This window comes from Panthera onca, chromosome A1, assembly GCF_046562875.1.
Source record: "Panthera onca isolate mPanOnc1 chromosome A1, mPanOnc1 haplotype 2, whole genome shotgun sequence".
NCBI lineage: Eukaryota > Metazoa > Chordata > Mammalia > Carnivora > Felidae > Panthera > Panthera onca.
In genome coordinates this window covers 128,588,925-129,721,347 of record NC_138339.1, presented here as the reverse complement: position 1 = coordinate 129,721,347, position 1,132,423 = coordinate 128,588,925, and the positions used below count along the sequence as shown (strand labels likewise).

Genomic DNA, 1,132,423 nt, shown 5'->3' with positions numbered 1-1,132,423 from the left:
CAGCACAACATGTGGATCTGCAGTGAACGATATCTAAAGCCCTGATAATGTCAATTCCCTTGACGATGTAAGACTTTCAAATCTTAGGACCAATAGACAAAGCACAGACAACTTAATTGTAATTATACAACCGGCTGTGAATGCTATCAACCTGACAATGTAAGAGGTACAGCTGAAAATGGTTGAGGGGTAAAAGCAGAAGGAAAGACAGGTGAGGCTCCCCCAGCTTACCGATGGAAGGCATCAGTTGAACAGCACTGAGGAGGATGGAACAAAAACAAGAGATTTAAGTATTCAAAATTGCAAAGGTAACATAAGATCTAAAAATAATTTACCATAAAAAAATGGGGGGGGGGGGCACCTGGGTGGCTCCGTCAGTTAAGCGTCCAGCTTTGGCTCAGGTCATAATCTCACAGTTTGTGGGTTCAAGCCCCACTTCGGGCTCTGTGCTGACAGCTCAGAGCCTGGAGCCTACTTTGGATTCTGTGTCTCCCTCTCTGCCCCTCCCCTGCTCGCTCTCTCTCTCTCTCAAAAAAATAAACATTTTAAAAAATTTATAAAAAATTTGGAAGGGGCAGTATAAATGGGGTAAACCCTTACTTTTCAAGAGGGAAATCAACACACAATATCTAATGTTGGAAAATTAAAAAAGAGTTGGCAAGAGGGGTCATAAGCTGAAGACTGGTGTGGCTGGAGGTGGGAACAGGAGAGGTAACTGTACTACTCTGCCCTCATGCATATTTGTAAGTTTTTGTAATAAAAAGTGGACAAAAGTCCATAGTGAGTGAACTGACAAATCTTTGGAATTATGCTAGTAGCCACCATAAAAACTAAAAACTGAAAAAGGAAGGTGGTTTGCTGGCAATGGGACTTGGAGTAAGGATCAGGGAAAGCAAGACACAAGACTGCTGGCTTTCCATGTTAAGGCCGTGGCCATGTGCATACATAAATGATAAAATATTTTTTTTATTTTTTAATTTTTTTGATCTTCCCAAACTTACTTACTTACTTATTTTGAGAGAGCGAGAGCGAGAGCGAGAGCATGCACACTGAAGAGGCAGAGACAGAGGAGAGGCAGAGACAGAGGAGAGGCAGAGAATCCCAAGCAGGCTCTGCACAGTCAGCAGGGAGCCCATTGTGAGGCTTGAACCCACAAACCATGATATCAGGAACTGAGCCAAAGTAGGATGCTTAACCCACTGAGCCACCCAGACACCCCAGTAAGTGTTTTTGAAAATTAAAAAACTAAAAATGACAAAGACAAATGCTGGTGAAGACGTGGAAGAGTCAGAACTCTCATATATTGCCAGTGTGAGTGGGACAAGGTGCAGCCACTTTGGAAAATAGTGTGACAGTTTCTCAAAAGGTTACACGCAGTTCCTATATGCCCCAGCAATTTTAATCCTAGCTATCTGTCTACCCGAGAGAAGTGAAAGCTTATGTCCACACAAAAACCTCTACACCCAAGTCCATAACAACATTCTTCACAATAGCAAGAAAACAGAAATAACCCAAATAACACCCGAGGAGAGAATAAAGTGTGGTATACCTATGCAACAAAATATTACTTGGCACTACAAAGAAATGAGGTACTGATACATGCTACAATATGCAAAAAGCTTGCAAACACTAGGCTGAGTCAAAGGAGCCAGACACAAAAGGCTACATAGGTTATGATTCCATTTATATAAAACGTCCAGAAGAGGCAAATCACTAGTGGGGTACCTGGGTAGCTTAGTCGGGTAAGAGGCAAATCTATAGAGGCAAAAAGCAGAAGACTGATTTCCAGGGGCTTAGGGGGATGGAAGAAGAGGGAGTGAGTGCTAATGGACACAGGCTTCTCTTAGGAGAGATGAAAATGTTCTCGGACAGTGATGACGACACTTGCATAACTATGAATACTAAAATACTAAATACTGGGGCACCTGGGTGACTCAGTCAGTTGGGCGTCCAACTTCGGCTCAGGTCATGATCTTGCGGTCCGTGAGTTCGAGCCCCGCGTCGGGCTCTGTGCTGACAGCTCAGAGCCTGGAGCCTGCTTCAGATTCTGTGTCTCCCTCTCTCTCTCTCTGACCTTCCCCCATTCATGCTCTGTCTCTCTCTGTCTCAAAAATGAATACATGTTAAAAAAAAAATTTTTTTTTAAATAATAAAAAAATAAAATACTAAATACTAAAATTCTAAAAACCACTGAAGTGTATACTTTAAAAAGATGAACTTTATAGTATATGAGTATACTTCTAGCATATGAGTATACATCTTAACACAACAGTTACTTTTTAAAACGTTAAAAGGGAAAGGGCGCTTGGGCGGCTCAGTCAGTTGAGCATCTGACTCAGTTTTGTCTGAGGTCACGATCTCACGGTTTGCGAGTTCAAGCCCTACATCAGGCTCTGCGCTGACAGTGCAGAACCTGCCTCAGATTTTCTCTCCCCCTCCATGCTCAGGCTCTCTCTTTCTCTCTCTAAATAGATAAATAAACACCAGAGTTAAAAAAAAAAAAAATTAAAAGGGAAGACAAACAAAAGCAGTGGCAAGTTGTTGAAAGTTGCCTTTTGAAGACATGCAAGAAACTGCATCTAGTAGCAGTGAATGAGCACTCTCCTTTCATCCTCGCTTACACGTATGTGACAAAAATTAATACTAGTACTAAAATTATACCCAAACATGTAACATCTTTTTAACCCTTTCAAAATAAGGGAACAAATCAAAAGCTTGAAGTCTCACCCTGACCACAGCCAGTTTCACCCTGCCCACATAAAATACCAGCATGTCAAGGGCAACAAGTAACTAAGAGAGTCATGGAGCCTTCTAAGGCCACACTGAAAACTTTAGTTTCCTTTCTTCTTTGATTGAGACTCATTTGCATTCAATGGCTAATGTGAGCTGTAGTCTGCCACAGGATATGAGTTGTGGGTTGTATTTGTGTATGAGGCCAGGACGGTAAAAGGAAAGGTTGTTGGGAACAAAGACTGAGACAGGGCCATAGGAAGGACAGGCAGACTCCGGGCACGTCTGTCAGAAGCCGAGTTTCAATGGTTAAGAGGCAACTAACATTTTTATTTGCTTCCAGACGGGTGGTTCCGGGCTCTGGACAGAAACGCCCAACAATCACCCCTTGAATTTACCAGGAGGGCAAGAGAACATGAACAGAGGAGGACACACATAAGAAGAAGGAGTGAATAAATGAGGATGAAGTGAAAGGTGAGATGGCTGTCATTTGAACACATTCATTTAGAAACTTTGCCACAGCCCAGGCTTGAGAGGACGTGCCTGCCTGCGTGGACTGTGCAACACTGACGACAAAGTCTGAACCTCTCCTTGCCAGCAACCACCTCCACCTGTTGCCCACGTATATATTATATCTCTAACTGACATTAGTAGGTAAGAAATACCTATTGAATAAATGAACGAAAGAAAAGATGTTTCACTCCAATCTATGGTGGAAGGACTTTTATTGACACATCCTTGGACCAGCCACGGTTAGAAATGCATCAGGGGCTTCCTTGTTCCTTACTGGCTTATCCATGCCGGTGAGCCTGCCCTATCCTTCTCCCCTCTCCTCCACAGGTCATCTTGGTGGGGAGGGGCTCTCAGGGTGCCCAAATCATCTGAGAACAAGGAATTTCAGTGCATAGCGGGCTGCAATGGCTTTCTCATGGGGTAGGGCTCAATCAGTACGCAAGGTTAGCCTCTCCGTTCCCACCAGCTTCCACTGAGAGCAAGGACTTTGTCTGGTTCCAGAGCTGATTTCTTGGTTCAATTTATAAGCTCAAGTGGAGAACCAAAATCTAGTTAGCTGTCAGGCCCAGCGTTTCCCGAACTGGGTTTGCCCTGAGCCCCTGGACATCTTCTCCTCAGCTCTCCACAGTTCGGCTCTTGGGATCCATCCTTCCTGTCAACTTCCTCTTAGGTGCACCTTCAGGCTCTCCACCGTCTCCTATTAGCCAGTGTTAAGTCAAACACAATCATTCATTTACTTTTGTGCGTGCTGGCTGCAGGCCTGGGTACCTGCCAGGTGACGTGAGTAAAGAGAACCAGGGAGCTAGCAGAGAAGACAGAGGGCTTGGCTCCTCTGGCTCAGAACCAGGTCAGCCCCCAGGGCCCGGGAGTGCGCACCATCTGCTCTCCCAGCTCCCGTCTATCTAATCCTTCACAGTCTTTCCAGAAGTTGTTCCTCTAAAACACAAATGATATGAGTGACCCACTTTAAGTTCCCGTGTGGCTTCATATTCCTTACAGAAAACTCCCTTCACAATAGGGTCCTGGCCTATCGCTTTCCTTTTCAGGCTCATCTGTCCCCATGCTTTTTGCCTTCTGTATCAAACATCCTACCGGGGCACGTGGCATTCAGACCCCTGTTACTCCTGCTGCCCCGGATGCCTTTCCCTACTTGTTACAACATTTCAAACAGCACTGTCCCTGAGAAGATGCCTTTTCTGGCCATTTGGTGCCAGGCACCATCCTGGCTGCCAGGGAAGAACACGGAGCCTGGCAGCTCACCAGTCACACCCCGTAACTACAGCCCTCAATGTGCCGCACGCTTGTTCTCATTTCCATGGTCACCTGTCCCTCCGGAGGGAGGCTGTGAGCATCGCAAAGACCTTCTGAGCAGAAGAGCGTAGGCACACAGTAAATAGAGAAGACACCAGTGACGCAGTGGCACAATTCATGATGGAGTAGAAATCAAGGCCAACATAATATTTCTGTAATGACTCTGGTGCTTTTAGGTTGGGTTAGGCAATATCCTCTCACTGAGATTCGTATCAACTCCGAGAAATATTTTATTCAGTTGTAAAGTCCCAGTTAAATTCCTTTGTACCACTGGAGAAATAAAGCCTTTGATTAAAACCTAAAATTTCCCCAGCCCTCTGAAAAGGGGAGGGGGAGGGGAGCAGGTGTGGAAGAATGTGTGATCTGTCATATTCTTTAGTCAGAGCCATAAACGTGTTTGGGTAAGACAAAGTGATGTTCTGATAACGTTGATAAAAGTAACTTGAAGATTGGGTCACAGGAAGCCCAAGATAAATGCTGAGAGGAAACAGGTTCTTTTTGAAGTAGCCTCTTCATAATCATTTTCCCACACATTTGTTCAACTTCCGAAGGAGGACTGAAGACCTGATTTGCTTTGCAAATGAAACAGCCTAAGAATGAGACACTCAGCTCCTGTTGTAACAAATGTGCTCAGAGGCTCCTCCAGCTCGGTGTAGGCTTAGGCTGTGGCTTCCGAATTCTGTGAACTATTCCCGCAGGCACAGGGTAACTATGGTCCCCTAGGCTGGTCCTTGGCTCTATTTTTTGTTTTGTTTTCGTACTTGGTTTTAAAAGAGATTTCTCAAGGTCTTCAAGAGGACAGACAACGTCCTCAGCAGCATCCTGACAACACAGGCAGTAACAGGTTTCGTGAGGGAACGCATTAGTGGGTTAGTGGTATCGCTTGGTCGGAGTATCACGCTCGGAAACTCAACTGGGGAGGATGGGCAGATGCGAAGGCGGCACTATTTATTACCTTGCTTGGGCCATAGCGGGCCTTTAATCTTCTTCTCACATTCTACACAGTGAAGGAGTGGGAGCTAAGTTAGCAGCTGGGAAAAGAGAACAAGACTGAAAGGCCCAGAGGACTCTCCTTTCCTATGTAAAAGCACATCAAGTCCTCTGAGACTGGCTGACAAATCCAAACCTCTCAGCGCCTGCCTGCCGTGAATTTTCCAAGGCAGCTCAGCACGGTGACTGGTAATCAATAAGTGTTTGTTAAAAGAACACACGATTAATAATAATCCAAGCAAAGTTTTGTTTTACAGATATATTAAGCTCATTAAAAGTTTTTGAAAGAAATCAGGATATCTTACCACTAAGAAATGTCTCCTTTTACCTTTTAGTGACATACATTTTTCATACATGGTTAAGTTTCTGTTCTCAAATACCTAGTGAAAGGGTAACAAAATTTAGATAAAAATATTTTTGGTGAAAATAAATTTTATCAATTAGAAGAAACATTTTAAAACTTCTCTCCCAGGTTTCTGTTTCAGGATGATTTCTGTTTAAAGGCTCACAACATTAAAAGCTTTGGGTGTGGGGGCGCCTAGGTGGCTCAGTCGGTTAAGCACCCAAGTTTGGCTCAGGTCACGATCTCACAGTTTGTGGGTTCAAGCCCCGCATTGGGCTCTCTCTGTGCTGACAGCTCAGAGCCTGGAGCCTGCTTCAGATTCTGTGTCTCCTTCTCTCTCTGCTCTCCCCCCACCATACCCCCCAGCTCGTGCTCTCTCTCTTAAAAGTAAACACACATTTGGGACATGTGGGTGGCTCAGTTGGTTAAGTGTCCAACTTTGGCTCAGGTCATGATCTCACAGTTTGTGGGTTTGAGCCCCATGTCAGGCTCTGTGCTGACAGCTCAGAGCCTGGACACTGCTTAGGATTCTGTGTCTCCCTCTCTCTCTGCCTCTACCCTGCTCACACTCTGTCTCTCTCTTCCAAAAATAAATATTGAAAAAAATTTTTTAAACACTAAAAATTTGTAAATAAATAAATACACATTTAAAAAATTAATAACAAAAAGTTTTGGGTGTGAAAGGTGCTTGGGTGGCTCAGTCAGTTAAGCTTCTGACTAGTGATTTCGGCTCAGATCACGATCTCACGATAGAGCCCCACATTGGGCTCTGATGACAGCACAGAGCCTGCTTGGGATTCTCTCTCTCTCTCTCTCTCTCTCTCTCTCTCTCTCTCTCTCTGCCCCTACCCCACTCACGCAAATCTTTGTCTCCAAATAAACAAACGAAAAAATTGGGGTGTGAAATGACACAGGCCTCTCTAAACCATATAAAATTGAGATGCCAAGCATAAAGACCCACAAAGAGAGTTCAGGGGAAAAAGCAGACCACCACTATCAGTGTTAGGTAAAGATTTTTATTTCTAACTTAACCATGCTGCATGTATACATACAATATCAATATATACAACTTGAACAAATACAATTTATACATAAAATACAATGAAAGTGTGGCTTTTGAAATTAATGCAACAAACTCATTGGAAGATTTGCAATTTTGGCCAGTATACAGTATTGTAGTAATGCTACTGAAGTTATTAATGATTTAAAATTAATCGAACTACAGTATAAGTTCAAAGGCACTAGGAAGATCTAGGTTTTCTTCTAGCATTTTAAAAACAAAAAATAACTAAAAAGGAAAACAAATGTATACATTAAGAAATTGGGCAGACACTGGCATGCTTAAATGTAAACTCTACCCATTCCTTAATTCACAGCCCTGTAAGAAAGAGAGGGACCTCCCTTTATAGAAGAGTTAAGGGGAAAGATATTTTTAGAAGACTAAAAATGATAGCTACAACCCAAAAACCATAATCATAATTTTAAAAATATGTTACAGATCAAGTAGAATCACCTCCCTCCCCTAAAATAATCTTAAATTTCTTGCTGCAAAAAAAGGTCCCCTTTTCCCAGAAAGATGAGATACCTTGTCAAATGGATTCTACTTGCCAGATAAAAACACAGATGCAGGCCACCCCCATATACCTTGATTAATCTTATATTTTACAAGAATCTAAACAAAAAGGGGGTGTACTATTATATTTTAATATCCTAATTATAAGTATATATAATTGAGGTTTTAAAACAGGGTTTATTAAAGAATGTATCACAAACAATTAACATTCTACCAAGGCTCCTTTTAATAAATAAATATTACTTTTTTTAAATTAAAGAGAAAATACCCTTTCAATAACCTATTTATATGAGACACTCATCTTAAAATTGTCTATTTCAAATAATGAGCAAGTATCTTCATCCATATCCTTTCATGAAATTAACACTGAAGTTAAAAATATTTCATTTTATGGACAAAGACACAGTACATGTGAAGAAACCACAGAATTGCTATGATCAGAGCTAAATGAACAGCTCTAAAGTCAGTATCCCATGTTTTCATATGGATATTCAAGCCTGGCTCGAATATCTTATTTTGGTATTTCATAAAATGAATTATCTAAGGTACATCTGGTATAATCAATTTCTGATGTAAATGTTAAAAAAAAAAAAAAAACTGCTCACATGGCCTGTTTTGTAAATTGCTCAATGTTTTGACTTTTTACAGATTTTTGCTATTGTAGCAGAAGTGGAATAGAAAAATAAATCTAACACAATGGCTTAAATTTTCTGTTTTAAAGCTTAATGCACAAGTTGTTCCTTCCCCACAGCAAAGGGAATATAGTGAACGATACTGTAATAGCCTGTAATAGCGTCTTATGGTGAAAGATGGGAGCTACACTTGCCATGAGCACAGTGTAACTCAGCAGCGGAATCACTATTTTGCACACCTGAAACTAATGTAACACTACACTGTGTGTCAACTCTACTCAAAAACAATAAAAAATAAAGTTATTCCTTTCCTATTCACTGGATGGTTAAAGGCTAGAAGTGTGGATTTTTAGAAAGAAGTATGCATCTTTTTTATTCTACTGGCAAAATTAAGATTTCTCTGGAGCATTTGCTAACCATTAAATGTGCATCTACAACTGCCAAGACATTCTGCACAGACAAAGCTTTTACAAGACACAAATTCACCTCTAGTCTTCACAGTACCTGAACAATGCCCCACAGAGTGTAAAGTCAAAACTTCTAACTATCTTACACATTACAAGGAAAATGCTGCCAGGTAAATGCAATTCTTATTACCTAGAAAATATTCACCATACACAGGACATCTGGTACACCACCTTTGGAACGAACTTTAAACTTAGAGATGCATTTTTACCACCACCTCACAATCATGCCACCTACACTCACCCCCAGTCTATAGGCAGCTTGGTAACTACAAACCAATATTTAACCAAACTTACTAAAATACTGTTCACTTAATAAATACTAATTTATGAAGTCTCAAACTTGCAACCAATGGACTTTAGGGCTGATCATATAATTTTAAAATTTATAAAAGATACATTAAGTGGCTTAGGAGTAGCATAACTTATGAAAAAATTAAAATTTTGTAAGCAATCACCATGAGAACAATTCTAACTATTATAACTTATTTTACTATAAAAATGATTTTTTTTTTAATTTTTAAAGGAATATGGTATAACTGGGATTTGTCAATAAAAGAAATTCAGGGAAGAATGTTTTCTTTTTATAAAATATAAATAAAAGCAAAACAAATGTTTTAAAGTTTAAGAATTAAAAGATACACATATTTCTTGCTTTGATTGCATTTTGTGGAAAATGGAGACCTTTCTCAATTGGGAGATACAGAGCAATTCCTATCACAATTTAGAACTGAGATGCAGAAAAGCATCCATTAGTCACACTTCAAAGTGAATTTTAGAAAATATACATATATGGGCAAAGATTAGTGACCAGTATTTAGCTTCTTAATTTTCTGCAACTGTGACTTTTATATCTATGTACAAACTCAATGCTTCGAGAGAACATGAAACCAGAACCAAAAAAGTGTATTTCACTTGAAGTCCAAGTGGCAGAAAAAGGTCAAGAGAGGTCCTAAAGAAACGTGTTTCCAACTTCTGCATTTTAAACATGTATACTTCTAAAGTTTGGCTGCTGAATTATAAAATTTTCCAAAGATCAATAACATAAGTTGTCTCATACTTAAAATGCAATGAATGTTAGTATAAAAATTAGAACATTTTTAAATAGGCCAGGTGGGTGTTAAGATCAAATAATTTCTTAGATATGCAGCCCATACATTCACATATGACAGCACAACATAGAATGATGAGATCTGCTACTTTCTGTGTGCAAAACAGGACATATATATTTTTTTCTATTTTGCCTATCCAGTTACCTAATTATACAGTAGTTGAATAAATCACTAGCAGATTTATGTATACATTAAACTGCAACTCTCTCAGTATAGTAAGCTGCTCCCCCAAGTTCCCTGCACCGTATAAACTAGAGTGTAATATGACAATCTGAACAATTACCAGTTGTACAATTTTAATATGACATTAATATATATACTAAGACTTATTAGGCAAAATATTAGTTCCAGTCTTACTCCATGATTTACAGCTTCCATAATCTGAAATTACACAACAGTCTTCAGTGTTTTAATTAAAGATTTTGTCTAGGCATGAGAATATCATTAATTTTTATTGTGACTTTAAGTCTGTAATGTTTACTGAAGTAAAGAGTCAATCACAGTTTCAGGCTTTGCAGAACGCTTTCTGTTTGGAGAAGAGAAAAAGAAAATATGAATGCTTTCCTAAAAGACTGAATGCGAACACTTTACATTATGTAGCAGGTATGGCCACAGGGTGGCCATAAGGTCTAGAAACAAGCCAAGGTTTGCCACGTTTGACATGTTAAGAGATCAATGCCCACCTTTTTAGGCCAGAGGAAGGTCACCTGAAGTAGGTGCAAGAGCCTGACACTTTACCCTACCAACCAGAATGTAAGGGATTGAGTCAATGAAAACTTCTAAAATAGGACTAGACAGGCCAGGGCCAAGTGGGCTGTATGTTTGCCAGGCCTGAGCCCCTGGATTATCCGTTCTGGGGCATGCTGAAGGTACAGGTTCATTCAGTGAAAAAAAGAGACACAAATCCTCTGAAGCAACACCTGCAGAAGCATGTGCAGGGACCGATGGAAATACTACATTAATGTACGGTGTTCAATGGAATTTTGCTTAGCGCACTCAACTATGCATTTCTAATTTACAGGAACATCACATTGGACCTTATCAGGTAATGTGATACATTATCAACAAACCATTTATTGTGTATGTTTACGTTCAGGGGCATCTACTGTTTTTATAATACAGAAGGCTAATTCTGGTACACAGAGAATGATAGGTTTGGCTCATCCAATGTTGGCTCAAATGAATTTTTTTTACGTTAAACCATTTATCATCACTCTTGTGTTGTAATTTTTCTTATTGACTGCAGAGGTAAGAGAAAAATATCTCTATTAAAAATGGAAAAACGAAAGATCCAGCAGGATTTGTGTTTGACTTCTTCATTCACTAATATTACATACGTGGCTTCTGTTGACATGTGAAAAGTTTTTAACAAGTGGCACTTGAATGCCAAGAAATGTAAAAATTTGTACATCTTTACAATGCTACTGACCTTCAGTCACATATACCAAATTTATAGATGTTAGGTTATGTCTATGATGTTACGTAACATAAAATATTAAAACCTTACAACTTCATCTGACTTATAGCTCAAAAGTCTACATACTCAAAGTAGGGGGGAAAATAAGCTTAATATTTCCTATCATTTCAGGAGCTCCAAGTGTTAAAATCAGTTTAAATAAGCTGAACAGTACTTACGTAGGGAAGGGAGAGAAGAAACACGCCCCAGCCCTGATCTCATGTTATGATACATATAGACTACTCAACAGTCAAAACCAGCACTCAAAGGAAAGGGAAAAAATGGTCAGAAAAGCTTTCTTTAACTAGCAGGGTTAAAGGTTAAAGGTTCTTGGAGCAATGTTTATAACAGAAAAGCAAGCCAGCAAATATAAGAGCTTGGAGTTGAACCAGGCAAATTCATTAGCATCTCACTAGAAGAATTACTGTAAGAAATTAAGGGATTAAGATAGATAAGAGATGACTTCTAATACATTTGGATAGAACAAAGTATATTAAAAATAAACTCCAGTACTCAGGAAGGCTAAAGAAGTTGGAAGCCTTAATTTAATTCTTTAGTTTTTACTTACTCAAATCATTACTACCTAAGGACTCTGATATTTATTTAAATACAACTAAAATGCAGCTTTTTAATACAGCTAAAATATTTATTATGTTAACTAAATTTCCTCTAAATGTACCTACATAGGATATCTCAGTGCCTTTATCTCACAGGACTGAAAGAGAAGTCTTTACCTTCGCCCCGTCTTTGGCCTTGCTTTCCCCTTTGACGTCCGTGGCCTCTCTAACTTCATCAGGGACTGCCGGAGGCTCTCCTCAGTATAGGCAAGATACACGTGGGAAAGGTCCACTTCAAAGGGCTAAGTAAAGGGAGCAAACACAAGACACTCTTATAGGAAGGATTTAAACCAGATGTGGGGAGAAGATTAAAAATACTGAATATACTCCTAGAGAAAAACTGCAGAAGACCAAATAAATGTCTAAGGGTATCTTTTTCTAATGCCACTCATGTCAAACGTATTCACCACGGGCGGTAAGTAAGGAGCCCTGACACCCTACCAATATCTTCAGAGGAAAGGAAAACCATTATTGTTTTCCCTATAGCTGCTACTTCCTCTTGTTGACCGAGGTCCAGGACCAGCTCTGAGAAGGAGACAGACCCACTCTGGTCTCTAACTATCCCCCCGCCATGGCCTGGAGAGGTGAAGAGGCTCTGAAGAAGCCACCATGCCACCTGTGTGGTGCAAAGGGAAAGCCTACCTTCATGACTGAGGGGAGCAGAAACGTCCTCTACCCCCCTCCCAGGGCTTCTCTTCCCAAAAGATAGGCCTATTTTTCAGCTGAGCTGATTAATTTAAATCATATTGATAACACAGATGAGTGACCCACATCCTATAAAGAAACTGCAGTTACAACAACAAAAAAGCACTCTTACATCTTTCTCTTTTTTATCAGGAGCTGGAGTCTGCTTCCTCATGTTATTTCCTGTATAGGCAACACATTTCTCAAAAAAGGAAAAAAAGGGGAGGGAGGAAAATTATCTTAATTAGCAATTAATACTGAGAATACAGCAAATTACTATGAGGTATACTGATGTTACAATCGTAAAACGTAATTTGAATACTGGAAAAGAAAGGAATCTAGAACTCCGACAGTCCTGTGCAGCCCCAAACGACACCACTTCCCCTGAATAGTCTGTGTGTTATAACACGGTTAATGAGAAAAATATCTTATCCACTCTAGTGGACTCTCATCTGATTCATTCCCTGGACCATCTTAGTCTCCTCAGAGCCCGCACAGTCCCCAGGCCACAAGATGCACTCCGTTAAGTACTTCATGAGAGGATGAAGGTAATACTCACCAGCTGCCATTCTCCTATGTCTTCATTCCAGTGGACATAGTTTTCAATCATTTCCTTTTAAGAGTCAAAGATGGTCTACTTTTAATATTTAATAACATTTGAAATACTGAAAATGCTCTCAAAACTAAAATTTTAACATATTAAAAAAAGTTGCCTCAAAACATATACTGCATTATAACTTTCTGATAAATTTAAAAATACATACTTTGAAGGAATATACATAAATGCAATTAAACCATATAAAAATAAAAAGCAATAAAATGAAGAACATGGGATTCAGGATGATGGCGACCATGAGTTGGAAGAGGCAACGGGATGGCAGAGGGGAGAGGGAAACCGTTTGGTTAGAAATAGGTTAGTCCTGATAGCAGCTTTTGTTATGCATGACAAGGTCACTACAAAATAAATAACAAAAAAAGGCCAAACAAACACAACTAACCAACTAAATAAAAGCAGGTCACCCAAGGACCAGTAAGGAGAATGTACCATGAAACAAACCTCAACCTGAGGTCCAAAGGAAAAAAATATTAAGGCTTATTTTCAGAAAAAGTTCTTTGAGCTATACAGAGACTCGAAATAAATTTTTGAAAAATTAGTATGTTAAGGTACACTAAAATGTACCAGAAAAGTGGCAATTTGGGGTACAGAGAGGCTGACATTTTAAAATTATACTAGAATTAAAACTCAACATCCACCTGGAGATGGATGGCAGTGATGAGTGCAAAACACCATAAACGTACTTAATGTCACCAAACTATATTCCTAAAAATAGTCTAAAAAGGTAAATTTCATGTTATGTGTATTTTACTATGATACACACACACACACACACACATACACACAATTAGTATCCATAAGCAGGGAGAAAAATTAGCAAAGGAGTTTCATTTATTCTATTTATAGGATCAAGTATATTGAATGAATAAACAGGAATGCAATTACCTAAATCTGGGTTCCTCCAAAGGGCTGAGAAATTCTTAGTTAGATACTTACATACTCAGAGAATTATGTATTGAGAAAAGATAACAGTTGAAGTGAAATGTGATGGCATTAGTTCAAGTAAATTTTACTGTCAACAACTGAAATGTAAATACGTACCATCAATTAAATTAAAAATTATATTCCCATTTCTTCACCCCAGCCAAGTGATGTAACATCTAGGTCAGAGAACTTCCCTCTTACCTGATAATCTTGAGGTATAAAGTTATCAATAATAAGCATCTGAAGTCGAAGCTCCCGGCTAAGTTGTCGAATATTCTCCAGGAGGCCTTCAATTTCCCTCTGATGTTCCTGTTGGAGATCAGCCATCTACCAGAAGAATCAATAAAAATATGAAGGGCAAACAAGATTTTAAATACAGAACAGTTTTATCTGATTTAAGCACTGGCTTAAGAAACCTTGTAAAACTTACTCAGTTTTTTCACAAAAACAATGCACAAAATGATACTACCCCTTCACTGTCTATTTCCACATTATTTTTTTTCTTTTTTAATGTTTGTTTATTTTTAAGAGAGAGAGAAAGAAAGACAGAGTAGAGTGTGAGTGCAGGAGGGGCAGAGAGAGCGAAGGAGACACAGAATCTGAAGCAGGCTCCAGGCTCTGAGCTGTCAGCACAGAGCCCGATGCAGGGCTCAAGCTAGGTTAACAGCGAGATCATGACCTGAGCCAAAGTCCGATACTTATTAACCAAATGAGTCACCCAGGTGTCCCTATTTTCACATTATTAAGGTTGGAAATACACAATATAGCTTAACAGCTAAAATGTGAAATTGCACACAAAGGAGAAAATGTTATTTCTTTAAAACTGTAAGCATACACTATACCTCTTTAGGATTTTTAATCATACTCAAACAACTTTTTTTTTAATTCAGAGCTACATTTGTAGGTAATCTCTAGGAAACCAACCTCTGATTTGGCAGCCATCAGCATAGTCCACACTTTCTTTAATTTCTTGGTTTTTCCCTGTGCTTCCTCTTGCAAGCTGGTGTATTTTTCTTCAATATCCAAGCGTTCTTGCTATGACAAAAATTGATAAACTTCAGCCAGAATCATTTATTTGTTAAGTCACAAATTTCATTATTTAACAAATGATAAAAATGTTTAGCAACTATTATCTTTCAAAGCAATTCACAGATCTGCTTTAAAATTTTATTAAGATTATAGATATAAGACAAATACCACATGATTTCACTTATATGTGTAATCTAAAAAACAAAACAAATGAACAAAGAGATAAACAAAAAGCAGAAACAGACCTATCACTACAGAGAACAACTGCTGGTTGGGTTTCAGGGGGAGAGAGGCAAAATGGATGAAGCAGGGAGTGGGAGGTACAGGCCTTCAGTTATGGAATAAGTCACAGAGATGAAAGGTGCTGCACAGGGAATATAGTCAGAGTACCGTAACAGGGATTATATGTTAACAAACGGCAGCAACATTTGCCAGGAGTACAGATTAACATATAGAAAAACTGAATCACTATGTTGTACATCCGAAACTAGTATAACATTGTGTGTCTACTATACTTAATTAAAGATTATGGATATAGAGCTTTTCACTAGAAGAGTTAAATACCCAAGGCTAAGTGTCAACCAGAAACAAAAAGTCACATTACCTCTTTTTCCTCAAGTTCTCTGCGAAGTTGCTCTGCTCTTTTCCTCCGTTCTTCCAGCTCCATGTTAGATTCTTCAAGAAGTTTCTCTTGTTCCTCAGCTTTTGCCAACAAATCAACACCACCAACAATTACCTTCTTCTCCAGAGCAGATAATTTCTCTAGCAAAGATTGATGTTCTTGTCTGTTGATTAAAAAGGAGAATAGTTAATATCCATCGATTATCTTCTATTCTATCAATATCATTTCCCAAAATTTCCCAGGTATTTGGATGCAAAATTTAAAAATAGGGATATAATTATGTAACACCTCTATCAAATTATATCACAGTGTAGTATTAATTAACTTATGATTTAATCTGTAACACCCAACTTCACTGAATATTGTTCCTCCTACACAGAGATGAAATAACAAAAACAGATGTAATTTCTGGAAATACAACAAAACCTTCCATCCCAAAAAGCTATTCTGGAGACAAAAATCAAGCTTTTAATTACTATTTAATTTTCTTGCTTATACATGCTATGAAAAATACAAGATTTTTAAATCACGAATCTATCTCAATTCAGTAATACTCACTGAGCCTTAAGTAGATCTTTTTCCCGTTTCTCTAATTCAGCTCTAGCCTTGTTTCTTTCTTCTTCTTCCATGTCAAGCTTTGTTTCAAGTGCTTTTCTCTCCTCATCAATTTTTGCTTGCATTTCAACCATCTTATCTGGGGACACTTTCTTTTTACCTATATGAGTCATTTATTTGCAACAATCACTTTAGGGCCAATTTTTCAGGCTTGTATAAATTCTCTTCAATTACAAAAGATACCTTCCTCAATAATACAAAATCAAATACAATTTTGAGCAAATCAAATAATATATTTTATTTCTATTTAATATGTTCCTAGAATAACTTTTTAACTAATTGCTAAACAAACTGCTGTGTAATTATGCGATGATAACTAAAAACAAAAGTATGTGAAAGAGAAGCAAAAGAGGTAAGTAGGAAAAAAAAAAAAAGAGAAAGATTAACAGGAAAGCCTAATAAATAAAAAAACCAAAGACCTATGTGTCCTCAAATACGCAGTATGTTCAAAAAAGCAGTATGATTATTTACTTTTTTCTGATAACGAGGTACAAAATAAAGTGGCTTCCAAAAATACCCCCCCAGAGTTTATTAAAATAAATGAATAAATAAAAGGCACATATAGTCATAAAATGCACAGATGAAAGTATCAGGCAAAATTTATAGCAAGAAGTTTCTAACATGTATCTTCAGAATTTTTGTAAAATTTATGTTTAATAAAATTACTTGAAAGTATTTCATTTCATATTATACCTTTATTAAACGAAAAATTCTATACTAATTATTTAATGGTTACATTACAATTAACCAGGCATTTTACAGTTGTTGAGCTACCATGATCTATCATCGTGTCTTAAATGAGCAATTAAAATAGCTCATTATTATGTCAAACTCAGGAGCCTAAATCTCAATAAGCCACTTTAAATATGTCAAGTATCAAATATAAATAGAAATACTATCAAATAATAAAGCTGGAAATGCAGTTTCCAGTTGATTATTTTGACTATAATGCCAACTAGAATGTTTCACATATATATAACAGGTATCCAATGTAAGTTTATTGAATGAATTTCAAAATCATGAAACTAAAATGAGAAATCAAAAAGAGCAAATAAAAAACCAGGTTATCAAACTGGTTATGAAACTGAATCAAATAAATTCATTTCTGGTAATACAATTTCTTTGAAACATACTTTCCTTTAGAAAAACGATCAAACTTTTCGTAGAACTGGTGTGTGGCTCTCCTGAAAGCTTTCTGTCATTCTTAACTTCCTTCCCAAAGGACCACAGAAGAGTGTAAACCAGAAGAGTTTATAAATTGTTAATGTCTCCACCCAAAAGCTAACCCCTCCTGCTAACAAGGAAAGAGAACTGAAAGATAATGATGATGCAGATATTTATCTGAATATACGTTTTCAGGAAACATGAGATGAAGAATCATTCAGAGACTTTAAATCTTTAGGATAAAATTATATTAAAAACCCAAGGGTTTAAAATATATTACCCTCCATTTCTATAGAAATAAAAGTCCAAAGCAAACTTAAGCCACAAAACAAGTAAGTTAAATAAAAGAGTAAATAAAAGCACTGATCCAAATTCATGCTTTGGTGTGGTGTGATTCATTGCATTCCAAAAGTCAGGATGTAGACCTGAGTATGTTGGCTTCTTTGGCACAGCCACCTGTATTGAATATTCTGAATTATGGTGTTAAAAAAATGATTTCAAAAAGCAATCTAATTCCTACTCCCAGTGAACTCCTAGACAGGAGTAATCAGCAGTACTATTTCTTAGAAATTTGAGAGGGAAAAGCTGAAGTTCAGGTATAAAGGAATTGCATACAGAGGGTGCCTGGCTCAGTGGGTAACACATACAACTCTTGATCTTGGGGTTATGAGTTCAAGCCCCACATCGGGTGTAGAGATTAAAAATAAAATATTTAAAAAAATAAAACAAGGGCATGCATTAAAAAATTGTAACTTACTTTCCACCTCAGCATTACAAATATTTAAAGAAAAAATGGCCAGTATGTTAAGACAAAAAACAAAACAAAAAAACCTCTCTGTAAAGATGTGGATATTAACAGTATAGTGGAAATAATCTGATAAACATATGCACATTAATTTTTAGGCTTCAGGGTTCTAGTTGTTTGGTTAGCACTTAAAAATATCTAGTTTTCAACCCCATTATGAGGCAGTAAAAAAGACATTATATATAGAAATACAAAAGCACAACCTGTTGATGAATTACTAGCAGGCCTGAATTGCATTAGTTATTCAAAACCATTCAGGTAGGATTTTCAAACTGATGCTTTAGCAGCAAAAATCTTACTGTGCTCTTACAATATTCTCATAAAGATGGCCATGCATACAGAGTTCGGTTCAGTTTCAAAAGTCTAATATTTAAGTTAAATAATATTCTAGCCAGTATTATTCAGATAAATCATTGTATTTCTCTGCAAATAATATTTCAGGCTAAATGTGAATATGTTCCAACTCTCCTAACCAGTCACTTAAAATTGTGACATCACTAAAAGTCACTCTTATGTTGATTTTTTTTTTTAAGAATTTAAAAAAATCTTAACTAAACCAACCAAAAACCCTTCTTCTAATACTGCATGATAGATTTCAGCACAAAATTTCAGGTAAATACATCTTAAAAGTTGGTCATGTCATATAGTATATAATTAAGCCAAACAGGAATAATAGTATTTTTAATTGCCCTTTGCCATGCATTCCAACCAAAATTGCCAAGATGAAATTAAAGGGAAGAATTTCAGGAAGAGTTAACTGAATTAATTTCATTCTCATTACATGAGCATTGTTGGGCGTAAGTACCCAGGTGTGTGATTCCTTTTTTTATTTAAGAAAAAAAAACTTTAAGTTTTTTTTTTTTTTTTTTTGATTCCTTGCTTTAAAAAAATTCTTGAATATGAAAATCATTTATATTTGCATTACTGAAATTTGGCCTAACGGGTCCTTAAAAATTTAGGAAAAAATATTCTGTCATCTGGTTCTGGTGTTATATTGACTTTTGTCTATTGTGTTGATGAGGTCTAGAGAATCCAGTGTGTGTGAATGTCGATCTAACACTTGTCAACTGTTCCTCTAAAAAGATCATTTGGAAACAAGACTGTTGCTAATATCTTCCTGAATAAAAATGGAAGTAATTTTTTTTTAATTTAGGAAAAAGTAAGTTTTTAAAAAAAAACTAAAAGTTGAAAACTAAAGTTGATTTTTTAAAATAAAAATTGAAACATTTTTTTTTAATTTAGGAAAAAGTGAGGTTTTTTTAAAAAACTAAAGGTTGAAAACTAAAGTCAAAAGATGTTTTTTAATACAAAAGACAGATACTTACCTTGTAAAAAAATAGTATTAAATTTTAAAAATGTAATGTAATTAAATAACAAAATTCTTTATAGTTTAAATAATTATACCATGTGGAGTGCAAATCAATCACACCAACCTGCTTGATCTTTCAGTAAGAAGTAGTAAGCAAATCGTAGACAGGAAGCATATGCACAGAGATGAAGAAGAAAAAAAGAAAAACATTATTTCCTTTGTAAAACAAAGAAAAATGTATAATAGCATTTACTTACAGTATAAATACAGAAATAAATCAAATCATCAACACTGAAAGAGAGGAGCTTTACGTAAAAAGAAAGGATATTCAACACAATCAGAGATGTAATTTAAGCAAATAAGATTAAGATTACACTTCAAATCAATCTCAAGAGCTCACACAATGACTCCCACACTCCTGAAAATATAAGAGTTCAGCACCATGTGGTCACACCAACGATACACATGGAATTGGGAACCTGCTAAGATCTAGGAAGTAGTCTGTAAGGACAAAACAAAAAACGATGCCAAATTTAAAAAATTAGTTGAAAGTAGCAAAATTTGCATTGTCTGTTTATAAAATTTCCCAATTCAATGTTCTAATATAAAGATCCAATACAGGTGTGCCTCCCTTTAAGAAAATCCAACACAAAAACCTCAATCAACTAAAGAGATGAATTGGATTATAGTAATTTGTAGTGATAACTTGATTAACAAAAGGATTTAACAAAGAAATGTTAAGGACAGCAAGTTCTCCCAATGGATGTGATTCTCCAATTTGGTTTATAAGCAAATTTTTCAGAAAAAAAAAACCAAAACACATTAATTGCATAAAGTGAAGTACACCTGTATAATAACAAACTTGCATTCAATCTATTAGTAGATTGTTAAAGGCAATTATGATTTCATAGAAGTAAATGATCAATTGATGATTCAAGCAAAAAGCACCTTAAAAAAGGCCATTCATATTCTTAAAAGGAAAGGTACATACAAGTTACACACAGCAACCACATGCTGGGAAAACCATTTTTCCAATGCACCAACACACCCACATCACAACAAAAAACGTTGTATGCTAGGTACACAAGTAGTAACTAAAACTGCATGAACTGAACAAAGTACAACTCATTTCATATAACTACTCTTTAAAGATTAAGGTAAATTTTAAAAAAGAAAATTAAATTATAATGTTCCACTCAGATATTTTCTCAGACCTGACAGTTTATAATAAGAAATAATACTTCTATATGGTTTCTAAAGCAATTTCTCGTATTTTATAAATTATCCTATGAAATTAATTGTTTTGCTAAAATATAAGAGTTGTCAAGAGAGAAAACAATTCTTAATATTCTTGGAATTCTTCCTCTAGAAAGCTAAATGTGTAAGAACAACCAAAGGTTTTTGTTATTAGTTTTGGAAAGGTGAGTACACAGATAATGCTTTAAAAGGCAGTAAGCTGCAATCTAGTACAAGAAAACATCAATTCCCCTTTCTTCTAAAAATATAAATAAAATTAACAATACTTTTCAACTTAATGAAATTAAGGTTTAAGAAAAAGCCTTTACGACTGAAATAAGTCTAGACAGATCCTGCAGAAACAATTTCTTGTGGATCTGAAGTCTCTAATCATACCTTAGAACATTTCTTAAAATCAATCAGGTAGTTTAGAAATAGAGAAAAGTGGCCATTTGAAATACTACCCAATGTATCTTTACTTGCTTCAAACTTTACAGTTTATTTGGGAGCTTTCCATCTTAAGCTACCCCTAAGAACAGGACACCAAAGCAGAAGATCTTTATAACCGTAAATAAAACATGTTATAATGGGCACTGGTGCATTGCCAAATATAATTTGTACTTTTAGAAATTCAGGATTTGTTACTGCATGTCCCTGATACTGACTAGGATTAGAAATTTATGATGAAACCTAAAAAGGAACCTCTTAAGAATTACTCTTTTATACAGCTTACTAGCTCTCTTTACATTATCTCAATTGCAAAAGCATGAATCTCTCTTCCATTGTCTCAAACATAAGCTTAAGCACATGTTTTAACAATTATGGATAATTGGAAGCAATGAAGAAGGGGAGAAATCATCACATGCTTTGTTCTACTGAGAAGTCCAACACGTATTCTTTAAATAATGATAGGGAGCAGTGCAGCATTTCTCAAATGAAGCCCACGGGTTATGGAAAAGCCAAAGCTCTGTGACGGAATTTAAGAGCTACCACTCACTAGGCAAGGACTTATCCAGAGGTTTCTCTATGACAGAACATGTGGAGTCTGAACTACTGCTGCTGCTACTGCCTGGAAGACAAAGAAATGAACCCAACGGGAACCAAAGAAAGAGGAAACAAGAAAATGAACACATACACAGAGGAAAATTCAGTTCCAGAAACAGAATTTTAAAGAACAATCAAGCTTTGTATTAAAGAACAAAACTTATTTTCCCTTAAAACCAGTCCTGGTATATTATCCAATATTCTCTAATTACAAAGTCAGAGAGGGCAATTAGAAACTGTATTCCTTTAAGCATGTACTATGGGCAAATCCCAATATCTACTTAAAACAGCAGCAATTCAGAGGTTGGAATGACATGAATAAAAAAGTAAGTCAGCTGGTGACATTTAAGTCTCTTTAAACTATTTAGTTGATAAGTTACAGGAAGTGAGTTTTAAAACTCCAAATTTAAAGTTATGCACAATTAAAACTATAGAAATGATAAATTACCCTTCATTATAGACAGCTTGCTTTGTCTGCAATTTCACTCCTTCTCCACCAAAACATCAAGCAATTGGATGTAATTATGTATGTTTAAGGTTTCATGACAAAACTGTGAAAGGCTCACTGAAAAATTTAAAATTTGTAAGCCTATCTTACAAGGTAATAAACTATCTTACTATTAAATATTTTAACATATTAAGCAATGGCATTTTTTTCTACTTAAAATTTTATTTTTAACAGATCTATTATCTGCTTTAGCTATGACAAGTCTGAAAAAAATAGGTATGAACACAAAACCATTTATGTAAATCAGGGGTGGGCAAACATATTCTGTTAACGGACAGATAATAAATGCCTTAGGCATTTATTCTGGGCTATCCAGAATCATGTGAAAGCAGCCATACACCATATGTAAACAAATGAGCATGGCTGTTTAAATAAAATTTTATTTACAAAAACAGGTGGCAGGGCAGATTTGGCCAGTAGACTTATCATTGACCAACTCTTGCTCTAAATCATGTTCTTCCTGTCTTTTTAAGTTATAGGACCTTTCATTTTAAAATTGGGGACTTCTGGTTTTATCTTCAACAAGATCATTTTAATAAGACAAGCAAAATATGCACCAGCTTGAAAACAATGATCCACACATTAATGATCCACATTAATGGAAGAGAGTTCTGAAATAAACAAACACTCAGAGCACAAAGGCTTGAAAAGCGGGCCATTATAATGTTTCTCTCTTTCACCTGTTACTTTTATCTTTATCACAATAAACACAACCTTACTTCACCCTTGGCAACAAACGCCCCATAAAAGAGTAAGAATGAAAATGCATTTTACAAAGTATTGAAACATAAAATCCTCATACAAAGTTATTTAAAAAATTCAGTGACTTCTAAAGCCTACCCATGCTTGAGAAAAACTCCACATTATCCTGACTTCCTAAAACAAAACAAAACAAAACAAAACAAAACAAAACAAAAAATTTAGGTTCCTAACAAAGATCAAAGTTCCCACATAAAATTAAAACCCTGAATGAAATCTTAACATGGTATAACCACTATCACAGATTTTTACATTTCTAAATTGTAAAAAGACAGAAGATAAGGTATTCTGATTCAGCTGTAAATAGAAGATCAGCACTAGAGAAAAAAATAAGGCAAAGTTAACCATGTATATGGCATATTTCTTGTTTGAACTGCTACCATAACTAAAAATGGCAAAAGAAAAGGCATGCACTCAACTGCATTAGGAATGTGAAATCATATGTAGGTAGCAATCCCAGTTAATTTCTAGAACATTAAAAAGAACTTACCCCTTCTTTTTTTCCTCTTCTCTCCATCTTCTCCAACCTCACCCTCTTCATCATCCTCTTCCTCTGATCCACTGATATCAGAGCCTGATATTTCTTCCCCTGAACAGAAATGTTACAAAACAATTTATATTCTATACCAGGTAGGTCATGACCTCTATTAATTTTCTTCATTAAGTTTTTTTTTGCCTGAAACTAACCATATTTTAATATTCCTAAACAGTATATCAGATATGCTAACCTCAGGAATAGATAAGATGTACGTAGAGGCTTTAAAGTTCCTAAAGAGAAGTTAAACTGATCTACTTAAAATTTCAAATGATTAGTTTACAAACAGTTCTAAATACACATAAAAATTTCATGTTAAAGTTGTTATTTCGGTTTTTTGAAAAAGAGATCACTTTGGGAGACCATTTTCTCATGGGTTTTCTGTTTAAGATGTTAAATAATTCATTCAACCAGCATATTTTTTTAAGAACCATAAAATTGTCATCTAACATAGTGATTCCACTTTTAGAACTGTATCATAAGAAATGTTTCAAAAGAAGGGGTTATTTGTACAAAGAGTATAATAACTTTTCCTTAAGACTGCATTTTTAAAAAAATTTTTTTTAATGTTTATTTATTTTTGAGAGAGACAGAGACAGAGTGCAAGCAGGGGAGGAGTAGAGAGAGGGAAACAGAATCTGAAGCAGGCTCCAGGCTGTGAGCATGGAGCCTGATTTGGGGCTCGAACTCACTAACTGTGAGATCATGACCTGAGCCGAAGTCAGACACTTAACTGACTGAGCCACTAAGGTGCCCCAAGACTGGATTTTTTAAGTAATCTGTACACCCAATATGGGCCTCTTAACTCACAACCCTGAGATCGAGAGTCACTCTTCCAAATGAGCCAGCCAGGCACCCCAAGTATGACTTACAATGAAAAACAAAAAATAAAATAAAAGGGAATAATTAAACTAATATTAATTCAAAGCAGTACTATATTACCTCCAAAATAGTTATTTAAAAATAATACCGTCAATGTAAGAAAAGTCTAAAAAAAACAAAGGTAACTTGGGGGGAAAAATATACACTAATCACAAATGATAATATCTGAACAATAGTAAATAATGGATGGGAAGAGATCAGCATATTGGGAGAAAAAATTCATTAAAAACATTTTCTTTAGGCCTAGTGACAATGACACCCTTGTAGCAGTGAGTGCACATAATGTCCAAATCTCGATTTCTAAATACCATTCTCCATTGAGAGGGACCAGGGAGAAACAGATGGTTTTAAGACCAGAGCAGGGAAAATATAAAATGAGCCTAAAATACATGTGGTGCCAGAAATAAGTAAGTGCTCAAAACCACAAGCCAAAAAAGTGATGGGAGCATGCTCAAAGGATGTAGCAACCAACTACCCTGAAGGGGTGCCTATGGCTAAAGTCCAAGTAATTTGAGCAATAAAACAAATAACGATATTGTTGCATTACACTGCACAACATAGTGCAATGACATAAATAAATAATTGAATAAATAAACCAGTGGGGGATAAGGGACTATTCCCCCTCACAAGAGAATGCCAGACATTAAATATTAGAAGGAATGGTGAGAAGAGAAAGTCACCACTGAGCAAATGCCACAGATTTATTGCTACAGGCAAGAACGCCTGTTGGGTGCTAAAATTAGGGCAGAAAAGAATGATGAGAAACAGGATCTTTTCATAATTTTTCAGAGTATCTTCTCACGAGACATACCTTAAGACCAAAGAAAAAAATTAAATGATAGAATTTATAGTGAAGAATCCTTGCAGAATAATTATGAGAGAACTACAGACAACCCAAACTGAAGAACATTCTACAAATATATGACCTTTACAGTGTGAAGACCATGAAGACAAAGGAAGATGAGGAACTGGAGACAGGAGGAGACTAAAAGGTCCTGACAACTAACTGCAATGTGTGAGCCTAGACTACATTTTAAAGTGAAGATAGGGGCGCCTGGGTGGCGCAGTCGGTTAGGCGTCCGACTTCAGCCAGGTCACGATCTCGCGGTCCGTGAGTTCGAGCCCCGCGTCAGGCTCTGGGTTAATGGCTCGGAGCCTGGAGCCTGTTTCCGATTCTGTGTCTCCCTCTCTCTCTGCCCCTCCCCCGTTCATGCTCTGTCTCTCTCTGTCCCAAAAATAAAAATAAAAAAAGTTGAAAAAAAAAAAATTAAAAAAAAAAATAAAATAAAAAAAATAAAGTGAAGATAAAGGGCATTTTTTGAGGAAAAAATCAACATCTGAATAAGATCTACAGATTAGTTAATAAGTCTGTATCATTGTAAGTTTCCTGGTTCCAACAAACATAAAAGATGTTAACATTAAGGGAAGCTGTATAATAGCTATATAGAAACTCACTATACTTCCAAATTTTCGGTAAGTCTATAAAAAGTGTTTAAAAAATCATTCTTTTAATGTTTTCCCTTACCTTTTTATTGTTTATGTGACCAACTGTATTAACCATAACACTCTTAACTGGATTATAAAAACAAATGTCATAAGCATCAATGAAATGAAATGAAATGAAATGTTTTAAATATAAAGTCAGCATTACCACATGATCCAACAATTCCACTTCTGGGTATATACCCAAAACAAGTGAAGGCAAGAACTCAAACATGTATCTGTATCCCCACATTCATAGCACGATTATTCACAGTGGTCAAAAGGCACAAGCAACCCAAGTGCCCATCAACAGATGCACGGATAAACAAAATGCGGTGTATACAAAGAATGAGTATCATTCAGCCTCTAAAAGGAAGGAAATTCTGACACATGCTATGACATCGATGAACTGTGAGGACTTTATGCTAAGTAAAATAAGCCAGACATAAAAGCACACATATTATATGATTCTACTTATATGAGTTATCTAGAATAGTCAAATTCAGAGATAGAATAGGGGTTACCATGGGTTGAGGCAGAGAGGGGGATGGAGAGTAAATGTTTAATGGGTACAGAGTTTCATTTGGGGATGATTAAAAAGTTTTAGGGATGGACAGTGGTAATGGTTGCAGAACAAGGTTAACATACTTAATGAATAAACGAATAAAAGTAGTTAAAATGGTAAATTTTACGTGATGTGCATTTTGCCACAATTAAAAAATGTAAAAAAATAAAGGCAGCAAAATAAAGGATGAAATGAACATTAACAAATCTAAGAAATTTAAACCTTTAAAACATACTGACTATAAATACCACCTAGTGGTCATATTTAAAATACCAAATTTCATTACCTAAGAGGCAACTCAATTATACTGCTTTTCCTCAATAATCTTACTCAAATTTATTCAATCAGTACCATCTCCAAACATTTGTGATGTTGGAATTCACATCTGACGTATCCAGTTTCCCCATAATCTGTAAAAAGGCTATTTTAAGCCCTCTGTTTATCTGCTATGCAAAGCAGCCCTTATGCCAATCAGTTCTTAGCATGAAGTGGAGAGAGTCATTGAGCACTTAATGACAGCCAGTAAATTTCTCACCCTCATGAACAAGGTCTTCAAACTTTCTAACCTTCTAACACCTTATTAGAAAAGGATTCCTCAAATTCAATCTCATGTTCAAATTTAAGAACGAAAAAATATTTTCAAAGCCACACAATGAATTTTGACTTAGAGTAAATGTGGTTTACCCATGACTCTCTGATAGCTTTCTTTATTTTGAACAGTGACTGATACTCTAGGTCATTTTCACCTAAATACATATATGGTAAAACTCACTCTTATATGGAGACAAAAAAATTCATTATTGAATAAGTGGTCAAATGAAATCTATAAAAGGTCATAGGGATTGAGATGGAGGTTTAAATTAAATCAATTTTTAAAAATTACATACACAAATATTACATAATTAAACTTAACATGAAAATGCTAAAGTATGTATCAAGTTACCTTGTAGAAATATTCCTTAAAATATCAAAGTTAGATGCTCAAAGAATTTAAATAAGTGATTTTTATTAGAATACTCAGTGGTTAAACAATATATTTTTAGCCAATATTAACATTAGTATTTTGAGAAAAAGTTACCTTCTTCAAGCTTTTTTTTCAGTTCTTCTATTTCTTTCTGAAACTGACGAAGCAAAGCATCCTTTGGATCTTCATTGATTCTAGCTTTATTTTTAATATTCTTAGCACGGTTAGCATACCGTAATGTACTAATAGTTTCATCATAATTGTAATCTGCTGGCCCAATATTTGCACACTGTTGAATCAGGAATACAAAACATTTTACCCTTGATGCAGTCAAAATTAATAATACTATTACAAATATATCAAAAAGAATTTCTTAAGCATAGATAGTTCCTCTCTGGCCTTCTGGAACAAGAAAGCAACCACCACACGGATTTCTAAACACCATTATATGGGTTAGCACACGTGATGTTCTTCCAAAAGAATCATCACAAAATCAAAAAAAGTGAAATATCAATGGTTTTTAAAAAGTCATGGCAATACATAAACAGGAATCTGAAATTTGCCTGATGCTAACTATTCCACAATTAAGTCTTACCATCATGGTTTTTGAATTTCCTCCTAAGGAATCTTGAAGAAGACGAGTCAATTTAGAGTTGCGATAAGGAACATGAGTGCTTTTTCCATCAACCAAGGCAGAAATTACATTACCAAGGGTGGAAAGGGAAAGATTGATTTTTGTGGCTTCCTTCAGGCGCTGTCCAGTAGCTCCAGTTTTTGCTTGTCTTTCTGAACCCTAGCAACAGACACAGAAATAAAGCTCAAATAAAAAATAGAGAATATGCCTCTGACAGTTTAAAACAGACTTTGATGCTGAAAAATCTGACAGGATATCTGGAATTTGCTTCAAAATAATACAGGAAGGGAAAAAGTGGCTAAAGGCAAAAATGAATCAGGACTGCCCATGAACTGGTAATCGCTGAAGTTGGGTCATGGGTATATGGGAGATCATTCTACTATTCTAACTAGTTTTGTATACATTAGAAATATTCTATGATAAATAAGTTAAACACGTACATAAGTAAACAACTTAAAAACTGTATGTAAATTACACATTTTCACTTGAATTTTTATCCGTTAATAAAAGGTAAAAAACAACAAAGGTTATTCCTTCAGTAGTATCCTGTTACTTACAGCAAGGTCTACAAGATGGAGCTTCCCCATTCTGACATGCATGTTACCATCAACGCCTTTTTCACTGCATTCTATAGTAATTGTAAAGATGGCATGAGAACGGGAACTGTGTTCATTCATATTAGTTGCGCCAACAGAACCTTGAAGAAAGGAAGGAAGTTCTTAGAAAGTGTAACACCAGGGAGTATCTTTTAAAATAATCAAATATACAGGGGCCCCGGGGTGGCTCAGTCAGTTAAACGTCTGGCTCTGGAATTCAGCGTGGGTCATGATCTCACGGAGCCTGTTTGGGATTCTTTCTCTCGCTCTCTCTCTCCCTCTCTCTGCCCATCCCCTGTTCTCTCTCTCTCTCTCAAAATAAATAAAACATTAAAAAAAAAGTAATACCACAATTAAAGTTTTTTTTTTAATCTTTAAAAATCCGATCCGACACCACTTTATAACATCTGGTAAGTAGTACTACACATACATGTTTCCACAGAGTATTATTTTATCTTCTGTTTTTTTCCACCTAACATTATCTCCTATATTTCCATGCAAAAACAACTTGCAAATCTTACTAAAACTGATTTTGCTATTCCCTGATACTTGGATTGTTTCCCATTTTAGGTCCTCATAAGGAACAACAATACGAGCATCTTTGAGCAGATACCTCTCTTTGTCTTAAGGACTATGTCTATGGGATGTATTTTTCAAACTGGCACTAGTGGATCAAAGGGTTGGAAGAGTTTTACAACTACGTGATTTTCAATCTGGGGTGGGAGAAAACATGTAATGTAAAAAACTGGTATTAAATATTTTAGTACCTATTATTTTTCCAACATAAGTACAGCATGGGATTTATGACTGTGATTTTTCTTTATTTCCAGTTATGAAAACAAAGCAATGCAACAGACAAGCTATACTGAATGTTATAATCCCTAAGGAGAAAACTGCTTGCAGCAGTCAAGTTGACTCAATACTCCAATCTACTGAAATACCACATATGGAAATAAAACAAAATTCCACAGCTTTAATTTGTGTCAAAATTTTTATTTTGGAATAAGAAAAAAATTAGGGCGCCTGGTTGGTTCAGTCGGTTAAGCGTGCAACTCTTGGTTTCAGCTCAGGTCATGATCTCACAATTTCGTGACTTCGAGCCCCATGTGGGCTCTCAGCAGGCAGTATGGAGCCTGCTTGGAATTCTCTCCTTCTCTCCCTCTCTCTCTCTGTGCACCGCCCCCCCCCCAACTTATGCTGTCTTTGTCTCCCTCAAAATAAATTAACAAACTTTAAAAAAAAAAAGAAAAAAATTAAATATTTATGTTTTTTAAGATGGTAAGGAGAACTTATGCTATAAATATGATTGCATGTGTATAAACTCACATATGTAAGAATATTTACTACAATATTACTAATAACAGCGAGAGTGAAAACAACACAAAAGTCCATGAATAAAATATTGGGTAAATACGTTATGTAGATAAATCCAGCGGAATACTATATAGCTATTTTAAAAAGGTCTACCGTGTGTTGATGTGAAATGATTTCTAGAACAACACCCTTAAGTGAATAAATACTACTATTATTTGGCTCCTGAAAAAAGGACAAGGACTCTCTGTAAAACTGCACTTGGGCATTCATGGACTGTATCAGGAAGGGTACGTGGGAAATTAATGGAGGTTGCCACTGGGGTGGGAACTAGGTGACTGACACCCAAGGGTAAAAGAAAGACTTGTTTTTCAATGTTTACTTTTATGCCTTTTGAATTTTAGAACATGTGTATGGATGATCTATTCAAAAATAAAAATTTTCAAAGAAAATGATAATTTAAAAAAAAATTTTTTTAAATGTTTTATTTTATTTTTGAGAGAGAGCGTGAGCAAGGGACGGCAGAGAAAGAGGAAGACACAGAATTGGAAGCAGGCAACAGACACTGAGCGTGTCTCCACAGAGCCCAACGTGGGGCTCAAACCCACGAACCGTGAGATCATGACCTGAGCTGAAGTCAAACGCTTAGCTGACAGAGCCACCCAGGTACCCCTAAAGACTTATTTTCTTAAGTGTAAAATTAACTATTTCTATACTATGACCTCCTGCACAAAATGGGAACTAATTTTATATTTGTATCAATTTTTCATCTGTTTACAATAACAGCTTTTACTGTCACATTTCCTTGCTCTGCTACTGTCCTCTGGATAGTTACTTTACTCTATTTCCATATGATAAAATTACTATTTTTATGTTAGAACTTTTCTATTTGGTATTTGTACTAAATGTCTAATTCTTGGATTCAATCTATTAATTAAGATTATTTTTATATCTGCTATCTTACGTCTTAAAATGTCTTTGGCTTCATTTCTCTTTTTTTATTTCTTATTTCTCTTATTTCTCTCATTAGAATTGTAGTTTTCCTCGAATCAATCTCACATACCAAATTAAATTAATTCCTTTTTTTGTTTTGTTTTGTTTCTGTTTTTTAAAAGTTTATTTTTGAGAGAGAGAGAGGGAGAATGTGTGAGCAGGGGAGGGGCAGAAAGAGAAGGAGACAGAGAATCCCAAGTAGGCTCTGCATCATCAGTACAGAACCCAACGTGGGGCCTGAACTCACAAAATGCAAGATCATGACCGGAGCCAAAATGAAGAGTCAGATGTTTAACCAACTGAGCCACCCAGGTGCCCCAATTCTCAGTTCTTAATGGAAAGTTTTGATCACTACTGTGAATGGACTCTTAAGTCAAAAAAAATTTTTTATAGAATAAGCAATACATGATCGTATTCCTGGTATAAAAAAATTTGAAAATACAGACATCTGAAAACATAAAGTAAAGGCTCCATATATCCCTTTTGCCCAAACTTACTTCCCCTTCCCTAAAGGTAACCACTATTAAATGTTCTTTTGTTTTGTATTTAACATACACACAAGTCTATACACACACAAACACACACACACACACACACAGCCCAAATATACAGTTGTTTAATAATTTGGCTTTTTTACATACATAAATGAGATGATGCAGTACATACTATTTTGTGATTTGCTTTCTTTTCATTTAATGATATACCTTGAAAATCTTTCAGGTCTCTACATGTAGATTTACTCTTTCTTTTTTTTTTTTATAACTTCATTATGTTCCATAGTATTTCTGTACCATAATCTGTATAGACAATGTTTGACTGATAGCTATTTAGACTACATCAAACTTTTACTATTACAAATAATGTTGCAATAAGGCATTTTGTTTGTTTATGTCTAAAAATATTTTTCTAGAGGTGCCTGGCTGGCTCATTTGGAAGAGCATACAACTCGATCCCAGGTTTGTCAGTTTGAGCCTCACACTGGGTGTAGAGATTACTTAAATATTAAGAAAATATTTTTCTACATATATATCAATATAGGTAGGTAGGTAGATAGATACGTGTTAGAATCAGAAACACTGGGTCAAAAGGCATGCCCTCTCTATCGTTTCTCGGCCTTTTGGCTAAGATCAAGTGTAAAAGGCATGCACTCTAAAAAATGTCAACAGATACCATTACACTACACTTCAGAAAGGCTGTAGCGCATTACACTCCCATCACCAGTGCCCGTTTCGTCAGAGCTTCATGAACCTGGATATCCCTTCATCGAAAACAACGGGTGAAATATCTCCCACTGCTGTTCTAATACACGTTTTCCTGATGAATTGTCCTGTTGAACATACCTCCATACGCTGGTTGCTGTGTATAGTTCTTCTGTGAGTAACATATTCATATATATCTTTTGCTCATTTTCCTGTTATCATGTGGTCTATTACTTGGTTTATAAGAATACAATTGATTTTTAAATTTTTCTTTAATTTCTTTGAGCTTGCTAGATTTACAGTCTAGTCAAAAAAAAAACTCTTAAAAAGACGTTTACTTCCTACGTTCTCAATTTTTTACCTCCGATCTCTCATTGCTGCTGGCAGCACCACTAGTACTAGGCCCGAGGCAGCTTGTGTTTAAAGTGCTGAAGTTTCTTACTCTTTACACAAAACTTCAAATAATTCTTAAAAAGAATTTCATTTAATTTTGGTTTGCTTTTCTCCCCAACAAAAGGGAAGCAGTAAAGAGCTTGGTTAATGATGACCAACAGTCTACACTCAAAGACTATGCCACTTACTAAGTAGTATACAACCTTGGACAAGTTACTTAAACTAAGATTCAGTTTCCTCAATCATAAAATAGGAATTTAGTACCTTCACAGTCCACTGTGAGGATTTTTAAAAATCATTTTTATAAATAAAAGCCTACTCAACACATAAATGTTCAATCACAATTATGCACTACCACTTACGATTTTTGTGGCCTAGAGTCATAATTCTATCCATATCATCAGCATTATTTACCACATAAGCTGATAAATCTTTGATATAAACTCCCACATCAGGTCTTTCTTTAACCTAAAAAAAAAGAGAAAGAAGAAAATGACCATTTTATACACATATCCGTAATTCTTCCACAGTTAATTATCAAACATCTATTATGTATTGGACACTCTGCTACACAGTGATGATACAGTGATGGACAAGGTAGTCATAGTCTCTACATTTGTGCAGGTGACAATCAATGGCAAGAACATACAAATGAAAAATAATACACACTATTTAATTTCAATTGGTATATCAGGAAGCAAAAAAGTACAGGATAGTATGAGAATGCATTATAGCAAGACTAAGACATATAGTTTCCCCAAGATGATGTTTAAGCTAAAACTTGATAAAATAAGAGGTAGCCAATTCAGGCTGGGGTAGCAAGAAAAGAGTATGTTATGGGATCCCGAAATGGGAAAAAAACTAAGCACTCAAAAAAGTTAAAAAATAAATAAATAAATAAATAAAAAGCCAGATCAGCTGGAAAGAGTAGGAAGCCTGGGACAAACAGGCGGGATACCTGGCTACAGAGGTAGCCAGAGATAAGACGAAGCACAATTATTGGTCTTTATGTTAACAGCAACTTGAAGCCACTGGAGGATTTCAAACAACGGAGTAAAATAATCAGATCTACAACATCTATGTAAAAACATTACCTTTCTACGAGTAACCTTATGAGAACTTTCATCAAATTTCAAGGACATATTTAGGATAGGTTTACCTAAAATACAGTGTTAGAAAGCTGACGCTCACTTTGTAAAGGCCCTATTAGTGACCTCCACGAGTCAACAAAACATAGGCATACCTCAGAGCTATTGCGGGTTGGGCTGCAAATGACAATGAAGCTGAAATACTGAAATAAACCAAGTCAAATGAATTTTTTGGTTTCTCAGTATATATAAAATTATATTTATACTATACTATAATCTATTAAGTGTGCAATAACATTATGTCTAAAAAACAGTGTATACAAATCTTAAATAAGAAATATTGTATGGGGTGCCTGGGTGGCTCAGTTGGTTGAACATGAGTTAGTCCAACTGTCAGGTGAGGTCATGATCTTGAGGTTCCTGGATTTCAGCCCTGCATCAGGCTCTGCAGTGCAGAGACTGCTTGGGATTCTCTCTCTCTCTCTCTCTCTCTCTCTCTCTCAAAATGGATAAACAAAAAAAATTTTTTTTAATATCTTATTGCTTAAAACACTAACCATCATCTAACCTTTCAGCCAGTCATCATCTTTTTGCTGGTAGAGGGTCTTGCCTGACTGATCAGAGTGGTAGTAGCTGAAGGCTAGGGTGGTTGTGGCAATTACCTAAAATAAGACAACAAAGTCTGCTGTAGTGATGGATTCTTCCTTTCAAGAATGATTTCTCCATAGAACATGATGCTGTTTGATAGCATCCTACCCACAGAACTTCTTTCAAAATTGGAGTTAATCCTCTCAAACCCTGCCACTGCTTTATCTACAAGTTTATGAAATATTCTAAATCCTTTGTCATTTTAACAATCTTCACAGCATCTTCACCAGGAGTAGATTCCATCTCAAGAAACCACTTTCTTTGTTCAATCCATTAGAATCAACTCCTTATCGGGTCGCCTGGGTAGCTCAGTGGGTTAAGTGTCTGACTTCTGCTCAGGTCACAATCTCACAGTTCATGGGTTCGAGCCCCGCATCAGGTTCTGTGCTGACAGCTCAGAGCCCGGAGCCAGCTTTGGATTCTGTGTCTCCCTCTCTCTCTGCCCCTCTCCCACTAGCACTCTGTCCCTCTCTCTCTTTCAAAAACAAATAAACATTTTTTTAAAAAGGAAATAACTCCTTATCCATTAAAGGTTTATCATGAGACTGCATCAAGCCAGTCACAGCTTCAGGCTCCATTTCTAATCCTAGTTCTCCTGGTGTTTCCACCACATCTGCACTGACTTCCTCCACTGAAGTCTGGAAACCCTCACAGTCATCCACGAGGGTTGGAATCAACCCCTTCCAAACACCTGTCAATCCTGATATTTTGATCCTTCCCATGAATCATGGATGCTCTTAATGGCACCTAGAAAGGTGAATCCTTTCCGGAAGATTTTCAATTTACTTTGCCCAGATCCATCAGAGAAATAACTCTCTAGGCAGCTACAGCCTTAGAAAATGTATTTCTTCAATAACAAGCGTTGACGGACAGGCTGCAGAATGGATGTCGTGTTAGCAGACATGAAAACAACATTCATTTCATTGTACAACTTCATCAGCACCCTTAGGTGATCAGGAGCATTGTCAACGAGCAGTAATATTTTGAAAGAGATCTTTGTTTCTCAGCATGTCTCAACAGTGGACTTAAAATATTCAGTAAACTGGGGCAATTGGGTAGCTCAGTCACTTGAGTGTCCGACTCTAGATTTCGGCTCAGGTCATGATCTTAAAGTTTGTGAGATCAAGCCCCGTGTCAGGCTTTGCACAGACAGCATGGAGCCTACTTGGGATTCTCTCTCTCTCTCTCTCTCTCTTTCTCTCTCTCCCTGCCCCCATCTGCCCCACTCCCACTCATGCTCTCCCTCTCTCAAAATAAATGAACATTTAAAAAAGATATATTCAGTAAACCATGTTGTTGACAGATGTGTTGTCATCCAGGCCTTGTTGTTCCATTTATAGAGGAAAGATAGAGTATATTTAGCATAATTCTTAAGGGCCCTAGGAGTTTTCAGAGTGTTAAATGAGCACTGGCTTCAACTTAAGAGTCATCAGTTGCATTAGCCCCTAAGAGGAGAGTCAGGGTGTCCTTTGAAGCTTTGATGCCAGGCACCAACTTCACCTATCTATGAAAGTCCTAGATGGCATCTTCTTCCAATAGAAAGTTGTCATCTACACTGAAAATCTGTTGTTTACCATAGCCACCTTCATGAATTATCTTACCTAGATCTCCTGGATAACTTGCTACAGCTTCTACATCAGCACTTGCTACTTCAGCTTGCACTGTCATGTTATGGAAATGGCTTCCTTCCTTAAGCCTCACAAACCAACTTCTGCTACCTTCAGACTTTTCTTCTACAGCCTCCTCACCTCTCTCAGCCTTCACAGAATTAAAGAAAGTTAGGGCTTTTCCCCGGATTAGGCTTTGGCTTAAGAGAATGCTGTGGCTAATATCATCTTGTATCCAAACCACTAAAACCTTCTCTACATCAGCAATTAGGCTGTTTGCTTTCTTATCATTTGTGTGTTCACCAGACTAGCACTTTTAATTTCCTTCAGGAACTTTTCTTTTACAGACAAAATTTGCTGTTTGGTGCAGGAAGCCTGACTTCCCACCTATCTTGGCTTTCGACAGATTTTCCTCACTAAGCTTAATCATTTCTAGCTTGTAATTTAAAGAGATGTGTGACTCTTCCTTTCACCTCAACACTTAAAAGGCTGCTATACAGTTAATTAGCCTAATTTCAATACTGCTGTGTGTCAGAGAATAGAGGGCCACCAGGAGAGGAAGAGAGATGGGGAACAGCCAGCCTGCAGAGTAGTCAGAGCACACGAATTTATTAAGTTTGCTGTTTTATGTGGGCGTAGTTTGTGACACACCAAAACAATTCTAATAGTAACATCAAAAATCACTGACCAGAGATTATCATAACAAATATGATACTAACTAAAAACTTTGGAATATTGTAGTAATTACCAAAATGTGACACAGAGACACGAAATGGGCAAATGCTGTTTGAAAAATGGTGCCAACGGATTGCCTGACACGGAGAAACGCATTATCTGGAAAGCGCAATAAAGCAAAGCATCATAAAACGAAGTATGTCTGTAAAGTGAAATGGAAGGCTGAGGTCTGTGGCTGCCAGTAGGGAGAACCATTCCACAGGCAGTAAGATCCCAAAGACAAAGATGACAAACAAAATTTAAAAAAAAACAACCCCATGGGCACCTGGGCAGCTCAGTTGGTTAAACGTCCAACTGTTGATACCAGCTAAGGTCATGATGTCACGGTGTGTGAGATGGAGCCCCACATTGGGCTCTGCAATGACAGCAATGAACCTGCTTGGGATCCTCTCTCTTCTCTGCCCCTCCTCCTCAGGCTCTCTCCCTAATTAAATAAAGTTTAAAAAAAATTAAAAAACAACCCCAGAGACAAAAATCACAAGGGCAGACATTCCAAATTCTAGGTGTTGATTCGAGATCTACTTGGCAGTTTGGGAGTTTTTTGGTATTTTTTGTAAAAATTTATCAGATATATTTATACATTAGGAAAAATTACTCTTTACCTTGTCATGAGGTATAAATATGCCCTAATTTTATTTAGTAGTAAAGGAGTAATGGTGGTCTCTATAAACCAGGAAGGAGTGTCAAGCTGCTCTGAGAGCCCTAGAGAGTCCATGGTGGCCCTGAGGGGGCCACTGTAGGAGTTTAGGGGTTCTCAAGCCCAGACAAATTCTAAAGAGAGCTTCATTTCATGTGTTTTGCACACTGTGCTTCCATACGAGGTCTGGTACAATGAATGTATTTAATTGTTTTAAGTCTTTTAAATGTTTGAAAATTACTGGTCTATATCATTTACAGATGATAAATTTTCCTTCTCAGGAAATCTATGGTAAAGAACACTGTGTATGTTTCTATTCCAGCAAACTGATATTTCTGAAAAACACAAAAATCATGCAGCTGATGTCATGGCAATGTCAAAACTTTTAAGCATTTACTCTCATTCTCTGCAGTCATTATAGAGCATTATAGAGCAGAAACACACTTCTAACTTGCTTTAGTCTGCAAAATCTAAGGTCATTTCCAATAACAATGTGACATTAATTTAAAATTCATTTAGTAAGTGCAGTAGATAAACTGATTAGATATGAAGATGAAGAACTGAAATATGACTCTAAATTTATGAAAGTTTTTATTGGGTAATGATATCAAATAATTTTTGTCATAAAAACAAAGAAATTTAGCTTCTATAACAAATACAGTTTATAACACTCAAACAGTAGATCTCAAAGGAGCAGTTACTCCCCAGCCTAGAATATTTTAGAAATTTGTAGATGGAGTTTCTGGTTCGAGAACATGATTGGTATTCACAGGCAGGAGCCATGGATACTAAATATCCTGAAACGAATGGGATGGTCTATCACTGAAGAATTGTCCCATGCAATTTTGATGTCCTAGTATATATTCACATGAATGAAAAAAATTATTTATGATTACCTGAGTCTAGACCCAAACTCTATTTTATATATAAAGACAAAGTGCTTTTCCATGGTAATAATAGAGCAATGTACAAAACTGAGGAAAGAACTACTACTTTATTTTGTTCAGAATACCAAGAGGTAGTTACTATTTTAAAAGACCATGCCATTGACAGGAACACCAAGCAAGGTGCTTCTTTGTTTTTGTTTTTTGGAGGGGGAGTTAAAAAAAATTTTTTAAGTTATTTGAGAGAGAGAGAGAGAGAGAGAGAGAGAGAGAGAGAGAGAGAGAGATTGAGAGGGAAAGGGAGAGAGACAGAAAAAGAGAATCCCAAGCAGCCTTCACACTGTCAGCGCAGAGCCCAATGCGGGGCTCAACCCATGAACTGCACAATCAGGACCTGTTTTTTTTTTTTTTTTTTTTTTTTTTTTTTTTTTTTAAAGAAGGCTTCGCACCCAGTGGGAGCCCAACGCAGGGCCTGACAAAGGGCCTGAACTCACAACCCTGAAATCAAGATGTGAGCTGAGATTAAGAGTTGGACACTCAACTGAATGAGCCACCCAGGCCCCCCCCAGTCAAGGTGTTCAGATCACCGATACAACATACTTATAACAGTCTGCATTTGTAGCTGTTGCGTTCATGGTGTTTACATAGGCCTGACTATTTCATTATGTCACTGAGTACGGTCATATCTAAGCATTTATATAATGAAATACTACCATTTTATATTTTCAGTACTTTTATTCTCATTTATATTACAGTTGGGCATTCATCAGATGAATGGATAAAGAAGATGTGGAATTCTGGATTACACCACCATTCACCTACGTGACTGTGATTGAATCAGGAAACCTCTCTAGGTTTCGGTTTTCACATCAACAAAACTGAACTGCTAGGAAGAGTAAATGAAATAAAGTGTGTACTACTACCACAGTTTATTGCATTGAATGCCTACTACCACACTGTAAGAACTTAACAGTAGCCACTGTTACTCTACATGTATTCTATGCAATTCTACGACAGTACCTATTGTTATTCCACATTCAACTACCATATACACCTTATTCTTTAATCATTTTACTGACAATGAAATTCCAATCAAAATTCCAATATTAATATTTTAAAGGCTAATCTTTTTTATGTCTGTCTCATATCTTAAAATATTAAAATGTTAGGCAATATTTACCAATTATTTACCACCTGACCCAGCAGTTGAGCTTCAGGAATTTATCCTCAGATATGCCTGAAGATGTATGAATTCATATATGTACAACACTATTTACTACAGAATTGTTTGTAACATATCAGCAACAACCCAAGTGTTCATCAAGAGAGGGCTGGCTGAATACATGATGCCCCCCAAAAACAGTATGCAGCTTTTAAAAAGGACAAAAGAAAAAAAAAGAAGAATGAGGAGGCTTTTCTGTACTGATATGCAAAGATTGTCACAATCCATTGGTTCAGTGAAAAATACAAAATGCAATGAGGGATAAAAATAGGATTTTCAATAAAAAACAGTGAATAGGAATCAGCTAAACTTATCAGTTAACAACCTTATGTACCTATTCACAAATTTTGTGATTCTCTAACATTTATGCATGTAATTTCGTATTTCCCTTTTCGGGAATTCATCATGACAACAGTCTTTCATGACAATCTATTATTCCAATGTGTAAAAACTAGAATTTCTTAATCAGAAATTATAGTTTTTCCTTTAGGTAAAAGAAACATTGAAAACTACTATTTTTTTATTATATCTATAATACCATTATTTTTGACACTTAAAAAATTTCATTTTTCCTCCTCCCCTCTTTCTTTTTCCTTTTTTTAAGTCACATTAGTGTTGACCTTTTTTTTTTTAGATTATTTATTTTGAGAGAGACAGAGAGAGACAGACAGAGAGGGCGAGTGAGGGAGGGGCAGAGAGAGAAGGAGACAGAGAATCTCAAACAGTCTCCATGTTCTCAGCACATAGCTGGACAGAGGGCTTGATCTCACAAACTGTGAGATCATGACCTGAGCTGAAATCAAGAGTCGGACATTCAAATCAACGGAGCCACCCAAGTTCCCCTTCTTTTTCTTTTTTGACACATTAAAAATTTCTGACTTAGAATAAATTGTAAAGTACTCTTGGCATCCATACCAGAAAATGGAACTTTACATTCACATAAAAATTTGTGTGAAGGGGCACCTGGGTGGCTCAGTCAGTTAAGCATCCAACTCTTGGTTTAGGCTCAGGTCATGATCTCACAGTATGTGGATTTGAACCCCACATCAGGCTCCAGGCTGACAGCGGGGAGCCTGCTTAGGATTCTCTCTCCCTTTCTCTGCTCCTCCCCTGCTCACACACATACTCTCTGTTCTCAAAATAAATAACCTTAAAAAAAATCTGTGTACAAATGTTCATAGATGCTTTATTCGTAACAGCCAGAAACTATAAACTGCCTAGATGTCATTCAACAGGTGAATGGTTAAACTTTACATATATACACCATACATTACTACTTACCAGGTGAATGGTTAAACTTTACATATATACACCATACATTACTACTCACCATAAAAAGTAATAAACTATCAATACATGCAACAACTTGGATAAACCTCAGAGGAGTTATGCCAGGTGAAAAAGGCCGATCACAAAAGTTATATATTGTAAGCCTCTATTTATATAACATTTTTGAAACGACAAAATTTTAGAATTGGAAAAGAAGATTAGGACTGTCATGGGTTAGGGAAGGGGACAGAGGAACATAGTCAGGAGAGAGGTGGATGTGGTCATAAAAGGGCAACATGAGGCATCTTTGTGATACAACTGCTTAGTACCTTGACGTGGTAGTGGACAGATCACATAAACATGTAACAAAATAGTACAAAGTACAAATGAGTACAAGAAAAACTGGGGCACTTGAGTAAAATCTATAGACTATAGCAATGTCAATATCATGGTTGTGATACCGTACTAAAGCTCTGTAAAATATGACCACTGGGGAAAACTGTGTAAAAAGTACTTCTATGTAAAGGGTAATCTCTCCATATTCCTTCTTAACAGCTGCACATAACTCTACACTTACCTGAAGAAGAATTTTAATTAAAAAAAAAGTGCAGATCAATATACATATAGAGCCACTTACAGAGCAGAAGTAAAATTCTATTTGTATTTACATAAAGGAACACTGAAGGAATACTGACAGTGGTTATCTTAGGGTGGGGAGAAAATGGAGTAGCAACAACTTTTCAATGCATAAATTTTCACAATATTTAAAATTTTGAATCGGGACCATATAAACAGGTAAAAAAATAAGTAAACTATTAAAAGTACCTTTTGTACAAAAGGAACTTTAATTTAGTTAACATTCTACTGCTTTGGAAAGCACTTCAATTCCAGTTATCCTTACCTCTAACCTCTGTGTCTGATCCTTGCCCAAAAGGTCACGAACTTCTTCATTATATATTTCCAAGTAAGACACTCGAACCAAAAATCTGTAAATAAAACATCATTTTAAAAAACAGAGAAATACTTACAAGAACAGTTTTAATACGTATTGAGAAGATATGTGCCTATATGCCTTTCTTGTGTTTGTACTTCTCAATAGTAGAAAATAAAAGAATTCTCTTTTACCTTGTATCTCCCTCTGCTTTTGCAATATGACCAAATATGTGAGCAAATGAATTTGGAATGATTCCTCTAAGTTCAGGAACAGCTCGAACGCCTTCCATGGTAAAAGTTTTGCCTGTTCCAGTTTGTCCATATGCAAAAATAGTCCCTGAAAATGATGAAGAGAATCAATCACTTTTAGAGTCCAATGCTACAGAATAACAGCTCTTAAAAATAATTCCTTTGATATTGTGATGCAATTTCTTCCTTGGATTTAAAACTTACTCAAGTACAAATTTCACTTCTATTATCAACAATTACAACATGTACTCTGTGCCAGGTAAGCCAAGCACTGTCAAAGCCCTAAAATCAATGATATATTCCTAATTATTAATAAAAAGTATCCCAAACCGTAAATGTAAAGTCTTACACCATGGCTAAGCATAAGAAATTCATTATAATGTGTATGCTGATTACTTAGTGTAAACATTACGTTGGAGAAGGTAATACAATTGCAGGAGCAAAAGAAGACAAGTTCTAGAATGGAAAGACCTCAGTGTGACCTATCTGCCAGTGGTGAGCCATATGACCTGACACAAGAATCTACCCAGAGACTGTCTCCTCAGTGGTAAAACAAGGATAAGAATAAGTACCCGACATTAATAGTAAGAACCAAATGAAACAATTTACTCCAAGCGACCATCATGATGCCTGGTAGAGTAAAAGTAAATGGTATTTTCCTTCTTCTTTATCCTAAAATAAATTCATTACTTAAAAAATATGTATTTTTGAAGTAAAAGCTGTAAGGAATAGGGGAGTCAAAAAAGGTGACAATACAATCATTACAGGTAATTACAGATACAATTTAAACTTTCTAAACAGCTAAATTCATTCATTCAACAACTACTCACCACACACCTGAGTATGGTAGTGTGCTAGGCAGCAGGGGACACAGTGAAAAACAAGACAAACATAGTTCTTAATCTTACAGTATGTGTAATCTTGGAAAGGAGGTATTGGTCAAATATTTATAGGAGGATGAGTCCTGGGACTGAGAAACAGAATTCTAGATGACAGTAAAGGGACACAGTGTAGGCAGGAGAACTGATGCAAGAGGAAATGCGGGGGTGGGGGGGATGAGGAAAGGCATTCCAGAAAAGCTAAAATTTAAGATGCAATCTGAAATATGAGTAAGAGATAGTAACAGAGTGGACAGCAAGAGGCAAGAGAGAAAAAAGAGAGGTTTTGAGGAAATGAAATGAGATCAGAATGAAGGAAACAGAGATGGAAAATGAAGATGGATGTAGACAGAGCTAAAGACACCAGCAGGAGCATAATCACACAGGGCCACGAAGACCATACTAAGGTTTTAAGAAGGTATCATAAAAGCAAAGAGAAGCCAAAGAATGATTCTGCAGTTAGGAGTGAATCAGGATCGCTACAGCTATACTGTGTACATAGAATTGGAAGAAAGCAAAGGGAGATTTGTGAAGAAACCAGTCAAAGAGCTGGAGCTGACAACAGAAGGGAGTGAGAAAGGTGGAAGGATTTCAGAGACATGTAACAGAATCAATAGCACCTGGGAAATAATTAGCCAGGGGAGGAATCCAGGACGACTTTCAAATTTCTGGCTGGAACAAAGGGATGTATGGCTATGCTGTATACTGCTGTATACTGAGATGGTGAACACCACTAGAAAAAATGACAGTTTGAAAAGAAAGACCATGAATTCAGTGCAGGGCACACTGAGCTTTAAGTGCCCGTGACACAACCAAATAAATGCATGCATCAAGCATGTGGAGGCAGGTGGAGGGATGAAATGTATTTGCTCAGTGAAGCCCTACGAGTGCATGTGATTTCCAAGGGGGACAGCTCAGTTTAAGAACACAGCACAGGAAGTGACAGCTCAAATGACAAAGGCTTTTCAACTATCACTCTATGCAGTTAACCTCTTATGTCATCATCATTTCTAGACTTTCTGTGACAATAAGCACAATAATTAATCACAACAGAAGCCATTTTTTACACATGGGAATAAAAAAGTCTTAATTTTTTCTAACTCACTGAATATTTCAAACTCTGCCATAAAAATGCATTATTGCATTCAAAAGAGCTAAAAATATTATGAACTCACAGACTGCACTTTATAACTGACACAAGAGCTATCATTTACAGATCATCTGCTATGAGCTAGGCATGTACTTTACATGCATCCTTACTGAATTTTCACCCCAATCCTAAAAGCTGGGCACTATTTCTATTTCCATGCTTTAGTTGAGGAATCGAAGGCTTACAGAGGTTGGATTACTTGTTCAATGTCATAGTAAGTGGTAGAAAGAAGGTCTGCACACAGTCCATTTGAGTCCAGAGCTCATACTTCTAAAAAGTATGTAAGGGCCAGAAATTTTTTGAATTCAAAATTAATTCCTAATGCAACTTCTATGAATGCATTAAATACATGAAGATTACTAATTTAAAAAGCATATTAATCTCTAATTTTAGAGCTAAGAAGGATCAGGAATGCCTGAAAATAAAAGAATCTTATCTCATTTTCAGAGAGGAAATTCCAAATTCCTAGCTTTTTACGTCCAGCTTAACAAATCTAATGCCAGCATTTCCTTCATATGAACTTCTCTTAAAACTCTACTTTTTAAAAACTAAAAACGACCTGAAATCTTACCACATCTCCCTATTTCCTAACTACATCTTTAAAATGGTGGAAGGCCTACAAAAAATCTGCACGTGGATTTTTAGTTCAGTGCATAATCCTAACTGCCAAAACTTGGATGCAACCAAGATGTCCCTCAGTAGGTAGGTGAATAAATAAACTGTGGTACAGCCAAATAATAGAGTATTATCCATTATCAGCATAAATAAAGATATAAGCTATCAAGCCATGAAAAGACACGGGGAAAACTTCAGGGCCTATTAACTAAGTGGAAGAAGCCAAACTGAAAGGTTACATACTATACGATATTCTAGAAAAGGTGAAACTATGGAGACAGTAAAAGCATTAGTGGTTGCCAGGCTTAGTAAGGGAAGGAAGGATAAACAAGCAGTGCACAGAATGAAACTATTATTTATATTACAACAGTAGACACATGTCATTATATTTTTTGTCAAAGCCCACAGAATGTACAAGAGTGAACCCTAATGTAAACTATGGACTTTGGATGATAATGACATGTCAGTGTATGTTCATCAATTGTAACAAATATACCACTGTAGTGGAGGATGTTGAGAGTGGGGAACTTTGTATACATTTGGGGACAAAGGATATATGGGAAATCTCTGTGCTTTCTTCTTTCTTTCTTTTTTTAATATTTTTTAATGTTTATTTATTTTTGAGAGAGAGACAGAGTACAGGTGGGGTAGGGGCAAAGAGAGAAGGAGACACAGAATCTGAAGCAGACTCCAGGCTTTGAGCTGTCAGCACAGAGCCTGACGTGGGACTCAAACTCACGAACTGCAAGATCATGACCTGAGCTGAAGTCGGACACTCAACCGACTGAGCCACCCAGGTGCCCCTCTCTGTACTTTTTTCAATTTTGCTTTAAACTAAAACTGTTCTAAAAAACGAAGTTCACTAACTTTTTAAAAAACTTTTAAATGGTAGAAGGATTATGTATTTGTCTTTCCACATTTGAATAATACATTTAAATAATGTAACATTCTATGTTACAGCAGTCCTGATTTTGGTCCTTTTTCCAAATGTTTTTGTATGTTACTATCAACAATTTTCAGTCAGCATAATAGGTGAAAAATAGGTGAAAAGTCCCTTGACATTTACATACTAATTCATACAACATTTATTTTTTAAAATACACAGTTCTATTATTTCAAAATTAAACTTGTGACACTTCAGCTTCCAACAAAGATAGAGTAACAAGGACCAGATTCACCCTCCTGACTGAAACAAATACGAAGCAACAGTTTTCAAGACCATGGACTCCAGTCAACAAAAGGCCATGACCCCTGAAAAGTGGCAAACAGGTGAGGTGGGCCCTATGACAGCCCAGCTTCCTGGCGTGTGAGATAATCAGAGCCACGGACCAGGATGGGGAACCCAAGGAGTGCTGGGTGGATTCCCTGAGTCAAGAAGGAGCCACAGTCCAGAGAGCCCAACGCAGCTATATGCTGTAGAGAGGACAACAGTGCACACAAAACTCCAGATTCCAAACATCTGCAGATGGTCTTCCTCAAGTACTCAGCTGAGTACTAAGCATCTCAAGAGTGTAAGGAAACTATCTAAATGGGGGGGGGGGGAGGGCGGGGGGCGGGAATCATTTGGAAGGAAGAGTGCCCGGCACTCAAACAGGCCAGAAACAGTATCTATTTATACCAGTCAGACTGGAAAACCTCATGATTCACAGGACATTAGGTACAAAAAGGTCTTGCCTCATTCTTAGGGAAATAACCTCAGAATGAACACTGTTCCAGTCCTAACTAAAGATCTTAAAAGATCTAAAAGAATCTGGGGGGCCTGGGTGGCTCAGTCGGTTAAGCGTCCGACTTGAGCTCAGGTCACGATCTCACGGTCTGTGAGTTCGAGCCCCGCGTCAGGCTCTGGGCTGATGGCTCAGAGCCTGGAGCCTGCTTCCGATTCTGTGTCTCCCTCTCTCTGCCCCTCCCCAGTTCATGCTCTGTCTCTCTCTGTCCCAAAAATAAATAAACGTTAAAAAAAAAATAAAAATAAAAAAATAAAAGAATCAAACTATTTTCAAGTAACTGCAACTCAGAACAAAGTTCATCAATATTTATAGAAATAAAAAAATTCAAGAGCCAAGGTGAAACTCGCAGTGTCCTGGCACCCAACCAACATTTGCCAAACTTGCAAAAAAGATATGACTCATAATGAAAAAATCCATCAATCAGTCAAAGCCAATTCAGAATGGACACAAATGTTAGAATTAGCAGATAGGGACATTAAAACAGTTATAAAAACTATATTCTACATGTTAAAAAGTTAGGTGGAAACTTTGGATGGATATTTGGAAGAACTTGGACAGAAGATACAGCAAAGACCCAAATCAAACTTCTAAAGATAAAAATTACGTGTGGGATGAAAAATACAATAGATAAGGTAAATGGCAGATTCAACACTGCAGAATAGAAGATCAGTCAACTTGAATATATATCAGTAGAAACAGTAAAAAATGTAACAGAGGAAAAAAATAGAAAAAAGAAAAACAGCATCAATGAGCTGTGGGACAATTTCAAGCAGCCTGATATACATGTCACTGCAGACCCCCAAAAAAAGGGTGGGGACAGGAAAAATATTTGAAGAGACAATGCCTGAAATTTTTCCAAATCTGATGAAAACTACAAACTCACAGATCCAAAAAGCTTAATGAATAGTAAGCACAGAAACATAAAGAAAAATACATGGCACATCATAATCAAATTGCTCAAAACCAGTGATAGAGAAGATCTTAAAAGCACCCAAAGAAAGATATGTCATATAAAGAAGAACCAAGATAAGAAGAAAAGCAGAATTCCAGGAGGAAAAAATGCAAATGAGAAGACAGGAGAGGTATATTCTTCAAGTATTAAAAAAAGCTATCAACCTAGAATCCTATACCCAGTGAAAATTTCTTTCAAAAACAAAGGCAAAATAAATACTTTTTAGACTACAAAATCTGAAAGAATTCATCACCAGCAGACTTGCACTTGAGAAATATTTAAGTTTTTCAAAGCAGAAGGAATGTTACTAGATGGAAATATAGGTCTACATAAAGGAATAAATAGTACCAAAAATGTTAACTACATAAGTAGTTATAAGTAATATATGTTTTTTCCTATTATTTAAATCTCTTTAAAAGATAAATGATGGTTTAAGCAAAAACATTAACAATGTGGTTTGGAGTGCATAACATGTAGAAGTAGACAACAGCACAATACTGAGGAGACAACCACTGGAAGTACAGCACTACAAAAATTTTTTAAGTAGCATAGTATCACCTGAAGGTAAAGTGGGATACATTAAAGATTTATACTATAAACCTTAATGCAACCACTAAAATAAAACAAAGATGTATTGCTATATATGCCAACAGAGAAGAATGGAATAATAAAAATAATACAAAAGAAGGCATAAAAGGAGGAAAAGAGTACAAAGAGAAAACAAAAAGCAAGACATAAATTGTCTCAATACCTGCAGTGAAGAAGCAGAGTTAGCAAGACTGAGTTTAAAAACACACACACACACACACACACACTCAAAATACTACCAACTATACAGTGCTGTGCCAAAAAGAGCTAACAACAGATCTGGGATTGCTATTCTTTGAGAGGCCTGCTTTCAAAGTTGGCTTTTGACTAGCATCTGGGAATGTGGATTTAAGAAGGGTTCTCATCACTCCCTAACTGGTAAGAGTAGCTCACTATGCCTAACTTGTTTATATAAACAAGGTGGTTTGTGCTAAACACCTGCTTTCCTTCTCCTGAGAGCCTGGGATCTTGGCAAGTGCTAGGCTGAGGGTGCCCATATGAGCAGGCTCCAATAAAAACTTTGGGCACTGTGTCTCTTACAGAACTTCCCTGACAAACAACATTTAACAAGTACTATCATAGTCAATGGTAGAACAATTAAGCACATCTTGTGTGCCTACTAGTAGGAGAGGACTCTTGGAAGTCTGTACCTGGTTTCCTCCACACTTCACCCCAGGCACCTTTTCCCTTTGCTGTTTTTTGTTTTCTTTCTTCCTTTTTTCATTTCTTTCTTCCTTCCTTTCCTTCTTTCTTTTGGCTATGCATGTGTGTCTTTTTTGCTCTAATAAGCCAAAGCTGTAAGTACAACTATAGACTGACTCCCTTGACTTCTCCCAGCAATCTGCAAATGTGGTAATCTTAGTGACTTCCAGTATAGCTACCTACTAGAAATGCACTTTCAATATAAAAACACAAGTAGGTTCAAAGTAGAAGAATGAAAGAAGATATACTATGTTAACATAGCATCAAAAGAAAATTAGAATGTCTATATCAATATCAGACAAAGTAGGTTTCAGAGTAAGGAATATTACCAGGGATAAAGAGAGTAATTTCATCATGAAAAAGAGATTAACTCACCACAAGGATTTAAAATGCCTAAGCATTTATGCACCTACTCAGAGGGTTTCAAAATTCATTAAGTAAAAAGTGATAGAACTGAAAGGAAAAAGCAAATACAAAAATGAAGTCAGAGAATTCGAAAGCCCTCTCTCAGTGACACACCAAGTAGAAAATAATTAAGTATAAAGAAAATCTGAACGACACTATTGAACAAATTGATGTAATGAAATGAACATTTATAGAACACTCCACCCAACAACAGCAAAATACACATTCTTTTCAAGAATATACAAACATTTAAGGGAGCCTGGGTGGCTCAGTCGGTTGGGTGTCCGACTTCAGCTCAGGTCATGATCTCACGATTCATGGGTTTGAGCCCTGCGTCAGGGTCTGTGCTGACAGCTCAGAGCCTGGAGCCTGCTTCTGATTCTGTCTCCCTCTCTCTAGCCCTCCCCCACTCACACTCTGTCTCACTCTCTCTCTCTCAAAAAATAAATAAACATTAAAAAAAAATTTTTTTAAAGAATATACAAACATTTAATAATAAACTTCATTCTAGATTATACAACACATCTCTAATTTCAAAAGATTCAAGTTTTACATAGTATTTCTCTGACTAAAATGGAATTAAACTAGACATCAGTAATAGATCTCTGGAAAATCCCAAAATATCTGGAAATGAACACTTTATTTTTTTTAAGTATTTTTTTAATGCTTATTTTTGAGAGAGAGAGAGCACACGCAACATAGCACGAGCAGGGTACAGGAAGAGAAAGAGGGAGACACAGGATTTGAAGAAGGCTCCAGGCTCCGAGCTGATAGCACAGAGGCCCACACGGGGCTTGAATCCACGAACTGTGAGATCATGACCTGAGCCAAAGTCAGACACTTAACTGACTGAGCCACCCAGGCACCCCTTAACACATTTCTAAATAACCCAAGGATCAAAGAAGAAATCAAAAGGGAAGGAAGAAAGTTCTTGCACTGCATGAAAATGAAAACACAGTGTGTCAAAATCCATACAATGCTACTAACGCAGTAGTTAGGGTTTAATTCATAGCATTAAACCTCTATATTAGAAAGGAATATAGGTCTCAAAACAATGACCTCAGCTTCCACCATAACAAAGAAAAAGAGGAATAAAGTAGGAGGGAAAAATAAAGATCAAAGCAGAAATTCACAAAATAGAAAATGTAAAAAATAATAAAGGAAAATTATTAAAACCAAAAGCCAGTTCTTTGACAAAATCAGTAAAATTGTTAAACCTCCTGCCAGACTAATCACAAGAAAAAGAGAAGACACAAATTACAATCTATCATGTATCACATACCAATATCTTACTGAAAAAGATCACACCACATTCTAACGTAAGAATGATAGAGGACTGACATAAACAACTTGTTGCCAATAAATTCGACAAATTCCATGAAAGATAAACTACCAGAGCTTACTAAAAGAAAAATAGGTAACTTGAATATCTATATTATTAAAGAAATTGAATCTTTAGTTAAAAACCTTCCCACAGGGTTCCCTGGTGGCTCAGTCAGTTAAGCATCTGACTCTTGATTTCAGCTCAGGTCATGATCTCACGATTCACGAGATCCAGCCCTGCACTGATGGTGTGGAGCCTGCTTGGGATTCCCTCTCTCCCTCTCTCTCTGCTCCCCCACCTCAAAAATAAACAAACATTTAGAAAATAAGTATATGAATAGCTGCTCAACATTATTAGTTACAGAGAAATACAAGTTAAAACAATGAAATACCACCACAGAGCCTCTACAACAGCTATAATTAAAAAGACTGATAATCTAAATGTTGGTGAGAATGTGAGGAAACTAGAACCCTCATACCACGCTCATGAGGAAAACAAATTAATAGTCACCACTCTCAAAAACAGTTTGGCAATTTCTTCAAAAACAAATATACCTTAACCATATGACCCAGAAATTCCACTTCTAGGTATCTACCCAAGAGAAATTTTAAAATTTAGTTGCACAAAGACTTATAAAAGAATGTTCATAGCAGGACTATTTATAACAGGCAAAAAACTGGAACAATCCAAATTTCCATCAAAGATCACTAAAGGAGGTATATTCATAAAATGGAATTCAGCATTAAAAAGGAACAAAGGACTGATATACACAACAACATGGATGACCCTCAACAACATTATACAAGTGAAAGAAAACAGATAATAAAGATAATAAAAACAGATAATAAAGATAGATAGTGTATGCTTTGGTTTACATGGAATTTCAAGGAAAGACAGAACTATAGACTAAAGCAGGTCAACAGCAGCCTGGAGATGGGAATGCAAAGGCACATAAAGAAATTTCAGTGATCATAAAACTGGATTGTGGTGATAGTTTCAAAACTGTATGTATTTACTGTAACTCATCAAACTGTATGATTACAATGGGTGAAATTATAGGGTATTAATACCTCAATAAAGTTATTTTTTAAAAAGTGGACTTTATACTCACCATTGTAGCCTTCAAGAACAGAATCAATAATAGGTCTTGCAGTTAAGTTATAAACATCAAGTTGTTTACTCTCTGGTCCAAACACAGTATCAAAAGTAAATGTCTTTGGAGGTTCATTGGAAGAATCAGTCTTATGTACAGTAATAGTTCCCCTCATCTCATCCACACTGACAGCTTGTTTATAGCACATTGATTTCTCTCTCTCGTTGAGGGGCCGGCACCTAACAACCACCTTCACATTATCACAGCTTTCAGGCTTCTCTGATTTATTGATCTGGTGGAGAAAATGTTCACAAATAATGAAAAGAATATTTACTTTTACCTTCAGCAAATTAAATTTCAAATTTGAAAAAGGCTACTTTGCCATCCTAGTACCTTGCACATATTAAATACTCCATGAATATTTGTTAAATTCAATTAAAGATCTTACAGATATACAGAAAAGGCTTATTAAAAGATATGAAAAGGCAAATAGGTTTTTTTTACAATACAAATGAGGGGAGAGAAAATCTAATTTACATTTATAGTAAATAAATGCTATTCAAGAAGAAAATGAACCAGTATATTATAGACTGCCTTTCTGCATAAAAGTCCCTGACTTCCTCTGAGTTTCCTGCCTATAGGAAAACACATGTGAACATGGTTAAGAACTTTAATCAAGAATATAGTAGTAGGTTCTGTGTTCCCCCGAGACTTTTATTTTCTACAATGCATTAGTCAAATTTTTTTTTTTTTTTTTTTAATTTTTTTTTTTCAACGTTTTTTATTTATTTTTGGGACAGAGAGAGACAGAGCATGAACGGGGGAGGGTCAGAGAGAGAGGGAGACACAGAATCGGAAACAGGCTCCAGGCTCCGAGCCATCAGCCCAGAGCCTGACGCGGGGCTCGAACTCACAGACCGCGAGATCGTGACCTGGCCGAAGTCGGACGCTTAACCGACTGCGCCACCCAGGCGCCCCAATCAAATTTTTTTTTTAATCACGTAACTGTATGTAGTCTATCTTCTCTATAGAAGACATTAAATAAAACACAGAAAGCCCAATAGCAGACATAAATGTTTTAGTATGCCTCTAACCTTATGAACATCTATACATGTAAAGTTTCAATTTTTGAAATTTTATGATTAAGACTCTATGTTAAAATATAATCCTTAACAAAGACAAATACTGTATGATTTCACTTATACGTGGAATCTAAAAAAAAACAAATGAACAAACAAAACTTGTAGATACACAGAACAGATTAGTGGTTGCCAGAGGGGAGTTGGGTACGGAGATAGACAAAATGGGTGAAAGGGATCAAAATGCACAAACTTCCAGTTATAAAATACATGAGTCATGTATAAATAATATATGGCATGGTGACTACAGTCAATAATACATATTTGAAAATACATATTTGGAAGTTGCTTAAAGACTGTATCTTGAAATTTCTCATAAGAAAAAAAATTTAACTCTGGCGATGGATGGTAACTAGACTTACTGTGGGGATTATTTCACAAGGAATACAAATATTAAATCACGTGGTATAGGTGAAATTATTATAGGTCAATTATACTTCAATTAGAAAAATACAATCCGGTTACTGAAGTAAAGTTCAATCGTTTAGTTGAACAGTACCAGCACAAGATACCTCTCCCCTTCTCTACTTTCACCACGTTAGTCTAGTCCCCATTCTCCCACCCTGCATTGTAAGGCTCCTTAACGGGACACCTGCATCTAGTTAGGTTCTCCTACAGTCTGTTCCCTCCATGGCAGTCAGCTTCAACACAAATTTAATCATGATGCTCCCTTAGTTACGACTCTGCAAAGGCTTCCCGCTGACATCACTGACATAAGGACGGTGTATGAAAATCACAGTCCTTAAGGCGGCCTTTAAGACCTGGCTCTGGCCCATGTCTACCTGTCTAGCCTTATTTCACAAGTTTCCCTGCTTGGCTTTCTTAGCCACAGCCACACGGGTTTGTTTGTTTGTTTTTTAAGCCTTTTCTGTTCACCATGCTCCTTCTTACCACAAGCCTCTCCATGTGCTGTTCCTTCTGCCTAGAACATTCCTCACTCTCACCTTCACTTAGTCTCAGGTCTCACCAAAACAGCCACTTCACTTGGAAAGACTTCCCTAACTAGGTCAAATCCTGGTATAGGCCCTGAGAGCACCCTACTCTCTCCCTCCTCTACAACGGTTTCAATTCTACTTTTCTTTGCTTCTTATTTGATTGTCTGTCCTATCTGTCTACACTAGAGGTTGCGAACTGGTATTCAAGGGACTGAATTCAGCCCACAAATACTTTTTGTATGGCTCATAGAATTTGAAAATATTTTTTAATTAGTTGCTAAAATTCAAAAAGGGAGAAATTTCATAAAAATAACAATTTCTAGATTCTCTGGGAAAAAAACGATGATTTGGGTGGCTCAGTTGGTTAAGTGTCTGACTTTGGCTCAGGTCACCATCTCGTGGTTCGTGGGTTTGAGCCCCATGACCAGCTCTGTGCTGACAGCTCAGAGCATGGAGCCTGCTTCAGATTCTGTGTCTCCCTCTCTCAAAAATAAACATTAAAAAAATTTTTTTGAGAAAAAAAAGATGATCTGACATGTATAGGCCAGCGTTCCTACATAGAAACACCTTACAACTCACCAGAAGCTACCTTCTATTATATGCCACCCATTCACTTCGTTAATGTTAAGGGTCTTGTCTCTACCAACGTGATTTTCACCTCTGCCCATTAAGGCAAGCTTCTATCTTCCCAAGTTCAAGAACCTGTCTGGTTTTGCTCAATATTTTACCTCCAGTGCCTAACATGTGATTGATCCCCAGTATTTGCTGAGTGAACTGATAAATAACTTGAAAGCAAGATCACGGAACAAATACTAAGCATTTAATGCTAAATGTCAAGTACTGTCCTTCAATTCCGTTGTGCGTTACCTTATTTCATCCTGATAAAACCCCATGAGGAAAAGTTTAATTACGTGGGAATTAAAGACCCAGAAAGATTAAATAATTGTCCGAGGCCTCGGACCAGAAGAAAAACAACCAAAGCCCTATGTGTTCTCCACGACCCTATAATGGACTTAGGACGCCCCCTATTAAATGCACGATAATGTCCTGTGAAATCCTACAAGACAAACATACCACCCAACCCCCGGCCTCACACACAAAGACACCTACGGGTTACATTCTGCACTGTAAGCTAAAGCACCACGAAAGGAATGACAGCTCGAGTCAAGGGCTGGAGTAAGAACAGGCAGCTCTCGTTTCGCTCCTTTCCGGAGCTGGCTCCTTGGCGTACAGATCCCACCAGGTGTGGAGCATCCAAAGCCGACCCCCCGCGGCCGCTCCCAGGCGCCCCACTCAGCTAGCAGGGCTGGGAGCGAGAGCGCATCCTCAGGCGCTGTGCCTTTATGTCAAGCAGCACAGGCCCTGCGGGATACAGCACCGGCGAAGACAGCAGGGCCTGCCCGGGGCCCCTCCCAGGACCGGCAGGATCCTCGCGGGCTCCAGCCCACCCGCCAGGCTCCCCAACCGCTGGGGCCAGCAGAGCTGACCCTGCCCCGCCCCACCCCAGACGCCTGCCTGTTCCGCGCCTCCATGGCAACAGCCGCGCCCCCGAGCCAGGCCGCTGGGATGAGGAATCCCAGCAGCTGAGCGACTCTCCTCACCGGCATCGTGGCTCCCTCCAGTGCCCCGCTGACGTCCCCGCCCTGGGCGCAGTCCAACGGCGCCGGGTTCGCAGGAGAGGTTTGTCAGAGATTACCGAAACACCGCCTTGGCGCTCTCGATACTGCGGCTCCTCGGGCGAGAGCAGGCTGTGCGCAAGCGCACTGCGAGCTCGCCCCGCCCCGTCCCCGGGCCTCAGGCTCTCTTGGCCTTCTGAATTACGCCTGCGCGGAAGCTTTCCGAGTCCGTCTCCTAGGACGCCAGTACTAAGGCTGCGCCTGCGCAATGCTGCCATTCGACTGCGCTAGAACTCTGGCCCGCATTGGGGCGGGGATACCTGGCTGCCACCGGTACGCAGGGGGGAGGCGCTCCTAAATCCCGCGACTACCTTTGTGGCTCTTGCAATATTCCCGATATTAAAAACAACCATAGGGGGGCACCTGGGTGGCTCAGTCGGTTGAGCGTCCGACTTAAGCTCAGGTCATGATCTCATAGTCCGTTGAGTTTGAGCCCCGCGTCGGGCTCTGTGCTGACAGCTCAGAGCCTGGAGCCTGTTTCCGATTCTGTGTCTCCTTCTCTCTGCCCCTTCCCCGCTCATGCTCTCTCTCTTCTCTTGAAAATGAGTAAACGTTAAAAGAAAAAAAACAACCATAGGAAAAAAATCAAAAAGCAGTTGTACACTGCGTCCATGCGGAGAGCTAAAGACTTAGCCTGATTGCTGACTTGTTTATGACCTCTCTTACAGATAAGGTCATAAGGAGCTTTGTAGGTGTTTTCACAAGTATCTCCAGAGCCTAAAATAGGACTTAAAATAGGACCTAGCACAGACTAGGTTTTCAATAAATATTTGTGAAAGAACGAATGATCTTGATCCATCTTCTTTCCTGTCTGAAGCTCTGCTCTGAACACCAACTACTGGGCTTGGATGTGCGATAGGCTTTTCAAGATCATCCTTGTCAAAAATTGAAAGGTTGATTCCCGCCCCCTCCCACACACACACGACTACTGCCCATCCCCACCCCAAACCCCTGGCGAAACGCTAAAAAAAAAAAAAAAAAAAAAAAAAAAAGGTGCCCTCTCAGACTTGCCTCAGCATAATAAATCTAAGCTGAATCCTGACAATTGCTCAGGTCAAACCAGTCTCTTTTTCTCATACCCAATAATCAATCTTTCAGCAGAGCTTGTTTCTATCTTCAAAGTAGAACCAGAATCTAACCCTTTCTCACTACCATGATCACCTGTTATCTGTATTACTACAACAGCTCAAAATTGGTTTCCTTGAGTGCACCCTTGTCCTCTTTTAGATGTTTTCAACACAGGAGCCAGAAAGATGGTGTTTAAACATGAATCAGATAGTGTCTTTTCTCTATTCAAAACCTGCCGATGATTTCCTTTCTCACAAACTGAAAGTCACAGGCCCTTTCCCCACTTCCTACAATCTTCCCTCTTGCTCATTATTTTGCACCAGCCCCACTTGGCCTCCTTCAATGGACCTTCCGGGCATGGTTCCATCTTAGAACGAAAGAGCTTTTGCACTTGCAGTAGGAAATAATAAAAACATCTATAAAGCATTTTACTTAGTGCCAGTGTACTATTCTAAGTGCTTTACTTTCTTTTTTTATTATTTAATCCATATAAAAACCTTTTGAAATAGGTACTGTTAGTCATTTTACTAGAAAATAGGAACAAGGATTTTACAGATAAACAAACTCACGTACAGAGCCATTAAGTAACTGTCCAAGGTCAGACACATGGGCAGTGACAAAGCTCAGATCCAAACTTAAGCCCTGGAAAGCTCTCCCTCTAAATATCCCCATGCCTCCCCCACCTCTTTCAGAATGTCTTTGTTCACACATCACCTTCTCAATGAGTCTTACCATGACCTCTCCACTTAAAATTTCAGCTTTCATCACCCATCTTCTTATATCTTCTCCCTATTTTATATTTCTCCATAGTATTTATCACCATCTAATATACTGTATATATATATATTATGTAAACACATATACATAGCTTTCTTGAGATATAATCAGACATCATACAAGTCACCAATTTAAATTGTAAACATAAATGGCTTTTATTATATACACAGACTATAACCACAATCAATTTTAAACATTTTCATCACCCCAAAAAGGGATTCTATATTCATTATAGTGACTCCCACTCACCCCATCCGCTCCTCGCCAACATCCTAGCCCTAGGCAATCACCAATCTACTTTATGTCTCATAGATTTTCCTATTTGGAACATTTCGTATACATTGAATTATATAATATGTGGCCTTTTGTGAATGACTTCTATCACTTAGAGTAATGTTTTCAAGCTTCAGCCCTGTTGTGGAATATATCAGTAATTCTGTACTTATAAGGCTGAGTAATATTCCTTTGTGTGGATATACCACATTTTTATACATTTGTCACTTGATGGACATTTGGGTTATTTCTACTTTTTGGCCATTATGAATATTGCCACTACAAGTTTCTGTGTGAACATGTTTCATTTCTCTTACATCTAATATGCCTGCAAGTGGAATTGCTGAGTCATTCAGTAACTGTAATGTTAACATTTTGAGGAACTACTGAACTTTTCTCTACAATGGCCACACCACCAGCAATTTTTCATTCTCACCAGCAACATTATGAGGTTTACAATTCCACCACATCCTCAGCAACACTTGCTACTTTCTTGTTTTGTTTTGTGTTTTGTTTTTATAGTCATACTATTGATGTAAAATAGGATCCTACTGCAGTTTTGATTTACAATTCCTTGATAACTAATGATGCATTTGCTTTCACCTGCTTATCGACCATTTGGACATCTTCTTTGGAGAAGCGTCCGTGCAAATCCGTTGCCCATTTTATTTGTCTTTTCATGGTTAAGTTGTAAGAGTTCCTTCTGTATGCTAAATACAAGTCCCTTTTGGGATACACAGTATGCATAAATTTTTCTCTGTGGGTTGTGTTTTTAATTTCTGGAGAGCATTCTTTGAAGCTCAAAAGTTTTTTGATTTAGATCACATACAATTTATATATATTTTTTCTTTTGCTGTTTCTTTCGTTGTGCTTTTGGTACATATCTAACAAACCATTTCCTAACCCAAGGTCATGCAGACTCATTCTTCTAAGAATTTTATAGTTTTAGCTCATACATTTAGATCTATGATGTATTTTGAATTATGTTTACATAATGGTGTGGTACAGGGACCCAGCCTCATTGTTTGCATATGAATATTCAGCTGTCCTATCACCATTTGCTGAAAAAACTATTCTTCCCTCCACTGAACCACTTGTAGCACCCTTGCCAAAAATCAGTTGATCATGAATGTGACTGTTGATTTCCAGACTCTCAATTCAATTCCATTGATCTAAATGGCTAACCAAATGCCAGTACACCTTGATTGCTATAGGTTTGTAGTAGGTTTTGAAGTCATATAGTATGAGACCTCCATCTTTGTTCTCTTTTTTCAAGATTGTTTTGGCTATTGTGAATCCTTTGCATTTCCATGGAAACTTTAGAAACACCTTGTAAATTTCTGCAAAAAGCCATCTGGAAACTTAACAGGGATTACATTGAATCTATAGATCAATTTGGTAAGTATTGCCATTTTAACAATGCAAGTCTTTTAATCTATGAACATGGAATGCCTTTCCATTTATTTATGTCTTCTTTAATTTCTCTCAGTGATGTTTTGTCATTTTCAATATGTAAATAATGCAGTTTTTGGTTGTATTCTTGAATATTTTAGTCTTTTGTATGCTATTGAAAATGGAATTATTTTCTTTCTTTTTTTTAAGTTTATTTATTTTGAGAGTGACAGTGTGAGCAGGGGAGGGGTAGAGAAAGAGGGAGAATCTCAAGCAGGCTCCACACTGTCAGCGCAGAGCCCACTGTGGGGCTCGATCCCACCAATCATGAGATCAAGTCCTGAGCCAAAATCAAGAGTTGGATGCTTAACTGACTGAGCCACCCAGGCATCACTGGAATTATTTTCTTAATTTTATTTTCAGATTGCTCATTGATAGTGTATAAAAAATTGATTTTTTCTAGTACACTGACCTTGTACTCTGAACTTCCATGAACTTATTACTTCTAATAGTTTTTTAGCAGATTCCTTAGGATCTTCTATATACAAGATCTTTATTTCTTCACCTGAAAGATAATTTCATTAGATACACAATTCGAGGTTGGTAGCATTTTTCTCTCAACACTTTAAATATCTCGGCCCACATCTTGCTTGCATGATCTCTGAAGAGAACTGAAATGTAATTCCTATCTTTGCTCTTCTATAGGTAAGTTTCTTCCCCTCCCCGCCTCCAGCTTCTTTCAAAACTTTATCTTTGATTTTCTGTAGTTTGAATGATATGCCTAGGTATACTTGGGGGGCATTTATCCCACCTGGTGTTCTTTGAGATTCCTCGTTCTGTGGTTTGGTGTCTCATATTACCTGAGGAAATTCTCAGTCATCATCACTCCAAATATTTCTTCTATTCCTTTTTCTTTCTTCTCCTTCTGACATTCGCATATATTTTAATGTAAATTTAATGTAATGTAAATCTTAATGAAATATATCTCACGTAAAGAAAAGTGCACAAATCAAAAATGCACCGCTTGATCAGTTTTCGCAAGGCGAACACATGTGTAATCAGCATCCAAATCAAGAAACAGAACATTACCAGCCCTGGAAGCTCCTTGTGTTCCTTCCCAGTCACTATCCACTGCCCTCTAACGGTAACCACTATCTTTTTTTTTTTTTTTTTTTTTTTTTTTTAACGTTTATTTATTTTTGAGACAGAGAGACAGAGCATGAATGGGGGAGGGTCAGAGAGAGGGAGACACAGAATCCGAAAACAGGCTCCAGGCTCTGAGCTGTCAGCACAGAGCCCGACGCGGGGCTCGAACTCACGGACCGCGAGATCATGACCTGAGCTGAAGTCGGCCACTTAACCGACTGAGCCACCCAGGCGCCTCGACCACTATCTTAACTCTTAACGTTACAGATTTCGTTTTTCTTGTTCTTATACTTTATATTAATGGAATTATACAGTATGACGTCTTTTGTCTCTGTCCCTCAACATTCAGTATTATGTTTGTGAGATTGTTTTCTTGTTGGGTGGAGCATTAGTCCATTCTTTTTCAAGGTGGTGTAGTATTCCATAGTGTGAACATACAGAAATTTGTTTATTGCATTCAATTGCTGACGGACATTTGGGGCTATGACAACATTGCGTAGGTGTCTTTTTGATGCACATATATGAATTTCTGTTGAGCATATACTTAAAAGTGAAATCGCTGGGATTTCTATATATTCTGTTCATGTTTATTATCTGTCTCTCCTGGCTAGAATGTAAATTCCATGTCTGTGTTATTCACTGTTATGTCCTAACATTGTAGGCCTTCACTGAATAACTGCTGATGGGAAAAATGTATGCATGAAGGAACTACTTTGTGAGGCAGATTTTGCCTTTTTTTAAGAGTCGAAGTAAACAGGACTGAGAGCTCAAGTCCCATAAACGAGATCACACAGAGTCAGAATCCCATCTCAAGGGTGTCTGACTGAGGAGCGCTCCGGACGCTTCTCTACCTGGTCTTGTGTGCCGCAAAGCCCTACTGTGAAATAAGACGCAGGGTCTGCGGCCCGGTGAACTTCTCCAGGGCCGAAGTGCTCACCAGGTGACGCATTCCGGGTTCGGGACTCCGGTCCTGGGGCTTCGGGCATCGGGTGGGGAAGAAGCGCTCAGCGGGAGGTGGGGGCGGGGAGTGAAAGAAGACGGAATCCTTCACCCACCGGCAAGCACTCCACGCGCCACAAGCCGTGAGCAAGTGTCAAAGCCCGGCGGGTTGGGAGTTCCAGGAGCTGCTGCGCGCCCAGGCTGGGGGTGGGCCCGCCGAACCCTCCCCGCCCCGGCGCGGCCCAAGCTGCAAGTCCCCCGTGCCGGGTTATAAAAGGCTGGCTATGGCGGGACCCAGACCCAAGAGCCGGCGCTCGCCATGGCCTCCGGCAGGCGGCTCCCCTCGCAATCTTCGGCCCCGGGGGGGGGGGGGGGGGGGGGGGGATCAGAGCCGCGTTTGGGCGAAGCGGCCCGCGTCATTCTTCTCCCGCGGCCTTGGTGGAACCCGTAGCTCTCCGCGCCGTCACCGAGAGGACCCCGAGCTGCCTGTCCCCCTCTCGGTGCCGCGCCAGGTCCGCAGCTCCCGCGGCCACCCCTCCAGGCCTCAACCCCGCGGGTGCCGTGCGAATGGGGACGCCCTCTGGATGAGCGCCGACTGGCCGCCCACCCGCAACTGGCCCTGGGCCGCGAGGCGCGCCTGTGGCGTGGCGGTCAACCCCAGGTAGCGGGCCCGGCGGCCGGAGCCTTCCGGGAGCACGTTCACCCCCTTCCCCGCGCGCGCACGGGACGCGACCGGGTTCCACCTGCGCCCACGCCCAGGTGAGCAGCACCCTGGAGGCGGGGACCTTCACCAGGTGCGTGCCTTGCACGAGGCAGGAGGCGGCGGTCGCTAGCCCCTCTCGCAGAGAGGACGCCTTTCTGGTAGGTGCTTCGGAAGAGGTCTTGAGGGAAACTCTGCTTAGGACCAAAACGGGCGCGAGGACCATCTCAATCCGTGAGCCGCTGGGCAACACTCAGTCCCATCGCGGTTTAAGGTGCAGGGACGTCTCACATCCCCTATGGTGACCTTCAGCGGGCTTGTGTCCACACAGGCGAACCTACACTGGCCACCAACGACCTTCCCTGCCCTCCCCTACCCCTTCTTTCCAACAGGCTGAGATCTGCCACAAGGTCCAGGAAATCGTGTTGTCGCTCCTGGGGCTTAAGAACATTTTTAACTTCTCCCAAATTACTTTTAACCTGGCTCTCACTACCTTCAGCCGCCTACTGGTTTCAGTAAAGGTAGGGGCTCTGGGGATGGTAATAGAGGGTGGGAGAAGAAACTGACCTCTGCCCTTGATTGCTGCCTGAGAGGTGCACTATCCCAGCTGCTTAGAGGCTCATAAACTAAGGGTTACATCCCATACCCAGCCTGTCTGGCTCAATGTTGTGTGGCTGTCCCTCTGAAGGGACTTAGCTGGGAAAGGACTTACTGTGTGATCATGTGGGTGTGTTTGTCTGGATCTTGCCATTGCAGCCTGTGGTCATGATGTGTTCCCCGAAATGGTGCCGTATTTCCCACCCTCATTCATCCCCCTAACAAGGGACTACTGACTAGCCACTGGTGCTTCTGAAATCAGGGGCATATTCACGGGTCAAATGTAAAACATGGCACTAACTGGTGGAAGAATACAATACATCTCTTTTTGAAGAAAGGAAAAAACTTAATTTCCCAAAGAAACCCACCGGTGCTTGACTACTTGTTCCTGGCATTCATATTCTGGTCAAATGTGTTTGTTCCATATTTCAGATAAGAGATTACTCCATTGTGTCATGATTACTTGCTTGAGACTTGCTGCCAAATTTAACGAAGAAGAGGAGGTAGGCATCCCTGGGAGTCCACTCTGGGCTGCTTTTGAAGTATAGGAGTGTTACACTGGAACATTCAGACTCCCAGAAAGGTATGTCCTTAGGAATGGTGGGCTTTTTAGAAAATGCATTAACTTCCCAGGATCTCTGCTTTGCTGCCTTTAGCCTTGTTGGACCTCACGACCCCATAATGGGCACTTAGAACAGCTGAATTCTCCTGGTCCAGCAAACCCAGAGGCCTGATCTCCTGGCAGATGTATCTTTATTGGTCGATGTCTGATGCCACCTCCCACTGAACAGAAACATTGGCTGTTGAGCTAGGAAAAAGGCCTCCCCAAACCATGTGCCATAATGTCCCCCCCTAGAAACCTGTTGAGACTTAAGGACTTGTCTGTGTCACTGAAGCTGCTCTTCAGAGACTTTGGGACCCTTCTCTTGAGAGGCAGGAGGGCCATGTGCCAGGGGTTGAGGAGATGCCCCCACAAGTGCTTCAGGCTTGCTTGAACTTGGCAGTTTCACTATAGTTTCTGTTCAGAAGATTCTCTCCCAATACCCTTTCCAGACCCCCCTCCTTCCATCTCCACAAACTTTCCCACTTTAGGGATAGTAAAGCCTGTCATTGCCATAGGGTTTCCCTTGGCTAAGTTCAGGGTCTGAAGGGTCAGAAAATATCGCTTGTGTGTCCAGTTCCAAACATTCAGTAAAAATGCTTTTAACCCCTGTCCATTACAATATAATGTGTGTTCCCCTCCAACAAAGTTGCTTTTTTTTTTTCAACTAAAAATCAAGTAAATGACCCTTAAAATAAGTGTTTGTGGAGGTTATAATAGTAGTTGGCTTACCTAAAAAAGTAGACTGGTCTGTGTGGCACCTGGTACTTGAGTAAGTCTTATAAGTCCCTCTGGGAAAAAGTCCTTGTTTTTCCAGAACTGAACCACCTTAAATCAAGGTTGAAGGAAACGTGGTTGCAGCTATGGTGTTGCCAAAACCACGGGAGATTTTGTGAGTGAGCCTGTCTAGTGCAGACCAGGAAGTTCAAAAACCTACTTTTGCTCTCTATGACAAGTAATCACCGTGGGGGTCGGGAACAGGAATGATAAGGATAAAAACCGTGGGTGAGTTCTTGCAGCTGAATGGGGGGGACATGGCACAGCCCCACCCTCCAAAGCACCTTTGGGCATGAGCTGGAGTGCATTTGTGGATCGAGGCCTGTTTGCGCTGAAACACCATATTGTACACCTAAAATTGACCTCACACCGTATGTTAACTACGCTGCAGTTAAAACAAAAACTTGTTTGCAGAGGGTGACCATGTGCCATTCACTACATGTTGTCATAACTACCTGGGACTTGACACATGGCCAAAATCTGACTTGGTGTTTCTGTCAGAAGCATTTTCTGTGGCATGTCACAAGAAGACAACTCTCCTAGGGTCACGGATGCCCGGTTCCCATGGATAAGAAAACAAGTTACCATGACATGATACAGGGCTTTGGCCTCTTTATTTTCTTTTTACAGTTAATTCCACGCATAAAAGACTTCATAAAGCACTACGGCTCTGGCTATACCCCGGGCGAGCTGCTGAGGGTGGAGCTGGCTATTTTGGACAGACTGCACTGGGACCTCTATATTGGGATACCGCTGGACTTCTTGACCATAGTAAGTACGAGGAGTTTGCAGAGTCTGCCCTAGACTCGTGTGCGCCTTTGGAACAGCTGTTCACAACATAGGATGGCAAAGCACAGGCGTGCACACATCCTTACACGTACCACAGTGAGGTGACCCACAGGGCTCATGACACACGTAAGAGGGAAAATGGAGATCTTAAATCCAACACAGTTCCACCAGACCCCCGCTTCTAAAAGACAATAGATTATAAAGATTTTTTTTGACGGCACTGTTGTGGTGAGTTTCTCTTTAAATACACACTGCAAAAATATTTAACTTTCCATTCTATGAATACTGTACATAAAAAGCTGTCTGCCTGTGCTACACTTTACACACATTCACTTAGCTGTCTTTATTCACCTACACACGATCCTTATTGAGGCTTTAGACCATATTGATCTGGCACTTAAAAAATATTGTATTAGTTGGTATTTTTTGAGTTGGGGAATGATGGTCATTCTTAAGGAATGATTTCGTTAGTAAGGCAAAATTATGCAATGGGAGATGTATGGAGTTTTGGTCGGTTAGGAAGCATGAAGATTAAATCACTAAGGGCTGTTTCATTCTGAAAACTGGCCATTGTTGCCAAGTTGCAGTATACAGATACAAGTAACTTTTCTGCTCTCTTAATCTTGAATAGTATGCTTCTGTTTTTCAGAATTGAAACATTGTCATCTAGGTACTTTAAGCTCTTAATGACCATCCCAGGAAGCAGATTGTCTTTTCTCTCCAAGGTTGAAGCTCAGCTTGGCCACAGAATGAGTATTAAGCTTCAAGTCCCTTGTGGGACCATGGATGGGAATGGAAGGGGTTGGGAAACATCGGATGCTCCCTGATGGAAATTTAACTTGTTTGCACTTTTGGTCATTGATATATGAAAGGTATGGGGTTTTCTGTTCTAACATTAAAAACCACGGTCTCTAGTTCCATGCCCTGGTGGTCCTGGGCTGGCCCCACGTGGTGGAGCTGCTGCCTCAGAGGAATCCTTCCCTCCACGTCGCGTCCCTGACCAGGCAGCTGCAGCACTGTATGGCGGGCCACCAGCTGCTGCAGTTCAAGGGCTCCACACTGGCCTTGGTCATCATCACCTTAGAGTTGGAGAGGCTCATGCCCGACTGGTGTACTCCTATATCTGATCTGCTAAAGAAAGCACAGGTAGACATCAACTTTGCCCCGGACCAGGCTCTCGGTTTTGCCCCTTGAGCTGATGCACTCTGCCCCCAAAATGGTACGCATCACCCTTCTTGGCCCCTGTGGGCTCCAGATGTTCTGGCCACAATGACTCTGTGAAGAGTCTACCTAAGGCCTAGGCTTTGTACACTTGGCATACCCTCTGGATGAGTATGGGGTACATGTTCCCTTCACTGGACCAGTTGGGTGGGTTTCTTGACAGTGAAAAGAGCTTTATCTCAGTGGCAGCCCTTGTTGTCAAGAAGATGGGGTGAAGTCTGGGGCATGTGCCCGGCTCAAGAGGAAGCACCCCTGAGCTTAATATTGCAGCGTGTAAATCTCAGACCCCTCACCTTTTATCTGACTGTATGGTACCGGGTACTGGGGTACCATGAGGGAGGCACTGAAGGATCGGAGTCTCTGAGTATGGACAGGGTAAGATGGAAATGCATAGTTAGATGAATGACAGTTTTACTGAGGTTGGAGGTGGATGTCCCTGAGATGGTGGGGTTAATGCTCTTGAGCCAAACAGTTGGACCTTCCTGAAATTACTCTGTGCTAACATTTAAGCACTCACTATTTTATTTGGAATGTAAAATGGTTCTGTTTCAAGGATGACTCTATTTTAATTACAGGTCAGTAGTGAGCAGTTGAGCCACTGCAAGGAACTTGTAAAGCAGCACCTGAGAAGTTTGTAGTCCTCTTCCTGCTCAGACAACTTTATTTCACTTCCCAGCCTCTGTGCCCCTACCCTAGTACCCTTTAGAGCATCATGGCAACCCCTTCTTGGTGGGATGCCTCTAAATTCTAGGCTTTATGGATCCTGTAACAATAAAGGAAGAAGGCACTGGAAGGCAGCTGAGAAAAAGCTCCCTAGTCTTGAGAAGGCAGTAAGGAGAAAAAAGGCAGGTCGGGGGTCCCTGTTGGGAAGGGTGGTCTGACAGATCAAGACCCTGCTCTCTTCTCTCCCATGGGTCCGAGACCAGCATGAATGAATGAATGGTCATACTGCAGCTTGGTTTTCCCTTCTTCTCCAGCATGGACTGGTAGGGGCCCCTAAGGGAACTGGAGTCAGGCCAGCAGTGGGCCTTGCTCAGGACCGAAGGGCCGGGCTGGTTCTGACTGACCAGCTTGTGCTGCTCCACCTACGGAGCTGGCCAGGTTCTGTCAGCTTCCCAGACTTCTGGGAAGTGTAGCACTTCAAGTGCCAATGACCCTGCCCATCATGGCAAAAATGGGACCGTTTCTCCAAATGAATGTCCCCTGACTTGGCCATGACTTAGGTCTTCTCTTCATAAGACCTGGATCATAAAGTATGCTTTGTTCAATGTACAGTAACTTGGTCAAGCTTCACACATGTTTGTCCTTTGTTACTTTTAAGCAAAGTAGTTTACTACCTTAGAGGAATTTTATGTTTAGGAATGATCTCAGCAGCTGACCCCTGATGGGGAAACACAGCTCTGAGAGCTTTAGGTCGAGATGAGTAGGTTCTGAGGCTGAGGCTGCTCCCAACACGGCACTGCTAGAAGGAGATGACTGGCACAGCCGTGAGGGAGAAGCCAGCTGTCTCTCGGGCAGCAGGACACTACAGAGCCATTGTCTGGGCGGGAGAGTCCAGCAGGCAGAGCTGCCCCCTGGAGCTGTGTAAGCAGCGTCGGGAACACGAATGACAGAACCACACATTTCACAGTGATTTCTGAAGTCTTGCCATCCTGAGCAGTTTTTTGTAAACAGGCTAAGCTGTGAGGAATATGACCTGCTGCTAGATGCAGAGAGGTCACAGACCAGGTAGACTATAACAGTGCGCGTATGAATCTCTACCTATTGTCCACACAAATTTGCCTGGTGGAGCTTCTGTAAAAATAAAGTTTAATTCCTTTCAACCTCATCAGAATCTTATTTTAAATGTATTGGATATCCAGCATTTAAACTCGATAGTCACATACACTTAGAATACCACCTCCTGGGTCCCAGCAACAGCTGTCTGTAGTCCAGCACCAATGGGGAGGCTGAGGCACAGCCTGCTGCTCACGGCAACCCCTCCCAGGGCCACAGCTGCCCCCTGCCTCCTTCCTTGCGCTGGGAGTGAGGACTGGGGGCGGGGGGAGCAGGGAGTACGGGCTCATGCTGAGCACCCACCCCAGCTCTGGCTCTCTCTGACTTTGGAGAACTGCAGGGAAGTCTTGACCTCTTAACTAGGGAGCTCTGAGTGGAAGCTGGGTCCTCAACACTAATCTCTCAGAGAAAGGAGAAGGTGGACCTGTGTGTGAACCCTGTATTGAGAAAAGGGACAGCCCTGCTTCAGTAAACAGTATTGCTCTTTGAGAAAGCAAACTTCTGTGTTGCCAAGTACCACTTGGGAGTTTGAGAAAAGTTTTTAGGCTGTTGAGGCTCACCTTGGGATTCCAGGTCCCATCTTCCTCTCTCCCTCTCCCTCTCCCTCTCCCTCTCCCTCCCCCTCTCTTTTTAAGCAACTCCTATCCCACCTCAGATCAGAGATTGGGATTGTTGTGGTGGGAGAAGTATGGACACCATTTGTCTTGTTTTTGTCCCTGTCTACAGAAGGGGAGGGATTGGTGAAGGACTGTAGCTGCAGAAAATGGAGAGGAGAGAAGACACGGGCAGATGGGCTGAGAACAGAGTAGGGGAGCGTCCTGGGCCTTTTTAATACTTGTCCAAATATTACTTCCCCCAGATGGGTGAGCGAGCTGTACAATGCTGTTCCCTCTACCAATGTCACCTTTGTCTCCTCTGGTTTCCTGGAGGGTCTTTGTCCTTCAAAGCTCGGTGAAGACTTTGCTTCCCTGCTAGCTGACTCCCCACAGGGAGAGCTGAGCTGAACGTTCATTAGGGGTGTCTGCACACAAGTCTCCCCGGTGTGCTGTCACCTCCCTGACCTGAGTCTCCCTCTCCTTGTTTTGGTCTTCCCAGTGATGAACCTAGTGCCCAGTAGAGAAAGCTCCTCTGCAAATGAATCCACAAGCTTGTCATCGCTTCCCTCCACCACTGGTCTGCCCTTTCTCAGCCAAATATCCACCTACCAGGGCATCCCACCTCTACCAAACCATCTCAGGTCCACCAACCCACACTTTTGTGTGTCAAACTGCACACTTCAATTGTGGCTACATTTTCACTATAAGTCCATCATCCCACTGGGTTGCCAAGTAGCAACTGTAGCTCAGGAATCAAGGGTACGGGCTACCAATAATCAAATCTCAATTCCACCAGTTAACTAGCTGTGTGACCCTGGGTAATTACTCTACCTCTCTGCCTTACCTATAAAATGGGGGGGAAATCGTACCTGATCTTGGGATTATTATGAATATTAGAGGAATTAATGCACGTAATGCAATTCAGAACAATGCCTGACACACCATAAGAACTCAGATGTTAGTTGTCCCATGTCAAGCCTCTTCCACAAGGATGTAAACTCTTAAAAGGCAGCCCTTCCCTTCTCTCGTGGCCTGCACCCACTCACACACGCTGAAGATTGATGGACCATAGGCTCTCTCCTAACTATGACTCTTTCCTCCATCCCACACCCATTCCAGAGCTTTTCACAGATGCCCACAGCAGGAGTCACTATTGAAACACAACGCCTATAGAAGCTGGCCAACCCCACAAAGTTCACAGAAAAGACAAGCTGTGTTTTACCACAGTCGTAGCAGATTAATAGGCTAGGAAACATGTTAAATCAGAAAAGCTACTGCCCAAAAAAGACACCACAAAAACTCAAAATAAATGCAAAATTTAATGGGGAAAAAAAAAGAGTACAAAGTGAATGGAAAGGAACAAAAACAGTCAATGTATGAAGGAGTAAATGAATTAACAGGTGAAGCAGTTTTAGAAAAGCATGTTAACGTAACAGACGAGCAAGCCACACTTCCCTTGGGCCTCTTATCCAGTAATATGAGCCCCACTTAACGAGCACCCACACACAGACACATGGAAACATATGCAGTCAGTCTGCACAATTACAAACCACCTCAATTCAGGTTACCCATCACCAGGGTAACCATTCATGCCGGTTCGCCTGAGACCGTTCCAGCTTACACCTGTTGATCTGGCATGATTATTAACAGGACCTGCTTTCACTCTGAAGAGTCTCAGTTTGGACAATAAATTACATGATTCTACCCAAAACCAACGTAGCTAATGAGAGACATGATCATAAATGCCAGCATGACCCCACTGACAGTCCTAATAATGCCAAAAGATTCTGAAAAGAAGAGGCAAATCAGATCCTGCCTACAAGGGTCACATCCCTCACGGGGTAGCTTGTTAAATAACGGCACGTTTTAAGCTCATTTTGTGCATCAAGGATTAATTTGGTCTCAGCTGAAGATGATAAACTTACAAACACAAATAGCCCAGGGAGAGAAGGGTGGCAAGGCTCACTAGAGCCGATGGTACCTGTGGAAGCAGCTCAGACCCCAGAAAGTGTAAGAGTGACAGGTCTCCCGAGAGATGCTGGGAAGCCCTGCACCCATAGGAAGGTAACCAGCCACAGTTCCGACCTTCCAGTATGCCCGAGCTGCAGCCCACAGGCTGTGGTGAATGGGTGGCAGGAGCTGTCCACTCCAGAGTCCCCAAATCGGCCCGTGAACCAGGAATCTCTGTTTCTTATATAACCAGCGAATCCTCTGGGTCACTGAGCCTCATCTTCAGAAATACATTAGCTGACAGAGGCGATCTTACAGGTCATGCCTCAGCCAAAATGAATACATTCTCACACATATAATCCCCCTAAAGTCAAGCCACCGACAGTCCACATGTGCCTTAGGTATACACTGATTTGCCTTTTGAATGCCCACACTGAAGCCCCTTACAATCTGGATCCACCCCTGGTCACAGCATGACACTTTGAGCAGTTGCACTCCGGACATCTGTAAGACCTTCTCTGCTCCTGGTGAGGAGGACAAGGCTGCCTTTTTCCTGCCGTGCCTCTGGGGACACACACACGGCTCGCCCCTCCTCCCCACTCTGAATGGAACCCCATCTCAGAAGGGCAGGACGAAGCCAGGACTTGGTCCCGGAAATCAGTAAAGCAGGCCAAGGCAGAAAAGGGGGAAACAGCGATGGGAAGGAGGACAGAGGACATGAAAAACAAACGACCAATCCGACAATAAATTAGCGCGACTTCCCAAGGCTTCCGACTAGGGAGTGCACTAGACTGTGAGCTGCCTGAGGGCAGGGCTGCGTGTTATTCTGAGTACACTGTATCTAGGACAGTGCTCCATCAACATTAAATGAAATCCTTTCATCTACTCATTTTTTATCTATTTCATCACACCATATTCTCAGCCCTGATACTCGCAGTGGCTCGCAGACCAACAGGAACATCGGAGAATCAATACTGCCAGTACTTCCTCACAATGATCCCCTGAAGAACGCAGTGGAGGTGGGAAAGCTCCTTGGCTGGTAGTGTTTTCTTAAATAGTCCACATACATCAGACACCTTCGTGTCTTTGCCTTGTGAGTCGGCCAGGAAAACAGAAAACAACGACCTTGAGATAAAAAAACGACCTTTTCCCGGCAGAGTACTCTTTGCATTAGGAATATGCAGGATTGGTTTGGGGGGGTCTTAGTTGGAGTCAAACACTTAACACACACGTGGAGTGGTCCCTGTGTATGGGTAGCACCTGTGGAGCACACAGACAACGGCTTTGGGCTGCTGTTCCATTTACGTCCACATTTGAAACACTGCATGTGGTCTCCTTCGTGTCCCACTTTCATCCATAAAGAAATTCCAAACACTGTCATCACAGGATGTTTATTACCCACCTCTCCCTAAATATTATAGGGATACTTTATACATAAGAAAGGTTTAGAGATATTTTTAGTTTTTAAAAAATGAGGGAATCTGGGTTACTTATGAAAATAACGGGAGAGGATATTATTTGTCTTTACGCTTGTGCCAAAATAAAAATTTAGAAGTATCTTAAAAGTTATTATTGAAATTAAGCTCTAGGTTAGAAAAATTAAACTGAGGGGGAATCGAGCGAATTTTGCAGCATGTATACCAGACCACGCGGCCACACCTAGGGCACCGCGTGAGTTGCCATCTTGACGCTGAACAATTAGGCCGAGCATCGCCGGCTGGGGCCTTCGCTAGAACGGCACATAACTGCTCCGTCAAGGAATAGTGACACTGTAAATGGAAGACCAGCCACTGGCTCTGAAAAAAATAAACCTTGTCAGTTTTGGATTCCAGCATTCATGGCTTTGACGTGTTTGCATAGAGAGGGTGGCCCACCAGGCCCAGGGCAGCCTGGGGGTGGGGGTAGGGGACAAAGCAAGGCTGTAAACACTGGAGTCTGTACCGGCTCCCAGTCCGTCCTCACACCATGTTATGGGAGAAGAAGGGTCACAAGGTGTAACTCAAGCAACTTAACACATGAAAGTCTAAAGTCCGCTCTTGACATGTAAGTCTGTGCGTGCGTTAACTGAAAAATAAAAATAAAACAAACAAAACAAAAACAGACACATTAAAAGATACGCAGACGACCAAATCAAACAGAAACAAAAGAAAGCAAGTTGGCTGCTGGGAAAGGGCAGTCAGTTTGGCATTTGTGGCAAGCAAAGCAGAGAATTTGCTTTAGTTTGTGGCATTCCAGGCTGAGGGTCAAGATCTGATTGGGAAGTAATTTTGCAAAAATGGATTAAAATCTAAAGACCAAGTATAACCAATCAAAGCAATCCAACTCAGTGGTCATGAACCACCCCCCCCCACCCCGAAAGCGCTCCTCACATACCCCATTCCCCTGACCAGGACAGGAGGAAGGGGCACTCCAGGCCACCTCACCTACCCAACTCCTGGCCTCACAAGGCCAGCATGGGAGGAGAGGTCTCTTCCGGAGGCCAAACTGACTGAAGCTTTCTGGCATGCCCAGCAAGCAGAAAAGACCTGTTTCCCAGACCCAGGCCACACTGGGAAGGCAGGGAGACCCAACACCACAGACGAACTCTCACCCCGAGAGCTGTGCTGCTGCCCTTGCAGCCAGCCTGCACCCCACCTCCTGGCCCTGACCTGGCCACACGTCCGTGTCTTCAGTGTCTGAGTAGTTTCTCCATAGTTTATCTCCTAGGAGACTCTGCCTGTCTTTTCTGAAACAAGATGGCCCAGACCAAGCTGGCAGGGAGCAGGGCACAGTCTCTTTAGATGCCAACACCTGGGATGTAGACCCACACACCCCTTTCCAGGAGAAACTGGATTCTTAGCCACTAGCTTGAAACCCACAGAGATTCCAATTCACAGAGCCCCAAGGCTCACCAAGCCAAGAGCTGGACATGAGGCTGGGGCTGGAAGCAAACGCAAAGCAGACAGCAAATTCACATGGTTGAGGGAAATGTGGGGCTAGGGTCCTCCCTGGGGACAGGCAGGGGGTCATCTCTGCCAACAGTGCCAGCAGATGGGGTGGGACACACCAGGAAGCAGGACGAGGGAGACTATAGAAAGGGGGGGGGGGGGGGAGGGTCTGTCCCAAAGCAGAGGACAGGCCTTAGGAATAAGAACTAGCATTCATTCTTAAATGCCTGGCTTTGTCCCCCTCATCTCTCCCAGGAAGCAGCTCAAGAAGGTTTTTTTCCTCAGATGTCTCTGTGCTTATGTGCCCTGGGGGCTGTGTGTGTTGGATGACAAGTGCCTGAGTCTGTGCATGTGACAGGGCTGGAGTGAGAGTAAGACTGTGTGCATGGGTGTATGTGTGCTAGGGAATGGCAATACTAGGGGCGGGGAGAGTGCTGATGCCACAAGCAGCGTCCCAGAGCCACGGCTGGCTACCCACTGCATGGCCTTAACCACAAGCCTCCACTGCCACCAGGGAAAGAAGGGCTTGAACACACACATTCCCAAACATTCCAAGAAGACATGAATGTCCAAGAAACTCGAGAATGAGGACAAAAATGGAATCATCTGCTTAGTTCCTCAGCTGATAAGCGAAAGATGGTATCTGACCCAGGCCAGGGGCAGGGAGAAGCAGGGATGGACGAGATCCCACAGCGTGATGAGGTACGGGACACTGAATGAAGTAGTGTGGAGGAGGGAGACCCCCTAGGAACCAGGGCATCTGGACTCTGGGTGAGAGTGTGGAAAGAGGCTTTGAAAAAGGCTGAGGAGAAATGACTCGGAGTTGCCCCCACCTGGCTAAGAGGTTCACTGCACTGCGGGAGGCTGGAAGCCTCCTGTCCTCTCTCTTCCAACTCTAACTTCTACTTGAAGGGCAGCTCCTCTCTGGAGCAGGACTCCCAGAGCCCCTTCAGGGAGCTGGTGTCCTTCCTTCCACCAGGCAGTGAGCAGAGTGCCCGGGGGCCAGTGCTGCCTGGGCTCAAGCATCCACCTGCCAACCAATGTAGGTCCCACATCCACTGTAGAGACTAAGGGGGATGCACCACGCTGCCCAAGCAAAAACCACAGGAGATTTTGGAATCTGAAAATGCAGACATTCACGGGTCCTGCCCCTCTCTGGGCTTGAAAGCCCTTCCCTGAGACCTCTATACCCTTTTAGGCCTGTGTGGCCTGGACTTCACCATCCCAGCTCTGAGGGGGCGGCAGGAGGGGGAGGGAGAGAGAGAGAGAGAGAGAGAGAGAGAGAGAGAGAGAGAAAGAGAGAGGGAGACAGGAAGAAAGAAACAGAGACAGAGACTGAGACAGAGCCAGGAAAGAGAGAGACAGAGAGGAATAGAGAATCGGGGGGGGGGGAGGGGGTAACAAGGGGTTACCTGTGCAAGACAGAGCATGCACAAATACCCAGTATCCTGAGATATCAAGCTCACCAGTGAGAAGAAAAGAAAGGAGGGCAAGAATGAAGTGGGAAAGCGGGTGGGACTGAGAGCCAAATGGTGACTAGGCAGAGCATGGGCGAGAACCAAAGTAGACTCAAGGAGCCAAGAGTAGGACAGAGTGGGTGCCCAGGAGGGAGCAAGAGCCAGCGTGGGCAGGAGGCCCACCACCTACTTCTTCTTGTCCTTGTCCTTCCTCAGAGGCTGCTGCGAGGTGGCGTGCAAGGCCTGGGACTGCAGGGCCTCCACCGCGGCCTTTCTGCGGTTGAAGGCGCTAGTCTCCTCCTCCAGCTCCCTGCGCTTCTCCTCCACCTTGCGCTTCTCCTCCTGGTGGACCCGCTTGAGGTGCTCAAACTTCTCGTGCAGCTGGGAGCAGAGGAGGAACAGGGGCTTCCTGTGAGCCTGGCCAGGCCCCGCCCTCCCTCACCTGGCCTCTCCCAGACCTGGAGCCCACACGTACCTCCCTCTCCTTCTCCTTCAGCTCCAGCTCTGTCTCCTTCACTTTGTTGACGAACATCTGCCTCATCTCTTCCTCCTTCCTCTGCAGCTCACTCAGGAACTCCTTGCGCTTGGCCTCATAAGTCTCCTGCAGACTGTGGAGACACACAGACAAGAGGCCAAGGGTGGGATTGCAGCGGGACGGGATGGGAGAAGGGGGATCACTTGGGCACAGGAGGGGTGTGGGGGTTCCGGGGTCCCCACGCCCCTCCCCCTGGCTCATGAGACACCCCCCCGTCCCCACCAGGCACAGCTGCCAGCATGGCAAATCTGGCCGTGGCTGTGGAGATGGGCTCACGCCCCACGCAGGATGTCACCTGAAGGGCTGGCTGTCACCATCGCTGTCCTGGAAGCCCATCTCCTCCAGCTTGCAGCGCCGGTACAGCTCGTAGTGCCGACTGTGGGTCTGTTCTCGGAGGTCCTCCATGTTCACTCTGATCAACATCTCCCGGAGCTTCACAAAGTCACAGTGGTTCTCATTCTCCACTGAAAGCATAGGGCCCGTGGGGCATCAGGTGAGCACACACACAGGTGGGCACAGGGAGGAAAGGACACAGGAACAGCAGTCAAGTGTTCCAGGCCGACTCCATTGGCAGCACAGGCACTGGACAAAGGGAGGACACAGACCAGGAGACTGAGTTTAGGCCCACCACCTGGGGATGTGCTCCCTCTAGTCACTTACCCTGCACCACTCCCCATGGGTACTGCCGTGCTCGGACCAGCTTGTTCCCCACCTTCACCTCCTCAGTGCTGCCTACCACAGCGAAGGGCAAGTGCGCCTGGAAAGGAGCCCAAGTATGGGTGAGCATTGGGTGGACAGACTAATGGACAGACCCTCCCTCACTATCCTGGACCCCAGGGAAGGGATGCCACACCTGAACAAGGCATGGCCAGATGCTTGCTTCCTGGCTCTCTTTTGGAGAAGTATCCTAAGGCCTCCAAATAGGAGAGCAGGCTGAACCTGCACCCCCATCTTCCTCACATTTGAGGGGTTCTTTCAGACCTTGGGCTCCCTAGGGGCCATTAGAAGCTCCCTCACAGGACCTGCAAACCTGGCTTTCCTCCACGTTCCCAAGCTCTGGCATCTTACCTGCTTACTCCTACAGGTTTCAGTTCCTGCCCTGCATCCTTATCTTGTGAAACTTAAGCATGGGAAAGGCCCAGCACCAGCCCAATACCCAATTCCTCCCATCTCCTGGCCGTAGGTCGTAGGACTGGCTGGCTTCCAGATGCCCACCCACCCGTCTTTCCTGAATCCTGGAAATCCTGGGGAATCCTGGGGGAGCCAGAGTCTCTGGGGCTGCCACAGATCTATGCTGGCTCCAAGCCCCCTCTGGCCCTGAGGCCAGTGCCCAATGCTCACGTTCATGACTGCGTTAATCTCGGCAACAGCCTCATCATCAGTGGGAAACTGGTAGATCTGAACCCCATTGCTGACCAGCTCGCCCATGATCTTGATCTTGAACTTGTGGAGCTCACTCTTGGAGATGGTGTCAGCCTTGGCAATGATGGGAATAATGTTCACCTGCCAGGATGAGGGGTGAGGGGCAGCAGGTTAGTTCTCCCTGACTGTGGACAGCCCTGCCCAGACCACATCCCCAGGCAGAAAGGCAGGAGGCCAGAGACATGGAGCTGCTCCCATGGGCAGCCCTAGCCTGAACCCAGCCACCTGGGGCCTTTCTAATGGGTGGTACCAATTGACTATGGGGCTTCTTACAGCCCTGGTTCCCTCAAACCACCATCTAGCCCTAAAAACTAGTCCTCTGGGCAAACCCAGCTTTGGTTTTTAAATAAGAAATAATTCAGCTAGAAGAAAGGGGCTCAGGACCAGACTAAGGAGACAGAGCTCTACAGAAAGAACCCAGAGTGATGAGGGCCCACTGGAGCAGTAGGGAAAAGGCAAGAGAAAACAGGACCAAGCCCAGGAGCTATCTGCAGGCCCCTAAGCAGCAGAGCCCCTGAGGACCACAGTAGACAGTCACACTGCAGCCCCCAACTCAGCGGAGGACCATGAAGCCCACGGAACAAGTTTGGGGGGCAGGGTGTGTACCTTGCTGTCTAGTTTCTTCATGGTCACCAGATCCAGGGACTTGAGAGAGTGCCCAGTGGGCGTGATAAAGTAGAGGCAGACGTGGACCCTCGTGTCGTGGTAGTCGAAGAGTGAGCGGCGGATCTTCAGCTCCTCCTGCAGGTAGTTTTCAAACTGCGCGTCGATGTAGTCAACTATGGGCCTGTAACTAGAGACAGCTCCATCACTCCTGAGGCAGGCACTGAGCCGCAGGGCGCGGGCCGCCCCCAACCTGCTCTCTGTAGGGACAAGCGGCTTCAGTCTGGGGTTCCCTGTCTGGGTATAGGTGGCTGACCCTGTCTCCTAACCTCCAAAAGGGTCCTTGGGACCTCTGGCCCCCCATAGAGTGGAGGGCTTGCCGATTAGTGTGGGAGCAACTAGGAATTAAGGGTGCTTGGGCAGAGCGTTAGAACCGAGCCCACCATGGGGGGAGGGGGGCAGGGATGAGAGTAGGCGGGGCCGCCCTTCCCGCCTCTTGCCTCTCATCCTTATTGATCTGATCCCCGAAGCCCACAGCATCCACGATGGTCAGCTTGAGGTGCACGTTGCTCTCTTGGAGGTCGTAGGTCTGGGGCCGCAGGCGCACACACTCCTCATGATGACTGGCTTCCTCTGTCTCGAAGGTCGTGTTGAAGAGCGTATTCATCAGCGTGGACTTGCCAATGCCAGTCTCCCCTGGGGAGCAAGGAATGGAGGAGATGTCAAAGTTTAGAAACAGGACTGTCCCTGGCTGCTGGCTAGGATGGGTGGGGCTTGGGCACCTCAGCCTCCACACAGAAGAGAAGGGCAGGCCTCCAACTCCATCCCTCGCTGTCCCCATCCCCAGGAGCCACCCCTTCTTGGTGGCCTCAAAAACGTGTGGAAGAAAAAGCCAAAAGGCTGACTTGGACATAAGCCATGGCTATGTGGGATGTGAGAAATGTTTCCTCGGGGTGTGGGGAAGAGGCAGAGCCAGGCAGCTGTGGGATCCACTGGACATTAGCCTCTGCTAGCCTCAATGGGACCCATCACCTGCTCTGCACACCATCGTTCCTGGGCTGGGGCTGGTCATGAGCCAGGGTCTAAAGCCATCAGTGGCCTCCTGTTCCAGCTAGCTATCCGGTTTAGGACAGGCTGCTTCCCAAGGGGAACCCACAGCCCAGCAGATGCCAGGGCTTAGGCACCTGCGGAGGGTGTGGCAGAGCTCTTTGTACCGTTGGCCTTGAGACCCATGGAACCTCCCAGAGCCTCCCTGTTTGGGGCTGTATTTGTTCAGATGCGTGCTGGAGCTCTCGCATGGTATTATAATAGGACAGTCTTGTTTACCATAGTGTTCTTAACACACAGTAGGAACAAGAGTGAATGTTTTAAAAATAAACACACAAATCTAAACCTCTGTGATAAACACTCTCAGTTTACAAAGCACTTTCACAGCCCTGATCTTGTTCACTCTTCGAGGCAACTGGAGTCAGGCCCCCAATATCTGTTCTTGACCCTGGCAGAGACACCAATCAGTGCCTCGCCATGACCCTCAAAGTGTCTCTCTGCCTAGGAGGTCCCTTGTAGCTCAACAAGTGGACAGGGCACAGAGCTCCATCCCCTGTCTGAGGCTGCCCCCTGGCCAGACTATGACACGTACCCACGCAGAGGATATTAAAGCTGAAGCCCTGTGTGACTGACTTGCTGACGAGCTGGTCCGGGAGGCTATCGAAGCCCACGTGGCCACCAAGGGAGAGGCTCCGGGGCTCTGGCTCTGCATTCTGCCAAGAGAGAAATAGGGCAAAGCAGTGAGCCCACCGGGGAAGAGGGACCATGTGGGGAGAGGCTAAACCCCAGTGACATGCACCACCCCTGCCCTTGCCAGAGTTCTCAGCAAATCTCAGGACACAGTGTGAGTCTGCCAGAGCTCCAACTCCAGGACAAATTTCCACACAGGAAGCCCAATGTGCCTCAGGGCCCCTGATCCTGTCCTAGAAAAGGGCTTTCACCCATGGCTCTTCTCTACCTGGGCTGGCAAGCGATACCTGGGCCTGGGGCATCTCCTGGCACAGATGGCCCACGGAACTATCTATCCTGGTCGCCATCCCTGAGGGTTCACCTGTCCTCCTGCCCAGGAAGAGGCCCCAAATGGTTCTCCCATCTTAAATAAAGATTTCAAGAGGCCAAGGTTGGATAGTGTGTATGTTCCTGTAGCCCCCTCTCAGACCTCACAGACACTCCTACTGAAGCAGGATTCAAGCAGAGGCAGGCCTGGTCTGACCCCCTCACACCTGTTCTCCATCAGGGGGCCCTCCCTCATTGGGCTGGGCTCACAATCCTACATGTGCACCCCTTGTTCGTCATATACCCAAGCATGGAGTGCACAAATGGGCCCCGCTAAAGGGGCTGGTGCTCCCTCACACCCACCACTGGGTCTCAGGGCTAGTGTCTGAGGCATTGTGACTGAGGCTTCATCCCTCCTGCCTCAGCAATGTTCTCTAGGGATTTCTAGGCTCTGGCTCATACCACCGTCCCACACCCATTCCAGCCCTGGTTGTTTAGACAAAGGATTCTGGATGAGAATATGGAGGTCTGGCCTCAGGAGAGAGGCAGGCAGCAGGTCCCGAGTGAGCTAGGGCCACTGGAGCCTATAAAAAGAAACCAGCAGGACCCGAAGCAGAGGGTCAAAGTCAGACTCCAATTTGTGCGGATAGTTTCTCTGCTTCCCTGGGAATGGGGATAAAATGTTGTCCTCCGAAGGAAGGTTCCCAGGCTCAGCTTTCCCTGGTTTGGCCCTCTTAGGGGGCTGGCACCAAACAGCTCCAAGTTGGGCAGAAACATGTCTCCTCCATTCTTGAACCCCTCTGCCCTGACTGCCCATTAGAAAGAGCAAAGACAGGGAAGGGCAGTGAGTGTGAGTACCATCCTGCCATCCTGCCCACAGCTCCAGAGGGGAGGAAACAGGCCCAAATGGAGGCAGCCCTAGGAGCTACTGATCAGCAGACAGTGTGTGGCTACCAAACAGTGGATATGCTGGGTGCCTACCCTCCTGCACAGTGATCTCCTCAGCACCTGAGCACATTCTGACTTCTTCGTAGTTGCAGCCTGTTGACTTAGCCTGAACCCCTCCAACCATTCTTTCCTCCCCACCAGAGCCCCTGGCACACAAACTCCACCCTCTCTCCTTGACTAATAATGTTCCCCCCGCATCCCCACCCCTGCTCAGTCACTTTAGCCTTTTATCAATGACAGCCAAGTGTGTGCCATGGCAGCCTAGACTCCACATGGACCCTCTGAACAGTGGTACTATCTCCTCAAACAAGTTGGGGTTACCCCTAAATCTGCTCTCTGATAACGCTCTCTGTGCAGAGCCTCTGCTCTTACAGCTGACCCTTTCTCCATATCCCCTGTCCCCAGGGAATCGTGTCACAACCTCCCCACTCAAGCCCAGGTTGCCCCCAGGGCTGCAACATAAACCAACAAAGAGGCCCCAAAGGGAGCTTCCTCTCACTGGTGCCCACATCAGAAACAGTTAATGGAGCATAGAATGTGCTGGGTCAGGTCCAAACCCCACACACATGGCATCCTAGGCCCTCATGGTCTGAGGCCTTCCTCACAGGCTCGGCCAGGTTACCTCTGAATTTGTTCTTCTAACAGAGTCTGCTTCTCAGGGCTCCAGAACTCACTCTCCCTTTTCCCCGGCACCTGCTCTGTCCTGGCTCTATACACCTACATTCCAGACCCCTCACTTGGCTGTGACCCCATTTCCATGCACTATTAGTCGTCCTTTCTTTATGCATCCCGGTTCTCCAATTCTTCCATAAGCTCCCTGAGGTTGGCTGCAGGCGGGGGGAGGTCAGGCTTTCCACTCTTCCCACCCTCCCACCACGATGCCCAACATGCTAGACAATGCTGCCATTTATAAACTACTGAACACTGTCTTCAACTGCTGTGGCATCAGGGGCATCTGCCCACCTCACACAGAGCTTCATTATTTAGTCTCGGTTCCACCTGCTCTTGGCAGTTTAAGGATCAAATGGGGGACAGAACAGGGAGTCTAGAGCATTTCTCTTTGCAGGCAAAACAGAAAATCTCCAAAATTTAAGGCGTGCTGTGCTTGCAGAGAAGGCTATGTGTTTATTCATCCTCTTCTTCCAAGGGTGACACAATCAGGACGCAATCCAACATCCTGTAGCCTGCCGCCAAAACCCATCCCGTCAGCTGTGTCTGGGAACCACACGCGCGCGCACACTCGGCCACAGAGTCCTTGCACAGAGACAGAGGCCATCCTGGTTCTGCATTTCCCCCACTTCCTCACAGTTCCAGGCTTCAAAGGCTCAGAGCAGCACTCAGATGGGGGCTCTTGGAGAAGTCCACCTATCCTCACTCACCTGGCCCTGGCTGCCTTCAATCACACAACACTGCTCCCTCTGGAGAAGTGTGTGGAGTACAGGGAGGTGCTCATCCCCAGATTGCTGTCCAGGCTGCACTCTGTCACTCCAGGGACCACAGGGCTGAGGCAATCAATGCCTGCTCAAGAGCCTCAGGGACCATGGGACTATTGATCTCTAGGGCATGTGTGCACACACGCATGCATACACACAGAGGAGTGGCCTCTGGTCCTGAGGAGGGCAGATTGCTGTTCCTCCGTCTCAGGAGACAGATCTGACTTCCTGACTCTACCGAGGTGTGACTCTCACTAATGTCAGCCTCTGATCCTACATGTGGCATCAACAACATGTGATCCAAGGTGTGCTGCTCACTACAAAGTGCCTGGACCAGGTGTCTTTGCTGACCCAGCCTAGGAGGAGCCAGCAGCCCCCAAAGCATCATCAGCATGTCTGTTAATACAAATCAGAAAGAAACTGCAGATCTCCCAATGGCTGCCTGATGACCCTACAAATGCCCTGCAATTTGCAGCTAAGACCTCAGCTCCAACTCTAAAGGTAGGTCCTAATAGTCCTGAGCCAATCATCAGCACGATCCCATGACTGGCTCCAGTACAATCAGGTGACCCAGGATGAACTTTTATGATCATCTTATAACCATTAGGGGGGCTGGAATAACACTAAAGCCCACTCAGAGGACAGCAGCACCAAGAAAATCACAAAAAACAGAAAGCCAGCATCTGCTCTACCTCTGAGCTTTTCCTTTTGCCCCCTGCCATATCTCCCCTTTACTGCTTTCAGCTAATTGAGTGGGCCCATCCAGTCCTTGCAAATGAGGACATCTTGACTGCTAGGGTTTCCAAAGTGAGACTCAGAATGCAAAGGAACAGAGAAAAAGCAAGGAGCGTAAGGAAGGGAAGGAAAAAGTGTAGAAAGTAAAACGTCTCAGTGTTTACAACCAAAGGAATGAATGAATGCCAGATGATGACACAACACCTCACTGAGGACCACCCTGTGTGAACTAAGCCAAATGGTTTACGGTCTCCTACACGGCCCTTCCCCACCCTGTGTGGCTGACACCACTATAATTCCCATTTTACAGGTAAGGAAACTGAGGTGCACAGACACCAGAAAACGAGTCAGAGCAGAGCCAGGATTTGAGAGTAGCCAAGCCCTTGCCCTAAACCACCGTACTACACTACCTCCCCTATTCTTACAAGGCCCCCGGACTCCTTCATTCAGTCGCTCAGCACACACGCGCCAGTCCTGCCTGCCAGGTGTGCCAGGCCCTGGGATGGCTGCCAAGGAAAAAATGAGGACACCAGATCCCAGACCTCAGGGGCTCAATCGGACGCAGTTTAAACTCAAAGGGCTACAGAGGCCAGGCAGGTAATGTAAATGAGTGAAGAGGAAAAAGTACAGGAATAACAACAATGGTACTAACAGTTGTCGAGAGCTTACCACGTATGACTCTGAATGTCATCTGGCCCACACATCAGCCCTATGAGGTAGGCTGTAATATCACCTCCATCAGACAGATGAGACAATGGAGGCTCCAAGAGATGAAGTCATTTGCCCATGACCACAGTGCTCAGGAGGGTGAAGCCAGGATCTGCACGGAGACAGTATGACTGCAAAACCCACGCTTCTAGCCACATCACTCCGTGGCCTGCTGGCTGAAAGACCTGCTGACTTGGCTGAGTGTGGGGTCCCTCAGGGAGAGGTTAGGAGCGCCAGGGAACTGCAGAGCCTGTGCTCAGTCCACAATGGCCGTGGTTCTGCAACTCCAGCCAACTGTGGGAACGCAGGCCCAGTGCTGCCAAATCTTAACGATTTTTCCAGAGAATCCACAAATCTAGATTTTTACGTGCAACGCCCTAATTCTGAAAGGTTGGCAACCAACACAACCCGAGCACACCACTGGGGCCCAACACAACCTGTCTGAGGGGTGTACCTGGTCCGTGGCCTGACAGTCTGCAACGCCAAGTCTGGTAGGAGAGTGAGGTAGAAGGACAACACACTCGTGTCTCCATTCTTGGGGCACGGAGACCCACAGGAAAGAGCTCTGCAGGAGAAAGCTCCGCAGGAGAGAGCTCCGCAGGAGAGAGCTCCGCCGGAGGGGCCTTCGGCTGGACAACTCACCTCCCTGGCCTGCTGGCTCAGGGGGCTTCAACTATCCTCAAAGCTCCAGAACAGAGTTGGCAGCTCTGAGCCCTACATACACAATGGGAAACTCCACAGGACCATTATCCCCTCTCTAATCACTAACAAGCTTTTGGCTCCTGAGCCAGGCCCCAGGCTTCTGTGTCATCATTTCTTTGGCACATCAAAGACAACAACCAAAATAATAACTGCTCAGGCCGGCTGCATTCCTCCATGCCCAACCGTCCAGAACAAAGTAGAGAATGGCATTTTGTTATACAGCCCAGTGGATAACTAGGACGTCATCTTCCTGACCAGGAAACGCTCGCTCCGAGCTTTCTGGAGCAGCCCTAAATGCCAGCCAAAAGGAGATACTTCTTTCACCATGAAGAGAGGTGGGTTTGGGGGAGAAACCATGTCTGATGGCTTGCCCACACAAAAACAGGATTTTATCCAGAAGAAATTGGAAATCTGCTGAATGTGTGAACTAACATAGCCAAAGAAGCTGTGAGTGGATAAAGAACCCTGAGATCAAACCTCCCAAACTAGGCTGGTCTTTGGGATGGGAAGAGAAACGGTAGCCCACTGGAAGTGTACCTGACTCCTGAATCCTGAACAAAGAAGAGCTCCCCATCCTAGGGCTTCCACAGAGTTCTCTGGTGCCTCGGTCTTCGTACAGTTTTCTCCCCCAGGCTCCTGGGCCTAGAACCCACTGGCCTGAGCACCCTGCTAGGCAAACAGGAAGCCCACTTGCCAGGAGAGCTCCAGCCCTAGGGAAGCCCTATTAATTGTTGAGCAATGGACCCACGAGTCATTGCGCCACTGGGAGCCTTCCCCACCCATGTTCCTGGCACAGACTATCCAATCCACAGCTCTAGCTACTCTAAGCAGCCTGGGCCTTAAATAGCCAGAGCAGAGGCTGCTGGCCAGAACCCGTGGTCATAGCACAACTGTCCTTGAGTCTGAGAGGAATCCTAGGAATTTTCCCAGGAAAGGCTTAGGCTCATATCCCAGGATTCCACAGCAAGCCTCTAAGCCCAGGTCAAAGGTTACGGGAAATAACCAAAGGGATGTGTGCAGGAGGGCAGGGGGTAGGAATGTTGCTATCCTGGGCCAGAAGGGAAGGATAGAGGCAAGATACACCTATCCATAATCAAGGGAATACCTAGGAACAAAAGCATCTCTCTCCTAACAGAGAAAAAAAACCTGGGGAGGAGAGGTGCCTGGGTGGCTCAGTCATTAAGACTGACTCTTAATGACTCTGACTGACTCTTAATTTCAGCTCAGGTCATGATCCCCGGGTCATGGGATCAAGCCCTACATCAGGCTCTGTGCTGAGTGTGGAGACTGCTTGGGATTCTCTCTCTCTTTCTCTCTCTCTCTCTTCACCTCTGCCCCTCCCTGCTCATGCATTCTCTCTCTCAAAATAGATAAACATTTAAAAAGAAAAAAAACCTTGGAGAAGACACGAGCATAGACCAAGCAGCACGGTGGCAATAACAGCACCAAGGTAGGTAGGCCCCAGGAGGAGGCCACCGTCACTCTCAAAAGGCCAGTCACCCCCTCCTGCATCCTGGGAAGTGAAGGGACTTTGGGTGCAAAACTACTCCCAGGAGCCTAAGGCCACCCCTATACTCCATTCTCTCAGCTTCCCTGTCTCACTAACAGGCACTTTCCTCCCTCTTCATGCAAATAGAAAGCCAGGGCCACTGCTTAGTAATATGGGATAATTTGTTGCCTACTTCTCATGACAAAATCAGATTTCCAAGAAGCCATAAGAAGTTACCAACTTCTGGGCCCAGCCAGCTTGCTCCAAGCCTAGGACACATACCTGCTTAGACTGTGTTGTGCTATCTGAGAAGGAGGGGTCCATCCCACCATGGAGCAGATAGGAGAGACACTCTGGGCCTCAGAAGCTACTGGAAACTCATGAGTTCATACTGTCCCACTTGGCTCAGGGACTCCAGCAACAGCTCCCACTGCTTTGCAGTTGGGAAGCCATAACTGATCTGGACATCACTGGAAGGAAACAGACTATGCTCCCAAGTGAATGAGACCCCACCCTTAGAAGGGGGAATGGGGACAGCAAACATGACCCTCCCCTCTCCAATCCCAGGATGGATGCTGGTGCTGGGAAGGGGCAGAGAAATGCAAGGGCACCAACAATGGCCAGTGGATACTCAGGGCTGCTGTATTATAATTGTCTGTCACTTGCTCCATTCATGCCAGCACCAGGTTAAGTATCAGGGTTGCACCCTGGCCCCACAACCAGGTCTGGAAAGTGGACTTGAGTCCATACCCAATGGTCCTTCTGAACCCCAGGCCCCAGGGAGCCCAGACCTAGGAGGCCCCTCAAAGAATAGTTTGAAACTATGATCTGAAATAGACCCTAATTCCCTCCTCCCCTGGTTCTATCCCTCTAATGTGTCCTCCAGCATAGGGGCCACGAACTGCCTGGAAGCCATGTGTTCTAAGGACGAGAATATCTAATTGCCTCAAGACCACCCAGGGCAATTAAAGTGAAGTTACAGGGTACTGCCTGGGTGACTCAGTGGGCTAAGCATCTGACTCTTGATTTTGGTTCAGGTCATGATCTCATCATTCATGAGATCGAGTCCCACATCAGGCTCCATGCTGACAGTGTGGAGCCTGCTTGGGATTCTCTCTCCCTCTCTCTGCCCCTCCCCTGCTCATGCTCTCCCTCTCTCAAAAAAACAAAACAAAACAAAACAGATTAAAAATAAATAAATAAATAAATAAAATCAGATATCTTTAAAAAAAAAAAGTGAAGTTACAGCCAAGACGTCCCTTGCCCTGTTCTCCACCTCCTCTTCCCAACCATGGTTCCTCAGGTGAGTCCTGAGGATACAGATGGTCCCAGCAAAGAACACTCCAGCTCTATCATGATGGCAAACTGCCCTTAGAAAATATCCTTTCCCCATGTGCCTGTGTCTCCCTCCTGACCTACACAGCTTCACATCGGGTTGTCTGGCAAAGCTTGAGCCTTGCGAGCCATGCCTGGGGATCTCAAGACCCGTGTTGGAAGCACAGGGGCAGGAAGGCTGCAGAGGCTGCAGGGGACACACGGAGGCCAGTTAGCCCTCAGGCCCTTTGCTCTGTCATCCTGCAGTTGCTCTCTTCCAGTAGCTGGACCCGAGCCACAGAGACATTCATGGTAGTTAATGCCCCAGTACGCACCTCCACCTAACCCATCTTAGGGCCCCAAATTCAGAGGGCTTTACCTTCTCTGTCATCTCAAGGGTTACTTGGGTGCTGGGATTGGGTCTCAGGTCCAAACTTGCCAATGGCCAGAGACTGCCATCCTCACCCAACCACAGGCTGCTGGTATCAACAACCTGATGGGCACAAAACATCCAGAGCCCTCTATGCCACCCAAAGCTTTTCACAAAAGTCAGGCCCTGGGTCAGGGCCTCCATCCATTTTCTCATCTTGTTGGCACTATAATTAGGTTCCTTCTTGCCACCTTCTCTGTTCAGAGCTTAGTCAGTCCCTTATCATGTGCTCCTTTGCATCACCAGTGCCTTCCCACCAGCCTCCCTGCTCTGACCCATTCCAAACAAGATCCCAGGCAGACCTTCCTAGAGTTGACATCCATAGCAAGGCCCGCTGCCCATGAGGGTGGTGGGACAGAGCTGCAGCCTTGCAGGTGGTGTTCACTGATGATCTCTCGACACCACCAGGGCACTGAGAGCTTCGCAGACGTTCCTTGCTGTGCTCTCATTTCTCTCTCAGAATGGCTCAGCAAGGAGGTTCCTGGCCATTTTTACAGGACAGGGAGATACCAGTCCATGACAAAGCCCTACTGCGTGAGAGGGTTGCCTCCCACACCCCTTCCCACCAGCTTTTGATTCAGGGAGGGAAGAGGCACTCCTTGGATAGCCTGCTTCTTGGAGAAGTGTCAAGATTACAGGGGTGACAACGGAAGTGACAGATGGTGCTGGGGATAAAGCAGAGATGGCGGGGGGGGGGGTTGGGGGGGGGATGACTGGCTGGGAGGAATGCCAGGCATGAGGCTGCCATGCTCACGCTTCTTCCCTCTCCCCCTCATAGCTCCGCCTTCCCCCAGCTCTAAAGCCTCCCTTGCCCTGGAGTTTCAGCCCTGCCCCATGAGATTCTGACAGAAGGAACACAGGAGATGGCCATGGGTGCAGGAAAGTCTGGAACCCATTAAGGAGTCTGGGACCTAGGAAGGAGGAGGAGCAGAACAAGAGTGGACAGGAGTTGGGCTGCTCAAGGACAGCAAGAGGCAACAGAAACTCCCCAGAGCGCTGTCCCAGACATACACGCCCAGGAGATGTCAACCCTAACCCCGCGGTTGACCTAGGGTTGAGCAGGGCCTAGACAAGATGTAAAGGCTACTGATCCTGTTTATATCATGCTATGTGGGCAATAGGAACCCAGCACATAATGACCTTGAAGTACAAACTCCGTATGCTCATCTAAGCTCCAGAACGGGACAGTTCCCAGGCCCTCCAGGGCTGGGCTGACCACCAAGCCAGCCTGGGGTGGGGGCTGGGAGGCAGTGTAGACCTGCCAAAGCTCAATCAAATCATAACCTCATGGTCAATGCTTAACACCAAAATCAACCCTGCGGCTGGGAGACATCTAAACAGATCTCCAAACATGCCACAGACTGCAATTAACCTTCCACAAACTCTTTGAAGAATATTAGTATGGTTGGGTCCATTTTATAGCAAGATAGAGAAAGAAATGATTTTCCCAGGATGACAAGCCAGGAGAGCAGAATGGAGTCCAGACTCTGAAATTCAGGCCAAACCCCACCCAAGGTCTCCACCCAAATTCAACCCCATACAAGTCCTCCCAGGAGGCTGCCGGCTCAGAGCATGGAGGGTGTGGAAGGCGTCCACCCAGCCAGCTTAACCTGACATAGTCACCAAGGCTCCTGGACAGCCATACATACCTGAGTCAGTCCTGTCTCTGTGCCTTGGCCCACCATGGAGATAATACCCGAAATCCTCACAGAAATGCCAGCATGGGAATCTGAGGGAAAGGCCTTTTCCACTCCACCTCCTGGAAGTGCAATCAACCCCCTCAGCTCAATTCTGAGGACAATCTCTGGGTGTGCAGTGACAGGAGCCCTAGGGAGGGGACCATGGAATGGAGCAAACTCATTTTCTGCTGCCTTCCTATACAGAGGACCAGTTTCTACCTCCACATGGACACTAGGTATCATGTGTCATTTATTATGTCCTTATCACATGCCAGACCTTGCTCTACATACTTCACCAGGATTCTCTCGCTGAATCTGCCCAATAACCCAAGGAGGAAGGTAATATTTTCATCCCATTATATAGATGAGAACACTGAGGGGTTAAATAATTTTCTCAAGGTCACATGGCCAATAAGTAGTAGACTAAGATTCATATCAGACAGTCTGATTCTAGTTACTCTGCATACCGCTCCCACCAGCAAGACCAACTGTTAGGGTAACCTCTGACCACAGACAAGACTCAGACATAACTTTCTGGTCAGCTGGACACAGAAAATGTACACAGACACACATGCACAGATGCACAAACACTGCCAGATCTCTTGGCCTCCAGCTCATCAGCAGGTCTCTTAGGATTCAGAGACGGCCCTCCTTGGGTACATAAATTCCAATTTATAGTGCAGGGGTGAGGTAAACCTCTGATTCCACTCCTCCTGTATTTAAACTTACTTAACTGACACAGCGCTCCTTCCTCAATGGGAATAAAACACCTCAGTCTAGAATTATGAAACCAAGAGCTCCTGCTTCAGTTATGCATATTTCCAAAGTAGACCAACAAATGTATTTTCAGATTAAAGGGAAAATTTACATACACTAATTCAGATGACAGTATTTATAGCATTAATTACATAAGTCCTGACTCCCTTATTTAGCCCCAGAACCAATTCCTTATCGGTCACATATTCAACATTTCCCCCTCCCCCCCAACAGCCCTGGGCCCTCCCTCCCCCTTCTCGCCGACCAGGGCCTCACATGCTGGCAAGAGGACACAGCTTCCTTCACTGTCACAGCCCAGCCTTTCAGACACACCCAGATCCAGCCTCAGACACCATAGGACAGGCAGACACAATCCCTAAAAGGCTCCCCTCCCCCAGGTGAATTATAAACACCTTTAGAAAGTTGACTATTGGTGGGCTCAGCCCTAGAGAGACCCCTGCAGGGACCACCCGAACAGAGAGCCCTGCAGAACGCCTTCCGACTGGGGCCCAAACAAACATCCACTGGGCTGTATCCAGAATCGCTGGTTCCTGGGGGAATGGCTGCCTCAGACCGGACCACTGAGGTGGGACCTGCCTGGAATCGCACCCGGGATCTGAGCGCTTAGGCGGGGAGTGGGGATGGGAGAGGAGTGGAGGGGGAAGGCAAAGAAGGCCCAAGGTCTTCGGGATCCAAGTCTGCAACTCATTGGAAAGACTCCCTAGGATCCTTTGGGGTTTCATCTTCACAGGCTGTGCCCATCCAACAGCACCTGCGCGGCTAGAAATCTCCCCCCCCCCCAATCAGTGCAGAAACACCCCGGGAGATGTGGGGGTCCGGAGGATCCTGGATCCCCCCCGCCCCCCTCCCCGGCCTCCGCGGCTCCTGGGCCCCCAGTCTGTCCTCGCACCTGGTCCGAACCAGGCAGGTATTTATTTGCTCCTTCCCGCGAAGGGGGTCTGTCCCTCGTGCGCCCAAAGTGGACGCCCCCTCCCGACGCCCCGGGACCCCGCGCTAGCGCCGCGAAGAGCTCGTTCGGGTGTCCCCGAGCTGACAGCCCGCCCGGCGCCCCCCGCCAGCTGCAGGGCGGCCCCTTCCCAGCGCCCCGCGCCTCTCGCGCGCGCCGCGGCCCGGCAGGGCCCTCACCGAGAAGCGCTCTAGGTCAGTGGCCGCCATGGCTATCTCCGCACCGGGCGGGCGGGCCGGGTCGAGCACCCGGGCCGCGACGGGGACCAGCCGGCTGCGGGACGCGCTCCGCCCGGGCGGCTGCGGCTGAATGGATCCAATATGGCCACTTCCTGGAAACTCCCCTTGGCGGCGGCGGCGGGAGAAGTCGCGGAGCCGCCCCCGCCCCCGCCCGCGGGACCGGCCTCCCCGCCCGGCCCCGCCACGAGCGCAGCCCGAGCCCCACTTGGACGGCCGGGGGTCTCCGCGGCGAGGCGGGAGGTGCAAGCTGCGAGGGCTGCTGGGACTTGTAGTCCGCGAGTTGGGGGTCCGGGAGGGCAGTGCCTGGGGGGCCAGGGGCCGGTGCGCGTGTCTCTGGGAGGCTGGGGCCGAGCCGGGGTGGTTGTGGCTGGGCCCCCGCGCGCTAGGAAACCAGTTCAATGGTGAGGACAGTGGGGTGCTGCGTGCGCCCTAGGGGTATCCCCGACCAAGCCGCCTCCACCCCGTCCGAGGCTTCAAATGCGCTGGGACCACCGAGCAGAGTGTCGACAGGCTACTTGCCGCCGGTCAGGGCCAGGAGAGACCGCCTCAGCCTCGCACTCCCGTGCCCTAGGCCCCCACCTGATGCTCTGGTCGGAGCCAGGGCGGGACCTGGGGCGGGACCCGCGAGTCTGCCCAGGCGGCCTTCCTGGGAAAGGACCCAACCTTGGGCTCCTGCGAGTTGACTCCCCGCAGGATGCTCTTTTCACCTCGACGGTCAAGGCACCAGAGTGCAAGTTCTCCTCGTCCTGCTTGCCCCAGGGGCTTGGGGCGACATAGTAGTGGAATCTAGGCTCTGTGCAAAGATGATGACGGATCCCAATGCATGCACATTCTCTCTGCTGAACTCACTATTGAAAACACACACAAATCTCAGAAAAATAACACTTCTGCCCAAGTGTTGGCTTCAGCCGGCTCTTGTCCTTTTCACTGACTAGCCACACAAAATTTAGCTCCAAGTCATCTAAAACGCTCCTTTTTCTTTCCTCCCCTTCTGCCTCTCTGTTCTCCCTTTGGGAATATGGCAAGGTTTGCCTCCACTGGCCTCACCTCGGGTCATTCCACCCTCCATACCTCCTCCTCACCACCTCCAATATCTTCCTGAAAAACAACTCGGCCAGTCCCTCCTACTCAGAAACTTGTACTGACTAGAGGTGCCCAAAGACCATATCTGGACTTGGAAAACTTAGTTTTAAGGGGAGCTCCCTTCCTGCCCCTTCCACTGGCTCACAGGGAGGTAGGTGACTTTCTCTCCCCGAAAGGGCTTTCTCCTCTCTTCTCTCCCAGGCAAATTGTAGCTTGTCACCAGAGTGAACTGAGTCCTTTCCGACTCAATGTGTTTTTACTTTGTTCCTCTCTATCATGGTGTTTCACGTGCTGTATAGTAGTAATCTACAAGAAATAGGCAGGGCGGTGGCAAAGTGAGGTGGACAAATAACAAGCCGCCTGGGTTGGAATCCTGCCTCCAGTCCCTAGCTAACTTTTTAACCTTACATAATTAACTGTTCCTCTTTTTCGTCATCCTAAAAATAAGAATTAGAGTACTTATGTCACAGGATTAAATGAGACAAAATAAGTCAAGGGCTTTCAACTATACTTGAGGGGCACCCGGGTGGCTCAGTTGGTTGAGTGTCCGTCTTCGGCTCCAGTCATGATCTCACTGTTCATGGGTTCAAGCCCCGAAATGGGCTCTGTGCTGACAGCTCAGAGCCTGGAGTCTGCTTCAGATTCTGTGTCTCCCCCAACTCTGCTCCTCCCCCCCCCCCACTCCCCCGCCTCACGCTCTGTTTTCTCTCCGTCTCTCTCTCTCTCTCTCTCTCTCTCTCAAAAATAGAAAGAAAGAAAGAAAGAAAGAAAGAAAGAAAGAAAGAAGCTATACTTGAAATAAAACGCTTAATAAAATGTCCCTCTCTAGACTATAAAAGCCTTAATGTCAGAGCAGAGAGACAGAGAGAGATGAGATCAATGTTAAATTGATCATCCTCAACCATCTCTGCTGTTTCCCTTTTTTCCACCATAAGTGGCAAGAAATCTTTCCCAAATGCCATTTTCTGCATCACAACTCCCTGACATCTGCCCTAAATTATCTTTAAAATGATCTTTCTTTCAGGGCACCTGGGTGGCTCAGTCATTTAAGTGTCCAACTTAGGCTTGGGTCATGATCTCGTCATTTGTGAGTTCAAGCCCTGCTTCAGGCTGTGTGCTGACAGCTCGGAGCATGGAGCCTCCTTCAGATTCTGTGTCTCCCTCTCTCTCTGCCCCTCCCCTACACACTCTCTCTCTCTCTCTCTCTCTCTCTCTCAAAATAAAATAAAAACATAACATTTTTTAAATGATCTTTTTTCCCTTAGTTGGGCATGTTTCAAAATGTCTACATCTAGTAGTCCCAGCTGATGGCCATGAGAAGGAACAACCCAGATTACAGCTGACTTTCTTCTCTTGGGATATGTTCACTTGACTAGGGGAATTTACATCTACTCCCCAAACCCTGGATTTCTTTTTTCCTTCTTCCTCTTCTTTTTCATCTTCATCTTCGTCTTCTTCTCCTTCCCCTTCTTCATCTTCTTCCTCTTCTCTCTTCTTCTCCTCCTCTTCCCCCTCCTCTCCCTTCCCTTCCCCTCCAATGCTACTACTGGTCAAAACTACTGAAGGAGTAAGAGTTACCTGTGGGGACACAAAGATGAATGCAACAGTCATTTCTCACATGAGCCAAAGTGTTATTTCTTATGGCAACTTTTCCAAGTGTTCCTCAAATTCCTCATACGGAGAAGTGCATAGATGGAACACACACACACACACACACACACACACACACACACACACCATGGTCTCACAGTTAAATAACTGTGTGTATTGGGGCGCCTGGGTGGCTAGGTCGGTTAAGCGTCCGACTTCGGCTCAGGTCATGATCTCACGGTCCGTGGGTTCGAGCCCCACGTCAGGCTCTGTGCTGACAGCTCAGAGCCTGGAGCCTGTTTCAGATTCTGTGTCTCCCTCTCTCTGTGACCCTCCCCCGTTCATGCTCTGTCTCTCTCTGTCTCAAAAATGAATAAACATTAAAAAAAAAATTAAAAAAAAAATAACTGTGTATATGAATGCTGAGTTCCATACAGGGAAAAAAAAAAAAAAAAAGATTTCTGTAGAGGTTCTTAGATCTTTTGATAAGCCAGTATGCATTGTCACTACCTGAGAGGTAAAAGGAATACGCAGCTTTCCTCAAATTTAGTCGACTACCCCTCTGCCCCCACCCTACAGACACATCCAGCACCACACTGAACTTGAACATGACAGACCTCACTGCTGCTTGTCTTTTCCATTTATGGTTTCTTTTGCCATACAAAAGTTTAAACTGTTAGTGTTGTAAAGTTTACCTATTATTTCCTGTATGGTTTTCCCCATAAAACCTCTTTTTAAAAAATCCTGCCCTCTCTCAAATTCATAAAGATATTCCCTTTGTATTTTCTTACAAAGCATTTTTAAAATTTTTGTCACATTTAGGTCCATCCACGATGGTCCATCCACGATTTGTTTATTCACGTACCAAGCCAATTGTTCCATCTTGCCCCACTGCTGCACAATGCAAGTAGTATCACAGACTAGATTTCTGTATGCATATGTGTAGGTCTGTGGATCAGTTAGGATCAGGTTCCCTTGCTTCCACAAGATAAAAGTTTCTTTCTTTCCCATGTTATCCACAGAGGCAGTCTAGGTGATGTGACATTCTATACATACCTTGTGTGTTGCTTTAGTTTGAAAGGTCCTGACCTCATGGTCCCACACAGTGAAATCTGCATTCCAGGCAGCAGGAAGGAATGAAGGTGATAAAGAGAAAATGATCAAATACTGTCAAACGATTCACAAGCTGCCCCATGGTAGCCAGAGCTGGGAAACGGGGTCTTTATTCTGGCCATCACATATATGCTAAAAATTCCACACAATGTTAAGGGTGTAGACACCTGGGAAATAGCAGCCATCTCTGCCAAATCTGCTTTGGGACTATTTATTCTGTTTCAGTAAGGTGCCTGAAAAATTCTTGTTTTTAATATTTTAAAATTTTATTTGTAGATGTATCAGAAAATTAAAATATAAAAAAGTAACAAACAAGAACATAATCAGCTGTGTATGACCTTTCAGAATCAACCACAGAAATGACCATGACATTATATCATTCCAGAAAGCTCTCTGTGCATAAAGATAGGAGGAAAGATCACAGAGATACTTTATAAGAATTGAACCTTAATATAGATGCTATTTAATAGAAGTATTACATTTAATTTTACTTCAACTTAAAAGAATTTCAAGTGAAACTGAAGGAAGAGTTGACCTTCAAATAATATTTCTTGACCACAAAAGACATTACTTGTTAAAAGGTACCTCTGAGGTTAAACAAAAATGGTGAAAAACATTAAGATATTCGGTCATTTTTTAAAATGATACATTTCAGGGGGGCCTGGGTGGCTCAGTCAGTTAAGTGTTGGACTTTTGATTTCAGCTCAGGTCATGATCTCATGGTTTCATGAGTTCAAGCTCTGCATTGGGCTCTGTGCTAACAGTGCAGAGCCTGCTTGGGATTTTCTCTCCCTTTCTGCCCCTTCCCCGCTCCTGTTTGCTCTCTCTCTCTCTCAAAATAAACTTTAAGGGAGCATCTTAGATCTCAGGATTCTTTCCCTTTTTACATCTCCCTTGACCCTGTCTCCTGACTTTTGTTACTTATATTATTCTTGCTACATTGTCCAGGTTGATGAGAAACATATTCTGTTCTGTAAAAACACAATTGCATAGTTACTTGGTATATATTATAGATTTAAATGAATTCCAAGTCTTTTATCATGGCTTTTCTGTTTGCAAGTTCTTTATTTCAATTCATCTCTTCATGCACTAAGTTTCATCGTCAAGCTGTGTTTTCAAGAAGGGTTTTGGATGTTTAAGAATCTCTGTTGCCTTTACACTGGAATCATCTTGGCTGGGTATAATATTCTTGGGTCTCACCCTCTTTCCCTTAGAATAATGTAGGTTTTGCTCTTTTTGCTCTGGAAGAAATCTGAGACAAGTCTGAATGTTCCCCCTTAGAGGTGACCTCTTTTTCCTGCTTATATGCCTAAAGAAATCACTTTTCATCATTTTTTTTAGTTCAATAATTTAACTAGCACATGTCTTAGTATTAAACATTCTGAATTAAGCTTTTCTGGAACAAAATGTGTCTTTCAATCTGCAGTTATTGTTTCTGCTGCATTAGACATTCTCTTTTGGCTCTATTTTTGGTTTTTCTTCTTCAGGGATATCAATTCATCCTCATATTGGATCATCTTTGTATGCATTCCCTTTCTATTACTTCTACTTTCTTAAATCTCTTAACTTTGTTTAGCTGCCCTAGTTCGGTCCTGTGAGTTTCAGTGTGGTTAATTGCTTTCTTGTTAGTTCTAATTTATTTCTTTGTTCTATAATGATGTTGTTTTTGTCCTCAATTTTTTCCTTGTCATTGATTCTCATTTTATCATCCCATCTTTGAGACTTTGATAATTATTTTTTTATTTTTTTAATGTTTATTTATTTTTGAGAGGGAGAGAGAGAGAGAGAGAGAGACAGAGTGTGAGCAGGGGAGGGGCAGAGAGAGAGGGAGACACAGAATCTGAAGCAAGCTCCAGGCTCTGAGCTGTCAGCACAGAGCCCAATGTGGGGCTCGAACCCACAAACTGCGAGATCATGACCTGAGTTGAAATCGGATGCTTAACCAACTGAACCACCCAGGTGCCCCTGATAATTACTTTTTCAAATTTATTTATTTATTTTGAGAGAGAGAAAGAGAGAGAGGGAGGGAGGGAGGGGAGGGAGGGAGAGAGAAAGAGAGAGTACGTGAGTGAATGAGGCAGGGAGGGGCAGAGAAAGAATCCCAAGCAGGTGCTGTCAGCGTGGAACCCAACACGGGGCTGGATCCCACAAATCGTGAGATCATGCCCTAAGCGGAAACCAAGAGCTGGATGCTTAACCAACTGCGCCAACCAGGCATCCCGGGCCTTGGATTATTAAATTCATATTCTTATTAAGTTGTTTTCTATGTGAAGCAACTGAAAGGAATTTCCTTGGGGTGGGGTCAGAGGAGTCTTTGTCTTTTGCCTACTGTTTTCTCTCTATTATTTGCTGCATGTGTTTGCATCCATTTCTTTTCATTTTGATTTGATGGCTGCTGGAACATGATAGCAGGAGAGAGGGGCTCATTGACTATCTCCCCACTGTTTGAGACCAGTCTGTTTTTCCCTCTGAGGTAAGTGAGAGGCAGAGTATTTGGATTTTGTACACTTTTTGGTAGTCAGAAGGGAAGGGAAGGGAAGGGAAGGGAAGGGAAGGGAAGGGAAGGGAAGGAGAGAGAAGAACTCAACCAAAGTAGAGTGCAGTCTTTGTTGGAATACTGGTGTGTGCTTCTGTCCTGAGGTTCTGATTAATGTCCTGCACAAGGCTCAGGTCACCTGACTGGGGATGGAAAGAAGGACACTATATACCTTTTACAAGGAAAGGGGATAAGCCAGGCTTTACATCAGTTTCTCAAGTTGGAGTATTGTTCTAAATGCTTTATTTCCACCAACTGAGTCAGCTCCACTGGTCATGCTCCCAGCTTCCCCTGTTTCTCCCCAGCACACTTGGTAATACGATTCATTCAGAAGAGGAAGAAGGTAAGGGCATGACTCACATCTGTTTCCTTTCAGGTTCAGGAGCACTAGGGAGAATGTTCAGGATTTTGTCCATTTCTGGAGGTTCAGGACAGGCGAGGGAGCAGGAGATGTTGTGCCACTCCGTGTCATTCCAAAATGTTCTGCATCTTTCACTGGCTGCCAAATGTGAAGTTTAAAGTGTTGGCTGTTGATAGTAAATCTCCACTGTGGTTTATCTTTCTTTTGTTAGGAACTGGGAAAGACAAATGCTGTGGGGAAGCTTTAATCCACTACCTATATCTTGAAGTGCCCCTACACATTTTTAAAAACAGTGTTTACTATCACTGGCTTTCACATCTGACTGGTATCATTGCAATGTGAACCAATGCAAAGCCAAGAGCGGACCCAAGAAGCCTACTGGATCCCAGGCACTGAGCTCACAAGTCCCAGGATGTCCCAACCAGGCAGGCAAACGCTCCCATTGTGCAAGTCATGACTCTGAAAAGCTGGATTTAGGAATCAGAGTCAAGGGGCAGTCCTGCCATGTTGAAGCCCAGACCAGGAGTCCTGGCCTGCTGGAAAAGTCATCCTGAAGAGAAGGAACTGTGTTGACTCCTTCTTCCAGAAAGACCGGACAGAGTTTACACCAAAGCTAGATGTAGAAGCCATGTGGCACAAGGGGAGCAACCAGCAGAAAGCCCTTCCCTAGCTCAGGGGTTTCCAGTTGTCCCCTGCCTCAGGGGTCCACAGTGGGAACTGCATGCTGGGGATGGGATAAGAAGGAAAACTAGGCTCCCTGCCTCCCACCAGAACATTGTCATGGACACCTGTTCACAAAGTACTGCAAATGCCTAGGAAAGCCTTGGAGATGAGAATCTCTGCCTGTTTTTCACAAAAGAGGCTCTCCTAGAGCATGGGTCCCTGGGTCCCCTGGAGAACCCTGAGACCATGGTTCACAGGGACACATCCAGGTTTTTTTTTAACTGTTTTGTTATAAGTTTATTTATTTATTTTTTTTTTGGCGGCGGGGAGAGGGAATCCCAAGCAGGCTCCACACTGCCAGCACCGAGCCCGCTGTGAGACTCGACCTCACAAACCATGAGATCGTGAGCCAAAACCAGGAGTTGGACACTTAACCAACTGAACCACCCAGGCGCCCCTACATCCAGGTTTTATAGGGCCTGAAGCTTATAGAATGTGGAAGGCTTTCTTTGAGAAAAAGAATACACGATTATAAGCACAAGATTAGGTATGGAAGTGATTATTTATTTAGAAGGAATTTGGGAGGGGCCCACTTAAGTGGGAGGCCTGGAAATTTAAGCTTCCTGTGTTTCAGGAGATCCAGGAGGTCCAGGATGCCCTCAGTAAATGAGCCACAGAGGCACCCACCGGTCCCCAGTCCCTCAGTCTGTAGGGACTCCTGAGCAACCCCTGTGGTCCAGAGCTGCCTGCTGGGGAGGACAGCCCACTCCAAGCCTGAGGACAGGCCAGATACCAACTTTCCAAGGGGCACCATGTGACTTGTCAGAAGAACCTGCTCACGGCCCTGCCCCACCCTCATTCCCCAACAGGCACATGGAACCTGGGCCTCCCTGAGGTGGAAGCATGTCTGCCCCTCCAAGGTAGTTGTGACAAAAGAGAATTCTCTGGGGAAAAATTGACTGTCCAGTAACCAGAGGGGTGTGGTCTATGTAAGTGAAGGACTTCACATGCTCACATTGTGGAGAGGCCAGCCCGTTTCAGCATGGCTTCCATCCCTGAAGGCCAGACAGGTGGGATACAAGCAGGCGAGAGGAAGCCCCACCTGGGGACACGCCAGACACAGATGAGAAGTTAAAGGGTCATGCTTGTTTGGGAAAATGTGACCTTCAGAGAGCATGAGGGACATGAAGAGAGAATGAATGCTTCATGCTGGCCAAGGCACTAAAGGAAGCCAGCCATCAGGAAAGGAGACAGTTAACTGGGGAGAAGCAAGTCGGCATGTGGAGTGATGGTTTCCAACCTGGGCCCAGAGGCGCCGTGCAGAAGAGCGGGGAGAAGAAGGGGTACAGCTGGAGGGGCTGCCCCCCACCCTGCAAACAGCTCCATTCCATCTGCTGTATATAGCGGGCTTTCACTTCAACGAAGGATTCCTCTGCAGCTACAAAGAATCCTGAAGAACCACATCTCTGGGGGGAGTTTAATCAGACAGACAAAACAAGCCTGGAAAAGGCTGGTGCTGGAAGAAATCCAGAGAAACCAGTGACTCTGAGTCAAAATAGCTGAGAGGTAAGGTTTTACCTGGAACCAAGGGGTTGGCCAGGGAGTTTGGAGGAATGAATTCAAGGGACCTGAGAGAAATTACTCTAACTTGAATTTGGAATGGAAATAGGGAAACCTGGGTGGTTCAGTCAGTTAAGCATCTGACTCTTGATATCAGCTCAGGTCATGATCACATGGATCAAGCCCTGCATCCAGCTCTGTGCTGACAGCGCAGAGCCTGCTTGCATTCTCTGTCTTCCTCTTTCTCTGCCCCTCCCCCTCTCTAAAATAAATAAATAAACATTGAAAGAAATAAAACAAATTAGCAATAAAGAACATACACACAGAAGAGGAGGCCAGCTGACTAAGGAATGAAAATAGAACTAAGGACCTGGTTAAAGTACAGAACCCAATCTAGATATACTGATGAATAAGAGGCCAAGGCCCCATAACTCACCTACTTGGTTCATAGTACTGCTTTTTTTTTAAATTTTTTAACGTTTATTTATTTTTGAGAGACAGAGAGAGACAGAGACTGAGCAGGAGAGGAACAGAGAGAGAGGGAGACACAGAATCCGAAGCAGGCTCCAGGCTCCGATCTGTCAGCACAGAGCCTAATGCGGGGCTCGAACTCACAAACTGAGAGATCATGACCTGAGCCGAAGTCAGTTGCTCAACCGACTGAGTCACCCAGGCACCCCCATAGTACTGCTCTACTAAGTATTCCCTCCTGGTTGGACAAAAGCTCTTAGGAAAGCAGGCAAAGGTTTGAGGGAATGCTCCTCCATTCCCCGGAGTGTGACAGAACTTCCACTATAGAACATGGGGCCCATCGGTCCAGGACCTGGTTTGGTACAAGATATTAGACCTGCCTGGGCGGAATGGTGGAGTACTCAGAATAATGACCTCCCAAAGATATCCCTGTCCTAATCCCAGAACCTGTGGATATGTTCCCTTACATGGCAAAAGGGATTTTGCAAATGTGATTAAGTTAAGGATATTGAGACAGAAATTATCTTGGATTATCCAGATGGGCCCAATGTAATCATAAGAGCCTTGCAAGAGGAAGTAGGAGTGTCAGAAAAGAAAATGCAACAGTGGAAGCAGAGATCAGAATGATGGAGCCGCAAGGCAAGGAATTCAGACAGTTTCCAGAAGTGGAAAAGGCAGAGAGAGGTGCTGGACCCTACGGCCCACCAAAGGACTGCACACAGCCTTGCCAACGCCTTGGTTTTATCCCAGGAAGACTGTGTTGGACTGCTGGCCTCCAGACCTGTAGGATAACAAACCTGCACTGTTCAAAGCCACACTGTTGTAATTTTACAGCAGCAGCCGGAAACTTATATAGTTGGCATTGTGTCTAAGTGCGTGCACTCTGAGCTTGAGCTGTCTACAACCACTTGCCAGCTGAATGACCTCGGGTAACTTAATTTACATTCTGTGCCTCAGTTTCCTCATGTGCAAACGAGAATAATCATCTCCACCTTTATTGTGAGGGTGAGATGTGATGTGCTTAAAACCATTCCTGACACAGTAAACTGTCAATAAATGTAAGCTGCAGTTAATGTATTATTTTTATTAAATGCTCATCACAAAATTCAGTTTCACTCTCCTGCTTTGACCTTCCCAACCTGGGATTCAGAAGTGAAGATTGATCAGAAGACAAAGCATGATTTCAGAGTCACAGGTATTAAGGCTGGGCATGGGCACCGTTCATTCACTCATTCAACCAACCATTTGTTGAGTGCCTATTATGTGCCAGCCACTGTTTCATTGCCGAATGAATGGAGAGAGGAAACACAACAAAGGATTTCTTCCATACATTGCTTTTGCCTTTTGTCAGGGAAGAAAAAAATCTTTTCAGAAGCCCTGTAAAAATTCCCCCTGGGGCCTCACTGACCAGAAATGAGTCACATGACCACTCAGAAGTTTGTGATTGCCAAACGTTGGCTTAGACTATTATAATATGTGTTGGCTGAATTATTGAGAATATTTAAATCTGCTGTAGAAGGAAAGAAAAGAGAGACAAAATTCATAAGATGTGTTAAGTATAGACAGTAGTTGGTAACTTGCAAGAAGTGCTAGACACAGAATAAATGAAACATATGGATGTTGAACATAGATTAAAAAGATACAAGAACACAAGAATGTTACTTGCACATAGAAAAGGATGGAAAAACCAAGTTATAAGATTAGGATCATGCTAATTCCAGACTGACAGCTGTCAGCCTCAGCTGGGGATGACCCCCAGGCCCCTTGGTGGCCCTCATTATGATCCTGTTCTGGTCCCTTGTGTACTCTTCCCTAGCTTCCCATAGGGTTACCCACATGCTATGATCGTAGCTAGGAGTACCTACCGGTTCCACGTTTCTTTGATAGAACATCTGTTGGCTCCAGGAAATTTCTGTCGGCTGAGCCCATTTGTTCAATCTCCACTCTGGGTCTCACGACCACACTGTCAGTGGGGAAAGATGATGGGAGGGAGGGAGCGTGGGTGGAGAATGTGAACGCCATGGGACACAGGACTCAGGCAGTGTGCTTCTTGCGCCGCGTCCACACCTCACCCTAGTGGGTTCCCCTACTCCAACTCTTCCCCCTTGCTTCTCACTGCAAGCTTTCAATTGAATCCTTAAACTGATTGATTTGACCATCTTAAATTGGTCTATGAGTCCTTCTGTTCATGACCTCTGAACAGCTTGTCAGATGGAGTCCTTAGAAGCAGCATCGCATCAAGATAATTTCCCGCATGACAAACAAATAATGTTTTGTCCCTTAGGGCTGGAAGCATTGCTGTCTGAACAAAAGTGGAGTCCTGTTAGAAAGAAGAGGACAATGGTTATTGGGTAGGTGCCTGAAGTCACAAAAGTTGGTCTATTCTAAACTGATGGTTTTCAGAGCAGCAGGGGTGAGGGACGAAACATGGGTGAAGGGGGGTGGGAGGTACAGGCTCCTAGGTACGGAATGGATAAGTCACGGGGATGAAAGGGACAGCACAGGGAATATGGTCAGTGGTACTGTAACAGCATTGTATGGAGACAGAGGGTAGTGACACTTGTGGTGAGCATATATAACATAGAGAGTTATCCAATCACGATGTTGTACACCTGAAACTAATGTAACATTGTGCCTCAACTACAGTTCACTGAAAAAATAAAATAAAACAGAGGCGCCTTGGGTGGCTTAGTTGGTTAAGCATCCCACTCTTGATTTTGGCTCAGGTCATAATCTCATGGTTTGTGAGTTCAAGCCCTGCATCAGGCTCCACATTGACCGTGCAGAGCATGCTCGGGATTCTCTCTCTCTCTCTGCCCTCCCCCCACTCTGTCTCTCAAAATAAATAAATACACTTTTTAAAAGTAAAAAAAAAAAATAGACTGTTCTTCTGATTCCAGGTCAGACACAGTTCATCTGACATAAAACAGTGCATTTTCCTGATAACTTGCAGAAATGGGACCTTTAGAATTTGTTCTCATCTGTTAAGCCCCTCCTGGAGTGGAGGGGAAGGACTGGCTTACTTCTCAGGATCTTGCTGGCCCACGCCAGTATGATTATAGACGGTTTATAGATGGCACTGACCAAACAGAGGTCATTCAGTCATTCGCGAAACAAAGATTTACTGAGCACTGAGTGCCAGGGGCATGAGGATAAGGCATGGTTACTGGCTGCCAGAGTTCACAGTCCAATGAGAGAAAACAAACATTATTAATTATTATAGTACACGGCCGAACGTGGCCACCCCTTTAAGAATCTGCCCTGAGCAGGGGCAGGCTCAGTTGGTCAAGCATCAGACTTTGTCTCAGGTCATGATCTCACAGTTCATGAATTTGAGCCCCATGTCGGGCTCTGTGCTGACAGCTTGGAGCTTGGAGACTGCTTCAGATTCTGTGTCTGCATCTCTCTGGTCTCCCCCGCTTGCATTCTGTCTCTCTCTCTCTCTCAAAAATAAGTAAACATTAAAAAAAAATTAAGAATTTGCCCTCAGCAAAGCAAAACACGTGGGGAGTCAAATAAACAGGCACAAGCAGCAGTATTATTAAGCCCAAATCCTGAGCCACCGGCTGCCAGTGACCTGCTCTGGTCTGTCACTGCCACCCTCCACCCTGTTCCCCATCTCTGACTCACTCTTCTAGCCGGCCTGTGTTTGGTTTTCTGTTGGTCTCCGGAACCCTGGGTCCCAGCTAACACCATTGTTCTTTCTCTCTGTGGCTGGGCGATCCCGCTGAAAGCCTGTTGGAGAATACCTGATGTCCCAACGTGGCTCCTGTCCTCGGGGTGTGTGCTCGGCCCTAGCTGATTCCACCCCAGCCCAGGCTTCCTAGGGGGACTCGTGGTACCCCTGCTGGGGATGGGGGGGGGCGGGAGGGAGGGGGGGGACGATCCTGAGGAGGATGCGAGGAGGGAGCAGGAGGGAGAAGGCTTCCCTGGGGATGACATTTGGGCTGAGGTTTACACACTAATTTGCTCTGGTCACAGCAGCGACAAACACAAAGGATCAGCCCACCCAAGGCAGAAACACTCTCTAGGAATGAAGCCAGGGCCTTGGGGAGTGACATGAACTCTTCCAGGCCTCTGCTGAGAGAATGACAGCAGGTCAACTCACATTACAAAAAACCCATCTGCTTTCTCGGCATGCTCCTGCACTGCCTGGAGTCGCATGACAGGGGAAAAAAGTATCACAAGACATGCTGCTTGACAGCACTATGTCCTGAGGTTTCCATGCAGCCCTCCCAGAGCTGCTTAGAAATTCTAAGCCTGCTCCCGGCCACCGCCCTGGCCCATTCCCCACGCCGCTGCTCCAAATATTAGTCACTCCCCCTCACTTCCATCCCCTCCACATTCAGCTGATACCCCTTGACCTCTTTTTTACAAAGAAAATCCATTCATTCAGTCAACAAACATTTCTAAAGGCCTACCATGTGCTGGAGTCGCAGGGTAAGTCCACTTTCCCTCACAGGAGAGCGAGATGCAGACAGAAATCCAGACAGGCAAGACACAGAGGCAAACAGGCTGTGCTGTAAGTGAAGCTGCTGGGCATAGGTCAGCCTCCAGAGCCTTTACCCGGAGCCGTGCTTTCCACAACTCACCCGGCCCAACACCTGTCTGTGTCCAACAGTACTGCCTGGACCACCTTCCCTCTGGGCTCGCGGATGTAGTGCCCAGCTCTTCCTCTAGGCGTTCCCTGTTACCATGCCGGTAGTTCCTTCCTTCTCCCACAGTCCTAAACCTCTCCCTCCCCTCCTCCTTCCACCTTCTCATCATGGCAGGCACCTCCATCTAAATAAGTCTTGTCTTCACCCCCTGCCCCCTCACGTCCCCTTCTGATCTCTCTCCTTCCCTTCCCCATCCAATCTCTTGAAAGAGCAGTCGACTTTTCAGCTCACTCGTGTGTCTTGTGTCTTGTGTCAGTCTGTCCTGCGTCTCCACAAAGCCAAAGAAACTGTTCTTGTTGAGGCCACCAATGACCTCTCATTGGCCAAACCAGTGGCTTCTTTTCAGTTCGGGGCCTACTCCACCCACACCACACTAGGCTCCCGTTACTTTCTCTGTTATGGTATTTATACTCATTGAGCAAAAGAGCCAAATGTATCCAAAGTTTAGAAAAAGAGTGGGAGACCAGTGTCCCAGCCTCCTACTCCTCTCCCATGCATGTCTTTCCAGATATCTGTCCACACATAAACAAAAGTCAAATTTGTGTACATTTAGAGTTTGGATTTTAAAAAATAACAACAGGGCGCCTGGGTGGCTCAGTTGTTTAAGCATTTGGGTCAGGTCATGATCCCATGGTTCCACGGCAGGCTCTGTGCTGACAGCATGGAACCCGCTTGAGATTCTCTCTCTCTCCCTCTCTCTCTCTCTCTCTCTGCCCCTCCCCTGTCAAAATAAATAAATAAACACTAAAAAAAACCATGAAAAACTATACATCCCCCTGTACAAGCTCCTCCCCAAGCTCCACCTGATTTCTTACTCCTCTTCCCTTCTTTATTCTTTCCCCTTAGTGCTTGCCAGTTACACTTGCTATGCTAGCACTTGCTTCTAACATACTGCTGTATTTCATTTTTCTAATTTGTCATCTGTATTTGTCATCTAAATACTACTGTATTTCATTTTTCTAATTTGTCATCTGTCTTCCCCGCTGTATTGTGAACCCCACGAGGACAGGGATTTGCTCACTAATGAATCCCCGCAGCGTGGACAATCAGTAGGCCCTCAATAAATATTGGTTGAATAAAACCACTAGGTTCATTTCACAAACACCATGCGTGCACTTCACTCCTCATCAGAATGTACAGCTCTTTTTTCTCCCTGTGTTCCAAGGAGACGGCCATGTCCCTACGTCCTTATGTTCGGACACTCTTTCCTCCTTTGGCTTTCCTGACTCTCATCCCGGCTCTCTGTCCACTCCTTCCTCTTCCCCTCCACCCGCCGCTTCAGGACTGAGATTCCCCAGAGTTCTACCTGCTCCTGCCTGCTCTTCCACGCCTTCTCTCTAGATGGATCCACCCACACCCTCAAGTCGTCCACCATCTGGAAGCTCATGACTCCCACTGCTGCAGCCCAGGTGCCTCTCTTGAGCACCAGGGCCTCATCTGAAGCTACTTCCCACATGACCCACAAACACCTCCTAACATAAAAACTCAATTTGTCCAAACTCAACTTGCACCTTCCCCTTCTTTAATCTTTCCTGTCTCAGGAAACAGAAGCACTGTTTTCCTCTTCTCACAAGACAGGCACTGTGGAGCCACTTTTGAACACTCACTGTCTTTCATCTCCTTCTGAAGGGTCACCAAATCCTAACTGTGTCCTCAGAAACATCTCCACGGCCGGGCTCACCTCTCCCTCCCTCCTGCCTCTGCCCTAGTCCAGCGCTTTTCTGTCTTTCCAGTCGGTCTCCCTGACATGGCTCCCTCCAGCCCGTCACCCACACTGCCACCTGATAGCTTCCTCAAAGCCACGCTGGCCACTCATTAACTCCTAGCTACCCACAGAGAAGGTCTTTGAAGCAGGAACATCGTGCTGCATGCGGCAGATGAGGTCCTGCCTTCAAGGGGCCCAGGGTCTGGAGACATGCACCGGACAGGTCATGAGAGCAGTTGGAGATGTGGCAGTGGGGAAGGCAGAGAATATGACGGGGGCCCAAGCTAGTGGAGGAGCCAAGGGACCACCCCGAGGAAGGGCTACAGACTGGAAGATGAGCAGGAGTCACCAGGCACAAAATCTCTGCGAGTGGAGGTGGGGAAGGAGAAATATTCTGGGGTGAAGGAACAGAATGCAGAGCAAGCAAGACACCTTGCAGGCACTGAGAAGAGCCAGAGGTCAGGGAAGAGTGCTGAGGGACGAGGCTGAGGCTTCCAGTTCATGTTCACCTCCACGCTTTCCAAGAGCCCATTACAATAACTATAACAAAAATTTGTAAAATATATTCCTTTCTGCTCCCGTACAGAAGAGGAGGAGATATCGGCAAGATTTCAGATAAAGGATGTCAACATATTTCCATAAGGCAGCAAGCGGAAGGATGAATGTTTAGAGATGAAGCAGAGAAGGTGGAGCCCAGAATCCTCACACAGGGGACTGCATCCACCTGTCCACACACCCTCCCAGTGGCTGGACTCAGAGACCACAGACGCCACAGACAGCAGGCAGCAGAAGAGGAGCTAAAAGCCAGAGGGTAACTGGCCACCTGCATATTGAATACTTGCCCCTATTCACCTTCCCAAGCAAGTGTGGATCAAGGTTCATTGTAAAGGGCCCGCATCATGGGGCACCTAGGTGGCTCAGTCGGTTAAGCGTCCGACTTCGGCTCAGGTCATGATCTCGTGGTTTGTGAGTTGAAGCCCCGCATCGGGCTCTGTGCTGACAGCTCAGAGCCTGGAGCCTGCTTCGGATTCTGTGTCTCCCTCTCTCTTTTCCTCCCCTGCTTGCACTCTGTCTCTCTCTCTCTCCCAAAAATAAACATTAAAAAAAAATTTAAAAATAGGCCTGTCTAGATGTACCTTAGCCACATCCAGGGGCACCTGAGTGGCTCAAGTTGGTTAAGCATCCGATCTTGATCTTGAGTTCCAGCCCTGCATTAGGTTCTGCCCTGACTGTGTGGAGCCAGCTTGGAATTCTCTCTTTCTGCCCCTCCCTTTCTCTCTCTCCCTCAGAATAAACCTAAAAAACTAAAATAAATAAATAAAAGATCCACACCTAGATATGTCATAGTGATATGTCAGAACTGCAAGGATAAAGAAAAGATCCTAAAAGCTCCCTCAAATGAACAAAATAAAATAAAATAAGGCCCTATACACGAAAATGGCAGAATGGCACTAGACTTCTTAACAGCAACATTGGTTGCTTGGAAGAAAATGGAGCATGTCTTCAAAGTTCTCATGGAAAACTATTTTCTTTTTTTTTTTTTTAATGTTTATTTGTTTATTTTGAGAGAGGGTGTGCGCAGGACTGAGGGGGGCAGGGAAGAGAGAGAGGGAGAGAGAAGATCCCAAGCAGGCTCCGTGCTGCGCTAAACCCACAAACGTGAGATCATAACTTTAGCCAAAATCAGGAGTTGAATGCTCAACCCACTGAGCCACCCAGGCACCTTGCATGGAAAACTATTTTCACCCAAGAATTCTCTACCCAGCCAATCTGTCAATTCAGCCTAAGGGAGAACAAAGAGTTGTTCAGACATTTCAAAAGGTACAAAGCTTACTTCATACTGAGTGTGGAAAAAAAAGAGATTTAAGATCCATGAAGTTAAGTAAAAATCCTTACTCTTCAATTTGATTTCGATGTTTTGGTGTGAATTCATGATATATTTTCTCTTTCTAAAAATGTATTTCTAGGGGCACCTGGGTGGCTCAGTCCATTGAGCATCTGACCTTGACTGCAGCTCAGGTCATGCTCCCAGGGTCATGGGATCGATCTCTGTGTTGGCTCCGCACTGAGCATGGAGCCTGCCTAAGATTCTTTCTCCCTCTGCCCCTCCACCACTCTCTCTCTCCAAAAATTAGTGAATGAATGAATTAAAAAATAAATATTCATTTCTAGCTCTACCTACTAAAAAGGTCTGAAAATATGACCCACCCAGTAACAATGAGAAATAGTCTATTACATGTCTAGGACAGGAAATATATAATATGAAACTGGAACATCCATCATTTCAGATACCAAGGAAGAAAAAGGCAAGATTCTCAGGAGCCAACTGAACAAAGTTTGCACTGGCAAAAGAAGGGATGATGAGAACATCCATAAGGATAATAACTATAATGAATCGGAACACATCAAACATGCTTAGGTCCATGACTAAAATTTTATAAGTTCACAGGTTGCCCTTGGGAGATGCTAGGGATTCATTATTCTGAAAAATGGTAAATAAAGGGAATTTATCCAACCTTTCCCATAGGAACCTCAGAGTAACTGAATAGTAAATGAGGGGACCTATCTCTCCACTACAGAAGTCTTCCAGCTAATAAGTGAAGGAGTGACAGAATATCACCAGGTTGCCACCTCCAGTAATATAATGCATGTAGGCGAGGATCGCCAGTGGCTGCTCATGTCATTAGCAGAGAAACACGTAGACATACTGTGCATCTCTTTGGGAGTAAACAATACCACCTAAGAAAGTGCTTGCAAAATAATCAAACTTGAATCTGATCAAGACCCTAGATTTAATGACTAATTCACAGGAAGTACAGGAGATCAAAGACTGTGTCAAATGTCACAACAGGAATGCAATCAGCAAAATCCAGATTGTGGGAAATTTTACAAGAAAAACAAAACCGAAAAAACAATTCTCTTCAACAAATAAACTATAAGGGAAAAAAGAGGTGGAGGAACCATAGATTCAAAGACACTCAAGAGGCACATCAAACAAATGTAATTGGATCCAGTTCAAACAAGCAAACATTTATATACATCAGGGATATCTGAATACTGCTGGTGATTTGATGATACTAAGATTTTATAGCTATTTTTTAGGCGTGTTAATAGCATAGTGATTATGTTTTTTAAATGAGCCTGTACCTTTTCAAGATATATTCTTTTTTGTAATGTTTATTTATTTTTGAGAGACAGAGAGAGAGAGAGAGAGAGAGAGAGAGAGGGAGACAGCATTAGTGGGAGAAGGGCAGAGAGGGAGACACAGAATCCGAAGCAGGCTCCAGGCTCTGAGCTGTCAGCACAGAGGCCGATGTGGGGCTTGAACTCACAAACCATGAGATCATGACCCAAGTCGAAGTTGGACACTTAAGAGACTGAGCCACCCAGGCGCCCCATTCTTTTTTTTTTTTTTAAGTTTACTTATTTACTTTGAGTGAGAGCTGGGGAGAGGCACAGAGAGACAGACAGGAAGACAGAATCCCAAGCAGGCTCCACACTGCCAGCACAGAGCCGGACGCAGGGTTCAAACCCACAAACTGTGAGATCATGACCTGAGCTGAAATCTAGAGTCAAATGTTTCCCCCCCCCCAAGGTGCCCCCAAGATATATTCTTACATATTTACTGGTGATGTGATACCTGGGACTTGATTTCCTTGAACATAACCTGGGGGTAGTGAGAAGTGGCTACTAATACAGGTGAAATAGAGATGGCCAAGAATTGATAATTATTGGAAGTGATTGATGGGTATATAAGGGTTCATTGTATTATTTTCTCTTCTTTTATATGTGTTTGAAGTTTCCCATAACAACAATGAAATAAGGTAAATAAAAGAAAAAATCATCCCCCAAGCATTCTTTCTTAGGAAATTACTTCATAGCATGCTTCAGCAGTTACTAAAAGAAAGATACGACAGTCATAAACAGTGCATCTAACCCAGTTAAAGGAAGTCCCAGGTTGAAAGCCCAGAGCTGTGCAGCAAGCTGGGGCAGCCACCCAGTGGGCATGACCAGAGATATGAGGTGGGGGTTGGGGAGAGGGGTTCATTAGAATAGGTAGTATGATTGATGGTTTGGGAAACTCACAGAACAGAAAAAAATAAAAGACAATTACATTTCCAGAAAACCCATAAAGTAGACAAGAAATGCCGAGTCAGATATGAAGCAAACTGAAACATAGCATAGATAGGAGCTGTGCGGAACAGTTTTTGGTGATTATCACAAAGTAAAAAACCAAAGTTTTTTTTTTCTTTTTAAAATCAACTTGGAAAAAGCTTATGGGAGATTTCACTGTGTTTAAATGGAAAATAAACATCACAAAAATGCATAATGCATAAGGCACAGAATGGTTGGGTCAGATAAGGTGGATAGTAGGCTGGGAACTCTAATGGTCTCATCTTACAGAGGGGGAAGATAGTGGTAAAACTGTTCAAGATTGATGAAGCAAGAAGTTAAGGTTTAAGTATAGTTTTTGAGGTTTCAAAATAAGTCTGAGGAAGAACTACAAATAGTCTGGTGACAGAGAAGAGAGACAAAGATAATAGAAGTCAAAGATACTTTATATATACCCTTGCTATACTAGGATATTCAAGATTGATAAACCAAGAAACCTCAGTATAAGAATAATATTTGGGGATATAGAGGTAACCACCAGAAGTACAAAACTCAGAACTGCTGGAAGAGTTTCTGTAGGCGGGGGAGGCACCTGAATGTGTCAGTCAGTTAAGTGTCTGACTTTGGCTCAGGTCATGATCTCACAGTTTGTGAGTTCAAGCCCAGCGTTGGGCTCTGTGCTGGCAGCTCGGAGCCTGGTTTGGATTCTCTGTCTCTGTCTCTCTCTTTCTCTCTCTCTCTCTCTCTGCCCCTCCCCTGCTCACACTATCTCTCTCTCTCTCCCTCTCTCAAAAATGAATAAACATTAAAAGAAAAGAGAGACAGACAGAGTGTCTCTAGGAAGGAAGCCTGGGATGGGAAGGGCTTTGTTGGAGCACAACTGCTTTCCATGATGAGCTCCTCTGAGCATGTAGTGCTTTGATCCGAAGCTCTACTATAGAGGGTCTTGTGAGCCACCTAAGATAGTTGACAGTTTTACATAGATGACCAGGTGATATGATTAAATCTGTGTTCTAAATGGATCGCTCTGGCTGCAGGCAGAGAATGGAATGGAGGTGAGCCAGAATGGGAGTAAGGAGGATGGGGTGTGAAGGGGTGGGGCTGGGGCAGGGCAGGAGAACAATTGTAGATGTCCCAGCTGGTGGGAATGGAGACAGCTGGATGGATTCAAGAAGTAGCAAAGAGGGTTTGGGAGAACCATGTCCAGTGCCCGGGTCTCTGCCAGCTGAGTGAGTGATGGTCCCTTTTTATGAGCTGGAGACCCCTGGTGGGAAGGACAAGAGGGTTCGAGAAGAAGATAACCAGTTCAGTTTGGACATGTTCGGTTTGAGTCATCGAGGATGTGTGAGGCCTTTAATAGTCTGGCACCAACCACCCTCCCAACCTGTTTCTGCACTCACCTACCACCCCCTGCCATCCTCTCCCCTGTTCTCTTTTCACCCCGAGCTTCTTGCCATTCCACAAGAGCACTGTATGTCTTTGCTTCTGCAGATGCCTCTGCTGAGAGTGCCTTCCTCTCCCTCCCTTCTCAGCCTGTGGAGTTTCTGGTCATGACTCGGCTCAAATCTCTTGTCTTCTCAGAAAGTTTTCAGATTTTAGGGATGCTCGGTCAGTTTAGCATCCGACTCTTGATTTCAGCTCAGGTCACAATATCACGCTTTTGTGAGCTGGAGCCCTGCATTAGGCTCTGCACACTGACTCCAGGGCTCCTGCTTGGGATTTTCTCTCTCCCTCTAGCTCTGCCCCTCCCCCACATGCTCTCTCTCTGTCTCTCGCAAAATAAACTTAAAAAAATAAAATAAAAAGGAAAAAGAAAGTTTTCAGATTCTCCCAAGATGCGCTCCCTCCTCTGGGCACCCCCGTATGCTAAGAGATCTCTGTCTAGCCCTGAACACATCCTCCCATAGATCTCTTTTTATGTGCTTGCTTTCCCTACCAGGCAATTTTATAGAGGATAGGAACTGTCCCCTAATATCCTTTCATGCTAGAAGTATGAAGATATTTCATCTTGTTTATCATCTGTCAGCTTGGTGATGACTACCTGGAATACCACTTTGCAGATGCTTCTGGACAGATGCGGGCAGCGCAAGGTGGTGGGGGCTCTGGGAAAGTCAAAGTCAGTCATGGCTGGAAGAGAAGCAGAGGCCAGGAGTTCAGTGAATGAACTATCAAGAAACACTCCTCCCAAGTAGAGGAAAAGAGTCTCCTGGCCTGCCATCTCAACACTTCCACTGCCTCCCAGAATGAGGAGCCTGCCTTGGGATCTGGGTGTCTTTATGCTACCCGGGAATTTTTGCTCCCAACATTTGATCTGCACACCAGGACTCTCCAACATGCAGCCACACCATGGGTTTTAGCTGAGGCCGGGTGTCTTCACAGCCCTGGGTCATCTGAGCCCTATAGTCCTGAGGAAAGCCATTTCAGGAGGGAAACTTCCAGTCCGGCAAGATTTGGATAAATCCCCAATTTTTTTCTAACCTTCTATATTAGTTTTCCTGTAGCTACCATGACAAATTACCACAAACTGGACAGCTTAAAACAACAGAAATTTGTTTCCTCACAGGTCTGGAGACCAGAAACCCAAGATCAAGGCATCAGCAGGCTACACTCCCTCCAAAGTCATGAGGGGAGAATCCTTCCTTGCCTCTTCCAGCTTCTGGTGGCTCCAGGAGTGCCTTGGCTTCCCCGGCTATATCTTTCCCATCTCTGCCTCCGTCTTTATGTGGCCTTCTCCTTTTCTCTGACTTCTCTTCTGTCTCTTAGAAGGACACGTGTTATTGGATTTAGCATCCAACGGATAATCGAGGTTGTTCTCATCTGGAGATCCTTAATTATATCTGCAAAGATCTTTTTTCCAGATAAGGTCCCTTTCACAGGACATAGACATTTCATTTTCTGGGACACAGACCTATCTTTTGGGGGGCCACCATTCAACCCCCTACACCTTCTGAATGGAAAAATGACAAATAAGACACAGGATTTGTTAACTTTGAGACATAAACAATTTCTCTTAATGGGGACATAAACGATGTTCTTTAAAATTTTAAACAGAATAGTGAACAACTATCACAAAGAAGCAGCAGCAAAAAAACCCAATCCTAACCAACAACATTAACATGATTGTTTTTGTCTTCCCTGTCACAGTCTGCACAGAAGGCTCTGTGCAGACTGTGGCCTTATTGTCTCTCCCCTGGAAAGTTTCTAAGGCCCAGTATGTTGAGCTCTGAGGACAGTAGAACATTGTGATACTTTGCCAAAATTTTCCAGCTAAAAAAGAAAGGATTATTTTTCCCAGGAAATTCGGTCGCCATCGCTAAAGAAAAGACAAATCGGGAAAGGAAGGAGAGAGGAAGGAACGCAGTGCTGAGCTGCAGCCTTCAGCATTTTTCTGAGAGAAACCTTCAATTGCTTGTGTTTCAGAGACTGGATGGCGAAGTGGAACCCTTCCTCTTGCCGACCGCCACCAAGTACTTCTGTGTATTTGTCCCTTGCTCTTGCTCTAGCCATCCCATCTGGAACCCAAGCCTGCAGGGTTAGTGTAGCTTGTGCCGGTAGCCTTGCCAAGCTCACCTCCATTCCATCAATATCTGAGAAGGTCACCAGAAGTCTACATGCAGAAAAGTCCAAAAGAAGCAGTCCTCTCGTGACCTCACTCCTTGCTTCTGCAACCAGGGGCCTCTTAAACCAAGGTAACGTACCATAGCAGGTCCAAGTTGGTTACCCCCAAGCGAGAGTCAGCTATGCGGACAGAGCATCTATTCCCATTTTGAAAAGGAACAATCAAAGTGATGAGAGTCACCGTCATGGGGCAAATTGTTACTGTTTCACCATTATCAATAGCTGTTGAACATACTGAATAGCCAGCCGTTCAATAGTTATTGATGGGGGCGCCTGGGTGGCTCAGTCGGTTAAGCGTTCGACTCTGGTTCAGGTCGTGATCTCACAGTTTGTGAGTTCCAGCCCCACATCGGGGTCTGTGCTGACAGCTCGGAGCTGGAAACTGCTTCAGATTCTGTGTCTCCCTCTCAGCTCCTCCCCCGCTTATACTGCCTCTGTCTCTCAAAAATAAACCAAAAAAAAAAAAAAATTGAAATAGTTATTGATGACAGTGTCCTCTGACCCCACTCTGAAACAGAAAAATCAAAGAAAGTCACTATTATGTGACAGATTGTTGCCATTCCATCCTTATCGTATTTATTGAACATTTCGAGTTTTATCTCAACTGGTGAGACACAGCTTCTTGCTTCTGGGAGCCTAAGCCGCCTGGGGAGTAGATATCCAGAAAAAGGCCTATGTTATCCATGTTTTCATGTAGCACTGCTTGTATTTCACTGATGCTCAGTCAGGTAAGTAAAAGCCATACTATTGATGACTCCTTCCCCAGACCATAGCCTGAGAGGCAGAGTTCAGCTTCCTGTTTCTGGCTCATTGTTCCATGTCACAAATTATAACTCTGAAGGCTGTTAATAAAACTGTTTGATATTTACTTAGCTGATAGTCTTCAAGTGGCAAGCAGGTAGATCTGGATGAGGACCTGGAATTAGCCCTCTGGCTGCCTGCCCACCCCACCACCCACCTCCTACTTCCTGCCACACCCCAACTGCACAGACCTCAGCTGGACTCCTCCCCCAGCACATCCCTTCTGGAAGGGAGGGTCTCAGTTTCAGTGTGTTCTTGTTCGTGTAACTTACTTCAAATTATTTTGAGCTCTCTGTTAATGAGCTCTTAGAACCACTGACTAGGAAGCTGGATAAATTGATACTTAAGAATTCTTCCTATCTTTAGTCCTGTTGCTACACAGAAGGCAAGTTAAACATAGTATACTAGTACAAGGCTTCAGATTTGAACTGTTTCTACCTGTCCACCTTTAAAGCCAGATGCTGTTGGGGGATCTCACACTTCCATACATTCGGCACTGTCTTCTCTCAGCCCATGTGAACCAGGCGCCGGTAGTGGAATGGATACCTGGCCTCTGGATCGCTGCTTTGTTCACCCTGACCCACGCAAAGACTCCACTTTACAATTAAGGAAATGGTTAAAATAGTACATTGCAGGCCTCTCAAACTAAACTCTCTTAATCTAGACACTGACTCACTTGAAAATAAAAAGAAGTCCCAAAATATCCCTCTGGGGGGTCAATTTTTTTGAGTCAAAACTCATCTATGAGAATAAAACAGGCCAAGAAGGGATGACTGAAGGTAGCAAAGGACCACATCTCCTCATGACTCACCTAGCCAGACAGCTTTCCAAGTCTCCACAGACTAGGCCTACGGGTGCCCTACCAACCAACCAAGCAAGTCTGCAGAATCTGATAAGCATCCTGAAAAATGAGCCACAGATGCAAAAACTCAGTTTACAGCATGGGATCTGGCACTTGTCATTAAGATTTAGAAATAAAGTCTCTTGACCTCAAAGAAGAGTGAGCTTCACAAGTCACAGGCATGATGAGAAAGAGGCCCTTCTTGCTTCCCCTGGGCTGGTAAGCAAGAACAAAACATGATTTGTTCCAGAAGTCATGACTGCAAAAGCTTGCTATCTGGGCAAAGTCCCTTTACAGCCACTCTGGGCAGCCCATCCCCTTCATGTCCTTGGAGCTCCTAGAGGCCCCAGACACTCTTCTTTACCGACGATGACGCTTTGGTGAGACACCAGGAAGTACAGGGGCCAGACTGTGGTGGATGAAGCCTAGTGGAAGGGGCCTATTCTGGGCCCATGACAGCAACCAGACACTCACAAACATGAAACATCCACTATGGGTCTCTGTGGGGCCCAGGCATGGGGCTCAAAGGATACTGTGTGTTGGAAGAGGCAATACAATACAACATAACATGATATAATACAGATTAGGCAGAATTTAAAATCTTACATATGGTTTAAAATGTGGCTTTAAAAAATATGAAGAGCCTTCTACCCTGACCTTCAAATTTAAGATACTGAGATAAAAAATGTTTGAGAGATGTGAGAAATGAGAGAAATGACATAGAAAACAAATTTCCATTGCTTTCTCCCATGTTCAAGACACATTATAAAATTTTACCCTTGCTATAAATGTACATTTTATACTTGATTTTCCTAACATTTATGAGCAAATTGCCTGGTCGCTGGAAGAATTGATTCAGCGGCCTCATTGGCAGCAAGGCACCAAAATTTAAAAGCAGCCTGGGGAACTGGATGTCACTGGCAACCTCGCCTTAATGCTTGCTCGAATTATAAAGTAATCACCTAAAACAGTAAAGCCGAGTATGTTTAGATGCACAAATATAAAGGCTTAAGCTAGATTTTTACTTGAGGAGTTTTCCCCTTTACTTGCTAAACATTCAGAACATTGTTTTTACGTAATCGGTGATCTAATTGTAAATGGCAAACGAGTACAAATTAGTATTGGGCTCAGCCAATAATAAACTGTGACCTTGGGCACATTGCTTTGTGTAGCTCAGAGCCTGGAGCCCATTAGGCACTGTCAATAGACTTTGCTTGCACCAGCAATTCTGTTTCAATCAGTATTTAGTCCCTGGTCTATTCTTAGTGATCATAATCAGAATGAGTTCAAACTCTATACATCAGTAATGATCTTTAACAGGGGGTTTTCTCCCTCCTCCCCCTGGAGAGAGGGGCCTATAACAAAATTCCAAGTTGATTGAGGCTCCACTTCCTATGAGATCACAGAATGATTTCTCCAAAGCACCCAGCAGTCTGTCCTGAAAAAGCTTAGAAGATGTGAAAAGCAGCTATGGAAATGAAAATCACAACAAAGGGAATATTACTAAGAATGAAAACAGGCAAGATAATGCCAATTCTGCTTCTGAAATAGCTTTGGCATCCATCTCTGTCTTTCTGCCCACCCCCTACCCAGCTCAGTGTCCCTTACCATCTCTCCCAGGGACCTGCCACCACCCCAGTAGCACCGATCTTCCATCCATTCGCTGTACTGGCATTGGTTATAGCAGGCTGTAAAGAAGCATAGGTCATGAAACAACATGTGGTCTAATTCCATCTGTATAGAACATATATTCAGCTGTGTTTATACCTATGGACGTATACAGAAACTTTGAAGAATAAACCAACAAAAGTTAAGAATGATTCTCTAACATGTGATCCATTCCTCTTATATTTTGGAAATTATTGAGAATTGGGAAAACATAATCATCAATTTTATGATCAGAAAATAACTAAAGCTTATAGAGAACAAACTGATGGTTACCACAGGGAAGGTGGGTTGGGGGATGGGTGAAATAGGTGAGGGGGATTAAGGAGGGCACTTGTCATGATGTACAGAAGTGTTGAATCACTATATTGTATACCTGAACTAAAACAACACTCTATGTTAACTAACTGGAATTAAAATAAAAGCTTTAAAAATAATAAAAAAATAAATAAACCCAATGTTTTCAGAGAACCAAAAAAGAAAAAAGAAAAAGAAGAGAATCGAAGCTCCTTTTTAAAAAGAAAGAAAGCAAGCTTTCCACGGTATTCTACTGCAAACAGGGTAAAGTCCAAACTAGAATTTAAGAGCCTCTATCCATGACCCCAGATTATTTTTCCAACATTATCTTCTGTCTCTCTGACACACACCCAAATGGAAAACACACTAGACTATTTACCCTTAATTCTGTCTTCCCTATCTAACCTGCAAGCCCTTGCCTATATTGTTCATATAGCCTGCTTCTTGAAGACCTCAGATGCCTTTTAGAATCTGCCCGCTGGTAAGCCCATTGAGCATTGATTTCATTTGGATGGGTAACATAATTGTGTTTTTCTCTAGTCCACTTAGCAGTGAGCTCCCCAAAGGCAGGTAGTGCCTTCTCCCCTGAGTATCTGGCTCGCTGCACCTGCGGCAGTTGCAGAAGACTTTACAGGGGTGGGATTTCAGCTGACTTTAAAGAAAAGCTGAGTTTAAAGATAACTATTTAGATAAATGATAGCTGATTGCTGTTCTCATTGTATATTTAAAATGCAAGAACTTCTTTGAAGGGCATTGTTATGATTCTGATGTAGACTGTTTAATATTACTAAATAAATTGACCTCAAAAGTTCTCCTTTATTTTATTTATTTGTTTATTTTTATTTGAGAGAGAGAGAGAGAGACAAATGGGGGGGGGGGCAGGGTAGGGAGAGGGGCAGAGGGAGGGAGAGAATCACGCAGGTTCCACACTCAGTGCGGAGCCTGATTCAGGGCTCAATCCCACGACCCTGGGATCATGACCTTAGCTGAAATCAAGAGTCTGATACCCAACCCACTGAGCCACCCAGATGTCCCTAAAAGTTATCCTTTAAATGGGAGATGTACCTTCTTTTTTTTTTTTTTATGTTTATTTATTTTTGAGAGATACAGAGCATGAGCATGGAGGGACAGAGAGAGAGGGAGACACAGAATCCAAAGCAGGCTCTAGGCCCTGAGCTGTCAGCACAGAGCCCGATGTGGGACTCAAACTCACGAACTGTGAGATCATGGCCTGAGCCAAAGTCAGACACTTAACCGACTGAGCCACACAGGCTCTCCGGGAGATGTACCTTCTGATTTTGCACTAACATTCTTAAGCTAAAAGGATACAGTATCTACAATTTATAAATGGTTGTCATCAATAAACAAAATTAAAAGGCAAATGACAAACTTGGAAAATATTGACAACATATATAATAAAAGGTTAATAACTACATAGCAACAAGAAAAATGAATGGGGAAAGGGGAGAAAGGCAATTCACAAAAGAACAAATTCAAATAGCCAATAAATAAGATGGGAAAAGTTTAACGTCGTTAGTAATAAAATAAATAGGAACTAGAGTGAGATACAACTTTTCACCTTCGAAAATGACAAGTTAAAAGATCCTACTCAGCACCATTGAGGGAAAGGCAAGTTACTTTCATGGGGCTGTAACTTTTCTGGAAAACAGTTTAGCATTAAATTTCAAGAGTTTTGAAAATAATTCCCTTTGACCTAGTGATTCGACTTGTAGGATTCTATCCTAAGGAATTAATCAGAAATGTGCACAAAGTTTTATATATGAGCACTACCATTCATAAGAATTAAAAACTGGAAATAATACAGACTGCCAACTATAAGAAAACAAAGTGTAATACTACTACATTTATTTGATGCCATAATAAAAATGTATTTTTAGAGGCGTCTGGGTGGCTCAGTCGGTTAAGCGTCCAACTTCAGCTCAGATCATGATCTCACAGTTTGTGAATTCGAGCCCAACATTTGTCTTGCTACTGTTAACACAGATCCTGCTTCGTTTCCTCTGTTCTCCTTTGTCTCTGCCCCTCTCCTGCTTGCTCTCTCTCTCTCTCTCAAAAATAAACATTAAAAATTTTATTAAAGGGGCAGCTGGGTGGCTCAGTTAGTTGAGCATCCAACTTTGGCTCAGGTCATGATCTCATAATGTTGAGTTCGAGCCCCGCATCAGGCGGTCTGCTGTCAGCTCAGAGCCCCCTGTGGATTTTTTGTTCCCTTCTCTCTCTGCCCCTTCCCCACTTGCACTGTCCCTCTCACAAAAAAAAATAAATAAAATAAAAAAATCTTTTTTTAAAAGTTATTAAATTTTTTTAGTTTAAAAATCATACATTTTTATGTTTTTTAAAAAGTTTGCCTATTTATTTTTGAGAGAGAGAGAGAGCATAAGCGGGGGAGAGGCAGGGAGAGAGAAACACAGAATCCAAAGCAGGCTCCAGGCTCTGAGCCGTCAGTGTAGAGCTGGACCCGGGGCTCGAACCAACGAAGTATGAAACCATGACCTGAGCCAAAGTCAGATGTTTAATTGACTGAGCCACATAGGCTCAAAAATCATATATTTCTAAAGAATAGATGTTGTCATTGAGGAAAATGTTCACACTATGAAATGGGAGAAAAAAGATTAAATACTAAGCATTGTGGACATAGGACTAAAGATAGAAATCACCCTGGGAAATGGGATTGGGGAAAAGATGGTCTTTCATATTTCACTGTTCTCGTTTTTGTTTTAGTCAGTGATAATAGTATAATAGTTGCTATACAACTAATAACAATTTGAATGTTCACTGTGGGCCAAGTATTGTTTTAAGTATTTTGTGTTTATTTTCTCACTTAATCCTCACAACAACGTGATGAGGTAAGCATTATTATCATCCCCACTTTACAGATAAGAAAACTGAGGTGCAGAGAGGTCAAGCAAGTTCCAAGGTAGAGAGCTATGCTTCAAGTGTGGCATTTTGACTCCTGTCTTATTCTCGCTAACTACTGAGTGGCACCTCTGGGTATCTACTTGTAGTATGGTGTTTGTAAATTAAGCTGATCCTATTTTTTTTGCCCTGGTGGCTTACTCAGCTGAAAAGCTTCTTCTACCTAGCTACATAACTACCTGATCTCTTCAAGTCTTTGTATAATGGGACCTTCAAAAGAGTCCTACCCTGAACACAGGGTGCAAAATGGCAGTCTGCCCCTCCTCTGTTTTACTCTGCTTTATTTTCTCCATAGTATTCATCTAGCATATTATACAATTTTCGAATGCACCATATTACTTCTGTCCCCCCCTCCCCCAACCCATGAGCTCTACTAGGTTAGGGGGTTTTATCTGTCTTGCTAACTGGTGTATTACAGCCTGAAAAGATACTGGCACAAACTAGGTGCTCAATATATATTTACGTATTAAAGAAAAATTTTAAATACAGCACAATTACAATTTTGTTTCCTTGTTTTAAAGCACAGCATACTCATGTGTATGGTGGAGAAGAACAATTATTTCAAAACGTTAATGGTGATTTCAAGTGATGTTTCTTCTTCATTGTGTCTTTTGTGGTTTTATTCTCAAAATTCCATGTGAAAATGTACTATTTTATCATGAAACTACTGCTTTTTAAAACGTCTCTTCTAGGGGCGCCTGGGTGGCTCAGTTGGTTAAGCTTCCGACTTCTGCTCAGGTCATGATGTCGCGGTTCGTGAGTTAGAGCCCTGGGTCGGGCTCTGTGCTGACAGCTCAGAGCCTGGAGCTGCTTCAGATTCTGTGCCTCCCTCTCTCTCTGCCCCTCCCCTGCTCGCACTCTGTCTCTCTCTGTCTGAAAAATAAATAAACACTAAAAAAAAAAAAAAATTAAAACGTCTCTTCTGAACCTCGGGTAACATACATGGCCATGCACAGTGAATTGTCTTTGCTGCAGATTGTAAGAAGCCGTTTTCCTCTGTGAAACGCAGAGGAATCGACAATTGGAAAGATACCGATGGTCTTTAAATAAAATATTGCTTTTAAGTAATCTCCTGATATTTTGTGGTGGTTAACTATTCCTTATAGAAATAAAAATCCTTCCCTCTCCAGTCGACCACGGCATCCCTGGGAAACACGCCCACCTAGCAACCGGGAGCCAGCTGAACCATGGCACTGCGCCTTTAATTCCCGGCTTGGGAGGGGTGCAGTGGATAATTTCCGCTCCCCCACTCCCTCCGCGGCCCTGGTGGCAACCGTCACCTGTAAGGCGAGCACCGAGCACGGGCGATGGAGCCTGGCGCCCATTGGACAGAATACAAAGGCAGAAACCTACCCCGAAGACTGGGGGCCTGGCGCGGCGGAGGCGGTGGGCGCGCGCCGCGGCCCCCCGCACCTTTCTCCAGGAGACACCCGGGCCCCGCGGCGCGGGCGTGACCGGGGTCCAGCTTCATGGTCACGCCCGTCCCGCCTCAGTGAAAACAGGTGAGCGTGGCGGAGGAGGACGTGACTCCCGGAACCTCTGCTCCGGCTGGTCCCAGCGGGCGCGGCGACGTCCACCTGCCCCGGCAGCCGGGAACCGAGGGCGGGTGGCAGGGGGTGACCTCCGCTCTCCCGCGGGACGGGACTGACCATGGCGCTAGCCGCCGCGGCCGCCGCCGCGGCCGCCGGAGTGAGCCAGGCGGCCGTGCTGGGCTTCCTGCAGGAACACGGCGGCAAGGTGCGCAACTCGGATCTGGTGAGCCGCTTTAAGCCGCTCCTGGATGCCGGCGACCCGCGCGGCCGTGCCGCCCGCAGGGACCGCTTCAAGCAATTTGTCAACGACGTGGCTGTGGTGAGGGAGTTTGACGGCGTCAAGTTCGTGGTGCTGAGGAAGAAACCTAGACCCCGGGAGGGACCAGAGCCCCTGGCCTCGTGCGTCCCCGGCACCCCCGCGGTACCAGACTCTCCGTCGAACATCACTTCCGTCTCACAGGGGGAAACCCCCAGCTCGGGGGTTCCATCCCTGCCTGCAGAGCAGCAGTTGGTGGAACCACTTGAGGACCCGGCCCAGCCATTAGAGCCACAGGACATCCCCGGGGCTCCGGCCTCTGAGCCCACTCAGCCGAACGGGGAGCTGTTGTTAGGTCTGACCCAGCAGTCAGGGGGACCCTCCGACTCCCAGATTCCAGCCTTTGAGCTAGCCCTGCCCTCTGAGGGACTCTCTGCAGACGTGGCCCCGCCGTCTAGGTCACCGTCGGAGGAGGTCTTGTCCCAAGCAGAGTCGCCGGACCAGGAACCTGGGCATGGAGCCACGAAAGAAGCTTTACCACTCCCTCAGCACGCGCCGCCGCCAAAACCCTGCATGCTGCCGGTGCGCTGCGTTCCGGCCCCCTCCGCGCTCCGGATCCGGGCCGAGGAGCAGGGCCTGCGCCGGCAGCTGTCGGAAGAACCGAGCCCCCGGAGCTCCCCACTGCTGCTGCGGCGGCTCTCGGTGGAAGAGTCTGGCCTGGGCCTCAGCCTGGGCCCGGGCCGCTCCCCACACCTGAGGCGCCTGTCGCGCGCCGGCCCGCGCCTGCTGAGCCCAGACACCGAGGAAGTGCCCGCCGCGCCGCCGCCGTCCGCAGTGCCTCTGGAGCCGACCGAGCACGAGTGGCTAGTGCGGGCGGCCGCGGGCTGCTGGACCCACCAGCTGCACGGGCTGCTGCTGCGCGACCGCGGCCTGGCGGCCAAGCGCGACTTCATATCTGGTTTCACGGCCTTGCATTGGGCCGCCAAGAGCGGAGACCGGGAGATGGCGCTGCAGCTGGTGGAGGTCGCGCGGCGCGGGGGCGCGCCTGTCGACGTGAACGCGCGCTCACACGGCGGCTACACGCCACTGCACCTGGCCGCTCTGCACGGCCACGAGGATGCCGCTGTGCTGCTGGTGGTGCGCCTGGGTGCGCAGGTGCATGTGCGTGACCATAGCGGGCGGCGCGCCTACCAATACCTGCCGCCCGGCTCCTCCTACGCGCTCCGCCGCCTGCTCGGCGACCCAAGCCTTCGAAGCTCTAGCGAGCTCGATGCTACCGGAGCTAGTGGTGGCACGCTTGCGACCCGGCGCCCGGTGCAAGTGGCTGCCACCATCCTCAGTTCCACCACCAGCGCGTTTCTGGGTGTCCTGGCCGACGACCTGATGCTCCAAGACCTGGCTCGGGGCTTGAGGAAGTCAGGCTCCTTGAGCAAGTTCTTGGGTGCCTCGCCCATGGCTCCACGTAAAAAGACTAAGACCCGCAGTGGCCTACCGGCTTTTTCAGAAATCTCTCGTCGACCTACTCCGGGGCCCTTCGCTGGGCTAGTGCCCAGCCTGCCTCCCACAACCTGACGGTCCCTGAGGCTCAGCTTGGTTGATGTAACCCAGCCTGCCCCTCAGTCCAAGCCTGCCCAGAACCGTGGCTCAACACCTGTGGCTACATCCTTTCCAGCTTTCTCCACTGCAGCCTGTTTTACCCAGGTGGGCCTACGCCTCTAGCTTCTGCGTGAAGCTTGGTCTGTCTGCGAAGATGGGAATCAAGATCTGAGAGAGCGCCACCTATAACAAATTCCAGAAATCAGGCTTGAACTTGGGAGACTTGAATTTTAGGATCAGAAGTTAAGGGCCCCTGCATGAGTTACCCGGACCTCTGCATCTACACACTCCCAAGCCAGAACTAGAGCAAGGGTTTCTAAATGTTGTGTGGTGTTGGATAGTTTGTGAGCTTTAAGATACAGAGTGGTTTTGTAATCTGATGCTTTTATCCTATTTTTAAATTGAAATGAGGTAAAACAATTTTCATAATAGCCTTTTGAAATTATATTTTTCCATTTTTAGGCAAAATGCTCATTTTCAATCTTTTGCTAAATATTTTGGAGTTCTATTTAAAAAACAGATGATCAAGATCTAAAGGAAATTAGTCCCAACCAACAAAACCCTTAAACCTTTACCTACCTCATTTTAGGCGTTCAAGATTCTAGAGAGTCTTGGAGACAGAATGTGACCATTGTGAATGTAATTAATTTCAGTTGTGTTGTGAATGCTAAATATTAGGAAGCAAGTGCATCTTGGGAGAAAGAATGATTTAACTGAGAGAAAGAGGCATTTTGGCAAATACTTTTAATTTGTGGTTGTCTTTATGATGAAATACAAAATGTCTTTGGCACTGGTGGGTGATTTTTTTGATTTGGCATGAATATTTAATTTTTTAAGTGTGATTTATTTGTGAATGCACCATTGTGCCATGTTCCTGAATCTGGTTTTTCAAATCTGGCTGAGCCTTTCGATGCAGTACGTAAATATTCAAAGAAAAAAATGTCATAGCATTACACCAGAAAAATAAGTGGTTAAATAATAGTGGGTACACTTAAAGAGCTACTAATTTATGTGAAAATTCTATAAAAACAAAAAGTATGTTATATCCATCTTTAAAAGCCATCTGAAAGCGGGCGCCTGAGTGGCTCAGTAGGTTGAGCGTCTGACTTCAGCCCGGGTGGAGCCCCGCGTCTGACTCTGTGCTGACAGCCCAGAGCCTGGAGCCTGCTTGGGATTCTGTGTCTCCCTCTCTCTCTGCCCCTCTCCTACTCATGCTCTGTCTCTCTCTCTCTCTCTGTCAAAGATAAATAATCATCTGAAGCCATCTGAAAGCAAACAACTTATTCCAAAATAGCAAATGCAGAATTTCTTTGCTCAGTGAACTTAGAGGAATGGCCTAACTTCCCCAGATATTTGCTCACATCTATAATTGGGAAGGTTTGTAGATATCACCAAGAGGTCCCAGGCTCAACACATTGTAACTATAGTGGCTCTTTTTGTCTTTGAAAGATGGGGAATCTATTTGCTCAACCAGCCTTTTTGTATATCTTATTGTGGTAATGCTCTGCTTTTGCGAATTGTGTCTGCATGTCATTCTATCAAATAGTTCTTGTGGCAGAGGAGAGTGCGGCTCCCCCCTTCCATATATATCAGTGAGGCATCTGACATTATTTAAGGCAATCCTTAATGGAATGTTTTGATTTAAGCAATGAAATAAACAAGTCTCTCATTTTGTTCCTGCTTGTGTGATAATGCACTCCCCTTCAACATTCTACAGCTCTTGCTACTGTATTTTTCTGTCTTCTAATCTAAATTTCTTCAGTTTCTCTTCATTCTCTTCCTGGCATTCTATTATTGAAAGAGTTTGAATTGATCTGCAAAATAAAGGCATCAGCCATACACAGTTACCAAAAAAAAAAAAAAAAAAAAAAAAAATAGATGAATGTAGGCTCTAATCTGACCCTTTCTACCTTCCTTGCTTGGAACTCTAGCTAAACTGCATAAATTATTTAAAAATGCAAATTAAATCTGCCTCTGCAGAAAAAATGTGGGAGGCAATAATTATAGCAATCTCAGTTGCTGAAGGTGTAGAAGATGGAATAAAATATTAGAGATTTTCTATGGTAAAAGAGAGGCTTGACTGAAAAAGTATAACAAAGGTCACAAACACAGGTATGACCTGCCTGGAGAAAGACAAAATCTAAACCAGCAAAGTAGTAATAATAGGAACTAATGTTTATTGCACACTCAAATCAGAGGAGGGTTACTTAAGCTGCCAGAAGAATCTTTGGGTTTCAGAAGGGCATGCTGCAAGCCTTCCAAGTAAAGTAAAACATTTGGCAGGAGTTCAGGATCAATAAGCCTAAAACAGGTTAAAAACCAGTGTGTTTTCCTTACAGGTCAAGACTTTCTAAAACTATAGAGTAAATCAGTAGGAAATTACACTTTGATATGCATATGGAAAGTTTTCAAGTAACATATATTGCCTAGTAGGAGGTATACCTGTGAGGGGTATTGCCAACAAATGACATTAAATAAATAAATAAATAAATAAATAAATAAATAAATAAATGTTGCTTATAAGTTAAGACAATTTAGCTGGCTAGAATCATCACAGGGAAAAGAATCACTCTTTTTAATGCAGGAGAAGTTGATCATTGATATAGATGTGTATGAGTCACCCAGAGCAAGCTTTTAAATAAAGGTTTACACTTCCTTTCAGGGAGGCTGGGGGTTGTTCTTGAACGTGTCTCACTTATCTAATGAAGACCAGGGTATATGTGGTGATATACATATGGCCTGCATTTATTAAGCACCAGCATGCTTCTAACCACTGCACAAGTATTAACCTCAACCTTATAAAGTATGTTCTGTTAGTATCTTGATTTTAAAGCAAGGAAACTGACACCACAACAAATTGTAAGTATCTTGTCCAGGCTTCACAGCTAGTGACTGTCAGAAAGGGATGGCCTTCTGGTGCTCTTTTCCATCACAGTGTCCTGCTGCAGAAAAGCGAGGTGGTCTTATCTCAGCCCTTACTCATCTAGTGACCTTAGGCAAATCACCTAATTCTCCAAACTCTGTCTCCCTCCTTCATGGGACATAAGACTGGCTGTACCTATCCTACAGGCTGTGAGGAGGGTGGGGCATAGGAAAGAAGTAGGTATAGCTCCTTGGGAACTGCAACACCATCCTGAAATATCACCAGGGGTGCCCAGTTGGTCCCATAGGGGTATCTGGCTGCATTCCAAAACCAAATAGCTCTGATTTGTGGCTTTGCTTTACATGATCAGCACTCTTTTACCATGTTAGTATCTGTATACATAAGTAACAATGGCAGCTGGTGGGAAAAATATTCCCACCAAAAGGAGTTAATCTCATGTTCTGTATGATATCACTTTAGTTAAAAATAGATACCACAATGTCTTTCTTAATACACATTCCTCTAGCATCCCTAACCCCGCCTTCCAGACCTAACCAGATGTCATTCAGCCAGCTGGACTGAAAGCACTTCTCAACACAATTATAAAGCTGGGACCACCCAGGACCCATATTCTCCGCCCCCTCCCCTTTTTTTTTCACCTTTTCCTGGAAGAAATTATTTGACCTTTTAAAACGGTTTCATAAATAGACTCTTTATGGTTCTCCAGATAGCTTTTTGCCTTGAACCTCTGTCCTGGCCTTACCCTTCCAGAACTACCACATCTCTGGACTTGAGCCTGTGAAGCAGAGGTGGCCTCAGGTGTTACTACAGGGAAGAGGAAAAAAGGAAGAGATGGAGAAACAAGTCGGGCAGGTGGGTGTGGGAGGAAGGGTTGGAATTTGTCCAGATATCTCCTGGCGGCGGGGGGGGGGGGGGGGGGGGGGGGGGGAGTCTTCCTAGAGGGCAGTTGGTGCTGATTTAAGTTGCAACAAGAGGTAAACCCCCTACCGTGATGGTCTAAACTGTAGCCAGCCTGAGATGGTAACACTACCGGGGTGGGGGGCGTTGAGAGGATTGCTTTACAGCAATTGCTGGCTCCTGCCCCTCCTCCCTCTGCCCCCACATCCCCCTTCCGTCTCTTCTCTCTGCAATTCTCAACCACCTTTGACCTAAATCCCTCACAAGCTTCTGATTTACATGTGCATGAATAGCAAGGTGATTTGCTCCCGAGAGGATCCCTGAGGTTTACAGCAGCCGCTCCCGGAGGTACGCCGTATGCAGAGCAGTCTGTTCCAGACAGATTGCGCGCCGGTTTGGGGCGCCGCGGAACGCTGCTTCCCTATTCCGTTTCCAATTCACAGTCTGAAGGTAAAAAGTACACTAATTAAATCCACATTAGGAGGCGCAGCGGGGGCGGGGCTGGGGGAGCTGGGGAGGCGGCCGCGGGACTGCTGTTGCCTAGCAACAACGCCAGCCGAAGCCTGCCCCTCTGCAAAAAACCAGGGACACCGCCGCAGGCAGCGGGGCTGGGGGCGAGCAGGTGTGTGTGCTGACGGCTTAAAGACACAGAGGCAGGGGCGCCTGGGTGGCTCAGTCGGTTAAGCGTCCGACTTCAGTTCAGGTCTCACGATCTCCCGGTCCGTGAGTTCGAGCCCCGCGTCAGGCTCTGGGCTGATGGCTCAGAGCCTGGAGCCTGCTTCCGATTCTGTGTCTCCCTCTCTCTCTCTGTCCCCCCTGTTCATGCTCTGTCTCTCTCTGTCTCAAAAATAACTAAACGTTAAAAAAAAAAAAGACACAGGCAGAACCCCCAAAAGAGACCCATGAAACCCTCTTTTCCACCCCGGGGGACTAAGTAAGGCTCTTTTTGATACTGATAACTCGATATCAACACCCCCGGCTTCCCTGCTCCCCACTTCTCATTAACCAACAACTTTCCAATGAAGGCCCCAGTGGCTGGCCAGAATTCCTTTCCGACAGAAGCAAAAAGGCTCAGGTCCAGCCGTCAGGCCTAACGAGCACTGCTCAGCAGGGAAGGCAAAGCCCCTGTGGTTAGCCCAGAAGTCCTGCTAGCTGCAGACAAGGCGTTATGAAATACAGGTAGCCTTCATCACAAGGAGAACAGTGCCCTCTGCTGGCAGCGCCCCGGCAGGTCGAATTCACCGGCCTTCTGGCGCCCGCTCACACAGCACCGCTAAAAGTCTTAGCCTGTGGTGCCAGTGCTGAACATGTATAGTGCACCTTCTTGCACCTTGAGGGAATAACGGTGTGGAAGGGGCATAAAAGGGAGAAAGAAGACAGAGGCAAAACGGAAAGATGGGTGCAGGAGGTGTGGCCGTACTCTCCATCTGGTAAAGACAAGCACAGGAGCCTCATAACTCTCCGTGGAAAAACCCAGACAGAACCAAAGTGCAGTTAAACGGAACAATGACAGGCACTGCTCCTCAAGCCCATCCTGGGCTGGAAGTGCTTTGTCTGAAGTACACAATTTCCGTTGGCCTGATGACTGTTAAGTGTTTTTCTAAGAGTATCACAATGGGAGAATGCAGTGGGGACTCTACGGGCCAAGAGGCAGAAATAAGTAGATTCCATCCAGACTATTTCAAAGCGAGCTGCCCTGCTAGGCAGAGGACTTTGGAGCGGAGGCCCCGCCCACAGTGTTCAAAGGAGAGAAGCAAAGCATAATGTTAGAACCCACAACTGCCTCAGCAGGAGCCCCATATGTTTTTTATAAAAAGGCACAATGTTAGCATTGTTCTATGCTCAATAGCCCGACTGTTATAACTAATGCTTTGTTATGAATACGACCATTTAAAATTCCCAACCAGTTGCACTTAGTGACAATACGCATCAGAAAACAAGCCCAGAAGCAGAGATTTCTCACTTTGGGGTCAGTTGGCTTTAAATACACATACACATGCCTTTTAGTGTGCCCAGCTTCCAAAAATACACCAAACATTTGCATGAACTATGTTTTCAGCCCTGGCGTTTGCAGCTGCAAATACTAAAGCACATTCTCACATGTATATTTGAGAACTTAACATTGATTCTGTGTACACAGGGCTGATGCGCAAAAGGAGGGGAGTATGTGTCCTCTGTTTCGTTCCACACCAGCACCTTCCTCCCACTCCCAACCCCAAGGCACCCCCACCCCAGCCTCTCTAGCATACAAGCTCAGCTGCCTCTCCAGGTCCTCAGCCCCCACATTCTAGGTTTCCAGGGCCCTCATGCCTCACCTTCAACTTGAGGTAAAACCCAGCAAAAGAGACCTGGATTCGGCCAATCAGGCCTAGGCTTTTGTGGTAGTGACGCAGTCACCAGAACTGGGAAGGATTACTGGTGGCAACTGAGTTGAGGGCCCAGCATTCCCTTGGTGGAGACCAGTTTCAAGCCTGTATAGTCTTCCTAGGGATTCCCACACCTGACTGATGCCCTTCAACAAATCCCTCTTTTGCTCTACTCAGGCAAGGCTGGTGTCCATGGTCTGTAAACAAGATCCCTCCAGGTGACACACATTTCTCACATCAATTATTATTAAGAAAAAGAAAGAAAAGACAAGTAAAAAGACCGTTTTGCATCTTAAATTTAAATGCTCCTCTAATTTGTCTCCTCTCCCTCCAACCAGCCTGGACTGAGTCTCTCATCACAAAAAGGGGAAATACTGCAGTTGTAAAAATCCATAAATTAATTACCAAATAATTCACAAGACTTGGGTAAGACCACATGAAAACACTTAGAAGAATTCTGGGAAGACCCGGTCAGGGTCTTCCCCGTCCCAAGGGAAAAGCACCGAGTAAACAAGCGTCACCCCCAGTTACGTCGGTGAGGCGCAGAGAAATGCTCCCCACCCCCACTGCCTGTAATTAGATGAGGGGCGGAGGGAAGGACGGTTTATCTAGAGAACGGGTCTCTGGGGGCAAGGTCATCCTGGGAGGCAGGGGACGACGGCCAAGGTCGCTCCTGACGGCGTCCAGTTGGTCCTGAAGGAGCCGGACCCGCTCGTCTAGGCTGCGCTGCTGGGCCAGGACGGCGGCCTTGCCCGCCAGCAAGGCGCGATAGGCGCGCAGCTCCTCCGCGGGCAGGGCCTTCACCAGCACCTCCCGCAGGGCCCGCTCGCGCCGTGCCACGTGCTCCTTCAGCTCCTTGGCGTCTTCCTGCTGCCGTTTCAGGAGACCGAGTCGCTGCAGCAGAGAGGCCTGCAGCCGCAGGGAAAGCGTGCCGTAAGCAGGGAGATGGCGCCGTGGTTCCCAGGATGGTCCCAGAAGCCGGCAGGCCCCTCACCACCCCGCGCTCCCCCGGCCGGAACCTCTGTCACCTGCTCGTCTGGGTCGCCGTCTGCGCCCTCCCGGGCCAGGGCGCGGCGCACGCGGGCCAGGCGACTGCCCAGCAGCAGCAGCAGGCCAAGCACGCGCTCTAGGTCGGCCATGAACCTGCTGAACCGCTCTAGGTCGCGGGGTGCACAGGTCTGGCCCACCGCGGCCTCCAGAGCAGCCCCGCGCCTGGCCCAAGCCTGGGCCACCCGGTGCAGCCGCTCCTGTTCTGCCTGAAGGTCCCGCAGCATCTTTTGGAGGAGATTGGCTAGCTCCATCTGCAGGGAGGGCATGGGTACTTAAAGGTGAGGCCAGACTCTGAATTCTTAGCCCATACTCTGGGCTCTTGCCCCACCCAATCTCCACCAGCCCCTCCACACTCACTTTCTTGGCTTCAATGCTGTTTGGATCAGGGAGACCCTGACCACAGCGTTGGTCAGGCACAGGGTGGGTGGTATGGTTTTCAGACCTCATCTGAGAAGTTGGCCGGAGCTGGCTGGAGCTAAATAGATAGCACATGGGTACAAAACCAGAGCTCCCTGGGTTATCCTTCCTGCCACCCACCAGAGTGCAGGGACTTAGAATCCCCCTAGTCCCTAGTACCCCCCACACTCACCCTGGCTCAGGAGTACCAACAGCGTCCTTTCCATCCTCCTCACCAGCTGGCCTCATCGCAGCCCAGACCTCAGCTAAAGGAATCAGCCCATCTAGCAGACCCAGGGGTGGCTCTGGACTGGGACAGGAAGTGAGTATGTCACTCATAGAGGGATCCAGTCTGGCCAGCTCCTGAACCAGCTCCTCAAGGTGCAGACTGCGCCATGTTGGCCTGGAAACAGGCTGGCCAGTGCCCCAAGCTAGGGCAGTACGGCCAAGAGCACCTGGGGTACTGTTGCCTGGAGGTTCCAGGGCATCAACTGGAAGAGGTTTGAGGGGGTCTGTAGCTGCAAGTGGGTCAATGGTCAGCAGTCCAGTGGGGTTGAAGGTTGGAATGTCACCATTTGCAGTCCCAGGGGGGCTACAGCATGTAGTCCTGGAAATGCTCACAGAACCATTTATCCTCCGCCAGCTGTCATCTGCCCCTGCAGTCTCTGGGTGCTCATGGAGGGGGTGCTCTGGGGGGACTCCAGCTTGGTCAACCCCCTGGCCCAAGCTGGTTTCATACTGCTGGTCAGAGACATGGACACTGGAAGTGGAAGAGACACTGAATAAGAAAAAACTCTGTCCAAAGACAAGCACTGGCCTCCAAGGGCCACCTGTCTCCATCCCCACAAGCCAGGCTGCCAGGCTCCAGCTAGGAGAAGGTTCCATTCCCCTCTAGAATTTTGTTGTTATGTGTGGGAAAGAGGTATCTCATTCAGCTTGGAAGCAAGAGGCAACTCACCTGGTTGGGTTTCCTGTGGGCACATGGGTGTCTGGAGGTGATCTCATTCTGACCAAGGGGACGTCTTCCAGGAAAACCTCATCATCAGGAAGGGAAGGGAGTCGGGCAGACCCAAGGCATGTCTCTGAGACCCTCTGTTCATGGTCTGCAGGACTGCTCTGGAGGCACTCGGCAGGACACAACACTGCAGCTTCCTTCTGAGTCAGGAACCTGGAGGAAGGGACCCCACACTGACTACAGTGACCAGAAAGGAAGCTCTTGGTGCTGCACCAGAAGACACAGTGGGAGGTGGGGGGAATAGTAAGGGATGTCGTTTGTAAAAGACAAAATCAGAAGGCCCAAACTGAGGGTAGGTAATGGGCCCTCTCTTTTCTTGGACTATGAAAACTGCTTCTCTCCAACTTCTGGTCCCCTGGTGGTCCATGTCTCTCACCTGGGAAGTTTGCTCTGAAACAACAGTCTGGGGGTTTCTGCTCCTTGGGGAGCAACCTGGAAAGGCAAACAGTTGCTTGAAATGTAGCTCAAGTTTTCATTTTCCCAGATGTCCCCTACCCCAAGCCTGCAGCCTATCTTCCACACCTGAACAACGGGCGTGACCCCTCCTGAACCTCCCCAGGGAGCCAAGACTTCGCCTGAAGAGCTCCGACTCCGACTGGAAGGCCTATGGGCGTCACCGAACTTCAGGGACCGCGGTTCTGGATCCTCTGTACTTCGAGGCTGCGTCTCAGGCAGCCATCTGATCTGGTGATCTTCCAACTCTGCCAGCACCCTGCGCTCCTGGGGCTCGGGCCCGGCAAAGCCAGAGCTGGAGCTGGCGTCACTCGAACATCCCCCCACAGATCCACCACCCTGACCCACGCGATCCAGCTTCCCTGGCTCAGAGAAGCACCACTTCCGCTGCTGGGTGGCTAGGCGCCCCCGGCCGACTGGTCCCCGCGCGGGAGCCCCAGAGCGCCCCGGCTCCACTTCCCCGCCCGGATGGCTGAGTGAGGCGGAGCGCGGGTGCGCCGCGGGGGGCCGCGCGGGTGCAGCGGGCCGCAGGCGGGCGGGTAGGCTCATGCGGAGCTCCTTGCGCTGGAAGGACGTCTCCCGGAGCACTCGCCGTTGCGCGCCCTGCAGCCGCTGGCGGTAGGCAGCCCGCGAGGCCGGTGGGCTGGGCGGCTCGACGGCCCGCGCCTCCGCCTCGGCCGCCAGAGCAAACAGCAGCGGGGTGGCCTGCCGGCTGAGCGGCCCCGACGTTCCCTGAACCTCTGGGAGCCGCAGCCCACTGCGCGCGGCGGACGCGGGCCGGGGCTGCGGGGACGCCCGAAGGCCGGCGGCGGGCGCGGCGGAGGCTGGGCCACCCCACACCACGCGCACGTAGTCCCAGTCTAGATAAGGGAGGAGGTCGGTTCCAGGCGACGGCGTGCGCGGCTCTGGAGCGCCGGAGGCCGCGGAGAAAGAGCTGTAGGCCGAGTCGGCGCGCGCGGACAGCCGCCGCAGGTCCAGGCTGCGAGTGGACGAGGCTGGGGAGGCGCGGTCGCGCCCAGGCCCCAGGGCTTCCATGGCTCACAGGTGAGTGCTTAGACCAGCTCCGTGGATCCTGGAAGAACACAGATGGCGCCGTGGGGGAGGAGCCGGGAAAGGCTGGCCACTCCGACAGGGACAGCCAGGTGCTTACACATCCCCTCTTTGGTCACAGGATCTTTAGTGCTGCCATTTCCCGGGTCAGGGATGATATAGGCGGTGGGGCCAGCCCCTGGGAGCGGAATTTGAGGGCCTTAACTATTCTCCCTTAGCTCAGGGGAAGGAATTGGCAACTGGCCCATTCCCTCCTGGGGTTCTCCTGGCCCGAAGCCGCCTTTACCCTGGCACCTCCTGGAGCGCTGAGAATGTACCCATATTCCTTCCCTCCCCAACCCAGTCCCACCCAGGCTGCTTCCTGCCAGCTTTGTTAGCTTCTCCATGTGATCTTTCCCTGATAAACAATGGTCAAGAACGTTCTGAGATCACAGGGGAGCCAAGAAAGGAGGGGGGGGAAGACCCAGGTCAGGTGGTAGGGACAGCTTCACAGCCTCCCTTCCTCCTCTGTGTCAGTTATGTTCCCAGTGCTTTATATAAATATTTATCTTGATCCTTATAACTGCTATCTGCATTTTACAGATGAGGACATGGAGGTTTTTAGGGGGAAATGATTTGCCCAGGGGCACATGGCTGGTAAGAAGCAGAGCCCTGCCTGGAATTTGGGCCTGCCTCCAAGCTTACTGCAGCCAGAATCAATTTCCTAGAAGCAAACCCTGCTGAAAGTCAGTTTACCCTCACACCACCCCCCCCAACTGCCTGAGTCCTCCAACAAAGCCCAAACTACACTGTGGGAAACAGTCACCCTCACCTCCTCTCAAAATACTGGCAGATTCCAGAATAATATGGTCTCTGCTTTGGAGCCTCACACCCCAGACTTTGTCCTGCTACTCCTCCTACTGGGACCAGCTTAAAGGTCTCCAGACCTTTTGGGACCGCCTACGGTGTCCTGAGCTTCCCCCCAACACAGCACTCATCACCCTATGTAATTGTTGGCTTACTTGCAATTCTGATTCCCTCTTCCCATTCCAACCCCTGAGCTTCCAGAGCACAGGCTCTGCACTTACTCATCTCTGTCCCCTCAGTGCCTGGCATGAGGTCGATGTTAAAGAAATAGTTGTTGAATGGCATGGAAAGGAGTAGATTTGCAATGAGTGCATGGAGGGTGGCTTTGGTGGAGAAGGAAGAGAGCTCCTGTGCTTCTGCCCACTCTTCTCTCCCTAGTTGTCTTTTCTGGTGAATGGGGAAGAATGAATGAGGCAACTGCCACTGCCCAGGTTTCTCATGCATTATCAGGAGCAAAAAGAGCAGGCAAGCACAGGTGCAGCAGGAGAGGCCAGAAATCAGTACCTCCCCAGGGCCAAGAAGAGAGAGTGGGGAGGAGTTGCATTGAGTGGGTGTGCATTGAGTCTTGGGAAACTGAGGTTCCATAAGGGCTCTGGAGACTTTGGGGAGGGGAAGGGCTTGCTTTGCCTGAGCTGGCTTGGTAAGGGGTGCAGAGGAGGGTGACTGGCAGCTGGAGCGGGTACTGAAAAGCAGACTTATTTGAGCTGCCTAAACTGAAACTCATGGTCACCCTTCACCCCCTTCCCCAAGGCCCCAGATGCTACAGAGTGCAGGTCACGGGCAGTAGGGGCAGTTAGGAGTGAGGATACGGTGTTTCCTAGAAGGCAGAGGCAGTACCTGCAACGTTCTCAGGAGTGGCTGTCAGCTGACCTGGGACCAGAGCATCTTGACATTGCTGACTTGGAGGCATCTTTATGCCCACTAAGACCGGCCCAGCAGGTTGGTCCTCACGCTCAGGTTTGGGGGCCTCTTTTGCAGAGTGTTTCCACTGTCTGGACTTAAGACCAGAAGCCACTCTGAGTAGCAGCTCCGGTGAGGACAGTCACCTCCTCTAGGAAACCCACCCTAGGCACCTGGACACTAGCCCTCTCTCTTCCTATTCTGATTCCAGCTTGGGAGTATTGTTTTCTCTGACTCATGCTACCTATGTCTGTCCACTGTTGGCTTCCTGCATCTATAGGCAACAGTGACTGTTCAGATATAAAAAAGTTTCCTCCAAAAAGGCCTTGAAAATTTTATCTTATTTGTGAGTTATTGTGTTCACCGAGGATTCTGAGGTCACCAAATAAAAACAGCTTAAATGGATAAGAAAATAAAACTGTGTGCACATACGTTTGCTTTTTGCCCTTAACTTGTCTTACGGATACTTTTCTAACGGTGGCCCCAGGAGACTGATAACCATGCAGGATGCTCACTGCTGTGCTATGAGGATGCAGCTCCTTCAGTGTGTTGTGGGGTCTCAATACACAAAGCAAGGAGTCTGCACACTTGATGGGCTGCAGGAGCCTCTTGCTGTCCAGCCAGCCACTGTGGCTGGGGGTGGCCGCACCCCTGGAGCCCTAGCACCTGCATTAGTGTCAGCCGTGGGTGGGGGCTGCAGAGCCAGTACCTACATAGAAGTGAAGTCCAAAGCCTAGAGCTCAAGGAGCTCTTCAGGCCTTCCGCCTAGCCTCTCCAGAGCCGGGGGGTGGGGGTGGGGGTGGGGGTGGAGGCAGCATGGAATCCTTGCTAGAAAACTGCCAGATGGGGGTCCAGCAGGTTGAGGTCACGTATACTCATCCCCTGAATGAAAGAGCAAGAGAGGAAAAGGAGACCAAGATGACTTCAGTGTTCAGAGCTGGAGGCCTGGGAGGTAGAGGTGCCAGTCTCAGGAAGGAAGAAGCTGAGATGGGGACTGGCCAGGGGTCCAGTGCTCATTCCGTCTGGGGCCTGTGGGCTTTATAGTGTCTGTAGCAAGTTTGGGAAGCTGGGAAGTTGGGATGTGGGTCTAGACCTCAGCAGAGAGGTCGGACGAGGCAAGCAGGCCAACTCAGGTTTTTAGTGAGATGATGTTAGGGAAATAGATGAAGACAGCTTTCTGGCTCCTCAAACCTCACCAATACAGGTAAGGTGACCAGAAGGGTAGACAACCTCACATGATCAACGATGACCAGGAATTAAAGCACACTATCTCAAAGGCCACCTCACATTTGACCTCTCTATGGAGAGGCTGTCCAGGCCGCCCCTCTCGGATGGTTCTTCCCTCAGAACTAGGCTCACTGTGGGGACACTGCCTGCACCCGCAGTGTCCCTACCACAGTGAGCTTCTGGGTCCAGGGACGCGTCTTGAATGCCAGCGCCCCAGATGTGGGGAAGTTCCGCGGGCTCTCCCATCCCCTGAGGGCCCTTTCTCCAGGCTGGTCCGCCCCAATGGTGCAGCCCGCGCAGCCTCCGCTCTCCGTCGCTCTAGCCCACATGGAGTTCCCAGAGACTCGAGCTCTGGGCCGCGCCGCGCGCAGAAAAGGCGGGATGCTGGCTGCACCCGGGGAGAGGAGGCCGCGGTCGTGGGCGGGCCACATACCTGGAGCTTCGAGCTCTGGAGAGTCGAGGCGGGAGAGAGGCGCAAACCTGGCGACCGCAGGGGGCGGCAGAGTCACGCGGTGTGGCGCGATAGCGGGACCCCGGGGATGCCGGGAGAGCCGATGGCCGCGAGCCGGCACATTTCGGGGCCTTTCCTGTGGAGTGCAGCGTTGGGGAAGGAGGGCTCAGACCCGTGCGGGAGATTGCGGGAGCTTGGGGGAGGGGGACCCGCATTGTTCCGCGGCTCGGCGGCCGCAGGGCGGGAGCCGGGGGTCGCGGACGGAGACCCCGCTGCGTGCGCTGACCACACGGCGCGCTCCCCCGGCAGCCTCAGTCTCTCGGTGTCTGCGTCCTCCCCGCCCGCTCAGGCAAAAGTACCCGCACGCAGGGCCCGACTCGACCCGCGCAGTCCAGACTAGGCGCGGGGCTAACACCTCCAGACTAACGACTCGCGGGTGCTCCGCGGCGCCCCAGCCCCACCCCCCAGCCCTCCCCGCCGCGGGGCGCGTCCTGCCCCCGCTGGGAAGGGGATCCCGCCGGCCGGCCCCGCTGCGTACCTGAACTCCAGCCCGAGACGCGCTCCTGGGCGCCGGCGGCCGCGCGGTGACATCAGAGCCCCGGGCTCCGGCTCCCGACCCCACCTCCAGGCTCCGGCCGCCGCGGGGGAGGTGCCACGTCCGGCCACCGGGGGCGGGAGCGCAGAGTGGCGGCGCTGTCCCCGGGATCGCCCGCTCCCCGCCCCCCACCCTGTGGGGTCCGCTCTCCGGCCTTAGCCCCGGGCCCGGGGGTTGGACACTCGTTCCCCCGCCGGACACAAGCCTCCTACTCCCGGCCGGAGAAGCGGGAGAGGGGGAGGAGGAAGGGCGACCGCGGCCCTCGCCCGTCCGCCTCCAGCGCCGCCTGACCCGGCGGGCGTGTCTTCAGCGCCAGTGGTGCGCGGGCTCGGGTCCCTGGGGGTCCCGACAGCCCCCTCGGTAGGGAACCCCTGAGCGGGCCCCAAGGGCACCAGACGGCCACAATTCCTTTCAAGCTTAGCTGAGTAAACACATCGGCCCGGGGGGCTGGTGTCTCTGTTCCTCTCCTGTGTGCAGTTCAGATGCTAAGTTACTCCTGGACCAATTCTCCCCCTCCACATCCTCCATTTCCAAAACTCGTCCAGCTCTTTGACTCCCACAGTAGGCTCTTATCTCCGATTTTTGCACGCCTTTTCTCCATTTCTCCTACTACCCGCATTAATCTAGGCCCTCTGGCCAGCCACCTGAACCACAGGGGGTGCATTGTGTATTCGCTTCTGCTGCCTTCTGTGGGTCCGTTAGGAGCTGCACGTAAGCACGTCTCCTGTGGCTTGGATGGAGGTCACTCTAGGCTTGGAGTCTTTGCCTTTGGGGTTCTCCGGACTTCAGAGATGCTCTAAATTCACTGCCAATAGCAGTGCTTTCCTCTCTGCTAGACCTCAGCCTTCCTTGTCCCTACTTCACAAACCTCTATCCTGTGACTACTGGCTCTGCCAAGAAATGCTCCATCCCTAGAAGGGACTAAGGGGCCCTTTGCTGAGCACTTTCAGTTCTCCAGTGCCTGAGGGCAGGGACTGTGTCCCCCATCCTGGCATCCTTGAATGATAAGTTTTGCTGGTGGCAATAGCAAGGACCCAGAATTCAGACCAAGGATCAAAGCTACCACTTTGTGGTGGCACTGGGAAACTGAGGAACTCTGTCTGCTTGGATCTTCTAGGGAATGGAGACAACAGACACCTGAGCCTGGCTTCTCATTGTGCCCTTCTGTCTCTGCTCCTTTTTTTTTTTTTTTTTAAATGTTTATTTATTTTTGAGACAGAGACAGAGCATGAACGGGGGAGGGTCAGAGAGAGGGAGACACAGAATCTGAAACAGGCTCCAGGCTCTGAGCTCTCAACACAGAGCCCGACGCGGGGCTCGAATTCACGGACCTCGAGATCATGACCTGAGACGAAGTCAGCCGCTTAACCAACTGAGCCACCCAGGCACCCCCCCCCCCTTTTTTTTTTTTTTTTAATGTTTATTTATTTTGATAGAGATTGAGAGGGAGAGCAGGAGCAGGGGAGAGAGGAAGAGAGAGACGCAGACAGAGAATCCCAAGCAGGCTCTGCTCTGTCAGCACAGAGCCCAATGGTGGCCCAAACTCATGAACTGTGAGATCATGACCTGAGCCAAAGTTGAAGTCTGATGCTTAACTGACTGAGCCATCCAGGCGACCCTGTCTCTGCTCCTTCTTCAAACACCACCCCTATTGAGGCATCAGCTGTAGCTGGAACTGGAGCCCTGGGCTATAAGACAGTGGCTCAGAACTTCTTGGCTTTGAAAGCCTTCCTCTTTTAAGCTCCTGATCCACATGGTTGGTGGCAGAGCAATATTACAATAGAGGGAACACAGCAACTAAAAGCTAATTCAAAATTGCTCAAGTTTTTAATTTGTATTTTCAATTTTATATTGGAAAAAAATCTTTATTGAAAACCACAAAGTGGACATAGTGTCCACAGCAATTTTTATTAACCCACTCAACCTTCCTGCTCCGTTACTTCTCTTGCACACTCTACAGAAGCTCTGTAGTTACCTCCCAGAAAACTGAAATCCTGTCCACCCACTTCTGTCCTTGACTCCTCCCTTCTGCCTTTTCTGACATCTGGAAGTTGACCTGGTCTTATGTGCTAGACATCGGTGTTGCTAGGAGCTGAGCTGACATTCATAGTTCTCCTGTTGCACATAGTCAATTCCACAGGACATCAGCATCAGACAAGGCCATCTGTAACCCTGACGGGTCAAGACAAAAACAGAACCATTCTGTAATCGTATCTGAACACAGACAATCCATGAACATTGTCCACATCGTAAAAATGACTTGGGGTGCCTGGGGGGCTCAGTTGGTTAAACCTCCGACTCTTGATTTCGGCCCAGGTCATGATCTCAGGGTTCATGAGATCCAGCCCCACATTGGGCTCTGCACTGACACTGAGGAGCCTTCTGGGGACTCTCTCTCTCCCTCTCCCTCTCTGCCCTTCCACTACTTGTGCGCATATGCTCTCTCAAAATAAATAAATAAACTAAAAGAAAAAAAAAAGACCAAACATCCTGGCTAATATGAGTGACTGCTGTTTCTTCACCAATGGCAGATTTAGTTTCACTCTCCTTGTTCCTCCTGCTAGATCGGACTCATTGCTACACCCAATCATGGAATTACTCCTCCTTCCTGAGGCATCAAACACTGAGAAAAGTCCTGCTGCTTTAACTCTCTCCAAAGTCACTAACACAAGGCCAAATCCTGTAAGTCCTTTCTAACAGTGTCTTACTGAGATGCCGAGTGGTTCCTCGTGCCATGTGTTCCCCATCACTGCAGCAATCAATGTACGCAGTTTGTTCAACTGCAGGTGTGTACCTGGCGGTCTTTGACTGGAGAGCATTAAGAATTCCTAGCTCTTTATTACAAAAGTTCAAAGAATCTTGGAGGAGGGGAAGAAGAAACTGCTGCCAAGTTTGAGTCTCCTTTAGTGGTGGTGGAAGCCATGAAGAAAGTGGAGGCATGTACATATTTATGACATTTTTCTACAACATGAAAAAACAAATGCCTGTGCCCCTCTGTAATTCAGTATTTTCCCAGGCCTGGGAGAGGTCTTTTTTTTCCTTAAATTTATTTATTTATTTTGAGAGAGATGAAGCGAATGTGAGTGGGGGAGGGACAGCGAGAGAGTAGAGGGAGAATCCCAAGCAGGCTCTATGTGGTCTGTGCGGTCAGTGTGCAGAGCCCAATGCGGGGCTCGAACCCATGAAACCATGAGATCATGACCTGAGCTGAAATCGAGTAGAGAGCTTAACCGACTCTGCCACCCAGGCATCCCTGGGAGAGGACTTTTAAAGAGCCTCAGGTGACTGTGCTTAGCGGGTGTTGAAACCACAGATCTCACCATTCGGTCAGGCCTTATCTCAAGGAACTGATGGGTGGAAAGGTGGTGGGCCTCATTCCACATGGCTTGGCACTTGTAATCTGAACTGTTGGAACCATACCTAAGTAACTGCCCACGTCCCAAGTCTCCCACAGATTCCTGCCCCCCTCCCCCCCCTGCTGTGGATTTGGGTAATATGTTGTGACAATGGTATAAATACTAAAGGCTATGTCCTTCCTGCCAGGCACTGTGCCAAATCTGTGTTACTCATCTTTTTAACCCTGTTATTCCTGAGAAGTAGATACCATTATACCCCCCAGTTTACAAGTGAGGAGACTGAGGCTTGGGGAGATTAAATATCTTGGTCAAATAGCTCATAAGAAGTAGAGGCAAAACCCCATGATGGCTGGTTCCAAAGACCATGGTCACATGACCAGTGAAAAGAACTGCAAGATATGGATGTCCAAGGATAGCTTTCCTATCCATGCAGGAGAAGAGGATTTAGACTTCAGATTGCGCAGGACTAGAGAGTAATTGGGGAAGATGAGAAGTGAGTAGCACCAAGACCCCAGTCAGAATGTCCTTCTCTCTTTGTGTCCTCAACAGTCTAACATGCACCTGAGCTAGGTTTCATATGTAGTTTCCATGTGTTTATTGTAAAGGGCTTGTAAAAACATTTCTTTCCAGAGGTACCTTTCAAGGTTTCCTGTAACTTAATTTTGGGGGGTGTTTATTTATTTTTGAGAGAAAGAGAGAAAGCTCGGGGAGGGGCAGAGAGAAAAGGAGACACAGAATGTGAAACAGGCTCCAGGCTCTACGCTGACAGCAGAGAGCCCAATGCGGGGCTTAAACTCACAAGCTGTGAGATCATGACCCGAGCCGAAGTCAGACACTTAACCTACTGAGCCACCCAGGTGCCACTGACTTTTTAATTTGAAGTTATATCTCGGAGCTCATTCACTATCAATACCTGGCACTGTATCATTCTTTTTAATAGGTACCAGATTCTCCATTGCATGGGCATAAATACATTGGGCTGTCAATGGACATTTAGGTTAATCCTGTATTTTGCTATTACTAATTTTCTAATGAAGACCCCTGGTCATATATCTTTGCTCATACTTGTTTGTAGGATAAATTCCTAAAAGATTAATTGGAAGGGGACCCTCCCAGCCACTTCAGCTGACACCATACCAATTAGAGGAGAACCACCAACCTAATCATTCCTCAATTTCTGACCCTCAAAATCACAAGCAAAATAATTATAAATGTCATGAAGTTTTGGAGTAGTTTGTTACATACTAAGAGATACATGTAACAAGGTATGTGAATTTTCAAATATGATTGATATTGTTAAATTTCTTCCAAAGAGGCTGTACCAATCTACATTTCTGTCGATGTATGAGAATGCCTATTTTCCTGCATCCTCATTAATAAAGAGTATTATTAAAATTTGATGCCTGAAATCTGAAAGGCAAAAATAGCATCTCGCTGCTTTCATTTACGTCTTTAATAAATGAAATTGCACATCATTTTGTACATTTAAAAGCCATTTGTATTAACTTTTGTGATCTGTCAATTCCCTTTGCTCATTTTTCTATTTGATTGTCTTCTTATTGATTTATAAGATCTCTTCATATAAGCAATGAACTTTTTTTTTCCCTTGTGTGTGGACAATATTTTCCCAACCTTATGTCTTTTGACTTAGTGGTGGCAATAAATCTATAGACATGGTTGAATCAAAAGATTTATCTTTCTTTTAGACAGCAACTATATAGCTGTCTTAATAATTCAGAGATAGTCACGAAATGGTTAAAATACAGTGGAAGCTAGAAATATTTCAACAAAATCAGATTGTCTATTTTTAGACATCCAACAAAGCATGAATCATTGCTTATACACAAATCTTTACCTAAATTATAAATGTTCTCTTGGAGCCAGTTTGTTTGCTTTCTAATTATACAGTGAGTTCACCACACTAGTTTAAAGACAGGGCTTTACAGAAAGACAGCCAAAAGAAGAGAACGGAGCCCACCCTTTCCCGGAGCAGCTTCTGATGGGTAAGGGGTCCGGGCAAGGCTGGGTAGGGACGAGCTATCGTGGGATTAAACGAAAGTTCTCTTGCAGATCAGCAGGTCTTGGGTAGGAATGTTGGGCTGTCACGTTCCTATTGAGTACACATATATCACCTTTTCCCTACAGGCAGTGGATGATATCTCAACCTCTGTTTGCTTTCACCATAATAATCCAGCTTTTCTCTGCTAGTGTGGCCTCAGACCTAAGACAATTCCATCTTCCTGGTCTGCCTTCGTTCAAATGTTACCCACATAGCCTTGGACAAGAGAGGTTAAATGAGAAAGATATAGAGAGAAGCTTCTCTTCTCCTTTTCCTACAGTGGACCCAGGACAGATATGTGGCAGTCAAGTGAGATTTTCTATTTTGTTCTTCTCATCTCCTGGGACCCAGATGAAAAGTGTCAGCTAAGCTTCATTTTGTTTCTCAAGAATATAAACTCAGACCCTGAACAAGAACCCCGGAGAAGAGCCTTGCCTGGAAACGACAACAGCTGGCTCAAGCCCAGGAAAGGCCAACTTGCCTCTTCTGTGCTGGGGCACTAACAAGGCATGAGATAGTCTCCAAAGGGCTGTCTCCCAAAAGTGACCTTTGTTTGAGCTAAATGTCCCAGGGCTCTGCCTGCCAAGAAGTCACCTGGTCAGCATTTTCAAGGGGAGAGCAATCCGGTTCTAGAGCTCTGGGCCTGGAGCTGTACCCAAAAGCCACGTGCTGAACTTGGGGCAGGATTGGGCCATGTGCATGTGGAGTGAATTGACTCTGGAAGCAGATCATTCGGGTACTTAACATTTAGGTAGGAAATGTTGCTGATTTTTTTTTAATGTTTATTTATTTTGAGAGAGAGAGCGTGAGTGGAGGAGGGGCAGAGAGAGAGAGGGAGAAGGAGAATCCCAAGCAGGTGCTGCTGCACTGTCAGCACAGAGCCTGGCGTGGGGCTCCATCTCACAAACCATGAGAACATGGCCTGAGCCAAAACCAACTCAGATGCTTAACCCACTGACCCACCCAGGCACCCCGAAATGTTGCTGATTTTAACTGATGCATCTGATCAGTAACTCACACAAAGGAGACTTCGTCCTGGAACCTATGGGTGCATGTGTCCAGTTCCATCTTGGTCCGTGTGTTTTTAGGACCCTGTTGGGGGTGAATGTGACAACACACAGTGTCTAGTTGGCTGCTCTTTGTACTTCAAGGGAAGCATCAAGTTAGGGGAAAAAAGAGAAAAGTAAAGAAAAACCAAGGTATAAAGTTAGCTTTGACTGTCCTAGCATATCAGGCAACACAATGAAGGGGGATTAGATCTATTTATTGGGTGACACCAAAGGAATTCTGGGGTTAAATAGCCACTAACAGCAATTGCCTGGAGGAAACAGAGATGGCTCATAGACAGGCTTATTTGCCACCCTGTGATTTCTCACCATAGAACAGAGATGTGTTCTCCAATTCAGTGTGTCCCAGGTATAGGAAAACCAGCATAGGGGAAGAAGAGTGTGAGCTCACAACCTGGCAGACTGAGTGTGAATACCAGTAGCTGTATGACCCTGGAGAAACCCTAACCTTCCCAGACCTCCATTTCCTAGTCTGTAAAACAGGGATGTGACTATGCATTTGGCAGGTAAAGATTAAATGAGATTTCATCACGTATATTCAATGGCAGGCTCGTAGTTGGCCATCAGTAAAAGGTATCAGATATATTATTATTCCTCACTTCAGCCTCCCCTGTGGGGAATACAGTCTCCACTAAATCCTACCCTCAATTTCATCTTGAAGTGTTGGTTTATACTCCAGGGGTTTCCCATGGTTGTTGGTAGCTTACTACTAAATTTTGCTTACTAGGGGCGCTTGGGTGGCTCAGTCAGTTAAGTGTCTGACTCCAGCTCAAGAGATGATCTCGCAGTTCACGAGTTCGAGCCCCGCGACAGGCTCTGTACTGACAGCTCAGATCCCGGAGCCTGCTTCGGATTCTGTGTCTCCCTCTCTCTCTGCCCCTCCTCTACTTGTGCTCTGTCTCTCCCTCAAAAATAAATACTAAATATTGAAAAAAATTTTTTTAATTTTTGCTTACTACTCCTCCAAACAGGGCTGCAGGGGACATCCAAACACTTTTTTCTTGGGAGGAATCTCAGGTTATGTGGGCGAGACAGGGCCCCTCCTTTGAAAGCCAACCAGCCACAATATAGCCCTGAGATCTGGGCTTGACCAATCTAATGTCCCTGCCAGGACTGGGACTCTTCTATGAGTGACATAGAGACACAAGGATAGGTGAAAAACTACCAAAAGTGTGCGAGTGCAATGATACTGGAGGTGGGGGCTACCTGTTTCCTGCTCTTGCCGCCTAGTCTCCTTTGGATCCTATTTTCATCGTCTACTTCTCCTCTCTAGTCAACTTGGTGAATGACCACACTTCTTTCCAATACATTCCTTTTTTCTGAGTGAGTCAGGCACAATGGTTGCTATTGCCTGAAACCAAAAAGTTTCTGATACAGAGCCAAGACCTCTTTGAACACAGGGACATCAATGTTAGGCCAGGAGAAAATCTAGCCAGATTTGAGTGCTGCAAGCTACTCTTTCCCTGGAAGAAGTAACCACCAGGCAAGAGGGCACGAGAGATCTCCCACAGCTTCCTGGGGGCTAGGGGATGCAATCCTGGCCCTTTGATGTGGCTGGAGACACTTGAACAAATCTTGCACAGTCTCAAAACCAGCAACTCAGGAAATAGGATAAAGCAGTGCAGGAGAAACACAAGTCAGCCAAGCTCCTGGTTCAAAGTCACAAATATCTGCTACAAAAAGGAAAACAAGATTTCCCTTAGCAAACATAAAATCAAAGACAAGAAGATTTCAATTGGTTGCTTTTTCCTATTCCTGCACTAACGAGGGTCAACCTGGATTCTACCTGTTTCTTCACACCAGCATGGACCAAAGGTTGAAGCTGAGGTCAGGCCAAGGTGGGCCTGCCTTGAGACCCAGAAGCTTAGGCTTCTATCCCATAGCTACCTCCTAGAGAGGGCTAGGTGCACGCTGAAGTTCTGTCTTTTGGTCCCTCCCCTACTAGCAAACGTCCCCTTGGTAGGACCCAGCATGAACTGATTTACACAACCCCTCAACCAAGTATCACCTCCTCAGTGAAGCTTCTCCAATATCTCCAAGGACAGTTCATTGTTCCCTGATCCATATAATTCTACATTATAGAATAGATGGTCATTTATTAATCTGCCCCATTGGAAAGATGTGAGCTCTTGAAAGAAAGGATGCCTGGCCATACCAGGTTGAGAATCTCAGTGCTTTTTGAATGAACACCTCTGTGAGACTGCATCCTGGCTGAACAGCTATGTCATTCCTCCATTCCATGAGTTCACAGCTGGTAGCAGCCTCCCAAGGATGGCCTTGGTCTCCAGGATCCAGTAATGAACATGTGTGTATATGTGCTTTGGGGGAGGTGTGATAGAGTGTCCAATAAGCAGCATTCTAGGTACCAAGTGGCCATCCTATGGAAGTGATTGCGTAAAAGCAGTCATTCAATCAGCAAGCAGTTATTGTGTGTTCATGGACCTCTTGGCCCAGAATTTAAAATCAGAGGCAGAGGACATGTACCCTGGGAGCCAAGAGCCAGCAGGAAGTCAGCAGCATCCTTCCTTCCACTGACAGTTGTTCCTAGTAACACCTATCTACCCTGGTATCTGCCATCCTTAGAGGAGCTGGTGGCTATGACCATGGGCAGACTGGTTGGATGACTTTTTGTTAGAACTACCAAAAGGAGAGGGGCGCCTGGGTGGCTCAGTCGGTTGAACATCCGGCTTCAGCTCGGGTCATGATCTCAGCGTTCATGAGTTCGAGCCCCACATCAGGCTCTGTGCTGACAGGTCGGACCCTGGAGCCTGCTTCAGATTCTGTGTCCCCCTCTCTCTCCGCCCCACCCCTGCTTGTGCTCTGTCTCGGTCTTTCAAAAATGAATAAACATTAAAAAAAATTTAAAAAAAGAAACTACCAAAAGGAGAAAGTGAAGCAAGAAATTGTAGAGACCTGAAAGAAATGACCAGTCCGGGATCTAATGTTGTTTTAAAGTTTGTTCCCCCAGGGAGGGCTGGGATGCCCTTGGGCTGGCCAACAAGGTCTGGTATCATCGGTCTACTTCTTCAACCTCATCTCCTCATTGGGGGAACAAGCTTTAAAGCAACATCAGACCCTCAATTGGTCATTTCCTTCAGGTCTCTACAATTTGTTATTTCACTTTCTCCTTTTGGTATTTTTTTTTAATGTTTATTTATTTTTGACAGAGAGAGAGAGACAGAGCATGAGTGGGGGAGGGGCAGAGAGAGAGGGAGACACAGAATCGGAAGCAGGCTCCAGACTCTGAGCTGTCAGCACAGAGCCCGATGAGGGGCTCGAACTCACAGACCGCAAGTTATGACCCAAGCCGAAGTCAGACGCTCAACAGACTGAGCCACCCAGGCGCCCCCTCTTTTTGGTAGTTTTAACAAAAAGATGTGATTTACCATTAGAAGGGGCTACTTTCTTTTCAGAGTAGATTGTTTCAGGCACTTGCTTGGATGTAGCAAAAAGAGGTCTGGGGAGTTGCTGCCCAGGGTGGAATCAACAATTCCCAAGAGATTTCATTTGGGTTTCTAAATCCTCTGCAATGATTCTTAGGATTAAATTAATAATCTTCATTAGAGATAGCAGTTGGTGCTTATCTCATAGATAGTCTGCAAACAATGGCTGTTTTCAAAAACGTAACACACGCCAGCAAAGAATTAGAAGTAAAACCAAAATGCAACCATCTGGTCTTTCTAGAGCAGTGAGTGCTTTATCCAAATTAGATTTACCTTAATATGCTTAACAGGCTTACAAGTCAACAACAAGAAGACAAATGATCCAGCTTCTTTTTTGACCAGCAAAGGGTTTGCATAGACATTTCTCCCAAGAATATATATAAGTGGCCAATAAGGACATGAAAAGATGCTCAACATCAAATGCAACTCAAAACCACAATAAGATACCACTTAGCACCCACTAAAACGGCGAGAATGAAAAAGGCGTTCATCAAATGTTGGCAAGGATGTAGATAAACTGAAATCTTCACGCACCATTTGTGGGAATGTAAAATGGTGCAACTGTTTTGGAAACAGTTTGTCAGTTTATCAAACAAATAAACAGAGTTACCCTATGACTCAGCAATTTCACTGTTCGGTATATAACCAATAGAATTGAAAAGCTGTTCATACAAAAACTTGTGCATGTTTATAGCAGCATTATTCATAATAGCCAAAAAATGGAAACAACCCAAATGGGCATCAAAAGATGAATAGAGGGTCACCTGGGTGGCTCCGTTGGTTAGGCATCCGACTTCGGTTCAGGTCATGATCTCACAGCTTGTGAGTCCGAGCCCTGCCTCAGGCTCTGTCTGTCTGTCTCTCTCAAAAAAAAAATAAAAAACATTAACAACAACAAAAAAAAGATGAAGAAATTGTTGCAAATCCATACTGTGGAGTACTATTCAGCCATAAAAAGTAATTAAATACAGATACACCCTACCACATGGATGAACCTTAAAGAGATTATGCTAAATAAAAAAAGCCAAAAAAACCCCACATTCTGTGATTGTATTTATATGAAATGTCCAGAATAGGCGAATCCATAGAGATGGAAAGCAGATTAGTAGGTAGTAGGCGGAACGGGTAGTGAGTGTTAACTGGCATGAAGTTTAGGGGGAAGATGATAGAAATATCCTGGAATTAGATTATAGTGATAACTGCATAACCTTGTGTATTAAGAATCACTAAACCATACACTTTAAAATGTTGAATTTTGGGGCACCTGGGTGGCTCAGTCGGTTAAGCGTCCAACTTCAGCTCAGGCATGACCTCACGGCTTATAAGTTCCAGCCCCACGTCAGGCTCTGTGCTGACAGCTCAGGGCCTGGAGCCTGCTTCGGATTCTGTGTCTCCCTCTCTCTCTGCCCCTCACCCACTCATGTGCTCTCTCAAAAATACATTTAAAAAAGTAAAGAATTTTTCAAGATGAAACAAATTTTTACATTAACTATATATGATTCCTAATATATCCAAATAGATCCAATATATCAAAAAGTTATCACTTCAACATGTAATCAACCTAACATTTAGATATTTTACATTTTTTAATACTAAGTCTTTTAAAAGAGCTGATGTGTGTTACATTCACAGCTCATTTCAATTTTGATTAGCCAGATCTTACTCAATAGCCACATGGAGCTAATGACTAGCACGTTGGACAGTACAGCTGCAGAGCCTCTTAGTTACTGCAGAGTCCCTGTGAACCTCTTTGACACTGTTCTCAGCTTTTTCCAAGTATCAACTCATGTAACCCTCCCAACAACCCTATGAAATGGGCACTATTGTTATTTCCATTTCATGGGTGGGGAAACTGGGTTCACAGAGGTTAACTCAGTTGCCTGAAGTTATAGCCAGGTGAAGGTTCCAGGGCTCATGGTTTTCCTGAGTCTATTACCTGGGTCTACCATTTCTCCCTCCAGCAGGATCCTGATAAGTGGTAATAAACCAAGCGCTGCTCTGTTACCCTACTTGCCTCTAGTTTTGTTGGAGAAAGAGGTGAAAAATACAAACCTGTGAACCTCTCTGTTCTAGGAAAAGCCCTCTGTGTGCCCTCAATTTAGTCCATCTCCAAGATTCCTTACTCTCCACAACGCTGCTTTAGCACTTTGTATTTCATGAACTAGTAATGGTCAAGGGCATGGACACACTGACAACTTTGTGATCCTAATCACTTTCTTCTCCAACCATGTCATGATTTGCTAACTTTACAGCACAGATTTTCCTGGCAAATGATGCAACGGAAGTTGGGCACACTAGCCTTTATTATGACTTTAATTAACTGTTAAATCTTTTTTCCCCTTTTTAACGGTACAGCCAAACTCAGCTTTCCTACATCGAGGCAAGACATCAGATTACTTATTGGCAAGTAGTCAACTAATTCTACTAGTTAATACTATCTCATGAGGTACTTTTCATCTTAAATATGGTATGCAGTCCAAATATTGGATGTTCTCCTGCCTTAAGAAATACTTCCACTTTGCTCACCCAAAACTGACTGGACAAGGATGAGATGGAGAAGTTTAAGGAAGCCATCAAGTAGATAACATGCAGAAAGTTCTTAGCAGATTACAAAAGAGTTACAATTTGCTCTACACTTTGGGGCACACCTAGGGGGCTCAGTCGGTTGAGCATCCAACTTCGACTCAGGCCATGATCTCGCAGTTCTTGATTTCAAGCCCCATGTCAGGCTCTGTGCTGACAGCTCAGAGCCTGGAGCCTGCTTAGGATTCTGTGTCTCCCTCTCTCTCTGCCCCTCCCCTGCTCACACTCGGTCTCTAAAATAAAATTTTTTAAAAGAAACATTTAAAAATGAAACCATTTGACCTACACTTTTCTACTCCATTTTCTCTAAGCAGAGGTTTTAACAAGGACTTTTCATGGGACTTGAAGTACTTCTTCTTGATGTGGGGCACTGAACTCATGCCTTTATGCCTACTCCCTCACGATGCCATTAGAACAAACCATTATCAAATACACCCCTAAGGGCAAAGAATAGGTGAGGAGAGCGAACACAATTTTGGGAGGTGGAAACTGGCTATAAGACAGTGAGCAGAGGTCATGAAAAAGGAAGCCTAAACCTGCTAGGGGCGGGGACAGATCAAGGAAAAGCTAGCATACACAGAAACCTGGGAAAGCTCAGGAAACAAAGGTGCCATGTACCATGGAAGGCAGTGGAACCAGCTATGATGTCAAGTGTGTGTTGAGGAAGTCGGTAGACCCAACCATTAGATCCCAATGTACGCTGCCCCATCCCAAGCAGCTAGGTGACCACCCCTGCCCAACGGAGAAGAATGGGGGTTGGTTCTGTGTAAGAATGAAATCAAAGAGACTCCAAACAAGTCAAAGCCAGGCAAGGCGGAGGCTGGGAGAAAAGGTGCCATATCGGGATAAAATCAAATTATATACAAGCTCATATACCCTTGAATTTCTGAGGACTAGAACCACCAGGAGCTGAGTCTGCATTTGTCCCACCTCCTCCCCTCAGAAGATTCAGTAATTGTACTGTGCAGAAACCTATAGAAACTGTTAGGAGCCTCAAACCCAAGAGCCTGATAATTAACACATATGGCCTGTCCATGCAGTCATTCCAACAGCTTTCTAGGGCCATCTACTTATAAACTGACAACACAAGGTATTGGAGAAAAGCCTCTAACATGAAAGGCACAGAACACAACCAAACGCTTAAGTAATGCATGAAGAAAACAAACAGAAAAAAATTTTAATTAAGATGTAGCTCATGTAGATGGGAATATGAAGCCAGGAAATGGGTTAAATTTTATCATTTCATTTCACCACAGGGACCTAAGTTTCTTCTCCTTCTAGAAGGCTATCATCCTATGACCTCAGAGCTATTTGCCAAAATCAAGAAGCCATGGAAAAAATATGCTTAAATTTGGGGCGCCTGGGGGCTCGGTTGATTAAGCATCAGACTCTTGGTTTCAGCTCAGGTCATGGTTCTTGAGTTTGAGTCCCACATGGGGCTCCGCACTGACAATGCAGAGCCTGCTTGGGATTCTCTCTCTCCCCCTCTCTCTGCCACTCCACCGCTTGTGCTCAATCTCAAAATAAATGAAAACTGTAAAAAAATATACATATATGCTAAGTTTTTCACTTCTGTGCCTCCCCATCTCCACTGCCATAATCCAGGTCAGCATCATCTCTCCCTTAGGCTGTGACAATAGCCCCCTAAAACCCAAATGCCCTCCTTCCTTCAGAATAGTTTCTACCTGACAACTCTCCTCTGGAGTCTGCAGAGTTGAGTCTTCCTCTCTACCCCTCCCCCGCTCAGTCTCCCTCTCTCAAAAATAAAGACGTAAAAACTTTTGTAAAAGACATTATTTAAAAAAATTTGAGTCCAACGATTTCCGGCCCCTGACTGACCACTGTGCGCCCTCCTAGGCAGTCCCTTTGCACTGGCAGGTAGGGCCTTTAACCCTCCTTCCATCTCCTCTCGCTCCACTTTGGTATTCCACCGGTCCTTTTACTTTTCCACTTGCCAGTCACACCCAGTTCTTTCTGTTCTTAGAACACAATTTTGCCCTACCCAGAGGCTCTGGAATATGGCTATTCACTTCATTTGTATAGTGTCTGTCTTTCCCAGCTGTAATAGAAGCTCCATGAGAACAAGTGCCGTGTTTGTCTTATTTAATACTATTACAACTGAGTGGCTCATTCTGTTAAGCAACCAACTTCAGCTCAGGTCATGATCTCACATTTTGTGAGTTTGAGCCCCACGTCGGGCTCTGTGCTGACAGCTCAGAGCCTGGAGACTGCCTCTGATTCTGTACCTCTCTTGGTCCCTCTCCCACTCACACTCTCTCAAAAATAAGTGGAAAAAAAAAAAAGATTAATAACTCAAAACACCAGGGTCTATTAAAACTTCATTGATGTTAGGATCAACATTTCCCTTAACCAAGTAGATTTCAATGTAAAAAAAACTCCTGTATTCCATCCAAGAAAATATCCTAGTTGTGATAATACACAACAGTTTTCTAAGATAAGATCATTGAAAAAACTGGATAAAAGATTTGTGTGATGTCTCTGGTATTGTACAATTGCTTGTTAATCTACCATTACCTTAAAATGAAAAAGATGATTGAAAAGAAATGTAATCTAAAGATGTATTATTCATTCTCCCAAGAATGTTCTGTGGCAACAAATGCTCACCGATGGAATTTAGGGTCATCAAGGAAGTCTCCATTTCCGGTACATGATACATTTTTCCTGCAGATGAGAACATCAGCCTCTGTTCTTAACCACACACCGCACCTGGCCCATAGCTGGTGTTCAATAAATATTTATTCAGTGAGCTAATTATTTCGGAGAAAGCCAAAATGACCCCAGCACAGGCCGTGAACTCCTAACACTGTCCGTCATAGCATTCCAACATGGAAAGACACCAGCACCAAAGACAGATCTATAAAGGACGCTCAATTGTACACACAGCACTGAAGCAATAAAATGCCCAAAATGCAGCTGACCCTTATCCACATATATTTACTCAATTCTTCCCTACAAATTGCATCACACACTAAAGTAAGACAAAGAAATACCGTCAAGGCATCTAAAAAATCCTATTCTTTAAGTGATTACTGAAATAGCCCCAGTCTAACCAGTTAAGGACCTGTCCAGTTGAGAAGGACAACTACATCACAAAGTCATTAAACACACAGAGGACCTGCTTTACTTGTCAGTTCTGGTCAAGGATCAACTGTCTATACCTCCTGGTTGTGTTGATTCTTGCCTTCTATTCAGACAACAGTTAATGGACCAAACAGCCTACTTTTCTATCAATCCATTCAGCCAGTCTATATACTTAGATGTTTGGGGGACTAACATCCTTTAAAAGAATATTTTAAGGGTTTTGGGGCACCTGGGTGGCTCAGTCATTTCACTTGATCTTAGCCAAAAGGCCGAGAAGCTATGGTGGCTCAGTCATTTAAGCGTCCAACTTCGGCTCAGGTCATGATCTCACGGTTTTTGAGTTCAAGCCCTACATCAGGCTCTGGGCCAACAGCTCAGAGCTTGGAGTCGGCTTCAAATTCTGTGTGTCTCTCTCTCTGCCCTCCCCCACCAGCACTCTCTCTTGCTCTCAAAAACAAATCAACATTAAAAAAATATTTTAAGAATATTTTAAGGGTTCTAATTTCACTTCACTTATATTTTAACTTACAACTCCCAAATAACAAATTAAACTTGGTTACTTCAAATTTTGATATTAATCAAGTTCTGAGCATTTTTCTTTCATCATTTATGTAACCATGCCCACTTTCTCCTTCATCCCATGACAGAGCAGCTTTATTTTTGCACACTGTCCCAGCTGAGCTCTAAACCAAGTCCAGCGGCTGCTGCCCTTGAAACTGGTTAGTAAAAGACCGAGTATTCAATTTAACACAGGCGTTGATTTAAACCGATAAAGAGCAGGAAACTCAGAGCTGAAGGGAAAACCGGCCCCATTGTTCCTGGGCATACTGGAGCACCCATCACATTAGGTGACCTCGTATCTCATCTGGACTAAATACCAAAGCTCAATGCATCCATTTAAGGTAGATGTAGCCCCATCCTTGAATTTCCAGATTTCAATCACCGTTGTCCTTCCTCATTTATTTTCTCAAGTAGCAGCTTTTGTTAAGTAATGAAAGAAAAACAGGTTTCAAACAGAGGAGGCAGTTGGGAGACCAGTATATCCTCCTCCACTGTGCAGAAGACAATCTGTGAAGTTTAAGTTTAGCAGATAGATCTTCCCTTAATATTGACACTGTCCTATGAAGAAACTAGACTTACAAATAAAGCCTGAAAAAAAAAAATCAAACTTGCAGTTCAAGCTATCCTTACTCAACTGTACCATCAAAGTACAGTCTCCAAGTCAATTGTCATTTTACTTTATTTTTTTAAATTCATTTATTTTTATTTTTTTTATTTTTAGCGTTTATTTGTTTTTGAGATAGGGAGAGACAGAGCATGAACAGGGGAGGGTCAGAGAGAGAGGGAGACACAGAATCTGAAACAGGCTCCAGGCTCTGAGCTGTCAGCACAGAGCCTGACTCGGGGCTTAAACTCGCCGACCGCGAGATCATGACCTGAGCCGAAGTCGGACGCTTAACCGACTGAGCCACCCAGACGCCCGTCATTTTACTTTAAAGTAAGCTCTATGCTCAGTGTGGGCAGCTCCCCCCAGTGAGCCAGCCAAGTGCCCCAGTAAAGCCAACTTTAGAACTCACCTACCATGACCAACTTTTTCTCTGCTCCTAATTTTGGCACTGAGTCTTATACTTAACTTCTATCAGAATGACCTCTTTTCTAAACCTTCAGAATGCAGACCACATCCATACTCAATCACAGAACTAGGAAAAATAACTCAGTTTATATGAATACTTTTGATACAAATTTCATATGGTTCATTTTAAAACAGTCGTCTTTTAGGGAGACTTACCTTCCAGTAAGTGCAGTTGCACATTCCCCGCATTACTCGGGCCCTTTCTGGGCCAGTTATTTTTTTACTGCCAATGACAGAAGATGATACAAAACCCTTCAAACACCATGTATCTCTTAGGCTGGCAGCCTCATTTACAAAAGAATAATGACTTCAAGTTAGACAAGATGGCAAAGTTATTTGGAAACTTGGCAATTTAAACTCCCTTTTCAGTTTTTGTTTTTTTTTTTTTAAGTATTTTTGAGAGAGAGACAGAGAAGGAGTGGGGGAGGGGCAAAGGGAGGGGGAGACACAGAATCTGATGCAGACTCCAGGCTCTGAGCTGTCAGCACAGAGCCCCATGCAGGGCTGGAACCCACCAAACTGGAGATCATGACCTGAGGTGAAGTCGGACACCCAACCAATGGAGCTACCCAGATGCCCCCAGTCTGCTTCTTAAAAAAAGTTTTCGTTAAACATTTTTAAAAAATATTACTCAGATCAAGAAATCTTGAGCAAGTAAGAGCATTTATGTATGTGCAGGCTTGCGAGATGAATGCAATAGCACACCAGGAAAATAAATGTAACCGTTCCATTCCCAATCACATCAAGAATACCTACAGTCTAACCTTAGGGGTGCCCGAGTGGCTGAATCGGTTAAGGGACTGACTTCAGCTCAGATCATGATCTCACAGTTCATGAGTTCAAGCCATACATCGGGCTCTCTGCTGTCACTGCAAAGCCTGTTTCAGATCCTCTGTCCCCCTCCCACTCTCACTTGCTCTCTCAATATGTAAATAAGTAAAACAGAAAAGAATTTAAACCTAACAAGTTCAAAACTTACACTCTCCCAAGTACAGAAAGACCTAAATCAAAGCAAACGCCCCCATTGCTCATGGATTACAAGACTTCACTTACTAAGAGGTCAATACTCCTCAAACTGATCTACAGATTCAATACAATCCCCATCAAAATCTCAGCTGGCTTCCTTAGAGGCTAAGCACTAATCACTAAGAAAAGATCATCTCTACGAATGAGAATACATCCTGCATTTAGGATTTACTTTGGTTGGTAGACTAGGGGGGTTAGAAATGCTGCAACAGAAATCACTCCAGCAGCCCTAACTATGGATCTCCAAGGTTCCCTCAAGGTAGATTTATTGAAAACCCACATGTAAGCCGTCATATCCAAACAAGGCTTGCTCTGTAATGTAACCTAATCACTGCCAGGTGAGTTTAGTGGCAAAGGTCCCAAATCCACCTGGAAAAAATTTGTGGGGGTGGAGTGATGAGAGCTGAGGGAAATCTGCAAAACCAAGCTCAGAGCAAAAAAAAAAACACTCCTTGACTTCATTCCATAAGGTCAGAGATTTTAAATATGTAAGGAAAGAAATAGTTAAAAATCTTTACATTTTCTCATAAAAATCTGCAAGGCAATTTCCTTTCAACAAATTGGACAAATCTTATCTTGAGGTGAACCACCCCATTTATATGCCTGCTAATGAGCTGAATTACATATTGCGCATCCATCACACTGATCCAACAGTCATGGGTTACATGCTTACTCTCTAGTCCCAGTAAGGTAAGCTAGCCTCTTACTCTGAAAAAGAAAAAGTTAAGATTAGCTTGTAGATACACTTCTCTCTCCCCAAGAGCCATTTAAAATCAATCCTTAAAAAAAAAAGAAAAAAGCAAACACAGAAAATTATGCCACTGAGAGGGATTTATTCTTCCATTAACTACAACTACTGCACTCTGATACCAATGTCAAGAAAAAAAAAAAATCATTCACGGGAAAGAAATTTAGGGCCCTCCAAAATAATTACAGTTCATTTACACCCGGAAATTAAACAGGAAGATGTTACCACTTTCCATGGATAGATGCCACAGAATGTGCTCATCTACACAGGCTCCCCCTTATACAAGACATACTACATTGAGATTTGACACATGGAACTTTCTCCTGAAGGCACAGAGAGGTGCACGGCATTTCTTTGCCGAAGAGGCTCCATGTTTTAGTTTAGAGAACCAGTATCAACGACAGGTGCACTTAGTGGCTATCATATCTTCATATTCTTTGTAAGCGATTGAGCCATCTGGCTCAATGGTCAGAACACTGAGAGGACTGTATTTGGCAGGCACACAGGAGGGTCTTGGCACTGAGGAGTCGAGCTTCTCATGGATGATATTCTGCACCATGGTGTGAACTGGCGAGCCATACCGATGTCCAAGTGCCCTTGGACAGTCCCCTTTACAGTATCGAGGGTTGTATCTGTGCGGGGCCACGATCCAGCTGTCCCACTTCAGCTGACTAAAACTAAGTCTAAAGTCATGGAGCTCACACTCGTTTTGGGGAAAAAGAAACTGTTTGAAGTATTCGCTCAGATTGAAAGAAGCTGGAACCAGAGGCTTCTGAGGTTCCAAGCCGATAGTCTCCTGACCTCTCCGATGACGGGAAGGTCGTACAGCCTCAGCTGACTCTTCTTCCTGGGGACAGGCAGACAGCCCTCTCTTCTGGCCAGCACCTTGGGAAGGCCTCCTTTTATAGTGAAGGGAATACCACCTGTGATGAGCCTGGGCACTCGTGTCGTTCAGATATAAAAGCAGTGAGGGGGGCACCAGAAGAGTCACGTTAAAGGGACTGTCATGTGCTGAAGGGCGCTGCAGCTGGGCTTTCACACAGGTCAAATTTACAGACATGTGAATGTTTCTTTGGTTGGAGGCCACTAGAGGCTGAAGAGGAGCAGTCACATCCACCTCAATCCATCTGTATTTCTTTCTAAATTCAAACTGGGAGTCAAAGGTAAATGAGGACGTAGTTCTATGGGGGTTCCCGCTAGAAGACTCGGGCTCCTTCATCACCAGGTTGCACACACATTTCACAGCAGAAGAAAAAGAAATGGAGTTGCTGAAAGTAAATAGCAAGACTGACTTGATGAAGTGTTCAACGGCAGTAACACGATCCAGGTGAAATAGCAGGTCCACGGATGGTACGGCTCCTGAGAAGAAAAACAACCCACGAATTGTGCTTGAATACAAAAACGAAATAGCAAGTCAAATCACAGCATTAATACTTGATCATAGTGCTTTCTCCCTTCTCTTCCTCTCTTCATCCAGCCTCAACAAGTGAGGGGGGGGGGGGTTACATAGAAAATGCGGGTGAGAGCTTTCTTCCATAACTAACTGCCAGCAACTACAGGCAAGTATTTTATCATCACAAAATCAGAACAGCTTTGGTGGTGAATAAAAACAACTATCGCTCCGTTTCACAACCTCAATCATTTGCTCCAAACATACAGAAGCTAATAAATATTTTTCTCTTGGCAAGTGCCTGGAGAGAAAGCGGTCATAAAAACACCAAGCTTCCTAAGGGATACAGGAGTACTGATGCATAGGGGCACTTGTACCCCAATGTTTATAGCAGCACTCTCAACAATAGCCAAATTATGGAAAGAGCCTAAATGTCCATCAAATGATGTATAGATAAAAAATTGTGGTTTATATACACAATGGAGTACTACGTGGCTATGAGAAAGAATGAAATATGGCCCTTTGTAGCAACGTGGATGGAACTGGAGAGTGTGATGCTAAGTGAAATAAGCCATACAGAGAAAGACAGATACCATATGGTTTCACTCTTATGTGGATCCTGAGAAACTTAACAGAAACCCATGGGGGAGGGGAAGGGAAAAAAAAGAGGTTAGAGTGGAAGAGAGCCAAAGCATAAGAGACTCTTAAAAACGGAGAACAAACTGAGGGTTGATGGGGGGTGGGAGGGAGGGGAGGGTGGGTGTTGGGTATTGAGGAGGGCACCTTTTGGGATGAGCACTGCGTGTTGTATGGAAACCAATTTGACAATAAACTTCATATATTGGGGAAAAAAAAAAAAACAACCTTGCTAAGAAGACTTTCTAAGCCCAATGAACAGGGTCAATGAAGAAAATTTAATCATGTAATTCGAACACTTGAGATTGATAATCGAGGCTCTAAAAGCACTATAATAAGACATCAAGGAAGAAGAAAAGATTTTAAACAGCCCCACCTGACTTGTTGGTTCAGCACAGTTTTGGTCATGAGGTAATGAATTTAGGTTTTTGTTTTTTGATTTTTTTTTTAAAGCACTTCTTTTTCACACACAATACCAAGGTGCTGAGTCAGACTGTTGACTAACACTTTGTTGTGAGGACCTACTGTTCCAAATGGGGACTCCAGCTTTCCTCTCACAGCAACAAACAAGGGGAAAACATCCCAGTCAATGCAGTAAATAGCTAGGGGATATTTTAGACACATTTCCAGGTTAGCAGTGGTAAAAGGGGAAGAACAAAGAGAGGTCAAGACACCGGGTTTCCAGTCTTGACTTTGTGACCTTGGACAAGTTGCTGAGTTCCAACCAAACACTCCTCAGTCTTTAGAGCTATTAAGTCCCCTCTAACTCTACCCTATCTATCCTAGGAGACTCACCACCCCTTAATCCATGAAGATATTAAAACCATAAGATCAAGTACCACATTTCCTTGATTTCGGTTATCGAATATTACACAAAGTAAACTGCAATTCAAGGAACAAACCCAATCTGTTTCTTTAACCGAAACGCAAACTAATTTATCATCTTTCCACCACCCATTCACCACTCCACTCCTACACACCTGTCACCTGGTCCCCAGGAGCCTGCTTGTGCTGGGCATAGGATGTGAAGAGCCGAACAGTGTTGTAGAGAGGACTTCTGTTGGATTTAGGGATCCCCTCCTTGGTAGCAAAGGACTTATAGAGTCTCTTCATGTAACGCAAAGCTCTGGAGTCTGGCTGCAGCCTAGGGGCGTCACCTTGCCCATTATACAGAACCTTGAAGAGAGGAGGAAGAAAGCCCAATCTGTCTTTTTCATCTAGAGGCTGCACCAAGGACCAAGGTTCAGCCTTAGATTCCAATTCAGCACCCGCTGCAATCTGAACTTCTCCTGTAGAAGCCCGAGAACAAAGGCTAATAGAAAAACACAGCCAGGAAAAGCAGAAAAACCAAAGGAAAAAGTTGCTGAGAAGCGCCATGGCCTGGAAGAACTAGCAAGGAATACACTTCCCCATACCAGTCTTCTTCCTAAAAGCCAAGAAGAGCTTAGGTTGGTCTCTTAAATAAATTTTAGGTGTGTGGGTGGGCCAGGGTCAATTCTGTAATCAGACCTCAAGGATGGGTACCTGAAGATAATTCTTATCAGCTGTGAATCAAACATCTGATAACATCCTATCTATCCAATTTGTGCTCATTAGATACTGATGTATCTGGTGATTTAGCTTTCCTCTCCCTTTTGTTCTGGCATTCATTTAAAACCTCTTAAGTTAGCATTGCGTAGGTAGACTACCTATGCAAGCTGAAAGGCCAACAGAAATTGAGAAATGACCTTAAAACCCCCCCTTAAAAATTTTTAACTTTTTTTTAATGTTTATTTTTGAGGGAGAGAGAGAGAGAAAGAGAAAGAGAGGGAGCGGGGGAGGGGCAGAGAGCGACGGAGACAGAAGATCCAGAGCAGGCTCTGCGTTGAGAGCGGAGCAGCAGGGCCTAAACCCACGAACCACGAGATTGTGAACTGAGTGGAAATCCCACGCTTAACTGGCTGAACCACACAGGCACCCCAAACCATCCCTTTTTTGAGATTATGATTCTTAAAATGTTCCCTAGGTATTGCTGAAACTTCCAAAGCACGGAAAAAAGCGAATTATTCATGATGATACGAAAACCTGTTGGTATTCAATTTATGGTATTGGGTTCACTCTTGCTCTTCCTTCACTCTCATCACCTCTCTGGCTCCCGGGTGCTTAGAATAATTACTTACTGCATGTGGATTTGGAGAGAAAAAAATCACAATTGGCATGGAAATCCCAGATAACAGAGAACTATTGGATGGCCCAATTCTCTTAGGGAACTTCGTATAGAATATGTACTTGGAATGCTGCAATATGCTTTAAAATGGACATCACCTTTAACCTTGACTCATTAAAAAAATTTTTTTTAATGCTTATTTATTTTTGAGACAGAGCATGAGCAGGGGAGGGGCAGAGAGAGACGGAGACACAGAATCCAAAGCGGGCTCCAGGCTCTGAGCTATCAGCACAGAGCCCATTGTGGGGCTCCAACTCACGAAGAACAAGAGATCATGACCTGAGCTGAAGTCAGCCACTTAACTGACTGAGCCACCCAGGCGCCCCAGACCTTGACTAATTTTAGAATATAATACCTTGATTCTTTACTTTCATCTACATATTCATCTGTACCTATGTAGATTGAAAGGTTTAGAGATGTTTGCAGGTTGTTTTTTGTTACTCAAATGCTGGTAGAATTTGCGAGGTGTTTTTGTTCTTGTTATGTAAGTACTTAGGTTCTTGCCTTGGAGCTGAGACTAGGTGAGAGATGATGTTTTAGAGAAATGGGACGAAGGTGCACAAGAGGCTGAAACGAATGCATATCCAGCGCCACCCATGAGATCACACTGGAAGGAAATCAACCCACACTCCTGGTATAAGATAGAGAACCAGTCTGTGCAGCACCTAGGTTGATGAAACTGTTCCAAATTTTATGTCTCCAAATTTTAAGTTCATTGCCTATGCCAAGCCTTCCCGGCCCATGACTGGTAAGCAGGGTCACATAAAACACACCTAAACTGTTGAATGACAGCTTACTTCTACTACACACACGGCTGGCAATTCCATGAACTAAACATGTACAAGACGCCCTGCATCCCGCCTTAGAAAGCGCTTCCGGAGGGAAACTGGCGGCTGCGGGGGTGGCCTCTGTCCTCCTACCGCCACCAACAGCCGGTTATCAACGGCTTGCCCACTTCTTGAAGACTCCTGGGGCGCGACCTGAGGAAACGTGTTTATTCTACCCAGGGAAAGTCTACACCCCGCCAGTACATTCTATGACCGCGGCAGCCGAGAAAAGCCCCGGATGCAAGCCCCTGGTACTGATTCTGATACTGATTCTCGTCACCGATGGTCTGAAAAGAACCGAACCCCTTTAGCGGCCGGACCAGAGCGCACAAAGTCACGTAGGGAGGCCCCACCGCGGGCGTCAGGGCGCCCTCCACAGGCGCAGGACCCATAGGTCCTCGGCGGGAGCGCCTTTGACGCCGGCTGGCCCCTTTCTCTCCACCTCAGTTCCCCTCGGCCCCGGCCGTCGCACGGAGAGGCAAGGGGCTGAGATAGTCGGCCGGATAGTCCACGGACCCCAAAAGCCGCCGCGGAGTCCGCAGCCGGCGCTTGGCCCAGCCAACCCACGGGGCCACCCGACCCGGGCACTCTTCTCCAGAAGGGGGAGCAACGGTGCCTCCCCCTGGAGACGGCAGGAAAATGGTATTCCCCGGAAGTGACTTCACGGCCTCCCGGAGCGGCTTCCAGTTAGCGGAAGTGACGGAAGGTGGCCGGTGGTTCCCGAGACTGTGGAGGGCGAGGTGACCCCCGCGCGGGAGTGAGGTCCGGTCGTGCGGTCGTGGTGGCCCCTGGGAGGGTGGAGGCGGCGCCTGGGCCGGGAAGGATGGGGAGCGCCGGGGAGGACCTCTTGGGTGGAAGCGGCGCGTCCGGAGACTGAGGCAAGCGCCTGTCGACCCTCGGTGTTGCAGGCGCCGTCACGACCATGGGCCGCGAGTTTGGGCATCTGACACGGATGCGGCATGTGATCACCTACAGCTTGTCACCCTTCGAGCAGCGCGCCTTCCCCCACTACTTCAGCAAGGGCATCCCCAACGTGCTGCGCCGCACGCGGGCGTGCATTCTTCGCGTCCTGCCGCGTGAGTGCCTTGGCCGGGTAGGGGGGCTGGACTTCCATCACACCCCAACAGCGGGTCCCTTCCGTGAGCACTGTCGGTAGGGCAGGCACTCCGCAACTTGGGATACGCCCGGTTTCTCACTGAGTGTTCCTGAAAGCCCTCGTGCTAGTATATCGTCCTGCTTATCTTAACCGATGAGTAAACTGAGTCACAGACGACTTACGACCCGTGCAAGGTCACCTGTGTGATTCCAGCGCCTCCCTCTGAGGTCATCTTTACCCACTAAGTAGCGAGGAACTGTTTGTGTTACATCCGCATCAGGTAGTGATGAAAATTAGCCCAACGTTGTGAATTTGCTAAAAACCACAGAAGTGTTCACTTACGTGTTTCTGTTACGTGCATCGTTCTGTGCATAGTTTCTGTGAATTATCTTCATTATCTCATTAGAATATTTAAAATATGCAACAGGAAAGAGATAGGGGAGGTCTGGTGACAAATTTTCCTGGGCTGGCCCTTTATTTTGGTCGCCTGTAAAATGAGTGTGTGATATAACCTTCCTTCATCATCTGGTTTAAAAGCGGCTTCTTGGAAACTAGAGACAGGAGGGCAGAACCTGCAGTGAGTCAGAAAGGAAGACTGGGACCCCAGTGTCTTATATGGGTGCACTGCTTACTCTCGCTTTTGATTTTTAAAGCGTTTGTAGGGTTTTATCTTGTCTATACCTGGGGGACCCAGGAGTTTGAAAAATCCAAGAGGAAGAATCCCGCTGCTTATGAAAATGACAAATGAGCCACTCATCTGGATAATGGTTCCCTTCGTCTGAAAGCTCTTCTCTGGGAGAGGAGTCGACACTGTACTGTCTTGAAGACATAATAAACTTCTTATGGACTGCACCGTTGTCATTTTCCATTTCTGTGAGCAAGTCCTGGATGTGACTGCTAATATTCAAGTTCGTGAACTCCCCTTCCTGGCATGAGTCCTAAACAGTTTCTCTAGTGAGTTTGGTGAAGGATCTGAGCTCAGTGCTTGTTCTATAATCTACGAGAAAGTAGCTGCAGCTGTTCCTGCAGATCATTTGTGAACCGCGGGTTGCCAGGGGTCTGTTCCCGTAATAACAGTAAGATCTGGTCACTACTGTAATTACGGTGTGTCACATACTCAGCCCTTCACGTGCCTTTAAACCTCACACCTGCCTTTTTTTTTTAATTATCATTATTGCACACATTTTGCAGATGAGGACACATGCACAATGAGAGTAAGTAATTTGACTAAATGACACAACCAATGATGGTAGAGTCTGACACTAATGCTTCTAAAGCCATGCTAGACTGCCTTTCCTCCTAAGACAGGCCTTCCTTAGCCAGAGGGGAAGTCAGCTATAAAAGCAGGGGTGAGATCACCACCTGGCCCCTAGAGCTGGTGTCAGCAAATTGCCTGTTCTTGTACCAGGCTGCTAATGGTTTTAATCACATATGGCCCAGAAAGCTTAAAATACTCTCTGGCCTTTTATTGAAAAGTTTACTCTTGTTCTAGAGCCTTTGAATTCTCTTTTTAGTAGAAAGGCCCTTTTCCCTTCACCAGGAGATGGTAGAGGTAGGTATGGGTAGTTTACATGCTTCTGGTTCCCTGCTCCATTTCTAGAAACTTTCTCACTTCTTAGGACACTTCCTGCTGGTCCAGAGCAGCAACTTTCCCAGTGTAGTTCAGCTTCTGGCCCAGGCTGTATTTTTTCTCCTTCTTTTCTTTTTATTATTTTTAAAAAATGTTTATTTTAGAGCGAGACAGAGTGTGAGGGGGTAAGGAGAGAGAGAGAGGGAGACACCGAATCCAAAGCAGGCTCCAGCCTCTGAGCTGTCAGCACAGAGCCCAGTGCGGGGCTTGAAATCATAAACTGCGAGATCGTGACCTGAGCTAAAGTCGGATGTTTAACCAGCTGAGCCACTCAGTTGCCCCTCTTTTATTCTAACAATTATTCTTGCCTTTTAGGAACCAGAATTAAAATACTTAGAAACAAAAAACGCTAATAGAAATTGGATTGTGTGGTAGGATAAAGAACCTCTGAGTCTGGTGAACTGGGGCGCATACCCTTTAACCTGTGTTTCTTCACTGTATGATACAAGCAAGAAATCTGCATCCCTGAGCTTTGAACTTTTTGCCAGTAAGATAATGTGTTAATATAAAGCCATAGGGTTGTAATGGTGAGATGAGAGATAAGTAGGTGTCTGGCAGGCTTAACAAAGGACAGCTATGTGATGAAAATTGCCTTACCAAACGTCCAGTTTTCCTGGGCTCTGTCCAAATTTGTTCCCGGGACTTGCTGTGTATTTGGGTCCTAGACTATTGACAATCTGATGCAGCTGTGGACCTGAAGGTGTAAATGTACCCCTCCTTCACTTTATTTAGTTTCAACAGGTTCAGGCACCAGGGGAGGGCCACTGCCTTGATGGGCCAGTAACCTGTCCTCTTCCCTCTGACTAGCCTCAAACTTCCTTGGGGAGATGGCTACCCTCTCCCATCTTTTTGGCTCCATTTTACCCCAAGATGTTATTTCTTCTTGGTTCCTTGACTCCTTTAAAGATAACAGCTCAAAAGTAAACTTAACCCTTTTTCAGCACAGACCAGGCCCTGAGTCTGGGTCTGAATCCTTTTTATCCCAGGAATGCTCTGAGAAGACCCTGCTACAATCTCTTTTATTGAAGTTCTGCTTTGAATAAAATTATTAAAGGCTGCCAGAAGGCTGTCTCTCACCAAAGGGCTTCCTTCTCTAAACTGGGGGGGGGGGGGGGGGGCACGGAACCCTGTGTAGCAGGGTGATGGGGACGGTGGGTGAAAGGGGTGTGTGTGGGGATGTGTTGCGTTATCATAGCTCAGTGCTACTGTACTGGGACCTGGGATTATTTTGGAGACCATTCTATCTGCAGAGATCTGTAAAGAAAAGAACTTTTAAAGTCTCTTAAGGAAGAAGGGGACCACTGCCGTGGGCCTTAATGCCTATAACCCACCCACTTGGAGCCTCCAGCCCTGGCTGTGGCTCAGTCCTCTGCTTCCAGGGCACAACCACTTAACTCATCTAGCCCTTCTTTTCCTCAGCACTGTCCCGCCCCCACAAGGGCTCTTATCTCTGGGCTGTAGAATGCAGCGAAGTGAACTCCGCTTTGCCAACAAAGTCCTCGAGATGCAGGCCTACCTAGTGTAGGGCCAGAAGTCTGTGCCAGTTCCAGCCAGCAAAAAAGCAAATATACTTTGACCCTTTGTTGAAGTTTTACCTGGAAGAGTTTTTCCATTTCAGAGTCTTTCATTTTTTATTAGACCTGTCCTGCTCAGGGACAGCAAAAAAGTCTCCAGTTACGGCCAAGTCCTAATGGTCTCCTCTCCATCTGGAATGTGTTTCAAACTGCTCATGTAGCTACACCCTCTTTCTCTCATTTCATCCTCGGCACTTACCTCAGCAGCAGAAAATCCCTGGGAGTTGTAATCAGAGTTACCTAGCTATAAGCTATCCAACATGCTTCTCATTTTCTTTTTGTAAATTAATCATTTGAACCCCCCCCCCCCCCCCCCCCCCCCCCCCCCCCGCCAAATGTCAGTGGCTGAGAGGTCTCAGATCTCAGATCTCCTCCCATCTCACTGAGAGAACAAGAGACTGAAGCTCAAAGGGAAAGGACTGACCACTGGTCAGTTAACCCAGACCCCGGGCTCCTGCCTCCCAGCCAAGCATTGTTTTCTCTTTATGGCTGAGATTGTTAAAGGCTGCTTAGACCTTTCTGCTGGAGGAAGATGTAGTTGTATGCTTATTCATTCAGCGAATACTTGACTGTTACAGAGCCCACTGATTATTTTTATTTATTTCAGGAATAGGCATTCACAACTATTCAAGGGCTATGGGATGGTTGTGGACAATGGCTGTCACTTCAGCTTCATGCTGTCCAGATGCTGCTTTCCTTTTCAAACTTTGATTTTTGCTCCATGTTTAACTTAAACAACTACAGAGGTAATGTAGGCATATTTTGGAATACTTTTCCTAACCGGGTTCCTTCCATGGGCAGTGAACTGATAGGACTTTCCTCTTGGGAGGGGAGGTGGCAAACAAGATTGAGGCTTGAATCCCAAAGGCTTCTGCAGTGCTGTCACACTCATTATGATAAATAAGACTTTATCCCCCTGTACACAATGGACCCTCAGGCTTTTTCCTTGCCTGGGGAATTGGCTAGTTTGATTTTGCTTGGAGTAGAGGAAGGCAGAAATGAAAGATAAGGAGAAACCATGTTTGGAACTAGCAGTTTCCAAATCCCATTTGGCAGATCATGCTCTTTAAGGGGAGGCTGGCACGGAGGCCACAGACCTGTCTCTAGGACATCACGTTGTCAGTCTTTTGCTTATCTAATCAGATTTGTGTTCTTACCCAATGTTCACTAGGTCATCACATAGCTTCTTCCCCACTCCACAGAGGTTCCTGGTTAAGCCCCTACCTGGGCTGATTCAACATCCAAGCTCAGGCCTAAGGGGAAGGAGCAACCAGCTAGTCTGTTTCTTCAAGTTCCTAAAGTGCAAGTAGTGGTGTCTCCCTCGGGGCCTGGCTGCACGGTCATCAGTGGACTGGGACCAGGACCGTCAGATCTGTGGCCACACCCCACTCCCCTAGCTCCAGTTGAGGTCCATCTTCCCACTCTCTGCTCCCTCAATAAGACGATTGGCATTTATGCTGTCCTATCTTCTGCTGTTCTGCGTCTCCTCCACTTTACCTTGCAGAACAGGCAACCTCAGACCAAATACCCATCCTGATAACAAGGGCCTTGGAAAGAGGTATCAGCCAAGCTTTTTTTTTTTTAATATTTATTTTTGAGAGAGACAGAGAAGAGACAGTGTGTGAGCAGGGGCCGGACAAAGAAGTGGGGAGACAGAATCCGAAGCAGGCTCCAGGCTCTGAGCGGTCGGCACAGAGCCCAATGCAGGGCTCAAACTCACGACCTGTGCGATCATGACCTGAGCTGAAGTCGGTTGCCCAACCGACTAAGCCACCCAGGGACCCCGTATCAACCAAGTTTTTAGGGAGACACCAAGGAATCTTGTTACATCTGTCTTGGCTTAACCTTCCAGGTCATAGGAGGGATGTGAAGTCCTATCAATCTTACTCATAAGTTACAGCTCTTTCCCCCACATTTATCAAAATGCCCATGTCATTTAAGGAGTACCCATAACACCTCATGACTTAGGTACACACACTTTCTTGTTCTAGCAATCTGCAGCTGTTCCTACGGAAGCTGATGGACGTTTTGTGCTTTGGCAATATCTCAGCCCTAGGCCTGCTCCCCTGAGGCTGCTAGAAGGCTATGCTCTGCAGATGATCCCAGTCACCTACTGGGCAGAAAGCCTGTAATTCCAGGATTGCTGTCATATGTCACCACCATCAAGCAATCCCACTGATTTAGGACCTAGGATGCTAAGAACTCATTCACATTTTTAAAAACAAAACCACCTATACTCATTCATTCTATTCACCCATAGTTCAAGTAAGTCCCACATCAGTCTTGATTGCCCTTCCCCTGGGAAAAGGCAGGTAGGCCAGACTTTGAACTTGCCACAGCTGGGTCCATTCTTCTAGTGGGACGATCTGGAGCAGATAACTGGATGAGAGTCCATCTGTACAAAAGGGGGATCTGGGGCCACTGTTAGATCACATATGCTGAAGCAACTTCCCAAAGAAGGGAGCTAAGGGCCTTACCCAATTGCCTGCAACATGATAGACTGGTGCTTCTTTCCAAGTCTGAAAGGGATCAACACTATTTCTGAAGACCTCACTATTAGAATTTTATTTTGATTACGGTGACCTCACTGAGCTATTTTGGAATCAAAATGTGGCTAGGTGCCTGGTTTCCCTCAGTGGCTTCACGTGGCTTTCAAAGGGAAGGAGAGGGTGGTGCTTTTGGTAAAATGGGTAATAGCGTCCAAGCCAGTAACATAATCACTCAAAGTCCAAATGAGCGATCAGTAAATACAACGTGCCTGAAAGGCAGGCCTTGAGCACATTCCTCTGGTAGACATTAACTTATTACATCAACTGTGGTTGCAAATATAAACTTTGCCCCCATCTCACCTGGCAACCATAAAAGTGGTGAATTTCAGTCTATAAAAGGAAGTGGGAACTGCCCCCGGATTTCAGGCTCCAACAGCCTCCCTGTCAAGATGTGGCATCTCAAACTCTTTGCGGTGCTCATGATCTGCTTGCTGCTGTTGGACCAGGTAAGAAGTGGGTGTACAGGGATTGTGGTGGTGTGGAGGGGTGGGTGTGGCGGGGGGTGGGGGGTGGGGAATTGTAGACCGAACTTGAGAACCAGACTCAGCCCTTGAGGAAAAGTCCCTCTGCTCTGAGTCTACAGCATCCTGGCGGTGAGCATTCTCCCAAGGTGTGCAGAAAGGGGTCACCTCTTCCACGCCTGAGCTTTACTGGTCTTTGCCCTACAGGTAGATGGCTCTCCCATGCTGGAACCGAGTTCAATGAAGAGAAGGCCACGGAGAATGACTCCATTTTGGAGAGGGGTTTCCCTCAGGCCCATCGGATCCTCTTGCAGAGATGATTCTGAGTGTATCACGAGGCTGTGCAGGTAACTCCAAAAACTTGGGAGAAGGGCAGAGGACAGAAGAGCACACACACAGATCTAAGAATAAAACTGGGAGAGGCGACTGCCTGGGCTGTAGCCGGGAGCTCCATGGAGAATCCCTCAGGACTTGAGAACCAAGAACAGCTCAACAAAGTTAGCATGAAAGGTGGTGCCTTTCCTTTCTGCAGTCTATCCTGAGGTTAGATAGAGCCAGGAGAGGAAGGAAACACAGAAGACATGTCTCTGGGCACTGCTAAACCTTTGTCTTAAAAACCACCTTTTCTTTTCCTTAAGAAAAAGACGCTGTTCCCTAAGTGTGGCCCAGGAATGACGTACACACCGGGGGAAAAGAGGACAGCATTCACCTACAACAATGCTCCATTCTATGGAATACTGATGAACTGCATTTTGGCTGGAGACACTTAAGTGAAGCAATTTTGTGTTTTTAATATTTAAAGACAGATATATGCTTTAAACTGGTCTCCATTTCTTCTTAGAATGTTATGTAGATAAGCTTAACTAAACTTGTCAATTTAGAGTTTATTTTTCTATGTATACTATTAAACGTCTCAAACTGAAATTTTCAGTCTCAAATTCAAGTTTTTGAGGGGAAAAAGGATTCATTTTGTATGCTACAGAAAAACCCCAACATTGCCTAGTAACAGACTACTCAATCTGGAAAGGACAGTGAAAGTGAACATGTAAGAAATAAAGAACACAATGGCAGGCTGCAAGAGAAAAGTTTCATAGGAGCCAGAGGATCAGCCTTGGCAAGTTCACAAGCTGTGGCCCTGGATCCCGGCCCTTTGCTCCAGGTCAGAACTCTTCAGCAAGGCCTCAGACATGGGCAGTGTCAGCACTTACTGCCCGATGATGGGCCCAAGTCTGTCTATGACTGAAAAGGAGGCAGAACTGGAAGAAGAAAATCTAGTTTAATAAAACGATAAAACCCAAGCCCCCAAGAACAGCAGAAAAGACTTTTCTGAGTTCTACTGGAGCAGGGTGAACTGTGATCTACGCAAAAGGATGCATGGCCAGCAAGTTCAGAATTTCTGTCATCAGAAAAGGAGAGCCGGACTAGGGGACCGACTCTTCAAGCAGAGAAGCAGTAGACACTAAGCTACAAAAGAGAAATTACATGAAAAGGCAGAGTAAGAGTTGAAGAAGTTTAAAGAGCACAGTGTTTATAAACTTTAATACAGAAAATCTATTTGATATTTATTAAACTTAGTTTCTCCAGCTATGGTTTGGCATTATACAAAGCATCTTAATGACACAGTAGAGTTAAAAAGATCTTTACAAATTGAAATGTGATACCCTTGTCTCCAAATATTTTAATTGCCATAAATTTGTTTAAAAATACACATTAAACGCATGTTTGACACTCTAAACTTTCTATAATCTCAATACCACAAAATACATATAATATACTATACAGATGTGGAAAAATCTAGTTAGTATATAATACTTTGCTCACCATTAACAGCTTTATTATGTGAAATGCACATACTTAGAAATCCTAGCTTTTGAGCCCCAAAGTACCTCTGAAATTTTAATGTATTGCAACAAATAAAAATCACAGTATATAATTGAAATTTTGGTTGAAAATGTCAGATGCCTAAATATTTTGGATAAAAGAAATGTAAAACAAAGATTTGGATCATGTACAAAACAAAGGCATCCTATCAGACACTAACAGTACCTTTCTGCAAAATCAACAAGGCTTTTTATCAGCGGCATTGCTTCCCCTCCAAAACCCTCCCCAAATATCAAACCGTTATTCACCAAATAATTTTAATGTCAAATAAGATAAAAGGATTCAATAAATATATAAGCATTTCCATCCTCCATATACAAAATTTCTTAAAACCATTCAAAACGGAGGCTAGATAGAAATTTTCATAACCGTGCTAACCAACCTACCTCACATCTGGTCCTCAAAAGTAGTGCCTTTTTAGGCACTGCCATCCGGGCCAGCTCTGTTGGTGAGCCCCGCCCCCCCCCCCCCCCCCCAAACCCCAGTACTGTTGAACGCTCATGTCAGTGATTTGCCAGGTGTGTGCATAAAGTTTTAAAAGGGGGACACTTCTTGAACAGTAACAACAAACTCAACAGTATGGATAACCATGGCATTGATTTGAAAGGCAGCATTTCCAAACATATTTTCCAGAGAGGAACATAGCCAGTAGAAAATTCCAGTGGTTGAAAGCTGAAAAGAAACCCCACGTGGAAACAGTAACAGGTCAAAAACTGCATATTACTAGAATTTCTGGGTGGGAGCTTTTTTTTCCATGCTCATTTAGGAAGCTTTTTTGTTTGCTTCTTTTTAAGAATGGCAATTTATGCTTAGCTGAGCAATGGTGGCAAGGAGAGGTCAATGCTGACATTCCAAAAGTCAACTTCATTATGTGATGATTACTTTAGGCTGCTATTTTAGGATGCTTAAAGATCTGTAAGACTCGGTTTAGACTTAACTCTAATGCCATATTCTGTAACCAGATTCCATCAAAAAGAAGAGATTTAGATATTCTTCTGTTGCTTTTCTAGAGCAGTGACTTTAATTAACCATATGGTTCAACTGAACAGAATCAGCATCCCCTTTACGTACTACTACTAACTTCCTTCCTGTCACTTGCCAGCCTGGTTCTAGGGTCTCGATGTCTAAACTGAATTTCTCCGTTACGGAGTATGTCAGAGACAAGCTCACAAAAAACATTGGCCTCTTGTCACTACATATTCCAAATAATTTGACACTTATCTCTATTTATTTTACTGAATAGCAACCTTAGATGTGCAATGTTATTTATTATTGGAAAAAAAGTCTGCCTCTCCAACATGTAAATACATGAAAACTGAAATGAAATCTGTGTTCCACATAACTAGGGAATATGAGTTATAGGAGTCTACATGAACATGAAATGCTTTGCTTCTGGATTTACTTAGGTTTAAAAAAAATCATCACAATCTGCCTAAAACAGTCATTCCCATCAGATGTTCCTGGGACCCAGAGGCAAACTCCTATAATTCAAAATACATAATGAGGCCATTTTGTTCAATTAGCAACTGGAAAATTAAAATCCTTCCCACCCTGTAAGAGCCCTTATTATACTACAGAAGGGCTCAAATATATTCTCAAAGTTAATTTACTACAAATCATAGTAATTAAGCTTTAACAATCTAAAAGGAATACACATTGCACTCTTGAACATTAATATTCAAGGTGTCAACAAGAAAGTGTCTTAGATCAATTTAATAAATAATGTGGAAATAGTTGCACTAAGCTAAAGTACTAAACACACACATTTTTGACAAACTAATTTCATGTTTTCATACATACATACATATATATAAAGTGTGTATGTGTACATAATTTTAAAATCCAAAGTTGCATACCCTTACGCCTAGGAAGAGTGCACAGTGTACCTCTCCTCTACACAATCAGGCATCACTGACTGGAGCAACCACTGGCTGCTCCGAAACTCCAGAGTGCTGCGAGCCTCCAGAACCAGAACTTTCATTTAGAACAGGTGCCTTTTGTAGGCTCTTGCTTCACAATGCAAGCTCACTCAGTGAATATAATTTCCCAAAGTTTCTGTCATTAAGTACAAAATGATGCTTGTCTGATCTAGCTGATTAAACCTTTCTTTAAGAAAAAGAAAAAAACAACAATTAAAAACAACAACAACAGTGAATCTAATAAAGCCACAAGTGAATGCAAAGCGCAGCCCAGATGCCTATGGATCCACCAGTGCGAGAGCTACCTGGAGCACAGGCATGTTGTGGGCACGTGCACACATTACTCTACACTGCTTTTACGTTGGAGAATTAAATTCGTGATGGTCAAGATTCTCCACTCTTCAGCAACTATAGCTGAAGATTGATCTGAAGTACTCATTTCTTATAAAGTTAGTTCTTGGCTACTTGCCCAGGAAAAGGTGGCCCTGAGGCAAGAAATGGGCTGAATGCTCCCCAGCCAGACTGGCCCCGGGCTGGACTGTGGAAGCTTGAATCACCTGGAGGGGAGTGTTCCCCACAGCCCAGCCCAGGCTGGGCAAAACTACCATGTGACAACTTCATCCATTGTCCACTGGATGCCCGTGAAGAGTCCAATGGTGTAGGCTGCTGCCTCCTGGCATACAAGTGTGGTCTTAAAGAGCAGTCAATAGAGTTTTTTTTAAATAGTTGCTACTTCTATAATTAACTATATATTAAGTACAAGTCTCAGACGAAGTAAGTTTTTAGCCACTTGTCAAATTCAGGTTTAAATGGTTACAGAACAGTGAAGACACCTATTGAGGAAGGAGGAACGGTGGCCTATAAAGGAGTCCAAAGTCTGTGCTGGAGCAGATGAAGACACAGACAACTTTGGAGGAGATGGACACAGAGGGAAGGGAGTGGTGTTTCCACAGACTATTACATTAAAAATTCAATTATTTAGGATACGATTTTGATCCACTGCCCATTACCACCTGGTGGGAAGAATCCCTCCACAATGAAAAGCTTGAAAAATTCATTCTCTAAGAATGAACAGTTTTACAGAGAGAGAATTAACTTAGAGCAGCACCAGAAAACATGCAGGAAACTATATTTTAACCAAGTATCAGTGTGACCCCAGAAACACTCCTGCTGCCTTTCAGGACACACAAGAGATTAGAACACACTGGAATTCAGAGGTACCCAGCTGGCTGCTGTTGCTGAAAAGTATAAACGCTCAGAGGACACTTAATCCCTTTCTAAGACATCACTGCAAATTAAGGAATCAGAGTAAGAGCAATCAGAGAAGGACAGGACATACAACTACTTGATTAACAGGGGTGAGTTTCTCAATAACTACCCTAGATCACTGAGAAGTCGTCCTCTTAAGGAAAACTGTTCCTAAAACATACTAAGATGAAGTCAGAAAGATTTCAGAGGCAACTTCTCTAAGGGAAAAAAGTTAAATTCAACCAAATTTCTAGATTCCGATCTTCAGCGACATGCAAAAACAACCCGAGGTACAAAACAGTTACAACGCTCTATAAATTTGAACCATAGGACAATGAGGGTTCACTAGCTTCAGAAATGAGTGTAAAAAAGACTCAAACACAGAGGACTCACTGCACCACTGGGCTTGGGAGATTTTCTATCCCGTCTTTCCCACTTCAAATCTTAGCAATCATCTGTAAATAGCAGGGCAATCCTTTTTTCTGATTGGATGGATTCATTTTTGGAATGGGGAAAAGGATAAACTATTTTTTGAAGCAGCATTACCCAACAGGTTAGACTAAGTCATGTACCAAAGCATTAGCTTTTCTGAAATAATTAATCTTTATGTGACCCTAAAGGAAGATTAAAAAGTAAAGAGAATTTAACATTATTACTGCTGAAGACCAACCACATGGGTGATCTGGTCCTAGTGTAAAACTTCATCTGTAAACAATCCATAAAGGTTTCATTCAAAGGTAAGATTTAAGGCACACCAGACATGATAGGGGTACGAAAGGGGGATGATAGACGGTACGTTTCTCGCTTTTAACGCCTATATGCACCTTACAGGGAAGGTACTCTGATACACAACTCTTACAGAGCTGGCTTCTTAAGCTCTACCCCTGCTCCCCTCCCCTTCCCAAGAGAGCTAACATTGAACTAAAATAGATACTTTTCTAGTGTGAATTTTCTGATCCCATCGGAAACACAAATCATTGGTGAGGGGGCCCTCATAATACAAAGGCAGTCAATACAAGACAAGTCTAAAAGGAGAACGTCATCTCTACCTCAGGCATTATAAACTGTAAGTTGTACAGCAAAAGCACACACAGCAAAGCTCCAGCCCATTCCTGCATTAGTCACTGCATGCTCCCATGAGAGCATCACAATCTAGTGTGGCAAAAACATTTTACAAATAAGAATTCTGAAGAGAGATTTAACCCTTCAAACACCATCACTGAAAGAGATACAGGCAACATCCCCCGGAGCTGGATCATTGTTTGTCCCTCAGTAACTTAACTCTGTTTCAAAACCGTCAAGTTATTAGCAACAAAAAAGAACACATGGTTTTAGCAAAATCCATGAAGTTCAAGATTGTCCTTTTATGAAACCCTTCACACGACATCCGTCTCCTAGAAAGTTTACCTGCCCTCTTTTGTAATGCATTAAATGCAAGCTATAGTCACCTTGTGATTGCTATAGTGTTATTAACACACATTCACAGTTCCGGAAGTAATGCATACTGAATCAGACACATTTCATCTTCTCTCTGGAGAATGTCATCTTCTCATATTTAAATGATTTTCATGTGTAGAAGAATATCCTTAATACTAAGTATAAATTCTGCAAGAAAACTGTAGTTACGATTTAAAATAATATCAGGTAGTAGGTACAGAAAGAACACGTCCGCGTTTTAGATGAACCAACTCTTACTCTTAGAAGAGCTACCACAAAAAGACATTAGATAACAAAGCTCCCAAAAGTATATAAATAAAAATGCCTACATTAAACTTAGGCTAAATTTTCAACAGAGTAAATTCATAAGCAGAAATAATTAAGTTTTAAACTAGCCCCAATCTGGGAACTTAAAAAAATTAAAATAAATAGGATTTCAATTGATTAGTTATGAATTGCAGCTGGAATTTCAATCTTATTACAGATCACCAAAACCGTCTTAGCAATGTGCTGCAGATTTAAAAACATTTAAATAATTTTCCATATTGGGAATATTAAAGGGGTCAACTGACATCATGGCTTTGGGTTATAAATAACAACACACATGAACCAGGGAGGAAAAAACCATTCCTCATTCTTAGTGTCGACTAGGTGGCATGTTATGGCAGTTTTCCTTCGTGATGTGACACAGTGTTGTGGAGAAAATCAGAGGCAACGAGAATGTGTTCAGTTCAAGATATCAACTTGGCATCCTGGCGAAGCCAGTGCAGTCCCTGCCGGGTATATCGAACCAGGTCTGTCATGATGCTTGCATTAAAGATGAGAGGGCCCATCACTTTATCCAGTTCAGCAAAGAATTCTAGAAAACCAAAAAGAGTCATTAAATGATACACATGCTCTCCCCAAACACTGCTTTAAAAGTTTGGTCTAGACTATAAAACAGTATTCATAGGAAGTCAAAACAAAGATTCCCGCCTGCACTAAAATGATGACCGTCCACGTTTTAGAACAAACCATCCATCCCACAGTCTCTGTCTTTCAAGCTACATTATTTTCTCTAAGTCATGAAATGTTTCCAACAGACTGTATGGTTAGGCATTAAGTGTTATACATAAAAGCAGAATTCCACTAATGGAAATTATCAATTGCTAGTATGCAGTATACACTACTAAAATGGGGACCTAGTGCTACGATGTACTCAAAACAGTCTCTGTTTACTGTTTTTGTGTAACAAGCAAGTGGTACAAAAAAGGACAATGTTCTGTGCATGTTTCCCTGTAAGAGCTCCTGTGAGTTAGATATTTATGACAGCCTGTATCCAAACTTTCTGCTGCAATCATATACCATGCAACAGTGATAAACTAAATCCCATGTTTCAGACAGTATAGTTTAAAAATATAAGGGATGGAAATGAAAGGATTCTTCCTATGTGAACAAATACAGGTTGATGTGGATGTGAGGTGGGTGCAGAGGAGGACGGAACGAAAGTGTCCTAACATCTGATCCCGATGCAATTTTGGGAGAAGACAGAGAAGGATGCAGGACTCAGATGGTAAAGAGTTTTTATATGTGCAGAGAAAATGGGGTCATTCTCATGATGAAGACTGGGCCCTACTCAACACAAGACACAATCAAACAGTGAGGAAAAAAGGGTCTTCTTTATAGAATGCCACCTAAAAAATGCAGAAGGAATATCAGAAGACAGATTCCTATTTCCTAATGGAATAATAGATATAGATAATAACCATCAATGGATGTTAAAACAGAAGTAAAAGTTTGAGGGGCGCCTGGGTGGCTCAGTCGGTTAAGCATCCAACTTCAGCTCAAGTCATGATCTCATGGTTCGTGAGTTTGAGCCCTGTGCTGGGCTCTGTGCTGAAAGCTGAGAGCCTGGAGCCTGCTTCGGTTTCTGTGTCTCCCTTTCTCTTTGCCCTTCCCCCACTCACACTCTGTCTCTCTCTCAAAAATGAACAAACATTAAAGCAAATTAAAAAAAAAAAGTTAAAGTTTAATAGGGAATCTTACATCAAAATGAGGCTAAAACCACCTGAATTCAATCAATGGTCAAATCCTAATATCACTAAATAAGAGATAACCATTAATTACATGCCTCATAATATGCTGTAATATGCTATAATAGGAAATCAAGAGCACCACCTATGAAGTATTATCTAAAATAATGAACTTGAATCTAATCAAGTCTCAAGATGTAACTAATCAGTATGAAGGAAATATGGGGGACAGAGGAGCAAGCTAAATGATACCATGAGGAAGGAATCAGTCAAATCCAGAATATGTGTCATTGAGTCTTCAACATAAATGGCACAGTGCCCCACCTCCAAAAACACCAAAAAATAGAGGAGGGAGACTGATCAATGGATGTGTGGACTCTGTTGGAAACAAACAGAGCTGTCTTTAAAAAAAAAAAAAACAAAAACCCGCATATTTGCAACAAAAGGGAAACTGGATGGTAGACTAGGTATTAGGTGACAGAAAGGAAGTACTATTAATTTTGGTGACTGTGTTAAAGTGATCACGGTGATCATGTTTTTGAAAAGTCCTTATCACTCAAGGATGCATATACCAAAGTATGTTGGGGTGAAATGTTATAATATCTGTTGTTTGCTTTAAAATACTCCAGGGGCAAAGAAAAGCAGGAGTCAGAAAGAGATGGAGTAAGATTAGCAAAATACTGTATTGGTAAAGCTGAAGTTGAGTGCAAGGTGCACAGGGGTTCATTACATCATCCTCTTTCCTTTAGTCAGTATTTGAAAAGTACCAAGCAAAAAAGTAAAAATGAAAGAGGATTGAAAAAAGGAAAAATGAAGCTGGAAAACTGTTATCAGAGAGAAAAAATGTAAAAGAAAGCAGGAGTGACTTAATAAGAATTTTGGCTTTGTAACCTTTCCTGAGCAACACTGACAGTATTTAAAATTTTAAGAAAAAATTGGATTTTAAGAAACACAACTTCATGTTAGATGCTGGGGTTCCTCTTCTACCTTTCTCTTCCCATTATCCCTCTTTAGGGATAGGAATCGTTCATCTTCATCTGATTACCTGTTTATATAATAAATATTTAAATTCACTGTGACAGAAAGACACTTGACTGACTGATGGGAGTGTTGGTCTACAAAGGATCTACCTGAATAGTTGCCACACTTGCCATATTTGCTAATAAAAGCCATGAAAATATTATGGTGTTTATATAGTACTTTTCCCTAGTATTTTATTATTATGTCTTAAATTTAAAATCCAGTAGAGTTAACATACACTATTATATTAATTTCAGGGTACAATATGGTGATTCTTCCCTAGGACCTTTAAATATGTTATAATTCTCAATGTTCTTAGTTTGGGACATAACAAACATAAGGTACAAAGTCTCAAATAACCTAAAACTGAATAATGCCAGAAAATAATTTATTTTATAGTCTCTTTTACCATGTAAGTTTTTCAACAGACCTAAAAATCCAGTATGAATGTGTTTTTTTTTTTTTTAAGTTTTATTTATTTTTCTTTTAGTAATTTCTACACCCAACACAGGGCTCAAACTCATGACCCTGAAGACCAAGAATTGCATGCTCCTGTGACTGGGCCAGCCAGGAGCTGCCAAATGTGCTTTCTTACATATTAACTATCTCCTGTGTACAAAATGTCTGCATGTAATCCTACACCTAAGTCAAACTTACTGTCACCCATCCTAACAGCATATATTTTTATTACTTTTATAACTGGCGCTGTCCTTAATGTGCCAAAACAAAGGCCTATTTGTCTTAGACCAAAAACTGTTTGTAGTTTAGTCTGTGTCACCAGTACAGTGAAAGGTATTTTCTCTCCAAATTCAGTACATTCAGTATGATTGGTAAGCAATGGTCATTATCATCAACTCTCGATTGCATAATAAACTAAATGCGGATCAGACACTTATTTGACTGGATCATAAAATCTCTCTTTGACAATTTCATCCTTCAAAGTCTCTCCATTGACCTGCCTACCTTTTTGCTCTTTGGAAAGCTGCTCGGCTTGGTCCCAAATTTCGGTGGCATAGAGGAAGTTGGACGTAACCTGAACATAGCTGGCTGCCATCTGGTGGATCCTCTGTGGAATGGTCACCGAAGAACCACTTGCTGAAGCACTACTGGCCCCAGAAGAATAATTTCCTGAATTGCCTGGCGACAGCTTTGGAGATACAGGGGAAGGCATCCCAACAGCTTTGCTACACACAGAGAAACAGGAAGCTTATTCGTATGAATATGGTGAATGTGATGAAACCAATGTTCTACTGGCTCTTCTTCCATGAAAGCTTTTAAAATTTAAAGATTCTTTTAAACTAGAAGAGTTCCCAGAGAAGTACAATTCCTTCTAAGTAAGTACTTAGCTCACTAAAGCCCATGGTGAATCAGCCTATCTAGACTCTTTGTTTTAATAAATGTAATAAATAATAAATCCCACCTTTTGACGGAAAAGAAGGGAGGAGGTCACACACCTTGTTAGTAGCACTTCAAAGACTTAGAAGTTAGATCACCTCACTCCCAGCTCAACACACTTTCCATCTATTCTGGCACATAATAGGTACTTTTCTAGTTGTTTTATAGAAAGTTGGGTGGAATTTGCAATTTAACACAAGAAAATTGTGGTAGTAGAGAGGAACATCTTATTTTGAACTCCATTTCAGGTATTTTCCTAGTTTAAACAAGTTATTCAAAGCTGACAAAGAGGTACAGATTTCTCAATCAACTGCAATTATTTCAAGCTTCCTGTCAATTAAATCTTTCTCAGGAAACACATGTTGAACTCTGACAGGTACATTTCAGCAGTACTAAAATTTGTGGAAATGCCAAAGACCGTTAAAAAAAAAAAGGAAAATCAAACAAAAGTTGGGGGGGGGAAGCTATTTGTTAAGAATATTTTTATCTTCACTTTTAGCACTAGAAATTTGATTAAGAAAATACACAAGGGCAAAGACAGAAAGTCAGTTAAGATAAAAATAATAACTAAGTAGATAAACTTACACACAAAAAAAGCTTTCATGGCAATTTGCCTCCTTTTGGTGGGGGTGACACAGGAAGGGAGGAAAAGTCACAATAATCCCATCGTGATAAAAACCCAAGTAGGTGTGGAAATTAAACTATGAGAAGGACTGAGGTGCTATTAAAAAAACTCAAGATGGGGCGCCTGGGTGGCTTGGTCGGTTAAGCGTCCGACTTCGGCTCAGGTCATGATCTCACGGTCTGTGAGTTCGAGCCCCGCGTCGGGCTCTGTGCTGACAGCTCAGAGCCTGGAGCCTGTTTCCGATTCTGTGTCTCCCTCTCTCTCTGCCCCTCCCCTGTTCATGCTCTGTCTCTCTCTGTCTCAAAAATAAATAAACGTTAAAAAAAAAAAAAATTAAAAAAAAACAAAACTCAAGATTTCTCCAGGTGAAATATCCCCTTCTCTACTCTTTCTAAGATTATGCTCATTACCATATTTTCAACTTAGTAAAAATAAACAGAAAAATGAAAACTTTAAAAAATACTTTATTAGAAATAGTTGTAATTTTTAAAGAATTGTCATCTTTCCATTTTTGGAAATTAGACCTTACCACCCATTCCACTTTTACAAACAAAAATAAATAATTGTGTCACAAAAAATACTTTATAGAATAAAATTTACCTACCTTCCCAAGCCAGGTGATGGTGCTTGAGAATTATTGTAAGAATTCTGTGGAAAAAATAAAATGTATTTAATTAAAAAAAAAAAAAATCACACAACTTCTGAAGTACTACAGATATTCAAAAGCACTGGGCCAGAACTGACCTTAAGAATCTTTACAAATTTAAGAACCTAAAATGTAAGAGCAAGAGAGAGAATGTATGTGTGTGTAAATGTGCAACAGAAAAACAATACTTAGGTGACAGCTGGGGGTTCTGAAAGACTTAAGAGAGAATTCTCAGAGAAGAGCGGAGTCATACTATGTGCAAAGGCTGCATGAAAGTGAATGGATGTAACCCACAGTTTCTCTGGAGCAGAGGTTTAGATAAGGAACTAGAAAGAGACCTTGATGACTTTGAGGTCAGGGTAAGAAGCTTGGACCTGACCTTAAAATCAACAGTAAGCTACTGAAGGGTTCTAACTCAGAACCAGGGCAGGATTTTAAGAAGATTTATGTGGTGCTGGCAGGAAAAAACATAGATAGTTTAGGAAACAAATGTAACAGTGTAAGGAAGGGTGGCAGTAAAACAGAATACCATTTGCAATGTATAAATTAGGTTTCATTATAAAAAGAGGCTACATCCCCTGAATTATTAGTAAGTGCTATTGCATATGGCTACACAGGTTCTACAATCAGATATATGTAGATTTAAAAACTTTTTAAGAAATCTCAAACCTATTTGAAAGTTCACCGACAGTAAGTAGTTCTACCCTTGCTGTGGCAGGCAAGACATGAAGGCACTTTTGGGGTTGGGATAGGAGACTTTACAAATTTTGTGTCCTAGAACATGGACCATCCTCTTTTTCACACTTACCTTCAGGTGCTCTGTCAGTGTCTTTGAGTACTTCAGAGCATTTTCCTTCTTCAGTTTGAACAGCCTCAGGTACAGCAAAGACTGGCATCGCAGGCTGGCCAACGGAAAAGGGCAGCTTATTTACCAGCACAGCAGACTCTGGCTATATCTGCACAGACAACTTTTGTATCGTGCAAGAGCGCAGGACTGGCTAATGTGAACAGACCATGGCATAAGTGTCAACGACACTAACCCTGAGGCAAAACTGGAAGATGTGCTCTTTATGGTACACACCTCAAGGAGGGGAAGAGACTGAGGACTAGTCTCCTGTTTGCTGACATTCAAAAATCAAAACCTCACCCATGAGACACCAACATGTCATTGCAACACATGCATTAAAAAAATCACTGAGGAGCAGAATCTCTAGATCCAATTATAAATATCTCATACTAAACAACAAAAACCAGGGAACTCCACTATGCATAGTACAACTCTGCTGCAACGCAGGTAAACCTTACTATGGCTGACCAAAGCCCTGCACGGTCACCAATGTCTACCACTCTAGTCACTTTCACTTCTCACTGGTCTTTTTAGTTCCTTGATAGTTTCCTGTTTCCTTCCACCACACACCTCTTGCACATGTCCCCTCTACCTGAAGATAACGTGTCCCTACACCCTATTCTCTTATATATACTTTTCTTTCCAAGTACTGAATTCATATACTTGTCTGATTATTTAATTTCCGTCTCCTGACACTAGACACCAGACTCCATGACAAAGAAGACTGTGCCACTTTATCCACACTACATTCCTAGCTATTAAGCCCAGTGCCAGGTAAAGTAAATGCTTTTAACAAACAAATTGGTAATATCTCCCTGGGAGCAAGCCAACAAGCCACATTCTTTATTCTGAGCAAGCTAAACATTTGCTCCCTAAGGAAAGGTATATTGAGGAAAGGTATGTTGAGTAACAAGAGAGGATACCGAAAGAAGCGCCTGGAAAAGGGACGATGTGAGACAAGGAGAGTTCTACTCTACCAAGGATTTGCCAGGAGGGCAATGGATCAGAGACTGACAACAAGTTAAATCTTTCCGTAGGGATTTTGAGTTATTTTCTACTTTACCCATTGAGATTTATGAGTGGGTTACAAAAGGTCGATTCAAGGATAACTTTCCGAAGGGCATAACAGCATAATTTGCTCTGGAACCGCCTGTCATCTAGCAGAGGCTGGAACCCAACACCTACCAAAGTACTGTAAGCCTTTTATCTGCAGCTGTAGCATCAGGTGCCAAGTAATTCTTTAGCTTCATAGTGTACCTGTGAGTTAAAACAACAAACAGATGACACAAAACATAATATTCCCCTTTATCTAATGACTTCCTTGGTCCTCAGAACATTAGAACCCAACTTCAATAAAGGCAAAAATACCCCCTGAAGTATCTAATTCTCTGTATCCAAGAACAATAAAGGATTAAGCATCCTCTTTAGCTTTACTGTATACAGCTACATCAGCCCCTTCCAAGATGAACCAAAGAAATACTATTGCCAATGACGTGGCAGCAAATTTTCCCACTTACTTGATGAGCTCCACTGTCTCTGAATACATAGGGAATGGGGATTTGGATTCCTGAGCATTTTTCTCTAATGCATTCCCACATTCAATGAAAGATACCACAGCATCAAGATAGTATACAGCTTTCTCAAACCTATCAGACTGAAGAAAGGAGAATAAAGGTAATGAGAAATACACTGATGTACTATGAGAGCAAACCACAAATGAAGATTTAAGTTAATTTGATTAACTTAAATAAATGTGAGAATGTTTACATACCAATGCATCTGCATTGTGCTTCAGCTTTTTTGCTTCTTGTAAATAATGGTCTGCTGAATAATTTCTGCAATGTAAATTTTTATAGTAAATGGAACAGTAAATATTTTTGTAAGATAATACTTTCCATTTTAGTCTCTAGCATCCCTCAGTTTTCATATCCCCAAGTAAAGAACATGACCTGCGACTAAACATCCAATTCAGGTTTTTCTGACAAATGCTTTTCTTGGGTTAAGAGCATGAATTGTTTCGGCCAACTCATGGCAGATTTTCTACTTAGGGAAACAGAAATCAAGCTCCCTAGTATTAGATACTAATTTACCCAAGTTGTTTGAAAGATTCAGAATGAACAGATGCCTTTCGAATCAAAATCTAAATGTTCTGTGGATTACAACACAAGTATGAATTCTTCTGTTCACTGATAGGATTTTAAACAAGTTTCTTACATGCTGACTGGAATGATTTCTCCAAAGCATAAGAAACATTTATCTCACCTGTCGTCAAAGGCAAGCTTCGTTCTCCGAGGCTTAGAGGCATCAGGAGTTGGTGTAGAGGAAGGACAGTTAGAAGAGCTATTTGGAGCCTTTTCCTAACCAAAAAAATATATAATGTTGAAAAAATACGTATGTTGAAAATTCTGAGGTGATTAAAGTTAAACTGGAAGTATTTCTTGAGCCACTAGTTAAAAGTACAAAAAATTCCACTGCTGTCAGTAATTAATTTCTTTGCTATAATCATTTACAATTTCACAATGTAAAAGTCCTTTTTAACAGAATGGGTCCACTTTATATAAACAAAAACATTCATTCTAATAGCAAAGTCTACTATTACCAGGCAATGACTGAACTAGACACTTGTTGAAACATATGGAAGACACAAACCTACTATCAAAATAGTAGTAGTGCTTAAGACAAAATTTACTGATAATTACTGGTCACTGAAAACAGCAATAATATCATCTAACATTTACTATGTGCTTACTACTTACCAGGCACTAAGTACTTAGGCCAGTCATTAAGATTTCAACAACCTTATGGAATGTGTATTGCTACTGGGACAGAATAAAAAGCAGTGTCAAGGAGGGTAACTCACCCAAGTTCAAACAGCTTTTAAGTGGCATTCCCGGAATCCAGGTCTGTCACATTTTATTTTATTCATTTTTCAGAGTCTTTTTTTTATGTTTATTTTAGTTATATTTTGAGAGAGAGGGAGAGGGAGAGGGAGAGACAGAGTGGTGTGCGTGAGCAGGGGAGGGGCAGAGAGAGGGGGAGACAGAGAATCCCAAGCAGGATCTCTGTACTGTTAGTGCAGAGCCCACGCAGGGCTCGAACTCATGACCCTGAGATCACGAACTGAGCCGAAATCAAGAGTAAGTGCTTAAATGACTGAGCCACCAGGCGCCCCTGAAGCAGTCCCATTTTACAAGTCTAGGCTTCTTAACTTTATTCTACCCTCTATCAATATAGCCCTTTATGCGGGGCCTTTGATCCTGTCTTCCCAACTACTTCCCTATACACATTTTTCCATAATAAAACATAATAAGTTAATAAGTAGATAGATAAGTAGATAAATAAGTAGAATTTATCCTACAAATGGATGAATGTTCCAACATTAGTAAACCCAATATATAATTTTATCGCTTGTGCTTAAAAATCTACTGAAAATGAACCATGTAACCTAACCATTTCTTTTTTCTTAAATGATAATAGCTTTTCAGTTCTACCCAATACAGCATGCACCTCAAAGAATTAAAATAATCATTATGGTGATGATGATATATGATGATGTATCTCAACTCAAAAAAACCTGGCAGAACTAGAAGAAATAAATCTTGTATGTTTGTGGAAAAAGGAACAAGAGGACAAAATGACCAAAATATCAACATAAAGAAGGTCTGAAAACAGGATTAATCAATGTGAATTACACAGATTCCTTGTCCACAATATATGCAGAATAGACATTCTTTTGTAGTAAATACAGAACTACCATATACTATACTCTCATAGAGCAAATCTTTTTTTTAATGTTTACATTTTTGAAAGAGAAAGAGCAAGTGCACAAGTAGGACAGGGGCAGAGAGAGAGGGAGAGAGATCTGAGGCAGGCTCCACCCTAACAGCAGAGAGCCTGAAACAGGGCTCAAACTCACGAACTTTGAGATCATGAATTAAGCTGAAGTCAGACGTTTAGCCAACTGAGCCCCCAGGCATCCCTCTCATAAAGCAGATCTTAACAAATTTCAAAAGACTGCTACCATGCAGACAATTTTCCAGCCCCAATGCAATTAATGTAGCAACACTAACCAGACGATAACCAGCAAATCTCCATGTTTGGACATTGATTAATCCACTTTTAAAGAACTCTAGTGTCAAAGATGAAATCACACTGGAAATTAGAAAAAATTTTAAACTGAGTTATAAAATCATTCCATATCTTCTAGGATGCACATATACAGTAGTTAAAGGAAAATATATAGCTTAACTGCTTATGTTAGAGAAAGAAAAAAGGCTTAAACTTAATTTAAAAATTAATGAGCTAAGTTTCCATCTTTATTTTTTATTTATTTTTTTTTTTTTTATTTATTTTTGGGACAGAGAGAGACAGAGCATGAACGGGGGAAGGGCAGAGAGAGAGGGAGACACAGAATTGGAAGCAGGCTCCAGGCTCCTAGCCATCAGCCCAGAGCCTGACGCGGGGCTCGAACTCACGGACCGCGAGATCGTGACCTGGCTGAAGTCGGACGCTTAACCGACTGCGCCACCCAGGCGCCCCAGTTTCCATCTTTAAAAGTCAGTGAACAGAGGGGCACCTGAGTGGCTCAGTTGGTTAAGCATCTGACTTTGGCTCAGGTCATGATCTCGCAGTCCGTGAGTTCAAGCCCCATGTCAGGTTCTGTGCTGACAGCTCAGAGCCTGGAGCCTGCTTCAGATTCTGTGTCTCCCTCTCTCTCTGCCCCTCCCCCACACATACTCTGTCTGTGTGTGTCTCTCTCTCTCAAAAATAAATATTAAAAAAAAAAAAAGTAAACAGAGGGAGCCTGGGTAGCTCAGTCAATAAAGCATCTCACTCTTGGTTTAGGCTCAGGTCTTGATCTCACGGTTCATGAGTTTGAGCCCAGCATTGGGCTCTGAGCTGACAGGGGGAGGAGGGCCTGCTTGGGATTCTCTCTTTCCCTCTCTCTCTGCTCCTTTGCTTGTGCTCTCTCTCTCAAAATAAATAAACTTAAAAAAAAAAAAAAAACCCTCAGTAAACAGAACAGCAAAACAAAAAGAATAAGAAAGGAAATCATAGACTAAAAATTAAATAGAAATAAAAAGTAAACCACAGAGAATCAACAAAAACAAAGGCTCTTTTTTGAAAAGACAAGTAAAACTAATAAGCCTCTGATGATACTAATCAAGGGAAAAAAAAAAAGAAATGGCATACAGAACTAATATCAAGAACAAAAGAGAAACATAAGAGATGTTACAAATACCAAAAGCATAAGAGAATGTAATCAACAACTTTATGCCAACATATTTCAAATATTTGATAATAGGAGCAAATATGTAGAAACACAAAAATTATATGTAATTTTGTTTTTCCATATTATCTAATTATTCTTAAAGTGATAACAAGAAAAAGTACATTTTCTAACTAAATTACAGATTCTTTTTATTAAAAAAATTTTTTTTAATGTTTATTTATTTTTGAGATTGAAAGAGAACACAGACAGAGGAAGGGCATAGAGAGAGGGAGACACAGAATCCAAAGCAGGCTCCAGGCTATGAGTTGTCAGCACAGAGCCCGATGCGGGGCTTGAACCCACGAACCATAAGATCATCACCTGAGCTGAAGTCAGAAGCTTAACCGAGTGAGTCCCCCAGATGTGCCTATAGAGTGTTCTTTAATAAACCCATATATAATTGCCTAAATTGGAAATTGCCAAGACTAACATTAACGATTTTAATAACTGTTAAAAATGCCCTAAGGTGTTGGAATCAAAGTGGTCAGGACTTATATTTTATATTTTGTCACCAACAACAGAATACCAAATAACTACACTTGATCCAACAAATATTTCCTGATTACCCAGTAAGTTAAACAATGGAGAAAACACAAAATAAGATACAAATCCCTGCTTTCAAGGACCTGACAAACCAACAAGGAAGACGTAAGAGTTTTTACCTATGAGATCACAAAAGCCACACGAGTGGGTGAGCTCACTTAAAGAGTACATTTAAAAAGAGAGAGGTAAGAGATTTCAAGAAATAAGCATACAGACCTCAAATCCTACAGCTAAAGGATGGAAAATAGAAAAAGAGCCAGTCAGCAAGTTGACACAGAAGTGGGACGGTGAAGGAGGTCAAGAGGACAGTCAGGTCCCTTAAGGACACTAGGACTAATACTCTAAACCATTACAGAAGGGTGTCCAACTGCGGAAAAAGTCTTCTGCATATCTCAATTTCAGATGTTGTTCACAATTAAAATTACCTCAATTTCAAAGACTTAACTACTACATTTAATAAGCACAAGTAACTACTTTTAATGCAATTTTTTCAACTCTCAAACCTTTGCCTACTCAAGTCACAAACAACAATCCAGTGAACTATATTCTTAAAAATCTATGTATTTGGGGGCGCCTGGGTGGCTCAGTCGGTTGAGCATCCTACTTCAGCTCAGGTCATGATCTCGCAGTTCGTGAGTTCAAGCCCTGCATCGGGCTCTGTGTTGATAGCTCAGAGCCTGGAATCTGCTTTGGATTCTGTGTCTTCCACTCTCTCTGCCCCTCCCCTGCTCACACTCTGTTTCTCTCTCTCTCAAGAATAAATAAACAGTAAGAAAAAAAATCAAGGTATTTTCTTAATTTTGTCAGAGTTTGCTCCCAATCAAAACAGTTCAGAAAGTAATGCAAATAACCTCGTAAAAAAACTGAGGGTAAGATTCTAATAAGGTATAGCCTTGAGAAAGCTTCTATGATCCAATTCTCCATCCATGAACATTAAGAATATTCCCCTATAGGGCACCTGGGTGGCTCAGTCGGTTAAGCATCTGACTCTGGCTCAGGTCAAGATCTCATGGTTCATGGGTCTGGGCCCCCGTGTCTGGCTCTGCACTGACAGTGCAGAGCCTCTTTGGGATTCTCTCTCTGCACCTCCCCCACTTGCACTTACTCTCTCTCTCTCAAAATAAACTTAAAAAAAAAAAAAAAAGCCCTATGTTATGATCATGCTCTAGGAATAGTTCCAATGCTAATTTACCTAAAGAATTTCCTTCATGAATCAAAGCCAAATTAGTTGCCTTATCACTTTATGTAATATAACTTGCTTGTAAAATCTAATTCTAAAAAATCCAAAGCCAATTCCAAACTATACACAATCGATCATAGCAAATGGAGTGATTTATAATTAGATCATAATCAGCTACTTTCTTCCAAAACCAACTTTTCCAATTAAGCGTTTGTCTTAATTAATATGCATGTTGGCAGATGACTTATTGCTTTCACGGTCTGAGATCACCGCATACGTTCATTATCAAGATTATGACATTTTGAGATGAAAACACATAGGCCTACAAGTTTAAGGAGAGGTTTACAAGATTTTCAAAGCACAATGTCACCTTGGAGAATTCCTATGACAATGGGATTGCTTTTCAAAAGGCTCAGGCCTCTAGTGGCTTACCTTGACCTCCTTAGAGCTAGTGGAAGTCTTCCCTTCAGTCTTCTTCTGCTTTGATGTGGAGGAACTGTTTTTGCTGCTGCCACTATTCTCCTTGTTGCTGTTATTACTTGACTTTAAAGAAGATGACTGACTAATAGTCCTCTTCCGAGAGCCATGCTCTGTTTTTGGATCTTTTGAAGGAACGGGTCCAGCAGGAGAAGGCAACAAATCCTTTTCTTTTGCAGCACTTTGCTTAGTTGACCTGCCAAACCAAACAAATGCCCTTATTTCTCCACAGTCATGTAGCTGTGATGGATTTTTTTCTATTTCTCTCTGTCTGCTTTCAAGACAAATTTATTTTTCCCTGAGTTAATTAAAACACATGATTTCTATGAAACAAAATAAAAGTGTACATTTCATGAGGACAGGCCATCTCATGTGTTTTCCACCCTCTGGTTGTATACCCAGCGCTTAAATCTTGGCCTGCCACACAGCAAGTATTCAATAAATACTGATTACATAAATGAGAAGATGAACGATGAAGATATTAATAAGTTCCTAAGTTAGAAATTGGTCTCTTGCAAGTTACAGTTAAGCTTGTCATTTAGCCAGAAAGTGGTAACACTTTAGTTTAATTCTTGGCCTATATTCAACCCTACTCCACTAAAGAAAGAAGAACAGACTGAATCTTAAAAACTTTCTGACCCAATTAGCTAAAAATAAAATCTCCCACTAGCTGGTATATGTATACATATGCATGGATAGGACATGTACTTACTAAAAGGAACATTCTAAGAGCACATCAGGAAGTACACAACAGCAAATGACATACACATATTAACACACATGTAACATGTTTGGGGGACATACTCTCTGTTGCTGGATGGCTTGTGACCTGCTGAATTCTTGTCCTCTGTTTTGGGTTTCTTGCTGTCATTGGCTCGGTTATCATCTTCATTCTGGGTGAAAAATAGGAAAAAAGCAACTACTACATTTGATTTTTATTCACCTAATTTCAGTTTCCAGCACAAGTCACCCTCAAATAGTTCATCCCTGGTAAGTTTCAAAAAGAAAAGAAATAAGAAGTGAAAAAATTCATGTAAGCCATGCTAAATAAACTGAGTTTCAAGGTGGAGAAGTCTCCTATTTAGATAAACAGAGCCCAAACACTGAAATACATTTCCTATAGAGTCTTGAGATGACATCTTTTTATCCTAATGATTTTGCAGGAAGAATGAAATTATAATTGAGATATAACTCACATACAATAAAATCCACTCTTTAAAGTACACAATTCAATGACTTTTAGTATATTCACAGAAGTGCACAACCTTACCACAAATAATTCTAGAACATTTTCAACATCTCAAAGACCCCTCTACCCTATAGCAGGCATTCCCCCCATTCCCTTCACTCTAATAATCGCTGATCTATGTATTTCATCTTTATAGATTTGCCTATTCTAGACATTTTATATAAATGGAATCATATATGTGGTCTTTTGTGTCTGCCTCCTGTCACTTAGTATATTTTTAAAGTTCATCCATGCTTTAGCATGTAACAGTACTTCATTTGTTTTCATACCTGAATATACTCCATTGTATGCATATCCCACATTTTATCTACCCATTCATCACTTAATGGCCATTTGAGTTGTCTCCACTTCTTGGCTAATACAAACAATACTCCTGTGAACATTCAAGTATAAATTTGGGGGTAGACATGTTTTCTTTTCTCTTGGGTATATACTTAAGTGGAATGGACTGGAATTTTTGGGTCATAAAGTAACACTGGGGTGCCTAGGTGGCTCAGCCAATTAAGTATCCGACTTCGGCTCGGGTCATGATCTCACATTTCGTGGGTTCAAGCCCCGCGTCGGGCTCTGTACTGACAGTTCAGAGCCTGGAGTCTGCTTCAGATTCTGTATCTCTCTCTCTCTCTCTCTCTCTGCTCCTCTTCTGCTTGCACTCTCTCTCTCAAAAATAAATAAACATTAAAAAATTAAAATTAAAAAAAATTAAGCAACACTACCTTTAACTTTTTGAGGAACTGCTGAAACTGTGTTCCAAAGTGGCTACACATCATTTTATATTCCCACCAGCACCATATAAAATTCTAACTCCTCCACATCTCTGCCAATACTTGCTACTGTCCATATTTTTTATTATAGCCAAACCTGATGATTTTGAAAGACTCTTTTTGCTAAAACAAAAGCTATTAGCCTATCTATAATTACCAAAGCTACTTTCCTGAGTGATTGTAAATTTTCTTACTGCTTCAAATATCAGGGCCCAAGATTGCAAACATTCTACTGTAACAAAGAAATCTGTTCCCTTACACAAAAGATTGAAAGTGGACACATAAAAACACGAGGGGGCGCCTGGGTGGTTCAGTTGGTTAAGTGTCCAACTTTGGCTTGGGTCATGATCTCTTGTTTATGATATGAGTTTGAGCCCCAACGTGTGGCTCTCTGTTGTCAGTGTGGAGCCTGCTTCGTATCCTCTGTCTCTCTCTCTCTCTGCCCCTCCTCCCTTGCTCGCACACATGCTATCTCTCAAAAATAAATGAACATTAAAAACAAGACAAAACCAGGGGCACCTAGGTGGGTCAGTCGGTTGAGCGGTCGGCTTCAGCCCAGATCATGATCTCACAGCCTAGGAGTTTGAGCCCCGCATGGGGCTCTGTGTTGACAGCTCAAGAGCCTGGAGCCTGCTTCGCATTCTGTGTCTCCCTCTCTCTGCCCCTCCCACGCTTGCACTGTGTCTCTATCAAAAATAAATAAACATTAAAAACAAAACAAAACAGGGGCGCCTGGGTGGCTCAGTCGGTTGAGTGGCCGACTTCGGCTCGGGTCATGATCTCGCGGTCCGTGAGTTCGAGCCCCGCGTCGGGCTCTGTGCTGACAGCTCAGAGCCCGGAGCCTGTTTCAGATTCTGTGTCTCCCTCTCTGATCCTCCCCCGTTCATGCTCTGTCATTCTCTGTCTCAAAAATAAATAAACGTTAAAAAAAAAAAAAAAAAACAAAAAAAAACCAAACAAAAAAACATGAGAAAAATAATCTAAATCCATCATTACTCTTAGCTGGGACTCCTCTCAGTACCATCGGATTTATCGTCAGAAACTACCCCTGACAATTTTACCAAAGTCAGGACACTCAAAAAACCATTACTAAGTTTCCGAACTTGATTCTGATTTTATAAAATCAAAATCTGACTTACAGGTATTGATATAAAAAAACTTGGGGGGCTCCCAGGTGGCTCAGTCAGTTAAGCATCTGACTTCTGACTTCAGCTCAGGTTATGATCTCAGGGTCATGAGATTGAGCCTCGTGTCGGGCTATGTCCTGAGCATGAAGCCTGCTTAAGACACTCCCCCTCTCTCTGCCCCTCCCCTGCTCTCTTAAAAAAAAAAAAACAACCAAAAAAACAAAACTTGGGAGGAATATAATATGCCAATGAGATGTGGGGAAGGGGAGGAGTATGGAGAATTTCTTTTAGAGAAGGGGATTTTGTTGTAAGTTATATATTGTAGAATTTTAAACAAGAGTAAAAAGGACATTACATATTCTATCTCTATATTATATCAAATCTCATAACATGTAATACTTTTTAAGCATAAAAGGACCATTTTTTAGTTCCATAAGAAGCACCTTAGTGTTCTAAAGAGCAGAGTCCATCATTTATTTATAAGCTCTTATTTCATGTAATTCTATGAATTAAATCCCAAGTCCAGCAATCTGAGGTTGCAGCTCTACAGTGGCAGCAGCCCTAAACTTACTGGTCTAAAAAGCTTCCCTGTACTACAATAATGGAAACTCATTAGCTATAGCACTGAAAATAGTAAGCTTCAGTTTTCTAGAAATTCATATTTTTATAAATCATATATTTTTGAAGATTAAAAAAAAGGGTATTATTCTAGTTTGTCCAAATATGTATCATCATCTGCACTTCTGTACTGTGGTTTTAAGAAAAAAAAACAGAGGAAAAACCTCCAGTTCACTCATTTTAAAAAATGCTTTATTCTTTCTATCCTCTGATGTGAGATTGCCACGGTCAACTGGGATTGGGGTTTTGCTCTGAGTCTACCTGGTAGACTGGATGGCTCTACCTGAGCCTGGGTGGCTCAGTCAGTTGAGCGTCTGACTTTGGCTCAGGTCATGATCTCACTGTTTGTGGGCTCCAGCCCCGTGTGGGGCTCTGTGCTGACAGCTGAGAGCCTGGAAACTGCTTCCAATACTGTGTCTCCCTCTCTCTCTGTCCCTCCCTCCCTCTCTCTCTCAAAAATAAATAAACATTCAAAAGAAAATTTTTTAATATAAATCATTAAGATTTTCTTTCCTCTAAAAATGTCTCACTAGACCTGAAAGATCAAGCTGGTTTTTTCCCCAAAGAATCTGTCTATACACATAAGTTGTTCAGCTCTTTTCATTACATGTCATTATCCTCCAATCAAAGACATCTGTGAGTTTTCACACTTCCTCAGTTTAAAAAGGCTGACATTATATACTAAGCATCATCTCTAAATCCAAATTATCACAAAAGACTTTAAGGACAAGAGTTGGCCATGTGCCAGCAGATGTGCTTAGTTTTAAACCTACAGACATAGGTGGTCAAAAAGGAAAAAAAAAAGCTGGGGCACAGGTATGTACAGAGGATTGGTGAAATTCTTAAGAATTTGTCCAAAATTGATGAGCCCATTTTTTATCTGGAATTAGTAATTTAAAGAGTGTGACTTGGTCTGGGTGTAAGATAGAAGAGAGTGTTACAGAATGTGACAGCCTGGGGGCACCTGGGTGGCTCAGTAGGTTAAGCGTCCAACTTCTGCTCAAGTCATGATCTCGTGGTTTGGGAGTTTGGGCTCTGCTTCGGGCTCTGTGTGGACAGCTCAGAGCCGGGAGCCTGCTTCAGATTCTGTGTCTCCCTCTCTCTCTACCACTCCCCTGCTCTCTTTCTCTCTCAAATATACATAAACATTTAAAAAACATTTTTTTTAAAGAGAATGTGACAACCTGGAAAATATATATCCCAACTAAAGACATTTAAAATCAAAATTTTAACAATGTTGTGAAGGCCTGTTTGCAATCCCTGCTTCACTCTCATCTATACGCTGGCCAGTACATACTCTGAAAAGAAGCACTGGCTCATTTCTTACTTGATCAGAAACTATCCTGCTTCATTAAAGGAGCCAGGCAGAGGCACAGTGGTCCTGAAGGACTGTTCTGTCTGTAGCTTCACTTGGGTCTTGGGCTTCCCCTCTATTTTCTCTCACAGCTATAACTCAACTAGGTATCTTCTGGCTTACCGAGATTTCCACTGCATTTCAGGTTCTGATGTTTAAAAACAAAACAACAACAAAAACCCTTTACAAACCTTATGTTTCCTCTTGCCTTTGTTGGAAACTTTTTCTGAGGCTTGTTTCTGAGCCTCTCTTGTGTGCTTTTCTGGCACATTTTTCTTTTCCCCCTTGGGTGGCTCTGTTTCTTTGTAAGGCTTTCCTGGTATTCTGGTCAAGAGATTCAGGTCAATCTTCACAATAAGTGGATACCTGTCATCAGGCTCACTGAGGGGTGAAAGAAGTTCCTTCTCTTCCATAGGAGAGAACATTCGTTGCCGAAAAAAGCTATCTTCTTCCTCCACTGAGGAGGGTTTCACGGGAGTCCTGTTACTCTCAGGGTACTTAGGAGTTTGTGAGGAAGGAGGAAGGCTCTCGCTTTCATCCGAATCTGAGGATGAGGTATCTGTTTCTATGATTTCCCTTGATTTCTGGGAAGATTTACTCGTTGACTTGTATTTCTTTTTTTCTGCAGAAGGTCGAGGGGAAGATTTGGACTCCTTTTTTATATTGGGTTTCCTTGAGCCTTTGGTGGCTGCTTTGTGTCTGCTGGAAGGCATGCTGGTAGCCATGTCTACAGGGGTTTCACTTTCTATCTTCAGGCCTCCCCGGGGCTCTTCAGCAGCTGCCTTCTCAGCCTTTTTGGGTTGTTTTTTGCCTACAGTTCTCCTCTGTGTTGTACTGTCACTCTGTGCAGGGGACTTCTGCCTCCCGCGCCCACTTTCTGATCCCTTTTGGACAGTCTTGGAGTCTCGTCCAGGAGTAGCAGAACTTGTTTCTTTAGGTCCCCCTGGATCAGTGTAGCTATTCCCGGTGCCCTGTTCTCGGCCTTCCTTTTTATAGCCTTGAGATGAGGGGATGTTACTGTCCACAGAAGACGCTGGTGACACTTTATGTGGGTTCACTTTATTCAACCAATTATCAAGTTGCCATTTGTTTGTTGGTGGTGGTTCAGGCTGAAAAACAGAAACAAAAATACAATGTCTAAGAGCACAGAGCCATCTGTTTTTCATACTTTTGACTGAACTAAAGCAAAGGGCTGAATATTGACTATCAGAGCTCTCATCACTTGAATGAGGAGATAAGCTTAATGTTACAAATGGCCTTTAAACATTAAAGATTCCTGTCAGGAACCCAACTACAAAGATAAAATTCCTAATCTAGACCAAATATTTATTCAAGTAACAAGGACACTGAAGTATCGAAGGTTCCTCCAAGATACACAGTTCAATTTCTTAACCTTCTTTCCTTCACTTTTTATATTTGACTCTTTTTTTTTTTTTGAAAGACAGAGGGCACAAGTGAGCAAGGGGCTGAGAGAGAGAGGGGGCGGGAGGGAGGGAGAAGTTGGGCTCACTCGAAGTGGGGCTCGAGCTCACCTGATACAGGACTCGAACTGAGAAACCCTGAGATCATAACGTGACCTAAAGTCAAATCCTTAATGACTGAGCCACCCAGTGGCCAAATCTAGCCACCTAGATTTGAATCAAGTCTTAAATGGCCATCAACAGAGGCCATGAGAGACCCATGGAAGGTGGTACCCCTGTCTCCCTCTCACCTCAGGAGATGCACTCTGGGATGGCTCGTTTGCCTCACTGTCACTGGAACTACTTTCACTCTCAGAGTCAGATCCAGAGCTGCTTTCAGATCCACTGTGGCTGCTAGAATCATCCCTGGAGTTATCTGCTCCTTCACTATTATGGTGTGAAGGTTCAGAGTTACTAAAAGAAAGAAAACATATAAATGAGAAAGTTGGGGTTTTTTTTCCCACAATGACAACAGGAAAACATCCAAATCTGAAAACCAACTTTATAAAATGTTTACTGTTATATTGTTACAATTCTATGAATTCAGAACTTTATTTATAAATGAAATAAATACTTCATAAAAAGTTTCTAATATGCTGCTCAGCCACTGGTACTTACCTTTTAGAAACGGTTTTATTGAGGTATGATTTACATACCACAGAATTCATTCACGTTAAGTTTACAATCTGATGATATTTAGTTAATTTACACGGTTGTACAATCACCACCACAGTACTATTTACTGTGTGAGGTCAATTTTTTTTTTAATGTTTATTTATTTTTGAGAGAGACAGAGAGGGAGAGCGTGAGCAGGGGAGGGACAGAGAGAGAGGGAGACACAGAATCTGAAGCAGGTTCCAGGCTCTGAGCTGTCAGCACAGAGCTGGACACGGGGTTCCAACTAATGAACTGTGAGCCGAGCTCATGACCTGAGCCGAAGTCAGTCGCTTACCTGACTGAGCCACCCAGGTGCCCATGTAAGGTCAATTATTATAACACTACAATTCTATCAGGTAATTCCCACCTCTACAAATAAAACAAAATAAAAGGATGCATACCTTCCTGGTGTACTCCTTGGCATTGTCTTATCACAATCCTAAAAGTAAAACGAGAGGAAATCTGTGAATGAATAAACACTCTATCTGCTTAATGTGAACAATATTTGAACTCTTAACAGGAACACTAGCAGTTCTAATGTATGCATCAATGTTTACCTAACATTTAGGACATAATGTTTTTACCTAAAGAATAACTAATTACCAGGCTAAGATGAAAAGATTTGTTAATAGTTCTTGTCAACAATCTCATGCTTCATGAGTAAGTTCTGATCCACCATAAATATTAAAGAAGAGCCAATTAAAAAAAATGGAGATTTAAAGACAGAGCAGAAAAACAACATTACACTGGTCAGAAAGCAGTAAGGAACTTCTTTTAAATAAATGGCTCATGGGGCGCCTGGGTGGCTCAGTCGGCTAAGCATCTGACTTCGGCTCAGGTCACGATCTCACTGTCCGTGGGTTCGAGCACCGTGTCGGGCTCTGTGCTGACGGCTCAGAGCCTGGAGCCTGTTTCAGATTCTGTGTCTCCCTCTCTCTGACCCTCCCCCGTTCATGCTCTGTCTCTCTCTGTCGCAAAAATAAATAAACGTTAAAAAAAATTTTTTTTTAAATAAATAAATGGCTCATAAATCTATCATTCAACCATAATTCTTATCAAATACAATGAAAACACACAGTGTATGAAACTGGCAAACTCATAAAGCAGTAGACATACCTGCTCCCCATCGCTGTCTTCACTGCTGCTTAGTTTTAAGTCATCTTTTAACATACTACAGGGAAAATGCAGAAAGGATTAGTATTTTTGTAACAGTTTATCATGGCACACCAGAGTATTAAATATTTACTAACCATTCTAGAAATAATCACTGTGGTAGCCAAAGATTTAATTAAAAAACAAAGAAAAGAACCAGTAAATTTTACTCTGTTTTGGTTCACATCCAGAGTACAAAGTGAGAAAAGTAGGAATTTAACATTTTCACAAGCTCTCACTTTTCCATAAGTAAAATGCATATCCTTCTTTTCTAATTAAATAAACCACATTCTACAACTTCTCTCTACTTGTTTTCTCTATTTTTCTCTAATTACATACACACACACTCATTCATATTAAATCAAATTACCATACTCATACTCAACAGTCCACTAGAGAGATATAACTCCTAAAAAGAAGGAAGATAAAATGAAAATATCACCAATTCTCTTTCACTGTCCCTCATGTATCACAAAGAGATTCATACAACCAGGTAACTGTGAAAACCAGAACACTAAGTCAAAGTGCTAGTTCATAAATGTCTTGCTATGAAAGAAGAATGCCCTCTGGAAAAGTAACAATTTGGGGTAAAAACCTTACTTATAAAATAGAAATGACAGTGTGTGAATTAAAAACAAATTCCAGGTTCCAAACCCTCCTTCATCAAATTCAAATCAATTAAAAAAACATGAACTGACAATTTCTGAAATTCACTTTTCAAAGTAAAATTACAAATTTAAAATTGCCTAGAGGCTCCTGGATGGCTCAGTTAACCATCCGACTTTGGCTCAGGTCGTGATCTCACATTTGTGGGTTCGAGCCCTTCGGTAGGCTCTGTGCTAACAGCTCAGAGCCTGGTGCCTGCTTCGGATTCTGTGTGTGTCTCTCTCTCACCCTCCCCCGCCTGCACTCTGTCTCTCTCTCTCTCTCTCTCTCTCAAAAATAAACATTAAAATTTTTTTTTTCCTTAAGGCCAAAAAATCGTAATTAAAATTAAAAATCTGAGTAATGACCCACAAAACACTCCTTGCTTTTTTACAGAAGAGCAAAAATTAATACAAAGCTTAGGGAAAACTATGACTATAAAAATGTTTAATTTCTCATTACCAGCAGTTCCATTACCTTTCTTCTTAAAATTTCATGACACTCTCCAATCAGTGGGAAGGAAATCTTCTTTCACTTCAGTAACTATTAATACTTTCCCTTCAAAAACTTCACCTGAGTTTCTAAATCTGACCCCAAATTCAGATTATCATATAAGAGATCACCTTGAAACAAAGTACCCAGATAATTACAGAATTATGAAAAATGTTTTAAGGCTGGCCTGGTTAAGCAGGACAGAAAAAAAGAGTTTTCTTTTGGACAAGGGCTTGGTGCATGTCTATGAATGACATCCTATAAGGAAATGTACTTGCTCTGAATTCTCTCAGCCCTTATGATTTAATAATGGCAGCTCAATGAACCTGCTCACACATGTGGATATGTCAAAGCTTTTACCAAACTGCTCAAGGTCCTGCATGCTTTCGCTCCCTCCGCAACAAGAGATACACACATATATGGTAGGCCCTTATCAATTCTTTGCACATCAATAAGTATGATAAATATGAATATAATTTGAATTCTTTAACAGTGAGGGGGACTTGTTGCATTTCACATAAGTTATTCTCACTCAGTTCTTCCTCTGTTCAGCTGAAGAGGCTGAGGTTATCAAGACTGTATGTTGTAGTTTAGAAAGCTAGCACTGTGGCCACCATTTCTTTAGAATTTTGTTTTAATCATGGAGTTAACTTGTGGTCTCAGGAATTCAGGAGTTCACTTTTGAACCTGGAATTTATTATCACCCAATATACTAGCCTGATTACATTTTGATATATATTCCTGGTTCTACTAAAGAAGTAGGAAAACAAATATAGTACAAACTATGCTGATTTAATATTCTACATTTAGCAATTAAATGGAGGGCTTACAAAGAAGAATCCTGTATTTTTTGGTCTTCTTTATTAAAAACTATCAACCTACACACAAACACAAATACACACATCTCTAAGAGATGAGAAAAATCTGTAATCTCAGAGGAGGGGAAGACAAACTATGGCCCACAAGTCAAATAAAGACTACTACTTGTTTTGTAAAAAAGTTTTATTGGAACACAACGACACCCATAGTCTATATTTGCTTTCATGCTATAATGGCAGAGCTGGTTAGTTGGGACAAAAGCCATCTAGCCCCTAAATCCTAAAATATTTCACTATCTGGCCCTTTACATAAACATTTGCATACCCCTTCCTTAAAAGATTAAGGACACATTTCTAAGTGTTCTGGTATGCAGACACTACACATAGACTTTTAGCAAAACGGATAAACTTACTAAGCAATAAACTTACGATTTAGACTGGTGTCCATTTGAAGTTTTAGAAGAAGGATTGTATCTTTCTAGAACAAAGAGAATGCAGAAATTAGCAACTACAGTGTGGCTATTTAGATTGTAAAATATGTATCAGTATACCCTCAAAGAAATGTAAATCAAAACATTTAGAATTCTTCCTCCACCAAACTGGCAACACTTTAGAGTCCAATAATACAAGATAACTGGGGGAAACAGGTAAGCTCCAATGCTGCTTGTCCAACTATAAACCCATACAATCTTTTTGGCAGGCAATCTGGCAATATTATCTTTACTGATACTGTAAATGCACATATCCACTTTCGTAGCAATTATAATGAAAAAATTTTTCCTTACAGGTATATCTGGAAAAATACATAAACACACACTGAAACACAGATGTTTATCATAATATGTTTTGTAACAGCAAAAACTGGAAACATCTATCGAGAGGAGAATAGTTAAATAAATGATGGTATTATCATAAAATACACAATTTTAATGTTAAAAAGAATGAGCTAATGTTAAAAGAATGAGCAAGAATTTATACTGATATAGACACAGCTCTAAAATAAATTAAGTGAAAAATATAGGTAATAAAGAGTATGTGCAACTTATGATCTCATGTGCCAATACTGAGTTATAGGGGGAGGAGGACAGAACTAAGGAGGAGACATTCTGAAAAGCTGTTAAGAGAGAAAATGTAAACTTTCTGGCCTACGGCTATTTTCTTCATATCTTTAAATAGTGATAAAGATTCCTATAACTATAGTTTAAGGTAAAACCGAGAAGTGGGTATACAAATAAAGTTTGCTAACATTAAAAAGGAATATTCTCCATAGTTTCGTCTCTTTGCTTTAAGACCTCTAAAGACAATAAACTAAGCATCAAAAAGTTCCACATTTTTATATCCCAAAACTGATTACCAATGTAAATCTACCTTATTAAAGAAGTTACTGTTCTTGGCAAAACCATTTACTTTATTATAGAGCTATATGAGGAAGCCCAGACATTCATAAGGTTCCTGGCCTTACCACTCATTAATTCACGTAACCATCATCTCTTGGGATCACATTTAAATTCCCTAAGGCTATCATCCCCTCAAGTTCTTCTCAGAAACAAAAAGACAGGAGGTAGAGGGGGATTCTGTAACACACAGAAGATTTTCGTCCCAGACCTAAAGGCCCAGGAAGAATAAATACAGACGTAGGCAGAGAAGAACTACAATAAGTGACAATGACCCTTTCCCTTGCATATAGTGTAACTCTCACAGAACCAACTATCTTCATGAAAGATAGAGAAAGAGAGAGGAATGCTCTTGGGTTTATGAGGTGTCCATCAAACTGAATTCATGAACTCTGAACTTATTGCTTCAAGAAATACTTAGTCAATTTGATCTCCAATGATCTATAATTCTTCATTTTAAAAAATGTTGATTTATTTTGGGGGGAGGAACAGAGAGAGGGGGGAGAGAGAGAATCCTAAGCAGGATCCATGCTGTCAGCGCACAGCCTAAAGTGGGGTTCGACCCCACGAACTGTGAGATCATGACCTGAGCTGAAATCAAGAACCGGATGCTCAACGACTGAGCCACCCAGGTGCCTCTATAATTTTTCATTTTTTAAATGTACCAAGATTCAGTTTAACTCATTACAAACTGGGATAATAACTCATTACAAACTCAGATAATAAAAACTGGGATAAGACACGTGAACGAATTATAAAACCAATATATGATGTGACCATGAGAAATGAATGCTCAATTAACAGCTTAACATGAAAACCAAGAAGAAAAAAAATACTCACTTTGTTCTCCAGGGCCAAAATTGGACTGCTGAGATTCCTAAGGGACACAAAATTATATAGTGATATTAAGAGAAGGGTTCATTAGTAAAAAATGCTTTAAACTAAACTATTCAATTCCAGCTAATTCAATGAAAGATCCTGTTGAGTTCCTAAGAATGCATAAAAGAAAAAACACAAAGAATTTAATGATCCCATCTAATCAGCCTCAGCAATTGTTCTGGTCAGTAATGAACTCTCCCAGAGCTGAACACAAAAAACATCAAGCTACCTAATAGTCTACCTTTATTATTCATTTCTTTTCAGCAGCATCCATGGTCCTCATATCATAATTTAGAGCTTCGGGAAAGCAAATTATTTCCATTTAAGATTCTTGGTCTTAAAATGTTTAATTAAAAAAAAAGTAATACTAAAAACCTACACTAGAGTAAAAACAGCTGTACAACCTATATAGAGTCAAAAGATACCACTTTTATGAACTAAAAACCTCACACGGTCATTCACATGTCACTATATTGCCTTGCTTTTCCCACTCCCAATATTTTACACACAATTAGCAACTTGAGGAAAAGACTGTCATATACCACTCTGTAAGCCATACACTAGTACAATGTCTGGCACTCAGGAAGCACCAGTAAAAAGAAAGCCAAAATCTCACTGTCAGTGAAAGAAACATGCCTTTCCAAACTCAACTTTCTTTTTTTATTTTTTTTTATTTTTTTTTTTAAATTTTTTTTAACGTTTATTTATTTTTGAGACGGAGAGAGACAGAGCATGAACAGGGGAGGGGCATAGAGAGAGGGAGACACAGAATCGGAAGCAGGCTCCAGGCTCCTAGCCATCAGCCCAGAGCCCGACACGGGGCTCGAACTCACGGACCGTGAGATCGTGACCTGAGCTGAAGTCGGACGTTAACCGACTGAGCCACCCAGGCGCCCCTCAACTTTCATAATCAGAAAACCTTTTTCACACATGGAAATTGTGCATTTTTCTAGGTTAAGTCTTTGGAACACAACATTATTAAAATTGTGTTTAATTGTGTTTGGAACACAACATGTATTAAAATTACACAAACATCCCTAAAAGCCCACTTAAAAATGAGCAAAATCTTGCTTTAATGACAGAATTACCTGTGAAAGAGAAATCCACATAGTATGAGTGCTAAAATACAGTTTTGTTGTTAAAAATAATACTGTAAACCTACACCTATGGTCAAATGATTTTCAACAAGTATTCCAAGACCACCTATAAGGGAAATGACAGTCTTTTCAACAAATGGTGTTAGGACAACGGACTAGACATAAGCAAAAAAAATGAAGGTGGATGCTTACCTTAGCCAATATAAAAAAAATAACTCAAAATGGATCAAAGAACTAAATGTAAGAGCTCAAACTACAAAACTCTTAGAAAACTTAGAGCCAAATCTTAATGACCTTGGATTTGGCAAAGAATTCTTACATATGACATCAAAAACATCAAAAACACAAAAGAAACAAATAGAGAAATTGGATTTCAGCAAAATTAAAAACTTTTGTACTTCAAAGGACAACTCTATCAAGAAAGTAAAAAAACAACCCACAGAATGGGAGAAAATATCTGCCAATTATGTATCTGATAAGAGACTGCTATCTACAATATATAAAGAGCTCTTACAATTCAATGATAAAAAGACAGCCCAATGAAAAAAATGTGCAAAGCATCTGAACAGACAATTCTACAAGGAAGATATAAAAATGGTTAATAAGCACATACAAATGGTCAATAAGCACATGAAAACATGTTGTCTGACATCGTTTCTCATGGGGAAAATGCAAATCAAACCCACAATGAGGTAATACTTCACACCTACTAGGATGACTAGGATCAAAAACAGATAACAGCAAGTATCAACAAGGATGCAGAGAAAAATGAAAGCCTAGTAGGAATGTAAACTGGCTCAGCTAGCTTTGGAAAACATTCTGGAAGTTCCTCAAATGATGAAGCATACAGTTGCCATTTGACTTTGCAATTCTACTCCTAGGTATATAACCAAGTGAAAAGAAACATTATGTCCACCCAGAAACTTCTACACAAATGTTTACAGCACCATTATTCACAAAAGCCCAAAGCTTAAAACAACTCAAATGTTCATCAGCTGATGAGTTTATAAGTAAAACGTGATATATAACCATACAATGGAATATTTGGCCACAAATAGAAATGAAGTACTGATATATTCTATAACTTGGAAGAACCTTGAAAACATTATCCTAAGTTAAAGAATCCTGCAAAAGACCACATATGGTATGATTCCATTTACATGAAATGTTCAGAAAAAAGGAAATCTATGGAGACAGAGTAGATGAGTGGTTTCATAGGGCTGAGAAGGAGACAGAGGGAAGTGGTAATAGATAAACAGGGCGTTTCTTTTTGAGATGATCAAAATGCTCTAAAATTCACCGTTTTGATGGCTCCGTAAGTCTGTAAATATATTCAAAACCATTAAATTGTACACTTTAAATGGGAGAAAAGCATGGCATGTGGATTATATTTCAATAAAGCTACTAAAAAACCTGCCAATAGAGCAGTGACCAAGGTCACTCCTGTGAATTATGTTGCAGATACAAATAATCCTCCACCGCTTTCAATTGCCAATTATCTTATACTCATTTACCTGGTAAAGAGCCTAAATGTTAATAGCCCAAACTTTCAAGTAATCTCTCACTCCTTTCCCTAACACCTCTGACAATAGTCAGTCTACTGGTCTTCAAAGTCTAGTGGATTCTGTCCCCATAACATCTACTAAATGCACACCATCTCATCTTCATCTATGCTGCTAAGACTTCAGGTCCTCACATTTTTTCATCTACAAAGGCCATTTAATGGAACTTTCTAGCTCTAATCTTTCTCCTTCACTCAACTATAGTCTCCAGTCAACCTTTCTGAAGCCCAAACCCTAGTATGAGTCATCACTACTTTATTTCTTAGGGCCTTCAATGGCTCTGTTTTTCCTAGGGATTAAACCCAAACTCTTTAACACACACGATATCCATTCATATGTCTAAGTACTGGAAAACAAAGTGAAGAGGAAAAACACACAAAGGCCTTCTACTCATGGAGCTTAACACTTTTCTGAAAAATGTTAATGACTATCTCTGCAACTATTCATGTAAATAAAGGTAAAATGGCAATTGTAAGAAGTGCAATCAAAGGTAAATAACATACACAGTATTATCTAAGAGCTTATAATTTGTGTGTGTGGGAGAGAGGGAGAGAGAGAGAGAGAGAGAGAGAGAGAGCGAGCATGTGAATGAATGTGAGAAAGGGAGAAAGACAGAGAGAGACACACACACAGATCTAGCCAGGAAAATGAACAAAGGCTTCTCTGAGCAAGTACCGTTCAGGTTGGGATGTGAAGTGTAGGTAGGAAGTAAACTGGGAAAGGTAAGTGTACAGGGTAGAGAGAACAGCATGTAAAGGCCAGAAAAGATAGGGAGCACTGGTAGTGTAAAGGACTTAAAGGCAGTCCACAAGAGGAAAAAGTACAGAAGGGTAGTGAGAAATGAGACTCAAGAGAAATGAGACTCAAGACATGAAAACCTAGATCATATAGCACGCAGGCTTTATAGATTATATTAAAGAACATTTAATACACATAAACCACATCTGTTTAGTAAAATCTGAGGGGTGCCTGGGTGGCTCAGTCGGTTGAGCATCTGACTTTGGCTCAGGTCATGATCTCACGGTTTGTGAATTTGAGCCCCGTGTCAGTCTCTGTGCTGACAGTTAGAGCCTGGAGCCTGCTTTGGATTCTGTGTCTCATTCTCTCTCTGCCCCTCCCCGACTTGTGTCCTGTCTCTCAAAAATAAATAACTGTAAAAAAAAAAAAAAATTTTTTTTTTAAACTGGGGACTTGCAGGAGGGAGAGATGCAGGCCGAGGAAGGAGGCTGGGGGAAGGGGTATAACTCATTTTTATGTGAGGTAACTTATGTCATGAAACAACCAGTGAATTTTTTTGTTAGTGCAAAAAATACAAGCTTCTGTGTTAGTGTAAAAGATTCGGGAGTACTTTATGCCCCATTAAAAAAGGAGGAGGGAGGGAGATAAATTATTTACATTATACTTCAGGATTTATACTGTCTCTGTTATATCTTTCTTTGATGCACAAAAAAGTAGCTCTTCAAGTAATTTAATAACTGGAAAAGAATCTAACAAAAAGACGACTAGAATCACTGGCACTTCCACCCATCTCTATAGAGCTAACTTTGTACACTGAATGATTTATTCTAATATTTATTTCTTGAATCTTGAGCTTTGCTTTCTAAACCTGCCTCAACAGTGTTTCCTGATAAAGAAGTGCCTTTTAGTAGATTTGCTCTTTATTGGATTTCAGCCATTTTTAACTAGAGCAGAAAGACCAAGGTTTTGGACAAAGATATAGAACACTGGGAAAAATCTCAAAATAGGTTTATAATACAATTTTACTAAACCTCGATGTTTAAGGACTGAATTGAATTATTACACAACTCAAAATACCAGTGAGTATGAACCATGATGCTTTCATAGTTTCATTAGCAACTATCTCAAGGTATGTTATACACTCAAAAGCAAGATTAATGATATAAATGCATATTCAAACTACTGTTGATAATCCGATGTTTCCTTCTTTTCTGTTTATGGCATCCTTGTTCCTAATTTGTACAGCGGCAGATAAAGAGTTCATACCAGAAGAAGATAAATCTCAGCTCTGTCATGTTCTTGTTTGCTCACAAATGCATCTCACTGTTATTTTCACTCAGCACTTTCACTGCAGGTATATCTTTTAAGCCACTTGTGCATTAGTGAAGATTAGATGAATTAAAACCAGTTAATATACCGTGTAAATCACCTTAACTATGCACATTTAAAACTGTAATATAGTAGAGCCAGTAGGAGCAAATAAAGGAGAGCAAGTCTATCAACTTTTCCATAATGAGAAAACCTAAGCTTCTCTCGGAATACCTCAGAAATAAAATGTGACTAACTGCCATTCAGATCAAGAGAAGCAATACTACTTTGATTTTGTTTTTGTAGACTTAAAAATAGAGAAATTTAGGACTAAAAACAACTATAAAATTTTCATCCCCTTCTCCCCAGTCCCCAATCTCTAATATACACACAATGTTGGAGCAAATGCTTTTCACTCTGAAGACCACTGACTTACCACAGTGGCAAGAATAAAGATGGAGAAAAATGAATGGAACTAAAATACATTAAAGGAGGCAAAATCATTAGGACTTGGTGATAGTTTAGAGGGTGTGACAGGGAAGGATGTGCCAAGCATAATTCTAACAAGGCTTTCCTAGCTTCACTAAGACAGGAAACAGGAAGAGGATCATGCTTGTTTCCTCTTTACTTTCCTTTCGGTTTGAACTAGCAGGGAGAATCATAAGTTCTCCCTGGAAGATGTCTCAAAGGCACCTGAAACTCAACATCTAAGAAGTGTCATGTATGTAACTAGATGTATGTATCTGGAATTCAAATACAGTCTGGAATTAAGATAAAAATTGTCATGAAGATAAAAATATGTGGAACACCGATGTGAAGAGGAACAGGGTACAAAGAGAAGACAATCTAGGTCTAAGCATGGAGTGTGTAACTGTGCATGCACTTAAACACTAATATGAATTTTTTTATTCTTTTTATTATTTTGTTTTCACAACGGAATATTGGGCAGCTTGAGGCAAAACACATTTCTTCTTTTGTATTCTCGTATAGCACCAAGCACAATGCCAGGAAAACGTAATGGTAGAGACAAAGACAGAGGAGAAAAAGGAGAAGCCAGAGAAGCAAAGTAACTCTGGATGAGCAACGTACAGTGGGAGATAAGGAGGAAATAGGCTAAAACAGTATTTTTTTTATTTAAAAAATTATTTTAAGTTTATTTATTTTGGGGAGACAGAGAAAGACAAAGCACGAGGTGGGGAGGGGCAGATAGAGAGGGAAACACAGAATCTGAAGCAGGCTCCAGGCTCTGAGCTGTTAGCACAGAGCCCGACATGGCGCTCGAACCCACCAACCATGAGATCATGACCTGAGTCGAAGACAGACGCTTAACCGACTGAGCCATCCAGGCGCCCCATAGGCTAAAACAATATTTAATGCTCATGAGAACCCTATGAAAATAAAGAAATAAAGAACATTAACTGGATTTACAAAATGGGCCACTAGTGGTCATAATGAAAATGGTTTTGGTGAGGTGTAAAAGCAAGATCAGACTAGGTTGAGGAGTAAGTGAAGGAAAGCATACAGACAGCAAATTTGAACCACTTTTTAAGTAAGTTTAACTCTAAAGAGGAGGACTGGATGGAGCATAACATGGAATAGAGGGATTTATTTGTTGTGCTGTTTTTAAATGGCACAGATCAAGGATGTTTAAGTGAATGATAAGGATTTAATAAATCAGCTCTCCAAATATGTTCCTAAACTCAACTTCTCCTCTACCACTAGCCACATGTGAACTGCTCTTTCACATCTGTTAATGAGTGTGAAATCTGCCCTCTTGGGTGCTCCTTACCTTCCTGTGCTTCTAGCACCCTTATACTTCTCCTTTAAAGCCCAGTTGGTGCCATCATCCTTAGGATGCCATCTCCAAATTCCGTAAGTATCAAAACTTTCTCCCTTTTCTGTCCTCTCGGTGGACCCAGTTCATATGGTTAACACACAAAGAATGAATACCTATTAAAGTTATGTAGGAAGCTTTAAACTGTTTTATACACAAAGGTGTATTCATTAAAAATTCAGAGACTGAGATGAACTATAAAAAAGCAAAACCTGACTTATAAAAGCAACTCAACCAAAGCAATCATCACTAAGTAGCTAACTGAAGTTATTTCAAACACATTACCTGAGTATTTATATCCAAATCCAGTAAACAAACATTTACTGAATGGCTATATATGCCAGGAACTATTCTAGGCATTGGCACATACTATTCTAATTGTGTTTGTTAAATACCAATCTTAGTTAGAACAAGGGTAACATCTCAATGATTCAATGCTAGGGACGCCCGGGTGGCTCAGTTGGTTGAGCGACAGACTCTTGATCTTGGCCAGGTCATGATCTCATGGTTCGTAAGTTCGAGCCCCGTGTCCACCTCATGCTGAAAGTGCAGAGTCTGCTTGAGATTCTCTCTCCTCTCTGTCTCTCCCAGCTCACATCCTCTCTCTCTATCAATAAAATAAACTTAAAAAAAAAAAAAAAAGATTCAATGCTATACCTCTGAAGTACTATCTATAATACTGCCAGGTAGTGTTTCAAACATATAGTAAATATGTGCAAGGTCAGTCAAAAGCTTTAGTATGCTTCAAACTATCATTGGAAAATCTACCAACCTAATTCCAACTACACCCATCTAATCTGCTTTCCTTCCTATGATAAAGAAAGACCTAACTGTGCTCTATTCTAAAGCTAATATCCTCCATCACAGCACTGAATCTCAACCTCTCTAATGGAGACTTCTTAAGGTTACCGGCTGTCTTTCCCATGTATCATTTGTTTTTCCTTTTTTACTAAAACATCATGATCAGCACAGATGATATATATGATATATAAAAAATCCTTATCTTATAAAAATACTCACCTGACAACATCACTATACCCTTCCTGGCACCATCACATTTCCCTGCTCCCTTTTACAATGTGTCAAAAGAAAATCTTTTATATGTTCATCATCTCCAATATCTTTTGGGCCTCTGAAATCATTCTTTTACCCTCAGCTTTCTAACTAAAAGTGTTTATATCAGCAATTAAAAAAATACATTGTCAAATCTCATACCTGGAACATAGTAAGAACTTAATAAATATATGCTTGACAAATAAACACATAAACATCAAATCTATAGACATGAAAGCCATAATGTCTGAGATCAAAAATATGTTAAATGGGATTAACAACAGATTAGACACTACAGAACAAAAGATTACTGAAACTGAAGATTTAGCAATAGAAACTACCCATAAATGAAACAACAAAAGATAAAAGATTTTAAAAAATGAACAGTGCATTCATGAGCTATGGAACAACTTCAAGAGGCCTAATATATATGTAAATGGAGTCCTAGAAGTGAAGGAGAAAAGGGGAAGAGGGAGTACAGAGAAATATCTTGAGAAAATAATGGCAAAAATTTCCCAAATGTAATAAAAACTATAAACCCAAAGTTTCAAGAAGCTAAAAGTCACCCCCGAGCACAAAAAAAAAGATGAAAAGACCCAAGACAACTCAAAAGTGAAGAGCTTAAAATCAGTGATAGAGACAAAAAGAATCTTAAAAGCAGCCAGAAGGAAAAAAAGACACCTTATATACAAAGAAAAAAGGCAATAAAGGATCTCTCATATACAATGCAATCCAGAAGACAACGGACAACAGTTATAACCTAGCATTCTATAATCAGCAAAAATACCTGAAGAAAAAAGGTAAAATAAAAATGTCAGATACACAAAAGCTGAAAGCATTCATCTATCACAAGCAGACAAGCATTAAAAGAAATGTTAAGGGGCGCCTGGGTGGCTCAGTCGGTAAAGCGTCCGACTTCAGCTCAGGTCATGATCTGACACTCCGTGAGTTCGAGCCCTGTGTCGGGCTCTGTGCTGACAGTTCAGAGCCTGCAACCTGCTTCAGATTCTGTGTCTCCCTCTCTCTTCGCCCCTCCCCTGCTCAAGCTCTGTCTCTGTCTCAAACATTAATAAAAACATTTTAAAAAATTAAAAAAAAAATGTTACAAGGGAGTCCTCCAGGGGCACCTGGGTGGCTCAGTAGTAGATTAAGTGGCTGACTCTTGATTTTTGGCTCAGGTAATGATCTCACGGTGGGTTTATGAGTTTGAGCCCCGTGTCTGGCTCTGCACTCAAAGTATGGAGCCTGCTTTGCATCTTCTGTCTCTCTGCCCCTCCCCTTCGCACACACTCTCTTTCTCTCAAAAATAAATAAATGTTAAAAAAAAATTATTAAAAAAATAAGCTACACTGGTTATATTAATATCAAAGTAAATTTTATAGCAAAGATTATCGTAAGAATTAAAAAGAGTCAGTTCCTAACGATAAAGGTTATCATTCATGTAGAATTAATAACAATCCCAAATGTTTATGCACCTAAAAAAAAAACTTCTTAAAAATATGAAGAAAGGAACAAGAGAAAATTCAAAATCATAAACTCAAACTTATTGGAGATTAACTATAAGTCTCAATAACTGATAGAACAAGTAGAATTAAAATGAGTAAGAAAATAGAAAACTGAATACTATAAACCAACTTGATATTGACATTTACAAAACACTCCAATGAACAACAGCAAAATATATATTCAAATGTACACAAGCATTTGCTAAAAGAATATATATATTATATATATAAATTATATATAAATTATAATAAATGTAAAAGGATTCCAGTCACACAAAGCATGTTCTCTGACCAAAATGGAATTAAGCCACAAGTAACAGAATATATTCTGTAACAGAAAATATACAGCAAAATCTCCAAATATTCAAAAACAAAATGACACTTCAAAATAATCCACGGAATAAAGAAGAAATCAAAAAGGAAATCAGAACACATTTTGACCTGAATAAAACTGAAAACACATTTCAGAATTTGTGGGACGCAAATAAAATGTTACATAGAGAGAAATTTATAGCACTAACAGCGTGCATTATAAAGTAAGAAAGATCTCACATCAATAACCTTAGCATCCTCTTTAAGAATATTTTTTAAAAGAAGTATAAATAAAATAAAATGAAAGCAGAACAAGAAAGTAATACAGATGACAATGGAAATCAATGCAACAAAAACCAAAACCAATGAAGGAGAAAAAGCAGATTTTTAGAAGATCAATACAACTGAAAAACCTCAAGCCAGAAGAAAAATAGAAGAATCAAATTACCAATAACAGGAATAAGAGAAGTGGCATCATAAGAGATATAAAAATTATAATAAAGAAATATTATCAAAAATCAAAACTTTATACCAATAAATTTAACAACTTTCATAATCAACAGATAAACTGAACAAGTTGCTTGAAAAAATACAAACTACCAAAACACATTCAAGAGAAACAGATAATATGAATAGCCCTAGATCTATTAGTAAATATAATATTGAGTTAAACACTATACTATAAACAAAACCCAAAACTCAAAGGGTTTCACTGGTGAATTCTAACAAACATGTAAGGAAGAAATAATACCAATTCTATACAAACTATTCCAGAAAATAGAGGAGGGAGTTATGTCCCATCTCATTCTATAAGGCTGGCATTACTCTGATACCAAAACCCAGCAAAGACATAATAAGAAAATAAAATGACAGACCAAAAACATAGATGTAAATTTTTTTTGTAAAAATTTTTTAAAATTTTTTGAAAATCAAATCGACATATAAAACAGGTAATATATAATAACCAAGTGAAGTTTCTACCAGGAAGGCAATACTGGTTTAAATTTTTAAAATTAATCAATGTAATTTACCATATCACAAACCAAAAAGGAAAATCATATGATTACATCAATAGATTCAAAGAAAGCATTCAACAAAATCCAAAATGCACTACTGATAAGAACACTCAGGCAAATGTGAATAGAAGGGAACCTCCTCAATTTAATAAATGACATCTGTGAAAATTCCACAGCTAAAATCATACTTAATGATGAAAGACTGAATACTTTCCCCTCTATAATGAAAAACAAGGCAAGAATGTTTACTCTAACCACTTCCAGTCAACACTTTATTAAAGGTTCTAGCCAGTGCAATAAAGCAAGAATAAGAAATGAGGCATCTGGTTTGAAACTAAAGTTGTAACAACACCCTTTATTCACACATGACATGATTGTCTAAATAAAAATTCTATGGTAGCTACAAAAATGCTACTAGAACTAAATACATTCATCAAGGTTTCAATATAAAAAATAAAATAATAAATGAAATGTATCTTTATAAACTAGCCAGGGAAAGCAGATACTGAAAAAAAATTTCCAAGTTTTTGTTTTAAGTGTATTTATTTTGGGGTGCTTGGGTGGCTCAGTCAGTTAAGTATTCGACTTCAGCTCAGGTCATGATCTCACAGTCTGTGAGTTCAAGTCCCACTTTGGGCTCTGTGCTGAAAGCTTAGAGCCTAGAGCCTGCTTCAGATTTTTTGCCTTTGTCTCTCTCTGCCCCTCCCCCACTCATGCTCTGTCTCTCTCTCTCTCAAAAATAAACATTAAAAGACAAATAAGTATATAAACTTAAAAAAAATTTTTTTAAGTTTATTTATTTTGAGAGAGACAGATGAGCAGGGGAGGGGCAAAGAGAGAAGGGGAGAGAGAGAACCACAAGCAGGCTCCTTGCTGTCAACGCAGAGCCTGACACAAGGATCAAATCCACAAACTGTGAGATCATGACCTGAGCAAAAACCAAGAGTCGGATACTTAACCAACTGAGTCACCCAGGGGCCCCACATATATTGAACATTTTTAAACAAAATACCATTTATAATAGTACTAAAAAATGAAATGCTTAGAGGTAACTCTGATAGAAAGTGTGGAACACCTAGATATTGAAAACTATAAAATAACAACAAATTAAATTATACCTAGGTAAATAGAGAAGAAGATAAGTGCTATGGGCCAGAAGACTCAATACTGTTAAGATGGCAATTCTCCCCAGCTGATTCATAAACCCAATGCAATCTCTATCAAAACCCTAGAAGGCTTTTATGCTGAAAATAACAGGGTGGTTGTAAAATTCATACTAAAATGAAAGGACCTTGAAAAATCAAAATAATTTTGAAAAATGGTAATATGATTGGAGGATTTACATCACTATCGCTTTATATTATTCACGTCAGATAATCAAGACAGGTTGGTACTGATATCATGATAGACAAAGAGATTAATGAAATAGAATACAGTCAGAAATGCACCACATATATAGTTAAGTGCAAGTGCTAAGGCAATTCCATGCAGAGAAACAAGTTTTTTAAACACTGATGATGAAAATGGACAACTATACACAAAAAATAAACTTTCATCCATACCTGTACCATATACAAAAACTACTTTAAGATGAATCACAGACCTAAATGTAAAGCCCAAAACTATAAGAAGTTTAAAAAAATACATAGGAGAATGTGAGTTAGGGAAAATTTCTTAGACACCAAAAAACATGATCTGTAAACTAAGAAACTCATGAATTGGAACTCATCAATACTAGCAACTTCTCCTCTTCAAAAGATATAGTTAAGAGAATGAAAAAGGAAGCTACTTACTGGGGTTGGAGGGATGTACAAATCTCTTATCCGATAATGGACTTGAAGCCAGAAAACAAAAAACACTCTCAAACTCACTAAGAAGAGGACAACATCCAATAAAAGATGGGCAAAAGTTTTTTAAAGTGCACCAAGGAAGATATACAAATGACAAATAAGTACATGAAAAGATGCTCAATATCATTTGTCACTAGAGAAATATAAATTAAAACCACAATGAGGCGGCACTCCTACACAATTACTAACAGGCCTAAAATTTAAAAAGACTGGCCATAACAAGCATTGGTTAAATATGGGGAGCAACTGAAACTCTCATATATTGCTAGTAGGAATACAATATGGTTCAATCATTTTGGAAAACATTATGAGCTATTCTTAAAAGTTAAATGTATATTAACCATCTACTAAAAGGTATTTACTGATGAGAAATAAAAGCATGTGCCCATATAAAGATTTGTACACAAATTTTTACAGCAGCTTTATTTTTAACTAAAAACCAGAAATAGCCCAAATGTCCATCAGTAGATGAAAGGGTAAACAAACTGGTAAAATTATAAGACGTGAACACTACTTGGCAATAAAAAATAATGATTTTCATATGCAATACTATGGATGAATCTCAAAATAACTGTGCTGAAAGAAACCAGAACCAAAAAGAGTACATATATTATTATTCTATTTATGTACAATTCTCAAAAATGCAAACTAATGTATAGCGACAGAAATCAGATTAGTGTTTGACTAGGGATGGGAAGGGTAGAGAGAGTACAAGGAAGAGAACATTGTAAAGGATCATAAGTAAACCTTTGGGGTATAGCAACAAAACAAAGGATAAAAACCATATGATCATTTCAACAGATTCAGAAAAAGCATTTGACAAAGTACAACATCCATTTATGGTAAAAATCTTCTGCAGGGGTGCCTGGGTGGCTCAGTCAGTTAAGTGTCCAACTCTTGATTTTGGCTCAAGTCATGATCTCACAGTTCATGAGATCAAGCCCCATGTTGGACTCTGCACTGACAGAGGGAAGCCTGCTTGGGATTCAATCCCTTCCCTCTCTCTCTGCCCCTCGCTCACTTGTGATCACTCTCTCTCTCAAGATAAAGAAATAAACATTTAAAAAAAGAAATAAAAAGCACAGTTAAAATATCTTCTACAAAGCAGGCTTAAGGGGGGCATACCTCAACATAATGGCCATATAGGAAAAACCCACAGCTAACATCACCCTCAATGGTAAGTTTTGTTTTTTTTTTTAACCTGTGTTGTGGTCCTTTATTATTTTTTTAATATAAAATTTATTGTCAAATTGGCTACCATACTCAATGGTAACTTTTAAAAACAAATTTTTTCCCCTAAGATCAGGAACAAGACAGAGATGTCCCCCCTCACCACTTTCATTCGACGGAGTACTAGAAGTCCTAGTCACAGCAATCAGACAAGAAAAAGAAATAAAACATATCCAAATTGGTAAGGAAGAATTAAAACTTTCATCATTTGAAGGATGACATGATATACAGAAAACCCTAAGACTCCACCAAAAAAACTACTAGATCTGATAAATGAATTCAGTAAGATCACAGGATACAAAATCAATACACAGAAATCTGTTGCATTTCTATACATTAATAACAAAGTCGCAGGAAGAGAAATTAAGAAAACAATTCCATTTACAGTTGCACCAAAAATAATAAAATACCTAGGAATAAACTTAACCAAGGAGATGAAAGACATGTACTCTGAAAACTACAAAACACTGAGGAAAGACAACACCAACAAATGGTAAGATATTCCATGATCACGGATTCAGAGAACAAATACTGTTAAAATATCCATACTATCCAAAGCAATCTACAAATTGAATGCATTCCCTATCAAAATACTGATAGCATTTTCACAGAACAAAAACAAATAATCCTAAAATTTGTATGGAACTACAAAAGACCCCAAACAGCCACAACAATCTTGAAAAAGAACAAAACTAGAGGTATCACAACCCCAGGTTTCAAGATACACTACAAAGCTGTAGTAATCAAGACAGTGTGGCACTGGCACAAAAAAAGGCACATAGGTCAATGGAACAGAATAAAGAACCCAGAAATAAACCCATGATTATATGGTTAATTAATCTACAATGAAGGATCCAAGAATATGCAACGGGAAAAAAGTCTCATCAAAAAATGGTGCTGGCAAAACTGGACAGCTACATGCAAAAGAATGAAATTGGACCACTTTCACACCAATTTTGTGTATTTTAAATAAACTCAAAATGGATTAAAGCCCTAAATGTGAGACCTGAAACCATAAAAACCCAAGAAGAGAACACAGGCAGTAATATCCCTGACTCTGTCAGTCACAACATTTTTCTAGATATGTCTCCTAAGGCAAGGGCAACAAAAGTAAAAATAAACTACTAGGACTATATCAAAATAAAAAACTGCAAAGCAGAGGAAGCAATCAACAAAACAAAAAGACAACCTACTGAATGGGAGAAGACATCTGCAAATGACATATCTAATAAGGGATTAGTATCCAAAATATATAAAAAACTTATACAACTCAACACCAAAAAGCAAATAATCCAATTAAAAAATGGGCAAAAGACAGGAACATACATTTCTTCAAAGAAGACATACAGATAGCCCACAGACACATGAAAAGATGCTCAACATCAATCATCATCAGTAAAATGCAAACCAAAAACCACAATGAGATATCATCTCATACCTGTCAGAATGGCTAAAATCCAAAACACAAGAGTTAAGATGGCAGAGAATGAGGGGGACCAGGATTGCCCTCATCCCTCAAACACAGCAGTACTGAGGTCAGAACACTTGGAACACCCATGAAATCAGTCTGTGGAGTGACAGAAAAATCTCCACAGGTAGATGGAGACAGCTTGGTGGGACAGATGTGCGTATATGCGAAATGGGGGAGATAAAACAACGTGGGCATGGAGGGGAGGGATCCCCCTGAGTGGAGAGAAAAAAGGGAGAGAAAGAGAAGATGTGGATTGCAGTACTGTTAGGACAAGAGAAAAACCTCTCCAGACTAGGGACTGGGGAAAGAGAAATACAGAGAGCACCAGTTTTACTTTGCAAACAGCCTTAGGAGCTAAAAATCGGAGGTTTCAAAAGACTTTCTCCAGACTGAGCTGCCGCCATGTGTGTGCATGCCTGGGGTAGACAGGAGCCAGTCCCAGGGGTGGTAGTGAAAAACACAAGAAACACATGGTGAGAATATGGAGAAAAGGGAACTCTTGTGTACTGCTGGTGGGAATGCAAACTGGTGCAGAGACTGTGGGAAGAATATGAAGGTTCCTCAAAAAATTAAAAAAAGAACTACCCTACGATTCAGTAATCACACTACTGGGTATTTACCCAGAGTACAAAAACATTAATTCAAAAAGATACACAACCCCCATGTATACTGCAGCATTACTTCCAACAGCCAAATCATGGAAGCGGCCCAAGTATCCATCAATAGATGAATGGATAAAGAACAGATGGTATATACATACAATGGAATATTACACAGCCATAAAAAAGAATGAAATCTTGCCATGTGAACAACATGGCTGGATCTAGAGAGTATAATGGTAATAAAGTCAGTCAGAGAAATATAAAATACCATATGATTTCACTCATATTTGTAATTTAAGAAAACAAATGAACAAAGAAGGGACAGACAAAAAAACCCCAGACTCTTAAATATGGAGAACAGATGCTTACTAGAGGTGGGATGGGTAGGAGGATGGGTGAAATATGTGAAAGGGATTAAGAGTAGACTTATCATAATGAGCACTGAGTAATGTAAAGAATTGTTGAATTACTATATGGTACATCTGAAACTAATATAATCCTATGTTAATTATACTGGAATTAAAAGAAAAATTTAGGGGTGCGTGGGTGGCCCAGTCAGTTGAGCATCCCACTTTGTCTCAGGTCGTGATCTCATGGCTCGTGGGTTCAAGCCCCGCGTCAGACTCTTGTGTTGAAAGCTTGGAGCCTGGAGTCAGCTTCGGATTCTGTGTCTCCCTCTCTCATTCTGTCCCTCCCCTGCTTGTGTACTCCCTCTTTCAAAAATAAATATAAACATTTTTTAAACGAATAAATAAACTAAAATTAAAATTAAAAAAATTTAAAGAGAAACATTTGAGGGTAACTGATCTATTAACTGTACTATGATGATGGTTTCACAGGTTTACATGTAAGTCAAAATATAAAATTTAATTTAAAATATGTGCTGTATATTGATATCATTAATCCTTAAAAAAATCATTTAACATACTCAGCTGTTTAAAATTTTTTTTTTTAATGTTTTATTTTATTTTTGAGACAGAGAGAGACAGAGCATGAATGGGGGAGGGTCAGAACGAGAGGGAGACACAGAATCTGAAGCAGGCTCCAGGCTCTGAGCTGTCAGCACAGAGCCCGACGCGGGGCTCGAACTCACGGACCGCGAGATCGTGACCTGAGCCGAAGTCGGACACTTAACCGACTGAGCCACCCAGGCGCCCCCATACTCAGCTGTTTAAAATGTAGGAAATAATAATGTATTGTGAAGTTTATAACATATAGCTAAGCAACATGTATTATAAAAGCAGAAAGAATAAAAAGAGGGAAATGAAGTTAAACTGTTGCAAGGCAACTAACCCGTATGTGAAATGACACACTGTTTTAAAATAATTGTGGTGTATGATGTTGTAAACCCTTGAGCAACCACACACACACATATACACAGGTCTAGAGAACTCACACTTCCCTGATTTCAAAATTTACTACACAACTATAGTAATCAAGACAGTGTGACACTGCCATAAGAACAGACAGATCAGTGAAAAAGAATGCAAGAGTACACAAAAATCCCTCACATTTATGGTCAATTTATTTTCCATAGGGTGCCAACATGATTCAATGGGCAAAGAACAGTCTTCTCAATAAATGGTGCAGGGACAACTGGATACGCACATGCAAAATAATGAAGTTGGACACTTATCTCACACCAAATATAAAAATTAACTCAAAATGATCAAAAACCTAAATATAAGAGGTAAAACTATAAATTCATATAAGAAAATATAGATGTCAATCTTCATTACTTTGAACTGTGCACTGGTTTCTTAGATATGACATCAAAAACACAAACAAAAACAACAACAAAAGATAAACTGGACTTCATCAAAATTAAAAGATTTTTGGGCTTTAAAAAACACCATCAAGATAGCAAAAAAGACAACCCACAGAATGGGAGAAGATTTTTGCAAATCATACATCAGACAAGGGACTACACTCTAAGGTATACAAAAAACTCCGATGAATAATAAAAAGACAACCCAATTTAAAAATCAGCAAAATATGGGATACCTGGGTGGCTCAGTCGGTTAAGAGTCCAACTTCACTCAGGTCATGATCTCACAGTTCAAGAGTTCGAGCCCTGCATTGTGCTCTGTGCTGACAGCTCAGAGCCTGGAGCCTGCTTCAGATTCTGTGTCTCTGTCTCTCTCTGCACCTCCCCCACTTGCACTCTATCTTTCTCTCAAAAATAAATAAACATTAAAAATCAGCAAAATATCTAACAGATATCTCTCCAGATCAGATACACAAAGGCCCTAGAAGCCCATAAAAAGAGTCTCAACATTACTAGCCATCAGGGAAATTAATATCAAAACCACAAGGACAAACCACTTCACACCCACTTAAAATATCTAGAAGGGTAATAACAACTTTGCCAGGATTTGAAGAAACTGCAAGGCTCATACACTGCTGGTGGAAATATAAAATGTAGCAACCACTTTGGAAAAACATGAGGTAGTTCCTCAAAAGATTAAACACGGTTACAATATAACCCAGCAATTCTACTCCTAGGTATATAAAACCAAGTGAAAACAACTGAAAACATATGTCTACACAAGCATTTCTACACTCACGTTTATAGCAGCAATTTTCATAATAGCCAAAAAATGAAAACAACCCAAATGCCAAACAACTGATAAAAAGATAAACAAAATGTGATATATCCATAAAATGAAATATACATTTAGCCATAAAATGGAACAAAATAATGATATATAACATAAACAAATCATGCCAGATGTAAAAATATCTGGTCATAAAAGACCACATATTGTATACTTCAATTTATATGAAATGTCTAGAAGAGGCAAATGAATAGAGAAATAATGTAGAGTAGTGACTGCTTTGGGGTTAGGGTATGAGACTGGAGGATACAGAAGGGTAACTGCTAAGTAGTATAGGGTTTCTTTTGGTGGTGATGACAATGTTCTAAAATAATTGTGGTTATAGTTACATAACTACGAATATATTAAAAACCAGTTAACTGTATGTTTTAAATGAATTAACTGTATGGTATGTATGTTATGTACCTTAATAAAACTGTCACCTAAAAAAAAATTATGAATGGACTTGCATTCATAAGCCAGAACTATGAAATTAAGTTCAAAGTCTTTTGATAAACTCAAGCTTTAATTTTACAATTAAAAAAAAAAGTATACCTATTAAATAATTCCAGGTAGAATATTAAAAATAATTATTCAATCCAAAAGAACCTCAAAAAAAGAACAAAGAAAGAATTGTTGGGACAAATGGAAAACAAATAGCAAATAGTACATTTAACATTGTCAGGTACATTTAATCCCTACAATAAAAACAAAAAACAAAAAAAAAAAAACCCTACAATACCAATATCAATTACTACATTAAAAGGAAATGGTTTAAACACTCCAAGATTAAATGCTAGAGACCGGCAAACTAAAAACCAAGACCCCAAATTATATGCTGACTATAAGAAACTCACTTCAGGGGCGCCTGGGTAGCTCAGTCAGTCAAGCATCCGACTCTTGATTTCAGCTCAGGTCATAATCTCAAGATTCAGGAGATGGAGCCTTACACTGCTATCAGCACAGAGCCCGCCTGGGATTCTTTCTCCCTCTTTCTCTCTCTCTCTCTGCCCCTTCCCTGCACATACACACCTGTGTGTGCACACACTCTCTCTCAAAATAAACATTTAAGAAAGTCATTTAAATATGAAGCCACCAATAGATTAAAAATAAAAGAATAGAAAACATTAAACCTTGTCAATAGTAAATTAAAAGAAAGCATGAATGGCTATATGAATCTCAGACAAAGTAGACTTCAGAACAAGTATTAATACCAGATATAAAAACCAACACCTCATGATGGAAAAAAAAAAAGGGGGGGGATCAAATTATCAGAAAGATATAGCAATCCTAAATGTGTACATACCTAATAAACAAAGCTTCAAAACACATGAACCCAAAATGGATAAAACTCAAAGAGGAAACAGAAAAATCCATAAATACAGGTGCAGATGTCAACACTCTCCTTTCATTACTTGATAGAATAGAAAGTGAGTAAAAATGTAGATGACTAATCACTCTCAACTAACTTGATCTGATATATACAGAACATATTCTATATAGTGTACATAAAGGTCACCAAGAAAGATCCTATATAATGGCCATAAAACATTTAATAAATTTTTAAAAATTGGTATTATATAGCATATATTCTCTAACAAGAACATAAATAAATTAGAAAATTAGTAACAAAGGGTATGTGGAAAATCCTCAAATATTTGAAAATAAAACCACATGCTTCTAAATAACCCGTGGATCAAGGAAGAAGTCACACAGGAATAAAGAAATATTATGCAATGAATGATAATACAAACAATATAACACAATTTGTGAGATACACCTTAAGTAGGGCTCAGAGGTAAACTGTAGTTTTAGAGAAAACAAGAAAGGTTTTACAATCTACTATCTAAGCCTTCATCTGAAAAAGTTAAAAGAAAAGTACTCCTGGAACCAGTATTGCACTGTATGTTACCTAACTGTAATTTAAATTAAAAAAGAAAATAAAATTAAAAAAAGAAGTTAAAAGAAAATGAAACTCACAATAAGTAGAATGAAGACAAGGAATAAACAAAGAAATAGAAAACTGAAAAAAGTAAACTATGGTTCTTGGAAATGATCAGTAAAACTCATAAACCTAGCTAGTTTAGTCAAGGAAAATGAAAAAAAGAGAGAAAATGCAAATCACCAATAAAGGGAAAAAATGACCACTAGAGATCCTAGAGGCATTAAAAGAATATTTATATTATTTACAAATAACTCTATGTCAATAAATTTGAGTACTTAGAGGAAACGGAAATTATAAAATTGACACAAGGAACAGAACATCTGAATAGCTCTTACATCTAATAAAAATTTCGAAATTATAATTTAAAACCTTCCAATAAAGACCACTATGGGCCCAGATGGCATCGCTGTTGAAGTGTATTAAAACATTCAAGGAAGAATTAATACTAAATTCCACAAACCAGTTCAGAATATAAAGATGAAGAGAACTTTTCCCTGTTCCTTTTAAAGAGCCAGCACTCCCAGATACCAAAATCAAATACAGACATTAAAGAAAACTACAAATAACACTCCCTACCTAGCTGGGCCACCACCCCCCCACACACACACACCCCCACCCCCACGGCAAAAGATTTGAACTGGCACTTCCAAAAGAATAGTCAGTAAGCTCATAAAAAGAGGTTCAACATCATTAGTCATCAGGGAAATTACAAACTAAAACTAGTAGGAGATACCGCTGCGTGCCCAGTAAAATGGCTAAAACTCAATAGACAATACCAAATGTACACAAGGATGCAGAACAAATCAAACTATCATATACTACTGAGGGATGCGAGTGGGGTGAAGTAAAAGCGTGATAAAATCACCTTGGAAAATATTAGGTTAGTATCAACTTAATATGAACTCAGCATATGACTCAGCAATTTGACTTTTTACCATATATCCCAGTATTTACCCTAGAAAAGAGAAAACTTAAGTCCACACAAAGACTTGTAAGTCACTATTTATAGATACTCTATTCTTAATAGCACAAATCTGGAAAAGACCCAAATGTTCATCAACAGGTAAATGGATACACAAATTCTGGTATTTTCATACAACACAAATAAAAAGAAACTCAGGAATAAAAAAGAACAAATTACTGATATGTTCATGAACATGGACGAATTCCAAAAATACATGCTGAACAAAAGAAGGCAAACATATATGCAAAAGAATTACACACTGCATGGCTTCCATTTATGTGAAATTCTAGAAAAAGCAAAACTTATCTGCAGCTACATGAAACATATCAGTAATTGTGAGGGCCAGTGGTGGGGGTGAGGCAGATTGCAAAGAAACGTGAGGGGACTTGGCAGTGATGGAAATGTTCTAATTATTCAAAACTGCAATTATGTTAAAATAAAAAATGGGGGTGTGCTTATGATCCCAGGAAAGGAGAAAGCTTCTTTAATAAGACATTAAAAAATAACAGCTTCGTGAAAGAGAAAATTCTACATATTCATCAAAATTAACATCTTCTGGACCACAATACTTAAAAAGACTCTAACTGGGAGATACATTTACAGCATATAGAAGAAATTATTAAATCCATAATTCACAAAACAATAAACACAAAAAGAAATCCTCCTAAAATATTTTAAGTGAAGGATGCAAGCCAAAGAGCAGAGGAAACAGGTAAATTTATCCACACAGAAATCACATGGATGACAAATGTGTAAAGAGATGGACCCCATGAGTAATCTTGGAAACGGAATACCATCTTGCACTCAAAAGACTGGTGCTTAAAATAACAAATGGTGATGTGCATGTGAGGAATAATAGGGACTACAAGTGAGAGTACTGACTGGTACAACTGATATGGAGGGAATTTAAGAATATATATTAAATATATAATCAATAATTCTACTTCTTACTTTTCACCCAAAAAAAACCTCACGCACACAAGAAGGCATGAAAAAGATACCCACTAAAGCAATGTTTATAGAAATGAAAACTTGGCAACAACTTAGATACCAAAGTAAAATAATTCAACTAAGATACATTTATACCATGGATGCAAATAAAAGAAGTAAAATACCTCTATATGTAATATATTATCAGTATACAATAAAGATACATAATAACATGGAGAGGTCTTTCAGACCTGTTGCTGATTAAAAATATAGAATAAACTGGTGCAGAAATAAAGTACATGAGAAAGTGCTTACATGTAATGATCACATATATATGTATGTAAATGCATATGAAAAGACTTGCAAAGGTATGTATGAAAGTAGCTCCGGTAAGATGGAGGAGGCAAAATTGGGGAAAGCTATTATCAGGGGTCCTGATCAAACTTCCACAAGGAAAATATATTCTTTTATTGTTCGTGTAAATATAAATTAATGTAAAAAAAAAAAAGCATATCTGCTGATTGTAGATGAGCTTGGAACTGTTGTCTGAGGAACCTCCATCCATAGCACATATTTACAGTTGCTACGTCCAATGGAAAGGAGTTCCTCAGACAGTCTGAGAAGCCTTAGCGCCTGCAGCTTAGAATACCATAACAGTTTCCAACAAACTTTGATGCCTTTTTAAAAGGATAAAAGAATAATTCTCTTCCCAATTGCCTCCAAAGCTTTTTCAAGAACTTCTTAATCCAAGTCGCTCTTGATTCCCTTATCTTGTTTTATTTTCTTCATAGCAATTATCACTATCTGAACTTATGTATTTATTCACTTATTTATTGTCTGTCTCCCACTAGAATGGGAATGGCAAGACAATTTTGAATTCATATGATTTTAGTGAAGCCATTGAGAGTTTTCTAACAGAATCAAAGACACATGTTATTTACTTACCTTAGTTGGAAAAGGAAATTTGGAAGGTTCTGTTTTGCATGGTGTATGAATAGCCGTTAGAGGGGGAGGCCATGAATGCGTCATCTCCTGAAATGTAATTATTACAGTTTGTTTTCAACCAGTTCAAGGATAAAAGTTACATAGCTAAAAACCAGATTTATATTATAAATGCTGGTTTCATGGTAGCTCCTCCAAAAGTATACATACTTGATCGGTAAGTATTAATTAAGCACAATTGTGTGCAAAGCACTATGGGGGCAGGAAACAGTAAGATAAATAATATACACTCCCTGGCTTCAAGAAGCTTGGAGTTAGGATGCCGAAACCTGTGAAATGTCACAGAAATCAGCCTGTGATCAAACACAAGGCACACAGTACAATGCTACTGAGGAAGAGCCGGCTGTGAGAGCTGTGACGGGGGTAATAATAAGAAAAGGAGGTAACACTGTGTGCCTGTAATGGGCCACCTACTGTGCTGTTTTACCTGTCTGTTCCTCATTTAGTACTCACAATGATATTAGGAGGTAGATACTGTTATTACCCTGACTCTGCGTAGGATGAAACTGAAGCACAGAAGTTGTCCATTAAAAGTCATACACGTAGTAAGTAATGGACACACAGTTGCACCCTAGGAAGTCTAGCTGCAGAACCTATTAACTGATAGGAAGTTTTGGTCAGGTGGAGGAAATCAGAAGAGAGATATCAAAAGCACATGAAAAGGAAGACAGACAAGCAAGGCCATAAGTATGATTTCGTTCAATGCCTTCTGTTTAATCATATGCCAACTATGTTCAAGTGGAGATTTGGATAAGATCACAATGTATATGTTAGAAGAGCAGGGGAAAGAGAGAGAATCAGATTTAGAATAAGGAGGGAGTGTTTTATTTCTGGCATATAGCTCAAAGTAAGCCATCAGGTAGACTGAGAAAATACAATAAATTAAAAGTGGTACAATTTTTAGGAATTTACTCTGTAGCTATACCCACATAGTTAGGTAAAAATACATGTTCAAGGGGCCTATGCTTAAAAAATGGAAACAACCTACATATCCAACAGCACAGAAATAATTACCAGACAGTCATACAATGGAACACCAACCAGACAGTAAAATGAGTAATTTTAACTACTGATATGAAATCATGTCCACAATATACTGTTAAGTGATAAATACAAATCATAGTCTATGTGCTAGTAAATGCTCATATATGAAAAAAAATCTCTAGCTACCTGTGGGCAACAGAATGACAGGAGGAGGAAGGGACATGGGCATGTGATACAGTCTATACTACCTGAACCTCATAAAACAGCCACCTGCACTGTAATGGCTCTTTATCTTCTTACAACGCTTTATTTTTCAATGGCATTTCATGTTCTCAAATAATATTACATAGTTGATTATTTCCAATATCCTACTCTAGAACATCAATTCAAAGGGTGCAATACTATCATTATTATCACCACTGTATCTGAAGGGCTTGATAATGGCAGGTGCTCAATTAGTAAGCCTTGAATTAATCTTTTTTTATTTTACAATAAACATGTATCATTTTTAGATTAAAACGTTTTTTCTTTACGTTCATGATGGAGTTCCTAGAAACAGTAGGACTACAAATATCAAGAAAACATGAAGGCAGTCAGGACCAGAAGTTCCTTACACACTGCATACAGGGAAAGGAAACAGAAACTCATGCACTCTAGGTTTTCAGTGTGCATTTTACACTTCAAATACCAAAGTACTCTCAACAGAAAATCTATGTAACTCCATCATTAAATGTCAGAGCACCTATTAAACCCAAGGCCATGTGCCAAGCCCTGTATATAGAAAATGTATAATAAATGGTCAGTAACATCAAAGAGTAATTAAATATAAGAAATCTAAGATTCTTCCAAGTATTATAATATCATGCATTTTTGAGGATGCAAGAGAAAAGATAAATGCTGTTAAACTTTTTATATACATGGCAACTGAAAAATGCACACTATGTGAGATTCAAAGGAAAGACTTATTTTTGTGATCTGATGGTCTGACATAGGGGAAAGAAGGATTTCACTGGGATTCTAAGAAAAAAATAGAATCTATATATGACTGAAGACTAAGGAGAAACATATTTCACGCAAGTTTACTTTAAAAAGGTAAAAGAGCAAGTATATGCCTTAGTGAAACCAATTTGGCAAAAGTGGTGAATCAATAGCAAAAGAGGTTAGAACCGGCCTATAGAAGGTCTAGAATGTTGAAGCTGGACACTATTCTTTCTATGGGGCTTAGAGACTCACTGAAAACTTCTAAAAAGGAAATTAACTTATGAAGACAATGGATTAAAAAGAGAATCTGGTAGCAATATAGATGACAGAGGAGAAGGGAGACTCAAGGCAGAAAGGCAAAGCAAGGACTGTATATTGCAATTTTTGAAGCTCAAGGTGGCAGAAATGGAAATAAAGGAATGGTATTTCCAAGGAGTGTTCAAAGCGTACATGTAGTTTTGTGATTAAACAGAACATGAGAGAAAATGAAGATTTTACACTTATAAGCACATGAGAATGGTAGTACCACTAATAGAAGGAAGTCTAATAAATCTGCCTTTAGACATGATGAATCTAAAAAAAAACAGGGAGAAATGCAAATGGACACACAGCTACGAGGCAAGGAAGAGACATAAACCACAACCCAAGGGAGGCTAAGCAGGAGATAAAGACTGAACTGCTAATAGTTGAAGCCATTAACAATAAAGGAAAATTAAGACAGAGCAAAAAGAGAAGGAGAAGCTAGAAAAAAGGACCCATATTTAAAAGATAAAAGGGGCACCTGGGTGACTCAGTCGGTTGAGCACCCAAGTCTTGATTTTGGCTCAGGTCATGATCCCAGGGTTGTGGAATCAAACCCCATGTCAGGCTCCATGCTAAGGATTTATCCTCTATCTCTATCTCTCTCTCTCTCTCTCTCCCTCTCTCCCTCCCTCCCTCCCTCCTCCCCAGGCCCCCTTTCCCACTCTCTCTCTAAAATAAAAAATTTTTTTAATTTTTAATTTAAAAAATAAATAAAGAGAAGAGAAGACACAAAGGTTTCCAAAAGGCAGAGAATGAGACAAGGGTGGAAGGAAATAAAAACAGTGAAGCATAGTAACAGTCAAGGGAAGGAAGAATCAGGTTTCCAGAAGTAAAAAATAAAAATTCTTTAAAACAGCAGAAACAGCAGAGAACTCAAATGAAAGCCCCAGTGAAGGGGAAGATAATGACCTTAGACAAACAGGTTCAGCAGAATGATAGAAGTATATCAAAGACTGCAGTGGGCTGAAGAAAGGAAGGAGAGAATAAAGTGGAGGCAGCAAAGCAAGTAGTCTTTCAGAAGTATCCACAGTGAAATGCACATATAGACACAAAAACTCAGGAGCTTATGCAAAAAGTACAAGTAATATGTAACTTAACAGTTTTTCTCTATTGAGCCAAAAGCAGTCACTGTCACTCATTAATTTCCTGGACTTTCTCTTTTTCCGACAGACAACTTTTTCTTTTCCCAAAAGAGGAATACACATTTTGGTCACGTGTCACTTTTAAACATATTCCACTCAACACTCAAAATGAGCAATATTCAGAGGTCTTTCATTGTAGGATTTGACCAGTATGTACAGAAGAGTTACAAAGCAAGTATTTTCAATGAAATGTTTTGACTGGTAATTACTGAGTTTTTTAGCACTTAAATTAACTGATCAGCCTTAGAAAGTGCAATTATATTTGCTTTCTTCCTCTTTTCAAGGCAAAGTATTAAACCTGGAATTTGCTTTACTTAAAAATGAAAAACAAACAAAACCAGTTCTTTGAGGGCAGACAGTAAACAAACCAAATGATTCAGAAACTAAGTATGAAAATAAGCAAAACAGAGTCAATTACTTTTTAAGGACATAATGAGGTTATGCATGTAAGCAATTTCCTGCTTCAGATCCTTTGAGAAATATTGGGGAGAAGAGAGAAAAAGATAGCAGAGCATCATAAATAAAAAAGACTGAAGCTATTAAAAAAAAAAAAAATCAACAACTTACTTTAAGAATTTCATCCACACAGCTCACATCACCAGAAGCAGATGCCTTAAGAGGAAAAGAAACACACATTAAATTTGGAGTCATTTATTATTAGATTTGTATCATTTGTTGTACAGATTTAACAACATTGCTAGAAAGTGAATTAAATTTAAAGACATATTTATTGATCCCACTACTCTAAATCACCACACTAATTAGAACCTTTGGACAAAGTTCCTTTAATGTCAATTTTTCAAGCTTTAAAAAATTTTAATCATCAACTGTACAGGATGTAAAGAACTTTGTATTTTTCAGAAGTTTTAAAAAGTCCTATCTTTCTTAGATTAGAAATAAATTTTTAAATGTTATTTTTCAGGTGAGAAACTTATCAAAAATTTAAAGTTTATTTATATACAAAATATTCCATGATACTGAAATGTATCATTTCAAACAAAATAAAACCAATATTATTGGAAGAATACTTGTCTGGAACAGAATGGACATTTTATATAGCTTTTCATAAATTATGGAAAAGTTGTTTATTCTAAAGCACAATCAGGAATTAGAGAGCTAAAGTGTGAACTCAAATCCACCTCCAAGGATCATGTCATCTGAAGAAAGAACAAACAACCACGTCACTGTTCTCTTGCAAGGAGTTCTTAGATGACACATGCCATGAACAACAGTTTCCCAAGTCCATAGGAAAAATGTTTCAATGTTCTCAAAATAGCACCTGACCTATCCTTGATCCCTTCAACCACGTTTTAAGCTATAAACTATGACTTTCAGTTACTGACACTACTTTTGAAAATTTTATTTTAAAATTTACATTAAAATATAAAACTTCTATTTCACAATGAATGCTCAATTTCTTTGGTTATTCTGATGCTTGGTATACAGTTATAATGCTGTAAATTTCAAACCACCAGTATGAATTTAGAGCAGCTGCCTCAAACCTTTAAGTTTAACCAGAGAAAAGATCATGGAAACCAAACCTCACAACATTACCAACTGGATGGATCCTCAAAAATCTTAACATTCCCTACAAGGAACCACTGCCCACATCTCATTCATGAGTATCACAATGAGAAAACAAGTTAATTTTTTTAAACACAATATGTATTATTTCATACAATCAAAAGGAGGAAATCTAAGATATTGATCTCACAGATCGTGCTTTTATTCTGTAACTGTTATTTGAATATTTCAAAATAGTGAATGGCATTTTCTCTACCGCCCAAGAGGGGAAGTTAACAGGTCTGTGGATCCACTTGAGAGTCAATGACAAGCCTTTTTTTAAACATATATACACCTTCTCATTAAAACAGAGAGGGGCGTCTGGGTGGTTCAGTCAGTTAAGTGTCTAATTCTTGATTTTGGCTCAGGTCACAATCTCATTGTTCCTGAGACTGACCCCACATTGGGCTCTGTGCTAACAGTGCAACGTCTGCTTGGCATTCTCTCTCTCTCTCTCTCTCTGTCTCTCCCTCTCTCTGTTCCTCTCCCGCTCATACTCTCTCTCAAAATAAATAAACATTAAAAAAAAACCCAACAACAACAGAGAGACAAACTGCTTCACAGAGTCGTAACAGTAAAAGCTCTAGGGGCGCCTGGGTGATTCAGTCAGTTCAGCATCTGATTCTTGATTTCAGCTCAGGTCATGATCTCACGGTTCATGGGATCAAGCCCTGAAACGGGCTCTGGGCTAACAGCATGGACCCTGCTTGGGATTCTCTCTCCCTCACTTGCTCCCTCTCTCAAATAAACATTTAAAAAAATAAAAGTTTTAAATGTGTGACTTACATCCAATGGTTGGGAAGGTATTTTCAGCTTGGTAAGATGTGCTTTGCTACTGGGCTTCAGTTCGGTCATGCTGTTGCCATGGGATTGGCTACTGTAGTGCTCAGAGGACAGCTTTGGTTCCATGGACTCCTGTCCATCCATGGGCCGCACATAGGCAGTGGGTTTCTGTAACATTGAACTGGACTTTGACATCAATGAAGGTGGGAAAGACTGATTCGAATGTTGCCCACTTGAAAAAGGTACACGGGAAGGAGAATCCCAGTTTGCATCAGGGTCCCGAGGTGATTTGGAACGCTGATGTTCCTTGCTATGGTGATCATTCCCATGAGATCTGGAATGACTGGAGCTTAATGAAGAAACAGCCTGGGGTTTTCCAGGGCTGGAAGAGCGTGATTTGGAGTGTTCTGATCCATGCTGGCTTTTTTTCCGACTGCTGCTCCCACTACTGCTGTATGAGTCACGGTCGTGCCTCTGGCCACTACTATTAGTGCCACCACTGCCACCTGCACTGGTCCGCTGGCTACTGTGTCCACTCTGCAAGCCGGAGGACCGTTTCTGAGACTGAGAAGTACTGGGAGCAGGTCCTACTGGAGTCCATTTGCTACTCTGATGAGAGGTCCCATGTCTCTGTTCGAAGAAATTAGGATTCGATTTTTCATCTGCTGTTGGTGGTACTGTAGGCTTGGGAATTGCAACAAGCTTTGGTATAGATCTGTCTCCTATGAAATCCTTCATTTCATCGTAATTTCCAAGCATACTCTGAATACGACTTGATAGCTTATCTTCTTTGCTAGTCTACAAAAAAAATTGCAAAATAAAATTATATAATTAGCATAACCAGAAATAAAAGATGCTTCTAAACGGACTTTCCAAACTTCAAATGCAAAGGGATTTTTCAAAGAGAAACCTCATGTCCTATCTTAAGGTTAACATCTCAAAAGCAAACTCCAAACATATAATTTTTATAGTGACAAAAAAAAAAAAATACTGAAAGTGAAAAACATTCATGCTAAAACACAAATATTCTAAAGGACATTGAGATATAGCAGCACTCTCAACAATCGCCAAATTATGGAAAGAGCATAAATGTCCATCAACTGATGAACAGTTAAAGAAATTGTGGTTTAGGGGCTCCTGGGTGGCTCAGTCGGTTAAGCGTCCGACTTCAGCTCAGGTCACGATCTCGCGGTCCGTGAGTTCGAGCCCCGCGTCAGGCTCTGGGCTGATGGCTCGGAGCCTGGAGCCTGCTTCCGATTCTGTGTCTCCCTCTCTCTCTGCCCCTCCCCCATTCATGCTCTGTCTCTCTCTGTCCCAAAAATAAATAAACGTAAAAAAAAAAAAAAAAATTAAAAAAAAAAAAAAAGAAATTGTGGTTTATATACACAATGGAGAACTACGCGGCAATGAGAAAGAATGAAATACAGCCCTTTGTAGCAACGTGGATGGAAGTGGCGAGTGTGATGCTAAGTGAAATAAGCCATACATAGAAAGACAGATACCATATGGTTTCACTCTTATGTGGATCCTGAGAAACTTAACAGAAACCCATGGGAGAGGGGAAGGGAAAAAAAAAAAAGAAGTTAGAGTGGGAGGGAGCCAAAGCATAAGAGACTCTTAAAAACTGAGAACAAACTGAGGGTTGATGGGGGGTGGGAGGGAGGGGAGGGTGGCTGATGGGTATTGAGGTGGGCACCTTTTGGGATGAGCACTGGGTGTTGTGTAGAAACCAATTTGACAATAAATTTCATATATTGAAAAATAAATAAAAATAAATAAATAAATAAATAAATAAATAAAAATAAAGGACATTGAGAAATATGTAGAAAAGATTCCAGAAGGGAAAAAAATCCAAATTTCACCAATAAATATATTGGAATAGTAGTAAAAATCTTTTGAAAAGTCATGTGCCTTTATGTCTTTCAGTTCTAGGTCAGCTGCTGAGCCAACACTCATTATTTTAGCAATCTAGGAAAACATTGCATTACTTAAAGAGTTCAATGTTACAGTTAGAAAGAGAAACAAAAATTTAATGAAATGAGTTATAACCAACTGACATTTTTAAAAATTTTAATTTCTTCTGTTACTGTGACTAACAAAAGTCAACAAAAAATTAAGAAAGGAAAAGCCATTGATAAAGTTTCAAATATTAATTCTATTAATTCTGACCAACAAACACAAGTTTTGAAGCCAATGGTACACACTTTAAGTTTTGAAAATCATTCTTGGAGGGACACCTGGGTGGCTTAGTCAGTTGAGCATCCGACTCTTGATTTCAGCTCAAGTCATGATCTCACAGTTCAGGAGATCGAGCCCCACCTAAGGCTCTGTGCTGTGTGGAGCCTGCTTGAGATTATCTCTCTCCCCCTCTTTCTCTGTCCCTACTCTGCTTGCAGGTGGCGCGCTCTCTCTCTCTCTCTCTCTCTCAAAATAAATACATAAACACTTAAAATTAATACTAAAATCATTCTTAGATAATAAAGTCCAAGATGTCTACAAGCTTTAGGACTCATTCACGTTCATACGCAAGAATGAGAGTAAGCTTACTGATTACATTAAAGAAGAAATCAACCACTACTATTTATTTTGAGATTGGCATGAATTGATAATAACTTTAGATTATTTGAAAATCAGTCTGACCCCTATTAAACAAGAAAGGCAAATATATAGACAGCATCGAGATCAGGAATCAAATCCAATTCATTACATTGTAATTATAAAATAAATGGTAGTATGAATCGAAGATTCTGGACCAATCTCTTGTTTTTTCCAAAATGTCTTTAATCTCTAATTCCAAACCCCAGGTTTTGTGTCACACTCATATAAATGATGTCAGTATAACCTTAAAAAATAAAAAAATGGCTTCTACAGATCTCATAAATGGCTTCTACAAACACCAAATGTTTTAAGAACAAAGTCAAACTATGTGTTATATTTAGATTTCATCAGAAAAAAAAGTTTAATACACTCTCAATCTCATACTGCAAACCCACAATGGTCATTACTGTGACAATATATACTATTATAGCCACCATACATAGCCTAAGCCTTTAAAAATGTAAGGCTAGATCAAATGAAAGCCAAAGGCAAATCAAGTATTAGAGACATTTATGTCCACTGCAGCTATGTTAGAGTCAATCAGAAGTGATATGTACTGTTTTATGCAATCCCAAATCAAGTACAATTATAGCTATAAAAATAGCAATTGGTTCAATTTATTGAACGTCTCTGACAACATGCTTTTAACGTAAATTGGAATCTGTTAATTAACCACATAAAAAAGAAAGATAACTTAGTATACGGTAACAGAAAAAGGAACCAGACTGATAGTGAAAACACATTTATTCAAACATACTAATAGTCATTGATACTTAGTTTACTAAGTAAGCAAATGGCAAGAAACAAGACAGACACAAAGAATATCTGAAATAAGTGTCTTTGATTGATGTTATACCCAAAGAACCTAGGAAACAGCAGATGACGCGTACCCATTTACAAAATATTAATTTAATTCAGAAAGGTGAAATGCCTGCCCAGGATTAGTGGTAAAGCCAAGAATATAGAGATAAATGCTTGAGTTAATCCAGACCACATTTTCAAGACTATGAGATAGCAAAGGGGAGATGGAAGGAGGTATGGGTTTGAGGACAATTTTAGGATGCTAACAATATTGTTTCTTGATCTAGATACTGATTATATAAGAGTGTTCATGTTGTGAAAATTCTTTCAGCTAAAACACTTGTTTTGTGTACCTTTCTGCATGTTATACTCCAATGACAAGTTTATCCCCAAAAAGGACATTCTGATTTAGAGGAAAGGAAAAAATGTTAAATGGTATACATATTAGTAACTCTTTCCTACTATAAAAATTCAATTTTAAACACTTTCTTAAAAGGAAAACTGTCACACTACTGGCGGGGGGGAACATTCAAAGGACAACTTACAACTTTGTATGGTTCAGCAAAGAGAGGAGAGCTAGGTGGGAAGGCGTCTTCGCCCTGCTGAATTTCCTGATTCCGCCTTTCCCGTTCTTTCATACGCAGCACATTTCGGTCTTCACGGTTCATGTTGCTAAGAAGAGAAACACAATCTTTGTATTATAAAAAGAAAAATTAAATGTTCTGTACTCGTTTTGTGAGTTTAAAGCTTCAATCAGAGATTCCCTTTCAAGTTCCAAGTAATAACAGGCATTAGTGCGGAAGCTGGGTACTGGTACTGGTTTTACCAACTAATACCAAGTGTCTTGCATAACTATCGAGACAGGAAACACTAGCCCAGACTATTAGGATCCACCCCATTGAAACATTTAACCTCATCAATTTTTAAAGAATTCAGCTAGCTAAAAGTCAGCTAAAACTTATGGAAGGTTGTACTTAAACCCAAATCCTTAGCATTTCCTATAAGCCTTTCATGGCTTCCTCTTCAGAAATCTAACTATTCTTTGCCATTAGAGGCACACAACCCACTCCCACCTACCACTCCCTTCCCCCAGGTATCCAGTGCTTTTCTCTACTTTGCATCTCCTTATCTTGATTCCTTTTTGTCTCAAACACAGCTTCCTTGGTGTCCATCCTTAAGGCAGTCTGACCTCGCTTTGCTGTTGCTCTAGATTCCCTAAAAAACGACATTTCTGCTCTAAATACATTAATATTTCAATTAATACCTCAATAAATGGCAGGGGCACTGGGTGGCTAAGTTGGTTAAGCGTCTGATCTCACAATTTGTGAGTTCGAGCCTCGCATCTGGCTCTGTGCTGACAGCTCAGAGCCTGGAACCTGCTTCAGATTCTATGTCTCCCTCTCTCTCTGCCCCTCCCCTGCTCACGCTCTGTCTCTGTCTCTCAAAAATAATTGTTAAAAAAAAATACCTCAATAAATGGCAAAACTGAGGCTTTCAGCAATAGAATCTAAAAATAACTTGGGTTAGTAATAGTAGTCGAAACTGTACTGAAAAAGAGTCAGTCTTTTGGGGTGGAGGGGAAAATGAGGGGGTCATTTCTACAAACATTACAGCATTTTGTATTTTCACTAAGAACAAAACAAAGAAGATGAATTAAAATTTTGTAAATGGGTACACATTATCTGTTGTTTCTTAGGTTCTCTTTCAGAGATATTTGCCTCTCCCTTGTTTCTTGCCATTTGCTTGCTTAGTTAACTAAATGTCGTTATTTATAGCAGCAGGGACCTTTGGTTAACAACGTAAAGGATGCTGAGCCCCGGGACAAGGTATTACCAGAGACTCTGCAACATTCTTCCCTGGGGATAGAGTAAATCAGCTATCCTGGTTTTATTTAAAGGGAGTGGGGAATCCTGGAAGAGACCAAAGGGAAAAACCAGGTTGTATGTGTAGAGCCTTTCTAGCCTTATAATTCATAAATCTAATCAGAAAACTGAAGTAAATCAAGATGGGAAATAAATTATAATTGTAAAATTAGAATGGACAGCAAAACCAATATATTCTTGAAGATTTTTATAAGTGGTCAGAACAGTGCAAGTAAACATTCAAAAATAAAACTTTGTGATTTGCACAATTTAGTATCAAAGTAAATTAATGTTCAAAAAAATATTCTAAATGCTCGAAATGTGTATTAAGGTGTTTCTATGTGTACAATATTCTAATACACTTAGACAAGAATATAAGCTATTTTGAGGTACTGAAGTAATATGTGCTTTCTTTGGTCTCCCTGGTACTTAGTACCATACAGAACCACAAAAAGTATTTGATTCTTTCTTTAATAAATACCAGAAAACATCTACACTTCAGTATTCAGAGAGCGAAACCGAAGAACATAATATTATTCTACAATACACTTGAACCAATTAATAAGTGTATATCACTAACAATCAGATTTCAGAGAGAATGCTATAAACCTTTACACCTCTTCATATGGTGCTACAGCATATGAAGTGATCTGTATCCTAAGAGTCTAGGGAATGTGTTAAATACTAATTTCCTTATACTTCCTGAATTCGATTTCTCAAATATTTTTTTAAAAAAAGAAATGCCTTCCCTAAACCATGATTTAATTAAAGTGCTAAAATAATCATGCAAAAAACACTTGTACATTTATTACACAAATAGATATGATTCCCACAATAAAAGTCCTCCAATAATCCAATACAAAAATGTTTTCTTAATGTAAGTCATCCAACTGAATATTCCCTTTTAATAAGACTGCCAAGAAGCAGAACAAAATTAAATGATTGCTTATAAGAACTAATATCCCAGTTATAGCTCTTATTCTCTAATTTTTTTAAACTTTTTTTTAAAGTTTATTTATTTTGAGAGAGACAGAGAGAGCAAGTGGGGAAGGGGCAGAAAGAGAGGGGGAGAGAGAGAATTGCTAGCAGGCTCCATGATGTCAGCACAGAGTCCAACGTAGGGCTCGAACACACAAACCTCAAGATCATGACCTGAACCAAAACCAAGAGTCAGACGCTTAAGTGACTGAGCCACCCAGATTCCCTCAAATTTTTTTCTGATCAGCCTTACTTTCACATATAATTTATTGGATCCACATTTGTTCCTGTGTTTTTGAACATCAATACCTCTGCCTAAGATAAAGTTTCCCACAAACAATAATTCCAGTAATCTGAGCTCCCTTAAAATTAACATGAAATTTAAATATAAGTCAATTAGAAGTATATCTCTGCTGCACAGGCAAGCTATTATATAGCATATCCCTCAGGAGATTTGCAACTACCAGAATGAAAAAGGATTGTTAAAATTAGCAAATTGCTACATCAAAACAAAATCTGTGGGACTACCAGATAAAATAATTTTTAAAAGCATAATAGCAAGTAGAAAGGAGAGTTCTCTAAATTTTTTAATTGCTTAAGGTAAACTGTTCTTAAGTACCTATCAAGTACTTATGTTAAGTTGATATGTTTATTTCAAACAGCATTCTATGGTATAGCATAATGATATAGCAATTTCATTGTTTCAAGATTGAGCAAATGAGTAAATATACCAAGACTTCTAGGGATCCAGGCATGTTACTTTGAAAGAAGAGAGATTATAAATATAGAAAGGAATAAAAAGAAAAAGAACCTTTGAGGACTAGGAACTAGTAGCAGTACAATGAACACAGGCTTTTATTTTAAAAATCTGTATGTCTATCTGCCTGCCTGCCTGCCTGTCTATTGAGAGTGTCTCCAGCTCTGTTCACTGAAAGCGTCTGTGAGCACTGACATCCCAGAAAAAAGAAGCACCTTCAGTACCCAAATTCTGATTTCTAATATCATTTCCTACGAAAATGGAACAAGACTTCTTGGAGAAATAGCTCATTCCAAGGCTACAGCAGATAAAGTACAAATAGACCTTAAAATATCTTGTTTTAACAGCAAGAAAATGCACAAAAACATATGGGGACATATGAAAAGGGCATGAGAAGCAGCCAGAAGGTGCTCCCATCAGTCAGATTTAGAAACATGAGCATCAAAATAAAGACAAAAATGGAATATAAGCAAATGAACAACAACAACAAAAGAACCCCTCAGTCTACAGTAGTAATAGCAAAAAATAAAAGAACGAGAAATAAAGCAGGGAGTAAATGCCTTCTTTAAAGAACAATGTCAACTAATCAATATAGAAGAAAAGAATTAGAAAATCACTTTTTTTGTGAACACTGAATTAATAATTGAGACCAAAATCATCAATAGGTGCGCACCTGGGTGGCTCAGTAGGTTGTACATCTCACTCTTGATTTTGGCTCAGGTTATGATCTCACAGTTGTGGGATGAGCCCTGCTTAAGATTCTCTCTCTCCCCCTCCTTCTGCTCCTCCCCCGCTTGCACACACGTGTGCTCTCTCTCAAAAAAACAAACAAAACAACCATCAATGGATGCTAAAACCACTGGGGAAAAAATTGGGGGGAATAGAATATTCAGTATCACCCCATTGACCATTAATTAGAAAAAAAATTTTTAATATAGAGAAGTAAACAATACCCTTAATCAAGTAATCAGAGTTAACATTATCAATAATGGGATAAAATAACATCATGTGCGGCACTAAATGAGGCACTAAAGACATATCACTACCTAGGTATTCTTTCTGCTAAAAATTTAACCTGCATCTAATCAGGAACAAGCAGACAAAACTTAAGTTGAGAACAATTCTGCAAAATTGGCCTGGACTCTTCAAAGATGTCAGTATCATGAAAAGAAACACAAAAAGAGGCTGGGGTTACTTTTATATTCTTCTATATTCAAGGAGACACAACAACTAAAGGCTGGATGTGATTCTTCATTTCCCAGACACTAGTTCTGGGGAGAGAAAAATGGTTGTGAAGGACATTATTGGGAAATTTGAGTATGAACAGTATTTCAGATAATCCTATCAATGTTCAGTTTTTGAACTATGAATATTGTATTTAGTAATGTAGGAGAATGTCCTTGGTTCTTAGGACGTACACAGCATATGTGGGTGAAATGTCATCATCGTGTCTGCAAGTCTAAAATGGTTTAGCACCCATCTAAATATAGATCTAGCATGTGTAGAGAGTGAATGAGTGAGAGAAAGTTTGTGTATGTGTGTATGCAAGCGTGCACGCACACAGGGAGGTTGGAAGAAAGGAGGGACGGAGGGCAGGAGGGAAAAACAGACAAGAACTGAACAGTAGAGCAGGATCGGCAATTACAGTAAAAATATTGACAACTGGTACATCTAGATCAAGGGAATACAGACATATGTTATACTTTATTATATAGGTCTGAAATTTCCTTTAATGTTTATTTATTTTGAGAGAGAGAGAATCCCAAGCAAGCTCTACGTTGTCAATGCAGAGCTTGATGAGGGGCTCAATCTTACAAACCATGAGATCATGACCTGACTTGAAGTTAAGGGTTGGACACTTAAGAGACTAAGCCACCCAGGCGCCCCTGAAATTTTTTAAAATAAAAGATAGAAGGAAAAGAGTGATAACATTTATACAGGAGAGCACTATGGGTACTTTCCAGCATTTTCACCCTTGGAATTTACTATCAAACTGTCTCTTCTCTAAAGATTAAAGTATTTCTCTCAAAGACAGATACCATATGTTTTCACTCTTATGTGGATCCTGAGAAACCCATGGGGGAGGGGAAGGGAAAAACAAGAAAAAAAAGAGGTTAGAGTGGGAGAGAGAGCCAAAGCATAAGAGACTCTTAAAAACTGAGAACAAACTGAGGGTTGATGGGGGATGGGACAGAGGGGAGGGTAGGTGATGGGCTTTGAAGAGGGCATCTTTTGGGATGAGCACTGGGTGTTGTATGGAAACTAATTTGACAATAAATTTCATATAATATAAAAAAAAAGTATTTCTCTCATGTCTAACATGTGCCCCCCCACTTCATATTTCCAAGTTCAAATTGATCATCCAAATCTCAACTCGTCCTCTATGTCACTGTTTATTACACTTGAGAAAGTGTAATAGCATTCTTGGCTAACAGGGGACACTATGAACATGCCAAGTTTCAGTTCCCCTAAAGTAACAAGGGTGCCAACCTAAAACAAGATATTAATATTAAACATTAAGATATTAACATTAAACATGAATATCTATTATTTATTAAATCTATTTATTAACTTAATAAATACACAAGAAGCATCTATCATATACTTAGTACTGGATAGAGAACAAGAAGAATTTGTCACAGTAGATAATAAAATTTACTATAAAGTCATCACCATTATCAAAACAGCATTGTAGTGCACAGAAATGAACTAAATGCTCTGCAAAACAAAACCCAGAAATAAACTCAAAGATACATCGGATATTAACAGTTAAAAAATCCAATCCAATGAGAAAAGAATGTTTTATTTAAAATCTTCTATTTACTAACAAGAGCCAAGTATTTTTCTAAAACGACATAGTCATTAAAATGGTAAAGTGATGTTTCAAACTCAGAAAAAATAAACTCTTTAATTGAGCAACCTTACTTGTGGGGATATAACCCACAGAATTAGCAGTACAGCCATAAGCTACAAAGATGTTTAGTGAAGCACTTCTGTTAATGGTAAAACAATTGAAAATAACAAAATGACCAAGAAGAGAAAAAATGGTTAACTAAATAGTTAAACCACAGTTTTTTAATAATAAACAAATGAGGCAGGTCTTTGCCAATGAACTTGGAGGAATTTCCCTAATTGCTGCTTTGTGAGAATACATAGATGCAACACAACGTATAGTATGACTGATTATTCTTTGTTCAGGGTAAACTAGAATTGTTAGGTGTTGAGTATATCCATAAGAATTAGATTCAACTAACTGGACTAACATCAGAATGTAACAACTAATATTCTCACAAGCTAAACACCAGGACACTGAAATGTGAATATACAGTTTTCATATATAAGACATAGGATGTCTTCCTATTTAGCTATCTCTTCTTTATTGGTCCTCAGCAAATGTTTTGGCTGTTCATATAAACATGAATAAGGAGTATTCTTCCACCTACACATTTTTCAAAAGAGATGAACCTTAATGGTTTTGTTTCTCCAATTACAAAAGCAATACTGTTTGCTCAAATACTCTTTGCTCAAAACTTAATATAAATTAGAAATTAAAAGTCATCAACAATTTCACTTTCCTGAAATAATACTGTGAGGAGCCACATATAATCATACACATGAAGAAATTATTACACACACGATTCTTATTTCATTTAGTAAACAATGAACATAGTTCCACATCAATACATATGAATTTTCAGTCTTTTATTGACTGTATAGTATTTGTTTAACCAGAAAGCCCCTGATAGATTGTTGGGCTATATCCAGAATTTAGTATTTCAGACATTACAGCGAATTTGTATATATGTGAAACTATTGTGAGGGTATATGCTATATCGCTTTTAATTTATATCACTAAAGTGCTTTCCAAAATGAATGAATCAGGGACACCTGGGTGGCCCAGTCAGTTGAGCACCCAACTTCAGCCCAGGTCATGATCTTGTGGTCCATGAGTTCGAGCCCCACATCAGGCTCACCGCTGTCAGAACAGAGCCCACTTCAGATCCTCTGTCCCCCTCTCTCTACCCTCTCCACTCATTCCCTCTCTCTCTCTCTCTCTCTCTCCAAAATAAAACATTAAAACACACACACACCAAAAACAAACACACAAACAAACAGGGGTGCCTGGGTGGCTCAGTCAGTGAAGTATCCAACTTTGGCTCAGGTCATGATATCAAGGTTTGTGGGTTTGAGCCCCGCATCAGGCTCTGTGCTGACAGCTCAGAGCCTAGAGCCTGCTTCAGATTCTGTTTCTCCCTCTCTCTCTGCCCCTCCCCGGCTTGTGCGCGCTCTCGCTCTCAAAAATAAATAATAGGGGCGCCTGGGTGGCTCAGTCGGTTAAGCGGCCGACTTCGGCTCAGGTCATGATCTCACAGTCCGTGGGTTCGAGCCCCGCGTCGGGCTCTGTGCTGACAGCTCGGAGCCTGGAGCCTGTTTCCGATTCTGTGTCTCCCTCTCTCTGACCCTCCCCTGTTCATGCTCTGTCTCTCCCTGTCTCAAAAATAAATAAAACGTTAAAAAAAAAAAAATAAAAAAAAAAAATAAATAATAAACATTAAAAAATTTAAAAAAGGGATACCTGGGTGGCTCAGTCGGTAAGGCGTCCGACTTCCACTCAGGTCATGATCTCGCAGTTTGTGAGTTCGAGCCCTGTGTCGGGCTCTGTGCTGACAGCTCAGAGCCTGGAGCCTGCTTCGGATTCTGTGTCTCCCCCTCTCTCTGCTCCTCCCATGCTCATGCTCTGTCTGTTTCTCAATAATAAGTAAATATTTTAAAAATTAAAAAAAAAAAATTAGGGGCGCCTGGGTGACTCAGTCAGCCAAGGGTCTGACTTCGGCTCAAGGTCATGACCTCACGGTTTGTGAGTTCGAGCCCTGCATCACGCTATGTGCTGACAGCTCAGAGCCTGGAGCCTGCTTCGGAGTCTGTGTCTCCCTCTCTCTCTGCTCCTGTTCACATTCTGTCTCCCTCTCAAAAATAAATAAAGATTAGGGGCGCCTGGGTGGCTCAGTCGGTTAAGTGTCCGACTTCAGCTCAGGTCACGATCTCGCAGTCCGTGGGTTCGAGCCCCACATCGGGCTCTGGGTTGATGGCTCAGAGCCTGGAGCCTGCTTCCGATTCTGTGTCTCCCTCTCTCTCTGCCCCTCCCCCGTTCATGCTCTGTCTCTCTCTGTCTCAAAAATAAATAAACGTTAAAAAAATTTTTTTTTAAATAAAAAAAAATTTAAAAATAAATAAATAAATAAAGATTGAAAGAAAAAAAAAGACTGAATCAATGGATTGCCTACCAACAAAATAATGAGACTGCCGTTTAATCATGCCATTCTCAATCCTAGGGCATGAGTCTTTTTAAATTGTGTCACCAATCTAAGAGGGAAAAAATCCAATTTCATTTGTTTATTTCATTCATTCATAAAATACATGAGCCTATCCATTATTCATTCCATTTATTCCATTTATTCCATTTATTCCATTATTCATCCATTTATTCATTCATAAAATACATGAGCCTATCCATTATTGCTAGGCACTGGGCTAGAAGCTAGGGATAAAACAGAAAACGACACATAGACAGTTCTTGGCCATCTTACAGTCAACTGCATTCTACTGAATTTCTCTGATAGCTAGGTTGTACTTTTTTGTGTTAGCCATTATACTTCTTCTTTTGTGAACTGCCTATTCATGTCTTTTGTCCATTTTCCTATTAAAGTGACAGTCTTTTAATTATGTGATAACTATGCTTTCTCAATTTGTCACATATCTTAACTGAGGAATACCAGGTTAGGATTAAATCTTTTTTTTTTTTTAATTTTTTTTAATCTTTATTTATTTTTGAGAGAGAGAGAAAGAGAGAGACAGAGTGCGAGTCGGGGAGGAACAGAGAGAGGAGACAAAGAATCCGAAGCAGGCTCCAGGCTCTGAGCTGTCCACACAGAGCCCAATGCAGGGATCGAACTCACAAACCATGAGATCATGACCTGAGCTGAAGTGTCACACTTAACCGCATGAGCCACCCAGGCGCCCCGGATAGGATTAAATCTTACACTGACGTGTGCATCCTCACTCTACTGAGTACTGCTTCAAGTCTTCTGCCTCCTCCTCCAAGATCACCACCAAACTGTACTGGCAGGTTATGCCTAAACTCTTTTCAATCTCTTCACAATACGTAAACTGCACTGCAGTTGCAGAAATTTGTCAGTACTCTCTGGACTTGTTTCTGCTTCCTTCTTTCATCTTGATCTGGAAATGCTCAGCCTCTCTGGAGTTTTCCATTCTTTATTTCTGTGGGGTAACTATAATTAAGCTAAATAAATAATTTTAAATTCCTATACTACAAATATTATGCTATCTAGATCTTAATTCTCACTTATCCAGTATCTAAAGAGACCAAAAATGAGTTCAACTATGGACAACATAGGATTGGAGGACTTAAGGAAGGAAACAGTTGGCTTTGACTGGCAGCCCCCGCCACCCACTTCACTTGTTACAAAAGACTCATCCACCACTAGCAGCCCCAGTCAAGTCAAACTGTATTTAGAGAGGAACCATGCAAATTAGAAAGAGGTCACCTCTCAGACATTCATATTTCTCTGAAGATTCTTAGGACCTCTTGGGAAAAAAGAAGGGCAATGACGGATTAAGAATAGCAATCTCAGGGGCACCTGGGTGGCTCAGTGCGTTAAATGTCTGACTCTTCATTTCAGTTCAGGTCCTGTTCTCACAGTATGTGGGATCAAGCCCTACATGTCGGGCTGTGTGCTGACAGTATGAAGCCTGGTTGGGATTCTCTCTCTCCTCGCTCTCTGGCCCTCCTCCGCTTGTGTGCGTGAGTACTCTCTCACTTGCACTCTCTTTCTGAAAATAAATAAACATTAAAAAAAAATAACAGTATCAGAAGAGTATGAAGAATAACTCAGGCATGTATGTAATAACTATTTACTGGATGAATATTTTGGAACCAAAAAGAAGTCCTCCCTTATTTTTCTGTAATCATCACGGGAAAGGCAAAGGTTATCAATTTTCAACAGGACCCTTTATCTCCCAATGCACAGTACCTCAAATTGTCAAGTGATACCTGTCGTTTAGTTATAAGCAAGGACTATTTGATAATCTAGATGTAGAGTGGTATCCTTGCTAATAAAGATTCTCAAAAATGTCTAGTAACCAAAAACCAACATAGGCAATTACCTATTAACTAATTTCTTAAATACCTTAAAGTAATCTAAGTTCCAAACTTCAATTGAGCTATAAACAGTTGAGGCATGGTAATTTAGTACATGAGATACGTAAAGATAAATGATTGTTATTTCTGATTATATATTAGACATACATTTTAGGTTCAGTAACCTCCCTAAATTTCAGTTTTATCTTTTATAAAATGCCCATACTACTCTGATGATAATAATTAGATGAGAGAAGCATTTGAATGTATCTGAGCATTTACCATTACACAAGAATAAAGGATAAAACAAAAAATGAAGGGTGACTGCAAGTGAGCATAAGAGATCGTTTTGGGGAGATGGAAATGTTCTACAATTAAACTGTGATGAGGGCTGCACACTCTATAAACTGATTTAAAAACTGTTCAATTGTACCCTTAAAAAGTGAATTTTATGGGGCGCGTTGGTGGCTCAGTCGGTTAAGCTTCCGACTTTGGCTCAGGTCACGATCTCGTCAGTGAGTTCAGGTCCCGCATCGGGCTCTGTGCTGACAGCTCAGAGCCTGGAGCCTGCTTCAGATTCTGTGTCTCCCTCTCTCTCTCGGCTCCTCCTCCACTCACGCTCTGTCTCTCTCTGTCTCTCAAAGATGAATAAATGTTAAAAAAAAAATTTTTTTAAGTGAATTTTATGAAATTGTATCTCTATAAAGCTGTTTTTAAAAAAAATAATGGAATATTAACAGCTTGAAAAGGATCCTTGATTACTCTCATTTCTCAAGTGCTCCTCTGTATCTGTGGCCTTACTACTGATGGTCTGTAGGCCAGTGCATTTCCTTAAATAACAGAGGCCTCCAACTTTCTGCTTAAACTGCCTTTTCCCTATCACAAACAACTGAGGTCTCCTACCATTAAAATAATCTGGTGTTAAAGAGATAAAGAATATAAATAAAGACAAACATTACAGTCTCTCGGGATGTGACACAATGAACCTGAACACAATACAATAAGCCAACTAGTCCTAACAGATACATATAAAACACTCCACTCAACAATATACTTTCTTCTCACATGCAGTATTGTCACTAGGAATAAAATACTCAGAAATAAATTTAACAAAAAACAAGAAAACATGCTCTGAAAACTATAAAATGTTACTGAAAGAAATGAAAGAAGACCTAAAGAAATGGAAAGACATCTCATATTTGTGGATTGGAAGATTTAACTATTAAGATGGACATACTCCCTAAACTCCTCTACAGATTCAACACAGTTATCAATACCCCAGCCGACTTCTTTGCAGAAGTTGACAATCTGATTCTAAAATTCATATGGAAATATAAAGGATCCTGAACAGACAAAACAATCTTGCAAAAGAGCAAGCTGGAAGTCACACACACTTTCCAATTTCAAAACTTACTACAAACCTATAAATCAAATAAATAGAACTGAGAGTCCAGAAACACATTACATTTATAACTGATTCTCATTAAGAGTGCCAAGACAACTCAATTGAAAAATGGGCAAAGGACTTAAATATTTCTCCAAAGAAGATATTAAAATGGCCAATAAATAATTAATACTTTGTTACCTACACTGGAAACAAAATTTTAAAAGAGAAAAGAGAAATAAAATATGACCAATAGTGGCACCTGGGTGGTTTGGTTAGTTAAGCGTCCAACTTCGGTTCAGGTCATGATCTCATGGCCCTTGAGTTCAAGCCCTGTATTGGGCTGTGTGCTGACAGCTCGGAGCCTGAAGCCTGACTCAGTGTCTCCGTCTCTCTCTGACCCTCTCCCGTTCACACTGTCTTCCTCTCTCTCACTCTCAAAAATAAATAAAAACGTTTTTAAAAAATTTTAAATGAGCAATATATGAAAAGACGCTCAACATCATTAGTCATTAGGGAAACACAAATCAAAACCACAATGAGATACCACTTCACCACTCATTAGGATGGCTATTACCAAAACAAACAAACAAACAAACAAAAACTGCTGTTAAGAAAGTTGAGAAATTAGAATGCTTGAGCATTCATTGCTGATGGAAATGTAAAATGGTGCAGATGGAGTGGAAAACAGTTTGGTGGTTACTCAAAAAGCATAAAAGAATTTCATGTGATCTGGCAATTATACTATGTCTATACCCAAAAGAACTGAAAGCAGGGACTCAGGTACACCAATGCTCATAGCCCCATTATCCACAACAGTCAAAAGGTAGAAGCAACACAAGTGTCTATCAAAAGATGAATGGATAAACAAAATGTGGCACATATATGCAATGGAATATTATTTGGCCTTAAAAAAGAATGAAATTTTGACATGCTACAACATGGATGAACCTTGAGGATATTTCGCAAAGTGAAATGGGACAGTCACAAAAAACCAAATAGTGTATGATCCCACTTATATGAGGTGCATAGAAAATTCACAGAAAGAGAAAGGAGAATTGTGGTTGCCAGGGACTAGGGATAAGGAGGAATGGGAATTATGTTTAATGGGTATACAGTTTTTGTTTGGGATGATGAAAAAGACCTGTAAACAGACAATGGTGACGGTTTCACAATACTGTGAATATACTTAATGTCATTGAGCCACACACTTAAAATGACTAATAACTTTTATGTTATGGATATTTTTCCACAATAAAAAAATTACAATAAGCACACAGTAAAAAAAAAAAAAAGGTTTAACGTGCATTCCCAATGAAGCAGAAAGCCACCTTCTATAATATTTTAATAAACACATGCAGTCTTAGAACATTTCAAATTTAAATTTTAAAAAGATTAAAAGCAAAATGTGACCTTTAACTTGCCTCTTTCAAATGATGTTCAGAACCTACTACAATGTTTTTTTCAATTATTGTCTCAGAACATCTATACTACTGACAAATGGAGCTGTTCAACTACCAGATTATTAAATTATTTAAACTCTAAAAATCTAAATGAGACTAGAGCTAAGAGCATGATCATTTTAGAATCCAGTTTACAACAAATGCTATTAAACTGTAATTGTATCACAATGCACTGTATTAAAGCAAAAAGCCTCATGTGTACTGAAATCTCCCTTGGCCTCATTTGGCAGGATTTCTCTGTGAGAATCTGAAGAGGTTATTTCCTAAAAGGTAGGGAAACAAATATTGTACACCTGGAGAGCAAAGCCAATAGTAACAAACCATCAGGTCCCAAAACAGTATTTTGCAGAGAAGGATCTTGCCCCAAAGTCAGAAATAAGACTTCTACAGCCTTTAGGTTTAAAATACTGCCATGAAAAACACAGAAGCAAAGATAACTCCATTCTGGTTGTGCTTTCTTCGTTGTATCTTTAAACATAAGCAGAATTTCTTATAATCATTTTTCATAACTCACTCTCAACTAGGCCCTCAAAGATTCCCAAAATCTTACTAGTTTTCACAGATGAATGTTCTTTCCTACTTCTCACAAGTATTTTCATGGAGTCCTAGGACTCTATCTCCTAACTTGCATCCCACAAATGGCCTTGTCTTAGTGAACAGAGATTAAAAACAGAAAATTAAACAAGAGACAGAAATTTTCTCATCAATCAACCATGAACTTTCAAACTACCAGCATCTGAATCCATTCTCTTATTTCCTCTGGGTAAAAAAGAAAAAGTATCTCTTTTCTGTGAAAGAACAAGTATGTCCATTTTACCACGTTCTAGACCTTTATCAGTTACTGACTTCTCTCTAGCAACTTCAACTTCTCCCTCTCTAATGAATCCTTTCTACCAGCATCCAAGCATATTCTTCCTTTATTTAAAAAAAGTTAATATATACTTGAGAGAAAGAGAGAGAGAGAGAGAGAGAGAGAGAGAAAGGGAGAGAGGGAGTGTGCACCCAAGTGGGGGAGGGGCAGAGAGAGAGGCCACAATCCCACGGTGCCAGTGTAAAGCCTGACAGGGGTTGAACTCATGAACCTTGAGATCAAATTCTTCTTCAAAAAAAGAAACAGACTCAGGGTGCTTGGGTGGCTCCATTGGTTAAGTCTCTGACTCTTGATTTCAGCTCATGTCTTGACCTCACAGTTCGTGAGTCAGTTCGTGAGTTCGCGCCCTCCATCAGGCTCTGCACTGTCAGCACAGAGCCTGCTTGGGATTCTCTCTCTCCACCCCTTCCCTGCTCATGCTCTCCCACTCTAAAAACAAATAAACTTAAAAAGAAAGAAAAAGAAAAAGGCTTCCTTGATCCCATCTCTCTCTCCAGCTACCATTCTATCTTTTCTCTTCTCTATTTTCGTTCATGGCCAAGCTTCTCAAAAGGACTCTTGGCGATTCTCTACTTCCTCTGCAACCATTCGTGTCATAAAAAGTTACCTGAAATAGGGTAAGAAGCAATAAACACTTGTGTTAGTCACGAACCACCTCAGGAAATATAGCATTGCCAATATAGTGAAAGGCTATTGTATACCATCCCTGGATCACATCTCTTGTGCTCACTCCACCTTATAAGTGAGAGCCACTACTCTGATTTTGGTGATAATCATTCCCATAAATTCCTTTTATATTTTTATAACTTGTGTATATATCCTTAACACTGTTTTGCATATTTTTCAACATTTAAAAAGGGTATATTCTAAAGACTGAGGCTTTCTAATTCTCAGCATTATGTTATGAGGTTGATACATGTTACTGTAGTACATTTATTTTCACCAAGGTGTATTCACACAACTTACCACTGTCCAGTTGATGGATATTTAGTTTCCCCTTTTTCTGCCAACACAGAGCTGTAGTGAATTGGCATTTCTCTTATGCCAATGAGTGAAAACTTTTCTAGAATAGACACCTACAAGTGGAATTTCTAGGATGCAAGCATCTTCAATGTTGTTTTTTTTTAATGTTTGTTTAGTTTTGAGAGAGCATGTGCATGAGCGAGATAGAAGATCCAAAGCAGACTCTGTGCTGATCGTAAAAAGTCCAATGCAGGCCTTGAACCCACAAACTGTGAGACCATGACCTGAGCAAAAACCAAGAGTCAAATGCTTGACTGACTGAGCCACGCAGGAGCCCATGGTATCTTCAATTTTAGTAGATATAGACAAATTGTTTTCCAAAACATATCCAATCACTATTCAACCTTCTATTGTTTCCAACTTCCCAACATTCTGTTTTCAACTTCCCACACTCCACTTTGCCAAGATCACTAGTGATTTGCATATTACTAAATCCAACAGACACTTAATCATCTTAGTTGACCTACCATTCAACACATCCAGCCACTAATGGCTCCTTAATATACTTTTTTTTTTTAACAAAAAGCTGCAAGTTTATTCACATAATAATTCTAACATGTATCCACATAACATGTATCAAAATTTCAAGCATGTTGTTTTGAATCTCAAGAAACCACAACATTCAGTATTAATTAAAAACAAAAAAAAAAGGGTGACAGTGGTCATTTATAGGTTTTAGTCCAACATGAAAATGCAGAAAATGTTTATTTTGTTTATCTGTGTTGATTCCATGTTTCTCCTTGAGAAGCTTCAACTGTTCTTCCTTCTTTTTTGTGTCCACCTTCTGAAATGCCCTATTGGCATTACAGTACAAAACCACCAGGTTATCTGTTATAAACACTGAATCCTGAAAGGTGATCACACACATTCTAGGCATCAAAGAAATCTTCACAGATCACGCAAGCTGTTCCTCTAGTTGCAGGTGTGTCCCCAGTCAGATTTAATGAATAGATCAGTATTTCCAAAATATATCGTATGTTTCTTCACCTATGATGTCATACGGCAAATTTCTTATATCTAAACTGATTTAGTTCAAGTGGAAGTCGAATATTCACTGTCTTGGCAGGCTGATGAGGTTACTACAGCAAATACTGGAATCCCTCCGGACACCTCTGGAGCTCACTCAACTTTGACCACAACGTCAAATGCAGGACATCATCATACAGGCTCTCTCCTCCTTAATATACTTTTGGTTTCTGCAACTCCAGCCCTCACAGTTTTCCCACCACCTCGGTCTCCTCCCATTTTACCTACCAGACTTCTTAGAAGTTGATGCTTCTCTGTGCTCAGCCATGGGTCTTATTCTGATTCAGTCTACATTCGCTCCTTACATTCTCATGGCTTAAAATACTATGTGTACACAGGGGCACCTGGGTGGCTCAGTGGTTTAAGCATCTGACTCTTGACCTTAAGTCATGGTCTCAAGGTGTGTGGGATGGAACCCAGTGTCAGGCTCTGTGCTGACAGTGCAGACCCTGCGTGGGATTCTCTGTCCCTCTCTCTCGTTCTCTTAAAATAAACAAACTTAAAAAAACAAAAAAAACACCTATATACCTACAATACAAATACCCAAATATGCACCATTATCAAATTTTTCTCTTTGAGATAGAGAACCTCTTTGATCATGTTCTTTGAGGGATCTCAATCTTAATACATCCCGAATTGATTCCTTAATCTGTTTTTCCCTGCCAGGAACTCCTGCTCCAGTAATCCTCATCCTATCAACCAACTGCTCTTGTTCAATCCTCCCTTTAACCTCTCTCCACAACCAACCCATAACCACAGCCTCCCAAAATATATATATATTTTTATAACTTTTAAAAAATTTTTTTATTAATATATGAAATTTATTGTCAAATTGGTTCCAAAATATATTTTTAATTTATCTGTTCACTTCTCTCTGCTCAGCCACTAGTCAAAACAAGCTATTACTTTATCTCCTTGAACAAATGTTACAATTGGATTCCTGGTTCCCTTGTTTTCTAATCCACATTTCATACAGCAAAGTGATCTAATTTTTTTTAGAGGAAAAGTAGCTTTTTTTTTTTTTTTTTAATTTGAGAGAGAGAGAGAGAGAGAGAGAGAGAGAGAGAGAACATGAGTGGGGGAGAGGGGCAGAGGAACAGAGAGAATCTTGAGTGGGCTCCACACTCAGCAGAGCCCAACGTGGAGCTCAATTCCATGACCCTAGGATCATGACCTGAGCCAAAATCAAGACTGGGATGCTCAAGGGGCACGCGGGTGGCTCAGTCATTTAAGCGTCCAACTTTTGGTTTTGGCTCAGGTCATGATCTCATAGTTTATGAGATTCTCTCTCTCCCTCTCTCTCTGTCCCTCCCCATCTCCCCAGAGCCCTATCATGAGCTCGCACTCACTTTCCCTCTCTTTCTTTCTCTCTCAAGATAAATAAATAAACGTTAAAAAAAAAAAAAAAGAAAAAAAGAGTCAGAAGCTCAACCACCAAACCATCCAGGTGCCTCCAAAGTGATCTTTTTAAAACACAAACCAGATCATATCACCCAACCCCTGCTTTAAACATTTTAATAAGCTTTCCATTTACCTTAGGAAAAACTTTAAGGTCCTGAAATGGCCTACAAAGCAATGATGTAACTTCATACTTGACGTGACTCCCACCTATCTCATCAGATTTATTTTATATCTTATGAATAACCTCCCTTCCCAGTGCCACCAATCATCTTTTCTTTTTTTAGCTTCTTGAACTTGTGGTGCTTTTTTCAGCATTAGGAAATTCATGTAGACAATTCCATTTTCCCTCAGAGTACCTAATCATAATTAAGTATACACTTTTTTTGATGTTCATTAATATTTCCTCTCCCACTAGGTCATGATCAGAGAATGTTGTCTGTTTTGTTCAGCCTTGCATACCTAGAACATAACCTAGTGGACAATCACTTCAGTAAGTAAACTAATGAACTTCAGGGCCTGGTTAGAAAGGAGCAATTATCTCACTATAAAATAATACTTAGAGATCATGAGATTCTTCACCTAACATCACAAAATCCCAGTATTTCAAAACTGGAATAATTAAGACTCATATTACACTAAAATCAGACACCATCTGCAACAAATTTTAATATAGCAGACACTTAACGTGTGCATTAATTATTTTAGATCAGAATTGAAACACATGTCTTTACTTATCTGCCAAGCTATACAACTCTGATTCTATGACTATAACTCAATTCACTTTCTCTATGAAGCTTTTCCTAATAAAGCAAAACTTTATTTCCTCATCTTAGAGGTCAAACAATACCATAACCAATGTTTATTATGTCATTACACACACATTCAATTGTTCAAGAAGTCATTTGAAACAGTATTTTCCAAATGGGTTACTGATAAATGTATTCTTTTTAAAATACTAGACAGGGGCAACTGGCTGGCTCAACTGGTAAAACATGCGACTTTTCATCTCAGGGTTGTGAGTTCAAACCCCACACTGGGAGTGGTGCCTACTTAAAGATTTTTTTTCTAAAAATCTAGATAATTTTAAGTCTCAATTCAAGAAATGTTTATTACACACACAAGTATGCTCAACACTTAAGTGTGAACATAAGAATATGACTATTCATATTACTTATAACCAGCTGCTTCCTTTTAGATAATATTTCTCTCAATAATAATCCTAAAATGCTCCTTCTCCCAGTAGTCCTGCACAGTTTTACACACCAAAACCATTTTCAGAACCAAAACCAAGTAAAATTATATTTCTTGGGCTTTTACTAATACTTGAGAAATATGCAAACCAAATTTAACTAGTTTAAACTTCTCTCAAAAAGTTACTACCAAATTCTAAAAGCATATGGACAAATAAACTGAGAAGTCTATTTTCATCTTTAAAGATGAATGAATGGCTGGTAACGATGGTTAAAAGTCAAAGTTTACAGTTCCTTTTAGAAAGAAAACAACCTTGGGGCACCTAGGTGCCTCAGTTGGTTAAGCGTCCAATCTTGGCTTCAGCTTGGATTGTGATCTCATGGCTTGTGAGTTTGATCCCTGCAATAGGACTGTGCTGACAGCATGGAGCCTGCTTGGGATTCTCTCTCTCTCTCTCTCTCTCTCTCTCTCTCTCTGCCCATCTCCTGCTGTTTCTGTCTCTCTCAAAATAAACTTTAAAAAAAAATTAAAAATTAAAAAAAAAAAGGAGAAAAATCTTTTGATTCAGTTTCTTGCTTTCAAAGCATGCAATATCTAAAACCCACTAAGGTCTCCTATTGGAAACTTCTGTAATACATGAGTTGATAATTACTTTCATATTTTTATGAAACAGAAGTACTTAAAACATTGTTCTGCTTAAAAATCAAAAACTCCATGGGGCGCCTGGGTGGCTCAGTCGGTTGAGCGTACGACTTTGGCTCAGGTCACGATCTCACGGTTCGTGAGTTCGAGCCCCGCGTCGGGCTCTGGGCTGATGGCTCAGAGCCTGGAGCCTGCTTCCGATTCTGTGTCTCCCTCTCTCTCTGCCCCTCCCCCGTTCATGCTCTGTCTCTCTCTGTCTCAAAAATAAATAAACATTAAAAAAAATTTTGTAAAAAAAAAAAAGTCAAAAACTCCAAGCTCTATGGAAAATCCTAATCCTAAATTCTCATCCCAGGATTTAAAACTGTCCACAGCTTTTTAAATTCTTACCTATTTCTATAAAACCTTCAGGGTTTATCTGAGCCTAAAAATAACCTACACACGTCCAGATCTACATATTTACTCAAAAACTAGTCCCTCTACTTAGAATATCCTTCCTTCTCCCCATTTCTAAACACATCCATTTCAAAGTTCACTGCATACCCCACTTCCTCCAAAAAGCCCTCCAAGATTCCTCTGTCACTAAGATCACTTACTTTCCAAAGAATTTCTTTGTATCTCATCTGGCCACTTAACACTTGGATTACATTAGGATTATTTACTGATATTCTAGGGACTCTCCCTACTCACCTCCTTATTATAAGCCTCTAGAGAGTAAGAGCCACGTAAACATCATTTCACTTACTCTTTAACCCCTGTGGTGATTAACACAGTGGCAGGCATACGACACATACTCAAAACATGTGATGAGTTTCATAAAGGTCACAACTGTAGTGTTATTGCCCTAAGAGTCAGTGGTAATACTCACTAAAAGTTGGGTTTCAAAATATGATGTGGCCCATCATTTTCTATCCACAGATAGTCTCCCATTTCCTAAGACTTTCAATTATATCTGATAACAATAAGAGAGTAGGTCTTCTTTATACTGTATTCAATATATTATCAATCCAATAAAGGCATTAATAGTGATATTAAATGAACTCTGTTGCTTTTAAAGCAATTTTTCTACAAGAGTTTATCTAAAAGTAAAACAACATATGTTCAAGAAAAAAAACCATACAGAAATGATCAATTTCTATTTTTACTTAAACCCTGTACTCTCAAATGTTCACCAAATGTAAGTGCTAGACTGTAAAATCTCAGAATCATACTTGGCAAAGTGGGAAGGTGTAAAAACTGAATATTTCAGTCTACAACATCCAGAAAGAAATGATCTGTTCAACAGAGCACTGTAAGACTGCTTTCATTTGCAGTACCTGAGGAAGCCAAGAGAAAAGAATACAAGTCCAAACTGCAAAATAAAAGCAAATTTTTTACTTAAAAATGCATATACCACATTAAGCAAAAGTTTAACAACATTATACAGCAAAAGATCCTTGGAGTGCACACTAAAAAGGAATTTCTCAGTAATTTCATCATCATTTGCATATGTGAAAAAACGGATGGTAACAAAGTACCCCGTTTCTTTTTTTTTTTTTTTTTAAGTTTATTTATTTTGAGAGAGAGAGAGCATGCAGTTGAGCAGAAGAAGGGCAGAGACAGACAGAGAGGGGATTCAAGCAGGCTCCAAGCTCAGTACAGAGCCTGATGCAGGGCTCAATCCCATGACCGTGAGATCATGACCTGAGCTACAATCAAGAGTTGGTAACTTAACCCACTTTATTAACTCTAAATTCTGTTAATAAGGTTCCAGTTAAATGTAAACAGGAATACTGCTTTAAGAAGGTTAAGGCCATTTAAGGCTACTGCTCTTTAATAATAACTTAGAAGTTACGGGTTGTTTATCATGGCACAAAGAATATTTACTTTGAAAGATCAAACTGTAAGTAAGAAGAGTAAACATACTTTCAAAATATTTTCTAATTCAGACTTGTAACATATTCGGACAAAAGTCAGAAGGAATTTTGAAGGTTTTACAATTGTCATTTTAAAAACTATCTTTCAGTATAGACCTATACAACACATAAGGTACAATGTTAACACTCTTAGTTCATTCACCAATTACTTAACCAGAGCATATACTGTGCCAGACACTGCACTAATGTTAAGGATATTAAAAATAAAAGTACTCTGGGGCGCCTGGGTGACTCAGTCTTCAGGTTAAGTGTCCAACTTTGGCTCAGGTCATGATCTTGCCATTCATGGGTTTGAGCCCCGCGTTAGGCTCTGTGCTGAGACTGTGTCTCCCTCTCTCTCTCTCTCTGCCCCTCCCCCATTCGCACTCTGTTTCTCTCTCTCTTAAAAATGAATAAACGTTAAAAAAAATATTTTTTAAAAAACAAATAAATAAAAGTACTCATCTCCAAGATTTGGGTGCACCTACCCAGACTAGAGAAAGATGGCAGTAGGGAAGGAGGAAGGAAAGGGAAGAAGGCAAAAGAGGGAGGTTGGTTCTAAGCAGAGAGAACAAGTGCAACAGCCAAGAAGAGAGAGCACAGCACAACCAGGGAATACAGGTGTATCAAGTACAGGTGGAAAATAGGGTTGGGGGAGTACAAAATAAAAGTTAAGACTGGAGAGATACATGAAATCAGACCAGACCTGTGGGATTGTTTATCAGATCTGGAAAATATAAAGAGACCTCTGCAAAGAAAATGAAATCTCCCAGATCTTGAGTGACGACTTTATTACATTAAAAAAATACTAAAACATAAAATTAGGTATGAACTCATTATATTTATAGCTCTTAAGTTTTACCTAACTGTAAAACAGAAACAACTTTAAAAATTAAATACAAAATAAAATTTAAAGTAACATTAACATAACATGGGGCACCTGGGTGGCTCAGTCAGCTAAGCCTCCTACTTCAGCTCAGGTCATGATCTTGAGGTTCCTGCGTTCACATCCTGTATGAGGCTCTGTGCTAACAGCTCAGAGCCTAAAGCCTGCTTCAGATTCTGCAAGATTCTCCCTTTCTCTCTGCCCCTCCCCTGCTTGTGCTCTCTCTCTCAAAAATAAACATTAAAAACATTTTTTAAATAAAATAACATTAATATAAGACTATGACGTATTCATAATAATTCACGAACAATGTTGTAGTCGATCCTAGAAATATGTAATCTCAGGTCTAGTTTCATATTTACAAACCACTTCTACAATATGACTTTGATAATACTAACACAGGAAATACTTATGAATATGTTATACTAAATGGATTTAATAATTCCAAGTATTTATAGTTGCTAGTTTAGGGAAATACAACCATATACTACCATGCCAGCTAGAGGTCCTTAAATATTGATTTTAAAACACATTTTTTAAAAATTAAAAAAAAAAAATAATAGGGGCACCTGGGTGGCTCAGTTGGTTAGGTGTCCAACTTCGGCTCAGTTCATGATCTCAAGCTTGTGAATTCGAGCCTCGCGTCGGGCTCTGTGCTGACAGGTCAGAGCCTGGAGCCTGCTTCAGATTTTGTGCCCCTCTCGCTCTGCCCCTCCCCCCATTCCTGCTCCGTGTCTCTCACTCTCTTTCTCTCTCTCTCTAGAATAAATAACAAACATTAAAAAAAAATTTAAAGAGTCCTCACTTGCTGGGGCACCCAGGTGGCTCAGTCGGTTAAGTGTCCGACTGGATCTCAGCTCAGATCATAATCTTACCATTTGTGAGATTAAGCCCAGCATCAGACTCTGCACTAACAAGGACTCTGCTTGGACTTCCTCTCTCCCTTTCTCTCTCAAAATAAATAAATAAACTTAAAAAAAAAAAAAAGAATAAAGAGTCCTCACTTGTTAACTTTAGCAATCTATCTTATTTGTGGTTTAAGTAACTTAATTGAAATCTACAGTAAATGTGTATGCAGTATAATGACTGCTGAGATTTGGAACAAAATACTTATACTGTAAACAAACTCTTTCATATTGATTAATTACATAGATGGGATCCACCAGATACATCTCACAGTGAAGACATGACACTAACTACTATGCCAGGGCTCTTACTGGTTTGGCCTGCTTAAATTAACAACCTACCATGACACGATCCAGTTGAACTCACCATCTTTCCTTGTCTGAACCACCACAAAATCATTAGTACAATGCATTATAACTTGGCACAAACACAGTAATAAACAACATCTAAACACAGCAACAAACTCCCAAGGGAGTAGCTGGCTACAAAGCAGTGCTTCAGATGTTACAGAAGAATCCCTAGTTAGAAGAACAGTACAAAAAATGAAACACAACTAAAAAGTTTTAAGGGACAAAATCAGATTTGTAGTTTAGAGGGAAGTCAGGAAGCAAACGAGAAGGTTGCTGCAATAATTCAGTGAAAAGTGAAAACCTGGATTAAGGCAGTAATACTAGGAATACAGATAATATAGAGAAAGCATTTAAATTTAAAGATGTTAAGGAAGTAGACTCTTGGGGCCAGCCAGATGTGAGAAGTAAAACAGAGCAATCAAGGACAACTTGGAGGTTTCTGGAAAAGGCGATGACAGTGGTACGTTACCCAAGGCAAGGAAAAGAGCAGGATTTGGGGGTGAGGGGATTGACTGAGAAGCAGTAGAAGAATTAATTCGTACATGATGAACACTCACTGAAACTATCTGATGAGCTTCCAGCCTTACCTCTCCCCCAGCTTTTCTGGAAATTCTTGCCCCCCCTTCACCATACCTTCAAGGTACAGGTGACCAGTGAAGTCTGAATCCCTAACTTAAGCTAAGCCAATGCCCAGACCACATCTGTTTTTTATGTATTTTTAAAATTTATTTATATCTATTCATACACATGCACACACACATTCCACAATCAAAAAACCCTAACTACCACCACAGTAAATAGGGACCATGTAAACTAACATTGAATCCTAAAACAATACTCAATCTCAACTATCCACCAGGGATCTGCTAAGACAGGAGATGACCAGCTTTTTCTAAGCCACAGAGTAAATATTTTAGGTTTTGCAGGCCCTACGGTCACAGCTATTCCACTCTCCTATTGTAGCAGCAAAAGCAGCTACAAACAACACAGAAACAAATGGGTGTGTCGTCTGTGTCCCAATAAAACTTTATTTACGGACACTGAATTTGAGTTTCCTATAATTTTCACAGGCCACAATATTTTTTTCCCACCATTTAAAAATATAAAAAACATTTTTAGCTCACAGGCCATACAAAAGCAGGCAGCACTGGGCCTACTAACCATAGCTTACTGATCCTTATGCTAAGCCAACACAGAACTGCCTTCCCTTAAAACTCCTTCCAGATGTCCTCTCAGTGTTAACCTTAACTTAAAACAACAGACAAGGAAAACAATCCTAGTTGACAGAACTGAAAATTTTCATTTGGCTTACCAAAGAATTCACTCCATTTGCAAGGAAGTCAACAGATGAAGGCCCACATACTTGCTGGTTTTGCCATTTACCTTACACTGTACTTGCCTAGCAACGTATGGTGTAAGTTTTGGAACAATGCTACCTTCCTCTCTCCTCCACACCAAACAGTTTTAGTTTTGTTGGTGTTTTTGTTGTTTTTCCACAACTATGTATCAGTTATCTCAGGAATGATTAAATTTAGTATTTAGCCCACAACTTTGTCAAATATGTGACAAAGCAGATCTAGCTAGACCAATTAACAAAGGATATCACCGTGTGAATCTGGACTCAGAGAACAAGGGCCTTTGGATGGAAATTGGGTTGTCTCTATTGAAGAGAAGAGGGTATCTGCTGTTATATGCAGATAGCTATATTATGTTAAAAAATACATATTCAGGGGCGCCTGGGTTGCTCGGTCAGTTGAGCGTCCGACTTCGGCTCAGGTCATGATCTCACGGTCTGTGAGTTCGAGCCCCGCGTCAGGCTCTGGGCTGATGGCTCAGAGCCTGGAGCCTGCTTCCGATTCTGTGTCTCCCTCTCTCTCTGCCCCTCCCCCGTTCATGCTCTGTCTCTCTCTGTCTCAAAAATAAATAAATGTTAAAAAAAAAAAATTAAAAAAAAAATACATATTCAACAGGGGCGCCTGGGTGGCTCAGTCAGTTAACGATCCAACTCTCGATTTCAGCTGAGGTCATGATCTCATGGTTTATGAGATCGAGCCCTGCATCAGCCTCTGCAATGACAATGCAAAGCCTGTTTGAGATTCTCTCTCTCCCTCTCTCTCTGCCCCTCTCTGCTTGCATGTGTGCTCTCTCTCTCTCTCAATGTAAATAAGTAAACATTAATATATATATATATATATATATATATATACACATATATATGCATATATAAAAGTAGGACTATGTGTGCACTAAATAGCTATGGGATGAATGAGGGGGACAACTATGTTTTAGAGTGCCCTTTACTCCACTTCTCTCTGGAATGCTGCAGTTAGAGCATATTGGGTTTTTTTGTTTGTTTGTTTGTTTATTTACTTATTTTGAGAGAGAGCATGCATACACACGAGAGGCAGAGAGAGACAGAAACAGCATGCGCATGTGCACATGCACGAGTACTGGGGACGGGCAGAGAGGGAGAAAAAAGAATCTTACAAACCATGAGATCATGACCTGAGCTAAAACCAAGAATCAAATCCAAGAGTTGGAAGCTTGAATGACTGAGCCACCCAGGTGCCCCAGTTAGAACATGTTATTACAATGTAGCTCCCTAGCCAAAGTTGTGCTCCACAGGTGGACAGATCACCAAATGAATCCTTTTCCTGGAATTGAGATTTAGAATCAAGGCAGCCTCTCTCTGATAGCAGCAGATATAAAATTTAAAACTCAAAAGGTATTAGTTAAGTGTTAAATTTCATCTGCAGCAAGGGCGAACTGAATAGAGAAAGAACATCTAGAGAGTAATAAAGAGATACTCCTAACCACATCTGCAGCCCCTGGATCCAGCTGCTCCTGAGTTCTAGCTGTCCTCTTGTGGGTTGACTGCCTTTCTTACAATTCATGGGATATGTGGTATGTTCTCAACAAGTTCTTTTTAGTTTAAGTTAGATATGTGTCACTCGCCTAACCAAAACAAAGTGCCTACTAAACAATCCAAAGGAAGGTATTCAGTTGAATAAGAGTTCTGGTTCCCACAAAACACTTAAGAGATGGTAGCTGAAGCTGTACAAATGGATGCGATCATCCAGAAGAGTGAAAACAAAAGCCCAAGGCTAGGGGGTGCCTGGATGGCTCAGTTGGTTGAGCGTCTGACTTCGGCTCAGGTCATGATTTTGCGGTCTGTGAGTTCGAGCCCCACGTCCAGCTCTGTGCTGATAGCTGACAGCTGGAAGCCTGGAGCTTGCTTCGGATTCTGTGTCTCCCTTGCTCTCTGCCCCTCCCCCGCTCATGCTCTGTCTCTCTCTCTCTCTCTGTCAAAAATAAACAAACATTAAAAAAAAAAATTTTTAAAAAAACCAACAACGAAGGCCAAGGCTAAAATCAAGAACTTTCAATATCAAAGCATTAGCAGAGAACTAAGTCTGCAAGAACACAACTGGTAGGAAGAAAGGGACAAAGTCGTAAGAGTCCAGGAAGAAAACAGTATCAAGGAGAAAATGGTTAACAAAAGTAAGTAGACAAAGAGATAAAGGAGTAAGCAGTAACTATATAATTTGGCAATAAAGAAGTCACAGGCGGCCTCGGCAAGAGCAATTTCACAAACAGGATGAGAAGACAGGCATAAAGTTTAAGAGTGCAGAGGAGGGGCACCTGGGTGGCTCAGTTAGTAGTAGCACGTGGGACTTCAGCTCAGGTCATGATTTCACTATTTGTGAGTTCAAGTCCCATACTGGGCTCTCTGCTGTCAGCACAGAGCCTGCTTCCCTCCAGATCCTCTGTACCCCTCTCTCTGCTCCTCCCCAGCTTGTGCTCTCCACACTCTCTCAAAAATAAAAACATTAAACAAAACAAAACAAAACAGGGCACTTGGGTGGCTCAATCTGCTAAGGATCTGACTTAGGCTCAAGTCATGATCTCACAGCTCCTGAGTTCAAGCCCTGTGTGGAGCTCTGTACTGACAACTCAGAGCCTGGAGCCTGCCTCAAATTCTGCGTCTCCCTCTCTCTGCCCCTCCCCAGGTTGCACTCTGTCTCTCTCTCAAAATAATAAACATTAAAAAAAAAAAAAAAAAAAAAAGACTGCAGAGGAAGTACACAACACTACCCATGAAGTAATCTTGCCATTTAAAAAAAAAATTCAAGCCTTGGGGTGCCTGACTGATTCAGTGAGTAGAGCATGCAACTCTCGATCTTGGGGTCGTGAGTTCAAACCCCATTTTGAACACAGTTTATTTAAAAGTAAAAATTCAGAGGGTGCCTGGTTGGCTCAGTTGGTTGAGCCTCCCACTCTTGATTTCCACTCAGGTCATGATCTCATGGTTCATGGGAAAGAGCCCTGCATCAGGCTCTGAACTGATGGTGTGGAGTCTGCTTGGGATGTTCTCTCTCCCTCCCTCTCTGCCCCTCCTCAACTTGTTCCCTCTCTCTCTCTCTCTCTCTGAAAATAAACTTTATAAATAAATAAATAAATAAATAAATAAATAAATAAATAAATAAAAATAAAAATAAAAATAAAAATAAAAATTCAGGGGCACCTGGGTGACTCAGTTAAGCATCCAACTCTTGATTTAGGCTCAGGTCATGACCTTGCCATTCATGGGTTCAAGCCCCGCCTCACTGACAGTGCAGAGCCTGCCTGGGATTCTCTTTCTCCCTCTCTCTTTGCCTCTCACGCATTTGCTCTCTCTCAAAATAAATTTTAAAAACACAAAGTAAAAATAAAAATTCAAGGGGTGCCTGGGTGGCCTTGGTTAGGCATCTGCCCTCTTCCTGGCTCACCCTCTTTCAAAATAAATAAACATTAAAAAAATGAAATAAAAAGTCAAGCTTCAATTGGATCAAGCTTCTAAACGTAACTACTATATACAGAAAAAACAAGGGACTGAGGAACATACTACATAATACCACAGGGATGCAGCCAGCACTATTTAGACTGTGAGAAATCTCATAGGGCAAAAAACATGGCTTCTTTATCAACCCAATTGTATAGAAATGAGTAAGTGCAAAAATCAGAGAAATCTGAAGACTGACTAAATATGTGATGACACTAAGGAATTAGTATTAACTTCTTTACTGAAAAGTTGGATTATTGTTTTAATCCTTATTTTTTAGAGATATATAAGGAAATAGTATTACACAGTCCTTATTTTACCAGTATGTCTTCCCTGATACATGGTGCCAGATGTCACTCAGCAGGGTACAGTCCCCTAGTTAACATAACAAGTAAGGAAGATACAAAGTGATGCAGGGATTCAAAAAAGGTAGGTCCCAGTTGGAGTATCCAAAGGAATCATGGAAAACTTTAGGAAGACAATGGTACTTCCACTGTGCCTTAACAGACAGTGAAATTTTAACAGGGTAGGGAACAAGAGAGGAAAAGTGGTATTTTAGATGGAAGAAATGGAAGCAATTGCAAAGAGGTGTGAAGTCCTGTCAATGCAAAGCACTGGCCTATACTCACCTCTCCATAAAACTGTCGCTACCATAATGACAAGAAAAGAAAAAGTCAAAGTGAAAAACTGTAACTCACTAGCCAGCTCTAACTTAACAAAATCATGCGAGACGCATTCAGTCCTAAAGTAGCCTCGAGTAGCACAGTCCCAAGGTACATCATGACAATATTTGGGTAGTCAAACCATACTGGCTTTCCAGAGCAATGTATTCGTGTCAATCCCTGATTTCCCCTGCCACACACCTACAACTCTGGAAAAACAATGCACAAGGTTCTTTTACCTATCCTAGGAAATTATAAAAATAGTTTAAAACGGTACCCAATAATAAGCTTTGTCTACCCTCCTAAAAGCCACCGCCATGGTTCATTTGGCACCACAAAAGAGGTAAAATTACCTTCCCTCAGAACATTCCTCAGGTTACAGATTTTTTAATAAAATATATACATGATGAAGCAGGTAGATTTCATTTTTTTTTTTATTTTTTGACTATATCTACTTTTTTTTAAATTCCAGTGTCATTAACATACACTGCTATATTAGTTTCAGGTGTACAATATAGTGATCCAACAGCTCCATATGTTACTTAGAGCTCATCAAGACAATTGCACTGTGTCAACTATACTGGAATTATATTAAAAAAAAAATTTTTTTTTTCAAGTGCATTCCTAATGTCCTTCACCTTTTTCACCCATTCCTGCCACCCACCTCCCTTCTGGTAACCATCTGTTTGTTCTCTGTAGTTGAGTCTATTTTTTGGTTTGTCTCTTTTTTCTTTCCTTCGTTTGTTTTATTTCTTAAATTCCACATAGGAATCATATGCTATCTGTCTTTCTCTGGCTTATTTCACTTAGCATCATATTCTCTAGATCCATCCGTACTGTTGTTGCAAATGGCAAGATTTCATTCTTTTTTATGGCTGAATAGTACTCCATTGTATATATATATACCGATCTTCTTTATCCATTTATCTATTGATGGACACTTGAGGTGCTTCCATAGTTGGCTATTGCAAATAATGCTGCAATAAACACAGGGATGCATGTATCCCTCAAAATTAGTGTTTTCAAAGTTTTGGGGTAAATACCCAGTAGTGTGATTATTGGATTGCAGGGTAGTTCTATTTTCAATTTTTTAAGGAAACAGTCTTCCACGGTGGCTGCATCAGTTTGAAATTCCACCAACAGTGCATAAGGATTCTTTTTTCTCCACGTTTTCACCAATACTTGTTTCTTGAGTTTTGTATTTTAGCCATTTGAAAGATGATTTTAAATAAAATTTCTTTGTTCAAAAACAGAATTAGGCTGGGTGGTGCAGTTGATTAGGCATCCAACTCCTGATTTCAGCTCAGGTCATGATCTCCAGGTTCATGGGATGGATCCTTGCATTGGGCTCTGCTCTGGGAGGGCTGAACCTGCTTAAGATTCTTTCTTTGCCCCTCTCCTGCTTGTGTGCGTGCTTGCATCACACACTCTCTCTCTAGTCCTCTCTCTCAAAATAAATAAGCTTTAAAAAAAAGAGAGAGAGAATTAAGGGGTGTCTGGGTGGCTCAGTTGGTTAAGCGTCCAACTTCAGCTCAGGTCACAATCTCAAGGTTCATAGGTTTGAGCCCTGCATCGGGCTCTGTGCTGATCGCCCAGAGCCTGCAGCCTGCTTCAGATTTTGTGTCTCCCTCTCTCTCTGCCCCTCCCCTGCACTCTCACTCTCTCTTTCTGTCTCAAAAATAAACATTAAAAAAAACAGGATTAATAAGTAGTCTCAATATTAAAATGTTTTTGTAATATTTTGGAAATGAATTCACTGGTTCTAATATTTTCTGTGTGCCAATACCATTAAAATTCTCAGGATGTGATGCTAGTGAAAATGAACATCAAGACAGACAGGAATGCAGATGATCAGCCAAAACTCCATAACGGTCATGTTTATCATGTCCTCTTCCATTTACTAGAATTATCACTTCAAGCAACCAAGATATTCAGTATAAAAAGTTACAGGTAGTGGTACCTGCTTGAACCAAAGGAAAAAGCACCAAAGTAACAGGTCTGGTTAGCTTTAATCACTGACTACACCTCGTTTCACACTTACCGACACTGGCACACACCCTCCCAGAAATCAAATATAATCGTTCCAACTTATCAGAGGAAATGAAAAAGGAAATGGGTAAAATATAATGAGGGCTGGGAGTTCAAAAGCTGGGAAACCTTTACATGACATAGGAAAGTTAAAAAGAATTTTTTTTAATTTGAGTACGATTGACCTAAAAAAAAGTTTTTATAATAAAATACCTGGAGAATAGAGCTAAAGTAAACAATAAAACCTAAGTCATCAACTTTTACAATATGTACCGTACTTCTGGGTCACTGTCCGCGTGTGCCTTTAATACCTGTAAGAATACTTCTTTGATTTTATGAAAAATACTACAAAGAAAAGGCCTCATACATTTTGGACTCCATTCTAAACCAGTAGATGGCCACAAAAGAAGAAATACCTGTTTTCTTTGTTCCTCTCAGGTACACATAAAGTATGACATTTACCTTAGCTCTTCAAAAAAGGTAAGATACATAACTTTTAGAAGCCTTCACCTTCTGTCATCTTCTGTAGCTGATAGTTACTTTCTCCCCTTCAAATATTGATCACTTGCTCATACAGTTTTCTTTAGATTATCCTTTTGTGAAAACTTAGATTGGATATCACATTCACATTTAATCTAACAATTGTGTAAAATACTGATGATACTGGAGAGATATAACCATAGCTCTTGTTCTAAACACACTACAAGAGACCTATCAGAAAATTACAATACAAAAGGAGAATATATCAGCTATTACAAAAGGCATACAATTCAAGAGCACAGAGAATGTATGTCATCTGACAAAGAGAAAGTAACCTGAATGAAAATATTCTATCTTTAGGAATTCTTAATTACAGAGCTTTACCAAAGCACTGTACAATCATCTCTACACCCCAAAACTGTGGAGTGCTTTCCAATTAATACAGCTAAGCTCTTTGTGAGTGTGTGTGTGTGTGTGTGTGTGTGTGTGTGTGTGTAAACCACACAGTAAAGATTGGGTCATTCACAGACCTCCTATCTTGTCCACACCTGATGCAAACTTATATTTAAAGTAGAATTTGCCTACTGTTCCTGCAGAGCTAACAAAACCCAAAGTCATCAGCATACAAGCCACCACAAACTGAATGAAACTGCTGATATTTAAAAAAAAAGAAAAATCACTGCTCCCAGGTAAATTGACTCTAAAAGATCATTAAAAATAACTTCTGGAGGATTTTTTTTAATGTTTAGAGACTGAAAAATGCAGTGATGAATAAGGAAAATAAACCAGAAAAATTTAAAGAAGCCAGCTTTGTTAAAAGACAAGTGGCCACTTGCCAACACGTCTTTATGCACATATGACCAAAGAAGATCCAGGCAGATTCACAGGCCACAAAGGTTCTTATCAAACGCCAAATTAAGAAAATTCACATAAATATTTCAATTTTGATAAATCAAAGTACAGTGAAATAACAAAAGCACTTCACAAAGCTTTGCAGAATCAATATGGAAACAAAGCTTTGAGCTTTTTAAACACATGAGTCCTAAAAATCAACACGTATCTTAAACGTCACATTTGCAAATATCTTATTCACAGGCACTTATTGCTTAGGTTCCCTCAAGACATACCGGTCACTGAAAAAGAGAATGGCCTTAGTTTAAAATTTCCGTAAAGCCACTCTGAATGGCAACTGACTACGAGAAGAACCCTAAATGGAACTCTTCGTCTTAGTGCAACTCCATACACGAGCATTTCAGATTTGTACTTTCAACTTCCTATAAATGATAACCACTGTAAGAGAAAAAGCAGTAAGGATAGTCCTAAACTCCTATACCCCAAGATCCACCCTCAAAGAGTGGAAGGAACAGCAAAGTGGAAGGAACAAAGCACTGACGTCAATTACGAGATTAACCCCGGGCACAGGCAGCTGGAGGAAAGGCCTAAACATCAATATCCAAACCCGAGCTATCGGGATAACTAGGTAACAGACCGACTGCGAAGTTAGGGGCGGGGGGGCGGCTATTCAAGTATTACACCCCCACATTCCCATTTTTAGTCAATCCCCTTCGCTAGCCGAAGGTGGAAATTTTTTTCCTTTTTTTTTTTTTTTTTTTTTTTTTGCAGAGGTGGGGGGGAGAGAGCGAGAGAGAGAGGGAGAGGGAGAGGGAGAAAGAGAGCGAGAGCGAGAGAGGGGGAGAGACGTGCGCAGGATCGCGAGAAGGAAAGCGAGAACTAGTTGGGTAATGATAGCCAGAAATCTAGGCCTATTTTCTCTACAAATAACTTGAAACTGAAGAGGATATTAAAAAATCACGAATCTGTCGCTAAATTTTCTGAGGGCTGGAATGGATTAAGAAACGAAAGCGGAAAGGAGAAACAGTGAAAAGATGGATTTCTGGAAATTTTTGTTAGGATGGTTAGCCTTATGTTTTTTTTTTTTGTTTTGTTTTGTTTTCCGAGGCCGGGGGTGGGGGTGAAACGGAAAGAAGAAGGGCGAAGCCGGATCGAGCAGCCCCGGCCTGAAGGGTCTCCCGAGCCCCCAAGGCGGACCCAGTTCACCGTCTCCCCCACCCCCACCCCGCGGCCAGGCCCGGCCCGGCCCGGCCCGGCCCTCCGTCAGTCAGTCGGCCCCGCTCACCTCCAATCCCTGCTCCGCTAGGCCCAAACCATCTCCCAACTGCGGCAGCGGCGGCGCCGGGCCTGCACCTTCACCGGACGCGCATTCGAGCCCGCCCGGGGGCGGCGACAGACTGCCAAGGACGAGGAACTCCGGGCGGCGGCGGGGGTTCGGCAGGTCTGGAAAGGCGCAGGCGGGGGCGGCGGCGACGCGCCTCACACGGAACAGGCGGAGGTCCCGCCCCGCTCCATGACGGTCGGGCCCAGCCCGGGACGGCCGACTGAGGCGGCAGGGGCGGGCCGACGAAGACCTGGCACCGGGATCCCCGCCCCGTCCGCTGGCGGCGGCGGCGACGGCGGCTCGACTCCCGCAGCCAGGACGGTGACTGACGCAGCGGCCGTGCCACCCATGTGATCAGGGCCGGGCGGGGGCGAGGCGTCACGTGGCGACGCCGCGCCCCGCCCCGCCAGAAAAGCGGGGCCCTGCTGGGCCTGCGGTGACCGGAGGCGACACGGGGGCCGTGACGTGCGCGGCTGTGGGGGTCGGACGACGCCGGACGGGCGGAGCACCGGCCCCGGTGGCTTAGACCCGACCTCCTAGGCCCGGCGGCCGCACAGGGCAGGGCCGCCGGGCAGGACCCGGCCTGCAGATCCGCGACGCGCACACCCTTCTGTGCACGTAGCCGCTACCGGGGACGGGCCGAGCCGGGTCTACCGGTTCTGGGACTCAGGTGAGGGGCGGGGGTCAGGTCGTGCGCCCCTGGCGAGGATCTGGCGAACCCGAAGCCCCTTCGACCGACTTCCCGGTGCTGACGTTGATGGCCGGAGTCCCCGGCCCTCAACAGGTCGGCGGAGAAAGGAAGTCTCCAGGGACTTACTGCAGGAGGATGCTTAGAACCACGCTTGAACTTCTTCCATGAAGGCTCTCCAGCCCTTTCTGTTCGTCATCCAAACATTTTCTGCCAGTAATACTGTTCTTCAGGATATCATTTTCAACGCTTTCCTTCATCTCTTAACATTCTGCCAGTCAGGGCAAACTATAATTTAATTGAGAGTAAAATAATAGTTATAGACCAGACAGGATTTTCAAAGGGTCTCATGGAACGCAGTTTGGTAACTGTTCAGAGACACTACCTCTGGTTCACCATTGGAAGAACACTTTATAATCTCTTGCCTCTTACTTGTTTTCTTTCTGTGCAGAAGCGTCAGGAAGCTGGGAGGAGCGTGAAGGGGGTGGGAGGTTACTTTCTACCAACTAATTTAGAAAAAAGCGTGTTAAAGATTGCTTTTGGTAAGGTGCAAGGTTTTTGAGGAGCTTTATGATAAACTCTTATAAGGAATGTGCATATGAAAATGTTTTTGTCAGCCCTTAACACTGGTAATTCAGCATCAATAAAAGTATAATTTTTCCTTTTTAAAATTCTTAACTGACCACCTATTATTTTTAAGCCTCACTCTTTATATCTATATAGATATTATCTATGTATCTCTATAGATGAGGAAATTATTAGTGCAAAACTCAAAAAGAACTGTGATGAAATAGAGGAAAAATAATTACTCCTCCCATCCCTGCCCTTTAACTATGGTAGTCCTGGAGGCAATCATTTGGCATTTTCTAGTGTATCCCTCCCAAGATATGTTATAAATAAACATGAAAATATAGTGATAACATACTTTTTACAGGAAAGATAATGTACTATATATACTGTTAAGTTCCTTCCTTTTCTCACTTAAAATATCCTGGGTATCCTTCCATATGGATGTGGGGCCACAAGCCAACAAAGAATTCTTGAGAGGCTTTTGGTGCAAGAAGGTGCTTTTATTACAACCTGGGGTCAGAACCTGTGGGCAGAAAGAACTGTACCTTTGCTGTATGAAGGCAGTGGCTACATGCTTAGTGCTCAAGGGGGAGGGGAGCTGCAGGGAGTATTAGGTCATAAATGTCTTCCTCGAATTTCTACTCCTAAAACTAGTTTCAGAAGATTTCTCTGGTGCTTAACAATCACCTCAATATTAACTGTTGGTGAGATTTACAGGCATTCATGAGACGCTTTAAGAATTCAGGAGTCAGTGCATGTTTGATCCTTATCAAAACCATGTAAGCTATAGGTCAGCCTTCTGGGCTAAAGGTGAACGTTTTTCTGCTTCTAGCCATCATCGCTTACCACTACATGAAGAACTGCTTCATTCTTCCCAGCGGCAGTATTTCCATTGTATGCAAATATTTATTTAGTCAGTCCCCTATAAGTGGGCATTTAGGTTGTTGCCAAGCCAAAGCTATTACAAACTAGGCTGTAACTGATAACTAATTACCCCATACGATGGGCAACTAATACGTAAATCCTTACCCTGGAACCTTTAGATCAAAAGGTACTTTTAACTTTGATAGATACTGTCAAATTGTCCTCCGCAGAAGTTGTGCCAATTTTATTTGCTTTCTTTCAAGTTTTGCCTTGGAAGATTTACAAGGTTATATTGGAAGGTAGTGGGGATGGAGAGAAGTAAAAGAAAGGTTGTCATTTTACACAATAATTAAAGAAGTATGAAGATGCAAATTGATATTTAATAAACTTTACAAGAGGTTTCCTTAACTTATTTTGGAATAAATGTTATTTGTCATTTAATCAGATGCATCAATTTTAACAAAGTGAATGTCTCTATTTTCATGTTCCAGAACAATGTAAGTCAACTGCACAGAATAAAGAAATAGTAGAAAATACTGACCATAAAGCTATAAGAGAAAAAAAAAATGAAAGAAATGTATGGTTGTTTTATTTTATTTTATTTTTAGTTTCGAGAGAGACCGAGTGTGAGTGGGGGAGGGGCAGAGAGCGAGGGAGACACAGATCTGAAGCAGGGTCCAGGTTCTGAGCTGTCAGCATAGAGCCTGACACGGGGATTGAACTCACTAGCTGTGAGATCATGACCTGAGCCAAAGTCAGATGCTTAACCTACTGAGCCACCCAGGCACCCCAGAAATGTATGATTGTTTTATTAACATGCAAGATTTTAAAGTATTCAACATAGGGGCGCCTGGGTGGCTCAGTCGGTTGAGCGTCCGACTTCGGCTCAGGTCAGGATCTCACGGTCCGTGAGTTCGAGCCCCGCGTCGGGCTCTGGGCTGATGGCTCCGAGCCTGGAGCCTGCTTCCAATTCTGTGTCTCCCTCTCTCTCTGCCCCTCCCCCATTCATGCTTTGTCTCTCTCTGTCTCAAAAATAAATAAACGTTAAAAAAAAAAAATAAAGTATTCAACATATATTGTTCAGTAGCAATTCTGAGTAGATTTCTGTGTTTTATAATTCACAAACAAGAAAATGCAAGGGTGTCTGGGTGGCTCAGTCACTTGAGCTTTCAACTTCAGCTGAGGTCATGATCTCACATTCGTGGATTTGAGTCCCATGTCGGACTCTTGCTGACAGCTCAGAGCCTGGAGCCTGCTTAGGATTCTGTGTCTCCCTCTCTCTCTGCCCCAGCCCTGTTCACATTCCCTCTCTGTCTCTCAAAAAATAAAATAAAAAACATTAAAAATTTTAAAAAAAGAAAATGCATATTTTTTAATGTGTACAATTATATAAACTACCACTACAATCAGGACATAGAACATTTCCATTACACCAAAACATTCTCTTGTTCTCCTTTATAATGAACCCCTCACCTCAACCTGGGTTCCTGGCAACCACTCATATGCTTTCTTGTCTCTAAAATTTTATCTTTTCCAGAATATGACATAAATGGAACCATACAGTATGTAGCCTTTTAAGTCTGGCTTCTTTCACTTAGCATAATGCCTTTGAGATTCAGCATTGTTGTTGCATGTATTAGTAATTTATTCCCATTTATTGCTAAGTAGTAAGCTATTATATGGATATAACCTAGTTTGTTTAACCATGCATGAGTTGGACATTTGAGTTTCCATTTTTTAATGATAATGAATAAAGCTGATATAAACATCCATGTGCAAGATTTCATTCAGACTTTAAAACTTATCCTTTTTTTTTTAATTAATGTGTTTTTTAAAAAGATTTTATTTTTAAGTACTCTCTACACCAAATGTGGAGCTCGAACTCACAACCCCCAAATTAAGAGTCACATGCTCTACTAACTGAGCCAGCCAGGCATCCCTAAAATTATTTTCTGAAAGTCACATCTATGTATAGGAAATACCAAGTCACAATTTCATCTACACAAATATTATTCCATGTTATTTTAGAAACTCGTAATTTATTCATTATGTATCAAACATGTAACGTATACGTTACATATATGTAACACCTACATATATCAGGTACTATTCTAGGCACATGGATAAAACAATTGTTAAATGCTCTTCTCCAAAAATACCACCCAAACAATGTGGTGATAAGGCAAAGCTGAGTTTATCATTTACTGGTAAGAGAGACCAGTACCCCGACAGTCTCAGTAACATTCAGTAACATTCCGAGCAGGGAAGTTGCGATATTTATCAGTTTGGGGGGCTTTTCAGTTCAGAGGCTTGATTAGAGTTTGGTGAGATTCATGATCTAATAGGTTAGGATTAGTGGACACAGCAAAGATTTTTAAGAGTCTTGGAGAGTATATTAATTATTGCTGCCATAACAAACAACCACAAACTTAGGGACTTAAAGTAACACAAATTTATCATCTTATAATTTTGTAAGTCATAAGTCTGATACAGGTCTTGTTGGGTTAGGACCAAGGTATTGGCAAGACTGCTTCTTTTTGTAGGCTCTAGGAGGCGATCCCTTTCTTTGCCTTTTCCAACCTTTAGAGAATGTCCACACCCCTTGGCTTGTGCCCCTGTTCACCTTCAAATTGCTTCAAAGTCAGCAATTGCTGGTTGAGTACTTTCTTAAATCACATCACTCTTCCTATTCTGTCTCCCTCTTCTATTTTGAGAACGCCTGTGATTGCTGTGGGCCAACTCAGATAATCCAGAATCATCTCCCTATTTTAAGGTCAACTGAATTAGCAATTTAATTCTATCTGACCCTACTTTCCTTTGTCATTTAACATGGCATATTGAAAGATTCCAGGGATTTGTACATGAACATCTTCTGAGGGCCACTATTTGGCTTATCACACAGTGTAGGCCATCATCTAAAGTCATCTACTGCAAAAATAGAAAAGATTCAGTACTATGAGAAAAAAAAAGTTAGAAAATAAGATCATCTACTGAAAAGTTGAGCAATTTTGTGTTCATTTAAAAGGGATTTTGAGAAGTTCCTGAAATGAACAATAAAGCTTCTTGCAATTATTCTCTTTCTGGTTAAAATGTTCCTGAATCGTAGTTATGTTGAAGATGACTTCACCTCAGATCATGATCTCGTGGTCAGTGGGTTCAAGCCCCGCATCGGGCTCTGTGCTGACAGCTCAGAGCCTGGAGCCTGCTTTGGATCCTGTGTGTGTATGTCTCTCTCTCTGCTCCTCCCCCACTCGTGCTCTGTCTCTCTCTCTCAAAAATGAATAAGTGTTAAAAAAATTTTTTTAAATGGTAGAGGTGAGGGGAGATGGGCAAGGTACCAACAACAATATCTGGTTCGATAATTACTGTACATACTATGTGGTAGGCACAACGCTAAATACTTTGGGTGTGCTATTTAATCTTCTGGAGCTTTTCCTTTCTGTCTTGTCCACTACTACCATGCACTGAAACCACTCACCAAGAACATCAACAGTGACCACACTGCCAGATTCAAAAGTTGAATCTTTGCCTTTACCTTAGTAGCATTTAACACAGTTGACCATTCTCTCTGGTTTGAAACATTTTCTTCTCTTATATTTTAAGATGCCCCACTCGCAGAATTTCCCACTTACCCGGCTGCTGCTTTTCAGGCTCATTTGCAAGAGATCCTTTACCTTTTCCTGACTTCTAAGCAGAAGTACCCTAAGACTTGATCTTTAAGCTCCTTCTTTTCTCTCTGGAGTTGGCAAGCTTTTTCTATAAAGGTGAGATAGTTGCTGCTGCTGGCTGCTGCTTTTCAGGCTCATTTGCAAGAGATCCTTTACCTTTTCCTGACTTCTAAGCAGAAGTACCCTAAGACTTGATCTTTAAGCTCCTTCTTTTCTCTCTGGAGTTGGCAAGCTTTTTCTATAAAGGTGAGATAGGTGATAGTTTAGGCTTTGCAGGCCAAGTGGCAAAATCAAGGATCTTATGTAAGTATATAACAATAGATTTAATTTTTTCCATAAATGTTTTTGATGAAGTTCAAAGTATAGTAATTGAGCAAGTTTTGTAATTCAAGTCTACTGATGAGAATAATAATTTTTTGCTAGGGAGTGAGGATAACATTTCTCTTGATTAAGATTCAAAGTTAGAGTTTCCTATCGTCAAAAGTGCTTTCAGGAGTGTCGGGCTGGCTCAATCGGTACAGCATGTGAATCTTGATCCTGGGGTCTCGAGTTCAAGCCCCATGGTGGGTGTGGAACTTACATTTAAAAAAAGTATGTTCAGGGGCACCTGGGTGGCTCAGTCAGTTAAGTGACCAACTTTAGCTCAGGTCATAATCATATGGTTCATGAGTTCAAGCCCCACATTGGGCTCTGTGTTGACAGTGCAAAGCCTGCTTGGTATTCTCTCTCTCTCTCTCTCTCTCTCTCACTGCACCTCCCAACTCACATTCAAACACTCTCTCTCTTTCAAAATAAACTTTTTAAAAAAGTGCTTTCAAATATTCTTCTGTTAATACTGATCTGTAACGAAGTTTTATCTATTTCACTTTTGAAAACATCTTTTCCCACGGATAGGTACTGCTAAATGCTGATATCAATCTGTTGGCATGGGATATTAACAAGAGTATTCATTTTTTGGAAAAAATGTATAGATTTTTACTAGGTTCTTCTCTTGATTTATGCCTTAGAATATATCATTACATTGAGAAGCAATCACCTCTAGTTGAAGATTGAATGGGAGAGTCTCAATCGTAGGGTTAAGTGGATTTTGAAATATGAAAATTTCCTTTACATCTGAAGTCCAGAAAACACTGTAGGGAATGCAGTTTGAGCTCAGAAAAGATACATGCGGCAAACGTGTGAGCTAATGCACATTTTACTTCTCCTTGTAACTTCTGACAGCACAGGAAGTGTATGAAGCAATTTGACATTACTTGTACCCCAAAAAAGTTACTGTTGCTGAAATAACTTTACTGTGGAAGAAGTTTCACATATCAACAATTTACTTTGTGATTTTAGGTTGAACTCATTAAGAAGCATTGCTGAGTCTTCAGTAAAAGCTAATTCCCAAACTATTTTGTGTTCAACGGTGGTCGAGGGCAGTTCTCATTCATGAAAACTTGCAACTCACAACATTATTCACAATTGCCAAAAGGTGGAAGCAACCCAAGTGTCCATCGATGAATGAATGGATAAGCAAGATGTGGTATGTTTACACAACAGGATATTATTCAACTTTAAAAAGGAAGAAAACTCTGACACATGCTATAACATGGATGAACCTTGAGGATGTTATGCTAAATGAAATAAGCCAATCACAAAAAAGACAAGTATTGTATCATTCCACTTATGTGAGTACCAAGAGTAGTTAAAGTCATAGAGACAGAAAGTAGAATGGTGGTTGCCAGGGGCTGGGGTGGGGGGTGGGGAGAATGAGGATTTTTTGTTTAATGGGTATAGAGTTTCAGTTTTGCAAGATAAAATGAGGTTTGCAGAGGGATACTGGTGATGGTGGTAATGGTCGCGCAACAGTGGGCATATACTTAACACCACTGAAATGTGCAGTTAAAAATGGTTAAGATGTTAAATTTTTTTACCTTTTTTATTTTAGAGAGAGAGTGTATGAACTGGGAAGAGGGGCAAAGGAAGAGAGGGAGAGAATCTTAGGCAGGCCCCACGCTCAGCGTGGAACCTGACATGGGGCTCGATCCCACACTCCTGGGATCATGACCTGAGCTGAAACCAAGAGTCGGACACTCAACTGACTGAGCCACCCAGGCGCCCCAATATGTTAAACTTTATGTTTTATTATCTTAACATCAATTAAAGAAAAATTCCATCTGTGTCCTGAGCTCAATCACAACAACACTTTGCCACTACTAAGCCATCAACTTGCTGTGTCGTAGCAGCAGGTCAGGTTATGCAGGTTTATTTCAAAAAAAAAAAAATCCTGGAATTTATGATGCTTAAGTGCAGAAGAGCAAATAAAGATCACTGTTGCATTGTTTATTCAATAACACGTGATAAATTCAAATATTTGCCACAAGGCTTTAAACACCTTACATTTTCAAAAGGTTTGTAAATCTATTCAACTGAGATTTTTCTGCTCCTCATATATTGGTACTATCAGCTGTAACACATCTTATCCAACTCATCTTCAGGTTACACTCTTGGCTTCAGGGCTTCAGGTCCAACTCTTGGCTTCAGCTCAGGTCATATTGTCATGGTTCGTGAGTTCAAGCCCTGAGTTGGGATTCTCTTTCTCTTCCTCTCTCTCTGCCCCTCCCCCACTCATTCTCTCTCAAAATAAAAAAATAAACTTAAAACACAAAACAAAACACAAATCAAAAAAAAAAATAGTCTTTTCAACAAAGGCTGCTGGGACAACTGCATTTCCTTTTACAAAAGAATGAATTTGGACCCCTACTTCACACCGTATACAAAAATTAGCTCAAAATGAATCAGACCTAATTGTAAGAGCTAAAACTATAAAACATGAGCATAAAATTTTAAGACTTGGATTAGGTAATGGCTTATTAGATGTGTGGTATTGTGGTTTATAATTTAAATGTATTAATATGTGAATGACCAAAATGCATTTCCTATATATATAGTTATACAGCCACAGTTCTGGTTCACAGTTTCCAAAACCCTTAGCATTCCCTAAGTGTTGAGAGTGATAAAGGTGTCTTTTGTTTATTAATGAGGTAACTTTTGGGCTTCACCGAAGGATGGAGGCTGATTGCCAGGAGGACCAACTATGTGATTTAGAAGGTTGAAACTGTCAGCCCCACCCCCCAACCGCTCACTCAACCAATCAGCCAATGGCCAATGACTTAATCAATCATGACTATGCAATGAAGGCCCCATAAAAACCTCAAGGGACTGTTTCTGAGAGCTTCTGGGTTGGATATTGGGGAGAGTGGCACACCAGAAGAAGGCATGGAAGCTCTATGCCCTTTGCCCATACCTTGCCCTATGTATCTCTTCATCTGGATGTTGATTCATATCATTTATAATATTCTTTAATAAAATGGTGAAAGTAACTATATCCCTGAGTTCTGTGAGCAGCTTTAGCATATTAATTTTTTTAATTATTTAAATGTTTATTTATTTTTGAGAGAGAGAGACAGAGTGTGAACGGGGGAAGGGCAGAGAGAGGGAGACAGAATCTGAAGCAGGATCCAGGCTCTGAGCTGTCAGCACAGAGCCCAATGTGGGGCTTGAACTCATGAACCGCAAGATCATGCATGACCTGAGTTGAAGTCAGGCGCTTAACTGACTGAGCCACCAAGGTGCCCCAAGCGGCTCTAGTATATTAAAAGAATCTAAGGAGGAGATTGTTTGGAACCTCCACAATCTATAGCTGGTTGGTCAGAAGCACAAGTAACAGCCTAGGGCGTGTGTCTGGCATATGAAGTGAGGGACAGAGGGCAGTCTTGTAAGACTGAGCCCTTAATGAGTAGAATCTGATGCAATCTCAGGGTAGTGTTAGAATTCAGTTGAAGTCTCAGACATCCACCAGATACCCAAGAATTGCTTAGTGTTTGGTATGGGGAGCCCTTCCCAGGTTGGAATTGGGTCCAGGAGCCTTAAAACAATATGACACCCAAAAGACAAGCAATGAAAGAAAAATAAATAAACTAAACTTCATCAAAATTAAAAACTTCTTTGTTTCAAAGAACAGCATCAAGAAAGTGAGAATAGACAAATGCTCAGGTTTTAAAAAATGGGCAGAAGACCTGAATGAACATTTCTTTAAAGACGATATACAAATGGTCAATAAGCACGTGAGATAATACCCGACACATTAGCCATTCAGGAAATGCAAATCAAAACCACAATGTGATACTGCTTCATACTCACGAGGATGATTATAATCAAAGTGACAGATAATTACAAGTGTTGGTAAAATGTAGAGAAATTAGAACATTTGCAGATTGCTGTTGGGATTGTAAGATGGTACAGCTGCTTTGGAAAACAGTCTGTTGGTTTCTCAAAACATTAAGCATAAAGTTGCCATATGACCCAGAAATTCCATTCCTTGGTATATACTCAAGAGAATTCAAAACATATGTCCACACAAAAACTTGTACACAGTGTTCATAGCAACAGTATTCATAATAGTCACAAGATAGAAAACAATCCAAATGTCCAAATGATGAATGGATAAACAATTGTGGTATGTCCATACAATAGAATATCATTTGGCAATTAAAAGCTGAAATACTGATACATGCTACACTATAGATGAAATTTGAAAACATTGTGCTAAGTGAAAGAAGTGAGCCATAAAACAATATATGATGTAGTTCCATTTATATGAAATGCCTGCAACAGGCAAATCTAGAGACGAAACAAGATTAGTAAGGTTACCAACTATTGGGTGGTTAGGAGGGAGATGAATAAAACTGCTCATAGGGACAGGGTTTCTTTTTGGGGTGATAAAAAATATTTAGAAATTTATTCTGATGATGGTGTACAACTCTGAACTATACACTGTAAACAGGTAAATGTTATGGTATGATATTTATAACTAAAGAAGCCATTATGAAAAAAAGAGGGTCCAGGAAATCCAGTTGATATCACTTACTTTGCTTCTTAATTGATTATTGATGTTGTTCTCACTGTCTTCAAATCTGAGCAACCGTACAAACAGAAAGGCTAATACTCTCAAACAGTTTTGTTTTCTCTGGATATATTTCTTTGTGCAATCAAATGTGATTTAATGAACTTGCCCGCAGTAAATGGCTTTCTTTGCTTGGATAACAAATGAGTCACTTAGAAACTTACTTGGGTTATAGCCTCCTTTTCATTTTTTATTTTTGTGAAGAAATTCAGCTGTAATGAGATAGCCCACTTACAATTTTCTATGTCTTTTATGATATAGTCTCAGAAGCCACATCAATTTCTGCAATATTCTGTTGGTTGCACAAGTCAGCCCAATTCAGTCTGGGAATAGACGTACTAGGACATGAATACCACAAGTCAGGAGTCATGGGGGGCCATTTTAGAAGCTGCCTACCACAATGCCCTTTTAAGAAAAGTGAATTAAAAAAAAACACACAGGTGTAAACATTACTTTTTTTCATTTTGTAAAACATTTTTTTAATGTTATCTCTTACAAGAAACTGATGTCTTTTTTTAAATGTTTATTTATTTTTGAGAGACAGAGTGTGAGCGAGCGTGCGTGGGGGAGGGGCAGAGAGAGTGGGAGACAGAGGATCCCAAGCAGGCTCTGCATTGAGAGGGAGAGCCTGATGCAAGGTTGGAACTCACAAGCCATGAGCCCTGCATTCGTGATCTGAGCCAAAGTCAGATGCTTAAGCAACTGAGCCACCCAGGCAGCCCAAAGATTTTTTTTTTTTTCCTTGAGAGAGAAAGAGAGAGAGGGAGGGGCAGAGAGAGAGGGAGACAGAGAATCCCAGGCAGGCTCCACACTGTCAGCGCAGAGCCAGATGCGAGGCTCTAACTCACGAACCCTGAGCTCATGACCTAAGCTGAACTCAAGAGTCAGACGCTGATTTCACTAACTGAGCCACTCAGGCATCCCTAAAACATTTTTTGGTGTAATAATTCTAATGCAAACATTATGAAAAATAGTACAAATTTGTTCATGGCTCAGTCTCTATATACCCATCACTCCCACCTCCACCCCAGAAATGAGTCCAAGTATACTATTAAGGTGAATGAAGACATTAACAATCTTATTTATCATTCATTTATTCATTCTTTCAACAATTATCTATTGAGTGCTTATCATATACCAGACAGCATCATAAGCATTCTGGATGGCAGAGGCAGGAGTCAACAAAAGAGTCCTTATCATCACGGGGCTTCTATTTTAGTGAAGACACAGACACACAAATACATGCATATGACCAACTTTCAGGTATAAATACAAAGAGGAAAAAGGGAAAAGGGATAGCATGAGAACAGGTACTTTTTTTAGCTAGGTTGGCTAGGAAAACCTCTCATAAGAAATGAACACTGAGCAAAAACTTAAATGTGGTCTTTTAATAAACATTTCCTTTGGGGCACCTGGGTGGATCAGTTGGTTAAGCTTCCGACTTTAGCTCAGGTGATGATCTCACAGTTTGTGAGTTTGAGGCCCATGTCGGGCTCTGTGCTGACAGCTCAGGGCCTGGAGCCTGCTTGAGATTCTGTGTCTCCCTCTCTCTCTGCCCCTCCCCCACTCACACTCTGTGTGTGTCTCTCTCTCTCAAAAATAAATAAACATTAAAATTTTTTTAAAAATGTTTACTTTAAAACATATAAATATTAGGGTTTTCAAATTATTATTTCATAACAAATGGCTCAAAACTTAGTGGCTTAGGGGCCCGTGGGTGTCTCAGTCAGTTGAGCATCCAACTTCAGTTCAGGTCATGACCCTGCAGTTCATGGGTTTGAGCCCTCCGTCAGGCTCTGTGCTGACAGCTCAGAGCCTGAAGCCTGCTTTGGATTCTGTGTCTCCTTCTCTCTCTGTCCCTCCCCGGCTTGTTCTCTCTCTCTCTCTCTCTCTCTCTCTCTCTCTCTCTCTTTCTCTCTCAACAGTAAATAAACATTAAGAAATAAACCTAATGGCTTAGAACAACAGTAACTATTTATCAACTCTCACAATTTCTGTGGGTCAGGAATGCAGCTGTGGCTTTGGTAGGTGGTTCTGGCTTAGGGGGCCTCTTGAAAGGTGGTAATCAATCATTTGAAGACTTAACTAGGTTGGAGGATCAGATGTGACTGGCAGGTTACTGCCACTTGTTGATTGGAGGACTGTTCCTCTCCACTGGGGTCTCTCTACAAGGCTGCTTGAGTACCCTCATGCTATGGACTGAGAGTTTCAAGAGACAAGGCAGAAGATGTAGTGCCTTTTATGACCTAGCCTCTGAAGTCACACACTGTCACTTTTGTATTATCCTACTGGTTACTTAGATCAGCCCTGATTCAGTGTAGGAAGGGACTATACAAGGGCATAAATAACAGGAAATGAGGATCATTGGGAACCATCTTAAAGGCTGGTTATACCAGTCCAAACCATAATTTTCATCAGATGTTTTTTTTTAATTTTTTTTTTAACATTTATTTATTTTTGAGACAGAGAGAGACAGAGCATGAACAGGGGAGGGGAAGAGAGAGGGGGAGACACAGAATCTGAAACAGGCTCCAGGCTCTGAGCTATCAGCATAGAGCCCGACGCGGGGCTTGAACTCACGGACCGTGAAATCATGACCTGAGCCGAAGCCGGATGTCTAACCGACTGAGCCACCCAGGCGCCCCTCATCAGATGTTTGTAGTGATTTTCAGCAGTTTACACGGGGGGAAAAACCCCACTAATGAACAATAAAATCTAATTTTTTTATATTGGTTCAATTTCATTTTCAGTTTTTTCTTTAAATTTTTACATGTTTATTTGTTACTTTTGGGAGACAGAGAGAGAGAGCCAGCAGGGGAAGGGCAGAGACAGAGGGAGATACAGAATCCGAAGCAGGTTGCAGGCTCTGAGCTGTCGGCACAGAGCCCAATGCAGGGGTCGAACCCACAAACCACGAGATCATGACCTGAGCCAATGTCAACGCTCAACTGACTAAGTCACCCAGGCGCCCCTCATGTTCAGTTTTTACATACATAAACTTTGTACCTTCACATTTATAGAAGACTCCACCCAATAGTAGAATACATATTCTTTTCAGAATGCACTCAGAACATCCACAAAGTTATATTTGCCAAGATAGTCTATATTCCAGATCATAAAAGAAGTCCCAATAAGGGTAAAAGGATTCAAGTCATACTAGGTATATTCAAAGAATACCTGACCAGGGGTGCCTTGGAGGCTCAGTCGCTTAATTGTCCAACTTCAGCTCAGGTCATGATCTCACAGTTTGTGGGTTTGAACCCACCTCAGGCTCTGTGCTGACAGCTCAGAGCCTGGAGCCTGCTTCAGATTTGGCGTCTCTCTCTCTCTCTGCCCCTCCCCTGCTCACACTTTGTCTCTGTCAAAAATAAATAAATAAACATAAAAAATTTTTTAAAAAAGAGATTTTCAACCAACTGAGCACCCAGGTGTCCCTCTTTTTATAGTTTCTTTTTTCAAGTTTATTTATCTATTTTTGAGAGAGAGAGAGAGCATGTGCGCAGGGAAGGGGCGGAGAGAGAGGGGGACAGAGGATCCAAAGCGGGCTCTATACTGACAGCAGAGAGCCTGATGTAGGGCCTGATGTGGGGCTCGAACCCACGATCCTCGAGATCATGACCTGAGCTGAAGTCGGAAGCTTCATTGACTGAGCCACCCAGGTCCTCCTTCTAGTTATTTTTGTTCTAGTTTCTTTCTTTCTTTCTTTCTTTCTTTCTTTCTTTCTTTCTTTCTTTCTTTCTTTCTTTCTTTTTGAGAGAGAGAGAGAGAGAGCGGGAGTGAGCGAGGGGGAGAGAGAGAGAGAGAGAGAGAGAGAGAATCCCATGAAGGCTCTGCACTGTCAGTTCAGAGCCTGAAGCAGGGCTCAAACTCACCCCATTTGGTGCCCGAACTCACAAACCAACGGTGAGCTGATGACCTGAGCTGAAGTCGGGTGCTTAACCTACAGAGCCACCCAGGTGCCCTGTCCCTGCTGGTTTTTTAAGGTGCAAGCTGAACTCATTCATTTAGGAACTTTCTTTTTTTCTAATATTTAGTGCTATAAATTTCCCCTTAGTACTGTTTTAGAGGCATCTCACAAATACCAGTATATTTTGCTTTCACCTTTGGTTAAAAATATTTTCTAATTTTCCTTTTGAGGAAAAAGGAGTTTTGAGTTCTTCTTTGGCCCATGGGTTGTATAGAAGTGTATTATTCAGTTTCCATACACTGGGGAATTTTCTAAAAATGGTTCTTTTATTGATTTCTAGTTTAATTCCACTGTGGTCAGATATACCTTGTATATATCTTGCATGACTTAAATCCTTTTCTATTTATGAGACTTTTTTATGATTAGGAACATAGACTATCTGGGTAAACATATCTTAGTAAATACTCTGGGTGCACTTTGAAAAGAATATGTATTCTGCTATTGTTGGGTGGAGTGTTCTATAAATACAACTTCAACTGAATTGGTTGGTTGTGTTGTTCAAGTTTTCTATATCCTTACTGATTTTATGTCTCCTTGTTCTATCAAATATTGAGTATGGATATTGAAATCTCTGACTAGTGGCACCTGGGTGACTCAGTCAGTCGGTTAAGCGGCTGACTTCAGATCAGGTCATGATCTCACAGTTCACAAGTTCAGGCCCTGTGTTGGGCTCGGTCTCACAGCTCAGGGCCTGGAGCCAGCTTCAGATTCTGTGTCTCCCTCTCTCTCTGCCCCTCCCCTGCTCGCACTCTGTCTCTCTCAAAAATAAATTAGGGGCGCCTGGGTGGCTCAGTCGGTTAAGCGTCCGACTTCGGCTCAGGTCATGATCTCACGGTCTGTGAGTTCGAGCCCCGCGTCAGGCTCTGTGCTGACAGCTCAGAGCCTGGAGCCTGTTTCAGATTCTGTGTCTCCCCCTCTCTCTGCCCCTCCCCTGTTCACACTCTGTCTCTCTCTGTCTCAAAATAAATAAACGTTAAAAAAAAAATTAAAAAAAAAATATTTTTAAAAAATAAATTAAAAATCCCATTAGAAACAATTAAAAAAAGACATCTCTGACTATACTTATGGATTTATCTATTTCTCATTTTATTTTTATCAGTTTTATTCCATATATTTTCTATTCTTTTTTTTAATTTTCTTTTTTTAAATTTACATACAAATTAGTTAGCATATATATAGTGCAACAGTGATTTCAGTGATTTTAGTGCCCCTTACCCCTTTAGCCCATCCCCCCTCCCACACCCCCTCCAATAACCCTTTGTTTGTTGTCCATATTTATCAGCCTCTTCTGTTTTTTCCCCTCCCTGTTTTTATATTATTTTTGTTTCCCTTCCCTTATGTTCATTTGTTTTATCTCTTAAAGTCCTCCTATGAGTGAAGTCATATGATTTTTGTCTTTCTCTGACTGACTAATTTCACTTAGCATAATACCTTCCAACTCCATCCACGTAGTTGCAAATGGCAAGATTTCATTCTTTTTGATTGCTGAGTAATACTCCATTGTATAGATATACCACATCTTCTTTATCCATTCATCCATCCATGGACATTTGGGCTCTTTCCATACTTTAGCTATTGTTGATAGTGCTGCTATAAACATCGGGGTGCATGTGTCTCTTTGAAACAGCACACCTGTATCTCTTGGATAAATGCCTAGTAGTGAGATTGCTGGGTCATAGGGTAGCTCTATTTTTAACTTTTTGAGGAACCTCCATACTGTTTTCCAGAGCGGCTGCACCAGCTTGCATTGCCACCAACAATGTAAAAGGGATTCTCTTTCTCCGCATCCTCGTCAACATCTGTTGTTGCCTGAGTTGTTAATGTTAGCCATTTTGACAGGTGTGAGATGGTATCTCATTGTGGTTTTGATTTGTATTTCCCTGATGATGAGTGATGTGGAGCATTTTTTCATGTGTTGGTTGGCCATCTGGAAGTCTTCTTCGGAGAAGTGTCTATTCATGTCTTTTGCCCATTTCTTCACTGAATTATTTGTTTTGTGGGTGTTGGGTTTGATAAGTTCTTTATAGATTTTGGATACTAACCCTTTATCTGATATGTCATTTGCAAATATCTTCTCCCACTCTGTCAGTTGCCTTTTAGTTTTGCTGATTGTTTCCTTGGCTCTGCAGGTTTTTATTTTGATGAGGTCCCAGTAGTTCATTTTTGCTTTTGTTTCCCTTGCCCCTGGAGACGTGTTGAGTAAGAAGTTGCTGTGGCCAAGATCAAAGAGGTTTTTACCTGCTTTCTCCTTGAGAATTTTGATGGCTTACTATCTTAAGTTTAGGTCTTTCATCCATTTTATTTTGGTGTACAGTGTAAGAAAGTGGTCCAGGTTCATTCTTCTGCATGTCACTGTCCAGTTTTCCTGGCACTACTTGCTGAAGAGACTGTCTTTTTTCCATAGGATATTCTTTCCTGCTTTGTCAAAGATTAGTTGGCCATTCGTTTGTAGGTCCATTTCTGGGTTCTCTATTCTGTCCCATTGATGTGAGTGTCTGTTCTTGTGCCAGTACATATATTTTCAAGATCTATTATAAGGTGCATAATTATTTAGGATTGTTATGTCCTTTTCATGTATTGACCACAAAGCCACACAAAATGACCTTCTTTAGCCCTGGTAATATTCTGTCTTCTGAAATCTATTTTGTTATTAATACATACTCTCTAGTTTTCTGTTTATCAGTATTGGCATATCTGTGCATTTCTGGTCAGTTGCATGACTTGCTCTCTTATCCAATCTGATAATCTCTACCTTTTAGAGTGTTTAGACCATTTATATTTAATGAGATTATTGATGTCATTAGGTTTAAATCTATCCAGGATTATTGGGGGTGGGGTGATAGAGTAAAATGGGTGGAATGGGTGGGAAGGATTACAAAGGGACACATGGAAGCTTGGGGTGAGTTTTAATGATCTTGCTTGTGGTGTTGATTTTATGACTATATATGTGTCAGATTATACACTTTCAATATATGCAGACTATTCTATCAACTGCACCTCAATAAAGGTTTTTTTAAAGTTTTTATAATAATCACCCAGTGCTTATCAGGACATGTGAACTCCTTAATCCCCTCACCTGTTTCACCCATCACCACGCTTCTAGTAACCTTTAGTTTGCTTTCTGTAATTAAGAATGTTTCTTGGTTTGTCTCTCTCTCTCTTTTTTTCCCTTTTGTTCATTTGTTTTGTTTCTTAAATTCCACATTTGAGTGAAATCATATGGTGTTTGTCTTTCTCTGACTGACTTATTTCACTTAGCAGTATACTCTTTAGCTCCATCCATGTTAAAGTTTTAAAGAAAAATTGGAAAGAAAAAATGTCATCTATAATCTTACCATCCAAATATGAGAGCTGTTAGCAACTTGGTAACCATGAAAGTCTAGAGACAACACTTTCAGATACCCAGATCTGAAAATTTTGAAAAACTGTAGTATTCCATTATGGTAATAAAATAGTCTGACTTTTCTCCTGTTGCTAGAGTTGGTTTATATTTGTGAAGGTTATATTTGCTATTATAGTTTTAATAATAAAACTGTACCAAAATGGATATTTTTGTTTCAATATTTATCCAAACAACATATCTGGAAACTTTCCTAGGTACCCCTCCACTGCAATCAGTTGATCATTAAGTTCTGTCACATTTGTCGCCTCCTTTCTGCTCTCATTGTTAATAGGCTGGGTGTGTATAAGTGTCTTGAGTTTGCATAAATTATAAGCAAGAGCACACAAATCACACAGTAGAGACTCTTATAAGGGGGTGTACTCTCTCTGGCATTAGTGGTGGGGACAAGTCACTGTGTCAAGGCTCTGATGACCAAAGTCCCCAGCAGTGATCCTCATTTCTCTTCTGGACGCCTACAATAATATCTCTCATTCTTTTAACTTAAAGCTAAAGATATTAAACCAATAAGTCTAATAACATGTGAAGAAACAATTTTTCTTGAGCATTTAAATGTTGATTACAAGCTGATCAATTAATGAAATAAAGCAATTTATTTTATATAATTGAGTATTAATCACACACATACATATATATTTACACACACAATAAACATCATGGATTTTATTAATTTCTTCCTTATTTCTGTACTAATTTTTCCTTCCTAGTTCTACTGCTATTCTTTTCTCCTTTTTTGATATTTTCTGAAGGATCTAATATTATTTTGATTTCTTCCTAGAATTACATTAATAATACCAGATCCAAAAGTAAAGTTATACCATCACAGAGATTACAGAATTTGGGTCACAATTTTTGTTTGTTTGTTTGTTTTGCTTTTTAATGTTTATTTCTTTTTGAGAGAGAAAGAGCAGGAGTAGGTAAGGGGCAGAGAGAGAGGGAGACACAGAATCCGAAGCAGGCTCCAGGCTCTGAGCTGTCAGCACAGAGCCTGACGTGGGGCTCAAACCCACAAGACTGAGATCATGACCTGAGCCAAAGTTGGATGCTCAACCAACTGAGCCATCCAGGTGCCCAGGTCACAATTTGGTTCTTAGTGGAGTCTTGGGGTTTGGGTTGGCTTATAGATCAAGCCACTTAATCCTCTACTTCTAATCTTGACATTCTTGAGATTTTAAATGTTTTGTGTGTGTGTGCTTTTTTTTTTTAACGTGAGGCTCTCCTGCCATCTCCCAGATAAAATACAAATTCCTTAGCATGATAGATAAGTCTTGGGAATATAGCAATCCCCTCCCCCAGCCTCCCATATAGCCTCAACCCATGCTGGTGTCCACAAGAGCAGGCTTCCAGCCATGCCCACCAATTCTTTCTCAGCCAAATACACCTCCTGTGAAAGGCTTATCCAAACTCTCCTAGCAAATGTTTCAGACTCTAAGCTCTCAAGAAACTTCTTTTTATCACTTAAGCAATACTGTAATTGTCAACTAATAGCCTGTGAATCCTTGGAGGACAGAGACAGGTACTTAGCAATAGCTGTTAAATTCTGCATGAATGAGCATTTTCTCCTTAGTCCACATATTCATGATTCCCTTCAAGAGAGCTAGTTACGGATGATTTCTTTGTGCAAATATCTAATGGCCTTGGCTTACATGTTTTGTGATCCCAGACTTTATTATGGATTTGCCTAGTATAGAAACCACCTTTTCGGAGTACCCTCAGGACTTCCTAAGGAAGGTAATCATTTTATCAAATGTGCAACACAATGTCCATATAAAAAAAGTTATTCAGCAATCCTATGGATTTTCATTCTTGTTTTGTCCAGAAAATTTTGGGGAGAGTAAGATGTAGCTAGGAATTTATCATTGTGGTCTAATAGCACTTACTGTCTACACCCCAAGTAGCTCTTAGCATATGGCAACTTGTATCATTTCTAATTTTAAATTAACATAATAACCATTTTAATCATTAATCATGGCAGGTTGAACACTGGGGCTCACTACTGTGCATTCATAAAATCTCACGATAAAGGGATTAAATATAAAACAAACCACCAAGACAGCACGAACAGGAGAGGAGTGTAGAGTCAGATTCTCACATAAACTTTCCACCGGTGTTTTTGTCTTCAAGCCTTGCCTGCACCTTGGCTGACAAGTGTATGGTGCCATCAAGTTTGGAGACTTTCCAGAGTTCCGCGGCACAAATCAGCTTGCTTCCTATTGCTTTTCTCTTACTGCCAGCTTGTGCTTTGGCCTTGCTTGGTTTAAATCGGCAGCCATTATTCCATCAATTTTACAGCTTCTGAAAGAATTGTCATTTTTTGTGTTTCATCTCCTCTCCTCTCCCTTTCTCTTTGCCTTATGCGTTTATGCTTTCTATTTTTTGATGCCATCTTAGTTGGATTTCAGAGGAATGGTAATAAACACATGGGTTCAATTTTCCATGTTTAACTGAAAGCCCTCTTCGTTGTTCAGGTTTCTGTGTGTCTGGTCTCCCCAGCTAGAGAGCGAAATCCAAGGAAACCATTATTGAAGTGTTATTATACATTGTTTTATAGGATCTTCCAAACAGGCGTTCTACTTATGTTTATGGTTGATATTACGGATTACCTTGAGTAGCCAGCACAAGTACCCTTGAGGTTACATAAAAGACTTTTCAAGAACACTGGCAATTTCTAGGTCTTCAACTTCCACCTGTACCCTTTCCTAAAATTTATCTAACATTTGCAGCCCATGTATCGTATTGGCTTTCCTTTCTCTTTTCCTCTTTAATGATGCATTTCTCTCCTTTTCCCCCTCTCTTTTACACACACACACACACACACACACACACACACATCCCACATCTAAATCTTTTTCTGGCACAATTTGCCCAGGGTGTAAAAACCTGCAGGGCAGCATACAAACATACAATTTGACATATTGCTTTGGGCCAACTTCTTCCAATTAAGGCCCCATAATCTGAGGTATGGCAGTACGGTCATACATATATATAACATTTTTCTTCCCCTGCCAACAGCTCAGCTTGGTGTGAGAAAACAGGTATTTGGCCCATGTCTGAATGTAGATATATTATAGTGGGGGAAAGGATGCAGTAATGACGATTTTTTAAAAAAATTTTTTTTCCCAACGTTTTTTATTTATTTTTGGGACAGAGAGAGACAGAGCATGAACGGGGGAGGGGCAGAGAGAGAGGGAGACACAGAGTCGGAAACAGGCTCCAGGCTCCGAGCCATCAGCCCAGAGCCTGACGCGGGGCTCGAACTCACGGACCGCGAGATCGTGACCTGGCTGAAGTCGGACGCTTAACCGACTGCGCCACCCAGGCGCCCCTGACGATTTTTAATTAAAGAATTTGCCTCTTCCATCTGTTGTCAGAGAAAGCATTGCTCCTGAGGAAGTCCTAGAGAAGTAAAGCTAGAGGAGAAATGTTGAAGGTGATGGCTCCTTCTTTCTTCCAGCTAATGGCAAGATTCCATGTGTTGTCTAACTACCTTAGTACACTGTTACTCAAAATCCAGAAAACCTAGAAAGATAGCACCAAGATCCTGGATTCTAAACACCATTCTTCAATCAAAAACTAGGGCAGACCTCTTAGAGAAGTGGTTGGTTCCAAAGGTGGGTCAGGGAGACCTGAACTGGAACATCAAACATGGAACATCTTGTGGTTCCAGGATGTAAGGAAATACCAAAGCCAACCAACAAGCAAAGAAACAATGAGGATTTGTTTAAAGAATAAAGGAGCCAAAGTGAAGGAGCTCTCCTAATAGCCAAAGGAGGAACAATGTGAACAACAAAAGAAACATCGGTATTATTGGATTTTAACTCACAGGACAAAATAAACATCTGAGTACACAGTATAAAAAAATCAAATAAATGGGAGAGGAGCATCTCTCTACTTGCTAGATGGAATGCTAATCAATTCATGAATTAATAAAGCTGATTGCATTTTCAAAAAATTAAAAGATTAAAAAATGGTGGAGAAGAGACAGATAGCACAATCTTAGAGAGTTCCAATTAGCGTAGGAGAGAGGGAAACAGAACATCACCACTTGCAAAACATCACAGGAATAACTGTAGATGAGATCCACTAAAACTCGTGGGTGAGTATAGAGTAACAATTTGCCTGGTCTCACAAGTATCTCTCCCAAGATATCTGTTAACTAAAAGGGTAACTTTACAATGAAGAAATCTGACTGAAACCACCTTAAGCAAATAACCAAATCAACATCACTAATAATAAATAAGACATATTGACACTAGAAATCCTGTGATAGGGCAGATGGAGGACAGCTTCACTGCTGTCATTTTCTTCCAAAAAGTACGACCTTAATTCAATCACCACATCAATAAACCCAAACTGAGGGACACCAGACAAAAAAAATTGATAAAACACTCTTTTAAAACAATAAGGGCATGAAGGACGAGGAGATACTGAGGAACTGTTATAGACAGTAGCAGACTGACTAGTAGCTAACTGTATTTTCTGGGTCATACTCTGGAACAGAAAAAGGACATTAATAAAAAAGCTGGTGAACTATGGTTATGGAAGATGCTAACATAAGGGGAAGCTGGGTGAGGTATATATGTCAACAGCATTTTTGCAATTTTTCTGCAAACCTATGAATATGAAGTATACCTTCTCTGCACGTTTTTCCCCCCATTACCAGGGCTAATGTGTAGCCTACAACTATATTTTAATTCCAGGACAAAGTACTAATGAAATGTTTGTGGAATGAAAACCTATGATCTAATGACTCTTCTTGATATGGTTGTGGTTGAGAAATGTTACATTTAAGGCATTTGCCGAGGGTGGGGGAGAGCTGAGTGGCTCAGTTGGTTGAGCGTCTGACTTCAGCTCAGGTCATGATCTCACAGTTGGTGGGTTCGAACCCTGCGTCGGGCTCTGTGCTGACAGCTGAGACTGGAGCCTGCTTCAGATTTTGTGTCTCCCTCTCTGTCTGCACCTCCCCTGCTTATACTCTCTCTCTCTCTCTCCCTCAAAAATAAAGAAACACTAAAAAAAAAAAAAGACATACGTCAGGGACTCAACTTTCAAATTTTTGCTTTTAGGCAGGATATGGAGAAACTCTTCGGAAGTTAGACTCTACCTTGCCATTGATTCTGTTTTCTGTTTTTATTTGTATTGGGACGGGGGTCAGAGGAAGAGAAAGAGAGAATCTCAAGCAGGCTCTACACTCAGCACAGAACCCAACACAGGGCTCAATCCCACAACGCTTGGATCATGACCTGAGTGGACATCAAGAGTCGGATGCTCAACCGACCCTGCCCCACAGGTGCTCCGCCACTGATTCTGTTTTGAATGAACTGTATGACTAGAAAAGAATAGAATTCCTGCCTTCTGTACTTCTCCAGGTACACCGTGTAACAGTTACAACAATAAAAATAATTAGAATTTGCTTAAATGTCCTTACCCTCCAAAGGAATAAGAGCTAGCATTAAGTAAAATAGCAAAGAGATAATAGATGCTTGAGCTCGTGAGCACAAACGAGTTTTATTTAATTGCAAGTGTTGCAACCTAAGTACACTTTTCTTTTCTCTTCCAACTTCTTTAACTGCTAAAAATGCCCTTACAGAGACTACCGTTGTAAAATGGGATTAATTAGTAACTTATTAAATCTACCTGTCAATTGATATGTTCTGTATGGAGCCTTTGAAATGATGTTTTTAGAGTTTATTTACAATCACTGAAAACAGCTGGTTCTATAAAACATACAAGGAGTTACAGGCTCCTTAAACTTACAACATACGTGTATTTCAACACTTAAATAGAAGCTCATTTTTTCAAAAGCAATTTTCTACTTTCTCATAAAAATATAAAAAAGACAACATTCATAGTTTTAAAAACCCTTATTTAGCCCAAGTCAAGATTTTTCTACAAACGATACCTCTTTCCAAAAAGCTTAAAAGACATCATAGAATGATGTCATGTACAACTAAATAATTTCACCACAGCAGAGTATATCACTTTTAAGAAATATTGTTCAGTATTTCTTTTTAATCTTACATGCTACATTTCAACGGTGTCTATGCTATGTAAACACATGAGATTAATCCAAGTCATTTGTATTTACTCAGTAGATCGCCAGATATGACCAGTTGCCATGAACTGTCAAATCACAATGGCAAAAATAATAATAAAATAATAAAAGGCAATCTTTATGAATGCTTAGAAAAACTTAATAAAAGGCAACCAACATCGCCCTAAGTTTTGGTAAAAATTACCTTTCTTCCTCTTCCTTTTCCTCTCCTACCTTTTACAGCATATTAACACACAAAAATATTTATATCACTTTAGTTAAATTAAACTTTTAAGTGACTCTTTTCTGATACACACAACTTATCAAAAGGCACCAAGATTGGACTCCTAAGTACTTTCAGAATTTTGGTTCCTTTTTAGGTTCCTCTAGATTGATTTTCCTCAGATAAGAGTAACTCTAAGAACCAGAAGAAAACGAATGACATAACACAGTAAGTGGACACTTGTACGAATGAAAAGGCATAAATATATTAATAGGTTCCTTGAGCTTTTCATTTAAGAAGTCACAATAACCTTCTGAACATAAACATAAAAATCGAGCACATTTATTAAGAGGAAAACTCCTCTAAGTTTATAGTAACAAGGTAGTAAATCTTCCATAATAACACAGCCAAAAGCATGAGAAATTCACTGCCAGACATTGTGGTTCATTATCCTGAAAACATGTCTGATACGTAGCACTAACATGTAACAAAGTGTGGCATTCATTTCACAGGGAGAAAAGAAAAGTTTCATCACAATAACAGATTTACTGGATTCAGCTTTAAGTTTTAGAGATATATATTAAAGATAAAAAAGAAAAACAAGATTTACCCTTAAAATAAAAAAAGTCTTTTATATATATATATATATATATATATATATATATATATATACATACACATACATATATAATCCATTATTAATACTCTTTATGCTCTTATGATGTGTAAAACATTTAGAAACTTCCAAACTCTAGAAATGTTGACTGGTTAACCTGTCTGGCCTTAACACAATCTAAATTCCCTTTCGAGAATGACACTGATGTGTTCAGTCCGGCAGTCCAATAGGGATGGAGCGATTCTATTTCTTTTTCTTCTTCTTTGGTGGTTCATCCTCGGAGCTGCTCTCTGTGCTGGTGCTGCTGCTACTGGAAGAGCTAGAATCTGAGTCTGAATCAGAGGACGAGGAAGAGCTCGTGGAGGAGGATGAAGACGATGAACTGGAGGAACTTTCATCGGTGTCACTGTCCTCTGAGGAGGATGAGGTAGATGTTTCTTCACTCTCAGATGAAGAATCGCTGGCTGAACTGTCACTGCTATTGCTACTGGAACTAGTGACACTCTTAGACCTGTTAGACAGTGAACAGTTACATGCAGGGGAAGCTGACCCTTCACAGAATGTTTAAAAAGCAATTTCATGGGCGAACGAGGTATATGCATACACTGAAGCCTGGCTACCACGGGATCCCTAGATGTGATGCGCTGGGGACTGTGTGACTAGTAATCCCGCAGCAACCGCAGGTTTTACTTTAATAATGTAACTCTCCTGGATGGAGTTCAAGAGCAGTGTTCCTACTCTTAATATACTCCAGAATGAATCATGTTAGAATAAAGTTGCAGTGTAGTTGTTGGGTTTATTTAAGCCTTGGAGAGCATGGTAAATGTTTCATAATCTTTACTCTCACCAGATATATAGCTGGTCAACAATTTTTTTTTTTTTTACCAGTCTAATAATATTTCCTATTCTAATAGAATAAGAGAGATTTCTAAGAGAAATTATTTACTACTTCCAGGTATACTCTGGAAAGTTGGAGAAAAAGGAAAAATGAAGCCAATAAATTCCAGTCAGGTAAAGAGAGGAAAAAGGGATGATACTTAATCACGAATTACAGACAAGAGATTTCAGATCCAAATTTTATCACAAGTGTTTTAAAATCACTCTTTTCATCCCTCCAATGAGTATTCTTTATTATCTACATAATATTCCTAAAGCCACACTTACCTTTTTTTCTTCGTCTTTCTTTCTACATTAGTTTCTCCGATGCTGATAAACATGAGGGGGGGAAAAGCTCCTGTTAATAGTGATTATACACAGCTCAGGCAAACCCTTCAGCTATCCCCAAAACTGTTTTACATTGGAGAAACACTTTGTCTTTCATGACAAGTACTGACTCCAGTATTTTCTTGTTATAAGCAATAAGTTAGTTTCCTACTATAGGCTGCATATGATATATGCAGTCAACTTAATCAGTACTTAAAAGGTAAGACAGATATTATCAACTGTATCTTAGAAGCCAGGTAAGTTGGTGGTTAAGAGGACTGAGTGCACCAATTTGATTCTTTTTAGTTTTGAGCTAAGGTTGACATGGCTAAACCAACTACTTATGGAATAACAAAACAACAGTAAAACACCAACTATAATTTGAGTTTTCAGAATTATCTTATAAATGACTATTTCATTAAAAAAAAAAAAAAGGAAAGCAACCTTTAATTTAAAATAACCATTTCTGGGGGCGCCTGGGTGGCTCTGTCGGTTGAGCCTCCGACTTCAGCTCAGGCCATGGTCTCAGGTTCATGAGCTTAGCCCGGCCTTGGGTTCTGTGCTGACAGCTCAGAGCCTGGAGCCTCCTTCGGATTCTGTGTCTCCCTCTGTCTCTGCCCCTTCCCTGCTCACACTGTCTCTCACTCTCTCTCAAAAATAAGTAATAAAAACATGTCTATAAAATAACCATTCCTGGGGGCACCTGGGTAGCTCAGTCTGTTGAGCCTCCAACTTCAGCTCAGGACATGATCTCATGGTTCACAGGTTCAAGTCCTACATGGGGCTCTGTGCTGACACTTTAGAGCCTGGAGCCTGCTTCGGATTCTCTCTCTCCCTCTCTCTCTGCCCCTCCCCTCCTCATGCTCTGTCTCTGTCTCTGTCTCTCTTAAAAATAAATAAACATTTAAAAAAATTAAAAATAAAACAAAATAACCATTTCTAGGGCATCTGGGTGGCTTAGTCAGTTGAGCGTGTGACTCTTGATTTCGGCCATGATCCAAGGGTCATGGGATGGAGCGCTGTGTTGGACTCTGCACTAGGCATAGAGCCTGCTCTACTCACTCTCTAATAAAAAAATAAAAAAAATAAAATGAAATAAAATAGCCATTTCTTTTTCTGCATGTCCCCTAAATGTTCAGTTATTTACTATTTGATTTATTTAGTTAGTTTTTTTTTTTTTTTTTAAGTACACTCCACAACCAGCGTGGAGCCCAATGTAGGACTTGAACTAATGACCCCGAGATCAAGACCTGAGCTGAGATCAAGACTCTGACACTTAACCAACTGAGTCATCCAGGCACCTCCAGTTATTGTTATTTACTATTATTAAAACCAGACACTTAATACTTCAAGACTGTGTTCCCTCACATTTTTTTTTAACGTTTATTTTTGAAAGAGACAGAACGCGAGAGGGGGAGGGGCAGAGAGAGAGAGAGAGAGAGAGAGAGAGAGAGAGAGAATCTGAAACAGGCTCCAGGCTTCGAACTGTAAGCACAGAGCCTGATGCAGGGCTCAAACTCACGAGCTGTGAGACCATGATCTGAGCTGAAGTCAGACACTTAACCAACTGAGCCACCGAGGCGCCCCTACTCATATTATTTAAAAAGAACAAAGTCTGATGATTTTTGAATGAAATATACAAATGGTTTGCTGCTATATTTCTGCCAAATATACATGCTACATCGGGTTTTCAAATTACATAATTACTTCTATTACTATAGCACTGTCCTGTAAATTTAACATTTTTATATTCTTGACTTCTCTGTATTTCCTAGATAATGTTGGTATCCTTATTTTCTGAGTCTTTGAATATAAATATACATTTATGTAAAGTTGTCTCACATAATGGAATTACTACAATTGTTATTTTCATGGTAAAATAAGTGGTAGGAGTACATTTATCAATCACACGAGAAAAATTCATGATCACTGAGATTCATACACTTTCATCATTTTATCAGTGAACCAAAAATCAGCAGTTTTTATCTAATAGAGCCATATCTAAAATTCATGTAGTTTTGTGTATTTTTTTTTAAACATTTATTTATTTTGAGAGGGGCAGAGGGGCAGACAGAGGGAGAGAGGGAGAATTCCAAGCAGACTCCACACTGTCAGCACAGAGCCCGATGCAGGGCTGGCTCTTACCAACCATGAGATCGTAACCTGAGCCGAAATCGAGAGTCAGACACTTAACTGGTTGAGCCATCCAGGTGCCCCTAGTTTTATGTATTTTTAAGAACAAGATATTCATACCATACAACTAGAAAAACAGAAGTAAATGTTGAAATTATTCATAACTATTATACTTTATTTTATTAAAAATTTTTTTAATGTTTGTTTTGAAGAGAGAGAGCACAAGCAGGGGAAAGGCAGAGAGAGAAGGGGATAGAGGATCAGAAGTGGACTCTGCATTGATAGCAGTGTGCCTGATGCAGGGCTTGAACCCACAAACCATGAGATTATGACCTGAGCTGAAGTCGGAGGCTCAACTGACTGAGTCACCCAGGCACCCCTATATTTTTTTAGGACAGGGCTCTTCAAACATTTTTTGCTTACATTCTTTTTTTTTTTTTTTTTTTTTTTTTTAAGAGAGAGAATGACAGAGCACAAGCAGGGGAGAGGGGCAGAGAGAAAGGGAGAGAAAGAATCCCAAGCAGGCTCCATATTCAGTGCAGAGCCTGACGCAGGACTCAATCCCATGACCCTGGGATCATGACCTGAGCTGAAAACAAGAGCCAGATGTTCAACTGATGAGCTACCCAGGTGCCTCCCTTTTGCTTACATTCTTTTCTTAAAAAATGTTTATTTTGTGTGTGTGAAAGACAGCACATATGCCAGCAGGGGAGAGGAAGAGAGAGAGAGAGGGACAGAGAAAATCCCAAGCAGGCTCCGAGCTGAAAGACACAGGGCTTAATCGCATGAACTGAGATCATGCCCTGAGCCAAAATCAAGAGTTGGACACTTAACCAACTGAGCCACCAGGCGCAGCCCTCTTACATTCTTAATAAAGAATTTGAAAAACTTTTTTTGCCTCTTCCTTTTTTAAATCCAAGTTTTAATATTAACGAAAAGTGTAATGACTCATCTCATATATATAATTTTAAAAGAAAATTATTATATCATTTGGTAATTGTATCCAATGGAAAGTAAATGCCACAATAATTTGATACCTCCTGTAATTCACTCAAAAATTATGAACAAGCTTATCTTTAACAGTTAGTACTTTTACACTGTCTTTTTTCCTCACTGAACTTCGACTTTTTTTTCTTTTTGTTTTCTTTTTCTTAAAGTAGGCTCCATACTCAACATGAGGTTCAAACCCACAACTCTGAGATCAGGAGTCACATGCTCCACTGACTGAGCCAGCCAGGTACCCCTGAACTTGCACTTTTATTCTCGTTTCCCTATAGAAAGTATCCTAATATATTTTTATGGCAAAGATTTTTAGTGATCACTTACAGTATTTCTCGGCAATAAAAACAGACACATAACTTAAAATTGTATTTTTTAATTACATATGATCCTAAGACTTTAAAAGTGTTTAAAAATTCTGAATTGAGCAACCATTACTGATAATACAATTGATTAAAACAATGTAGAAATACATTATAAATTTTAAAGTTTATTTATTTTGAGAGAGAGAGAAGGAGAAAGGAAGAGAAAGAATACCAAGCAGGCTCCAGGCCACCAGTGCAGAACCTGACACGGGGCTTGAACCCATGAAATCATAAGATCATGACCTGAGCCAGGATCAAAAGTTGGACATTTAACTGACTGAATCACCCAGGTGCCCCAATACATTACAAATTTTAATAATTATTACACATCAAAGTAAATTTATTGGAAATGCATCTCTTAATGACATCGAGTGTTTTTCCACTTAATGTATCCATGGATCTTATTGCTAAATTCCAACAAGGTTCCGCATTAATTCAATTCCTATATTTAATTTGTATAGATTTGACCCTAAGAAACCTTGTTAACCTCAACAGTTGGGAATAGAGTTTTGTTGTAGCAATGTTACTGTTTGAATTCCTTCAATGTTGTATTCCATGAGTCACAAAAATGTATCATTAAAAAATACTTTTATGGGCACCTGGGTGGCTCAGTTGGTTAGGTGGCTGACTCCTGATTTCAGCTCGGGTCATGATGTCATGTTTTGTGAGTTTGAGCTCTGTGTTAGGCTTTGTGCTGGCAGCACGGAGCCTGTTTGGGATTCTCTCTCTCTCTCTCTCTCTCTCTGCTCCTCCCCTGCTTGTGCTTGCTGTGCTCTCTCTCAAAATAAATAAATAAACATTTTAAAAAATAATAAATTAAAAAAATACTTTTAAATTGGGAGCTCAATTAGGTCTTCCTTCAGGTTTCCTGGGGAAAAAAAAATTACAAAAGAGTTTGCTCCTAATAATTAGAGCTATTCACTTTCTTTGTACATATACCACTATTTTGAAAAATGTTTTCACACATGAAGAAAGAGAATGGAAAAGGAGAACTGGCAGGCAAGTTCTCATACAAATTTAGTTTTGAAAAAGTATGTATGAATGTTGATGACCTAGAAATTGATTACCTATCTATTCCTGCATAACCCTTGAGGAGCATTCATTTCCACAAATTGGGAGACTGCTACCTTGAAAGTCCCTGTGTTTAAGACACTATTATATAGCTAACAGTCCTTATGAAGATGCTGCTTCTCATCTGTAGCACTGAGTACACCTGACACCTTCCCATTTCAGTTTCTAAAACATGTTTACTTACTTAATTCAAAGCAATTTTAAAATCTTTATTCAAAGGACACAAAAGGGTAAGTAACACATTTCCAGGTCCCTCCTACCCAGTTCTCCTTCTATAATGGAGCCACGATGGGGCGCATGGGTGGCTCAGTTGGTTGAGTGTCCAACTTCAGCTCAGGTCATGATCTCCTGGTCCGTGGGTTCGGGCCCTGTGTCGGGCTCTGTGTTGACAGCCCAGAGCCTGGAGCCTGCTTTGGATTCTGTGTCTCCCTCTCTCTCTGCCTCTCCCCTGCTTGTGATGTCTCTATCTATCTCTCAAAAATAAACAAACGTAAAAAAATTTTTTTTTAGAATGGAGCCACTATTATGACTCTTTTATATTTCCAAAAAAATTTCATTATTCCTTCTCTTCTTTTTTAACATAAATGATAGCATATTATATATACTGTTTTCTACCCTATTTATATACTTAGTTTAAGTATCTTGGATGTCTTTCCATATCGACTCTATAACAATAAAGGGAACTGGATAAAAAATGGAGTTGGGAAGCTCTAAAGGGGGGTTCTCACACACTACCACTCATCATTAACAGCAGACCCCAACATGAAGAATAGTACCTTGCATTCTTGAGTAGGAAGTAGCTTACTTTTACCATTCCAGCAGGAGGAAGGACAGTTTTCTTCTTGTCTAGCAATAGCAACAGCCAGGAGAAACTGCCACAGTCGTCCAATGAGAATCTTGATCTCTTATTCTCTTCCAATGGACTTTTGTTTAAAACAGCCCTTCTTGGTGCACCTGGGTGGCTCAGTTGGTTAAGCATCTGCCTCTTGCTTTTGACTCAGGTTATGATCTCACTGTTTCGTGAGTTCAAGCCCAACTTCGGGCTCTGGGCTGGCAGTGAGGAGCCTGTTTGGGATTCTCTCTCCCACTCTCTCTGCCCCTCTTCCACTTGCACTGTTTCTGTCTCTCTCAAAATAAATAAATAAACTTAAAACAAAAACAGCCCTTCCCAATTTCCTCTTTTCCCCAATAAAAGCAAGCCCTTCTCCTTTGTTCCCTGGACCTGCCTATGGTTTGCCATGGTTTGTTTGTCCCGGATTGCAATGCCTTTACTATTCCCGAATAAACTCATTTTGCTGGTAAAATAACAACTGGCCATTTTATCTTTCAGGTTGATGGCTCATATAACCTACCTCATAGTCTGCTGTCATTTCACTGGCAGTTAAGTCAATAAAGTACAATGATTAAGAACAAGGCCTGGCTGGTTTAACATTTAATCTTTCCACTTACTGACTGTGTGACACTGACAAGTAACTGAACTTTTCCAGGCTCCAGTTTCTTCACATGTAAAATGGGGATAATAGTACGTACATTAATTGTACAGATGTGATGCTCGAATAAGCTAATAGGTGTCAAGAGCTTATATAGCACCTAGGACATAGTAAGCACTCATTAAATGTTAGCCTATATATAATCTAAATCTGGATTACCACCATGAGACATTTAGTTGTTTAATAAATTCTATAAATAAAAATACTCCTTTGGAGAGTGCCTGGGTAGCTCAGTTGGTTGCGTGTGTGCCTCTTAATCTCAGCTCAGGTCTTGTGGTTGTGGGTTCAGATCCTGCACTGGGCTCTGCATTGGGTCTGAAGCCTACTTAAAAAAAAAAAAAAAGAAAGAAAGAAAAAAGAAAAAAACTCCCACATGTACACTTACCTTTGTTGTAATAATAATAATCTGTTTTCTTTTTCTTTTAAAGCTTTCTTTAGTTCTGCTGTTCTTGAAGGCCTATGTAGGTATTTTCTTTTTCCTGTGCATTCATAAGTCCAATGTCCAAATTCTAAGCATTTCTGACATCTTACATGTTGCTTATTTGCTTCACTGCAGAGCAAAAGAACAGAAAGAAAATAGAATACAGGACTTAAGATTTTGACTTGACATTTTCTATCCTGAAAAGTACACATAATGTAAATATTTTTAAGGTCAAATATAAACATAATTTTATACTTTGTTTATTATGTCAGATTTAATTAGAAGGCAGGATACTAAGTAGTCAAGAACATGGACCTTGGGAGTTAGAACTCCGTTCAAATCTTCATTCCTCAATTCCATTCCAGTAATGGCAGACTAGGTAACTCAGACCAACTCCTCAGCTCAGAAATAGAAAAGACAGTCAAAACATTTTTAACAATCTGCTTGAGGCATCAGAGAACTAACGACGGGGTGAAGAATCTAACCAAGCCAAAATATGGAAGAAAATGGAAATCCACAGCAGTCAGCTCTGTATTTAAGTCAACTTGAGCTGGAAGTGTTTGCCCAGCGGGGTAAACCTCATTATAACAAGCCATGGAAATAAACTATGTATCCAGGGTTAGGTCTCTGAAGATTTATACTCTGAGAATAAACCAACTGTATATGGAATACAGCTCTGCTTCTACTCATCTAGGAGAAAAAGAAAAATCCCAAACCTATAATCCCTGAAATTGGATTAAGATGCAGCAAGTAAAGTCAAATAGATGAAAAGAATTGGAAAGGAAAAAATAAAATGTTCATTCCTCACTGATGACATATTATGTACATGGCAAATCCAAAGAATCTAGAGATAAAGTATTTTGAAATAATTAGAATTCACAAGATCAGCAAGATTTCAGATTGTGGTCAGCAAACTTTGTAAAGAGTCAGATAGCAAAAATTTTAGGCTTTGCCAATCAGGAGGTAAAATTGAGGGTATTATGTAGGTACTTATCTAACATGAGAGAAAACCCAATTCCACAAATATGTTATTAATAAAATTATTCCACATAAAGGAGGTTTACTAGGGAGAAGAATGGAATTCTTTTCTAGAAGATAACATTTCACTCATTTGAGGTTGAAAGTTAGTGTTTCCTACTATCCAACTGACCATACATATATACATGTAATTAACATTCTTTTTTTTTTTTTAATTGAAAGAGGGTGCAAGTGAGTGAGGGGCAGAGAGAGAAAGAAAGAGAGGAGTGCGGCTCATGTTCATCTGAAGCAGGGTTGTATTGATCTGAAGCGGGGCTCCTGCTCACCCAAAGTGGGCACAAGCTCCCCAGATGCCGGACTCAAACTCATGAACCTTTGGCTCATGACCTGAGCCAAAGTCAGATGTTTAACTGACTGAGCCACCCTGGTGCCCTGTAATTAACATTCTTGAGAGCCCACCAAAACAAGCAGCAAGTAGGATTCAGCAGATGACTGTTTGCTGAACTCTGTATTAGATACAAGGTAAACACATAAAAGTCAATAGAATTTCTATAACAAAAACAGTTAGGATGACATTTTAAAAGGTGATATTTATAATTTCCTGAAAAATATCAAATACATAGAGATACAAAGAAAATATGTACAAGAGTTCTTTGCACAATATAAACATTATGAGAGAAATTAAACATCTAAGTAAGTGGCTATATGGAAAAATATACCATGTTCACAAGAAAACTTGGTAATTTCAAAATGTCCATTCTCCACAAACTGATCAATAGATTCAAAGCAATGCCAATGAAAATCAAAACAGGTTGTTTGTTTTGTTAACCAACTTATTCTAAAATGTATATGGAAATTCAAAAGGCCAAGAATAGCCAAAATGCTCTTGTAAAGGAATAAGTGGGAGAAGACTTAGATTAAAAGTCATTGACTTAATGATACAGCTATACCAATTAAAAATATGAAATTGGAGCAAAGATACACAAGCCTATGGAACAAAACAGACTGCCCAAAAATAGACTAATGTATGTAAGAATACTTATTTTATGACAACCATGGCACTAGACAGCAGTGGGAGAAAAGATAGGTTATTAAGTGTACAGGGACAACTGGTTATACATATGGAAAAAATGAGACTTTACTCTCTACCATATACAAACATTGATTACAGACTGGTCAAAGAATACATGTTTTACAAGATGGTATAAAAAAGGTGACTTGGAGGGGCACCTGGCTGACTCATTTGGAAGAGCATCATCTTGAGGTCGTGAGTTTGAACCGAACTGCACGTTGGGTGAGGAGATTAAAAATAAACAAACAAATGAACAAAAAGTGAAAAGGGTGTCTGGCTGGCTCAGTCGGTTAAGTGTCGCACTTTGGCTCAGGTCACGGTCTCGTGGTCTGTGACTTCGAGCCCTCATGGTTCATGAATTCAAGCCGCAAGTCGGGCTCTCTGCTGTCAGTAAGGAGCTTGCATCTGATCCTTTGTCTCTCCTCCTCTCTGCCCCTTCCCTGCTGGTTGTCTCTCTATATAAAAATAAATAAATTATACACACACACACACACACACACACACACACACATATGTATGTATACATATAATATAATATAAAGAGAGTAAAAAGGGAAGCCAAGCACTAACAGTGCAGAGACTACTTGGGATTCTTTCTCCCTCTCTCTCTGCCCCTCCCCCACTCTCTCATGCACGTGCACTCTCTCTTTCAAAATAAATAAATAAACTTAAAAAACAATTTAGAGAGAAAAAAAAGGGGAAGGGCCGTCTGGGTGGCTCGGGAGGTTAAGCATCTAAATCTTAGTTTCGGCTCAGGTCATCATCTCACCGTTCAAGGGACTGAGTCCCGCATCAGGCTCGGCACTGGCAGTGCGAAGCCTGCTTGGGATTCTCTTTCTCCTTCTCTCTGCCCCTCCCCAACTTGTGCTGTCCCTGTCTCTCTCAAGATAAATAAATAAACTTAAAAAACCTTTAAAATAAATAAAAATTTAAAAAATAATAAATAATAAAAAAAGGGAAGCCAAGAAGTTGGAGAAGATGTTACAAATCACCAAGAAAATGACACATCATAGAAAAATAAGATGAAGTGGAAAATGGGAAGACTGCACAAAAATGGGCCTGGGAAACATAAATCAATAATAAACATATAAAAAGTTGCTCTTTAGGGGTGCCTGGGTGGCTCAGTCGGTTAAGTGTCTGATTCTTCATTTTGGCTCAGGTCATGATCTCACCGTTTGTTAGTTCAAGCCCTGCATCAGGCTATGCACCGACAGCATGGAACCTGCTTAGGATTCTGTCTCCCTCTCCTTCTCCCTCTCTGCCCCTCCCCCGCTTGCTCTTTCTCAAAATTAATTAAAATAAACTTTAAAAAAGTTGCTCTTTACTAATCAAAGAAAAGCATATTAAATGCTCAAAGATACCAAGGCATACGTACGTACCAGAAAGAATAAAATTAAAAACTGAGAATAACAAATGTTAGCAAAGATACATAGCAAGAGGAACACATATCCATTGTGTGTATGAATGCAAACCGGTACAACCATTTTGAAAAAAAATATACTATAGTTAAAGAGATGTACACTCTATGATCCAGTAGTTCCACTCACAAGTATTTATACAACAGAATTCAATGCACAGCTATACCAGATAACATGTATAAAAATATTGCTTTCCTTTATGTAGCTCTTAAAACTTCTGAAACAATCATACCCTTATAGAAAACTTCTAAGTACAGTTCAAAGCACTATTTTTCCTGTATCATTTGTAAACTGCCAAACTGATGACTCATCAACTCAGAATATTTCATTGCATTTTTCTATAAACTAGGATATTTTTCTAGGTAACAAAGTAACCATCAAACTCAAGAAATTAAAATAGATACATTCCTACCATTTAATCTTCAGACCCTTACATTTAAGGGACATCAAACGTCCCAATAATGTTCCATATAGCAAAATCCAATTCAGTATCTACGTTGCCTTTGTAAAGTCTATTTGATTTCCTTCTGTCTAATGAGTTCCTTAGTCGTATCTTGCTTATTATGACCTTAACAATTTTGAAGATTACAGGCCAGTTATTTTGTAGAATGTGCTCCAATTTGAGTTGCTTTCAAGCTCACTCATGCGACTATCAGTAGGAAGCTTCAGTTCCCTGCCTGTTGACCTCTCCACAGATAGGGCTGCCTACAACACGGTTTTCCCCAGAGGGAGTGACCAAGGCAACTTAAGAAAGAAGTCATAATTTTTTATAACCTAATCTTGAAAATGACATACCATCACCTTTGCTGTACTCTGTTGGTCACACAGACCAATCCTAGAATAACTTGAAAGGAGACTGCACAAGAGTGTGAATGCCAGAAGGCAGGGATCATTGGGGGTTATCTTGGAGGTCAACTACCACATCTGAGATCTCTACATAATTAGATTCAAGCCATGCCTCTTGGCAGGAATGTAACAGAAATGGGCTGTGTCGTTCTCACCATATTCCTACCAGGTGACACAAGATGGCAATTTGTCTTATTACTGATGATATGCACTCTGATTCCTTGATTAAGGAGGGTTGACCAGAGTTTACATTCTAAAGTTACTTTTTGTACTTTTGTAACTGTGGTGGTTGTAAATGATGTCCACAAATTCTTTCATACTCTTCACTTCAGAAAAAAAAGCCCTAATTCCCCACCTTTGAGGGTGGCTTAGATTTAGCAATCTTAGATTTAGCATCTTGCTTCTAACAGAATAAATCAGGATGGTGTGACTTTGAAGATTAAGTCACTTAGCTGACATGTCATGCAGACACTGAAGCAGCCTCTAGGGAGGCCCATGTGGTGAAGAACTGAGGCTTCCTGCCAATAGCCCTGTGAATGAGCCATCTTGGGAGACAGATCTGCCAGTCCTGATCAAGCCTTCAGATAACTGCAGCCACTAAGTTCTGGGGCTCCTGGGTGGCTCAGTTGGCTAAGCGTCTAACTCTTGATTTTGGCTCAGGTCATGATTTTACTGTTTGTGGGATCGAGCCCCATGGTGGGCTCTGTGATGATGGTGCACAGCCTGCTTAGAATTCTCTCTCTCCCCCCCCGCCTCTCTGCCCCTCCTCTGCTCATGCATGTGCACTCTCTCACTCTCTCTCAAAATGAATAAATAAAAATTAGGGGGCGCCTGGGTGGCTCAGTTGGGTAGGAATCCAACTTTGGCTCAGGTCATGATTTCACAGTTCGTGAGTTTGAGTCCCACACCAGGGTCTGTGCTGATAGCTCAGAGCCTGGAGCCTGCTTCAGATTCTGTGTCTCCCTCTCTCTCTCTGCCTCTCCCCAGCTCGCACTCTGTCTCTCTCAAAAATAAACAAACATTGAAATAAATAAATAAATAAATAAATAAATAAATAAATAAATAGAAGCCACTAATTTCTGGGATGATTTGTCACACAACTGTAAGTGAAAACTGATATAACAATAAGTATTTTGTGGGTTGGTATTTCAAAGTACATAAATATCTTGCCCACTAAGTTTTTAGTTCATTTATTCATCTATCAGTATGAACTCATATTTTTCTATCTTATTCAATAAGGTATAATTTGTTACATGATTTATGTTGATACTCAGATTGTCCTAGATGTGGTCAGTGGAAAGGAATCCTTTCAAGCTGGGTTCTGTGTCCTTTTGACATGACTTCTTCATTTTGGGGATACTTCCTTGCTCTCTGGTACAACAAAAAATTTTAGGCTCATCTACTTTCCTTGTCCCGGCCTGCAATCAGACTGATGGAGCCATGATGATATTTAGAGTCACATTTCTCTTTCCACTTAGGCTCTGACACCTCATATCAAATTACACTTCCCCTTCCCTGTGTAGATATTTTCTCCATGAGGGTGATAACTTATGCTAAATTGCTCCTCTGTGTGGACACCTTCCTCACCTTGCTTGGGATCTGATACCCTACACTGGACCTTCCCCCCACTTTAGGGATCTGACACCCTGCAGTGGCCCTTCCCCCCACTGGATGCCCTCCACACCCTGCTGATGCTGCAGATCACTTCACACATCTATGTAGATGCCCTCCTTACCCACTTCAGCTCCAATACTCCAATGCCAAGTCAACCCTGTGCATGGAGGCCTATCTTGCTCTACACTACTTAATGGCTTTAGGGGTGACTTGTTCAAGAAGGGAAGAGGAAGAACTAAAGAATATTCATAACAGCATGATTTGTAATTTCCTCAAAACTGGAGGGGTGCCTGGGTGGCTCAGTCGGTTGTGCATCCGACTTTGGCTCAGGTCATGATCTCCCGGTTTGTGAGTTCAAGCCCCATGTAGGGCTCTGTGCTGATAGCTGGGAGCCTGAAGCCTGCTTCAGAATCTGTGTCTCCCTCTCTCTCTGCCTCTCCCCTGCTTGTGCTCTGTCTCTCTCTGTCTCTCAAAAATGAATAAATGTAAAAAAAAAAACAAAAAACAAAACCCTGGAGATAACATCCAAGTAGAATGGATGATTTATGGTACAGAATACAGTGAAATACTTCATAATATTAAAAATGAACAGGGGCAACTGGGTGGCTCAGTCGGTTGGGCATCCGATTTCAGCTCAGGTCATGGTTTCGTGGTGAGTTCAGGCCCTGTGTCAGGCTCTGCGATGATGGCTCAGAGCCTGGAGCCTGCTTCAGATTCTGTCTCTGTCTCTCTCTGCCCCTCCCACGCTCTCACTGTGTTTCTCTGTCGAAAATAAAATAAAAACATAAAAAAATAAGAACAAAAAAAATGAACAAACTTCACAGATTTAAGAAGCCAGATTATTCAAAAGAATCCAAATTGTCTGATTCTGTACAAAATTCAGACACAGGCAAAATTAAACTCCAGTGCATAGTTAGATGGTAAAAGCACAAGGAGAAGCAAGGAAAATATTACCATAAATGTTAGGTGACAGATTACGTTTGGGAAGGAGGAAGAAGGTCATGAGTGGGAAGGCCTTAATGGCTTTTGGGAGACTGGCAATTTTATTACCTGATCTGGGTGATAACTGATATGGGAAACGAAGGCAAAAGAAAAAAATTAAATTTCCTTACTACTTACAACCCATTGACAAGTCCTTCAAGCAGGAACAGTGACCTTCCTGGGGTAGCTCAGCTGCCTTGATGTTGACACTTTACTAAGGGCAAAAGGCAATCTTAGCTTAACATTATTCCAATCCCTCAGGATCCTGTGATTCTACTTTAAACATGTAAGAAATTCCTTAGGAAATTCCTTTATCTCTACTCCCCAAGATATATGTCAGCAATTACCCTTCAAGCATACGGCCTACTGATATACATCTTCTGAAGGGTCTCATGACTGAGGGTTTACTAAACAGTAATAAATGACCTCTTCCTAATAACAGCTAGCACCCTCAGGGTCCTGGAAACCTTGTTTTCAAAATTCCTTGGAGACTTATGCTGTCCCTAACACTCTTGCAACTTGAAAGTTTAAAAGCAGTCACCTGTCACAAGCCCAGTGTAGCTCTTTCTGCCACAGGTTCTTTAATAAAACCACCTTTTTGCAGTGAAGATGTCTCAAGAATTCTTTTTTTAAAATTTTTATTTAATTTTAATTAATTTTACTTTATTTTTTTATTTAAAAAAAAAGAATTTTTAAAATCTTTATTTATTTTTGAGAGAGACAGAGTGAGAACGGGGGAGGACAGAATCCAAAGCAGGCTCCAGGCTCCGAGCTGTCAGTACAGAGCCCTAAGCAGGGCTTGAACTCATGAACCATGAGCTCATGACCTGAGCCAAAGTCAGACGCTTAACCAACTGAGCCACCCAGGCACCCCTCAAGAATTCTTTCTTGACCATTCACTCCAAACCCAAACATTTCCACATCGGTAATCAAGTAGAATGTTCCTTTATAATAATTTATTAAGTGGCATAGTTATATCGTTTGAACTTTTTTGTACATGTGCTTTATTTCACAACAAAGGTTTTAGAAAATCTTGGCTTTTGGGGTGCCTGGGTGGCTTGGTTAGTTAAATGTCCAACTTCAGCTCACGGCATGATCTCATGGTTTGTGGGTTAGAGCTCCATGTCAGGCTCTGTGCTAACAGCTTTAGAGCCTGGAGCCTGTTTCGGATTCAGTGTCTCCCCCTCCTCTGTCCCTCCCTCACTTGCACTCTGTCTCTCTCTTAAAAATAAACATTAAAACATTTTTTTTTAATCTTGGCTCTTTCACTACATAGCTGTATGCTCTTTAGCAAACTGATTTTGGAATCTTAGATTCCTCTTCTAAAAAATGCAATAATACCCACTTTTACTATGTTATTGTGAGAATTAGATGACACCATAACCAGGGCTTATATTTATCATGTGCCAGGAATTTAGCTAAGTATCAGTTATGAATAATCACATCTATTCTCCATAACAACTCAGTGAGTTTGAAAGAACTATCCCCACTCTATAGACTAGGATGTATACATAGCAAGCAGTAAGGCATCTGGTATAAAGTAACACACAATTAATTGGGAGTTATTATTGCCAATCTATATATTGTATCTGGATTAATGATACATGGCACTTTAAATTTTCTCATAACATGGTTGCATGATGAGATGCTGGGTTCTTAATTTTGACCTAGAGCAGTCACCTATTTTATCTCTGGAGAACACATAATTGGTGCTCAGTACATGTTTTTAAAAACGATTACTGAAATAGTTAAGTGTTTAAGAGGACATATATTGCTTATAGTGGGCTTTTCATTAGTTAATTCCTGCATTGTGGACCAGGTTCTGTAATCTTGACGATAATTTAGTTTTAGCATCTGTCCAAAATTTAATCCTAATCTGAAGACTAATGTTACAATTAAAGAACTAAGACTATTTCAGTAGATATAGTATTAAAAGATAATAAAAAAGACCCAGCTTTTTGATAAGTAATAGTTCTTAAGTTTCAGCAAGCAACCTCCAGAGCCATGATGATAATTTCAGACTTTATCTGAACATGTAATGTCATAGCAAACTTTTAAAATCATCAACCATAAAACATTCTATGGACTTAATATTAGCTTTTGAGGCAAAAAGAACCATTAACACATTTAACACATAACATAAATAATTGTAAAGTGCACCCCAATAATAATATATTCAGAAACATTAAAGACAATTTGTAAATAGTGTAAAATCGTGGGCATACCTAGATCAGTACGTTGAGTGTCTGACTTTGGCTCAGGTCATGATCTTATGGTTCTTGGGTTCAAGCCCCATATCAGGCTCCCTGCTATCAGCACAAAAACCACTTCAGATCCTCTGTCCTCCCCCCTCTCTGCGCCTCCCCAGCTCTCATGCACTCTTTCTCAAACATAAATAAACATTAAGAAAACAAAAGTGTATCAGGTGCCTGGGTGGCTCAGTCTGTTAAACGCCCAACTTTGGCTCAGGTCATGATCTCATGGTTTGTGAGTTTGAGCCCTGCATCGGGCTCTGTGCTGACAGAGCCTGGAGCCTGCTTCAGATTCTGTCTCCCTCTCGCTCTGCTCCTCCCCTACTCACACTCTATCTCTCTCTCTCTCTCTCTCAAAAATAAACATTAAAAAAAATTTTTTTTAAGTGTATAATCATGACTCTCCTACAAATACATACAAACAGCCTGTGAATAAACTCTTGAAAACAAGCAAAAAAACAAATACATACAAAACAAACACACGTCAAAGGTTTAATGATAAATAAAGGAACTAGTAACAGGGTGCCTGGGCAGCTCAATTGGTTGAGCATCTGACTTCGGTTCAGGTCATAATCATCTCACACTTTGTGGGTTGGAGCCTCACGTTGGGCTCTGGGCTAACCGTTCGGATCCTGAAGCCTGCTTTGGGATTTTATGTCTCCCTCTCTCCCCTTTCCCCGCTCGCAATGTCTCCATCTCTCTCTCTCAAAAATAAACATTAAAAATGCATATATTAAAAAAAATAAAGGAACTAGTAAGATGGTGTAACTGGTTCAAAAGAGAATTCGATCATGAATGCTGAAATGGGGGTTCATAGGTGGCTCAGCTGGTGAAGAGTCTGACTTAGGCTCAGGTTGAGATCTCACCATTGGTGGGTTTGAGCTTCGTATTGAGCCCTCTGCTGCCAGCACAAAACCTGGCTTCAGGTCCTGTCTCCCTCTCTCTGCCCCTCCCCAGCTCTCAAGTGCATGTGCCCTCTCTCAAAAATAAATAAACATTAGAAAAAAAAAAAAAAGAATGCTGAAATGAATTTACAGACAGTTAAAAACTAGTCAACAGTCACATTGCAAGAATCAATCATAACATATATGTATGGGTAAGAATCTTTCCTATCAGTTTTCTACAACTTACAAAGTTATAAAATAGCTCAAAGACAATGATGGATAGGCTCTCACAGAGTCACACAACCAGTAAGAGTGGATTAGACATGACATCTAGTAATCCTTTTTTGAAATCCATTTCAAAGCCTTTCACAGTATTTCCTAACAATGAAAATATGATTGATAGTGTGAGGAAACCTCTCAGAATCAAGAAAATAAAGTATTCTCCAACTCAGAGTTTATTTTCCCCAAATTAATAAACTTATAACTTAAGATCTCAGCTATTAAAAATATTATCCACCAGCAATGTGTAGTTTTCTGTTGTTATAAATAGAACATTCACAAATATCTAAGGCCCATCTATGATTGACATGTTCTAACCATTAATTAACCACCCCTAAAAATACTGATCTCCACAGAATGCTGAATGAGGCAGACCTTTAATTTTAAAGTAAACGACATTAGCATTTATTTCTACCCATGTGAATACTCTATTCAAAATTTTTTTTTTTTTTTTTAACCTTTATTTTTGAGACAGAGAGAGACAGAGCATGAACGGGGGAGGGGCAGAGAGAGAGGGAGACACAGAACCGGAAGCAGGCTCCAGGCTCTGGGCCATCAGCCCAGAGCCCGACGCGGGGCTCGAACTCACAGACCGCGAGATCGTGACCTGAGCTGAAGTCGGACGCTTAACCGACTGAGCCACCCAGGCGCCCCGTGAATACTCTATTCAAAAAATATTCCATTTCTATATCCTAAGCTAAAGCCCAAATAAGTGTTCTAATTATACAGGTTTTTTTTTTTTTTTTTTTTATATGAAATGACCTTCTTTGATACCTAAAATAGTAGGACATGCCTGCTATATTGACCTATTGTTGGCAGAGGTAGAGAATGGGCACTCCACATATGGTAAGATATACGTTCATTTTTTAAAGTTTATTTATTTATTTTGAGAAGGACAGAGAGAGTACAAGTAGGGGAAGGGCAGAGAGAAAGGGAGGAGGGAATTCTAAACAAGCTCTGCACTGTCAGTGTAGAGCCCAATGCAGGGCTCAAATTCAGAGAACTGTGAGATCATAACCTGAGCTGAAATCAACAGACACTTAACCAACTAAGCCACCCTGGTACCCCCAAGATATACATTCTTAACTGCTGGTAAGAATCTAAGTTGCACAGACTTTCTGAAGGGCCATTTGGTAACTACAAGAAAATATTAAAAATGTACATACCAAAAAAACCCAAAAAAGATAGTATAAATGGTCATTATCTACCTAAAAAAATCCCTAAGAATCTAAAACAGAGCTACAAGAATATATGGGTTTAGCAAGGTCACAGGATACAAGGTCAATATACAAAAGTCAATTGTATTTCCTTTCTTTTCTTTTTTTTTTTTTTTTTTTGTTTATTTATTTATTTTTAGAGAGGGTATAGGAGGGGCAGAGAGAAATGGAGAGAGAGAGAATCCCAAGCAGGCTCCACACTGTCAGTGCAGAGCCCAACTGAGGGCCCAAACCCACAAACCATGAGATCATGACCCGAGCAGAAACCAAGTGTCGGACACTTAACTGACTCAGCCACCCAGGTGCCCCTAAAAGTCAACTGTATTTCTATATACTAGCAAGAAACAATTGGAAAATTGAAATTAAAAAAAAATATTATTACAATACATAGAGATAAATCTGATGAAAAGTCCAACACCTCTACAGTGAACTATAAAACATCGGTGAGCAAAGTTAAAGGCCTAAAAAAGATGAATACACACACATACACACACAGATTAATGCATAAGAAAACTCAAAACAGTTAAGGTATCCATTCTTCAAAAGCTGATCTATAGATTCAGTACAATTCCAACTGAAATCTCAGCAGTTTCTTTTATGTAAATTGATAACCTGATCCTAAAATGCATACAAAAATGCAAAGAATCTACAATAGTTGCAATGACTGAAAAAGAACAAAATTAGAGGACTAACACTACCTGATTTCAAGACTTATTATAAAGCTACAGTTATCACCACAGGGTGGTGTTTACAAAATCAAATACATCAATGAAACAGAATACAATCCATACACATACATGGGCAGCGGTTTTTTTGACAAAGGTATAAACGAAATTCAGTGGAGGGGGTACCTGGGTGGCTCAGTTGGTTGAAATGTCCAAGTCTTGGTTTTGGCTCAGGTCATGATCTCACAGCTTTGTAGAATTAAGCCCCATGCTGGGATCTGCATTGGCAGCGTAGAGCCGGTTTGGGGTTCTCTCTCTCCCTCTTTTTCTGCCCCTCCCCCACTCACACTGTCTTTGTCTCTCTCAAAATAAATAAATTTTAAAAACTTGAAAAAAAAATCAAGTAGAGAAAAATGTCTTTTCAACAATTGGTACAGAACAATTGGAATGCAATGTGCAAAAATATGAACTTTTGAAAAGTTTGCCAATTTCTAATAAGATTTCCCGTAAAATTACTAGTTACTATATGGTCAAGCAATCCACTCTTAGGCTATTTATGAAAGAAAAAGGAAAACTTAAGTTTACAGAAAAGACTACATGAACCTTTATAGCAGTTGTATTCAAAAGGAACACCAAACTGGAAACAATCAAAATGTCCTTAAACTGGCAAATGGATAAACAAACTTGTATATCCATACAATGGGATATATTGGCAATAATTAAAAAAAGAGGGGCACCTGGGTGACTCAGTTGGTTAAGCATATTACTTTGGCTCAGGTCCCGATCTCATGGTTCGTGGGTTCGAACCCCACATTGGGCTCTCTGCTATCAGCACAGAGCCCGCTTTGGGTTCTCTGTCCCTGCCACCGCTTCCTGCACCCCCCCCACCCCTAATGCACTTGTTCTCCCCCTACCCTTGTTTCTCCCTCTCTCTTTCAAAAATAAATAAAAAAGAAAAAAAAAGAATGCAATATTAATATGTGCAAGAACTTTAGTGGATCTCAAAGGAATTAACCAAGTGAAAGATGATGGACTCAAAGGCTACAGACTGATTCTATTTGCACACAACATTATGGAGAAGATAAAATTACAGCGATATCAGTGGTTTCCAGAGGCTGATAAGTGCTTAGTTACAAGGGGTCATGAAGAAATTTTTCATGATGAAATTTTTCTATATCTTGATTTTGGTGGTGCTTCCAAAACTATAGTTATCTGTCAGAACTCACAGAACTGTACATTAAAAAGGATGAATTTTGGGGGCTCCTGGCTGGCTGAATTGGTAGAGCATGTGACTCCTGATCTCAGAATTGTAAGTTTGAGTCCTACAATGGGTGTATTGATTACTTAAAAATAAAAATATCTAGGTGCATCTGGGTAGCTTGGTTGGTTGAGTGTCCGACTCAATTTTTGGCTCAGGTCATGATCTCACAGTTGTGGGAGATTAAGATTCTCTCTCTTGGGGCACCTAGGTGGCTCAGTCGATTAATAAGTGTCCAAGTCTCGATTTCGGCTCAGGTCATAGTCTCATAGTTTGTGTGTTTGGGCCCCGAGTCGGGCTCTGCATTGACAGTGCAGAGCCTGACTAGGATTTTCTCTCTCTCTCTCCGTCTCTATACCCATCCCTTGTTCACTCTGTGTGTGTGTGTGTCTCTCTCAAAATAAATAAACTTAAAAAAAATTAAAGATCCCCTCTCTCTCCCTCGGACCCTCCCTCCTGCTCATGCACTCTCTCTAAAATAAATAATCTTAAAAAAATATAAAGGATGAATTTCACTAAATTTAATTTTATTTATTTTGAGAAAGAGAGAGAGAAATGTGTACATGCTAGCAGGGTAGGGGTAGAGAAAGGGAGAAAGAATCCCAAGCAGGCCTTACAGTGTCAGCGCAGAGCCCAATGTGTGGCTTGATCCCATGAACCATGAGATCACAACCTGAGCCAAACCAAGAGCTAGACTCTTGACTAAATAAGCCACCCAGGTGCCCCTCACTAAATGTAAATTAAACCTCAGTAAACCTGACTTTTAATTTTATTTTAGCTGGTTAACATACAATGCAATATTGGCTTCAGGAGTAAAATTCAGTGACTCATCACTTACATACAACACCCAGTGCTCACCACAAGTACCTCCCATAATACCCATCACTCATGTAGCCCATCCCCCATCCACCTCCCCTCCATCAACCCTCAGTTTGTTCTCTTGTCATTAGGAGTCTCTTGTGGTTTGTTTCCCTCTATTCTCTTCCCCCCACCTTCCCATATGTTCATGTGTTTTGAGTAAACCTGACTTTTAAAAAATACCCATACTGGGACACCTGGGTGGCTCAGCGGTTAGCATTCCAACTCTTGACTTTGGTTCAGGTCATATTCTCACAATTTGTGAGACTGAGCCCCATGTGCTGATAGTACAGAGTCTGCTTGGGATTCTCTCTCTCCTCTCTCTGGTCCCCCTCCAAATAAATAAATACACTTAAAAAAATGTTCTTACCAGTTAATCCAGAATAATGGATACATATATGCAAAAATTTAGTTGTATATTTATTATGGGAAGTATAATATGGTTTATAAGATAAACTTGACAGATGGTAGTTACATTTGAGGTGAGCACAGCATAATGTATAAACTTGTGGAATCACTATAATCACTATGTTGTACCCATGAAACTAAAGTAACATTGTGTGTCAAATATTCTCAAGAAAAAAAAAAGAGTTAACTATCCAACAGCAATGGAAATGGCCAAAAAGTTATTGTTTATCCATAAAGAACACTACGAGGCCATTTATAATGTTAAAAAATGACCTAAAAGGTTATACATTAAAATGTAAAAAATGGTTGGGGTGCTTGCGTGGCTCAGTCGGTTAAGCATCCAACTCTTGGTTTCACTCAGGTAATGATTTCAGTTTTGTGAGTTCGAGCCCTGTGTCTGGCCCTGCAGCTGGTAGCCCGAAGCCCACTTGGAATTCTCTCTCTGCCCCTCCCCGACTCACACTATCTTTGTCTCTCTCAAAATAAATAAATAAACTTAAAAAAAAAAAAGTGTAAAAATTATTATCTTTGGGGTAGGGTTATAATACATTTTTTCTTTATCTGTATTCTCTAACTTTCCTACAATGAACATGGAATGCTTGTGAAATCATAAAAAAAAAATCAAGATATTTTTCTAAGTAACATATAACTAATGAGTACCTAAGAGTGCTAAAGGCCTAAGAGAAATATCTAAACCTAATACAAATAAATAAATATCCTACCGAAAAAAGCTGAGAGTAGTGAAAAATGTCAAGAACATCAAAATAGTTTTGTGTTTCAGTTACATCTAAAGCACAAAGAACTGGGGGGGGAGGGTGGGTGGGGGGCCGTGGAGGGTGTGGAATAAAGCACACAAAACCAAAAGAAGGGATAGACTCATTATTTTGGGTGCTAGGCAAATTGGTCACCAATGTCATGTTATAGGCTAAGAGAACAAGAAGGATTATTTTTATTTTTCTTCATTCTTAACTCAAACACAATTATATGTAGAATGAAAAGAGTAGAACTGAATCCCAAGATAGTAGGGGTGGGTAACAGGGCCCTTCTATCCATCTGAATGTGTTTAAGTCACATGGCCCAAGTGACTGCTCCCCAACATACCAGAGATTTTCCAGGTGACATGACTGTACTGCTACTGGTAATGTGAGAAACCCTGGCATACATGAATGGTGCTGAAAGTCTGAGAGTAGGCAAATGGTGTTTTGACTTTCAAAGTGGAGAGAAAGGTAGATTCCACAAACTATGCCAGTGAACTTGACATCTATTCCAGGCAAAATTCTGGCTGGATTTATCAAATCCATTCAAAAAGAGAAGCTCAGATCACAAAGTATCAAATCATTACAGACTAATACTCTTATTGGTTTCTGGGTATATGTATTTCAATAAGACATCTAGGAAACAGATCAGTTGAGCATTATGGACAAAAGAGTACTGTTTAAAACGGTACATGTATAGAGGAGTATCTAGCAATGGCCTGAGGGCTTGGTCTTTAGTTTGAATTTGCTCAACATTAAAAAAACACTTTTTTTAACTGTTTATTTATTTTTGAGATAGAGAGCGAGCACGAGCAGGGGAAGGGCAGAGAGGAAGACACAGAATCCGAAGCGGGCTCCAGGCTCTGAGCTGTCAGAGCAGAGCCTGACAGCAGGGCTGGAACTCACAAGCAGTGAGATCATGACCTGAGCCGAAGTCGGACACTTAGCTGACTGAGCCACCCAGGTGCCCCTGATGTGTTCAACATTTTATAAATGACTTGGATGAGAACAGAATACAGATGTGCATGTTTATCAAACCTATAGCTGACACAAAGCTAAGAGGGATAGATAATACAAAGAATGACCAAATCAGGATCTAAAAAGGTCTTGATAGGCTAGAACTCAATGTGAAATTTAACAAGATGAAATTTAACAAGGGTAAAAGTAAGTCTGACACTGAAGTCCAGAAAATCAATACAAGTACGAGACAGTGAAGCTTGACATGATAGCAATTCAAGTGGATAACATCTAGGGTTTTTACATGACTAAAATCACAGTTTAGGTCCAAAGCTAGAAAGTTAGAAGGGAGCAGGGTTTAGCTTCATCAATATTATTTTCCTTTCAGCTCAACATAAACTGTTTGATAGATAGAAAAATGTAACAGGTTGATTCAGGAGGTATGTCCTTCCTACCCAAGCCAAAGTTACATAATTCTCACAGATGCTGAAGAAATGGTACTGGAATTCAGTGGAAGGTTTAGCAGAAGAAATGATCTGAGATAGTGCAAGATTCTACAAATCTACTTACATATAAGTAGATGTAATTGCAATTTACAAAGTGAAAATAATTTCATTTCAATTGATTTAAAGTTAACTCTGCTGAATGGGAAGTTCAAAGGTAGGCTTTTTTTTTTTTTTTTTTTTTTTTATTAGTCCAACTAATATCCTCTCAATTGGGATCAACAGGGCACTATCTGGGGTCATTTTTTCTGTTAACCTTTTCCACTGAATTCCAGTACCATCTCTTCAGCATCCACAAGAATTATTTTTCCTCTATTAGTTCAAAGACTCTTAAAAAGAATGACAACAGTACTTTCTCACTTCACCTAACTAAATACTAAAAATACTTTAAAATTTGTTATTATGGAATATATGGTCTTTATAAACAAAATTAAAACTTTTTGATGAAGATAAAATGAAAAATAATGGTTCCTCTTCTGCTTTCTGCCCCCAAATACTCCCTAAACTCTACTGGACTTCCCTAACTTCTAAAGGTCTCCTTCTCCAACTCCCTGAGGACTTAGTCTTTATACCATGACCGCTTTTTATCATACACCATTTATTTTCTTCCCCCAAAAGATTGGAAACTCCTAAAGATAAGTCTTTTACTTCTGTATAGCTCATTTACCAAATACAGGCGTTCCACAGAAAAACAACATTTACTAAATTTTCTGACACTTCTTAAATAAGAAATGACAATATTCTTTAGATATTAAGTCTCACTTCATATAAGTCGATATTGGTTGGTTTTACCAATCTAGCATTCACTACCTAACCTATCTAGCTCATCATTGATTTATAAAGATCCATCCAATTGTGCTGGTAAAAGAATGAGATCTGCTAATCAGAGCATGGCAATCCCATAGACATGATTCAATCTAGACAATGAGATGTCATCAACTTGAAGTTGGACAGATATAAAGGACCCTAGATAGTGCAGCCATCTTGGGACCAACGGAGTGGATCTATCCAAGTGTGAATCCAACACCCAAAAGATCAAATCTGTGAGTTTGATAGTAGACATAATTTAGCATACCTATTGAGTGTTATAGTCACTCTATTCTTGACTTCAGAAATGTTGGACTTCAAAGCCTTCTCCTCCAGGAGGCATACTACCTTGACTCCCTAGGTGTTTACCCTTAAGCTCAAGGAACTCTTCCTCAGGTGTGACAGGTGGAATTCATGAAGAACAACAAAAAATAATAAAAAACAGAAGTGTAAAAAGAAACAGATAAATATGCAAGCTAACTATGAGTGATAAATTATGGACTTGGAAATGGTAACAACATGAAATGCCAAGAGAAAGAAAAAATGGCAGTTCAGGTGTACATGTTGGTAGAAGAGAAAAAAGGCTTTACCAGAGAGGGGTGTCTGGGATGATTCCTGCATTATGCGTTCACAGCAAACCTCTTGTGCCACTGACTCTCACTCAATGGCCACAGTGGCCAGCTTTTAGTTCTTAAAAATTAAAGTTCTTTCTTGTCTCAAAGCAATTGTCACTATCTGGATGGTCTTTCCCCAAATCCTCTCATGACTGGCTCTTTTCTAATTTTTTTTTTTTTTTTTTAAGACAGAGAGAGGGAGGGGATGAGAGAGAGAATCTTAAGCAGGCTCCACTTTTAGAGGGAAGCCCAAGGAGGGCTCAATCCTGACCCTCGATCACCACCTGAGCTGAAATCTTGAGTCAAGATGCTCAAAGGACTGAGCCACCCCATGAGCACCTCTTTTCTCACACTTTTGATCTCAGTTCAAATGCTACCTCTGCAGGCATTCCTTTTCAGTCCAACCAACCTAAACTGGACCTTTCTTTCCATCACCTCTTATTTCCTTCAAAGCTCTTATCATCAACTGTATTTACTTAAAATGTTTAGTTGTTCCACTCTTTTCACCAAAGGAATATAAGTTTCCTGAAAGCAGTATTTCCGGTCTTGAACACCTCCATTTCTTTAGACCCAAATTCTGGCAGAGAGCGGCATAATATTTTAATAAATATTAATTAAAATAAATTAATATTTACTGAAAAGAATGAATGGCAGAAAGTGAGAAGATAACTTGGGGAGAAAAATCGGCGTTGTAGTCAGGGTTCCTGGGGAAGGCGATAGGAAGAGGGCAGGAAAAGCCAGCTGGGTTGGAGACTTCACAGGGAGTTGAAGGTTTACGTCGGTGAGACTGGAGGGTGTCGGATCAAGGCTTCAGGCTTCCCGGATCACGCGTGGGGTGGGCGGCTGGGTGGGCAAAGGGGCACATACCACTTAGTGCCCAACTCCTGGGCATTCCCTTTGCGGAAACCAAACGCTAGGCTCTCTTCAGAACAGCACCTATCCCACCTCGCAGCCTAGGTCCCGCCCCGGGGACCTTACGCAGCCGTCTTCCACGCAATCACTAGCCCGTGGACACCCAACTTATCGCCTGGGCCGAGCCCCCGCGGAGCAGCAACAAGTGAGAGAGACGACCACCCTCCGCCTGTCCACACTGAGGATCCGATACCTGCCCGCCATCCCGGCCGCTGCTCACTCACCGGCTGACGCGTTTCTCCCCGCCCCCAGCCCGCCCCGCGGCCCTACTCGGGCCCTCACTTACGCTTGTCTCCGAGCTATGAGCCGATGCATGGGAGTCGCCATCTTAGCGCGGCTGCGGACTGCCGCGCTGGGTTTTGGGAAGCTCCTCGGAAGGGGCGGGCCCTTCGAACCCCCAGCGGCCGCCTGCGTGGGCGGAGCCAGTCCGGCCTCGCGGGCTTCTGTGGCCGCCTTTGGGGTAAGCAGTAGGTGGGTAGATGTGTGTCTTGTTTCCTGTGTAGGTCTCTAGTTTAAGAAAGAAGGATGATGCCGGTTGTCTTGCATGAACAGGTCCTTGAAGAATGAGTACAGGTATATTGCGTGGAGAGGCCGGGAGAAACATTCTCAAATAAGGGAAATATATATTATAATATATATTATATACACACACATAAATATATGAATAAAAGTGTGCAGTGTTCAGAAACGAGTCTGGAGAGCAAAATAAAAGGAATGGGCTTTAAAAAAAACAAAAAGTAATGAGCAACATTGGAACCATAAATTGAAAGACCGACTATAGTGCAAATATATGTTAATTCTATCTGTACTCTTTCACAGGGATTTTATTAGGACCAAATGAGATTATGTAACTAAAGCTACTTTGTCCACTGGAAAAAGATACTAATATATTTAAATTTTTTCTAACACTTATTTATTTTTGAGAGAGAGACAGAGAGACTGAGCACAAGCCAGGGAGGGGCAGAGAGAGAGGGAGACACAGAATCTGAAGCAAGCTCCAAGGCTCTGAGGTGTCAGCAAAGAACTAACCTAATGCCTCACTCCAACCCCCAAACGATGTGATCATGATCTGAGCCAAAGTCCAATGCTTAACCGACTGAGCCACCCAGGCGCCGTAGAAAAAGATACTAAAATTAATTATTTTAGCATTTAGTGTCAGATCGTGGAAATTTTATTCCCTTAAATCTACATTCTTTGAAACATATAACTTTTTGAGCTGTGTATGTATGCACGTTTCTGGGTGTTCGTTCATTTTTTTCAATTAATATTTATGAAGCACCTGAAATGTTTTCAAAACTGAGGATAGAGCCTTGGACAGGTAAAGTCTTTGCACACATGGAGCTTTCTACAAACAATAAGCCAAGGCAATGTCCAAAGAGCATAAATACTCTAAAGAATTCAGGGTAAGGGGATAAAGAGTGATTTAGCACTGAGAGTTAGAGAAGGTGATAGATACCCTTAACCTTTGAGCACATCTTGTTCTTGGCAAAGTGGAATCTTACTATCTGTTCTGTTCTTCAGCTTGCTTTGTTCAATTCTCAGTAGACTTCTGGACGTCTTTTCCCATGTCAGTACATACAGATTTAATTTATTCTTTTTATGTGTTAAGTTATATGGATTACATGGACATTCTACAATTTATCCAACCAGTACCCTATTGATATACAATTAGATCTTTTGTCAAAAAGATGGGATGAACAGATTTTCAGGCACTCTTCTGTTTCTGTAATCTGATCTTCTAGAATCACTGGGTCAAAGAGTATGTGTATTTTAAATTTTGATTGGTATTACCTATTGTCTTTTAAATAGGTTTTACCCAAACATATTTCCTCACTAGAACTGAGAATGATCAAACTTTTTTGTTATTGTTGTTAAATGTTTATTTATTTTTGAGAGAGAGAGTGTGAGTGGGGGGAGAGGCAGAGAGACAGAATCTAAAACAGGCTCCAGACTCTGAGCTGTCAGCACAGAGCCTGATGCGGGGCTCAAACTAGGCAACAGCAACATCCTGACATAGGCCGAAGGCGGAAGCTTAACTGACTGAGCCACCCAGGAGCCCTGAATGGTCAAACTTTTAAACTCTTTCCTACCTATCATTATTGATGAGATTAGGTACCTTTCATATGATTATTGGAGACTTATTTTTCATGAATTGTCAATCAAATTCTTTGCTTGTTTTTCATTTTCTATTTTTTCTTTTCTTTTTCTTTTTCTTTTTTTTAAGTTTATTTGTTTTGAGAGAAAGAGAAACAAAGCACGCAAGCAGGGAAGGGGCAGAGAGAAAGGGAAAGAGAGAGAATCCCAAGCAGGTCCCGCACTGTCAGTGCAGAGCCCAATTCAGGGCTGGACCCCATGAAACACGAGATCATGACCTGAGCTGAAACCAAGAGTCAACGCTTAACTGACTAAGCTACCCAGGTGCCCCTCTTTGCTTATTTTTCTATTGGATATTGATCTTTTTAATATGGATTTGTAGAAACTTTTAATATTTTATGTAAAGACACTTCATTTTATGATTTACAAATACTTTTATTATTTTGTTTGTAGTCTTTAAACTTTGTGATCGTTTACCATGTACTGAGACGTTAAATTGTTAAATAGGCATTTTTAACAATCTTTTCCTTATGGGTTCCTGGGTTTGACTAACACTTAGAATGGCCTTATATATCCCAAAATTATTAAAATGTGTTCTTTGAGGCACCTGGCTGGCTTAGTTGGTAGGGCACGTGAGTCTTGATCTTGGGGTTGTAGAGTCCCACATTGGGGTGTAGAAAATGCTTAAAAGAATAAAAAATAAAATATTTTATTGTAATTCTTTAATGACATTTATGGTTATATCCTTATTCCTCATTTATAGTGGGGTGCCTGGGTGTCTCAGTCAGTTAAGTGTCCAACTCTTAATTTTGGTTCAGGTTATGGTCTCACTGTCATGGGATGGAGCCCTGTATGGGGCTCTGTACTGAGAGTGGAGCCTGCTTGCTATTCTCTCTCTTCCTCTCTCTCTGCTCCTCCCCCTCTCTTTCTCTGTCTCAAGTAAAAAATTTTTTAATTTTTTTATTAAAAATACATTTTTTTAAATCGTTATTTAAAGAGACAGAGAGACAGACTGTAAGCATGGGAGGGGCAAAGAGAGGGGGAGACACAGAATCCAAAGCAGGCTCCAGGCTCTGAGCTATCAGCACAGAGCCTGACATGGTGCTTGAACCTACGACCTGTGAGATCACGACCTGAGCCAATGTCGGATGCTCAACCGACTGAGTCACCCAGGCGCCCCTCAAATAAACATTTTTTTATCCTCATTTTTAGTTTTTGAGATACCATTTACTAAATCTCTCACTTATTGATTTGAAAAGCTACTTCTCATATACTAAATAGGTATAAGTTTTTTTGAAAAAGCTACTTTTTTTGAAAAGCTACTTCTCATATACTAAATAGGTATAAGTTTAGTTTGTTTGAGCATTCTGTTTTCTTCTCAAGATCTATCTGTGCCAGGATGTGTCATTGTTTTAATTTCCATGGTTCAATAAGATATTTTGATATCTGATAAGGTAGTCCCTCCTAATTAATCTTTCTTTGTCCCCACTTTTCTTCATTGTTCCTAGGGATTTATTTCCCTAGAAAGGTTTTATTCTCAAATTTTCAGGTTTCCCACCAAACAAGATTCATCTGTCAGCTGATTTTGAAAGAAACTTCATTATAGCAAATGTGAAAAGACAAGAAGAGACAGAATAAGATGTAACAAAAGAACTATTTTAAAACAGTTATTTATTTGAAAGAGAGAGAGAGAGAGGGAGAATCCTGAGCAAGCTCAGCATTGTGAACATAAGCCTCATGCGAGGCTCCTTCCCACTGTGAGATCATGACCTGAGCCAAAGTCAAGAGTAGGACACTTAACTGACTGAGTTACCCAGGTGTGCTGCAAATGGCATTATTTGTGATGATTTGGTTGCACATTGAGAAAGCCCAAGAATTAATTAAAAGCCTCTTGAGATGGGGTGCCTGGGTGGCTCAGTCGGGTAGGCGTCCAACTCTTGATTTCTGCTCAGGTCATGATCTCACAGTTTGTGGGTTCCAGCCCCATGTTGGGCTCTGCACTAACAGTACAGAGCATGCTTGGGATTCGCGCTCTCTCCCTCTCTCTGCACCTACCCTGTTAGTTCTCTCTCTCAAAATAAATGAGAATAAACTTAAGAAAAAAAGGCGTCTTGAGAGTTCAACATAGGGGTCACATACATCACACACACAAAATACAATAATAACTTGCTTTTTCAGTGGCAAGAGAAAGCCAGTGAAGTTGTTTCCCATTGAGGTTCATGGGCTTGAGGGATCCTCATCTTTGTTCAGAGAATTTAGGCTACAATTCAGATGCTGAGCTTTGTAAACCTTAATGGATACCAGCTGAAGGAATTAAAAACTTGTGAAAGCTGCAAGTAATTTCTATCTGGCAAGAATGAATATTTTACTATTCTTGAGGCAGACTATTCCTTTATTCTAGGAAAGCCTCCCCAAGTGTCTTCCAGTTATATAAGATGTCTCAAAGAACTGGGGGAGGGATGGATGCAAAAGGGATGTGTTGGAGGGAAAGTTGCATCTCTCTGGCCTGGGTTGCTTTGGGGCAGGATGGTTGTTCCCTGCTCTGACCCTGACCTGTCAGTGAGCACCTGTGATTGGAGAGCTGACCAGCAGAATAGGGCCTGCTTCATGGGCAAATTGTACACATTTCAGGGGTCCGTGCTTAGAAAAATCCCACATTTGGTTTAATGCTCTGCTACTGCCATCTTAAAATTCATAATAGCTTTTGAACAGGGAGCCCCGCATTTTAAATTTGCACTGCGCCCTACACATTATGTAACTGGTCTGCACCAGAAGTTGCTCAGAGTGTTTTCACTTTGAGTGAAATGCAAACTAGCCCCACCAGGATCTGAAGAGGGGAGAAAACTGACCCTACCCTTCCTGGAATTTAGAATCGGTCTTTTCCTTAAAGATTGGTGGCTATTGTTTAAAAAAACTTTTTTTTTTTTAATCCTTTCATTATATTTTACAACTAGTTATTCTAACTATTCAAGAAACCTCAGTGTTGTACAGTTGGATCCTGGGGCAAAATCATATGCGGGCTCTCCCTTCATATGCTTTTTTGCATACCACAAAAGTAGCCCTTTTGAGAGGGAGAGAGAACTTGACTAAATTGGCTAAATGAGAGAGAGATCCAGAGCGGGGAGACTATTGGTTTTGTAAAGAGGAGTGGCCATGCGAGAAGACTGGTAGGAGGGCTTCTGGGATTCGGTGGGTATGAGGCTCTGGTTCCTGGAATGAAAAAAGGATGGTTTTTCCATCCGCCTCTGGGCATGGGGGTGAGAACAGTGCCAGTAGCTCCCTGGAATCCGGTGAGAGGTGCCTTCCTCAGTTATTCCCAGTTTCCAAGATGGCTTGAAAACTAAATACAGTACTCAAAAGTTGTGTCACATTCTCTTATCTTCAGACAGAGATGCTTGGGCTCCTCACAGTCTTTGGGTCTTGATATAATACTCTGCTGTGACATGGCTTCATGAAGTGCTCATAAAGCTGTGTGATTGTGAGTCCAGGATTTGCTGGTTCCTTCTCGTAATTTATTTATTTATTTATTTATTTATTAAAAAAATTTTTTTTGATGTTTATTTTAGAGAGAGAGAGAGAGAGAGAGGGAGGGGCAGAGAGAGAGAGAGGGATACATAATATCAGACACAAGCTCCAGGCTCTGAGCTGTCAGCATAGAGCCCGATGATGCTCGATGCTCGGCTGAAACACTGGGACCTGAGATAATGATCTGATGCCCAACCCACTGAGTCACCCAGGCACTCCCTTTCTCTTTTAATTTAAGTTTATCTGCTGTAGGGGAATAGGAAGGTGAGTGATGTGCTGAGAGGAGCAGAGAGGAGAGACAGAAGAATAACTACGCAGACTTGATTGTTTTCTCTTTGGGTTATCAGGGCTTCTCTTTAGTAAATCCCTTTTGTGATTAAGAGGCACCATTGATCTCAGGGTCATGAATTTAATTGGGCGTGGAGCCTACTTTAAAAAAAAAAAAAAGATTGTTCAAGTTGGGTTTTTGTGTTTTTCCCCCATAGAGTTACTTGACTTTATCACCAGAGTTTGGGTTTATCCCCACTTTACAAATGAAGGGACTGAGAGACCCAGGCATCTTCATTTCAAGTCCTGAAGGCAGGGTATTAGGGAAATTTTTCAGTTAGAAACAATTGTGCCTGGGTGGCTCATTTGATTAAACACCTGACTTCAGGTGGTGATCTTGCTGTTCATGAGTTCGAGCCCTCGTTCCCTCTCTCTGCCCCTCCCTGCTCATGCTGTGTTTTTCTATCTCAAAAATAAATAAACGTTAAAAAAAAAAAAGAAATAATTATGCCCCTGTTAAATCTCATTGACTCAATACCGCCACTGTGCTAAGCTTCACATGTTTTTGTTAAGTGATTTATCCAAAGCCCCTGGCCCTGAACTTTTCCCATTACATACCTCTCCTGCCCCTCTAGCCAGTTTGGTTTATTTTGGTTTATTCCCTTATATCATTGAGGATTCAACAGTGAGAAATAAAACAAAACTTTGGTTTAATACACAAATAATTTATTGACAGTGTATTAGCTAGATCATAGTATAGAAGGAGAAATTGCACCCCCAGCCTTGAAAGGGTCTTGAACCAAAAAAGTCCAGATCTTGCTAGAGGGAAACTTATGTGCTACTTCTTCAGCTCATTGCCAGAAGATGATTGGATTCAATCCCCTACAGTGTCTGTGTGCCTCCTGTCTTAGGTCAACAGTAAAGTTCCCTGTAAGAGGTTGCCTGGCTTCTTACTGACATGTGTCCATCCTTCTAGTCAGGGGTGGGGTCCCACAATTAGCAGCCCACCAGAAGGAAGAAGATCAGAGGAACACCTTAAGGAATGAATCCTGAGCAGAAAAAAAAAAACAAAAGATGTACTTTCCATCCTGTAATAGGACCTTTCGACAAGATCTTTTCTGTAAATTGTTCACAGCTAGATAGAGTGGGAGAGGTCACAGTGTTTTGTGAAGGCCTACAGTGACCTAACATTTAGAAATGGCATATAGCAAACCGAAAGGAAATTAGCTGAAATGAAACTCCCCATCTCAGCTCTCTGTCTCCCTTTTCTGGTGATGGTGATAAACTTCTGTACTCTAAATCCAGTCATTTTGATTGACAAGTCAAATATATGGTGAATGTTTTATTAAAGTTCATATGAAATTCAGAATGATGATGCTCTAATATTTCTCCTTGGCGTATCCCTATTCACTGAACTTCTCTGGCTTCCCACCCCCTCCACTGCACCTTTCCGACAATGTGGGTCCTGAGACTAAAATGACTTTATTCTAGTTTGAATTTACTAGTCTTGAAACCACTCTTTTTAAAATATATATATATATATTTATTTATTTTGAGAGAGAGAGTGAGCTGGGGAGAGGTCCAGAGAGAGAGGGAGAGAGGAAATCCCAAGCAGGCTTCACACTCAACGTGGATGTGGAGCCCGATGTGGGGCTTGTCAGTGCAGAGCCCAGTGTGAGGCTTGAACCCAGGACCTGTGAGATCATGACCTGATCTGAAATCAGGAGTCAGATGCTTAAATGACTGAGCCACCCAGACACCACCACTCCTTTTTAAACACAAGTAATCCATTGTCATTATGGAAAAACTTGGACATAGAGATTAAGAAAAAATAATGTGTATTACCTTCCACTATCTACAGAAAGAGATGTTTGCAGTTTTCTTTTGGGAAATATAGCTACTTCCTATATCCATAACTGACCCTTAACTAATTGTAACACATTTTATTATTTTAAAAAAATTTTTTTTAATGTTTATTTATTTCTGAGACAGAGAGACAGAGCATGAGTGGGGGAGGGGCAGAGAGAGAGGGACACAGAATCCAAAGCAGGCTCCAGGCTCCGAGCCATCAGCACAGAGCCCTACGCGGGGCTCGAACTCACAGACCGCGAGATCATGACCTGAGCCGAAGTCGGAAGCTCAACCGACTGAGTCACCCAGGCGCCCCTGTAACACACTTTAAATTGTCACAGACAATATATGTTTGGGGAATTTCAATTTTTTTTAATGTTTATTTATTTTTGAGAGAGAGAGGCAGAGCATGAGCAGGGGAGGGGCAGAAAGAGGAAGATAGAGGATGTGAAGTGGGCTCCGACCTGTTAGCAGCAAGACCATTGTGAGGTGGAACTCAGGAACTTGGAGATCATGACCTGAGCTGAGGTCAGATGCTTAACCCACTGAGCCACCCAGGCATTAGCATCTCCAAAAAGTGTCACTTTCCCTGAAGAATGTATTTACTTTTTGAAAAGTTGAGTTTCACATTAGACCTACTTTCTCTATTCAGTGTAGACAAAATTATTTTTTTTTAATTTAAAAAATGTATTTATTTATTTTTCGGGGGAGAGACAAAGAGAGCATGGAGGGGCAGAGAGAGAGGGGGACAGAGGATCCCAAGTGGGCTCTGTGCTGACAGCAGAGAGAGAGCCCCACGTGGGGCTCGAACTCACCAACTGTGAGATTATGGCCTGAGTTGAAGTCAGATGCTTAACCGACTGAGCCACCTAGGTGCCCCTAGACAAAATTATTTCTTAAGTTTTTTACCTTTACAAAGCTTACTTTTGGTGAATGCAAAACAGATAGGAAAACACAGAATTTACCTATAGGTCCTTAGGCATATATGGATTGAACATTTGAAAAATTTATTCATGTTTTTGAATGTATATCTTAAGTTTTAAAAAATGTGAAGCAAGTAATATTTTATAGTATTAAATGCTCTTCTCTGTGATAGATAAAACTTCTGAAAAAAGCTTTATTTTTTCAAGTTACCAGTGTTAGTAAAAAAACCCAAACTCTCAAAAATACTTGAAAATAAATGCCTCTAATTCACTTTTCATTCCAATACTAATCAGAAAAATATCAAATCAAGATTCATTTTATATGGCATGTCAAGCAGAAAGAAAATAGCAATTATACTTTGTGCTATGAATAAGAATTGTAAGATAGCTTTTCTCCCCAAAAAGCAAATACAACCTAAAAGTCCTTTTTTAATATTGAGAAGCATTTTGTATAATGTCAGTTTAGATTGAGTGCAGAGTCTGGGGTTGTCAGCAGACCCTTGTACTTGCTGTCAGTAAATTTGCTATAAAGACTTTCTTTTTGCACTATCTAGTTTTTATCAGCCTTTTGAGACTTTGGTAAATTGTGAATAATCTTTGGAGATTAAGATTTGCTTCAAATTTCCAAGTATTACCATTTGTAACTCTTGCCCATTTTAGGTAAGATATCTTTCTGTTCATTGTTAAACCGGGATGATTTTTGTGATAAAACATTCATGCTCTATCTCTGCATTTAAAAAATACTAACTGGGGCACCTGGATGGCTCAGTTGGTTGAGCGTCCAGCTTCAGCTTAGGTCATGATCTTAGTGGTTGTGAGGTGGAGCCCTACATCGCCTCTGTGCTGACAGCTCAGAGCCTGGAGCCTGCTTCAGCTTCTGCATCCCCCTCCCTCTCTGCCCCACCCCTGCTTGTGCTCTGTCTGTCTCTGTCTTTCAAAAGTGAATAAACATAAAAAATTTTTTTAAAAAGTACTATTCTGTTTCTTTTCCATTCCTTCAGTGAAGTTTCATGAAGCCATTTAAAAATGGATGTCAGGTGCGCCTGGGTGGCTCAGTTGGTTAAGCAGCCAACTCTTGATTTGGGCTCAGGTTATGATCTCCTGGTTTGTGAGTTCAAGCCCCACATAGGGCTATGCACTAAGAGTTGGAACATGCTTGGGATTCTCTCTCCCTGTCTTTCCTCTTCCTTCACTCAGTCTCTCTCTCTCTCTCTCTCTCTCAAAAGAAATGAATAAACTTAAAAAAAATAATAAAAATAAAGAATAAAAATGGATATCAGGGGTACCTGGGTGGCTCAGTCAGTTAAGCACCCAACTGTTGATTGCGGCTCAGGTCATGATCTCTCGGTAATGAGGTTGTGAGATTGAGCCTCTAGTTGGGCTCTGCACTGGGTATGGAGGCTGTTTGAGATTCTTTCTCTCCCTGTCCTTCTGCCCCTCCACATGCATGCTTGCTGTCTCTCTCTCTCAATCAATCAATCAATAAAATTAAAATAGATGTCAAGCAAGACTTTTTTTTAGTGGAGAGGTATGATTGACATATAACATTTCTTTTAGGTATACAGCACAATGATTCCATATTTATATATACAGAACGTCTCTGACTTACTATGGTTTGACTTACAATTTTTCAGATTAATGATGGTGTGCAAGAGGTATGCATTCCATAGAAACTGTATTTCAGATTTTGAATTTTGATCTTTTCCCACTTTAGCAATGTACAGTATGATATTCTGTCTTAATACTGGGCAGTGACAGTGAGCCACAGCTTCTGGTCAGCCATATGATCATGTGGGTAACTGACTGATAGGCTTACAATCATTTGTACCCATAGAACCGTTGTTTTTCACTTTCAGTACAGTATTCGATAAATTCCGTGATTCATTCAATACTTTATTTTAAATTGGCTCTATATGCTTCGGGTTCTGTGTCTCCCTCTCTCTGCCCCTCCCCCACTCGTGCTCTGTCTCTCTCTCTCTCTAAAAAATAAACATTAAAAAAGTAAAAAAAAAATAGGCTTTATATTAGATGATCTTGTCCAACTCTAGGATAATGTAAGTGTTCTGAACACATTTAAGGTCTGCAAGGCCAAGGTATGATGTTCTGTAGGTTAGGTGTATTCAGTAAATGTTTGACTTACAATATTGTTAACTTACAATGGGTTTATTAAGATGTAGTCTTATGGGACATAACGCTATGATGAGTTGAAGAAGATAGGTATTGCAAAAAGACCACAGTAAGTCTAGTTAACATTTATGTGAAGGGCTTTTTATCACTGATAAATCTTCAAATGAATTTTAATCTCCAGTATTCTTATATGAATATACTTACTGCACTTGCAAGGTAATTTTGAATGTGGTGGATTTATCAGTCAGGGCTATTCAGGTTGGAAGTGACAGAAACAAGAATAAAAAAAAAAGAACATTGTAAAAAAGAGGACTTAAGGAATAAATAATGGTAGATGCCAAAGCAGGGAAGCTCTAGGCAGCTAGGCCTTGAACCAGGGATGGGATGCCTTTTATGAGACAAGCTAGTATCTACCTTTTTTGTTTGTTTTATTTATTTTGAAGAGAGAGACACAGAGTGAGTGGGGAAGGGGCAGAGTGAGAGGGAGACACAGAATCTGAAGCAGGCTCCAGGCTCTGAGCTGTCAGCACAGAACCCGATGTGAGGCTTGAACCCACGAACCACGAGGTCATGTCCTGAGCCAAAGTCAAATGCTTGACCAGCTGAGCCACCCAGGTGGCCCAAGCTAGTGTCTGCTTTCATCTGAGTAATAGCCTCATTCCCTCAGACCCCTCTCTATGGGTGGGAATGTGGCCACTGGAATTTTGGGAACTTCCTTACAATTCCACAGGCTGTCAAAGACAAATACTGAACAATAAGAAAACTGGATTTATTTAGGCTATTACAATAGGGAGAGCATCCCAGGTCTGAAAATCAGTGCCTCAGCAGGGTAGTTTTGTCTGGAGACTTTCCTAGGGAGGAGTAGGCAACTTCCCAGTGGGGTGATTTTACAGTTGGAATTGTTTTTGTAATCAAGGGGTCTCAGGGAGCTCAACAGGAAAGGTTTGTGTCTAGTTAGTTTCAGGGGAACAGACAATTCACATAATCGTTTATAAGACAATGTGAATAGGAATTTGGAGAGTTTTAGTCTGGCCTTATCATAAGTAAACAGGAGGACCACCTGGGGGGGCTTATCTAAGTCACATGAGGAAGAGTGGTTCTTTGCCATAAGTTGGAACATGAATCGGGAATTTCTTAACCGTTTCTATTTTCTAGGAACACAGGGCTTAGGTAGAGTTCAACATTATCAAGATGGAGAAGAGAGAAACAAAGTTCCCCACCAAGTCTCACACTCATCTGCCTCTCTCTGGTTCAATCTTTGTGGCCCCGTGGGAGGAAGTGCTGTGAATGATTCATCTTGGGTTAGGCCCACCCCTGTTGTCAGAATGGTAAAGAGAAGGGGTACTGGGCAGAGCAAAAAAATGGCTCCACAGTGGGCAAACGGTGACAGTTTAACTCCAGTGGAACTAAATTTGAGAATTTTTCCTCAAAGCCAAAGAAAACACAAACCTTTGTTCAAAATTAAATAGTGGCGCTATAGTAATAGTATTGGTAAATTACCATGAATCCTTTTTCTAGAACTGGAAACAGTTTGTGGCGTCTCAAATGATATCCTATGTTTCCATCCTCAGAAAAATCACCCTTCCCTCTTTTCAATAGATGCTTTAAAACTGAAACCACAAATAGTAAGGAGCCTTTAGTAAAATTTCAAGTTACTCATTCTGTGTTTCCTTTTAAAGATTTTATTTTTAAGTAAATTCTGCACCCAGTTTGGGGCTCGGACCCACAACCCTGAGATCAGCAGTACCGGCATGGTCCACTGACTGAACCAGCCAGGCGCCTCTACTTATTATTTTCGTTTTTTGACAATTTTTTTCAAGGTACTTGCCGCTTTCCTATTCTACTTCAAGGCCAAATTGGGCTTAATGTGATTTAGAAATCACAGAATGCTCTGTTTCTACCATTGAGGAGCTGTAAGGCCTCAAGGGTTATGAATGAGCATGGGGAGAAAACAGCTCACTCTAACAAGGTCCCAGGGAAATTTGACTCCTTGGACCAGCTGTTGCCCAAAGAAGCAAATATGGACCGGAAATCTTAGAGTCTAAACTACACGAAAGGGTTTTAAAATGCCTCACCTTTCCATTTGACCAGACCAATTGCAGATAGGGAAACCTAGCAGAGAAAAACCCCCTCATGTGAAGGATCATGATCCCAGCATGTAGTTAGTTGGATTTAATTTAGTCACAAGTGATTTAATCATGCTGCTGTTAGTGAAATCTTCATGGTTTCATTTATTTACTTACTTGCCAGTAAAACTGTAACCTTCAGTGCCCTCAGATTGTTTAGTAAACTTGGCTCCAGTATCCTGGCTCTGGGGTAACTCACAGATTACCCTCTATATTTAACGGTTTGATTCCTCTTAGGCGTCTCTGTCTCTGTTCCTACCCCAGGTCTTATTTGGATGTGTGAAGCTGCATTCCTGTTGCAGGTGCCCACCAGAAATCCCATCACACCAAGCATCTCGTGATTTATGGTTGATTTATGGGCTTCAATGGAAGGTGACCCCACTCTCTCTCTCTCTGGCAATCACTGACCTCCCTGACTTCATCTCAGATCAAGATCCCTCTGCCCCTTCCAAAACCCACAGTTCCTACACGTCACCTTGTGAAACTCCAGAAACTGATGAATAGTAAATACCCATTCCCCTCTCCATCAATGTAATGTTGGTTTCAAAGCCTACTCAAGCCTGTCTGGATTCCTCAGCTCTCTAGTATTCTGGGGCACAACATTTTCTTTTGCTATATCGACACTGTGAGACATCTTTTGGGGTGCCTTTCTACCTCATGATGATGGTCCTCTGAGACTAGGTGTTAGTGACCCTGTATTCTCAGTTATACTTGACTGAACTAGCTGGACTGATCCAGGCTGAAGCAATTAGGATCTCTCACCTGGGAATTTTATATTAGAACTGAAGGTCTACGGGGCACCTGGCTGGCTCAGTAGGTGGAGCGTGCCACCCTTGATTTCAGGGTTGTGAGTTCAAGCCCCACTTTGGGTGTGGAGATTACTTAAAAATAAAATCTTGGAGGGGTGCCTGGGTGGGTCAGTCAGTTAAGTGTCCAACTCTTGATTTTGGCTCAGGTCATGATCTCATGGTTCCTGAGTTCAAGCCCCTAGTCAGGCTCTGTGCTGTCAGCTTGGGATTCTCCCTCTCCCTCTCTCTGCCCTTCCCTTGTTCTCTCTCTCTCTCTCTCTCTCTGAAAATAAATAAATGAACTTAAAAAAATAAAATCTTTAAAAAAAAAAAGAATAGGCGCCTGGGTGGCTCAGTGAGTTAAGCATCTGACTTCAGCTCAGGTCATGATCTCATGGTTTGTGAGTTCAAGCCCTTCATTGGGCTCTCTGCTGTCAGCACAGAGCCTGCTTCAGATCCTATGTCATCTTCTCTCTCTACCCCTCCCCCACTTGCTTTCTCTCAAAAGAAATAAATAAACTTAAAACAAAAATAAAAAGAACTGGGGAGGCTCAGTCAGTTACGCGTCCATCTTCAGCTTAGGTCATGATCTCACAGATCGTGGGTTCGAGCCCTGAGTTGGGCTCTGTGCTGACAGCTTATAGCCTGGAGCCTGCTTTGGATTCTGTATTTTCCTCTTTCTCTGCCCCTCCTTTGCTCACGGTCTGTCTCTCTCTGTCTCTCAAATAAATAAATTAAATAAATAAACATTAAGAAAAAGAATTGAAGGTCTACCGTTTTCATCCTTGTGTAGGGCTGAGCTTGAAATATGTAAGTTGCAAGTTGAGGGCAGTCAGTACATGCTCTGCAGAGGAAGAAGTATATTAAGATACGTTTAGCTGAACATCATAGAAACCTCTTCTCAAAAGCTTTCATACTTACCTGAGTATGTAATGCTCTTTGTTCATTGTCTCTGCTTCTCTAGCATATGCTGATAAGTGTCTGTGTTAATGCCCAGTGGGTGGCAGGTGTCCAGTATAGGTGTCCTCAGAGGCATCTCCTACTCCAAAGTTCCCCAGTGAGAGAGATCCTAGCTCCAGCTTGACCATTCCTTCTCAACTGTTGCCTCTTGCTGCACGGGTCCCCTCTTGTAGCCAGCGGTCTTCTTGGGTGGGGTCTAATGAGATAGGTCAGGTTCAGCCACCTATTCCATTGTGCAGTGGATCCGGGGAAAATATACATTCTCTTATCATGACACACTGCTTTACTCTCCTGGTACCTTCTGGTAGCTAGCTCTCCCCAGTTTTCTGCTGTTTTGTTCTATTTGTCCCTTCTTGTTCACAGAAGGAAATTGGCTAGTGCACTGTGTTGGCAGATGGCCAACAGAGGCGTAGAATGGAGATCTCCCTTCTTCACATCCACTTCTCTGTCTCACTTGTCTTTTCCTGAGAGACAGCACATTCCACTTCTCTCCTACTGGCAGGAAATCTCTTCTCACCTTGAAGTGATTCTGTACTCTCCACAAAGCAAATTCCTCATCTCCCTTTCACTCCTCCCCACTTCTCCTGTAGAGACTGGAGGGTTGGGGTGGTTGGAATGGGAAGCAGGCTGGCTGTTTCTGCCTACTCTCTTGGGGGAATTGGCTGGCTCCAATGTCTTGGCTGGCAATTTTCTTAAGGGTGTGGATTAGTGAGCACTTTGGTTTTCGTCTGTGGGCCCTAATCACCATTTCTGGGACAAGTGAGAAAAATCTCATGCAATATCCTGTTAGAATAACTATAATAACAACAATCCCTAACATTTCCTTTTTATTTCTTAAAGCTTTTTGTTAAAGTTAGTGTTCTTTTTAATTTTTTTAATGCTTTATTTTTGAGAGAGAGACAGCGCACAAGTAGGGGCAGAGTCAGAGAGAGAGAGGGAGACACAGAATCCCAAGCAGGCTCCAGGCTCTGAGCTGTGAGCATAGAGCCCCACATGGGGCTCAAACCCACAAACTGTGAGATCATGACCTGAGCCAAAGTTGGATGCTTAACCAGCTGAGCCACCCAGGAACCCCCCAAATTTTTTTTAAGGAGGTTCCACACCCACTGTGGAGCCCAACATGGGACTTGAACTCACAACCCTGCTGACATCAAGACCCTGAGATGAAGACTCTATGTTTAACTTACATGCTCTTTGTTCATTGTCTCTGCTTCTCTAGCGTATGCTGATAAGTGTCTGTGTTAATGCCCAGTGGGTGGCAGGTGTCCAGTATGGGTGTCCTCAGAGGCACCTCCTACTCCAAAGTTCCCCAGTGAGAGAGATCCTAGCTCCAGCTAGGTGGCTAGGGCCACCCAGGTGCCCCTTAAAGATTTTACTTTTAAGTAATCTCTACACCCAACGTGGGGCTCAAACTTACAACTCTGAGATCAAGAGCTGCATGCTGTAGGGACTGAGCAAGCCAGGAACCCCTCTAACATTTCTTGATAAATTGCTACGTGTCAGGTAATGCACATTTTATTTATTTATTTATTTATTTATTTATTTATTTATTTATAAAGTTTATTTATTTTGAGAGAGAGTGAGTGAGCGCATGCTCCAAGTGGGAGAGGGGCAGAGAGAGGGAGAGAGAGAGAATCCTAAGTAGGCTCCACCTTGGCAGTGTATAGCCTGATGCAGGGCTTGAACCCATGAAGCTGTGAGATCATGACCTGAGTCGAAATCAAGAATTGGACCCTTGGGGCACCTGGGTGGCTCAGTCAGTTCAGCATCTCTCTCTTGGTTTCAGATCAGGTGATGATCTCACGGTTCGTGAGTTTGAGCCCTGTGTTAGGCTCTGTGCTGACAGTGTAGAGCCTGCTTGGGATCCTGTCTTCCTCTCTCTCTGCCCCTCCTCCACTCACTCTCTCTACCTCTCCCTCTTTCAAAATAAATAAATTTTTAAAAAGCATTAAAAAAAAAAAAAAAAAAAAAGAGTCGAACTCTTAACCAACTGAGCCACTCAGGTGCCCCGAGCAATGCTCATTTTATATGAACTGTCTTGTTTAATCATCACATCAACCCTATGAGGTAGGGCCTATCATTTCCCCCATTTTTCAGGGGAGGAAACTGAGGCTTAGAGACTGTTAAGCTGCTTGCCTAAATGTACTCAGGCAATTATGGTGTAAGTGGTACTCAAGCCAAGGTGGTAGGGCTGCAGAATCTAAAACAGTCTACTGTACTCCTTCTCTTTCCCTCTACTTTACAAACGTTTATTTATTTTTGAGAGAGAGAGCATGCCAGGGAGGGGCAGAGGGAGAGGGGGAGAGGATGTGAAGGGAGCTCTGCACTGACAGCACGGAGCCTGCTTGGGATTCTCTCTCTCCTTCTCTCTCTGACCCTCCCTTGTTCATACACACACATTCTTTCAAAATAAATAAATAAACATTAAAAAAAATTATGGATTTGCTTCTCCTCATAGCCCATGGTAGTCCCTATTTTACTTTTGTGAATTTGCTTCTTTTAGGTACCCTATATATGTGGAATCATACAATATTTGTTCTTTTGTGTCTGGGTTATTTCCCTTAACATAAAGCTTTCAAGGTTTATTCATAATGTAGTATGTCTCAGCATTTCATCCCTGGTTTATGGCTGAATAATATTCCATTGTATGTATAGCCTATATTTTGTTTATCTATTCACCTGTTGATGGACACTTGGCTTGTTGCCACATTTTGCTATTGTAAATAATACTGCTATAAAGATTGCTCTACAAGTATCTGTTTGATATCCTTGCTTTTAATTCCTTTATGTGTATAAATAGGAATAGAATTGCTTGATCATTTGGCAGTTTTATGTTTAGCTTTTTCTGGACAAAGTATAGTTTTTGAAAATTTAAAAACGTGTCAATGATATATAACTCATAAATGAGGGGACCAGTAGGATCAGGAAGCTGATTCATTGAAGAACTCACAAGACTGAAGTGAAGGCAAAAATACTGAGGTCACATTGCTAAATTAAATACAAAACTTGTCATTATTCTACAGGGAAATAAAAGCATTATCTTTGGAGATATCTTTTCCACTAAACAGAAATCATTTGCCTCTCCCCCCCCCCCCCCCCCCCCCCCAACACCATTTGCACTTTATCAATCTCCTTTTAAGTTAATGTCTCATTTTACAGTCTGGGCCCTAATCAACAAAAAATGGCAAGTCAAACAAAGTTACATTTTCTCTAGAGAATCATAGATCCCTTAGGTAGGCTCATTAAACGTTGTTTTAAAATGTTACTGAAAGTGCAAGCAGTAATCTTTTTGCCTTATCTCTAAATCTGGGTAACCTTTCTTGATTTTGTATTTATTCCCTTTACTTTTGTTTATGGTCTTTTTTGCATTGTGTTTTCTATCTTTGCTTTCACTGTTTTTGTCTTTTGGTGTTCTGCTTACAAAAGTTCACTATATGTGCCTGTGTTTGTGTAAGTGTATATGTTATATATTCACCTTTATTTTCTGGTAAATATATGTTTTTATTTTGAAATTTAACTTATAAACCTTTAAATATTTGACTTATCAGGAATTTGTTCTTATATGTGGTTTGAGGTAGGGATCTAAAATTTTGGGGGCACATGGGTGGCTCAGTCAATTGAGCATCTGACTTTGGCTCAAATCATGATCCCACGGTTTGTGGGTTCAGGTCCCGTGACCAGCTCTGTGCTGACAGTTCGGAGCCTGGAGCCTGCTTCATATTCTATGTCTCCCTCCTCTCTCTGCCCCTTCCCAGCTCACATTCTGTCTCTGTCTCTGACTCTGTCTCTCAAAAATAAACACTTAAAAAAATAAAATAAAATAAAATTTTGTCCCAAACGGTTAGCTAATGCCTGCAAATCACCTTCCTCACAACTAGTTTGAAATACCATGTGTCTTGTGCTAAATTTTCATACATGGGTTTGTTTCTGGACTTTTATTTCTGTTTATCTTTGTCTTTTCTGGTACAAATATCAGAATTTTTACTGCTTCATTATATTGTGTTCCCTCTTGCTATAAAGGTTGCTCTACAAATATCTGTTTGAGTTCTTGCTTTTAATTCCAGTTCTGACAAGATGGATTTGCTACCCAGTAATCACACTTTTAGTGAAGAGAGCTACTCTTCACAGATGAGGGGCATGTGGCTACCCTTGCTTCTCACATAGCAGCCACTTTGAAATGTTGCAGTGAAAATGTGTTGCATGCTTTAGAAAATTCCATTGAAAATTCTAGGGCAAGACTCTCACCTAAGCAGTCAGAGTAAATGTGGAATGTTGTGTGTGTGTGTGTGTGTGTGTGTGTCCATGTACACATGTGTTTCTGTACACAGGTGCATGTGCATGGGCCCACTTGCCTGCCAAGATGGAGGGTGGGGGTGGTGAAGACATTCATGAACTTCCCCTCATTTGTGTGGCTATACTTCATGTTCATTTACGTAGAGATGCCAGATTGTCACTGTGTTCCCTTGACTTTGGAAGGGCATTTCACTTTTAGAGAAGAAGCTCTAAGCCACTGCTCTTTCTTTAAAAATAAACTTCTGCCTTTAGTGGAAATGACACAAAATATAGCTGTATTTCAGGACTAAATAGTATTCTAAAAGGGCTGGTCATCGAGTTTGAAGAATGACTGGTTAATCACATTTCTATTCTCTGCTGCGTACCTTATTCTTTCAAAGTATTTCAAGAATACACAATTGTCCTTATTATGCTTTTTATTTCGTAATATCTCCATAATGGAAGCTTCTTCTGGTCACCTTTCCCAGACTTGTCTTCGTCTTGTCTGGAAAGGAAACTCTGATGCTTCTAGTGAGCTCATATCGTCTCCACTCTTGTTTTAGCCTGCTGCTGCTGCTGCTGCTGCTGCTGCTGCCTTTGACCATAGGATGGAAGCCTGTGCTGTCGCCAGGAAAACATGTTAGTCACTCTCCTCTGAGTTAGGGCTTGCGCTGCTGGCGTTCAGTGTCAAACTGTAATCGCCTGTGATATATTTAGATTTTGAACTCACATCGCATTGGAACATTAACTACATGTCAACAAGAAAATAAATGGTCCCCCTCTGGTTATGAAGCAATGTATGGGCAGACTGCCACATGAGCTTGTTCCTAGTAACTAATGGTGTTCATAGTAACAGTGATTCCTTTTTTGTTGTTGTTTTTAGTTTTCTTAATGTTTATTTCTTTACTTTTGAGAGAGAGAAAGAGCACAAGCGAGGGCAGGGCAGAGAGAGGGAGACACAGAATCTGAAGCAGGCTCCAGGCTCTGAGCTGTCAGCACAGAGCCTGACACGGGGCTCGAACTCATGAACCGTGACATCATGAGCTGAGCTCAAGTCAGACACTTATCCGACTGAGCCACCCAGGCGCCCCGTAACAGTGATTCTTAATCAAATTATAAGTATTCACACTCCATGCTCCAGATTCCTCTTAAATCAGGAAACCTGAAGAGTGAATTATTACCAGAGGCCACAGGGCCTTTAAAAATCATTTTCCCTGAGTCTTAGTGCAAGAAGCAAAGGGCATCTGTCTTGACAAATGGGTTGTATTCAGCTGAAGGGACACCAGCATAGTATACACTGTGTCCTGATGAATTTGATTGTTAAAATGAAAGATCTTGTTAAGAAAGATTTGTAATTTGTAGAAATGAGATGGTGGCTGTTACTATGGCAAGATAGCTCCCTGGGGGGGGGGGGGGGTGTCCCTCTATGCTCAGGAACAGGAAGGCCCCAGTACAGCTCAGCTGTGTGGTCAGAGTCATGTTTCTGCTCTCAGCAGACCAGTTCAACAGGGAGCACTTTGGGGTGGAGCTGGAATGTCAGCTACTAGAAGTGGAAGAAGACTGAATCTGCACTGGTTGAGGAGAGGCTTGAGTCAATGGATAAGGAAGTTGTGAGCCAAGCCAGAAAAATTACTGTTGATTACGGGATCTAGATAAAGGAGTTAAATTTTCATGATCATATCAGCTTGTGTAGCCTGCAGAAATCTGTGCAAAGTTCATCCAGCATTTTAAGTTTATACAGAGGGAAAGGACTGGGATTGATAATGACACTGCAAGCCATATAATAACTGTATTCAGACCAAATAAGGGCAAAAAAGTGGGGCTTTGGGGAAGGACTTCGGAATGAGATCATGGTGCTACTATATAAGCAGACGGTTTGATAGAGTGAGGAAGGACCCTAAAATTTCAGACAATTTGGACTCACAAATGAATTTTAATGGTAGTTTTTATATCAAAAGCACATTAAGATTAGAAAAATGCTTGAGGGGCTGCTTGGGTGGCTCAGTCAGTTGAGCGTCCAACTCTTGGTTTTGGCTCAGGTCATGGTCCTACAGCTCATGAGTCTATGAGTTCATGAGTTTACAGTTCATGAGCCCCTTGTTGGGCTCTGCACTGGCAGCATGGAGCCTGCTTGGGATTTCTCTCTCCTTCTCTGCTCCTCCCTGGCTTGCTCTTTCTTTCTCTAAAAAATATAACTATATATAATTTATTTATATATAATATAACAAACATTTTTTAAAAAGGGAAAATTCTTGAGGATAAAAGGAGACTAAATTGTGCTCTACTATTCTTTAAATAGTATTTCTTTTTTTTTATTAAAAAATTTTTTTAACGTTTATTTATTTTTGAGACAGAGAGAGACAGAGCATGAATGGGGGAGGGTCAGAGAGAGGGAAGCACAGAATCTGAAACAGGTTTCAGGCTCTGAGCTGTCAGCACAGAGCCCGATGCGGGGCTCGAACTCACGGACTGCGAGATCACAACCTGAGCTGAAGTCGGCCACTTAACCAACTGAGCCACCCAGGCGCCCCTAAATAGTATTTCTTCTTATATTTATACTGCATTTGTGATTAAACAAAGTTAAACAGATTTTCTATAGGACTTTCAGTGTCTTTAAAGTGGTAATATTTGATGAGGGAGCATAAGGCACGCCGAGAACAAAGCACAAGCTAGCACTTTCACCCACCTCCCTCCACCCCCCCATAACCAGGTGGGATGTGTCTGATATTCCTCAGGCACTCCTGGCTCCCCAAGAACAAAGAAAGGAAAGAAAACAAATGGTTAATTGATAGAGATCACAGTCATGTAGGACATGAGTCTCCATCAGTTTACAAATATCTGTAAATTACAAGAAAAAGGCAATCTTATCAATAGCCTTATCTCCAGAAACCTATAGACTCAGTTTCCTGGATCCCCAACATCACCCTCCCACATAGTGATATGGAGAACAAAGGCAAGAAGGAAATGGCAGGTAATATTGAATTTCTTTTTTTTTTTTTTATTATTTATTTTTGACAGAGAGAGAGAGACAGAGCATGAGCGGGGGAGGGGCAGAGAGAGAGGGAAACACAGAATCTGAAGCAGGATCCAGGCTCCGAGCTCTCAGCACAGAGCCCGATGCGGGGCTCGAACTCACAGACTGTGAGATCATGACCTGAGCCAAAGTCAGGATGCTCAACCGACTGAGCCACCCAGGCGCCCCTGAATTTCTTTATAACCTGCAGTCCATTGACAAATACTTGAGGCAAATACAGAGTATAACATTTCTCGAGGAAAACCCTACTGTCCTAATGTCCTAATGTCCTAATGAATGCCTTACTAGAGGAAAAACCACCTTAGCTTGAAAATAGCAAGGCCTCAGGTATCTTAGGAGTCCTCTTTAGCATATCAAACTCCTTCTGGAGGCCTTCCCTTTGCCTTTTACCTCCCCCAACTCCATAGTATATAACCAGTCATCCCAATGCAGCTCTTTCTGCCCATGGGTCCTGTCCACGTGCTATAATAAAATCACCTTTTTGCACCAAAGACTTCTTCAAGAATTCTTTCTTGGCCATCAGCCCTGAACCCCCACCACCCCAAAACCCCATCAATATTCATCTATTATTATCTGATGGAACACTATCCCATGGAACACAGTTTGGGAGAGGCTGGTTAACCTAATGTTAAAAAGGCACAACCCAATTCAACCATCATATGTAACAAAAATACTGAAAGGAAGAAATGTGTTCTAAAATGTAAACAGTGAATGATACTTGTTGAATCATTTCTCTTACTCTTTTTTCTTTTTTCTTACTCTTTTGTGTTTCCATGTTGACTTTAGTAAGACTTTACAAAGAACATGTACTGAAAGAAAAGAGTGATATAGTTGTAGGAGACCAATGTTGATGTCAGGAGTTTTGAAAGCTGTGTCACCAGTTCCTTAACCTGGTCTCAGGTCTCAGTTTTCTCATCTATTAAACAGGAAAGTAACATCTACCCAATGGGTAGATCTACCCATCTACCTAATATCCCAGAATAGCCTCTATTCATCTACTATGAATATTAATTTAATTATGATATCCAAATCACTCAGCACAATGTCTGGCACATGGTGTAGGATCTAGAGATGATGTAATTACCACTATTAGGGAGTTACTAGAATTTTAGAGTTTAAGAAAGGAGTACTGGTTTGGTTAAGGCACTGGCCCACTCACTGTGATATAAAGGGGGCTGGAAAATACCATTATCAGAGCTTGTAGGTTCCTCCTGAAGGAAAGAATTCCTGAAGCTCCCCCAGAGTGTAGGACGGGATTCCATTAGACACTTGGCAGGGGAGATGATGAATTCCCAACTGAGAACTTCTTGTCTCATGGTGGGCAGTTAATGAACACTGTATATTTAAAATAAACATCTTCTTGATTGCTTAGAACCAAATTTGATCATCGTACCAGAGAAAAGAATGCAACAACTTCCTTCTTTTAAAATTCTCAAGATGCTTTGCTGAATCAAAGTAACTTGTGCTTCAACCACAATGCCTTCAACAAGAAATATTTTGGCAACTTCATTGCTTCACAATTGTGATTCTTGGAAACTTGTCATTTTAGATTCTTTGGAATTCTTAAATACCCTTTTTCTGACTTCATTTACTTAAATATCCCAGAATAGCCTCTTGAACTATAAGTTGGATGATCCAGGAAACTATTTATAGCAGGATGAGTACTCTCTGTGACTGATGTTATGTTTTATTTTGAGAAGGACAAATCATTAAAAAGATAGATAGGGCCCATGGTATTTTAAACTGAAAGCAGGGCCAAGGCAAATAAGGTAGGTAGATATGAAGGTGGAACATAAAAAGTTATGGATGTAGTACTTTTTTGCCAGTTTAGTTAAAGCCCGGGGAGGTCTCCCACAGGAAGGAAGTCAGAGACAGTCCATAACCCAGACCTAGTGACAGTTTAGGTAGAAAATCACTTCAGCCTATGGCAGTCTGGCCTCTGTTTGCCCAGTGCTTACAATCCAGAGTAGACAGGCAGAAGACTTTTTGTCATTACAAAGGCCAATACTGTTCTTGGTGTCACTGATATCCTCCTAGGTAGGAGAAAAATATAAGAAAAAGGAAAGTCAAAGTCAACCTTTAAAAAAAAATTTTTTTTAAGGTTTATTCATTTTTTGAGAGATAGCGAGTGGGGGAGGGGCAGAGAGAGAGAGAGGGAGACACAGAATCTGAAGCAGGCTCCAGGCTCTGAGCTGTCAGCACAGAGCCTGATGCTTGGGCTCAGACTTACAAACCATGAGATCATGACCTGAGCCAAAGTCAGATGCTTAACTGACTGAACCACCCAAACTCCCCAAGGTCAACCTTTTTTTGTTGTTTTTACTTTTTATGGTGGTAAAATACACAAAACATAAAACTAACATTTTAACCATCTTAAAGTATACAAATCTTTGTATACAAATTTTGTATACAAAGTATACAAATACAAATGCCAAAAAGTAGCATTAAGTATATTTGCATTGTTGTGTGGCTACACCCATCAACAGAACTTTTCACCATCCCAAACTGAAACTTTGTACCCATTAAACAGTAACTCTCCATTCCCCCCTAATCACAAGCCCTTGCTAACCATTATTCTATTTTGTTTCTATGAATTTGCCTATTTTGGTTTTTGAGGGGTGTCCTGATTGGATTGGGGCCACCAAATGTGGGGCAACCTGCTCAGGAAGAGGCCTGTGGCATGGTCGGTGAAAGAATTCACCCAAGGCAGAGCAAAGGAGATAGAAGTTTATTGAATACACTGCAAGGGAAGTGGTGGGCAGGACAGCAAAGCAGAGACTATCTGCCAAAAGGCAGTGGGGGTGGAGGGCTATAGTTAAAATGGGAAGATAAGGAGGCATGAGAACATGTAGAATTTTCCTTTTTTGGTACTTGTGCCCAGGTATAAGTAACCTATTGGTCAGCTAGGGCTTATGGATATTTTGATGTGGGTCCCCTAAAGGACATGTTTGTATTCAGCCTGGGGTCACTGTGGGCCCTTTTACCTTACGCAGGTTTCCATTGTTCAAGTTGTTTTTCTGAATACAGCCTCTAGTTTTCTCATATAAATTGAATCATACAAAATTTGTCCTTTCATGTCTGGCTTCTTTTACTTGGCATATTTTTTATTCTATTTTATTTTTCATGGTTATAAAGGGCTGTTTTTATTTTGGAAAATGTTAAAAAAAAAAAAAGAAGAAGAAAGAAAACCATTTACCTATGTATTTTAAGTATACACACAAAAAACTCCAGAATGGTCCTTAGACATATAGGAGTTAAACACAAATTCTGATTGAGTAACAACTATGAAGATTTCACCCAACATTTAGAAAACATGTTCTCTAATGCAGGGGAATAGTAAGTATACCCGTCTCAAGGATTCTTCTCTGATGAAGGAAGCAACTACTGAAAGCTTTTATTCAAAGTACCAGTGCTATAGATGCAAAAAAATCAACAACTCCCCCAATACTACTTCAAAATAAACATACCAAACTTGATTTTCACTAGAATGTTATTTCAACATTCATTCCAATATAAATACATATGAGAAGCAACACAAACAATTATTGAGCTTCATCATCTGGACAAGAATGCCAAGTTAGTCTCTCTTCATAAAAGGCAATTATAATGTGAGGATGCTTCATATTTACCTCTTTTGGCATAATGTTAAAAAAATTTTTTTTTAACGTTTTTATTTTTGAGAGAGAGAGAGAGAGACAGAGCACGAGTTGGGGAGGGGCAGAGAGAGAGGGAGACAGAATCTTAAGCAGGCTCCAGGCTCTGAGGTGTCAGCACAGAGCCAGATGCAGGGCTTAAACTCACAAACTGTGAGATCATGATCTGAGCCGAAGTCGGATGCTCAACCGAATGAGAGCCACCCAGGTGCCCCTGGCATAATGTTTTTTAAAGTTCATTCATGTTGTAACATATAATACAGTTTTGTTCCTTTTTACGGCTAAATAATATCCCATTGCATGCATACACCATGTTAAATATCCATTGCTCCATCAGTGGTTATTTGGTTTGTTTTCACCTTTTGGCTTATTGTGAATAATGCTATGAACGTGGGTGTAGAGTATCTGTTCATCTCTGCTCTTTGTTGAAAGGCTTTTTCTAGGTTGCCTGGGTGGCTCAGGTCATGATCTCACCTTTTGTGGGATCCAGCCATTGGGTTCTGTGCTGACAGTACAGAGCCTGCTTCGGATCCTGTCTCTCCTCTCTGCCCCTCCCCTGCTCTCTCTCTCTCTTTCTCAAAATAAATAAATAAACTTAAAAAAAAAAAAAACTTGCTGCTTCCGCTCCCATTACCCACTACTTCAACCTCCCACCCCAGGTAGCACCCAGTACTTGTTTTTATTTAAAAAAATTTTTTTAATGCTCATTTATTTTTGAGAGATAGAGAGACAGAGTGTGAGCTGGGGAAGGGGCAGAGAGAGAGGGAAACACAGAATCCGAAGCAGGCTCCAGGTTTCAAGCTGTCAACACAGAGCCCGACGCCAGGCTGGAAGCCACAGGCAGCGAGACCATGACGGGAGCCGAAGTCGGGCGCTCAACCGAGGGAGCCACCCAGGCGCTCCCACAGTACTAGTTTTTAAAGACAAAGCCCATTTGGTTTAGCCAAAACGTAAGAACTGTGCGGCAATTTGCAAGTGTAAAGGCAAACAATCTGGCCTTTGGGCATGGCTCCAGGAGACTGAGGTGTGCGTGTGTGTGTGTGGGGTGCAGATTTGAGAAAATGTACTTTCTTCTTGGCTCATTCATTAAATGGTCCAATTGTTCTAGCTTTGAGATTGAGATCTTCTACTCAGGCTAGGTTCCAACAATACAGAAATTCTTGTAGTTCTCAGCAACCCAGACTCTATTGCTGTTTTTGTTTTTTTGTTAACAACTTGAAAGCAGACTTTTGCTTTTCTGCAAAGTCCTAGTCTCCACCACTTTGTGCATAACAATTTCCACTTCCATCCCTTTTACTTTTTTTGGTTATCCTTGTGACCAGTTTTGGATTCAGGTTTGGGGGGGGGGGCGGTTTGAAAGATTACACACTTAACACCCTTAAGGAAAAGACATGAAATAAATATTGACAAAAAAAATCACAACACATTACTGAAGACTTGGAGGTCCAGATTCCACTGCTGAGATCTCTTCAATCAATTCATCAGAAATGCTTATTGTACAGGGTTGGTTTCCGATGGCACGCTGGCTTCCCGTCCTCAATCTGATACACTGCGGAAATGAGGGGCTCTAAAGTGAGATTCCTTAGCCTCGACTAATCCTGTCATTTAGTAGCTGGTCTGAACGGACCTAGGTAGCGTGTCATTCATCCGTGTCCCTCGCATTTAGCTCAGGACAGGTGCTTGGGAATGTGCTGGAGATTTCAAGATTTAAGTCACGTAGGTTCCTACAGAATGGTGATGCACGGCTGAGTGAAAAAACCACCGCGGTGGGACTAAGAGGATTCCTGCCCTTCGCCGGACAGGGCGCGGTCCTGGACTTCAACAGAGCCCCTGCCCAAGGCCCTGCTCAGGGCCGCATTTCAAGGGCGTCCGTGTCCTCTATCGACTGACCTACACCGAGGGGAGCAGAGAAGGCTCTCTGGATTTCGAAGATTAGTTTGCGCTCCCATTTGGGGGCGCAACACGTCCCACAACCGGAAGCTTCTTTGATAAAGAAAAACGGCGGAAGTAGACCAACGGCGCCTCCTCAGTATTTTGCCCCATGCCGGCCCTCCTACTTTCTTCTGGAAGGGGAGGTGCCCCAGTGCTCTTTGCCACCGTGGGGAGTCGCTGCGGCGGGTTCCGTGCGCAGTCGCAATTGGCTTCCCAAGCATCTTTCCGCCGCTCTGTCCCTTCCGAGGTTCTCGTGCCTGGACGTGACGTCCGCTTGTCGCAATTGGGGGCGGAACCTCAGAAGGAAAGGCGTCTGAGCCGGCGTCTCGCGAGAACATTCCTTTCCTTCGCAGTTCTCGCGCTACAGCTTTACTCTCGTCGCGACGAGATCTTTCGAGATCTTCTCCGCCCCCGCTACCGGCGCCCTCCTCTGCGGCCGCTGAGCCGGAGCCGGCCTGAGCAGCGCTCTCTGCTGCGGCTTCCTTCCCACATCTAGGCGCTCGCGAGGGCACCCTCCCGTCTCCTGCGAGTCCCCATCCGCTGGCCCACGCGGCTCGCTCTCCACGCGCCAGCCCCGCCGGGGTCCGTGTCCTGTTTCGCTGGCCGGACCTGGGCTCGAGCCCGAACTGTAGCCGGCGCCATGTCGGTGGTGGGCATAGACCTGGGCTTCCAGAGCTGCTACGTCGCTGTGGCCCGCGCCGGCGGCATCGAGACGATCGCTAACGAGTACAGCGACCGCTGCACGCCGTGAGTGTGGGCCGGTCCGGCCGCGTGCACGGAGAGGGGGTGGGTGGGAGGTAGCGCCTGCTCTGGTCGGAGACCTTCGCGACTTGGGAAACGCGGGTCGGGGAATCACCTCCGTTTCGAACCGAGGCCCCGGTGGGTAAGGAACTCCCACTGGGTGTCAGGTCACAGTGGCCGCGGCTGGCCGTGAGTGTCTGCGCCAGCGGCGAGGCCTTTTTCCACTGGCCTGCCGGTTGAGCGAAGGCTGTGAGTGGGTACTCGTACCAGCGGAGGGTATGGGTAGGACCTGGAGGGGAGGCAGGCTTGGGATGTATGGTGGACCGAGTTCTTCCTTTAGAGGGCAGAGGCAGGCCCAGGGCGTAGTAGCTTATCTTGAGCCCGCCACAGAGTTCGGAGCTTGGCAAACAGCAGGCGCCTAATAAAAGTTAGCTGAATTATACGGGATCCGGTGTCTGCCGGCCGTCTGAAGATGGAGCGGCCAGAATCCCACGTGAGTGGGGGCGGGGCAGCACCCGGAAGAGAGGGAGCCGGGGCACCAGAGGCTCGGGCTCTGGTTGGAGCCGACAGCGGCCTGAAAGTACTTAAAATCAGTGTCTTCTTGATGCTTCTACATTCGCATTGGTTTTTCACTTCGTTTTAGTATATGGAACTGTGTTGGGTCATTCTCTTTCATTCTGTGCGCATCCACACCTAACAGCGTTCCACTTTCACAGTTAATGCATTCCAACCAGGGTGTTGGCCGCAATTGTTAATGAATGACTCAGGGGTTCACTTTGACTTTTAGAATCTATAGTAAGTTATGGGACCAGTATAGACACAGCTCTAAAAAATCCTGACTCACTCAGGTCTTTCCTTGGTTAAAGAGCCTGCTTGTTGACCGTAGAGATACTTTTCAATCCATTGTTTTCTTCTGGGACAAAATCTTTTAAGAAGCCTGTTATTTTCTAGGTTATCTTATTTGCCAGGTGGCCCTTCGAGGGCTTCTGTTCCAAGGCCGATTTTTCACCCTAACTTTTGTCACCTTTCAGCAGATTGGTAGCCAAACTAGATTGCTCTGTCCACTAGTCTGATCTTTGCTGCCCAGGGGCTCACACTTCCACCTGACCAGTTTCTGCCCCTTGTTTTATCTAGACCAGGCACTTGCCTGAAAACCCGTCCCAGGTGCTAAAATGTGGTTTGATAGCCCTTTCTCTATTTGTTCATAGTTTATAACAGCTTTATTGAGGTATAACCCACGTATGGTACAGTCAGCTCACTTAAAGTGTACAGTTTGATCGTTTTTAGTGTAGTCCCAAAACTGTGCCGTTTGTCCCCACAATCAATTTTAAAACATTTTCATCCCTCCAAAAAGAAATCCTGTATTCATTAGTTGTCAGACTCCTTCCTATTTTTACAGTTTTTAACAGTGGTTTTTATGTTTTAATTTGTCATTCCAGGAAAGATACCGTGTAGTTTTCTTCCCAAGGCATTGAAGTTTTTGTTTTTGACTATTTAAGCATCAGTTTTCTATTTGATACTGTCTTCTCTAGATCCAAGTTTTCTTCATTTGTAAAGATAGTGCACTGAGTCACATTTTTGACTTTTTGGTCCTTTCTTGCCTAGTTTTGAACATGATTTCTCTCCAGGGAGAGTTCCCTATATTGGAACAAATAGTGTTCCTGAATTTTCTTTCAGACTGTTATCTTAGGCTTTTTTTTTTTTTTAATTTTTTTTAAATTAAAAAAAAAAAAAGACAACAGCTACAACAGTTTTACCATGAATTCCATTGTTTGGAATGAAAAGCGTTGCTTTAAGAAAAAAAAAAGATTAAACAAACTGAGGGCTGATGTGGTGTGGGTGGGGGGATGGGTTAAATGGGTGATGGGCATTAAGGGGGGCCCTTTTTGGTTTGAGCACTGGGTTATGTGTAAGAGATGAATTCCTGGGTTCTACTCCTGAAGCCAAGACTATAGTGTATGTTAATGAAGTTGAGAATAAAAAAAACAAAGAAAAAAGATTAGTCTTTCCAAATTGGAATTAATTTTGCCTCAAAGACTAGGTGATGGGTGACCAGATACATCATGTAACTGTGATAAAATACTGTCTAGATACTTTCGAGCAATTGAAAAAAAATTTTTTTTTAAAGTTTATTTTTGAGAGTGAGAGAGAGAGTGCAAGCAGGGAGGGGCAGAGAGAGAAGGAGACACAGAATCCAAAGCAGGTTCCAGGCTCTGAACTGTCAGCACAGAGCCTGACACGGGGTTCGAACCACAAACTGTGAGATTGTGACCTGAGCCGAAGTTGGACGATTAACAGACTGAGCCACCCAGGCACCCCTTGAATGTTTTTTTTTATATGTTTTCCCCATATTTTATATTTTCGAGGAACTTCTAGGGATATCATACGTTTTGAACTGGGATTTTGCTTAGCTTAAAGTTCTTTCTTGGTGTCCCAAAGTAGAAGGTGGGAGTGGAAAGGTTGATTTTTTTTTTTTTTTTTTTATTATAGTAGTTATGGAAAAATGGATTTTTGTCTCAGGCACACAGAGAGTATGATGTAGGTTTGCTTTAATGTGATAGTGGAAATGAGATGCAATTTTTGGAGAGTTGGCTATTTTGGAATTACCTCATTTCAAATTGTAGGTGTAACAGTATTTGGAATCCGTTTTTGGAGGATCCAGTTGACTTTTGTCCAGAAGAGACTCTTGCTTTTCCACCAAATACAGGCTTTCTAAATTAAAAAAAAAAAAAAAAAATTTTTTTTTTAACATTTATTCATTATTGAGAGACAGGGAGACAGAGCACCAGCATGGGAGGGGCAGAGAGAGGGGAAGACACAGAATCCGAAGCAGGCTTCAGGCTCCAAGCGGTCAGCACAGAACCTGACGTGGGGCTTGGACCCATGAGCAGTGAGATCATGACCTGAGCCAAAGTCGGACACCCAACTGACTGAGCCACCCAGGTGCCCCAGGTTTTCTAAATTTTAGGAAATATTGAGTTCCTCCTATATGTCAGCTATTGTGCTAAGCCCTGGAGGTACTCTGGACAAATAAATAGGATCCTGCCATCATGGGCATGGGTGATGGGGAAAAAAACAGATGCTAAACAAACAAGTCACTACTAACTGTGGTAAAGGTCTAGAAAGGAAAGTATAGAATATGATGATGAGGCCTGGGTGGGGACACCTAATTTAAATTGGATGTGTGGTGGGGATGGAAGATACTCTTAAAGAAGTGCAATGTAAGTTAGGCCCTGGAGGATGAGTAGAAATTTACATGGAGGTGGTGGGTGGGTGTAAGGAAGAGCTGATCCAGGAGCTGATCCAGAACAAGTGATGAAGACCTGAAGCATTTAAAAGAGCTTGGTACACTTGCCTGAGAAGATCATAACTACTCTTGAGCCGTTTGAGAGAATGTTGTGAGATAGATGGATTGGAGTGAGGCAGGACTTTGTAAATCATGTTAAAGGGTTTTTATTTAGGTGCAGTAGGAGTTGACAGATTTTAAATTTTAAAAGTATGATTGCCTTTTTTTTGTGGAGAATGGATTTATCTGAGAAGGGGAAGAGAAGAAGCAGGGTGTTACTTAGGTTATTGCAATATTATTCCATGGGGGAGTTGATGTTGCTCTCCACTAGTGTAGTATCATGCGGGGGGCAGTGTGGGTGGCTTTGAGATAAATTTTGGAGTTTTAAATTAGGAGCATCCAAGTTGATGTTGATCATAGGCTTTGGAATAAGATGAAAAGCTTATTTTTATATTTAGTGGGATTATTACAGTAGAAAGGGTACAACCTTAAAGCTCTGGAAAGAAAATGTTACTGGAGTGCCAAACATTACGAAAGAATTGGGCTATACTTTCCAAAAAGAACAGTGTATAGGATAGAAAAATGAATTACTTATGAAATAATTTCTTTGTGTGAATTGTTTATATGACCCTTTTTGTGGCCCTAGTTCCTAATAAAACATTAGAAATATTAGAAATTTGAAGAGACCAAATTGTCTATTATTAGCTGCCTTTGAGAGAGCAAAAGCTGAAAGTATGTATTTTCTGGTTAACTGGGAGATCAATAATTGATACTTGTGCGAGGAAAGTATTCCTATGAAGTTCTTGTTTTTGCATGTTATGTAGAGCTAATTATAACAGGTGGATCTTGGATCTTTTGGATTCAAAGAAAAGGCAAGTTATTTTGTTAACTAAAGTTCAGACTGCTTATCCCATTTACCCTCTTATGTTGAATTGCAGAAATCATGAAAATAGTTCCTTAGAATCACTAATGAGCTTAAAATACAATTTTGTATTCAAAGTGGGTAGACTATTTGACAGGAACTTTATGCCATTAGGTTCTAAATTTAAAAAAAAATTTTTTTTTAATGTTTATTTTTGAGAGAAAGGAGCGAGTGGGGGAGGGGCAGAGGGAGACACAGAATCCGAAACAGGCACCAGGCTCTGAGCTGTCAGCACAGAGCCCAAGGTGGGGCTCGAACCCATGAATTGTGAGATCATGACCTGAGCCGAAGTCAGCACTTAACCAACTGAGCTACCCAGGCACCCCTGAATTGGGTTTTCTACATTAAAACATTTTTTTTTCTTGACTTAACAAGATACATGTTTGTTGTAACAAAAAAACACTATGGTGCTGAAGTTTCTTGTCCTTCTCATTATTTGTTATTTGTTGTGTATCCTTGTATACCTTTTTCCAGACTTCTATAAATATACATAGGGGAGTGGGTGTGTTTAAATAAATAGGATCATACTATATTTTGTAAAATTTCTACACATATATTTTAGACATCCATAGATAGGAATCTACTTTCTTAAATGTGTAATTATAAAAAAAAATTATTTATTTTGAGAGGGAGGGAGGGAGAGAGAGAGAGAGAGAGAGAGAGAGCTAGTGGGGTAGGGGCAAAGAGAGGGGAGAGAGAATCCCAAGCAGTCTTTGTGCTCTGCGCTGAGCTGGACTTTGGGCTCAATGTAACCACCCTCAGATCAGGACCTGAGCTGAAATCAACAGTCGGACGCTCAACCAATTGACCTACCCAGGCGCTCCTGTACTTCTATTTCTGTTGGATAGAGTTCCAGATGTGAAATCGCTGGGGCATAGAATATGCAGTTGACGCTGTATATCAGTGTGGGGTTCAGGGGTGCTGACTTCTGTGCAGTCGAAAATCTGTATGTCAAAAAAGATTCCAATAACTTCACTACTAGTAGCCTACTGTTGACCAGAAGCCTTACTGATAACGTAAATGGTCGATTAACACTTAATTTTGTATATATGTTCTATTTAAAGTAAGTTAGGCAAAAGAAAATCTTACTAAGATCATAGAGGAAATACATTTATACCACTGTATTGTATCAAAAAATCCATGCATAACTGGACCCACACATTTCAAACCTGTGTTCAGGGGTCAGCTGTATATGCTTAAAGTACTGCTGCCAGGATACTTTACACAAATATAAAGGATTAATTTGTAACAGGAAGATAAGTGATTTCTCTCACTGGAATTGTGTGGATTGTAATGAGTTAAAACTACGCAAAGTTTTTAAGATAAAGCCAGACACAGTAAATATTGCCAAGTATTTTCTAGTATTGCTGTTACTACCTTTTTGTATTTTTTTAATTAATCCTATTCATTAGTGGATTATGTTAGGATAATAAAATGAAGCTATTGAAGTTTGCCTTAAGGGTTCATAATTTGCAGCTTTTAATGTGCAAATCTTAATGCCTCAAGAATTTGCTGTGCTGGGGGCTCCTGGGTAGCTCAGTAGGTTACTTGTCTGACTCTTGATCTTGCTCAGGTCTTTATCTCAGGCTCATGAGGTTAAGCTCCACTTTGGGCTTCACACTGGGTGTGGACTTTACTTAAAAAAGAAAAGGGGTGCCTGGGTGGCTCAGTTGGTTGACTCTTCGACTTCAGCTCAGGTCATAATCTTGCTCAGGTCATAATCTTGCTCAGGTCATAATCTTGCTCAGGTCATGATCTCATGGTGAGTTTGAGCCCCGTATCGGGCTCTCTCTCAGCACAGAGCCTCCTTCGGATCCTCTGTCCTTCCTCTCTGCTCCTCCCCTGCTTGAGTTTTCTCTGTCTCTCTCTCTCTCTCTCTCTTTCTCTTTCTCTTTCAAAAATAAACTTTAAAAAATACATTAAGAAAAAGAATGTGATGTGCTTTGAGAGTAGTGTATCGTTTTAAGTATGAGCTGTTTGGTCTGTTAGATGTTAATTTTGGAGGTACTTCCTAGTTCAGGGGTAAGAGGATAAGCAGTAGCAGAGGATAGAAGGATAGTAGCAGAGGGTAGATAAGTAAGCAGAGGATAGTCTGATTAATCTCTTCCATGATGCTTTTGCTTAAATCTATCATTTGATAGTCTGAAGACTATTATGGATTCTGTTGATAAATTCATTTTCTCATATTGGTTAAGAAAGCGAATTAGAGCAACAGCTGTTTTAATATCCTGAGCAGTTCTACACATTCTTATAAACATGAAACTGCCTTTTAAGGATCTGTGTTGATTGCAGCTGTTCATAACATCCCATTAGAATGTGCATAAATATTTGGTCAGTAGTGTTTCTTACCCAGAAAGGGGAGAATGATGTTATTCTCTGGCCTAAAAAAAGACGGTTATTTCTAGGACTTAACTATTAGAACAGGGGAGTCTTGAACTTAATTTGAATTAATTTCATGTAAAGCAACCTGTAATTGGGAGTGGAGGAAAAGTAATGTCAGTCAAGTAGCCAAGTCTCTGTTTTTAGTAGCATTGATTTGGAGTTGTGTGGCATAGAGAGGAAGTACAAGATAAAGATTCCTGCTGCCTAGAGGTGTAACCATTCTAGGTGGAAACACGAATGAGATAAAGCAGTAGTAAATAGCATAAGAGAGTAAGAACAGTTGTGGACAGGTTATTAAGTACAGACTTAAGCTATCAATGCAGAGGAGAGGTTGCATGCCTGGGGGATGGAGTGATGAGGAAAGGCAGGGATGGGGCTTGAGCACATAGGATTAAAACACATGGAGGAAAGGATTGGGATGGTCTAAGTGAAGGTTTAGAAGTGGGAATAAATTTAAGGGTTTTGGTAGGCAGTATGAGAAGCAGATATATATGGGACTTGGAGCCTGGTGGTACGGATTTTGAATCTTAGATGCTGATATTTACCAGTTATGTTTCAGGGCGCACTAACTTCTTTTATAAAATTGGGTCAATAATAGTTCTTTTCTCCGAGTACCTGGGAAAATCAAGTGCAGAGTGCTTAGTACACTGCCTGGCATATGAAAGGTGTGGGAGCTTGACCTTTTCGGCTGAAGGAGAGGCTTCTTGCCATAGATAAAGATTGGGTGCAGGCTCTGTGCAAATTTTGGAAGTTCCTGGTTGAGTGGGGAGTGGTAGATATGTTTCTTTTTAATAGCTTGTTCTATCCTTGTTCCATGTAAAAATCCTAGTGGGGTGATTCGGCCCCTGAATGTTGTTCAGATGGTGTGTTGAGGAGAAACAAACTGAATTTCAGCTTATGTGTTTTTAGGACCTATTATATTTATTAGAATTCCGTAGGAGTATTTAATTAAATGCTAATAGTGGCCATTCCTGGTGGGGATGGTGGTTGTGGATTTACAGATGTTTATTTTCTTTGCTGTACTTTGTTTTCTAATTTTCTGCAATAAGCTTACACTAATTAGAAAGTACTGGACTAGGTTCTCGAACAGGCCCTAATATTTGACTTAGTCTCTTGGGGCTTTCTTCACATGTGAATATTAGGTTACTTGGCATAAGCTTTTATTTTTAAAATCCTTCGATTTGTGCTGTTTGGCATATTGACCCCCATTCATTTGTTCTTTTTGAATGGAAGTAGGGCTTTTTATTCCTCCTAGGTAGATGATTTTGAAGATGGCTGACTGGATTTTAATGGATAGCTTGAGAAGGTGAAGCAGAACTTTTATAGCAAATTAGTTTGTATATTTTTATTTATTTATTTATTTATTTATTTATTTATTTTTATTTATTTTTGGGACAGAGAGAGACAGAGCATGAACAGGGGAGGGGCAGAGAGAGAGGGAGACACAGAATCGGAAACAGGCTCCAGGCTCCGAGCCATCAGCCCAGAGCCTGACGCGGGGCTCGAACTCACGGACCGCGAGATCTTGACCTGGCTGAAGTCGGACGCTTAACCGACTACGCCACCCAGGCGCCCCAGTTTGTATATTTTTAAATGAAACTCAAAGCAGGGCTTCACTGGAGCTATAATAATAGCTAATATTATTTATAATGTACCATTCTCTGATATAAGCCCTTTAAAAGTGGATCACCACATTTAATCTTGGTAACAGGTATGAGGTAGGTGCTGTAATTTTCCCCATTTTATTCATTTTTTTTCCGATCTGCATTCTAATCCCAGGTTTATTCAACCCATTCCTTTCACTCTGCACAGTAAAGTATAAACACCACAGTGCCCCAAATGCTACAAGTTATAAAACTCAAAAACAAAATTTACAGTACTGACTGTATAATAAAAGCCAAAAAGTACTGTACATATTGCCAAGGTAACCTGCAAAAGACCCCCCCCCATGAATAACAGCTGCAATAGAGGGGTCCGTGCAGTTATGACTCTGCAGAGCTGGCTCTCAACTTGTTCACCAATTTCAGAGAGAAATGCAGACCTGGGATGTGGGTGTGTGTGCATGAGTACATGTAAAAATAGAACCATTTTCGGGAACTAACACGGAGTGTTTGACCCTAGACATTGGAAGAGGACTGGAGCAGGGGAGCAGGGCCAGGCTAGTGGGAACAGCAGCTGCTCAAAAGTGCGTTCCTTCCTGAGAGATCCTGCAGACCAGTAAGCAAGGGCATGACCAGGCCACCAGATTAGACCTCCGTCATTTGTGGAAATGAAAATCATACCCCCAGGCTGGGGCCGCACTGCTACCCTGCTTGTCCTTGATGGCTTTGCCACTAAAGTGACTCTCTCATGAGCTCCTGAAAACTGGAGAGCATCTTTATGGGCACAACCCCAAACCAGTAATACTCCTGCAACTGGAACTCTGCTGTCAGAGGAAATGTCTCAGTTGCTTTTGTTTGGGCCAACCTTGAATAAGGAATTTCTTTGCTCCCTACCAATCCTGTTTTGCTTAGAAAAGTGACAGAACTGAAGTGGATGGGATAGAAGTCACGGCGCAGAGGTTCGGTGGCCCTATTTATCGGGAGGAGTTGGAGCTGGAGCAGCTCCTGTGGCCACAGCAGCCACCAGGGGGGTGACATCCCCGACACACGGGGAGGCCTGCGCCTCAGGGAACTCTGTCTTTTTATCTGTGGGGGTGACTGGCACCACATGGTCGGGGGTGGCTGCATTCTTCTGGGAGGGCTGAATCACCTGGGGGCGGCCTAGGCCAGGGAGCCAGCACAGCTGTGCCAGTGATCTCTTGACCATTGATTTGTCCTTTGTCCAACACCTCGTTCATCTGGATTCTCAGACTCCATAGACGCTTAGCCTGTAGACAGATGGGGGTGCATCCTAGAAAGGATGTAGAGGTTGTAGAAACAAGCACGTTAATCATTTAAGTTTTCCCAGAGGTGGACAATGTCTCCATGATGTGGTCCGTGCTCATGTTCCTAGTGAGCCTTCTGATGTGCACTTGGGTTGGTTTAGGGGAAGGACTCTGCTTTTTCCTTTCCTTTTCACCTCTTTTGGGTGGTTTGGATTTCAAGTGGGAACACCGTCTATTGTGTCCATGCCTAGGACTCTGTGAGCCAGAGGAGCTGCTGGAGCTGGAGCTGCAGGGCACGCTGGAACTTCCCCAGCAGCTAGATGCTAAAGAGGAGCAAGGGCCTCTGCTCACACCTGTGCTGGTGGTAGAGCTGGACCACGACCTGGTATTGGTGCCACCAGAGGAAGCATGGAAGCACTGCATCTCTTCCAAGCTTTATTCCTGCGGTGATCATTCTCGCTAGACTACTTGGTGGCCCCTTTATCTTTAGAATGATCCTGGGACTTCTCGGCAGAGTGATCTTTGCTTTTGGTAGGAGAAGGAGCCATCTTCTGCCATAGTGACCTTCTCCTGCTCTCCTCAGCTGTTAAGGCTGATGCCCTAACTTCCCCATTTTGGAGACGAGCAGATAGAATTTCAGAGATATTAAGCGGCAGAGAGGTCATGCAGCTAGAACGGCCGAGAAGGGATTTGGACAGATCCATAATGATTATACGGATTCTAGAGTCTGAACTCTTCTTACTGTGCTTGTATTCAAACCAATAAAGTTGATGGCAAGGTGGAAAACCTAAGGATTTCTTTCTTTAGTGCAATGGGCTTACTATTAAAGAACTTTGTGGAGTGTAATTTGCTTTGTAGTGATAGGATATTGATGATTTTCTATGATATGCTAAGGAAAATGTGGACTTTCCACATACTTGCAGGAGTTATGCCTTGTTTGAGGTGTTAGTGCTGTATCATGTGGTGAAGATTGACATTCCAGTAGTGACATTTGATTGTTCTGTAAGAAGTTGTAACAGTAGTGTGTGTATGTATGAGCCAAAAAAGGATGAATACAGCTGACTCTTGAACAGTTTTAGGGGTTAGGGGTGACAATCCTTTGCATAGTCAAAAATCTCCTTGTAACTTGACTAATCAAAAACTTAACTATTAATAGTCTACTGTTGATTGGCAGCATTACTGAAGAACAGTCAACACATTTTACGCATTATATGTCTTATATTCTGTATCTTAGAACAAAGTAAGCTAGAGAAAAGAATTGTCAGTAAGAAAATAATGAGAAAATACATTTATAGTACTGTACTGTATCACAAAATACCCAAAGTTCAAACCATTGTTGTTCAAGGGTCAACTGTAATTTGAACTGAAACCAACTTTTATTTAGCTTTTCAAGATGTGCAAAACAGTTTTTTTTTCTTTAATTTTTTTTAACCTTTATTTACTTTTGAAAGAGAGAGAGAGAGACCAAGCACAAGCAGAGGAGGGGCAGAGAGAGAGGGAGACACAGAATCCAAAGCAGGCTCCAGGCTCTGAGTTGTCAGCATAGAGCCCTATGCGGGGCTTGAACCCACAAACTGTGAGATCATGACCTGAGGCCAATTTGGACGCTTAACTGACTGAGCCACCCAGGCACCCCAAAAATTTTAGATCCCTGCCTCAAACCACATACAAGAAAAATTCCTGATTAGTCAAATATTTAAAGGTTTATAAGTTAAATTTCAAAATAAAACCATATATTTACTGTTAAAGCAGATGTAGATTTTAAAAGTAGGTAAAAATGTTAACTGACTTCGAGAACATTACCTACGGCAGCTCTGTGTAATAGAACATTTTTTGAGGTGGAGGTGTTCTGTATTGCATAGCCCAAAGTCCAGCAAGTTTTAACCCAATTCTGGTAAGTTTTAAGAGGTAGAAATAAGATTAAGTTTTACTTGAAGGACATTGGGAAGGATTCACAGACAGAGTGGGTGATGCTTCTGGAGAATGAGTGAGATGCATATAGAAGGGCCAAGGCATTTCAGGTGGCAAAAGTGGTATGAGCAAAGCAGAAGGATTGGATGACTAACTTGTGTTGGGTCACTTTGCCTGAGATGCAGGTGGAAAATGGGGTTGGGGTTGGGTTGGTGAGAGGTCTTAAGTTCCACAGTTAAGGAACCTGGGCTTTATTTGTTGGTTATTGATTTTGTTTGGAAGGTAATCATAAGCAAGACCACTTCAGAGTTCTCCAGGTAGAAGAGAAAATTAACCTTCAACAGGATATATAATGAAGTTGAGAAAATTAATGTTTTTTATTGTAAGACCCAGCGCTTGTTTTGAGGAGATGAAGGTTTGAAGAAAGGGCTGCAGGAAACAATGGAAGATAAATAATGTTGCCCTATAATTATGTTGGGATTGAGGTGTTGGTGTGATACACCTTAGAAATTCAGCTCTGGTGACATTTAGAAAAGATGTGAGTTTACCATTGTTAGGCTTAGGCTAGAAGGCCTTTTTGGAGTGGAGAGGGTGAATGGAGTGGATAAGATTATAATTAGCATTTTCTGAAGGGCAATATGGGCTGTGATAGAGATATTTATGTAGTAATGAGGACATTTAAAAAGAAATTTTAGTGGCTAGTGTTATATATATGCAGAAAAGCTAAGCTTGTTTCTAGGAGGCTACATTCAGCACATTCTAGTCCTGCAGAGTTTAGAGTTCAGAGCATATCGGAGGAGATCCTAGGCTATGCCATACTCCTACAGGGCACAGCTACCTTCAACTGCTCTGGGAGATCGGTTCACAGGGGTTCTTAACCTATAGGGTGGAAAGGGCCACCGAGGCACAGAAAGGCCCAGCCTCCTGGCAGATTGCACAGGGCTAGTAAGTTTATTAAAGTAAAAGAATTCTCAATAGATCATTTAATATAGTCAGATTTGGACCAAGGCAATATGACTCCAGAGCTTAGTTACTCTAAATTGGAAGAACTAGGGGTCTAGGGCAGATAGAGTCCAAGGTAGGGTGTAAGGTATGGAGAAATGATCTAGAGTCTCACTTCATTGCTTTTAAGTTGTGTGACCCCGGATAAGTTTACTTCACCTTTTTGGACTCAGTTTCTTTTCCTATAAAAGAGGGATAAGATGGAACTCTTGAGAATTTCTTTTCCTATAAAAGAGGGATAAGATGGAACTCTTGAGAATTTAATGAGGTAATAAATGTAAACAGTTTGTATAATCATTGTTACTAAAGTTAACTTTTACTATATATAGGAGGACAGAAGTTCTCCAGGTTTATAGACTACTTGGTGAGGTTGTAAGCTGTTTGAAAAGGCAAGATGTATTAGTAAGGGGGTACATTATTTTGTGTTGGCATTTTGAGCCCCAGACTTGAAGAATAAGAGAATAGTGGAGATGGGCTGGTCCACCTCTTGGTAGTATTGTGAGACAGATGGTTATCTCATCAGATTTGTGCTTCAAAGTCTAAATGACAGGACTCCAGATGCCGCCCATTCTCATGGATAGTTGTACTCAATGGAGAGGGCAAAATCAGATTTATTGTGTGCTTTTACAAATGTGGCTTTTTAACCTCACACTCAGAAAACTTGCCTGCTCTGGTGATGTAATCCTGCCTGGATGTAATGTTGCAGTAAGGTTTGATGCTTAAATGTTTTTTCTTCTAGGGCTTGCATTTCTTTTGGTCCTAAGAATCGTTCAATTGGAGCAGCAGCTAAAAGCCAGGTAGAGTTTTTTGTTTTTTTTTTTTTTTTTTCTAAAATGACTGACTTCTCTGTTTTGTCCATCTTTTCATTCAGCAGTTATTGGAGTGCCCTTTACGTGCCTAGTATGGCAGTCCCTAAGTGGACAGCTGAGAAAGACAGGTCTGATCTTAGTCTCCTGTGCTTGAGTGAGAAGCAAATAGCTTTTTAAAATGACATAAACGGTATAATCTGTTTAATGTAAGCTACTAGGAGGTATTTTGCCCAGATCTTGTTTAAGCAAAGCTCACTTATTCCCATTTATTTTATGTGTTCCTTAAAGTCTGTTTTTTTGGGTCTTCATCTTACTCCTGCTTAGAGTCATTGTTGTTTGTAGACTTGATCTTGTTAATCAAGGTTCTTAAAGAAGGAAAGCATACTTGTAGAAGCACACTTGACATTAGTTTACTTTACTTTATTAGTTTACTTTACACCTGATATTCTTTGTTGGTTTCTGAGTAACCAGAGTGTCAGAACTCCCAGGAGTTCTGTGTTTGAGGGCCTGAAATGACTGTAAAAGAGTTGCATATTTGATCTTTTTTCTGGTTCAGCCTGGAGCATCCTGTCTTTTTTCTGGACTGGGCAGGGCTTCCGATTTAAAAGCCCCTGGCTGGCTTAGTCAGAAGACCATGCAACTCTTGATCTTGGGGTCTTGAGTTTGCGTGCCATGTTGAGTGTAGAGGTTACTAAAAAAAAAAAAAATAAATAAAATAACAACAACAACAAAAAAAGCCTGAGACAATGGAAATGGTGCTTAGCCAATAGATTTTTAGTCACATATTTAGTCACATTGGGTGTTTTATAATCTGATTTTCCAAAAGTTGAATATATGTTAGGAAGCAGTAGATAGCAAGTAGAGAACTAGTTTGGGATGTCTTGCCATCTGAAATTCCAGTGAGTTCTTTTGTTTTGAAACTTGCTTTCATTATTGAGAATAGTTAACTTGTACTCAACTGCCTGTCTACTTCTAGGATGACATAGTTATTGTGATACTGAGTTTCTGCTTGGCAGCCTACTGAAGTAGGGCCTGGTTTTGGAGGCCTCGTATTGTTTGGTAAAAGGACTTCTGTCTGCCTTTTAACATAGCTGACAAGAGGAGCTCTGCGGTTCTTACAAAAGTAAAAGAAATTTGGAAGTGAAACATAGTATCGTTATCCAGAAATCTCTGTTAGTATCTTAATGTATAACCTTTTTTGCTTTCTAAGGGTTTAAATGATTCCTTCACTCTAAAAGTGAGATCATACCATATAGACACTTACTTCCAACTTTCTAAAATAATGTTACCCACTGTATATGGATACATTTTATTTTTTTAACCCATTGTCCTGTTAATTGACCATCCATGCAGTTTCCAGTTTTCTCCTATTATGAATAATACTTGGTCACTGTCTTGCATTTATTTTTGTGTACTTAATGTTATCTTTTTTTTGTAATCTTAAGTTTCTTTCACTAGAATTTCTGAATTGATATTGCCAAATTGACTCCTGAAAAGTTTGAATCACAGACTATGGTAATTTTTAAAAATTAAAGGTCATTTTATGTAAATGTTGATTAGAAGTTTAAGAATCACAGATCCCTTTGTACATGTCTTCATGGAGAAGTAGGACAAGCTGGGCTCTAGTGCCATCCCTGCCACTATGGTCTGTACAGGTCCCTTATTCCTCACTTCACATGTGAGCAGATCATACAGAAAGGTGTAATGCTGAAGAAAATGGAACTCAGAAGGAAACTTTGTGGAGTTAAAATGTTGCTAATTGAGTCTGAGGCTGCTGAATTTTATTTTCAAACTGTATTTTGAGAGAGAGCACAGCACACATTAGTGCGAGCAGAGGAGGGGCAAAGAGAGATGAGAGAGAATCCCAAGCGGTCTCCAAACTGTTAGCACACAGCCTTATGTGGGGCTCGATCCCATGAACTGTGAGATCATGACCTGAGCTGAAATCAAGAGTCAGGCTCTTAACTGACGGAGACACCCTGGTATCCCTGAATTTTTTTTTTTTTAATTTAATTGCTCCTAGTCTTTTTACGTTTTGACTCTGATATTCCTTCTCTTAGGTGATCTCCAATGCAAAGAACACAGTCCAGGGGTTTAAAAGATTCCATGGCCGAGCATTCTCTGATCCGTTTGTGGAGGCAGAAAAATCTAACCTTGCCTATGATATTGTGCAGCTGCCCACTGGATTAACGGGGATAAAGGTAAGGTTCTCAAAGTGATGCCTTATGAATACAGTGTTTTATTTGTATCTTTTATTCTGAGTTCAAGTTGTAGTGAAAACATTAACAAATGTTTAGGAGAAGCTTTTGCTAGTAAAGACCATTTGGCATTTTTTGAATGACCTGGAATTTGATTGGGAGTGATAGGTGGCACTGTTACTATGGGTTGGACTGGTGGGTGGTAGTGGTTTGAAGTTAACACTGCCATTGCTGCTTGTCTTGTTTACTGATGGAGCAGTCTTTCCAGTGTGATTTTAGTGAATGATTTTCTGCAATACCAGCAAAGAAATTTACACTTTAAAGTCACTAATGAAATGTATGGTCATACTCTTGACAATAGGACTTAGATTGGAAAGAGGTATTGTTCTTTTAGGGAAAAGGGAGATTAGTTTTTGGTATCTCTGTGACATCCAGAAGACTCTGAAGTATTAAGTGAGCTGATCATACAAAAGAGGTGAGAGGCTCAGGGATGGATAGGATGGGCACACTCTTCCCTCTACTCAGAGGTGGTGAGAGGAATCCAGAAGGGTGGATTGAGCTTTCCAGGCAACTCAGTTTAGCAAGAGGAGATTTGGTGTTTGAGACACCCCAGTTGGAGAAATCATGGTCACGGGAATAGGCTCAAATGTAAGAGATGATGAGGATGATAAGAAAAAGGTAGTCAGTTGTGCTGTTGTAGCTGAGAATTAGGTTGAATTTGGAAGTGAAGAATTCTGATAACCAAAGACTAATCTTAGGACATCTGTGGCAATAATCTCAGAACAGTTTGAATGGGCTGGTAGTGGATAAATCTGGAGCACAGGGGAGGGGAAAAAGGGAAAAAAAGGAGGTGAATAAATGGAGGGTGCTTATAGTTAGGAAAGAAATAGGGATAGGTATTGGCACATTGGTAATAAATGTTGTAAGAGCCAAAGGAGGAGGAGACTAGGGAAAAGACCTGGGGGACAAGTGGATCCAAGTACAAGAGTGGAGGAATTGACTAAGAAGCAAATGGGGAAGAAGAGGCAGCTTAGAAAGAGGCTTATGGGGAGGGAGGGGTACTTTCCCATCTTCATATGCAATAAAGTGAGGTACTCCTAGATGGTGAGCCAGAATATATGAGGAGTGGGTTGGGGAGTGAAGAGGTAAGGAGAAGGTGGGGTGCGGGTTCACTTGGAGCAGTGGAAAGAAGAGAGGTCTGTTTTGTGGTATGGATTGTATTTGGGGAAATATGGGCCTGTGGGATGGGGCTTATCCCAGGCAGTCTTTCGGCTTTTAAAGTTTGCAAATCTTATCCAAGTTGCACATTTTTTGCAGTGTAGCGTATCTTGAATTAAATGAATAAATTCTTTAAATTCTTTAATTCACAAGTACTTACGGGGGTCAGGTCTGTCCTGGGTGTTGGCTATAGCAGTGAACAAATGGGACAAAAACTGTGTCCTCCAGTTAGATTGGATCCTAATTTTGGAAATGACCATAAAGTCACCACAGTAAACAAAGTAAAAACACGTATTAGTCCATGTGGCAAGAGTTTCCACCACCAGACCCCTTTATACAGGTGCAGTGTGGGTCATGTGATTTATACCAGTTTACGTGTGCACAGGTAATTGTCTTAGGTTTTGTTGGTGGTCACTGCATATTGTTTATGTAATGGTACTTGTCTGCAGGTATTCATGTTTGACAAGCATGTTAAAAAGCTAAAAGTGACTTTAGTTATTTTTGCTTCCCTAAATAGTGTTTTGTTCCCTCTTGAGATAATGTTTCATTGATGATGTGTTAGATATTGCTCATTTTAAGGCTTTTAGGACATGAGAAACTTTAATAAGCCTAGATCCTTTTGTTGTTTTATTGCAGGTAAAATATATGGAGGAAGAGCGAAATTTTACTACAGAGCAAGTGACTGCCATGCTTTTGTCCAAATTGAAGGAGACAGCAGAAAGTGTTCTTAAGAAGCCTGTTGTGGACTGTGTTGTTTCGGTGAGTTTGAGCCCTTTGTTTTACTGGGGACTTGCGTGAAGAAGCACAGAAAAGAAACTTGGTATTGCAAATAAAATTGCTTTTTGCCTTAGGTTGTGATTATTTTAAGAATTTATCAGACTAGGCTACATTTTCTTGATGTTCTTTTCTGTCACATAGTTTTTATTCAGGTCTTCTCTATTCTTCTTCTTCTTCTTTTTTTTTTTTTTTCTATTCTTATTTGAAGGCTTATCTCAAAGCCCACTTCCTCCTGGATTCCTTTTAGCATACAGCACAGTGCCTGGCACACAATAGCTACTCATTTGTTGAATTAGTTGAATACTCTCAGTTATGTTGTCATTTTCTTCATTTCCATTTCGGTATTTTTGCTATTTTGATCTTGTCTTTTCCATATCCCTCTTAGGATGGCAGCCTGGCTCTGTGTAGCTTTGTGCTTGTAGGACAGTGGAGTCCTTAGGAACTGTTGGATTTGGGTGGATGTCTTGGCTTTGCAACTGAATCTCCTTACTCTGCATTTGTTATCTTGGTATCTTAGCTCTGTAGCCTCCTTGGTCTTCATGTTGGTGTATTGGTCCGCAAAGCAAGGACTCTCTTGGGTGACTGTTTTGTCCTGCAGTCTGTTGTCTGGTAGATTCCTTGGTTCTTAGCTATCTAGTAAAGTAGAACTGACATTCGTCAGAAAGAAATAGATTATTGTTGTGTGCCATATTTTGGAGATGCAAAGAATAAAAGTGCTTCTTCTCATAAGAGCTCAGATTCAGTCCAGGCACTGTGTTTGTGTTTCCTAGATGCTTTCTGCCTTTCACTAACTGTTGTATTTTCACATTTGTCCCTGTTTCCCCCACCTAGTGCCCTAACTTTGGTCTTGAAATATGGTCAGTGTAGAAGTGAAATTTATGTACAGTGGCAGAATGCCTGAGTGGCTTTTCCAGCTTTTGAGATCAAGTTAAGAGGTGATGTATTAAGTCATGTGTTAGGGGTCCTCTAGACTACACTGAGTTTCAGTGACTTGCCAGGAGAATTTGTAGAACTTACCACATAGCCATACTCAAGCATAGATTTATTACAGTGAAAAGATAACAAAGCACAATCAACAGAGGGAAAAGTACATGGGCATTGTGTGGAGGAAACCAGGTACAGACTTCCAAGAGTCCACTTGCAAGGTTCTTGATGTGCTTGATTCTTCCAGCAACATGTTTTGTTAACATGTGACATACTCAACACTAGGGAAGTTCTGCCTGAACTTAGGAGTTGCGGATTTCTAACTGGAGGTCAGTTATGTAGGTAGTACCTTGTGCCTAACCTGTACCAAAGTTCTAGACCCCCAGAAGGAAGGTAACTATTTAGCATAAATAATGTTGTATAAGCAGTTTAGGTGTAGTGAGCCACTCTTGTTATTTAGGGAAATTTTTCTTTGAATTTAGTGACCTGTTTCTCAGTTAAGTTACTCTGTGCCAGGATAGCGCTAACCTTTTCATCAGGCCTTTCTAAGGCCTTTCAAAGACAGCAGTCTTTGGCCCCTCTGTGAACCCTTCTGCACAGGTACTGCCCCAGCTCTTGGTATCATGTTATATCTAATAGCTATATAAATAGAGCCTGGGTGTATTTTGCTTTATTTATCAATTGATTATTGTTAAAACATAAACTTTAAATTTTTGGAAAAGTAATAGTAGCCCCATTGTTCAGAAATCAAATTGGCCCTTCTGCACCCTCTGCTTACCTAGTAGGAAGTTTTTTCTTCCCAGATGTTACGAGTTTTATTACTTGGTTACAGATCTTTCCAGAGGTTTTTGTGTACCCAAGTAAATACGTATATATCCTTTTTCTTAAAATGTTTATTTTGAGAGAGCACAAGTTGGGGAGAGGGGCAGAGGGAGAGAGAGAGAGAATCCCAAACAAGCTCCATGTTCAGCATGGAACCCGAAACGGGGGTCAGTCCCACAATCCTGGGATCCTGACATGAGTCGACATCAAGAGTCAGACCCAACTGACTGAGCCACCCAGGTGCCCTTGTATATATCTTTTTTTACTTTCATTTTTCTCCCCCCCCACCCCCTTAAAAAATTTTTTTTTTGATGTTTATTTGTTTTTGAGAGAGAGACAGTGTGAGCAGAGAGGAACAGAGAGAAAGGGAGACACAGAATCTGAAGCAGACTCCAGGCTCTGAGGTATCAGCACAGAGCCTGATGTGGGGCTTGAACTCAACAGAGTGTGAGATCATGACCTCAGCCAAGAGCAAGAGTCAGATGCCTAATTGACTGAGCCACCCAGGCACATCCAGGTTTTTTTTTAATTGTAAAGAATTTTAAAAAAAGTTACATTGTAGTGAGTAAATTTGAACAGATAGATATTTTTCATGTGTGATGTTTGTTTCTAGGGCTAAATTCCTAGAGGTAAAATTGTTACGACAGAGAGTTTCTCTGTATTTGTAATTTCAACAGCTGTTGTTTCATTGCCCTTTAAAGAATTTTACTAATTTAAACTTCTACCAGTAGTGTGTGATAGAGCTTGTTTGACCACAGCTTCACCAGAAGAGTTATTGGTGAATCAGCTAATTCCATAATAGTTGAATAATGTATGTAATTTTAATGTTTTACTCTTTAGGTGAAGTTGAGAACATTTTTCAATTTAAGAGCCCTTTTGTATTTCCTTTTCTGTAAAACATTCTTATCTTTTGCTCATTTTAAGTTTATGGTCTACATATTGATTTGTAGTTCTTCATATGATAGATGAGCTCTACCCTTTTATAATATGACTTGCAAATATTTTTCCCCATTTGGTCATTAGAATTTTTATGAGTCAAATAGGTTAATCTTTAAAACATTTTTTTTTTTTTACTTCTAGTTGGCATGCTGTGTTACATTAGTTTCAGTTGTAAAACTTAGTGATTTGATAAGTTTATACATCATGCTATGTTCACCACAAGTATAGCTACCATCTGTCCTCCTGCATTGCTATTCAAACATAATATTTTCTTTCTCTTTTTTTCCTACTATATTTTGTGTTTTAGTTAGAGAATTTCTTACTCTAATGGTAAAAATTCCCTTTCCTTCTAGTACTTTTTTTTTTTTTAACTGTTAAATCTTTGAAATATATTATTAGGTGTGCAGTAAGGATGCAACTTGATTTTTTTCTTTCTGTATGACTATCCATTTGTTCTAACAGTACTTACTGAATATTCGAACTTTACTGGTTTGAAATACTTCCTTGATCATATACAGAAAAAATCACTACGTATTTGAGGGCATTTCTGGATTTTACTGTTTGTCTATTTGTTTTTTATTTATTTCTTTTGAGAGAGAACAAAGGTGAGCTGAGGAGGGGCAGAAGGAGGGAAAGAGAGAGAATCCCAAGTAGGCTCTGCCCAGTGCAGGACTTGAGCTCAGGTACTGTGAGATGATGACCTGAGCTGAAATCAAGAGTCTGGAAGCTTAACTGACTCAGCCACCCAGACACCCCACGATTGTACTGTTTTTTTGGCAGGTGTATTTTAAATGAGGACTCTCTCATATAGTAAACTGGCACATTTTTTTTGTAGGTTCCTTGTTTCTATACCGATGCAGAAAGACGATCAGTGATGGATGCAACACAAATTGCTGGTCTTAATTGCTTACGATTAATGAATGAAACTACTGCAGGTAACAGGGACTGTTAACATTCCTGACTTGCTGAATCTGGATGGTTCTGCAATCTTAAAACCCTGGGGTTTCTTGTTCTTCATTTTGCTTGGAGCACTTACTACCTGTGTGCCACAGTATTTTTGGTTACTGTGTCACGCGTGAAGAATTCATCTGACCGGTGCTTTTTCTTTATCTGCCTAGCACTAACTTTGATATTTAATCACGTTTGTTTGGAAGGCTAGCAGATATTGTGTGTTCAGAGCAGTGCCTAGATTCAAAATCGACCTTTTTTCCACTTCTATTATGAGGTGTAAAGCAGCATCCAGAAGGAGATAACATGGAAATGTTGAGATGGCACAAAGGTAGAAGAAATCCCAGAAAATATGTTTGGAAAACTGGGGGAAGTGGTTTGGGAAAAATTGGCAAAGTCATTGGAATTGGAAATTGGAAACATTAAGGAAGTCTAAGGGAATGTCAGCATTTTATTCTTTGAAGTTCATGTTCCTCATGAATAAATTATACAAAGTATATGAAGAATTTGATTCTTTCTAAAATAGTATGTGTAGTCATACTATTTACTATATAAATTTTTTTTTTTTTACTTAATTGAATTTTAAATGTACTACTTAAATGATACATTGAATTTTTTTCTTATGTAGTTGCTCTTGCATATGGAATCTATAAGCAAGATCTTCCTGCCCTAGAAGAGAAACCAAGAAATGTAGTTTTCGTAGACATGGGGCATTCTTCTTATCAAGTTTCTGTATGTGCATTTAATAGAGGGAAACTTAAAGTAAGTATATTATTTTTGGAAAATGTGATTTCAAGTGTGTGATAATTAGGAATTTATGGGAGACAATTGAAAAAATATATTAAAGTGTTTTGTTTCATCAATGGAAGCTTAGTATGAATGATTTATTTTTTTTTTTTATTTTTTATTTTTTTTTAAATTTTTTTTCAACGTTTTTTATTTATTTGTGGGACAGAGAGAGACAGAGCATGAACGGGGGAGGGGCAGAGAGAGAGGGAGACACAGAATCGGAAACAGGCTCCAGGCTCCGAGCCATCAGCCCAGAGCCTGACGCGGGGCTCGAACTCACGGACCGCGAGATCGTGACCTGGCTGAAGTTGGACGCTTAACCGACTGCGCCACCCAGGCGCCCCTAGTATGAATGATTTAAACTAGAAACTAGGTATGTAGGGATGGTGTAGAAGTTGTAATTTTTCAGGAGTTGGCGTAGTATGAAGCAGAGAGTGTAGACCTTGAGGAAGAAGCTCTTAAGATTTCTGATCCTTACTTATCTACAATGTGTGGAAAATAATACTTACCTTAGAGGCTTACTAGGATTCTTTAACATTGAGTCCCTTTGTGTATTTTACACTGAGGATTGAAGAGATGACAAAGGTATCCTCTTCTTGCTCTTAAGGTTTTGAATGTTCTGGGAAAAGAGTATAGGGACTGGAACTTGGATGGCCAAAAAGAAACCAGACTGAGAGAGATAGTCCAGATTTCTGGAAACCTTAGAGCTCTGGAGAGAGTTTTGTACACTGAGAAGTCTAGCAGTATCAAAGACAAAGAGGGCCAGAGAGTATCTGGTCAACATTTGAATTTGCTGGTATATGCTGCTTCCACAGTGGGATATAAAATCAGTTCTGCAGGTGATTTTATCTAGAATTTGCTTAAGAACCAAGGAGTTTTTGAGTGCATTATTTAATTATTAGGGTTGTGTATCAGGGTTGTTTGTGTCAAGGCCTAAATTGCATTTCTCCCTCAAATTTGGGGGTTGTTGGGGAGGGACTGACTGAAAATAAATGTTAAATTTGGGGCGTGTTGAGACTCTGTTACAGTCCTGTTATTTTGAAAACTAGACTTGGTTTCACTTAACATTCTGATTTATATTGTTTTTAGGCCTTTTTTTTTTTTTTTTTTTGTTAAATAAAAAGGAAAATCTTTGGGGTGGTTAGGAAATAACAGGTTCATGATTTTTACAGATATAAATAATGAACCAAGTATAATTATTAGTACTTAAATTTTTACTCACTAATAAATGGCTTTATTTCTAAAATACATTGTATACTTTCACCTTTTTGAACAGAAGCTACTGGCCATAATTTAGCTTTGGCTTTGGTTCATAGTGATGTGTATTAGTTATTGATTACCTGCCCTTTTTCCCCCTCCCTAATTATCCTTTATTGCTATTTGTCAGTTTTGGAGTTACAATTAAAATTTACTCATCATGAAAACATCCCAAACTTGGAAAACATTTACATGAAAAGAAAAACATTCACAGTTGTACTACTCTGAACAGGTTGCTGTATTTCATTTTAGTTTTTAGAAGAAAACAAAATTGTAATTAGACTATATTCAGTTCTGTGCCCTGTTTTTCTTTTTCTTCACAACATTTCCCCACAACATTTATCATTGAATAGATTGTTTTTATTGATTTTATTTTTTCCTCAAGGCTGTCATCTCTTATTTGGTCTGTCTTCTATTAGTGAATCTAACTAGATTTAGTTTGCTTCTAATCTGCTAAAGATTTGGGTAATGGATAACCAAAGCTATTGAAATTTCTACAAGTTGCTGTGAATTAAGCCTTTAGCATGTTTTTTGATAGTAAACTGCATAGAGCTAGGCCTTTGATATTAATCATAGTTCTGTGATGGCAAGAAGACCAGAATTGCAGTGACATGTTACTGCATTTGGCTTTGGATATGTAATTTTAGTTTGCAGTCAGATTGGCCTAGTGGAAAGAGCTTGAATTTTGGAATTGAGGGAATTGAGAGGATTGGGTTTTGGGTTGTACTTCTGCCACTTACTAGCTTTGTGACCTGCAGATGATCTGATTCATCTGGGCCTGTAGCATCATCTGTAAATTGGGGATTACAGTGTCTTTTTTCACAATGTTTGTAACCGTGATTAAATGACATGTGCACATTACTTTGTTTCAAACTTAATGTGTCCCCTTGTTAATTTACCAGTTAAATATATATCATGATAAAAATTCAATTGATTGGTTAATTTTTGAATTATCTTTTTTTCCTAAGGTTCTGGCCACTGCATTTGACACAACACTGGGAGGCAGAAAATTTGATGAGGTGTTAGTAAATCACTTCTGTGAAGAATTTGGGAAGAAATACAAGCTAGACATAAAATCCAAAATTCGTGCATTATTACGACTGTCTCAGGAGTGTGAGAAACTGAAGAAATTGATGAGTGCAAATGCTTCAGACCTCCCTTTGAGCATCGAATGTTTTATGAATGATGTTGATGTATCTGGGACTATGAATAGGTAAACAGATCACTATTTTAATGTTAAACTCAACTGTGATTTTTTTCTCCACTTATATTAGCATTTATTTAGCTAATTGTTGAAATTACCGTGATTGTTGTAAGCTAACTTCTGTAGGTAAAAAGTAGAGACCATTCAGCATCCTGCGTTTTCTGAAGTTTGGATTTGATTATTCTAATAATTTAGACTAATCTCTTTTACCTCATTATTTCAGTAAGTTGGTAGCTCTTGACAGGTGCTGCTGCATGTATTATATGTGAGTTGCCAGTTTTCAAAAAATCAGGGCAAGGTGCTTTAATGCTGAATAATTCTGTATTTGATTTAGTCATTGATTCAGAAATTGGTGTTCTTGAGTAGTTGAGGGTCACTTGTGGGCAGCAGCTCTTTTTATACAGTGCTGCAAGAATTCTGTGTTACTGATGTTTCATGGCTATCCTCAGAAATACCCAGAATGTTACCGTTGTCTAGTTGGGTTGCTTGGATGATGAGTGGTAAGTTCTTTAGGACGTGAACTCTACTGATAGAAGTCAGGCATGGTTGATGGCTTGTTTGGGGAAAGTGTGGCCTCAATTATCCTCAAAAAATTGAGATCGAATTTGAATTAGATTTACTGCGCCTAGTAACCACATTTGTAATCACCTTTCCTCTCTACTTGAAAGTGATGGTTTTCATTTTTATTAAGCAGCATTGTGTGTGTATGTGTTGGGTGGTCTGGGGGGCAAAGGAGTACCAGGGTATCTTTCAGAAATTGTTAGTAGAATGTTTTCTGGTAATTAGAGCCAAGTAGACATTTGTAAGTGGTTTATACTTTCTAAAAACAGTTAATTAACCTGTGTGCTTTTTGTTTTCAACAGTTGTATTTTATGGACATCGAGTGCAAAGCTGTCATATTCTCTAGTTTATTGTCTTCATTTAGTCTGTAGTGCTCACCAGCAGTCTTTTTTTTTTTTTTTTTTTTTTAACTAATGAAACCAGATCATTTCTGCCATCTAGCATTTCTTCTGATTAACTTTTGATGGGGTAAAGTCCACGTAACGCTTTAAAATGAACAACTCTGTGCCATTTAGTACATTCACATTGTTGTGTGGTGACCACCTCTGTCTAGTGACAGAATGTTCTCATCGCCCCAAAATAAAACCTCATAGCCATTAAGCAGTTACTTCCCATCTTCCCTTGCCTCTCTTGTGTGGCAAACACTACTTTTTTTTTTTTAATCTCTATGGGTTTACCTATTCTGGGTGTTTCATGTAAATAGAAGTGTGCACTATGTGTTTTGCCATTTTTGTGTCTGACTTTAACACTGTGTTATCTGTGTTCATCATTCATGTTGTAGCATGTATTGTTCTTCTGTGCTTTTTATGGCAAATAGTATTTTGTTTGTATAGATAACATCACTTTTTTATCCTTTCATCACCTAATGGACCTTTGGGTTGTTTCTACCTTTTAGTTATCGTGAATGGTGCTTCTGTGACTGTTCATGAATACATGTTTGTTTGACTATCTTGTTTTCTGTTCTTTTGGGAATAAATGTAGGAGTGGAATTGCTGAGTCATATGGTAATTCTATGTTTAGTTTTTTGAGGAATTGCCAAACTATTTTCCTCAGCAGTTGGACCATTTTACATTCTCGCCAGCAGTGTACAAGGGTTTCAATTTCACCACATTGTTGCTGACGCTTGTTACTACTACTTTATGTTAATGTCTCTCCATCATTTGAGTTGTTGGAAGGATATTTCCCTGATGGGGTTCTAAAAAATAGCACATGTGAACTCTGATAAGTTCTTGACTGTTGATGACAGTTTTCCATGTCCACCGTTTGGTTGGATAGAACATAACCTTAGCTTCTGTTCTTTCCTTGATTATCTTAAATGGAATAATATTCTCCTTTGGCATATAGCATCGCTGTGGGATTATGACAGTGTACTTTTCAGTTACTTGTTCTTTTTGTTAGATGCCCCCCCCCCCCCCTTTTAATTGATAATTTACAAATAATTTGGTTTTGTTGCTGGTGGTTTTTGATCTGTTTTTCCCAGGTATGCAGTGTGCATTTTCGGTATATAGTTTCATAGCTATTTAAATATGAGGGTTTTTTTTCTTGAATTACATCATTCAATACTTGTTCTGTTCTTGTGCTTTGATTTTATTCTTTCAGAATTTAATTTTTTTTAGAATGAGAGTGTTGCATGAGCGGGGAGAAAGGCAGAGGAGGAGAGAGTCTTAAGCAGGCTCCATGCCAGCACGGAGCCTGATGTGGGGCTCAGTATGACCCTGAGATCATGATCTGAGCAGAAATCAAGAGATGAATGCTTAACTGACCGAGCCACCCTGGTGCTCTGGGTGAATTCTATAGTTATGTGAATTATTTTTCCAAACAAATTTTAAAAATCAAAAAGCCTCTACCATTGCTTTTGATATCTTTCTAGACTTCTCTCTGCACTTTTTTTTTTCATTGTTTTTATGTTGGATATTTTCAAGTATTCAACACAACAAAGAATTTTATAGTGAACATTCTTAAGCTGCCACTTGGGTTCTATTTATAACATTAACAGTACTTGTTTTGTCATGTACCTATTCATCTATTCATCCTTCTGTCTATCCACCAATTTGTTTTGGTGCATCTCAAAATAGTGCACATCTATCTGTATACTTATCCCCAAATACTAAAGTATGCATAGTAATCAGAAATCAGTGTTTTATAGTTTTTGGTTTTTTATTTAATGACACACTCAATTTTTAAATGTTCATTTGCTGAGTTTTGACAAGTGCACACATCTTTGTAACTAGTACCCTTATCATGAAATAGACCATCTTGGACAAGTTTCCTCAGGCCTTCATCCCCAGGGGCAGCCACTTAGGGGATTTTTCATTTTAGGGGCTCATGGATTACAATTCCCTGTTCTAGAACTTTTAAAGTGTTTTTTTTTTTTTTTTTTAAGATTTTTGAGTTTATTTATTTATTTAAAAATTTTTTTTTTAACATTTTATTTATTTTTGAGACAGGGAGAGACAGAGCATGAACAGGGGAGGGTCAGAGAGAGGGAGACACAGAATCTGAAACAGGCTCCAGGCTCTGAGCTGTCAGCACAGAGCCCGACGCGGGGCTCGAACTCACGGACTGTGAGATCATGACCTGAGCCGAAGTTGGCCGCTTAACCGACTGAGCCACCCAGGCGCTCGAGTTTATTTATTTTGAGAGAGAGAGAGTGCCCATGTGTGAGCTGGGAAGGGACCTAGAGAGTGAAAGAGAGAGAATGAGAGAAAAGAATCCCAAGCAGTTTCAGGGAGGAGCTATACCTTATGATTGTGACATCGTGACCTGAACTGAAACCAAGAGTTCGACGCTTAACTCACTGAGCTATGCAGGCGCCCCTAGAACTTCTTATAAATGCAGTCATATAGTATGTAGTTTTGTGTAAGACTTCTTTTGCTTTGCATAAAACTTGAGTTTGATTTAGTTGTTGCATGTGTCATTTGTTCCTCGTGTGTGCTGACTAGTGTGCCATTATAGGGTTATTGTTTTCTTGATGGACACTGGCTTTTCCCAGTTTTATTGCTATTAGGGAAAAAAACTCATAAAATTTTTTTTGGCGGGGCATGGGGCGCCTGGGTGGCTCAGTTGGTTGAGTGTCTGACTTTGGCTCAGGTCATGTTCTCACAGTTCATGAGTTCAAGCCCCATAGTGGGCTCACTGCTGTTAGAGTGGAGCCTGCTTTGGATCTTCTGTCTCCTTCTCTCTCTGCCTCTCCCCTGCTCATGCTCTCTCTCTCAGAGATAAATACAATATTAAAAACATAAAAAAATTATTTTTATGTTTATTTTTGAGAGAGAGAGAGTGTGGACGAGAGCCGGGAGGGGCAGAGAGAGAGGGAAGAGAGAATCCTATGCAGGCTCTGCACTGACAGTGAGGCTTCAACTCATGAACCATGACCTTAACCAGAATCAAGAGCTGGACTCTCAACTGCCTGAGCCACCCAGGCGCTCAGGAAAAAACTCATTTTAAACGGTCACCAACACGTAAGGGATTCAGTTGTTTTATGTCCTCATCAATATTGGCATAGGTGGTCTTAAATTTTGGCTCTTCTGGTGTGTTGTATATTCTGTACCTCAGAGATACAATTCATAAAAGTCATACTCTTAAAGTGTGTAATCAGTGGGTTTTAATACGTTCACAAAATCTGTAGCCATTACCACAAGGAAGTTGTAGAATATTTTCATCATCTCATAAACCCTGGATGAGCTGTCAAGCTATTAAAAAACTTGGAGAAACCCTAAATGCATATTTCTAAACAAAAGAAGCCAGTTTGAGAAGGTTCCATGCTGTTTGATTTCAGGGGGAGTGAGCGATGAATAGGTGGAGCATAGGATTTTTAGGGCAGTGAAGCTATTCCATATGCCTTTATCAAGCTGGATACTTACCATCATACATTTGTCAAAGCCTATAGAACCCTAGTTTATATTACTATATGTGTCTGTATTGGGAAGGTATCATGCTAATGCAAGATGTTAATAGGAGAATTGTGGGGGGCTGGTGAGGGGTATGTGGGAATTCTCTGTACTTTCTGTATATTTCTCTGTAAACCTAAAACTGAAAGTGTTTGAAGGAAAAAAAAAAAAAAAGGAAAAAAAGAAATTGTACCCATTTGCTGTCTTTCATCATCTGTTTCTCCTACTGCAGCCCTAGGCAGCTATTCTTCTGCTTTTTGGATTTGCCCACTCTGAACATTGCATACAAATGGAGTCCTATAATATGTTTTCTTCTTTTTTAAAAAAAAATTTTTTAAGGGCGCTGGGGTGGCTCACTTAAGCGTTTGACTTCTGTTCAGGTCATGATCTCACAGTTTGTGGGTTTGAGCCCCCGCGTTGGGCTCTTTGCTGACAGCTGAGAGCCTGGAGCCTGCTTCAGATTCTGTGTCTCCCTTTTTCTGTCCCTCTCTCTCTCAAAAATAAAAAATTTTTAAATGTTTTTTAATTATTTTTGAGAGAGAGCGAGAGAGAGTGCTCAAGCGGGAGAGAGGCAGAGAGAGAGGGAAACAGAGGATCTGAAGCCAGCTCCGCGCTGTGAGTACAGAGCCCCATGTGGAGCTTGAACTCATGAAACGAACCGTGAGATCATGAACTGAGCCGAAATCGAGAGTTGGCTCTTAATCCACTGAGTCACCTGGGCGCCCCTAATATGTGTTCTTTTTTGATTGGCTTCTTTCACCTCACATAATTTTTTAAAAGTTTAATAACCATCTTTTAACCAATATTAGTCTCTGTTACTATATTCATTCCTTTTTATTCCTGAATACTGCTTGATGGACATTAGGTTTTTTTCTACTTTTTTGGCTGTTGTGAAGAATATTTATGTGCAATTTTTTGTGTGGACTTGTGTTTTCAGTTAGTTTGGTTGTATACCTGGAGTGGAATTGTTGGGTCATACGGTAACACTGTGTTTAACATTTTGAGGAATTGACAAATCCTTTGCCAAAGTAGCCACCATTTTGCATTCTCACCAGGAATATGTGAAGGGTCCAATTTCTTTACATTCTTGCCAATACTTTTTATTACCTACCTTTTGATTATAGCCATGTATTCCCCACATAAAAGTGGAATGTGATTTGAACCTATTGCTGTTTTTTTCATAGAGGCAAATTTCTGGAGATGTGCGATGATCTCTTAGCTAGAGTGGAGCCACCACTTCGTAGTGTTTTGGAACAGGCCAGTAAGTATTATTGTGACTGAGTTGTTTGTATAATTCAGGCTCTTTGGAAAATGTCATTTATAACTTTTTGTTAAAGTTATATACATTTTCATTGTATGAACTGCTTTATTGCTGCATGAAGCTTCTTGTTATCTATATTTTTCCCCTGGAGCACCCCAGCCCCACCCTTTTGATCATATTGTCCAGTGAAATCTAATAATTTTCTCGAGTTAATTCAGACTCACAGATGGATATAAGCATCTCATTTATTGGTAAAAATTGTCTTTTGCATTGCTGCTTATTCTAGTCTTAAAGCCTTTTCTGTCAGTGAATCTTTTGCTGACTGAGAAATACAGCAAAGGGAGGATGTGATAACCACATAGCTATTTTAACAGGATGCTTTAATTTTATCTCTTGCTAAAAGTAGAAGTTTGATTTAGGAATGTATCCTTAATTTTTCTAAAACCTTCAACATACTTTTATTTGGAACCCACTGTTGTGTTGGTTGCTGAGTATTTCAGTGTGTTGAGATATACTGTCATCTTGACAAAGGCCCAGCTCTTACATCAGAGTGACTATGGCACACTGGCATGTACTTTTCCATACTGGGATATCCATTTCTTTAAATAGCCCTTCTCAACATATCGTCAGTATTTGTTGCATAAAATGTGGTGTTAGTATTTTATGAATGACTGAAGACGTTTGATGTGCACCTTCTTTACTTCTTTTATAAGGAGGCCGTACCTGTATTATTAATGTTCTAGATGGAATATTCAGGTGGCTAGACGTGCTTTGAATGCTTTTTCTTTCATGCCACATCAGGATCACTCAGTATTTCAAGGCTCTCTTATATTTCCTTTGGCTAGCTTAAGTACTGGTGTTTAAACAATTCTTTGGTACTGTTTCAGAGATTACAGGGCCTGTACACTGCAGGGCATTGAGTATTCCTGGCACTCACCTCTTAAGTCCCAGTATTGTGCCACACTGTCCTTGTTATTTTGTGCATTAAAACATAACCTACTTGGGTCACCTGGGTGGCTCAGGAGGTTAAGCGCCCGACTTTGGCTCAGGTCATGATCTCACAGTTCACAGGTTCCAGCCCCACATCAGGCTCTGTGCTGGCTGGCTGTGCAGGCTGAGCCTGCTTGGAATCCCCCCCCCACCCCTGCCCCCCAGAGACAAAGAGAGAGAGAGAGAGAGAGAGAGAGACAGAGAGAGAGAGAGAGACAGAGAGACTGTGTGTGTGTGTGTGTATGTATGTATGTATGTATATGTATGTATGGGTAGTGGTGGTGGTGGCTGTGGGGTGAAGGAGTGGTGCGGTTTTGTTACGTTTTAAGTTACTTTGTGTTAAGATGTTACATTGCTCTTTTATTTCAATGCAAAGTACTAATTTATTTTTATTTTTTTTTAATTAAAAAATTTTTTAAAGATTTTTTTATTTGAGAGAGAGAGAGAGAGGATGCATGTGATGCATATATGTGTGTGGGAGGGGCAGAAGGAGGGAGAGAGAGAATCCTAAGCAGGCTCTATGCTGTCGGTGCAGAGCCCGTCATGGGGCTTAGTCTCACAAATTGTGCGATCATGACCTGAGCTGAAATCAAGAGTCAGACGCTTAACTGACTGAGCCACCCTGCTGCCCTGTAAAGTACTAAAGATTGTTTTAATCTAAATCTTCTAATCATCTTAAAATAGAGTTAAAGAAAGAAGATATTTATGCAGTGGAGATAGTTGGTGGTGCGACACGAATCCCTGCAGTGAAAGAGAAGATCAGCAAATTTTTTGGAAAAGAACTTAGTACAACATTAAATGCTGATGAAGCGGTCACTCGAGGCTGTGCGTTGCAGGTGAGCTTTCTTTCATAGGTAGTCAGCCATTTATAGGTTATTGTTCCCAGATGGCTTTGCTTTTCTGTATTCACTAATAATCTGAGGTCACCTCAGGATGATCTGTAGGTGTAAGGTTCTGAAATTTTAGTTTTTAAAATGGATATCACAGGTGGTATTGATAAATGGAATTGTACCCTGTAATACACAGTAAGATAAATTAATTTATTAGAAGCATATGTAAGCCTGAGATATTATGAGAATTTGGCATACTAATCGTCTATATATGAAGTAATCTTCTACATCAGTTAAGTAAAGGTTTAAGTTAATGGGAAAATGGTAAGTAATGGCTGGAAGATAATTCGACAAATGATAACAAGTTTTTAAAACCACTTAGACATCATTAAATAATTAATGTAAATACTTAAAAACCATTGATGGTTTTTTGAAGTTATTATTTATACATCTCATAATAGTTCATAATGTCTGTACTTGTCATATGGAATTTTTAAAAATTATTATTCTAGTGTGCAATCTTATCGCCTGCTTTCAAAGTCAGAGAATTTTCTATAACTGATGTAGTACCATATCCAATATCTCTGAGATGGAATTCTCCAGCTGAAGAAGGGTCAAGGTAATAACACTTATTATTTTTATATTTAAAGTTAACTTAGTATTAGGTCTGAGTAAAATATTGCCCTCTGTTTCACCTTTTACAAATCCGTAACGTTTTGTCACAGTGCATGAAGCAGAGTGATGCCTTACTTTAGTCTTGAGAATAAATTTGTGTCCTTATTTAGTTTCCTGTTGATCCGACTGAAATAATTGAAGCCTTTTATGTGCTTATTGAAGTATATTCCTTTTCTTAAAATTGATTTTATACATATGTATAGATAGACATGTCGGTTTTTTATTTTCCTTGGAAGCTCTTCTATCCTGGAAAGGATGCCAGATGAGAGAGCAAGAGAAGAGTAACTAGAGCCATGCTATAATTACTAACATAGCGGACATTGGTAAAAGTGTTCAGGAATATCTTAAATTGGTGTGTTTTTGTCTTTTTCCTTTATCTAGTGACTGTGAAGTCTTTACAAAAAATCATGCTGCTCCTTTCTCTAAAGTACTCACCTTTTATAGAAAGGAACCTTTCACTCTTGAGGCCTATTATAGCTCTCCGCAGGATTTGCCCTATCCAGATCCTGCTATAGGTAAGTAGAGTTGGGAATTAAAAAAAAAAAAAAAAAAAAAAAAAGTACTTGGGAGAACTGGGATAGCAGAGCAAATACAATATTCTGAAGTTTAGTTCATACACAAAAAACCTTTGCCAGTCTTTTTACCAGTTCAGTACTAGCAGGATGGTTATTATTTAATTTGGTCTCCTATTATGTGGGCAGTTATTTCTTGGTTAACGAACATAGTGGGTATACCTTGCACATAATATTCCTAGGTACTGAAAAAGAGTTAAATTCAGTTTTGACCATAACACAGAGTTATACACAGAAAATCATTAGGAAATTGTTATATCAGTACCCTAGGTCATGGATCCATGTTGGTTAGAGTCTTCATAGACTCTCAGAAACTCTTACAATCTGGAAATAATACCAGGTAAAGAGAGAGAAATTAGAGTTACATGATAATTACAGACTTAGAATGCATGAGTCAAGTATAGGAATACCATGAATGATACTTAGAAGCTATGGGAAAGGTAATCTCTGTTTTCCTCATTTATAAACTGGAATAAGAATGATCATTCATATTTTGCAGAGGTTTGTGAATTATAAAACTTAAGTAAAACTCTGGTATACTAACTGACTCCGTATATGGCAATTTTTTGGTAAATGACAGAAGCAGTATGGAATCCCTGGGTTTGTTTTTTTTTTTTCAGTAGTGGAGAAGGTGACATTGGTTTAGGAACTTATTTGGCAGTGGCATATAAAGATGAATTGTAGTAAGGGACCAATGGTAAGGGAATGTTTGGAGGGTTAGGAGACGTTTGAATCCTTAATTAGGACAAGGTACTAAGAGTTCGACTATTTGTGAAAGAAGAAGGAGAAATCTGATGATCATGTAAGCTTGTAAGAGTATTTGAAGCATCATGTTACTGACTTACACTGGGAAATGGGCATAACCTGGCGATATAGGCATATATTCATGTTTGAATTCGTCCTCTCAGGTCATATTTTCTCTTTTGTCTCATATGTCCCTAGCTCAGTTTTTAGTTCAGAAAGTCACTCCTCAGTCTGATGGCTCCAGTTCAAAAGTGAAAGTCAAGGTGCGAGTAAATGTCCATGGCATCTTCAGTGTGTCTAGTGCATCTCTAGTGGAAGTGCTCAAGTTTGAGGAAAATGAGGAACCAATGGAAACAGATCAGAATGCAAAGGAGGAAGAGGTAATTTGGATGTTTTATACCAGAGGTGACTTGGCTAGAAATTCTAGCAAATTTACTGGGTGGCAAGGGAGGAACTTTGTGACAGAGTGCTGAGGGTGAGTTTGCACGTGTCCCCTTATTCAAGCAGATAACGTCTTTATACAATCTTTCAGTTATTTTTGATTCTGATTACTGAAGAATGCTTGGAGTCTCAGTTATTTTCACAAGTAGATTGTATTCTCATTGGAATCATGCACTGGGCCTCATCCTTCTTGTGCATCAAAATCAAGGCTTTATGAAACTACTGAGTCTCCAGAGATTTTATTGAGTTGGTCTGGATTAAGGCCCAGGTATCAGTTGTAGAAGCCTCCGAGGTCATTCTAATGTGCTGCAGGCATTGAGAGCCAAGAATTGAGGTCTCCACAAACTTTACTTTATCATTATTGTCAGCCTTTGTTCTTTTAACAGAATTCTGAAGGTGTTCAGCTCCCCTAATACATGCAGTGGTTGTACTTGGGAGGATGAAAAGACTAATTTAAAAACTTGAAAGTCTCCAGACTTTTGAGAGAAATTTACTCATGAGGAAGCTGGAAGAAACTCCTTTCTCTTCAGAAACGTCTGTTAAATATTGCCACACTGCATCAGATGAGTTTACAAAGTAGTAAAGTACACTGCTGTGGTTTACAGAGTAGTTCCACAGCCACCCTGGTTTACATAACAACTGTTACTCCCTTGTGCAGATGTATGAACTGAGATCCAGAGAGGAAGACTTCCCTATTAGAGATAACATATGTCATAGCTGGAATTGGAGTCTAGGTATTCTGAGTGCTGATAATTGAGCAGGAATTATCTACCATGTGATTTTGCCTCTGTGTTAGGAGGGTTGCTTATTCTTTCATTAGTGTTTCCTAGTTTCGGGATTTGATATGACCTGTTTTCCAGAAGATGCAAGTGGATCAGGAGGAACCACATGCTGAAGAGCAGCAGCAGCACACGCCAGCAGAGAATAAGGCAGAGTCTGAAGAAATGGAGGTATAAGTTGTGTGTGTGTGTGTGTGTGTGTGTGTGTGTGTGTAATTATTTTTTTTTGAGAGAGAGAGACGGAGGGCATCAGTGGGGGGGGGGCAGAGAAAGGGTGAGAGAATCCCAAGCAGGTTCCATGGTGTCGCCATGGAGCCCAGCATGGCACTTGTTCGCACAAACTGCAAGATCACGACCTGAGCCGAAATCAAGAGTCAGGTGTTCAACCTACCCAGGTGCCCCATAGTTGTGTTTGTGAATGTGATTTGTAATCTCTTCACATCGATGGTTTGGCTGAGATAGTGCATCTTCGAAGGTAGTTACGCATCTGACCCTTGAATGCGCAGGTTAAGGATCCTGACCCCTGTGCAGTAAAAAGCCTGTGTATAACGTCTGGCTCCCCCAAAAGTTGACTAGTGGCCTACTGTTGACCAGAAGCCCTACTAGTCACAAAATAAGTAGTTGATTAACTCCTTTTGTATGTTACATGTATTAAATATTGTATTCTTACAAGAAGATAAGCTAGAGAAAAAATGTTACTAAGAAAATCATAAAGCAGAGACCATGCACTTGGAGTACTGTACTGTTTCAAAAAGAAATCCATATATGCATGGACCTGTGCGGTTCAAACCTGTATTATTCAAGGGTCAGCTGTGTTAGGAATTCTCCATGTATTTGAAACTTTTCAGCAAGATTTTATAGTGTGTTTGGAAAGTGTTTGGCTAGAACATTGAACTGTAGTCCATGGTATGTGGGAAGAATGTACTCAGAAACTAGTTTTGCTAGGTTGTGATTGGTTCTTGTTGGTTTCTGAATGGCTGTTGCTGTTAGTCATCCTACCTATAATTTATTTTTTACTGATAAACGGGACATAATTTTTTCAAATTTTGTTATCTCTCTGACACTTGTCTTTTGTCTAAAGATAGTGTTTTAAATAATAAGGTATATCCTAACTACTTATTTGAAAATATATATGTAACACTGTTGAATCCTTCACGATCCTATTTTTTTTATTATTTTTTTAAATTATTCTTGAGAGAGTGAGAATGCGCCCATGTGCGTGGTGGGGGTGGGTGTGGTGCAGGTAGAGAGAGAGGGAGAGAGAGGATCCCACAACAGCTGTCAGCATGGAGCCTGACTTGAGGCTTGATCTCATGAACCACAAGATCACGACCTGAGTGAGCCCAAATCCGGAGTCGGACACTTAACTGACTGAGCCGCCCAGGTGCCCCTGTGATCCTGTTCTTTAACTTGGTGACGTCCAAGTTTTCATGTTTAAATTTGTTGTCAGTATTGAAAACGTGTTTTCTTTCAACTTAGGATATTGCAATGTGTAGTCTAACCTTTGTAAGGTATTTCTGATTGTTTGGCAGAACCTGTAGATGGCTTAAGTCTGTAAACTCATTTTTTTTTTTTTTAAGTTTTTGTTTTTAAGTTTATTTCTGAGAGAGAGAGAGAGCAGGGGAGGGGCAGAGAGAGAGGGAGACAGAATTCCAAGCAGGCTCTGTACTGTCAGCACAGAGCCTGATGTGGAGCTCGGACTCACAGAACTGTGAGATCATGACTAGAGCTGAAACCAAGTCATGATCTGAATTGCTGAATTGACTGGGCCCCCAGGCGGTGCTGTTAACTCATTTTCACATCTGCTTATTAGTATATTTGAAATTATTGTGAGTGTGCAAATCATAAAAAAGAATAATGGTCAGAGGAAGTGGAAAAGCCTACTTATAGGCCTTTTCCAAGGTAGAAAACCATTCATGGTGAGTGGTTGAGGGCAACAGTCTGAGGGAGTAGTACTTTGTGTGTATATGGAGAACTGTCGAGGAGAAAGGAAAGGTGCTCTGTCCCTTCCCCTCCTAGTGCTGTGGAGCTGTGGGAAATTTCAGTGGGCTGGTTAGGCTTCTTCGTTGACGTGGCTTGAGAACTGACACCTTTCCTAGTATGAAATTAAATGCAAATGATAAATTTTAGAAACTGACTTAACTTGGATAGGAGGTGGGGGAAATGGCTTTGAAATTGTGCCTTGTATCATACAGCACATTGAATTCCAGATAAGTTAGGTAGTTAAAAAAAACAACAAAACAACAAATGAATATTTTTCCAGTCTTTGGATCAGGGAGGGCTTTGAAAGCATGAAAGCAATGAAAGTTATCCCAAAGGAAAAAAAGGGATACATTTAACAATAAAGACTTATATAGATATATGGACAAATAATACAAAGTTAAAGCGGAAAAAGTCAGTTGAGGGAAAAAAATCACTAAAATGCTAAGAGGTGTTGGTTGATAAATGCCAAGGGAATATGAAGAAATAGGTAAGTGTGTGAGATAAGGTTATTTTTTTTAATAAAGTGTATTTATTTTGAGAGAGAGAGAGAGAGCAAGAGCGCTCATGTGCAAGTGGGAGAGGAGCAGAGAAAGAGGGAGCAAGAGAGAATCCCAAGCAGGCTCTGCATTGACAGCATGGAAATATGAGGTTTGAATTCACAAGCCAGGAGTGAGATCATGACCTGAGCTGAAATCAAGACTCGGATACCTAACTGAGCCATCCAGGCACACCAAGGTTATTGACCCAAAGAAAATCATAGATAATGGTAAACAAATTCTTGTTTGTGGCGAGGGTGTGGTGGATGGATTGTCTGATTCTTTGTGAGAATGTAAATTGGTATAGACGATCTGGAAATCATATTGGTAATAGGTTTCTGAACCATAAATTCATATCTTTCCCTAATATCATATCCAAATCTGTATGTTTAGATAAGATTGGAAGAAAATTGGAGAAGATTTAATAGTGATTATGTGTTGGGACGTCTGGCTGGCCCAGTCGGTTAAGTGTCCGACTTTGACTAAAGTCATTATCTCACAGCTCTTGGGTTTGAGCCTTGCGTCGGGCTGTATGCTGACAGCTCTGAGCCTGGAGCCTGCTTAGGAGACTGTGTCTCCCTTGCCCTCCGCCCCCCCCCCCCCCCCCACTTGTGCTCTGTCTCTCAAAAATAAAGAAAACATTAAAACATTAAAAAAAGTTGTGATTATGTGTTGATTGTGGGATTATGGGAGGTTTTGTGTGTGTTTACGCAGTGCGGCAGTATTCGGTATATTTACCTTGTGATGTAGCCAGTCTTCTAAACGTTTTCATCTTGCTGTTTGGAAACTCTGTGCCTATTAAACAGCAACTCCCCATTCCCACATGTCCCGTACCCCCAGCCCCTGGCACCCACCATTACTTCTGTGGCTGTGGATTTGACTACTCACAGTATTTATATTTTTAACTTTGCAGATACTATAAGAAGTAGCCCCAGGTTATTGAGATTAGAATACAAAGTGATAAAAAAGCAAAAAGAACTCTTGAAATGGAAGTTTAAGGTGGCCCATATATGTTTGTTAATAGTGATTTCTTGTTATTTTAGACCTCTCAAGCTGGATCAAAAGACAAAAAGATGGACCAACCACCCCAAGCCAAGAAGGCAAAAGTGAAGACCAGTACTGTGGACCTGCCCATTGAGAATCAGCTGTTATGGCAGATAGACAGAGAGATGCTCAACTTGTACATTGAAAATGAGGTGGTTATTTCCAGCCTCTTAGAACATTCAGCTAACTGATGAATATGGCTGTAGAGCTCAAACTCTTTGTCTAGTGACCTTTATGGGGCTTGAGGCAGCAATTTTAGGTTTTTGGGTAATGCAAGGGCAAATCCCATGTAATGTCAAAATTCTTTTACGGTTATATGTCTATATTGCTAGAAGCTGTGTTACGAGATCTTTAACATTACGTCTTTGATTTAATGGTGGTATTGTTCATGTTCAGGTGTGTGAGTATGTTTGTTCACTTGGGAGCTTGGCATGTTTGATGAGGTGGGTCATGGAAGTTGATGGTAGTAGAAATCAAAGCATCAGTGGTAGTGCTATTTTGTTCATTAGTTCCTTTCCCTACTGCTAGTCAATACTGAACTCTTGTTATGGTGAGTGATGCAAGGTTTGGGACCCTGCAGCACAAATTATTGAATGAATTGTCTGCTGTTAGTTTTTTTTTTTTTTTTTTTTTTTTTTTAAATATCATGTATCCCTTGGATCTTAGATTTGTTTTATAGACTTATAGCATTTACACTGTGTGAATGATTTCATGTTTTTCTTTGGTATTGTGTAGTAATACTGCAGACTATACCACCTTGTGACATTGAGCTGATAGTTTTTTAAAGTTCACTTGTCTTAAATTCTCTTCCTTATTTTTGCTTTTGAGTTTCTAAATATTGATAATTTCTATTTATTTTTTATTATAAAAAAATTTTTTTTTAACTTTTACTCAGTTTTCAGAGATAAGAATGTGAGCAGGTTAAGGGCAGAGAGGGAGAAGGAGACACAATCTGAATGAAGCAGGTTCCAGACTCCGAGCTGTCAGCACAGAGCCCGACACAGGGCTCGAACTCAGGAGCTGGGAGATCATGACCTGAGCTGAAGTCAGATGCTTAACTGACTGAGCCACCCAGGCGCCCCTATTTTTTTTCTAAGCACACCTACAAAACTCAGAGTTGATCTTCATAATTTATTGAGGACTAATATTTCCACTTCTCATTTATGGATGATTTGCAGAGCTAAGAGGATTTGGGGAAGAAGGATTCTCTCCTTGTAGGACGACATTAGTTAACATTTAAGAGGACCTCGTCTCAGCTGTCTGAATATCTAATGTGTACTTTTCTCAGGGTAAGATGATCATGCAGGATAAACTAGAGAAAGAGAGAAATGATGCCAAGAACGCTGTGGAAGAGTATGTGTACGAGATGAGGGACAAGCTTAGCGGCGAGTATGAGAAGTTTGTGAGTGAAGCTGTAAGTATGTGCCTGCCTATTCCATGTTTTCTGGGAGTGGCCTCAGCTGTATTAGGTAGAAAGGGAGCTGGCATCTGTAGGTATATGTTCAAATGATTAAAATGTGCTTTTCTGGGGGAAAAGTGTTGTATTTTTTTAGTGCAATGATTCCTAAAGGCTAGTCTTCATCATTTTTTGTTTGTTTTTATTGCATCACTTTTTGATACATTTGCATGCTATTATTTACCTTGTATTTAAAAAAAATCAGCTCACTTTTCTTTGAGGTTTACTGTTATTTTATTTCACTTTTAAAAAATTGAGGCGTAATTGATACATAAACATTATGTTAGTTTCAGGAGTACAACATAGTGACATGTGCAAACCTGAAATGATGACCGTAAGTCTAGTTAAACATCTGTCACTACAATAGTTACAAAAATTTTTTTAAGATTTTATTTTTTTATAGCTTACATATTTTCAAATGCTTTTTGTATTTCTGAAAATTTCAAACATCCAAATGTGTCCAAATTTTTAAACCTATCCCTTATGTACCAGAGAGAATTATAAAACTGTCTGCAGGTAACAAGCAAAATAATACTGCCAGTCTTGTTGTCTGTGTCTCCCTACTCCCCCCATATTTTAAAGGGAATTCAGATGCTGTAGTCTGTGCTTCTGACTTCACTGGCCAGTTGACTAATTTTTGTCATCACTAATTATATTTTATTCATCTTTAGGATCGTAACAGTTTTACCTTGAAATTAGAAGATACTGAAAACTGGTTGTATGAGGATGGAGAAGACCAGCCAAAGCAAGTTTATGTTGATAAATTGGCAGAATTAAAAGTAAGTGATTTTGGGGGGGCTGGGGAGAGAGAGACAGAGACAGACAGACAGACACCCAGGTGCTCCAGAGCATGCGACTCTTGATCTTGGGAGTTGTGAGTTCATTCCCCATGTTGGACCTAGTGCTTCCTTTTTTTTTCTTTCATTTTTAAATTAAAAAAAAAAAAAAAAATTTTTTTTTTAGCATTCATTTTTGAGGGACAAAGTATGAGTGGGGGAGGGGCAGAGAGAGAGGGAGACACAGACTCTGCAGCAGGCTCCAGGCACTGAGCTGTCAGCACAGATACTGATGCGGGGCTTGAGGTCAAGAACCATGAGATAGTGACCTGAGCCGAAGTTGGATGCCTAACCGACTGAGCCACCTAGGTGCCCCCATTATCTTTGTTTTAGAACCTTGTAGTAACAAAATTATTTTTCTGAAAATGGAGTTTAGCCTTAAAATGTTTCACTGAAGGAGATTGCATTCTTGATACAGAGGTGGAAAACCTAGCAAAACCTGTCCTAAAGGCCACTGTAATGCAATTGGGGGAGGGTTGTTATGTAACTTTTTTTTTTTAAAGTTTTATTTGTATTTATTTTGAGAGAGAGTGCGAGTCGGGTGGGGGTACAGAGACAGAGAGGGAGAGAGAGAATCTTAAGGAGGCCCCATGCTGCCAGCACAGAGTCCCATGTGGGGCTTGAACTCATGAAGCTGCGAGATCATGATCTGAGCTGAAACCAAGAATCGGATGCTTAACCGACTGAGCCACCCCGGGAGCCCCATATAGCTTTGATTTTCAGTAAAGCAAAAACATCTGGTTTTGTATTAAAGAATCTGATCATTAAACTTAGGGTTGAAAGCACAAAAAAATGAAGGGGCTGAAAAAGTTCAGTTGGGAGAATGTTAGGGTGAAGATCTAAAGGCCCTTGGATCATTCCTGGTACACTGAATGTTTTAGTGCATGTCCAGGGTCATTGCCTTTTCTGTGAGTTAAGGGCTGCAAATGAATGAAGTGACTGTGTTTGAATAAAACTTTATTTAAAAAAAAATAACAAAAAATGATCTAAGGTTGAGGCCTTTGTTTGCAAAAGGATGCAAATGCACAAGAAGAACTTTTCACCTTTCTGTGGATTACTTTGTTGTCAAACTGGGCCATTGTGACTCCCTTCTGAAATGGAATTGCTCAAGGACAGTGCCTTCAAATTTCCTGTCATTCTGGAAGGATACGAAGAGCTTCCAGAGAGATCCTTCAGATTGAGTTTTTTTGTTTTAGTTTTTATTATGGGCGATGTTCAAACACAGTAAAGTAGAACAGTAGTTTCAACTTTTGTCAGTTGATGACCAATTTTGTTTCATTTTTGCTCCCTTCCACTCCTAGGTATTTGATGAAAGTCTTTTGTGTTGTATTTAATCTGAAAATATTTCAGTATGTATTTAAAAGAAAATGCAACATTAAACTATGTATCATTATTACATTAAAAAATTCTTTCGTATCCCCCCCCTACCACCCCCATCCCCTTTTTTAATGTTTATTTAGTTTGAGAGAGAGTGAGCAGGGTAGGGGGAGAGAGGGAGAGGGAGACAGAGAATCCTAAGCAGGTTCCATCCTGGCAGTGCAGAGCCTGATGTGGGGGTTGAACTCAAAAACTGTGAAATCATGACCTTAGCCGAAACCAAGAGTCAGATGCTTAACTGGCCGAGCCGCTCAGGCTCCCCTTTATTTTTTTATTTTTTAATTAAAAAATTTTTTTAAATGTTTATTTTTGAGAGGGGGTGGGTAGGGGAGGGACAGAGAGAGAGGGAGACACAGAATACGAACCAGGCTCCAGGCTCTGGGCTGTCAGCACAGAGCCCAATGTGGGGCTCAAACCCACAAACTGTGGGACCATAATCTGAGCTGAAGTCGGATGCTTAACCAACTGAGCCACCAGGCGCTCCTTTAATACCACTTTAATGTTACTGTGTATTTAGTTTTCAAATTCCAGTTGTTTTATAAAGTATTTTTTAGTTAGTTTGACTCAGGAACCTCATAAGGACCATACATGCTCCTTTGTCTCCTCAGTTATCTTTCTGCCCCCTTAGTTATTAAACAAAACAAAACAAGACAAAAAAACTAGAAAATCTGATCTAGTTTTGTTTGCTTTTCTGCTTATTACTGTCTAATTTACTTCTGTGGTGTTTATTGCCATCTAATAAATTCATGGTTAGAACTAGAGAGTTCAGATTTAATTTACAAACTGTTTTTTTGGCACATGTGCTTCATACTTAGGATTGTGTATCACTATCGGGAGGCACCTATTTTTGGGTTGTCTCCCCACTGTGTTTTGAAAATTAGGACTCCAGTGACAAGTTGAACTGTGGCTCCACATGGAACCAGTATAGAGGTATATTCTCATATTTAGCCTAAGGATATATTTCACTGGGCTGGGGAGCATTATTGGGCTTTTTATATATAGCAAATGGAAATGAAATGTATTCCATAGTAGATCTCAGTAATAGTAGAGACAATACTACTTTGATAGTTTAAGCATTCTTTCGTCTGTTAAGAATCTAGGTCACCCTATTAAGATGCGATTCCAGGAATCTGAAGAAAGACCAAAATTATTTGAAGAACTAGGGAAACAAATCCAACAGTATATGAAAGTAATCAGCTCTTTCAAAAACAAGGTATCTATTTTTTTTTTTTTTTTTTTTGTTCCTTTCCCTACTTTTACTTTGGTAGAGTTAAGTTTTGAGGCATAACAGCTCTTTTCTTTTCTTTTCTTCTTTTCAACTATTGTTCAATAATACTGCTGGGTTTTTTGTTTTGTTTTTTGGATGTTAGTGTAATGTGTATGATATTTTATTGACTCTTACTAAGAACGCTGTGATTTGCTACTCTGTTTTAATAGGTAGAATCTGGAAGTGAGCAGTATTGTTCAGTTTCCTTTTCTTGCTCTGAAATGCTTATCATTTACTTAATCTGCTCTATCCTGGTCTTTCTGAGAACCATTAGGCATACAGTTTGGTTTGTTATGGAAAATTTTTTAAATGTTTATTTTTGAGAGAGAGAGACACAGAGTGCAGGTGTGAGAAGACAGGCAGAGAGAGACAGACACAGAATCCGAAGCAGGCTCCAGGCTTTGAGCTGTCAGCACAGAGCCTGATGTAGGGCTTGAACTCATAAAAGGTTAGATCATGACTTGAGCCGAAGTCGGACACTTAACCAACTGAGCCACTCAGGCACCCCTCCCAAATTACTATTGAAGGGGCTGGGGTTTGGCCTGACGTCTGGCCCCACAAAGTATGGATTCTTAACCACTCGCTATAGTCCAGGTTCTTGATGGTCTGTCAGTGTAAGAAGCTTTGAGTGATAAATTGGGCTTATTTATTGAAAAAGAATTTGCTTCTGAAAGGTCTCCTTTATAAAATTGTTTTTGTTATTGTTCTGGTTCCTCACTAGTATGCCTAAACTTCAGTTCTCCTATCTAATGGCCTGTAACGTCATGTTTGTGAAATTATCTTCATAAGATTGTGTGTCAGGCCTGTGCTTTTTATGCTGTTGAAGTCTTTTAATTGCTATCTTATGTGTATATTTGGGCCTTAAGTCTGTTTCCTGAGTATTTTAAAAATTGGGGTTACTCTTTCTTGAAATTTTTTTTTAAGGAATTGAATTTCTATTGAGATTGTGAGGCTAAATGTGCTTCATTTTTGAAAAGCCTGTAACTTTCTGAAAGATGGCAGACAACTGGATATTTGGGTGGGTAGAGTATCATCCTTTGACCCTTGTCTGGTTGTCTCCTGGTTGCAGGAGGACCAGTATGACCATTTGGATGCTGCAGACATGATGAAGGTGGAGAAAAGCACAAATGAAGCCATGGAGTGGATGAATAACAAACTGAATCTGCAGAACAAGCAGAGTCTGACCGTGGATCCAGTTGTCAAGGCAAGAGAGATTGAAGCTAAAATTAAGGTAATTTATAGCCTTGATATTTAATTATTTTTTCTTGTCAGCCTTGTTATTAATTATTAACAATCCTTAAAGTGACACTTAGCTGGGAACTTCGTTACTACATCTTAGTTTCTGGCTTCTGGTTGGGAGACGGTGGGCTTGGGTTCATTTGAGTGGGTCACGTCAAATTTGTTATTTTGTAAGAACCCACGATTTTCTCTTCTGCCGTTCTAGGAGCTGATGAGTATCTGTAGCCCTATAATTTCAAAGCCCAAACCCAAAGTGGAACCTCCAAAAGAGGAGCAAAAAAATGCAGAGCAGAATGGACCAGTGGATGGACAAGGAGACAGCCCAGGCCCTCAGGCTGCCGAGCAGGGTACAGACACAGCTGTGCCTTCGGATTCAGACAAGAAGCTTCCTGAAATGGACATTGATTGATTCCAACAATTGTTTATATTAAAACAGACTATTATAAAGCTTTAAGTTGTCAACTTTGTTCTAAATATCAACTAGAGCAATCAAATACTGGAGATTTCTTAGTCAGTTTTTAGGGGATTTCGGGGGAGGGGATATAGGTAATGTATGGAGCATTTTGACTTCTAAATAGTTAGTTACAGAAATTAAGTGCATTGTATCTTTTTCATAATGGTACTATTTAGAAGCCCAGTTAGTCTTACTTACCGAGCTTCTGCTTCACTCCTTTTATGTTTAATCATGCTTACACAAAGATAAGTTTGTTTTGGAAGGCTGAGCTATAGCAAAAGCTCTAACTACCTGTCAAGCAGACTTTTCATTGTGACCTGTGTGGCAGGAACTCTGGAAACTGTGCTTCAGAAATCTGTTGGAGAGATTGCCATGAAGGCTCCCTGCCTGGTGTGGGGATGGGGCTGGGGTCCCCCTCTTTCTGAGGGCTAGAGCATGGCATGGCATGGGTTAATTAACATAGCAGAACATGAGAAGTGTGCTCTCTGAGCTCCTTCCCACTGCTTCACTCCACTGGGACACCTCCCCCTCCTCCTCCCCCCGCCCCTGTTCCTCCCCCGCCCCCAGGAGAGGAGCTCCTCTTACAAATGCCATGTGCTGCTCTTGGGGAAATGGACCCCTTCACCTGCAGCAAGTGGATAACTGAGGATTTTGGACCTGGAAGCTCTTCCTGAGAAAGAATATTCCTGAAAGTATGTTCACTATAATGCCCCAAGCATCAAGTCTAAATCATTTTCTCGTTGGGAAGTTAGAATTGGATAGATGTATTGTTGGATATAGGCATGGTAAATTGAACTGAGGAATTGATTCTTGTTAATTATGGTGTAAAGATTTGTATCCTGGCCTGCTCATTCAGGTGAGAGATGTTCTGTGTAAATTTGAAGTATAGCTTGAAGTCCTAGGACAAGAGTTAAAAGTGCTTTTTAGCTCATTCACAGTCACTGTGTGTTAAGTGTTAATACCTGCCACGAACCTGCCAATTTATGTGTTAAACAGCTGACAGATCATACAAAAAAACCCCTAAGATACACTGGATTGTACTCGGTGAGTCTGAAATTAGTGTTAAGTGCGGTGCCTGATTTCACCATCACCGCATTCTTTCTGTGCGGCCAATGTCAGGTGCACCAAAGCATTCCCTGTGACTGCCCTATAGGGCAGTATTGATAGGGAAGCATTTGGAAACTCCAAGGGAAGCCTGTATTAGAGGCTACAGCTGGTACCTGCCTTAGAAGCTATTAGAAGCTTCATCGGTTACATTTTGGATCTTTGTTATCTGTGTGACAGAGTGCCTCTCTGTTAATTTTGGCCTATGCTGTTAGAAATAAGATGCTTTGCCTATTTAGAATAAGTTTCTGTCCCTGTCTGCACTAAAAACTTTCAGAGTGTTATAAGTTTCTGAAGTGCTCTAGAGAAACCGTGCTTAGAGGAGGAAGGTGGAAGTGTATTTATGTTGGTGTGTAAGCACACATGGAAGCCTCTGTCACCAGGACTTGGCCCTGTTCTTAGAGTGTCCTCTATTCATTCTCTACCCGTCATGCTTTGAGTTCCAGCTGGCCTGCGCTGAGGCCAATAGCTAACTTTGGCTTGCTGGCTGCAGGATTAAGCCAATTCTTATGCAACTGACTCGTCCTTTAATGGCCATTTCTTCTAAAAAAACCTTTTTGTGTGGGGGAGGGTGCGGGTGTTGGGATGGGGGTAAAACTGAAGTTTAAAGTTTAAACTAGAAATAAGATGATGTGGTCTGCTTGCTCTCTGTTTAGACAGGCCTTAAAACCAATTGGATTAACTTGGAGGCCAGGCCAGAGAGTGTATGGTAATTGAGGACTTGTTTGCAGACAAGCATTTATCCAGGTTGCATTATCCAAATTGGTTTGTTAAAGCTCCGGGTCACGTTCTTACACTAAGAGAAACATTAAATAAACAGACAAGTTTAGGAAAAATTAATAAAAGAAACCTGTCTTACACTCAGAGGAATGGTTTCCTTAATTTCCTAATGAAAGGTGTGTGTGTGTGTGTGCACGCGCGCGTGTGTACATTTTGTGTATGTGTGTGTTCAATAAAAACTCCAGTGGTAGGAGTCCTCTTAACCAAATTCTACTTAACATTGGTCAGAGACCCCATCTGAAGAACAATTGAGGCACAGTATACTGAGTGGCAAGAAGTTACTCTATTTCTGTACTGCTGTTCTCCCATGTTGAGTCTTGGCCCAGTTGTCTGGTATGTGGGGATCCATCCCTTGTGTTGTCCTTCCTTTGAGGGTTTGGACAGCAGCAGAAGGTGGGTTATGGCCCCGTGGAGGACTGATGTTGTCACCTTTAGTTAAAGAACGCTGTGGCCTGGAGTGTGTGAGTGTAAGTAACCCTTGCCACCATTGGATGTATAGTGTGTGTGAGTACACAGATGTGTGTGTGTGTGAATGTGGGGTGGTAATGAGTGTGGGAAGGGGATGAAGCCATCTGAAGAGCCTGGACTACAAGGTGGGGGGGTGGGAGGCCTCACTTCCAGAGTCCTGCTCTGGTTGTGTTAGGAGGAGCTGACCTGCCACAGCCTACCAGTAGGGCCTGTGTCAGCCCCCTTCAGCAGATGTGTCTGAGGTCAGACTTCAGGACTTCAGCAGAGGTCCGCTTTCCCATGGGTCTCTTGACCTTGGGAAAGGAGTAGGCACGTGGTGAAGTGAGTGGGAAGCCTGGAACCAGCTAGCGGTCATCAGAGCAACAGAGGTGTTGGGGTCATGTGGAAAGAGTAACAGTCCTGTGTACCCAGGAGAGGAACCAGTGCCCTGCATGTCACTGAGGAAGAGTGGGTTGGAGGCGAAGCCAAAGCTAGTGTGAAGGTTATGCAGTGCGGCAGCTTCAGCTCAGCGCGAACTTATAAAGCTCCCACCACATTGGTGAGGATTCTTGCAGAGGCATTAGATCAGTGGCCTTTGAGAATTTTTTTAAGCACCTGAAGCGTTTTTATAGAGCTGTTGGAGGTGGCGGGGTTGAGCAATTAGGGGGATCTAGTGTGAAGCACTGGGAGCTATTTAGATCTTTTAGCCTGAGCGTGACAGTGTTTTAGGGATGGTCAACTGTGCGGAATGAGATGGGCCTGGGAGAGGTTGGAGCTAGTGGGACTTTAAAAATGATGCATGTTTGGGGTGCCTGGGTGACTCAGTCTGGTAAGCGTCTGACTCTTGATCTCAGCTCAGGTCTTGATCTCAGGCTCCTGAGTTGAAGCGCTGCATTGGGCTCTGCACTGGATGTGAAGCCTATAAAAAAAAAAAAAAAAAAAAAAAAAAAAAAAAAATCCATGTTTGAAGGAAGGAGCCAAAGGAGAAATGGGAAATGGTAGGTCCTAGTACTGAAGAAACAGGAAAGATTGGAAAGTAAGATGGAACTCTGGTGTTAGAAGCTGGAAATGTATTTAAGCTTCGTGGCATAATCACATGGCAAAACAATGCAGGTTTCAGGGGCTTCAGGTTTTGTTGATCCGGCTTTTAATGATATGCTTCTCTGTACATTTGATACATTTCAATCATTACTTTTAAAAGTGGCTTTAACAATATTGTATTTTTAAGAATTTTTTAATGTTTATTTTTGAGAAAGAAAGCGAACGGGGAGGGGCAGAGAGAGAGGGAGTACACAATCCAAAGCAGGCTCCAGGCTCTGAGCTGTCAGCACAGAGCCTGACGCGGGGCTCGAACTCACAAAATGCGAGATCATGACCTGAGCCGAAGTCGGATGCTTAACCGACTGAGCCACCTAGTGGCCCCAGAGTATTCTATTTTTACGTGAGAAATGTAGGTTATAGAATATGCACACAGCTTCCCATGTTTGAAAAGAACATGAAATGTGTTTGCATAAAATGAGATGGATGTTGCAAAATGAAACGGTTTCCTTCCAAGGTAGAATTGTGGGTGGCTGCTGTTTGTCAGTGTTTGCTTGTTTATATTTTCTAAGATTGGTGTAATGAGCATTTTGGAATTTTGTGATGTTGAGAAAAATTTTAAAGGAATGACTCCATGCTTTTGAACCTAGAGTAGCAGATGTATGTGATGGAGAAGCGGAGCTTCAAGTCTGTAGGAGTCAGCGGAGATGCTGGTGTCAGTCTGGGGCTTGGGGCGCATTCTTGGTGTAGGGAATGAAGGCTTGTGTCAGGGAGAGTAATTGGGAGCTCGGGAGGAAACCAACCACCTGCCAGAGGAGAGTGAGGGTGCTTGAGGCAGGCTAGGGAGGAGAGGGGAGTTTGAAAAGTGAGAGGTGGCTATGGCCAGCAGGGTTGGATGCTGTTGGGGGTACTTCCAAAGCGTGGGAGCCAGGCTTCAGGGGCGTGCAGTGAGGTTGCAGGTGGAGAGTATTTGGAAGCGTGGCCTACTTGGAATGACATCAGATTGGAGATGACGGAGATGGGGCAGCATCCTGGGTCCACTGTTGGGTGCAAGTGGGGCCTCTTCCCTCCACTTTCCTGCAGACCATGGCTGTCTTGGTGTGGCCAGTGCATTCCTTCTGTGGTGCTTCTCCTTTGCTTCTGACTGGAGCAGACTGGGACATGACCATCAGTGCCTTTGTCCTCTGTGAGCTGGACACTGCTATCTGGAGTAGTTGTCCTATGTGGAGAAGTGAAGGAGGGGACTTCGTTAGCAGGCTTGGAGGCAAAATGGAAACATGGCCATGCTGTCTGTGGGAGGAGTAACTATCGGAGGAGAAAGGATGGAGTCAATTTCTGAGGGCTCAGGGAAGGGGAGCCCTCAGAGGACTGGGAAAGACAGACTGCTTTCCAGATTTGTCCAACAGCCATGGTCAAGTGCCAGGCTAATCCTGACCCTGTCATTCCACTTTTGGCACCTGCTGGAAGGATAGAGAAGGAAAATGGGCGGGTATGTACTTCCAAGTCCTCGGTGGGATTTCCTAGGATCAAGAACAACAGGCAGAAAAATTAAGGATATATAGCGTTGTGTTTGGACATTTTTACTTGTTGGGATTTATATTCTCCAAAGTCCAGGTGTGCTGTTGGATATGGAGTCCTGGATCAATGGAGGGAGAGAGAGCACCTAAAATCCTTTTCTTACCACAAGTTAGCCGGCCCGTACTTACTACTTCCGTCGTTTTTTTCTACATGCACTTGAAAATTTTAAATAAATAGGTCTATTCAGTTAAGACTTGGCTAATGCTTGGGGGAAGAGAAAACTGCAAACACTTGGAAAACCATCTCAATGACTCAGCTTCCAAGGTGTGAATCTCAGCAAGGCAATTTTGAGGGCAAGCGGCAGGAGTGGGGAGACTTGTAGGACTCAGCTGAGATGGCTGTGAGGACCGGGAGGGCTGTGTGGGCTAGGACTCAGAAGATGTACGGCGCCCCACAGTAGTAAAGGCAGCCCCAGACCAGGCAGGTGGCCTTCCCTTGGACTGGTCCTGTTCTGGTCTACTCGACCTCTTGCAACTGAAGGGTGGACCCCGCCTGGGTCACAATGGCCCCCAGGTGGTATGGGAGCTCGGGGAATGCTTGAACATGGAAGGATAATATTTCCAGTGAATAACAAGCCCAAAGCATTAGAACTAGACTTCAAACCGTATCCCAAGCCCAAGTCTCCACTTTCTGGATGAGGAAAGGGCTCAAGCAGGAGAAGTGCACAGAGCCGGGAATTCCAACTCCAGCTATTTTGACGAATGTTAATCTTCTGGAAAGTTGTTTAACAATTGGACTCCAGAAATAAACGGCTCTGAATAGAACATTATTTGGGGTACCACTGGCGCGCTGAGACTCTGGAGGGCCCCCTGCAGCTAGTGCTGATCGATGGAGCTGCAGTGTCGAGGCTGCCACACGGGGGCGGCATCCCTCTTCCTTTGCCTTGGGTCAGCCTCCTTAACGCCATCAGTCCTGAAGTAGTCCCAGAACTTGGAGAACACAGTCAGCCATCTCCTCTCCTTCACAGTAGCTAAAAGCACAATAGGTGTGGTTTAACAGAGGCCTCCGGCCAGAAAGCAGGGGATCTTTTATGGGCTTCTGCTAGTAAGCCCTTCGATTCTTATCACTCAGAGTGCGGCATCGCTAGTTGCAAACGAATGTTGGACGGACCCCAGACCTTGGAGAATTACCCAGCCCAGCACTTGTCACACTTGGCTGGGGATCTTGCTAGAAGGCAGATTCTGGTTGAGTGGGGCTGGAATGGGACTTGAGAGCCCACAGGTGTAGCAATCTCCCAGGTGATGCCCATCGTGCAGCTCATATTGACCCTGAAAGACTTAAAGCCTAGGAACCTCAGTTTCTTCTTCGGTAAAATGGGGACCACACCAGTCCTGTCCATCACATGAGATGATGGTTGTGGAAGACGTTCATGACAAACAAGAGGGGTAAAAGTGTGATGAACGCCAGGCACGTCATTTGCCTTTTGAAGTCCCACTGGCAGTGCAAAGAATAAGCATTCGCGGGCTGTGGAAGAATCTCCTTTCTTGTCCTTCCTTACCTGCCAAGAACCCAGGCTCCTGAGGAAAATGCTGAAGGGAGGCCAAGGAGCAGAGAGACAATGACCGCCTCCTGGGGGCGGGGCCTCTAGCCCCCGGGTTGGGGAGAGAGTGTTGCCTCCCCCACCCCTGAATCCTTCCTACCTGGTGCCAGAGGCCCTACCATTCATTTTGACTTGAGCCACTCCTCTTGGCTCTGTGTGATCCCATTATTGGCCCCAGAAGGCGATGAAGCGGGACGAAGAGAGTAGGGGGTCTCCAGAGCTATGGACAGAGATTCCCAGGAAGCAGCTGCGTGATTATCTGAATCCTGGGCATCTGCTGCCAAGGAGCAACGACTGGAGTAAAAAAGGTGAGACCCCGGATACCTAATTCAGTCTCTTCTCCTTGCCTCATGGTAGAGACCCCAGTCCTGAGTGGTAGGAAAGACGCAAGGTTCCCTGGTGTATGAGTGTCCCCGGGGGTTTTCCTCCACTTCTATCCCTTGAAAGAGGATTGTTTCCTGTCCTTGACCAGCCTCTATGAATTCTGTGTTCGTCAGCTTGTTTTCCGGATTTCTCTAATGCCTAATCAGGAGAATGGGTGTGAGAGACTGAACTGAAGTGGCAGGGGAGGGATGGGGGTGGGGAACCCTTGCTGTGGATCAGCTTCCGGGCTCCCCCTTGAGGTAAAGAAGTGACTCAAATGTGCCTCTGAATCCCGTGGCAGCTTGTTGAAATACGGGTCATTGGGCCCCATGCTCAGAGGTTTTGATGCAGCACATCTGCAATGGGGGTCCACGCTTTTGCATTTCTAACAGTTCCCAGGTGATGCTGATGCTTTGTTCTGGGGAAGGAGAGCCTGGGTAATGGGTAAAGGGGAAATAAATGAGGCTGTTGATGGACATAATAAACAGCTGGGGGTGAAGGCCATTGTGGGCAGGAGGTGGAAAGGGAGAGATTCGGGTACAGTTGCAGGAGTATTAAGAGAGGAAAATGCAAAGTGTTCCTTAAGAAATGCCAAGTCAAAGTTGAAATTCCTTTGAGACTGCGTCTGGCGGCAGGATTTTGTGTCTCTTTGAATATGACATCCAGTTTACACTGGCCCTGGGGGTGGTTTGGGCTAAATGATTTGCCTTCATTTGTGATCACTGATGCCTCCCTTCTCCGCGGGGGGGGGGTGGGGGGGTGGCGGGAAACTGGCCTTTGGCTCATCTCCTTGGTGCGTCCCCTTGCCCAGGATTTCACAGAGTCGGTAAGTCTGATTTGTTTCTCTGCGTGTGTCTTTGTCCTGGCCACGTTGAGAGCTTCTCCAGGGTGGAGAAGTGTTTGCTGAGTTGAGTTCCCTTCTCTAATTGGGACCTCAGTCCCCAAAGCCCCTTTTCAGGTATGCACACGTCCTGTCCATCCCCTCCTCAAACTGGAGGGGAGCTCTGTGGCTTGGAAACGTCCTCACAGTTGAGGGATAAGGCTTTGGTGTATGGATATTCCCAGGTGAGACACACAGTGTCACGCAGTTTCCATTATATCAGACTCAGCTCTTCAGCCTGCTCTGCACAGCTTTTGAGGACACTTTAAAAATAAGCCCTGATTTGGAATGCACTCATCAACAGCACTGTTAATGAAATTGCTTCCTGTTAATTTGAGTTTACAGACTAAATGGCTCCTGACAATCTGGCGTCACTATGATGGTGCCCGCTTCTCAGGAAGGGCCAGTAGTGGCCACGGGAGGGCTTTACCTGGGAACCATGGCGAACCATCTGAGGGGCTCTGGTGCTTGCGGGACTTCAGTGGCAGCGGGGGGGCGGGGGGGGGGGAGTCAGAACTTCATTTGTTGGCTTATTTTCTCCTTCACCTTCTCTGAGCAGTCATGGGACTGTGCCCTGGTCTGGGGATGCACCCATCAGCAGGGCCTACATCTGTCTTTAGGTGGCCCTTAGTCTAGTGGGGCCTGTAGATCAGCACATAATTCACCACGGAGGCGGGGTTGGATGGAGCTATGGAGCGGCTTGAGGGGGTGAGTCAGGGGCTGGGAAGCAAAGATGAGTAGGTGGTGGTTACATAAGCAGTGAAGAGAGAGGGGATGGCTTGACCCTGGGTGAGCAGGGATCGACAGACAGCTCAGGATGGAAAGATCAGGGCAGAGAATCCCCAGAGATAAGGACAAGCCCAGTGCGTGAAGTTGCATAAAATGTCTCCACACTCCCCTTTGCAGGCTTTATTTATTTATTTTTCAAAGTTTATTTATTTACTTAGAGCACAAGTTGGGGAGGGACAGAGGAAGACAGAATCTAAAGCAGGATCCACAGGCAGTGCAGAGCCCGATGTGGGGCTCGAACCCACGAACTGTGAGATCATCCCCTGAGCTGAAATCAAGAGTCAGACACTTAACAGACTGAGCCACCTAGGCGCCCTGCAGCCTTTATTTTATAGAGGGGTTTGGGGCCCTTTGAAATTGAGCATGATAAATGCCATCAGAGATGGAGGTCATGGTGAGCAATGTCACTTTATAAGAAAGACCACGGGACCCCCTGAGAGAGTTAATAAACCCAGGTGGAGTCAGGCTGGGTGATACAGGAGGATGGAGGAATGCATCCTCAACCCTGCCCATGTACCTGGGGGTGTGGGTGGAGGTGGTTGGCCCCCTGCACCTCTGCTGGGGTTCGCTGCTGCCTGATTGTGGCACACTTGAATAGGCACGACAGAGGGCCAGCTAGTGCAGTAGGGGTCTCATGTCTGTGGGGGCCACATGTGGCTACCGGGACCTGTACTGATGGCTGACCCCCTGCAGGACATAGCAGGTAAGTCACCCATGCAAACAGCCCGCAGTACTAGAGGAGAGAATTCCTGGGGCTTGGAACCCTTGTATCTTTGACACAGAGAAAAGGGGTCTTGCTTTTTTCCCAAGGGTGTTGATAAACCCTGGTAAAAGTTTAAGCTAACACACCACTGGGTCTGATTTGCATTGTAGACAGATCCCGCTGTTTGTGTGGAGGGGAGAGGGGGGGCAGGCCGGCCGCAGAGATGCTGGTGTGAAGCTGTGGCAGGCTGGGCTGACTGTGGGACCCCCTCCCCTCCACAAGCAGAGGCCTGTATCCTTGGGAGTCTGTGATCCTGGGGTAGGAGGTTTGCTATGAAGAATGGTGGTCCGGGATTATGGCCAGGTTTCTGTGGTTAAGTGGGGATCACATGTGTTCTGAGTATAATCCAAGGGAATCTGCTTCTGGGAACACACAGTTTTCATGTATTAAAAAAAAGTGTGGCAGGGCATCTGGCTGGCTCATTTGGTGAAGCCTGCGACTCTTGATCTCGGAATTGTGAGTTCAAGTCCCATGTTGGGTGTAGAGGTTACTTTAAAAAAATCTTAAAAAAAAAAAAAGTGCCTGGGTGTTTCAGTCAATGAAGCGTCCGACCTTTGATTTCAGCTCAGGTCATGATCTCAGGGTCATGAGATTGAGCCACGCTTTGGGCTTTGTGCTGGGCATGGAGTCTGCTTGAGATTCTTCCTCTCCTTCTGTCTCTGTCTCACTCGCATGCTGTCTCTCTATCTCAAAAAAAAAAAAAAAAAAAAAAGGTGTGGCACATATTCAGAGTGGGAATCTTGTGAGCCACAAGCAGAGTAGTAATCCATTTGGGGGACGTCTTTTCTCCACAGCCCCCACCTCCTCCAATTCCTGGCCCTTAGAACAGGGCGAGTTGACAGTGACCAGATAAGGAAGGGGTGGGGAGTGGTTTGCAGGAGGGACTTTGGTGAGGATGCGGGTGGTTTGGCGTGACCACGGAGCCACTCGGGGCTCCAGCCCCCGTGGTCTCTGTGATCACTCGCTGGAAGACAAGTTGGCCATTTGTTGTCCTTGTTAAACCAGGCTCCCTGATTTCTGACATCCAGCTATAAAATCGGTTTGGCTGAGGTTTCTGTGGAAATACTGGCCCCCACCCATAATTGCAGTGACCAGGCTGTTTGCGGGGTTCCCTGACAAGTGAGTGACCTCCTCTTTGTCCGTCAAGCTAGTGGGAAAGAGGAATATACCTGTTTTGGATCTCCAAGAAGACAGTCCAGTGCTGTGGTGTCAGAGATCACAGGTTTGCCGTTCCTGGTACGAGGACGTATGGACAGTTGTCTTCAGCCACTTGTTTGTGTCTCTTCTGCATGGCCCTCTCCCTCTTCCTTCCCTTGTGGACCTGTGTTTGCTCTCAGGGGCACTTTTCTCCTCCTGGTGCAAATGGATGTCCTTACCTTCTCCTCATACTGGGCTCTGGGGCAACATTAAGGAGCCTCTGTGGAGGCTCTGGTGATGCACCTTGCATGCTGTTTTGGGGCTTTTTCCTTCTTAATTCATAGTGTAAATTGGTGGTGATTAAATGTTCTTTTCTTTTCAGCCCTGATTGTGGTAAAATAGCCCGGTTCATAATCCACCCCCCCGCCCCCGCCCCACACACCAAACATGGGACCACGGGGGTGCCCGGGTGGGTCAGTCGGTTAGGTGTCAGACTTGGGCTCAGGTCACGATCTCATGGTTCATGGGTTCAAGCCCTGGTTCGGGCTCCGCTGACACCTCAGAGCCTGGAGCCTGCTTCAGTTTCTGTGTCTCCCTCTCTCTCTCCCCTTTCCCACTTGTGCTGTTCTCTCTCTCTCTCTCTCTCTCAAAAATAAATAAACATATACACAAAATGAAAAAAAACAAAAACATGAGACTATGTGAACACCTTGCTAGTGTCCTTCCTGAGGCCTGGAGGAGGCTTATGTTAGGGTGGCCTGCTTGCGCCCTGGATCTTTGAAGGGCCTTCAGCAAAGCTCTGCCCCCTAAAAATGCGAATGGCCCATTTCTGGGTGTGTTGTGTAATGTGGTGTCACAGGGACCGTGGGTGTACGTGTTTTCTGGGCTCCTATAACACAGTACCGCACGTCAGGGGACTCAAAGCCCTGAATTTCTTCTCTGACACTTCTGGAGGCCTGCAGTCTGAAGTCAGGGTGTTCACAGGGCTGGTCCTTCTGAGGTCTGTGGGGGAGAAGGCCCCTCTCCTGGTTTCTGGTAGTCCCAAGTGTTCCTTAGCTTGTGGATGGGGTTCTCTCTGTGTCTTCACATTGTCTTCCCTATGTGTGTGTGTGTTTCTGTGTCCAAACTTCCCCTTTTTATTTTTTAAAAAATGTTTATTTTTGAGAGAGAGAGAGAGAGAGCACAAGTTGAGGAGGGACAGAGAGAGAGAAGGAGAATCTGAAGCAGGCTCCAGGCTCCAAGCTGTCAGGGTAGAGCCCGACTTGGGGCTTGAACCCATGAACCACAAGATCATGACCTGAGCCCAAGTTTGACTGCCGCTCAACCGACTGAACCACCCAGGCGCCCCCAAATTTCACCTTTTTATAAAGACACCAGTTCTTTTGGATTAGGCACCATCCTCATGAGTTCATTTTACCTTGATTAACTCTATAATATGCTGTTTGCAAATAAGGTCCCATTCTGAGGTACTGGGGGCAAGGTCTTGAATATACCTTTTTTCAGGGGAACACAACTCAGCCCATAAAAGGCGCCTTCTTGTGCGGGATTCTCAGGGCCTTCCAGCACACACACTTGCTCAGAGCTGGGGCTGGGTTGGCTGAGGGCTTCTGGGATTGTCCTGTGAACAGGCCCAGGGGCTGGTCTGTTGGGAAGGGCTTCTGGCCTTAAGCAAAGATAGCAAGAAACCTTGTCGTTGAGAATCCTGGGCAGGGGTGTTCCACCTTCCCAGACTCCCTTTGCTTCATCTTTCCTGCTACCCCTCCCCCCTCCTGTGTGGGCAGTTGTGTGAGAAGGTGTGTGAGCAGAGACGGTGGCACGGTTGGCTTCCCAGGGTCCCTGCTGTGGTGGTTCAGGGCGATTCCAGAGAACCAGATATAACTGTATGTAAATCACACCCAAATGTGTGAGAGCTCCCCTTCCTCTTTGGCCAGTATAAATGTGCCAAGGGCCTGGCCGATTTGGGTTCTGGAAGGGTGGGAGGGGCCCGATCTGCTAGTCCCGGTTTGAGTCAACCAAAGTGTAAACTCGGGAGGGCAGGGGCTGGGGACCCCAATTACGTGTCTCTAGGAATGAGGTGGTCAGCGGTGAGCCCTGCATGGCATGTCCTCGGCTGCCCTTTGTGCCAGTTCTTTCCTGTGTGTTTCTCTTGGAGTTGCAGAGTCATCGCCAGGACACTGACTCCATATGTAGCCTTGGCTTCACAAACCTGGGACAAAATGGCAACAACTGAATTTCCAATGTAGATCTCGCCACATTTAACATTTATGAATGGCAATAAAAGGGAAGGTTGGAATTGTATCTGCGGTTCCCAACCACAAGCCATCATTTTGCACACTCAAACATCTGTTTTAAGATCATAGCAGAGAGTGTCGGGTAATTGGCTCCCTTTTGTCCTGGACCCATCAGTTAGACCCCATCAACTTGATTATAAATCCTCAGGGATTTATTAGTAAACAACATTTGGGGAGCCTGATGCTGTCACACTGTAGCCAGGGAGCTTGGAGTGTCTGAACTTGGGCCCATCACTGCTTCCTGGACAGCCACAGAGTTGATAGTCCCAGGCCGCCCTGCAAGGAGCCCCCCGGGGGGAAGGAGGTAGGGGAGAGAAGGTACGGTTCCTTGGGAAGGAGGCAGTGAGAGGTTCCTGCCACCTGATGGCCCTTGGGCTCTTGGTGCCCCAGAGATGAGGGTACAGAGATGTTTTGTGCTGCCTGGAGGACTGAAGGAAAAGGGGGAAGGTGTGGAACCAGACAGGACTGGCTCAGTCCCAGCTGCAGCACACATGAGCTGGGTGACTATGGGCAAGGCACTGGGGTTTTCTGTGCCTCAGTTTCCTTGCCTGTCAAATGGAGGTGATAATAATAGTCCTATCTGCTGGGGTGAGTATGAGGATTAACAGGAATGCGTGGGAGGGTCCAGCACCATTCTGGACACCCAGAGAGGTCCCACAAGTAGTCCGTTACTGCTAGGGATGGAGGGGAGAGAACAGAACCAAACAGCTGGGGGCCAGGTGGCTGTCCATAGGAGCACTTGAGGGCCCTGGCATTAGCGAGTAGAAAGAGCTGCTTCTATATGGCTTCCTTCCTTACGTGGGCCTGCAAGGGAGAGAGGAAGTTGGTGACGACACATTGCCATTGGGGCTGGGAGAGTGGGCAGTGTCCCTATGTTGCATGGCCCCTCACATTGCTGTCGTGTTGTACCCCCAGGCCTCTGGGTCCACCTGCCCTCCCTCAACTCCTATAGGAGCAGAGGTGCTGAGCAAGACCCAGTGTGGGCTGTGGTTGGGCAATGAGGACCCATGGAGGCCCTTTGTTCAGGGGTGAGGTTCTGGCTGAATTTCATCTCTCTGTTTATATGGTGGGGTGTTCCCAGGACACAGGGGTAAATGGGGACCCAGCAGGTCTACAGCCTGCACTCCAGGGTTTGACATACTCTGGAGGAGAGGGGTGCCCTGGCATGGAGCCTCTCTTTTGGGTCCACTGGCCTTGGCATGACTCTTCTGGCTGACTGGCCTGAAAAGCAGAAGGTAGAGCCATTCCTTTGGGGAGTTCATATACCAAGTCACCTGCTTTCAGTCTGGCCAGGAGACAGGCTCAGCTTTCCTCATCTTCATGGAAAGATCCAGGCAGGCCTCCCTGAGGGGTTTCATGAGGTATCCTTGACTCCAGTCTGACCCAGAGCACTCCAGGGTTAGGGGTTTTCAGCAACAAACACATGGCTGATCATGTCGCTCAGACAGCCCTGAGCCCAAAGGCCCGTTCCTGTGTGACCCAGCACTGGAGCCTTGAATTAGCTGCTCTGAGCTCTGCTTCCTGATTTGTGAAATCGAGGTAACTGTAGGACCTCCCTTTGAAGAGGAGACAAGATGGTGTATGTTGAGTGTTTGTCACTGCACCTGGCCCCCAGCAAGCCCTCAGTAAATGTTAACTGTTCTTAGCCATCAGGTTAAATGAGGCCTATTGGCTCAGTGTCAGATAAACCCATCCTGAGTCTCTGCCGTAAGAAGGTCGTCTTGGTGAGGCATAAACAATACAGACTGTGCAGTCAGAAAGGTACAGGTTAAAATCCTGTCTTTGTCACCTTTGTCACCTTGGGAATGTCACTTACCCTCTCTGGGGCTCCATTTTCTTGTCCACAAAATGGGCATAAGAACATTGCCTACCTCCTAGGATTATTGTGCAGGTTACAGGTAAATGTCTGGCTCAGTGAATGGAAGTTCTTTGGTTATTAATAGGATTATTCACACTCCAGGGAACACAAGTTTCTTCTGAGCCCTGCTCCTCCACCCTTAGAGCCTCCTGGCAGTGCACATGGAGGGGGCAAGTGAGGAAAAAAATCTTGGCAGCGTGTGGCACAGGCCATGGGGATGAGTTGAGGCCAAACATTTGCCGCTAGTTTCCTAGTGATCAGTGTAGATCCATATTTGTCATCCTAACACTAAAATGCCATAGAAAACCTTGGTTCTCGGGCAACAGAACTGTGGCAGATCTGGGAGGGAAAAGACTTTTTTTTTTTTTGCCTGGAGTGGCAGAGGCTGACCTGGTAAGGAAGGAACTTGGGCTGAACTGTCTGCCAGCTGGATGCAGAGTTGCCCTCCCTGGGCTGCTAGGGCTGTGACCTCACTCAGGAACCGGGTCTGTACTTCCCATCCCTCACTGTGGGGCCCACTGCCTGTGACCCTCCACGTGTTTGGTACCTCCAGGGAGTGCACAAGAACTCTGTTTTCCATCAGGAGTAAGGCTTTATCTTACTGGATGTCCCCAAAGGCCTTAGAATGTGCAAAGACCTCGCTTGTAGATGAGGAAATGGAGGGTCAGTGTCCAAGGTCCTGGCCCCACCCACCTTCCACCAGAGTGAATCAGAGCTTCTCATTCTCTCTGCTCAGGCATCCTCAGGGTTTTTCGTGTACTTTGAATCAAACATTTGCTTTCTTTGTTTGTTTGTTTAATTCCAGTATAGTTAACATACAATATTATGTTAGTTTAATGTGTATGATATAGTGAATCAACAGTTGCATGTATTACTGAATGCTTATCAAGATAATCAAACACTCCCTCTTTGCCAGAAAGATCGGGTCTGGCCTCCTCTCCAGCCTCATTCCCTCCCACTTCTTCCTGCCCTGGACTCCAGCCTCACCAGCCTGGGTTGCATTTCTGGATGACACTCATGCTTGGCTTTGCACCAGGGGCTTTGTGTTGCAGTTTCTGCGGTCTGAAAGGCTGTTCCTCAGGGGTTCCCATGGCTCCATTGCTTGTTTACTTGTGGTCTCTGTCCCTCCTCAGAGATTGTGCCCTCAGTTTCCCTATGTAAAAAGGCTTCTGCCAATTGGTCTTTGCCATCACCCTGTTGTTGTTTCCTTCATAGGTTTTATCACAAGAGGTGCAGTGTGAGGGGGTTGAGAGAGAGAGCTTAGAACCACCTGTGCTTGTTCTTGATTCCCCCATTTAGCTGGGTGACCTTGGATGAGTTGGTTAGTCCTTCTATGCCTCATGTGTAAAATGGAGATGATAATCAAAATTTCCTCTTAGGATTAGATGAGTTAATACATGTAAAATACTGAGAATTATGCCTGTCATAGAGATGAGCTACTTTATTGTATTTATCTTGTTGATTGGTGTCCTAAGCCCCTAGACTATAAATTCCAGGAGGGCAGGGACCATGTGTCACCCGATCATTGATGTAATCCAGTGCCTCTGACAAACCCAGGGTGTCATGGGTGGTCAGTAAATGCTTGTTGAATAAACCAGTGGTCCCAAGGCCATTACATGAATGGTAGAGCTGGGCCTCAGTTGAGAGAGAACCATTCTAAGGCCTGAGCTTTGTTCATGCCACACTGACCCTCCTAGGTAAATGACTTTCCTAGGTAAAAATTACACGAATTATGTTAACTCATCTGTTACATTTCAATTCTTTGCCTTCCCTCAGGAAAGTAGTTTGTTTATTTATTCATTATTTTAAAAATCTTTTAAAAAAAGGTTTGTTTATTTTGAAAGAGAGAGAGCTTAAGAACAGGGGAGGGGCAGAGAGAGAGGGAGAGAGAGAGAATCCCAATCAGGCTCTGCAATGTCAGCACAGAGCCCGACTTGGGGCTTGAACCCACGAACCCCGAGATCATAACCTGAGCTGATATCAAGAGGCAGCCGCTCAACTGACTGAGCCACCCAGGTGTCCGTCTTTAATTTTTTTTTAAAGTTTATTTTTTGGGGGACAGAGAGAGAAAGGGAGAGGGAGACAGGGAGAGAGAGAACATGTGTGCGTGCACGTGTGAGGGAGGGGCAGAGAGAGAGAGGGAGAGAGAATCCCAAGCAGGCTCCACACTGTCAGTGCAGAGCCTGTTATGAGGCTTGAACTCATAAACCATGAGACCATGACCTGAGCCAAAGTCAGATGCTTAACCGACTGAGCCACCCAGGCACCCAAAGGCAGTTTATAAAGTGAAATAAAAGGGAACACTCTGGCTTAGTGTTGGCTTTGTTGCAGCAGAAGACTGTCTCCGGCACCCCTGGCAGAGATAAGAGGGAGGGTGGGGGCAGAAGACAGGCTTGTCCTTCCCTTCCTGTGATCTGTCCTCACGAGCCCCCTGCAGTGATGCTGGGGAGGAGGCATGGGTGGCCATCGGGCCGCTCTACCTTGCTCTCGCCCCTCTGGTGCTAGGATTCCCATGGGACCCGACAGAAGCCTGGCCTTTTCCTGGCGTCTGTTCCAGTGCAAGATGAGTGGGGAGGGGGCGCATGGGCCAAGAGGGAGGACTCTGGGGAGGTGTTTGTCTGGGAAGTGCCCTCAGGGAGTATCCGGTCCAGGTGGGGGAACATCAGCAGATGTTGGCACCTGCACACTTCCCCCACCCTCCACCCCGCTTCACCCCCAAAGCAGGTGAGACAGGTGGCTGAGCCTTCCCGGCTGCCTTATCTGGGACAGTTCATGAACACTCTGAGAGCCTTAGTGTCAAGTGTAAAATGGATATTGGGATTTTCTTGTCTTCTCCCTTCTCCCCCAACTGCGCTTCTAGGCCTGTGGTGGCACCAGGTCCTGTGATTCCACAGTTCAGGAAAAGTCTAGGGGGGTTAGCTGGAGTCTCCCTCTTGGAGGTGCCTCCGTTCCTCATCAGAGCACCCTCTCTCCTCTTCATGTAGGAGGGGATACTCCACAGTCCTTGACCCCTTCGGAGAAACCCCTTTCTGTAACATTCCTGGCCTCCCTTCTCCAGGCAGGAGGGCTGTCAGGATGGACAGGTGAATGGCTTCCTTGGCCGTGTTGTGTTTGGGGTCAGCCCAAACTCCCACACAGGCACTTTCCATCTTCCATCACTCGCTCCTCTTCCCCGGGAGACGGGCTTCCTCTTTTGGGGCTTGATCCCCTCTGTCCCTGGCCTTCCTGGTGCCTTTGTCAGAGCACGCGAGCATGAGACACCTGCCTGTGGTAGCACATTCTGTACCCACAGCATTCACACGGCACCTGCTGTGAGCCAGACTCTGGTTCTGCCTTCCTAAGCTGGAAGCCCAGCGGCAGAGTGTTGGAGCTGGGGCTGGTTGGGGTTGAGTGGCATGAGGCTCAGGCTTTCCCCCTTGCCTGTCCCCTGCTCACTCTGTACCAAGTGGCCATGAGACTCAGACGCCGCTCACCTGTGCCTGAGTCCCCCCATTACTAATGGGGCTGCAGCCTCATTCGTCTGATTTATGTCTAATATTCTCCTGGTTTATACCTTTTCTCAGCAGTTTAATAATGACCCATAAACCTGTCTCTCTGGACTTAGCTTTGGAAGGTCTGAGTCTCTGGGGGACATTTTCGATTTTACAAATTCCATACACTAACTGGGGCAGTGAAAGTGCCCTCGCTGGCACATACTCACACACGTTCCTTAGAAGCTTGGCTCATCAGGAGCCAGTCCCCATCGTGATTTCCCTAAATCCTTTGTGATTGCTCTGCATGTCCGTGAACAAGGGAGCGCAGTGGCGTCTGGAGGCCTATTCTCTTCTCCTCCAGGTTCATCTTCAGGGCCCTTGGGCCAAGATGATTCTGGCCCGGCCTCTTGGTTCCGAAGGCAACTGCCCTCTTTCCCTGGAGCCACTTTCTTGAGTACTTTGGGTTTGTGTATGTGGCCTTGAGCTCATGCAGAGGCAAAGAGAAGGCACCTGTTCCTTTTTCATGTTTTCTTCATTTGGGGGTACTGTAGCCTGACTTCTGACATCTCAGAGCCCTGCAGTGTTTGTAGGAGAGGGGCCCTTTGGTTTTGATTGACGACTCTCTTCTCGCTTGAACTCAGGTTGAATGCTTGGGGACAGAACGGGTCACATCACCAGGCTTGGTCTCTGGGTCAAGTTCACAGTGCTTCTTCTTTTTTCTCTCAGGGCAAGTCCTCTCCTGGGAGATGCCTCAGTGTCTGGGCAGAATGACACCTGGGAGGGAGCAGCAACCTACCATGTTCTTGAGTTTGCAGATCGTGAGCCCAGCGAAGCTCAGCCTGGAACATCTCCCTGTACACGTGGTTTTTCTTGGGGTTTGTTAAGGGTGATGTTTTTCTCTGAAAGATGTTGAGGATATTGAAGATGGGGTGCTGCATGTGTGTGTGTGGGGCACACGATACTGTTCACGGGTGAGTAGAGTGCTTCTGGTTGTGGTGACCCCACATTCTGAGAGAGAAGCGTCTTGCTGCTTGTCTTCAGGTGTCACTAGTGTTCCTCAGAAGGACCTCAAGAGTGTGCCTGGGAAAGCCCCGCGATGTATTTGTCCAAGTATATAGACAAGTGGCCCTGAACCAACCATATTTTCTCACTCAAGGGAGGAATAAATGAAGGGCCAATGTTAAGAATCAGTTTGCAGTTGGGCTCAAAGGTTGGTCTAGGGCCACAGGGGGCTGACATTTGGGCTGAGTCATATGGAGAGTGTGTCCTTCCTTTAGGAAAAAAAAGATGCTTGGCCCGTGGCGTTGAAACCCTGATCTTGTCCTTATTTATTATTCATCGATACAATAACTACTCACTGGGGGTGTGGTGATGAGCCAAATAGACTCTATGGTCTGTGCCCTCATGGAGCTTGGTTTCTACTGGAGCCAGACATTTAATAAGCACACGAGTGAAAGTGAGTGCTGTAAGGAAGAAGTCCATGGTAGGGAAGTCCTATCATGGGGATGTGTGTTTAAGCTGAGACCTGAAGGATAACTGTCAAAACAGGTGAGGTGGACATGGAAGGCAAAGACCCTGTGATGGGGGGGGGGTGGGTATCTAGGAGAGTGCAAGGGACTGGATGAAGGCTAGTGGCTGGAGCGCAGAGAGAAGGGGCCATGGTGGGAAGGGGGGCACAGACCGCAGCCAGACCACACAGAGCAATGGAGCCATGAAGGCCTGGGGAGGAAAGATGGTGTTCATCGTAAGAGCAATGGGTAGTGTTGAAGGGTTTAAGCAGAGTGACTTACCTGGCTCCTAGTTGAGAATGGAATGCCCGGAACCAGAATGAAAGGAAGCCAACCCCAGCTGGGAGATGGTGGCCTGGGCCAGGGTGGTGGGGGCTGGTGCGCAGAAAAGTGCTCTTACTTGAGAGACACATAAGAAGTGGAATCGCCTGGATTCGGTGAGGGAGCAGGCATGTTCTCCCAGGGAAGGGGAGGTGTGGTGCACACAGGTGTCTGGCTTGCCCAGTGGGATGGCTGGATGGATGTAGGTGCCACTCCCTCATGCGGGAGCATCAGGTTTAGTGCAGAAAATCACTACCCCAGATTTGGATGGTTGAATTTTAAAAGTCTGTAACTTTGCAGTGGTGTTGAAATGTCTGACAGGAACTATCAAGGTGCCAGTTGGCTGTTTTAGTCTGGCACTGGGAGTAGAGAGCTGGCTGGACACAGATACTTGGGAGTCGCATGGTAATATGATCTACAGGGGTGAGGGAGATGGCCCAGGGGGTGTCTAAGTGAGGAGGAATCAACCAGCTTAGCAGGTGCCTCGTGTCCAGCTTCCTTCCTGTCTGTCCATCCAAGGTTGTACAGGGTTGCTCAGCTTGGGGTTCTGGAATCCAGACACATAGGTACTGGACCCTGGGGGTTTTCTGGGCCCCAGGAGACAGGTTCCTTCAAAGTGGGGGCTGTGGAAGAAGATCACTCAGTGGTCTTACCTCTCTCCCTCAGTGACTGGCCAGCCTCTGTATGGCTTGATATCTAGACAGTGTCAGATCCCATTTCTCCCTTGGAACTGGCTCCCTGCCCCATCCAGGAGCCTTTTAGCATAAACACTCCTGGACTCTGAAGGCCAAAGAAGATGACTGGCCCAGTCTGGGGCTCTCTGGCAGTCTATACCAGGAGCAGTGCCATGGGGACTCATCTGGGCTGTTCTGATGAGGGCCATCTAGGCTTTAGCACCAGCAAGAGGACTTGGTGGCTTTCTCTGGGGAGGAGGGAGGATGAAGCAGTTTGCTCATGCACTGTGACCATGGTAACTCCCACTCTTCATTTTAGGTGGGCTGTGTCTACTCTGGAAACGATGTCCAATGTTTTTGCTTATAGGGAAAATCATTAGTGCTTAGAATAAATTTCTTGGCTGGACTAAAAATCTCCTTTTTCCTTTTCTTTATTCATTGTTATGAATTGCAATCAAAGACAGTTTAATGGTGAAATTGCTATAAAACGGTGGAGAAAACATTTCTTTGGGTATTAGTTTTGTTTTAGTGAATTACAAAGTAGTGATTTAATTTGCTACCTTCAAGATTATTTCTGCCTCTCGGTGGGGTAATATAATCAGCAAGATCTACTATGGCCTTCATTTTCTAGAGAACACAGATAAATAATCTCCCATTATGCTCTTGAGCAAATTAATTACCTGTGACTTTTGACATCTCTCATTGAGAGCCAAGAAGATGTCACTTTGAGTGTATGAGTAGGGAGGGGAGAATTGTACAGTTCCAAAGGGGACAGAGAGGTAATGTGGAAGTTGGGACCCCCTGCATCGTCACTCCAGGAGGGACTCCCTGTGTTCACATGTGTGCAGGGGTTGTCCAGTGTCCATGCTGCACTGGGACTGGGGGTTTGACAGGGACCTGGGGTTCCGGAGAAATGGGAGGGGGATGCAACTGAGTGGGGGACCCCTGCCTACATATTGGTGACACAGGCTCTCAGTGAGCCATAAGTTTCCCATCTGCTTCTTTAATATACATTTTCTGATTCCTTCCTGTGTGCCGGCTGATGTGCTCATTGGTTGGTGTTTTGGTTACAGGTTCCATATCTGCCCTTCAGGGAGTACAGAGTGTGGACAGGCACTGGAACACAAGCACGGACAAGTTATTGCTCATTGGAAAAACTGCATGCAGAGCAGTCATTCTGCCTGGGGCTGTCAGGGAAGGCTTCCTTGAGCTGAGGTCTGGCTGAACTTTGAAGGCTGCAAGGACTTTGCCCAGCAGGGAAGGGAAGAGAAGGAAGAACATGGCAGGCAGAAGGAGTGGTGTGGGCAGAGGCGCAGAGGTGAGAAGTCCTTCAGCTCGTTGAAGGGAACTTGCAGGCGGGGCTCTCCAGCTGTGCTCTTTCTGGGTGACAGTGTCAGGGGAAGGTGGGACTAGACAGTGAGGCCTCGTCTTCATGGGCCTGCCCTGGGGGTGGAATGGCTCCATCGCCTTAGAGGTAACCTTTTGAGACCCTCTCCTTAGCCTAGTCTCCGCATCTAGAGGGGCTTTCTGTGGGTAAGGATGAGGGGGAAGGGGACAATTGGGGATTGAGTTTGCTACTTCAATTTTACTGATACACTCTGTGACTTTGTTAGTCACTCAGCCCCTTTGCACCTCAGTTTCTTTATGTCTAGAATGAGGTCGTCTTTCCTCCTCATTGGTTGCTGGGTAGTTTTGCTGAAGTCACGAGATCCCAAGTATGCAAGAATTGGGAAGTCTGTGTCCAGTGGATCAATATCTCTGTATTTTCCCAGCTTTATCTTCTGTCCTGGGGAAGAAGGAAGATTCAATGTGAGTTGTGATAAAGCTGGTGGAGAGATGAGTTGGCTGGATAGCATCCTGGAGTCCTATCTCCAACAGGAGCTTACGTAGCCCTGAACTTGCAAGAGTTGGAGAAAACCACATGTCACAATAACCCTTTCTATAGGGGCGCCTAAGTGGGTCAGTCAGTTAAGCGTCGGGGTCTGTGGGCTTAGGTCAAGATTTCTTGAGTTCAGGTCTCACTGTTGGGTTCTGCCCTAACAGCACAGAGCCTGCTTAGGATTCTCTCTCTCTTCCTGTCTTTCTGCACCTCTCCCACTCATTCTCACTTTCTCTCAAAATAAATAAATAAACTTAAAAAAGAAAGAATAACGCTTTTTGTATTTAGTTGGGAGAAATTAATTACCTTTAGGGGCTTGTTTTTTTAAATGTTTATTTTTGGGAGAGAGAGAAAGAGAGAGAGTGTGTGTGTGTGTGTGTGTGTGTGTGTGTGTGTAGGGACAGAGAGAGGAGACACAGAATCTGAAGCTGGCTCCAGGTTCTGAGCTGTCAGCACGGAGCCTGACGTGGGGCTGAAACTCACTAATTGAACAGTGAGATCATGATCTGAGCTAGGGTTGGAAGTTTAACTGACTCAGCCCCCCAGGCACCCTGGGGGACTTTAAATTGCCTAGGGCAGAGTTAAGCAACCACCAAGGGTGGCTAGCCTTGGTTGGGAGGAGGCCAGTCACCAGACCTGGGTTTTGCTGAGAGCTCGTGAAGGTTTGTGGCTGGGCCTTACTTGTCGGGGGCAGTGCAGGAGATGTGAGTGTCGTGCAGGGTCCTTTGTCTTCCTGTCTTTCCCGTCCCCCTGCTCAGCTGGTCCTCTCATGAACTGCTTAGCAAACACTTGGCAAGTAAATGTCATTTTAAAGAGGCCCGGTTTATTCCGGTGGCCTCATGTCTTGGTCTGGCCTTAAAATGGTGGTCGTGGGTTCTCAAACTGAGCTGTTCTGTATGGTGGGTGCTTATCATCCGTAGCTATTGAGTTCTTGAAGCGGCTGGTCCGAATTGAGGTGTCCTGTAAACAGAAAATACAAGCTGGATTTTGAACTTGATACAAAAAGTATAAAATACTTTCTTGTTAATTTTCATTCTGATTACATGTTGAAATATTTTAGGTATATTGAGTTAAGTAAAATAAAGTTAATTTCACCTTAAAAAAATTCTTTTTTAATGTGGCCACCAGAAAACCTCAAGTATATGACTTGCTTGCTTTTTCTCTCTTTCTTTTCTTTTTCTTTCTTTTCTTTCTTTTCTTCCTTTCTTTCTTGATTCACCTCCTTGGATTATTTATTCGATCATCCTACAAACACTTTTGAGCCCTTGAATATTCCAGGTGTCTCTCTAGATTGAAGACTTGGTTGTGCTTAGTACACTCAAAGTCCCTGTTCTCAAAGAACTTCTATCCAGGTAGGAGAAACCAATATTATACAAGTAAACAAATGGCAACAACTAAGAATTGTAAAGATATTTAAGAGAATACTCTGCCAGATCAACGGGGTAATGGTTGCTATTTCAGGAGCAGCAATAAAGAAAGGCATGTCTGGTGAAGTGAATTTGAATTTAGATCTTAATAATAAGAAATTGGGCTGAGATTTATTTTTTTCGAAGTTGATTTAAGAAACCTCTTTGTTGGCAATTTTTTAGTGCCCTTGATGAGATTGTTAATATCATGCCAAGGATGCCACCTTTAGATATTGTTTTTCCACTTTTTTTTATTAAAAATTTTTTTTAATGTTTATTATTGATTTTTGAGAAAGAGACAGAGCATGAGCGAGGGAGGGACAGAAAGAGAGAGAGTAACACAGAATCCAAAGTGGGATTCTAGGCTCTGAGCTGTCAGCACAGAGCCTGATGTGGGGCCTGAACTCAGGAACTGTGAGATCATGACCTGAGCTGAAGTCAGATGTTCAACTGACTGACCCACCCAGGTGTCCCATCTACTTTATTTTATTTTATTTTTTTCGGTTTAATTCTTTTTTTAAAATTAATTTATTTTAAAATTTACATCCAAGTTAGCATATAGTGCAACACTGATTTCAGGAGTAGATTCCGTAGTGCCCCTTACCCATTTAGCCCATGCCTCCTCCCACAACCCCTCCAGGAACCCTCTGTTTTCTATATTTAAGAGTCTCTTAGGGGCACCTGGGTGGCTCAGCCGGTTGAGCGTCCGACTTCGGCTCAGGTCGTGATCTCACAGTTTGTGAGTTCGAGCCCCGCGTCGGGCTCTGTGCTGATAGCTCAGAGCCTGGAGCCTGCTTCGGATTCTGTGTCTCCCTCTCTCTCTCTCTACCCCTAACCCACTCGCATTCTGTCTCTGCCTCTCTCAAAAATAAATAAACATTAAAAAAAAAAAAAGAGTCTCTTAGGTTTTTATCCCCCTCCCTGTTTTTATATTATTTTTGCTTCCCTTCCCTTATGTTCATCTGTTTTGTATTTTAAATTCTTCATATGACTGAAGTCATAGGATATTTGTCTTTCTCTGACTAATTTCACTTAAGCATAATATCCTCTAGTTCCATCCACGTAGTTGCAAATAGCAAGATGTCATTCTTTTTGATTGCCGAGTAATACTCCTTTGTGTGTGTGTGTGTGTGTGTGTATATATACACACACACATATATATATACACACATACACACACACACATATATATACACACACACACATATATATATATATATATATATATATATATACACACACACACACACACACACACACACCACATCTTCTTTATCCATTCATCCATCGAGGGACATTTGGGCTCTTTCCATACTTTGGCTATTGTTGATAATGCTGCTATAAACATGGGGGTGCATGTGTCCCTTCGAAACAGCACACCTGTATCCCTTGGATAGATACCTAGTAGTGCAATTGCTGGGTCATAGGGTAGTTCTATTTTTAATTTTTTGAGGAACCTCCATATTGTTTTCCAGAGTGGCTGTACCAGTTTGCATTCCTACCAGCAGTGCAAAAGAGGTCTTCTGTCTCTGAATCCTCTCCAACATCCATTGTTGCGTGAGTTGTTAATGTCAGCCATTCTGACAGGTGTAAGGTGGTATCTCATTGTGGTTTTAATTTGTATTTCCCTGATGATGAGTGATGTTGAGCATTTTTTTATGTGTCGGTTGGCCATCTGGATGTCTTCTTTGGAGAAGTGTCTATTCATGTCTTTTGCCCTTTCTTCACTGGATTATTTGTTTTTTTGGATGTTGAGTTTGATACCTTCTTCTAGATTTTGGATACTAACCCTTTATCTGATAAGTCATTTGCAAATATCTTCTCCCATTCTGTCAGTTGCCTTTCAGTTTTGCTCATTGTTTCCTTGGCTCTGCAGAAGCTTTTTATTTTGATGAGGTCCCAGTCATTCATTTTTGCTTTTGTTTCCCTTGCCTCTGGAGACATGTTGAGTAAGAAATTGCAGTGGGCAAGATCAAAGAGGATTTTGATGGCTTTCTGTCTTACATTGAGGTCTTTAATCCATTTTGAGTTTATTTTTGTGTATGGTATAAGAAAGTGGTCCAGGTTCATTCTTCTGCATGTTCCTGTCCAGTTTTCCCAGCACCACGTGCTGAAGAGACCATCTTTATTCCATCGGATATTCTTTTTTTTGTTAGCGTCTTATTTTTTAAATTATTTTAAAAATTATTTATTTATTTATTAAAAAAAAATTTTTTTTTTCAACGTTTTTTTATTTTTTTATTTTTGGGACAGAGAGAGACAGAGCATGAACGGGGGAGGGGCAGAGAGAGAGGGAGACACAGAATCGGAAACAGGCTCCAGGCTCCAAGCCATCAGCCCAGAGCCTGACGCGGGGCTCGAACTCACGGACCGCGAGATCGTGACCTGGCTGAAGTCGGACGCTTAACCGACTGCGCCACCCAGGCGCCCCAAAATTATTTTTAATATAATTTATTGTCAAGTTGGCTACCATACAACACCCAGTGCTCATCCCAGCAAATGCCTTCCTCAATACCCATCACCCACCTTCCCCTCTCCCCGCCCCCATCAACCCTCAGTTTGTTCTCTGTATTTATGAGTCTCTTATGGTTTGCCTCCCTCCCTCTCTGTTTGTAACTCACCCCCCCCCCCTTTCCTTCCCCTGTGGTCCTCTGTTAAGTCTTCATTGGATATTCTTTGTCAAAGATTAGTTAGCCATACATTTGTGGATCCATTTCTGGGTTCTCTATTCTGTTCCATTGATCTGAGTGTTTTTGTGCCAGTACCATACTGTCTTGATGATTACAGCTTTGTAATACAGCTTGAAGTCCAGGATTGTGATGCCTCGAGCTTTGGTTTTCTTTTTCCAGATTTCTTTGGTTATTCAGGGTCTTTTCTGGTTACATACAAATTTTGGGATTGTTTTTCTAGCTCTGTGAAGAATGCTGGTGTTATTTTGATAGGGATTGTGACTTGCTCTATAATTCTATTGATTGGTTCTGGTCTGGAGGCTGATGAGAGGAAGCCATGTAGATGAGGGGCCCTTTGCAACTATGAAGAACCCTCTCTCCTGCCTGGTCTGGGCACTTGAGTGGCACTGCTCTGGAAAGTGGGTGCTCTTGTCTTTGCAGTGCTGCATGTGATTTTGTCCCCCTCTTCTGTGCCTGCTAGGAGGCTGTGATGGGGTCAGGCTGTGATGGGGCTGGCCAGGTGGAGCTGCTTCAGGATCCCAGACAGAGCACACACTTAGGTCTCCAGAGAAGCTCACTGCATGGGCTTTATTCATAAAGACCTCTTCATTGGGCCGCACTGGACCAAGAGATCTTTATGGAGGGCAGGGAGTAACTCATACTCATATCTGTAGCCACAGAACTTGGCCATAGGTGTAGCATGCAGTCTGCTGGGTGGATGAATACATGGGTGAATAGATAGGTGACAGAATGGCTTCGTGGGGACATAAATGAACCAAGAGATTGAAAACGTGGATGATGGAGGAATGGATGGTTTGATGGAGCTCAGACTAATGTACAGAGGAGTGTTTGGGTGAAAAAATGGGTGAATGAAAGTGTGGATGAAAAGAGTGGGTGGTGAATCTCTGGATAAATAGGCAAGAGGAGGTTGTGTGGATGGTTGGAAGAATGCATAAATAATGGGGCAGGAAAAGGAAGATGGGTGATTAGGTGAAAGGAACATCAGAATGGTGGGTTGATGGAGGATCAAGAAGGGATGAATGAAGGGGGCTCGTTCCAACATAAGCATTGGCCAAGGCCAGTTGAGGACATCACTTCTTAGGGTCAGCATGTACCATGTTTCTCTGCCTTTACTCTTGTGCTTTGTCCAGACATGTCTGAGCTTCTCCAGGCTTTCATTGCCTTCCCCAGAGAGGTCTCATTTCTTTGGCAGTGCTAATCAAGTCTCTCCCTCATTAGAGCTGTCAGCTCCCTGGTGGGCCACTTCTGTCATTTTTTGGGGGCAGGCTGGGACATGTGTATGGGGGTGCAGATGACTTTTTTGTTGGAATGTGTATGGGGAATTTGTTATGAAAAGTCAGTCATCTTTCTATACAAACCTTGTAGGATTTTTCTAATAATGAAGAAACCAAGACTGTTACTGAGAGGAAGAGGGAAGAGAAAGTGTCTTAAAGAGATATTAATCAGGACAGAAAATTATTTCTTTTTAAGACACCATTCCTGACCCATGTGGGTGTATGATAACGACCCTCCTACATGCAGATGTGGGCCTGTCAGAAGGTGCTTTCTTGGACCTGGAAGGACCTTCTCCTCTGGGGAAGATGAATTTCAGAGAGAAGAAAGGATGGCATCATACCTCTAGATATGAATCTTCGCTGTGGAGGCAGCAGGAATGGATACTGGGGTGGCAAGTCATTTGTCTCTCTAGTGACAGGGGCCCAGAAGGTGTGGAGCAGAGAATGGAGTTCTCCATTCCGATTAGGCTGCGTCACTGCTGGGGGCAGTCAGAGTGGGGGAAGCATGGCAGGTCTGGCCATTTTGAGGTTCTGGCTTTTCTGCATCAGCAAAGGCTTTAATCATGATGACCAGCAGTCATCTCATCACCATTAATTCAGTTACATGTCAAACAGGATTCCTGGAGAGGTTCCATTGCACATGGCACAGATGGACGATGGGAGCCTTTCTATACACTGTAGCCCACTTGGACTCTGGGCACCTGTCAGAAGTACCGTCACCAGCAGCCCTCTCCTTAGAAAATGCATGAACCTTTCTGTGGCTCCCTTTCCTCTGATTTTTAGGATTCCAACCACCAAATCCCATCCTCTGTACTCTGAGTAGTCCATGGATTGGTTTTTCTGCTGCACCCTGCTGCAGTGTGAAATCAGAAAAAACCCTGGACCTTCTTTCATTAAGGCAACCTCAGTACCATTAAACATCTGAAAGAGATGCCTGAGGCTCCAAAAGCCTTGATGAGGGTAATGAACAGCTTTGCTGAAGGTTTTCTTAATGGGACCACCAACCAGGAATTACACAGCAAACTTTGTAAGTATTCTCTTCAACTCATTTTTGTTCTCGTGGGCTGGATCTTTTAGGCACTACTCACATTGGATTTCTTTTCAAAATACCCTATCTCTGGACTAGTTTCCTTTCTCCACTGCTCCTTTTGGCTCTGGGCTAGACCTTTAAAGCAACTCCCAACTCCAAAATTTTTGTTTTTCTTCCAGTAAAGACAAGGCCATTCTTATTTTTAAAAAAAATTTAAAGAAATTTTATTTTAAATGTTTATTTTTGAGAGAGAGAGAGAGAGACAGAGAATCAGAAGCAGGCTCTGTGCTGATAGTGCAGAGCCTGATGCTGGGTTCAAACCCACAGACCTGAGCCAAAATCAAGAGTCAGACACTTAACTGACTGAGCCACCCACGTGCCCCAAGTCTGTTCTTAGTAAATGGCTGTGTACTCTATTGCTCATTCTCCCCCTCATCTGGTCCCCCACCCTGACCGATCCCATGAGTGGAGCTGGGAGCTTGGTGTCACCAGGTTGTTTTGGCTAGACTTGCTTGGGGTGACTTTAGTTTGGCTGTGCAGGCTGAGGTGCAAGGTTTGGCCCCTGGGAAGTTGAGGGTGGGTAGAAAAGAAGTCAGCGGTGCTGAGGGTGAGATGCCCTCAGATTGCCCATGGCATCCTGAGGTTTCACCTTTAGAAATCAAGTAAAATCATCCTTGGTTCTGAGTCACAGAAACCCTCTCAAATTAGTTATTAGCAATAAATTATTTTGAGGGCATAGGAATTTCTCTTGGAACCCAAGGGCAGGAAGGAATCCCAGACTCAGGAACAGGCTAGGAGTAGAACCTAGAGAGATGCCTGCTCCCCCTCTAACCCCCTGCCGTCTCCTCTTGTCTCCCCCTCTTTATCCTCCCTGTCTGTTCTTCCTCTCCCAGTCTCTCCCCACCTCCTTTCTCCCAGCCCCTTGCTCTCTCCACCTTTGACTCTCCTTGCTGTCTCTTCCTTGTGTGCCCTGTGTCTTCCTCTCTTTCTCCTTCCTCCTGTCTCCTCCCATCAACCCCCCTCTTTTTTTCCTCCCCTGACTCCACCCCCCATCTCCCCTTTCCCACCCTCCACTCTTGCTGTGCAGGCCAGCGTTTCTCCTTTCTCTGGACGTAAGAAGATGACCATCCTGACCACCTGAGTTCTTACTGGCATTCAGTTCCAGTCACATGAGGAAACTGGATTATTCTGAATTCAATATCTAGAGAAATTCTCACTGACCCAGCTTGGGTGAGGTAGTCTCCCGAGGTCCAATCAGCTGTGGTCAGGGAGGGAGGACAGGCATGAGGCAAACATGGCTGCTAGGATCCACACTTGTGCTATGAGAAGGCAACTTCTCAGGGAAGATGGAATGAATCATGGACTTTGCAGACACCCCCAAGGTGTTCACCATAGGATGGACTTGTTAGACCTATGAAAGGAATCCTTGACCCAAATGGGAAAATGGTTATGGCACTCTCATCATTATTCATATGGCTATAACCAACTATGTGTAATTTTGTACTATTGCATTATTTTAGTTTTCCATGTTATTACAAAAATTTTATAGACTTCATGTGGTTTCATAACACATTTCTTAATAGTTTTCTCATTGTGGGACATCTAAGTTGTTAAAAAAAATTTCCCCACCATTACAGATAATACAACAGTAGTTACTTTTATGTATAAGGCTCTTTCTGGGTTTTGGATTTTTTTTGGAATAGACTGTGAGAGGTGTAATTATAGGTTCAGGTTCTTGCTTGCAAATGAGAGAATCCACTATTGATATATAAGGAGAAAGGAATCTTTACACAAGGTATTAAATAGCTCTGGCAGTTGGGGTGGTGATGGAGAGAACTAGGCTTGGATATGACAGCCAGGAACAATGGAGCCAAGATCAGTGCTCCATCCCATTGTGGAACTTGGTAGTGAAACACCATGGCTGCTTGCTAATGCTTTGTGCTAATGATGCCAGGTTTTGAACTCTAGAAGCTCTGCCACAGATTGTCTACAAGGACCAGCTCCCGTGTACAGCACACTACTAGACAACCGAGCTCCTTGCAGATGGCTTTCATTTCACCTCTCCCTTCTGAGTCCAAGTCCAAGGCCGGGGCGGGGTGGGGGAAGGGGTCGTCAGATTAGCAGAACCTGGACCCATGTCCTCAATCTAGTGATAAGGAAGTCTGACAAGTGCACGTTCGGATTCCTAGTCTAAGAAGGTAACATTCATATGAAACCAACAAGATATCATGGGATTATTAAAAAGATGTCAGACAGCCATGATGGATGGAGACCCACTGTGTATTCAGATGCACACTGAGAGAAAAGACTACACGGGCTGGAACAGTGGCTCAGTGATATCAATCTCTTTCCAGCTCTTTTCTATTTTTCAGGGACAGTGTGTCTCCTCATGGCCCCAAATAGCTGCCACATCTCTAAGCATCAGGTCATTGTTTGTTAGAATCCCAAGAAGGAAGGAAAAGGGTAGGAGCAAAAGGGATTTCTTCTTAAGATCTTTCTTTTTAGAGATTGAAGTCTCTAGTACTTTCCTTTACATGGTGTACGTCAAATGCCTAGTCCAAGATCTATTCTTGGCAAAAGGTGACATGACATTGTCATGACATTATTCCCCAAAGTTGGGATTCTGTTAGGAGGAAAGAAACAGGAGTAGCTTTTTGGAAAGCAATAGTATCTGCCCTAATAGGTCTTAACTTTAGTTTGTTTCTTTATGAATATTTTAAGATTTCTGATAGAGGCTGCCACATTGTTTCCAAAAGGATTTACCAACTTAAATTCTTAGGGATAGCATAGGAATATGTTTATTTCATTATACTACACCTTGCCAGCTAGTGACTACCATGATATGGAACTCTATTATTCTGATAAGTTTTTAGATGAAATTATCTTGACATGTAGGAATGTAATGTTACCGTGAGTGATTGAATGAAAATAATAGTATAGTGTCATTTTTAATAGTTATATTTTTACATGCTGTTTCTTTTTGTATTGCTCAGGCCCTTCTGAACAGTCTTAGCTAACAATGGTGATAATGAGCATCCCTGTGTTATTCCTGACTTTAATGTCAAAACTTAAGTGTCACACTGGTAGGTATGATAAGAGTTATTCATTTGAGATCTATCTTATTTCCTCAAATTAAGATAGTGGTTCTAAGATGCACCAACGTAATGATTGTTTGGTGGAAAAGAGAGGGTAGGAATTACTTAATATTAACTTTGTGCATTGTTTGAAAGACATTATTCAACAATGTGAAAGAAACATGCCTTATAATAACCAAGGATGGTATATGTCTGTTTTCTTGTCATTGATAGTGTCACATAATGAAATAATCATTTGATAGAACCAGTATTCTCATGGAAGAGAAATTCTTTTTTTTTAAAAAAGTAAACATTTTTTATAGAGAACTTTCACGGGGGAGGGGCAGAAAGAGAAGGAGACACAGAATCTGAAACAGGCTCCAGGCTCTGAGCTGTCATCGCAGAGCCCAATGCAGGGCTCAAACTCGCAAACCATGAGATCATGACCTCAGCCCAAGTCAGATGCTTTACTGACTGAGCCACCCAGGTGCCACTCTACTTTTTAAAAAAAGTTTATTTATTTAAGGGCGCCTGGGTGGCTCAGTCGGTTAAGTGTCTGACTTCAGCTCAGGTCATGATCTCCCAGTCTGTGAGTTCGAGCCCTGCGTGGGGCTCTGTGCTGACAGCTTAGAGCCTGGAGCCTGTTTCCGATTCTGTGTTTCCCCCTCTCTCTGCCCCTCCACCACTGGTGCTCTGCTCTCTCAAAAACTAAATAAACATTAAAAAAAAAGTTTATTTATTTTGAGAGAGAGAGCACACACGTGTGTGTGAATGGGGGGAGGGGCAGAGAGAGAGGGAGAAAGATTCCCAAGCAGACTCCCTGCTCAGTGCAGAGCCTGACGCGGGGCTCCTTCTCATGAACCGTGAGATCATGACCTGATCTGAAACCAAGAATCGGATGCCTAACCAACTGAGACACCCAGGCATCCCCTCTATGCGCCCCCCTCACGACATCTCTCTTGATGTCTGGAACCTCTCGTCCCCTGGAGAGTGAATAAACTCTGTTCCTGTTTCTTGTTCCATTCTTGGTGCATTTCTTTGCCACCTGTGCCACTGGCCATCCTAACGCTTATTTTCACAAGTGAGGATGATCCATGGTTTTTTTGTTTTGTTTTATTTTTTTACTCTTTTGTCAGATTTTGATGTCTGCATTATGATAGTTTCTTAAATTACATTGCTGGTCAACTTTGTTTTTTGTGGCTGAACAGTTCGTATGACCAGAATTAGCAGTTTCTTGAAAGTTAAATTCAGCATGTGACCTGGAGCCTTTGTGCAAGTAAATATTTGGTGACTTTTTCCTTCATGATTGGTCTTAAAAAATTCTTATCAGGGTTCATTTTGATAATTTACATATTCCCTAGAAAATCTTCCATGTCATTGAGATCTCCAAATTCATTAGCCAAATTCTTTTGCCAGAAATTTGATTGTTTTAATCTGATTTTCCCCAAAGAACAAACTTCAGTGTATTTGTTAACGTTCTTGTATCATTCTTGGATTATTTTGGTTCTTCTCTCTTTCTCTCAGGAACAATCGAATGTTTTCAATCCAAGGCAGTGTTACCTACCTTTAACACAGGTGGTGAAAGTTTGGTTTCCAGTTTGATCTGTGACTGCTTTGCTCCTGAATTTTGGAGTTTTTGAATTACTCCATGAATAAATGATAGAAGGCAGGAATCTCTCCTGTTTTTTTCTCTAATGTATCCCACACATCTAGATCAGTTCCTGGAACATAGTAGGGTTGTAATATGTATGTGTTAGTCAAATGAAATAATGAATCTGGGGAACTGGGGGGAAGCTGTTGGAAGCCTCCTTTCCTGGGGACAGGAAGCAGGAGGGGACAGGACACAAGGTTGGCTGTAGCTGTGAGCTTTTGCTACCGCTTCTCCCTGCCCACCCCCAATCAGCTCCCCATGGTGTACAGAGGAGGTTCCTCTTGGACTGTGTGGTGGCCAGCGTTAGGGACCATCTCCCCTTTTGAACTCTGTCCCCCTTGTCCTTGCCTGTGACCTTAGGCAGTGAAGTCTCTTGTGGCCACAGCTCGAGATGCTGACAGGAGTGAGAAGGTTGGGAGTGAAGGCTGTCTTCTGGAAGGTGAAGAAGGTGAACACTAGGCAGGAGACAAGTTACCCGGACAGAGGGGCAGGGGCTGAGGAAGTATGACGTGGTTTTTATTTTTTAATGTTTATTTATTTTGACAGAAAGAGCACAAGTGGGGGAGGGGCAGAGAGAGAGAGAGAGAGAGAGAGAGAGAGAGAGAGAGAGAGAGAGAGAAAGAGAAAGAGAGAATCCCAAGCAGACTCTGTGTTGACAGTGCAGAGTCTGACATGGGGTTCAATCCCATGTGGAGCTCCATCCCATGAACTGTGTGATCTCAAGTGAAGCCAAAGTCAAGAGTTGGACACTTAGTTAGACACTTAGCCTTCCAGGTGCCCCATGACATGGTTCTTGGGATGAAAAAGACCTGCAGTAAGGTTTCATTTCTGCCCCTGCACAGCTCTGAGCTTTGAACCCAGAACACCTGAGCTGTGGCTGCTGAGGAGCTGGATGGCCTTGCTGGCCTCTGCCTTAGCAATGAGGGAGACCACCTGGGCTCGTTGGGCAGGTGCCCTGCAGGGGGACACCTGTCTCCATCTCCATCGCCACTTGCCAGATAAGTAGCCAGGTGCCCCTTTAAATTAGGATTTCCGATAAATGGTGAATACTGTTTTTAGTACAAGTTGGTTCCATGCATTTAGGGCCTCTTGATGTACCCAAATCCAAGGCAGGAGACTCCCAGAACCTGGGAGGGACAGCCTACAGGGAAAGCTCTAAGGTTCCCCACCCCCCCACCCCACCTCCGATCTCAAGCACACCCTAAGGTACTCCCAACAGAAAGTAAAGTCCTGAGACAGGAAAAAGCAAGGCCCCACATCTCCCACCCGGTCTTGCTGCTTAGATGCAAGCAGGAATGAAGGATGCTTTCTGAACTTTCCTCCACTTGGTAATGGCCTTTTGGACAAGGTAAGTTCTGTCTCACAGGCTTTACTGGACACAGGGATGCGTGGGATGAGGTCTTGCCTTCCAGTAGGTCCCAGTCAGTCAAAGGAAGTGAGGAGTGGGCACAGGAAATAGTTTGGTCAGGCTGGTGGCTTAAATTGGGTGTTAGGGGCTCGGTCAGGAAGGTGGACTGGAGAGGTGAGGTGGGTGTGGGGGCCATGCTGAGATGAGGGATGCTAAGGGTAAGCAGCCTGACAGTCACAGAGATGGGGATGTGAGGCTGGTAAGATACGGAAGATGTCCCCTGCCAGGCACTTTCTCAGTGCCATTTGTTTCTAGGCATTCCAAAAAGGCTCAAGGAAGAATCCTAAATTTCTGGGCTACAAAATAAGCTTTGGGCAAGAAGTGTCGCAGAGGTGATAACCTCTAGGTTTTGTCACAAAGTTTGTGTTAGCCGTAGACTAGCCTCATTTATTTCTGGCAGAAGGTTAAAAAGTATGCAAATAATTTTAATGGGCATAATTATGTTCTCATCACAAAATAATGTGGCACAGTTCCATAATTACTCAAAAGTGATCATTGTGTGAACAGCTATTAATTAGCGAATAGCTTTGGAAAAAAATTCCCATAGATTTGGGAAGCATTGTTAATAACCCATTATGATATGTCTTGGGGTCAAATCACCATGTTGTGTCAAAGCATAGATTTATGGCTCTGTTTTTAATCATTTCAGAATAATTAAGAATGTGCTGTGCATCTGACTGGGCAGATTTTAGGCACAAAAACCATATATCTGCATTAGGAAGGGAATGGGTCATTTCCGGCCAAAATGGAGATCAAAGCTCTTTTGACATCCATTTGGCAAGAGCATGCACATTTTATAGCTTCTCAGAAAGCATTAGTGATTTTAGATAAATAGCATCCAGCTTTTCTTTCCCTCCCCTCCATAGTCTTCTCTCAAGCAAGGGAGGAAAATCACAATTGTCAGGAACTTCTGACCTTGACTTAGACTTTTGGGGAACCCAGCTATACACTGAGGTTAGTGTGGGGATATTTCTACGTTGCTCTCTGCCTTTTTCCAGAGCGGGTCTGAGTGAAGCACTTGGCTCTTAGCTCTGAGGGAGACCCTCTTTGTTATGGGAGATGGGGTGCTGCAACCTCATTTAGAACAGCTCCCTTCCTGGAACTGGAATACTAGAGCATTTTTAGACTTTGGGAGCAGCCCCACCTCTGGACTTGCCTGGAATCCTGGCTGGGGAGGGGACGGAGTTTGCTGCTTATTGAGTGCCTGTGTGTCCCAGGTGATTTGCTAGTCACTTGGCATAGGTCCGTTATCTTGGCTTTCCAGCGACACAGGTGGTGTTACCCCTGTCTTACCAGTGAGGAAACTAGAGCTCAAAGAAGTGAGGGGACCCTGCAATATTGTTTACCGTGAGAAGGAAGCTAATGGCTGTTCGGAATTTTTAGGTCTACTATGTCATTTGATATGTGACTCTCCTTGGGGACTTACTTCTGAAGAGGTCATCTGGCTCAGGGTTCACTTGGTCATGTGGAGGGGTGCTCACCACCCCTCCTGTCTCCTTCAGCATGTGTAATGAGTATAAATGCTCACTGTTTAATCCAAAAATGTATTGAAGAGAGGAGAGCTCCCCCTATGCCCCTTCTAATCCTATTTACTAGAGGAAACCACTCTTAGCAGTGGAGTGTGTATCATTCCAGATGTCTTCCTATGAATGTGTAAGTATGTAATTTTTTATTCTGAGTAGAATCACATGCACTGCTCTGTGATGTGCTTCTTACACAACAGTAACTTGTAGGTTTTTTACATGTGCATGTGCACCTCCTTCATTATGTTGATCTCCTACCTATTTTTATTTATCTGTCTAGTTGTTTTTATCTTCAAAATAGATCTGACCATTTTTGACTCCTTCTAACTCCCTGTCCATCTTTTGATTGGATTGCTGTCATAGCCTGCCACCAAGAATTCCTACTTTCACCCTTGGCCAGCCCTGTAGTCTATTATTTATTTTTTTTTAATTTGTTTAAATGTCTTTTTAAAAAAATTTGTTTAAATGTTTGTTTATTTTTGAGAGAGGTGGGTGGGAAGGGGCAAAGAAAGAGGGAGACAAAGGGTCTGAAGCCGGCTCCATGCTGTCAGCACAGAGCTTGATGTGGGACTCAAACCCACAAACTGTCAGGTCATGACCTGAGCCAAAATCAAGAGTCAAATGCTTAACTGACTGAGTCACCCAGGCGTCCCCTACCCACCGGAGTCTATTCTTAACCCAGCAGTCAGAACATGACCTTCAAACTGCAGGTTAGGTCATGTCACTAGTTTGCTTACAACCCTCCCATTGGGGTAAAAGCCACTACCCTCACATGGCCTTGGAAGCTCTTGGTGGTTCACCTCCTCCTTCCAGCCTGCTCCATGTGTTTGATTTCATCTCCTATCACTCTGTCACCCTTGTTGGATCTGCTGCTGCTGCTCTGCTGGACTCCCTGCTGTTCTTTGGACTCACCAAATGTCCTATGACCTCAAGGACTTTGGATTTAGTGTTTGTACTGCTTGGAATGTTCTACCCAGGAAGCCATGTGGGTCCCTCTTTTCCTTCCTTTCAGATTTGTGCCTAAGTGCAGCAAAGGCCTTCCTTGACCACCCCTTGATAGATTGACATAATATCTTAAGGTGATATTTAAAAACCACGTACATAAACACCCCAAGTCAAAGCCAGCATTATACTGACCAATGGAATAATAGAAGCGTTCCAATTTACATGAATAAAAAGACAAACTTGTTTAATTTATTAATCTCTTCAATTGGTTTTTCTATTCATGCACCTGCACCGCACTGATGGATTGGGCAGAAAGAGAAGGGATGAAGAAATGGAGGTCCTGGAGCTGCCAAAGAATGTGGAGAGACAGCAAGCTGCAAGGAGAGGGTGTGGTCAGAAGGTGATGTTTGAATTAATGACGTTGATAGCCAAATGCTCTTGGTAGATGACAAGGTTCTGGGTGTGACTCTGGATGGCCAAAAGGGGGTGGAGGGAGGAGGATACTGGAATAAGGTGGTCTAAGAAGTGGAGGTCAGCGTGCAGGATGGGTCCTCTATGTGGACACTGGTCACCTAGGAGCTGAGAAGCAATGAGGGCGGAGGAGAAGATGGTTGCCATGAGCCTAAGTCTTAGATGAATGAGTTGGTCATCATTGATGGGAGTCTTGGTGTGACAGCAGAGAGGACTGGAGCTCTACCTCCCATCCCTGAGCATCTGGGGTGTGGGGTATGGGGTGGCATCTCCATGGAAAGCTAGGTTTGAGAGAAAGCAGGGAGGCTTTTGAGTAGAGGATGATGATCTCAGAGAATTTTTAAATTACGGAGCCATAGTTCTAGAAGACCCTGTGGGGAAGGCTGGAGCATGAGGGGAGCTCTGTTTTAGAGAGCTACAAACATTAAAATTGCTTTTTTTTAATGTTTATTTTATTTTTAAGGGGGGGGGGGGAGAGCATGAGTGGGGGAAGGGCAGAGAGAGAGCGAGACACAGAATCTGAAGCAGGCTCCAGGCTCTGAGCTGTCAGCACAGATCTCGATGCGGGGCTCAAACTCAGTAACCGTGAGGTCATGACCTGAGCTGAAGTCGGATCCTTGACCAACTGAACTACCCAGGTATCCCCAAATTCCTTTTTTCAAAGATTGTATTTTTGAGTAATCTCTACACCCAACCTGGGGCTTGAATTCACAATCCTGAGATCAAGAGTCGTACTTGCCACTGACTGAGCCAGCCAGGTGCCCCCAAATATTAAAATTCCTAATTGAAGATTTCACACATCCTTAATAACATGGTATATTTCTAGCATTTCATGCCCATTTCCCTTCACAGTTTACCAATTTAAATATAATTAGCATCTGACTGAGGCCAAATAAATTGCTGCTTGCTTTCTATATGCTTAATGATCCCATCATTGTCTCAGCTCGTACATTACATCCCAACTCTGAATGAAAAACACTTTTGGCTTTGTTGGCATCCCCTCTTTCCCTAAGTTCAGACCCAAGTCCATGAGCCCAGCTGGCTAGTTTCCAGCTGGAATCCCCCGGAATTGTATCCTCTGAATACAAGAGCCTTGACATAGACATAAACACTGTCATGGGGCACAACTAAGACCGGGTCAGGGGTCACCTTCCATGGCTTCTTGACTGTGGACATGAATGAGACTCCCAGAGAGGGCTTTCTGAGTCATGAGGTTGCCCCAGAAACCCCGTTTTTACTCCTAGTTCTGGGGTAATGCCTCTTCCTCTAGGATTACGTGAGAGGAAGCCTGTAAAAATGTCCAGCAGGTTTTTTGGAGCATAGTAGGTTGTTTTTCTGTTAGTCAAAAGGCATTCTGGTGGCAGTGGGGTGTCCATGCCTCTTGTGTAGCTCCCATGTTTTGCTAGCGCTCCTGGCTGCGGGCTCCGTCCTTCAGTCCGTCACCATCGTGGAGGAAGATGCTGTGGCACAGCCATGAATCACAGTGTGAGAGTTGCTCATAATTGCCTTATATGTGTTTTCACTTCTCAAATTAAAACCATTTACTGCTGGGAACAGATGTTAAATTCAGGACGCTTGTCAACTGTTGGCGCTATACACAAAAAAGATGCTTAAAATTAGAAGCCTGATTGAATTTTAAGTACAGTGATCACAGTGGTTGGAACTAAAATAATAGCAACGGTAAACAGCTTATGGTGGGAGATGGGCGTAAGCTGAGCTTGAATGTGAAAACGTATGATGTCAGCCATTGGGGTTCTGCAATGATTGTAGCATTAATTAATATTTAATTGTGATAGAAACTTTCTTGCGGTAGTTGAGAAACATTCTCTCATTCATTCATAACTTAGGTGGTCACAGACAACCTATGTGGTTGATAATGGTAAGAATGATAGTTATTATATATTGGGCATCCACTCTGTTCCAGATTCACCTTTAGACCATTGGTTATTCTCCAGGGCTAGGAAGGACTGGCAATTGAAGTGATTCCCTGCTTTGGCCAATAAAAAAAAATTGTAAAATGATGTAACATAAAACTGCCCATTTAAACCATTTTTGTATGCACAACTCAGTGACCTTAAGTACATTCATGATGTTGTGCAACCATTGCTGCCTTCCATTTCCAGCACTTGTTCATCCCAAACAGATACTCTGTACCTATTAAATAGTAACTCACCTTGCCTCCCCCAATGTGGGTCCCTGGTAACCCTCTTCTCCTTCCCTGTCTCCATGAATTCGCCTTGGCCAAATTTGTTAAGGCTGATGTCACTTCTGGCTGCTGGCCCCAGGAGGAGGTCTTTGGTTCTCATGGTGGTGACCATGAGGTGGTGATGGGATGCACGGCCATGGGACCCCCGGAGCATCACAAGGCTCAGAGGAGGCTGGGTGCTAACGGTGTTCATCACAGCGGGCTGGGAGTGTCCGTTTTGCTGGCCTGTCTGCCCCGCCTGCTGGTGGCTTGTGTGATCATGGGCCTGGGTCTCTCCCCTGCTGCCCCAGGATCAGACCTTTGCCTAGACACTTGGTAAATAAGCATGGGATGAATGCTCAACACAACTTCCATCCTTGGAGAGAGTGACAGCATGTGGGCCCTTCTATGCCTGCATGTACCAGCGTCTGTCCTGTGTTTGCCCTGGTTCCTGTGCCCATAGGGCTGCCCCTGGGCCCAGGCTGCAGGGGACAGGTGTGTGTGGAGGGCATGAGGAGAAGCGAGAAGCCTGGCCCAGACTCAGCTGCCAGTGTCCTCTGCTCAGGGAACACACCCTGACCCACTCGAGGGAGGAGATGTATTGTGTGGAAATGGGTGTGTGTTGAAATTCAAGTGAGTCCAGGTCAGGACTCCGTTTCCCTGTTGTGTTGTGAGGTTTGTCCTTCGTCAGGAATTCCTGGCTGCACGTGAGGGCCGTGTGTGTCGCAGGCCTGGTTATTTCCTCTTACCGTACTGGTGGGCTGTAAGCAAAGTAGACGGGTGATTTTCCAAACCCCACAGTGTTTGAGTTAGAGACGAAATCGAGATAGCTTAGTTCTGTCTGGTTGAGTCCTTTGTGTCAAGATAGTATCGTATGGAGTGCCTGGGTGGTTCAGTCTGTTGAACGTCTGACTCTCAATCTCAGCTCAGGTCATGATCTCAGGGTGGTGTGATCAAGCCCTGTGTTGGGTTCTGTGCAGAGTGTGGAGCCTGCTTGATACTCTCTTTCTGTCTCTCTCTGCCCCTTTCCCCTGCTTGCTGTCTCTCTCTCTTCAAAAAAATATCATTGTGTAAATGCTGTGTTTTAGCCTTGGTTCTTGTATGCACAGCGCTGAGAGTGCCAGTAGTCCTGGGGAAGTCCCTGGGGATGTTGTGTGGTCAGAGATCAAGTCTTAAGCATGCAGGCCTTGATGTGGAAGAAGTGTGGCCGACAGTGTCCATCGGTATTAACAGAGGAATAGACTCTAGCTCAGGAAGTTCACAGCCCCCACATCTACTTTCATTTAATGCGTCCTTTCTGTCACCACAGCACACTTACACGTGTGTGTATGTAATGTTTTAATTGCTAGAAGGTGCTTAGTGATTCAGACATGGATTTGAATCCAGATTCCTTCATATATTAGCCCTGTGAACTTAGGTATGTCCCTTTCCTTTTTGGGGCTGGGTTTTCTCATCTGTGAATGGGGGTGGCAACCCCAGCCTTCCGGGGTGGTGGTGAGAATGAATAACATGGAGCAGGTGCTCACCGCTGGGCTTGGTGCTTCACACACGTTAAATACTGGGTCGCTACGGTATTGGGTCAGTTAGTATGTGGAATCCCAAACTTCTCCTGAGTTGGGATTGTGGTCTCTCACATGCTACCAGACAGACTTGGTTTCTACGGTCTCTCTTCTTCCCACAATAGAATCATGAGTGATTCTGATTCTGAGAGTAATTTACTCTGTGGCTCGACAAAAAGACTTGGGCGGGGGGGTGTCCCAACCAACTCTGTGCCTCCCTTGCTTCTGATTTTGGGATGTCCCTGCCCAAACTGTGTGATACCGTGGCCATGAGAGAGAGACAGATGTTTGCTGTGGCTAAGGGTTCTCTAGGTAGTGGGGGCAGGTGAGGAAGGACTATCTTGTGGCAAGTCTGGATGACCCTGTGCTGTCCTCAGCAGGAAAGGGCCGCTTGTATTGTGTATCCATGGTGTGTGTGTGAGTGTGCACGTACCTGTGTGCTTCCAAGGAGGCTTCTCTGTGCTTGGTAGGGACCTGGGATTGGCCCCAGCTGTCTAATGTTGACTAGAGCTGTGACAGATGTTCTTTTGTTTAGCGATTCACTTCAGGGTGTGTAGCACAAAAACTTGAGGTAAACAGTTACTGCGCTAAGATTCATACTCCCCATTAAAACCTCTTTATTAGCAATCTGATTTAATGGTCAGATAAGCCGGAGTCCTGGAGATAGTCATCTGCCACCTATTGAACACACTTCATCAGGTAATGGTGTGAGAACCGTTGGGAGGCAGCCCTGTGAGTCTCTCTGAGCTCCGAGGATCCATGTCAGGCTGTTTGTTTCCGTGTCTCCCAGTGCCCCCGTCCTGCCCGCTGTCTCAGTCCTGCTGGCCTCGATGGCACCCGAGACAGATGAGAAGAGGCAGAGGCAGAGAGCCGAGGGTGGAAGTTAAGCTCTGCTGTTGGCTTGCAATGTGGCTGCTTCCCCCATTTTCCTGGCCGCAGGGTCTTGCGAGTACCCCTCACTGCATGTTATCCAAAGTTCCCTCACCGCCCCTTTGGATGCAGAGAAGTTCTGTGTTCAGGGAGGGAAAGGGTGACCTGCACTGTTCTGAATTGCCCACAGTGAAAGTGCTTTAAGCTCCAGAAGCATCTCCCAAACACCCGGGTTATAGGTCCTGGGAGGAGACCGCTGCACAAGTATATCCCCTCTGGGCTCAGGCAACAGTTAGGGGAGGGAAGAGGCAGAGTTGGTCTCACCTCACTCCTGTTTTGCATTCCAGGGCCTCTTTCACTCTCTGGTGTTGTGTCCTTGGCACGTTCTGGAGAAGTCTGAGGGTGGCTGGCTAGTGCAGCTGGAATGCCCATCATTTCCACAAATGTATTCCCTCCTCAGCATGATGGAAACTTTTTTTTTTGTTAATCGTAGAATTCTTTTTCTTTTTTTAATTTTTGCATCCTCTCAAAAGCTTCAATAGCTAGTTTTCTTAGAACAAGTGAGAAAAAGAAAGATAAAGTGAGCCAAGGTAGGAAAAGTATTGAAGGGTGAGATCTCCACCTGGTTTATCCAGCTCTGTGAAATTATATTTACTTTGACTAATATTTCACCTCATTATTCTTTATGTATTCATACATCAAATCAACACAGTGTGACTTGATCTAGTAAAGTAAAACTGAAGGTCAAGACATTCAGTTGCCAGGTAGCCACAGGGACATTTTTTTGTGTAACACCTGACTGGTTAACAAATGGTATTCTGTTTATGGACCTGATCAGGGCCCACAGCGGGCTTCACAATAACTCACAACAGGAGCATGGTTGCTCATCTGTAAAACTCATACCTGCCTTCAGTGGCTCCCTCGGGCATACCCCTAGACTTGAGGAGCTGGTAGCAGATGTGTGTGTCTGGCTTTCTGTTCCCCCGAGTCAGAATCTTCTTCTTGGTGTGAGGAGCTGAGTCTGGGTCCTCAGTGGGAGGAGTGGGGGTGTAGCGTGGCAGGGCAGGCTCATTGTGGGTCGTGTTGCCCAAACTCAGAGAGCGCTGTTGGCTTGGAAAGAAGTGTACCCAGTTGTTGGCTTTGCCTTTTCACCTGAGCCCGAGGCTGTAGAGATGCTCAGCCCCTCGTGGGGTTTGTAAGGACCCCAGAAAAGTCTTTGGTTGCTAGAAACACTAGCCCCACCAACTTGCATTCATGTTAAATTTCTTAGACCTCTGTCTTTTTGTTGTTGTTGTTAAGTCCAACCCCCCTCCCCCCCCCCACACTGCCTCTTTATCTGTAAAGCTTTGATCACAGCCCTGGAGGGCATTGATGGTCCAGTTCCTTCCTCTATGGTCAGGGCTGGGAGCTGGGGCCAGAAAGGGAGAGGATCCAAAGCAATACAGAGCCTGGGAGCTTTGTTTGGTGTCATACCCTTCATCCTGTCTCCAAGTGAGGCAGGTCTACTGAGCTTGTAAAGAAGGATTGGCCACTGGGGTAAAGGCCTTTCACGGGGCCCTGCCCTATGAGCCTCTTGACTTGGGCCCTGTGATTGAGTACATTCTGGAATTATAAGAGCTGAAAAGAAAAGTGACAGAAATTTGCCTCTGAACGGTGGCTCTGAGAACTTCTCTTGCGCTTCTGGATTCTCCATAGGGTCTTTTCATTTTTAAAAAAATATATCATTTATTGTCAAATTGGTTTCCCTACAACACCCAGTGCTCATCCCAACAGGTGCCCTCCTCAATGCCTATCACCCACCGTCCCCTCCCCCCCAACCCCCAGCCTCCTTCAACCCTCAGTTTGTTCTCAGTATTTAAGAGTCTCTTATGGTTTGCCTCCTTCCCTCTCTGTAACTTTTTTCCCCCCTTCCCTCTCCCCTGGTCTTCTGTTGAATTTCTCAGAATCCACGTATGAGTGGAAACATATGGTATCTGTCTTTCTCTGCCTGACTTATTTCACCTAGCATAACACTCTCCAGTTCCATCCACGTTGCTACAAAAGGCCATATTTCATTCTTTCTCATTGCCAAGTAGTATTCCATTATATATATAAATCACATCTTCTTTATCTATTCGTCAGTTGATGGACATTTAGGCTCTTTCCATAATTTGGCTATTGTTGAAAGTGCTGCTATAAACATTGGGGCACAAGTGCCCCTATGCATCAGCATCCATAGAGTCTTTTCAGATTGGCTCTGGACTTAGTTGATTTTAGGTATAAAAGTCTCAAGTCTGGGAAAACCCTAAGTCCAAGGCAAACCAGCATGGTGGTTCAGCCTATCTTGGGGTGACCAGAGATGGCTGGTCCTCCCTTTCTTAGAAGCCATGTCTGACCCTAGGTTAGGAGATGTGTGCAGACAGCTCTGCTCCCTGTCCCCTGAGTTTGCTATGCCGCTGTCTTTCCCAGTTTCCCTTGAGAAGATAAACCCACTGCCTTGGCCCCTCTCTGTTCAGTGCTCCTATCTTCTTTCTTGCTCTGTACTGGCCTTTGCCAACCTCTTTCCAGTTTCTCTCGCTCAAAAAATTGTCACAGGTACATCCGTTTGCCTGTTGTAGGCCCCATTTTTTTTCTCTTGGGGTTTTCCGGTGGATATCTGGGACTTCAGGTGTGGCATTTGTATGCAAAGGGGTCAAGCTTTAGGCAGGAGATTGGCTCAGCTGGGAAGACCCGGTTTTCCCCAGAGTGTCTGTCCTGCTTCAGTGATTAGAGGGGCACCAGTCCTGGGCTTATGAGCCCTGACATAAAGTTGGCACTTCCTGAGCAGGGTTGCTTATGGGGTTGGATCTTTTTTTTTTTTTTTTTTAATTTTTAAATGTTTGTTTATTTTTGAGAGAGGGAGAGAGAAAGCATGAGCAGGGGAAGGGCAGAGAAAGAGGGGGACAGAGGGCCTGTGCTGCCAGCACAGACCCCAATGCAGGGCTGGAACCCAAAAACTGTGAGATCACGATCTGAGCTGAAGTCGAATGCTAAACTGACTGAGCTACCCAGGCACCCCAAAGTTGGATCTTTTTCACCCCAAGCAGCTCTTCTGTGTTGGGGCTCCTAGAGCCCATCCTCACGTTGGTTGTGCAGTGAGTCCCTGCTCTGAGACTACTCCACCTCACACCTCTGTGTTTTACCTCTTTCCAGACTGAGCTCTTCCTGCCTCCCCAGTTTCATGATCCAATCTGGGGCCTGTACTTCCTGCTAGTACTTGGCCACTGACCAGGAGTACACGAAGGTGCCCGGATGGATGGATGATATTTGAGGATAAGGGGAGGGGGACATTTTTTTAAAGAGATAATAAAACTTGATGGGTAGAGAGAAGATTTTCCCATAGCTCCAGAAGCTGAAGACAAGAGGAGCATAAATAATCAGGAGATATTCCTTTGGGGCTCATGTCTGAAGTGGGAAATGCAGATTTTATAATCACATTCCACCAGCATGCCAGCCAGGTCAGCCTCATGAGCTCCAGAACCAGGACATTGCTCCAGCCTGGAGCCAAACAAGGAAGCATGGAGATTCAGCAAATACCTGTAATGTCCAGAAAAATCAATTTGTGTCACAATCAGAGTGTGGAATTGGAATGAAGGAAGCACCCAAGGAGTTGATGAGTGTCTTCAAAGGGAGCTGGCCTTTCAGGCATGCATTTTTACATTTACCAAAGATGAGCAAAGGAACCCAATAAATTGGATGTCTCTGGCACTCCTTAAATGTTGCTTCCTGGACTGGGCCCTTGACCTTGGCTGGAAGAACATGTGTGCAGTGTCATCACTGATGGCTCACATTTGTGGTCAGGCTCCTGGCACCAGGCACCTGCTTGGATGGAGGCCAACTTCCTTAGGGAAGAAACCCCTTCCTCTGTGTGAGGAATGAGGCTCTCTTTTGGCTACCTTCAGCTGGGGCACAGCCATCTTGGAAGGCTCTTTCTTGCCCTTTCTCCCTTGATTCTCAGGCAGGATTGGTGCAAGGTAGTGATTGTTGTGCCTGGGGTGGAGCTACCAGAGTGGGCTGGAAGGCACCACTAGGAGAAGAGGGTGCGAATCTTGTGATTTGGACTGGAGTTCATGGCCTGGGATTTCGGCAAAGACTACAGGAAATGGGCAAGGTGCTGCCGGGTGTTAGTCCCACCTTCAAAACCTCATCCAATTATGTATTTATATTTTTAAATGGGCTACTTTTCTTTTAATATAGGGAGCTGCAGGAAAGAAAAACAATAGGTTATGCTCATTGTATCTGGAAAAATGCCAGCAATACCATAAAAAAAAAAAAAACAAAACCCAAATGAAACAGAGCACCTGGGTGGCTCAGTTGGTTAAGCATCCAGCTTCGGTTCAGGTCATGATCTTGTGATTCGTGGGTTCGAGCCCTGCACTGGACTCTGTGCTTGACAGCTCAGAGCCTGGAACCTGCTTTGGATTCTGTATCTCCTCTCTCTATCTGTCTCTTGCTCATGTTCTGACTCTCTCTCTCTCAAAAATAAATAAACATTAAAAAAATTAACCAAATGAAACAATTTTTTTTTTGAGAGTGAGACAATGTGCCCATGTGGGGCAGGGGGTGGGATGGGGGGGGAGGTCTAGGGAGAGGGGCAGAGAGAGAGAAAATCCCAAGCAGACTCCATGCTCAGCCCAGAGCCCCACTCAGTGCACCATCCCATGGCCCTGGGGTCAGGACCTGAACTGAATTCAAGAATCTGATATTTAACCAACCGAGCCACCGAGGCTCGGTAGGCTCCCCTACCCTCTCCTCATAGACAGCTATTGTTAGAGTTTCTCATGGATTCCCTCTGGGGAAAATCAGGCATATAGTTGCATATATGAATCCGTACTCAAACAGAGGATTACATTTTTCCACACTTTACTTTTTTTCCCTCTTCGGATAATAATAATTTAGCCTGGAGATTGTTTTTCATCAGCACATACAGATCTTGCCCATCAGTTTTCATAGCTGCATAGTGGTTCTGGCCTGAATATACTACAGTTTTATCTAATTAGTCTCATTGATGGTCACTTTGGTTGGTTCTGTTCTTTTTTTCTTTGCTCTTATTAGCAAAACTGTAATTATATATATTTCTTGGGGAGCCTTTGCAAATAAGTTCAGAGAGTATATCCCTGCAGTGGACATACTAGATCAAAGGGAATATGATTTTTAAAAAATTTTTGTAGATATGATCTTGCTGAAACCAGTACAGGCAAGGAGGTAGGAATATAGGCATGGAAATTGGCCTGTTGTATGTTTTTTTTCACTTAATCTATTCACGTTTACTGTTCTTTTTCCTCTTGAGTTTTTCTCATTGGTTTCTGTGAGTCTTGATAAATGAGTCCTTTGTTGGGTGTGTTGCTGTATACGTTTTCCAGCTTTCTTTTTTCAGGGGCATAGGCAAGTTTTAATGCTTCTGTAGTCAAATTCTTCACTCTTTGTGAAAAATTGTAACATTTGGGTTTTGTGCCACACTTGGAAAAACTTACAGTCAGAATTCTGCTCAGCCTCTGACCAGCTCCATGACTTACAAACCTTGCTATGCAGTGCTCTTGGTGGAAAGAATTCTAGGAAGATGTGTGTATAGGGTGCAGGGGCTTAATACCTGGTTGAGTTAATGCTAGATCCCTACACTGGCCTATTAAAGTGTACTTTCTCAGGGTTCCTGGGAGCTCAGTTGGTTGAGCGTCCAACATCAGCTCAGGTCGTGATCTTGAGGTTTGTGAGTTTAAGCCCTGCATCGGGACTCTCTGCTGTCAGCTCAGAGCCTGCTTCTGATCCTCTCTTTTCCTCTCTCTCTGCCCCTCCCTCGCTCATATTCTCCCTCCCTCTCTCTCTCAAAAATAAATAAACATTAAAAAAATAAAGTGTACTTTCTCATTGGACAGCCTCTTAAGGAAGGCTTTTTGCTTCATCTGTAACTCTGTTGATCTGGAAGGGTGTGAGATTTCCCTTATAAGTGTGTGAGGCTGAGTATAAATGGTCCAAATTAATCTCCTGGGTTGGTGAGGTTGAGAGACAGCAGGGCATTAGGGGTCTGGGATGAGAGGGTGGAGCAAATGGGATACATTTTGCTGTCACCTTTGTGGTCTGGTATCGCTGACCTTACCTGGTCCTGGGCGTTGTCTTGACTCTTGATCTGCAGCTGCCTTAGTAGAAACCTGTGGGTTATGCTCGGGACCAAGGTCTGGAATTGGAGTCTGTGCAGTAAATGATAATGTGGACTCTTCCTTCTCATGGGTATTAAAGACAGTGGGATTTACTGTGGGTCCAGGACCTGGGGAAAATGAAGCTTTCTCTTAACCCTCGTGTGTGTGTGTGTGTGTGTGTGTGTGTGTGTGTGTGTGTGTGTACACGTGGGCCTGGGGTACAGCAACTAACCAGGTGCTCTTGAGCTCCTCCTTAACCTCTGTGAATCCATTCTGTACTTGTGACCTCCTCTCTCTGGAGCAGCGTTGGGCTTTCCTTGGCCCATACCCCCTTGGAGTCATCAGCAGGCCTATGGGCTCGTGTGTACTTGTCTCTTCTGGTGGGAAGGTGGCTTTGGGGCAGAGAACTGTAGGTGTTCCTAACATGGCTGTGTTTGACCATGTGGGGGTACAGCCTTGAAAATGAAAGGAGTTTTTCCCTTGGCAGAGGACAGCAGAGGACTTGCTCTCATGGCTGATCATTCAGGCCCACTCTTTTTTTTTTACTTAAAATTTATTTATTTATTTATTTATTATTTATTTATTATTATTTTTTAATTTTTTTATTTACTTTTGAGACGGAGAGAGAACATGAGCAGGGGAGGAGCAGAGAGAGAAGGAGACACAGAATCCGAAGCAGGCTCCAGGCTCCGAGCTGTCAGCACAAAGCCTGACGTGGGGCTCGAACTCACGGACTGTGAGATCATGACCTGAGCCAAAGTCGACGCCCAACTGATTGAGCCACCCAGCTCCCTCTAAAATTGTTTAAAAAATATATTTATTTTTGAAGGAGAGAGACCAAGAGTTGGTGCGGGAGGGGTAGAGAGAGAGGGAGACACAGAATCCAAGGAGGACTCTAGGCTCTGAGTTGTCACCACAGAGCCTGATGTGGGACTTGAACTGATGAGCCGTGAAATTCTGACCTGAGATGCTTAATCAACTGTGCCACCAAGGTGCCCCATTCAAGGTGCCACTCAAGAGGCCCACTCTTGAGGTGTCAGGAGGGACCACAACCACCAAATACCTAGTTCTGGCTGACACCCGTCGGGCAGGGGAGGGCCAAATGTGTTTTTGGAGCTATTTTCCTGGGTTCTTTTTTTCTTTTTTATATGAAATAGAATTTACAAAATTCTCTCTTTAATGAAGAATACAATAAGGAGTCATTCTATGCTTGACTCCTCAGAATAATTGAGTAGCTTGTTAAAAATTTTTGTATTACTTTTTTTTAATGCTTGTATTTTTAATTTTTTTTTAAATTTTAGAGAGGTGGGGAGGGGCAGAGAGAGAGGGAGAGAATCCCAAGCAGGTTTCCTGTTGAGCATGGAGTCCAATGTAGGGCTGGGTCGTGAGATCATGACCTGAGCCAAAATCAAGAATCAGACGCCTAACTGACTGAGCCACCAGGTTCTCCATAAATTTTTTTTCCATAAACTTTTGTGTTATGTTTAAATTATAATTTTAATTACTCCAATAAGGTGTGCATAAATATATTCTCATTTTTGAAAAGGAAAACTATCCTAAATAAGGCTGTAGCTTCCTTTGAGCAGCTCAATCTTGGTTCCATTCCTACCTTCCTAGAGGTTGCTATGGTTCTTCGTTTGGTATATATCTTCTAGATCTTTATTCTGTCTGTCTGTGTATCTATCTATCTATCTATCTATCTATCTATCTATATTTCTGTGCCCATGGAAAATCTGTATTATTTATTTGTAGGTGTCTATGTGTGTAGTATTGTATGTCTATGTGTTTATATAAAGACAAAAGAGGGTCATATACCATATGTCATTCTACGGCTTGCTTCAAAAACATTCATTAACAAATATCTCCATGATCTAGCCCTATCACTACCGACAGGTCTACCTTATTTTAAAAATTGCTTCATGGTTGCAGCCAGAATAATATCCCTCCATCCCCAAGATGTCAACACCCTAACTCCTGGAACCTCTGAATATGTTCCCTCCCATGGCAAAGGGACTTTGCAGATGTGATTAAGGGTAGGGACCTTGAGATGGGGAGACTATTTTGGATCATCCAGGTGGGACCCGTCTCATCACTAGTCCTTAACAGAGGGAGAGGAAGGCAGGATAGGTAAGAGAGATGTGATGTGTCAAGGTCTGCTGTTGCTGGCTTTGAAGATGGAGGAAGGGGGTCATGAACCAAAGGAGGCAGTGATCTCCACAAACTGGGAATGACCCTCAGTCTAGAGCCAGCAAGAAATGGAACCTCTGTGAACAACTTCAAGGTCAGGAGATGGGTTCTTCCTGAGAACCTCCAGAATGGAACCTAGCCTGCAGATGCTTGAGTTTAGTCTGCTGAGACCTGTGTTAGACTTCTGACTTCTGGAAAATACTGTAAAAGAATACATTTGTGTTGTCTCAAGTCACCAAGTTTGTAATAATTTGTGAAGGCACCATGAAAGGATTTTAATCTAAAATAGCACCAGTGGATGGGACATGTGGGTGGCTCAGTCAGTGGAGCATCCAACTTTTGATTTTGGTTCAGGTCATAATCTCCTGGTGTTTGAGTTTGAGCCCCCCATTGGGCTCTTGGCTGACAGTGCGGACCCTGCTTGGGATTCTTTATCTCTTCCTCTCTCTGCCCCTCCCCTGCTCACTCACACGTGTGTGTGTGCGCGCGCACACACACACACACACGCACACACACACACACACACACACACACACACTCTCTCTCTTTCTCTCTGTCTCTCTCTCTGTCTCTCTGTCTCTCTCTCTCTGTCTCTCTCTCTCTCTGTCTCTCTCTTTCTCTATCTCTCTCTTAAAATAAATAAATAAACTTAAAGTATACATATAAAAAATAAAATAGACCCAGTGGATAGAAATGGAGAATTTCACACATGTGCCCTCAGAAGAACAGAACTTAACCAAGAGACTGAGTTGTGTAAATGCCTGACCAAAAAACATTTGACAAGAATCTCTCCCCATCCTCAAACCAGTGAACTTACTGCTTGGACTCCAGCTGCACTTTCCCCCATTGGCACTGCTTTCCATAAACACAACGTGCCCCGAACCCTTGGTGGACTGCCCTGACTGCCTGTAGCTTGCTATAGTGTGTGTTTTCCACATTGCAGTTCCTTTGCTATTCTTCTTGAATAGATTCAATTTATGGTAATTCAAGCCTGCCTTGGTTTACATCTTTATTTATGCTGACAGCAGCCCTAGAAAACAAATCCAGTGGTGTTCTCTGGTGTGACCACACCACATCTCTTTAGCCATTCCCCTGTTGATGATGGATGCTTAAGTTCCCAGTTTCCTCTGTTACCCATGGTCCAGCTGAGAATTCCTTATATATACTTCTTTGTGCCCAATGGAAGATACTGTTCTAAGATAGTGTGTTCTCATTGTATCTTTAGTAATCCCCAGTAAGAAATACATTTTATGTAGAGACTCAGTGCACACATCCACATACAAAACTTAAATGAAAATCTCAAGAAATTGTACTTGTTCCTACTACCTGTTTTGCATTCTGATATTTTTTAGGCTACTCTATTCTATTCCATTCATAGTCAGTGCTGGTTGCCAGCCCCTGTTTTTCTCTGTTCACAAATCGATCTCGACCTCTGGTTTGACAAACACTGATCTAGAGGCTGCTAGGTCACTTATGATGACATTCTCCAGTTTCACAGTCAGAAAATCTAGAAATCAGCACTTCTCTCATTTATGTAAGTTTTATGTTATGGTTTAGTGTTTTTAAAATTATTTTTTATTTTTAATGCTTTTTGTTTTGAAAGAGTTAGGGATTCACAGGAAGTTGCTAAGATGGTACCTGAGAGGTCCTGTGTACCCCTCTCCCAGTTTCCCTAATGATTACATCACACATAATTATGGTACAGTGTTAAAATCAGGAAACTGATATTGATACATTAGGTCTCTGTAGTTCTGTCATTTTATCACGTGTAGATTTGTGTCAGTACCACTGCATTTGGGATACAGAACTATTCTATTGCTGTAAAAATTTCCCTCTTGCTACTTCTTTGTAGTCAAACCCATTCCCCCTTTCCTCAACCATCTCTAACCTTGGTAATTACTAATCTGTTTTCCATCTCCATAATTTGCCATTTTGCGAATGTAATGTCAATGGAATCTCCTAGTAAGTGACATTTTGAGACCGGCTTTTTTCATGCTGTGTCAAGTCCCTGAGATGCATCCAAGTTGTGTGTATCAATAGTTCCTTTCTCTTCATGGATGAGTGGTGTTCTATGCTGTGGATGTATCATGGTTTAATTATTTACCTATTAAGGGAGGTTTTGGTAGTTTCCATTTTTTTGTTTTTATAATCTGCTCTGAGCAATCATATATAAGCGTTGTTTAGATCTAAGTCTTTATCTAGGATTTTTGGGTCGAAAGTAATTGCTGGGTCATAGGATTGGTATATTTCTTGTTTGTAGATAGTTGACCCTCAGTGTTAAATTAGTTTCAGGTGTACAACATAGTAATTCGACAACTCCGTGATGCTCACCCCAATGTAGCTAGTATATTTTTAGTTTTTTTAAAAAAGTAACTGCCAAACTGCTTTCCAGAGTGTCTGTACCATTTCATGTTCCCACCAGCAATGTGTGAGAGATTGAATTTCTCTCCCTACTCATCAGCATTTGGCAATGTTACTATTTATGTTACTGTTCTAGTAGGTGTAGTGAGCTCATTGTGGTCTTGATATGCGTCTCCCTCATGGCCGATGATGGTGAACATTTTTTTCCTATGCTTCTGTGCCATCTGTATATCCTTCTTGGTAGAATGTCTCTTCACATCTTTTTTTTTTTTATTTCAAGAGTTACATATTAGTCTGTGGGGAAGTGTGGTAGGGAGGCACAATATTTTTTGGTGCTTTTTGCTTCTGAATGGATGTTCAGGGTTGAAATTTCTGATCTTAGGCTATTCAGACATGGACAATTTTAACTCTTTAACCACAAAAATAATCTATATCTTATTATTTGTTATCTTTCTTAAAAAAGGAAAGTTACAAGTATGGCTAAAGTCCTTTGCATACAACATATTCCTTGACATGTCATTCCAAAACTTAGCCATTTGCAGCAACCACCATTATCCACGAGTCTACAGGTTGGTAGTTCATCTGATAGGGGCTAATCTTGTGATCACTTAGCAGATGGCTGTGGTCTGCTTGATTTGGATGGCCTGGGCTGGACCGACTTAGCTCTCCTCCACTTATTCTTCCATGAGGGTATTCTGGCTACGTTTTCATTGTGAGAGTCCAAGAAAGGAAATGGAAACATGTAAGCCCTTTTTGAAGACTCTGCTTGTAATGTATCCAGCTTGTTGCTGTCTCATTGGCTAAAGCAAATCACATGTATAAGTCCAGACACCATGTGAGAGGGCACTACTAAAAGGTACAGATACAGGGAGACATGAAGCCCTGGGGCCATTAATGCCATCAATCTACCGTCATGCACACTATGCACAGGATTAATCACATGCCTCCCATGTACAAAATATGATCTCCCCCAGTCCAGTATCCCTAAAAGATTTTCCAATTATGTCATTATGCTTGGAGTCTAGTATCTCATGATCCACATCACATCTTCATGTGGCTTCCTGAATGCAGCATCTCTTGATGGTGGGACCTCTGAACTAAAAATACAAATTACTGCTCCCCCCCCCCCACCACCCTGCAAGCATACCATGGTGAGGCAGGAACAGGACAGCTGCAGTGGACATTCCCATTTAGAAGGGGAAGAATGGGAGGCATGTTGCATCACTGTCCACAGCACTACTAAAATCAAGCCAGAAAAATGTTACTAGGTTTCCCTATTTTTGTCAGGACTTCACTTCTAGGTACCTGCTACTTCAGAGGTGGTGAATGTCCCTTGGTTAGCACCTAATGCTGCTCATTTGGAGGGACCTGCTATTCCATTTTTTTCCCAAGGCCCTTGACACCACCTTTCTCTCCACTGCCCTCGGCCACTCCTAAAGAAGAAATATGTCCTTTGAGTCATTTCTCAGTCTTTTTCCTGTCCACAGGCCCTTTTACATTTTGAATACTTTCAACCCAGTCTGGAGGCACTTAGGACAAAACAACATCCTCAAGAACTTTGTGGCTTGTGTATACATCTGATGCCATTTAACTCCATTTTCCAAAAGGCACACCCATAATTTTTTAAGAGCTTCTTTTTTTTCGAGGCTTACTTATTGCTACTCAGGGCATGTCAGACAATGTTGTCAACATTTCTAGATTTCCTTCTGTGTAGCTGAGAGGGTCTATAAGGCAACTCCTTAAGTATTCATTCAAGCTTTTGCTTATGTCAAGTTTCTTCCTGCCCCATTGGCCAAAGCAAGCCTCATAGCTAAGACCAAAGTCAGTATGTGCAGGCACTACAAAAGGGTGTGGATTCAGGGAAGTAGGAAAAATTGTATTTATGCAATCCTTCTACCAGAAATGGTAATTTAAAAAAATTTGGGTGTAATTTTGTGTGAGTGAGTGTGTGTGTGTGTGTGTGTGTGTGTGTGTGTGTATGCACGCATACATGTGAACATAAACGTTATACTCTATGAGATGATTCTGCAGCTTGCCATTGTCATTTAGTAATACCTGATTTTGTGATCTGTTCTTTTAGCTGCAATAAGAGTTTCGTTGTATGAATGTATAGTGTGCATTTTGTTGAGCCATTTTGTGATGGATAAACTTCAGGCTATTTCCAGTTTTTTTTTTTTTTTTTGCTATTATATTTCATACAGTCTCAGGTATACTTTTTCCCCCTCATTTTAACATCTCTGAAATTCATGATGTCTTACAATTATTTCACAGTGCCATTCTTTTATTGATACACAAAATAAAGATTCATCGTGTAATCAGTGTTGTTTTAGATTTGATGAAATGTGGTATCAACACTAATGAACATCCTGCTTGGAATGCTCTCTATCCTTGTCAGTAATTGCTACTTTGTTAGGTTTTCACCAACCCGGTAGAAGTGAATGGTATTTCACTGCAATTTTAAATGCACTTCCCTGATTACTAGTTAGGTTAAATATCATTTCTTGTTTTCATGTCATGTATGTTTCCTTTCTGTGAATTGCCTGTTTCTTTCTGTTGCCTATTTTTTATGGTGTTGTCTTTTTCTTCATGATTTACAGGAGTTCTTTATACATTGTAGATTCTCATCTTTCATTGGTGCTTTGCAAATACCTTCTTCCAGTCTGAAGTTTATAGCTTCGTTTTGTTGGTAGAGTTCTTTATTGTATAGATAACTTAAATGTTAATGGAGTTGAGTTTATAAAATTATTCTTTTCTTTTTTTATAGGTTGAGCTTTTTTCATCCTGCTTGAAAAGGTCCTTCAGTATTTTTCTAAATATATATTTTAATTAATTAATTAATTAATTAATTAATTTATATTTTTATTTAAGAGAGAGACAGAGTGCAAGCAGGGAGAGGGGCAGAGGGAGAGGAAGAGGAAAGAATCCAAAGCAGGCTCCAGGCTCTGAGCTGTCAGCACAGAGCCTGATGTGCAACCTGAACTCATGGACTGTGAGATCATGACCTGAGCCGAAGTTGGAGGCTTAACCAACTGAGCCACGCAGGCACCCCTTCAAGTATTATTTCTGGAGCCGTGCATTGTTCTAAGTGCTTCACATTTATTAATTCATTCAATTATCACAACAACCCTACTGGATAGTTAGGACTAACCTCATTCAACACCAAGGGAACTGGAGTCAGCTGGCCTGTGGTACGTTGTATAATGCCCACTTCGTCCCACAAGGATAATCACATCCTAATCCCTGGAGGCTGTGATGAATATCTTATAGGACAAAAGGATGAATATGACTTTATAATGGCAAAGAGTGTGATAAAATGAAAGATCTTGAAGTGGGGAGAGCCTCCTGGATTATCTAGGTGTGCTCCAAAGGCAACCGCAAGTATACAAGAGGGAGGCAGAGGGAGACACTTACAAGCAGGAGAGAAGGCAGTGGGACCCCAGAGGCAGTGGTGAAGCCACAAGACAAGGAATGCCAATAGCCAACATAAGCTGGAACGAGTGTCGGTAACATATTTTCATCTTATTGTCTATGTGGTTTTGCTCTTCAGTCAATTACCTGTCTATCCATTTTTTTCTGTTGGGTTATCTTTTTCCTAGGAGATCTTTACATAGGCTGGATACTTAGTTAGCTATGTGACAGTTGTACTTTTTAGTTCACAGCATGATGCTTCATGCTCTTTTGTTGTTTTTGCCATTCCTACTTGCAATTTTTATTTAGCCACATTTATCATTTTTTAAAGTTTTTTAATTAAAATTAAAAAATGTTTATTTATTTATTTTTTTGATAGAGAGAGAGAGACACAGAGCACAAGCAGGGGAGGGGCAGAAAGAGCAGGGGACACAGAATCTGAAGCAGTCTCCAGGCTCTGAGCTGTAACACAGAGCCCGATGTAGGGCTTGAACTCATGAACCATGAGATCATGGCCTGAGCTGAAGTCGGAAGCTTAACCAACTGAGCCACCTAAGCGCCCCTAAATTTGATTTATTTTGAGAGACAGGGTGCGTGCGATCACGCGTGAGCATGAGGGGGAGGGGCAGAGAGATGGGCATGGGGAGAGGAGAGAATCCCAAGCAGGCTCTGTGCTGTTAGTGCAAAGCCCGACACGGGGCTTGATCCCACGAACAGTGAGATCATGACCTGAGTGGAAACCAAGAGTCAGATGCTTAACCGACTGAGCCACCCACGTGCCCCCAAATGTATCATTTTTAATTTAGGTATATATCTGTGATTTAAGAAGAACTTTCTCTTTCTTCAGTTTCTTCCAAAACTTTGACTTTTTAAAAATACTGTTAAAGTCTTTCATCAAATTTATTTCTGAGAACAGTATATGGGATATGTTTTTATTTTTCCACTAATGGAGAATTACTTGCCTAAATACCATTATGAGGTCCAATTTCCTACCTCTGATTTGAGATGCCTCTTATACACACATAGATCCACTTCTGGACTTGGCTGTATTTGCCTGGTCTTACTCTCATACAAACAGTAGTCATTCCTGCAGATATATATGTTGATATTTTTATTAAGAATTTTTTAATGTTTTTTCTTTATTTATTTTTAATTTTTTCAATGTTTATTTATTTTTGAGAGACAGAGGCAGAGTATGAGTTGGGGAGGGGCAGAGAGAGAGAGGGAAACACAGAATCCGAAGCAGGCTCCAGGCTCTGAGCTGTCAGCACAGAGTCTGATGCGGGGCTCGAACTCACAAACTGTGTGAGATCATGACCTGAGCTGAAGTCAATGCTTAACCAACCAAGCCACCCAGGTGCCTCATACATACGTTGATATTTTGATAATTGGTAAGACAAGCTTTTCCTTTGTTCCTTTTCAAATGTGTTTTTACTGTGTTTGTACACTTAAATTTTTAACAACTTAAAAATGTTTATTTAGACAATTTTTTATAGCTGTTTAAGTTTCCTAACGAAATTGAGGGGGAGGCACAGAGATTTCCCACGCGCTCCCTGCCCCCACACACGCACAGCCTCCCCCCTCATCGGCCTCCCCCCTCATCGGCCTCCCCCAGCAGAGTGGTGCATTTGTTACAGTCAGTAGTTAGCACTCGGGTTCACTTTTGGGGTTGTACATTCTGTGCGTTTGGACAAATGTGTAATGACATACGTCCATCGTGACAGAATCACACTGAGGAGTTGCACTGCCCTAAAAATCCTTTGTGTTCTACGTATTTCTGCCACCTTCCCTCCCTAAACCCTGGCAGCCACTGATCTTTGTATTGTCTGCATAGTTTGCCTTTTCCCGAATGTCACATAGTTTGGAATTACACACTAGGTAACCTTTTCAGATTGGCTTCTTTCACTTAGTGACATGCATTTAAGGTTCCTATTCATCTTTTCATAGCTTGATAGCTCATTTATTTTTAGCACTAAATAATATTCCATCACCTGGATATATGGCAGTTTATATATCTATATTCCTGCTGAAGGACATCTCGGTTCTTTCCAAGTTTTGGCACTTACGAATGAAGCTGCTATAAACATCCATGGGCAGGTTTTCATGTGAACATAAGTTTTCATCTCCGAAGGGTAAATATCAAGGAACACAATTGCTAAGTCATATGGTAGGAGTATGTTTACTTTTGCAAGAAACCACCAAACTTTCTTCCAAAGTGCTGTCCCTTTTCATATATGTTTTTCATTTTTTTAACATTTATTTATCTTTGAGAGAGAGAGCGATAGAGTGAGAGTGGGGGAGGGGCATAGAGAGAAGCAGACATGGAATCTGAAGCAGGCTCCAGGCTCTGAGCTGTCGGCACAGAGCCTGATGTGGGGCTCAAACTCAGGAACCATGAGATCCTGACCTGAGCCGAAGTCGGATGCTTAATCAACTGAGCCACCCAGGTGCCCCCTTCATATACATGTTAGAATCATCTTGTGTAATTCCTTGAAAAATCTTGTGGCTATTAGAAATGGGATTGCTTTGACTTTATAGTTTGTTTGAGAGGACTGATAATTAGAATACACCTTCCCGTTCTCAAAAACGGTTTCTCTCTCCAGTTAGATCATTTTTGATTATCCTTTAGTTAGTCTTATAGTTGTACTGTTTCTTGCATGTTTCTTACTAGGTATATCCCAAGATACATTATGGTACTGATGTTTCTTTTCCCTCTCTGTATTGTAATCAGCACTAGGACACAAGAACTACTGATTTTTTATCCTGTAGAAGTTTAAGTTGGTTGTAGTCACATTCTTTTTTTCTTTAATTGCTTCTGGATTTTGAGTCGGAGTAAGGGCAGTTTTCCCCACTTTATTTCGATTATGCTGGATGTTTGCCCTTCTTTTTGTTTTGTTTTGTATTTTTTTGCGATGATTTGTATCAGATTTTCCACTGATGATTTGTATGGTTTCAGTTTTTACTTTTAGACCTTTGGCCAGCTTGGAATTTATTCGGGGCTTTGGTGTAAGGAGCTGGTCCAGTTCTATCTTTTCTTTGAGCATCTAGTATACCAACAGCATTTTTAGTGAAGGCCTACCTTATCTCCATCGATTTGAGGCACTGCCGGCAAGCAAGCTAAATTTTCATATTTCTGGATTTTTCTCTTCTATTCCCTTGGTCTCTTTACTCACGCACAGTACCACTACTGCTATAATCACAGAGGCTTTATACTGTATTTTCTTATCTGGTAGTGTTGGTGCGTGTGTGAGATTTATTTATTTTAACATTTAGATTTTATTTATTTTAGGTCCTTTCCTTCTGCAGACACATATTTAACTTCACGTTGTGGCAGATGGTTAATGTTCCTTCTTTTTTTTCCCCCTCCTTCCCCTCACCAGTTTTCCTGTGTAGTTTCTATCTTTCTATTCCTTGGTGCCCTGTTCTAGAAGAGTTTCTGGCCCCTGATTCATGCTTTACATGTGCCTGTTCTCCGACTTAGTTATGGAATCTATTTTATTTTATTAAAAAAAAGTTTATTTTGATAGAGTGTGTGTGCAAGTAGAGGAGGGGCAGAAAGAGGAAGAGAGAGAGAATCCCCAGCAGGCTTTGTATTCAGTGCTGAACCTAATGCGGGGCTCAAACCCAAGAACCGTGAGGTCATGGCTTGAGCTGAAACCAAGGGTCAGATGCTTAACTGACTGAGCCACCCAGGCGCCCCTATGGAGTCTTTTTTAATATCAACATGTAAATTTTAATTTTAGTTTTGTGTTTTTACTTTTTTATTTTAGATGGTGCAAGCGGGGGAAGAGGGGCAAAAGGAGAAATGGGAGAGAGAGGGGAAATTTTAAGTAGGCTCCACAGTCAGCACAGAGTCTGATGTGGGGCTCAATCCCATGACCTTGGGATCATGACCTGAGCTGAAATCAAGAGTCAGAGGCTCAACTGACTGAGCCACTCATGCGCCCTGGATTTTGCCAATATTTTTATGGATTGGTTGCAAGAGAAGACTGTAGCCTTGATTTAGTTTATCATCTTGAAACTGAAACTTCATTGTTTTTTTTTTTTTTAATGTTTATTTATTTTTGAGGTGGGGGGAGGGAGAACAAGGAAGGGAGGAACAGAGAGAGAGAGAGGGAGACAGAGGATTCAAAGCAGGCTCTGCGCTGAGAGTAGAGAGACTCATGTGGGGCTTGAACTCATGAACCATGAGATCGTGACCTGAGCTGAAGTTGGACACTTAACTGAGCCACACAGGTGCCCCCGAAACTTCATTCTTTTTTATCTTTTCTTGCCTTTTTGGAATTTTGAAATGAATTGTTGATTATTGGAAACAAAAGAGTAGAAAATTATACCTGCCATCCAGAGCCATATTTGTATCAAAGAGCAGATTATTATGACTTATGGTATATATGGGTTTATTTGTGCTTGACATGATAATAAGTATGCAGGTGAATTAAAGTTTTAAAAATGGGAAATACAGTAAAGCATAAAGGATGGCATTCCCTTAAGACTCTCAAATTATTTATAGTCTGGGTCTAACTTTAAAAATGTGTCCATTATATGGGTGCTTGGGTGACTCAGCCGGTTAAAGTGTCTGACTCTTGATTTTAGCTCAGGTCATGATCTCACGGTTCATGGGTTTGAGCCTTGCATTGTGCTCTGTGCTGACAGTGCAGAGCCTGCTTGGGATTCCCTCTCTCTCTCTCTCTCTCTCTCTCTCTCTCTCTGTCTCTCTCTGCCCCTCCCCTGCATGTTCTCTCCTCTCTCTCTCAAAATAAGAAAATAAACTTAAAAAAAAGTGTCCATTATATAGAGAAATATGGACAGGGGTGACTGGCTGGCTCAGTTGGTAGAGCACGTGACTCTTGATCTTAGGGTTGTGAGTTAGAGCCTCATGTTGGGTGTAAAGATAAAAAATAAATAAAAAAATCCTAAAAAAGGAAAGTATGGACAAGCATACAACAGACACTGATGTACTCTCTTATCCACTACTCTGCTCTGTGAAACATCTGTATTTTGCTCATTTTCTTCAGATTAAACAAATAGGAGAGTACATATGCAGGGATAAGATCTCACCGTTCTCTTCTCCCACTCCTGAGTTAACCACTGCCAGGGATTTTTTTGGTTGTCTTCATCATGTTTTGGTACTATCATTACATATGACTATACAAGCAGACAACGTATAGTATATGTTCCACATTTCTAAAACTTTATATAAATGACATCATCTGTGCATATTTTTACGTGATATTCTTTTTAATGTGTATTTATTTTTGAGAGACAGAGAGAGAGACAGATAATGAGCAGGGGAGGGAATAGAGAGACACACGGAATCCAAAGCAGACTCCAGGTTCCGTGCTGTCAGCACAGAGCCTGACCGGGAGCTGGAACCCCCGAACCCTGAGATCATGACCTGAGCCAAAGTCGGATGGTCAACTGACTGAGCCACCCAGGCGCCCTGTATGTGATTTGCTTTTTAAAGTCAACGTTGTGTTTTTAAGATTCATCCATGTTAGTACTCGTAGCTCTGTTTGATTCATGCTCCATTCCCTTCTGCGAGTATCCCACAATTTATTTATATGTTCTTTCGCTGATGGTCATTTACATTGTTGCCAGTTTTTCTTTATTACCAACAGCGGTACTGGGAACATTCTTTAAATGTTGCCTTGTGCATATGCATTAGAATTTCTAGACTTCCACATGTAACTGCTGGATTAAAGGATACACACGTCTTTAACTTAATTAGATTTTGCCAACTTGCTCTCCAAAGTGGTGGTGCCAATTTGCACTTGGACTAGGAGTGTCTAAAAGGCCCTATTTCCCCTGGAGCTTGTCAGCACTTGGTATTATTGGATTGGTTAATTACTGGCACTCTGATGAGGGTGAAATCGTCTTGCAGTGTAAACTTAAATAGCATTTCCTGATTATTAACAAAATTGAGTAGGCTTTCATTTTTTTATTGGCCTCCATGTTTCACTTCTGTAATTTGCATGTTCAGGTCTTTGCCTACTTTTTACTGGATTGTTTTTCTATTAAGAATTTCTTTATGTAGTCTGGGTACCAATACTTTATTATATGACTATGAACATCCTGCTTCAGATGATGGCTTGTCTTTTCACTTCGCTTATGGTCTCTTTTGGGGTTAGTCATTTAAAAAATTTATTTTTTAAATATGTAGTATAGTCATATGGTGAACAATACTATGAATATAAATGAAATGATGGCTTTTACTCCTGTCCCCATCTGTCCAGCCCTTCAGCACTGTTATTCATTTCTTACACATGCTTCCTGAATTTCTTTGTGCACATGCAGGCGTGTTCAGATATATATCACCCTGTGTATAAAATGAAGTCACATGTATTTATCTTTCCCTTTATGGTTTGCATTTTTGTTCCTTGTTTAAGCAATCTTTTTACCCAGAGTGTTGAAGATGTTTTATGTTCTCTTTTAAAGGTTTTATAGTTTTGCTCTATCTTCTTTTAATAGGGATAGTTAATTGTTTTAGGACTACTGACTGAATCATGCAGGTTTCCTGCCTGGTTTGTTACCCATGCTGCCTCTTTTGGCAAAGTGTCTCGCTCCCGTGTACATGTGGGTTTGTTTTTGGGCTTCCTGCTCAGTTCCACCGGTGTATTTGTTCATCCCTGAAGCAATACGAATGCTGTAATTACTATAGCTTTATGAGAAATCTTATTTTAAGATCAACTCTGCCATTCCTTACTCTCCAGATTGTCTTGGCTATGTTTGTCTTCATTGGAATTGGATTAGATTTGATTGGAATTACATGAAATGCACAGATTAACTTGGGGGAAAACTTTTATTTTTAGAATATTGGGCCTTCCTAGTCATGGACATAGCATATATCATCATTTATATAAGTCTTTTAAGTGTCTTCTTAAAAAAAACATTTTTTTAACGTTTATTTACTTTTGAGAGAGAGACAGAGTGCGAGTGGGGAGGGGCAGAGAGAGAGGGAGACACAGGATCCAAACGGGCTCCAGGCTCTGAGCTGTCAGCACAAAGCCTGACGTGGGACTCGACCCCACGAATTGTGAGTGAGATCATGACCTGAGTTGAAATCGGGTGCTTAACCAACTGAGCCACCCAGGTGCTCAAGTGTCTTTTATAAACAAAATTTTTTTTTGGAGAGAGAGAACACGAGAGCCCAAGTGGGGAAGGGCAGGGGAAGAGGGTGAGAAAGAATCTCAAGTAGGCTCCCCGCCCAGTGCAGAGCCCAATGCGGGGCTCCATCTCATGCCTGTGAGATCGTGACCTGAACTGAAATCAAGAGTTGAGCGTTAATCAACTGAGCCATCCAGGCACTGCCCCCCCCCCCCACCCCCCCCCCCCCCCCGCCAATTTTTTTTTCTAGAAAACACTTACATACCTTTTGGTTAGATTTATTCTTTGGTACTTTTTTTTTTTTTTTTTTTTTTTTTTTTTTTTTGCTATTAGAAATGATGCATTCTTGAAAAATTACATTATCCATTGTTGCTTTTATAGACAATCACAAGTAACTTTTTTATATTGATTGGTAACATCAAACTCTCTTACTTGTGTCTTCAGAAACTCTTGGATTTTCAGCTTATTCACATCTACTGTAAATGATAATATTTTTGTTTTTCCTTCTCAATCTTACGCTTGTTTGCAATGCATTCATTCACCTACCAACCCATATTTATCAATCAGACTACTGTACTTGCTAGGGCCTCCAGAAAAGTAGAGGTGACCGTGAACATCTTTGATTCTTTACTGACTCTAAAGGGAAGGACTGTAACATTTCACCTTAAGTATGATGTGGCTTTTATTTATTTCCATTAGTTAAGATAGTATTTGCTGCTCTAACAGGTTTGAAAATCTCAGCATCTGTGGCAAAAGGTAGGTTGATTTCTTGCTCACTTAAATTTCAAATTCCGTGTTTCTCATGGGTGGCCAGTTCTCTAACTGATCACACAAAGGACTCGGGTTCTTTCCAGCATGGCCTCTAGGACACCTGGAAGAGTGGAAGGAACATGGAGGGTCACACATGCAAGAGTTTTATGGGTCAGGTCTGGAAGTGGTGCACATCACCTTGGCTTTCTTTCCAGTGGCCCAGACTCTGTCATCTGGCTGCACATATAACTTCAGGGGCTGGGTTCTGTGTACCTATGTGTCTGGAAAGAAGAGGAAGTGAGTTTTGTGACCAGCCGGTTAGTTTTTGCCACGGTCAGCCCCCATACTTGCTGAGCGGCTACTTCAGTCTTCCTCACACACATATAACCTCTCCCCAAGGGATACACACCAGGTCACACCTAGTCACTACCGCAGATTGAATTCCAGGGGATCTTCAGGTGATGTGCAGGCTCTCCCTGACATCCTTGTGTCCTCTGGTGACCTATGAACTCAAAGACAGGTCCCAGCCTTCCTTCCCCCAGCAAATGACTGGTGGTGAAGCAAGTGCAGGATGAAGCCCAATAAGGCTTGCTATTCAGAAAGGGGAAGGAGAACAGATATCCCACTGTCCCTGGTCACCAGCAATGATTAAATGCTGCCTGGCCGACATTTGGAGGTCCCTCTGCCTGCTCACTTTCAAGTACTAATGTTCGAACCCAAAGGGAATTACTGGAGAGAATTCACAAACCTGATTTATCCCCAAGAGAGCCTCCTCCTCTTCCTAAATGCCTAGGAGTTTTGTTTTTTTTTTTAATGTTTATTTTTTTATTTGAGAGGGAGAAAGAGCGAGCGAGAGTAAGGGCAAGCAGGGGAGGGGCAGAGAGAGAGGGAGACCAAGAATCCACAGTAGGCTCCATGCTGTCAGCATGAAGCCTGACATGGGGCTCGAACTCACAAACTGTGAGATCATGAACTGAGCTGAAGTCAGACTCTCAACCGACTGAGACACCCAGGCCCCTCTTATTTATTTATTTTTAAATCATCAATGGGTATTGAATTTTATCAAGTGCTTTTTCAGTATCTACTGAGGTGATCAGAGATTTTTCTTTTTTAATGCCTTAATGTAGTGAATTACAGGAATAAATTAGAATTTGTCTATGCCTACATTACTGGGATATGCTCTTCTGGGTCACGGGGCATTATCTTTGAAAGTCTGATCTGCTAGCGTTTTATTTAGAATTTTTCTGTTGTTCATAAGTGAAATTGACCCATAATTTTCATTTCTTTCACTGTTCTCATCTGGCATTTGTTTTAAGAGTTTACTAGCCTCATAAAGCAAATGGAGAAGCTTTTCCTTCTCTATTTTCTGAAACATTTTGTAGAAGATAGAATTGCCTCTTTAAACTGTCTGTGCCTCGTGTTTTTGGTTTTGTCTCTGTGAGCAGATTAACTATCGATTTGCTTTCTTTTATAGGTTTTTTCAGGGTTTCCATTTCTTTTTGACTTTGTGTTGGCAATCCATTTTTCTGGGAAATGGTCCATTTCATATCAGTTTTCATATAGATTTCTTAAAGTTGTTCATAGTAATTCATTATGGTTTTTTTTTAATATCTCTGCTGATCTGTGGTAACTTGATCTTCTTTTTTCATTCCTTGTGTTGTTTATACTCTGTCCTGATCAGTGTTCCTGTGGGTTTGCTATTTTATTAGTTTTTGCAAAAAAAACCCAAGTTTTTGGTTTTATTAATCCCTTTTTATCATTTCTTTCTCTTAAAAACGTCTCTGCTCTTTTCTCTTTTTTGCCTCCTATTTTCTTCATGTTTACTGTTCTCTTTGTGATTCCTTGAGTTGAATGCTCACATCTCTGATGTTGAGGCTTTTATTCTTTGGTAATGTAGACATTTCTTTTGAACGTACATATTTCCCTCTCTCTGTTGCTTCTGTGCATCATACAAGTTCTGAGATATATATATATATATATCTTTAAACTATCTCAAGTAATACTTACAGCTATATCTCTAATAACTCAACCTGAAATATTTTCTGATTTCCATTGGGATTTCTTCTTTGACATATGAATTATTTACAAATTTACATTTAACTCTCCAAATGTGTAGAGGTTCTTGTTACTGATTACTGTTTTATTACATGCTGCTCAGAGAACATGTTTTGTGATTTTGGTCCTGTGGTATTGAACATTTTTTGTGGCATTGTATATTGTACATGGTTAGTTTTTCGTATAGTTTGCCGTAAGCTTGAAAAGATTGAATTTTTCTCTAATTGCAGGGTTCTGCATATATCTGTGAATCAAGCGTATTTATTGTATGGTTCAAATCTTATATATCTTTATCCGTTTTTATTTGCTCAAGACAGTTATTGAAAGAGCTATGTCAAAATCTCCTGAAATGATGGTAAATGTGTCTGTTCCTCCTTATAACACTATTACATTTGCTTTATATATTGTGAAGCTATGTTTTAAAAATTTGTTTTATCTGCCTGGTGAATGGCCAGTTTTATCATGCAGTAATTATCTTTATCCCTGATGTTTGTCTTAAGGTCTACTGTCAGGAATTAATATGACCAGAAGAGCTGTAGAACAATTTTTTTGTGTCTGACTTGTATTCTAATCCATTGTTTAACCTTTTAAATGTATGTCTTTTTTTATTGAGATGGAATCATACCATAAAAATCACTTTTAAAGTATACAGTTAAGTGGCTTATAGTATATTCACAGAGTTGTGCAATGACCATCACTATCTATTTCCAGAACATTTTCATCTTCTCCAAAGGAAACACTCCCCATTAGCTGTCAGTCTCCATTTTCCTCCCTCTTAGCCCTTGGGAACCACACATTTACTTTCTATCTTGATGGATTTGCTTTTTCTGGGCATTTCCTGTAAATGGAATCATACAGGATGTACCCTGGTGTGTCTGGTTTCTTTCACTTGGCATGATGTTGTCAAGGTTCATCCAGTACTTCATTCTTTTTTCTAGCTGAATAACGTTCCACCTATGTGGGGATACTATATAGTGTTGGCCCCTTCATCAGCTAATGGACATTTGCTGATGAAGGGGCCAACACTATATAGTGTTTTCCAATCCGTTATTTTTATCTCTGTGTATGCTTGTGTCTTACAGGTTTCTCTTACAAACAACGTAAAACAGAATTATATTCCTAAAACGTAATCTAGTAATCACGTTCAACTGGCAAGCTTCTTCCGTTGTGATTACAGCCATTGGGATTTATTTTTAGCCTCTTATTTTGTCATTTCTATTTATTATGCTAGTTCTTTGCCACTTGGATCTCCTCCTTTTTTGATTTCTGTTGGATTGATAGATTTATTTTTTGTGTGATATTAATTCCCTTTGACTCCATCTATTGGTTTGGAAATCTTACAATTCAGTTTCAAAGCAAAAAAAAAATCTTTCCTTCTTCTTCTCCTTCTCCTTCTCGTTCTCCTCCTCCTCCTGCTGCTTCTGCTGCTGCTGCTGCTGCTGCTTCTGCTTCTTCTTCTTCTTCTTCTTCTTCTTCTTCTTCTTCTTCTTCTTCTTTTAATGTTTGTTTCTTTTTGAGAGAGCTGGAGAGAGACTATGAGAGTGAAAGGGGAAGACAGAGAGGGGGACACACCATCCAAAGCAGGTTCCAGGCTCTGAGCTGTCAGCACAGAGCCTGCCCTGGGGCTCAAACTCACAAACTGGGAGATTATGACCTGCCCTGAAGTCAGAGGCTTAGCCAACTTAGCCACTCTGGCACTCCTCTTTCCTTCCTCTGAACAGTGCAAAGACTTCAGGATGTTTAACTTTGGTGACTTCCCTCTATGTTATGTATCATTGCTGTCCACTGTTTTAATTTCACTTTGCTTTTCTATTTCTTAGGTTGATAATTCTTACTCTTGGACCTCTCTCCATGTATATATCCTCATTGATTAGTTTCTCAAATTTCTTTCCTTCTCAATGTAATTTCAGTCTTCTGAAAGTAGACACTTGATGGTTGTTCTGGTGATAATTGTAGATTAACCTTCTTTTCCTTTCAGGCATGTTAAGACCTCATCCTGTGATCTTTTGCATTTTCCTATTGCTGTTAAATCTGTCAGTATGACTGCAGTTCTTTCACAGGTGGACTGTCTTCTTTCTTGGGTTGCTTTGAAATTCTTCTCTTTGGTGATCTGTCTTACTACAAGTATGGATTTACTTTTTAAAAATTAAAAAAAATTTCATTTACTTAATTTTTTTTAACGTTTATTTATTTTTGAGAGAGAGAGCGTGAGTGGGGGAGGAGCAGAGAGAGAGGGAGACACAGAGTCCAAAGCAGGCTCCAGGCTCTGAGTTGTCAGCATAGAGCCCGATGCAGGGCTCAAACCTATGCACTGGGGGATCATGACCTGAGCCGAACTCAGACGCCTAACCAACTCAATCATCCAGGTGTCCCTTTGTTTATTTAGATCCAGGATAGTTCCCATCCAGTGTTATATTAGTTTCCGGTGTGCACTGTAGTGATTTCAGCAATTGGGGGATGGCGGAAATAGGTGAAGGGGGTCAAGAGTTTGCTTGTTTTGATATGCGCTGAATGTGGATTTACCTTTACTTTTCCTGCTCCGCGGAGATAGATTTCTGAGTCTTTTGGCTCATGGAATCCATCGCCTCTCAGCCATAATTGCTGAACATCACCTATGTCCAAACTCCTAGGTCCTAAGTTGGACTTCTCTATTAGATGGGAGTTGCTATTTTTATTTTGTCTGCTCTATTTTTAACCTCTGTCCTAGACCTGCCATCTCTTGATCTCTTTGTGTTCCATTTGGAGCATTTCTGCTGCTCTTGGTCCCAGCGCTAATGTGCTCTTGACTGTATTTATTGAACTTTGCGTTTCTCTTTCTCTCTTTTTCATTTATAGAAGTTTCCCTTGGCTCTTTTTCATCTGGGCCTGTTCTCCTTTTGCAGCTTTTTATTTTTCTTTTGTGATTTTCAATTCCTTCTTTTGATTTTAATCATTTTAAACATGTTTTCTCTCAAACTATTTTGGTATCTGAAGTTCTTGTGGGTTTTATCCTGCTGTTTCTTATGTCTTTTGCACCTGGGGGGTTTTCCCTCATGTGGTTGAGTCATTTTTTATTTTGAGCTCATATTCAACACAGGTTTATCTTTGAGAATCCTGGATGGCCTGGGTGGAAGGTATGTCCCTTCAGAGTGGTTTTCTGTTAGTTTCCATTGTGTGCCTCCCTGGGGCTGCTGGTCCAGCACTAATTGTTAGGCCTGTTTCTCACTTTGGAAATTCCTGAACCACAAGGATGGTATAAATTCGAACTCCAAATCTACATGTTGAGTAGGGTCATGACTACTCATTTTCAAGAGAGGCTTTTTCTCTCACCCAGATGCAGAGTCCGATGTTTTTCCTTGTTTCTCTGAACCAATGGTAAAATTTTCTCTAGGATCCTCTTTCCTTGAGAATGTGTCCTGTTGAATATCTCATATTTATTCCAGAGGTTCAGTTTATAATTCCTCACTTTGCTTGGTTCCCGGGTTTTATTTCTCTTCCTACTTATGTATCCAAGCCCAAGTCCCAGTTTGCTCATAATTTATCTTCCAATTTATCTTTCTCTGTGTGGTAGCTTTGGTTTCTTTCAGCTCTGCATTTAAGAATATTCGATGTATTTTTTCCAGCATTCCCCAGGTGGGAATAGATTTTTTTGTGTTGGGGGAATGTGGTTCCCTGTATTGCTGGGAACAGAAGTCTTTTAAGAAATATTTTAATTTAAGATATAACATAATACAGAAAACTACATATAACACATACTCAATTATTAAAAATAATAATCGGGGTGCCTGGGTGGCTCAGTCACCTGAGTGTCTGACTTCAGGTCATGATCTTGCAGTTCATGGATTTGAGGCCCTCGTCCGGCTCTGTGCTGATGTCTCAGAGCCTGGAGCCTGCTTCGGATTCTGTGTCTCACTCTCTCTGCCCCTCCCCCACTCATGTGTTCTCTCTCTCTCAAAAATAAATACACATTAAAAGAAAATAATCATCATCACCAGGTCAGGGAATAGAATATTGTCTTTGTGTATCTTCTCAGCAGTAATCTCTTCTCTTCTCTCATTATTCTGACTTTTGTGAAAGTCTTTTTCTATTGGCCTCTCTTCCTAGTTTTGTTACTTCTATGTGTTTCTGACAAAGTACAGTTTAGTTGAGATTTGACTGTTTTTGGACTATACCTATTCTTGTTCAGTGTTAGTTTTCTGACACCTCTAATATTGTGTGTAGCTGCACTTAATTCATTTTCATTGCCGTATTCTCTTACGTGAGTATATCATAATGCGTTTGTCATTCTGCCTGTTGAAAGACATTGGAGTTGTTTCCAGTGTTTCCCATTACAGCAAATGCTATGGTGACTCTTGATGAACAGGTGTCTTTAAAAAAAATTTTTTTTTAACGTTTATTTGTTATTGAGAAACAGAGAGAGATAGAGCATGAGCAGGGAAGGGGCAGAGAGAGGGAGACACAGAATCCAAAGCAGGATCCAGGCTCTGAGCTGTCAGCACAGAGCCTGACATGGGGCTTGAACTCACAGACTGCGAGATCATGACCTGAGCCAAAGTCAGATGCTTAACTGACTGGGCTACCCAGGTGCCCCTTCATGAACATGTGTCTTGCTGCACATGCATGTGGGTCTTTACTGTGCATTTATGTAGGAGTGGAATTGCTGGGGCATGGGTTACACACATCTAAAACTTGTTAGGATAATGCTTAAAAGTTTTCCAACGCGGATGTGCCGGCGTGGGCTCTGCCAGCCATGGGTGAGTGGTCTTGTTGCTCTCTGTGGTCACCATCATTTGTTATTATTAGTCATTTTAATTTTTTCCAGATTGGAATGTATTTGTATCTGAAATACACAGACATTGCTTGATTTTATTTCATTTACTTGATTGCTGATGTGACTGAACATCTTTTTATATGTTGGTTGGCTCAGTGGGTTTACTTTTTGTTGTTGTGGAAATGAAGGAATATATATATTCTCCTATAACTTAAAAAAAAAAAGCTTATTTGTTTTGAGAGGGAGAGAGGGAGCATGAGTAGGGGAGGATCAGAGAGAGAGTGGGAAAGAGAGGATTCCAAGTGCAGAGCCCAATGAGAGGCTTGAGCTCACGAACCATGAGATCATGATCTGACCCGAAACCAAGGGTCAGATGCTTAACCGCTGAGCCAGCCATGCGTCCCAAGAGCATACCTTTTAAATTTTAACGTCGGTAGGCTTATTCATCTTTTTTTGGGGTATCTTTTCAAAAAATTTTTTTCCAACTTTAAAGTCCTAAAGATGTTCTTTATTTTCTTCTAAATGTTACTTTGTAAAATGTACCCAGAAATGATTTTTTTTTTTTTTTTTGTATAGGGTGAGACAGGGTCCACTTCTTTCCCCTTAAGGATACCCATTTTCCTTAGTACCATTTATTGAAAGAAGTTCATCTTTTTCTCACCAATCTACAATTCTACCCCTGCTATATATAAAATTTCCATGTATTTATATATCTCTTTCTGATTTCTCTATTCACTTCCATTGATCTTTCAAAAAAATTTTTTTAATGTTTATTTATTTTGAGAGAAAGAGAGCGTGAGGGGGAGAGGGACAGAGAGAGAGGGAGACACAGAATCTGAAGCAGGTTCCAGGCTCTGAGCTGTCAGCACAGAGCCCAATGCGGGGCTCGAACTCACAAACTGTGAGACCATGACCTGAGCTGAAGTCGGACGCTCAACCGACTGAGCCATGCAGGTGCCCCTGCTTCCATTGATGTTTGAGTAATGCTGTTCAATTTCACATTGTCTTAATTATCATACTTTTATATTAAGTCTTTTATTTGATAAGGCCAGTCCCTCCAAGCCTTTTAAAAAAAGAATTTCTTAGTTATTTGTGGCCTTTCAGACTTCTTTATAAATTTTAGAATTAGCTTGTCACAATTACCTCTTGAAATTATGATTGAGATTGCAATTATTCTGTAAATCATTTGGGTAAAATTGAACATCATTATATTATTAAATCTTCCAGTTCATCAGCATGGTCTATCTCTCCACTTACTGTTTTCACTGTCTCTCATTTCAAGTTCTCTTCAAAGAGATCTTGTAGATTTTATTGATTTTATTCTTGGGTACTTTTGGAAAAATGCCATTGTAAAGGGTATCTTTCAAAAGAATAATTTTTATTTTTACTCTTTGTCCTGGTATATAGAAATGTAATTGATTTTGTTGTACTCTTGTTTTAATCCAGTAACCTTACTAAACCCTCATAAATTTTAATCATGTATCTTATATATATATATATTCATTTGAATTTGCTACCCATTTAATCATATAATCTTGTTTCTTTCTTTCAAATCTTTACACCTTCTAATTAATTTCTTGTCTTATTAATCTGGCTAGGACCACAGTGTTCGGGGCTGAATTGGAGTGGCAATAGTGGGATCTTTGTCTTGTTCCCTGTCTGAAAGGGAGCACTTTTTTTTTTTTTCCTGTCACAGGTTTGTTTGTCCAAACAGCACAGGAGGACCCCAGCCCCATGCAGACAGAAGACCCAGGGTCACACCGGTCCTTCTTCCTCACATTGGTAGACAGAGCCTTTGCGTTGGAGCCTTTGTGGTGGCTTGGGCACTTGTGGGAGTCTGAGCTGCAGGAGGAGCTGAAACCTGGGCCTCGGTTTGAGCCTTGGCCTTGGCCTTTGACCTGCAGAGCCTGAGACCTTGACATTATGGGTATGAACCCATTTCTTGACCTTGGGGAAAGCAGCATAGGTAGGTCGACTGAGGTTGCAGCTGTCACCCTTTGGGATCTTGGGCTTGGTTCCTTGGGCCTGACGAGGGCCTAGACAGTTTCGGCACGTGCGCGCTCATAGCCTTGGCATTGTTGGCCTGCATCCTCTTCAGGCCTTTTTGGTTGTGCTTCTTGGCAAAGAGTATGTTTCTTAAGAATTTGGGGTCTTCTCCCTTAAGGGATTCATATCTTTATGACCAGGTTTTCTTGATGCCATTTCTGTGTCATTTTCATGACTGATTGTGTGTGGTGTGGTTTGTGGATCTGGCTGTGCCTGTACTGAAGCCCACTGCTCCTGAAGCACCTCAGTTTGGAAAGCAAAGAAAGGGAACACTTGAAGTGTTTTACAATGAAGAGGGTTTTCTATAAATTTTCATGTCAGTTAAGAAAGATTCTTCATCATCAGGGAAATACAAATCAAAACCACAATGAGATACCACCTCACACCTGTCAGAATGGCTAACATTAACAACTCAGGCAACAACAGATGTTGGCGAGGATGCGGAGAAAGAGGCTCTCTTTTGCACTGCTGGTAGGAATGCAAACTGGTGCAGCTGCTCTGGAAAACAGTATGTAGTTTCCTCAAAAAGTTAAAAATAGAGCTACCCTATGACCCAGCAATTGCACTACTAGGTATTTATCCACGGGTACAGAAATACAGATTTAAAGGGACACATGCCTGTTTCGAAGGGACATATACACCCCCATGTTTATAGCAGCACTATCAACAATAGCCAAAGTATGGAAAGAGCCCAAATGTCCATCAATGGATGAATGCATAAAGAAGATGTGTGTATGTGTGTGTGTGTATATATGTATGTATGTATGTATGTGTGTATGTATGTATGTATGTACGTTTGTGTGTATGTGTGTGTGTGTGCACACACACACATACACACACATACATACAAACGTACATACATACATACATACAATGGAGTATTACTCGGCAATCCAAAAGAATGAAATCTTGCCATTTACAATTACGTGGATGGAATTGGAGTGTATTATGCTAAGTGAAATTAGAGAAAGACAAATATCATATGACTTCACTCATATGAGGACTTTAAGAGACAAAAGAGATGAACATAAGGGAAGGGAAACAAAAATAATATAAAAACAGGGAGGGGGACAAAACAGAAGAGACTCATAAATATGGAGAACAAACTGAGGGTTACTGGAGGGGTTGTGGGACGGGGGATGGGCTAAATGGGTAAGGGGCACTAAGGAATCTACTGCTGAAATCATTGTTGCACTATATGCTAACTAATTTGGATGTAAATTTGAAGAAATAAAAAATAAAACAAGTTAAAAAAAAGGGGCACATGCATGTTGATAGCAACACTATCACCAATAGCCAAACTATGGAAAGAGCCAAATATCCATCAACTGATGATATACACACACAAACACACACACACACGCAGATATATACAATAGAATATTACATGATGATCAAAAAGAATGAAATCTTGCCCTTTGCAACAACGTAGATAGAACTAGAGTGTATTATGCTAAGCGAAATAAGTCATTCAAAGAAAGACAAATATCATGTGATTTCACTCATGTGGAATTTAAGAAACAATACAGACGAGCATAGGGGAAGGGAAGGAGAAATGAGATAAAAACGGAGAGGGAGGCAACCCATAAGACTCTCTTAAATACAGAGAACAAACTGAGGATTGCTGGAGGGTGTTGGGCGGGGAATGGGCTGAATGGGTGATGGGCATTAAGGAGGGCACTTGTTGGGAGGAGCACTGGGTGTTTTATTTAAGTGATGAATCACTAAATTCTACTCCTGAAACCAATACTACACAACATGTTAACTAATTTGAATGTAAATTTAAAAAAAATTAAGTATCTATAACAAAAGAAAATTTCTTCGTGTTTCTCCTTTGCAAAGAGGAGACCAAGAGTGTGAATGAATTTAGTATTTTTTCATTGCTTTTACTACATCTCTTGAAATGCTCATGTTTTTCCTCCTTAAATTGATATTGTAGTAAATTACATCAATCATTTTTTCCTTGTGTTAAATCAACTTTGCATTTCCAGGATTAATCCAACTTGGTCATAATGTGCTATTCTTTTTTTTAAGTCGCTGTATTCCTTTGCTGATATTTTGTTTAGGATTTTGGAATCTATATTATCAGTAACTAGGCTAGTAATTTTCCCACTCTTGGGTTAATCCTGTCGATTTTCCTATAAAAGAGTTATTCTAGGATCACAACATGAATAGGGAATTATTTTGATTGCTTTCTTTTCTCAGGATGAGTTTGTATAAATTGGTGTTATATGTTCCTTAAATGTTTGATAGAATTTACTAGTGACACCATCTGGGCTTAGAAGTTTTGAAATTTAAAAAAAATTTTGGGGTAATTGTAGGTTCACATGTAGTTGTAAGAAAGAAATTGTGGTTTATATACACAATGGAATACTACGTGGCAATGAGAAAGAATGAAATATGGCCTTTTGTAGCAACGTGGATGGAACTGGAGAGTGTTATGCTAAGTGAAATAAGTCATACAGAGAAAGACAGATACCATATGTTTTCACTCTTAGGTGGATCCTGACAAACTTAACAGAAGACCATGGGGGAGGGGAAGGAAAAAAAAAGGGGGAAGAAAAAAAAATGACCAAGTTGGATTAATCCAGGAAATGTAAAGTTGATTTAACACAAGGAAAAAATGATTGATGTAATTTACTACAATATCAATTGTAGATTAGAGTGGGAGAGAGCCAAAGCATAAGACTTAAAAACTGAGAACAAACTGAAGGTTGATGGGGGGTGGGAGGGAGGGGAGAGCTAGTGATGGGTATTGAGGAGGGCACGTGTCAGAATGAGCACTGGGTGTTGTATGGAAACCAATTTGACAATAAATTTCTTATTTAAATAAAAAAAAAAGAAATAATACAGAGAGATCCCATGGACTCTTGATCCAGATTGATCCAAAGGTAATATGTTGTAAAACCACAGTACAATACCATGACTACGGTATTGACATTGATACAGTCAAGACACAGTATTTATATCACCACCAGGATTTCATGTTTTCCTTTAAAAAAAAAAAACTTTTTTTTTAACATTCATTTTTGGGAGACAGAGACAGAGCATGAGCAGGGGAGGGGCAGAGAGAGAGGGAGACAAATAATCTGAAACAGGCTCCAGGCTCTGAGCTGTCAGCATAGAGACGGACTTGGGGCTTGAACTCACAAACCAGGAGACCATGACCTGAGCTGAAGTTGGATGCTTAACCGACTGAGCCACCCAGGTGCCCCTCATGTTTTACTTTTATTATTATTATTATATAAATTCAGAGAGAGCACACAAGTGGGAGAGAAAGGCAGAGAGAGAGAGAGAGAGAGAGAGAGAGAGAGAGAGACAGAGAGAGAGAGAGAGAGAATCTTAAGCAGGCCCCACTGCAAGGCTCGATCACATGACCCTGGGCTCACGACCTGAGCCAAAATCAAGAATCAGATGCTCAACTGACTGAACAACCCAGGTGCCCTGCACATTGTCCTTTTAAAACTATTCCCACTTTGCTCCAACCTTCGTACCATTTTTATATCTCTGACAACCATTAATCTGTTCTCCATTTTTGTAATTTTGCCTTTTCAGGAATGTTATATGAATGGAGTCATATATGCAGTGCTCAGCCTTTTGATAGTGACCTTTGCACTCAGCATCATTCTCTGGAGACTCCTTCACAGTTGTTTCATGTGTCTGCATGTGTCAGAACTTTCTCCACTATACCACTGGGTAGAGTTCCTGGGTCTGGATGTGTCACAGTTTGTTGAATTGTTCACCTGTTGAAGAACATCTGGGCTACTTCCAGTTTGAGGCTGTTATGAATTAAGGTGCCATTTGTAAATGGGTTTTTGTGTGAAGATCAGTTCTCATTTCTGTGGGATAGATGGCCAGGAGTGTAATCAGTGGGTCATATGGTAGTATGTACTACTGATTGAAAACAGCTGAACTCCTCCGTGGTTTTCCAGAGTAGCTGCACCGTGGTACGTTCCCATCTGCAGTGTGGGAGCTATCCAGTTCTGTATCCTCAGTAGCATTTGGTGCTGTCACTATTTTTTATTTTAGGAGAGTAGTATTTTAGTAATCCTGGTAGGCATATAGTGAGACTTCACTGTGGCTTCCACTGGCATTTCCCTTTTGGGTAATGATGTTGCACACTTTTTCATGTGTTACTTACCCTGTGTATATCCTCTTTGATGAAATGTTTTTGAATTTTGGAATTCATGCCCTCTGCGCATTTTCTAATAGGATTGCTTGCTAGTTTACTGTTGATGTTGAGTGTTCTTTGTGTATTGTAGATACTAGTCTTTTGTTGGGTAGATGGTTTGCAAGTGTCTTCTCCCTCTTTATAGCTTGTGTTTTCATTCTTTTAACAGGATCTTTCACACAGCAAAAGTTTGTAATTTCGATGAATTCTAGTTTGTCAGATTTACCTTTATGGATCATGTTTTTGGCATCAAAAGGTCCTGAAGGGGCCCTAAGTCCTGATGAGTTTCTGCTGTTTTTTTTAAAACTTTGTAGTTTTATCTTTTACGTTTAAGTTCATGATCTGTTTTGACTTAAGCTGAAACTGTTCTACTTCCTCTTCCTCCTCCTCCTCCTTCTCCTCCTCTTTCTTCCTATAGGAGTCCAATGGCTTTAGGGCCATTTATTGGAAAGGCTGTCTTTCCTCCGTTGAATTGCTTTTGCACCTTTGCAAAATTCAGCGATGAGAGCATTCCCACTCATGTTGCCTCATTCCCAATTACATCATCCAGGGTCCAATCAGGAGGTCAAATCCATACTGTTTGAAGAGCAGAATGTAATATAAATAATTCTTTTTTTTTCAATATATGAAATTTATCGTCAAAGTGGTTTCCATACAACTCCCAGTGCTCATCCCAAAAGGTGCCCTCCTCAATACCCATCACCCACCCTCCCATCCCCCATCAACCCTCAGTTTGTTCTCAGTTATTAAGAGTCTCTTATGCTTTGGCTCTCTCCCACTCTAACCTCTTTTTTTTTTTTCCTTCCCCTCCCCATGGACTTCTGTTAAGTTTGTCAGGATCCACATAAAAGTGAAAACATATGGTATCTGTCTTTCTCTGTATGACTTATTTCACTTAGCATAACACTCTTCAGTTCCATCCACGTTGCTACAAAGGGCCATATTTCATTCTTTCTCATTGCCACGTAGTATTCCATTGTGTATATAAACCAAAATTTCTTTATCCATTCATCAGTTGATGGACATTTAGGCTCTTTCCATAATTTGGCTATTGTTGAGAGTGCTGCTATAAACATTGGGGTACAAGTGCCCCTATGCATCAGTAGTCCTGTATCCCTTGGGTAAATTCCTAGCAGTGCTACTGCTGGATTATAGGGTAAGTCTATTTTTAATTTTTTGAGGAACCTCCACACTGTTTTCCAGAGTGGCTGCACCAATTTGCATTCCCACCAAGAGTGCAAGAGGGTTCCCGTTTCTCCACATCATGTCCAGCATCTATAGTCTCCTGATTTGTTCATTTTGGCCACTCTGACTGGCGTGAGGTGATACCTGAGTGTGGTTTTGATTTGTATTTCCTTGATGAGGAGTGACGTTGAGCATCTTTTCATGTGCCTGTTGGCCATTTGGATGTCTTCTTTAGAGAAATGTCTATTCATGTTTTCTACCCATTTCTTCACTGGGTTATTTGTTTTTCGGGTGTGGAGTTTGGTGAGCTCTTTATAGATTTTTGGATACTAGCCCTTTGTCCGATATGTCATTTGCAAATATCTTTTCCCATTCCGTTGGTTGCCTTTTAGTTTTGTTGGTTGTTTCCCTTGCTGTGCAGAAGCTTTTTATCTTCATAAGGTCCCAGTAGTTCATTTTTGCTTTTAATTCCCTTGCCTTTGGGGATGTGTCAGGTAAGAAATTGCTACGACTGAGGTCAGAGAGGTCTTTTCCTGCTTTCTCCTCTAGGGTTTTGATGGTTTCCTGTCTCACATTCAGGTCCTTCATCCATTTTGAGTTTATTTTTGTGAATGGTGTGAGAAAGTGGTCTAGTTTCATCCTTCTGCATGTTGCTGTCCAGTTCTCCCAGCACCATTTTTTAAAGAGACTTTTTTCCATTGGATGTTCTTTCCTGCTTTGTCAAAGATTAGCTGGCCATACGTTTGTGGGTCTAGTTCTGGGGTTTCTATTCTATTCCATTGGTCTATGTGTCTGTTTTTGTGCCAATACCATGCTGTCTTGATGATTACAGCTTTGTAGTAGAGGCTAAAGTCTGGGATTGTGATGTCTCCTGCTTGATCTTCTTCTTCAAAATTACTTTGGCTATTCGGGGCCTTTTGTGGTACCATATGAATTTTAGGATTGCTTCTTCTAGCTTTGAGAAGAATGCTGGTGCAATTTTGATTGGGATTGCATTGAATGTGTAGATAGCTTTGGGTAGTAGTGACATTTTGACAATGTTTATTTTTCCAATCCATGAGCACGGAATGTTTTTCCATTTCTTTATATCTTCTTCAATTTCCTTCATAAGGTTTCTATAGTTTTCAGCATACAGATCTTTTACATCTTTGGTTAGATTTATCCCTAGGTATTTTATGCTTGTTAGTGCAATTGTGAATGGGACTAGTTTCTTTATTTGTGTTTCTGTTGCTTCATTGTTAGTGTATAAGAATGCAACTGATTTCTGTACATTGATTTTGTATCCTGCAATTTTGCTAAATTCATGTATCAGTTCTAGCAGACTTTTGGTGGAGTCTATAGGATTTTCCATGTATAATATCATGTTATCTGCAAAAAGTGAAAGCTTGACTTCCTCTTTGCCAATTTTGATGCCTTTGATTTGATGCCTTGATTTTGTTGTCTGATTGCTGATGCTAGAACTTCCAACACCATGTTAAACAACAGCGGTGAGAGTGGGCATCACTGTCGTGTTCCCGATCTCAGGGAAAAAGCTCTCAGTTTTTCCCCATTGAGGATGATGTTAGCTGTGGGCTTTTCATAAATGGCTTTTATGATGTTTAAGTATGTTCCTTCTATCCCGACTTTCTCGAGGGTTTTTATTAAAAAATGTTGCTGAATTTTGTCAAATGCCTTTTCTGCATCGATTGACAGGATCATATGGTTCTTATCTTTTCTTTTATTAATGTGATGTATCACATTGATTGATTTGCTAATGTTGAACCAGACTGCAGCCCAGGAATGAATCCCACTTGATCATGGTGAATAATTCTTTTTATAAGCTGTTGAATTCGATTTGCTAGTATCTTATTGAGAATTTTTGCATCCATATTCATCAGGGATATTGGCCTGTAGTTCTCTTTTTTTCCTGGGTCTCTGTCTGGTTTAGGAATCAAAGTAATACTGGCTTCATAAAACAAGTCTGGAAGTTTTCCTTTCCTTTCTATTTTTTGGAATAGCTTGAGAAGGATGGGTATTATCTCTGCTTTAAACATCTGGTAGAACTCCCCTGGGAAGCCATCTGGTCCTGGACTCTTATTTGTTGGGAGATTTTTGATAACTGATTCAATTTCTTCGATGGTTATGGGTCTGTTCAAGCTTTCTATTTCCTCCTGATTGAGTTTTGGAAGCGTGTGGGTGTTTAGGAATTTGTCCATTTCTTCCAGGTTGTTCAGTTTGTTGGCATATAATTTTTCATAGTATTCCCTGATAATTGCTTGTATTTCTGAGGGATTGGTTGTAGTAATTCCATTTTCATTCATGATTTTATCCATTTGGGTCCTCTCCCTTTTCTTTTTGAGAAGCCTGGCTAGTGGTTTATCAATTTTGTTTATTTTTTTCAAAAAACCAACTCTTGGTTTCATTGATCTGCTCTACAGTTTTTGTAGATTCTATATTGTTTATTTCTGCTCTGATCTTTATTATTTCTCTTCTTCTGCTGGGTTTAGGCTGTCTTTGCTGTTCTGCTTCTGTTTCCTTTAGGTGTGCTGTTAGATATTGTATTTGGGATTTTTCTTGTTTCTTGAGATAGGCCTGGATTGCAATGTATTTTCCTCTCAGGACTGCCTTCGCTGCGTCCCAAAGCGTTTGGATTGTTGTATTTTCATTTTCGTTTGTTGCCATATATTTTTTAATTTCTTCTCTAATTGCCTGGTTGACCCACTCATTCTTTAGTAGGGTGTTCTTTAACCTCCATGCTTTTGGAAGTTTTCCAGACTTTTTCCTGTGGTTGATTTCAAGCTTCATAGCACTGTGGTCTGAAAGTATGCATGGTATGATCTCAATTCTTGTATACTTATGAAGGGCTGTTTTGTGACCCAGTATGTGATCTATCTTGGAGAATGTTCCATGTGCACTCAAGAAGAAAGTATATTCTGTTGTTTGGGATGCAGAGTTCTAAATATATCTGTCAAGTCCATCTGATCCAATGTATCATTCAGGGCCCTTGTTTCTTTATTGACCGTGTGTCTAGATGATCTATCCATTTCTGTAAGTGGGGTGTTAAAGTCCCCTGCAATTACCACATTCTTATCAATAAGGTTGCTTGTGTTTGTGAGTAATTGTTTTATATATTTAGGGGCTCCCATATTCGGCACATAGACATTTAAATTGTTAGCTCTTCCTGATGGATAGACCCTGTAATTATTATATAATGCCCTTCTTCATCTCTTGTTACAGCCTTTAATTTAAAGTCTAGTTTGTCTGATATAAGTATGGCTACTCCAGCTTTCTTTTGACTTCCAGTAGCATGATAAATAGTTCTCCATCCCCTCACTTTCAATCTGAAGGTGTCCTCAGGTCTAAAATGAGTCTCTTGTAGACAGCAAATAGATGGGTCTTGTTTTTTATCCATTCTGATACCCTATGTCTTTTGGTTGGTGCATTTAGTCCATTTACGTTCAGTGTTATTATAGAAAGATAGGGGTTTAGAGTCATTGTGATGTCTGTATGTTTCATGCTTGTAGCGATATCTCTGGTACTTTGTCTCACAGGATCCCCCTTAGGATCTCTGGTAGGGCTGGTTTAGTGGTGACGAATTCCTTCAGTTTTTGTTTGTTTGGGAAGACCTTTATCTCTCCTTCTATTCTAAATGACAGACTTGCTGGATAAAGGATTCTCAGCTGCATATTTTTTCTGTTCATCACATTGAAGATATCCTGCCATTTCTTTCTGGCCTGCCAAGTTTCATTAGAGAGATCGGTCATGAGTCTTATAGGTCTCCCTTTATATGTTAGAGCGTGCTTATCCCTAGCTGCTTTCAGAATTTTGTCTTTATCCTTGTATTTTGCCATTTGACTATGATATGTCGTGCAGAAGATCGATTCAAGTTACGTCTGAAGAGAGTTCTCTGTGCCTCTTGGATTTCAATGCCTTTTTCCTTCTCCAGATAGGGAACTTCTCAGCTATGATTTCTTCAAGTACCCCTTCAGCACCTTTCCCTCTCTCTTCCTCCTCTGGAATACCAATTATGTGTAGATTATTTCTCTTTAGTGCATCACTTAGTTCTCTAATTTTCCCCTCATACTCCTGGATTTTTTTATCTCTCTTTTTCTCAGCTTCCTCTTTTTCCATAATTTTATCCTCTAGTTCACCTATTCTCTTCTCTGCCTCTTCAATCCGAGCCATGGTCGTTTCCATTTTATTTTGCAGCTCGTTTATAGCAGTTTTTAGCTCCTCCTGACTGTTCCTTAGTCTCTTGATCTCTGTAGCAATAGATTCTCTGCTGTCCTCTATACTGTTTTCAAGCCCAGTGATTAATTTTATGACTATTATTCTAAATTCACTTTCTGTTATATTGTTTAAATCCTTTTTGATCCGTTCGTTAGCTGTTGTTATTTTGTGGAGATTCTTTTGAGGGTAATTCTTCTGTTTGGTCATTTTGGATAGTCCCTGGAGTGGTGCGGGACTGCGGGGCACTTCCCCTGTGCTGTCTTGAATAACTTGTGTTGGTGGGCGGGGCCACAGTCAGACCTGATGTCTGCCCCCAGCCCACCGCTGGGGCCACAGTCAGACTGGTGTGTACCTTCTCTTCCCCTCTTCTAGGGGCAGGATTCACTGTGGGGTGGTGTGGCCCGTCTGGGCTACTTACTGCTAGGCTTGTGGTGCTGGGAATCTGGCGTATTAGCTGGGGTGGATCGGCAAGGTGCACAGGGGCGGGAGGGGCAGGCTCAGCTCGCTTATCCTTCGGTGATCCGCTTCGGGAGGGGCCCTGCGGTACCGGGAGGGAGTCAGACCCGCTGCCGGAGGGATGGATCCGCAGAAGCACAGCGTTGGGTGTCTGCGAGGTGCAAGCAAGCTCCCTGGCAGGAAGTGGTTCCCTTTGGGATTTTGGCTGGGGGATGGGCGAGGGAGATGGCGCTGGCAAGCGCCTTTGTTCCCCACCAAGCTGTGCTCTGTCATCCTTGGCTCAACAACTCTCCCTCCCGTTATCCTCCAGCCCTCCCGCTCTCCGAGCAGAGATGTTAACTTATAACCTTCCAGATGTTAAGTCCCGCTTGCTGTCTGAACACACTCCATCCGGCCCCTCCCGCTTTTGCCAGCCAGACTCGGGGGCTCTGCTTGGCGGGCGGGCCACCCCTCCGCCCCGGCTCCCTCAGGCCAGTCCGTGTAGCGTGCACCGCCTCTCCACCCTTCCTACCCTCTTCTGTGGGCCTCTCCTCTACGCTTGGAGAATCCGTTCTGCTAGTCTTCTGGCTGTTTTCTGGGTTATTTAGGCAGGTGTAGGTGGAATCTAAGTGATCAGCAGGATGTGGTGAGCCCAGCGTCTTCCTATGCTGCCATCTTCCCCCACCCTCAATAATTCCTAATTAGTATCAGGTGGTTAACTACCAAAAGAGGTTGAAGAGGATTTTATAGGATCCCAGAGAACGACACGCAAAGAAGTTGTTCACACCCTCGTACAGAGGAAGAGTGGACAGTGAAGGAACAGGGGACCTAGGAAGCCGTGCCCCATCCCTCCATGGAGGCTAGCATTCAAATGCCTTCGAGGAGGGCATGGGTACTCTAGGGACACAGGGCCTTCCTAGTGCTGAAGAAACTTGTCAGAGGCAGTGAGCCACAGCTGCTTTGCCAGGTGGGGAGACAGCTGCCTGAGGGTGTGTCTGGAACTATAGCAGAAGGGATTCCTAGGCTGTGGCTGTGTGGGCTGGGACTCCTGCATTCCAGGTGAGAACATGGCGTCCTGCCGTGTCCCTGCCAGTGCAGGGGGCCTATGTGTGAGGGCTGCTGACATGAGCACTGGTGAGTTGTTCCCACACCAGTCCTCTACTTAGTGAAAATGAAGGGGAAACTGGACTCCGAAGGCAAAGTGCCATCTTGCCACTCCTGACCCCCACTGTCTCCAGAGCTCTCTGGAGATAAGTCGTAACGCTGAGGCGGGTGGCACGGAGTTCACTCCGGGATCACAATGCAGGCGAAGGAGGGGGTGGGAAATAATAAACTCCTCACTGTCATACAGTCTTAAGGGAAGGTGTATTACGGTTCTCCAGAGAAACAGAACCACCAGAAGAATGTATGTGTGAATGTGGGTTGGTGGCTATCTCTGTTTCTGTCTGTCTGTCTGAGGGAATCGGCTCACGTGATGGTGGAGGCTGGTGAGTCGAAAATCCGTGGGCAGGTAGGCTGGCAGGCTGGAGAGTGGGAGGCATTTATGCCACAGTTCGAGTCCAAAGGCCATTTGCTGGCAGAATTCCCTCTCTAAGGAGGTCACTTCTTTTTCTTCCATTCGTCCTGCCTTCCTGCCTTCCTGCCTTCATTCATTCATTCATTCATTATTTTAAAATTTTTTTTTTCAACATTTTTTATTTATTTTTGGGACAGAGAGAGACAGAGCATGAACGGGGGAGGGGCAGAGAGAGAGGGAGACACAGAATCGGAAACAGGCTCCAGGCTCCGAGCCATCAGCCCAGAGCCTGACGCGGGGCTCGAACTCCCGGACCGCGAGATCGTGACCTGGCTGAAGTCGGACGCTTAACCGACTGCGCCACTCAGGCGCCCCCATTCATTATTTTAGAGATAGAGCACAAGTAGAGGAGAGGGGGAGAGAGAGAATCTCAAGCAGGCTACACACTGAGCATGGAGCCTGATGTGGGACCCCCATCCCATGACCTGAGCCAAAATCTAGAGCCAGACCCTCAAGGGACTGAGCCACCCAGGTGCCCCATAAGGAGGTCACTTTTTTTCTATCAAAGCTTTCGGCTGATTGTATGAAGACCACCTACACTGTGGGTAATCTGCTTGTTTCATTCAAGTGATTTAAATGTTAATGTCATGAAAAATAGCTTCATAGAAACATCTAGGATAATGTTTGTCTGGGTACCATGACCTAGTCAGGTTGACAATAAAATGAACAGTCACAGAAGGCTCTCAGTCTTTCACCATTAAATGTGGTGTTAGCTGTAAGGTTTTAGCAGGTGCCCTTTATCAGGCTGAGGATGCTTCTTTCTCTTCCTTCTTTGCTAAGAGTTTTTTTGTTTTTGTCATGGTCAAGTGTGGAATTTTATCAAGTTCTTTTTCTGCTTCTATTGACATGATCACATGCTTTTTCTGTTTTTACTCTGTTAGTATGGTAAATTACATTGATTTTCAAATGAAAATCCAATCTTGCTTTTTGGGATAAGTTCTACTTGCTCGTGATATATTATTCTATTTATATATTATTGGATTAAGATTGTTAAAATGTTTCTAAGGAAATTTGTATCTGTATTCTTGTTCTTGAGAGATAGTACTGTGTGTGTGTGTGTGTGTGTGTGTGTGTGTTTTCCTTGTAATTTTTTTGGTCTTATTTGGTATCTTGATAATGTTTGCCTCACAAAATCAGTCAGGAAGTGTCGTCCCCTCCCCCATATTTTTCTGGAAGAATTTTTGTAGAATTGGTACCATTTCTTAAATATTTGGCAGAATGTACCAATGAAATGATTTGGCCTAGGATTTTCTTTGCGGAATGTTTCCATTTGTGAATTTATTTTCTTCAATAGATGTAGAGTTCTATAGGTAGTCTGTTTCTTCTTGAGTGACCTTTGGTAGTTTGTCCTTTTCAACTTTGATAATTGGAATACCGGAGACGTAAATGTGACTTTATATCAGTATTTCCAATCCATATTTATATTATAGGGTTTTTCATGAACTTTTTTGAGATTACATTTGTATCTCTTTTCTTGTGTGTTAACATAAATCCTGTGGTAGTTTTTAACATTGTTCACCGATAAGTTGTCAGCTGCATGTGGATGTGTGAGACACTGAACTTCCTGACCCTTTTAGTGGGATATGCCCCCTTGACGTAGTTCTGGCCAATGAAGTGTAAGGAGAAACAGCGTATTTTCACTTCCAGGCTAGATCACTTAATGCATGAGTCTGGCTTCCATTCTCTTTTTCCCAGCCTCAGCAAGTGTAGAAATGTATTGAGATGGAGTATTTATCAGTCTTGGTCCTTGAGAAACTATAACGAGCAGAGCATTCTGACAGTGTCTCCTTGAATGTATGGCATGTGCAAGAAATAAATCTTGTTGTTTGAGTCCGCTGAGGTGTGAAGTTGATAGTTAGTGCAGCAAAATCTCCTGTCCTGATTGATACTGTTTCTTCTTAGCTTTATCCTGCTTACTACATAACATAGCTTCAGAATAACACTACAAATAACGTTAATAATAATATATCATTATTAAATTATATATGATCCACATAGTATTCTAATATTATTAGTGATAACACTACTGGGTGAGGCTTAATGTTTTTTTTGCAGTTCATGTAGCTCTTAATATGACCTACTACTACCGAGCCTCACGAAATGACTGTGTCCCAAGTACCTTGAAATGATCATTGTCTTTCTGGAATTATGTTACCCATTTTGTATATTGCTGAGACATCCTTAAACTGAATTTGAGGCTTAAGGTTTTTTTGAGCCACATGGGTGATTTGAGTTTGGTGTGCAGACATGATTACCAGCTCTTAGCCCTTCTGCCCACCACCCCCAGCACTAAGGTAACTTCCTCAGAATTCTCTGGGGCTTGGGCAGGAACCAGCCAGTAGACTTTTAGTTCACCCTTAGCTGAGGGTTTAGCCCTTTGAGGCCCCAGCCCCCTGTGAGAGAGGGTTCCCACCAGACTCTCACCTTGGGTAGGTCCTGCCCATGTGCCCCCGAGGCTGTCAGAGTGAAATCTTGACTTGGCTCTGGGAGACCAGTGCTCTCATGACACTGGTAGCCTCAAGGCCCTGCTTCCATCAGTGGGTTCTCACTCTCTTCTCACCTCCTTGGTGTTCAAGAAGGTGTTCTCTTGAAAAATTTTTTTCTTTGTATTTTTTTTTTTAAACAGTGTTTTTAACATTTTTTTAAAATTAAATTTATTGTCAGATTGGTTTCCATACAGCACCCAGTGCTCATCCCAAAAGGTGCCCTCCTCAGTGCCCATCACCCACCCTCCCTTCCCTCCCTCCCACACCCCATCAACCCTCAGTTTATTCTCAGTTTTTAAGACTCTCTCATGGTTTGGCTCCCTCCCTCTCTAACCATTTTTTTCCTTCCTTCCCCTCCCCCATGGTCTTCTGTTAAGTTTGTCAGGATCCACATAAAAGTGAAAACATATGGTATCTGTCTTTCTCTGTATGACTTATTTCACTTAGCATAACACTCTCCAGTTCTATCCACGTTGCTACAAAAAGCCATATTTCCTTCTTTCTCATTGCCACGTAGTACTCCATTGTGTATACAAACCACAATTTCTTTATCCATTCATCAGTTGATGGACATTTAGGCTCTTTCCATAATTTGGCTATTGTTGAGAGTACTGCTATAAACATTGGGGTACAAGTGCCCCTAGGCATCATCACTCCCGTATGCCTTGGGTAAATTCCTAGCAGTGCTATTGCTGGGTCATAGGGTAGGTCTATTTTTAATTTTTTGAGGAAACTCCACACTGTTTCCCAGAGTGGCTGCCCAAGTTTGCATGCCCACCAACAGTGCAAGAGGGTTCCCGTTTCTCCACATCCTCTCCAGCATCTATAGTCTCCTGATTTGTTCATTTTAGCCACTTTGGCGTGAGGTGGTATCTGAGTGTGGTTTTGATTTGTATTTCCCTGATGAGGAGTGAAGTTGAGGACATTTTCATGTGCCTGTTGGCCATCTGGATGTCATCTTTAGAGAAGTGTCTATTCATGTTTTCTGCCCGTTTCCTCACTGGATTATTTGTTTTTTGGGTGTGGAGTTTGGTGAGTTCTTTATAGATTTTGGATACTAGCCCTTTGTCCGGTATGTCATTTGCAAATATCTTTTCACATTCTGTCAGTTTCCTTTTAGTTTTGCTGATTGTTTCCATTGCAGTGCAGAAGCTTTTTATCTTCATGAGGTCCCAATAGTTCATTTTTGCTTTTAATTCCCTTGCCTTTGGGGATGTGTCAAGTAGGAAATTGCTGTGGCTGAGGTCAGAGAGGTGTTTTTCCTGCTTTCTCTTCTAGGGTTTTGATGGTTTCCTGTCTCACATTCAGGTCCTTTATCCATTTTGAGTTTATTTTTGTGAATGGTGTAAGAAAGTGGTCTAGTTTCAACTTTCTGCGTGTTGCTGTCCAGTTCTCCCAGCACCATTTGTTAAAGAGACTTTTTTCCATTGGATGTTCTTTTCTGCTTTGTCAAAGATTAGTTAGCCATACTTTTGTGGGTCCAATTCTGGAGTCTCTATTATATCCATTGGCCTATGTGTCTGTTTTTGTGCCAGTACCATGCTGTTATTTATTTTTGAGAGGGAGAGACAGAGTGTGAGTGGGGGAGGGGCAGAGAGAGAGGGAGACACAGAATCTGGAGGCTCCAGGCTTTGAGCTGTCAGCACAGAGCCCGATGTGGGGCTCAAACTTACGAACTGTGAGATCATGACCTGAGCTGAAGTCAGTCGCTTAACCAACTGAGCCACCCAGATGCCCTTAAAAAACGTTTTTAATGTTTATTTATTTTGAGAGAGAGAGAGAGAGAGAAAGGGAGAGAGCGAGTGCATGAGATGGGGAGGGGCAGAGAGAGAGAGAGAGGGAGACACAGATTCCACAACAGGCTCCAGGCTCTGAGCTGTCAGCACAGAGCCTGACTTGGGGCTTGAACTCATGAACCATGAGATCATGACCTGAGCTGAAGTCAGACACTCAACTGACTGAGCTGGCCAGGCGCCCCTATTTTTTGTTGTTGTTATTGAGAAAGACAGAGTGTGAGCAGGGGAGGGGGCAAGGAGAGAGGGAGAATCTCAAGCAGTCTCTTCACTGTCAGCACAGAGCCTGATGTGGGGCTTGGACTCAAAAACAAAGAGATCATAACCTGAGCCGAAATCAAGACTGGCATGCTTAACTGACTGAGCTACCCAGGCACCCTGCCCCCTCTGTATTTTTAATGTTAGAATTGTTTGGGGTCATTGGCTCCACCATATCTCCAGGGAGGGAAGCCTGACCATTGTTTCTGAGGTAGGGGCTGAGGAGGCATTCCTCTGTGATTCTGTCATCTTCCTGTCACTGTTGTGTGTGGCTTCCTTCCTTCAGTTACTTGGGAAGGAATAGGCACATTCAGCCCTGTCATCGTTGCCTATGCCTGGGCGATGAGAGTTTCCTTCACGGGGCCCCTAGTTGCTGAACACATGTGTGCTTCTTGGCCTTGCCTGTCCCCGTACCACCACCTCTTCCTTGCACATACGCAGCTCATGAATGGGTGTCACCATCAGCTTTTTCTTCTCTTTTTTAAAAGATTTATTTGTTTTGAGAGAGAGAGCATGCAAGGGAGGGGAGGAAAGAGAGGGAGAGAGAATCCCAAGCAGGCTTTGCACTCTCAGAGTAGTTACCTAGCAGTATGTGAGCAAGGGTTGATTGAGATCGCCCTGGGGCTTTCAGAAAGCTTGATCAGTGGGGCTGTGCCTCCTTTTGAGGTTTCCCCAGGCTCTCTGTGAGTCAGGTTCTCTTTCTTGTGCCCCAGGGTTACCGAAAGTTTCCTCGTTGTAGGTCTGCCTGGGGCGGTGCGTTCTACCCACTGGACACGGTGTGAGTCCTATTGGTTGTCACCTCTCATCTCTTCTTCCTGGGCTGCTCCCAGCTGGTCCCTGTGCTGACCAACACCTCTTGCCTGGTAACCGGACTTCACTTCAGCAGGAAGCTCTGGCTGGAGAAGATGGGCTTAAGTGGCCAGCTGCCTTGGAGAAGTGGGAACTGAGGATACAAACATGTTTTCTTGGGACAGATAAGATAACTTTGTGCACATAAAGATGTTATCTGTCTAGACTCGAATATAATGCAGTGTACTATTGATTGCATAAAAAAACATTAGTTTTTACAACTTTGTAATGATTTTAGATTCAGGCATAGCCAGGCCAGGCTCTTAGAATTGTGGCTCTGGGATCTTTTGTTAGCTAGCCTCCTTTTTTCTTTCCTGGCCCACCGGCCCCTGCATATTGGGGTATTTGGACCCAAGTCTTCTGAGTGTTCCTTCTCAGCCCCCTGGGGTCTGGGAATGCCCTTTTTCTCAGATCCCTCTCTCATGTATGGATATTCCCCTTCCTCTCAGAAACTCATTCTCCATCCTTGACTGGGTATGTCACCACCCCGCTTTATGCAGACCCAACTCATTTGGACACGCCTCTTTTACTTGTCTCTGTAGCCCATTATAGAAGCTTATCTCTGGTCCTCAGAATCCCAGGGCTCTGTGCTCATAGGAAAGGATCCGTACGACAGCGATGTATCAGCCTTTGCCTCCTCTAGGGGAGTCTGCTTTGTCTCTCTCTGCGCTGACAGTCCTTTGTGACTCCCTGTGGACAGCCTTCCCTGGAGCACAGTGATCCCAGCTTCGGGCCTCTGGTCCTGGACGCCCCATCACTGTTAATGGTAGTATCTCTCTTTCCTTCTTCCTCTTTAGCCTCGACATTGAGCACCCAGGAGCCCGGCTGGAAAGATGATTTCCGGAGCCCCAAGGATGCTCTCTAAAGGGTGCTCTCTATCTCCATAACAACACAGTGCCCTCCCAGGCCTCTCCTTCACCTCAGCCTTCTGCGTTTAGTGGCCTCCATTCATGTGGCTGTCTTGCCCATGCTGCCACTGTGCTGCTCTCTCCTGGGTCAGCAGGCAGGCTCTCACTCCACTGGTCCTTACTTGGACCCCCCACTTGAACCCGTGGCTTCCAATGTATTGCATCCAGAAAGCCTCTCTGAACCAAGGTCCCTGCATGTCCCCTCAAGGATCCCGAGTGCCAGTGTTTATTATTGGATCCATTTGATTGTCCTTACTGTGGGCTCCATGTCGGTCGGCCCTGGGTTCAGAGACAGTTTTGGGAAAATGGTGGTTGAACAGGAGAATGGATACGTGGTGAAGCTTGGGAAGGTGTGCTGGTTGTGGGCAGAGCTAAGGACCCTGTCCCCCTCCTGGACCTCCCAAAGCTGGCTGCATGGGGCTGGCCCCACACGTTGTGTGTCTCTTGAAGTAGCCTCTGTTCAGGCTGCTGAGGAGGGAATGGGCAGGACACAGTAGAGATGAAAACTTCTGCCACCACCTGTCTGGGGCAGGTCTTGTTGCCGGCTACATCTTTGCTATCCCCCTCTCTTCCAATCCGAGCGCCTGCTATCTTGGGGCTTGTGAGGACAAAAGAGATGACCAGAGTGTGTGCGGGGAAGAGCCCAGCCTCTGCAGGCAGCAAGCAAGCTGACAATTGCAATCTTCTCTCTACCCAGAGTTTTTGGGTTCCAGTGCATTTTCTCTTTCCTGAGGGGACAGGGCAGACCCCAAATCTTGAGGGCTCTTCTGGGCAGCTGGCTTTGGAGGTTAAAGCAGAGCAAACCCCCTACCATATGTGGGCTGTGCCATCAGGGGGTTTGTGAGGTCATGGGCCTGGAGCACCTGTGGCTCTGACTTTTGTGGATATGGGTACCACAGGTACCCTCGGGTTCAGTGGTTTAGTGGTTGAGAGAGTGTATTTTGGCTTTATAGACTTGAATTTGAATCTGGCTCTTTTGCTCTGAGCTTTCATTTCCTCTTCTATGAGTTGGGGATAACACCAACCCTTGCCTTGTGTAGATAATGGTAACTTTTATAAGTGGTTCTCGGGCACCTGGGTGACTCAGTTGGTTGAGCATCCGAATTCGGCTCAGGTCATGATCTCACGGTCATGAGTTGGAACCCCACATTGGGCTCTGTCTGACAGCTCGGAGCCTGGAGTCTGTTCTGGGTTCTGTGTCTCCTGCTCTTCCTTCCCCTCCTGTACTCACTCACTCACTCACTCACCTCTCTCTTTCAAGAATAAAAAAAAAATTTAAAAATTTATAAACAAAACAAAAACTGGTTCTTATTATTGTTTATTGCAGTGTCTGGCACATAGCAAGTTATTCTTCCAAGAGAGAAGATGAGCATCATCACATCGTCTTGTTTATGTCATTGTGATGATTAACTTTATGTGTCAACTTGGCTGGATCATGGTGCCCAGATAGATACTTGGTCAGACACTCTTCTAGGTCCTTCTGTGAAAGTAGTTTTTGTCACTAGGTTATCATTTAAAGCAGTATACTTTGAATAAAGCAGGTATCCTCTGTTGTGTGGGTGGGCCTCATGTAATCAGTTAAAGGCCTTAAGATAGGAGACTGACCTCCCCAGAAGAATTCAGCCAACAAATGGCCTTTGGACTCAAACTACAAGCCTTCTCTGGGTCTCCAGCTGACAGCCTATCCAGCAGATAGATAGATAGATAGATAGATAGATAAATAAAGCTCTCTCTCCTTCTTTCCCCCACCTACATGCTTGCATGTGCGTGCGCACACACACACACAAACACACCCATTATTGGTTCTATTTCTCTGGAGAATCTGCACTCATAGTCATGGGGCAGTGGACACGGAACTCACCAAGGGCAAGAATCATGTCTTCTTTGTCAAGCCCTCTTTCCCCCGTACCTAGCACAGTGCTAGCCCATGGCAGGTGCTCTGCCCTGGTAACTTGGTGATTACTGAGCACTTTATATGTTCTACCTCCTAGCTGCAAAGTCTACCTCAATGAGAACCAAGAGTTACTGGAGTCAAGTGTGTGAGTTAGAGGTAGAGACTGTGGCAAGTTGTGCAAGTCTCCCAGGGCAGGTGAAGAGAAGTTTTGATCCAGATGTTGGTTGTACATTTGGAGACCCGAAATTTGAACATGGGGGAAGGGACTACCATGTTCAAGGGCCTGCCTTTGCTCAGCAGCACTTCGGAGCAGGCCAGAGGAGAGGCCGTTTCCTTTGGCCCTTCCAGAACCTGCTGTGGTGATGGGGAATGGGGAGAACCATGTGCGTGGTCCTGCCTTAGCCCCTTCTCGCTTCACCAACTGCACAGAGACTGGCAGCAACAGACGGTAACTTTTCTCAAGTTTTATTGTAAAATCCTCCGAAAAAGAGCATTTACATTGACAATACTTGATGATAATTTGTGAATCGTCTTTATATCAAGTGGTACTGCAGTTACACGGTGTGTTCAATACTGTGCAATACGTTAAAGTAAACACAAACTTATTTCAAATGCCAGGTACGGTTACTGTGTTGGTACAAAGTTCTAAAGTTGATGTATTAAAAATAATTTATATATATCGTATAAACAAGGAAAAATTCACATGTATCGTAAGTACAGGAGGCCTTTTGAGAAATACTGGTGATTACAGAAAATAGATTTTGGTGTCTACACAACTGCTCAAAATAATATATCTGCCTTGACGTAAGAGCTCTGAAAGTTTTCTGAGGCGGGGGAGGAGGAGAATCTTAATGGGACAAAGGGTGTGCATGTGACTTCGTATCTTGAGGGCCATTCAGCTACACTATAGCATGAAACACTGTGTGTGTGACCACTGCAGCAACACTCCATGGCCACTTCTGTTTTGAGGCCATCTTACAGGGCCTTCAGAAAGTGTGAGCAGGAGGGGGAACCGTGGGGGGTTGACGGGGCCAGGCCAGAAATGGGGGCTGCCCAGCCACAGGGGCTGCTGTGGGGTCTGGGGTGGTGGCTTATGGACCTGTCGTCCTGCACCTCTGAAGCAGCTGAAGTATCTTAACTGACTCTTAAACGGATGGCAGATGTCACGCTAGGCAGCAGACAAGGGTTTGGATTTAGGGAATTTTCTCTAAAAGAGAAAGCACTTGGGCCCCGTGATCAGCAGAGACTAGTTGAACTTCTTTACAAATGAAGCTCTGATCTTGGCAGGAAGCTGTGTTCACCACTATACCACCAACGACCGCCGTGAAGCTCTGATCTTGGCAGGCGAATGTGGTAACTATGGAAACTCGCTAGGAAGCTCCGATCTTGAAGAGTGTGTCCCCAAAGGGCAGCATTCTCTGATCCTGCCCTGGTGACATGTGGAGAGGCCACCATGCTTAGGGTAGGGGCGAATCAACAGTTAGTGCTTTGTGCAGTGCAGGCTAAGCCTTCTAGAGCCCTCTGGGGCATGGTCCACCTTCTCTAGGGCCACAGGGGAAACAGATGGTCCCATATTGGTCAAGATGAGCTTGGAAAGGGTGTGTGTGTGTGTGCGTGCGTGTGTGCGTGTGTGTGTGTGAATTGTGGGTTTGTCCAAGAAAAACAAAAAGTACAGGTTCAACACTTTGGTGCCGGCTCAGGAAGCCTCACTCTCAGTTTTGGAGGCCAATTCCTGCTCTTCCCATACTTTCTATAATTTCACACACTGTGTTTGGTTTAATCCCCACTGCTTCCTACAGCTCCAGAGAATGTGTGAGACCATGCTTGCTGGGCTCCTGCTGCCGGCTGTGTGGCTGTGCCTAAAGCCTGCAGGCCTGCATAAGATGCTCAAATTCTCAAGTAACTTGTCAGGTAATCTGGTGAAGAGAGAAGCAGGAAGTGGCCTGTGCTGCATGAGGGATTTGGGGTCCTGTAGTCAGACCTCGAGAATAGGCACCATGTATTTTCTCCTTTGAATCTTTTAAGCCGCTCTCTATTCTGTAATCTCTATGATTTTGGACAGAAGCCATGGCAGCTAGTAACTTTGTCAAACAAAACTCCTCTGCCTCTGTGCTCCTCTGGGAGCAAATAGTAGTATGTGGCCCTGGGAGTGACTTCTTACTTGGACTTCCAAAGCTAGCTAGCAGCATGGGCAAAGGCCATTGTGGGGAGCTGGTGTGACAGTAAGGTCAGTTGTCCCTTGAACTGTAGGAGCTGTGGCACAGCACACGTGCAGGAGACCTGAAGCATAGGAGGGGAGCCAGAAAGGCTGAGAGTGAAGTGGAAAGGAGGGAGGTGTGGCTTGGGCCCTCTAAGGGACGAAGCTTGGCCGAGACGTCATGGTCTCTATTCCTGTCTGACAGTTTCTGTTTGACAAAAGTTGACTTCTCTGACACCTGTGAGCTTGCTCTGGTCTTGGTTACCTCGTTTGGAAGGTCTGCGAGCTAGGGTGTGGAGGTTGTGATTCTGGGCGGCCAAGGGCTGTGTCCCAGTGGGTTCTGACTGCACGTGGAACAGGACCTGGGGTTCTGGGTGGGCAAGGACAGCAAAGGATTTCATGTCATTGTTGTTGGCCCACGTCACCGTCCAGCTTCCTGGGTGGGGGCAGCTGTCAGAGGAGCTGGGTACAGGGAGGAGAAGGTGAGGTAGACCAGTAGTGCACGGGAGGGAGGGCAAGTGGCCTCAGCAATCCAAGGGGCTTGGTTCTGGAGAGAAGGGCCCAGGACAGGGCTGTGGGATTTGGTGATGAGGGTGGTTCAGCATCCACGGTGTCTGAATGAAACACACAGTGAGAAATGAATTGATGATGTTGCAGCCCCTGGTAGAAAAATACAGCCAGAATGGATCTGTTGCACATCTCTGTTCTGGATTCTCCTTTAGTTCACAGGTTATTGGTCAACAGAAAAGAAGGTGTGGCCACACAAAGCCAACTTCAGGCTGCTCTCCTAAATGGAGCCTCAGCAGTTAGGTTCCCTAGGTCAACAGGCAGTTCTCTGCTTTTTTCAGGGTTAAGAGCTGTCCTCGGGAGCCCTCCTTGGAGCTGGGAGCCCTTTTCTGCACAGAGCAGTGGGAAAGACAGCAGGTGGCAGGGGTGAGGTGGGAGGGGGCATGCAGGCGCTGAGCTTCTGTCTCTGTTCATGATGTGTCTAGATTCAAGTTTCTGCATCTTGTGGTTGGGGATTAGTGGTTGGCCCCACCCACACTTCACAGGTCCTTCCAGCTACTTCCAGGGGCTTGGGGAAGGTATAGTGAGATGCTTGAATTGACTGGGAGACCTAGGGAAGAAGCCTGGGCCAGCCCCAGGCAGAGTTTGTTGGGCAGGATTGCTGGGGTGGGGATGGTGGCATTTGCCACACAGCACGTTGTCCACACCCAGGTATCCTGTGCAGATGGTCCGTGCGGCCACCTGCAAGCAGACACTTCCCTCTTACTACTACCACCCGGTAGAAGGCTGGGTAGGCTTTCAGACCCACTGCCTCCATGCAGGGTTTTGCTCACCGGGGCGGAAGGAACACCAGCCCCTCCATTTCAAATCCTTAATATCAGCAAAGGTGTAGGTTATTTGTGAGTTGTTATGAAAAAAAAAATACTATGTTGAATTTTTGTGAAATTAATTTTATTTCAAAATTCAGTAAATTTTGAAATAGTTCATTATGAACGTGTCATTGTTAAGATGAAGTGCTTCTTTAAAGTGAAGTATCGGTTGTTAGGTGATCTTGTGTGTTTGTCAGAGGGCTGCGGCTGGGTCGGCAGCAAGGCTCACCTGCTGTGGTAACTTTTTACACCAGTGACTTTGGGACCGTGTTCCTCTGAGCTTCTGGGGCTGGAAGGGGGGTGGGGGGCAACCTGGCCAGCCTTTCCTCTGCCTCCCACCCAGCAGTTCGGCTTTGCTGTGATGAAAAAGCATTTACTCTCTTTCCTTTGTGAATATGCAGATTGCACTGTTTTCAGGCCTACGAATCCCTGCTCTGATTCAACAGTGTGTGGAATGCTGGCCCCGAGCCCTAAGCTGGCATCTCCAGTTAATTGCACAGTGAGTTAGCCAGAGGCAAAATGCTTTTCAGACACACTTAGAAACAGAAGGAATGAGGCAAAGGAACGGATGCTGCAGTCTCCCAGATCACAAGGCCTGCTGGGATTGGACTGGTCTTTGACTTAGGAACCCATGACCCCGAGGGGCTGATGTTCTGACCTGGTAGGTGGTAGGCTCTTCCTCAGGTAGGCTCAGACTTTCTCTGTCAGGGGTTGCCATCATCTGGAAGATTTTTCCAAAGGGAGAAGTTGGTGAAAGTGGAGAACTGCAGTGATAAATGTGGAAGTCTGGAAGTGAATGTGTCAAGAGATTGGGGCAGGAAGAAGAAAGGGTGAGAGGTGTCACCCATCCATCCCAGCTCTTGGGAAACTGAGTATGCGGCTTTTGAAGTCCATCCTTTCAACCTGTAGCTATAGCTCAAGTACATGTAACGAAATCTAAAGTATGCATGTATATACCTAGGCACACTCTTGGGAGTTGGAGGGGACAGGCGTTGGATGGACCAAGATACGTGAGACAACAGGACTGGCTGATTTCAGGAAATCAAGTTGGGGTCAGGTAGGTTGGGCATTCAGGTGAGTGTGCAAGGGAGCTGTATTTACAGCAAGGCAGGGTCTGTGTCTTCCTTTCCCTGAAAGCAGCCAGTGATCAGAGCGGGAAAAGCATGGCCATGTTGGCGGGTGAAGCGGTCTGCCCTAGGTGAGGTGTCCATGATGAGACCATCTCTTCCAACTTCACGTGACTTGAAAACCAGTCATTCAGGCCAGAAACCATACAAGTGTGTTTTGGTGAATGAGGCGAGGGAGAAGGGGTGTGCCGGGAGCCCCAAAGCTGACATTCTCCAACATGAGCTGTCTTCCCGGGGCCAGCTGGGTTGTACTCCCTCGATGACCCCCTGACAGCCCAGCATTGTCTGAGATATTTGGGAATCATGAAGCATTGGCAGCCCACACCCTCCCGCCACTGGCCCCCCCCTTCCCTCTGCCTTCTGATTGTGGGTTTTTCAGTGTGTATTATTGGGGACAGAAGGGTCCACGTGTAAGAAAAGACTGAAATGTGCTGTGCCGTGATGATGCAATGACGGGCATGCTAGAGCTGAGTGCAAGGGCCACGGGCAGAAAAGAAATTGATTTTTGAAAGGGATCGCCTACAGAAGCCACTTGGACCCCACACGTGTCTTTGTGTTGCACCAGGAGGTCACTCTTCTGTAGGCCGCCCCCGTGGCAAGCCCAGTCTGCTCTGAATCTGGGGAACTGGGCCCGGCTCATAAAACATCCCCGTTCAGTGGTAAAAAGCAGGCACACAGGGTTTGTCCTGGTCTCTTTGCGTCCCGGCCCAGAACAAAGTCTTTGCCACTGTGGTGACTAGATCTGTACTCGGGGTGTCCGTGGTATAGAGGACCGTTATTCCTGGATGATCACTGTTCTTTCTGGGTGTGGGGTGGTGACTCTCAGAGACTTGGCCTAAGGCAGGGACGAACAGAGCGGACCTCGGAGAGCATCTTTCTGCTTACTAGCATTTGAGATTATAAAAAATTATCTTTTAATCAAAATTTCCAAAATAAAGTAAGTGATTTCCCCATCCCCCAAGACGCAAGAAGTCTGGCTGGATCTCCCTCAGGCTTACACCAAGTCACATGGAAAAAAAGCATGAAGCGGCTGCGCAGGAGAAAAGAAAGTCCGGAATGAGGGCAGACGTGGCTCTCATGCCTGGAGCGAAAGCCAGGGCTCGCACTGAGTTTCCAGGCCCGGCTTCGGGGCCACTCCATCGGGGGGAGGTGGGCTGGACCCAGCTGTGACGGACAATGAGTACATGAAGGCAACCGACACAAGTGTCAGCCTGGAAAGCAGGAGCTCTTGGTTCCGCAGCGTTCCCCAGGAAACATGGCGTGTAGCTGGGCACAGAAATGATTCCTTTACACAGCAGCGTGTGTTCTCACCGTAGCTCGAGGCATAAATCATACTTCCCAACGAAAAACCCCAATCTGGTTAGCAGCGCATACCTTATACTAGGAAACTTGCAAGGAGGCCAGTGTTGAACCACAGAGCGGATACAGGTTTTGCTTTTGTCCGTGAAAATGTACAGGGCGCCTGCTTGGGGCTGCGGTGTGAGGACTCGGCGGTGCTTGGTGGCCCGGGGCTCTGCCCCGGGCTCCTTCATACCTCGCCCACCCACACCACTGTGGTCCCCCGCTTTACGCCCGACACCTCACACCGCAGAGCGTTTTGTCTCCCGTTGACGAGAAACAGCGACTCTTGGGCAGGGATGAGCAGGAACTGTCCGAAGAGCCCGCTGTCCCTCACGATCCTGCGGGGCCCTCCCCAAGGCCATGCGGGCCCCGTGGGCGGCTCCTTCAAGTTCTTGAGCATGCCCGTCTTCCCCGTGGACAGCTCCAGGAACAGCAGGTCTGGCTCTGTCTCCAGGGGGGCGTAGATGTAGTACTGATCGCCGTGGGTGAAGGAGTGCTGGAAGGCCACGTCAGAGATGCCCTGGCTTATTTTCAGGCTAGAGAGAGTCTGGATCTCCCCCTGCAGCGTGATCTCCTGCACGTGCAGCTGGGGGCTGGTGGCAGCAGTGCTGACCACAAAGCGCCCGTCGGGGGACACGTGTGGGGTGCCAGTCACGTCCCCATTGGGGCCGAGCACGGAGTCCGTGACGCTGTCGAGCAGCAGCTGGGGGGCGGCAGAAGCGGGGCCATCCTGTTGGCACTGGATGAAGAAGTAGCCGCCCAGGTGGGTGTGGGCCATGGCCTGTGGCACGCAGCCGTGGCTCTGCAGGCTGATGGTCTTGAGCAGCACCAGTGTTTCCAGGTCAACTTTGTGAACTGCGGGCTCAGACTTGTTGAAGATGAAGCCGAACCTGCGAAGGGAAGAACTGAGGTCAGGAGGGGCTCTGTCATTCCTCTAAAGGATTGCATCCATTCTCTTCCCTTTATCCTAATCCTTCAGTGCGCTAACAGCTTCTTAATTAGATGTACCATCCTGCAGGGCCTGGCTTCTTCAGTCATTCATCTACGAGGTGAAAATGAAGGCAGCCGCATTACAAATGCTCCTCGATTTCTGCTCTCATAACACGCACTCATCTCTAGAAATGGTAAAGGAGGAGCATAAAAGTGCCATCAATAGCTTCTCCCTTTGGGATGCCTTCACGTCAGCTCCCCTGAGGCCTGCTGCCAGCTGGGAAGTGGGGGCCTGTGCCTGGAGGGAAAAGAGCCCCCGATCGCCTGCCAGGAGGAGGACGGCAGAGGTGGGCTTGCTGCTACTGTCCTCTGGACTAATCAGATTCTGAGCAGGCCCCGCAAGCCAACTCGCTTCCTCCAGCGCTCCCTCCCCCGGGGGAGAGGAAGGTGGAGGGGCAGCCTCTCCTGTGTCAGTTATGATCCCTGATCCCCTGGGGGAGGAAGCTTGGGCAGTGGGGCTGAGGACAGCTTTTACCTTTGCAGCCAGATGGCCTTGGCGTGGCCTTGCTGCCCTGCCCACTGCAGAGCCCGGTGTGTGGACGGCCTCTTAGAGCCTCTGCCATGAGGAAGAGGGCAGTTCCTTCTGAGGGCTTTTGGGAGGACTGGATCAAAGCTTGAGGGGAAGGGCCCAGCAGGCGGTAGCCGCTCACATCTGGGCTTGGTGAAATTCCCCTCTGGGGGTGGGTGGCAAGCTGCCAGAAGGCCTGACCCCAGGCAGGACTTGGCTTTGACCTGAGAGCCTCTGCCTCAATCGCTGACTGAGAGAGGCCTTTTGGTGCTGTGGATGCCTATGGGACGAAGAGAAACATCTCCTCCACACTTCTCTTTTGAATACCTGAGTCTCTGAGTGGGGGAAATGCCCACTTAAAAGCATCTTTAAAGCATTCTTAAAGATATCAAGCATGGAAAGAGCATGAAACTCTGGTAAAGAACTTGAATGTAAAACGCCACACCCAGGTGCCGCAGAGCCTGTAAATGTGCTAGACTCCCGCCTGAATTCAGCTTCTTTGGGGGTTTTTCACCCTTGAGCAACCACCAGAATCTTAGAGGCTCCTCCCAGGTGCTGTCTACACGGTAGGGTTCATAAAGGAGCTGTTTTCTTTCTTGGGCTTGGATCAGTGGGTGGGCCTAGTTTTGCAAGTCCAGCTTCAATATATAACAATGAGTCCTTTCTTCCTGGAGAAAGGGACTTGATGTCAGACAAAAGAAAGGCACGACCTTCCGGTCTCCGTGACTTTATAAAGGGGCAGGCTGAGTCTTCTGCAGTGGTGACTTTACAGTAGGTGTTAGGGGTTGTCTGAAATGAACAGGCAGGGGGAACAGCCAGGTTGAGCTGAGGTTTGCAGGTGAGACCATAGGCCACCATTTTTAGGCTGTTCTGGATGGTTCTGGATGTTCTGGCTGTTCTGGATGAACAAGAGGCCTTGTTCCCTGGCTGGCCCTCTCCATGGCTGCTCTGGGGGCTTCTGGAAAACCCATGGGCAGTGGGCAGCAGAGAATAAGGAACTAAAAAGAGACTTGGCCTCGTATTTCATCTGACTCTTCCTGGATGTGTAAACTTGGCCTCTGTTTTAACTTCTCTAATCCTTGGTTTCTGCATGTGTAAAAAGGGGTCAAGACCACTTCTACTAGTTTCTTTGTGTCTAACAAGGAGAGGGTGGCCCATTAACCACTATTGTTTCCTTTTCTCTATAGTCCTCACCTTGAGGATGAGACTTTCTGTCCTCAGTGGGCCTCTGAGGGCCATAGGAGCTCGGTGCCTTCCTTAACTAAGGCACTTAAGGACTAGTGATGGGTCCATTTCTGTCCCCTCATGATGGAGCCCAAGGCCAGCTCAGGATGAGTGACAGAGACACAGAAGGAGCAGGTCTCACAGTGGGCAAATGCACCACATGCCGGGCTGAGTTGGATTATGGGGGCTCCTTAGGGCATCGTGGGCCTGTCTCACCTGATATGGTTGATGATGAGGTTTGTTGGAGGAATGAAGAAGTCATCCACTCCTGCAAACGGTGTGCGGATAAGGTGCTGGCCCTGGCCGGTGCTGGCTTCTGTGATCACCTATAACACAGAGGGAGGGTCCTTGTGAGGGCCCACCCAGGTAGGGGTGGGAAACCTGGAACCACCTGCACATGCTGGTAAGGCCCCTCAGCAGACAGGCTACTTCAGAGAGAGATGCCCCCAGTGGGAGAGAGGGGGGCAGGAGCAGAGCAGGGACTCCCCCTTTGGGGGAGAGGGGCAGTACAGGTATGGATGCCTGAATCACTCCCTCCTGTGCAGGCAGGTCTGACCCAAAACTGGGCCCACACATCACCAGCCCCTGATGGCACAGTGGGGACCATGTTGGAGCTTCTGAGAGAGGTCCCCAGAAGAGAAAGATCACTTTGCTCAGAGACCACTTCCCCTACAACTGAGAATCCCATCTTCTCAGCACCCAGGCCACCCTGGGAAGAGAGGGAGTGAGGTTTTCAGTCATGAAAATGTTAAATGGTGCAAGTATTTACTGCTTCCTTATTTTCCTTTGATGACAGGTGCGTGGGCCCATTTGTTGGGCATCTCTATCATAGACTGCTCACAGAGGTGTTCTATGGGAATTGTGACTCCATGGTTTATTGGAGAAAGCAGGAATCCTGCAGAAATGCCATTCAAAGATGCTGCTCAAGCCATTTAGATGCCTTGCAGTTAGAATGCTGGGGATGGGGTCTAGTTGCACAACGGACCTGCTGTGAGAAATCAAGAGTCAGGCCCCGTGTTTTGTACACATTGGTAGTGACAGAGCATAGCTGCCTCTGTTTGCCTTTCTTCTTTTGTACCACTTTCTCTGTGGGGTTGGCAGGAGGCAGCCGGAGCCATTCTCTGCTGTGGACAGTTCCTGCTGGGCCTGTGTCAGGGAAGGGCACAGTGGCAGTGCAGAACAGAGGCGAGTGATGTCGGAGATTAGGTGGGAAGAGAGCAGTGTGGAGGTCCTGCCAGAAAGCCCGCTGTGGTCAGGCTGAGCACATGTCTATCAGCTAACACAGCCTTGGGCATGGCCAGGCCAGAGACACCATGCTCAACAACCTGTGTCCCCTTTCCTTCTTCATGTGCTTGTCAGCCTCCAATTTCTAGGCCATTGCCCTGAAACGTGGGTGGCCCACAGCCAGATGAGGCTGAAGGCCCACAAGGTCAAGCCCAGACCCTCTGAGCGGGGGGGTGGGGGGGGTGGCTAGACTGTGAACACAGAGCTGAGACACTTTCTCTGATCTTGATCATATGGCTGTGCTTACACGGTCCAGACTTCTGCAGCCTGAGGCTGAGGACAGTCTCTGTTGGGGCTTCGGTAACTCCCGTGGCTTGGAGTTCTGGATGCTTTTATCTTTTAAGAATAGGACTGCCTTCTGGCTCTTGCTTTTATGGGGAAACAAACAACACCTGGCCTGCCTCCTCAGGCAGGGTTGAAGTTTGAGTCTTTTCTGGATCATGCTTCCTGGGGGGTGGAGGTGGGAGGGGGTAAGCAGAGAGGATGCCGGACAGGAATGAGGAGGGCTGTGATTTTCAGCCTTGGGGCAGCTCTAAAGTTGTCACACCACATTAGGTTATTTTTCTGTGATTTTTTAGAATGGCCAAATGATACTTCCATGGCAAGTCCATGGAAAAACACTCTTGGTACTGGGCATGAAAATATCAGCATTAGGAAACTGGATCATGGGAGTGTCTAGGGGAAAATGCCAGAGAATTCCAAGAAGCCACACAATCACTGCTTGATCGCAGGCCTGTCATTTTAGCTTCTAATAGAGATGGAAAATTACAGGCTGTCAGCGGTCAGTGTCATTCACGCTTCACCACTCTGACACCCTATATTCAGAGGTTACTTCATCAAAACGCAGTACCACGGGCCATTGAACTCATGTGGGTGTGACCGCCTCATTTGACGAGTTGTGAGTTCCTTCTTGGCCTTGCATCCTGGCACGTTCCCCCGCGTGTTAGTGTCCAAAAGATAATTGTCCAACTCCTTAATTTTGCTGGCTCTGTGGGCTTGCTTCAGGAGCCCACATATGGAGACGTACATATGTGGCTAGATATCAGGAAATGTCACTTGATAGTTCACGTGGGGTCCTGAAGGCTGAGCATCTCTCTAAGAGGGTAGACAAAACCAGGTGAAAAGGGAGGCTCAGCTGGGGGGTGTGGGGGTCTGGGACTGGTGGGCCAAGGAGTGATACCGAGGATTCAGGAAGGTGCCAGCCAACACTGGCTGCTGAGGGAAGGGCTTCATTTATAGAAACACCTTCATGTAGTCCAAGCAAAGTTCTGTTTAACCAGTTCCTTAGTGTTGGGTATTGAAAAACAAAGTTTTTGTCCATACCCATGGACAAAACTTCCATAGCCTTTGGAAGTCAAGTTGCTGGATTCAAAAAAGCATTGTTTTGAGGCTTTTGGTTCTCCTTTCCAAATCGTGCACCCCAAGGGCTGGGCCAGTTGACATTTCCAGGAGTTTTTGCGAGTAGTGGTTTCTTTAACCCTAGCCCATAGGGATGAAGGTAGGTTTATTCAATGTGGTCCCTTTCTTGTTACAGTGCAATGCCCAGACTCTGCACTTGGGATGCTGGACGTTGTGACCTAATTCCTGATTGTAATAGTTGTGTTTGGCCATTTAGGCAAACTTTGCTCTTGGTTTTTGGGAAATAGGGTTCATTATATTTAAGAACTTGCCTTTTTGTTCGTGTTTTTAATTATTTCATTGAGAATGTCTGCTGTATTTAATTCAGTGCCTTTTCAGGATTTATTGAAAATAATAGTTTTTTTTCCCCCTTTTGTTAAGAGAATGTTGACTGATTTCCTGAGAGTGAACCATCATCGTATTCTGGGACTTTGTTCCCTGCATTTAGATGCACTGCTGGACTCTGTTTTTTTTTCAACGTTTTTTTTTTTTTTTTTTTTTAATTTATTTTTGGGACAGAGAGAGACATAGCATGAACGGGGGAGGGGCAGAGAGAGAGGGAGACACAGAATCAGAAACAGGCTCCAGGCTCTGAGCCATCAGCCCAGAGCCTGACGCGGGGCTCGAACTCATGGACCGTGAGATCGTGACCTGGCTGAAGTCGGACGCTTAACCGACTGCGCCACCCAGGCGCCCCTGGACTCTGTTTTTAATACCATGTTTAGAATTTTGCTTCTGTATTCCTAAGTGACATTAGCCTACAGCTTTGTTTTTTTTACACAATTTTTAGTCAATTTTCATAATTAAAATTTGCTGGCTATTTAAAACAAAGAAGCTGCACATTATCCTCCCTGTGGTCCGAGATAAATAATATTAAAAATATATTTTGAAGGTTTGATAAAATTCAACTGTTTTTCTGTGGTAGCTCTTCAATCTTTAAAAAAACCCTGTAATTATTATTCTATTATGGGCTTCTGTTAGGTCAGTGTTTACTCCCAGCGTGGGGCTTACACTCGACTCCGAAATCAAGAGTTGCACGCTCTACTGATGGAGCTGGCCAGGTGGCTACATTTTGTAAGCTATCATCCACTTATTTTAGGTTTTAAAATTTGCTGCCCCAGAGTTGCCATGTATTAATTTCCAGTTATTTTTATCCTCCTGTATCTGCAGTAATACTCCTTTTCTCATGCCTCATTTTATATATTCGTTCTTTGTTCCTTTACCAGGCTTGTGAAGGATTTCTCTGTTTCTCTTTGTTCTTTGGTTTTGTTTATATTAATTTCATTCTTCTCCTTGTCACTACTCTGTTCTTGTTCTCAATTCTTAACACAAGTACTTCTTCAGGCTTTTAAGACCCAGACACTCCATGTCTACAGCCTTCTCTGTCTCCTGTTGGTCTTGATGTAGAATGATCGCTTTACTATTGCCTTTGAGAGTGTTTCTAATTTCCCTTTTAGCTTCCTTTTTGATCCAGTAGTTATATAGGAGTGTCTTCTTATTAGGTTCTATTTTAATTGTTTCTAATTCATCAGCTAATGTTGCCTATAACATCTACTTTTACAAGATTGGTTAATATCCTTTGTGGTTACAGATAAACCTATTCGTATGTGGACATGTGAAAAAACTGTTCTGCAGATGAAAGGTGTATATTAAACCAAGTTGCATTGTTAATCAATTTTCCCATGTCATTCATTCATGTCCTTTGGACAATTTAAGTGCATGTTAAATTTGTATTATTTTCTCAAGTAGGTTTCATGTCCAGGGCAGAGCCCAATGTGGGGCTTGAACTCACAACCCTGAGCTTAAGACCTGAGCTGAGATCAAGAATCAGACTTTTAACTGACAAATCTACCCAGGTGCTCCAAGTTCTCCTTGTATTTTTAATTGCTCTTGTTTGAGGCCATTTAGTTGTTAATGTTGCTTGATAACTATAGGCTACTGGAGACATAGTAGAGACATAGTATCTGTTTGCTGTTTTTAGTGCTGGTGACCTTAAACCCTACCTTGCCTGATATGCACCAGTGGAAATATTAATATATTCTTGTTCACCTGTCCTCATTCAACCTTTTATTCTGTTTCATGTGTGTTTTTTTTTTTAAATTTTTTTCAACATTTATTTATTTTTGAGACAGAGAGAGAGCAGGAACAGGGGAGGGTCAGAGAAAGAGGGAGACCCACAATCTGAAACAGGCTCCAGGCTCTGAGCTGTCAGCACAGAGCCTGATGCGGGGCTCGAACCCACAGACCGTGAGATCATGACCTGAGCCGAAGTCGGATGCCTAACCAACTGAGCCACCCAGGCGCCCCCATGTGTGTTTCTTATAAACAAGTTAGAGTTTTCTTTGTTCCTAACAAAGTCTGATCATCACAGCTTTTAGGAGAATTCAGTTGATCACATTTGGAATAATGAGATGCTCACTTCCCAACTACTACTTCCAAACAGCATTCTCCACACCTTCTCTTACCCCAATAAGATATTTCTAAGTATTTTTACTCCCTCCACTTTCCTCCACTCCATGCAATTATTTTTACTGAATTAATTTATCTTCGGTTATAGCCTGGCATCAGGATTTCTCTTTCAGCCTGTCTATCCTAATTCAAACATACTTATTTAGAACTTGTTACACATTTGCAGAGAGTCTGTCTTCCTCCATCTTAGCTCCTCCGTGGGTTCATTCTTTACATCAGTCTCCTCTTGATCTTTCTTCATCTGGTGTTTGTCTGGGATCCTTTCCTCAAATCTGTTGCTTAGAGGGTGCAGGTGAGTGATACACTCTCTGAATTCTTGCACATACTGTATCTTTGTTTTGTCCTGCCAGGTAAAGGATATCTTAGCTGGGAATAGGATTCTTGGATTTCAGCCATGTAGATGCCATAGTCTGCCAGCTCCTGTTACAGGTGAGAAATCCACTGCCACTCTCATGTTTTCTCTTTTACAGATAACCTATGAAACCATGTGTTTTTCAACTCCTCTGCCCTGTTAAATTAGGCAGTCATTTTTGGTTTCAGCAAAAAAAAAAGTCTTGGTGACTCCTCCCCTTGAATTACCTTAGAGGCTTTGTTGGAGCTGCCAGAGGGAGGGCCAATAAAAATTATAATTTCCCTGGGCTTAGGCTCTGCTCTGAATGACCTTTATTCAGGCTTCTAGACACTGTAATGGATTTTTTGGTCATCTCACTGGGGCCCACGTTGATGGCATCCATCAAATGACAATAGTTTCAATTTATAGGAGATGAAGTAGTGTCTTCCCCCTGGCCCAACCGTGCAGAGGTAGGCAGGCAGGTATTCCCCTGGAGGAAGCCTCTGTAGACCCAGCTGTCCCTTTGCTCTTACCAGTCTTGAGAACAGGGTGAACTTGACTCCATCTGCAGCCCTTGTCAGCTGGGGTTCTGAGAGAGAATGAAACCCTAATGTGCTGAGGCATCCACTGTATGAAATGAATTAACTTCTGTGCATCTAGAATGGTTCTATGTAGATCTTTGGGACAATGCAGGCATTCAACTCACTTTTTTTTTTAGGGTTTAATTCTGTAATGCATCCCTGGATGAGAAAGGCAGAGCCAGGCACGCCCAACACAGGGGTGATGTTGACCTTCTCTGACGGGTGGAGAGGGGGGAATTCCACAGAGCTCCTGTGACCAAACTCTTTCAAAGAGGAAGCACAGTGCAGTGGCTGAGTATTGGGCTGCAGAGCCACACTGTCTGGGTTGGGACATGGGCAAATTAGTGAACTTTGCTGTGTCCTAGCATACTGTAAGCACTCAGTAAATGTGCTTCCACTTATGGACATAACTACTGCTCCTACTTTTCCTTCCTTACAGGCTCACATCTAGCACATGCTTTGACACTGTTTTCCAGCCTGCCCAGCTCAAGGTGAAGAAAGTCCTGGATCAGGAGAGGTGGGGCCTGGAAGCCACATTCTGGTTGTCCTGACATCAGAATCTTATCCATCATCAGTATTATCTTTTAAAGGTAGGCCTGGCTGAAGACACCTTGTGAATTGCCTGTGAGGGGCTTTGGCCTAAGGTTGTTTCCTACTTCCTACTCTCTCCTCAAACCTTGATGGATAGGTTTTTGGATAAATGTGCTCAGCTACCTAGGGAAGCAAGAGACATTATTAGACAGGATAGTGTCCTCTGTTCCTGTGGGGTGTCAGTTTCTACATGTTCAACATACCTGGAGGCTTGGTTGGGACTTGTGCACATCCCCCCAGCTCAGGACCCACACTTGGTCATGAGACTTGTCATAGGACAGCTTAGCTGGCAGAGGGTCCACACCTATGGACTTGAAAAAAAAAATAGGCACAAGTGGGTCATCATTATTATCAGCTGACACAGTGGTCATTTCTTGGCTTTGTGTAAATGGCCTTCCTGCCCAGGTGAGTGGATAGCTAACCTAGCATCGTTGGCAGTGAGCCTGCTTGGGAAGCCAGGGCACAAGCCTCTTTCTGGGTTTGTCTTTAGAGGCATAAAACCATTGTCAGTAATTTAATTCCTTTTATAAACTTTGTGCATGTTTTACTTAAAGGGGACCAAGACCATCTTGGCAAAAGTCTAAACCCAGAGGCTTTATGTTTACCACTCAGGAATCAGCTGCAGGACCCTCCGGCCACCGCTCCTAGAAACGTTTTGGAGACTCTAGAACCCTCAGTGTCTTTGGCTGTTCTGTTCTTTGGCTGAGATTCTGGTGAGTTGGCCCTTCCTTCTGTGTCATCTGAGACTGACTTAGAGATCATCCATTATCACCTGTCTTGTCTCTTTGCACAGCCTCTATCTGTACATCCTTTAGCTGGAGGCTCTGGGACCCAGATTGTAGGATTCAGGCAGACATTTTTTTTTTTTTTTAACTGCTGTAACTGAAACTCTATTATCCTTGGAGAACAGAGCTTCCCCCGTGGTCCTCTCAAATGGAGACTGTTTTCTGCTTTTTATAATGTAGTTGTCTAAGTTCCAGAACTCTCCTCCATGATGCGCATACCCCTAGACTATGACCCCTGCTCTTCTTGTCATTGGCCTCCATCCTGGCCACTCCCTGTGTTCATTAAAGATGTCACCCTTTCGGGGGGAGAAACCCACCTCTACCCCCATTGGTCAAAGCTTCTCTGAAGAACTGGCTGTGGAGTCCATGATCCATTTCTCTTTAATATTCCCATCAAGTTTCTGTCTTCATCACTCCACTGACCTGTTTGAAGACCTTTGTGTCAGATAGATCACTTTGTGATCCTCCTCTTTTTTGACATGTCAGCAAGATTCCACATGGTTAACTACTCCCTTCTAGGAAGCTTCTCTTCTCTCAGCTTCCCATCTCCCTAGCTTCCCTTCCTCATTCTGATTTCAAAATGTTGGCATGTTTCAGGTCTTCATCTTTGACCACCTTCTTTCTCTGGGTGAGTTCATCTGATTCTATGGCTTCAGATAACTTCCTGTACTCTAATGACTTTAGAACTCATTCCTCTGTTGATGACCTCAACTTAACAACTACAAAACCGAACTCTTAATTTTGTCACTCCATGCTGACCTAAATTTCTTCTCCATTCGTTATCATCTGTGGAGTCCCCTTTCACTCTTTTGGCTCTAATTTAAAGCCCTTGGCCCCTGAAGCCTCTTCCTACATTCAAGTACTGCAGGTCCTTTGTTCATATCTCCACCTGCTCCTTTTTGTTCCCAGCATCTGCCAGCTTCCTGGTTGCTTCTCTTCATTTGCTAAAGGCTCCAGGATCCTGTACCCAGAGCTTAACCCACCACCAATAATACCATCTTGACATTGTCTCTAGTTTCTTCAACTCTTTTAAAAACTCTCTTGATTATGCATTCTATTTGAGTTACCCCATTTGTCTGCCTTCTTCACAGCAAAACTTCCCTAGTGTTTGGACTGTAGCCGCCTCTCTCCTTTCTATTTACACTTCTCCAATCACATTTCAAATTCTCATTCTGAGGTGGTATGGAGTAGCAAGCAGACTGAAGAGCTAAACCAATAATCTCCTAAATTCACAACAGTGTTCTGAAGTCTTAATATGCTGAGGAGCAAAGGTATAGAAGGGAAAAGATACTGAAGAACATACCAGGCTCTTAGTTAAAAATCCTGACGGGCTAACTTCTAGGTCTAGGAATAAATCAGAAGCAGAGTAAGCCTTAAAAAATTCAGTTCAGGCTTGATTCAACTTAGCACTTGATTAGACTAAAATGATTCATTCTCTACTCTCTCTGCCTAGCAGAGGAAGATGACAACCATCTCAAGTCTTTTTTTTTTTTAATATATGGAGTGTCTGGCATTTAAAAAATTACTAGACATGACTACACAGACTATGTGATTAAAAACTACATATGAAAGACAATAGAAAGACCCATGGGTGACCCATAGAAACATAATTACAATTTTATATATTTAAGTAGAAATTACAAAAGTGAAAAATGCAATACCTGGAATTAAGATTTCAATAATTAGGTTCTGTTAAATCCGTATTAGACATAGCAGAAGATAGGACTAGTGAATTGAAAGACAAATTGATAGAACATACTCGAAGCACAAAGAGACTAAAAAGAATGGAAAAGAGTGAAACAGACATGTGGCATACAGTGGAAAGATCTAACTTTTTTTTTTTTTTAACAGTTTCTAAAGAAGAGGTAACAAAGAATTCCAATCTGATGAAAGGTATCAATCCACACAGTCAAGAACCACTAGGACTTCCAAATCAGAATAAATACAAAGAATACTGTACCTGGGCACATCACAGTAAAACTGCTAAAGACCAAAGAGAAAATCTGAAAAGCAGTCAAAATAAATGATACACGACCTTCAGAAGGGTGACAATAAGACAGGTGGCCTATTAACAAAAACAGTGGAAGACAAGGTAACAGCATCTTAAAATGCTGAGTATAATTTACCAAGGTAGAATTCTATATCCAGTGAAAATAGTTTTTAAAAATAAAAGGCAAAGTTATTTTTAAACAAACAGAAACTCAGGATGTGTTGCCAGCAGATCTGCACTAAAAGAACTATTAAAGAAACTTCTTCATTTACAATGAAAATGATCCCAGACAGAACTGTGTGCTTCAGGAATGAATAAGGAGTAGTGAGAAAGTAAATATGGAGGTGAATATAAATGACTATCAACTATACAAAATAATACTAACTCATGTCTTGTGGGGTTAAATTATATACAGAGTTAAAATTCATTCCCACAATAATGCAAAAGGCAGGAGAGGAGTTTAAGGGGTTAGTGTTGTATGGTTCTATCATTATTAGGGAAGTGAAGTAATTTGTACAGGACTATATTGAGGCAAGGATGCATGTTATAATCTCTATGGTGGTAATAATAGTAACAGAACGAAAATGTTTGACTAATCCAAAAGAAAGTAAAAAGGAGAAAAAAGCAGAACAGTTAGGTCAAATGAGAAAACCAGAAAATGGTAGATTTAACTATATAATTGCATTAAATATAAATGGATCAAATGATCCAAGTCAAAGATGAAGATTATTATACTACATAAAGGCCGAAACCCAAATACATGGAGTTTGGAAAATTATACCATGTTAACACTAATCAAAGGAAATCTGATCTGTCTATACTTGAATTAGGCAAAAATAGACTTTCAGGCAAGAAGTATTGCCAGAGATAGAGATATTTTCTAAGAACAAAGAAGTCTTTGTCCCAGGAAGTTATTACAATTTTAAAGCAAAAGTGGTAGAATTTTACATAAATCTACAATCACAGTGCTGGATTCAACAACACCTTTCAGCAGCTGACAGACTCCGTGAACAATGAAAAAATCACTTAGAAGATCTGAACAATGCAATGAAGATACTTGACATAATTGACATACATACAGAAAACTATACCTCCCATTAGAATACACATTCTTGTAAAGTACATATGCAGCATTTACCCCATTGATCATCAGCTGGGTCATAAAGCAAGCTTCAATGAATTTTCAAGGATTGAAATGATTGAGAGTATGCTCTCTGGCCAGAAAAATCAGTAACAGAAAGTCTTCTCCTGTACTGCCTAGGAGAAACCACAACCCTGCTTATATCCAAATTTCTCCCTACAAAGACCCTGCACCTGGGCATTGCTGGAAAGTAAAACACAATCCTGCTCACATTTCGTCCAGCAGTCCTCTAACAGTTCCCTGGTCAGTTCAATCTCACGTGCAACCTTCACCTTTATCTCCAAACCTCCAGGCTTAGTGATAATTTTCAACCAGAAGAGATGTTCATCCAACTACAACCAAATGTAATTGTCACCTATTTGTAAGCATACCTGAATAGTCTCTATTTTTCTCCTGTTACATCAAAGAATGTGCTTTTATCTAAAGCTAGCATCTCTACTTCTCTGCCCTGGATTCCAATGACTCCTGCGTACTTTAATGATGCAGAACAAAGCCAAGATGTGCAGGAGTTTTTTTTTTTATATATTTTTTTAGCATTACATACATACATATATACATATGCTGTAATGTCAACTAGTCTAAAAAAGTTTCTTTGGCATGTTCTTCTAGCTACTGCCTCATTTGACTCCTTTTACTCATATTTACATCAAAACTCCCCCAAATGGTTGGCTGTATTCACTATCTCTAATACCTCAAGCTTGTATTCCATTTCATTTTATCTGCTCTTGCCAAGGTGATCCATGTGATATCAAATTGAATGGTCAGTGACATGCAAATGGTCTCTGCTATATCTGACACCACTGACCACAAACTCTTCCTTAAGGCATTCTTCTTTCGGGGTGCCTGGGTGGCTCAGTTGGTTAAGCATCTGACTTTGGTTCAGGTCATGATCTCAGAGTTTGTGAGTTTGAGCCCCAAGTCAGGCTTCCTACAGAGCCTGCTTTGGATCCTCTGGCTCCCTGTCTCTCTGCCCCTCTCCTGCTCACACAGCTTTCTAACCCTCTCTCTGTCTGAAAAATAAATAAACATTTAAAAAAATTCTTCTTTTGGTTTCTGGCATCCTCCCCTTGTCCCCCGCAGCCCCCAATTTTCTTCGTACCTTTCAGGCTACTCCTGCTTGGTCTCCTTGTTGGCTTCTTCTCTCCCTCCTGATCCTTAAGTGTTGGAGTGCTTCAGGGCTCCAACCTTGACCTCTTCTCTATGGATTTAGCAGTTTGTATGGTGATGATACCCACACTGACATCTCTGGCCTAGACCTCACCTTGGACTCCAGACCCGTTTATCCAATCGCTTGACATCTCTGCTTACATTTATAACAGCACTTTAAACTTAACAGACCTAAATCCAAATGCCTAATTTTCCTGTCTACCTCTTCCAGGGCATGCACCTCCTACCTGGCCCTAAATCTCTATATGGTACATTCATTTCCTATTGCTGTGGTAACACCTTACTACAAACTCAGTAGCTTAAAACAACACATATTTGTTTTCTTACAGTTTTGGAGGCACAAAGTCTGAAATTAATTTCATGGGGCTGAACAAGTATGTCGGCAAGGCAGTGCTCCTTCTAGAGGCTCTGGGAGAGAAAGTGTTTTCTGGAATTTTCCAGCCTTGAGAGCTGCATTTCTTAGCTTGTGGCCCCTTCCCTCCTCTTCAGAGCCAGCAGTGTGCTTTAGTCCTCACATTGCCTTTCTCTGATAAGGATACTTCCACTTGGTTTCAGGGCTCCACAGTAGAAATCCATAATGTAATTTTATCTGCCGACTACCATTTGCCATATAAGGCGATGTTCCTAGGTTCTGGGGTTTAGGAAGTGGCCATCTTGGGGCCATTAGTCATTCCACCACATACCATCCATGGCATCATCGTTCTACAATGTTTTTTGTTTTTTTTTTTTTTACTTTTTAAATATTTTTGAGAGAGGCACAGAGTGTGAGTGGGGGAGGGGCAGAGAGAGAGAGATGAAGTCACAGAATCGAAGCAGGCTCCAGGCTCAGAACTGTCAGCACAGAGCCCAAAGCAAGGCTCGAACTCATGAGCTGTGAGATCATGACCTGAGCAGAGGTTGGATGCTTAACCCAGTGAGCCACCCAGGGCCCGTTTACAGTTTCTCGATTAAAAAAACAAAAACCAAAAACCCCAAACAGCCTGCCTCCTGTCTCTGAAAATTTATATTCAACTCAGCAGAAATCTTTCCACATTGAAAATCTATCAAGAATCTGATCATATCTCACCATCTCCAATGCTGTCTGCACCTCTTGCCTGGATTATTTTAGTAGCCACAACTCTGCTCTGCTTTGCAGTCTAACAGAGCCTGACTATTTTAAAATCTAACTTTAAAATTTAAAAATCTCTTTAAAAGACTGACTCTTTAGGGGTGCCTGGGTGGCTCAGGCAGTTAAGCATCTGACTCCTCATTGTGGCTCAGGTAATGATCTCACAGTTCGTGAGATTGAGCCCTGTGTCTGGCTCTGTGCCAACAGCATGGAGCCTGCTTGGGATTCTCTCTCTCTCTCTTTCTGTCCCTCCCCTGCTCATGTGGGCTCTCTAAATAAATAAACATTTAAAAAAAGAAAAGACTGATTCTTTAAAAATATAAATCAGAGTAGGTCATTCCCCAGATGAAAACTCTTCATGGCTTGGGCCTTGGTTTACCCCTATCTTCATAGCACCCCAGTCTCCACCTTCTCACTATACTCTAGCCCCAATGGCCTTCCTTCTGCTCCCAGAATGGAAGTCCCACTTGACATTTATATCAGAATCTATTCATCTCCAGAGTGAGGACCAGTTTAAAAGAGTCTTGTAGGGTGTATGGGTGACTCAGTCAGTTAAACGCCTGACTTGGGCTCAGGTCATGATCTCACAGCCCCCCAGGAGTTTGTGAGTTTGAGCCCCCCGTTGGGCTCTGTGCTGACAACTTGGAGCCTGGAACCTGCTTTGGATTCTGTGTCTCCCTCTCTTTCTGCCCCTCCCCCACTGGTGCTTTGTCTCTCAAAAATAAACGGTACTAAAATTTTAAAAGAGTCGTCCAGTTCCTCTGTCACATTTGACCTGTAAATAGCTTTTAGAATTTATAGCTCTCTAAAATTATGATTTATGGTCTGACAGACTAGAATATAAGTTCTAGGACTTCACTGCTCATTCATGGCTATTTTTCAAGAACCTAGAACAGTGCTTGGTCCATAGTAGGCAATAAATACTGATGAGTAACTGTACAGGAACCTTCTTTGCTCCCCCCTGCCCCTTGCCCCTAGTCTGACTGCCTCTTGTAGGAGCTGGGGAATGTGCAAAAAGCCAAGAGGAATGTGGCTGCTGTGCCCCAGAACCGGAAGCCCCCCTCACTCCCTTAGAGAGATGTACCTGTAGGACTTTCTGGGCTTGCACATCAACCACAAGGACTCTGTTCAGTGCTGGCTGGGCCACGTATATGTACCGGTGCCTGATGTTCACTGCCGATGCCCACTGACATGACTGGGTGCCATTTCCTTCCACTTGAGGACAGATTTCTTCCTGTGAAGGAGATAGGCTGCCATATATCTTCTTAATCCCTCATTCCCCCCTGCCAGGTGTGGGTTCCCTCTCCCTTAACCCTCCTCTGTCCCTCTCTTAGAATCCACAGACATGGCACATGAGTCCTCCCATGTCACCAGCTTCACTTAACCTTCAACTTTCAAGCCCTCCCACATGTGAGGCTGTAACTCCATTTGTTGGGTTTTTCATCCGCAGCCTCCAGGCCTGTCTTCTTCTCTCTTGCATGTGAACCTCTCCCTCTCTGCACCCCCATCACAGAGAAAACTTCTTTCAGTGGCCAGACTTCCAAAAGAGTGACCTACTCTTTCTTCTTCCTTAGCACAAAGCCAGCAGGGTTCCCACAGAGCTCTGTACTGACTTCTTGGTTATTAAATTAAGTCTGTGCCATCTTTTTATTTGAAGTTGGGACATCATCTGACAGTGTGCTATTCTGTGCTTCCTTCTCCTCCATCCCACCCCAGTGGGGGATCCTTCTCTGTTGCTTGATCCTGCTCAGTTTGCCCATCCTGAATGTCAGAACGTACAGGGGCCACTGCATGACTTTCCCTCTCTAAAATCCACTCCCTTTGCTAATCTCATCCAAACCTATAGCATCAAATACCATCTACATGCTTACAACTCCCAAATTTCTGTATTTAGTTCAACCCTCCTCTTTGAACTCCAGAATTATGCAGGCACCCACCTAGCTCTATTTGGCTGTTTGATGCATACCTCAAACTCATGAGTCCAAAATCAACTCCCAGTTTTACCTCCCAATCCTGCTCATCCCATTAACAAAATGGCAGCCCCACTGTTTTTCTTCCAGAGACCAAAACCCTTGAGGCCACCTCTGACTCCTCTTTTTCTCCGTATACCTCCAGCCCTCATCCAGGTCATACACACACATTCAGAATTTGACTTTGTCTCATGGATTCCATCTCCATCACCTTGCCTCAAGCCACATTATCTGTTCCCTGAGTAACTGCTGTCGCATCCAGGTTGTGTTTCTTGATTCCACTCTTGGTTCCTCCCCCAAATGTTGTCAACACAGAAACCGGGGGGATCACTGTAAGTCCGCCCATCTCACTCTTCCTCTTAACACCCTCTACTCTATTAATATTTCTTCTTGCTCAGAATAAGATCCAAGTCTTTCCTGAAGCCTACGGGGCCCTGCCCACTCTGGCTCCTGCTACTCTCTGAACTTCAGCCTTTCCCGCCCTTACCCACTGTGTGTGCGCACATGGCACGCTTTTCTTCCCTTGTGTCACCCTCCTGCTCTGGGCCTTGGGCGTTCATTGGCTGTTACCTTTGCTGGGAATGCCCTTCCCCAGATATATGCACACTTTATCCCCTCATATCCTTCAGGTCTCTGTCTATGGGCCACCTTATGGAGAAGTCCTCTCTGACCCTCTAACCTGGTACCACCAGGTTCTTTGCTGCGTTTATCATTTGCTACCTTCATGCATTGATTTGTCTACGTCTGTTTGGTCTCTCTTCTTTCACTAGATTGCTCCTTGATAGCAGGCAATTTGTTTGGTTCACTGGTGTGTCCTTAGCACCTAGTCAAGTGCCTGTCACAGAATGGGTGCCTCAAATACACTTGTTGAATGAATACATGAGTGAAAAGGGGGACCTTGTTTTATCTTTCATGATATACATTCTCCTGTTTTTCATCATGACTCTGGTTCTATTCTGTCTCAGTCTTCCTCATGGTCCTTCTTGATCTGCCTGTCCCTTAACTATGACCCTCAGGGTTTTGTTCAGGTGCCCAATTCACACCACTCATACATACCTTTGGTGGTCTGTCTTGTTTCCCGCCCTGGCTTTAGCCAGTACCCATATGCCCATGGCTCCAGGTCTGTGTCTTTAGCTCAGAGCCACCTTCTCCAGTTCTGGCTTGGTTCTCCCATGGTCCCCCTCATACTTGGCCATCCACCCCTGAGCAGTTCCTCTACTCCCTACCTGCTCCTCTGCGAGGTCTTTAGCACCAGCTGGCCAGCCAAGACCAAGCATGCTCCCTTCTCCTGTGCGATCTGCCACAAATGAGTCACTAAGAACTACGGGGATGACCTCCTAAATCCCTGAGCTTATCTCCTTTCCAGTTCTTTCCTAAGCGACTGCAATAGCTTTGGAGCAGAGCTCTTTTTACCTTCTACCCTTGCCACTGCCTGTCATCATGGTCACATTTCATCCTCACAATGATCCCAGTTTACATATGAGAAAACAGAAGCTGGGGAGGTTAGGTAACTTTCCTAAAGCCACTGAGGCCTCCAGTGACACAGGTGGGATCTGAGCCCAAGTGTACCTGGTTCGGAAGTCTCTGTCCTTACCTATTCCACATGCTGCTGCCCATTGGGCAACGGCGACACCTAATCCAACAGAGGGGCCCCAAAGAGGAAGCACCAACCTCCTGTTCACTTGGCATTTGTATAAGAGATTTGCTTTACTGCAACGCTCTTGGGAGGTGTTGAGCATTTTCTAGAAGAGCACACTATTATTTGGGACTGTTCCATGGCTTACTGTGGTCTTGTGCTGCCTGATACACCTGAGGACCTCTCTTACCATGTCTTGTCCTAGTTTTTTTGGAAATTTGAGTCATGGTTGGGATCTGAGCAATTTCCCTCAAGCTATAGGTTATATTATTGCAAATCTATGAGAAATTAGTGCCAATGTGGCAGGTCGCAATTATTTAAACTTAACTGCCAGAAGTTAACTAGGACCACTCTTTCTAGATGGTTTCACGACCATTACATACAAGGAAATTTATCAGGGGTAACACTTTAAAAAAATGATTAATTTAAGTGAAATAGCCTGGAAAACAGCTGTTCCAAAGCTACAAATGTGAGAAATGCAACAGCCTGAGACATGCCAACAGCCAGCACAGCAACGCGACAAGCTGGCTGCAGGAACTTGCCTGGGCCCCGCCCACTTACTCCAGGAGCTCCAACCCCATCATGGTCACCAGTTCATTCACTGTAGGTCTTCAAGGGGAGGGCATGGGGGGTGCTTTAGAAGACTCTTTTGCATTAATGGCATTGTTTTAACCTCAAGTAGCTAGGGTTTGGTGAAAGAGGTCATACCTTACACAAGAAACCACCAACCCAAGGCCAAGTGGGATACCAGTGGGAGAGGCAGAGCCATGGGGTCAGGTGGGGTGGGGTGGGGTGGGGTGGGGTGAGGTGGGGAAGGACCATCTAGGGGACGCCTGTGGACAGGGTCTTGAGAGCTAGAAGGGCTTTCCTAGACCTGCTGCCGGCAATGATCTCTTGAGCCTCTGTCCATGTTGTACGGCCACTTTGCATTTGGCCTCATACTTTGTAGCACCTCTGACACTTGGGGCATTCACATGTTTCACTCTCTCCCCTGGTTCCTTGGGGGCCACTGAGAACCTCCAAGCTAACCTCCTCTATTGACTCATTGAAGACCCCTTCCTTTTGTAAACTTAGCCTTCCTTAGGTTCTGTGACCCAGGTTTTCCCGGCTTTCTTAAAGCTACTTCTTTTGTCTGCTAGAGAGCAGAGGGCTCTCCAACTCACTGATGCCATTCCACTCTCCATACCTATCCTTCTGGATGTTTCTATGCTTGTGTCCTGTGGGCATCTCAAGTTCAGTGCATCACAGGCCACCGTCATCTGCTTGGCGGGGAGCCTATGTGTCCTGCTTGTGGGATACCCAGCAGCAGACTGGGAATGTGGTACATGTCTCATAGAGTGTTAGAGAATGAACTGTATCCCCCCAACCCGCCTCTCCTCCTGAATGAAGAGTACTCTCCTCCTCCCAGCAAGACCCCAGGTTTCCCTCACGGTCTTTGTTGATCTGACCTGTGATAGCATTGAAATCAACTCAATTCCTCCCATTGCCACTGGCACTGGCTCAACTACGTCACCATTGTCTCTCACATGGATAATCACAACAGCCTCCTCACCTGCTTCTGTGCATCTAGTCCAGTCCTTCCGATCACTACCCTCACTGGGACTCTGCACCTGCTCTAAAGCAACCTGATCAGGGCCATGCTTCATATCAGGTCCTCCAGAGGTCCCCAGACCTTTGAGGATCCCATTAAAACTCTTCAGCTTTGACCCTTGGCTACTGTCATCCTGATCTTGGGCCTTTCTCACATTCATGCTTCCCTCCAGGCACACAGAGGATTTGCGATTCCCCAGATGTGACCTGACGTTTTATGCCTCTATGTGCCCCATGCATGACATTTCCTTTAGAAATCACCAGTTCCTGCTTGTTCTTCAAACCTGAGCCCAGGTATCACCTGCTCAGCAGGCTTCTCTAACTTTGCCCTCCCCAGGTCAGGAGAGGCCTCGCTCCTCAAGGTTCCAGTGCACCTTGTACATCTTTCCCGCAGCACCTGTTTGGCTGGCTGTTCACACCACTGTGTCCATCCTTTCCCTGTGAACTTGGGACCAGAAACCCATTTGTAAGCCCTGGGCATCACCTCAGACTCTGTGCACAGAAGGTGCTGCCTGACGAAGGAGTGAGACCTTAAACCCTCTGCCACGTGTTCCTTCCTGAGCCCTGGAACGCGTGTGGAGCCACACCACATCTAGCAAATGGAATTTCAGAAATCAAGGGGCACACTGGTCAAAGACTAGTGTTCAGCATGTGTTTGTGTAGGACCTGGAAGTGCCCTCGGCACAGAAACTTACGTAGCTCATGAAGATCTTCTCAGTGGGTTTGAGGTGCCTCTGGATCTCACAGTCCGCGGGGTGCAGGATGATAATGCCATCGTCAGAGAAGACATAGAACATGTTTCCCACACTGAGGCCTGGGAGGAGCAAACACAGCCATGGTTATGCTACCCCGCAGCAACTAGCCCCTTGACAGGGTCACATGTCACATTATGCACACATGAAACCTGCGGTTTGGGTGCCTGTGGTAAAGGCATGAAGTGCATGTCCTGGGCAAGATGATGTAAGATAAGCAAGTGGTGTGTGGGGAGCAAGGAGAGAAAGTGCCAGAGGGCTTAAAATCACTACAGCCTATCAAGGGCTCTGCAGGCCCCAGGCTGTCCTTCCGGACACACACCTCTGTCCTAGGGCACCGAGGGTTGGCTACCAGCACAAATTTTCAAATAAATGACAGCTTTGGCTTTGACATGCATTTGCCCTTTCCTTCTGAAAGTCAGAGTGTTCCTTGTTTGCTTGTTATCCACTAGTCAAATCAGGATGGATCAGATCACGCCAGAAAAACAAAAGGCTCCTTATTTTTAAACACATTTACATAGAGCACCACTCCCGGAATGTAGGGTCCTGAGAGTGCTGTGGCTGGTACCCCCTTGTGCCAACTTAGTCCTGCCCTGCCTGTGCCAGAAAACCCCTCCTTCAAGACAGCTTGCTCCCACCTCTCCGCCCCCACCCCCGCCCTTTTTTTTTTAATGTTTATTTTTGAGAGAGAGAGACAGGGTGAATGGGAGAGGGACAGAGAGAGAGGGAGACACAGAATCCAAAGTAGGCTTCAGGCTCTGAGCTGTCAGTACAGAGCATGATGCGGGGCTCGAACCCACGAGCTGTGAGATCATGAATTGAGCCGAAGTCAGATGCTTAACTGACTGAGCCACCCAGGCACTCCTGCCTTACTGGTTTTTTTGTGGCAGCCCCGTGTCGGGCAACAGAGCCTGCCTGGTTGCACCCACCTGCGTGCTCCCATCACCCCCCAGGGCTGTGGTCACTTGGGGAGAAACCCCCTCAGACCAGCAGAGAAGGGGCCTTGGGAGGAGCTAGTTCAGTCCCCTTATTAAAGACAAAATACCTGAGGTCCAAGGATGGCAAGGGGCTTGGTTGAGGTTACTTGCATTTATGCCAGAGCTGGGGTTGGATCCTGAGCCCCTGATCTGGGTTCTGTCCCCTCACCGTGCCTCTCCATGAAAGGTAAACAGGGCACAAAGATAGGTGAGGTTTGAATCCCCCTCCCTATCTCTTTCTCCCTTACTTCATTTCTCATGAAGGTAGAATATTAAACAGATTTTCACAAACGCTAAGAAAATTAAATCTATGAAAAACAGGCTTTTTCCTAGCATGCTGAGAAAACCAATGTACTGACTTAATTGAATATCTGGGCAAATTTTTTAGTGTTAAATAACAGTAAAACAGGGGCGCCTGGGTGGCTCAGTCAGTTGAGTGTCTGACTCCCGGTTTTGGCTCAGGTCGTGGTTTCATGGTTTGTGGGTTCGAGCCCCATGTCAGGTTCTGCACTGACAGTGTGTAGCCCGCTTGAAATTTCTCTCTCTGCATCTCCCCTGCTCACTCGCTCTCTCTCAACAATATAAACATTAAAAAAATTTTTTAAACAAGACAGAAAACAATATAACAGGCAAATAGGAGCCACCATTCCACTTGCTTCCAGTGGCTCTGTAGGCAGTTTTCTGGGCCTTGAGCTGTTGGTGACCAGGAAGCATCAGAGCCTGTGGTTCCCAGTGTGGACAGAGGTCCCTGACTCCATGGCACAGTCTTAACTGTGCTGAGAGGGGTTCTGGGCAGGAGGGCTCCTGCTACTGGGAACAGCATTACCCCAGCCTCTCAGAAGCTAGTAGTGCCTGGGAGCACCCTGCCCAGGTCCCAGCGGGGAGTCCTGGGGAGCTGGGCAGCCTGTCCCTGAGAACCAGACCAAGTGGCCCTCATGAGCACCCCGTCTCTGCTCTCAGGGCACCCCAGCTTTTGGCACGTATTTGCTCTGTTCCCATTTATCTTGCCTCAGCAGGGCCTTCTCTTCTGGACATTCTCACCTGGAAAAATTCTCTTGGTCACACCTAGGGGTCAAAGTCCCTGCAAAAGCACAAACCCCGGAAACTGCCTCCTGGGGCCTCTTGGAAAATTGACAGCTCTCTGACGCAGCATCACACTGAAAGTTCAGTGGACTCCATGTGGGGTTTGCAGGTGTAGCCACGTGTGAGGCCAAGCACAGTTCCTTCCTCCCAGTAGGCAATGGAGTGTGGGGCTCAACAAACACCTGACTTCCCAGAAGACCAGGCCTCATGACCCAGCCCCCTGAAAGGGTCTGTGTGAGTTTAGCTTCTACTACAGGGGCTTTCTTTGCTTTTGTGTGCCCTTATCATCCCACATCTTGTGGTGAGACTGGACAGTTCCCCGCAGCCTGTGACCTGTTTGGTTTTGTTTCTGTATGTCCGTCTCCAGCTCTGAACTGTCCAGCCTGGTTGTGCAGGTGGGATGGAACGGATTCAGCACTGCATTGTCTACTAGGAGGGTGGCACCTGCCAGCCCGAAGCCCGAAGGCAGCCGTGGGTCTTAAGTTGGCCTTGAGTGGGGGCCACTAATGGCTGCCTTGCACACATCTTAGGGCCTCCTGCATGCTTTGCCGGTCTCCACTTTTGAAACTTGAGCCCCTTTGTATGAAGCCACCTTAGAAAAATACCACCTCTTAAAGACACATGGTGAAAGCTCTCTGTGCATATCGCGGCCTACTAGCTAGGTTCAGGCAGCAGCAAGGGAGAACTGTCCATGGTGAGTGGCCTTCGCTATGACTTATTCTTCCAAGGAATCGTAAAGCTTATTGGCAGCAAGTCCTCATTTTTCAGGCCCTGCTTCTGATTTGCTCTCAAGACATACCGTGAGCTGCGGTGCCTGATGTTTGGGAAACCGTTCTGAGCATGGGTATGCATGCACACGCTAGAGTCTACCTAACACCATGTGATGTTCATGAGGGAAAAATGAGACGGTAAATATGCTGGTTTTGCAGGTGGGAGATTTAGTGTTTAGCCCTGAAATCATACGGTACGTTCTGCGGCTTCTCATACTCCTCCCCCATGCCCTGTCTGCTGATAGTGGAGAATAAGTTACCTCAAGGTGATCTGAACTCTGCTCTGGTGGACGGGCTGCATTGGGCTGAGGTCCACAAATGCACATACACCCCAAGCTGTGACTCAGGCTCTATAGCCCAGCTCTGACACGGGCCTGCTATTTTTTGAAGCACGTGAACTGTCAGTGTTAGACCATTTTCGATGTATAAAAACGACAATATTTTTATGGTCTGATCTATTACCTGAAGATGGTTTCATCAATATAAAATTAAAAAGTCTGTTCATTGGGTGTTGTATGGAAACCAATTTGACAATAAACTTCATATATTGAAAGAAAAAAGTCTGTTCACGTCAAAACTATGCATGTAAACATACAATGACGGAAATCGTGGTGGGTTTTTTCTTTGGCATTGCCTCAAAGTGTGCACTAACCCCCAACACTGGTACTAGCTCCTGGAAAAAAGTTGAAGGCCCATTCTGACCAGGAGCCCCTGCCAAGTAGTCTGCTTCAGTGAGGAGTTTCAAATAGCTTTAGACGGCAACTCTCCACTTTTAAGTTCTAATAGACCGGGGTCCATTAAAGAGACTAGCAGGTTTTGAATCTGCTTCTCAGTGTGTGCCATTTGAGTTCGACATTGACCTCCGCCCCTCCCAGCTAATCTGGCCCGTGGACTCGACTTGTGAGGACTGCTTGGTGTCTGGAAAAGCAGATGGTAGCTCGTGGAAAGATGGCCCATGATGGAAGGCTGAGCACAGGTGATCACAAGCACAACACACAACAAGTAAGCTTGGTACCTTCCTCTCGCCACAGAATGTTTGCAACTACAGCATCAGAGAATAGGGAAGCAGGAACGTGATTGAGGGAAGGAAAAAAGAAGAAAGAAATGTCAGAGTCTTGACTGTAAGGGTTCCATTCACAGACATACTGCTACCTACTCTGCCACATAGAGAGTCTGCACCGCTCACTGCCCCAGCAACAGCACGTTGACAGGACTCTGAACCTGGACACACGTTTCCAGGTCTTGGGACTCTTGCGATTTCTACTCAATCTTTGAAATCAGGTCCCAGGATCACAGAAACGAACGGGATCCTCCACTTCTGTGGTTGACAGGAGTGAACAACATCTCAGCCAGAGCTCCTGGATTACTTCCAGAAGCCATGCTGATTTTCAACTAGGATTCTCACAGGAAGATCATCTGAAACACTTGTGATTATCTCGTTGGATGATGAAGACTCAGCTTGGAGTCTCTGAACAAGGGAAGAGACTAAGTCTATCACCCATGTCTATGAAATCAACCTGCAGAGCCACTTGGTGGCAGTGGCTACAAGGGGGGCATGGGGGGCATGCTGGGTAGGCTCTATCCCTGGAGTATAAAGGTTATTTGTACATGTGTGCCCAGGCCAGTTCCTGGGCCATGGCGGGATGGCAGCACGTGATACAATTCATGAATTGGTATCTATGTAGTCTATCATGTATGGAGTCTGCACCACTGGCCGGTGGGTGGATAGTATGAAGAATTCTATTGGGGGAGGGGCAGAGGTTCCAGTCATACAGCAAGCGGGAGGCAGAACTGGGACTAGGATATGCGAGCTTCTTTGGGGTCCTGGGCTCTGTCTGCTGTCCAGGGAGTTTCCCTCTCTGGGTTTTGTTTAGGTTGCCAGGGAAGGTCTGCTCACCTTTGGGCACCTCTGCTCCCAGCTTTAAGCACAGAAACATATGGGGCTTCCCCCTGTCTTCAGGGGCTCATGTTGGTGGCTTTGGCTCTGGTCAGTTGGTACCCCTGCACCAGACACCCCCCAACCAGCTCAGTGAGGAGCTTAAAGACGAGAGTGGACTCACGGGTCTTTCTAGCAGAGTCTTCGATGAAAAGTGAGGAGATATCCTCGTCCACACCCACTTCATTTTTGGCAATGCAGGTATACGCCCCCGTGTCTTCATACCGAACACTGCCGATGTGGAGTTCGCTCCCGTTGGCTGGAGGAAGGACAGTGCTCAATATGGCCTGCTCAGCTGGGTCCCCCCCCCACTCTCCGTGGTGCCCCCCTCCCGTCTCCCCTCTATTCAGTGTTGAGGTTAGAAACACAACCCCTCGGCAGGGCTGAGGGCAGCCAACTTCTGTGATACACACCCAGGAAGGGCTGGAAGAGCTGAATAAATTGAAGGTGGCATGAGACCTGACTGGCAGTTTGTCATCATTGTGCTCAAAAAGCCCGCAAGACCTGCGTTGGCCCAGATAGCCGGAAAATTTGGGGAGACATTTGTTCACTCTCAACACGTCTGGCTTATCTGACTTAGAAACAAATCATGAGTCTCATTTCCATTCCTGGGGAAAGTGTCAGCTGGAACTTGACGGGAATAGCACGGCGACACTGAGGGCAGTTCTTACCTAAAAGGGAGAGTTGTTTCGACATCTGGGTTGAGACGTCCATGCCGTTTTTCAGCCAAGTGATTCTGGGCATAGGAATGCCCTCTGCGTGGCACTTCAGACTGGCTGCCACCCCGGGCTCCTGTGCCTGGGTCTCCGGGTACACACGGATGACTGGCGGGACTGTGGATCAAGTTGGTGCTGGTCAGAGAGAGCCCCCGCCTGGCCTCAGGCCTGTGCTCTGGCCCCGAGACCTGCTCCAGAGGGGTGAACCGACAGGCAAGTCTGGAGTTGTCTTTGTAACCCGCTTACAATCACCCTGTTCAGCAACGCAAGCCCTAGAAGAAAGGGCTATAAAATGGATTGTAAGCAATAAACATGTCAGCCTTTGTACCCTGTAATTCATGGCTTTCATCATTATTCTAAATATGATCAGAAAGACATCCAACTATTTAATGCTATTCAGCTGCTACATGTAAAGAGCAACAGCCGCTGCAAATTTATTTCTAAATGAATAAAATTCAGATATATTATTTCTGTTATGGGAAAGCCATTGGACAGGGGCTTAATTTTTTTGCAGGAAGAGCTTTGCAAAGCACTTCTGGTCACTGACTGGCAGGGCTGCTAATTACATTACCACTCTGGGGAAGTCCATTGATCATTCCACTGGATCACTCTTATTTCTCCACTTCTTACCCCCTGCACTGTGGATGGAAGGCAAGTGTGGCCTGCATAGCTCAGCCATGGGCCCTGGGAGTCAAGTTCGGGACCAAGGATGTGACTGTCCCACTCATCAGAAAAACGTGGGTGGGCAAGGTGTCAGCGCCCTCCACAGCTTGCTGGCCTTTCTGACTTGAGCCGTCTGTGGGAGAGGCACCTGGAGGAAATGAAGACGGTTTGGAGGATCCTCCCTCCTACCCGTAGCTTTGGGCCCAGGAAATGAAATAATTATCATTTTCAGTGGACTCGAGGGCTCTTACTTATCCATATACTTTACATACTTCCAAAACGGGTCTGTGAGAGTTTATGTAAAGGCACCTGGATATTAAATTCAGTACACACCTTGTGGAAAGGTGGAAGATGGATTCTTCCTGAAGCAGGCCACTACATTTTCCCAGAAGTATTGTCTGAGAAAAGAAAGCATCTCAGTACTTTAGGAGAGAGATTTTTCTTGGGACCAGAGGTAGAACAAGTTGATGCTTATGGAGAAGGAGGCTGCTGGTGATCCCAGAATGTGAGCAAGGTGTCCAGTGACCTGTGCTTGGCTGGGCTGAGGACAAAGGAAAGTCTCCATTGCCCCATGAGACATGGACTGTGCAATTCCCTCTCAAAACTCTTTGGGAGGCTATTAATAATCTCATTAAGTCAGTCTGAGTTTCACGTCTTTTCTCTGGTTCACCTGTGGGGCAAAGCTGGGGGGCTGAGGAGAAAGCCAAACGGACAACCAGCAAAGGGCATGAATCCAGCTTCAGAATATCCCAGAGCTGTTTTCATAACAAGAGCTCAGAAGCACCCTGTGACAACCACATAGAGACTTAACAAGAATACAATCTGAGTCATTTCCCAGTTTCTCTTTGTTGGAGGTTCTGGGGGAGAGCTCCAGGATGTGCAGATCAGGCTACTGGGCTGGAGGAGGTAAATGGGGCTCTAGCAAAGCCTATCTGGAGGGCTGCTTACAGCATGAAAGTGCATCTCCCTTCTCTCTCTCTTGTTCAATGAGGAAAGAAACAGTAACTTATCTAGACAATTTCCTTACGCTGTGAATTTGGTAGAGGGAGGAACAGTGTTCAAGTTGGATATATCATAGAGTTTTACACAGGAGGGTGTAATTCAAGAGCATAGAGATAGAACTGGGGGGCTTAGGAGCACTAGACTGGTGGGGAGTTGGAGAAGGTGAGAGAACACCCAGAGTACTACAATGTGTGTGGCCGTGACCTGGGAGTTAATAAACTTGGGCTCTTGCTAGATCACCATTTATTTATACAAGCCTGCTTAGCAGACATAAAGTAAATTTAAAGAAGGTGAGAGAAGAATCAATAGAGAAAGAAGCAGAAATGACTGAATCAATTAGTCAAAAAAGAATAGAACTGATAAATAAATCTAAGACTTGGATGTCTATAAAAATCAGTAAGCCAAATTTCTGGCAAGTTAGATCAGTGAAAAAAATAGAGAAAGAACACAGAGAATTAAAAAATATGAAAATATAGGGGCGCCTGGGTGGCTCAGTCAGTTAAGCATCTTACTTCAGCTCAGGTCATGATCTCACTGTGAGTTCAAGCTCCGTGTTGGGCTTGACAGTTCAGAGCCTGGAACCTGCTTCAGATTCTGTCTCTCTGTCTCTCTGTCTCTCTCTGTCTCTGCCCCCTCGCCCAGTTGTGCTTGCTCTCTCTCTCTAAAATAAACATTAAAAAATAAAAATAAAAAATATGAAAATACTGTAATCAATTATAGGTAATAAATATGAAAAGCTCAATGAAATGGATCACTTAAAAGGAAGCCTTAATGATAAAAACTCTCAACAAAGTGGGTATACAAAGAATGCACCACAATGTAATAAAGGGTGTATATGACAAGCCCACAGCTAGCATCAGATTCAATGGTGACAAGCTGAGAGCTTTTCCTGTAAGATCAGGAACAAGACAAGTATGTCCACTCTCGCCACTTTTACGCAACATGGTACTGGAAGTTCTAGCCATGGCAGTTAGGCAAGAAAAATAAAATGCAGCCAAATTGGAAAGGAAGAAGAAAACTGTCACTATTTGCAGATGCCATGACACTAAATATGGAAAACCCTAAAGACTCTACAAAAAAACCTGCCAGAACTAATAAATGAATTCAGTAACACTCGAGGATACAAAATCAACAAAAAGAAATTGGTTGCATTTCTATACACTAATAACAAGCTATCATAAAGAGAAATTTAGAAAACAATCCTAGAGTGCCTGGGTGGCTCAGTCAGTTGAGTGCCCAACTCTTGATTTTGGCTCAGGTCATGATCTCATGGTTGTGAGATCAAGCCCCGTGTTGGGCTCTGTGCTGACAGTACAGAGCCTGCTTGAGATTCTTTCTCTCCCTCTCTCTCTCTGCATCTCCCCCTGCTCACACTTTCTCTGTTTCTCAAAAGAAATAAACTTAAAAAAATAACAATCCCATTTACTATTGTATCAAAAAGAATACAATATCTAAGAATAAACTCAACCAAGTAAAAGACTTGGTTTTTTTTTTTTAACATTTTTTAAATGTTTTTATTTATTTTTGAGACAGAGCATGAGCAGGGGAGGGGCAGAGAGAGAGGGAGACACAGAATCTGAAGCAGGCTCCAGGCTCCAAGCTGTCAGCACAGAGCCCAACACGGGGCTCGAACTCATGGACTGTGAGATCATGACCTGAGCTGAAGTCAAACACTTAACTGACTGAGCCACCCAGGTGCCTCTCAAGTAAAAGACTTGTAGTCTGAAAACCCTAAGACTTTGATGAAAGAAACTGAAGATGGCATCAACAAATGCAAAGACATTCCATCCTCATGGATTGGAAGAATTTATCACTGTTAAAATGTCCATACTACCTAATCTACAGATTCAGTGCAATCCCCATCAAAATGACAAAGGCATTATTCACAAAATCATGAATAATAAGACCCGAGAGTCCTAAAATCGTATGGGATCACAAAAGACCCAAATAGACAAAGCAATGTTGAGAAAGAAGAAGAAAACTGAAGGTTTCACTCTCCCTGATTTCAAACTATACTATAAAACTCTAGTAATTAAAATAGTCTGCTACTGGCAAAGAAAGAAACAAAGAAAGGAAGGAAGGGAGAAAGGAAGGAAGGAAGAAAGAAAGAAAAAAAGAAACACAGATCAAAGGAACAGTACAGAGAACCCAGGAAAAAAACCCCATGTACATATGGTCACTACAGCTATGCTAAAGAAGGCAATAATATACAACGGGGAAAAGACAGAATCTTCAATAAATAGTGTTGGGAAAACTGGACAACTACATACCAAAGAACCAAATTGGGCCACTATCTTACACCATATACAAAAATAAATCCACAATGTATTACACACTTGAATGTAAGACCTGAAACCCAAAACCTCCTAGTAGAAAACATAGGTGGTCAAGCTCTCTGACATCAATATTAGCAATCATTTTTGGACCAGTCTCTTCAGGCAAGGGCAAAAGTTAAAATAAACAAATGGGATTATATCCAACTAAAAAGCTTTTGCACAACAAAGGAAACCATCAATAAATGAAAAGGCAACCTACAGAATGGGAGAAGATATCTGCAAATCCCACATCCGATAAGGAGTTAGTATTCAAAATATATAAAGCACCTATACAACTTAATATAAAAAAAATCCACAAACAACCCAATTAAAAATTGGGCAGAGGACTTGATTAGACATTTTTACGAAGAAGACATCCAGATGGCCGACAGGCATATGAAAAGATGCTCATCATCACTCATCATCAGGGAAGTGCAAATCAAAACCGCAATGAGCTAACATCTCATACCTGTCAGAATGGCTAAGCTCAAAAACTCAATAAACAAGTGTTGGCGAGGATGTGGAGAAACAACAACCCCCTGTACACTGTTGGTAGGAATATAAATTCAGGCAGCCACTATGGAAAATAGAATGGAGGTTCGTGAAAAAGTTACAAGTTACCATACAACCCAGCAATTTCACTTCTGGGTATTTATCTGAACAGAACAAACACACCAATGTGACGAGATACATGCACACTGATGTTCACTGCAGCATTATTTACAATAGCCAAGATAGGGAAGCAACATAAGTGTCCATCAACAGAGGAATGGATAAGGCAGAAGAGGCATATATACAATACAACATTACTTGGCCCTAAAAAAGAATAAAATATTACCATCTGTGACATCAATGAAGGACCTGAAGGGTATTCTGCTAAGTGAAAGGAGAGAGTGAAATCTGACAGAGAAAGACACATACCATATGATTTCACTTATACCTAGAATTTAAGAAACAAAACATACCAACAAACAAATCAGAAACAGATTCACGGATACAGGAAAGACTGCTGGTTACCAGAGCAGAGACAGGTTGGGGAGTAGGCAAAATCGGTGAAGGGGATGAAGAGGTACAAACTTCCAGTTATAAAATAAGTCGAGGGATGTAAGAGACAGCATAGGGAATACAGTCATTAATATCGTAACCACCATTCCTGGTTATTAAGTAGATTTATCATGGGGATCATTTCATAACATACCAAAATATTGAATTCCTATGATGTACTAGTGAAACTAATAGGCTACTGTATGTCAATTATACTTCAAGAAAGAAAAACAAACTTAAAAGTACCAACACGAATTAGTCAAGAAGAGATTATTTAAAAAACTTTCAAGTGCTACTTTTCACTTATTCTAGATGAATGGGCCCTGGAGATCTTCTGTATAGCACATGGCCTACAAGTCAACAATATTGTACTGTACATTTAAAAATCCATTGAGAGGATAGCTCTCAAGTTACACATTTTTACCAGAAACAAAAAACTAAAAAACAAAGGGACACAAGGAAACTCTTGGAGGTGATGGCTATGTGTATTACCGGGATCGTGGTGACAGTACCGTGGGTACACACGTATGTGCAAGCTCATCCAACTGTATACATTCAGGACGTGTAGTTTTTTTGTATATCAATTATACATCAGTAACGTGGTTGGAAAAAAGTGCTACTAACCCAAAGTCACCCTGACTAGTCTCATAGGAAGGTTCTTTCGTATGTTGAAGGAATGGATCATTCCTATAGCCTATGACAGAGAAGATGTTGCAAATTAGGTCATGAAGCTAGTATAACCTGGACACTAAAACCTGCCAAAGAGCACAAAAAGGATGACTACAGACCTGGCTCACTTAGGACTAGATGAACCAAAATCCCAAGGGACGTATTAGCAAATCAAGTCTAGCATGGTAATAAAAGCGCGTACCATGACAAAGTATAATATGTTTCAGTGGCTAACTATCAGGAAATCTATAATTAATCACATCCAAAATCACAGGCAGTCAAAATTTGATTCTCTTGCTAGGCACTGAAAGGGCTTTTGAAAAAAATGCAAAATCAATTTCTTGGAGGAAAAAAACCTCAATAAAATAGGAACAGAATCATACTCGCTTCCTACAATGAGGAATATCTCTATAAAAAGAAGAAACAGCACCATTCTTTTCAGATTGGTGAAATATTAAGTTGGAAAAAAAAGAAAAAATGAAAAGGCAGGAAGGCAATATCAGACTCACCATTATAGCAGGTGTGACAGTCAATTGAAGGCAAGAAATGAGAAGCACAAATATTAAAAGGATGGAGAAAAAAATGTATTTTACCTGGATATGCTCCCGATGATGAACCCAAAAGTAGTAAGGTTTAATAAGTGAATGCAATATGGGGGCCAGTACCAAAACATACACAACTAATAGCTTACTTACTGACAGCAACCAGACAGAAAATACGGTGGACCTAAGTGAAAAAAAAAATGGTAAAATCTCACTGAGGACATAAAAAAAGACTTGAGTAATTGTAGAGAGACTTTCTGGGATAGGAAGATGTACTGGGGTTAAGAAAGGAGATACCCCAAATTAAACCATACCTTTAATCTAATTGCAATTCAAATCAGTTGGTGAAGTCTTGACAAAAGAATTCTAAAACTTACCCAGAAGAAAAAATGTGCAAGAACAGCTGAGTAAATTTTGAAAAACAACAGCGATGACGGGCACTTTTTCACACCAGATATTACTAAGTAGGACAATAGCAAACGTTGCGGGGGGGGGGGGGCGGTCAGGGAGGGGGTGGGGAGAGGCAGGGGACTGCTGAGGGAATCCCCACCTCTGGGTCAGGCACCACATTAATGGTTTGGATTGGTTTTACAAAGCTCGGTCAATTTATTATACGCAGCCAACATTTATTAAATACCACGTGGTGGCCGGCATTAGGGACAGAAGAATGAATGAAGATGGGACTGCTCCATATCCCCACGGAGCCTTCTGTCCTGGGGAAGGTGATTAAACAATGAACTCCAAATGTGATAAGCGTTACAGGGTTGTGGGGGCTGGGGGAGCTTTTGGGGCATGGGGACAGGGGTCTGGGAAGACTTAAAGAACCCAGTAGGAGCCACTCTCCACCTCACAAAGGAAACACTGACCTTCCATACACCCATGGTTCCCATGCCTCAATTGATGGGAGGTCTGTCTATTGATCTGGTAAATCTAAACCGGGGGTGTGTGGACTGGCTTCTACAGATAGATGGCCAGTGGTCAGTACCAGCCTTGAAGACAGTCCTTTGCCTCAGCCCTGACCTTTGATACCATCTGTGGACCCATGAAGTTCTGAAACTGAAGCGTGCATCTGCATCCCCTGGGGGCCTTGTTAAAACTACACCGGGACCACCGCGCAGGGTCTGGTCCCGGAGGTCTGGGATGGGGCTGGAGGATTTGCTTCTACCTATCAGGTTCCAGGTGAGATCTTGAGTCAGTTCTGACTTGGAAGACGACAATTCAGGGCTAACTGTGGACTGAAATGCATGGCACCATTCTAGAACAAAGTGAAACGTGACTGAAAGTCAAGGGTGTGGAATGAGTCATTCACTTAAAAATACATAAATGTCTACTGGGCAAAGACACCTGCACTGGCAGCGGTTGAAATACTGCTCAGATGTTCTCATGGTGAGAGGCGCCCCCTGCTGGCCATGGGTCTCTGTGAGCCACAATCATCCTGGGGCTAAGACAACACTTCCTGTGGCCTCCATCGTCTCAGAACTCTGCATGTTCCATCTTCCAAGGCTCACCCTTCCCAGTCTGGCCCCAACTATGCAAATGGAGGTGGTTAGGACACTCTTCATCCTGCCCCTGATTCAGGAGCATGTCAGTATTCACAAGAAGTCTGGGCTTCTGGGGCATCCCTCATCCCCAAAACCTTCGGTTGTATCTTCTGGAACTCATGTTCAGCCATCAGCAAAATGTCCTATATCCTCAAACTCTTGTATGAACGTTCCTTCACCTTCTCGCTCAAATGGAAACCTGGTGACATGGTTTCTCCTGCAGCCTCTTAAGGGGACTTGGCTCTCTCTCTCACCTCTTCCTCCTCTGAAGTGGGCTGGTACGTGGGGCAGGCACCCCTTGGTTCTCACCACCACCGCCAGCCTTCTTCTTCCTTCGTCCCGTTCTGAGTCTTACGTCCCCAGATGCCATGCCTCCTCACCCCTCCCGGACACATTGCCCCAGCACATCCCTCCTACTCCTGCAGCGTTCTCCCCCTTCCTAACGATTCTTCTCATCAGCCCATGAGAAGCGTTTAATTTCCACCTTGGGAAAAAAAAAAACAAACCCAAACCTCTTTCCCCCACCTTCACTCTCCGATACTGTCCAATTTTTCTCCTTGGAAGCACCCTGAAAAGATGTCCACATTTGGGGGGCTCTAATTTCTCTCCTCCATGGCCTCTTGAGCCAGTCCCATCAGATTTTCCCCACCACGCCACAGAAACGGCTCTTCTCCAACGACCCCCACATGCCAACCCTGCCCCCAGCGTCCAGTTCTCTGTCCTCATCTGTACTATTTGGCACAGCTGACCGCACCTCCTTGGTCCCAGATATCCCTTCACCTTCAAGCTCAGAAACCCAACCGGGTGCACAACACCTTAGCATTTATCATGTCTGCATGAGCTCCCGATCTTTCTTCCCCAAACCTGCTCCTCCAACCTCCTCTTGTCTCAGAAAATGGCCACTCCACCCTGCAGCTGCTCAGACCAAGATCCTGTGGAGGGACTGGTGACTTTCCCAGCAAGTTGACAGAGATGTCAGAGATGTCAATTTTTCAGTAAGGCTTTCACTTGCCATCCCCTCTCCCATTTCTACCTTTCATCTGACTTTCCTTATCCCTATATGTTTTTCCATTCTCCTCCTGAGTATTTAGCACCCTCTGACTTGCCCCAAGAGGACAGAGATTTTGGCCTGCTCACTGCCGGGTGTCCAACACGTGGCCTGTGAATGGCCTGCAGGAGACTCGTACGTATCTGTGGGATACAGATTATGACACCTGGAGGATCACGAGGGGCTGGCAGCAAAGGAGGGGGAAGCATTGTCAGCCAAGGGAACAATCAGTGCAAATTCATGGGCTGTAGCAGTTGGGGCCGGGTGGGGGCCAAGAGGTAAGGCAGGTGGGTGGCAGGACCCAGGTCACTGTGAACACAGACTGCAGGCTCTCGGGGCCAGGAAGCTGCTGGCTCAGGCCTCCCCTCCTTTGTCCTGCTGGACTGGCATGGAGGAGACAACAGCGGGACAGCTAGGGACCCTATGCACAGTCCTAGGCCCCTTGGGTCTTCCTCGCTCACTGCCTTGCACAAGCTCCGCTGAGAAGCCCATCGTGCCCTGACCCGACCACTTGCTAACTGGAAAACTGACAGGACAATGTTTAAGAAAAAAAAAAAAAAAAAATCATCTCATCAGTGGAGTGGGAGCTTACTCACTGCCCTCAGAACCAAACTGTCCTCCTTGTGTGTGGTGACACAGCCATCAATCCTACAGCTGGTGGGGAACAGGCCCAGGCTCTGGATGAAGCCCCTGATCACCTTGGGCAGAACATGCGAATCCTACTAGAGCCAGGGCTCTGGACCCAGCCTCCTGCCAGGACAGGAGAGCCAGAGAAGCTGACTGGGCATGGAGGCGTCAAAGACCCTGGTGGCCCTGGCCCCCACTTGGATGGGGCCCAGTCAGAAAAAGTCCTACATTTTCATTGTGAGAGACTGAGCGGGTGGTGGGGACACACAAATTCCTTCCAGCAACAAAGACCCACCTGTTTTCCGTTGGCCCTCATCTCCCCTCTTCCTTTGTATTAATTCACACACCAAAAAATCATTTGAAATTAATATATTCTGGGTAAACACATTCACTTTCTTTTAAATTTGCAAAACCCTCCAATGAAAACATTTGAATATGTAACACAAAGGCCCGTTTTCTTTGGGAAGCATGGATCATTTCCAAGGTGAAAGGCAGCATAAACATGTCCTAAGTAAGAGGCACATTCACAATAGTACCAAGCTGGAGTAATAAACAGATTTGGGAGATTATTATTGTGTTTTGAGAAAGAATCCTTACTTGTCTGAACCGTGGGGGAGTTCGAGTGTGTTTTTATTTTAATGGATTAATCATTTATGTCTGAAGGTCTCCCTCCTTCCTATGAAGGCAATGCAGGAGGTTTGCATGAAGTTATAAATCATGTCAGTGTTTGGGCCTCATCTCTGGGAGGCCTGGTCTATGGGGAAGTCATACTAATAATTTGAGAGAGGCCAACCAGGTCAAGGCAGAGCTGTGGATGGAGAAGCCCCAGAAGGTGGTGGCCCAGCCTGTATATGGGGTCCTGCTCCTGCCATCAGGGAGCGGGGCAGCTCCAGAAAGTATTTTATCCCTGGTTTGGCAAGTTTCTCTGGGCCTTGATTTTCCCCTCTGTATAATGGATTGGAGGCTCTCTGAGGGGCCATCAGCTCAGACCATCTGTGTCCACAAACTGTAGTGAAATATGGCTGAGATAACCCCTAATCTCTCCCATATCTGTCCCACCCTGGACAGTAAACAGGCATTTTCTGAGCATTTTAGATATAGCAGATCTCATCAGGCTGATAAGGCAAGAGGTACTACTGTTATTCCCATTTTACAAGTATGTTCACTTGCCTTCTTTGTATGCCAAAAGCACTTGAACCCAGGTCTCTCTGGCTCAGAGTTCAGCTCTTGACTGTGTGACAGAGTTGTCGCCCGATGGGAGCTGCACCGTGCCTAGGCTGGAAAGCCCTACCCAGTTCCTGCCCCCTGGAGTGGGATCTCTGTGCCTTTGCCCACCAGCCACATGTGAACTCCCCAGCACCTCTGCCCATTGGCTTGGAGTCTTCGGAGCACTCAGAGAAGCAGTTAATTAGGCGGGGCCCTCTGTCCTCCTTTCTTCATCCCCCCAACCCCTTCCCTCTGGTTGGAGAGAAACTATCTGGAGGAATGGACACAGAACATCGCTCCCTGACTGTGTGTCCACACACAGCTTCCACTCAGTAAGCCACAGGCCAGCTTCCGGGCCAAGTGGGGACTGAACCAGACCTCCTACAGCACTGCTGGGCAACAGCACCGAATTCTAACCAGGCAGCTCAGGATCTTCATGGTTTTCAATCATGCTTGGGATGAATGACAAAAGGGAACCAATCCCAGGGATGAATTTCCTCCTGCCTTCTCTCCCGCTTCCTCAGGAGACTCCTGAGCAAGGCAGCATTCCTGCTGTCGTGAGCACCAAGGGTGCCTCCTCAGTTTCCCAGGGGCTCCGCCAGGAAGCCTCTGGCACCACGCTGCAGCCTGCAAAGCTCCCTGCGTCTGGTGCCACTGTGAGCCTTGCATGGCACCCCAGCCTTCCTGGGACCTGAAGCAGCATCGGGAGTCTCCACTGTGATGGGCCGAGCCCCAGCTGAGCTGGACAAGCGAGCCACATGGCTTGCCAACCTCAGTCCTGCTGAGGCCCGGCTGGCCCTACATTCCCTGCTGTAGCTTCTTCATCACGTGCTCAGGCTGCCAGCTGTTTTCGGCCAGGCCTGAGCTCAGCACGAGGGGCAGAGGGACATGAGGCAGGATGCCTGTCCCCTGTCCTCCACAGTGTGTGGCTGACACCTGCATCCACCATCTGGATTCTTTAATAGCAAGAACATGATGCCCTGGTAAGGAGGGGTAGGGTAAGGCAGGGCAGGGTAGGTGTTAAGAGTCTGGGCTTTGGAGTCAAGATGTGCTTTGCAGTTCCTAACTGCAGGGCTGGGATCCTGAGACCACCGAATCCCTCTGAGCTCCAGTCACCTCCTTTACGAAACGGGGATGCCACACCACAGGTATTCAGCATTTGCTTTCCTAACTGTGTCTTTCACACCATTCTATTTTCAACATCTTGTCTTCCCAGACAAATACAACTTTTTTCCCTCTCAGTCTGACACAGAGCTTAACTTCTCTAACACTCGGAAAACCTTGCTTCTTATTTCCAGGTCAGCAGGCAGTGGACTTAGGTCTCTGGGAGGCAACTCCACCTACTTGAGCATGGTGCTTCCATGAGGGAGCTGGCTAGTGGACCCACACGTCACCCCCAAGTGCTGGGAATCAGCCCAACCCAAGAACTTCATGAGCTCCTGCAGCTAGAGGCGCCCCCCCCCCCCCCCCCCCCCCCCCCCCCCGCCCCCAGTGGCCTCACCTGGCTGTCATGGGGCCAAGCACAAAGGGTCAATTTAATGACAAAAAAACCCTGATCACCAAGATCCCAGCATGCTCCTGACTACTGATCGTGTTTCCGCTGGAAGAGAAGCCTTAAATCTTTCCGCAGTTAGGAAATAGATCTCAAGTGGCCTCTTTTGGTTCTCAGCGGTTGGTTTTGCTTTATGTAGACTCCCCTGGGCCAAAAGCAGCCTCTTCGGTGGAGACTAGGTCATGGTGGGGCCGGTGGGTGTGGGTGGGAGGTGTTCAGGGAGGGACTGAACAGCTGCATAGCCTACTTCCCATCTGGAGGGAGGGGCTCATTCTCTAGCTGGAGCTGAGGGTACCTCATGGTGCTTCTGGGTTTGGGCTTTGCTCTTGGATTCAGCACTGGGTGTGACTAACAGACTCACCCGCATCATGACCACAGACTCACAAGTCTGGGGAGACATGGGGCAGAAGGGCATGGACTTGCCCTTAGCACCATGGACTTGCCAGTTAGCATATGAAGTCATCTAAGACCACACAGTCCCTTCCAGAGGCCCAGGGCAAGTACAGGCTCTCACCTGTGAGGCACTCAGTTTCCCTGGCAGGTGGCTCCCCTCCCCCTCCTCAGAGATTCTTTTGTAAGAAATAAAGGAGAAGAGGTTCAAGCTCACTAAGCCCCTCGTTCTTGTGAAGTGGGGTCAGGATATAAAAGGCTAAGAATCTGTGAATACTGCTTCATTTGCCTTGTCCAGGTTTATCGGAGGACCCGAGGGACCTGGGGTGAGCCATGTCGAGTTGTTTCACAACCAAGCGGTCACCGACATTGTACCACGCCAGGCACTCCTTGCCAGGTTTAGAGGGAAAAGCCCTCTTTCTGTTACAGAGCACGTGCTCTGCCCTTGGAGCAGCCCCTGGTGCCAGGGAGCCCCAGACACTGCCTGCTGGCTACACTGGACAGTGACCTCTGAACCTAGTCTGGGTTAACTCACCTAGTTGTAACTAGGAACCCCTGGGTTATTTCTGGAGAAATCCAGTGACTTCATTGTAGGCCTGGATTTAAGCCAGCAAGCACAGTTGCAAACCCCCAAAGAATTAAGTATGTCCCAGGGTAAGGGAAATACTAAGATATGGCCTAGGCATGTATGGCTATAAAAATCCTACAACATCCTGCAGGGTAAATGTAGACACCAGCTGAGCTCACCCCAGTTGTCCTTAAATGGCTTGTTACCATGATTCCAGAGGTAAGTGAAATGGAGCCTCATTATGTAATCATTCTTAACACCTTGCTCACTTTATCTCAGAGCAGAAGCCCCGGCCACCAGCTGGCACAAAAGATCTAGGGCAGACTTGGAGTTTCCACACTGCCGTGATACTTGAACGCCCTGCTCAGTGGTCGAAGTGGAGCCCCGCTGGGCTTGGCTGGATGAATCTAACTTCTGTGGGGTGCTGACCACGGCACTGTGATGGCCTGCTTGTGTTGATGGCTGAAATGGCCAGGTTGGGGCATCCAGTGGTGTGACACAGAGGTCAAAGCATGGTCCTAGGTCTAGGAACACACCCACCAGTGGTGTGGCTGAAGATAAGTGACCTTACCTAGAGATTCATCCATAACGTGGGTTAAAATACACTGACTGGTGAAGTCCACATGACGTGTTAGCACAGGGCTTGGCCAGCCTAAGTGCTCAGAAAACACTGGCTATTTCAATGGCTTGTGTTGTCATCGGGAGGGGCTTATTCTTCTCAATTTCTAGGAGTCCTGGCAACACGGGGGGTCTGTGAGAAGCAATAAAAATGTCCCAAGCCTGCTCAGGTTCTGTCTTAGCTTGGTCTCAACTGAGGCTTGTTGAGCCTCTTAGGGAGGCATACGGGAAGCAGGCCCTGGTGTAAGAGGTAATGCCTCCCCACTTGACAGGTGATTCGGGTGAACACCACCTGGGAGAGGAATGTTGTGTTGTAGACAGTGTCAGCTACTCAGTGGGTCCAAGAGCACAGCAGCTGGCTGTCGCTGAGGCACCGGTACATTCTATGGGGACTCCACTAGAGCCCCGGCTGCTGAGTGTGATTTGCCTGAGTAGCTCACCCCCTTGCACTGGGATCATCTCATCAAAGAAGGTTTCGGGTGAAGCCATACGGAGAAACTAGTCGGCAGACTGCCCTTTCTCCACTGCTGCCCTTTACTTACTACAGGGATGAGATACTTGGGGCTCAGACAATCTTTAAGATAGAGTACGGGACGGGGAGGAGTGCTGTGAGCAGCATTTTGGGAACGCTTTGAAGGGACGACATGCATGGAGCCATTTACTAACCATTCACCTGCAGGACGTGGGTCTGGAAGAGCTCCTCATGGCCGGAGGCGTGGCAGGTGTAGTTGCCCATGTGGATGGTGGTCACCTTGGTGATGTAGAGGGAGTCATCCTCTCCGAAGTCCTGCACAGGGCGAGGAAGACAAGGAGGTCGGTCTTTGCACTGAGTAGGCCGGAAAGGATAGATAGGTCTCCTACTTTTCCAAGAAAACAGAAACCCTGCTGTGGTAGAGCCCCTCCCTCAAGAATGTGGTGGAGGCCTCCTGAGAACAAAGGCAGGCAACGTGGCCCAATCAACATGACTCTGGAACTTGCACTGTGTCCAATCAGACGATATGTCACCAAATATGGGAGACAAAGAAGTAGAAATTGCATAAAAGCTACACCCCGCTGCACTTGAGACTCAGTTTTTTTGGTACGAACCCACTGAGCTCGTGCCGGCAGGATGAATCAAGTTGCTTCCTGGACAGACAAGCCTCGGCGTCCCGTCACTCTGTGTGAGAATCCTGCTACACTGTAGCCGAGCTGCCGGTGGGGCTGTGATGGCCCAGGCAGCGGGGACCCAGTCGCTCTTCCGTGTTGCTTGCCTCGACCTGATATACTCACTTAACGCCTTATTCAGCCTGTGAGGCCAGGCTTGAATACCTTCCCCACACACTCCCTCAATTTCTAATCACTGGGCTCGTTTGCCCCTCCTACTAATCCTGGGCCTGCTCGGTTGGTTTCCTGGGCTTCTCACCCACCTGCTGAAAAGCTCTGGCGGGCAGCCTTGTTTAGGGCTGGCAAGTATTTCTTACAAAACTCGACACCCCCAAAACAAATAATCCAATTAAAATGGGCAGAGGGCACGAACAGACATTTCTCCAGAGAAGCCATCCAGATGGCCAACAGGCACATGAAAAGATGCTCAGCATCACTTATCAGGGAAATGTGAACCAAAACTACAATGAGGTATCATCTCACACCCGCGAGGAGAGCTAAAATCAACAACCTAAAAAACAACAGGTGCTGCTGAGGGCGTGGAAGAAAAGGCGCCCTCTTGCACTGCCGGTGGGAATGCAACGTGGTACAGCCACGGTGGGCAGTAGCATGGAGGTTCCTCAAAAAGTTCAAAGTACAAGTAGTTTATGATCCAGCAATCGCACGGCAAGGTATTCAGCCAAAGAATACAAGAAGACCGATTCAAAAGGATACACGCACCCTGATATTTAGAGCAGCATTATTTACAACAGCCAAGATAGGGAAACAGCTCCAGTGTTCATCACCTGATGAGCGGATAAAATAGATGTGGTACACGCGTCTCCAGTGGGATATTATTCAGTCATAAAGAATGAAATCTTGTCATCAGCAAAACTATGGGTAGAGCTAGAGACTATATATACTAAGTGAAACAAGTCAGTGAGAGACAAATACCATATGCTTTCCTTCATGTGGGGAATTTAAGAAACAAAATGAACAAGCAAAGGGAAAAAATAAGACAGAGAGGCAAACCAACGAACAGACTCTTAACCATAGAGAACAAACGGCTGGTTACCAGAAGGGAGGTGGGTGGGGGATGGGTGAAATAGGTGATGGGGGTTAAGGAGGGCACTTGTGATGAGCACTGCGTGATGTATGGAAGCGTCGAATTGCTCTACTAGACACCTGAAACTAATATTACACTGTGCGTTAACTGGAATTAAAAAAAAACGAGAAAGTTTTTCTTAAAGGGACAGACAGCAAATCTTTTCGGCCTTGTGGGCCATAGGGTTTGTGTTAACTACTCAACTCTGCCTTGTAGCACAAAGATAATCATGACAGTACATACATTAATGAGCACCACTAAGCTCCAGTGAAATTTTATTTAAAAAAGTAGGCGGGAGAACAGATTTGGCTTGCAGGGAGACTTGGCCTACCCCTGGTTCAAATCCACCTTCCCCAAAGACTTCCAGGCAGCTTACAGAGACCTAGATAACCTGAGAAGGGGAACAGAACCCTGAGGAAAATGAGGGCAGACAAAAAACTAGGGAAGGGACATAAAAGAGAACCAGGAGGGGCTGATGCCAGGGGTTCAGTAAGAAAAAACTCAGTAAGCCCAGACTCTATGACCTCTGCAGCCACACAGTGTGGGGTCCTCTAGGCCAGTGTAGAGGGGAGGATGGGTAGGAGGTGGCCTTGGCAGGTCGGAGTCCCTGAGGAGCATCCAATGGGCAAGGAGGGCCTGCCCCAGGGCCTGTCGGGTCCGATGCACTCACTCTTGCAGGACCAGGCACCGTGTGGGCCCTGGCCAGACACCAAATACAGACATGCCGGCGAGTGGTATTGCCGGGTGTTTCTGGGACACCCCTCATTCAGATCTGGACCTAGCTACTCCGCATCTTTGAGGGGTGGGGCTCAGAACTGACAGGACGGAGGAGGTCCTGGCTTACTGGTGAGAACACGGGGCTGTGCAGTGATCGAAGTCCGGCACCAGGGCTCAGGAGACTCGGATTTTAGTTGAATTCTGTCACTGACCAAATGTCCCCTCGTCCCTCTGGGCTCTGGTTTCTCCATCTGCCTGTGCCCTGCCCATCTCCTAGGGTGTTGGGGAGATCTGGCAAGAGAACACACGTGAATACTTCTCCCAGTGTGAGAAGTGTGACGTACGTGGGTGTGTTACTTTTCTTCTTCTTCTTTTTTTTTTTTTTAAGTTTATTGATTTATTTTGAGAGAGAGAGTGAGCACACATGCGGGAGGGGCAGAGAGAGAGAGGGAGAGAGAGAATTCCACGCAGCCTCTGCACTGTCAGCACAGAGCCCGATGCGGGGCTCGAAATCACAAACTGTGAGATCAAGACCTGAACCGAAATCAAGACTTGAATGTTTAACCGACTGAGCCACCTAGGCGCCCTTCTTCGTCTTATTAACAGGATATGCAAAACTCCCCTTGACCTCCTAGAGCCAGCACCAAACCATCCCTCTTGCCATTCCCTGTGCCCTTTTCCATAGAAGCAATCTGGTGGCAGGAGGGAGGGAAGGCTATCAATCACCGTGGCACAAAGGGTTGTCAGAGGGCAGCCGCAGAGCAGCTCCCGGAAACGCTGACCCTCTGCCTTGCTCACCATCCAGGGCGCCCCACCACAACCATCATGAGACCCATCAAGATGTTTTTTGGCTAATTAGCCCAGTGAAGGAGTGCAGGCCCAGAGAGAGGCTTGGGGTAGGGCACAGCAGGGAAGGTGGATCATGGATGCAGGCATTTTCAGGGGGGAAAAAAAGTACACAACAGCATTCCCGATGGAGTAAAATATTGGAGAGGGCTGCTAGAGCCCAGTGAGTTTTCCCTGAAGCATTGCTCTGCTTAAAAAAGCCCCATTCCTATCACTTCCATAATAAAAATAAAACACCAGATAGCTGATTTGTCCTGTGTCATAACAGAGTCATAAAGGGTTCATACCTGAGTTGCTTATGAAAAGTTAATGGTTAGTCAGTTCTGGGGCTGACATATTTCTAGTCTAAGCTGTTTGTGTGTCAAAACCTAAGTCTGGAGGAAAATAGATTTTGCTTGGAGGCTTGGTGGCAAGATGGCATCTTGAAAAGAGGGCAGGGAAGTAGGGTGCAGTCCCTACCTCGGGAGCCCCTGAATATCTCACCTGCTTGGGTCTAGGGTAGACTCCATCCCAAAGAACAACACCAGAGCTGCTAGCAGGGGGTCTGGTGCTGGGGACCCCCTGGCACTTTCCTTCTCCTGCTTCCCTGTGCCTTTGTACCCACACCCCTTCCTCACTGGAGGGCCCTTGAAGCCGGGCTCGGGTTGTGGTGCCCCCTTGATGAGGCTGTGCAGTCAATGGGGACGACAGGTTGCTCAGGCTGAGAAGCGCGCCAAGGCCAAGGTTTCCACAAATCAACCGCAAAGTGATGGATTGGTCATAACACCAGCTCACAGTCTTCAAGACCTAGCTCTGTGCTGGGAAGCTTCATACACATTGTCTTGTATAATCCTCAGAAATAAAACTACCAAGCCAGAAAATGAAACAAGGGGCATCTGGGTGGCTCAGTTGGATAAGCATCCGACTTCGGCTCAGGTCATGATCTCGGGGTTCTTGGACTCAAGCCCTGAGTTGGGCTCTGTGCTGACAGCTCAGAGCCTGGAGCCTGCTTTGGATCCTCTGTCTCTCTCTCTCTCTCTCTGACCCTCCCCCATTCATGCTCTGTCTCTCTGTCTCAAAAATAAATAAATATTAAATTTTTTTAAAATAGAGAATGAAACAAAAGCCCAGTCCCCATAGGGCGAGGAAGCAAGCTCTCCTTCACAAGGTCTGCAGATTCTGATTTTCTCTCACCACCTCCACTGCACCCGGTGGCCCAATGCACCATCTTCTCACCTGGGGGACAGCAGGGATCCCCACTTCTTCCCCTCTGCTCTGTCCTCCACATGGCAGCCAGACCCTCCCCCCTCTCTCCGAGTCACAGCTCTAGAGGGTCTGCAGGGATGGCCTGCCATCCCCACCTTCTTCCACTCCCCCCTGCTCCTTCCACACCGGCACTGTGGCATCCTGCTCGCACTCCAGGCATCCTGTCCCGTCCTCCCGAAGGCGGTCAGTCTGGTTGGCACCCCCTCCTTGAAGTCTGCTCTAATGTTAACTGCTGAGATAGGGTTGAGAGCCCTCTCTGTAGCCCTCACCCCCATCCCTCACTTGCCCTTTTCTCTCCCTCTCTCTCTTTCTCTTTCTGGCACTTACTACCACTTAGCATACCATTTGTATGTCTCCCTCCGACTGGGATGTGAGCTCCCCAGGGAGGGCAGGGACTCTGGTGCTGCACGGTGCTCCCTGCCGTGCCCCCAGTGCTTGGCACAGGGCCTGGCGTTTGTTGGGCCCTCAGTAGTGATTCAGCAACTGGATTGCACAAGTCGCTGAGCGAGGCTTTCCGCAGGGACTGTGTTCTGGTTCTCCGGGTTTGCAAACTGGGGCACCCACCTCTTGCCTTCCCATCCACCTGAGTGTTCAGAGACATGGGGTCAAAACGAGGCGGCTGGCAGGAAGGCAGAGAACTGATCCCAAGCATGGGGGATCCCAAGCATGGGGGATCAGCATGGGGTGGCCTCTGCTTCCCCACCCCATCTCCTTCTCCATGCTGTGTTCTTCAGGCCAGCCACAGAGGCTGGGATTGACCAAAGAGAAGGCTCTACCCAGAGCAGCAGGCAGACAGGGAAAAGCCCATGCGTGCCATGCCAGGCTTGGCTGATGACTTCTGGTGAGCCCCTAACGACGTCATTTAACCTCTCTGTCTGTTTTTCCTCATTTCTACTGGCAGCAGGGGCACAACTCCTGAGCGATCACTCAGGTGCTGAGGGGTGTGCATCAGTTCTTCAAGGGCATGATGGGATGCTGGATATGTTACGGCTCTCCTTCAAGCACCTAAGTCGTTACCAGCCTGTGACTTAGGCCCTGGGGAGAAGCTGACTGGGCAATAAATAAAATAATGTGTCAGGGCTAAAACAATAGGCATCATATAATCATAGAACGAAATGCATATTGTTTTCTGGAACATGAATACTGGCTACTGAAATCAAATTTACCTCATTGGATGCAAAGAAATTACTTTAAAAATTGATTTATAACAAGCTACATAATACTAAACCTGCAATCCTTCCTCTCCTGAATGTTCTTTGAGATGTGTCTGAATGCTGCTATCAATGCTTGATTGCATCTCTGTAATTGTCTTTTTATGGATGGCTTTTTTTGTTGTTGTTGTTCTGAAGCACAAAAATGTATTAGCAAAATCAAGGTTCCTTCCAGAAATAAACAGATGACAGATTAGACCATTCTTTGTACTGATGCACATCTGTCTTTGGGAAAGAGACAATTTTACTAAAAGGCATAGTTTTTGTCTTTTAAAAAGCTATTTTGTAAGTATCTGCCCTTAATAAAGAAAGTAATTAAATGAGACTTAAGTATTAAACAATATTTAAGCAGAGGGTAGATGGGGGAGGTTGTCATAGTGATACATGTGACTCAGGTCTAAGTAATATGAAAATGAGCCATCAGTGCTGAATATTTAGCGACTAGATGTGAAACACAAGGACTCCAGGGTGATTTTAGAGTTTAGGTTAATGATACTGTCAACGCCACAAGTTAAGACTCACTTTAGAACCATTTATTCAGAGCTTTTCCGACCCTGCCTTTCTCAGTAGTGGAGTCCTTCTCAGGAGCCCTCTGCCCTGGCTCTCTTTGGGGAGGAAAGAGTCAAGGAGAGGATCTTTGTCCCATGCTGGTTCGATTTGGCCCCTAGAACCACTCACCCCAGTGTCCCTCCTGCATGAACGTTTCAACACAAAGGACCCAAACACTGAACAATATGCAACCCCTTGGTGGTGACCAGGCTTCAGACATGTCCATTATCCAGACCAAGCAAGGACCAGATGCATCACAGTGGGCACACAGAAACATCCACGTGAACACACAGTACACATGAGCATGCGCGTGTGCCCTCATGTGCCCTCCCACCCCCATGCCTCTGTAGTTGACCACCCTGACCCACACTGCGGTCTCCGTGCTGGTCACTTCCTTCCAGACCCTTATAGAACATTCTTGCCACTCTGCACGCACCTGCTCAGAGTTCTCTTAAGAAGTCCCTGCAACTTAAAGCAATCCCTAAGTAGCTGCTGAACATCTAGGGTAGGGTGGAGCTGCTATGGACAGTCACGTTCAGTGTGAGCAACCCAAAGTTGGTCAGTTCTCTTGCTTATTCCCAGCTCCAGGCCAGCGAGCCACAGGAGTGAGAGGAATCACCATGGGGAGAGCTCCTGGCTTCCCTGGGATTGCAGGGAGTACGCGGTCACTGGCTGACCTGGCTTTTATTTTCAGGTTCCCCTGTGATTGTGACTGCCAAAGCGGAAGCACCTTATCTCTCTGTGTACCACCGTATTGTCCCCAACGTGTGGCTCAGCTGGTGTTTGCTGAACAAATGGAGGTGTGTTAACCACTTGTGCTGGCTCTCAGGGAGCCCTGAGGGGAAGGGTAGTCAAGAAGTAATGTTATCCAGAGAGCGGTCTGGCTTTTGTTCGCCTGGGGGCTTTGGCCACTAGACTGCCTAACGATGTGATTTCTGATGGGGGCTCTGGCCATGCAGTACCAGCTCTGTCTCCCAGGGGCTAGGAGGTAGAGGTCAGCCACGTGAGCAACACGTGGTCAAGCTCTCACAGAAGCTCTGGACACCAGGCTTGGGTGAGCTTCCCTGGCTGGCGATACTTTGTGCATGCTGTTACATGGCAACGCTGGGAAAAGGACACGTTCGTGACTGCACCGATGGACAATGGAAGCGCCGCGTTTGGACCCTCCTGGATTCTGCCTCATGGGCGGTGTTGGCGGAGGGAGGCTTCTTCTCTTGGCTGATTTTTTTTTTTCTTATAAACCCCAGAAATTCAGAAGTTCAAGACCAAGGTGTTGGCAGATTTGGTGTTTGTTGAGAGCCTGTTTCCTGGTTCTTGGAAGGTTGTTTTTTTCTTTTTTTGCTGTAACCACAGATGGTGGGAGGGGTCAGGACTCTCCCCCCCTTTTTTTTTTAATTTTTTTTAACATTTTTATTTATTTTTGAGACAGAGAGAGACAGAGCATGAATGGGGGAGGGTCAGAGAGAGAGGGAGACATGGAATCTGAAACAGGCTCCAGGCTCTGAGCTGTCAGTATAGAGCCCGACTCGGGGCTTGAACTCACGAACCGCAAGATCATGACCTGAGCCGAAGTCGGACGCTTAACCGACTGAGCCACCCAGGCGCCCCTGGGACTCTCCCTTTTAATAAGGGCACTAATCCCATTCATGAGGGTCTACCTTCACGACCTATTCACCTCCCACAGGTCCCACCACCAAATACCCTTACAGTGGGGAGTAGGTGTGAACACATGAATTTTGCTGGGATATAAACATTCAGTCTATGGTACAGACGGATGCTTCCACACAAGAAACGATGAACAGAGGATAAAGGAGTTCAAATTCTGAGAAACAGATATCAGACTTACACCCAACATAACTCTACAAATAGATTAAATATATGAAGCAACATTTTAACACGTGGTCTCTGATCTTTAAGAAAGGAAAACATGAGATGATGTCCACACTCTCTCCAGCTCTCTGTTTGAGGGCATTTTCCAAACCGTAGCACAGACAACCAGCACTCACAGAACGGCAGCAATGGAAAAAGAGGTCAGAACACAGGTCTCTTGAGATACCTAGAATTTGTGAGCTGGGGTAGCAGAGATGATGGGGCTTTGAAGGAAATTTCTTAGGGGGGCCCTTGAATCACTGGCTGGACACTAACTTATAGATGCTCAGGGTGAGACTCTGCCAAGCCTTGCAGATCACATATCCCGGGAGTCTGTGAGTGGAGTGGAGATCCCAGAAATGGCATACTGTTGAGAACAGTTGGGGTTTGGACCATCCAGAATAGAGAGACCTTGCTGAACATGCCAGGTATCCCCGTGGCTGATTTTAATCTATGCTCTTCCACTGTAATAAACCATAACTGCGAGTATAATAGCTCTCAGCGAGTTCTGTGAGAACTTCTGGCAAATTATGCAGCCTGAAGGTCGTTTTGTGTACTCCCCAAACTTGTAATTGAGGTCACAGTGAGGGAGGGCTTGTGTGGATTGCTACCTCTCACTTTGCAGTCGGTTCCAAAATTCAATCAGGGGGATCCTGACCCAGTTGTGTGGATGTCGAGCATTTGGCCTGGGGGCAAACCTGAATGTCCAAGCGCACATGGGTGTCTAGACACTTGGAACAGGAAGCTCGTGTCAGAGCCTGTGCTCTGAGTATCCAGCGTGTCCATCCCCAGAGCCCAGACGGCAGACACCTGTTGACTCCAGGACTCCAGGGTATCATGTGGATAAGTGGCGACTTACGGGACCTTCTGGTGGGTTGCAGGCTTTGGGTCCTCACCTGATCAGCCTGGTGTGCCCGGCTGGGGCAGGAGGGGACTCTGGTGATACACTGTACTGCAGCCATAACCTGAAGTTCCACACTGCCTCGAAACTGCACCTGGGAAACCTGCAACCCTTCAAGGGAGATGCTCCGTCATGAATCCCCGGTCTGAGAAGACCTTATCAGCTCCTCTGACCCGAACCACACTCAGAGCCCAGACAGCCGATCGGCATTCTTGCTGTCCTTGAAACACTCCAGGGAATATTTGATTAAATTTCCTTCCATGGTTCATTTCAGGGACCAGGAAGACCTGCAATCAGGAATTTTCTCCAGATACACTGTTTTAAAACCGTATACGGGCATATCTCGTTTTATTGCCCTTCACAGATACTGTGTTTCTTTACCAATTGAAGGTTTGTGGCAACTCTGTGTAGAACAAGTCAATTAGGGCCCTTTTTTTCAATAGTACTTACTCATTTAGTGTCTCTGTGTCACATGTGGTAATTCTTGCAGTCTTTCAAACTTTTTCAATATTATATATGTTATGGTGATCGGTGATCAGTGATTGCCAGTCAATGAAAGCTCAGATGATGGTTTGCATTCTTTCAGCAATAAAGTATTTTTAAATTAAGTATGTACTTTTTTTAGACATATGTTATTGCTTACTTAATAGACTATAGTATAGCGTAAACATAACTTTTATATGTACCGAGACCAAAAAATTCATTTGACTCATTTTACTGTAGTATCTGCTTCATTGGATATTCATGTTATTGCAGTAGTTGGAGCCAAACTAGCCGTATCTGCCAAGGTATGCCTGGAGCAGAGTGTAAACTGGTACAGCTTTTTTGGAGGAAGATTTGGTGAAATCCATCAAACTGAAAACATGCTCACCCTCAGATATAGTCATTCCACTTCCTTTACTTTTATTTATTTATTTATATTTTTTATTTATTATTATTATTATTATTATTATTATTTTATATAATTTATTGTCACATTGGTTTCCCTACAACACCCAGTGCTCATCCCAACAGGTGCCCTCCTCAGTGCCCATCACCCACTTTCCCCTCTCCCTCACCCCCCATCAACTCTCAGTTTGTTCTCAGTATTTAAGAGTCTCTTATGGTTTGCCTCCTTCCCTCTCTGTAACTTTTTCCCCCACCTTACTCTCGCTCATGGTCTTCTGTTAAGTTTCTCAAGATCCACATATAAGTGAAAACATGGTATCTGTCTTTCTCTGCCTGACTTATTTCACTTAGCATAATACCTCCAGTTCTATCCACGTTGCTGCAAATGGCCGGATTTCATTCTTTGTCATTGCCAAGTAGTATTCCATTTTATATATAAACCACATCTTCTTTATCAGTTCATCGGTTGATGGACATTTAGGATCTTTCCATAATTTGGCTGTTGTTGATAATGCTGCTGTTAAACATTGGGGTGCATGTGCCCCTATAAATCAGCACTCCTGTAACCCTTGGGTAAATTCCTAGCAGTGCTATTGCTGGGTCATAGGGTAGGTCTATTTTTAATTTTTTGAGGAGCCTCCACACTGTTTTTCAGAGTGGCTGCACCAGTTTGCATTCCCACCAGCAGTGCAAGAGGGTAGTCATTCCACTTCTAAGAAATTATCTTACAGACCTACTTACACCATGTGCAAAGGGGTGTGTAAAAGCTGCTTACTGCAGTACTGCTTGCCCTTAATAAAGCCTGCAAACAGGCTGAGCGTGAGCTCCCCTGAGTAGGGCTGGGGAGGAGAGCCCACACAGGGTAGGTGCTCGGGTCTCTGCACCCAGGGTCCAGAAGCTAGATCAGAACCTCCCTGAGGGACCCTGTACCTTTGACATGGAGCCACGAGTGGTCACTGAGCACAAGTGAGGCTCTGAAGTCAGTACTGTGAAGGAAGAGAGGTGACCCTGAAGAGGCCACTGAGACGTCAAAGGCCCAGTAGAGGGAATTGGTGGGGCAGAGGCCCCAGCAAGTTGTATAAGCTGGTGTATCCTGGGTCGGGGCGCATCTCTTCGGGAGCCCTGGCCAATACTCCCAGTGGCTTGAGCTCACCCAAAGCTCAAAAGAGCCAGATGATCATTTGCAACCGGGGTTTCTGATACAAGCCAGGAAGAACTGGCCAAATCCTTCGAGGGCTTCAAGTATACTGTTTTCCAAGATTTTAAAACAAAATGTACCCAAGCGTTTAATGAGATTATTTTAATGCAGAACCTATAACCACTGTCTTTCATGTTGCAAACAGCTCTCCATGCTAATCAAACGCCTCTCATCTTTTTACAATGGATTCATGACTGGTTCATATAAAGACAATAAAAATTAAATGAGTCATGAGCTCCTAAATCATTCTCTTTTGGTCTTTTTAATAACTTACTTCCAAAGCAGAGCTGGCTGAGAGCATATGCTTCATTAGAGTTATTTGTTCCTGGTTTTACACCATTTAGGCATGGGAAAAAAAGCGAACCTTTTAACACATCCTTCAAACACTGCCACAAATACTTTCTTCTAATGGGTTTTGTTTTTTTGCTTTTATCACTGTACTCCGCCTACCGACATTTGAAAGCCCCAAATAGCAAGATTCAGTGAAAGAAAAGAGTGGCTCTTTCAAGTCGTTTGAGATATACTGGGTCTGTTATAGTCCCCCCCCTCCCCCCGCTTTTTAAAAAGCTGAATACAAGAGAAACATGTTTGCTCCTCCTGAGAGTCTCCTGACCAAGCAGTTCCGCGTGCCGCACTCAGAGCCTTCCAGCCCCTGCTCTTGCTGGGGCAGAGCCCAGTGGGCTAATGAAACCCTGCAGTGTCGTGCATGTGGGCTCACATTTAGGATGGACTCATGCCGCTGGGGCCCTGGGCACCACAGTGGGTACTGCTGGACAGGAGGCAGGGCCATCCAGCCCCAGAGGGAGGCCTTGGCAAGGCTGGGTGCTGGGTGTTGTGTCCCCAGAGCAAGGCTGACTTCCGGCCCTGCAAGTGCAGAGCCCTGTGAGTTGCTTCACCCCATTTCCTTCATGGACTTGGGGCGAAGAGTCAATGAAACCATACTTGTGAAAGGGCCGGCATTAAACCTGGGTCTCCCTGGAAACGGGTTAGGACTCCAGCACTGACCCTAGGAAGGATTCAGCAGTGTGACTTTGCTGATGTCATCTTCCTGCTTCTGCTCCCCTCACGGGCAGGTCTCCTGTCCCTCAGTATCATAAGGGACAGGGAGGAAGACAGTTATGAGGGGAGGGCAGGTGACACTGTTGAGGCAGGACGTGCAGACTAGCTTTGGGGACATTCACTTCACTTCATGCTGAGTGATTTGCTGCACAGTCTGGGAAGAAGGCCGAGGCCCGGAATGGCTTTGCACATTCAGTTCTTGCAGAAAGTGAGTCAGCCTTTCCCTCTCCACCCCCAGAATACCTAGGATGGAGGTCAGGGTGGGGGAGGGAGTGCATGGATATGCCTCTGAGATGGGCCCCCAGAGCCTGGCGGTGAGCCCTGAGGAGACGGGGGCTGGGGGTTGGCTCACTGGGGATGGCCTAGGCTCTGTGGCCCAGGTGCAAAAGCCAGGGGCTAGGTGTGGTCAGGGGTGGCCCTGGCTTCTCTGTGGGATTCCCATGACCCACAGATCCCTGTCGTATCACAGGACTGTATGACCACACGCGCCTCGTTGGTCCCGTCTGTTTGGATAGCTGCCGTGACAGGCATCTTACTGCTTGAGGACAAGCTTCCCCTGTGGGCTCAGGGTACAGCGCCGGACTAAGGGAGTGCCCTTCCCCTATGTGACTATGTGTTACCTGGGCAGAGCAGGGCGACAGGCCAGGGTGGGCTGACCACAGGCTCACACTGGAAGAGCCTGTGGGATGAGGGCTTGTCCTCTATCACAGCAGCATGGGCACACTCCTGGACGGCAGCTCGGAGTTCAAGCTGGGGCCCAAAGCCAGGACAGGCAGAGCTGCTGTGCCTGGACCCACCCTCAAGTCCCTGGTGCTGCTGAGGTGGGGCAGTGGGCCATGGATCCTTGAGGGTTGGGACCCAGGTGGGAGACCACAGGGCCAGGTCTGAAGGCACCGGGACTCACAGCTGCCTTACTACACAAACCAGCGGTTGGCCAGGAAGTAAATTTCAGGTGGTTTTTCGTTAGCTCTAGGGAATATGCGCTTCAATAGAAACTAATGATTTCTCATCTGACAAGCAGGAGGAGGCATAAGCCAGAGGCCCCCTTGCCTGGAGGTGCAGCAGAATTCCTGGTGCTGCTGCCCGTCTTTGGGGACTTTGCGCCCTTGGTCCCTGTGCTGCCCTCTCCTCGGAGGCGGGGTGGTGGGGAGGTTGTTTTGCCAGGTGCAGCTGAGACAGGATCCCTCATGCCCTGGGCTGCAGTGAAGCTGAGGCCTCCTGCAAAGGGGTGGCTCAGGCAGGGCCAGGGGGTGCACCAGGTCCATGCTGACCTTCCGGCAGCCTTGAGAAGTAGAGGGGACGGCGCTTAGCCGGGAGCCCTGCACAGCCAGGGGTGCTGCTCCCCTAGGGAGGTTACCGAGGAGGAAGACCCCTCCCCGACCCCAGCCAGTGGGCTCCTATTGTTTCTGGGTCCGATGTATTGGGGGTCCTCCTTGGTTGCCTATGTAGTCTGAGGCCAGAAGGGGCTCAGGTCTGCTGCAGGACAGACGTCTGACCATGTCAATACCCGAGTAAAAACCTGTTGTTCCCACAGGCCATGATCCTTTATGTTAATATTCCAAACCTGTCAGGTTCTGGCCCCATCCTGCCACTTTAGACCTCTCCCTTGCTTATCCCTGCCCCCTGAAGCCAGAAATTCTCCTTCCTCGGGCCCCCAGAACTGGCCCCCTCCTCCTAATATAGAACGGGCCATGCTGTGTTGTAATTCTGTGCTTGTGGATACAGCGTCCCCCTGGAGGCTGCGGAGAGTGTCCTTGCTCTACACCCTGGTACAGGGCTTGCGAATCGCCAGCGCTTAGTGAATCCAGGGGATGATTCCCCACGTACGCCATCTGGACGGCCATACACATCGGGTGACTCGTGAGTGCTCCTGACAGTGACAGTGCTCACGGGGGAATCCGAGAGGCTCCTTCTCACTTGGCTCCAGGCTAAGGGGTACATTTACTTTCTGATCAAATATTATTCTGATGCTCGAGGCATCCTTGATGTTTGCAAGTCAGAAAAGTTTAATTACATGTGTCATTAGGATGGCATTCTGTAATAGCTCTGTGACTGAATTCATTAACAGAATTCTTAACAGATAAGACAAGACAAATTAATATTTTGTTGCCCATGAAAGGTTCTCATTAAGAGAGTAGTGAAAAAGTGATTAATATTTTGTTGCCAATCAAGATGTCTCGTACAAATGACAAAGAAAGGAGGCCCACACCCCTCGGAGCTCTCTCATCTGCCTGCCTTGGGTTTCGCAGGTGCGGTGCTCCGTGCCAGGCGCTAATTACAGCCGGCGATGGCGTTTCATCTCTGGCTGCAGTGGACGGGGGTGGGTGTGGGCATGCCACAGGCTGAGAACTCTAGAACACCTCAATCCCCAATCTTTGTTCCAACGGGGCTGCCCAGCCCCACCCGCCTACCCCCAGTGTGTTCTTCCCTGACCAGTTCTTGCTTTAAAAATGCCCCGTGAATCCTGATGCCCTGGCTCTATCCATCCCTGGCTTGATTTCCTCGGACGGCTGCTGTCATCACTGTCTCCAGGTGGGGCTGCCACTTATGAACACCTGCTGTGTGCCGGGCACCGGGCTAGGCACTTCACACATACGTTCAGCCTGAAAATGCCCATCTCAGGCGGACACTGTCATCCTCATTTCTCCACAGGCTCAGAGAAGTTCAACAGCTCACCCAGGGCTGCTCCGGATGTACTGGAGGCAAATGTCACTGTGTCCCAGGCTGATGTGGACACCTCAGGGTCGTATCTCCCTGCCTGGGGAGACTCATTGGGCTACCGTGGGCTGACATCGGGGACTCGGGCTGCAAGGTGCTGAGAATGTTGTTTGGCAGCAGCAGCAGCAATAATAATAACGATGGTAGCAATATCAGTGATAGTAATAATGGTAAGGACAGTGATCATAGTTAGTATGGGATGCTGCATATGAACACATCACATGTGTCTTTTCATCCTCACTATAACCCTATGAGGCAGAAGCTATTAATTATCCCCATTTAACAGAGGAAGAAACTGAGGCTTTGAGAAGTCAAGTGACCTTTCCAAGGTCACTCAACTAGTATGTGGTGGAGCTGAGGCTTAAACTGGGGTCCCTTTGACCTTAGTGCCTGTGCTATTCACTAGCAGGGCCTGTGCCTCCCTTCCCTCCTGAGGTGAAGGGAAGTGTGTGTTTGTGTGTGTGTGTGTGTGTGTGTGGTGGTGTGGCTGCATGCATCGGGTGGGCATCCTTGTGGGGCTGATGTGCCCTGCACCCTCCCGTGGGGGTTTCTGGGCAGCACAGGGCCTTGCCTGTTTGTGGGCTGCTGACTTGACCACAAGCAGCAAGTGTTTCCAGGGAGGTAATAAGAGGCCATTAATCTCCAGTTGCACCCACAATTAACCCAAATTGCTAACCTCACTGTGAAAAGTAGAAATGCAATTGAGTTGATGCTGGAGGCATGTTCGAGGGAGGGGAAAAACACTCAAAGTAATTTAATTAACCGATGGCAAGTGCATTAAGAGGAGTTCTGCCTCCACCTTTATTTCTGGTGTCTTTAAATAGATCATCAAGTAATGCACATGGATGTTCAGACAGACACAGGCAGGCCCGTCCTACTTTGGAATTAATCACCACTGGCCAAACTCAGTTTAAAGCTGATGCCCTGCCTTGAGAGATTTTGCACACACAGACCTGTGAACCCCAAAACACACCCTCCCCAAATCTTTGTAAACAGGACAGTACCTCTCCTTGCTAAGATCTCAGACAAGGCCTGGGCATCTCAGGCTCGGACGACAAAGGACTCTGCCCACTCAGCCTCTGTCTATCAAGCACCCAGCAGGGTGGTGTTGGTAGCACCGCGGGGAAGCTGCAAGGAAATAATCCTGCCCCACACGACAAGAGTGGGAGAAGGGTGTTCCATGCCAGGCTGTGCCCAAGACAGGACCTCCACGGTGACCGGCCCTCTGCCCATCTGCTTCCCCGTGATCTTCAGGGTGGAGCTAAAGGGCCTAGTGAGAGCAGAGTCCCAACCTGGTTTCTACAGAATTTTAGGCTGGGCTCTCTCCCCACAAAGCAGTCTCAGAGTTGCAAAGAATCTTCATGGTCATGGGGTTTAGCTGCCCTTGTGTGGCTACTAGCATTGCTGACCACGGTCTTGCTTAAGTTTGCATGCCTCTGGTAATGGGGACCTCACTGCTTCCTTGATGGCTCACTCTGTTTCGGGGCCACTAGGATGGCCGTAATGGTGTTCCATCTCAGCAGTCCAAACTGGTCTCTTTTAGGGGAGCACCCTGGCCCTTTGTGCTTGTTGAGCTCATGGGGTCACACAGCCCAGCCTGGCTCCTGCTGCGTTAGTACCTCCCTCACCACCTCAGCGAAGTTACCCAGAACTCACCACTCAAGACCACAAGGTCTTCCTTCTCTGGGCCAAGCATCCCATTCTGGGCCAGCTCCCCTGTCCTGAGCCTGTCCTGACTGCCCCGTCTTCTGCCTGAAACTTGTATTCCTGTTACTGTAGCTGTCCTGGCAGTGCCCTCCATGGATGACGTCACTGTCTTCTCAGTGAACTTCTGGGAAGCCGCCTCACTCCTGGGGCCAAACCTGGGCCCATAAAAATACTTGAATTACTCCCTTTGTTCTTCACGTCCAATGGAAGGGAGGTGCTGCTAAGGCTGTTTTTCTAAGAGATAGGATTGGTGTAAGAAGTTGCTCAAAGTCATGAGGCTGGTTTGGGGGTGACACCAGGAGCCCGGCCCAGGTGCATGGGCCCTCACAGTACAGAAGCATCCCTGCAGGTCACGGTAGGCTGTGTGTGCTCAGCTGCTCTCTCTTCTGCTCACCTCATCAAATCCACATACCCGCATCCAGCCAACGAGGCTCCCAGGGCAGGCCACTCTGGCCTGATGGGGTCCCTGCCCTCCAGCCAACCCAGCCTGGTGGTTCACCTCTGCCCTCCAGAGGGAATCCCCGTTCCCTCTTGCCCCCACCGTCTGCATCCTGCTCAGCTGTGAGGTCTCCAGTCTTTCCTGGCTCTTCCAGCCAATTGCCCTCCCCGCACCCTGGCCACGTGCTTGCTCTGTGGGCCCGTGGTCCTTCCTCGCGGTGGGCTCCCTCAGGCAGTCTGCACCTCTCCCCTCCCAATCCCACGCCTGCCGCCCAATTTCGCTGCTGCAGCCTGCACCAAGGCCTCCCGCCCTGCCCACCGTGCCTCCCCAGTCAGTACGCCCCTTTCCTATTGTGGATCTGGCGAGCAGGCTTGCAGTTAACATGCAGTCTATCCTCTGCATGGTGCAACTTGGATTTTTTTGGTCCCTCTGGCTATCAGACAACAGGCTTGAAAGGCATCAAACATGGGACGTTAAGGAAACCCTCTGGCCGTGCCACTGCCACAGGCAGTTTGCAGGTTACGTCCCTGGGGCGGGTCTGCGTTCAGGGTCGGAGCCTAGAGACTTACATTGATGTCTTCCAAGGCCACGAAGTTGAGGGTAAGCCCATTGCGCTTCCAGACGATGGGTGGTCGCAGGTCTCCACGGATGGCGCAGGTCAGCACCGTGCTCAGCCCCACGGTCACTGTGGCCACGCTGACCCTATCCTCAGGGGCGAGGGTAAGCTGAACCACCTCTGCAGGGGAAAAGGAGAAAGTCATCAGACGCACAGCCAGTGGGCGGAGTTCTCACTCAAAGGCCAATGGTTACAGGGATTTCCTGCAGGGCAGCGGCCGGGAGGCTTTGCGGCTCCCTGGAAACTGTCTACAATGTGCTAAGTGTACAGATGGACGCTCCTCGTGGGAGAGAGGCTGTGACTTCTGTGAAATGTTCAAAGGGCTCTGTGAATCAGAAGAAGTCAGGAGCCATAGCTGGTGCAAGGAAACCATTTGGGCAACGGATTTATGAGCTGAGCCGAGCCGAGAACGTGGGCTGTCACGCAGAGGCCAGAGAGCCAGATGTGCCGCGGACACCCTGCTCTGTGCTCCTGGGCCTCATGAAGTCTGGGCCTTGCTTAGTGCAGTCAAGGTCTGCTGGCTGAGCTGACAGGTTTCTCATCCATCTGGGGGCAATTTAAAGGTTGCAGTGTCTGAAGTCTGGGGAACGAACTGGCTGACCTTTGAAGGTTTGTTTCTGTCTGAGGATTCTTTGAACTTGGATTTGGATTGCCGTTCAGCAACCATGCACTGTAGCCTTTAATTTTTCGAAGCGCACTTCAGGCCGTACAAATTATTAATCGTGCCATTTTATACTTGATAACTGGCATTAAGACTGATCATTCTTTAGGCAAATGGGAAGGGCCTAAAATATTTGCTTGCAATCACAGGCTTTTAGAAATTTTCAGGATTTATGAGAAAATTCATCAGACTCAGGCTGTTCACATACCAAAATGGGATCAGGCTTGGAGGGAGAGTCAGCAGCCCACTGACAGGACTGCCTCCTCCCTACTGCTCCCCCAGAGCTACAACTCAGGGCACTTGGGGCAGCAGCCAGAGGGGGCATGAGCTGAGGGAGGCAGGCTGGCTGGCTCTGGGGAGCCATCTGTGTTTATTCTGGGATGCCAGCAAAAATGTTGGGGCCCTTTGCCAGGTGTGGAGCAAGGCACAGAGCTGGGAGCTGACTCGGTGGGACCCTTTTGAGCTGTGACCAGGCAGCATGTCTGTGCTAGTGCCCTCTTGCCAATGTGTGTGGGGAGGAGAAGGTGGGGGCGGTGGGAGTGAAACCCGAGACAGGTGTGATGTCCTGCAAAGCAGGTGAACCGACAGCAAGTGCAGTCAGGGTAGATCGTGAGTAGCAAAGCCCTTTCCCTGCCACAAGCAAGCAGTGGCCCGGCCCTGAGCCCATGAAGATGAACAAGATATACACTAGGTGCTTAATCAGTGCTTGTTGGATGGATGGATGGATGGATGAAAAATGGAGAAAATGGAAATGGGAAGGAAAGGAGTCAACAGGCCAGTGGAGAGGGGACACCCATGCACAGGAAAAATGTGACTCCCAGGGAAGGAGCCGCACGGGGAAAGATAAGCACCGAGTGATTGATGTAGATGCAACCGGCATAATATTTTACAAACATTAAAGTGATGCATTTCAAGTCCCCTCTTAAATCACGTCCTGTTTGCTGCCCTCCCACCTTGGAGTCATGAGGCTCATTGCTCAGGGCAGGAGAGAGAAGGCACTCGTACTCTATAGCAAGACCCAGGCTCTGGAGATTCAGAGGGGACAGAGAGAGGGAGAGAGAGGGAAGACTTGCTACAATGGTTTGACTCTTTCTGCGCTGTGCTGGCCCTCAGGACTCAGAACCCAGAGTTGCCCTGAGTGTAGAAGGAGGTACCTCTCCTCATCGAGTGACCCGCGAAGCTCCCTGGCCACAAGGCTCTGTGGAAACAGGAAGGGGTATGGAACGTCCCCTCCTTGTCCCAGGGCATTGTGAGAATAGGGAGCTGGTGAGAAGGGTGTGCCTGTTGGCATGTAGGTGAGGGGGCTCTGGAAGGGGGCTAAAGCCTCCTCCTTTCTACCCCCCACCTCGGGGTGAGCACAACATACGGCACAGAGCCAGAGCCCGGTTTAGCTGCCAAAGCCCCTTTGGCTCTCTAGTGGTGTGGAGAGGTCCAAAGGTTCCTGGCCACATGCTGGCTGGGCCATAAGGTGCTGTGTACTTCTGTGCCTGAAGATTGTGCTGGACTGCCAGACTGAGGCCCTAAGGAAATGTCCCTGGAACCTCCAAGGGTGCGTAGTGCCAGCGGGGCTGCTGGAGGCCAAGTTCTGGGGGGACATCAGACCCCAGACCATGAGGAGAACCTGGGCTGACCTCAGCCAAGAGAACCTGAGACAGGGCAATTGGGGGTCTGCATGGGGGGACCGAAGGTGGCCTAGGACAGCGGCATGTTTCTGTCCACAGTCAGAAGTCAGCTTGGGGTTCAGAAGCAGCTAAGGATGCCGGCTGGGGACTGGAGGCCGGAGGCATTTTTCTTAGAGCATTACTTAATGTGGACTATTAGAATGGCCCGCTCAGACTAAGCCTTACAATGCATTGAACATTCGGTTCTATTTCCTGCCCAACGGCGGTGGGTGGGGCTTGCGAATAAGCTGGGTATGTTACCAAAGGAACCTACAGCTTCTCTGTATGTTGGAATGCTAGTCAAATTACAAGGGAAAGACGAACTGGGCACTCAGGCATCATCCCCTGGAGGAAGCGGGGCCGCCCTGGGCTTTAGGGCTCCTCTTCTCCAGATGTGGTCCCCCTACCATCGGCATCACATCTGGGGCGCAAATGATAGAAACGCAGATTCCTGCCCCTCCACCCCAGGCTGACAAGACTCTCTGTTGGCAGGTGGGCATTCTGGTTTTAGCAAGCACCCCTGGGGTGTCCGTGGTACCCTGAGGCCTGACAACTGCTGCCTTAAAAGATGGGGGGACTGTCTGGGTGGATGGAAAGGGAGAGTCTGGAGGGGGGGATGGGGAGGTGAGGTATTCTGGTTGGCTGGGGTCTCATTTGGAATGTAAGACCTATGTGCAATGTAGGATCCTCCGCGTGGCCCCAAAGTCATAGATTTTTTTTTTAAAGTTTATTTATTTGTTTTGAGAGAGACAGAGACGGCACAAGGGAGGGACAGAGAGACAGGGAGAGAGAGAATCCCAAGTGGGCCTCATGTTGACAGGCAGAGCCCGACGTGGGGCTCGAACCCACAAAACCGTGAGATCATGATCTGAGCCAAAACCAAGAGTCGGACGCTTAACTGACTGAGCCACCCAGGCGCCCCCAAAAGTCATAGACGTCAAACAGTTTAGCACAGGGCTAAAACCAAACAAACAAAAAGCAAAACCCCAAGTGGGACGGCCGCTGGGATGATTGGTTCCGGCATCCTTCCGGAGTGATTTCGCTGATCACTTGTGTGTGTGAAAATGTGCACTTTGTGTAGGAAAGGCTCATGCAAAATTAGAATGCGTGAGTACTGACAGAACCATCATAATTCTGCTCCTGTCAGCTACACAAATATTAACCAAACAGCAAATATTTGGATCACTTAAAGTTTAATTAAATGAATGTTTTATTGGATTTAATTCATGTCAATATTCCCTGACTGGTTTAAAAATTCTGAAAAGATTTATTGCAACCGAAGCTCTCCTTCTGCCCTTACTCCCAATTATTTACTGTTCAACACACCCTCCCCGGGCAGGCCCCACGTCCCTGCTAAGCAACCTCCCATGGTCGTTTCCCAGGGGGAAAAATGAGGCATCAATCACGGGCTGCGGCTCGAGTGAGCAGAGCAGATTCTGGACTGTGGCTCTGGACATCTGGCCTTCAGGCCTGGCTCTGCTGGTGACATGCCAAGTAGCCTTGGGCAGGTCCCTTCCTGTCAGTCAGACTCGGATCAGACATCACTAAAATGAGGGCTGGGGCTGGGAGGGTTCTGTGGACCCATCTTGCTTTGAGGTCTGGGGCGCTGAGTACATTGTTCTAAGTGGACGTCCCCCTTCTGCCAGGCGCTGTCCAGCTGTGTCTTCCTTGCCCCCCAGGGCCATCTGCCTCTGCTCTTGGCCTACGTGCCCACAGGGGTACAAGTAACACGAACGGTTGCCAAGCCCAAAGTGGCTTCCCTCAGGATGCCCCCTGAATCCTTGCCTTCCTCTCCACCCCAGATGCCAACAGCCTCCTGTGTGCTCACCCCTCCAGATCTTCCCTGTTCTCATGAGCACAAGGTAGGTCATAGCCCTGCTCAAAAGCCGCCCACAGCCTCCACCACCACAGAAGTCAGAACAGTCCCTGACCCGCCCCCCATTCTCCTCCCACGTTACCACCATGGTGCCCACTGGTGCCTATCCCATTTGTCTATTCTGAGACCCTTGCCCTCTCGGCCCCTAGAGATGAACTTATGGAATGTTTCTGGGATCTTGAGGTTTTATTTATATATTTATTTAGTGCATATTTATTATTTTTGAGAGAGAGAGAAAGGGTGTGAGCGGGGGTGGAGCATAGAGAGAGGGAGACACAGAATCCAAAGCAGGCTCCAGGCTCTGAGCTGTCAGCACAGAGGCCGATGTGGGGCTTGAACTCACGGACCGTGAGATCATGACCTGAGCCAAAGTCGGACGCTTAACCGACTGAGACACCCAGGTGCCACTTAAAGTTTAACATAAATGGACATTTAGGTATTTGTTGAAGATTGGAAGACACCATCCTGCTGAAATTTATCAGGAAAAAGAAAGGAGGGTGGTCTTGGTTCTCATAACTGGGAAATCTAAGGCAGATGGAGGAGGCAGTAGACATCTGGGGTTCCCAACAAGGCACTCTCCATTTGGCTGCAAGATGCCCAGTGGTGGCCCCACACTCACAGTGTCCCTGTGCATGGGATCCCAGAGGAAGGGACCCAATATTTCTCGAGAGGCCTGGAAACAGGCATTGGAGAGAACTGTGATCGTCAGACTTGCCTCCTGGGTTGTTGCACGAAGCGATCCCCGGGGCCAGGTGGGTGGAGTACCACGCAGTCACAGGACTGACCGACACGCGAGGCCTGCACCCTGTGGCCACCGCAGGACCGGTTGCTGGGTGTGCTGAGGTGGGAACACATGTCCCGACAGAAAGGACATATGTGTGTTGGACAGATCGATACCCTATGACTGCTAGAGAGATGCAGAGGGGGCCTCGTCTTGCCTCTGCCCTTTCCCGGCCTCCCCCTGGAGTCTCGTCATGGTGCACGGTGACGACATTGTGGAGACAGAATCAGCAGAATTCTGCTGCAGCCTGTCCGTGACCCTGCGCTTCTCTGGGAGAGCTATGGGGGGACAGGTTGGTAGTAGTGCCATGGCCCAGCACAGGGGACTCCATGGTCCTCTTGAGCCTCACATTGTGATGGGGACGAGAGGAGGACCAGGCAGCCTGCAATTTGTGGAGCTGGCTCTCGTCGGTGTTCAGTGACCACACACCTACCACTCCTGCCCGGGCACACGCGTACAGGAGGGGACCCAGCTACGCTCAGACCTGCACTCTGCTCTGTGGAGCCAAGAGTTACACGAGAGGGAAGTGAAGGAGCCCTCCGGGGCAGTGGCCTGCACGGGGGCCGCCCAGGGATCTTTCCGGCTGCTGGCTGTGGCTCTGCCGCTCCCACACGCCTCACCACCTGCGGTCCCAAGGGCTACTCTTTGGGAAGGTTGCCAAGGTTTCTGGGGGCCCAGGCAACAAGATCTGCCCCGTGCCCAGAGTGCGTGGAGGCAGTGAAGGAGGGCTGGGCTGTGGGTCCGAGGGGCCCAGGGGGAGCTCATCTGGCACAGCTGGGGAAAGGCACCCACAGAGAGATGATGTCCCTGCTGTAAGAACTGGCACCTGACAGGTGCCTGAGTGGCTCAGTCGGTTGAGCGTCTGACCCTTGATTTTGGCTCAGGTCACAATCCCAGGGTCATGAGATTGAGCCCTGTGTTAGGCTCTGCGCAGGGCATAGAGGCTGCTTCGGATTCTCTCTCTCTCTCTGCCCCTCCCCCACTTGCGCGGGTGCACGTGTGCACTCTCTCTCTCTCAAAATAAATAAACAGACAAAAAAAAAAGAGCTGGCCCTGGAGGGCTGGCTGGTAGGGAATCACGGGAGGGGAAGGCAGTGGGGGGTTCCTCACACCCTGGGACATCTACCTCCCTATGGGCCAGGCCTTCTGCTATCCGTGGCTTCCCCTTGTTTTCCCATGGATGAGGTGGCACAGGTCGCATTGAAATCACCGTCGACACCATCATGGCTTGGTTAGCACAGGACAGACCTTCCCGGTGTACTAACTAGGCGCGTGTCCGGCAGTGTGAACCCAGGGCTGTTTGGTGCCCTGGCGCCTAGCACGGTGCCTGGCACACAGTAGGTGGGCTTGAGGCCAAGTCCGGCTGACAGCAGTCTTCTGGGGAAACACCTGCCTGGCTCTCTAGGTCCTTCCAACCAGAGCAGTAAAACACCTGGCTGCCCAGACACAAGGCGCTGTGGACACCAGCCCTCAGCCTCCTCCCTGCACACAGGCTCTCCCTGTTCCTTGGAGCCTGGAGAGAAGAGAAGGCCACAGGGGATTAATGGGCCCACCATAAGCAAGGCTAACACCCTTCCCGAAGGCAGGCGGCCATAAAATTTCAGTCTCTGGAGAATTGGGTTTTAGTTCCTATTACAGCTTTTCCTTAATCGCAGGCGCTATTTCTCACACTGACTTGAACTCGATGAGACACTCATAAAACCATCAGCACCCTCTCAAGCAGGATTCTGGTGCTTCACAGCAACAGAAATTAAATTTCTCGAATTATTGTCAAGTCCGCGTTCGTTTTCTTACGTTAGAAATGCACTAATGGAACACATTCCTACCTGGACTTTTGCCATTTTTCAAATGATGCTCTTGGTGGAAAGACTCTGTCAAAAGCTCAATCAACCTGCCTGCATGTCGAAATACCCTCGAAAGGCCAACCCAGGCTCAGAAGCCTACTTGGGAATCAGGATAACCTGGAGAGACCCCCGGCCAGGCGCTTAGACACATCTCTGTAGCTGCAGCTTCTTCTCACCCTGTTCTCCTCGTAAAATAATGTGCTTCTGGTAAGAGCCCCTCAGGTGACCTGGGAGCCACCACAGTAGGTGTGGCACCTGTTTGGCAAACTCTGTTGACCTGGTCTCATTCCTGAGACCAGGGTCACACCGTAAAGTGGGGGGGTGGAACAGAAACAAAGGGAGAGGGTGCATACCCCATGTCTCCTGAACGCATAGGGGACAGGCAACATCTCAGCACCTCCTGGACCGGATAGCTTCACCAGGCGTGTACAGGGTAGGGCTGTTTTGGCTTGCCCTGTGGGAAGGTGCTCTGGGGTGCTGTGTCCTCTGTTTCCCTCCACCAGAGCCTGCTGCTCGGAGCTCTTTGCCCGAATCTGCTGAAACTGTGTGGCCGGGGCCTGGGAGCTGGTTGCCTATTTAGGGCCTTTCATTCTGACATGCACATTTTGAGCACTGGAGCATGTCTGGCCTGCACAGGTGGCTCTGGACCGGCCAGACCTGCATGCGTCCAAAATATCCTGTTTCTTTAGGCATAATCTGATTCAATTTTTCTGTCATTGTCATATCCCCTCCTGCTTGCTTAATTTTGGGGATGGCAATAAACTTGTTAATTACCGGCAGATCTGTGGGTAATTTACTTTTTCAATTGACTTACATTGCTTGGTGTTGCTGCAACCACTGTTTACAGTTTAGTTATTAACTCTGCTCTTGGGTGTAAACAAACACCTTGGTAAGCTGCAGACAAAGATCATACCTCTATTATCTCTTTTGGATCCTCAGAGGGCCTAATATAATCCCTGGCACAAAGAAGGGACTTGATAAGTAGTTTTAAGCAAGTGAACCATTCGGGTGGTGCTCAGTCAATAATTGTTTATTGAGCACCTACTATGTGCCAGGATATAGTGGGAACATACCAGCAAGCAGAATAGGCTCAGTGCCCGCTAACCTGGAGCTTGTGGCGTAGCAGGGAGGACAAGTGTTAGGAGTGGGGTGGGGAGAGAAGGTACCTGAAGCCTGCCCACAGACACCCATGGAGAGACCTTGGCTCCTGCACAGTGTGACTGCCCTCTCTTGGTAGAGCCCTTCCTGTGTGCCCAGAGCAGGAGACAGACCCATGACTCATTCCCAAGGAGCCCCTGTGTGATGTGACCTTCTCCTTTTTTTTCTTTTTAATTAATGTTTATTTATTTTTAAGAGAGAGGGAGACAGAGTGGGGGAGGGGCAGAGAGAGAGGGACACACAGAATCTGAAGCAGGCCCCAGGCTCTGAGCTGACAGCACAGAGCCCGACACGGGGCTCGAACTCATGAACTATGAGATCGTGATCTGAGCCGAAGTCGGACGCTCAACCAACTGAGCCACCCAGGCGCCCCAAAATGTTTATTTATTTTTGAAGGAGAGAGAGACAGAGCATGAGTGGGGGTGGGGCAGAGAGAGAGGGAGACACAGAATGTGAAGCAGGCTCCAGGCTCCGAGCTGTCAGCACAGAGCCCGACACAAGGCTCGAACTCATGAGCTATGAGCTCATGTGAAGTTGGACGCTTAACTGACTGAGCCACCCAGGCACCCCATGGTTCTGACCAGAGGGATGTGAACATGCTTCATCAAGCAACCCCCCAAATGACTGTGATGGCTAACTGTATCACATGATTGGGCCATGGGAAACCCAGAGAGTTGGTTAAACATTCTGGGTGTGTCTGTGAGAATGTTTCTGGTTGAAATTAGCATTTGAATCAGTAGACTGACTAAAGCAGACTGCCCTTCCTAAGGTCCATGGGCCTCATCCAATCAAATGAAGACCTAAGTAGAACAAAAAGACTGAGTGTTCTTATATTCATTTACTATTACTAGTATTAGTGCTTAGTGTTTTGAGTTCCTTCTCCCTGACTGCCTTCAAGATGGGACATGGGTCTTTTCCTGCCTTTGGACTTGAACTGAAGTATTTTCTTTTCCTGGGTCTTGAGCCTTCTGGCTTTTAGACTGGGCCTTAACGCACCGGCTCTCCTGGGTCTCCAGTTCACCAATTGCAGACGCTGGGATGTTAGCCTCCACAATCTTGTGAGCCAATTCTTTATAATACTGTCTTTCTCCATGCATCCATGCATCCATCCATGCATCCTGTTGGTTTCTGGTTCTCTGGAGCGCTCTGATTCATGCAGTCATTACCCACACTCTCTTCTCTCACGGAGATCATGTGGTCGTGCATTTTGTGAAAGCAAATAACACAGTCTCTTTGTTGCTGCCTGAGCCCACCAGATCTGATGAGCATGAGAAATCGGTCTTCACTCCATCATGCTACTAAGATGTTGGGTCTCTACAGCATTTGGTGTTGAGGACCTAATACACCCCTTCAGAACACAAAGAAATGTAAGTTAATGTATTTCCACAGAAGAAATTGTCATGAGATGTGGAAGGGGCCTTGGAGAGGTTGTCATTCAGGTCAGGAACCCTCAAAATCCTCTGACAGGAGGAGATCCGACCCCTGTTCCAATCCTCGAAACAGCTTCTGTCCAGAGACCTTATTCTCTCCTCCCACAGCTGTTTCTACTGCTTTCGCTATTAGTGTCCAAGGGAGAGGGGTTTCGCGGTAGGCTGGGAGAGAATATGTAAATAAATGACCCAGGATAATATGTGCTATGCCTGGGAAGGAAGGATGCCAAGAGAGAGAAGAGCAAGGAGGCCTAATAAGATGTGAGTGGGAGTGGTGGGAGAAGTCTGGGTGGGAGCCATTTCAGTGGATATCCCTGAGAGGAGAAACCAGAGAGACCAAGAATAGGAGAAAGGGCAACGTAGTCGGAGACACAGTTCATGCAAAGGCCCTGAGGTAGGACGGGGCTTACAGTGCTCTGGGAACTGAAGAAGGCCAGTGTGTCTGAAGCACAGGGAACAATGTGGGGGTGTGTGGCACCCCTGTAGTGAGAGAGGTGCTGCACAGCCAGGCAGAACAGGCAGGGCCACGGTTTCTTAGCGGGAGACCTGAGGATTTTCATTTAAGGCAATGGAAGGTAATTCGAGGATTTTGAGTCAGGGAGGGATGTGATCTGCTTTGCATACTAGAAGGATCACTCCAGGCCAATGGGCCACTGCGGGGGAGGAAAGGATGCAGAGACCCCATTTAGGAAGCTGGGGCTGTAGTTGAGGGAGAGACAGGTGGTGAGTGTGGGGAAGGAGGGTAGAGGAAGGGACGGGGCTCGGACACCATTCACATGAAGAGCCCTGCGAAAGGGGTGTCACCATTCAGATGAAGAACCCTGCGAAAGGGGTGTCGGGACTGACTCCCTCCTGTGCTCCTCGCTTGACCTCTTGCATAATACAATGATATTTCCTGAGGTGGGGTGGGCTGGAGCCTTGATGTGCTGTTTCTGTCTTGACTGATAACCCTCTAACCCTTCCTCAGGCATTTGCTCTGAAATGTAGACTATGATCATATCCTTGGCCCCTTCAGTGAAAAAGGCTTGAAGGGGATCTCTTAACAATTGCATTCCTGTTACTAAAAAGCCTCAGGAAGAGGGACAGACAGGAGTCTCCATTGTCCAGGCTGCTCTCCCTACGGCCCTGAGGGCCGAGGAGTGTTCAGCAGGCAGTCAAAGCGGGCTGAAGCCAGACAGGGGGGGGGGGGGGGGTGCCCAACCCTGATGTGTGCCTTACCCACCTCCACCCTGCGGTGTGGGCCACGGCCTCTGAGCATAAACCCGGCTTCACACGTGCAACAGGGAGAAGCCATCGGGTCTTGTGAGAGCATAAATAAGTATAGTGCATTTTCTGTTTAATTATCCAGTCTCCGGAGAACGCTAAGTCATGGCTGCGTTGGGTAAACAGGCACAAGCAAGCCATTTTGGAGAACAGCTTACATCAGTGTATTTGTTTTGTTTCAATTCCAATCTTCCTGAGTGTGCCACAGCTCTGATGAATTCCTGATTGGGGGGGTCCCTGAGCCTGGCCGAGGGCTCTGCCGCTCCCAGCACCCATGGAGCTCCTGGCAGTTTCTGCTTTTAAAGGAAATATGACTTGGGGCACCTGGGTGGCTCAGTCGGTTAAGCGTTCGACTTCAGCTCAGGTCATGATCTCGCGGTTCATGGGTTTGAGCCCTGCGTCAGGTTTTGTGCTGACAGCTCAGAGCCTGGTACCTGCTTCCGATTCTTTGTCTCCCTCTCTCTCTGCCCCTTTCCCACTCATGCATGCTCTCTCTCTCAAAAATAAAAACATTAACAAAAATTTTTTTAAAGGAAACATGGCTCACAGCCTCTGTTCCTGACCAGCAGGCCTCCTGAGGACCTTGGCCCACCACTTCCTGGTCCAGGGTGAACTATAGACAGACTCTGTCCTCCCCCTGGGTAACCCCCTGTGTTCTAGTTTTAAGGCCCATCTGAGAAGCAGCAGCCATAGTTTTGGTCACTGAGTATTAACATGGCAGAGAGCTCAGTGAATCCATCTGTTGGAAGGAAAGGAGGTCAGTGGGGTGGGGACGTGTTGGCCCCTAGCAGCCTGGTTTGGGCCTTGGCACAGGGGGTGCAGGGCTGGAATTTGGAGGAGCCCTGCCCCTCACTGGATGGTGATGCTATGGGCACAGGCAGGGAAAGGGAAGCACAGAAAGAGGAGGCCTCAGGGGGCAGTGGTACGAGGTGAGGCTGAAGGTCAGGAGCCAGGCCGGCAGGACCTCACGGCAATGGTGGGGACTTTGGGTTTTATTGCACGAGAAGCCCTTGGAGCATCTTAAGCAGGAGACTCAACTGGTCTGATTTATGTTTTTTCTTTTTTTTAATTTATTTTGAGAGAGAGAGAGAGAGAGAGAGAGAGAGAAAATGATGCGGGGAGGGGCAGAGAGAGAGGGAGACAGAGGATCTGAAGCAGGCTCTGTGCCCTCAGCACAGAGCCCTATGTGGGGCTCAAACTCACCAACTGTGAGATAGTGACCTGAGTCAAAGTCAGCTGCTCAATGGACTGAGCCACCCAGGGCCCTGATGTATGCTTGTAAAGACAACCTGTGCATAGGCTGAGACATCTTCAACTACGTTAACCCTGAGTGGAAACGGGGCTGACTGATAAGGAAAGACTGTCATCTCCCTAAGGGGGAGGCCCTGGGTAGGTTCATTCGTGTGTCCAGGATGTCATCAGGCCCTTGGGCTCTCTTTCTTCTGCCCCGCAGCCCACAGTGTGCAGCCATACTGGACAGTTCTGGGCATCGCAGGCAGGCACTACATCGTACGGTGGGAGGAGGGCCTCTTCCTGGTGTGTGAGCTGTAAGGACAAGGAAGGTCCCGTGCGGACTTCCCCTCAGGTTTCATTAGCCAGATTTGAGTCTCGTGCTCACCCCTAGAGCACATACTGGCAAGAAACTGCTGTGACTGGCTGGGGGAGGCCTGGTGCTGGGGGAGGAGGTGGGCCAGCTGGGACTCAGGAAGGGGTGGAGGGTGGACAGAACAGGCAGCAGAGGAAGCAGGGAGATCTGTTAGGGGCCTGTGGTCTGGGGGTTGGTGGCTTGGGTCACAGCAGTGGCCGCAGAGGTGCTGAGAGACAGACGGATTTGGGACACATGTTGGGGGGCAGGGCCAACAGATCTGCCAACTGACTGGATGGAGGGATCGAGGATGATTATTACTGGGGTTTTGGCCTGAAAAACTGGGCAGCTGTTGGTTCCATTTGCTGAAAGGCTGAGGGAGAAAGAGCAGACCTTTTAGGTACAACCCACGTTCTGTTTTATGGTGGTTGGTAGACGGAGGGGTGGGCAGTTGGCTGCATGAGTCTGGGGCTCAGAAGAGTGGTCCAGCCCAGGGATAAGATGTTGGGATCCATCGATGTCTAAGTGATATTTAAAACCACGGGACCAAGAGAGATCACAGGGGACTATGCGGAGAGGGGAGGGGCCTGAGAAGTAAGGCCTGGGAGACCCACCAAGGTTTCATGGAGGAGGATGAGCAGAGTCATACAGACCCTGAGCAGGAACCTGTGGGTTCCCTGTGTCTGGTGCTGTCAGGAGCTCTGGTCAGACCAGGACTCAGGTTTGATCACAGGCTGTGGTGACAGGGAGGGCCTTTGGGACCTGGACATTTGGAATCACTAAAATTTCATTAGAGCACTAGGGAATAAAGTCATCTCTGGAATGGACTGGGAGCGAACAGGAGTTCTTTACAAGAGTTCTGTCAAGAAGGGGAGCAGAGAAATGGAAAGAATTTTTTTTCCCCAGGTGTTGTGTTTGTGAGCCCAGGGGAAGATACAAATGGAGAGGGAGAAATGCATGATGCAGAAGAGAGGAGGGGCGCTTTTAGAAGAAAAGCCTCTGAGTGAGTGAGAGCAGGGAGCCCCCAGAGAGTAAGTGGGGGGGGGGGACTGGCGTCTGAAAAGGCAGAGGCTTTGTGCTTCTGAACAGAAGGGGGCTGCAGAAGGAGACGAGAGGAAGTGCTCTTCATGGCAGAAGGACAAGAGAAAGCCCATTTGGCACAGGTTTGCAGTTCTCAACCTAAGGCGATTTTGCAAACCCCGCCCTGGGACATTTGGTAATGACTGGAGATAATTTTGGTTGTTAGGACTGAGGGAGGTGGTGTTTCCCTGCTGGCGTCTAGTGTGGTTACTAGCTAGGGATGCTACTAAATAAACATCCTACAACGCACAGAATAGTCCCCACAATAAAGAATTATCCAGCCCCATATGTCAAAAGTGGCCCCACATGTCAAAAGTTACGTTAGCAATAACGACGGGATTCGTACAGCCCTCAAATATTTTATCTATTGACAATGCATGTCTTCCCACTGGCCCGTCCTAGGCAGGGCCTGTAGGCACGTGAGGATACAGCCTTGTCTGAATCCGCACCTGAGTGGTTATACCACGGGATTAGAGGAAGCCCTTCTTCCTTTGCCCTGGCCCGACAAGGCCAAACCTTACACAGGGCCTCGGCCATCATGCTCTCCTGTCAACGCCAGCCTTGGTGGACCTGCCTGCTGCGCCCGGTGGTGGTGGTGGGGTCTTGATGCAGGCAGGTGAGGGGGGAGGGGAAAACCTCAAAAGAGTGGCTGTTATGATCATTGTAGTTGTGACACAGAAACCAACTCATTTGCCTTTGCTGGAACCTTCCTTGTGTCAGGCAAGATGCATGGCACCAAAATATCTGGATGTGAGAAATCTCTTTTCCTTGCATAGGATATTTATCTCTCTCTTTGTCTTGGGTAGGTTCTTTAAATTATCTTTCAGAGAGAACCCTATAATATATGCTTTGTCCAAGGACAGATCTCGGTAAGAAAAATGCCTCTGGTTTCCCCTCCAAAGACTCCTCTGCCATCTGTCAGTTTGGAAATCTCCACATCTTGACCCACGGCAAATTGCTTCTCGCCGCGCCTGACATAGCGTCTGCCTTGCCAGGCACACGCGGAGGCTGCAGGCTGGCTGAGTGAACGGTCCATTTTAGGGATGAATGAGCCAAAATCTCATTCACCTCTCCTCTCTTTACAGTTACAGCCAAACTGCCCCCGGAGCCCCTCTGCGTCCCCTGTTTTCTCTTTGTCTCCTTCGGGACTGCTTCCACATAGGACCTCATTGTTGGTGGAAACAGCAGCCTCTTCCCGGGAAAGGTCTCCACGTGCAGGCCCCCTTCCCTCCCACCTGCCTGGCATTTAAGCCCCACCGGCACCTGACTTCTAGCCTTCTCTTCCAGAGCCCACACTTAGCTTGAGCCCAAAGGAACTCCTTGCCATGCTCCACCAGCGTCCTGGCTTTCTCATGTTTGCCGGCCGTGTTGGCACCACCTCACGGGGGAGTTCAGCCTTATGCAAATACAGCTCTGGCATCTGAGGGTGAAACAGGTGTGGCCGTTGCCCGGGACCCAGAGGAGGTCCCTGAGAGCCTCAGAGGCAGAGCTGCCTCAGCACACAAACCCTCGAAAATGGAGAGGTTCCAACAAGGAATCATAAGGATAGCAAATAAATGAAAGGTTTAACATATTACCTTCTGCAACTTAAGAAAAAGCATCGTTCGCTGGGCTGAAATCGGAGAACTGGCCTGCAATCCCCATGTAGGGGAGCCGTCCCCTGGCAGAAGATGCCTGGCGGGTAAGCCACGCAGCATTTCTGTAGGGTGGGCAGCCCTGGGTCTCAGGCCCCTGGCAGAGCCGTCCTCATGTAAAGGACAGGGAAACCGAGGCCCAGAGACTTAACGGTGGCAGGACTGACACCCTGCAGTTCAGTGCACTGCTTTTTACTTCCTGGTGCCCCGTTTTAGTGCACTGGGGTTAGAGAGAGAGAGGGGAGCAGTTATAAATACAAGAAGAAAATCTAGCAGCTAACAGGTCAGAGAAAGGTAATTTAAGAATTAAACGTGGGGCCCAAGGGTGGCTCAGTTGGTTAAGCATCTGACTTTGGCTCAGGTCATGATGTTACTCATGGTTCGTGAGTTCGAGCCCGGCTTCAGGCTCTGTGCTGACAGCTCAGAGCCTGGGGCCTGCTTCGGTTCCTCTGCGTCCCCTCTCTCTGCCCCCTCCGCTCTAGAGCTCTATCTCTCTCTCTCAAAAATAAATAAACATTAAGAGTTAGTGTCTCTTCACCCTTCTGCGGAGCCCTTCAGCCAGGCTGGGGGAGGCGGGCAAGAGAAGCCTCTGGGATTCGGTCCTGGCACCAGTGTTCCTAGCAGCGGTAGGGACCCCTTGATGTCTGTCTCATGTGTGTTCTGATTGTGGCTACAGCACCGAATGACTTTACACTTACAACCGAACAGTTTCATGCAGGCTGCAGCTGCTGCAGTGGTCCCTGCACCCCTGGCTCAGGGGTGGGGGGACACTACAGCAGAAGCCAGCACGCTGACACTTGGCTCCCATGTCAGGAGGCCTGCAAGCCCAGTGTGGAGACGTGTTTGGGTTGTCCCTGGGACGCAGCCCACGTCAGGAACCTGCAGCCAAAGCTGTGCAAGGCCGGGCAAGCTTTCTTTTTTGTGCATTGCAAAAACAGGCCCAGGTTCAGGTTCAAAGGTGGAAGTCTTTGGGATAAAATAATCATCTGGGTTCTAGGGAGTCGAGACTGTGTCTCTTATGCCAAACAGATGAACAAACCACGCAGATACCCCAGGACCAGCACTGCCCCGTCGCCACTTCTCCATCTCCAGACACCCCAGTTTCACCCCCCAGGTGTCTTGCTTTATGCTGACATCGGCTGCCTGAAGCACCCCTGTGAGGCAGCCCTTCCTGCCCACTATAACCCCATCTGTAGCAAGATGACCCTGCACAGCCTCACCTCCCACCTCCCCTTCAGCCCATGAGGAAGGGGAGGGTTTGGAGAAACTAGTTCATGCCAAGCAGCTGACAGCAGGTCCTGGTCCCAGCTCTTTCTGGTTGCACCCCTTCCGGTGTGCACCAGAGCCCTCATCTGCAGGGGTCTCAGGAAGGCCGGAGGTGGGGATGTGACCCTGACACCAGGAGGCCTTCACCGGCCCTCAGGCCCACGGACGCCGCACACCACGGTTTCCCTGCAGACCACGGGGACAGCACAGCAGTCCCTGAGAAGCACTGGGAGTCATCGGTGGCCACGAGTTCCTTTTGTTAAGCCCACGGTGCTTCAGGAGAGTGGAATTTCTGTCTCAGAACCCAGCTAAGTGCTCAGCTACACAGATATGGTGTGGCTGGAAAGCAAACCTGAATATGGAAATCTATCCACCTCTTCTTACGGTGGCTCACACTAGCCTGCAGCCTCAGTGCCTGTGGGGAGCCAGACCTCATGCAGTCCCAGGTTGTGGCCTGACCCCTGGCTCTTCCTGGCTGGGGCTAGCCTGAGCTCTTGTGGTCCTGGTACAATGATCATTACGGGACCTCCAGCCTAGATGGCCTGGACCGTCCCTCACCTTCCCTGGCCAGTCCCCCCTCCTGGGCCCAACCCTCACCGTCCTTTCTCCTTCCTTCAGCCTCTTGTCCCCAGGGTGTGGTCACCTCCTTTTCCTCAAGCCTTTTAGCTTGGCTGTTCCTCCACCCCCCTAGCCACAGGCCAGAGCCACGCCAGAAGCCTGTTCCAGACCCGTGTTGTGGGCACTCACCGACACCTGGGGATAGTCTGGAGCCCCCAGGGGAGCTGACACAGCCCCTTGCCCTTCTGCCTGCCACACCTGCCTGAAGTTTCCCAGGCTGCCCATGTGGTCATATCCTCTTGCAGCTCATGTTCGAAACAAAGCACGATCGCAAGCCCCGTGCCACGTTCTGTGGAGACCAGGTCAACGGGCCCCCACATGCGCCGATGTCAGCTGAGAAGGAGGCACCAATTGGGGTGCGGTGGTGTAGGGGTGAGGGTAGGCAGGTCAAGAGCGGTGGGAACTCTGTCTGCCTGGTTTTCACCTGCATCCCACACAGACCCATCCATCCCAGTAAACATCAGCTGAGTCAAGAGGTAATGAGCTTGCTGACTGAAGCAGGGAGAAGAGGCAGGCTAGATGCAGAGAGACAGGAGAAGGCCATGGACCGTGGCCGCCTGGATTTTCCAGGCCCCTGTGCATGGGCCCCACAGGAGGGAGCCCATCCTCAGCTACACACCTGGTAGGGTAGGAGCCTAATCCTGTGGCTCAGAGACCTGAAGGGAATGGCTCAGGGCTGCAGGGCGGCTGAGCTCTGGTTTATCCATGGCAGGACCACGCTGCCCCCAACAGTGAGGTGGAGACACGCCACCGAGCAGCCTCATTTTGCTGTAGCTCCCTCCCCCTTCATGTCCACTCCTGCAAGGGGGATTGTTGAATGACTCCAGCCAAAATGTGCTCTCCCCAGAGGCTGCCAGCAGCCCTGCCAATCCTGGTCATGCGGCCCCCACCCAGGCCCACAATGAGGCACGTGACCTCTTGTTAAGGGTGTGACTACACAGCACCGTGGGCCTGCCGGATGCTGGATGGAACTGTCTGAGCATGTGGCCGGGGGAGGAGGCTTCTGTGTGCAAACACAGATTTCACAGACCCCAGCACGTGCGGTCAATGTGGCTGCTGAGCATGGTTTCCAGGGCACTGACTGTGGGGGCTGAAGATGAGTTTCATTTGTCACGGCAGTACTGCAGATAGGCTGGGAGTCATGGGCTGAATGGCTTTGTCTTATCCTGAAATAACCCGGTCTAATGAGCTCCTGTACACGAGGGGCGGAAACCAGGGAAACGTGCCCATTAAATGTATGTGGTTCCGGAGGAGGCCTGGCCCGCTCCTGGCTGAAGAGCAGCCGAGGCAGCTGCCTGGTGGGCCACAGGCCTGGCTGGCTTGGACAGGGTCCACTTAGCAGCCCGGCCTCAGCCCCCTCCCCCAGAGCTACCCTCCACACTGGCTCCCCTCACAGAGAAGGCAGTGGGCCAGCAATGGTGTCAGCAGAGCCCGGGAAATTCAGTAGGGCCAGGACTTCAGGACTGTCCTTCTGTGAGAAGGGGGGGTGGGGCCCACCTCTTCCTGGCCCCTCACTGACCAAGAAGTAGGGGGTCCCTGGTGACGGAAAGCAAAGGACACCATCTATCCTTGTCCTTTGCTTGCCTGGGAGCTGGGCATGTTCCCTTCTGGAGCAGGCCCAGGACCCTCCCATGGTCAGCCTGTGGCAGCCGAAGTCGTAGTGGTGGTGGTGGGGGGTCGCTGGTGCAGAGTAATGGCTAGAGGAAGGCCATGACCTTGCTCACCCCCATAGGAATGAGAAAGGGGCAGGCGTGTCACCTCCCCCAGTGCCCTTGGAGAGCACGGAGGAAGCTGCCATAAGTCCCAAAGGTGAAGGGTCTGATCTGCTGACTGGGCAGGGTGAGTTCCTGTCCTTGCATTGGCTCTAGCCCTGGGGTCTCTGTGACCCCATTGCAGGACCACTGTCCTTGGAAGATGGACAGTAGTAGCAGGAAACCCGGTGATTCTGGTTCAACAGGTCCTGCTAGGGAGGGGCGGGAAAGGAGTGAAAGGCAAGGGGGCAGGTGTGGAGAACAGGCTTAGGTACCCCAGAGCTTAACCGGGTGGCTGACAGGGCCTCTCCCAGGCCAGGCTCCAGAGGGCCACAGGCCAGGTGATAATGCTGCACCGCATAGCATCTCCACACCCACAGCCATGTAAGCCCCATGAAGTGGCTGGTAGGGAGCACATGCTTATCTCACAGGGGAGGTAACTGAGGCCCAAAGAGGAGCTACTACTAGGAAAAGGTTTCAGAGTGGATCCTCTCTCTGACGCTTCAGCCAATCAGCACAAGGGAGGCAGCAGGGCCGCAGCGAGGCCTCGGGCACCTGTGGTCGGGCAGGGCTTTCCTGCCAACAGATGTCTGAGTCTATCACTGAAGGCTCGCTTCATAGTTGAAGTGAGCCTGGGAAAGTAAAGCCTACCATGGCTATCAGTCATTAACACTCAGGATGCTGCTAGATTATGCTAGCTGGTGGGGGCATGGTTTGCTTGGGGCAGGGGAGGGGGTCCAGAGAACAGAATGGAAGCTTCCAGGAAGGTCACTAGACACAGGAGATGCCTTCCCAAACCTTCAAACTTCACTGGCTTGGCAGGGGTGCGAAGGGCTGTGGCTCCTTTGGGCAAGCACGTGCAACCACGACTCCTGGGGAGGGTAGCTCACACCCCACACTTGTGCCAATGGGCACCTCAAGCCCCGTGAGCCAGGTGTTCAGGGCTGTGGAACCCCAAACGCAGCTCCGAATGATGTCAAGGGTATTTGCTTTTCTAGATTAGGTCCTGGCCTCTCGAAGCTTTGCCTGTATTTCTAAAAGCTATCTTTGTTTGCTGACTGTTGTAAACCACCCGATAGAATGCTTGAATTCAATCAAAACATGCTCTAACCCTCCAGAAAGCACCTGCATGGCTCCAACATGTGTGTCTCAGGGGCTCTCCTTACTGTTGTAAAGGTCACAGTGCACAGTCCTAACTCACTGGCCAGCTCACCTGCCCTCTCTGCAGCCACCCGCAGCTGTGCAAAGTGACGGGGCCACACTGAGAGGCCAGGCACTTGAGGCAGGAGACAAAGCTGGCTGGGCCAGGCGAGGCCTTCCCCTCCACTAACCAAACCAGCAGGCCCAACGGTGTGGGTGTGTGTGTGTGTGCGCGCGAGTGCTTTTCCTTTAGTCTGAAATTATTTCCTTTCTAACTTACACCTTTTTATGAGGTTTCGGTAATAGTAAAAGCTACTTGTCCTTACTTGGCCAAATGAAAAAGTGGCAACCCTAAAGTAGGTCTCAGGGTTATTTTTTTAATTAAAATAATTAAAAATACATCATTATTTTTTTAATTAAGAAAGTTGGTTTGTGAAACCTGGACTGTAGGTGTTGGTATGACATTGGGACACCAGCATTCACCTCTTAGCTCACTGTGCCTTCGGTGGCAGGGATGGCCAGTGGTTCAACATGTGCACCGAACTGCATTGTGTTGAGAAGGCGTCTGGGCCACACCCAGGCCCAGAACAAAAGAACAGTGTCACTGATGTGCTGTGTCTGCCAGCTATGTGGGCGGGGGGTGGGGAGTGGGGGAGGGGGACTTCTTTTCACTAGGACCAACTGTCTAGTTGAGAGTGAACAAGTTTGCATTAAAAAAAAAAAAAAGCACCAAAATCAGTTTAGTGGACTCAAATCAAATCTTAGTCAATACGCAGCAGTTTCTGACAAATCCAGTTGGTCTTAAGTCAAGTTTTTTAAAGGGGGCTTTGCTTTGGGAACAGATGCCAGAAACACTGGTATTGATAATCAGATGATTGGAACAAAAGGGTATTTCAGGAAAAATCCACTCAGTGGGCCTAGAATGAGCATAGTTTACCAAGAATGGAGGCTGGATTCACTGTTCCTGGGAGTTTCATCTGCTGTGGCCTGAGCTCTGGGCTGTGAGATCATCAGGCTACAGTGCAGAAAATGGATTTTAAACACAGAGTCGGTCAAAGCTGTGCCTTCCCTACACCACGTGGGGGTTTACAATCAGCTGGATGCCCTGGTCCAAGCTGTCCCTAGAAGTCAGGCCTTTGCCCTGATGGACCTTATAACACCATTTGCCCGAGAGCTGCCTTTGGGATCTGCAGAGTTCTATAAGGCACAGTGGTTCTTCTCTCATCTTGCTAGGCTGCTGGCTGCAGAGGGGGAGTGCAGCCTGGATGTTTATAAATAGTGGCTTGGTGAACACTGTGCTTGTAAAGCTGATGGAGAAAGGAGGCTGCATTTGATGCCATCAGTCACTCACTAGCGACTTCGGGATGGAAATCTCACTGCCCACACACCTGGTCTTCTTCTCTCTCTCCTTCCCTCTCCAAGTCTTTAAATCAGGTCAACCTTCCTTGCAAGCGCCCAACTCAACAGAGTGTGCACGCCTCACATGGCCCTTCCTGCAGGGTTCCACTTCATTATCTCCGTGATCCAACATGGATGTGGGGAGGAAGAACGCGGACACTCTCTGAGTGATTTAACAGGATGCTTTAATGATGTATTGAAAATGAACATTGACCCCAGGTAAGAGGTGCTAAACGGATACTTTAAAAGCCCACCATCCATTTCACACTGATGGGCTCTCCTCCTTAAATCACTGTGTTGTCATTTTTACGACGCAGACCTAGCTGTGGAGGCTACGGGACTGTGAAATGTCATATAAAAAGCCAATAAGAAAAAAATAAAATTAAGTTGCGGGAGCGTGCATTAGCATTTCAAAAATGTTCTGTTGCATTATGCTACATTCTTCTCTCTCTGTCAAGGGGCACCAGGATCCTGTCCTCCCCATAAAGAGACTATGCCGCAGAATGTATTAGTGCTCCATTCCTGAAACTGTGTGGCAGCTGAAGGGCATAGTTACGATAATGGCGAAATACATTCTGGACTAAATTTGATAGGACACTGGGGCCGTCTGCCTCCTCTGATGAGAAAGTCTTGATTGCTTCTCTCCTTGTTGGCTCAGGTCCGTAGCTTTCAGAGTTTTGACAAATTAATGTTTTCAGCATTTCTGCGCCGGAGAAAAGTAAGGAATGAAATCTGTTGAGGTGAGGGTGTGACTCTTGCACTTGAGGTGACGATGGGGTCGCCTGGCATTCTGTGAGGCACAGGCCACCACCACCCCAAACTCCCCTGCCTGGCAGCCCGTAAAATACCCCAAATTACCCAACACCCAGACTACCTGAATGGCTGGATCTAGGATTGGGTAGGTGTGGCCCGCTGTGCCATCTGGAAAGTATGAGTTTAGGAATGCACCCTGGGCCTGGGTCTTCAGGGAGCCTCTGGAGAAACTGAAACCCTTAGCACTCTGAGGGGTGTCTTAAATTCTAACTTGGAGTCTGGTTGGTGCTGTTTTGTAAACTGGGCTTTCAGATCTGAGCTGGGCCAGATGGAGGGATGGTGGCTGCAGAGGGAGGAAGCCTTGCCAGTATTGGCCTTGAAGAGCCCCCTGGTCTCCCGGGTCGTTATGGGAACGCGATTCCTTTCTAGGGCTCGGAATTTGCCAAATTGGGGAAGATAAATCCAGCGCCCCTAATAGTCGATGACGCTGAGCCATTGAAACAATTGCAGTGCTTTATCTGGAACTTTTCAGAAAGCTGACTTGTTCGTTAGGAGCCATCCACTTGATAGGATTCCACTGTATTGTTTTCCAGCGTGATGTGCTGCAGAACGGGTTTCGTCAGCACTTTGGTTTGGGGAATATATTTTCATTTGAGAAGATGCTTCTGCTGGGGTTCTTGCAACATTGCATTAGCAAGTACTGGACTCCCAACCCCGCTGAGGGAAGGAGCCTGGGGGATGCCGTCACGGCATTGCAGGGTGTGGGCAAGCACAGAGTGGTATGTTGTTGTTTCTTCTTCTTCTTCTTCTTCTTCTTCTTCTTCTTCTTCTTCTTCTTCTTCTCCTCCTCCTCCTCCTCCTCCCCCTCCTCCTCCTCTTCCTCCTCCCCCTCCTCCTCCTTCTCCTCCTCTTCCTCCTCCCCCTCCTCCTCCTCCTCCTCCTCCTCCTCCTCCTCCTCCTCCTCCCCCTCCCCTTCCCCCTCCCCCTCCTTCTTCTTCTTTTTAAAAATATATTCATCATCAAGTCCAGCCCATGAGAACCTGATCTGAATTGAATTTTACCCCTAATGAGATGCCATGTCCCTTCTGTTCTCTCAAAAAGAGACCTTGAGAGTTTGTATTAGAGAGCGAAACAAAACTTTTCACTGTTTTCATGTTTCCTAATAACAGCCTGAGTCATAACCTGAATTTTTATGCAACTAATTATGAGTGTGACTCGGGCATGAAAGATTTATATGATCAGAAAAGAAATTACCTGCGTTATCTCTGGGCAGGCGGGGGATGAGTCGAGGAGGCGAGTTAATCAGTTTTCTAGGTCATGCCGAAGGCACCTGCACGGTGCTGGCTGGCTGGTCTGTCCTTTCACCAAGCTGAGCGAGGGAAGGACTGGGAGACATCCTCCTGGGACACTCCCAGAGCTGCCCATTCCCCCTCCAGCCTGGGAACATCCAGCTTTGGCCATGGGGCCTCTGCAATCAGCATTTTCTCCCAATATGACATTTCTATCCTCTGCTTCCTAAGACCAACGTGCCCAACTAACCTAACAGTCCCAGGGAAACAAAATCAAAGCCCGAGAGGTGACTGGCTTAACAGGAAATGAGAGACACGTACAACAGGGAGACGGTCCGGGAGGTTGATTCCTATTATCAGAATGGAAGCTGGAATTCTATCCGTTGTTTGCTCCTTAAAGTTTCATTTCAGTTACAGAGACTGAAAATTAATTATAGGTCCGTACCCTGAAGCATGCGACCAAAGGAATAAGTATTTGCCAAGAAGCAATAGCTCTTACAGCCATCATGCTCACTAAATTACCCGCATATTGTTTATCTGTGAAAGGAGCGGCTGGCCCAGCGTGGCGGTAAGGAGTGCATGATGGAGAGCCAGTGCGGGGCGAGCGGGAAGTCATGCGTGTTTAGGGCTGTAATGCGCATTTAGTTACACGGCCATTTGCTGAGGCCCACCACTGATTAATATACACAGGCTTGTTCATTTACTCAGCATTACGTTTAATCATTTAATTTTCGTGAGAGTTTTCGGATCTTTTAATCATCCTAATATTCTTCTTATTGCAACATATTACTAAGCTGTTAGTTCAATTCAATTAAAAAGTGTCATCTCCAAAAGTAATTTATTCCATGTGCATCGTTAAGCGGATACCCCAGATATGTCTGCATTTTAAAGGAATAATAACTCTTCCGATTTATTAGTCTGCAAACCACTGCGCTGCGTTAGCACTAAAGACGGTGCTGCGAGTGGTCAATGTCTGTGGGCGCTGGTGGGGTGGTGGCAGATCTGTGACTGTTTCTCCAGATTTTGTACTAAGGCTCAGAAGCGAGTATGAAAGTGTGGGCCATCTGTTAGTAGTCGGGTGGCCCCTGAAAACCCAGTGTGACTTTCTGATCCTGACAGTATTTGTAATAGCGTGGCCTCGGAGTTCCCCCTTTGGGGGCCCCTTGGCAGAAGTTTCTATCTCCACTGCCTCTTACTTCAAGCAGGTGCTAAAGGAAGCACCTGCTGTGGGTCTGCTAGGGGAGAGTTTAGTGTCTTCTCTCCTTGTCAGGATTCTGGACCTTCCTGGTTGACTTTTGACTTACTTCCTCTGTTCTCTCTGGAGCAGCGCTATCCAGGATGAAATGTGAGGCAAGGAAACGCCAGTGTGATACAATGTAATACAAGCCACATATCTGGTTTAAATTTCCTAATAGTCACAGAAAGTAAAAAGAAACAGGTGACACTGATTCTAATAATATACTTTAACTCCACAGATCCAAAATATCATTTCAGCGTGTAATCAATGTAAAAGTCAGTCAATGAGATATTTGTACTTTCTTTTGTTTTTCCATTGAAGGCGTCCAAACATAGTGTGCGCATCTCACTCCAGAGTAGCCTCATTTCAGGGGCTCCGTGGCCACACACAGCTACTGGCTACTGCCTTGGACGGGGCAGCTCCATACCCTGAAGCCTGGGCCCCGTGCAACCAGGCTGTGGCTTCCCTGCGCCTGTGGCTCCCCTAAACTGAGGACAGAACTGCTTGGGGTCAGGATTCGCTGGGGGTCTGTCTGCAGAAGTTGGTGATGCTCCCACAGGGGACAGATGCTCTCATAGGGGACAGTAGCCACTGATGACCTCTGAGGCTCATCTTACCCTGAGGTTGCAGGAACCCAGCAGGCCCAGGAAGGGGTGACTGGTGGGAAGAAACAGCTTCCCCTGACCACATGAACTTGTCCCCGGGCCTTTGTGTGGCCAAAGGGAAACCCAGGTTTGTGGGTGGAAGGAAGAGAACCACGTTAGGGCTTGTGGACAGGGAAGGATCCACATCGACTTTTTAGCCCCTGTGCCCGGCCAAGCATGAGCCCAGGTGCATACAAGGGGAGCCCCTCCCAGGGGAGTCCCCCTGCCGAAGGAGCAAGCCTTGTCCTCAGCCTGCTGTGTCCCACAGGAGAGATTTACTTTCCCTGGGGAACAAAGTCCTCCATGATGATGCCACTTAGGATATTAATGTCTGCGCTTCAAGGCCTAAGTGTTCCTCTTTCTTTGGCAGACTCCTCACGGCCAGGGCGGCGAACGGGTGCTGATAGAGTGTTGTTTTCGGAGATGTGCTCTGGACAGGCGGGATGTTACTTGAGTCTTGTGACAGCGGTCAAGTGCCATTTCCACATGCTAGAACCTTGAGCAGTTAATCCCGTGGGTCTATCCCTTATATGAGCCAGCCGAGGAGACTTGAGAAGTCAGGGACAAATAGAGAGACGGTGCAACATCTTAACGCCCTTTCCTGTTCTTGCAGAATGCTGTGATTATTAATATCTCTCTCTCAGAAAAGGGCTATGTGTGCTGTTTTTTTAGGAGAACAGCAATAAAAAAGGGAAATTAAATTAGCAACTCGGTGTGAACCTCTAATCCATTAAAGTGTCTTCAGCTCCATAACCTGTTACCTTAAACTCTGGCTACCTCCTTAAGTGGTTGCAGGGAAATAGCAGTATGCTGCCTGGCCCCGTTTTGTACCCGTTATGATAGAAGTGATTGAATGTCAGCAAAGCCTGGGCTTCTGTTCCTGGGCGAGAGGGCTCTGCACGGGGTTGGTGTGCTCAGACTGCACGTGACCAAGGATGCAAATGCTCCCTGTCGAGACACCCGTGCCCTCACCCCAGCATGCACATGGAGCTCCGAGAATTAACCAAACACACATACCCCCTATCTCCAATCTGTACTAAATAATGTGAAGATGAAACTGGCTTTGGAGGAAAATGTCACGAAGAAACTGAACACAGTAACAAGCTCAGGGCACCGATAATAGCAGCTAGCGGGTACTGAGTGCCAAAAGTGTGCCTCGTTCTATGCTGTGACGAGGTCCTGCTACATCATTTGGGGGCCCAGTGCGAAATGAAGACGCAGCCCCTTGTTCACAAAAGCACTAAGGATTCCAAGATGGTGATGGCAGGGCATGAAACCAACGCAGCCCTACCGAGCACAGAGGCCTGCCTAGGTCACCTGCCCCCGCGGCCGGCCCCGGCTGTGTGCTGTCTGTATACGAACTGGCAGTAACCTCTCAACAAACACTACTGCTCTCTCCATGCTACAGATGAGCAGACAGAGGCTCAAAGAGGTTCGGAGACTACCAGGACTGACACAGGTTTCGAGGCGGTCTGAAGGGAGGGCTCAGTCATGACCCAGCACATGGTGAAGCAGCAGAAAACACCAGAGAAGGGCAGCAGGCTACCCCAGAATCATGCTGTGAGTGCTGATGTGGTTTCAGGAACACAATGTCATTTGTGCCATTAAATTAATGTAGTTAATTTGAAGTGTATTGGTTTTGCAGTTTGTTTTTATTTCACTTATAAATTTGTTTTGGCTTTATGGTTGTAAAAGAGCCCTACACATAAGGGACGTGTACCTAGTTTTATGTTTGTACGTATTTAACTAACGTTATACTAAATGTAATTTAAGTCAGCAGAGAGAAACCACAACATTTCCCCTCGAAGTGGGGTCTGTGCATCCCTCCAGCAGGGAAACGCATCTCTTGTCCCCCGAGGGAGGAGGCACAGAAGGTGTTCCCAGCCCTGCCCCTTCAGTGCTGCCAATAAAGCCCATCCAGGATAGATGCTGGACCCCAGGGGACAGGGAGGGGAGGGAAGGCAGGTACAGGGGACAGGAGGGCAGGTGGCGCCCACAAGCAGGTAGCTGACTAAAGGCTGGCAGTTGAAGGCCCCAGAGCTCAGTCTGAGCCTGGCTCCCCTCCTGGCTCCTGCTCCACATCCCTTTGCCTGGTTCCCAGAGAACTGTCACATTTACAATACAGATTCCAGGAGAGTGGCCCTGGCCCCAAGGCAGGGAGAGGCCTATAGGAACACCCAGGGTCTTCTCAGGGGCCATTGTGTGGGGGTGTGGGAATAGTAATGACCCCTTCAGGCTGTGTCCTGGCTGACCCTGAACAGGTACCTTGGGCTAAAGCCAGCCTCCCCGCATCTAAGTCCCTAATGTCACAGCAGGAGCACATTTCAGACTAGCAGGTCCTTTTAGTTTATGCAGACAGCAACTTTACATCACGATGTATTTCCAACAGAAGGCACATCAAAGACTTACACAAGAATGCTCACAGAAGCAGTCTTCCTAATTATCCCAAACCGGAAACAACCCAGGTCTGTCAGCTGTGGCATATTCGTACAATGGAGTATTAGATGCCAGTGAAAGGGTAAGATCTCTGCTGTAGACAAAATTACAATGGAGGAAACTCACCAACAGAGTTTGGAGGAAGTAGACCATTACAAAAGGGTCATGCTAGATGCTTCTACTGATAAAAAGTTAAAAAACGGGCAAAATGGCTTTACGGTATTAGAAAGACAGGTTAATAGTTACACATCGGGGGAGGATGTCTGGGCTGGGATGCTCTTTTTGTTTCTGGGAATAGTAGTCAACGGGGCTGTCCGTGGCTCCTGCACCGAACTTGTGCACTTAGGATTTGTGCACATTCTGTGTGGAGCATGCCGATTACAGTGGGGAAAAAAACCCCGACAGAAACTTTACCACGTGAATCAGTAAATATAATATATAAAGAGAAAAAAAATATACTGTTACTCTCTGCCAGCTGCCACCTACCTTCCCCTGGGAAAGTCCTAAGAGGAGCCTGCCTGGAGGTGAGGACCCTCCGGGGCCTGACTTGTCCCTTGGGGTGAACTCCGATGTTCTGGGTAAAGCAGCCCGTGAACATGGCTGAGTCCCTGGAGGGTTCTAGAGACTGTGACTGGAGTGAAGCCCTATTATGAACTGTTACTTGCGGTTTGTACCAAGGACGCTTGGTGCTCTGTGAAGCAAAAGATGGACAGCTAGCCTGGGTAAGGCAGGGCCCTCTTTGCGAAGATGCCGATGTGACAAGAGATTTCATCACCCCCCGCCCATCCCTGTGACCAGAGCTGTGCACCCCCCTGAGCTCAGTCCCATGGCCAAGACCACATGGCCCTCCACAACAGTGGGAAGGTGTGTCTATTTTACAGACGGGAAAACTCTTTCCAGGGACCTTAAGAGATTTGCGTGGCTCCCCCGGGGCATCCCCAGCATATGGGAGGAGACCTGGTCTCACAATCTGTCCAAAGTGCCCCTGGGCTGATGCCATTAGTGCAGTGATGTCCAGAAGCATTGAGAGGTCTCCATCTGCCGGCTACAAGGTGGCAGTCCACCGGAGGGTCGGGTGCACACACCCTGTCCAAAGGTCTGCCCCCCTGAGCTCCGGGGTCTGACATGTCATGTGTGTTTGGAGCAAAAGGGATTTTGTAACTCTGTATAACTCTTGCACTGGTTCCCACCCCCCACCCCGGCTCACCAGGACTTCTGTGATGCCTCGGCTGTAATCTTGGCTCTAGTTCCCAGCCCCACCTGCCTGCCAGCCACATGGGCAGTCTCTCTGTTCTCAGGTGTTCCAGGAGGGCTCTGCCTCTACTGGAACCTTCTTCCCCACATTCCATCAAGGCTGGCACAAGCTTATCCTCCCTGCGTTGTCACAATACACATGTGTTTTAATGACGCCTTGCCTCCAATACAGTCTAAGGGAGGCCCGGACCTGTTCTCCTGTCTGTCCTAGGAGGCCATCCAGCAGAGGTGGCATCAGGAGATGCCTGGGGAACATCAGAAATATGAGGAAGTTCTTAGGAAAAGACTGGGCCCTAGGTGTGGGGCTCAGAGGGGCATGCTGCAGAGGAGTGGCCCTCCCTGGAAGGTGGTTCTGACAGGTCTGTGGGTCACTCTGACCTTGAAAACACCAATGATCCCCTGACAGCAGGGCAAGGGCACTGCTACCCTGTAGACCCAGGACCATGAGGGAGGGAAATGCCCTTGAATGCCACTTGGCCCCCTGCTCTTCTGATGGATAAGTAAAACAAGGGATCCTCAGGTATACAGGGCACCAACAGCCTTGCTGAGTGTGAGATTCAGGTCTCTGGGCTCCCAGACCAGGGAGGAGGTGCCGGGCACTGTCTCCTGAAGATGTAGCCATACGAGGGTCTGACCCCCATGGGCCACGAGGCCCTTCGGCTGCTCTGGCCAACCCACTCATACTGTGTGGGTGTAATTCAAGTGCTGCCGTGATCCTGGGGGTTCATGCAGAAAGGTGCTAACTTCTGTGGAGATGTTCTTTAGGGCTGTATGTTCTCTGGACTTCCAGTATCCTAAACTGTAACCACCACTTGGCTTCCTAAGAGCCTGGTGAGGAGGTGTAGACTGAATGTGGGTAGGTGGCCACATCACACATCTCCTAGGAAGCCTGGGGGGGGGCGCTGAATGGACCCAATATGGCGGCAGAGTGGGAGCCACAGAGCATAGGAGCGGTCAGCGGTGAGGCTAGCCTGTATGGCTAGCATGGCTAGCATGTATCTGTGAGGGCCAAACTGGCCCACGGCACGCATCCCACAACAGCTCTCTGCCACGGCCATCGTCCTTGGGGCCAGAGTGGGATGATAGTGTCCTCCCCAAATTCACATCCACTGGAATCTCAGAAGATAACCTTATTTGAGAATTGGATCTTTGCAGATGTAATTACTTGATGATCTCGAGATGACATCATCCTGGATTTAGGGTGGGCTCTAAACCAAGTGACTGGTGTCCTTATAAGAAGGGGACGTGGAAAAACTAGGCAAAAGGCTGTGCGAAGATGGAGGTAGAGACTGGAGTTGTACCGCTATGATCCAAGGAGCGGCAGGAGGCAGCAGAAGCTGGAAGAGGCAAGGGAGGGTCCTGTCTTCAAGACTTTACATGGAGCATGGCCCTCCAGACACCTCGAACGCTGACTTCTGGCCTCCTGGACTATGAGAAAGTAAATTTACATCATCTCGAGCCACCTTGCAGGAGTTTGTCATGAGAGTCCTATGAGACTTCTACAGGGCCTGTGTTGAGTTCAGGGGGCAAATCAAGCCGCGACACCTTCCAGGCCTGTATGTAGCCACAGGCTCTGAGCCCTGGCCAATCATTTCCTTGCCCTCGGCCTCCGGCGGCCACATGACCTACAGTGGCACAGGTGGGAAGTGGCAAGCGTGCCTGGGGAGAACGCACAGGAAGGAGACCTTGAACTCTCAAGCCACTGGCTCAGTCCAGCCACTCAGTGCAGATGCAGTTAGCTCACAGGTCTCTAGGTTGGAGCCCAGACATGACTATTCATGAGCCACGTTCCTGAAAGCACCCCAAACTCCCAGCCACGGCCCATGCCACTCAGAAGGTAAACTGAGCCCGGTGGTACAAACAAGACATTAAAGTCATCCTCCACCTGCTGTGAAAACTCCAGAAACATTAAAACACATGTGAATTGTGATAAAGCAGGGAGGATAAGCTTGTGCCAGCCTTGATGGTATGTGGGGAAGAAGGTTCCAGTAGAGGCAGAGCCCTCCTGGAACACCTGCGAACAGAAAGACTGCCCATGTGGCTGGCAGGCAGGTGGGGCTGGGAACTAGAGCCAAGATTACAGCCGAGCCCCCAGCCCCCAAAGAGAACTTTTTTTTTTTTAATTTTTTTTTTTTTTTTTCCTAAAGAGAACTTCAAGACAGTCCCCATTAGGTGGGAGGTTCCCCAGGGCAGGGACCTCAGCTGCCTGGTCTCACAGGGCCTGGCACCTTACTCCCAAATCGGGGCACTTAATAAGCAGCTGGCCACTGTAGGCGGAGTAAAATCTACCCTCCTTGCTTCCCCGCTGACAGTTCCCCTCAGCACCACGTTCCAGCCCCGAGGGCCTGCCTGAGTCTCCCAGAGTGCGGCAAGATTATCCTACCTCTGGGGTCTTCGTGAGAGCTGTGTCCTCTCCCCAGGACTCACAGCTGGCTCCTTCCTTCAGCTCTCTTCTCTTATGTTATGCTTTACGGGGGCGCCCCCTCCCCACAACTGCCCCACTTCGAGGGGATCGCCACTGTTTTCCTGTTTCTCTCCTCAAAGACTGTAAGTTCCCTGAGGGCAGGAATCACATATGGTTTTGCTCACCACTGGATCCCAGCAGCCTGCCCTGTGTGTGGCACATGGAACGTGCTGGGAAAACCCTCGGTGGATGAGCAGTGAGGCCTGCACACCGGATACTTCAGGGATGCTCTGAAGGGGGGACATCACTTGCGTCCTGCTTCTTCCACCAGCCCCTCCTGCCCCTCTCCCCCACTCTAAAGCCTTGAGCCAGCCAGTGCTCCCATTTGCCTGGTGTTTGTGAGCTGTGTTCACGGCCCTGAGGGCCACTGAAGGCCATGAGTTCAGTGTCTCCAAACAACCCCTGTTGACTGTTGTGTGGACTCTCCTTTCCAGGAAAACACCCCCAAATAGGTTGGATCCAGAAGGCCAATATTGGTAGTAATAAAAGCTATTATCCCTGAGCGTTCTATCTTGCGCTCGGCTAAGCCCTTCACACACAATTCCCTGAGCCCTCAGAACAATCTTACCAAGCAGGTGCTCTTATGACTCCCACTGTACAGACAAGAAAACCAAGGCTCAGAGAGGACCGGAAAACCAGCTCCACAGGACTCCCCATCTGGGCTCCCTAAAGGCTGCTGCAGACCCGTTCCAGGGCTCTCCCGAGGGTTGAGCTGAATGACTGTAACAACACAATAAAATTGAAGGAGCGTGTTGGGCCTGAAGACTGAGGGGGAAATGGTTAGGGAGGAGTTTTCTTTCTCATGAGAGACTAAGAGCAGTGAGGAAACACAGGCAGGGCATCTGTTCTGTGTACTCAGAGGCTACTTTGAGCAGGGGACAACCGAGCTGAGTCTTAAAGGAGTTTGACCAGAGGATGGGGGAGAGTGGGGCCAGGGGAGGGGTTCCAAGCAGAGGAAACAGTATGTGCAAAGGCCCAGTGCTTTGCTATGAGTGTAGAAGAGCAGTGGCAGGAGCACCAAGCCATGTGCTGAGGGCAAGGTGGACATTCCTTAAACATCTGGGGCCTAAGAGATGTTGCCTGATGCATCCGTGCATGTCCCGGGGCAGGGAACTTGTAGCGGTTGGGAGAGAAGCTGCCATTTCTGATTTTCTGCCAACTCACAGTTGCATTGTCAAGTTCCAATTAACATTCATGGAATAACTGAAATATGTAATTGGAAAACTCATAATGCGTTTTAACCCCATTAGCAGCAGGTGTGTTTTCTCCTCACATGACTCCTCTTGTGAGAGAAGACTGGAGGCTCGGCAGTGGTTCCCAACGGGCAGAAATAGAGCCTTCTAACCAGTTGATGTCCCCTCTTCATGCCCCAGGGCTAGGGCAGCCGTGTGGTCCCCCAAGCAGACACCTGGGTCACTTGGCCCATGGGTGCAGCCTGCTGATTCTGCCCGGTCGGCGGGGCCAGCCCTGAACCCTCACCTGGGCTCAGCCTACTGAACCAGGCATCTGTCACACTCACTCAGGTCCTCTGGGGCCCTGAATCTTGCTCTGGAAGGCTCCATACTGATATAGTTACCACACAGAACAAATAGCCCCTTTGCCAGGAAGATAATTGTCTTTAAATAAACACCACGGTCTTGCCAGGCTCATCTGACATTTGCCTCTTCTCAAAGAGACAGCTGATGACACTCATCAAGTTCTGAGAAGTAATTAGGGAGCAGAGGGGCATGGAATGCCTATTAGCACAAGCTTGGGGCCCTGGGTGGGCGAGGTGCACCCCGTCAAAGCAAAGGTGCCATATTCTCACCTGCCACCTGCCTCTGAGGACCGCTCCCCGTCGACAGATGTTGAAGGAGGGGTGAAAAATCCCAAACCATTTGCCCCCTAAAGGCGTGTTCCACTTGCCCTTCCTGGAGGCCTTTGGACTCTGAGCCCAGCTTGTGGGGTTGTGTGTGTGTGTATGAGGGAGCTCTTTAAGGCTCTAACAGGGCCATGGGGTGCCCTGAAGATCCAGCTGTGGGGCTGGCCCTTGGCTGTCCTGATGGTAGACAGTGATGTAGGCTCTGTCTTGGAAAGCTGTGGCCGGTGGGAGGGGATGGATAAGACAGACAAGCCACAGCAGCTCCACGTGAGAGAACCCTACTGTACACTCCAGATCCAGGCAGGCAGCCTGCCTCCAACTTCCCTCTCCGCTTCTCGCTCAAATGATGTCAGATGTCACGCGGCCCATACAGACCCTGGGTGACAGATGATCAGGCAAGCAAATCTTAGGTGTTGCTGGGAGGGAAATGAGAGCAGGCCTTTGAGATGTTTGGCCAGAGGGTGCAGAGTGGAGCCGGTAGACATTCGTGCAGACTACTGCAGAGAGTGTGCACGAGGCAGGGGGGCGGGGGGTGCTGGCTCACGGCACTGTATGAGCACGTCTGTGCGAGTCCCATCTGCATGGCAGTGGCGGAGGCCACCGGTGATGGCCTGTGTCCTACCCTGATCCACTCGCATCCTGGGGGAGACCATCTGCGCCTGCTGCACTTCAAGCACACTTCGGGTCCATGCTCCCAGGTCAGGCTGCTGCTAATCAAAGTGTTGTTTCCTTTGATTAGAACAGACTCAAGCAATTAAAAAGACCATTCTTCCATTGTTGTAGTGTGACATTCCCTCTTGATCCTAAGACTTGTATCTCTTGGGGCAGAAGCTGGGGGAAGGATGGGGGGAGTGGGCTCTGTGAGATGAGCAGACCTGCTTTTGGAGGGTGTGGCTGAAGTCCCTGCAGATCTGCAGGGCTGCCCACCCGTTGGACCTCCCCCTGCCACTCTGCCTGGCCTGTGCAGACACAGCACCGGACACGGTTCTGCCTGGCATGTATGGCTCTATAACCACACAGAGTCGGGGTCCTGACTCTACTTTGGGCACAAGATCTTTTTCTAAGTCCTTGGCCCGTGCTCTTGGAGAAGACTCAGGCATCCAACACCTGGGTAAGCCCCCCACCCACCAATCTCCATCCCTCTGCCTGCTTTGAAACGATTAATAAAGTAACACTTAAAATCTGAGAGGCTGTCCAGTGTCAGATGCAAGGGAGACAACTAAATCAGACACAGTTCCTTCTGCTGAACAAATAAGCTTTTCTTGGGCGGGTGCCAGAGGGGATGCAAAAAGACCGATGGGAAGACATAGGCCGAGGAGAGTCAGGGCACTGTGAACAGAGCTGCCTGGGGCATGAGACCCAAGAAGCAGGCAGAGGCATTCAGACTCAGTGAGGCAGGAAAAAGGGAGCCATTGAAGGCTCTGGAGTGGGTGAGTGCAAGGTGATGGGTGACGCTTGGGGAGCCCTGCCAGGGAGCTGTGGAAGTGTTCAGAGCACGGCACCTCGATGCTGCCCCCTGCCATGCCAACCAGACATGGCAGGACAGGGAGGTCTGCGTGGGTTCTTGTGCCCTCTTATTATAAACAGGAAGAGCTCTGAGAGAAGAGAGAGAAACCAAGAAACGTTTATGAATGAAAGAAATGAGAAAACAGGGGCACCTGGGTGGCTCAGTTGGTTAAGCATCCGACTTCGGCTCAGGTCATGATCTTGCGGTTTGTTGGTTTGAGCCCTGGGCCAGGTTCTGTGCTGACAGCTTAGAGCCTGGATCCTGCTTCAGATTCTGTTTCTCCCTCTCTGCCTCTGCCCCTCCCTCCCTCTCGCTCTCTCTCTCTCTCAAAAATAAATAAACAGTAAAAAAAAAAAAGAAATGAGAAAACAAAAGAGTGCTCATGATGGAGATGGGATTGAGTTAAATCCTGCAATGGGGAGTATTTCAGTTTTGAACAGTGTCTTGGCAAAATGAGGGGAAATGAGTAAGGTTCAGGTCACGTCCAGCCAGGGGTCAGCCTCCAGCCCTTTCCCCAAAGCTGTCACTAGCACCATGGTCTCTCGCCGACCTGGGCAGGAGAGACGCGCCCCCTTCCCTGGCTGTGAAATGTCATCTTTAGAACTACCACGGGGTGGGGTCTTGAACTCTCCCACTTCCCCCTCCATGGCTCCAAAGGAATCATTTCCCAGTGTCCCCCAAGTCCCAGGGATGCATGTGCTGTCACTGCAGGGAGCCACCCTGACCTCCAGCTCATCTGGTCTCTCTCCTCCAGACAGGGCCTGGCTGGTTGGAGCTCAGCACCACTGGACACAGCTTGGGGCTGGGACGCCCCTGGGGCAGCAGAAACAGGAAGTGACAACAAGCTTTCCATAGACCCTGGGATGGCCCGTGGGTACAGCTACGTCCAAGAGCAGACTCTGTGAAGACCTGGCTTGAGTTCTCAGGGCTGACAGCATTGACCACCAGCACAGTGGCTGCATCACCCCAGGCACCAATAAATCCACTCCTCCCCAGGCCCTCTCCTGGTGCTAGGGCACAGCAGAACGCACCCTGGCCCGCCTACATGGAGCCTGCAGCCTGCGGGTGTGTGTGACAGGTCATTAATGAGGCCGACTGCTGAGTGTCCTAGGGTGTGGGCTCAAGCAGTCCTTTGTAGCCTGAGTTCTAATCCCAGCTCTACCATATACTGACTCTGCGGCCTTGGACGGATTCCTTTACCTCTCTGGCCCTTGGTATCCTCTTCTAAGAAATGGGAATCGGAGTGGGATCTGCCTCAGACATCCTGTGAGGGTTTACCATGTGAAAAGTAGTGAGCATTGTGCCAGGCTCGTGGTGCACACCTGTTAGCTTGTATGGCCGTCACAGAGGAACGGCAGACCCTAGAGCTCTGGGAGACCTTCCCAGGTCTCCAAAGTCACGTACATAAAGACACGTGTACTGAGGTCCGGTGTTTTCCCAAAGAGATCTCGTTTCTATGAAGCACATTCTAGATACATATCCACCCACTACCAACTAATCCCCTCTTCAGTCTTGACAGAAAACTTTCTTACCCATAGGTAGGCCATAATTCAAAAGGGCTTTTTAATTTTTTCTATTAAAAAAAATCAACTCAGAAGCTGCTTTTTGTGCGGAAAGAGAAACACAGCCTGGTGAGTTATGGCTGCAGGAGGTAAAGCCGTGTGGCTGCTCTGGGGCCTGGAGACAGTGTCCCAGCTCAAGGCCGTGTCACGGTACTGGGGATGAGATCAAAGCAAGGAAGGGCGAGAGAGAGGCCACCGAGGGACATCTCCTTGGAGGATATGACATTTGAGCTGGCCCACGGTGACTGGGCAGATCCTAACGAGCAGGTGGGCCTTCTTGGCTGCTTTGTAGAAGCAATTGTGGTTCTCTTGGTTTTTACTCAAAGCGTCTGTGAGCGTCTGAAAGTTATAAGACACACTAATCACCTTGATGCTGCCCACAGACCATATTCCTCCTCTGGGCTTCGGTGGAGCATTTTTAATCCTATAAAAGGAAAACCTAATTCCAGAAGTATTGATTTTAAATTTCTTTCCATCTCTTTCACTTAAAAACAATCCTTCGACTCTGGGCGGCCCCCGCTTTTCCAGGTTGTGTCGACTGGCAATCACATCTTCACATGCACGAGGCCAAACACCAGGGCTTCTCAGCCAGAAACCCTCAGCTTCAAGTGTATGGAGGCTTTACAGAGTAACTGTTTTGCAGAGGAAGGGATCAGTGCTGCAGGGGTTGGAGACTTAACAAACCCAACCACCTTCCTTAAATCAGTGTTGGCTGGGAGATGCTACGGGGGCCCCAGCCTATGCCGGGGGAAGCTGTGTGGCTCATTTCCTTTTCTCAGACATGGCACAGGAGGCCACCCGGCTCAGCCCTCACCCCACTTCTCTTCTGCCCAGAGCTTTGGATGGCTTTCCCTGGCCCGGTACTCGAGACCTGTATGCCCTGGCTGACCTCACCGCTATGACTCCCACCGCCCCCTACGGCCTGCATCCTGCGCTCCAGGATACGGCAGGGAACACGTTCTGGGCCCGCTAGCCTCCCTGTCTTTGCTCACGCTGTTCTGCCTGCCATTTACTTCAATCACACATATCTTCTGGAGCCATTCAAATGCCAAAAGTCACCTCTTCCAAGGAGCCTTCCGTGACTGCCACACCACAAGCACTCTGGGTCTCTCCCCGGGAAGCAGAATAGAGTAGTGTAAAGCCCTGTGTTGTGGAGTTGAATTTGCTTAGTTTTAGTGCCACCTCTGCTACGGCCTGACCGCAGTTGCTTCATCTGTAAAATGGGGTTAACAACAGTACCTGTCCGCGGTATGAACAACATAAAACGTATGAAGTATTTAGTGTAGTGCCTGGCACAGAGGAATGGCTCAGTAAAGAAGAGTTATTGCCCTTTTCAAAAATCACTGACATACGTTCAGTATCCCAGCTCCACCTCTCACTGGCTGCATAGCCCTGAGAACAAGTGACTTCGCCTCTCTGAGGCTGGAGCCTTGTGGAGTCGGTGGACCCTAAATGAAAGTCTTGGGGACAGGCACCTCTGGGGACCGGCACTGCCTGCCCCTCCCAGGGCCCGTCTGGGTCTGCCCAGGCCCCACTCCGGCCTACTCCCTATAGAGAGCTGTCCATGGCAATGCCGTTACTTCTCTGGAAATTGGCCCATTTAGTATTCACAAGACCAAACACAGAAACTGTCCAGCCAGGAGTTGCTTAAAACCTGGCTCAGAGCCCTGTAGCAAGAAACTTAAAACAAAGTAGGCTTTTGGGGCGCCTGTGTGGCTCAGTCAGTTAAGCATCTGACTTCGGCTCAGGTCATGATCTCATGGTTCATGAGTTCGAGCCCCGCGTTGGGCTCTGTGCTGACAGCTCAGAGCCTGGAGCCTGCTTTGGATTCTGTGTCCCCTTCTCTCTCCGCCCCACCCCTGCTTGTGCTCTGTCTCTCTCTGTCTTTCAAAAATGAATAAACATAAAAAAAAAAAGCAGGCTTTTGACAAGCCCCTACCTTGTGCCCTATGGCCCTGGATGCTGGGACAGAAGCTTCTTGGAGGGTCCCTTGTTCCTGAAGAGCTGAGGTGCAACCAAGGTCTGGTGGTATCTATTGGAAGGACTGTGGCCCAGCTCTGCTGACTTACCCATGCAGCATGCCCATCAGGACAGCTAGACAGCACTGAAGGAGGCATCTGAGGACTGAGGGGCACCCGGCCTCTCTGGGTCTCATTGTCAACTAGCTAATAGCGCCCTGCCCTCCCTCCAAAGACAAATATGAGGTCCTGCAGCAGCTGTTCTCCATGTCTGAGAGGTGGTGTTTTGCCCTCCCCTTCCGTCCCGGAAGCCCAGGCTCGGGGAAGCGCACCAAGGCCTGGAAGAGGCCCTTTGCTCAAGGGAGCTCCAGGTACTGCCCCTCTTTGAGGGAACACCTGACAGGACAATGTCAGCTCAGTGGCACTGGCCTTCCTGCTATTCTGCCAACACGTTGATGGTCCCAGAAGGCCCAGCACAGTCAGGCATGGGACACCCAGCTCCCTCTCTGCCCATGGGGTGAGCACCTTCTCTGCCACCTTGGGGGCTGGGGTCACAGTGGGGACCTTGGATGCTGCCAGCTCCAAGGGTAGACTAGGGCAGAGATGGAGGCTGGCCCAGCCTGGCCTTGGAGGCCCAGCTCCGACTGTCCCACCACGGAGCTGCCCAGCTTCAGTCCTGTATCACGGAGGCTGGGAACACGGTAAGCACTCAATTAACGTTCAATATATATTCTTCAACCCTGTCTCCTAATGCCTCCTCTGAACCTTTCTCTCACCTCAAGGAAGAGCCCTTTCCTTCTCTCTCTAGTTACATCTACCTCATCTGCATTCATCAAGCCCATCCTCTTCCAGGAAGTCAGCTGATATTCAAGATATTCCAAAGCACCTAGCACTCAGACCCCGTGGCTTTGCATTCTACACTCCTGCACTTCCTTCTGCCCATGGGCCTCATCTCCATAGCTGGGGTGGGAGGCCCAAAGTGCAGGGCCCTGTGCCATCACTTCCTCCCCTCCCAAATGAATGACTGGGCATGGCTCCCTTCCCCAGAATCTCTCCTGGAGGAAAATCCCTCTAAGACTGTGTTTTAGATTCCAGGAATGAGTGAGAGACCACAGGGCGGTGGGGCAGGTGTCCCACAGCTGGGGACACCTGTCTCCTGGCTTTCCCAACTCCTGGGCCATCCAAAAGCCTGTCCTGGTGCACATATAGTCCAAGTCTGCTGTTCCGCCTCCAGAGCTGCCCAAAGCTCAGCACCAGCCATAGGCTGGTAAGGCAACATGACCACAGTACGGCATGGGGGACTTAGCTCACCTGCACACTGAGCACAGGTTTGTTTATTCCTACACTCCTTGGCCATCAGTTCACTAGATGAGAAACACAAATGGAGCAATGGCTTCTGAAACAAGAAGAATTTTGTCTCCACTGCATTTGTATTCAAATGGGCAAAATAAATTTCAGTGTTTCCCGAGGGTTCCAAGAGTGGGGCCTGCGTACCTAGGGGTGATGATGGCGTTCCTTCCCCGAGAGAGAAGCCAGGATGAAAAATGAGGCCTAAAACAAACCTTCGCAGTCGATCTGTTAGCAGTGGCACAGGCGCAGCATTGGCCGGGGGGGACCTGTCCTCTGGGCTGGGTGTGCCCCCTTGCAAAGGCAGCTCAGTGATTAATTATCACATGCACCCACCCGGAATTGTGAGGAGCAGGGTGAATGAGTATGATAGAATTTTATCTCTGAACGCACGGGGTGGGAAGCCGGTCAAAGTATGTGGTGCTCTAAATGAACGGAATGTTTAGAGCTGCATCAATCAGAGGGCATGTTCTACGCCTACACCTGCCACTTAACTCCTCCTGCACCAGCATCCGGCTGAGCTCCTGCAAAGCCTTTGGGAAGCCTACCACCTTCCTCTATGTGGAAACAGAAAAAAGCCTCAAGCCTGAATCTTCTCTGAGCCCAACACCCAGGCTTCCTGGCAAGTCGGTAGCCCTGGGAGAGGAGGGCCCGCAAGGGATCTTGATGTGGATATCTGAATTTCAGCAGCAGACATTATGGCTGGGCCTCGGTCACATTGGCTCACTGGGGCGAGGCAAGGCACAAACCACAGGAAGGGTGGCCTGTGGCTTTAAATAGTCCTCCCTGGAGCACTCACAGATGGCTCAGAGAAGCAGGAACCATCACACCTGAGATGAGCAGGCCGTGAGAGGCGTCCACGGCTCCAGGATACGCGCCCTTCACCTGTCTTGCTTGCGCCTGGCAAATGCGTTCAAGGACTTCTTTTCCTTCAACGTGACTCTGTGGAACCCCATGGAGATGCCAAGACCCTGGCTTGTTGGTTGGCTTCAGCAGCCACCAGGCAGCAGCCGGGCCCAGCAAACCCTGCTTCTCACTCTATAGTGCCATGTGTCCCTGAACATCAGTCTCTCTGCCGGGCCCTCGGTCTCCCCTCCGCCTCCAAACCTTCTCCCACTGACTCACAGTGCAGCCTCTCAGAGACCTGGCCAACCCACTCCGCGGCATGTAGCAATCATGTCACAGATGAGGTGGGTTTAAGGGAGAAGGTGAGTGTGCGTGAGGAAGAGAGGTGAGGTGGGGCTTGGGGGAGGACAGAGAGTTTGGGCACACGCAGAGTGTGATGTCCGTAGGTAGTGACCAGGAGGACAAGAGGGCTGCTGAAGTGGGGTCTGGAGGCGTGGCTGGGACAAGACCTTCTGCCCCCCCATTGGGGGGCGTGTGACTGAAGAGAGAAGCTCAGGTAAGCGTCTGTGCAAAGTTTTGCTGTAACCCGACCACACTCCTTGGTCTACGGCTGCTTCTACGCCACAATGTCAGCATTCAGCAGTTGGGGGAGAGACTGTAGGTACTGTATGGCTACAATACCTGCTACCTGGCCCTCTACAGAAAAGGTTCAAGGGGCTGGCGGAGCACAGGAGCGCAGGGGGGAGATGGTGAAGAGGTGGCTGAAGAGGGAGAAGGCAAATGAATGTGTCAAGGAGAGGTCAGCAGAGCCTGATGGAGCAGAGAAGCCAAATCTGCTGAAGACTGAGGCATATCCATTGGATATGTCACGGTAACCTTTAGCAGCCTCAGTTTCCTCGTCTGTACATGTGTGTAGGGGAGGTGCTGAGGGAACTAGAAAAGCTGCAGGAGAGCCAGGAGTGGGGCCATAGTGTTGATGAGAGAGAGAAGGCCCCTTTAAGGTGATTGGCTGCTTCAGGGAGGAGAGGGGGCCCGCAGGGAGTAGGGTGCCTGGGGCCATCAGCAAACCCTTGTATCTCAGACCCCAGCCTTGAAAACTTCTCCGAAATACCTGAGTCTGCTTTCCTACGTTGGTTAAAACGGACCAGCTGCCTTCCCAGATGCAGCCTTGCCGGGCCTTATAGTCCCTGCGCAGGCCCGTGGAAATGAGAGACGGAGGGGAGAGCAAGGAGAGAAGCAGACCGAACGCTGCAGGTTCTGCCGTCCTGGCACTTGCTTGGGTCAGCTTGATGCTTCTTTTCCCATCGCTCACCCCTTTTCTGCACCAGGACCCAGAAGACAAGTCCACATGGTGGAGGCTTTGCATGCAGGGTTTTCTGACCTGTGGCTCCCATCCTTTCCTCCCAGGGCTGTGCTGGCTTCTGGGTTCTCTGCGTGACCCAGGAGCTTAGCCTGCAGGGCCTCAGCCCAGCTCCCCGCCTCTAGCCCTTCCCTCCGAAGGCTGTGCCTGCCTGCACCACATGGGCTCTGGGGTCTCCGGGCGGCTGGTGCAGGAGGGGTCCAGCTGCCTGCCGGCCGTCTAGAACATGCCATCGTGATTCATCACAATGGTGCCACAGCCAGGCCTGGGGGCCAGTGTGTGAATCAAAAAAAAAAAAAAAAGAAAAAAAAAAAAAAAAAGAAAAGAGTGTGAAGTTAAGTAGCAAACTCATCACTGAAACTCTCACGTTTCCCGAGATGAGATGATTCCCATTAACAAAACACCTTCATTTTCAGAGAATCCATGTTCACAGCTTGCTCTGTAGAGCCTGCCCCCACAAGTTATGATTTATATTTTATTACAAGGTGAAAAGAGACAAAAAAAATCCTCACAAGGGGGGGAAAAAAAAGCCCGCTGACTTTTTACAGCAACTCCCAGGGCATTTGATTTAAAGGGACATTGTCATCTTTAATGTTTTCATCCAGAGGAATTAGAGAGCACCACCATGATAATTTAGAGGCTCCTGATTTAAGGGGCAGCCGCCGTGGTCTGGCTTCACTGTATTTCCCTTTTTATGGTTCCAGAGAGTATTTTCTGAGAGATAATAATGTTGGGTGATATTTCTCCTTTGTCATATGGAGGCCCAAGAAGAAAATTAAAATAGGTCCTTTTGTCCCCTCTCTCTGAGGCCAGGCTGTGGATCCAGGAGGACTGTCATGGGCCACCTACAGCCACTTTATCTTCCCAGGGCTGGGGCCTGCCTTTCGGTGCCCTGGTTGTGGTGACGGGGAAGCGGGAGGCCATGCTGGCCCCGCCGGGAAGCATCTGAGCGATCTTTCACGGGTCAGCCCCTTTGCACCCCGGGCACCCTCCCCAGCGAGAGGTCACAGCGGCCTCTCAACAGCAACCATTTCTGCTCCCAGTCCTGCCTCCTTGTACACCTATTGCCTTGAGAGTTCTCTAGTCTGCAGTCTCCCCTGTGGGCGTCCTTCTCAAGCCAGCTTTGATCATGGTCCTCCCTGCCTCCCTAGTTTCCATGACTTCCGTGACAAGCCCAAACTCTAGGGCCTGGATCTGGGGGCCTGTGGCAGGAACTGCTCTGTGTTCACTGAACTGGATTCTTTTCCCAGCTGCAGACATAGCTCGATTACATTTTCCAGCTGGCCCTGCCATCAGGGGTGGCCATGTGACTGAGTTCTGGCCCATGTCAGATGTCAGAAGGAATGCTCACCAATCCTGGCTGTCCTCCCCCCCACCAAAAAAATTCCTACGCAATTTGCCCTCTACTCTCTCTGTCCCTCTATATTGATCAGGTACAGGGCATCCAGGAAAAGAATCTGAGGCCCTAGGAGATGACAGAACCACAAAGCTGAAGATGCCTGGGCCCCCGTGTCACTGTGTGGCCTGTGGCCATAGACCGAGCCTCAGCACTCCACCGTTACGTGGAAGGGAATAAATCTGTCTCATGTTAAGGCCCTGAGATCTGGGGTGTGTCTGTGACTGCATTTAGCCTCCCTGACCAACACACGTCTTTGCTGCTCTGGTTCTAATCTTTCCTTCCAGCATCATTTTCTGCTTCTCTCTTGCTCCTCTGTGACACAAGGGAGAAACTGGCCATGCTAGGTGGCCCGGGGCCTTCCCATGTCTGGCTGGGATGTCTTTCCCTACTCCCATATCTGCCTATGACAGCCCAGCCAGCCTTCTCGGAAGACTTGTGGCATTTTTGTGATTAGAGGTGTTAACACCCTTCTCACTTTCTAAGATAGCTTTTCGGCCTGTCTTTGCACATGTATTCATTTCCCATAGGAGAGTGAACCCCCTGGGGCACAGGCCACACCTCACTCATATCCAACTTGCTGACATTGGAGGGTATGCCATGCAGTGGCCAGGGTGCCAACTCTGGAGGTCCATCCCCTGATTTGAGTTTCAGCTCTACCTCCCTTTACTGACTCTTTGGTACCTCAGCTCCTCTTCCGTAAAACGAGGATAAAGACAGGACAGCACCTCAAAGAACCTGCTACCAGAGAGAGGCGGAAACACCCTTGCATGCTCCGTGGACCACCCACCACCATCCCTCTTTGCTGCAGTCGACTGGCCATTTCAGAGGGGTGTGGCCCCGGGCTGACAATAGCCTATCCGATGCTCCTGTTGTGTTAACACCAGGGGTTGTAAACAGCCGAGTTGATTATACCACCAACTCTCCACCTCATCTGCCCTCACTCCCATGACTGTCCTGGAATCTAGACATTGTCCTTAAAATAACAGCAGCCTGAAACATCTTATCTTCAGGCACCCTACTCTCTGATCACTTCCCGCCTCTTCTAGTTTATTCCTTTGGTGTCCAGACTCCAAAAATTCCTCAATTCCACTGGGACCCACAATCTACTGACCAACTGAACCATCCATCACCCCCTTCCTGATGTCACTTCCTTCTTACCAGCTTTAATTCCATGGAATTTAAACCACTGGAACCATACATTGCCCACACCCTCAGTTCCCTGCCTGCCCTGGGCACTACCCCGGCCCTGGTTAAACCTATCTGCCTACTTTGTGCTTTGTGCATCTGTGTGGGCAAGCATGGCTGGGAAAAGCACATGTCCTGCTCACTGGTTTCCCTTTAATTCATGACTATGAGCCACAAAGGGGCCTTTCACGTTGCCAGGGGCCATACAACCTTCTCTCCATCTGTTCACCCTCCCACTGTCCTTGACAATTGTTCCACACTTTCCTTCTCCTCAAACCGCTTCCCAATGCACTGAGAAAACAGACATCTACACACGTTCCCATCACATCCACCTACCTGTACCTGTGCTCACATGCCCAGGCTTTTCTCCCATTAATATGGACCTACCAGCCACTCTCTGAGGCTCCCCTCCACCTGGGCACTAGATTGCACCTGCCCTGCTCACTCAAGAAACCCGATTCAGGCATATCACCTCTTCCTTCCACAGCATCAATATTCCCCTTTCTACTTGATTATTTCCAGCAACATACAAATACGCTGTCACCACCCTTACCTTACTGTTCCTCCAGCTACCACCCTATTCCTCTGTTCTTTGCCACAGCAAAACTCCACAGAAGAGTGCTCTGTACCTTGTTTCTCCAGTTTCTCTCTTCCCACGTGCTCTTGCAACCTTCCCCCGCCACTCCATGGAGACTGCTCTGCACCGTTCCCACAGATCTCCAAACTAACGCAGGTACGCCTCATTTTCTTGTGTTTTGCTTTATTATTTTGTAGATGCTGTATTTTTTTTTGGTACAAACTGAAGATTCGTGGCAACCTGTGCCAAGCAAGCCTACCGGCACCATTTTTCCAACTGCATTTGCTCACTTTGTGTCTCTGGGTTACGTATTGGTAATTCTTGCAATGTTTCAAGCTTTTTCATTATTGTATTTGCTCTGGTGATCTCTGAGCAGTGATTATGTCTTGCTGAAAACTCAGATGACGGTTGGCATTTTTTTTTTTAGCAATAAAGTATTTTTTAATTAAGGTATGTATCTTTTTGGACATAATGCTATATAGCACATTTAATAGACTACAGTATAGTGTGAACATAACTTTTATATATACTGGGAAACCAAAAAATTGCTTTGATTCACTTTGGTTGTGATAATCTCCTTCCTGTGGTAATCTGGAACCAATCCCCAGTGTCTCCAAGGTATACCTGTTGTCCAGCAAGCTCTTTTTTTTTTTTTTCAAGTTTGTTTACTTATTTTGAGAGAGACAGAGACAGCACAAGCCGGGGAGGGGTAGACAGAGAAGGAGAGAAAGAGAATACCAAGCAGGCTCTGCACTGTGAGCACATAGCCCGATACAGGGCTCAAACCCACGAAGCCGTGAAATCATGACCTGAACCGAAACCAAGAGTCAGACGGACGCTTAACCAACTGAGCCATCCTGGTGCTCCCAGGGATGCATTTGGCACAACCCACCACTTCCTGACTCATTCTTCTCTTGGCTTCTAGGACATCACCTTGCCTGTTTCCCCTCCTCCCTCTCTAGCATCTTCTCACTCTCTTTGGCTAGCTTCCCTGGTCTACTGACCTCTTCACACTGGAGACTCTTTGGGCTTAGTCTTGGATATCCTTCTCCACCTCCCCTTACCCACTCAGTGACCTCATCCGACCTCATGGCTTCCAACACTGTCAACATGCTGAGGACTTCTACGTTTCCATCTCTAGCCTGAACCTCTCCCCTGAACTCAGTCTTGTATGTCTAACTGCCTAGTCAACATCACCACTGGGATGTCTGACAGGCACCCCAAACTCGGTATGCTCCCATGTGAACTGCTGCTCTTCCCTGCCTAATCCTACATCACCCACAGTTAGTGGCAACCCTAGTCTTCCAGTCCCCATGCCAACCCCCCCGCCCTTTTTCTCATTAACACCTCCAGCCTCTCAGCGAATATCTTTGGTGCTGCCCTTCAAAATATCCCTATAATCCGACCATTCTCACCACTGTCCTGCCCATCACCTCCATCCTAGCCACCGCATCTCCCTCCTGGATTGTTGCAACAGCCTCACTAACCTGTCTGCTTGCTTCTACCCTTGCCCTGCCAGTCTTTTCAAAGAACAGCAGCCAGAGTGATTCTTTTCAAATATAAAGTCACTCGTCAACTTGAACCCCCCCCACCAAAGGCTTTCCATTTCACCCAGGTAAAAACAAATCCTTATGCTAGCTTCTGGGGTCCCCCAGGATCTCTGACCTCACTTCCTCCTTCCCATGCCACCCCAGTCTCCAGACCTGTTCTTACCTGGGAGGGGCTAGGATGTGTCTTCTGCAGGTGACCTCATGCCTAGTGTCCTCCCCACCCCCTCACCGCCCCCCCCCCAACCCCTGAGTGAGGATTTTTGTCTCTTTTGAAACCTGCAGAATCTGAATGGCCTAGAACAGTGTCTGCTGGGAAGTAGCTATTGTGTGAATGCGCTCTGCCTCTAGGGCTGAGCATTTTTCACCTGCAGGCCAATCTTGGGGGCTAGGGGTGGTGGTGGCGTCATGTCAGCTCAGCTGTAGATTCTTCAGGGGCACCTCTGAGGTCACACGGGTGGGATGAGCCTGCCTGTCTCCACCATGGCAGGCTGCCCTCCTGAATCAGTAATTGCACCCTTTGATGGAAAACATTGTGGAAAAAAAAAAGGCTCTATACAAGAGACAAGAGTACAAGTTTTCATGCCAAACAGCATCACCAAAAACTGTTTTGCACTAATGTGTCCTATTCCACATGCCAGATCTCAAAAGCGTTGTGCAAAATGTCTTAATTGATTTTTATAACATCTCTGCCAGACAAAAGAGAAATCAGTCCCCTGATGAAAGAAAGAAAACTGAGTTTTTGTGGTTAAATTGGGCACAAAGACAGAGTGGGGGAGCCTTAGGTTGCCAGGAGTGGAGTTGGGGACTCAAATCTGTCCTCAAGCCAAAGCGTCAACTCAGGTGCACGCAACTTTGTCAGAGATGTGCTGGTGGGGGGGCTAGAGCCAGAGTGCCTGGTTTTCAATTCCTGACCTACTGACTCCCAGGTGGGTGACTTGAGCTTTCTATGTCTCAGTTTCCTCAGCTCTAAAATGGGGATGAATGGTATTCTTTTCATTAGGACCATTGTCACTAGATACTGATGAACTGATTAACAATAAATGTTATTAGTAATAACAAATGTCATAGCAGAGCCACTGGTCACAGCTTCTGACCGCCTGCCTCCTACATGTGACTACTGTGTGCCCCAATGGCCCCAGCTCCTTGTCCACTCAGACCCACACAAGCCTGGGACTGGATACATGGAGCCTCAGAAAGTGCTTTCCAAATCAGTCCTGGCCCCACTGAGGTTTGGGCCCCTAAAGCCCCACTGCAGTCCTGTGCAGACTCTGCTGGGTAGGGCAGACTCTATAAATAAGGGTGCTTCTCATGGGCTGGCCTTTGTGGGCCGATAGTGTCCCCTTCTTTGGATACACTCCCCCTCTCTAACCACCTGTACATGCAGGGCCAACAATGGCCCAATTTGAGATGCCACAGGGAGCCTGCTGAAGCATATGCTGGGGACCACAAATGTCCCCACAAATGAGTGCCAGGATAGCTTAGTTTGGTTCCTAAAGCCAGACTCCCAGGTTCACATCCTGGACTGCAACTCTCGAGCTCTGACATGCAGGCAAATTACTCCAGCACTTGGTGCCTTTGGGTTTTTTCTGCGAAGAGGGGCTAATGACAGTTCCTCCTCCTAGACTGCCGTAAGGATTAATGACTTCGCTTAGACGGCACCAAGGCACATAGTAAGCACTCAGTACTTATCAGCTATTAATGCTCTTATTAGGCAAGATGAATCATGGCTTTAGAAGCAAGCTCTGCCCCACATCGTGGGTTCTGTAATGCTCTGCTTCGAAGCCCCGTGCCTCTGCACCACATGCTGGCTGCCATAGCCTGCCCACACATCATGGGACGGCTTCCCTGTCGCGAGGCCTCAGCTATTTCCTGAGTAAGCAACTTACAGACAAAGTAAGAGGGCCAGGCCTGTCAGGGTCACTACTGTGTTCCCAGAGTGCATCCCAGAACTCGCCTGGAGCAGGCACTAGGCATGAACGAAGACCTGAGAGCAAGCATTCGCCTGTTGCTTCAACGTGGGGCATTTCCTTAAATTCACGTTTCCTAAGAGTTTCCCAATCTGTTGGTTTTGTGACTTCCAACGCCAGGGCTGTCACATCTGAAAGCTTTCTCCAGTAACCGAAGCCACGGTACTGATGCATGTGACACTTGCTGGGGTGGCTCGGTCCACTCTGGAAGGTTATTGTCCTCTGCAGGGACGGCAGGGGCAGCTGCTTGCCAGGCCACCCACCCTGCAAATGCCCGGGCATTGGAGCTTCTCTGACCAAGCATTAGGAACATGCCCGCTAGGCCATCCCTGTACAGTGGCGAGACTGAGGCCTTGGCCAAGGCCCTCATGGCTATGCTGTTGTAAGGACCATGCTGCTCTCCTGTGATAAAGGTCACCTCCCACACCCCAGGCACGCTGGCACACATTCTGTTTGCAGACATCACAGGGCCTCTGCTCTTCAAAGGGCCAGGCTTGGTGCAGCCAGTCTAGTCCAACACAAGCCTTTGAAAGTCAAATCACCTAGGCTCTGGGTTTGTGAATATTTCATCTACCCAACTGCCCAGCAAGGGCTGCCCACAGAGGGGCTGGGGCTGCCTTCTGGAGGCCAGGGATCATGGGCTGGGTCTGGGTCTGTGCCCTTCACCCCAGGCAAGATCCAAACCCTCTCCTGACCTCAAAGGGAAACAGGCACACTAGTGCACACGGATGGGTGGGTCCACATGGTTGGATAAGCCCGGCCCTCCTCCTATGTCCATTTAACCCTGGGTTCCTCCTCTTATCTAAAACCTCCACTGCCCAGAGCCATTAATCCTCAGCACGTCCAGCTGCTGTGACTGTTCCTTCCTCCTGTCTCTGCTTCCCCTTCTCAAGGGCTGCTTTTGAAATCTAACCAGGAGGTGGCTGGCAGGGGGTAGGCAGGGAGGCTGGGAGGCTGCTGGGAGTCTGGGCATGAATAATCCAAAGTGGGCAATCAGCCTCTGAATGATGGAGAGCTGACTCCAGGGGTTTAGGAGCTCTGCTCAGCCCATACCTTCCTTGTTAACTTAAAGTATGCAAGAAACACATCCAAAGTGGATGAACACTGACATGCCCCTCCAATTAGGTACAGGTGACAACCACTTCTCTGTCCAGCAGAAACTGCTGCTGCCTTGAAGACTATGCCACCAGCACCTGGATGGTCTCCCTGGCCCCCGCCCTGCCTCTCCTGGCGGGGAAGGTGTGTGCGCATCCTTGACTGGCAGCCAGGGGAGGGAGGTGCTCGGTGACGGTGGGGCTGGGAAGTTGAGGTCCCAGGAAATGTGAACGGAACTCTGAGCCATGTAGGGTGCAGTCAGAACATCTACAGGGCAGATCTTTGCATAGGTTAGGGCATACTGGTTGCCTCCAAGGCTCCTTTTAGGTGTTTCTGCTGCTGCTCTCTTTCCAAACCCCCATCTTCCTTGCAACCAACCCCCTGATGCTGGGGAACATTCCCATTTTCTGCCTCCTTCAGCTGAGCTCCATCAGGAAGTGCTAGCCATCAACTGTGCACTATTCTGCAGGATGAGGATTCTGTATATGCCCCATGCCCTCCATCATCCAGGGTCCCTGGGAGGACAGCTTCAGACATGGTCACAACACGGCAGGATGCCTGATTCAGCCCACATGTCACATGCACCCCATTCTCTCCAGGTGGGGACATGGCACAGCAGACAAGACAACCACCATCTCCATGGAGACTCTGAGTGTCACTGGGTCTACTTGTCCACTCAGCATCTCCAGGTGTCAGGACTTAGCTTGGGAACTTTCCTGATGCCCTTGTTTGATCTCTGGTTCCTCTGGGTCCAGCTCTCGACCCACTCTCATTTGTCACATCTGAGCTGGCCATGGGTGGCCTCCATGGACCTGTTCAGTTCCCCCCATGCCCCGTGTGCTGAGCGATGGCACCCCCTCCAGGTGGACCGATGTGCCACTGGCCGGAGAGTACTCAGCCTGGAGCTTCCTGCCAGCGGCTCCTTGGCTGTCAGCCTTCCGTGGCCTGTCAGCCGGTTTCCCTGAGGGAGGGGCGGTCTGAACACACACGAAAGGCACCGTGTGACTCCTGTTTCCAAGCTGTCCTCTCCCTGACTTTGAACCTGCTGTCAAGTGTCAGCCCATTTCTAAGCATTGTTGCAGAGAGGCGGACTTTTGAAGTTGGGACCAACGCTAGGGCTGGATGGGGCTAAAAAGAGGAGTCTCTGGGAGTGCATTTATCTGTGAGAGCTGAGAAGGGATGGGTGTTTGGTGGGCTTTGTGTTTAAGAGGAAAACATCCCTCCATGGGGGACCTGATCACTCAGGGAGCATGGGGATGCCTGTTTTGTGTGACAGGGAGGCTCCTGGGGGTCCTGTTTCCCTGCAGAGCTAAAGCTCACTGGTCCTAAGGGATCTGGGTCAATGTGTCTGAAACACCTGCGGCACACGGGCTTGGATGTGGGGACCCACACTGGGCATGCAGGTGCAGAGACCTTGGCCTCTGTAACAGCACAAGGTGAAGGCCTTCAGAGAGGGTTTTGCCTCAGTGATCCCGCACTCTGTCCTCCCCCTCAGTCACAGATGACTGTGGTCTCTCCGGAACTGGGTCTCTAGGGGAAGAAATGGAGACTCCAAAGAGTCCCGGTTACAGCAGGGCGTGTAGCCAGCACCCTGGAATTGGCAGGCCTCAGTCTCCCTGGGCCTCAGTTTCCTCACCTTTAGGACTCAGGGGATGAGGAGGGAGACCTGCCAGGTGCCTGGTGCAATGTCTGGCATGTGGCCAGCACTCAGCTCAGGAATGGCCCTGTCTGGAGGGCTTGAGAGCTTTTGGGAAGACAAGAGAACCCAGAGTAGCTACTCTGATGAGCCACCTGCCAGCCCGCACTACCCCTCCTGCTACCCATGGAGGGGGCGGAGTCCTTTGGGCCCCATTTCCGTCCCACCCGGATGCGATTTGCAATCTCGACAAGTGTACAAACAGTTGTTGCGCCCGAAGCACCTGTCTGAAGACAAAACGCCCATGCCATCTGGAGAAAAATAGTTCTCTAAGGGCCCAGCTTGCCGGCTGCCTGGGGCAGCTCACACACCAGGCTCCTTCCCACCTTCCCTGGGCAGATCACAAGTGTGGAGCTGGACAAGGAAAGGCTAGATGGCTAGAATCCCGGCCAAAGCTGGACGTGGGAAACCGTGGCCAAGTAGCCCCATGTTTTAAAGGGCGACAGTAAGGCTGCTTTGTGTGGCAGCCACACATGGGGGTGGTCCTAGCTCATCCCCCACCTCAGCCCCACAGGCAACAAAAACTTTGGGATTCACGGGAGAGTCTGCACAGATGAGAACGAAACTGATTTTCCTTCCCGTGCCCCTGCTGAGTCCAGCCCAAGTTTAACCAACTAGTTATGCATGTTTGCTCGTCCCAGTACCAACCTGGATCCCACCGGGCCAACGACGGCAGCAGCCTTCCTAAGCAGAGGCCCAGGTCTGCAGCCCCCAGCACCCTACCAAACCCTGTGAGAGCCAGAACAGGAACTCGGGGCTCTGAGCAGATGGTTGTCAGCAGACTTGCCATCTACCCAGAATCGGAACGTGTCCTCCTTCTTCAGTGGACAACACCTCCCCTGTTCTTGATTTACTGCAAAGAGTGTTTAAATCCCAGTCCCCCCTTTGGCCCTGGGACCCCTTACAGTGTCTAGCCTGGGAGCCTCTGGGAGGCATTTGGTGAGGGTTTGTCAGATGCCAGAGTTATAAGGGGATCTGAAGGTGGCTTGGCACGGTCAGGGGGAAGGCTAGCTTTTGGGGAGAGACAAGTCCCATCAGGACAGCAGTGAGTGGAAGAGAGCACGAGTGGGGGCCTTCCAGACTGAGGGAGGGGCTGCAGATCACACAGCCTATCTCTTTTCTCTGCCAACCCACCACCACTGTGGAGTTGTGGGCAGCTAACCAGGTGTGGGGGATAGGATGGCCTCTACCACCTGTCTGGGAACTGCTACAACCACTCTAAACCTTTTCTCTTTATTACCAGTAAAACAAACAAACAAATCCATCATGGTCTTTAATCCTTTCCGCGAATGTTTATCAAGCACCTACTATATACCAGGCTGAACATCCACCTTCTGGAAAGCTCCAGGCTCCTCTCTCTCTTGCTCCTGCCTTGTTCTCCAGCTGGAACAAAATGCCTCAGGCAACAACTTCACCTTCTCTCAGATGCAGCCCTTCCTTTCCTTCCCTCTCTTCTGCCTCCTGGGTTTGTGGCTGTCCTGACCCTCCTGCTGCGACCTTTGCTCAGGAGCTTTTGGTCTTTTGGCGTCTGCCCATATTTCAACTGTTTACCATCTTTCCTGCCCAGAGGGAGAACCTGGGAGGGGCTGGGCCCTGGGCCAGGACGAGGCACGGTCAGCCTTTGGGGCTGGAGGGTTGATGAGTAACAGTCACCGTAAGGTAGGGACCAACAAGCCAGCGGGTGTTGCTGACGCAGAAGAGACCCAAGGTGGGTCACTGGCTGTGGTCTGAGGTCTCCAACTAGCCCTTCGGTTGCCACTTGAAGGCCTGCTTCTGGTAGTCAGCAGCAGCTTGGGCATCTCCTGCCCTTTTTTCCTCTCCCGGAAGAAGACACCTCTCTCTGTCTCTCCAGGTCTTGCCTGTCACCAGGGCCTAATTCTCCAGCTACGTCCTGCCAGGAGCCACCCTGGTGCTGGGGCTTGTGAGTAATCCCACGCCTGAGTGTGGGCCACATGCTGCTGATGCACTCAGTCACTATGCACATGTGAGCAGAGCCCTCATGCGCCCCTCCACTCCCCAGCATGGCTCATGAGCTGGGCCTGCATAGTGGTGGTGATAAAGGGTTTTGAGGAGCATCATCACAGAGCCTGAAAACAGGTGGCTAGAGAGAAGGGAAGCCAGAGGCAGAGGCCAAGGGATTTGTGCTCCAAGTGTACAGCCTTGGGGAGAGCCCTTTTTTCAGAAACACAGGGGGTGAGCCTTCTCCACACCTCAGAGCACTAAGGGTCCCTGAGTGTTAAGAGAGCTTACACCTGCCACCCGGGCCACCCCCACACTGAGACTCCGGCGTGGATGGCAGGCCCAGGAGGCAGCAGGCTGGGATGCACCCCTGCATTGGCCTCAGCTTGCTATCTGGGCCCTTGCCTGGAGCCTGGGAAGAGGCCTCGGCATCCAAGGAGCCCCTTTGAGATCCAGGCTCTGGGCGGCTCAGCCATTCACACACATCCCTAGGCTTCTCCACACTCCAGTGCCATGGAGCAAGCTTAGAAATTGGTAATGTGACCTTGAGTGCTTAATTGCATGTTGAAGTCCTTTGAAGTCCTTGCAAATGCTTTGTACAAACAGTGACATTTATGAGGACGATAGGGTGCTATCCTGGTAAGAAGCTGACATTAAAATTGTTCTCATTTTATATCTTTGTAATGAAATTCTTTGTTTCCTCTGCAGCCATTTCTGAGTATTTACTAACATTCAGAGAACTCTCTGTACCATGCAAAATTTCAGGTTTCTCTGTAGTGCCTAATGTCAGGCTGGGCTGTGTGACAGGAGGCCAGAGCCTGATCTGCAGACCTGCTGGGAATTGTTACTCTGGGACATGAGGAACATGTATCCAGCCATCTTGCCCCTGCATCTTCCTCCAAGAGGAGGGTTTGTTTTTTTTTTTAAAGCACCAAAGTATCATGTTTTAATGAGTTTTCTTTGCAATTTGTATATAATAGATTTTCAATAACAACCTGTAATTAGTTCATTTTCTACTATTCAATTGCTCTGCACTGAGGCCATTGACAGCTTCCAGCTGAGATCTTTAAAAATGGAAAGTGCTTGAAGACTCAGCTCCAGACAATGCGGGAAACTGCAGGCTGACAATGCAACTGGTAGGAGCAAACCTGAGCAAGAGGCGTCTGGGTTCGAAACTCCCAAGAGGCAGAAATTGGCCAGCAAACAGCAGTTCTGATTCAGAGCCGACTCTTCCATGGCATGATGAGGGCGAGATGGCCCCACCCCAGAGCCCTGGTAGATGTACGGGGGTCCCCATTCCACCAGCCCTGCTCCCCAGGGAGGAGGCACTCACTGAGCATCGCCCCCAGCCCAGCAGCTGCCGATGGCTTTTTGGGCACAGCTGGGGCAGAGGGAGGGCTGCTCATGTGCCCCCTGAGAAGAGGCACCTGGGAGGACAGAGCTCAGGCACTGGGGCAGCTCCTTACACAGCAGCCCTGCTTGCTTTTCTGTCCTGACCATCATTAGTGGAAACTAGAAGGCTCTAGTGGCCACAGGGGTTTTCCAGGGCTGAGTGCATGGCTCTAGCTGATACTCAGGATCCTCCCTGGGGACTTGCTGGGCCAGCACACCTGCAGGTGCCTCACAGGCCGGGCGCCGGCTCAAGAGGCTTGCACAGATCCAGGGCAGGTGGCCTCTCTCCTGTCCCGGCTCCTACTTTATTTGCCGTGTGCCAGCCTGCAAGCTCCCTGCGGGCAAGGCCCGCTCACAGCTATGTTGCCTGCCAGAGAGCAGGCTCTGTGCATGTTTCCCGACCTGATGCTTTCCTCCTCCTTCCCCTTCTGGTCTCTGCTTCTGAACCTGTCCCCATGTGTGGTCTTCCTGCCCTGGCCTGGTGCCCCTGAAATGTTCCAGTCAGCTGGCCTGCTCCTTACATGGGCACTGCCCTCCAACTGTGCCTGAGCGGAGAGAGTAGGCCTGCACCCCCGGCCCAGGTGCTGTCCCTCCTTTCCTGGAGCCCGGCCCACACCAGCTTCAGGGCACACTTGCCCTGTCTTCCCACAGTGATCCAGTCATAGTATTGCTTCCTTTGATATTTTTGGCATTGACCTGAGTCAGGGAGCTTGGGTGTCTGTGCTCAGGGGTTTTGCTCAAGAGGCCTGCCCTCCTATTCTGCCAGGGCCCAGCTTCGGGGAGGCGGGGGCGGTTCCTCGAGAGGCCAGGGTCTCCAGTTTTCAGGAGGGCATGCTATGTGGGTGTTGCCTTTGCCATTGTGATGTGGCCTCAGGAGGGAGGGAGGTGGCCCTGGGGGCCCAGCCGGGGCTGAGCTGGCGGGTCCTTCAGGTTCCCAGGAGCTACACTCAGAGGAAGTACAACCCCATGTTGTATGCTGATGAATTAAGTCCCAAGGTACATGGATTTGCACAGAGATGAGAGCCACTCTCCTGGTGGGAATGGCAGGAGCCAGAGGGCCTGTGCCTGGTCCTCTCACAGCCAGGGTGTGAGGGGGGTGGGGGTGGGGGTGTGGGCTGCAGGCTCCTTCCATGGCAGCCCTGAGCGGGAGCCCTTATCTCCACACACAGTTGTCAGAGGTAGAGGTAATTAAGCAGCGGGCAGGTAGCCTAACAGCCTAACAGAACACTTATCCTGAGGAGGGCTGAATGGCCAATTAGTGGCCCCAGGAGCAGGATGGGAGCTTTATGGGACAAGCAGCTTTCGTCTTCATTAAGGAAACATTAGGCCCATGTGGGCATCAGGGCTCACCTCCCACCCCGGTCACTCATGCAGGTGATCAGAGATGTCTGGGGCTGCTAGGGAAGCCACAGGGGTGCCCTTGCTGGCTGGGTCCAACCTGGCCGGTGCTTCCTCAGTGGGGGTTCTGGCTGTGGGGCTCCAACAAGGTGCTTCCTCTGTTCCCCTGGAGACGTGCAAAGACCCTCTGGGACCTTTAGTGACAGTTACATTGTGTTTGGACCTCTGGCAAGCAGAGAGGTCTGCTTCATCCCCTCAGTAAACAAACAGGGGCCAAGGGTTTCCTGGGTGCCAGACCCCATGATAGGCATGGGGAGCAAAACAGCCTCTGGCATCCTGGAGCCTATACACTAATTTGGGGAAGGATAATAATGACAACGGCACAGGGTGACGGGGCTGGGAGCAGTGGGGGCTGCGGGGAAAACACGCAAAAATCTTCACGTCCGTCCCTGACCTACTTGGTTCATGATTACTCAGCACTTAGCATTTACTAGTGCTGAGTACACGTCTGTGATGGTCATGAAGCCATTTTACAGACGAGCAACGTGAAGCTCAGGTTTAGTTCTGGTAAAGGATTGTTCAAGGTCATGTAGCTAGTAAGCGGCGGAAGGAGGATTTGAACCAGCTTTGACACTGAACCATCAGGCCACAGCCTTGTTACTGTGGAGAGGTGAACTCAGGGATGTGAGCACACACAGGAAGATGTGTGGGGCTCTGTGGAAGGAAGAGAAACCGAGGAAGACTTCCTAGAGGAGGAGAGCAGTGAGCTGAGACGTGAAATTTAGGGAAACACGCTGTGGGGACAGTGAGACTCTCGTTACTGGAGAATGCCGATGAGTCGTAAAGTGTGTTGAAATGCACGAGGAGTTTCTGGAACTAGATATTTGCGTTCAATCATGGTTCTGCTGTGTGACTATGGGTTAGCCACATAAGTTCGCTGAGTTTTTGTCTCTTCATCTGTAAAACTGGGTCATAATACACAGTGCTGACACATGATTAATGTGAGGTGTCATTTTATAGGACTCGATGTTAAGAATCCACTATTAACTCCAGTGTTGTTAACAAGCAAAATCATTCAGATGGCACACTGGCTTTGGCTTCAGGGGCACATAGCAAGCTCACATGGAGGCCGTCTCTCTATGCCTGAGGGGAGGAGAAAGCACCCTCACTTCTGTCCTTGGGAGGGACACCTCTCAGCCCCTCTTGTCTCCTGATTGTCAATTCCTCCTTTGGCCGAGCCAGGTTAGCTATTTTATACCCTTGAGTGCAGGAGGGACCAAGGGCAGTGAATCCGATTTTTTGGACACGTGATTTGCAAGTCCTCTGTGAGGCAACCAGTTTCTCCATTTGGGGTTAAGGGTGTCATGTCAACAGTGGTCTTGGCCTCCACCGGCACTGAGGCCCATGCACACGTATCTCTTGCTCTCCAAAGCCAAGAATGAAAGAGATAAAGTTTTGCTCTCTGAAATGATGGTACTCACGACTGAAAACTCAGGGACCAAACGGAGGAGGGTAAAGCGGCATTCTCACCCTGTGAAGCGAGCCTGAACTCCCCTTACACAGATAAGGAGCCAGATGGATTTGGGTGTTTAGCTTTAGCACCGTGCCCAGCACAGGCTGGCTTGAGGGCTGCCTGACGTACCGTGTCTGACACGGTGTCAGGCCTGTGCCGGGCACCCCTTTTTCCAGAGGATGAGAGCATGGAAGGTAAAGCTGCACCTTCCTTCCATTTTGTAGCAGTGACAGCAGAAACGCAGCGGTAAATTCGCCAGGTGACCATCTCCTCTGTTTCACAGAGTTGCCCTGGATACAGAGGTAGTGTGATAATCTGATGAAACCACTGTGTTCTGTCTTGCTTGCCTGGAGTGCAGGGAGGGTGTCCTGCTCCCACACAGGCCTCTCCCTGCAGTTCTCCTCCGTGACATGGTGCATCTGTGACCCCAGAACATTAGCATGTGAAGCCCTGCATCCTGCCCGGCTCGCCGCTCAAACCTTTCCTTCCCAGCCGACACGTCACCCTCACAGGATCAATGAAAAGGACAAGTATCTTTCCAAAAAGCAGAAGAAGCTTGTAAAGAATTGAAAGCGAAAGAAAAATCCCCGTTTAAACAATATGTTTTCCCCATGATCCCAATCTAAACGTTCAGAAAAGTGCAGAAACATGCATTATTGGAAAGCTTTTTAAACGAGCAACTTTGAGATTAATTTATTGTGATGCATGAACATCTGGCTCACCAAGGACCCTGGGGCCTGGGCCTCTGCCTCAAGGAGAGGAGCAGTGGCTCTGCGGCCGGTGTGGCCGGGGAGGGGGAGGGGGTGGTGGTGCTGGGGAGGGTGGAGGGCACGTGGCGAGAGAACACTGTACCCTTAGTTCCGAGATCAGGCCATGATATGGAAAGCCAAAAGCCACTCGGAGAGAATGTTCAGGTGATAGATGGAGAAAGAGAGGGAGGCCACCCTTATATTTCACGCCCGCCAGTGTACAGAGACGGATGAGTAGGAGATTTAGCTCCATCTGACAGTCAGGCACAGGACTGACTCCCATGGCTGAGGTACCTGGCCTCTGCCCTCCTCCCTGGGAGGGGTCACCTGTTCCGCAGAGACAGGAAGAGGGTGCAGCCCCAGCATGAACCAGCTCAGCGGAGCACGGCAGCTGCCAGCCTTGGGGTTTCTGGCAATGCCCCCAGCCAGCTGCAGACAATGGCACACACCGGCCCAGCCTGAGCTAAGCCAGCTGCATGAGAAGATGCAATTTAGGAGACCCCGCCCCCCTCCACCAACCCACTGCCCAACACAACACCAAAAACTTAATACAACCCCCTTCTCAGGCAGAGGTCCTGCAGACCCATCCTTTAACAGAGTGGCCAAGTCTTGCCAGGAGGTACCCCACAGACCCCGTCCTGCCTGGTGCCCAAGGACCCTGGCAAAAAAAGAAAAATATAATGTCAAAGTCTCAACCCATGCCAGCCCATTGGCTCCAGTTTTTAAATTAAATCCAAAATGTTGTTGCTGAAGTGCTTGAGATATTACTTTCTTAGTTTTAGTGAGGTTTCTTTAATGTCCATTGATTTCTGGGTAATAAGTTGTACCTATATGTCTCATTTCAATTACCTATTTAACATTCACTGAACCATAAATTCATTCCCACAGCTATGGGAATTTCATATAGAGTCCCTATGACTTTGAAAAACCATTGATGCCTCATGCTCCGAGTGGCCGCATGTCAGGCCTTTATGGCTGGGTTAACTCATTTTGTGGCTTCCTTAATGGCTGCGAGTTTACATTTTATTGCATATCTATTTTTGGGCCTGGGCTGTGATGAATGGTTTGGCTGCCTGATTCAAAACAAGTCCAAGGCAACAGCAGATTCTAATTTGCTTTAAAAATGATGATTATAAAGCTTTTCAAATAATAATCCAGGAACGAAGGAAACACATCCCACATTGCTCTGCATGAGACATATGGCTGGAGGTGAAGTAATGACATCCCTCCTTTTCCACAGGTAGCTCATGTTTATAATGACCTTCATTAGGGAGGCCAGGGAGGCCTTTTTCATCATGGGCAATCAGCATGCTTGCATTTCCTCAAGAGTAAAGCCAGTTTTCTCCTTGGCCCCGACTGATTCTCAGAAACAGAACTCACGGAGCAGAGGCTTCTGCGGTACCAGGTACCAGGATGGTTCTAAGTGGTGCCATTCTCTGGTTAATGATGTCATCGTGGGACATCTCAGTAGTGATGCCTGGTGCATCCTCCAAGTCCCTGAAGTCAAGTCTGGGTCCCTGGCTCTATGCATTGACCTCTTCCTTCCTCCCATCTTTTGCAGAGAGGCCTGAGCACAGAAAGCATTGCTGGGAATGTCTCAGAGCTGTGCCCAGGACACTGGTTGCTCCTCTCCTGACATGCAGGGATGCTCTCCCTGTCATCTGCCTTGACATCTGCTCTTTTCTTGTTCATGTTCTATGAGATTAGAATCACCAGGGGGTCCCTATGTGGGGAAGGTGGAGAGAATATTGTAGGAGGGACACTGAGGACAGGAGGGAGGGTCTTGTCCAGTGACGTGCAGGTCAGTGCTTAACAGTTGGCTCTCCAGAGGAAGAAAGTGCCCCCCCTTTTGTACCATTTGTGTGGTATGAATTTCTGTGGTGTAGATACTCCCACCATGGCTGATTTAAAGCTATCAAGTGTTTCCCTGTAAAATTGCTGAAAATCTAGTCATTGGCTCTCATGAGCTAGGTCTAGGGAGTTGCTGATATTGCCACACATTCTAAAATATAGAGATTTATTTATTAAAAAAGTTTTTTTTAATGTTTATTTATTTTTGAGAGAGAGACAGACAGAACACGAGCAGGGGAGGAGCAGAGAGAGAGGGAGACACAGAATCCGAAACAGGCTCTATCCGGGCTCTGAGCTGTCAGCACAGAGCCCGACATGGGGCTCGAACTCACAAACTGTGAGATCATGACCTGAGCCAAAGCTGGACGCTCAACCGACTGAGCCACCCAGGTGCCCCTAAAATGTAGAGATTTATTTCAAGGCATAAATTTCTCTACAAGGCGAACACCTCCCACAGCAGGTTAAGCCTACCAGTCATTCGCACCTTATTATAAACTACTGTACGTCGATAGGAGTTTCAGTAGTGGGCAGGGAGAAGGACGATGGGTACCTATCACAGTACATTAGGCAGAGCCCTGTAATTGGGGGTTGGACTTTGAGCCTCGGCAACAGGGATGTTGTGAACCAGAAAGGCACCCTTCCTGCCCTTTCTGCCCCCCTGTCAAGCTCATGGACTTTCCCCAGGGAAGAGTCCCACTCGTTTCTCTCCTCATGTCATATGAGTACCTCCTCTATCTGCCACAAGAGCCCTTCCTGCCAGTGAATCATGACTGCTTCTCAGGCCTTGTGAATGTTTGCATTAACAGCACGAAATGTCAACACGAAGCAGGAATACTTTTCTGAGAAGCCGAACTCCAGGTAGAGGTTGAGGCTGGGGAGAGGATGTGAGGATCTGTGCTTGACAGTACTCAATGCACCTTGGCGGTAGGTGGGGGGAGGGGGTGTCTCACACCTATTCCCCAAATTCTAGGGCATGCTGGTAGGAGCAGTGAGCTCTTAGGTCATGTCCAAGGGTGTCTCACACAGGATGCACATATCACCTGCTTTAAGCAGGGGCTGAATGTTTAAGAAACATAAAGGGGTTCCATCTCTTTGAGGCCAAGAATGTTCCTTCTTGTCTCAAGTTTGGGGTCAGCACTGCCCTCCCCTCTCCTCCCTGCTGAATTCTGTGAGCTCTCTACCGGAGCTCATTCCTCCTGCCCGGCCAAGCCTCCAGAACGCTCCTGCAGAATCTGCCTCCTGGAGTCATAGACTCCCTCGGGTATCTGGCAGTGCCCTCCCAGCCACACTTAAATCACAGTCCTGGGTTCCTCCAGTGACATCAAGAAGGGCCTTTACCCAAAAGGAACAGATTGCGCGTTCCCTCTTCCCACCCACGCTCCTTTACCCTTTTCTTAAAGCTCAGGCTTGTTGCAAAACAAATTCAACTGATTTCACGTATGAAAGAAACCAATGATGGAGACAACCGACGACAGACTCCAGAGCCCCGCAAGCGGGAGGCGCAAGCCCGCCTGTGGAAACAAGCCCATTCGCGCACACACCCCTCATTGGGGCTGACTTACGGAAAGCTGTGTAGAGCTCGTGGAGGGTCAGGGAGCCATCGTTGTTGTAGTCATCAAATCGGAGGAGGTCGCCCGGTGAGCATCCCAGGAAGCCCTCCTCCAGGTCCTGCTCCTTCAGCACGTGCTGTGGGTGAGGAAAGGGATGAGGCCAGAGCAGGGAGTGAGTTCAGGGCTGTGGGCATGGCTGGAGCCAAGAGGGGCTGTGGTCACCGCCCAAGGGAGGGGTGAAGACTCCAGTGACAGCTCAGTGGGCCATGGGGAGCACCCAAAGCTCTTTGGTTTTGTCTTGCCTCACCCTCTCATTCTATAGATGAGAAAACTGAGGCTCAGGGAGGGCAGGGACTTTCCCAGGGTCACGCAATGGTCGGGTCAGAGTTGGGATGAGGGTTCAGGTGGACAGATCCCAGACAGTCTCAGTTGGGAATGATCTTTGCAGGTCCTGGTCTACCCCTTCATGCTACAGATGGGGAAACAGGGAGGAGAAGGGGCCTGATCAGATTAACTCAGCAAAGAAACAGTGGCTGAGCGCAGCCGAGGTCCCTCAGGCTCCTAGTTTCGTAGAGCTGGAAGGTCACTTCTCCATCAGTGCATGCCTGCCTGACCCCCACACTCCAAAAGCCCTCACGGATCTCAGGGCAGCACCTGCTAGTCACAGCACCCGTCCCCCCAGAAAGGGGCAGCTGCCATTCTACTGACTTGGCCTGAGCTCCATGGCTCTGACTGCCTCATTCTGCCAGGGGCACAAACGTCTGCCTTTGGGATTCTGGCATGGTGCTACGGATGGGCCTTTATGAACTTTTCTCTGGCCATGGCCTCGCCAGCATGACCAGCCAGGTGCCAAAAGGTGACTAAGGGTGGAAATTCCAGGTACCCTCACACAGCTGGAGCCAGAGGCTGGGTTTTCCGGGACTAAAGTCTTGCAAGGAAAATGCTGAGAACGAAATCTCAGAAGAAAGGAAGTGATTTCATTTTATTTTGTGGGGAGAGGGGGACAGAGACATTTTCTCTTTATTTAACAGTTTTAGCTTGGCCTGCTACGTTAAAGGCAATTTAATGTGATAACGTTAAAAAAAAATGACCCTTCACCTAGCAAGTAAGTGTTCAATAAAAGGGAGATCAACCAAAACGCCGGAAATCAATCTTCCAAAGATGGAAATTTCCCCATGTCTATTTCTACATTGGAAATTGATTAACTTTTCATAGGACTGACAAGTTTTTCCCTAACACCTTTGATTCAGTGTCAAGGAAAGGCCCACTTTAGCTGGGCTCTGCTTGGCAGTTTTATGAAATGGACTTTAAATACATTAAATTTTAAAGAGGAAATCATAATCCGATTACCATACTTGTTAACGGCTTCAGGTGCCTTGGGGCATGTGCCTGCCAGGTTAGAGCAACATGCCTAGGAAGGTTCTGTTTACTTCTCAGCCACCTGGGAGCCACATGGGGCTGGGGCGGCGAGAGCTCACAGGCGCTTCTGTCTAAGACAAGCCAAATCCACCTGTTCTCAGTGCTCCCTGAATGGCCAGTAGTGCAGGGAACTGCCAGATGGTTGTTCTTGTAAGGTAACTGTAACTGACAGGACCTGGGCTTTTCCCAGAGTGGCTCAGGTCATCTGTGGGTGGCTGGCCCTGCTCCTTGGGGTCTTAGCCATAGCTGGGAGCCGAGTACTCCCGGAGATAGTTACATGATGGCTGGCAGGGCTGGGATGGTGTGTGCCTGGGAGGCCGTGGGCCGCAAGCCTCCTGGGAGACAGGCTACATACGGATGGACCAGCACGTGTTGCCCAGGAGAGTGAGCATAGCAGGGTTTTGCACGTGCCTTACAATCTGCTTCCCAACGTACTCTCTGCAAACAGCCTCTGGACTGGCTGGAGTAGAGGGCCTTGAGAGGGGGACCCTGCGTGGTAAAGCCTCCAGGTGACTGCTCTGTACTTGGGTTTTGTGGGCACCTGCTGGCCTCACAGACCTTAGGAGAACAAAGTGGAGCCTTCTTGTGGGAGCCATTCTCCCCCAGGGAGACCCTCATGCTGTGAGGAGAGCAGGTGCATATGCATCAGCCCACCTGGGTTTGTTTTTTTTTTTTTTTGAGAGAGAGAGGGCACAAGTGAGTGAAGGGAAGAGAGAGAGAGAGAGAGAGAGAGAGAGAGAGAGAGAGAGAGAGAGAGAATCTCATGAGGGGCGGGGGGGGGGGGCGGGGAAGCAGGACTCGTTCTCACCTGATGAGGGACTTGAACTCACGAACCATGAGATGATGACCCGAGCTGAAGTCAGATGCTTCACTGACTGGGCCACCCAGCTGCCCCAGCCCACCTGGGTTTTGCCTGAGTTCATCATGTTCTTGACAGTGACCACAACTCAGGCAAGTTACTTGATTTCTTGGAACCTTGGTTTCCTCATCTAAAAATATCTGTAGAGTGGGGATAACAGGAGTACCTCCCAGTTTAGAGGATGGCCAAAAGGTTGAAGGGGGAAATGATAATAACAAAGGCAGTGATGATGGCATGGATGTTGAGCACCTATCACCTACCGAGAGGATACCATGTGCTAGGCACCATGTCGAACACTTCACACGCCTTAGCTCCTTTCATCCACCTGCTGATGCTGTGATGGTCATGGACAAGAAACAGAAGCCCAGAGAGGTGAGGTTTTCTCCTAAGAACCACTAGCTAGTGGATACGGGAGGCAAGGCTTGAACTCAGGAAGCTTGACCAGAATGTCTGAGTTCCTAGCTACTACACAGCACAGAAAGGGACTCTCTTATGTTTCTTATGTCATTAGTAAAGGGCCTTGCTTACTGCCATGCACACAGTGGATGCACACAGAGTGCCAGGGCAGTCTGCAGCCCAGTTCTTCCTAGTGACCTGGCCACAGCTTTGATAAGGTCATTGTGCCGTGTGAAGGATGTCTTTAAAGTGGTATCGAAGGTGGGGACTCATCTATATTGTCTGTCCTCCAGGTGGGCACTCTGTGGGCTCTGAGGAACAGCTGCCCCCGCCCCACCAGCCTACACGGAGAGGCTGACCTCACCCTCCTTGCATATCTCTGCACCTGCCCGGTGAGGCTCCAGGCCCTTCGAGGGAGACCAGCAGAGCGGGAGTAGGAACGCAGGCCCTTCTGGCCTACCTGGCCTGCCTGTCTGCCACCAGCATCCTAGAGGCCCTCTCAGCAGCTGGCAGGGGCTGGTGCTCTGAGTTACTCCTTCACTTTCTGCTGCAGACAATAACTGCCCGGGCACCACCTCGGAGCTGGAGAAAGGGACATGTGTGCTGTGCTTGCGGAGGGAGGCAGGGCTTCCTGCAAAGCAAAGCAGGTCGGGCCCTACAGAATGGCGAGGTCCTGGGGGCGCCTGGGTGGCTCAGTCGGTTAAGCATCTGACTCTTGATTTCGCCTCAGGTCATGATCTCACAGCTCCTGGCATGGAGCCCCGTGCCGGGCTTTGCACTGACAGGGTGCAGCCTGCTTGGGATTCTCTCTCTCCCTTTCCCTCTGCCCCTCTCCCATTCTCTCTCTCTCTCAAAACAAATTAACAAACTAAAAAATAAAAGCCACTTTTATCCTGTTTAAAAAAAAAAGAGCCCCCAAGCTGCTTGGTGGAAGCGAGACTTATTTCCTTTCAACGTTCCCGCTAAGCAAAGTAGAGGATTCCAAGAAGAGAAGACTTATTTCCTGATGAAAACATTCGAGGCTAGCCCCTCGGAAGTATGTATTTTGCCAGCTAGCTGAGAGCGTTTCGAAGCTTGTTTGTAAATATTGGCTGAAGGTGGCGGGTGGGAAAACACTGAGAGATTCTCAGAGGCACTGAACGCAAGCTCTCCGACTCCCAGGGGAAAGGCTGCTGTTGCAGGAGAGAGGCCTCCGAAGTGTCCTGTTACAGAGGCAGTTATGAACGACTGTGCTCATATGGGCCTCCCCGGTTCTCTTTATCTGCACACTGCATAGGAAACCGGACTCTTCCGTAACTCGGTTTTTCAGCATACACTGTACCTACCTGAGCCAGTTCCGAGCTGCTGAGGTGGCCGTCACCATCTGCATCCAAGTCCGCAAATAGAGATTCCACCAGGAGGCGCTTCTGAGAGGCAGGGTCTTGTCGGCTGTCCCCATCTGGGAGTGGCCGCCGGCGGGCCTGGAGCGCCAGAAGGACATTCTTCAGGCGGGCATAGTCGGCCATGGTGCACGGGTCATCTGGAAGACAGCATGAGGTTACTGCAGCCAGGCTCCTCCGTTGGTCTTGAGAGAATCTTGTCCCTCCCACTCACTGGGGGTCTTGGGCATTTAGCATGGGCAGTGCAGGCCGCACCTGGAGTACATGGGGCCTGTCTGTCCATCGGCCTGCCTATCCATCTCATCGATATACGGGTTCAGTGAAGCACTGAATATATGCTTTGCAGGATACCCATGCTAGAAGGAGCCGGTCTGCTCATCCCACAAATATTTATTGAACACCTATTATATGCCAGACACGGAGCAACCGTGCCAGATACAACGGGGAAGCTGGGCTAGGGCAATTCACAGCGGCAGCCCCACAGCGGATTTAGGAAAACCGGCCCCAGTTCTATTTTGTAATAGCTCGTCTTTGCCTTAATCCTACCTTAAAGGCTGCTTTTGAATACTTGGCCTCATAGATTAGGGAATTTTAGTTAACAGGACTAATAAGCCCCTGCTTAAGTTAATTAGGTACATTCCCAGAGCTGGATTACTTCAGAACAAACATGTGTACACAATCTATGACCAAGAAACAAAAGGGAGCTTTAAGAAATTAAAACTGAAGCACACGGCCCATGACTCTTAGGTCTTGTATCTCAGGCATGCTTGCTGAACGGCATCAGAACCACACGGTGTTCTGGCAAATGAGGCCTGTGATGCACTGTGACAGGATGTAGTTTATCTTGTTGGGGACGGGCCCACTAGGGTGAACACCACGCAGGGCTCAGCCCATAGCTGAGGCTGTGGGGCTGTTCGAGGAGCAGGATGGCTCCTCGCGCTCCCACTTCCCCACCTCCCCGGGGAGGGAGCATTATGGCACTTGGCTTTGCTAAGTCCTGGGGAGTGGGTGTGGGCATGGGCGTGGGCTCCTCACTGTCTACCCCATCGAATGCCAGGCCAATGCATGCTGCTCGGAAGGGACTGTTGGGCCTGGGGCTCTTCCCCTCAAGTGCAAGGCCAGTTGAGGGCACCAGGTAACAGCTCAGGGTTGGAGAGTCAATATCAAGCAGTGCTGGAGAGCACTGGTTCCAGAGTCCACTGAGCGTGAGTCCTGGGTTTGCCGCTGCCTGAACATGTGCCTTGTGATTTCATCTGTGAGGTGGGGAGAACAGTGCCTTCCACATGGGGATGTTATGAAGATTAAATAAGATACGCACATGAAGGGCTCAGCACTGGCTTGGCACCGAATAAGGGCTCACAAAATGATAGCTACTGTCCCTTCCTCATGACCAAAACCACATTTGCTGAAGAGCAACAAACAAGGAAGCTACTTGGTGGGGAAAGGCTCACAGGGAAGTCCGTCTGTCTGTCTGTCTGTCTCCCTCCCTCCCTCACTAGACAAGCTTCGATGGCCCAACCACTTTTTCTCGTGCTTGTTTGCGTTTCTAGATTTTCTTCTAATTTGGGGTCAATTGATTCTCGTCAGAAACAGATGCCTGTTACCATTTTCTCCTGCATGTTTATTTAGAAAAAAATCAATTGCTGTGTTCAATATAATCAAATTTATTTGCTCTCTGGGAGTTTCCATGTTCTGACGAGAATGGCTCTCCCAACCCCCTAACCTGGCTAGTATCTCTCTCTGGTCTGAAAGGAATATCCATTCCTGGGAGCTTTCAGGGCTCCCAGCTGGCAAACCAGATTCTCAAGTCCACAGAAGTGCACGGTGTTGAAATCAGTGGCCTTGTCCCACTACAGAATCACTCCTGCCCGGGGGAAGATGTGGTAGCCTGCTGGGTTCTTCTTCCTGGGCCCGGGTAAAAGTCGGTTTTGGGCACAGAGAAGAAGAGTTTGGGCCCAATCTTTTCCCCCCAAACCCCCAGCAGGGTTGAATGGAGCAGAAGTCAGGACACGGGACACGAGCAGTGTGGATGGGAAGGAGGTTGCTGTGTGGACAGTCTGCAGGGACCGTGCACAGCAGGGCCACCTGAGGGATGGGCCAGGCTGAGCAGGATGGGCAGGGGCATCTCATCCTTCCGGGTCCCTCCAACCTGCCTCACAGACCTCGGTGGGGCACAGATCTCCTGAGAGCCACCTGCTGCCCTAGGCAGCCCCGTGGCCCCCACCGTGAGGTTTCCCACCTCAGCAGGCCAGGGAAACCACTGAGGTGGGGCCCATCAGGCGGTCCACAGCAGGGTCTCTAGGCCCTGCTCCTCCTCCTCTGGCCGTACAGTTCACTGCGAGTTCGGAGGCTTCTGGCTTTTCCACCTTGGCACTGCCCCGCACACACCTCCTGCTCAGGACGGTAGCTACGTGTCTAGAAATGAACCTGGCGTAAGGGGTGGGGAAGGGTCCACTCCCAGAGCCCCCGAGCTTGCCCCCTGCCAGGGCCCACACAGGCCATGCCCCTCCCACCCTTTGTCGGCATTTATTTGCAAAGTCTGTGCCAGATGCCGCTGGCATGCTGGGACACAACGGGGCTTCCAGTCCTGGGTGTCAGAGGTGCCCCCAGACCGAGAGCTCACGGGGCTAGGGTGAAGGCAGCCTCCCTCGGGGAGGGATCTGCAGGATGAGCCCTGGAGGAGGAAGGACAGAAAGGAAGACCATGCCGGGCAGCGGGGAACACAGGGCAGGGGCAAGTATCCGGAGGAAGCTGGTGTGGGTCTGAGTGAGCAGCAAGGAGGGAGGGAAGCGTGGGCTGAGGCAGGATGTCAGGCACTCCTTTGTCCTTCTGTCCTTACTGAGAGCCCTCACTGTGCCCGGGCTGTGGGGGACCGGGCTCTCAAGATGAAGTGGTGTGCTGCTGGGAGAGAATCTTATCCTCCTTTACCCCAGAAGCAGTTGCCCTTGACATGAGTCTTAGCCTCGGATAACGAAACCATTGGCCCAATGTTCCCGACCTCCTCTAGTGTCCCTAGAACTTTGAGGAGTTGTGAGAACCAGAGGGAAGATGCCCAATGGTGCCATTTTTGTACCCATGGAGATGGTCATTTTAGTTGAAGTCCAAACCCTCTCACCGGGATGCCCTCTGACCCTCTATCTCCAGCAAGGACGGCCCCCTGACAAGCTCCCCCCACCCTAGGCAGGCCTTGCTTTCCAGAATGCAGAGGCTAGCAAGGTTGGCAGGAGTGCCAGCTTACCAAGTCTCAGTTGTATTTGTTTTTCTTCCCGCCCCTGGTGTCACCATGGGAGCAGACAGGAGTGGCTCACAGGGGGAGCCCCGGGCATTTGTGGATCTGCCAGACCTGGCCTTTAGCTAAAGGCTCCCCACCCTGCTGCCGGTTTTGAACAATTATCTTATTAGAAAAGAAATATGTGTCTATCAAATAATGTCTGGAAAGTGCAGATGAATATAAAGAAAGGAAAGACATCCTCCAAATCTCCCTCCCAAGGGTTGGCAGGAGGTCAAGCAGGGCCCTCTGCAAAGGAGATGCTGAGCCCCGGGCTGGCCCACCTCTGCCTCACAGGGACCCCGAGGGCCTGGCCCACACAGCCTCTGTTTTCTGACTTTCCTCTTCCTCTTACTCAGTTTGGACAAGAGAGGGCCAATACTCAAGGGTTGGGTTCTTCTTCACTTCAGCTGGGTCACCCCCGACCCCACCCAGCAAACCCACGCAGGGGACATGAAGCAGTGGGGGTGTGGAAGGAGAGACTGGACCCTACAGTGTGCTCCTGCCCAGGGCTCGGCATTCACTGCCCCCTCCATCTGGAATGCTCTTGACCCAAATCTCCATGTGGCTTACTCTTGACTTCATTCAGGGCCCTGCTGAGACATCACTGAGTCTAAACTAGCATCCCTGCCCCTATCTGGAGTGGGCCTGGGTCCCAGGGGGAGAGAGGGATCACCTGCCTAGACTTTATCTTTGGCCCTCTGGACGCTCGGCCCTTTGGAGAGAAGGTCTGTGGAGGGGGCGTGGCTGAGGCCTGGGGACCACAACCCCCCTCCCTGGGTCCCTATGGGTGCTGGCCATGATGATGGTGAGAATGGCAATGGTCAGCCCTTCCTGGGAGCCTCGAATCAGGGCCTGTGTGACTCAGCCCCGAGTAAAGTGAAGCTTCCTCACTAACAGATCCACAGCTGGTGGGATTTCCACTGAGAACTCTGGAGAGTGGGAGGCTTGCACAACCCCTGAGACAAGGATCTAGGGTGAGGGGTATGTTTGGAGATGGCCCCAAGAACTGAGGGGAAGGAAGAGGGAGGTGAGCCTGGGGTGGGGGAAAGCCAATAAAGGGGGGGTGGCCACTGTGGGCAACCGGGGCGCAGTTCCACGGAACCTTGGAGAGACTACGTCCAGCAGGCCTCAGAGTCGCTCCGCTTAGGTCGGAGGGTGCGGGACACTCTTCCACCAACTTCCGTCCCTTGTTGACTGAGGGTTGCTTTTGGGGGCATTAACTACTGCCCTGTCTGGCACTTCTGGACTTCCCAAATGAGGACTGAGCACACTCCTGAGGCCCGAAAGTGCCTTCAGGCTGACGATGCGGGTCCTCGAGGTTGGAGGCTATCAGCCAGCGTTATGGGCAATGGTCCACCAAAGCTTCACACAACCTGTGGGGTTGAATGAGGGAATCTGGATGGGGTATTAAGCATCTGCCATATCCCCTCCATGGGATGGCAAGTTCCAGGCAGGTGGGACCAGACTGGACACTTACACAGGCAACACTACAGTGCGAAATGCGTGGGGAATGAGTTACTTAGGGAATATGGCTGAGTACCGAGTCTTGTGGCTCCAGGGTAGACTGTCTCATAGAGAAGCCAGGGGTGATGGGACCACCCTGTAACAACCCTGCCCATGACTTCATCACAGGCTGCTGAGTCTACCTGATACCAATCCCTGTTAATGATAATCCACAAGACTGTACGGAGCACTGGACAGGGAGTCAGGAGACCATCTGGTTCTGCCTTGATGAGCTGTGAGACCCCAGGAAAGGCATTCATTCCCTTGCCCTTCCAGCCTCCACTTCCTACCTTAGAACGGGGGCAATGACAATCCCTCACTAGCTTCTGTGGCCCTGAGAGTTGCAAAGTTTCAAGGAGTCAGCCAGGCCTGAGGGCTTCTCTGGATGAAGTAGGGCTGATGCCCCAAGCGGGCCAGGCTGCAGCTCGTTTGTCATCATCCCCTTCGCCAACGCCCAGTGCCTGGCACAGGTGGCCATGAACTTGGTATTCGTAGATAAACCTCCCTCCCTTTCCACTGCCCACAGACGCTCCCACTCTGGGGCCTCTCAGGGAGGGAGGCTCATGTCCTGGTTGGCCCGACACAGACGAACATCCTGACAGGCCGTTGGAAGGACCCAGCTACCTTCCTGCCAGCCTGGGTGCCCTCTGTGCACAGTGGCCCCCTGGGCACCGGTCTCAGGCTTCCTGCCAGCGCATGTGTACGGGGCTCCTCCTGCTGCTTTGGCAGATAAAATATTGATCAGCCTGCTGAGGAGCCTGGAGTGTGATCCTATTTTCATGTCAGAACTTGGTAATGAACTACATTTATCAAGCCCATTCTCCATGAGAAAGGTCAGCCACAGATCTGGCTAAGTTGTTATGACACCTCATTAATCTAGTTCCCTCAATAATTGTCCCTCTGTGAAGATTCTAATGTTCTCCCATCCCAGCCGCGCTCCCACCACGCCGAGGGACATTATTATAGCAGGAGCACGGGCACATCCGCATTTAATTTTTTGAGCAAAGAGAGATAGGAAGCAGGTAGCAGCCTCTGGAATTAAATGTCCATCAAAGGAACACTTTCTAGTGCAAAACAAAGGGAAGCAAGGGAGACATTGTGAATATTCCATTAGCCACACGTGCCCCTGCCGGACTGGGCCTCAAAGGATCCGTCTTCACTCTGAGGCAGGTGAGGCTTCCTGTTCCAGATGTGGGTAGGGCTGGCAGCCCCCGAGAGGCAAGGGAGGGGGGTTTGTATAGGAGGGCAGGGCGGAGATGCCATCCGGGCAGCGGGGAGCTCAGATTCTAATGGAGTGTGAGGCCGTGCACGGTCAAGACCCCTGCAGGAAGCCCAGGTTCCGGATACAGGAGGCACCTGCAGGCGGGCGAGGGGTAGGCTGGAGATACCAGGCACAGGGAAGGGCGGGTGGTGAGGGGCCATCCTGGGCTGTCTCTCCTTCTCCCTCACCCTCAGCCATCTCTTCACCGAGTCCTTTGGTCTGTCTCCCCAACACGCCGCTCTGGGTACAGAGGTGCCCCATGGGCTAGTCCCCTTTCCCTACTGCTACACTTTGCCAGCCTCACTCTCTGCTCCTATTCGCTCCCTGCTGACTGCCAGGTGGCCCTGTGGGACTGAAGGCCCCCCAGGGCCAGGGGCAGGCCTTGGTGCAGGTCTGGCATATAGAAGGCACTGTCTGAATGTCTGCTCACTGGACAGCTGTGGAATCCTAGGTGGAGGGGGTGGCAGATGGGCTCAGATGAAGGCTGTAGCCCTGCCCAGAGGAGGGGACAATCTCAGCCACTTTGAGCCACAGTGACCAAGGTCTGGAACTCTGGAGGGGGCTGGGAGGTGTGTCCTGACTCACGCCAGCTCCTGTGGAAGGACAGCGTGTGTGACGTGGGTGTGGCATGGGCAGCTCCAGCACATGGTACGTGGGGTCACTGGGGGGCTTGGACCCTATCTCATCCACTGGGGTCCCCCCCAAACCTGCAATGGTGGCGCCACAGAATGGAGTTTGGCATGGCCAGCCTTGGGGTGGGTGGTCAGGTGGTGAGCCACAGAGGGATTGTTGCCCCTCTGGACACTAGGTTGCATAGACGTGGCTCCTCTGAGTCCCCTCTGGTGGGCATACACAGCTCCCTAGATACTGCCTCCGGAGAGGAGGAAAATGTGAGCGTCTGCCCTCTTGTTCTGCCACTGCTGGTCAGGACAGGCCTGGATAGCCCTGTGAAGAGGCCAGCAGGGCGGGGGGACCCATGCTTTGGAGCAGCAGCTCAGGTGGGGAGGCCTGGGGGTGAATTCAGCCACAGCAGACTTTGGGAAGGATCCAATTCCACACTAGGGTTCTGGTCAGCAAATGAGCACAAAGCTGACCCTGGGGACCCTGGTGGTTTGGCGGGTAGTGGTAGGTGGGGGCAATCCCAAGGCCACCATGAAGACCCCAATCCCTGATAGCCATCCCGCACGGTGGCAGCCCTAAGTTTACTGGACAGGGGACTGCAGGACACAGATTACTCGACATGAAGGCCACTGCTCTGCCGCTGGCAGGAGCAATCCCTTTGGGGACGGGTGTGGGTTAAGGGACAGGGAGATGGGAAGGAAGCACTGGGGAGGGGCCTGGTGGGTCGTGCTCAGAGATGCCAGCGTGTGGACTGTGACATCTCCCTTCCAAAACCACACCCAGGCCATCCCTTTAGAAACTGCGTGGTAGTCAGTCATGCCCTTGAGCCACACCCACTGGACTCCAGCCCTTCCCCGACCTGGCAGCGTGCTCCAGACCCTAGGCTCAGATCCTGACACCCTCACCCAGGAACCCCCCGAGGGGCCCAAGGGAGAGATTGGATGTGCCCACAAGCTCTTGGTCGCTGTTGGGTCTGCTCATGGGCAGACTCTCCCCCACCCCCAATGCAAACATTAGCAGCCCTAGTTCTCACACTGTCCCCATCCCGCCTGATAAGTAATGTCACTGCCGTCTGATAAAGCTGCAATCTTTACCACCAAAGCAAAAACCTGGCTTAATCGTCTGGCACCGACATCACGGCTGAACGTGGTTGTGTGACACGGGCCTCAGTTGCAATGTGTCATTCTGAGGTCTATTTGGAAACCACTAAGCTGTGCAAAGAGCAGGAAGCATTTTACTCCCAGATCTAATTTATGAGCTGCCATAACTTTACTGGAGTTTAGCTTAAGAGGAACAGATGTTTAACTTGATGTAAATTCATGAACATTAACAATCTTTCTGCTGCCGTTTCTGAGAAAACTCAATTAACAATAAATGCCAAAATCAATGGGTTTATCTTCAGGACACTTTTTTGCTAACACGATGTAGTTTTGCTTTGACCAAGCCACAAAGCTCTGGAAAGTCTAGCAGACTGTGAAGCACACATGATACAGTCTCCTCACAATCCCCAACATGAACAGGTGCGCTCTAAGTCATGCCATGTGCTGACCCCCTCCTGGCTGTGACTGCTGAGCACATGGGTCACAGTCACCCACACTCTAGCACCCTGGGGAGACCCTTCCGCCATGACCTGAGCTACAGCTGCTGGCCACTCCCCTACCTTCCAGAAGCAGGCCTGCAGACTTTGCTCCCACGTACCCCCTTCCTGAAAAGCCCTTTCTCTAAATTTGGCTTTTCTGCCAAAGCCCACCTCTAAGGGGCTGCTTTTGTTTCTGCCCCAAGCCACACACTCTCGCCGTGTCCTCGCCCCCAGTCTGCCTCCTCCTTAGACAGCATTCCAGTGCCTCTGTGTCTTCTGGGTGAACGTCACTGTCTTAGAGAGCTTGGCCATGGCACCCCGTGGTGTGCATGATCACTGGGCACGAACTCACTGGTGAGCTGCCTGCCCGTGGTTTGGAGGCACTCTTCAGGCCTCCTGTCCCTTTCATCACCCCAAACTCTACCTGGGTCTCCTCCTCACCCACTAGTCCCAACTCCAGAATCAGCAACGGGCTTACCACACTCATAGCAACCCCGCATCCTTTCAGGCCCTAAAGGGGGCCTGGCATCACATTGGCCAACGGTCCTTGGTCAATATCCTCTCTTCTTTTCTCCGGAGTGCCCTATTAGTCATCCCAACTGCCTTTGAACATCATGGATTCAAGGTACACGGCCCACTTTGGGTCCACAAACAGAATCTGCAGGTCTGAGGCTGCCAATGGCCTTTGGCCCTGCCTGAGCTCGACCTACACACCATGCAGACCACGGGGTTCCTTCCCCGACCGCTGCAGCAGCACAGACCAAGCCCTCTCCAGCGCTGGGGAAGTACCCACCTCCATGCGTGCCTGAATTGTGGACAAAGCCTCATCTCAATTTTCGCCCCAGAATCAGGTAATTTAAATTAACAAAACCACCCAGACCTTTGTTAGATAAATGGTACATTTCCTCATGAACGCCCGGTTCAATTGATGTTGCCATACAATCTGCTATTTGACATTTACAATCCTCTCTTCTATTCCTATTAAAGAAAGCAAAATTGGTTGGATTCCTGGGAGAGGGATCCACAGGCACTTTCTATGGCTGACTGGCACATCTATCAGGTGGCCCGGGAGTGAAAGAGTAACGTTTGAAAACTTGAATAAATGCTAAAGCTCTTCTGGCGTGAAGAGCTTGAGTTTTTACTCTTGTGTTAGTGAGAAACCCACACCCAACCGGGATCCTTAACAAGTCACCAATTCCTTCTGGAAGGACGACACTGACTCCCGACAAGCTCCAGGTCCCCCACAGCCCTGTCCAGAGCTCAGCGCCTGTGCACTCCCACCCCACCCCTCACGTGCACCTAGAGGAGAAGCAGGACAGCTGAATGAGGCCACGGCCACCAGGCCGGAAATCTGGAGTGGATGAGGAGGAAGAGAGTGGGCATCACCCTTGGCCTGGGACAATTCCATTTATTTGTTCCTGAGACTCCATCCCCCCAAACACCTAACCAAAGGGAAGGGTCCTGCTGTTGGGATGGCGAAAATGTAGCTTCTCTGGAGTCAGTGATGTCCAGGAATGTTGCTGCTTTGAGCTTTGAGATGCTATGGCCTTTGAGGGGTTACCAAGCTGAGGGGGACCTCAGCCCGGGACACGGCAGGGCCTGAGGCTGTCTCTGGCTCTCTCACTGGCCAGGACTAGGGCTGCATGCCGCAGAAGGAGTACTTTGCTCTCATGTGGACTCACAATGCATGCAGGGGGCTCCATCAGACATCTCAAGAGGGGCAGTGCTGTCCCTGGGAGGTGAGCTGGACTCTTGTAGGGAGCATCTTTGTTTTCACAATGACTGGGGGGCCTAAGCGGCCCTTAATGAGTAGGGCCAGGGACCCTAGGGATCCTATCTATCATTTGGAGCAGAGTCCTGTACAACAAACTTCTGCGGGCCTGGCATCTCCTACAAGTTTTCAAACATCTCAGTGGACAGTCACTGAAGTGAGATATTCTATTACTAGAGGCCTAGAGTCTAATGCAATGTTATTTATACAAACATTGCATATGTTTATTGTATATAAAGTATTTTGCGCCCTGGGTTTGCAAGGATTTTCCAAGGAGGCAGCTAGGCTGGGTATTGTAAACTCTTTACAACTTTATCAAGAAGTATTCACCATTTTGGAGAATTACACCTCCAAAAGCAACATCACTTAAGTACTCAAAGTGTTAACATAACATGCCCGTCACAGGGTCTGTCTGTAGCTGTTGTGTTCACAGGATCCGTGGGTGGGTGCTGACATCTGACCACTATGACTCAGTATATGCAGCTGGTGTCCAAACATTTACATACTGAAAGGCAGACTTTATTGCTACTACTTTTCTTATATTTCTCCTTTACATCCCAGTTTGAATAAGACACATATTCATTTCAAAATTATATGGGGGTTCTACAAAATATTTGCTATGAAAAGGTGGCTTTGGGTCTGACAGGATTAAAATAAAGTGATCTATGTGACAACTAGAATCCGTGGCCTTCTTTTTTACCCATTTATTTTTATCATGGTCAAATATACATAGTGTAAAATTTACTATTTTAACCATTAAATTTTTTTTCAATGTTTGTTTATTTTTGAGAGAGAGACAGAGAGCGCACAAGTGTGAGTGGGGGAGGGGCAGAGAGAGAGGGAGACAATCCGAAGCAGGTTCCAGGCTCTGAGCTGTCAGCACAGAGCCCGACATGGGGCTCGAACCCGTGAATCATGAGATCATGACCTGAGCTGAAGTCGGACGCTTAACCGACTGAGCCACCTAGGCACCCCTCTATCTTAGGCATTTTTTAAGTACACACTTCAGTGGCATTAAATATATTCATAATTTGGTGCAACTATCACCACTATTCATCGCCATAACCCTTTCCATCTTGTAAAAGTGAAACTCTGTACCCATGAAACAACAGCCCCTATTCTCTCCATCCACTGCCGGCAGCCACCACTGCACTTTCGGTCTCTACGATTTTGACTAAGTATCTCATGCAAGTGGAGTCCTGCAGGATCTTTCTGTGAGTGGTTTATTTCACTCAACAGGATGGCTTCAGAGTTCAACCATGTTGTCACCTGTTGGAATTTCCTTCTTCTTTAAGCCTGAACAATATCCCCCTGTATGCATACACCACATTTTGCTTATTCATCCATTGGTCCATAGACCCCAGACGCTTCCAGGTTTTTAGCTATGACGAAGAACGCTGCTATAAACACGCATGTACAAATATCTCCTCAAGATCCAGCTTTCGTTTTTTTTTGGGGGTCTATATCTAGAAGTAGAATTGCTGGCTCATGCGGTAGTTCTATTTTTATTTATTTATTTATTTTTTTGAGGAACCACCAAACCATTTGCCAAAGTGGCTGGTACCATTTTACATGTACACCAACAAGGTACAAAGGTTCAAATTTTTTTCACGTCTTGGTCGGCATTTATTATTTTCTGACAGGGTCCACCCTGGTGGGTGTAAAAGTAGTGGCCTTCTTTTGAGCCTCCTCAGTCCCGGGAGTTTTAAGACACTGGGAATAGTATGGGGGTGCACCTGGGCATATGTGGCCCTGTGGATATGCTTTGTACACGTGCATACCTGCGTGCAAGCCCAGCCTTTGAAGGCTAAGCATAGGGAGGCAGAAGGCCCAGAGACACACCCTTGGGCTCTAGAGCCCGCCTGGTCCCAGGAAGGCAGCTGGCGGCAGCCCCTGAGGAAGATGGCGGATGCCCCAATGAAGGAGACAGGGGCCAGGACCTGTGTCCCTCCCCCCTTCTGCAGAACTGGTCTCTTTTCTGTATCTATTTTCAGGACACCCCTGGACAGGGTATGAGAGCTCTGGGCCGGCAGGTGAGGAGACCGGGGCAAGGGAGCATTCCGATCCCCTGTCTCACATGCCTGGTGAGGCCTGTGGTGTTTCTCTCACCGTGGTGTTGTCTCAGGGGTGTTTGCTCAGCCCCTGAGGTGAGCCAAAGAGCCACTGAGTTTTAGAGGCAGCAAGCGCAGATGGTCCTCTTCTGTAAGAGGGGCATGTGGATTGCAAATCAATGCCACCAAGCGAAGGTCTCCAGGAAAGAACTGCTCAAATGTTAACACACTCCACATCCCTACCTGTAGAAGCTTTGCTGGGCTCGAGGGGACATTTACTTTAGAAGGAAAGGTATTACAGGAAAACTGCCTGAGAATGGTCTCAGAAAACAGGGTCTGCTCTAAGCCAGGGATTCGTGCCTTTACACAGGCTTGGCAGGAAATAGCATTTGAGAGAAGAATTGCCTGACCAGAGATTTTGAGACCTGAGATGACTCAGAGAAGTTTTCTGACGTTTGAAGATTTATCCGAACCCCTCTGACTAGTATGATTGGCAGTAAATCCCAGGTCAACACGAAACAAAAGACAACAACTCTGAAGGAAAAGCACAGTCTTTGGGGTCGGGGGGGGGGGGGTAGCGTCTGGATTATTTCCAGAGCTTGAGCTGCTGGGAGGAGAATGGGATGGCTCTTCCCTGCATCTGGTTCAGGGGATTAACCATACTGGAAACTTATCAAAATTCAGGCGCTCCCTGTGGAGGGAACAGCAGAAACTCATCTCGATGAAAGCTGGCCCCAGGCTGGCTGAGTCTGAGCCGATGCGCGGCGGCCCTGTATCCGTGTCCGGAACCCAGAGCCTGGCAATGAGAGGAGCCAGGTGGGCAATGGACCCTAAGGGGAGACCAGGGTGTGGCCCTCAGAACACTCAGAAGGCCCCTCCGCCCGCAGCAAACTGACTCACTGCAGACACAGTTGAGCCTCACGGCTGGTGGTTGAGCTCAGTCTGCAGCACGCCGAGAGATGGGAATCTGTGGAGGTGCTGCATCTCATTAGATGCCCACGCTGGGAGATCACTACGTCCTCTGTGCCCTCCTTATTCTTAAGTTCTCGGATCCCAGGAATGGCCTTGGCATTGCCTCGCCTGCCATGAAAATGGATTCACGTGCTTTCAGAGGGTTTGGGACCCACAGGGTATGGGAGCGACAGGAATCTCCCAAGGAGAATGTATACAGCTGAGAGCACACCTGAGGGCGGGCAGGTGGGGCCAGCGGCCCACAGCTTGAGGCTCTCCACCCTGAGACCTGAGCCCGGCTGTCACTTGCCTGGCATGTTATGCTCACACTCTTTGGGTGCCTTTCCTGCTCCTGCTCTGGCTCCCTTCTCTTCAAATTCTAGCCTTCCACTCTTGCAAAGAGCCCCCACAAGCTGTATTCATGGAAAGAACAGGCTATTCTATAACATGCCCAGACGTGAGGGCCTCTTCCTGCCAGAAGCCTTGCCTAGAGACCGAGGGTCTGAGCTGATCCTCTCACCCAGTGCCAGGAAAAATAGGCAAGCCACAAAGATGGGGATTTCCGGGGACTCCAGCTGAGAGGGGTGACCGGCAGTCACTTCCCAGGGCTGGCATCCCTTCAGGGGGACCACAGCCACGCTCAGTAAGGGCATTTCCATGTGACCCAAAGCTGACCTAGGTCAGGTGGGGGCTGGTGCCTAAGCGTGATAGGAAAGAAAATCTAGAAAGATCTCATTGCAAGATGCTCTTCAGGGCTCTCAGACACAGAGCTACCAGAGTCCAGCCGCTCTCAGGGAGGGCAGAACAGCTGGACCCTGGCCTGAGGCAGCCCCACCTCTGACCTCTGGGGCAGAAAGAAGCCTGAAGGCCAATAGATCTTTATTTTCTACTCCACTAACAATTTCTACCGCTTTCATTCCAAAGCCTCTTCTTTCTGTGCAGAGTCTAGAAATGGTCCAAGCTCCAAGCTGACGTTGCAACCATACCCTTCAGTTCTTAGAGAGTGGCTTTGTGCTCCAAGTGCTGGGCTCACATGCCAGTTGGTCTGTGCCTGCCACACCGACAAGGTCATTTCCTTCTATGCTCACGTGGAGCTTTTCTTAACCCGCTGGTCTCCTCCCTCTTCTTCCAAAGTGTCCTCCCTCTTCTTGGGGCCTCCTGTAAGTGACCGTGCTGGCTCTCACCACCTCTCTGATTTGCCACAACCTCTCCTCTTCCAAAAGGCAACCTGAACAGCAGTTACGCTTGCGTGGGGACTTGAGTGAGGCCGAGTGGGTGACACTCCCGGGTGCTGGTAAGATTCTCTTTCTTGCCCCGGGAGCCGGTCACAAGATGCGTTCTCTCCGGAAATGCTCTGAGCTATACTCTTGTGATTTATTCATTTTCTGTGTGTGTTATACTTCAATAATATGTTTATTTAAAAGAGGCAGCCTGGTGCTTCTCAGCATCTGAAAGATATTAGTTGCTTTGGGTAGGAGCTTCGTCCTTGGCCAGGCCCAGGGCTGGGCACGCGGAAGAGGGACTGGAAGGGCTGGCAGTTCACAGGCGGGGGTCACTGACCTGGAGCAGCAGCGTGTCTGGTCTCTGGTCAAATCGCCCTGGACTGGGCATCCCTTTGGCCAGGCACCAAGTCATCTATCTTCCCTGGGGATGCTGCTTGTTAGCTCAGACCTGGGTCTCTGGGGAGGAGGATGGGTGTAGGGTGTGCTTTGCTGAACAGCTTGAGGAGAAGGAATGGAAGAGGCTGAGGGTCAGGGGGTCCTCGCTGGCCTGGGGTGTCCTGCCTCCCCTTCACACTCAGCTCCCGCGAGGTGTGTGATGCATGCTGAGTCCAGAGCTAAGGTGCCCTCCTAGAAATGTCCTCCCATGGAACACTGCCCCATGTTGCAGGCCTGGCTGGCAGTGGGTGACTCTTGGCAAAGAGGTATTGGTGTGGAGGTAGCTGGCCAGTCGATGTGTTCTCAGTGAGAGTGTGCCATGGGCCCTGGCACCCAGGGGACCTCTGTGGAGCCCCAGGATCGGGGTCTGGGAGTAAGGTCCTAGAACCTCTCACGGACCATGCCCTGGCCTGTTCTGCCTCAGTTTTCTCTTCCTGCTCTCCAAGGTTGTGAGGACTGAAATGAGGGTTCAGGCCCAGGTGCAATTCAGACTCCATGGCCCTGGCTGCTTGGCTTGTGTGGCCCAGAAATGAGCATCAAGGGTCATGTGCTCAGAGGGGACAAGATGGACCCTTCTGCAGCCACACCTCATGCTCCAGTGATGCCTGACTGGCCAGCCAGGACAGACGGCAAAGTTGAGCCCGCAGGCCTTGCGGCCCATAACTCTGAACCGAAGTAGTGTCCTGGCCTATCCTTCTGGGCACAGCTCAATCGTGCACTCCTAGAAAGCCGTCCGCCTTTCTGTGGCAATTAGGGTCCAGACTCCGCACTTGATTTTCAACATTAACTGCCCTGTGGTGCTAACTTGCTTTCCAACATGTGGTACATGCCCGCCAAACAGAGGGGCCCTAATGTGCCAACAATAGGAGCCTCAGGGACAGGAAGCATATGGACCTTTCCTGTGGTTACTACACCTGCCACGACCGCATTGTTACCCACACTTGGTGCCTGGGGACAGACTAATTGATCCTAGGCGACCTGACTTTCGGATAACACACGGAAGGAGCGGAGGGCGTTTTACTCCAAGGCAGGAGATAATTTATAACCAGTCTGAACACCTGGCTTGGCAGAGATGGGAGACTCTGAAGCTCACCCCTGCTCTGTGAACTCACAAGCGCATGAATTACTGCCAGGCTTACCGTAACTGTAGATCGCAGGATGAACACAGGCCAAAGAGGCAGGGGGTGAAGAACTCCATCATCTGGAGGCTCCAGAAAACACACTTACATCCTCCCCAGCAAAGCTGGGCTGTCCAGCTGAGGGAGGAGGTGGGAATGGGGGGAGGGGGTAATGAGCACAGCCAGCCCTGAATGGTGCTTAGGTCCTATCCCCACTCAGTCAGAAGAGGCACACTGACACCTGATGTACCTGAGGGCGCAGGTGCAACAAGCCCTGGGCCAGGCATTGGGGCACAGAGCGGACAAGAGGCCAATCCTCCCGGACATGAGAATGTGGGCACTGCTAGGCTGTGTCCTTCCTTCCCTCTTGCAGCTGGAGCAGGCTTGCACTCAGGGAGGTGTGGGGTGGGGGGGCTCCAGGCCCACATTGTTCAGCTCTGGGAAGCGTCCTTCCCAGTATGTCCTAGAGCCTCCAGCCCGCCCTTACTCAAGTGTGAGGCTGGGATGGGCACACTGGGCCCTGTCTCTGGACTAGCTGTGCATGCTTATCAAGCAGACCATCAAGGGAAATCAAGCTTGCATCCTTAGGTGGGGGCTTCTGTCCCCGTGAGCCAAACAACAGAGCCAAATTTACATCTGCCAACTAAGAAGCAGGCTGTAAAGAATCCCCTGCAACTAAAGTGGGCACACTCTACACCTCGATTTCAAAAGGAGAAGGTAAAACAGGATGCAGGCGGCTGTGCTGGTGTGGCTGGGGGGCACTGATGCTGAATCAAAGCCCATGGCGAATTCACGGAGTGGGTCTGGGTCCACTTATCAGGATCAAATCCCCCGGAGCAAATGGCTGTGATTATGGCTTTCAAATAACGTGGAAGAGCTATTGGATCACAGAAAATGGTGTGGGACTAAAAGTAAATACAAAATGAGGGAGTCTGCTGGCTTGGAGGTGGGGCTGCTGCATGGGAACACCGGCAATAATTACATTCAAAACGCCACTCAAGTCTTAGGAGATTCTTCTCCCAGCTCAGGTCTTTAGTTTTCAGACCGCATGTTACACACTGGAGACTGTCCACCTCTCAGAGCTTTAAATACACACCACCAGCGAAGGATCATCATCCCATTTATCAGAAAGCAAACCTAAGAGCCGGAGAAGAGTCCTTTTCCAGATCACCTGGCTCGGTGGAGTTGATTTAACGTCTAAGTGACATGTACTAAACATCCTGGGGGTTTGAAGCAACAGATTGTTGAAAACAGTCATGGCGCTTGTCTAGAAGTCATTCATACCTGTATGGCCCTAGAGAGTGTTTGGGTGGTTAGCACGTGTGTGGAAGGCATTTGGCAGGGGAGGGTGTTTGTGTATCACAGGCTGTGTATGAGTGCGAGACTGAATCCCTGGTGTGTCTGCCTCCTGGGTCACCCCTGGGGAAATGTCTGGCTGGCAGGTGAGCTCCATGGGGGTCTGGGCTGAATGGAGCTGGAGACTTCTGGTGTCCCTGCCTGCATTGGGCATGGCATGATGGAGCGCCGGGCGAGCCATACTTCCACAGGGGTCTGGTTTACGCTTTCTGCCTCTGTTGCCCCAGGCCACCGCACCACGTATGCTCTGAAAAGTGCCAACTGCCCAGGGATGGGGCACCTCACTGGCTCTGCCTGTGAGTGGCCCTCAGATGGAGGCCCAGGTGCTCTCTCGGGAGCAACTCCTGTGGGTGGGACATGAGCGGGACCCCCAGGATGGCCTCTTTGCCATGCTCCATCTTCCTGCTCTGGCATCCACATGCACTGTCACATCTCATCACTGATGACAGTATCTGGCTGCTCCTCCTGCCACTGCCTTTCTGGCTTTCTAGAGCTTCTGGTTCTTTGGTTAAAGGGGAGACAGAAGCTGGATGGAGCGGATGGAGCTTCTGGCTGCTCCCCGTAGCGTCTCCTGTCAATCAAGGGCTGGAGCAGGGGAAGACTGGAGAGGTGTCCATGCACTGCCCAGTCCAGACCCTCTCCTAAGCTCCAGACCTCATACCCCACTGCTGGCCTGACATCGCCCCACATTGTCCTGCAGGAACCCCAGACTCAACGTGGCCCACACTGAACCTACCAGCGAGATTGCCTCTTCTTTTACATCCCGACCCAGCCAGTGGCCCTGCACCAAAGCCCCCAGCTGTCCAAACCACACATCACACATTGCCCCTGAAATCCCACCCATCCCTGGCCCATTGATCCTGGCTCAGGCCATTTCTGCCTCTTGAGTGTTTCCTGATGGCTCCAGTTTCCCTCACTGCTACCGACTCTATTTCAGTTCAAGGAAACCATTGACACTACTTGGATGATTATTTCACCATGGTTAGCCCTCAGACTTGAATCTTGTCCCAGTCGAATCCCCTCTACTCAGCACCTGGAGGAATCTTTGGGGGACTCCCAATTGCCCTCAGGGTAAAGTCAAGCTGCTCCCTTTGGCCTGCAGCTCTCCGGCCTCACCTGGCCTCTCCACACTCACAAACCTGAGCCCCCTTCATCATCTCGAACTGGCCCGGCATCACCTCTGGGCAAATTCCTTATCATCTCTGGGTCTCAGGTGGCACACTGCTTCCCTGTACCTCCCTTCCCCACTGCTCCTGGCCGGGTTCACGTGCCCATGTGTCCTCACAGTGCCCTGGGCACCCCCTTCCCAACATTTATCATTTCTGCTTCCTCTCCCTGTCCACCACACCCTTCTTGTCATGGCCTGGGAGCCAGCGGGCACTGTAGCAGGTGATTAGCACACAGCCAGCATATGACAAACAAAGGAAGGACCAAATGGATGGACATGTGACTTTTGTCCACAGTTACTTCTATTGAGACATACATACGTTTCCTTCTGACCCCAGGTCCAGGATGCCACAGAACAACCACTGGGTCAGTCCTTGAGATGGCTGGGTTAAATGAATGTAGATAGTCCATGCCTTCTGCCTCTACCTGGAACCTTCTCTAGTCAAACCCAACTTCTTGACATAAGTGGGGGCAAGAGGAGAGAATCAGTATGACTAACGAGGTCCATGCATGAGATGCTCAGACCTTCTCTCCCTGAGCCCCATTTCCTCATCTGGGCAAAGGGGATATCTGTCCTCGGGGCTGTTGCAGGGGTCAGTGGCCCAGGACAGCATCTCACCTGACACAGAGGAGAAGCACCCTGGATGGCAGGGAAATCTTCTTTCCATTGTTCATGGGTAAGATTCCTGAGACCTGTGCAGTGTGGGGTGAGTGTGGGATCCATGGAAGGTTCTGGAATGTGACTTCTTTCCAAAGAAAACACCTCCAGGGCAACATCCCTTTCCCTTATGGCACTGAGGAGGGCACCCATGAAATGACTATAATGGAAATATAAACTGTCCTACTTCAAAGCACTTTGATATTTTATAATGACCATTATAAACCTGTTCTCTGCATATCACATAAATACCTCAGCCCCACACCACATTTCCTAGTATCTCTAAAGACACCAGGAGAAAAGCAGGGGAGCCATAAAAGAAACATAAAAAATACAGTTGCAGATGAGCCTAAAACTCATTTCTTTGAAGCTTAATTGATGGGAAAAGCTTCTGGCCCCAGAGAACTTAAAGGCCCATCACGCAGATATGTGATTAAGTGTCCCCGTATCACAGACCACACTAAACTGGAAGTCATTACCCGGTAATTGCAAATACATTAATAAAATGATGATGTGGGTTTGCTCAGGACATAAAGAAAGAATGAAATAATTCACTCAGATAACTGGACAAAAATGTAGGGTCAGTCCCTGAGACGGCTGGAAACAAGGGCTGTTTGGGTCTCAGTCCGACCGGCCCTCTGGAGAGGGGGCCCAGGCCTCTGTTTAGAGGAGCTCTCAGGTCGATGGAAACACAGTCAGCCTTTGGACCCACTGTGAGGCTTCCTGAAGGTTCATGTGTGACATGTGAAGGTCCTCTGAAATTACTGTCCAGGGGACCTCCAGCCACTGATGTCACACAGCCAGAGAGGGAGGCTTAGGGCTCTTCCAACAGGGCTCCCTGGGCGGCTTCTCCAGCCCCTGTCCTAAACAACCAGAGGAGAAAAACAAAAACAAAAACAAAAACCCACACATGTGCGGGAATTCAGACGCATTTGCTTTCAGTGCCCACAGTCTGAGACGAAGCCTAGAGGACCATCCTGCACTGACAGCCAGCTTCCCAGTGGACACTAGCCGGGTTCAGCCTCTGGCTCTCAGACCTCAGAGCACAGCCAAAGTTCACCAGCCTCTTCCAGCACTTCACATACACGTGGACTCCCTGCCAAGCCCCCGTGAGGGTGGGTGTGTGTGAGTATGGGGGGAGAGGAGGAGAAGGGGGTAAGGCAGGCATCATGGAGGGCTTTCAGCGGGAACCTCCTCCCTCTCTTCCCTCTTCTTATCAGCAGGTGGAGCACACCCACCTCCCAACACTTTAGCACCAACTTCAGATCCCATTACCTCCCTGCACCTCTACCCCAAGCCCTGCTCTCTGCTCATCTGTGATGCTTGTGTCCTGCCAGCACCCACTGTGAAACATTCTTCCTCTAAGAAACCCTAGCTACAAACCCTGGATGTACCACCTACAAGCTGTGTGATCTCAGGTAAGTTGCCTAACCTCTCTGAAGGCCATCCATAATGCAAGAACAGTAAGAGTACTTATCTTACTGACATATCAGAAGTCTTTAGCATATTGCAGTCAACCTCTGGCCCCGGGTCTACCAAAGTGCAGGTACCTGGACCAGGTACATGAGAGGGCCTAGGAGCTGCTCCAGCACTGTCTGTCAGGCACCCACGGCTTCCCATGCACCTGAGCTGCCTGTCCACAGTGCTGTCCCAGAGAGGGCCCATCAGATCCCAGGAACTGACAGGGAGCTGGGACCGGACACTGAGCAGACAGGAAGGACTACTGGCAGGGACTGCCCCAGGGGAGGCGGGTCTGGAGAGTCTGAGGCAGGATCGCTTGAAGCTCAGGGAACAGCAGGCTTAGAACCAGGAGGAAAGAAGGTACCAGGCCCTCACGTGACCAGAGAGATTGGCAGGAGTGGGAATGTGAGGAGAGGCCTGTGAGGGTCAGAGAGTGCAGGGAAGGGGATGGAGCAAAGACAGCTTGGAGCCAGAGGAACCTTACGGTGCCATCGCCGAGCAAAGCACACTGTCAGGAAAAGCGTGGCATCTTGCATAACTCATCCCTGAGCGAGCAGCATCCTTCGTCTTTCACTTACACTACCCCAGGAAGGAGGCAAGCTGTCGACTTGCTCATTTGCTATATTATCACTCCACACACCCAAGGAGGAAAAACACTGGGAGTTGGCTCCTGCTTGTGGGCTCTGGCAGGGGTGGTGTGTGTGGGACCAGGCACACGGGAGAACCCTGACTGGGAGCCGCCTGCGACTTTCTCTGGAAGGCCTGCCGGGCAGGCCCCGCTCAACAAGATGCTGCTGGAGGGCTGGGGCACCGCAGGGCCTCTGGGCTTCCACAGCACACACATGCACACACACACATGCACACACATGCAAGCACATGCACACACATGCATGTACACGCACATGAATACGCACATGCAAACACCACACATGCACACCCATGTACACACATACACAATGCGCGCATACAAACATGAAAACACACACATACACATACGCACACACATGCATACTCACATGCAAACACCACACACACATGTGCACACCCATGCACACACACATGCATGCACACATGCACACACATGTGCGCACACATACACGCAAGCACAAACATGCACACACATGCACACAACACATGCACACACGTGCACACACACATACACACATACACATGCAGGTGCACACACACATGTACACACAGAACAAGAAGAGGGCAGTGATACAGGGATAACATGTGGGCACGGGCTGGTGGGCACAGGAAGGGGTGGGATTGTTCTTCTGTGGCCTTCACACCTGCAGTAGCTAGAATAGATGGGACATCAGGCAGAGCTACTCAGGGCCCGGGATGGGGTGGCTGATGGGCCCCAAGGAGACCTGTACCTTCATGGATGCCTGCCTTCAAGGCTTGTGTGCTTGTGTCTGCTGGTAGCCCCCTACTGAATTGAAAGTGTCCTGGGGCACCTGGGTGGCTCAGTCAGTTAAGCATCTGACTCTTGGTTTTGCCTCAGGTCACGACCTCATGGTTTATGAGTTCAGCCCTGTGTTGGGCTCTGCTCTGACTGTGTGAAGCCTGCTTGGGATTCTCTCTCTGCCCCTCCCACACGCTCTCTCTCTCAAAAATAATAAATTAAAAAAATGTATTAAAAAAAAAAAGAAATGGAAGTGTCCCTGGCATAGCTCACTGTTGGAGACAGAAGAGTGAAAGGGTCCTTTTTGCTGAGCCTGTTGGTAGTGGGGGTGTTTTCCCCTGATGGAGAAGGGAAGGGAAGGGAAGGGAAGGGAAGGGAAGGGAAGGGAAGGGAAGGGAAGGGAAGGGAGGGGAAGGGAGGGGAAGGGAAGGGAAGGGAAGGGAAGGGAAGGGAAGGGAAGGGAAGGGAAGGGAAGGGAAGGGAGGGGAAGGGAAGGGAAGGGAAGGGAAGGGAAGGGAAGGGAAGGGAAGGGAAGGGAGGGGAAGGGAAGGGAAGGGAAGGGAAGGGAAGGGAGGGGAAGGGAAGGGAGGGGAAGGGAAGGGAAGGGAAGAAGGGTTCAAACCCAGGCAATGGGGCTGAATCTCATCCCTATGCTGCACTGTGGCTCATTTATAAAATTAGAAAGAGCCCAAGGTGCCGGGAAAACTTCTATTAAATTCGAACAACTAAATCATAGCCCTCAAAGTTGTTGCTTCATGAGGATCATGAGACAATATGGAAAAAGGAAAAAATAATCATCAGAAATTCTCAAACCTCAAACCACAAGGCCATCTCTATCCCTTCAGTCCTTTGCCTTCAAGCTGCACGTTTTTGTGTCACAGCAATCACGGCACACAAAGCACCCCAAATTCTGCCTTTTTAACTGTCTCCCAGAAGACTCTTGTTTCTGGGTGCTCACAGATCCTGACCCTCCAAGGAGAGCTGCTTCCCGCTCTCCTTGGAAAAGCCCAGTGTCTATCATCATCCTACTGACCATGAGGGTTGGGGCATTTCCTTCGTTCTGAGGAAAAACAGTCCGGGGAGCACCCTGCCAGCCCTTCAGGATGACGGCTATATCATGTGATATATGCGTTATAATGAAGGCTCAGACCATAAGGTCCTGGAAAAGTCTGTTGCATTTCAATTAGCAAGAAGCAAAGCAGAAGGCATAGATTTTCCTAGCAACTCTGGAAAAACACAGAAGGTTTGTGGATTTACCCTCTGAGTCCTTTGTGAGCAGGACAGAGGGACAGTTGAAGCTGGCTCTGATGGGGAATGTCTTCTCTGGGCCACTAGCTGTGCCAGCAGAGGACTGGGGGCTGGGCACAGACGTGGAGGCCGCACGAGGCTGGCCAGCATCTGGGCTCCCTTCGAGGTTGGCTCAGAGCCATCTCTCTGTCCGAGGAACACGTGAGCAGGCCCAGAGTGTCCCACAGAACATGGAATATAGAGAACTTTTCCAATACGCTCTCATCTTTCTGAATCCTGGGGTCTGAGAATTTCAGATCTTCTAAAACCACAGGTGGCAAAAAATACACGTTTTGGTCAAACTGCTCAGCACAATTGAAAGACAAACTCTGACCCTATAGTTGAAATATAAAGTGTTTATCACTGGGGGCCACAGTTTGGTGATATTTGTTTTGATGTGTTCAAGGCAGTAAGAGATATTTTTATTAGGGGTACAGTTTCCATTTACTGGGCTTCTATTCTACTCTACGAGACCTAATTCTGTATTGTTATTCTGAAAGCAACACCACTTGAATTCAATCGCTAGGTTGTGAATTTCCTCCCGCAACTTCTATTTAGTCAAGGCCAGAATCTCAGTGGGTGGTAATAAATATCAAAGTACAAGATGGTTGAAGGAAGCAAAGTAAAAAACCTAAATCAAATATGATTATTGATCAACGCTGAACTGCCTTAATCATCTCTATGCTAATTCCAGATATATACATACATATTGGCATTTTTATTACAGAAATACATTGACATTTTCAGCTGAGAAACTATATTGAGCCATTCAAAATTACAATCTTCGGAGAACAGCAAATAAATAAAAATACAGTAAAAGGCACAGAACAGAAAATGCAGTGAATTCTTACAGGCATGAGATAGCCTGTGAAAATTAGCTGGAATGAAACTTTTCAGATGTGTAATGCGGCATGACTTTTCACAAAGGTTTGAAAGCAATATATGCATATCATAAAAACAAGACGCCCAAACCTTAGATCAATTAGGCAGTCTTTCTTGCCCCTTTCCTGAGGGAGAAATCCAACCCCAGATCCCTTCCTGTTATTTCTGACCTAAAGGTTCTGTAACATTAATTTTTACCTTGTTGCATTCTGTAACTATAGGTAATAAGCCTAAATTTCTATACATTGACACTCAAAATGCAAAAGAATACAGAGATTACCAATACTCTGATGACGTAACCATCCTCCACAGGAAGACACAACGAACCACACCTCAGGGAGGGAAGGAAGGCCCAGGGGACCCACCTGTGCTGCCTGAAGGAGACTGTGCTATAGGCTTCATGGGCATAGTTCTCTTGTTTCCCTTTCCTCCGATAATGCAACATTGTGACACATCTTAGATTGCCATATATTTATCCAGGCCTTTCTTGTTGGCAATTTGATTTTCCCAGAATTTTGAACTGCCTTGAAAAATGTATAAAGATTCATTTTTTTTTTTTTATCACATCACTAAGGTCTTTTAGAGCTACTTAATCTTATTTCTGTGAAATGGAATCCGTTTTCTGGTTGAGGACTGTGTTCTCAGGACCTTGTGCCTTCCTCTTCTTACGTGATGATGTGCCTCCATATCCTAGGTGGTTGGCCCACCTGTCCTAGCTGGGATTTCCTTTCATGACACACATGAATTAATTCTGCGGTTTCTTGGACCAGCTCTTCTTTTCAGATTACTTTTCTGTTTTACTACATTATGCTCCCCTGCCCCACCCCATCCCTGCTCTTTGTCAGTCAAGAGGAAGGTAATTTTTGATGTCCTTCTTGTCTGAGAATGTCTTTATGTGGTATAGGATTCTAGGGAGAAACTGTTTTCCCTCAGAAATTGGAAGGCAATTGCTTTACTGCTTTCTAGTGTCTACAAGGCCTATGTGATAACAGTGGTTCTTGAGTATTTGTGGATGACATGTCTTTTCTCTCTGGAAGCCTTTAGAATCTTCTCTCCATCCTTGATGTTCTTAGATTTCAAGGAGATACGCAGCTGTGGATCTTCTTTTTTTAAAAGTTTATTTGTTTAAGGGTGCCTGGGTGGCTTAGTTGGTTGAGCCTCTCTGGCTTTGGCTCAGGTCACAATCTCATGGTCCATGGGTTTGAGCCCCACGTTGGGCTCTGTGCCGACAGCTCAGAGCCTGGAGCGTGCCTCGGATTCTGTGTCTTCCTCTCTCTCTCTGCCCCTCTTCTGCTTGTGCTCTTTCTCTCTCTCAAAAATAAATAAAAAAATTAAAAAAAATAAAGTGTATTTATTTTTGAGGTGGGGGGAGAGGCAGAGGGAGAGGGAGAGAGAATCCCAGGCAGCCTCCATGCTTAGCTTGGAGCCCCATGTGTGGCCCAAGTCCATGACCGTGAGATTATGACCTAAGCTGATATCAAGAGTTGGATGCTTCAATGACTGAGCCACCCAAGTGGTCCTCGAACTTCTTTCATTCCCTCTGCTCGGTTCTCAGTGGGTCTTTCCATCTGAAGGTCTATGTCAGTTCAGCTCTCGGAACTTTTCTTCTGTTATTCTTTCCCTAATTTTCCCCCTCAAGTCTCTCTGTGACTAGTCTGACTGATTCCATGGATATTGGTGCCCTTGCCTTGACTGTCCATATCTCTCAGTTTTTCTGTCTCCTTCTCTTTTAAAATGTGCATTATGTGATACTTCCTTTGACTTTTTCTTTGACTCCTTCTACTGAAGTTTAGATTTTAGCAACTGTATTTTAATTTCCAAAATTTATTTCTTGTTCTAGTCTTCTTTTTCCTAGCAGCACTTTCTCATTTTATAGAAACATTATCTTCTAAAGTCTAAGGGTTTATTAGATTAACCTATTTTGGGGCGCCTGGGTGGCTCAGTTGGTAAAGCGTCTGACCTTGGCTCAGGTCATGATTTCATGGTTTGTGAGTTCAAGCCCTGCGTCAGGCTCTGTGCTGACAGCTCAGAGCCTGAAGCCTGCTTCTGATTCTGTGTCTTCCTCTCTCTCTCTGCCCCTCCCATGCTCATGCTCTGTCTCTATCTGTCAATAATAAATAAACATTAAAAAAATTAAAAAGAAAAAGATTAATCTATTTTGCTTTTGTTCCATATCCCCCATGGATTTTTTTTAAGTTTATTTATTTATTTTGAGAGAGAGAGAGAGGAGAGAGGGAGAGAGAGAATCTCAAGAAGGCTCTGTACTTTCAATGTGGAGCCTAATGCAGGGCTTGAACTCATGAACCTCAAGGTCATGACCTGAGCTGAAACCAAGAGTCAGTCACTTAACTGAGCCCCCCAGGTACCCTGCCCCAGAGTTAGTTGTTTCATTTACCTTGGCTCTTCTCTTTTATGCTCTTGGTTTTCCCCACATGTCTCATGATCCCTGTTGGCCTGTTCCATCTGCATGTGACTAGGCTGACTGGCACAGCTGGCTGGAACGGGTCTCCCTGTGGCCGGGCAGGCCTCTTTCCTGAGGAGGGCTGGCCGTGAACTCTGTGCGCATGGCCAGGGCTCACTTTAGGATGCACAGGGAGGGTGGAGGTGGTGCAGGCTACCCGGCACAACCTTCCCGGACTCTCACTTCCTGGAGGCCAGGTCAGCCCCATGCAGTTTCCTCTTCTTAGTCCTCAAGAGGATCTTGAATGAGACAACGATTAACTAATAAAGATGGAACCGCCTCTGCTGTTCACTGAGGGCTTACTCTGAGCCAGGAATTTTACAGCTGCCTTATTTTCATTTATCATCTTACCTCATTCCCCACACAGCCCTATTCTCCATTTGAGAGATGAGGAAACACTCATAACATAAGACACCTGCCCAAATTAATACACGTGGGATGTGGCAGAGACGAAGAACCCCGTTCTTGGCAGCCCCAGAGCCTTGTTCCTTCCAGCACGCTGAACCCCTGTCTGGGGCCACACAGGCCAACCATGATAACTTCCAGGCATCTACAGTCATACAAACCGCCTCCTCACATTATCACTTCTAAGCTGTGCATTTTATAAATTCAGAGCATAGAGAATCATATGCAATAGAATCACCAGGTCTGATCTTGAACAGAAATAGCCTCCTTTTTGGAAGTGTAGCCCTGTGGCAAAGCCTCCCTACATCATGGCCAGGGAGAGGGTGCACTAATTAACCCCATACTCTTCTGGTTAGCCAAGAGCTCCCAAGGTTGGCCATATTAGAAAGAACTGAGACTCCATCCATGGGCCGCTCACAAACAGGACTCCAGGCTTCAGAGCCAGGAGCTATCTGCAGACACGCTGGCTCTGAGAGGCTGGTCAGCCAGTATCCTAGAGCACTGAGCCTGATTGTGCCCTTTGGTCAAAGGCCCTGGAGCTCCTGGAGCAAACAGGCCATTCGAGGCTAAAACGTATCCAGCACAGTCGGCCCCCACCCGTACCAGGGACAAAGCCTGCAGACCCCATCTCTGTTGTGAAACTTGCAGGAGGTGGTTCCGGGAACCTCCTGCTCAGCAACAAACAGCACCTTGTAGACCAAGGAATTAATGCGGAAAACAAAAGAAGGCTTAGCAGGCTTTCTCACAGATACAGAGCTATCTACATATAGAGAGCTATATATCAGTTCATGCATGGATTTACTGAGAATCACAGCAGCCTCGGGAGGCAAAGAGAGCATGAGGCATTACCCCCATCTTATAGATAAGCAAAGCAAGGCTTGGAAGTGAGTATATTAGTCAAATTCTTCCAAGGGCATTAAAGGGTAGCTTAGAAAACTAATTTCCTTTACTAATTCGGTTTTTAAATTTAAATTACACTTTGATCCAGAAAGTTGCCCTAGGCGGCATCAGAAGTGTAATGGCTGTTTGAGAGAAAAAAAACCTTGTTTCAGAAAAGATCTGAGATGCCTTCAGCTCCCTTAAAATGTGCTGTGACTTGAGTTGAACCTGGTCAAATTTTCTAGCTCCTCTTTGGTGGTCCCAACCCTTCCCTACCACTGCCTTGGCACCCAGGGCTCCAGTCCTCTTCCCAGCACTGTGCTCACAGTACTTGGGGCCCCTTCAGAAGGCCTCTCTCTGACCAGTCCCAAAAACTGAGGATACATGGAGGCAGGCAGACGAGGGCAAAGGTGCAGACCAGGGTTCAGGTGCAAAATTCCCTTTGCTTTTAAAACTCTATGAATGGGGAGCCACCCCCTCCCCCACCCCTCCCCCCCAGGTCTGAGGAAATCCCTCTGAGGGTTTTGCCAGGATAAAGCAGGCAAGAGCAGACCCTGGTGTTAGGCAGTGGGAGGTGAATGGCAGGTTCCCAGTGTGGTGCCCATGGTTCTCCCCGAGCCCACCCCATCGTCCTGCCCCCACCCGTCATACACCGCTCCCTCGTCCACCGTCCACCGTATTTTATGAATGCATGGAATGTGAAATCCCTGATTCCGAGGAGATGGAAGATGGAAGGTGTTAGCTGCAGCCAGAGACAGCAATGAATTCCACAAATAGCTTTCTAGAAGCCCTCATTCAAGTTCACAAATCAGGCCCCAAACAACCCCAATTCTACATCCTTGCAGATTGAGACGGCCGGCTTCTCATTTCAGGTGAAACCATTTGTCTTGTGCCCAATCTTGTTCGGGAGGTGTGGACGCCTCAGAATGATCCTGGATTTCCCAAATTGCCTCAAATTGCAGGACAGACAGACCCTTCCTCACAAATGTCCATTTCGAAAGGACTCCACCAATATCCTGCTGGAACGCCAGAGTCACGGGTCGCCGCAGCTGGTGAGGACCGAGGGATGGTGGCATTACCTCCTGACTCAAAAGACAAGGACACCGAGGCCCTGTCTCATCCAAAGCCATCGCCAGGGGAACAGGAGAGTATTTCAAAAATGACAGCGAGTGGTTTTTCATTTTCAGCAAAGTATTTTTTCTCCTAAGTTCTTCCGCCATTAAAACTAGACGTGAGGCTGAGTGTTAGGGCCTCAGGGGAGAGTATGGTGCACTGAACACAGAGGGGTAAAATTCTTGGCTTTTAAAACTCACAGCAGAGACAATTTTCTGGAAAGAAGGCTTTCAATTTGCAGAAGACAGGCTTTTTGAAAAATAATTTATTTCTAAAGCTCTAAAATCTTGGTTTTAATAGCAAGAAATAAAGCCATGGAGTCCATAAACTTTAGGGCATCAGCAGTGGAGCTGGGGAGAAAGGATGGGATTTAAGAGCTTGTTCCCTCCGTACCCTGCCCCCAGCACCCCCGCCCCCACCCCCCCCAAGTAGGAGATCAAGTCATGTGGCTGGGAGGGGAGGGGAGGGGAGAGGAACGGAGAACAGTGAAGGCAATAGCTAGTGCCCTTTTCCAGATGGAACCCTACGGCCACTTTCCTCAAAGGAGGTGATCAAAGCCCCACAAAAGTTGGTGGGGGCCCCAGAAGAGAGGAGATGTGTGCCATAGGAGAGGGGCTGTAAACCTCTAGTTTAGGGGGACCCTAAGTCTAAGTCTGGGAGCCAGAGGGCAGAAAGGGCTATGGGGTCTCCCAGAGGGTCTGTGGGAAGAAGCAGGACAGCTGCGGCCCTGTGTCCTCACCTGGTCTTCCAGGACTTTGGAGTCCCATAGATCAGAACTCACCCAGGGTCTGCCTCCTCCACTTCCTTGTGGAGGGACAGTGGACTAGTTACTTGTCAGTGTCCCATCTGAAAAACTGGGATAATGGGAGAGCTCGCCTCATGGGGCAATCATGAGGATTAAGTGGGATGACGCATGGAAGTCCTTAGCGTGGAGCTTGCCACAGGGAAACTGTCTGAATGATTGGGCTCCTATCATCGCTGCTAATGACGACACGCTGGCTTTGAAATCAACTCACTCAAATGAGCAGAACCACGGTGCTCCTACACACAGGCTAATTAAAACATCTAAGTCATCATCATCTTTTCAATAACTGCCAGTTAGAGTTAGGACACGAGGGCTTGTGGGGTTTGTAATTGTATTCGGTGAAATCTTAGAAGACTTCTCTCAAGTCCAGAGGCCAAAAGAATGAAACACATCCTGAGACAACCTCACTCTATAGAGGGAAGGCTGGGGTGCAGGCCCCTGCCTCTGTGGGAGACTCACACCCCCAGGGAGGAGCAGCCTGTGGTCCTGAAGGGAAAAGAAACACAGGCTCTTGTGATTGCTACAAAATCAACTGCAAGGCTGCTCCCCTTCTTGGGAGCCTATGTGTGTGCGTGTGTCTCCCCTTCCCTGCAGCCCCCCACTCTCTAAGGAGCTTCAAACAGTCAAAAACCACTGACCTGTAGGGACACAACCCCACTGTGCCAAAGACGCTAAGAACATAGCCAGCTCACCTCAGCTCTTTGACAACTCTAAATTGTCATGCGGTAAAGAACCCACAGGGTGGTCTCTGTCTGCTCCTGGAGAGGGTGTCACGCAACTACCAAGGGTGATGGTTATTAGAGGCCTTGAGGTAGGATCCTCTGGGGGGTGTCTCCCATTGTGCCCTGCCCTGTGAGAACTCTCTGTAGCAGGAAGGGTCCACACTCTGCACACAGGCAGGTCCTCCCTCCCGCCCAGGCTCTCAGGCCTGAGCACCTGCCTTTGTTCCTCCCCATCTCCTCCTTCTCAAGGTCTCTCTCAAGTCTGGGTTCCTGTTTTGTTTCTGCAGTTAAAAGCTCTTCAGCATCAGGTAAGATTAAATTTGCAGTAACAGGCAGTCCCCAAAGGGTGACTTTAACAAATTCTAAGGTTTTGCTATCTTTTCATGTAAAAGAATCCAGAGGGAAGAAATTCAGAGCTGGCATGGTGTCTCTACCAACTTGTCATAGACCTGGGGTCAACCCATTATCCATTCTGCCATTTCCTGGATCCAAGATGGAGCTATAGCACCAGCCAAAATATCCTCCTTCCAGGCGGCAATATGGAGGAAGGGAAGAAGTAGGACAGTAAGATGGCTTCCTAGAAATTTCACGTAACAGTTCTGTTTCATCTCACTTGGCAGATTTATCTGCAAGGCCAACTTAGTAATACTGAAGTCTAGGGAATGTGGTCTTTTGTCAGAATGTCAATGTGTCCAGGGGGCACCTGGGTGGCTCAGTTGGTTAAGCGTCTGACTTCAGCTCAGGTCATGATCTCATAATTCATGGGGTCGAGCCCTGTGTCAGTGACAGCTCAGAGGCTTGGAGCCTGCTTCTGATTCTGTGTCTCCCTCTCTCTCTGCCTCTCCCCACTCACACTCTGTCTCTCTCAGAAATGAATAAACATTAAAAACTTAAAAGAAAAAAAGAATGGCAATGTGTCCAGATAACTTTGAGATTTTGTTACTTAAGGGGGTGGGGAGATGGATATTAGAGGCAACTACCAGTACCTGCCCTATGTCAATCTTTTATTTTATTGTGTACAGTTCTCTCTACTGCCCCCCCTCCCCCTGCATTTCTCCTCCCTACATCTGAGGCCACTTGCAGTTTCCAGTATTATTCCACTGTGTTTCAGTATTGGCTTGCTGGCTGTTGTTTTCTGTCAGTCTAACCGTTGTCTCTTTGTAGGTAATATGTTTGGTTGCTTTCAAACTTTTCTCATTGTCTTTGATGTTCAACAGTTTTGCTGTTATTTGTTTAATCGTGGGTCTGCATATATCAGGTTTCCTGGAACTTACTATACTTTCTCAATCTGAAGACTAACATATTTCTTTAGTTCTGGACAATTCCCAGGTGTTGTCTTCAAACATTGCCCTCTTGCATTCTTGTGACTGTCACCTTCTTTAACTCCTACTGGATGTTGGATCCTCTTGTTCTGGCATCCATCTTTTAGCTGCCCTTCCCTAGTTTCCTTTTCTTTCTCTCTCTATGCTGCTCTCCGGGTTAGTTCTTTAGCTGTCTTCCAAATCGTGGATTCTCTCTTCAGCTAATCTGTATTTTGAATTCTTATCATGGCAATTACTTTTTTTCTGTAAGTTCCATTTTACTCTTTTTTTTAAAGGGTATTTAGTTCTTTCAGGATGATTTTTTACTCTTATATCTTTAAACTTTTAAGATACTTCAAAAAGTTATGTGTTTTATTGGAAATATTTTTTTTAATTTAACTTTATTTATTTTGAGAGAGAGAGAGAAAAAGAGAGCACAAGCAGGGGAAGAATAGAAAGAAAGGGAGAGGGAATCCCAAGCAGACTCTGCCCTGCCTGTGCAGAGCCTGATGTGGGGCTCGAACTCACAAACCATGAGATCATGGCCTGAGCCGATATCAAGAGTTGGCTGCTTAACCCACTGAGCTACCCAGGCACCCTTTAAAAAGTTATATTTTAAACAAACCTACATTAGCTCATAACTTAAGTTTGTTTGTTTATTTTGAGAGACAGCAGGGGAGAGGCAGAGAGAGAGAGGGAGAGGGGGAGTCCCAAGCAGGCTCCGTGCTGTCAGTGCAGAGCCCAATGTGAGGCTCGAACCCATGAACTGTGAGAGCATGACCTGAGCTGAAATCAAGAGTTGGATGCTTAACTGACTGAGCCACCCAGGTGCCCCCATAAGCTCATAATTTAAAGAGTCTAACAGTTAAGACTTTTTATAAAAAATGGCAAGCCTTTCCTCCCTTACTCCCATTTCTATTCCCTGGAGGCAATCTCTCCCACTATTTCTACTTGATTATTTCTGAATTTACCTAAAAAGCATTCTACTTCCTGTTTCTTTGGAGTGAGGCTTTATCTACGAACTTCCCAGTGGAGGGAAGAATTCAGCTCTCTCTCACACAATCCCTCCCCGCCTCCCCACTGCAAACAGGCACCCTCCTGTCCACCGCAGTGGAAATATAATGCATTTTGGTTAGCTCAGTGTTTGAAGTTTATGTTTCTAGGCTTCATAAATGCTATTCACAGCCAAGCCAGGTAGTGCAGAATGTTTGCACTCTGGTCTGTGGGAGGAAGCATAGGAACTCTTCTGGAACATCATTTTTTCAGTTTGGAGGTAATTTGGGGGATAAACAACCCCTCTGCAGAGGAGAAAGCAAAGGTCTTCAGGTGGGCTGGAGCCGGACTGTCTCCCCAGTCTGGGGAGTGGGCATGATGGGTCCCTTCCACACCCAGAAGGGGGCAAAGCTCTGTCCCACCCTCTCCAGGGTCTGGTGAGAGTGTCTGGAGGGGGGCATCACTCCTTAAATGGCGATAGGCTGGAATGGAGTGGGGGCAGCCGAAGCCACAAAATGATATATCAAGCCTTTCTGGAAGGGTTTCCTTAACAATTTGCCACCTGACAGGGTTACAGTGGAGGCTGTGAGGAGCTGTACTCACAAACACTCACACATGCAGATGCGCGCGCGCGCGCACACACACACACACACACACACACACACACACACACCTGAAATAACAATTTCAGATGCAGGAAGGGAGCTTGCTGCCTGCACAGACTTTGCTCACCACAGGGCCTCAGGGTTTACACTGTCAGACTTCACTCTTTTGAGCAGTGGCAGGAACCCCAAGCATGCTGGGAAGTGTGGGGGGCACCATCCTTCTTGGCTGTCCTCCTGCTGAGGATCAGCCAGGACCAGAGCTACCGAGTGACAGGGGTGGAGGCCAAGGTGTGGACTTTGGAGAACAGGGAGTTGATGCTATTCTGTGCTGTGGGCAGGCTCAGCAGCCTGGGTCTGGTCTGGGCCCCACTCCTGCTGGATGCCCTCATGCCGGTCATGTAGCCTTTCAGAGCCAGGCTTTATTGGGCCATCTGTAAATGACCCCAATTATGTAGGGCTGTCCTAATGAATGAGAAAAGTGATACTGAGGCATGGCAGGGGGGAGGTGGGGGGAACATGGCAAGTACCCTGGATTGGGTGGGCAGCCCTTACTAGGGTAGAAAGGAAGGAGTTAGAACAACATACCCGCAAGTGGGCCTCACTTGGCTCTGGAACAAAGAAGAGTAAAACTCTTGTTGGTGAAACGGAAACACAATCAACTGTTGCTCAAAAGGGTTCCCGTGAATGTTTTCAGAGTAGGATGGATTCTGTAGAATAGACCTGGGTGTCCCACCTTAGCCCTCCTGGCTGAGTGTGTGTCAATGTTTTGAAATGGAGAGGACATCATGGAGAGCCTTAGTGACCCAGGCGGTGGTCTCTCTGCCTTCTGCCCCCAGCAGCTCTGTGGTCGCTTAGCAACGGGCCCTCCCGGGTACCACTGTGTGTGGATCCTCTTTCCCTCCCCACCGAGACCACACAAACCCCTGTGCACAGAGGCCGGACTCATCCCTTCTGTGGTCCAGGATGGAGCCCTGGAGAATGGGCCAGCAAAGGGCTGGGCACTGAGCAGCTAATCAAGGGGACCACTTAGACGTAGCGGGGATGGCACCAGCTTCCCGACTGATGGCTTTGTGACACTCTTGTAATCCAAAGGCCCTGGCTGTGCCCATGCAGACTTCTTGTCTCTGCAGCCCCAGGAGCGCTATTTTTCCACCCCATGGTGAACAGACTGATGGCAGCCAAGTGATGGCAGCAATTCGTGTGCCTGCACAGGTGTGGGAAATGTCACTGCCCATGCTGGCACACGCCTCATGCCTGCCCGGTGCCTGCTGGCTCCTGTCAGGCTGACGTGGGCTCTGTTGGCTGCTAATTGAATTTAGGAAGCCCCAGCTGCCAGCAGCAGTCCCTGGTCCTGAGCAGCTGTTAGTGAGAGTCCAAATATGAGAAGACTGGAAATACGGAATGCATAGTTGCAGGTGGGAACAGCCTGCTCTAGATGTGTATCCAGAACAGTGGAGGGAGCAGTGCTCCAGATGCCTGAGCATTCCAGTTAACCAACAGCTGACTTACCAAGGTTTGAAGATGGAAAACAAATGGGCAATACTTAGCATGGAACTAAATTGAATATGACCGACTTTGCCTCAGGAGGCACGCCAAGCTCTCGTGGAAACTCAGAACCAGCACTTGGCAAAGCCAAATTTCACTGTAAAGAAGGTCACAGATAAACCCTCTAGCTATTCTGACTTTAATGGCCAAGAAAGGGTTTCTCATCCTTTATGTTAGACTCAGCATTCGCTTTTTTGTGCTGGTCTGAGATCCCCTTTGCATTCCCGAGACCCTGAAACCAGCACACGTGGCTGTGCCTGGGTCTGTGGGAGGAAGCGCTGGGAGCCCTCTGATACTCAGTGAGGGAGATGTCCGGGCCTCTTCAGCAACCCTAGTGTGGGGCATTTTATCTTTTAAGAGGGGGGATTTCAAGGCCTTTCACAGAGGCACAGGGGCCTGAGTCTCAAGGTGACTTCAGGTCACGAAGGGCAGTTAAGACTCACTCTCCAGATCCTCACTGCCGCCAAGAAGCGAGGCGGCCCTGCTATGAGTGGTCTTCAATTAAAAGGCAAAGCAGACATGTGGGGGAGGGCTATTTGCCTTGCAAAATATTTCTTATCGAGCACAAACACGTACTGAGTGTCTACTCTGTGCCGGGCCCTGGGGACACAGTTGGGTCATCACCAGCCACAGCCCCTCTGGGCGCTGTGGGAATGCCCAGGGGGGGAACCAGACCTGGATTTGGGATGAGGTTACGATTTAGAGGAAGAAGCATGTTATGGAGAGTCTTGGTGACCAAGGCCAGGCCCCTGACCTGAGGTCCAGCCACTTCTGGTGGGGAGAGACTAGGCCAGAGAGGACAGGAGGGAGGCCCCTCGGCAATTTCAGGAGACTTCCTGATCATCTCCAGGTGGGAACAGGTGCCAGAGAGGCCAACGGGGAACCTGTTGATGGGTTGCTGGTGGTAACTAGGCAGCAGGAGACCAGAAAACACTTTGTGAGCAGCAAGCGTAGGGCAGCCCTGGCTCTGCCTTCCGTGCTGCCTTGCAGGGATCCTTGGGCTCATGCAGCCTTTAGGACTTCTGCGAGGAGGCTGGGCATGCAAACGACACCACGCAGGCACGTCACAGAGACCCCTGTCTCTAGCAGTCCATCCTCAAGTACACTCACAGCTGCGTGAATAAAAAGGGGCATTTAGTCCCCCTTTTCCATTTCAGGTCAGCTTTACAGTCCAGGGCAAGCCTGCAGCTGCATTAGCCCCGGAGTCCGGGAAGCCCACCGGGCCGGAGTGTGGCACTGCGGTGCACCAGGAACCGGCGGACAGACCTCGGGCAGGGACCTGCCTGCCAGCTGCTGGTCAGTGTGGCCAGATCAGATCACGGGCGAGTCAGGGAAGAAAGAGAGCATATCTGATGTTGGCATCATTAGCCTCCGAACAGAGCAAAGCAGAGCAAATGTGATGATTTGGCAGTTTGTCACTCGCTTCCAGTTCGTGCTCTCGGGGCCCCACCCCTCCCCTCTGAGAGTCCCCTGCTTGCTCAGCCCCTCCAGGCTGGGCAGCCCTGGGGCAGCGCCGTGTGTCCTCCCCTCTCCTGGCTGGATCCTCAATGCCTGTTCCCAAGACATACCAATGAGTAAGTATACAAACGACAAACTGGCAGTAAATAAAAAAGGCACATGGACCTGGTTGGGAGCCAGGAAATGGATTTCTAGCTATGTGTGGCCTTCCGCTATTTTACAAAATGCAGTTTAGAAGGTGCTGATTTCAGCTAAGGCTTCAAAGTCTGACATTACCCGCTGTTAAGCAAAAAGGAATTCTTCCTTCAGACTTGCCTTCCCAGGCAACCACCCAGTAAGAACTGCTCCTCCCTCCCCCTGCAACCACAGTGCCTTCACACTGCTTCGTCCAGGCTTCACAGACTCAACTGCCATCCCGAGGCTTCCTGCCTGGCTCATTTCTGAAGACCAGCCTCCTGGGGCCTCACTCGCTTGCACCTGCTTCCCAGGACACGGCAGAGGGGGTGACTTGGGCACGGAGGCCCTCACACGGAAGTCCCCAAAGAAGAAGTGTGCCGGGACCACACCTTGCCCCTGGGCCTTGCGGAGGATGCTTCTACTGCCACTGTCTCCCTGCTGCTGGCCGCGTGTGGGCAGAGGCAGCACACCCAGGGCCAGCTCCCAGGCAGGGAGACCAGTCAGCCCTGACTCCGGCCTTGGCTGGGCACAGTGTGCCGCTGACCCAGAGTCACCTCCTGTCTGCCTGGCCTGCCACATCCCCCCCACAGGACATGACCTCGCCCTGCTGCTCTTGGCCATGTCCTCCCTCAGGGTGACGTGGCCACCTGTAGTAGCTTCCTGCGGCTGCCTGAAGAGACTGCCACACACGAAGTGGCTTAAAACAATGCAGACTTATTATGTGACAGATCTGGGGTCAGAAGTCCAAAATGGGCCTTACTGGGCCACAATTAAGGCACAGGTACTTCTCTCCACCTCTTTTACTTGGAAGCACCTTTGTGAGGAGACTGGGCCCACCTGGAGAGTCTCCCCATCTCAAAAGGCTGAACTTAATCACAACGACAAAGTTCCCGTTGGCATGTAAGGTGATAGAGTCACAGGTTTGGGGAGGGGGACTCATTCTGCCTACCACACGGCCCAATCCAACCCATCAGCTCCAACATTAACCAGGGAAGGCCGATTAGAGCAGTCACTCTGCACACGTCATCTCCCCACAGGATCACACGGCAGGGGCTGGACTCTGAGAGCAAGGAGGCTGCACAAGGGAGGGGCTATGTTGGAGGACGAGGGTGCCCCAGGCTGGCCGTGCCGAGGGCCCTGTCCCCTCCACCTCCGTCCCTCATCCCCTCCAGACACCTTGGGCTCACTCTGGTGATGGTGCCTGTCCTGCTGGGTTGCATCCCTTGTCAGGGCTTGGCCTGACCTGGCTCGCCTTCTCTGAGAAGAAGCCTGCAGCTGGGGGATGGATTTGCAAACACTCTCAAGGCCGCCCCCCCACCCCACCTTTTTTTTCCAGATGAGAGAATTTTCCCGGAACAATTCTTTTTAATGAGATGTTACAAAATAACACAGCCCTTGAAGACAAGTTGGAATGTAAAGAAAAGCACTGAAAAGGAAATACGTCTCCTGTGCTTCTGATACCCAGAGCGAGTGTGCAGCTCTGGGTTACATACTGGAAATTCTTCTGGGCGGGGGACCATCCTATCCATGCTGTTCCATAACCTTTCTGGTCTTAACCTACTGTCAACATTTCCTTGTGTGATCAGATGCTCTTCTGTGTAGAACATGGTCTATAACAACGCAGTAGGATTCTGTCCTTTCTTTGCTGTAGAATACTTAGTCCGTGGTTCTGTTCTGTAAGCTTTTATCACCGATGTAAGTAGCACTACACTACCAGCTGAGCCTTTTAACAGTGTTGTGATGGTTTGGAACAGATTCCTGGCTGTGGAAAAGCTGGGTCAGAAAGTGCACAGTAAACTCCAAGGAGACAGGGACATGTCTATCTGTTTCATGGTGTGGCCACAGTGTGAAATACTACGGATATCTAATGACTGACAGACCAGGGCACTGATGAATACATGTTCTGATGAATCTTAAAAATGTTCAGCTGAGTACAAGAGGCCATCCAGGTGAGAGGACCAGTGTGTGTATAAATATATATATATATATTTATATATATTTATATATATATACATATGTATATATCGGTGATAAAAGCTTACAGAACAGAACATATGATTATGCTTAGGAGTTTTAAGTTAACAAAAATTTTTTTTTTAGTTTTTATTTATTTTTGAGAGAGAGAGAGAGAGAGAGAGAGAGAGAGAGACACAGGGTGGGAGTGGGGGAGGGGCAGAGAGAAAGAGAGAGAGAGAGAGAGAGAGAGAGAGAGAGAGAGAGAGAGAGATTGAGGGAGACGCAGAATCCAAAGCAGGCTCCAGCCTGAGCTGTCAGGATAGAGCCCGATGCTGGGCTCCAACTCAGGAACCATGAGATCATGACCTGAGCCGATGCTGGATGCTTAACCTACTGAGCCACCCAGTCATCCCAGAAGGAATTTAGAATAGGCAAAACTAAACAATGAAATCAGATTAGCAACTGCCCTGGTGGGTGAGGCGACAGACTCAGAAAGGCCCCTGGGGGCGGCGGCAACATTCTCTGTCTTAACTAGTGTGGTAGCTTTATAGGTGTGATGTATATTTGAAAATTCCCTGAATTTAGCCACTTATTAACAGCAATATTCATGTTTTTATTCTTAGAGATTCTGAATACATTTCAGTTAACCACCCCCCGCTCTGTCCCCTATTTGGCTTTTTCTAGCATCTTTACTGTTCTTTTGTTTGATTAAAACTCCTTTTTTTAAGTTTTTATTTAATTTTGAGAGAGAGAGAGAGAGAGAGAGAGAGAGAAAGCATGCACATGTGAGAGGGCAAGAGGCAGAGAGAGAGGGAGAGGGAGAATCTCAAGCAGTCTCCCTGAGTGAGCACAGAGCCCAACGTGGGGCTCGATTTCACCAACTGCACTGTGAGATCATGACCTGAGCCGAAATCAAGAGTCGGACGCTTAAACGACTGCGCCACCCAGGCGCCCGGCTTGATTAAAACCTCTTTTTCTGGGACCTTTTCCTCTCTGCTCCTCTGCTGGCTGTGGCCTCAGGATCCTTCACAGAAGCACTTCTGAAGAACTGGAGAGGGCAGGACAGGTATGGAGGAACTCTCCCGGACCCTCCTGGCTGCTGGGTCTTACATTCAAAACTGCTCCCAACAGAGAGCGAGCCAGGTGTCTAGAGCTCCAGCTGGAGCCCTGTGCTCTCTAGACCCCAGGAGGCAGGTTGCAAGATCAGATTTCCTGCAGCGCTCATAGGAAACAACCAGTCCTAATGGCGGATGAAGGTTCTGGGGCTTCCCTCTTCTATGAGGTCCAGGAGATTAGGGCACCACACACTCCTCCCTCCTTTTTATCCCTTGTCACTTACCTACATCATACCCTCAAAGCAAAATGGTCTCTTAACTCCTTTTTTTAAAATATGAAGGAGAGCCTTGGGTGATTTCCCCACTATGAGCACCTAGCTGTTCCCTGACCTTTTAAAACTGGTTTTATGGCGAGAAAGAAAGACTCCATTGTTTATTTCAAAGCTGGCTCCAAGACCTGACCTTAACACATGGAAATGGGTTTTGGTCCAGTGATCATTTTGCAGAATCTGAATCTGAAAATATTCTCGCCTCTGATCTCAAGTTAAAAAGCATAAACATTACTATTAGTGTCTCTTAGAGTTTGTTTTTCAGGCAATAAAAACTTTCTGCAATAAAGCAGCTTTCATTCTTTGTGAACAATCTTTAAACTCACTAAGTTTGATAGGTTGGAAAAGGAAACCAGACAAGGCAATAAAATCCCAATAGGAAAGTCCCCACTGATGTGATTACAGCTTGAGGGAAATAAGAGATGGCATATTTAAAAAGTAAACTTCTCTTTACATCATCTAATTATGCTCAGGAAAAATAAAACTAAGCTCAGAGAAGAGGACATGTTTTCAAAATCTGCTCTAATTTCAGGCAGTTAAGAGCAGCAATGCGTTTACCCTTCAAACCTAATAAATAAAGTTCCAGAGTAATTGAAGACACTCTTTGTCTGTTGCGAGATGACATATCCCATTCTCTGTCATGTTTCCCAATTATCACCGTGAGTAATACTCCCTAACCAGGGGTTTAACTGCCGTTGTACCTTGTGTGGCATTTTTTTTTTCCTAAAGCAAAATTTGGGGAATTAAATCTTTGAGAATAAAACCGCTCAATCACGGTAACACAATTGTGTATTAACTTTTTTTCTCTCCTTGGAGTTTATAAACCTCAAAATTCTGCTCTGAGCAAGAAACCAATTTTAGAAATGAGTTAAATGACTCAGAGTAAGACGAACATCAGATTAACTTTTCCTGCACCCTTCCAGCTGAGACGGAGTCTGAAACAAAACTCCTGACCTCTTCTTGCTCTAATAAATTTTCTAAGGAGGGGTTCAGATTCCAACCGCGCAGTGCTGGCTTCCTTCCAGAGCTTTCCAATAACTAGATGAAAGCCATGCTGGGGGTGGGGGCCCCTCACCTCCAACCCTTTATCTGTCACCTGAGATTTTACGGTTGATTACAGTAATCCTTGCTATTTACAACCCTCATGGAGAAGTATCCTCTTTTCTGTCATCTGCTGTTCCTGTCTACAACAGCAGCAAGCTATCTCAGTGAGTCCTTTGCTCCTCCTTGAGCTCGAATATTTTCCCTCTCCTCCAGTCTTCTGTCTCCATGAGGCTCATTTCACTGTTCTCTGCCCAGCAACCAACACAGTGCCCCAGAGCGTGAGACTCGTTCACCTTGGCCCAAACCCCCAGGTTTCTCTTGCTCCTACATGTCCTCCTCCACCACAAAGATGTTCCCTGCAATTTCCAAGCATTGGAATGTGTACCCAGATGGCCCTGAGAAGATCCAAGGGGGCTGTCGAATGCCTTCTTGTTGGGCCAAGCTTCTCCCTCTAAGACGATGATTCCAGGTCAGGCAGAACTGCCTCCTAGGGGTTGTCCTGGAAATTACTGGAGTATTTTGGGCTTTCACCATGACCGGGGGTGTAGTGGGTGGGGAAGGTTGCTGTTAGTACTGAACAGGTGGGCAGGGACCAGGGATGCCAGATATTCTGCATTGCGTAGGCTAGGTTTTTTTATTTTTACTTTTATAATGAATTATCATACGTCCCTATTTGGGGGGAATGTCTTAATAGATATTCAAGTAGGTAAAATTTTATTACGTGAGCCTAGACCTAACTCTGGTTATGCACAAATGCAAGGTATCTTGTGCATGGTTTTAACATATTTGGGATTTTCCTGGATACAACTACTATCTCTCTCCAAGGGGAGAGTGTGCATCATTTTGTTTAGAACTTCATCAAGAGCTGTTCGCCAATGGCAACACATTGTTTATGGTATGAGTTGCCAGTTCAGTACACTTGCATCAGCTGCGTTTGTTAGGGTTGCTTTGAAGCCAGCATCTGGCTACCTCGTTATGAATTCTGTTGTGGTCTTGCATGAGCACCCACATGTTGAAATACATAGTATTTTACTACAAATTACTTGCTTTGTATTTCCCATTTATATTTCAATTAGGGCATCCTACTTTGAAATTATATGTGTAAGTAGATGATATTATCTATAATTTCCAGTTCAGGGCAATAAAGGGGGAATTACAAATAATTTGCTATAAAAAGGGGGCACTGGATCTGCAAGAGTTGAGAACAGTGCACGGGGAAGCCTTTGTTCATTTGTCATTATTTGTTTGCCGGTTCTCACTCACCCAGCACACCCCACTCCAGTGCCTTCTAGGTGGGGCCGAAAGGCATTTCTGTGACGGGCCCTGGTGCTGAGGCCTCTGGGCCTGATGTATGCCTGCATGTGCTGGAAGGACAGCCCTCTCCCACCAAAAATGAAACACGCTGCCCCTCAAGTGTGGGGGAAAAGGATGGGCTGCGGGCAGGGGGCTGTGCACAGGAGGTGGTCCCAGGGCTCTGAGACCTCCTGCTCATTCTCTCCCACCTGGATACTTCTAGCAGCCTCCGTCTTTCTGTTAGCAGCTGTTTCTTAACCGTTGGTACTTTATATTGTAAAGTATTGTGTTGTAAAATCTGTATTTCATATTTTTAACCTCACTGATTTCTAAGTTATTAACCTAACTCCTCTTTTAATACCTACTTTTGATACAGGGTGGGGGTGGTCTGAGAAGCCCTGGACCTCCAGCTCTAGCCATGTTTCTCCTTTGGGGCATATGAAGCACTTGGAGTGATCCACTGCACCCCCTGAATGCTTGCTTTCTTTCCCCCAGTCACCCTGGAAACCCCCACCAGAGATGATTTCCTTCTTTCACTTGGCCCTAGCCATGCATGCCCCAAGGGAAGTCAACCACAGGAAGGTGCCCAGTCCTCCATTCTTATGGCCAGCCACAACTAAAGCCTTTAACTACATTCTCTCTCTTTTCATGTTCCCTCCCTTGTGGTTTCTTTTAAAGCAACAGCATTTAGCAACCATGTAAGAGGTCCCAGGCGAGGCAGTTCCTGGACCTCCAGTGTGCTTGGTGTTACGGTCAGGATGATGGCTGTGGGGCTAGGGGCATCTGAGCAGGGGTTGTGTACCACAGGGATGAACTCCCACTTACTAGCTTGGCGCACCTGCAATTTCACACACCGAGGTGGCCTGAAACGAGGGCCGCCCCCACCCTGCTCAGCACCTCACTCTTCCATTGGTGTTCACAGCTTTGTGCAGGCTTATCACCAGTGAGACAGCCTCACACTGAGCTAACCACAGTTTTCTCATGGCAGGTTTAATTCATAGACAGTGGTACTGAGGGCATTAAATTAACGCTCACCACCTGGCAATAACTCATGTACCTTCCTGCTAATTTTAGCCCACCTCTGGGCTTTAAATGTACTGTTAGAAACAGACCTCTTTTATTTTATTTTATTTTTTAAAATGTTTATTTATTTACTTATTTTGAGAGACAGAGACCATGCAAGCAGGGGAGGGGTAGAGAGAGGGAGGGAGAGAATCCTGACCAGGCCACGCATTACCAGCACCTAGCCTGACGTGGGGCTCGATCCCATGAACCGAGATCATGACGTGAGCCGAAATCCAGAGTTGGTTGCTTAATGGACTGAGCCACCTGGGTGCCCTTTAAATAACTTCTACTGACCGACCAGGGCAGCCTGGCCACACACACCACATTCCAGCATCGGCAGGCAGAGTGACAGCTCAGAAATATGGAACCAATTGTACCTATGGGGTGGATGACATGATCACTGCCCAGTGGGGACATAGTCAAAATATGCTAGGCTCTGTCTCTGAGAGTTCAAGGGCCCACAGTGCTGTTGACCTCTAAAGCCGGGTTCTATTGGAGGGGTGGGTGGCCGGTGGTCACCAGTGATGTCTGCTGTCTCAAGGCCTGTGACCCCAGAGGGAACAGCACATGTGCTTCGAGTGGACAGGGAACCTGCGTATTTAGGTGGCAGAAGGGTGGCGAAGGGAAGAATCTGCAGGGGGTGCCCTGTGCCGGTGGGAGGGGGGGTGGGGGCCTCCAGCTCCTGTTGAGTCCTGATTTAAGGTCCTATAACCAAGACTCCACGGCTCTTCTGCACTAGTCACCCCTCCTGACACACATTAGCAGACAGCGTTTGGGAAATTGTGTGGTTATGAGGCAGGTGCTTAAATGAATCCTGAAGGAGATGGGACCTTTTTTTTTTAGCCACTTAATTGAATCTGTGGCAGTAAATCTTTTAGTCTTCTCTTAGCATTTACAATTTCAATTTACTCCATGGATTTTTGTGCTCAACTCCCAGTGAAAATGAGCATTTGTGCCAAAAAGCTTTTAATCAACCGTTCTCAAAATGTCAGTCCCCCTTATCTCCAAAGCCCAATGAAATCTTTGTGTCTATGGTTTTAAAAATATATTCTGTGTATCCTGTTTCTCCTTTTAGTTTCTAGCATCCTTTATCATGGTCTAATCAGAGTCATTTTTGATGTTCATCCCTCTCTTAATCTTCTTAGATTTCTTTTTAAGGTGAGCTTTCCACTTTAGTCTGGCTTCCCTGGTCTATTAAGATTCTCCGTGGCCACTGCCTCCAAGATGAAGATACGCTTCTGTGGAAAGCCTTCGCAGAGCCCTCTATTTTAGCACACAGAAGGTTAATTGCCCGGTCTTTAATTAAGCCAGTCATTTTTCTTTAACGTTGTTTGTGGAACTCCATAATAAATGAAACCATAAACCTGTCTTCATTTTATGAGGAGTTTGAGTTTTGAGTGTTCTTGCTTACTCTCTTTCACAGGCTGGTCTTGGGAAAAGCTAATTTCTACAAAAATCCTTAATGGAAAAAAAAAACCTTTAGGGATTTTAATGGCAAGGATTCTATTTTGTGTGGTTTAGGGAAAGGTGCGTCTCAATACTTTTGTGACAAAGTAGAAAAAACCTTCAGCTAATCTGGAAACCCCCCAAGACAGGACCTGCCCCCCTGAAGGCAGGATAGGTACCAGCCTCCCCTGGGCCTTCCAGCTCAGCTCTGGACACTGCTGTCATTTGAGCAGCCACCAGGGGGCAGCATACCCCCCCCACGACTACTGATTCACTAATCAGCACCCCTGCTGCCCTGACCCCCTGCACAGGGCAGTGCCGTTCTCCCATCGATTTCTCCCTGGCCCTCTGATTTCCGATGAGCCTAATCAGCTGTGCAGTCTTCAGCCCTTGCTCCTTGATTTGTCAGGAGGATGAGTTATCTGAGCGGACGCTCTCTGTGATTTGTAGGTTGGAGGACTCAGCTGTACTGCTGTGACCTTTTCAATATTCTGTTATTAGATGGGTTGGCCATTTCAACTTCCTCCTGAACAAAGTGTCTTCTACATGTGCTGAAGAGGGAGAATGGCCAGTTAATCAGAACACCCAATGCTGAAAAGGTCGAACCAGGGCTGTGGGTATTAACATCCACTGTCTGCATTAGCATCCCGCAGCCTGCAGGTTCCAATGGCACCAAATATGTGGATGACATGTAGCCCTCAGACCCCAGCACAGAAGGGCTACTCCTCCCACTCTTACCCATCTTCATGGGCAACCCAGAGTCTTTACCATGGTCTACAAGGCCCCATCCATTTGGGCTCCTGGTGTCTCCCCTGCCTTCATCTTCTGCCCCCCTTTACTTCAGTTCCAATGCTCCAGCCATGGGTGGCCTTTCCGTCCTTGAGTATGCCAAGCTCCCTCCCGTCTCAGGACTTTTGCACATGCTGAGCCCTGGCTTGGATCGCTCTTTCCCCAGATTTTTGCATGACTGCCTCCTTCTCAGCATTCAGCTCTCAACTCAATGTCATCTCCTCAGGGAGGTCTTCCCCAGGATACCCTAGCCACGAAACTCCTCATTAGAACATTGCCCTATGTTTCTTAAGAATCTTTATCATTTACCATTTTTGTCAGTTCATGTGTCTCACTCTACTCATATATAAACAACTCAAGGGCAAGGACACTGTCTATCATGGTCACCACTGCATCCCCAATTCTCGGCACAGTTACAGGTACACAGCAGGTCCTCAATAAATGTTCACTGGCTATGACAGACTGAATGTTCGTGACTGCCCAAAATTCATATGTTGAAGTCCTAATCCCCCAGTGTGATGGAATTTGGAGGTGAGGGCTTTGGGGAGGCCAACTAGGTCATGAGGGTGGAGCCCTCATGAATGAGATAGCTGCCCTTCTAAGAACAGGCACAAAAGCTTGCTTCCTCTCTCTGTTTGTCACCATTTGAGAATACAACGAGAAGATGGCCATCTATAAACCAGGAAGCATGCTCTCACAGACACAGGATCTGCTGGCATTTTGACCTGGGACTTCTCAGCCTCTAGAACCATAAGAAATAAAGCTCTGGTTTAACACTTAGTCTCTGGTAATTTGTTACAGCTACCTGTGCTAAAACAGAAGGAAAGTAACAGCGCAGTTTATTAAAAATTAATCCCAGGGGCACCCGGGTGGCTCAGTTGGTTAAGTATCTGACTTTGGCTGAGGTCATGATCTCACAGTTCGTGGGTTCAAGCCCGGTGTTGGGCTCTGTGCTGACAGCTCAAACCCTGGAGCCTGCTTTGGATTCTGTGTCTCCTCTCTCTCTGCCTCTCCCCCACTCATGCTGTCTCTCTGTCTCTCAAAAATAAACAAACATTAAAAAAATAATCCCAGAATTTAGACTCCTCAATGGTCACTGAGTAATTTTTTCTGCCTGCTTCCCCAAGCCCCCCACCTCACCCATTTTTGGGAAGTCACACAACACATGCTCTTGTGACATGAAAGCCAGGTGAGTCCCAGCACCCAGAATTTTAACTCACTGCAGCTGTTCATTCAAAGTATCAGCAAGTGCCTAATCTAAAATAGAAATTTCTTAAACAAGCACAAGGCAGCAGCAGCATCTGCACCAATGAAACCATTTTCAAGATCCAAGTTTTGAACTTAGGCCTACTTAAAATACACATTCTAGCGCGAAACCTCCCTCCCACCGCCAAAGAAATCCTACAAGTTCCTTTTGCTTAATTTTTTGGTGAAGGGCCTTCTAATGCTGTTCAATGATACATTTAAAATTGGATTTGTAATGAAATGCTGAAGCCAAAGAGTACCAGGATGAGAGGAAACCACTCTGGTCATTCAACGCCCAGCCCTTGAAGGCCTGTCCTGAGGGTGACTCTGTTTGATTCTTTGGGCAGACTCTGGTAGAGCACAGACATCCCACTTTTCTGGAAGAGCTCAGCTCAAGGCTGGCGAGGGATGAGCAAACCTCCTTGCACACCTGCGTAAGACAGCACGGGAAGAGCAGGCACCAAGATGCCCAGAATCAGGTGCCCTATGGCGAGAGTAGACTCAATCTGGCACACATCGCCAGTTCCAACAGCCTGAGATACGTGTCTCGATCCCTGCAGGGTGCAGTGAGACTGTTTTTAACACCACCTAAAAATGTGTAAGTTGGAAGTGTTGTCTCTGAAACAACGTGGAAGCTTTTGGCCCGGAATGTCTCCCTTCAGCCCTCGGGTAAACACAGAAACAGTCACACAGTGTGTTTTATTCTTAGAAGTTTTTGTTTTTTTTTGTTTTTTTTTAAGGAATCCAACCAAAGCATCTCAGAAAGGCTGGTGCTGTTTTAATTCCACCGAAATCAGATGTGGGTTTTCAGGAGTGTACTGTGAAGGGGCTCGGCTGCCTGGCACGTTGCATCTCTCTGTGAGCACCGTGCACGCACAAACATCTGAACGGCCACAGCTCGGCCATCTTTCGCCTCCCAGCTCCCCCTTGCTATAGAATGAAAGACGTAATGAAGGGCAAGGAATCAGGCTTCCATGCCACTGCGGGGTTTTCTGCACTGGGACACACCAGGAGTTTAGCATCTAAGATCGGGAGAGCAGAAAAGGAAATTAAAGCTAATGGTTTTAAAGGGCCCGCCAGCTCTGATCCTTGGGAGAGAACAAATCAAACGCAATTCCACAGGTGCCACGGGAGGTACCTGAAAAGAAACCTAACACAATCTCACATTGCATTCGGCTGGTTGGCTGGACTTTGTTCTCCAGGATCTGCTGTAGATAAACCTGGGCGCGCAGGCAGGATCAAGACCCCAAATCTGAGACCCCAAAGGAGCCACGAAACCCCTCATTGAGCAGCTGGAAACTGCAGTCAAGGATTAACCTTGTCTTGAGGAGAGTCTGGCCTTTGCCTCCTGGCTTCTGGGAGGTGATCTCTAAGCCCTTGCAACGTCCTGCCTGATAAATATCTTTGTGGACCTGAGAGCTTTGGGCCACGTCAGATAGTCTATGCTGGCAATGAGATTCAAGGTGAGGCAGGAAGGGGTAGGGTAGCTAAACATCTATCAGTTCAGCCTGTGAAAAGGCTGGAGACCAAGGTCAGCCGTGTGGGCAGTCAACCATGCGTATGTGACCGAGCCCCAATAAAAAAATGTTGGGTACCGAGGCTCATCAGGTGTGCTCTCTTGGTGGCAGTATTTGATGTGTCTCCCACAGCACAGCTGGGAGAAGCAAGCACCACGTACATAAGTCCCCTGCAAGAGGGCAGTCGGGAGTTCTGTAGCTGGAGCTCTCCTGCGCCCCTGCTCTACACACCTCTTCCCTCTGCTGATTTCATTATGTATCTTTCTGCTGTAATAAACCACAACTGTGAGCATAATGTTTTTTTTTTTTTTCTGAGTTCTAGGAGGCCTTGCAGCAAATTATCAAACAATGAGGGTGGTCTTGGGGACTCCTAAACTTGCAGTTGGTGTCAGAAGTTAGGGAGGTCATGAGGACTACCTAACTCTGTAGAAATTGGGGTCCAGGGAGCAGAAGGGAGTGTGAGGGGAGAACTCAGGCCTCCCGATGCCCAGGCCAGTTCCCCAGGGTGTGGATCACATGCAGATACCCGAGCCAGAAAGCAAACACACTCTACAACAGAGCCATGGCCGGGAGTCCCTATAATCTGGCCCTGTGGGCAGCTATGCCCTGGCCTTGCCGTCAGATGTACCTGGACCCTCTAAGCCAAAGTCCCCTAGATCCATTCCTTGTGCCCCAACTGTGGTTGCATTATTGGGGCTCATCACCCGGCCCATTGTAATCATTTTATTTCACTGAGTGAATATCAGTTGGCAGGCCAGGATTTTTCCTGGTGCCAACTGGCTTTTTCTGTAAAAGGGGATTTTCTGGCAGACGGTGCTTTAGCAATCGAGTTGTTCTCTAGCAGGGAAAGCAATCTTGAACCAAATATAGGTAATCACCCCAATAGATGGAGAAGCTGAGGACACTGGCTTCCAGGCTTACTTAGGCTCCACATGGGGATCTGGCAAGCACACCTGTGTGTGACCTGCCAAACACCACCAGCCTCCAAGCTCCCCAAGTCTGCCCTTTCCTCGTTAATGTTAATCTCGTTATATTTTCCCAAGCTCAGTGCTCACCTGGCATTTGAGGATTGGCTCAAGGAAACCATGCCTCTTAAAAAAAAAACAAAACCAGAAGCCACATATGCAAGTTGTTGCCTATGGCAGTGGCATCTTGCTCATGTGGAGTGAGAACCAGTGCTCTGTCAGCTGCCTCCCTGGCGCTCAGGGCCCCCGAGCTCCTCAGCAGGACCTGGTTGAGACCCACACTGAGATGTCAAACGCCACTCACAGCAGAGTCACAGAAGGTCACAGAGGGAAGTAGATGCACCAGACAGGACAGTCTCTCATTGCACAGAAGGAGAAAGTGACGCCACATGCCAGGAGAAGGGTGGGCGACCGGGTTTGTTCAAAATCACGACCCTGTGAGGCGAGAACGTCAAGCCTCAGTCTCTAGCCTAGCTCAGCACTTCCCACCATCCTGGAGCCTGATTTCTTATTCTCCACAAAAACCTCAGCCTAGGTGCTCCCATTCTGACAGGTGTGTGCCTCCTGCGTGACAAGATTTTGGAGACTCTCATCAACACACTGGGCCTGAAATGGCACCATGAGGTGGTACTCATGCCATGAGATTTCCTCTCTCTCAGTCACCAGGTTACTTGACATCAGCAGGGCTTTGTGAACCCATTAGATACATGTGATTGACTGAACCCCCCCCCCCAACTTCCTGATCCCCAGAGAGTCTCAGAGCTGAGGCAGAGCTGCAGCGGTGAGGACACAGGACACCTAACTTTTGAGACGTGGAAGAACACCGCTTCTATTTCCAGGTGACAGTGAGGCCCTGCTGATCAGTCCCCTTTGTTGAGGCTGGTCCTGCCAGGACCATCCTGCTGGGTTCCAACCCCAGCTCCTTGGGGCAGCTTCCCTAGACCTCCCAGGGCTCACTGTTCCATATCCTTTGAACTCTCTCTGTGTGTATGGTCAGTGCCCTACAACCCTCTCTTGGAAAGTATCATCTTGATTCATGCCTTAATTATTTTCTGTCTGCCCCAGTGAGACTCTGAGCTCTTCGTGCAGAGGAGGAAACTGGTTTCTGCCAAAAGTTCTCAGCTTGAGGCCAAGAGAATGACAAGATAACTTGGCCAATGCAGCTATGGTTGGCAGTTAGGGCAGTGGGCAGCCGGACAGGGCTGAGGCTAACTTTCCCAGCCCAGCCACTTTGCCAGAGACTGCCCCATCACTTGGCATCTGACCCCCACACCAGTCCCACTAGACTGAACAATCCGGATGATTTAAGGAGCCTGCACCTGGGATGGAGTTTTCATTTTTTGGAACATTAGCTATGGGCCTCACAGGAAGCCTCCTGGAGGACACCCAAAGGAAAACAGGGTGTGTCCTAGCCCTGGAGAGAGACAGGAGAGGTCTGTGTCCTGGGCAACTTGGGGTAGTCAAGACTTTGCCTGGTCCGACTTCCCAGGCAAGGGTGTATGAGGACAGGCTGGGGAGGGAGTCTCATGGGCCCAGGAAGCCTGGTCTGTAGGCAGCGTCAGGGTTTGGATCGTGTAGTTTCACTAGCTCCAGATGGGGGAATGTGAAATAAGGGGTGCCGGGGGAGGCTGGAGAGACTGGAGGTGGGCACGTGCTGAGGCAGGGAGCCAGAGAGGGGCTCCGAGCTAGCCTCGGCCCTCAGAGATGGCAGGGGTGGCTCTTGGAAAGAGCAGAGGAGAGAATGCCAGAGGGTTCAAAGGAAGACCCATCAAAGTCCTAAGTGACTGGCTCTACACAGTGACAGGGAGGGACATGTGAGGAGTGGCTGAGAGGAGGCTAAGTCAACCCGGCAGTAAGAGGCTGCTCTCTCAGGTGACATGACTGGGTGCAAACTGGGAGCCCAGCATGGAGGATGCTTCCCTGGCCCAGCACCACACCAGCCCCTCAGGACTCCTGGGTAGACTCAGGCAATGTTAGCAGGCTGGGCCCTTGGAGGAATGGGGCAGTGGCTTGAGCGTTCTGAGGCACTCAGAAGAGTGCCTCTCCCTAATCCGTCAATATGGCCTAGCGCTGGGGGACCTAGTGAGGTGAGCCCACCAGGCCTGGGCCTCTGCACCTACTGACCGGGTAAGCCCTGCCCATTTCAGGGCTCCCCACAAGCTGGCTATGCTTTCCCTCTGCCCTCACAGCAGGTGGCGCTCTTGGCATTGAATACATCTGCTCTGGGAAACCCGTCATGGAGTTCTCATGGAATTTAAAGCCAGGGCTCGTTAGTGTCCTGAAAGCCCCATGACCAAAAAAACCAGTTCGACTGAACAGGGCCTCAGGTCTGGGGAGGGAACAGGAATCTCGGTGGCAGAGTGAGGCCCGCCTGGGAGGGGAGAAGCTGCCCAGGTGTCCCAGTGGCCCTGGGGGAGGGGAGAAGCCTCCTGCCCATTGGAGGAGCTGCGGGATAATACAGAAGGTAGCGGCTGATTCATGTGCATGAACAGCAGGGGAAGACAAGGGAGTGTCCTCTTCCTCTTTGTTCCCAGACCCCTTTGAAGTGCAAGGGGAAAAGACAGTCACACCTGACACCAGGGTTTTGTTTTCTTTTGTGGAGCACAGTTTCAAGAGACTAATTTGGGCTTAAGAAACAGTGAGGTCCAGCAGTGCCTGTGTGAGCAGACACCTGTGCACTAGGCTTGTGGCCACTCCAGGCGACACTGGCGGCCCTTCTTCCTGGGCCAGATATCCTTCCCCTCCCTTCCTGACAGGTGCAGCCTCGCAGCCTCCACTGGAGCCTTCCCAGGGACAGGAGGCCCATTCCTGTTGCACAGTGAGCCTCAGCTGTTGGAAGGCTCACCATTTTATGGTGGAAAACTGCTTCCAGGGAGTAAGAGAGGAGATTCATGATACTGACAAACAGGGCATTTGAAATGTGCCTCCCTGCCACCACCCACAGGTCCAAGGTCTGCCTGCCAGGGGCCCAACACCCTGCACCAAACTTCCATGTGAAGGCCCTTCACACTTGGAGACAGTTTTGTTTCTCCTGTGGGGGAGGCTGTGCTTCCTGCTGAGGTTCTGGGGACTATTGGGGAAACTCTATAGTGCTGCTTTTACTGTCCCGTGGGATGAAGTTTCTAGAATGCATGCTACCCTAGTCTTCCCTCCTGGAGGCCACCTGCTTGGCAGAATCCTCCTAGACATGAGTCCCACCTGGCACTCAGTGGGGTGTCCCTGCCTTCCCTCGAGGTCCCCATGAGGAGGGGGTCATTGTCAGGCTTCCTAGTTAGCATCGACCAGGTGTTCCAACAACCTCTCTGGGAGCCAGCAGGAACCTAACCTCCAGGCTTCCATGGAGGGACTTTGAGAGGTGGGAAAAAGCCAAGGGCAATTATAGAAATGCCACTTTACTTTGGATCTGTTCCAAGTAACACAGTGGGAATAATAAACTAGCCAGGATCAAAGTCAGGTGTTGTAGCATTAACATCACTTACACTAATGGATGGGGGAGCCTCCCCAGACCTCTGGAGGGTTCCAGGAATCTGCGTTTCAAATGTGATGTGTTATGGCAGGAACTGGGCTTCTAGTGGGGAGAAATGAAAATTCATGACAATGACAAGTGGGGCACTGTCTCTAATCGTGTCCAGAGGGAGAGTGAGTCCTTGCTTCACATTCTCCCACAGCTGCCCCCTCATGGAAGCAGTGTGGCTGGCCTTCCAAGAAGGGACGCAGGTTGTAGAAGAGCCACTGGGGCTCTGAGACCAGCGACTGCCTTGCTGCATTTACAAGGTCATGCAGGGGGTTCTCTGCACCTTAAATTCTGGGTCTTGGGACGTTATGGGGAAAGAGAGGATTTGTTCCAGTAGATAACTTGTCCCTGAATCACATCTTGAATGATAATATGATGTCCATGATTAATGGTGCCATGCGGGGTGGGGGTGGGGGTTCTATGATGAGCTGTCTGTAGAATAAGAGACCTACTGTGTGTACACACAGCCGGGAGCCAGCATGAACAAGCAGCAGCAGCAATGTGAGAAGGGGTGAGCTGGAAGATTCTGCTACTGCGGCCAAGCCAATTTACACAGTAACACCCCACTGCACTGGCTTTCCTGCTGTGTCTCCACACAGCAGAAACCAAGACGTCTGAGTGGTCTCAGTGTTACACAAAGACCAATATCACCTGGTCTTAATGACTTTGCTCATGAGCAGGCAAGAGTCTGTGAGGTCGGCCCCATGCTGAGTGACCATTTGGGGTAGACTGCACAACTACCATGCTCTCTGCTTGAGGAGCCCTGGTCACAACCTATGCCATGCCATTGGGGATGGGGACACTGCCCCTCAGTCCCCGTGGAGGTGGGGGACGCCAAGCCCAGTGGCCAGCACCTGAACCGCAGATGGTCCCCAAAACATCAGCATTAAGTTTCACCTGGCTCTGCCTACAATGCAATATTCTTCTCCATGTTGGCTTAAATAAGGCTGTTCATAGAGCTTCAGAATGATCCCTCACCCTTTGGGAAACTTGAGAAGTCTCTCCCCAGCAAGCATATCAGCAGCACAGACAGAAGGGGCTGACTCCTCTGCCAGACCTGACTTGGAGGTCCTCAGACAAGGGAACCCTGAACCTACCCCTGGGTGGTAACTTGGGATATTTCACAGGTGCTGGGAAGGTCCTCTTGCCCTCTCCCCTGCCCCCAATTGTCCCACGCTCAGGCTTACCGGCCTGGGCACAAAGGACTTTATCTTATAATTAAAGGCAGTTGTGCAAATTTCTCCCACTCAGTCATTACGGAGACCATTTATTCACACTAAATCCTCTGTGGAGGAAAGTTCCTATAAGCAGGAGAGCTGAAGCAAGGCATCCAGGGCACACAGACAATTTACCAGAGACGAACTCTGAATCAACAACTCCTCTCTATAGACATGAGTTGTGCAGAGGGAATGGCCTTTTAGTATTTTCCCTTCCAGATGGAAATAGTGACAGCACCACCATCCTGGTTAAATATGAAACTTTCCAATCATGTTATTGGTGCAAATTTAAATAAAAGATCCTCATTTCAACTATTCAGGCCTGCGGCAGGGCTGGGTGGCATGGTGCCAGATATTTTAGATTCAGAAGAAACTCAGAGGCTATGAGAGTCACAAGTCAATCATCAAAAAAATGAGTAGGATAAGTTTCATGAGTGAGCTGGCACATAAGCTAACTAAGCACATTTTAAAATGTTTATATGGGGGGCACCTGGGTAGCTCAGTCGGTTAAGCTTTTGACCTTGGCTCAGGTCATGATCTCACAGCTTGTGGGTTTGAGCCCCATGTTGCACTCTTGCTCATGTGCTCTCTCTCTCTCTCTCTCTCAAAATAAATAAACTTAAAAAAATTGTTTTAATGTTTTTTTTTTCTTTTTCTTTTGAGAGACAGAGACAGAGCATGAGCAGGGTAGGGGAAGAAAGAGGGGGAGACACAAAATCCAAAGCAGGCTCCTGGCGTTGAGCTGTCAGCACAGAGCCCAACGCGGGGCTCGAACTCACGAACCTCTAGATCGTGACCTGAGCCAAAGTCGGATGCTTAACCAGCTGAGCCACCCAGGCGCCCCCTTAAAGTTTTTGTTTTAAAAATTAAATGTTTATATGAAGCAGAACTTCAGGGATGTTTTGATTTCAACATCTCTGCCTCTTCTGAATGAATTCTCTGTTTACTTAACTTGCAGTGAACTCCTCCATATCACGCCCTGCCCTGCCTGGGCTAGGAGCCCTTTCCCAAGAAAGTGATGACTTGACTTATTGTTGAGTCAAGAGATCAGGTTAGAAAGTACTGTCCCAGAAAGAAAAAGTGTGTGCATATATACACATACACAAAGAAAAAGCTGTAAAGTTATATACCAAAATATTATCCATGATCCTCTCTTGTGGTAAACACATTTTATTTTTCTCTTTTGTACTTTTATTTCTTAAATTTTCTGCAAATAATACATAATACCTTTGTAATCAGAAAAACAACGATAAAATGAAAGCAATAATGGTTACTTAACAAAACAAAACCCAATCAAGGTTCCCCTGTCTTGATTGAAAGAGCAAAGCCTCAAGCTATTTCCCTATTGTCAGAAATAGCTGGATTATTGGTGAAAGCATGAAAGGAAACAAACTGGTTAATAAAAAGTGGCAGAGGAGCTTCAAAGTAGATGCTCCCCTGTGGCAAAAATGTACCTTTTTCTATTCTTGCTCCTGTTGGGTAGAGTTGATCCATTAGAAACAACTACTGAAAACATCTAGCTGTCTGGAAATGTGGCTTGTTGTCACTTCTGGATCAATAATAGACTCTAAGGTTAATTTCTTTCTCTCACATTGACACAATTTAAAGTTGAGATCAACCCTGGTGAGAAGGGAGTGGAGACAGTAGAAAAGTTACAAGTTTCTGAGAGATCCATGGCCTGGGGAATGGAGTACTACTCATGTCAATTGATATTCAGACCTAAACAACTGGAGAGAGATAACGATTTGGGCACGTTAAAAGATATAGTTGTGTAGAGATACCAGTTCACCCCAAACTGACCCACAGATTCAAGGCAGCGCAAATCAAATTTCCAACAGAGTGTGTGCATGCGTCTTTATGTGTATGCACACAGTAGGCACACACTTGATAAGTCCATTACACAATTTATATATAGGTGCAAGGGCCAAGGACACCCAAAACGCTCTTGAAGAGGATGAACAGGGGCTTTCCCTATGAGGCATCAAAACTTATTATAAAGCCCCAGTAATTAAGACAGTGGTTATTAGTTTAGGACTAGCACAACTGAACATAAGAAAGAGCTCCACAATAGGCTCCTTAAAATATGAGCATTTGCCATAGGAAAATGTTATTGTAGATCCCTGGGGGAATAGATCAATCTTTTAATAAATGATACTACCACAAGTTGGGATCCACGTGGATAAAAAAAAAAAAAGGCTTGTGCTTTACACCATTCACCAAAAAATGACTTCCAAGTAGATTAAAAAAATAAATAAATAAACAGGATTCTACTTCTGAAGGACAGCATAAGGAGATGTGTAGACATGCTTCCCAGAGAAACAACCGTAACTGGTAAAGCGATTAAAAAACCCAAACACCAGCCATTTAGAGTGTCTGGAAACTGTCCTATAAGGCATACAATACATGAAGAAACTTATTTTTTTCAAGACTATCCACTAAATCTCAGTAAGAACAGTGAGAATTTTACTTGAGCCATGACTTGCATACCCTCCCCTCCCTACTGTGGATGGGAGACAAACCTCCTGTGCTCCTAGCTCTCAGTGATGGTCTAGACTATCTCCCTGGGAGGGTGGGACATGAGCATTTCTCATCCCTCCTGGGTTCATGTTGCATAGGCTACATCCCAAGAAAAGGCAGCTAAAGAATCTGGGGGTCTCTGTTTATATCCAGCCCCAACTGAGGATAGAAGCTTGACTGCTGGCATGGCAGAGGCTGGAGGTACTGGGGCCTCGGCTGCCTTCACTCTAGCTCACTTGTAGGACAGAGGTTTCAGTCCTGGAGAGGCAAACTGAGCAAATCAGAAGCTGCCATCCCCACCTACTACTCTGCTATTAAACCAGGGATATCACTCTGAGACAACTGGGTCACGGTCTCTGCCCCAAGCTCCAGAGCAGTGGTTCAGAAATTTTGTGCAAGGGAGAGGCAAGCCATAAAGATGGAGAGCTCTGACTGAGAGGAACTGACTTTATTTGGAACAACACGGAGGAGTTCAAGCCTATTATAACAATGGATACTGTGGTGGTAAGTGATTAAAAGGAGACTCATAGCTCTACAAAGGTGACAAGCTAGACTGTAGACCAGCCAGCTTACCGGAGGGAGAGCATAAATAAAATGAAAATGAACACAGCCTCAGAGAAATATGGAATAGCACTAAGAAGAATGCATATAATGGGAATACCCAGAAGCAGGAAACAGAGAAGGAAGAGAAACAATATTTAAAGAACTAAAGACTGAAAACTTCCAAAACTGGGTGAAAAACATCAATCTACACATCCAAGAAACTCAACAAACTTCAAATAAGGTAAGTGCAAAGAGATCCACAGTTGGACTCATCAGAGTCAAAATGCCGAAAGACATAGAGAAAAATTTGAAGGCATCAAGAAAAAATAACTGGTCAGTCACAACAGAACCCTAAATACGATGAACAGCTGACTTCTCATCAGAAGCAATGGAGGCCAGAAGGTAGTGGGGGTGACATGTTCAAAGTGTTAAAAGAAAAAAGAAACCGTCAACAAAGAATGTTAAAGCCAACAAAATTATTTTTCAAAAATGAAGGGAAAGTAAGGACGTTCCTAGATAAACAAAAATTGACATAACTTGTTGCTAGTACATCTACCTTACAATGAGTACTAAAGTGAACTCTTCAGACTGAAAGCAAGTGACCATAGACGGGAATCTGAATGCACACAAAAAGCAAAGAGCACTGATGAGAGTAATCATGTTATTATACAAGACAGTATAAATGTATATTGCCTCTCCTTTCTGGTCTTAGTGGATTTTAAAAGCAACTGTATGAAACAACATGTATATAATTGTATCATTGGGCCTATACCACATAGAAATTTAATATATTTGACAACAATAGCACAAGGGGGGTAGGTGGGTGTAAAACTTTATAGGAGTAAGAATACTAAATGGTAACTTGAATCCATACAAACAATGAAGAGAACGAGAAATGACAAATAAAAGGTTTATGTAACAAGTTCTATGAATATATATTTGCTCTCCTTTTTTTCCCTCTCAGTTTATTTAAATGAAAAAATTATATAAAGTAATAATTATGACAATGTATTGTTGGGTTTGTAGCATATATAGAAGTAATATGTACAACAATAACAGAAAAATCGGAAGAAGAAATAGAGGTATATAGGAGTAATGTTTCTGTATCTTACTAGAATTTAGTATAAATCTCAAGTATATTCAGATAAATTAAGATGTATACCGTTAACCCTAGAACAACCAGTACGATAGTAGCTACAGAAAAATAGTAACATTTAATTAAAGAACTTAAAATATTACACTAGAATATTCACTTAATGCAAAAGAAAGCAATAAGAGATGAAGAGAGGAACAAAATGATATGAGACATACAGAAAACAAAGTAAAATGGTAGATGTATATATATAAATGATAATATTAGATGTCATGGATTAAACAATTCAATCAAAAGCAGCACTTGTTAGAATGTATGAAAAAAACAAGATCCAAATATATGTTGCCTACAGGAGACATTCTTTAGCATTAAATATATGAATAGGTTGAAAGAAGAAGGATGGAAAAAGAAACTATAAGAAAGACAAGTGGTTATACGAATATCAGAGAAAATAAACTCAAACAAAAAAACGTTACTAGAGATAAAGAAGGACATTTCATAACGATAAAAGGATCAATTCATTTGTAAGCTTTAACAGTTGTAAACATATGCACCTAACAACAGAGCCCCCAAATACAAGAAGCAAAAACTGACAGAAATGAAGGGGGAATTCACCAATAACAGTTGGTAGCTTCAAAATTCACTTTTAATAATGCATGGAGCCATAAGGCAAAAGATACACAAAGAAATAGAACACGTGGACAACACTGTAAACCAATTAGACCCAGGAGAGCTCTATAAAACATTCCATCCCAAACCAGCAGAATACATATTTTTCTCAAGTGGATATGGACATTCTAGGGGAGACCACATTCTAGACCATAAAAAAGGCTTAATACAGTTAAAATGACTGAAATAATATATGTTCTCCCACCACAACAGAATGTAATTACACATTGATATAAAAAATTAAATTTGGGAAAGTCACAGGTACGTAAAAATTAAATAACACACTCATGAATAACCAACAGGTCACAGAAGAAATCACGGAGGAAAACTAGAAAATACTCTGAGATGAATGAAAATGAAGATACAACATAACAAAACTTGTGGATGCAGCGAACAGAGAGCTTAGAGGGGAAGGACTTCACAACTGTGAGTGTCCATGTTGGAAGAGAAATGAATCTCAAATTAATAGCCTAACCTTCTAGCTCAACACAGTGGAAAAAGAAAAGCCAATGGAACCTAAAGCAAGTGGGGAAGGAAAGAGTCAAGATGAAAGCAGAAATTAGTGGAAAAAAGAAGAGAAATAGAGAAAATCAACAAGACCAAAAGTTGTTTCCTAAAAAACAATCAACAAAACTGACAAAACTTTTAGCTAGACTGATGAGAAATAATACAGAAGTCTCCAATTACTAAAAACAGGAATAAAAGAGGGGACACTTCTACAGACTCTACTGAATACAAAGAATAATGAGGTAATAATATGAACATCTGTATGCCATCAAACTAGGTAACTCTGATGGATTGGATAAATTTGTACAAAAACACAAACTACTAAAACTAGCTTAAGGAGAAATAGAAAATCTATACAAGATATTTGATTATTTAAAAAAATTCCCTCAAAGCAATGCCCAGGTTCACGTGGATTCACTGGTGAAATCCACCAAATTTAAGAAGAACTGATATGAATTCTTCATAAACTCATTCACACAAAAGAAGAGGAGAAGACACTTTCCAACTCATTGTGTGAAACCAGTGTCACCCTGACACCCAAACTAGACACAAGAAAACAAAATTATTGACCAATATCTCTTATAATTAATAGACACAAAAAAACTTCAACAAAATATTAATAGATCAAATCCAGCAACATGTAGGGATTATACATCATGACCACACACATACCAAGGAATTTAACAGTGGTTTAATATATGAATATCAATTAATGTAATATACAGTATCAGTAGATAAAAAAACAAAAACAGGGGCACCTGGGTGGCTCAGTCAGTTAAGCCTCTGACTTCGGCTCAGGTCATGATCTTGCACTCTGTGAGTTTGAGCCCCACATCAGGCTCTGTGTTGACAGCTCAGAGCCTGGAGCCTGCTTCGGATTCTGTGTCTCCTTCTCTATCTGCCCCTCTGCCTCTCATGCTCTCTCTAGCTCTCTCTCTCTGTCTCTCACTCAAAAATAAATAAACATTAAAAATTAAAAAAAAATAAAACAACAAAAACAGGGGTGCCTGGGTGGCTCAGCCAGTGAGGCTTCTGACTCTTTATTTCAGGTCAGGTCATGATCTCACAGTGGTGAGACTGAGCCCTGCATACGGCTCAGAGCTGAGTATGGAGCCTGCTTAGGAGTCTCTCTCTGGCCTTCCTCAGCACGAGCGCTCTCTTTTTCTCTTGTGTTCTCTCTCTCTCTCTCTCTCTCTCAAAAAAAAAAAAATACCCAAAAACCATATGATCATCTCAACAGTTGCAGAAAAAGTGGTTGATAAAATATAACATTCCCTTTTGATAAATACACAAAACAAAGTAGAAGAGAGCTTCTCAACCAGATAAAGGGCATCTATGGATAACTCAGGGCTAACATCATATTAGTGGTAGAAGACTGAATGAATGCTTTCCCCTGAGATCAGGAACAAGACAAGTATGTCTGTTTTTGTCACTGTACTGGAGGTTCTGGCCAGGGCAGTTAGGTAAGAAAATGAAATATAAGGCATTCAGATTAAGGAAGAAGTAAATCCATCTCTACTTATACCTGCATTATCTTTATATAATCATAAATTATCTAATACAAAAAGCTATATTAGAACTAAGAAATGAATTTAGCAAGGTTGAAAGGTACAAGTTCAGGGTATAAAAATTAATTATATTTCTATACCTTGGCAATAAGCATCCTGGAAATGAAAATATGAAAACAATTCCACTTACAACAAATTCAAAATAAATGAAACATTTAGGGATGAATTTAACCAAAGAAGCGTAAAAGTTATACTGCCAAAACTATAAAAAAAATGTTCAAAGAAATGAAAGAAGGCCAAAATAAATGGAAGGACATCCCATGGTCATGGATCAGAGGACTTAATACTGTTTAGATAGCAACACTTCCCAAAGTAATCTATTTAGTCAAAGCAATGCCTATCAGAATCTCAGCTGGCTGCTTTGTAGAAATTAACAAGCTGATCCAAAAATCCATATGGAAACAAAGGACAGAGAAGAGCCTAAACAGTGCTGCAGAGGATCCACAAAGTTGGAGGACACATTTCCTGAGGGCAAAACTTGTTACAATGATACACTAATCAAGAAAGTGTGGTACCAGCATATGGTTAGACATACAGATCGATGGAGTAGGATTGAGAGTTTAGCAATAAACCTTTACAATTATGGTTAATTTATTTTCAACAGGTGTGCCAAAATAATTCAAAGGGGGAAAGAGTAGTCTTTAAAATAAATGGTGCTGGGACAACTGGATATTCACATGTAAAAGCAGGACACTGGGGCCTTCTATCACATCATATGCAAAAATTTAACTCAATGATTTAAGTGTATGTAAGATCTAAATGTAAATGCTAAAACTATAAGTCTCTTAGAAAAAAAAATAGGAGTAATCTTTGTGATCTCAGGCTAGGTAAAGCCTTCTTAAATATGACACCAAAAACACAAGTGACAAATGAAAAAACAGATACATTGTGCTTCATCAAAATTAAAACTTTTGTGCTTTTTAAAGTATAACATAGAGTGAAGAGAACCCATAGAATGGCAGAAAATATTTGCAAAGTGTATACATAAGAGACTTGTGTTCAGAATATATAATGAGCTCTTACAACTCAATGAGAAGAAGACAAATTGTCCAATTAAAAAATGGGTAAAGGTGACAAATAGTTTTCAGAAGAAGATATACAAATGACCAATAATCACGTGAGAAGATGTTCACTCAACATCATTATCCACCTAGGAAATGTAAATAAATCAAAACCATATGAGATACTTTTTTATATCTGTCTGGATGACTAATTAAAAAGACAGATAATAACAACTGCTGGCAAAGATATGGAGAAGTTGTAACCCTCATATACTGCTAGTGGGAATGTAAAATGGTACACCGCTTTGGAAAACAGTTCCTCAAAAGGTTGAACACAGAGTTAACATATGACTCAGCAACACTACTCCTATATAAATAGCTAAGAGAAATGATGATATATATCTACACAAAAACTTGTACACAAATGTTTGTAGCACCATATTCATAACAGCCCAAAGTGGAAATTTTGGCTGAAATGTCCCTCAACTGATGAATGGATAAAATTTGGTACGTCTATGCAAAAGAGTCTTATTTTGTAAATAAGAATGTAAATATATCAGGTCATAATCTCATGGTTTGTGGGGTTGAGCCCCATGCTGGGCTCTGTACTGGCAGTGTGGAGCCTGCTTGGGATTCTCTCTCTCTCCCTCTCTCTGCCCCTCCCCAGCTTGTGTGCTCACTGTCTTTCTCTCAAAATAAATAAACTTAAAAATAAATAAATAAACCAAAAGGGGCAAAATCCACTAACCATAAGAGAAGCGTTTTTTAAATTGAGATAGAGTTGACATAGAACATTGTGTAAGGTCAAGGTGTACAACATGTTGATTTTATATTTATATATTTAATATAAAGGAAAATTTTGATAAATCCAACTATATTAAAATTTAGAACTTCTATCCTTAAAAAGAAACCAAGACAGAATGAAAAGTTGAGCCACCGTTGGAAAAATATGTTTCTAATAAATGTAATCAACAAAGAATAAGTGTCCTGAATATATAAAGAACTCCTACCAATGAAGTAAAAAAAGACAAACAACTGAATAGGAAAAAGGGCAAAAGACCTGGGAAGGTACCTCAGAAAAGGGGAAATCAAAATGGTCAATAAACCAATGAAATGATGCTTAGTCTCAGTATGCAGGAAAATACCAATGAAAACTGCAAAAGGATACCATATCATAGTCAATTGACTAGCAAAACTTAAAAATGTTTAGCTGTCGCAAGTATTACTAATGCGAACTGCAGGAGCTCTAATACACTGCTACTTTCAGGGTAAACTGGCCGACAATTTTGGAAAATAGTATGCTGATATCGATTAAGGCTAAAGCGGCACGCTGCCCAGGGACATAAACCAGAGAAACAGTTGCATGTGTACAGCAGAAGACATCTAGGAAAATGATTCTAGCGGCATCACTTGGAATAGCCCCAAATGGGAACTGATGCTGGCTGTCAGAAGTAGAACGGATACAGTGTGGTATATTCACACAAGGGGATTTTCGGCAACACAAAGCAACAAGCTACAGTTATACTCTCTATGGATGAGTCTCCCGAATATGAAAGCAGCGAATCAGAAAAGAACATCTACCGGCACAATTCCGTTTAATATGACTTTCAAAACTAGGGAAAAAAATCAACCATGTTTCAACATGTATTTAGGTGAGACAACTATAAAGAAAAGCCAGAACATAATGATTGGAGAAGTCAGAGAAGACAGTGGTCACCTCCAGGGCAGGAGGAAGAGAGTGTTTCTAAAGCATGGCCTAATTCCTAAAACATGGTTCTTCTCTTAATGGTTATTCTTCTCACTGCACATATACATTTTGTATTCCCTTCTGTCGGTACGTCATCTTTTCTAATGAAAAAAATGAAGAAAAAGGCGGTTTTCAACAGGTGGCTTCCTTTCCTTGGAATGTGCTTGTGGGTCAGCCCTGCATGCGGGCACACCTCCGTGCAGGCAATCGCGGAGACTCACAGAGCCCCATCTTGGAGGAAGAGCTGAACATAGATGGGGAATACTTCCATGACACCTGGGCACCTCCTGCTGAGGGGATGCTGCATGTGAGCAACAGAGCCAAGCCCACCCCTTAGGGTCTTCTCCGTCCCTTCTGGGCTCTGCATCGTCGACTGCTTTCTGTTCTGCGGACCCAGGTGACAACCAGGCTTGCTTACATCCAGTCCTTTCCCTGCTCTCCCTCCCTCTCCTAAGCAAGTGTTTATTGCATTCTTACTCCACATGAAACCCAGGCTACTGCAATGAGCAAGGCAGCCCTGGTCCCTACAGTTCACTGCAGGGATGATGTTACCTATCATCTCCCAATTAATGGATTATTGTTGTGCCAAGGGGCAACACAGGCTTCTGCACACTCACACTTGTGGAACCAGGCCCATACCCAGGCCCAGCGCAGAAACCTTGGAAACCAATGCAGTCTTTTTAGTCTTGTCCATAAAATATTAATTCTGTGGATATTCTTAAACACTTGGAGGCCTCAGGATGCAAAATAGGGTTGTTAGGAAGCAATCTGTGTATGATTGACATAACTGCTTTTGTTATGCTAAAAATTTCAAATTGCTCTGATGGAAACTTTAAAAGAACTGCTTCTTTGTGTGACTTCTTCATTCCTGTTTGCGTATACAGGATACCTGGTAGGCAAAAAGTTAAATGTAGATATGATAACCAGGAGGTACTGAAATGATATGAAAGGAGATGGTTTTCTTCTGAAGTACAGAGAGAGATGTGGAATTTTAGCCTTAAACTCACTAGCTCTTAGAGTCTGTTTTCAGGACTTCCAGACTCCATAGGAATTTTTCTTTTCTTTTTTAAAAATAGTTTATTTACTTATTTTGAGAGACAGAGAAAGCGAGCAGGAGAGGGGCAGAGAGAGGGATGGAGAGAATCCCAAGTAGACTCCGCATCATCGGTGCCGAGCTTGATGTAGGGTTCAAACTTCACAGACCGAGAGATCATGACGCGAGCCAAAATCAGGAGTTTGAGGCCCAGCCAACCGAGCCACCTAGGCGTCCCCATGGGAATTTTTCTTAGCCTGAGAGAAGGACCTTGATGGAAAACTTGTTTTGATGAAGCACGCATGTCTGTTTGTGGACGTGACCTTATGTGTGACTTTGACGGACGTGTGATTGGGAACCGCAGAGCACCGCACAGCACAGCACAGGGGTACTCGCTCACCACCCCTCCCCATCAGCGATGGTGGTGAAGAGCAGTGTCCAAGTGGCAAAGTGGGTGTATGTGAGCCACCGAGCTGAGGGGCTACGGACCCACACTGGACGGTAGCATGAGGGAGAAGTCTACCCTTAGTGGGTCACTGAGAGTTTGCTCCCACCGCACAACCAAGGCGCTTCTGGGGCCTCGGCCTCCTCCTCATGGACGGAGGAAGAGTTCCCTCCTACTGCCCGAGGACTGCTAGTTCTCATCACCCCCTCCTCCTCCCACTTTAAATGGGAGGCAAGAACACAGAGAACTAGCTCTTTGTGAGTCAGTCATTGAATTCAAGATCCAGACTTGTGAGTGAAACAGCCGGGAGAGCGATTCCCGTAACCCAAGACAACCTCGCAAGCTAAGAGAATGGACATGGTTCACACAGCCTTGAAGAGTCAGAGCGGAGGGGGTTCTGTCCCCTGCCTCACACCAGGGACGATGCCCAGGGCACCACGGACAATTACTATTTCAACCAAGTCTAACATTAGAGAAACTGGTTAAGTAGTTAAAAAGTCAAAACTAGGGGCGCCTGAATGGCTCAGTCTGTTAAGCGTCTGACTCTTGCTTTCCGCTCAGGTCATAATCTCATGGTTCCTGAGTTCGAGCCCCATGACAGGCTCTGTGCTGTTAGCACTTGGGATCCTCTGTCTTTCTCTCTCTCTCTCTCTCTCTCTCTGCCCCTCCCCTACTGGTGCTGTCTCTGTCTCTCTCAAAATAAATAAATAAACTTAAAAAAATAAAGCAAAACTAGTGGGGTGTGCCACTCCCCGTTCACTGAGAAACATGTTACTTTCCAGCCACTTGTTTCAGATACTTGCAGGCACACTCCAGGCAGGCGTCCTGGGAATAGTGGACAGGGAAGGGGATGGGGGGAGGAGAGCAGCAGGGAGGGGGCAGCAGGAAGGAGACTGGGGTGTATGCAGTTGGATATGCAGTCAGCTTTCCCCACTCCTGTTCCCACTAGATGAGGCTGAGGGAGCCCCACATGGGCTGTGCTGACACATTACCCTCTGCCCCCTTCAAAAAAACCGACCCTTACTGTTAGTGCGACCACCTCCTCCCATCGGAGCAAGCCCAGCTCACCTTGACTTTGCCCTACCCTGGGCTTCCCATGGCCCCCAGTCACAGCCTCTCTTGTGGTCCGAGTCCTATATTCCTTCCTAATCAGCCCTGGATTCCGGGTCCTGCAGGCTCCTAGTTTGGCTCAGCAGACACCATGGAAGGGAAAAAGAGCCACCTTCTTCTGGACCGTGGACGAGGCTTGACCGATACAGCTCCTCCTGCCAAAATTCTCCTGGGTCCTCAGATTCCCAGACTTGCCCTTTGGCTCTGAGGTACCCTGGGAAAAACCCCACCAGCAGAGGGGTGGGAAGCAGAGAGGACATGTCCTTTCTTGGGACGGATACTTGTCAAAAGCAAACCTTGGTCCCTTTAAATGACAAGCCAGTGCCCACTTCCCTGGAAGGAGCTTTTCTGCAATTAACTTAAGTCATTGTACCTGCCTGTCTGAATGACCAGCACCTGGGGGCTCTGGGAGAAGACTAGACATCACATCCCTTGGCGGGGACACCTCAAACATTTGCTCTGTTAATTGGCCTCTGCCTTATTAGGAGGCAGGTCTCCTGCTGGAGTCTCTGTTACCAATTTCCAGGAGGAACCACACGTGTCCTGTTCTCTCTCCCCCACGCTCCAGTCAGCCAAGGCTGCTGATCAAATACTCCGATTCCTGTCTCTCTGAACCGCTAGAAGCGTGCAGCTCCCAGACAAAGGTTTCCTAGGAACGGAGCTGCCTTAGGATCTAATCAGCAGCCTCTGTGCCCTGCCACCATCTCCTGCCATTTGTGTATCTTTCTTGTGTCCTGAGTAATCTCATGTCTTGGTTCTGCTTTGATCTTTTCCCCCTCCAGTTTGCATCTTCTATCATTTGAGTGTTTAAGTATAATTTCAAGCAGTTACTGTTTAAACTATTAGGCTTGAGGAAGAAAACAACTTTACTGGAAAACAGCCATTGTCAGAAAGCCACCTCTAAGGCTGCTGGGTGAGGTGGGTGGGGGTTTCTGGGGTCAGGAGTTGCTCCTCCCACCCTCCTGTGTAACTCCTGGGTGCTAGGTGGGGGATCGGGTTTGGTGGTTTGCGATTCAGGGCAGGCAGGGATGATGATGTCAAGAGCCCCCCTCCCCCCACATACAGCCCAGGGACACAGACTGAACGAACCCCAGTGTGAAGGATGCACACCTCCATCCAACTGGACATCCAAGCACTTTCTTTCTGGGTCAGCATCCTGCCCTCTAGATGGGGTAGGAGTGGGAGCCCCCTGACAAAGCGGAGTTAGACGGGGCCTGGCCAAGGACTAAGCAAGGCATTCAGAGCAATCCTGGGTTAAGGAGGTGTCAACCTGCTAGGCCACCAGTGCCTAGATATGTGCTCAAATATTATTCTGGGTGTTTTATGTGATAGTGTTTTAGATGCAATTAACATCTAAGTGGGTGGACTCAGAATAAAGCAGATTGCCTTCCAGGATACGGGTGGGCCTCATCTGGGCAGTTTCAGGTCTGAATAGAACAAAAAAACCAATCCTCCCTCAACTAAGAATTCTCCAGTAGATGGTCTCCAGACTCAAACAGGAACATTGGTCCCTTCTGGGTCTCCAGCCTGCTGGCCTACCTGCAGATTTAGGACTTCCTAGCCAACATTATCACGTGAGCCAATCCTTATAATAAATCTCCTTACACAGAATACACGCCCCCTTCCCCTACTGGTTCTGCTTTTCTGGAGAACCCTTACTCATACAACAGGGGTAGGAGGCAAGGCTGAGTTGCCAAACCAAAGTATTTGAAAACCTCTTTAGGTAGGAATGTCTGGGGTCTAGAGGTATAGGCTCTATAGACAAAGCTAACTCCTCTCTACCAGATGTCCTACAGAGCCTCGGACCCTCACCTCTAAAATTGAGGGCAAATGCTAACTTTTCCCACCAACCTCTAGACTCTCATTCCTGGGTCTCCACCTCAGTGAGAAAGGCACCCATATCCATCCAGACCAGGAGCCTGGACATCTCCTGACCCCAATCTCCTCCCTTTCCTCCTTCCCAGTCAGTCCCTTGTCCTGTCAAATTTACTCTTCCTGAATAGTTCTCAACTTTGTCCACTCCCCTAGTTCTGGCTTCCATATCTCTCTGCTGAATGCCTGGAACACTTCCTTGTTGGGCTCCCTGACTCCAGGGTTACACCACCACTAGCCACTCCCATGCTGGCGACACTGTGTGATCTTTCTAAAGACCAGCCAGACTGTTGCAAACCCTAGAGCCCTGCCCGCAGGCCAGAGCCTGTGCTCCATAACCTGACTTTCGAGGTCTAGCCCTGGTTTGGCCAAAGGTCCTTCTCAAACTCAGCTCTTGCTGAATTTCCCTGCCTCAAGCTCCATACTGGGAAAAGCAGTTGTTGGCTTGAGCTTCCCATTTTGGATTCATACCTTAACCCTTGGCCCAGAAGGCCCTTCCCCTTACTCTTTGTCTAACCCATTCTACTTATCATTTAATACTCAGCCAGGATGGTACCTCCCCCAGGAGGCCTCCCTGGTTCCTTCTGTAATGGACTCATTACCCTGGTTTACATGCTCCCTCTCCTTACAAGCTCTTTATGAGCCTCCCAAGGGTAGGGACCACATCACACTCTTCTTGAATCCCCAGCCCCTGAAATAAGACTGGCACACAGTAGGTGCTCAGTGGTATTTCTCGAATAAATGAAAGGCTCTGTTAAAACTGGCCAAGTTATGAATAGCCCAGACATAAGAATCCCAGGTTTTTCTAACAAATCCTGAAACATAACCCTGACGCACAAAATGCTGAGGACAGGACCTCCACTTTACTTGCCCTGGGAATGTGAACAAACAGGTAGAGGGAAGTTCAGGACATACCTTGGTGTTGGCTCACGGGTTCCTGACTGAGAGGCCCTGTCCCCGATCACACCAGTCTGAGCCCTTTCTCTAGGGCTCCCCTCTTGGGCTGCCCCACAGGCTCCCAGACCCCCCAGAACCCAACCGGTCACGGGGTGAGGCTAGCTTTCCCCTGGCTCCTCTGAGGTGAGCCACACACAGTTCCCAGCCAAGCCCGACCAAGACGGAGACCAGGTGCTGCTTACTGTGAGGTCTCTCGCCTTTTTTACCTAGAAGGCGTGGCATAGAATGAGCAAAGGCAACAAAAGAATAAAGGTTTCCAGAAAACATCACCATTCTTTTGTTGAGGCAAGAGTGGCCAAAAGCAAGGTGACCATCAGCTGCACGTACAAAAAAGCTGCCTTCATAAAAGAAATGTGAACACAGACACAATCTGCCAGGTTGCTGAACAACAATCATGGAGCGCTTTCACAATCAGATAATTTCCAAGGCTTGCTTTCGTCTGTTAATTACACAAATCATGATACACACTAGAGATGTAACAGAGCAGGAGAAGCAAAGAGCACATGTTAAATAAGACAGGCGTGAATATGAGTGACAGCTCTCCCCTCCTCGTTCCTGGGCAAGTCGCTAAACCTCTCTGATCTTGGTGTCCACCTCTGCCAAGTTGGGATAATAAAAGTCCTTGTTCTGAAAGGCTGCCGTACGACTCAATGGGAACCAATGTATACAGTACCCAGCACTGGGCCTGGCAGGTAGCATGGGCTTTTTTTTTTTTTTTTAGTGTTTATTTCTGAGAGGCAGAGAGAGACAGAGCACGAGCAGGGGAGGGGCAGAGAGAGGGAGACACAGAATCCGAAGCAGGCTCCAGGCTGTGAGCTGTGAGCACAGAGCCCGAGGTGGGATTCGAACTCACAAACTGTGAGATCATGACCTGAGCTGAAGTCAGACACTTAACTGACTGAGCCACCCAGGCGCCTCTAGCATGGGTGTTTAACATGAGTTCTTACCCTATTCTCTGTTCCCATCTGATCTCTGGTCTCTGAAAAAGGGTGACATGCGTAACATCACAATAAATGCTGCAAATACTGAATTATAATTGTAGCCAACTGAGTCCCTGTGAAGCTATACCCAAAGGAAGCCTGGAGGTGCCCCTGCGTGGGGGTTATTTTTTCCCCAACCTTCTAGACAGACTCGTTCAAGGGTGCGTCTTGCTTCCTGTTAACTGTTTCTCTAAATTAGTGTGTGCTCTCCCGCTGTCATTTCTCATAGGAGAGAAACCCCATTTCCCTGCAGTGGGCCTTGTCCACCTTTTTTAGAGATCCTTCTCTTCATTAGGTCTTCCTGAAACCCACAAAGGTTTTGCCCTGAGATCCACAAGACTTTTTAAAATGGAACGTTTGTTTCTTTAAAATTGTGAGGAGTGTTTCTTGAGACAAGCCTGGCGTGTAAATAAGGTCTTTGTGCAGCTAAAATGCGGCAGGGGATGGGGTGGGGACACCAGTAAGAAGGAACAGAGACGGAGGTAGAGACACAGAATGGAGCAATCAGGAAGCATGGCAGGTTGCCTGTCCCCGCCTGTCCCTTGGCGGGGAGTGGGCACTCCCTTTGTGGGGCGGTCACCTCCCACATCCACGTGGTGCCGGTCACTGGGGTTTACAGACTGAATGTGTGTGAATATGATTCACTTCATTAAAAGGACTGGCCGTGACAGTCTTTGATGTCTGTGGGAAAGCGACATTCTATCCTTTTCCTTTTAGGGGAAGATCACTTTTACACACGCATTGTCTGGTAGTCGCATGTGGTGAGTGTGAGGAGAGGAGGAAGGAGCGCAGCCGCTAACAGTGAAGCTGCATTAAGTCTTTCCACCTGCTGCTGCCCTCCCCCACACCTTGTTGGCTGGGTCTCGCGCATACTGCCAACTTCACATCAAGCCCTCTGCTCCCCAGAGAGGCCCTTCCACCTGCGGGAGGGGCCACTGGCTCACAGTGACAGAGGAAGGCAGGTCACAGGTCTCATTTAGCAGCTCGGTAACTGGGCAAGTTATTTGGCCTCTCTTTGCCCCTGAGTGAAACGCCAACTGAGAGAATTATAGGAGTTAATGCCCATAAAGCATCTGGTATGGGCTAGGAGACTGGCAGGCACTCAATGAATGGTGGCCACCATAATCGTGAGCCCACCCTGATTGCCTCTCCCTTGCTCCTGTGCATGGCTACATCATGGTAGCCCCGCCTGTCTTAGGGGTCCAATCTCTACTTCTACCTACCAACAGGCAGACCTTTTGCCTTCTTGGCCTTTTTCTGTCAACGTGGCTCAGCTCTTATCCAGTCCTTGCTTGTCAAGCAACCACATATTTCGATCAGGACCTCAGAATCAACAGTCCAGGCCACATCACTGGCACAGTGACATGTGCCATTAGTAAGAGCATCGCTGCTCGAGGAGGACGCCCTATAACATGTTGGAGTTTTCTTCTATTCCAGTTACAAACCCAAGCAAGCTTCCTGGAAGCAGGGGGCACATTCACCCACCATGATGAAGGCATGGGAGGCCCAATCTTAGGGTAGGTCACCTCACTCAAGGCTGATCCTACCCACAGTCTCTGGACAAAATAGCAAAGGCAGAGGAGCAAAGGCTCCCAGGTGTGGCTGGCAACAACCCAGGACACTTGTTTGGGGCCAGCACTGGGTTTGTTCCAGGCAAGAAGGATGGAGTTAATGGAAAATTTCCTAGTTGAGCTGATGTATGCTTTTTAACACACTAAGGCAAGAATTATGCAGGATCTGTTGAAGTCCCCACAAGGGAGTCAAAGAAATTAGCTGCATTTAACTTCTTTTCTCTTTGCCATTTTGGGTAACCATGTTTGAAACAACCATTTAGACAACTTTTCATGTGAGGAGTCCCTAGCTCACCTCTAGGCTGTGAGTACCATGACTTTCCTCTTTCCCAAATTTGATTTGTCCCTAGATTATTGGGGATTCATCTTTCAGTATGTTTTTTTCCAGCCAAGAATACATGGTGGTATGTTATCTGAGCCTCTGCCCATCAGAGAATCCTTTCTGTTCTTTCCACACAGAGATCATTATTTGAAGAGTGTAGAATTATCACCCCATAACTCTACAGATGTTCTCCATTGCCTTCTTGCTTCTTAATGTTGCAGAAAAGCCTAAGACCAGTTGGTTTTCTTTTTTCATTTATAGAAGACCAGCTTTTTCTCTCTGCCTGATCACTTCAAATATCTTTGAAAAATTTTTTGAAATCCTGAAATTTTAGCAGTTTCATTTGGGCTTATTTTAGGAATCTTTCGGCTCAGGGCAATTTAAAAAACAATCTTTCCTCACTGTGTCCCTTTGATTTGCTCTGGGGTCTTTAAGATGACCGATGACCAAGAGCTAAACTTTTATCCCTGTCCTACCTATCTAGGTAGGACATCTTTTCTCACATTATTATTATTATTCTTTACTTTTTTCTTTCCTTTTTCTATGCATTCTGAGAGAGGTTTTCAAGTTTGTGCTCTCCCTGTGGGGAACAACTGTTTGATTTCTGCATTGTTAATCCTCCCCTTCACTGCAAGAAACATAGGGGCGCTTCAGCTCCAGCATTCTAGATGCCATATAGTCTTTCCTTACCTCCTCCAGCTTCCATTTCATTTTTGGCTGCGGCTCAGCCAATTTATAATCCCATTTTTCATCCCATTTCAGGGTTCATGTTTTCTTGAATTGAGAGAACACAGTTGCTGTCTCCTGGGCTTTTGTTTTGTTTTTTGTAATAATTTCCCTTTCCTTGCATCCTGAGAGAGCTATTCCTCTCCTGTGTTCTCTTTCGTTCTTGTTCAGGCAGGTCTGTCCAGCTTCACCTCCCTTCCCTCTTGCCTCAGCTTTGGAAAGACTGCCCAGGTTGTTCACGGTCATTGCTGCAAAGTGTCGGCACTGGGGGGCTGGGGGCTGGTCACCACTTCCCTGTAACCAGTACTTGTGGCTAAACAGTTGAGAGAGAGACTCCCTTGAAAGTCTGGAGTTTTGAGTGGAAAGGACAACTAACAAACTCTGCATGTAACTGGGACAATGTGTTGCTGATCCTTCTGGCTACTGTGCCCGCTGCTGCCCCATGTCCTGGCATGTCCCCTTTCAATTCTTTTCCTCACTCTGGTGTATTCCTCCTTCTACAGCTTTGCACAGACCTCTTCCTCAGTCCCGTTTTCCTGATCACCACCCCCATCAGGAAAGATTCAGCTACCAGACACACCATACCTTCCCCCATGTGCCTCTCATTTAGGCTTCCTGAAATCCCTGGATAGGCTCGGAAGGGGACAGGCTCAGCTACAAGGGTGCACACAGAACTGGGTATAAGTGAAGTGCTTTGTAAAACCCCATGAAAAAGACCTCGGTTTGTTATATTTCAATGGAAACATGAATCACTGGGTGAACCACATAGCATGGTCAGCAGAATGAGTGGGTAGGCTTGGGCTCACAGAGGCACTTGCTGGACCACTGGGGACCAGGTCTGCTGGTCACACCTCTGCAATCAAAATGGGTGGGAATGGGGTGCCTGGGTGTCTCGTTGGTTGAGCGTCTGACTTCAGCTCATATCATGACCTCATGGTTTGTGGGTTTGAGCCCCACATCAGGCTCTGTGCTGACAGCTCAGAGCCTGGAGCCTGCTTCGGATTCTGTGTCTCCCTGTCTCTTGGCCTCTCCACCACTCATGCTCTGTCCTCTCTTTCTCAAAAATAAATAAGCACTAAATAAATTTTTTAAAATGGGTGGGAATGGACTAAAAGACAAGCAGTAGAGGAGGAAACAGAAGTTCCCTAAGGAAGACAAGTAGACAGATGTGCCTCCCAGGTCACTGGATGTACCCCTCCTTCAGCTACAAAGAGAAAGGCACCATTCTGACCCCCTGCTTCTAATAAGTGGGCAGAGTTCATCGTGTCTGGTGATTTTAATTTCCCGCAAGCAAAGCAATTTTACTAGTTTCATTTAGAAAGGCTTTTCCAAAGTAGTTTCATTGTGATTACCTTCATTAATGAGCGATCAAAATGCTTCAAAGCAGAAGAGAACACGAGAAGAAGAGAGGCACAGGACAGGACTTACCAGGACAAAGGTGCCCAAACCTGTCATTGCGAAGCTCTGTCTTCCTTCACTAGCTACCCTCATTAGTGTTCTAGACATGGCTCTCCCGTGACATCTGGCAAAGGGCTGGGCACCAGTCCACCTGCGATGGGAACCATGGGTGGCTCCCCAGCCCCAGGATGTGGCAGAGGGCTGAGCCTCAGCTTTCTGTAGCTCCATCCCTTGGCTCTCCTGGCTGAGGACTCAACTCCACAGGAGTGTTGGGTCATTGGTGTGGGCATGCATTCAGTGACATGATTCCCATTCTCTCACTTGGGGACCTCTAAGTGGTTGCATTCATGCACATACTCTGTGCTGATGGAGATCAGCAGTCACCTACCTCTTCCTGGGTCACTGTGTGCACCTGCCCCCCAACCCCTTGATTTATTTCAGTTAATGTGATACAATGGTAAATGCTCTTCCCTCTCTGTGGAGAAAAAAAATGGTCCGATTTGGGCCAATGCCTCCCTCTTCAGAAGAGCAGGCAGAGAGGCTGGACGTGCATGACAGCAGCAGGGGCTAGGGGGGAGGCAGGGAGGGTTGAGAACTGAGAGGGACTGACCCCAGGCCTCTGCTCAATTCCTACACCATCCTCCCCAGCAATGGCTCCCTCAGCAACTTCCATCATCAGGCAAGAGAAGAACCTGAAAGGGATTCCACATGCACAGAAGAGCGCATAAGCCCTTCCCTTCAGCCTGTTAGTAAGCAGAAAACACTTGCAGCCGGGGGGCCCAGAGTCAACATATTTGAGTTGTGGCTGGTGTGACAGCTGCTGAGTTTGTCACACAGATAATTAGATAAACTGCTTGAGCACAGAGATTCAATATGCAGTGTCATTTAGCGGCTGCTACACAGGGTCTTGATCTTAATTGAAGGCGCAATAGGCGAGACCCTTAAAGAAGTCCCAAATCAACTTCTTCTTGCTCCAGTAATTAAACATTTGACTCCTGATCATCATCCAGAGTCTCCCCAGTGTTGGCCATGGGCTCCATTACGTGGTTCTAAGCAGCTAGAGAGCCAAAGGCACCTCTTCTCTCTATGCAAGGCCTTCCCCAAGCAGCCTGCTGGAGAGAAGCTTGGGGGAACAGGAGGTTCCATGTCACCCCCTCCTCTGCCTCCTTCTGTGCCCTTCTTTCCTTGTGTTCCTTCAATACTCTTGATGCTCCACCCCCCACCAGAGAGAATCCAACCTGTCTTTGGGCATGTAAATAAATCCAGCTTTTCCTTTGCTGGGACCCTCTGATGCATATGGCACAGGCCTCTAATGGGGCTTCCCATTCTCTCACTTGGGGACCTCTAAGGGATTGCATATATCCTATTTAACACATAATCATCAATTTGTGTGTTCATCCAAAAAAAATGAATGGAACATCTCCAAGTGCTAGGGCTAAGAGTATAAATCATATTTCCTCACTCAAAGGATACTCAGTAGAGTGGGAAGATGGGCAGGCTGACAAGAAGTTACAAGAGAGGGAGGCCTCTACCCTTGGAAGAAGTTCTGATGGCACCTTGGTCAGCTTGGGGCTCACAGGAAATCCCCAGGCCCCATGGGTTTAACTCAGGTAAAGAAGGAACTTGGAGATGTTTGGCAGCCCCTGGGCAGGTTGTCTCTTCCAGCCACAGCACAAACCACACAGCTTTCCAGGGTGGTGGTGAACAGGATGGTGCCCTCCAGGCCACCCACTAGTGGATATGGCAAAATAATGAGAAAGGAAACAAGAGAACAGCGGTTAAGAGCTTAGGCTTCCAATGGCCAACGAGGCTCCTTTGACTTCCACTTAGATCTCTCTCGCCTTCCTCACTCTGCTCCAGTTACCCTGGCCTCCTTGTTGATCCCCAAATATGCTGGGTGAGCTCTCGCCTCAGGGTCTTTGCACTGGCCACCTCTTCCCCCAGATTTTCAAACAGCTCACTCCCTAACCTCCCAATTTCCTTCAGGGATCTGCTCAGATGTCTCTTCTCATATTAGAAGCTCTCACCAACCCCTGTGCATGCTTTATTCTCCTCCAGAGCACTTGTTATGGCTTGAAACTCTTCATCTCTTAGGACAAGAGACCACTTGTGCCATCAGGGCAGGAATCATGTGCATTTTGTGCACTACTGTATCCCCAGGGCCTGGAATACACCTTACTCACAAGGGGTGTATGTTTGCTAAATGAATGGATGGAAAGGTGAAGGTAGGGGAGGGCCATGGTCAAAGTCACCTCTTGGAAAGCTTGCTTTTAAAGCCATATAGAAGGTGGGCAAGAAGGAGGAGGTGGCTAGGAGCTGGGAGAACAGCTAGGGGATCCGAGAGGTTGTGCGGGTGGGGATAGGTATGTGTGGCAGCAGAAGAGGTAGAGACTAAGGGGCAGAGCTAAGAAATTATAGAGAAGTTGGGGCACCTGCGTGGCTCAGTTGGTTAAACACCTGACTCCTGATCTCAGCTCGGGTCACGATCTCGCAGTTTGTGGGATTAAGCCCTGCGTCAGGCTCTGTGATGATAGTGTGGAGCCTGGTTGGGATTCTTTCTCTGCCTCTCTCTCTGCCCCTCCCCCACTCCCTCTCTCTCAAAATAAATAAACAACGTAAAAAGAGAAATTATAAAGAAGTAAGCTTGGCGGGGTTTTATGGTGTGGGGATTCAGCTGCAAGGAGGCAGCAGTCTCTTGGGGTCCATTCCCCTGGAAAGTGAAGAGGTTGTTGCTATCACTGAGAGAGATGCTCTGTGAGGAATGGGAATGTCAGGGACGGAGGGAGCAGAGAGGGGTGGGGAGTTCATTCAGGACGCACTGAACTGGAGGTGAAATGTGGAGGAGAGATCAGGGGTGAAGATACAGTTGGGTTTTAATGGCATGGGAGGCATGGCAAGAACAGTGAGGGGGTGAAAAGGAAAGAGGAGAGCACTGAGGGGGGCGCAGAGAGAACCCACATGTGGAAAGCTAGTGTGGGGGGCAGGAGCCTGCTGGGAATGGCAGGAGCAAGAGTTGGGGCCACCTGAACACTGATGCCACTGCGGGATGGATGCAGTAAGAGCAGGCCTGGAAAGTGCCATCTGGACATGGTGTCTAGGACATGCTGATCTTAATGGGGATGGGAGTCGGTGTGGACCCTGCCAGGCAGAGTGTGGGGGAGCTGGGGCAGTGGAGGCACCCACCCAGTGCGGGGAGCATCTTGGGTGAGTGGGAGAGAAGGGAGGAGGGGGAACATGAACTGGTGCCTAGAGGGAGGCTGGGATAGGAGGAGACACCCAGAGCTGGCCGAGGTGACCGAGGAAGGGTTGGACATATGAGGGAGGGGTGTCAGGAAAGGGCAGGAAACAGTGCGAGGGCCTCAGAGGCTGCGGCTTGTTTCCATAAGTGAAATCCACGTGGTGCGAGACTTTCTCAGCTCAGTAACTTATTAGCAATTTTTAATTACTGGAATGTAATTAATTCATCGAAAGCACAGCAGTTCTGTGAAGCACACAGTACATGCTGCACTGATAACATTCTTGCACATTTGTGGGGTGCACACACCAAGTCGTTTTCTTGCATAAAACCTAGAGGAAATCTCCCGAGAACATACTCGTTTGTGTGAAGTTGTGTTTCTTGATGGTGGAAGCAGATAGGAGAAACGGATGACTGAGCTCCAACGGCCGCTGCCCTGGGGAAGGGCTGCAGTGAACCTGCAGCTCAGTCACCCCCAGGTGCTTGCACTGGTGAGAGCAGAATCTACGGGGGAGGCTCCGAAACAGGGGACAGTCCATGAAGATCCCTACTTGTCCTTGATGTCTTGCGGGGGTGGGGTGGGGTCTCTGGCTAGAGCGGCCCCCATATACTGGCCCCGAGAATGCTGGGGACTGGAGGTGGACCCCTCTTTTGGCTGTCAATTCCACAAGGTCAGACCTGGAGTCCTGATCATACGGGTGTCCTCAGGTCCAGCACAGCCTGGCACCCAGGAGACACTCGATAACGCCTGTGAAGCTGGGTGGCTTGGCAGGGAATGGCCACACTCTCCTGTGTGGAGCTCAAAGCGAAGGCCAGGAAGGGCACTGGGCGCACGGAGATTGCTCTGCAGGATTGGAGGAGCAGCGGCGGCCTCTGGGCACAATGTGGGTGGGGCCAGGAGTGGAAGTGCAACTTGAAGAAATTGGAAACAGGAAAGAGGCTTTGAAGAGAAAGTGGAGGCCAGTGCCAAAAAGCCAGGAAGGGCCTTCAGGTTGGGGTTAGAGGCTTTGCTGGTTTGTCCTGGGGCTCCTTCCAGCAGCCTCTGGGTGATCCTGAGTTCCTAACCCTTCCTCTCAGGGGAGAGAGTGGTCTGGTGCTGTGATGTCAGAGGCCCCACGAGTTTGGCATGACTGAACCAGCTTTCCCGGGGCAGCTCCCACCTGGGCTTCTTGATAACCTGGGCAGTAGGCCCCAGTCCAGTAGTGCCCAGGCCTTCCCCATGGACCAAGGCTCCTGAGCCCTCCACCTCTGCACCAGGAGGTCTCTCGGGGAAAAGGATAAAGCAAGTGCGTGTGCTGTGAATGTGCCTTGCTGGGACAAACGGTGCGGAAGCTGTGGGCGCTTCTGAAGGGCGGGCTGCAGAGGTGAGGCAGAGCCCACGTAAACCCGGCCCTCTCTGGGCCTCAGCATCCCTGTCTGGGGAATGGGCAAGTTGGACTGGCTCATCAGACACGCAGTCCGCTTGGGTGCAAACTGCCTGGCCTGGTGTGAGGGCCTTTCTCAGTGCACCTTCCTCCCGTGCCTGCCTTTATCCGGCATGGACGTGTGCTCCCCAGGATCTGCATTTCAGTCCCTTCCTCTTCTCTCAGTCTACAGGTACCTTCCTGACTGTACCCCTAGGATGCCCTCGCGCCCTCAATCACCCTTGGAGACGCACCTCACTGTCTCTTCCCTAGACGTGCCCCTTCTCACCCTCAGCTGGCAGTTCCCAAAAGCCTTTCCAGAAACTTCCTCTAGACCCAGAATTAGGGACTATTGGATCTTCTTTTGCATCTCTAACTCTCTAGGTGAACTTAAAGGATTCATTACATTTCTTTCTAGAACAGCAAGGCAGCTGGAGAAGCTGAATTTAGTGTGGATGTTTGGAGATCAAATTCTAGCCACTCATTAAATAAATATGGAGAACCAATGATCTTCTCTCTCCTCATTCACAGAAGCACCCACCTCCTGGAGCTCTCAGCTCATACACAGCGCTGCACGAGGGCGGCACCAGCCCCTCAGTTGTATCCCTAAGTTTGCAACAGCATCCCCATCATCCTGATGCTGCTTAGAGAAGAGAGCGCACTATGGGTCAGGCACTGCTGCTTTCTTGCTCACGGCACCGTCTGAGGTAGGTGCTACGGGCATTCACGTTTGACAGATGCGGTAAGTGAGGCACAGAGAGCTCACCTGCCTCGTCCAGCGAGGTGTGGTATGGCCCCATGACTGATCTCAGGCCAGTACCTTTGAGCCTGTGCCACACTGCCCCCCAGCCTGGGCCTCCCTGGGATGCTGTCACCATGCTTTTGCTCAGGCCTTAGCACGTCCCTGGCTGCAGGGGCCTGCTCCAACAGAGTGAGACCAAAGGCTGGGCCCCCACATGGGAATGTGAGTAGCTCTCCCTGGCAGGGCAGAAAAGACTTGCAAAAAGTATGAAAACGGCCTCAAGGTAGTGAGACCTAATTTAAGTTCCTAAGGCAACAACATTCAAAGTAACAGCAATAATGCAACAACAAGAAGAAAAGAAGAAGGAAGTCCTTTGGCAGCACGACCTATCTGTTGTGCCTGGCAACAAAAGGGTGGGTTTTTATGGCCCTGTTGTGTAGTAACACTTAAAGATTTGTTAGTGACCCTGTTTAAATTTACACATGTTTAGATGTTTGGTTAAAATTTTTGGGGGCGCCTGGGTGGCGCAGTCGGTTAAGCGTCCGACTTCAGCCAGGTCACGATCTCGCGGTCCGTGAGTTCGAGCCCCGCGTCAGGCTCTGGGCTGATGGCTCGGAGCCTGGAGCCTGTTTCAGATTCTGTGTCTCCCTCTCTCTGCCCCTCCCCCGTTCATGCTCTGTCTCTCTCTGTCCCAAAAATAAAAAAAAAAAAAAAAAAAAAAAACAACAACAACAACAAAAAAAAAACGTTGAAAATTTTTGGTTACATTTTTAAATTTAAAAATTAAAAATTTTTAAATGTATGTTTAAATTTTGGGTTAAAAATGGAAATCATTTCCTCCGATTTCACGAGCCTGGGAACTCTCCTCTGAAGCACCAAAATGCACCTAAAACACCATACGGGATGAGGAATCTCAAGATCCATTTAGAACTGTAGCCCTAACAGGCTTCTTTCTTCCATAATTTCATGGTTTGTTTGGAAAACTGCCCAACTATGACACTGTATCATCTGGGATAATACAACTCTGGTGTAGTGAGTGACGGCTGAAAGGCAAGCTTGTCTTCTGGAAGAATACGAGAGATACAGCGTGCATTCAAATCCGAGACAGAAAAACAATTTTAAAAGTGCCAACGGGTACACAATACCATGTCACAAGGTAACTTTTAAAACACAAAGTCTAAAGAAGTTAAAGTTACAGAGAATTCCACCCACTATCTTGGTGTTCTCTGGTGGTATTTGGGGCTGACGACAAATGTGACTCTGATTTTGCCACCAGAAGAGAGAGAGAGGACATCCTATATCCCACTGTCCCCCTGATTTTTGGCGACAGAGACCCTGCCTGGGATGTCCAGAAAGCTGGTATCAAAAGCTACAAATATGAGCTGAAGCAATGCTTTTGAGTTCAGTTTTGCTTTTCTCAAATGCTAATGATCTCTAAAATGATGTTATATTTCATTTCACATTCACAAGGAATTCTATTGCCATAGCAACTGGAATGTGATACCACAAGTTTTCTTGAAAATGGGGCTTAGAATATCGCCTCTCCTCCCCTGCGGGGCACAAGGGCCATGGTACCCACGCAGTGCTCAGGAGAACCAACCCCCCCCCCCCCACCCTCCTCCCCACCAAGGGCACAAGGGCCTGGCCACGGAGGGTGCGCTCTAAACTGAGGCCCCTTGGAATCCACCACCACGTTCCCCTTTCTCTCCACACTCCGGCCCCATAAGGAGCGTCCTAAGAGAGACTCTGGGGCGCAAATCAAACTGGGAAATGAAGTCAGAACTTCTTTTTGTAAAGACTGGTAGAAAAAGAGAATGGAACATGGATGAATTTAGAATTTTTGTTTGCATGAAAAAAGAAGGTGTTTTTCAGTTTCCTCTATCAATAACTCCCCGGAAATTAGGGACAAAAGACAAATTGTCATCGGTGGGGCTGAAGATGCCATTAAATATTCTGCTCTCTTGAGGTGGGGTTGTACTATAGTGTCCTTTACCCCCTCTCCTTTCTTCTAAGACCCTACCCCCCAGCCCTCTGTCACTCTGTTTCTTCCTGTTCCCCATTGGAACCATGGCTCTGGTGAAGGTGGAGAGGTGCTCACCCAAAGCCCCCTCCCTAGGGCTGGCCTGCCTCCCATCCCTGCCAAGGCCCTGGGGTCAGTGAATAGGTCCTCACTGTTTGCTGGGCACTCCCTGTGGGAATGCTGGAGGAGAGAGTCGGGCCGGCCTTCCCATTGCCTAGGACTTGAGCTGACCTGAGCAGGAAGCAGAGAAGGCTCCTCCATGGGATCCAGACCCACCGGGGTAGGTCTGCAAAAAGGGGAGTCCTGGTTCCAGTTAGGCATCTCCAGGATCTCACAGGACCTGACCCTCAGCACCTTACTCCCCAATCCCACCCACCAACAAGCCATGGAGGCCCCATACCTGCTAGGCAGGGCCCTTGTTCCTGCCTCTGTGGTCCCTGCATGATCTCCTCTCCTCCCTGCTCTACATCTGAGGCCACGTTAGATTAAAGATGAGTACAGGTGTCATTAATACACAACACTTGCGACGTGCTTGCCACATGCTAGGTGGTTTCTGTGCGGCATCTCATTTACTTTTCTCCACAGAGCAAGTTGTACTGCCAATAAGCCCCGTTTTATAGCAAAGGGAAAGGCCCAGAGAAGCGGAGTGATGTGCCCAAGATCACACAGCTGGAAAGTGGCAGAGCCGGGCTGCCCCAAGTCTCTCTGGGAGCTTGTGGGTACTGCTGTTCAGTAGGTGGGCATTCACAAAATCTGTATAAAACCTCAATGAATCAGAAGGATTCGGTGGATAAATTCAATCAGCATGAAGCAGAACTGAGCCCTAATCTGCTTGCACCAGCAGCCCCCATCCTCTCCAGCTCTCCCCCATCATCCCTCACTGAGGCAGGTTTCACGGTGGTGGTTTTTCCCTGGCCTGACATGAGAAATGCTGTTTGAATAACCGATGGTGAGGGAGGCTGGGCACACTCTGATGCAGAAATAAAAACCTTTAGAAAGATGCAATTTGGGGGATATTGGAAACTGGAGAACGGAACATCAGTCTATAAAATTCAACATGGCCAATAAAGCTGGAGCAAGTGGTCAAGTGTTTTAGTGCTCACAGGGCTGGGGAATCAGCAGGCATGAGGCTGGGCAGAGCTTTCAGACCAGGGACATTTTTCCTGGACTCATTTTGGCCTCATTTCCATAATGTGCCTCATGATTTCTGAAGCACCTCAGCATTAGTGTCATAAGCACAGCCATGAAAGTGTCCAAGACTATTCCCATCACAGGAGAAACTCAACCTAGCAGAGCACTGTCGGTTCTAGGACACGTCCCTCCTGTGCTCCCGCTGCCACAGCCCACGCGTGGAAGTGGGAAAGTGGCCCTTCACGGGGCAGCAGGCAGCACTGGTAGTGGCTGCTTCAGGTCAACAGACCTGTGCTTTGCTGCTGAGAATGCCCTGATGTCCTGGTCACACCACTGTGGCCTGGGGGCCTGTAGGGAGGGGCCAGAGCTCTGTCCCTCCCCTCTGGATGCCTGGGAGACTCAGCAGCCCATTTTCTGTCTCCACTGTAGGCCCGTGCTGGGTTTTCTCCTGAGCATTCTCTTCCCCTCCCTGCCCTATCCCAAAGGTCTGCCTAGATTCTGTTCTCCAAGGAGCCCCCTCTAAAGGCTGGGGATCTCTGGAGGTGGACACACATAAAACATGCATCGCCGAAATGCTGCTGCTGCTATCCTTTGGCTAAAGCTCCAGCCTTCCTCTTTCTCTCCTGCCTTTACACATTCAACCTGCAGACTCAGCACCCAAGCCATTTGTCAAAAGGGCATTAGAAGATCCATCCTCAAATCCAAAAGCAAAGGGGCAAGGAGGCATCCTCCTACCTTTAAGGAAGCAGTCCTTGCTGCGGACGATGACGATCTTCCTCCCCAGCAAGCAAGCAGCACGGTGGAGCTCACAATGGTTCTCATAAAACCTCCCATCGGAGCCACACACAGGCATGTAGCTGGGCCTGCATGCCTCCAGGCACCGGCATTCGGGCTCCCCCGTCTCTCTGCTGAGCATGCACCTGCTCCCACGGCTGCAGAACTTCTTCCCACAGGATGCTGGCAGCCCGTCGTGGCCAGAAAGTCCTGCCAAACACAAGACACAGAGGGTCAGCTGCAAGCATTCAGTGGTGGAGGTCATGGGCTTCCTTTGTGGTTGCATTTGCCAGTGAAGCCAAGGCCTGGGGGCTCAGGGTGTCCAAAAAAGTCTGTGCCCTACTGACAGCAGGTGGCCATGGATGCCAAGAGCAGTACCCTGCTGTACAGCATTCAGGTTTTATGGCTGGCTCACACCTAGCATCTCAGGCACCACCCCTGCCCACCCTGGGAGGGAAGAGTCAACAGGGGACCACATGGCAGTAGTGAAGTGCCAGTGGACCCTGCCAACTGAGAGTAGGATGGTTTGCCAAAAGGCAGAGGCTCGAGTCACAGCTCCCATAACCACAGGGCAGGGACAGACCTGATGTGAGGAGGAGTTTTGTACAGGGGTTGGGTGGGGAGGGGAAGGATGCCAAGGTGTGATTCTGGGAGACATAGAATACCAAGCCATGGAAGTTTGGTCAGGTATGTTAGGCACTGGGGAGCTATTGAAGAGGCCAGGGAGTCAGCGTGGAGTAAGAAAGGAGAAAGTGTTCGGGATGGGGGGCAGCCAAAGCAGAGAGGCTGGAGGTTGACCTTTCTCTCTAAGGAGAATGTGGTTCTCTAGGATACACATCACCAGCGGTGGGACCAGTAGCCTTTCTCTACTGCCCATCCTTTTCTAGCACCAAGCACAAAGCTGCAGCTGGGACAGGAAGGCTGAGACCCTGGGCATGGCTGCTGCCATGCTGCTAGGCATCTGCTGCACCCAACATATGAGCACAGTGACGTGAGGCAGTGGTGCCGGAACCCACATGCCCAAGTAGGCAGGGCAGCTGGTAGAGCATCTTATTGCTGGAAGGGTCCGCTTAGGCTAACGGCCAGGCAAGTGCCCCAAAACATCATTCCACTCCGCTAGAGGAGCCCAGAAAATGAGATGATTGCCATGTAGCATTAACGGCAGCAAGCAGAAATTGAGAATAAGAAAGGGATATCAAAATACAAATAAAACACAAATTCCGATTTTGTGGCCACAGAAGCCTTTGCTTTTAAGTTTTAGGGAAATCTTCAGAATACTCTGTGAGACAGAATGGCCCCAGAGGTCAACACTGAACCTTTGGTCCCAACTCTGATACCAGGAGATTAAAATGTCTGAGGGAAAAACAACCTTCTTTTTCTTGTTTTTGGTTAAGCCTGCTTTTCATCATTCTAGATTTGAAAGGGAAAAAAAATCAGTTATCAATAGATTAGCTGCTTGATTCAATAATTCATTTAAATTCTTCCAGCCTTGGCAAGCTAAGAATTATTGACTTTTTCTTGAATCATAATAAACTAGAAGGTCAAAATATCTCTGAGCAGTGTAAAAGTGTGGATCCTGAGCAGGCACGTGAATCTCCTTTATCCACTTGGCTGATGTTTGCATGTCACGGTGGAGGCTCGGCGGCATTCATCAGCTCCCGCGTACATCTTTCTGTCAAGGTTGACAGGCAGAGGGGAGCTGAGGGTGCGTGGCAGTAGGAGGCCAGGGGCTGGAAGCCCTCCACCAACCGTGTTGATGGCTGCTTTGCCACAGAGTGCGTTTGATTAACACTACTCTCCTGGGTGGCTGCAAAATGGGTTACCCTGGAAAATGCTGGCGGCTATTAGAAGAAACTAATACGGCTCTAAAAATACCAGCCTTTGTTTCTTTCCCAAGACAGCCAGGGCACAAATCCGTGCTGTTGTATCACTGTTTTAATAAACTTCCCCATGTGACGGGAAGGGCACTCACTAATCGCCCCAGTTTGAAGAAGCACAGCCAATGTTTCTGAGTGTCTGACCTCTCAGTTCCTGCTTTAGGGCATTTGCCCTGGCTCTACTGCCCACCCAGGCTGCACTCACTTTCCAGCTAACTCAGCTCCAACTACTCACCCCTGGGGTCCGGGGCCTCTCTGAGGTGCTTCCTGACAGTACAAGTCTGAGCACTCCTTCTCTGGATTCCCTCTTGAAAATGCCTGTGCCACTCTGTGGATGAGGGAGGCCCTACAGGTATGGGACCTTTGTCCTCATGCAGCCCCAGACACTTGGGCTTTAAGAAACACAGTAGTTTTATTTTTATACTTTTTTAATGTGTATTTATTTTTGAAAGAGAGTGTGAGCAGTGTAGGGGCAGAGAGAGAGAGAGAGAGAGAGAGAGAGAGAGAGAGAGAGAGAGAGGGAGGATGCGGAACAGCCTCTACACTGACAGCAGAGAGCCCAGACTGATGTGGGGCTTGAATTCATGAACTGTGAGATCACGACCTGAGCCAAAGTCTGGCGCTCAACCTGCTGAGCCACCCAGCAGCCCCAGAAAGAGTAGTTTTCAAAGGTGACCTCCTTAATTCTGACTTGTGCCATGGCTCAAACCTCAGGTTAGAGGTTGAGATAGGGAGGGTAGTGGGGGCCCCATGTCCCCGAGGGGGGACCTTTTAAGGGATGCATCTCCTCTTGCCTCCTCCAGGAGGGCAGGAGGGAAGGCGGAAGGAGGGAGACACAAAGGGGAGACAAAGGTCTAGGGAGGTGGGCCTTGTGGGGTAAAGGAGACTAGAAACTGGAGTGACTGAGCAAGAAGGGACTCAGAGACCACCTAATTCAGCCTAGACAGTTAAAGCCAGCCCACAGTGGATGGCAGGGTAGAGGATGAGCAGAACCCCCTCTACCTGATCCTTTCTTCTCTGAAACACCGGCAGGCCCAGATCGCAGTGAGTGCCTCTGAATACCAGCAATGGACATTGTGCCCTCCAGTGCCCATGTAGGGGGTATGACTGAGGCCTCCCCCATAGGCTGTGCTCTGGAGAGTTAGTGTTAAGAAAACACGTGCCAACTTGTGCTTACAGAGGTCATCAAGAACACTCAGATTCTGACACGGAAATTGGTGGTCGGCAAATATTTGGCTCCTAATTATTTGCAATTAGGCAGAAAGAGCTGTACAGCCATGTACCTGCCTTTCCCAATCTGTAGCCAGCAGGCCCCTCAAAGAGCTGGGAACGCCCTGCACAGAGGTAGGTCTGGAATCCCATCCTTGGCCAAAGAGACACAGACCAAGCAGTGGGTTGTGCACTAAACAAGCCCCTTGTTACCACTTCCTCCTTGTTATTAAAACAGAATGAATTCCCCAGTCCTAGTGGGACTATGATAAAACAGTAATGGGAAAGGTAACCAAGTGAGACCGTCAGCAACTGCCTACAGTATTTATGAGGACGACCATGATGCATGAAAAAAATATAATGTGCTTAATTTATAGTCATAAAGAAAGTCGTTTACCCAGGTTAGAAACTGATCATCTTACCAAATAAGCTGCTTTTAGACACTAATTAAATTTACTGAACACAGTTAGAAATGGGAATTGTTACATGAAAGTTATGGCAGCAGAGAAACAAGCCCATTTGTACCAGTTGGTGCTAGAGACCCCCCTCTGTGACTCGGACCAGGAGTCTTGATTTGAACTCACAGACTTGGGACTGCCATCACCCCCAGCAAAGGTTAAGTTGTGAAGCTTAGGGACAGAGGAAGCCGAGGCCATGGGACCCCCACCCAGGGATCAGACAGAGGAGGTGGGTCCTTCCTCATTCACCTGTTGCAGGGGGCCCCTCCCTTGTTTTCTCACCACTGACCACCCCACACGGCGCCAAAAATTCAGTGATTTTGTTTCCAAACTCTGACTCAGTCTCTGTAACTGGTTTCCTGGCACAAAGTACATCAGTGAGTGCTTCCCTCTCAGGGATGGTGTCCGGTGGCATGTGAGGGGAAAGAAGCTAGTCTTCTACTTTGGGATGCTAACTGCCTCAGGCAAGACCTCCCAGGGCAGCACTTCTGTCTCGGAACTTGTCCCAGAGAGTGCCCTCTCCATTATGCTGTCTTAGGAGGTTCACTCCTCGCCCAGCAAAGGAATAGGGCTGAAATCCTCACTACCTTATCCCACCCTGCCGTAAAGTCACAGTGAGGTCAGACGTTGGCTCTCCCACCCACGCTGTGGGGCCCAAAGCAGGCCAAGAAGAGTGGAATGTGGCTGCAGAAGGCATGTACAGAGCCATAACCCAGCGGCCCTGCAGTGACAGCCTCACTGCTGCCTGCCATGAGCCCAGCCTCGCACAGCAGTCTCCAGCTTCTGCAGACAACAGGTCCTTGTACAGGAACTAAGTTCCACCTGTCAGTAGACATAGCCCTTTAGAGATGGATTATATGCTTCCTTTTCTTTTCTTTTTAAAAAGTAATTTATTTTGAGAGATAGAAGAGAGCCAGTGGGCATGCTGGGGGAGGGGCAGAGAGACAGGGAGAGAACCTCAAGCAGGCTCCACGCTGTCAGTGCAGACCCAGATGCGGGGCTTGATCCCCCAAACCATGAGATCATAAACTGAGCTGAAATGAAGAGTCGGATGCTTAACTGACCAAGGCACCCAGATGCCCCCAAATGCTTTATTTCCTGAGCATCTGTACACTCACCAGGGAGCTGCAGCACATGGCCAGGGTCATGGTTGGGTTTTTTAAGGACCTAGAGCTGAGAACTTGCCTTTGGGAGAGTGCCGTGTGTACAGAGGTGTGCAGCTATACATGGTGTGCCATCCAGGAGCTGTAGGTAATGGTCCCAGGTCTCCCCACCTCCACCCTCCCAAGAAAACTTACATACTCAGACATGCCCAAGGTGGTCGGGAGACAGAGTGGTGAACTTCGACTCCTTCATTGCAGAGAATGCACAAGTGCCGTGTACATGGCTGCAGAACTTGAGGCTGTGTGAGACCCAGCAGAAACCCAGCTCCCCCAGTCAGTGTGGTTCCTATGCCCCACATGGGTGGTAACATGGGGTGCTTCAGGAGTGCATGCCTGCCAGCTCTCCATCCACCTCTTCAGCCATAATAGTTCTGGAGCACCTCCTATGTGCCAGACCCTATTCTAGCTGCAGGGATACAAGGCAGACCAGGACACTGTCCTCGGGGCAGTACACAGCAGTGTAGGGAGACACACAAGTATGTGAACAGGCAAACGACAAACAGATGTGGGCAAACGACAAACAAATGCTAGGAAGGAAACAGGGCACCGCAGTGGGCCAACGCCATTGGAGTCAGAGGAGCCTCGTTGAGGGGGTGAGATTTGCCCTGAGACCTGAAAGTGAAGGGGCAGAGCCCTGGGGCCAGGGAGAGGGAGCAGCCTGTGGGCCCTGGAGCTCAGTGCACACAGCAAGGGGCAGACACAGGAAGAAGCCCACTCACATTGAGGCAAACCTTGCCTGGCAGACCCAGTCTGCAGGCAGCTGTGAGTGCAGGTGCAAAGATGCCACCTTGCCCAAGTGTACCTTTGCAAAAGTGGGGTGACTCTGGCTCTCTGGAAGTGTTTCTCAGCCCCTGAGTAATGAGTGCTGGAGACAGGCCTAATTGCTCTGATGTTCAACACCCCAGCTCTACTCCTGCCTGAAAGGGGCCCATCCTCAAACACTCCCACCGGCCAGCCAGAAGGCTCTTTGCACCTTCTAGAGCCCTTCTGGCTCTCACCATGAGCCACCTTGGTGGGAACCGACATACTCTTGGGTGCCCTGGGTGCTGGGGTTTCAGGCCCATCTCTGCCCTGGAAAGTCTTATTCCTACTCAAGTGATGGGAAGAGAATCTGTAGTTCCCCCTAGAGAGGTGTGCATTTCCAGTACCCAGACTGAGAGGGCAATGTATGAAGTAACTACTGTTTACTGAGGCCTGTCCTGCTTAACACTTAGAACACGTGAGCTCATCTAATTCTCCTTTAGTCCTTATAAAAGCCCTACGAAAGAGACACACAGGCTTCATCCTGAGTGTGTATGTACATAGACATATGCCCATGCTACAGATGAGGAAATACAAGTCAAGAAGTGATTTGCCTATGGTCAGACAACAAATGGGCTGTAGGTAGTAGAGCCCAGATTTCAATTAGTCTCACTCCAGATCATGAGATAATCTTCTCAGCTGGGGATGTGGAATTCATGCCAGGAGGGTACACAGTCTGAGCCTCTCCATCAGCAGGACACCTCCAAACATCAGCACGACTGGCCTACGGGATCTCTGCTGCTCATGCACCAAGAGCATGCGGCTCGAAGGGCCATTTAACACCTTCTCTAAGGGCTGGATGTTTACGGAGCTATAGGAGGAAGCCCTGCTTGGGTCTCTGAACATCACAGGGCCAAACCCACTCCTCGTCATGCGTTGACCCTTGGCCAGCGGCCCCATCTCTCCATCGGGAGGGATGCCTCTCAGCTGTAGCACCTCCCTACCCCTGTCCCCAGCCCCAGCCTTTTTTTTTTCTGGAGATTGTTGAGGTCACCCCTGGGCAGATGCGATTTCCTCTCAGGGACCCCAAAGGAGAGCCTAAGCTGAGACAATCATATGCTTCTTAAAAGCAGAGTTTTGACTAGCTCTGAAAGACGTGACCCAATTTTCTAGGTCCCATCACTTAACAGAAATATCTGGTTATCCATTTCTGGTAGTTAATGCAGCTTGTCACATGCACTGCTCACAGATAGTAAACTGAGGTTGGACAAACTGGCTTCAAAACAAACCATGACTCCAAAGTCAGAAATGCCTGGAACAAAGGGGAGGGAAGACCTTCAACCTTCAGCAGGCTCTCAGTTCTGGCCAAGGAGTCTGTATCTAACCCACCACTGGGGGCTACATACTATGCAATGTTTCCAGCCAAGGCCTTTGGAGGTGGTTATTTCTAATCACAGATGAACACTGTACCAAAGCATACTTTCCCCAAACTTAAAAACATGCCTCTCATGAGAATATAAAGTGAGCACAAGTTGACCATGTATGAAGGGACCACAGGAGTGAGAAGCTGGTTCAGGGGAGAAATGGGAGGGGTATATGAATGGGGGCTGAGCGGGCCAGGTGAGGCACACAGCTGGTGAATGACATACAGGACAAGAAGACACAATTCTGGGGCCATTTTTTCCACCAAGAAGAAACAGTCCACCTTTGTACTGGGCACAAATCTATGAGTTAGCGGCTAACTGCAGAGTAAGGGCCTCGAGACAGTAGCACCTAGTGAGATAAACAGAGTTGCATCCTCTTGTCCAGATCATAAACAACCCTTGGGTGAGCCTGTTAAATGCTGCTGAGGGTGACCTGGGAGGATGTGTCACCTGCCTTTTGCCTTATTTCCAAATTTTGGGGATTTCCCCCAGTACCACGGAGTACCTACAGCTATAGATGTCATTTGAAAAGGCTGTCATGGAGTTTCACCTTTCCCCCCTACCCTGGGCATCTCCTGTCCTTGGAGCCCCCAGCCTCAGAGAGACCCCAGAAGGGAGGACACAGAGCCCCCAATCACTGAGCTCAGCTTTGCTGTCACAGCCAAGAACTCCCATGTGGGAAGGGCACCTGGTGGTGCACAGCAAGAGTGAGCGGGGGCAGGGGTGCGCCACCAGATGCAGGGTTAAGCCTCAGCATTGACACAGCCCTGAATTCCTACCCTTGTCAGCCATGTGACCCCTGCCAAGTTCCCAACCCACTTTTCCCTCTGATTTTTTTAAAAAAGTTTTATTTAGTTTTATTTTTGAGAGACAGAGACAAAGCATGAGCGGGAGAGGAACAGAGAGACGGAGACACAGAATCCGAAGCAGGCTCCAGGCTCTGAGCTGTCAGCACAGAGCCCGATGTGGGGCTCGAACTCATGAACCAGGAGATCATGAGCTGAGCTGAAGTTGAATGCTTAACCGACTGAGCCACCCAGGAGCCCCACCAACTTTAAAAAAGAAGACAAGGATGGTTTGATGCTTACAGGATTGTTTTGAGGACTAATTGAGATAATTCATAGAGAGAACTTGGCACATCATAAGTGTTCAATTCAAACAGTGACAGAGTGAACAGTACCGAAAGCTATGAAGCCATTTGGTTTTACTGACGCAAGTAGACACAAGTGTGGGCTAGTGACGGTCTTCAGGAGGCCCGCCTTAATGAAAAGGAGAGCATAATTACACTGAGATATAAGTTATACTGACTGGCTCTAAAAGGCAGACTCGAAACAGCAAGCTTCAGCATGTCTCAAGGACATGCTTCCCTTTGCAATTTCGCCCTGGGGATTCGCTCGCACTGTGTAAACTCTGCCCAGCCTCCAAGGTGAGGGAGCCTGAAATCACACATTCTGAGGGCAGAGAACTGAATGGCTGCCCCAACCTCTGTGGGCTCCACTCAATATCTCAGGGCCTCTACCCTGCCAGGAGAGCCTGGAGCTCAGCTTCAAAGACAGCCCATGGCCCGCTTACCACGCTCAGGTCCTGGTGTGTTTCCTTTCCTTCTGGGAGCCCTTCATGCCGTGATGCCACCTTGATCTCTACTTTGTGTGACAACGGTGAACTGGCTTGACTCATGATTTTTAGAGCTTTCTCCCCGAGGCCTCCCGTAGGCATACTCCATCTAAGACGGGCTCCCGGGCTGCTGGCCAGCACACAGCACTTTGCACAGCACAGGTGGGGACCTCCTGCTTCTCTGGATCTTCAGAACAGCTGGTCCTGGGGCAGGGCCCTCAGCAGCTGGACTTCACAGTCATTTGATGCTCTCGGGCCAGGGATGGCGATGTCTCTCTGGTATCAGGGCAAGAGCCAGGTTCTCCTTCTTATGTTTAGAGTGCAGTAACGGGCCTGACACAGAGTGGCTGTGGGAAGTGCCAGGGGAAAGACTGAATTTGATTAAGCTTGCCGGCCAGAGATCCAAGTCCTCAGAAATCAGTGGTTTTAAAGAAGCAGACACAGTGAGTAGCAGAAAGAGTGGGCACCGTGGAAAGCACAGGGCGGACAAGTCTCCTTCCTGTGTGAGCCTCAGTTTCCTCAACAGGATCACGAGGGGCTTCTACAGAGATCCCGTGAGACAGGAAAAACAACGTCATGCCAGTGAATTTAGGAATATAAAAGCCCGTGTCCTACCTCGCCTGTCTTGGGCTATAATAAAACCATCTCTTCTTTGCCTTTGTGTCTCGGTTTGCCCTTATCAAGCTACCTCAACGGGCTTCTGAAGGGTTATTTCATAGACCTTCTTAAAAAGAAAAGCTGCATGAAAATGGGAACCACAATAGGATTTTTGCCCTTGGGAGAGTTTCTTTTGCAAAATGGTTTTGTTTTAGAGCACTTCCTCCAAATGTATTCCTGTCCCCAAGTTCCCGTTCTTTGCCTAAAGCCTCTTCAGTTTGCATCTGTCTTATTCTCTGCCACCAGACCTCTCATTTTTCCTTCTGGTTCCAAGCTCTCTTGTCACTTTCTCTGGCTCCTCGGGGCTCCCTGAATCTTCGAGCCGAGGGGGCCAGATGTTGCCGCTCTCGATGGGTCTCTACTTTCCCGCTGATACCTCATTATGTGGGTTCTTTCCTGCTTCTCTACCAACTAATGATTCAAGGCCATGACACCGTGGGCTGCTTCCAATTATTTCAAGGCTCATTGCAGAGACTCTCAGCATGAGGCACCGTGGTGCTCCCCAACATTTATGCTCCAGACTTACGAGCATGGAGGGGAGGCGACTTTCTTCTAGGGCCCTTTACCTGCTGTACAAGAGCTGCCCCCAGGTCAACATCTTGCCTTGGTAGATCACTTATCACAGATGTGTGTCACAACTAGACAGAACAGCATGATCATCTCCTTGATTATTCTGTTATTTTTTTAAAAATGGAGCTCAATTAGAATATCTATTATTCGTGTAGAAAAAAAAATCAGTACTTTCTAATCAGAAGGGTGTCAATTTCTCAAAGATCTGCCCTTTTCTCTCAATGGGATTAGCAGCCATATTATCAAAACAAAGCTTAGTAACAGTATCAAATAGATAATATCATTTCTTCTCTTGTCAGCTCCCACCCTCTGACTTTCCTGAGCCAATCAGCTGTTGAGGCCTCTGACAGGTGGGTGCAAGGGCTCATGGGAGGCTGGCTGCTTTCCCGGCTCCATGGGTAGTCTGTGTGCTCTACCCCTGAGACCAAGGGAGCCCTACAACCTGTCTACTCCCACATGGAGAACCCTAAAGTCTGCCACCCACTCCTAACCAGGCACTATTTATGAGACCACTACTGCCTTAAGGTCCTTCAGCATGTGAACCTGCGCCCCAGTGAGCAGGCAGTGGGAAATAACCATTTACAGGAGGGGTCTGGTCTCCAAAAAGGGAAGAATGACCAGAACTAGACCTGCGAGAGGAGGAGGATGACAACTCAATAGAGACAGTATAGTACGAGAACTCTAGGAGACTTCAGCACAGTGCAGAGAGGGGTTTTAAAGAGAGCTATGATTTTTTTAAGTTATTTATTTATTTTGACAGAGCATGTATGAGCAGTGGAGGGCAGAGAAACAGGGAAAGAAAGAATCCCAAGCAGCCTCCACACTGTCAGCACAGAGACCAATGTGAGGCTCGAACTCACGAACCATGAGATCATGACCTGAGCTGAAATCAAGAGTTGGACGCTTAACTGACTGAACCACCCAGGTGCCCCAAGACAGCTATGATTTTTGAGCCAAAAGAAAATCAGGGGAATGTAAGGGCAGAACGGTCACTATTGAGACTCAAATTAGTGGCCTCCATGGTCAAGGATGTATCTCAAAGTCCAGTGCAAAAATAAAAATAGGGCACCTGGGTGGCGCAGATTACGTGTCAGACTCCTGATTTCGGCTCAGGTCATGATTTCATGGTTCGTGGGTTCGAGCCCTGCACTGAATTCCCCACTAGCAGTGCAAAGCCTGATTGGGATTCTCTGCCTCTCTCTCTGTCCCTTTCCTGTTTGAGCTTGCTCTCGCTCTCTCAAAATAAACAAACATTAAAAAGAAATAAAAGTCCTAAACTATAGTAGTCATTCTAAATAAAAACTGTAAGGAAAAAGGAATAGAGGAAAACTCCTTAAATATGGCATCTTACATAGCCAACCACTGTTTCAGTTAAAAGCAGGAGCCAGACAGGGATACCTGTCTTCAGCATTTGTATTCAAAAAGGAAGTATAATAAGATAAGAACATGAAATAATCAGTAAAAATTTGGAAAAGGCAATCGACAACTATATCTTTTTGGTGACTGTATCTGTATACTTAGAAGACAAAGAGACTCCTGTGACAATATTAAAATTGCAAGAGAATTAGGATGAGGTAGTTGAACAGATGATAAATATGCCAAAATCAATCATTCTTCTCTTCATTAGGAATAAATAATTAGAAATGGAAAAGGGAAAAATAGTCCACTCATAATAATGGTAAAAACCATAAAATATTTACGAATAAATTTAACAAGAAAGCCATAAGACCAATACGAAATGACCATAAAATCTTATTGAAGGTCATAAAATAAGATTTGAACAAATGCAAAGGCATTTATTATTCTTGGGTGGAAAGACATTACCATAAATTTACAAATTTAATGCAATCCTTTTAGAATTGGATAAAACGATCTTAAGAAGTTCATTTGGAAAAATAAGTGCCCCCAGATAACCAAGAAAAATAAAAAACAAAAGAAAGAGAGAGAAAGGATTGTTGCCTTAACCACCATCAGAACTTGAAACCAGAACGTCACCACTGCTATGATCAAATCGATGATACTGACCAAGGGAGAGACAAAGCAATGACTGCAGATGTGGCAATGAAACAGAAGAGAGGATCCAGGGGCACCTGGGTGGCTCAGTCGGGTAAGCGTCTGGTTCTGGGTTTCAGCTCAGGGCATGATCTCACGGTTCGTGGATTCAAGCTCTGTGTCGGGCTCTGCACGAACAGTGCAGAGCCTACTTGGGATTCTGTCTCCCTCTCTTTCTGCCCCTCTCCCTCCCTCTCTCTCTCTCTCTCTCTCAAGATAAATAAACTTAAAGAAAAATGAAGAGAAAATCCAGAAATAAATCCCAGTGTGTGTGTGTGTGTGTGTGTGTGTGTGTGTGTGTGTGTATATATATATATATATATATATATATATATATATATATATATATATGAATATTTGGTGTATGACAGGAGCGACCACTGCACTGGGAACATGAGGGTCATTTATGTGATAGATGATTCTGAGGTATGCACCTCTTCACCTGGAATAAAAGCACACTGGGATCCTATTTCACACCACATAAACATCAAATTCAAATAGCTAAATGTTTAAATTATTTATATTAAATAATGACTAGCTATGAAAGAACATTTACACACTTGTGGACAGCATCGGGATTACAATAGAGTGAACAATTATGTACTCATTGACCCATTTCAAGGAAAGGAACTGTTTTTTGAGTTTTGAATTTCTTGGCATTGCTCTCATTTCTACTCAGAGGTAAACGTTACCCTCAATTTTGTGTTTACTATTGCTTTGCTCCTGCTTTGTCATTTGACCTCACTCTTTCCAATACATTGCTTGTTCTACATGTTTCTGAATTTTATATAAATGAGTCATTACCTGAGACATAATCCTTCTGCTCCTACACTGTGGGGCTTCACCTCCATCTTTGCATAAGCCTGCAATTCATGTATTTTCCCTTATAGTGCCTGATGTACACACATACCATTAACTACTGGGACAGTCTAGTTAGGTTGTTTGTTGCCTTTCCCTACATCCCTCTTGGTCTCTTTATTTCACCTGTCATTTTCTTCCTTCTACTCACACCAAAACTAAATACCCTTCACATAAAGAACCTTCAGAACATATGAACGCCAAACACTCCTTTCCTGACCTGAATACATGACAAGAGCACCTTACTTCTATCTTTATTTCTCATCATTCCCTTTTCTGCCTCAACTTTTCATAGTTATTTGTGTCTAAAATATCCCTGTTATCCTCATTTGGAAGAATTATTCATGCTGGGTAATTAATTCTATGTTTACTGATTTTTTTCTCTTGATTCAATTGCATTGAATCTTCCTCTCCTCTTAGGCTTTCACTGCTGTTAAGATGTCAGCTGACAGTCTTTTCAGTCCTGTGTAGGTAATTTCAGGATCCCTTTGGCTTTCTGCGGCTTCTCTGTGACGTAAGCATGCATGTTTCTCTGTGTTTATTCTGCTGGTAATTCATTGGATTTCCTGGAAGTAAGGATTCTTGTCTTTCATCAGTTTGTGATAACTCACAGGCATCTACCTTTAAAGATGATCTCTGCTCCCTTGCTCCTCTCCTTTTTCTTTTCTTTGGGTATTCTGATTAGATCTGGGCTGTAAGTTCTCTTTCTGTCTCAATCTCTCCTCTCTTGTTCAGACTTCCCATGTGGAGTTCTCCTGTGCTGCACTGGAGGAATTTTTCCAAATTCACCTTCTGGCTCCTGAATTTCCTCTTCAGCTTTTTCTAATCTGCTCTTACACTTTCCCACCAAGTCAGTAAATTGAATTTTTATTTTGAGAGATTCTATTTAGTCCTGCACAAGGTGATTGGTCATTTGTTTAACCTCTTGATTTTTTAACCTTGTTTTCAATCTTTTAAAGATATTAACCAGACATATTTTATATTCTGTGTCCTTTTGTTCTTGATGCTGATTCCTCATGGTGCTTTAGCCCATGGTGTTAAACATTTTTTTTTAAATGAGCTCCCATTTCCTGAAGGTTTATCTGTGAAAGTTTTTGAGGCACAGTTTGAAGACAGGCTCATCCTGATTGTGCCAGGTACCCAAGGATTCCATCATTCTGGGTTAAAGTAAATTTATGCTTGAGATCTTTCAGGTGCTTTTCATCTGCACTATAATTCCATGTGGAGATCAGCACGTGACTGTGCATTATCAGGCACTTTCTCTGGCTCTATCCCCTTGCTGCTTTCTAATCTCGTGCCAAGATTTGAGACAAGCACATATTCTTGTAGTTTCTTGGACAGGGTGGGTTTCTTTCTCATTCACCCTTCCACTGTAGATGTAACTCTTTGGTTTCCCACATGCATATTTTCCAAACATGTCCCCCTTGGAAGTCTCCTGGGATGTGTCCTTGGTACCCTGAATTCTGCAAGGTGTGCAAATGAAAGCTAAAACTCACCCATATGGGCAAAGGCCCTCAAGGCAAAGCCAGCTGCATGGCTACTTTACCTCTCTGGGTTCCTGATTTCACTTGGTTTTTCAGCCTCTGAGTTATTTTTATTTTCTCATCAGCACAACAATGCTTCAAAGGATTTACCAAATATTTATCTGCCATATTGCCAGAGGCAAAAGTCAGATTATAATTTTTTAAAATAGAATGCAACAATTAAACACTGATAAATACAAAGATATTATATTCAACACACCAGCATTCAGCACTTTGGAGAGCAGATGAGAACAGGTTCTGTGGCAGAAAAGGCTCAGGAAAGGCTGGGGTCACTGACACATAGCCTATTTTAATTTTCCTGAGTCCACCTGCCTGTTTAAGGCAAATTTAAACTCTTCCATCAGGAGGAACTTGAACAATAAAGAAAAGCCCATTACAAGGTACTGTGGAGAATAAAAGGACACAGGTATCACCAATAACCTGTACCCCTATCTTCTACAGTGAAATCCTGACTAGGAGTCTCTCAGTACTTACCATAACATACAGATGTGCCTGGTGACAAATACAATGTCAGTGACTAATCCCTTTTGGACCACTTCTTTTTTTTTTTAATGTTTATTTATTTTTAAGAGCGAGAGAGACAGAGCGTGAGTGCGAGAGAGGCAGAGAGAGGGAGATATGGAGACACAGAATCCAAGACAGGCTCCAGGCTCTGAGTTGTCAGCACAGAGCCCAACGCGGGGCTCAAACTCACGAAGTGAGATCATGACCTGAGCTGAAGTTGGACGCTTAACCGACTGAGGCCACCCAGGTGCCCCTTGGACCACTTCTGATAAAAGAAATAGCAAAGACTGAGCTGAGTTTGAAATATCTTCTAAGTAATCAAGGCTTTGCTTCAGACAGTCCCAGCACAATGTGGGTCTCTGGACTAAAATGCCATTTGATCTCTAGTTTATATTGACCAGAAGAAGCTTGTCTTTGACTGGTCCTAGTCTCCTGAGGCAGCAGCATCAGAAAGTGGGGCTTTACTCTCGCTGATGTGTTTCTACCTAAAGCTTGGGAAGAAATCACTCTGTAATAAGTAGTAGCTCAATGTTATTTATAAGTGGCAGAATCACAAAGAATTAAAAATCAAAATATCCTTCTAAGTAGGTCATATTAACCAAGACGAAATTATTTTTCATTCAGGACATAAAGTATGCTTACCATCTCAACTCTAAACATGCCGGAATGACTTTTCATTTTTTATTCCAAGGAGAGTAAATTCTAAAGATAGTTTAGTTTCAGAAATTCACAGTTCAGAGGAAGGCAGCAGAATACAGTGGTGACCAAGTCAGGCCCTCCCAAGGAAAGGGACCAAAAAGATGTGGCCTAGTGGGTTCTGACAGGCATCTCATCTGGGTTGTGGCAAGATGGGTCTAGGGCCCACACAGGAAGGTGGCTGAGTGAGGCAGCAACCTGATGGGAGTCAGGAGATAAGTTTATGTATAGGCAGATCTAGCAATAAAAAAATACACTGGGGATAGTGGGAGCCAGATTCCCTGCTGAAGAAGAGAGTTCCAAAAACAGAAAGAGGGGAAGCTAGGATAAGGCCTGTGGATGGACTGGCACTCAAGGTACTTATGTGATGGGTCATGGCTTTTGGGACACAGGTGTATATGTATATACAGTACATACATTTCCTATGTCTCTTCTCCGAGAGTTTCTGGGAGCAGCAAAATCCCAGTGGTAAAGAGCACATTTAACTCTATGTCTTGGTTTCTAAATGCAATTTACCACTAAAGGGAACCAAGGCTCTTTGAAGAAATGGTTTGTGCCAGGGAACGGGCAGGGAAAATATAAAAAGAGTGCAAATATCTTTTTGAGCCAGAAACTAAGGAAGGCACTTAAAAAATCATGAGACATATCAAAAAGACACAGAAGCCAGTTTGAAGAAGCTCTCACTGGCCAAGACTATAACACTCTGACCAAAAAATAAATAATGATAGTAACAGATAATATCCTATTGAATAAACAGAATTTACAAACTTACATTGATTTTTAAAAAGCAAGTGAATGGGGAAAAAGATAATTCTTTCTTATAGAATTTCAATTAATAAATGCAGAAGAAATGATGGAATTAGAAAATTTCAGGCAAACAAAATCAGTAAATGCTAAAACTCATGGGTGAAAGGGGATTAACAAGATATTTACAATTTCAAAATATCTCATTACAAAGCATTTAGTAGTTTTAAAGGAAAATAGAGCAACTCTACAATGGAGAAAGCTGGAAAATTTCACCTCATTCAAACGATCAGTTAACATTAGCTGTCATGGGACAAGCTGCCATCAGTTTCTACTTAATGGGATACAGGGGAAGAAAGCCTGTCATCAGTTATATTTTTGCCTCAAATTCATAACCTCAATGTAGTCATGAGGAAACATCAGACAAAGCCAAACTGATGGACATTATTAAATGACTGGCCTAAAATCTTTAAAATTTTTTTAAATGTTTATTTATTTTTGAGAGAGACACACAGAGCATGAGTAGGGGAGGGGCAGAGAGAGAAAGAGACACAGAATCCAAAGCAGGCTCCAGGCTCTGAGCTGTCAGCACAGAGCCTGACGTGGGGCTTGAACCCATAAACCATGAGATCATGTCCTGAGCCGAAATCAGACACTTAACCGACTGAGCCTCCCACATGCCCCTGGTCTATAATCTTTAAAAACATTAAGGATATGAAGAATAGGGAAGGAATGAAGCAAGCAGCCTGAGGACAGATAACAACTAAGTGTCATGGGTGATCTGGTTTCAATTCCCTTACTAAAAAAAACATGATTAGGACAGGTGGCAAAATGTGAATGCACTCTTTGGGTGAATATAGGAGAATTTTTGCACTGTCCTGAAATTTTCCAGTAATATGGGAAATATTGGGGAAAAATAGGGCATCTGAAATTTCATAGAATTCTACTTCTGTCTAGGATACAGACATTTGCAGAAGATTGTTGTTCCCATTATAACAATAAGAAAACACCCAATAAACTAAAATTCATACCTTTTTTTTAAGGCATGGGGCAATAAACAAGGAATATATGTTTAAGTGAACTAAACTCAAGAAGAACACGTCTTTTATAAAAACTGAATTCACAATATCTGAAATAAAGGATTTACTAAATAGACTTTATTAAGAATAAGCTGAATGGACACAGTGGAAAATGGATGAATAAATTAAGTCAATAATAGAAAAGCCTGGATTGAAACACAGAGACAAAAACTATTCAACAGATCATTAGAGAACTGTGGAAATAGGACTAACATACATGTTAATTGGAGTTTTACAAGAAGAGAGAATAAGGTGGAAGGAATATTTGAAAAGATACTGATTAAAGTTCTACAAAACTTAAATACATCAGGGCAATATCCAAGAAGGTGAGTGAACCCCAAGTAAAATAAACACAAAGGAAACCACAAAGGCAAATCATCAAACTACTGAAAATCAAAGATAACAAGAAAATATAACAAGTAGCCAGAGGAAAAAAGATCTATCACCTTCAAGAAAATGACAATAACAATGATGTTTCACTTCTCATCAGAAATAATGGAACTCAAAAGACAATGAACTAAGCTTGCAGTTCAAGAAGAAGAAAGAATACCAAAAAGAAGTAAAAGGAGGAAAAATAAATGTAAGAAAAAAACCCCCACAATAGAAAACCTTCCCACCAGTAGTATATGAGTATTCTGCCCCCCCCACATCCTTGTCAACACCTGCTATAATCAGTCTTAAATTTTAGCCATTTGAATAGATTGTGATCTATTACAATAGATTGTAATAGTATATCATTGTATTTTTAACTGGCATTTCCCAATGACTAATAAGGTTGAACATCTTTTAATGTGTCTATTTGCCATCCATAGTATTTATTTATCTAAGGGCAATGAAAGCCTATGTCCACAAAAGGACATAAATACAAAACATTCCTAGAAGCTCTTAAAAAAAATTTAACGCTTATTTATTATTGAGAAACAGAGAGAGCATGAACATGGGAGGGGCAAAGAGACAGGGAGACACAGAATCCGAAGGAGGCTCCAGGCTCTGAGCTGTCAGCACAGAGCCCGACGCAGGGCTCGAACTCACAAACCGTGAGATCATGACCTGAGCCGAAGTCGGACGCTCAACTGACTGAGCCACCCAGGTGCCCCTAAAACATTCCTAGAAGCTTTATTCTTTTTTTTTAATTTTTTTTAATGTTTTATTTATTTTTGAGACAGGGAGAGACAGAGCATGAACAGGGGAGGGTCAGAGAGAGGGAGACATAGAATCTGAAACAGGCTCCGGGCTCTGAGCTGTCAGCACAGAGCCCAACGCGGGGCTCGAACTCACGGACCGCGAGATCATGACCTGAGCCGAAGTCGGCCGCCCAACCGACTGAGCCACCCAGGCGCCCCTAGAAGCTTTATTCTTAATAGTCCTCAAATGGAAACAAGCTTCATGTGCATCAACAGGAATGACTATGTACACTGTGATATAGTCATCCAATGAAATATTACTCAGCAATAAAAAGGAAGAAACTAATTTACCAACAATGTGGACAAGACTCTGAAACATTATGTTGAGTGAAAGAAGCCAGAGCCACAAGATCCCTTCTGTTTAGTTCCACTTACATGAAGTCCAGGAACATGTGAACTAATCTACCTATGGTGGTTGGAATTGGAACAGTGATGACCTCTGTATCGAAGGGTTGGCTGGAAAGGGATCTGAGATTACTTGGCATGAAGATAGAAAGTTTCATGTCTTGAGTTGAGTGATGGTGTATACATTTGTCAAATAATTGTGTATTATTTGACAAATATGCAAATGTGTATACATTTGTATATCATTCACAAAGATATAGGCATCTCATTGCATGTATATTATACCTCAATTTAAAAAAAAATCCATATTCAGATTGTACTTTTTTTCTAGGACAACACTTGAGATTAAATTATCACAAGTAGAGATTTAAGAAATCTTTGGGGCGCCTGGGTGGCTCAGTCAGTTCAGCGCCCGACCTCGGCTCAGGTCATGATCTCACAGTTTGTGGGTTCGAACCCCGCGTTGGGCTCTGTGCAGACAGCTTAGAGTCTGGAGCCTGCTTCGGATTCTGTGTCTCCCTCTCTCTCTGCACCTCCCCTGCTTGTGCTCTATCTCTCAAAAATAAATAAAAATGTTAAAAAAATTAAAAAAAATCTTTATATTAAAAAAATTTTTGACATTGCATCCAAATCGCACCCAGTAATCCAGGGCTTCTCACCAGGTCCAGTTGGATAGAGGGGCCCTGGTCCACTCCAGGCTGTGGGAGGATGGTGGGGCGGGAGGTGGGGCTCAGACAGGGCTGCTGGGCAAATGCCTCAGTAGAAATGTGTGACTGCAAGTGACAGTACTGCTACAGCAGCAGGAAGTCGACAGGAGCCTGGAAGTCCCCCAGAGCTGCTCACACCGCAGAGCCACCTGGGCTGGCCTGTGGTTGCAGCATGACACACAGAGCTGACTTCACGGGTGTGTGACAGTGCGGTAATGCAGGTCTCTGCACTTGGAGGGACCCGGTGCCTGACATTAAATGCTCTGAAGTTGCTGTCCTGAAATACGGAACAATTACACCAAAGTGTGTGTTCTGTAAGAAAAGGCCAACAGGAAGGCAGAGGATGTGTCATGTGTGTTCCTCACTCACCCTGCCTCCTTGCCTCCACTGGATGGCTCTCTGCGGCCAGCTCCTTAGGCCTGGTGCCCTCCCTCGGGGGCCTTCCTCTATGTAACTTCTGTTGTTGTCCTCCACCTTTGGTGGTGAAGGGGTCATGTTGAGGGAGGGGGTCCGTATTGTTTTTTGCCCTCCACCTCTGGCAGGGGCTTGGGTGGGCATGTGGGAGGGGGATTGTTTGGACGCACACCACTGAGCATCTCAGAGGGGCCATGAGGGCGGCTGTCCCTGACCCGGGCTGACAGCACCGTGGTACCAACAGTGGGGGCCTCAGGGCTCAGCTTCAACTAAGGTTCTGAGCAGCCCCTGGTACAGAGGTTGTAAGCCCTTGGGGGAGGTCCATCTGCAGTGGGGTGGGTCAGTGGGCCTAGGGCAAGGTGAAGCTGGGGCCCCACAGTTTTATTTTGCACTGCCCTACAAATTCTGTCGTCAGTCCTGGCCACCCCTGCCTGCTCTCGGTGCATTTCCTCCTGCACGACACAGGCCTGGGGTGCGTGTAGCTGTCTAGTCTGTTTGCTGAGCTCTTCATCTGCTTTCTTGGTGTACAACACACGAGATGGTCATGACCCTGACTCTCGGGGACACTGGCAAGTTGGCCCCAGAAGCGGAGCCATTTCTGACACCTTGGCACTCTCTTCAGAAATGGTTCCTAAATGCTATTCTTGGGAGAATCACAAGGGAGCCTATCTTGTCATCTTGAATAACTGCTCACAGGACACAGAACCAGGTGGAAAGGGGCTGCAAACTGGGGTGGGCATTCTTCTTTCTCATTCATTCATTCATTCATTCATTCATTCATTCATTCATTCTGTATTGAGCACTACTGTAGGCCAAGCTCTCTTCTACATACTGGAGATACAGCAGTGACCAAAACATAGAAAATCGCTGCCATTATGGAGCTTCAGTTTGAAAGGAGGTGACAGACAGGAAGTGACACTGCTATGAAAGAAAAAGAGAAGCAGGAAAGGGGATAAGGAGCTGAAGGTGAAGGGATATTTGGATAAGGTGGTCAGGGAAGGCCTCTTGGAGGAGGTGGCCTTTCAGCAGGCACTTGCATGGAATGAGGGAACAAGTCAGAGAGGCTCTGAGGACAGACCAAGTGCCAAGCCCCAAGGCAGGGATGAATTTGGTTTTTTGAAGGAAGAGCAGGAAGGGGGGCTGAAGAAGAGGCCAGGGTGGGACAGAGCCTGCAGGGCATGTGGGGAGCTCTGACTGCACCCTACTGTGCCGACAAGCCACTGGAAGATTATGAGCAGGATGGTCATACAGTATGATTTCTGGTTTTTCTTTTTTAATTCATTTATTTTTTTTTTGAGAGAGAGAGAGAGTGTGTGTGAGTGGGGGAGGGTAAGAGAGAGAGGGAGAATCTCAAGCAGGCTCTATAGTGTCAGCACAGAGACTGATGCGGGGCTCGAACTCATGACACCATGAGATCGTGACCTGAGCCGAAACCAAGAGTCAGAAGCTTAACCGGATGAGCCACCCAGATGCCCCCAGTATCATTTCTGTTTTTAAGATCGACTGTGGCTGCTGCATGGGGGGTTCACTGGGACGATGGCACAAGGAAAGGGAAGGGGAGCAGTTCAGGAGGTGACTGTGCTTGTTGAAGCAAGAGATGCCGGTGGCCTGGGCCAGCGGTTTATGCGCTATTTCAGGTGGGGCTGCTGATCTGGGGATGGTGCCATGAGCGAAAGACAGGGGTCACGAATGGCAGCGTGGGCTTTTACCTGAATAACCAAGTGTTGTCCCTGAGATGGGAGAACAGGGGGATGATTAGGTTTGGGCATAAAATCAGGAATGGGTTCCAAGTACACTAGGATGGAGAGGTCTATTAAGGGTCCCAGGGGAGAAAAGCAAGGGGCTTTGTGAGCCCGGGGCTGGGGAAAAGGTGTGGCAGAGGGAGGCAGGGATTCGAGATTCTAAAATCACAGGACTGGATGACATCACCCTGGGCATGGCGGGGATAAAGAAGAAAAGAATGTTTACCCGAAATAAGTGATTCTTAGACAATTCTCAAGTGTGGACATTTGTGAAACCGAGCGATCCCCCTTCTGCAATAGGAGCTTGGTGTTTAATTTGAAGATGATGCATTCAATTAGGTCATTCAGCCTAACCTTAAACTCTTGCCACACATTTTATTGTTCCTTCAGGTGCCTCCAGTGGTTACAGCTCAGAAAGAGCACCCACACTCCTGGGGCCGGAGGTTATTGTTCTAATGAACGAGGCCTTCAGTCTCCAGCTCCGAGAGCACGAAGCTGGAGGGACAGAGAGCACAGAGGAGACACACTGGCTCCCCACAGCCTTAGCTCCAGGTTTGAAGTTTCCTTTGTACAGTTGCTGCTCAGGGACAATGGAGAAGAAAGAAAAGATCCCCCGGTATTTCCGTCACAACAGGTTGGAGCCTGGCACACTGGCTTTGTTCTCAGACTGAACAAATTAACGGGAATCTTGTTTCCTGGTCGGCGCCTCCGATTCCTCTGTGACTACTCAGCACTGCTCACCTTGATGGAGGCGGCAGCCCGGACCTGCATTCATCTACATCAGCAGAAACTTCGGTGCTAAACCCATCCAGGCGGTGCCTCCGGCTGTCCTGTTTGCATGGCAGGAGCTGAAGCATGAAGATCTTCCTTCCTGGGGAGAGCTCCCCCCACCCCCCATCTTGCTACCTTAGTTATCTCTATACCTGTGCCAAGGCACTGCACGCAGTTCTCCCTGCAGAGGAGATGCTCCACACATCTGTCCTGGAACTTTGGAGGCCGGGGTGCTGCCCGATTCTGCTACCACACAAGGAACTGAGCCCCTGCCACATGCAAACAGGAGTTTGCTGGAAAGGGTGGTGACCGTCGGGAGAGGGGCAGGTGGAAGGAGAGACTGAATGGGGATGGAATGGGAAGAGGGGGTTGGGGTGAGGATAGTGGCAGAGTGGTGAAGTCAAGTTGGCTGTGGTGACTGAGCCATGACAGAATGATGGTGGTGGCCCATGGTGGTGGGGGAGGGGATGGTGGGCGTGATGTAAAAGGGATTAGAAACACAGCTCATTTTCCTCCCCTCTGAGGTCACCCTAATGAGTTATGATGGAGACCATGTGTGCCCTGCACAGAGCAGGAAGAAGACAGATGTGAGTGAGCATAAACCTTTCATAATAGAACACTGGATATGTACAGAAAGGCTGGGCGTCCACAAGCTGGCACAAGAGCCCCCCTGGGCACACAGCCCAGAGGCTACTGCTGAGGGTGGTGGTGAAGAATAACACTGTGGCTCCACTGCTAACCAACTCACCAGCAGACGTCACGCCGGGCAAAGGACCATGCCTGCCCTGTGGGGCCAGGAGGGCTCACCATGGAACAAGTGACAACATCAGAAAGAGTGCCTGTCCCCCATTTCAGGGGGGACCTGAGTCGAGCAGCAGCCCTCAGCGGGTGGCAGCGCTGAACTTTTGTGATAGAAAGTCACTGCAGAGGGATTCCATCATGTGACTTCTAGGGGCGACCCGGGGGCAGTGCAGGAGGGCAGGTGAGGAAATCTTATGAAATATCATGTCAGATGACGAAAGCACTCTCCTGGGACTGGGTGACAATTCAGGAAGTTCACTGAGAATCGAAGAATACACAGCCTGACATGACTATGGGGAGAGAAGACAGGGAATGAAATGTGGTATTTTTATCCTACACATTAGACATAAGGAAATGGCGTATTTTGAGGAGTTTTCCCAACAGGCACTCGGGTTATGCTATCTAGAACATCCAGGGGCACCTGGGCTCCCTACGACTCCCCTCGGTTTGCGGGCTCATGTGGTCTCCCTGTTGGGTGATGCTGACATACTACTAATGGCTAGGTGACCGTGTCCCGTGACGGGCACCACTGCTCTTCACAGCCCGGAGGAGGGCTGGGCTGCACAGGGAAGGTGGCAGTGACTGTGTGCCCACCACTGATCATTTGGGCGCAGGGTTTACTACAGAGCATTCCCGTCGCTGGGCTCACTGCTAAACATCACAGGAAGGAAAGAACACTTTAGAGTCTGACAATCTTGAGCTCCATGGCTGGAAAATGGGAGAATAAACTGTGCCTCAAGGCCGATGGGTTGCATACATGGAGGAATGAACACAAGACACCTAGCAGTCTCTGCCCAAGTGGGTCCAGGAAAATGCTAGCTATGTCCTCTGTTCCCAATAAAAAGAGGATTTAGCTTTTTAAAAAATTAAACTAAATTTAAATTTAATTTAATTTAGTTGTAATTAAAAGGAAATCTGTAAAAACAAAACAAAAGATCTTTTCTATAGCAAAGTTCGAAGTTTTTCTCCTGTATCAGACTGTGTCCGGATTTTAGACTGTGGATTAACCTATTTCAAGAGAATATTGATATGAAAGGCCTATGGGCTCTCATTTATTGAGCAGTTATTATGCCCCAGACACTGTAGTGCTTGATGTATAGTCTTCGTGGGTGACGTTGTTATCAATTTTAAAAAACACTTTACTACTTAGTTTTTAGTTTGTGCATCTTTTTAATATTAAGAGCTCAAAATTGAAGGAAGAGCCTAGGTGGCTCAGTTGGTTGAGCGTCCGACTTCAGCTCAGGTCATGATCTCCCAGTTCGTGGGTTCGAGCCCTGCGTCAGGCTCTGTGCCGACAGTGCAGAGCCTGGAGCCTGCTTAAGATTCTGTGTCTCCCTGTCTCTCTGCCCCTCCTCGACTCGCGCTCTGTTTCTCTTTCTCTCAAAAATAAATAAACACTTAAAAAAAAAAAAAGAGCTCAGTCAAGTGACCAAAAAGCCAAGATTTATCCCAGAAGCTATTCTTAAGCTATTCAGATGGCCTGTCCCAAAGTCGTCTTCTACTTTAGCAGGAGCCCAGAGCGAGGCATCTTAACTCTGGCACACTCAAGGCCCTTCCCAGGTGGCAAAGTCATTCAACCACCAGGCCTGAGGTTTAACAACTATCCAGAGCAGGACTTGTGCTGAGATATTAAGAAACAGATATAGGGGAAAACAATTTTGAATGAGTTTAGATTGTTCAGCAGAAAACCTGGAAAAGTAATCAGCAGACTCCTATAAAGAAAAATTTAAAAATTAAAGATTCATTTCTTTGAATAGCTTTTCTGGGTTCCTCTCTGAAAAAGTACAAATCTTAACTTTAAAAAGAAGCATTAATTAATGAATCCGCTCACTGGATAATTCTGTGTACCTACTATGTGCTAAGTCCTAAGTCCTGAAGATACAGCAGAGAATAAGACAGACACAGACACTGCCCTCAAGACTTATGGTCCATTTCATGGCTGCTGTATACAGCTATGCAGTCTGTATACTGTACAAGTCCAGTGGGGAACGGAACCCAGTCCACACTCAGCTTGCCCCACTATGTTTCCTAGCAGCGGGCTGAATTTGTCTGGATGAAGTGACATCATTTTCTTTGTACAGAGATGCCATCTGTTTGCCAAGCCAAGAACCTACAAGGCTGTTTGCCCACTGGGTGCTTTTATTCTGATTTACACAAAGGCTGTCGAGCTGGCAATGGTCCTGGGGAAATGGAGCTGAACACAGTCACAGGGCAATGACTGTCTCATCAACACCTCCACAGCCTGCTGGTGCAGTGGTGATCTCCTCCTGGCCAGAGGTGACGACGCCCTGGCAGAGGGCGGGCTTCAAAGGGAGGACAGACATATGGAAAAGAGTCTGTGATTGGGGCGCCTGTGTGGTTCAGGTGGTTGAGCATCCGACTTTGGCTCAGGTCATGATCTTGTGTCTGTGGGTTTGAGTCCCATGTCGGGCTCTGTGCTGACAGCTCGGAGCCTGGAGCCTGCTTTGGATTCTGGGTCTCCCTCTGTCTCTGCCCTTCCCCTGCTTGTTCTCTGTCTCTATCTCGCAAAAAGTAAAAAAAGTAATCATAAAAAATTTTTTAAAAGTCTGTGATTGAAGTAGGGGTGAGGGGAAGGGAACCAGGACCAAATCAGCTGGGCTCTAGTCCCCCTGTCTAGTGCTGAGGAGCATCTCCAGGCATGACCCTGCTCTCCCTGGCCTTGGCCCCCTGCTCTTCTGTAAGGAGGAGATAGAACTGGACTGGTTTTGATTTCCCCTGTAGCTCTCATCTTCCCTGATTGGTTCAATGTTCATAAGAGGGTCTGCTTATTTCCAAAAAAGCCATCTTTCCCAGCTAGAAATTCTTAAAACCCAGACTGTGCCACCAGAATAGCAAGTGGTGTCCTTTATGCCTGACCAAAGGGAGGTCTCCCCCATGAAGGGAAGGAGCAAAGAGTAGCCAGGAGCCTGCGGATGAGAGAGAGAGAGGTCCTGCTTCCCACCCCTCAGGGCCATGGACTTGTGTCTCCCGCATAATGAGCCCGTCACCGCGTGGGGGCTCCGGGCAGATGAGCAGCGCCGCCTGGCTGGCTCTGCCGCTCCCTAATTACAGCATGTCCTGAAGGGGGTCTCCTGACAGAGATCATTAGGCTTGCAATTCTGATTACTCAGAACACAGCTCCCACAGCCAATTAGCAGCAGAGAAACTGGGCTGCACCATGGGTTGGGGGGTGATCAATCCTGGCTTTTTGCTCTGGACGGGGCAGGTCAGCAGGTGGCTGGGGAGTGGAGGCGAAGCTGCCAGAAGCAGTGACCATGGTGGTACCGGGGGTGTGTGTGTGTGTGTGTGTGCCCCACTCTGCTGCTCCCCAGCCCCCCCAGAGAATGACTCCCCGTTCCTTGCTTTAACAACGTATCGGCAGAACCTCCAAGTCCCTTTTCTAGTTTAGCAAACCCCACTGTCACGGTAAAGATCCCGAAGCCAGGCTAAAACGTCTCCTTCCAAAAGTCAGCACAAGTTTTGGAAAAAGTAAGCAGAGATTTCAAGTTCTAAAACAACTTCTGAGTCTCAGGCTGTCTAGTCACATTCTAACTCACACATCCCAGAAGATCCCAGCAGCAACACCACAGAAGTCAGCCAGTCCAACGTTACCACCCTACTTCTGCTCTTGCCAGCTGTGTGGCCTTGGACCAGTCACATAACTCTCTGGGCCTCAGTCTACAGCTACAGAGTACAGATAACAACCAGTACCTAGTCCAAGGAGGAGAGAGGGCTTACGAGCCGTACTCAGCGCAGTGTGGGGCCACCAGAAGGTTCTGAGTCCTTGGAAGGGCGCCTTGTCTTATCAGTTTTGGCAGCCACAGCCCATTCTCAAGGAATAGACACAGAAGCTGGAGAAAATGGAGACACTTCTGGTAGGGGCTTGTCTTCCCCATCAGCAGGGTTACTGCCTTCTCCAGGCCTCCCCAAGCCCTGGGAGACACTGCACTCCTCTTGGTGGGAATGTCCTGGTGAGCTCTCTTCACCAGGGCCTGTGGCTGTGAACACGCATAACTGGGGATGAAGAGAGAACTGGGAGTAGGACTGCAGATCCCCAGACTCGGCATCCAGTCACTCTGATGTAGTCGTTCTTTGGCAGGGCCTGGGGATGTGCCTTTTTCACTGGCACCCTGGCTGAGCTTAGGTCACAAAGCTGGACCACACGTTGAGAAGCCCTCGGGGCCATAGCTGCTGCATCCAGGAAAGACACGGCTTTGGGTTCTGACAGATCCAGGCCTCTCCTTCCACTTGGGGATCAGCCCTGCTGGTTCAGAGGGTGATACATCCTTCTCAGGGGCTTCATCTGGCCACCTGGCACCAGAGAAGGGTACATGCCTAGGGCTCTCTGGGGAGGTGGACAGGACAATTGCTTTGGGTGCTGGATCCTTCTGGAAAAGTTAGGTGTACAGAAAAAGGTGAGGGATAGAGCTGGGGAGGTGGCGATTTCAAGGACTCTCCTGAAGTCCCTAATGGGGGAAGAATCACCGTCTAAAACCAGATGTCAACTTCCGTCACTCGTGAAGTTGCAAGTAATGTGTGAATAACAATACCTGAGGTGTGCCAAATTGGGAATAAGCTACTCTGAAGATAATGAATTTTGAGTGGATTTAAATTTATCCCTACGCTAATTTCATTCTCACACACCCACACCCTGATAGACTATGGTGTACATAAAAGGCAACATGTATGCAACCGGGCAGGACTTCCGGTCTCTCGTATCTGGGTGTGCTAGACCTACGCTGTGACTTGTCACATGTGTCATGGTGGAACAAGGGCCAGCTGCACCATCTGGACTGGGATCTGTGGCTCTGTGGCTTGTCCCAGGGAGCTGAGCTGGAACCTTGCTGACCTCATCCCACTACCACCTGTGACTGGGCCCCAGGGAGGAGCACTCCGCCCAGAGACAACAAAATGGGAATGACAGAAGAGGGGGTGGGGCAGGCTTGTTCTGGGTCCCAAGGTCCACACACAGTGAGGCCAGGCCAAGGACATCCTGGTGTGGGAGCTGCGTAGACTGAGGACGTTGAGCCCGTGTTTGGCTTGGCAGTGGCCACAGGATGCCAAGCACCAGGGGCCTTGCACAGACATGAAGTGAGTGCCTGGGGACCAGGGTGCCTGAGGCAGAGGCTCCTAGCTGTCCCCTCTACTAGACCAGCCCTGCTTGTGACTCCAAACTCTGGATGCCCCTTTTTCCTTGGCCATTTGCCTTAACATGACTCTTTTTAAAACAAATTTTTTTTAAGATTTATTTATTTTTGAGAGACAGAGCACGTGTGGGGGAGGAGCAGAGAGAGAGCGAGACACAGAATCTGAAGCAGGCTCCAGGCTCCAAGCTGTCAGCACAGAGCCCGACGTGGGGCTCGAACCCAAAGACTGCGAGATCATGACCTGAGTCAAAGTTGCATGCTTCACTGACTGAGCCACCCAGGCGCCCCTACCTTAACGTGACTCAAAAAGGTGTTGTCTTTTCTTTCCTCTATTAATTCCTAAGTCCCCAGGGTAGGTCTGGCATGCAGTGGGAACACAATAGGAGCTGTCCCTGCCCTTGGACTTAACTAAGTGGTTAAGAGAGTAAACTGAGAGACAGGCACCAGCTCTGTCACTCTGTGAAATGCAAACACCATCGTTATAGGCAGCCTCCTTAGGTCTCAGCTGTGGTTTCTAGAAACAAGTGAACAACCTCTTGCCCACATGTAGAGGTTTCAATCCTCTTGTTCTTGCTTTGAGGTGGGCTTCTAAGCATACCCACAAATGGGGAAGGGGTGGGGGTGGAGAAGCAAACATTAAAGGTTTCATAGCACATAGTCTTGTGAAAAATCTCTTCTCTGGAGTGGCCTAACTTGGGTCCTGGATGTGGTTTAACTGGTTTGCCCCTTGGTGGTCCACGTCAGTGGAGATGTGCTCCCAGGAAGCCCTAATGCTGAGGGCTGTCCCCTTCATCCTCAAATCAGACAATGGTGAGGAAGACAGCAGTGAGGGTGATGATGATGAAGGCAATGATGTGGGCTGTGCTCTTTTAGTGAAGCCCAGAGAAGATATTAAGGATGGGGGCTGAGTCCAAGCTCCTTCTTCTATAACCTGCCCTGCTCAAAGTTAGGCCTGCCCTTTGAGCATGCACCTCCAAGATCCTAAGTTTAAAGACATTTTAGGCCACTCGGGTTCACTGCATTATGGATTTCTGTACTCCCTGGTCTCCTTCAGGAGGGAGGACAGAGCATGGTAAGCTTAGGATCCATCCCCTATGAGGCATCCTCCCTCAGCATGAGGTCAGGGTCCCCTGGTGGTCTTCCAGAACCCACTGCACACCCTGCACCATGATGTAACACAATTAAAGCCCCTTCTCTCCTATTTCAGGTTAATTGGGTCTATACCATAGTTGACGCATTCTTGTTTTTGGGTCTCTGATTGTTGATTAATGGCAAGTCATTGGTTACAGACGTACAGGGCACACCAGCAGCACTTGAGACGTGAGGTGTAAATAAATGCTCATAATTAGTAATTGAGAAGGACTGGACGGCCACAAGATACACAAAGCACTCAGGAAATGCAAGGTGCAATTTCCCCTTGTTCAGGCAGTTTCCACACTCTACATGTAAAGCTGTCGGGGGTGGGGTGGGTGGAACGTTAGTTGAAAGTGAGATTTTCACACTAGGGGCAAACTTTACAAGAGAAGAAACAATTGCAGAAAAACCAATTTAGTTAATTGTCTTTGTTTCACCTGCTGTTCGTAAATCCATGGAGCCAGACACTATCTGCTGAAGCCTGGGCTTGCTACCACCACGGTGGCCTGTGGGATGGGTCTCGCGGCTTCTGCATACATTCTGTTATCTCCCAGGGATTGGGTATAATGGGAAAGTGGCATGTGCAAAGGTTTCGGGGAGTGGCCCTAGGACAGTGATGTTTGTTGCCATGGAAATGAATATAAAGTCTCCAGTTCATCACTGGCAACTCAGCAGGGCCCAGGAGAAGAATGGACAAGTCAGAGCCCTCACAAGTTTGGTTACAGATGCATTCATGAGCCAGCAAAAGAAGTGGAGGAATAACTGTTCAGGCATGCCTGACCTCACTGTGTGTGTGGCTTTAGCCGAACTCATATCAGAATCTTACTCTCCAGCACAAAGAGTGAAATGTCGCCCTCCAAAATAATAAGCAGGTTGGCTTCCCTTCCTCCTTCCCTCCTTCCTTCCTTCCTCCCTTCTTCCCTCCCTCCCTCCTTCCTTCCTCCCTCCCTCCTTTCTTCCCTCCTTTCTTCTTCCCTCCCTCTTTCCCTCCTTCTTCCCTCCCTCCCTCCCTCTCTTCCTCCTTCCTTCCTCCCTCCCTTCTTCCCTCCCTCCCTCCTTCCTTCCTCCCTCCCTCCTCCCTTCCCTCCTTTCTTCTTCCCTCCTTCTCTCCCTCCTTCTTCCCTCCCTCCTCTTCTTTCCCTCCCTTCCTTCCTTCCTTCCTCCCTCCCTCCCTCCTTCCTTCCTCCCTCCCTTCTTCCCTCCCTCCCTCTCTCCCTCCTTCCTTCCTCCCTCCCTCTTCTTCCTTCCTTCCTTCCTTCCTTCCACAAATTCCTGATGTGCATTTCAATGTGAGTCTACTTAGTAGAGTAAAAGGTAACAAAATCATTTGCGTTTTTCGCTATTTATTGAAGGGCACACCCATAATTAGACATGCCTAGCTGGCCTTGCTCAACTCTACTTGACACAACTAGAGAGAATGGTCAGCAATGTCTTCAGAAAGGGCTCCAAGGACAAGACTCAGAGAAAAGGGCAGCTGATAAAGACACGAGACCCCAGCACAGATCTAAGGTGTCACCCTAGTGGCAGAGTGGGGGTGAACGATAAAATATCCTATAAAATTCTCTGGTGGACAATAGTTCAACGCAATCAGAATGAGCTGTTGATGGCAAGAAAACAAGGTGAGAGAGAGGAAGAAAGTTCTAAGGCAGGATGGCCAACATGGGGCACTCATGTCCCCACTCGCAGGGTGCACAGTGGGAATCCCCCCACTCTTTCCCACTGAGCCCAGGTGTGGCCTTCTCATTTTCCCTCCCATCACCGCCAGGTCAGAGTTACCACCTGTGGTAGATGAAAGATGGCAACAAATTCTCTGGGGCCTCTGAAGACAGTCTAAATCCCTTCCCCTTGAATCTGGTCTGGCTTTAGTGACCTGCTTGACCAAAAGAATGTGACAGACCTAACTAGGACTTCCGAGGCTAAGGAGCCCTGCATCTCACACAAGGGCATCTTGGAACACTGGCTTTTGGAGCCCTGAGCCACCACGTAAAATGTCTATCTTGCAGTACAGATGGTGTAGGAATGCTCTAAGGTGACATGGGGGAGAAAGGGGTCCAGCTGAGCCAGCCTTCCAGCTGACCCTGCCAAGGTGGCAGACACGTGAGTGACACTGGCTAGGACCCTCAATTACAGCTCAGCTGGCAGCTGAACACCAACGAATGACCCCAATGAACGCCACCTAAAGCAGAAAAATCACCCAGCTGAACCTGGTTCAAATTCCTTACAAAACTGTGAGATCTAATACAAAAGCTATTTTAAGCTGCTGAGTTCTGGAGTAATTTGTACACCGCCTGAATAACCCGAGTACCAAATAACCTGAATACCAAAGTGACACTCACTGGCCACCTTATGTACAGACAAAAATTGTGTCCAGGGCCCAGAAGAAGTGCCTGGGGGCTCTTATGATAATGTAACGGTAATACTAATATTTATTGAGTAATTACCATGTGCAAGACACTTCAACATTTTATATGGAATAACTCATTTATATGCAAAATCTCTCCAAGCACCTAAGGACACCAAACCCCCAAGAATGGGGCCAAAGACTGACAGACCGATCTCAGGTGAGTGTTAACTAACATTTCAACCTAAGAGAGCATCTGCTAGTAATCCAATCATATCTTTTCTCTCACTGGTGCCTCACTATACCAGGTATAAGCTGGGCAAGGTTGGTTTTATCATCTTTTTAAATGTTTTTAATCAAAAATTTTAAAACATTTATTCATTTTTGAGAGACAGAGAGTGAGTGGGGGAGGGTCAGACAGAGAGGGAGACACAGAATCTGAAGCAGGCTCCAGGCTCCGAGCTGTTGGCACAGAGCCCGATGCGGAGCTCAAACTCATGGACCCTGAGTGGGTGCTCAACCGACTGAGCCACCCAGGTGCCTCACATCTTTTTTATTTTTTAACAGATGGGGAAACTGAGGCTCAGATAGGTTGTGACTTGTGCAGATTCATACTGGTTAGTAAAGGAGACAAAATTTGAACCCAGAGAAAACAACTCCCTGGGTACTGGTTTTTCTGTACATTGCACTGCCTCTCTAAATACGTTAGCTCATAGAGACAGGTCCTCCTCACCTTGATATTCCTGCTTCTCCCACAGTATCAACTCAATACTGCAAGGATCAGACAAAATCCTTGCAGAGGAAACTAACCTTCAAATGGACACACACTGCATGCATGATTCATGGGGGTGGTAGGAGTTCATGTTGCTGTGAAAATGGAGCCAGGCGAGACACACAGTGAGTGCTCATTAAGTGAGGGCACATGTTATCACTCAGTCATTAACTCATGTGACAACTGTTAAGCATCTGCTAGATACATGTGCTGTTTTAGGTACCAGAGATTCAGCAGGGGACAAAACATGCAAAATCTGCCTCTTACAGATCTTATACTCCGGTGTGAAGCGGAAACCTCTGTGAGATGGGATGCTGGGGGGCTGCCCAGGTCCACTCAATAGCTCAGTGATCTGTTTCCACACAGCACCTTTGCATCACACTCATTTCAAATTTATGCCACAGTACATGACAAATGTTACTTTGTGTCCTTTGGGGACCTTTATAGCAGGGTCAAAACCACAAACAATCTGGCAACTTTGTGATATGCTCTCTTGCATGCAGGGTGAGGTCAGGGCTGAGTTCTGGTAAGCAGTCCTAGGAGGGGCAAGAAAAGAGGGGAGAATGCTTCTTGGGGCCCATCTCAATTAAAGGCACCTTGTCCTACTCTACTCTCTACCTCTGGCTTCTCAGGGTGCTGCAGGGGGAAAGAGAAATTACTGGAGTTAGGAGGCAAACACACACACACACACACACACACACACACACACACACACACACACACACACAGAGCTCTCTTTCAGTGAGCTAGAAGCCAGACCTAAAATCTTGCATGTTTAAAACTGGAGCTCATTGGAATTCACCAAAACCTGGATGAATTCCCCCAGAGACCTGCAAAACCCTAATAGTGCTATTTGTTTCCAAAGCAGGGGACACTACAAATCCATTCCACCTGCCCATTGACATTAATGTCATTTTCTGGTCTGGGAGGTTAGAGAGGGAAGGGATTACCCGCTCTCTGGCAATGGGGCATCCGCATGAGGGCGGGACACGCCTCCAAGCCTGCAGATTTTCCAGAGTGTTTTATTTTCTGAAGACTGTTGGCCAGGCAGGCTGCAATGATTTAACTTCTCCAGTTTTGATGAAACATGTTTGGTTTCATTTTCTAGTTCATGCATTCAGCTAGCATTTATTGCCTACTAAGACAGGGTTCTAAGTGAATGCAGCAGGCTGTGATGGAGTTTATATTCTAGTGGGGGAAGTTTAGACAATACACAAAGAAAAAAACACATAAGGAAAAAAATCAGATGGTAATGAGTGCTATGCAGAGAATTAAAATACAATGGTGGGATCAGGAGGTCTCTCGGAGGGGACGTGTAAGCTGAGACCCAACTGGAAGGAATTGGCTAAGTAAAGGGCAGAGGGGAGCATCCCAGGCAGAGAGAGAGAGAGCTAGATGCCGAGCCCAGGTGGGGCAGGTGAGGAGAGAGAAGGGACCAGAGAGGCTGCAGCACTGGGGGAGGGGGGTGTGGTTGGGGATGAGGTCAGACAGGAAGGCTGGGTGGGATCTTGAGGGGCCTGAGGGCCCTGGCAAGGGAAAGAGCTTTGGATTTTATTCAAGGTGGGATGGAAAAGTCCTGGAGGGTTTTAAGTGGGAGGTAATGTGATCTGATTCACATTGCAAATAGATAACTGTGGCTATTGCACAGAGCTTGGCCTTGTAACAGGGCAAATGAGGAGGGAGGGAGGCCAATGAGAGGCTTCTGTGTTTGTCAGGGTCAAAGATGGTGGTGGCTCTGACTAGGGCACAGGAGTGGGGAAGGAGAAAATTCAGCAAGACTCAGGGCATGCTGTGGGCATGGAGACGGTAAGACTTGGTTGATGGATGACATGTGGAGGTATGGAGGATGGTTATAAAATAAGTGGAACATTTTTCAGAGAGAATAACATTTTCGTAGATTCTACCCTAGTCTCTTCCAGTTACATAAGCCAACATGTATATATTTATAAAATCGGAATCTAGATGTAGTTTTACATCACGCTTTTAAACTTAACATTCTTTTTGTGAATATTTCTATGAGTTATAATTTTTAATGACTACATAATATCTCATCGTATAGGGCCTATCATAATTTCTTTAACCAATCACTGGTTGACATTTGGGCTGCTTCCAATATTTCTGCTACTGTAAACAAAGCTATAGTAAATGTCCCTGCACATAAATCTTGAGGCAATCTATGCTTTTTTTTCTTTGCGATAAATTGCCTAGAGTGGAATTACCGAATCAAAGGCATTTTTAAAAGAGACTTGATAAATAGGTACTGTTAAATTACTGGCAGGAGAGGTGGTACCATTTCATATTCCCATTGACTGCATTTGATAGTTCCCATTTCACTTTATTTTGCTCAAACTGAATTTTATCATTAAAAATGGCCAATTCAAGAGCTAAAAAAATGTATCATGCTACCATTTTCACTTGCCTTATTTTGATTATTAGTGAAATAAGCATCTAATATTTAGTGATCAGGAATATTTCATGGAGGAAAGTGTGAGTTTTTGCAGGTATGCACTCTCCTTTCATGCTCTTCACCAACTTCTCTATTTGGATGGCAATTTTCTGTTATTGATTACTAAGAGCTCTTTACATAGTGAAGTCATTCCTAACTCCAACTACTTTCCCCCCTCCCTGTTTTTCATTTGCTTTATGATATTCAGAAGACTAAAGATTTTCTGTCATCAACTACATCAACCATTTCCTTAATTGTGTCTTCCTTTTCTCTTTGGCTTAGAGAGCCTCACTCACCTGCATACAAGTATATAAATATCTGTGTATATTTATTTAAGGTCTTTTATAATCTTTACTTAAAATTTTTTTTCTATGTTTATTCATTTTTGAGAGACAGAGAGAAACAGAGTTTGAGTAGGGAAGGGGCAGAGAAAGAGGGAGACACAGAATACAAAGCAGGCTTCAGGCTCTAAGATGTCAGCACAAAACCCGATGTGGGGCTCAAACCCACAAACCAGGAGATCATGACCTGAGCTGAAGTTGGAAGCTTAACTGAACCACCCAGGGGCCCCTACTTGAAGCTACCATTTCCCAAATGATTTCTGCAGAATATATAAAACATTAGTCTTGGGATATTCTGTGGTCCAGTAATTCTGGGAACAAGATATACTACAGTTCTCTCATTATCTACTAGACAGTCCCAACAAAGACTTTTAAATGTCTGCAGTAAAGAAATCCACTTACCCTGGCTTACCATAGTGTTCCCCAAACTTACTTAACTACAGAACGCTTTCCCTGTTGTGGTTATTAATGTCCAATAAGAATGTTTTGGAACAAGCACTTTAGAAGAGCTGTTTTATCCAACTGGAGTCATGGTGCAATCCCACTTTTTCTTAAAATTTTTTTTTCTTTTTAACATTTATTTTATTTTTGAGAGACAGAGAGAGAGACAGGGTAAGCAGGGAAGGGGCAGAGAGAGAGGGAGACACAGAATCTGTAGCAGGCTCCAGGCTCTGAGCTGTCAGCACAGAGCCCAATGCTGGGCTCAAACCCACGAGCCGTGAGATCGTGATGCAAGCCAAAGTCAGACACTCAACTGACTGAGCCACCCAGGCACCCCAATCCCACTTTTTCTAAACAAACACTTAATCAATTGTCCCAGTACCATCTGAAAATAATCTAGCCCTTTCTCACAGATCTGAAATACTGTCTTCCTGTTAGCATTCTGTGTCCTGAGCTTTGTTTCCGGCCTGTTTCCACTGGTGTGTTCAATCCTCAGACAAACCCTGTGCTCCTAGCTTCTCTTCTGTTTCTAACAGTAATGGCTGATGTTATGTGGTACATAAAGCTCCTTGACCATTGCATCTTCTTTATGGATTTTATCACCATAAAACAACCTCCTTATTTCTCATTTAATGTTTTTACCTTGAATTGTACTTTGCCTCTAAAATGGCTACCTTTGGGGGGTGTGTGTGTGTGTGTGTGTGTGTGTGTGTTTTAACTCATAGATCTTTGCCCACTCTTTTTTTCCTTTACCATTCCCATGCCATTTGATATGAAGCATCTGTCTTTTCATTATCTCATTCACCAGAAATATACAGAGTACTTTGTATGTACCAAGTGTTAGGCATTGGGGAAAACAATGGCAATCATAAAACAAATATGGTGCTCACCCTCGTAGAAATGAGTGTAGTATGAAAGGCAGACATGAATTGATAATTTCCTAAGCATACATAAAATGGGAATGGTGGTATATATTTTATGGTATATGGCATTATGAGCTAGTAAGGGCTACAAACATTTATAATGGAATGACTTCATTCAGTTTGGGGCAGCGATCAGGAAAGGCTTTCTTGAGGATAAGACATTCTCTAAAGGATGTGTTTGTTAACCAGATGGTGGTGGTAGGCCCTGGGAGGACCCCAGAGGATGACCTTGTGGCCAGAAGGAGCTTGATGCCAGAGGCAGGGGGAGGATGGGGTGGGAGTGGGGGTGGAGTGGGGGGTGGTGCTAGGAGCAGAGAACAAATAGAATACACTAGGAGTTGAGGTTGGAAAGGTTCAGTGGGATCAGAGCATACAGCAGCACCTTTTAGGTATCCTTCTGAGGATTTGGACCTTGATTCTACAAGTATGAAAAGTCAATAAGGGTTTTTAAGCAGAAGGTTTGTGAACGATGTGTCAAAGGCTTGTGCACACAAGAGCAAAACTGTACACATCTCTTCTCAATTCTGTGTGGAGGGACATCATTGAATTGGTCACCCAAAATCACCCATAGTGGGAGTGTGCACACCATGAAAATTGGCAAATGCCAACTTATCATAGCTTTCCTTCCTGGAGAACCAGTTGTTTATTTATTTTTGAGACACACACACACACACACACACACACACACACACACACACACAGTGTAAGCGGGGGAGGAATAGAGAGAGAGGGAGACACGGAATCCGAAGCAGGCTCCAGGCTCTGAGCTGTTAGCACAGAGCCCGATGCAGGGCTTTAACTCATAATCTATGAGATCATGACCTGAGCTGAAGTCAGTTGCTTAATCTACTGAGCCACCCAGGCACCCCTTGGAGAACCGGTTGTTAAACATTTACTTGCATATCACTGATTGACATCATCACCAACTGCATTTTGAAAAGAAATCATTCTGGTAGCTGGGTGAAAAAGAGACTCTGGGAGAGCAAGAGGGCATATAGGGAGATTGATTAGGATATGATTACAAGAGTCTGGCTGAGAAGTAATTGTACCTTGAATGAGGATGGTTGTAGTGGAGATGAAGAGATGTGGATGTGTCTGAGGCAAAAAGATGTGGTGATGGGTTGGACTGAGAAGCCACAAGAGAAACTGGAGATGAAGAAGGTTCCCGGATCTCTGGCTCATGTAAATGGATGGATGGTGGGATCACTGACTGAGACAAAGATGTTGGCTGAGGAGTGCTCAGTATTTGTTTTTGTTTTGGCAGGAGGGTTGGTGATGGAGAAAGACCATTAGGTTGGGTTTGGATATTATGAGTTTGAGTTGTCTGTGAGACAGTCAAGTCCAAGTACCAAGTAGAAAGTTGAACTTCATGGTCGTAGATATCAGAGCAGAGGTCTAAGTAGGAGCTATAAATGAGACTTGCAGCAGCTGGGCGGTGCTTGAAACTGTGGGTCTGGATGAGGTGATGTGAGAACACAGAGTCAGAAGAGAAGACTATCTAAGGTGAGATGTCTAAGATTAGCACTTGAGGGAAGAATATTTACTACCCAACATTCAATGCAAATATTAAATAGGTCATTATTGTTTTTTTTAAACTATTTATTTTGAGTGAGAGAGAGAGCACACGAGCAAGTGTGGCACAGAGGGGCAGAGAGAGTGGAGAGAATCCCAAGCAGGCTACATGCTGTCAGCGCAGAGCCTGGTGCAGGGCTTGAACTCACAAACCAAAGGGTGAGATCATGACCTGAGTGGAAATCAAGAGTTGGATGCTTAACCGACTGAGCCACCAGTCATTATTGTTTTTCAGCCCATTTGGGAGTCTTTGCCTTTTCATTGGTAAGTTGTTCCTTTAACTTTCTTTTTAAATTTTTTTCATTATTTCTATTACTAATGTTTCCTTGCTTTGTCCTTTTCCTTTATTATTTTTTTCATCTTCTGCTCTATGGGCCAAGTTTTCCACTTTCTCTATTACTAATAAAATTTAATATTACTCTAATTATACATACTTAATTCTGTATTTAACTCATTTGAATCTCATGACCAATTCTTTTATGACACAATTTCTCTAAGCTCTTTGTTTTGACTCATTTATCAATGGGGTGGAGTATGACTTAATGTACATTTTCTAAAATAAGAAAAAGGATGATGTCATATACATTTGAAGGCTTATATATCTGAGAATGTCTTTCTCTTGCTTTCACACATGAGTACCACCTAGGCAGAACACAACATTGGTGGACCATAATCTTTAGTTCTCAAAACTCTCTACTGTTCCAATGTCTTCTGGCATTCAATATTTACAGGAAAGAAGTCATGAATTGATTTGATTTTACTTCCAGGATGCTAGAATTCTGGTGTATGTGTGAATTTCAAAACTGTTTCCAGGATGTGTCTATGGATTGGACAGCACTGATCAGAAGGAGAATACACTGCCTTGGTGGAAAGACATGTGATGGGGTTGCGGATAGAAATCTGTGAAGTCCTCGAAGTCACAGACACATGTACAGGTCACTAACATGCTGTGGAGAAACAGACAAGCGAGTGGGAGAAAGAGGATGGCGTGGACACTGAAGAATCTTTGCATTCATGTGATCACAAACGTGAGCGGGGTGAGGAACAGAGAGGGAGTCTGACTGAGAAAACGTTTCAGTGGAGGCGGGTCTGCAAATCCATCATCCTGACTATCCCGAGAATGAGGCATTCTGAGAATGTCCTCTCGCTTCATGAGAATGACATTACCATGAGGAAAAACCACAAGCCAATTAAATGCATTAAGATGTGGGGGATGAACAGAAGTGGTCTAGTTAGCTCTGCCTTTGGGGAAGTATTTAGGCTGCAGGCAAAGAAGAGAGTTTTTTCGAGAAACAACTTATACTAAATACAAAAGGGTCAGGATGAGCTTGGATGCTCAAAGACGGCTGGGACCCCACATGGCTCTCTCAGCTCTCCTGCTCACTCTGCAGGAGGTCAGCGGAAGTAACAGATCATGTACCTGTAAGGTCACATTGTCTCTCTTTTTCCACTGACTGGTAGCACAGCCTAGAAGGAAACTTAAAGGGGGAAGTGCTAGCCTGTGATGAGAAGGACAAGGAGACAGACTCACCTCCCAGGCTTTCCTACTGTCGGTTTGGCCACCCAAGGGTGTGGTGGGGTTGGGTGGGGATAGACGAGCAGGGACTAGAAGTGCTTTTTTCCCTTTTTCTAGAACTTTGTAAGCCCTTTCAATCTATCCGTTATTGAATAAGGCATTTTTTAAAAGAAACCTTTGGACACGACCAGGCCCAGATCTGTCATTATTTGGGTACTCTTGGGGCCATGACTTTCTACTTTCAATCAGCACAAATGTTATTTCAGGCCACAGGTGGGACTGAAGATTGATACCATATGTTACAGTTTTCATCCTGTTGCTGTCAGGGGGAAGGCTGACCGTCCTTTCTACCACCACAAACAAATAGCTCAGGACAGGAGTAGTTACAAAAGTTAGAGTAAGGGCCACCTGGGTGGTTCAGTTTGTTAAGTGTCCGACTTCGGCTCAGGTCATGATCTCGCAGTTCGTGAGTTCAAGTCCTGGGTTCGAAACCTGTGTCAGGCTCTGTGCTGACAGCTCAGAGCCTGTGGCCTGCCTTGGATTCTGTGTCTCCCTCTCTCTCTGCCCCTTCCCTGCTCATGCTCTGTCTTTCTCTCTCAAAAATAAACATTAAAAATTAAAAAAGAAAAGAAAAGTTAAAGTAAGAAGAACACCTTCTTCCTCCAGCTTCAAGAATCTCCAAGTGCTGACTGATGGGACGCCTGGGGGACATCCCTTTCCTCCTGGGGCAAGAGGTCCCTTGTCTCTGCAGCAAGGACATGGGATGATGGCTGTTCTAAGCTCTGGTGCAGATATCTATGACAGCAGAGATGGTGTCACTGTCCAAGGATGGTCTGTGCCCGATGGTATGGCAGGCTGGGAGGTGTGCATCTCAGAGTAGCCATACCACGTGGAGGGCTCTGCTAAAGGGGGACGGGGACAAGGGTGTTCATGTGTGTGGCCCACCCCGACCCAGCCCTAAGCCCGGCACCATACACGGTAGAGATCCTTACACTGGGAATTCAGTCCCTCAGCTGCAGGGACTGTTCTCACCAGGGTGCAGACACCTGGGAGGAGTTACATGTTGATCCATCTGTTCTAAGTAGATGTGACTTGTTCAGTCACTCTAAGGGCCAACAGTTCCGGAGAGCAGAGCTCTGCAGATGGGGAATGAGCTAGGTGGCAAGGGGGGGAAAGGAAGGACAGTCTTGTAGTGCAGGCCCTGGCCAAGGAAGAATGGCACATCCAGCTGGATACAGGAGGCTGCTCTGGACAGGTGGGGGCCTGCCTATTGGCTGAATAACTCCTGGGTTCTGGCAAGGGAGAAGGGCTCCAGGAGTGAGGTGGAGGGTGCAGAAACAGGGTCTGTCCATTTCAGTGATGGTGGGCACTCACAGATGCCTGCAAGAAGTCTCGCCAGCCCATTCAAGGGAGATGTTTGGACTTCGAGGCACCTACTTATGGAAAGGATCATAGTCTGTCTGAGGCTGCTCCACAGGCCTAGGTGAAACCCTAATCAACCAACCCACGGTGGGGCTGCACTCAGCACTTCCACCTGCCTGGTTGACAAAGCTTCTCAGGACAACGTCAGGCTTGCTCAACACAGCAACTTCATCTGGGAACCTGTTGGCGTTGGCGTCAGCTTGCTGTCTGCAGAGCAGTGGTGCCCAGGGTGGCCACGCCAAGGGGTGTAATGGTTCTCCAAGTGGTGGGGTCACCTCCTTAGAGGTATAGCATCAGGGTGGTGGCCTGGGTCAGACCACTAGCAGACACAACCTCTGTGAGGGCAGGGAGAGCAGAGAAGGGAGGAAAGGACAGTGCGAATGGCAGAGAGCCCAGCAGCATGGAAGGGGGCTTCCTGCACGGTCTCAGAACCACATCTGGCCCTCACTCCTCAGTTCCCCACACGTCTACTGGCTCCAGCCCTGCACCACAGATGGGAGGCATGTTTTCTAGTGGCTCTGCATATATACAGGTGAACACTCCCTTTTGACCCGGGCCTCCTGTCTCTGAGACAAGGTCAGCCCTCTTCCTGGAGATGGTGAGAAAAAGGAAGAAAACAGTCTCAGTGTCAAGCCCAGTGTAGCACAGAGTCCAGCTTTGGGTAACCAGTGTCTGTCCTGGTGTGGTTTCTAGAAGTCCCTGAATCAAGGACATGAATGCAAGTAGTTTAATGGGAGGTGATCCCAGGAAGCACTGGTAGAGGATGGGGAGACAAAACAAGCAAGAGATGAAGGCTGACAGAGAGGAGATGAACGAACAGGTTATCGCCATGGCCAACTGGGGCTCAAACATGCCAGGCAGGCACCTTGCAGGGATGGACGTAGAGCATGCCTCTGGGTTCCACCCCAGGGGTGCAGAGCTGCTACTTATCCATCACCTCAGGTTCACTGTTGGCTAAGGGCTGCTCCTGGGGACATTAACTCCCCAGCACCTCCTGGCCTGCCCTGTGACCAGACCAAGCATGCCCCAGCATCCAGGGAAAGGCAAAGGGAGAGGCAGCACTAGATGCCTTTGGTGTGTAGGAACGGGTGAGAGCCAGGTGTCAAGGACAGGGCACTGTTGGCGTCTGCTATAGTGGCCCAAAACTGTTTAGTAAAGATATGCAATTTCAGAGAGGGAGGGTCACAGGTCGATAATCCATCCCCACAGAGGGCAGGGCAAGGGGCAGACTGTTGAGCAGGAGACCTGGGGCAAGCATCTGTGACAGACAGGGCTATTGGACCCTGGACAAGGTCCAGGACCGGGGAACCCAAATCTGCCGACTTTGAGCTCGCGACGCTGTCTCATATCCAGCCATACACAGCTCACAGGCTGGTTGATACCGTTCCACCTACCAACAGCACGGTCAGTTAAGGTCTCTGTCTCCCAGGCGAGCACAACTTCTCTCTTGCATGGATTTCAGGCCAGGTCGGCAGGTCCTTGGACACAGGAATGCTCAAGGATAAAATGTCATGTCTCTGAGTGGCTATGGGCAGCCTGTCGGTCAACAAGTGAGCTGCTGGCATTGTACCCCTGACGGTGAGCTGGGCTCATGGGGACAGGGACCTGCTTCCCATCTGTCATGCAGAGCCTAGAAGAGTCCCATTCCTTAAGTTTAAAATTCCAACAAGTGCTCTAGCCATGCCCATCAGAGGCAGGGCCATGAAGGATACTCCATGAAGAAAAAGAAGGCACCTCCATGCAACAGCCTCATTTGAAGATCTGAGGTGTGAATAACTTCCCAACAGCCAAGTGGTCAAGGACAGCTATATGTCCGTGCCAGGGGGTAACGGGATCATAGCTATCTCTCCCCCTCTGGTTACAAGAAGAAGCAACAAGACCACAAAATGATAGCCCACATATCCATTTCAACTCCCTATCGCTTCTCTCTGTTGCTACTTGCACAGTTGTGATATCTTGCCAGTAAGTCATTAGAACGAAAGATGCTAAAATAAGTCCATGCTAGTACAAAGTCAGGTCCATGTTTATTGATCATCCTCTTCTGCAGCTTTTCTTGAGAGATGTGATGTTGATGGTTTTTTTTTTTTCCACCTACTTCTATTTATCAAGATTAAAGGGAAAAATCATCATCTGTTTTTGACCAGAGTCAATAAAAGCATGTTCAGCAAAACCAATGCAATATAGCCTGGGTGTTGCTCTTTGATTTATTTTTTTAAAAAACTCCCATGCGCTGGTACATCACCTTGAACTCTGGTAGAAGGGAGAAGAAAAAACAAACACGCATCTGTGCTGTGACCTTCATAATCACAGGGCCCCAAAACTCATGTCCTCCCGCTCCTGAGTCAGAGAGGATCAATCAAGCTTTCAGAGTCACCAAGACAAAAACCACTCACTGAGTCCTATTACACCACGGACCTAACACCACCACCATCTCCCGAGTGCACACACTACCTCACTCTTTTGCTGTACACAGTTGCATACTTTTCTTAAGCCAACATCAGTTATCTTGTATGTTATTCAATGTGAACAAAGTGCGTGAAGTCCTATCTGATGGTTTTTAGAGAGTATTTCTGAAGATGCAACTTATCAGAAAATTGTTACCTCTAAACACACCTGCGGAAATATTCTTGTTCCATATGGACCACACTTTATTTCCACCCATCCCCAAACTCCTCTGCAGAAAGTCTTCAGCACGATGGCTTGTGTTCTTAAGGGAAGTGTGACTTTCTAATTAGAAATCAAACATGGGTGGTAGTGTCTAAATGTGGAATTTAAATTCACATAAGGTCCAAAAATATACAACCATTCCTATCTGAGATTCTTCCAGGTGCAAGAAAGTGATAAGGGGAGTTTGATTCTTCTAATGGGCCTTAAAGAAGAAATGACAACATTTAAGGATTTCCATCTGGGAAAGGAAAGGAAAAGCCCAAATGTTTTAAACATCTACCTTTGAGCAGAATTCTCTCACTGTCTGATGTTGGGGCAAGGGAGGGCCCAGCAGCATGGAAGGGGGCTTCCTGCACGGTCTCAGAACCACACCTGGCCCTCACTCCTCAGTTCCCCACACGTCTGCTGGCTCCAGCCTGGCACCACAGAAGGGAGGCAGGTTTCCTAGTGGCTCTGCATATATACAGGTGAACACTCCCTTTTGGCCCAGGCCTCCTGTCTCTGAGACAAGGTCAGCCCTCTTCCTGGAGATGGTGAGAAAAAGGAAGAAAACAGTCTCAGTGTCAAGCCCTGTGCAGCACAGAGTCCAGCTGTGGGTAACCGGTGTCTGTCCTGGTGTGGTTTCTAGAAGTCTCTGAATCAAGGACATGAGTGCAAGTAGGGAGGAAGGCCAAATGCCTGACTGCTTTCATCTCTGTTCAACCTCCACTGTCTCCCAGTGCTGCCACTGACCTTGGGGCATAGCTGCAGAGCAGGAGAGGCGGCCCAGACCTGGGGCCAGAAAGAGAGCGAGAAAGCAAAGTCCCTGCCCCAATTCTGAGCCCCTCTCAAACAGCCCGGTCTGAAGGCCCAGCAATCCAGATCTGGCTCTGATCCCATTTAGTTTCTACATCCATATTAAAGAGCAAGTCTGTTTTCTTCTGACATGGGAGCACCATCTACCTTTAACGAGCAGAGAAAGGGAGGGGCAGCTGCGAGCAGCATGGTCTTGCTGGGTAAGGACCACCCTGTGGGGACGTCCATATATGTGACATGCACTTGCCATCAGATTACCACCCTGGAGGAGCTCAGGCCATGGGGTGCAGGTGCAGTCTTGTCCCTCCCAGGTACCTATAGCCAGGCTGCCACCCCACTGGCTCTGCCTGTTCTGATGCCTGACATGGTCTCAGCCAGGCCCTTCTGTCCAGGGGACTCCTGGGGAAAAATGCATCACCTAGATTCCAGGTGCCCACCCCCCGCCCCTCCGCCTGCCAAAGCTCTAAGACACCAGCTAAGGCAGACTGATCTCTCCAAGTGTAGACCAGAATGGGCGTCAGCTGGGACTTTCTTCCCCCAGAGTGTATGGGCCTTCCTGGTCCCCTGGACCTGCCTGTTTGCCTGCCAGAGCTGTGACAGTTTTAAAACAGAGGGAATTTCTTGGGGATTATTTAATTGAGTTTCAAATTTATGCCTGAGTTTTGAAGGAGAGGAAAAAAAAAAGACAACCCCCTTTAAACAACTTCCATGAAAGGTTATAAAACACAGATAATTTACATGCGGGAGCAGATGGCAGGCTGGGTGCTGTTCTAGGCAAACCATGTGTCCCCTGGCAGTTCTCTGTAATGGATACTACAAGTTTATATGTGGTTTATAAACTCAAGGGCTAGCGATTTCCCCGAGGGATTGATTGTAGGGCATAAAAGTGCTTACAGTCATGACCTTCATTTCTCCACCACAGGAGACTCTCCTCCTACCCACCCCTATTCCGGGGGTGGGGAACTCAGAGCAACGTGAGCCCCATCTGGGCTCATCCACAGGCTACTTGCCCTCTTCTGTTCCTGAACCTGCTAGCGAGCGTGTGCTCCAGCTCCAGATCTACATCCCTCCTCCCAAGTTGCTTCATTCTTTTGAACAACTCCACTCCCACTCTGTCTCCCCCTATCAGCAGAGTCTTACCCCAACACGCCACGCGGGGCCTCTCCCTCCCAGGACCCCCCACACATGGGAGCCCTGGAGCTGGTCCTCTCCCAGGCAGCCTTCCCACGGCTCAGCCCCATCCAGTGTCCTTCAAGAAGTTTCTTGTCTCAGAGCATGCCCCTGGACCCCTCCTTCTGGCTGGGTCTAGGCTCCAAGCTGGTCCTCACTGGCTGTGTGTCCCAGCACATCTATCCTGTCCCCTCCCTGGCCCTTAGTCTCTAGGCACTCAGACCACCGGCGATTAGGGGTGGAGCAGCAGAGGCAGGTCAGGAAGCATGAGGTGGAAAGTTCTGGTCTAGAGCCTTGGGATCATGGCAGAGGTATAGCAGGAAAAGCAGTGATGGCCAAAGTACAAGAAAGACTTGTGTGCTAGGCATGTGACAAGCTTTACCTGTGAGGTCAGCGTCATTACCAGCCCATGTTATAGCTAGGGAGGCTGAGGCACGGGCTTAAGGGGCCACCTGGTACCCAAGATTCCCTCTCAGCCATTGTGCTATTCTGCCTATTCTCAAGGGAAACCTTCACTTGGTAAACCAAAGCAGTATACAATGCATCTTCCAGAAATTTCCAAACGTTATGTTTGAGAGAATGCCCCCCAGAGGCAAGGCCAATATGCTTGGCAGGATCCAGGGTCAGGTTCCCAGGGCTCAGATTCCATAAAGCTCACAGAAACGCACAAGGAATAACAATGTGCCCAGGACTATTATTTTTAAAATATCATTTCAGCGTGAGCTACATAATCCCGCCATTCTGGTGGAAACTTCCTAATTTTTCAACAGAACTTTCCGTTTGTTGTTTTTTTCTTCCTTGGAACAGATGGCATGATTTTTATCTCAAATAGCTTCAATGAGGACATTGTTATTTCTACCCTTTGTCGGCATGTGCAAGCATACCACGTTTCATACATTAGCATGAAAGGAGCTGTGTGTAGTCTTTGCTCGGTCTTGAGATGCCAGGAAGACACTATCAGTGAGCAGTGGTCCTGAAGGAGTGGGAAGAGAACAACGTACTCATCTGCCCCTGCTGCAGTGGTGCTCCTCTCTCTGCCCCGCCCCTCTCTCCCCAACACCTGGGGCTGCCCCGCAGAAGGGTTTCTGGGGACTATAACAGTGGTTCAAGTGCTTTCTCTGCATGCTCTGTCTTCCCCAGGCCTGGCCACCTTCCTCAGGGACCTGGAAGGGCGCCCGGGGCCCAGCACCCACCCTGCCTGGTGTGGCTGCCAGCTCCGTTGCCCAGAGGACAGGTGTACAGATGGCTGTGGGCCGCCGGACCCTCAGGCAACACTCCTGTCCCCCCAGGGCTGTGCCCGGCGCTGTGGGGCTCATACACCTTCACGCATGGCCTCACAACACACATGGCACACGGCAGGCACTCCCCACTCCTGTGGCTCACAGTGGGGCCACACGCAAGGTAACGGCTGTTCCTCTATCACATTTCCCCTGGCTTGTGGTAGTCTCCTCCCGTGACAGTGTGGGGAGCTCTTTAACACGCCTGCTTTAGAGGCAGAGACAGAGGCTCAGAGAGACTGCTGACAACTCCAAGGTTAGAGGCTCGTCAGAGCTTCTCAGAGGGAGGCCCAGCCTCCTGCTGTATTTGTTAAATAATGACCTGGCGACTCAGGATCCCAGGATGGGGTGGGGGTGGGGGGGCTCTAGATGCCATGTCTTTGGAGCAAAGTCCCCAAGTGCACAATATAGCCTGCCATCCGCTAAATTAGGTAAGATAGGGATTTAAATGCAGGTTCCCACATACAGGGCTCTTTTTAAAACCACAGCTGCCACCAATGTTTCAGGTAATCGACTGACTAATTCACACCCAGATGTTTAATGGCCGATCAACTAATTTATACTGGGAGGTAATTCTGACGATGGTTTAACAGGTTTTCCCTTCTAGATAACATTTACGTTTCATGGTGGCCTCTAGGCATAGAGACAATATTGAGAAGGGGAGGGGTGCATCTCTGAAGAGCCGGGCCCCAGCGGGTGTGTGTCCTGCAGCATGTATATGCATGGCACCACCTCATCAGAGCCCACAGCAGTCATGCGGGGCAGGGCGGTTGTGCCTTTGCTATACTCTGTTCCTCAGCGCTTCTCCTGACACCAGCCCTGTCAGATGGACTGTTAGCACTTAGATGACCCCTACCACGCTCGGCTGAGCATTGGCTCTGAGGCTGTGTTCGCGGCATCCCAATAGCTGGCAGAATCACATGGAATCAGGGACCCCGTGGAAGCCTTCTGAGTTGGAGGAAGACAGCAGAGGCAAGGGCACATGTTGCCAAACAATCTAGGCCATGTGGGTTTTTTTTATAGTCATGAGTCATGGGTTGTGTCCTGGGAGAGGCAGTTTTTAGGGCTGGTTTAGGGCAATGGGGTTAGGAACCCAATAAAGTATCCAGGAGTGATCTCTGCATGGGGAAAATGTGGGAAACACCTTGGAAAGGTGAGGTCCGGAGAGACCCTTCCACAAACACGCACCCCAGGGGATGTCTGGGGTGAGCAGTGACCCCCCACTTCAAGGTCCACATGAACAGTCCCCACACTGCTTCCTGAGATGGCTCATTTGCCCAGTGATTTACCTACTTCTCATCCCCTCCCTGCAATGTCACTGTGCAACTCACTTTGCCTGTAGGTCTTGTAAGTATTGGCAAATGTAGGAAAGTCAAGGAAAAGGAAATGGAGGCAAACTGGATTTCATCTCCAGGAAAAGGGATCCATCCATAGCAATCACCCCTTGGCCCTGTGCTCTTAGGGTGCCACTAGGCCTTTATTGGGGACACGTTGCAGTCAGCTGTCCAGCTGAAGTTACAATACAGATTCTTGTGCCTGTGTTTAGGTCAGGTGAAAGGGTTTTTTTCTGCTGGAAAGACACCATGCAAGTGGCTTTGGAACAGCCACTTGCCAGTGGACTTTGAAAGAAGAGTTCTTTCTGCTTAGAGCCTTGCCCAGTTTCTTTGCCAAACACCAAGACCGGCCTTTCCTCGATTTCTACCCTCTGGGGAAAAAATGCAGGAAGCAAACCCAGAGCCACCGAGCTAGTTCCTATCAGGAGACACTTGTACAAGCAGGACAGCTGTAGGACCCATCCTCTTTACGACCCATGGTCTGGATCTCCCCAAGAGGCAGCAGAAGCAGAGGTCACCTGAGGGTGAACCTACTGAGCTCGAGGAATGGGGTCCTTAGAGCTGGGGGGCTTTGCCAAGACTGAGACTTCATGCTCAGGGGAGGCCTGGGCTCCAGCTCTGCCACCTCCTCTTAACCACGGGCACGCACCCCAGCAGGGGCTCCTCAGCACTCTGACAACCCAAGGGCCCCAGGGAGCCCTGAGAACCATCACCAGTCTTGTCCATCTTCCATAATTCAGGAGAATCAGGGTTAAAAAAAGTGCATGAGCAATGGACATAATTTATATGCTGCAAGTGGACGAGCTGGCAGCCTCTCGCATCATAAAGTTTAAATAACGGTGGTTTAACACCAGATGTAAGTGCAGCTGTCCTGAGCGGAACGCCATTAGCTCCATTAAGACGGGAGATGGTGCTTTTCCCAGTTCGGCATCCCCAGGAAAACATCACACCTGTCATCTCCGCGCCGCAAGCAGCTGACTTGATGCGGGAGCCTACCAGCACCTTTTCAGATCGGATCCGTCAAGGCATTCACAGACGAGGGGAAAGGGGACTGCAGACTAACCAAGACAGGGGGCCCACCATGCCCGCCCTGACCATGAGGACAAGACCTTGGCTCCAGGTACTCCCAGGTGGTCTGGCTCTTCATGCCCCAGGGAGGGCTTGGGGCGAGTGGAGGGAGAGAGTGGGCAAACAGGGGAAGAAGGGACAGGTGGGAAAGAAAGGGAGGGACAGGGAGAAGAGAGGATGAAGGGAGGAGGAGGAAAGGGATGGAGGGGACCTAAAAGGGGAGAGAGAGCAACCGAAGAAGGAAGTCTTCTCCCAGTTTTGCAAAGTCTCTGGAGGGCAGGGTGAACTGATCTTGGCAGGTAAGGAGTGCGATTTAGGTCAACCTGCATGGGCTAGTGGCCAAGGCTTCCATTTCAATCAAGAAGTATTTTGAGGGGCTGCTGTGTACAAAAGGAGAGCCTGAGAAGGTCAACAGCAGTGACAGGTCACCAGGGCTGAGACACAGCCACAAACACACCTGCAGACAGACCCGCCAGCCAGCATCCAGGGAGCACTGTGCTGGGTACAGAGCAGCAGCATCTTAGAGGTGACCAACTGAGATGCAGAGGGGGAAGGGATTTCTTCACGGCCCCTGGGGAAATTCAGAAGGAAGGAGAACTGTTGGGGTCAGGCAGGATTTTGTGTTTTTCTGACGAGATGACTGTAACTCTTTGCCGAGGAAAGAGAACATGAGGAGCTCCATGAACAACAAATACCAAGGTGGCCAGAGCCAGAGGCAAGAACCCATCTGTCCTGCTGTCTGCCTGCCACGTGGTTTTTCCCCGTGTCAGGAAGGGGGTGGTCAAACCAGCCGAGTGCCTGTGGCTGCCATAAATAAGCTCGATGCACAGGCTACAGGAACACAGAGGATGGAGCCCCCCGACCTTGCAGAGGAGTGGGTGGTGGCCGTAGAAGTCCAAGTTGGGTCTAGGTTGCAGGGCCATTCTCCTCCTATCAGCCCTCCTGGGAGCCACGGCACACCCCTGGGCGACGGCTGCCCCGGTGCAGCCCGGGGAGTATGCAAAACACTGGGCTCAGGAGCCACGGCCGGGACCCTGGCCGCAGGAGCCACAGGAGCTGCATCACCTTTGCACACCAAGGCCACCAGGAGATGGAGATGGTGGCGGTCCACAGGATGGCCGCTTGGCCCAGCGCCTCCTAGACTCGTAACTGCAGGTGTGCTGCCGGGTGTCACTCTTGCCTGACTGCTCAGGAGGAAGCTCGTCTAAGACGCAGACTGCCGTTGTTCCATCATCCTCTGCTCCTATCTCTCAAGTACCAAACCAAAGAAGTGAATTGCTAAAAGACGACAAAGGTGTTCGTGTCGCACTGAGCAACGAGAGGAAAACAACACGGATACACTTAGCGAGATCCGCAGCTGGGGAAATTTTCCTGAGCTAAGAGGTTTCTGTGCCGGCAATTTCTATAGACATTTCTCATTTGAATGGAAACTCCTCCTGAAACGCTAAACAACAACAGCTAACCCATCCAGGGCTTCCCTGGTGCTGGGTACTGTTCCAAGAGGTTGGTGTGCATGAACTCATTTTGGTCCTCACAATCACCTCATAAGGTATGTACTCTTATTAGCTGTGCTTTACAGAGGAGGGAATTGAGGCTCCGAGAGGTTAAGTGATTAGCCCGAGATCAGTCAGCTTGAAAGCAGCAGAGCCAGGATTTGAACCCAGGCACTCTGAGCCCAGAATCCATGAGCTTAACTCTGAAGGTGTCATGAATGATAAATAGTCTAGTGAAAGCATTACATGAACTTTCATAAGAACGGCTCACAATTCCAGTGACTTCTGCTGCTGGTTTGGGGAGGGGTTTATTTAGTTAGTTTTAATAGACCTGGACATAATTAGCTGTGGACAAAAATTCCTAAAGGGACTTTTCCAACAGGGAAGGATGGAAATGCTTTGCCACTCTGAGCCTTCTGAGTCCTTCTGCCATGGAAGGAAAGGATGAGTTGTCTTTTCCTGAAAGGCAGGGCTGCAGGCAGCTGAGTGGGGGGTACTGGTGGTATTCCTGCCTGGGGAGACACACACGACACAGCTCTGCTGTCCTCAGACCTCATCTCAAAACCACAGACATGACAGTGACAACAGCCTTCTTCGCCACGGGCTCACTCTGTGCTGAGTCCCACCAGTCATCCAATGTTCCCAGTACCCCTGTGAGGCAACCAAGGCAGTGACTTGTGCCTTGTGAACTTGAACGTAGAGCAGTGTCTCAAAAATGAATGAATGGTTGAACGGACGAACAACGAATGAATGAATGAGTGAATGAACGGATGAACGAACGAATCCTGATCCAAGACCAGGCATCATCTAAGGGTGCTACACTGTATCTCCTATGTGGCTCTCCTACATCCAATGACAACATAGGCTGTGAGGAGGCAGAAGAGGACACGGGATTCTTCCTCTCTCTTGCAGGGCTACCTCCACGGAAGGGAGGGACCTCAGTGGGGTGAGACTCATGCCACCCTCTCCAGAAGTCTGAATCTACCACCATCACCATCCCCACGGCCATCACGGGACAATGTTGTGAGCACATTGGCGGCACTACAGCTTTCCAAGTTTTTGTGCCGAGACCAGACGGACTCTTGAACGTACTCCCAGTCACTTGCGTCCCCGGGAGCCATACCCTGCTGCACCTGGCAGTTGCACCTGCACCTGGCACAGAACCCTCCCACAGGAGACTGTGCTTCTGCCCCTCTTGGCCGTGTCAAGACGAGGCCCTCCTGGGCCCAGGTCTGATGGCAGGAGATGGGCACCTGACCTGGGGCAGACCCTGGGGCTGGCCCTGACTCCTGCCCAGCCCAGGCTGCCAAGCTGAGGAAGAAGATGGGAGAGAAGGAACAGGCTACCTTCTCAGAGCCCGTGGCTGGGACCCCAGCACACTCCCAGGCAGTACCCTCCCTGCTCCCCGCTCCACCATGTGGAGCATGCGGTTCACGCTCAGCAAGGAACCGAAGCTATCGCAGGGCTACACGGGAAGAGCGGCCAGGGTGAGGAGCTGCAGGCTTAGGGGTGCGGGGGTGGCCAGCTGCAAAGGTGGGGCTCTCACAGCTCTGAAAGCTGCTGTGCATTTCTATCTGGAGCGGACATGCCTCAGCTGGGTCAGGATGAGGCATCCCAGCCCCACAGTAGCTGTTGGAAGAGAAGCACGAACCATTCTCAGTAATAGAAATATCACATTTCTCCCTCAATCAGCAGGTTTTAATTTATTTATCTAGCCGAGGCATGATGGATATAGTTTGCCCAAATATATTACAAGGGGATAATGCAATCTCTTATCCAGAAAACCACCATATTATAGATACCATCAAGCTACTTCCTCAAAAGTGTTTGGTACCCTAGCAACCAAAAAAGACAAAAAAAAAAAAAAAAAAAAAAAAAAAGAAAGAAAGAAAGAAAAGAAACAACAACAAAGACATAAAAATTACACTGCATCTGCAATACTTTGTTGAAATTAGTTTTGCAATAAAGCATATATTGTAAAAACAAAGGTTTAATGATATATCAGTTTGGCAAAAATCTGATTACAAAGCAAAAACACATACATCTAAGTAAAGTTGCAGAGCTTTTAAAAATGAAACTTGGCAAGGCAGTCCTGGGCAAGCTCTATCGGAAAGGGTGCTGGGTTTTTTTTCCCTCCTTAATGATAAGTCGGTGCCAACGAAGGAGCCCTTCCTCCAGACCCAACTCGGCGACGCCAGCCTCCATCCTGACTCTGAATGTTCAGCAGCGAGTGCTAGAGTTCATGAGCTTACACAGATGGCAGACGCCTGCCTGGACATACAAACCATTTGTCACAAGTAAAATATCTCTTCCCCCCGAATCGGTATGTATGCTTCTCGCTGTGGAATTATACGCAGGCCGGGAACACAGGGAGGCCCCGGCAAGACGGCTGCTACACCCTGCTGTGAGCAGCTCTCTGCACTGTTGCCCTGGAACTGGTGGGTAGGGAGGCCACAAGGCAGCCACCCATCACCGGCTGGGGTGTGGAGGCTTAGCTCGGTGCGGAGCCCCTCAGCAGCCAGGATGAGCCTGTAATTACTGAGCCCCAGAGACGTGTGGGCTCCCCAGGCACTGTCCCAACCCAGAGACATGTGGGCTCCCCAGGCACTGTCCCATCGGCCGGGCTCTCCTCCCGGTATTTTGTTCTATACTATTCTTTTTTTTTTTTTTTTTTTTTTTTTTTTAATTTTTTTTTTTCAACGTTTTTTTATTTATTTTTGGGACAGAGAGAGACAGAGCATGAACGGGGGAGGGGCAGAGAGAGAGGGAGACACAGAATCCGAAACAGGCTCCAGGCTCCGAGCCATCAGCCCAGAGCCTGACGCGGGGCTCGAACTCACGGACTGTGAGATCGTGACCTGGCTGAAGTCGGACGCTTAACCGACTGCGCCACCCAGGCGCCCCTGTTCTATACTATTCTTTGCTGCCAATCTCTTCCCCAGGCTGGAGTGCCTCAGGGGCAAGTCTATGTGTTATACGACTGGTCCGGTGGGTGAGCCGCAGGCTCCACACGGAGGGAGGGGGGCAGAAAGATGATCAACACACACGCCACTTCCTGCAGCGGCTTGCATCGTGGGCAGGGCCGGGGGGGGTGGTGGGGGAGAGGGGAGAGAAAGGTGTGCACGGAATATTCCGCAACCCCCGTGCTGGGCCTGCCTTCCTTTTCATTCCTTTACCTTCCCAGGCTTCTCACCTTGGTCCTTCCTTGTTTTCCTGCTACGATAAACCCATCATATTAAAATGTCAGGCGTATTATCTTCAGAGGTATTTTCATTTCCCAAGAAAATACTAGGCAGGAAATGCCTAACCCAGAAGAAGAAATGGGAGACTGTCAGACGTGGTGGCCTGTGGTCGGAGGTGACACACTGTAGCGGCTGCTGCTAATACAGCAAAAGAGGAAAGGAATCTGTTTTTAAAACATGTATGTGCATGTATCTTACTGATTACATTTCTTAACCTATACTGATTGCCTTTTCAAATAAATTCGGCCTTTTACAAAGGGTCAGGCATGCAGACTTCACCAGCAGAGGCTGAGGGCAGAGGGTCGTTGAAGGAGGCCTGCCAGAAGGGAAAGTCTCCAGGGGGAGGACGGAGGAAAATCTCAGGGGAGGCTTTATGTCAGGTAGAAACCAGATACTCATGTTCGTGGGATAGAAGTGAAAAGGCAAAGGCTGACTGTTGGTGATGAGGAACTATGAACAGGACTCCTGACCTGGTGCCTGACAGGGGCTCCTTGGTGGGGAGGCCCCACTTGGTGAAAAACTGTCCTGACCCCTGTTCCTGGGGTAGGAAGGGAGTGCCTTGAGACTGAATGTGCAGGGAGGCCCTTGGAGGGCTTACTGGTCCCTGGGTCTCCCCAGGACCGCAGCCCTCCTGGCATCCTGCCATCAGCAAGTTGCACAGGTGCTGTTCTGGATAGGAGGGGTCATTCTTCTGGGGACAGTGGATATTTCCTAGAAAGAGCCTCAGCCACATAGAACAGGCTTTTGGAGATAACTTCCTGATTCCATTATGACCCCAGAGGCCTTAGGAGGCGTTCCTCAGGGACACTGTGTAACTTTGATTTCTGTGTCACATCTTGAGCAGATCATTCACATGCACGCACATGCACACACATACACACACGTGCACACACACCAGACTAAAATTCTCAGTGGGTAGAAAGGAAGCCCAGCGGCTGTGAGTAAAGTCCAGGCCACAAATGTGGACAACAAGCTGAGCCTCTGCCTCCTGCCCACACTGCCTGAGATCCAGACATAGGCCTTTCCTACTCAGGCTGTCCACAATGGGTGGTCAATGAGACTTTGGGTTAGGAACCAAGAGTAGGAAGCTTTCCTTTTTGCTTCCCTGGAAAGACTTGTCAATGCTCAAGGTACAAGCTCACCCCAAGTTTTGCTTTAAAAAATAAACAAAGATCCTGCATCACAAGTTGACAAGCCACGTAAAGCCTGATATCTGCCTCCCTGTGGCTTTGGCCAGCATAGGAAACAAGGCCCAATTGTGTCCAAATTGAGACAGGAGAGGTTCTAAAGTGGGATGTGCCTGTACCGTGCACACGTTGGCCTGCTCACAGAGGTGGGAGAATGCCCTAGACCCTGGTGAGCGTGCTCTTACCAACTCTGGCTCTGCTGCTACCCTGGCAACTTCGTATTCTTGCCCTTCAGATCTCTGCACAGTGTGGGAACTCGCTGACAGGCCTCATGAAATATGACTGGGGAGATTCCATTCCACAGACCCTTAGCAAGGCTCCAGCTAAATGCACTGGGTGGAATTTACAACCTACAATTTTCTGTAACATTGTTCCCAGGGTATTTTCATTGTGGGGAGGAAGAGATGGAAAAAGAAAAAAAAAAAAAAAAAGAAAAAGGAAAAAACAAAAAAAGAAAGCCAAGAGAAGGAAATATAATTTCAAACTCATTCATGATTTATCTCTTCCCTCCCCATGGCTGCAGGGGATTCTAACTCTGCAAGATAGCCTGGCTGTGCCCATGCCACATGCCATGGAGATGCAAACAGTTTGGGCAACCTTAACCCTTCCTTTGCTGGTTGCGTCCAGCCCTCACAAATGGCTGCTACCTGCCTGGCATCTGGTGGATCTCAGCAACTGGGCAGGACATCACTGGCCTCCTGGGGCACGCAGGTGGGTACACCCGGCTCACAGAAAGACACCCCCTCACTCTCCACACAAACAAGACTCTCTGGAGCCAAAATGGAACGGATCATGTTTGAAATCTGTGTTCTTTCCACTTCTGCAGGGCTCTCCTTTATCCAATGCCTTCCCTTTGAAATGCTGTAAAGCCCTGAAGGGAGGCGAGTGAGCAGTGAGAAGGAGCCTTTCAGAAAGGTCAGTTTCCCCGTTGGTAAGCCCAGGCAGCAGGGCCAATCAGCCCTCCGCAGCCGCCCGCAACGACTGCACCTATGGGCTCCATCTACAAAGGAATCATCAGCATCCCAAGCCTGCAATGCCCCACACGGTTCATAAAAGCCCTTCCTGATACATTTCCCCATTCAATCCACTTCTCGCCATGTAATCAAGGATTTTTAACTTCCTGAAGAAAAGGGGACACAGCAACCTTGGAAGGAGTGGATGAGGCCATTAATCAATGGTCTCCTCATGAGTGTGAGAAAAAGCCAATTGGTACAGCTGAGCATCAGATTCCAATTAGCGCACGAGACAGGATGAAGGGGTTAATGCTGATGTCGCCGAGCAAAAGAAACACTGGGGAAATTCATTCCCACAGTCTGGCCTTCGACAAGCATCCATCTATCTATACGTTCGGCTCAGCCTTCCCTTCCCATGCTGCACAGTGAACAGTCATTGTTTAAAAATGTCACGATAATAATCAGCTTTTGCGGCAAAGATATGAAAAATGTATTGCAAGATCAAAAGGATGATATTGTCTTCCAGCAGATTACACATTCCGCCCACAGAAAGGGCTAATCTGATGTCCTCAGAGAGGAAATAGGTAAACATTTTCAACATTATCGCCATCTGTGTTTCATTTCTTTGGGCCTGCTCAAGAAAACAGTTATTTATGTATAAATAAAAAAGAATGATTTTTGTCCTTAAGAAAATAGTAATCGAGGCCTTGAAATATCTGCCCAGGGTTTCACAGTGCCAGCTGGTACCCAGGGGAGGAAACACACGCCACCACCCTACCCTGAGGTAGACACAGCCACACTCATCCCATTTCTGTTCCATCTCCACACCAGCTGGGAGTTAGTTTGGGAACTGGCCAAGGCAGTGTCCCACCTGACGTGTTTCATGAGGGGAGAAGGGCTCTCCTTGATGGGAACTCCAGAGAGGCGCCCTGAGGTCAGGGTCTCAGCCCCTCCACACTGGCATGACATTTGTCCCTAAGTCTATACCCCAGCTATAAAATAGGGATGATCAGGCCTCAGAGATGTACCCCCAAAAGGATAGGCAACTGTTAGCCAGTGAGTGTCTTCACAGACAGGAGGGGCTGACGTGACTGTTGTTATCAGAAGGAGGAGTATTATTACACATGAAGAGAAGGCTGGCCACTGAGAAGTCCAATGCTTCGAAATTCCAACTTTTTAGATGATTAGAGCAAATGTTTCCTGAACACCCTGCTATGTGCTTAGGCCTTGGCCAGCCCTCTGGGAAGGAGACACTGGCATGGAGCTCCAGACCATCAGAGGGTGGAGGACAGGTTCCCACACTGCCACATTCTAGAAGAGGTGAGAGAGTCACAAGAGAAATTAGGCATCCCAGCCTCTGCTGCCTGCAGATTGGGCTGATGCTGGGAGACAGTTCAGATCTCTGCCTTCTTCAGAATGGGTGCACTGTCATCTCCTCCCTTCTCGAAGGACCCCAACCACCTCTGAGGGGGTGGTACGGGGGCTGAACCCTCCAGGGGACCCTTCAGCCAGCAGACTTGCAGAAACTGATGAGATTTTGCTGTTTTCTCCTGTTTCCTCAGCCTGACAGGTACCAAGGGCATGCAAGTTTATTGTGAAGCCAAAAACAAAGAGCAATGCAAACCCACAAACTGTTCTGGAGGCTTTCCCACAGCCCTGGATCCAGGGAAGGGGTGGGAACAGGGGCCACCTATCAGTAACCACACCCCCCCCCCAAGAGCTGGCAGGTGCAATTAATACCAGAGGGAGAGTCACTCAATACTTGGGGCAACCAAACGTGATTAGGATTAGGCCCTTAAATTCTGGATTTTGTTTTATTATTTTAAATATTTACTTACCTTTGAGAGAGAGAGAAAGAAAGAGGCAGAGAGTGAGAGGGAGAGAGAATCCCTAACAGGCTCTGCACCATCAGCGGAGAGCCTGATGTGAGGCTCGAACTCACATGAGATCATGACCTGAGCTGAAATCAAGAGTCAGACACTTAAATAAGACACCACCCAGGTGCCCCTAAGTTCTAGATTTTAAAGAAACATTTATCTAGATGTTCAAGAATATATTTTAAATTGTTATTTTAAAAACACTGGTTTGCTCTCAGAAATCTGCTGTAAACTTGAGTAAATCCAATCAATAGATATTGTCTAATATCTGCTTGAGGGGACCATAGAGAATGAAAGACCAAACAGCCCTTGGCCTCAAGCAGCGTGTAGTCTGATGTGATGGGTCACACAGGACAGGAAAGAGACGGGTGGGTTCCTGGTGCCCGAGGCTGCCTATCTGACAGAGGAGGCCACAGTGAGGCCATGAGTGGGCCATGCTCAGGTGAAGGCCGGCTTAGGCTTGTTGACATGAAATACTTTGGTTTTTATTTCTTGTTGTAGCCTCTATGTGCTCTTCACTTGACAATGAAGTATGTTTCTGGGTGACCATGTCCTCTTTCCTTTGTCTGGGACCCATGTGACACTCTCCCGCTCCCCGGCACGGACACGTGGGCCTCTGTGCCACACTGTTCTTTCCTACAAGGGCAGCAACAAAGCTTTGTGGGGCTGACAGTGCCACCTGCTGGGGAGATGGGTCTGCCCTCTGTCCTCCCTGGAGGCAATGCCCCCCGCTCCTTGGGAGACCGGCCTCCTCCTCGGTCTCAGTTCCTGGACTCTTCTGTTGCCACTCAGTTTCACCTCACTGTTGTTTCTCACACAAACACACATTTCATCTCTTTCCATTCTGTCTGTGAGCTCCAGGGTGCATTCCTACAGGAGCCTAATAGTAGTTGTAGGCCCATCTCATTTCAACATGAAGGAACAGGGCATACTGATAGTAAAGCTGGGAAAAACAGATACCCACTGGGGCCCAACACAACCTGAAGGACCCTGAACATATCTGGTAGTTTCTCTGGGAACTTCTCAAAGGTGTTATGCACTGGGTCAGGAAAGGCCCTCGGCTCTAGTCAAATGGCTGGCTGTGTGACCTGAGGCCAAACACTGCACCTCTCTGAACCTAAGCTTCTTCATTTGACAAATATGGGCTTGAAGCCAACTACAGCTCAAACTCTTTGCAATCTTGCATCCTATAAGGTTAGCTTCTCACCTTCCTTCAGATTACACTGACCAAGAGGGGGGAAAAACCCTAATTTCCTCTTTAATGTTACTGTTTTATTTATAATCCTGAGTTTCCAGATATTAACCACATATGCAGAGTAATTTTAACTGCATTAAGGGTGTAATAAAGCTTTGGAGACTCATTTAGAAATCAACCCACATTCCAGGGAATATGCCTGTGGGGGGGGAAAATGCATTTTCTTTTCCAAAGTCCAAACAACGGTGTGAAGGCAGACGACAGACTGTCGGGAACAAAACCCTCTTGTGAATTGCGGACTGCTTGCACAAATCACTTACTCAAATTCCATCTGTCGACACTGCTCTGCTATTAAAATTTCCAATCTAAAGGGAAAATGCCATAACTAGTGTGGGTTTCAATCCCGTGTCTCAATATTGGGACCTGCCATCCATCCTCCTCTGTCATAACAGACTGATTGCCTCCAGAAGTGGTTCTTCAGGAACAACGAGGTGATTCTCACATTCTCAGCAGTTTGGGCTCTTGCAAGGGACTTAATTCAATTCCTAAGTAGTTTATTGGGGCATTTACACATTTCCTTGTTCCCTATCCCAACTCCACAGTGTAATCACCCGGTTTTAGCTCGGCAAAGTCTGTGGCTGCAAATCTGTACTTGAAACATCTCAGGATAAATGCAGATTTGATGTTTTTCCTCCAAACCAAAAGTATTCCAAATTTCCAGGAAAATTCTATTGCAGTTACAGACCATGGAGCCTGCTGGAGCCTGAGCAGACAAGTCTGGGGGTTTGCGTATTTCACACCAGTGCCCTTGGAGAAGGGTTGGGTGCTCAGTGTTATTTGTTATTAAGCTATTCTTATCTAAGCATTTTATACGATTTAGATAACTTACTATGCCATCTGATCAGCCTGGGTAATAAATCTCATGAATTTCCTTCATTTGAGATCTCCACCACCCCCAACACATTTAAAAAGGTCAGGGATGCCTGGGTGGCTCAGTCAGTTAAGCATCTGACTCTTGATTTCAGCTGAGATCATGATCTCATGGTTCGTGAGATGGAGTCCCACATTGGGTTCTGCGCTGACAGCTCAGAGCCTGGTTGGGATTCTCTCTCTCTTTCTCTCTCTTCCCCTCCTCTCTTGCATGCATGTTCTCTCTCTCTCTCTGTCTCAAAATAAACAAAGTTAAAAAAAAAAAGATCAAAAGACCCAGGATGCTCAAATAAGAAAAGAAGCACACATTCCCATAACCATACTTCAGACGCCTCCAGCGCTCAGCCGCCATGAGACAAGTTGCTCCAGGCCCACGCGGGCTCGGAGGCAGAGCCCGCCAAGCACATAAGCCCCTCTGGCAACCACAGTGTGAGAAGTACGATGTACTTCACAGTGACGGCGATGTCAGGCAACAAGTGGGCCATCTACTTTCACAAACCATCTGGCCTCATTCTGAGTCATTCAGAGACATCATCCACGTAGGGGCCGTGGGCATGGGGAAACACAGACGCAGCTCTTCACAGCCCGCTGCATTCTCAGCGGGGGCTGAGAGCCAGTGACATGTGCTTCCATGACATGCTCTCCCATCCCTGGGGCTCTGATGGCAGGCGGAACCTCAGAGAGAAAGCTGGCCGGGTGAGGGGCTCGCGGCGTGCTCACAAGCCTGGGACCTCGGCACTCCCTTCTCTCCATCACCCTGGAGGCTCCCTAAGGAGCAGTGCAGAGCTCTGTATCTCATTGATGCCAGGACTCTCTTGCTCTCTCTCACTCATTCCAACAGGTAGAAAACACCTTCCTTATCTTCCAGCCTATTAACACTCCACGCTATGGCTCAGAATTCCATTCACCTCCGTGGGCTCAGTGTGGCACAGGTGAGGATGTGACGGTTGACTGTGCAACTTCCATTTCCCCCACAAAAGACGAAAGACACTCCCCAAATCCATTCCCATGCCAGTGATTAGTTTGGAAAAGGGCACACATCCCACCCTGGCCAATGAATGTAAGGGGCAGTCTTCTGGGCACTGAAGAAAGAGAAAGAAGAGGGAGTCTTTTCTTTCCCTGGATGTTGTTTTGTTCACAGGGGATTCCTGCAGAGGGTCAGGTGCAGGGCACAGCCAGCCTGCAGGGGATGGCAAGGTGAGGAGCCTGGGCCTTGATGACATCATTGATGGTTTGTAGCCTGGGGTTTGGAGCCCTAGGACTTCACAGGGAATAGGAAAATAACTTGCCCTACTGTTGGAGCTAGTCTGAGTAGAGCCTTCTGTAACCTGAGACAATGGATGAACTGTCCCTGGGCAAAGCCCTGGGGTCTCAGGGATGGGAGACATGCTCCAGTGACCCTTTGCTCACCTGGAGCTCACAAGCAAACAGGGTTTGGCCTTGACTTGCGTCCAAAGCCTGGCTGAGGACCACCGTGGGAGGTCTGTTTTAGGCCTCAGGAATTAAACCATCTTTCTTATGCATGGGGCACCTGTAAGGAATCACAACAGCCAGCGGCCATTCCAGCATCCTTAGCCACAATGTGCTACGCCTTCTGGGTGACTCTCCACCATGTGAACATCTGGTGACAAAGACAGGACCCAATTTTGGTCAGTCTCCTTTGAGCCTTCTTCTCCACTAGGCTCTGTCCTTGTCCTAAGCAAAGAATCCTACTAAGCAGACTTGGCCAGAATCTCCCCACTCCCATTATTCTGTCAAGCTTCTCTTCCCACCCCCGACATTTAATCAAACTCCTCTTTTTCCATACCCTTGACATGTAACCAGGTTCCCCTCAGTAATCTTCCACCCCCTCCATCACTCTGCCTGCTGGCTATAAATCAGTCCCTACTCATCCCTCCTGGTTTATAGTTGAGCTCAATCTCTCTCTCCTATTGCAATAGTCTTAAATAAAATCTTCCTTCCATTATTTAAGAAGTGTTAGAATAATTTCTCCTTAATGCTGACCATTCATTGCCCCTCAGCATCCATGCTCTGTTTTTCTTTCTGATGGCTTAGTCCCAGGTAGCAATGCCACGGAAAAGGTCTGTTACCCAAAGCATCCTCTCTTTTCTTACCTCATCTTGGCTCCTCGACCTCTTGGTACAGAATCATTATATCAATATGGGATAGAGCTTTCCACCACAAGGAGGATTAAGGTTTATTTTTATTTTTTTAAGTTTATTATTTGTTTTAAGAGAGAAAGAGCAGGGGCAGGGGCAGGGCCAAGAGAAAAGGAGAGAGAGAGAATCTCAAGAAGGCTCTGTGCTGTGAGCGTGGATCCTGATACAGGGCTCAACCTCGTGAACTGCAAGACTGTAACCTGAGCTGAAACCAAGAATGGGACATTTAACTGACTGAGCCACCCAGGCACCCCTGGGAGAATTAAGGTTTAAAGTGCAAATATACCATCTCAAGGAGTTTGACTCTAATATACAGTGAGGTATAAATGGTGGATGCCCTCTCCTGACAGATGATGGCAGAGAGGACAAATACAAATGAATGTGCACATGACTAAATTTATAAATCAAGGTGTTGAGCACCTGAAGGCAGGTAAAAGGATAGAAGGGACCAAAAAAGACAGGCAGGGGCAGGCAGGCAAGTGAGGACTGACTTCACCTGCCTCACCCACTTGCTTCAGCAGGGCAGCCCCCAGCCTTCCTGTGCCCCAGATTCCACCAGGTCTGCATCAGTTCATTGTTCTGAATTCAGGTCCCCTCTCCTCCCAACAAGACAGTCACCATCCCTGCAGCATGTGTTCACTGACACATCACAGCTGCCCCTTGTCTCCAAGGCCTCCTGCATGTTCTCCCTGGAAGCTGTGCTCTGGACACATGTGGCACAGTTGAATCGGGGCTGCTGAAGCGCCACCCCTCCTGCCTCCATGCAAAATACCCACAGCACAGAACCTGACTTTGCTGTGAGCACGGATCGATCACACTAGGGACAAGGCCCCCAAAGAGCCCAGGTGACTGACTTCAAAGCAGCTACATTTCTCCAAAGGCAAAGCCATTCTTCTTGGCTGACTCTGTATGCAGGTTTTTCTGGTTAAATAATGAGACAGTCCCAACTCCACCACCAAATACCCTAAACAAAACTATAATCCAGGATTCAAAAGTTCAAGTTGTTCGGGATGCCTGGGTGGTTCAGCCAGTTAAGCGTCCAACTTCAGCTCAGTTCATAATCTTGTGGTTTGTGAGTTCGAGCCCCACATCGGGCTCTGTGCTGACAGCTCAGAGTCTGGAGCCTGATTCGGATTCTGTGTCTCCTTCTCTCTCTGCACCTCCCCCACTCATGTTCTGTCTGTCTGTCTCTCTCTCAAAAATAATGAACATTAAAAAAAATTTAAATGTTCAAGTTGTTCAAAGGAGTTTGGTTTTTCACAGAAGAAAGACATTGACTAGTTTCACAACAACGCTTTACCAGAGGGACTAGCCTGTAGGGGCAAGTGCATCTGACTGCTGTCTGCAGCTCCAGGGATGCTCCCTGCCCTGCTCTAGCCAGCAGCCCCCACACTTCCACAGTGGAGTATCAGCCATGCATGCATCAGCTGTGAAAAAGGATGAGAAGTTTCTGTGTAGGAAGGCAGGGGATGGTGACTTTGTGGCCAGGAGCCAGAGAAAAGGTGAATCTGACTGCCAAATGCGATGGGAAAATTCTCAAAGGTTATGTGAAGGAGGAGGCCATTTTCTTACATTTTATGCTTTTTCTACAAAATGTAGCTGAGTGAACTAGTAATTTAAATTGAACCTTTCTATGATCTGCCTTGATTTGGATAGTCTGGGAACTAAAACATACTTCTAGGCCTTTCCCCTCCCTCAGGAGAAATGATAATTTGCCCAGAGGGCACTATGACTTCTCACTACTAGTCCCTGAAAGGAGCCACCAGCTCAGGTGCTGAGCTCTCCTGGCTTCTGCCCATGCCACGCTGGTTACCTCATTGGTCTGTAACTACCTCCAGCAGAAGCGTCCACACTACTTCTTCCCTTCAAAGTCTGGCTCAAGTTCTGACTGCCTCTTAAAGCCCTACCTACCTGGCTCAGCCCACAACTGTCTCCTCTGAGCTTCCTGAGGCCATACAACTGTTGCACACAAACGTGGAAGGCACCCTGTGCTGTTCTGTATTACTCACTGTTACTTCCTGTTTTCCCCCCCAAACAGAGAGTGAGCTTTCTGAGGGTAGGCCCCATGCCCCTTGTCTGGTGAAGCCCCCAGCAGGGTGCTGAGCCCACAGTGGGGGACTTAGAGGAAAGGCAGACTAGCAAGGACAGAGAGCCTTACTGCCCAGGTGCATGTGACATAGAACCAGTCCTCCCTCCTCTGGGAAGGAGTGGGAAAATCACATCCACTGGCCCAGCCCTCTCAGGGGAACATGGGGTGGTCCAGCTGTTTTGGGGACAGTGCCCTCTGCCACTCAAGGGGCATGCTATTTCCAGTCAGGCCTCAGCATGGGTTCTGAGAAACAAGCTGAACAGGGTGAACTAACGGACAACGCCGTCCGCTGAAGGTGGGAACAAAAGAGCGTTGATGATGAGTCTGACAGAGCTGCAGGCAGACAAGCATGACTTAAATAGATTCTAACTGGGATACTGTACTTTCAAGTAATTAATATCGACGGTGAAAATGGAAGGTAGTTTTGAGGATGTGGGGGGCAGGATGTGTCTCTGTAGAGGCAGGAGAAGTGTCTCAGAGAGAAGGGGCGGAGGCTGCTGACCTCACTGGATGGGTCTCCAACAGGCTTGGGCTGGGGCCCGGAGAGGACAGAGGATGTATGGGATTCAAGTTTGTGTCATTTGAGATTCTTCTCCAACTACCACTGGAATCTCTCAGGCAATGAGTAAACCTTCCCTTGCAGAAGAATCTCCAGGGATGCTAGTTTAAAATACCCATCCTGGATCCCATCCCAGAGATTCTGATTCAGCAGGACTGGGCTGGGGCCCCAGAAGCTGATTTTCAAGGAATGCTCCCGGTACTTCTGGTGAAGGTGGTCTGTGTTCCAGATCTGACAGTCATGTGAGCCCTGAGAACAGAACTCCTGGCTACACCTTCCTCTATTTTTTTTTAATGCATCATCAAGGAAAACTTGAAATAACAGGATGTCTCTGTGTTTCAGCATCTTCCTATGGGGACACCAAAGGGGGTGGCTGGCTTTTCAAGAGACCAGACTTCCACCTCTACAGCCACCAGGCTCTGGCACCTAAGGGCGAGGCTGAGCTGGGGTTTGCAGCTGTTCTAGCAGAGGAGCAGGACAAAGTCTCATTAGTGGACCTCACTCGGTTCTGAGAGGAAGGAAACAGGACATGGCTTCTGTCATCCAATGGCTCACCCACTCTGAACAAGTTGCTCACCACGTTCCGCTTCCCACATAGGAAAGGCTGGTGCAGGGTGGAGAAGAGAGCCCCCAAGTGAGTCACTCAATCTGTGTCTCTTATGGGGGGGGGGGCGGAGTTCCTGATTTGGGGCAGAGTTCACATGGATGGATTGCTTGGGACAAGAGGATTTACCAGTCTTCAGGGCTACTCATTCATTCACCAGCCATCCATCCACTCCTCTATGCAACAGGTGCTAAATTCTCTTGCAGGGAGAGATCTTCTGCTACCTGCCAGGAGCATAAAATGAACAAGGCGAGGCCCTTCCCCTCTCAGTTGCTCACAGTCAGGTGAGGGCAAAAGAGAGACAATGAACACCGCACAACATACACGTGAGAGAAGCCTAGGTCTAGGGCACACCAAGGTGGAAATACCCAACTCTTTCCACCATGATAGGGAAGGTTTCACAAGGCAAGGGGGACTGGTCTGAAGGCTGAGGAGCAGGCAGCGGTCTAGGGTCAGAGCGCATGTGTGTGCGCACGTGTGCCCATCACACGCCACTGGGACAAAGCCCAGCAGCAAGGAGCACAGAGCAAAAGCACAAGGAAACTAGAAGGTTTTCCAGGGCCTGTGTGCAGGCAGGCTGGGCCTGCAGGTGGAGGCTGGCTCCTTAGCTTCCTGGTGCTAAGAATCGTCTGGTACAAGAAGCCACAGAGCTGTTTAAAGTAGCAGATTAGGAATGAATCTGCTTGTGTTTCAGGTAGCCCCCAGTGTTGGCTGTGAGGAGGGCAGCTGGGAGGGAGAAGAGGAGCTGAGTTGGTGGCTGGTCTACCAATCCCAGCCACAAACGGTGTTGAGGGGGAGGAGCAAAGGGACACAGAATCCACAGACCTAGCAGGCAGGGGGAGGGAGGGCAGGAGTCCAGGGTGGCTCCCCGGCTTCAGCAGGACCAAAAGCAGGGTCCTTCCCTGACCCCGATCCCATGGGCAGACTGCTCACCTCATCAAGGTCCCACCTCCTGGGAACCCTGTCCCTTATGCATCCCTTTTGCCTGCTTTCTGGACATGTGTTCAGACCCTCCTGGCTGTGAGCTAAACGCTCCTGAAATGTTCCTTACACATTGCAGGCATTTTTCTGCCCTGAAACACTCGGGTGGTTTAATTTGTTTTCTGAAATAACAAAAGTAATTAGACTAATTGCCTTCGGAATGGGGCACTCACAGGGAACAGCCTCAGTACCGCACAGGAGGCGTCTGGCAGACTCCTTCCAGGTTCATCATTTATGCCGCAATCTGCCTGTCCTGTCATAGGCAGGTGTCTCGGCAAGAGAAAGGTGTGCTGGGTGCCAAGCACCTCACTTCGCAGCCCCTTAGCGGCTCCTCTGGCTGGGAAGGTAGAAGAGACAGTTACTTCCCACCATGGGTGAGCCAGGAGCGACAGCTACTGCTAGCAGGCCTTGCCTCACTGCCATGTGGGTGTTACTGCCTAGGGGGTCACTCACAGATTGGAGAAGGCTCCAACTTGTTGAACTAGACTGAGCCCCAGGGCCCAGCAGGCCAGGACAGCTGGGAATGACCGTCTGGACTTGGCTCACGGCTTTGAGAGTTTTGGTTCACTCCTCAGTCAGTCAATAAGCAGTACAAGGGAGAGCTAGGAGTCAGGGATGGACGACGGTGAACGTGGCTCCATCATCACCTTTCTCGTGGAGGCACACCTGCAGCTTCTCACATAGGCTTGCTCAGGCTGCCTGCTGAGCCTGAGGGGGCACTGAGTCACGGAATTGCTGCTCACTACCTCCCTAGCCACACTAGCCCCGGCCCTGAGATTCTGTGTATGCCAACAGGGGGCAAACTCCCCACATCTGCTCCCGAGCTGCCCGTCCACCAAAGGGCTCTTGGTGGGCAATCAGCTCCAATCCCCTTTACCTCTCGGATCTTACAGCTTAGTAGGGGAAACACAGTCACACAGCCAAGGCCCGAGTACAGGGCAGGGTGACCTATGAGCTCCAACAAGATGCACAAAGAAAGGGCTGAGGGTACGTGGGAAGCAAGGGTACCCCTACGGAGCAGGGATATGGGAGGACCTCTGGAGGAGGTAGCAGTTTGTCCAGTCCTAAAAGAGGGGCAGGCTTGGCAAGGCAGGTACGGCAGAAAGAGCATCTCCAGGTGAATAAATGCAGAGAGCTGGTGGCACAGAAGATGTGAGGGAGACTGGTAGCATCCCTAGGTCAGAGGGCAGGGGCAAGGGCAGCAGAGGGTGTGAGCTGGGAAAACAGCATGGGCTCAGAACGCGAGAAGGCTGAAGGGCAATGCAGGCAGCTAGATTCTCCTCTGTGCACAGGGATAGACAACACCTCCAGTTCTGAAGACCATCAGCTGCACCTGCTGGGCATGCAGGAGAGGCAGAAGACCTGCCAGAAAGGTCCACCCGAGGGGAAGACAACAGCCCAGGAGCCCAGGACCCAAATGCTGGGTTGAGACCCACCCACGCTGAGTATCTGCTGCCTGCCCCCCACCTCATCCACCCATGAAGCCTTTCCTGAGCACAGCCCCTGGGCACCATGCAGGGGCTGAGGACATACCTGAGAAGAACTCCAATACGATTCCTGCCCTCTGGGTACTATGAGCACAGGGCACCACCCAACAATAAATGGGTGAGCAAACCCATCACGATACAAATGGTGTGCATGTGAACACAAATTGGGAGAAGGGCCGTGAAGAAAACGAGTCGGCGTGGTGATAAGAAAACAGTGGCTCAGAGGTAACCAACTGAGAGGTAGTTGACTTAAAATAGGGCATGAGGGTGAGAAAGAGGGTGCCGTGTGGCACTACAAGAGGCGGCCAGGGTGGCGGGCACCCAGAGAGGACATGTAGATACTCAGGAGGTTGGTAGGAAGGGCTAGATCGTGCACAAGGGCCCAGCAGGGATTTGGATTTTGCTGAAAAGGCCGTTGGGGGAGATGAGAGGGAATCAGCTGTCAGGTCCGCCATTCTGTTATACAAGAATGGGTTATGGGGGACCAGTGGAAGGGGGCTGGTCTTTCATGTGGGATGGGGGCAGTGTGTCTAGGCTGGTAGCAGTGAGGGTGGAGAGGTGGACAGATCTGAGATACAAATATAGCAGGTGGTGCCAAGTGGACTCGATACCGGAGGCGGGTAAGGAAGGGATGACAGACAGATGACTCAGTTTTCCAATTTAAGCAGGTGGGTGGATTTTAGTGCCATTCCCTAGAAGTGGGGATGACTGAGGGAGACACAGATACTTCTGGGAGCTGGCAGAGGGGACAGAACAGCTTTGCTTTGGGCATGTTACGCTTGAAACGCCAAGTGCTGATACTGGAAGACCACATCTTCCAAACAGGTTAGAAACAAAAGAGGATGATGGTTCACAACAACGGTGTAAGCGCGTGCACTGATTTCCTTTTATTGAGATTCAAGGCAAAGGCAAAGGACAGGGCAAAGGACACCACAGCCTAGAAGGTGTGCACAAGAGGTGGCAGCTACAGACACCTTCCTCAGAGGCACAGATGGGGACAATGAAATCCAAACTCCCTTTAGGCAGAAAAACACATGGAGGGTTCTTCTCTCAAGAAATGGAATAAACTGGAGTGCCTGGGTGGCTCAGTCAGTTCAGCATCCGACTACAGCTCAGGTCATGATCTCACAGTTAGTGAGTTTGAGCTCCACATCCGGCTCTGTGCTGACAGCTCAGAGCCTGGAGCCTGCTTCAGATTCTGTGGCTCCCTCTCTCTGCCCCTCCCTTGCCTGTGCTCTCTCTCTCTCTCTCTCTCTCTCCCTCCCTCCCTCAAAAATAAATAAACATTCAAAAAAACAGAAATGGAGTAAGTCGTCCAAGGAAAACCATGGTGGTTAATGTGGGTGTTAGTGCCTTCCTTACCCTGGCACATAAGGGCTACCAGCTCACAGGCTGCTCATCCTAGAGTGGAAGCCACCCACTGGCAAGCCATGTCCCGAAACAAGTGCCTCCAGAGAACATTTGTACCGTCTTTATTCTCCCATTCAAATGGTCAACCGAGAATCTCCAGACCCACAACATAAAATAGAGCAAGACTGCAAACTACAAATGGATAAACAAAAACTGGCAATGGAAGAAAACCATGCACTAATATAATCCACATGACAAAGGAAAAGGAAAAGCAAAAAGCAAATAGAAAACCCTCACACCTGTCAGAATGGCTAACATGAACAACTCAGGCAACAACAGACGTTGGTGAGGATATGGAGAAACGGGAACCCTCTTGCACTGCTGGTGGGAACGCAAACTGGTGCAGCCATTCTGGAAAACAGTATGGAAGTTCCTAAAAAAATTAAAAATAAAACTACCCTACCATCCAGCAATTGCACTACTAGGAATTTATCCAAGGGATACGGTGTGCTGTTTCGAAGAAGCACATGCACCCCCATGTTTATAGCAGCACTATTAACAATAGCCAAAGTATGGAATGAGCCCAAATATCCATGGATAGATGAATGGATAAAGAAGATGTGGTATGTGCATGTGTATATACATACACCACACCCCCCCACACACACATACACATTGGAATATTACTCGGCAATCAAAAAGAATGAAATCTTGCCATTTGCAACAACATGGCTGGAACTAGAGTGTATTATGCTAAGTGAAATAAGTCAGTCAGATAAGACAGATATCATATGATTTCACTTGTATGTGGAATTTGAAAAACTCAACAGATTAACTTAGGGGAAGGGAAGGAAAAATAAAATAAGATAAAAACAGAGACGGAGGCAAACCGTAAGAGACTCGTAAATACAGAGAACAAACAGGGCTGCTGGAGGGGAAGTAGATGGGGGGAGAGGGGAAAATGGGTGATGGGCATTAAGGAGGGCACTTGTTGGGATGAGCACTGGGTGTTGTATGTAAGAGATGGATCACTGGTTTTTACTCTTGAAGCCAAGACTACACTGTATGTTAACTAACTCGAATTTAAATAAATAAGTAAAACAAAAAATTACTAACTAGTATCCTCAAACAGTTTCAACAAGATGTTACTTTTAGAAATTGGAGAATGAGAAAGTATGCTTGGAAGTTAGAGGCAGGATTATTGGAATAAAAAGTCTGATACTCAGGTGGGATGGCAAAGCCATGAGAATTTTCCCGAATTAAGTACATGGAAACAGAAACTTTGAGAGAAAAGGCGAGGCAGATGATATTGATCCGGGAAGTTACATATCCAATTAAGACCTCTAGAAAGACAGGAGAGATAAATCAGAAAAAGGGAATTGTTTAAAAAAAAATCTGCAATGATTATAATTGCTTTTATTTGAGAAGGAGACATATCCTTAGATTGAGGAGCCCACAGAAGGGGCCACAAAGCCAGACATATTACCTGCAAAATTTCCTTACACCAAGGTTATTATTATTTTGTTCTTCATGGATTTTTTTATAATAACTTTTATTTTGTAAAATATTGCATTATAATATCATTTCTCTTGATTACCAGAGGGTTTTGGCTGGCAGACAAAGGCCTCAATGCCCCCGCCTAATCCCAGCCGTGTTACAGACACAGGTGCTCCACTAGTTAAACCAAGTCCCTGCTCTTGTGGACCTTCAAGGACATGAGGAGATGATCCTAACGGCTTCCAGATGGATTAAAACAGGTCACCCACAGGAAGAGAAATCACTCTCGCATGGGCCTTTTATCAGAGATGCTGCTTCCTTGAAGATGAGGCTTTGCCCAATATGATGATGTGGTTGTCCCTTCCTGAATACAAAAGGATACTTCCTAATGCCTTGTCTAGCCAGGGTCATCTGACCGGCTCTCACAGAAGGAACATGAGTAGGACCGTCCATCGCTTCTGAGCTGGGTCAGGCAAGCGCCGGTGGGCCTCTCTCTCATCTTACCCACGGTGACTTGAACACCACAACACACAAAGTGTCTGTAGAGGCCCTTGAATTATTGTCTAGAGCAGAAAACTTCCACATCCCACTATTGCAGAGGATTTCACAGCTGCCATGTGAGCGCACAACAAAGTCTGTTATGCCGCTGATATGTGAGTTACCCCACCCTGACAATTAAAAGAAAAATTTCCATCTTGGAATTCTACATCCAGCTAAGCTGTCAAGTACAAAGAGCAAAACCACTTTCGGACATTTGAGGAACAGAAAGGCGACCTCCTGTGCACACTTTCTCAGGAAATCACATAGGGTGCACTCCAGCAAAAGAAAATGGAAGCCAGGAATGGAAAAGTCAAGACACCCTGGGAAGAGTGGTACAACCCAAAAGAACATTCTAGGTTGGCGCACGAAAGAGGGGCTCCAGAAGGAGAACTCTGGGCAAAAAAAACTAAGCCAAACCAAACTGATGACGACAGAGATGATATGAACGAATGTGAGGATATGTGAGAGGCAGCAGTTGGAGGGTGCAAAGCCGGACTCTGTCTGGACCTGAGGCCACTGAGTGACACAAGGGGTCCATGTGCTGGATGTACAAAGAACAGTATGAAATACTAGCACATAATGTGACTCTCCAGGCTCATACTAATATTAGATGCAATTTATTTGCTTTCAGCTTTGAGAATTGGCTTACAGACCGATGAGGAGAGGCCATCCAGATGTTATCCCTGGTGGGAACAGATCTTGGCCAGGGAGTGCAACCCCAGCCTTTAAGATGAGCTCATCAGAGGGGCTCCTGGGTGGCTCAGTCGGTTTAAGCGTCCGACTTCGACTCAGGTTATGATCTTGCGGTCCGTGAGTTTGAGCCCCACGTCGGGCTCTGTGCAGACAGCTCAGAGCCTGGAGCCTATTTCAGATTCTGTGTCTCCCTCTCTCTCTGCTCATGCTCTGTCTCTCTCTCTGTCTCAGAAATAAATAAACGTTAAAAAATTAAAAAAAAAAAAAGATGAGCTCATCAGAACTCGCACAGGAAGGCGATATTCCCCTGGTCACTCAGGCTGTAGCAAGGACTGGAGGAAAACGACCGTGGCTCCTGTATTCTGGCCCTTTGCGCCCTCTCTCTCACATCGCTCACCTTGCCCGCATTCACCACTAACAAGCTGTGGCAGGTGGACCTTCTTCCCCTGACCTTGCTTTCTCAGTGAAGGCTGGTGTGACTTTGCAGAGTTTATATCACCCAGCTCCGGTTCTGACAAGCCTCCCGTTGCCCTGTTTCTTACACACTTTTTCTCCCAGGAGGGGCAGCTGTCGATTTCCCTCTCCAGAGAAGAAAACCTTGCCTGTCCACTATGTTCCAATCTAGGGCTCTGTGCCTGTACTTTCTGGATGCTACTGGGCAGGCTCTGATATGAAAAGAAAAAAAAAATCAATGGTATGCTACGTAGAAGTGACACATCAAAGCATGTGAGCTTGTGGCGATCTGCCAGGTAAGCATCCCTACAACTCATGGTCTACAGAGAGCTTGCAAAGGAGGGCACTGCATGGCCTGTCAGTCAGGACAGGACAAAGTGGCTTCTAGCTGGGTGCAAGGTGTCCCTCTTAGGGCCTCTGTGAGTCAGAGATCAGGACTGACCTGTCCTGCTTGGGGGGAAAGCCATCTTTGGCAGCCTGAGGTGATGGTTGCCCAAGTGGTTAAGGGGTCAAGAGTCAGTGAAGCCAGCCCTCTGCCTCCAGGCCAATGCCTCTGCCTAGAGATGCATCCATAGAGGTGTCTTCCACATTTGGGAACTTAGGGAGGAGTGACAACCGAGTGAGAATTTCTGGAGAACTCTCGTCACAGAGGTGCCATGATCTACTCTACAATAAAGGAAACAGGCCTCTGGTTTGACCTCGATTCTTCCCGCTCTACTTTCTTCTAGGCTTCTTTCTTCTTCTTCTACTTTGCTCTAGGCTCAGGGAGGCTGAAGGGGAGCTAGTCCCCCTCTTCAGTGCTACTTGCTGCACCTGGAAACTGAGACATGGGGAGTGTGGCATCAAGAGGTGACTCTTGACCCCTTAGCCGCTTGGGCAGCCATCACCTCAGGCTGCCAAAGATGGCTTTCTCCCCAAACATGATTGGACAGTCCTGATCTCTGACTCACAGAGGCCCTAAGACAGACACCCTGCACCCAGCTAGGAGCCACTTTGTCCTGTCCTGACTCTTTGTGCATCAGTGGTGATAATAAAAAGGAAATGGGGCAGACACCCACACAACGTCTCTGTGCCCCTGTTTTCGGCCCCTGGACCCCTCGCCCCCCGCATGCCCAGCAGTTCGACTCATTCTGCCTGGGGAGACAGGGCAGAGGGGAGAGGGAGCCAATATTTGCTGAGAAGTAGCAGGTGCTCAGGGCTCAGCTAGAGAACAGGGCAGCTCAGTAGATAGGTTCAGACTTCCCGTGTCCGGGAAGTGCACAGGCCAGCAGGAAATGCCAGGATTTGCTTATCTGAGTTAATAAGTCTATTCTGCAGCTGTCATCAAGGGCATTCTGTGCTCAGGGATGAGAAAACCTCCATGGCTTTCATGACTTATAGGCAGGCATTGCAACATTAAGCAGCTATTTGTGAAGAAGGGCCTTCATTTTCTGCTTCCTTACCCTGGCATTAATAAGGAAAGCACACCTAATTGCCAAGAATGGTTGATGCAATGAGAGAAAATGGAGAGCCAGGGTCAGTGGGAAGGGCTGGCACAGCAGTGATCACTCTTAAATTATCTTTCCTCCGTCTTAGCAGCTTCCTATAAGCGCAATAAACAAACAGCAATTTCCTCGTAGTTTTGACTGGTAACTGTCTCACTGAACACTGACTAGTCCTGTAATTTTAATTGCTGGTACTCACTCCTACCACCTATGGGAGGAATCATCCCATGGTCCTAAATTGTTCTCATATTCAGTTCCCAGAACCTGTTCCCAATAGGGAGAGACTGGGAAGGAATGCTTGTACGTGTCAAGGGGGCTATGAGGCTGTGCTCCCAGGACCTGGCCTGTGCAGACATTCATGTCAGAGACCGTTGGGAGTGCTCCTAATTAAGAACGAAGGAAACGAGACTGAGCTTAACATCCTGAGAAGTGTGCTCAGTCTAGACACCAACTGCATCGATTTTCCCAGCTAACTACCAACAGGTGGAAGAGAAGAGCACACAACAAAATGTCATTTATAATTTAAAATTCATTATTGAAAAAGGCTCAACAGTAATAGTCAGACTTCAGTCATTTCAAAGATGCCTTCGCAGAGGAGGTGCCCGCATCTGGGAACGGGAACTTGTGTGGGTTTTCGAGGGCTACTTTCCTTGCCCACCTTCACCGGGCCTCACCCCTCCCCTGGCCACAACCCTCCTGTCAGAAAACTACTTTATCTCTGGTGAAGTTTTATGCCAGGGATATATGACCGGAATACACGAAGGTCTTTTAAATTTATTTTCAATAGCCCTGCTCTTCTCTTCTCTATGAAATATTTAGCATTTAACTCGTTATTTCTACTGCTGGCAAAGTCTCAGGTACAGGTGGCTTTGTAGAGATGGCAGAATATCACACCAAGGTAATTGTTTCTCTTTATTTCCTCTAGATAAAGAATAAGTAATAGGCAAGTCTGAATTATCAGGCGGTGCTTCCATCACGGGCTCCAGCGATAACATAAAGCAGGAGATTGAATTTGGAGTGGTCTGCATAATCAGCTCTCCCCCCTCACTGCAAAAATTTGCCTGAGAATCAATCTGCATTTGCGAGCCATTTCTGCTACCCTGTTCCTGCCTGTGTGTGATAGTTCCTGCTTTCTAGGAACTCTGAGCATTAGAAATGCCTTTCAATATCCACCCTCAAGAAGGGTCTGGGCAAGCAGGGGGGATCTGCCCCGCAGGGTGCAGGCGGCAGGAGGGTGCTGCATGGGGAGGCAGGAACCCAGTTCAGGGAGGAGGAAGGAGCTTGAAAGAAGACGAAAGGAGGAGAAGCTTTCGCTTCCTGGGGGAAAGCAAAGAGCACAGCACCCAGACGAGGGTCTTTGTGAGGGCCTGAACCAAATGGAATCGGTCTCCAAAACCCTCTGAAGTTCTGCCACGTAGCTTTAAGTAAATCATGTTCCACTCCATACAAAACGATGAAGGAAGCAGATAGCCAGTGACTGATAGATACATCTTGGGCACTGTGCTTATGCCCCCTAAATTTCCTTATCTGGTGTAGACCTTATTATAATTCAGTGTTAATACCAAGCAGGCGTGAGTTTTAAATGAGTGTTGGTCTAAGCACTTGGTTTAGCAATACATACCAATGCCTTTGTACCTCTCAGAAAAATATGAGACTGAGAACAAAGTTTTCTTTTTCCCCCCTCCAAGCATTTTAAGCAGACGAGGCATAAATATTTATGAGTGATCAGAAAGCTAGCTACAGAGTTGTGGTGGAGAAAACGATTCTGTGAAAATTTTATAGCCCAGGCTCTGTGGTAAAGTCCAACTCGGAAAAAAGTACATATCAGATTTGCCATCCTCACCAATGGATGTCCCATGGATATTTCCACCAGGTTCTCCTGAGCCCTCTTTCCCCACCTCATCAAATTCTTCTGTTCAGGAGCCAGGGGCTTCCCTTTCTATGGAGAGTGGACCTCACTGATCCAATGTCACTGGGACACTCACTGAGTGACCTTTAGATTTACATACATATATTATAATTATCATTGGGAGACTGATTGGTAAGTGTCTTCTTGGGCCATAGTGTGAATCTCAGGAAATGGCTGGATGAGGTCAGGGAACAAGATAAGCCTGGGTCAAGGATACTCAGTCCCTGGCTGGCATCATGGGATCCTCCAGGTAGATCAGCATAAACCCAACTGACCCTTCTGAAGGTTACATCCATGACCTTGACCTCATTGGCAAAATGTTTTAACACCTGGGGCTGTGCCTGGTACCTAGCATGTACTTAGTGAGTCACTTTATTATTGAAGACTTCTGCATGTTCTGTTATCACCATTCTGCTCAAGAAGCCAACAGACTAATACCATTGATATGCAGGTGTTTACCCACTAGGTATAACATTCGGTTTAAAGTGCCTGTCCAACTGACACACTAATTGTCACTGAGGGGAAAAAATAAATTTAAGAAGGAAGAAAGGAAGGAAGGGAGGGACAGTGTTAAACACACTCCTCAAATCTGCTAGTAGCTTAGTTGGTCTGTAAGAATATTGCTCTGATTTGTCAGGGGAAAGAGTCAAATTTGCCATAACCATCAATAAACAGTTCTACCATTTTCTCTTATTCTCTCCGCTATTTTGACCATTTCTGTTCCTTCCATGTCTTTCCAATAGATTGCCATTATGCCGAGCAGTTACTTTATGCTGGTTACTCTGCTCTGTGATTCTCATACTCTCATTGAATCCTCCCAGCAAACCCATGGAGTTAAGAGCTTATGATGCCACCCCTCTTGGAGATGAGGAAACTGAGGCTGGAGAGCAGAGGTGGCTTGTCCAAGGTCACAGAACTGGTTAGTGCCAGAGCTGGGAATCAAACTGCTTGTGTGGCTCCCAAACCTTTGCTCTTAGCCAATTCCTGGTATTTCCCTTTTCAGGAAGATACAGGGCAACAGACATGACCCTTTACGGTTTTGTCTGCCTCTCTTCTCTGAGAGAACTTGCTGAAATTTTAATTGGCTTGAGTGACAGCTTTTCTGAAATCTTCTTCAAACTTTACCTTTCAAAATCGGCAAAATCCCCCCCCCACTTTTTCCCCCTTTTATTCCTGAGAATCACCAGTTTTCCAGAGAATTCAGACAGAAGTTTGCCCGATAATTGATAAATCTGTTTGCAGGTACTGAAGTACACACCTCTCATTGGGGGACATTTCATATTACTCTATGCTTCAAATACTGACAAGTCCCCACCGTCTAGCTTGTGTGGCCTCAACAGTGATGGTGTCTGCCACCCGTTAATACCAGTGGCACAATTTTCCCTTTCTGAATCTCAATTTGGTACATATTACTGTAGGAGCAAGTTTCATTAGGAAGCAAATTATGTTCTTCCATCGAAGGTCCCCCTTGAACCAAAAACCACTCTTGATGTTCCTCCAAGATTTTCCTAATGAAAGATATGTGGGGATGAACTGCCTAACCCATCCCACGATCTCTTTCCCTTAATAAAATGTATGCTGTGGAAAGCCCACATTGTGGCCCCAATTGGATTTAGGCTCACGCAGCTACCTTCATCCTCACGATTTATGATGTGACTGTACACACAAGCACTCTAAAAATATCTTGACTGCTCATCTGAAATTCTAACTTTACTGGTGAGCTACAAGTCGTCTGTCTCTGGTCCGCCTCTAAAACTGACTCGGGTTCAAACCACAGGAAGGAGCATCTGTAACTGTGGTAACAGGCAGGGGATAAATAATGCATTTTCAGGAGAGAGAGAGACTTATTTTGCTGCAGTTTGAGAATGCATTCCCAATATTCCAAGCTTGCAAATGTAATCTTAATTTCTTCTGTGATTTTGTCTTTATGATTCTCCATTGATCCCCTGAGTCAAGGAAATGCATCGTTGATCATCCGCTTGATCAACAGTGGCTGAGTTCACCCAAGCTGCCTCATCTGTTCCCTTCCATCAGATCAGGACAAGATTTTAAATTTTCATGAAGAGCAAAACCGTAGCTTTCTACATGGCCAGATAACTGGGGTAATTTGCTCACACACACTAATGCAGTTTCAGCTGGAGGCTCCTGAACTGCCCCAGACTGTAGAATGGAAAGGAGGCCACGTCGTCAGGTGGCTGTGGGGGTGGAGTGTGGGAAAACCTGGTGTGGGGGGTGTTGCGCATGGACCCCACCACGTGTGGAGAGAAGCCACACCCCACCCACAAGGCAGCCCATGGGTGTGTCCCCAAAGGATCCAGATAAAAATAATTTCTTCTTTCTCAAACTTTTAAACATTTTCCATGTAAAGTGAAATTATTTGCATAACTCTTTACGTAAAATAGACATTTCAAGCACCAGAAAGAAAATCTAGAGGAGTTTAAAATAAAAATGCTGAAAAAGTGCGGAATGCCTTGTTACATGCTCTCATGTTACTCTCTTCATGGCACTCACCACTAGGTAATGGTCTGATAAGTTTGTTTACTTGCTGTCTCCCCCACTTGAATGGGGGTCCCAGGAAAGTAGGGGCCACGGTGTGTTGCGCATGGCAGGGCTCCCGCGACTTAGCCTAGTGCCAGGCACACAGAAGGAGCTATATAAGGGCTTAGATCAGTGAATGAACCAGGAGTCACTCCTGAGTCTAGCCCGACTCCACTGATGACATAACTGTGACGAGGGCACAAGATTCTTGAGACCTAGTTTCTCGTTCCATCCGGAGAAGATGATACAATAGGTAAAAAGTGGAAGCGTGAGCCCATTTACACGACACATCCCAAGAGGTAATCTATATAGACAGTGTGTTCCCCAGTGATGCCTCGACGTGGGGCTCGAACTCACAAAATGCGAGATCATGACCTGACCTGAAGTCGGACACTTAACTGAAGGAGCTACCCAGGTACCCAAAAATGAACTATTATGTTAATCCCATGAGTTTTTTCTGGGGTCTTTGGGAAATGCAGTGATGTAACTAATATGTCTTCCATCTGCTTAAACAAAATGAATTGCATACAAAACTCAAAAAAATTTGTTTAAAGACGGTAACAGTATCCCATCCCTCTCCATGAGGATCAAAGGAGATGGTGTTTGTGAAAGCACTGAACACATAAAGCAAGAGGGAAAAGCTTCCACGGATCTTAGGGAATGTAGACTCTTTGGCCATACCCACCCCTGCACACCGACAGCAAGCACACTGGGAGGGGCACAGACGCTAGAGCCACAGGCCTGGATTTGCATCTAAGCTCTGCCACCTACTGGTTCATGACCTTGGGCAAATGATGTTAGCTCTGTAAGCCTCAGTTTCCTTGACTATATAAAATGGAGATTTTAGTATCAACATCGCTGTCCTCAGATCTGAACCTGGAGCAGAGTAGGCCCAATATAAACTTTTGCCATTACTACTATTCGAGTTTTTCACCGTATCTCAAGAGCTAAAATGCCACCAAAGTGCTCACGTGGTCATCCTCCTGCATCAAGGGTGAAAGGCATTGCTGGAACAGCATGGAACTTTCAAAATCACAAAGTGCTTTGGGAAGCACTCTCTGATTTGACCTGAGCCACCCCTTGCCCTGGCCATGCCTGGCTTCAGTCAAGGTTAAGCCCATGTCTGCCTGTGGCTGCAGCTCTTGGAAGGTAGGTGATAGAGCCCTGACAGAGCCAGATAGACCTTCTCTGTCCCTGTGCGTTCCCCAGTGATGCCTCTCTGCAGTGCCCTGAGAATCCCTTACCTAATGCTTAAACCTCTGCTTACAAATGATCTTCCATATGACCCTGAAGAAATGCTTCAGCACATGATGGGGCTCTGGTTTCCTGGGAAGAGAAACTCGACTTTTAAATGAGATTTCTCCCCCCTAAAGTCTTTGCCCATGTCTTAGCAATATTTCCAAAGAGGAGAAGGGCCCCTGACCAAGAAGTAGGCCATGCACACTGCATGGGAGGCCCGTGTATACATCTGTGTTGGAGGAGGTGTGATGGGCCAGCCTCTGACATGGACATAGTCTCGCAATTCCAGTGTCTCCAGAGTCAAGGCTAGAGGGGACAGTGCTGTTGGCTAAACACGCCTCATAAGCTAGCCCACCAGTGGCTGGGGACCTCACTGTTTGCTGAGGACTTCTGAGGGCAAGCATGTGTCTGGTGCCCCCACAAGCTGTGAGCCTGTAGTCCAAGTCTCTCCGGCCTTGACATGTTTAGCCCTCGCTTGGGGTTTGGGCTCTAGGCTTTCTTTCTCAACCTAATCATTCACAAGCTACCAATCATTACTGTGGAAGAATTCATCACAGGTGGTTAGCCACACAGCTCCAAAGAACATTTTATCTTTCCATTCAATGAACAAGTGTTTACTGAGTGCTCACTATGGGCCAGGCTCCATGCCACCACCTGGGTTCACAACCATGACAAGTGAGACGCAGTCCCCACCAGGAGGGAGTGATAGAATCAACTGACCCTCAAGAGGCAAAGTTCTGCTCCTGGAGAAGGCACTCTAGCGCAGGGATAATGCAGGGGCTGTAAATCATCTAAGAGGGTGCCCCTGCAGTAAAAACCCATGAGAACAGGCAAAGAGAACTGGGTCCTGGCTCCCAGGGATGATTTGTCCTGAGAAGGAAGGGATGGGGGGAAGGGAAGGCAGCCGACTCCAGGTGGAAAAGAAAAACATCTGAAAAAGATGAGCAAGACTACAGTCAGGCACTGTCTGCCTGCAGACTCAGCCCCAGTTTCTCTAAAAGCTAACGCTAATTGATGCAAAAGGGAAGAAAATGCCATGCACGTGTTTGTTTGAAAAAGAACAAGGAAGCCAGACTGCAATGCCAAGAGACACCAAGTCCAATACAGGCTCCTGCCTGGCATAATGCTGCAGAGCAGCACTGACCCCGTGCAAGTGAGGACTACGTCAGAATTTGTTGAAAATGGCCAGGCTCCTGGGAAGCATTACTAGCAAGGGTGGGGGCTGCCCAGAGGTCAGTCTGGGTTACTCCTGCTTTTCACAGACACTCATGAAGCCACAGAAATGCCTGCTTCCAGAGAACGCTGCAGTACGGACAGAGGCTGGCCCCAAGCCTTGCCCATCGACACCCATCACTTCCTGCCAGAGAACAAGGGGGTTACCCACAGCAGTACCTCATGGCTCGTCCCCCATCCAAGCGTGAACACAGGTCCTACAGGCCCCAGCTATCACGAGAGTGAGCAGATGCAAGGGGGCTTTCCCATCGCAGCACGTGGCTTGCAGGGCAGGGAGAAGAGAGCAAGATGTTGGGGTACATGAGGGTGGGGGTCCCAAGGCCTCCCTTGAAGGGCAAGGGTATGGGGGATCCTTCAGCCAGTACAAGGATCAGCTGCAATTTGACAAGACGGGGGAGGCTCAGAGCAAGCCCACAGAGGGCTCTGTGTCCCCCCCCCCCAGAAATGACAACCCTCTGCCCCATGGGGGTAATCCACAGGGGCCACACGGGGGCGCTGGACAGAATCCTGCAGGCACTCTGGGAACAAAGCCATCTTGAGAGAGACAAAGAGCACAAGCACCCAGAAAATGGCGTGCGCTCTTATACACATGCCCCTCCCCACGTGCATGTTACGACGAGCCCATCCAGGCCCAGTGTCCACCCCAGAACAAGGGCTGAGATATGCTGCCTGGGGCTGGAACTGGACTCTAAACACTAGACCTTCCAAGGCCATTCAAGTCCCCTATGAACGAGCTAGCCACCATCTGTTCTTTCACCACCGACCAGTCCTTGACCCTGGCCTCAGACTGGCCTCATTATTTATCCTGGAGGCGAAGGCCCATTTGCTTTTGGTGCCGCTGTTTTACAGAGCCTCCCACTAGTGGTTTTTGTGGTTTTGCAAGGTGCATGTGGGGCCCAGCAGCGGGAGGCACCAGTGGGTCTGGGGCAGGTGGGAGAGCCTGTGGGCAGGGCAGACAGGGGCTTGGCAGAAGACTAAAACCATCCATGCTGTCCGTCCTGCCACACAGCACACAAGAAGCCCCCTTAGCCCTTCCCCCAGACAAGTCCTCCCAGCGCTCTGTACCAGAGGTGCTGGCTACAGCTTCCACCGCCCCCAGTTCCTCCCCACAGCCTGCCAGGGCACCAAGGAGGAGCGCCCACTCCCATCTCCTTTCTCTGCACCCTTCCTTCCAACCCCCCCACCCTCCATCAGTTATCACTCTCCATGCCCCGGCTCCAGCCCCAGGGCTGCCTTTCAGTGCCCCCAAACTGGGCTCTGCCATCCCCTGCCCCTGTCCACCCTCTCCCAGATGCCCCTCTGCTCAGTAGCAGGCCCAGGCAGCTTCCCTGTCCCCCGGGTGTGGTACCTTCTCCACTGTGCTGCAAACTGGGCAATTTCTTCATCTCCCAGGCACAGGCCCTAGAAGCAAATGGAAGGCGGCACCAGAAGTGGTACTATCACCATCTCCGAGCCCCCACTTTGCAGAAAATTGAAATGTAGAAAGAAGAAAGCTTTTTGAGTAGGATGTTTCCACTCAAAGTCCTCTTGCATAAAACTTTGAAGAGGACACTAGAAGAAAGGCCACTTACACAAATAGGAGATAATTTATTTTTTTAAAGAAATAGCAAGACTTAAAACCCCTGTTTTCTTCATGAGCCAAGAAGGAAGAGTAGAAGACACTCACTAGCTTGTATGTAAGAAGAACTATATTCTCCCATGTTCATAAGAGTAATCATGTGTCAAAGAAAACATGCTCTCATGTAAAGTTGAAAACAGCTTGCCTGTAAGTTCTCAACCTGCTTGTGCCTGACCAGAAAGACAACCTCCTCTACTTTCTAGGGTCTCCATTAGTTTACCTGCACTTGGCCATGGCACTTCCTACATGCTGCTCAGCAACACTACTTTTTTTTTTAATGTTTATTTCTGAGAGAGAGACACACACAGAGCATGAACAGGGGAGGGGCAGAGAGACAGGGAGACACAGAATCCGAAGCAGGCTCCACTCTCTGAGCTGTCAGCACAGAGCCCGATGCGGGGCTTGAACTCCTGAACTGTGAGATCATGACCTAAGTTGAAGTTGGACACTTAAGCGACTGAGCCGCCCAGGCGCCCCTCATCTACTGTCTCTTAACTGACAACATCATGCGGTGATAAGAGCCTGTGGTCAGCATTCAGGGCACTTCAGAGCTAGCCCCCCATCTGCAAATGATGTCAGCATGAAGGCCTCAGCGTCCCTTTCTGTAAAATGGGGATGGCTTCCTTCTTATGTTGTGTGGTCGTCATAAGGATAAACCGACATCACGAACATGGCAGTTAGAGCTATCTAAATGTAGGCACCTTTTGTTTATTTACTAAGTAACCATTCTTACTACAGCTGTAGGAATGATGCTATGCAATTCAGGCTACACCTCAATTCGGGCCTGATCTGGAGGGTAACCCCCCCCAAAGAGCTTCCCTAGCTCTTCTATTGTTTTCATCTCTTTGTCAAAGATTTCAATACATTTATATTACCCTTGACAGTAACTGTGAATTTTGGTTTAAAAATGAAATGTGACTGCCCTGGGTGGTGCCATTCCTTTACCCAGAAAAAAAAGAATTTATGAAATACTGCAAAGCCCCAAGAGTTTCTCCTGGAGACCACAGAGAGGACCCTGCAGCAGCCCCCGCTGTAGGAACACTGGTTCTAGCAGCATGTGCTCTGGAACAGGTAAGGAGGCAGAGTTCACATTCACGGTTGGCTCTTGGGAACAGATGCTAAGGAAATATCTGCCTGGAGACTCATAGAGAAAGCAGGAGGGAGCCCTGATGGGCAGGTAATGGTGCTGCTTCCCACACAGGCAAGCCTTGCCCATTGAAGCTAATTGGGAGGATGGCTGGCCTGTGTTAGCGGCGACTGAATTTGGGAACATTCAAAGTGAAATCTAATTTGACTTTAGTTTCTCAGCAATTCAAACTAGAAAGTATGGCCAGGACTCGCTGCTCTGCAGCGGTCCTCTGACCCTGCTTTAGAAGAGATAAATGATTTACAATCAGCACATTCGAAGCAAATATGGAAACGGAAGGAACCAGGGAGGCTACAAACAAGCCGTGGGCCTGAGTGGCTTGGCCAGCCAGGCCCCACACAGGCTCTGCTTCATCTGTGTGCCTGCTGACCCAGCTCGGGTTCTCAGCAAATGCCCCGTCCCTGCACAACTCAGCCAGTTTCCGGCTGTCAGGGCCTGTGGATGATGGAAGCTGAACTGTCGAAGTCCACTGTGCACGGGCACAAGTTGGCTGAGCGACGGTTAACTGAGGGAGTGCATCCTTCTTACCCCAACCAATTAGTTGTCACAATGGGCTTCTCGCAGAAGAAAAACTGTCCTTCAAGCGGCAATGGACTACATTCTCCAGTTCTGGGCTACGTTGACTGTCTTCCTACTGGTAAACGGACATATTCCCATGGAGAGCAGAAAATGCTTGGCACCAGGGAAAGCAGCAGTCACAGCAGCTTCAGCGCACGCCCGTGACCACGTAATCTCCACGTTACCGTTAGTAAAACATGGGCTCGCAGACAAGAGACAGACTGAGCAAGGGACGTGTGCATGCACGTGTGTGTCTGTGTGTGTGAGGGGGGCTGAGAGATACAGCGAGACACAGAGAGGAAGGGAGGGAGGGACAGAAAGGTAGGAGAAAGGGACCCTGAGAGAGAGACTAGGAACAAGAGAAGCAGACTATGAAGTTATGAGAAAGACACATCAAGGAGCAGAGAGGGGCATGGGGAGAGAACAGGCAACATGAAAGACCTCGAGGAAACCTGGAGAGAGAGACAGAGAGGGCGAGTGAGAGAAGGAAGGAGAGATGGGGGTGGGCAGATGAGGAGAAAGAGGTGGAGTTCTCCAGGGAACAGGAGAAGGGGACATAATTCTAGCAAGCATTCTCTCCCCTGTTCTGTCCTTCAGTTTCTTTAAAAGTAGCTCAGTGGTCAACAATGTCTGAAAATGCTTGGCAGGAGAGAAGTTGAAGAAAAATGTGTTTTCCTATGAAGAAGCCATCGCCCAATGCACATTACTTTCACTGGCTTGCACCAAGAAAGCAAGAACAACACCCAGGTGACCCTTCAAAGCTGACTGGTGCATTACCGGAAGGGTCTAGAGAGCCCCCGGCCTCAGCTCCTGGCCTGCAGAGAGGGCTGAAGCCCACAGCCAGGGAAGGCACTGGAAGGGCCTCGGGGGCTGGGAGCTGGGCTGGCTGTGGGCACATGCAGGGGAGGGTGGGGGAGGGAGGAGCCCCGGACCACACTGGTGGGCACTGCCTCCACACTGGAGCTCCACAAAAGCCCACACACTAATAGGTTCTCCATAGAAAATGATGCGGAAGTGGAGGCCCAGGCAGGGTGACTTGCTGGGAAGGGACAGAACTGTGCCCGGGTGGGGACTTCAATACATTTACAGCACCTACGTGTGTGCGGCGGTGTGCAAGGGGAGTGGGGCTGACACACACCGCACACATCCTCCACGCCTTTCAAAAGCGCCCGGTGGGCTCACGAGGGTGCTGCGCTTCGGGCAGTTTATCACGTGAGCAAAGGGAGGCCTCACAAACTCGTGGTCTCGCTGTGCAAGCCATGCCTTTGTGTCTCCCTGAGCTTGGCGCCCAGCGGGCACCGCTGCCAGGGCTGCCACACTCGGGGCGATCACGCACCGTGGGCAGGTGCCCACGATTGGTGGCTGTTGCCTGTTTGCTATTCTCTTCCCTGCGCAATCCGAGCTGTCACCGTTTGTCCTTGCAGATGATGGAACACGAGCCACTCTGAGGTGAGGCATCACACACAGGGGCCCAGGGAACATGATGGCAGGGTCCCTGTCTGCGGGAACTATTCTGCTGTCAGCCTATCTCTGGAACTTCGGGTGTGCAAATGCCTCTGGACCTGGGGTTTTCACTATTAAACGTCAAAGCCCTACCTTATCAGGTGGTTGCAAGTGTGTCCTGAGCTGGTGATGGAAATATTTTAGCACGGTGCCTGGTAGATGACAAATCCTCGCTTTGGTAAAGGGGAGTCAGCCACGAGGAGGCTATTTCCCCCTCTGCAGGTACCCCAACATGCAGTCATACCCTCGCGCGCCACTGGCCAGCCCCAGTGCTTAGCTTGGCTGAGCCCTCTGTGGAGCCATGCAGGGGGCTAGCGCCTCAGACCGTTTCTGACCCCAAGAAAATGCCAGGACCCCTGGGTCTGCCTCCAACTCCACTGCTGTGGGGCTCGGACTGTCTGTTGTTATGATCCAGTTACAGAATGTGAGGTCCAAAAGCAATGGTCCAGTCTAGCACTATCATTTTACAGATGGGAAGTCTGGTGTTCCAAGAGACAAGGGTCGTGCCTCACACAGGGACAGTTAAGGAGCTCAAATTCGGATCTCTGTGCACACAACTGTGTTTTAAAGAACTGGTAGCTAGAGTATCTATGTATACATATAAATTTTTTAATATCAAATTTATTGTTAAATTGGTTTCCATACAACACCCAGTGCTCATCCCAAAAGGTGCCCTCCTCAACACCCATCACCCACCCTCCCCTCCCTCCCACCCATCAACCCTCAGTTTGTTCTCAGTTTTTAAGAGTCTCTTATGCTTTTGGCTCTCTCCCACTCTAACCTCTTTTTTTTTTCCTTCCCCTCCCCTCCCCCATGGACTTTTGTTAAGTTTCTCAGGATCCACATAAGAGTGAAAACATATGGTATCTGTCTTTCTCTGTATGACTTATTTCACTTAGCATAACACTCTGCAGCTCCATCCACATTGCTACAAAAGGCCATATTTCATTCTTTCTTATTGCCACATAGTATTCCATTGTGTTATAATTTTTTTAACTGGTGTTTTATAATTTTGATTTTGTTGATATAATTATCTCATGTTATTTAGGATTTTTAAAAAGGCCAGAGAAATGAGATGGTCACTGTGGGAAGCCGTCTTTTAGGTAAGAAAGCCATAAGTATTGGTGATGGAGCATTTCCCTTCATGTGTAGGGTAGAGATGATGTGTTTACCTCTGGGTGAGAAAGGTTATTAAAAATGTAAATTTGGAAGAAAAACTCCCAAACCATTGCCAATTTCATTCCTTTTAAAGTTTATTAATTTATTTTGAGAGAGAGAGAACGATAGCATGTGTGCACATGAGCAGGGGAGGGGCAGAGAGAGAGGGACAGAGAATCACAAGCAGGCTCTGTGCTCAGCCTGATGAGGGGGGTGAACCCATGAACCTTGAGATCACGACCTGAGCTGAAACCAAGAGTGAGATGCTTAACTGACTAAGCCACCCAGGTGACCCACCAATCTCATTCTTAAGGAAAAGGAAAACACTGAAGCAAAAACCTCCTTGGGGCATGGGGGTGGGAGCTAGGCTTTGAACAAACTTGGTGTGCTTCCAGGGTCCACTTCACCCTGATCTCACACGCTCCAGGATGCCCCCACTTCCAAGCCAAGCACCTCACTCCACCCGCTGATTCTGGACCCCTAACCTTGCACCTCTGGTGTCTGGTATGCCTTCTGGAGATGGCCCATCTGAGATGCCCAGAGCCCAGCAACCCGGGAGCTCCTGCTGTAGGACCTGTCCCTAAGGCCAGCTCACCAAGCCCTCATTGGGCAGAGTGTCAGATCACAGGCAGGGGCCTCCAGTAGGCATTTAATGAACACAACTGGTGTCACTAGAAGGTTGAGCCCTCCTTCCTTTGAAGCCTGTCCTGACACTGGGGGCTAGGGATCTAGCCCAGCACTGTCCAGTACTCTTAAGACAAACATTAAATTCTAGACCTCAGAAATGAAGGAGTGGATCCTCAGGGGAGTACCCTTTTAAACTTACCTCTGGGAAACATCTACCCAGCCTAGTCCACTGTGGAAACCTGGTTCCAAAGTGGAAATTCTCATTGCAGTGAGTGTTGGAAGTCCAAGTACTGTGTGCAGTGAGGGAGAAGTGTACCTGATCATGTAATAATCATATATATGCACATGGCTGTTTATGTGTATGCAAGGGGCTTTCACTGCGACGAACTCAGGTGGCATGGAGGGAGGCCTGCAGTCTCCAAGTAAGGAACTCTTGAGTGTCCCTGAGGTCCCATCCAGAGGCTCTGTCATCTCTGTGCCCCTCGTTGGGCTGAGACTCCTGAGACATTCTCAAGAGACCAACACGAGTTTTCTCTTCCCCCCTCCTTTCCCCTTTATTAATGAGTTAGGATACACAAAACCCAATAAAACACATATAAAGGCATACTAGAATCCTTTATATCTTTTCCCTCACTATCTTAAAAACTGGCATTTATATTAAAATGAAAATTTTTTAGCAAAAGAATTTTACTGTAAAACTATACAACCTACCTTTCACAGTTGTTATGAGAATCAAAGGAGATAACGTAGATGAAAGTATTTCAAACACGATGGTTTATACGTGTAAAATAGAGGAGATTGGCCACGAGTTGATAATTGAAGTGAGGCCAGATTCTCGGGAGAAAGCTTTCCTTTTAGTGCACAAACTGTGTCTTGCCAATGGGTATACGATGCATCACTCCCAAAACAACCTCTAGCTCCTCAGCTCCATGTTGTCCAAGGGGGACTCCCTGACTCTGCCTGCATGGCCTGGAGGCCCTCAATGGTGGGTGATGAAGGACAAGTAGCCATTCATCGCTGACACCTGAATGGGTGCTCAGGCACATAAGCCAGGTCAGCAGCTTCCCTCTGCTCTGAGAGTGAGACTCCAGCCTGTTGCTGCAGCCAATGACATCATCTCCTACAGCTCATCCCTCCTGCCAGGAAATGGCCTTTTCCAGGCTAACCTTGAGTGCCGGGAGCCATCATCTCATTCCACAAGACATCTCCCTCCTTGTCAAATTTGTCTTTTCTCTTTTTAAGCTGCATTTGACCTGCCTTGGTTTATGTATATTTCCTAAGTCACCTCTCACCCTTTTTGCCTCATTCATGTCTGTTGTTGGTTTTTATTTTTGGCTTAAAATTTTTATATGGTGCCTTAAAAAAAAAATGAAGGATTGTCCTACGATGAAAGTATTGTGCACTCATCCCAGTAGTTGGTGAAATATTAAATGGATCTTCCTCTTAGGTTGTTCTGACTTTTAAGGGAATTAAAAATAAGGCACACAGAGGGATGCCTGGCTGGCTCAGTCAGTAGAGCATGCCACTCTTGATCTCGGGGTTGAAAGTTCGAGCCCCACGTTGGGTGTAGAGATTACTTAGAAAGTCTTAAAGCAAAAAAAAAAATAATAATAAGGCACAAAGAAGTCTTTGGCACAGGAGCATTACTATTATTAGTCTTACCAGAGCTTAACATAATTTATTAGTTTTTTTTTCAGGAGGCCAGATTTTTGTTATGGATCATCACTACTGTTTATTTTTTTTTTTTTATCAATTTCTGCTCTTTATTATTTTCAAAGTTCTTAAGTTAAACTCTTGGTTCTTTAATTTTCAACTTTTCTAACTTTATAACATGACATTGGAAGCCATAGCTTTCCCTCCAAGTATCATTTTAGCATCACCCTATAATCTTGGATACACAATAAACACATTATTATTCAATTCTAAACATTCAGTAATTTTCATTATTACATCTTCTCTGACCCTCACATTATTCAGAAGTATATTTTCAGTTTCTAAATGTATGGATTTGTGGTGGGCTTCTTGCTACTGATTTATAACTTTACTACATATTGGTCAAAGACTATGGTTTATCAATTACTTAGTATGGGCGGAAGTTTTTTTTCTGGACTAGAATGTGGTAAGTTTTTTAAATTGTATATGTGAAGGATGTATACGAGGTGCATAGTCTTACATATATAGTGATTGGAGTAAGCTTATTTATATTTATTAATAATTTCCAAATATATATTTTTATGAATTTTTGTCTGCTTGGGTTATTTTATGAAATGCAAGTTAAAATGTCCCATCATGATGGTGCATTTGTCAATTTTCTCCTGTAAGTCTCTAGGCTTTGCTTTATGTCTATTTAGCACCTATGTTAAGTGCAGGCAGGTTCATAATGGTAATGTCTTCTGAGTGAGTTGTTTCTTTTGTCAGTGTGTAAAAAACCCAATACAGGGTCGCTTAAAGTATATAGTTGGCTTTTGTACTGCGTGGGTTTACTTATACACATATTTTTTACAGTATGTGTATAAGCTATATACACAGCTACTATTTTCTCTTCCTTATGATTTTTGTTAACATTTTTTTCATCTAGCTTACTTTATTTTAAGAATATGGTATATAATACATATAACATAAAAGACAGTTGTTAATTTACTATGTTATTAGTAAGGCTTCTGGGCAACAGGTTACTAGTAGTTAAGTTTTGGAGGGAGTCAAAAGTTACACATGAATTTGTGACTGTGTGCAGGGTTGGTGCCCCTAACTTCTGAGTCATTCAAAGGTCAGCTGTACTTTGATATTAATGCTACCACAAAGCATTTTCTCATATTTATGTGTTACTATACCTTTCCCCATTCATTTCATTTCAAATTTTGTGTCATCATATTTAGATATGATGGGTAAATAGGACATCTCTATATTTCAAAAATTCAATCTGAAGAGATTCTTAAGGACTGAGAACAAACTGAGGGTTGATGGGGGAGAGGGGAAAGTGGGCGATGGGCATGGAGGAGGGCACTTGTTGGGACGAGCATTGGGTGTTGTATGGAAACCAGTATGACAATAAATTATATTTAAAAAAATAATAAAAAGCATAAAACATTTAAAAAATTCAATCTGAGAGTTGTGGTTGACTAACAGGTAAGTCCAATCCATTAATAATTATTACTGATGTATTCAGACTTATTTTTGCCGTCTTATTTTATTTATGTATTATTTTATTACTGTATATTACTAAATCTTCCCTTTTCCTTTGCTTCACTTTGTCAACTTTCCTGCCTTCCAATGAATTGATTGTGATTTGTCCAATTGCCCTTTCCCACTCTTGTGTGTCAGAAGTGATATTCTGTTTCTTTTCTTTTACAAGTCACCTGTAAATTTTTATTATGCATTTTTACTTAAAATCTGAAGTTTATTAAAGTCTGTTATCTTCTCAAATGCTTTCCTTACCACCTCCCATATCAGAGTTAAACACTCCCAAATTATTCATCTTATTGATACTTCTCTACAAAAATATTTTTCTATTTCCAAATACTCCTTATTTTTCTAGAAGTCAATGCTTATTTATATTTACCCCTATGTTTGGCTCCTGGTCTTTCTTTCTAGTGATATTTGTATTCCATTTTTATGGAACGCAAAACTACTAAAAGTATACGCTTTAGCAGTTCTTTCAGAGAGGGTTTGTGAATGGTAATCTCTCACATCTCTGACAGGAGATAATTTTGCCCTAATTATTAAACAGAATTCTGATTATTTCCTTCATAATTAGAAGATATTATTCAGTTCCCTTCTGGCCACCACTGTTGCCAATGAAAAGTTTGGAATCTGTAATTGCTCCTTTGTAGTTAATCTTTTTTTCCTCTTTGTTTGGGTTTAATCTTTGGTATTCTATATTTTACTTTGATATAGTAAGTATTTATCCTGTTCAGAATTTGGTGTGCTTACTTACTTTAGGAATTTATTTCTTCTTTTAATTCTAAAAAATTCTTAGTCTTTATCTCATCTAATGTTTCCTCTCTTTGTCTTAAAATTCTTTCTCAATATCTGTTTTATATTTTCCATCTTTGGGTCTCTCTGAGTTCTTTTCTTACAATTTCCACCAGAGCTACCTTCCACCTAAAAAATTCTCTTTTTAGTTATGTCTAACATGCTTTTTAACTCATTCATTATCAATGTTAATAACTTTAATTTCTAGAAACTCTACTTTTCTAAACTTACCTGTTTTTTTCCCCTCTACAATTTCTTTATTTAAAATTCTCCTCTGGGGGTGCCTGGGTGGCTCAGTCGGTTGTGCGTCTGACTTCAGCTCAGGTCATGATCTCACAGTCCGTGAGTTCGAGCCCCATATCAGGCTCTCTGCTGACAGCTCAGAACTGGGAGCCCGCTTCAGATTCTGTGTCTCCCTCTCTTTCTGCCCCACCCCTGCTCATGCTCTGTCTCTCTCTGTCTCAAAAATAAAAACATTAAAAAAAATTAAAAAATCCCCTCTGTGTTTTTACTATTGTATTCATTCCAAACATGATTATAATGTTTTATTATCTAAAGATTCTGGGGAAGCTAACCCTCCAGTGTGTTGAGCCTAGTAACTCTCCCTCATGGGAAATTACCTCCTTATGATCTGAAAAACATTTTTTTTAATTTATTCATTCATTTTTGAGAGAAACCAAGACAGCATGAGCAGAGTAGGGGCAGAGAGAGAGAGAGAGAGGGAGAGAATCCCAAGCAGGCTCCATGCTGTCAGCACAGAGCCCGATGTGGGGCTCAAACTCACCAAACTGCAAGATCATGACCTGAACTGAAACCAGGAGTCAGAGGCTTAACCAACTGAGCCACTCAGGTGCCTATTTATTTTATGAAATCTTATATTTTAACTTCAGGTATTCTTTTTCCCATGGGCAGCCCATAAATTCTGGTGTGGAAGTATTCCTTTAAACTAGATTTTCAGGGGCACCTGGGTGGCTCCACTTGGTTGAGTGTCCAATTTTGGTTCAGGTCATGATCGCACGGTTCTTGAGGTCAAGCCCCTCATTGGGCTCTCTGCTGTCCGCGCAGAGCCTGCTTTTGATCCTCTGTTCCCCCTCTCTCTCTGCCCCTCCCCCGCTAGCTCTCTCAAAAATAAATTAAAAAAAAAACCCAACATTTTAATCCATAAAAAGTATAAAATGGATTTGCCATGTGTTTCTTGCAGGATCCCTAATGGTTCTACTGATCTGGGACCTGCCTTCAAGTTCATTCTAGGTTTGGAATTTCAGCCCTAGGTAAGCAGTGTAAATCCAGACCCCTACAATGACGTGGGGAGCAAATTCCAGCAGCTCATGGATTACATGCCGCTTTATTGGTTCAGTAGGTAAAATTTTCTTAGTTGCTTGCAGTCCCTGAGATTTTGGTCTTAGATAGGGACTTTTGGTAGCAATGCCACACTTGCCATCTTTGCATGGATGTAAAAGACCCTGGTACCAACCCTGATGGCTTATATCCAGACCTGACGCTGCGGCCTGAAACTGCAGGGTATCATGACACTGGTTTTCACGCACTCATCACTGCCTCTGAGAGTTCTCTGTTCATTTGGCATCTAGGAATTTCCCTCACCTTTGAGTTAATCCGCCTATTTAGAAAACAAACAATTTTTTCATATTAATATTTTACCGAGCATTTACATATGTTTGGAGTAGGAAGAGTGGAGCAGTCTGGTGTCAACTCACATCACCCTCCTGTCACGAATGGAATCATCCAGCCCCTTCTTCCCAGTATTTCTTTTCTTCTGAGGTAAAAAGTAGCCCTCAGCTAGGTGTTGCTTCAAACCATGCAAAGTTAAAAGAAAGACCATTCCAGCAGTGAAGGACACGGCTCTAGCATCTGTAATAACAGCAGTGGACCTACTATGCTCTGGGCACTGTTCTAAGCACATTAGCCACACTATGACATTTTATCTCCCCAACAGCCTTATGAGGTAAGTCCCGTTGGCTATTTGACGGTTAAGGAATCTGAGGAACAGAGAGGTAAAACGCAGGCAGCTGCTATGTGTTTAACAACATGTAGCAACAGCAGAAAACAGAAAAGGAAGACATTTCCACTTCCCTAGAGTTCAGATGGTGGAGGATTTCATATGTGACAGGAGGGCAACTTTTACCTGCCACCCAGGCCTTCATGCCAGGGTTGTCCTGCCTCAGGTGATAACTGGTAGTGATGCCTTTTTTGCAACCTTGTGTCACACAAATGCATCATTTAACTTCCTTGAAAGCTTTCCAAGGCCAGCATCACAGGGGGAGTAGGTTCACTGAATCACTGGTGCCGTTACCAATGCCCCAGCAGACATCCGCACACATAGAATGTCACACTCAGAATATATTTACAGACTTTTCTTGATACTCTGACAACACAGAATACACAGAGAGGTAGTGGTTTTTGAAGATAAAATGTTCAACAACTGCGTCCTCAGACCTGATGGGATTCCTAGCGTAGATTTAGATCAACTTAGTCTGAATTCCGTGGGGCTAAACCGTATCTGAAAAGTGTGAAATCCTGATGTCCTTTGAAGAGCATCGTCTGGTTTATGCACACATTTATTTCTGTTACAACATGTAGAAGAAGGAGGCGGGCCGCCCGTGCCTGGAGAAAAAGGGGCTGGCGTGTGCCCTCCACAGGAGCACACGGTCCCAAGCACAGACAGGCACGGGACTCGCATGCAAATGCTTTGATCAACCTGCAAAGTGAACCGTGTTTTTTTCATCCTCTCAGGCCTGGAGCTGCAGGTTACTCTTAGTAAATATTTTGACTGGTGAGGCTAGAAGCAACTGTCTCCATTCTGAGGCAGAAAACCAAACATATCCGTGTTGAGCAAACAATGCGGATGGGATGATTCCTGCCTCGGCCCAGAGCGTCCTGACGGGAATCAGTCTGGGCAACAAGCAGCCAGAATCATTGATGAGAAAGGCCCACACAAGTGCTGGCTTGCTTACAAACTGGCTGGGATGGAGGGATCACAGCCGAGATGAGACGAGACATGGCAAGCAAGGTGGGGACCTGACCCGGCCCCTGTGGGGAGGGCAATGTTGGGAGGGCAAAGGGGGGTGTGGTGGGGGGGTCATCCTGAGCTCTAGGAAACTCTGCTGCTACTTCTCCGGTGACTATAGGGGCAAGAGCAAGGATCTGCCTGAGGGGTCACACCTAGAAGCTGTGCTCCCAGCACTGAGGGGAATGATACAAACGGCAATAGTGATGCTGGGAAGTCAGTGCTACAAATCGCATCCTACAACTGGCACATGTGAAAATCTCTGAGGAGACAGCAAATAACCCAGACGATGGAGCTTAAGACCTTTGCAAGCAAAACTTGCTTCATATTTTTTTTTGTATTAAAAAAAATTTTTTAATGCTTATTTGTTTTGGAGAAAGACAGAGGGTGAGTGGGGGAGGGGCAGAGAGTGAGGGAGACACAGAATCTGAAGCAGGCTCCAGGCTCTGAGCTGTCAGCATGGATCCCGATGCAGGGCTCAAACTCACGAACCATGAGGTCATGACCTGAGCTGAAGTTGGATGCTTATCTGACTGAACAACCCAGGCGCCCCTAAACTTGTTTCATTCTAAATGTAATCATTTTGGACAGAACCCCTTCTCTAGGGCATTACGCATTCCAGCACCTTTACAGAGAGAGATTGAGTACTCTCTCAGGGTAGATGGAGAAGTGAGATTATGACAGTGAACAGCAACGATCAGCCCAAGGTCTGCTGCCAGGACCACCCCAGGGGCGAATAAAGTATTGTTGGGAGGTCTGAGCCAACTCTGCATAAACAAGTGACCTTCTGTCCACTTCTGTGGTTTGCTTTTGGACTGCCATCTGTCTCCTGCACTGTGGCCAGAATTTGCCTCTGGCAGCTCCATTCCTCCAGCTAACTGCTCGTAGGCTGTGAAACCAGATCATCGAGGAGGTTAGAATTATGTTGAAAGCAGGAGTTACTGGGCCCTGAGTGAGGCTTCTCTTCCCAAGTAATCATGAGCATTTGCACAGACTGGCCACAGGAAGGGAAGCTCGGGGGTCTTCTGGGTTGCTCTGGGTTCCATGATGTTCAGGGGCAGTGGAGGGGCAGATGTGCTGTGTGGCTGCTCTGCTGCTGGGGACAGAAGGACTGATGCTGCCCAGAGTATCCAACTTGGGATGCTACCCTCCTGGGCACCCATGCCAATCTGCACCGTCATACAAGTTCTGCAACATACACCCCCAAATCCAAAACCATCTATACTTAATTAAATAGAAGGCATACAACTGTGTGAAATAAGGTGGGTGGGTGTAGTGCACTTTCTACATTTAAATAAACAAAGCAATCTTGTGGGTAAAATGCACATTGCTTTCTAGGATACTAACCTAGAAAGACAGAAAGCACTGTTCATTCCCGTGGTCTGATACGTGGTGCAATCTCTCAGGCTAAACCTCTCCAGAGCCCGGGTCTATAGAAGTCTAAGGTCTAAGGCTTCAGATGTTTTGGCTTCTCTTCCAAACCTGGCCAATGGCCCTCCAATCAAGGGAATCTTAGTGAGACCTGAGACCTGTGTCACAGGCAAAGATTCACATTTGCTGAGAGAGATGATGTATTAATCCAGGATAAGGAATAAGCCTCCTTACCTTCTCTCACATGGTTTCTCTGGCCACCATATCCACATAGATGCCCATGATGGAAGTGATGCGAAGGCCTCCATAGGAAATGCATACACAAGGCTGGGCAGCAAGGAGAGTCCTATACCATCTCTGCTGGCCTCTGCATGACTTCAGACTGGCAGTGTTCTAGAGGAGGCGAGGGTTCCAAGGAAACTAAAACCACCTTCAGCTGGGTTCCACACTGCCAGCCTGTTCCACTCCCAGTGAGCACATGGCACCGTTCCACCCGTTCCTATCCACTGCATATGGGACCGGCCAGAATCGACCCTCAGCCCCACCATTGGTGCCAGCCACCCTGACCCTTCCTTGCCACTTCTCACATACCCTCCAGCTGCCCACCTTCTGGTACTGGGGAGCTCTAACCTAACCCTCTCCTCTCACCTGTCTCTCAGGGACCGGCTCCCACCTCCTCCTCCAGAGGGCCTTCCCTGATCACCTAAGCCACGGCGTCTCCTGCCTCCCATCTCCTTCTGGACTACCCTCCAAGTTCTGTACTGGTTCCCAAGAGCCTCCCTCAAATCAGTGGCTAGATTTGCTTCTACTCCTGTCTCTAGTTCTGCCAGGGCAGCATCTCACACAAGACAGACCTAGCAGGTGCTCACTAAAAGGTAGGTGAATTGGCATGGATCAAGGAAGCAGGGAGGGATGAATAATGGCCATTTATGGAATTTGAAAAAGACCCTGGAAATTGGAAAGGGCCTTAAAAGACATGGTATATTACTTTTAAAAGGACAACTTTGATGCACAGACTCTGTAATAATTTCAGTTCTCTTAAACAATTTTTTTTAATGTTTATTTATTTTTGTGGGAGAGAGACAGAGCACAAGCTGGGGAGGGGCAGAGAGGGAGGGAGACAGAGAATCTGAAGCAGGCTTCTGGCTCTGAGCTGTCAGCACAGAGCCTGATGTGGGGCTCGAACCCACGAACCAGGAGATCATGACCTGAGCTGAAGTCAGACGCTTAACCAACTGAGCCACCCAGGTGCACCATGTAATAATTTCAGCTCTTATCAATCTCTGTGGCAATTCTTACTAAGCAAGACCACAAATAGGGTGTCTTGGGACAGAAAACCTTCTCATACCTTACTTCACTGAAGAAAGAGGTGAGAGAATGTGGGATAAACCCCAGTGGTAGTCTGGAGGCTCTAAGGATGGGGAATTGGGTGGCAATGGCCCTGGAGGTAGGGGAGGCACCTGAGGATTCCTCTTGAAGCCCTGATGTACAGCACACTTGCTGCTCTGATTGTACATTTTTGAGGGAGGTGCTGAAGGCTCTCATAGGAGAGCTGCAAGCAGCCTCCCTCCCCAGCCACCTCTAGGTGCCATGAGTATGTAGGTTGGGTGCTGTGCCTAGAAACAGACCCAACAAGTCACAGAAAAGCCTGGTGCACAGACCACTTAGCACGGGCTCAGCAGAAGTACCTTCTGGGTAAATTCTTTCATGCAAACCTCCTTCCTCTAAACTTGCTCTAAATCCTAGCTTTCTTGGGACTATCTCCTACTTGAAAAAATAAGTTGTATAACCATGTTCTATTCTGTCTTCCATTTAAAGAACGTGGAAAAAAAAAAGTCAGGGGCAGGATGGGCAGACCATGGATGCTCCTGGGAACACGTGCATATGTCTCATTCTGAATCATGTTCTGGGTTTATCAGAAATGCCAGAAGTCAATGCCCTGTAGACCTGAGCTCCCTGATGACAGGCCAGAGGCTGTGGGCTCCAACACCCTGGCTGCCTACCTTCTTGGGCACATGACACCACAGATTTGGGGTCTGACAGAGGTAGAGCCTGCCTTTTCCTTGATTGAGGGGACTATGTGCCCCAGGACTGGATATAAGGGGAAAGAAGCCTGATGAATGGGGACAAGGAAATAACTCAGGACTCCCTAGGCTCAGGTTGAGGTTTCTCCCCCAGCCCATCAGGCAAACGACAATAAGAATAATAATAGCAGCAGCCATAGCTACCATTTATTGAGTGTGTACTATCATTTAGGCAGTGATCTAAGGGCCTTCCATTTATTAGCTTTATTATGTCCATCTGACAGGGAGCAAAGTCAAGGAAGGTGAGCACTTCAAGGTCTCACAGCTACTTAAGTGGCAGAATGAGGATTGGAACTCAGTTCCATCGGAGTCCAGAGTTTTCTAGGGAAAGCTCCTCCTTTGTGGGCCAATGAGGTCTTGGAGAGTTCTGTGATGGGCAGATTCCCTCAGAGAGCTGGGCTCAGGGGCAGTACCTGTGAGGACTGAGTTCAGGGGAAAAACTGCCAGCTCTTCTGCCAATATGTGTCTTCCTTGTTTAGTGGAAATGCCTACATGATCATTGTACATGGATGTCTAACAGGGAATATAGGAATTCCTCGAATCCCCAAAGCCCAGCAGGTTTGCAGCATTAACAAACCACACCACACCACACCACACCACACCACACCACACCACACCACACACACACACACACACACACACACACACACACTACCTGTACCCACAGGTAATTTCCCAAACACTGAGCTAGTGTGACATGAGCAGTGACCAGTCAGAATGGATCCCAGCCATCAGTGCCTAGTTCAGCTAAATGACTGCAGACTGGTTCAAGAGCAGCCTTTCTCATGGCCAGGCTGTGTTTAAAAAACTGCACACGGCACATCTGCCAAGCAGCTCTCTTTACATCGCTGTCTAACCTGGTCCTACAATGGCTGGTTTAAAGCTAAGAAAAGAGCTCCAAGATTGATCGGAGGCCAAGCTTTTGCCAAACTCTCTGGAGGAATCCTACCACTCGACAGGGGCTTCTCAGCATTACACACACTTCTGGGTCCCGAAAGGGCCTGGGATATGTGGTAGGGCCCTCTGGTAACACAGGTGGAAGGCTCATTTTGTTGTGGATCCCAGCAAAAGTCAGATTTCCTCAATTAGGGATATGAGAGCAGAGCTTCCAGTATGAACCACAATTGCCAACTGTTTCCCCCAAATTCAAACTGAGGAATAAAACAACCTCCAAGGGTTTCATTTCAGCTTAAAATTTGCTTTTCGTAACAGCGACAATTTATATTTGCTTCAGTGAAGCACACTCTTACAGGATTTTAAATTCCTTCTATGACTGAGCACTGGCTCAACAGATTAATCCCGTGGTGGGGAGCTGGGGTCTCTGACATGCTGCAAAGGCCATGCCACCCCATGCCTCTCTCTCATCCCTTTGAAGTCCTCGAGGAGGTAATGATCTCTGCCCATCCCTGCCTCCCACAGCACACATTTTAGCTTGATTATGGGATTTTGGAAAGACAGGACCTAAATTCTGCCTTCTCCCATTTTGTTTGACATTCTTTGATTCAATCAACCAATATGTATTTAGTGCCTACTCTGTACAAGCCTGATCTTTACAACTAGACCAGAGGGGCTGCAGACCATGCTGCCTGTTTCCTTTTATCGCCTCTCATGGGCTGGCAAAAGGCTATAGATGAAGAGGGCATCATAAACACTTAGAGCATTGAATAATCTTTGTTCTGCTACAGGAACAGGAAAGGAGTTCCAAGGAGCCTTTCATGGACTCCATTTTAAACGGAAGGATCTGGCATCCCACGGCTCTGGCTCTCCAGCCTCCTCCTCCCTGCCTTCCTTACACTTTCACTTTGATAAACTCCTGTGACTCTCCCAAAGTCCACGCACGAGAACCTGAGCCCTCACTTTGCAGAGAAAGACACAATGGCCGTGGCAGTTGGCTGATGTCCCCGTTTTGTACACCAATGAGGCTCAGAGTTGACACTTTGTTCACACTTACCAAGCCCTGGTCATCATACTACATGACTCTGCCATTGAACAAAGGGTTCAGGAGACCAGGGTGTGGGTTCGATTCCCTTCTTAGAAGCAGCCGTCCCTCATCCTGTCTTCACAGAATGACCCACAAAGGATCATCCTAAGGGATCCCGGTCGGAGCACACACGCCTACAACTTTGCCTCAGCAGCAAGAAGTCCTAGCCTCCTGACTCTGGGGGTGCCAAGATCAGCACGCAGAAACACAAAATCACGATGGCGTTAATTTTTCAGGCTCACGCTCCGAGGCAATTTCACAAAATAGCCATCTTAAAAAAAATGTAACTGATTAACATGTTAACCTTTGAAGATATAAAAGCTGATAAAATAACCAAACCCATTTCCAAAAAGGATTTCCTAATGACGAATTCTCCTCTCTAACCTTTCTGGATAGAGCCCATGATCATATGATAAGCTGGCGTAATTAAATTCTCCAGAGGAAATTGCCCAGAAGAGAACAAACTGGACACGCCGTGGGAAGCCGCTCAGCTTTCAACATCCCTGTAAAACACAGATCCCCGTAAGACTCGGGTTTGCTTCAGAAAAACGTGTGCTCTAACTTCTGAATTTGCTTGACACCTAGAGGAGGGGGAGATAAAAGGGAGCCTCGAGGTACCAGGTACCGTGTAATTTTGGCCATCCCTCACAGTGGGAGATGTGTTCCTAGGGAAGATGAAAAGAGTGTGGAGACGGCAAATGGTTGGGGATAGGTAGGGGGAGCAGGGACGACTCCAGCCTGCACAAACGCACCTCCACACGAGCTGCAGAGTGGGGTGCTATGGGCAGCCAGGAAAGGAAAATGTCCTCCTGCCAAAGTCATATGAGGGAAAATGGGGAGCAATGTGTTACACACTCCACAGTCTTAAAAAAAATTTAAGGGGAGCCTGGGTGGCTCAGTTAGTTGAGCGTCTGACTTCGGCTCAGGTCATGATCTCGCGGTCCCTGGGTTCGAGCCCCGTGTCGGGCTCTGTGCTGACAGCTCAGAGCCTGGAGCCTGTTTCAGATTCTGTGTCTCCCTCTCTCTGACCCTCCCCTGTTCATGCTCTGTCTCTCTCTGTCTCAAAAATAAATAAACGTTAAAAAAAATTTTTTTTTTAAATTAAAAAAAAACAGGAGTAAACTCCCTTTGCTGATGACTGGAGCACAAAATTGGTCATATTTGAAGGATGGGAGAATTACTTCTTATTACTAGATCTTGTATCAAGCAGCTTAATCAGCTCGGGCAGGAAGTTTCTACTGATCCTGCCCCTCCCCCCACCAGGCCAGGAGAGAGAGAAGTATAGGCTAAGAGACAGTCCTGTGGGATAGGCAGACAATGCATTCAAGGTTGGAGGAGGGAGGAACAGGTGTGAAATGATGCCATCCAGGGAAGGACCCTGCACAGCAAGGGATCTATTTTTAGGTAAGTCAGCAGATGAGCCAGTTCCTTAAAGGGCATCTCAGGAGACTGTGGAAGGCAGATTGCTAACGCATGTCCCACCTCCCAAATGGTCTATGCCCTAACCCCTGGAACCTGTCAATATGATGAGATGCCATTTCCATGACTGTGTTACATTACATAGCACTGCTATGGGTTGAGTTGGGTCCCTCAAATAGATAATGGTGAAGTCCTAACCCTTGGTGCCTGTGAATGTAACTTTATTGGGGAACAGGGTGTTTGTAGATGTAATCAAGATAAGATGAGGTTATGAGGGTAGGCCCTAATCCAACATGACTGGTACCCTTGTAAGACATGGAGAATTTAGACAGAGACACACACAGAGGAAAACACAGAGAAGGAAGACCGTCACATGTACATGGCCGCAGAGATACCCCTCGTGATGCTGCTATAAGGACTGTCTAGGGCTGACAGAAGCAGGATGAGGCCAGGAAGAGTCCTCCCCTAGAGGCTTCAGAGGGAGAACATCCCTGCTGACACCTTGATTTTGGATTTCTAACATCTAGAATTGTGAGAATCAATATCCAATGCTTTAAGCTACCCAGTTTCTGGTACTTTGTTATGACAACCCTAGGAAATTAAGACAGGGACAATTAACCTTGAGATAGGGAGATTATCTGAGTGGGACTGATCTAATGACAGGAGCCCTTCAAGGCAGAGATCTCCTATGGCTGGTGGCAGAGAAGTCAGAGATTCAAAGCGTGAGAAATACTCGATATTCTGTTGCTGGCCTGAAGATGGGGGGACCATGTGAGAAGAAATAAAGGCATGTGAAGAAATTGGGGATCTCACTCCTACTTTCCCAAGGAACTGAATCCTGCCAACAGCCTGAAGGAGCTTAGAAGTGGATTTTTTTCCAGAGCTTCCAAAGGCAAGAGCTCAGACCAACCGACACCCTAGACTTTGGCCTTCTGAGACGCTAAGCAGACAACCCAGCTAAGCCCGCATGGATTACCAACCTAAGAACCTTGAGATAACAAATTTGTGTTGTTTCAAGTTGCTAAGTTTGTGGTAAATTATTACAGCAGCAATAGAAAATTGATACGGACTGAGAAACTTCATGATCTCAACAAGCCACTTTTTTTTTTTTTTTAGCAGAAAGGGCTGGTAATTTAGAAAAAAATCAGAGACTTTCAAGAGAGATATGTAAGAGATCACAGATAACTCTCCTCAGATTCCAATGGAAAAAACCCACAAAATAGCACTAGAAACAAAGATGGAGGTTGGTTATAAGCAGTGGTGTGCTGGTAAATGGTTAAAAACCAGCTCTCTGGAAAGAGAGAGAGGCCCTAATGTGTAGCATTTGCTAATGTCTATGGTGTGAGTGCTCCTACAGTGGCCAATTTTAAACAACTGGCTCACAAAATTCCTGAAAATGGGAGAAAAGTTTCCTTGAGGCAGTATAAGCTGACTTCAGCATTCCACCGGAAGCCACAAAGCAGAACTAAGAGAAGTTATCTTGAAGGAATGCAGACGCACTTGGCCTGAAAGAGCCGGGGGGGGGGGGGGGGGGCAGCCCTAATGCATCCACCCTCCCATGGAGAAGTTCGAAGGCTCGGGCCTGATGGCCCTGTCCTAGGCCTTCTTCTTCTCACCCCATCCTCAAGCCCCAGACAATCTCAGCCACTCGGGACTTCTTTTGCTGCCCACGTGCTGATGACTCCCAGATGTGTATCTTCAGTCCAGGGCCCTCTGCTATATTCCCATCCCGCCTGGCAAATAGCCCGCAGACTGCCTCCTCTCCCATAGCACACCCAATGTGGCACATGTGGACCAGGGCCCTGTAGCTCCCGCCCCCAAAGTCCTGGTCCTCCCCCAGGGTTCCGCACCTCAACGTCCAGGGCCTCTACCCAGCCACAAAAGGCAGTGATCCAGGAAGCATCCTCGATGCCTCTTTCTTTCTCACTTGCCATATACCACGTTATCATTGGTGATCAAAGTGCTCCTTAAACAGTAAAGAAATAGTAGGGGCCACCCATTTACTCCATCCCTACCACCATACCATTCCAGATCACTGGCTGGGCCCTTCTAGGTTATTGTAGTAACTCCACTTCCCATAGCTCCATTCTTTACAGCAGAACAATCCTTCCTAACAAGTCACATCCCTGAGTGAAACCACTGATGGCTTACCACCATCCTTGGGATAAACCTAGCACACTTAATAGAGGCTCTGAGTGGTAGTGTCCCTGCCTACATATCCTGTGTCATCCTGTGCCACCCACTCAGCACTATCTAAGCCACACTGGCTGCTCTCAGCTCCCCCCAGAGCTCCTGTCCTCATCCTTCTTCTCTTCCCCAGGCCTTCACTTAGACAACAACCCTTATTCCACTATCAGCAATTAGCCATCACGTTGCTTCCTCAGGGAAGCCTTCCTGATATCTAGACTAGGTCAGGTGCCCACAGGCTAGTGTTCTGCTCCATCATAGCTCTTACTATAGTTGTAATCAAATGATTATTGGTGTAATTATTTGTTTAATGCTGACTCTTTGCCCTTGAATGAGCACTCAATGAGGACAAGGTCCTTGTGGATGTAGTCACGGCTTTAGCCTCATGATACCACATTGGTCTCTTCATGCAGAGATACAGTATATACATATATGATGCATGTGTATGTATGATTTATTTTGAGGGATGGGCAGAGAGAGAGGGAGAGAGAGAATCCCAAGCAAGCTCCACACTGTCAGCACAGAGCCCAACGCATGGCTCCAACTGATGAACCACATGCTCATGACCTGAGCCGAAACTAAGGGCTAAATGTTTAACCCTTAGAATGAGGCACCCAGGGGCCCCTAGAATATGTTTTTAAAAATAATAAATGAAAAATGCAGTGTCAAATTTAAGAAATCAGCCTACGGAATAGAATGTACAGGAAAATCCTGGTTTTGTGGAAACAACATAAATGTTTTAAGAGAGAAAAGACTAGGTATAAATCAGAATGATAACAAAGACTGTCTCTGGGTGGTGGGATTACAAGTAATTTTTGCCTTCCTCTCTACATATATTTATATATTCCATTTTTTAAAACAAAGGACATGTTTTGTTTTTATAATCAGAAAAAAAACCCATGAACGTTACTGTTTTTAAATAGAATGACACAGCAGAAGGGGCATCTTGTCTGAAGTTAAAGAACGGAGGAGGGTCCTGCCTTTTTCCTCCTGGCCGGGGGTCAGCAGGTCGGCGAATCAGTGAATGCCCTCAGAGCCCACCTTTGGCAAGCAGGTTCTCAAAGGCCAATCTCTGTGTCCCAGAAGGCACCTGCCCCAGTAAGGATCGAAGACAAGATATCCTTCCTGAGGTCAGATGAGCACAAAGGACTAACGGTAAGAGAAGACATGCCCATCTCTGCAGTTCCTTTTTAATCAAAGCCCTGGGGGAGATTCCTGGCCATTAAGCAGGATTTTTATTTCTATTGGGATGAAGATATTTTAAAGTGAATTTTGAAAAGAGGGGATACACTCCCTATAGCTGCCGATTTTTTTTACGAGTGAATGAAAAACTGCAACTCTAACATCTATGTGATAAATTAAGGTTCCTACCAGCAGATGAAGCAATGGAGGGTTGTTTATAACGTTAATACTCCCAAGGCCTGAAATCACAGCATCAGGGCTGCATATCAACGTCTGGCAGAAACAAATCAGGTGCAAGATAAAATCCAATAAACTACATTTCTCCTCGATCCCCATCAAAAATACCCATCCCACTTGCTTGGAAATACATTCTTCAAGTAGGTTCATTTAAGACAAGACAACTGCAGGATCCCAAACGGTGAGCAAAGGGCTGCCTGCCAATTCCAACAAGATGGGGGTCTCCCTGGAGCTGAGGGAGGGTCTTTCACTTCAGGAAGTCCCCATGGAATGAAAGATCATCAAAGCTGTCACCCAAACCCACCTCTTAGAGAAAATACTGATGATTATTTTACCAAAAATAAAAGCTGTGTCAATGCATTTGACTTCCCGGGGATTTGTGACATGGCAGAAATAGGCTTATACCTAGTCACAAAGTTTGTCCCAGATGTAACTACGACTCTAGCTAACATAAGAGTCTTTTGAGGCCAAAGATGAGAGATGTACTTGACAAGCTGCTGACCCTGAGCCAGGGTAAAAGCAAAGACACAGAAGGGTAACAGAGAACCAGTATTAGCTGCCTACGCAGAGGCGCAGAGGAGGTGATCCCATCAACGTGTCACCCTGAGAAGTCAATGGCTCAGCTCTGGAGGAACAAAAGAAGGGACAGATAAGAGTTGATGAGCAGAGGAGGGAAAGAAGTAAGGCTGAAAGCTCAACCGGGTGGGCAGGAGGGATGGAGGACAAGAATGAAAATTCTAGTTTCTGATTTACCACTTACTGTGATAGTTATGTAACTACTCCTCGCTCAGGCTGCTTCCTCACTTGCCCCACCTTGCTGTGAGAGTAGACATGACAGAAATATCCGTGCACTTGAGAGTGGGGATGGGCACAGAGGTGAAAATTGAAATCACCTCTCTTCCCAGGACTCAAAACAGTACCTGGCACACAAGTGGTCGTTCAATAAACATTTGTTAGATACATGTTTGTTGGAGGAATAGCAGTCTGAAAAAATAAACAGCAAGCATTTCTGCAAGGCTCATCTGATATAAATTAGGCTGGGCCTTCAAAAAGTGGGTGATACGAAAATTCGTTTTGTTTTGTTTGGATAAGAATGAGCAAGGCAGCATGTGGCACCAGCTCTTTACAGTTTTCCCAACCAGGATGCAAAGAGCTGGGGCCCATGAGGTCATCCCTGCAGGTCAACCAGAAGGCTGCTTTGGAATTAGCTCAGAAGCTGCCTTCACCAGTTCAATGATCCAAGGCCCTCTTTTGAAAGTAACTACAGCACATGTGGGGCAGCTGGGTGGCTCAGTCGGTTAAGTGTCTGACTTCAGCTCAGATCATGGTCTTGTGGTTCATGAGACTGAGCCCCACATCAAGCTCCCTGCTGTCCACACAGACACCACTTCAGATCCCCTGTCACCCTCTCTCTCTTCATCTCCTCTGCTTGCATTCTCTCTCTCTCAAAAATAAATAAACATTAAAAAAAAAAGTAAGTAAGTAACTACAACACATGAGAACAAAAGATCTGGCAATGATTTCCAAAATGCATTCATGAGCCTCCTTCAAACCATGGCTGAGCTGCTCCCCGCAGTGGTGGGGGAGCCCTCCTCCTGCAGTTATTATGCCCATGGCCACAGGGCTGCCCACCCCGCAAACATCATCTCCCCTGAGCTTCTGGACTCTTCTGGGACAAAGCCCTCTCTTCCTTACCACACACAGCAAAGACTTGGCCAACCTTCTCATTGCCTCATTTCCATGCTCTGTTCAGATTTTTACTTTTCCTAATTTCTTTATCAGAGACGAGGCTTTGCCATCCCAGTGCCTGCCTCCTCTTCACTCATTAGAGCCAGCACCCTAAATACCCATACAGAGAAGTGAATCACTCAGCAGGTACCAATTTATCCCAAGAAAACCTTTTAAGGGGCTGGGACCACCAAGGGCTCCCTCTTGCTATTCAAATGGTTATTGCTCTCAGCCTAGGAACATGGCTATTGGAGCTTTCACTTGTGTTCTTCTGGAAATGATTCATTTTATAACAACAGAGTCCTTCAGCGAAGGACTGCAATAGCATCTGGGTTGCTAAACACACTGAGTGTTTCATTATGGATAATGGGCCTAATACAATAACATATGTAAGCAACCAGAAAAAAGAAAAGACACAAAGACAGCTGTGAAACAGCACCATGTGCCAGCCCTTCTTCTCCTGCTGCCCTGGGCAGTGCCCACTGGCTGAGCGCCTTGACCTTGCAGCACCCCGGGCATGCTCTGACCCCCGGCGTGGACCTCAGAGACTATGCACATGTTGAAAGCCTACATGGCTCTGGGGACAGATGTCTGGCACAAGTCCCGGATGTCACGATTCATACATGGAGGGCAGGCAAGACATGTGGTCCACTCACCCATATTTAATAATGGTAGCTAATATCTGAATGCCCACTGAATGCCAGGCCCTGCACCAAAATATTTATATATCTTATGTCCTTTAGTTTTGACAATAACCCTATGAGGCAGGCACCAATACTAGCCCCATTTCACAGCTGGAGGAATTGAGGTTCAGTGTCTAAGGTCACAGAGGTATTAAGTGGCCTGGCCAGGCTACGGAGCCTAGTTTGTCTGACACCCAGTGCTGGGCTCCTAACCAATAAGCTAGAGCCTAAAACAACATCCCATATACAATGGTTCTCTACAAAACAACCTGTAGGCATCATATGTTGACAAAAGCCACTGACCCCAAAAGATCAGGTGGTAAGTCAAATGAGATTATGCCCACCTGTGTATGAAAAATTAACATTCAAGCCCCAACGACTGTGCATAATATTCCTAGGTTGGGCTACAAGCTCTGGTTACCCAGGTGGTAGCTTCCTGCCAGCTGCCCATGATTAATTTATGATTCCAGGGTTTATTATTGTATCTACCCAGCAAATGTCCCCAGCCATTCCCTAGAACAGGCCATACAGGCTTTCAGCAAGATCAATTTTCCCAGCAGAAGGAAAAACCACAGACTCAGCTCCCTACCCAGATTTTATCTCTTGTTCTGAGAGAAGTAGGGGAAAAAAACAAAACATTTTAAAGGCAAACAGGAACAGAATTTAGTGTGTGTGTTACTGAGGGTGCTGTTTTTGTTCAGTCCTAGGGAAACCTTTCTGGAAGGTGGGAAGCTCTGTGCTCTGTCTTCCTGTTTCTGCTGGTGACTCACAGAACTGATCGAAGAGCAGTAAACCAAACCTGCATCCCATTATATCAGGCTTCTGACACACATCTCTTCTGGCCTTGGGATCCATCTGTAAAATGGGAACAGGAACGCCAGCTATCTGTGCAAGAAGGTTTCTATATAGCTCTTGGGTGGTGCCCTTTGTAGGAGTCATTCTTACAATGCCTCTGTAGCAACTGGTACTTCTATTGCTTGGTAAACCCTCAGGTTCATCTCTAGGAGGTTTTGTAAACTCAGTTAACTAGGCCTGGGATGTAATCCCTGAGTTCCATCAAGGTCAGAGAGAGTGATGTCAAGGACATCACAACCACAGCCAAGCCCACTGAGGGCCCCTGGACAGCCAACAACCTAGGGTGGCATCCCTCGGCAGCACAGGTGGTCTACAATGGGCCTGCAAGCCTGACAGAGGACATGATCAGAAGCCTGAGATATCCAGCATCAGTCGCTGATGAAGCTACATGTGATTTTTTCTTTCCAACCAAATCCTTAAGAACAAGAATGCAGACGATTGCATACTATGCCACAGCCCCTGCCCTCCTAGAGGCTGCCTCAATTACACCAGTCCTGTCACTCACTATTCTCAGTACACTCACAGCCTCTTCTAAGGAAAAATGTCTCAACCAAAGACCCAGCTAAAAGGGTACCTCTAGGTACCCATGCTTTGTATGCCATGACTTCCCTTGACCACAGCTAATTGGATCCAGGAGCACATATGACCCAAAGGCAGCAAATCCAAAGACTCTTCGGTGATATACTGAAGAAGTGAGCGGGATCAATTGGCTTTTCTATTTTAGGAATGCATAACTGAGAAAAATACCAAGTGCATGATGCAGTTTGACCCAGATCTGAGACTTAAAGGAAGCATCAGGACAGGTCTTGAGGGAGCCTGGGGAACCAGAAGGGCTAGAGTAGACCTCAGTTGTGAGGATGTAGGAGCCGTGAGACACAGAAAAGATACAGGGCAGTAGGGGACATACATAGCAAGAGGATACAGCAGGAGAAGTGGAGGTGGAGTCCTGCTGCACAGGTCCCAGGAGCCAAGCATTCCTGGTGCAGCTCCAGTTTCTGGATCTCCACTAAGCTCGGAGTTTTTAGCATTCTGCAAGATCCTTGCCTCCTTCTCCCCTCATATAACCTCACAGCAATATCATTCTTCAAGCTTAACTAAGAAAGACCCTGGACCCTGATGTTAGAGCCAGAATGCCCACAAGACCAGCTATGAAGTCCTACACCTGGCAGGGGTGCTTAATCGCTCCTCTGAAGTCCCAAGCCCATGATGCTTGCTTTGCCCCATCAAGGGCTCACCCTTGTCCGGATGCCACAGGCTTCTTACCTGTGTGTCCCCCTCGGCTCTGTCTCTGTCATACACAGTCAACACATAGCCAACACTCACCTCTGACCACACAGACTTCCCCCAGCTCATAGGTCTCCATTCCAGGCATCCCCTAAACACTGCAGATTGGCAAATGACATTGGTAGTGAACAATCACCTATGAAGAAAGACCTGTGGTCTTCCTAAGAAGATTTGGATCTCAAATAGATTGGAGATGTGGAATTTGAAATGAGCGACTATCCAGAATTTTTTTTCTATTTATTTTTTTAACAGATCGGACACAAAATAACAGGGGTGCTTCTTCCAAGAGTTTTACACATTAGACTTTTATAGTACATATCATCCCACTATATTTTTACATATCCAGAACACTTTAGGCAACACGCATGTGCTTTTTAATCCCTTTTTACTCTGTATCATAAATTATGTATTATGTGCTGTAAAAAGATAAATATGTACATTTACATATATGTATATACTTAGGTACCTTTATACTCAGAAATAAAACCAATGTGTTTTGCATAGAATGCCGCAACAACCTTAGTTACCAACAGAGAGGTAGGACTGGATTGAAGAAGCGATACCTAGGAACTGGATCATATTTTCCACAACCTCACGGACCCCCTTCACAGAGCTGTACCTTTTGTTAATCCTATTTTGTACTGGGCATTTTACTTTGATGATGCTTAATCCTACACTTTAAGCACATGCACACACACACACATATATATGTACACACTCACATCATATATATTCTAAACAGGGCAAAACTGTTACTCTCCACAAAGAAACATCATTTATTCATTATTCTACGGCACAGAGGTTACTGCATCCTTTGGTCAGAGAAAGCGCTGCTTACTGTGAATGTAAGCAGTGACACCATGAACTCACCTAGACACAGGGGGTGGGGGCAGAGACCCCAGCAGCAGTACCCTCTGTGACTACAGTTCGTCCCTCCCCCATCCACATGGGTGCCACCCATCCAGATGGGTGCCATGCTGTACATGGCTGAGAAGCGCCCAGCAGGACTAGAAGATACACTTGGTGCTGAGTTCTTCCTATAACCTGCTGGTGAGATTGGGTTCTAATGCACCTGTCTCCAGCCACACACCTAGACAGCCAACAAGGATAAGGGCATCTAAGCGCTCTATTAGCAAACAATGAATGAGAATGCACAGCTCCTCTTTAAGGGATGAGTGAAAGATTGAAACCCAACAGGAGGCCTGGGGCAAAGGAGTGGAGGTGGGTATAGGGATGTAATCGGCACCTCAAGGGAGTATCATCCTTAAGAGTCACATCTGAAAATGATCTATTTTAGGATTTAGAAGAAAATTTAACAAAATGTATGCTTCTCAGTAACACTCAAGAAGTCATGGTTTCTGAAAGAAAGCAGAAATCCACAGAGCAGAAGAATAGATAAAAAGACAAGAGAACAAATTAAAAACACAATAGAATAGGATGAAGGGACTATGTGAGGATATCATAAGTGGGGTGGCTTAGAAAAGGGGAGATTTTAAGAAGCAGAGAATGAATCTGCACAATTAACACCCACATAGGAGCCAGTGAAGAGCAGAACTGAAATGGTACGGAACTCAATCAGGGAAACGGAAAACAAACTTTAGAAGCTTTCCCAAAGCACAGAGAAGAAAGAAAACAGAGGTGGAGGGCAGGCGAGGAATAGCTCATCCACACAGATAATTTCAGAAGGCAAAACAACACAGTTGAGGAAAATTTTCCTTAAGACCAAAGCATAGATTAGAAGTGTTTGTCAGGTTCCAGAAGACAAAAATAAGCAATATATGCCTACGCGAAGAAAACATTTGAGTAACAAACAGGAGTACAAGTGGTTCTAGTGTTGCAGCAAGAAAACAAAAGAACAAGAAGAACACAGATTTTCTGCAAGGAAATAAAATCAGGCCTCCTTCAGGCTTTTATTCTAGAACACAAAATACTGGAAGATGGGATACAGCAATGTCTATATAGTTGTAAGAGAAAATAAGTTAAGAAATACAGCTGGGAAAGTTGTGTTTCATGTACAAAATGATTATACTCTTGGATATGTAACATATCAGACAATATGACACTCACATACCCTTCATTCAAAAGCAGTGTTTGAAAATGTAATATTAATACAATCAACCCCAGAGAAGATTTCTTGAAACTATAAAAGAATCCTCAATAAGCCAGACCACTAAATAAATAATAGATAAATCTAAATAAATACTATTATGTTGGTTGATAGGCTGAAAAACTGTCAGCTTTTTTTTTTTAAGGAAAGACTCAAAAATTTTTAAAAACTGATTTGGCTCCAAATCCCTAATAATAGTAAGGACTAAAAAGCAGTAGAGGACTGGAGAGAAAAAGTGGAGACAAAAAGGAGGTTAAAAATTCATTAAAATGAATTAATACTCAAATTCAAAAGACATTGTTTCAATGGACTTCAGAAAGAGAGGAAGATCGATTTAAAGTGCCTTAAAAAATTTAAAGGTTGCCTGTAGGAGATTTAACAACAGGGAACATATCTGTTGTGGAGAAAAGGGAACCCCTGTGCACCGTTGGTGGGAACGTAAATGGGTATAGTCACTGTGGAAAACGGTATGGAGCTTCCTTAGAAAATTAAAAATAGAGCTACCCTGTGATCCCACAATTCCATTTCTGGGTATATCTCCAAAGGAATTGAAATCAGGATCTCATAGAGATATCTGTACTTATTACGTTCATCACAGTGTTATTCACAACAGCCAAGATATGGAAATAACCTAAGTATCCATCAAGGGATAAAGAAGATGTGGCATATGTACCCGATGGAATACTTTTCAGTCATGAGAAAAGGAAATTCTGCCGTTGGCAACAACTTGGAGAAATCTGGAGGACACTTTGCTAAGTGACCTAAGTCAGACAAAGAAAGGCAAATGCGGTCTGATATAACTTATATATGGGATCTTAGAGAGCCCAACTCAGAGAAACAGAGAGTAGAGTGATAGTTATCAGGGACAGGAAATGAGGGTGGGGGGGGCGGGGGGAATAGGGAGATGATGATCAAAGGGTACAAACTTCCAGTTAGAAGATTAACAAGTTCTGGTGATCATTAATGTACAACACAGTGATGACAGTTAATATTGTATCATATAACTGAAAGTTGCTAAGAGAGCAGATCTTAAATGTTCTCGTCACACAAAAGAAAAGGCAACTGTATATAATGAGATAGTGGTGTTCGCTAATACTACACTGATAATCATTTTATAATATGTAAATGTATCAGATCAACATATTTAAAGTGTAAAGTAGGAATATGGCGCTTGCTTTATGTGATAAATACTATCTACCTCAAAATAAAAAACAGTATTATTTTTAAACATGACTCACCAAGTAAGGGGCGCTTTTACTTTTAGCATTAAGACAAAGATGCTCGCATACTATATACCATGACTTTGTTTTCTGTAAAGTCCAGTCATTGCAATTAGACAAGAAAACAAAATGGTAGTCAAAATACATCAGAGGGAAAGAAAAAGAATCCTCTCTTCTGGACAAAATCCACAACTTACAAAATTAGTCTTAGAATTTACTAAGGACTCAGGCAACTGACTAAAACATAAAGTAACAGAAGAGCAGATCAAATGGCAAAAAAAAAAAAAAAAAATCCAGTTTACGACAGCAAACCCAAAATATAACATGTCTATGAAACATACAAAACACATACAAAGAACATTACAAGTCTATTGAGAAAAATAGGATACTTGACTGAATGGAGGGACCCTATGTCTCTGAATGGAAACATTCAAGATTGTAAAAATGTCAATTTTCTCTCTCCATAACCTCTAACAACACAATTCCAGTAAATGTCTAACAGGGTTTCTTTTCGGAATATAACAAATACTATTCAAACTCATGCAAAAACAATTTCCCAGAAAATATTCGGGAAAGGCAGTATGGGGTATTGACTTATCCTACATGAAAATCTGGGGTAGAGCAAGGGGGGCAGTGCGGCGCGGAAGGGGGAACAGACAGATCAAAACAAGAGGAGAAAGCCATGAAGAAATGCGTGCAAATGATAAAGGTGCTGTTTCAAAGCAAAGAAGAAAGGATATGTCATTCAATTTATGGTGTTGGGACAACAAGTTAACCACATGGGAGATAATTAAATTAGATCTCTGCCTTACAGCACACATTACATTCTCAACAAACTAAAAAATGTAACAACTGATACCGTAAGAGTATGAGAAGAAAGTATAGATAAATATTTATATCATTCTTGGTTTGAAAAGAACTTTCTAAGCCTACAAGATACTAAAAAGAAAAAAAAAAGGAAGAATTTGCCTAAATAAGCATGGAAAAAACCTTCTGTATGTTAAGCTTATCACAGTCAAAATTAAAAGGCAAATGACGAATTGGGGAAACATCTGCAAAATCTATGCTGAAAAGTGGATGTCTTTAATATACTAAATTGTTACTTTACACATCAGTGAGAAAAAGATGAGATACACCAACAGAAAAAAAGGAAAAGGAAGAGTCATGCCATGCAGAAATCAATACGAGTGCCCAACAAACAGACAAAAACATGTTTATCATCACTGATGATCAAAGTAAGGCACATTAATACAGGGAAATACCATTTCAGAATATAACATTAGCAAAGATTTTTTTTTAACATTTATTCATTTTTGAGACAGAGAGAGACAGAGCATGAATGGGGGAGGGTCAGAGAGAGGGAGACACAGCATCTGAAACAGGCTCCAGGCTCTGAGCTATCAGCACAGAGCCCGATGCGGGCCTCGAACTCACGGACCGCAAGATCATGACCTGAGCCGAAGTCAGCCACTTAACCGACTGAGCCACCCAGGTGCCCCAACATTAGCAAAGATTTTAAGGACTATTAACATCCAGCAAAGGACTAGTGAGGAGAAAATGGCATCATCTTGAATTTCTAGTAGAGATGTGAATCAAAATAACCTTTCAAAATGGCAGCTTGACACTACGTTTCTAAAGATCTAAAACTCTGGATATGTTCTCCAAATCCCAACAATTTCCGTACTCAAACTCAATGTTAAGAAAGGGATTAGGAATATGTATTTGAGGCCATGAGTACAAACGTACGAAAAGCTTGTTAGTTTTACGTGTGTGTAAGGAAAAAAACCTAGATGGGACATATGTGCAAAGAGTAATGCTGTTTAATGCCCGCATGGTAGTTGAAAGATATTTTTTGTGCATTTTGTTGTGTTTTCAAAATTGACTAAAATACACATATGTCAGTCTGGAAACTGAAAACAAATGAAAAAGCTCTCTCAAAACCTCAATACCAAGGCTATTACTCCCTGGCCACTACAGCACGGAACAAAATTAACAATAATCTTTGTATGTGGTTAGTCCTCGTAGGTTTTCATCACGCCGGCCAGAGAATAAAGACTATCGTCGGCACCACGTTACAGATCAAAGTGCTGAGACCCAGAAAGAAGAAAAAACTTTTGAGAAACCAAGTTCTGGGTTCCAGGGCTTACTTGTCCCATGGGTACCAGGGTCCTCCAAGTAAAGATGGGGTGTCCCTGTCACCTCTAACTCCTTGTGGTGTTCTATCGCTTGTCCTGTCAATGTTCTTTACAGCACTTTCTAAAAAATGTTTCCCTTCTATGAGCCAGGACATGCCCACTGCTCCCTGCACACACGATGACTAAGGGGCCAGGGACAGCTGCCCACAGAGCTGGGTGCCACACGGATGTGCAAGCCCTGAGTGAGGGGCCCGTGCCCCGTCTGCTCCTACTCCAGCACCCAGCACCTGGCACACGCAAGGTGCTTCCCTGGCCTCAAAAAGTGTGTGCTGGGCAGTGCCACCACCACCAAGGGGCATGTTTCTTGCAGTCTGCTCTCCCCAAAGCGGCAACACCAAGGAGAGCTCCGACAGCCACCAGCCATTCTGAGACGGCTGGGCGGATGCATGCCTTTCAGAGAAGGGCAATAGCGGTAACAATGTTGCCTGTGCCCCTCTGGCATTTTTCCTGCATTAACTGGCTGTACTTTTCCAACCAGATATTACCCCTCCTTCCGCAGCAAGTTGCCTTTCATAGAGAATTTTGTTGTTTAGCAAGAATCATTTCTGCTCTAACAGGCGCAGTTGGGAACAAGAATTCAAAATAAGTCATCTTTAAGATCTTCTAATCAGAAGGAGAGGGCACCAGGCCTTCGACCCCATAGGTCACATGCATCCATTCTGGGTCTAATTACAATACTCAAGCAGGAGATGTAGGTGTTAGCCCCAGCAAGGAGAGCTACAGATGATTGAGAGTAAATTTTGTATAGGAAAAAATTACATGAAATTACTTGTGATAAACAAGCAGCTAAATTAGACTGTGGGCACCACTGTGTTAAAAAAGTAGCAATATAAAACAGATGCACATGAAAAGAACCTGAAAGGAAATAAACCAAAGTGGCAACAGGGAATAGGTTTCCAGATTTCTTTTCTCAATTTTTCTTCTCTTCTTTCTCTTACTCTTTTCCTTTTCCTCTTCCCTCTTCCTCCCTCTCTCCTTCCTTCTTCTTTTTTTCCTTTTACAACGTGGTTGAATTACTTAGGTACATAAAAACAAAACAAAACAAAACAAAACAAAACCAGGGGCTGAAGGGGGGAAGAGAGCAGAAAGGGAGATGGGCTGAGAATATCTCAGAGAATGTAACCAGACACCAAAACAAAGAATCCTGAGCAGTGGTGAGGGACCTGTGCCTGCTTCTGTCCCTGCAATCCTGCACAACTTTGTATGGCCTCAGAGAAGCAATTCCAGGCATCTATGACACACTGAGTGCGGACTACACACTGCAGGGTGTTGGGGAGCACTCCAGAGCAACCTCAGGGCTGCCCCTTGAGATGTTCCATGTTGGGGGCAGAGGTGGGGATGGGCATATGCCAAGGCACCAAGTGACAGGCAGAGCTTCCACAGGGCACAAGCCACTCTCAGGAGGAACACAGTACTCCCAGAGGAGAAAACGGCATATTCCATATTCAGCAAACAGCCCTGCATACCTACTGTGTGTCCCGCATGGTGCCAAGTGCTTAAACTGGGGAGCTGCTTGGTTCCTGCTGCTAGAAAGTATAGGGCTGAGCTCAGGCACTGGTAGGAAGGAGTGGAGGGTAGAAAGTATTCAATGCAGGGAGTTTTATAAACAGTGTTGTTTTTCAAAATTAAACCATTGGGGCTACACCAAAACAAAAAGCTTCTGTATAGCAAAGGAAACCATCAACAAATGAAAAGGCGACCTAGTGAATGGGAGAAGATACCAGCAAATGATATAGCTGAAAAGGGGTCACCATCCAAAATATACAAAGAACTCATACAACTCAACACACACTAAAAACAATCTGATTAAAAAATAGGGAGAAGACTTGAATAGACATTTTTCTAGAGGACATCCAGATAGCCAACATACACACCAAAAGATGCTCAACATCACTTATCATCAGGGAAGTGCAAATCAAAACCATAAGAGATACCATCTCATACCAGTTCGGATGGCATCAAAAAGACAAGAAACAACAAGTGTTGACGAGGATGTGGGGAAAATGGAGCCCTTGTATACTGTTGGTGGGAATGTAAATTGGTATAATCACTGTGGAAAACAATATGGAGCTTCCCCCCAAAATTAAAAATAGAAATATCACATGATCGTAATTCTACATTGGGTATTTACCCAAAGAATACGAAAACGCTAATTCGGAAAGATACATACACCCACCCCTGTGTTTACAGCAATATTATTTACAATAGCCAAGATATGGAAGCAACCCAGCATCCATCCATCCATCGATGATATATGTATCTATATATTTATATATTAATGTTTGTATATTTATATACTTATACACGTATATATTTAGATTTATACATAACATCATATATATATATATGATAGAATATTACTCAGCCATTAAAAAGAATGATCTTGCCGTGTGCAACAACATGGATGGATATAGAGGGTATTATGCTACATGAAAACAGAGAAAGATAAATGCCATATGATTTTACTTATATGTGGAATATAAAAAAACAAAACAAAACAAAAAACCCAAACAGACTCTTAAATATAGAGAATAAGCTGGTGCTTGCCCGAGGGGAGAAGGGTCAAAGCAGGGGTGAAATAGATGAAGGAGATTAAGAGGTACAAACTTCCACTGATGAAATAAAAAAAGTCATGGTGTTGAGAAGTATAGCATAGGGAATGTAGTCAGTGATGGTGTAATAATAATGTGGTATGGTTTCAGGTGGCAACTACACTTATCACGGTGAGCAAAGAATAATGCATAAAATTGTCGAATCAATAGGTTGTATACCTGAAACTAACACTATGCAAATTATACTTAACAATGAATGAAAAGCAGGGTTGTTCTCATGTCAAATCTTACGTGTGTATATTATATATGTATATCTTTATTATATATAACACACAATTACACACCATTTTGGAAAACAAAGAGCTAGGCACTGGAGGATGAGACATGGGCAAGACAAGTTCCAACGGGATGAAGGGGTGAAGGTGTTTCTGTAGCATCTAGAAGAACGGACAGGGACAAAAGAAGACTGTTCTGCCAGAGTACTAGGTAAACACTGCCCTGCTGCTTCTGGAAGGAGCACAGGGCAGGGAAAGACAAGAGGGGTTCAACGTCGAATTCTGCTCCTTACTGTGACCAAGTGGATCATTTAAGGTTTGTGGAGCTTGTTTCTTCCTCTAAGAACGATATAGTGGGAACTAAGTGCCCTCTTCCTCCCTTTCCCCCATCAATCATCCTGAACCTGCTTTAGAGTAAACATCCAGCTCTAGTCCTTGGGCTGTGCTGACCTCATCCTCAGCACCAGTGGGAAAACATGGTCTCCACTTGAACTGAGGTGTGATCTTTCCTTTTCTCCCATAAGAGGTGTTCAAGGATGGGCCCAAGACCCAAGGTGGCCCAGGGAGAGGTCCTCCCAGCAGGGAAGGGGCCATCTCTTGCTTCCCCACTAAGCTCTGAATGCAGTCACATCTGTATCCAGTTGTCACTGGCCTTTCCACTTACACATCCCTTTCGCCTTGCTTAAGACAATTTCGCCTGTATTTCTGTTGCTTGCAACTGTAAATCCTAATCGATATGGAATTGCAAGCTCCGTGAGGTAGGAACTCTGTACCACTTGCCACCCTCTCCTCAGCACCCGTAAGAATGCCTGGCATCTAGCTGGCTCTCAAAAGCCTGTGGAATCCCTGGATGGATGATGCAAGCGGAGACAACAGTAGCTCCTTTGTAAATCTGCTCTTTTTAAGAGAAAAATGATTCTCAATAAACATCATTTCCTTTTCCATTTTGTTGCCCATTATCCCATAAACTCTCTCTAAATTAACTCCCTGAGAGAGACCCTATTAACTCTTTATGGCCATTAATTCTTAGTGAGAATTTTTATTAAATTTCCGTTCATGGAGAGGCAGAGTGGACAACCACCCACTGCACCCACTGTTAAGTTTTAAGCAAGAAAATCACTAGCTGTTTTGGCCACAAAGAGGCTTCACGGGTCATCTGGTTTAATCTCTTGCCTCCACGTCGATGGGTTTATAAACTGCAGGGTTGTCCCAAGAGCACAGTGATGCAAGTGAGGACAGATGCCAGGAGGCCCAGTTAGATGATGTAAATAAAGCTCCATTTGGGACAAAGATGTGAAAATTTCAGGAGACACTGCAGAAAGCGAGATAAGGCATACAAGTCCAGGTCCCTAGAGGTCCCCACAGGGACATACACTGGTAGAGGAAATTATTTATGAGCAACGACAGAGGCCCAGGTCTACTTGCACAGTAACCACCCGAAACAAATAGCTGTCAGGGCAGGGCCACAGCTAGTGCAATTCTCCTGCTCATCCAAGTCAGCGTTTAATCACGCTAAAAATCTAAATGATTACTTCTCTGCCTCCTCCACCTTTCTTCTGCTGAACTTGAGCCCATGACTCCTATTAAATTCTCCAAGAAAACGTTAAACAGCTGGTCAGCATTCTTCCCTGAACCACCCTGGAAGACAATAAATTACCTATTTGTCATAATCTCTTGGGCATTGGGATTTAAAAAATAAAAAACACAGCTCTTATCTCTTTCCTTCATAGCATCATTTTCTGTCCCTTGATTCACCCTTATTGTGCATTTCTGGACCCTCTCCAGCTTTTTCACATTCTGCCTAAATTTTGGAGGCCAAAGCATGACATAATGCTGATGCAGACATCCCTCCGATGTGACTTGCAGCCTGAACAATTTTCAGCAGTATGTTTCACATTTAGTATTTCATTGGCTGCCACAGTTAACATTAAGTTAATCGATTACCCAAGTGACACATTCTCTGCATGTGTGTGCCCTAGTGGCCCCTCACAGTCCAGGGGCTTCAACAGTGGCTTCCACAATTCATTCTTAAAGCCCATAATCATTAACAGAACGCACCATTCCATTATTTGAGCACCTGCAACTCTACGTTCCTTGAGGGCAGGGACCACATATCTCAATGTTTTGTTCTGAGACACTGGGAAGTAATCAGCTGGGTACAGCTAAGGATTTGGAAAATGCTGGTATATGGACTGATTTGTGTTCCCTCCCTCCCAAATTCACATGTTGAGTCCTAAGCCTCCATGTGACTGTATTTGGAGGAAGGACCTTTAAGAAGGTAAGGTCAGGTGAGCCAGGAGTGTTCGACTGCAAAGTGGACAACACAGAAAGTTATCCACTTGTTCTTTAAAGATAGTACATGCATCTCCAGACCAGAGAGACCTGGGTTTGAATCCTAGCTATTATGTTTACTACAAAAGCGACAGTGAACTTAACCAACATGAATCTTGTTTTTCTCATGTGTCAACAAGGGTAATAGCACCATCACGTGGTATTGGTATGATGATTAAATGTATTAGCCTGACAGGTAATAGCTACCCAGTAAACAGCAGTTGTTGTCATTCAATTATCCATTCATCCGATAGTATTTTAGGCACCTGAAATATAGTGGTAACCAACTCTGACAGGACATTTTTCTCTTGGAGCTTACATTCTAGTTCACTGGACAGACGTAAGCTATAAATAAGATAACCCTGGGTAACAGCTGCTGTGAAGGAGCTAAAGACTGTAATGGTGGTGGAAGGCAATGGGGGCCTCCTTGAGATGAGAAAGTCAGTAGTGGCCCTTCCCGGGAGTTCACACCTGAGGGGATTTCAAGGGTGGGAGGGCAGCAGCCATGAAACACCTGAGGGGAGACATTCTAGGCAGAGGAAGTAGCACGTGCAAATGCCCAGGGTGGAATCGAGTTTGTTCTACTTGAGGGGCAGAAGGAAGGTATGTCATTGCATCTGGAGCACAGCGAGTGGGAGGGAGGTCAGGAGGAGATGACTGGGGAGAGGCAGACAGGGTGAGATCATACAGGGTCTTGCAGGCTCTGGGAAGAAATTGGATTTTATCCTCAGCATAATGGGAGGCCATTGGAAGGCTTATGGAGATAAATTATTATCATTACTCTGGGGTTTTCCAAAGTCTGACAAGACAAAGGGAAAAGACTTTATGATGACTGAAGGGTAAAAAACCAGAGTCACAGCCTCTGGCAGTGTAAGACAGAAGGGTCAGAGCACTGTCAACCCCAAGGAGCTGATGAGGAACACGTACCACTTGTCGCCTTGTCTTGTCATAGATGGCCAGAGTTCGGGAAATAGAGGTGGAGAGCCGACTGGCCTAGATAAGCCTGCTGCAGACAGAGCTCCATAGAACTTGAGCTTTCTCCAAACCACACCACTTTGTACCAGCACTACCACAATATCTGGCACAAAGAAGACCCTCCAGAAAAGCTCACCAAGTGGGTTATGTGATACCGCAGTGATTCAAAGGCAGAGGTGAACTCGAGAAGGTCACATCCAACATAAGCCCTCCAGGGTCTCTCACCTGTGCTGCCTACTTCATGGAGGATTCCATCCACTCAGATCTGCTGAACATAAGACTTCAGAACTGAATTTGACCTTACTGTACTCAGTAAAGCCCTTCAGAGCCATCTAATGTTGCTAACTTGTCTGCAAATGCTTTAAAGGATCCTTGACCACTCTATGTCACAATAACCTCATGGATCAAACAGACCTGTGAGACTTCACCTTTTAAGCCCTGCTATGTGGGGTCTTCCCAAAAGAGTGCCATTGCAGCCTTTCTGCTCTTCTGGAAAAACAGGCCCAGGGTCGATAAGTCCAATTACACTTGATGTCTAGAGGATTTCTATTAATTATGTATCTCTTCGGTTAAAAATGCAAATTATCCTTGGCAGCCATTTGGATCTCCATGTGAATTAGCTTATCACACACATCCCAACCCTAAACCAAGCTGTCCAAGTGGGATGTCTGATGAGGCCTAGGCTCCCAGGAGCTGGATTCCTTCTCCCCACCACTGTCTGTGTCCATATCTGGTCAGCCTATCCTGGCTTCCCCTTCATGGAAATGCAGAGGTCCCACTTGAAGGCAGCTCCTTTATTTCACAGTGTGAATGCACAGATGCTTAGGGAAGAATTAGAGCTGGCTAAATTAGGTGGATTCAAAACATCCTACCCATGAATGTCCCCAGCTCTGCATCTATAGCTGTCTCATTTGATGGTGGATGGGGGGAAATTTTATTCATCTTAAGCAAGCTCCTCACAGTCTCTGATCTCCTGAGACCGGTAAACGGTCATCAGTAACAGTACTGGCCTTGGCAATGATGCTATCCTCACTAATAAGCGATGTCTCAGCTGCGTAATTGCCAGCAAAAGAGCACCTCGTCCAAATTAACCTCTTCAGGGAATGAAAATAAGAGCATCAAGAATTTCAGAGTTCACAGGACCTGTGCACAACCCCTTGTCATACAGATAAGGAAATTGTGTCAGAGGATGATTAGGGCCCAGGGTCCCTCAGCCAAATATAGGGTGCCAGGACTAGAATCTGGATCCCTAGCCAAACAACTAAAGCACTGGGTCACTCCACCAGCCAGTGAGAGTTGTTGATATTCTCACATAATCTCTTCAGATATGTTGAGTGATGAAAGCTAGGTGATGTATGGAAGTAATAAATCACTATGGTGTACACCTGAAGCTAATAAAACATTGTAGGTTACCTAAATGGAATAATAAAAACTTAAAGAAATTGTCAAAGATTTATTAGTTGAGCATGTATTATGTGCTCTGTACCATGCCAGGCACTAGGGTCCTGGGGAAGACATACTGGCTTGTTCCTTCTTTCAATAACTATCCATTGAGTACCTATTAGGTAGCATACACAGTGAGGGCACAGGTTAAAAGCACAGGTAAACAGCTTTGATTCCTGGCAGTATGATTTTACTAACTGAAATGAGGCACTGATATTCACCACACAGTTACTGAGTGTATTTATTTGAGGAAGGCTAGACCCAATCTTTGGCCCATAGTAAGCAATCAACACACCCTAACTATTTTTATTCTCACTAAATAGCTGGGGAGATGAGGCACTTCATGAAACCAAGGGGTTAGTCTCATCACCAAGCACTGACCAATGAGGGGTGGGTGTGGGGTGGAGAGGAAAAGAGAGATAAACAGAGATGAACAGAGAGCAGCTGAGAGGAGACTCTAGCCTGATCTTGGGAGGAAACAGAAATTTTCCACCAAGAGAGGAAGCCAGAATGCAGAGCCAGAACAAAGGAACTATGCTAGAGCAGGGTGGGGCTTGTCAATGGAGAGGTAGATGAAGACACACCAAGGATGGCCTCAAAATGTGGGCAGAAGAGCAGGCAGGATTCCCCGCAAGCTCCGTGCGACAGCCACTTAGGTCTCCATGTGAATTAGCTAATCCCACATGCTCTGACCTTACACCAGGCTGGTCAAGTGTGCAAAAACAATGTGGATAAGTAGTGGAGTGGTGCCAGGTGGCAGTCTGGGGGCAGAGGAGCTGTTGCAGGGAACCAGGGATGACAGCAAGCAGAGGAGGGATGGATCCAAAGAGGAGTAGAAAGAGCAAAATATGGCGGCCAACCTGGAGATAGGAGATGCAGGGCCAAGGGGGAGCTTGTGGGCATGCTGGGATTTTGAGCTCAGGGGGATGCTGTTGCCAGTTGACTCCCCTCATCTTCCAAGGTCTCTGAGGAGGTGTTTCCCAGTCCCTTGCCTTCCACCCAAAAGAAGGACGGGGGGCAGCAAGCCGTTCTAAGTCTGTGAAGCCACAACCCATGTGGACCAAGAGGAATCCCGAGCTCTGTCCAGAGCACCTCACCAAGCCCATGCAGCCCTCTCCAAAAGACTGCTAACACGCTGCTTCTCAGTCATTGCATGCTCCCACTGGCTCTTGTTTTGTTTCTCCACTGCTGGAAAATGAGAGGTTTCGGTGGAAGATGAAAAATTATCCTTTATTTTGTTTCTGTGTTTGAATACCTTCCACTTCTCTGTAAATTGAAGGGTGTATTTTTGTACTCCATCTAATGCTTGGCTAACAGAACCAGAGAATCAAAAATTAGTCAAGGTTCCAGGAAGACTGATGCAGCTTGATGCCTCATCGAGACACATCACTCTCATCCAAACTGTTTCATTCCTCTTGAAAACCAGGGTTCACCCCAAACTCAGGTGGGCCAACCAGTGCCCATTCTCCCCTCCCCCCCCTCAGTTGTAATCCCCACCTCCCTCACCACGTGTGTGTTTGTGTGTGTGCGTGTGAGTGTTCACTGCAATAATGACCAACGTTATAAGCATTCCAGACACACACTGCAGTTAAACAACCAGGAATCATTTCTGGAAATGCAGGCCAGAACTGATCCTGTAAGAGCTGTAAACTGAATAGCTGAGGGACCTGGGAGTAGCAAGAGTCATTCACATTTTGATTTCCCCCTTCTTTTTTCTCCTTGTTTGGAAACTTTCAGGTGCAACATAAACAGAAGCACGAACAGAGTGAGTGGACGGTGGGGTGAGGACCAGCAGGGCTCGTCACCCTGAGAGGCAGGTGCAGCTCTGTGCCCAGGCAAGGGGGTCCTGGTGATGCCCGATGGCCAGGGTGCAGCCACACGGTAATTCAGCCTCAGCCTTGCTTGGCCTCAGCTCCCAACACCCAGGAGCACTGGGCACCTACCTGCAAGTCTGTGAAAACACAGATCTCATTAAGTTAGTCTATGCTGAGAGTGAGAGTGACCCCTGGTCATCAGGTTCCATCCAAGCAGCACAACACAACCTTGGTAAATGTTTGCCAATTCACCTCAGGGACGTGGTTAACCGTGTCCACCTTGGACAGGCAGAAGGTGATTCTAGAATAATGGCTGCAAGTGAAACACCATCTGCTTACATGCAGTTTCAGCAATGATTCTTAGGACATACCATGGTGGCTCCAAGAAATAAGCCACAGTGAACAAAGGGGCACTTCCCTTAGGAAGATGAGCTGCCTGTGAGGCTTTACCGTGGTCTGCAAAACTTTGCACTGCCCACCACCCGGTCTGGTCTCTTGGCTTCTCCTTCCCGACCTGAGATCTGGCCACACTGAGTCTCAGTTCCTCACTCGAGCTGCACTCTTATCCTCTCGGGGCTTTGCTCCTGGGATTCTCTCTGCTCCAGACACCCTTCCCCCACCCGGCCCTGCCTTCCCTGACCCTGCCAGGTCAACCCCTTCTGTTGTCCTCCAGTAGACGTCCCATCCTTGGGAAAGGTGTCTTGACTGTCTTGTCTGAACTGGATGCCCCATGTGTATTCTTACGGTGTGTGTCACACTGTACTGAGATTCTGTATCATATATGCTCTTTGTCATATGGCCACTCTGTTCCCAGCACCCAGGCCTGGGCCTGGTGCACATTTCTCTGTGAACATTTGTTGATGTGATTTCATCAGGGGACGATGCAGGGGTGGTGCTGAGATGCGGGCTAAATTACTCCCACCTTGCCCTCTGGCAAGCCAAGGCCGCCACGTCCCAGGCAACAGCTCCTTTTGACCACTTGGCTCGTTTCAACTCAGGTGATGGGACATCCAATAACCGGGCAAGTCAACCCAGTGGGGAACATCACCTTCCACCTTAAAAATCCGCAAATGGAGATGTCTAGAGAACACCTGTTCTCTTTCTTTGAACATAGAGCAGGATGATCTATCCCACCCATCCTTGCCATTAGATGTGGTAAGTCCTTTCAGTCAGAATGTGCACGGCAGTGAGTGTGCTACCCCCAGGTCTGGCTGGCGAGAACCTCCCAGAGCCATGCCTCCATTGTTGCTGCTGGGGCTGGCTGGGCCGCCGACACCCAAGGCGATCTTGGAAGCGGCTGTCAGCCCAGGCCCCTGAATGACCACATAGAGGACAGCTGCTTTGACAATCTGAACACTTGCCCAGAACCGTTCCTGGAGCAAGAAGAAAACTTCTATGGTGTTGAGGCACTGAAATGTTGGAGCCCACTTGTCACTGTAACCCAGCATACCCTAATAAATATGCTGAGGCTTGGAAAAGATAAACAACTTGTCCAAAATATTAACAAACAAAGCCAGAACCAGAATCTATGTTTTAATTACGAATCTTCACACAAGACTGTGCTGAACTAGCGTTCATCCCAGGGAATTTCACTCAGCGGTCTTTTAGCCTTTTCCACCAGACATTGGCTACCAGGAACCTGCCTGGCGTCAAACCTGGTACACAGTAGGCTGTCAATATTTTATTTATCACACACTTCTATAATGCTTACTATGTGCCAGGGTCACATCAAAGGTTTATATTTATTTTTTATTTTTCAGAGACAGAGCACTAGTGGGGGAGGAGGAGAGAGAGAGAGAGAGAGAGAGAGAGAGAGAGAGAGAGAGAGACTCCAAAGCAGGTTCCAGGCTCTGAGCCATCCACACAGAGACCGACATGGGGCTCGAACTCATGAACTGCTAGATCATGATCTGAGCTGAAGTTTGATGCTTAACTGACTGAGCCACCCATCTGAGGCACCCCATCTAAGGTTTAATTCTCTTAACTTCATGCGATCCATATTATCATCATCTCCATTGTACAGATGAGAAAACTGAGGCACCACTGCCTCCCTAAGTGCCCAGCCAAGCATTGGGAAACCCTGAAACCCAATCAGAGCATCTCCATTGCTGAACCCACAGCCGAGCCCCCGGAAACCCAGCAAACGGGAAAGCGTTGCTTCACTAGAGATTCACTTCAGAGTTGCTGGTTCAGATCTCTGCTGAATGCTTTTTTTGTACAACACTATTCATCTATAATAACATTCATTTTCTATAGAAAAGGCACAGAAAGCAGTAAAGTGGGTTTTTTGTGCAGCAGTGCCCCAAACATGGATCCAACCCATGACGAGAAGACACCGGCTTTCTGTAACCGTTTCTCTTTCCTAAGGCAGCAACTCCAACCTTCGGAGCATGACACCCAATTTGCTGGTTTGGATTTTGTGGCACTTTCTTCCTCCCCTCCTCCAAACTCAGCTAAAACTGCTGTGTTCTGCATTTTTGTTTTTCGTCTGAAGCAGATGGTTTGAGAATTCTGTGCCAGCCTTTGAGACAACCGGAGGCACCCTGGGGTGCTGTAAAACCAAGGGTGGGAATCACTGATCTAACGAAGAAAAAAGGTTCAGGGAAAACTAGCGTATCAGCATAGTTTTAGCATATCCCCAAATTTAGCATAGCCCCAAACCACAGCATGATCCACAGAGCACTGCCGCCCAAGTATTGTCACTGCTCACGCTCGGTTTCAAGGTTAGAGCAGGTTAAAAACACCTTGCAGGACTCCCAGCTCCCTCCTCTGCTCCCTTCTCCTCGCTGGCTGTTCTAAGACAGCTCCCACAGCAGTTCTCAGGGCCACCTGTAATCCGGAGTCACACAACGTGTATTTTTGTACTAGCAACAGCACCTTCAAGAGAAAGGTAGGTAAACAAGCACAAGTTAAGCAAAAATATCATCCCTGGCTTCAAGGAGATGGCGGTCTAGGCAAGAAGATAAGACGCACACATTGTACGCTCTCGTGTGTCACAGAGAAGATCCAAGTGTATTATAGAAATAGAATCCCGTCTTCGCCTCTTAGAACTTGCTGTGTGTCTAGGCTGCTATTAAGTGGACCAACAGTTAGGGACCCTACCTCGACCACAGGGACCCCTTAAGCCCCCAGATGCACAAGACATCTTGGCAGAGAAAGGCCAAGTAACAGCTGAACCCAGGCCCGCACCCTAGCGTGGAGATCTGGCAAGATGAGCTGGTCTAAGCGGGGTCTGTGAGTTGTAGACACAAACACCCACAAACTCTGGTCCGGAATCTTGCCACACTTACTCGGGCTGTGAACAGCAAGGACACAAAAGCAGGGCTTGCCCCAGTCCCCAGTGTCGCCGGGCTGCAGCAGGCAGCATCCAGACCTGGGACACAAACCTAGAGACAGCACTGCACCCTGAGGGGTGCTGACAGCTTCTTCACCAGAGTGCTAATCCCAAAAAAGGATGGGCCGCCCCCACCCCAACTGACCCCCCTCCTAGGGTCTTTCTGGGAACCACTGATGTGACTCTGTGTTCACATTGCTGCTTTCAACATCTATCCATCAAAATCTTAACAACCTTCTGACACACATTTTCATACACCAGGTGTTACAAGGTACCGCTTTTGGAGAAAGTGCAGTCCCCTGCCCCCCAGTACCACAAGAGAAGCACGAAAGGAGAGGTGGGTGGGGTGGGTGGGGTGGCTGGGACGTGGACCTCGGTGATTACACGGCAGGAGAGGGACCCCTGTCGCAAGCCTGAGATTTATTGCTGCCAGTCACTCACTCAGGAGGCTTTGAACTTCCTGCTTGTGCTGCTGAAGATCGGCTTGGGAAGAACCCAGGCTTAGCGGGTGTGGTGTAGGCCTCCCTGTACAGAAACCCAGCCCCTCCAGGCTGAACTAGTTACCTAGAGGGACGTGGTTCCAAGCAGGTCTCTCAAATCTGGGGAATGTGTGCTGACGGAATGAGCATCAAATGATTTTACAGCAGCCTCCCATTATCCGTAGTCTCACTTTCCCTGATTTCAGTCTCCCGCAGTCAACTGTGTCTGGAAGCACACGATCTTCCTTATGACTTATGATCAGAAAGCAACAGCGGGTTGAGGCCACATCACACACTGGCATCATTCACCCCACTCCATCTCATCACCGGAGGCATTTTAACACCTCACATGATCACAAGAAGGGCGAGTGCAGCACAATAAGGTATTCTGGGAGAGAGAAACTATATTCACATGACTGACGACTGTATATTGTTACAACTATTCTGTTTTACTCTTAGTTACCACGTTAATCTCTTACTGTGACTAATCTATACATTAAACTTTATCACAGGTATGTATGTACAGGTTACACATAGTATACATAGGGGTTTGGTACTGTCTGTGGTTCCAGGCATCCACTGGGTGTCTTGGAACACATCCCCCACAGATAAGGGGGAGGGACTATTGTATTTGCTAAGATTCTGAGCTATGACCTGAAATAAATCTGTGTGAAATGAGAAAATAGAAAGGTGATCCTTTTCAACTTGCCAGTCAAGATTTAGTTTATAAAATCACAGGTTAATGATAGGAATGGCAACCAGGAGGCTCCTTGCTCACAGTCATATTCCCAAACAAATGATATTAAAAACTATTCTAGTGAGCTCATTGCTGGCAGCCATCACTACAATACGTAACACTTCAATAATCTGTATCTTTTTATCATGGCAAGAAAAACCAAGAATACACCAGGGTACAGAATACACTTTCAATGGAAAGTGGCCCATGATCCGGCTCTGTGGCAGACAGACAACTGCCCTCAAAGATGTCCACACCTAATTCCCAGGACCTGTGTACACATTCCCTTACGTGGCAAAGGGGACTTTGCAGATGTGATTAAGTTAAGGGGCTTGGGAACAATTACCCAGGTGGGGCCAATGTCATCACCATGGTCCTCATAAGGAGGAGGCAGGAGGGTCAGAGTCAGGAGATATTACAAGGGAAACAGAGGTCAGAGTGATGTAGGGCCACAAGCCAAGAAAGCAAGTAGCCTCAAAAACTAGAAAATGCAAGGAAACATATTCTCCCCTAGAGCTTCCAGAAGGAATCCCTGTCTTGCTCTTGTCTGAGGCCACAAAGACCAACCATTTTAACTTCCAGGAATCTGCAGTCACTACAAACCGCTCCACACAGTACCACCTCCATGCTTCGTGTTTTAGGAATTCATAGCATAGAGAATCCTATGCAGTATAATCTCCAGGCCTGATCTTGAGCAGCAACATGGAGTCATGTGGCAAAGCATCTACTATAACGTGGCCAGGGAGGTGGGTGTTCTAGTTAACCCAATGTTCTGCTTAGTAAAGAGCTCCCAAGGAAGACCTTACTAGAAAGAACTGGGACCCCTATCACCACTGCATGAACCACTCATAAACAGGACTCCAGGCTTCAGAGGGAGGGCTCTGAGACTCAGCCTTATCTGTCTCCTAGGGACTTCTGATTCTCTCAACACAAGAGGGCAAAAATACACATTGCACGGCAAACACAGCTGGTCTTGCTCTGATGACCAAGGTCAGAGCTTTCATTAACAACGCTGAAAGTGGCAATATGATCCGCAGACAGGCTGGCTTCAGAGAGGCTGGTCAGCCAGTCTCCTAGAGCACCAAACTTGACTGTGCCTTTTGGTCAGAGGCCCTGGAGTTCCTGGAGCAAACAGGCCATTCGAGGCTGAAACGTACCCAGCACGGTTGGCCCCCACCCCTACTGGGGACAAAGCCTGCAGACCCCATCTCTGTTGTGAAACTTGCAGGAGGTGGTTCCGGGAACTTCTTGCTCAGCAGGCACCTGTGGACCAAGGAGTTAATGCAGGAAACAAGAGAGCCTAGAAAGCCTCATCATGGAATTAAAGTGGTCACAATGAGGCTTGACACTTTCATGTTACTCAGCGAAAGTGATTTTAGACTTCTAACTTCCAGAACTTTAACAATAAATGTATGTTATTCTAAGCCACCCAGTTGATGGCAATTTGTTACAGCAGCAATAGGAAACGAACACACACACACAATTTCCTCCAGCCTCCCGTGGGCAGGACAGACACGCAGCAAAGCCCCCTGAGGAGCCACTGACCTACACCCTCACCTTCACGTCACACCAGAGACGCGTCTCCCAGAGCATCCACCCCAGAGGAGACTGACTGAGATGCTCGGTTAGGAAGAGGGGGTGGCAGATTCAGCCCCTGTCTGCATCACCCCTCTTTCCTGCTCCCTGGCTTCTCTGTCTACTGGCTGCCCCCCAGCCCCACCAGTCCTCTCCTCCTGCTGCAGACAGAGCAGTCTGTGGTAACAGAGCTGTGTCGCCTCAACCACACTTCTTTAATGAGACCACAGACCAGAACAAACCACCTTGAAAGATGAACTGTTTGTGAAAAACAGAACAAAAAAAAAATTAAAAACGAAAACCTCCTATAAAATAGGAGTCTATGTATTAAAGAAATCATCCTGAACTCCTGGATGCAAATTATTTTTATATCACCTGAGTTTTACAAAATGTCAGTCAGTAAGCCCTTTGCCATTTCCTTCAGCCAAGTCCTGCTCTACTGTCTGCAATTTAGTCCTAACTGAAACAGGTCCAGGCAGCAGGAAGGACCAAGCCCCAGGATAAATTGCAAGGAAAATTTATTGTTGATCTTGTCTAACACACTTAACTACAGTAACAAGTTCCTCATATGCTGATCAATTTCTTCTCCTTGGCATATTGCTCTTATTCCTAGTGACAGAGTTCTGGAGAACTCTCACCCGCTGCGTATTGCTAACTACTATTCTTGTGTAGCTATTAAACCCAAACGCGTAAGGTCCAGCTTTGGAAGAATAATGTGGTTGAAGAAAAACGGCCCCAAGGTCAAAAATAATTTTAACAAATAACACAACTGCTTTACTGCCTTTTTTCTAAAACAGTTATGGAGACACAAATTTGCAACTTATGGTAACATTTGCTCACATCCGTTTTTGCTCCTGCCTCCCTTCCCTCTCACCTCCAGCTGTCCCAGGTGCCACTCCCTATCGTAGTCTTAACCTCTGCACTCCCAGCTGCCCTGTCTTTTCTTCCATGCCACCTGCTCTTCAGCCCTCAAGTATGTGGATCAGCCCACTTCTTAATGAGCAAGGAAGGAGAGCTGAGAGGATAGAAATTGGGTTGGAAAGGGATACAGGAGTGCTGATGCATAGGGGCACTTGTACCCCAATGTTGGTAGCAGCACTTTCAACAATAGCCAAATTCTGGAAAGAGCCTAAATATCCATCAGCTGACGAATGGATAAAGAAATTGTGGTTTATATACACAATGGAATACTACGTGGCAATGAGAAAGAATGAAATATGGCCCTTTGTAGCAACGTGGATGGAACTGGAGAGTATTATGCTAAGTGAAATAAGCCATACAGAGAAAGACAGATACCATATGTTTTCACTCTTACCTGGATCCTGAGAAACTTAACAGAAGACCATGGGGGAGGGGAAGGAAAAAAAAAAGAGATTAGAGTGGGAGAGAGCCAAAGCATAAGACTCTTAAAAACTCAGAACAAACTGAGGGTTGATGGGGGGTGGGAGGGAGGGGAAGGGAGGGTGGGTGATGGGTATTGAGGAGGGCACCTTTTGGGATGAGCACTGGGTGTTGTATGGAAACCAATTTGACAATAAATTTCATATATTGAAAAAAAAAAGAAATTGGGTTGGAAATTACAGGACTTTGGTTGATTGAAAGAAGAGAAGAAGCAGTGAACCCTCTTGTATTCATGAGAGTGTTGTAACAGTTCACCTGACACGGCATTATTATTTATACACAGACTGTGCTCCTCCAGGGCTGGGACATGCCTTGCTCATCTTTCTTTCCTAGGACCAGGCGGAGGGCTTCACACAGACAATAGGTGCTTGGTACGTTATGGCATGGATGTACCATGAATATTTTGGTCAAGATTATTTGCTGTGATAAATATTTTACATTTATTTAAAATAATTCAAAATTAACTTCTGGGGTGCCTGGGTAGCTCCGTTGGTTAAGCATCCAACTCTTGATTTCAGCTCAGGTCATGATCTCAGGGTCATGAGATCAAGCCCCAGGTCGGGTTCTGCGCTGGGTGTGGAGCCTGCTTGAGATTCTCCCTCTTCCTGTCCCTCCTCAGATCCTGCACCTATTCATTCTAAGAAAATAAAATTAGGGGCGCCTGGGTGGCTCAGTCGGTTAAGCGACCAACTCTGGATTTTGGCTCAGGTCATGATCTCATGGTTCTGAGTTCAAGCCCCGCATCGGGCTCTGCACTGACAGTGTGGAGCCTGCTTAGGATTCTTTCTCTCTCCCTCTCTATTACTCTCCCACTTGTCTGAGTGCTCTCTCTCTTGCTCTCTCTCGCTCTCAAAATAAATAAATTTTAAGAAAAGAAAGTTAACTTTTGAATAGAAACAAAATATTTATAAAATTTAAGTAGCATATAACAATACAATGATCATCCATGTAAATCAGTTTTTACTTACATACAAAGACATTTTTTGTAACTTGCTTCTTTTTGCTTACCCTCCTGAGAATATAACAGCAATGTTATCACATGTAAATGTAATTCATTCATTTCCCATGTGATACAGTATTCTAGATCCACTATATCTACTCCCTACCTACCTATCTACTGTCTAACCACACATCTAGGTATCTTCTATATATCACTAGAAAATAGATCACTATAGTATCATAATAGACTCCATAGCAATCACTACAGACTATACTGCAATTTACTTACACATTCTTCTGTTGCTAGACTTTTAAATTCTGGTTTTAAGCTATTACAAACAAAACTTCTAGAACTTTCCTGTTCATGTCTCCCAGTAGAAATGTACAAGGATATATATACTCTTTAAGAATATATACCTGGGAGTGGAATGTCTGGGTCCTGGCATATGAGCACTATCAGCCACATTAAATAAGACCCAACTGTTTTTCAAAGGAATCATACCACATGTGTTCTCACTGGTAGTATATTAGAACCCTCATTTTTCTTCAAGATGGCCATTGCTCTTTCTGGTTCTTTGTTTTCTACCTACGTTTAAGAAGGAGCTTGTTAAATTACATACACATGTACACACAAACCTGATAAAAAGTTAATATACTTATCATTTGAGGTGACAATAAACTGTAATATTAAGCTTTCTTATCCATTAATTTGATCTTTAATAAATTGTTACTATTTTCTATGGACGTCTTACATATTTTAATTATATTGATTCTTGGAAGTTTTCTTTTCGATTCCAGTGAGTTTAATACCTTTACAATTTCTCTTTGTTGCTGTTATATATAAACCCAATTGGATTTTGTATTTTAATTTTGAGCTATTTAAATACAAGAGCTAATCCTAGTAATTTGTTCACAAAGCTTTTGGCTTTTCTATAAAACCCCAAAATTTGTGAATAATCAGAGTTTTGTTTCTTCCTTTCCGGTCTTGATACTGTTTATTTCTTTTCCTTAGCTTACTTGCCTTTTCTAGGACCTCCAGTGTACTGTTCAGCAGAAGAGGCAGGTACCCTTATCTTACTCATCATCTCAAAGGGAATGGTTTCAATACATATCCATGCTTTTATGGGAACCATCTGAGAACAAATGAAAAGCACCACATGCCTTTAATCCCAAAGCATTTATTTCCTAAGATCAAAACCTCCTTCTATAGTACAACTGTAAAAATCAGTATTGCTACAATACTATCACCTATTCCACAGTCTATATTAAAATCTTGTCAATTGTCCCAATAGTGTTCTTTAGAGCTACTGTTCTCTCCTAGTACAAGAATCAACCCATGATCACAGATGGCACTTGGTTGTTATGTTTCCTTAGTCTCCTTCTATCTGAAACAGTTCCTCAGCCTTTCTGTTTGTTTCTTGATCTTCATATTTTTCAAGAGCATAGCCAAGTTATTTTGTACAATATCCCTCAACCCGGATTCGACTGCTGTTTCCTCATGGTAAGACTCAAGAATGTTACACATTTTTCACAAAATACCACAGAGTTGATATTTTGTCCCTCTTGGTACATCATATCAAGAGGCACATGATGCTGGATTGTCCCAGTATTGGCGGTTAGCTTTTATTTTTTTTTAATGTTTGTTTGTTTATTTGGGTGGGGGGAGAGACAGCACATGAGGAGGGGAAGGGCAGAGAAAGAGGGGGACACAGAATCTGGAGCAGGCTCTGGCTCTGAGCTGTCAGCACAGATCCTGACGTGAGGCTTGGACTCCTGAACTGAGAGATCATGACCTGAGCTGAAGCTGGACGCTTAACTGACTGAGCCACCCAGGCACCCTGCAATGTTAGCTTTAATCTTATGTTTAAGCTGGTATCCAGCAAGTGACTCCAATGGAGAGGTAGATTTTCCCTTTGTAATTAAAAACTCATTGGTGAAGAAGTACCTTCAGAATATGTCAATATTCTGTTCTTCATCAAATTCTGACTATTGCTTGTCAACAGCCACTGATGACTATTTTAACACCATCATCTCTTCTGTATTTCTTATCTGGCATTGTAAACAGGTTTCCTTTATTGCCACTTACCCATTTATGTAAGGATGGACTCATGGATCCCTATTTTATTCAATGTGTTCTAATCCTGTTCCAGTTACCTTTTTGGCTCCACCAATCGTTCAAAAATCTAGTTGGCTGAGGCAACAACACTTACTTTATTATCGCCCACAGTTTCTGTGGGCTAAGAGTCTGGGAAGGACTAACTGTGACTCAAGGACCCATGTGTGGCTGAAGTCAGGTTAACAGCTAGAGTTGTAGGAGTGAGGAACCAGCCATCTGAGGGCTTACTGAGTCTCTCTCTCTCTCTCATCATGTAGTCTCAGAGACTCTCCATGTGGTCTTCCCATACTGGCTCATTTGGGTTCCCTCACAAGATGGTGACTTCCGGGCAGTCAGACTGTTTACACATCAGTTCAGGGCTTCAGTGTGAGTGAACCAGCCAGCAAGGTTAAAGATTTGTCACTTTTCATGACAAAGCTAGAAGCTATATAGCGTCACTTCCGTCACAGTCACAAAGCTACCCGGATTCAAGGTAAGGGAAATAGATCCCATTGATGGAAGGAAACTCAAAGTCCCATTGTGAGAAGATGTGTAATGAGAGATACTCTTGTGATTATCTTTAAAAAATACAATCTGCTACGTTCCTCTGAGCATATGAACTCACATCCTTTCCATAGACACACATGCAATCTTCTTCCTAGCATTCCCCAGGACGTTAGGGCACCAGCACTAAACCTAGGATCTTGTTCCCTGAATTAGGTCCAGGTTCAGATAAGGCTCCTCGGGTAAGACTCCTTGGGTTCAGTCCCTTGAGTCCACATATCCTTCCTCTTTATTGGAAGATGTGCAAACAAAGGAAATACATACTCTGCTCCCCACGTACACCAATTTATAATGGTGGGATAGGTGGAGAATTATATGTACAGGGATTTACATTTTAAAAAGGTACAAAATGTGAGGCACATTTCAACTGATGATCCACAGCAGTTCTGAAATCCAACAGGTACTTGGTTCCCAGTTCCCCGATTAGGACTCAAGTCTACTGCACAGGAATAATTCTCCATGGCTCTCGGCCCCACCCTCTGAACCATCCTTCTTTTTCATAAAAACTAGCCTAAATCTATAGTTAAAAGTTCTCTCAGCCTGCTTCCTACCCATGGACATTAGGGCATCCAGGGATCTCTTCATTTTATACCGCCCCTGTCCCTTTCATTCCAAACTTATATAATTCTTTTAAAAAAAAATTCACCTGTGAGTTTTTAATGTATCAGTTTATATGTATCTACCTGGCTGAGTCACTACAGTGACCAGGTAGTGGGTCAAACATTTTTCTAGATGTTTCTATGAAGGTGTTTTTTGAATGAGATTAACATTTAAATTGGTGAACTTCAAGAAAAGCAGACTATCCTGTAAGTGTGGGTGGGCCTCATCCAATCAGCTGAAGGTCTGACTAGCACAAAAACTCATCTCCCCCAAGCAAGAAGGAATCCTGTGAGCAGACTCAAACTGTAATTCCTTCCTGTATCTCCAGCCAGCTAGACTACTTAATCAGATTTTGGACTTGCCAGACTCCATAATCATGTGATTCAATTCCTTAAATCTCCTTCAACATAAACACAGTCTGTTGGTTCTGCTTATGTAGAGAAGCCTGAGTAATACGTACTCTTGCAGACAAAAGCCAACCCCAAAAACCTCTTCAGGATAAACTCTGCTGGATCTTGGGCCCCCTGTGAAGTTGCTAGAGGGCCATCCTCTTAAGATACTTGAAGCCCTATTGCTCAACAGAAAGGCATACCCCTGAGATCTTTAAAAGACCTTTTTTCTCCCCTGGTAGGAAAGGTCTTGTTACCTTAAAATTTTCTCAAGTTTTAAAAAAGAATCTTACAAATCCTTCATGGATTTGATCTTTGCCCTGAAATCTTTTCTTAATGTGACCACTTTTTGCCATTTTGAGAAGTTACGAATGAGAAGCAGTTTTATTTTCAAAGGTGGTGAGCCCTGACTCCTCTGTATTTAACAGCTTTGCACCTTTGCTCCCCTCTCATGTTTCATCACAGGTAAGAAGCAACCTGGTGCAGGGGCAGGGGGGGACTTTCAGTATTCTGTCTGATCATCTGCTGAGTTGGATCACTGAGTTTATTTGGTGTATTTCCCACTGTTTTATTATTTTACATATTTATTTTTAAATATTTATTTTTCAGAGAGAGAAAGAATGTGTGCATGAGTGAGCAAGGAGCAGAGAGGGGGGGGGACAGAGGATCCAAAGAGGGAGACACAGAAAGAATCTGAAGCAGGCTCCAGGCTCGGGGCTGAAAGCAGAGAGCCTGAAGTGGGGCTCGAACTCACGAACTGTGAGACCATGACCTGAGCTGAAGTCAGACGCTCAACCGACAGAGCCACCCAGGCACCCCTCTCGGTATTTTATTATGACAGGTCACAATACTGCCCAACTATTCACTACCCCAGTCAAGGGTCCTCTTCTACCTAACTCTTAATAACATTTTCCTTTACTGTCTTCAAGCTCTCACTGACAGCCTCCTCAGGGTTTTTTGGGTTTCTGCTTACATTCTCACACAGACCCTTCAAGCTCTTACCGGTAATCTTTTCAAAGCCCTTTCTGCTCCCTCCTACCTTCCAAAGCCACCGTTACATGCTTTGATTTTTTGTTACGGTGCCAACCCATACCCAGGTCCTAAAATCTACTGTGATTATCTATTGCTATGTAACAAATCATAACAAAACACAGTGGCTTCTACCAACAAGCATTTTACTATTTCTCCGTATTTCTGTAGGCCAGAAACTTGGCAAAGGAGCAGCTGGGTGGTTTTAACTGAGGGGCTCTAAGGTAGTGGTAGTCAGAGGGCGGCTGAAGCAGCATTATTCTTTGGTCACGTGTTCACAGGGTCCCTCCACATGGACTAGTTGGGCTTCCTGATAACAGACTTGCCTCAGGACAGTTAGACAGTTTATATGTTAGCTCAGGGCTCCAGCATAAGGTAGACGCTACCCTGACTTTATGATCTGGCCTCAGAAGCCCCGTAGCATCGCTTGCATACCCGTAAGCCCACCCAGGTTCAGGGAGATGGGACATAAACCATACCTGCCAGCGTGAAGGGTGTCCAAAGCACATAGGAAGAATATGTACAATGGGAAATACCACCATAACTGTCTTTGGAAAATACAGTCTGCCACAAATCCACTACTATTTCTTTTTTCTTTCTTTAGACTCAAATTGTCCAGATGTGGCTCCTTGGAGCCCTTTCAAGCTGGCTATTACATCCTTTTGACAAGCCACCATGATCGTTTGAGCACTGCCTTACTTTCTGGAACAAAATAATGTTTCAGATTCACCCTGTACTTTTTCTGCTCCAGCAGTGGAATTAACCATTTCACCAAGAAGCCTTGGTTCCTTTTAGTGGAGAATCCAGGGGCTAAAAGTTTTCACTGCTGTTGGAGTATCATGCTTCTGACCCGTCTCAGCAGACAAAGCTAGGAAAGGTTATACATACACACACACACACACACACACACACACACACACACACACACACACACACTTTGAGTTCTTACTAATACTTCTAATTCCAGTCCAACAACAAAGGGTACATCCCAGACCTCCCTCGTTCTGTATTTATAATGCCCTTCCCTAAGGGAGCTTTTATATTCAATACATTGACTCATGTGTCTGCTACTGGGTTTTTTAAGTTATGTTTTACTCAGTTAAATTAATTCCCCTCTATGCTGGTGTTCCCTTTCTAATAATTTTCTGAAAGAATGAATATTAGATTTTTCAAATTCTTTCCCTACATCCAGTGCTAGGATCATCTGACTTTTCCACTTGAGACGGTTCCTGTGGTAAAATACATCAGGACAATTCTAGTGGCGATCAAACTTCTGTTTTCGGGAAAAACCCAAATTACTGTAGTTCATTACCTTTTATTAATACACTACCAAATCCAGTTTGCTGGTTTTTTCCTTAGGACTTTCACAACTATGTTTAAAACCTGCCTGTCTTTCATACCTTTCTTGCCGCATTTGGGTATCAGGGATATTCTAGTCTCATACATACACCCCCTTTTCTATACCCTGGAATTGTTGATGGGGAATTGAAATTGTTAGTCCTTGAATGTTTGTTAATACCCAGGGGTATCTGGATCTGGTATCATCTTTATGGGAATATTTCTACTTAATCTATTTCTTTAATGATTATAAGGTTACTTGGGTTTTTAATTTCTACTCAAGTTTTGGCAGATTTTATCTTACTTTTTTTTAGGAATTGGACTGTTAGAACTTTCAAATTTATTGTCAAAGATTCTTGGGGCGCCTGGGTGGCTCAGTCGGTTAAGCGTCCGACTTCGGCTTAGGTCACAATCTCGCGGTCCGTGGGTTCGAGCCCCGCATCGGGCTCTGGGCTAATGGCTCAGAGCCTGGAGCCTGCTTCCGATTCTGTGTCTCCCTCTCTCTCTGCCCCTCCCCCATTCATGTTCTGTCTCTCTCGGTCTCAAAAATAAATAAACGTTAAAAAAAAAAGATTCTGTTATTATTTTAATGTCCGTAGCTTCAATGATTATATCGTTTTATTCCTCATAGTATGCATTTATTCTCTATCCTACCCCGTCTCTCTCCCTCCCTCCATCTTTACCCTCTCGCAGAGTTTTGTCAGTTTTATTAGTCCTTTCAAAGAACGAGCGTTGTTTATCCTTTCTGCATGCTTGTTGTTTTAATTTCACCCATTTCTTTTTAATGTTGTTCTTTAGTATTTACTTTCTGCTGCTTTATCTTGGTTTACTCCACTAGTCTTTACCTACCTTTGTGAGTTGTATGTTTAATTCATTAACTTTGGGCCTTTCTTCCATGTTAATGGAAATACTTAAGATGATGGATTTCACTCTAATTTCCACTCTAGCTGCATTCCACAAATTGTAATATGTAGCATTTGTTGTTGTTAAGTTAGATTTTTCTCATTTTCTTCCCTTCCGCTTATGTATTATGTAGACAAGTATTTAATCTTCAAACATAGGAGAGTATTTCTGGTCCTCTTTAAAAAATTTTTTTACTTGACTGCATCAAGGGCAGTAACTTTGTAACAATTGCTTTATGGGTTAGCTTGCAGCAATCTTCTTCAACTTTCTTTGTGCACCTGAGGAACGTGTGTATTCACCCTGTGTTGTATGCATTCAGGGTTGTTTTTCCACTCCTCCAAGTTCTTCTCATTTATATCTCATTTGCTCTTAAACCTATCCACTGATTTTTCAACTTTTGATTACAATTTGAATATACAATTACATTTGTATATACAATTGTATATACAATTGAATAAGATACAACTGTACATACAATTGAATAAGATACAACTGTATATACAATTGAATAAGAAATTACACTTGGTTGGGGTGCCTGGGTGCTCAGTACGTTAAACGTCAGACTTTGGCTCAGGTCATGATCTCACAGCTCGTGAGTTCGAGCCCTGCTCAAACATGTGCTCACAGCTCAGAGCCTAGAACGTGCTTTGGATTCTGTGCCTCCCTCTCTCTCTGCCCCTCCCATGCTCATACTCTGTCTTGTTCTCAAAAATAAATAGTCATTAAAAAAATAATAAAAAGAAATTACACTTGGTTATTTTCCAAATAATCAAGGTGATTTGTAACAGTCTTACTCTTTGTTTCTACTCTCAGCTCCATTTTTTATATCTTTTTTTTAAGGTTTATTTTTGAGAGAGAGTGCGAGTGGGGGAGGGGCAGAGAGAGGGAGGCACATAATCCCAAGCAGGCTCCAGGCTCTGAGCTGTTAGCACAGAGTCCGATGAGAGGCTCGAACCCACAAACAAAGGGATCATGATCTGAGCCAAAGTTGATCGCTTAACCAACTGAGCCACCCAGGTGCCCCTTCATTTTTTATATCTTATATTATACATGGTCATTTTTTTCTTTATCTGTTAACACCTGAAGTTCTGCTTCTGCTGGTTTTCACTTTTGTGTCTTTTTAGGTTTGTTATATATTTATTTTTGACTATGAGCTCATGTTCTATGGATGGCAATCTGTCAAAATTATTTAAGACCTCTATTGAAGAAGGATTCTTCTGGACAGGACTTGTATTGGCTTTACTATGTGTCTCGAAGAGCTACCGACCAGGACTTCTTTTAACTAAATTCTGGGCTTGAGGTTTTCTCAGACCAGCCTGTTTATCAATGCAGCTGAAAACCCAGCTAGTGACTATAGTTCTGAAAGGAGAGATTGTGACCAAAGTTTGAGGGAGGAAATTTTCTTCACTCATCCCTGAGGGAAGACAGGGAACATTTATTTCTAGTCTACCCTTATACTAAAAATGTAGCCGCCTGCAGTCTCAGTGTAGGTGAAGGGGGTTTCCCAACAAAACAACACATCCTAGGATTGGCTCCTGTCCACTATCTCTCTTGAGGTCATAAGAATCAAAGATCAAGGTCACTCACATTGGGCAAACACATTCAAAGCAAAAGGCAGCTTCAGAGTCTTGACTTTCAGCCTTCATGGAGTTTTCGGGCTCTTAGGAAATCTTCACTTTCCTGTCTTCTCAATGAAGTCACTAAAAGATTATTTCAATGTTTTATCCATCATTTCAAATTGCTTTAAATGAGAGAGTCAGCCAAGGTAACTAGTCTCCCATACAACCAGAAACAAAAGCCTGCTCAAATAGTTCTCAAGCTTCCATTGTATTATTGCCCACTCTTCACAAGGTAGCAGGTCAATCTAATTACTTAGGTGTGATGAAAGAAAGTAACTTGGTCCACTAAATCCATGGATTTCTAATCCAATTCATTTCACTGAAGATCTCCTAGTTCTCAGTACTACAGACCCACTCACTGAGAAGACACAATCCCAGCCAATCCCAACCCCAACGTGGGTGAATAACCACTAACAATGATGGCTAACACGGGGTCTACTCAGAAGGTTGGCCAGTACTCTGCTAAGCTTTTTTATGTGCATTTAATCAATACAACAGCCATATAAGATACAATTATTATTACCATTTTAGAGGTAAGAAAACCAAAGCACAGAAGTAACGTGCCCAGAGTAACACAGCTGGTAAGTTAGATCACACTCACGAGGCCTGTCTCCGTCAATTTGCAACACCACACAGAGATTAGAGAACACAATCATAGGTGATGTGCGAGTCTACGAGGAAGGCAAGTAGGATCAAGTCCTCAGGTAGTATGGCAGCTGGAAACGTTACAGAGCAGCCGACTGAAACGTAGAACGGTCTGTGGGTTTCTTTGCATGATACAGTGATGATTTCCTTGCCCTTTTCTCCAGTGCCCCACGTTATGTGGTCATTGCACACTTATGATGCCTGTCCTGCACTGGATGGGCACATCTTCTCCTCTCGACAAACAGGTAGCTCACCGTCCTCATGCAGATCCTGTTGGCCCTGCTTGCTCTCTGTTACTAATGATGTTTTTCAAATAAATCTCCCAGATTTCACACAGTCCTTCACAGCAGAGCAGCCAACAAGTTGGGAATCACTGCTCCTGAAGGCAAGGGGCAAGCCACAAGGTGTTGCTTCTGGCTCCAGCTCCATTAGGAACAAGCTGCGTGCCCACCTCTTGCCTCTGTGGATGACACGTGGGCGAAAGCAAGTGTGGGAGGGAACGAGAGATCACAAGACGGTCTTTATAAAATGACTCATAAAGAAATAATGAGAACCCAATAACTACCAATTACAGAAGCAAGAGAAATAATAAAAATAATAAAAATAATAAAGCAGAAAATGTACAAAGCAAACAATTAAGACTATTTTATTAAAACAATACTTGCTATTCAGCAAGCATTCATTCTCCCCACACCAGGGCAGTAACTGTGTATCATCTGAATTTTGCACATTAAGAACATGACACAGAGAGAGTTAAGAAGCTCCTCCGGGATCCAGGACACTTCAGAGCCCAGATTAAAAGTTAGTCATGCTTACTCTTGGGCTGAAATGTCATCTCTCATTAAATTCAAAACCAGCTCTGAGAACACACCATGTTTATTATCTTTTTAATACTATGTGGCTGGTTCTGGAGGAGCCAAGAGAATCTTGGAATCTTTGGAATAAATACACTGATTAAAAAGATACTTTAAAAATCTCTCTTTTTGGAGCGTCTGGCTGGCTCAGTTGGTTACGCGACCGAGTTCAGCTCAGATCACGATCTCACAGTTTGTGAGTTCGAGTCCCACGTTGGGCTCTGTGCTGACAACTCAGAGCCTGGAGCCTGGTTCAAATTCTGTGTCTCTCCCTCTCTCTGTCCTCTCCCCTGCTCACACTCTGTGTCTGTCCCTTAATAATAAACATTTAAAAAAATTTTTTTTAATCTTTTTTTTTTTAAGCTCAGTGGACCAAAATATATAAATCAGAACTATTCTGGTCTAGTGAGTACTGTAAATGTATATTTAGATGTAACAAATATCAGTGGGAAATATCTGTGGAAAGTAATTACTTTATAATATATGTGGAATGTCTTTTAAATACGTAAAGCAACTGATCCATTTTAAAGACCTAACTTACAGAAAGAGGCACAAATGTTCATTAGCAAGCTGGAAACTTACTTGCACACTTATAGCCTAAAGTGAACGTGTACAGATCAAGGCATAAATATCAGAAAAGTAGATATTTTAATGGAACACTTAACCTCCTGAACCAAAGGACCCACTGCTAACACCAGAGATGCTCAAGAAGGGCTGAGTCTGGAAGGATTACTTCAGCCTTCATACTAAATTCCTCCCTTTGTCACTGTCCCCAACTGTGACATCTAGCTCTACTGTGCTGTGATTAACAATAAATCTGAGTGCAGAATGAGCTGGAAACTCAAATGCCTATGAAGGCCACTAAGGTAATTTAGTAAGCATGGTTCTCCTGGGATTTCACCTTGATCTTATTTATTTTTCAAAACTCCATCTGACACTTAGTCTCAGGATCAAGGAGGCACGAGGGAGTAGTGTGGACTGTGGCAAACAGAAGAGCATGTGCATTTTCTAAGCACACGATTGCTCACTCCAGCCTGCTGTTGACATGAAGCCATGTGGGCCCAGGGTTACCAAAGCATTTCACTCTGTCCTTTATTTTTTTATTTGTATTATTTTTTTTTAATTTAAACTCAAATTAGTTGACATAGTGTAGTAATGGTTTCAGGAGTAGAATTTGGTGATTCATCACTTACATATAACACCCAGTGCTCATCATAACAAGTGCCCTCCTTAATGTCCCACCCATTTAACCCATCCCCCCAGTCACCTCCCCCTCTAGCAACCCTCAGTTTTTTCTCTCTCAGAGTCTCTTATGGTTTGTTTGCCTCCTGCTCTGTTATCTTATTTTTCCTTCTCTTACCCTATGTTCATCTGTTTCTGAAATTCCATTTAGGAACGAAATCATGTGATATCTGTCTTTCTGACTGACTCATTTTGCTTAGCATAATACACTCTAGTTCCATCCACACTGTTACAAACGGCAAGATTTCATTCTTTTTGATTGCTGGGTAATATTCCACTGTATGTACATGTGTGTATATATAGATTATTCAACTGAAAATGTAAAAATAAAAAAACCTTATGAAGACCAACATTGTATAAGTCCAGTATGACCACAGGATGAATGTGGCCCATGGACCACCAGTTTGAAACTTATCATACAAAACCAATACAGAACAGACCCTGGGCTCCAGGGTCTCAGGAAAAGCCTTAGAAAGAAGTAGATAGGCTTGGTGAGTTGCCCAGGTAGGGTAGGAAGTGTCTTGGTGGGAGTTCTGGGACTCCTTTAGGATCCAAAATGACTCTGGGGAGTGCTTATGTGGAAAAGGGGTTTGAATCAGTAATGGTGGGTTTAGACACAAGCCAGCAGGCAGGAGAGACAGGTGTGGGCCAAAGTCCTTCCCAGAGCCATAAACACAGGAGCAGAACACAGAGTTCCCAGCATTCACAGGGTGCAGGGTGAGGCAGCCTATGGGCACAGTTTCCGGCTCCCATCATTCCCTGGACAGCAGCCACAGTGGCCATTTAGTCTCTGCCATCGGGTTTCCCAGCCCACAAGACGGACTCTCTCTCTGAACGCCACGGGAATGCGGGGCCGGACGAAGCTGGCACTGCCTGTAGCTCACTGTCTGTATCAGGAGTCGGGACCAGCACCCTCACCTCTGTTCCAAGGCGTGGCCCCAGCTTCACAGTATGTGGCCTCTGATGTATACTTTCCAAGTCCTCCAATCCTTCCCGCTGCCCCCACTCCCATAACAAACAGCCACAGAGGCACCTGCTCTTGCTTAGCTTCTCAAGAGCAGACAGTTCAGAAAAGGCCTTAGAGATTTGCCTTATTGCTAGAGTCCTGGGGACAAGGGTCCTCAGGAAACCACAGCGGTGAGACACAGAAGACTCTATTTCATTACAGTGGCTACTGGAAGGGCTGCCCGCTAAGTGAAGCACCCAACCAGCCAGGCCACTGATCCTTCAAAAGCGCGGGTTTCCTCCTCTATAAACAGAAGATCACACTAGCTGGCCACGCTGGACGACGGAGAGGGTTGAAGGAAGTTAACTCAGAGAAGCTTATGAGAGCTTTAATGATGACATTTGTCACCATGTGCCCCGTCCTGTTTTGTCCTTTCCCCACAACAGGAAAACAATATATGGAGAAATATTTTCAACACAAGTCAAAGCCAAGAATTTAACTAGAAAACTCAGCAAGAAGGTCCATCACTAAGAAATGACGGATGAGCATCTGGGGCATGTTAGCCACTGTGCCCCTCTCTAGAGAAAGGAAACATGCCCCCAAGGGTAGGGTAAGAGGGAAGGTACTGAAATCCAGCCATGGAGAGACCTGAGGTTTATGAACCCCAGCTCAGTCCTCACATCCTACCTCTGCTAACCCCTAGCCATGGGGCTTGACACTGGTCACTTCACCTGTTCAAGCCTGTGTCCTCACCTGGGAATATAAGGAGTGACCCTGCAGGGCCCTTCCAGACCTGCAGGGGAATCACATGGCAGATTCCATGAATGGCAGGGCCAAGATGCAAGTCAGACTTCTCAAGGAGGGCATGAGTATCAGCAGGCAGAGCATTCAGGCAGGCTGCTCGGTGGGAGGGGCGCAGCCAGGAAAGCTGGCTAGGGGACTGGCCCTGGGAACCAGAGCACGAGGCGCAGAGATGGGGCGGGGCCCGGACCAGAGTGCTGGGCACACCCAGAGAGTTCTTAGATCATCTCAACAGGGCTTGGCCAGCGGCAGCCCGGCTCTCACTACATTCCAAGCGTCTCTGATCCGTGACACTGGCGTCCTAATGGATCTGGCTGTCAGCAATGGATAAGCATGGAACTAATAGATGTCAAACAGCATTTGCATTTCTGAGATGGCTTCATCTGCTGCCTCTCCTGGGACTCTCCAAACTGAAATCTGAAATGTGGACAGACGGGTCTGCTCTTGGACAGCTCCTCTTCCAGAAATCTCACAGGAAAGAAACAATTATTTAATTATTTTCTGCGCTTATTAAACAACCAGCGCAAACCACAACCAGAAGCTGCTTCTCAGCCTTCTCCTCTCGGGAAGGCATGCAACGCCCTCAGAGACACATACCCCTTGTAGTCTAAATAGCTTTCATTCATTCATTCGGAGCCCACTTCACAGCGAATTGTCTTGTTCATTAGCAGTGCTGCAGAAGACCATGAGAGATTTGGATCTGGGAGGGCATTGAGGAGGTGAGCATCTGGAAGATGGTGCAAAAAGCAAACCGCACTGCGAGAGTTTGCCCATGCTCCCCCTGGGCGATGACAACAGGGTCAGAATGGAGTTCTTGGTTTGGATTTCAGTTCCTGGGACATCTGTAGCTAACAGAAAATGCCCCAGAATTATCTGTCTGGGGGGGGGGACATCTGCATTTGGGGGTGACTCTGACACAGCACCCGACACCCGGTAATGAAGGTATTTTCTGGCTTTCTCTGGCTCTATTTTAAACTGTCATCATCTTAAACTGTGAAATATGTCAAGTGATAATTAAACCTCGCCACAGACAGGTACCGTGAAAATGATTAACTTTTACCGTTTTCCCTACACATTTTGAATACTCTGAATCCCCACAGTACAGAATCATTACATTGACAGATGAGGAAAGTTGTCTTTACAATAATTTGTTTTTAAAAGAGCCCAAACAGGGCTAAAATCCTGTACTTTTCCATTGGGTTTGAATTTGAAAAGCCCTGCCATAAACTCCCACTGAAAGAGGAAGCCAGGTGGGAGGAGCTCCCGACTGATTGTCCTCATCTCCCGCCAGGCCCCAGATGGCTGTGGGCCCTGGGACGAGACCCTGGCCACCTCTAGACATCAGTTTCCTCATTTGTCAGACACCAATGCTAACATCCTCCCTCTACCTAACACAAAGGTTCTCATCAATGATGAGATGAGATGACAAATGAGAAAGCTCTTTGAGAGCAAAAAGCAGCCTGGTGACACCATCCAAGTATAAGGTGCTATTATTCCAAATTCTGTATACAGGGGGAAAGTGATTTGCTAGCACAGCTTTACCGAACTGTGGTCTCAAAAAAAAAAAAAATTCAACTCATTTTATTTTCACCTGAAGTTTCTAAGTGTGAGATTAGATCTGACCCTATCAGATGAACGTCCTCTCTTAGCCACAGGACTCCCATTTTGTGTCCAAATAGGCAGGGACTTACACAAATGATAAAAATTCAAATGCTGTAGCCTAACAGCTGGATGGGAGTGCTGCTTCCAGAAAAAGAGAGAGAGAGAGAGACAGAGAGAGAGAGAGAACACGCAAATAACTGCTAAAATTAGTAAAACAAACAGACTGAAATGTATTTTTACTCTAACAACTCATTTTCCCAGACCTGTGATTTTCTGTCTTTAAAGCACATTTCTTCAGAACGTGGAGGTCCCTGTTTCTTCCTGGCAGCAGCACACATGGGGTCCCACAACCCCAACCCTGCTTGCACTTCAACTGCAGAATGACGAGTTCCTGTTTGTGAATATGAACAATTTCCATCAGAACTGTACCAACAGTGCTGAATTTCCATCGAGAATGTGCCTTCTTGCCAGACTTCAGTTAAGCCCACTTAAATTCTTTGATCGGTTTCCTGTAGAGTTCAAAGGGTCTCCCACATTTTTCTATTGACAAAATAAAATTGCAATGCCTGTATCAGAGGGTGTTCATGAGAATTAAGTAAAGGACTGAAGTTAAAACGTTTCCATCAAGAACTCTTCAATTCTAAGGAATTTATACGAAAGCAGTGAAGCGACGCTTTGACCCTAAGTCGAGGCATGGATAATCGAGAAGGTGCCTAGTAAAAGGTGTCTCCTGAACAAGAGCTCTGGTTGTCTGTGAAGCCCAAGTCCCCCATCTCCATCTGTGCCCCCACCTGGCCCGCTGCCATCTAGAAGCATCCAGTACAGTAAGCCCCCCCAACCTATCCCCCCCCCCCCCCAAAGAACAGTATCTCTAATGGAAAATGGAAAAGAAAGCTTCTGAGAAGCCTCCTGGCTGCAAGCACTGAAGTCACCATCAGGGGAGTATCGTCATGCTAGGCTCCCAGACACTGCTTTAGAAACACTGCCGTGATGAGACAGGAGCTGAGAGGCTAAGAACTCCCCAGCAGTTTCCAGAGAATAAGACAGGTGGGCAATGGCTGGCCTAGATGCCCTGTTGAACAGCACCAGGCACCACTGGACTACACTCAGACCTCCCTCTGCTGACTGCACCTGTCCCCAAAGGCTTCAGGTCACTGTCAACACCCTGCAGAGCCAGAAGCCAGGCAGAACCTGCTCATTTCTGTGGCATGTGTTCTCTGACTTTCTAGAGAACACAGGCAAGCTAATCTTCTTTCATGAAATATTCAACATTTTGCACGAAGTTTTCTACATGAAGACCGTATTTCTTGGAATCCAATGACAGCCCTGGCCAAGAAGAAGTATGAGGGAAACCGCGTGCAGAGAACCACTGGGTGGGTTGCTGTGCACAGGATCTCTCTGTCTTGCTTAACCTGATCTGCAAGAGCCCTCCCTGGGCATTTGTGGCTCATTCACCAAGCACAGCATGTGAACAAAAGGACACACCAGGAAGCCCTCACCACGGCCACCCAAGACAAACGGGCCAACATGTGGGCAGCAGGGAGCTCCTAAAAGTGAGCGGGGCCAGGAGACAGCGCTAGTAGGCCGCACTCATTTCGATGACATGTCTCACCTTGCAGTTTATTTTTAGTCTTGGCTCTGTTCCCACTGAAGTGGGGAGATTAAACATTTGTTAAGAGACAACACAATCTGAAAATAGGAAGGGTTGTTGTTTTTTTAAGACTTTTAAAAAGATGAATTAATTATGATGACAAGAAAAGAATTAGAATATAATGGTCAGTTGGACTCTGTACCTCATTTCCTATTAAAGAAAGAGTACTGAGCAGCAATGAGACAAAAGAGACAGAAACAAATGATTTTGAAGTCACAGATAATTAACCCCAGAGGCTTGCCAGTGGCACATTAATATTGCTAGGGCAAATGGCTTAACAAGTTTGAAGAGAGCTTCAGTCTTTATATGGAGAAGACAATTTCAAGGGTTCCTGAAAAGCAGAAAATCTCCTTCTGTGTTGTGGGCCAGGCAAGGGGTGAACACGGCAAATGTCAACCTTCCCTGTGGGATCTCAAAGAGAGGCGAGCCTGCAGGGCAGAGATGGGCCTCAGCAGGCCTAAGAGGAGTGCCATTATCCCCTCTCTTCAGGCCGAGGTGGGCAAGTTCAGCATGTTTCCGGCTGTGCGAGCTCGTGAAGGCCTCACCCCACTGTCCCGATACATCAGCTGTGGTTCATATCCTTTGGGGGTTATGACTTCACAGAGAACTCAATTCTTCCTCCTCACATTCCAGATAGGGACCTATGTTCAAAGTGTATAGTCACAACCCCCGAGGAGACTCCTTTGAGAAGCACAGCTCACTGCACAGGAGTTCACTGCCCTGTCCAGACCTACCAAGGCCCTACAGCTTGCCATCACAACCACAGAGATCTGCCTCACTCGCACCAGCAGCTTGTAAGTACCTGTTAACAGAGGGACCCACAAGTCCTCAGAAAGAGCACAGTAGCTCTCTGAGGATGCTATTTAAGGAGAGCAAGGCTTCCAAGGGCGCTGGTGAGAAGAGGAAGTGCAGCAGGTAGGGCAAAGGCGTCCTGAAGCTGTGGGATCCACAGCCAAACAACCAGGAAGCCCCTATACCTGTGATTTTGCCTTATAAGTGCAGATATGACATAGAGCCCAGTCAGCCCTGGAATGTGCCGGACGTCTAGCACTTTTTCAGCGCTTGCTGTGTGAGAGGCAGGAGAGGCCAGAAAGAAGAGTCACGATCCATGCTCTCCCAGGGCTCATCCTGCACAGCAGCACGAGAGCTGCCCACCCTCCACCACCCCCTGCTCTGAGCACAGACCATATCCACCCATGCTGTGTCCTATGGTACTGAAGCCCCGGGCAAGGAGTCACACAAGTGCAATTCAAACAGCAGCACGAATAGCTGCCATCATCAGTCCTGAGCTGTACCCAGCGAGGTCCTGCTTCTTCTAAATCACTGCAGAGAGGGGCGCCTAGGTGGCTCCGTCGGTTAAGCATCTGACTTCCGCTCAGGTCATGGTCTCATAGTTTATGAGTTCAAGCCCTTCATCGGTCTCTGTGCTGACAGCTCAGAGCCTGGAGCCTGCTTTGGATTCTGTGTCTTCCTCTCTCTCTCTGCCCCTCCCCCACTGCTGCTCTGTCTCTGTCTCTCAAAAGTAAATAAACGTTACAATTTTTTTTTTTTAAATCACTGCAAAGAGCTGAAATGGCCCAGGGCTAGGATGAAATAGCCACAAACCCAGAGCCTTGCAGAACTCTGATCAAGGAATATCCTATATAGGGACAGGAGTGAGAACTCAGGCTCACTCAGGCTGTCTTAGTCCACTGCTAATCTTTCCAGGCCCAGGCACTTAGAATTATCTCGGGGAAGCTCAGGGAACAGAAGCTTGGGGTGACCCACAGCCTGACATTCCTCTAGCTAAAGCTGTGTATGATCCTTGGGAAAGGCCCCTAACTTCAATCCCTGAGCTTTCCTCTGAAGCATTAATTGAAAGGAAATAGAAAGGGTTGGTGACTGTGATGCTCAAGGACAATTTCTAACCCCAGTGGCCAGAGAACCTTAATCTGGGGAGAGGAATTTTAGGTGGGTTGTCCTTAAGTTCTTAAAGGCAACAGGAGAAGAGAGTTGTTTGGTTCTTCTGATTGCGGAATCAAGAAATTTGAACAAAATGTTAAAGACTCTGACAGAGGATAGAATGGACATGGGCTAAGTTGTGCCACACGTGCCATCTACTTCCCATTCGAGCTGGGGCAAGCGGGTACAATACGGTTTCCCAGCAGCTGAAAAAGGGCAGCCCTGCCCAGAAAGAGCCAATTTCTGTGGGGTTAGAAGCTAAAAGAGATAGATGTCACTCAACTTTCTGAGGTCCCCTGACTGTAGGAGAGAGCTAGCAAGCTCCCCTGTATGTGAGCGAGGGTAGAATGGTAAAGGAAACTTTATCTCTTCGCCCAGATGGCAATCTTGATTTGAAAAGGACCTACTACTCCAGTCAAATTTGGATAGCTCCCTTCTCGAATCCCTACATCTGCAGCCATTAAAGAAGTTACCTCAAACGAAGCTGGGAGTTTATTAATCTGTTTTATAGAAGAGAGTTAGCCAGTTCACATTATACCAAGACAGATTATGCAGGCAACTGAGAGATCCAGAAAACATCTGCTAAACAAAATCAAAATTAATGGTAAACAGAATGCAACTCTTGATAGCTGAAGTTCACCCAGATGCAGAGAACTATAAGGGGGCTATTAGAAGCAGCTGCCAATTAGGGACTAATTCCAAGAATTTTCAGAAAGGGAGGCTCTAGTCACACAGTGGGAACTGGCAGGTCATGTTTATTTAGGCGATTTGCATTGCTAAGGAGTCAGAGGCACTGGGCTGTGTGACTGTCACTCCTCTCTTTTTCTTTTCTGGGAAGACAGCAGCATCCCTGCTCTCAGGTCTCCCTCACAGCCCTGCTGGAAGCGAGGCCAGGCTGGTCTGGAATGGAACATGTAAGTGATCCATCACTGGGAGGGTGGATAATGCAGTATGACACTGGTGCCCACCCCAAAACTCACAGCCTCTAATCACAACACAATCACAGACATCTGGGATAGTTTATAGATCACCCATGTTCCTAAGAGATGGCTGACAAGGGCTGAATTATCCTGGCCACTTGCTCAGCTCACTCAAGTGTTCTCTCATGGTGTAATTCAACATGATGGAGTCAGTTAGAGAAAAGTACTGGTTTGAGTAGATGAATTCGGGCAGACACAATCAGCACTGGCCCTCACAATGGACACAGGAGTGTCTTGGAGTGGTGAAGTCGGCACCTTTGGTTGAAGCCTTAGACGAAGTTGAAATTAAATTGTGGATGCCTAGAGGGGGGTAAGAACACCTGCAGTGGAAAGCAGATGAAGATGCAGGCATGTCTTCTCGCAGTGAGCATAGGTGGGTCCTGGGAAACTAGGGTGATACAGGACTGCCCTGAAGGAGGAAGGGCTCAGTCAGCTGGGGTGGGCATATGCCCTTCTCAAAAGACATCCTACAAGTCTTGCAGTCCTGCCACACCTCCTGATACTATATATTTCCCTTCAGGTTCCCCTGAGAGCCCTTACCACAAATCCAACTGGGAAAAAAGTGACCTCCAGACAGTTTTCTTCCAAGAGTCCCTCTTAGCTCTCTAGGCTTGGCAGTGGGCACAAATGAACAGAAGAGAGGATCAGTGCATTAAAGGGACATTGGTCCAGAGGGAGCCCTAGTTCCCACAAATAAGCATGGAAAACAAGGAAGGAGTCTCATGTGTAAGATGCTCTCCTCTCTCCTCTGTCATGGGTTGCTGAGGGTCACAAGACAGAAAGACTAATGTAAAAGCTCTCTGAAAACTTGAGAACTGATAAGTTATTACTATTACTATGCCACTATTCTGTTCATGCAATGCACATGGAAAGCACATGAGCCAAGTTATATGCTCATCCTGGGCACTGAGGAAGCACTCTTTCTGCCTGAACTTCCTAGAGTAGACCTTCAAAGGACATTCATGGGATGACAGCCCTGAGATGGTCAAAACCAACAAAATTAAGGCACCATGGGAAACTAAGTTTGAGAAATGTTGCATATTATACCCACTTGTGAGTCATATTTAACATCTTAAAGGTGTAATAGGTTCTGCAGTCAAAGTAGGAACAACCAGCGCAATATTGAGTCCAGCATTGGCCAAGTGCATTATTTTCCTAGGGCTGCTACAACAAAGCTCCACAATCTGGCTGTTTTTAAACAAGAGACATTTATTTTCTCACATTTCTGGAGGCCAGAAGTCAGAAAACAAGGTTTTGTCAGAGCCACATGCCTTCTGAAAGCTTTAGATGATTCTTCCTTGCTTCTTCATAGCTTGTGGTACTTGCCAGCAATCTCTGAAATTCCCTGGTTTCTAATCCTCCCTCCTATCTCTACTCCATCATCACAGGGTGCTCTCCCAGCATTTCCCTCTTCTAATAAGGGTATTACTGATAAGATTAGATTGTACTAGTTTAGGAGGGGGCCCTAATCCTAACTTGATTACATACTTGCCAAGAAAACTATTTCCAAATAAGGTCACATCCACAGGTTCTGTGGATATTAACTATCTATTCTGAGGACACAATTCAACCCATAACACAAAGCTTATCTGAACGTGGAACACTTTGATCAATTTGATCAATTAAGAATATCCAATGTATATCCACAGAACACTCCTTAAAAAGTTCCGTTCTCAAACCAAAGCACTCAGTGCCTCACTTGTGTGTCACTGGAACAGAATCAGAGTGAAAAGACAATCTTGGATTGTGTGACCCAGAAGCTATCTCCTCCAGAGCTCTCCAAAATCTCCTGGGCCTGGTAAACTAGGTAGAAAAATTCAGTGTTACTTAATTGTTGCTCTTTCAATTTTAGCTGTGAAATAACCCTAAGTGGTTGTTATGAGACAATAATGTCTTTTTTTTAATGTTTTATTTATTTATTTTGAGAGAGAGAGTGAGGGGAAGGGACAGAGAGAAAGGTAGAGAGAAAATCCCAAGCAGGCTCCCCACTGTCAGTGAAGAGCCCAATGTGGGGTTTGATCTCATGAACTGTGATGTCATGACCTGAGCCTAAATCAAAAGTCGGGCACTTAAACAACTGAGCCACCCAGGCACTCCAATAATGTCTTAGTTTTGTCTGTAGAAATAATCATTTATTGAAATATTTGTAGTACTTTTATTATTTTTATACTTGTACCACTCTTCTGAAGATTAACAGCCCCACCATTCAAGCAAGTGAATTCTCAGGACTTCCTTCCTGTCAGGTTATATGCGTTGGCATTCAGGCAGTATGCTATTTCAGGGCCTCTCAAACACTCAACTTTGACAAAAACAAGCAAGAAAGACATCAGTTCACAATGGGAGAAAATAAGTTTACGTGATGTCAGGACAAATTTGCCAGTACAAACCCAAAGTATATGTTCCCAGTCAGCCAGTTGTAAGAGCTGCTGCTTTCAAAGAGAAGTTATGAATGAATAGAGCACAGCCCAACCACACCTTTGCTCATACTCTAACAATGTCTGTCTTCACTGGATTTGGAGCCTGAGGTCTCATCAAGCCTTTTAATGCCTCTAAGCAAAAATACACATGATTTCCTCATATCCCAGCCTTACCATTAAAGACATTTCACACTGTGAACACAAGGACAGTGAAATTCCAGAACAGTCAGGTTTATATGTGATTCCATAATGCAAATTAATTCCAAAAATTCATACTCAGGGCTATTGACATGAATTAAATAGTATTCAAAACCAAATTTCATGCTGACTTCTCTGCTTAAGGCTATTTTCTTTCCAATTTACATGGTCATCAATAAGAAACATGTCCTCACAGCCCCACCCATATCCATCCAATTTCATTTAGTTTTGATATCCACACAATGCAGTGTGCCCTACAGATGCAGTTCAGAGGGCTTTGAGCCCAAAACAAGAGATGATGCCAAAGGGGAATGGAAGCCACAAAGTTCATCCTATGGCCACATTACCCAGATCCTTTGAATCCAGGGTTCCAGCACCATGAATAACAGGAATCAACAGGTTGGATTCGTTTACCAATACAGATAGTAGGGAAGGCTTAGGTTCCCAAGCTCTAGAAACATAATTTGATAACATGACATTCTATGTCTTTCATACTGGTGTTTAAAATAAGAACTAATCATGAGCCAAGGATATATTTAATTTAGAAGTCAATAAGAAACTTGCTCACATTTTTTTCGATTGCCACTCTTTTTAGAGACAGGGCTACAGAGAAGTTTGTGGTTAAAACGAAAACCCATGGTCAGACCCTAGATTAAGAAGTCACTTTGATTTCTGACTTCATCTTTCTATCCCTGCAATAAAGAGATGATTGGCAAAGATTCCACAAGTCATACGAAAAACATCTTCTTATGGACAGAAGGTACTGCTGCAAATGAGTAAGGGAAACTTCAATTTCCACTAAGACATTTCAGAAATCACCACCCATATACACTTACCTCAGAGACCAGAAAACAAATGTGCTAGAGGAACTGGTAGGGAAAATGAACATCATGGAATTGTTTCAAAAGGGAAAATAATTGGCTATTTCTATTTCAGCTTAGCTAAAGCTGTAAAAATCTAATCAGAAATATTTTTCACAACACCATCTTCTCCCAGATATTGAAATATTTCAAATCATAAACGATTTTTTTATTGTTGATGTTGTTTTCGCTTCATGAAATCAAATAATTACTTCAAACTTCACTCAAAAATGAGGCTTCTCTCAAGACTGCAAACATGATCATGTAATAAGCCAGTTCCCTAGACCTCACCTATGATGCTTGAAGGTAGAGAATTTCATTTTCACAAGCAAACATGGCTTTCAGTTCTTACAGTCCTCAGAGACAAGTACCAGTCAGCACCCAGAAAAGGCCACATGAAATTTCAAAGAACAAGCTTCCCATAGGTGGAAGTTCATCTTAGCTTCAACAGACTACTTCCAAAATGTCAGCACTGAGAAGGAAATGGGTGTGCATGCATTTTCCCTACCTTCTCTTCTTGTGACTTCAAAGCTTCTGGACTCCTGCAAGAAAAGAAAGATTTTGTATTTCTGAAGAATAATTCATAGGTACAGATACTTGCAAAGATCTCACCTTTGTTACTTATTCACTTATTCACAAAACTCTCAACACACACACACACACACACACACACACACATCTGTAAATGTAAACAACTTGTTTCTTTGGGGGCTTAGCCAACAAATATATTGTTAATCAATCAGTTTTTAAGGAACAGAGCCAGTTCTCATGGTCTTCCTTATGTGGAACCTGGGCTGGTACCAAGTGTTAAGGAAGACCTTGTCACAGACTGATACCACATCTTCCACCTAGACTGTAGGTTCTGTAGGACTTGGGGAAAACATAAGTAGACCAGGGCCAGAATTATCCGACCTGCAGTCAGTAGGTTGTGATTTGTGGTGCCATAATGAAGACCCCCCAGTGCTCCTGTGTGGGTCAATGGCATGATGTAGCAATGGACTATGCTCAACTCAGTAGTTTCCAAAGGATGAAATCCTAAAGACAATTTGGACAGCCAGTCTGTGCCACTGAACTAAATTAAGCCCTTGATTTGTTTTGTTTTATTTTTTAATTCAATCCCATCTTCCTGCTATGTGTAGGTGAATAAGCAAAGTGCTTGAGAAGTTACATAAGTGAAGCAGACAGAATTCTGCATTGAAAACATTCACAGTTGAACAGAAGGCTACAGAACAAATACAAATTACGGAGAAGTAAAGGGGTGGTTTTACCTTGAAAAAAAATACCAGTATATTCATATTCAGGTGGAAACATAAAGAAAAGCCTTTTTAAAAGAACCTTTGAAAATAGCACTGCAGAATGGGCAGGCTTTCAGACAAGAGTAAGGGAGGAGGGTACACTGGGAAGTGAGAAAGGCTTAAGAAAAGGCAGGGTATGCTCAGGAAGCAGGAAGAGGCCCAGTGAGAAGTAATGGGGAAAAAGGCTGGGAACACATACCGTGGTTTCACAACTAACAAAAAGTACCCACAATTCAGCACAAATAACAGGTTTAGGATAAAAAGTTTAATGTTGAGAGTAAGTTGAAAAGCCATGCTAGCAACCAAAGAAGAGAAAATAAAGTATCAAACTTACTCCAACTTTTCACCATCATAACCAAGAACACCATTCAGTGCCAGCACTTTTTAAGCAAACGACATGTTTTTTACAACTTAGCATTCTTGTCTAGCAAACTTTTGGGGTCAGAAGGCAGAGGCAGTAAGAGAGATGAAACTGAGGAGGCAAAGTTTGTTCCCCATCCCCAAATTACATTCTTAGACTGCCACCTCTGTAATGAGCCAAAAGCCTAAGTGGAGACCAATGGAAAATATATGCTATAGGCCAGCAGCCCATTAGCACAGCACAGTTAAACAAATGAGCTTACAGGATGCTAGTTCCTGGAGGGGCACTCACCAGCTCAGGGTTCAGAAGAGGGAACACAGAGAATGGTAAGTGTTATGACAGATATGTAAGCTGCAAGGCACATCATACACAGAGCTAACCCAGCCCCTCTGATACTGCTCCTCAGCTCTCTGCTCCAGGGGTTGGCATCACATCCCTGGAAATAACTAGTATTTTTGGAAGAAGAGAAATGCATAAACAATGTGTACACCTCAAGAAGAATTTATGGATGTTTTATTGCAATTGCACAAAAGTGATAAATTAAGGAAAGCTGACATCTGCATAATGCTGTATCTTCTTTTTTTAAATAAAAAGAAGTAGTTTTAGTATTTCCTTTTTTTTTTTTTTTTTAGTTTATTTATTTTGAGAGAGAAAGTGCAAACAGGGAACGAGCAGAGAGAAAGGGATAGAGAGAGAGAATCCCAAGCAGGCTCTGCACTGCCAGCTGAGGAGCTTGACACGGGGCTTGAACTCAGGAAATGTGAGGTCATGACCTGAGCTGAAATCAAGATTCGGTCATGTAACTGACTGAGCCACCCAGATGCCCCAATGTTGTACCTTCTTATGTAACAACATGGTATCTTTAATAATTTGTTCAAGTCTACTATCATTTCTTTCAAGAGTATGTTATAATTTTCCTGTATGTATTCTAAATATTCCTTTTTTGCATATCATTTGTTATCACAAATAGAATTTCTCTTTGATTATGTTTTCTAACTGCTTTTTGTTTGTAAGATTGTAATTAATTTTTATACATGGATTTTTAACCAGCCATTTGACTAAATTTCTTATTGCTTGAAATAGTTATTCCATGGCTTCTTTTGGGTTTCCATTTATGTATTTATATAATCTTCAAATACCTAAGATTTTTTCTCTTTCTTTGCGATTCTTAGGTCTCTTGTGTCTTTCTTGTCTTATTGCTTTAGCTAATTCCTCAATCTAATGTTACATGCTGTGAACATCATGGGCCTACTGGTTTGGTTTCTGACTTTAAGAAGAAAATCTTTACTGTTTCCCTATTAAGGGAAACAAAATGGTGGCTTTTGGCCCAACGCATGTTTATCCTATTAATGAAATACATGCACATTTTATTGAGTCTTTGAAATAAATGTATGTTCTGGCTTGTCCTTTTACTTGTTTATTTATTGGCTGTTTCCCTCCCCTGGAATGACAGTTGGGATGGCACCAGTATCTTTTTCATTCTTGTATCCTCAGGGCTATAATGGAGCAGATGCTCACTATTTGTTGAACAAAAAATTAAAAATGTGTGTTGAGTTTTAGCAAATATTTTTTCTGGATTTATGGAGGTTATCATGGCATTCTTTTTCTCCCTTGTACTATTAATATGATGACTTACCTAATAGACTTCATGGTATTCACCTGTCTCTGTGTTTCTGGAATAAGCATTTCTTAAACACGATGCACTTTTTAAAATATATTACTGGATTCTGTTATTATGGTAAATGTATTTGCATTAATATTCATAAATGAAATTGGTATATTATTTTTAGGTGCCATTTTTCTCAGATTTAGAAATTAAAATGATACCAGCTTCATATAATGAATTCAGAATTTTTCCTTAAACTCTGCTCTGAAATAGTTTAAGTAAATGGGATTATCAGATCTTTAAAAGTTTCTTCAACTTCATTTCTCAGGTATTAATTAAAAGGGGAGGAGGTAAAGGGTCAGAGAGGTTAAACTTGTCCAACGTCTCATGTTTTGGTCAGTGGCCTGCTGGGATTTAAATTTCAAACCTTATGCACTTAACAGAGCTTACGCACATCTCCACTTAATTTATAGAGGTAGTGTGAAATCAGATGACAGATATTTTCACTTCAGGCTATGAAAGAAGAGCTTGCAAAGCTGGATTAAAAAAAAAAAGTTTGTAAGGCATGGGAGAAAAACAAAGGCAGCCAGAACTTAAATAGTCAATATTCAGAGAGAATAAAAGTCCTTTGAGGTGCTACATTTTCCTCTTAGGGTACTGTTTTGCATAAAGGCTGGGGGGAAAAAAAGTGATGGTTTAGGGCTTAAAGAAGTCTGAGTTGAGAGATACCAGAGTTGTGGCTATCAAAGTAGCTAGAACTTGAGGGTCTGAAATCCTGGAAAGGAGAACCAGAAGGAAGTGAGCCCAATAATCTGCACCCAGCTTCCTGTTGAGTTATAAGATTATGTCTGAGCTGCACATATAAAGGCAAGAGGATGACAAACAAGCAAAAATTAGTCTCAAGCTAAAAAACTAAGACTTTTTCCAAGAAAAAGTGACCCTGATAAATGCAGCTGACTTTTAGTTGAGATCATAAACTATCAAAGAATTTCTATTCCTAGTAGATCAACATGATCTGCCAGTATTCTAGGTCTAAAAAACAAAAGTAAGGGGCACTGGGGTGGCTCAGTTGGTTAAGCATCCTACTCTTGATTTCAGCTCAGGTCATAATCTTGCAGTTCATGAATAAGGACCTGCATTGGGCTCTGTGCTGACAGTGTGGAGCCTGCTTGGGATTCTCTCTCTCTCCTTCTATCGCTGCCCTTTCTCCCCTCACAAAGTAAGTAAAGTAACTTTAAAAAAGAAGAAATAAAAAGAAAAGTAAATCCTCTCTGGAAGACAAAATTATCCACAGGCTTTATAATTTTTCATACATAATTTCCAACACTCAATCCAAAATTACGGTATGGCAGGAGATGAGATCAAATGACTAAAATCCAATAAAAATATACAGCAAAGATAGACTCATACTTTATCCAGATTCCAGAATTATCAGACACAAGCTCTAGAATGATTATAACTAATCTTCTTAGGAAAATAGAAGAAAAGATGCTGAATTTCATCATAAAAATCGCAATCCATTAAAAAGGAATCAAGTGAAAATTCTAGAACTAAAAGTTAAACACCAAAGAATTCAACAGATGGATTTAACACAAGATTAAATACAACTAAGAGTAAGCTAGAAGCTAGAGCAGCAGAAAATAATCAGATTGAAGATCTTAAGGGAGAAAATAAAGAAGGAAAAATTTTAAAAAGAGTTTAAGAGACATTAAGGACATGGGAAAAGGTTCAACAAGCATGTAATTAACAAATTTGACCTACGTCTATTGAAAAAGAAAGAAAGAAAGGGCGGAAGGGAGGGAGAGGGAAAGAGGGAGGGAAGAAGGAAGCATGGAAGGAAAGAATTTGAAATTGAGCAGGAAACCACACACATCCAATTTTGGGGTTGATAACAAAGATGTACATGAAACGCTGTAACCAACAACTGCATACTACTTATTCACCTCAACTGTCCATTCAACATTTATAAAAACCGACCATATGCTGAGCCATCAAGAAGTTTCAGCAAGTTTCAAATTACTAAAATCATATAGAAAACAAATACAGTTTTGTGACTATAGTGAAATTAAATTACAGGTCAATAACAGTTGGGTATGGAGAAAAATCTCAAAATATTGACCCATGGATTTATAAGTATGTCGCATAATTTCAAAAAGAAAATCACAAAAGAAGTAAGGCATTTTGAACTGAATGACAATTGAATTGTGGCATTTAAGAAAGTGTGGGATGTGGATAAAGCAGAGCTTTGAGGGAAATATAACCTTAAACGCCTATGTTAGAAAACAGTAAAGGATAGAAATCGATGACCTAAGCATCTATCTCTGAAAGCTGGGAAAAGGACAATTTAAGTCCACAAAAAGTAGTAAGAAACAAATATGATAGGAGCAGAAATCAATAAAATGAGGGGAAATATATACCATGAAAATTTAAAGCCAAAAGTTGGTTCTGTGAAAAGATTAATAAACTTGATGAATCCCTCCCTAAGAAGGAGAAGAGAGGGAGGGAGGGAGGGAGGAAGGAAACAGAATTTGAAATTGAGCAGAAAACCATACATATGCAGCTTCTGGGTTGATGACAAAAGTGTCAATGCAATACGATGGGAAAAGGATGGCTTTCTTCTTCTTTTTTTTTCTTGTTTTAAATATTTTATTTATTTTTTTAAATATATGAAATTTATTGTCAAATTGGTTTCCATACAACACCCAGTGCTCATAGGATGGCTTTTTTCAACAGATGGTGGGAGATCAACTGGATATCCATATGGGAAAAAAAAGAACCTCTTAAAACAAACATAAAAAGTATTTCAAGGTGAACTGTAGATCTCAACGTGAAAGAAAAAACAATTATGTTCCCACAAGATACCTTAATAGAGGATCTTCACCACCTTTAAGCAAGTGAAAATTTCTTAAATGGGATGTGAAAGGTAGCACCATAAAGGAAAAGAAGGATACACTGGACTTTATTAAATGAAGATTTGTGTTCATTATAAGACAAGATTAAGACAGTGAAAAGTCAAGCCATTAAGGGTAATATATTTGCAATACACATACCTGTACACAAAGTACTCGTGCAGAATATAGAAAATAGTTTTGCAAATAAACAAATACAAATCACATAACTAAAAAATGAGCAAACGCCTTGGAAAGGAAATTCCCAAGTTAAAACCACAGCAGGACACTGCTATACACAAACAGAAAAAAAAAACAAAAAACAAAAAACAGTAACATCAAATGCTCACAAGCATACGGAGCAACTCTAATTCTACTCGTGAGAAATCAGCACTGGCAGGAGTCTCCTCACCGGTCTGAGTGTCAGTTCGACAGGGCTCCTCCCTGCAGACCAAAGCTGCTCCCTGCCGCCAGTGCTGTTAGTTATCTCAGCGGTTCCTTTTTTTGGCCTTTTTAATCCTTTAATACCTGTTCAACCAATTCCCTATATTAAATTCTATTAAAAGAAAAACAGTGTGAGTTCTGTTTTCCCAACTCAACGGTTCCTCCCCTGGGTAAGTTCCCAACATAAGCTGGTCTGCAAGAGCATCAAACAGTGCATGTAACTGCCCATTACAGTGCAACACATAATAGCCAAGAACCATCCAGATGCCCACCAAAAGAAGAAGGCGTAGATAAATGTTGGCATATCTATACAATGGAAAACTTCATGGCTATGCCAGAGAACAGATACAATACGCAATAACTGAAATCAACCTCACAGACAGGATTTCAACTTTGACGTCAAGCAAAAGAAAGCAGACACAGAAGAGCACAATTTGTAGGATTTTATTTCTCTAATGTTCAGAAGCAAAGAAAAGCAATTCCTGGTGACAGATTAGTGGCCACCTTTGAGAAGATTATAACTGAGGGGACACATAGGTGGTTTCCAGGGTGCTGAGAATGTTCTAAATTGTGATCTTGATGGCGGTCACATGGGTGTGTCCACTTTGTAAAAATTCATTGAGCTCTTACGTTTAGGATATATACAATTTGCTCTATATAGGATATGCTTCCATTAAAATTAAAAAATGAGGGGCACCTGGGTGGCTCTGTAGGTTAAGCGTCCGACTCTTGATTTTGGCTCAGGTCATGATCTCACGGTTCATGAGCTCGATCCCCATGTCGGGCTCTGTGCTGATAGCCCGGGACCTTGTCTTCCTCTCTCTCTGCCTTATTTCCCTCTCACTCTCTCTGCTCCTCCCCTGCATGCACACACACTCTCTCTCAAAAATAAACATTAAAAATAATAATAATAATAATAATAATAATAATAATAATAAAAGGTGAAATAGAACAAAGTACCCAACAGTACAAATCAGGAGTCTGTTGAATAGAGGGAATAAATAATTTACATATGAGGAAGGTTCTATTGAGGGAAAAGGTGTGGTGTGCTCACCATCACATGAGTAGTAAGTAAGTGGCCCAGTCAGGGCTACGCTTCAGTCTCAGAAATCCCACCCCCACACTCTGCCATCTCAGAGCAAATCTCAGCCAGTATTCAGGAGACATATGACAGGGATTAAACGTTGAGACTCTGAGTTGGAGGATCTGGGCTGGATCCTGACTTATTCCTGCCAGCTGTGCGCCTGCCATCTTTGGTGAACTCCTTCATCTTCCTAAACCTCAGCATGTTCATCTGTAAAATAAGGCAGGCATGGTAACTTCCTGTCAGAATAGCTGTGGTGATTAAGAGAAGTCATAATAAGCCGACACCATGCTTAGCATGGTGGGTGGCATATAGATGTCCTCAAATGGTGGCCATCGTCATCGTTATCACCATTAATGAAGACAACTAAGGCAGAGAGGTGATGGGCTCATTTGGGGAGGCAAATGACTTCAACAGCTCCATCAATTATTGAAGCTAAATAAGAACGTGCCTTTCTAGTACTTGAAAAAGCAACCCCCCCGAAAGCTGTAGCAGAACGATATAGAATAAAATTCATTGGCATAAATGACACCACGGCCCTGGATGCATTGCCTAAGGAAGAAATTATTTGCTACAGAAGCTTCAAACCAGATGGTTATAAATGAGAGTTAGTGCATGGGCATTACTTAATGACTAAATTTCTTTAACTAAAAATCTAATTTTATTATGGTATAAATCACACTTTCTTGAAGTAGGGAATTAATTTTAGATTTTTCATTCACTGTTCATAACCTTTCCATGAATTTGACAGCCAAATCATTTTAAATGTCATTTAACCAATACAATACAACAGCTTTATTCCTCATTGTACTCTTCCTGAATCCATTATCTTCCACTATAATGTAGGAGAACTTAAGTAAAAAATTACCATTCCATAAAGCTGTATTTTACTGTGCAGTTGAACTGCATAATCTTTATTTTTGAATCAATATAATGTGAGTGCTGAGTAATATTTTTCATAATCCAAAAATCTATTACAGAGTCTCAGCTACCAAAGAGTATAAATGAGGATCCTGAGATTCCATCCTTGGATCCTTGTCACGTCCACCTTAGGCGATGCTCAGGCTTTCAGTCGTGTGTCAGGCTCGGGTAAAGGGAGGTGGAGCATGGCCACAGACCGAAGGCACAGCTCCTCATCCACACGTCCAGCCATCCTCGGTTAGAGGGAAAGTCTCAGTCTGTCACTCAGAATATTAATGGGATTTGGTGGCTTCTGGGAAAATGCTGGCTCTGTGGGTTAGGAAGACAGGGATCAAAAGCCTGTCTTTTACCAAGAAGAGAATGATAGGAAAGCACCAAGCTGAGGGGAGCTGAACATGGCCAGGTCTCCACTTACAAAGTAGATGTGAATCTGGTGCAGATATGGCACAGGCTACTGAGGTCACCAGCTGCCAGCCCTCTGCCCACACCAGTGTCCTGACAGTGAGCCCAGGACACACAGTGTCTCAGCCCAGCACCAGAAGAGCAGAAGAAGCCCCTGCTTCACAGATCCCCGGCCCCCAAAGCCTGAAGAAGCTATACAACAAAGTCCACAAGCTCTATTTATAGACCATTTGGTCCTGTTGAGATCAAAGCTTTGCTAACAGAACTAATCATTATTGAAATTCTGACAACTAAATTCTAAGTTTTTCAGAGCTGAGATGCTCTTAAAACTAATGCTTCTTTAACAACCTTTCCTTACAGTTTTTCATTTATTCATTTGAATTTTAAAAACTTTAACCACTCTCATTTTTGCTAGCAAGACACCACTCTGCAATTAAAGTCTTCACTCGGACTGACAAAATACAGCTAAATAAAGGGATGCCTTCTGTAGCATGTATTCCTTTACTGACTCCCATATACTGAGCACAAACCAGCCATTCTGTACACTTTATCTCATTTATATGGTTCAGTTCAAGACAGGAGGAAAACCGCCTCATTGTTAGATTTCCCAGCACATCCTGTCTGGGTCTTCAAAGCCAGATGACAAGAGGATTAGGGGATTAACCCTAAACTCAAGTGCTAGCTTAAAAGCCAAGCTGAATTATCCAGCAAACAACAGGATTTGGGGGGGGGGGGGCATGGGGAGGGTAGAATCTGAACATCCGCTCTGCCTCCTGCAGTCATGTGGAGCCTGTGGCAGGTGCTCAAGGGCATCTCCAAAAAAGGAGATGTGGGCTCTTGAGAAATACCACCTAGTCCAAGGGTCAGCAGTCATCCTCGAAGCTCGCATAGAACAGAGGAGCCATATAGGGTAGAAGGATGTGTGTCCTCTCTGGTACACTGCCTTAATGCCTCTGAGGTGTGTGAAAGGAGGCAGAATCACAGCACTGCACCTCAATGTGCCTTGGAAGGTGGACACAGGGCCGGGTCCTTCCACCTTCAGCCAGCTGAGCCCACACACTGCCTCATCAGGGGAAGCACACCTGTGCTTCTCAAGAGACCAAGAAAGAGAAGGGTGGGGCTGGGCATGGGCCACACACAGGCAAAGGAGGTGACCTTCTCCAACACTTTGGGGCTGAACCACAAAGATACACTTAGCCAACTCTGTGTCCCTTCTATGTCCTAGCTAACAATAAATCGATTTGTGTAAGGGAAGTGCTGCTTACACAGGAACGGAGAGTTTAAAAGGTAGAAGCAAGAGACCATGTATGAACAATTTTGAAAAAATACCAAAGAAATCTCTGTACCATTAGGGTATAAGGCATTTATTTTTAAAAAAATCATCATTATGAACCTGCAAATACTGTCCCTGTAGCATACTTGTGAGGGACATTAGTTTTATCATGTCCATAAGGGACAATGTGAAACAAGACCCTCACAGCTTCCAGAAGGTCTGAATAATCTGATTTCATGAGTGACTGCTCCACCAGCTACAGCCTTGAGGGAACCACCCAGATACTCCCACTTTAGTTTACCCATCTGTAAAATGGGAGACCAGACAAGCCAGTCAGGATGAATTAGGTGACGGCTCAGAAACATGGGCTGTATCTCCTAGGCAACTCTTCCCAGTGCTTTCTGATGGGGAGCACAGAGTGACCAGTTATCGGAGAAAGCTATGATATTCTGAAGAGAAAAGGTATTAATAGTGATTATAAGACACCAGATAGGAAATAAAGTATGGGGATATTTCCCAGGCCTTCAGAAATTGAGATAATCTGGATGATAATTTTCTTGATTTTGTAAGTAAAGAATGAATAGAATATTTTATGAGGATTTAGGGATTTTAGATTCTAGGTATTATTTAAAGCTATGTGTTAAAGGTTATTCACGACATTAAAAACAAGAAGGTGGCTCTGAATTTAAGGCCATCTTCTGTGGCAAACCTACCCAAGTGACAGTACAAGTAAACACAAAATCACATCTGAGGGATTAAATGTCAATGACTCATTGATCAGTTTAACACCACCGCCTGCACACAGTCAGATTAAGAGACAAAGGAGGAAAGAGGGACACTTTCCAGCTTTCTCTGACAACCCAACAAATTAAAAACTAATTAACTTTTTGATTTAGAAGGTAAGGCACATCTCCGCCTCAGAACAAGCCATCACGGTGTGCAGGGCCATCCTAACCGTTAGCAGCATGGGGCTCTAACTCGGCACTCTAGGGCATGGTTTTAACAAATGTCCTCAATCTCCAGGGACACCAGCCAGCTGCCCATTATGTGCAGAGCTCGGTGACCACAGCAAGCGACAGGCACACTGGATTGCCATTACTAGAGTGGCATCTGTCTCCCCCGCAGTGCACACTCATTCATCTCTTACCCCAGCACAGAGCCTGGGCCTATTGCAGACCCTAAACAAATTTATTGCAAGAATCAAATCAGATTATTTCAAGATCTCCTGGCGAGAATAGGGGGTACAAATGAGGTTCTCCGTGAGAGTCATGGAGTACACTGGTTGTCATGGAAGCCTGACTTCCTATACGTTCTCTTTTTTAGGTAAGTTTCCACAGAAACTTCTCCCTTCTCTTCCTCATTCTGGGAGGCTTCATGTCCATTAGTTGTCCTATCAAATAAGCATCTCTCCTGTGCTGGCTCTGTTCCAGCAGACCATGTACCATTAGAAAATCAAGAGCACTTTGTGGGTGTTCAGGAGAAGACAGATGGCCTCTAGGAGGAAAGGGGGCAGAAGTTCACATTTTAATTATTCATTATACCCTCCAGGTACCATCCAATAGATGATATAACTCAGCATCAACCTGTTTAAGATGATCTTCAAATCTGCCACATTTTTTTCTCTGTTCCAACTGTAAGACCAAGATGAGGTTTAGAATAACCAATACCTAAGCCAACTTACACCTCAAGGAGCTAGAAAAAGAAAAACAAACAAAACCCCAAACCAGCAGAAGGAAAGAAAAAATAAAGATTAGAGCAGAAATAAATGAGACACTAATTTAAAAAACAATAGAACAGATCAATGAAACCAGGAGTTAGTTCTTTGAAAATATCAACAAAATTCATAAACCCTTAGCCAGACTCCACAAAAGAGAGAAAGAACTCAAACAAAATCAGAAATCAAAGAGGAGAAGTAACAACCAACACGACAGAAATAGAAAAGATTATAAGGAAATATTATGAAAAATTATGTTAACAAATTGTACAACCTAGAAGAAAGTGATAAATTCCAAGAAACATATAACCTTTCAAAGGTGAATCAGGAAGAAATAGGCAATTTGAACAGAGCAATTACTAGCAATGAAATTGAATCAGTAATTGAAAACTCCCAACAAACAGAAGTTCAGGACCAGATGGCTTCACAGGTGAATTCTACAAAACATTTAAAGAAGAGTTGATACCTATTCTTCTCAAACTATTCCAAAAAAAATAGGACAGGAAGGAAAATTTCCAAATTAATTCTATGAGGCCAGCAATACCTTGATGCCAAAAACAAATCAAGACATCACAAACAAAAGAGAGCGAGAGAAAGAGGGAGAGAGAGAGAGAACTACAGGCCAATATCCCTGATGAACATAGATGTGTAAATCCTCAACAAAACGCAAACAGAATCCAACAACATATTTAAAAAATTGTTCATCAAAATCAAGTGGGATTTATTTCTGGGTTGCAAGGATGGTTCATTAATCAGAAATCAATGAATGTGATATATCACATCAATAAGAGAAAGGGTAAGAGCCATAGGATCACTTCAACAGATACAGAAAAAGCATTTGACAAAATACAAAGTCCATTCATGATAAAAAAAAAACCCTCAACAAAGTAGGTTTAGAGGAAACATACCTCAACCAAATAAAGGCCTTACATGAAAAGCCCACAACTAACATCATATTCAATGGGGAAAAACTGAGAAGTTTCCCCCGAAGGGCAAGAACGAGACAGGGATGTCCACTCTCACCACTGTTGTTCAACAGAGTCCTGGAATCTCAGCCACAGAAATCAGAAAACAAGAAGAAATAAAAGGCATCCAAATTGGAAAAGGAGAAGTAAAAATTTCACTATTTGCACACAATAGGATAACACTATGTAGGAAATCCTGAAGACTCCACCCAAAAACTGCTAGAACTGATACACGAATTCAGGAAAGTCACAGGATACAAAATCCATGTACAGAAATTGGTTGCATTTCTCTACACCAGGAATGAAGTAGAAGAAAGAGAAATAAAGAAAACAATCCCAAGTACAATCAAACCAAACAGGATACCTAGGAATAAACTTAACCAAAGAAGGGGCAGACCTGCACTCTGAAAACTATTAAAAAAGTAAATAACCTAGGTCTAGAAAATAAAAAGACAAAGCAGGAAAAAAGGCTGCCCCCTCGCCCAAGCACAGTCCTCAGGTCTGAATTTCTAGTTCATTCTTTTTTTTGCATGGAGCGTGGGGGGAGGGGTGTCACAGATATGATCTGACATAACGATGCTAAAAGTTCCAGATCCACACACAGTAGGGCTGGAGGTAGGTGACACAGAGTGGGGTGGGGTCAAGTGGGAAAAGGGGGCCTGGTGACAAGCCTGAATGGCACCTGATGGGAATACGGATGAATACCCGACAAGCGGCAGATGTCTAAGGACAGGCAAACTTCACGCCCCCAAAGAGAGACAGGCAAGCCTCCTCCATTTCCACATCCTCACCAGATTCTCTCCTCCTGCCCAGAAACAGGCGCTTCCCCTCCCACCCTCCAGCCTGGCCTGTGGCCCCTCCAGCCTCCTGGCCATCTCCTGAACTTTCTCTTCACCTCTCTTTCCTCACTCCCAGACTCCTAGGGAGGACCACCTGCTCTGCCCACCACAGTGATTCCCCACAAGACATGCAGCTCCGCACCCAAGGCTCTTGGCAGTGCTCCTGACTGGTCTCCTGACATTTATTCACCCCTTCATTCCTTCATGTATTCATTCAATAAATATTTGCTGCCCTAGGAAGACAGCAGTGCCAAGACAGCCACAGTCTCTGTGTCCATGAAGCTTATTATGTGACGTGAAGAGACAGACAACAAGCAAATGAAATTTACAGAACATGTCAGGGTAAGAAGCAGCAGGGTCACAAATAAAACAGGGGATGGGGGCAGAATCATGAAGGGGAAAGGACCTGCTACTTTAAAGATTTTTTTAATGCGTATTCTATTTTTGAGAGACAGAAAGAGCTCGCACAAGAGCGGGGGCAACAGAGAGAGAGAGGGAGGACCCGAAGCTGGCTCTGTGCTGAGAGCAGAGAAGCCTACACGGGACTCGATCCCAGGAACCATGAGATCATGACCTGAGCCAAAGTTGGGACACTCAACTGGCTGAGCCACCCAGGTGCCCCAAGGCTTGCTACTTTAACTGGGTGGTCAGGGAGGGCCCTTCCAGGGGGCTGTGACTACAGTTGAGACCAGTCCCTAAGCCTGACCTTCCCCTGTTCAGTCATTGCTTATGTCCAAGAAGCCAGCCCCACTCTGCATGCTCTTCCCCCTCCATGGCTGAGGCACGAGCATTGAGAAACGAGAGGGGAACCATTTGTCCCAGAAACGGCAGGGACCATCACAATGGCAGCTTGCGTGTGCTGACTTGCCTCCTTCAACCTTCAGTGCCCCCCGCCCCGCCCCCAGCAAGGAACCTCACTGATGCCTTCTCACTCCTGCGAGCCTCCACCACCGTGCCCTCCACTCAGTACTTGCTGATTTTTGATTGCTGTCTGTATAAATAATTGGCTGGGCCTCCCGGGGGTATCCGCTTTTGTACAGGGAGATAAATCTCCAAACACACTTTGATTAGAAGGCACTTTCATTGTACCACTATAAAACTTATATTAAAAATGGAACTTAGAGTAGTTTAAATTAAATGAGTTATATATGATTAAAAAGCCTTTAAGGCACAATAAGGCTCTTTTTCAATTTTCGCTTATAACAGAGTCAAACAGGAAGAAAGGCACCCATGGTCAGCATAGCTGGATTGCTATTCACCTAGTAACTAGCCCGTCTGAGAGTTCCAGGTAAAACCAACAGTGTTTTCACTTTGTCCTTCCCCTGCTTTTTAGGTGGGCAGCTCCAGGAGCTCAGCTTCAAGACTCGAGGCAGTGCCTGTGAGATGGTTGTGAGAACAGAACAGGGGTGTTCCAACAACACTGAACACCACTCCTTGGCTGGAGAAATGCCTGCCCTACATCTGCCAGTTCAGAAGCCAGGTCAGCCTGAGTCACCCACACCTCCCAGAAGGGGCCCTGGCTTAGGGCAAGGGCACATACAAGATGTGTCCCCAAGAGCCTGAATCCTCTCTCTCCCTGAAGGACAGATGCTTACAAGGACAAGGAGGAGAGAAGTAGTTGTTTTGCCTGCATTTCTTCCACGGGCAAGCCCAGGGGTTTCCAAATGGGGATCTTTACACAATCCAGAGCCCAAGCTGTGTCCCACACCAATTAAATGACAATCTCTGAGGTTGGGACCCAGGCCAGCATCAGTATATTTTTAAATATATACAGGTGACGCCAATGTGAAGACGTGTTTGAGAACCATTGGGCAAACTAAAGATCTTACGAACTCTCCCCCAAATTAGGCTCACACTCCCTACGTCACTGTGGTTTATGGTGGTGCTGGACAGCCTCTGAGGGACCACCAGGGCTTCCGCGGGGGCTGGCAGGGCTGTACCAAGAGGAGATAGTGTCACTGGCACAGGACCTACACACCATGGCACAGATTTCTCTTTCCAGCAAGATTTAAGCAAAGCCAGAGAGATGGTGTGGGCAGACCGTGCTCTTTCCACAGGGAGCAATGCCACCTCACCATCCAGGGCTCAGCAGAACTCAACAGCCACTGGGGGTCACTGGGGAGGGCAAGCCCAGCACCCAGAACTCGAAGTCTCTCCAAAGACAGGGAGAGTGGGGTAACTGGCCTGGAGCACACGAGCTGATTTTGTGCAGCCACAAGGCTCCCGGCACATGGGGTAAGTGGCTACAAGGTACTGGCCTCTGGGAGTTTGTTTCCTTGGCCGTCAGAGCAGACTCTGGGTGGTGGCTAGGAGATGGTCGTGAGAAGTGAGAAAGGAGGGAAGCCAATAGCACCCCCTGTCAGGCAGCTGCTGTAGCTCACCAGTGCCCACCCGCAGACAGCATCCTGGGTACGTCAGGCGTCACCGTGCCCCAGCACGGAGTACAGCGCCCAGGATGCTCGGCAATGTCTCAGGGCCTCTGGAGTGGAGGAGGGGGCAGGAGTTCACCGAGGCAGGTGGGCAATGACACGGACGGGCAGGGTGGTACGTAGGCTCCAGTGGTTGGTACATAGGCTCCAGTGGTTGGTACAGTGTCAACCATGACCCATCAGCACGTGGCTGTATGGGCCCTTCACACCTCTTCTTACACCAACCCTAGGCTATCACACCTGAGTTTCTCTCACCCTCTGGGCTGCCTAGTGGCTCCAGCACAATTCAGTGCCAGGATTCCTTTTCCTGTATCCTTCATGCATCCTGCCTGGCCTACAGAGCTGACCTTCTCTCCCTGTTCACAGGCGGCTGTGACCACTTGCCTGCCACGGGGTGGGGGCTGCAACCTCCTGGGGTAAATACACCCACCTAGATGAGGTAGGCATAGCTCTGAAGAAGCACCTCCCACTACCACAGCTTGACCAGGCTTCATGCCCCATGTCCCTGGGGCTGCCCTCCCACTCCCACCTCTGGTGGGGACAAACGCCTTCTTCCATGATGACCCCTCCAGAGCAGGCACAGAGCTTGCCTCTGGCTATAACCCAGTGCTGACCCCCTTGCTCACTGGGTGTTGTGACCCTCCAAAACTTTTATCTGACAGTAATCTCTTTGGTCACCAGAGTGGGGACTTTGCCTCCTTCCTCAGGCCCCAGAGCCCAGCTTCAGGAAGGGAGAAAGCTTTCATCATCCCTTAGGAACTTCCCAAGGCCAACTCTTGGAAGCAGAAACAGACACCACCACCCATCATCATGCTTAGGTCTCCATCCAGAGCCTAGACACCCACGGTGCCATATGCATGAGCACAGCAGTGAGCCTAGCCAGGCCCTGCCCTGTAAGAGGGCAGATGCTCAGGGACACACCGGACAATGGCTGCAAAGTCCCACCAGACCCCCTTGTAGAACTGGAAGGAAATGGTCAAAGACATGCTCATTCTGCTGGGATCCATGGCTGCCCTAGAAACCCTTTCCCGCAGTAGGAGAACTAAGCAAAAGGTGTATATGTTGGGGAGCCAGGGGCTGAGTAAGGGCAGGACCTGCTCTGCCACTCTCCACAGGGAACGTCAAGAAACTGCCCACTGCCCAGTCCCAGGAGGCTGCCTCAAGCTCCATTGTCCTCTGGGAGGCAGGGACGCCTTACCTGATAGGTTCTGTTTTGGCCTTTCAAGCTCAGTGTCATCAAATGTCCTTTTCTTACCCTCAAAAATACATGTAGTATTTTTCAGGCTAAGAAAAGCCTCAAACACCACGCTGTGGTGGTTAGGAGCATAAGTGTGACCATTGGAATGCTAGGTGCAAACCCCAGCTCCACCATGTCATATTTGAGAGACTGCAAACAGCTGACCTACATCTGAAGCTTCAGTCTCCAGATGTTTAAAATAAGCAAGTTAATGGGGCACTTGGGTGGCTCAGTCGGTTAAGCAGCCGACTTCAACTCAGGTCATGATCTGACTGCTACTGGGTTCAAGCCCCATGTCAGGCTCTGTGCTGACAGCTCAGGGCCTGGATCCTGCTTCAGATTCTGTGTCTCCCTCTCTATCACTCCCCTGCTCATGCTCTGTTTCTCTCTCTCTCTCTCCCTCAAAAATAGACATTAAAAAATTTTTTTAATAAGTTAACAGAACTTCACAAAATCTTTTTTTTTTTTTCAACGTTTTTTTATTTATTTTTGGGACAGAGAGAGACAGAGCATGAACGGGGGAGGGGCAGAGAGAGAGGGAGACACAGAATCGGAAACAGGCTCCAGGCTCCGAGCTGTCAGCACAGAGCCTGACGCGGGGCTCGAACTCACTGACCGCGAGATCGTGACCTGGCTGAAGTCGGACGCTTAACCGACTGCGCCACCCAGGCGCCCCCACAAAATCTTTTTAAGAAGTCAGTGAAGTAATGCGCTTAAAGCTTTGACAAAATGGTAGTTGCTTATTAACTTTGTTGTCATGAATAACTACAGAATTCAAGGGATTCTGTATCAGGAGCCAGAATTCCTATCCAGAACTTCCTCATTCTTGTAAGGAAAGGATAACAAGAGTCATTCAGACCCCCGGAGGCCACCTTCCCTGTCATCCCCTTCCATGAGGTGTCTCCAGTTCCCTAATACTCCATAATTTCTGGTTACACAGAAACAGACATCATTTTTATAAAAACGTTGCTAATTCAACAAGACTTTGCACCTGGCTGGGAGCAAAGCTCAGCCCCACAACTGGGAGATCATTTACTGTATCTTGCCTTCCATGATGACTGGCCTAATTATCCCACAACAGCTCAAATGTGATGTTGCTCACTGGATTCTACAGGGCTGCAGACTTTCTTAGAAGAGACACCTGGAAAAGCGAGGACTCTTCCCCCCCATGGAGCTCTTCTTTCTTCCCAAAACAATTCCAGCTAAGCCTCAGAGGAAGTGTACTAAGGAGCTCCCTGCAGCCATAGGCGACGTGACTGTGGAGTCACGGGGCCATGTCCAAGACCCAGAGCCTGCTCAGTGGGCAAGCCGTGAACCCAGGCCCCAGGTGTCAGGAGCACAGGCCCCAGGAGGGAGAAGAGGGTTGGGGTGGTGACTGTTGAGAGGTGAGGCAGCCTGTGGAGGTCAGCCATTCTTTCTACAACCTGTCTGTGGGGCTAATCTAGGGATGGGTAGGCTGGGCTTCTGAACTGTTTTGCACACACAGGCCAGGTTGCTGTGGCGAGGCTGGGGGGAGGGCACCGATGAGTCAGACATCAGTGATAGTGAGGCCGGCAAAGCACAAGAGCAAAGAATTAAGACCACATGGGCACGGCTCTCGAGACCACAAAGCTCAACTCCATAAACTGCCTACACTTCTAACAATCTGCATCTATGTTCCTCAGAGCACCGAGAGGGTGCAGGTGGGCTCCTCAGCCTTGCCACCTTGTCCCCCACTTTAACCCACTTTCCTACTCCTTCACTAGAGCCTCCCAGGCCTGCCCCCACACCCCTGCTCAGAGCTCCCAAATGTCCAGTCACATGTGGGGACTCGTCCCCTGGCTTCTCTGAGGGGAGGCACCAGGTTCTCAGCAACTAGACCTGGGCTGCGTGGCCCAGGGCCCTGGAGCCGTAGGCTCATGAGGCAGCAGGGCCATGGGGCTGGTGGCAGAGGGTGAAGGTACAGGAAGGGGTTTGCAGCTCCATGGGAAGGCCAGCCCCCACAGACATCAGGGAGGGGAAAAGGAAGCAGAAGCGGGAGACAGTGCGGCTGGAAGAAGCAAGGTGACAGGCGGCCTGTAGTGGGGCCCAGGACATCTTTGGGGCCTCGGAATGACATTTCTCTAGATGTGAGCTCTGGAAGGAGATTCTGCTCCAGGCTCTCAGAGTCCTTGATCTATCACTCCAATAGCGGGCCTGGATGTCCACCCCTGCATTTCTTCTCTGTCCCTTCCCACCAGATAGGGTCTTATTCTATCCCCATCTCTACTCGAGGGCTCCTCCTCCTAACATACTTGAGTCCTCCACCCACACATATCACCACCATCCCCTTCAAGGCCCTCCCACCTCCATGAGTTTCTTCCCAACCTCCCCTACTCCCAGCACCTCTGTGCTCGAAACCCTCCTGTCACCCACGGTTTGGCCCCTACTGCTCACGGAACGTGACTTGTACTCTGTTAATTGCTCAGCATACTGCAAGTATACAGGTGATTTCTTACAAGTGCTCTTTGTGCTTATTCTTTCTCCCTTCTCATAATCCCACGGTGAGACACCAGCCCACGTACAGGAATTTCCTATAGAATGCAGCTCAGGACCATCTTTTCTGGTAGCACAAGAGCAGTCACTTTGAATGAGATTAGGTTTACATTTTGTTATACATCTTCATCTAGAATGCATCATGAATCACCAATAATCTGGTTCTAGTGAGCATGGCCCCAGAAGGGTCTTCATTACTAAAAGTTACCAAGCCAATTGGTGCAACCAGTTGGACGAGAATGGACATGTGGCTCAAGGTGGGGCCCTAGTGCGACAGCTAAGTCTTCTGGACTAACAGTTCTGGCTCTGGGGTGGAAATGCCACATGCTGTGGTGCCGCAAGGTAGAGGACACACAGCAACAGTGAGCAGCCATCCCCACCACGCATCCAGGTTCGTCATCCAGGTGGGATATAGGAGGCACGGAGCCAGAAAGGACATGGCCATGTCAGGTAAGACCACCTTAGGAGAGGGTATAGAGGCTCTGTTTTAGGGAACAAGTTTTGGAAGCTTGCAGGGCTGGGGGTGCTCCAGTTGAAATTCTGAGCCCTGGACACCACACGGCTACTGCAGTCAACATAATGTCCAGTCGATGTGGTCGACACTCTGGCACTCCAGCCTCTTCCAGACTCCAACCCACCCTCTGAGGGCTCCAGAGCACCAAATCATGCGTCAGAACCAACCTGTGACCCTAGATCTGCCATCGGTCACACCCGAGGTGAGGAATGTGTGGACTAACAGAACAAGCATCCTGCTCTGAGACCAGGGATGTAGCAGTGGGACCAGGGAAGGCAGCAGCTACTTTCTCCTTTATTACTCAACAAACGTACCTAATTTCCTTTAGGCTACAGTTGAGAAATTAACTTAATCACTACACACAGGTAATAAAAGATCAACAACTGACAGAGGTGTTTAATTCCATCTGCTAATGCAGATTCCGTTCAGCAACAGCAGACTGCTCCATCCCCCTCCCAGTCCCCGAGCCCATCCTGGCCCACGGGTCCTCAAGCCCTAAGAACAGACTCATAGATGTCATCTCTCTTCAACCACCTGGTTCTCAGACAGAGCCAAGCACACAGCTGGGTGCTCAGTGGATACTGATTACTAAGATTTAAGATCACCAGATGCCCCAGGTGACCCAGACAGCCCAGGGCCCAGGGCCCCATACTAGGTAGGAGCTACATAGCATCCTGAGAAGGTCAAGCAGGAAGCTGTGCTTTGGGACGCAAGGATATACTCCTAAGCCCTACTGCCAGGGGATGAACACCCAAGCATGAGGCAGAGAATCCCATTCTTCACAGCCAAATGCTCAAGGGAAAACAACAGCATATGTAAAAACCAAACAGAGGACAGTGGGGGAGGAGGAGGAACAGTGGGGCAGATTCTAGAAGCACTCCAATTAGAACATCTACCTGGCAGGCCTCTCCCATTTGACATCTCCCAGTGTGCCCACATCAAAGCCTGTTTCACTGGAATGGACGCACAAAGTGTGCCATCAGTAGAACCTGAAGTCTTTACCATAGAGGAAGAAACTGAGCATGTTTTAAATGCAAGGCTCGAAAAAGAAATGAATGGGGAAAGAGTGATTTTCTTTCTTTAGAGAGCAAAATGTGAATGATAGAATAGCTTTAAAAAGTTTTTATTCCAACAGTCCTAAGACAAGCATCAAGAAAAGCCATCGAGAGTCTTGCACCTATGAAATGACACCTCCAAAGACAACTTTGTTCCCACTGCCCTCCATCCCTTCCTCTCTTTGTAGGGACATTTAGCAGCTCCCCTCCCCCGAGCCACAGGCTATTGCTGCTGACCCTGAAAATTCTGAGCACAAAGAGAACATCCTGTGTTTGCTTGAGCTTACATTTCATTCTCTGGGCTCCCACTTGGGGACAAGGTTGTGATGTGCCTGCCACACTGATGCTGGCTTCCTGACAGAAGGGACAGCCAGGGCCAGGCAGGCCCCAGAAAACGCTGCAGGAAGGGGACAGCAAGTGAGTCGGGGGTTCACCCCCTCCCACACTCACAGCCCACAGGACTCTAAGGATGTTGGAAATTGTGACAGGACTCTACGCTAAAACAAAACCAAACAGAGTCCAGTCTCTCCCGGGGCTTCTTCTGTAAGGAGTCCTAGAAACTCGAGTCACCTTGTCCAAATTCCGACATGCCACCAAAATGAATAAGAGATCACAGACTCACTCACTCCCTTAAAAATGTCTGGGGGCACCTGGGTGGCTCAGTTGGTTAAGCAGCCGACTTCAGCTCAGGTCATGATCTCGCGGTCCGTGAGTTCGAGCCCGGCATCGGGCTCTGCGCTGACAGCTCAGAGCCTGGAGCCTGTTTCAGATTCTGTGTCTCCCTCTTTCTGACCCGCCCCTGTTCATGCTCTCTGTCTCAAAAATAAATAAACATTAAAAAAAAATTTTTTTTTAAATGTCTGAATATGCCAGGTGCCTGGGTGGCTCAGTCAGTTGAGCATCCAATTCTTGATCTCTGTTCAGGTCATGACCCCAGGGTCATGGGATCAAGCCCCATGTCAGGCTCTGTGAGGAGCGTGGAGCCTGCTGAAGATATTCTCTCTCTCTCTCTCTCTCTCTCTCTCTCTCTCTCTCTCTCCACTCCCTCCCTCCCTCCCTCCCTCCCTCTGCCCCACCCCGTTTGTGCACACTCTCTAAATTAAAAAGAAAAAAAAATCTGAACATGTTACTGTGTACCAGGCCGTGCTGGCCGCTGACACCTCTGGGGCTCCAGACCCAAGGGTACTTACCTTCCACCAGAAAGAGGACCCCCGGGGGTCTCAACACTGAGCAGCAAGTACTACAGCTGAGACAGGCATGCCAGGCCGTGGTGAGGGAGAGGTGCACAGTCCTCCTGATGGACTTAGTGGGACACAAAACCGCAGCTCTGACTGCCGCGTTCTGCACCAGGTATTACACGCACCGTCCTACCACACAACTCCCACATCAGCCCTGTTATCATATGCATTTTACTCACTGCTAACCTCGAGGTCAGAAAGACTAAGTGCCTTTCTTAACTAGATTTGAGCCACTGAGCCCTCTGACTTGAGGAGCCCCGGAGACAAAGTTAGCACTGGAGACACTAGAGGTACACATCATGCAAGTGATCGGCCTCAGCAGGAAAAACCAACTGTGGGGTTTTAAAATAACCATCCTGGAGGAGAAAGGGGGAAGGGAGAACATACGGAGTTGGGTCAGCAAAGTAGGGCGGTCAGGGTTTGGGAGGGGGTGGGGTGCAACAGCCATTTCTCTCCAGGGCCCAGGGAGCTGCCCGCAGCAGGAGCCAGCCCCACTGCCAGCCAAGCTACCAAGAGCACAGAGAAGGACTCAACCTGAGCAGGAAGACACATGTTGTCAGAAAAGGAGGCCATGCTTCAGAAGCCCAGGCCGCTGGCCGAGGCAGAAATAGGGGCTGTCAGGTTGGCACCTCTCACCTCTGTTGCTGGGCCAGGCTGCCAATACCCTCGCGGATGAGTAGGTGGCCAGCAGAGGTGGTTGCTTAAGCCACTGAGTAATCTACGAGAGGCTCACTGGTGATCAGGGGTGTTCTCTGGCCAGGATTTCTGTGAGAAATAGGGGGATCACTTCCTTTCTCAACACTTTTTATTATTATTATTATTTTATTTTTTTATATATTTAAAAAAATTTTTAATGTTTATTTATTTTTTAGAGAAAGAGAGACAGAGCATGAGCAGGGGAGGGAGAGAGGGAGACACAGAATCCAAAGCAGGTTGCAGGCTCTGAGCTGTCAGCACAGAGCCCAAACTCATGAACCACAACATCATGACCTGAGCCGAAATGGAACACCTAACTGACTGAGCCACCCAGGTGCCTCTCCTTCACAACTCTTAAAAATACACACACACACACACACACACACACACACACTTTCTGAGTATAACTGAAAACTCAAACTTTATAATATTTTAACAAAAGTAACACTGGCAGCTTTTCTCTCCAGCTAAGACATCCAGAGAGGTTTCAAATTGGACTCAATGCTATGTTGGAACAGTGAGGAGAGGGGAAAACAAAGGACTTGGTTTCCAGATGAACCAGCAAGCACTTGCACAAATACCTTCTTGGCATTTCTTACAGATGGGGGAAGCCAGTGATCTCTAAGGTGATTCCGTGTTGGTCAACACCAGTCCCCCACCAGCACCAGCTTCTCCTCATCCTTGCCCCAGGCACAGTTGAGCTCAGAGGCCCCCTTTGATTGAGGGAATATCTGAACCCCACAGGCCACATATCTTCCATTCTCCATTTCATCTCTGCTAGGAAAAAAATAAAACTGCCTTTTACCAGAAGAGATCATCAACCAACTAGCAGTGTTGTGCCATTTTTCATGAGCTGATTAAAGAGATAGTGAAGAAACTTTAAAGACCATGATCAAGAAACCTGTACCCCACTCTTCCTTTAATTTTTTAATTTTTTTTAACGTTTACTTTATTTTTGAGACAGAAAGAGACAGAGCATGAACGGGGGAGGGCCAGAGAGAGAGGGAGACACAGAATCTGAAACAGGCTCCAGGCTCTGAGCTGTCAGCACAGAGCCTGACCCGGGGCTCGAACTCACAGACCGCGAGATCATGACCTGAGCCGAAGTCGGACGCTTAACTGACTGAGCCACCCAGGCGCCGCCCCCCACTCTTCCTTTAAAATCCAGCCGCACCTGTCACTCCAACATAGAGGAGTGCTTGCGTGTGACACATACACCTGCAAGTTGACTCCCCCCGCCTATGCATGGGCACAAGGACCTCTTTCTGGGATAAGCACCCATCTTTCCTATCTTGGAGCTACATCTTTCTAACCATGATATTCAGACAGATACCGCAGAGAACAACACTGGATCTACATCTGGAGACCTAGTATCTCCATGCGCCAGGAGAAGGCTACTGTGGGGCACACCCCCCTTCGTGTGTAAGTCTGGCCTTTTACTTCCTTTATAGATAAAAAAGTATAAATAGAAGTGTAAATGAGGAGATGATAGGAATTGTACATAGTAGCTTCATCTTTAAAAATAAGGTTTTCATTTTTCTGCTCTGCAAAATCACCAAGTCCAGGACCACTTCTGTAGGGCACAGTCCCCAGCTCATGGCCAATATTTAGCCCTGTTACACAAGGAGTGAGAGAGGCCATTCAAGTTCCTCTCTCCAGATCAGTATTCTGAGAACTTCCTCCTTCTCTCAGGGACACCCACAGGGCGCTGGAGTATATACCATCCACGCACACTGCAGTCAAGACTCAGGTCTGTGTGCAGCGACAGGAAAGCAATGCTGGTCAGAGAGACCCCAAATGGTCACCATGCCCCTCCCCCATCACGTGACAGGGAACTCCTCACTGCTATACCCTTCCCAAAGGGGGACACACAACAGGACTTGAGACAAACAAGGATGGGCCACACCTTTACATTTTCCGGGTGTTGTACGGCCATACAAGAATACAAGAGGTAGAACGGCATCTGACAGGACACTTAAAACACTCATCACACAGTTTAAAGGGGCCCAGTCATTAAGATTTATAGACAAACCGAAAGGGATCTGAGTTGGCATCGTGGCCACCCTCTCACTTTCCACATGAAGAAACTGAGGGTGGAGAAGAGAAGGGAGTGACTCAAGTCCATGGACCTAGTTTGTGCCAGGCTAGACCTGGAATAAATGAGATCCTGTGTTCTTACCCAGACATCAGCAGCCTTAGGCAGACTGCACTTCTGAGTTAGAAGATTTCTACTGTGTTTAAGGGGCTCTGCTTGGTTCTCCCCAGTGGGTCATCTTTCAAGTTTTGGAAGTGAGTGAAAGGGCTAATTGGCTTTACTCTGGACCGCAGAGAGAAGTCCAGCCCAGATAACACAGGTGGATCACTAGCATTTGGGACATGCCTGATGTTGTCCTCAGCTCCAGTGCCAGAGCTGGGAACTTCCACTCACTTACTGACCCAAAAAACATACTTCAGAGCTCTCTGCTTCCACCCTCCCCTCCCATCCCCACCACTCCCCTCCATATCTGTCAGATCTCACTACAACACAGATACTTCCCCTGGGGACTGCTTCCTCCAAAGCATGAGAGTATGACACCATCCCTTGGAGAAGAGGAGGAAGCCCCAGGTAAACCACTAGCTGCCCCTCCCCCCACACCCCCACCAGAATTCTGTTCCCCTCTCTACCCTGCAGGGGTCTATTCACAGCTGGACTCTGTGATACCACTCTGTACTAAGCCCAGAAATGCTGTCAGACAAACAGACTAAAATTAAACCAAAGCGAAGTTAATTTTATTTTCTGAATTTCATGACACTCCTTGAAACATCCAAGCACAGCATGGGGCTAGGATCTACTCGTCTCCAGGGTCAGCTAGTGGCTCCATCAAGACCAAGTATTAAATGAGAATATCCAGGTTTTACTTTTTAAAATACCTCTTAGTAGTAGGATGAAGATCCCAGTAAGAAGGAGACTGGGTTTCTCTTGGTCCACGCCTTCCCAACTCAAGGGAAGGCCTAAGGCCAAAAAGCAAATACGTGTGGCCACCCATCAGGAGAGAGGCAAAGCTGAATGGACAAATGGCTTCTTGGCCACAGGGGCATGCCTCCTCCTCCAAACACCAGTGTATCTGGGTCTCACTGCAGTTTGCTCAGGTGGCACTTGCTCAGAGTATAGGGCCTATCTCATCCGATCCTCTTCATCTCTGGGACCAGTGACCTCCACCTACCCGGTGGCTGCAGACAAGACAAGGCCCAGAAGACTCGTAGCAGAAACCACAGTGGTCAAAGCAGAAGGACAATGACCCTGGTTTGGCAGGACAGAAGAGTAGAGCCCACTCACAGGGTGCCTGTTAGAGCCTGTCTGACACCATCATGGCATTTACTTCGGTCTAAATGGTAAACAAGAGAGATAACCCGCAAGTCATAGAGAATAAATCACGCAGATGATTGGGGCCTGGCGGATTTGATGCTGCCAACTCCCCGAAAAATGGAAATCAGAACCCCATTTATAACACATGGCCTGATGTCCTGATTACAAGGGTGGAAAGTTTCCTAGAGAAGCATAGATTATTTAGCAGCAGAGGCATAAAAAGAAGTAGATGAGTAAATGCTAAATTAAGAGGAAGAAGAATAATGGTTTTCTGTGAACTCATAAATGTTCATTTTCCTGGGTCACAGAACTTTTCAGAGCCAATTAAAACTCTATTAACTACGATCTCAAAATACACAAGGGGCACACAGCACACTGACTGGTACAGGCTAGGAAGCTTGCCGGGAGCAGTCAGAGAGGAGTAATATGCAACACAAAGACAAACACAGTGACTTTCACTGTCCAAGGGTAAAAATAAAAACAAGACCCTCAAACACAGCATCAACCTGGTGAGGGTGTCCCCAAACCAGAGGCCCTGGGGACAGGTACCCAGCAGGACACCAGCATGGGTGACATGGAGACAGTGACAGGTGGGAGCACGGGAGCTTGGGCTGACCCTCGGGATTTAAGTCACCTGCACACAAGCCAGTGAGGAACCTTGGGTGCAGAGATCAAAGTTTACCTGTCCACCTGATCATTTCTAAATAGGTGAAAAAGACTCTCAAACCCAGGCAATTTCAATTCACTGTTCCACTCGCCTCCCTACCTCCAGGCCCATCTAGTGTCAAGCTATTTCCCAGCATGACTGCAACCTGTAAGTTTCTCTCCTTTTGCTGACTAGAGTCAGCTTCATCATAGTGACAAATGCTAAGGAAAAAAAAAAAAAAGCTAGTGTTAATCACTAAATAGAATCTCTTTCTTGGATGTGTACAGAGTGGATAGGGGGACTCCTCTAGAGCTTTTCCACCCAGCGACCCCTGGGAGCAGAAGTATCAGCATCACCTGGAGCTGATGACGAACGCAGACTCTGGGGCCCTATCCTAGATGTACTACATGAGCATTTGATCAGGACCCCCGGCCCTTTGCAAGCACACTCAAGTTCAAGAGATGCTGCTGTAGGCCATAGCCCATACCAACTCCAGAGGTAGCAACTGGCTCATCCATCTCCCGCGGGAACTTGAGGTACTTGCCACCCTTCTTCACCTAGAATGGATTTACTCACACATCTGCAGATGGGAGGCTGTGCTCTCTCCCCAGTGTGACCTGGGAAACTAAAATCCACACCTGCTGACAGAGAATAATCATAAGACAGCCATGGCAGGAGTGCCGAGGTGGCTCAGATGGTTAAGCACCCAACTTCGGCTCAGGTCATGATCTCATGGTTCATGAGTTTGAGCCCTGTGTTGGGTTCTGTGCCGACAGTTCAGAGCCTGGAGCCTGCTTTGGATTCTGTGTTCCCTCACTCTCTGCCCCTCCCCATTTGCACTGTGTGTGTGTGTGTGTGTCGAAAATAAACATTAAAAAATTAAAAAAAGAAGACAGTCATGGCTGAATATTCAATAACCAGAGAAGAGACTGCCCCTGAATCCCCATGCCCACTCCACAGCTGCAACAGAGGTCTTGGATCCTCCAAGAGGATGCATAGTCCCAATGCTCCACACCCTGAGGAAAAGCCCACTTGGACCTCTTTCTGAGACAGTTGACCAAGAATCTCATCTTAGCAAGCCAGTTAAATGCTGGAACTAGCACTATGAGTGTTTGGGAATAGGGACTCCACAGAAAACATCCATAAGAGATGCGTTCAGGCCAGCAGATGAGGTTCAGAAAATGCCAGCCGGACTTGGATGTTCAAAAGGAAGAGAGAGGTGGTTTCCCCACACCCACAGTCTGAGGGCCAAGAGTAAGGAGAGGTGACTAACAGACACCTCGCAGCCCGCAGAAGATCAGCTACTCTTCCCCAGTCACCAGTCAGAAGAGTGGGGCATGGTTTGTGGATGGGGAGGAGACCATGACTAGAAGGGCTGGGGAGCGTTGTCTTAAATTCAATCAACTGTGTAAGAACAAGGACAAGGATTAGAGCAAAGAAGTATTTTTTAAAACTTATTGCCCAGTCTCGCAGCCCACATCTTCTTGAATGTCCAGCCAATGCAAAAGGGAGTCAGGGCAATCCAGGTGTCTGTGTTAGAAGCCACATCTACCCAGGGACAGGAGCACCCCTGAGAGCAGACAGCAACGCCAAGGACCAACACTTGCAAGAAGGGCAAAGAGCCGTTTTGTGCTTTCTTAGGCTGACCCCTGGGGTTAGGAAGGTGGGTGACCACTCTGATTACTGATACCACCGACACATTTATTCCTCGAAGACTTCCCTGTGAGATCTTCTATACATTGAGAACACCTGGTGTTTGGCTTCAAAGCCTTTCTCTAGTCTGTAAGCACAGGGGCATATGAAGCTGCCCATTTTAAAAGGAACCCATGTTTATAGTTATTTAGGGCAGGACTAGAAACTGCAGGTCAGAGCAATTTAGAGAAAGGACAGAACACAAGAAGGATGTTAAGGGCTGTGTGATGGCCACCAGCCAATCCCAGAGCCCAGCCAATGGTGGGAACACAACATCCAGGGCCCAAAAAGTTAAGGGGGGATGCTCCCACAAATGACTGCCCCTTGGGAGGGGGCACATCCTTGGGGCTGCCACTTCTCAATTTCCTGGTCTCCCCAGATACAAAATTTTACCAATACTGATTTTAGTACTGTATTTATCTCAGCCAGAGTGTAGGGAAAGGGGGGAAGTTTTAATTCTTTTAGAATTGCACGAAGTTCTGTCTCTCAGAATTGTTTCCCTTGAATTCAGAATTCCATTAGTATTCTAGGCCACATTCTGCCACTCAGCTCTTATTAAAGAGGCACTCCACCCAGCTACATTTCTTTTCATCTACATTTGTAAAATGATAAACTCCTTGAAGCTATTTCAACTGCACCTCTGTACATAAAACAATAATTTAACAAAATTTACATTTGCTATCATTGCTTTAAAAATGTGCGAACACACATACACACTGGTCATTTAATCCTTATTTACCCTTAGGACACTCCAGTAATTGTTGAAATACCTTTAAAGGCAAGTCAAATCTTATTAATTCTTTCCCAGTACTTAAAACTCTGAAGTCAATGAATGTTTTGTTAAGTTCTACTATCAGGAAGGAAACATACACAGAAACATTTTACCATTTAGCTCCTGAAAAGGTTTTTTGATTTATTTACTGAGTCCCAAAAAAGTCTACTGGTTGATTCTTCCACAAAGTAAGACTCTAAAGAAACTGCCAGAGGAGTTAGGTATCGTTTGGTCAGTTATGGATATATTAATAGCTCTAACTCCAAAAAGAAACTGCCCAAAATCTCTAACACAAAAAGAAAACCCTGGATGTTGATGAGATCCCAGCCTGGCCTGCAAGCTGCTTACAGGTTTGTTGGGGAGACCACTCAGGTCCCCACTGGCACACTTCAATGACTGGGTGTCCCATCTGGACTTTAAAACCACGAGGGTGACCTCATGACTAGTAACAAATGTTGAATACCAATTGGCTCAAAAACACAATGAGTCTCTACTTGGATCTGAAAACTATTAGACGTTGTAAGGAAGAGAAACATAAGTAAGTTAGGCTTCATTTGCATGCTAAAAATAAAAAGAGTTCAAAGAAAACAAAAAAACAAGAGGAAGAAAGACTACTTCAGAATGAGACATCAAATGTGACCAAGAGTGCCCAAAGAGGGATCTAGAGAAAAGGCAAGAACCAGAGCAGGGCCTCACAGGAGGAAGAAGATTCAGACATGTGGAAAGAAGGGACGGCATCCCAGACGTGAGGACCCTAGTGAGTTAACGGCATGAAGAGGCTATGCATAAAGCATGCTAGAGATCAGCAAACAAAAGAGTTCCATATAAATGTTCTGCTCTATCTGAACATTTACTGTCCTGTATCCTAGGCCCATGCGCACTGTCATCATCTCATTTAATCATTGATGAAAGCAGACTCAGTGAGTAGAAGTTATTACAGTTTGCAAAAATTCCATCTATAGCCACAAGAACTGGATCGATAAAGCAGCTGTTCCTGCATTTGGGAGTCTGCTGAGGCATCGCTTCCTGTTTCAGAAGCAACCACATGCCTGGACCCAGGAGACAAGTGCATCCCCTGGCCTCTGTCCCGACGGGAGGAGAAAATCAACACCCCGATCTAACCAACAAAAAGCCTTATTTCCTCAGCCTGAGCAGTATCTATGCTTTCTTGATGGTGCACAAAGTATTACGGTGTTAAGAGCAGAGATAAAGATGTCCTAGGCTGATATTAACTTACCTTCACTTTACCTCGAGCTAAATCCCACCTTAATTGGCTTGACTTAATTGAAGTAAGTGATTTATAGCAGTGGGCCATGGAGCCCCAATAGTAAGGAGACTAAATAAGCTTATCTGTGTGTTTGCCTGTTTGCTTTGTTATTAAATATTCAACAATGTGTTTGTAGGGCTGAAATGATCATTTTCCTTTGGTGTAGATAGGAGTCCAATGACTAAGCCACTCCCATATGGGAAATGCCGCCCTAGTCAGCTAGTCAGCCTCCAGGCTCTTTCTGAAGAGCGTTAAGTCCTTCGTGAACTGTGACAAGAGAGATACTGCTGCTCTTCAAATCATCTGTGCACCACAAAAGGAAGCCACACAAACTTCAACAGCAAACATGAGCATTCAGCTACTTCCAAAGCTCCCCTAAAACTAAGGTTTGTAGGCTTGGGATTGCATTACAATTAAGTGATAATGAGAAAGAAATCATATCTCTTGATCAAATAATGCATTAATCCTACTGTCCATATACCGTGTGTCGTTATGCACTCTCTGGTAATAGTGACTTTTGGAGGTAATTCTTCTTGCTCCTTCCATAAGATAGGAAATAAGCACAGAGAAAAGAGAAAGGGCGTGCGTCAAAGAGGACAATGGAAGCTGAAATGCCCTGAGAAGCTCAAGTAGGAATTTCATATTTACCACATCATCAAGGAAATCCCAGGTACTATTTTTTAACTTTCTTTTTTAATGTTTATTTATTTTTGAGAGGCAGCACAAGCACAGGTACACGAGCAAGCGGGGGAGGGGCAGAGAGCGAGGGAGACCTAGAACGTGAAGCAGGTTCCAGGCTCTGAGCTGTCAGCACAGAGCCCAATGGGGGGCTCAAATTCATGAACCGTGAGATCATGATCCAAGCCGAAGTTGGACGCTTAACCAACTGAGCCAGCCAGGTGCCCCCCCCCCCCAAAAAAAAAATCCCAGGTACTTTTAATGAAAGGCTGTGGTTCTTTCTTACAGTTAGGCACACAAAGCATTTTCTGCAGAAAAACTCCCCCCCCGACCCAGAGCTCCAAATTCATCAGGCCTACTACCTGAGCAGGGCTAGGTTGCAATTGATGATGAATCCTCTTCAGTACTTAAGACCAAGTTCACTAAGCAATTAGCAGTGTATGGAGACTCTCCAGGGAAGCATTGGAGAATAAGTTTTTCAAGCACTTTAGAAGCATTTATATATACCTAACATGCCATTAATCATTCTTATCTGTTCATTAAGACAGTCTCCCTTAGGACCCCTACTTGCCAGTTCTTTCTCAGCCTGGTTCTTTTTATCTGTATACGTGAAAAGGAGTCTCTCTCTTTTAAAACACATTTTATAATTAAAAGACTTCATTAATTCACATGGGTGTGCTCCACCACTGAGTCTGCATTTTCAGAGTTTTATTAAATATACAAAAAGGCCCTTCTCTTGAGGGTCTTTGTGGAAGACAAGCCATACAACAGAAGCTTGGTTGCGGAGCACAGTCTTAGCATTGGAGAGATTTTAGACTATTACAGCGTGATATAAACCTCCTGTCTATATCAACCCATGTTTCCTTCTGTCCCCTACCAAAAACGGGGAACAATTTTAATTCACACTGCAATTTAACTGGTGTAAACTCATGGTAGGGAAGAAATCAGATATGGTAACACTGAAAAGCAGCCAGTTTTGAATGTCATATCATCTGTTACGTAACTATACCTCTGCCTGTGAGTCACCTACACCCATGTTCAGGCCTTTGCTGGTTCCTGGATCCATCCACCCCAGTGCAGCTGGCAGGGAAACCCCAAGCAGCGTGAGATGCAGCCATAAGTGTCCTGGTTTCATTTCGTTCAGTCTGTTGAGAAAATGACAAATGATCAGAATTAAGTATTGCAAAATATAATCATATTGACCTAAGTTTAAACCCTACCACCAACCCTTCTGTTCTACTGTGAGAGAAGTTCTAGTACTTCTGAGGCTTAGTTTATTCACTTCCAAAATGGGCTCAGTGAGATGTGTACTTTATAGGGTTGCTGTGAGGGCCAACGAGGTCAGCGTTGACACACAGTGGTGACACTATAAATGCTAGTTGTTATGTGCAAACCCATCCAACATGCCAGCTACCACTCCATCTCCAAGAACGAACTAGAGTGAAGAAGATGTGTCACCTCTGTTCAGTTACCACATATCCAGGCTTCAGTCTTTCCAGGAAGCCTTTGGGACTAGGCATACAATTAGTGCTTAGTAAATGCTGAAGACGAATGATATTAAGTGTACTGCACCCTGTTTGTAGCTGCTATCTCAGTTTATAAGATAGTGAGTTTCAACATGGCACTGTAAGGCTCAGTATTTTCATTTCAAGACTGTTCCTTCTTGGAGAGGAGTCCAAGCACCCAATGGATAATGGAATTTCAGTAACCTAAGTTTCCTGAGGCCCATGGCCTAAGGATCAGCTACAACAGATACTCAACTCCCACCATGTGCCAGCTATGGTGCAAATGGGACAAGGACACAGGCTAGTAGACTTGTCCAATTAGCTATACTCTTTCTTTCTTTCTTTCTTTCTTTTTTTCTCTTTCTTTCTTTCTGTCTTTCTTTAAGGTTTCCACCATAACCATTCCAACCTTAATTTCGGTATCTCTAAGAAACATAGCCAGGTAGATAGAACTCATCACAGACTATTTACAACTTGTACTCAAGAAAACTGGAGGGGTTATTGATTTCTGTGAGCGCTACACAATTTAGTGCTTAATTGCATGTGGTGCAGCCGGCATCCTGATCCTGGCTGGGAGATGAAGACACAGAGCTCTGTGGAAGCCAATTCCCCATGTGATCTGGCTTCAAGCTGGTCTATAGCAGGTACCCAGTGGGAAAGGAGGAGGAGCTTGAGGGAAATTAGAGGCTGATGGAGGAGTCCACCCCTGTTCGCCCCCACAGCAACAGCTTTGAAGGATGCCTACTTCAAACAGGAAGGGTCAGAGGTATCCCACAAATCACTAGCGCTGATGCCAGGGTCACCCAACAAAGTGACTCCCAAGTTTCTTCTGGCTGCCTGTTCAGATATGCTTTATATCCCTCGCTAGAGACAGAAATGCCCACAGGGAGGAGAAATCAGACTAAAACTTACGGCATAACGGTGGCCTGTGAAAAGCAAGTTTCTACATTAGGACTGTCTTTGAAGAGAATGTGTCTCTTGTCTTACAAACAGTCCACGGGCTCCCACTCCTGTATCTGTTTCTTCTTCCTTGACATCTGTTGGCAAAGCTGGAACTACTGGGCAAAGAGTCTGTGTGGCCAGCAAATACGGTGTGAAGGTCACGGTCTCGTCACCATCAGCATCTGCTCCTCTGAAGAAGGCACAGCTGTGCGGAAGGGTGCCACTTCCTCTACTACTGGAGAGGGGAGTGGAGCACTCCCAGCAGCCCTGCAACCCCATGCAACTGACCCGGGGCTCTGGCTCCAGTGTGTGAGTTCTTTATAGTGACTGGGGAGCCGGTAGAAAAATCACATTCAGGACTAAAAGAAAATAAAAAGGTCTTTCCCTACATGCAACTGTTTTTTTCTGAAAATAAATGGGATAACTCCCTACTCTCCATAAATTATTCTCTTCTGAACACAGAGCCACATCCCAAGAACTGCAGAAAGCAGTTAGCAGGCTTTTGGGAATAAAAAAAAAAGTACCAATAGTCACTCAGGCTAGAACTAGAAAGACATTACTTTCTACTTTGTTTTTGGTAATTCTTCCCTACTTCTCCACTTTCAAATAGTGCTCGAGAGGTAAGCACACATACAAAAGGTCTTCTTTTCTCCCTTTTCATGCTTTTCAGCCCAAATAAACTAAAAACAGCAAAATCATCAAAACTTACTCTACTTAACATATAAATGTCAACATCCGGAATTATGAAATATTCAAGCCACGCAATCCAGTACTTAGTTTTCAATTTGCCTAGTAATCCAAGACCAATTATATTTGGTGTTCTATTATTAATGGAACAGCATAAAAATAAAATCCACTCATTTCAGTTGTTATTTTGGCAAGTTCCAAAACTATTCTAGAGGGTGCACCCAGACCTCTGGCATTAAACCAGCTGTTTGAGTTGTGTTTTAGGAAGTGTGGGCTCCAGCCACGCAGCACGTGGGTGGTCTCTGGTCTTTTCGGGTTTGTGTTGAGGTACCCCTAAGATTTTGTTTAAAGACCAGCAAAACCGAGAGTCAGACCAACTACTCAAATATTCCTAGGCAGCTTCTTTGTAACATTTTGCTCAGCTCGGCCGCCACCAGATTGGACTTCATTTGCACGGTGGATGCATGTTCACTGTCATTTTATACTCCATGATTGACAATTCATTTTATCTATAGCAGAGACAGCCTAAAAATTTACAACTCAAGTTTTATGATAGTTTTTGGTTCATTAAAAAAAAAGAATTAATATTGGGTCTCAATCAATTTTGATGATCTGTCTAATAACCAGCTAGAGGCTAGCACTTAACATAGCCATTATTACGTGACAGGCACTGTCCTAAATGCTTTACAGGTATTAACCCATAATCCTCACTTCTACTCCATGCAGAGGGCAGTAATTATCCCCCCGTCAGATGACACAGCAGACAGGCCACAGAGAGGCTAAGTACCCTGCCAGAGCCGCGTGGCAAATAAATGGCAGAGCTGAGACTCCAAGCTGGGCAGGTGAACTCTGGGTGTGTGTTCTTAACATCCACCCTCTGCTGCCTCTCCATACTTGGCAATACTTTCTTTCAATAAACAGCTGCTTTACTAAGACGGGGAAAGCCTAGAAAGAGCAAGACAGGAAACCCCGATTGTCTCCTTTGCTCTGACATCTGCCAAGAGCTGCACCCTTCTGGAGGAGCAGAACACAAAGAAAGAACCGAGCTGCTCCTCTCTGCACCCCTCCGCAGAATGGGGCCACTCGGCACACTGTCCTCAGTGCTCATAGCCGCTGTCTTTATTGGCCAACAAGAAATACAGTTGCGAAAAGGAACGATGAGGAGATGTACAGAATGCCAGGCAGCAAGGAAGCCTCTCAACTGACGGGCAATGCCAGCATGGTGAAGACAGGCACTTGGAGGGAAGTAGAGCCGTTGACTCATTACTCCTCACCTTCAAATAGCCCTGTTGGCCTTCAGACAGAAGAAAATAGAAGAATCTCCTCATTACAGGAATAAGAAGCTACCATCTATAATATCACAAACCCTCTTTTTCAACCTAGAGTTCCTTTTGAGATCAATTTAGGTTTATAAGCTTCATTCAATCCATGTTAGAGTCCAAAGACTGACTATAAATCTATCGGAGATCGTTCTCATAAAAGAGCAGGGACTGCCTTTTCTTTCAAACAACTCATAAAGCACAATCACTTGATATTTAAGACCCGCTTCCTCACTTTCCCCAAGCTCAAGACAAATCAGTTGCTAACTTGGCTGCTGCTTCACAGACAGGACACCACAGGCCTGGAAGGTCAGAGAAGTGATGCACTGTGTAAGCCAGGTCAGTGGCCAAACCTAGATTGAAATCCAGGCATCCTGAGCCCTAGACAGCGGCTTTGTTCCCCATAAGATCACAAACACATATGGAATATGTGTGCATTCTGTTTGGAGAAGACAAACTGGGCTTTTCTTGGTGCTGGATGGGGCCTACCAGGTCATCTGCCTGCTGCTCTGGTGTAAAGCACAGGATTTTCTGGTTTCCTAATAGAAGCCAATACCTGTGCCATTACTTGTATTTAAAATTATAGAGGTGGGGCACCTGGGTGGCTCAGTGGGTTAAGCGGCCGACTTCGGCTCAGGTCATGATCTCGCGGTCTGTGAGTTCGAGCCCCGCGTTGGGCTCTGTGCTGACAGCTCAGAGCCTGGAGCCTGTTTCAGATTCTGTGTCTCCCTCTCTCTGACCCTCCCCAGTTCATGCTCTGTCTCTCTCTGTCTCAAAAATAAATAAACGTTAAAAAAAATTTTTTTAATAAATAAATAAAAATAAATAAATAAAATTATAGACGTGCTACAGATTTTGTATGATGTGATATGCTGAAAACTGACTTCCTTTTTCAAGAAAGTTGAAAAAATGTGACCTGAGAATAGAAATGGTTAGGGGGAAACAGGTAGGAATATGGTGATTGCAAATCTGCCCCACCAGAGAAGACACACCAGCATGCAAGCTGTCAGGGTCAGAGGCCAGAGAGAGGCAGGGACACTAACCTGGCAGTGGTTCTAATACAAACTTCCCTTCTCCTCTGGGAACCTGCCTTGTTGGGGAAAAGCAGGGAGTCAGACCCCCAGAGCTTTTGCAGAGATAATTCTTGAATACTCTCTTCCAGCAACTCTCCCAGAATATGGCAACATTACCCAACTAGACATTATGGATTAGCCACATGGAAATGGCTTCTCTTTGTAACCAACAAGACCACAAATTACAAACATGGCTTGGCAGAACTAAGCAATACCACCCTAGCCTTGAAGACAACAGTAAGGTTTGTGGCCCTGAGGCACCTGAATTTCCAACGCTTCCAACTCACCAAGTGTATGCCCTAGCCAATTACCTTAGGTTCACTGCATTTTCCACATGGGGTGTTGGCTATCAACAGATGGAAACCACCTGGAGAGCGCCAAAATCCTGCAGCCCAAAGTTAAAAGAAAAAAAAAAAAAAAGCCACGTTGACTCTAACCTAAAAACCCCAAACCCACATATTCATTTCTTCTCAAAGGCTTAGAACCCTAGTTTTGATATGCGAGTGTTGTAAGAAAAAAAAAACAAGGGGTTCAAACTTCCAAAGATAGTTCCTCAAACAGCAACCCAAAGGAAATTAGGCACAGAAATAGACCAGGCTAACCCTGCAGCAAGACATAATGAAGTTACACTGCATTTCCCATTAATTATCTGCTCTTATCTTTCATAAATTGTTCCAACATTCGATAAATTGAATGTCTAAGTTAGTCTGTGTGCAGTATGTAAATCTTTGACACCCCTATTTACCATGAAGTTTAACCCACGCACCTATGAACTCCAGGAACCCTCACAGTCTCAACATTTAAATTATACCATGTTTGTGCAACTGTAGTTCTATTTCACTTGAAGTCCCAGGCCTTGTATTACACATTAAGAGAAAGAAAACGTAAGAAAAGATGTGCTCTTGAAAGAACTTTCAAATTTCGCGAAGTTAGTAAGCACAGAATTGACCACCCATAAGCAACACAAGCAAGTTGAACTGGCCGGGAAATACCAAGACAGGTAAAGTAGAAATTCAAGTAGATTTTATGAAATCCTGACTCTTCAATGCCAGTTTCTGGAATATGGTATTGTCAAACAAAAGATCACAACATGAAGATAACTTAAAAAAAAAAAAATCCTGCAGCTCTGAGAAAGACAAGAGAAGAATCCTGAGCAACTAATGGGTCAAGGTTACAAAATCCTACCTACCCCTCCCTCACCTACCTCCAGGACACAGGTGAGGGGAAAAAAAGTTCTCCCAAGGCCCAGGAGAATAGGCTGGAATAAAAATAGCTTTCCTGAAACTAACAAAAAATAGAAAATGATCAAAGATGTCTACCACACAAAAAACCACTGGAACAACACATTACAGTACACATAAAGTAGGCTATCATCCTGAACGACCTTTGGCCCAGCCTAAAGTCTTGGGAGAGGGGGTGTCTGTATTTCTAGGATGGGAAGAAAGCTAACATTCAGCTTAAGTGTCTAAACAGAAATGGTGTAGTAATGCTGCAGTACCTTCCCACAAAACCAGGAAGGAAATCAGAGATGAGCCCTGTGGGGCACCGGCTCACGGCTTCCCTTTGAGCTACTGCCTTAGGGTTACTAGGGCTCTGGTGTCCTAGAAGCACCATCATTCACCACCACCACCCCCCACCCCCGACCATTTACTCGCCAGTTGAGACCTTTACCTGACCACTGCCCAGTCCTGAGCCTGTCCTGAGAGCCAGAAGGGGCAAGCACAGAAACCCACCCACTCCAAGATTGACAGGACACTGTTAAAAGTCATGTCTGACTTTCCTCTAAGCCTGGTGGTGGGAAAATAACTTGGGACTTGAGTTTCGAGAAACATCTGAATTTCTTCCCGATGCCTCAGAGACTGCGATATAGGCCCATTCCCGGTGCACGTTTGGTTAAGAGTTACCGTGCCACCTCCGAATGAAATTCTGTCTATGTTTGGCCCAGAGAACGTCGACGAATGTTTGTATCTCGGGGACCCATCGAGTACAATTCCCAGTGCACAAGCTTGCAACAAATTTAGGAAGGGAACCGACCAAAGCTACTGGCGCTGTTTTCCACTCGCGGGAAACCTCGGAGGAAGCGACACCTAGAGGAGAGCGGAGGAGAGCTGCGGGAGCGCGATTCATCATCGTCGGCGACAGTTATGTGGAGCCGGGTCGTCCGGAGCGCGCAGGGGGACTGACTAGCCGAGCGAGATACAGACCTAGCAGGGTCCGACTCTGCGGGGCCCCGGGAACTTCAGCACACGAGAGCGCTGCACGGGCTGCTCGCCACGTCCCGGGCGCTGTGAGAAATCCTGCTGCTTCCAGCGGGGTTCTGCCCTTGCCGGAGTGGCGGGCGCCGAAGTCCTCAGGTGGCAGGCCGCGGGCGAGTGAGCCGGCGAAGCCGGTTGGTCAGCTCAGGGGGCCCGGAAGGCTCGCGCTGCGCTCGGCCGCCAACTCAGGGCGACAGGCGCCCAAAGCGCAGCGCTCTGTCTGTGTCGCCTAGGTGCCCCCAAACTTGAAATGGGTCTCCTTTGCTGGCGCAGAGAGGGGCGGAGATCATCCACCGCACAAGCTCTCTCAGAATCAAGCTCTCTGCCCGAATGTCCCCCAAACAAGCTGCTCCCTAGTGACTCCCCAGAAGGGAACGGCAGCCGCTCTCTCTAAACAGAGACCAGCCGGGCAGATCCCGGGCAGCGGGCTTCGCGGAAGGGGCTGTGCCCGGGTCCCTGCTCCTCAGCCTCCGCGGAGCCCCAACGTGCAGACGCGGCGGACCTCGGGGGAGCGACCGCCAGGCGGGGCGCAGCGGGCCCTCCGGGCTGCAGCGCGGACGCGCAAGTTTCCCCGCAAAGCTGGAGGGAGGAGGCAGCGAGGACGCCCGCTCCGCACCCCAGCCCGGGCCAAGGGCACAGAGCCGAGCGGAGGGGCTGCGTTCGCCTCGCTCGCCGAGGCGGCTGGGGGGCCGAAGCCCGAGAGCGGCGCCTGCGGGGTCTCGGAGCCCGCGCGGGCTGCGGGCTCGGCGCGAGCTATTCTGCTCCGCGCGCCGGCCGGGTCACTCCGGTGCCTACTGCAGACCCGGGCCAGCAGCCTCGGCGTTCGAGCCTTTCTTTCCCCCCGAGTCCTGGCCGGGGCCGGGTAGCCCTACCGAGCCAGAGTCCCGTGGTCCCGTGCCCGCCGCCCGCCGGCCGGGCAAACTTGGCTCTCTCGGCGCGGATGGTGAGGACAAGCAAGCGCCCGCGCCGGGCCCTGCAGGAAGACGCGGAGCCGCGGGCGCCGGGACCCCAGAGGGGCGCAGTGGGACCGGATGGTGGCGGCGGCGGCTTGGCACCCTCCCCGCGCCCGCGTACCTGAGGTGGCCGGGGCCGAAGGAAGACAAGGTGTCCGAAGGCGGACGGGCGCGATCCGCGGCGGCGGTGGCGGCGACCGGGCCCCGCGTCCTTCGGTCGGTGTCTCCGGCTGTCGGCGGGTCCCGGGCGCGCTGGAGGCTGTCTCGGCTCCAGCTCTGTGAGCCGCCGCTGTCGTACCACCACCGCCGCGGCTGCCCTATTTCTGCCGCCGGGACCGGAGCCCGTGACGTCACCCTCCGGGCCCCGCCTGCCCAATCGCCGCCACCTGTGCGCGCGACTCGCCCGCCCGCTGCTCAGACCCGAGCGGGGCCAGCGGCAGGTGCGCAGAGCAGCCGGGCGCGCACGCGGGGCGCGAGGACTCCCAGCGCTCCAGGGCGATCTCTGCACCCGCGGGGGGAGGGGGTGCGCTTCCGCCCCAGGCTCAAGCGCACCAGGCTCTCGTAAAGCCGGCAGGCTACAACCCCCTCCCACTCCCCAACACACCCCCTTCTTCCTCTCCTCTGGCTCCTTCCCGGACCGAGTTCCCCAGCCTGTGCTCTCAAGATGCACAACTGGTCTTAATCAGCCGCCATAGCTGTGGAACCCAGGAGGGCCAGTACACCTTACCTGTTTACGTGTCCCCAGAGGCAAAGTCAAGTGACACTACCCTCCCCTCATCCCCCAGCCAACAACCTGAGAAACAGCAAAGTTTTTATTTCTCTCTTCTGTATCTGCTCTCTCCCAGCAGGATCATCTTACAAAATCCTGGGCATACAGGGGCAGTCCCAGGTGATGTTGACTTAGCCCGTCCAAGCTGCCATGAGAGGGTCCCCTATTCTCCCTTAGAAGGAGACGTTTTTACTGCCCTGACCTCATCCCCACGCCTAAACCTTTCCGAATCCCTATTCAACTTCCAGAGCTTTTGGAGACCCCAACCCAGCTGTCATGTGCTTTCATTAATTGACCTAGAGATCAGTCTTGGTGCCCAAATAAACTGTAAACGTCTTTGTAGCAACTAGCATCCCTCTCCCCCACCAATTGTCTGTCTGTAGCCCAAGTCTGGCATCAATTTGTGAGTGAGACCCTAGCCAGGCCAGACTGGTGATGAGCAGGAGTCTTTCAGAGGGACTGCCTCCTGCTCAGGCTGGGTGGGCACCAGATAACTTGGTGGTATAGTGGAACAGTGCCTTGTCTGTGCCCCTGTGACCTCTTCTGGCCTGGAGAAGGGGACAGAGGAGATTTTCTTAAGGTTAGTTAAACGTCAAGAGAAGAAGAAAAAGAAAACACTGACATGGAGGAGAAGGTATTACATTTGCTCTTTCCTTCAACACATATTTACTGGGCCCCTGCTATGTACCAGGCCCCGTGCTATGTTCTGGGGAGACATCAGTGAATGAGCCAGCCTGGTCCCTGCCCTCACACACGCTTTGGTCTGGGATCTGGCTCTCCCTCCTACACAGCCAGGCTGTAACCCAGGCCAGTCATATCTCTGCCATAGGTGTCAGTTTCCCCATTTGCAAAATGAGGAGTGCTTGAGACCTGGGTGACTTCCAGGTCTCAGTTGCTGTGACTTCCCACGTGGAAACTGTGATTTGGACTCAAAAGGACAAAAGCCATTCCATCCTCAGTGCCCCAGGGCCTTGGCAGGAATGATGCTCTCTCAGATTTGACCATGAGTCTTTGCCAAGGCCACCCATGACTGAACCCCCAAAGCTGGCTTGAGGCCAGATTCTCTGCAGCTGGACTGGGGAAAGGATGGCACTTTCCATCCTGGGAGAAAGAGAAAAAGGACTGGACATGAAAGGAAGCAAGGAAATTTGGAAACGTGCTATGCCTCCCTCTGAAATTTAATTCTAAGTCCGTGGACAAGATGGAGCCCCACAGCTCAGAGACTGGGTTTAGCTCCCCTCCCACACTTTGAGGTGTTTGAAAAAGCAGATTTCTGTTCTCAGCTCTCAGCACAAAGTCCCTGAGTCAGTCTAGTGGCCCTATTACATAACCAAGGCAGGCCTTGGGGTGTGTCTTTTTAATAACTCTGGGTCATATGTAAGACAAGGTCTGTAGATTGACCAAGATCCAAAATAGCTCTGTTTAGTGCAGTGAACATGGACTGGACTTCCAACAGACTTCCTTTGCTTCCCGAGTAAGGGGGGAATGTAGCCGCTACAAACCAGATGTACAGAATGCCCTTTGGAGATAATGCTAACATCTGAAGTGAGCTGTTGTGGCTACTGTGCATAAAATAAGCGTGGAATTAAAGTCACCTTGGAATAAAAAAGGTGAAGTGTGAATGACGAAATAAAACAAGCCTTCAGGGAAGCGGCATCAGATGCCAGTAGACCTTGACACCTCTCTGCATTGCTCTATGCTTTGACCTCTCAGGGCAATTCTTGCTTTAAAAATACTCCCCGGACATGCAAGGGAGGCTAACTCCCACACAAAGCATTTGGAATTGGCCTGAAACCCTGTTTCAGAACTTGCAAGCATAGTGATGATTCTCAGTAGCCAACAGGGATGGTTGGAAAAAAAAAAAAAAAAAAAAAAAAAAAAAAAAAACACCAAAAACCAAAAACCAAAAACAAAGTAACAACAACAACAAAAGGTTACATTTTGAATTCATACAATTCAGTAAGTTTGGAAAAGAGAAGTTAAAAGGAAACATGAGTCTAGATTACTGCCCCAGCCCCTAGTCTGGGTGATTGGTGAGTGATGTCACAAGGCAGACTCACACACACGCAACAGAAAGTTACCGATGTATTTTTGCAAGACCAAGAAGTTTAACAATCTGCTATAGATATTTACTTTACCAGTTTTAAAACATTTTCTCTAGCTCTACTCTTACCAAAAACGCAACAAACAATGGGTCTCCTGGAGGTCATTTTGGCTTGCAGCTGCACATCAGACCACCCAGAGGTGACACAGAAGCATGGGATCAGGAAGAAGCAGGGGACCTCCTCCAGACTGTACCACAGTGTTTCCTTGTCACTAGCTATGGGTCAGGTCCCCCTGGGCTGGTCAGACAGTGCCCAGAAACACTATGGGAAGGGAGGTCATGTTCGAGAAGGTGGGGAAAGGCAGGGGAAATGGTCTTCCTGCTCTTTCCGTGATTCAACACTTGCTGCCTGTCCAAAAACTGCCTCTCACTGGGTGAGCCTTTCCAGCCTTCATTTCTTCATGTCTCAAGTGGGAGCTGGAGGTGGACGGGGTGGGAGGCGGTCATACTCAATGAACTTCTGAGGCCATTTCCAACTCTGCAAGTCTATGCCTTATTTTGCTAGGATGTATGGAAGTTAGGGCCACTCTGATCTAAAAAGAGCTGTGATGTTAAGGATTTCTTAAACATTTCTTAAATGATGGTCCTTTTAGTCATCTAGAAATAAAGGGAATGGAGGCAATAAATTAAAAATTCTAGACCTAAAATCACACTCAGAAATAATTGTTAACTTTAGGGGTGCCTGGGTGGCTGAGTCAGTTAAGTGTCTGACTTTGGCTCAGGTCACGATCTTGCGTTGGGCTCTGTGTGGACAGCTCAGAGCTTGGAGCCTGTATCTCCCTCTCTCTCTCTGCCCCTCCCCTGCTCATGCTTTGTCTCTCTCTGTCTCTTAAAAATGAATAAACCTTAAAAGTTTTTTTAAAAAGGTAAAGAAATAATTGTTAACTTTGGTTTAGGGAGAAAAGTAGACTGCGTGGAAATAACTAAGGTGTTCCTTCAAGAGGTTAAGTGTGATTTGGGAAATTTCTCAAGGCAATGAAGGAGGGATGAGTGGAAATTTTAAGTAAGAAGCTGGGATGAATGAAAAGCTACAGTGAGGAGAAGGGAACTATGAATGGTAAAAGTGGAGGGGTTGGAAAATAAGCCCCTTCACGGTGGTGTTAGTCCCAAGACAAACACCGCATCCCCACTCCCAGGGCCCAGGCTGATCGTCACAGGGCCTGAGAAAGATCCCAAAATAGGAGGAAATGAAACTCAGCCCCTCATGGAACTCCATGTGCACAGGGAGAATTTGGGTTGAGGAGGCCAGGCCTCCAAGCCACTAGGTACCACATCCTACTGGGGACAGGGGAGAGAGGTGAAGCGGGAAAGAAGATAGGAGGAGAGCAAAGAGAGGGGCCAACCTCCTTTACTCAACCTTACTTATTCAGACTCACAAATATTTGCCATGACCCTGTTTTCCAACTCATCAAAGAATGGTAGATAACATTCCAATCTACAAAAAAAAAAAAAGATCATTCAGAAAGATGAGTGCCTACCTTATGGACACTCCATTCCTGTGATTATATGCTCCATTCAAACACGTATGCAGTATTGTGGTGGATTAAGGTTAATTTTTGTGAAGAGCACTAAGCCAGACAGGGATCTGTAAGATGGTGCTGGACTTAGCTTACATACCACCCCAAATCTGAGTAGCCACACCGACCTCTCTGCCCCCACCCCCACACCTTCTCTCTGCCCCTACCCCCACCCCCACTTGCCCTGCTTCCTGGCCACAGGGGCCCTATTAACTGGTCTGAGGTGTTCCCACAGCCACAGAGATAGATTCCTCTGCTGTTACTGCCACTGCCTCAAACCAAATAGCCCCCCTGCACAGGGCACCAACTGACAAGGAGACACTGGCCTGTGCACTGGTCAGGCTGGACCCCTGGGGGTTCTGGCTTCCCCAGAGGCTGCTGTGGGGGTGGGAGCTGCTCCACACAAGCCAAAGGGGTGGGGGAGCTCATGACAGAGGGGAGGACTCAACCAGTGGGAGACAGGGTACAGGAGGAAGCCAGCAGGTACATTCTCCCTTCCTTCCCTGGGTGGTCTGTACTGACATGCACCGTGCCCTGGGTCCTGTCTGAGGACAGCCCCAGAGACCAAGTACTGAGTACTGCTGACAGAGCTGGACCATATCTTCCATATCTGCTATCTCTTCTTCATTGTTCCTGCTTCCTGAGATTGGACTTCTCCTAAGGTGTAACGCTTTTGCCTCGTGCTCTGTTTTCCAGAGAATGCAGACTAAGAAAGTTGACTGTCTTAGGGGTGTCTGGGTGGCTCAGTCCATTAAGTACGTGACTCTTAGTTTCAACTCAGGTCATGATCGCATGGTTTCATGAGTTTGAGCCCCGCTTCGGATTCTGCACTGACAGTACGTAGCCTGCTTGGGATTCTCTCTCTCTCTCTGTTCCTTCCCCATTCATGCTGTCTCTGTCTCTCTCAAAATAAATAAATAAAAACTTTTTTAAAAATGAGTGGTGACTGTTTTAAAGATGGCAGATGAAGAAATTCTGAGGATGAGGAGGCACTTAGAGCAGAGACGTGAAGAAATGAGGGGACAAGATATGACAAGATCTGGTGGGCAGAATGTGCAGGCAGACGGCTCAACAGGCATGAAGATCTGGCTGGATGTGACCCAGGCTGACGTGGCTAAACACAGGGATCAGGTGGACAGTTGCAGAAGAAGACGGCAAGGACAAGGGCCAGATCACAAAGGTCCTGAAGGCTCTGATAAACAAGGACTTCACATCTGATTTGACGTGTGATGGGAGTCATTGGGGAGTTTAGGGCAGGAGACAGTCGTAATCTACTGTATGTCGTGAACATCCCTCTAGCTGCTGTATGGAGAATTGACTGGGTGGAGGGCAGAGAGACTGGGGGAGTGAAAGCAGCTGTTCAGCTGTTGAGAGGTAAAGCTGTGTTTAGCTCATTATCATCGCTGGCACCACACCAGCACCTTACGTTTATTGATTGCTAACTATGAATTGGGCACTGGGCCTAACCCTTTGTATGTGTTGTATCACCTAATTTTCACAGCTCCATAAGGTCCGCATTTGATAAGTTAAGCTCAGAGAAGTTACACAATTTATCTAAGGCAATTTGTCTGGCAAACGGCAGAGCCAGGATTTGACTCAGAGCCTGCCCTCATAATCGTACGCCATTCTGCATCAGTTACACACAGTGTATACATATGTGGCACCTAATACATATCTCAAAATACATGTCCTATGACTAGGTGCCTAGAGAAGCTTCTTTTCTGAACCTATTGGCATATTTACTTAATAGTCCTCACCTGATCCCTTGTCATATCAAAACCCAACATGTGGTCTTTCTCTCTTCCCTGCCTACAGGATGTCCATTCTGTCCAGCATGTTCTAAGCCAATAATGGGGCTCCCATTCTCTTTGCTAGGAACTGGCTAAGGCGAGACCAGGGGGCCTAGTTCTGGCCAGGGACGGGCGACAGAAAGTCACCATAAAGAGATGCACGGGGAAGAGATGGTGCCTCTTTTCCCTCTTGATACTATCATTAACTACAAGGAACCCCTACACCCATGGTCACCATCTTCCCGAAGAGCAGCCAAGGTGACCCATGAAAGATGGCAGAATAGGGAAAGAGCCAAAGACCTTAATGATGTCACTGAGCCTCTAAAATAACCAATTCTGAAGCTGCCTTAGCTCGGGTTTCTATTTTCCTCATGACTTAAATCAGTTGAGTTTGGAGTTTTTGTTACTTGAAGCAGAAAACATAGCAAATGAGAAAGAAGCCAAAATTTAAACAAAAACCTGATCCGTTATTTGACTGCCTTTACACACACAACATGAAAGATTAACATTGTCATCGTCCCACTTTATTTATCTAAGAACCCCAGGCTAGTCAAAGACTGAAGACTCTGGATTCCAATCCAGTGCTCATATTTAGAGAGTAATTTTCAGTTGTGGAGAACATTTAATTAAGTAGGAACCTCCATTTCCTAATTGCCCTAGATGAAAGGCAGTGGACACATAACAAGTGACATGTATACAGGATGCTTTAAAGTTGACAAATGCATGCACACATGTCAGTTATCACTGCATAGCCATATGTGACTTGCAAACACTTTTCACTACAACCATCCTTGAAAAAACTTAAACTGGCTTTGCCATTTTTGTGTGATATGTGACAAATGAGTGATTTGAAATTTTAAACAAATTAAGAGTATTGTATTAAATACTGTATTCAAGTTTGTTTTAATGCAATCATTAATAATATTCATAATACACAATCATTACAAAAAAACCCTTCACTTTATATCATTTAATGACGGATGGACAATGTTTAATTTTTATTAAATCATAAAAGAGAAAACATAATTTTCTGATAAATATGATAAAAAATGATATGTCATATCTGGTTTGGGGACTGAATGTATACTAAAAAGTACTTTGGGGTTTTACTCCATAATACAGCATCAAGTATAGGCAGAAACTGGTTTCCAAGAATTGGATGTATGAAATTCTGGTATTTCATGCTTAAAAAAAACTATGGTTTTATTTTTACAATTTCCATGTTTTGTTTATAAATGACAGGAGGGGAAAGATTTCAGGCCGCTATTTGCAAGCACTCTGCAAATAGCACATTGTGGGTGTGGATAGAGCCTTTGTTCTCAATAAATGAAAAGCTAAATTGGACATAATTGTCACTCTATTTTCTCTCCTTAACACTGTTTTTGAAGTACCAAAGACATCTTGATGTTCCATAGAAGAGTTTTTATCAGATGAATGTGATTTACAGATTGGTGAAGGTGATTCTGAAGTAAGATTGTAGTCTTCCCATTTTTTGCTCTTAATTATCTTGTATTTCATCATCAGGTTCCTTATGTTTCTAGTCTTTAAACACAATCTATTATGAGCATAAATCAAACATATGTCTAAGAAGAAAAACAATTTGAAATATAAGAGTCTCAACCATTCTTGCAGTCAGTGCTGTTCAGCCAAGAAATAGACCGAGTGATGGAGCCATGACTGTCCTCATTTAAACTCTACCTAACCACTGTGTGTGCTCACTTGTTATACACTGACAAGCTCGCTGTCTTTTCTTACAAATGTAAAAGAAAATTAAATAATGTATCACTTACTGATTTTTAATTAAACCTTTCATTTTGAAATAATTACAGATTCCCATACAGTTGTAAGAAAGAGCAGTCATCAAAAACAGAGTAAATACTGTTTACCCAGTGTCCTCCTATTTTTTTGTTTTTTACATCTTGTAAAACTACAGTGTAATAGCACAACCAGAATATTGACATTGATATAGTCCAAGTACAGAATCTTTCATTCACAAGGATCCCTCCTATGGCCCTTTTACAGCCACCATGTGTCTTCCTTCCCTCTGCCCCTCCCTCCTCATCCCTAACCCCTGGTGATCGCAAAACTGTCCTCATTTCTATAATGTTGTCGTCTCAAGAATACTATATTGGGGGAATGATACAACATGCAGTCTTTGGATATTGGCTTTTTTCACTCAGCATAATGACCTCAAGGTTTGTTCAAGTTGTTTCCCCTATCAGTAGTTTATCCCTTTCTGTTACAGAGTAGTATTTCACAGTATGGAAGTACATCTGTTTAACCACCTGGGTTATGTCCATTTGAGGCTATATACAAATAAAGTTCCTGTAAACATTTCTATACAGGTTTTTTATGAATATAATTTTTCATTTCTCTAGGATAAATACCCACGAGGGCAACTGCTGGTTTGTATGATGGTCACATGTTTAGTTTTTACAGAAATAGTCAAACTACTTTTCAGGGTACCTGTACCATTTTACATTCCCACCAACAATGCATAAGCAATTGTGTTTTTCTGCATTCTTGCCTGCATTTGCTGGTGTTACTTTTTTTTATTTTTGGTAATTCCGATAGGTGTGTAGTAATATCTCATTGTGATTTTAATTTGCATTTCCCTAATGGCTAATGATGTTGAACATCTTTTTACATGCTTATTTGTTATGTGTATAGTCTCTTAGGTGAAACGTCTCTTTGTGTCTCTTGGCCATTACCTAATTTGATTGCTTGGGGTTTCTTTTTTGCATGTTTGTTTTTCTTCTGTTGAGTTTTGAGAGTTCTTTATACCTTCTAGATACTAGTTTTTTGTGGATATGTGGTTTGCAACTATTTTCTTTCAGTCTACTACTTGTCATCCTCTTAATAGGATATCTTCTAGAACAAAAGTTTTTAATTTTGATATAGTCAAATTTATCTATTTTTCCTTTTATAGATCTTACTTTGGTATCAAATCTAAACCCATGATCCCAGGTATTTTTTGAAATAAAAGCTTAAGAGTTTTATATTTTACCTTTAAGTCTGTCACCTCTTTTGAGCGAATTCTTGTATGAGGTCTGAGACTTAAGGTTCACTTTTGTTTTTTCCTTAGAATGTTCAATTGCCCCGCATCCTTTCTGAAAAGGCTATCTTTTCTCCATTGAATTGCTTTGTTCCTTTGTCAAAACTCAGTTTGGCAGGAACTGCAAAGGTCCTAAAAACCAGAACAGTCTTTAAAAAGAAGAGAAAAATGAAGGACTCACACCTCCTGATTTCAAAACTCACCACAAAACTACAATAATCAAAACAGTGTGGTACTGGCATAAGGATAGACATAGAGACCAATGGAATAGAACTGAGATTCCAGAAACATGCCTCTATCACCAATTGATTTTCAAAATGGAGCCATAACTATTCAACACAAAAAGAATTGTCTCTTGAACAAGTAACACCGGATCAACTGCATACCCACATGTAAAATAATTAATTTGGACCCCTATCTCACACCATTTATAAAAATTAACTCAAAACTGATCAAAAACCTAAATATAAGAAATAAAACTATAAACTCTTAGAAGAAAACACATGGGTAAACTTTCTTGACCTTGGCTTTGGCGATGGATTTTTAGATATGACCCCAAAAGCATGAGCAAAAACAAAAAATAAATAAATAGGATTTTATAAAAAATTGACATTTTTATGCATTCAATGCAAGAACATTATCAAGAAAATGGAAAGGCAACTTATAGAATGGGAGACAATACTTGCAAATCATGTATCTGATAAGTGATTAATATACTGAATATATAAATAACTCTTACAACTCAACAACAAAAACACAAACAACCCAATTAAAAAGTAGACAATTAAAAGAGACAAAGTACTTGAATAGATACTTCTCCAGACAAGATACTACAAATGTCCCAAAAGCACATGAAAAGATGCTCAATAGCTCAATATTCTTAGTCATTAGGGAAATTCAAATCACAACCATAATGAAATACCACTTTATACCCACTAGGATGGCTATAAAAGTTTGTTGTCTTTTTTTAAAGGAGAGGTGTGCCTGGGTGGCTCAGTTGGTTGAGCATCTGACTTCCATTCAGGTCATGATCTCACAGTTTGTGAGTTCAAGCCCCACATCGGGTCTCGCTGCTGTCAGCACAAAGCTTATTTCAGATCCTCTGTCTCCCTCTCTCTCCATCCCTCCTCCTCTTGTTCTCTCTCTCTGTCTCTGTCTCTGTCTCTCTCTCCCTAAAAAATAAACAAATGTTTAAAAAAAATAAAAGGAGAATAACCAGTTTTGGCAAGGACATGGCTAATTGAAAACCTTGTACACTGCTGGTGGAAATGCAAAAAGGTTTAGATGCTGTGAAGACCAGTGTAGTCATTCTTCAAAAAGTTAAACATTGAGGGGCGCCTGGGTGGCTCAGTCGGTTAAGCGTCCGACTTCAGCCAGGTCACGATCTCGCGGTCCGTGAGTTCGAGCCCCGCGTCAGGCTCTGGGCTGATGGCTCGGAGCCTGGAGCCTGTTTCCGATTCTGTGTCTCCCTCTCTCTCTGCCCCTCCCCCGTTCATGCTCTGTCTCTCTGTGTCCCAAAAATAAATAAATAAATAAATAAAAAAAAAAAGTTAAACATTGAATGACCATATGACCCCAAATTTCCACTCCTAGTTATATACTCCAAAAAAGTGAAAACAGGCTCTCAAAGAAAGACTTGCATATAAATGTTTATAGCAGCACTATTGACAAGAGTCAGAAGTTAGAAACAACACATATGTCCATCAATAGATGGGGGGATAAAAAATTTGTGGCAAATACATACAACTGAATATTCAGCCATAAAGAGGAATGAAGTATTGATACACGTTAAAACATGGATAAACCTTACAAATAATATGTTAAGTGAAAGCAGCCAAACACAAAAGATCACACATTGTGTGATTCCATTTATATAAAATACTAAGAATAGGTAACTCACAGAAAGAAAAACTATTAATGGTTATGGGGTTTTATTTGGGAATGATGAAAATGTTTGGAATTAGATAAAGGTGGTATTTGCATAACACTGTGAATATACTAAATGCCACTTATTTGTTCATTTTTAAATGGTTAATTTTATGTTATATGAATTTCATCTCAATAAAATACAATAAAATAATCAAGCATATTTTCTGAGTCTATTTCTAGGTTCTCCATTCTATTCTATTGATTTATGTGTCAAATTCTCTACCAATATTTTATAGTCTTGGTAACAATAGCTATGAAAGTCTTAAAATTAAGTATTTGTATTGGATAATTGGATAATGAACTTGTATATACCTACAAAAATACCTGCCTGGATTTTGATAGGAACTGTGTCAAATCTGCCTTTCAATGTGGAGAGAAATGACATCTTTACTATGCTGAGCATGCCTCTCCATTTATTTAGATCTGCTTTTATTTCTTCCAGCTCTGATTTCTTTTCTGAGTGCTTTGTAGTCTTCTATTTCTTGTTTTGTTTTGTTTTGTTTTTGAGAGAGAGAGAGAACAAGCAAGTGAGGGAGAGGCAGAGGGAGAAAGAGAATCTTAAGTATGCTCCATGCCTTCATGGAGCCCATGGAGGCTTGATCTCATGACTGTGAGATCATGACCTGAGCTGAAATCAAGAGTTGGACACTTAACTGGCTGAGCCACCCAGGTGCCCCCCCCTTTTTGGAATTATAAATGGTACTGTATTTTTAATTTTGGTGTTCATGTGGTAATTTCAGGTATATAGAAATACTATTGAGTTTGGTATGTTATCTTGTATCCTATAATTTTTCTGAACTCACTTATTATTTCTGTGAATTTTTTTGTACATTACTTGGAATTCTTTATGTAGATAATCATGTCACCTTCAAATAGGGCCATCTTATTTATGATATATTTGTCTCTTATTTCCTTTTCCTGCCTTATTGCATGGGATAAAACTTCTGGCACTGTTGTTGAATAGGAGTAGTGACAGCAGACATCCTTGTCTTATTCCTGATCTTAGAGAGAAAGTGTTCATTTTTTTGTTATTGTGTGTAAGGTTAACAGTAGATATTTTGTAGGTGATCTTTATCAAGTTCAAGAGGTTCCTCTGTATTCCAATTTTTTAAAGGTTTTTATTATGAATACATTGAATTTTGTCAAACTCTTTTTCTGAATTCATGGTTTGATCATGTGATTTTTCTTCTTTAGCCTGTTACTATGGTAGATTACATCAATTTTTTAAAAAATACTGAACTAGTTTCACATCTCTGTAATAAACCCTGCTTGGTCATGGTATATAATCCTTTTCATACTTTGCTGAGCTTTCTGTTAATACTTTGTTAATGATTTTTGTGTCTATACTTATGAGGAAATTTGATCTTTAGTTTTCTTTCTTTTTTTTGTAGTGTTTCTGTCTGGTTTCGGTATCAGGGTAACATTATAAAATGAGTTAATATATGTTCCCTTCTCTTCTATTTTCTGGAAGAGATTGCATAGATTTGGTGGTAATTTGGGGTGAGTTGTAATAGTTTGTGTTTTTGACAAAATGGTCCATTTCCTCCAAACTGTAAAATTTAGTCATGTAGCATTGTTTAGGGTATGCAGTGATATCCCTTATTTTATTCCAAACATTGGTAATTTGTGTTTTCTCCCTTTGTTTCCTTCTCAGCTTTGATAAAGACTTGTCAATTTTATTAATTGATCTTTTCAAAAAGCCATCTCTTTGTTTCATTGATTATTCTCTATTGGTTTCTCTTTTCAGTTTCTATTGTTACTTTTATTATTTACTTCCCTTTGCTTCCTTTGTGTTTATTTTACTCTTCTTTTTCTGAGTTCTCAAGGTATAAACTTAGATTATTTTTTAATGTTTATTTGCTTATTTTGGGGGAGAGAGACAGGGAGAGGGAGAGGGAGAGGGAGAGGGAGAGGGAGAGGGAGAGGGAGAGGGAGAGGGAGAGGGAGAGGCAGAGAGAAAGGGAGAGAGAGAATTCCAAGCAGGCTTCACACTCTCAGCATGGAGCCCAATGCAGGGTTCGATCCCACAAACCATGATATCATGACCCGACCTAAAATCAAGAGTTGGACACTTAACTGACTGAGTCACCCAGGTGTTCCTAAACTTAGATTACTTCAGACTCTTTCTCTTTTCTAATGTATGGATTTAGTACTATAAATTTCTTTCTCACCACTGCTTTGTGTCCCACAAATTTTGATATGCTGTTTTTTTCATTCAGTTTAATATATATTTTTACTTCCCTGAGAGTTCCCCTTTGACTATGGTTTTTTAGGAATATGTTATTTTGTTTCCAAGTGTTGAAAATTTCCCTGTTAACTTTCTGTAATGGATTTCTAGTATGATTCCACTGTGGTTGCAGAACACACAAGGCGTGATTTAAATTCTTTTAAATGTGCTGAGGTCTGTTTTTGGCCCAGGATATGGTCTACCTTAGTTCATGTTCTTGAAAAGAATGTGTATTCTGTTATTGTTGGGAAGAGTGTCCTATAAATGTTGATTAGATTCTCTTGGTTGATGGTGCTGCTGAGTTTTCTATACCCTTGCTGATTTTCTATCTAATTATTCTATCATTTGTTGAGAGAGGGACATTGAAATCTCCAACTATAATTGTGAAGTTGTCTGTTTTCCTTTCTGTTCTCTCAGTTTCTGTTTCACATATTCTGCACCTCTGTGGTTTGGTGCATACACATTCAGGATTGCTATGTGTTCTTGGTGAACTGAACTTGTTATCATTATATGATGACTCTCTCAGATTTTCTTTGCTCTGAAATCTATATTATCTGCTATTAACATAACCAGTCTGACTTTCTTTCAATAATGTTTGCATCCTTTTACATTCAACCTCCCTATATCATTATATTTGAAGCGAGTTTCTTAAAGATGGCATATAGTAGATCATTTTTTAATCTACTCTGAGAATATCTGTTTTATAATTGGTATATTTAGACTATTGAAATTTAATTGATATATTAATGTTTAAGCCTATCATTTTATTTTTTGTGGTGTATTCCATTTTCCATTTCCCTTTTTTTTTCCTGCCTTCTTGTGAGGAACACATATTTTTAAAGTTCCATTTTGATTTATCTGTGTTTCGGAGTATATCTCTTTATACAGATTTTTAGTGGTTGCTATATTACATCATCTATACATAATCTATATAGTTTATTGGTTTAGCAATTTTATCAGTTCAAGTACAGGAACTTTCCTTTACATCTCTTTACATTCTCATTCATAATTGTTTTAAATATTTTCTCTACATACACTTAGAACTACATCAGACACTGTAACAATCTTTGCTTCAAACATGAAAAATAATTTAGAAAATTTGAGAAGGAAAATCTGTTGTATTTACCCACATTTTTGCTCACATGTTCTTTCCTCCTTCTTGATATTTCAAGATTACTTTTTTATTAATTGTTTACCTTTTAGAAAACTTTCTTTAGATTTTTTAAGAGTAGTTCCACTGGAGGCAAAGTTTCTTTGCCTTTTCCTGAGATATTTTTCCTTTTCCTGAGAATGTCTTCATTATCTCTTCATTCCTGAAAGGATATTTTCTCTGGTTATAGGATTCTGGGTCAACAGGTTTCTTTCACTGGTCCAAAATGTTGTGCCACTTCCTTCTGGCCTCTTTTTTTGTTTGTTTGTTTGTTTTGTTTTGTTTTTTAATTTTTTTTTAACGTTTATTTATTTTTGAGACAGAGAGAGACACAGCATGAACGGGGGAGGGGCAGAGAGAGAGAGAGAGACACACAGAATCGGAAGCAGGCTCCAGGCCCTGAGCCATCAGCCCAGAGCCCAACGCGGGGCTCGAACTCGTGGACCGCGAGATCGTGACCTGAGCTGAAGTCGGACGCTTAACCGACTGAGCCACCCAGGCGCCCCCTGGCCTCTTTAACCTCTGATAGGAAATCCTCTGTCATTCATATTGTTTTGACATATAAAGTATAATTTTTCTTGCTGTTTTTAAGATTTTTTGGTTTTAGTTTTCAGAAGTTTGACTATGATGATGTGTCTTGGTATGCATTTTTTTTTGGATTTATCATCTTTGTCGTTGCTAACCTTTTTGAATCTATAAATTAACTTCTTTTACTCCATTTGGGATGTTTTCCATCATTATTTCTTTGGGCATTTTTTTTTTAAGCCTTGACCACTTTCTGCTCTCCTTCCAGGACTCTGATAATACAAATGTTAGAGTTTTTTTTCATAGTCCCACAGTTTCCTGAGACTCTGTTAACTTCAGTCTATTTTGTGTATATTGTTTAGATGGAGGATTCCATTGTTCTGTCTTCGTCATTTCTTCTGTCCACTCCATTATGTGCTGAGCCCATCCATTAAAATTTTTATTTCAGTTATTATATTTTTCAGTTTTAACATTTTCATTTGGTTCTTCTTTGTATCTTCTACCCATTTGTTGAGGTTTTTTGTTTCTCCTTGTTTCAAGTATGTTCATAATTGCTCACTGAAATGTTATCATGATTGTTTTAAAATCTTTTTAGATAATTCTAATATTTCCATTATGACAGTATCGGCATCTGTGGTTTTTTTCACTGTTTGAGGTCTTCCTGGTTCTTTGTATGATTGATTTTGGAATGAAACCTGTATATTTTGGATGTTATGTTTTGACACTGTGCATCTTATTTGTTTTCACCCTTATTGAAGTATAACTGACAAACAGAATATTCTATTTCTTAAAGTACAATGTGATTATTTGACATAGGTAAACTTCGTGAAGTGACTACCATAGTCAGGTTAATCAACACTCCTCAATCTTACTGAAATTTATTTTAGCTGGCTTCTTCTGACATTGGTCCAGTAAAAGAAGGAGGAGTGGTGTCATAGATGTCAAGTGGGTGTAGAAGTCCAGGCTCCCTATTCAGCTTCCACCAACACCTTAGCAGAGGAGGACTCCTTATTGCTGGTGAGGAGGGGTGGCAATTCCACTTCCCACTTAGGCTTCCCTGGCAGAGAGGGAATGGAGTGCCACATTACTGCCCACCCATGCTTACTACTGACATCATGGGGTGAGGAGAGGTGGAAAGAGTGTGACCTTGTCACCAAGGGAGAGACAGAGGTGGTAAGTCCTGACTCCACTAGACCTCCTCTGACACCATCTCAGCAAGAAAGGAGTTCCTTGTTCCTGCCAGGTAGAGTGGAAGCCCAGACTCCCTACTTAGCCTTCTCTGACACCATTCTGGTAGGGGAATTATGGCACCTTATCAAAATCTGGGTTCCCCTACTTACACTTTATTGGTGTGAACAGGGATGGGGTGGGGCTAATAGGCTTTTTTCTATGGTACTTGCCTGGAGTAGAATGTTTAGTGTCTAAAAGTTTTCTGTTTTGTTAGGCTGTCTCCTTTCCTGGTTCTATGCTATAGAGAGCTGGCTTTTGTTGGGGCTTTTTAGTCACACCTGCTGGCATTTCCAGGTTGTTGGCTTCTTCAGTTCCAAGTCTGGGACACATGAGGCAAAAAGAAAACCCAGAGAACTCACCACTGTGATGTTCCTTCAGTCCTGGAGTACTATGCATCTGCCTTCTTCTCTTCACCTTCCAGAGTCTGCTTATGTTTGTTTCATATATATCGTCCAAGGTTACTAAGTTGTGCTTAGAGGAAAGAGTAGAGAAAAAAATCTGTCTTCTCTATCTTCCCAGAAGTGGAAATCCACTCATTGATTGTTTTGAATTAATAATTTTGAATTGTTATGGATCCTCTGGAATACCATCAGTCAAGAGGTACTGACACAGATGATATTGGCTGAGATTAGTGATATGTCAGACATGTTATTAAGAAAATAACTGTACAGTGGTGTCCTCATGTCCTGTCCCTCTACATTTTTTTGTCTGTCTTTCTGCAGAGAGGGCCTTCATATTCTATAGCAAGCAGCCTGAAAATAGATTTCCTGCAGGCCAAATGGATTATAGAGCATTGTCTTCTTCACCAAGAACTTAGGTTTTTATAATTTTTTTTAATTTTTATTTATTTTTGAGAGAGAGAGACAGAGCATGATCAGGGGAGGGACAGAGACAGAGAAGAAGACACGGAATCTGAAACAGGCTCCAGGCTCTGAGCTGTCAGCACAGAGCCCAATGTGGGGCTTGAACTCAGGAACAGCAAGATCATGACCTAGGCCAAAGTCAGACTCTTAACCAACTGAGCCACCCAGGCACCCCAAGAACTTAGCGTTATATATATATATACACATGAATATACATGGTTTATATATAATCAATATGTAATATACATTACATATATTGCCTCTACTTGGTATTTTATTGATCTATTTTATTCTTTAAAAAAAAAAAACATAGGAAGGAGATCATGGACATCTTACTGCCATCCCATGTGTTCTTTAGGTCAAAGTTGGAGTGGAAAGCAGCCCCCTGCTATTTCACATATGAAGGTAGTTAAGAAGTAAGAATGCATTGGTTTTAGGAGGCCTCAATGATAAGTCATAGGCATGATGTACTCTGAGGATCAGAATTCTGCAAGGGGATGAAATAACTAAAACTCAACAGGACTCCTACGGTCAGAAAGGACAAGATGATCTCTAGACAGTACTGTGTTTGTATGCTTGATAATGGTGATTTTTAAGTGAAATAATCCAACTGTTTCCACAACAAATCTGGAAAAGACACATCCCCATTGTTCATACATGGAAACGTGTGGATTTGGAATTCTACCAGCTCCTTAAAATTTCCTTGACTCCTCCCTCCTAAATTTGCAAAACCAGTGAAAGTACCACCATTCCTTCTTCCCCCAACAAAATCCAAGGGAGTACAATTTAAGTTACATGGAGAGAGAAGAAAAAGCCCTACTGTGGGCATGAATGACCGTGTGTGAGGGTAGGAGGCAGTAAACTCCTGCAGTCCAGTGCCAGCTCTTAGTGCATGGCACCATGTGGGCAGGGCCTCTCTCTTGTCCACCACTGAGTCCCCAGGACCCACATTAGCACTTGGCTCATCACAGTTCCTCAATAAATAAGTGTTGAATGAATGAATGAATGAATGAATGAATGAATAAACAACTTAGACTGTTGGTACAAACGACCACTTTATAGAAGAAATTTACTGAGTCCTGGTGATATGCAAGATAAGATTCAGACCCTAAGACTCAGAAGCCCCAGAACAGAAACCCAAGCTCAAATTGCTTACCCAGTAAAACATCAGGGGAACGCTCAGCAGCCTGAGCACTCCATGAATGGGACAGGCCATAAGGGTTGTGGGAGTTCAAAAGATATGCCTTGGCCCTAAGTGGTCAGGAAGGTGAAGCTGTGGGCTCCTCAAGGACACAGACAAAGTCTTAACATTTCTAAACTCCCAATGTCCAGTACAGGGTCTGGTTCAAAGCAATCACTCAGTAAAGGCTTACTGAATGGCAAAAGAATGAAACCACCTGGCTCTTCTACTGGCAAGCTATGCAACCTGAGACAAGGCATCTAACTACGCTGTGCCTCAGTTTCCTTTTCTACAGAACAAGAACAATAAGAGAACCTACCATTTAGGATTGCTCTGAGAATTAAATGAATTCGTATATGTATTCATTTAGTGCAAAGCAAGCACTATGTAAGTATTGGCTGCTACCACTATTATTACTACTATGCAGAAATGAATGGACAGTCTTGAATAGGATCTTGGAGAGGATGGTGATAGATGGACTATGGGGAGACTGGAACCAGCAAAAGCAAATGTGCAAAAACAGGAATAAAAATTTCTGTTATTTATTGAATACCAACTGAATACCAGCACTTAATTCCCTTAACAACTGCATGAGGAAAATACTGTAATTATCCAGAAACTGAGGCTTAGAGAGAGGCTAAGCGACTTGCTCACAGTTGCACAGCTGGTAATGAGTACAGCTGGATCTACTGTTCAGCTGGAATGGAAGCGTGAGTAGAAAGACAGCAAAAAGCAAAGGCTAGAAGATGGATAGCAGCTGGAGTGTGGCAGGGGAGTTTGGGCTTTATGCTATAGAAGAGCAGCAGTGACAAGATGAAAGCCAGCCCTTGGAAGATGGCCCCATTAATGATGTGACAGGTCAGAATGGACTTGACGTCTTACCTCCTCCAGCTACAAGCTCGTTTCTCGATTCTCTGTCCCATGCCTGCACTGGCCCCAAACAGTCTTTTGATCCTCATTACTCCTCTGAAACTGCTCTTGTACGGTCACGCACAACCTCCAAGTGGCCACATCTAGGGGAAAATTCTCCATCCTCATCTTACCTGACTTGCTTATTCACTCAACAATGTTCTTTTGTGAGCAGCTGCTAGGGGCCAGGTCCTACTTCAGGGGCTGGAGATCAAGCATAGAATAGAACATAATAAGGTCCCTGTGCACATGAACTTGCAGTCCAGTGATCAGCCTATCGCTTCCTGTGTTAGCAATGTTTCCTCCACCCACCTTCTGAGATATCACTCTCCCTGGGCTTCTTTCTCCCTGGTACCCTGGTCATTCCTGCTCAGTCTGCTATGCTGGTTCCTGTTATATCTCCTTCCTCTAAATGTTGACAAACTCTGGCTCCTAGATCTGGGATCTCTTCTCTGTCTTCACCCACTATGGTGTCGTAGAGTGCTTTCATTCCATGGCCTTCATCCCCTGGTATGATATGAAAGCTCAGACTTGTGTCTCCAGCCCAGACTTCTCTCCTGAGCTGCAGCATCCAACCTCCCTGAGCATCTCCTCCTGAAGAGCTAACAGGCATCTCGGACTTAGGGGGTTCAAGCCTGAATTCCTGGCCTGGCTACCCCCAAAGCTGCACCACATAATATTTTTCAGATCAGCTGGTGAAGAGAAGCTCTATCCTTCCAGTGGCTCAGTCCAAGCCCTAATGCCATCCTCGCTCTTCCCTTCCCTCACATCTCAATCCAATCTACCAGCCAATCTTCTCAGCTCCTCTTCCCCCAAACCAGACAGCTTGTCACTGCATTTGCAGCCATGCCCCCATTGTTGCCAGCTACCATCAACGCAGCTGCATCACTGAGCTCCTGCTCCATCCGCCCACCCAGGACTATTCTCATAACAGAATTCAGAGTTGTGCTCTCCAACATCAGTTGGACTATGTCATTCCCCTTCCTCACCCCTCTCCTGGAGACTTCTAATTTCACCCCAAGGAAAATCCCAAGTCCTCACAAGGGTCTATAAGACCCTCCACAATGAAGCTTTACATTGCTCTGACTTGTGCCCTCCTCTCTCCCCCTTCCATACTCTGTTATAGCCACACTGGCCTCATGGTGATTCCTGCAGGCTCCAGACCCCTCCTGCCTGAGAATGCTCTTCCCTCAGACACCCACTGAGTTAACTCCCTTCTCTGCAAAGCTCTGCAACTCCACAAGGCCTTTCCTGACAAGCCTACTTAAAACCTCCACTCCTCCCCGTCCTACTATGGCCTGTCTCCTTTCCCTACTTTATTCTTTTCCCATGATACTTATTTTCTTCCAACCATCTCTATAGTTTGCTTTTGTTGATCTCTTCCCACTGGAATATAAGCTCCATTAAAGCTGGACTTTTATATATTTAGTTGATTACTGTGTCCTCAATCCTGACATGAGTGTGGCAATAGATCCATACGTATATATTGATTGGATAATTTAATACATGAATGAGGACATTCAGATTCAGAGAGGGGAGGGTCTGTGGATAGCCCATCAGGTTCTCCCCAACCCCAAGTGAACAGAAAAGATGCATGAAGCTCATAGGGTAACCCTGGAGGACACTGGAAGGTCGCAACAACCTTAGCCCCTTCCGTGAGAGGGGCCCTCACCCTGTCCTCAGAGCCTGCCTTGCTTCCAAAGCAAACTCAGAGCTCTAAGGCAAGTTGGAGAGTTCCAGGCAGGGCAGGATCTCTTGGAGAAGAAGGGGAGGGCCTCTTAAGGGCAGGGAAGGGCAATGCACAGGAGGAGCCCACATGGAATGGAGCTTGCAGCCAGGCCTTTCTTAGGGGGAGTTCCTTCTCCCTCTACACTACCTCTCACAGCTCAGCCTCAGGTGGGCCCACAACAAGGGGAACACACAAACTTTCATCTACTGTCTCTGTGCTACCAGTCCAGGACCGAGCCGGGTGGGAGACAAACGGCCATCCCCAGCCACAGTTATTTCCCAGAAACGCAGAAGGATCAGCACCAGGGACAGGGACATTCCCCAGCCCCATTCTCCTTGCCCAGACTCTGTGAACCAGTGTAAAGAGTAGAACTGACTTTTTCGAAGAAGAAGGACTCTGCACTGGTTCTGATTAACATTAAAATGCAAGCCCCATTCACATCCACCACAGGTACGTTAAGCAAACACAAAAGTGACAACAGGCACAGCACAATGACAGAGGAGCCTATGGTTTTCACGGTGACAAGGTGCGCCTTGCCCACATGCCATCTTTAAGGCTTTTCACTCTGATGATGCGTGAAATTATCCACCCTGACGGAGCGGCGCCTACTTTCATGCCAACTAGCAACATGGCATCCTTTCATTATCCCCTTGGTCACAAACCCACCTGGAGGGGTGTGATTAATGCGAATCTCATAAAACCTGGGGGAACAGGCCATCCCTGGTGCCCTATAAGAGTGAAATTGCCATTCATAGTGGCATAAATCACCATGTGTCAATCCCTGCTTCCTCACTGTCACACCTTGGTGAGCCACCCCATGGTCTCCAAGATGTGACACAGTTTCTAGGACAGCAGAATCTGCTGCTCTCAGGGACACCTTATACCTAACTTCAAAGCAAGGTCAGAGTTTAGCTATGATTATCCCAGCACCCTCCTGGCTCTGGGACTTCCTAACAGGGCACAGAAAGGAGTGGGGTGTTTACAACAGAGGAAATGCTAAACGTGGAGAGCAATGGCCTGACTCATTTCACAGCTGTAGTCTTTTCTGATTTGTTCGTAATTTTCTACACTACTGCTTCCAATTTGATACTGTCTGGACCGAGGATGTCAATAAGAATGGGATAACAGATGATGAGCTCAAAATACGGAGCATGATATAGTCACCCTGCACGTATGTACAATCAATATGTCACTTGCAAGAAGGAGCCATTGGCCGCTGGGCAAAGTTGGGAATGTAAAATGTCACAGAATTCAAGATGCATTTCTTATGTACTTAGGAGCCGTCACCTTAGCTGCCTTGCTGCTCTGGAAGGGAAACGGGCTTAATGTTTCATAATCAGTTACCGTAGACAAATGAATTAAAAGTCCAAAAAGAGTGCTGGAAGGACTCTTCCAAGTGACTCCTTGTGCTTTGCATGGCAGAGGTGCTCTGTACTATGTGGTACCTGTTGTGCACTGCACAACTCCATGGGCACAATTTCCCTAGAGAACAGTGTGAAAAAGCACCTCCTGGAGCCATGGGATCATTACTGTACAACCATAAGCAGCAACCCTGTGGTCTTTGAGCAACTTGGAGTCAATATTCCTAAGAGCTTATGGGAGCATCACAGAGATGGATCACAAAGACCCCACACACAGTGCTCTTTTTGACAGACTGGAAAATCCATGCATAGATCTATGAATTGCTAGTACAGTTAACTTTCCGTTACCAGCCTTAGGAGGGCAAGGGGCCACTCCATTTATTCAAAATATTCTGGTTATAATAACTAACAATTACAGTAATATCTAATTTCTACTATATAAAATAAGCATGTTTTAATCATTTTATTATTTGATTATCATTAAAACCCCCCAAACTTGACAACTCCTCTAAATATGACCTATCTGTGTTGAGAGCCACTTCAATAAGCTTTTAGGAAGACAGTGTTATACAATATATCAAAAAATAAGATTTTAAATATCCTGTGACCAGGGCTTCTAAACCTGAGAATTAACCCTATAAAAATAAGTCAAAGTATAAAAATACATTTGCGTGTGTGTGCGTGTGTGTGTGTGCGTGTGTGTAGGTACACACATATATACAAAGATGTTTATTGTAGTATGGCTTTTAATTTTTAAATTTTTAGAATTTTATTTATTTTTGAGAGAGACAGAGCATAAGTGGGGGAGGGGCGAGAGAAAGGGAGACCCAGAATCGGAAGCCAGCTCCAGGCTCTACCTGTCAGCACACAGTACCATGCAGGGGTCAAACCCACAGACCGTGAGATCGTGGCTTGAGCTGAAGTCGGATGCTAAACTGACTGAGCCACCCAGGTGTCCCTGGCTTTTAATTTTCAATAGCAAGATAAAGGAAATTATTTGAATGTATGTTAAGGGGTTTGCTGAATGAATTATAGTATATGCATAAAATGAAATACCATGAAGTATTTAAAATCATGCACGACAGCTACGAGTACTTGTAGAAGTCTCTCTCTCTCTCTCTCTCTCTCTCTCAATCTCTCTCTCTCTCTCTCTCTCTCTCTCTGCATTCACAGCTGCTTCCCATCCTTCTAATGTTTGGGGAATTAACTGTGTTAGGATACCCTCTCCCCAGGATAGTAGCCAGAAGTCCCACCTCCCAGCCTCCTTTGCAGCCAGGACTCAGGTATGTATGTAACCTGTTCTGCCAATGAGCTGCAACACACAACAGTTCAAGAAGGAAATGCGGAAGCAGGCTCAGAGATGGGCAGCATTTTACTAGTGAGGAGCATGGTGGAGCTTGCCTGCCTTAGAACCTGTAAGGCTGAGTTTCTGACACATAAGTAGTATCAGGGCTAGCGGCAGGGATGATTCCAGCTAGGATGCAGTCCCAGGAGGGCCAACTGCAGCACCTAGGGCTTCCTGGAGGCATTTTCTTATCAGGGCAGTTGTGCAGCATGGGTCTGGCCGTAGTTCCTCAAAGCAGAGCTCCGAACACAGTTCTTTGACCCCAACATGTCTGCAAGATGCCTGATCTGCTTCTATTAAGCTCCTTTCTTCTTAAGGAGCAGAATTAGCCTGCACTGCCTGGAAAGACATCTAGGATATAGGTATCCTTGACTTCACAATTTCAACTCGCAAATAGACCACACTTCTGAATACCACACATGGGGACCCCATAAGTCGCCACTCTGGTGCTGGATTTGGACTTTCAGAACTCAACAGAAGGAGGTACACTCGAGGGCTGCAGGGTGGCACTGACTGCCAGCTCTCAATCCAGGTTAAAGAGCATGGCCAGGCAGGTTTGTACAATTATCCATGAATGTTTTATCACATCATGCCCTTGTTGCCTTATAAAAGTGAATAGGAAGAGAAATTAAAATGTTGATATTTACAACAAGAAGACAAGGTTTTAGAGGCTTAATAAAATTGAAACAAATCACTGGGGCACCACAAGGAGAAAGTCTTTAGCCTTGATTTGTTACTCATCGGACTTATGCTTGTGGACTTCGCGCTCACCTGCAAAGTGGAAGAACAAATGGTGAAAATATGAACAAGATGGCAGAATAATTGAGAGCTGTGAGATACCAATCACCTTAGAAAATGTATGTCAATTATTCACTTTTGCATATTTAACTTGTGAGCATCATTTCAGAAATGTATTCTGAAAAAAATATGTAAAAGCAAGAGACGGTTCATACATTCTAAGGTAGAATAAGTAGGATACAGGAAGGTAGCTGTAGGTTTGACCCCAGCTTTCAAGCATACATATATGTGTGTATGTGATACAGATATTAAAAACTTTGGACATGGGGGGTGCCTGGGTAGCTCACTCAGTTAAGAGTCTGACTCTTGGTTTTGGCTCAGGTCATGATTTCATGGTTCGTGACCTTGAGCCCCAGGTCAGGCTCTGCGCTGACAGTACAGAGCCTGCTTGGGATTCTCTCTCTCTCTCTCTCTCCCTCTCTCTCTCTCTCTCTCTCTCTCTCTTTCTCTCTCTCTCTCTCTCTCAAAAATACATCAATAAATTTTTAAAAAATTGGACATATACTCTGCCAGTGCTGAAAAGCCAGCTCTGTGGGTTGAGATGGTAAAGGAATCTCATTGACTATTCCACATAGCCTTGAATTGTTTGAAATTCAAACAATTCTTGTTTCAATGAGAAGTTTTACTTACTATTATAACCACCAAACTTTAAAGGTATTTCTACGATCAAGAAAAAGTATGATGGTTCTTCAGAGCTTTTCTGGACCTGGGGCCATTGTGTCTTAATCAGGAGACCTCTGTTCTGTCCTGGACGTTCCTTCAGGCCTTGTGTCCACCAGGCCACCCTTGTGGGGCTTCTGTCTTGACTCCCCAAACTGGGGGCTTGGCACACACTATCACGGTGGCCCTCTGGAGTTCTTTACAATGGACAGAGGGCTCAACCCACAATCCGGGGCAGAGCGGCTTGCCCGGTGGAAGGCGTCCCTCCCAGAGAGCTGTCAATAGACCCAAGAACTACGCCCTGTCTTAAGAGAAACTGCTCAATGATGTAGTACAGCATGAACAAGACTAATTGATTGTCCTGCTTAATAAAGTGAGATCCTGCCCCAGAGGCAGCACAGGCCACAGAGCTCACAAGGATCAGAGAGAAAACAGAGTGAAGCTGGCCTTACCTCGTGCTTAGCAGGAGGGAGGCGAGAGCCTGGCAGGCAATTCAGGAAGACACAAAACAGCATCAGAGAAGACCCAAGGACACAACAAAGCTTTTCTAACTCTAGCACTTTACGGGGAGACAACTCATCCTTTCTCACATTTCCAATGCTCATTTTATTGTGCCAGTAAATAAAAAAAAAATTCCTTAAATGCAACTTATCAAACTGAAAGGACAGTGGGAGAAAGGGCAAGGGTGTCGTACTTTGTCAACTGTGTCACTCCCAGGGCCACAGGGATGTTCTTTGCTAGGAGATGGAGCGTGCATTCGGCTCGGTGCCAGGCTGTTCCGGGGAGACACCTCATCTATGCTTTCAGCTGGAGTGGCTCTTTGGTCACTCAAGTTCTGGCTCGCTGAGAAAGATAATTCTAGTTCTCATCCTCTCCTTTGCTCCACGATGCAAGTAAAAAGTTACGGTTTTCTCTTTCTTTATAATCCTGTAGCAGGGACAGGGATTGACCCCACGAAACCCACAGTGGAATGAAAATTCCTGCTGAAGCCCCCTCCCTGCCTACTAGTATTGCCTCGGTGGGCTTCAGCCCCTGCTCTCCACAAGCCTCTCCCTCTGCCACTGTTCAGCGTCTGCATCCTCCAGAGCCTTTGCAAAGCTGGCTCGGTGGCTGGGCTTTTCCTATCCCCAGCATTCAGAGGGAAGACAACAGTAGTGCCACTGTTAGAACCACTGAGGTAGACTCCCTGCCTACATGGAAGTGGCAATAGGAGGGGAAGGAGGAAAGGAGAGATCAACCCCACATTTCTTATTTACTGCTCACTTGTATTAGAGCAGGTGACAGCCCTTTCCTCCCCCTGCTTCTCTGATCCCAGACTTGTTACTGGTGACCTGCTTTGTTTGTTATTTGCCACTTGCTTCTCACCCAGGCCCAGGCCCTGTCTTCTTCCCAGCTCTGTGCCCCAGGAGGCTGACCTCTATGAGCCATGGGCAGCACCTACCAGTTCCCTTGTCCTCTGGCTCTGGTTGGGTTCTGCCCATGCAAAGCACCAGTAGAGAGAGGCTGGGTCTTTCTCTACTCCCTCCCTGCTTTTACATCATCTCTCCCCGACCATAGCTCCTCCTCCATAGCTTAGCTCTCATGGGGCTCTGTCAACATTACATCCTCCCCCTTCCCCTTTGGTCCTATAGGTGGTAATAGCTTCCCACTGGTGACCTCACCACCCCTGTTTCTCCCCTTCACCTTTCCCATACCAATATCAGTAGTCTTCTCATTAAAACCTCTTCTTTTGATCCATCTGGGTGAAACCTGTTTCCTTTCAAGATCCTAACTGATATATCGGCTTTCCTTTTGCATTAGGGAGTCTGTTTTTTCCTCCTCCATGGGAGATGCAGAGGGTCTCTGAACAAAGAGAAGGCCCGAGAGATACCACTGGTCCTGGGATGATGGGCGAAACACACACCTGAGGTGTGGGTAAATGCTAATGCAGCAGGCTGAGCACCCACTTGGAAAGGACACCTTTTGCCTTTAGGCAAATATGTCGAATCACGGGTAAGGGTCAATGAGGAAAACTGCCTCGCTTCTCTGATCACAGAAGTCCTGGCTGTTATGATTTATTCATTCATTCAACATTTTTTGGAGCACCTACCAGGTACCAGGCACTTCACTAGGTACAGTGAGCTGACTTGCGGCCCATGAAAAGATAACTCCACGTCCAAATCCCCAAAACTTGTCAATATGACCTTAAAAGGCAAAAGAGGTGACTAACAATTTTGAGAGGAGGAGTTTATCCTGAATGATCCGGGTGGGCTTTAAATACAATAATAAGTGTCTGTAAAAGAGTAAGGGACAGGGGAGATTTGACAGAAAGAAGAGGGGAAAGTAATGTGACCGTGGGGGCAGAGCCTGGATACAGGTACAAGCCAACAAGTGCCTGGAGCCACCAGAAGCTGGATGAGGCAAGGAAGGATCCTCACTAGAGCCCTGGAAGGGAGCCTGGCCCTGCTGACATCTTGATTTTGGACTTAAGATCTTCAGAGCTGTGTGAAGACAAATTCCTGCTGTTTTAAGCCACCCAGTTTACAGTACTTTGTCATGGCAGCTCTAGGAAACTCATACACTAGGTTCTGAGGATGCAGCAGTAATCAACACATACATAGTCCCTATACTTGGACTATATAGTCTAGGGGAACAAACAGGTAATGAAAACCTAAACAAAGAGAAATCATTACAAACTGTAATGTATTCAGTCATGTACTGAGAGGAAAATGTACAGTACCTTATTTAGATTGGTGGTCAGGGCAAGCATCTTTGAGAGGTGACCTTTGAGCTTAGACTTGAAGGATGAGAGGTAGCCAGACAAAGTAAGCTCTCAGGGAAGAGTGTCCAGGCAGAGGAGACAAACGAACAGCCCAGAGGTGGGGAACAAACTCGCATGTTCTAGAAAAACAAAGAAGTCAAGTGTCACTGGAATGTGGTCAGAGGGGTAAGGAGGGCCAGGACACAGACTTAGGGACCATAGTAAGGTCTTGGCATTTTATTCTGTGGTGAAAAGGCATCTGGTGGTTGAGGCTGGAAAGCTGTGAGACAATTTAAGGTTCTATGTCAATCCCTTCTGTTATCGGTGAGAAATAGCTTGGAGGGGGATCTAGGGAGACCAGGGTAGCCAGTTAATAGACCACTGCAGTCTTCTAGATAAGCAATGAAGATGGGCTACGGTGACCCCTCAGAGATGGAGAGAAAAGGATGGACTGAAGACACATTTGGGAGATAGAACTGTGGAGAATCGATGGATGTGGTGTATGAGAGAAAGACATTAGTGAATGATGATGCCAAGATATTGAGTAACCAGGCGGATGCAGTACCATTTACTGAGATGAGAAGATGGACATGGTGAGGAAGACAATAGCACAGAGAGGAATCTGGAAATGTCCTCCTACATCCTTTACCATGTCAATAAAGTCTTTCCAGATATGGAAACCTAACCCAATTTCAGTTGTTTTAGGGACCCGAGGAAAAGTACTCCAGCTCCTACGAATGGGGTACTGGAACCACTGGCCACCTAGATCTAACCCCCAACACCACACACACCATTACACAACAATGCGCATAGAAAACCTGCACAAGCAGGGAAGGGGGTCTTCTAAAGGAGACGCTTGTCCTGTATCTCATGTGGCATCAAAAGTCTCCTGTAATTGGAGGCTTCCAGTGAGTGGGATCTAATTTGTTAACATCTATACCCCACCTAGTTGGCTCTACCATGTGCTCACCATGGGCTTAACTCTGGTGGAGGCACCATGAGACGGTATGGGGGAGACGGTGTTTGAGAAACAGATCCTGAATACCTGAACAATCCGCTACTTACCGAACAGTCTATGTTTTATGACCATGCCACCTCAGTAAGTTGAGTTCTGCAGGTTGACTACCACTCCCAACATCCCTCACCCCATAAGTACTCTGAGAAAGTGACCCCAGAAAAGGGTAGAATGTCCACTGGTCTAAACATTCCTCAACTACTTATTTACCTTCCAGGGAGCAGAGATAAAGAAATCTGTGATAACCGAGCACACACAGGACCTATAAGACAACTGAAGGCTTATGTTGAAATCCTAGATGGTGGTCTTTCTGGAGAATCTTTCTGAAAAATCACCTCTTACATCTATAGGTCATTTCTTTATTCCTTTCTAGGTTATAGCACAAAGCTAAGAACCAAGAAGAGGCAAACATACATGCATAGCCTTATGCCAAAGGCCAAACTTTTATGCACATTTCTCTTCAGAAATCCTGAAATCCATTTACTCTAGCCTCATTCTGCCCTCTTTAGTGTTTATTTAATCTCTTATTTTAAGGCCATACCCAATTCTAACATTCTTGATAATCTGATTTTCCAATTCATAAGAAATAGGCGGCAGTAGCCATGAAGGAATGAGGGGTAATTCTAGAACCGGGTACATGCCAATGAGTGGCAGCTAAAAGCAAGAGAGTAAAGGAGGTGGTAAGTAGAAATTAAAAAAGAAGAAATAAGAATTGAAAAACTTGGGGGCCAAGGAGTGCCAGGGCAAACATTCCCATGTAATTCAGTAGCCCTAGGGAGTTGCTGTGTAGTTTAATAATTGGTGGTCCCCACTTCTGGGCAAAACATTGTCAGGACCCAACTTTTCCAAGGTGATCAATTCTTTTCTGGGCTAACACCCTCCCCCCATCCCTCCAAAAGAGGGATCACATATCAACTCAATAAAGTAGGCACTGATCTACCACATAGGGTATATCCAGTACAATTCTTTTTTTTTTAAAAAAAAAAGTAGTTCTTTTTTCCTTTTTTTTTAATGTTTATTTTTGAGAGAGAGAGAGAGAGACAGAATATGACTGGGGGAAGGGCAGAGAGAGAGGAAGACAGAGAATGCAAAGTAGGCTCCAGGCTCTGAGCTGTCAGCACAGAGCCTGACGCAGGGCTTGAACCCACGAACCATGAGATCACGACCTGAGCCAAAGTCGGATGCTTAATCGACTCACCCAGATGTCCCCCTCCCAGTACAAGTCTAAGGAAGAAGCTAAGCACGGTTGCCTCCTGAGTCACAGGATTCTCATTAGCCTCATGTCCTCTGGCCTCAAAGGGTTTGCTAGGCACTAACATTATAGGCCACAGAAAGGAACTCAGCACTCACTTTTAAAAATTAGAAACAAAAATCCCCACTCCTCTATTTAACACTGATATTCAGACTGTATTCCAATCAATATATTAGATAAACTCAAATGTGACAAAGACACGACCAATTAGAAGACATACCCACAGGGGCGCCTGGGTGGCTCAGTTGGTTAAGCGGCTGACTTCAGCTCAGGTCATGATCTTGCGGTCCGTGAGTTCGAGCCCCGCGTCGGGCTCTGTGCTGACAGCTCAGAGCCTGGAGCCTGTTTCGGATTCTGTGTCTCCCTCTCTCTGACCCTCCCCTGTTCATGCTCTGTCTCTCCCTGTCTCAAAAATAAATAAAAATGTTTAAAAAATTAAAAAAAAAAAAAAAAGAAGAAGAAGACGTGCCCACAGCTATCATGGCAAGAACGGGCACCTTGCCCACATCTCATCTTTTAGGTGTTTCATTTTGATTATAAAATTGTCCACAGTCCACGCCTGGAGTGGGTTCATATATCCAGAAATTACCCTGTACATACATGCTCACTCCCTGTGTCAAGTAATGCTGCCTTAGGCTTTACCCAAAACAAGACACCCCCACACACATGCACGGTCATACCCCCAAGCACATGAGGGCTGAGTCAAGGCGTGGGTTGTTAGTGCAAAAGGGCCTTTAGCGGTGATGGAGCTCAGCCTCCTCCTTCTGTGGGTGGGAAACTAAGGTGAAGGGAGTGACAGGAATTCTAAAATCCCCTCCAGTTCAAACATCTCATCATCCTGACTCACAGACTTCTATAGATCACACAGTGTTTCGTCCCTGTGACCCTGTCTGTTCAGTAGACAGGCTTTCTGAGGGGAAGCTCACACAGCAAGGCAACTTGGCCAAGTCGGAAGTCTCCACAGAAACCCAAACTCTTTGGGTTATAAGCCCACACCCCTGTTTGAACACCGGCCTGGGAAACTCTCTCTCTCAGGAAAGGATCCCTCCCTGCTCCAACTCAGGCCCCTGCCTAGAATCTTCTCTCTCCTGCTGAGGATTAACTGTTCTGCATCTTGGGCAGGAAATGAGTTCTTCGCTGTTTATTGTGGTCAAATCCTAAAATGAAGTCGATACAGCAGTAAAGGCTGAATACGTTGATGTCTCTTTACTAATTCATGAGACACTTTACAGTCCCCCACTGTCTGCGCTAAGATGGATGGAAACTGAAAAAGAAGCACAAGTTAAATTATGTCTTTGATAACTTCTGCTTAACTGGCCTGTCAAGGGACCAAGAAGATTAAACATTTGTGATTTATTCCCATGTTAATCTCAACAGGCGCCAGCACGCACACGCGCACGCACATGCACACCCACGCACACGCATGCAACTGATGAGAGACCTCCCCAGACCTCATTTCAGATGCGACCCCCACACTCAGCAGTGCCGTGAAATTGGAGAAAGGTCAGTGCTGATAGGCCATAACCGAAGGCTCATTATTTCTTGTTTACTCCTTCATGCCTTCATTCACGTGCTCATTCAACCTCTCCTCTTCTGCTTCTGCACTTGCAAAAAAGAGTCTTGCCTGGGCAGGAAAAAGGTTGGGGTGGGGGGCGGGGGAGCTCAACTGACTCTTTTCTAGGCAAACAGTCAATTCCTAACAGCCCCCACTGCCCTGCCTCTCCCAGGCCAAGTGGCCTTACCCAGCCTGTTCCTAACTCTAGGCTCTCTTTCCCTTTGAATAAACGGTGTGCTTGATAATCATAGCAGCCACCAGTGACTGAGACTTACAACATAGTGAATCCTTTAGGGCACTTACCTTATTTAATCCTCATGACAGCCCTCTGGAGTACAGTTCTTTTGCTTTTTTTACATACTAGAATTGGGAGGCTCAAAGAAGTTACCTACCAGAAGACACCAGGCTACAAAACAGAGATTCGAAGTCAAGGTGGCCAGACTTCAGCGCTCATATCCTGAACCACCACCACCACCCCCCAACCCCTGGGGACAGTCCTCATGCACTGGCGCCCTGGCCAGTGATTCTACCTGTCTCTGCACTGCTCTGGGTCACCAATGGTCACAGCCTATATCCCCAGAGGTTTTCCAAGGTTGGTGCTTCTGAGTGAAGTCTTCTTGCTCTCTTTCCTCCTGGACCTCTGCTGATGGGGCTGGTCCTATGAAAGGGATTTCCCCTAACCTGCCCTGCAGGCCTCCCAGAGCTGAGTGCAGAGCCATGGGGATTCCAGGCAAAGGACAGAAAAGAAGAGAAAAATGGCAAACACCCTGAGGCAGAGTTCCTAGGACTAGTGCAAAGGAAGGCACAGAGAAGGCAGGGCTCAGGCCCTTCCCAGGGGGTACACAGCCCTCAGGGCTGCCCTGGCCCCATCTAGATCTTCAGAAAGAACTGTCTGGTGTTCTCTCCAGAGGAAGAAGTCCAGAAGGCTTCTCTCTGGACACATGGTGATCCCACTCCCTTCCACTGCTTCAACCTCTTCCATGCCATAACAGACCCACAAATTTACATCTCCACATGTCACCTCAGTCTTAAGCTGCAGACCGTATTTCTGCCCTCACCAGGTGACCCACAGACTTCAAAGCCAACACATTTCCAACTAGATTCAGCATCTCTTCCCCGCACCCGTTTCCTCCTATGTTTGTTATGGATCTACATGTAGTCTGGAAGCAGGCTTCAGACCCCAGAATCTCCCTTCTTTCCTCCCTCACCTATCAGGCCCACCCCTTCCTCCCAACAACTGCTACCTGTGTTCAGGAATCAGCATTTCCTATATCTTCACCTCTAATCTGACTTAGACTAAGGCTGAGCCTCCAACAGGACTCCTGTCTCCACACATACAGCCGAAGTCAAGCCCACAATGCCCACCCCTACTCACAGCGCATGATGCTTTCAAAAGCAATTTTCAAACCATGCCATCTTGTTGTCCAGCGAGAGGTACACAGTGGGGGACCCTTCAAGGTCCTTTTAAGAATGGTGTTGATTAAGAGTCACTTACTGCACAAATGTGCCTTGAGTGTCTGCTGTGAGCAGTGTACTAGGAGCTAGGCATAAAGTGGTCAGCTACACAGTGAGTCCCTATGCTTGTGGACTGGGGGCCCTATTGAGGGAGACAGTCACCAAAGAGTGAACAAAGTGAATGGAATATAGTATCAGACAGCAATGTGTTGCTATGAGGATCAAAAGCATTAATCAGCGTGTTTCACGTAGAACATAGCCTGGCATGTAGTAAACACTCAATAAATGGTATCTTGTAACCCCTGAACACCCCCATTGAAATAGCTCTGATCACTTCTCATTTGACAGATGAGAAAATAGAGCACAAGAGCCCAAGTTTACCGAGTAAGCAGAAGGGCCAGGCTTTCAAGCCCCGGCAATCTAATCCCAGGATCCACTCTTCTAACCACTGTGCGATGTCGCTTCTCTAGGAGACCTGTTGGAGTTGGTACTGTGTTGGGTGGGTTCTCCCAGAAGCAGAACTGAAACAAAGATTCATGGGCAGACAGTTTAAGAGGTAGTTCCAGGGGCACCAGGATGGCTCAGTCGGTCAAGCATCCAACTTCGGCTCAGGTCATGATCTCATAGTCTATGAGTTCGAGCCCCGCGTCAGGCTCTGTGCTGACAGCTCGGAGCCTGTAACCTGCTTCAGATTCTGTGTCTTCCTCTCTCTGACCCTCCCCGTTCATGCTGTGTCTCTGTCTAAAAAATAAATAAATATTAAAAAAAATTTTTTTTAAAAGAGGCAGTTACGGGAAGCCCTGGTTGGGGGGGGGGGGGGTAGGAAAGTGAAACAGAGAAGGGAAGGGAGCTTCGCATGGAGCATCTACCTGTGGGTAGATGGAACCTCATCCTGCTGGGGCCTCTGGGATCCAGTGTAAAACACATGCCTCCAAATCTCCTTCCACCCAAAGGGCTGCCAGAGCTACAGTATTCATGTACCAACTCCCCTGTCATTGTTGGAGGACTGCTTTCATGGGGGAATTCATTCTCTGGCACGTCTGACTCGCCATTTGCACAAGCAGAGGAGAAACCTGTTCTGAGAGAAACTGCCCAGGTAATGAAAGGCAGCTGCTGGCAGGTTGAAGTCAGGCTGTGTGCACAGAAATGTGGAGGCCCAAGGGGATGTGGCGAAGGCACCAATGGCAGCTGCGAGAGCATTCCAGGGAGAGGGGACTCCTGTGTGAAGGCCGCCAGGCAAGAGCAGACTTGGTGTATGCAGGCAGCAAAGCCATGGAGAGGACTCATCCGGACTGTGTGGTGGGAATAGCAGCCAGAGGGGATGCTATTGGCTAGACCACATAGGGTCGCATAGGTCGTGAAAAGGAGCTGGCATTTTAATCCAAATATGATGGGGATGCCATGGAAGTTTTCATGCAAGAGAGTAAGTTTATGTCTTTAAAAGATCATTCTGGTCACTGGGTGGAAAATAGACGGAGGGCACAAGAACAAAAGAAGGGAGACCAATTAGGAAGGCCATGAGAGTAGTACAGATGACAGACAAGTTGGCTTGGACTAGGGTGGCATATTTGTGTGTGTGTGTGTGTGTGTGCGCCATACTGTTTTTTTTTTTTTTAATTCTAGTATGGTTAACATACAGTGTTGTATTAGTTTCAGGTGTGCAATGTAGTGATTCAAAACTTACATACCACACCCAGCGCTCATCTCAGACGTGCCCTCCTTCATCTCTATCCCCTGTTTCAACCATCCCCCACCCACCTCCCCTCTGGTAACCATCAGTTTGTTCTCTAGTTTGTCTCTCTTTTTTCCCTTTGCTCACTTGTTTTGTTTCTTAAATTCCACATATGAGTGAAATCATATGGCATTTGTCTCTCTGACTTATTTCACTTAGCAATATACTCTCACAGGGTGGCGTTTTAATTGTGGTTGGATTTGGGCTATAGAGTGAATTTACACTTGATAAGAATTAATGATGGCATGATCGTGGGGTCTGAGTGAAAGAGAAGAGTCATTTATTGAGATGGAACGGTTAGGGGAGTCACAAGTGCAGGGCAGCAAGTGGAGAATCCAGAAGTCACTTTTGGACGTTTAATATTTGAAGTATCTGGGGCGCCTGGGTGGCTCAGTCAGTTAAGCGTCCAACTTCCCTTAGGTCATGATCTCGCGGTCCGTGAGTTCAAGGCCCGTGTCGGGCTCTGTGCTGACAACTCAGAGCCTGGAGCCTGCTTCGGATTCTGTGCCTCCCTCTTTTTCTGCCCCTCCCAGGCTGGCTGGCGCTCTCTCTCTCTCTCTCTCTCTCTTTCCCTCCCTCCCTCCCTCTGTCTCAAAAATAAAAACGTTAAAAAAATAATAAAAATTTTTGAGGTGTCTGTCACTGGACTGCTGGCCACACGAGTCTGGAGCTCAATGGGGAGTTTGGTTGTTTCAATGTTGTGACCACCCACCTTCCTTTGCCTCTCCACTGCTCCAGGCCTCTGGGAGAGCCCCTCCCGGACACCTGGGGCAGGGTCCGGCATATATGTGGCGTGAAGGGCTGGCCCGGCCTGGAAGAGGACAGTGGATGCAGAAACACTGTGGGCAGCTAGAACGTAGCAAGATAGGAAACTCTGAGCCCAGGTGGTCAGGAGAAAAGTTAGCCCCAAGGAGATACTGGGGTGTACCCAGGTTACCACCTTCAATGAATAGACAGGAGTTTTAAATATTTTCTTCTGGTCCTGAGTGCACAAAGTTGAATGAGTCACACAGTTCATTTCAATCATACAGTTCACACACTTCACTGTGCAGACTCGTTTCTGGTTTTATTTTTTGATCCTCTCCCCTCGCCTCGTATTTCCATATCTCTTCTGCCCTGTGCTAGGTACGATCTCTAACATATTCATTAATGCCACTAGACATGGGGTATCCAACAAAACTATATAATGTTGTTTTATATATGTTTGTTGTGATAATTCAAAATGTTACTTCCTTCTCCTTTCCTCAACACTGTGCTAAGCTCTATTTGCATGACCACATATAAACCTGGTTTATTTTTACCAATTATTGTGTAGTGGGTTTTTTTAAGAAATAAATGTATAGACTACATTTTCTTATCCATTCTCCTAAAGCAACACTCTTGGGCTGCCTCAAACTCCTCCTTCACAAACTATGCTGTAAGAAATACATTAAAAAAATAATAAGTTTTTAGTAGATAGCCTTTAAGATTGGAAATTTTCCTTTTATTCAGATTTTCTCAGATAATGTTATTTTTTTTCATGAAGTTGAACTTTCTCAAATGCTTCCCATGCGTCTACTAAAGTGACACGATTTTTCTCCTTTATTCCATTAATACATTAAATCACATTAATAGATTTTCTAAAGCTTTAACTTTCTAGAATTCCTTGGATAAATTCAATTTAAACCATTACCTCTAATTAGCTCACATATTTAGGATTTTCACACCTATGTTTATAGTGCAATTGGCCCATAATTTCTTTTTCCTGAATTGCTTTCATCCAGTTTTGGAATCAAGGTCACAATAATCGGATAAAATTATGTGAACAGTTTTCTCTCTATTCCTATTTTTTTATAGCAACTTTGTAAGAATGGGATTATCTCTTCCTTGAAAGACTGAACATAGCTGTAAAACTATTGGGAGCTGGGGCTTTTTTTGGAAAGGGTGATGAAGATTCCACTTCGGTTTCTTCAAGGGTTACACTTCTAAGATCTCAGGCCACTTTTAGCATTTTTACATTTTTCTGCAATATTATGTAGCTCATCAGAGCATCCAATTTATTAGCACATAGCTGTACACACATTCTTTCACTTATATTTTGTTTATTCACATTTTCTTCCTCCTCTCCCTCTCCTACCAGTCTTGCCGGAGGCTTATCTATTTCATTAGTCTTCCTAAAGAACACTTTGAGTTTTGCTCATTTCCCATTTGTTTTTGTTCTCTAGATTTATTTATTTCTGCCTGCATTCTTATTTAGGTCCTTCCTTCTTGTTTATTTGGTTTTACCTTGTTTCTCTCTTGAATGTGCTAAGTTGAAAGCCCTACTCTGCTTTTGTGTTCTTTCCTAATTTCTGCAGTATTTAAAGCTATAAATTTACTTCCGAGTAAATTTGAATATGACCCACAAAATATGATCTGTGGTGTTTTCATTGCCATTCACCTCTAAGTATTTAATAGTTTCTCTTTGATTACTTTTATAGCCCAATGATATTTGGCAGTATTTTTCCTATGTCTAGAGATATAGGACTTTTTCAATTTAGTTGCATCATTGTCAGGAACATTGTGTTGTGTATATGATGTTGATTCCTTTACATTTACTAAAGTAGACTAGGATGTAATCTGTGTCTGTTCCATGTATATATGAAAGTACTTTTTTTCTTGGGGATAGACTGGGAAAGATAAACTACATTACTATGATCATCTATCTTTGCCTATTTCTATATGCTTCAACTACTATCATTGGAGAGGATGTATTTAAAATCTTCAACTATGCTTTTGATTTATTCTCATCCTAGATTTATCAGTTGTTGCTTTATGTTTTTTGACTTTATATTGTATAGGACATATATGTTCATGTTCACTATATTTTTGATATATTATTTGTTTTATCAATATATAACACCTTTATTTTTCCCCTTGTAATATCTAATGTCTTAAATTATTACTTTGATATTATAATCTTTATCTGGACTTATTTTGGGTAAATTTTTTCTATCCTTTCTGTATATTTTTGGTTTTATCGATCTTATAGCAATATATTGCTTGATTTTACCTTTTTAATTCAATTAGAGAGTCTATACTTTGGTTAATAAGTTTTAACTATTTACATTTATTATAATTTTAACTATATTATATTTATTACAAATGTTACAATATTTATTTCTGTCTTTTTTATGCTTCCAATTTTACATACCTGCTTTTTTTCTCCCTTACTTTGTGTATATTCTGCTGGGTGGATGTAATTTTCTTCAGCTGGTGTGAAAATTATACATTTTGTTTTTATTGTCCTAGTAGTTGTTCCTAAGTTATTAAGAACAATAGCTTTATCCCTTATCAATTTCTTAAGCTATCAGTATGTATGTTTATACTCCAGAAAAAGAATTTCAGAGAAATAGACAAAATCAAACCAAAGACACGGAGAGATGGAAGGGTAAAAGGATGGGAATAAATGAAGGAGCAAGAGGTTAGCAAGGAACAGGGAAAAAAAGAGAGAGAGAGAGAGAGAAACAGATAAAATCCATAAAAAGAATGAGGGTCTGAGGGAGTAAAGCCAGGAGTCCTACATACCCAATATGTTCAAATTGAGAGAGCAAGAGAAGCTCCAGGTTTCATTTGCTCCTTGTAAATGAAATGTCTCCAGAACATTTATTTCTTCCCTTGCTTGGGAAAACATTACAGATTATTTCATGATTATTAACTAAGAAGTTACACTGTTCTAGGCCCTCTTTTTTGTTTTAAGTTTACTTATGTATTTTGAGAGAGACAGAATGCAGGAGGGGCAGAGAGAGGGAAAGGGAGAGAATCCCAAGCAGGCTCCACACTGTCAGCGCAGAGACTGATATGGGGCTCAAACTCACAAACTGTGAGATCATGACCTGAGCTGGAACCAAGAGTCAGAGGTTTAACACACTGAGACACCGAGGTGCCCCTAGGCCCTCTTTTATGCTTGAATACAAAGCTGTGAACAAGCAGATGGTCTCCTTGCCCTCCTAGAACTCACAGTCAACATAGATGGTTTAAAAAGTAATGACAAGAGAGCAGGGGAAGACAGAACACCTCAGGAATATCCAGCAAGGCAAATCCTTCCATATGAAGTGATGTCTAAGCTGAGGTTGGAAGGATTGAACTCCTTTGCCAGTGGGTGCCAAGAGCAGAGGCTGGCCTTCACTGCTGCCATGCTGCTGGCCACTGGTCTTCTGCATCCTGTGCGTCAAGGTGTGGTCAAGTCCACAGGGCTTGCATTGGCATAGAGCCACTTGCAACAGCCCATTTTCTCAGTACACAAACCCAAAATTCACAAGGTCCCCACCCTGTCCCATCTCCCCAGGCTGTGTCAGTGGGTAAGGGCAAACTGATGTCAATGTGACCACTTGGGTCCCAAGGCCCTCCTACTTCTCCGCTTCACCTGCCTCCACACCTGCTTGCGATCTTAATTTTCTTTATCCCCAATCGCACTCACTAATTTAGACTGATCAAAGGAGGAGTCTGAGGGTGTAAATCTTTGATGGAAAAGAAGGAGCTATTATTGTTTCCGAGGAGCTACAGCAAATCCATTGAGGCCCACCTCAAATGCAATCCACACTGGCGTCACTGAACAAACAGGAGCAGAAAAGAATAGGAATGGTAGAGGAGGGTATGAGATGCTGCTTTGGAGACGAGCACCTGTATGCAAACCCTGATTTCATCCTTTACTGTCACTGTGACCTGGGGAACACCCCTGAAGTTAGCACTATTATTCAAGCCCAACTTGGACATACCAACAAAAGAGGTAGCATCACTGTTTTCTCTGGTGAGAAAACATGCAAAGTGGCTTCCAGTGGATTCCGAACACCTAACCCATACTACTTACTAATCATTTTCTTAAAATCGGTTTGAACAAAATACAAAAAGCTCTAGTTCATAAATATAACTTTGTGATTAAGTATGTGGATCACAACACATTCTTTAAGGACTCCTGTGTTATCCTGAAGTTGCCATCACTTGCCTCATTTAAAAATCCAAGATATCTAGTCGCATTCTTATTAACTTGTCCTTGTGTATTCATTCATTTGTTCAACAAATATTTATTGGATGCCTAGCAGACAGGCATTTCACAAAGTAGGCATTCAGTAAATGTTTGTTGAATTTAAAAAATAATTGTATCTCCAGAATCTATGTTGTTTGTTTGATCATATACATATGTTTGATCATATCTATAAAATGCCTTGATTTTTACTTTGATTCACCTATGAAACACATTAGCTGATCTATAGCCAAGAAATATGTGCTTTTTGAGGATTGCTTTAGAAAATTTGCATTCCATTAAACTTGCCAGATTTCTCAAAAGGTGGGGAAAAACAAATTCTTCGTAGAGTGCAATGCTGTAAACAGATAAGCCCACTAAACAATTATTTACATTCCTAAAACATGAGCATTTCTCTTTTCTATCTAATCCTCAATTTTTACACACCTTACTTTTTCATCTACACTGGGAACACTCAGCAGTGATATTATTATTTGCCAAATCGTTTTGTGTATTTTTACTCCAAGGCTAATCACTTCTGAGTTTAACAAAGTCAGGTTAGAAACTGAATTTGTACAACTTTTCTCTAGATCAGACAATTTTAGAATACAGACCCCCTTTGAAGGCATGTACCATGGAGTTAGAAATATGACAGCCCATTGTCCCTGCTAAAATGCTTCCCTGAAAAAAACCTATAGGTTGACAAGTTTAATTACTCTTGATTTTTATGCCTGCCTTTTTAAAATACTGAAATGTTCGGGCCATGAACACCATTACCGTTTTAAAGGACAGAGACAGTAGAGAGAGGCAGAAGTTTGGGTTATGTCATTCACTGTCCCAGAGCCCAGGGGAGCCCTGCAAGGCCCAGCCAGGAGAGCCTCATGGGATCACCCAGCTCATGCTACCAATGCTCAAGGTACCGGCTGTGGGGGCATGAGGCACTCTCCCACTCTCAACTCAATGGCTTATTTATTTAACTGTATACACTGAGGCGGCCTTGTCACATTGTGCAAAACAAGAATATGAAACCAGACAATTCTTTATGATCATGAGTACATGTAAGCAAAAGATACCCATGGGCATTATGCCGAGTAGGGAAAAAAAGGCAATCTCAAAGGCTTACATACCCTATGATTTCACTGACATAGCACTCTCAAAGTGACAGAATTATGGTGATAGAGACCAGATCAGAGGTTGCCAGGGGTTAGGGTTGGGGGGAGGATGTGACTTCTAGGGGGTAATGTGAGAGCTTCTTTGGTGTGCAGAACAGTGTTGTGCCTGGTTGTGGTAAGTTATTCAATCTACACATGTGATAAAACATCACAGAACTACACACTACACACACACACACACACACACACACACACACACACATACAGGATTGCCGGTAAAATCCCGGGAAGGTCTGTAACTGAGTTATAAATGCCAATACCATTTTTCTGGTTTTGACATTGCATAATGGTAGCATAATTATCACTGGAGGAAGCTGCATGAAGGATGCATGTGAGATCTATGCATTAGTTTTACAAATTCTTGTGAGACTTAAACTATTAAAAAAATATTTTTAAAGATATTGATATCCTTGGCGCGCCTGCGTGGCCCAGCTGGTTAAGCGTCTGACTTGGTTTCTGCTCAGGTCATGATCTCACAGTTCGTGGGTTCAGGCTCCATGACAGTGGAGCTTGCTTGGGATTCTCTCTCTTTCTTTTGTTCTCTCTCCCCACCTCTCTCAAAATAAGTAAGTAAATGAAAAAAAAGATATCAATATCCTTCACCAATACCCTTTCATTGGGCCAAGGGAACAGCTTTCCTCACTTGAGAACAGAAATGTTAACACAGGCCTTAGCTGTATTACTGGCAGGAGGAAAGTGGGCTTAGCTGTCACACAGGTGGTGTTAATAGCATGGCCTGCCTTTCTGTCGTGCTTGAACAATGGAGGAGTTAGTTCAGAAAGGGGAGTTTTCCAGGAGCTTCACTCTGCAATAGAGAAGTTTAAGCAGTAAAACTGTTCAAGCCTCAAGTACTCTAGCACCTGCTGTGGGCGAGAGTCAGCAGGGCAACCAAGGTAAATGTAAGCAGCAGTACTCCCACCAGGGCCTCTAACAGCCCACACAAGCCAGAGCAGCCATCAGAGCTGAGGGGTCTGGAAGCCAGGTTGCATTTCTGAATAAAGCTGGGAGCTCAGCCCGGAGAGAAGGTGTGTGGGGAGACATGGCGTGGTTGCTGGGAGCAAATATCTGTAGGACTGTTGTGTGGGAAATAGATTAGACTCGCACTATATTAATCCTGAGGGCAGGTCTTATATCTGTAGGTAGAAGTTAGATGAAAGCAGTTTTCAACTCAATATAAAGAATTGTCCAACACACCTGCTTTGACAGGTAATAAGTTCCCAGACACTGGAAATATGTGAGCATAGATCAAATGACCATCTGTTGAGAATCTGTAAGGGGTCCCAATCAAGTGTCCCCCATCCCACTCCGAGAAGATGATACCGACAATGAGGACACTGGAGGTGGGTGACCCTGATCTTTTCATTGAAGTGCAGCTCCCTTTTAATTTTTTAACTTCATTAGTATGTCTCTGCTTTGCTGAGCCCATTAACCCTTCTGTGGTTCATTGTGTCTCCAAATAAATGTCACCTCCCCAGCAGATCTACAGGCATCCTGTTAAGAGAGATACAGCCTCCTCTGTTCCCTCGGCCCCACAGAGCCTGGCACAAGGTGGATGCAAAAGGAATGCTCTGTAAACATGTGAAGCCTGGTGAATAATGGCTGTGGCATGCCCAAGGCAAGAAGCCAGCCCGGGTGCCTGCTTGAAGTCCTCTCACACTGAGAGTCCATATATTTTATGACCTCAGAGTGCTTCCTGGCACAGACTCCCCCCAGTGGGGATCCATTTCTCCTTTGCAGCTTTGTCAGTGTTTGGGTTTTCTACTTAGTTCTCAATGATCTAGCTATCATAGTTATAGCTCCCTAGGAAATGCCATCCAGTAACTCTGTCAGAGTTTTTATTTGCTTGGACAGATCGTTTTATTTCAGCAAGGTGTTTTATTAGCTTAGAGAGTCATGAATCACTTCAAAGGTAGATGAAAGATGGCCCAAAACACACAATTTTGTATGAGATGTTGTTCTTTCAACGGAAGATCATGTCTCCTTGATTAGGGATTGAGACCACTTCAATTCCATGCAAAGGATGAAAACTGAATCTCATCAGCATATCCATGCACCCGCCTGGCCAGAGCGAAGAGGCTGACTCTAACACCCATCTGGTAACTACCACTCAGGAAATCTTGCCATCAACAGTGTTGCGACGGCCCAAACGGAGTCATAGGAGGCCCCTCTCTGAAGCATATGCTCTCTTGGAACCAGACCACACCACTGCCTAAGACTCCACAAAGTGTGAGAATAGCTTTGAGAAAAGAATTGTATTAGTTAGGATAGGATCTGCTATGCTGCAGTAATACCTAAACCCTTAAATCTCAGCGGCTGGACCCAACAAAAGTTTATTTCTCATTCACATCAGGGTTCCAATGAGGTGGGTCAGGCCACATTTCATGGTGACTCAGAAATCAACCCTATCCCCTTTTATCTTGTCATAGCAGGAAGAGGAGAAGGAATAAAGAATTCCTCCTTCCTTCTCTTCTTCTCTTCACTCCTTCCTTTCTTCTCCCTTCCGTACTTTTTTTTTAAGACTTTATTTTTTCATGACAGTTTTAGGTTCAGAGCCAAAGTGAAGGGAAGATAGAGATTTCCCATATACCCCCTGCCCCCACACATGCATCATCTCCCCCATTATCAACACCCCCCATCACAGAAGTACCTTTGTTACAATTGATGAACCCATATTGATACATCATGATCACCCCAAGTGCACAGCTCACATTAGGGCTCACTCTTGATGTTGTACATCCTATGGGTTTTGACAAATGTATCCTGACTATATCCATCATTGTGGTATCACACAAAGTATTCTCATTGCCCTTAAAAATCCTCTGTGTTCCACTTACTGGTTTCCCCCCTGCTCCTGGCAGCCAATGATCTATATAGTTTTGCCTTTTTTAGAATGTCATGTAGTTGGGATCATGAAGGTGTAATCTTTTCATATTTCAGTAATATGTATTTCAGATTCCTCCGTGTCTTTTTATGGCCCGATAGTTCATTTCTTTTTAGTGCTGAGTAATCTTCTGTTGCCTGGACATACCATGGTTTATATATTCGTTCACCTGCTGAAGGACATCTTGGTTTCTTTCACATTTTACTAATTCTGGATAAAGCTTCTGTAAACATTTGTGTGCAGATTTTTGTGTGGACATAAGTTTTCAACTCCTTTGGGCAACTACTAAGGAGTGTGGTTGCTGGATTATATGGCAAGACTATGTTTGGTTTTATAAGAAACCATTCTACATGTTGTATTTCTCACCAATTAAAAAAAAGATAAATCATTTAAGGAATAGCTTGTAAGATGCAGCAGAATCTTATCTGCAAGGAAACCAGTCAAGCTGCTCAGATATTATATTACACTATTATAAAACTCACGTTATAGTATCTTCAATGTAAAGAATCCTATCAGTGAGCAAAACACTTTTCTTTCCAAATCCTGTTTAATTAGGAAATTGATGGAAATTATAGACTTGTGTCCCCATAACTACTTTTAAAAAATGTATTTGGGAGCCTTAAAAATAATGAATTATAAAAGAAAGTGAACTCTGACATTTTCCCTTCTATTTTATTGTTCTCTATTCCCTGAAAAGCCTCCAACACTCTATTTCTATAGCTCAGAATAAGATGTATTTTCCCCTTAAAAACTGTAGGTATTATAATTATATGTAAATCACTTCACAGAAATAAATATCCATGGTTAAGGGATATTTAAAATGTTAAAAGCTTCTTCTCAACTGTTCAGTTTGAGAAAAAAAAAAGTTATTTCCAGAACCCTGGTAGCTCTAAGCACCATTTCCCCCTTTCGTACCTGCACAGAAGAGCCTTCTCCTGCAATGCCCTGTTTTCCTGGGCTGTTCTCCTCTCTGAAACACCTCAAGTGGGGATCACAGTTTGAATTGGATTTTGAAGCAATTCCATGCTAATCTCCCTTCCCTAACAGTGAAAACTTTTTTCCCTTGTATTCAGAATGAAAACACACAGCTGAACAAAGAAACAGAACACAATTTAAGAGAGTTGTTCCCATCCTGAAAACCATTTCTTTTTTTTTTTTAAGTTTTACTTATTTATTTTGAGAGCGACAGCACGAGTTGGAGAGGGGCAGGGAGAGAGGGAGAGAGAGAATCCCAAGCAGACTTAGTGCTGTCAGCGCAGAGCCTAACTCAAGGCTGGATCCCACAGACCATGACATCATGACCTGAGCCAAAACTACGAGTCAGACGCTTAACTGACCGAGCCACCCAGGCACTCCTGAAAAGCATTTCTTTAGTGCTTCCCTTTCCTTGCTGAAAACATGGGTAGAATTGTATTTTTAAAAAATCATTATTTCCCTGGGATCTGAATTCTAATCTATTGTGGTCCCCTGGCCATGAAGACCATCAAAGTGCTAAAGATTCCCAAATGCCCATCTCCACCCCTGAGTTCTCCGCTGACATAGCCAATTGCCTATTTAGTATCTGTGCTAGGTTATCTCCTGGCGTTGCAAACTGAGCATGTCCAAAACCTAGTTCCTGAGGGGCTGCAACCCTGCTCCTCCCTCCACTCCTCCATCTCAGTGAAGGGCAGCACTGTGATTCTGGTTTCTCAGGGCAAAAGCCTTGCAGTCACCCTTGATTCTGCTCTTACTCTCACATTCCACTTTCAACCCATCAGGTAAGCATTGTGGGCCCTACCTTCAAAAATATGTCCAGAACGTAACCTTTTGTTACCACTTCCATCATTATTACCCTAGTCCAAGCCACCATCATCACCTGCCTAAATTTTTGTGATGGACTTCTTTCTCCCTGAGTCTGACCTTGTCCTCCTACAGTCTCGTTTTAACACCACAGCCAGAATGGTCCTATTAAAACATAGGATCATGTCTCCTCAGTGCTCTAAACCTCCTATGGCTTCTGATGTCACCCAGCATCAAAGCAAAGTCCTTAAAATGGCCCGTAAAATTCTCTATAACCTCATCCCCTGTAGGTCTCCTCAACTCAGCTCAGATGAGCAAGTTTGCTCCTCCAGCTCACCAGGCCTATTTCCACCTCAGGACGTTTGCACTGGCTGTTCCTCTGCTTGGAGTGCTCTTGCCCAGATATCTGCAAGGTTCTCTTTCCTCACAATGTCTCTGTTCCAGTGTCATCCTGACTATTTCTAGGTCCAACATCCTCGTTCCCAGCCCTCCTCCCTTCCCCGCTGCATCTTTCTTCATATTACTCATCATCATTTGACACGCTTTATATTGTACATGTTTCTTATTTTTCCTTCTAGAATATAACCTCCCCCCACACAGGGGAGGGCAGAGATTTTTATCTTTTTTGCTCACTTCTATGTGCACTCACTTAGAAGAGTGCCTGTAACACAGTAGATACTTAATAAATATTTGTTGAATGAATGAACAAAATTCTATTCAGTTGTGAATCAATATGTCCGGATTAATCAGGGCCTCATTTCACCTTCCATGCCTGACAGCTCATCTCACTTTCATATTTGTGTTGAGTGAACCAGTGAGTGGCCAAGAGGCTCCGTGTGTCAGCACTAGGCAAAGCTGTCCTAACTTGATCTAACTTTAAGGAATATTTTCAACATGTGAATGTATTTATGGGCTGTGTGCTACATCGTGGAATTTGCTCCTGAGCCGGGCTCACTGCACAGGGTCAGTCACTGCAGGCACCTTCATTCATTTGGAGAGGGATCAGCACAAGCCTGTCACATCAGGGACTGAGGGACTCCCTGCAAGACCACTTATCCTGCGGGAACAAAGAGCTGCAAGTGTCAGAGGGTAGGAGTGATTCTGTATAGAGACGTGTGGATACCATGGAAATCAGACCCTTCTCCAACTCCTTTGTCTGACCAGGAGAGGGCTGTAACTAAAGATGGAGATTTGTTTCACTAAGTGCTGGCACACCTGTTCCTGCAGACGGGTGCATGAAGAAGACAGAAGCAGCTTCTCTCCTCTGCTGTAAATGCCACGCAACCCCGTCTCCTTCAGGCTCAGCAAGCTGCAGGCGTGAACCGGTCTGGAAGTCCATGAGGTACGCCCAGGGACCTGCCGAAACATGCAGGAAAGGCCTGAGTGGCTAGGGCTGTGCAAGCCCTTCTAACATACAGGTCTGGCTAACATGGCTCATGAGCAACTGAAGACCGGATGGGCCTGGGGACGCTTGGGTCCCCTCTTGGCTGACATCCAGCTCTGCCTATGGCATCATCACGCTGGAGATGAGGCTGTGACTGTTGGGGGTGGCGTCAGCTGACACCAAAACAAATGAGCACGAGCCCATCAGGCAGGCTGCCCTCAGACAAGACCCCCTAAATTCCAAGATGGAATGAAGTCTTACTAAATATGTTTCCAACAGAAAGGGCAAGAAATATTTCCAAGTTTCATTCGCTCTTAGGAAATGACATCTAGAAAGAAAAAATCAGATGAAAAGCAAAAGACAAATTATGACATTAAGAATTCATTTCCATTTAACAAATTTGCTATTAGCATCACAATTCAGGATATTTTAATAATTAGAGAGTCATATAGGTGGCATAACTGGATGCTTTCCTGATAGGATTTAAAGAGCACCAAAAAAAAAAAAATCTCTTTTCTAAAAGGGCTTCTTCAATAGCCTAAGGTCACCCACTAGGGCTAGACACTGCTGACCCTTCTCTGGCTCCTCTTCTAAATTCCCATTCCTAGGGAGGAGGGTTGGCCACTTGGTTCTTTCTGGCAAGTGTTGGGGGAGGCAAGAGGGGGCCCCAAATCAGAGGCTGAGTATAGAAAGTGAGGCTCCAGGCAGCCAACCTGCACCCAAGATTCTCATCCTTTCTGAGGTCTTCTTCACAACCCTGGCCTGTTTCTACTGAAAACCAAAGTACTCAGGAGGACTATGCTTTTGTGATTTCACAAGAGGGCTGTGACAGTCTGCAGTGGTATGGCATCAGGAAGGGCTGCAGCATGTCTTGCCCTCTGAGCAGCTCCAGCCTGGGGCACAGAGGAGGACCCACTTGGTCCCCCTGCCTCTCTTCAGCCGGGTTCCTACAGGGCCTCGGGAAGATGTAAAGGCTCCTGTTATTGTGTTATCTCAAGTACCCACCCTCACACTTTGACAATACCAAGACAAGTCCAAAAGAGATTATCTCCAGATCAAGCAATAATTCTGAGGATCTGATTTCACCAGCCTGTGTCAGAGAAAGCCTAGGTATTCCTGGGACTAGAACCCCATCCACTCCATGCCCCAGGCTGATCTCCCCATTACACACAGAGGGACTCTGAAGTACTGGGCTGAGCTTCTCTGCTCTCAGTTAACAGTCAAAAAAAGCTTCCCATTCACCTCACTGATAAAGGCGCACTTACAGGCCTGATATATCTAGTTGCACAAGACCTAGGTCCAGCCCACTCTCAGGCCCCCTCCCTGCCACAGCCCACAAGGTCCCTGTGTTCCAGCTAAACATACAGCCCCAAGGTGCCCAAGTATGGAGGAAGGACCTGGGTGCTCTCTTCGGCCAGGCATCCAGTCTCCATCTAAGGTCCCTAGTAACTGAAGCTAGGGCTTCAGTCCTGCTTCTGAGGGTTGGGATGGAAACAGAAGAAGAAGGAGATGGGGATAGAGTAAGTTAAAATGCAGCAAAGGCTATTATTTACTGAGATTTGGCTGTTCTTCTTTAATAAATACGCCTCATATCGCTCCAAGCCTTTGGCTGCTTTCCAGAGTTCAGAAAGAGTTAATTTTGACAATTTTTACCAGCATTCTCATGGCTTTTGTGGGGGAGTAGATCTCCAGAAGTCCTTGTCAAGAAGTGCTCTTGTCAGTGAACTGATTTTTGACAATAGTGCAAAAGCAATTCATCGGGGGAGGGGTAGTCTGTGTGCAAATGAAATCGAGCAACTGGATATCACGTGACATTATTCAACCAATAAAAATAAAAAGAACTTTGGTCCATACCTTGCACTGTACAGAAAAATTTAAGCCAGGTGCATAGCAGACCTATAAATATAAAACCTAAAGCTACAAAATTTCTAGTAGAAATCACAGCACAAAATCTCCATGACCTTGGGTAAAGATCATAGATACAATGGTAAACATATGACTCTTAAAAGAACAAATTGACAAAAATTGGATTCCTTCAAAATTAAGTTTCTGTTCTTCTAAAACACTATTAAAAGAATTAAAAGACAAGTCACAGACTGGGAGGGAACATGGAAATCATGTATCTTATAAAGAACTTGTATCCACAATATATAAAGAATGCTCAGTACAAAATCTCAAACAATTTAACTTTAAAATGGGCACAAATCTGACCCGACATCATCTGGAAGACGATACAGGGATGGCAATTAAGCATTTGAAAAAAATATTCAACATCTTTAGCCATTAGGGAAATGCAAATGAAAACCACAGTGAGATACATTACACACGTGTAGCATGACTATAATTTACAAGACTGCCGTACTGAGGGCCAGGGAGGATGGAGAGCCACTGGAACTCTTAGCTACAGTGAAAAATGTTAACTTATACAGCTCTTTTGGGAAAAGAGCTGGAAGTTTGGAAGTTTTTTAAAAATTCAGGGGTGTCTGAGTGGCTCAGTCAGTTAAACGTCTGACTCTTGATTTCAGCTCAGGTCATGACTCCAGGGTCATGGAATCAATCCCTGCATCAGGCTCCACGTTGACAACATGGAGCCTGCTTAAGATTCTCTTTCTCCCTCCCTCTGTCCCTCCTCCACTTGTACATATGCTGGTGCACTATCTCTCTAAAAATCAAAAACAAAGAAATTAAAAAATATACCTATCATGTGCCCCAGCCACACCACTCCTAGGCATTTAGCCAGGAGAAATAAAAGACTTGTACTTCAATATTCACTGCAGCTCTATAGGTAATGGTCCCAACCTGGACCCAACCAAAATATCTGTCAATAGATGATCGAATAAACAAATTTTGCTATATCCATGCAATGGAATACCATTCAGCAATAAAAAGGAATAAAGTATTGATAAATGCAGCAATATGGATGATCACAAAATAAATATGCTAAAGCAAAAGAATCTAAACAAAACAAAAAGTTCTATGAACTATATGATTCTGTTTGAAATGGAAAGCCTAGGAAATGCAACTGTATGCTATTTGCTCAACACAAACCTCAGGGGCAGAGAGCAGAAAGTATTTGCATAGGATGGGGCAGGGGGTTGACAAGAAGTTAATATAAATGGTCCCCAAAAAAGTTTTTGGGTATCATGCATACATTTATTATCGTCATTGGTGTAACGATGTCACAGGCATACACATATGTCAAAACTTATGTTTTTAAATATGTGCACTTTACTGTATGTCAAGTGTTCCTCAATAAAGCCATTAAAAATAATGAAGCTTGGGGCCATAGGTCAAATCAGCATGCGGCTATAAGATCTTTTGTTACAACATGTGAAAGAATAAGCACACATCCCAGTAGAGTTTTCCAGATGAACAAATGGGCTCTAGGAAGCTTAACGGCAAGATCCTACAGAAGCCTAATCTCAACACAGCAGTAACTCTAGAAAGAGAGGTATACACTGAGATAATTATGAGTGTGGCTCTTCAGTGTGAAGATTGCTATCATAAAATATATAGATACTCCATAATGTTGTTAACATGAGCTGTACCACTAAAGTGCTGTGAGCCTGGGCCAATAGGAAGTAAGGCTATTCCAAATGCAAAAAGTCTTCTGTATCCCTGACCTTCACTGCCCAGGACACAGGCTAAGGAAACTTCTGAGCTACCAACACAGACCTTTTTGGAGTGTGATAGAAAAGAAAGCATGCCTCAGAGAGCATAGCCATGGGTCCAAATGGTAAAGCCAAGAGCTATGGAAAACAATGAACTGGGGCAACATTTTCACAGAGCAAAGAATCATGGTCAAATCAAGGAACACTCCCTGCCCCAGATTGGAGAACTCAGGCAACTTTACTGCCCAGAAGGATTTCAGAATGATTGTAGATTAGTAGCTACTCTGTTTTGAATGGGAACATTAATGGCCATTATGCCATCCTGTTATGCTGTCCCTGCTCTATCACTGTACGTTGGGGATGTGAGAGAAAGATCACTTGTCTTTTTTGTTCATTAGGTCTCTATATTTAAAGTGTAATATCTGGGGTTTATGTAGATTATAAGATCCTGGATTTTGAGCATTATGACCTAACTAGATAACAAAGGGAATGAGTCTATTTTGCACGTAAAAAGGATGTGAGTAATTTTGACCAGAGGGCAGACTTTGGTAGACTGATTGCACGAATGGCCCCAACTCTGTCTCCACAAGCTTTTTAGTGTGGGTTTACAGCTCTGTCCAAGATGTGGCACCCATATCCACACCCTTTCATTCTGGGTCAATTTTGTGAACGTGCATTGCTGGCTGATAAGATGTAGAAGACGTGATGGTGTGCTAGTTCCAAGCCTTGGCTTCAAGACTCCTTCTTTTCTTTTGCTCTCTTTCTTGGTTGCCTGAATGCACCAGGAAAATAAACCTGGGCTAGCCTGCTGAAGAATGAAATACCTCATGAAAGATGGCTGGGGACCCCCAGCTGACAGTCAGACAACCTCCAGAAACAGTCACCAGGATGACCTACAGTTAATCACACAAACTGGAGACAGTCAAACTAAGACCCGAAAAACTGTCTAGATGAACCCTGTCTGGACTGTAAAACTGTGAGCTAAATAAGTGCTTGTTTAAGCCACCACTGTTTGTTACACAGCACTAGGTAACTGATACACATGCATCATCTTTTGAAGTCCTCACAACAACCTAGGAGATGGGTGCTGTTATTATCCCTATTTTAGGGAAGACTAAAATACTAACACAGATAACACTAAGGTTTAGAACAAGTTTCATAGCTATCTAAGGTCATACAGGTATTGCAAATGGCTTTTTAGCCATCTGTTTTCCTGTTCCCATCCTCTTTCTAAGCACTTCGTGGGACTGAAATCTTGGGACCTGATTTGGACAACAAAACTCAGGTGGAGGGGTGCCTGGGTGGCTCAGTCAAGCATCTGACCTTGGCTCAGGTCATGATCTCATGGTTTGTGAGTTCGAGCTTGACATCGGGCTCTGGGCTGACAGCTCAGAACCTGGAGCCGGCTTCAGATTCTGTCTCCCTCTATCTCTGCCCCTCCCCTGCTCATGCTCTCTCTCCTTCAAAAATAAATAACAATAAAAATAATACATAAATAAATGCTCAGGTGGAAGCAATGTGTGCCAGTTCCAGGAGAGAGAACATAAGAGAAAAGTACAATGTGCCACATTCCCTCCCTCTTGCCACAGAACTCAGCTATGCACCCAGCAGAGAATGCTGCTAGGCAAAGCATCTAGGCAGAGTGGAGGAGAGCCGGGCTTCTGCCTCCCGTCTGAAGGTGTCTGGCAGAACGGGCTCAGAGCAGACCCTACCAGCCTGGCCATAAGCGTGGGGCAGTGGGGAGGGGGGAGAGGCTGTGGAGGAGTCCCTCCAGCATCTTCTGTCTGTGCTTCAGGAGGTTCAACAAGGCACTGGGCAGCTAAGCAGTCCTGGACTGTTCATGCAACCAGGGGTCCCTCCCATGGTTGGGGTGTCTCCTCCCACCTCAGCCACCCTAGTGTCTGCACACAGCTGGGTCTTCCTCCTCTAAAATTAGCACAGCTTCTCAGCATTCCTGCCACTTGAGACTCTTCGACTCAAGTCACCAAGATCACCTGATCAACCAACTGAGGCCCTTAATTTGACATCTCAAGAGGTCCATCAGCCACTGGGAATTCAAATTCAACTCATCAACCTCCACGCTGAATTCTCCAATTTAAGTGACTTTTCCAGATACCAAACTTTAATTCCATGCAAATCAACAAATGCTTATCTAAGGCCTATTATGTGCACAGAGCTATGGCCAGGAAATAAATAAAACATCCTCTCTGCCTCCAGGGACTTGCAATCTAGTAAGAGAGGAAGATATAAGTAAAAGGGGCCATAATTCAAGGCCAAGTTTGATAAGGGCTGGAAGAGAGGGACAAAGGCAGTAACAAAACAGGGTGGGTGAGATTCAAACTCCCAAGTTCCTCTCCGTGCCAGAACTTTCTGGTCTATTTGTGCTTTCACTATAATTTTTCTACCATGCAGTTCTTGCTTTTGTCTCAATAACAGCGTTTAGGAACCTAATAAAACTTTTATAATCACTATAGCAGTAATAACAGTGTAAGACAGTGATGCAGCAACAACAGATGAGTGTTGTTGGGGGATCGGTGGTGATGGCCCCAGAGCTCCCGGTGGCTCTACCGTGAGGGCCTTCCAGCTGTCTCTGTGAGTGAAAGGCTTGCACATTGATGTCCACGGACTCCTGCTTCTATCCTACTACCTTCTAGCACACACACTGTCCTGATACTCAGGAATGTTCTGCCTTGCCACTAAGTAAATGCATCAGCTGCATAACGATAATTTGTCCTCCATGAGATATTTTCCCTCGCGCACTTCAAAGCTTTCAGCTATCTTTTTAATGGTGGAGGTCACTGCAATTCTGGCCTTCAGATAAAAGGGTGCCGTAGTGTTATCATTTCTACTACCACTGGCAACCGTAAGGACCCACCTCACACATAAAGTAAGGAAAAAGTCCTGCATATACTGCAATAAATAAGGAGAGCAAAACTCTATTAATACAGATCCCATTAAGACAAGAGAAATCTTGACAAAACACACGGAGAAGGAAGCAGTAAAGACCAAGGAGCCTCGTGGGTGTGAAATAGCAGAGACCTTTCTCCTTCAGCTGCCTGGAGGTCACAGATGGTATACACCAGAATGCCAAGTCTGGCACAGGGTGCTCAACAAGTGCAAACTGAACACACTTAGAGCAATTACATGAGTCATATGGGTAAAGAAGAGGGAACGTGCTCATAGGCATCAGGGGAGAAAAGGGAATATTCTTCTGGACATGAGCTGGTGGATTTCTCATTAGAATCACATATTCATTAATTTAGCCAAGAAATCTAGTCAATACACATTTATTGAGCCCGTGGCATGTTTCAGGCACTAGTCTAGGTAGCTGGCTTACTGCAGTGAGCAAGCCCTTCTGGAGGCTGCGTTCTGGTCTGACACAGACAATGAGGCCACAAACCTAAAACTCAGGCTGCGAGGGGCGCCTGGGTGGCTTGGTCGGTTAAGTGTCCAACTTCAGCTCAGGTCACGGTTTCACGGTTTGGGAGTTTGAGCCCCGCGTCAGGCTCTGTGCTGACAGCTGGGAGCCTGGACCTGCTTCAGATTCTGTGTCTCCCTCTTTCTCTGCCCATCTCCCACTCATGCGCTCACTCGCTCTCTCGCTCTCTCTCAAAAATAAATACACATTAAAACAGGTTTTTTAAAAAATCAGGCTGTGAGTCCTATGAAAAAAATCAAACAGGGATGTGACGGTACCTGGGGGAGTAGGTCCGACTAGGGGGTCCAGGAAAGCCTCTCCAAGCAATGACACTGAAGTAGAGACCTGAATGATTAGCAGGTTCTTTCCATGAGTTCTAAAGGAAAAGCATTAGGGCAGAAGGAACCACTTGCACAAAAGCTCTAATGTGACAAAGGGCTTAGAATGAAAAGAGCAACATGAAATAATTTAAAATGGAAAAAGGATGATTTTAAATTGACACACACTCAAAGGTGTTATTTGTGTCAGCGTCTCCCAATCACTACGTGAAGGAGTGAGCAGAAGTCACCATTCTAAAGCCTCTCATTCCCTGAAACCCAGATGGCAGTGACAGCATGTGGGTCAGAAAAGACTGGGCCTCCTGCTCATGCTGGACCTCAGGCAAGTTGCTCACCTCTCCGTCCCACGTTTCCATCTGAAGAAGGCTAATGCCATTGCCCCACAGGGGTGTTGCTAAAGATCACATGAGATGATTTGTTGTATCAACGTTAGAGCTGTTTGCTGTCAGTGCCCAGCCCTGTGCAGAGCCTGGTGACAGGAAGAAGAGGGTCTCAGCTACCTCCTTTGCTGGGCCAATAGAGAGCCCTTTGTCACGTTCATCCCCAGGACCTGAGACGTGACCCTTAGAGGCTGGTTTGCAAAAGAAGCCCATCACCCTCACCCTAAATTGGCCGGGACTGGGAATGCATAAAAACAAGAAATACACAAAAATTGAGTGGGGGTGTCAGTGAAAAGACACTCCTGATCTAAGTGAATCTCAGTGAGCATCTCAACTGGCAGCAGAGGGGCGGAAGGAGCCACCCACATTTGCCAATAGCTTCCACAGTGGGGAGCCCTGCTGTCTGGCCTCAAGGCCTGGCAAAACTCCAGAGTAAGCCCCAGGAAGTCTGACAGGCTCTGGGACCAGCTGGGATGGCTGAAGCCCCAGCCACCCGTGGTGACTTCCGCATCCAGACACAACCCCTTCCAGGCCCAGATTCCATGACCGGGCCCCAGGGGAATGGGGGGGGGGGGGCCTCAAATGTATGAATGCATTAATCATCATGTTTAATGTCTACTTGTCCATAGTATATGAGGCAGGTAGAGACCACAGCAAAATACAATAATAGGGGAGGGCATCAATATCCTTTCATCTTCTTTGTTTTCCAAGAAGTATCTTCTCCTAAGGATGTCTGAAAGATATTCTAACACTGAAATTCATATGAATAAAACGAGGTTTACATTTTTTTTCGCTATCTTATAACCCCATGGACTAACACCGCCTTTGGGATTTTTCTGGATACTCTTCAATCACTTCCAGACAGATAGAGAAACCTTATAACAATGCCTTTTGTTAAAAACACTTTAAACTGCATGTATTCTTAGCTCTCCAAAAGTAATCCCACTTTTAACAGGACTTTTTTATTAATTAGTTTCTCCTTTCAAGATTCCAGCTCTTCAAAAATGCTTTGAAATGTAACTGTTCTCCCCACATTTTTCTTTTTTCTTAGGAAAGCCTTCTCCTCAGCCTTAGAAAGAGTTGGATAATAAGCAATTTGGAGCCTAACAGCAAAAAACATTAGTATTAATATTGCCAATTTTCTATTACATGAAGATTCAAGAACACCATGAGATTTGGATTTTGACTCAATCTACAGGCTCAGATGTTTAAAAGACAGATTGTTCTTTTGGGCTGCTTACGATAAAACTGAGTCAAGTTTGTGTCAACCTGAAAATTAAATTGTGATTATTGCCATAATGGGAATTTCTTATACTCGCAAGCCAGTCCATTATCAGAATCTGGAAAGGGGGTGGGGAGTTTGTATCCTTTTACTTCTCCTGTCTAATTCTGTATTCTATTTAGACTTCTGATGTTAATAGTTTAAATTACTCAGAGTACTTTTCCACCACGAGGGCTTCAGTCCTGCCTCCAAACATCTACAGATATAATGATGTGCTTTCCCAAATGCCATGAGAAGTTTTATGAACTCTTTTAAAACCCTTCCCCGGAGAAGGTGCATTTCATAGAGGAAAATGTCATGTTTCATTAGTACATTCGTGCTCACACAAATTTAGACTTCGGAAAAGATAGTGCTTGTAAAAGTAAAACCAAAATTGACAAATTGTGCCTCTGTTGAAAAGCTGAAACCCTCCAATGGAGAATCATTCTCACACACATCAGCCTGAATTTATAAAACATTTACTTTGCCCTCAAATAAAAATTCTTCTGCTGAGATTCTTTTCCAGGGAGGCAATCTAAACACCCACGTCCTGAGGTCTGGAGGTCATTGAGCTGAATTCCTTAGGACCTGAGCAGCTTTATCTAAAACTTGAGCTGTGCACCAGGGACACGGATATGGAATCAGGAATGCCCTCTGCCCTGGCAGCCCACAGGACTGCATACTCATAACATCCAAGGTCTCTGCCACACAGGGCCCTCACAGGGAGCGGCCCATTTAGAAACCAGAGGGGTCTACTGTGGAAATACCAGTAGCTAAAGAGCGACGTGGATCCCACTCAGTGGAGACACCAACCACAGGCTTGTGAAATGTATCCTGCCAGTAAACAAAATAAAGCTCCATAAATAGAGATTTACATCCTTCATTTCTTATCCTAGGGAAGTATCCTCTTTGGGCCCAAGCAGGCTGGGAATAAACACAGATGAGGAACGGTCTACCAGAGCATTAAGACCTATAACTTTGGACTCCAAAGACAATTCGAATCCTGAATCTGCTACTTAATAGTTCAGTGAATTCGGTCAAGTTACTTAACCACTCAGTGGGTCATTGTGAGGACTGAAGAAGATGTTGCGTTTATTCACTTATTTCTTAGACAAATAACTACTGAAAACCTACAACAGGGCAGGGAGTATTCTAGACGCTGCCAAGACAGCAGTGAACAGAGCAATACTCTCCTGGAGCTTACGTTCTAATGCAAGGAGACAATTTAATGTGACAAACAAATGAACGTAGATTATGTTGGGTGGGGACAAGTACAAGGAAGAAGCATTTTTAAAGGATCACTCTGGCTGTTGTGTCGAGAACAAACGCTTGACAGGCAGGGGTGGGAGACCAGTTCAGGGGCTGTTGTAATAAATGATTCAAACAAAAGAAATGATGCCTTGCAGGGGTGGAGGGTAACAGCAGAGGGCTAAGAGCTAGTCAGACTCTGGATTTATTTTGAAGATGAAGATGATAGTACTTGCTGAGGGCTTGGAGGGGGAGTATAAGAAAAGCAAGGATAATCCCAAGATTATAGATCTGAGCACAAGCGCATATGACCATCTATACCAGTGACTCACATGGAGAAGCCCGGGGGAGGGGCAGGGCTGTGCATCAGCACATGGAGGGGGAGGGGGAGGGGGGGATCCAGAGCTCAGTTTTGGACGTGTTCGTTTTGAGAAGCCTATCTGAAATCCAAGTGGAGCTCTTGAGTAGAGGGTTGGTTATGTCTATCAGTGTGGATTTCAGGGTGAGAAGGCAGGGATGGAGATAAAAATTTGGGAATCCTCCCTGTATATAAGGTATTTAAAGCCCTGAGACTAAGGAGATCACCTGGAGATAGAGCGAAGCTATGGAAGAAAAGGGAACCAGGGAATAAGGCCTACATGAGTCAACATTCAGAGGCTGGTGAGAAGAGAAGGAGCCAGCAAAAGAGGCCATGAAGAAATAGCAGGGTAGGATCAGGGTAGGGGGAGCAAGTGGAAAACTAAGAGTTAGGGCATTTGTTAAGACAATGCCCAGAAAGGCTGGGATTCTGACTTACAGGGAGCGGTATGTAGTGTGGATCAGTAACCAATACATGATATTATTTCCCCCACAGCCAGAATATATGGGTCTGGAATCAAAGGGTAGAAATGAAGTGGCTCTTCTCATTACACTGAATAATTCATTCACAAAATTTCTCTTTCTACCCTTGTAGATTTGATCTCTGCTGTTCAGAAGTCATAGAACTCAAGGGAAGAATGTCCACCACAGTTGCAACGATGATGCCGCTGAACCGGAAGGTGAGGCAGCTCCTTGGCCAACGAGGCTCTCCTAGAACTAACAGAACACTGGTGGGCTGGGATTATCGATCCTGTTGGCCGAAGGGAAAGTGTGTCCTAACTCCACAGAAGGGTAGGAAAGTCTATCTGGAATCAGGGGATTCTCTGCAGCACTTCTTGGTACTTCCACGTCTGCCCCAAGGTAACGGAAAACTACTATAACCGAAAAAGACAGGACCCTTGCGGATTAACACCTTCAGGAATTAGGATTTGGAACACCCATCCGTAAAAAAGCCCAACTAGTTGAAGGCAAGGGAATATGGGAAAGACAGCAAGAGAAAAGCACTATATTTATCGGGTGCCTGGGTGGCTCCATTGTTAAGCATCTGACTTTGGCTCAGGTCATGATCTTACAGTTTGTGAGTTTGAGTCCCATGTAGGGTAAGCTTGAGCCCTGCTTCAAGTGAGTCCTGCTTCTCTCTCTGCCCCTCCTGGGATTCTTTCTCTCTCTCTCTCTCTCTCTCTCTCTGCCTCTCACTCATTTATGTTCACTCTCTCTGCCTCTTGCTCACTTATGCTCTCAAAAAAAAAAAACAAAAAAAAAGGAAGAATTGTATTTATCAATTGTGGAGTTGTGACCAGTTACTGAAACACAAACTAGAGCAGCTGTGCTTATTTTCCTTCCTGCCTCTTTATATGTATTCATAATAACTACTTTCATCTTTCTTTGCTCTTCCTTCCCATATTTTAAAAGCAGAATTACTAGTGGTCATTTACTTCAAAATTTAGCCTTTACAGCATGGATAGGTGAAATCATAACTGAATTAAAAGACTAATCAGTTTTGCCAGGTATGGATACAGCAACTGTTAAGCTTCTGAGTCTCTCCCTTCTGGGGAGAGAGCACAGTCATTTGTACCAAGGACAATTGCATCTTGTTAGGGGAGCACACAAGTCATACAGAAGTTCACAAATGTGTACGTGAATTTGTGTGTATGTGTGTGTGTGTGTGTGTGCGCGCGCGCGCACATGCGTGTGTAAGTGTGTGTGTATGTAAGGGGTGGACTGCACCAAAGGGGTGTCAGCGCTTGGATGGGAGACTACAGTGCCCCTGTGCCTCATGGATTCCTGCTAGGTTTTACCAGTGGAGGCGCTAAGGAGAAGTGAGAAGGCTGGAGGAGGAAATTTCTTGTTCAGGGCAGCCTGACCCAGTAATAGCCTTCACCTTGGCAGTGGCCATTGATTCTAATACCATTTGAGCAGTGTCCCTCCTCAGATATCTGAACCCCAGCCCCACAAAGCCTACTCCAAGCCACCAGGTTCTCACAGCCTCATTTTGTCTCCTATGGTCCCCAGCCATGGGGATCCCAGTGCCTTCTGCCGTTACAATCAGTAGAAACACAGCAAGCACAACACCCTGCTATGGTCTCAGTCTCCCTGATGGGATCCTAACTGGACTCTGATGAGAGGAAGCCATGGTCAAGTTTATCAAATGTTGTTAGAGGGCAGAGCCTCCACTACTGGATCTGGAATTCTGGGGCCAAAAAGCCTTTCCCTAGAAAAGTGCCAATAAATGGTAGCTGCCACTAGTGCTGTTATCATTGTTGTTATTATTACTTTCATCCTTGAGATAAGCTTTGCCTGGTCTCACCTCACAGTGCCATCAGACTGGCCTTTAGTGATCAGCCCCCATCAAGCAGGATGGGCCGTCATGGCATGTGTGGCCCAGGTGAAGAGAAGAGGGTACAGACAGGACTGCAGGCAGGCCTCTTATCCTCAGACACATGTAGCCCAGCAGAAGGAGAAGCTGGTGGTGGCAGGGCCACAGGACCTTGTTCAGAGATTCACTAGAATACTCAGCGCAGAGCTGTGCTCAGAGCTAAGATTTATGACGACGGGATGGTAACGATATACTGCTGGATCCCACGGGGAAAAGACACAGGCAGAGTCTGGAGGAATCCTTGTGCAGACTTTCTATGAGTTCTCCCTCCCACCAGGCTCACCAAGAGCTTAATCTTTCCCCACTGAGGAAGATGAGTATCCTGTGTGATGTCTCTGCCCTAGGAATCTCATTGAGAGCAAGGTTTTTAGTGGGGACTGGTCACACAGACTCCTTCTGTCTAGCCTGTACCAAAATTCCACATTCCTGGGAGGAACCCAAGTGTTCATCACAAACCACACTGGCACAAACACCCCAGGCACAGTAAGCCTCCTTCATCATTTAAGGAAAGTTCCAGATCAGTGTAAGGAAGTGCTGACCAGCCAAGTTCCCAGGTACCACCCAAGTACAAAAATACAAGCTGGGCTTTCTAAGGATAGCAGGGTTGGGCCTGCTGTGTTAACTCCTTTCTGCAGTGGGAAGTGTGATGCCTTGAACATGAGGACTAGACCATGTTCTTGAAGTGGTTCTCAGCAACCTGGGCACCCAAGTTCTTGAAAAGCCCTGAAAGAAAGGCTTGTCCCTTGTGCAGCTGGGAGGGGCCTCCGGGGCACAGGCCCAGAGATATAAAAGGGATTCGATTAACTCCAGACCTCACATGAGAATCCCTGGAAGTCAACTCTGAGAGTGCCTGTAGGAGGATCCCAGTCAGTCACCTATTTGCAGAACAGGTATCCGCTCAGGTCCTCAGAGGGTGGGAGCTGCCCTTCCCCACAGGAGCTCTCTGCATGTAGGCCCCTGCCTGCCTCTTAGCCCCATTGACCCCCTCAAGCCCCAGGCCCATCCAGATTCTAGGCCCCACTTTCCTGGACAACGGTGATAGCCCTTCATCTCTACCCTGGGCACCCTGCCTCCCTCACCCTCAAACCACATAGTTTCCTGCCTCTACCTTCCCAAGGGTCTGCCCTGGGGGGCAGGGGAGGAATCTTTGTGCAGGAGAATGCTTGAGCTCTCCCTCCCAACCAGGTAAGATACATGGATAAGACTCAAGAGAGCTCAGAAAAAAAGTCATGATGGTGACATGAGCTGGAATGTCAGAGTAACAGGTATGAGTCCCATTTTATTTTGATTCCATTAATCGTAAGTCTGATCACTTTGAAAAATTTTTCTTTGCTGGCTCACCACAATCAACATAAAGAATCCCAGAATGCATTCCACAAAAATGGCACAGATTTTCAGGCCTTCTCGCCCATCCATCCATCCATCCATCCATCCATCCATCCATCCATTCACATTTTCATTCATTTATTCAACACCTCTCCCCACCCCCACCTGGGAAACAAGGATATCCAGCAGGCATGTAACACCTGAGCATAAGGGCAGTAAGTACAGCTCCAAACACAGGATCCTCTCCAGGGAGGTGGCCCTCATCCTTCCAGCCCCACTTCCTCCAGGCAGACTTCTGTGGATGTCTCTCAACGTAAGTGAGCACATCCTACCCAGAGTTCCCCTGACACACGGTCCCACTTCTTAGAGGATTACCGGATCTCATTCTCTGATCTTTTTTCATCCAAGGTCTCACTAAGGACAAGAAACAACTGATGATTATAGGCAAGCTTGATTCCCAGTGAGTCCTCAATACACAACAAAGGAAATCCTCTTACCAGCCCCACAGGAGAAGTCCCCACCTTACAGGCCCCTTGTCCCACATTCTGAGAGGAACGGTGGACACCAAGTGACGCCGTGATCTGCTTACAGCAGAATAAATACTGCCATCACAACGCCCACCTTTGCAAGGACTCACAGAGTTCTAGCCCCTCCGCTGATAATGGCATGTGCATTAGTTCCCGTTATCCTCATAAAAGATACCGTTTGTCACCCCTATTTTAAGCCGAGGAAACTGAAGCTTAGTGAAGGCAATGATTTGCTCAAGGTGACATAGCTGGTCATGGGCAGAGTCAGAAGTGAACCCGGATCTGTGGGACTCGAGCTAGAGTCCTTCCTTTTGGGCTGTGGCCTCTCTAAAGAGGCCCGGATGTCTGGAGGAGGCAGGGGCAGCCAGGGCAGCCGAGGTGAGCTCAGCACAGGCATACCCCAAATGAGTGTGAGTTTAAGGTAATTTTCATATGCCTCTGGGGTGCAGCACCAGTCATCCGGAGCAGGGCAAATGCGGGATGGCCAGGCAGCAGGCGTGTGCACCAGCTGCAACCTCAGCCTCCTTCTAGCTTTGGCTCCAGCTGTCAATCTGTCCAGGGACGGCAGACCCCAGCCAGGCCGTGACAAGTGGTCGCCTATCCCCTGCTTTTCGGAGTGGCCCCTGAATGACATGACGCTTGGGCCAGGAGGGGTAACAAAAGCAGAGCCAGCCTCCGGCCACACAGACAAATGTTGGCCAACCTCAGTGGAATAAAAGGTGACTATTGCACCCCTTCCTGACTCCAACAGCCCCGAGTCAGATGTTTCCCATATGGAGCCAAGGGGGAGGATTCGGCTACGGCCCCATCTGGAGTCTGTGATGGTTCCTGGACACGTTAATGTGTACTAAAGCCAAATATAAGAGTGATCTACTCTTTGAAAATCAAAGGGGAAGCTGTCTGATCATCCTGTTACTGAGGGAAATGAAGAAAAGTCTTGACATGACAATTGTCATTGATAACGTGTGGTACTTGACTTAGTGTCCCTGGGGTTGATTATTACAAAGTGTGATTTTGGAAATGCTGCTAATCAGAAGGAGGAAGTGGCCTCCCTGAGAGAGGAGCAAGGCGGGGAAAGTTCCCGGAGCTGGTAGCTACTGTGTTGGAAAATGATCAGTTTCACCAATGACCCGTGACCTGCCGCAGGGTGGACTGAGTCTCTGAAGAATCCAGCAATCTAAACTCAGACTTGGGTCCCTCTCATGTAAGAGAGACTACGGGGAGCTGCTCCTTGGCCCCGGTGGAGGCCAAGGCCAGGACTACCTCTAGAGCTGCCCTTGAATCAGACTCAGGGGGTGAGATCAGCATACCATGCACAGGAAATCAATTCTCAGCATGGAAAAGGAGCCTTTTGCTAATGGGTCCATGGAAGAGAGGGCTTAGCCCTGCTTGCAGAGGAGACAGTGGGCATGTGAGACTGTATTTTATGGTATAATGAAAGGACCCCCACCCCTGACACACACACACACACACACACACACACACACACACACACTCCTCCTACCCTAACTACCATACTCTGCACAAAGAAGGCCCACCCACAGTTTTCTGTCTGGGAATGAAGGGATATGGCAATTCAGCCCTTATACCAACATGACAATCATCATAATGGCTCTAAGAAACTCTCAATGCAGTGAAAACCCTTCAGGGGAAGAAGTGTGAGTTCAGCTACCCAATCAGTGGTCAGCCTCCCAAGTACGAACAAGTGTGCCCCCCTTCTAGCTCCCAACTCCCCTAGTCTGGCCCTAATCACAGCACCCGACACACTGCATTTGTCATGGACTATTTTGCTCCTTGGGGGCAGGGACTGCCTCAAATTAACGGCTAAATATAGCATAAGCCCACGAAGAACCTAAGTCCTTACATACCAGACACCAGTGCTGGCAACGTGTGCAACCGTCCACCTAAAGAAAGCCTTTAGAGTAACTACGCTGTCCCTTTCTACGTGTCTGGGTGATGACAAACAGTGGCTGGCTGTCCCATGGACAGAACTTCTGAGAACAACACAACTGGAGCACCACTGGTCACTGCAGCCATGTGACTGGAGCCCTGAGTTTCATGTGCCTCAAGAAGCACCGCGTCCTGACTGCCCATGACTGCCCTATCACCTGCAAAACCTGTGCCCAGCCCAGGAAAAGTAGGCTGGTGGGATGGCCTCCTGCAGAAAGAGAATGGGGAAATGCAAAGTCCTAGGTTTAACCAGAAATGCTGGTGCCCTGGTAGAGAGATCGGGAGACAGCCTCCCTTCCCTACCATCCATGTACTGATGTTGAAGCCACCAACCCTTCCACCTGAGTAGCTAATATCAAGATAACCTTTGAAGAAAGGTTTATTTAGCCTTTGGAATGTAGTTGAAGTCTTTGCACATCACAGAGAAGTAGAAAAACGAGATTTGACAGGGTCCCTACTTCCCAAGTATTTTCTAGGCGTGTCTGCTGAGGTTGGTTAGAAGCACCAGGTACAGAAACATGGCCAAGGTTTGCAGATCTTGAGACCAGGCACGGGAGGACCCTAATGAGAAAAGATGAATGTTATATTTGCTATGCAGGGAGGGCACCGGTGGACAGTTACATCTGCCATCCCCTAAATTAGAGCTATTTGTTCTCATAGAATTAATTGCAGAGATAAATAAAATTTATCTTCAGTATTTGGCATGTGATCTCAAAAATTAGAATTCACGAGCTCACATTTTCGATAACTCACATATAAATATAGACAAACGGATGTTTTAATGCAAATTTAATATACAGTAGTTAAATTAATGATTTTTCTCAGTTCATTTTTAATTGGGAACAAAACCTCACAGCCACACCATATAAATCAAACTCGCCCAGCGCGTTTGCATGACAGAGAAGTCCGCACGTTCACGGGCCATGCATCAAGATCCGATCTGCTTAAAATAAATGGCTCCCGCCTCCAGCGCCAAATGCAGCATCATGTTAATGCATATTCATAACTGGGCATTTCTCTCCTTTTTTTTTCTCGATTGTGTTTTATATTTTCTGGAGTGAAAACATAACCGAAGATGTGCGTTCCCAGGCCCCCCCCCCCCCACCACCACCACTTTGGGTCAGGAATGCTGTGTTTGATCGGATTAAAGACGTGAGGAAGCATCTTCCACTGCCCCGAACGCAGACAGGGAACGGAGAAGTGCTCACCTGAGGACCTAACTCGGGCTGCTGGATTCCAGGGTGGGAGTCCTCCCCATCGGGCAGGGCAGTGGGTACATGCAAGGAGACCTTGAAGGACAGCACCCAGGACGTGGGCTCCCCTAATTGCTCCTGCGCATAGCTCATCTCGCATCGTCTGCGGTGATTGCCTCTTGATTTCATGCTGGATGGCTATACTGCTACCAGGAGCCTCTTGGTGAGTTTGTGGACCATGCCAAAAAGGCATTTTTATCACCGGTTTAATGCCCCATGGCTGACAGGGAACAGGCGCGAGTGAGAAGTGATGCTACAGCTCCGGCATTAAAGGGATCATTAAGCTGCGCATTAGGGAAAGGTCTTGTTTTCAGTTACATGCCAAACGCGGGGCTGAAAGTGACGGGTAAGCAAAAGACAGCGGGGCGGGGGGGGGGGGGGGGTGCTCACCTTGCCTGGCTAGCTGCTGCCCAGCACCCCCACCTCCGGTCCTCCCCAACACTCCCCATCCACCCAGAGTGTTGCAGAGAGGGGAGCATCAGCGGGGAGCCAGGGCTTGCACCCCAATGCCACTTACTGGTGGCATGCTCTGGGAAGTGATTCAACCCCACACCCTTTCCTGGCTTGTTGCTTCTCAGCCACCCTGAGCTCCCCAAGCTCAGAGAGACAACTGGCACTGACCTTCTCCTTCACCCGGTGGCTGCTCCAACAGAGCCTTTAAAATTCTCTCCCCCATGTACCCAGTGAAGCCTTTCATTGATGCCTGGCAGAGAGAAGCATGTACTCTCTCTGTCAAGACTAATCTCTGGTCTTTCTTTCTGCCTCTCAGCATCCAGGGACTCATCATTGAGATGTAGAGTTTGTGGAACATAAGCATTCAGCCAAGGGACTTGAAGCATTTAAGAAATGGGAAACTGCCCTCATGGTACAATTAGCTGGTGTGTGGATATCACCCACAGTGATGGCAGTCTGGAGAGATGACTCCATGGAAGGAAGAAATCAAGCCTAATTGAAGGCTGCATAATTCACGAATGACCTGGGGCAGCTGTAAATAATGAACATCCCCGAATTATTATTCATTGTTTTATTAGGCATCCTGTTTCTTCCCAAAGAGAAGCTCCAGGGACTGAGATGTATTTGTGACAAGATTTAAATGGCAGCCACGTCACGTTACTCTACACCCGGAGGACTTGTTTGAAGAGCCTATAAATTGTTCTCTAACAGACAGTGGGCAGCAGTGAACCCCTGACCAAGCGTGCAGTGCCAGTCCAGCCCTGGGAAGGTCAGTCAACCAGTGCCCACAGAAAAACACGGGTCTAATTGTCAAAGGACAACAACCTGCCCCAGGGACTCGGCACCTCGCCACCAGGCTTCTGGATGGCAATACTGTTTCTTCTGCTAGAAAAATGGGATGGAGATGATAAACCCTAACCCTTCCCCACTCAGTTAGAAGTTCATGGGCTTTCAATATGGTACCTCAAAAGGAACACGGCACCTTACCCTGGGGCAAAGTATTTGGCTGGCTGAGTTTGGAAGACAACTTTTAGCGGAAGCTAAAATGGCCCGAAGAATAAAACTTCTGACCAACAGCATTGGCCACCAAGGGCCCAGCACAGGCTGTGTCCACACGAAGCAAACAAATCCAAGGTGTTCAGTGTGGGAGATGACGCCAGGGATGTGCGCGTACTTGGAAACCATGAAACGCTGTGCACTCAGAAGGGGGACCAGTACGCTTTGCTGTTGCCACGACGTGGCAAAGCCAGGACATTCGTGCTGCTTGCTGGTGCTTTCTCTCATGCACAGACCACTCAGTGGGATCACCCAAGCCCTATGGGGCATTCAAGGCACTCACAACAGTAATGGAAGTTTGGACCAACCAGCCAGGTATGAGACAGAAGAGGCAGGCTCACGACGAGCGCTGCAAGAGGCAGCCGGCTGCAATTCCCTGGTGATGGATGCATGTGAAACCAGTTCCCATGGCTGTGCCAAGCAACTGCTTTTAAAAAGCCCGTCCTCACTGTGTTCCAGCCAGGCCCCTGAAGCTTATCAGCTCTGACATACTCCCGACTCATTTATTTTTCTTATTCTCCCCGCAACCACTTCTAGAGGGGCATAATTTCCCTGGCAAATGGCATAGTTGTCAGACCACCTGATTAAGAGGTCTGCATTTATTACGGTGAAATCGCCTGGAGCCACATCTGTAGGGAGCCCCCTGGACAGCATGTGGGACTTGGTCTAGGAGTTTCCGTTCTCTCCTGTGATGTCACAATTGTGACCATCCTTCACATGTGCCATGACACTGCTACCAGCCCCGTGGCCCTTGCGAGCTGTGGAAAGGTAGTTGGTAAAAAGGTTAACAGCCTGGACTGCACAGCATGACTGACTGCCTATATTTAGACTCAGTTCCTTTCCTCACTACCTCTGCCTCAAGCAATGGGTGCAAGCTGTCCTCAGTTTCCCCCATCTATAAAATGGGGATAAGAGAAGATCCCACCTCAGAGAGTGGCAGATAGGATCACATGAGATAATAGTGTAAAATGTTTCAGCTGTGTGTGACACACAGTAAGTGATTCTAAGTGTTTCTACAAATAAATGCGGCCCACCCTCTGGGTGAGTCAGTGTCAGAGTTGATGTTGGATGTGGTTCAGAAGCCATCACAGCTTGGAGAACTGTGTATGTCCACACCATGCAGAAGAGGACACTTAGCCATGCATGTTCCTCACTACTTACACAGGCCACATGAGATGGTCAAAAGGACTATTAGTAACCCCATTTCACACACAAAGAAACTGAAGCCAGGAGGATAATGGAGGTGACTTAGTAGAGATTACAAGAAGAGAATAAAACCAGAGTCCCTTTACTCATCGATTATGTTCACTGATGTCTACTGTGATTCAGGGGCCAGGAACTGAGGATAAGGTAACCTGGGTCTGGCTCTCGGGCAGCCATGGTGACAGATGGGCAGAGTCCAGAGAAATGACTTCAAAGGAAGACAGTTTTCTGATGGAAATGCACCTGTGTTATGGGCAGCAAGGGAGAGGGAAGGCCAGCTCTGCAGGACAGTGGTGGGTGATGAAAAGCCACCAAGGGCCCAGCAGTGGAGGATGAGAAGTTGCCTGGAGGGGAAGAGCTGGCACTGCAAGAACAGGGGGCACCCACACAGGTAGGGGTACAAGAAAGGGCACCCCAGCCTGTGAGCTGCAATTCTTACCAGCGACCAAGCCAGTAGCCCCAGGGCACACACAGCAGGAACTGGGATCCATGAGTCATAACTCAAGGAGTATAGAATCTACCAGAGAAAGCAGGCAAAAACCTCTTTGACCTCGGCTACAACTTCTTACTCAACACGTCTCCAGAGGCAAGGGAAACCAAAGCAAAAATGAACTAATGGGACCTCATCAAGATAAAAAGCTTCTGCACAGCAAAGGAAACAATCAGCAAAACTAGAAGGCAATGGACAGAATGGGAGAAGATATTTGCAAACGACATATCAGACAAAGGGTTAGTATCCAAAATCTATAAAGAACTTATCAAACTCAACACCCCAAAAAAACAAATAATCCAGTGAAGAAGTGTGCAAAAGACATGAGTAGACATTTCTCCAAAGACATCCAGATGGCCTACCGACACATGAAAAAATGCTCTACATCATGCATCATCAGGGAAATAACAAGTCAAAACCACAATGAGATACCACCTCACACCTGTCAGAATGGCTAACATTAACAACTCAGGCAACAACAGATGTTGGCAAGGATGCAGACAAAGAAGATCTCTTTTGCATTGTTGGTGGGAATGCAAGCTGGTGCAGCCACTCTGGAAAACAGTATGGATGTTCCTCAAAAAACTAAAAATAGAACCACCCTGTGACCCAGAAATTGCACTACTAGGAATTTATCCAAGGGATACAGGTGTGCTGTTTTGAAGGGACACAGGCACCCCCATGTTTATAGCAGCACTATCAAGAAGAGGCAAAGTATGGAAAGAACCCAAATGTCCATCGATGGGTGAATGGAAAAAGAAGATGTGGTATATCTATACAATGGAGTATTACTCAGTAATCAAAAAGAATAACATCTTGCCATTTCCAACTACATGGATGAAACTAGAGGGTATTATGCTAAGCGAAATTACTCAGAGAAAGACAAAAATCATATGACTTCACTCATATGAAGAATTTAAGATACCAAACAGATGAACATAAGGGAAGGGAAGCAAAAATAATATAAAAACAGGGAGCGGGACAAAACATAAGAGACTCTTAAATATAGAAAACAAACAGAGGGTTCCTGGAGGGGTTGTGGGAGGGGGGATGGTCTAAATGGGTAAGGGGCATTAAGGAATTTACTCTTGAAATCATTGTTGCACTATATGCTAACTAACTTGGATGTAAATGAAACAATATATATTAAAAAAAAAAAAAAAGGAGTGTAGACTCTACCATGCAGGGAGCCAATGACAGATTAGGGCAAGAACAGCAGTGGGTGGTAAGATCTGCAGGATAGTAAGATTAAGGAAAATGGCTCTGGGTAGAACAGACAGAGGGGAAGAGAGCCATTTTAGCCCAGAGGCTGGGAGACAAAATTTGAGCTCTGTGTATACTAATTCAGTCAGCATTTCTTGAGCATCTATTATCTGCAAGGTGCTCTCTGTGGGGTGGAGATAAGCCATGAACAAAGGGCCCTGTCCTCCTGGAGTTTACATTTCAATCCAGCAAGAGATGACAGGCCAGGGCAGTGATAGCCGGAGGTAGACAGTGGACTAAGATCAGCCCATAATCAAGGTGCTTCCCGGGATGTTGAGCTTCCAAAACTCACCGCAAACCAGGGCTTTAGAAAACCTTTCACTTTAGGGCACCTGGGTGGCTCAGTCAGTTAAGCGGCTGACTTTGGCTCAGGTTGTGATCGCATGGTTTGTGAGCTTGAGCCCTGTGTTGAGCCCTGTGCTGACGGTGCAGAGCCTGCTTGGGATCCTCTCCCTCTTTCTCTCTGCCTCTCCCCTACTCTCTTTCTCTCTCTCTCTCTCAAAAATAAATGAAAAAGTTGTAAAAACAAAAAGAAAGAAAAGAAAAGAAAAGAAAAGAAAAGAAAAGAGAAGAAAGAAAAAAGAAGCAAATCCAAACAGTTTTGAGTTGCCAAAACCTTGAGGTGGTTTGTTTATGTACCGTTATTATTGTCCAGCTGTATACATTCAATTTTCAAATAAAAGAATTATAAAAGAGAATCTAGGCTAATGGTGCCAGGCTCTTACATGCTCATTCACAAAGGGATCTTGCTGTGAATAGAGATCCAAACGTAACAGGAGCATCATTAGGAAGACATCTATTTTCCTTTGAACCACTATTTGGTCCTCATCAGCCCAGGATGGCACAGTGGCTTCACAGTGTTGGGGACCGACACTCCTTCTATGTGACTGCCCCTCACCCCCACTGCTCAGGTCCTGGACAGCTCACCCCACCATGCCTGCACTCCAGACAAAAAGGGAAGGAGAAAAGGAGGAAATAGAAGGCACCTGCTTTAAGGCCACATCCAGGGAGACACTCACATCAACTGGGCTCACATCCCACAGGCCAGCACTTAGTAAATGGCCAGGGGTAGCTGGCACGAAAGCTGGGAAAAGGGGCTGTGGGCCCAAACTGAAAAGTGATGGTTCCAGAAAGGAGGAGAATGTATGTTGGGAGACAACTTGTTCTCTCTGGGAAAAAAAAAAAAAAAAAAAAAAAAAAAAAAGATTCCTGGGCTTTGTCATTGACTTGAAAATGCTTTATGACTTCACCTGAAAACAGTGGTTGTTCATTTTTCTCATCCCTGCCATTCTGAGGACAGAACAAAGATTCTGTCGACAGAGCTCACACAAAAGCCAGACAACTGGATTTAACCTTCAAGGGGAATAAATAGGTCTGACTTGAGACTCGTTTTTACAAAATTAAATTACTCTGACTTTCTCAGTAAACATGTGACTTTGATGGGAAATATTACAGGGCCACAGTTGTGATGGTCCTCAGGGTGGAAACCTGTACTTGGCCACTCATTTCCCTTGACTTTCCGTGCTGTCCCCCGAGGGGCCTCAGTAGCCCCAAGCCAGGTCCACAACATGGCGCTGAGATGCGTGGGTGGGTGAAGGGCAACCAAAGTACACAAAGCCTGGAAAACAAAATCCTGCGGGTCCATCACACTGCTCGGTCCTTTAGCTCCTGGTGTGGATGGCGGGAGCCCCAGCTGGAGAAAGATGCCACCCAGAAATAGAAGGGGTGCTGATATGCTGGTCCCCCTGAGCAGAGCACTACAGCCGATGCCCCTGCCATCTGCCCCTCTCCCTGGTCCTTCACATCTTCCCTGCTGTCCGCCTCACCCCTCCAGCCCCTCACACCCCACTCTCTTGCAAGTGGCCCTCTAGGCCAGTCTCCTCTCTCCCACTCCTCCAACCTGCCCTGGACCTGGCTCTAGAACCCCGACACCCCGACAGCCCACCTTGTCCAAACACCGGAGGCAGCGCTGCCCCATGTTGAGGCCAGACAAACTCCTCCACTGAGAGTAATTACATAGGTTTGGAAACCCGTGCTGAAGACAATTCATAGTGGCAAACAGCTAGTCCAAACCTAGTGAATCTTTTCAGTAAAATTCCATTCTTTTCACAACAGCCTCTGTGGACTCAGGTACATGTGTGGGAACATGTGTAAACAGTATTATTTATTCCATCTGCAGACAGTCCTATGATTATGGCACGGAGGGATCCCCCGCACAAACTGAGCCAGCTCTAGGGCCACAGTCCCCTGAATATAGGGAAAGCTTTTTTGAGGGGTTTGAGTCCCTGTCCATCTGGCCCCACCCCATATAGTCCAGCTTACCATTCCTTATTCCCCCAAGTTCAACCACAGCCATCGTGAGGCTAGTGGGGTCAGCGCTCTTACCTCCCCCTGGACATTTCACTTCCTATCTGTGCCCTGCTGTGAATGTGCCCATCTTCTTCCCCTAACATAAAGGGTCCCCTCCTCCCATTCATTATCTTATATTCCATTCATAAGATCAGGTATGGATCCAGTTCTCCAAGTCCAAAAGACCAGCCTCCCCTGGTACTCTCATACAACCAAAAAGGACCTCCATGGTTAGGACCACAGAGAGAACCAAATGTGAATTATGCCATGCTTACTGATTCTGTCTTTCCAACAAGATGACACTTAAGAAAGGGATCATGACATATGTCTCTCTTACCGTGCATACGCCTAGCATAAGAGATCAATAACTACCTGATGGGTGATGACAGCTCCCGAAAACCTGGCAGGTTATTATAGTTATTAGAAAAAGAATAAATCATTTTCAATTCCTGCTTGTGTGCCTACAGCTGGCCCCATGTAGGGAATATGAAGCATCTGGGGGAATGATAAATTCTAATGACGATCCAGATGTTTCCAAACATAAAGATGCAGGGCAAACCATGGCAGGACAAACTGAATTTTCGACTTTCCATATTCATGTTTTGGGGCTACGCATGGACAACTGACAATCCTTTTTGCAAACCTTTGCCCAAAGGGATGGCCATTTGCACATCAACCTCTCCAGCAATTTCCAACTCTAACCCTCCCATCTGCTTCTTCTAATAATCCTCCTCTTAACACCTGTGTGCTACTCCATTACAGTGGGATGACTCAGAAAGAACAAGCCATTCTTTGCTGTCACGTTTCCTCCACCCCAACAGGGCCGCTCAGAATGTATGCCTGTGAAAGAGAGCTCTGTGAAAGATGAGCTAACTAGCCAGAAGTGTTGTGGGAATCAGGGAAGCTATGAGCCCCCAGGTGTCTTGAGCTTGCCAGTCCTAACCATGCCATGCTTGGATCGGATACCTCCAGTCTAGATCGTCCTTCCCCTTAACCACGTTGCTTTTCCACAGTTTTTGTGGAAAATCAATTTGGAAAGGCATTTCTGGGGAAAAGCAAATAAAATTTTGTTACTGAATTTTATTTAGAGAAAAATGTAGTCCTTTCCATAAAAATGCAATTTGATTATATTACTATTTCTTTCCTAATCTGTATTTCCTATGCCAAAGCATTCTTTAATGGATCAGAAATACATAATTGCCAGCCATATACTCTGTTGCAGCCTCCAGAAACAATGTGTCTCTAATGTCTCTCCCAGAGGGCTGCATTGCTGGCAACACTCGGGCCAGACTCTGCCAGATGGATGGCCCGTCCAGCTGGCCTTGTCCTGCCAGCAAGTCAGCGGTGACCATACAGGTGGCTCTGACTCACATCTAAGTTCTGAGATGGCCAGAGCAGACAGCCTGGGGGCATGGAACTCTCATGTCATTTTCCTACTTATTTTTGAATTCCTCACTTCTGTCCCAGAGAGGATTCAAGGCCGAGCCACCAATGACCTCCCTGCAGGTTCAAGTCTCCCACCGAAACTTGCTCATATCCATCCATCCCTGCGTGGATGAACTCTTGGGGCTACGGTCATTGCAGGGAGAGCTGTCTGTGCCCCAGATTGACTCACCCCTCAAGCAAAGAAATGCTCCACAGACGATGTCAACAGAAAGAATCTGTGGAGGGATGAGGGGCTCTGCTAAACTTCCCAGGGAGGGGGAGGAGGCAGGACACAATCACCCTGAGCTGTAACTTCATCACTCACTCATTTGCCAAGCACGTACCATGTGACAGGTATTGTGTAGACATTGAAGACATTCTATGTTGCGAATCAGACAGACATGTGCTTGATCTCACAGAAATGAGAGGCCAGAATGGGAAAACCAATACTAAACAACCATCTATGGCAAAGGGCGGCGGAGACCTAGATCAAGGAGCTGGAAAGGAGCTATGGCAGTTGTCATGGGAGGTCTCCCAGAGGAGGTGACTTTAAGCTAGGAAGTGGAGGATGGGAAGGAATTTGCCAGATGAATGGGGGGTACCAGGGAGACACTGTTCCAGGGAGAGTAAATAGCATGTGCAAAGGCCCTGAGGACGGGAGAGCTGACACATCCCCCAGTCTGAGACAACTTGGGTGTGTGGAGTGGGCAGAACAGAGGCCCTGAGACTGAGGAGCTCTAAGGCTGGCAGGACTGCATCTGGTGGTGGTGGGAGGCTGTTGTGCAGTTTGAGCAGGGCCATGATGTGATCACGTTTATCCTACAAGAACATCTCTTTGGCTGTGCAACGTAGTGAAGAAGCAGTTGTCAAATCCAAGTTGGCTCTGGTAAGAGATGGTGGCCCAGACTGATACAGCAAGAGCTTGATTTGGCCCCCAGAGCCATGGCTCCATGCAAAGCAGAAAAAATGAACAAACTCAGAAACTTCCTTTTGGAAGACACTGATGGAAGAGGAGATCTTTGCTGCTCTGGCCACAGGTTGGGAAAGGAGGAAAAACTGGTGTCTTCCACAAGTCTCAGAAGAGAAGAAAGAGGTCAGGCTCCCTCTCACCTCATGCTGCTCCCTGAGCTTAGAGGGCTTCCATGATCCTTTTTTCAGTTAACTCCTACTCATTCTTCACAGCTCAACTCAAGTATCACTTCCTCAGGGGGCCCCCTCTGACCTTCCTGACCAGATCATGTCCACCATCACCTGCTTTTGTTTCACTGTGTGCCTCATATCACAGCTACGATGTCACATTCCTTAGCATGGTTATATTGATTCATGTCTTGTCCATGCTCACATGGGGAATGCCATGTTGGGACACCTACAACCGTGCCTGGCACACAGCAAGGGCTCAGTCAATGTTTGCTTCATGCATACGGAACCAAGTCAGCCACTTTGGACTCTGTTTCAGGTGATAACATTTCTGGCAGATATGGAAACATTTCCAATTATGAGAACGTTCTCTTCTTCTTGGCCTATCCTCCTGGGTGATGGGGCTGGAGGCTAGACAGGGCCATTTCCTCTTTGTCAAGATGTGGACCCACTGAAAAGCATATGCCAGCTAGCAGAATCCAAACTTGGCACTGACTCTCATAAAAAAAATTTTTTTTAAATGTAAGGACGCCTGAGTGGCTCAGTCATTTAAGCGTCCAACTTCGGCTCAGGTCATGATCTCACTGTTCATGGATTCAAGCCCCACGTCGGGCTCTGTGCTGAGAGCTCAGAGCCCGGAGCCTGCTTCAGATTCTGTGTCTCCCTCTCTGCCCCTGCCCCACTCATGCTCTGTCTCTGTCTCTCCAAAATGAAGTTAAAAAATTTTTTCTTAATGTAAAAATGAAAAAAAAAAAAACTTTTAATGAGGGCCCATTCTGGAGCCCAGAAAACATCCTTTCATAATTAGAAGATTAGGGAGCCTTTTTATGAGAACACAAGTATAATCATCACACTTTATTACAAGGAATTATATACAAATTATACAATTATAAAAAAAAAATGTTAAGTCCTCCCAAATTACAATACCCTACGCATCTCCTGAGGGAAATTGCATCTGTTTCTACCCAGAGGGAGGAGGGGATTCTGATTTGATAGTTTGAAGGGGATCAGGAGGGGTTAATGTCAGCAGCCACGTTTTACTGATAAATGGATTGACTTGGTTGCTCTTGTTCTGTCCTCCCCCAAGTGCTGTGACGGCCACCATGCTGTAAATAAATGCTTCCTGGGCCAAGCAACACGAGCCCCAGCAGAGTTCTGTGTGGAGGCTTGAAGACTCCAAATCCCAGATTTGAGCCCCCTCTGATCCTATGCAAAGCCATGAAAAGCATCAAGTCCTATGTGCTAGGGTGCTCTGTGGGTCTGGTGCAGGGGAGTGTGTAGGAAAGGAGACACAGGACCTGCCTTCCAAGGGGTGTCACATCCATGACTCACTGTCCCCTGGGCCCTCGGTGAGTCTCATCTGTGAGCACTACAAAGGTCCGGATGCACCTCAGAACCTAAGGCTGTCTGTGGCCTCAGTGACCCGCAGATCCCTTTGCACCACCATCCCTACCTTGTGGGAACTCGCTGGTCTCCTCTCCTCACTCAACACTCATTCACAAGGCACTCACTCAGCATGTGCTATGGACCAAGCACCACCCTAGTGCTGGGGGCACCGTGGGGAAGGAAACGCATGGCTCCCGCCCTCTTGGGGCCCAGCAGGGGCAGCAGGTGCCAATCCGTGTTCTCTCCCATGGCTACGGACTCAGGAGCCCTATGCACGGGAGGCACCCAGGGCCCCCCTCTTGCTCCATGTCCCCACTTCTCCTCCAGCATCTGTTACCATTCGTCTTGTTTTGAGCCACCTGTGTTGTGGTGTCAGGTGACTGCTGGGATCCCCAGGTCCCTCCCATCAGCAGAGGGGAGTGAACACAGCAGCCTGGCTGTGACGTTGCAATTGGCCGACCGTGGGCCTCTTCAGTCAGCCTGTTGAGGATTCCTGTGAGGATCACCATGAACATCATCATAGCTACCCGCTCCTGAGCACCCACTAACAATGTAGCCAGGTGAGCACATTCTCATCTTGCCCTCTGGCTTCCAACCTCTTACCACAGCGCCTAGCAGGCACTGGCGCCTCGCACCACAGCCAGCACCCTCACCATGCTGCAAGTTCAAAGCACAGGGAGGCATAGCCCCTGCTGTAACACGTCAGAGGGAAAGGTGGGCTGCCCAGATATCAAAGCAGGTAGAACTTGTATTTGCCTGAAGCCATCACTTTCTTCAAGGGACTTGTACATAAACATAGCTCCCACCTAGGTGGCCCTCCCTGCTAAGATCAAGGAGCTCAGAGGCCCCATGCCAACAACCCAGAATTTACAGGGCAGTGACCATAGTAGGGACGGGGCTGAGGGCCACGACACCTGACACTCAGGTCAGACACCCACCTCGGCCACACCCTCCTCTGCACCTGTCATGGGCAAGAGCCTCAAGCACAGCTCTGTTCCAGGATACCGCCAGGACAGCCAAGACCACAGACATCCATCTCTGCACACCAGGAGTGAGCAAAGAATGTGGGAAAGGCAATGCAGAAGGCAAGGCTGTGAGCAGCCTCCACGGAGGTCAGCTTGGGAGGGTTTGTCCCTCCTACAGAATAAAGCCTGCGGTCCAGGGCTTGTTTTGGGTGGCAACATCTGTGATCTGACCCAGGGTTCCTGCTCCCACCCGTTCCCCTCGGAGATAAGACCTCAACCAGAGCTCCATCTCTACTGAAATACCATGGCAGTCTGTGCCCTGAGTTTTACATTTAGTATCTAATTTAATCTTTGTGCTCACAGCTGCTGTGAAGTGGCTCTTACCCTCATTATGAGGACACAGAGACACAGTTAGCACGTGGGGAGGACGACTCAGGTCTGTCTGCCTCCAAAAGCTCTTGACTTTTACAATGTCCTTCCTCCCCTCCCCACATGCTTCGCTCACTCCTGGTTGTAGGGGCTGTAAGGGAGGGGACATCTTTGGTCTTTGGCCATCCTGACTCTGTCCTGGCTCTGAGCTATGCCTTAGGTCCTGCTGATGCCCTGGTGGCTGTCCTTCTGGGGCTCTGCTCACAGGACCGTGAACAGGCCCAGTTGCTGCCCCTTTCCTAGAATTCCCCAGCCTCACCTCGGCCCCTGCAGGTGGTCCCCTCTCCTCTAGGCCCCACAGCCCCTGGTCTGCACTCGCCTTTTAGCTGCACTCATTTTAATTACTCATGTCCAGCTCCTCTGTCAGAAAGTCCACTGTGACCGCTGTGACCGCTGTGTTGTACACATCCCTGACATGTGACCAGCCTCAAAAGAGTATGTGTTGAGTGAAAGATCTGTTGCGTATCTGCATGTGCGTGCGAATGCAAACAGATGGGCAGATGGACAGCTTCCCCACACGGCTCCAATTCATCTGGATTAGGCAAGAAGGGCCACAGGGAGGGAGGAGAAGGAGACCCCAGCTGGGCAGCCCCCTGAGGGATGAGTACCTCCCCAACGGTTGGTGCACTAGGTGCGTGTGTGTGGGTGTACTTGCACATGTACATACAAGGCTGAGAGGCAGCCCTTTCTGAGTCATAGCCTGGAGCCCCGAAGCCTAAATTGACCCCAAACCTGCCTCAGAGGGCCCTCTGTGGGAAAGGACTTCTGACATCCTAGCATGAGGCTCCGGGGCTCTACAACACACACCTCAGCTGCAATGCTCAAAACACAGGACAATTAGGAGGACTTAGTAGAGGGCAGTGAGGGGGGCTTAGCAACTGCCATGGCAACTGTGGGCACATCTTTTGTGTGGCACTCTTCTTTGTCTCTGCCAGTGAATAGCAAAGGCATTACATAAGCAGCAAATGTGCTCCCTGGCATACTGATCCCGCATCACTGGCAGGCCAAGGGCCAGGAGGGACCGCCCAAGAATCCTATTCTCCCCATCCACCACCATGTGGAGGGCCTCAGGGAGCCCGAGCCAAGATCCACTCTGGCAAGCCTGGGGAAAAGCCAGCCTGCCCGGTTAGGCACCCCCTCCCTAGAGCAACCTCTCAGCCATCCACAGTGGACAGTCTAGTGCCTCGTCCCTGCCCCAGGCCATGCTGGTGTCTCTCCCCCAGAACACGCAACATTCAACCCCTGTGCTCAGAAGCTATGGAAAAGATGGTTACCGCTCCCCTCCCCTCCCCTGATCACATGAATTTACCAAGAAAACCCAAGACACATCAACAGCTAATGAGGAGTGAAAACTGAAGCTCCACTTGTCAGAATCTCTTTCTTTTCAACAGGCTGAATTTATAAACTCAATTGGAAACAGACCCCCTCTGGCATGACACAAGTTCCTCGGCCAGCACTGTTGTGCCTGGCCCTCGGAGGCTTGAGAAAGTGAAAGCCAGCTACCTGTGGCCCCAGGGAGGGTCACCATGCTCCAGACCACGTGGAGGCCACGCACCAGCACAGCCTCGTGAAGTCACCAAGATGCCAGAACAAGCCGAGATACGCCACAGCTCCTTCCCTGCTTGAGAACAAGTGGCTCATCACACCCTCCCAGTGTCTGTCCCTGTCACCGGGGGAAGAAAAGTTTTCCAAAAAAGGACAACTCCAAGCCTTTCCCTTCAGTGTAAAGCTGGAGTTCTATCACTTTCTTGAAAACAATATCTTTCCTTTCCTGTCCGCTTATCTCAATGGGCACTTATTAAGTACCAACTCGTACATGGTTCCACAGAAGAAACCAAACAGGGGGGAACAGTATGTAACCCCAGACTGTCAAAGTCAAAGCCACAGAGAGGAAGCAATAACTTCATACCTTTACTATAACTCACACCCTCCTTGCTTCCAGGAAGTGTTCAGGCAGTATTAAGGAGAACAACAAGGGAATGAAAGGCACACTGTTCCAGAAGTGAGAAACTTCCAGAGAGAGCAGAGAGCATCCATACTGAAGGGCTGGATCCTACCTAATAGATGTCGGGGAAAGAAAGATGGACAGATGCAGACAATCAATGAAGAGTAAGGTGTAAAGTCACAAACCTTGCTCCAAATCTCAGCTCTGCCACTTACCAGCTGGGTGACCCTGGCCAAGGCACTTTGCCTCTCTTAGCCTCCTTTCTCTCTTCTGTAAAACAGTCATAAAAACAGTACTACATGATGGAGGGGCTGTGACTGTCACACGCGATCATGCCTATAGCCTGTGTGGCCTAACAGCCACAGAGTCAGTATGTGGAAAGTAGCTTAATTAGAAGCTATTAGGAAGGAGAGAAGGTCCCAGGTCTGTCCTCAAAAGCTCCTGGAGAACCCTCGGCTCTAGATCTACTCAAGAGGATGTCCAAAGTTCCCTCCTTGGCTGGAGGGGTGACCAATGCCAACAAGGTAGACTGAGGCTCAGGGAGGCCAGGCTGTGTTTTCATGAGATCCGGTGCGTCTCCCTCAAAGGAGACAAATCCACAGCCTGCACGCACAGAGGGAGGCTTCTCTTCAGAGGGAGAGATTTATTCCTGGGGCCATGGCATTAATGGCTCTGACTTCTCCTTTCCTGGGTACTGGTGACGAGATCAGTGCCTCGAGGGACAGAATCTTAGACAGAAGAAAGGCAACTAGTGGTGTCCCAGGGACCTGAGACCTAATGGGACCCAGGATCCCAGAGCTCAGGCTCTGGATCAGCCTTTTCCTCTCTGAGGGGGAAGGGTAGGACATATAGAACAACTAAGAGAAAAGGAAAAGGACTCACCATGACGTCACTCAGGCTCACCAGAGTCCCAGGCAAGGCCCGAAGAATCCATGTTGGGTTCCACTTGCTCCAGCAAGTGTATTAAGTACAAGTGGGTGCTTAATAAGTGCCCCAGGCCCACTGGGGGCTGGGAGGCTGGGAGGGAACCAAATCGATTGGAATCAGCCTCTACTCGTAAGTCAGGGATCCCCCTCTGCTACCAACAGCGTTAGCATCAAAATCTACCCTGAGGAAAACTTTAACCACACAGAAAACAAAACTCTGAGTGATTATTATATGCCAGGAACTGAACTATGCTTCTTTCATCTGAGCCTCCCTACTACTCCGCAAGGTTGCTATTCATGCTTCTATTTGTTTCACAAAGAAATGGAGGCGCCAAAGAGTTATTTGCCCAAGGACGCTGTGCTAGTCTGTTCCTACTGAGTAACAGATAACTTCAAAAAATCTCAGGGCCTTATAAGAATAAAGATTTAGTTTTTCAGTCTGCAGGTTGGCTACAGTTTGGCTCATCTAGTCCAGACTCGGCCACACCAGACTGGACTCCAGACTCCCGGTCAGATTTGCATCTGCCCATGTGGGTTTTCATTCTGTGGTCTATGCTTAAGGACCAGCATCCTCCGAGGGAGCTTTCCAAATGGCAGATCACGTAGCACAGGAGAGCAAGCCGACAGAAAGCAGCACACTGAAAGCTTCTGCTCACATTATGTTCACTAACAGGGCGACAGCCAAGCCAAGTATCCCTAACAGTGGTCAGGGAAGTGGGTACTCTGCCTTGCCAAGGACACGGATATATAATTCTATCCCAGGCTGGAGGGCAGACCCCAGACAATACCTCAGTCTATGGTGGTCACAGCTCTCAAGGGGCAGAGACAAGAGGTGAACCTAGGAAGCCCATTCTCCTCACTGATCTGCTATTGCAGTGACCATGTGACCTCCATGAAGTCACTTCACCTCTCAGGGCCTCAGTTTTCTCATCCACATGCTGGGTACGGCATGACCTACGCTGCTGGGCTTCATAAGGATCCAAACGAAGTGGTGTGTGAAGATTCCTTGAAGGCATCCAGTGGTACAGTAGGAAGAACCCCGAGCCGTTGTTTGGAAATTTCATGGGATTGTGACTCTCCTCCAGACATAGACGGTGTCAGAATGACAAAATGGCAGAGCTGCCTCACATCCTTGAGAAGGATGGGCTTCTCTTGACAGTTTAGACACAGAGTGGTCCTTAGGCACATTTTGTGTCAATGAGAAATGCCCATGTCTCTGTCATGATTACGACTACTGTCAGGGCCCGGCTTTACGGAGGACACTCAGGACTGATTGTGAAAGCCAGGTGAGCGCCTAGTCAGAGAAGCACACACTTCTTCAGTTTCTCTTCAGTTCTCCCGCGCACATCCTCTGATTAGTACATTTTGACATTCTGTTGCCCGATCAAAATAATAGCAGGGATCAAACACATAAGTGGGAACAAAAGCAGAATTGCAAAAAGCACAGAATCGGTCACCAAGCACACACAGCAGAACACGTTTGCATGTTTTTCCCAGCAGAACGCCTGAGCTCACCCCCACTCCATTCCACAGACAATGGCTAGGAGCACAGGTTCTATGGCATCAGTGTCTGGGTTCAAGGGCAGCCTCCCTCTCTTACTAGTTTAACCACTCTGAGCCTCAGTGTCCTTATCTATAAAAGGGGAGCAATCACAGTACCTACATCACAGACATTGTGAGGATTCGACAGGGATGTCTATGTCAAGCGCTTACCACATGACCTGGCATGCAGGAAAGGCTCAGGAAACTCGGCCTTTGTCCTTAGTACCCCTCCACCCCTTGACAGGCATCCCCACACCATCCCTCCCAGGGACTCTTCACTAACTCTTGTGGAGGTTCTAGGAAACAGATACCCACATGTCCCTGAGGAGTATTTTAGTACTGAGCACATATCACTGCAATCTGATTTTAGGCATCGCTGTGTAAACATATGACCCTTTAATTCTATTTCAATTCAATTATGCAAATCCAATCACACGTTCAGCATTAAACCGTTCCTCTTTCCTCTCAAAACCTACCCACCAATGGCCAACTGAACCTGCGACTACCAATCCTGTGCTCAGAGGGAGCAGCACCCTAGCATCTTAAGTGTGAGAAGTAGAAGATGAAATCACTCTCCAGCCTAAGCCCAGAGCCAGGCCGGCAGCCGGTACTGAACATGCACGCTGATGGCCTGGTGGCCCAGAACGTCAGGGCAGATGACAGCGACAACGCTCTCCCAGGCCCCTTCACCTCTGTTCCATGCGGCCCCAAGAGGCCAGAAGGGCCCCCAGGGCCTCTCTGTGTGGGGAAGCAAGAGGGGGTCACTAGAAATGGGCACAAGTATGGGACCTCATTCTCCATTTATCCCCCAACACAGCTCACCAGTTGCCTGTTCTATATACTGGGGTTCCATGGAAATCTTAGTGTGGAAGAAAGGGTGCTTGGTGCCTTTATTTATTTAAGCAGGTAGTTTACTCTATGCTACAATCCTTGTTCTAGAAGTGGGAAAATAGAGGTCCAAGGAGGGAAAGCAGTTAGGTAAGAATCTCAGAAAGACTGGGAACCAGAGCCACAAGAGGAATCTAGAGCCTGGCTCCCACTCCAGGAGAGCTGGGTTACCAGAGCTTCCTCCGAAGGACACAAACAGGGAAATGACACGCCAAGGCTCCATGTTCTGTCTACATGGGGACAGGGGCAGTAGGGGCTGCAGACAGAGCAGCCAAGGCAGAACCAAGATGGAGCCGTGTCACTCCTGCTCCCACAGCAGAGAGGCTCCGTGGGCAGGAGAGCCAGGCCGGCGGTGAGCACAGGAGGCCTGCAGTCTTAATATGACCTGTCTTAGCTTATTAACAGGAGATGGATAATATCTGACAAATGACGGGAGATAAATTGTTAAGCAATATGCAAATATGCCTGCAGCAGAAATGGAAAATTACTATACAGTAAAAGCTTTTATGGCTGCAAGAAAATTCAGAGGTAATTTGTCTCTGCGTCTCCTCCAATTCCAATCTTGCTGTTAGCCGCGGCAGAATGCTACATCCGTTACCATTCCAATTAGATCATTATAAAGGGGCTCCCGCATAGACATCAACTTTGAGGTGCCAGGGAAGAAAAGACATTTACCAGGCCATGGTCAGGCCCAGCTACAGCCTCCCAGAGCTCTGTCCTTCTGTCTCTGCACTATCATTTAGACAAGAGCCAAGATTCCACACCCAGGCCCACCTCTGCCAATCACACCCCCTTCCATCTACGATCATCCAGCAGGCTCTGCTGGCTGTGTTCTTCCCCAGACACTTCTGTATGACAAGGAGTGCAAAAGACCGCAGTCGGCCCCAGCCAGACCCGGGGGCCAGCAGGATGGAGGAGGAGTTGGTACCTGGGGAAACCTGCAGACAGGAGATGGAACCAGACGTGAAAGAAGATCTCAGGGCCCCTGTGGGACCCTCACACACAGCCTCAAAGTACAGAAAATGAGACATGAGGCTCTGCAGAATCAGGGCATGAAAAGAAGGCCAGGAAGTCGGTGAGGGCGCTTGGCTTGCAAGCCTGGTGGACTTCCTGAGAGGGAGGCACCGCAGAGGAATGGATACAGAGAGGGCAAGGGAAGCTGCCTGGGGCCCAGCAGAGCTGCTGCTTCCTCAGGTCACACAACTAGCACAAGGGCAAGATCTTCTCTTTCCTCCATTCAGGCTCCTTGTTCTTCCACTGAAAGACGACAGAGGAACAAAGTACCAAGGCAAATCACTTTGTTTGAAACACACTTGTAGGTAGCCACTGCCTACAACAGAGATGGCGGCTGGGCTGTCCCAGGGGGAGGGAAGGGCACAGAGGTTCTCCACCACCACCAGAGCAGAGCCCTTGATGAGCAGAGGAAGGGGCCTCTCTGCCTCTCCAGACCACCTGCAGGCACACCACGCTGGAGGGGGGGCAGGCGACAGGTGGGAGCTGCAGGGCCCATCCAGGCCCGTTCAGCGGGACGGGGAAAATGACCCTGAGAGAAGAGAACAGACCCTGGGCTGAGGCGGGCAGCACTGCCTGAGTGTGGCAAAGCCAGGCAAAACACACAGATGAGCCTCATGAATGGAAATGTGAGGAGAGCTCAGGAAAAAGCTGCATCTGCATGATGAAGGGGAAAACAGGGGCATTCAATCCTATAACTAACTTGTTTGAAGGTATTCATTCATTCATTCATTCATTCGATTTTTTTGGCTTACCACGCCAAGAAATTGATTTAACCAACAGTGTCAACTGGCAATTCTGAGATCCTGTAGGCACAGCCCTCTGATGCAGAGCAGGGCAGTGGAGAACCAGGAGACCAAGCTCATGAGACTCCTGTATCTCTCTACAAGTCAAGGCCGGGCAAGGGGTGCAGCATGCCGGTTCTGAATCCTGGATGCCCACCAAAAGGGCAACAGGAACAAGGCTGTTCCTGACCCATAGCAAGAAGCATCCGGGCAACACCCACATGCAGCCAGGGGCATCTCATGATCCAAATTTACAGCAGCTTGGGGCGCCCTTCCTCCAGGAAGCATGCCAGCTTGGCATGGTCACACACTGTCACCAATGCCACAATCACCTCCTGCCAGGCATGATGTCAGGCAGGTGGCATGCTGGATCTGAGTGACATACCCATCAGAGTTTATCTGTGAGCCATGAACACAAAAAGGCATCTGCTCACTCCCTGGGAGTTATAACTTCAGGTGACAATGCATTCTTTCTGTGGGACTAAATTGCACAGGCACCCAGATACTTGCTAACGTACCAGAGGCCCGAGGTGGGATGTGAAGGTTAGTGGAATGTGTGTTTCACACATGAACTCTAGCCATGTTTGCAGAAATGACAAAGAGGCTGCCTACAGGCTCCACACACCTCCTTCTCCAACAGGGGCCTTGCCTCCCACACGCCCTGGCCACCACCAGGCTTCTGTGTGGGTCCCATTCTCCTCCTGGCCCTGGAGCTGCCTTGGTTGGGTCACAAGTACCCCTCATAGGATCCAGGCTGATCCTGCAGGGCTCCTGCTGGAAGGTTCATCAGGACCAAGCCAGGTATGTGGGGTTGCAGCACAGAAACCAATCCCTGCCTGAGCAACAGCCTCTGTCTTTTCTCTATACCTGCTATCAGTCCCCTGAGCCCCACCAGAGCCTTCACCCATGTCGTCACCATCTCCCTTGCACTTTTCAGGGTCCCAATCAAGTTTCCCCTCTTTCAGAAACTTGACTCAGACACACGCGCACACCCACACACCAGGTAGCTCTGGCACTTGTAGCTATTGGAATCGTCCACATGGTGAGGAACCTCAAGTGCAGTGTTTCTGTTTCCTTTCTCCTCTGTGTGCTCCTGTCTTGCGTGTGACCTCAAGGCAGGGCCTGGGCCCCCTTCAATCGTGCTCATGACATCTGCCAACAGAGTAGGTGTCCAATAACACTGCATGGGGAAGGCTGTGTGCATAACAGTTAAAAGCACAGAATTTGGAGACGCCCTTCCTGTGTGATCGTGGATGCGTTAATCTCCCCGAACCCCATCTGCTAAACAGGAATAATCGTGCCTATATAGTAGGATTGTTGCGATGATTAATGAAATACATCCAAAATATTTAGCACATAGGGCCTGCTTTACATGTAGCATTCAAGAAATGGTATCTATCACTGTGCTTATAATTACTTGTGTATCATCATTACCATCAATAATGGAAAGTTGATAATATGGGGCACAGTCAGGAAAAGAGTGTTCTGATTATCATCTTGGTTAAAAGAAAGTTATCAGAGTGGCCACACTAGAATTACTAATTTTTCAAGGACTAGAGTAACATCTACAACACACACGTTGATGAATCTGAAGGCATTTAGGACTCTCCTAAGGCTTTTGGTCACCTCTTGTGCTGGGAAGTTTCACAAATGTCACCCAATAGAGCTTTCTGACTGCTGGAAGATTTCACCCAACCTTCGCTGTGTGAATTACAGACTTGTACATACGTAAATACTCACGAACACGTACTTCCAGCCAGCCCCCTTCTGCGTGGTTTTTCTACCTGCAACCAACACAGCAGCAATGGGGTAGCTTAACCCCTCCCTCCTGGGGTGCCACAACCCTCAAGTTTGGAAACCATTGTGTGCTGCACAGGGGAAGGAGGACACGAAGCAATGCAGAGAAGCCTCCAGCCAAAAAGCAAACGCCCTGATCCTTTGGCACCTACCAGGTCTCCCTCAAGCCCCTGGGAAGCCACAGCCCACCTTGGAGAGCCAATTTCCCCCATCCAGGTGAGAAGGTGTAGGGTGGCCTGGGAGCAGCAAACAGGGAAAGGCACAGTCTCACAATGCATCATTATCAGCTCATAAACACACTGTCATTCCCTCCAGCAGGAGCTAAGCCTCCGTGACTGTCCCAAAGTTTAGGTGTATTTCCCTTTTCACAGAGAAGGGTGTCAGGACTAGATGAGCGCCCATTCAGTAGCAGATCTGGGCAATCTGCTGACTCACTCTTTTTCCTGCCACCGCCCTCCTGTTCCCTAACCTGATCCTGATTTGTTTCAATGACAGGGATGATTTGGTGCCCCTGTTCCTCCAGCATCCTGCCCGTGAGCAGTTGCCTCGCTCCCCGGCCTGCTGGAAGCTCCCTTCTCGCTGAGGCCCTGCCCATCACAGACAGGAGAGGTTTGCTCATGTGGCCCAAGAGGCGAGGGCTAATGAAGCCCACAAAATCCCCTAGAGCTGGGGAGCTACCGCTGACATTTCAAAAGGTCAATCAATCACGCTACTTCATGGAACGTAATCATCTCCCAGGACCTAAATGCAACAATAAAACCAAATAATGCCAAACACTCGGGGAAAATGAATGATGCTCGCGCAGGAGGAAGTCTACATATAGTTGGCTTGTAAAACGTCCCCAGCCTGGTCCAGGCTGAAGGGCCCTGGAGCCAAGAGCTCGGGACTTGAACCCTGCCTCTGCTGTCAGCAGAGAGAACGCCTTTCCTCCCTCTGCACCTGAAGAAGTGACCTGGCTTTGGGATACATACTGTAAGGACTCACCAGAAGTTTCTCTAGAAGAGGAAGCATGAAAGGTCAGAAGGAATGTCACAGAAGTCACAGCACACCCCGGAAAGGTGGGTCCGAGCTGTCCACACCGCGGAAAGGTGGGTCCGAGGACAGCTCTTGGGATTGCAGCTCACTGTGGGGCAGGGAACAGCCTCAGACCAAGTGAGGAACCATTAAGCCTTGCTTTCCATGAGGCTGTGAGAGCCAAGGGACGTGGCCTCCCAGGCAGATGAAAGGCAATTGTTTGCTTCAGAAAATACGACCTGCCCCCCACAGCCCCTGCCCATTCCTCCTTCTTTCTGGGCTTTTATGGAGACAGAAACTACGCCTTGGACCGTACCTCTGAAACTCTGCACAGCGGCCTCCCTCCTGGGAATCCGCAACAAGCCGGGTGGGGGGTCTCCAGCAAGGGCCTGCCCTATCCCGTGCCTGACACCAAGCTCAGTGTGCCTGGCCGTTCTTCAGGACCCTGCCTTGGCTCACCAGAGATCCTCGCCGTCTCCTGGCCATAACTGCCCCTCCCCTTCCTCACCTCCCCCTCTACCTCCTTCCTAACCCTACCCGGGGCCTGTGGGACTCTCTTCATTGTACCCCGCTCCTGCACGTACAGCGCCCTCACCTGGCGGCCCTCCTCTTCCTCCTCTTGCACTGACTGTTGGCTTCCCCACCCCCCATTGGAACTCTGTTCTCTCCCTGACACTCACATAAACCTGCCCCCTACTCTGACCAATGGCTGTCACCTGGGCAGCTCATTAGACTCACCAGAGGAGCTTTTAAAACTCAGTGCACAGGCCACATCCCAGACCAATTACAGCAACCTCTCCAGGTGGAGCCAGGCATCCATCCGTTGTAAAACTCCACAGGGGGGCATAGCCAGCCCAGCAGCTCCCAGCGTGGGCTCAGCCAGCGGTAAGGTTACAAAATAGGCCCCACTCGCTTCCTCCTGAGAGCTTTGACTGCAGAACCCTCCCCTGGTCCAGGCTTCAGCCCCTACCCCCCACCCCCTGCCGGCCCTCAGGGGAGGCGTCCTTGCTTAGAGCTCCTCATTCCCAGCTTGCCCCGTCTGTGCTCCCATAAGGCTTGTTTGATTGTTGGGTTAGAAACCTGTCTGTGGGTTCCTTGACAGCTAGAAATGCGTATCCTCAATGCACAGAACAGAGCCTGGTGTGCAATATGTCCATAAATAGCTATGGGGTAGAAAGAAAAGAGGGAAGGAAGAGGGAAGGAGAGCAAGAAATTCAGTTCTTTAAAGACATGGAGGTGATGTCCAGGTGGCTTCACTCCTCTCTAAAATAGGTGGTTTGCATTTATTTGGACCTCGGTCACAGACCCTTCCAGGGAGGTTTTCTGGCAATGCCCTTCTCACCTCCTCAGTGCCCTGCTCTGTCACCCCTCCACCTGTGGGTAGGTCTCTGCTCTATTTCCAAGGGTGAGGGGCTACAGTAGGGGCCACATCCCCTGTAGCCCATCTTTGGATATTTGCCCTGATTACCCAAGAGCCACATCATTGCTGGACTGACACTGAAGCAGACCTATGGGCCTGACCTACCCCTCCTGGCCCCGGCCACTGTCCTGCTCCCCTGCACAGGCCTTGCGCCACAGCCTGCTAGCTATACCTGGCCCATAGGACAGGCCACGAGACCGCAGAACAGGGACTGGGCATGATCCCGCTTTCATGCTCCCCAAGCACAGAGCTCTGTGTCCTGCATCATTGCCTTTGGTTATTCTTACCTTTTACAACTTGGGAACTCACCCATCTGGCCCAAACATGGGGCAGGGGGTGGGGGGTGGTGGGGAAGGGTTCGCCTTCGTCTGGGTTTCTCTGAGATGGGATTTGTGGAAAACTGGAGTCAGCCTTAATTTCCAGAAGAAGAAAAGCTGGCAAAGGTTCTCTGCTTCAAAGGAAAACCAGTGCCATGAGAACATGGTCTGAGGGGTGGTGTTCACCATTACATTTGCCCCCAGCAGCCCCTGGCACGCTATAGGCACTCAATATATATTATCTATCATTATTGATAATAGTATCAATCCATAACAAACTTCCCAGAGCATTAAAAAGGGATACAACAGGGGCGTCTGGGTGGCTCAGTCAGTTGAGCATACAGCTTTCGGTTTCGGTCCAGGTCATGATCCCACGGTTCATGGGACAGAGCCCCGCATTGGGCTCTGTGCTGACAGCATGGAGCCTACTTAGGACTCTCTCGCTCTTCTTCTCTCTCTGCCTCTCTCCCGCTCACGTGCTCTCTCTCTCTCTCTCAAAATAAATAAACATTTAAGAATAAAAATTAAAAAGGGATACGACTTACAAATCACTCTACACACAAAATTTTAGATGCATGGCCAATATCAAAGTGAAATAGAGCTGTTACAAATGGGCAGGAAGGAAATCTTTCCAGATTACAGACCACCCATGTCAAACTCATTCTGACCACTTTAGGAGGAGCTGAGACAACAAGGGAGGAAATGAGTGTTTTTTCAGTGATTGAACCAAACGTTCCCCCTAAAGAATGGCCCATTTATTCACTAGAATCTGCTCCAATCTCGAGATGCCAGCTGGCAGTTTTGTCAGAAAAACCTGTCTCTTGCTTGTGTACAAGCTCCACATTTGACTTCTACTTGAGATAGAACCTCTACAGGGACCGGCTTCACTTATCCTAAAAACACTGGCTCCTTTAATATATTTTCCTCAGTATATTTTTCCTGCCTTGGCAGCAGGAAGGGCACTTTCAGACATGTTTCTTCTCCCCAGTGCAGCATCGCGAGGCAGCCATCAGCCACAGCTGGTGTCACCGAGTGATGGCTTGCGCCACACTGTGTCAGCCTTCCTGGGACAGTGACTTGTCCTGATCATGCTGTCCCTTCATTCTGCTCCTTCCTCACTGCCCAGAGGCCCCATCCCAAGCCACCTGGAAGGCCAGAGACCCCACTGTGAAAAGGTTCTGGACACAACAGCCTCATCCATAATACTCATGCCCCCAGCCAGCTTGAAAGGACCCATCTGAGAGAATGGCCGTCTAGTCACTTTTATGTGGGCCATCAATTTTATTTTTATTGGCTTGGAGATGAAGGGGCTGTGACACATCTCGGTAAATTTGTGGAAGCGATGTGCTCTCCCTGGGGCACTCTTGGCAGGAGGACCAGAAAGACGCTGAGTTTAAGAAACAACCCTGCAGAGTCTGGGGACTTTTCTTAAAATGCTCTGCAGCCCGGGAAGATCTGCATCCCGGGCCCTGGGTCAGAAGTGAGGTGGGCACGGAGGGCCCCGGGAGGAGTACCCAGAAGCAGGGGTTAGTTAGCGCTCCAGCCCCACACTCAGAAAGGCAGTACTCATGTCAAATGTCAGCCACCAACCCTCTCAGATGCCTGTTCCTTGCAAAAAGAGAAGAGCAGATCCCCCAAAAGCTCACCTTTAGGACAGTTGGCTGCATCTGCCCAAACCAGGCCTTCCTGGGAAACTGCTATCTGAACACCAAATGCTGCCCTCCGCCGGGCTCAGCCCAGTCTCCTCTCTTCACAAAGCCGTCCTTCACCTCTCAGCTTGACATGATGGTGAGGCCAGATGTCCCAGTTTGCTGGAGCCCATCCTGGTTTACATCTCCCGTCCACAGTATTTATTAATAGTGCCCCTGCCACTCAAGTGTCCCGATCTGGATAAAATATATAGATACCACTTCTCTCATTCTTCTTAACCCGGACCTTCATGGGCACCCATCACATACAAACTTCCTTACTGCTCAGGGGGTGCAAATCCACCTTCCCGGGGTGGTGCCCACACCTTCTCCTTTCTCAACTACTAGTCTGTACCCCAGCCTTCCACCCCAGCCTGACCATGCAGGGGATGCCCAGAGAGCTGGTTAAAAAGCATGACTCGGACCTGGACACCTGGCTTGTCCAAAACATGGTAAGTGTACAAGCAAACAGACAAAGAACCAGGCTTTAAGGACCAGCTTCCAGACAGCTGAGTGGCTCAGGGCAATCTGGTATACAGTGAGAGCAGACTAACGTCCAAGTTTTCACACCTCACTTCTTTCCCCAAACTTCAAGTAAATACTGTTAGGAACAATAAAACTTGCAAAATGAATGAATGAATAAATAAACACAGGTACAAATGAGCAAGTGAACAGAAGAAATCCTTGCCTCTCGCTGCACTGGGTGCACACAGAGCCCATCTCTCCTCTGACCTGGACAGGCTCTCCAGATCTGGACAGCACGTACAGCTGGCCATTCTCCCAGCCAGAGGAGCTAGGTACCAAAGGGCAGCATAACCTTTCTTGGGTCCCCGGCACTGAAAGGAAAATGTACAGAAGTAAAGGGAGTGGTCACGTTTGCTGGGCTCCGGGCTTTGACTCTTCTGGAAGCAGCACACCAAGGTCTTCACTTCATGCGACAGGTGGGGAAAACTGAGGACAGCTCAGAGAGGTGATGTAACTTACCCAAAGTCACACAGCTACAAAACATCCAACCTGGTGCTTTGACACTCTTCTCCCCAAACCTGGAGCTTCTCCAGGAAACTACCAAGTGAGATACAAGGGAATACATGATAGCCAGAGAGGGTGAGCGTTCCGATTCAGAGCTGGCAGTTAAAATGCATCGAGGGCAGCTTAGAGCCCTAACTCCCCATTGCCATTCATGATTTATGCAGACGTTCCCCATTAGCTCTAATGGATGTGGGGAGCATAAATCTCGGGGCACAGCTCCAGACAGGCTCTTGTGATCTAAATGCCACTAAAATCAATGACATCGTCCCAGTATTGATATGGCAATTGTAGCACTTCATACCCAGGCCTGGTGGGGTTGGAAAGAGGAGCAGAGTCTGAATGGCATAGCCTGTCCTCAATGCTCCCGCGGTGGGCACGGTGCCCCTAGAGTGAGCCAAAGTCCAGACTCCAGAGCCAGATACTGGATCCAGAGCCCAGCCCCCCACCTCACCAGCTGTGTGACCTGGGAAGCACCTCAGGAGAAGTGCCCTGAGGCTCAGTTTCAATGTCTGTAAAATGGGGGTCAAGTTACCGTGCAAAAAGCTCTGACCAGGAGGTAAAGCTGCCAGGAGGTATAGCTGCGCTTTACTGAGAAGCACAAAGACCTGTGAAGACTATTTAGGAGGGAACCACCTCCTTTGCTACAAAGACAAGCTGAACCTACAAGTCATTAGGTTTGTCTTGGATTTGTCCGGGGGACCTTCCATTGCAGATTGCGACACCAAGGCCCAGCCAGCATGAGGGTTGCAATTCCAACAAGGCCACTTGGAAGGCCAATGCCCAAGGGGCAATGCAGGTGCCTGGGAAGCTGGGGGGAAGGCTGGACCCCGGCAGCAGTGGGCGGCCAAGCTCCAAGCCAGGCAGAGCACGGCTGCCCTCGAGTCAACATAGGCACAGGACACACCCCTGCAGGAGGCCCCATGGCTTATGCATGGCTCTAGAAGCTGCTCCACCTCTTTCTCTCTCCCTGGCTCAGAACAGATGAGCATAGAACTGGTGTCTGAGACTCACTGGAAGGCTGGAATTATGTCCTACTCAAAACATCAATATTTCAATTCACCAGGAGGTACCTGCTCTCCAAGGATAACAGGTACTGGCCACAAAAGACCACTTTGAATACACTGCTGAAAACAGGGACAAAATAGATTGGGGCTCGAAGAAAGCTTTTATTGAGACTTTATCTTGAAAATTAAAACTAAAACCTATAAAGATATATTGATCTTTAGCTTATCTATGTAAATTTATGTGATAATTTCAAATCTGTTAATTATGAGAATGAGCAGATAATAAATTGTGGGTTGTCATAATCGTTCCAGCATTCACTTTGGACAAACCCAGAAAAAAACAAAGCAAAGTGCATTATCTGATGGGAAGGTAATGGCTCGGGACCCTCCTCCCTTGCCTGAATTCAGCTGCCCTAAGCCTGCCAGGCTACACCACCCTGCAGGTCCAGAGATGCTCCCTTTGCACTGTCAAAAGCAAGTACACAAACGGTGACAAAGTGAACCTGGGATTAAAAGAGTAAATAAATAAATAGGCAACAAAGAGCCCACATAATTCCCAGGAAAGCAGGATAGGTACACTGAATCCAGGAACCATGAGCTCAAGCGAACTACTAGACAGCTTCTGGAATCCCTCCATCTTTCCAGGATGCCTCCTGTTTGGACCAGTCCAACCCCCTGCCTGCTGGGTCCTAGATTGAAGGAAGGGGTGGGAGGAGGGAGGGAGTCAAGGCCTTGTTCTCCCTCCTTGAGTAAGATCTGAAGACCCCAGACAATAGAAACCACCAAACTAAGAGCAAGGGGATGTTTGTTTTCTTCCAGGACTGAAATCAGAGAAGTGGCCAGGATGAAGCCCCGTGACCCCTCACTACTCGATTGTGGTGGACAGTGCACACCCACAGCATGCTACCCCACAGGCCAGCCCGCAGAGGGGGCCTGGCTGCTGACTCACCTTGACAGAGAGGACCCTGGAGACCCACAGAGAGTGGCTGCCACAGTGCCCCACAGTAACCAGGCACTCGTCAGGAGGGGCCCCCTCACCCCAGGTGAGCTCCAGGTTTGAACCACACAATAATAGTATGATCCGAGGCAGCTTGACAAGGACCACCCACCTGCTCAGCCCTGACATGGGAGACACCCAAAACAACAGGCATGGCTCTTTTCCAATGGACATGCTCCCTCCTCCCTGGGAACATGGAGTAACCATTACTTAATCAAGTCCTGTACACCTGTTGGGCACTGAGCTCCACCATCCCATTTAATCCCCAGACAACTCCATGACTTGGTTACTCAATTTACACACAGGAGAGCCAAGATGCATGCCTGAGAAGTGGTGTAGACTGGGTTCTAACTCAGGCTCTCCTAACCTGGAAGGCCATGATCCGAAGAGCCAGACTGGGCAGCTCTCCAACAATCTCACTGGGAAACCGAGAGCTCTGCATATCTGGTGGCTGGAACAGTGTGGGGCATGGGTTGCTGCTGAAAAAATATCTAATATTGGGGCACCTGGGTGGCTCGGTTGAGCGTCTGGCTTCAGCTCAGGTCATGATCTCACGGTTTGTGAGTTCGAGCCCTTAATGGGGCTCTGTGCTGACAGCTCAGAGCCTGTTTCAGATTCTGTGTCTCCCTCTCTCTCTCTGCTCCTTCCCCACTCATGCTCTGTCTCTCTCAAAAATAAATAAGGATTAAAAAAATCTAATATTTCTAGTTAGGCTGCATCTATGCAAGTTATTCGTGATAATCTGGAGAAACAGAAAAACCAAGCAGATAATTTGAGCTTCATGAAACTGCTGCCAAGCCATGATTACATGAGTAAATCTTGACTATGAGCTTCTGAAGGCAGGACCTTAGATCCTTGCCTCACTCTCCCAGAGAACCATTGCTCTCCTCCTTTGCATTTCAACTTATGGTCATATGATTCATTGAGTAGGGTATGTGCTCCCCAGTATCATCTCCATGACTAGCAAACAGCAGGTACACAGTGGATATTCCTGGAAGGAAGAGCCAGATGGCCAGCAAAGAGGTTGGCACAGCTAACCCATGGCCAGTAAGAGCATAAGGTGGGCTGGGAAGGGCACTCCAGAAATGAGGCCTCCACAGCAACAGGGAACACCCAGCACATCCAAGGCTTCCCTCTGACTCTAAAGTTTCCTGTCCCCTCTAGGATCTCCACAGGGGTCAGTGTAGCCATAGCCCCGGTTCAACGCCTTCAGCATAGGCTGTACTCAGTCACAACCTCAAAGTGTTTCTCAGTCATTTGAAATACGGAAATTTTGTCCTGAATAGAAGAAAATGCTCAGAAAAATTATGTTTTGCTTTTCAAATGAGCAGAGATTCCCTGAATTTTGAAAGTAAACAAATTAGAGTAGAAGATGTCCAAATAATCGCATAAACTCCAATTTCCTATGTTTTAACATAAACATCAAAATAATGAACTCAGGCTTATAGGAGGGGGGAAAAATCCTGCCTGATGCTGTTGCATTCTTTAGAAGCTGAATCCTAAACGACTAAATTGGCAGTTTATTAACAGGAAAATTATGCTAAGTAGCTTCATGTTGATGTCAAGAATTTTATGCAGCCAGTTATGGTGCGGTACCCTGAGTGCCTCATTTGCATTTTCTCATTTAGAGAGAACAATGGCTCCAAATGAGTGCAGCATGTTCACATTACACACCCAAGAACATTTGCACAGACAGGAAGGAATATCTTGATACCAGAGTGATTAAGCCTTTTGTTCATTCTGCTCCAGCCTAGACTTAGGGGACAGGGGGCAGATTAACGTCACTTAGAATGGTAATGAAGGGACCCAAGGCCAGAGCTCTTAAATGTCTCAGAGGACAAACAGCCATAGCCCAAAGGACTCTTTATTCTTCTGACCTCACCAGGTTTGCTTTGGTTCAGTGAGAACTGGAGGGTGTATGACAGATAAATAAATACCCCCTCCACGTCGCATCGTGGAAGGCCTTGTGACATCTGCCCCAAGAGTTTTGGAAGAATGGCAAGGAGCCCTGTGTACAGCCCACCCCTGCTAAATGTGGGCTGCTCCCCTGGCTCAGCAACTCAGAGCAGAGGCTGCCCATCTTTATTACACCAAGGTCTGCTGAAAACATGAATTTACTGAGTATCCACCTTGTGCTTAGTCCTCTGCTGGATAAGGGAGTGAGGTGAAGAAAGAAAGGATCATGCCAGCTCTCTAGGAGCTTACAGACTAATTGAGAAGACCATCCTTAGAAACCAAGGGATTAATTAAAACCAAGCGCTGGATCCAGTGTAGTTGATCATGGCCTTGGACCAGGAATGGATACCTGGAAGGAGTTACTCTTAAGTGTCTAAGAATGGACCAGAATTTTAGCATATCCAACAAGAAAATGGACAGCATTCCACATGGAAAGAACTGCACCAGCTAAAGTGTATGTATATATATATATATATATATATATATATATATATATATATATACACACATATATTTTAAATTTTTTGAGAGAGAGAGAGCACAAGATGGGGAGAGGGGTAGAGGGAGGGAGGGAGGGAGGGAGGGAGAGAGAGAGAAAGAGAGAGAGAGAGAGAGAGAGAGAGAGAGAGAGAGAGAGAATCTTAAGCAGAGCTCAATCCCATGATGCTGAGATGTGACCTGAGCTGAAATCAAGAGTCTGATTCTCAAACCAACTGAGCCACCCAGGCACCCTGCACCAGCTAAAGTATAAAAGCACTAGTGACCATGGCATCTGATAAAGACCGGCAGAAAGACTTGCATTCTTTTCATGCAAGTCTCACTTTTCCAAAAAGCCTCAGGCCATCAACAGAGGCTTGCCTTAAGACGTAAATGTAACCCAGTCTAGACTTAATACAGCAGACATAATGCTATGTGTTCACCAGATCTCATTTCATATCCCTCCTTTTCCGGGAACCTGGAAAACTGTGTTTCCCAGCCCCTTGTAGTCAGGCTGGACCATGTAACTAGTTCCATGCAAAAGATAAACTTTTGTCTCAGTCACACCGAGCTTCGGGGGGTGTTTACTACTGCAGCCCAACCTATTTTATCTTCACTAATGCATTGGATAAATTGATTCATTACTGAATCCTGACTTCGTATACTCATGCAATCATTTACGGAATATTTATTAAAGGCCCATGAGGTACTAGGCACTCCATTTGGCACAAAGAATACAGTAGTAAGCAAGAACAACAAAGTCTCTTCTCATGAGGCTTATCATCAAAAAGAAATCAATCCCAAATATTAACTATTAGGAATCGCAAAATCTAATTCCTTTTTTTTAAAGGGAAACTAAATTGAAATAAGATCCTTTAATCCAGTATTTCATTCAGTCTGTGTCTATCACTTGGCCAGTTGGCTCTTTGGCAAATCCCCCGACCTGATCCCTGAAAATCAGAGCCTGTCCTCAGCCAGAGTCACCCTACAGCATCTGCCCTGTGTCTATAAATGGTTTTCTCTGACTCCCATCTGGAGAGCAAGCCCTGGGGACTCATTATCACAGACCACACTTCTGATAGGGCTCTGACTTCAGAAGTACCAAAGAAGTCTATAAGAGAAACAGCTTCTCATCTTCAGGATAATACTATTGTTTTGATAGAATGACAAAAACACACTGATTTTTTTAATGTGCTTTGTACTATACCATTTTTTCAAAATTAACTTTACTGGGGCATAACTTACATATAATAAAATGTAACCATTTTACACATAACTTGTGTACATTCGTGTAACCAGCTACAATAAAAATATAGAAAGTTTCCATTACAGTGAAAAGTTCCCGAGTGCCCTGTCCCAGTCAATGCCACCAAGCCCAGGCAGACACTGATAAGCTTTCTGTGACCAGAGATTACATTTGTTTTTTTCTAGAGTTTCAATTAAACAATATCATACAATATGTATTCTTTGCATCTTGGCCAATTTCACCCAACATAATGTTTCTGAGCACCATTCATGTTGTTACACGTATCAGTAATACATTCCTTTTTATTGCTGAGTAGTATTCCATTATGTGGATATACCACAATTTGTTTATCCATTCACCGATTGGACATTTGGATTGTTTCCAGCCCTGAGCTATTATGAATAAAGCCGCCATCGCCTTTCAGGCACAAGTTTTAGAATGAACGAGCCTTCATTTCACATCAGTAAATACTCAGAAATAGAAGCAATGGGTCTCATGATCAGTGTATCTCTAACTTTATAAGAAACTGCCAAAGTATTTTACAAAGTAGTTGTACCCTTGTACATTCGAGGAAGTATAAGGGTCCAATTGATCCATACCCTCCACGACTCTTAATTGTAGCCATTCCAAAGTGCATGTAGGAGTATCTCCCTCCTTGTGGTTTTCATTTCTACTTCCCTAGTGACAAATAATGTGAAACATCTTTTCATGTGTTTATTGGCCATGCATATTTGTGAGTGTGTGAAGTATCTGTGCAAATCTTTTGTCCTTTTAAAAATTAGGTTGTCGTGGATGGAACTAGAGGGTATTATGCTAAGTGAAATAAGTCAAGCAGAAAAAGACAAATATCATAAGATTTCACTCCTATGTGAGATTTAAGAAACAAAATAGATGAACATAGGGGACGGGAAGCAAAAATAAGGCAAAAACAGAGGGAGACAAACCATAAGAGACTCTTGAATGCAGAGAACAAACTGAGGGTTGCTGGAGGGGAGGGGGGTAAGGGGATGGGCTAAATGGGTGATGGGGTGTTATATGTAAGTGATGAATCACTAAATTCTATTCCTGAAATAAAAAAAAAAAATTAGGTTGTCTTTGTACTGTTGACTTGCTGGTATTCTTTATACATTCTGGATACTATATCTTCATCAGAAACATATATCGAAAATATTCTCTCTCCATCTGAACCTGGACTTTTCATTTCATTAAGTGTCTTCAAAAGAGCAGAATATTTCACTTTTGATGGAATCAAATTTATCAATTCTACCTTCTCAAGTCTGTGCTTTTTATATCCTACAAATCTTTGCCTATCCTGAGCTCATGAAGATTTTTCTTTCATTTTTTTTCCAGAGGTTTTATACTTCCAGCATTTACATTTAGGTTTGTGACCCACGTTGAGTTAATTTTTATGTACAACAAGGTTGAGGATCATTTTTTTTTTTTGCATAAGCGTATCCAGGTGTTTCAGCACCATTTGATGAAAAGACTATCATTTCTCCAGCAAATTACCATGGCAAATTTATTGCATACCAATTCACCACCTATGTGAGGGACTACTTCCGGCCCCTATTCTATTTCCCTGATCTCTATGTCTATAATTATTGCCAATTCCACACCGTCTTGATTACTGTAACTTCATGGTAAGTCTTAGAGTCAGGCAGTGTACATCCTCTGAGGTTGTTCTTCTCTTTCTAAATTGTTTTAGCTATTCTAGGTCATTTCCACATTCATATTAAATTTAGAACGCCATCTTTGAAGGGTACTTCGAAGTATAGGAAGTTTCACTTGTGTTGACTTTGCCAGAAAAAAAGCTCAAACCAGATCCAGAGATGCAAGTGAGATGCAGGTTGGAGGTTGGTTAGTTCTGTGCAGCGATGGGGAAAATGGCCTATTACTGGGGTGCAGCACTAGGCTGTCAGTAAATGACTGTTCTACCCAGAGATGTGTTCTCCATGAGCCACCCACTCCTCAGATCTGTGATTTGTTTTGTTTTGGAGAGGGATATCTTTAAGGCACACATGCCATGCATTTAAACTGTTAATCCTAGAGACAATCAACCTTCAAAATCCTGCCTCACTCCCTCCTTTTACCAAATCCTGGCTAACAGCTTGCGTTTACTGGTTGGAGTCTTCTGAATTCGGGTTGAGTAGGCCTGGACCACACACCGGCGCTCACAGGAGTGTGAATGGTGATCATAAAACACCGTGATATATGTGGAGAGTTGGAAAAGATTGAAGCTGTGCACCACTGTAAGGGGTTGTTATTAATGGCACCCTTCATAAGATTTGAGAGAGGGTGACCAGATGTGTAGGACTGAAGCTGTCTTCAGGACTCCGAAACTGCAGTCAATCACCTGAAAAAGGGCAGTCTCACTTTGGTTGGGTGTCAGAGCCACCTCCATTTGTTGACACTGGGGAGACAAGTTCAAGAAAAACAAGAGGGCAGGGTCTAGATCGGGAATTTGGTCAGTACCCACATCACTAAGGAGATAAAACTTTAAAAGACAGTCACTCCCCACCCCATCATCTCTCTCCCTTGGTCTTTGCTCTGAAACCCAGAACCCAGATCAAATCAGATAAATACATGTTATCATCAGACAATCCTTATACTTTTACCTTCTCTAATAGACTGAGTGACTCTACTCACTGTTAGCTGGGAAAATATCAGGGAGTAGCTAATGCTACCTCCCCCATGTGGAATTCATACCCCTAGGAGTGAGTCAGTATCCTGTGCTAGATCCCCGGGACTGAGCCCACCTCACCCACACATACAAGGAGGAAGCCGGACTAAAGCATGATTGCATGAGCCACCGAGGCCAAGCACTCAGTCACCAACACCTAACTGAGAACCCCCAAAGTGCCGGCCCTCTTGGACACTGGTATACTTGTTGTCCAGAGATGGCATCCACTCCTGAGCACAACATAGCTGATAATGCCTGAAAACAATCTTTCAGCAAAGGTGGTCCTGAAGCTAGGGAGTCCCCATTCATAGAGAAAGGCAGCTTCTCATCCATGCCCCTTGTGGGGAGCTCTACCTCTCCAAGGCATGGCGATTCTCACTCTCCCCCAGGAAATGTTCCTGCTATGGAAACTATCCCAATTTCCCTTATCCCCATAGATAAACCAAAAGGGTGTGAGGGTGTGTGTGTGTGTGTGTGTGTGTGTGTGTGTGTGTGTGAGAGAGAGAGAGAGAGAGACAGAGAGACAGAGAGACAGAGACAGAAAGAGACAGAGACAGAGAGAGAGAGAGAGAGAGAGAGAGAGAGATTCTAGGAGCATTTCTTTCAGTTGTGGGGTTTAACATATTTTAGCATTGTGTCTCTGGAAATAATAAAGGGATAGATTCAAGAGGGCCAGGGCAGTCAGCTCCAAATAGAGCTCCTTGTGCAGGAAGAGTGTCCCAGATGAATAATGCACTTTCAGCTTCAAAAAAAGTTTGAAGGGATTCAATTTGTAAAACCAATCAGACTTCAAATATTGAAAATAAAGCCAGTTTGAACAATTCTTTCTCTTACTCCCAGCCTTTGCTGAATGAAATTAAGAAAGGCATATCACCACTTCACATGCAAGATAAAGCACTGTTTCATATAAAAGCGGTTTCATTTTTTTTCAAAGCCTGGAGCTGCCAGTGTTAATGTTTGAATTATTACCGAGCTGCAAATGGGAGCCAGCGGCCTGTCGGTGTGTTAACTATACATTCCAAAGCCGGGTGGCAGGTGGGGGACCATAGCTTTATCCTCAATCATGTTTTCACATTTTATAAACCACATCCCACATCCAGCGCTAACTACGCCCCAGACAAAGAGAAGATACAGGGACCCACAGAGCCATCAACTTTCAGAATGACAGAGAATGAAAGGGAAGAGTTCCAATGGGCAGCAAACTTGGCAACCACAAAAAGCATTTTAATGACTATAAAGAGTTTAAGCTTGACCCTCATGGAAGCTGAAATAGAGATGGCTACTCCCTCAGGGGTTAAGAAATTGTGGCAGACAGAATGGAACGTTAGTTTAAAGTGAATAAAAGCCACCGTGACCTCCTCTTCTGTGCCTGAAGCAGTGGTCTTGCTGGGGTAGGTGTATCCCCATCTTCCAGAGGAGAAAGTCGTTCACATTTTACCCAGCTCCCTACCGGACAGACCTGGGAAGCAGTCACCCAGGGCTGTGGGATAAGGGTAGCTGTAAAGGGACAGTCTGGTGGATGCTCTCTTGAAGAGCCCAGGGACCAGGAGAGGCTGTCCTACGAGGTGGAGGCAGGAGGAGGAGGCCTCGCTGGGGCGAGAGAGGTGAAGACCAGCCAACACCTTAGCTTCTGAGGCCAGGAAGAAAACTGCATGGCAGGACATAAACTTCTTCCCCAAATCAGGCCCTGGAACCATTCCACACTAGTTTTAAAAGGGCAGGTGCATCCTGCTGAAATAAACCCTTGGAACACAGCACCTACGAGATAGTGAGGAGCCTGCAGACAGGAAGAAGCTGAAGTGGTGGTTAGAGGATTCCAAGACAGCATTAGGGGAACCAAGAGGATGGGACAGGTACAGCCCTGAGGGAACCCAGTGCCACCCCCGGAAACCCCTGGAAATCGGGAAATAAGGGTCTGACCGGAAAAGCATGAGAAAAGAGGAGTGTCGGTAACCCACAGGCAGGTTTTGCTGGCCCTTCGTGCACACAAAGGAAGAGCGGGAAGGTGAAGAGGGCCAAGGTGAGGATGGCAGGTTCCACAGCTCTGGGGGGTTCTGTCCACAGCCTGGATGTGGGTGCAGAGGGGGCCTGCAGAGGAGAAGGCTTTCCGGCCTGGCAAAGGGAGCCTCACCATTAGCTCAACAGACTGGTATTGTTCCAAGCCTGGCAGAGCCACGTGAGATAGAAGAATGGATAAGAAGGACTCCTCTCCAGCACTTAGCAGATCATAAGTGTTCAGCAAACAACTGCTGAAGAGCCAAATGGCCCTCGTTGCTCAAGGATCTCAGGATGAGAGCCAGTGGAAGCAAAATTCTCCCAGATGCAGGTTCAGAGCCCCCGGGTGTCCTAGCCAGAGCCAGAACGGCTAGGATGCCTGGGGATCCATACACCTTCAATCAGGACACCTTCCCAAAAGAGACACAGAATGCCATGTGATTTGGGGCTGAGGTAAGTAAGCTACCCTCAACTACCTATCACTGGAAGCAGCCCCTCATGCTCCTCCAGAAGAAAGACACCTCTAGACAGTGAGGGATAGGATTGAGAAGATGCAACAAAAAAGAGGTCCTTTTCCTTGAAGGAAAACTCCTTTGTGAAAGAAAACTGGAAACAGCCTACAAGACATACCACTGTCCTTGATGAGGTCATCTTCCTCTTAGGAGGTGCAACATGGTAAAGAGTGACTGAGAGATGGGATGGTCTGCAACCAGACTGAACCAGTGAGAAAGGAAGAAACAAAAAAAGCGGTTTAAGTATCACATAGGGTTTTTTAGCTATAAGCAATTCCTATCAGGAGGCAGCAAGCAAAGAAGGAAGGGAATAAGAGAGAGGAAGAGAAAAGAAAGAAGAGAAAAGACAAGGAAAGGCTTTGAGGAAATACAAAAGATAAAAAAGAAAGAGGCATTTATCAGAAGGATAAAGGGAAGCTCAGAGAATCCAAGATCCTGGGAAGGACAGGAATCCAATCGGCCTCGGTGGTGCCCTGGGTAGCATGAGCTCCTGGGCTACCTCCTCAGGGCACGATGCCAACAACTCCACTCTGGATTCAACGTCCACGGGAGAGCGTCCACGCATGTGCCCGCTGTGCCTAGTGCTATGAGCAACAAACCCTGAAATCAGGTAGAGGAAGCTCCCCCCAATACAAGAGGGGTGCTTACCAAATGAGTAAAGGAGATGCCAAGTGCCTGAAATAAAAGAGGCCATTGCCTACAACCACTCAGCTGCCTAGCACATGCACGTATAGATTCAGGAACACTGGTACACACACACACACACACACACACACACACACACACACACACACATACACACACTGTCCAGACAGTCATACAACATTGGGCTTTGGAGCCAAGCCATCAGTTTGAATCCTGGCTTGACCAATGTATGACTGTGGCAGAGATATTTAAACTTTCTATGACTAGGGGTGCTTGGGGGCTCAGTCAGTTAAGCATCTGACTTTAGCTCAGGTCATGATCTCACAGTTTGTAAGTTCAAGCCCCATGTCAGGCTCTGTGCTGACAGCTCGCAGCCTGGAGCCTGCTTCGGATTCTGTGTCTCCCTCTCTCTCTGCCATCCCCTCCTTGTACTCCATCCCTCTCTCTCTCCCTCTCTTGAAAATAAATAAGCACTAAAAAAAATTTTAAATAAACTTCCTGTGAGTATTTCCTCATTCATAAAAGAGGGATAATATCCCTATCAATGCTCTCTCTGGGAGGATTAAATAAATAATGCACGTGAACTTTTCACATAGTGCCTGGCACCCAGTAAATGACCAGTAAGTGTTAATTATGGAGTTTCCTCATGTATACGCCAAAAAATGCCCCCATCTAACATGGTACTACCACCTCATCCTTTTGCAACAGGAAACAGCCTGGAGTCCATCTAGTTACCACATCCAACTTCAAGCCCTAGACTTCAGGGTAACATTCATTTCTCCCATCTCCATATTCTACTGCCTACAGACTAAACTAACTGCATACATAACTACATAACTATAGTTATGTCAATGTGCCCACCATAACTGACACATCTTACTGCATCATGGAGTAGGGAAGAAGAAAAAAAAGAACATTTCAAGATGATATGACCACAAAGCAAGGAGATAGAGAAAGACTCCTATTCTTTATATGACCCCTTTCCCCAAGCCAGAGGGATGGATATCAGATTCCAACAAAGACCTGTCCCTGGCTATTAGGAGGGATCTCAGGAGCAGAGAAATGAAATTGGTGGTACGGTCCCTCAACACCTAACACTCCTAGCTCTTATTCTGGGCTTGCTGGACAACCTTCTGATGATTAGAACAGTCCCATAGCCTCTCAGAGCCTCCACCAGAGCAACATGACCACCTGGTCATCTGGTAGACCTCTTGTCCACTTATAATTAGGAAATTAAATTTTATAGCACAAATCGAAAGTTCATGTGAAGTTAACCTGACTGATACAACCTCTTTTAGGACTTGATTCTCCTTTATATGAACCAACTGAGGCCCTGGGGCATGCAACTAAAGAACAGCTATTTATTAAAGTGGTATGGGAAGATACACTTTTATCCCTGTCTTATTTCTAAGGAAGTGGCTGGAAAGTTCCAAAGTAGAGAGGGTAAGAGATCACATCTGTCAACCGTGCTCTTCTCAGGGCACGTATGTGACTCAGTTAGGTATCTGACTTCGGCTCAGATCATGATCTTATGGTTCATGAGTTCTAGCCCTGCATTAGGCTCTCTACTATCCGTGCAAAGCCCACTTTGGATCCTCTGTCCCCCTCTCGCTCTTCCCCTCCCTTCTCCCTCTCTCTCTCTCTGTCTCTCTTCCTCTCCCTCTCTCTCTCTCAAAAATAAACATTAAAAAAAAAACATGCTCTCCTCACCAACTCCCTTAATGAAGATCATTCGTTCCTTCTTCCAAAAAGATCTTATTAAGCCACTTCTCTGTGTCAGGCCCCATGATTAAAAGAACGGGAGCTAAACCAGAAGCCAGGAGACCTAGCTTTTATTCCCAGCTGTGTGATCCAGGGCAGCGTGTTGCCCTCCAGGTCTGCAGGTCCCACAGTCACACAATGGATGCATGATGTGGGACAGAATGATCTGGCATGTCTTACTCAGCCTGAATCACCCCCAATTCTACACAAGTTGGAGGGACTCACATTCCATCTGGTCATCTCTGGCCAACAGTGTCCTTTGCCAAGTCCAGCAAAGCTGCTAGACACCTTCTGGAGCAAGGTATGGCCAGGCCCAGATGGCTTATTAAACCAGGAAGTTCTTGTGACAGCAAACTAGCCATTGAGAAGAGGCGTGCAAGTTAACTGAAACATCTGAGCCTCCCATTTACTTTGGATGATTTTTAAATTTCATTTTGGCTAAAGAAATCAGCCCATCTGTCTGGCTTCTGGAACAATTAGAGAACAGGGTAGAACTTAAAAAGCAGAAAATGAAACAAACAAACAACAAAATATGGGAAATACAACCAAGAAAGAGACGCTTAAGGCCTTGGATGTGTCCCAGAGAAGAAGAGAGGTGGAAACTAGATCATAGGATTAGGTGTGTGGATGCTGGGCTTGAGTGGGACATTTTCGAACCAGGGGCTGTTCTGCCCCTATCTGCCTTGGGACCCCCAGGTAGTGTACGTGAGGGAGCAGGGCAAAGGGCTGACCCAGTTTCCCTCCATGTAAGCAGCAGAGAGAAGGGCTAAAAAAAAAAACCACACAATAGCACAATGTCACGTTCCTTGCCTGACACAGGGGCCCACCCGGGAAACTCTCAGGGAGGTTGAGACCAAGTCATCTGTATCCAAGGTCTTCCAACAACAGCCTGTTCACACTTTGGTCTGGTCCAGACTGGACTGGATGAGCCCTGGCCTGAAAACATTAATGGACACAAAGCAAACCATCCACGCTCTGGAGAAGATTCAAAACACTGTCAATCAGCACTGCTGCACACAGCAAAGGAGAAAGAGCAGGCTGAAGATGAGAACATCCCAGGAAACCAAAGAGGTCAAGAGATGTCCCAAGGCCACACAGCAAACAGAAACACTCTAAGACCTGGTCCAATCTCGTTTCACACGGCATCTAGAAAGTGGAAGGGAAGTTTCTCAGAGAGCTGATAGGCTGGGAGTTTACACATATGCAGGGGGGAAAAAACAACCAACAGACCTGGGATTTGGAGTTTGACTAGAGTGGCAGGCCAAGGGAGTTACAGAGTCACAGTCATTTTTACACTACCTCCTGAAAGGAGCAATAAGAAAAAAAGGGACTGAGATAAAGCAAGACAAAAGGAACACTGGCAGGCAGTAGGGGAGAGTATCCCCCGAAGGTGCACGAAGAAGCTCACCCAGAGAGAAAGCAAAGACAGCACCTGTGAGCGTGCTGGCCCCTTTCTTTATGTCCCATCAGAGATTCACTCTCAGAGAAAGCAGGGTACTCTCTAATTATCTCTAGGGGTGCACTGTCTTCTCCCTCAATCTGTGATCCTGGCTTCTCTAAAGCTCCCCCTAGCCCCGTTCCCAGAGGGCAGGATTGTTCCCAGTTCAGGCATTATCTGATGAGCTCCCTTCCCCTGCTGCTGAGGGGGGTACCCAAGGATTCATGAGCAACCAACCATGTGCTCCCCAAGGGGCCATCTGGGCCTGGTGGCTCAGACCCAGTGGTGTAATCCCCTACAGTCAATGCAGAGCCAGTTGCTGGAGGCGCAGGGAATCTGTCAGGCAGCTCGTGACCCCCCAGGGCTCTCCTGGGCCTGTTCACTAACCTAAGAAGGTGACAGCACTTGTGGGAGAGCCTGCAACCAGGGCCTGTTGCATTGTGGGGGCAGTACTGGGGGCCCTTAGGAAGACAGCCCTGCAGGGCATTTAACTTCACTGTCAGAGGGCCCTACAGCTCCTGACAGAAAAGATATCAGGCAGATAAAGAGGGCACTGGGGAGGCCATCGCTACTGCTACCTGTACATCTATATGGCCTGTCTGCTCCACAGCATTTTTACTGTCCTTTCCCATCCCTAGTCCAGCCCCAGGACCAGGGCTGGAAATTTCTAGAAAGCCCAGCCATCTGCCAATCAGTAGGCTCTGTCCTCCACCAGAACAGCACACACACTTCCCTTTGCACAGCCTTCCTCCAGGGCTCCCCTTCCTTCCCACTTGGGATCGGCCCCTCACTTCTTGCTGCCTGTCCAACTCTGAACACTGTGCTCTCCCACAGTGATGCTCTTTCTTTTTCTACCCGTCCAGGCCCTCAAACAGTACTGTTCACAGCCCAGGCTTCCCCCAGCTCTCCAGCCTCACTCACCGTCACATACCCTTGAAGGTGGAGATCCCCTGAACTGGCTGTGCACAGCAGCCAGAACAGGACAGTTTCCAGGCACATGGATGGTGATCGCTCGAAGGTCTCACTGGGGGTCACTGGTTCAGGCTCACCATGTGACCCTCATCTCATACACAGCTTCTCTATGCTCAAGTCCTTAACTTCATTCCTTCCTGGACAGTTCAAGTTCTAGCCCTTATGTAAGCACATGGGACATTCTGAAAAATTTGTTGAATTAACACATGCAGGGATAGATGACATACATCCTCAAGGTATTCTTCCCCCAACAAGTCTCTGTGGTTGGTATGTATTTTTGAACTTTTCCCTATCAGAATCAGTCATTCTGCATGAGCTTGGGGACTCCTGAATGGCTCAGTCAGTTAAACATCCGACTACTGATCTTAGCTCAGGTCTTGATCTCAGGGTCATGAGTTCAAGCCCCACATTTGGGCTCCATGCTGGGCATGAGGCCTACTTTTTTAAAAAGGTAATAAAAACACCCAGTTTGGTTGGTTATAAAATTCTTAAGGGGCACCTGGGTGGCTCAGTGGGTTAAGGGCCCAACTTCGGCTCAGGTCATGATCTCATGGCTTGTGAGTTCAAGCCCCGCATCAGCTCTGTGCTGACAGCTCAGAGCCTGGAGCTTATTTCAGATTCTCTGTCTCCCTCTCTCTCTCTGCCCCTCCCCTGTTCATGCTCTGTCTCCCTCTGTCCCTCAAAAAATGAATAAATGTTAAAAAAATTTTTTTAATTAAAAAAAATTCTTAAATTCCAACCATGTCCCATGGGTGGAAACCGAGTTTTTCCAACTACCTGCTTCCATACAGGACCTCTCCCTTCTGTCCTTGAAGTTGAAAAATGTTGCCAGACCTTCTGAACTTCGGGTCAGTCTTCATACCACTAAGTGTGATGTACCCAGACCCGGGGACTTGCTGACACTCATCATTTCGTGCACAAACCACCACGTGTGAAATATTCTTGTCAAAAATAGTGACCCAAAATTAAGGTGCTGGAAGTAACTTCCATTTGCAGGAAACACAGAGGACAGAAGAACAAGTCAAATGATGAAGTTAACAGACCAACCCAGATGATGGGACATTCTGTAAAACAACTGATTCAGTTTCTATATCATGAAAAAAAAAGATTTTTTTTTAAAAAGGGGCCTGCTCTACCTTAAAACAGACTTTTAAACATTGCAACTCTTCCTTCTCTGTCATTGTATGACAAATGACCCCACAATTGTGTGGCTTCAGACAATGATAAACATTTACTATCTCAAAATGTTTGTGGATCAGGGACTGGGAAGTATACTAGGTAGGTGGTGGGAGCTCAGAGTGTCTCATGAGGATTCAGGCAGGATGGGAGCTGAGGACGTGGACTCACCTGAAGGTCTGGCTGGAAGCAAGGAGGCACCTCTGAGTCTGCTCGCTCACATGGCTGGGAAGCATATAGTCCATGTTGGTAGGAGGCCTCAGTGCCTCCCCACATGGCCCTTTCCACAGGCTGTTGAGCGTCCTCAAGACATGACACGTGGCTTCCTCATGGTGAACACCATCCAAGAGAGCACAAGGTGAAAGATCCACAGTCGTGTATGGTCCAGCCTCGGAAGTCATACATTGTTACTTGTGCCACATTCCTTATTAAAAGCAAAGCACTGAATCCAGCCCACATACAAGGCAAGGGGAATTAGTGTCCACCTTTTCAAAAAATGGTGTGTGAAAAAATTTGAGGACATAGCTTAAAAACACCAGAGCAAAGATGGCGTACGGACTTGGGTTTTGGAATGTGATAAAGACAAACCAACAGTGAAGACATTTTATAAACACTCAGGGAAATTTTATTATGGATGGGTGTTAGATGATACCAAGGGTTATTGTTAATTTTAGTAGGTATGATCATCTCATTGTAGCTATGAGAGAAAATATCCATGTTTTTACTTTTTTAAAAAATTTTTTAATGTTTATTTATTTTTGAGAGAGAGACAGACGGATAGAGACAGAGCATGAGCAGGGGAGGGGAAGAGAGAGAGGAAGACAGAAGATCCAAAGCAGGCTCCATGCTGTCAGCACAGAGCCGCCTTGGGGTTCAAACCCACAAACCCTGAGATCACGACTTGAGCCGAAGTCGGACACTTAACCAACTGAGCCATCCAGGCACCCCTTCTCTGCATATTTAGGATACATCTCTAAAAACATGGATATTTTCTGTGGAGTGCCTGGGTGGCTCAGTCAGTTAAGTGTCCAACTTCAGCTCAGATCATGATCTCGAGGTTCATGAGTTTGAGCCCTGTGTCCAGCTCTGTGCTGACAGCTCAGAGCCTGGAGCCTGCTTCAGATTCTGTGACTCCCTCTCTCTCTGCCCCTCCTCTCTCTCCCTCCCTCTAGATAAATAAATAAATAAATAAATAAACAAACAAACAAACATTTTTTAAAAAGAGAGTAAATCTTAAAAGTTCTCATCACAAGAAAATAAATTCACAACTATGTATGGTGACAGATGTTAAATATATTTATTGTAGTGACTGCTTTGCAGTTCACACAAATATCGAATCACTACGTTGTACACCTGAAACTAATAATAACGTTATGTGCCAACTATACCTCAGTAAAAAAAAAATAAAATACTTCAGTGAGAAATTAGAAGAAAGGAAACAAAATGAAAGAGGAAAAAAGAACAAGATTTAAAAACGAGGCAAATGGGACAAATTTTCATGACTGTCATAATCTGGGTGGCAGTTTCCTAAGGGAATTTACTGTTAACTGTGTATGTTTGAAATTTTCATAATAAAAATTTGCTTTCAACTGCTACCAGGCTGTATTTAGCGGTAGATCTCACTTCACTTATGCTGTCTGGAGAACGGTGAGTTCTTTCAATGTGCACATATGTGTCTTCTCCTGCTCAGTGTTTTCTTCTATAATATCTTTATTCCTTCCATTTCATCTGCTCTGCTCACTTCCCCAAAAGCCCCGGAACTTCACTCTCTGCCTTCCAGGTCTCTCATCTTTTCCCTGTTTGGATTCCTTTGTGTCTTCTGTGTGTAATCAGCAGCAGCCTAGGTAAACCAGGCAGAGAGTGTGACACTAAGTGGGTGCAGGACCTTGAAAAGCACGGGCTCCCTGTGGGGCTGTCAGAAGCAGCTTCTTATCAAGAAGTGCCCCTCAGGAACTCCCTCTCCTCCTGACAGCCTCACAGTGTCCAAGGAGTCCCTTGTCACCAGCATCCATCAGAAGTGAGTCCCCTGGCAGAGCCCCAGAGGCACCTTGCACCTGACTCCCCCCTACAATCAAAAGGAGTTCAGAAAGGAAAGGCCACAGCACATTCTGCGCTGGCTTATTTTATTTTATTCTATTATTTTCATTTTATTTCTTTTTTTGTCCTTTCCATCCCCAAACAACCTTTGCCATTTTTAATCTCTGCTTCTCCCTTCCTGCCTGTGAGTCGCAGTCTGTTAACAAGGGTCTGAAATTTTCTTTGCAACTGCAGCAGTAGAAAAGCATATTTGCCAACCTGCCAGTGTAGGTCTGTTTCATCATGAGCGAACCAGGGCCTCTGCAAACTGAGGAAGCACTGCACGTCTTCATAATGGAGAGCACTGAATTTTTACTACCCCTCATTTTATAAGGTCCTAAGCATCGGGGATGTGTTTTGTGAAGACCTGCATGAGTGCTCCAGCTCACGTGATAGAGGGAGAGAGAAAATAAAGCTAAGTCATGACAGGACCACCAAAGCTAGCATTCACTTCACCACCAATTTTTGGACTCTTTAAGGTAGGACATCAGTCTCTGGGGCTGGAAATGCAGAGAAAGAAATGGTGGATAGAAATGCCTGTTTATCCAGACCCCACCATCCTTCACCTTAACGCTAACAGGGGCCACAAAGACAGCCCTGGACTGTGTCTGGGGGTTGCAGGACTGAAATCCCTCACACAGAGTCTAGCAGGCCATGTCAGGGAGGCTTCTGGGGAGGGTGGGCTTTACCCTTTGGGAAAGAAAATCATGGAGGACATGCTCAGTTGAATTCTAGAAAAATTCTTTCTGTCCACAATGTGGAGGATGAATTGGAAGAGGTAAGAACGAAGGCAAGAAGGCCTCTTAGGCCTTGTTGTTTTGAAGACCGGAACACCAGTTATTACTTTAATTCCAGCAGTGTTTGTATACCCGACCCACTTCTTTTTTTATTTAATTTTTTTAATTTTATTTTAGAGAGAGACGGAGTATGCACAAGCAGGAGAGAGGGGTTGAAGGAGAGAGAGAGAGAGAGAATGAATCCCAAGCAGGCTTCATGCTCAGTGCAGAGCCCAATATGGGGCTTGAACTCACAAGCCTGGGATCATGACCTGAGCCAAAATCGAGTCAGAGGCTCACCCGACTGAGCTGCCCATGCGCCCCAGGCTGATCCACTTCTGTGGGCATTTCTGGACCACAGGTTCTGACCTGTCAGGATCTGACCACAGGTCATGATCTCAGAGTTGTGGGATTGAGCCCCACCTCAGGCTCTGTGCTGAACAGGGAGCCTGCTTGGGATTCTCTCTCTGTTTCTCTCTCTCTCTCTCTCTCTCTCTCTCCTTCTGCCCCTCCCCTGCTTGCGTGCTCTTTCTTTCTTGAGAGAGAGAGAGAGAGAAAGAGAAGGAAGGAAGGAAGGAAGGAAGGAAGGAGTAGAAAGAAAAAGAACGAAGGAAAGAAAGAGAGAGAGAGAAAGAGAGGGAGGGAGGGAGAAAACAACAGCAGAAGGAAAGTGAGATTTAAAGCACCAACCTTGTGGGGCACCTGGGTGGCTCAGTCGGTTAAGCGGCCGACTTCAGCTCAGGTCATGATCTCGCGGTCCGTGAGTTCAAGCCCCGCGTCGGGCTCTGTGCTGACAGCTCGGAGCCTGGAGCCCGTTTCAGATTCTGTGTCTCCCTCTCTCTGACCCTCCCCCGTTCATGCTCTGTCTCTCTCTGTCTCAAAAATAAATAAACGTTGAAAAAACAATTCTTTAAAAAAAAAAATAAAAAAATAAAGCACCAACCTTGAATCTGCCAGGTGAGAAAAAAGTAAATTATTTTGGAACTTTGGTCTTTAGCTATTTATCCATTGTATCACCTGTAACCCCTTTCATCATTCACTTGGATGCACAGTGAATGGGCCACAGCATCACAGACCAGACAAGAGGTGCCAGAAGTGTGTGAGCCAGGAAAGTGCTGGTGGAGAGGGAAAGTAGGGAACAGACAGGCCACAAGGGAAGTAGAACCAAAGCCCTTGGTCCTCCTGCTTTTGCTGAGCAGTCTCTTGACTGCCTGTGCAACTTGCTGCTGTCCAAGCTGCGGGGTGTCACACAGATTTCAGATAGAGTCCAGTCTTGCCAATGGGAAACAGGGATCCCACAAAGTGAGACAATGATTCTGGGAGAAGTCGGCATCCCTCCACTGGTAATATGCCTACGATGACGTGGAGAGGGGTAGGGTTTTACTGTGCATGGAAAGGAGGGGTTGAGGATATGCTTGAGGCCTTCCTAGGCAGTGTCTACATTTCTCAGGGCTCAGGGTAACCAGACAGCTCTAGAATGTGCTCACCTCTTCTATGGTTCACTGGCTGGGAGCATTCCATCAATGTCCTGACCAGGCTGCCTCACCAAGCCAAACAGAAAGAGTCACTGGGCTTCTGCCTCCCAGCCTGCCCTGCTTGCTCACACTTGCTCACTTGCTCTCTCGCTCTCTCTCGCTCTCTCTCGCTCTCTCGCTCTCTCTCCCTTTCTCTCTGATACACAGTCCCAGAGCACAGAGACTTATTGGATTACAGGCTTCCTAATTAGATTTCCTTGGAGGTTTCTCTCTGAAGAGTTTAGTCTCTGAACTGTGAACTTGCTAGAGTTTGCTTGTTTGTGGGTTTTCTTGTAAGACAAAGAACATTTCAAATTGCAGGCTGTGGACTCCACCTGTGAAGGGCATGGGATGTGGATGTGGTCTGACTCCTTCTGTGACCTGGGCAGGGCCACCGTTGTGACCCGAGTGCCTGAGGATGTATCACATGGATGAGGATTTGTGAGCTTGGCAAGACTGCCAGTTCCCTCTTCTTCCTGCACCACCCAGATGTGCTTGGCCGTGGTGATAGAGATGAAAGTAGCTGTCACTATCCAAGAACTTACCTTGCTTTTCCTGATACCACATTATAGCTATTCCTTACCCACCACTTCCTTTCTTCTGGAAGAGCTAACACACTTGTCCAAGAACAGATAAGTTTCTCCAGTGGGAGGTGAAGCGATTTTTGATTACAGGGAGTAAGTGTCCACAACGTGGACAGTTGAAGATATCCCAGAGGTGCGAGCCTAGCATATAGGAGTCATGGTTGCCACCCCAGGCCCAAGGCTACTGATACAAATGGAGCTTTTACATCAATGAGGTGACAGAGCCTAGACTAGGGCCCCACAGATCTTACCCCTCTTCCTTCTCACTGCCCAGAAGTTTGCAGGGGTCCTCAGCTGGGGACTTGCAGCAGCCTCCATGCAAAGAAAAGTTGCTGTCATGGAACTCACTGTGTTGGAGCTCACTGATCAATTGTCTTCCCCAGCACCATCCCATTATGGAGGCAGCTGTGCCTCTCAGACTCCACTGCCAGGCAGGAGGAGGGCCACACCACTGCCGACAAAACACCTCCCATTACTTTTATACACCCACCATCAGGAGATGTGAGGTTCCACCAGACTGGGTCTCTTGGAAGAGCTCACATGTTTATCTTGCCCACTCATGGCAGGAGCCAAATCCAAAAACAAATGAACAAATACAAGGATATAAATTAAATAAATAGACAAAAAGAATTTCTGAGAAGAGCAGAAATCGCGCTTCTAGGTCTTTACCCATCATTAAACCAGCCATCCCACAGTCTGATCTGGGAACTCCTGTAAATTTCCAAGAGTCCAAAGGAAAGACAGATGCCCTTCAGGAGAGACAGCTCACATTTACTGAGCATCAAGGGTGGGCCAGGTGCTGTGCTAAACACTTAGCATACATGATCGCCTTTGATCCCCACAACAGCTCCGTGAGGAAGGTACAATTATCAGCCCCATTTTGCAAATGAGAAAACTGAGAATCAGAGAGGATAAGCAGTCTGCTAAAGGGCACTCAACTGTTAAGGAGGAGAACAGAGATTTGCATCAAAATGTAAGCTCCTAAATGTTGAGCAATACCACCTTTCAAAGGTAGAAGAGAGTTGTTTCAATCTGCTTATACAAGAAATTGACACATGTCCAAACTCCAAAGTAGGAGAGGCATACTCTCCTGTAAGCACATGCTTCAAGTCCAGCCCCTGCCCTGCATTAATCCATAAACCAACCCAGATCCATTTTGTTAATACCTCAATCTTGATATTAAAATACTTGTGACATTCAAACCTATATCCTCAGCCTGGTCCAGACAGTGTGTGTCAACCCACCCCCATTTCCCACCTCCATCCCTCACCAAATCCCACCGCACGCCATGCAATGTTCACCCACTGATTGAAATAATGCAATTAGGGGATATAGAAAATCCATTCCACATGGTGCCATCTGCATTCTCCTCTGACAGCTAATTTGATTGGCGCTCTCTAATCAATAAAGCACTCACGCAGCAGCCGGATAATTCACCTCGATTTTTCCTACACCATTTATAAGTGAAAAACACCCCTTATCCTGCTTCTGCCAGTGACCCAGGGCCAGGTGGTGAGCCTCTAAGATAAAAGGCTTGTGAAATGGTATAGAATGTACTAAAGGTAGTCGTGTTGGGTTCACACGGCCAGTTCCACCTTATGGATGGATGCTGTTCTTGGCTGGAAGCAACGGTACCTGTCCTTGTGTTTCCCAGCCCTACTCATTCTCTAGAGGAATAGAAAGGAAGCCCAGTCTAGGTGACATAGGTGGCCCAAGCAGTCTCCATCTGGGAAGAATATGAATCCTGATCTTTTTACCCTACTGGAGAGTTTGAAGGTCAGGATGGCTGGATGAGCAGACAGATGGACAGAAGGGTAGATGGATGAGTGGATGGGTGGGTAGGCAAATATACAGGCAGGCATATGAAACAGCAAAGGAAGGGTAAAGAGGGAAAGGGTTGGGGAGATAAAGAAGGAGAAGCTGACATGACCAACGTAAATGGAGGATGCTGCCCTATTAATCCTGTGCTGATGACACAATCCTGGTCAATGGCGACCAGGTAACTTAGGTCAGATTCCCTAGAAACAAGAACTAAGACAGTATTTGGGTCTATGTGATCTACAGAGCAACTATTCTCAGGAATATTTATTAGACTCAACAAATAGCATTGGGAAGAGTTAGGGAGCAGGACAAGGCAGAGGAAGGAGCAAGCGAGGATGTGGGTGCAGCTGCGGTCTGACCTCAGCTGGGCACTGTGCTACCAACTGCCCCCACAAAGTTGGTCTCACCTTGAGTCAAGTGGGCTGATCTTTCGTACCCCTTTGTCTGTCAGCCACTGGCCCGGGAGGAAGCAGAGCGGGTAAAACATCTTGGGAGAAGGTAGCTCCCAGTTGGCAGAGCACAATTCCTAGAGAACTCACAACACACAGCAGCCAGGGAATGGGAACTCTGGTAGGAAAGGTAGTCAGGACAGGCACCAAGAGCAACCACCACATCATTTCATACACTGTAAGAGCCAGAGAGCCCAAAGAGTCATACGCCCACCCCCCCCACCCCCCCAGGTAAGATGCTCAGGCTGTTGCAACACATGACAGGTGGTATCAATACCCCCCTGCTCTATTGAGTGGTCTCAAGCATTCCTTTTTCCACAGGTCATTCTTTAAAAAGCCAACCCAGTGGCTCAGTCAGTTGAGTGTCCAACTTCGGCTCAGGTCGTGATCTCATGTTCGTGGGTTTGAGGCCTGCTTCAGGCCCTGTGCTGGCAGCTCAGAGCCTGATGCCTACTTTGGTTTTTGTGTCCCCTCTCTCTCTGCCCCTCCCCTGCTTACACTCTGCCCCTCTTTGTCTCTCAAAAAATAAAATAAAAAGTGTCACAGAAAAATTTTTAAAGCTAATCCAAAATGGCACAGTGGGTCAGTGTGACCTCTCTCTGAGCCCTTGTGAATGAAGATGGATATAAGATGTGGCTTAGGAGATGTTTCTCTCTTTACATAGACATTCAGGACTTTGCAACTCGTCATTGGCTTCTAAAATCTTTGGAAGACTCCAGCACTATCTATCCTAAGAACCATCACCTCTCCAGGACCAAAAGTCCCATATCATGATAGACCACATCCCATTAACTGCTGCTTCTGGACACTGAAGAAGGGAAGTGTGAACATGGCATTTTGCCCACATAGCCGTCTCTCATGGGGGTCATGACATCAGTGCTGTGGACACCTGCACCCTCTAACCTCAGGTCAGTCTACATGGTGAGAAAGCAGCTCATTAATCTGAACACAAATACAGTCATTAATCTTGGTGCTTGGCCCACATGATGCCAAGGGATAAGCAAGGCTGCCCTGTGGGATGGAATGAGCACACAGGCATTGGGGCAGGATACATCCAGCCATCATCACAAACGCCCTCCGTGCTCACAAACCTCAGCTCCCCAAAGTCTGTTGGCTCATAAACACTGGCTGAGCACAAAAGCACCACCCCAAAAGAAGAAAAGTCAAGGTGCCAAAAGAAAGGGTCATGATATACTAAGAAATAAAAGCTGTCTTCAAGGTGACAAAGATACCTACACAGTGATGGGTAGGGAAATCTCAGCTAGAACTGCTGTCAGGCAGACCTTTATACAAAGTTGGTACACACAGAGGAGCAGCAGACCCACTTATGGGGGCACAGCAGACCCACTCATGGGAGCGCATAGTATGCCTGGATAATGAGAGTCTCTCAGTCCTCAGAGGGGTGGCCCTAAAGAGACAGAGATGTGGAAAGGACATTATGAAGGGAAAGCCAAGTGAAAGTCTCAATGAGCTACTGGAAATTAAATTGTTTCCTCCTCTGGGGACTCATGGCTCTTCCATTTGGACCCTGTGAATTAGAGGTCCATGTGGGCTCTGCAGTCTCCCTGGGGCAACGATGTGCATACCAGGTGGGAGATCAGGGTGTCCAGGCAGATAGCTGGCTAACTGACCCCAGGAGCATGCACAGTGGAGATCAAAGTCCACAGGCTGAAATGTGATGTGTCTCACACAGATTTATCATCATCCCCCTGGAAATTCATCTGTGGGTACGATTTATTTGCTACTTTTAGATTCAATGGGATTAGCAAAGAAAATATTTGAGTATTCTTTTTATCTGAAAAAAACAAGAGCCTGATATGGGAATCATCTCTCCCAAGAATAAGTATACCAGATGTAGGGAGAATCCCTCCTAATGCCCAAGAGCAAAAATCACCCAAGTACAGCTCAGATGCAGAGAACCCTGGCTGTCTGAGTTAGAAATGATTGCAAAAGTGGGGCACCTGGGTGGCTTAGTTGGTTAAGGGTCTGACTTTGGCTTAGGTCATGATCTTGTGGATTGTGAGTTCGAGCCCTGTGTCAGGCTATGTGCTGACACCCTGGAGCTTGGAGCCTGCTTCGGATTCTGTGTGTGTGTGTGTGTCTCTCTCTCAAAAATAAATAAACTAAAAAAAGAGAGAGAAAGAAATGATTGCAAAACCATAGAATACAACCTCTCATTTTCACAAGTGAGGTGGTTCAGGCTCAAGCGAAGGCAGAGACACAAGGTCTTAGGGCAGGTTAGTGGCAAGAATAGCCCCAGACCACAGCAATCTGGAGAACACTTCTCTGGAAAGGGCAGAGGATCTATAAAAAGGCTCAAACCTTCTGTTGAGTAGTAAATCCCTAGCCTGTGATATTCATGACACAGTGCTTCGTGCTTCTGGCATCCTGCCTTCAAATGCATGGACTTCAGAGTCACAGACCTGAGTTCAAAGCCTATCTCTACAACTTACTGCCTTTGTGACCTTGGAAAAATTACTTCACTTCTCTGTACCGTGGTTTCCCCACCTGTACAAAAGGACTGATTATCATGCATGATCACAATCTCAGGGATTTGTATAAGGATTAAATGAAGCAATTCAGATGAAGCGCTCAGCAAATTAAATTCTTTTAGATCTAATAGTATATTCCCAAATAAATGGTAGCTGCTGATGTTTAGGAATCAAAGTTATTTATCATTATCTGTAAACAGATACTAGGAGGCAAGGGTAGGAGTAAATTCAAGTCACGTCCTTTGTGAAACTGTGGTAAACATTTATTGTTTGCCTTCTGGAATTTACCCCCCTCAAAAAGCTCCTCATTTCCATTCGGTTCTCTTAAAGCTGGCCGTGTACCCCAAGGGTAGGTCTTGTGAGCTCCTTCTGTCCACCAGCGATTGGTTCAGGAGCAGTCATGTAAGCCAAGCTAGTCCGATGAGGGTGAATCTCAGGGATTGCCAGAAAAGTGGATACTAAGATGTTTCTACTTCCTGCTTGATGTGGATGAGGAAGCCTGAGCCCCGGTACCTGCTGGCAGCCATCTTAGGCCCATTTAGGGAGGCACCCAAAAGCAAGTGCAGAAAAATGGAAAGAAGTTGCATCCCCGGTGACATTATTGAATTCCTGGATCAATCCTTACCTGAAGTTATATCTGGACTTTTCTATTAACTGAACCAGCAGATTTTCTTCATGGTTTGAGCCAGTTTGATTGTTTCTTTTTTTTTCTTTTCTTTCTTTCTTTTCTTTTTTTTTTTTTTGTCACTTGCAATGCAAATATTCATAATCATTACAATGATCTTAAATGTCAAATCCCACCTTCCACTTTTCTAAGTTGGAACTTACCTAAGCACAGTTGGAACTATCCTCTTCTTCAGAATAAGTGCTAAGGGGGGTGGGCGGGGGCGCCTGGGTGGCTCAGTCCATTAAGCATCTGACTTCAGCTCAGATCACGATCTTGCAGTTAGTGAGTTCAGGCCCCGCGTGAGGCTCTGCTGACAGCTCAGAGCCTGGAGCCTGCTTCAGATTCTGTGTCTCCCTCTCTCTCTCTGCCCCTCCCCTGCTCATACTCTGTCTCTCACTCTCTCAAAAATAAATAAAAATTTAAAAAAAGAAGAATAAATGGCACGGGGGACTTGGGGGGCTCAGTTGGTAAAGCAACTTTGGCTTTACCAAAGAGCAACTTTGACTCTTAACTTTGGCTCAGGTCATGATCTCACAGTTTGTGAGTTTGAGCCCCACATTGGGCTCTGGGCTGACAGCGCAGAGCGTGCTTGGGATTCTCTCTCTGCCTCTCTCTCTTTCTCTAAATAAATAAATAAATAAATAAACTTAAAAAAAAAAGAATAAATGGCATGATATTCTCTGGTTTTTCTAAGACCCCTGTCAGGACCTTGACTCTGTAGTTTCTAGCCCTGTGTCAGACACAAGTCCTGCTCTCCCTATGTGACAAGTGCCTCACATAATTGAGGCTTTGATCTTTGAAAGCCTATGGCCTCTGCTGTGCTGCAAGGCCCACAGATGAGGCCGTCACCAGGTACCAAGACACCCCTCTATAGGTCCTGCCCTGATGCAGAGCGTGTGGGCGATTACACTATCAAGCAGAGGCAGCTGTAACTGAACTCAGCTCTTTGCTCCAATAGAAATCAAAGCCCCGGCTCCTCACCCCTCTTCCCTGGGAGTCCAGCATTACACCACCAGGGACAAAAAGCCATATTATCAGCTGACACATTTTCCTCCATCTGTCTCCCCTTTCTGCTGTCTGGGCTAAATGCAAGCATTCAGCCAGGCCTGGGCTGGACCAAGATGCACCTTCCTGTCCACTAAAGAATGGATGCATGTGGGAACTGAATGGTTCCCCCAGAGGATTTTAAACATTCCACTTGGGTTTCCATGGTAATTGTACAGAGCCGGCACTCAATAAGTGTTTGTTAAATTGAATTTATTGAAGAGTAAAGTGCATTGGATATTCCTATACTTGGACTGCATTGCCACAGAAAATTTTCTGGCCTGAAAAAGGGACAATCTGAGAGTTAGTGGCAGGGAAATTCTACCATCCTTGGGATCAAGGCTGTTGATTCTCATGGATGAGGACTCAGCTCTGGCCTGCTTCCTCCATGTGTACCAGGAAGATGGAATTCTTTAAGAAACCAGGGTTGTTTAGGTACAAAAGAAACACTCAGTTTTCAAAAGAGACACTCACTTCTGGCCCCTTCTGCTTGACCAGAAAGGTCTGCAGAGTGAAGATATTTGCTCCTCAGGGCAGGCTTAGCCCTTCCCAAGGATATACCCCACAGGCCCTCTATGGATCTAGCTCCCCTTCCAACTGCATGATCCCCAAGCTTTGTCTTTATTGGAAAACGTTTTAGACCCGGATTAGAATTTAACAGGCAAAATTGCTGAATAAGAACAAAAAGTAAAAAGTCACCAGCCCCAACAGGGAATCAATAGTATGGAAGTCAATAAACACATAAGAATAACAACCCATGGAGGCTCTTGGTGGGAAAGGAGGGGATGGTTACAATTTTTAAGTTTTTATTTATTTTTTAGTAATCTCTACACCCAACATGTAGATCTCATAATCCTGAGATCAAGAGTCTCATGCTCTTCTGACTGAGCTAGCCAGGCACCCCAGGTTGCAATTTTTAAATTCACATAGAGAATATACACAGATTGACGTTCCTTTCGCCAGCAGTCCAAACAAATATAAACACCACCTTCCCCAAGCCTGTGACAGCTGGGCTGCGTTGCTAATAAGTCATCTCCTTGGCAGAAATGTAGAATTAAACATCAATTTCAAGGTGCCCTGCCCTTTGACCCCTCAGGCTCATGAGACTTGCCCACAAAAACTTTGCTTGGGGCCGAAGCTGCCTGGCAGATTCATCCACAAACCTACTCCCATCCCGTTGGCTGAAACTGCCACTAGTCAGCTTTGTTAAAACTACCAACTGTCATTTTGTCAATAGGGACAGCCCATTTCTGAGGTCAAATCGATTCCACAACAAAGTTTTGAGTGACAACATTACCTCTGGAGGGGTTCCAGAAGCCTCTGCTTCTGCATCCCCCTCACATTAATGACAAACAAGTTCCCCATGATGGATATACCCGCAATTAATATCGAAGGGACAGTTAATGATTTCAAGGCACCGCTATACAGGCCTCATATTTCAAATTTAAAACTCTCCTTTCAAAATAGGATTGGTTTTCAAAGCCTAGAAATGAATGCTAATATATTAGGCAAAACAAGTTTTTTGATGCCTCAAAAAATAAAGCAAAGAAAATTAATAGTAAGAACTCCACTCAGTTGAGACAACCCCATTATCCTTGAAACACTCATAGTAAGGCTCTGTACTAGAGGCCTGTCTTATCACTCCTTGTTTCAAAGGATTTTAGATCTACAAATCAGGGATTCTAAAGTGTAGACATACGTCATTCTGAGGAGCACATCGGTTAGCAAACAGGCCTTAAACGTGTATGTGATTGTCATTCTTTCTCATTTATAGGCCACTGGAGATGATTATAAATGAAAGTTCATGAACATGGCTCTGTCCTTTCAGACAGATACATGCACATAGTTATTCATATATTTCTTCTGAAGGAAAATTAGAAATTTACAAAGCAAAAAAAAAAAAAATTCCATTTAATTTCTGAATCACAAAATCAGTTTGGCTCCTGAATCTGGGAAAATTGCTTTCTAAATATAGTGACTTTTTCCCCCAGGCAGAAAAAAAAATAATTTCTGGCCCAAAAAGCCAAACTGCTAGCAGTGATCAAATGAAACACCAATTCCACCCTAAATGAATAAGAACCAGAGCAGAAGGAAGAAGGGTATTGCAAAGAGACATCGACAGTTTGCAAAGAGCTGTGTTCCAAGAAAAAAAAGAGAGAGAGAGAAGTGGAATAGACATTTAGGTAATAAAATGACCAAATTAGCCATTGAAAATAACAATGGCAGACCATTGGCAACCGCTGTAGCCCAGCTGTGAGAATAAAAAGCAGAAGAAACAGCCTCTGCCCCAGGCTGAGGGCTGAAGGAAATGCTCCAGTAAGTCCTCCTGGCCACCAGGGGTGCTGTGAAGAGAGATGAGAAGCTTCTTTTTGACCATGAAAGCACATGGCTGAGAGCCCATACCTTAGCCCTGCCAGGTTTTCCCCATTGTTCATCGTGCCTAATGTCGGCCCTCTCCCACAGGTGTCCTCTGGGGACTGAGGCCTCCTGCCATCTACTGCAGTGACAGCAGAGAAAGCAAGACCTAGGAGGCTGGGGCACAGGGCTAGTCCAGTGTACTAAACATGCCACCCCTGTTATTCTATAAAAACATAAGATTTCCCCTCTCCAACTTTCTTTAGCTAGCTCTGGCAGGCCCATAGCTAAGGGACACAGAACCCAACCCCAATGATTCTATCAGAGCAGTTGGCACCTGGTAATTTAGTGGCCCTTTACTGCAACACTGATCAATCCTGATTGCAACTCCCACAACACAAAGCAACCACTGTTAGTAACAACCTCTCATTTGTGCAGAGACCTCTGGTTCTCCCAGAATTATGCTTACAACAAAGTGCCTCAATCAGCCCACCCCAGCCAGATGTATGAGTCCAACATGAGGCTCTTAAGCTCTATTGTTACTAATTAAAAAAAAAAAAAAAGGTTAAAAGAGAATATAAACCAAGATAGATTATGTAACCAGGCTCTAATAAGATCTACTGATTAGAGAATGAATGTAGGTTAATTTTCTTTTTGTTTTTATTAGCACCTAAAGAGCTGCTGGCAAACTTCTGTATGCCCTTGATTGAGTTCCTGTCCCCTGCTCCTCGGCCACCGCCAACTTCTTCCTGGCCTCAGACCTTGCCTGGGTCCTGGGGTAAATTGGGAGTGAGGCTAGAGGATGACTTAGGTCACATTGGTGGGGAATGGATAGGGAGTCCCAAGGGGCAATTAAAAGGCTGAGCTACTCAGTTTTGAGCCCCTAAACCCTGCCTTCAACCAATGACACCTCCCCCTGCCCCATCCCTATGGAGTCGCTGGGGGAAAATTATGCATACAAGACAAAAGGAAGTTTCTAAATTGCTAACTGGGGATTTGCATGCTTTCCCAGAGAGATGCTCAGGTTGTTGGGCAGATGGGCCAGATGGAAAGGCCCTTTGCTCTGGGCCAAAGGCAGCAGAGTTAGCCAAGCGATTCTCCTTAAATACAGACAAACCCAACATCATGGCCCAATCAGGCCTTCCAACTGTGGGGGTAGCAGCACCAGGCCCTGCCTGCTCAGCCATGTGGGGAACAGGCAGAAGGAGGCAGGGAGAGAGAGCTGGGACCACAGGTAAGAAATTTTTCAAGAGCTGCTCTCTTGTGATAGAGCTGGAGGAGCAAACTTGGAGGCCGCGGTGGAGGGCAGACATGAGACTGTAGGAACCCACAGGCATCTCAAGGTGCTAGCACCAGGTCTTGGGGCAGGAGGAGGTGGGGGTCAGAGGTGAAGGAACCTCTGGAGGCAGTGGGTTGCTTATGGGTAGATAATGAGTCACAGGAGCTCATCCTGAACACTCAGCACCTCCCAGCAGAGGCCATCAGCTGGGCTCCTGGCACTTCAGGGATGCAGTGACAGTGGACTTCAGACAATTTGCATGGGCAACCAGGGGACAGGCAGAACGCTGGGGGCAGGTGGGCAAATGAGAACCAGAGTGCATGGACTCAGGCATAGGTGCCCTGTCAGGATTCACAAGGTAAGGACTTCTGAGTGACCAGTCCCTGCTCTGAGACCAGCCTGAGGGTTCTTAGCCAGTGCCACCACCAGCCTATTCTTTTGTATGAATCAGAAAATGTGCCACCACCCTTGGCAGACATAACCCACCACACAGGTTGGTATCACAGTGTAGACCAGATTTTAGACCCCATTTGCTCCCTCAGCTGAGCACCTTTGAGCAGTGCACAGCTTGCTCCAGTGTCCAGCTGTTAAGTGAAATAACAGCTGAAATTGAAGGGCAGAGGCCCATCCACATGATGCTGATACCTAATAACGTGTTCACATCTTGCCCTTCCCAAAACTGCCACACCCTATCTTGTGTGGAGGGGATAAAGCGGGGATCACCAGCCTATTTAACTGATGAGGGGCCAGAACTGGGAGCCAGGCTTGCATGGCTCCCTCCCACAAGCCCTGCCACCCTTCTCAGCTCTGTCCTAAGGTGGAAGTATCAAAAATAAAAGTATCACTAAATCACTAATCACCCTGAGCCTTAGAAATGACTTGAATAGAGATTAGGGTAGAAATATTTAAGGCTGGCATTATAACAGCTCAAGAGACATGTTAAAAATCCCTTAACAAAGGTTATTTAATCCACCTTCGCCTTAAGTTAAATGTGTGCTGCAAAGGGAAATAGGTCACAAAATCCTGTTCTCTCTGGGAGTTCCCAATCCAGATCTGTAGGGATTCGCTCCACCACAGGGTGAGCTGACCAAGATTACTGGGAGGTGTGGGGAATCGGAATAGAATCTTACTTTGACCCAAGAAGCAAGTTGAAGCCAGGTGGGTTCTTCACAAAGTGTTGCCAGGAAAACATGGTACCCAGAGGGATCCTAAAAAATCCTCTTTTCTGGTAGGTGCCTGACCTACTAATTACCTAAAAAATCCAGGGCAGGTGTTTGCTTCACCAATTAATTATTCAAAAAAGCCCAGAGCAGTGGGGAATTGAAGCAAAATGTTGGCGGAAAGTGCTTTTTTGGAAAATCTCTGCACACTCTCTGTGCCCATTTCTCACCACTTCAATCTCAGAGGATATCTGCGATTTCATGAGGGAAAAAGGAGATTCTCTGACTCCAGATTTCACTTCCTCCCATCACAGCCCAGGCATCTGATGTGTAGTCCCAGAAAGACAGGCAGGGGATGGCATGAACAGGAACAGCATGGGCAGGCGAGGGTGGCTGTGCCTCTCTGGGTCACAGGGCCGGTCATGGCTCATGGGAAGAGAAGAGCATGAAGGAAAACAAGTCTCTAGAATGGGAGCAAGAACCCCGCCCCAGAGGGCTCCAAGAAGCATGGCCACCTCACCATCCCAGGCTCCCATCATGTCAATTGGCCTTACAACATGTTGAGCCAGGGCCCAGGACAAAAGCATGCCTGAATAATGGTGGTCTTGTTAGTCCCTGTCTCTGGGATCCTTCCCTCCGCAGCCACAGAGCTGAGACAGGAGGCATATCTTCCCTCTGCTTGCACACATGACCATGACCTATCTATCCCAGCCATGGGCAGAAGACCACAACCCTGAGAGTCATCCGCAGTCCTTTCCCTACCCACAGAGCTGCTCCCTCCGTGCAGGCCCCCAACTGACCACCTTTCACTTTCGGCTGTAGGAAATAGAATACCTTCATGTCCCTGTCCCTGCAACTCCCTACTTACCAAGGGCCTTCCCATCCTTCACCGCCCTAAGGGTACCTCATCTCTATATGAAGATTATTCTGACCCAAGACCCCCCCCCCCAGCCCCCAGGGATCTCCCTCCCTCAGTGCTCATACCTACCACTCATGCCTGACCCAGGGGACCTCACCCAAGAGCTCTCTGCTCCAATCCAAGAAGGCCCCAGCGACAGGACTCAGGCCCTTGCTTCGCAGGCCCTTCAGGCTGTGAACAAGACACTATGGAAGAATTCCATCTCACAGAAGGCAGTGCATCAATGTCAATACACAGTGTATTTTAGAACCATTTGTCATTCTAGTGGCCTGGTTATCAACTTCCCATCTTGTAAATATATTCCTCCAGGAGTAAGAACTGTTTCTTTTTGTTATCAAAGGAAATTGTGAAATACCAGTGTTCAATGGAACAGTTGTCAAATCTGGCTTTGGAGTGCCCCATATAGTAGAAATTAAATGTTTTCTTCATCTAGCCATATTGAATAGCCGAGATTGCCATGGCCGGTCATTAGAGAGACAGATGCTCCCACGTTCTGTGGGGCGGCTGCAGCAAGAGGCACAAGCTCAGGAGGCAGATGGAGGGGAGGACGTGGGGATAATCATAAACAAACTGGAATTATTGACTGTCTGAGAGGTGTCGGGCAAAATAGACTGTACCTACAATAAATAGTTCTTTTACAAAATGCTTTTGGGAGATACAACAGCAATTTCTTCTTTCTCCACCCAGAGCTATCTACAAAAGGAACGCAGACCAACTGTTTCTGCTGAAAGCTGTTCGGAGCACAGGTGGGTTTTGGAATCTTTATCTCCCCAAGTCTAATAGGTTGGCTGCTAATGGAGTTAAACAAAGGAAGACTCACCGGCAGGTCAGTGATGTGAGACTTCCTCCTCGGCTCTGCTGTTAACAGAGCCTGGGGTCTCCAGGGTGGCACAGGCTGCTGAGAGGCTGGGGGATGGTGTGCACAGTCCTGAGACAGCCGGTTACCTGAGATGCCAAGCCAGGGAAAAGTCCACGTGGTCCCCAGAAAGGATGACAAAGAAGGCAGACCAGCAAAAAAGGGCTCGGGGTTACCTTTGCCTGACAGGCTAAAAACAGTCTGTCGGAACACGGTGCTTGGATGTGGGGCCTCATTTTGGGTGGACTATTAGAGCCAGAAGGAGCATGTCCAGCTTCAGAGAGCCAAGTCATCACCTTATGATTAACTTAGCAGCATTGCAGGCTGCTACCCAGACTCCCAGGGGGCAGAGGAAGGGCAGGAAAGGCAAGGACGCCCAGGCTGACCGCACAAGTTCTCTTAGTGACCTTCCAGCTACATCCCCCCTCTCACAACCAGCTTGCCCTCCTAGCACTAGTGGAAAATATCTGAGATGCAGAGTTTTGAAAACGCTGTTCCCTTGCATATACAATTGTGACCATTTGTCACAGCTCAGGGATTGTGGGGGACAATGGGATTGGGGGTCAGAGCTGGCAGCACAGATACCCCAGAATTCCACATGGAGAAAACCACCCCAGCCTGTTACCAGCCAGTCAATTTCCTCTCCATCTAATTAGGTCAAGTGTGCAGTAATTTTCTCATGCTCTGAGCCCCACACTTCCTTTCTTTGTGCAAATGTGGGCTTTCAAGAAAGAAAGGAAAAAATAAGACCTCTCTCTCATCCACATACTGTTATGATTCTACTTAGGATGGTCCTTATGAAATAGGAAAACTGTCCTACAATGAGCCAGCATTCCTTATATAATCAGAACAAGTAAATACGTTATAATGGCACCAAGAAAAAGGCTTCTCTGTGATTGCTTCAACACCAGAAGTCCCTGAGTGCATTATTCACTCAATGGACCTCAGTGGAGGTGGGAAATGCAACTGATGTATGTCCCTGGGCCCCCAAACTAAAGTGGCAGCCTTCTCCCCTGTTCCCTGCTTGACATCCCATAAACGGGGATAGAGGTCTGGAGGCCCCACTCAGCTCCTTCTAATGAACAAGTCAGACCCTAGGAAGGCCATGTGGCAACTGACAGACATAGTCACTTCTAGCCGATGATTTAACTGTCCCCATCATTGGGGCATTTTCTCCCAACTTCCCTGACAAAAAGGAAATTGGGATCCAAGAATCCCCAGCCTCAGGCTACTCACACTGCCTGCCTCCCTCATCACACTGGCTGTGCAGTGAACTGGAGAAGATTCAAAGACACTTGTGCAGAAAGCTGAGCTAAGCAGAGCAGCAACCACCACCAGAGGCTAGCACTGGGGATGTTGGAAACCTAGGCTGTAGCCAGCTGTGCCACCCAATAGCTGTTTGACCCTGGGCTCCTCCCTTCTCTCCCCTGGGCCTTTGTGTCTATGTTTGGAGTAAGTGAGTGTGTGGGTGTGGGTGCGTGTGGGTGTGTGTGTAAAACAATATCGAGGATCTGGATCAGATATTCTCTGGCCATGACCCACTCCCAACTCCCTGCACAAATAGCACCAGGAAGTAAGTGAGTGCCCACTAAGCAGTGAGATACCACAAAATCCAATGGTTTCAAGAGTGGACTTTTTGGATTCAGGCAAACCTTAGTTCCAATTCCAGTTATGCCTCTTAACTTCTCTATGCCGCAATTTGTCCCTCTATAAAATAGGATAAGAGTGGAGAAGTGGGTGAGATGTCTGTGAACTGTTAGCACAATGACTGCAGAGTGAGGGCTCAATGCTAGAGAGTGGTGCGGAGCTGAGGCAGGAAGTCCCGCCCCCTGTGAGGACCCTCAGGGTGTCCTTACTTCCTGCTCTCAACACAGGAGGCCATTTACACAGCACACAGAGTAATCAAATGCACTTACCATTCAATCACCAAATCCTAGACAAGACAGCAAACTGGCCTCTCATAATTTTGTAATAAATTAATGAAGAGATAAATATAAACTATCAACCTTGTATTCTGGTCATAATGAATTGTATTAAAAGAAATAATCTCCTCCAAATAGAATGGATAATGGTTAAAATTTCACACTGAAAAATTTGTTAGAGATTATGTATACATATAAAGACCAAAATGTCTTGTTAAAATTTAGATCTGCAAATATTTGTCCAGGAAAATTGGTTTTGATAGAAACAGTGGTCACAGACACAAAAATTCAGAATGTCAGAAGTTATCATGGATACAATTTGATAGGTGTATTAAATCCTTCCTGTGTAATTTACACAAAACAGAATTAAACTCTGAAAATAATTTTATTAAAATTAAAATAAAAGTAAAAATTATTAGAAACAGTTTTACTGGACAGGACAAGAAGGTGATCAAGGCATTCAATGGGCTTAATGGAATGCGCTTCAGAAAATTCATGACACCTGCATTCATAAACATGGAGTTCTTGAACCATAGTCAAAACATCCATGTGAACAGCCAGCTTCACATTCTGGGGACCAAATGCCCAGCGCCTACTAGAGAATAGTATCTTGAACCCAACAGAATTTGCACATGCATGGAGATAGTTTGTCTGATCCTGCTCTAATTCCAGAGCTTACCATTTAAGATAGCCATACCTGGACACCATCCACTTTTCCAGCCATCCTTCCTAACTTCCCCACTCTCCAGTCAAACCAGGTGGCTTCTTCAGCTTCGCTTACATTATCCCCCCCTTCCTGGCAGGCATTCCCATGCCCTGATTCCTACCTTTCCTTCAAGACTTAGTCCAGCTCCTCTTCCCATGCGTTTTTCATGCCCCTACAACTCATACCTGGCCCCTCCTCATACGCTTCTTGATGAAGTCACTGATGACTTCAATGTTGCCAAATCCAGCAGAAACTCTCACTCCCATCCTTCTGGAAACCATTTCTTCCAAGTTTCCATGACTCCTTGGGCAATGAAGCTCCTTTGAGCCAAGGGAAGAAAAGGATGCAGTTGTGGACCATTATCAACCTACACCCAGATCAGCTGAGGGAATGAGGGCCTCCGTCCTGAGGAAGGGAGCTGGGCACTGTCCACCACATGCCTCAAATAAAACAGGCCCCAAACCAAGCTCATTTGGTCCCGATGATTCTACTTTGAAAATCTGTCTTAATTGTTACTGTCCTGGTTTGAGTTCTCATTGCCCCCTCACCAGATTAGTGTGCCAGCCCCTTTCCTGGTCAGCTTGGTCCATTCCACTCAGCCTCACAGAGTCATCAGTTAGCTAGCTTTTTTAAAAAAAAACATATCAGATTATATTATTCCAGGCTGGAAGGAAGGAGGGGAGGAGGGAAGGAAGAAGGAAAGAAGTTACAAGACTCCATAATATCTTAGATCAGGTTTTAATGGTTCTAACTCCCTAACATATGTGGTGCTTATGGTCAGGTAGAACAGCCTTCTTCAGGTGGCCAGCTCTTGAGCCATACTCTCAAATAGTCCTCCTCGCTTTATCCATACTCCACCATGGGTAAGATGGCACATTCAAGTTACCTCCAGGTGTGTATACAATCGGCAAATTTTACCAGTAATGCTAGTAGAATGCAAAAGATAATAAGGCTTTAAGCTCATTCCACCAATGAGAAGGGAAAATAAGGCCAATCACCCATCATGGACAGAGGGGAACTGATGAACCACTATTCCTACATGACTCCACATTTGCAGTAGGAGGAGGGAAGCTGCACACAAGAGCAGGAGGGCATCCCTGTGTGGTGTGACAGGGGAGAAAATGCCAAGCCCCTCAACCGTACATGTATCCCAAAATACACCACCAAACTCATAGTACCTCAACCTTCAGGATTTTGGGGGTGGGGGAGTGGATCTTCAAGGTTGGGAGTCTGCTAAAATTTACTAAAATACACATTTTAAAAATTACCACAAACTCACTGGTTTAAACAATACAACTTTATTCTCTTAATAGTTCTGAAGGTCAGAAGAAATACATCTTAGAGAGCTAAACTCTCTAAGGGCTGGTTGAATCAGCAGGATTGGTTCCTTCCAGAAGCTCCAGGGGAAAATCCACTTCCATGCCAGCCTCTAGAGGTTGACTGCACTCCTTGGCTGGTGGCTACTTCCTCCATCTTTAAAACCAGCAAAAGACTTCTCTCTCCAGTTCTGCTCTGTCACCACATGGTCATACAGCCTCCTCTCTGACTCCTACCTCCTCTTATAAAGGTCCCTGTGATTATATCAGGCTCACCAAGGTAATCCAGAATCCTGTCTCCACATTTCAAGATCCTCACCTTAATCCCACCTGCAAAGTCCCCTTTGCCAGGTGACACAGCATATTCACAAGTTCCAGGGATTAGGACAAGGACAAGTTTGGGAATCGCTTGTTCAGCCTAGTGCAGTCTCCGAGAAAGAGACTAAGGCATTTGCTAATGTCTGAGACAAGACCCCTAATCTTTAAACTTGGTGATCCTTTCTCCGTGCTGCAGCCTGTGGTAATTTGGCCATTAGTTTCCTCCCCTCCAATTTGGGCAGAGTATACTTCCCTGCCTCTGGGGTGCTGGGCTTAGTCATGTGACTTGCTTCTCCCAAGAGAAGATTAGCAGAAGTGACCTGAGCAGAGGTTTTAAATAGATGAATGAAGCTTAGCTTGATTCATGTTGTTCATAAGCCACTAGAAGAGCCCACTCTGGGTGACTGCTGTTCTCTGAGCTTGGGCCCCAGGAGAAACACACATGGAATAGACATGAATCTAATGGAGTGCCCTCAGCCCCACCTAGCCGTGTGCAGTCTACATGAAGTGAATCACATTCAACCTGAATATTTTTGAGCCTGAGAGGGCTTGTTGTGGCCAAGCGCTGAGGTTGCTGAAGTTTCGTTATAAAGCTTTATTATGGCAACAGCTAACTAACACTCATCCCAATCTCCCCATTTTCCTTCATCCATATTGAGAAAGGTGCCACAAGAATACCACCCTCTCCAAATAGAATTAATATATTAATAAGGGTGTTAGGTGCCTGCCACCAATGAGAACCTGAATACAAGGAAGAGCCAATCACCTACGGCGTCGGCCAGTGAGAGGTCATGGCTGCCACGACTCTCACGGGTGCATCATCAAGCCCCAACACAGCCATGAAAACATCTTACCACATCCCCTAGTGGGACCTCCATTCAGTGCTGAACTGTGATTACAGGTCTTTGTTCCTGGGAATGGAGTGTCGTCACCAGATTAGCACCCTGCCTCTGTCCCAGTTGGCTATAAATATCATTTTTATTCCCTCTAAACATTCTAATGACCAAGAGCTGGTCCTGTGACAACAGAAGCAGCAATGAGCCTACCCCTCCACATGCTAAACCCTGGATGCTCTCGTTATCTGCTTCACCAGCTCTTTGGACTCAGAAATGGCCCTGAACCCAACTCAGCAAAATACAAGCCTTCTTCCATCAAAACCCATGTCCTCTCATCCCCTCCCTGCCTGCCTCTCACACACTCTAGACCCCACCCCATATCTCAGCATACCTTAAATCTGAGCACACATCCCTGACTAAAATGTGGACTCCCTTTCTCCTGCCTGATGGGTCTCTACTTGCTTCTTCAAACTCCAGCCCCTACATCACTTCCCAAAGCTCCCTTCCCATCCTGGGTCATAGTTCTTACTGCTTTACATGTTGACAGGGTCCTGAGCACCTTCAGGGCTCAGACTGCCTTTCTGAGATGCTATGGACCCCACAAGGAGCATGTAACAGGGTGCAAGCATAGAACAATCTTCTTGCTCATGAGGCTTCCTTTAATCATTTCTGTGTTCAGTCCACCTTTCCTGCCCCAGGAGGAAACCTCTGGCAAATCTTGTAGCTGTTTGTTGGCCACCATTCATCTGCTCACAAATATTACTGAACACCTACTAAGTCCCACATTGCATCAATGCAGCAATGAACAAAACAGGCAGCAAAACACAACAAAACAACCTTGCTGCCCTCTCACAGTTTACATGCCAGGGGTTAGAAAGGCAATACACAGTGAAACAACATGCAATCTGGGGGTGGGAAAGGCAGCTGGGAAAGTGGGGTTATCTTCAGTCAGGTTGGGAGAGCCATGTTTGAGTCAAGACAGAAAAGAAGCAGGTTGCGCAGCTACATCAGATAAGAGCATTCCAGGCAGAGCCAGGGCAGGTGCATGGTGCTGGGCTGAGCATGAGCCTGGACACCAGGGAGCCTGTGCGCTAGCCTTAGTGTGGGAGGGACGGCAGTAGAGAGCGTGGCAAAGAAGGGTTGTGGGGGCTGGCTCATGTGGAGCCCCGGAGACTGTCAGAGAATTATGGCTTTTACTCATAGTGAGAGGGAAGCTTCTGGAGCAGTCTGAGCAGAGGAGGGACTTGATTGAACCCACATATTAGCAGGTTCACTCCAGCCACTGAGTTAAGACATGGACAGGATAATAAGTGAATAGGGTTTTTTGCCAGGTTTACAAAAAGAAAAAAACAAAACACAACAAAAAACCAGTGTGATAATAAAAACCTAAACTCGTCCAATTCAAGGGTTCCCCTTTACCTAGCCCTGGTCTGCCGTGGGAAAGGGGTTAACAGGGCCTTCTCCATACTCCAACTTGCTCCCCTCACATGCCCAGCAGACACAAAGGCCCTCCAGGTTTGAGGGGGAACAGGGGAATATAAGTTAGAGGCAGAAAAGGCACACTGTGACTTGTCTCTGGTGCTGTCTGGATGAAGCAGGTCCTAAATGCTAAGTTCTTCTGTGGGGGGGCAGAGTTACTTTTCTTTTTCAAAAATACCTTTGCCTATCACTGGATGGAGAAAGGATCTGTTACCTGCAGTCCTCTGGTATAACCAGTGCTTCCTCCTGCTGTCCACTTCCAGCCCCTCCCCAAGCAAGGAGTTTCTGGGATCTAGCCATAGGGCTGGGGTTCAGCTCACCTCTCTCAGAGAGTGCTCTTGCATGGGGCTCTCTCACACTGCCCCCATCTGACTCCCTTCCTATTATGGGCGACCTCTACCCCAACAATCTCCAGAAGCTTCAGCCCCTCCTCCAGGCAACCCCCTCCTTGACAAGTCCTGAACAGATGGTCTAACACAGTGCTGTTCACAAGAAATATAATTTGGGCCTTGCATACAATTTAAAATTTTCTAACAGCCACCTTCAAAATGTAAAAAGAAACAGGTGAAACTAATTTTAATAATTTATTTTATGTACCTAGCTCCATAGAGCTAAGATACCATTTCAATGTGTAATCAATATAAAAATTTCTAGTAGGATCATTTATAGCCATTTTTCTCATACTAAGGTTCCAGAATCCAGTGTATTTTACACTCACAGTGCCTGTCAGTTTGGACTAACTGTATTCAGTGTTCAGCAGCCACATTCACTGGATGGCTACCATACTGGATGGTGCAGGTCTAACCCTGGCTTCAGAACATGAGGTTGGCACTAAGGTTTTTATTCTCCACCTCTGGCGGCCTTAGCTAAACCCAGAGAAAAGAGGAAAACACACCTTGTGCAAAACGTCTTTGCTGAGCTAACTGAGCCTGGTGGCCCCACCCTTGGGAAGCACCCAGAACAGTGGGGAGGATGGTTGAGGGTGCCCTGAGCCTTCCCTGAGTTGAAGGAATTGGTAAACACAGAACGTGGTGTGCAAGGCAGTAGAGACCTCAGACAGAGATGCCCAGGGCTCTAGTTGATTCAGGGAAGCATCATTTGCATGATTTTCACATACATCTGAATGTTGAAGTCAAGAGGTGGTAACTCCACATGTGTACAATTTAAAATAAAGCTAACTAATTTGTACAGCATACAAGGGATTTCAAATCCAAGGGCTTGACACATCAGAAAGGCAGATGAATCTCACTGTTATGGAATGAGGGCATCCGGGAGCTCTGTCAGAGCTGATAAAGCATCTCATTAGGTGGACTGTAGGCATATCCTCTTAAAACACAGTTTGGTTACTCCAAGTCAAAGAAGTCAAAAAAGATGATGCTTGGCTTTATTTTCTCCTTTGATTATTAGTAAAAACAAAAGCTATAAATATTATGACATGTTTACCATATATCAGGCACTGCACTGAACTCTACATGGATTCTCTGATTCCATCCTCATAACCCACCCACTGAGGCATGTACTATTATTATCCCCATTTTGCAGACAAGGTGCTGAGATTCAGAGAATTTAACCCAGGCAGGCTAAGAATCAGTGTATCACTGACTTGACCCATTTTTAGTTACTGTTAAAGTAGTCTTATCATCAACAATCAGGTAGAAAGGATTGAGCATGTGCTACATTTGTAAATATCACATATTACTGGACCCTATTGTTGGACTTTTTTTAATTAACCCAATAAAACTAAGATATTACCATCTCAATGTGTGAGCAATATAAAAATTTGCCAATGAGATATTTTACAACTGGTTTTCTCATACAATATCTCTGGAATCCAGTGTGCATTTTATTTGTTTATTTTTTTTAACGTTTATTTATTTTTGAGACAGAGAGACAGAGCATGAATGGGGGAGGGTCAGAAACAGAGGGAGACACAGAATCTGAAACAGGCTCCAGGCTCTGAGCATTCAGCACAGAGCCCGACGCGGGGCTCGAACTCACAGACCGCGAGATCATGACCTGAGCCGAAGTCGGACGCTTAACCGACTGAGCCACCCAGGCGCCCCATCCAGTGTGCATTTTAAACTTATACTTGATACTTACAGTGTCTCTCAGATTGGACTAGTCACATTTACTCCTCAGGAGCCATGTGTGGCTGGTGGCTATTGTACTAGACAACACAGGTCAAACCCCTGGCTTTAGAATATGAGGTACTTGGCAGCTAAGGTCTTATTCTCCACCTCTGGGGCCTTACCTAAACTCCTCTCCCATGACAGTGCAGTTAAGCGTCAACCAGGACTGTGGTCACCTGAAGACTTGGCTGCGGCTGGAGGACCCATTCCCAAGATGGCTACCTCATGTGTCTGGCAAGTTGATGGTGCCTTTAGATAGGAGACCTCAGTTCCTCTCCATGTGGTTTTCACTACTTATTCAGAAGGCTGCTGGTATGTCCTCACAACATGGCAGCTAACTTTCCCAGGAGCAAACCATTTCAGAGAGTAAAAATTTCAATGTCTTTTCTGGTCAAGAGTTGGAAGGCACATGTTATCACCTGTTACTTCTGCCATTCTGTTCTTTACCAGTGAATCACTAAGTTCAGTCTACATTTAAGAGGTTGGGACTCAGCCTCCACCTTTTGGGGAAAAAGAAGTGACAAAGAATGTGCAGGTATAGTTTATTTTATTTTATTTTTATTTTTAGTTATTTATTTTTCACTTCCAAGATTTTATTTAAATTCAAGTTAGTTACCATGTAGTGTAGTACTGGTTTCAGGAGTAGAATTCAGTGATTCGTGACTTATATACAACACCCAGTGCTCATCACAAGGCCCTCCTTGATGCCCATCACCCATTTAGCCCATCCCCCCACCCTTCTCCCCTCTAGAAACCCTCAGTTTGTTCTCTATAATTACGAGTCTCTTATGGTTTGTCTCCCTCTGTTTTCATCTTATTTTATTTTTCCTTCCCTTCCCCTATCTTCCTTTGCTTTGTTTCTTAAATTCCACATATGAGTGAAATCATATGGAATTTGTCCTTCTCTGACTTATTTCACTGAACATAAAACATTCTAGCTTCATCCACATTGTTGAAAATGGTAAGATTTCATTCTTTTTGATGGCTGAGTAATATTCCATTGGATGTGTATTTGGGCTCTTTCCATAATTTGGCTATTGTCGACAGTGCTGTGCAGGTATATTTTAAAACCATGGCATACTCTAATAGGAAAATGAGTAAAAGAAACAGAAAATTCAGAAAAGACTAACACCCATACAAAAAAGCTCAAGCCTCCTCATAACCCAAGAAACACAAATTAACAAGCTGTTGCCTTCAGACCCAGACTGGCAAAGATGAAAAAGAATGATACATAAGCGTTGGTGAGAATATGGAAAATAGGCCCTCCTGTACATACATAGTGTGAATATAAATTGACACAAACTTATCAGAGAAATATGGTGATTCACTATAAAGAACTTATCAAACTCAACACCTAAAAAAACAAATAATCCAGTGAAGAAATGGGAAAAAGACATGAATAGACCTCCAAAGACATCCAGATGGCCAACCAACACATGAAAAAATGTGCAACATCACTCATCATCAGGGAAATGTAAATCAAAACCACAATGAGATACCACCTCACACCTGTCAGAATGGCTAACATTAACAACTCAGGCCACAACAGATGTTGGCTAGAATGAGGAGAAAGAGGATCTCTTTTGCACTGCTGGTAGGAATGCAAACTGATGCAGCCACTCTGGAAAACAGTATGGAGGTTCCTCAAAAAAATAAAAATTGAACTACCCTATGACCCAGCAATTGTACTACTAGATATGTATCCAAGGGGTACAGGTGTGCTGTTTCAAAGGAACACATGCACCCCAATGTTTATAGCAGCACTGTCAACAAAATTATGGAAAGAGCCCAAATGTCCATCGATGGATGAATGGATAAAAAAGATGCGGTGTATATATATATACAAAGGAGTATTACTCGGCAATCAAAAAGAATGACATCTTGCCATTTGCAACTACGTGAATGTAACTAGAGGGTATTATGCTAAGTGAAATTAGTCAGAGAAAGACAAATATCATATTACTTCACTCATATAAGGACTTTAAGACACAGAACAGATGAACCCAAGGGCAGGGAAGCAAAAATAATATAAAAAGAGGAAGGGGGACAAAACATAAGAGACTCTTAAATGTGGAGAACAAACAGAGGATTACTGGAGAGGTTGTGGGAGGGGGGATGGGCTAAATGGGTAAGGGGCATTAAAGAATCTACTCCTGAAATCATTGTTGTACTATATGCTAACTAACTTGGATATAAATTTGAAAAAATAGAAAATAAATTTTAAAAAAAAGAAATGTGGTGATTCACATAAACAGCCCTAAATGTGTGATTATTGTTGACCTAGCCACCCCAATCCAGGAATTAATGCTGCAAAAAAAAATCAGAAATGTGCTGAAAGATTAACCTACAAAGTATATATTGTAGCAATATTTGTAATAGAGAAAAGTTGTTAATGGCCTCAAAGTCCAACAATAGGGTCAAGCCATATGTGGTACACACAAATATAGCACCATGCAATTATTCAAAAAGTTTCAAAAAATATACAGAACTTTCATGTAATAGAATCCTATTATTAAGATTCTCAAACTGTGCACTAAGGCACCCCCAAGGTGCTACAGCACACTGATAGAATGCCACAGGATGTTTTAAAATTTTTTCAAGTTTATTTATTTCTTTGGAGGCAAGGAAAGAGAGAGAGAGAGAGAGAGAGAGAGAGAGAGAGAGAGAGAGAATCCCAAGCAGGCTCCACACTGTCCGCATGGAGCCCAATGCAGGGCTCGAACTCATGAACCATGAGATTGCGACCTGAGCCAAAATTAAGAGTCGGATGCTTAACCAACTGAGGCTACCCAGGTGCCCCAGAATGTTTTAAATTTTTGAGAGAAACACAATGATCCTCAACATTGTTAGATATCCTGTGAACTACTAGTTCACTATTTGAGCACTAGATCACTCTATGTTCTTCTGTAGAGGACATGAGGGGATGATTTTTGCGTTTCCCATTATGCTTCTCTGGTTAATAAGCACAGAAGGAAAAACACCACTGAATGTTGTATTTGCAAGAACCAGACAGGCTGAGCACTCTTTCCACCCTCCCGCTTCATCCTCATCCCTGCTTCCCTGGAGCTTGCTGAAAATCAGTGAATGACAGAGGCTGCTCCTGGAGACTACAGGGGCTGGCAGAGGTGGGCTCTCCCAAGGAAGGAGCGGTTGGACCAAGGATACCAGAATGGCCAGCCTTGGCCACAGCGCCTTCAGTGGTAAATGTAAGTCACAGAGTCACTGGCCATCAAGTGTCCAGAGGGTCATTCTGGATCTCCTACTCTCCCAGGCCCACCAGAATCACTGGCTAGCCATGGACTTCATCACCTCCTCTGTCTGGCACAGTTGCTGCTCTCTGCCTACTCAATGCCATCATGGAGGGATGTGGGACCCTGAGGCTGCAGCACCACCTCTATAGACACATCATATCTGTGACTTTTCACCTGCCCTCAGGCACCCAGACAGGGAAATCTCCACTTAAAGGTGATGGGTAGAATTCCTCTTGCCTCCCCCATGCACTCTGCCTTTTTTGCTAAAACCCCATCTTGCACCATGTGCTCTGGGTTTTAGAAAAGAAAGGACAACAAGTCATGAAAGCAATGTCTGCTCACAGCCTGGCCATGCAGTTCCACAGAGACAACAGAGCCCCAAGCTTGCTACCTCTTGAATGGGAAGAAGATATGGAAGAGAGGAAAATGGGCAAGAAAACTGAGTGTCTCAAAATATATTTCAAACCACAGGCAGTATTTGTACAGCCGTGATGACTTAATGTGTTAGCAAACCAGAGCCACAGTGAGAGGTATTTCATGCACTGGCCTCCAGATTCAAGTCACCCCATAAAACAGGGAAGAGCATGGCTGGCTCCAGGCAGAGGGATGTGGAGAAGTGACCTTCAGGCTCAGCATGGTAGAAGCTCCTTGCACACTGGCTTCAGCCCGTTAGAGCTGAGCTATAATTGATCATCGCAGCAAATCAATATGAGTGAGGTCCTTTCCAAAGCTCTGTACAAACTGACTTCATAATGAAATATGAGCTTGTGAAGTTTCTCATTTTGTACTATTCTGACATTTCTTGCAATGTGATTAAAATATAATAAGATCAAATAGAAAATACTATTTGCTCAATCACTTCCAAACCTAACACAGTCAATAGTCCAATTCCATCCAGGAAGAAAAGTCATTTTCAGGACTCCATAAAGAAGCCTACATTTAAATTTCATGTTCTCTGCTGTTACTGTGAAAAATTACATGTTTTAAATATTAGGACAAATACAGGGCAGGCCAATTCTTGTTATAATAAATTTTATTCCAACATTCTCGGTAAATAAAATCTCCAAGCTCTAGCCAATGAATGGCTGCTTCAAGGTTCATTCGATAATACATAATTCCAGTCCAAATAGTAATTTGCTCAATTCCTTTGAAGTCTAATTCAAGCCCCATTTCCCCTGAGAAAGCCCAGATCTCAACAATTGTTTCCTTCTTCCAGACTTCTGAGAACACATACAGCCACAAAGTGTGTCTGACTGTTGGGTATGTGTGCCTTCTCTTTCTCGCTTGGCCAGGCAGCTCCTCAAGGTCAAGGGACGCTTTCCTCCTTCACCATCATCCAGCATGCCTGGATTCTGTATCCCCAGCCCAGTGTTAGGAAGGCTGAGGATGCTTGCCAGCATTTCCTGATTGAAAGAGCCTGTAATGATGGCATTTAACCCATGGCAGGCTTCCTATCCATCCATCTCCTGCGTTACTAGCCCACAACACACCAGTCGTTTCTAGTGAAGACATTATGTTATCCTCTGAGACCTCGACACACATGATCATTTTACACACTGTCAGCTGCATCTATTAATTTTCTTACTGTCAGAGACAGTTAAGGAAGCCTTTGTGGAAACGTCTGAGGATTTGTAAAACAGAAGCCTGTTTGTTTCACTTCCTCTGACATACGGGCTTAGGAACTGTGCAATTTTAAGTACCAGAGTGAGCTCTAAGACTTACGGATAATTGACTCCGGGAGGTAAGAACACAACTTAGAAGAGATCATTTTCTCAATTCACTAGTAGTTTCCAATCCACAGACCATTTAAAGAACAAATGTAAATTTTCAGGTTGGATTCTTCTAGAGCTAGACCATCTCCAGCCCCCAACAAACCACAGGCTAGACCAGCCTCTAGACCCCAGTGTCCAAACAATGTAAAGAGCATCTCTCCAAGCTTTTAGAGATATCTTTGATGACAGGATCAAAGAGGTGCCAGCACAACTTAGCTTCCAGCATTCTAACCCCCAACACAAAGCCCCAGTGTCCAAGAAGAACATTAGTCGCACAGGCTCATTTCTACCTGCTTTTGGCTCTAACCCAGGAAATTAAACTATAAAGTCAAATCACTGGCTTCTAGGATTGAGAAGATACTGAGGAACCAACATGTCCATGTATGTCAGTTAGAAAGCACTCAATGCAAGAGTCTGAAAGCCAACTCTAATTGACTTGAATGATAACGGAGCTTTATTGATTCATATCTCTGGGAAGTCCAGCTCCATTTCTTTGTGATCCTATGTGCTCTGCTGCCCTCCATGTATTAATTTTGTCTTCAGATCAGCTTTCCTCGTAATCACAAAATGGCTGCCAATAACAACAAGGACCTCACACTTCAGTTTTCACATCCAAAGGGAAAGAGAGTGCCATTTCTCAGACCACTGAACTAAAGCCCTAAACTTCACTCTGATGGAACCATTTCTCCATCTATTTTTTGAGCAGGGTAGGGAGTGGGTTTTCCCTGACTGACTTGGACAAGTCAGAGTCCCCCAAACCATGAGGCTGCTATGCCCGGGGGAAGGTGGGATGGGTGCTGGTGAGCAATCACAATGTCTATCTCCTCCTGCTTCTTAGCAGGATGGTTCTAAACATCCAAGTCAGTGGGGCCTCATCCCATTCCTAATGGTGCTGCCCTCCCCCTTGGAAACAGCCTCAGGGTTCAGGAGCACTATTTACAGTGTCATTCAGTCTAAACCAAACCTCAAGATGCTGAGAATTACTCATTTCCCTCCCAGGATTCTGAATCAGGCAATTCCCAGATACTTTGGGCACAAATTCTTCTATGAACTGGAATATGTCCACAACTCTGGAACGGGCCACTGGCCACATTCACCCTTGAAAAGAGTTAGCACCTGCTCTGTCATCATGAGTGGGCTAAGCCAGTCTTGCTCAGCTCAGCATTTTGGAATTAATTAAGTGGCTCTAGTAACTAACTCTTATTCTCTAAAAAGGGCAAGATCATCAGCTGTGGGCAAGGATGGAGCCCTAGGTCCATTCACCTGAGTAACCAATGAGTCTCTCATGACAGCACCACATCCGCTCTGAGCCCCCTTCATGCATTCCCAGACTCCTGCCAACTTTGACCTGCATGCTCTTCTCACACAGCCCATGCTCACCAGGAGCATCTGCTTGACCAGCTGACTACAATGTCTGACTACACTGACCCAGGCCCCAGACAGGAGGACCCCTGCCCAGCACATGTAGCTGGTTTCCTGTTTCCCCAGCACCTTCTGGCTTCTGCAGTTTATGGTTTATAAAACCCAGTCACAACTCCTGCACACCTCCCCCAACTAACCCTGGGAAGAAGAAAAACAGACGCTGCTCTTCTATAGAAGAAGAGACTGAAATCCAGAGGGGGAAGCAGGTGATCCAAGGTGTTCCATGAGCCAGAGTCAAACCTGGAAGCCAGGCCCTGTGACCCTTGGTTCTGGGCCTCTTCTACCTCAACAGACTGCCTCCTTCAGTGCCCAAGGTAGCCCTTGGCAGTGCTCACTTCTGGAACAGAAGCACATGGCATCAGCCTGGCCCAGGCTCTCCTCACCAGAGTCAGAGCCCAAACCAGCCTGAGGCAGCTGCTTTCCAGCACAGTTGCCTCAGAAGTAAGTAACCTTCTTAGGTTCCCTGCCGCCGGCATCAGGGCTGGCCAAAGCTCAACTTTTCCCAGGCTCAGAGGGAACTGCTCAGAGAGAGAGAGCTTCAGAAAATCCAATTTGTCTTTCCTCTTGCAGTCTTTGCTTTCATTATTGCTTTGAGATTTCTTGTGAGGCAGTTTGGGTCTTTGATTCACACTTTGAGTCTTTGGTGGATATAGCCTTTCCTCTCTCCTCTGTGCACAGTCCCTAGCCCAGCCTTCCTGGAAATCCAAAGTAGCCTCTTTCCTTTGGAAGGAATACCTGCCAGAGTACTCTAAAATCACAGAGCAGCCGAGGTTCACATTCTGGTGCTGCTAATTTATTCATTCACATATTGAAGCTTTCAACACACACATGTGCATAGAGCACCGACTAGGCACCAAGCACTGTTCCAGGAACTGGGACCCCACAGAGAACAAGCCAAAAGATCACCTCTTCCTGGCCACATCGTGAAGCATGTCCTCTCCTGAGACTGTGCCACAGTTTTTCTTAGGGTCTCAAATCCTTTACAAATCCAAAGAAAGTCTTAGACTCTCCCTGAAAGAATGCACATAAACACAGGCACTTGAAACAGCATGCCTTCTTAGATGGCTGGTGGGTCCCTGAAGCACAGAGGTGGACCTCTTGGGGTCTGAGAACACCAGGTTAGGAACCTCTGAGCAAAGGGAAATCTGATGCAAGGCCTTCTTCAGTGGGTAGAGCACTCGAAAAGGTCTGTCCAAAAACCATCATGATCTGCTGAATTCCTTCAATGGATCATAAATCGCATTCAACCCGAAGCCTCAGATCTTGACTTTCCTGCATTCCAAAGACAGATTCCTACAGGTGAGCTTCTTAAGATAAAAGAATAGGAGAAATCTGCATTCTGGAATGTGAACGAACTGCCCTGTGGGATTTGGGGGTAGAATATCCACATCAGACTTGCAAATGATTTTTTCCTTACATATGTGGGGTAACAATTTTCTCCAGGTGAGCATGAATATGCCGCATTTTATGCACTCCCTGTGCTTCTGAAAAGTTATACCTGAATCAAAATCTTGCAAATAAAAACCACTTAAAATGCACTAAGGGAGCTCACTACTTTATAAAAGCTGGCAATGAATTAATTCTCTGGCAAACCAAGAGAAACTCTGGGATGTGCAAATTAATTTCTCCTCTTTGTGAGAGTGGATTTCTGTAGAATGGGTAACTAAGTGAAGAAAGCCAAGAGGTAGGGTAGATTTAAGTCAGAAGGCTTCTACTTAATTGTGCATCTGTGCCTCTAAGAAGGTTTTTTTGAAGAAAATGTTATCTTCCATTACCTATTTTGAAGACCAAATGAACCCGTGCATGACTCAATCCTTGGAGGTGAAGAGGGCAAGGACACCCAGGGATCTAGTGTATCACAAAGGCACCCGCCATGGTGGATAGTACAGGGCAGGGCTCCAACATTCAGGGAACTTTGAGTCCAAAACAGCGCTGGGTTGCAATCAATGAATGGACACGTCATCAGTCACTGAGCAGCTGTGAGCCCAGGCTGACATCTGGGCCTGTGACACTGCAGAGCCCTGGGTGTCCTGACAGGCAGGAAAGGAGGGGCAGAGGTGGAGAACACTGGATGAGGAAGCAAGTAACAACAGGAGGAACACATGTAGCGAATGTGGCCAGGAAGAGGTGAAGGAGTGGGGCCTGTTAGGGAGTTAATACAGAATCTGTCTCTAAAGTAGAAGCAGAGATAAGATTACACGATTACACAGAAAATACAGTCAGATGGCACAGCCCTTTATGAACGAAGGGACTGCTGACCTCCAGCTGAAATTAAAATCTCACTCGAGTTGAGCAAGCCATGCTGCTAGAAATTGGCCATGCAGAGAAAGAACAGGGATGGTGCAGGAAAGGAGGTCCTCCCTGAGCTGTCCCCAGCCCGCGGCCATGGTCGGCACCAACTCATTTCAGCTTCGTGGGGATCTTTCCAACCCTGCCAGGAATGTACCCAGGCTCAGAGGGGACGCGTCAGAAGGCATAACTTTGCCATAAAGGGCCCAGGCACAGAGTAGGCACTCAATAAATGCTGCCTGCATGAGTCACTGAACTATGCAGGGCTCAACCCACAGCCTGTTTGTGCACTGCCTGAGAACTAAGAATGGTTCTTAAATGTTTAAGGAGTCGTAAGGAAGAAGGAGGAAGAGGGGAGGAGGAGAAGGTAGGGGAGTAGAAGAAGAAGAAGAGACAGAGACCCTGTGTGTCCCACAAAGGTCAGGCTATTTACTTTCTGACCCTTTACAGAAAATGTCTGCCAACTCCTGGACTAAGGAGTTTAAGTAACCATTTTGAATTTAAGACTCACCCTTGTGCTTTCCTATCATCCCCTCAGCCCCTACACCTAATGCATAGTTCGCTGTCTGAATATACTGGTTGCCTCTAGTTTGGAGGTTAATTCAGAAGGGAAGACTTAACTTGCCTCCAAGTTAAGAAAAAATGCAGGGCACCCATCTAGGAGTCTCAGAATCTAAGTCTCAGAATGTAAAGTAAGGAGGTCACAATGATTTGGGGCACCTGAGGGAGCTTAATTCAACAAGCACTTTTCGAAGGTCCAAATGCCAGGCTCTGGGTGAATAAAAACATGTTTTTAAAAGGCCTTATGCCTCCAGAGAAGACAGACCCCAAATCCAATAAACAACAGTGTAATGAAGAGAAGGAAGTCAGCAGTAAGTGTGGTGGGAGTGCTAGCTGGAGTCCTTGGGAAGGGTTCCCAGAAGACACCACCTTTTAAGTGAAGCTAAAAAATGGTAAGATTCCAGAAGGCAGAGGCGGGAACACAGCCCAGGTAGAGGACCTGACCTGAGCAAAAATATAAGACAAACGGAACTAAACCATGGACAGGGAATGGCAGAGCCTTTGTGAGGCAGTAGTTAGTAAAAGGTCAGTTGGTGACTTAATTTGGGTCCTGCCCCCACCCCTGCCACTGAAGCAGACCTTGAAATAAGCACCTGAGTGTAAGGAGGATATTTGGAACATTCCAGGGAACACCAGAGCCCTGAAGGCTGCTGGAACTCAGCTCTGTTGCCAACTCTGGGACCCAGTGCAGAACATGCCTCTCAGAGTTATCCCACCCAAGGGACATGGAAGGTGGGGTATTTACATGTCAACTCCCTTTGGTCATTTTTTTAAATGTTTTTTTTTTTTTGAGAGAGAGACAGAGCATGCGTGGGGGAAGGGCAAAGAGAGAGGGAGAGAGAATCCCAAGCAGGCTCCAAGCTATCAGCACAGAGCCCAATGAAGGGCTCAAACCCATGAACCACAAGATCATGACCTGAGCCGAAGTCAGACTCTCAACCGACTGAGCCATCCAGGTGCCCCAATCTCTTCGGTCATTCCGGTGTTGAGGATTGCTCTGGGGGGTGAGGGAGGCATTAGCTCCCTGGCACCTCTGGCCTACCCTCTGCCCTGGCAGAGTGGGTTCTGCTGCCAGAGCCACTATTTACACATCCATGCAGTGGGTGCTGAGACACAGAGACGCACATACTGGCAGGCGGAGGGCAGTGCATGTGATGATATACTGAGACACAAGGTATATGAGCACGGGTCCACTGCATCTGCTAAGGCGGGTCCTGATCCTGGGGAGCCCTGAGTGCACCTGTGCTAGGGTCCTCCTGGTCTACAGGGACTGGGGCACAAAGAAGGTTTAGAAGCCTGGAGGAGGTAGCAGGGCCACAATTCAGAATAGGATTCCAAGGATAAGTCAGCTAAGAGGTGCACGGAAGAATTCTGTAACTTTCCAGAGGGTGACAGTGGGGTGGGAACCAGGCCATGATACTGGGACAGAGAGAAGGGAACACACACACACACACACACACACACACACACACACACACAGGCAGGGCGGCCCAGGAAGCCATTGGGGTGACTCCCGTGGTTCCCGCAGGCAATAAGGAGGGAGAAGCAATGCAGAGAAAGGACAGGGCAGGTGGGCTACAAAACGGGTGGGGGCTTGGGAGGTAAGATGGGTTTAGGAGGCATCTTCGCAGCAAGTAGAAATAGTGTGGAGCTCAAGAGAGAACGTGGGACTGAAAACACACTGGGAAGTCAATAGCAAAAAGGAGAAGATATAGAGAGGGGGGACAAAGTCCACCACTAGAACTGTGAAAAATACTTGTGTTGATGAAAGAGGAGGAAGAATATGAGTCAGTGAAACAGAAGAAAAGTTGGGAGCCCAAAAAAAGAAATGCCAAGCAGAGGATTTTTAACAGCCAGATCTTCTCAACATAAGGCAATCCTCCACAGGGGGCCCACATCCGGCCGCGCCACCCTCCGTCCATCCGAAGGCAGCTGGTAGCGGCCTACTTCTGGGGGTGGGTCCGACCCTGTGCTACTGTGGATGTCATCAACCTAAGTGTATAGATTTCCATTTGTCTTGTATTTTTGCTCGGGTCAGGTCCACCGACCCCCACGGACGAAGTGTTCACAGAACCCCGTGCGCCTGTGCAGTGAGCATTTTGTGGAGGAGATATTCCATGACTTTCCATGACTCCCAAAGGGCTCTGTGAACCCACAAAGGGCAGGAACCACCAGTGAAACAGCAGCCACCCTGAGCTCACATTCAGCCTGAGCCTGAGCTGGGAGAGCAAGAGAGAGACCAGAGACCTCCCTGAATGAGTGGAAGTGGAATTTTCCCTAAACTTTGCAGAAGAAAACCGTCAGAACCAAAACATTTGACCCGCCACTGCTAGGGGCACAAGTGCAGAGAGAGTTTCATCCTTGTGCAAAGTTTTCTTTACGCCTGCCCCACCACCGCAGGCCTGGCTTATCTGCTATGCAGGGTTGCAGACAGAGCCACCCGCCAGCAGAAAGATTACCCTGAATCTTTCCTCCGAGAACAGAGAGCCTTCTGTTATGGAAAAAAGGGAAAAGAGAATAAAGATCCAATTTAAAAGGCTTTGAAAAGTGTTTCAATGCAAGGAAGTTAGCTCCACCACTGCTGGGGCACCTTGACGCTGGAGAAAGACAGCCATTGTGGCCTGCATTCAAGGTTCTCTGGGTCTGTCCTCTGTGGATGACAAAGATTGTTGTGTGGAGAGCCACACTGCTTCTCCAAATAGGACAGAGTTTGTTCATCTCAGTTTTTTCTTGCTGGCCTTACCAGCAGCTCCTGGCTTCAAAGAAGGTTCCTTGAGTGTTGCCGTCTAAATCCACAGGAGAACCCCATGTACCTAAATCTGCTCAACAGGCCCCAGGTGCACATCAGAGGTGAGGATTTGAAATCACTCTTGGACTCCGGAGATAAATGCCCACCTTTGCCATCCACCCAGCCTCGGCCGACCTCATGGCACAACTGACCCAGACAGCCATCATGCCTGACACAGGAAATGAGCATGTGAGATCCCCAGGGGAGGTGGAAAATGTACAAAACAGCAAACATTTGTGGAATCATTTATAAGGAGAGAAGAGACAGTGCTTGCTCTCATCACAGCTCTGACACCTAAATCTCTGGGATTGCTTCCTCCTCAGAATAGAATATCTAAGGCCTAGAGACCCTATGACTCCAGCGCCTCTTCCAGCTCTGGTAGGCTGGACACTGGCCTCTGGGGAGCTGCCTCCCTACTGTGCGGCACTGCAGCATCCCTGCCTGCCTCCTGCAAAGCTAGTATGTGGTCCACAGCATCTTCTGCGGCAAAACCAGAGGAGGCCCAAAGGCACCCCTGTGCAGCCTTACACAAATAGCCACCTACAAACCTTTTGGGGGTTACAGATGGTAGCAAGGCTCATGTTCATAAACAAGGATTCCACTTCAATTTAAAATAATACATAAAATAATTCCTCAGGGCACCAGGGTGGCTTAGTCAGGTAAGTGTCCAACTCTTTTTTTTTTTCATCTTTATTTTTGAGAGAGAGGGAGAGAGAGAGAGAGAATGCGAGCAGAAGAGGAAGAGAGAGAGGGAGACACAGAATATGAAGCAGGCTGCAGGCTCCGAGCTGTCACCACAGAGTCTGACACAAGGCTCAAACCCACAAACTGCGAGATCATGACCTGGGCCAAAATCAGACACCTAACCAACTAAACAACGCAGGTGCCCCTAGTGTCCAACTCTTGATTTCGGCTCAGGCCATGATCTCATAGTTTATGCATTCAACCCCCGCATCAGGTTCTGGACTAGCAGTACGGAGTCTGCTTGAGATTCTGTCTCTCTCCCTCTCTCTCTGCTCCTCCCCTGCTTATGCTCTCTCTCTCTCTCTCAAAATAAATTAATTAATTAAAAAAATAATTTCTTAAAATTTAAAGAGCTCCTTAATGTGCACTGAGGAACAAGAATGGCCCATAGCGGAGGTCAGATGAATCTGCTAACAAATCAGTTTCTCCATCGATTTGTAACTTAGCTGAAAAAGTGCTAATTGCCACAGTGGGTTCGATCATTATACTCTTTTTAAATGTCCTATTCTGAGCCATACATTATTTCATTATGCTCATAATGGGCCATTGGTTAAAGTCAGGAAGCATAGGAAACACTGATGTTAAAATACAACAAATTAATGAAGACTGTAAAAAACTATAATAATTCTGCAAAATCACCATAGGATGGTTTTTTGCCAGGTAAGTAAGTTGCAGCCATCTGATCAGAAATCACATATAGTACCTCTAGCTATCTTTAGTCCTTCAAAATTTGAATGTTTGAAAAGAAAATGTAGTGACAATTATATCCAGTTTGGCTTTTCACTTGTTGAGAATAACTACCCATACACACAGTATGTTATTAGTGGCCAAGTGCTTGCATATAACAGCATGATGCTGTCTCTCCTATCTTTTCATTTAACACATAATACAAACATTGCCAAAATAAATCACTGGGTTGTTTGTTTAGTGCAAAATATGGGAATCCAAAACACCAGGTCATGAAAGCGGCTTTTGTCTGTTGGATTTCAAACCACATAGTTAAATTGCAGTCTGCACTTTAATGTATATTCAGTCCCAAACAAACATGACCAATGTCATAATTTATTTGTTGGCAAAGCATACTTTTTCTTAGCTAATTTAAAAATTAAGAGGCGCCTGGGTGGCTCAGTCCGTTAAGCAGCCAACTTTGGCTCAGGTCATGATCTCACAGTTTGTGGGTTCGAGCCCACCTTGGGCTCTGTGCTGATGGCTCAGAGCCTGGAGTCTGCTTCGGATTCTGTGTCTCCCTCTTTCTTTCTGCCCATCCCCTACTCTCACTTTGTCTGTCTGTCTCTCTCAAAAAATAAACATTAAAAAAAATTTTAATTAAATTAATTAAAGCCAGCGATGTACTTACTATGACACCTAATACATAGAAAGCACAAAATAAATGTTAGCTATTATTTTTATTATTATTAAATTATTATCAGTTGTTAAATGGGGAAAAAAGTTTAAATCTCTAATAGGTAATTAATATCGGTAAATTCTAGTTGTGGAATAAAATTGATATAAACTTTAATAATACTGGTCGCATTTTTGAAGTTAAAATTATGTCCTTATTACATACCAGCCAAAAATGATTAAGTAACTTTTAAAATTCTTTTGGAGGCTGCAAGATTAAATTAGTGCAGAAAATGTTCATATTATAGAGAGAAGAGATTGATGATTGGGCAAAATGGCTGAAGGAAAGAAGGAGATATAGTCTTTCCAGTTATGAAACAAATAAGTCATGGGAATAAAAGGTACAGCATAGGGAATACTGTCAGAGATATTGTAACAGTCTTGTACGGTAACAGATGGTAGCTACAATTGTGGTGAGCACAGCATCACATCTAAATTTGTCAAATCACTATGCTGTACAGCTGAAATCAAGGTAACATGGTGTGTCAATTCTACTCAAATAAAAAAAATTTTTAGGGGGTCCTGGGTGGCTCAGTCGGTTAGGCTTCTGACTTCAGCCCAGGTCATGATCTCGCGTTCATGGGTTCACCTTTCCTTTACCACTCTTTACTCACTTTCTTGAGTCTGCCATTTTTCACTTACTTGGTTCTGGAAGTGGCCCCAGGAAATAGACCCTAAAAATGGGATATGGGGATTGCACTACTCACCAATTTGATGAAAGCATGGGTAAGCTTCTTTGTAAGGGTAGATGGGAGAGAAATAATCTGTGGTAAGCAATGCCATTACAATTATTCAAATCACCGGGATGACACATGATGGACCGCAGGTGGAAGGGAGTGCCGGGAGCCGAGGTGGCTCTAGTACTGTGTCATCAAGTAACAGTGGTGATCGCAAAAACCCTGAGATGAGCCAAATGCTTTTTCTTTTTTAGAAAGAGAGAGGGAGAGAGCAGGCGTGCATGCACAAGTGGGGGACGAGCAGAGAGAGAGAGAGTGAGACACAGAACCTGAAGCAGGCTCCAGACTCTGAGCTGTCAGTCAAGAGCCAGATGTGAGGCTCAAACTCCTGGACTGTGAGATCATGACCTGAGCCGAAGTCGGACGCTTAAACAACTGAGCCATCCAGGTGCCCCCAAATGCTTCTGACTGCTGTAGGGAGAATTCACGCAGAGAAGGACAAAATGAAAACCTTGAATCCCTGAGTAAAAGAACAGGTAGAAAATCAGGAAGATTTCACAGCAGGTTTTGACAGAGCATCTCATTATCTATGTTGCAAAGCAGATATGGCTGAGGGTCAGGCATAAAGCCTAAGTATAAGCATTACAGAGTTCAGTACCAATTAAGAGGTATCACTGCCAGGTCACTTATGCTAAGGCAGTGGTTCTCACCTGGGAGCAATCTGCCTCCCAGGATACATTTGGTAGTATCTGGAGACATTTTGCATTGTCACAACTGTGGCCAGTACTGATGATATCTAGTGGAAAGAGACTACAGGTGCCGTAAATATCCCACAATGCACAAAATAGCCACTCTCCCACTCCCACCCCCCCCCACACACACACACACACAATTGTTTAGCCCAAAATCTCAATAGTGTTGAGGTTGTAAAACACTGTGCTAGGGTAAAGGCAATTGGTGGAGACCATATAAGACCCTGGTACATGGGACGGGGAGATGAGAACTTTGAATCCCTGTATCCTCTTCAAATTTCCACACTGGTTGAAGCAGATCCTAATCTTCATAAAAGGGGACCAGAGTTCCCTTGCATAGAAGTCTGGTGTGCAGTTACTATGTAGCTAACCCTAGTCCATTAAAAAAAAAAAAAAAATCAGAAGCCATTTGCTTTTACATGGCAGGGTTAGCAGTATGTTCTCACAATCTTATCCTAAAGTTCTGCCAGCTCTCCCGTTCTGTTACAATAGTCTGTTCTCTGTCACAATTTAGTCTCAATTTATGTCTTGTTATACCATAGAAAATCACAATAGTCTATTATATCTGTATAATTATGTTAATTGGACCTGTTGAGAAGGAATGAGTAAGCACCATGCATATTTTAGCAAGGCATATGCATGCCAGAAAACAAGTGATAAACTCTGCAAAAATTTAAGAACCTGACACATAAGTGAAATTTCTAAGGGTATAGCAGTTTAGAACATCGAGGTACATCCCCTCTAAAATGACAAAAATGCTGCTTTTTCCTTCCACCATTCACCATAAAGAAGAGCAAAACACTTGAGTGGGACACTCTGGATTGTAGAGGAAACAAATAACACATTTGGGCATCTTGCTCTGACCTCTTGCTTGATAACTGGTAACTCTTACAGTTTTGAGAGAAGTCTGGATCAAGAGAAGTTTCTAGAGAAGTTCCTGGCTATAAGCTTCCCTGGTGTTCTGTTATTTGGTGGCCCAGCACATTCAATTCTGTGGCACACAAAGATGTCATATAGAGTCTTTACCAAGCCCTAATAGGAAAACTACAGCACAGGCCCCAGGGTTTTAGAATAATAATTCTGCTAATAATAGTACTCCATGTGTAAAGCAGCTTCTGGCTTCCTATGGAAGCCATGGAAAAGACTCAACACCAGACCACAGATACCACGTAACTCTGTCACAAACCATCCTTCATGAACTGAGTGCTATATGATATGCTGAACCATAAAATTAGAAGTATACAGAATTACATTGTCAAATGGAAATGGTGTATAGATCAAGATATAAGATCAAGCTGAGCAGGTCCAGAAGGTAAGAGTAGATTATACAGCAGATAGCTCAGATTCCCAGGGAACTTACTCCTACTGCTTCACTATGCCTGCCTCAACCCACACCTACGCCTCAGAGGGAGTGCTCTATAACCAATAAAGAGTGGGGTGGGGGTGAGTATGGCCTGGTTTGTTGGTGACTTACACAGTATGCTAAACAAGTCAGAAGTAAATGGAGAATATACTGCAATTCCACTCAAGGGTGACCCTGAAAGATAATGGTGAGAGGAAATCTTCCCTGTTCAGAAACTCAAGAAATGCATGTAAGTGTCCATATCACATGGAAGGAGAAAAAGCCTATTACATCTATACTGATTAGTCAGTCACTAGTAGGTAGATAGCTAGTCAGAAACAAAGAAAGACTAAGATTGAAATATTGGTGACAAAGAATGAGTCACTCAGAGTGAATTTAGAGTATGTGTGAAGACATCCATGTCCCACAGATATCCTTACCAAAGGGCATTCATGGCACAAAAGGCTTTCAGTAATCAGATGGATGAAATGACCTGTCTTTATGTATGCCAATCACCGATTTTTCCAAACACCCCACACTTGATCAATAGGCCCATGTAAAAGGTAGCCATGGTGGCAGGAGCAAAGGCTTCTCATTCATGTACTCAACATTATCTTGATCCTATATGAACAAAGGTTGTAGGTCACATGACCAAGTTAAAAACATATAAGCCAACCAGCCAAGGTGTCGGCAGAAATCAATGACACATGGAATGGATGGTGAACAACCAAAGCTTTGATTATCATCTTATTCCTCATAACCAGCTACAGAGTAGACTGTAACACCTATGTTTTGGGTTGTTTATTTTTTTTCCCACTACCTTAGATAAAGGGCACCAGTAGATGGTGACATTTTCATTAGATTCCTGGCAGGAGTATAATGGAATTGACCTCATCACACTAAGATCCAGTAGCCAATGAAACTTTGTGTTTCCGTGGTGTTAGGCCCATGGGTTTTCCCTGACAAGGGAGTAGAACAGGGGCTGAATGTGCTAGATATTTTCCATTTTTCCTCCAGATCTGCTCTCCACCCTTCTCCACCTTGCTCTGGGCCTCGGGTCACCGGCCAGGGGGCAGTGTTGCCTCTGGCTCTTAAGTGGGTTTGCCAAGGGGCATAACAGCAGGAGACTGGGAAATGGGAGGAAAGAGAGGCTGTCAGGTTTATTTCCCCCAGCTCCTTCTATGACAAATCTCAGTTTACAATCACAGTTTATGGCCAGATTCTATCCAGCAGCTTCTCCTTGGGTTCCTAACAGCCTCTTCCCCATCTCTTTCAAGCCCAGGATACTAATGGTTTCTGAGTTGTGGGTGCATCACCATACCTTACTACTCATTTCATTGTAAACAATCACTTCTTGAACCTCTCTTGCATTGCCCTTTTGGGTTTTCTGCACCTTTCCTGCTGAGATCCTAATTGACATAGGCAACTTCATTTCTCAGAGTGGAAAAACTAAGGTCTAGAGGCAGGAAGGGCATGGCTCTGCTCCTTGCCTGCCCACAGGGGGCCCCTCTGGGGAGCAAACCACAGAGTTCTGCATGGAACTGATCATCTAAAGAACACACCTCCAGAAACCTCCTTTTCTGTATTCAGATCATAAAATGGTTTGCAGGCTGGTACAAAGGTTTTCCAGAGAGGAGCACAGAAGTGGTACTGAAATAGGTCTCCAATCCAGGACTCTAGGGTCCCATAATACTTCTATGCCATCGACTGTCAATTATTTCACAGAAGACACTTGTGCATCCAAAAGGTGCCACTGATCTGAATCACCAGACTTTGGCTTGAATGTGAGGTCCAGACTCTTGTGCCTCAATTACCCCAGGAGAGCCATGACTAGTGCACCTCTAGGACAGTGACTCAGCCTCCCATCACACATATGCATGCACTGATTGCATTTCATGTACCAGCCTTGTACCAGCCATGGGAAGAGAAACTATTTTAGGTGTCTCACAAGACTGGTGGAAGATTTCCTAGGTAAGGAAAAATGGGAAATGGCTAAATATACACAATGGAAACTTATGCAGCTATTAAAGGTATTTATAGAAAGTTTGAAACAGGACAGAAAGTGTTTATGACAAAATACTACGAGGAAAAAGCAGGGTACAAAATTATATGCGTTTATATAAATATACACCCAATATGCTTAACACCATGTAAAAATGCATAAGGGAAAAACAGATCGGACAATAGTGTACCAAAATGCTAATAGTGGGACACAGGGTATTTCTCTGTATTTAAAATTTTCTTATAATCAGCATCAATTACTTTATGTCCTGTTATAACCTATTCAATTATACAAGTAGTTTTGAAAAATATTCTCATTTTTAAAATACTCAAACTGTAGGTATAAAACGCAAGTCCCCCTTGAGGATGGCACCCCCAATCCCAGGTCCCTCCCAAGAGAATCACTGTCTTCGGCTGGCTTCTTGTGTATGTAGAGAAATGAAGTTATCATATAAGGGAGGTTTTTAACATAAAGGGTACATTACACAAATTATTCTGTGAATTACTTTCTCCACTGAGTAATAAAGCGTGGGGGTCTTTCTACAACACTGTAAACACATCTAGCTTAAGGATCTTCAACCTTAAATAGCAGGTCCTAATATGGCTATTTCACAGTTTATTTAATATTCAGGACATTTAGGGTTGTTTCTATTTTGTCCCTGTTAGAACCAAAATGCACTTAACAGTTGCATAAATGACTCTGCACACATTAGGACTATGTTTCTAGACTAGACACAAAAGAAGTGGAATTTCTGGTTGGAGGTTTGGATATTCTAATTTTAGAAGTTCCCATAGACAGATTAGATCTCCCCAGACACCACTGATGACTTCTGGGGAAACTGGGGATCTTTGCCGGCCAGAGGATTCTAGAGGTTCTTGAGGTTGAGTTTCCTGGCTTCCCTGGGGTCTTGGGGATCTCCGAGTGGAGAGATCCTAGCACCCAGGAACACAGTCTCTCCATGTCTGCCCACCAGATGTGTTCTGAGAACCAAGCCATAGACCTGGCAACATCCTATTTATATTCAGATCATGAAAAGATGTGTAGCCTGGGGAAAAAGGTTTCTCAAAGACAGCCCACCTCCCACTGAAACTCACCAAAGACCTCTATGTCTCATGCAGTAAAGAGTTTGTTTGCTTTTTTTCCCTAAGGAACTGTCCCCTGGGACCTGAAAGTCAGAACGAAGTATTTTAACATTCCAGAGACTTAATTTCTGAAAGAAAGAGAACTGAGAACAACTGTTTTGCTTTCTGTGGAAATGGTGTCTCTACTTGAAGAAGCAAAATGGATTCCAGTGCAACCCAATCTCAGCTGACATGGGCTCTGTCTGGCCTTTGCTCTCAGAGGAATGTCCCCTAGGAAGGCCAAAGAGTCTCCACGTCTGTGGGAGGCTGAGCTACACGCTAGATCCACTCTATCCATCTTACTGAAGCTGGGTCTCAGCGGGCCCCTCTGTGAGAGAAGAAGCCCTTGGCCTTTCACACCCTAGGCAAGGTGTCTCCGAAACATCCCTTTGAAAAGCCCCTGAACTGGCCTCCGTGGGGCCTCAGCACTCCCACCTCTGACTCCCTTCAGCCCAAGGCAAGGAGACAGGCCCAGGGAGAGGCCAGATCTGCACAAGTCCTCACATCCTGCCCCAAGGCCTTTCCACATGACCCCTCCTCAAAGTCCCGCAGGCAGGGCCCAGCGGCTGGGATAAGGTAGAAAGTAATGCCCTAGAAAGGCTCCAACAGGGTTTCCAGGGCTCAGGGGGAGGGAGAGGCCTCTGCTTGTGTCTGTGGTGGGGTTGGGGAAGGACCCATGGAGCAGGACCACCACGAGACCACGACAGGCCCACAGCCCTCATTTCAAAATCTTTAACCTGCTATGACTTTGGGAAAACACATGCGTCTAAACATGACAGTCATTGATCACCTACCAATCCTCAGAACAAATCCCAAATCTGTCCCCTTGGCCACCCTCCTCGTTGGCACCCACCGTCTCTCCCAGGTGACCACTGCAGCCTGCTAGGTCTCCCCACTTCCGCTCCTGTCCCTAATGATCTACTCTACACAGTAGCCAGAGAGGTCCTTTCTTATAAAACAAATTATATAACATACTCCCCCACCTAGAAATTTCCAATAAGCTCCCATTGCTCTTGGAAAAACTCAAATCTATCACAGCCAACAGGGCCCCAGGGACCCAGCCCTGCCCACCTCTCCAGCTTCCCCTGCATTCAACCTCTCCCTACCTTCAGCCCTTTTTTCCAGTTGCCCTTCAACATGTCACACTCACTTCTGACTCAGGGTCTATCTTAGGTTCCCAGAAGCAGAAGCCAATAGGAGGTTCATGTGAAAGGGACTTATTAGGAAAGCATTCCCACAAAACACCAGTGGAAAAAGTGAGCAAGAAGGAGCAGAAGGGGACAAGGCCAGGGGAGTGAGCACCATCTAGCAAAATCCCACCGAGGGTGACTGGGACACGATACTTCTGGGGAGCCCTGGAAAGTATGGGCCACCCCCCACCAGAACAAAGGAACTGGTGAGCACACCCCTGGAGCCTTCTGCTATCAGTTAGGGCTGCCCCCCTGGAAGTCCCCAGGTACATCCTTGATCTCCATGTGGAGGGAAAGCAGTACCAGGAGCTTAAGGTCAGTTTGCCAACACAGAACCACAGGGACAAGCGATTGGGAGGGAACATGCAAGAGAAGTGAGCAGAGCACAGGAAGGGACATGCAGGCACATGGGCAGAGAGCCCCAGCATCAGTGAAGGGTCTCTGCCCCTGCTTTTCTTCTGCTTCCTGCCAGGACTCCCTCCTGCCTTTCATTTGGGTGTGCATTCAAATGTCACTGGGTCCAACTACCAGAAACAACCTTCCCTCCTACCCCATCACTCTTTACCACCTCACCCTGATTTAGTGATAGTTTTCTCTGTGACACAAACCACCGTCTGTAACCATCTGGTTATTTGCTGGCCTTGTGCCTCCCACTGGATGGTGTGGCTCATTCACACCTTGTGGCCCCAGCACCAGCACGGTGGGTATTTTGAGCACTTGGTGAGTACTGCCTAGCACATCTCAGCCGACTTATATAACTTTTTATTCACAGTAATCCCCCCTTATCCACAGGGGATGTGTTGTTCCAAGACCCCCAGGGGATGCCTGAAACTGTCATTAGTACTGAATCCCATATATATCATTTTTTTCCTACACATACATAACTATGATAAGGCTTGATTTATAAATTAGGCACAGTAAGAGATTAACAACAGTAACTAATAATAAAATAGAATAATTATAACAATATACTGTAATAAAAGCTATGTGTGGTCTCTCTCTCTGAAAATATCTTACTGCACTGTACTCCCCCCTCCTTCTTGTGATGATATGAGCAGATAAAATGCCTGCATGGTAAGGCAAAAAGGGGAGAACAATGTAGGTATTGTGATGTGGCATTAGGCTACCACTGACCTTCTGATGATTTCTCAGAAAGAGGATCATCTGTTTTTCAGCCTGCAGTCGACCACAAATAACTGACATGGTAGATAAAGGGGGGGATTACTGGATTTCCATTTGATGAGCACTCGTGTGCTATTCACTACTCAAAATTCCTTACCGCTCACTTAATCCTCCAAATAACCCAATGAGGTACATACTGGTAGTGTTCTCATGTTACATGTTAGGAAGCTGAGGCTCAGAGGTGAATCAACTTGTCACAGTTGCACAGCAGGGCAGAGGTGTGGTCAGGGAGTCAGGCCGGCTGAGTGGCTCCAGATGACCTCACCTCACCATTATATCCCACCTCAAGGTGCCTACCAAAGAAGTGCCGAGGCTTTTCCAAAGCCCCAGAATTGGAGGGAAGTGAGGCTGGGATTCTGACCCCAAAGCCCGTTCCCCACTGAGGCGACACTATACTCAGCCACCCATGGGTAGTGTGAGTGGTCCCTCCTCCTGTGGCTCCCCACTGCACGTTCTTAACTCCCCTACTGGTCCCGGGTGGCTGTTTCTAGCCCACTTCCCAGGAAGGAGGGAAATGCTGTCCCATGGCTGAGGAAGCCTCTCAGGAGGGACTGTCACTGAGCCATTGAGCCCCAGGGCCAAGCCCCTCTTTCTCCACCCACAAGTTCTGTAAGCCATTGAGCGGCCAGAGCTGGGATGCTAGTGTGACTCAGACATTTTACAGCCAGGGTCCCTTGCTGCAACAAGTCTAATCGCCCTCTCTAGAAGCAGAGCAAAACTCTCAAAAAGAAACCATTCTGAACAAAGCCAGTAATGGTTAAACAGTTGTGTGTGTGTGTGTGTGTGTGTGTGTGTGTGTGTGTGTGTAGGAGGGAAGGGGAGACACATGCACATAGGCAGATAGATGAGGCAGTGATCTATGTCCCACTTCTCAGGCTGGAAACCTCCCGTCATTCAGAGTAAAACCTCATTAACCCAAATACCACATGACTGGAGACAGGAGGGCACAGTACTGACCGCCGTGCCTCCCCCAGGCAAGACAGCACATCTGAGGGGAGCACCCCAATTCAGCAGTGATTCCCGCCACACTGCACTTACCCTGCTCATCAACTAGGCTTTGATACAGACACACACCCCAGCCAGCATGCCCATAATTATGGCAATCCCCAAACTGTTATAGACAACTCACTGGGGGGTTACCCAGTACCTTCTAATTAGTGTTAAACACTGATTATCCGAGGCTATTGATATTGGCCTTAATCAGTAATTACAATCCTCACATAAAATATTTAATAAGCATTCATAATACAAGAAATTTGATTAAGAGGAGAGTATTTTTCTTGCATTTCCACATTGGTCTCCCGAAGGCTTAGATGGGTTTGTGCTAAGCAGGAGTAAATACAGCTGACGCAATTACCCACCAAAGGCGGCAGAAAATAGCAAACTCGGATTCACCCACCCCTACTCTGAAATACTCAGCTATAGAAAAGGGCCACAGATGGGTAATGCACAAAAGATATGCAAATATCCAAAAAAAAAATCTGTGGGAAAATGTTGAGCCTCACTAGTAATCAGGAAATACACATTTAAATCAAACACTGTCCCTTCGATCAAATCAGCAAAACGTACAACTATCACCGTGTGCTGTTGATAAAAGTGTGTGCTGGCCCACCACAGCCTCCTGGGATATATCCCTCCCTCTTCTGGAAAGTGCACCCTCCTGCAAGGAGCCACTTCTCCGCTCTGCAGCCACGACGGGAAGTGGAGCTGCTATGTTCTGTCTTTCCGTCATTCCCAGCTACTGCACATGGTGAGAACTACAACTCTGTCCTGAGCTGGGCCCCTCGCGGTTCCCCATGCTGTCCTCAGTGCTTGGTCAGAGACAGGCCAATAAGACACTTCCCTGTGGGACTCCAATCTGGGACAGAAAGGACCGCTTCAGTCCCTCTCTAGTGGCAAAGATGGAGGATGCAAGCCAGAAAACCAGCAGTGACCGTACTGCGTCAAACTCTCAGTGACGCTTACACATGGGTTTGCACAACCAAAGACCTAGCTCAAGATACAGCTGGTTAGGGTTGTTGTCACAAGAGCAAACAGGTGCCTGAGCCACAGCAACCAGCCCTGCTTTTGCTCTTAGAAACAATGGGAACTTGCCTGAGTTCTCATCTCAGGCTGAGTCAGAAGGACCACTCCTGAGCCCAAAGCGAGCTTGGAATCAGGCCCTCACACTGCTCTTTGGGTAGAATGCAGGGTGGTGGGAGAACTCTGCGTCCTTAGGGAGCTGGGAAAGACCTCAGAGCTGCCGGGCAACTCCCCTCCGTGAGAATTCCATTACTGCTTTGCACCATTGGTGCCCGGCACTGGCACCACCACCACCACCACCACCACACACACACACACACGAGTACAAAGTTTATGGTGATAAGTGATCTCCAAACCTCTAGCAAACCCCCCGTAGGTGGAAAACCCAAGCACAAAGACTCCTAAATGCTCATGCTGCATGGACCCCCCAGGCCTTGGAAGAAACTTTGGCTTTCTTCTGCCTAGATACTTTCTCTGCCTTTTAATGGCCCACCTCAGAGCAGCTAAGTGATGTGCCACATGACTTCTAAACAGGCACACAACTCAAACCAGACAAAAGGGGTCCTACTCATCAGAGACCAGAGGGCTGCTTCAATAAATAAATAGCAATAATCTGCAACTGTGCCCAAGGACAGTCTTAGTTTAGTGCCTACTATCTCAACATAATTATCAATAACACCTTTCCCTCTCAAAGGCAGTAAATGAGCATCATCTATATAGAAATCTGTAAACCACCCATGCCAGCCCCACAGACACAGACCTTCATGCATCTCCTTGCTTCCTTCAACATGGCAGTTCTCCTGCCTTGTTGGGACTCCATGCAAAATCTCTTAAATTTCCTTTCACTGTGCAAAATGCCTACGGAGCAAAATCTAAAATTCTTTTTCAGCCATCAGCTCACAGAATGGCTGAGGCAGCCCTGTGCCCTTCCTCTCATGTGTGTGCTGGGCCACCTTGTCCCTTCCAGCAAGTCGGCGTCCTTTAGTGGTTTGGGGAAGCATTTCTCTCTCTAGACTGGTTGTTAGTTCAAAGCAAGTTACAGAAAGTTGACTGATGATGGACCCCAAGAGAAAATGAATTCACCTTCACGGGGCTCCTTCAGCCATGTCTGGAGAAAACAGTAGAAATTCCTTCCTGCCCGCCCCCCACCCCCTACCACAGGCTACCCCATTCTAGAATGGTGTGCTACAGGCAGGACTTGGGAAATCTCCTCCTGGGCAGGAATGTCTGTTATTTCTCTGCCCTAGAGAGGGACTTCCAGGTTCAAATCCAACCTCCAGCACTGACTAGTTCTGTGACCTTGGGCACATTACTGAACACCTCTAGCCTTCAGCTGCCTGTCTACCGAGTTCCAAGGTTAAATAAAAGAGAGCAGGCAGAACATTTAGCCTGGTGCAAAGAAGCTCTAGACAAATGTTAGCTATTGTAGGTAATAATAGTAGTTCATGACCCAGGGGTGCAAGTTGACTGGCTGATATTTAAGGAAATCTGACAACTTACTAAGTCTAGCATAAGGATGGGTAGACTTAGGCCAGGAAGACCAAGTGCCCACCACCAAACCCCTATCTCTAAAAGGCCAAGCAAGGCCAAAGGTCCCACACCCACCTTTCTACCTGCAGAGAACACACTATTCCTCCAAGAGCACCCAACCGAGAATTCAATTCGTAAGCACTATAAGCAACAGGCACCATTGTATCCCCATGCTATAGTTGAGAATACTGAGACTAACTTATCCAAGGCCACCCAACCTGCAAGTGGTAGCACAGGGCTGCCATCTTAGGAGCCTGGGGTAGTAGTGAGCACTGCCCATCACTGCCTCCTGTGCTCCAAGAAAAAGTTTGTGTTCTTGCCCAGCATCAAGGCAGAAATAAGCAGGACTCAGTGAAATGGTGATTTTGTGGAGGAAGGACTAGAGGCCCCAGGGAACGGGATCACGGGGGAGATGAGAACATATTCCCGCACCTGTGACCTCCAGCAGGAACAGACCATCACTGGGTAGCACAGGTGGGCAGCACAGGGCACACCCGCCTCCCACTCTGTCTCCCCTCACAAAGCACTCCTCCACTCTGCTGCATACTCACTCAGCAAACCATGCTCAGCTCTCCCACGAAGGGCATACTGCTGGAGGCTGCAAGTACTGCAACCACCACCATTTCCACTTTGCCTTGTCTTTCTAATGGCTGTCACTAGCTATGCTCCAAGGGACCAGCATAGAAATACACCCTGATTCCAAAAGACACCGAATGGCCGAGAGTGACCCACCATAGGAAGGCAGGCCTGGGAATGTTTGCCATGATACCTTCACCTGGTAACAAAACCTCACACCACAACAGGCTCAACTGGGGTGCCACGTGTCCAGCCCAACACCCACAGGAGTGAGAAAAGGAAGAAGCACAGCACACCATCATGGAAACCATGTGTGGGGCCAGCCGTGGTTTTGCCAAATCTTCGGGGAGAAAGACGATGTGGACAGTGTGTTCACGGGATCATAATCACCTGGCCCTTCTCCTTGGATGCCCATATTCTCCAGCAGACTCCAGGCCCAGATAATTTGGCAGGTGACAGCCCACTGAGGGTCAGGTCTGCACTGCTATTGGGCAGGAGATAGGACAAACATGACAGCTTCAGGGGACTTTTGAGGACCAGGACTCAAGGTGTCTAACAACTCCACCATGATACTCTGGTGTGCACTTTCTGCCCTGGATTAAGAGAGCCAGGAGAGCCTCTCAGCCAGGCCCTCAGCTGGCCCCACGTGGTCCTGGAGCCCCAGGACTCCTCCACCTCAAAAAGTCCAGCACCAGTTTTCTCTTCCTCCCAAGTGACCTTTTACTCCTCAGACGCCCACAGGCAAAGGAGGTCATCATGTGGTCTACAATCCCTCCTTGGGCAAAACGGTGACCCCACCAGCCCACTTCTCTCAAGTAGGAAGCAAGGAATATTTTCTACTTTAATGGCAGCCATTAAATGTTTCATGGGCCAAAACTAAGGCCAGATCACTTTATAATCATTCTTCTGGCTCCTGCATAATTGATGTCCCTTATGCACTTTTCATGATCTAATTTATCTACCTCCTAAAATATTTTGTAAAACCTGAGTCCCATCTGTAATGATCTATGTCCCATTATAAAGTGTACTGAAGGATTTGCTACCCAAGCCACACGTGTGGGCAGAAACTTAGCCATACCAGGTGGAGGCATGGCAGCAGGGACAGAGATCTGACAGGTCTCAGGAAACCAAGGCTGCCTCCCTTAGAAAATACACTCAAGGGACAGGAAAAGAAAGGCAGGAGTCGAGGGAACAGAGGATTTTTGGGGGGCGGCTAGAGAGCACCTTCATTTTGCCCCGTAGGGTAACAAAAGCAAAAACAAAAATGACAGTAACAATAGTAATGGTGCCTTTCACTCTGTCAAGACTTTCAAGTGCCAGGTACTATGCTAGCAAGGCATTATCTCATTTATTTCTGACTCATGACATAGGGACTATCACTGTTCCCATTTCACAGATAAGAAAACAGAGGCTTGGACAGGTAAATAACTTGCTCAATGCCCCGTGGTTAGTAAATGAGAACCTGACAGTCTTATTCAGAACGTAGGCTCCTAATCTCTGCTCCATTCTATACTTCTTGGTGCATCTAATTCTTAAAACTGTGTGTGTTCCATGAACCTAGAAATCCTTGAGCTTCAATAACTAATCAGCAAGCCTTTTAGGGTTGAGTTGTCAGATTTAGTTTAAAAAAATAGATACCCAGGGGAGCCTGGGTGGCTCAGTCAGTTGAGCATCTGACTTCGGTTCAGGTCATGATCTCACAGTCCGTGAGTTCGAGCCCCACATCGGGCTCTCTGCTGACAGCTTGGAGCCTGGAGCCTGCTTCAGATTCTGTGAATCCCTCTCTCTCGGCCTTTCCCCCACTTGCACTGTGTGTGTGTGTGTGTGTGTGTGTGTGTGTGTGTGTGTCCATCTCAACAAAAAACATTTAAAAAAAATTTTTTTAAATGGATACCCAGCTAAATGTGAATTTCAAATAAATAACAAATAATTACTTCGTATAATTATGTCCCAAACATTGCATGCAATAACCTATATAATATTTGGGGCCTACTTATACTAAAATATGATTTTCTGTTTATTTGAAATTCAAATTTAACTGAATATCTTCTGTTTTACCTGGCAACACTCAGCATGTGTCCAGGCCTACGCTGGGCTCTTTGGGATTAGTGGAGACCACCCTCAGAGAACCCAGGCTACCTGGGGGAAATAAGATGGACACCAGGACAAGAGACAAGGGTGAACAAAGGTCACAGTCTGACCCCAATCTGCCTGGTAGAGAGCAAAAGGTTGCTGGTGTGAGAGCCTCACAATGCAATAGTTTTCTGGCAGAACCGGGACATTGCACCGTTCCCAGAAGAGCAAGAGTAAGAAGAAAATGGAGCTACATACCAAGGAGGGCCTGGTGGCTCAGTCGGGTAAGCATCTGACTTTGGCTCAGGTCATGATCTCACAGCTTGTAAGTTCGAGTCCCACGTTGGGCTCTCTGCTTACAGCTCAGAGCCTGGAGCCTGCTTCAGATTCTCTGTCCCCCTCTCTCTGCTCCTCCCCCACTCACGCTCTGTCTCAGAGTGGCTGTCTCAAAAATAAATAAACATTAAAAAGAAAAAGGGAGCTATCGCCACCAGCACACCCATGCACCACCCCCAGCACTAGAGGCCTATTTCAGCTCCTAGGTGCAGCCAAAAAAGGACTCCGGGCTGGAGTCCAATGGCCGGAGCAACAAGCTCCAGAGGACTGAGCTCGCCCCATCCCACAGGTGACACTGACCAGGGTGGCCCACCTGCTGTCTGGTTATCTGACACACACTCATACCCGGGGCCTTGGCTTGCTCTGCCTCTCCCACCTGGAAGCTGCCCATCTGTTCAAATCCTGCCTTCCTTGAGGGTCCAGCTCAGCCCTACCTCTCCAGGAAGCTTCCACCTACCCCCACCCACCCACCAATTTCCCCCGTTCTGGGCCAACCTTCAAACTTTTCCCTTGCACCAAACACTTGCCCATTATTACTTACTGAGCACCAAGCATAGAACCTGGCACATAGCAGGTGCTCATCAAATGCTTGTTGAATGAATGGATGAGTGAATGGATGAGTGACAATTACCATGGCTTTGTTCTACACTGCCTTCTATGTGCGCAAGTCCCAGCGGAGGGAAGAGAGCACACCAAAGGAGGCAAAATAAAAACCCTTGCATGCTGATGCATCTTCCTACAGTCTGGTACCCAGCCCAGCTCCAGGCATGGAGCAGATTCAGTAACTGTTCAGAGAGGTGGAATTAAATGGGAAGGAAGGAAACGTAGGAGGTACCACTCAGGCTAGGTACTGAGAACCACTGGCTGTACTCCAGCCTCCAAAAGCAGCTTGCTGGAGGACTTGGGCAAGTCACAAACGCCCCTTTGCTTCAGTTTCCTTAGCTAGAAAACAGGGAGCAGACACATTGCTTCAAATGCCCCATGGCTTAGTGCCAGAATTATAAGATCACCATGATTTTTTAAAAATTTTTTTACTGTTTATTTATTTTTGAGAGAGAAAGAGACAGAGCGTAAGTAGGGAGGAGCAGAGAGAGGGAGATAAAGAATCCGAAGCAGGCTTCAGGCTCTGAGCTGTCAGCACAGAGCCTGACGCAGGCTCAAACCTGTGAACGGTGAGATCACGATCTGAGCAAAAGTCGGACACTCAACCAACTGAACCACTCATGCACCCGAGATCACCGTGACTTTAGTATCTCCCATCATGCAAGGCACGCAGGAGGTCTGGAAGCTTGGTGGGTTCAAGGTGCTGGTCCTTGGCAAGTTTCTCTCCCACTGGCTGACTCTCGAGTCCAGGCTTGCCATGGCCCCTGACAGTGATAAACTCCCCTCATGAGCCTAGCCACGAGCCCTGCTCACAGCCAACGCTTCTCCAAGTCCAGCCTCTGAGCAGAGGCCAAATAAAGATGGATATTCTCTCTCCCACCGTAAACACAGCCCTCTGTCAATCTCTTGGCACATGAACCGCATCCACTGTTCTAGCACAGAATTCCACAGATGCTTATAAACACTTCCATTACTTCTGAAGTTTTATTTATGGTTTTTGTTAAACCTTTACTCTGAAATTTGCCATTTTAAACACTCCCTGACTGAGTAAGATTTATACAGGTTCTTCACACAGAAGCTACCTGTAATGGACAGAGCCAAAACCAATTTATAGGGCCTCAAGAGCAGTTGACAACTCATTTTTTTTAAGAAAGGGTTTTCTCAGGAAAAGGAGAGAAAACATTAAGATCCCAGAAATATCCACTTCCCAAGATGCTGACCACACTGAGTGCACCTACCTCTCTGCACCTTCTTTAAAAGTAGCTCAATCAAACAGCATGAGACCGGAGTACCCTTCAGACCAGGGATGGAAGCAAGGATCCCAGCCTTCCCAGAAGGGGTTCCTGTCCCTCAGTGACCTTGGAATGCTCAGGGATGCACAAGCCATAACTGAACACGCAGATTCAGTGGAAGCCAAGAGCGAGAACGTGGCAAGGGTAGTGGGGAGTCAGCCATCTTGCAAATTTATTCAATGTTCTAAATTCCCATCTAAAGCATTAGGAAATTTCCCATTTGCAGGATATAAGGAACCAACACACCATTTGTTGGCACTGGGGTGACTTTATAGGGAATTGGGCCCTGGATTGTGGTTACCCTATGGTTATTAGCCAAAATGCCTACTCTACCAATCTAGTCTATTGGGAAAAGAAATCAAAACTGACCTCCTATACTACAGGAGTTCCAGAAAAGTGAAGTATGTTTGCCTTGTGGTGGTAACTTCTTGATAGCTTTCTTCTCCCATCTATAGTAAAATCTGTCAAAGCTTTTCTTACTCCTAAAATAGTTTCCCCAAACAGTATGTCACTTTGACTTTTTTTTTTTAACCCAATATTCTGGAAGGTAAAAGGAAGCAGATGTGGTACCTCTAGGGTTCTGGCTCAGGGACACACCTTCCCCCCTACACACACACAATATTTCTGCAGGGCAAGGTTTTGGATCCCCTGATGTTTCCACCCTTCTGCTTAGACTATGTGCCCAGAAACCTGGGTTGATCTTTCTGTAATCCTGAACTCCTGGGCCACTGAAGAGTAACATGGCTTCTCTGGACACAGAGATGGAATCCATAAGCAGGGTCTTTTATAGCCTTTAAGAGAAGAAAATGAGATTATTTCATCTTTGGACTTTTCAATTCTAGTGGAATGACTTTTTTCTTTTCTCAACAGTGAAAATGTTATAAAAGTATCTTTTTTGTTTTTTGTTTGCATCTCTCCCCCACATGCTGGTGTTTTCAAATGGAAAAAAAAAAAACTACACCAATTTTTATACAAAAAAATGCTTAAAAGATTTTTAAAAAATTAAATAAAATCCCCATCTGAAAGGAGCTTCACCCATATTTTTTCAGGCCTTGTCAAATAAATTAGGCAATCTCTTCCTTTGAAGATCAGTGGTGTAGAGATGACTTTGAACTCTTAATATCAGGCATTAGCAAGATAATGTTAGGTTTTATTAAGAATGAAAAGAATTTACCAATTTTCTTCCAACAATTCTCTCTAGACTCCACAAGGAAGCTAATCAGCAGATAATTGTTCAATAAGTCTTCCGGTCCATTCAAATCCACTGAATTGTTTAGTGGGGGTGGGAGGAAGAAGTCCTTTAAGAAACCAGTTACCACACTGCTAGGCCCTGCAGCCTGGCAAGAAGCACACAGCTCTGGAAAAAGCCAGACTACCAAAGGGTCTGGGTGTATTTGCCTGTTCAGGCCATAACACAGCACCATGGACTGGGAGGCAGCAGACACTTACTTCTCACGGTTCTGGAGGCTGGGAAGCCCAAGATCAAGCTTCTAGCCAACTGAGTCGCTGGTGAGAGGTCTCCTCCAGGCTTACAGATGGCCTCCTCCTCATGAGGTCCTTTTCTCAGTGTGTGAACACAGAGAAAGAGCACATACCTGAGCTTTCTGGCATCGCTTTGTGTAAGGACACTAACCATATCAGACAGGGACCCATCCTAATGACCTCATCTAACCTTAGTTATTTTCTTGGTTTGCCATAGTGGACGTTAGGGCTTCAACATATGACTTTCAGGGGGACACAAACATTCAGTTCATAATACTGGGTTTGCCACAACTTGGCTCTCCCCTCCAGGAAATCCATCCTCCAGGCCCCTTTTTAAACTCCCACCATGTGGTCTAAACCTTCTCTATACTCATTTACTGGTCTCCACCTCTCCACCTCCTCTCCCCAGTACATTGTTCAGGAGCCCCCCAGGTTCCAGATGCATCTTCCTAGCTAGCCCACAGCTTTGAGTCCCTTCTCTGTTCAAAAACCACAGTGGGGGAAAAAAAATACCTCAGTAGATTGCCCACCAAGCACAGAATTAGGTCTATAATTTAGAGGGCCAATAAGTACAATGATTAAAAAAATAACTTGGAATCAGACAGATCTACATGTAAATTCTAGCTCTGACTTTTTAAAAAAAAAAATTAATGTTTATTTTTGAGAGAAAGACAGAGTGCGGGTGGGAGAAAGGGAGAGAGAGAGAGGGAGACACAGAATCTGAAGTGGGATCCAGGCTCTGAGCTGTCAGCACAGAGCCCGATGTAGGGCTCAAACCCACAGACCGTGAGATCATGACCTGAGCCAAAGTCAGACACTCAACTGACTGAGCCCTCAGGTACCCGTAGCTCTGACCTTTAGGAGCTGTGTGATCTTGAGTCATTTACTTAACCCTTCTGATCCTCAGGTTCCTCTTCACTAAATGGGGAAAATAATAGCTGCTATTTCATCAGGTTGTGGTGGAGACAAAGACAGGGATGCTGGGAAGTGCTTAACAGAATGTGTGGCTCTTAAAACTAAATAACATGGTAGCCTCTCTCTATAATCCCATCTCATCCCATGGTCTCATCCCATCTCATGGCTTTAACACCATCTAAAAGCCAACAGCCTCTAAGTTCATGTCTCTAGCCCCACCCTCTTTCCAGAACTCTAGATGAGGAAAGCCAGCTACCCCACACACACATATCTCCATGCAGATACAAGACAGGCATCAGCCTATCTTGTCAAGACAGGCTGACAGCCCATCAAATCAGCTCTGATCCAACTCCAGTGTGCTCCACCCAAAGCCTGGCCAGGCCCAGCTGCTGAGGCTGAGGCCCGGGTAGATCTTAGACTCCCCCATCTCACACACTCACATTCAGTCTGTTAAGAAATCTATGTCCCAAATGGAACCACTTCTCACCACTTCCACGACACCACTGTAGCCCAGGCCACCATCACCTCTCACCTAGAGGCCACAGCAGCCTCCCAGCTGGCCTCTCTGCCTCCACCCTTGCCCCCCAAAAGGTCAGGTTTTCACACATCACACAGAATAATGCCTTTAAAACAGAAGCTACAGTGGTGCCCGGATGGCTCAGCTGGTTGAGTGTCCAACTTTGGCTCAGGTCATGATTTCAGGGTGTGAGTTCGAGCCCCACATCAGGCTGTGTGCTGACAGCTCAGAGCCTGGAACCTGCTTCGGATTCTGTGTCTCCCTCTCTCTCTCTCTGCTCCTCCCTGGATATCTCTCTCTCTCTCTCTCTCTCTCTCTCTCTCTCTCTCTCTCTCTCTCTCAAAAATAAACATTAAAAAAAAAAAACCAGAAGGTACATCATCTCTCTCTTCCAGTCAAAATCCCCCAGAGGCTCCCCACATCACTGAGGGTGAAGTCCAAACCCTATGCTGACCTTCAAGGCCCCCAGGGGCTCTCTGGCCTTCCCTGCTACCACTGCCTCCTTGTTCACCCTGCTACAGCCACACCGGCCTCTGCTGCTCCTTGAGTACACCAGGCACACTCCTGTATCAGACTCTCACACACTTGCTATTCCCTCTGCCTGAAAGGCTCTTCCCCCAAATATGCATCTAGATCATTCCTTGCATCCTTCTCCAACTGCTAAAATGTCACCCTGTCAAAGAGGCCTACCCTGCTATCCTGGTCAAAACTGCAGTCTCTGCCCAAACACACATGTATACCCCTGATGCTCCCATCCCCCTACCTGGTGCTGCTCATTCTTTTCCCCTTATACTTACTTAGTTCTTCCTAACATGCTGCGTATATTATTTATGTGTTATGTTTACTTGTGTGCTATATTCTCCTGCTAGAATATTTACTTGTTTATAGCAGCATACCCAGCCCCTAGCAAAGTGTTCAGTACATAGTACTCATTCAGTAAATATGTGTCAGATAAGTGAAGGCTCATCCATTGATTCACATACCTCTTCAACAAATACCCTCTTGAGCATCTGCAAATGCTCAGGGTGTCACCTCTTCCAGCCACTTTCCCAGGACCCCCCTCCACAAAACCTCTTAACAAATAGCCCTTGTCTCTCTGTATGCACACCTGTTTTGGGCAGACCATTCCCTGAAGACTTGACCATCCCCTCTCCTCCTATGGAAATGAAGTGTGTCCTCTAAAGGCCAACCCACCTGCCGGACCCCCGTGGAGACTATGCATCCTACGTAGGAGTGCCTACCCTTGACTTTCCCCATACCTTTCTTCCACCCATTTTCCCATCCTCCTGAGTACTGTCACAGGTGTGGTCTGTCCCATATTCCTGCTAATCTGTGAGATCTTCAGGGTTCAGAGCCATGTTTGTTCCCCTCAGTCTTGCTCACTGTGCCAGGCACACCTCAGCTGTTCCAGAAAAAATTTAAGAGTGAACTAGTATCCATCTGCATCAGACTGTAAATTAAAAAGTCAAAAGTAAACCCTAGTTTTGGAGAGTCAGCTAATTTGGCCCCTTGAGACAAGAGTGACATGAAATGATATAATTACCTTCCTCCTGCCTGGCTCACAGCCCCGTCAACGGCCCCAGAAGGAATACACTGCCCGTCCTCGAGATGCAACTCTATGATGCAGCCAAGTGCAGCCTCTCACCTGAGGCAGCTGTTGTGCGGCCCTCCCCTCCCTCAGCCCCCACCCTACCCCCCCAAAGACTGCTCCTCCAAAGTCCTGGAAAGAAGCCCAAACAGGACTCTGTGCGCTTAGGAAAATAAAAATGATACACACGGCACAAACATGAGGGTATACATGGTCCCATACACCAGTCTGACTAGATTTTATCCTTGAAGTAATGACTTAGGTTGTTCAGTTTTTTGCTCCAGGGAAGGAATGGGGCAACCTCGTGCCTATGATCAAACATATCCACCAGCCCTGCTCGTTCTGCGGGAAACCAACTGACACACGACTCATGACACCCCAGAGCTCATGAGTCTCCAAAGGTCCTCATCCCTGCATGTCTGTGTCCATGTGGGAATCCACATACAACAAAATCTGTGTTTCCAACACTCCATCTGACTCTTGTCCCACCTCACCCCCACCCAGCAACAGACTGACAGCACCAAGGAAAGGAGAGGAAGGCAAGGCCTATGCTTTAACCACATTTCCACTCCTTTTGCTCATCTTCCCAGAGGAGAATACAGTGGAAGTCATGGAAAGTCGAAGGAGCAGGATTATGTTAAATTAGATGTCCCTCCCCAAGTCAGCAGTGATCCCATGGCCCAAAGCAGCAATCCAAGTTTTATTTGGTCATAAACATTAATGGGACCAAATCTCAGGGAAAGGAACAAGAGAAGGCAAATGCCAGAGAGCAAGCAGCACACCATAAAACATGGGTGCAGGGCAGGATGGGGAAGGTCAGGGCTCGGGGGAAAGGGACCCCAAATTCTCCTGCCACAGAGAGACTGCCTTTGCCCACCTAGGGGAATGGATCCAGATAGCTATTCTAATGCCTGAGAATTCTATTAACACTTTCCTTGAGGAGGAAGAAAACACTTAAAGTAAGAAATGTGTTCTTAGTGGCCCAATCTCTGCCAAAAAGCAGGGACAACAGAGCACACCCCCCACCTTGACCAGTGTCTTCTTCATCTGAGACCACCTGACACCTGGGCAGGGACCCCCATCTAGACATCTGTCCTACTGCAAAACTGACAGACCCCAATCCCAGCACTGTTTTATCAGTAACAGCCCACATGATTTTAGGAAAACTCATCCAACCTCGGGCTCCGTTCTGTCATTGCTAACACAGAGCACATCTCCTCTGACTATCGGGGTCCTGGGGGTCATGTGACTGATGAGAGTGTGCTATAATCCAAGCCAGGCCCTGTGCTAAACATGTCATATGCATGCACTCATTTGATCCTTTCAATAGCCCTGTGAGACAGATATTACGAGCCCATTTTACAGACTGAGAACCTGGAGCTCAGACAGCCTAAGCTCCTAGATCAAGGTCTCGCAGCTGGAACAGGCAGAGCCAGAACTAGAACCTAGATCTATGCCAAGAGTCTGTGCTTTTTAAGCCATACATGATGGGACCTGATCCCATGCTAGGTCAAGCTCAGTCCCAGTGCACAGCAGTTGCTTAAGCAAAGCCTGTTCAATTGAATTGGGGCTACCTTCCTCGGACTCACATCTCCCTGCAGTAGCCCTTTGGAGGCCTCTTTGCCAGACTGAGTTAGAAGCAGCCCCAGGTCTGTTCTTCTTCCTCTGACAGGGAGGGGAGCCATGGGAGAGTGGAAGCTATTTCTGATCCCTCCAGCTCTGCATTCAGATTTTAACTGAGAGAGGGGAAGAGCATATTTTCTTTCCCAATTTCTTCTCTCATTTGAATATTGGATTTCCACATGTGGATTTGTAGAAGCCTGGTTCCCCAGAGGAATTCCCAGAGAAGCCATCTGCCTGTGTGCTTCTGAGACTCCTTGGCAAAGGGAAATGTAGGATGTTAATCAATCATCCGAGGGGGAGCTGCTCACCCCTTCCCTGAGAGATGGGCATGCACGTGCCCTTGAACATGGAGAGGCTACATCACCAGAGAGACACAGATTCGGGCTCTGCAGGCACTCTGGCCATTCCAGGGTCACCTCTGACTTGGGTCAGGTCAGGTCTGCCCAGGCCAGGAGCCAGGGCAGTGGAGAAGCAGGACAGAGGGCCAAGCAAAGCCTTGAAGAGGCTGGCACTTTGTATTACAAATGCTATGTCCTGCCAGGAGCAGACCCCATCCCTGACACAGTCAGGGTTGCAGACATAACACTGTGAGGACACCCAAAATAAGTCAAGTCATAGAGCTATCCCCAGAAGGTCAGCACACAAATGTGGCCCCACAATGACCCTTACATGTAGCTGCCCCATCCCTGTGGGCAGGAAAGCCAGGTCTGTGTGAGCCACCGCAGGTGACAATTGGGTGAGCCTTCTAGGTACAGCCCTCCCTTCCAGGACAGCCACTGGATTCAATTCATCTCATTGGGAATAGAGGCAGCATTGGTAACAAACCAATGTAAACAGACAAACCAGCTTCCAAATGGAATGCTGGAGCCCCAGAGAGCATCTGGACTATCATGTGGTCTTATCAGTGGAGAAACCCAATCTCTGAGAGAGACAACTACTTCTCAGGGACACACTATAAGCCTCCCAGGCCAAGACTCCATCCCAGCACTCACAAGAACCATGTCCACTCAGGCTCCAGGTCAGTGGCACCCATGTTGCATGGCCATCAGGGGGAAGATGGGAGAAGACGGCCACCCCTGAACCATTCCTGACCCCTCTGGTGGAAGCCCCAACCTCTGAAGTGGTTTCTTCTTCTTCTATGTCTCTCTGCTCCTCTCTCCAAGCTTCAGGGATTTCTGTCACATGTTCAGGCTGCCCCTGGTGCCTTGACTAAAAGGTTTTCAAAATGAGAAGAATTTCCTTAAATATTTCATCGCTATATGCAAAACAAGGCAGTCAGAACAGCCTGGGGCCTGGGCTGCTGCAGTAGGGAGAGGAGATTGGACAGATGGAGTGTTTCTGCTCACGTCCTGATCTCTGCGGAGCTTTCTGGGCTGAGGTGAGCTTCACCTGGCCATGAAGGTGAACATACACACTGGCCATTGGGCCAGCTGCTCTGGCTGAACCAGGAAGCAACTGGCCTGCAAGCTGCAGCTGAGTCGTGCTGCCTGAACAGATGCGTCTGTGCCCTGGCTCTCACAGGACCGTCACAAGCTCAGGGGAAGCCACTGCAGGCCCAATGATAAATGCCCTGCCTAACTTCCACCATGGGAGAGGAAATTCAGAGCTTGGGAGTTCAAAGTGTAGTTAGCAGGAGAGGAGGGAGTAATCAAGCCCTCCAAGATGCATATGTTGGGGGAGGAGACTGGCATAGGGTTTTCATAGGCTTTCTGTAACAAAAGGGATCTGTGGTCAAATATATTTGGGAAACACTAAGTTGAAGAAAGTTTAACAGGGGCACATGGGTGGCTCAGTTGCATAAGCACCTGACTCTTGATTTTGGTTCAGGCCACGATCTCATGGGATTGTGAGTTCAAGCCCTGCATCAGGCTCTGTGCTGACAGTGCAGAGCCTGCTTGAGATTCTCTCTCTCCCTCTCTCTCTGCCCCTCCCCCACTTGTGCATGTGCTCTCTTTCTCTCTCTCAGAATCAATAAATAAACATTTTTTTAAAAAGTGGGGGCGCACCTGGGTGGCTCAGTCGGTTGAGCGTCCGACTTCGGCTCAGGTCATGATCTTGCAATCTGTGAACTCAAGCCCCGTGTTGGGCTCTGTGTTGACAGCTCAGAGCCTGGAGTCTGCTTTGGATTCTGTGTCTCCCTCTCTCTCTGCCCCTCCCCTGCTCATGCTCGCTCTCTCTCTCTCTCTCTCTCTGTCAAAAATAAATAAACATTAAAAATTTTAAAAAGAAAGAAAGGTTAACAGATTTCTTTTACAGAAGGACTTCCCAGATCCCGTGATACACTGATGGTCACTAAGAATGTCCAAGACGGGAGCAGAGAATATGTCATTTCCCAGTATCATTCAGAGGGCCACAGGCAGCTTTGAAAGAGCATCTCCCAAGACTTATACCCAACAGGACCCTCTGAATGGAGTGAAATGGTATCTAGAGGAAGTTCAGGAAAGAGATACAAACATTCACAGGAGCCAAGTCTCTGTGAGGTCTTGGGAAACAGGCCTCCTTTTCTATGAGGCTTAAATTCCCTACCCAGAATGACCACCAGTGAGTAAGGAAAATGCAGTACCCAAGCTAGTATTCACATGGACAGGTGGTTTGGGAATGTAGGTATGTCATGGCGGGAGGGGAGTCTCCTGGAATACTCTGGGAATCACGGCGGCTCCCAAGCACTTAAGACGCTGACACCACCTGAGACCCTCCAGACCCTGCCCCATGCACCCCCTTTTCTCCCTGCTCTCCTCCACCCCTGCTTACCAATGATTCTCCACCCCAACCACTTTCCAAATTGTCCCTGACACAGCTGTCTCTCAGATAAGCACAAAAGTGTGTTTTGTAACCACAGAGAAAAATAATCCGTGCTATCAGATTAACAAACAAAACCAAGAAGCTTCAAAATGAACAGTACCCATCCCTAACTCTACTGAAGACCAGACCATGTTGAGTCCAGGACTTCTCATCCTCCTCATGACCCCTCTTCCTCTTAGTCCTTCTTAGGGGTCACTCTCAACCATGTCTGTCCCCAGGGTGGCAGCAGCTCATGTCCATCTCCCATGGCTATATCTGAGCTCCTTCTCTCTGATCCAGAGGTCCACCTCAGGGCAGCATTTCCTCCTCCAGATATACCCTCAGGTCAAACAGTCCACAAACACCCAGCAAAGCTCTGGAACCCAGCATACAGAAGCCCAGACATTCCACAATTTTCCCTATCCCTCGCTCCTCACCCAAGGACCACATGGCCCAAAAGCACTTCCTTCATGTGGAGACCCCACAACACCTATAGCCAAATCAACACAGCCCCCCATCTAACCTAACCAGGCCCCACTCACCCTCAGATGCAGGCTTGCTCCCACACAGCTGCTCGGCCTGGTTTCTCCCTGTGGGCTGCTGTGTCCCTTCACAGGCTTCCCCTCAACAGGCTGAAAAGAAGTAAAAATAACATTTTGATTCATGCGCTTTGAGAATCCAAAAAAGTGTTTTCTAGAGGTTCAGAATGTCATCATCTTTGAAATTCAGCTAACCCAGCTGCCTCATTTCCCAGGGGAGCTGGGAGAGAGAGCTGAGGGAAGCCAGTTCTGAGAGGACGTGTCTGCCCAGGAAAGTGTCTAAAAATACCAGATTTCATTATTGTGAACACATGAACCCTTCTTGTGTATGTGGTTCCTGGACATGGCTTTAGGTCAGCTCAACAATGAGACATTGAGAGAGAGAAAACTTACAAACCTGCATTTACAAGAGGACCACAAAACAAAAACTATAAACACAGGGGCACATATCAGGTCTCCCCTCCATTCCTGGTCAACCACCCTCACTAAAGCCTGTGATGGCTGTACCCAGTCCTACCAGGGAAGGTCCCGGAATGATTGAGATCCCAGGAAGCCTCTTGTCCCTCCAGATCAATGGGCTCCTACAGCCCCATGCTCTGCAAAAGTGGCACCCTCCACACAGACCACGTAACTGTCTGGTTCCTGTCTGTCTCCCCCCACTCAAGGGCATGGACCTTAGCCATTGTATCCTCAGCCTAGAGGCCTAGAGTGGATGGTTGGACAGATGGACAGGCAGAAAGGAGAGGGAGAAAGGAAGAAAGGGAGAGAGGGAGGAAGAGGATGTAGGCAGCTGTGGCCTCACCTGACCCACTGGTCCCCCTTCACCTCAGAACAGAGCTAGGACTAAATGACCACAAGTCTTGTGACACTGTGACTTACACAGACCCCTGTGGGCACCAGCCTCACAATTCCAATACCTAGGAGCCAACACTGGGTCCTTTGGCGTCTTCACAAAGTCTGGGTTTGAGGTGTCTCTGAGGATCTCTCTAGTCCGAAACTCTAGAAATTGGTTGCAGTATCCAATGCCACTCAAGCTATCTTCAGCAGAGAAGAACTCATGAGGTCTCTAAAGCGCTCCACTGTGCTCCATGGCAGGGGCTCAAGGAGATTCCAGGCCTGAAAGCCTGTGTCCATAGGCACCGCTTCTCTGTACCTCTCTCGAGCTCCTAGCAGGGGAGCAGCTCTGTCTTCCCAGAAGCCTGCCCAGGTGGCTGCAGTGCCACCCTGAGCACAAGGCTCTGAGGCAGGTCCTGGGATCCCACTGGGACCCGGAGACACCTGGTGCCATGGCTGGGGAGGCCCTAATTCTCCCTTCCTGCCTGGTCCCCAGCTGGAGGTAGTTGTGTGCTTATAGGCAAACTCTGAATGATCTCTCAATCCCATGGGGTTCTGCTGGGCAGTCCTCTCCTGGCCAGCTTGTCTAGCTTTCCTGATGTTGACAACCATAGAAAAGCCAAGCATGTGCGCGCACGCACATGTGCGCGTGCGCGCGCGCGCACACACACACACACACACACACACACACACACACATCCTGCCTGTGTTTGCTGGTGCAGCCCCATGTGGGAGTAACAAGGTCCCGGACAGAGACAGGATGCATGCCAAGTACCAGCAACCTCACAGCATCTTGACCCCTTGGCAAGGAGAAAAGCATCCAGTGAGGTTCTGTGGAGTTCACCCACACCCCGATGGCCTTCTCTCTCAGCACATACCACGGCCTGCTAGTGGAAAACCAGAGGTATGCAATCAAGAGCAGCAGTAGGGTGACTGACATGTGCAGTCATACAGAGGTCATGGGCCCCCAGATGTCAGCGAAGGCTATTAGGAGCCAGGAAGATTGGGGGAAAGGAGTCCGCAAAATGGGTTAACTTTGGAAAGGATGGTGTTGAGAAGTGGTCATTCCAAATGGGGGAACAGTGGCAGCAAGGGTGGGGCAGGAGTATGCACAGGGAGCGCAGAGAGCTGGAGGAGCCACCCTGTGGGCCTGGCACCCTGGTGTGAGCGACTTGGGGCCTCCCGATTCCTCCTCCCACTGCCCATTGCACCTGCACGCTCCACAGCGGGCATTTCCTCCTCCCTCCCCCCCACCACACACACAAAATATTTCCCTTTCTCAAAATGACTACTTTGCAGCACTTTCTTGAGGGGCTTTTAGTGGCTTTTGAAATATAAGCCTGGAGCTGCAAACGCCACCTAGTCAATTTGCCAGAACACTCCACCTCCCCAGAAATTTCTTCGAAAATGACTTCTTCCACCACAAACAGAGCAATGGGCCTTTTAATCCACAATTATAACAAGTTTTAAAAGTCACTTTTAAAAGGCTGTCACGATGAGCCTACTCAGCTATTTTCTCTCTTCCTGAGGGACTACCTGGTGGTGGCAGGAAGTAGGCGCTGGAGGGAGGTGGGTGGGTGGGAGCAGCCTTCATCCATCACCCAGCGACAGGCCCCTGGTGCCTGGGGGGGTCCTCAGAGTGCACATCTGCAGCCTGGGCAGCGCCGGCATGATTTATCACAGGCAGGTTGTCACCTTCGCCCAGTCGGGTTTACCCGTTTGCTGACTGCTTCTCCTCTCGCTGACCTCCAAACGCTTCACCTCCTGGGGACCCAGTCCTGGTCTCCCCCAACTCCACACACAGGTGCCGATGGCTTCCCTCACCATCTCTGGGCCAAGAGCTCCCACGCTTGTGTCTCTAGGCCCAGATCCATATACCCAGCTGCTTCTCTGGCATCTCTTCAAACACAAAATGTCTAAGATACAACACGTGCACCTGAGGGTATTTCCTCCAGAGAAGCTTCCTCCCAGCCTTATGCACCTCAGCGAATGGCACTGCCATCACCGGGCTGCAGCCTTGTAATCACCCTTGTTCTCCTTCTCCTTACCACCACACCCCCTCCAACTCCATCCATGAGGCCCGCAGCTTTACCTCCAAACCACATCCTGCCTACTCACCCAGCCCCTTCCAGGCAGCAGCTCCTATTTCCCTACACAGACCCCTGGCATCAAACACACTCTCCCCGTCCCCACCCCTTTCCCCTCATCAAAATCCAAAACTCAGCCACCCTTCAGCTCTCAGCTCAACGTCTCCTTCTCAAAGAAGCCTCCCTGCCCCATGAGCAAGTCAGTCCTGAATGGTCTGAACACCCCATGCTGCCCCTTTGGAGCACATATCCAAGAGCCACTGAGTAATGCACTCACCAATGGGGCGATGGTGTTGTTTTCATTGACCATCTGACCTCTCTGCTGGTCTTTGAGGCCAGGGCTGGTTTGTTTGCTTTGAGGCTGATCCCAGGGCCTTTCTTACAATAGGGTCTCAGTAAATATTGATAAAGTAAATGCATAATTTTGCAAATCTTAAGTAGGAAGTTGCCAGGAGCCAAGGAATCGAGAAGAAAGGAAAAAGGAGAGAGAAAATTTGGATCTTTTCTGAACAGGGTACATTTCACCATAAAACCCATGCAGCTGAAAAGTCTAGTTCTCCTCAAACACAAGATCCTGGGAGAGGCCAAATATGGCATTTAAAAATAAGTTTATGGCAAATGCAACATAACTGGGGGTAGCAAGAAGCTTTGTAATGCTCCAGGGAAATGTCTAGCTGCTCCCATCTCAGTTACACCTGCTGGACACTGGTCAGCCTTCACAGAGCTGAGGGAGGACATGGCTGGATGCCTAGGTACATATGAGATGAAGCTGACCAAGATGAGGGCTCTCACATGTCATTTCTTCTCAGCCTCGGGTCACCATGATCCTAGCCCAAGCCTCTTCCTGTTCTTTTGGACTCCGGAAATAGGCTGCTCTTTCTGCAACTTCGATTCCTTTGGGGAACCATCCATCCTGTTCTCCATACAGTTCTGTGGGGCTATCCATCATAGTGCCCCAGTCTCAGCCTCTGGCCACGGCGGTGTGCCAAGCTGAAAAAATTACAGTACCGCATCTCCTCAAACATAGTAATTGGTCCATGTGGACACTTGACCCAGCAAGGGCAATCATTTCCATGCTTAGATACTCATATGTGGAGAGGAGGCTTGCTTTCCACTGATTGGCCAAGCTAGGATTGTGTGAGCCTGGAGCTGCTAGCAGCCATCTTCCCCAACTGTGTCAAAGAAGCCCACCTGCACTAAGAGAAAATGAGATCCAGACTCGGATGAACATCAGAGTGAGCAGGGGCAAGAGAAGGAGAAACTGAGAGAAAGGGCATTATTTACATTGCTAGATCCAGCTTTGCCTGAAGGCAGCCACTCCTGAATTTCTCAGCTACATGAATTAGTATACATCCTTTTTGGCTCCAGTGGGTTTGCCTGTTATTTATAATTGGGAGTCCAGATAAATATACCCCTTATGGTCAGGAGCTCCCAAGAATGACCCCTGTGTCTGTGCATAAACTTCTTCCAACTCTATGCCAAGTTTTTAAGATTACAGTCTGAGTGTGAGACCTGGCCATGCCACAGTAATACAGAAGAAGAAAAATCTCAGTTGTGTCCAGTGCCTACACCTCAACACAACCTCCAGAGATACACTTCCCCCATAGGCCTTGTGTTTGTACGCTCAGGACTCAGGAAGGTCTGAACACAAGAGCTACAGTGTCCATCTCCCAGGTTCGGGAGCACTTTCTGGAGTTCCAGCTGCCCTCTCCTTCTAAATGGGGATAAATTCATTGGAAGCACACTACTCACTCCTTCTCAGAGATGGGCAGAAACATGTTTTCCCTGGGTAGAATAGAAATGTCCCTCTCAGGAGCACCTGGGTAGCTCAGTGGGTCAAGCATTTGACTCTTGTTTTCAGCTCAGGTCATGAGCTCATGGTTTGTGGGATCAAGCTCCACATTGAGCTCTGCGCTGACAGAGCGGAGCCTGTTTGGGATTCTCTGTCTCTCCGCCCCCCGCGCCCCTCCCCCACTTGCTCTTATTCTCTCTCAAAATAAATAAATAAACATTTAAGAAAAATAAATACCCCTCTGAGAGGTGCCCCCACCCATTCCATCCTCCGCAAGTTATACAGCCTAATGGAATTTGCTGGGATCCCCAACCAATATTGATAACTCCTCTTTTATCTTGTCCTAAAAAGCTGTCAAATGGGGCGCCTGGGTGGCGCAGTCGGTTAAGCGTCCGACTTCAGCCAGGTCACGATCTCGCGGTCTGTGAGTTCGAGCCCCGCATCAGGCTCTGGGCTGATGGCTCCGAGCCTGGAGCCTGTTTCCGATTCTGTGTCTCCCTCTCTCTCTGCCCCTCCCCCGTTCATGCTCTGTCTCTCTCTGTCCCAAAAATAAATAAAAAAAAAAAACGTTGAAAAAAAAAAATTAAAAAAAAAAAATAAAAATAAAAATAAAAAGCTGTCAAACTCATCATGTCTGCCCCACAAAAATAATTTGTTTTTTGAGTCATGTAAGAAAAAACTGAAGTTGAAATGCTGTGAGGGTAGAGGCTTTTGTATTGGTGTCAGGCGTCTGTGAAATCTAATGGAGCCATTCTTTGACAACATTATCTATGTTTGGCTAATTTGGTGAAGCAGACAATGTCCTCTATTGAGCAGGAAAAATAGAATACACAGTCCTAGAAAAGCAGAGAGTTGTCCCATCATGGATAATTTGCTTCCACTATTCATCTGGCAGATAGGCACTCAATTATAGAGACGTTCACAGGTAAATTTCCATTCATTCTTTTATCACCTCCACACATTCATTTTATCAATGAAATAGTCATTTTTAAAATAGCTTGAAGCAGAGATGCATGTCAGTCAACAAAAGGACAGCCTTCCTTATCACAGTATATTTTACCCTGATTGTTTAGTCTTCTACCCCTCAGAAAGCTCTGTGACTAATTCACCCTCTTGGTCCCTTCTTGCTAACTTTTTTCCTATTAATGCAGCCTGGGCTGGCTCTCTGATGAGCCAGAGCAGTAAACCTTTCATGAGCTGCACGTTCAGGGGTCCGGTCCCAGGGCTGAGGCTAGCCGGAAGGGATAGGATGTGCCCCTCACCCTTAGGAAAATAGATCAGAGGCAGGCGGCCCAAGCAACAGGAGCGCAAAACCCACAGATGGTCTTCCAAGGGTGGCCATGCAGGACAGGGACTGGTGGCCTGATGGCAGCAGGCAGACATGGCTCACTGACTAGAGGCATGGGCACCTCAAAGTCCCACAACCATAAAGAGAACTTCTCACAGAGCTGCTCCTGCCAGAGTCAACCCAGAGTATTTACTAAGCTCTTCCTTGGTACAAACTCTGGTACTAGGTACTGAAGGTGCAAGGATGCATCAGCCAAGACCCTAGCCTCCAAGAAGGTGTCATACAGGAAGAAAACAAGGTGAGGGAACATCACCTCTGCTACGAACTCAGGGTAAAACTGGGAGCTCCAACCACGGAAGGTGTTTCTTCCAGGATGAAACACAACTGAAAAGATCTATGCCAAGAAGCTGGTTCTGGAAACACCTGTCAAGCTCAGTTACCAGCAGCACATAGTAACACCCCAGGGTCAGAACAAGTCTCGGACATCAAGTGTCAGGGAAGACAAGTGTGATGGTTAAATTGATGTGACTTGACTAGGCCACAGTATCCAGATATTTGGTCAAACACTATTCTAGATGTTTCTGTGAATGTACCTTTTAGATGACACTAACATTTAAATCAGGGGGCCATAGGGGGCACCTGGCTGGCTCAAAACGTAGAGCATGTGACTCTTGATCTGGGGGTCAAGCTCCACACTGGGTGCAGAGATTACTTAAAAGTAAAATCTTTAGGAGCACCTGAGTGGCTCAGTTGATTGAGCATCCAACTTTGGCTCAGATTATGATCTCACAGTTCATGATTTCAAGCCCCACAAGGGGCTCTCTGCTGTCAACAGAGGGATCCTCTGTCCCCCCCCTCTCTCTCTGCACCTCCCCCACTTGCACTCTCTCTCTCAAAAATAAAAATAAATAAAAAATAAATAAATAAAATCTTTTTTAAAAAATCAGTCACTCAGGGGACTTTGAGTAAAGCAGATTACTCTCCATGATGTGGTGGGCCTCATCCAATCAGCTAAAGACCTGACAGAAAAAGACTGAGCTCCCCTGAGAAGAGGCAATTCTGTCAGCAGTAGCTGGAGGACTCGACTGTACTGTCTACTCTTCCCTGGGTCTCCAGCCTGCCAGCCCACCCTGCAGATTTTGGACTTGCTATCCCCCACCATCATGTGAACCAATTCCTTAAAATAAACATCTAGAGAGTTGAGCTCTCTCCTTGAATACAAAATTTCATTGAAAGAGCTCCTTGAATAAATAAAATCTGTCTTATCATCCATAAATACATAAGAATAAATATATATACTTTTTATATATATTATAATTTTTATTTTTCATTGCAAAACTGGTTTATTTCCATGTGCAACAAGGAGGATTAGAGTACCAGATGAAAAGGAAGGCAGCCTTCCGGCAAACGGAGAAGATCAAGATTCTTAAGTCACTGGCTTTGGGACCTACTACAGTCGAAGACTGCTGTGTTGCTTAGAGATGTTAAGCCTCTTTACCTGATGCTGTAGCAGGCTTTTTGAACAAGATTTCCTGCTGGGCCAACTTATCTAATTCCTTCTGATAGCCAGGCTGATATTCCAGATAGCCTAAGTTCCTCTTATATTTATCCAGTAACTTTCTCAGAAAGAACATATTCTGTGTTATTCTGTGTGTGTGTGTACATATACATGTATATATATGCATATATATGCATATATACATATATATACATATATATACATATATATGCAAATATGCACATATATATCTGTGTGTGTATATATATACACACATACACACACACACACACACACACACACACACACACACACACACACATATATATATTTCTGTTTCTCTGGAGAACCCTGACCAATATATCAAGTGGCAGAACTCCACACATTCTGTGGCATGTGTGGAACCGCCTACCCTACCCACTTTAGGACATGCAGGAAATTCAGAGCTCACTCAGAAAGTGCTGAGGTTTTGGGTCACCTAGGTGTCTCAGTCAGTTCAGTGTCCAACTCTTGATTTCAGCTCAGGTCATGATCTCACAGTTGTGTACTTCAGGCTCTGTGCTGGGAATGGAGTCTGCTTGAGATTCTCTCTCTCTCCCCCTCTGCCCTTCTCCCCTGCTTGCAGTCTCTCTCTCTCTCTCTCTCTCTCTCTCTCTCTCTCTCTAAAATAAAACTTAAAGAAAGTGCTGAGGTTTCAAACATGAGGGAACAGAGAGTGGAAGCTGCCCGTGAAACCAACACTCAAGAAGAACAGGTGCTCCATGGTTTCAGAGGCCTCCACAACAGCTACATTCTCCTGTCACCTCCAACTAGGGGCTACGGGCAGGATCTGGACCACTGAGTAGCTTCATTCTCAGGCCTCAGAGCTGCTTGGAGAAAAAGGAAATGGAATTATCTTGAGCCCAAAGTTTGGGTACCTGGAAGGTATATAGCTTGCCTTCGACCCCAAATTAGAAGAAATACCTAGTGAGGAAAGCACGGGTGCCCACCTGCAGAGCACCAGCCTTCTCACCTCCTCCTCTCTTGTGACCCAGAGAGAAACTGGCCCCTGGGTGCTGCTAGGCTGGCCACACCAGTTATGCCATCACCAGTTATGCCACCATCCCCAGTTATGCCACCCACAGCTGGGGAGGCACGGGGGGAAATGTTTATTTTCCCTAGGCAGGACTCGGAACAACCTGGATAAAGGAAGGCATCTACTGGGCATAAATGGAAAGACAAGTACCCCAGGTGGTCCTCCAGGCAGCTGTAACCTGAAGGAGCCCAGGCCTTATAGAAGTCATCTGGGTGGGGGCAGACACCCACGCTCAAGGCTGAGAGGCCTTTTGAAGGTTCTCCAGGAAACATTTCAGGTGTAGGTTGTCAATCACACTCTCGCTTCATGAATATGTTTAAGTGCCATGGATATTCATGAGCATCCCATCAACCTAGCAACAAAAACAGGATTCCTTTTGTTGTTAAACAGCCTCTTAACATCAAGCAGTGTGGTGGGTCAGGAGAGGAGGCTGGCAAGAATGTGCACAACTCCTCTCTCTGTTCCTTGGTCTCCCAACAGGAAGATGGGGGCTAATATTTATTATTACAGCTAAAATGCACCATGCCTTCTGGGGGAAGCTGCTGTGTTCCAAATGCAAGCATGACCCACGAGTGCCACTCACCTCCCCACTCGCCTCCCCCTCCTGTATAGATGGAGACTGTGTTCAAATTGCACTTCTGTAAATAGAATTCTACTTCAGAGAGTTGTTCTTAAAACATTCTTTTATGACTGGCTTGTATGGGGTCAAGAGGGCTCCTCACACTTTAAATGGAGGACAATCGCAATAATCAAAGAGGATGTTCTGCAAACAGAAGCTTAACCGAACAAGGCAATGTTCAAAATTTACAGAAGCTGGTCATGCTGCTTCTCTCCCTTGGAAGTGTGTTCCCTCTCTTTCCACTGGCTGACTGTCACCTCTGAAAGCCAGTGAGAATGCTCCGTAGCCAGGAAAGAGCTATAGATCCCTGGTCAGTTGAAGCAACACAGTGGAAACCAGAGGCCTTCAGTAAATAGGTGAAGAGGGAAAGAGGACCACAGGGCTGCCTCTTGATGCTTCCAGGGACACAGTGTCATGTCCTCTCATGGCAAAATCCAGACAAAACTAAGGGAGGCATAGTCATACAGTAAGACAGCATCTGCTCACGTATGAGCCCATCTTGTCCCTTGATGGTAAGATGGTGTCTTTTTGTCATGCTCCAGATGGCACCTTCTGGGAGAAATGTTGCAGTCTCCACCCTGAATCCTGCTCACCCCCAGCTCCACCCCCAGACTTCCTGCACTCAGCTTTTTCAAACACTGCATTCTCACCTCTGATTTCCCCACCCCCGCTTCTCCACCCACCAGACACTATGAACTCCTTGAAAGTAGGGGTTTCCCCACCACACAGCCTCAAATATATCCTTGCCAGTTACACATTGAACTTCATTTTTAAGACATAAAATATGAAATCCTCAACTGAGATTTTATTTTTTAACACAGTCAAATATTTAACTCTTGTGTCAGATTTTAAACTTCTATAAATCTTTCCACTCCAAACTGGAACACAAGATTCTGCCATTTTTAAGGCTTAGCACATTTCCTGTAACACACCATACAGCTTTCCTAAATAGCCAGGGTGCTGAGGGCACATGGGACCCACAGGATGAAATTCAGGGAAGATGGACAGAAGGAAGGAGCACCTCCAGGACAGAACAGGCTCAAGTGGACTGAAGTCACATAGCTTGATCTGGGATACACGTGGTGAAGTACAGTCTCCAGTCCTGATAATCCAAGCCAGTTAACTGCTACCAGACATGAGTCTCATCATCTTGGCCTCAAAGCCATCCAGGCTTGAGGGCCAGTGTGGGGCTGGGAACCAAGGAGAACACCTGCAGCTGGAAGACCAGATGTTAAGAGACCTCAGTGTAAACTTTGCAGTATTAAAAAAAATAAAATAAAAAACTAAAGAGAACCGTTAAGCATGCTATGTTGGCTGGTATCCTTCAGAGTGACTTTGAAAGCCTGATGGTGAAACAGAGCCTTCTGGAATTTTTTTCCCTCATGCCTCCTCCAAAGTCATTGAAAGAAGATGTCAAGGAAAAAGCTGGATTGGACTCAGCTGTCCTCTCTGTGCTTGTGCACTGGGGGGAAAAGACAGAGAGCCCGGAGCCTCAGGACAACTCAAACTTCACCAAAAGCAAGTCTGCCCTTCACTCCTTAGCCTCCCCACACCCCATGCACATGAGACCTAACAGAACCTGGAAAATGGAATGGAAAAAGTGAATTCAGTGAAACCACCAGAATTATTTCGTCTGCAGGAGGCATAGTAACTTGGCTCTCAGTCTGCTGGTCAAGAGCATTCGTTTAGAATGCGTGGCATCAGTGCAAGTACAAAGATCAGAGGCAAGAAAGACCATTTCTTAGCAGAATGTAAAGCAGCCTGGGAGGGTAATGTGGGTGCTGCTGTCAGTGTTGGGGGATGAGGGGAGGGAGGGCAGGAGTGTTTCTTGCTAACCACAGGTGCTGTTTGGTGGGTTCCAACAACCCCTCCTGGGTCTGCATTCTGCTTTCAGTAGAATTTGTCTAAACAAGATTTGGGGTTTCACAAGCTCAAAGTAACAATGCCCACCCCTAAGTCAGGGTGACCCCAATCCCAAACTACCGTATGGCCAGATAAGACCCAGTCGTAGCCCAGGAAAAGATGGGAGAAGGAGCCTGAGAACTCTACTCCCCGTGGACATTCTGTGACAGTTAAGAGCTAAGCACGGGAAGCATTACACTCTTCTCTCCCTTCCTTCCCATATGGAGCTGCCTGCAACATGGAAGGTAGGGCTCACTGCTATGTATAAATGTCTTCCCAGGCCTGACAGTCCAGACCTAGAGGGCACCACTGGTTTCCACTCATAGACATTAATTGAGCACCTGTTATTTGCCAAACCCAGTGCTAGGGTCTGGGCATACCATGATGCACACAGGCTGGGGTGCCCTCATGGCAGTCTGGCTGGAATGGTGATAGAGACATTCTATAAATAATTACACGAAGAGTCTCAATACACTCACAGTTGTGACAGGTGCTATAAAGGGTGCCATGTGTGGTCACTTTCCCTCCACAGGTCCAATTCTTGAGAGCAAAGAGAGCTTGGGAATCACACCTCAGGCCTTCGTCTGTACAGAGCTGACCGTGCAGGGCTTCTGGTTTCCAAGGATCTGAATCCTGGAACCACCTGACACCTGAGGCCATCATTCTCTCCCACAGAGGACACCTGGTGGTTGGTCCAGAACTTCAAGGCTAATCAGATCCTGTGGCCAACCTGGAACAAGCTGTCTGATGCCTTGTCTCCAGCCCTACAGATCTCTCCTAGACACGATGGCTACAATACTTTCATTTCAAAAATTCTCTTACCTTTCCCATTGCCCCATGCCAGATTAAACAGCCTCAAATACCACCTTTATGTCATCATTCCACTCCTCAAAAGTGCTACAGTATGTCTACACAGGCACCAACCTATCCAGCCATATTTCCCTTACACACCCACATAAAACCACTACTTTTGGAAAAAAAGATGTTAGTGAGCTCTGATATAGGCACTTACCAACTTGTCTCATTTACCTAAATTAGATTTCTTCATAAGTCCCTTTTCTCCCCATCCCCCCTACCCACACACCCACACACCCACCCACACAACCCACACACACACACACACACACACACACACACGCCATGTTGACTCCTGCCTCTAATTTTGGTTTCCTACCTATGAGGCCCTCTCCAATTTTTTTTTTAATTTTTTGAATGTTTATTTATTTTTGAGAGAGAGAGAGAACATGGCAGGGGAGAGGCAGAGAGAGAGAGGGAGACACAGAATGCAGATCAGGCTCCAGTCTCTGAGCTCTCAGCACAGAGCCTGACATAGGGCTTGAACTCACAAACCGTGAGATCATGACATGAGCTGAAGTTGGATGCTTAACGGACTAAGCCACCCAGGTGCCCTGAAGCCCTCTCCAATCTTAAACCTCCCTGCCCTTCAAGGCTTATTCGGGGCTTGCCTCTTCCATGAAGCTTTCCTATACTGGTCTCAAAAAGGGAGACCTGGCTGAAATCCTATCCTGAACAAAAGCTGTTTCCACAGCATCTGAAGAGCACCCTGGGATACAGAGACCGTAAGAGAGCTGCCTGTGGCATCCCCACAGCCATGGCCTCTTCTCTGCCCAAGAATAAGGCCTCCCTAGGAACTCCTCAAACACACATATCAAAGGGCCAGAACCTGAGAGCTCATACCTGGAGACAACATGACAGAGGCTTTGGCTTCTTCACCTTTAATCAAATTTGCCTTCCTTTGTGCTTGTACCTCTTCCCCTGCTCCACCTCTATGTACTCCACCAGACCCTGGGGATCCTGGCCAGATCTGTGCCTTTAAATGCAGGTACCCATGGCACCGTGTTCCACATCACAGGCCCAGAACTTCCCCTGAGCTCTACCGAGGGTCACAGACCCAAGATCCTCCTCAGCGTGTCCACAAAGAACATCTAAAGCAATCTTTATCTTGACATGTCTGAAAGTGCATTCCTGATCCTCTCTTAATTCCCACCTTTTGCAAAACTCATCCCTTCTGAGGCTCCTCTACTTCACTAGAGATAGAGAAGGATGCCACCATCCATCTAAACAGTGGCTCAGGAAAAAAATCTAAGCATCAGCCATGATGTCTCTCTTTCCCTCACCTTCCATAGCCAAACAATTGGCTGCTCCAGGCAGCTCTACGTCCAAAATAACTCTTGAATCCAACCCACCTCCTTCCACCTCCACTGCATCATTTGGTTCACTCACTAGCATGTCTTGCCTGGAAACACCTCCTCCACTGTTCTTCGTTCTTCCAAGCATATCTATTGTCCATCCTCAAAAAAGGAGCCAGAGTGATGGTCTCAACACCCTACCTGAAATTCTCCAGAGGCTCCCAGAGTCTCTTACACTAAACCCCGAATGACTTCATGTGGCCACAGGCCCTATGCGATCTGTCCCTGATACTTCTTCAGCTTCAATTTCTATCACACCGCTCCTGGTTAGTCTCCCAGTCCTCAAACACACCAAGCTAGGTCAAGTCTTGGGGCCATTTCACTAGCTGATTCTTCTGCCAAGAGCATTCAGCCTTCACATCTCCATGTGATGGGCTCCTTCTTGTCATTCAGATCTCAACTTGGAAGTCACGCCCTCAGATCACCCAACTTAAAATAGCTCTCCACATCCCCCTCCATAATTTTTTACTCAATGTCCATGTTTTATCCTACATCCAGGCAGCTATAACTCCCTGAAGGCATCTTATTCATTTACTTAGGTACTTGGCTTATTATCTGGTTTCACCACTGGAGTGTAAGATCCAAGAGGGCTGAAGCTTATCCACTATGTTCACCGCTGCATCCCAGCGCCCAACACAGTAACTTGCACTTAGCAGGAGCTTAATAGAGGTCTTTTGGATATTTTCTGGACTCCGTGGTATGATCACAAGGCTGGGTCCTGCAAGGTAATACCTCTGGTCTGAACAAAGGGAAAGCACAAGCTGGGCTGGGGCTTCCAGAAAAAAATTGATGGGCGATGCTCCCCATGGGCCATCTCACCAACCTTCTGGGGACTGGCTTTCCAGGAAGAGCAGACTCTTCATGAGCAAAGAAGAGGCCAAATCAGCTAGGGAGAATCTCAACCACAGAGCCACCTCTGGGAGAAGTCATCAGCCTCCTGTCCGACAGGGGGACAGCTCACTTCCACACGATCCAAGAGGAACATAATACAAGCCCAAATGGAGCCAAAGAGGTAAGTGAATTGTCCAGTGGCCACATTTTAAAAAGGAAAAAAGAAAAATGTGAAATTTTAATAATGTAGCTTATGTAACCTAATCTATCAAATTATTATCATTTGAATCAATATGAAAAATTAATCGGCTATTGCACATATTTTCTTTCTATCAAGTCTTCAAACTTGAGTATATATTTTACACTTACAGAACATCTCAATTTGGACTAGCCAAATCTCAAGTGCCATTGCATTGGACAGTGTAGCTCTAGAATAACCTAGCTTCACCTGCAGTAGACTGAGAAAAGCATTATGTCAAATCTGGAATGCATTTTGTTCTCATGTGTCGAATCTTTTAACATGATGGTTTTCCTGCATTAGATTAAAACATAGAGTCTGCATTGATTTTTATTTCTTTTCCCTCAATTTCTGTTACAGACCCTTTGCAGCGCCTTGATTTTTCTGCATGTATAGGAGTCACCCCATATCTGCCAAAAAACAGAAGCAGCATTTCCCCTATGACATTGTTGTTATCAGGCTCCTGTATTCCCGGCTCCAGGCCCACCAAGAGACTATCACAGTTGATTAACTGACTTTAATAGGGATCTGTTTCTAATAGCAGAATTAATGAGTCCTATAAACCAGTTGCAAAGGGAGAGAACAATTCCAAAGAGAGAAGAGACTTATTTGGAAATCTGAGGGTATGCCAGAATCGCACACCTTCACATTAACAGTTCCTATCCCTGGATCATCAAAATCTCCTACAACAAGCTTTTTGTCCTGGGGTAAACACCCAACAACAGAGAGTGTGAAACTAGGGGGTGTCACCAGCAAGGACAGAGACAGCCTGCTGAAGTGAGGACATACAACCTGGACACTAATATTCCTCATGTTTGTCTCTTAGAGTGAGCCCAGTGGGAGAAGAGAAAGAAATTCAACTGGATTTAATACAGTGAGTGTTTCGTGAGGCCGGCTGGGTCTTAGTACAAGGCTCAGGGACAGAAAGGAGCAAGTGGGAGCACAGACAAGACGTGCATCCTCCCCTTGGAGATCGTAAGGAAGCCACACTTGATTTTAACATTTTTTTAAATACAATTTATTGTCAGGTTAGCTAACATACAGTATATATGGTGTGCTCGTGGCTTCAGGAGTAGATTTAGCAGTAGATTCATTGCTTATATACAACACCCAGGGCTCATCCCAACAAGTGCCCTCTCCAATGCCCATCACCCGTTTTCCCCTCTCCACCGCCCCCCAACATCAACCCTCAGTTTGTTCTCTGTATTTAAAAGTCTCTTATGGTTTGCCTCCCTCTCTGTTTGAAAATATTTTTCCCCTTCCCTTCCCCCATGGTCTTCTGTTAAGTTTCTCAAATTCCACATATGAGTGAAAACATATTGTATCTGTCTTTCTCTGACTGACTTATTTCACTTAGCATAATACTCTCCAGTTCCATCCATGTTGCTGCAAATTGAAAGACTTCATTCCTTCTCATTGCCAAGTAGTATTCCATTGTATATATAAACCACATATTCTTTACCCATTCATCAGATGATGGACATTTAGGCTCTTTCCATAATTTGACTATTGTTGAGAGCACTGCTATAAACATTGGGGTACATGTGCCCCTATGAATCAGCATTCTTATATCCTTCAGATAAATTCCTAGTAGTGCTACTGCTGAGTCATAGGGTAACTCTATTATTAATTTTTTGAGGACTTCTACACTGTTTTCTAGAGCAGCTACGCCAGTTTGCATTCCCACCAACGGTGCAGGAGGGCTCCCCTTTCTCCACATCCTCACCAATATCTGTTTTTGCCTGAGTTATTCATTTTAGCCACTCTGAACAGTGTGAGGTGATATTTCAATGTAGTTTTGATTTGTATTTCCCTGATGATGAGCGATGTTGAGCATCTTTTCACGTGTCTATTGGCCATGTGATGTTTTCTTTAGGGAACTGTATATTCATGTCTTCTGCCCATTCCATTTCTTCACTGGATTATTTGTTTTTTGGGTGTGGAGTTTGGTAAGTTTTTATAAATTTTGGATACTAACCCTTTATCCGATACGTCATTTGCAAATATCTTCTCCTAGTCCATCGGTTGCCTTTAAGTTTTGTTGATTGTTTCTTTTGCTGTGCAGAAGATTTTATCTTGATGAGGTCCCAATAGTTTATTTTTCCTTTTGTTTCCCTTGCCTCCGGAGACATGTTGAGTAAAAAGTTGCTGCAGCTGAGGTCAAAGAGGTTGTTGCCTGTTTTCTCATCTAGGGTTTTGATGGTTTCCTGTCTCACATTTAGGTCTTTCATCCATTTTGAATTTATTTTTGTGTATGATGTAAGAAAGTGGTCGAGTTTCATTCTTCTGCATGTTGCTGTCCAGTTCTCCCAGCACCATTTGCTAAAGAGACTCTCTTTCTTCCATTGGATATTCTTACCTGCTTTGTCAAAGATTAGTTGGCCATACATTTTGTGGGTCCAGTTCTGAGTTCTCTATTCTATTCCATTGGTCCTTGTGTCTGTTTTTGTGCCAATACCATACTGTCTTGATGATTACAGCTTTGAAATAGAGGCTAAAGTCCATAACTGTGATGTCTCCCACTTAGTATTTATTTTTCAACATTATATTGGCTATTCAAGGTCTTTTGTGGTTCCATACAAATTTTAGGATTGTTTGTTCTAGCTCTGAGAAGAATGCCAGTGCAATTTTGATTGGGATTGCATTGAATGTATAGATTGCTGTGTGTAGTATTGACATTTTAACAGCATTTGTTCTTCCAATCCATGAGCATGGAATGTTTTTCCATGTCTTTGTGTCTTCTTCAATATCATTCCTAAGTTTTCTATAGTTTTCAGCATACAAATCTTTTACATCTTTGATTAGATTTATTCCTAGGTATATATTCTTATGGTTCTTGGTGCAATTGTAAATGGGATCAATTTCTCGATTTCTCTTTCTGTTGCTTCATTATTGGTGTATAGAAATGCAACTGATTTTTGTACATTGATTTTATATCCTGCATCTTTGCTGAATTCATGTATCAGTTCTAGAAGCTTTTTGGTGGAGGCTTTTGGGTTTTCCATGTAAAGTATCATGCCATCTGCAAAAAGTGAAAGTTTGACTTCTTCTTTGCCAATTTGGATGCCCTTTTATTTCATTCTGTTGTCTGACTGCTGAGGCCAAGACTTCCAACACTATGTTAAACAACAGTGGTAAGAATGGACATCCCTGTCACATTCCTGATCTCAGGGGGAAAGCTCTCAGTTTTCCCCCATTGAGGATGATATTAGCTGTGGGTATGTTCCTTCTATCACAACTTTCTTAAAAGTTTGTATTAAGAAAGGATACTGTATTTTGTCAAATACTTTTTCTGCATCGAGTGACAGGATCATATGGTTCTTATCCTTTCTTCTATTAATGTGATGTATCACATTGATTGATTTGTGAATATTGAATCATCCCTGCAGCCCGGGAATGAATCTCATTTGATCACTGTGAATAATTCTTTTAATATACTTGTTGAGAATTTTTGTATCCATGTTCATCAGGGATATTGGTCTGTAATTCTCCTTTTTAGTGGGGTCTTTGGTTTGGGAATCAAGGTAATGCTCACTTCATAGAATGAGTCCAGAAGGTTTCCTTCCATTTCTATGTTTTGGAACAGTTTGAGAGGAATAGGTATTAACTCTGCTTTAGATGTCTGGTAGAATTCCCCTGGGAAGCCATCTGCCCCAGGACTCTTATTTGTTGGGAGACTTTTGATAACTGATTCAGCTTCTTCACTGGTTATGGGTCTGTTCAAATTTTCTATTTCTTCCCATTTGAGTTTCGGTAGTGTGTGGATGTCTAGCAATTTGTCCATTTCTTCAAGGTTGTCCAGTTTGTTGGCATATAATTTTTCACAGTATTCTCTAATAATTGCTTATATTTCTGTGGTGTTGGTTGTGATCTCTCCTCTTTCATTCATGATTTTATCTATTTGCATTCTCTCTACTTTCTTTTTAAGTCTGGCTATGAATTTTGTTCATTCTTTCAAAATCCCAGCTCCTAGATTCATTGATCTGGGGTCTTTTTTAATTCTATGTTGTTTATTTCTGCTCTAATCTTTGTTATTTCTCTTTTTCTTCTTTGGGCTTTCTTTGCTGTTCTGCTTCTAGTTCCTTTAGGTATGAGGTTAGGTTTTGTATTTTAGATTTTTCTTATTTCTTGAGATAGGCCTGGATTGCAATGCATTTTCCTGTTAGAACTGCCTTTGCCACATCCAAAAGGGTTTGGACTGTTGTGTTTTCATTTTCATTTGTTTCCATATATTTTTTAATTTCTTCTTTAAGTGCCTGGTTGACCCATTCATTCTTTAGTAGGATGTTCTTTAACATCCCTGCATTTGGAGGCTTTCTAAATTTTTTCTTGTGGTTGATTTCAAGTTTCATAGCATTGTGATCTGAAAATATGCATGGTATGATCTCAATTCTTTTATATTTATTGAGGGCTGTTTTGTGATCCAGTATGTGATCTATCTTGGTGAATGCTCGATGTGCACTCGAGAAGAATGTGTATTCTACTGCTTTTGGATGAAAAGTTCTGAATATATCTGTCAAATCCATCTGGTCCAGTGTATCAATGGCCATTCAAGGTCATTGTTTCTTTACTGATCTTCTGTCTAGATAATCTGTCCATTTCTGTAAGTGGAGTATTAAAGTCCCCTGCAATTACCATATTCTTATCAATATGATTGCTTATATTTGTGATTAAGTGATTTATATATCTAGGTGTTTCAAGTTGGGGGCATAAACATTTACAATTGTTAACTTTTTCTTGATGGATAGACCCCATTGATTATGATATAATGCCCTTCTTCATCTCTTGATACAGCCTTTAGTTTAAAATCTAGTTTGTCTGATACGTATGGCTACTTCAGCTTTCATTTGACTTCCAATAGAATGACAGATGGTTCTCCAACCCCTCACTTTCAATTTGAAGGTGTCCTCAAGTCTAAAATGAGTCTCTTGTAGATAGCATATAGATGGATCTTTTTTATCCATTCTGATACTCTATGTCTTTTGATTGGAGCATTTAGTCCATTTGCATTCAGAGTGTTTACTGAAAGATATAGATTTAGTGTCATTGTGTTATTTGTAGGTTTCATGCTTGTGTTAATGCCTCTGGTTCTTTGTAGTCTTTGCAGCATTCCACTCACAGAGTCCCCCTTAGGATCTCTTGCAGGGCTGGTTTAGTGGTCATGAACTTCCTCAGTTTTTGTCTGGGAAAGCCCTTATCTCTCCTTCTATTCTGAATGACAGCCTTGCTGAATAAAGGATTTTTGGATGCATATTTTTCCTATTCAGCACATTGAATATTTCCTGCAACTCCCTTCTGGGCTGCCAAATTTCAGTGGACAAGTCTTCTACTACCCTTATGTGTCTACCCTTGTAGGTTAAGGCCCGTGTGTCCCTAGCTGCTTTCAGAATTCTCTCTTTATCTTAGTATTTTGCCAGTTTCACTACAATATGCCGTAATGAAGACCTATTCTGACTGAATCTGAAGGGACTTCTCTGTGCCTCCTGGATTTATATTTCTGCTTCCTTCCCCAGATTAGGGAAGTTCCCAGCTATAATTTGTTCTAGTAAACCTTTTGTCCCTTTCTCTCTCTTCTTCTTCTTCTTCTGGAACTCCTATAATATGGGTATTATTATGTTTCATTGAATCACTTAGTTCTCTAATTCTCCCCCTCGTATCTAGTATTTTCTTATCTCTCTTTTTATTGTCTTCATCATTTTCCATAATTTTATCTTCTATTTCACTTATTCTCCCCTCTGCTTCCTCCTTCCTTCCTGTCACTGCATCTAGTTTACTTTGCACCCCATTTACAACATTTCTTAATTCGTCGTGACTAGTTCTTAGTTCTTAGATCTCTAGCAATAGATTCTCTGCTGTCTTCTATGCTTTTTTCAAGCCCAGCTATTAATCTTATGACTATTATTCTAAATTCTTGATCAGATATATTGTTTATATCTATTTTGAGCAGTTTTCTATCTGTCATTTCTTCCTGGGATTTCTTTTGAGGAAAATCTTCTGTTTCATCATTTTGGCTAGTTTTCTGTCCTTTACAAGTTTTAATAGCTTGTTATGTGTCCTGCACCTGTGAGCACTACTATATTAAAAAGGGTCATACCTTGTCCAGGGCCTAGTCCTTCGGGAGGTGTTTTTGGAGTGTGTTGCATGCTCTCTGTTGTTGCAACTCTGGTTGTTTTATCTCCCCATTTGTAGTGGTGGTTTGGACCTTCCACCAGGTATGCTTTGATTTGTTCATTGAAATAACCCTGGAAAAAAATTAAGAAGGGGGTGGTGGTGGTGGAAGGAGACTCATCCCATACAAAAAGAGAAATTACAGGGGCAGGGGAAAAGAAAAAGAAATTGACCAGGCAGAGAATCAGAGAAACTATATGGCTTAATCCAGAGACAGAGAGTAAAATAAAGAAGAAGGAGATACAGAAGAGGTACAAAAAGAACAGACTTAAATGTCTGCTAAACAAACCAACAAACAGAATAGAGAAGGGAAGAAATAAGAGGAAGAAAAGAAAGAAAAAAAATCATATATATATATATATAAAATATATATATTATATATATATGTATAACATATATATACACATATATATATTTATTCTTTATATATAGAGACAGACAGAGACAGAGAGACAGAGAGAGAGAGACCAAGAATCAAATCATAAAAATGCAAAACCACTGGACCGATATCTGACAGTGCCTTGGAACTGGTGGCTATGCTGGTCTGGAGGTGGGGCTGTCTGGTCTGTTCAGTGTCAATCTTGCTCCAGGAGGTAGCAGTTACCAGGCATGGAGAGGCGTGGTTTGGTGTAGGGGGGACCCGCCTCCACTACGGCCTGTTTTCCGTTCCCTGAAGCCCCACCTTGTTGGTGATGGGGTGAAAAATGGCGACATCCCAGTCTCTTCTCCCCAGACTGGATGTCCCAGACCATTCTGTTCAGGCCATCCTCACAATGCCGTGGGGGCATGAGCAGGCCAGTTTGTCCCACTCCACAGTCTCCCGTGCCTCACAGGTGCTTGGCTGGGATTCAAACCCTGATGTCTTAAAGGATCCTCTCCACATGCCCCACCACGGTAGTGCCACTCTGCCCAGCTGACAAAGGGCCTCTGGCTGGCAGGCATCTGCAGGGACTTTTGTCCTTGGAGGGACTATATACCTTCTTCCCACAACACTCAAGGTAGGAGACTGCTCTCTCTTACTGCACCTCTGAGCTCACTACCAAGCCCAGGGCCAGCTCCTCCTCCCCCATCCCCAGGCATGTGTACAGGATGGCAGGCCCCAGTCCAGAGAAAGCCCACAACCTTGGATCTTGTTAGAGATTGATTCTTTCTCCGTTTTTTCAGTTCCCTGGTCTGTGGTCTGGAGAGGTTTTTCTCTTGTCCAAATACAGTCCTACATTTCCATAGCCTCTCTTTCTCTTCCTTTTGTCTCTCCACAGAAGGGGATCCCTCCCCTCAATGCCTATGCCACCCATTTTCTCTCTCTCAATTCACAATAATGCACCTATGGCCTGCCAAGCTGTTCCCGTGGGCACCTGGAGATGTCTCTGTCACTCTGTAGCCCGGATTCCTAGAATTCCAGTCTTCTGGCCTCAATACTGCTGTGTTTGAGGGAAAAGGGAACTTCAGGCCCCTCTACTTCTCCACCATGTTGACTCCTCCCTCCAAGCCACACTTGATTAAAAAAGCAAAATCTTCCAAAGTTTGGCATAAAGAATATGCCCCTCTTTTGGAAGCCAAATTGCACAGGAGTTGGGAGTGGAGGAAATAATGGATTAACGGATCTTTATTCCATGCCAGGGACCCTCTCACACTGAGGATGATACCAGCCAGCTCAGGGATATGTCAGATTGGAAAGGGGATAGTGAAGCTAAACAAAGTATGGCCACAGACTTGCCTCTCTCTTTCCTTTCTTTGTGATGTTCTGGCGAGAGGACACTCAGATAACTTGGAGGACCAGAAAATTAAACTTTCCATAATAAAAAAATTAGGGCCAGAAGGAGCTCAGACAGGGAAAAGTAGAGGTAGGGGAAAGCAGCAGCCAAAGTAAGAAGGTCAACAGCAGAGGTTAGGGAGGTCAGCAAGCAGGAGGCGGGGGGCACGTTCACCATCAGTGTCATTTTGAAACATAAAATGCTAAGAGAAAGTTTCAAATTATCTGGAAAACTGTATACAGTACCTCAGTGATGAGGAATAACGAGAGTTTAGTAAAGCAAGTTCTGAACCGTACCTAAGGGCTCACGTTTTCTTAAATTTCACTCCTATTTATCTCCCATTGTACTTCACAGATGCATGTAAGAACATGGCTAGTTCCAGGTGCTCTCAATTCCAGGTTCCCATCAGAACCAAGACCAGGGCCTCACCCAGACCACCGGAATCAGAATATCAAGGCAAAAGGCCTGGATATCCATATGTAGCTCCAACGTGCAGCCAGGGTTGAAAACCACTGCTCATGGAGACTAACATAAGATTGGTGGCTGAAGGGGACGGACAGAAAAGGGTCTAACAAGTCAGGCACAGTATAACCATGGGCTCCTCCTGACTGAATCATGTAGAGGAGATTCTTGAACTACTCTTTGCTAAATCCTACATTCCAAGAGAATTAGCAATCAAAAGCTTCATGATTAAATCGTTTCAATGGGAAAGTGCCCATTTCCCATTTCCTAACTCAGGACTTGAAGCCTAGAGGACATCTGCTACCTTATTCATGTTTGAGAAGTGGCCCAAGACATTCACTCTGGCTAACAAAACCTGGAGGGTTTTGGACTATTTCAGTGGCTTATGGGAGCAATGGAACAGAATACTTGAAAAAAGACTATTCCCAAAAATGCAGATTGCAGCATAGTTGTAAGGCTGATTGGCCAACTCATGTGGACATCAGAATTAGCTGGCAATCTGACTTGAAAACATACACTCACAGGCCCTGCCTCCAGGTTTACTAAAACAGAATGTTTAGGGGTGAAGTCTAGGAATTGTATTTTTAAACGTTTTCCCAGGCATTTCTGGCACAAAGCCAGATTAGGAAATCGTTGGTCTGTGCTGCTTCCTACCCACAAGCAGAGAAAGACTAGCAATTATCTCACAGAGCAATATCCTGAAAACCCCTTCTTTCTGGAAAGAGTACCCAGAATCGTATCCTAGGCACCAAGGGGAAACCCACACCCCTATAGAGCCAGTCATGCAATCCCAAGCATCACAGAAGCCAACAGAGACTCCAGCCTGACATTTGCAAAGACCTGGAAAATCGTGTCAGGCAAAACCTAATGAAGTATTTGTTACACAGTATAGAAGAAGCAGCAAGGAGGGAAGTCAGTAGGCATCTGAACACTCAGGGAAAGTTCCCAAGAGCCTTAAAGAATATTAGGATATGCATTCATGGGAAGGAGAGAGCATAGCCAGCAAGGTGGATGGTGTGGCGAAGGCTGGGGGCACAGATGTACCCCAAGAACTGGCCTGTCCAAAGGAGAGGTGTTTTCCAGGCAGGTGCGTCCCCATGGGGACAGCAGGTAGTAGGAGAGGACCTTGCACTCTGGGCCTCCAGAGCTCTTCTGAACACACGGTCCCTGCTCCAGCTCTCCAGGACCACCCTGGAGAAAGACAGAGCCCAACAGGGTGTAGTCAGGTGGGGCCACATTACTGCTTAGGATGCAAATCGTCTCAACTCTGCTGATTCAGATTCTTGCAAGGTTTGCCAAGTCTCTGACTGTTCATCATGACCCCCCTCCCTGAGATAAAAAGCCCAGGAAAAGCCATTTACAAAGGGGATGCTGACCCAGCACTCCAGGGAGGCTGAGGGATGGCCCATTGATTGGCTCCCTGGCCCTGCAATTCTCAGATAACCCCAGGGTGGGGCCAGTGCCCCCCCAGGGTGGGGGGGAGGGGGGCGGGGGGAGGGGGGGGTCCCTGAGCAAGCAAGTGCTAGAAAGTCTGGCCATTGAGCAGCAGATAAAATATTCCAGCCCTCCAAACCCCATGGGTGTCATTCTGAGCAGAAAATAACATTATAGGCTGATGTTAGGTCATTGGATAATTAGGTAAAATGAATGACTAAGTAGACTTTAAAAGCCAGCTACCCGCGATGCCCTAGGCTGAGGCACTGACCCATCCTCACTTATCCGAGCCCTGGAGATTTAGAGAAGAGGCCATAGCACTTATGGTGACCTCCTCCTAGAGTGGCCCCAGGGAGGGCCTGGCCCTTGGTGCTTAGCTATAGTTCTAAGCTAAACTTGGAAAGGACATTAAGACTGCTCCAGCAGGGGCGCCTGGGTGGTTCAGTCGGTTGCACATCAGACTCTTGATTTCAGTTCAGGTCATTACCTCATGGTTCGTGAGATAGAATTCCACACTGGGCTCTGCACTGACAGTGCAGAGCCAGCTTGGGAATCTCTCTCTGCCCCTACCCCACCCGTGTGCTCACCCTCTCTCTCTCTCAAAATAAGTAAACTTTAAAAAAATAAAAATAAAAAGATTGCTCCAGTCTCTTTCCACAAGACCCTCCAGGCCCCACACAGCTCCCTGCTGCCCACGAATACCCAGGCCCAAGCCTACCCCTCACATGCCTTTTCCAGCAGCATCCCCCACACTCCCTGGGCCAACCTGGGGAAGTAACAAACACTTCTAGAAACATACCCTCTTGTGTGACTGTCCACTCCCACAACATGTGGTGCTTTTACTTCTATTGTTCTCTCATTAAATGTTCCCAGTGGGGTCTGTTATCATCTCCTTTCTACACAGGCACATGTGGAGGCTCAAGTCACACCGTGAGGAAGGGGTGGAGCCTCGATATTTGAACCTTGCCCTGTCTGATTCCAAGACCATGCTCTTGTCATAATTAATGGGGGTTCCACTGTATCCATCAGAGTCCAGTTAAGGATGGAGAAACCATGGCAGGTCCTTCACACAGAGATTTAACACAGCAAATCACTCACACGGGTGCTGGGATAGCAAGAAGGAGAAGGTAAGGTGACCCGGAGATCAGGAAATGCAAGGAGCCAATACTTCCCCAGGGGCTGGGGTCACAAAGAGAGGAGATGATGTTACCCGGAGCAGAGAGGAGGGGCTTCAGCCCTGAAAGCTGGGAGCAGGGAGGAAGACCACCAGCACAGGAGCTGCCCAACCCCAGAGACACCACTGGAAGAAGGGAGTGAGGAAAACCTGGGCTTCCCTAGGCTTCCTGCCTCCTGAGCCTCCTAACACAGAACCCAACAAGAAATCACCGGCACAGAAGCCTGGGAAACACAGACCATGGACTCAGGGTCCAGAAATACATACAGATGGAGGGCCGAGCTGAGAGACAAAAGTGGAGAAGCAGCAGAGTTCTATGGCACCTAGCATCGTACCGAGTGTTTTCTATACCGTCCATCACATTCATTCCAGCAACCCTGTGCTGCTGGCATCATTACTGTCCTATTTGAGAGATATGGAAAATGAAACTTGAGGGGCCACATAACATGCTCAAGGTCATCCAGGAGAATTCATATTCCAACCCACATCTGCCACGCTCCTAACCCCAGGTACACCCGGAACCAGGCGTAGACATGGCAACCTTGCCCTAGGAGCTGCGACCCAAGGACCTCACGACGTGTGGCCTACTGGAGTGGGTCACCATCCCCACGGTGCCACCCAGTCACTCCTTCAGGGACAGTGAGTGCGGGGCTGACTCACACCTCACCATCCACAGCAGCAGCCAGAGCCAACCAGGGGCAATGGCATTAGTAGCACTCACCCTGCCAGAACCCACAGCAAGTCTGTATGGGGCTGCTGGCCAGGGAAGCAGCTTTGCAGCAGAGCCCAGCCCCAGGCCAGTGTCTGAAGGCCCAGGGCTCTTCCACTCTGGGTCCTTCCCAATTTCATTGATTGGCTCCCAGGCCCTTCAATTCTCAGATAACCCCAGCGTGGGGCCAGTAACCCAGTAGCTCTGCATACAGCAGATCCGGCTCCAGAAGAGGGGAGCCAGCTATGTCCCTGGGGAATGCAACATGGCTAATTCCTCTGAAACCTCCATTAACTTTACTACTTCTCTGTAAGTGCTTCATTGTAAATAATGATTCCGCACCTCCGAAAGACACTGCTGGAATCTCCCAGCGAACATAAAATTAAATTCAGCTCCCAAGGCCCACTCGTGAAGCATACTGTGCGAGCTACATCATCATCGTCCAGGCCACAGAGGCCCGCAAATGTGTTCTATCGATTCCAGGGCAGGCTTGAGCGTCATCTGCCTTACAGAACAGGTCAGTGCACCCTGCCCCTTCTTGGTGCCCCACACCAAACTCTCTCTCTCTCCACATTCCTTTTCTGGAAGGAGGAATTAGACCTCATTTGTGGGTACAAAGAGTTCCCCACTCATCTCCGAAGCGGGCTCGGCTTAGAGCCCCCTACCCAACCCTCCCCTTGCAAAAAATTCCAAGAAAAAGATGTTTCTGAAAACAAAACACACACACACACACACACAATTTCCAGGAAGATCAACAGGACTTCTTGAAGTAAGCAGGTGTGTCCAGCCCTCCGCCCACATGCCCACCCCTCACACACAGCTTTCTAGATCCTGTCCCAGTGTTTCATTCCCTACCTGCAGCTTCCCTGTCTCACGTACTCAGTGAACACCTCCCTTAACTTTAAGGAGAGACACCATAGTTCAGCTAAAATAAGAACTGCCTGGAACAAGAGACTGAAGTCAACTTCTCTTTGAAAAGAAACACGCACGCACACTGTCTCCCACCAGCTGGGAAGGCACAAAAATAGCTTGTGGGTGCAAGGCCGCTAGGGAGTCACCTTCACCCTGGACCATTTATAAGCAACAGGTTCTAGTGATGCCCAGAGCTCTCTGCTGGAACCCTGCTTCTTCACTCTGCTCGGCAGGGGCTGAGAAGCACAAGGTATCACTGCTGAGCTGGCAGGACCCTCTGTTTGGCCTTCTGGAATGCCCTCTTCCCCTCTCCGCAGACTGAAGAGCAGCCTTGAGAGGCCCCTGGATCCACAGGCTCTAATGGACACGTCTGTGTCTTTGGGCTCTTTACTTGCGAAACTCATGGCAGTGCTCGAATTGCAGACAGGTCTAGGTGATCCGAGAAATTCATGGCACTTCCAAAGATCAAGATGAAGCCAGCCTGCCCACACACATTATTCTAGATGAGACGCCCTGTTTCCAACATCAAGTTGCCACCTCAGATTGAGGGGGGGAAAAAGGGTCTGTTTTTCAGAAACTAAAAGCCTAAATAAAGCCTTGAGCAGGAAGTATATTCAGGCTTGGGGACCCAATATTAACTTCCCCTGGCCAGCACCTTCTTGATCATCAACTGACAGTGTGACAGCCACACTTCCTGCACTTGGAGCGGGGACTGCATTTAATCCCCAGAGCAGCCTGAGCAGGCATTCAGCTCCACTTTCAGATGAGGTGAAGTCGACTGGTGTGCATGGTGACTCACACATGGTCACACAACTGTCGGAAACAGCAGAAGACTCAAACTCCATTCTTCTTGCTCCAAAACCTCTCTCTGCCCAGCCCGCAGGAGCTCCTATTCTGCAGGAGCCTGAGGTCAGCATGCTGGCAGTTGCTAAGTCATATCTACTCCAGGGTGGCTTCCCACTGAGCATCCCCTCCCCCACAGAGCCGCCCCAGGGAGAACCCAGCTGTCACACCGCATTGATCTGCTTTCATTTCCACTTCCCTTGTGACCTCAGCCTCACCAAGATGTTCCCTCAAATTAGATCCCAGAAGGAACTTCAAGGCAAATTCTTTCTTTTGTGACGTTTATGGAACTTGTCATTGTTTATGCTATTATAGTGCCATCAGATGCTGCCGAACATTCCTCCTGGTTATGCTGGAAGCTGGTTTTCTTCCCCCTCAGGCAGGAAGCACCCTCAGGACACTATCTTGGTTGTCTGCTGCTGGTGTTACCTCCTCACCTCCTACCCTACTTAATGGCTATTTGTTTCCTGTGGAACACAACCGACTGGTCTTTCAGTGTCAACCATTCCCAGGGTCGGATGTTTACGTTACAGACTCTGTCAGCCTCCGTGCAACAGAGAAGACAGAGAGTGACTTTGCAGGGACAACCATATGCCAGAGGTCCCCAAATCCACAACACTCCACCAAACCAAAAAGCACACACAGCTCGAGCTTTTATGAGTTGAGTATTCAGGCTTCACAGTTGACTTTTCCAGGCAACTGAAAAGCAAGCATTTCACCAGTCTTGGGGTCATCCCTGAGCTGGGGATGAAGGAGAAACCGAGACGCATATCTCCTTGCTCACCAGGGACTTCTCAGCTTGTTAGAGAGAAAAACACATATAAACTATTACAGAACAAGGCAAGGTGTATTACAAATAAATAGCATATCCTAACAAAAAAGTTCTATGTTCCAAGAAGGCATTAATTGGTGAAGTTTCAGACCTGCAAGGAAGTTGGAAGAGAAGCCACTCTTCTATTTGAAAGCTATCTGTTCTAAAAACTTGTTTTAAGGCTTTCCTCTAAAACTTGAATACCAACTATGTTACAGGCTGTTGTCAAACTTTGGAGAATCCACAAGGAAGGGGGCAAAGAAAGAAAAAAGGTGTGAAAATACTAATTAAAGGGAAAAAGCCTCTCTTAAAAGAACTTTCTTCTGTGGGGCGCCTGGGTAGCTCAGTCAGTTAAGCGTCCAACTTCCGCTCAGGTCATGATCTTGTGGTTTGTGAGTCTGAGCCCTGCATCAGGCTCTGGGCTAACAGCTCAGAGCCTGGAGCCTGTTTCGGATTCTGTGTCTCCCCTTCTCTCTCTCTCCCCTCCCCCACTTGCACTCTGTCTCTGTCTCTCTCAAAAATAAATTAAAAAAAAAATCTTTTTAAGGAACTTTCTTCTGAGTAGGAACAGAATTTCCTGAGGGATGCCTGATGACATTCTGACTTTTCACAAAAAGGTTATAATCTCTTTTTCATCTGGTCCTTGCCAAGCCTCAGCTGGAAAGAGACCCTGCCTAGGACACAGGGACACCAAGGGACAGAATGAAAGGTTCACTCTCCAAGGCTGTGACAAAGGACAGTGGACAGGGATATTAGCACCGTGAGTTTCCATATGTGATTGCATATATGAAAGCCAGGCTCTAAAGAAGGAAAAGCAAACCAACTGTCCATGCAAATGTGAGCTCCCTCTGCCACGAGGCAGAAGGGTCCCTGGGAAGTGGCTACCCAGCAAGGGAATCCATTCCCAGCCCTGTCTGCATCCAGAACTGGCCATGTGACTAATTCTCACAAACAGACTAAGAAAACATGAGCGTCCTTCCCTTATAGGTAAGAAGGAGGTGTGCATTCTCCACTCTCTCTTCTTTCCAGCTAGACACCAAAAACAACATGGCCCTCAGGAACAGAGGAGTCCAGATGAGCAGAATCTGGGGCCTTGAACACCATGGGGAAAAGCTACCTGCTAACCAAGAACATCAACAACAACAAAGCTTCTATTGAAGTAAAACCACTGAGATCTGGAAGTTGATTTTTCACAACAGCTAGTGTTGCCACAACAAATACAAGACTACAGTGAGTTGTTCTACCAAGTCCAATATAACCAAGCAGAGATTTATAATAGCTGAAGACGTGCAAGGAGGTACTGAAGCATTTCTATTTCTACAAAATTTTGCCCAGATTGTATAGCATACTTTTATGTAAAACAGCCAGCACTTGTTATAATTTTTTCAACAACAACAAAAATTTAATTACTATTATTTTCTTAATGTAATTTATTTTTGAGAGGGGGGAGAGACAGAGTGTGAGTGGGGGAGGGGCAGAGAGACAGAGACAGAATCTGAAGCAGGCTCCAGGCTCCGAGCTGTTAGCACAGAGCCCGACACGGGGCTCAAATTCACGAACCGTGAGATCATGACCTGAGCTGAAGTCAGAGGCTTAACCGACTGAGCCACCCAGGCACCGCACTGTTTATACTTATTATTTGTAAGCAAATCATTCTAGTAGATTTAAGCAGAAAAGAAATGTATCTAAAGAACACTGACTAGACAATGATGGTCAATGGATGCGAAAATATTCAAAAAATTAGAGAACTGGTTAGTCAGAGGGTGCAAAATTAGTGTCCAAAGATTACCTGCTGTTGTAAGGAGTAAAGTCCAATTTTGTGATGAAGGATTCAGGCTGCCACAACTGAATCCACCAATCATACCAGTAGCCATAAAAGTAGGGACACAAACACCGTGACACAGCATCACTACCAAATATTCTTACCAAAACAGTTAAACCTGAATCTAACCTAGTCTCTTCATCAATTTTTTTTCCTTTACTGGAGGGGCCAGGGACAGTGGAACAAGCAGAGACACCACCACCAGGAAATAATCAGGTGAATCTAGAACGTGAGACCTTCTACAGGACAACCGAGCTGGTTTCTTCAGGAAAACAAGTCGGTGACATGACATGATTCTACTGTGAAAGAGACCTCTGAGACAGAAAACTATATGCACAGTGTGGACCCTGGGTAGATCCAGACTTAAACTCAACTATAAAAAGGCATCTTGAGACAATCAGGGGAATATAGACTGGATACTAAGTGAGATTGAAGAATTACTGTTAATCATGCTAAGTAAGATGAAAACTGTGAGGTTATGTAAAAAAAAAAAAGTCTTTACTTTTTAGAAATTCATGCTGAAGTATTAGGAATGAGATATTCTTAAAATTCTTTAGGCAGAAAGAGATAAAAGAAAGGGGGGATAATAGAAAAAAAGGGGGGAGTGGTGGACAAAGTTTAAATAATTGTTGAATATGCAGTGCCAGGGTGGCTCAGTCGGTTAAGCATCTGACTTCGGCTCAGGTCATGATCTCGTGGTTCGAGGGTTTGAGCTCCACATCAGGCTCTGTGCTAACAGCTCAGAGCCTGGAGCCTGCTCTTGATTCTGTGTCTCCCTCTCTCTCTGCCTCTCTTTCTCTCTCAAAAATAAATAAACATTTAAAAATTAGTATTGCTTAAAAAAAAAAATTATTGTTGAATCTGCCCAGTGAGTATGTAGGGGCTCAGGTTTATTATGTGATTTTCTTTTCTCTAACATTTGTTATGGTTAACATTTAAAAAAAATTTTTTTCAGTTTATTTATTTATTTTAAGAGAGAAACAAAGAGAGCAAGTGCGGAAGGGGCAGAGAGAAAGGGAGAGAGAGAATCCCAAGCAGGCTCCCCACTGTCAGTGAAGAGCCCAACGCAGGGCTCAAACTCACAAACTGTGAGATCATGACCTAAGCCAAAACCAAGAGTCAGACTCGTAATGGACTGAGCCACCCAGGTGCCCCCGGTTAACATTTTTTATAATAAAGAATGCTAAATCGCTCCCACAGTCCCCAAGAAGGCCAGAGAACCAGCCTGGGAGGCACACTACCAGGAACAGATCTTCACATCTGCTCCAGAACTAGGCCCCAAAATTCATCACTGGTGCCCCAGGGCCAGGCTCAAACACCTGGCTGGAGCCCAATACAAGGCATTGCCGCAATTAGGACCACTGCCCATGGTCGTGGCTGGTGCTGTCACCAGGATGGAGTCCAGATGGTCTCTTCCTGCACCCTGTCGCCAGGGAAGCCAGAAAGTAAGTACCAGGCATCTTCAACTGTATAGAGTAAGAGAGGCTCTGCCTTAAAATGTGGAAATGCCCCTAAGAATAAGGAGGTGCACAAACTGGAAAGCCAAAAAGAATAACAAATGACCATAATACAGATGTGAATGAAAACACCTGAGTGACCTTCTGTGCCCGTACCTGTGGCTCCATTCTTGGTACTAACAGGAAAGGACTCTCCCTGCTGCAAAATCCATGCTCCTATTCCGCGTACCATCACTCACATCCCAGGAGGCGCTCAGACAGTAAGCACAGTGCTAAGGCGAACAAAGCGTCTCTGCCATGGAGGCTTATACTTACAACTTAGAAACACCAACGACCGAGAGAAGCTTCCTAGAAGTGAGCCATCAAGGCCAGGGAATATCTGAGCTGAACTTAGTTGGGGCATGGAGGCTGGGGCCAGGGGTGGGTGTGGTGGAAAGGAGACGAAAAGTGAAGAGAATAAGGAGAGGACATAGCTCAGGTGATGCTTGTCCTAGTTTCCTGGGACCACCCAACTTATACCCATTGTCCCAGCATAATTATTAACAATGTCCCCTTTCATTATCAAAACAACCCTGGTTTGGACAATAAATACTATGGGCCACCATGAAATAGTGGGAGCAAAATTTCGGGGGCAGGAACTAGAAGAAGGGTGAGGGCATGGTGGGAGCACTATGAAGAGCCAGCCCAGCAGGCAGCTGAGCGCATCCGGGGAAAGAGGAGAGGGAGCTGTGAAGGAAGTGCAGGACTGCATCAAAGGGGGCCTGGAAGCCATGGAGGAACTCCTGCTTCTTCCCCGGGGGCAGTGAGGAGCCACTGATGATTCTGGAGTGAGACAACTACAGGCCACGTAGTCACACAGGATGGGGAGTGAGACAGTGGCAGCAAGGAGACCAGCCAGAAATCCAGGTACAGGAGCATGCGTGCAGGGGGAGGAGTACAAAAGGCAGGGTGTCAGCTGCCAAGGACCTTACAGGAGTCTGAAGGGTACGTTGAGAAGGGATGAGTGAAGGCCAGTGACCGTGAGGGCCACCCATGCAGATTTCTGAATCAAACCTGCCGCCCTGCTTGAGTGATGGGGATGACTTTCCTCCCAGACTTTGCGCTAACACAAAGAAAGAGAAAAGCTGATGTGACAAAACACAAAGAATTATGTCTTTGATGTATGAACACTCCTTGCCCCTTCAGACCCTTATAAACAAGAGTTCACTCCACACTCCCCGGATGTGTTCAAGGTGCACCTCTTCAATAACAAGAGGTCTCTGAAGGTAGATTTCCTCTCACAATTGAGGGACTATTTCCATTTTGTGGGGCTGAGAGATGCTTCCGATTAATTGTTAATTTAGCCTTTTGAGACCTCAATTTATATGCAGCATTGACCAGTGTCTGCAAACAATCTGAGCAAAGGAAGGAAGAGGTCCTTAGGAAATTAATGTAATAGTTTCAGCTCATTACTAGAAGAGCTTATTCTTAGAGCCCAGGAATTTCATTCATTCGTTCAAAACCGCTCTAAAATCCAATTAAAATCGGAGGTCACAAACAGCAGCGGTGTTTATTTCCTCATTACTGAGAGGTGAGAGCCGACTTCAAAACTGCAGAAGCCTAAGGAGGTGAGAGAGAAGATGCATGAAATAACACAGGTCCGCCATGAAGCAGGGGAGCTGCTCCAAGGACCGCCATGAAAACACAGATCTGTCTGGGGAAGGCATTGCTTCAAAAAGAATATGGATCCCATCTTTAAGAAACAGTTTTCTATTCCTTCAGCTTATATTAATACCCTTTCTTGGGACCTACAAACTTTAACTCCATCTAAAAGGAAGCCAAAAAAAGAAAAGAAAAAAGCAAATAATTAACCTCACAGAGAAAGGCCAAATGGTCTGCGCCATTGGGAGAATTACTGGAGACCAGGTCCTTAGGCATCAGACCTACATCCCAGCAGGGCTGAGAATGGCATGCAGAGAGGCAGTGTGGTGTCACAAACAGAACATCCGCCCCTGCACTCCCCTCTGCCAAGCTGGAAGCCAAGAGGGTCCTGCTTGGCAAGGAGCCCATGGGACACTCAGGCCAGTCCACTCCCCTCTCTGAGTCTCAGGTCTGTCTGCTTTAACATCAGGAGGCTGATCTTATCACTGGGTGGTTTTCTGAAAGGTGAGCATTCCCCTCTGGGACTGGGGTGGGGACTGAAATCCTCCCGTTCCCTCAGAGGGCAGTCTGCCCCTGGGGAGAGGAAACTGTAGGCCTACTTCTTCCCCACTGCCAAGCAGCACCCCCCACCCTTTTATTTTTTGTCTTATTTACTGAATTTCCTCGCAAGGCTTCATTTTTTAATGGTTGTGCTGCTAGACAGATGTTTGAAAGCCACTTCTAGAGTTTGGTGGTAAATATTTAAATACATTTTCCCAGCATTAAACAAGAAGTGATCCATGGCTCAGCTCCATCAGGGAAGTCAAAGAGTCAAGGCATAGAATACCCTGTGCCTTTCTATGACAAGCAGGAGGTAACGGCTTGCACACCAGCCCCTCACCAAGATGCTCACTGCCAAACTAGCCAAGCCCAGCTTCTTGTGTCCAAAGCATGCAGACACTGGAGGCCAGGGAGAGGCAGACCTGGGCACCTGCAAGGGATACACCGGGACACTTCCTGCCAGACTGCAGAGTGCTTTCACCTGTCACAGTTACAGCAGTAGGTGAGTCCAGGACTACCACCAAAGACAAAACCCCAACTTCAAGGGGGCACTGAGTATCTGACAACAGAGGATCAGCCCTCCCGTCATCCCCAGAATCACTCATCACAACTACAGGGTCGGAGTGTGGGGTGGCAGAGAGGGAGCAGCCTGGCACACTGATCCCATCTCCTCGTTTCACGGACAGAGAGGATGAGGGCACACAGGGACTCAGGGGCTCTCAAACCAGACCTCAGCCCTCCCGGCTCCCCGGCTCTTCTGCTGCTTTGGAGGACACATGCCCCAGAAGCCACCAGCTCGCTCGCTGTTCAAGGCTACATAGTGAAGAAACAAGCCCAGATCATCCTCTGCTTAAAACATCCCAAGGCTGAGATGAAGGTCTCACAGGTGGTACCATCCTTTGGTCTAGAATCACGAATTCATCTCAAAGCCCTTCTCAAGATGGTCCTTGCATAAATTTCACCTTAGCACAAAGTGGATTCTCATTTTAATTCCTCCTGCCACCACAGCCATTTACGACTGCATTGACCTTTGCTTCTAGGTTAATTATAAATAGTTTTGTCTATTGGAGAAATTGAACTGAATTAGCTTAGTTTTAATCTCTCATCAATAATTCAAATGACCATTTCTCACAAATGAAAAAGAAAACTGTCCAGGATGGATGGGGCAGACCCCCCCCCCAACTCCCAGAGAGGCTTCACCAGGCAGCAGAAGGGGCAGATTCTCTGCAACCATGTCCACAGTATCACTCAGCGGCCCCATGCTTGATTTCCCTTGGTCTGGACTGGACCAGGGCCAAGGAGCACACAGGATGTCCCAGGCCGGTCCGGCCCTGTCTGACAGCCCATTAGCCCCAGCTGTCGGAGACATCTGCCTGCTCTGATTACCGTCAGAGAAGAGGAGAGGAGACAGCCCCCAGCATCCCGCTGTCTCCCCCTGCACTGAACTGTCATCAAGTGATTGTGCTTCCACTTCGAGGCACTCAGAAGCCATCCCTAGCTGCTATTTATAACCTCCCTGTGAGGTCACCTGCCAGTGAAGCTTGAGGGGGAGTGGGCCACTCTGGGGCAAAAGGCCCAAAACAGCACCAACTTCCTGCTGCTGCCTCCAGGCAAGAAATAAGCAACCTCGGAGCTGAGCAAAATCCACTCATAAAACATAGATGCAACATCAGGTCAGCTTTTGCTGTGTTCTGGGGCTGGGGACTCCAGGGGACAGGAGAAGGACACTGAAACTATGGCAGTCTGTGACATCATGGATCTCCTCAGAGGCCTGGAGGCATGGCTCCACACCCAGGCCACACCGTGGACAGGACTGCCCCGAAATCCAAAAAAGATGCCTCTTAGATTGCAAAGGAGGAGTTGAAAATCCCTAGCTTCTAAGATGAACCAAGCCACTCTGCACCAGTGTCCTGGGACTAAGAAATCAGCACAAACTGAGTGGGTTCCAACCACGGAAATGTAGCCTCTCTCAGTGCTGGGCCCCAGCAGTTTGCAATCTGGCAGGGCCATACTCCTCCAGGGGGCTCTAAGGTACAATCTGTTCCTTGCCCCTTCCAGCTTCTGGTGGATCCATGTTCCTTGACTTGGGGCCACATCACTCCTGTCTCTACCTCAGTGGTCACACTGCCTCATCCTATCCTGTCTGTGTCTTCTCTTCTTTGTCTGTACCAACTCTCCCTCTGCCTTTCTCTTAGAAGGACACTTGTCATTGGCATTAGGGCTCACTGGGATAACACAGGATAGTCACCCCATCTCAGGATCTTTAACTTAACTACATCTGCGGGGCGCCTGGGTGGCTCGGTCGGTTGAGTGTCCAACCTTGGCTCAGGTCATGATCTCACGGTTTGTGAGTTCAAGCCCCGTGTCGGGCTCTGTGCTGACAGCTCAGAGCCTGGAGCCTCTTCAGATTCTGTGTCTCCCTCTCTCTCTGCCCCTCCCCTGCTCATGCTCTGTCTCTGTCTCAAAAATAAATAAAACATTAAAAAAAAAATTTTAACTTAACTACATCTGCAAAGATACTTTTTCCAAATAAGGTCACATTGACAGGTTCCAGGTATGTGGACATAACTTTTGGAGAACCACCCACACAATACATTACACACCAACAAGAGAATGCCATTGGGATCACAATGCTCTGGGTTTGAATCCCACCTCTGCTACTAACTGAATAACTAAAATTCAATCCTTTCTTAGGATATCACCAACACCCAGTTTGATTCCAATAAAGGGCCCAGCAGGGCTGTGATCTGAGAACAGACCTGATCCTCCTTCTCTCTCACCACAGAAGGTCCAACTACAGGCTCAGTGACAGTCCCACCCCGGGCCCAGATGGGGATGAGAGCTTCATATGCTTTGCAAGATGGTCTGCACTGGACCCATTTGCTTCCCCCATTCCGAGGTCCCAGCATTCTATCTGTCACCTCTCATGACTCCTCGTCTTCCTGGGCTTCAGAAACTGGCTGCCTGCCCACATGTTTCTGCCTCAGTGCCCCCAGCAACACCAATAGGTCTCCATCCCAGCTTTGTTTGCTTTTAATTACTAAGCCAACTAAACAAGCCCCCAGTGCAACCATGTGCACACACACCTGGCTTCCTCTGACAGGTAATGAATCGCTCAGCCACGTTCAAGGGCAGGCCTTCCTGACGGCAGGGGGACAATCGACTGAACAAAGTCAGGGTGAGCTTGGAGGTCAAAGAATATTGAACAGGGAGTGTGGTGCCCCACCCGGCAAGCGCCTGTCTCCCTCACACTGTCCCTGAGCTCAGCTGATATTGACATATGTATAGTCTCAGAACTATGTGTTTCTGACAAGGAGGATTGATTTCTCTAGGAAAATGGAAGGTGGACACTGAGCAAATACTCTCTTATATATCAGCAGAAAGACAGAGATTCTTTAACATCACTTGTGAGTGGATAGTAAAAGAAAAGGCAAGTTTTTCCTAAAGCCAGGAGGAAGATATATGAGTCTATAGACTCCTCTAGCATCGTTTTCTACCCTGAGATGAAAAGGCCCACAGAACCATGGGTTTCTTCCACACCATACCACCCCAAATTCTGAACCCTGCATGCAAGGCTGGTCACACACCTCCCTAGGGCCATCCTCAAGCAGGAGAAGGTCATCTTCAATGATCCAGGGGTGATAAAGGGTGGAGCAGGATGTACAGACACAACTGGGGGCCCTGCGGGGCTCAAGGATCAGGATTCAACACAAAGCCTTAGAGGTCAGCCACACAGGGACACATCAATGTCCATCCCAGCACCCTTGGCAAGGAAGAGCTACCAAGAGGTTCAGAACAGCTTCAGAAGCCATCAAGGGAAGCCATAGGGTACTCAGTCTCAAACCCTGTCTCATTTGGATCCCCCCATAGGCAGAGAGTATTGGGTATTGGTGACACATAGTCAGCTTTTAGTCACCCTGCTGTATGTTAACTGGAACAGATGCCTAAGGGGAGGGTAATGGCCAAGAAGAAGGCAGGCTTTGTGTGAACTGACAGGTCAGGCAGCTTCCTGGGGAACCAAAGACACCATGGCTGTGAGGATAAAAGGCAAACATACTTTTGATCCCATTCTTGTAACAATTTTAAGTACATACATAGAAGTATAGATTCACACTCACACACGCAGGCACACATGCTTGGAAGTACCACTAGAAGGCTGCCTGCGGAAGCCTTAGTATTTCATCCTCAGGGCTGGGATGTGGGATTTGTTCTTCACTGGGCTTTTTCTATTTATATACGGTACATAATATTTTCTATAATGTACATCATATTATTTTTATAACGTGGAAAAGTGCTATTTTTTAAACTGTACAAATGCAAAGAATTGGCAATTTTAATAATTCTCATCTCCCTGCATCTACTCTGTAAGAACGAAGTGTTGGTAACAGCCTGTGCCTAATTAGATTATAGGGAAAACTCAGCCACTTCTGTACAGGGTACCATGCATGGGTACCACAATCCTCCCAGACCAGGGTGGGGGCAGTGGACTCACAGTTTTCCCCCCTGCAAACACTGGAGCCCTAGTGATGCTGTTTATCCCATTTAAGAATAACCAAAAGAACCAAATAGATTTCACAAATCACTTAAGTCTTTATAGTTTTCTCCTCGAGGATACTTGTGCAGGCTTCCAGCAAAGATGACGCAAAATAACAAGACAGATGTAGTAACTAATACAAAGTGATTGGTTCGCTAAACAAAGAGCTTTTGATGTAGTAACTCAATTTATGTTGGCGTAATAAGATCTGAGCGGGCTAAGAGGAGCCATATACGAGGGGCAGACAGGCCTGACAGCAAAGGGAGACCAGAGGGCAGTGAGGTTTCTCAAGCCCACTCCCCTCCCAAACCACCCACCTGAGACCTCAGAAAGGTGCTATCCCCTTAGGTGAGACTCAGAGGGAGTTTTTCACTTTGCTCCAGGAAAAGACTCGAACATTCTTTGGTTGTTTCTGATACCAAAGACCAAAAATCCTTCCTCTGAGTGCTGCCCTAACTCATTCATTTAATCAGTACCTACTGTGTACTGAGCACCTACTGTGTGGCCACGGTGAGTCCTCCAAGGGGGAGGACTCTGACACAGTGGCCAATGCTCAGGAGTTCACAAGCTGAGGGATACTTTCCTGGTGCTGTCAAAGGAGTTGGGTCTGGGGTCTGGGGGCTCCACTCTCCCTGCTGACCCTGGAGTAATAGGAAGGAGCCCAAACTGCTGCTTCCCAAAGGCCCAGCCTGGGAAATGACAGAAGAACCTCATGACTACTCTTTGTACAAAGTCTGGTCTTCCCTAAGAGGCCATTTCCAGAGCTCCGCTGCTAGGCCAAAGAAAGGCGGCTTTCCCAGAGACTCTGCCCTGGAGTCTGCTGCAGGGCAGGGGTGGGGAGCCGTCATCTTTCCTCCCCCTTCACAGCCATGGTCCCTCTGCCACTGGGCCTGTGGGTCCAGCAAAGCTCCCAGAGAGGCCTTGGACAAGACCCCTACCCATTATGAGGGGCAGAGTTCCCAATGTCATAACCCAGGCTGCCTGGATGGAGACAAGGGGTTGGCCCAGCTCTGCCCTCAGACACCCTCCAAAGAATTTCCTGACATGACCCCCAAAAGGAGGTTCCAGTGGTAAGATCAACAGGCGTGTGTCCACTTCTGTGGGACAGATGGGCTGATGAGACTATCACAGCAGCTGATAGCATTCCCTTGTGCTCAGGCCTGCATGCCCAAGTTGAGGTCAAGGCTCAGGGGCAGGCGGTGGGGAGCTGGAGCAGCATGGTGATGAGCTAATCCTCAACTCAGCAGGCTTCTTGACCATGAATCAGGAGGATGGGTCAGAGTCAGTCTCAGATGAGCTGGCCACACGCCACTCTGCTCCCCAGGGTGCCCACTCGGCAGGAACAGAAGCAGCTGCCAGGGGCCTGGGCTGGGAATGCTGCCACATGGAGGAAGTGGAGGGCCACCACTAGCCACCGAATAGACAGGGCCTTAGGAAAGGGACCCTGCCATCTGATCTCACACTCCCCCTCTGTCCCCACTCAGACTTGACAGGGAGGGAGGGGAGCACAGAAGCCCAAAGCACTTTCCCACCAAGCCTAGGATGGGATTCCCACAAGCGCAAGGGAGACCATCAGACGGAATGTCATCCACACTTCCCTGAGGAGGAAACTGAGGCTCAGCCAGGGCCAGACTTGAAAGGGTCAGAGCAAGCACCTAACGCTGACCTCCTGCCTCCAGTCCCAGGGCTCCCGCCTCTGTGTTGCTCTGCCACCTCTGTGAGAGTCCTCCTCAGTTAGGTGAACATCTGGGATCCTGAGGCATGGCGGAATCACCATTGGTCTGACCCTGGAACTTGCTCAAGGACTCTCCTCTCTACTCCCATCCACTCATTCAGAAGCTGGGCCTGGTAACTGTTCCACACCCTGCCCCTCACCGTGTGGGGCCCTGGCAAAACAGATCACTGCTCTGAGCCTTAGTTTCCCCATCTATAAAGTGACCTGCTAGACTAAATTTCATCTGAGGGCATCTCCAGGGGCATCTGGGAGGTATAAGGACCAGGCAGAGTGCTGAAAGGCACGGAGGTGGGATCTCAAAGGAGGGTACTTATTTCTTCCTCTGAGCTATAAGAGATACCAAATGGGAAACATGGCTCCCATCTCAAAGATCCCACACTCTTGCTAGGAAGATGAGATAGCCCATGAGCCAAGATTGTCCACAACAGAGGGTGGAATAATTCTCCGAGTGCTTCCTGGAAGTGGTAGCAAGAGAACCAGGCCCCATGGAAGGAAAGAGGTGTGTCTGGATGGACCAGTGGGCAGGAATCACAGACAGGAGAAGGGCATCAGCAAAGACCTGGAGAGAGCAAAGAGCAGCATGGGTCCAGGGCCACTGGAATCTGTGCACGTGGAGACCTGCCCTGTGCCACTAACTCAAGGAAGAACAGGCCCCCCACACTTTGAAGTTACCAAATTCCTTTTAATGACTCTTAAGTGCTTCCTTACAACTTTCTATAAATCTACCAGCTCATTCCTGTCCCAGAACTCCACACGCAGCCTCATTAGGAGGCAGCAAGTGGTGGGAAATATTGATACTTCTGGCTAATAGTGTTATTAATACCATTACCATTCATATCACCTCGTAAACAACTCTTATAGGACATTTAGCATGGCTAAGTCCAAATGAAGATAATACTATTGCTAATTATATCTCTATAAACTTATTTTATGGCAGGGAATAAGGGCTCTTATATCCTCTGATTACTCAGTTGCCAGAACCATAAGGAAGTAGGCAAGACTTCATGAAGACGTGCCCTCTGGGGATGATTCATTACAAATAATTGTGGTTTGCAAAAGCACAAGAGCTTTCAGATTTTTAAAAAGAAAGGAACTGTAATTTGTAGGAGAGAGGACAGGGAGGAAACATCTTCAGCAAGCCATTAATGAGTGAGGCCGACTCAGTGGCCTCAGTTGTTCTGGAACCGCCCAGGCAGGGAGCTCAGTCTTGCTCTCTGTTGTGTCTGAGGGACAGAAAGTGGCCTGGGTAGGGCATGCCTAAGCCACTTGTTTGTGGTATAAATACATAAGTGTCAGTGAACACAGAGTTCCAGGGAGAAAATGTGTCTGCATCTCATGGCAAGTAAGAAGGTGTCTAAATCCAGCAGCTCTGAGATCACTTTTTTAAATTACATTTCTCGTTTACTTAATAGTTTACTTAGCATTGATGGACTTATCTGAAGCAGGTGGAGGGGCTTATTCTGTCTCAGGAAGTAGGGCCTGCCTGGATAGTTCCCCTCCTGCGTTGTTTGGGAAACAGCATTCCTGGATAAGGGTCCAAACCGCTTACTCTAAAGGAGTCTGTGAATAAGAAAATAGATGCTTTTCTTTTTCCCTTTCTAGCTGAGCTCAGACAATTTACAGTATTAAATGTCCCCTTGTACTCCGGAGAACTAGAATTGATTTTTTTCTTAAAAGTGCTCATTGGGTTGCTTATAAATTTCTCTAGCTGTTGTTATCAAGCTGTAAATTGCAGTTATGAGAATAATCACAGATCGATTGCAGTGATTCTGAGGGAGGGCAGGGTCTGCACGAACATAGGCAATTTGGGCTTTTGACAGACATTTATAGTAAATTATCCTTAGTTCAGATTCAATTAATTAAGAATTGGCGAGTTCTCAGCACGATGCCAGGGAGAAGGTTGCGTTCCCTCTGTCTGTGGGGTAGTTGTTAGTACTATTGACCAAATATTTCCAGAGCACCCCCTTACGTGCATTTTTTCCTCTCTTTCAAAGTTAGGCAAGACCAAGGGATTTCTTTTGGCTAATGAAATGTGAAGGTGAGTATCATGTATTAGTTTCTAGTAGGTGCTTTTAAACAAGGGTTAGCAAACTTCTCCCACAAAAAGCCCAATAGTATATATCTCACGCTTTGTGGATCGTATGATAAATACCACAACTACTCAACTCTGCTGTTGTAACAGGAAAGCAGGCATAGATAATATGTAATCAAATGGGTATGGCTATGTTCCAATAAAGTTTTATTCATGGACAATGAAATTTGAATTTCACATAATTTTGGGGTGTCATGAAATATGATTCTTCTTTTGATTTTTTTTAACCATTTGAAAATATAAAAATATAAAAAATATTCCCACATTGCAGAATGTACAAAAACAGGCAACAGGTCAGATGTGACCCAAAGGTCCTAGTTGGCCAACCCCTGGCAACCCCCAGTGATCTGGGGACCTGGGTGACTCAGTAGGTTAAGCATCTGACTCTTAATTTCAGCTCAGGTCATGATCTCACGGTTCTGTCAGCGCAGAGTCTGCTTGGGATTCTCTCTCCTCTCTCTTTCTCTGCCCCTCCTCACCTCAAAATAAACAAACTTTTTTTTTTAAATCAGTGGTTTGCTGCACCTCCTGCCCTTGCCAAGATGAACACAGAAACATGTGTGGAGATAGAGCCTCCATCAGCCCAGGCCCATGAGTGCCTATGATCAGTGTCCACTGGACACGTAGAGCGAACAAGAAATATACTCTTGTTGTTTAAGCCGTTGATATTGTTGGCTATTTGTTACTGCAGCAAACCTAGCCTATCCTTTCTGAAACTGTGTACAAAGGATGTTTCTAATTGAATTAGAGAAACAGACAAAAGTGCAATATTAAAGTATTATTAAGAAAAATGATTTTTCAAAAATACTTTAAACATACTTTATACTACCTATTTTCATTAAAATCACAAATTATACATAAATTATTTTAATCTGTTCATTAAAGCAAACCCCAAATATTCTGAAACTTGACAACATCTCCTAAATCTAATTAGAATCACAATGAATTTTTAGGGTCACTTCCTTTTCAAGGAGATTGACATTCAAACTAGACTTTCTCCTATTATGTCCTATTCAATGAGATTGACAGTTAGGGAATCTTAGCCTCATACCCAGTATTTCCATCTATAGCCCAAGTGACAGGTGGCAAATAGCAGATGTTTCCAGACAGAATGAATCATTCCAAGCATCACATTTTAATAACACATGATTGAGAAAGAAAGAGGCAGATAGAAGTGGAGAAGTATGCCATGTGACTTTGGGCAATGCTCCTTTTCCTCTCTGGATCTTAATCTTCCCATCTATAAAGCCAGGAGATGAAAAAAGGTCCTCCATGAGCTCTTTCAATTCAGATATTCTAAAACCAGATATAACTTGAAACCCAGACAATTTAGAACAAATCCTTTTGGATCTAACAAACAAAAAAGAAAAGAACTTTGAACACAACTCAATCTAGACTTTTGATAAAAGCCTTCACCTAAAGAGGTCAGTCATGTCCCTATACTGAGCTCACAGAATTGGCCTAGAATGTCCAGGAAATTAACAAAAAAAGAAATACGAACAAACAATGCACATATAAGAAAATGTTCAACATCACTAGAGATCAAAATATACCTATGTAAAGATCAAGATTCCATATTCCATCTACTAACTTTGTAAAGACTCATAAGGAAGACCATGACCCATATTGGGAAGAATAAGGAGTAAAGAGGCCCCGTGCTAATAGGGATGTAAGTTATCGTGACTGTTCTAAAATGCAATGTGGCAATATAAATTGAAAAACACAAATGTGGGCATGCTCTTTGACCAAACAATTAAACTGCAAGAATTTTTTTCTAGAAAAAAACTAGATAAGCACCACAAAATATAGATGACCCAACTGATTAATGCAGCATTGTTTCCAACAGCAAAAAAAAAAAAAAAGAAAGAAAGAAAGAAATATTAGAAACAAGTAAATGACCAAAAGTGAGGAAATGTAAATATAACATAGCACATTGATGCAATGGAATACTATTCTGCCATTAAAAGTAAGCCTGCCATGCATAATGAGCCTAGTTTTGTTTGGGACAGGGGAAAAAAGGGAAAAATTATATATATACATGAAAAAAAAAAACTGGAAATTTTCACGAAAAAATAGAAGTAGTAATCTCTAGACATGTCAATTTTCTTAATTATCCTTTATTTGTGGTCACCTGGCTGGTTCAGTCAGTACAGCATGCGACTCTTGATCTCAAGGTCGTGATTTCAAGCCCCTTACTGTGCATGGAGCCTACTTTAAAAAAAAAATAAAAATAAAAAAATAAGACCAATGTTTCCTGTGCTGTAAAAAGCTCTGTACTGATGTGAAGAATAATAATAGTAACAATAGGTGCAGAACATTGAAAGTTACTGTGTCAAGCGCTGTGCTAAGCATTTAGCATTAACCTTCTCATTTAAATAAAAAATTATCTTTTTTTCTGTATTTTCCATATTATTATAGAATAAGAAAAAAACATTAAACGGTACTAAAAATTAAAAAGTATAATCTATATTTTTTGACTTTAAAAGGTATTTTTGATATAATTAAAAAATTTTTAAAGTAAGCCACCAAATAATATGTAGTTAGAGCCTGTTTTGGAAAATAAGGAAAGACTGGAATGAAATACCATAAAAATTACCTCTAGGGGAAGGATTATGAGTGATTCTTTTTCTTCTGACTTGTCATTTTTTTCAGATTTTTCTATACTGAACATAAATTATTTATGTAAAAATACAAAACAACTTGTAAAAAACAAAAAAGTGAATTGAGAAGGATCCAGGTGGTTCAGGCAGGTTTGCTCTTACTACCAAATAAAAGTCACCTAGACTAGCTCCTGACCTTCTGAAAAGAAATAACCACCTCAACATTACATAGCATTGCTGCCTGCAAGAACACACTGCCTGGATCCCAGGACTCCATGATGACCAGGGACACACCTTTAACACAGATGATATTCATACTACAATGTGATATAAATATCCAATGTGATGGTATCTGGAGGTGGGATCTTAGGGAGGTAATTAGGTTTAGATGAGGTCATGGGGAGTGGAGCCCCCATGATATAATTAGTGTCTTTATACAAACAGGAAACAAAACACCAGGACTCCCTCTCTTTCCACAGTGTTTGAACACAGCAAGAAGGTAGCCATCTGCAAGATAGGAAGAGTCCTAACCAGAAACCAAATCTACCAGCACCTTGATCTTTGACTTCCCAGCCACCAGAACTATGAAAAAAATATGTCTGTTGTTTAAGCCTCACAGTTTATGGTATTTTGTTCTAGCATCCCAGGTTGACTAACACAGAGGTAATTTTCTTTCACCATGAATAACATCATTTCACTGCCCTCAAGTTTCCATCCTCTCCTTGGAAACCAGTATCATGCTCAGTGTTGCTCTGAGAAGGTCCTTTTTCCCTCTGAATGCTTCACTTTTCACGTCCAACAGTTTCCAAAAGATTCCCTTTTCACTTCCAACAGTTTCACTGCAATACGCCTAAGTGTATGCCTTTCAATTTATTGTACCTAGGGTTCATAATGCTTCTTCAGTCTGTGGCTGGATGTTCCTGTCAGTTTGGAGAAATTCTTGTCCATTATCTTTCCAAATACTGCTTCTACTCCCTGCTCTCCTCTTTCTGGGACTCCATGACAAATGTCAGACCATTTCATTATATCCCATGTCTGTTATGCTCTTTTCTGTATTTTCTATCATTTTTTCCTATCCTTTAAATGAGAAATTTTCTACCCATCATTCTTCCAGTGTGCCAATCTGCTCTCCCACTATATCTAATATGCAGTTAAATCTCTCTCTTAAAGTCTCAATTATTGGTTTCACAATTCCCAAATTGCCATGTGACTATTTTACAGTTTCCAATTCTTGGGAGGAATTCTCTCTGTTGCCATTAAATTCTTGAACATATTAATTACAGTTGGTTAAAGTCCATGTCCGATCATTTCAGTTGCCAAACTCCCTTCAAGTCTATTTTATCATATATTTTTTTCTTGGCTTTTAGTCAGCTCTTGTCTTGTATACACCTAGTTATTTTTTTTTAAGTTTATCTATTTTGAGAGAGGGAGAGACAAAGCATGTGTGCATGTGCCAGTGGAGGAGGGGCAGAGAGAGAGGAAGAGACAGAATCCCAAGCAGGCTCCACGCTGTCAGTGCAGAGCCCAACTCAAGGCTCAAACCCATGTACCATGAGATCATGCCCTGGGGCTGAGATCGAGTTGGACGCTTAACCGACTGAGCCACCCAGGTTCCCCTACACCTAGTTATTTTTTAGTAAATTCCAGATAGTGGAGATAATATGAGTTTCCAGATCATGTTGCCTTGCTCAAAAGAAAATTCATTTTTGTTTCTGATAACAGACACAGTAGGGACAGATAACCTTACCCCAGTCAGTGGCTGAGCTGATTTAAAGGCAGGCTTCAGCTGGTCTGAGGGCTAACATTTTTTAGGTTCACCTTTACTATTATTCAGGAACTACAGCTCAAAGTTTGGGGATTTTACCAGGGCTCTTCCTACTTGGCGGGACCTGAACTGCAAATTTTCCCTCAGAGACCCATGAAAATTCTAAAAGCTATGCTCAACTTCTCAGCCATTCAGCAGCCACTTTCTGATCCACCCCTCAGCATCTGAGTCCACAACTAACCTGAGGGTAAAAGTAGCACCAAAGGTCTGGCTCTCCTTTTGGAGTTTCCCTTCTTTCAAGAATACTGGCTCCCTTGAGCCAAGCCTTTGTTGTTGTGCTAGCTTTCCAAAGCCTTCAACAGGTTGCATTAATTTTGTGGAGCTGTATTCTAGTAATTATGACTGCGTAACAAATTTCCCCAAAATTCAGTGGCTTCAAATAAAGAACAAGCACTTATTATCTCTCACAGTGACTATGGTTAGGAATTCAGAAACAGTTCAGCTGGGCGATTCTGGCCTGCCCATATAAGGCTGCAGTGATGTGGTGTATTTGGCTAGGCTCCTTCACTCACATGCCTGGTACCTAGTCTGGAAAGACTGAAATAGCCAGGCATTTGGCTCCTCAGGCATCTCTCACTCCATGTAGTCTCTCCGTGTGACTGCTACAACATGGAGGCTTCGGGTTAGTTAGACTTCTAAGTCACACCAGGGCTCCCATGGCAAGAGAGAAAAGGAGAGGCAGTGGAAGCTTTTATGACGTAGTGTCAGAAGTCACACAGCTTCACTTCTACCACATTCTCTTCATCCAGACTATTACAAAGGTCCATCCATGTTCAAGGGGAAGAAACATAAAACCCACCTCTCAGTGCAGGAGTGTCAATGCCATGTGGTAAGAAGATATAACATGCATGGGCATGCAGTGTGGAATAGATGTTAATATGGCCATCTGGAAAATATAATCTACCACAGCTTCTCTACTTGTTGTTGATAGCAGGTTGGTCCAAAAGAAACTAGAATGTCATTTCCAAACATAGTAATTCCTTCTCTATTAACTTGGAGTTGTCTTTAATTAAGGTAGGACTGCCATGACTATGTTTTGGTGAAGGACATCTCTGGTTTTGGAGTTCTTCCTTTAGTTCAGCTAAACCCACCTTCTAGTAGGCACCACTTATCAGATCAGTATTGGGCAAATCTTCTCAGAGACCCAGTGAGAGTTCAGGCACCATTTTCACAAGGCTTTGGCCACTCTAACTGACACAACCTGACTCTCCTGCTACCGACTCAGACTCACTCCTATGACTGGTTTCTCCAACCCAACATAGTAAAGAAAATCCAAACCGCTTCTCCATGATCTTGTCTATCCTTGCTTTATTCCCTCAGCTCAGTACTTCCCACAGACTGCCCTGTGAAAACTCTGATCCCACATGATGTGAATTCTGTTAAAATATATATATACACAGAGAACTGTACATATTATTTCTCCCTCTTCCAGATTCTTAATGCATATTAACATACAGCCTCTGAAAAGTGCTGCAGCAAAGGTATTTGTTTAATTTTTTTTCATCCTTGTCTCGTGAATTTATTTAATCATGGAAAATGGATTTGGGGGAAGTTATTCTTTTTTAGCAGGATGCCAATTAACACCCCATAAACATTATATAGAACATATCAACATCGAAAAGAACATCCACAGACTTCTGATTCCATCTCTGCTCTTGTGGGACTGTGAAACCAAGCTGTTTATAATAAAATATTCTGTCTCAAATTGCCTAGTGGGAGCGAGGTCATGGCTGATCACTCTTTTGCTCAGTGGGATGCATTTCTGGGTGTTTGGAAGCAAAAAGATGGGCCGTGTACCATTTTCCAAATTAGGCTGATGAATGCATCAGCCTTTTCCACCTGCCAGTAACACAACAAGAAGTTTTTAAAAGGCTTGTGTTTAGTGTTTGCCAATACACATGGGGCCATTAGCCAGTTGGCAGGCTTTGTGCAAGCTTCTTTTCTGCCAGCTTGTAGGGAGCTGCCCACTCCCTAGCTGAGAGCCACGATCAATGCCCCTTCAGTGCTCAAGGACTGCAGGGGTGAGGGGTGGAGGAGCAAATGGGTTTGATGAGGGAGTGAGAAGCAAGGAGAAAGGGACAAAGCTTTCCTTCTAACCTCTGCTGGGAAGAGTTCTCCCACTCGAAGCCTCATTCCAGGCAGCGCTGCCTATCTGTTCTCCCAATCTCTTGATAATTTAGATGTGCTTCCCATTGAGAGCTGAGTTGTTTAATAAAGCAAAGACAATCGACTCTTCCTCAGTGTTATAATAGCCTCTCTGTGTGTTTACTTGAGAACAAACGCTGTTATAATTTCTTCAGGGAATCAATATCTTCCAGCGCATATGCACTGCCCTATTGGAGGTTCAGATTGTGTAAGGAGAGAAGGGGAAATTTATTGCCTTGTAAATGCTGGCAGAAGGTGGGAGGTTTAGTGAGAGCTGTAATTAAAGTTTTGCTGATAATAAAAAATGGAGGCAATAAACAATCACACAGATTTTCCAGTCCTCAGCTCTAGAATGGCTAAACCATCACGGGGTTCTGGACACTTGCTAGTCTCCGCCTCTGAAAGTGAAGGTCGATGGGGCCCCAGAGGCTGCCAGCTCCTGGACCCTTGAGATGCCCTCCACATGCTCACAGGCCCAGCAAGCCACAGTCACTCACTTTTCGATCTGCTCTCTTCAACTTCAGGGCAGCAGGCGGCAGGCCAACCTTTGTTTTATGGACTACTTCCAAGGCTGGCTATTCAAGCCCGAACACTGCCAGGCTGGCAGTCTACACAGGATTTGAGATCAGGACACACAACCTGGAGGCAAGGATGTGAACTCCAAAAATAACTGAAGTGTAAAGGTAAGTGAATCATTTCCTGTCAACCATCCTGAAAGGGCCCCTCTCTCCAGAAACCCTGCTCACGTTCCCCAGAGGAGCACATGAGGATTTCCCCAAAATGACTGCTCATCTCTCCGTTCTCAACTGAGCACTGGCTGTGCAGTTTTGTGTCTGCTCTGGGTTAGACAGAGGCAGGGGAACTGCATGGTTGGGGGGCCATGGGGGAACGGAGACCTCCTAGTACCCACAGGAGGCTAAGCTAATGCTGTCTATGTCCACAAGGTTCCACTGACCTCTTGCCACTGGGCTGACGTCTGCACTCCTTTTCCAAGCAAGATACAATCACAGTCACCTCTCCCCAAAATCTCTGGTCAAAAGCATGTCAGGGTACAGAGGAATAAGGAAGGCAGTTTCTCAGGCTCATAGTGATAGAGACATCATCGAGGCTTCCTTGGTAATGGGCACCAAATAAGATCAAATGGCCAGAGGAAACCCAGAAAATATCTGCACTCACAAGCACAAGCACAAGCACAACCCCTCCTCCCAGGCTGAGTCCCCAAAGAGGAAGAACTTTGTCTATAACCTCTGTCTCCATCCCCTCAATAAATACTCACTGAGCCCCTGCTACATGTCACACATGGTATCACCAACCCCAGAACCACACACTTGCAGAAAGAACAAACAAGTTAGCAAATTAACCTCAATATCAGCCAGGAGGTTCCCCTGAGAATACAGGAGTCTGAGTCCTTCTAGAAGTAACAACATTCTGCAGAATAAGCACCTACTATGTGCCAGACAGTATACAAAGTCCTTTACAGATGTTCATTTTCTCTTTTGGTCCTTATAACCAACTCCTGGGAGGTAGAGGTGGTAGTCGTCTCTGGGAGCTGAGGGCAGTAAAACTCGAAGAAATCAATGCCTCTGGGGTCAATGTCACCCAGGCAGCACAGTGCAGGGTCGGGTATAAACCCATGGCACTTACACTCCAAAGCCCATGTTCTTTCTCTCATGCCATGCTCCCTGTCACCGGTGCCACAGGGAGTCTCTCACCTATCCCCACGTGTCTTCTACTTCCCAGGGTCTGTTGTGGTGGGGGCAATAAGGGGTGGTAGAAGGCACAAAGAGAGGGTCAGATGAGGGTCCCTGAGAAGGCTTGGAGGAAAGAAGGGCTGACCCTTCAGATGAGAGCCGCAGAGAAGCAGGGAAGGGAGCAGGACCAGAGCTCAAGAAAAGCAGGTTTGCAGGGCTTATGTGTTCATAGGAAACAGACCTGGCTGGACTACAACTCCTGGAAGCTCTATACTTTTGTCTCCTGTCTAGTGTTGTGTCCTCTAGCCCTTCTCTCCAGCATTCCAAAGCCTAAGAGCTCGCTGGGGGCTTCAGTGCAGTCACCTTCCCAGAATGCATGCTCCCCCGCTGGAGTGGCCACAGCCCAAACTCCTCCATCCCAGGGACTGGAGCTCCACCAGCCAGTACCAGGCACACCTATCCTTTCCAAGGCTGAGCCATTGGCAGCAGACTCAGCTAAGCACAGAGGGACAGAGCACAGGGTGAGGCACAAAGTCTGGCTGTCTCCAGCTGCACAGCCCTCTGCTGGGTGCACCTGTTCTGATGCCCTCCCTGCAATCCTTCTCTTCAGATGCCTCAGAACTTGCCCTGACCTCATGTTGCTCATCTCCAAATGGGTGAGGCACTCTCCCTGTCTTGTGTGGGCTGCTCAGGATCTGCCCAGAGGTAGCTACAGGCTGGGTCCTGCCTGCACACCTGCAGGCCCAGGAGGAAGTCCCAAGAAAGTGCCCACATTTGTAACCTCCCAGCCCCGTGTCTCCTCCAAAGAATCCAGTGGACCTAGATAAGGGTTCCAGAGCTCAGGCTATGGTGGAGTGGGGACCCTGGGCTGCTGATTATCCAATAAAATTACTGGCAGGCATTAAATCTATTCTCAGTTAACCCAGTGTCTTTAATAATAAAAAAGATTTTGCACTGGGGATAAATACCGTGTCTCATTTCCTCACTCTCACTGGTCTCCTGTCACTGTGCACTTATTAATACGATGGCTAATATATGACTCCCAATCAGCCACTAAAATGCTGCTGTTATTCCTACTAATTCGACAATAAAATGTGGCTGTACCAGGCCATAAAAAGTGGGTCGCCATGTGACCGGGGCCTCTATGGGAAGTGATCCATGAGGCCCAAGGGTCTAGAACTGGCCACCAAACCAAGCCACCATGGCCACAATGCAAACCATACCCAAGCCACAGCCCCTGTAGGCCCTAACTGCCAAGGGCCCAGATGCCACCCTCAACCCAGACACAGCATTCCTGCTGTATTTGTTTCCTACTGCTGCATAACAAATGAATGACCACAAACTTAGCAGCTGAAACAACACCCATTAACTACCTCACAGTTCTGTAGGTCAGAAGTCCAGGCACGGATCTGACAAATTCTCTGCTCAGGGCCTCACAAGGCCAAGATCAAGATGGCACTTGAACTTTAGGACTGAGGTCCCCATTTTCTTCCTGGCTATCAACTAGGGGTCACACGCAGGAGTTGGCCTCAGGTCCTAGCCACCTGGCCCTCCCCACCTCAGGGCAGCTTACTCCTTCAAAGCCAGTAGAAGACCCTCTCTCCAGCATGCTCCTCCGGGGAATCACACAATATAACACAATCACTGGAGTGCCATCCATCATATTTACAAGTCCTACTAACACTCAAGGGGAGAGAGTTATACAGCATGTATACACAGGGGGTGCAGTCTTAGGGCCACCTTGGAATGCCCTCATCACACCTCCATGTGAAAACTGTCTACTTTGTGTATAGACAGAGGATCCAACCCCACACCCCTTCTCTCACACGCCCTGGAAGGTCTGCTGGCTCTTCCCTAGACCAAGCCTCCAGTCCTGGCCAAGCAGAGAAGTGGGTCAGGAAGCAGCTGGCTCGGGCACTGAGGTATGTGCCAGGGAGGGAAGAACAGGGGAGCAGCCCCTCAGGGGTTAGCACAGCATGGAAGAGGTATTTTCAAAAGCGGAGGGGCAATGATTCATACCCAAGCAAAAGGATGCCTTTCCTCAAACCTTTTTTTTCAGCTTCTCCTCAAAAGCTCCCATCCCTTTATTCTAACCTCCCCCAATTACCAGGAAAAAGCAAACCCCACTACCCAGTGAGTTACTCCCTGACCCTGGTTCTGGACACTCGGGAGCAGCTAGGAGGGAGGGAACACCACATCGGAAGTGGGCCAGTAGGTGATGGGAACATGCAGATGCCCAGGGCTCCCCTCTAGAGCTCAGTGGACTCAGCATGGGATCTTCCTCGGTGAAGCTTCCAGCCCAGAGCTACTGCCCAGGGACCCTGGGGTATAAGTCACCAGGGCCCCCAGCTGCTTTCAAGGCTCAGGGAGGAATTCAACAAACTGGCTTTTGGTGTTAAGGGTGCCGTCTACATGGAAATAGACCCATCAGAATTAAACCACACAGCTGTGAATGAGTTCCCTCCCCTACCAGACAACACCCACTCTCCTGCCAGCTGCCTTCCAGGGCCCACGTGGTGCCTCTCAGCCCCCACCCCCACCCCGCCAGTATTCTCCACTCCACCAAGCTCCCTCCCAAGCCTTTGCTCTCAGGGCACCTCAGCCAGGAACAGCCCTCCTCTTTCTCTCCTTATCTCTGCTTATCTTCTTACTTATCCTTCCACTTATCCTCTCATCCTGGGTTTGTGGGAAGCATCTGCAAATTCCTTGACACCCCCCATAGAGAAGTGGGGTCACATTCCCCTCCCTCTGAACATGAGCTGGTCTCAGTGACTCACTCCTAGTGAAACAGTCCAGCAGAAGTGACACTGAATTGCTCCCAAGGCTAAGTCAGAAAAGACAATGCAGCTTGGCCTGACTCCGTGGGGCCACCCTTCTCCCCACTCAGCTGCCATGCATGGGGAAGCCCTGGTTACATGGAGAGGCTACCACAGCCCCGGCTGAGGTCCTTGCCAGCAGCCAGCCTCTGTCACCAGACAGGTGAGTGAGGAAGCCTGCAGGGAGGAACTCTGTCCCAGCCACCAACCAACTGCAACCACACAAGAGTCCCTGAACAAGAGCCCACAAATGAGCCCGGCCTAACCCCCAGCCCCCTGAACCAGGAGAAATGATAATAGTAAATGACTGTGGTTTGACAGCATGGGGTGTAGGTGGTTGGTTACTGGTAACCAGAACAGAGCTCAAGTAGACTTCCAGTAACACCTCTTTCTCTCCTTCATGCTCACCCCTTGGCTGGGTTGCCCACCCTCCTCTGTGCTCCTAGAGTGTTCTGCATAGCAGAGTAGTTAAGAGTACAGCCTCAGGAATCACACGCTTGAGATCAACATCCTGCTCCATCACCTACTGGCTGTGTGACCTTGGGCAAGTTTCTTTTATTCTCTGAACCTCAGTTTCCTCATCTATAAAACATAAAGGATAACTAAACAGCCTTGCCCTGCATGCCCATGAGGCCAGTGGCTGCTGACCCCGTGGACCCAACAGTTACAAGGTAAGGCCATGTCCCTGGCAAAGGCAGGAGAGGGGCTAACAAGGCCCTTCCAGCTGGAGGATGCCAGGTCATGGCATTCAGGGGAAGGCTGTCCCTCCCCACAGAAGGGAGACAGAATGGGGTCTTTGACACCAGGCCCTAGATGACAGACCAAGCCACCTTGAAATAATGGTCACCGGCATATGGTCAAGCTCCGTGTAGACACATAAAAAGGAAGATGAATTATTTATGCCTGGGCTGAGGAAATAGGCTTGAGTCTCACCATATTTCTCTTTCCATTATATGCTCATCTTATAGAAATCATCAATGGGAACAAGACCTGAGCAGTGAGAAGAAAATGTATATTTCCTCCAGACTTGTTGGCCAATGAATTCTCATCTACTAGTCATGGCAGCTGTCAGTGGCCACGTCCACCAGATAGGAGTCTGCCTGGGTATCCCACACTGGCTAGGGAACCCAAATTCAGACTGGGATCCTCACCCCAGCAGTCACCACACCCAGTGCCAGCCTCTGTGCAACCTACTTCACACCCCAATATTAGGGTCATTACCTATGTCATTACCACACTCCTGTCCAGCAGGACTGGCCTTCTCTCAAAACCCTTTCCTTCCCTCCATCCACTGCACCACAGGGCCTAGAGGCATGACCAGCCCCCTTCAAAATTCAGTCCAACTGCAGCCACAAAACATTAAACAAACTTGCTGTATGCAGTGGGAGTCCCAACTGGAAACCTCAGCTCTTCTATTTGCCAACAACATAACCTGAAACAAGCTATTTCACTTCCCTGCAAAACAGAAAACTGGAGAGAATCTTCCAGCAAGAATGCCCAGCTCCCTGGTGTGGGGCCAGAGCCTTCCACAGGGCTCCAACAGGGGCATCTCTATACTCACACGGAGTGTCCGGGGGTCCGCCAGGCGAGCAGAGGCTCTACCCCCACTCCAAAACCACCAAGAAGGATCTGGCCCTATCAGGGAAGGGCTTTTTGCTGTCATTGTGAATCGAGCAAATGTCAGTAGATAAAATTAGTGCTGCCCACCCATCCCAATCTCTCAGAGGAGCTATTCTGAGGTGCTTGCTGTAGGGTTCATCTTCAAGTCCTTTGCTCTGACTTTTTCCAGTGCTTCAAGAGCAGAGTCACCAGAGAGGCAGACCTTGGTGGGTATTCTGGATACTGAATCTCTGAGGTTCAGTAGGGATTTGGGGGAGGGGGACTTTGCAGAATGCAGGGGCACAACAGGGGCACAAGATCTGAAATACCATCCTATGCTGGCAAAGCACAAAATGGCACACATACTATCAGTTACCCACATTTGAAGATGACAAAACTGAGGGAGGAGAAGAAACAGGCAAAGCCAAGCTACGTGACCTGACAGTATAACCCAGTGAATCCCTAAGCCAGGTCCTGGGCTTTCCAATACCTGGTCCTATGATGCTGCCACAATAAGAGACACCATGAGCCGACAACTCACCCCTGGCTTCCCCTCTGGGCACTAAAGGGCAGTGCCTGGCCCAGGCACACACAGAGCTCAAGGGCCTGGCCTTCCCAGGGGGCAGTGAACCCACTACCAGTGCCCCATTGGCTTCCAGACACCAGGCCAAGGCCATCTGTCTTGTCTCAGTCATACTCCACAGAGCCCAGGTGAGGGGTCCTCACAGTCTCCACATTCCTGAGAAGGTCCCCAGAAAAGACATCTTCCAAACCCCAGCCAGGAATCAAGCACCCCCAGACCCTGGAAGGGGCCACTGTGAGGTCAAACAAAAGCAAGAAGAGCCTTTCACACGAGGGGAAAGGGAAGCTAGTTCTGAAGACCATGCCATCTCCCCCCAAATTCTGGCTACAGACCTGAGACCTGTCATCACAGCCCGAATGATCCCCCAATGAGGATCCCCACAGGAAAGACCATTTGAGGTCCCTGGTGGCCCCCCTACCTCACCTCTTGGTTGAGTCCTCCTTGCTGGGGGATAACTACCATTTGTTTCCAAACTATTCTTTCCAGTAATTAGTTGCAAGGGTCTAAGGATAAGGACCACCCTCAGTCTCCCCTCCGCAGCCTGAGACAACCCCATCACTCCAGGCAGACTCTGATGCCAGCAGCCCTTCGCCATCACCTCCACAGTCCTTTGAGCTGCATGGGTTTGGGCACATTCCCGCCTTACAAAGTAGGCCCATGGCAGACTTTATGCCCCATGCTTCACTGCTGGAGGAGACAAGCATCAGCAGGACAACCTCTATTCATCCTATAGAGCTCAATTTACATACCGCCTCCTCCAGGAAGCCCTCCCTAGCTTGGCCAGGTGCCTCTCCTCTGAACTCTCCCAACATCCCATATTTCCCATATCCTAGGACTTACCACCCCACCAACCTGGGGAGTGACTTGGCATCTCCATGTGGCCTGTAACTGGCACAGTGGGTGCTCCACAAAGTGTGGCTCCTGAAATGAGCGAGGTTCTTAACAAATCCAGCCAACCAGATGGCCTGGGGCACTCACATGCACAACCGATCACAGACTCCGTAAACATACCCTCCTGAGTCATTACCACAAAGATCCTGCTGAGAGCTTCTTTGAAGTTCAGAGAAATGCTAGGCCCAGTTCTTCAGGCCTTGATGGGGGCCAAGAGGCAGAGACAGACCCCCTGCTGGTGCCATTGCCTTACCCTCCCTACATGCCCAAGAAACCTACCTTTTATGAGAAAAACAAGCCAACAAAGACAGCAGCTGCCTCCCTAGACAGCCAGACCCCCAGAGAGTTTAAATGGAATTAAAATAATCTCACTTTGTTGCCCTAACCACAGATAGACAGTCAGAAGAGAGCAGCCCGCTAACTGCTTCTTTGAAGAGGCAAAGACTCTTGTACCCAAAAGCTATTTGTCCTCCATAAATGGGATTTCAGAAACAGAGCTGAAAGGGGAGACGATGGCCTCAAGAGCCTAAGCTTGTATTATACATTAGACAGATATTTAAAAATAAATAGCGATTAAAAGGAAAGCCACGAACGACGGCAGAGAGCTCCAGACCCTCCAAGGCCTTCATGCAAATGTCTCGCTGCTCTCTCAGCATTGGGAATCTGGGCCAAACTGTACTCATTTCTCTGATTTTTAAAAACCGTTGCCACCTGGCTGCTTTGAGAGTCTATGCGGGGTTCCAGGTGATATGGGTGTATCTGAGGAGGGGAGGCCTCTGAGCAGGTGCCGGGCCCCAGCACAGTCTCCCAGAGACCCATGCACTTGCTCACGGCTGCCAGGCTCAGGACCAGGCAGGGGGTTCCCCCTCTGCCAGCCATCCTCCCGCTAGGGCTAGGGCGGTGCTCCCTTCCACAACACCCATCACACCCCCTGTGGAGGCCTGTCTCCTCACCAGGTTGTGACTTCTGGAGGTCAGTCAGGGGGTCAGGAAGCCCTGCCCCATGCTAGGTAAGCTGTCAGTAAACTTTCCTGATGGGCCTTCACCCTGAGAAACATAGAGCCCAAGGCAACAGATATCTGAGTTAGCAAGCTTGTTAGTCACTGTTGCTATTATTATTGTTATGGTAGTTCTCATTGTGAGCATTAACGTCAGTGGTGGCTGGAATCCCAGCTCTCAGCTGAAGACTTCAACCTCTGTGAATACCCCCACCCCCAGTCCAGTCCCCCATCCCCAGCTAAAGTCTTATGTTCGTCTTTTCCCAGGTGCTCTTTTTCAGAAAAATGGGCTTAGAGCCTTTTTTCCTTTGTTTTTTCTTATGTTTATTTATTTATTTTGAGAGAAAGAGAGCAAGCAGGGCAGAGAGAGAGGGAGAGAGAAAATCTCAAGGAGGCTCCATGCTGCCAGCACAGAGCTTCATGTGGGGCTCCAACTCACCAACCATGAGATCATGACCGGTACTGAAATTAAGAGTCGGCACTTAACTGAGCCACCCAGACATCCCCTTAGAGCCTTTTTTTTCCTTAAGTGAAGTCCATACTTGACTCAGATTTTATTGGTTTTCATCCAACGTCCTTCTCCTACTCTGGAATCACATCTAGATATCACATTACAGCTAGTCCTTTCCTTAGTCTCTTGGCTGTGAGCTTCTCTGACTTTCCTGGTTATTAGCAGCCTTGAGCCTTGACCGTTTTGAGGGGTAGTGGTCAGGTATTTTGCAGGATGGATGCCATACTACTGGAATATATCTGATGTTTTTCTCATGTTTAGACTGAGGTGATGGGGCTTAGGAAGGGAAAGTGCCCTTCACATATCCAGGGTACACACCATCAACCTGATTTATAACCAATGATGTCACCATGGTCACCTGGCTGATATAGTGTTTTTCAGGTGTCTCTAGATCTCTCCAATGAAATCCTCCTTGCTCCCTAAAAGACCACATCAAAAATCACCTCCTCCTAGAAGCCTCCCCAGATTATATGCACACACTTAGTTCCTCTCAGTAATTAGCATGCCTCCAAGTATTCCAAGTGTCCATGAACCTGCCTCCTCATTTTCACTGAAGGCTCTGTGGGACGGTGACCTGATGCCCAGTAGCATCTAGTCCGTAATAAAAAGAAGGAAAAAAACCCACTTATTTAGTGCTTACTGAGTGCCAGCTCCACACCTAGCACCCCACGAGTTTCTCTGGCCATAACCCAATAAGAGAGTATCTCTTGCGATTGCCATTTTGCAGGTGAAGAAGGGCTCAGAAACTACAGCACCAAGTAACTGGCAGAGTTGGGATCCTGCTGCTTGACTCTGCAGTCTGTCCCTTTATTCCTCAGCTCTAGCCCCACCATGTGAGTGTCCCAGGACTTTCAGTGTGCCCCAACACCTGGTTAAGCACTAGCTGCTACAGTGAAGATGGAAACATCAGGTGACCTGAATGGAGGTCTGAGATCTTCAACAACAGCACCAAAGGCATGACACTGGCCCGGCCTGACCTGGGCCCAGCTCAGTGGCACTGCCAGCCCTAGCAAGTGTGGGCCATACCACCAGCCTGCCCTCTACCCCATGAGGCCTCTGTAACCACCAAACCTACCATTTTTGATGTCCAGAGATAGGGAGGCACAGCTGTGTACCCAACATGCTGCATCAGCAAGAAACCAAATGATGTATGTGGAGCTGGAACATCTCCCCATAAATTTTGTTTTATTAAATTTTAAACTTTAATAAAACAATGACACATTTCAAGTGCCAGCCCTGGGCTCCCCCATCCCCACCACCCCACCATCCTCAGGTTCACCAAGAACCCTCTCTCTGGCAGGGTCTTTAGAGCACCAAACGTTTTCTTGGGATGTTGACATCTGACACTCAGGGCCCTGAACAGGGGAAGCAGAAGACAAGGGCCAGAGAAGGGGTGGATGGCTTTAGCAGTTCCAGGCCTGGACCCAGGGAGATATGCAGGCAACCAATCAAGAGGTTTCTTGTCCTCCAAGACAAGAGAGGAGCCCGCAGTGAGGCTCCAGTCACTCAGGGTCCAGAGTTAACAGTGGAGTTAAGGACTGAGGCCCCTAGGCCCCAAGCTAAGACTCCAGACAATAGAGTCAGGGCACTAGGGACATATGTGGCTGATTTACCACTGGCCATGCCATCCATGGTGATGCTCAGGGCACTCATTCTCCAAGAAGCTTCCAAGGTACTTCTCTCACCCCACACCCTCTCA

The 1,132,423-nt window shown here is 45.0% G+C and overlaps 11 protein-coding genes, 1 long non-coding RNA gene and 2 pseudogenes across 34 annotated transcripts; 5 read left to right on the top strand and 9 right to left on the bottom strand.

Moving 5' to 3' along the window:
• Window positions 1-6,881: 6,881 nt before the first annotated feature.
• On the bottom strand, window positions 6,882-55,122 carry KIF3A (kinesin family member 3A). 4 transcript variants are annotated; one of them, XM_060636169.3, is made up of 18 exons: window positions 54,992-55,122; window positions 51,335-51,608; window positions 41,826-41,970; window positions 41,602-41,686; window positions 32,973-33,078; window positions 28,676-28,815; window positions 28,080-28,277; window positions 27,599-27,773; window positions 23,547-23,645; window positions 21,743-21,814; window positions 16,175-16,331; window positions 15,599-15,779; window positions 14,890-15,000; window positions 14,167-14,292; window positions 12,985-13,038; window positions 12,559-12,627; window positions 11,859-11,983; window positions 6,882-10,194 (listed from the first exon to the last, which is right to left on the bottom strand). In XM_060636169.3, exons 1-18 carry the CDS (start codon window positions 54,995-54,997, stop codon window positions 10,146-10,148), a joined length of 2,172 nt encoding a protein of 723 aa, XP_060492152.1. In that variant the 5' UTR covers window positions 54,998-55,122; the 3' UTR covers window positions 6,882-10,145. The 4 variants fall into 4 exon arrangements, with proteins under 4 accessions (XP_060492152.1, XP_060492153.1, XP_060492155.1 ...); XM_060636170.3 differs by lacking the exon at window positions 21,743-21,814 and adding an exon at window positions 19,634-19,642; XM_060636172.3 differs by lacking the exon at window positions 54,992-55,122 and adding an exon at window positions 54,501-54,765.
• Window positions 55,123-55,167: 45 nt separating this feature from the next.
• On the top strand, window positions 55,168-64,054 carry LOC144617153 (uncharacterized). Its single transcript, XR_013557256.1, has 4 exons — window positions 55,168-55,339; window positions 58,461-58,582; window positions 62,391-62,541; window positions 63,967-64,054. It is a non-coding gene; the product is annotated as an uncharacterized LOC144617153 (long non-coding RNA).
• A 65-nt stretch (window positions 64,055-64,119) lies between these two features.
• Window positions 64,120-90,135, bottom strand: SEPTIN8 (septin 8). 7 transcript variants are annotated; one of them, XM_078451142.1, is made up of 10 exons: window positions 89,996-90,135; window positions 78,252-78,372; window positions 77,113-77,308; window positions 76,616-76,802; window positions 75,929-76,090; window positions 75,248-75,344; window positions 74,883-75,051; window positions 74,528-74,660; window positions 74,243-74,433; window positions 64,120-65,256 (listed from the first exon to the last, which is right to left on the bottom strand). In XM_078451142.1, exons 1-10 carry the CDS (start codon window positions 90,023-90,025, stop codon window positions 65,091-65,093), a joined length of 1,452 nt encoding a protein of 483 aa, XP_078307268.1. In that variant the 5' UTR covers window positions 90,026-90,135; the 3' UTR covers window positions 64,120-65,090. The 7 variants fall into 7 exon arrangements, with proteins under 7 accessions (XP_078307268.1, XP_060492158.1, XP_060492162.1 ...); XM_060636175.2 differs by lacking the exon at window positions 89,996-90,135 and adding an exon at window positions 88,064-88,085 and having other exon boundaries at window positions 76,616-76,796; XM_060636177.3 differs by lacking the exons at window positions 64,120-65,256; window positions 89,996-90,135 and adding exons at window positions 69,019-71,464; window positions 88,064-88,085 and having other exon boundaries at window positions 76,616-76,796.
• Window positions 90,136-121,045: 30,910 nt separating this feature from the next.
• On the top strand, window positions 121,046-124,686 carry SOWAHA (sosondowah ankyrin repeat domain family member A). Its single transcript, XM_060636168.2, has one exon. It carries the CDS (start codon window positions 121,718-121,720, stop codon window positions 123,425-123,427), a length of 1,710 nt encoding a protein of 569 aa, XP_060492151.2. The 5' UTR covers window positions 121,046-121,717; the 3' UTR covers window positions 123,428-124,686.
• A 5,191-nt stretch (window positions 124,687-129,877) lies between these two features.
• On the bottom strand, window positions 129,878-137,870 carry SHROOM1 (shroom family member 1). 2 transcript variants are annotated; one of them, XM_078451118.2, is made up of 9 exons: window positions 137,525-137,868; window positions 136,969-137,122; window positions 132,582-133,584; window positions 132,436-132,491; window positions 132,003-132,212; window positions 131,238-131,804; window positions 131,006-131,123; window positions 130,627-130,899; window positions 129,878-130,507 (listed from the first exon to the last, which is right to left on the bottom strand). In XM_078451118.2, the coding sequence occupies exons 3-9, from the start codon at window positions 133,545-133,547 to the stop codon at window positions 130,175-130,177; spliced, it is 2,523 nt and encodes an 840-aa protein (XP_078307244.1). In that variant the 5' UTR covers window positions 133,548-133,584; window positions 136,969-137,122; window positions 137,525-137,868; the 3' UTR covers window positions 129,878-130,174. The 2 variants fall into 2 exon arrangements, with proteins under 2 accessions (XP_078307244.1, XP_078307247.1); XM_078451121.2 differs by lacking the exon at window positions 136,969-137,122 and having other exon boundaries at window positions 137,525-137,870.
• Window positions 137,871-153,304: 15,434 nt separating this feature from the next.
• Window positions 153,305-153,472, bottom strand: LOC132682654 (U2 spliceosomal RNA; annotated as a pseudogene).
• Window positions 153,473-156,663: 3,191 nt separating this feature from the next.
• GDF9 (growth differentiation factor 9) lies at window positions 156,664-162,248 on the bottom strand. Of its 3 annotated transcripts, none has more exons than XM_078451108.2 (3): window positions 161,628-162,248; window positions 159,605-159,800; window positions 156,664-157,957 (listed from the first exon to the last, which is right to left on the bottom strand). In XM_078451108.2, exons 1-3 carry the CDS (start codon window positions 161,655-161,657, stop codon window positions 156,993-156,995), a joined length of 1,191 nt encoding a protein of 396 aa, XP_078307234.2. In that variant the 5' UTR covers window positions 161,658-162,248; the 3' UTR covers window positions 156,664-156,992. The 3 variants fall into 3 exon arrangements, with proteins under 3 accessions (XP_078307234.2, XP_060492140.3, XP_060492139.3); XM_060636157.3 differs by having other exon boundaries at window positions 161,961-162,248; XM_060636156.3 differs by lacking the exon at window positions 161,628-162,248 and having other exon boundaries at window positions 159,605-160,417.
• Window positions 162,249-162,307: 59 nt separating this feature from the next.
• Window positions 162,308-163,605, top strand: UQCRQ (ubiquinol-cytochrome c reductase complex III subunit VII). Its single transcript, XM_060636160.2, has 3 exons — window positions 162,308-162,419; window positions 162,566-162,733; window positions 163,407-163,605. The coding sequence occupies exons 2-3, from the start codon at window positions 162,580-162,582 to the stop codon at window positions 163,499-163,501; spliced, it is 249 nt and encodes an 82-aa protein (XP_060492143.1). The 5' UTR covers window positions 162,308-162,419; window positions 162,566-162,579; the 3' UTR covers window positions 163,502-163,605.
• A 4,512-nt stretch (window positions 163,606-168,117) lies between these two features.
• LEAP2 (liver enriched antimicrobial peptide 2) lies at window positions 168,118-179,579 on the top strand. 2 transcript variants are annotated; one of them, XM_078451099.2, is made up of 3 exons: window positions 168,118-168,952; window positions 169,175-169,314; window positions 179,467-179,579. In XM_078451099.2, exons 1-3 carry the CDS (start codon window positions 168,896-168,898, stop codon window positions 179,498-179,500), a joined length of 231 nt encoding a protein of 76 aa, XP_078307225.1. In that variant the 5' UTR covers window positions 168,118-168,895; the 3' UTR covers window positions 179,501-179,579. The 2 variants fall into 2 exon arrangements, with proteins under 2 accessions (XP_078307225.1, XP_060492138.1); XM_060636155.3 differs by lacking the exon at window positions 179,467-179,579 and adding an exon at window positions 169,606-169,891 and having other exon boundaries at window positions 168,131-168,952.
• AFF4 (ALF transcription elongation factor 4) lies at window positions 170,518-269,182 on the bottom strand. Of its 5 annotated transcripts, none has more exons than XM_078451074.2 (21): window positions 269,029-269,182; window positions 234,795-234,921; window positions 230,854-231,648; window positions 229,072-229,116; window positions 225,038-225,124; window positions 202,040-202,076; window positions 200,235-200,283; window positions 197,815-197,869; window positions 197,100-197,137; window positions 196,293-196,455; window positions 194,773-195,690; window positions 190,274-190,362; window positions 189,425-189,665; window positions 184,260-184,354; window positions 183,769-183,832; window positions 183,515-183,651; window positions 183,183-183,254; window positions 181,959-182,052; window positions 181,109-181,152; window positions 179,448-179,668; window positions 170,518-176,311 (listed from the first exon to the last, which is right to left on the bottom strand). In XM_078451074.2, exons 1-21 carry the CDS (start codon window positions 269,157-269,159, stop codon window positions 176,184-176,186), a joined length of 3,630 nt encoding a protein of 1,209 aa, XP_078307200.1. In that variant the 5' UTR covers window positions 269,160-269,182; the 3' UTR covers window positions 170,518-176,183. The 5 variants fall into 5 exon arrangements, with proteins under 5 accessions (XP_078307200.1, XP_060492134.1, XP_078307217.1 ...); XM_060636151.3 differs by lacking the exon at window positions 269,029-269,182 and adding an exon at window positions 268,173-268,749; XM_078451091.2 differs by lacking the exon at window positions 269,029-269,182 and adding an exon at window positions 244,506-244,849.
• A 22,623-nt stretch (window positions 269,183-291,805) lies between these two features.
• ZCCHC10 (zinc finger CCHC-type containing 10) lies at window positions 291,806-320,635 on the bottom strand. The gene is made up of 4 exons (XM_060636150.3): window positions 320,436-320,635; window positions 300,836-301,000; window positions 294,354-294,395; window positions 291,806-293,700 (listed from the first exon to the last, which is right to left on the bottom strand). The coding sequence occupies exons 1-4, from the start codon at window positions 320,474-320,476 to the stop codon at window positions 293,433-293,435; spliced, it is 516 nt and encodes a 171-aa protein (XP_060492133.2). The 5' UTR covers window positions 320,477-320,635; the 3' UTR covers window positions 291,806-293,432.
• Window positions 320,636-348,086: 27,451 nt separating this feature from the next.
• HSPA4 (heat shock protein family A (Hsp70) member 4) lies at window positions 348,087-395,599 on the top strand. 2 transcript variants are annotated; one of them, XM_078451060.2, is made up of 19 exons: window positions 348,087-348,448; window positions 361,551-361,608; window positions 363,681-363,821; window positions 365,673-365,795; window positions 369,334-369,433; window positions 370,075-370,208; window positions 372,461-372,705; window positions 378,332-378,408; window positions 380,083-380,234; window positions 380,741-380,847; window positions 381,285-381,418; window positions 382,418-382,599; window positions 383,521-383,610; window positions 387,002-387,154; window positions 388,291-388,416; window positions 389,130-389,237; window positions 391,765-391,884; window positions 393,008-393,169; window positions 393,383-395,599. In XM_078451060.2, exons 1-19 carry the CDS (start codon window positions 348,342-348,344, stop codon window positions 393,584-393,586), a joined length of 2,523 nt encoding a protein of 840 aa, XP_078307186.1. In that variant the 5' UTR covers window positions 348,087-348,341; the 3' UTR covers window positions 393,587-395,599. The 2 variants fall into 2 exon arrangements, with proteins under 2 accessions (XP_078307186.1, XP_078307190.1); XM_078451064.2 differs by lacking the exon at window positions 361,551-361,608 and having other exon boundaries at window positions 348,348-348,448.
• On the bottom strand, window positions 357,366-358,446 carry LOC132682381 (uncharacterized; annotated as a pseudogene).
• A 91,617-nt stretch (window positions 395,600-487,216) lies between the features above and the next one.
• On the bottom strand, window positions 487,217-1,072,691 carry FSTL4 (follistatin like 4). Of its 5 annotated transcripts, none has more exons than XM_060636146.3 (16): window positions 1,072,608-1,072,691; window positions 889,301-889,436; window positions 856,924-856,957; window positions 700,496-700,744; window positions 617,215-617,408; window positions 613,228-613,351; window positions 551,684-551,850; window positions 534,207-534,327; window positions 519,711-519,872; window positions 519,164-519,298; window positions 518,119-518,145; window positions 514,217-514,335; window positions 509,410-509,559; window positions 502,338-502,445; window positions 495,697-495,806; window positions 487,217-493,648 (listed from the first exon to the last, which is right to left on the bottom strand). In XM_060636146.3, the coding sequence occupies exons 2-16, from the start codon at window positions 889,424-889,426 to the stop codon at window positions 492,946-492,948; spliced, it is 2,529 nt and encodes an 842-aa protein (XP_060492129.1). In that variant the 5' UTR covers window positions 889,427-889,436; window positions 1,072,608-1,072,691; the 3' UTR covers window positions 487,217-492,945. The 5 variants fall into 5 exon arrangements, with proteins under 5 accessions (XP_060492129.1, XP_060492128.1, XP_060492127.1 ...); XM_060636145.3 differs by lacking the exon at window positions 1,072,608-1,072,691 and adding an exon at window positions 924,886-925,062; XM_060636144.3 differs by lacking the exon at window positions 1,072,608-1,072,691 and adding an exon at window positions 897,147-897,453.
• Window positions 1,072,692-1,132,423: the final 59,732 nt, after the last annotated feature.

Excerpts from the sequence above, each read along its gene's own strand:
- KIF3A (XM_060636169.3), bottom strand. Across the intron at positions 28,278-28,675 it reads TCCATCTTGTAGACCTTGCT|GGTTCAGAAAGACAAGCAAA; the intron begins GTAAGTAACAGG and ends GTCTGTTGCTAG. Across the intron at positions 13,039-14,166 it reads TTATACCTCAAGATTATCAG|GAAATGATTGAAAACTATGT; the intron begins GTAAGAGGGAAG and ends GACTCTTAAAAG.
- UQCRQ (XM_060636160.2), top strand. The coding sequence starts at position 162,580 with ATGGGCCGCGAGTTTGGGCATCTGACACGGATGCGGCATGTGATCACC. Across the intron at positions 162,734-163,406 it reads CATTCTTCGCGTCCTGCCGC|CGTTTGTAGGGTTTTATCTT; the intron begins GTGAGTGCCTTG and ends TGATTTTTAAAG.
- GDF9 (XM_060636156.3), bottom strand. The coding sequence starts at position 160,001 with ATGGCGCTTCTCAGCAACTTTTTCCTTTGGTTTTTCTGCTTTTCCTGG. Across the intron at positions 157,958-159,604 it reads TCCTGGGGACCAGGTGACAG|GAGCCGTACCATCCGTGGAC; the intron begins GTGTGTAGGAGT and ends TTTTCTTCTCAG.
- LEAP2 (XM_060636155.3), top strand. The coding sequence starts at position 168,896 with ATGTGGCATCTCAAACTCTTTGCGGTGCTCATGATCTGCTTGCTGCTG. Across the intron at positions 168,953-169,174 it reads GCTTGCTGCTGTTGGACCAG|GTAGATGGCTCTCCCATGCT; the intron begins GTAAGAAGTGGG and ends TTTGCCCTACAG. Across the intron at positions 169,315-169,605 it reads TGTATCACGAGGCTGTGCAG|AAAAAGACGCTGTTCCCTAA; the intron begins GTAACTCCAAAA and ends CTTTTCCTTAAG.
- ZCCHC10 (XM_060636150.3), bottom strand. The coding sequence starts at position 320,476 with ATGGCGACTCCCATGCATCGGCTCATAGCTCGGAGACAAGC. Across the intron at positions 301,001-320,435 it reads CTCATAGCTCGGAGACAAGC|TGAAGCAAATAAGCAACATG; the intron begins GTAAGTGAGGGC and ends TTTGCTCTGCAG. Across the intron at positions 293,701-294,353 it reads AGAAAGACGAAGAAAAAAAG|GTCTAAGAGTGTCACTAGTT; the intron begins GTAAGTGTGGCT and ends ACTGTCTAACAG.
- SHROOM1 (XM_078451121.2), bottom strand. The coding sequence starts at position 133,547 with ATGGAAGCCCTGGGGCCTGGGCGCGACCGCGCCTCCCCAGCCTCGTCC. Across the intron at positions 132,492-132,581 it reads GGGTCACGCCCGTTGTTCAG|GTTGCTCCCCAAGGAGCAGA; the intron begins GTGTGGAAGATA and ends TTGCCTTTCCAG. Across the intron at positions 131,805-132,002 it reads CCCACAGGAAACCCAACCAG|TGTCCATGTCTCTGACCAGC; the intron begins GTGAGTTGCCTC and ends TTCCACTTCCAG.
- SOWAHA (XM_060636168.2), top strand. The coding sequence starts at position 121,718 with ATGGCGCTAGCCGCCGCGGCCGCCGCCGCGGCCGCCGGAGTGAGCCAG.
- FSTL4 (XM_060636146.3), bottom strand. The coding sequence starts at position 889,426 with ATGAAACCAGGACACTTATGGCTGCATCTCACGCTGCTTGGGGTTTCC. Across the intron at positions 551,851-613,227 it reads CGAGCTCTACACAGCTTTCC|AGGTGGTTCAGCTTACCCTC; the intron begins GTAAGTCAGCCC and ends TTTCCCCTGCAG. Across the intron at positions 519,299-519,710 it reads GAAACAACTCTCCCTTTTAG|CCAACGGGAGCGAACTCCAC; the intron begins GTAAGAACTGCC and ends TCCTTCCTCCAG.
- SEPTIN8 (XM_078451142.1), bottom strand. The coding sequence starts at position 90,025 with ATGGCGGCCACTGACCTAGAGCGCTTCTCG. Across the intron at positions 77,309-78,251 it reads CTTTAATATCCTCTGCGTGG|GGGAGACTGGCATTGGCAAG; the intron begins GTACGTGTCATA and ends CTTGCTCCCCAG. Across the intron at positions 75,052-75,247 it reads CCCATGGGGAGTGGTGCAGG|TGGAGAATGAGAACCACTGT; the intron begins GTAAGTGACTAG and ends CTATGCTTTCAG.
- HSPA4 (XM_078451060.2), top strand. The coding sequence starts at position 348,342 with ATGTCGGTGGTGGGCATAGACCTGGGCTTCCAGAGCTGCTACGTCGCT. Across the intron at positions 372,706-378,331 it reads GTATCTGGGACTATGAATAG|AGGCAAATTTCTGGAGATGT; the intron begins GTAAACAGATCA and ends TTTTTTTCATAG. Across the intron at positions 393,170-393,382 it reads AGATTGAAGCTAAAATTAAG|GAGCTGATGAGTATCTGTAG; the intron begins GTAATTTATAGC and ends CTGCCGTTCTAG.
- AFF4 (XM_078451074.2), bottom strand. The coding sequence starts at position 269,159 with ATGAAGGAAAGCGTTGAAAATGATATCCTGAAGAACAGTATTACTGGC. Across the intron at positions 183,833-184,259 it reads AAGCTTGCCTTTGACGACAG|AAATTATTCAGCAGACCATT; the intron begins GTGAGATAAATG and ends TTTACATTGCAG. Across the intron at positions 183,652-183,768 it reads AGCACAATGCAGATGCATTG|TCTGATAGGTTTGAGAAAGC; the intron begins GTATGTAAACAT and ends TCCTTTCTTCAG.